Below are 973,821 nucleotides of genomic sequence, written 5' to 3'. Positions count from 1 at the left end.
CTTGTTTTATTTAATAAAGCTTTATAAGATTCCTTAACATAGTGTTGCTGGCCATTTTTATGTCCTGGCTGCTTAATAGCTAAAATTACATTACAAACTGTTTGCCTCTTGTTATCCGTATCCCATGCTATACCTTTGTTGTCATGTTGCAAGGTGACTGTAAACTTGTCATGTTTATTGGCTCTAATGATTAACGGGCATATCAAATTTGCTTACAGTGAAAGTAAAACACTGTTGTTTTCTCATGGTCAGTCCTGAAAACTCACCATAGGATTTGACAGTCAAGACAGGCTCTTCTCTGCTTACCCATCACCACCACCACAAAGAAAGATTCTGCACACCAGGTTATGCCCTTAGTGATACCTGTGCAATTCCATTGTCTTCAAACTATGCCCCTCAATTACACTGGTACAATTGCTTTTACTTTTATTATAACTAGTGTAATTTATGGCATAATTTGGAGACAGTAGGGTTATGCAAGTGCCACTGAAAGTGTAACTTGCCCTAAAGGATTTTACAGGCGGTATGAGAAAAATAATCTATCTTGACTGTCCAAACCAAGAGTAAGTGTGTAAATTTACCAATTGAAGGGTGTTTTTTAAAAAAAAAATCTTTTACTTGTAAACAGCAAATTTGACATGGAATGACTGAAATACAGGTAAGCTGGAACTCCGGGATGCCATTTTTACTAAGGCACTTTTCAGAGTTGAACTGCTCTGTAAAGAAGATAACCAAATGTTTTGCTTTATTCTATAGTTAAGCCCCTGAACAGCAGTGTTAAATGCAAGTTAGTGGCTGTCACCTACACTTTATATCTTGCAGCTGATTTCTTCTGATATATCCAGCTGCGGTGTCCAGATTCTGGACACCTTTGATTCTTCTTCGAGTGCTTGTTCACGTCCATTCCACATTAGGTGTGTGCGCGCCGTGTGTACGAGCATTGGAAACTTTTCCTTTAGCAGTACCCATCGGGCCGGTGGGGCCCCTGCCTGAGCGGCACCACTGCACCGTGCATATATACCCCCACTGGCCCGACCCCCTCCAATTCCTTCTTACCGCCTGTGACAGCATTGGAACAACCTCTTGCTCTCGTATGAGAAGCAATCCCTTAGCTTTAGAGTACTTAGCTGCTGTCAGTTCATTAACATTCTATTGTTGTGGACACTTGATAGATTAGGTGCTTGGAGGCTTCCAGCACCCGCCCCGGGCTGTGGGGCATGCCACAGGCCCACAGGTTTAAAGCTTGCGCCACGTGCCACAAGCCTATGCCGGTTAGTGACCCCCACGACTCCTGTCTACGTAGCCTGGGGGAAGCACACCAAACAGAGGTGTAGAATTTGCAAGGCGTTTAAGCCTAGAACAAAGAAAGAGAGAGACTTTCGCTTGAAGCAGTTGTTGATGAAGGCAGCACTGCAGCCATCAGGCCCGGAACGCCTGATGCTGGCTCCAGCCTCCTTGGTGCGGAGTGCCCCGGAGTCGTCAAGAGACCCAGTGCCAGACAAGCACCGCAAGCCGTTGGCCCCGGAGAAAAGTAGGCCCCAGCATCACTCATCCTCCCTGGTGCGGCCCAAGGCCAAGCCAGAAGAAGGGCACGGATGTTCCCCGCGAAGGAGACCAGTGCCATCTAAGGGCCTGGGTACCAGAAGGAGCGGGATGGACATTGTACTGGCACTGGCGCAACAAGTCCCTCTGAGTCCAGTCATGAGTGAACTCAGTGAGGACAACAGGCTCGAGGGAGTAATGGATCAGCCCTCCACACCTGACACCTTTGAGGCGGCAAAGGACCTCATTGGGTTGGCGGTGAGCCCTCTCCTGATCAGGGAGAAGCTTCCGGCACCCGGGCCCACGATGCCATCAAGGAGAAAGCCAGCAATGGTGCGCCGTTCGAGATTACTGTCCCGACATCGCTCCTGGCATTAGTTCCGGTCGAGCATCGAGTCTGCGGACTCTCAGTTACCCCTGACGCAGGAGGAAGCCGTGGTATCGGTGGTGAGTCAGCGCACAGAGTTAGTGCAAGGGACCCGATGCTCTCTGACACCCTCCAGGGACTGTCACCAGGAGAAGGTGAGCCGACCATCACTAAAGGCTTCTGAAAGTCACTCGTCCCAGTCCCGCGAGCAGTGGAACCGGTCCCGTTCCCGATGGGCAAGAAGCTGCTCGTCGACCTCCCGCTGGCACAGATCGATGGCACTGCCGTGGCCTTCACGCTTGGCGTTGCCAGAATCTGGTACAGTTACCCACACCGGGCACCAGGCAGCAGAGAACACCTGGATGGATGGCAACCCCAGTGGGGACCCCCAGCACACTGGCCCTTCTGCACCCCCTGGGCCTACCACTAGCGGCAAGGGGCTCCCTCCAGGGCCAGCTACTCGGTGCACCGGTCCTGGTCCCCGCACCGACGCTCCTCCATGCCGGAAGCTATGGCATCCAGACCGTCTGCACCGTTGCTGGGCGAGAGACTGGAGAAACAAGCACCGAGTCCAGTGCCGCCCCAGGGTCAGCTATCCGGGCCCAAGATGGAAGCCCCTCCTTCGGGGGAGGGAGACCAAGAGGACCAGCAGGAGGAAGCGGAGCAGCTACTGACCTCCTCGTCATCCCTGGATGAAACGGTGGCAGGCACAGCGGTATCAGGCCTCCACCAATAGACCACAGAGCCCACCAAAAGCTACTTTGTAAGATTGCTCATAACTTAGGGTTACAGGCCGAGGAGACGGTGGAAAAGGAGGGACCCCATGGTGGATATCCTGAGCCCAGAAGGTCCATCCAGAATAGTGCTTCCACTTATTAAGACCATACAGTCGAACTATCAGACTATATGGCAGACCCCGGCCTCCAGCGCCCCAACAGCCAAAGGTGTGGAACGCAAGTACTTCGCCCCATCAAAGGGGTACAACTTCTTGTTTTGCCACCCAAGCCCATGTTCTCTGGTAGTCTCAGCGGTAAACGAGAAAGAGCCCCATTGGCAGCAGGCCCCGGCCCCTAAGGCCAAGAAAGTGATGCACATGGATCTGTTTGGCAGGAAGGTGTATTCCTCAGTGGGCCTCCAGTTGAGGACTGCTAACCAACAGGCCATCCTCAACAGACATAACTTCAACTCTTGGGCAGCAGTGGGGAAGCTTAAGGACAGCCTCCCGCAGAGTTCCCAACAGGAGTTTACAGCACTGGTGGACAAAGGCAAGGCCATAGCGAAGACCTCTCTCTAGGCGTCAGTTCTCCTTCCTGCCTACCCTCCATCCCCCTTCCCTGTCCCTCTTCAGGGACCTTTCTCACGATCACCTCCTGGAAAACAAGGTTCACACACTCCTGGAGGCAGGGGCGGTACAGCTGGTACCAAAGGACCTAAGAGGGAAAGGGTTCTACTCCCGCTACTTCCTCATTCCCAAGGCCAAAGGAGGCCTTCCTCCCATTCTGGACCTGTGCAGGCTCAACAAGTTCGTTGTCAAAGCCCAGTTCTGCGTCGTCTCTCTGGGCACTATCATCCCTTCCCTGGATCCGGGGGACTGGTACGCTGCCCTCGACAGGGTATCCACTCAGCTCAGCGCCAATTCCTGCGCTTCACTGTGAACCAAGAATATTACCAGTTCATGGGTTCTCCTGTTTGGCCCAGCTACAGCCCCACAGGCATGGCGGTGGTGGCGGCCTTATGGAGGCACAGGATTCGAGTTTACCCGTACCTTGACAACCGGCTCCTGGCGGGCCAGTCCGAAGAGGAGGTTGGGTCCCACGTGCAAGTGGCCTTGAGACTATTCCGCACGCTGGGGCTCCTGGTCAACGTCCCAAGTCCACCCTCAGTCCAACGCAGAGAGTGGAATTCATAGGGGCGGTCCTAGATGCAGTACAGGCAAAGGTGAGCCTCCCAGTATCTCAATTCTTGGCCATCCAGCAAGCAGTGAACTCCCTGTGCCAGTTTCCCACTACACAGGCCAGATGCTGCCTGAGGCTGCTGGGCCACATGGCAGCATGTACGCATGTGGTCAAGCATGCCAGACTGAAACTCAGGATGTTGCAGGCTTGGCTCGCTCATGTGTACCGCCCTGGCAGGGACCCCCTGGACTTGATAGTGACAGCCCCGGGGGACATATTAGACTCCCTGTGGTGGTGGCTGTCCCAGACCATGGTTTGCGAAGGCATCTCCTTTGCTGCACAACAGCCGGACCTGATGCTTGTGACGGACGCGTCAGACCTCGGATAGGGTGCTCACTTAGGAGGACTCAGGGCTTGTGGTCGGGAGCAGAGCGGTCACTCCATATCAATGTGAAGGAACTCAGAGCGGTTCATTTAGCCTGACAGACCTTTCACGCCACTTTGAGTGGTCACAGCATGACAGTTCTGACCAACAACACAACCACAATGTTTTACATAAACAAGCAGGGTGGAGCCCGCTCCTTGCCGCTCTGCCACGAGGCTCTCCTCCTCTGGAACTTCTGCATAGCCCACGCCATTCACCTCGAGGCGTCACATCTCCTGGGGGTGCGGAACAAACTAGCGGACCACCTCAGCAGGTCGTACCGCATGCACGAGTGGACACTCAGAGCAGATATGGTTTATTCGTTCTTCTGCAAGTGGGGGTTTCCCCAGGTAGATCTGTTTGCCGCCAGGGGCAATGCCCAGTGCCCGCAGTTTTGCTCGTTCCAGGGCCACAGCCCGGGCTCAATAGCAGATGTGTTCACGATCCCGTGGGGAGGGGAATTAAAATACGCCTTCCCCCCGCTTCCTCTGGTGCACAAGGTCCTGCTCAAGATGCGCAGGGACGGGGCGGTGGTCATCCTCATTGCCCTGGCCTGGCCCTGCCAGCACTGGTTCACCATGCTCCTGGAGCTATCGGTGGAAGCCCCAGTAACCCTGCCCCTACACTGGGATCTTATTACGCAGGACAGAGGGCGGCTCCTCCACCCCGACCTGCAATCACTGCATCTGATGGTGTGGAAGCTCTGTGACTGAATGCTTTGGAGAGCCAGTGCACCCTCCCTGTGCATTAGGTTCTACTTGGTAGTAGGAAGCCCTCTACCAGGGCAACTTACCTGGCCAAGTGGAAAATGTTCTCGAGCTGGTGTGGGTCCCAGTAGGTCCAGCTACACCAGGCTCCAGTGCCCACCATTCTAGAGTATCTACTGCACCTCAAGCAGCAGGGGCTGGCCCCATCCTTGATCAGGGTGCATCTGGCAGCCATCTCTGCCTTCCACCCGTGGTTTTCAGGGGGCTCAGTGTTCTCCTACCCAATGGTGGGGCAGTTCCTTAAAGGACTGGAAAGGGTATTCCCCTACTCATGCCCCCCAGTCCCTCCATGGAATCTCAAATTAGTCCTTTCTAAGATCACGGGGCTCCCATTTGAGCCCCTTGCTACCTGCTCCCTCCTCCACCTTTCCTGGAAGGTGGCATTACCTCGGCCAGAACGCTGTCTGAGCAGAGGGCACTCATCTTGGAGCCGCCATATACAGTATTTCATAAAGACAAGGTGCAGCTCTGCCCACGCCCTAAATTCCTCCCAGAGGTGGTCTCACAATTCCATCTAGGCCAGGACATTTGTCTGCCAGTGTTTTTTCAAAAACCCCACGCAGACCCGAGTCACAGCAGTCTGCACCCCCTGGATGTCTGCCAAGCATTGGCGTTCTACTTGGAACGAACCAAGCCCTTTTGTGAATCCACGCAGCTGTTCATGGCGGAAAGGATGAGAGGCCTCCTGGTGTTGGCGCAGCGAATCTCCTCCTGGATTACAGACTGCATTCAGGCATGTTATGACCTCACAGGTGTTCCAGCCCCGGCGGTCATGGCCCACTCGGCCAGGGCACAAGCAGCTTCAGTGGCTTTCCTGGCACAGGTGCCAGTCCAGGAGATCTGCAGAGCAGCCACCTGGTTGTCAATGCATACCTTTACAACCCACTACGTGGTCAACCAGCAAGCCCGAGAGGACGTGGCGGTTGGCGTGGCGGTCCTCCGATCAATTGCTCTGTGACTCCTACCCTCCTCCGAATGTAAGTAGTACATCATCAAGTAGTAGCTGAACCAACGAGGGGGGATGCCATTTTAGATTTGTTTTTGGTGAGTAGTGAGGACCTTGTTGAGGAAATGGTTGTAGGGGACAACCTTGGCTCGAGTGATCATGAGCTAATTCGGTTCAAAATAAATGGAAGGATAAACAAAATTGCATCTGAGACTAAGGTTTATGATTTCAAAAGGGCTAACGTTACTAAATTAAGGCGACTAGTTAGGGAAGTGGATTGGACTAACATATTTAGGGATCTAAAGGCGGAAGACGCCTGGGATTATTTCAGGTTGAAGTTGCAGGAGCTGTCAGAGGCCTGTATCCCGAGAAAGGGAAAACGGTCCTTAGGTAGCAGTTTTAGACCGAGCTGGATGAGCAAGCGTCTCAGAGGGGTGATTAAGAAAAAACAGAAAGCGTACAAGGAGTGGAAGATGGGAGGGATCATCAAAGAAACCTACCTTATTGAGGTCAGAGGGTGTAGGGATGCAGTGAGAAAGGCCAAAAGCCGGGTAGAGATGGACCTTGCGAAGGGAATTAAAACCAATAGTAAAAGGTTTTTTAGCCATATAAATAGGAAGAAAACCAAGAAAGAAGAAGTGGGACCGCTTAAAACTGTAAACGGAGTGGAGATTAAGGATAAGCTAGGCATGGTACAATATCTAAACGAATATTTTGCCTCGGTCTTTAATGAGGCTAATGAAGGGCTTAGGAATAGTGGCAGAGTGACTGATGGGAATGAAGGTGCGGGGTTGGAAATTACAGTATCCGAGGTAGAAGCCAAACTTGAACAGCTTAACGGTAGTAAATCAGGCGGCCCGGATAATCTTCATCCTAGAATATTAAAGGAATTGGTGAGTGAAATTGCAAGCCCGCTAGCGATAATTTTTAACGAATCTCTAAACTCGGGGGTTGTACCATTTGACTGGAGATTAGCTAATATAGTTCCTATTTTCAAGAAGGGGAAAAAAAGTGACCCGGGTAACTACAGGCCTGTTAGTTTAACATCTGTAGTATGTAAAGTCATGGAAAAAATATTAAAGGAGAGAGTAGTTACGGACCTTGAGGTCAATGGCAATTGGGACAAATTACAACATGGTTTTACGAAAGGTAGATCGTGCCAAACCAACCTGATCTCCTTCTTTGAGAAAGTAACAGATTTTTTAGACAAGGGAAATGCGGTGGATCTAATATATCTTGATTTCAGTAAGGCGTTTGATACGGTACCGCATGAAGAATTACTGGTTAAATTGGAAAAGATGGGGATCGAAATGAAAATCCAGAGGTGGATAAGGAACTGGTTAAAGGGGAGACTGCAGCGGGTCGTATTGAAAGGTGATCTGTCGGGTTGGAGGGAGGTTACCAGTGGAGTTCCTCAAGGTTCGGTTTTGGGTCCGATCTTATTCAATCTATTTATCACTGACCTTGGAACCAAAAGTAGGAGTGGGCTGATAAAGTTTGCGGATGACACGAAGTTGGGAGGTATTGCCAATTTGGAGAAGGATCAGGATATCCTCCAGGGAGATTTGGATGACCTCGTAAACTGGAGTATTAGTACTAGTATGAAATTCAATAGTGAGAAGTGTAAGGTTATGCATTTAGGGATGACTAACAGGAATTTTAGTTATAAGCTGGGGACGCACCAGTTGGAAGTAACGGAAGAGGAGAAGGACCTCGGAGTCCTGGTTGATCGCAGGATGACTATGAGTCGGCAATGTGATGTGGCCGTTAAAAAAGCTAATGCGGTCTTGGGATGCATTAGGTGAGGTATTTCTAGTAGAGATAAGGAGGTGCTAGTCCCGTTATACAAGGCGTTGGTGAGACCTCATTTGGAGTACTGTGTGCAGTTTTGGTCTCCCATGTTTAAGAAGGATGAATTCAAACTGGAACGGGTACAAAGAAGGGCCACTAGAATGATCCGAGGAATGGAAAGCCTGTCGTATGAAAGGAGACTTGAGGAGCTCGGTTTGTTTTCCTTAACCAAAAGAAGGTTGAGAGGAGATATGATTGCTCTCTTTAAATATATCAGAGGGATAAATACCAGGGAGGGAGAGGAATTATTTCAGCTCAGTACTAATGTAGACACGAGAACAAATGGATATAAATTGGCAGTCGGGAAGTTTAGGCTTGAAATTAGACGAAGGTTTCTAACCATCAGGGGAGTGAAATTCTGGAACAGCCTACCGAGGGAAACAGTGGGGCGAAGGACCTCTCTGGCTTTAAGATTAAGCTTGATAAGTTTATGGAGGGAATGGTTTGATAGGATAACGTGATTTAGTCAATAGGTCAATAACGTGCGACCACTGGTAATTAGTACCAAGGGTCAATGTTGGGATATTGAAAGTCTTTTTCCTGAGTGTCTGGCTGGAGAGTCTTGCCCGCATGCTCGGGGTTCAGCTGATCGACATATTTGGGGTCAGGAAGGAATTTTCCTCCGGGGTAGATTGGCAGTGGCCCTGGAGGTTTTTCGCCTTCCTCCGCAGCATGGGGCAGGGGTCGCTTGCTGGAGGATTATCTGCTACTTGAAGTCTTTAAATCAGGATTTGGGGACTTCAACAGCTGAGTCAAGGGAGAGAATTATTTCAGGAGTGGGTGGGTCAGCTTTTGTGGCCTGCATCTTGCGGGAGGTCAGACTAGATGATCATAATGGTCCCTTCTGATCTTAAGTTCTATGATTCTATGATTAAGCTTGTGATTCACCTAATGTGGAATGGACATGAACAAGCACTCAAAGAAGAAAAAACAGTTACCTACCTTTTCGTAACTTGTTCTTTGAGATGTGTTGTTCACGTCTTTCCACCACCTGGCCTCCTACCCCTCTGTCGGAGTCACCGGCAAGAAGGAGCTAGAGGGGTCGGGCCAGTGGGGGTATATATGCACAGCACAGTAGCACCACTCAGGTGGGGGCCCCGACGGCCCGATGGGTACCGCTAAGGGAAAAGTTTCCGACGCTCGTGCACGCGGCACACGCCCACCTAATGTGGAATGCACGTGAACAACACATCTCGAAGAACAACTGTTACGAAAAAGTAGGTAACCATTTTTTCTGTGGTTTTTTTTTTTATGAACTTGACAGGGAGTGGCTGAGAGTGCTCATCTGAAATAGGTGAGGAGTTCTATAAATCTTCTGTGATTGAAATGGTAGGGAACATTCTGGGCCCTTTCCATTGGGTTCCTCAACATCAGAATTAGTAAACATTTTCCAGATTTTGAGGGGTTGTTTGTTAAATCTTTCCTCAGAAATATAATTTTCTATTTAAATATTTTTGTCAGATTTTCATCTAAAATGTGTAGGTCTTTTTTTTTCCAGTCAGCTCTGCTGAACATCTCAACTCCCTTGTGTTCAGTGATGGTAAAGGATGCCTTAGTTTCCACAGTTCTAACTTCGGTTTTTCAAAAAAATGGCGTTTTTTCCCACTTAGAGCTAAAGAGATTGAGAGATACTGAGTTGCTATGGTGATAAGTACTTGGGAAATGCTTATAGACATGTTTATTCTCCTCAACATAGAAATGTCTCCTCTGTTCCAGTACTTAGTCCCTTCCTAGTCTAGGCCACCAGTCCGGTGTTGCATATATTAAGTGAACTTCTCTAAATATTAAGTGACTTGGGTGGAGTGCTTTGGGAACAGCTTGTTGTATATTGCACCGCTTGGGGCCCTTAGATTTAGTTTCTTGGCATGCATCCAGCTGCCCTCATGGTGATTTACCTGAAACTGTTAGTGCTGAGGGTCAAGGGAGGGTGAGGGGACTCTCTAAAAGCAAGATGGCTTGGTTCATGAAGTGGCGTGCCACAAGAGGAAACAAAGCTTTTGAGTTAAAGCTCTGTATGGTCGCATCAAACCACTGGTGCTCTGTAGGGTTATTTGGGGATGTAAGTGCTCTTTGTCTAAACAAATTGCTGCCACCGTAAACTCGAATCTTTCCTTAAAAGAACAGTTTGAGTAGAATAAGGTTCAGGCTTTCTGCACCTAATGCTGAGATTTCTTTCTCATACATTTATTGTAAGCTGATGAATTTGCAGCTACGATGATTACTTTCCAGTGGGGTCATATAAACACTGTGCATGAGTTAATTGATTCTTGTACTGTGACGCTATGACCAAATGTCAATGGAGCACATAAGGCCAAGTCCTGGTCCATTAATACTTAGTCCTGCCATGAGTGCAAAGAACTGGACTAGAAGACCTCTCGGGGTCCCCTCCAGTCCTATGATTCTATGATTTAAGTTCGATAGGAATTTTGTCATTGCCTTCAGTGGGATTATGATTCAATCTTTTTTGCAATGGCTTTTGGTTAATCAGCAAAATTATTTCCTAGTGTTGGTTCTCACAGTGAATGGAATCCTTCATTGGTTGCCATAGAACTGGTTGAATATTGCAAGGGGGGAATCAAATCCCAAATCTGTGAATATTCAAATTTCTGAACAAATGGGTTGTTCTGTTTGCAACCTTGTGTTTACTTCTCTGAATATCCAATTGAATGAGCTCAGTGGCAGAAATGCTGCCTTACAACAGCGAGTGGTAAGTGACTTCTGCAGGAAATGTCCAGGAAGCAAATAGTTTAAATTGATAATTGCACATATTTATACTGGCAACCTGATTTTAAGAGTTATGCTTATGTAGCAAGGGTACAGAAATGCCCCCTGAAAAGATTTGGCCAGTCTAAGCAGCTATTACTTTGGGTTGTCTGTACTTGAAAGTTAATTCAGATTAAAGTAGGATGTGAATTTAAAGCACAATAGCTAATCCTGAATAACTCCATGTGCAGACGCTCTTATTCCAGAATAAAAGCCCCTGTCACAGGCTGGCTGATCAGTCCTTTAAGGGAAACAGGCTCAGCCTTGGCTGTGGCATAGCAGTTATCCCCAGCTGATCCTGATGGTGTGACTGAATTACAACTAGTGATCCCAGCTGGGTCAGGGTGGCCCATATAGAGAGGGAAGAGAATTCAGTGAGGGAGGAGACCCAGGAGAGAGGAGCAAGGGGAGTTCTTTTTCTCTGGGAGGGGCCTTTTGAAGGTAGGCCTGAGAGGACCACAAAGAGCAGGTCGGGCTCCTGTGGGAGGCCTGACAATAGGGCCTGTGAGAAGCATAGAGTCACTGGGAGGAAGCTACCAGAGTCCCAGGACAGGTGAAGCTGTGAGGAAACAAGTTAGGAAGAAAGGGCCTCAGACAAAGGAGCAAAGAGGGAGCTCTTCAGGGCCTGGAAATAGGGGTGAAGAGCAGGGGACTCTAACATAGCCTGAGGGGTAGGAAGGATCTTCTGTTTGGATGTTGGTGGGAGTTTTTTAGTTGGACTTTTGTTACCCTGGTAGGGGACTGAACTGGAAAGAGGTGAGCTGACTGAAAGACTAGCATGGAAGATGTAGCCAGACAGTCCATTCTGGGCAAAAGAAATGGTCAGCGGGGTGCTGGAGATGAAGACCCCTGTAATACCATGATCTGATGCTGGGGCCACTACAGGGGTGAGTGGAACAATTTACAGTGTCCTGTTCCAGTTTAGCGTAATCCACTTTCATAACTCCATGTGTAGATCAAGCCCTTAGAATATCTAATAATTGTAATGTATTGCTCAGGAGTGAGCTACAGACCAGAAATTATTCAACAATCAAGAAAACCATATTCTTTTTGCAGATAACTCTCAAACCGAAAAATCAGTGTTCCAGTGTGACAAACTCAGATTTGTTTTGAGCTTCTTGCAGTACACAGCATGTGTAGATCATTTAGTTCCTCTTCTTGTGCATGCAAAATGTTTTGGAGGCCACACAACATTTTTACACTCTGCTTCTGTTACCTGAGTAGCTCCTGGGCTAATGATTTTAGAAGGTTACAAAGTACTTTTGTTCTTTTGTGTGTTTTAAAGCATACAAAGAAAGAGTTAACTAGCCATTTCTTAATAAAATATATGGGCAACAGATTTTTGAGATCTTTGATTCTTTTAAAGGGAGAGGTAATTTTAGCTAACATTTCAGTAATGGAAACCAACATTTTTAAAAAATTGGTTTTATTAAATTTCTAACCCAAGAGCCTTGCAAAAATGACTGTAGATTTTTCTGACTTTGTTCTGAGAATAGGTTCTGTCTGGAAAGGATCATGGTAAATATATGTCAATTGTAAAGATCCTTTTTCCTATAATATTTTTTAAAATGGTGTTGAGCATAAAAGTAAAAAATGACTCACAAGCAGGAAACTTTATCTCAGCAAGGCTGAAAGTCACAGACTGTGATCAACTAATCTGTAAGATACAGCTGCACTCTGTGTATTTGTTCGGCCTTTAGCATTAACAAGGATTGGAAAAGGAATTGGCAATGCTTGTTTTAAAATAAGTTATCATTAAGTTCTGCTCAAGTTATATGGAACACTTCTGTCAGTGATGGAACACTTTCCCCAATGGGAAGGACATATCATGGTAACAAAGCAGATGATGGTTGTCAGACTTTCAAGTACTGAACATAAGAACGGCCATACTGGGTCAGACCAAAGGTCCATCTAGCCCAGTATCCTGTCTTCCAACAGTGCCCAATGCCAGGTGACCCAGAGGGAATGAACAGAACAGGTAATCATCAAGTGATCCATCCCCTGTTGCCCATTCCTAGCTTCTGGCAAACAGAGGCTAGGGACACCATCTCTGCCTATCCTGGCTAATAGCCATTGATAGACCTACCCTCCATGAATTTATCTAGTTCTTTTCTTATCTAGTACTAGGGTGAAAGACAGTTAGTAAATTGATTTCAAAGAAATAACTTAGGGAATAACACCAGAATAGAGAACTTAACAGGTATCTCTCCCCACTTACTGAAATTCATACAGTACTGTTACATTTCTGAAATCTTTTTCTACTAATTAAGTTGGCCTTGGGTCTTCTGTGCCTTTCATTTACATATCAAGACATGCTCTTTGCTAAGTAGCTTAGATCTGTCTTCAAGGCTTTATCCCCAAACTACAACTGGGAAGCTACTTACTTGCAGCAATAAGTGTGCAGTCCTCATAAAGATGTGATCAGTTGTAATTTGCATAATACATTATGCACTTTCCTTTTATTTTATTTTTTTTTAAATGGAGAAACCCTGTATCATGCTGTTACCCCAGAGAATGAAGCAAGGAAGGGCTTTGCTGAAGCAGGGTCATTTAGCAGCATCCTTGTGTATGTGAGCTTTGTACTGCAACAAAACAAGGATGCTTAGTGCACAGATGGCACATCAAATTGGTAATGGGATAAAGGGCCTTTTGGTCTCAGCTCCAGGTTGGCGCATTGCATCCAGACCACTTGCTGCCCACCAGTGATTGTTTAATAGCCCAGGTGAAAAGAATGATGTTCTCGCACTGATCTCTAATGTACAGCTTTTAGGCCAGTCTGGTTCTTAGTGCAACATCACAAACCCTACCGTTGTTCAGTGGTGTGCTTTTTGGGAGTCTCCCCTACAAAGTGAGGTCACGTGTCACAACTAGAGGTTGTTCTTCCAGGCTAAGCACGGGGATGATTGCTGTAGGGGAAGCTTCTCCTGCCAGTGCCTCTGCTCTTCTTTTTCTGTTGATAAAGAATGTCAGTCTCTTGGGCTGTCTAGCTAGCACCTTTCCTGAGCTCTACGTTGACTTAAAAACGGGGAGGATGATTTTCTGCCCTGTCTGGCTCCCTTTGCACCCCTCAAGAGGTACTGTGGGAGTGGATATCACCCATACATTCCTTGCTGAGGATTCCCCCAGCAATGGGCACAGAGCCAGCATAGCCAGCCCACACCTCCCTTCCTGCAACCCCAACACAGAGGTACGCCTGGAGACAGTGCGGGGTAGCAAGAGCATGCTGCCGTCTGGCTGTCCCTTGCTGGCAAAGGATGTCCTTTTGGAGACTCTAGCCAGCTAGAGCAGCCCACAGACTGATCTAACGTGTGCCAAGGTGAGTGCTGGGTCAGAACCAAGGAGCTCCTTGACAGTCACCGTAGTCTGCAGTGCCAAGCAGAAACTGGGTATAACAAGGCCAAACATATATTCATAAATATTCGATAGGCTGGACAGAGGTAAATTCCTGGGCAGAAAACTACTGGAGAAATAAACAGTGTCGATACAAGTGTAAAAGTTAAACCTTCCTCTGGGTTGTATCAGTGCTTTGAGGGAGTAGTGAAATACCACAGGAAGCTTCCATCCTCCACTCTCACTCTGCATGCAAGTGCACCAGTGAGACCGGTTGCCTCCTAGCTCTTCACTGAGCTGTAGAAGCCTAGTTCTCTGGTGTGTTACACCCATTTCACGGGTTGAATGAATCTGACATTGATGTAGCCTCGTAGAGCCATAGGTTCTTGAGTTGGTGGGATGTTAGTAATGCACCTACCAATAAAGTATAGCCCCCAGGGCACAGTCTGCTGGCTTGAATGTGGTTAGATCCCTGTGATCCTAGGATATGTGCTACAGTCAGCACCTTGAACTAAAGGCACAAACAGCCTCCTGTTAGAGGAGCAAAAGTGTGCACAGCAGAACATATCATATGCCTGGCTTCCCTCAGATACCCTGCCCTTTGCTAGCAGGATGGCTCCAGAGGCCCACTGTACAGCTGGCAGCATTCCTCTTTTCCCCCATGCTCCATTGTTTAACCCCTGAGTGAGAGCAAGTTTTGGACTCTACTTCTATACTCTCAGCTGCTTTGTTACTGGTCATTACTGTGGCATTAGGCTTGTGGCTACGTTAATCAGATGTCCCATCACTGCATTGAAATTGCAATGAAATCTCATCATGTGTGCGCTACACCGGAGATGTCATTTGTTCACTGTGCCAGGTACATCAGTGAAACAATGTGTTGTTTTAAAATCCGTTGCTGTACTTCAAATGTTTTTTTTCCAGAAAGAAATGTGGCTTGTTCGTGTTTTAATAATAACATAGCTTACGTTCTTAGTCACGTGACTAGGTTAATCATGATCTGAATCACCTACAAACATTCCTCCTGCTTCAGAGTCGTAGATGTTAAGGCCACAAGGGACCGTTGTGACTCTGTAGTCTGAGCTACCGCACAGACTGTAGCATTTCACATAACAATCCCTGCATCAGGCCCATCACATCCCGCTGAGCAGGATCATATCATTTAACAAGCTTTGGCTCTCTGAATTAAAGACTTCAAATGACATGGAATCTTCACTAGATATTTTGCTTTAATGATTAATAAGACTCACTTGAAACTTTGTGCTTAATTTCCAGTCCGAATTCGTCTAGCTTCAATTTCCAGCTATTGACTTCAATAGAACAACATGTGTGCTTAAAGTTAGCCCCAGGCTTACATGGGGGTTTAGTTTCTCAGGTTCTTCTCTTCCAGCTTTGAAGCTCAAAATTAACAGCAAGAGTATCAAGCTGATTTTATCATTCTTTTTATTCAGCATCATTATATTTGAGTTATCATGAATTCCTCACTTCCACTCACAATAAACCCAGCAATGTTTTCTATACTTTCCCCATTACTGCTCAGCCTTTACATCTGCAGGGTTATTTTTATTGCAGGTGGTGACTAGTACTGTTTACCACTGCAGGTGGCCTGCTCCAAAGCTTTTTGTATTTATAATCCTGTTCCTGCAATTTATAATGTCTCATAACAATCCAACACAGCATTGTTTCTCCTGTGTGTTGTTTTGCTTGGGTGTCAGTGTTTCAGAATCTGTGCAGTTTGTAATAATTACTAAATGGTTTGCAGAGAGTAGTTGGCCATTTCCATTTAGCAGCAGATGCATCTGTTTATAATTCACTCTGATTGTTTCTCTCTCTTTTGTTGATCCGGCTTCATCTTTTAGTGTTGTTTCTACTCTGCTCTATCCAAAATGGCTGTGTGGTCACTCTGGATCTTACATTTTATTGATGTAGTTAGCATTGATAACTATATTTCCAGGGTGCAGTAGCTGCTGTTGTATAAGTAGTGGCACTGTTATGACTCACTAAATTTTTCATGCTTCCTGAGTACTTTTGGCCTCACTGCTTTTTCCCCATGGAAAAGGTTCTTTACTGAAGACATTTCATTGTCCCAGTAACCTTGAACAATGTGTAGTTGCAATCAACCAGATTGTTACACGCTCTTTTTTTCAACGCTTCTTAAAGAAATGGGACTGTTAAAACACAGCACTGCCGGCGAGGAGCCTCATAACTCACAAGATCCCACTGTGAAGTTAGAACTTGTACCTCTTTGGCTGTAGTGAAAGCAGCCTAGTCCTCTTAGTATGGATGCAGTTATATCAGTATAAAGGTGGATTTTGTACTAGTACAACTATTCCTATACAGGCAGGCGAAGAAGTTATACCAATATAAGACTTCTTTCTACAGTTCCAACTGCAGCCACGTGGGATGGGCTGTGGGATATTCTGATGTGAGTCTCTCTCTTGATCTCCTGTTCAAGCTGTTCCACTGTGGATAAATTAAAACAAGAAGACTGGACTCTGGATCTCCCACCTTCCGGGAGAGTGCCCTGCCTACCAGGTTACAGAGTCTGTCTCTCTCTCTCTCTCTTTCTCTCCCTCTTTGGCCTAGTGACTATTTAACTATTTATCCAGAGTGGAAAGGCTTCAACAGGAGAAATTGAAAGAGAACGTCATCAGAATATCCAATAGCCTAGTGCAGGGATGGCCAACCTGTGGCTCCGGAGCCACACACAGCTCTTCAGAAGTTAATATGTGACTCCTTGTACAGGCACCGACTCCAGATCTGGAGCTACAGGTGCCAACTTTCCAATGTGCCGGGGGGTTCTCATGGCTCAACCCCTGGCTCTGCCCCAGGCCCTGCCCCCACTCCACCCCTTCTCACCCTCTCCCCTCAGCCTGCCATGCCCTCGCTCCTCTCCTCCCCTCCCCCCCCAGAGCCTCCTGTATGCCACTAAACAGCTGATCAGGTGGAGGGGGAGGCGCTGATCGGTGGGGCTGCCAGTGGGTTGGGGACCGGATGGGGGGTGGGGGCTGCTAACATTACTGTGGCTCTTTGGCAATGTACATTGGTAAATTCTGGCTCCTTCTTGGGCTCTGGTTGGCCACCCCTGGCCTAGTGATTAGGAAACTCTCCTGAAAATGGGGAGACTCATGTTCAATTCTTTTCTCCTCATCAGGCAGAGAAGGGAATTGAATTCAGGTATCCCACATCTCAGGGGAGTGCTCTAACCACTGGATAAGAAGTAAGGCTGCTACTTAGGTGCCTGGCTCCAGGAGAGGGTTCATGGCTGTGGATTCCAAGCAGAGAGAGGAACCTCCATCCAGCCCAGACTGGGGCATCTAAATCTAATCTGAGCTGGCTATATCAAATCCAAGACAGGGAAGCAATTTACTAATCACAAATTGTTAAAGTTCCTGGACTAGCTGAAAATAATTTTTGTGTGCCAAATCTACTAGTCTTTGGGGGAGGGAGGGGAACCAGAGGGAGGAGATACTTTCAATTTGTTTAATGGAACAAGGGACTGGCAAATAATTTTACTTGGAGAGTCGAATTCTGAGAAGCTGTGAAGTAATAAGAAACTGCCCCTCAGCGCAAATATTGTAAACTGTCATCTTTTAACTAAAAGAAGAAAAAAAGCTTGTTTACTTTAGGAAAGAGTCACTCATAATTTGATAGCATGAGTCACTCAGAAATTGAGTTCATAAATAGAAGAGGCACTGAAAATGTTATTTTAAAAACCTACTTGGGATAATCTGTAGCTCACAAAATGTCAGTGGGAGGGGAGTCAGCAATTGTAGGGTCTGATCCAAAGGGTCTGATCCTTGGAAATCAGTGGGAGTCTTTCCATTGACTCCAGTCACATTGGATCAAGCCCCAGATCTGATCATACAGTCTTTGTCTCCCAGTTGCTAGCCTTTGGTAATTACTCAGACACAGGATGTTCACTTTTGTGAGTGATTTTACCATCTGTAGGTAATAATTGTAGTATAGCAGAAAGGAACAAAGCGATCAGGACAGAAGTGGGGGAAGACAAATGGAATGCAAAGAAAATAGTGAAAATTAAAAATAAGAGGAAGTGTGGGGGGAAATAAAAGAATTAATGTGAGGAGAACAAAAATGTCAGTGTGACATTTATTTTCCTATGTCCTAAATTTGGATCAAATATTTTGCTATAGAAATACTATGGAATCATACATCATCTGAGTTAGAATTAGACTTGCTACATGATATTTCTACATAGGTTTTAGAAAGTCTATTAAAATGGATTGCAATTACTCTTAATTGTGTAAAGAAATTGTTCCTGGAAAGGTCAAAAAAATGGAAACTCTTGAAAAGATTGGTAAATTGATATGGTGGAAATTTGCTTCATATGCACATCTTAAAAGATTAATGGCAAAACTGAAGACTGTCGTGATATGAGAGGAATTTGTCTCTTAGCTAAAAGAAAAGATGTGAAAAGTCTGTAATTTTGCTAGGAAGGTGTCACAAGGTGGGTGAAGTGTAATAATTCAGACGTTTTTTGTTTCCAAGTTAACTTGTCCATTTTTTATTATGTACAGTTTTTGAAATCAATAGACGTAAAAATAAATAAATGAAAAAACTGTTTTTTCAATTTTTTTTCTACATAGCCTAGCAACCATGGAGCCTGATCCTAATTCCGTAATAGTCAATCAAAAGACTCTCTGACTTCAATAGAAGTTAGAAGAGACCCATAATTAGGAAAATACTAAAAGGTCTTGAGTTTCTATACTGAGGGCCTGGTCCTAGAAACAGATGCACCAGTGCGGACTCTTATGCCCCTGTGGAGTTTGATTAAAGTCAATATCAGCCACAGTGCCTCTGTTAACAATATTTGGACCTAATTATGTAATCATAGGACCTTGAGAAATCACTTAGTCCATCCCCCTGTGCTGAGGCAGGATTAAATAGAAGTTTGAACAGAAGTTTGTCTAACCCGTTCTGAAAAACCTCTAATGATGGAGGTTCCACAGCCTCACTGGGCAGCCTGTTGCACTACTAACTATCCTTAGGCTTAGAAAGTTTTTCCTAATATCTAACCAGAATGTCCCTTGCTGTAGATTCAGCAGATGACTATTTGTTCTACCCTTGGTGAATATGGAGAACAATTAATCACCATCATTTTTATAACAATGTATTACATATTTGAGACTTTTATCATGTCCCCCATCCATTTCTCTAGACTAAAAATGCCGTAATCATTTTTTGTGGACAGCCTTTGGTCTTTCTCCAGACATAGCAATAGTTTGAATTTGGGAGGGGTAGAACATTTCCGAATAGCAGCAAAGATAGTGTTCTTCCCATAATGAGGAAAGAAGACAACGAATAAAATGATGGCATTACTTAACATCTGATTATACGGACAGAAATCTTCCGAAGCACATGGAGATGTTTTGTGTACACTGTGAAGTGAATAAAAGAAAACGCAGTAAATCAAGATAAAAATACCAAGTAAGATGACTGTCATGCATTATAGAGATACATTCACAGAAAGAAAACTGTGGATTTAATGGAACAAAAAAGGTGCAAGTTAAATTGATCAAGTGGAAAGATGACAACTAGCTTCTTTCAACTGATCTACATCCTTTACTAGACTTCAGCATTTGCTTTGGTTACTTGCACACGGTATAAACAATAAATCTGCAACAATGGCAAGCACAAAATCAATTGTCAAATGAAAAGATTGGTCTTTAACAACAGATGCTGTTACGAGAAGGAAAAAAAATGCAAGTAACTTGTTGGGTGAGTTTGGGTTAGTGAAGAAAAGAACAGCCATAGCCTATTCCACAGAATTAAACATTCATAGCATTCTTGCCACTTACTACTGAATAAGGGCACAGCAATGCTAACACCTAATACAGATTTCTGAACTCTTGAGTTTTGAAGTCTGCCTGCAGATTTGCAGTAATTCAATGCATTCTAAGCTTTCCGTCCATTAAGTTCCTTGCCTTTCTGATTAGCAAGACCAGGTCTGCACTACACACCTATATCAGCATAACTACATCACTCAAGGGTACGAAAAATCCACACACCCTGAGCGATGTATTTATACCAATCTATTCCCCCATGTAGAGACAGCACTGTGTTGGTGGGAGAGCTTCTCCGATCGACATAGCTACCACCTCTCAGGGAAGTGGATTAACTATGCTGATGAGAGAAGCTTTCTTGTCAGTGTAGGAACGTCTTCACTAAAGCGCTACAGTAGTGAAGCCATGCTGCTGTAGCGCTCAACGTGAAGACAATCCCTAAGGTGGCAAATCAGTGCACTCCGGTCCTCCTGAGTCTGCAGTTAGAGGAGGTAAATCACTTGTGAGCTCTTCCTCTAACGGAAATAATTGCAGGAGAGGCAATGTGATCTAGTGAACAGGGCACTGGACTAGGAGTCAACAAGCTTGAATCTGTTCCCAATTGTTCCACCTATTATTTGTGTGACCATGGGTGAGTCGTCACTCCATGTTTGTGTGTCTGCACCCACTCTTTGCCTATCTTGTCTGTTTAGATTATTCCTGGCTTGACGAGTTTACAGTCTCTCACTAGGTGTTTGAATGCAGCCTAGCATAATCTTGTTGATGCCTATAGATATTGTCATTGTACTAGGAATAATTTTAGAACTGCTTTTAAAATCTTAGGGCCAAATTTTACCCTTTAAATATGCACCCACAAGTTCCATTAACTTTCACGTGAGTTGCGAGCATGTATCTGAGGGCCGATTGGATGTTGTTTGTATTTCATCTGTGCTCATATTATTGCTTTGATAATGTCTTTCATTCCATTTCAAATGGTCGGGCAGCACCCAAATGCCTGGGCAAGGATGTGCAGTATATTACATCATTACTCTATTATATAAGTGCAAAGGATCATTGTTCTTATTTTCCCTTGCATGGTGTGTTCTGGAATGGTTAAATTGGATTAGACTTGGGTTCCTTATTAAATGAACCTACACATATATTTGGATGAGTTTAATCCATTTACTGGTTGACGTATCCAAAGACTTCTGGGAAATGTACAAATCCACCTGCTTTCTCTGATTGCTAGATATGGTATAATGATTTCTGATTGAGCTGAAAACTAGATAAAAAACGTGTAGCCACAGAACCATCTGTTGGCTACATTTCTCAGGAGACCCAGGAGCGTGCACTATCCCAGATAAGGGTAGCAGTAACGTTCCATAAACTAGCTCCAAACTGGCCTATTTCAGATGAGAGCATGGAAGGGATTGTATACTTTTTTGCTAAATCTAGCTCCTGGGACCAAACCACGCCTTTTGAGGGAATCTACTATCATGGAAGAGAGAAGGGAGATTTGGGTGATCTGGGCATTTCAGGTCCTGTCAGGACATATGCAGTGTGGATGTGATGTCACAATTTAGTCTTAACAATGGTGATGTGAAATTCAACAGCACCAGAAAAGATATGGCTGGCGTGGCAAATTCTAAACCAGTAAAAGACAAGGAAACATAATTAGAAGTGTACTGTGTATTTTACCTGTGGATATGGTGTAAACTACCCCCAACACTATCCCGATCTTTCAGCCAAAAGGCCTATGTCCAAGGACTGTAATCTACTTATGTAGACCTAAACTGTGAATTGAGTGGGTGGCTGGGTTTGGTTGTCCCCTCCCAGCACATATTTTCTGCCCTCTTCCCCAACAATCTATAGCTTGACCCATTAATGTCTCCTTATCACTTAGAAGCTGGGGGAGTGAGATCCTCAGCTGGCATGTTCCATTAAAATCAACAGAGATAGGCCAATTTACACCATCTGAAGATTTGGCTCTTAGAGAATAAACAGCATAAAGCTGCAACACAGTGTTTCCTGGGGAGAGAAAGAGAATCTCTGTTATCTTCAAAGTGTGGCCCCTCCAGGAGCATTCTCACTGCCAGCTGTAGGGGGAAAAAAGGGAACAAATTGATGCAAAACCAGGGATCATCTTCAGTTACTATCCAAATGTTTAGGGCTGAATTATCCCTCAAGAGCCACAGGAACTGATTTCAGACAAGTAGTTGAACTGAAGGATTATCTTGACAGCAATGCGGATATGAGAAGCCACTGGAAGAGTCCATATGTCAGAGAGGGACTTTCGATGTCTGGCACCACTTTCTTCTGCATTTTGGATGTGGCATTTGCCCAGGATGCACTAAGTGCCCAGCTACTGGGATTCATAACTATGTTACACAGATTATTGCAATTACTGACATTTTACATCCCCGTCTGCAAGGAAAACCTGTGAAAATACAATAAGAGATTTGGACCTTAGTCTCCGATTCTCTAACAGTAAATTAGATTAAATCATTTGAATTTACCCAGAGCCATTTTGAAAAAGGTCATTCAGAAACCAAGTCAGTCCCTCCCGTTTAAAAGCAAAGCATCAACAGAAGCTTCCTTTTTCTTCCAGCTACACTTATATTTGCATCCCTTAAAGCCAACAATATTTTTTTAAATGTTTCATTGTGTGATAACAGTGCTACAAATATCCCAGCCTCTTAAAACACAAACCTATGAGCAAGGTTAAGAGCTGGACCCTGGAAGGTGCTGAGCACTTGGGCCCTGATCCATCAAGGCACTTAAGCACACCCTTCAGTTCAAGCACATAACCAGAGTGTCCACCAACACTTGGTGGGACCAAGTCAGGCCTCAAAACATTTTTTGTCCATATTCACCCACTGAAAATGCTGTAATAACAAATGCAATTCAAAGGGGGAACATTATATTCTAGCAGCCAATGCTTTCTGTGAGGCTTTTCTGACAGGTCCACCTACTTCTGCATGATAAGTTACGGTGATGATCATGTAGTTATAGAAGTTTAAGGTGTATTCTGGATTCGTTGTCCTGTGTGTGGCTCATTTACCAAAGGTCAGTGAAAGATGCCAGATTTCTGATTTGTATGAATAACTGCTCAGCGTTTACATCAGTGTTAATTGTTATTTCCTGAAAGGCTGAGATGAAATTCATCTAACCCTCCTCCCATTTGCTACATAGTTTCTCTTTCCACTGTAAGTTAGTTTTCTTCATGAGCATTACAGCATTTCCTATATATGCACAAGGGTTTATTTCCCACTCTATTAAAATAGGCATTGTATTGCCAACTGTGGTATCATTTAGATCAAATTAAATTAAGTATATTTTTGTTGTAGAGAATGAAATTTAGCATATGGATTCTGCCAGGACCTTAATCATACATAGCTACTTAACTCTCAAAGCAAGTATGCAAGGCATACATTTTTAGAGACAATATAATGGCTTATAAATGTGTTTTCTCAACATGTGCGTGGAGCCTTGAATATTTCTGAGTTTTTCCTACACTTAGTCCCCTTCTCCAGCCTTGTAGAGGCTTTCCGCAAGGGCAGGTGACTGATCGTGTGTTGCAACTTGCAGTACAGGAACCCACTGAATGCCATGAAGTACACTGCATCAGAAAACAAGTTATCTATGCAACCCAAAAGACTAGAAACTTTAAAAAACAAAAAAGAGAGCTTGTTTTCTGCAGCATCTGAGACTGTAGTAAGGGCCAGATATATTTGTCAAGTAGGCTGAATCTGACCTGGGGGAACAAAAGTAGGATAGTCCTGGCTGAATTACTCACGTTCTCATTGCAACTGATTTTGGGGGCAAGACTAAAGTTTTTTTGTTTTTTTTTAAATCAAGCCCTTCATGTTGCATTCAAATATGGCAGTTGTGGCATTTTCACTTACATTAAGGGGCCTGTGAAAACAACATGCAAAACATTCATCTCAAGGCCTGAGTCACTAGTAAGACTTAAACTTAAGGGCCTTTTCACCCAAGTGTCCTGTTGTTAGTTTAAAATAGCAGCTCTGCTGTTTCAGCCAAGCTATCACAGACACTGCTGTACTTCACCTCCATCCAGGACACTGTATTTTTAGTTGGTTAAATACCTAACAAAAGGTTTCTGTCACAGGATGACTGGACCCTTTAAGTGGAGATGGATACAGCTCCACCTCTGATTAATCAGCTGCCACCCAGCTGAGCCTGTGGGACAAGGGATCAGGTCACAGCCTGAACAGCACCTGGTCCTTATATAGACCTCAGATCAGTGGGTGAAATGCAGGGAAAGAACTTATCTAGTAGTTGACTTCCAGGCAGATGGTCCAGGCAGAGTGAACTGTAGGGAGCAGGTGGACTCAGGTCAGGCTGAGAGATATGAGGAGAAAGTCTCTGGGAACTGTAGCCCCTCTTGAGCAGAGGAACTGCTTTATTTTGTTATAGTTTTTGTTTAACCAATTAATTGTGTCCTGAGGCAAGGGCATGAAGCAGACTTTGCCATGGCATTGGTCTTTCCTGGGCAGGTAAGAGCACCCACCAGCTTACAGTTCCCTAACACACAAAGCATATGGAAAATGTTCAGCTTGACTAAGCAACGATCAGTCTGAAGATAACAGATTGTAAATACATAAAGGACTTTTTAAACTGCCTGCCATTTTAAAGTGCAATTTATGAAACATATGTGCAGCATATTCTGAAATGAAAGTAATTTCATTTGGATCTGTGGAAGCCAGACTAATGTTTAGCATTGTATTATTGTGTTATTGAATGAGTCCCATGATCACTCACCATAAAAAGCAAGTACATGGTTCTCCTGCACTGTAGTTGAATACATTTCATACTTGGTATTAATCACAGGTTTGATTGAGAAACGGGGGAATTGCCCTGTATAATAAGCTTGATCTTGAAACTATTTTACTTGGTGCAGGTAGGGATATAAATCACATTTGTTATCCTATAGGACACTGCTTTACATTAGGTACTGAAGTATGTGTATGTGTATATATAAAAACAATGGAGGAAGCCATTTTCAGGATGTATACAAATACATAAAGAGAAAAGATGGGGAATTATCTGTGAAAGTTTTAGCTTAATTCATTTTGTAAGCGAATTAAGATAAACTGAATTAAGGCCATTTAAATTCTGAATGAGAGTGTCCACTTTAACTAATCCACTTTAAATTAACTAAAGGTGTGAATTTAGATTAACTTTCCTGATTATCACTGTATAGACAAGTCCTTGGTCTCTGCTTTGTATTTTGGTTTAACTCTGGTGAACCATTATTTGATTTATTCTTGGGGAGGAGGGACAGAATAATTATTTTATAAAATGAAAAAATGAGAATTACTGTATAATCTATTCTATATTAAAGGACACTTCTACTCTGAAAAATGACTATGTAAAAATACTACCTACCTAATCAACTGATCTTTGTGTGTATTAAGAGACATATCTGCTCAGTAGACAATAAATTGACTGTTTAGGATGTTTTTGTATCTGTTAGCACTGCAGAATGAGCACAGGTAAAACTGAATATACAGTAGGTTCTGTTCCATCTTGTGTACCTTCAATAAAACCATTTGCAAAGTTCCATTCAGTGACACTTGTTGTAAGCCTATTGGATGCAGTGGGGCTATATAGGTCGCACTAAGGCATAATTGGAAGACAGTGGCATTGCACAGGTTTAATAGAGGGCCTAATTTGGCCTGCAGAACCTTTGTTGCTAGGAACAGTGCATTAGAACAAAGTTGGCCCTTCAATCCCAAGGGGAGTGTGCAGAGGTGAAAGTTAGGGAAAACGCCTCATGATTTTATTTGTCGGCTGAGCACATTGGCTATGGAAATCCGATGGTTGTGCGTGTGGGTGGTATATGTAGCTAGCTATCCCATAGTTCCAGCACCCCCCCCCCCCTTGGAATCCAGGTTGAGATCCCAGTGCCTGATGGGGCAAAAATCATTGTTGCAGGTGGTTCTGGGTAAATGGCACAGCAGAGATGGTTACCAGCCACTGTACCATCTACCATACCATAAAAATTGTATAAGATGATCACGGTTACCAGTCCTTTTGCACCATTTGCCTCTTAGTGGGATGGGTGTGCGTTAAATCGGTTTAATGCTCCTAAAACGATAGAGACACCAACATACAGCCCTCCTGATGCCATTTTACAGTCACTTGAACTACACTTCGAAAGTCTTTTGTTTTTAATGTTTAATCTTTGGATATTTCTGAGTAACATTTGTACTGATAAAACAGAGAAATGTTTCCAGATAAGAGCATGTATAATTCTTGTGGTGCCCACTAGCCGTAGTGCATCCTGTGCCCAGGGGGAAGCAGCCCTACTGAGCCACATGCTTGCTTCATACCACCATCTGAGGTAATCAAGGGCAGCTGAGCCTAGTTAGGGTCAGCATCCCTTCTGAGATGGGAGGAGGGGAACATTCAGGACACAGAACCCTGTGGATCTGAGCTGCCTTGCTTTAGAAAGTATTGTGTGGCGTGTGTACTGATGAGCTACATGCAGGAAACATGGTAAGAGGCTTTCTTGGTTAGTGGTGATGTGATTAAACCAGAGGAAAAATTAGTAAAACACAAACTTGAAGCACATGAAGGATTTTTGCTGGTTAGCTTGTGACTTGGGCTGAATGTGTTCACCTGTGAGGTTAACATGGCCCATCTCCTGCCTGGTTCTGGTTACTGAACACCTTGCTTTCCACAAGGTTAGCTGGAGTGCCATTAAACCTGCTTGGAAACTGTCCATCTGTTGGGGTAAGTCCTCTTACCACCAGCCTTTACATTGAATGCTAGAGTGTAGCTGATAGTGAGCTTGCTCTATAGCTTGGCTTCCCTCATACAATTCCATTGTGACCAGATAGTATCTCCAAAGAAGCTGCTACCATCTCAGTGTAATGGTGGTAGTCTGGCAAAGTTTACTTTTTTTAAGTAACACATTCCTGTTGTCCACTGTAGGTATTAGGAGTTTGACCCTTAACTGCAGGTCTCACACAACCATAATGCACCTATAACTAAAGCACAGGTGCTGGAACTAGGGGTGCTGGAGGTGCTGCCACACCCCTGGCTTGGAATGGTTTCCATTATATGCAGGTTTTACAGTTTGGTTCAATGGCTCTCAGCATCCCCACTAAACAAATTTACTACATAATTTTTTATATAACATGGAAAAGAAAGATCTATGTTATGTGTGGTCACTAAAGTTCAGGCTCCATAAAGATAGAAAATCTTTGATTTTGCATGGTGGTGATGAGACAGAGCAGACCCCATATCATTCAAAGAAGACGTCATGGATGCATTTACCAACAGTCTGTGCAACCCTAGCAGATTGAACTCCAAGGCTGCGTTAAAGAATGAAGAGGAAATAAATTAAAATGGAATCGTGCTCTACATGGGGCATTAAAGCATTAAAATTTCCTGAGCTAAAATAGCACCACAGAAAGTATATGGGGATCAAGGACAGAGCTTGACTGTGAACATTTCAATAAAAAAGCTTCTTTGTCCATATTGTCATCTTACCAAATGTACAACATTGTTGACTTGTTGGATAGTCCTGGACAAGCATAAATACAAAGGAAACCTACCCTTCACCAGATATCCCCAAAGCATTCACTGACATTTCCCTCCCTAAACAGGATGTTGAGGACATGCCCAGAATCACACTTGCCACTGTTCCTAAATACCTGAAAATTTGGAATGCTGGAACTCCCCCTCCATAAGGTTTTACCTGGAAAAGGGAGAGGATAGCCTGAGGTTGGATTTTTGAGATGTTAAAGATGTTTGAGCCAATGTAGCTTTTTCTAGTCCTCTGAATGAATTGTAGTGAGTCTCTGTGTTTAAATTGAATGTGACCTGGTGCCTCAATGGGATTTGTACAGCGTTGCCAGTTTATTTATTAAATTAAATCAAGAGAAGCGTTAACAGTAACATTTCTATCCGTACTAGGCACTTGTGATTGTATATGGGAGTAATGGTTCTGTGATGAGGATGGTTTCTTTCCCCTTTATTTTATTTTTCTCTGGGAAGATAGTGACCGTCTCCATCTTGGGGCTCTGTAGTGCTGTGGTCACCAGTAGAGCAGGGTGGGAATTTTTCACCAAAATCTATTTTTTTCCATCAGGAAATGCTGATTCATCAAAATTAAAGCTTTTTGTGGGAATGGATCTGTTCTGATAAAAATGTTAGTAAGGATTCTGAGGTCTGGGATAGATTTCTCTCTCTCTCTCTGTGTGTGAGAGCGTCACCAGAAAAACTGGTGAGCGCACTCAACCAGGGTGTCGGGGTCCCTTGTTTAAGTCCCTGCTTTGTCTGATATGGAGCAGGGGCTTGAACCTGGGTCTCCCACATACCATGTGAGTGCCCTACCTATGGGCTATGCTGTGGGAGGGAGGGTGCTCTCTCTCTCTCTCTCTTTCTGGAAATATTTCAGGAGGGAAAGAAAACTTTAGTTTTAGACTGAAAACAAGCTTAAAAACCTGAACTTCTCATGAGAGAGAAATCTTGTTTCCCAACAAGCCTTAGGCACCAGTTGTGACAGATACTGCAATCCCATGAAGTATCTTTGGGGAAACATATTGTATTAAGGTTATGAATGGTTTATGTATCACTGTGGGCCAAGGACTGTATGCAACTCCATAGGGGGAGGGTTACTAGGAAGGAGGGTTGTGTGCAACTCCAGGAGGGCAGGGTGGATTTATTGTATTTTCTCTGTAATGTTCTTGCCTTAAAAATGAAGATGCATGTTTAGAAAGAGCTGTGTGGTAATGTGTAACTGCTGGCAATCAGCTGTTCATAGCCCTTGGGGAGAAAGCAGAGCAAGAGTGCTGGCCATTAGGCAGAATGGCTTGCTGGGGATATCACAGTGGATGGCAGGGGATTGTGCCGCCTTAAAACTCCCTGGTCAGAAGTGTGGGACAAGGGTCCCTGCCCAGAGACAGGTGGTGGTGGAGATCTGAGACCTGACTGGACACACCTGGAGTGAACCATGGAGAGACGGATACAGGTGCAGTTATCTTGAAACCAGTCTCTGTTTTGAAATGATCCTTGGGAGCACCCATTTTATATATCACAGCTCAGGCAAGCACTGCGGGCTCTGCTGCTCCTAGGACTCTATGTAGTCTAGCACCTGTGGGGGTCCCAGTCCTCGCTCCCCAACTGCCTTCAACACTGCACTCCTCCCTGAGCCCTGGACATCTTGCCTCTGTGACCCCTGCCCAGTGAGTGCCACACAGCCTTCCCCTGTTGTTATCTTGAGCAGGAAGAAAAGAGCAGCAGCAGCTTCACCTCATTGTCCTCTGGTGACCCATTATGGCTTAACTGATTCACTATGTGATGATATGCAAAACTTCATCTTCTGGGCAACCCCAGCACTGATTTTTCCCTCCTCTGTGTGTACACAGTGCTTGTTTTGTTTTTTTATTTTACGTACAGCATTGTGTTGAGTCACGTGGCTCTCGGATAAATGAAGTGGGTATCTAGGATACGAGGCGAGTGAGGGCAGGATGTGAGCCATAACTCTATAATGGTCTGAGGTTATAATTTCCAAAATGTGAGTTACAACTTTTTTTTTTAAATGTTATCCTAGATAATAAGGTTAGGAGTGGACGGTTTGCTTCTGGGTCATCTAACCTGATCCCTCCCTTGGATCAAGCAGGATCTGACGCTACTCAACTCTTGCCATAAACTTATTTTACCTTGTCATAAAATTATCTAACCTTGTGGTAATTTTAAAGACATTATTATTGTGCTGTGAAATCTCTGATCAGTTCCTCTCTTGGGGACAGTGGAAGGTCCAGATGCCCAGTAGGAATTCACTCTCTTGTAATGAGGTCAGATGCTGCTAAACAAGCTGCTTGCTGGTGTTAAAACTGTATACATTTGTCATCTTGACTCCTTCAAATTTTTACACTTTGTTTTTGGCTTTATTTAAAATGTCTGTAGTCTCATCCCATCATTAACTTCTCCTTGCCTACTTCATTGTCTCGGTTGAATAGAAATTAGCCCAAACAATCTACTTCTAACATCTGGTGGCTACTTTGAACTACATGCCTCTTGGCCCATTTCTATTCCTATCTAGGCATAGTTCAAATCATAATGGAAATGAGGCCCAGACAAATCAATCACTGTCTCCCTATAGCAAGCTAATTAATCGCTGTCAGTCTGAATTCCATCCACTTCACTCAGCTAGTGCTGCTCTTGTGGGTATATCAGCTCTCATCCGCTCAGCTCTCATAGTCACTATTCATCACTATACAAGGTACTGGGCAGTCTTTTGTCATTTCTCTCATGCTTTTGGTATAGTTTTACTGCCCAAACTGGGAAAATAAAATCTACTCTTCTGTGTGGTTTTTCTTCCCTTGCTATTCCTCCAGAGTAAAACCCGTTAGAGTAAGTGGTTTTCTCTGAACCCTTTTCTGTATCTCAGGATGGTATTTCTAGGGTAATTCTCAATACATTTTATCAATGACATACTGTAGCCTAATTGATAGTTTGGTGTATTGATTATTGATTAATTTCTTAGACTACAGTGGTCAATAAAGGTTCAGCCTCCTGAACAGTTACAGCATCAGGAAGATTATTGCTAATGTTATTAGAATGAGACCCCTGAGGAGCACGAGAGAGAGAGAATTGCGATTTGTCATAAGTCCCTTTATTAACAATTCCAGTAAACAGATAAATAATCCCACCAACATGGAGGTATGACAGCAGATAGAGTGCAAAGTGATTAGCTCTATGACTGCCATCACTCACATCTCCTCAGGGGAACCCTGGAGTGTCAGTCGTTATCTTCCACCTCTTCATCTTCATTGCCACCATCATTATCAGTGGGTGTCATCCTGGCATCTCAAAAGGCACTCCGGCCCAGATACAGCTTTCATAATGTGTTTATGCTGACACCCGCTGGGCTTCATACCTGTTTAGGAGTGCTTCAGTTTCCTTATCTGAACTTCCATACCCCATGACTTTTGAGGTGCCCATTTTTCATAGCCCAATTGCTTAGTTTCGCTTATGCTCATTAACATGTATATCACTCAATCACTATAACAACTTGTGGTTAGCATATTGCTGACACTTTAGGTCTCCAAAAGTCCCAACAATATTCTAGCTGACTAACTGGAACATTGCAATATATATATTTCCTAAATATTAGCAGTGTGGCAACACTTAATGCAGCATTCTATCGCATGACACCTTATGATATAAGGTCATTGCTATCTTGTGACAACTTACGTTGTAGGGCAGGGGCGGGCAAAATTTTTGGCCCAAAGGCGGCATCAGGTTTTGTAAATTGTATGGAGGGCCAGTTAGGGGAGGAGGTCGTGGCCCGGCCCCCACCTCCTATCTGTTCCCCCGCAGGACTCCTGCCCCATTCAACCCCCCCAGTTCCCTGACTGCTCGTCTGGGACATCTGCCCCATCCACACACCCCCCGCTCCCTGTCCCCTGACTGCCCCCGGACCCCCACCGCACCATCCAATCCCTCCTCTCATTCCTGATGCCCCCCCCAGGACCCCTGCCCCATCCACATCCCTTCTCCCTGTCCCCTGCTGCCCCATCCAAACCCCCCCTCCTTCCTGACTGCCCCCCCAGGACCTCTGCCCCAATTCCCCCCAACCACCCCCACCCCCTGACCACTACCCTGAACTCCCCTGCTCTCTATCCAACATTCCCTGCTCCCTGCCGCCTTACCACACTGCCTGGAGCGCTGGTGGCACTACAGCCGCACCTCCCGCCTGGAGCTGGGCCACGCCGCTGCCACCGCCACCATACAGCACAGAGCACCAGATCAGGCTGGGCTCTGCAGCTGCACTGCCCCAGGAGCTCACGGCCCCGCCACCCAGAGGATTGCGCTGGCAGCGGAGTAAGTGAGCTGAGGCTGCGGGGAAGAGGGGACAGTAGAGGAGGGGTTGGGGGCTAGCCTCCCGGCCTAGGAGCTCGGGAGCCAGGCAGGATGGTCCCATAGGCCGGATGTGGCCCATGGGCCCTAGTTTGCCCACCCTTGTTCTAGGGTCACTTAATGGTTAGTTGCTTATGTCAAGTCTTCAGGCCTTAAGCCTTGTTTGGCTAAGCTAAATATCTTACAAGCCTGTAGGACTCATGTTAAAACATTAAGTAAGACTTATATTTCACCTCTATATCCTAAATATGCCTGATATTGTTTATTGTTGGCAGCAATACCAAATGTGTTTATACAGCTCAGGTGAGATGGGAGTACAGAGACCCAGCCCTGAAGTTGGCAGAGACTGGAGCAGTCTTTCTCCCGGAGCTGGGCAGAAGCCCTGAGTTGCTTGCCCTGCGTGTAGGGACTTGTGAGGTAGCAATGGTGGGCTAGTTGTGGAGAACTAATTAATTTTCCAACACACAATATCAGAGGGATATGCTATGAGGAGTTGAGTTTGAATTCAAGTAGTGAGAGTCACAGAAGTGGGAAGTATTGGCCAATGGAGAATCAGGAGTTTCTCTTCACCCTTCTATTTTGGCAAGGAAATACTGGACTTCACTATATGTCATGGCTCTCAGGGTATTGGCTGAAGTAAGTCATCATTTATAACATAGCTCTGGGGCTTAGGCTATTTGTCTGGGCCCTTTAAAGATAAGATGATCTTTGGGTACATCTACACTTCAGGCTGGATGCATAAATTCCAGCTCAAGGAGACATACTCTTGCTAGCTACGATTGAAAAAGAGTAGCTACAGCGGCGCAAGTTGCAGGAGGGACTAGCCATCCTCACTATATACTCATTCAAGATACTAGGTGCATACTCCAGTGGCTAGCCTCTCATGCTGCCGTGGCTACACTTCTATTTCTAGCACACTAGCTCAATCGGAGCTAGCACAGGTAGGTCTGCTGGAGCTGGAACTTACACCTTCAGTTCCAAGTGTAGCTGTACCCTTTGTGTTACAACAAATCATGCCATACTAGTATCTAAACTCTACTTCCAACTCGCCATCTTTGTGTACAGAAATGTGTTATTCTCTCCACTGCCCTTAATGTCCGCTGTCACTTTTTCCTTTGCGGTAGCTCCCAATGTGAACGGACTTAATGATACATGGCACCTGACTTTCAACCTTGAAAACACTGTAGCTTTGCTGCTTTCTGGTGAAAGGCCAGTCCATGTAATAATCCTAGAATCTTAGTTTGGTGGCTTCACTGTGACCTACATGTTATGTTTACCCACATGCCTCTGCAGTCTCATCATTCAGTAAACACACCGATGGCATGACATCTAACATTTTGCGTAATGAAGCTTTTTGTGCAGGTTCAAGAATTCCTCCAGGACTGATTCATCCAGCACCTAATATCATGTGGAACCTCCACTATTTTAATATGGTTGGTCTGTACTGTGATGTACACACAATTTGATCAAATCTGTCAAACGGCACTTTAAAGCCATTAAATGTGCTCCTAAACAAAGCAGCCAGAACTACAGTGCAATGTTACTCTTGCGAATGATATCGTAAATGCGTCAGAATTCATTTTGGCGATTAACAGGTTTTTCTTTGAATAGCATCTTGCTGTTACAGTTAGTAATTGCTGTCATCAATAAAAACTCACTCTGGTTTCAGTAGTAAAACCAGCCTGTTTATATAGAGTACCCAAAAGAGAATAGTACCTTAAATATCTATTTCCCTGTATTGTTGCCAGGCAGGCTGCAAGGCTAAGTCTTCCTTTAACTAAGGAAGGCATCCAAACAGTGAAACACAGAACTTCAAACTGCCACACAAATTAAAGCCAGTGAATATTAAGGTAGGGAGTAAGATGGCTGTCTTTCGGGCATACTGTAAATGCCTGCTTCTGAGGAACTGCCATACTTTCCCCACCGATACCCAACAACCCTCCAAGTTCATACCCAAACTCGTTCCCAGCAATTTACTTCCCTCTCCCTCAGCTCCTCCATTACCTCTGACTCCCCCAAGCTTTTGCACTGCTTCTGAGGGATGTGGGAAATATGGTTCTGTGCTGTAATTGAAATAAATTATTAGTCAGAGTTCTGTATTAATATGCCTAGTAAGGAATCTATTTGTCAAAAAACATTTCCCGAATCTTTTTTGTTGTCTGTATTGTTACAGACATACTTGCTGACAGGTAATTTGAAATAAATGACCAAAAATAATGGAAACTGGTGTGATTATATTGTATTTTGACAAATAAAATGTTCAGAATTTTAAAATATTGTGTGCAGAATTTTTATTTTTTTGGTGCAGAATTCCCCAAGAAGTAAAATATGTATAAATGTAATAGCTATTCTATACTTGGATAATATGGAGGCTGGGGCCATATAGTGTATGAATAGGGCAGATGTATTTTTAACTTTAAAAAAATCTATCTGAGAAGACTGATAGCCTCATTGGCAGAACAGAGGGAGTGTGGGGCAATGCAAGGAGAAGGAAGGATAGATGAATAGGCAGGGACTGCGTTATGCAGGAGAAAAGGGGAGCCATTGACAGGATATGGTGTAGAGTTTGGCCCCAAGATTTCTTCAGCACCAAATCAAAATATTGCATTGTTTTATAAAGTTCAGTTGTGCTTCAATGATTCAAGTAGCTAGTCATTCTAACTTTCTCTACCTCTTTATGTAACTAATGCCCACTATGCAGGTTAACTAGCACATGCATGCGAGTGAGTGACAGAGAACATGTGGGTCTGTACCAGGTCAGCTGTTAACATTTTTGGGTTGTTCCTCTCCAAGTAAATAAAATATTTAAATTATCTGCTGATACTTAAAGTTACCCAGATACATAACACAGAACAGGCAAGTAAACTCAAGCAGTTAAAAACAAACAAACACCTGGTTACATAAAATCTCTTGCAGTCTCTGTGTTGCTGTAGGAATTCTGTATTGCTCCAAGATCTGATAATTTGTCAGTGACCATTCTTCTGATACCTCTGTGTACCATAGCTTGGTGTCCCATGGCTTGTGCTGCGTCCTTAATATGAAACAAGCCAGGCATCCATTTTTCAAAAGAACTTTGAGGTATTTATTCTCTTCTCCCTCAAATCATTGCAGAATTCCTAAACTGTGACTCCTTGTCTGGTTTGATAATGAAACTGAAAGAGCCCATAAATCATGGTATAGCACCCAAAATATATAAACCATTTTGTATTCAACCTGATAATAAATGAGTCTCATTTTCCTATTGTATTCATTGGTAGCTGACAGCTTTTCATAAAGCTAAAACATTTTAGTTCCACTGATATTGAATTTGTAATGAATGTAGTAATGACTTCGTTCATGTTCTCCTCCTACGCTAAACTATTTAATTTATGCATGTCAAAACTTATCAGGTAAATGTAACATTACAGACGTATCTTTCAAATTATACTGGTTATCCATAGATTACACAGAATGTGGTTTTGAGTATTAGAAGCGCACTTCCTCCCTAAAGAATCTAATGTAAAAACCTGCACACAACTGCTGTGCAACTCTGGGCTATTATCTCTTCAAATCTTAGATGTTAGGTCTGGATGGTATGTACATAGAAGAGCCTAAATTCAATAGGAATTGGTGTTGATGACATAGTAGGCAACCCACCTCCCCTTGAGGGTACACTTGAATATTGAATCATGTGTTATATGTATGTAAGCAGAGTCAGGATGAGCTCTACCCTGACATCTGGTGGTGAAGTATGGGGATTGTGGAAAGGAATTTCAGGTATTTGCATTGGCACACCTACCCCACCTAGCATAGCCCACGGCAGCCTGGGATGGTTATTATGACAGCTCTGGGATCCCCAGTTTCTTTGTTATTGGGGCAGGATGAATAAAGTGTTGTCACCCTGATTATGTGAATGAGGAACTATGAGACTGCGTTAGGACAGAGATATCTCACTATCCATTAAGTAGCACTTGCTAGACCAGGGACATGGGTGCCAAAACCCAGTGAATTGAGAGAGGTTGGAGATTGGTGTCTGTACCTGATGGTATGGGCCCCTTTTGAGGGCCTGGAACACCAATTGCACTTCCTCCCCTCTCTCTACTGTTGAAGAGCAGAGCTAATTTTGAATCCTTTAGGAGTCCATCTACAGGCTGCTGACCTGAATTCACGTTGGGCCAATGGTGCACCAGCACCTACTACAAGCTGAAATCACTAAGAGCTGAAATCACTAAAAGAGCTAAGCTTACTGAGCTGAGATCACTGAGTGCTGTGTTAACTAGTGGGGGAGCCTGAAGATCTATCGCTAAGCGGCTGGCAGAGCGGAGCAGTTTGCAGCATGTTGGAGCAGCCCATGGAACAGTGAGTGGAGTGGAGCAGTTTGTGGGGATGGCTGAAGCGGTTCACAGGTCGGCTGGAGGAGCGGCACAGCTGGTGGAGTGGAGCCAGTCATGGTGAAGACTGCAGCAGAACTCCACGGAGAGGCAGAGCAGTTGGCCCCGGCCCACGTAAGGTGCCCCTTAACACCCTGTGTGCTCCTCCCCCCCCCCCCATTTCCACCCAGGCTCGGGGGGTAAAACTCTGCAGATAAACCTTTGAACTCTGGGGTGGCACTGACCAGAGACAGAGACTTTTGGGTTGTTGGACTTTGGGGTGATTGGACTTAAGACCCTAAGGGGGAAAGGACATTGCCAAACGTACTTGGAGGTAGATTGTATTTTTTTTGCTTATGGTTTGTGTTATACTCTGGTTTGTGGTGTTTCTCCAATGGTGATGCCGCATTGTTTCCCTCCTTTATTAAAAGGATTTTGCTACACTTGGACTCCGTGCTTGCGAGTGGGGAAGTATTACCTCCTAGAGGCGCCTGGGGGGGTGGTATGTAATTGTCCCAGATCACTGGGTGGGGGCTCGAGCCAGTTTTGCATTGTGTTATTGAAACAGAACCCCTGGATACTGGACCCGGCCCTTGTTGCTGCCAACTCAGAGGGGCAGAAGGGTTACATGTATTAACTAATAGGATTCTAAAATCTTATGTAATCAGCACACTAATATTTACTAGTCACGTTTTCTGGTCTGTATACAGTAAAAATTACCATTGTGTTAAAATATGACTAAAAATTCAAGTGTCGTTATACTTGATCGAATGTCAACATATGCCTCAAAATAATAGTAGAGGATGCGATGCTGTTCAGTTCCTGTTCTAAATAGTTAAATCATTATGCAGCATTGCTTTCAGCAGCAAGCGTTCATGTGCAGAGGTGGGGAATGAACTGGCGTGGGGGGTAGCACAAATAGGTTCATTTTCATCATGGACCCTGTGCATCCATTCTAGCACCTGAGCCTCTTGCCTTCTCCCCATCATGACACTGGAGTCAGAACTTCCCCTTAATGGAAGGATTTCTTGGAACAGAGGGGCTGTGCAAAAAAAGCAGTACAGCCTGAGGCTACCATCTTCAACCTGGGGTGAAAAAGTCCCTGAAAACCATGTTTAAAGAAATATTCACACGGCTGAGTGACATACCTGTGCTGCTCTAATCCCCAGTGTAGACACAGCTAGGTCGATGGACGAATGCTTCTGTTGACCTAGATACTGTCAGTCAGGGAGGTGATGGAAAACCCCCTTTCATCATTGTAGCAAGCATCTACGCTACAGCAGCAAAACTACAGGACCATAGCTGTGCCACTGTAGCGCCTGAAGTATAGACACGGTCTAGATATTTAATAACCTCCTTCCCTCCCAAACTCCAGTGTGTTATTCACTCACCGTGCGCTCATCTTTCACTATTTCTATCATTGTTACTTGCATTGATTTTCTAATTTTGTTATTTAAAAATATGTTCATGTAATCAGGTCTGCAGCAACTAAATAACATAGAGGTGAATTATCTATCTAGCGTGCTTATATGGCCCCCATTACCACATAATCTGAGCACCTCACGACACCCCTTCAAGGTAGGGAAGTGTTATTCTTTCCTCCTGCCCCCTGCCACATTTTTACAGAAGTGGGACTAAAGCACAGAGAGGACCAGATTTTAAAGGTATTTAGGAACTTCTATTCATTTAAATGGAAGCTATGCACCTAAATATCTTTTAAAACTCAGGCCTAAATGCCCAAAGTCACACAGGAAGCCTGTGTCAGAGCAGAGAATGTAAAGCAGGTCTCCTGTGTCCTGGGCTACTGTCCTATCCATTGAATCATTCATCCATTTTATCACAACAAAGTATGAAGTTCCAAGGTAGTGTTCCACAAGACTCATCAGGCTAGTGTCGTGTCTTGCCAGTTTCTCACTTTTTCTATCAAGGTAACTTTCAATTTATTTTGTATAAAAGAGAAAATATTGACTAGCTGAATTAATGACATTCCATAACTGATAAAAATACAGCAAATCTACTATTTTATCGTATCTACTGTGATTCTATGCATTTCTGTCACCCATTTGTTTCACTCAGCTAAGTCAGTGACATTTAGGACCCAATTCAGGAAATCCTCCCTATTTAGGAAAGCACTTGAGTCCGGCAGAAGTTCCACGTGCTTTCCCAAATTGGACCTTAAAGAGGTCAAAGTCTTCCTCCATTAGGAATATCCAATACTGAAAAGTTTGGTGAATGGCTGGCAATAATTCTTGCTTTTTTAGATATTTATATTTATAAAATTCTTTGTGTTTGTTATATGTTTGCTTCAGTGTCTTATATACATGTAATAGACATCCGGCAAAGCACTGTCTCTTTATGGCTAAATAGGCATACATTATGCATCCCTCATGTTCACTAAAAATTAATAGTGCTACATTAAAAGTGCATATGCAGGATCAAGGCAACATGTTCCTGCAACCAAGTCATTACTAATATACCTGAAGAAAAGAAGCTCTCCATGTAAACTAGGACACTAGCTACATCAAGCATTTCAGTGCTGCAGGGAGGCAGATGGGAATAACATTGGACAAATACTTCTTAGGGAATAACTTTAATTGGCTAATTTTCCTCTTTCTTTTTTAAAGTTTTCATTAATTTTTCCAAATACCCCAAAACACCAGATTCATCATGTCACGCTGTCTGAAGTGGCTCACAGCTGCGAGTGCCAATCTCAGGTCATACTGCTGGAAAACAGGGCAAACTGGTGGTATATTCTATAATTAGATTTCACCAAGTCAATAACAAATGTGCACTCCTAGATCACTATACTAGTTTTACCAGGGAGTCACAGACAGTCCCTTAGGCTCTGCAGCTCATCTTGCCACCCAGACAAACTGGACTTTGTGATACTGGTTGCTATACCAAATATCATATCACATTAGGTTACTCCCAACTCTAAAGGGTTAGTCACTTACCTCCAGGTCAATGGATACTCTTGATCTTACACAAAAGACAGTGCTGGCAGCCAATTTCTCTAGTGTACTAACCAAAGGGTTATTAGCTAAGAAAAGGAAATGAGAGTTATTGAGAGGCTGGCAGCATGGGGAGGGATAGTTCAGTGGTTTGAGCATTGGTCTGCTAAACTCAGGGTTATGAGTTCAATCCTTGAGGGGGCCACTTAGGGATCTGGGGCAAAAATCAGTACTTGATCCTGCTAGTGAAGGCAGGGGGTTGGACTCAATGACCTTTTGAGGTCCCTTCCAGTTCTAGGAGATAGGTATATCTCCAATGTGATGGAGCAAGGCTGGATGGCTACAGGAAAGTACTGAGGAGCAGGTATGTTAGCTCCAGGCTAAGCAAATCCCTAGTACCATGGGAACCAAAATGGCAGTTGCTCCAGGCTAATCAAGGCACCTGGGGCCAATTAAGAACTTTCTAGAAGGCACCGGAGAGAGCTACATTGATTGGAGCACTTGCAGCCAATCAGGACAGGCTAATCAAGGCACCTGGTATAAAAAGGGGAGCTCACTCCAGTCTAGGGAGGAGGAGCCAGAGGAAAGAATTGTGCATGAGGAGCTGGGAGCAAGAGACACAAGGAACTAAGAACTGAGAGGGGGTACTACTGGAGGATTGAGGAAAACACCATACAATCAAGCAGCATCAGACACCAGGAGGATCCGGTGGTGAGGATAAAGAAGGTGTTTGAAGGAGGCTATGGGGAAGTAGCCCAGGGAGCTGTAGTGGTCAAGCAGCGGTTACACGTAGCACTGTAGAGACTGCTGCAATTCACAGGGCCCTGGGCTGGAACCCGGAGTAGAGGGCGGGCCTGGGTTCCCCCCTAGCCCCGCTACTCCTAATCAGACATAGGAGTAGTTGATCCAGACTATGGGTTTCATCCAAGGGGAAAACCACTAAGGGGAAGAAATCCGCCAATAAGCGCAGGACCTACTAGAGGAGAGGAGGAACTTTGCCACAACTGGTGTCAGGGGTGGGATCTTTGGTGTGCACAGCGCGGCGGAAGAAGGAGGGTGATTTAAAAACACACACACAAAAAAAAAAGGGAAGGGGGTTTACAATTTGTTACCACAATGGTTGAGGTAGTACGGGCACTGATACAAGCCACGGCGGCCCAGCAGGAGGCTACCCGTGTCCAGGCAGCTGCCCAGCAAGAAGCAGTGCGGCTGTCCTGTTGATGGACCAAGCTGTTCAAGACTGAGCTATGTTGCAAGAACTGGTAAGCCAGGTAAAGACCCTTACAGAGCTGAACCGTGGTCATGATGGGACGTGGCTCATACGGGCTAGTCATTGGCTGCAGAAAATGACGAGGGAAGATGATGTAGAGGCATACCTTCTGGCCTTTGAGAGGACAGCCCTACGGGAGGCCTGGCCTCGAGATCAGTGGTCTAGCATCCTTGCCCCATTCCTGTGTGGGGAGGCCCAGAAGGCCTACCATGATCTGCCTGAAGAAGCTGCAGCAGACTACTCCCAGCTGAAGGCAGAGATCTTGGCCAGATCTGGGGTAACATCCATGTACAAGGCCTACGGACCTCTGTATACCACCCACAAACAGACGGCCTTGTGGAAAGGTTCAATAGAACCCTCAAGGCCATGATCCGGAAAGTGGTGAGCCGGGATGGGAAAGACTGGGATACCCTATTGCCTTACCTCATGTTCGCCATCCGGGAAGTTCCACAAGCCTCCACAGGCTTCTCTCCATTCGAACTACTATATGGGCGCCACCCCCAAGGCATATTGGATATAGCCAGAGAAGCCTGGGAAGAGGAGCCAAATCCCGGAAGGAACATAGTCAAGCATGTAACACAGATGAGGGATCGGATAGCCCGAGTTACACCCATTGTACGAGAACATTTGGAGAAAGCACAGGAGACCCAACGGACCCATTATAACCACCAAGCAAAGCTTTGACGGTTCCAACCAGGGGATCGAGTAATGGTCCTGGTGCCCACAGCAGAAAGCAAGCTGTTGGCCCAGTGGCAGGGACCCTATGAAGTGATTGAAGCCATGGGAGAGGTAAACTATAAGGTGCGGCAGCCAGGCTGCAGGAAAACGGAGCAAATTTACCACATCAATCTTCTAAAACCTTGGCATGATTGAGAGGCATGCTTAGTCACCTGGGAGACCCTTCCCCAGGAGGATAACTTACATGAGCAAGTGAAGATATCACCCAACTTGACGCCAATCCAAAAGATCGAGGCAGCCGACATGATTAATCGCAATCGAGATGTGTTCTCTACAAAACCAGGGTGGACGACTGAGACCTATCACCATATCTGCACGATCCCTGGAGCCAAGCTAATCCTGCTAAGTGGTACCATAGGACTAGCAGAGGCTAGGTACCTGGGTTATATTGTAGGAAGAGGTATAGTGAAGCCCCAAACTAATAAACTAGAAGCGATTCAAAACTGGCCCCAGCCGACCCGAAAGAAGCAGGTCCGTGCATTCCTAGGCGTGGTAGGCTATTCCCCACTTCGCCAGTAGGGCAAGTCCTCTAACGGATCTGGTGAAGGCTCGAGGTCCAGACATGGTAAAGTGGACCGACGCTGCAGAAGGGGCGTTTGTAGACCTTCGGACAGCCCTCTGTAATGACCCCATACTCATAGCCCCGGACTTTACCAAGGAATTTATTTTACAGACAGATGCCTCTGAGGTGGGGTTGGGGGCAGTTCTGTCCCAAATGATTGGAGATGAAGAACACCCGATTCTCTACCTAAGCAGAAAGCTGCTCCCACGAGAACGGAAGTATGCAGTAGTCGAGAGAGAATGCCTTGCTGTCAAATGGGCCATGGAGACGCTGCGTTATTACCTCTTGGGCCGGCAATTTACTCTTGTGACGGACCACGCACCCCTCCAGTGGATGCAGAGAAATAAGGAAAAGAATGCAAGGGTCACCAGGTGGTTCTTATCCCTCCAACCATTCCAGTTCCGCATACGGCATAGGGCTGGATGCCACCATGGCAACGCTGATGGTCTTTCACGAGCACACTGCCTGGCGTCCCAAGTTGCCCAACCCTATGGTGTTGAGCAGAGCGGGGGGATATGTGATGGAGCAAGGCTGGATGGCTACAGAAAAGTACTGAGGAGCAGGTATGTTAGCTCCAGGCTAAGCAAATCCCTAGTACCATGGGAACCAAAATGGCAGTTGCTCCAGGCTAATCAAGGCACCTGGGGCCAATTAAGAACTTTCTAGAAGGCACCGGAGAGAGCTACATTGGCTGCAGGTGCTCCAATCAATCAGAACAGGCTAATCAAGGCACCTGGTATAAAAAGGGGAGCTCACTCCAGTCTAGGGAGGAGGAGCCAGAGGAAAGAAGTGTGCATGAGGAGCTGGGAGCAAGAGACACAAGGAACTAAGAACTGAGAGGGGGTACTACTGGAGGATTGAGGAAAACACCATACAATCAAGCAGCATCAGACACCAGGAGGATCCGGTGGTGAGGATAAAGAAGGTGTTTGAAGGAGGCTATGGGGAAGTAGCCCAGGGAGCTGTAGCGGTCAAGCAGCGGTTACACGTAGCACTATAGAGACTGCTGCAATTCACAGGGCCCTGGGCTGGAACCCGGAGTAGAGGGCGGGCCTGGGTTCCCCCCTAGCCCCGCTACTCCTAATCAGACATAGGAGTAGTTGATCCAGACTATGGGTTTCATCCAAGGGGAAAACCACTAAGGGGAAGAAATCCGCCAATAAGCGCAGGACCTACTAGAGGAGAGGAGGAACTTTGCCACACCAATTATTATTAAATTAAAGGTTAAAGCAGGTAAAATACATTAACATATGAGTCAAACTTTGTAAGTCCAAATGAAAGCAGAGATGTAGTAATTTGGTAGTTTTCCATAAGTCTCTTAGGGTTATCTTTGGGGATCTCTGTCTGGCATCTGGAATGCTTCCTTATGGGTATTCAAATAGTTCAGAGATTCAGGATCATCCCCTTAAACCAGTATTTATAGCTCCCACTCACAGAAGACATTCTGACCAGTGCTTTCATGCACGTGGGTTTTGATGAGTAGCAACTGCCAGACTGAATCAGTGAATTTCTAATGTTGAACACAACGATGCTTGCTTTGAGGTTAGCATTCTACTTCTTTGCATTCAAAAGTAATTTAGTTACAGTGATCTACATAATGCAATTGCCTACATTATAATAGGGATAGATAAGTGAAAACAATACAAGTAACATTTCTAGGGCTGTCAAGTGATTTAAAAAAATCATGATTAATCACATGATTAAAAAAATTGAGATTAGTTGTACTGTTAATAATAGAATACCATTTCTTTAAATATTTTCAGATGTTTTCTACATTTTCAAATATATTGATTTAAATTAGAACACAGAATACAAAGTGTACAGTGCTCATTTTATATTTATTTTTTATTACAGCCTAATACAAGTACAGTAGTGCAATCTCTTTATAATGAAAGTTGAACTTACAAATGTAGAATTATATACAAAAAATAACTGTCTTATTTTTTCATGCAATGTAAAACTTTAGAAGCTACAAGTCCATTCAGTCCTACTTCAGCTAATTGCTCAGAAAACAAGTTTGGTTACAATTTACAGGAGATAATGCTGCCCATGTCTTGTTTACAATGTCATCTGAAAGTGAGAACAGGCTTTTGCATGGCACTGTTGTAGCCAGCATCACAAGATATTTAGGTGCCAGATGTGCTAAAGATTCATATGTCCCTTCATGCTTCAAACACGATTCCAGAAGATGTGTCTATGCTGATGATGGGTTCTGCTCGATAACAATACAAAGCAGAGCAGACCAATGCATGTTCATTTTCATCATCTGAGTCAGATATCACCAGCAGAAGGTTGATTTTCTTTTTTGGTGGTTCGGGTTCTGTAGTTTCTGCATCAGAGTGTTGCTCTTTTAAGACTTTTTTGAAAGCATTCTCCACACCTCATCCCTCTCAGATTTTGGAAGGCACTTCAGATTCTTAAACCTTGGGTCGAGTGCTGTAGCTATTTTTAGAAATCTCACATCAGTACCTTCTTTGCATTTTGTCAAATCTGCTTTGAAAGTTTTCTTAAAACGAACATGTGCTGGGTCATCATCCAAGACTGCTATAACATGAAATATATGGCAGAATGTGGATAAAACAGAATAGGAGACATACAATTCTCCCCCAATGAGTTCAGTCACAAATTTAATTAACAATTTTTTTTTAAAACAAGCATCATTAGCATGGAAACATGTCCTCTGGAATGATGGCTGAAGCATGAAGGGGCATATGAATGTTTAGCAGATCTGGCATTGTAAATACCTTGCAATGCCAGCTACAAAAGTGCCATGTGAATGCCTGTTCTCACTTTCAGGTGACATAATTAAGAAGAGGGCATCATTATCTCCCATAAATGTAAACAAACTTGTTTGTCTTAGGAATTGGCTGAACAAGAAGTAGGACTGAGTGGACTTGTAGGCTCTAAAGTTTTACATTGTTTTGTTTTTGAGTGCAGTAATGTAACAAAAAACCCTACATTTGTAAGTTACACTTTCACTATAAAGAGATTGCACTACAGTACTTGTATGTGGTGAACTGAAAAATAGTATTTCTTTTATTATTTTTACAGTGCAAATATTTGTAATAAAAATATAAAGTGAGCACTGTACACTTTGTATTTTTGTGTTGTAATAGAAATCAATATATTTGAAAAATGTAGAAAAACATCCACAAATATTTAATAAATTTCAATTGTTATTCTATTGTTTAACAGCACAATTGTGATTAATTTTTATCGCAGTTAATTTTTTTGAGTTACCTGTGCTTAATCGACAGCCCTAAATATTTCATTAGTTTTCATGCAGTTTACACATCAAACATCTTCTCATCTTAGTACTAACACACACTTTGGTCTAGGGATAGCTAATTACAGAGTATACGTAATGTAATATGATAGTAATCAAGTCACAGATAAGTGAAGACAATATCATTCACATTTCCTTTGAAATAAACGAACACTGGAGTAGATTAGCACACTTATCATTTCTTTGATATTCACACACAAGTGAGTTATCCTGAGATTCTGGCAGGCACTGACATCTGGCCTGTCACACATCATACTATACAAAGTAAATAAAGAGGGTTAGGATTAAGTGGGGGAGGGGAAGCAACATATCTAACTTCAGGGTCTACGTTAATCAGAGACCTCGAGAGAGGCAGCCCACATTGCTTTGAGTCTTTTGGGCATTCCCTTTCTACAGAATGCCAATTGTTTGTTAGGTTCAAGGTTAGCCATATCACTGAGCCAGACATCAATATTTGCTGGGGATCAACGTTTCCGTTTTTGCAGGATTAATTTTTTTAGCAACCAAAGCTAATGACACAATGTGACCAGGTAATCTCCAGGTATCCAGAATATACCCAAGAATGAAATTTAAGGGGGAGAGGATACGCTGGTTCTCATTCAATCTGAATCCAAAGGGTGTGTGTGATGTCATATCTAATAGCCACAAAGATGCCATGGTTAACAAAATGGAAAGATGATAATTTTTTAAGTTGGGAAAATGAAATCCTCCCAGATATAGGAGGAGCTATAATTTGTTCAGAGCCAGTCTTGGTTTCTTACCTGTGCCCCAAAGAAATGTTCTGAAAATATTATTGAATTTCTTTAAAAAGTTTGAGGAATAGAAATAGGGAGACCCCTGAGGATATACAAAATTCTGAGGACATTCATTTTCAGTACATTATTTTATGCCACAAGCTGAGGGATAACCAACTCCATTTCCCCCAAGTCATTAGTCACTTGGACAGTAATTAGTTCTAAATTATCTTAGGGATGTCCTGAATAATTTTGGGAATCAGTATTCCTAAATATTTCATATAAGAGGGTTGCCATAGAAAGTCCCAATTTGAGAAAGAATAGAATTTAGTAAAGAATAAAATTGTCAGACACATAGAAGAACACAAATTGTTGGGCAAAAGTCAACATGGTTTCTGTAAAGGGAAATCATGTCTAATTAATCTATTAGAGTTCTTTGAAGGGGTCAACAAACATGTGGACAAGGGGGATCCGGTGAACAGAGTGTACTTAGATTTCCAGAAAGCCTTTGACAAGGTTTCTCACCAAAAGCTCTTATGTAAATAAAGTTGTCATGGACTAAGAATTGGTTAAAAGGCAGGGAACAAAGAGTAGGAATAAATGGTAAATTTTCAGAATGGAGAGGGGTAACTAGTGGTGTTCCCCAAGGGTAAGTCCTATTCAACTTATTCATAAATGATCTGGAGAAAGAGGTAAACAGTGAAGTGGCAAAGTTTGCAAATGATACTAAACTGCTCAAGATAGTTAAGACCAAAGCAGACTGTGAAGAACTTCAAAAAGATCTCACAAAACTAAGTGATTGGGCAACGAAATGGCAAATGAAATTTAATGTGGATAAATGTAAAGTAATTCACATTGGAAAAAATAACCCCAACTATACATACAATAGGATAGGGGCTAATTTAGATACAACTAATCAGGAAAGAGATCTTGGAGTCATCATGAATAGTTCTCTGAAGATGTCCACGCAGTGTACAGTGGCAGTCAAAAAAGCAAAGAGGATGTTAGGAATCATTAAAAAAAGGGATAGAGAATATGATGGAGAATATCTTATTGCCATTATATAAATCCATGTTACATCCACATCTTGAATACTGCATACAGATGTGGTCTCCTCATCTCCAAAAAGATATACTGGCATTAGAAAAGGTTCAGAGAAGGACAACTAAAATGATTAGGGGTTTGGAATGGGTCCCGTATGAGGAGAGATTAAAGAGGCTAGGACTTTTCAGCTTGGAAAAGAGGAGACCAAGGGGGGGATATGATAGCAGTATATCAAATCATGAGTGGTGTGGAGAAAGTGAATAAGGAAAAGTTATTTACTTGTTCCCATAATATAAGAACTAGGGGCCACCAAATGAAATTAATGGGCAGCAGGTTTAAAACAAATAAAAGGAAGTTCTTTTTCACATAGTGCACAGTCAGTCTGTGGAACTCCTTGCCTGAGGTGGTTGTGAAGGCTAGGACTATAACAGGGCTTAAAAGAGAACTAGATAAATTCATGGAGGTTAAGTCCATTAATGCCTCCTAGCCAGGATGGGTAAGGAATGGTGTCCCTAGCCTCTGTTTGTCAGACGGTGGAGATGGATGGCAGGAGAGAGATCACTTGATCATTGCCTGTTAGGTTCACTCCCTCTGGGGCACCTGGCATTGGCCACTGTTGGCAGACAGGATGCTGGGCTGGACCTTTGTTCTGACCCAGTATGGCCATTCTTAGGTTCTCATGTTCTTATGAGAAAAGGTGCCTGTGGGCATATTTGTTAATATCTGAGATTTCTGATTTACCCCCTCAATTAATTTTATATCCTGAGAGAAGTCCAAATTATAATAGTGGGTAGAAGGTTAGGAATGGTAACCTCAGGGTTAGCTACAAATACAAGAGCATCATCTGCAAATAGCATAATTTTGTGCTCTGGTTAACCCTGCCCTGACAACATGAATATGTTGATTTACTTAGGTGGCAATGGCTAAAGGTTCTAGAGCTAAATCAAACAGAAGAGTAGAAAGGGGGCAGCCCTGCCTCATACCCCCCTGGAATGGAAATGGGGCAGAAATAATGTCATTGGTAATGACCCTGGAAGTTGGGTTAAAGCAGTGGTTCTCCACCTATTTACCACTATGGGCTGCATATGAAGCTCTCTAGGTGTTATGTGGATTGCACTAGCACAATATATATATATATATATACTCCTGTATGGCCCTCAGGATGTCACAGGGGTTGCAGATGTGTGCTAATTGGGCCTCAAGCAGAACCACTGGGTTAGAGCATAAAAACTTAATCCAAGCAATACATTGTTTACCAAACCAAATTTTGCTAACATATGAAAAAGATAGTCCCAGGCTATGCAGTCAAAGACTTTTTCAGCATCTAAAGAAATGACAGCTAAAGGTTCATTAGAATCTCTTGAAGTGGCAGTAATATCAATCAGTTGACACAAATTATCTGTGCCATGTCTATTACGAAGGAAGCCTACCTGATTTATGTATATAATGTGTGAGAGAACTTTGTCCAGTTGCACAGCAAGAGCTTTGGCTAAAATCTTAGCATTGCCATTGATTAAAGAAATTGGTCTATAATTACTACATAGTCCAAGGTCTTCCCCAGGTTAGGAATAACTGAAATTACAGCTTCTCTTAGAGTAGGTAGGAGACTTTGCTCATTCTTGGCCTCATTGAGCATCTTCAGTAATGTAGGTGTTAAAGTTTCAGAGAACTTTTTTGTAAAATTCAGTTGGGAACCCATCTGTGCCAGGAGTCTTTCTGACCTTCATTTCTTTTATAGCCTGAGTCACTTCCGTGATTTCTAGAGGGGTATCTAAAATTTCCTTCTAGGCGTCAGAGCTCTGTGGCAGAGACACCCTAGATAACTTTTTTTTAGCAGACTATCTGTACTGATTACCTTTTCAGCTAAATATAGTTTTGAATAAACTGATGAAATTTGTTTATATCTGACTATGTTATATATAATGTATTGCTACTAATGTGAACAGCAGCAATCTTATTTCTGGTCGCCTTTTGTGTAAGTCTCTATGCCAACAGCTTGCCAGCTCTCTCACCAGATTCCTAGGAGTTTTGCTTTAAACAGAATAAAGCAAACTCAGCCTTTTGGGACAGAAGTTTGTTGATTTCATAGCTTAGATTGATGAGAGTTCTTAGTTTCTCTGTGGAGGGGGCAGAAGCATAGTCTACATCCAACGCCTTAATGTCCTTCAAAAGGGTATCAATTCTATGTTCTCTCCATTGCTTTTTAAAGGTGGCATAAAAGAGGATACGGCCTCTGATGAAGGCATCAGAGGTTTCCTAAAGTGTGGCAGCTGATGAAGCAGTGGGGGCTTTTGTTTTTAAAAACAGTTCTAACTCCTGCTGGATAAAGTTAACAAATGATGTATCAAACCACGGAGAGGTATTCGATCGCCACATTTTAGTTGCGGGTACACATACCCTGAGGGCCTAAAAGACATATGTATATGAGCATTGTCACATACAACAATAGTACCAGTACCACAATCAGTGACAGAATTGATCAAGCCATGTGACACTAAGAAATAGTCTAATCTTGAATATGTTGAATGAGCTGCAAAAAGAAAAAAAGAAAAAAAATCCTATAGTCTCTGGCCATAGGATTACCCAATCTTTATACATTTTATAAACCTAAATCAGACATGTATATAATGCAGATCTCCCGTTTTTCCAGTGCTTTCAGATTCGGAGAGAAGGATGCAAAGCTACAGGGCATCTTAGGGGTTTCAGTAGTCAGGTGCAATATTTCTTGCAATTGGATGATAGGGTTTAGGGGATGATGTTTGGGGATTACCCGCCGGCTGCTTCTGAGTCCAAGCAACCTGCCTCTGCATTGGTCGCAGCACCCTCTCGTGTCCTCAGTTTTGCCTCTTTCTGTTTCTGGGACTGACTGACAATTTTCTCATATTCATTGTTCATATAATTTCTCTGAATAAGTCTTAGACAATAGGTTGCAAATGGGCAGTTCACTGTCACTATTAGCTATTCAAAACCTGTTTGCTCACAGAGGGGGAGTATATTATTAGTAGAGCTGTGAGACATTTTTGGACAAACAGCTTATTTGATGAAAAATTCAGTTTGTCAATCCCAAACTATTTGTGAGTTTGGCATGTGTAGTTTTGGCCATTCACAAAATGGCCAGAGGAAATGATAGTGGTGTTACCAACCCCCCATTTATAACCTTTAGCTCAGTGGCAAAGGTGTTCACCTGGGATGTAGGAGACCCAGTTTGAATCCTTACTCTGGAGCAAATCCCATATTGACTTTTTTGATTCACCAAAAAATTTCAGATTTGGTTTGACCCAAACAATATGACTTAAAATGTAGAAAGGACATGAAAAATGACATTACGAACTTGAAGCTCATAGTAGAAAGATCAATTCAAATGGGGAAAATAGTATATTTGTGTTTCATTGACTTCCAAAAAACATTTGACAGAATCTACAAATTGCTCACTATATTAAAATCTGTAAGGATTGATGGATACAGACTCTGAATAATAAAACAATTATACTGGAATCAGGAGACGATTATAACTGGAGATGAAAATGAAAATCTAATAGAGCTCAAGAGAGGAGGGAGACAAGGTTGTATAATGTCACCTACTTTATTCGATATTTATAGCGAGGGTTTGATGAAATTCATTGATGGAACAGAGGAAGGTATTAAGAAGAATGGAAAATGGGTGAATAACGTTCACTATGCAAATGACACAGTGCTGTTGGCTGATTCAGAAGAAGGTTTGATGAAGTTAGTGGAGATTATATATGAATATGTCCAAGAATATGGTCTAGAATTGAATGTGGACATGACAAAAACTATGGTAGTATGCAAGGACCCTAGGAAAACACGCAAGATTCCAGTGAATGACACAGCATTACAGCCAGTGATTTCCCTACACCCCCCCTGAATTTTCCCAACACCCCCCCCCCCAGTTTTGTGAGCTAGTTACATACCAATTTAGTGACTGTTTGGAAATCTGAATTTAAACTGAAACATTAATACACACTTTAAAAGCTTATACAGTGTATGATAAAATATGTGTATCTGAAAAAGTATAATAGATTTGAAAAGTATGAACATAGACTAGCTTCCTTGCTTCCTTATACAGCTGTTTATGATGTCAGTGCATTCATTTCTGTGATGTTGGCCAACCTAATAATTTCAAGTGATGATTTGTAAGCAAAGTCTAAATGAGTTCTCCCTGACAGCTAGTGATGAGCTGGGGGCTAAGGCTTCAGGGCCAGATTATATTTACATTCACACCTAATCTACCTAGGTATCCAGCAAACAGAGCTGTGTTGTCCAAGAGATAGATTTTGGCTGGAGTTGGGTTACAAACCACTTGAATGTAGGGGGAAGGGGGGATGAAATGTTGTTCTTATTATATGAGTAAAGGGCAGTAGAACTGTACTTAGTCTGTGATGATTTGAAGGCATCAAGAGAGAGGGTGGGGACCTGTCCCTCTCCACTGTTTAAAGACAGAGCTGATTAGGCTCCATAGTCTTTTGTTCTGTTAAGTGACCACTGCAGCTGAAATCACTGACAATCAGGTCTAAGTGCTTAGTCCTGTTGTGGGGACAGTGTTCCTGTGGGTACAGTGTTTTTGTGTAAGAGACAGCCCAGACTGCACTAGCAGTGAGGTTCCTGCACTGAGAGCTCAGCTGAAATCACTGAGAGCTGGTGGAACCTCAAGAGACCAACTCGCAGAGGTCACAGTGGTAGGTGACAGCAGAAGGTGACTGTGCAGGGCCATTGGCAACAGAGTGGTGGAGTGAACCGTGGCACAATGAACAGCCGTGGCCAGAGTGAACTGTGCCTTTTTGTCCCCCACCTGGAAGGTGTACTCACGTGAAAGCACCTCTGAACTCTGAGTCTCCACTGACCAAGGACAACACTGGTGAGTGGAGTGGGGTGGAGGGAAAAGTGAGGGGCATGTTAAATAAACATTTGTTTGTTGGACTATATTTTAGTCACTTTGCTCCAGAATGCTAGATTTGTGACTGGGAATGGAAACTTATATAAATATGTTTCCCAGTAGGCCAAGATTTTTAAAATGCAGTATTTGCCAAGGTTGTTATCTCACATTGTTGCTTTCTTGGGAGGTCATTATGTTGGGGAGTTTCTGTACTAAACATTTTTATTATAATAATTTTTACATAAGAATGGTCATACTGGGTCAGACCCATGGTCCATATAGCCCAGTACCCTGTCTTACAACAGTGGTCAAGGCCAGGTGCTTCAGAGGGAATGAATAGAACAGGGAATCATCAAGTGATCCATCCCCTGTTGCCCATTCCCAGCTTCTGGCAAACAGGCTAGGGACACTCAGAGCATGGCGTTGCATCCCTCTCATCCTGGCTAATAGCCACAGATGGACGTGTTCTCCAGGAATTTATCTAGTTCTTTTTAAAATCCTGTTATAGTTTTGGTCTTCACAGCATCCCCTGGCAAAGAGTTCCCTGGGTTGACTTTATATTGTGTGAAGAAATACTTCCTTTTGTTTTTTTAAAATCTGCTGCCTATTAATTTCATTGGGTGACTGCGAGTTCTTGTGTTATGTGAAGGATTAAATAACATTTCCTTATTCACTTTCTTCGCACCAGTCAAGATTTTGTAGATCTCTATCATATCCCCATTAGTCATCTCTTTTCTAAGCTGAAAATTCCCAGTCACTTTAATCTCTCCTCCTGTTTCATACCCCTCATCATTTTAGTTTCCCAACTCTGTACCTTTTCCAATTCCAATATATATATTTTTTAGGATGGGTGACCAGATCTACACACACGATTCAAGGTGTGCACGTACCATGGATTTATATAGAGGCAATATGATATTTTCTGTCTTATTATCTATCCCTTTCTTAATGATTCCCAACATTGTTTGCTTTTGTGACTGTTGCTGCACATGGAGTGGATGTTTTCAGAGATCTATCCACAATGACTCCAAGATCTCTTCCTTGAGTGTTAACAGCTAATTCAGATGCCATCATTTTGTATTGCTTTCCAATGTGCATTACTTTGCATTTATCAACATTGAATTTAATTTGCCATTTTGTTGCCCAGTCACCCAGTTTTGTGAGATCCCTTTGTAGCTCTTCGCAGTCTGCCTGGGACTTAACTATCTTGAATAGTTTTGTATCATCTGCAAATTTTGCCACCTCACTGTTTACCCATTTTTCCAGATGAATATGTTGAATAGGACTGGTCCCAGTACTGACCTGTCAAGGATACCACTATTTATCTCTCTCCATTCTGAAAACTGATAATTTATTCCTACCCTTTGTTTCCCATCTTTTAACCAGTTACTGATCCATGAGAGGATCCTCCTTCTTACCCCATGATGGCTTACTTTTCAAAAGTCAATTTAAATTAAATACATTTTTTTAAATTATATATTTTTTTAGAAATCTAGACCTGTTATGTGTTTTGGTGTAACTTGCATTTTCCTTATGTTAAATTTGGATTATCCTAACAAAACATTTACTTTATTCACTTTCTTCACATCAGTCAAGATTTTATAGACCTTTAGCACATCCCCCACTTAGTCGTCTCTTTTTGAGACTGGGAATTTTCAGCTATTTTAATTTCTTCTCCTGTTTCATACCCCTAATCATTGTAGTTGCCCATCTCTGTACTTTTTGCATTTCCAGTATGTCTTTTTTGGGATGGGGTAACCAGATCTGCACACAGTATTCAAGGTGTACATGTGCCATGGATTTATATAGAGGCAATATGATATTTTCTGTCTTATTATCTATCCCTTTCTTAAAAAACAAAGGTTTCAGAGTAGCAGCCGTGTTAGTCTGTATTGCAAAAAGAACATAAGCTTTCATGGGCTACATCCAATGAAGCGGGCTGTAGCCCACGAAAGCTTATGCTCAAATAAATTTGTTAGTCTCTAAGGTGCCACAAGTGCTCCTGTTCTTTTTAAAAAAGCAAACAATGTTGGGAATCACTGACTGCCGCTGCACACTGAGTGGATGTTTTCAGAGAAATATCCACAATAACTGCAAGATCTTTCTTGAGTGTTAACAGCTAAATCAGACTCCTTCATTTTGTATGTATAGTTGAGATTGTTTTCCAATGTACATTACTTTGCATTTATCAATATTAAATTTCATCTGCCATTTTTGTTGCCCAGTCACCCAGTTTTATGAGATCGCTTTGTAATTCTTCGCAGTCTGCCTGGGACTTAACTATCTTGAATAGTTTTGTATCATCTGCAAATTTTGCCACCTCACAGTTTACCCATTTTTCCAGATCATTTATGAATATGTTGAACAGTAATGGTCCCAGTACCGACCCCTCAGGGATACCACTATTTATCTCTCTCCATTCTGAAAACTGATAATTTATTCCTACCCTTTGTTTCCCATCTTTTAACCAGTTACTGATTCATGAGAGGACTTTCCTCTTACCCCATGATGGCTTACTTTTCAAAAGTCAATTTAAATTAAATACTTTTTTTTAAAATGTATATTTTTTTAGAAATCTAGACCTGTTATGTGTATTGGTGTTACTTGCATTATTCTTATGTTAAATTTGCATAATCCTAACAAAACATTTACTTTATTCATATCTCTTTTATATATCTCATTGGTCCTGACACCCTCCCTGTAAATTCGAACACCTCCCCTAATTTCAATTCCTGGGGAAACCACTGCTTACAGCAAATGAGAAATTATTGATATACTTAAGAAACAACATTACAGAAAATGGAAGATTAGATACTGAAGTCAGCCACAGAATAGCAACAGCAAAAGAGACGTTCTGGAAGAATATGCATCTGATGGGAAGGGACATAAATCTGAAGACTAAATTCTGACTCTTAAAGACTTAAATTTGGTGGTCTATGTTATGGCTGTGAAACTTGGATGTTCGAACAATTGATAATAAAGAAACTAACATCCTTTGAATTATGCTGTTATAAGAGAATTTTGAAAATATCATGGCTAGAGCGCAGAACCAACAAAAAATATTGGGTATGAGTGGAACTCAGCAAACAGAGATCTCATGAACAGAGAGCTTCAACTGGCGGGGCACATTTTAAGAGGTTAGAGGGTAATGTATGTTTATGGGCACTGGAAGGGAAAGCTGGTGGTAGAAGAAGATGAGGCAGAAAAAGATTTTGGATGGATGATGTAGTACCTTGGGTGGATTAAAAGGGACTGTTAGAGATTAGCAGAGGAATGTACAGAAAGAGCTAACATGTTTGCAAACCTCCATTAATGGAAATGCCACATAAGAAGAAGAACTGGTGGGTTTTTCTTTTCAGAACTACCACCAAACTGAAAAATCAGTTATTTGGCCAGCACCACTCTTAGTTTTTCAGTGCAAGTATTTGGGTTTCTGAGGTAAAATATGACTCTCCATGATTATTCCCCAGTGCATGCTTAGAATTCTGTTGTTGCTTTACAAGTCACGCAAGTAATTGCCGGCTGGGTATGGAAAGTGTCCTAACAGATGTATCCATTAGACTTACCTCTCCAGCTAAAAGTAGCTGTCATTTAAGACTGCATTCTGCAATCTTATAATAATAGAGCTGCTGAAGTGCAGGTGATTGTGGATCAAAGTGCCATTCCAGCATAAGCTTTTTAACTAGCCTATGTGATCAGTCCATTTGGTGATTATGGTTCATTGTATGTTCTTTTGCACATGCAAATCCAAGGTAGCGCCTAGGCATAAGATAGGTTTGTACACCTGCAAACACCCAATTGGTTTGTACATTGGGCATTGAGTGTGCACTCTTGTGAAAATTCAGATGCATTTACTTAATGTTTGCAAAGTGCTTATAATTTAATGAAGAATGATGAGAACATGAACCCAACAGAACCCATTTAATAAAGGTGTCCAAAGCAACAATCAAACACAACCCTTAGAAACAAGGTACAGAATATTGTAACCCCCTGTGCCACCTAATTGTTTGGATGTTCTTGCTTGGTCTACCCAGCTTGAAAGATGATGCCACGTGGTTTAGCAGTTGGTTTAAACTGGTTTCTTAATAGAAAGCTTATGTCTTCAAGAAAGTTATTAACTAGATTCACTTAGTATCAAGCATGGGGGCTTTGCCTACTTAACCCTCTCTCTAATATGTTGTGCATTACCCTTCGTGCTTCCTAATTGCCTGACCTTTTCTTTCTGCCAGTTGTCCTCCCCTAATTGAAGTGCTTTGCATATTTTTCTAATCCTATCAATTGTGTTTGATTTCTTTATGAAACATTTGAACCTATAAAACTTGTTTGTTAATCAAGAAAACTTTTCTATTTTTTTTCTTTTCTATTTGCTTTCCAAAGCTTATAGAGAAAGCTAGTTCAATATTTTGCTTTTTCTAACAGGGCTGGCACAAATGGATCTAGAGTCTCACATGAAGCCACTTGATTAAGCCTCAGAATCGAATGTGTGTCAATTTCCCCTGTTGCCCAATTCCAGTTCCATGTGGGAAGGAGGGGAGTTAGTTTCATGAGATGGGTATTAGAAGGGGGAATGTGTTCAGAACTGGTGTGTGAGAAAGAGGCACGTGTGTGTGTGTGTGTGTGTGTGAGAGAGAGAGAGAGAGAGAGAGAGACTGTGCGTGTGTGTGTCAGAGAGAGAGAGAGACTCTGTGTGTGTGTGTGTGTGTGTGTGTGTGTGAGAGAGAGAGAGAGAGAGACTCTTATGGAGAAAGTTAGGGGAATGTTTATCTTTATGCAGGAGGAGAGGAGAATCTGTGTTGAGCCCCATTTCCACTAATGATCACTGGAGAGGAGAAGTCCCAATTCCCCAAGGGCTCAGCTATTGATATAAGATGTTCTTTCTCAGTACAAAGCAGCTTGTACATCACACCATATGACACAGGAAGAAATTACATCCATCAGTCTCTGTTGCAGTAGAGACTCCTGGGCTTAGGCACTTACAGCTGCAGGTTTGGCAACAATGCTCAGACCAGTCCTGCTTTTTTACTGTGTATCCACTGTTTGATTCCCCTGTTCCAGCTGGACTCATTTACCAAGGAAGCCAGCACCAAATGGTGATTTGGTTAAAGCACAAGTCAAAGAGATGGGAGAACTGGATTCAGTCCCCAGATCTGTTGGAGACTTGTATGACCTTCAGGCTGGTCACTTATCCTCTTTCTGTGTCATTCTCTACATCTGTAGCATGAGTTTAATAATGCTTTGGGGAAGGAAAGGGCATTTGATTCATCACTGTTTGCAAAAGTGCTTTGAAATGCTCGGCTAGCAGGTGCTGCAGAAGTCCAAAGTATTTGGAATACTATGTGCAGCACCAGTCAGCCTTTATAAAAAAGATTATTGCAGAACTAGAAGGGGTTCAGGAAACAGCAGTGAGAATGATTAAGTGGATAGAAAAACTCTCACCTGAAGAAAGACTGGTAATGGGACTGTTTACCTTAGAAAGGAGATGAATAAGAGAGAACATAATAGTATATAAAATGAAAGAGGTTGTAGAGAAGGTAGATCAGGAACTTCTGGTCTCCCTGTCACATAACACAAGAACAAGGGAACATTCAGTGAAAATGAAAGGTGGCAAATTCAAAATTGACCAAAGGAAATATTTTTTCACACACTATGTAGACTGTGGAACTCATTGCCACAGGATGACCCCAAAGACCAGAATTTAGCAAGATCCAGAAAGGGACTGGGCAGTTATATGGACAACCAGAATATCCAGAGTTACTTTAGTTAATGCTAAGAAAAAATTTGGAAAGGATATAAAACCTACTGCTTTGGGGTTTAAATCAATCTCTAACTATTAGGCATCAGGAGGAGACCTTCATGGAGGACAGATTATTCCGCATCTGCCTACTGAGGAGTTTCTTGCACTTTCTTCTGTAACTTCTAGTGCTGACCACTGCCAGTGATAGAATACTGGGCTAGATCGACCTTGGGTCTGATGCAGACTGTCTGACAATGCTAATTGTTGTGTCTCCTCAGACCATAAGGAGAACTTCTGTGCCTGTCCTTTGTCCATCCATTAGCTGTTCATATCTAAAATATATCAGCATTTTGCAACCTGTTGCTGGGAAATGCCCAAAATGTAGGTTACTTTTTTGGAAAACTTGGCCTTTAACCTATGTGTGTCAACTTTCCTATCTTTAAGATGGAGACAATAATACTGAACATGTAGATGTTACGGTGATGGGCACTCTGCAGTTATGAAATCTGGATAAAATGCTTACCCTACCTCATGGGATTGTTGAGAATTAGTGAATATTTGTACAGAGCTTTGAATCTGTAAAGCCCAGCATTATAATAACATGTAGCTCTTATGCAACACTTTTCATGATTAGATCTCAACGTGCTTTTCAAAAGAGGTCAGGATCATTAGCTGTATTTTATAGTTGGGGAAACTGAGGCACACAGCTAAGTGACTTGTTCAGGCCACTGGCAGAACCAGGAATAAGACTCAGGTCTTTTGAGTCATGGGCCAGTGCTCTATCCATTAGACTACACTGCTCTGAAGAGAAACCAGAGCATAAGTGGAAAGGATTATTACATATAAACTTACATAAACAATGATATAGTCAAAGTGACATGCCGTCCTTTTACATTTCTGAGGATACAACCTGCTAACTTTATAGAAAATGATGTCTTGCCGTGCTAAAAGAATAAAGCTGTTAACTGAAGAAATAGCCTGTGAGGCTATTGCAGATATGAGCACTGTTTCACCAAGCTCATTTTAAATAATACTGTACTTGATAAAGTAAGAAGACTGCCTCTGTTTTTAGTGCATTACTCAAGATGATGATGTGTTTCTCAAAATCAATCAAATTTCTGCTTTCATGATGATTAGTCATGCATGAGAAGGGTAACCTAAGGCTCTGAAATAGAAGAGACGTGCTATTGGTTGACTACCTGTATTGGCAGGCAGGCAAATATCTCTCTGCTGGAGAACTGTGCAGCTTTGGAATTGTTTGGCTGCAGTACAGCTAAATATGCTTAACGGCGGTAATGCCTGTCAGTTAAAAGCATTGTGTTATAGGGATTGCTTCTTCAGTCTTGCTCTTTCAATATGAAATAAATATATTAGGCCCTGATTCAGCAAGGTACTTAACTATGCTTATAACTGTGCACACATACACCTCTACCCTGATATAACGTTGTCCTCGGGAGCCAAAAAATCTTATGGTGTTATAAGTGAAACCACATTATGTCGAACTTGCTTTGATCCACCGGAGTACACAGCCCTGCCCTCCCCGGAGCACTACTTTACTGCGTTATATCCGAATTCATGTTATATCGGGTCGCGTTATATTGGGGTAGAGGTGTAGTTAGCCCCATTCAGGTTTGGACTACTCACATGTTTAGAGTTACTCACTTGCTTAAGTAATTTGCTGAATCTGGGCCTTTGAAAGAAGGGGAACAGAATCTGATGGAAATGATCGTACTGGATAGAATCCCTAGCTATAATACAAAATAAGTGCTGTTAAACGTTTGGGCTTTAAGGACCTGACTTATCAAAGCACTAACCCTCATTGACTTCAGTGGAATTTGAACAAGTGCTTAAGTGTACCAGGGGTAAATTTGGAATTTTAAAAAATGCAGGAGCTTTTATACACTATGTCTCTGTTTATAAAAGCAGGCAGCAAAGAGTTTTAAGACATTTGGCATGAAAGAAAATGATACCTGTTGGAATAAGGTAGAAATCCATGATAGATCTTTCTTTATTGTTTATTATCATTATTCACAACACTTGAAAATTAGACAAGAATAAATTAAATGGAGCCATATAATTCCATGATAATTGGAAGGAAGTTACTTTTCCATGTACCGAACGGATTTTTTTAGTGCATTGCAATTACAGTGGCATTTTTTTCTTTTAGCAAGGAAAAGTTACTCACTGTAGATAGTTACCTCAGTATTTGCAACACTTCTGTGGTTTCCTTATTCTTACTACAGCATAGGAAGTAATTACTGGGGTAACATTGTTGACTTATCTAAGGCAAACGGCAAGTTCCTGTGGATCGCAACTGCATGCAGACTGTGTGCTTAGTGTTACAAAGGGGTTAATACAATGTGTGTGAGAGCTTGTTGTTTGTTTTTAATGGCATTGGCAGAGCACTCACCTAGAGCCTTAGCAACAATGTCCCTCCACAATTAAATATTTTTGTTTGTACCATGATGCTCTGTGTGTGCACGACCACGTGTGTGTGGTGGCCTCCAGATGGAGATTACTGGAGGCCACTATATGGCCCAGAAAATCATGACAAGCACTGAAAGTTGCATAATGCTTCTTTGAACTAACATTGTTTTATTGCTGCAGTGATTTTGAAAGGGATGATGTTGGTTTTATTTTTTTTCCATTTGACTTAAGTTAGACAAAAGGACAACAATAGGGCAATGAAATTGTTCCAGAAGCCATGACAAGTTGATGGTTTAGATCAGCTTTAGATGTGCTGAATGAAGTGGCTGCATAGAAAAAGAAAGAAAATTAAAATGAACCCAAAATTATTAGTGGGCTTGTTTAATAAATCTAAAACTAGTGTAATCTGAGTGTTTATCACCAGTTTTTGGTTATTAAAAAAACCCAGTTACAGGTGAATTAATTTAAATTTAAATTTAAATTTACAGCAATTTAAATTTTAATAGGCAGGAGCACTGTGTGCGCAGCTTACACTGTGCATTTACACAAGGAGCAGCACAGAATGTGTGGAGGTTTATGGTTTGCATGAAGTGGCAGCAGGGGGCTTTAAATGGCCTGTGGCTTTGTCTTTATTGCCCCCAAAGGAGAGTGTTGATTGGGGGATAAACTAATGCAAGTAATCTATCTTGCTGTACAGTCCTATACACCTATAGTTTCACCGTGAGGTCTGCCACAGGTTGGCATGTAGGGCTGATCTTGCCTAGCTACTTCATGGTGAACACTACAGGGACCTTGTGTCCATTAGGAGTTTATAACAGGATTGCACTGCACATTTGTTGCCCTATTGTAAAAGACCAGCTTTTTTTTACAGTGAACACATTTCTGCAGAATGCTCCTGTGTCTCCACACCTTTACCCCCATGGCAGCATCCTTCTCAACATTGTCCCCTCCTCCACTCTCCAAAGCATTCCAGAGAAGAAAATCCACATGCAAAACATGCCTTTGTGCTGGAAACTGGCTGTCACGATTACAGGGCTCGTTTTCATTTAGACGCAGAGCTGTGCAGGGCTATGAGCAGCACTACACTCTTACCACTTGGGTGAGGCCTTCTAGATCCCTTCTCTCCTGCCCAGGGCCAATGAGGGGAGGTGAGGGGAGGAGCCAGTACAAATTACCGGGGCCCAGCAGTTTGGAAGGGGGCCCGGGGCCCGGCTTCATCGGCCCTGTTTAGCCGGTCCGCCCTTGCTGGGGTGCCCAAAAAATTGTTTTCACTGGGGCCCGAACCCGCTTTTGGCGGCCCTGCCTGCTGCTACACTGGTGCATTGAACCAGAGGACAGCACTGGTGCAGTGCGTCTAAACTAGAGCTGGGTGAAAAAATTCTTTGACTAATACTTTATTTGACCAAAAATGCAGGTTGGGTCAACTTGAAACTATTTAAATTTGACATGAATAGTTTGGGCCATTTACTCAATAGCTGGAGGGGGTGCTATCACGGACACCTTAACCCATAGCACCAAGGTTAGGTTGGTTACCTAGAAGGTTCAATACCTGCTCTACTCCTGAAGCACTGGCTTGTAAGAGCAGAGCAGGGTGGATAAAAATCAATTAAAAAATAAAAAAAAATCTGATTTTTTTTAATTTAATTTAAATTGGATTTTTTTGATAAAATGCTTTTTGAGGAAAAAACCTATCTTAAGAGAGTTTTAATTAAGATACATTATAGCTCAAAGATCTCTCATCATGGAATAGGGATTATAAATTCTAAATCTATACTATGAGACAATATATTCATGTAATGTTTAAGAAAAGTTTTGTAAATGAGTTCCAATAGTTCATGGATTAGGGACCCAATCTTATGGGGATCCAGGGGCTTCTGTATAGATTATTTAGGTTAATCTTTCTATCTACCCAATGGGACTCAGTTCTCAGTCTAGAGCAGTGGTTCTCAAACTAGGGCCGCTGCTTGTTCAGGGAAAGCCCCTGGTGGGCCGGGCCAGTTTGTTTACCTGCCGCGTCCACAGGTTCAGCCGATCGCAGCTCCCACTGGCCGTGGTTCACCACTCCAAGCCAATGGGGGCTACAGGAAGCGGCACAGGCCAAGGGACGTGCTGGCCACCCTTTCTGCTGCCCCCATGGGCCTGGAGCGGCGAACCATGGCCAGTGGGAGCAGCAATCAGCCGAATCTGCGGACGCAGCAGGTAAACAAACTGGCCCAGCCCTCCAGGGGCTTTCCCTGAACAAGCGGCGGCCCTAGTTTGAGAACCACTGGTCCAGAAGATACCATCAGAGATGCTTAGTTTTGCAGTTCTCAGACTGTGGATTTGTGTCTCTAGAGATAACATACTTGTTAACAACAAAAATGTTTTTAAATAAATAAATAAATATATAGAGGTGAGAAATAACAGACCTCAACCCTATTGTTCCTCAGCAAATTTGTGTACACCAAGTCAATCCCTTACTGCTCTCTAAAAGTGCAAAGTTTCAAAAAGTTCAATGAATAGAAGATTGTTGGGGGTGGAATAGATCTGGACAAGGAGAAGAAGTCTGGAGATAAATGTGAGAAGGGAGGGACAGGCAGTAGAAACAAAAGTGAAACTGTTTGAACAGCATATTCCAGAAGTCTTGAGGTTTTTCTGAGTGTATCCTTCATTGATTTGAGATCTATCATACCATTCTCTCACTAGAAGGGAAAACCTATAATGGCAGCAGGCTGTGAAAGAGACCCAGTTTGGGAATATTTTAATGAAGTTCCTCTACCTGTGGGTAAAATAGGCATGTGTGCAAAATGCAAACAGTGCAACAAAGAAATGCAAGGCCCGGTTGCCCGAATGAAACAACATCATGAGAAGTGTTCCTTCTCAGGAGGAAGCTGCGTTGAAGATGATGAAAGGAACATGTCTGAACATGCAGGATCTTCAGGTTGGTAAACTTTTATTTCATACTTCTTTTTTAAGGACTGGCTGTCTTCCTTCAGGACTATTCTTGAATTCTCATGTTTGAGCAAAAAATATAGTTGTTACTCTATGGTACTATCATTTTAGATGCAGTGGTGATAAAAAATAAATAGCTGAAATAGGCAGATCTTCCTTTTACAATTTCACCTTTAAAGTAGTACTGAGTGTCAGTGAATGCAATGGGTAGTACTAAATGAGCAGTCTGGTAATAATAATTAAATAACTGCATTGACTTATTTTGTTTAGGAGAATCTATCCTCAACATACAGGATTCTGAAGGCTATCTACCTTCAAGAAAACCACCATTTTCTATAGTTTCAGAGTTATCTGCCAATGATAGTGTTTCAGTCACATCATGTATGTCACATAGCCACAGTATATCACCTGTAGCAAAGAGAAAAAAAAATCTCCATCATCCAGAAACAGGCATAGATAAGTTTGTGATAAGAACCAGCAGATTACAAAAAGAGGTAATTGATGAAAAAATTAACCGGCTTGTTTATGCCACAAACTCTCCTTTCCGTATGATTGAGAACCCACACTTCATTAACATGGTTCAGTTATTAAGACCAGGATACAATCCACCCAACAGAGCAGATGTCACAGGCAAATTGCTGGATAAAGTGTATGAAAGAGAAATTGAGCAGTGAGCAAAAGGTCTAGAGGGTAAAATTTTTAACCTGAGTCTTGATGGATGGAGCAATGTCCACAATGATCCTGTTGTATGTGCTTGTGTGACAACAGAAGAAGGGAATGTCTTCCTTACAGAAACAATTGATATATCAGGAAATGCACACACAGCAGAATGCTTTCAAGAAGTAGCAGTAAAAGCTATAACAAACTGTGAAAAAAAATTCAAATAACTAGTACGCAGCTTAGTCACGGACAATGCTGCAAATGTATCCAAGATGAGAAGAAATTATTTAGAAGAGAGCGAAGACAGTCACAAGCTAATAACATATGGTTGCAGTGCTCATCTGATGCACCTCCTAGCCAAAGACTTCATTGTTCTAGAAATAAAGGCTAATGTTGAAATTGCAAAATATTTCCATAACAACCACTTTGCAGCAGCTGCTCTGAAAAAAGTGGGAGGAACCAGCTAACTCTCCCACAAGACGTGCGCTGGAACTCAGTAGTGGACTTTTTTGAGCACTATGTCAAGAACTGGCCTATTCTGATGACAGTTTGTGAACAAAATTGTGAAAAAATAGATGGCATGGTCACAGCCAAAGTTCTTAACATTGGGCTTAAGAGAAATGTTGAACACATGCTGAGTACCCTGAAGCCTATTTCTGTAGCCTTGAACAAAATGCCGGGAAATAGCTGTTTTATTGCTGACGCTGATGAAATTTGGGTGAACTGAGTGAGATCTTAAAAAGAGAAATATGCAATGACAGAGTTAAATTACAAGCATTAAAAAAATGAATGGGACAAGCACTATCTCCAGCTCATTTTCTTGCAAATATTCTCAGTACTCGGTACCAGGGTCAAACCTTACCTGCTGAAGAAGAAGAGTTGGCTATGACATGAACATCCAGCAATCATCCCTCCATAATGCCAATTATAATAAACTTCAGAGCTAAGGATGAACCATTCAAGAAATATATGTTTGCTGATGATGTTTTAAAGAAAGTCACACCAGTGAACTGGTGGAAGTTACTTACACACTTGGATTCAGAGACTGTTGAAGTGATAATCTCACTTTTAACAGCAGTAGTTCCTTCTGCTGGTGTAGAAAGAATATTTTCTTCCTTTGGAGTAATTCATTCCAAATTCAGAAATCGTCTGGGACCTGAAAAAGCAGGAAGCTTGTTTTTCTTTTCCAGATTATGAACAAACAGGAAAGTGAAGGTGAAGATGACTAAGTTAGCTGCAGAAGCCAATATTTTAAGTTTCTCATGTTGACCTGGCTGACATAGTCGATTTAATTTTTTTTTCAAAAAAACCCATTTCATTTAACGATTTTAGTTAGAACAATTTTAACAAAAACAAACCCAATTTTAAAAAACTTGAATGTTTAACTAAATTCAAAAATGCATATGCTTGTTTTGTTAAAATATTGTATGTTTGCTGTTGAAGAAAAAAATCCAGAATACATAACTTTGTTGTTGTTTTAGTTAAATAAAACAATTGAACTATCTGTCTAATGATGTTCTCCTCCTAATACAGCATGGCAAGAAAATCCTCCAAATATTAATGATTAACCTGTTGAATTGGAGATAGTTCACCTCCCAATGACTTCATAAATATCTGCTTCAATTACCTTTGGTAAATGAAATAACCAAACAATCATTCATTTTCTGACACAACTGTAAAACTAATCTGAATAGTTTTCAAAATAAATCACTTTAAAAATGTAGTGTGTACCTTCTAAAAATGAAACCTACATCTATCTTTGAGTTGTGAAGAATATGTATTAAGGTTATAACAACCAACAAGAATGCACTTTTATGTAGAAATCCATGATTAAATCAAGTCCTCCTGACTAGTGATTTAAATCACTAGTCAGGAGCAGAGGTCAAGCTCTCATAATTCCCCGGATACTAACGTAAGCCTCTGGGAAATGGCAGCTGTCATGGATCACAGCGTGCTACACCTTTTCCCCCTCTGCGGTCTCTTGAGTGCACCCTTCCTAGTTCTAAGCTCTGGGCTTCCACTTCACTCAATGTGGAGTCCCGGGGCTCTGCCACTCTTCAACTGGATCTGTAGGCTTCAGTACCTCCTGTTTCTCACAGTGGGTCTGTTAGCAGGACTATTTGTCTTGGAGCCCTGCAGGAGTCCTCTCTTGGGAGCTTTGTAGCCAGTTCAACCTTTTCAGAACAAAGTATTATTTATAAATCAACAGGAATGCAGTCAGAGATGGGATTAAAAACACAGAGAAGGCCTATGCACGTAAATCTTACCTAACCTTTATTTGTTCCTTGCTAGCTCTGGCTAAGTTCCACTCAGTGCCGGTACCCTTGCTTCTGGGCAGAGAGAGACAGACAGTCCCTGCACCATTCTCTGTGTCTCTCTGTCAGGCTCGCCTCCAGCTGCTACTGCCCAACCACTCCCTTCCTCTCTAGGCAGGGGTCTTTCACAGTTTAATCCTTTGATCCTGGGTTCTAGCCTGGGAAAAATAAACCTGCTAGTATGGCTGAAGCCAGGTAGGCAGCTACCTCCCAATTAATAGCTCCCCCATTGTTCTACTGAGGGTCCTTGGCATTCTCTCTGGAGATATTTTCTCTCTGTCATGGTTTCATTCCCTGTTTGTTTCCCCCATCTACCTCCTTTGATTTACCTGCATACAGTCATACAGAATAATACTAAACAGGTAAACTGAGACACAAACAATCTTCACAGAAATGTCTCATGTCCTCTGTCATAAACAAATAGTTAAGGGTTAAGGTCTCTTTTACCTGTAAAGGGTTAACATGCAGTACCTGATGACCACCTGACCAGAGAACCAATCAGAGACAACATAATTTCAAATCTCTGTGGAGGGAAGCCTTTGTCTGTGTTTCTTTGGGTATGTCTACACTACAGGAGTAGTTCGATTTAACTTAGGTCGAATTTGTGGATTCGACCTGATGAATTTGAATTTGTGTATCCACACTAAGGACACTAATTCGACTTTGTGAGTCCACACTAACGGGGCAAGCGTCGACATTGGAAGCGGTGCATTCTGGGCAGCTATCCCACAGTTCCCACAGTCCCCACTTCCCATTGGAATGCTGGGTAGAGCCCCCAATGCCTTCTGGGGGAAAAATGTGTCGAGGGTGGTTTTGGGTAACTGTCATCATTCAACCGTCACTCCCACCCTCTCTCCTTGAAAGCGCCGGCGGGAACTCTGTTCGCGCACTTTTCTAGTCAGTGACAGCGCGGACGCCACAGCACTGCGAGCATGGAGCCCGCTGCGATCATCGCTGCACTTATGGCCATTGTCAACTCCTCGCACCTTATCGTCCACCTCTTCCACAGTCAGCTGCTGAGAAATCGGGCGAGGAGGCTCCAGCAGCGCGGTGAGGACGTGAAGTGTGAGAGTGGCACAGACCTCTCACAAAGCACGGTACGCCGTGCCGTGGAGATTATGGTGGCAATGGGTCACGTTCATGCTATGGGACGGCGATTCTGGGCCCGGGAAACAAGCACGGACTGGTGGGACCGCATAGTGCTGCAGGTCTGGGATGAATCACAGTGGCTGCGAAACTTCAGGATGCGTAAGGGCACTTTCCTTGAACTGTGTGACTTGCTGGCCCCTGCCCTGAAGCGCCAGGACATCCGGATGCGAGCAGCCCTGACTGTGCAGAAGGGAGTGGCTATAGCCCTCTGGAAACTTGCCATGCCAGACAGCTACCGGTCAGTAGCGAGCCACTTTGGCGTGGGCGAATCTACCGTGGGGGTTGCTGTGATGCAAGTAGCCCATGCAATCGTTGACCTACTGCTCTCAAAGGTGGTGACCCTGGGAAACGTCCAGGTCATCATAGATGGCTTCGCCGCGATGGGATTCCCAAACTGCGGTGGGTCTATAGATGGAACTCACATCCCTATCCTGGGACCGGCCCACCAGGCCAGCCAGTATATTAACCGAAAGGGCTACTTTTCAATGGTGCTGCAAGTACTGGTGGACCATAGAGGACGTTTTACCAACATCTACGTCGGGTGGCCGGGCAAGGTTCATGACGCGCGTGTGTTCAGGAACTCTGGTCTGTTTAGACGCCTGCAGGAAGGTAGTTTCTTCCCGGACCACAAAGTAAGTGTTGGGGATGTGGAGATGCCTACAGTGATCCTCGGGGACCCAGCCTACCCGCTAATGCCCTGGCTCATGAAGCCCTATACAGGTGCCCTGGACAGTGAGAAGGAGCTCTTCAACTACCGGCTGAGCAAGTGCAGAATGGTGGTGGAGTGTGCTTTCGGATGTCTCAAGGGGAGATGGAGGAGCTTACTGACTCGCTCGGATCTCAGCGAAACCAATATCCCCATTGTTATTGCAGCTTGCTGTGTGCTCCACAATCTCTGTGAGAGCAAGGGGGAGACCTTTATGGTGGGATGGGAGGTTGAGGCAAATCGCCTGGCTGCTGATTACGCTCAGCCAGACACCCGTGCGATTAGAAGAGCCCAGCGGGAAGCGCTGTGCATCCGGGAGGCTTTGAAAGCTAGGTTCCTCAGAGAGCAGGGTAACCTATGACTGTCCAGTCTCTTTACAGAGAAGCTGAACCTGCCCCTGTTTCAGTTACTATTGTCTTTTTTCAGCGGTTACATACCCCGTTCACCAGGTTTCCCCCCTTCCAACAGACGTTTAAAAATAAAGTTATTGGAACATTTTAAATTAACAAAGTTTTCTTTACTAACGAATTCTCGTTCAAGGGTTACAACAGGGACGCAGACTGTGGTGGGTACGGTGTGCAGTGATGTACAGACCGCTTCTACACTCGAGGAATGACAGGCTCCTGCTCCTACAGTGGTCTCTGGGGGGAGGATGGTTAGCGGAGGGTGTGCAGGAAGGGGTGGGTTTGCAGGAAGGGGTGAGGGGTGTGTGGGAAGGGTGAGTAGGTGTGGGGGGATGATGGCTCTGGCTGGGGCTCAGGGCATCGGAGAGGTTCATGGCTAGGGTGGAAGGGCATGGTAAGGGCAGCCTGCCTTGCCATTTGTGGATGCCAGGCGCTCGGACCCTGGGGCAACATACACCTCCCAGACTGACCTGGGGAAGCAGACACCTCGCAGAGTGACCCGGGTGCCTAGTGACTGCACTCTGTGTGTGACCTGCTGTTGATCCTGCCCCCATGTCTGTACCCTGGTAATGGTGGCTGTCCTATGCAATTAAGAAACCCCTCCCCCCCCCTTCACACAAAGTCTTCTGCAAAGAAACATGACGGAAACAGTAATGAACAGCAAACCGGTTTTAATACTCAACTACACAGTTGGGGGATGAAACTGGGATTTGGGATCGGGTGAGCCAGGAAGGGAAGCAATTCTCATACTTTAGGGAATGAGAGCTGTTTGGTACATGAGCGCTCTGCTGGGGTGGAGTGACAGTTTTCACGGCCCCTAGCGCCCCTCCTTCTTGTGATTTTGGGTGAGGGGGGGACAGGACTTTGTGGCGGGGGAGGGCGGTTGCAGATACAGTTCAGGGGGGCTCTCTGCTCCTGCCTGCGGTCCTGCAGAACATCCACAAGGCGCCGGAGCGTGTCCGTTTGCTCCCTCATTAGTCCAAGTAGCGTTTGAGTCGCCTGCTGGTCTTCCTGCCGCCACCTGTCCTCCCGTTCGCTGTGTGAGCACTGCTGCTGAGAGATGGTCTCCCTCCACTGGCTCTGCTGGGCCGCCTCGGCTCTGGAGCAGGCCATCAGTTCAGCGAACATCTCGTCGCGAGTCTTTTTCTTTCGCCGCCTAATCTGCGCCAGCCTCTGCGAGGGGGATGCCGGGGCAGTTCGTGAAAGAGCCGCAGCTGTGTGATGGGAAAAAGGAAGTGATTTCCTTCCAAAGATACATGTTTGCGAACACTGAACACAGTCTACTCAGTTTCTGTGAACAAGGCCATACAGGGCACCTAATCTCATGTGCTCTCAGGACAAGTTCGAATTTTCGGCATTCGCTTTCATTGCCTGGGGTCTTGCACTGGAGATCGGACAAGCGGAATCCGTGTAGCAGCCAGGCCTGGTAAGCCGTAAACTTTAGGCTGCTTAACAGTTAATGGATAGCAGGGCCCTCCTGCTGCAGGCAATCTGGAAAGCATAAAGTCTGACCCTGTTCCAGCCCCTCGCGGCTGTCCCTGGGAAAGATCCCTGTATGCTTTTCCTCTGCAGCCTACAACACGTGGCTGTTAAACGATGGTCATTGTTATGCAAAGGAAAAGTCAAGCATTCACAATAGTAACATTAAAGTAATTCCCCTAATTAGATGCAGCAGTCGCCGAGCGAGATCACCCTGAGGCGGGTCTCCAGGAGAAACAGAGAGCGAATGCTGCGTGAATCCCTGCGCAGACCAGGGCCCTATGCTGCCATGCTGGTCGAGGCGATGCTCCCATTATACGTCCTAATGGCCTGGCGCGGAAGAGTGTGCTTCCACAGAGCACCCAACAAGGCACCTCTCCCCAGGAACCTCCTGCGGAGGCTTTTCGAGTACCTGTCAGAGAGCTTCGTAGAACTGTCCCAGGAGGATTACTGTTCGATCCCTATATGCATAGACCTTCTTTTTATATAGTTTTTATTCCTGTTTTGTTAAAAAATAAATGTTTACATGTTTATAGCACTTACCGACTGATCCTTCCCCTGATTCGGAGTCCGGGTTAACGGCCGGGGAGGGCTGGTAGGGGATCTCTGTGAGCGTGATGAAGAGATCCTGGCTGTCGGGGAAAGCAGTATTGTAAGCGCTGTCGCCTGCCTCGTCCTCCACAAACCCTTCCTCATCTTCCCCATCGGCGAACATCGGCGAGAAACTGCCCCTCGACACTATCCCATCCTCAGAGTCCACGGTCACTGGTGGGGCAGTGGTGGCAGACCCACCGAGAATGGAATGCACTGCCTTGTAGAAGCGGCATGTCTGGGGCTGGGCTCCGGAGCATCCGTTTGCCGCTTTGATTTTTTGGTAGCCTTGTCTCAGGTCCTTGATTTTCACGCGGCACTGCGTTGCATCCCGGCTGTATCCTCTGAGTGCCATGGCTTTGGAGACCTTCTCGTAGGTCTTTGCATTCCGTTTTTTGGAGCGCAGCTCCGAAAGCACAGACTCATCGCCCCACACAGTGATCAGATCCAAGACTTCCCGGTCAGTCCATGCTGGGGCCCCCTTTCTACTCTGAGATTGCATGGACTCCTCTGCTGGAGAGCTCTGCATCGCTGCCAGTGCTGCTGAGCTCGCCACGACGTCCACACAGGAAATGAGATTCAAACTGGCCAGACAGGAAAAGGAATTCAAATTTTCCCGGTGCTTTTCCTGTATGGCTGATCAGAACATCTGAGCTCGGACTGCTGTCCAGAGCGTCAACAGAGTGGTGCACTGTGGGATAGCTCCCGGAGCTAGTAAGTTCGATTTGCATCCACACCTAGCCTAATTTGACATAGCCATGTCGAATTTAGCGCTACTCCCCTCGTCGGGGTGGAGTACCGAATTCGAACTAAAGAGCCCTCTAGGTCGAATTAAATGGCTTCCTGGTGTGGACGGGTGCATGGTTAATTCGAATTAACTGTGGAAGCAGGGAAAGCTTCAATAAGGATTTGAAGCGGATTTTAATGCGTGTCAGTCAGTTAGCAAGAGTCAGGCCATACTGTAACCCTAATGATGTGAGACTTGTATGAGCAAAGATAGTGCGAGGCGACAGGACAGGAACTGTGTACAAAGTTATTACGACCTTGCAATCACTAACCAAAATGCAGGCTTGCTTTTCTTAGGAGTGAGACAATAAGATAAGCCTTTCTGCTATGTATAAACAAAATGTATTTGTTGCTTTTTACTGTCTCCATGATTGCTAGAAATTGTCTGTAACAAAGGTATAAAGGCTTGATGTAATTGTTTACCAGTTGAGAGACCTGTCCAGGACTGGGACGACCCTGTGTCCTATGGCACTCTCTCCCTCCATTGTAATTACTGGAGAAATAATAAAGTATTTGATTTTGCTGCACCCAAACAAAAAGCGAGAACTGAGTTTTTCTTCGACATAACGCTGCTAAATTCGAATTAAAGTCCTAGTGTGGACCAGGCCTTTGTTAGAGCTCTCTTTGGATCTAAGAGAGGTCAGTCATGTCTCCAAGTTCTCCTGGAGTAGTTTCTACTATTTAATAGTGAGTATTAATTAGAAAGGCGAATTAGTCTTTTAAGTTGTTTTCTATATTTGCAATTGTGTGTTTGCTAAAGGAAATTCTTTATTCCTGTTTGCTGTTACTTTGCTTTCACTGAGAAAGAAAGGGGGAGGGGGAATTCTCTCCAGAGATTGATAAGTTTAGACCCTGTATTGTTCCATCTTGGTTACAGAAACAGTTACTTTTCTTTTTTATTCTTTAATAAATTCTTTTCTATTAAGGACTTGGTTGATCCTTCTTTGGGTGGATTCTCAGGGAAGGGGGAGGGGGAGGTATCCCTCTGTAGTTAAATCCCGGTGTCTCTCCTAGAAAAAGGGAGGGGGGAGGAAGCAGGGGGGAATGGTTTATTTCTCCTGGGTGTAAGAACTCCATGGATTTGGGGCTCTTGGGATCCCCAAGGATTTTGGGGAAGGACTGTGTCCCAATCCACATCTCCTGATTGGGTGGTGGCAGCTTACTAGATCTAAACTAGAATTTTAGTTTAGAGGGAAACCAGTGCAGGTCCCCACATTGGAACCCAACAGCTCCAAGTGGGGGTGAGACCTATGACATCCTCCTCCACCACAGCCAAGATGAACACTCAGCTCTAGCTTCCCACTCAGCAAAAAATGGTTCTTGCTGGTGATTTTGAAAAGTAGTTGTGTGCATCTGAGGCTGCTCCATAAGGCAACAAAGGGTGTTCCAAAAGGACACAACCCAAGACAAGTAGTTCATGCAGTTGCTGTTCCAACAGTCATGCACCACCCACACCTGGAATAACTAAATCTGGGCTGTGCTTGAGGAATGGTGGTCTGCTGAACTGGAGCCTGACTCACTTGGCCTGGCAGAAAACTATTTCCCCAACATGCAGGTGCATGGGCACTCATCAGCTGAAATAACTGCAAATCAAAGGGTGAAATCCAGGCCCCTTTTAAAGTCAATGGCAACACTCCCATTGACTACACTGGAGTCAGGATTTCACCCAAATCTCCCGCCCCCCCATTTGTGCTGAAATTACAGTGATCAGGAAAATTATTACAAACCCTGTTTCACTAAGGGACAGTTAATGGAATAGTGCTGCAAAAGGGATGTTGTATCACTGGGATACTGAAATAGCCATGTAGTTTGAATGACTCCATTTCCAGAGGGCATCGTTAATGAGGCTGAAAAAAAAAAAAGAAAGATCTGACATGGCATTAGGATAGAGTTGCCAACTTTCTAATCCCACAGAACTGAACACCTTAGCTCCACTCCTTCCCCTAGGCCATGCCCCCTTCCCCTAGGCCCTGTCCCCCACTCATTACATTTCCCCCTCTCTCGGTGGCTCACTTTCACTGGGCTAGGGCAGGGGTTTGGGGTGCAGGAGGGGGTGAGGGCTCTAACTGGCGGTGTGGGCTCCAGGGTGGGGCCAGAAATGAGGGGTTCGGAGTGTAAGAGGGGGCTCTGGGCTGGGGCAGGAGGTTGGGGTATGGAAGGGGGTGTGGGCTCCAGGCGGGGGTGGGGCAGAGGGGTTCAGGGTGTAGGAAGGGGTTCTGGGCTAGGGTAGGGGGTTGGGCTTCAGGAGGGTGAGGGTTCCATCTGGCGGTGCAGGCTCTGGGGTGAGGCCAGGGATAAGGGGTTTGGGGTGCAGGAGGGGGCTCTGGGTTGGGGCGGCTCAGGGTTGGGGCAGGGGGTTGGGGCACGGGCTTACCTGCAGCAGCTCCCAGTCAGTAGTGAAGTGGTGGAGGGGGGGGGCTAAGGCAGGCTTCCTGCCTGTCCTGGCTCCACAGACCACGCTGCACCCCAGAAGTGGCTAGCAGGTCTGGCTCCTAGGTAGAGGTGCGGCGGGCGGCTCTGCACTGCATTGCTCTCACCCGCAGGCATCGCCCCCCAGCTCCCATTGGCCATGGTTCCTGGCCAGTGGGAGTGCAGAGCCAGTGCTTGGGGCAGTGGCAGCATGCAGAGACCCGTGGTCCCCCCACCTAGGAGCCAGACCTGCTGGCCACTTTCAGGGTGCAGTGCAGTGCTAGGACAGGTAGGGACTAGCCTGCCTTAGCTCCACAGCACCACCGACCAGACTTTTAATGGCCCGGTCGGTGGTGCTGACTGGAGCTGACAGGGTCCCTTTGCGACCGGGTGTTCTGGTTGAAAATCGGACACCTGGTGACCCTACTTAGGAAGGGCAGTGCCCTATTTGCCAGAGGCCCATGCTTCCTCATTCTTCATTGGATTAGGCAGCCACTATCAGATCAATGAGGGATGAGACTGCATCCAAGGACCAGGGCAATGCTGCCTCAGGCCATCTCAGAAAGAACAGTGAATGTTCTACCTATCCCTACTCCTCTGTAAGTGGTATAGCTAGTACTGTTCTGATTGGAAGGGAAGATGTATTGTTGATTACCCAGCTGTATTTGCAGGGAATCACTTGAGTAATGCAAGAGATGCATTTTCCTGACAGGGCATAGGCTTTTGGCAACCTATGGGAGGATTTGTTTCCCCTCTAGACCTTTAGGCTGGCAGGGTAGGGGAGAGAGGGAAAAAACGTTTGTAACTAATATTAACTGCAGTACCGTTGAATGGTAATTTTGCTTTGTACTTTTTGCTCTGCTGGCAAACACACAAGCCCTCTGGGGATGGTTTGTCTTGAAGCTTTTTGGTAGGTTATTTGTAATGAGGTCATTCCCCTGCATGCTATTTACATAGGCAATGACAATCACTCATGGAAGGAAGCATTCATTATTGCAATAGTATGGCCCATGCCAATAAAATCTGCTGCCTCCGTTAATCACCCCATATATCACAAGAAATGCCCTCTGTCTCTTTCTGTTCAGAGTTCAGATCAGTCATATAAACATTAAAGGAGCAGGTTATCCTAATTACATGGTGTTTAAAAGCTGGGGAGATGACTTGGAATTTGCTGTTCTTTGAACCTTAGAATTACTCTGCTAATCAATATAATCTGTGTCTTTTTATGGCCAGGAAAGAGTTCAATCTTTTCAGCTGCATCTGGAGTACAAATACTCAGCCACTTGAGTACCGCAACAGTCTTTTAAAGTGAATAGGTCTTGCTGTTACAGGGAACAAGCCAATATGACTATGAGATGTACGCTTTAGCCATAGCTCTTATTATGCAAGAGCTAGGTATTATTGTTTATGACTATATCTATCTATGAAACAATGTTACACAAGTGCACTACTTATACAGTACAATATATTCTCCTTACATTGTGAGGAAGGATCTGTGTCCTGGGCAGAATATTAGAGTCAAATTATTGATCAGGAACCCTTGATCTATGCAGCACAGCTAAACCAAGCTCTTGCCCATGGCAACATTCTCTCTACCCCGTTCCCGCCCACCCGGTCCAGTCCAATCTTCCTCATTATCTATTTATCTTCAGTTTTCAGTGAGCCACATTTTTTTACATGACAAATCCATAACTGCATGATAGACATCACTGGAGGTTGGCAGCTGGTAAGGGGCAATTTGGGCTTTCAGCACCAGATGACAAGGGAATTCCATTTGTTCATCTTCCCTTCCTTACCCTTGCATACTCTTGTCAGCTGCTTCACTGCATCCTGTCCCAATATTGGCCACTCCCTCCTCCAATGGTGGGAGAAGCGGCTCAATGTTTCTGCTAAAGTAGTCAGCAGTGAAAAAACAAATAGTGACCTATAACTTAGCCTCATTAGGCTTCAGCGCCTACACCCCATTTGAGATGAAATGGGGGAAGGTAGTGCATACTACTTTCAAAGCTGTTATTTCAGGTTGTTGGCAGACTTGAGGAAATACTACAGTGTTAGCTGAGAGTCATTTAGCAGGTTATCTTTGTAGCTGTAAGGATTAGAGGCTTTTTTACTTCTTAAAATATAAGCCTATTTCTGGAATACATTTAATCAGTGGATTTTAAAAGGAAGGACATTTATACAGCCACAAAATCACATTATACATGGGGCCCTAATCTTGGGGCATTGTGAACTAAAACAGCTAAAGTCAGCGGTTATTAATTTAAACCTATAGTTCATGTTAAAATTCAGCATTTAACATCTCTCCGACTCCTTCAGTAAGCTCTTTAAATGCTTGAACTTTCAAAACTGTTCCTAAATTATATATATATTTTTCCATTTCAAGGTTGCCTTTATGAAGCTATCTTTTTATGCAAGACTATTAACAGTGGCCTTGTTATCACTTGGCTAGCAGGTATGAGACTTTTGGCTACCCAGAGAAAGTTCAGAATCATGGTCTGAAGAACAGGCAGAGCAAGGTTCCTGTTTCAGGCGGGAAATCAGAAGACAGAGGATAGCCAACTGAAAATTGTCTTTTTTCCAACATCTTTATTACATTGGGCTGGGTTGCAGGCAGGCTCGAGAAGATTCCAGTGTAATTTTCAACATAGTTTTAGGCCAAATGCTGAGTGTCTTTTATGTATGTAAACCCAGGAGACAGTCAACATGGAGAGTCAGCCCTCTGAAAAAAGATTTACACCAAAACAGCATTCACTTTCAAGACATGCTTTCTAATTATGAGTCTGCAAAACATTTCATTGGACATGAGAGCAGGAGATCAGACACTCCTGTGCTCATCTGCACATGCAAATTTAATAACTGTAGGTTAAAATTTTGTTTTCCCTGGAAGGCGACTTCATTGCATGCTATTCGTACTGTTGGTGTCATCAGGCATCTGTATTAGGCCTGAATGAACCAAAGTTATTCTATGCTTGCCTAGAGGGCCCCCATGTTAAACTCTAATCGATCTAGCAGGCCAGTAACCGAGAATGGAATGTATAGCAGCTAGTTATCAGTGCAAAACTGATACCAGGAGGAAATAATGAGGCCTGCTTGCACCTGGCTGGGGGGGGGAGGGGCGGGCAGAATAACAGTGAGACAAGATAACTGTTCACAGAAGAGTTACTAACGAGCTAAAGTGGTTTTTGCCAAGTATGACTTAACTGCTTAATGTAATTGCTAGCCATATAATGTATCTACTATATGGGAGGGAAGTAGAGGGAGGAGGCAGTAGTGGGGGGTAATGAGAATGCCTAGCTGAAATCATGTATAAAGAGAGAGAAGTTGTTTGCATCTGTGTGCTTGATTTGAGACGTGTCTGTGTCTCCCTGCACCGCTTTGAGGTCTCAAATAAACTTTGTCTGCTTCTCCACCTTGGTGTGTTTATTGGAGCGAAGCACACTGGGCAACGAACCGCTGTTGCTGTCCTCGGGCCTCTGTGCCGGCAACAGTACGCTTTGTAGTTGTTTCAATTAACATGGATTCTGGTTACAAAAAGGATAATAAGTATTGAGGTCCCTTTGTGTCTCAAGTTCTTTTGACTTTTCACATACATGAAAACATGATCCTGGAAACATATAAACAATCTTTTGTACAAACTGAAAGTCTCACCTTAAACTGGAAATCTGAATCACCTGCATTTCACTGCAGTTGGGTTTCCAGTCTCGGTCAGACTACCACTGGAAAACTCTTCATAAGCCCATAAATAAATCTACTATTTTGCTTGACTTGCACAACTTCCTCCAGGTAAAATCCTGGACTTCTGCTTACAAGAAGATTGTGAGGAACAATGATTTACCAGATGATCTGAGGCCTTTACTTTTAGACTATACACTCTCTTATTTATTATATATTTGTACAGAACCTAGCACAATATGACCTTACCTAATTTAGGCTTCTAGACACTGCTCCAATGCAAGTAACTAACATCTTGCTGTGGTCCTTAGTTATTTATTAATGCTTGCTTGTGGCTACAGACTTACACTTAAAAAAAAAAAGAAAGAACCGATAACATCAGCAAGTTTTATTACTGTAAACTTATCCATGTTTAGTTTGATTTAAACTATTTTTAATGTGTGTATATTTCACTGTACATCTTTTAATACATGATTTATGCTTACACTGTGTATGATTGTCTAAAGGTACAACTTATCTCTGAATATACATGTACAGTTAAGAAAGGATCTTTTTATAAGAAAAAAGAAATCTAACACTCCACAATAAAACTATTTTAGAAAAAAATGACAGATAAGAAATGAAGGATGAAAGCACGTAAGATGAAAGCAAACAGGGAGAATACACATACGAATTGCATAGCTGGGGGCGGGGGCTGTTTGGACTTGTTCTGCAGTTCAGAGCTACTTTACAATGTTGTTTTAACCCAGTTTCCCACACTTTGTTCATTTCTCTTTCAGTGCTGATAACACCCAAACTGCAGTAGAATTTTTATTTTCTTTGGATGATTTGTTTCTACTTATTTTGCCTTTATATAACAGACATATTTATGGCTATAAGGCTTGGACTGTACATTTGAATGCTTTGGTAAATACTGGGAGGTGCTGAGCACCCCAACTCCTATTGACAAATGGTTCTATATTAACTTACAGAAAAAATGATGCTCGCACTGCCAGAATGTACTGGGTTTTGAAATTTATTCTAAGTATTTATAGAACACACCCACAGGGGATATTTGGTAATGTACTAACATCCAAACTTCTCACCTATGTAGAGGTACATGGGTAGATGTCTTGAACCTTTTAAAGTGGATGTTAAAGTTCACTATGCACTGTGTAGGTACTTGGGTGCTCAGATAAGTGTTGTTATAGCAGAAGTATGAGAAATGCTTAATTCATTTAGTTCTTCCTTTTGCCTATGATGACATCCTATCTACTCTCTAGAAGGTTCCTTGCTTCTTTGAATTTGTCTTCATTATCACATAGTTTGTGGTTGGTTTTCTTAACCTGTGAGCTCTATAGCTGATGTCAGCCACTGTGCGTATTAGGTTACATTCCCATTTTTCTGCTAAGGACTATGTTTGGCTATTATAATTGCTATATTTTCTAAAGTAAGGAGGCTTGGATTCTCCAAATAGTTCTTTAAGAAGTATAATGAGAAAGGTATTGCCACGAGTATTGTGTGTCACAAGCACATCCCCATAATATGTTTGTCAGATGCATTTCAGTTAGTGTCCTGTTTAAAAATGTACCACTGTGCACCCCAAGGACTTCACCTTCCTTCCTTTCACAGCTCCCATAGATTGGAATTTCTGCCAGGGGGACTGTGGCGGGCAGAATTTCTGATGGTTCATAAAATGCCAGTGGGTAATGTCATGTATCTTTTCTCCTGGGAGAAAAGGGATGTTGTTTCTAGTTTATTCAGATGCCTGCTCTGATGCTGCCAATTTGTTTTCTTCTGGTGTAGATCTTGCCTAAAGCCCCAAGCACCGGAGAGATCCATAAGAGAAATTCCAGCCCCAGAAGGTGGCCACAACCTCCTCTAGGTTGAGGGATTCCTTGCATCGCCTGAGCAACCTCCTCTGGTGGGACTCCCGCAGAGCTCCAGCCACAGCATAGAGATAATCAGAGAATCATAGAAATGTAGGGCTGGAAAGGAGTTCAAGAGGTTATCTAGTCCAGCCCCTCATGCTGACACAGGACCAAGTATACCTAGACCATCCTGACAGGTATTTGTCTAATCTGTTCTTAACAACCTCCAATAGTGTGTGTGTGTGTGGGGGGGGGTGTCCCACAACCTCCCTACATAGCCTATTCTAGTGCTTAACTATCATTATAGTTAGAAAGCTTTCCCTAATATTTAACATAAATCTCCCTTGCTACAGATTAAGCTGATTTCTTGTCCTGTTTTCAGTGAACAAGAAGAACAATTGATTACCATTCTCTTTATAGGAGCCTTTGGCATATTTGAAAATGGTTATCAGGTCCCTTTCAGTCTCCTTTACTTAAGACTAAACATATCCATTTTTTTAACCTTTCCACATAGGTCAGGTTTTCTAAACCTTTTATCATTTTTGTTGTTCTCCTTTGGATTCTCTCCAATTTCTCCATATCTTTCACAGCGTGGTGCCCGAAACTGGACTCCATCTGAGACCTCATCAGGTCACTATGGTGGGACAATTATCTCCTGTGTCTTACACATGACATAGCTGTTAATATACCCCAACAAATCAGTCTTTTTTTGCACCTCCGTCACGTTGTTGGGATATACTCAATTTGTGATCACTATAACCCCCAGATCCTTTTCTGCAGTACTACTGCCTACCTTTGCATTTTGTATTTGTGCATTTGATTTTTTCCTTCCTAAAAGTAGTGCTCTACATTTGTCCATATTGAATTTCATCTTGTTGATTTCAGACCAATTCTCCAATTGGTCAGGGTCCTTTGAATTCCAATCCTGTCCTCCAAAATGCTTGCAATCCCTCCTAGCTTGGTGTCATTCATATATTTTATAAACATGTTTTCCATTACGTTATCCAAGTAATTAAAGAAAATGTTGAATAATAAAAGCAGGCCTACTGGCTCCCTTCAGCCAACTGGGCCGGGCAGCCAATCGGGCAGTCTTACCACATACCATGTCAACTCATTAATCTGCCTGGAGGCTGGGCTGGCTAGTCCTCAGGCTCATCTGAAGCTGTCAAGGAAGTCCTAATGCTCCCGGATGCTATATAGATGACTCCTATCCCTGCAGATCCCTTACCTGCTTCCCGAAGGACATCATCAACAGACACCTCTCACATTGGGTGGTTCCTCCTCCCTGGCTTTCTTCAGCAGAGACATGCAGGCCACATTCCGAGCAAGTGAAGCCCAGGACCTGGCTAGAGCCTCCAGGGTCAGGATGCTTGTCTGGTGAGGGCTCCCACAGGTGCAGGCAAAGGAAAAGCTAGCAGTGGTGTGGGAGACACATTGTTTCCTTCCCATTGTGGGTTCTTCCTTGCAGAGTACCTTGGAGTTGAAAGAAAAAAAACTACCTCCCTGCCTTCCTTTGTTGGTGAACTCATCTGGCTTATTCCCTTTGTCTCCAGCTGCCTTCATTTCACCAGTCCTTAATTCCCTTCCAGAAACCCTACGGTAGGGCAGACGGTGTCAGTATAGGAACAGATTATGTAACTAAACCCAAATGGCAAGAAGAGTCTTGTCTTTGCTTTTGCCAAAGCTGGAGTGCCCATTACTCTGTTCAGTTGTAAGGATCACCTCCTTTTCACAGGCTCTTCCCCTCCCCTCTACCCCACGTAGAGCTGTCCAAAACTGTTAATGAAGATCATGTCTCATTCAAGTATAAGAAATAGTTCCTAGGACACATACCTACAGCAGGCAAGGTGGAATGGTTGACAGTTGGTCTAGAATGGAAGCCTTTGTCACAAGTTAATAGCAGACATAATGGACTTTGTTCTCTTCTCACTTACAATGCTTAGACACCAGCCGTTTCACTGACTTCAGTGGAGTTATTCCTGAGGGAAGGACCAGGACAAGCTAATTCACTTGTGATGGTTGGGCCTGTAAGCTTTGATGAAGGCATCTTAGCCAAAGTGTTGCCAATTCTCTGCTCTGTATATAAAGCCTGACATCAAATGAAGATAAGTCTGAGTATATGAGGAGAAGCTTCCTGTCTAAAGCTATTTAAGTACTTGTGGCCTCTTGAATGTCCATCTCACACACAGCCAGAGATGTTTTGGAAGGTGAAAAACCCTAAAGTATTATTATGATGTTACTTTAAAGAAGATTTTGTTGGAAAAAACCCTCTGCAGGAGCCAGTCTCAGCCTATAACAGGGGTAGGCAACCTATGGCACTTGTGCCGAAGGCGGCACGCGAGCTGATTTTCAGTGGCACTCACACTGCCTGGGTCCTGGCCACTGGTCCAGGGGCCTCTGCATTTTAATTTAATTTTAAATGAAGCTTCTTAAACATTTTAAAACCTTATTTACTTTACATACAACAATAGTTTAGTTATATATTATAGACATATAGAAAGAGACCTTCTAAAAACGTTAAAATGTATTACTGGCATGTGAAACCTTAAATTAGAGTGAATAAATGAAGACTCGCCCACCACTTCTGAAAGGTTGCTGACCCCTGGCCTATAATATGTAGTGATGGTTTTGCATTTATGAATATTGCAGATAATCCTTCCCCCCCACCCTCTTCTGTGCAGTTTCAACTGCTATAATTGCCAATTGTTTAGAGGGACCAGATAAAATCCTGTCACATGTTCTGAAACAGAGCCAACCAGAATGTGCCATTTGCCAAGGACATGTCTGCAGAATGAAAATGAACATTGCTCTCTGTTGCTCTTCTTAGGCAAGGTACTGACTGAGCTTCCCAGATCCAAACCACCATTTACCATGACCAAGGAGGCTGCTCTCAATATTCTGGAAATATCCTTTTTTTAGAAAGGAATTTAGTGCTGACAAAAGATGCCTGTTTGACGCTGAAACCCTCGAGTCACAAATCTGGCACAGTGCAAAGAGAAGCATTGAAGCCCAGAAAAGAAGCCTAAGGGTTATAGGCCAGCTTTGAATAGCTAAACATAGTGGGTCAAATTCCTCCCTGGTGTGACACCAACTGAAGTCAGTGGAATTTCACCAGCCATTAATTCAATCCCTTCTGTTTCTTTCTCTCTGGTCAAAGTTTTACCTCATTAAACCTTCAGACCATGCTGTCCTTACAAAATATAAGGAGTTATGAATTCTAAGTAGCAAACACCTCCACATCAAGAGGTGATGGTTTGAAGTTGATCCCTTGGAAGTTTTTTTGCCTTTTTTTTTAAAGGCAAAGTTACAATAAAATGTTAAAAGCAGCAAAGAGTCCTGTGGCACCTTATAGACTAACAAATGTATTGGAGCATAAGCTTGGTAGGTGAATACCCATGTATCTGCATCTGACGAAGTGGGTATTCACCCACGAAAGCTTATGCTCCGATACATTTGTTAGTCTATAAGATGCCACAGGACTCTTTGTTGCTTTTTACAGATCCAGACTAACACGGCTACCCCTCTGATAATAAAATGTTAAAATACTACATCGTAAAGGCAATGGACATAGGAAGCTGCCTGCTTACTGAGGAGGAGAATTCCATGATGACTTAACCAGGCTGACCTTCACTTGACTGTATTGAAGCAGAGACAGGGTAGATCTTGTACATCATTGCAAACTTCCACCACTTTATAGCCTTTTGGTGGGGTCTTCTGGGATTCTTCCTTTTCCTCTCAGTGTTCCCTGGACACTCAGATGCCCTGTGGCTACTTCCCATCTGGCTGAGGGAGGGGAAGTCACACCTGAGGGAGGCAAGCTGCTGCCTCCTGGTGTGTCCCTGCTTCTCACTGCTCCCAGTTGCTGGCTAGCAGGAGCAAGACCCAAGCTCAGATACCCCAGGTAGCCATGCAGTGAGGGGCTATTAGATTCCCAGGCCCTTTAAAGCTTTTTTAAATGCTAGTTTATGTGAACCCTTTTGGAACATTTGGGGGATGTGTTGCGTTACAAAACATTTGCTCTTTTAGTGTCAGTTTGCTCAGTTTTGCCTTAAATATTTAATAGGGTTTGTCAGATGTGAAAACGTATTGATAGGCTGAGTGAAGCAGCCTTGGGCAGTGTGGGTCTCTTTAGGGAAACCTTCTGAGTGAGCCTCTCTTCTAGTCCCTCAGTGCTACACCAACCACAACATGTTGATTACAGCTCTGGCTACCTGCTGCTTTGTATCTCACTTGTCCGTTATCTTAGGAGCTGATCCAAAGCCCACTGAAGTCAATGGGCAGCTTTTCAAATTACTTACTTGGATCGGGTCCTTAGACTACAAGATCTCTGGGGCAAAGACTCTATCTCCTGCATGGTCTGCACAGTTCTAGGGACACCATCAAAGCTCATTGAATAAACAATACAAGAGTATGAAAGCCGCATACATGTACAAAACTACTTTGGGCTTTCAGGAGCACTTAACCAGTGAAAGCAACACCTGGATAAATGGCCAAAGAGGAATGAAGTGTGCAGACAAGAGTGGGTGTTTCATATAAATCAAGGACTTATCAAGACAGAACCAACAGTTGTATGTGGGTGGGGAAATTCATTGAAAGATGCTTAGCTGGCCACCGTTTAATATTTTTTGTATGTGCCTGGAGTATCTACAGGCATCTATACAGAGTACGAATGTACTTAAGACTTTGGTTTATTTTGTGACCCCTCTTTTGCACAGAATTTGCTAGTTAAATGGCAGCACGTGTACTAACCCAATAAAAATATCTGCTTTGATTAGAAAATAGAACTGTGTTTTTGTCTGGGAGAGTCGCTCCCCATGGAGTCAAGTATCAGAGGGGTAGCGATGTTACTCTGGATCTGTAAAAGGCAGCAAAGAGTCCTGTCGCACCTTATAGACTAATAGCTGTATTGGAGCATAAGCTTTCGTGGGTGAATACCCACTTCGTCAGACTCTTTGTTGCTTTTCCCCATGGAGTGCAGTTCTTGTTGCCATTATGATAACTCTTTCCATGTGTTATAATTATTCTAGAATGTCCCCTGCCCCTTAGAGAAAAAAATAAAGGAAATGCATTGTTTGTCTAGAAAGGAACAGGCTTCGTGAGCCAGTCTTGCTAATAATCTATTTTCCTTTCTTGTTTCTGTTTCCCTTTGTTTCCCCCCTTCTCTCTAACCATTTAAAGCTGGCTGAAGATTGAAACAAAGCTAACAAGTAGAAGCTGGAGAGGTTCCTCTTAGTTATATTCATGGGAGGCAGTTTCAGCAGCAGCCCAATTCTCCAATGTGACCTGGAAGCATGGGGTAATTTGCTTTCTTTATGGAGCTATAACTCTGAAATTACAGCTCTGAGAAACAAGATCTGAACCAAATAGATGTTTTGTGCTTTTTGGTTTTGGGGATATAGACTAACATAAATGAAGGGGAAAGACTTCATGGCAGAGAAAACTCATCATCCAACTAATCATGCAGAGAGGTGGGGAAGCAAGGGAAAGGGAATTTGTGGGTGCATCTGGAATGCAGGTTTTGGGCCACCATTGCTTCTTAACCCTCAATTTTGTAGGGCCTCGTAAATGATTTTTTTGTGGTGCATGAGCACTCACTCTGTCTTTTATTAATCTCTTCATTTGTTTTTGAAAACATCTTGTTGTAATGAGTTTGCCAGCTGTCATCCCTCCTAGTAAACAACTATGACTCCATTAACCCAAGCAACTAGACACTATGTTTTACAGAGAATGTACCTATTTGGTTGTATCTAGGAAACCAAAGTTCAAATTCAAAGGAACTACAGACTCTTTTTATATAATCTATTTCCATATAACGTTTTCTTCCTAAAAGAAACAGTTTTCCAGACAGTTACCCATTAGTCAACAAATCAGAGCAATTCTACAAGCAGCAATGCTACAAATCTTTCAGCAATATCTTTTCAGTCATGGAATAATTCCCACAAGCTAGTGCAAGGTTACAGCCAACGTATTTCTTTTAGTTTTTAAAATATCTACAGCAGAGTGATCTTGTTTGGCTGCTTGAAATCACCTATCAAAAGCAGTTTAGTGACTTAGTGCCTCTGCGTGGTTCCAGTACTTTTGAAAAAGAAAGTAAAAATGTTAACCTTTTTTGTATAATAAATTAGAATTTTTAAATCTGTAAAATTTGAACTAAAATCTGCCTTCTGATTTTCCTGTTTACCTCCTACCCCCTTGATATGTTAGGGAAGAAAGGAATTTGGTGCTTTTGTGGAGGTGGGATCGGGATGAAGGATTGGCTTGTGGATAAAATATAGGGCTGAGAGTTAGATCTAGATTCTACTCCTGGCTCTGCCACAGACTTCACATGTGACACTGGGAAAGATACTTAATCTCTTTGTGGTGTAGTTTCCATATCTGTAAAATGGGCATCAAAACTTTCAACCACAGAGGGTTGTTGTAATGGTCAATTTATTAATGTTCTTGCAGATCCTTGGAAGGAAGGGTACAAAGTAGTATATTTTATTAACAATGGGCAGAACAAGCAGTATTCTGGCCCCTGAATTACAACACTGAACTGTATTCCTTAGTCTACCAATGATTAATGTTACTGATTTCTTTGTATTTTATTTCAGTTGGATTTGTTTTGTACTTTTCTCTTGCTTTCATCCTTCAGATAAAATCCTGAAAAGTCTCTTCACATTATAATTTTATTGTACTTATTAGCAAGGCATCAGTGACATTTTCTTAACAGCAAAGTCTTGACTTGTCACATGAAAAAGCAGTGACTCCATTTGATTAAAATGCTGGATACTCTGTTCTTTCAGGTACAGTAAACTTATCGTTAGTAATGCACTAAGGCATCTCAAATAAATTATTCAGATCGGTTGGCTTTTACCAGTCTGTTTTCTGAATATGTTGCTTAAAGACAATACAGAGCAAATCACAGTTATAATATGGGTTGGCTAATAACTCACATACTCATTTGGATGAATTACAAATTCTGGTTTTGAAAAAGTATAGTAAAATAGTGTTTTTTTCTTTAAATTGGGGTGTAGATTTCTGATCAGAGCATAGAGAAATCTACCTTGGGGACCATTAATTATTCCTTAAAGATGCTCAACTCAGACTCCGCCCTCCTCCCCCATCATATGTATTGATGAGGCCTTTTTAGCACAGCAGCTTACTTCATTTCACATGATAAATGACAGGAAACATTTGCTCTATTTTTCTTTTCTAAAACTCTTTTGGAAATGCACTGTATTAGCCTCAGAAATATCATTGTGAAACCAATCCTATTAAACATTAAGAGACGCTTTCATAAATGAGAGAAATTAAACCCGCTCAGATATTCTGGCTAGAAAAAGGAAGAGGGGAAAACAATTTTCTACATTCTTCAGGCCTGACTCTGCAATTGTCCTATATTAGGCTGTGTCTACATTATGGAGATTACGCTGGCATTGCTATATTGGCGTAGCTATACTGGCATAACCCCACAGTGCCAACACAGCTGCACTAATGGAAGAGTTTTTTCTGTCACGGCATGTCTACATTTTAAACACTACAGCAGCAGCTGTGTCACTGTGGTACTTCACTGTAGACACTCACTACGGCGATGGGAGGGGTTCTCCCATTGCCATACTTAATCCACCTCCCCAAGAGGCAGTAGCTCTGTTGATGGAAGAATTCTTCTGTTGACCTAGCACTGTCCCCACAGGGGTTAGGTCGGCATAGCTACTTCTCTCAGGGGTATGGATTTTTTTTCATCCTATGTAAATTTTCAGTGTAGACAAAGCACCAGGAACCCTAAATGAGCCTTCAGTGGGAATTGTGGGTACTCAGCAGCTCTAGGAATCATGCCCAGTGACACATAGCACAACAATAGAATTGGACCTCTCAGATTACCAGCTCCCATTCCACAAGGTATTTAAGTACATGCCAATTTCAAATATGTGAAGTCCCCATGAATGGAGCCTTTGAGCTTGCTGCCTCCAAAAGCATGTCCAAATCCTTCAGGTTGTTCCCAGTGCTCAGGCTGGCTGTGGCAGGGCTAGGAAGAAGTTCTGAGCTGGAAGAGCATTCCAGGTACTAGTGCTAATGTGGACACTAGGACAAACGGATATAAATTGTCAGTCAGGAAATTTAGGCTTGAAATTAGACGAAGGTTTCTAACCATCAGAGGAGTGCAATTCTGGAACAGCCTACCGAGGGAAACAGTGGGGGCGAAGGACCTCCATGACTTTAAGATTAAGCTGGATAAGTTTATGGAGGGGATGGTATGATAGGATAACAGGTTTAGTCAATAGGTCAATAACGTGCCACACTGGTAATTAGTACAAAGGGTCAATGTTGGGATATTGTTAGCCTTTTCCAGAGGGTCTGGCTGGAGAGTCTTGCCCACATGCTCGGGGTTCAGCTGATCGCCATATTTGGGGTCGGGAAGGAATTTTCCTCCAGGGTAGATTGGCAGTGGCCCTGGAGGTTTTTCGCCTTCCTCCGAAGCATGGGGCAGGGGTCGCTTGCTGGTGGATTATCTGCTACTTGAAGTCTTTAAATCATGATTTGGAGCATTCAACAGCAGAGTCAAGGGAGAGAATTAGTTCAGGAGTGGGTGGATCGGCTTATGTGGCCTGCATCTTGCAGGAGGTCAGACTAGATGATCATAATGGTCCCTTCTGATCTTGAATTCTATGATTCTTTGTGCACTTTGATCTAGAATGCTGAACTGCCACAGCTGATGACACGGATGAGTAGGGTTGACCTACCTAACCAGATGTTCTTGTGTTAGCCCTACTTCTGTTCAAAAGCTCCATTATGGTCTCTACCCAGTTTTCACTGAACTCAGTGGAAAGACTCACTTTGACTTCAGTGGAAGTTGAATTAGGCCTCAGCTACAGATATTCTGAAGCAAAATATGGTGCTCTGTGCACTCATTTGCAGCTGATTACCCAGAATTCTCTTAACAGAGCTCTTAACAATGCAGTTGTCTAGGCTCCTGAAACAAAGTTCACATTTGATTTTGGATGCAAAGGTTTGTTCTTAGGTTTTTGTTTTTTTGGCAGGATGGGGGGTTTGAGTCAGAATTGTAAAAGGCTTCCCAACTCTTACTCACCTCACCTATGTCTAACTTTTAAAAATTATAATAGGAACTAAAAATAAAGGTAACATTTGCAAAACCTGAACAGGACAGAAGAGAAATCTCCATACCAGAGAATTTCAATACTATAAAATTTAGTCAGGCAATGCTCTTGGATAAGACAAAAAATGTATCATGGAAAAACAGCCAAAACGTTTTTTTTAAAATGGCCTTCATTCATTCGTAAATGCAGAAAGGACAAGATGGAAAGTACTGAGTGGAGGCATAAATCCATTTTAGCTGATAGCAGCTTTTATTGAGGAATACAAGTCTGTGTTTGAATATACTATGTGTCTGAGCCAGTTTAAAGTGGGGATGGGGGAAACAGTTCTGATTACAAGAATGAACAGCCAAGTCCTCTGAAATTAAAAACAAACAGGGTGTGGGCTTACATTTTTACTTAGTGTTATTTAGCCATTTTTGTGATTCCCTTCAGGAGTGGAAGTGGGGAAATACAGCACAAGGGGTTTCTAGCTATTGGATCTAAACGGACAGACAGCCTTGTGGTGAAGGAAAGTCAAGAAGCCTTTGTGAGGGCATTACTGCAAACACTTGTGCCAAGATTCTCAGCTAGTATAAACTGGTGTAGTTCCATTGACTCCAAAGGAGCTACACTAATTTACTCTAACTGAGAATTTGTCTGTTTGGATGTTTTTTCCTAGAGCAAGCTTAACTTCAACAGTCTAATTAACAAATTGCACTAGGGAACTGCCAATGATATTTCTTTTGCAACCTTCCTAAATTCAATGAGCCTTAAAATACAATCTTTACAAGTACAGGGACATAGGGGGAAATTTTCAAAAACACTGACGTGATTGAGGAGCCCAAGTCCAATTAACAAAAGCGACTTAAGCATCTAAGAGACTTGGGCTCCTCGATCACTTAGCAGCATTTGAAAATTTTATCCATGGACACTTTTTTGCACATCCAAATCAAAGAAGGAGCAGGCATCAGCAACTGTAAGGAGATGACAGTGGGCACAAAGGTAAGATTATGTAGATTTTTTCCAGGCTTTCATGCTGGCACAGACACATTCGATATAAATGCTGAGAATTTCGTATGAGTGTGTGAAGTATATTGGGCACAATCCTAAGTGGGATGTGGAGTAACCAAGAAAGGAGTTAAATTGATCTGCTTGTAGAGTGGAGGGGTTTAGCAAGAGAAGATTCAATAAGATTATCATTGGATATGAAAGTCTTTGATTAGACAGTGAGGCCTTCTGCTCGGGAGGGGAATACCTGCAGAAGGTTAAGTCAGGTGGTGCAGTGAGAGATAGTCTTTACAACTCACCTGGATATTCTTGTTTGAGTGTTATGATACTAGTGGTAGCATCTGGTTTGTATTTGTATCAGATGGTACTAGTTTGCATCCACAGACACTTTTTAACCGAGGCAGCTCAGTAGCAAAGTAAAAGGGCCTGTGGGTCTTGAACCTAGTCCTATAGCTTCTTGGGTAGTCTGTACTTCCTGGCCATGAATGGGCAGCCCACCCAGAACTAGTGGAAGTGAAGGGCTAGCAGAATTCTCACCTCTCCCAAAGGCACTGTCCCTCAGGATCCTGAATGGGGATGATGACGGGCCCCACTGATTGGGGACTGAAGGAAGCACAGGAAGTTGTTTGAGCAACTGAGGGACTTCCTGACTGGCTGCTGCAGTGGATCTGATTCTTGCTTGATACCTGGTTCCTGATTCTGGATCTGACCCCTGGCCTGGTCTGTGTCACTGTCTCACCACCCCTGCCTAGACCACTAGGTCAGACCGCCCATGTCCCAGGCCTGACACAAGGTATAAATAAACTCACTGACTGTTCTTGTAAATCCACATGGTTTCATTACACAGAGCATTGTGGGCTACCCATTTGGATGTAGCCTCAGAGAGAGGAGGCAGTGGCAACCCACCGCTCACCAGGCAGAGAGCCAGGTTTTGGTGGGCTGGGAATTAATTGTAATAACAATAAAAGAAGAGCTTGAATTCTAACTCCATTGTCTCCAGATTTTGTATCATTCAATGGTTATGGTAGTCAGGTTGCAATGTGGGAACTTGAGGTGATGAAATAGGAATGCCTGCACCTACTGAGCAAGAGTTCAGAGCTGTTCATATATTGTTATATGCTGAGAAGACTGGCAGTGGGTCACTTTGCCCTTTTACTGTAATGAGCCAAGACTATTAGTTGGAGAGCTGAAATTATGCCAGTTTTAGTTTTTCACTTTCATGCTCCTTCTCTGAAAGAAACATGCTAATCCCAAATCCTGTTTTAAACAGCCTTTTGTACTATATTTACAAAAAAATACCCAAGTTATGGAAATCATTCTGCAGCCTGCTTTGAAGACTGCTCCTTGAGTGTCAACGTCCAGTCTGATTGTGTTTTATACTTTAAAGGATCCCAAATAAATTGACCAACTATGGTTCGTGTCCTGAAATCCTTACTCACGTGGATATTCCTTATGGCAATGGTTCTATTAAATTCAGTAGAACTTGGCATGTGAGGGCAGCTCCACTGATGAAGGGCTGCAGGATCAATTCTTCTCTTGAGAAGAATTGCTTCTCTCACGATTAAAATGTGGCCATTTCTGTTGCGGAACACAGCAGGGCTGTAACAGTGAAAACTTCACTGTAGTTATGAACATAAAATGATTAATCTGACAGCAAAGGGAGTTTAGGATGGGCAGCAAGGACCCCATACTTGTACTGGAAAAGCAAAAAGAAGCCACATATTTAATATTCACTATTTTTTATATTTCATTTCAGAGCTCGATTTTCATCAGTGCAGTGCCCCAAAAATTCTTCATGCTGTGGCTGTGGCACTGGTTTGGATTTGATGTCAATGTGACCCACTGTGTGGTAGTAGTGGCCCCTACAAGTGGATTCTGCCAAGCTAGGCAGTGGAATGGAGATTTGGGGGTTAAATCTCAGCAGCAATTTTTCAGAGCACTGAGAGTTGCTTCCCCAGCCGAGTCTGCACTGAGAATTTTCAGAAATGGTCCTGCTCTTGGTCTAGTATGGGTATAGCAACTCCAGCAGTATTAGCAATGGTGGAAGGAGTAGAGCAGGCATTTTCATCTCTGTGTTACCTAGCCCTTCACAGAAGTTAGAATACCTGTGCCCAGCCTATGCTACACTTCCACTGTTGCTAGTACTGGTGGAGGTGCACCATGGGAGAATTGCTAATGAGTCTTACGGTAGACACAGCCTCTAAGCCCAGGGTCATTGGGGGAGCCCTCACCCCAATATAGGCTCAGACCTTTAGAAAGAAGCAGCCAGAGCTTTGCTGACTAGAAGCTAGGATGAAAATATCTGGAGATAAAACAGCTACCCTGTTCTCATAGTTTTGTAGCATCTACAGACTGTTAGGGTGCTTGAAGGGAACGTGGCCAGCGGCTCTGCTGGCTTGTTGTTATGATTCACCATGGGGAGGGAAAGTATGTAAATCTGAGACCCTGGAGAGAGTCTGCTTTATGTGGGACTCCTGCTCAATTTCTCTGCAGCTCCATGAGCCCTGGCCCTGTCACATACATTAAAGTACTGATAACACTTTCTCTTTTCCCATATCCCTGTGTTGGTATGGTGGCAACTCCATTGTACTGCAATACATTTCCCATATCATAAAAGTCCTAGAAATGTAGGGCTGGAAGGGACCGCAGGAGGTCAGCTAGTCCCCCCATGCTGAAGCAGGATTAAGTAGATCTGGACCATCCCTGACAGGTATTTGTCTAACCTGGTCTTAAAAACCTCCAGTGACGTGGGTTCCACAGTCTCCCTAGGTAACCTGTTCCAGGGCTTAGCTATCTTTAGAGTTACAAAGAATTTCCTAATATCCAACCTAAATCTTCTTTGCTGCAAACTATGCCGATTCCTTCTTATCCTACCCTCAGTGGACACAGAAAACAATTGATCACAATCCTCTATAACACCCTGTTACATACTTGAAGACTATTTATGTCTTCTCTCACTCTTACCTTCACTAGACTAAACCTCCCCAATTTTTTCAACCTTTTCTCATATGTCACATTTTCTAAACTTCTCACCATTTTTGTTGCTGTCCTCTAGACTCTCTCCAATTTTTTCACATCTTCCTGTAACCTCCCATGCCCCTGCAGCAAAAAATATGCTTCCATTATCTACCAAAATACATTACAAATGGAAAGCAAGTTGCTCCCTTACAATGTAATCTTGCCTAAATGTTCCGGTTTGATTGTATACTGTGAATAACCTTCCCTCCATAGATCTAATCCATAACTTTGTTTTGTATGGACACCTGTGCCAAAGGTGTATGTGTAGACACCTCTGTTTAAAGGAGCACCTATCTTTTACTCTAGGCACTGCTTGACAATTCTTAAATATACAGCTATGAAATGGAGCACCCCAGAAACTTCCTTCCCTTCAGCCATGAATTAGCAAATTCACAGCAGTCCACAATAACCCTGCAGCTTTTAAAATCTTTTAAAATCTTTAATAGAAGATCTTCAGGAGTCTATTGTCCATATGAGGCACTAGCGTAAATCCCCTTAGTAGCAATGGACATGTAGGAAATAGAAGATATTTAATAGTTTTAAAAATTCACTGTGTAGCTAAACACTGAAAATGAAACATCCAAAGTGAGTGGAGAGCTTTCCATTTTCTGAGGTAAAAGAGTAAAGGAGATTTGCCTTTCCACAGAACCACCTGTCACGTGTTTCATGTTGAATTGAATTGTGTCTAATGCACCTTTTGTATAAGGATCAAAAATACTATGTGAAAATTGAGGTTAACAGTTTCTTGCTTCCTGAGGCCATAGAAGTCCAAAGGCTAACACTACAAGAACCATATATCTTTACTGTCTGATTAAATTAAACCCTCTCCCAGCCTATTTCCTTGTCCTTCACAGGGCCACCCTCATCCTCTAGTGATCTGCCAGGGTCCCCTTCTCAGTTTCATATTGCCTCCTGCGGTATCACCGTGAACCCAGTCCTGTTCTACCCATACACCAGATACTCCTATTATATTTAGTGTGAGCTTTTGACATATAAAGAATTCAGAACCGGGCTCTTAATGATGGAAACCTTAGGCAGTGGGACAATAATTAGGAAGGTAAGTGGCCATGTGAGCTAACACTGGCATGAATGATCAATAGTAAAGGTAACATCATTATCACGTGCTTGCAGGAGAAGGGCTTGTGGAATTACTCTAACAATATAAATCTGAAAATATGATCAGCTTTTTATATTTATTAAGCAATTAATACATTGTTGTTAGCAGCCAATGTAAGAAGGCATTATGAATGTGCAAAGTAGTAATATAGTTGTAGAACTTCGTGAATTACTAAACCTGAAAATCATTGCAAGTGTGGTATTACTGCTACTGTTTTATCAAGACTTAATATGTGTTCCCTGGTCCAGTTTTAAGTGGGACAAATGTCTATCAAATCTTGCCACTTCCTTTTGAGCTAGGTGTCTTGCTATGCAAATAACAAGCTGTTATTGATACATAAGAACAGTGACCCATAAAATGTCCCCCTCTTGCCCCATTGCAACCCAGCTATATGAACTCATTGTTGTCCTTTGACTGTTGTATTTTAACTATTAAGTCCTATTTTAGTCATTTCCTGTGCCCTTTTGTGGAGCACTTAATTAAAAGTTAATTCTTCCAAAATATCTAATGAAGCATTGCATGTAGTTTGTTTATATCATGAGCAGTTGGGAATCATATATAATATAACAGTACAACTGCTAACAGCAGGCTGAGCACACTAGAAAATTCACACTTTTTTTTCTGGACATGATGAACAGGTCTTGAAGCTGTCCCTGAAGAAGTTTTATTTGATCCTAAAAGCAGCCAAAGAGATTAGCCTCGGTGCAGCTAAAGGACTCATTTGAATTATACATGTGAGTTTGCATTTTGCTGTTATTAAATGAAAACTAGATAACTTAAGCAATCTGTAGTAAAATAGACCCTTACCCAATTCCTGCTTTCTCTTGTTCTGCAGCAATTAGTTTTTATACATGTGAATATGCCTGCCTGCCTTGTGCACAAACGATTTCTTGATATTTAGTGGTTGAGACCAGAGGCTACATTTATATCTCAGAGAATTCTTGCTCAGCCTTCATATTAAGGGTACATTTACAAATAGCTTATAAAGGCTTAACAGATGTTATATAAGCATGTTACGGACATAAGGAGTATGTGTTAGAGATGGTTATAAGCACATCTGTAGAAGGTATTATAAATGGACTAGGTTATAAGCAACATTTTGACCTGTTAGACTTTAACAATAAAATAATTTATTAAAACATCTATTACAATTAGTAATTTAACCCTTAATGAACAGTTTATAAATGTACCCTTAATAAAAAGTGTGGCCACATTTTTACAGTGCCTATTGCTGTTGTATGTAGGTGTGTTATGTGACTTATAGAAACTATGAGCTCCGCTAAGTGAAGTGTGCTGGAGCGGCACAAGTATAGTGATGTGTATCAGTATGAGAGGATGTCTGTCCTGTGAAAGTCTTTCTAAGTTAGTGTTGGAACATGGAATTCAGTAGAGAACAGGGAATAAGGCTGTGATATGCTGTCTCAAGGTTTTCCGGTGTCAGAGATGGGCTGCTGCAGTAGGTACCCACTGTAGTTTCTTCATCTGCTTTTTATGCACAGAGCATGTAAAGACAATTGCAGCACAAAGGCATTAAGTGCTGTGTCAAGACCATTGGCTGAGAAGACTGGAAAGCATCACCTCCTTGCTGGAGCAAGGAACTCTTAGTGCCTGATCTAGCAGTGCTGAGTTCAGCGTAATCCCAAGACTCTTAACCAGCCGAGGGCGGTTGTCCTGCAGATAGAGTGAGATAGTGCTGTTCTCTGCCAATCCATTTTCCAAACAGAATCACCTCATTCCCCTGGGGTTTAGTTTGAGACAGCTGTTCTTCATCTGCTTTTTGGGGGCAAGGACTGTGGTTTTGTTCTGTATTTGTACAGCATCTAGCACCAAGGGGCAATGGTCCGTGAGTAGGGCTCCTAGGCACTACAGTAACAAATAAAGTTAAGTGGGAGACAGCACTGTCTGCCTGAAATGAAAAGGGCACCTGTCATCACCATGTGGTTGGTATCACAGCTCACGTTGTCTTTGGCAGCACCTAAAGGTTGTACATGTAATTAAATAGAGCAGTGACTGGCCTGAGCATTAAGGAGCTCTACATGTCAGAGCTCTGGGAAAGAAGAGTTCCCTATCGATAGGAATAAGCATAGCCAGCTTAGCATGAATCCTCTTTACAGACTATGTCCTCCCAACACTGCCAGAAAGCATGTAATGTGAAAACATGCACCAAAAATTCCTCTCCGACAGGGTGATGTAAAAAGCACTCGAGCATTCCATCAGCTAACTCCCAGGTGAATTTGTGATGCTAGTCCCTGTCAGCGAATGTGGTTTCATAAACGGGTAAGGTCCAAACAAGGAAAGGGCAGAAAACACATCTGGCTCCTGAAGACACCCAGCAGATTGTGCATAACCCTGGTTAGTAATCCCTGTCACACTAGGAAAAAGGCAATGCCGGGCAGCAGGGATTAGCTCTGTCAGGCATAAAGATGTAAGTGTGTGCAATAAGGAAGAGGTGTGTAAATTACTGTGCACAGCTCCCCAGAAAGGCAGGTTACATGGAACAGGAACAGGATATATTGGGGTGGTGTAGGGGTCATGGATGTCTGGCACAAGTACAGATTGTGGTAGTACTGAACTCTCAGCCAGTATAAATCAGCTGCTGCCACCACCACTACTCTGAACTGTAACATCAGAGCACCGTACCCCACCCTTCTATTGCTCTGTTATCTCATGTGACATATTACTGTTTTGAGGGCAGAACAAGTCAGACAGAAGCACCTTAGCTCCAGAATGTAAAAGATAGAATTGAACTGTGTGCCACACCACTGATGACAAATACTAAACAAAGCAACAGAAAACCTACATCCAAGAGGATATAGTAATTGTCCCTTGTGAGGAGAATTGATCACAATCCAGAGGCCCATTATGTGCTAACTCAAAGCTCAACGGTGAACAGCGTGCATTCAAAACCAAGCAAGTTCAGATGGATTCAGTGCCTGTGCTAACCCACTGGGACTCCTACACAGGAATATTTTTGCTGCCCGCCCCCCACAACACATACTAATATTTAATAGGTGGCCCCTTGAGCTGCTTGGGCAATTTCCCTTGTCAGCATGAAACTGGTTTATTTCAAACATGTAATGTTCTCTCATAAGTGATTCATAGGCTGCCACCTAGCCCTGGGCACAGGCTTAATTAACCCAGAGTACGCAAGATACAAGCAACTGACTTCACTTCTACTTTTCGTATAAACATCTGTGCAACATAGCATATATTTTATGTCAATGGAGTTATGTGTCTATTGCACATTATGGAGAGAAGCAAAGGAGTGACAATTTCAGACAAACGTGAGGGAAAACTCATGGAAAGAGGGGAGCCAAGGCTATTTTGCCTGCTTTTCCTCTTTGCAGAAGTTCCACTACCTACCCCCAATACTAATATATGTCTAGGGCTTCATGGGAAACCAGGGGATGTAGGTGGATAAAGAAGGGGAGCCATCTCAGGAGTTGTTACACCACACAGCTTGATCCTCTAGAGAAAACTTTAATTTCCTGCTACAGTTGACCACAGAACTTGGTATTAAATTAACAATGCACAGTCATGGACTGAAAACCAGCAGTGACATGGCTACAGACCAGCTTTAATGTAATGAGGAGCTCAGACGTGTGTATGGATGGGCAGATACTCTGTATGGATGCCCTAAGATCTGCAAGGCTTGGGTCAAGATTCATAACTGATTCTTGTGTGTGGCTTTGCTTCCATCCCTTTTTCACCCAAACGGAGACTCTGTTGAGCTCTGCGACCTTTCCACCGGATACACTTTGTGGCTTTTTTTTTTTACTTTCACAGGCCTTTTCCACTGGGCCTGAGAATTGTGGAAATAATTTCTACTTCTTTTTTCCCTTTGTGTAAATGCTGGAGTTTGGGAAAGATGAGAGTCTGACAGCCCTAGAAAGTGACATCCTTTTTACCCCTAGAACAATTGCAGCATAGTCATTAACACCTGCCCAAGTTCCGCAACACCGCCCCAACTCCACCTTGCAGTCATCTCTAGGGTTATTTAGTCCCTTGGAATCTCCACTGAGATTGATCCCGATGGTAGGTTTTAGGGTGCCATGGCCACAACAGACTCATTTCTAATGAGGCACTAAACAGCTGGTAACAACGCGTGGTTACTGCTCATCTTGGCTGCATTTGAACTAGTTATCTAGGGGAGAAAAGCACTGTAGTCTAACTTGTTACCAATCCTGAGGCATCAAGCAACCTAGTAAAAAAGTACCTTTTAATGTGTCCCCTTCATTCCTCAGTTATCAAAGGGTGCCTGGTCTGACTGACTGTTTTATGAATGTTATTCGGACACTTATTTTGGTGTAGTTTATATTTGTAATAATAATATTTTTTCATCACCATGTTTTGCCCTTGTTTTATTTCTCTCCTGACTCCGGAGATATAAAACATTCCCTGGAAGGCAGAATGTCATTTTTATCTCTAGGCTTAAATTGTTTGCCTGTGTTTTGACTACTATGGAGAGTTATCATTTTAAACCAACAATGCAAGTCTGTCCTATGCTGAACCTCCCACCGCTTGATGCTAACAAAAGTGAAGCTGTTGTTCTTGTCACAAAAAATCATTATGCAGTGCTCCCAATAGTTCACTTTTGGCAATAAGCAGGCAGCAGTCTCCCTACAAGTTCCCTGTGTCACAGAGTGATATTTTTCAGTGTTTGCTTTATCCAGAGGAACTTTCATGGCGGGAGGTATCTCTCAAATGTCATTCACTTAGCACAGACAGCCAATAACCTTTCCCTTGTTTTTCATATTTTCCCTTGACACATTTGCTAACTATTGGACATATTTGCATTTAATAATGATATTTGGCACTTACTGAGCATCTGTCATCCAAGAATCTTTCCTTTGTGAGTGGCCAAGCTCTTTGAGAACATCATCCGGAAGGTGTGAGAGACATCTGAAAGCACTTTACAAACATTAATTAAACATGGCAACCCCCTGGTTTGGTAGTTAAACATCTTAGAGCCCTGCACTTGAGCTGGAGGTATCATTCCCGGCTCAGGCAGATGGACGGGCCCTAGCTGGGATAGAGCTAGCACACTAAAAATGGAAGTGTAGTTGCAGCAGCACAGATGGCGGGAGAGGCTAGCTGCCCCAAGTACAAACCCATCTGGGATCCTAGGTAAGTACTCAGGCGGCTAGCCCATCCTGCCGCCCAGGCCTCTGTGGCTACACTGCTTTTTCTCGCACATACTAACTCGATCAAAGCTAGCACGTGTCCATCTACCTGAGTTGGAAATTACACTTCCACCTTGCGTGTAGAAGTACCCTGAGATTCAGAGGGGTATAAATGTCTTCATGAAGGTCACCTAGCAATCCAGTGGCAACCGAGCACAGGAGTCCTGACTAGAGCTTGTTGGAAAAGGGGCGGGTAGGTTTGTTTTTCCACAGAAAATATCAATGATTTTTTGTATGTGGAAAAATCAAAAGATATTTTGATTCTGAAACAGTGTTGTGGTGCCTCATGCTCCATTTAGGTAAGGCCCTCTGGTCAGGTGACATATCACATGATCTCCCTTTTTGGTGGGGAGAGGTGCTGCATTGTGGCAGTCCCATGGTCTTATTCTTATGCTCAGTCTAGTCACTGGACATAAAGCCTTGCCTTACCTTTTAAACTCAGAGTTTGTTCCTCCTTCTCCCAGCTTCCCCCTCAAACCGGATCTTGTTGTAAAGTCAACATTCTGTGACATCACCTCCATTTCCATGGTAATTGGCTATGACATCACGTTTACAAAATCATGATGGTTTTTAACATGTATATAGCACTTTAACTAGAAGAGTATACAATTACATCAGAGCAAATTATTCACAGCAAACCATTTATGTGATTTATTTTATCCCCTTTTTCTACTCACAGATTGTGGTTTCTTGAATATATTCAGCCTTTTTCCTTTTGCAGGCTGACTGCAAATGTTCTAAATTTGAACTGTGTTGCTTAGTTGTGACTAGTGAGATAAAATCATGTGGTTCCTCGACTGGATGAATGCACAAATACTTCTGGCATCACCAATGAAATTCTCAGAAATTCGCTTTCTGGGAATATTTGGGTCAGTAAATTAGCCTGTTTATTCAAGTTCTGGTACTCCTCTTCAGAGAGGTCGGTGGAATAAGACATGACTACCTAAAGCGCCACCTTTCCCTGGCCCTGCTCCAAGAATATTGCATTCAATAGGTACCAATGCAGCCAACATTAACCAGGACTAAGTTTCCCAGAGGTGGATATGGTTATGTTCATGGCATACACACAGAGAACTTAGCAGTGATAAAACCTCTTTCTGGAAGGTTGTGACTAACACCATTGTATTTCTTAGAATCCAGAACCTTAACACACAACAATCAAAACCAGGGAGAGACATAACAGGCGCTTCCCTAAATCAGAGAGGTGCAACTCACCCCACCTTGTGCTAGGCTGGCTCTTTCCAGACTCTCCCTGAGGACCTAGATCACACAGTTTCCTCAGAGTTCACAAACCTGCAAGCAGGGCTAGGAAACCCCTTACCATTTAAAATGGTAGCTTATCATTTTACCACAGTTTTCAATACACTCTAGATACAAAGGACAACATCCTGGACCTATTGAAGTCAATGGCACTGACTTCAGTGGAGCCAGGATTTCACCAAAATTGTACTGAGTGACAGGCACCTGACTTTAGAACTCTTTACTGCAGATGATCTGGATAAACTTGCCTATCGTATGAGTCATCCATTTGTTACTGCCTCTGCTAAGGGAAGACTTGTGCATTTTGCGTAGTGATCCCTGTTATGGTGCCCCCCATAAGGCTTTATGGAAATATGAATGTATATATGACATAACTAGAATATGTTTTATGCTACATATGCCATGTAACATATCTCTGTAAAGGTTATGATCAACTGAATCTATTAATCCTATTTGTATGCATGTATCATTTTTGTATTCAAAGTTATCAATATTGGCTATGTACTGGCTTGATTTTTAAATAGCTTTTGTAAAGCATTTGGTCAGCTTCTTGAGAAAGGAATGTGCAAATTAAGTGCCCAATCAAGAACCACTTAAGCCAACAATGAACTTGAAGACACTAATCCACATAGGAGTTTTCCCAGGAATGTGGCTTGGCTTGTAAAATACTCAGTCATGCATGGACATGTGACTTGCCCATGTGACTCCAAAACTCCATCTTGGAGCTGGACATTGCATAGGAGAGAGGAGGGGGTCTCCACCCACAAGAGAAAGTCTACTTAAACCCCTGGGAGACCCCTCCATTTGGTCTTCAGCTGGCTAAAGAGAGAGAGCATCTCCACCCCGAAGGATACCTGAAAGAAACTGGAACAAAGGACAGTAACTAGAGCGGGAGTGAGTGATTGCTGGACCCAGACTAGAAGGAGACTAGTCTGTAAAAGGAAGCTTACTGGAACTGATGAGGTGTTAATCTGTATTCAATTTTCTTAGACATAGACGTGCATGTTTTATTTTATTTTACTTGGTAATTCTCTTTTTTCTATCTGTGACTATTTGGAACCACTTAAACCCTACTTTCTGTATTTAATAAAATCACTTTTTACTTATTAATTAACCCAGAGTATGTATTAATACCTGGGGCGGAGGATTGGGGGGACAGCTGTGCATATCTCTCTATCAGTGTTATAGAGGGCGAACAATTTATGAGTTTACCCTGCATAAGGTAAAACTGATTTATTTGGGAGTTTGGCATCTGAGTATTAAAGACAGGAACATTTCTGTAAGCTGCTTTCAGCTAAGTCTGCAGCTTTGGGACACGTGGTTCAGACCCTGGGTCTGTGTTGCAGCAGACTGGCGTGTCTGGCTCAACAAGACAGGGTGCTGGAGTCTCAAGCTGGCAAGGAAAGCAGGGGCATAAGTAGTCTTGGCACATCAGTTGGCAGTTCCCCAGGGGGTTTCTGTAGATATGGAGGAGTTGAAGGTAATTTCAGGATTTTAAACTTGAGAGACAGATAGTATAGAAGAGTTGGCACTGGTAATACAGGAAAGGTGAGGAATTGGGAAGAAAGATACAAGGTTCTGTTTTTTGACATGTTTCCTTAAAGAAAGCAGCAGTAGATCCAAGAGGAAGTATTGGAAAACAGGAAGAGATGTGATCCAGGACAATGGAGGTAGATTTGAGAGTCATGAGAAATGGAGAAAGAGGTCAGTGGATAAGATCACCCACAGGGAGAGTGTAACCAGGGAAAGGAAATATTAAAGTACAAGACCCCCACAAAGAAGAAGAAGGGAGGTGGTGTCCAAGTTCTTTGACCCTGAATGAAAGCCAATCTTTGAAATAATTAGGGCTGATATTTTTAGAAAAATATCCATGCAATTTTGTACTTACTTCAAATGACTAGTTAGACACTTTGTTAGTCCTTTTCACATGTAATTATTATGAATGTTAGTGCAGTTGTACGGCAGTTCACCCAATTTTTGCTCAAGCAATTGTCTCAGTGCTCAGGAATATTCTAATTTCCTGTCTATTCCATTTATTTGCATTTGCAACAGGCATTCTTGACAAATGTTAGTCTGTGTCTGGGGAAAATGGCAGAAAATAAATGTTTGCATGGCAGGCATGTGCGTATTTGCCTCAGACAATAGTCTATTAGCTTATTTTAGATAGAGATCATTAAAAAAGAATGAGAGAAAGGGATGACACTAGAAAATTCCTTGTGACTGAATGTGACCTGTTCTTTTTCAACAGGACAAAAAATGTAATTCTCAGAACACCATGCTTGCTTGCCTGCCTTCTTCCTTGTATTCAGGAAGGGGACAGAAGAAACTAAAACATAACCACTGTGGCATGCGCCAATGTTATGCTGAGAATAGTGTATTATATTGCAATTATGATAATATGTCTTTATTATTTTTTTCACACCAGGAGCATGCTTTGGAAAATCCATCTATTACTTGTGTGTGCTGACTGAGAGAGGAGCAAATCACATTTTTATTGAAAATAAATGATACCCAGGGATTAAACTTTTCGCTGGTATAAGGTTCAGAACTTACTACATTCAATCTTCTAACACAGTCAAAACAGCTTTGCTGGATTGTGAAGGACCAATAAAAGTCTTGCCATCTACCAATGCTAGGAATGACTGCTGTATGCAGGAACATGGGAGAACAAACGTATCTAAGGGTACTGAAAATTTATTTACACCTGCCATGGTAGAGAGAAATCAAACCTTAAAATCATGTCATTCTGATTGCCATTTTTCTTTCCTACCCGCACCTACCTGCCCCAGCTGAATTCTGACACAAGTTTTGTGGATACTATCTCTTCCTGCTAACAGTAGGAACCAGTGCTATAAGCTGTCTCAGAATGTATTGGAAACCCAGATCTCAAATGCAAGATTATGTCCTGCCTTTCAGAAGGGTTGGACATCCACAATCCATTGGCAATCAATGGGAGCTGCAGGTATTTAGCGCCTCTCAAAATCAAGCCATTAATTTACGAGATCATCTAGTAAAATCATGTCCAGGGAGAAGAGAGACAAAAGCGAGATGGCAGTCAGAATCAGAATGTGGTTTTGAGGACCAATGTATCTGGACTGGCTGGAGCTAGAAACTCTACAGAATAAATACTTTCAGGGACCAGTAAAATTTCCAAACCCTGGGTCAGTGATTAGAAAGGGAACATTTGAGTCGCAGATGGCATGCACTCACTTTTGTCACCTTGGTGAAGCTCGGCATTTCAGAGCCAAATCTCAGCTGACTGTAAAGTGACCAAGGCAGTTAGGGAAGGCTAAATCTAACAGGCAGGGCATGGGACATCTGTGGAGCAGGTGCTGTTCCATAACATGGAAGTCGTGATCCACTGTATAGTCTACTGCATATCAGATTTATTGGTAGTAGATCCAGTAAGTTTTCAGAAACACCGATGCCACAACATTCTCTACCAGTGACTTTTCCTCAGTGGGGCTCTGCAGAGAGAACTAACAAGGAACTCAATACCAGGAGTCATACAGGGGAACTGCATGAACCCTCCATTTCTAGCAACCTCTGCATATCCCACAGCTGCCTCCACTACTGCATAGTGAATCACTGCAGCCCTACTGTGATCCATTGTCCTGGATCACATCTCTTTGATTGCTTGTTTGACCAGTTTGATTTGGGAGTGCTTTGTTCCAGCTGGGCCTGACTATTATAAAAAGGCAGTCAGCTGCGAACCAGCTGAGCAGCGAACAGCAGAGAGGCAAACAGAAGGAGTTTGCCTGGGAGTTCGCCTGGAGAGAGCTCTTAGAAGGAAGAGACCATGGATGCTGAGCAATCCGCCATTGTGACCTGCACAGGATGCGCCATGTTTGTCTTCCTTCCACAGGATAGAAGCGACTTTGTCTGTACAAAGTGCAAGCTGATCTCCATCTTGGAAGAGAAGATTCAAGGTCTGGAGAAACGAATAACAACCCTCCGTTCCATAAAAGAAAATGAGGATTTCCTGGATAGATGGCAGGATCAGCTTCAGCGGGCACAATGTTCTGAAGATTCAGAGCAGGCTACGCAGCGGGGACAGAAGGCCAGCGAGGATAGGTGGCGGCATGTGACTTCCAGAAGGGGAAAGAGTACCAGAAACATCCATGTACCAGAAACACAGATACAGGTGAGCAACCATTTTCATGTTCTCTCCACAGGTACTAGTGCAGAGAGTGGAGTGGATGATACACCTGAGGGAACAGAGCAGAAGGAGACTCCACTGATTGGAAGGCATGAGATGCACCGTCATAGGGATGGGGGTTCCACGACCACCACTCCCAATAGGAGGAGGAGGAGAGTGGTGGTGGTCAGGGACTCTCTCCTCAGGGGGATTGAGTCATCTATCTGCCGCCCTGACCGGGAAAACCGAGAGGTATGCTGCTTGCCCGGGGCTAGGATTCATGATGTCACGGAGAGACTGCCGAGACTCATCAAGTCCTCGGATCGCTACCCCTTCCTGCTTCTCCACGTGGGCACCAATGATACTGCCAAGAATGACCTTGAGCGCATCACTGCACACTACGTGGCTCTGGGAAGAAGGATAAAGGAGTCTGAGGCGCAAGTGGTGTTCTCGTCTATCCTCCCTGTGGCAGGAAAAGGCCAAGGTAGAGACCGTCGAATCGTGGAAATCAACGAATGGCTACGCAGATGGTGTCGGAGAGAAGGGTTTGGATTCTTTGACCATGGGATGGTCTTCCAAGAAGAAGGATTGCTAGGCAGAGACGGGCTCCACCTCACGAAGAGAGGGAAGAGCATCTTTGCAAGCAGGCTGGCTAACCTAGTGAGGAGGGCTTTAAACTAGGTTCACCGGGGGAAGGAGACCAAAGCCCTGAGGTAAGTGGGGAAATGGGATTCCGGGAGGAAGCACAAGCAGGAAACTGCAAGAGGGGAGGACTCCTGTCTCAGACCGAGAAAGCAGGACAATCAGCGAGTTATCTTAAGTGCCTATACACAAATGCAAGAAGCCTGGGGAACAAGCAGGGAGAACTAGAAGTCCTGGCACAGTCAAGGAATTATGATGTAATTGGAATAACTGAGACTTGGTGGGATAACTCACATGATTGGAGTACTGTCATGGATGGATATAAACTGTTCAGGAAGGACAGGCAGGGCAGAAAAGGTGGGGGAGTTGCGTTGTATGTAAGAGAGCAGTATGACTGCTCAGAGCTCCAGTATGAAACTCCAGAAAAACCTGAGAGTCTCTGGATTAAATTTAGAAGTATGAACAACAAGGGTGATGTCGTGGTGGGAGTCTGCTACAGACCACCGGACCAGGGGGATGAGGTGGACGAGGCTTTCTTCCAGCAACTAACAGAAGTTGCTAGATCACAGGCCCTGGTTCTCATGGGTGACTTTAATCACCCCGATATCTGCTGGGAGAGCAATACAGCAGTGCACAGGCAATCCAGGAAGTTTGTGGAAAGTGTAGGGGACAATTTCCTGGTGCAAGTACTGGAGGAACCAACTAGGGGAAAAGCTCTTCTTGACCTGTTGCTCACAAACAGGGAAGAAATAGTAGAGGAAGCAATAGTGGATGGGAACCTGGGAGGCAGTGACCATGAGATGGTCGAGTTCAGGATCCTGACACAAGGAAGAAAGAAGAGCAGTAGAACAGAGACCCTGGACTTCAGAAAAGCAGACTTCGACTCCCTCAGGGAACTGATGGGCAAGGTCCCCTGGGAGAATAACATGACGGGGAAAGGAGTCAAGGAAAGCTGGCTGTATTTTAAAGAAACCTTATTGAGGTTGCAGGAACAAACCATCCCGATGTGTAGGAAGAAAAGTAAATAGGGCAGGCGACCAGCTTGGCTCAACAGTGAAATCCTTGCTCGTCTTAAACACAAAAAAACAGCTTACAAGAAGTGAAAGATTGGACAAATAACCAGGGAGGAGTATAAAAGTATTGCTCAGGCATGCAGGAGTGAAATTAGGAAGGCCAAATCATGCTTGGAGTTGCAGCTAGCCGGAGATGTTAGGAGTAACAAGAAGGGTTTCTTCAGATATGTTAGCAACAAGAAGAAAGTCAAGGAAAGTGTGGGCCCCTTGCTGAATGAGGGAGGGAACCTAGTGACAGGAGGATGTGGAGAAAGCTAGTGTACTCAATGCTTTTTTTGCCTCTGTCTTCACAGACAAGGTCAGCTCCCAGACAGCTGCACTCTGCAGCACGGTATGGGGAGGAGGTGACCAGCTCTCTGTGGGGAAAGAAGTAGTTCGGGACTATTTAGAAAAGCTGGACGAGCACAAGTCCATGGGGCCGGATGCACTGCATCCGAGGGTGCTAAAGGAGTTGGCCGATGAGATTGCAGAGCCATTGGCCATTATCTTTGAAAAATCATGGCGATCGGGGAAGGTCCCGGATGACTGGAAAAAGGCTAATGTAGTGCCCATCTTTAAAAAAGGGAAGAAGGAAGATCCAGGGAACTACAGGCCAGTCAGTCTCACCTCAGTCCCTGGAAAAATCATGGAACAGGTCCTCAAGGAATCAATTCTGAACCACTTAAAGGAGGGGAAAGTGATCAGGAACAGTCAGCATGGATTCACCAAGGGCAAGTCATTCCTGACTAACCTAATTGCCTTCTATGATGAGATAACCGGCTCTGTGGATGAGGGGAAAGCAGTGGATGTGCTATTTCTGGATTTTAGCAAAGCTTTTGATACAGTCTCCCACAGTATTCTTGCCAGCAAGTTAAAGAAGTATGGGCTGGATGAATGGATGGTAAGGTGGATAGAAAACTGGCTAGATGGTCGGGCTCAATGGGTAGTGATCAATGGTTCCATGTCTAGTTGGCAGCCGGTATCAAGTGGGGTGCCCCAAGGGTCGGTGCTGGGGCCGGTTTTATTCAATATCTTCATTAACGATCTGGAGGATGGTGTGGACTGCACCCTTAGCAAGTTTACAGATGACACTAAACTGGGAGGAGTGGTTGATACGCTGGAGGGTAGGAATAGGATACAGAGGGACCTAGACAAATTAGAGGATTGGGCCAAAAGAAATCTGATGAGGTTCAACAAGGACAAGTGCAGAGTCCTGCACTTAGGACGGAAGAATCCCATGCACTGCTACAGACTAGGGACCGAATGGCTGGGCAGCAGTTCTGCAGAAAAGGACCTAGGGGTTACGGTGGATGAAAAGCTGAATATGAGTCAACAGTGTGCCCTTGTTGCCAAGAAGGCTAATGGCATTTTGGGTTGTATAAGTAGGGGCATTTCCAGCAGATCAAGGGAAGTGATCATTCCCCTCTATTCAGCACTGGTGAGGCCTCATCTGGAGTACTGTGTCCAGTTTTGGGCCCCACACTACAAGAAGGATGTGGATAAATTAGAGAGAGTCCAGCGGAGGGCAACAAAAATGATTAGGGAGCTGGAACACATGACTTATGAGGAGAGGCTGAGGGAACTGGGATTGTTTAGCCTGCAGAAGAGAAGAATGAGGGGGGATTTGATAGCTGCTTTCAGCTACCTGAAAGGGGGTTCCAAAGAGGATGGATCTAGACTGTTCTCAGTGGTAGAAGATGACAGAACAAGGAGTAATGGTCTCAAGTTGCAGAGGGGGAGGTTTAGGTTGGATATTAGGAAAACTTTTTCACTAGTAGGGTGGTGAAGAACTGGAATGGGTTACCTAGGGAGGTGGTGGAATCTCCTTCCTTAGAGGTTTTTAATGTCAGGCTTGACAAAGCCCTGGCTGGGAAGATTTAGTTGGGTTTGGTCCTGCTTTGAGCAGGGGGTTGGACTAGATGACCTCCTGAGGTCCCTTCCAACCCTGAGATTCTATGATTCTATGATACTGCATTCGAGGCCTTCTGTGGCCACCAAGAGAGCAGGAAAATCTGGCTCTTACAGAATGCCGGTATCTAGATGTTCCACCCCTATCATTTCCAAGTGCCTCACAATAAGCAGGGAAGTATTAGCTCAGTTTGGGGTGACTTGACCCATGTCACACAGGAAGTCTGTGGTAGAGTGAGGAATTGAAACCAGATCTCTGGAATCCTCGATTAGCAGCTTAACCACTGATCCATCCTTCCTTTCTGGAGAGCTGAGTTTAAATATTGTGCCAAAGATCAAGGGAAGCAAGACACATTTCATTTTCTTCCTAGGCAGACTGGAACAATGGGCTTCACTCTGTTGTTGGACTTTATGTCCAAAAGGCACAATTCTTTTGATGTTACATACATTGGCCTTTTTGTGTTTATTTAACTCTGTCGCCTCATTTTATTAATGGAGTTTATATATACAGAGATAAGAGATCAAGAAGTTGGTTTTACTTTTAACACATAAAGGTACTTTCAGTATTTCATGGGATTCTGACAGCCCGTGTAATGGAAATATGTGCCTTGACAATTTGGATCTATCTTGGATTTATCTTCATTTGGAGTCTGACATGAATTTCCAAAACACTTTAATCTGTGATTACAGCAGCTTTTTTTTTTTTTAACTTCCTCCCATTGTTTCAAAGAAAAGGTCATCTGGCTAGTGGCCACAAAACAACACATTAAAAGCTCTATAAATTCAGTTGTGCACAGGTAGAAATAAAAAAAAGATATTACCAAATGTTCACCCTGCAAATTACATCTGATCAAATTATGCATAGTGGATAAATTATATACCAATTTTAACCCTTTTTCTGACCATGAATTGTTGATGATGTGATCCTGAGTCCCAGGAATGTATTAATTATCTGCAAGTATTCACCAATTAATTTGTAAATATATTGCAGCCTATGCATTGTTCACAAACAGTTCATTTCAGCTGTTCACTATTTATATTATTCATGGTACATGGTTGGTCACTTAAATGACCAAGTGTGCTTTCTCCTCCTTGATTGGGTGAGTGAACATTTTTAAACCAGAGAACAATGAATGCTGAAGAATGAATTCTACTCCTGAGGGGATATTTTTGTGCCTTCAAAAAAACCAAAAAAACAAAAAAACACATTTGACTCTTCATCAATTTAATTACCATTGAGATAGTTATGATGTCACAGAATATTGTGCCTGCCAGGGATGAATAAACTTCAGGAGCTGGTGTCTTCTTACAGAAACAAATATCTAGTTTTCAGGTTTCAGTATTGTGATAAGTCCATTAGAGAGAAAGATGAAATCTCTTTCAGAAAACATTCTTCTTTCTAACTGGGATGATTGTTAGTTTTACATGGGGCACAGTGGAATTTTTAAATACCTTTTACTGAATCCTATGGTATAAAGTAAAAACTGTTGCCCACATTTGCAGCACTCTAAACTTTCAAAGGTATTTTTTCTGTTGTTGTTTTAACCAGTCATTGAAGTAGGGACAACAAAAGACAACAATGTGGGAGAGCAATCTGGAAGCCGGGCTTTCTGTGAGCTAATGTTTTTGGTGTTCCGGCAGAAATAGATTACAAATATCAGTACATGTCAATGAGCTAGGAAAGGAAGTTGTTCTTGGCAATGACTCTCTAACTGGGTGGAGGATAAAGATGATATTCTACTGCTGAGTAGGAAAAAACATACAGAGTCAGGAGATCAAATTTCCAGGCTTCTGTTGTGGGGAAGGTTATAGCAATATCCCTTCAACAGCATTTTCACTGGAAATCACTGTAATAAGGAAAGAAAACAGTGGCAGCGCAAGCATGTGACTATGATAAATTAAAAATAAATACAAAATCCACTCATTTAGTTCGTTCTCAGGTGAAATTCTCATTGAAGCCAGTGATAGGAGTAATGCATGGCAACAACAACGTCATGGGCAATAGTGCTTGTTATAGTATCTTTCATATTATCACTGACAAATATTTAATGGGATTAAATCTGTCTTCTGCTCTAGATTTATATGCCACTGGTCTGGCATAAACTTCAATAAAGTTCTAACAGAGATTTGAATTCTGATTAGGAAATTTCATTTTAAAACAACATATCACATCAGTTTTATGTTCTCCATTTTCTTCCTATTGGATCTTTGCTTTCCAAAACATATTCCCATCAATTTAATGTTCTCATGCTCTTCCTTTACCTTCAGCTACTGCTGAGCTAGCCCTTTCAACACTGCAGCACTCTCCATCTGGTTACCTGCTTCCCACACAGGGCTTATATGACGTTGGTCCCAGTCCTGAAATCAATGTGAGCTGACCCATTCAGCACAACTCACACAAAACCGAAAACCCTTCCCCTGCCCCTTCCCCGAGGCCCCAGCCGGCTCACTCCATCCCCACTCCCTCCGTTGCTCACTGTCCCCTACCATCACTCACTCGCTCATTTCCACCGGGCTGGGAAGGGTCCCATTTCTACCAGGTGTTCCAGTTGAAAACTGGATACCTGGCAACCCTTGCAGGATTACACCAAATAATTCATGAGAGGGTTGTGTGTGTGTGTGTGTGTGTGTTGGATAGGAGTTACAGCTTAGATTTTCACATGGAAATCAAATATGCAGAGAAAAACCCCTTACCTATTTGATTAATCAAAACACTTATTCATATGCTTAATTTCATCCCTGTTTGGCAAATGATGAAAGCTGAACATAGACATAAGTGCTTTGCTGAATCAGGACCTAAGTACCAATCTGCATAGTAAACAGCTATAACTTAAAGGGATGTATGTGTGTATCTCTCTCTCACCTGAAATCAAATTGTAGTGGCAGGACCCTGGGTTATTCAATGGCTAAAGCACTGGCCTTGGGCCCATAGTACTAGTGTTTAAATCTAGCTTCTCCAACTAAGTGAAATGAGTTTGATGCTTGTAACAGGTAGCTGCCCCTTTAAGGGCCAGGTATACCCAGTCCCATTTAATTAGCACCACTGTGCCACACCTGTGCTGGGTGTAGGACTTAAAAAGGGATGGAAAGCGGCAATGAGGAGTTGGCTGGGGAGATCAGTTCAGCTGGGTTGGGGCTGGGTCACAGGAGTGGTGCTAACTCCTGCAGTAAGCCCCGGGAATAATAGGCTCTAAGGCGACAGTCCTGGGGCTAGTGTTCCACACGAAGAACAGGGAAGTGAAGAGAAGCCCAGGAGGGGGTGGAAGGCCACTGTGCAATATGTTGTACTTGGACTCCCAGCAGGGAAAAGCCTTTGGAGTTAGTGCTCTGATAAGAGTGAGAGGTACTGAGAGTTGAGCCCCGAAAGAGTGAAAGACTTTTTGTTGGTTAACTTGGGACTGTCATCAAAGGTGATGTTTATTTTGGGACTTTGAGTGCCCTGGGGGGGCTGAACTCTTAAGTAACCTGGCTGGAGGATTAGGCCATAGAAGACCCAGATGGAGGTGACCAACAGGAGGAGGTAAACAAGGCAATGGCCTGGCAACCCCACATCAGCCAGTGAATTACATCTATGCAGGTATGGCTCACTCTGGGGTGAGACCCTATACCGATGGTTTACAGTGATTATGTTTGATTTATAGCTATGACTATACCCAGTGTGTAGGAATCCCCATTGTACAGTCACCTCCTATTAATTGTTAACAGCCTTTATCCTTTTTTCACTTGTGACTTAAAACATAAGGCTAGTATTTTTTTTGTATCCAAGTTTCTAACAGTATATTAGCTGCGTGTGTAAATTCTTGTTGGTGCTCTTCTCATATCAACAATATTGCTACATTCTTATAGTTAATATGAGCAGAGTAGACACTTCAGCTACTAAACTGCAATATTGATCTTATTGGGAAATGTGTAATATAATGAACATCAGTGGTACATAATCTCTGTCTTCACATCAGTTTGCAGCATCATTTATTTTTCAATTGCATAGTGTGACACAAACTTTGGGGGCTTCACAGCATTTAAAATAACACTAATACAAATTTCTAACCAAACTCATTCATTTTTTTAGCTTACAAATTCCCAGCTCAATTCAATTTCCATACAGTCTGAACTCTTGGTTTGACAACAATACCACTGCCTGGCACAAAGATGCTACATTGTTTGAATAGCCTTCTAAAGGATCATATATACTCTCTGGTATTCATCTTGTAAACAAGAGTTTGGATTATATACACCTCTACCTCAATAGAACGCTGTCCTTGGGAGCCAAAAAATCTTACCGAGTTATAGGTGAAACCGTGTTATATTGAACTTGCTTTGATCCACCGGAGTGCGCAGCCCCATCCCCCCGGAGCACTGCTTTACCGCGTTATATCCAAATTCATGTTATATCGGGTGGTGTTATATCGAGGTAGCAGTGTACTAGTGAGTGAATATATATATATATTTAATTAAAAGATGTATTCTGTATCTTTGGAAATAAATATTTATCATGTACAGAAGTTTCCATTATAAGCAGCATGATACCAAATTACATTAAAATATTAGGAACATTAGGAACATGGGGCTACTTAGTACCCATGAATATTAGCATCTCCTCCTTTGCATTATTTAGGGTTTGAAAAGACTTCCAAAAATGTAATAAAATGTTTAAAATCTAATACTTAATGTTCAAAGTCTAGAACAGCTGTTTCAGTGAAAAACACTTCTGCATTCTTATTACAAGAAATTGCACAATGCAACTGACTCTTCTGCTGTCACTGCATATTCCATTCAGGTGCATAACTGAGATGGATCCAATTACTGTCATAGAAAAAGGATTTTAATGAATTGCAGAATCTTGCATTTTGCCTCTCCATAAAGCACATGAACTGCACATTTTCCCCCAAGATCCATACTGTTTATAGCAGGTGGGAGAATTGTTCTATAATAAACAAAAGTTTACCATAAACCACTTATATACATAATTTAAAAATCAGAATTAAGGACTAATTTAAAATGCAGTTATTGTGGACACAGCAGTGCACCCACACAGCATGAAATGGGGGAAGAAGGTCAAGATCAGATTTTTTAAATATTTATAACTAAAATGGGAAATTATATTCTGGATTGTTTAGATGGTAACTTGAAGGAAATTCCTGTTTACAAGATAATCACAACCTCGACTGGGGTAAAGGTGGGGGGAGGTGAGAGAGATGGTTGAAGTGTTGAATGGCCTAATGCTGATTTATATTCAAGCCTCCAAACATGTACCATTTGATTGCAGCTCTTGCAGCCATCTTAGTTTTAGCTAGCAATAGCTGGAGGGCCTGAAGTTCCAATATGGCAAAGATGTGTTATAGACAAGCTCCCTGTGAGACTCTCTTCAATGACACACAACGATGATCAAATCTGTTTGATATAAAGTTGTTTAGGATCTGAAGGTTCTGGGGTATTGGAGATAAACCGAGGCAGCAGAAGAAAGACGGGTATAGATCTTTAAGCCTACAGTCTGTAAGGGATGGTGACAGTAAGATCAGCCTTGTAAGTGCTAATGAGATACCCAAGCAGCTGTGGTTATGAAGTACTTTGTATCAGCAGATTTGCTCAGCAGTAAAACTACTTCCCAGGGGAGTACAAAGTAACACCGATGCAGTGTCCCTTGCAAGAGGAAAGAGACCAGACTCAGTTGCAATGAATGAGAAGGGGATTCTTTACTCAGGGTGCTGGAAACATACAGATCCTCCAGCTTGCAGGCTGAAGAACACCACTTACTCTATTCAGTGTCACCATTCGTGGTCTGCTGGACCCAGATTAAACAATCATGGAATGAGGATGGCTCTGACTATATTACAGGGAAGAAATTTTCCACATACTGTCTGACACTTGAAATGACAATGACCCCCCAGGAACTGTTGTTACACTGAAATATCTAATATGTATGATGTGACCCTCTTTCTCCAGTCAAACTCATTTCGGGAGGAGGGGTTAGTGGAGTTACCTAGGGCTTAGGAATGCAAGCTGAAGGCAGGCTGCTACCCAGACTAACAGAGGCATGTAACAGTTGCTTCTATGCATGTTCAACAAAGATCTTTCTGCCTACTTACCACATCACTTGCTGTCAGTGAAAGCAGTGGCAGTGATCTAAGAATTTCTAGCCACATGAACCCTACTTGCTTCCTGTACCACTTATTGCCAACAGATATAATTGTTGAATATTTCTGAGATGTAACTGGATATCTTTGTCTGTCCTGTGGATGAAATGAGAAGTTAAGGAGGCCAGAATTGTTGTGAGCATATGGATGCTGAGTTCTGAGGGCAGTAGCCAATGTGCAGGGATTATAATTCTATACAGGGAGTGAAAACTAACGTACATTTGAGAATCAGTAAATGCAGATAGTGCAGGGAGGATTATGTTCCTTTGGCCATTCCATTCCAATATAATCTCTTCTTAAGAACGACTAGAATGTATAGGTAATTCAGTGATAATATCAAGGGTATGCGAAGGAAGGAGGCAAGAACACATTGTCTAAACATCCAAGCTCTTCATGCAGCTATAAACATCCCAAAGCAGCACCTGCCACCTCTCTAGGGGTGACAAGCAGCCTCATCCCCCACAAAGAACACTTTGGTTCAATCTTATCCCCCCGCCCCCTGTTTCCCTCTCAAATCTCTATGACCCAGCTAGTAGGGGAAGGCTGGCCCATCACTGTATAAACTAAGTTGCATATTGCAAATTACAACAGATTCAATCATTCTCCCAGGCCCACTCTGTGAATGGGTCTCCCTCGGACCACATAGGAAGGTAGGAGTCAACTGCCTCTGAATCACTCCCAGAACTCTACTAAATCCTCTCCACAATATCCTTACAGGGAGAAGGTGATTAAAGAGGCTGGAGGTGTCCATACACATTTGTCTCCCATTCTACTGCCAAACCCAGTGGGAAATCTTGCAGCCTACAAACTGCAAAGAGAATCTTGGCAATGAGAAAGGACACTTCAAGGAGAGCTGGGCAGGCCCCAACCTGGGCAGGGTTCTGGAGTCCTGACCGGGAGCTGGAGTGGGTGTAAGGGCCTCAGGATTGCTGTGGAGGTGCAAGGACTCCACAGCAGACTTGTGGCTACAGCTAATCTACAGTCCTGGAGCTGGACAACCACCTCCCCCGGAGAAAATGGCTATGCTGAGTTTTCTTCTTTGTAGAACTCTATCTTTTGCTTGCCTGTGGGAGGGGGGTGATTTCCACATCTAAATATTATTTACTATTAACCTGATATCAGAACCATTTGTGTAATTTAAAAAATTCTGTTTTTCCATCTCATTAGCATAGTGCAAAATACTATTTTCCCAGCCTATTTGTAGTGTAAGTCTGTATCTTTCTGTGCTGTAATATGTACAAAAGCAGTAAAGTCATTGTAATAAACACTATGGGTTAGAGGGCAAATAAATTGTTGGACATATTTTACTACTACTAATCCGGAATACCAAAATGCTGTTGGAGGAGGCAAGAAATAGATAAATATATATTTTCCCCTCTAACTTATTTGTTTAATTCCCATTTCTGGCTGTACTTTAATATCTTTGTTAAATGTTAGTGATTGTATTCTGACTTTGCTGATGTTCTGTTGGGGAGAGGTGGTGGAAAAGGACTGATTATTTCTTTTGATTGCACAGGGAAACATTTTCATTATGCCATTAGAAGCTGTCTCTTAGCTTCCTGTTTCATAAGTCTGGTTTCCCTCTTGCAGCTCAGCAGATGTTGCTCTCTTAAGACTCCATGTAGTAGAAATATGGTATGTAAGCTGCAATACAAGTTCAAAAAGCCTTCCAGCACACTTTCTCATCTTACCAAATTAACTGCTAGAACAGCCATTCCCTGACTTTTTTTAATGTTACCTGTTGTCTTTCCTCCATATCCCTGCTGCTTAGCTCTGGATGGATTTCACTCTGCAGCCCAACAGGAAATGCTCGCTGAACCACTGGTGGGCCATTGATCACATTTTGGGAACCATGTCAGTAGACAGAGGCCTGGGGCAGTGGATGAGTCTGCGTGTTCACCAGTCTCCTCACTGCTAACCTTCAAGCTACTGTGCATTATTATATACGGCCAAGAGGATGATTTGTTTGGCTATAGAAATTAGGGCAGGAGGGTTTGAAGTTATAATAAAAGATATACCAATCTCCTAGAACTGGAAGGGACCTTGAAAGGTTATTGAGTCCAACCCCCTGCCTTCACTAGCAGGACCAATTTTTGCCCCAAATCCCTAAGTGGCCTCTTCAAGGATTGAATTCACAACCCTGGGTTTAGCAGGCCAATGCTCAAACCACTGAGCTATCCCTTCCCCTGGTTAGCCAGAGGCACTTGCCATGGATATAGCTCTTCACTGCTTAGCTCTCCTCTTCACCAGCAATATTGGGTGGCCTCTTAGCAGCCTATTTGCCTGGCTCTGTGTCCTCTAACAAATTGTTTGGCCCATTTAACGAAGTCAGAGGTGCCAAGTGACAATGGGTTGTGGTGGGCAGTTTGCCTAGTGCTGCCAAGACCCCCTCTTCTATGACAGCACTGCCATATTGCTGCTACATGTCCCATTTGCTTGACAATACCTGTTGACACTTATTTGCTTGAATGATTCAACTCAGTGCATTCTCCTGTTTATCACTCTACATATGGCAATTACACAGTGTGTGAGCCTTGTTCAATAGGGTGATTCACATAACTGCATAAAAGGCGATTGTTGTTGGCATCTAGTGAAGGAGGCGTGACCTCATCCCTCACTGCTGTTTGACCACACAGCAGCTTTAGCTAGGAGGGATTTTTGACACTGAGCATTTGTTAAATCCCTCATTTTTATACTTGTCCATGATCAATATTGAGTAGGAATAGCAGAAGGCAATGTGGCTCATCATGTCCCTTGCACTTCTCCATAAATCTTGAACTGACTAACAAGAAGTGTCTCTTTCAATGCCAGGCAGACAAAAGGGCAGCTGAAGGGCTTTGCAATCTCCATATTATGATTGCATTGCACCCACTGCTTTGATAGACCCTGTAGGTATTTGCCTTAGATGCTGGAGGTCAGTTTGCCATGTTCCTTCACTTGATTTTCTTACGTCTGAGAGATTTGTGCATAGGAACCATGCTGCTGGAAGTTTCTGGTCACCCTCTAGAGAATCAGAAGGCAATATCACCTGGGAATGAGGTCAGCCACACAGCTGACAGAAACCAAGACACAAGTTGTACTGTTGCTTTAAGTAGTCAGCAACCAGATAGAGGCAAATGACATTGACAAATTGATGCTAGGGCATATGATTCTCTCTATTGTGGAACAATAGCCAAGGGGCGGGAATTGCACAATGTTTGCTCAGCAGTAGAAGTACAGATGGTTGCAGAGGATGTCAGTGAGAACCAGCCAGTTAGTTTTCACCTGTACTGAACACAGTGATAGAAATAACTTAGATGTATACAGGTAGGTGTAATCATCATCAGGCAGTTAAATAGCTTATTTAATGCCATATACTTAGTGGGTTGTTTCAATCCAACTTTATTTCAGAAATTTAGTACATTGATTTACTGTACATGGAGCTGTTACAATCCAGTCTACCACTAATCCACTTGCTAAAGGGAATCAAGAGTCTTCTGATTAAAAATATCCCCAACTTGAATGTGACACAAACAATTTGCTGATTTTTTTCTTCTTTATCAAGCAGTAGCAGATGTCTAGGATGACCAGACATCCTGATATTTATCGGGATTGTCCCGATATTAGGGGCTTTGTCTTATATATGCAATTATACCTCCTTCCCTTCCCCCAGAAAGTGTTCCAATTTCTCACTTTTTATCTGATCCCCCTACAGCTATCCAGGACCAGGTTGGCTTCCCAGTGGAGAGGAAATCAATGACATGGAGTTTGGATGTACTCTAACAGTAACTTGTTCCATTTATACATATACATCAGTCATGTAAGTGACATGGTGACAACCCACATGCAGGCAATTCCTTCTTTCAGGAATCTCAGCCCAACACCAATGCCTGGTTCCCAGGGAGTAACTCTGCCCCAAAAATTTACTACAGTCATAGGACTGGAAGGGACCTCAAGGGGTCATCTAGTTCAGTCCCCTGCACTCATGGCAGGACTAAAGATTATCTAGACCATCCCTGGCAGGTATTTGTCCAACCTGCTCTTAAAAATCTCCAATGATGGAGATTTCACAACCTCTCTAGGTAATTTATCCCAGTACTTAACCATCCTGACAGTTAGGAAGTTTTTCCTAATGTCCAACTTAAACTGCTCATGCTGCAATTTAAGCCCATTTAAGCTTCTTGTCCTATCCTCAGAAGTTAACGAGAACAATTTTTCTCCCTCCTCCTTGTAACAACCTTTTACGTACTTAAAAACTGTTATCATGTGCCCCTTCAGTCTTCTCTTCTCCAGACTAAACAAACCCAATTTTTTTCACTCTTCCCTCACAGGTCATATTTACTAGACCTTTAATCATTTTTGTTGCTCGTCTCTGGACTTTCTCCAACATGTCCACATCTTTCCTGAGATGCGGCACTCAGAAGTGGAGCAGAATAATTACTTCTTGTGCCTTGCCTACAACACTTATGCTAATACATCCCAGAATAATGTTTGGTCTGGTTTTTTTGTTGTTGTTGGTTTGTTTGTTTTTGCAACTGTTTTACACTGACTCATATTTAGCTTGTTATCCACTATGACCCCCAGATCGCTTTCTGAAGTATTCCTTCCTACATAGTCATTTCCCATTTTGTATGTGTGCAACTGGTTGTTCCTTTCTAAGTGGAGTACTTTGCATTTGCCTTATTGAATTTCATCCTAGTTACTTCAGACCATTTGTCCAGTTTGTCCAGATTATTTTGAGTTTTAATCCTATCCTCCAAAGTACTTGCAACCCCTACCAAGAGAGAGAGAACCTTTCTGCTGCTCATGCAGTTCCTTCGGGCCAGAACCATGCTTTACAAAACTCACCACACTATACTGCATATGCCTTTCCAAGAGTGAACCTTTGCTCTTATTCTAAGAAAAAGAACTTGGAAGCTACCAAGTTCACCACCTGGTGGCACCTGTTACAGCACATATCACTGTGCATTAAAGAATCCCCAAGTGGGTATTTATCGTATACTAAAAAAACCCAAAATACCTCTGGAGTCATCATCTTCCTTGTAACAGAGTTCCTAAATACTCCTTGAGAGATGTCTTAAACATTTCCCCTAAGCTTTCACCTGTTTGTAAATAATATTGTAATAACAGTTCAGGCATAAAATCTCTTCAAATTCTGATGTGGACACCAAAGATAAAATGCTGCCCTTACAGCGACTCACTCCAGTATGCCCAAAGAGAGAGAGAGTGTGTGAACAGTGCTTGGCAGTGATGGAGTTAAATGCCTTCATGTTAGGAAGGGAAAGGAGATTTTCCCCAACAGGATGGTATTCTCTCTATTCTTATCAGGTGAGAGAAATTCTTTCTAGTGAGGTTGATTGAGGTAGGCCAATAATAAGAATCATTTAATGAAGTGTTGTTATAGTACCCAGGTGGGTCCCAGGGCATTGGAGACAAGGGGGGTGAGGTAATATCTTTTATTGAACCAGGCACAGAAGCTCGTCTCCACAGAAGCTGATCCAATAAAATATATTACCTCATCCACCTTGTCTCGCTAATCATTTAATGACACAGATAAAGAGTGAAGCAGGTTTCTTCTTATTCCTTGCTAAACTCTGCTCTGAGAAAGACTTTAGCCCCATGTGGAGGAGGAGAACTTGTACAATGCTTTTTTTTTTTTTTTTATTTAGGCTCTAAAGCTGGTTATTTGATGGTCTGGCTATAAGAGACTTTTAAATGACTTTTCTTGTGCTGATGAGCTACTGGCCACTTTCTGACTTCAGGTGAGCAGCTGCTCATAGATTGGGTCCTCTATTCTATTATATTTACTACACTGGCACAACATAGTGCTTCAAGAACAGAGTTTATTTTAATTCTGAACTGTCTTGTTCTTGTGGGTACTAATCAGATCTGGAGAGAGACATTTTTTCCATGTGTAACAGGAAAGATTTAGTTGCACAGCTCCATTAATGTGAATGGGAATCACTCGGTTAAATCACTATGCCGGAAACTTAACCCATAATGTTGCTTAACACACTTTTGGTGTTTTTAATTCAGTTCTGCCACCAGGTGGCACTGGCAGTGGATTGATGTTCAGATATATATTATCTGCTGATAAAGCATCAAAATCGATTTAAGACAGAACCCTATTTACAAACATGGATTTTGCATAAAGGAGGAACTGCTTTTCTTGCCACTTGGCATTGGTAAGAACTGAAACGCAGCCTGCTAATAATTAATGTCTTTCTGTGGAGCCATATATTTGTTTGCCTGAACTATTACATATGTGTATTTTAGTCTGTGGATGGAAGTTGTCATAATACTTGCTTTTTAAAAAGAACAAAGGGTGTCCGTGGGTGTGTGCCTGGCTCATGGTTTTGCTGACCCTGACTATGCAGATACGATGCTGTAAGGGTGCTAAAAGTGGAATCGGGTCGATGGCTTCAGATAAAGTCATCAGCATTTTTTCCCATGCGAAAAAGGCCCTTGTCAGATTATAGTGGTGGTTACAGCAAGCAGAACAAGGGCAATGTCTGGCTACTGTAGCTTTAGCAGCAGGGTATTACTTTCAGGGACAAATCCCTTTTGTGGCAGACATTCTCTGACATGATGCTGCATAATAAAGCAAAGGCCTGTGTGCATCGATAAGCTGCGCTCTTGCTTTGGGTGGGGAAATCCTCCTGCAACTGGAACCCAACTTCAAAAGTGACCAAGGGAAGAACAGGGGCAGCATTTAGCTTGTGTCCCTAGGCTCAGCCTTCCAGAACATATGGTTAGAAAGATGGCAGAGGGAACAAGAGAATTTTTCGAAGCTTAAAAAAAAAAAAAAAGTTAGGTGACCGACAAAGCACCAGTGTAATTGGAAGTAATACCAAGAGCACCCCAGATGGCACATAGATCATTGAAATTAGAGCCATACGCATACTTGTTGTCCGAGAGCATATTTTTTCTAAAAACATAAGCTTTATTGCTCTGTGGGAAACAAAATGTTAAGAAGAAAAGTCTGTCATACATGGGAATAGACAGAAAAAAGGAGATAAAGAAAAAACACAAAGGGTAAGGCTGAAAAATCATCACTAGGAAGCAAGGAAACCTACTCGTCTTTTAGCATGAAACTGGGGCATAGGCTGCAGGGTTGATTGTTTGTTAATAGATAAAGACACACAGAAGGAAAACACATATGAGTAGATCTAAGGCACAGCTGGAATAAAAATAAATCCCTGCAGCTCTATTTTAAACAGCAATTTCCATCTAACATCAAATAGGGGAGTTACACATCACTGGTCATGACTTTGGAAAACCTTAACTGGAAGGCAAATTGGCCACAAGGTGAGAGAGCCCACAGCATCCTGGGCAGGTCGTTTGTAAACAGTACCTGGGAGAACTATGTGTCATGAGCCTTCATTAGAGGTGAGTGAAATTAAGGCAGGTGTATGTGAGCATTTATTTAAGCCACTTCAAGCACGGGAAAGTATCTTTTGGGGATACAGGTGATCACACGATGTTTGTAGTCTATCTCTGTTCTGTATTAGTTCAGCAACTAGAAGAGTGACTACTATAAATCTTAGAGTCCCTGACAGATGGTACAAAGGTTGAAAATAAAATTCCCAAATTAACTCACCAGATTTTTTCCAAAAATTATCAAAGGCAGCAGCCCCTGTTGAGAACAATTAAATAAATTGCATGTGGTGTTTGGATTGATAAGTACTTGTGATATGGCACCCCCCCCCCCGCCTCACCACCCCACCCCGCATCCCTCAAATTAGGTGACTTTTTTACTAAAGGGAAACTGCTAAATCTGATAGACACCTTGTTGGAAAACTCCGACGTGTTTCAAAACAACACTTCCTCTGACTGAGCAGCATATGTGATACGTTTCAGGCAACTTAGTTTTGTTTTGGCAAAGTTAGGTCAAAATCAGAATTATAAAGGGAAACTAGTTATGACTTCAACTATTTCAGTCACAGACTTAGCAGCTCCATAATATATTTTCCAGAGAGGAAGCAAATTCCTCTTCATGCGTCCCTTGATGTAGAATTCCAAGTAGATGTCAAAAATGCCTAGATGGTAGCACTGGAACATCTTCAGAGTTGTTGTTCCTCAAGACATTGAGAAGGTCAGTTTTAGAAGGCCCAAACCTAACACCTATCTCTATACACATCACTAGTCATGGAATATTTTGCTGCACACACAAGGCTGGGTTCCCACTGCAAGAGAGAGAAACCCATCCTTCTTTGCCTCTATGTGGCAATTACCAACTAGCAAATATTTTTTTCATGTTAGCGTTGACAGAAATAACTCCCATATCTGTAAACCTGCATGGAGTTCAATAGAGCTTAACTACACTGCTGTAGGGCTTCTTGATGCAGATGCAGCAGAAATGCTCATAAAACCAAGGCTGACAAATTACAAATACTATGTAAAATACTTTAAGGTTCCTAGATCCAAATTGTAAATAGCACTCTTGCTAAAATGATGATGATATATTGTATATCCACCCCTCTACTCTCTCCTATATGCTTTTCAACAATAAAAATGAGAAGGGATGGGAAAAGAATTATTGTCTGATCTCAGCATTTACTGTTGAGTTTTCCATTCTTTGTTTTTGAATCTTTATCAAAGATGACATGCTTCTTTTGAGATTTAGCCCCATTTATCCGTACAGAGAGCAAATAAAATTGATTTGTTTAGATTGTGATTGTATTTTATTTTTGGTGGGGGTATAATACTACACAGTCTGAACTTCCAAGTGTATTTTTAAACCTCAATACTTGCTCCAAATTTCATTACTGTGAAAGAATTTTTATTTCCCCTCAACTATTATCAGTGATATAGTTGCTATATTTTTTCCATTCCCCATTCATGAAATTTAAATGAAAAGCTATTTTTCTTTCCCCACCATATTTTGAATAGAGATGCATGCTATCATCAAAAAATAATAAATGAAATAAAAATAATATCCACAATTGCAGAATGCAAACATGGTGATTCAGAAAACAGACTACCCTAACTAGACTAACAGAAGGACCTATAGACATGACACAATCATGATGGTAATAATTTATCAAACTTCTCTTAGCAAAATATCAATCTGTAAGCAAGACAGGGGTCTAACATTCACATTATAGCACAATTCTCTGCTGATCACTCAGGATGTGCCCACACTAGGAAAAAGGTGGCTTCAATACACAAGATAGCTATATCGTTGCAAAAACCAAGATAAGTGGTTCATCCTAGGGTTCACCTCAATCAGATGCATCCAGGTAAAACTATCGCTTATGTTGCTTGCACTGGGTTTTCACAATGAGATAGCTTTCACATGTTAGCTACAGCCCTGTAAATACCTTCCCCCCCCCACGTCACTAGCAATTAACCACTAGACATACTGTCTCGCTACTGTGATAGACTTGTGTTCAAGGAGCTAACATAAATTGCTATGTTAAATAGTGCTGGGTTTACAATGGTGCTAATGGCACCATCACGCAGGGCCTACACTTGGAAGGGGCCCATTATAGTTGCCAGAAGATTGGATTGGTAAAAAAATGGATGAAAAGCAGACCTGGCAGTGTCCAGTCAGCACTGCTGATCGGACAGTAAAAATCCAGTTACAGGAGTAACCGCAATCAGCTTCCCTGCCAGGAGGGCAGGAAGAGCAGCTGCTGCTACCTGGAGGAGTGCAGCTCAGCTGGAGAGAGAACTGGCTCCGCCCCACCCCAGAGGGATCCTCTATGCTCCCCACCCCCACTGTGCTCTTGTCCCCACCCCCTCCCTCGTGCTGGGGACAACCCCCTCTCCCCCACCCCACTGTGCTTGCCCTGGGCCCACAAATACGTAATCCAGCCCTGGTGTTAAAAAAGTAATAATATAAAAGAACTATCTTTAACAATTTAGCGGTTCTAACCATCTTCAGTCATCCTAAGGCACACAACACTGTAGTTTCTGAGAGCCTTCTTCATCACTCCTGTTGTATGACTCTAGCTCACAGAACTCCAGTTACCCTCGTTTTAGTTAATAGCCATTTATATGGTAAAATACATGTCCTTTTTGAGAAATTATTATTGGTCATCTAAAGCAGAGAAAATTGGGCTTGCTTAGCTATGATAATCCTTAAAGGACTTAAAACTAGGCTCTTTGATGCCAATGTAACTAGCAAAAGGTAGAAATATAATAGGTGTGTTGTAATGAAAGAGTTTAACACTTTGAGACAAAGGATGAGGGGGAATTCTACCCTGTGGTACCATATTGACTCCCAGGTGGGTCATTGGCAGTGTTGGAAGCTTTAGATCCACAGCACAGACCTCTCTACCACTTGGACTAAGTAACTGATATGAGCCACAGGAGGGAAGATGAGGCATATTTTGACAGTGGGTGTCACAGCTATTTGCTGACAGCAGAGGAATGTTGAGCCTCAGGAACCCTGGGTTCCATTCTCGGTACTGATGGGTGTATACTTAGCGGTTATAGACCGTTCCCTGTCCTGGCCACCCCAAACTGGACCCTGTCCTCCCAGGCTTCTCCAAGCCTGTCCTTGTTCCCATCTCAGTTTCCCCCGCATATCAGCTCCCTCATCCCAGACTCTTCCTCCCTCAGGCTCCAGTCTCCCCACCTAGCTCTCAACTCTTTTTTCCCAGTCTCCCTCCACTTCAGTTCCTTGTCCCAGTCCCCACAACCTCCATCAGCCCTTTGTTCTAGTCTTTCCCATGGACTCCATGCTCCTCCTGGCTTGGCTCCTCACTCCCCTGCAGCCTGTTTGAAATGCATCCTCCTCCTGTCATCAGGAGGACCACTGAGAACACAGAAGTGACTATCTCATTTCCTGTGCTCAGTGATGCAGTGGCCATTGGCAGTCAGGTGAAGTAATTGTAAGAGAAATCCTGCTCATTCCCTGCATTCCTGGGATGGTGTGTGCTCAGTCACTCTGTGGGGATGGCACACATGTGCAGTACAGTTGCATATAGAAACTGTGGGGGGATGGAGCATACTCAGTGCAGATACTCTTCAGAAAATGTAGCTGCCTAACTCTAACAAGTCTCTGAGAATGTGTGAACTGTGTTTTGTCTGAGGATCATAGCTTTGCCAAATTAGGGCCGATTTTGATGGGGCCACTGAAAGGCACATCCATGGCACTAGGACAACCACCCTGCCAAATTTACAGTCTCTGCTCCAAAGTCTGGAGACACTAGCATTTCCCAAAGGTTGTAAGAATCTCTTTTTACATGGGCAAACTAACATATTTTCCTGTAACCTTGTTCTGAAAAAGAACTGAACTGTTTTTACTGAAATTTTCCAAAATAATTCCACCTGAGGCAGATATTGGGCATGAAAAATTTCAGCCCCCCCCCCGGTAAAAGTTTGCAAAGTTATAACCACTGTAAACAGTCTCTTATTATGAAAGTGTTGGATAAACTTAACTATAGGCAGTACAAGTATTGATACCTGTGATGTAATGTATAAAGTAAAATGCTGGATTATGGATATAACTTTAATACAATTAACAATCATTTGATATGACAGCGTTACCTCATAAGTTGTTACTTTTTAGTTTCTTATTGGAAAATAGACTTCTCCTAGGAAGCTGTCTGTTCCTATTTGCTATTTAAAAGGAGCTTGCATTTATTTACTTTTTTACTGTATATTTAATACTTGATAAACTTGGCTAGGAAGGACGTCACAATGAAGTCATGTCTGATCATTTTAAGCTACAATGGCAAAAACAAAGAAAATGAATAATTTAGCACACTGTCTTTTTTTCCCCCTTTCAGTGATTGTAGCAAAATTATAATTTTAGGATAAGTTTTATATTTTTCATTAATTAGCTTCCCAGTCTCTCTAATTTTTGATCCCTACTTCTTTTCATAAGCCTTCTATTCATCTTTAACTAATGTAAAGTATTGTTTTCTGATACTTAACTTTTTAATTCACATGAAATAATGGCTAGACCTATATTTTGCTATATCATTCATGACTTCCTCATCTTTGTTAATTAAACTCTTATATTTTAAAAAAGGTAGCCTTATTCAGTCCAACTTTGATTTGGCTTGAGCCAGAGCTTAATTTGTTTAATAAGGGAAATTATTTTCTGCCCTGTTTAAAAAATAATTTGTTTAATTATAGGAGGCAGAGATAAGGTTGTATTCTATTTAATGGATCCTCTGCAGCTAAATTTGAGTTACAGATTCTATTCTAATCTAATCCAATCCCACTTTTTCAGTTGCTCACACCTTGCTCAAGCAAATTTACTTAGGGTTAAAACTGCCCAATCCAAAAAGCTAATTTTGAGAAGAGCAGGAGGGATTTTTAGAAAAATGTACTTGGTCTGTTTTGCACTATGAAAGCACGAGAAAAGAAAATTTCTTCCCCCAAAATATTCATAGTTTTTATGCTCTGATAATTTAGAACAAAAAACCCCACACTATCCAATGCTAGAATCTTCAAACTTGCCTTTTGTCTCAAAAAATAGGACAAGTTTCGAGAATATTCCATTTAGTAACTTTAAAGTTGCGAACACTTTAAATTGCTAATTCCACATGTTTTTGGTACTCAATGTAATTCCTCCTAAACTCATTGTGTACAATATCTAACATGAGACGGTCTGATATTACAGAGACTAGAGCTTGGGATGTCTTTAAGCAAGGGTATGCTGAATTGAGGTGTTTCAAAACAATGTTCTCACACGAAGGTATTCCAGATCTGCGTTATCCTAGATTTTTGACAGTTCTTCAAAAGGATTGTAATCCAGGGCATCATAAACACAAGGCATTCCAAAGTAAGAGGGCTCGAAAGCCTTTCCAGACCAGTGCATCCTGAATTTGAGGTAACAAAAATTCAATCTTAAACAATTATTTTCCAGATGTAGGCTGTTCCTAGCGGAGCCTATATCTCAAACCCACTGAATCCTAATTGCAGGCAATTTTAAGTGGCTCAAAGGGATGCATGGTTAAGGTCTATTCACAGCCTCATATACACCCAGAAACTTAACACAGTTAAGAATCACATTCATGCTTGTCTGGTGACTATTCAGAAATACATTCATATGCAAGCTCTCCTCTCATATCTCCATGGACTCTCAACTGTTGATACACCAAACATACAGTAGCATACACAGATGTCCTCACTACTTATTTTCACACATGAAATTGAGCAGCTGCATGTACATTTATTTCTTGGTGTGATCCTCTGAACAGCATTCCCTTTACTGTATAAGCACATTACAGATCTGTCCTCTTCCAAAACAGATAGACAGAAATATTCCTTCCCAGTCTCTCCCATCTCTGTTCCTGCACATACAGCCCCTTGGTGATTTATTATTTATTAAGCATTGACAGTGCTGAAAGGACCAAAGGAAGAAGCGGTCCTTGCCTGAGGAGCTTGCATGTCAACTGTTCCTGTCCAGGACACATGGTTTCTCCTGTCAAAGACAATTTTTAGATCTGGGCTTCTAAATAGGAAAAAAAAAACCACTCAAGAGAATTAATAGAAACAGCCAAAAATATGAAGGAAGACAGAATTTTATTGCACACACCACAGAATTAAAGAGTTGGTTACGTTTGACTGGGTTTATCAGATGTCCAGACTGATTAGCATCAGATCAATTCTTCTGATGAAGCCTGTGGAACTTTTAAGCTACACAAGTTGGAAGAGCAAATATTTTTAATTTTAATTTCCTTTACAAATCAATTTAATAGAAATGTCTTACAAATAGGAATAATTAATGCACCAAATTTAAGAAACTAAACACTCAAAGTCAGAAAACAGAGTTCAGATTGAACACTCCACTCCACCCCCATAGGTGTATGCCTCTAAATATGATCTGTTATCTCTCTGTGTGTCATGCTTTGCTTGCCATGTTTTACCTAGCTTGTAAATGCCTAAAAGCAAGAACACTGTCTAATTCTTCTCTGTGCTAGATAGACCTGTGAAACTATTATGTGGTAGTGTTGCGTAATGCAGATTGAGGATCTAACGCTATCCCGTCAAGACGACAAATCCACGTTGTATTCTCACAGGGACAGGTCAGTCCCAGGGAGAGGGCGTGGAAGCTCAGGAAACTCCAAGGTTAATCCTCTAGAATTCTTTCAGTCTTCCCTTTAGGGGAAAGGTTAAAGGACCCATGAAGGAGGCAGGGGTGATCTATGGAAAAGAACTCCCAGTCCTACAGAAGGACCTACACAGGTGCACAATAGCACATACAGACCAGGCCCAACAAAACCTAATGCTACTTCAAGCAGCATTCATGCCAGATCAGGTTTTCAAGAGAAAATCTTCATGTTCAGGAGGGTATAAAACCGTGACAAATGACTTCCTCCCTCTCCCAAACAAAGAGTGCCAGGGAAGAAGAACTGTATTGTATGGTGTGCCCTTTCCACACATGCCATGGGGGATTTTCCAGCTCCCAATCACCTCTGCTCATGAGTGTGGCTGTGCCATAGTGAAATGATTCAAGGCCTGGAGAACATGCTGTATAATGTGAGACTAAAGAATCTCAGTCTATTTAGTTTATCCAAGAGAAGGCTGCAAGTACTTACATAGGGGAAGAGATTTCTGATAGTAATCCAGCAGAAAAAAATATAATAATAACCATTGATTGTCTGTCTTCAGCTTCCAAATAAGCACACTAAAAATAAGGTGCCAATTTTTAACAGTAAGGTTAAGTAACCCACAGAACAGCTTACTTAGTGACACGGCAGCTTCTCCATCATTTGAAGTAGATTGCATCTCACTTTTGCATGTTGTTTGTTTGTTTGTTTTGTTTTGTTTTAGATATGCTATAGTTCATTCAGAAGTTATGGGCCTGATGCAGAATTTATTGGGTGAGGTTCTTCTCCATGTGTTATGCAGGTGGTCAGATTAGATCATCATAACAGACTTTTCTGACCTTAAAAATCTCTGAACATAATGCAGCAAAGATTAACACAGCAAGAAAGAGGGTAAATATTGCTTCCCCTCCAATTTTTTAAGACATAGTGACAGGGGCAGAGTTAAGGTTAAGCACAAGTCACTGCACTGCCTGATTTTTGGAGATTTGGTTTCTCATTCTTAACGTTGCACTGAGCTAATTTATAGCATGGAAAGTATATAGCAGAGGGAAGCCTTGTTGCTTACATGCAGAACCTTGTCCTGAATTTCTCTTTCTTTAATGTGATTACGTAGCATACTTTTACAGGCTTGCAGTCTTCACTGGTATTTTCAGTTAAAATATAATGGGCATTGCTCTTTTCTTGAAGGACTGAAAATTAACACAAACTATGTACTGTCATGGAACATAGTAGAAGGAGGGCACCACAGCATATAGCAACATTACACAACGGTTTAGGGCAGCGAATTAAGAGCAACAACCAACTGAAACTACAGGAGAAATTCAGGTACATAGACTGTAACTACCTGAGGCAGAGCTCTGTGTAAGCTCAAAAGTTTGTCTCTCTCACCAACAGAGTTGGTCTAGTAAAAGACATTGCTCCACCACCTTGTCTCTCTAATGTCCTGGACTAACATGGCTACAGCAACACTGTAGACTACCTAAGGCAACCGTCTTAAAAAAGAACATGCAAAAATGTTTGAGCGCTCTTATACATGGCAGGCATGGGTACAAGAACAACTTTGTGCTTACAAATCCTGATTTAAAAAGGCAAATCAGAGTCTGCATGTGCACATCAGAGTTTGGGCATGTGTAAATAATAGAACTGTTTGAAAATGTTCTGATGCAACATTTTTCCATTAGAAAGTGCCAATACATCAACACTGAGTTGTTCCACAGGAACATGTTGTCTTCAATAAAATTCCAATGGGAATCAGGCAGCTCATTTACCAGGCAACTCCACAGCAGCCCCGCTTGTGGGATGATGAAGAGCCAGGGAGCTGGGGAGTCAGGACGTCCAGGCTCCTAGCTCTGAGACAGCCCAGCTCCCAGGCTCTCTGGGCAGCTTTGGAAATATTTCCAAAAGGTCAAACTGAAATGTTTTGACTTTTTTTTAAAATGAAATTTTGGAATTCCTGTTGTGTGGGAAACATCAACGTTTCATTTTTAATCTGTATCAAAACAAATATTTTTGAAATTTCAGAATTTCATTAGAAACAGAAATTCAAGTTTCCAACAGGCTTCAACAAATTATTAGTAGTATTATAGTAGCACTTAGAGGCCTCAACCATGATCGGAAAACTATTGTGCTAGGGGCCATACAAACATAAATAGAGGCAATCCCTACTCCCAAGAACTTACCGTCTAAGGTGACGGACAAAGGGCAGGAGAGAGGAAATATCATCACTATTTTACAGATGGGGAAACTGAGGCACAAACAGATTAAGTGATTTCACAAGGTCTCATAGGAAGTCTCTCTGTAGCAGATCCAGGAATGGAACTCATATCAGCTGAATCTAATTTATTGCTGTCATAGGTTTTTTCCTCACTTTGAACTTTAGCGTTCACAAGATGGGGACCTGCATGGACTCCTCTAAACTAAAATCCTAGTTTAGATCTGGTTCTTGCTGCCACCAGTCAAGTTTTAAGTGTCTGACACACTCCCTGTTCCCCCAAAACTTTCCCTGGGGAACACAGATCCCAACTTCTTTGGATCTTAACACAAAGGGAAATAATTCATTCCCCCCATCTTCTTCCCCCTCCCCTTGTCCTTGGGAGAGATACCTTGATTCAAACTCCTTGAATCAAAACAAAGAGGGATTCACTTTTCCCCCTCCCCTTCCCCTGAAAATCCAAACAAGGGAAGAAATCACTCAGGTTCTAAAAGAAAAGATTTTATTAAAGAGAGAAAAAAAAAGTACACTATCTCTGTATTACCAGGATGCAAAAATACAGGGTCTAACTTAGAAGCCTGGAGAGGCTTCCCCGCTCCCTTCATCAGAAGAATCAAAGTAACAGCAAACAGAAATAAAGATATTTCTCCAGCAACCACACAATTGCAAATGCAGAAATTAATTAGAAGATTAATTCACCTTTCTAATACTCACTATACTGGATAGTAGGAAATACTCCAGGAGAACTTGGAGACATGTCTGGCCTCTCTTAGATCCAAAGAGAGCACACAACTCAAACAAAGAACACAGACAAAGCCTTCCCTCCACAGAGATTTGAAATTATCCTGTCCCTTGATTGGTCCTCTGGTCAGGTGTTCATCAGGTTACTGAGCTTGTTAACCCTTTACAGGTAAAAGAGACTTTAATCCTTAACTAGCTGTTTATGACAATTGCCATAGTGGCAAAGAGTCCTGTGGCACCTTATAGACTAACAGACGTATTGGAGCATGAGCTTTCGTGGGTAAATACCCACTTCGTTGGATGCACACATGAAAGCTCATGCTCCAATACATCTGTTAGTCTATAAGGTGCCACAGGACTCTTTGCTGCTTTTACAGATCCAGACTAACATGGCTACCCCTCTGATACTTATTGCCATAGTAATAAGACCATCCTTCCCCCATAATCATAAACTGAGAACCAGGCACTCAAGGCAATAAAATGAGCAAATATCTTAATGATAGTCTTTTTTTCTGGGCATGTCCATCACTATTTAGCCAGGACACTGGATTTAACACCCTTACTCTTGCAAATAGTGCCATGGGCTAGTGAATGACCATAAGAGGTCAAGCTGCAGTATAATACATCTCAGGTGAAAGCACAGTGGCTCCTCATTTCTTCATTACTGGCTAGACGGGGAAACTCCTCCTCCTAAAATGATCAACAATATTTCCTACAGCATGCACGTTTTCCCTGCACTTTCCCATGCAAGAATTGACCAGGCCCTGATTAGCTTATGAAAATGGGCAGGGTCCTATCCCAAGGTAACAGGGTTACAAATAAGCAAAATGCTATTTCTGTAGCTTCCATGTTTAAACAGATTAGGCTGGAATTCCCTATATTGTTCCACAGTACAGCTGGGTCTGTTGTGACAAACTGCTTGCACCTGCCCCACACTGGTATGGAAACTGAATGTGTTACTGATTCCATTAATATGCTTATTTTCTGAGTTTGCGCATTTTCTTAATGTATCCAACATGATGTGGCATGCAGGCCCTTTGGGAATCAAGGGACCACTGAAATTGACCTTATAGGGCTATATCCTGCCTTTGCAATGTATCAGGGCACTAGTGGGGATCTAGGAAACCAGCTGTTGCTTTTAGGGAGCCTCTGGAGATTGGATGTGCTCTCTTTCTCCAGGCCAGCTGGTGGGTCCCTCAGAGTGGAATTCCTGCTGGGTGGGTGTGAGTTCCTCCCTCTCTAGTGTGGCTGAGAAAAAGCAGCTGGACTTCTGACTGACAGCAGGCAGATCTCATTAGCTTGTTAATGAACTCAGGAAGGTAGACAAACTACTGGTATCCTCTCAGAGAAAGGAGAGGCTCCTGACAGACAGCTGGGACCTTTCTGATTTAGCTTATTTATTCCTCTAGTGGCTTATCTTAAAGGGTACTAGCCATGTAAACATGACATAGCTCTGTAGTTGAAGAAATCAGGGGCTTCTGTTTTTTATCTGTGGAAGAAGTTAAAATAGTAACCCCAGAAAGAGGAATATGTTTCTTTCAATCAAGTTTAGTGTCACTTATGCCAATGCTGCCTGGGCCACAGGAATCTCTATCTACCAGAAATGTCTTTTAAGCAGATACTAGTTGTACTAATGGCTGCTATGCTTCCGCATGTGAAATACTTAATAAGTCTTTAATGTATACAGCTACACTAATGAATTTTGGGTGTCCTAGTTTGCATTTTATTATGAATATATGAATTTCTCCACTCTTTACTGCTTGATTTAACCCAGTGATGAATAACCTGGCTGTATCAATTAATATGGTGCAGTTTGTTCAACTGGGAATAGCTGTGATGCGAGATTCTTCATGTTTTTTACATCTCTTCAGCAATTTGTATGGAAATTGTACACACTTTTTTTCCAATGTGATGAGTTGCAGTAGGTTTACAAATATTCTGAAACATTCCAAGACTCTGTCTACACTGCCACTTTCAGTGCTAAAACGTTAGTCGTTCAGGGTGTGAAAAAACAATCTCCTGAGCAACGAAAGTTTTAGTGCTGAAAACTACCAGTATAGACAGTGCTTCATTGCCAGGAGCCGCAATAATTTTCAGCAGCTTTCTAGTGAAGCAATGGTAATCAAGTTGAGGAAGGTTTTAGCCTTAACCTATCAACTTCTGTATGAGTTACAATAGTTGTAGTAAAAACAATGAGGAAACCTTGTGGCACCTTAGAGACTAACAAATTTATTTGGGCATAAGCTTTTGTGGGCTAAAACCCATTTCATCAGATGCATGGAGTGGAAAATACTGTAGGCAGGTATAAAAATACAGCACATGAAAAGATGGCAGTTGCTTTACCAAGTTGCGGGGGGACACTGCTAAGGAGGCCAATTCAATCAGGGTGGAAGTGGTATAGTGTAGTTGTAGTGTATTTAACAGAGGTTATGGAAGATTCATCAGACCAAAAGGGTTTTTCTGCCCATTCACAGGACTGTTAGTCCTCACTGGTGCTATAAATTACATTGTTTCATGATTCAATTAGTCTGTTAAGGAAAACAGCCCTTTAGTGCAGGAAACTACATTTAAGGTGAAATAATGAGACTTGATGATTCATATACCTTTGAAAATAAAAGTTTTAATACACTTAGGCTAATTGCCAGAGAGGAATCTCTTCATTTCAGGATTTTTGTTGGTTTGTTTTTCCCCTGAGTTCATAAGTCAGTTGTATTGGGGAGATGGGAAAAGAAAGCAGAATGAGCCCAATGCTGTAGTTTGGTGAGGTATGTGTCTGTTTTTAATATTCTATACTGCAAAAAAAAAATGCTATGAAAATGTTCAGCTGCTGGGCCTGTGGATGGGGGAGAGGTGTGATAATTCTGCCTAATATAGTAGCCTTGCTGCCACTAGCCCTCTGGTTTCCACTCTGCTGAATCAGCCATGCTCCAGAGGCAGTGTATCCTGGCAAAGAAGGAAAAATTGCAGCCTCCAGAAGAGCGAAGGGACCAGTGAATTAGTGACAAGAGCAGCAACACAATTCAGAGACAATGAAAACTTAAAGTTTCTTTGAGGGGAAGAAGCGACTTGATGATGAAGGAAGAGAAAGAAGTGGGGCGGGGAGAGAAAGGAAAAGAAAACAGAGTCTCCTCACATCTCCATCATCCTTCTCCTTGCTACATCACCACTGGCACTTCCTTTATGAGCCTCTCTGTTTTTCTAAGCCAGGGGCAGCCAACCTGAGCCTAAAAAGGAGCCAGAATTTACCAGTGTATATTGTCAAAGAGCCACCGTAATACATCAGCAGCCCCCCATCAGCTCCCCCACCCCTACTCCCAGCGCCGCCCGCCCACCGGCAGCCCTGCGGATCAGTGCCTCCCCCTCTCTCCCTGCACCTCCCAATCAGCTGTTTTGTGGTATGCAGGAGGCTCTGGGGTGGGGGGAGGAGCGAGGGCATGGCAGGCTCAGGGGAGGGGGCAGGAAGAGGTGGAGTGGGGGCAGAGCCAGGGGTTGAGCAGTGAGCACCCCAGGGCACACTGGAAAGTTGGAGCCTGTAGCTCCAGCCCCGGAGTTGGTGCCTGTACAAGGAGCTGCATATTAACTTCTGAAGAGCCGCATGTGGCTCTGAAGCCACAGGTTGGCCACCCCTGTTCTAAGCACTCTCTGCATCCATTCTCCTGGACTTAGCCATGGGACAGGGAGGGACATGATTTCCCCATAACTTTCTCCAGCCTGATGCAATCTTGACAGACCACAGAGTTTCTATTAGAAGAGGTTTGAAATGTCAAGGAGGCTGTTGGAAGAGGCAGACTGCCTCTTCGGTACACTGCACTACTACTCCGAGCAAGTATGACTTCAGGCAGGCTGGGAGAGAGGTCACATCTCTGAAGCACCCAGCACACTGGTGCTATTTGAATAGTAATTACTCCCATGTTCCAGCAGGAAGCCTTATTCTTCTAGCAGGTCTCTCATAATCCTGCATCGCTGATGGCTGGGTCGATGGTTCTAAAAATGCAGCATGGCCTCAGGCAATCCCTGGCCTGCCTTTAAGCCCGGAGTGGCAGAGCTGTGTTACGTGCCGCTCTCCGCCTTCTGCAGGGTCAGGAGGGGTGAGTGATGGGTAGGTGCATGGCTGTAACACACCTAGTGAAGGATCCTGCCGTTTTAAGGAGTACCCCCCCACACACACCTTTAAAAAACCCTTCTTCACTCTATTCGCTCCCCAGCTCGCTGAGGAAGGAGGCCAGGGTTGTCTAGTGAAAGTGAAACGCCCCTCCCCCCCAAGCGAGGTTTAAAGAGGTTTCCACCTGCACCTGGGGTTCCCCTCCCCATAGGTGCCCACTAAGTGTACCGTGGGCACCTCTCCTTCAGCGGTGGGGCCGGGCTGGGTGCAACGCAGGACCAGCCTGCTTCTGAAAGGGGACGGCCCAGAGGAGGTGCCTGGCTGTCACCTCTCGGGGCCGGTGGTATCTTCCTCCGGGCCGTCCTCTCTGCAGCCCGGCTCCCTTGCGATCGCTGGCCGGGAGGCGGCCCGCTGGCCGCCCCTCTGTCCCACCCTCCGCTTCGCCCGTGCTCAGGGGAGGGGAGTGGATCAGCCCGGCTGCTCTCGCAGGGCAGCGCTGGGATGCGTCCAGCGCCCGCCTCGCCAAGCCCCTCTCCTGCCGCTCAGCCCCGCTTGCGGCCCCCGACCCGCCGCCACTTTGCAAACTCCGCGCGGCCGCCGGCGGAGGCAGCTGCTGCTACTTAAAGCGCATCAGCCGCGGGGCTCAGAGGGACTCGGGCGGCGCGTGTGGCGGCGGCCAGGCAGAGGGAGGCGAGGGCTGCGCCGGGCGATCAGCCGGGCATCAGGCACAGCCCCTCGCCTCCCGTGTCCTGCTCTCTGAAGGGCTGCGCGCCGCTGCCGCTGCTGCCGGCGGCTTCCCGGGGGCGCGGAGATCCGCAGGCGAGAGGCTGAGCCCGCTCCCGCTGGCGGGGCTCACGGAGGAGGCGGACGCAGAGCGGCGGCTCCTGCTGCGGACACAGCGCCGGCTGCAGCCCCGGCCGGCTCAGTCCCCTCGGGCCGGACCAGGCGGAGGAAGCCGAGCACCAGCAATGGCGGCCCGGAGTCGGAGCCGCTGCGCGCCGCGTTGTCGCTCTCCTGGGCATCCCTAGCTCCAGGTAGCCGGCTACCAGCGGAGGAGTGGCCCTGCCCGGGGCGTTATTTACCCCCCCCCCCCACACCCGTCCTAAGTTCTCAGCGGAGCAGCCCGGCCAGCGCCTCCAGCCCCTTCCCAAAGCCGCCAAGGGGTGGGCAGGGCGGGTGGCCGGCCAGGCCATGGAGAGCCCGGCGGAGAACCCCAGCAAGGCGGCGGGGTACCTGAAGGAGCTGAACAAGATCATCGAGACGCAGCAGGAGCTGCTGGAGAAGCAGAAGCGGAGGATCGACGAGCTGGAGCAGCAAGTGGCCAAGTTGTACCACGAAAACGCCTGCCTGCAGGACGAGCATCACAGACACCTGGCCACATGCAGGCTGCAACAGGGCATCCTCCCTGCGTACCCGGCGGGGCCAGGGCCGGCGATTCTGGGGGCCATCCAGGAAAACGCACAGCACGAAAAGTAAGAGCTGGCTGGGGGTTATTGGCCTTCTCTCTAAGGGTCTATCGATGCATTGGTCACAGGGTCCTGTTCCCCCCATCCCACAAAACCCCCGGAAAGCAGCCCCACGCTCTGCAGCCTGCGCCCCAGAGTTAGTCCCGTTCCGCTTAATGGCTGGTGGGCTCGCGGGAACTGGTTCAGGGGCTAGTCGCTGGTGTTGCTAAAGCACAGGGCTGCGTGGATTGTCGTTCCCCACAGGCTCAGTATCCGAGGCACAGATATTGCAGGGTAGGTGGGGATTTCTAGCCGGGGCAAGTTCCGGTGAACACTGGAGCCAGATCCCGCTCTTAACTCCTTCTAGTAAAGCTGTTCCTGCTGCTTTGCGCTCAGCCAGACGCGCTCCAGAGCCCCGGGCAGCGCTTTGCGCTCGGGATGGAGCTGCCTGGGACGCGCTTAGGCGCAGAGCAGCAGCCGCCGCAAGGTGTTTCAGAGTAGAGGGAGATGCAGAGGAGGTGCCTGGCTGTCACCTCTCGGGGCCAGTGGTATCTTCCTCGGGGCCGTTCTCCCTGCAGCCCGGCTCCCCTTCAAGCGCTGGCCTGGAGGCAGCCCGCTGGCCGCCCCTCTGTCCGACCCGTCTCTTCGCCCAGCCGTGCCCAGGGGTGGTTCCCGGACCCAACCAACCTCCAAAGCCAAACTCTCTAATATCTGGGCAACCCGAACGTGCCGGCGGAACGCATTTCGTGGGATACCGGCCCACCATGGAGCATTGGCTTGTTAGTTTGAGGGGAGCCCAGTGGCATATTTGTCCCTCTTGCTCTCCCCATATGGGTTAGTGTGTGGGGTATCTAGTGCGTTCTCAGCCGGTGCTACCAGGGGAGCTGGAGTAGCGTTTGTGGCCCCTCTGTCAGTGTAGGCAGCTGTCTCTCCCGCAGCTAATGAAAGTGGCATACAGAGGGTCAGTAAACATTGGCAGATGGCCACCTTACCAACTGTGACTAGTTCAATATAAACGGGTTCATCTTGGAGACCTGTTTGCTCTCAATCTCTGCGTCTATTTACAGACTCTATACTTTGTAATTAATCATGTGCTTCTTACCGCGCAGGGAGAGCGGCTTAATTCCGCGAGATTTTTAAGTAACACAAGAATTCAGGAACAGCAAGAATTGAAGTAGTTACACTGGCCCGACTTGGTTGTGAAATAGTAATCAGGAATTAGTTTGACTTGAGTGGAGTGGGCAAAGCATGCATCGTATTATGAGCCCACTTCTCTCTCCCAGTGCAACACAATGGGCCGTTTGTAATCGGATACATTTTGGTTCTTTATATTTATAAACTTGTGCCTTGCAGTCCTGGGCTTTTCTCTTTCCACCAAAACAGCTTAATCTTTAACTGTCATCTCTAATTGCTTACTCATTAATACACCAACGAAGGCACATTCGCTGACACATTAGTATTATTGCATAACCAGGACACCAGTAGCACAAGGTGTTTCTTGCTAGCTCTGACAAGGGGAGAAGCGAAATAGCACTTTGCCAGTTCTCTGCTGCGGGTATGTGAATGTTTCCGCTCCTCTTCATGAAGTATAAGGGAAAGGGGTGTGGAGTGTCTTTGTTGCAGATACGACACAACCTGGCACAAAATCCTGCGCAGTTCTGATCTCCCGGGCTTCGTTGGTTTTCCTGTGAATTACCGAAGTAAATATCAGTGGCCTAAAATAGCGCGCACCCTGCCTGCGGGGTAATTCGTACCCTTGAAGGTGGTGGCGTGCTGCTTTGGCAAAGTTGTTTAAAATCCACATTGTGCCCTTCCCGGGAGGTGATGAGGATTCACTTCTCCTTGGCTTGTGTGTTTTTAACACGCCTTTCTGGAGGGCAGGGGGAAATCGTTGCTATAGAAGCAAGAGTACAAATCTGAGCGTGACCACTTTTCGGTGGAAACAAACTCTTCTCTGCCCGTTTCTCTTGTCGCCTCCACACGTGGTGACTGCCCCTGCGTGTGCCTCTTTTGATAACCAGTAGTGAGTTTGTGATGGGAGGAGGCTGTGTCCACACGTGTCCGAACTCAGTGAGGTTCGGTGAAGGATGCATGTCCAAGACCTCCAGCTGTCTGAGTGGGATAGTGTTACTCCAGCCCCACCGCTCTTGGAAAGGCCACGGTTCTCCAGGGTATCTACAGGCCAGGAATAAACCCAAAGGCACGTCCTCATGGGTCGAGCTGATGACGGTATTTTTTCCAACGGGGGAGGATGGGTTACGCTAGGCTACCAAGCACTGCCTTTTAGCCTTCCTCCCATGTGCTGTCCCGTGGCGCTCTGACGTTGTTTGTTTCAGCTATTTAAAAAATAATAATTCCCAGAGCTGTACTGAAGTGACTTCTAATTCCCTGCTCAGAGTCCCCAGCTTGCCTCGCAGGCGCCTGTTGCCCAGTGTTTTGATTCCCTTGCGTAGGTTTTGCACCTTACCGCGGTGACACCACCGCGCTGCTTGCCCGCTGGAGACACGTTCACCGAACCGTTGGGTTTAACACGATTCTGGGGTGCCTCTTCCCGGAGTCTCTCCAACCAGCCAAACCCTGAGGCCAGCTGAGAAAACAGCAGCTCCTTGAATAACCAGCCTGGAGAGCAGACGCCAGGCCTCAGTGCCGGGCGCTTGTTTTCAGACAGAAGGGCCCTTTGCAGCTCTAAGACCCTGTCCTAGCAATCCCCACCCCCTACCCGTGGGTGCCTTGTTTCGGGTTCCGCGGGCCGTAGGAAGAGGAGAATAAACTCTTCAGCCGCTGGCTGAAGATTCTCCCCTCTGCTGAACATCTGCCTAGAAATCGCACCCGTGCCTTGCAATGGTCCATGATGACGCTTTTTCTCTCTCCAGCCCGCCCAGGGCTCCCTTGTTGCAGCCTTGACGACTCGGGGCTAAATCTGCTAAGTGGATTTGATGCTGGCTCGGAATTAAGCTGGGATATTTATGGCCGAGTTCTCAGCGTTCCGCGGTGCAGGTCCCAGGGCTGGGGAGAAAGTTGCACGGTCCCTCTGCTGAGCCACGCGAGCCCCGGGGGCCGGGGGGGGGGGGGAGGGGGGGCTGCCTCTGTCCTGTGCAGCCTCGCCCGGGTGCCGCCTCCTCGCGGCTCGCCGTGGGCTGGCCATGGTTTCTGCAGCAGTGCCACAGAAGCAGCGGCTCCCCTGGGATGGCCTCTTAAAGGAGCCGCCGCACTCTTCCACCCGGGGCTGTTGCCTTTGTTTACGTTGCTATCTCTGCTGCTCAGGGAGCCCGGAGTGCAGAGGAAGCGCCAGCCATGCAGGAACAACTGAACGATGAAGGCACGTAACCACCTTCCTGATGTGGATGAATCGCTGGGTGACCTCCGGTCTTGGAGGACTGTGCCTTGCTCCTGTTTGCAAGGCCTTGTCTATTTCCCAGTCTTGGAACAACAGTTTCCCTCCCCCTTGTATCCAAACCCTGCAGATTCTGGTTGCCTGTTATCTGTCATTTACAGATGGGGAAACCGAGGCACAGCTCAGGCTCAAGTACAGTATGTGGTGCAATAACTTTGCCTCTTCTGGGCGGAAAGCAATGATGGGGAAGCAGGACACCAGTGGAGGCTGGGCAGAATCTCACTGGGGGTGCTGGGATCCCTCCCCCATGGGACTAGCTGTCTGAAAGAGGCTGTAAAATGAAATGAAGAGGTGTCTTTCTCTCCCTCTCACCACACTGTGCCTTGGGCATGGAGTAGTGAGTACGCTGCACCAAGGGTGCAGGAACAGTTTTTCATAGAGGGGGAGCCAATGATGAAACCATGTATTTGGTATTTTGTTATCACTACTTTTAAGCCAGGGGGTGCAGCAGCACCCCAGGTTCCAGCCCCACTATGCTGCACCCTCTGCTTGGGCTTTATCCCTGGCTCTGCACTAGCCTGCTGTCTGAGCATGGTCAAGTCATGTCTCTTCTTGATGCCTCTGTTTCCCCTCCAACCATCTGTCTCGCCTGGTTTTGATTGTTAAATTGATATGCCAGAGACTCTGATTATGTGTGTGGCACAGCACACAGTGGGGCCCAAACTTGGTTGGGACTTTGTATTTCAGTAGCACTTAAAATACTTAATAATCATCTTGTGGCCAAGCCAAGAACTCATGTTTCGCAATTCCAAGTCCAGGGCTTACCTTCAAGGCCTGCCATCTTCATTTGCCTACTAGGTTAAAGTCCCATGGGAGTGGCTCCCTCCGGCAGGGTCATGTTAAGGTGATTGAGGGCCCTAGCCACATCATGACATGAGGCACTGCCACAGATCAACTGGAAGGGGACCCCTCTTCCATAACAGCAAAGCAGGGGTAGTGGCAAGGGATACCACTTCTAAGAGGAAGAATCTCTCCCACTGCTCCCAGGAGGTAAAAGCCACCATGCAACCCCTCTGCTTTCAGAGAGGCAGTGACATGGAGCAAATTGGCCTGACCTCCTGAGTATCAGCAGGGTCAGTCCTCTCTTCCCCCACCCAGAGAGGTGTGGGTGATTGGGGGGCAGGGGGTCAGTACTTAGTCCAATTTCAGGGAATATCTACCTAGGTGGGCAGGACTTGCTGAATTCTTCTTCTCCTGCCATCCCTTGAGCTCTCTGCTGGGATGATATCTGGGCACCTCACAGCAGTGGGTCTTCATTGATGCCATTGCAACCCAGTGCACCAGGTTGCAACACCCCCTTGGTTTGGGAGCCTCTTGAATGGGGTTCCCTGGGCAAACTGCCCTCTACCTCTGCTGGTTGCCCTGCCCTGGCCAACAGTACACATCCAGTGTGCAGCATGCATATGACTGTGCCAACCACTGTGTAGCAGTGCTGCACCCACAGTATTGAGAAAAGCATGAATCATATTGTGATTTTGATTTATTTAGTTTTAAATTGACCTTGCTGTTTTCAGTAGGGAGTTATATATAATAACTGCTTGCTATTTGGAGTTCTGAAATCTCTTATTTTGGTATAACTAATAGGATTGGTCAAAAATCAGAATTTCCCTCTTTCTTGGTTGTTTTGAGGTTTTTTTTGTTTTTGTTTTTGTTTTTTGCCAGGGGGAGGGAGAGGGGAAGAGTTTGTTCAATTTTGGAAGAAAAAGTAGAAATTTTCCATGAAAGGGAAATCAAAAACCAAATTTGTGAAATAATTGGAACAGTTAAAAAAAATTAAAATGAAATTCTACCCAGGAGCCCAATTGGCCAATAAATTGGCATTTTCTGATGGAAAAATAATTTGCTTGGAAATTTCTGATCAGTTCTCATATGTAGCCATATGAACAGCTGCTTATTACACTTCCTGGATGGATGCCTATGATATGTATTAACTTTTAAGACTTTAACCCTGTCTACTCATTACCAAAATGGAGCACATAGCCTAAATTAGTTAAACATTTCAGTAGCACAGGCATAGTTGAAGAACCTCCTATTGTTTGAGATCTTGAAACCACTATTGATAATCCAAATAATTTTAGTGGAAAATAATCACTCCCCAAAAGAGTAAAAGTATTCTAGGTTGGGTCCTTATTGTATACAAGACCTAAATGGAGAGAGTCTAATGGATGCTCCCATTTCCATTGTTGTTTTTGTTGGGGGTGATTTGAGTCTCACTGGGAAGACACTATGCCAGACAACTTACTTTTAGTGCTGCATCACTTGGTTCAGAAGCAGCAAATGACTATAAAATTAACCTTAGAATAAACAAATGGGGCTGCTGATAGACTAGTTGATTATAAGGCTTTCTATTGGGGGTAATGAGCCAGTATATTAACAATAACAATGGGGATGCATCTCAACAAGGAACACAAGTCTCATTTTCAGTTGATCCGTTTCACTTAACATATAGATGGGAAAACAGGAAAGCCTCCAAAAATTACAGCTCCAACTCAGATCCTCTGTCAACAAAAAATACTACGTGTGTAAGTGGTCTGATTTAATAATGTTACCTTATCTTCTGTGTGAATATTGTAAAGTGCTTTTTGGATCTCTTCAGATGCTGGGTAACTGTATGTACAGGAGTTATTCCAGGATTGCAAAACTGTTTAAAATTTATCAGCTCAGGTGCAACATTTAGTCATCTGTTTTTTACCAGGATGAATGATGAAGAGGATGGGGGAGGAGAACTGATGTTTTCCATATGCTTAAAAAACAAAACAGAAGTAATTTCTCTACCCCGTCCTCCATCTCTCTCTGCACGACTTGATGGGGGATTTGTTTGTTATGGCCTTTTGTTTATAATGTACTGTAAATAATGGAAAAAAAAAACCCCAACTAAACAAGTACTTTTTAAACTCTTAGGTTGGCACTGACCTTCTAGATCAATCACAATTTATAGCAGAAAAACACCTCTATCTTATTAGAAAATATTGTCAGTCTCAACTGAGGCCTCTGTATAGTGTGAACTACTACCTTGAAATTAGACTTTGAGACATGCTTACTAGATCAAGGCAGCTTTGTGGCCTATATAAAATAAGTTTGTGTTTCACGTGTCACTATTAGCCAGCAAGTTTAGCACTTAATGCCATCTCGGCAGAGATGCCAAAAACCGCATTAGTGTGGAGTCTAACCTGATTTCTTGTTCCTAGAGGGCCTCTACAAAGCAGGGCTGAGGCAGGCTGTAGGTGTAGGGTAGCTTATGTTCCATTGCTTGGGCTGTATCACCCAGTGGAGGTCTTCGGTTTCTTAGCAGCGTCAGTCTTGGCACAGCATCAATCTTCTGTCACAGGAAAAAACTCACCATTAATTACTATTAGGTAGAATCCTTTTCTGACCTTTACCTTTCTGCAAATTCAGGATGTAGTGAGTATTAACCAAAATGTAAAATGACAATTGTTTCAAAGGGTGGGTTTTTTTTTTTTAGCTAAAACTTTTTAAACTTCCTGTTCTACATATAATAGAATTAAACTGGACACCCATAACTACTGAGCTACCAGGATAAGAACTTAATGCTCACTCATGGGAATGTGCATATCAAAAAGAGAACATGTGAATCTCATTAACTTAATGCAACTTATACATGTGAATTAGCAGAAGACTGCATGTTGTAAAATACAGAGGCATTTTGTTCTGGCAGACAGATGTAGGTAAGTAAGCAGTATGAAGATATTAAGTTAAATATACGAAGACTAGAATCTTAAAAAAATCTTATTCCTTCAGCAAAATAGCCTGTTAAATCTTCACGTTTATAACCTACCTCTAAAATGAAGTGAAGAGACACTGAGACCAGTTATTTTTTACAAATGATGGATACCAGAGGGTTTTATTCCATTATGCTGGCAGCCTATAAACAAAACTATTGTAAGCAGCAAATGGCATGCTAGTGTCACTAGTGGCCCTGAACATCCAAAGGAAAAGCCGAATGTACTCCAGCAAAGGAAACTGTTAATCAAAAGACGGCATTGAGGGTTAAAAAACAAACATGACAAAAGGTGCCAAATACTGTAGCACAATGTTGTGTCTAAAACCAGTTTCAAAATCTTAGTGCAAATGGAGCACCCCTGGCACCAGCTGACCTCAATGAGAGCAGCAGGCGCTCAGCAGATCTGAAAATTGGGCACTTGAATGAGACTTTTCATTCTGCTGACACTGGGAACATAGCTGTCAGCTTCTTCATGTTTGTTTTAATCACAAACAATGCTGAGCACCAGAACTCTAAAATAGAGCTTTCCATGCTACCTAGTACAGCATGTGCTTTGCTTCCTCCCTTAAAGATTCGCTGTCAAGCAGTTTTTAAGGTAAGTCAACCTTTTAAGGTTGCCAATTTGGTGGGACATATTCCTGGAGATTTAATCACATGACATAATCTTTAATTAAAGATTACTCTTTAAATACCTGGCGACGCGACCTTCAGGTTGATAGCAAAAAAATGGGCTATACCTGGAACCAGCTAGAGCGAATGGCCCAGGATAGAAGACTCTGGAGATCTGTGGTTGGCGGCCCATACCCCGGTTGGGGTGACGGGCATGAATGATGAATGAATGATTTAATTCCTGGAGACTCCAGGCCAATCCTGGAGGGTTGGCAACTGTTTTTGTGATTCATTTTATGGAAACTGTTCAGCTAACTATTGTGTGTCTTTGCTCATGACTGTGGTATCTAGACACTATTACAATAGAATGACTAAAACTGATATTCATTAACTAGCCAAAAGTACTCTCTGAGCTATGGTGACATGAATGAGGAGACTGCTGAAGTACAAGGACAAATGGAAACTAAGGGTACATCTACACTACTCGCTGGATTGGCGGGTAGTGATCAATCTATCGGGGATCAATTTATTGTGTCTAGTGTAAACACGATAAAATCGATCCCCGATCACTCTGCCGTTGACTCTGGAACTCCACCGCAGCGAGAGGCAGAAGTGGAGTCAATGGGGGAGTGGCAGCAGTCAACTTGCCACCGTCCTCACGGCCAGGTAAATCGACCTAAGATACGCCAACTTCAGCTATGCCCCACCCCACCCAGTGTAGACCTAGCCTAAGAGCTTGTCTGAATGCAGAGCTCCATCAGTTTAGTTTAAGGTGTAATTTTTAAACTGAATTAAGCTGGTACAAAAGGCTGTGTGGACACTCATTCCGCTTCAGGCTTATTTTGATTTAGCTTAAGTCAATTAGGAACTGGTTTAAGCTAAATTGAAACAAGGTGCTGACTTTCATTTTTTCTGGTGGGTGCTTTTGAAGAGGAGTGTGTGAGTGTTGGGGGGGGACTCTGCCAGTTTTAGGGGGAGGCTATGTTCAGCATATTTATACACTTCTTTCGTTTTCTAATTATTGAATGTGGTATCTTTACTATTTTAATAATGATTCAATTATTCTGAACGACATAATTACATTGCAATAATCTTAATATGCTGTAATTCATGATAATCACCTACAATCTGTCTTCACTAACATCCCAGTTTAAAGAAATTATGTTTCACTGTAGCTTTCTGGATGAAACTGTCAGCAATTTTATTTACATCTAGGTTCCCTGGTATTATTTTGATGCACGTTAAGGATGGCTACGTTATTTAGTTGCGTCTGTCCCATTGATGACTGGAGATAATTTTTGAGTCTTCTGAAGCAGGAGAATGAGCATTCCCCAGTTCAAGATGATACAGGCACAGTGAGAAGGATTCTTATGAATTTGCAGTACTCTGGAAACCTAGTGCTTCCGGAATACTGCAAATGACTCCAAGATCTCTTTCTTGATGGGTAACAGCTAATTTATGGCATGGCTACACTTGCAGATGTAGAGCACTTTGAGTTAAACCAGCCTTCAGAGAGCACATTAGGGAAAGTGCTGCAGCATGTCCACACTGAGAGCTGCAAGCGCACTGGCGTGGCCACGTTTGCGGCACTTGCAGCGGCATTGGGAGCAGTGCATTATGGGCAGCTATCCCACAGAGCACCTCTTCCCATTCTGGCGCTGTGGCTTGTGGGAAGGGGGCAGGGGATGCAGGGCATTCTGGGTCCTGTCTCAATGCCCCATGAAGCATCAGTTCACATCCCAGCAATCCCTGTGCTTCCATCCACATTTGGTGCCATCTTTCAACGTTTTATGTACTGTGCGCTCTGTCTTCCCTTTTGGTCTGTGGGAATGGAGCTTGAACTGCTGAGGAATATGTTGATGAGTCTCGCCAGCATGTTACATTTGGCAGTCGAGTTACTCCTTAAGAGCCAAACTGACAGTGAGGACTTAGACAATGATATCGATGCAAGTAACGCATATGACACGAGACTGCTTATGGCATTCACAGACATGCTCACCACAGTGGAACACCGCTTTTGGGCTCGGGAAACAAGCACTGAGTGGTGGGATCACATTGTCATGCAAGTCTGGGATGATGAGCAGCGGCTGCAGAACTTTTGGATGAGAAAAGCCACTTTCATGGGACTGTGTGAAGAGCTCTCCCCCACCCTGCAGTGCAAGGACATGAGATTGAGAGCTGCCCTGATGGTGGAGAAGTGGGTGGTTATTGCAATCTGAATGCTGGCAATTCCAGACAGCTACCAATCGGTAGCTAGTCAGTTTGGAGTGGGGAAAGTCGACCACTGGAATCATGTTGATGCAAGTTTGCAGGGCCATTAATCACATCCTGCTCAGAAGAACTGTAACTCTGGATAAAGTGCATGACATTGTGGCTGGCTTTGCACAAATGGGTTTTCCTAACTGCAGAGGGGTGATAGATGGGATGTATATTCCAATTCTGGCACCAGCCCATCTAGCCTCCAAGTACGTTAATCGGAAGGGGTATTTCTCTATGGTCCTCCAGGCGCTTGTGGATCACTGTGGGCGTTTCATTGACATTAATGCAGGCTGGCTTGGAAAGGTGCATGACACACGCATCTTTTGGAACACTTGCCTGTTCGGGAAGCTGCAAGCCGGGACTTTTTTCCCAGACCAGAAGATCGTTGTACGTGAAGTTGAAATGCCTATTGTGATCCTAGGAGATCCCGCTTACCCTTTAATGCTGTGGCTCATGAAACCCTTCACACAGGGAGCCTTGACAGCAGCAAGGAGTGGTTCAACAATGGACTGAACCAGTGCAGAATGACTTTGGAGTGTGCTTTTGGCCATTTAAAGGGCTGCTGGCGCTCTCTGTATAGGAAGGTGGACCTGGCAGATGAGAATAACATGACGGGGAAAGGAGTCGAGGAAAGCTGGCTGTATTTTAAAGAACCCTTATTGAGGTTGCAGGAACAAACCATCCCGATGTGTAGGAAGAAAAGTAAATATGGCAGGCGACCAGCTTGGCTTAACAGTGAAATCCGTGCTCATCTTAAACACAAAAAAACAGCTTACAAGAAGTGGAAGATTGGACAAATAACCAGGGAGGAGTATAAAAGTATTGCTCAGGCATGCAGGAGTGAAATTAGGAAGGCCAAATCACACTTGGAGTTGCAGCTAGCCGGAGATGTTAGGAGTAACAAGAAGGGTTTCTTCAGGTATGTTAGCAACAAGAAGAAAGTCAAGGAAAGTGTGGGCCCCTTGCTGAATGAGGGAGGGAACCTTGTGAGAGAGGATGTGGAGAAAGCTAGTGTACTCAATGCTTTTTTTGCCTCTGTCTTCACAGACAAGGTCAGCTCCCAGACAGCTGCACTCTGCAGCACGGTATGGGGAGGAGGTGACCAGCTCTCTGTGGAGAAAGTAGTAGTTCGGGACTATTTAGAAAAGCTGGATGAGCACAAGTCCATGGGGCCGGATGCGCTGCATCCGAGGGTGCTAAAGGAGTTGGCCGATGAGATTGCAGAGCCATTGGCCATTATCTTTGAAAAATCATGGTGATCGGGGAAGGTCCCGGATGACTGGAAAAAGGCTAATGTAGTGCCCATCTTTAAAAAAGGGAAGAAGGAAGATCCAGGGAACTACAGGCCAGTCAGTCTCACCTCAGTCCCTGGAAAAATCATGGAACAAGTCCTCAAGGAATCAATTCTGAACCACTTAAAGGAGGGGAAAGTGATCAGGAACAGTCAGCATGGATTCACCAAGGGCAAGTCATGCCTGACTAACCTAATTGCCTTCTATGATGAGATAACCGGCTCTGTGGATGAGGGGAAAGCAGTGGATGTGCTATTTCTGGACTTTAGCAAAGGTTTTGATACAGTCTCCCACAGTATTCTTGCCAGCAAGTTAAAAAAGTATGGGCTGGATGAATGGACGATAAGGTGGATAATAGAAAACTGGCAAGATGGTCGGGCTCAACGGGTAGTGATCAATGGTTCCATGTCTAGTTGGCAGCCAGTATCAAGTGGAGTGCCCCAAGGGTCAGTGCTGGGGCCGGTTTTGTTCAATATCTTCATTAACGATCTGGAGGATGGTGTGGACTGCACCCTTAGCAAGTTTGCAGATGACACTAAACTGGGAGGAGTGGTTGATATGCTGGAGGGTAGGGATAGGATACAGAGGGACCTAGACAAATTAGAGGATTGGGCCAAAAGAAATCTGATGAGGTTCAACAAGGACAAGTGCAGAGTCCTGCACTTAGGACGGAAGAATCCCATGCACTGCTACAGACTAGGGACCGAATGGCTGGGTATCAGTTCTTTAGAAAAGGACCTAGGGGTTACGGTGGACGAAAAGCTGAATGAGTCAACAGTGTGCCCTTGTTGCCAAGAAGGTTGTATAAGTAGGGGCATTTCCAGCAGATCATGGGATGTGATCATTCCCCTCTATTCAGCACTGGTGAGGCCTCATCTGGAGTACTGTGTCCAGTTTTGGGCTCCACACTACAAGAAGGATGTGGATAAATTGGAGAGAGTCCAGCGGAGGGCAACAAAAATGATTAGGGGGCTGGAGCACATGACTTATGAGGAGAGGCTGAGGGAACTGGGATTGTTTAGTCTGCAGAAGAGAAGAATGAGGGGGGGATTTGATAGCTGCTTTCAACTACCTGAAAGGGGGTTCCAAAGAGGATGGATCTAGACTGTTCTCAGTGGTAGAAGATGACAGAACGAGGAGTAATGGTCTCAAGTTGCAGAGGGGGAGGTTTAGGTTGGACATTAGGAAAAACTTTTTCACTAGCAGGGTGGTGAAGAACTGGAATGGGTTACCTAGGGAGGTAGTGGAATCTCCTTCCTTAGAGGTTTTTAAGGTCAGGCTTGACAAAGCCCTGGCTGGGATGATTTAGTTGGGTTTGGTCCTGCTTTGAGCAGGGGGTTGGACTAGATGACCTCCTGAGGTCCCTTCCAACCCTGAGATTCTATGATTCTATGAATATCCCCTTGGTTATATCCACATGCCGTACCACATTTGTGAAGGGAAGGGTGAAAGATTAACTCAGGCATGGAACTCGGAGGTTCAGCGCCTGGAGGCTGAATTTGAACAGCCAGAGAGCAGGGCTTTTTGGGGGCCCCAGAGAGGGGCCCAGCACCAGACTGCAAGGATTAGGGATGCCTTGAGGGAGCAATTTGAGGCTGAAAGTCACCAGTAATGTTTGGTGCCCTGAACGGGATTGAAGTGCAGTGGTTCCAATGTTAGTTGGCATCTGTGTTTGATATGCTGACTTGCAGTGCCTGTTGCTTTCCTGGGCTAAGGTATCTTTTACTTTATGCAATAATAAAGAAAGTTTTCAAAACCAAAAAATCCATTTATTGAAAAGAAACACAACTGCTTGGGAAACAGAAAGGGCAAGGGGGTGGGGTGGGGAACGGTTCAGTCACAGATTTGTGTATGTCCTGGTCTCATACTCAGACTTCCTGTCTGAATGCTGCACTTCAGGATGGCTATAGTGCATGGTGATGGGGGTTGAGTGCAGTGGGTAATGGTCATAGTTTTCAGGTCTGGATGGTGAAGCTACGGGAGGCAGCTGGTGGCGATAAGAACCCGGATGTTGGGGAAAGTGGGTTGGAGGTGACATGGGGGCACAAGGGAAAGAGTTTTGGGACAAGGGCTGCAAGGTTGGGGGCGGGCACTGTAGTTCTCTGCCTGCATGGCTACAAGCACCTGGATCAAGTCTGCTTGGCGGATCCGTGCTTTGCTGCCGGAGTTCTGCGCTTTTGTGCTGGTGCTCCTCATTGTGCTGGTGGATCCTCCTTTTACTCTTCCTCCACTCCTGCACTTTTAGATTCTTGTTAAGGGACTGATGCATGACTTCATGCAACATGTCTTCTTTGTTTCTACATGGCCTCTTCTGAATTCTTTGCAGTCCTTTGGCCAGTGATAACACGGACGGCTGAGATCTCAAGGTTGTATCTGTAAATGCAAAATGCATCACTTTACAGAGGCAGCATTGTTCACACCAGACAGAGCAATGATTCCCCTGTACTTAAGAGCAAGCACAGTGCACACAATAGCAGAATTTGCCCATCCCAAAGCGAGCGCACATAACCCATGAGAACCCCAATATGGTGAGTAAGCACAGGGTCAAGGGGGACTGATTGTTTCACGGCTGTACTGTCCTCAGGGTTTTTGTGCCTTGGGGAGAGCCAACAGCTGCAGGGGGCCCTTATACTGAACACTGTCCCCACATTTTCCACAGGAGTTCATCCTGGAAGATATCTCGCTGCTGAGGGTGACCTGGAAAGCAAGGGAGGGTCTTCTACTACAATGTGGCTTTCGCCCTGGCCCATATGCAGCTTGCCTGTGTGCAGCAATGGTCCTCCCCCGCCCCTAATGGCACAGTGGCACAGACAAGTTAGCCTGACTGGGAGAAGGACCACAGTGGCTCTCCCGAGAAACCTGTGCAAGCGCATTGCCCAAGTTCTGGATGAGACCTTTGAGGAGATCACTGAGGCCAATTACCGCGATGTGAGAGAGCACATCAATGCCCTATTCCACATCTAGGCATCCATTCAGCCCTAACCCTTCTCGCCCCAAGAGCCTGCACCAAATAACTTCCTTCCCAAAATAAAAGCCACTTACCGGGCACCTCCACTGGTGTTTGTCCTTCGCCAAGCACCGGTCGCCGTGACTGGTTACCTTCCTCCTGGCTTGAGAACAGCTCCTGGCTGCATGCATCTAGGGATTCCGAGGTGTCTTCCTTCTCCTCAACACCCTCGCTCCCGCTTTCCTCCTCCTCCTCCTCCTACTTCCTTGTTGAACTGTCCTCTCAAGTGTCCATGGTGGTCCTTGGAGTGAAGGTGGGGTTGCCCCCAAGTATCACGTCCAGCTCTTTGTAGAAATGTCAGGTTGCAGGGGCAGCTCCGAGGCGGCGGTTTGCCTCGTGGGCTTTGTGGTAGGCATTCCACAGCTTCTTCACTTTAAGCCTTTGCATCCCAGTCATGGCCCCTTTCCATCATGTCCCTCGATATCTGCCCGAAGGTATTGTAATTCCTACAGCTGGAGCTGGACAGCTTCCTCCCCCCAAACACTGATGAGGTCCAGCACCTCGCCATTGTTCCATATTGGGGATCTCTGGCGCGTGGAGGCATGGTCACCTGGAAAGATTCGCTGAGAGCACTCCATACCTGTCTGAGCAAACAGGAAGGGGAATTTCAAAATTCCCAGAGAATTTAAAGGGCGGGTCTGACGGTTGGTCACCTGAGGCCAGGGCAGTAGAGTTCAAAGTGATGACCAGAGTGGCTAGAACAGGCATTGTGGGATGCTTCTGGAGGTTGATCAGAGCGCATTAACAAACCAGGGCATCCACGCTGGTGCTGCAGCGCTCCAGTGGGGGCACATCAAGCATTATCCCACTCGCCGAGGTGGAGTACCAGGAATGCTCTAGCTGCAGAGTCCAGGCGCTCTATGTGCCTTGCCAGTGTGGACGCATTGTGAGTTAGGGCGCCCGGGGCTGCTCTAATGCGCTCTAACACGCAAGTGTAGCCAAGCCCTCAGGCACCATCATTTTGTATATATTGTTGGGATTATATTTTGACATGTGCATTACTTTGCATTTGACATTTAATTTCATCTGCCATTTAATTTCATCTGCCATTTTGTTGCCAAGTCACCAAGTTTTGTGAGATCCCTTTGTAACTCTTTGCAGTCTGTTTTGGACTTAACTATCTTGAATAATTTTGTATCATCTGCAACTTTGCCACCTCACTGTTTACTCCTTTTGCAGATCATTTATGAATATGTTGAAAAGCACTGATCCCAGACCAATACAAGCCCCTCATGGGACACCACTATTTCCCTCTCCATTCTGAAAAGAGACCATTTGTTCCTACCCTTTGTTTCCTATCTTTTAACTGGAGTGTCTGGGAATGCTTTCAGGATCATCTAACAATCCTTCATTTCATTTAATAACAAGCCTCTTGTTATCTTAATCATCCTGCCTTTGATTATAAACAAATTCCTGCCCCAAGAGCAGAAGTTTTTAGCAGCAGCACAGAACTCATCAATTCCACACTCAAACTCTGACTTCTGGGTGCTGAGCACCCACTGTTATTTTTCCATGGGTGTTTGAACCCTTTAGCACCCATGGAGTCAGCGCCTGTGAGTGTGTCCACATAGAGGTTTGCACAAGTTTAATTAACAGGAGCAATTTTGTGTAGCCTTTCATAGACGAGGCCAAAACAGTAAGGCGTTTGATACGGTACCGCATGAGGAATTACTGGTTAAATTGGAAAAGATGGGGATCGAAATTAAAATCCAGAGGTGGACAAGGAGCTGGTTAAAGGGGAGACTGCAGAGGGTCGTATTGAAGGGTGATCTGTCGGGTTGGAGGGGGGGTTACCAGTGGAGTTCCTCAAGGTTCGGTTTTGGGTCCGATTTTATTTAATCTATTTATCGCTGACCTCGGAACCAAAAGTAGGAGTGGGCTGATAAAGTTTGCGGATGACACCAAGTTGGGAGGTATTGCCAATTCGGAAAAGGATTGGGATATCATCCAGGGAGATTTGGATGACCTTGTAAACTGGAGTATTAGTAACAGGATGAAATTCAATAATGAGAAGTGTAAGGTTATGCATTTAGGGATGACTAACAAGATTTTTAGTTATAAGCTGGGGACGCACCAGTTTGAAGTAATGGAGGAGGAGAAGGACCTAGGAGTCCTGGTTGATCATAGGATGACTATGAGTAGGCAATGTGATGTGGCCGTTAAAAAAGCTAATGCGGTCTTGGGATGCATTAGGCGAGGTATTTCTAGTAGAGATAAGGAGGTGCTAGTCCCGTTATATAAGGTGTTGGTGAGACCTCATTTGGAGTATTGTGTGCAATTTTGGTCTCTCATGTTTAAGAAGGATGAATTCAAACTGGAACGGGTACAAAGAAGGGCCACTAGAATGATCCGAGGAATGGAAGGCCTGTCATATGAAAGGAGACTTGAGGAGCTCGGTTTGTTTTCCTTAACCAAAAGAAGGATAAGAGGAGATATGATTGCACTCTTTAAATATATCAGAGGGATAAATACCAGGGAAGGAGAGGAATTATTTCAGCTCAGTGCTAATGTGGACACGAGGACAAACGGATATAAATTGTCAGTTAGGAAATTTAGGCTTGAAATTAGACGAAGGTTTCTAACATCAGAGGAGTGCAATTCTGGAACAGCCTACCGAGGGAAACAGTGGGGGCGAAGGACCTCCATGACTTTAAGATTAAGCTGGATAAGTTTATGGAGGGGATGGTATGATAGGATAATGGGTTTAGTCAATAGGTCAATAACATGCCACACTGGTAATTAGTACAAAGGGTCAATGTTGGGATATTGTTAGCCTTTTCCAGAGGGTCTGGCTGGAGAGTCTTGCCCGCATGCTCGGGGTTCAGCTGATCGCCATATTTGGGGTCGGGAAGGAATTTTCCTCCAGGGTAGATTGGCAGTGGCCCTGGAGGTTTTTCACCTTCCTCCGAAGCATGGGGCAGGGGTCGCTTGCTGGTGGATTATCTGCTACTTGAAGTCTTTAAAGCACGATTTGGAGCATTCAACAGCAGAGTCAAGGGAGAGAATTAGTTCATGAGTGGGTGGATTGGCTTATGTGGCCTGCATCTTGCAGGAGGTCAGACTAGATGATCATAATGGTCCCTTCTGATCTTGAATTCTATGATTCTATGAACAGCTGTTAAAACAGGAATTCAAAGAGAGAGGGAGAGGCAATTTCTGCCAATGAAGAAAAACTGTGAATGGTAATAAGTTCTGTCCCTGGCCCGATCCCCCCTCCCCCCCATGCGCGACTGTGAGCAGCATTGTACCACATTGGGTTGTGGACTTTTCAATTTGCCAACTTTTGGTTTATTCAGAACTCGGATGGCGGAGATCTCAAAGAAAACCTACCTGCCGTTAGCAATATTCTTTCTCCATGTAGAACCAGCACTCCAAGCTGGTGTCTTGTTGACTTTGCATCTTTTGGGTGAGGCATAAAACCAAGGATATGATCCTGACAACTATAGTTACTACTACCGAGATATTGTGGCACGAAGGGTGCTGGCCCATGTGACATGGATACATTTAAATCTGGGTAATTGCATTCTACCTTGCAATGTCAATAGATTAAAACAGGGGTAGGCAACCTATGGCACGTATGCCAAAGGTTGCACGCAAGCTGATTTTCAGTGGCACTCACATTGCCCGGGTCCTAGCCACCAGTCTGGGGGGCTCTGCATTTTAATTTAATTTTAAATGAAGCTTTTTAAACATTTAAAACAAATCTTATTTACTTTACATACAACAATAGTTTAGTTATATGTTACAGACTTATAGAAAGAGACCTTCTAAAAATGTTAAAATGTATTACTGGCACACGGTATTGGTATATCTCCAATTGGTATTACTGGCACGTGAAACCTTAAATTAGAGTGAATAAATGAAGACTCGGCACACCACTTCTGAAAGGTTGCCGACCCCTGGATTAAAATAAGGGTCGTGCAATATTTCTGTACATATACTAGTGGCTGCCGAGTTCTGTTTGTAGCTGTTCCCATGTGTCAACAAAGTGCTTTTATATCCTTTTAGAGGAAAGGTGCTATCTCAATGTAAGCCATAAGTGAATAAAAATGTGCAAAAATGGAGAGTAAAAAGTGTACTTAGTGATACTACTTTTGCAGAAAACATACATGATTGAGTCTGAGATGCTAAAATTTGTTACCCCTTCTCCTTTTTAAGAGTCTGCCACATAATTAACTTCTCAGTGAAACAAGTAAAATGCAGGCATAAAAGCCACAGACACTTATTTGCAAGTTTGATCCTTTTTAGTAGAAGGATATTCTTGGAGGTTTTTTTGGAAGGGGTTGGGTGGTGGGGAGAGACAGACTACCATCATCCTCTGGGGAAGATGACTCCTAGCTAGAAACAAGTTGCAGCTTGTTTTTGAAAATTTGAAGTGGATGAACAAAATACATCAGACTCAGAGGAATCTATCTATTGAGAAAGCCTTGTTTTAGTGGCAGATGGTGGAAGCTATGAGAGAGAATGTGGCATTTGAGAGGTTTTTCCTTATGGCACACTGACAAGGGAAGTAAATTATTTAAATTTAAACTTGATACATTATTAAGTTCTCTTTGCAAACCAGCATCTAGAAAAAGTTAGTTTTACTGGCTGTAAAATGAAATTAGGAGGCCTTTATTCATGTAATGATCAGAGATTTTAAATTGGATCAACTGAGCCAGATTCATTATTCTAGGTCAGGCCATCGGCCCTTAGAGGCAGAAAATCTGCCTAGACTGGCTGCAGCAGTGCAAGCTGCCTGCAGTACCTTCCTGTATGAACCTGGAGTTGGCCAGGGCATATGCAGGCTAAGTGGGCAATGTGTACCCTACAGCACTGCGCAGGACTATTTTTAATCCTGCTCCTGCTATTATGGCAGTGGATCCTGGAGGACCATGGGATCCTGGTCCCACTGCAGGCTCTACACTAGGCTTGCACAGGGCTCTAGTACCCAGGAAATCTGCTGATTCAGCATGCTTCCTGAGTGCCTTCAACCTGAAAGCTACTATCCTTCTCTGGCAGAAAGTGATGGCACCATTCCCTGCCCTCCCTCTGTGGAAGAATCCCTGGATAGACTATTCCACAGGCTAATAAATCTCACAAGCAGGAAATAGTCTTTCCAGAAATCCGGCCCAAATTTTCCCTCTCAGTTTCATTTTGTTTCCATTTATGCTCCCCTTTTATTATGCTACAATCCTCTCTCTCCTTGGTGTCAACACTCTTCAAATATCTGTAGACTCTTGTTGCCACCACTCCAGCCCGTGGTCATTGCTTATCCAAACTAAACAAATGGGTTGTCAAATTTAATTCTGCTCTGTACCCTTGCTCCATTTTGATGTTGTTTTCCTCCTCTGCAGAGTTGTTAAACTAGAAACACAGACCACTTGGACTGGGCCTTGGTGGAAGATTGAGCAACATGAGTCAAGGAGGTTTCAAATGGGTTGTGTGTTCTGTGACTCTGTTTTAGACTTCAGTGGTTGTGTGTGTTTGTTGAGGAGCATTGTCCTTTCCACAAGGACAGGGAATCGCTTGGGTGGTTCCCACTTACCTACATTTCTGTGAAATGATAAGAAGATTCTCAGCTGGCGTAAATCAGCATAGCTCCGTTGAAGACAATAGAACTATGCTGACTTACACGAGCTGAGGATGTGACCTACTATGTCCCTTTGCCTTGACAATATTTAACAGCATGGTTCTGTGGATGAAACGCAGGAAGAGAAGTTAGGAGGAATGGGTTCTGTTTCCAGTTCTGCCAGTTAATTGTTGTTTGACCCTGAAAAAGCTAGAGCACAAGGGTGATAATTGACTGTTGACTTGTCCATTCTGAAACATTAGCATTGCCATTTTACCCACTTTTTATAAAGTGTTTTCAGAACTATGGATGGAAAGTGCTATGTAGAAGTGCTACATATTGTCATTCGCGAGAGAGAGATGTTTTTTATTTATTTTTTTAAAATGACCTTGTTTAGGTGGTTAGTGTGACTAAAATATGTCTCCTAATAATATGTGGTTACAAAGCAAGTATCCTTGACATTCTGAAGTTCAGAGGGTGAATTTGGTCTTGCCTTAGATTATTATATTTGATGAGGCAGGTCTTCAGAACTCTACACATTCCGGGTGAAATCCTACAAAAGCTACAATAGCCACTATTTTAGTGACTCATATAAAATACTGATTTGTGCTCCCTCTGCTGGCTTGTTAGCAGTAGTTCACTGTTCCCTAGATATCAAATTAGTCTCTGAAACTGGTATACAAACCAAATCTCTCTTGATGAGCTCCAATACAAATCAGAATGTTTGATTTATTGAAATGAAAAGACTATACCAATTTTAATTACATCCGCAACACTAGAAAGAAAATAAACATGAGATGGCTAAGGATAGGTTAGAATCAATATGGTGGGATTAGTCTAACTGTAAAATCATAGAAATGTAGGGCTGGAAGGGAGTTCGAGAGGTTATCTAGTCCAGGTCCTCATGCTGAGGCAGGACCAAGTAGACCTGGACCATCCCTGACAGGTGTTTGTCTAACTTGTTCTTAACAACCTCCAATGACAAGGATTCCACAATTTCTCTACGCAACCTATTCCAGTCTTTTTTATAGTTAGATATTAGGGAAAACTTTCTAACTTAAATCTTGCTTGCTGCAGATTAAACTGATTATTATTTGTCATACTTTCAGTGAACATGGAGAAAATTGATTACCATCCTCTTTATAACAGCCCTTAACATATTTGAAGAGTTATCAAGTCCCCCATCAAGACTGGATATGTTTGTTTATTTTTTTTAATCTTTCCACATAGGTCAGGTTTTCTAAACCTTGGACTGCATCATTTTTGTTGCTCTCCTCTGGTTTCCAATTGGTCCCTATCTTTCCTAAAGTATGGAAACCAAAACTGGACACAACACTCTAGCTGAGACCTCACCAGTGCTGAGCAGAGTGGAACAATTACCTCCTTTGTCTAACACTCCTGTTAATATACCCCAGAAAGATAGCTGCCTTTTTCACAACCGCATCACATTTTTTGACTACTAGTGAATATGTGATCCACTTTAACCAGCAGATTTATTTCTGCAGTACTACTGCATAGATAATCATTCCCCATTTTGTAGTTGTGTATTTGATTATTTTTCTTCCTGACTTTATTGAATTTCATCTTGATTTCATACAAATTCTCAAATTTGTCAAGGTCATTTTGAATTCTAATCCTGTCCCTCAAAGTGCTAGCATCCCCTTCTAGCTTGGTGTCATCTGCATATTTTATAAGCATAATCTCCACTCCATTATCTAAGTCACTAATGAAAATGTTCAACAGTACCAGACCCCTGTGTAAGGTGACCAGACAGCAAGTGTGAAAAATTGAAAATGTTCAACAGTACCAGACCCCTGTGTAAGGTGACCAGACAGCAAGTGTGAAAAATTGGGAAACTTTTTTGGGGGTTGGGAGAGGGGAAGGTTGGGGAGGGTATAGTTGTTTATATAAGACAAAGCCCTAATATCAGGACGTCTGGTCACCCTACCCCTGTGGAACCTCACTAGATATGTCTTCCTCCCTGCACCCCCATCCCCAGTTTAACAGCAAGCCATTGATAACTACTCTTTGATTATGGCTTTTCAACTAGTTTGGCACCCATCTTAAAGTAATTTCATCTAGACTATATTTCCCTACTTTGCTTATGAGAATGTCATGTGGGAATACGTAAAAAGCCTTAATAAAATCAAGATATATCACATTCTCAGTTCCACCTATCCATTAGGTCAGTAGCCATGTCAAAGAAGGAAATTAGGTTGGTCTGGAATGATTTGTTCTTGACAAATCCAGGTTGGCAATTCCTTATTATCCTCTAGATGCTTATAAATTGATTGTTTAATAATTTGTTCCAGTATCTTTTAGGTATCAAAGTTGGGCTGACACATTACTATGTTAATGCAGAAGATTTTATGCTGATATTTCACTACTATAGTAAAAATTGGTCTATTGCAGATGGTCTAGAGAAGTGTAGAATGGGGTGTAATGTTTTTAGCAATCTCTTGCTTTTAAAACCTCTTACTGAAACTGGCAATTACACTGTATAAACTGCATTGTTCTTGTCACAATTTTACAAACATAATTCAGCTGGGAGGTACTCTATAGTAAAGAGATCAAAACTAGAATTTGAGTAAGTATGATTTCTCTGCAAATTTGGTATAATTAATTGTGAGAGCCCAACTTTCAAAAAGGACCTTGGGTCATATGAGAATATTAGTTTTTAAACAGAACACCCCATTGGTCAATGGCATGATGTGGCCCTCAGTCATTATCCATTATTTGGCAATGCTGAGCATTATTTCATGCAGGATAAATTTTTCACCACGTCCTTAACTTTACCTTTCCTTAAAACAAACAAACAAAACCCCTTCCTTCCATACAACTTCCATTACTCTAATACATATACAAAGGAAATGAGAGAGGGCTGTAGACATCTGTGTGAATTGAATGGGATATTATTTATAAATAATACAGCAATGAGAATTCTTCTATTAGAGTAATTTTCTATAGCAGTTGATCAAAAATTGCTTACATTATTTGCATATCAATGGGAGAGTTGTAACCAAACTTGCTGATGAATGGGAGTACAGACAAAAACATTCATATTGCACATCAGTAAAGCTGAACTGCTATTATTTAGGTATTAAAATATTCTCTTCTTTGGAATAATTGGAAAAGATGTGGGGGAGGTAAGAGTAATTCTTATTTTCTTGAATTCTATAGTGTTTTTCTTGTATTCTGTATTTTCAATGGATTTCTAGTCACTGGAAACATCTGCAGGTTCTATGGAAAATTCATGAATGGGTTTTTTTCATGACTCGTGGGATTGAAACATGCTGTTTATAAATTGAGCTGATTGGATGGTCTTTTATTAACAATCCAGGCTTGCCAAATCATAAACATTCTCCCAGGCACCAGAAACTGATGCCCACCTTCTCTAAGTCATGAGCACCTTCTCCAGTTGTTCTGAAAGGGGTTTTAGCTCCTGAGTAAGTTGTGCTGCCAGGGTTGCCTATGGGCTGGCCCTCTGGTGGGGCCTGACTTTTCGTGTTTGGCTTTGAGGTCTATCAAGTTTGAAGGCTGACCTCACCCTTTCCTGTCCCTGCGCCCATCCTGGAGAAATAAATCCTTTCTGTACCCTTTTCCCCTCAGTGAATGTTTTCAAGGGAAGGGAGCGTTTAGCCATTTTACAGGAACTACAAGCAGCATGTTTTATTTCCCTCCAGTTTCCTACCTTCTTGTGCTGTGATCATGATTGTCAGGCTTGTGACTGAACTCCTGTGATTGGACTGTGCCTCGCAGAGCATTATTTTCACTTGCTGCTTACAAAGTAGAGATTTGGCTTTCTAAGTTGGCACGTGTGGCATATGGGATGGGACGGCTTTTTATTTTTTAAATTTTTTTTAAGGCTTTTAATAGTGTTGGCCATGGCTATTTTGGGGACCTGCTCCTTGAACTTTTTGCTAATAGGTATTGGCCCTGGCTGTTCAAGGGTCCTTCTCAACATCCTATCTGAAGTCTCTGTAGGGTTTCCTCACCTTTGCTTTAGAGCTGGCCTTAGCATTTTGGGGGAATTTTCCATGCCCCTTTTCTTCCCTTATTTACCTCTCCAAACCACACCCCGCCCCCCCAAATCCTTTCTTCACCCAAACTTTTGATCATTTCCTGACCACCATTATGCATAGGACTGGCCTGAGGGTTTCTGGAAGAGTGACGGAGATACATTGCAAATTTAATTGACTGACTTTACATGAGAAGTGATGTGAGTGAGAGCTCTACGTTATGAACACATGGTATTGCTTATGCAGAGGTGGAGCGCAGCAGCTTGTTTCCTTCAGCTCTAGTAATCCGATTGCATATACTTTGAAATGTAAGCCAGTCTTCATGTGGACTCTTTCTTTCTTAAAGGCTAGAAACCTACTTACACAAATTTTAGAGATTCTCCTTTACATTCCTAGTTCCTCAAATTGCCATTGCCCTGGGCTCTGCCTGCAGCATAGAACTTGCTTTTCTTTTGAAACTCACCTCATTTAAGGCCTGACCAAAGTGCCTGTATTATTTGTGTTACACTGTTCCTATCTGAACTCAGGGTACCATTGTGCTAGGCACTGTGTAAACTCAGTCAATGTGAGAGTGTCCCTGCCCTGAGGTGTTTACTCTCTAAATAGTAAAAAGATGAAGGATAAGAGGAAAAACTGTGGCAGAGAAGGGAAAAATGCCCAGCCCAAGGTCTCACAACAGGTCAACATCATGGGGGTTCCCTACATTTAATACCTTTCCTTTTAGTCCCTTTCCCTGCCCCTTTTTTATGGTTTTTGTTTTGAATTTGAAACTATCCATTGTGGTATTATGAGCATATCAGTCTTTATTTGATGGATTTCAAAGGTGCCCATCACCGTGGTACAAAATGCTGTTACTGAAGTAGCATATTACCTGGTCCATTCTACAGGTTTGCTGGTACGGGAATGCCCACCAAAAGAAGAGTCTGGTTTACAGATGAGTAGGGGCAAAGTGTGCAGTGTTCTATCTGCGTCTAGATGGGTTATGAATGGAGTGCCATTCCCAGCTGTTGAACCTACTGTATGCAAAAATGATAAAATGATGTTAATTACTGATGACTCTCTGTTCTGTAATGGCTCAGCAGGTTCAAAGTTGAAGCAGGGAGAACTGGATAGAGGTTATTGTAGTTTAGTCTATTGCAGTGGTTCTCAAACTTTTGTACTGGTGACCCCTTTCACATAGCAAGCCTCTGAGTGCGACACCCCCCCACACACATTAAAAACATATTTAACACCATTATAAATGCTGGATGCGAAGTGGGGTTAGGGGTGGAGGCTGACAGCTCACGACCCCACATGTAATAACCTTGTGATCCCCGGAGGGGTCCTGATCTCCAGTTTGAGAACTCCTGGTCTGTTGGAGAGATGGGAGGCACTCCCTTTCCCCAATGACCTTTGCAGCACTTATTCCTCATAACAGGTTGGGGAATAAAGGAGTGGGAATCTAGCAAAAGCCTTCTTTATGGCAACACAGAAGACCATCACTAGTACTCAGGGTCCCTTGAAATAGTGTTGTGTTCCCACTGAAATAACAATTTAAAAAAAATTCTTCTTGACTACAAATAGGAGAGCATCAGATGCCCGATGTGCCACATCCTAAGAACTGCTCTGCGCCTTGTCTCTCATTACAGCCAAAGGGAATTACAACACTCCAAACATCTCAAGATTTAGCACTGTTCCATGAAAGTTAAATGTCTCCAGGACTAGCAATATTTATAATGCTCTGTCACATTCATACAGTTTTATTTTAAATAAATGAAAGGTGCAGTCCCTGAGTCTGAATTATTTTCAAATGTGGTTATTGGTTAGGTCAGCACCTACATTTAAAAAAAAAGAATATTCCTATTCTAATGGGAATTTAGCAATCTGACACTAATAGGTTGTCCACATGGTAAGTACTGGGTGGGTGTGGGGGTTGTGCATCACTCCAGGATTCAAGGAATTTCCACTTTTGGCCATTTGTGAGAACTCTAAACATACGGGGTGTGCATGTAATCTTTGGGCATTGCACCCATGTAAAACAGGGCAGAACGGAGTTCTGTGACAGTCAGTGGGATTTCTGCCATTGGTGTAATAGTAATAATATTTGACCTATAAAGTGTGTAATTTTATTTATTTTAAATCATAAACTTACTTTCACATACCTTTTGGGGGACAAAAAGGAGCATCTTTGGATTGGCGAGCATATTACTTGGTAAAGGAAAATTTTCTACCTGATTGGTGCATATGAGAGGATGGTGAAAAGAACATTCAGTTTATAACAGCATGAAGTGAGCAGGGAGACTCAAACTTTTAGGAAGGAAAAAAAGAAATTCTATACAACTGTAATTATCATTACAGTTATTAATTACTACATAGTTCTGAGTTATGAATTTATTATAATGAATTTGGACTGACCATTTTGTTGTTGTTCATTAATTGTTATTGACTCCTTGTATGTAGACTTCTAGACACAAGCTAAGCTAGAAGGTTTAATTGGCTGGATAAATGTCTCTTCAAGCCAATGGGGATGTGGTATTTGTATCCTGTCAAAAGCACTCCAGGTAGGCCTATTTCCTCCCTCCTGGGAGCCTGACTGACTTGTGCAGGTTATCCTCATTCTCGATTATCTGAAACAATAATCAAAGTACAGCTTTACTGCTGATAGCACGCTTGACTGAATGAAAAGCAATGTTATTGGCAATGATGTCAAAAACAAACAAAAAACCCTTCATCCTTAAACATGTATTTTAGGGTGTGTGTGTGTGTGTGTTTTAAATTATGTTAAATCTAGATAGTCTAATAATTGAATTTATATTTGCCCTGGAACTATTTTAATTTTGGGAGATGAACAAAAAAAAACCACAAAAAAACAAACAAACCAGGGATGGCAATAGCTCCTTTGCACATATGCCTGACTTATGAAGTAATTTGGAATGTGACATGTGAGTATTAAAATGTAAGATGTTGAGCAGATATTGAGCCAAATCTTGAGGATTTTACTTGGGCCCACTCTTGTTCTGTGAGAGAGCAGAGAGGGAGGGAAATATCCATGAAGATGCCGGGTTTGTTTCCTGCAGAAAACGTGACTGGGATAGCTGCCAAACCCACTGGATCCTTCAGGAATCATAGAGGCCAGAGTGACTCCTTCCGTAACCACCTGTCTCCATCTCCTCCCACCCTTTGGTTCCAGAGCTACAGAGTACAATCTGTAAGGTGTGGAGGCAGGAGAGAAGGTGACACGGAAAAGGGACTCAGCCTCTCTTTGTGCATTGTTCAATGGATGACCTCAAGGTCACACTCTTCTGCAGTATTCTTTCCAAATGGTTCAGCTGGGGGATTTGGCCTGCTCACCCACCAAACAGCTCATGGGGCCTGCCTATATACCCCGTGGATTCTGAGTGATCAGCAGGAGGCTAGACCACTTAAGCAGAGGTCTTGTGCCTCTGCACTAGCTTTGTGCCCCCGGTGGTCCCTGTACTCCCTGGTAGTTTAGTCATGGAGACTGGAGACTTGCCTAGCCATGGTGGCATGGGACGGTATCTGGAGGAATGTTCACCATTGCGTAAGAAGTTCAGTGAGAGAGGCAACTTCAGCCTAATCCTTGTGAGGCCGGTATGGGGATGATAGACATTTTATTTCCTCCATGTCCCCTCCACACCCAATGCAGTCCCTATTTGCCACACTGATTTCCACATCTGAAGTGACCTGAGAAGTTGGGGAAGACAGGGTGCTATGGCAATGACTAATCTCCTGTCTCCCATGTAGGAGGGGTGAGACCCATAGGAAGTGTGTCCACTCTACATGTGGTTTAGGACTCAGTGTAGCCCACAGTAGGTCCTTGAGATTTGGCCTGTTGTATCTAACTGATTAAAATGCTGTCAATGAACAGAGCGATCTGGACCACTTGGTAAGGGTGGGCCCCGTAACACAAAACACATTTTAATACAGCCAAATGCACGTGCATACAGCTAGGAACCCACAATATGCAGGCCATATGTACAGAATGGGGGACCATATCCTGGAAAACGGTGACTCTGAAAAGAATTTAGGGATCACTAGCGACAGGGCCGGCTCCAGTGTTTCTGCCACCCCAAGTGGCCAAAAAAAAAAAAAAAAAAAAGCCGCGATCGGCGGCAGCTCTACCGCTGTCACTTCATTCTTTGGCTGCAATTCGGCAGCAGGTCCTATCCTCCAAGAGGGACTGAGGGACCCACCGCTGAATTGCCGCCGAAGCACCGGATGTGCCGCCCCTCTCCATTGGCCACTCCAGGCACCTGCTTGCTGCGCTGGTGCCTGGAGCCAGCCCTGACTAGTGAACAAGCAACTCAGCATGTGCTCCCAGTGCAGTGCTGTGGCAAAATGGGCCAATGCAATTCTTGAATGTATAGAAACAGGAGTAGAGAGGTGATTTTACTTGTGTATCTGGGCTTGATGAGAGAGGTACTAGAATACTACATACAGTTCTGGTGTCAACATTTTTAAAAGGTTGTTGCAAAATTGGTGAAGGTACAAAGTCATAAGTGTTTCAAGGGCTAGAGAAAATGCCTTAGAGTGAGAGATTTAAAGAACTCTCTCTGATTCACTTGTCTGAAAATAAATTGAAGCCTATGGGTAAATGAAATTATAACAAAATGCTAGCTAAGATTTAGTATTCTGTTCGTTCTTATGCCATCTTATTGTATATCTAACATAGGGCCTGATCCTGCAATCATTTAAGCAGATGAGTAACCTTCAAACTCATTATTTGAAACTGACTACAGTTCAAATTTAGTGTCCCTTTTAGCTAGAAAAAAAACTATCAATTTTTTCAAAATATATTATTTGGCCCGTGTCCTCACTCAGGCCAAACTCCACATAAACAGTAAAAACTTGAGTAAGAGCCACATGATTGATACCAAGAAGTAATTTTCCTTGAATTACACCTTTTAAAAAAAACTATCAAAAATGGCTTTAACGCATAGTAAAAAAGATTACTTTTCCTCCATAAGAAATTCTAAGTTATAACATTTTTCAGTATAGCAGATAGTTCTTCTTAAAACACTCAAAGGGAGCATTTTATAACAGATCATTTAAATAGGATACTAGAAAACACACATAAACCTTTTAGATTAAACATCCTTATTTTACTAATTCATAACATGAAGGGTTTTAAGTATACATTTATTTTCTAAGCGCTAACCTCCCGCCCCAAAAACAAAAGCCCAAACTCTTTGAAGTAATAAATAAATATAGACCGCATTTGGAAGTTGGCAGGAAAATAAGATAAAACTAACCAGACAACCAGTATTTAAACCTTTTAAATCTGTAACATTTAATCTAGAAAGATTGTACTTTAATCTTTAATTTCTCAAGGCTTTCAAACGGCAGCTCTATATTTACACTCCTCCTGCTTGAAATCTAAGGTGAAATTGTTTTGGTTCTGTCTCAAATGTAAAACTGGCAAATAGAAACAGAAAGCAGGTGAGGTAATATCTTTTATTGGACCAACTTCTGTTGGTGAGAGAGACAAGCTTTCAAGCCACCTGAACTCTTCTTCGTACAATTGTATTCTTTCTATGCTTATGAAGAAGTTTGTATACATTTAGACTGTACCCAGTAACCTTAGCTTAATATACTGACTCCTGTATTGTATTAGGTGAAAACAAATAGTTGATGACAAATGTAAACAAATTATGTAACGGACTTTTTTGTTAAGTGATTTGAAGTATAATGCTGATGGGAATAAGAGGATGCAGAAGCAACCTTTTCTTACAAAAAAAAGGGGTGAACATGTTCAGATGAAATGTCAAGATTCTGTAACTTGATGTTAAAAAAAAAATTGTTTGGTAGTGCTTCAGCAAAACAGTCAAGAAACTTTTTAATCTGAAGATATGCAACCTACTGTGCCAGAAACACTCTACTTCCAAGTGTCCATTACATAAGCATAGGGGTGGGGGGCGAGGGGAATCAACCCCAAGCAAGATATGATAAGTTAAAGCTGTGTTGGTCAGCTAATGTTTTATCTTGAGCAATAACTTATAGTGGATACTTTTCTTTTTCTTTTTTTTTTAAATATTGCTGTGAAATTGTTACTGATTTTTTTGTACTGAAGTATTTGAGGCTGAGTTGCCATCTGGGATTTGTTGTTTGCCAGGTTGATCAAATCTAATAATTTAACTGCCTTATAGTGTGAGACACAATTTAAACCAGACTGAAATTATGTTCAGATAAATCTTGTAATTTGGTTAATCTTTTTTTGTTTTGTTAAGCAAACGTATCTTTTTATGATAGGTCATCTTGAAGCATATGCTTGAACTTTTGCTTCCTTTTTGAAGGAAAACATGTACAAAACTTGTTTGTAGGATCTTTATAGGTGATAAAGGAAGCAGAATTATTTTTAAATTATGCTTTCTGACTTTTGCACATGTATGCGTGGGCTTTTCAGATATGTACTTCTACCAAATGTAGCCATCATTGTCCTTTTTTATCAAATGGTTGAAACAATGCAAGTCTTCTTTGAACAGATATTTACGCCCCCTACAAAAAATTCTGAACAAATGATTTTTAAAAATCCCTTTGCATAGTTCAGTCCTGAATATTTCTGCCTGAGGTATTTCTAGCAGATACCTCATGTGTACTTATCAATACTGACAGGTTTCAGAGTAGCAGCCGTGTTAGTCTGTATCCGCAAAAAGAACAGGACAGTTCTAAGGTAGGTATAAATGTTGTCTCTATATCAGAATCCTGTCCAGACCCTTTTAATCCTCTTCACCTGTCCCCTTACTTACGTAAGTAGCTTCCTTTTAGAGGACTACCTCTGTTTCCCAACCCATCAAACCCCAGTTCCAAAATGTTCTGCCAGTCAGTGTGCTTTCCCTGCTTTGTACTTTTTTAGCCCCATCAGAGAGCAAGTAATTGCTATGGTTTCCTAATACTGGTGTGTGACTGACTGGCTCCTAATGTGTAACAACTGTATAGTGGAGCTGAGACACTGACCCTATTCTTACAATGTTCTTATGTTAATGTGAGTCTCTTTGTATTTATAGTTCCCCCTCTATTTTTGTATTGCTACACAGCTGAGAGTCTTTCTTTCTCCTTCGGTTTACACTTTGTTTTCAAAGCTACACCCTAAAGGAGGCCCTGCAGATGTATTTTGTTTAGTTCACATTTGGTAGCCTGTCATTTTTCAGAGGCTCCTTGGGTGTGGATTATAGTTCATTTAAAAATGTTGAGCTTGCAATTAAATTGCATAAATAAAGCAGCACAATTAAACTATTATTTATGGAAAGCTTTTCTTCTCTTACAAACCCAAACTCTTACAAACTCTAGCCTTTGGGTTAGAGTTGAGTCTTTTCCACCTGAAGGTAAGAAAAGTAATAGGTTAATGTTTGTACTGAATGTTTGAAACGCTACATAATTATGTCATTGAGGGCTTGGAAAAAGTCTTTGACACTTACTAGCCCAAAGATGAAATCTAACAGCCCAGGGGAAAGTACTTGTGCTGCCAGATACTCTCACCAAGCCTTGCTTTTTAGGATTCTTTCTTATTTTTGTATGGCTTCTTCCATTGATTGCAAAGTGCCTTTCAACAGGGGCGGCTCTAGGAATTGCGCCGCCCCAAGCAGGGCGGCATGCCGTGGGGGGCGCTCTGGCGGTAGCTGGTCCCGCGGCTCCGGTGGACCTCCCGCAGGCACGCCTGCGGATGCTCCACCGGAGCCGCGGGACCAGTGGACCCTCCACAGGCGTGCCTGCGGGAGGTCCACCGGAGCCGCCTGCCGCCCTCCCGCGGCACGCCGCCCCAAGCACGCGCTTGGCGCGCTGGGGTCTGGAGCCGGCCCTGCCTTTCAAACAACGAAGGCTCAGAATGCTTCTCTGATACAGGTGACTGCTATTACGCTCATTTTACAGATAAAATGAAGTTAACGGACTTGTTCAAGGCCCCGTAACAAGCTGGTGGTCCAGTATTACCCATACATGCAAACTTGTTGTAAGTCTTGTGACATTGGGTATCGTGTTTTTTTTTTTTTTTCCCCTTAAAGCCCCAGCTCATATAGCCATGGGAATGTGTGAGAATTTCAGTTTGTTTTTTCTTACATGAAAATTTCTAGTCCTCCTGGTGTGATGGTTCTCTGGGTACCCAGGACTGAGAGTCACCTTGTTAGCCCCTGCCTCTCTAGTGATAAGGGAGTCTTGCCTGAGGTTGCTGGGTGTTGGCAGCCTGTCAACCACTCAAACACTCTCCTGTGGGCTATGCAAGCTTTGCCTTTGCCTTGCAGGTTAACAAGAGTTACACCTCAGTCTGCATCCCCTTGAAACATTCCCCTGTGATATCCAGCCCTGACACTGGCTCCTCACAGAAATCCCAGACTCTCTGCTCCCAGTTTTACTTTAAATCACTGCTCTGCATAATGCACAGCACTGGAGCACTTAGAATAAAACAAAAGAATATTTAAGACAGAATAGGGGTTCTCCAGGCCCTGGGGGTGCTAAACCCCCCTCACTCCACCCCAGACCCCATCCCCACCCCTTCTCCCATGCCCCCACCCTGCCCTGCCTCTTTCTGCTTCCACTCCACCCCCGCCCCACCTCTTCTTGACCAGTTCTGCTCCCTCCTCTGAGCATGCCCCATCCCTGCTCCTCACCCTCCCTCCCAGCACCTCCTGCATGCCACAGAACAGCTGATTGCAGTGGGTGGGAGGCACTGGGGGGGCAGAGGCGTAGCGAGCGCCCTCCGTACCCTCCGACCGGAGGGGGCCCCGCAAGGAAGGGGGCCCCTACAAGTGGCAAAAAAAATGTTTCTGCATTGTAAGGGGCCCCAGACATATGTTCGGAGGGGGCCATGTTCTTTGTTGCTACGGCCTTGGGGGGGGGGTTGATTGGCAGAGCTGATGGAGAATAGGAGGCACTGGGGGGCAGAAGACAAGGAGCTGGCTGCTGCTGGGTCCTAAGCATCCATTAATTTTTTTTTCTGCGGGAGCACCCATGGAGTCGGCACCCACACTCCTAGAAACAAGAGAGTGATTGAAATGAATGGTTACAATACAAAACACAATACTAAAAAGCAAACTAGGACCTACACTTATTAATAACTACCTTTCCCAGCTAATAAAGTAGGTTTTTCCCCAAAGTTCAACCTGTTGCGGAGCTAGATGGCTTCACAGGAACCAGGATCCAAATTTTCATGAAACACCCCCACTCAACAAGAAGTCTCCTCAGTGAATGAATGAAGAGCATCTGTGTGATACTGAATTGGTCTTTTGTCTCTATTCATAGATGGGGCAATCCACTGTCTGTTGTTTTCCTTTTTACTTCCAGTGGTTTTGATTATTTGTTTGCAGCTGTCTTTGGTTTTCCATTAACTGTTCTGGGATGGGGCAAGGGTAGACAATTAATTCTTGCATTACATCACCGGCTGACCAGGAGGGGTGACAACTCCCTCCCACCTCAATGGGCCATCACTGAAACACATGATTCCCTGCTGACTAAATTTTGACTTCAAGACTATACAGTATAGTTTTCAATATAATTCCATTATCCCTTAAATATTATGTGTACACACCTCTCTCATTGGTTGAGTATTGATAAGTTGCAAACTTTAAGTAGAGACCTTACATGCTACCCTTCAAAGATGAGTACCATGAAAGTGGTGTATTAGGTGTAGTTAGTTTGTCAGATCTGAGGCAGGAGTTGCTTGTAAAAAGCAGTGAACCCTTTGTCAGTTGGCACAAATAGACCTCTGTGTCACACATGGTTGCAGAGGAATGGAAAAATGTGAACCTTAAAGACTTAAAACCAGAAGACAAATCAAATGAACCTGTGGTTTTATTTTTAACCCTTTCATGATTTGTGAATGCTTGGGGTTGACCATATGCTTGTGAAGAAGAGAATCTTTAGAGAACTAAAACTATATTCCTACTTAGCCAAGCTACACCCATTTAATGCTAACTCTGTGATCCTAGAAAGGCTTACTCACATGGGCAAGTATTTGTAGGATTGGGGCTTAAGGGCCAGATTTTTAAAGATATGTAGACATCAAACTCCCACTGATTTCAATAGACATTAGGTGCCTACATCCTCTTAAAAATCTGGCCTCAAGTAACTAAATATTGGAAGGACACAAGCAGGGGTGAAAGTAACTGAAAGGACTTACCGGTAAGCTGGAGCCCTAAGGGGGGGGGGGTGGCCTCAACCAGAAGAGGCGTGGCCTCAACTGGAAGAGGTGGGGCCTTTAAATATCTGGCTGTGGCTGGGAGCCCCAGGGCCTTTAAATCACCCCAGAGCTACCAGCTGCAGAAGCGGCTGGGAGCCCCAGAGCTCCGGAGGTGATTTAAAGGGTCCAGGGCTCGCCACAGTGGCAGGAGCAATGGGCCCTTTTGTCACGGAGTCCCTGGGCGATGCTCTGGAACTGCTCCTCACAAAGCCAGGAGCCTTTGGGGAGCCTCCTCTCCCTTGACTGTCTTCAGGGCAAGAAGCTTACATGGCTTCACCTTCCTGGATCTGACCTTGGAGCATTCAGCATATGCCCCTCCATGTGCTTCCCACAGCGAGTCCGCCCAGGCGGGGTCCTGGGGAAGCCAGAGGTTCCTGCACCCCCACTTCGCAGTCAGACGTGACTCTCAGCCAGCCAGTAAAACAGAAGTTTATTAGATGACAGGAACACGGTCTAAAACAGAGCTTGTAGGTACAGAGAATGGGACCCCTCAGCCAGGTCCATTCTGGGGTCCAGCGAGCCAGACAACCCTATCTGCCCTCACTTCCCGTCCCCAGCCAGCTCCCAACTGAAACCCCCTCCAGCCCCTCTTTTCTGGCCTTTGTCTCTTTCCCGGCCTTTGTCTCTTTCTCGGGCCAGGAGGTCACCTGATCTCTTTGTTCACCTTTAGCCATCCCCTTGCAGGGGGGAAGGGCCGCGGCCATTTGTTGCCAGGATACAGCGTGTCAGCCATTTATGCATGCTGGAGACTTAAGAAATGCATAGGGGAAACTGAGGCACCCACACAGTATTCAGAGGAAACATTAAGAGCAGTCCCACTTCGTCACACCTTTACATTCCTGCCCAAGCCAGGCTCCAGTGGTTATTTAAAGGGCCAGAGGCTCCAGCCACTGTGGGGAGCCCCGGGCCCTTTAAAGTGCTGCCCAAGCCCCGCTGCCGGAGCTCCGGCGGCGGCACTTTAAAGGGCCCGGGGCTTCCTGCAGTGGCCAGAGCTCCGGGCCCTTTAAATCCCCACCTGGGCCCAGCTGCTGGAGCTCTGGCAGTGATTTAAAGGGCCTGGGGCTCCACGCAGCGGCTGGAGCCCTGGGACCTTTAAATCACCGCCAGGGAAGCCAGTCCAGTCTGGCACAGTGTACCAGCTCTTGCCGGTACTTTCACCTCTGGACACAAGCACCGATGAGGGAGATGAGTTGTTGAGGATTGTGCAAGGAGTATGACTAAGACTATAATTGGGCAGTGTAAATATATGTTATTGTTTATGAACCATCATCTTAATAGCTGTGGAAGAAATGTTTTTGTGGAGGGAAGAGATCCGGATGTGTCCTGAGACTACAATGGGCAATTCAATAATTACTCCTAGCCTATGCTGCAAAGACACAACCTTACAGAGGTAGGCAAACTTACCAGGGGTGACTATTGAAACTTCTCGGCATTAGCCAAACTCTGCTCCTGTTAAGCTCAGTGGGCAGAGTTAGGCCAGTGCGGAACACTTTTGACAATCTCACCCACTACAGACTTGGGGAGAGATTCTCCTATAGCGTATGTGTATAGTGAATTAGACTCTACTGCATACAATGCATTTGTTTACGAGGCCATTCATTCAATGTTCTATCAGAGGGAGACATTCTTCTTTTCCTCCAAGGATACTTACTGTATGGACATCTACATGAAATCTTAGCCGGGGAGCCAAAAAAAAAAAAAAGTAACTGGTTTGATTCTGTTCAGTGTACTCGTCTGAGCTTTCAGTCTCAGTACTCTAAAGTGGAATAATTTGTTTGATTTAACATTTTAGATTGGAGTTTTTTTTTTTAGATGAATTGGTGGTGATGGGAATTCTGAGTCTCTGTACTTGTGTACTGAATATATGCACCTTCAGAGCAGCATGTTAGAAAAAGGTTTTATTTGAGAGTAGTCTCAAATGACTAGTACAAGCTTTCATCTTGTATTAATGTATATCATTACTGATTAAATGCCATTCTAATATAGCCTAATTCACCATCTCTAATTGAATGGAAGGCTGCAATTCTAACAAGGGGTTCTGAAATAACCCCTTCCACAAAAGAGCATTAACCCAGAGATGAATTTTATGCAATAGTCATGGATAAGATTTGCAAATCACTTCCCTCATTCTATTGAAATTTTTGTTTCTCTTTTCTTTAAGGTAACTTATTGATGTAATACCCAAATCAAATTTAGGCATTAGATTGTTTGTTTGGTCAAACAAGAGTCATTGATAGGTCTAAGACAAACACTGAAAATCATACTTAAAATCAGGAATTATCCTTATAATAATGAAATCGCAGAACTACTAACTGTATGGTATGTAATCTGTCGGTTAAATCAGCCTCTGTACTGGAAGACTGGTAGATAGCTAATGTGATGCTGATTTTTAAAAAGGACTCCATAAGTGAGCCCAGTAATTACAGGCCAGTAAGCCTAACTTCAGTCCCAGGGAAATTGGATGAAACTATAGTAAAGAACAGAATTATCAGAAACATAGATGAATATGATTTGTTGGGGAAGAGTCAGCACAGCTTTTGCAAAGGGAAATCATGCCTCACCACTCTATTTTAATTCTTTGAGGGGGTTAACAAACATGTGGACAAGAGTGATCCAGTTGATATAGTGTACCTGGACTGTCAGAAAGCTTTTGACAAGGTGCCACATGAAAAGCTTTTAAGCAGTTAGCAGTCATGGGATAAGAGGGAAGGTCCTCTCATGGCTTAGTAACTGGTAAAAGACAGGAAGCAAAGGGTAGGAATAAATAGTCAGTTTTCAGAATGGAGAGAGGTAAATAGCATGTCCCCCAGGGATCTTTACCGGGACCAGTCAGTTTAACATATTAATAAATGATCTGGAAAAGCGGGTAAACACTGAGGTGGCAACGATTGTGGACAAAACAATACACCTCTACCCCATTATAATGCCACCCGATATAACACAAATTCAGATATAACGCGGTAAAGCAGTGTTCCGGGGCAGGGGGGGGGGGAGGGCTGTGCGCTCTGGTGGATCAAATCAAGTTCGATATAACGTGGTTTCACCTATAACGTAGTAAGATTTTTTTGGCTCCCGAGGACAGCGTTATATCAAGGTAGAGGTGTATTACTCAAGATAGATAGTCCCAAAGCAGGCTGCAAAGAGTTAAAAAGGGATCTCACAGAGCTGGGTGACTGGGCAACAAAATGATAGATCAATTTGATGTTGACAAATGCACAGTATTGCACACTGTAAAAATAATCCCAAGTATACATACAAAATGATGGGGTCTGTTAGCTGTTACCATTCAAGAAAGAGATCTCGGAGTCATTGTATATTGTTCTCTGAAAACATCTGCTCAACATGCAGCAGCAGTCAAAAAAGCTAACAATGTTAAGAGCCATTAGGAAAGGGATAGATAATAAGACAGAAAATATCATAATGCCACTATATAGATCTATGATATGCCCGCATATGGAATACTGAGTGCTGTTCTGGTTGTACCATCTCAAAAAAGTTGTTAGAATTGGAAGAAGTAGGAGGGAAACAAAAATGATTAGGGGTATGGAACAGCTTCCATATGAGGAGAGATTAAATAGACTGGGTCTATTCATTTTAGGAAAAAGATTGGGGGAAGGATGTGATAGAGGTCTACAAAATCACGAATGGTGTGAAAAAAGTGAATATGGAAGTGTTACTTAATCCTTCACATAATACACAAATCGGAGGTCACTCAATGAAATTAATAGGCAGCAGGTTTAAAACAAACATAAGGAAACACTTCTTCACACATTTCCCATAGTCAACCTGTGGATCTTGTTGCCATGTCAAAAGTATCACTGGATTCAAAAAAGAATTAGATAAGTGGATAGAAAGCTGGCTAGATTGTGTGGCTCAATGGATAGTGATCAACGACTCCATGTCTAGTCGGCATCTGGTATCAAGTGGAGTGCCCGAGGGGTTGTTCCTGGGGCCGGTTTTGTTCAACATCTTTATTAATGATCTGGATGATGGGATTAATTGCACCCTCAGCAAGTCCACAGATGACGCTAATCTGAGGAGAGAGGTAAATATGCTGGAGGGTAGGGATAGAGTCCAGAGTGATCTAGACATATTGGATGATTGGGCCAAAAGAAATCTGATGAGGTTCAACAAGGACAAGTGCAGAGTCCTGCACTTAGGAAGGAAGAATCTCATGCACTGCTACAGGCTGGGGACCAACTGGCTAAGCAGCAATTCTGCAGAAAAGGACCTGGGGATTACAGTGGATGAGAAGCTGGATATGAGTCAGCAGTGTGCCCTCATTGCCAAGAAGGCCAATGGCATATTGGGCTGTATTAGTAGGAGCATTGCCAGCAGATCGAGGGAAATGATTATTCCCCTCTATTCGACACTGGTGAGGACACACCTGGAGTATTTTGTCCAGTTTTGATCAGTGGGGGAGGTCTAGGTTGGATATTAGGAAACATTATTTCACTAGGAGGGTGGTGAAGCACTGGAATAGGTTACCTAGGGAGGTGGCGGAATCTCCATCCTTAGAGGTTTTTAAGGCCTGGCTTGCCAAAGCCTTGGCTGGGATGATATAGTTGGTGTTGGTCCTGCTTTGAGCAGGGGTTTGCAGTAGATGATCTCCTGAGGTATCTTCCAACCCTAATATTTTATGATTCTAAGTTCATGGAGGATAGGTCCATCAATGGCTATTAGCCAAGATGGTCAGGGATGCAATTCCATGCACTTGGTGTTCCTAAACCTCTGACTGCCAGAAGCTGGGACTGGATGAAATGGGATGGATCACTTGAATAATTGCCTAGTTCTGTTCAGTCCCTCTGAAGCCGCTGACATTGGCCACTGTCAAGACAGGACACTGGGCTAGATGGACCATGGGTCTGACGCAGTATGGCCATTCTTACGTAACATAAAGGGAAAGAGCTTTTCTTCCACAACTTCATTTGTCCCTTTTTTCTCCACTCAGTGTGGACTATATTACACCATCATACCAGAAAAATGTTGAGTTACTGATTTAACTTTACTTGCCTTTCCCCATAACTAATGTTGAGGACAAGTAGTGGATTATAGCTTAGGCTTTCTCAGGGGTCTCAGCTTACAAGCGCAATTGTAGCTGTTTCAGCACATTTTGATTAGTTTTCCTTTGTCCCTTCAGGCAGTTGTCTAGCACTCTCTAAAACAATCCTGCTCTTCCCTTCCTCCCCCTGATGTATTTAGACTATGAACTTAGGTCTCAACTGGTAGGCTGTAGGTGGTGGCTTTCCCTTCCCTGGAAAACTAGAAGGCATTCAGGAAATGAAAGTTGCACAATTTTGTGTCAAAAAGTGGTTCAGTACTGAGCTTCATTTGTTTTATAATATGATAAATCAGGAGAACTTGCTGATATCAATGAACTTTAATCTTTATCTCCAAATGTTCTCTTTGGCTTTCACTGAAATCATATTATTTCTTTTTGACCACACTTACACACAGACACAGCCTTACAAGGCATGTATGTTGGTAATATATTCCTAAGCATATTCTTTTCAAGATAAGGAAAAGGGTGGTGGGAGGTCAGGGCAGAATTCCAGGTGTCCTGGCAGTTTTCAGGGTGGTGATGGAATTACTTGTAACTTTTGAGATTGGATGATCTCCATTAGCAACCTGGGCCCTTGCCTGTCTCCCATTTTACTGCAGCAATTTTGTTGTCATGAATCTACTCACAGGAAATAGCTTTAGCATTCCCCAACAATTTCCCACCAAGTTCATCCCTCCTCACAAATGGGACATGCTGTACTACTGAGAACTTGCTTAAACTCCTTCTTTTCAAGTCCTATTGGCTGTGAGCTAACATGAATCCAGGCCTTTTACAATGGAAGGAGAGAGTCACTTTGAGACCATGCTATTTAACTGAAATTATATTTTGGTAGTGATAACCTTTCCAATGACCCATGATGCTCAAATACCTACATAAAGTTAATTAAATGTGTTGATAAAGACAATTGATTTACCAAGGTCTTTGTTGCTTTGTTTAATTTTAGTTCATTTAGATCGTTAGTCTAGCCTACCTCTGTCCATTTATGTAGTTGGCGTACTCCCTCCTATATTGTGGTTTAATGAATAAAATGATAGGGAATTAAGTGAATAAATACATTCTATTGTATTGTAGCACTACTAAAATGCAGTCGGTAAATCTGCCCACCTAATGTTTGCGTTTCTGTAAGAATTGAAATAAAACCAGTACAAAAAAGGAGATTCAATGGAAAACTCCCAGAACTAGAGGTGGGCAGCAAACTGTTTTGTTGTCCCACCAAAATTTTTGAGACCTCAAAAAATCTTCCTGTCCCAGATTGGACTGAAGTGTCATACTTGAAAATGTTTCTGGTTTGTATGAATTGAAGCATTTCACTGTTGATCGTTTAATTTTTTTCCTCTATAATTAGCTGACATTGTGAAACAGTCATTTTGAACCAGAAAACAAGACTTTTTTTTTAAAAAAAATTTGGAAAATGCCAAAACAGATCTTTGCAACAATTTCAAATCTTTTTTCAATTTATTTTTGTTTGAAAAATTTGTCAAAACTAACACCTTCCCGCAGACCATTTTGGTTTCAATGAATTGGCATTTTCCAATTAAAAAACATTGTTGGAAAATTACCAACCAGCTTTATCCAAAACTCTACAAAAAGGCCAAAGGCAGAGAGTGGCCTCCATTTAAAGCAAAACAAACAAAAAAATCAGCAACAAATGAGGCCATTTAAAGAGGAAAAACCCATTTAAAGTAGATTTTTAAGTCTCTTGCTAAAATGAAGCGCCTACTAAATATTTCAAATCTGGCATGTCAACTGTTCAGCTAAACGCAATATTTTCCCCTCATTGTTCAGCTGAATAGATATTTCTATTGGCGGAGAGTATGAATGATATTTCACCAGTAATTCTTATTCATCCAGAACTGATCACAAGTTGAGATTTCGTAACCATTATAGATCTGTTCCCTTTTCAAATAAAGGGATTCTTTCAAGAAGTCAGCCTTAATAATTGATGGCCATCGTATCCCATTATCTTCACCAATTAAAATGAATTGTGTTTCTTTATTCTAGAAAGGGAAAGTAATAGAAACTAAATTAGAATGTGCTGCTTCAGGCTTTCCATCAATTTATCATCTAGCAATTTTAGTTGGATTGTGTTTGTCAGGAAGGGATGGAAGATTCATGACTCAAGCAGATCCCATCCATTTCCAAAGAATAATGAAGTGTAGGGTAAATCAATGCTCCCTGTTTGGGCTGCTTGCCCTGGTACAGTATTGGGGGAGAGAGGGTATTTGACCGCCAGTGATTGAAAGTCTGATTTTAGATGGATTAGAAAGCTAAGTCTTAACTGATAATAATGCCTGCACATGTTTACAATACCTTAAATAAATGCTGATGGCTTGAGGACTCACTCTTTGTTTGACTGCCAAAGCAGATGCTTTTGCCTTTTTCTTTATTTGCTAATGTAATTCCATATTATTTTGATTTTAAGATAATATGGAGGGAAACTCTCATTTTCCTTAACTTTGTGACATAATGTCACAAATAAAGAATGGCTGGCTACATTAGCTCAGACTTTGCACTTATAATAACTAGCACTTTTCATGTGTAGCGCTCACAGCTTCTTACAAGGGTGAATAACCACAACTATCTATACCCATTTTACAGATGAGGAATTGTGGCACAGAGAAGCTAAATGACTTTTTTTTCAGCAAATGTAGCAAGTCGGAGTTCCTGACTCCTAGTCCACTACAATAGCCACTGGAGTACTTTGCTTCCCTCTATAGTAATTACCTTGCATATACATTTAGATATATTTCTCCAAGGGCAACATAAAAATCCTTTAAATTAGAAAATGTCTTTGGTGGATGGCATGCTGCTCTTGCAGCCTGACATTAGTCATAATTAATTCACAAACCATATGTGATAGAAAAGGAAATTCAAAATGTTTAGCTGGAACATATAACGGAATGAAGAGAAATAAAGCATTTTTGAAAGAGAGTAATGAAACATTATAGTCAGAGTATATCTTGTTTAGACATTAATTGTCTGCCATTCCAGCAGGATAGCCTTGAAAACAAAATACATTATCTGAAGGATTTATTCTAGTCTAAAAACATAATGAATAAATAGCTCTTGTTGACTTGTTTGCACACACAAATTACATGGATGAGCATTGGGCTTGTTTTAAACACACGTTTATTCAGTCTCCATTATGGTCCTTGTGTGCTAGCAAAGTGGAGCTAATATGCTGCTAAATAAAGATGTTATCCAGAAGGCCTCTAAAATTCCTCTTCTGTTGCTTTGTCACTTCTTAAACTGAATTAATGTAGTTGCTTGTAGTAATGGTTTGCTTACTCTGAACTCTAGCACCCGAAACATGAAGTGCCTGAGTGACAAGAGCACTCACCACCTAAATAGACAGTAGCTCAGGCCCCCAAGTACTTTCTTCCTGGTATTACTGGTGTCTTCCTCCCCATCCAGCTCCATGTCCCCTCCTTCTTGCTTCCCTTCATGCTCAAGAAGCACACTCATCGCCACTCCACTGAGGCACTTCTATTGCAAACAATGCTTCTCCCCACTCACAGACTTTCTAGCTCCCCAGCGTTTGAACCCTGTGATGTGCTTCTTAGTTTTATTTAGACGCTGACCGTCTCTGAGGGAAGCTCTATCATCCTCTTCACCACTATTGGTATGTCCTTGTGTCTTGCCCTGGCATGTTTGCTGCATCTTGCCTCTTCTTTTGCTCCCTCCTCTCTTTCTTATGCTCCTCACTGCCTCTCTTCTTCATGTGGCTTATCTAGTGGGTTTTTTTTTCATTCTTGATTTTGCACTTTTTTATGCCAGTTGCTCATCTGTTTGAGCCAGTCTTAACCCTCCACGAGGTCCATCAGATATGTCTCTCTCTCTCTCTCCCTCTCCCTCTCTCCTTCCCCCTGCTTGCCCCCATGCCATGTGCTACCATTTGTTTTAGTGACAGTAGACAGGATGCAGAAAGGTGTTGAGCAGCACCACCTCATGGAAGGGGAGCAAACAAAGAGCTGGTGAGTGTGTGGAACTTGGAGGCTTGTGGGGTTGTGGGGGGGGCGGGGAGATGCTACAGAGGTTTTAATAGTACTGCTATGCACTCGTGCTTTCAGATGCTTGTTTGAATCTTTCCATTATTTTTATTTATTTATTTATTAACAGATCTTTCTTTTATAACAAATCTTTATGAAACTTGTTTTACAACTTAAAAAGATAAACTTGATATCTACAGAATTCTAAATTGCTCTACGTAAGTTCTTAAAGTTGTATTGATGAGGTCTGCTGTCAATAACTTTCTTCGCTAGTTCTATTTGTATTTTTTGCTTGCTTGATGTTGATTTACTGCATACGTTTTTGTGCATGGTTTAGAGGCTAGCCTTGGTGTAGGCTGTTCTATGTATTTTTGTGAGTAATAAGAGGCTTGTGTGTCCAGGGTTTAGATACTGTTTGCACTTGTAATCTTCAGAAACAAGGCAAGAATTTGTAATGGAGTTTGGGATTCACAAGTGAAGAGGGCAAACTTGGTACATGTTAAACATTCTGTCTTCTAGGCTGTGAACCCCAGACCAAATCCATCTCACTTGCTTTCAATTTTTATTAGCTGAACAGCTATTACTTTGTTTCTTTGCCTGTTAAAATCCTCTGAACATGGATTGCAAAGCAGTGACCCTAGACTGCCTTTTGGTTCCTCTGACTGTATTAAATTCTGTGTCCAGTTATACCTGTCTGGCCCCACTGAAGTCAAATGACTTGCATGGATGTAACTGGGACAAGGTCTGACCCATAGCATGTTTCTGAGATTGTTTTCTCAAACACCTGTGCATGTGAAAAGGCCGGTTTATCTGCTGCTCCTCCAATTTGATGTAATTCTATTAAAGTTCCATTTGCTGATCTTCAGTCTTGTGATTCTATGTGCAGTGCATAGTAATGAGATCTACAGTCTTAGCAGTGGAAAGAGATCCTGTCTAACTGCCCACTTCCATGGGTACATGTACCTCCTGGTATATGCACTGGTGGGTCTTCACTCTCAGTGGAAGCTGAGGATACCAGGCACCCAACCCCAGGGCACTACCATATTTCTCTGTGGGTGCTCTGTACCTTTGACCCATGGTGCTGTGGTCTGATGTGTTGCCTAGGTCCGTGACTAACTTTCTTCCCATGTTCTGTGCACTTCCCACATAATCACAGGAAAGGGGGCCAAGTGCCTATCTGCAGTCAGGTTTCAGAGGGGTAGCCGTGTTAGTCTGTATCAGCAAAAACAACGAGGAGTCCTTGTGGCACTTTAGAGACTAACAAATGTATTTGGGCGTAAGCTTTTGTGGGCTAAAACCTACTTCATCAGATGCATGGAGTGGAAAATACAGTAAGCAGTATAAATATTACAGCACATGAAAAGATGGGAGTTGCCTTACCAAGCGGTGGGTCAGCGCTAACAAGGCCAATTCAATCAAGGTGGATGTCACTCATTTCCAACACTTGACAAGAAGGTGTGAGTATCAGCAGAGGGAAAATTAATTTTTGTAGTGACCCAGCCACTCCCAGTCTTTATTCAGGCCTAATTTGATGGGGTCCAGTTTGCAAATTAATTCCAATTCTGCAGTTTCTCATTGAAGTCTGGTTTTGAAGTTTTTTTTGCTGAAGAATTACCCTACTCTACTTGCGCTACATTGATGACATCTTCATCCTCTGGACTCATGGGAAGGAGGCCCTTGAGGAATTCCACCAGGATTTCAACAATTTCCACCCCACCATCAACCTCAGCCTGGACCAGTCCACACAAGAGATCCACTTCCCGGACACTACAGCACAAATAAGCGGTCACATAAACACCACTGTATATTGGAAACCTACTGACTGCTATACTTGCCTGCATGCCTCCAGCTTCCATCCAGACCACACCACATGATCCATTGTCTACAGTCAAGCTCTAAGATACAACCGCATTTGCTCCAATCCCTCAGACAGAGACAAACACCTACAGGATCTCTATCAAGCATTCTTAAAACTACAGTACTCACCTGGTGAAGTGAAGAAACAGATTGATGGAGCCAGAAGGGTACCCAGAAGTCACCTACTACAGGACAGGCCCAACGAAGAAAGTAACAGAACGCCACTAGCCGTCACCTACAGCCCCCAACTAAAAACTCTCCAGCACATCATCAAGGATCTACAACCTATCCTGAAGGATGATCCCTCACTCTCTCAGACCTTGGGAGACAGGCCAGTCCTCGCTTACAGACAGCTCCCCAACCTGAAGCAAATACTCACCAGCAACTAGACATCACACAACAAAAACACTAACCCAGGAATCAATCCCTGCAACAAACACTGTTGCCAACTCTGTCCACATATCTATTCAGAGGACACCATCATAGGACCTAACCTTGTCAGCCACACCATCACGGGCTTGTTCACCTGCACATCTACCAATGTGATGTATGCCATCATGTGCCAGCAATGCCCCTCTGCCATGTACATTGGCCAAACTGGACAGTCTCTATGCAAAAGAATAAATAGACACAAATCAGACATCAAGAATTGTAACATTCAAAAAGACACTTCAAGCTCCCTAGACACTCAATAACAAACTTAAATGTGGCAATTCTTCAACAACAAAACTTCAAAAACAGACTTCCGTGAGAAACTGCAGAACTGGAATTAATTTGCAAACTGGACACCATCAGATTAGGCCTGAATAAAGACTGGGAGTGGATGGGTCACTACAAAAATTAATTTTCCCTCTGCTGATACTCACACCTTCTTGTCAAGTGTTGGAAATGGGTGATGTTCACCTTGATTGCATTGGCCTCATTAGCACTACAAAAGTAATTTTCCCTCTCTTGGTATTCACCCCTTCTTGTCTACTGTTGGGAATGGGCCACTTCCACCCTGATTGAATTGGCCTCCTTAGCACTGACCCCCCACAACTTGGTAAAGCAACTGCCATCTTTTCATGTGCTGTATTTTTATACCTGCCTACTGTATTTTCCACTCCATGCATCTGATGAAATGGGTTTTAGCTCACTAAAGCTTATGGCCAAATATATTTGTTAGTCTCTAAGGTGCCACAAGGACTCCTTGTTGTTTTATCTGCAGTCACTTTTCTATACCTCCACTGTTCTGACAGTGTGTGTGTGTGTGTGTGTGTGTGTGTGTGTGAAAAAGAGAGAGAGAAATGTAATAATGTTATTTATAACAGGCCTTCCTTCACTGAATCATTCAGGCCTCTGTACATCATAAAAACTGACTAAGCTGCACTCTGAACATGGAGTGTTAAAACTACCCTCTCTAAAGTTAAATTAAACTTTGTTCTCTCCTCCTTGAAAAATAAAGTCAAAGATGACAGCTGTTCCACTACCATTTTTGTTTAGGATTTTGCAAGCATTCTGTCTATTTGTATCATTACTGCCCAGTTCCCAATAAAAGGAAAGAGCTTGCCTGGTAAGCTATGGTGTATCAAGGGTTACAGCCCATTTTCAGTCGCCTTTCTCTCCCTGCCCCTTACAGGAGACAGAAGCTCATATATTTCCAAGTGAGTTTGGAGTCTGATGAAGGCAGCTCTTCTAGGAGACTTGTTACTGGGGGATTGCTCTGATCAGGCAGTCTATAAGCCCTGCAGCAATCTCCTCCTGGATTTAAATTTTTGCATTTGCCTCTCCTTCTTGATTTGAGCCATTTAAATGTGGGGTCCTGCTGTTTTTCTGGACTCCAAAGTAGTTTAACACAGGCTTTCTTCCCTGATATGTAGCCCAAATACAGATCTGTTTTGCTTTTGGTTTTCTTGAGATAAGCATGTGCAGCTTCCTGAATCTTGTACTGTCCAGAACGCTGTGGAAATTTTCATTTGGATGGGGTCATTAATCTTCTGAGACATCAAAGTCAGTTGCTGGGAGACTGACTGACTGTAAAAAAACAGGATTATAAACTTCAAAAGGTGATTACATAGCAAAACCTGATTAACTATTAATTATGTTGTTTTCATGTAGATGCTTTTGGAGCGGCTTCTTTAGCTGCTCTGTGCAGGAGACTCTCATTGAAGTCAATGGGAGATTTACTAATGGACTGGCTGCTGAATGAGGCCTTTTGTTTATAAAGAGAAGGGAAACCATGTTATGCTGTATCCCTGAGTTAGAGCTGATGAGTTTAGCTTGCTCTGGATACCAAGTAGAGTCAGCAGAACAGTTCCATACCTACCTACATGGTCTTAAAGTGTGAAATCCAGTTACAATTGTTATGGTTGGGATTAAGGACAATGCAAATATTAAATGGGGAATAACTGGTTAGGCAGTAGTACTGCAGAAAAAAGATCTGGTGGTTATAGTGGGTCACAAATTGAGTGAGTCAACAGTGTCGTGCTCTTGTGAAAAAGGCTAATGTCATTTTGGGATCTCTTAATAGGAGTGTTGTATGGAAGATGTGGTTAGGTAACTGTTTTGCTCTATTCAGCACTGGTGAGGCCCCAGCTGGAATGCTGTGTCCAGTTTTGAGCACCACACCTTAAGAAAGATGTGGACAAATTGGAGAGAATCCAGAGGAGAGCCACAAGAACGATGGAAGGTTTAGAAAACATGACTTATGAGGAAAGGCTAAAAGAATTGGGTACGTTTAATTTAGAGAAGAAAAGATTTGGGTGCCGGGAGGGGTAGGGGTGGCGGGAATTTGGGTGCCAGAGGGGAGGGGAAGGACATAAGTCTTCAAATATATAAAAGGCTGTTATCAAGAGGATGATGTTCAACTTGTTCTCCACATCCATAGAGGATGGGAGAAGAAATAATCATCCCTTAATCTGTAACAAGGGAAATTTTAGGTTAGACATTAGGAACAGCTTTTTAACTATAAGGATAGTTAAGTACTGGAATAGGTTTGCAAGTTTGATTGTGGAATCCCAGTCTTTGGGAGGTTTTTAAGAGCAGGTTAGACAAACGCATGTCAGGGATGGTCTAGGTATACTTGGTCCTGCCTCAGTGCATGAGGTTGGACTAGATGTACTCTCAAGGACCCTTCCAGCCCTACTTTACTATGAGTCTATGAACATCATTTCTAAGTAGAGTCTGGAGTTCTCCAGGAAACATAAGCATCTCTTTAATTTTTGAATACATTTCACACTGTGTTCATTTTAAGAAGTGCATCTCACCTTTCAAACACTCAGCCAATCATTCTGTGCAAAATGAGTCTAGATTTTCTTTAAGGAAATCTCCTTTGGCCTTATCTTCTACACTTTTGTCACATATGCATAAATAATTATTTGTTAGACATGAGAAAATTTAGGGCACCCAAGAGAACGTTATTTTCAGAGAGCATGGGTTTTTTTCCCCCTCAAGCTGTCAATTTATAAGAGATACATGGTACACTTATCCTCAACATATTGCGTTTAATTTCTCAGCAAAAATGTATGTTTAATTTTTAATGAAAATCTTGTGTGTGTGAGTGGGTGTGATGTTTTGTATGGCCAGGAAAATAGGCAAATGTAATGAAGCAAAAATATTAATTCCGTGTCATAAGCTTTTTACTGCATTTTAGAATGAACTTAAAATGCATCATATTGTTCTAGCTCTTGCTGTTTTCACCCTGTGTGAAAGCTAATAAATCTCATTCCTCTTCTTGTCTCAGTTTACTTGAATTTTTCAGCAGTGATCTGATAGTGGTTTCTAAATAAAGCTCCTGGAAAAAGAAGAAAAGAACTGATTTGAAATAGCAGTAATATTTTAGCTTATTTTCTAAAGTAACTTTCTCTTTTTAAGCTTTCACATAGAAATGTGACACTAGAGAAAAGTAGAGATGGTAATCAAAGGCAGTTAAGTGATGCGCTTGGCTTTTTTATTTTAATTTTTTTAGAGATTTTATTATGCATAGGATCTCTTTGTGGTTTCTTTTTTGACTAATCCAGTGTCTACATTGCAATTTAATAAATTCTGATTTCTCTTTAATGGTGTTTCTTGCTCAGTTTTTCTACCAACTCAAGGATGAAATTTGTCCAAATGTAACTGACCTAAAACATTATTTGAGCCTTCTGAACTGGTGTGAATCCCCCCCCCCCCCTTTGAATACGTAAAACACTGTCAAGGAACACGTAAGTAGAATGTAGGGGATCTGACCTTGGAGTCTCATGTGAGTGGCCTATTGATTTAAAGTAAGTCAGGGCTACTTCTTTGTGTCAGAGCTGTCGGATCAATTCTAGCAGTTGCACAATTGTTTTATTCTTGTACCCCTATTTAAATTTAATGTTTTGTTTTTTTTTTGACTACTGACTAAAGATGACCAAATGGAAGTTGCCACAAGACATTATGGTAAGAACCTAGGGGATGTTGACACTTTCTCTTTTGTCCCATATAATTCTTATGTTAAGAGTGAATTACTAGCCAAGTTCTACTGTGAAGTCAAATCAGTGGGATGACTCATGTGAGTAGGGAAGCATTTGGCTCTGCTACATTGTGCTCAGTGTAGCACCAAACCCTGCCCCCACTTCACCAGAAAACTAATGGAGCTGAAACCTAGTTAATTAAAATCCTTTGTGCTTTTGCAGCACTATTCAGTTTGAGGCTCATAGCACTTCACAAATAGTTGACCTTCACAACACATCTGTGAGACAGCTAAGTATTCTCTCAGTTTTGTAGATGTGGACACTGAGGCCATGTCTACACTACAGAATTAAGTTGACCTAACTTACATCTGCATAGAGCCGCCACAGTAATTGCATTGCTTGTGTGTGTCTGTGCTTTGCTCCTTGCATTGGCGGTGCGCGTCCTTACCAGGTGCTGTCAGTGTGGGGCATTGTGGGATGGATCCTTAAAGCTAGCAACAGTTGACGTAAGCAATGCGACGTCCACACTGACACTGCATGGACCAAACTATATCGACCTTGACTCTACACCGCAAATAGAGGTGAAGTTATTAAGTTGGTATAGGAGAGCAGTTACATTAGCAGGAGAGAAATTCTAGTGTAGACACTGCTATAGTTAGATCAATGAAAGCTGCCTTGCATCAACCTAATGCTATAGTGTAAAACAGACCTGAGGCTGCTAAATAAGTTGCCCAAGATAAAACAGCAAGGAAGTGACAGAGATGGAAACAAAATCCAGGAGCCCTGATGATCAGTCACCTGACCTTACCCCTAGAGCACTCTGTCATAATTCAACACTTGACTTCAGAAATGTGTGAAAAAACTGATATTTTTTTGGCTCCACTTTTTGTAATTAGCGATTTTTTTTAAATAAACCTAAAACCCAGACTAGAAATATATGTCCAGTGGGGCTGGCAACAACCTTGTTTGGACTATGTTGCTACTGTCATTGCATTACTGACCAATAAGAAGATCAGCTGCCAAAATGTTCATTGGTAGCTTATTGCCAGTTTGTAAATAAATGGACTTCAGATGGCTACTATGTACCTGACACTTCCGTGACCAATAGCAGAGTTGTAGGTGCTCACAGGGGCCCTTGTTCCATGTTGTATGTAAAAATGTTGTTGTGTCAAAAATCTGTGTAGGCTCTAGAGGAAGCAATGTTCCCAAATATGCACTCATTTATCATTAATCAGTGAACTTCTGCATAAAGGCCAGGGGTGAAATCCTAGTTCTGTTGAAGTCAATGAAAACTTTGCCACTGACTTCAGTGGTTCCAGGTATTCACCAAGATTATTTTTTAAAAGTCGGGGCATAATGTTGGATTCCTAATTCCAAGTGCCCAGTAAATCTGTGTCTGGAAAAAACCCTCCAGCGTCACCAAGCTCATCATCAGAAGCAAGCTCCCTACAGATCCAGGACTCACCACCTCAAAGCAGCACCACACCCTGCCATAACAACAGATGCAAAACCTGCAGACATATCTCCACTGCTTTGCTGATCAATACCCCCATAACACCCCTTTCAAGGTCCATGGGTCCTACACATGCCTATTGCAACAGGTGGTGTACCTTATCCACTGCACTAAATGCCCCAATAACTATGTGTATGAAACGAGACTATCCACTCGAATAAACACACACTAAAAACCACCACAGAACACTTTTTTTCACAAAACAGTCACTATATTTGATCTCTCAGTCCTCGTCCTCAAAGGAATTCTTAAAAAGATGAAGCTGGAAGCTTAAATTCATAACTTTGCTAGACACTAATAATCCTGGTGTTAATAAAGACACTGGATTTATGGCTTATTACAACAATCTCTAACCCATCTTTTTCCTCTTATGACTGCAGAGGCGTTAATGGGCCACTTTACTTTGACTGGTCCCTTTGAATATGTGTTAACTGCTTATGCTAAACAATATGTTCCACCTTGTAAAGCTGTGATACTCTGGCTATGTCTACACTACACAGCTTTTAGTGACACGGCTCCTGCCGACACCGCTCTGTTCACACTGGTGCTTGTCACGGCAAAACTTTGGTCTTTTGGGGGGTGGGGTTTATCACCTCTGAAAGACAAAAGTTTTGTCGTTCAGTTGCCAGTGTAGACACAGCTTGAATATCTTTCCCAGACCTGAAGAAGTTTGTCTCTTTCACCAACAGAAGTCAATCCAATAAAAGATATTACCTCACCCCCCGTCCCATGTCTCTTGTCCTTTGAATATATCAACCATGATTTTGAACCTGAAAAAGTCTGAAACTGCCTGCTACATTATAGCACTCAATATTTACACACAAGTTTAGCTAAGAAAATCTGAAGGCCGGATGGACTGACAATAGGCCAACATTGCTAGTTTAAAAGTTACACTCATGCCTTGGGCATTTCCTTCTGTGAGTTGCTGAGCCTTCTAAGCTCCTGTTCACTTCAGGAAAAGCTGGACTGGTCCCTTTGAGAGGGGTGAAAAGCTAGTGTAAAAGATCTAGTGGCTTGTAAGCTCTCTGAGGTGAGGGGGGAACCAAAACCAAATCTATTTTGATGTGACTAACGTGAAGTCACTTGGCTGTTGTTAGTCTCTTAGATGGGGTCAGTGTCAGCCTGACAGTTACCTGTAAAAGAAGAATATAATTGGCATATAGTCTATTAACCATTCATAATATGTCTTTCCATATATTGAACTGGATGATACAACATGCTTACAAAATGACATAGTCAATCTGCCGTGATTTAAACAAAAACACCCTATACTTTAACACTGATAAATTTTAATAGTATGAAGGTACCTAATATTATTCATGAAATACAGCATAATGAGGGGAGCCTGCCATTATCTGAGTGCCTGGCTTCATTTGTATTGTGGCAGCTGTTGCTAGTCCATTTGGTTCTCACTTGGATAAAACTCCCATTAATTTGAAAGGGAGCTTTGCTTGAGCCTAGTATAAAGTTGTACATAAACAACAATAGAGGAGTTGAAGAATATCATCTTTATTTTTAGTAGTAATAGTATTGCTCAATAGAAAATGGCAATATGGAATGCCAGCCAATGGGAGTTGCAAAGTTTCTAAAGAATTACCCCATTTATTTTCCACTAAGTAAATCTCAGGTCTGGCATACTGCATAACTAAAGAGGATGGAAATGAATACTTTATGAATGCAACAGAAAAGCATTTTAGTACAAGCCATGAATTTAAAGACTAGTTTTGCATAAATAAGAGCATTTTAGGAGTACTTTCCAAACAAATAACAAGTTAATTAAAATGCTTTAGTACTGGGGGAAAAGTGCAGGTCAGAGAGGCTTGCTTTACACCTTTTTGGAGTTGAGGTGTTCTTCAGTCTTCTCCATACCTGGCTGAAAAATTTCTGGGCTGGAATTAGGCAACATCAGTACTACCACCTGCTGCACTTCCACTAGTCTTTGTAGGGTAAAAAAAAAGTCTGTCTTCCTTCAATTACAGATGCCATGTAACTAGGGCTAGATGAACTGTTTCTGTTAAAATAAGCACTGTTCCAATACTTTGTCCTTCACTTTAACCAGACACAAATATTTTTTGTTTGTTAAAACTGTTAGTTTGGTTAAGGGCCCACTTATTATTTCCGTATGTTATGGTCTCAAGGGTTGGGGCAACGGTTGCCGACCCACCCACCCTAATCCAATAAGGTATTCTCTCCAGGGTGCGATCTGGTGGCTTGCTCCCCTGCCTTTCCTTCCATCTACACTGGCTTAGTGGGACCCAGTTTCCCCCTCTGATAGGGCAGGTGCTACAATGGAATTAAAAGCTGCAGGCATCCTGGGGCTTCCCAGTAGCTTACGTACCAGAATATATTGCAGGATCATGAAATCCAAGATATGAGAATTTCCTCCCTTACTGCCTTGTCTGATGAGAGAGGCTATTTGCAAGAACCCTGTTCTGTAATTAATATTTTGTGTGGTCTTGTTAAGACTTACCCAGTGCAACAACAGATTGTCTTGATCACTATAGAATGAATTGCTAAATGGTAAGGAAAAAAAGACAGACCTCCAGTGTTACCATTAGTGTTTCTTAAATGGCTCCTTAGATTTGCAAACAATTTGAACAGGAAATTTGTGATATTGCTGAACACTGAGCTGGCAGCAGCAGACTTTGATGGCAGCATGTTCCTCTAACTCAGATTTGGCTGGTGAGCTAGAAAACCTTGCAGGGACTATTTAAATAGGAATATGGGAGTTACTGGAATCGATTTTATTTTTGTTTTTTATTTTGTTTCCCACTGTTTGTGTGTGTGTGTGTGTATGTGCGCGCGCACACTTGTTTTTTCATAGATCTCTCCTTATTAGCAAACTTCATCAATACAAGGCAGTTCCTAAGAGGATTATTTATTGCAATACTTTATGCAGCCACCCTCCATTCATAAATATAAAGCTGTTCAGGTCACAGTGGAAGCATCCTGATACATCTTATGTACTGTTTAAACACAGTGTGATTTAGAGGATAAATTAGCTAGGCTGCTTATTCCCTTTAAGATTCCCTTTTTTTCTCTTCCCTTACAACAAAATGGTACTAGGCATAAACTAGGATGAAACAAAACATTTATTTATATAAAATGGTGCTAAAATCTAGAGAAGAAGGTTCTTAAAAACAAGGAAGAACTTATGTTTCTATTGCAAAGTTTTCCTTATGTATCCTTGAAGCTATCAACAGGAAATTAAACTGTCTCCCACCATGTAAAACAGCATTAAGCATGCCTTGAGGTTATTTAGTTCATCCAGTTCTTACCATTTTCACAGAGCTCTTATCCTGGTCTCTCTGTGCTTTGTCAGTTTATTCTGTATGGTAGATAGAATTCCACTCTTCCATTGAGGAAACAATCTCTCTAGGAGTTCAAAATCTCTCTGTCAATCCTGTTGTGGGCCCTCTTGTGCTGTAGGCCATCAGAAATTCTCTCAGCTGTGCTGTCTCTTCACCTGACTGTTAATCCTTTCTGCTTTAAATCTCAACAAGACATGCTGCAGCCTGCAGTATGCTTTTATCATGGCAGCCCTCCAGTGTCTACTAGAATGTCCCTGAGTTACGGGTTAACTTTATCTGTTCATGTTTATAAATTCCTGGCAGTGGGATGAGAAGATGACATTTCAACAGAATGCACACACAAGGCTAAAAGTACAGATGTGTACTAATAGCATAATCATTATGTAGTCAAATTAAACTGCTTTCCTGATGTGTGTCTGCATTACAAACATTAAAACCACTATGGGTTCTGTTCTAGTTGACATTTTTTAAATGGAGAGATAAATAATTTTATGGTTAGTTTGGCACCAAGTGGCATCCAGTATCCTTAAAGAGCCTGCCGAACTTTCAGAGAGATTTTTTTCTTCCTTTCTTATCTGTTTTTGATGTTAATGCAATTAAAACCTGAAGAAGATGGCAGTGCCCAACTGTCAGTCTGGGTGGCTTTGCACAGTACAGGTCATTTTAAAAAACAAAACAATAAAACAAATGATGTGTCACTACAAATACATTTAGCTGTCTGAAACCAGGAGGAATTTAATGCCCATGGACAGTGCCAGGCTGACAACCCTGAATATTGAAATACTCTTTGTGCCCACAGAACAGGTACAGCATGTGCAAATTCCTTCATCTCTCTAGTCCCTACCCCAGCTGCTCCAGTTCCTAGCTCTGTTTTGGGTTAGTGTGGTTTTGGTTTTGTAATTATTAACTCTAACTAAGGTGCCTATCCAACAGCTTCAGGCAGCCTAGAACTATTTAAGCATGTAGAAATTCCAAATGTAAAGATGCTCTGCAGCCTTGAACCACTCCCAACAAGATCCCACTCCATTAAATCAAAATAGCAAATTGATACCCCATTCCACTTCCAGCCTTACCCCCTCCTCCGCACCCAAATGCTAAAGGCAATAAACAAGGATTCTAATTAGTACCAGCTGTTGTGATGTGGAACCTTCCCACTGGGAACTGGACTATTGGACTCATTTCACATAGACTACTTAATTGCCATTAGATAGAAATATCAGGCCAAATCTTGCTTGCCTGACACCATTAAGACCCAAACCATTTAGCCTATCTTTCAATCACCGCTGACCTGGGTTGGATGTGAACTGGTGGCCTAATGCTGAAAATCTCATTATTCCATTACCAATCTCTTGAGCCATCTAGTCTCTAATCTCTTCTTTAAAAAAAAAAAAGTATTTTTATTTAACTACTTGCGCCAGATATTAATCATGCACTTTTGGCAGGTTTTGTTAGCTTTTTCAAGCTTTTTTGTTGTAATTTTAGAAATCAGCTACAGGATACTAGCCATAAATAGGCAAGTATCATCATGTTCAGGTCTCATACTTTAGATAATCTCAGTGTTAATATGACTACTAATCTTTTAAATTATCCATTTAGCAAGCTCTGAGTTTTATACTGTAGACACCATGACGTTTCTGCTAGTGTAGCTTTACTATACTTGTACAATTATTTACTAACATTATACAGCCTTTTTATTTTTATATCAACATTTATAAAAAATAACTATCATCTAATAGCACTGGTCTACAATTTTTGAGTCATCTGCTTCAGAGATAAAATGTGCTATTTGTTATGTATTTTGATGTGCTGAATTCAAATATGACAATTAAAACAACTGGCTACTGTTTCTAAGATATTTAAGTTTTTACATTTTATGTCTATGTATATTGTGTAGATAGTAGAGTTTTAATTGTAAACCTAGGTCTTTTCATGTGTTTATGGTTGCTTTACATGATTAAACTATTATGTACATAGTTTAGTCCTATTCAGTGTCTACTCGGCGCTTCTTGGCTTGTCTCTTGTATTCATTAAATGGAGCATCTCTTGTCACTGTCCAGCAATAGTCTGCAAGCATTGATGGGCTCCATTTGCCCTGATAGCGTTTCTCCATTGTTGCAATGTCCTGGTGAAATCGCTCGCTGTGCTCGTCACTCACTGCTCCGCAGTTCGGTGGAAAAAGATCTAGATGAGAGTGCAAAAAATTTATCTTTAGTGACATGTTGCAACCAAGGCTTTTGTATGCCTTGAGGAGGTTTTCCACCAACAACCTGTAGTTGTCTGCCTTGTTGTTTCTGAGAAAATTTATTGCCACTAACTGGAAGGCTTTCCATGCCGTCTTTTCCTTGCCATGCAGTGCATGGTCAAATGCATCATCTCGAAGAAGTTCACGAATCTGAGGACCAACAAAGACACCTTCCTTTATCTTGGCTTCACTTAACCTTGGAAATTTTCCACAGAGGTACTTGAAATCTGCTTGTGTTTTGTCAATGGCCTTGACAAAGTTCTTCATCAGACCCAGCTTGATGTGTAAGGGTGGTAACAAAATCTTCCTTGATTCAACAAGTGGTGGATGCTGAACACTTTTCCTCCCAGGCTCCAATGACTGTCGGAGTGGCCAATCTTTCTTGATGTAGTGGGAATCTCTTGCACGACTATCCCATTCGCAGAGAAAAGAGCAGTACTTTGTGTATCCAGTCTGCAGACCAAGCAAGAGAGCAACAACCTTCAAATCGCCACAAAGCTGCCACTGATGTTGGTCATAGTTTATGCACCTCAAAAGTTGTTTCATGTTGTCATAGGTTTCCTTCATATGGACTGCATGACCAACTGGAATTGATGGCAAAACATTGCCATTATGCAGTAAAACAGCTTTAAGACTTGTCTTTGATGAATCAATGAACAGTCTCCACTCATCTGGATCGTGAACGATGTTGAGGGCTGCCTCACACCATCGATGTTGTTGCAGGCTACAAGATCACCTTCCATGAAGAAGAATGGGACAAGATCCTTTTGACGGTCACGGAACATGGAAACCCTAACATCACCTGCCAGGAGATTCCACTGCTGTAGTCTGGAGCCCAACAGCTCTGCCTTACTCTTGGATAGTTCCAAATCCCTGACAAGGTCATTCAGTTCACCTTGTGTTATGAGGTGTGGTTCAGAGGAGGAGGATGGGAGAAAATGTGGATCCTGTGACATTGATGGTTCAGGACCAGAAGTTTCATCCTCTTCCTCTTCCTCGTCTGACTCAAGTGAGAATGATTCTGGTGCATCAGGAACCGGTAGTCCTTCTCCGTGGGGTACTGGGCGTATAGCTGATGGAATGTTTGGATAATGCACAGTCCACTTTTTCTTCTTTGACACACCTTTCCCAACTGGAGGCACCATGCAGAAGTAACAATTGCTGGTATGATCCGTTGGCTCTCTCCAAATCATTGGCACTGCAAAAGGCATAGATTTCCTTTTCCTGTTCAACCACTGGCGAAGATTTGTTGCACAAGTGTTGCAGCATATGTGTGGGGCCCACCTCTTGTCCTGATCTCCAATTTTGCAGCCAAAATAAAGGTGATAGGCTTTCTTAACCATAGTGGTTATACTGCGCTTTTGTGATGCAAAAGTCACTTCACCACAAACAAAGCAGAAGTTATCTGCACTGTTCACACAAGTACGAGGCATCTCTGCTCACTTTGGCTAAACAGAAATGTGTCCCTTTGCAAAATCAAACACTGACAAATAGAGCACGACACTGTATGATTTCTAGAGCTGATATAGGGCAATTTGTTCAGCAGAGTGATGTAAGCTTCGTTATGATTGCATCATCCATGACTTCTAGGAATAACATGATGCAATTCATATCATGTATGACGCAATACCAGCTTCAGATTGCATCATTCATTGTTTTGCCTAAAAAGCAAGTACTGTCCAAACCCAGTCATAGATTTATTCATAGATCCAGTCAAAGATGTATTTTAGTCATTTCTGGTTTAAATTGAGATCCCTTCCCTTTATAACTCACTTATCCTCCGCTATTCCCAAGTCAAGGGTCGTATATACTGACCCAATAGCATAACTTGAAAACTAGAGCCAATCAACAATTTTAAGCATCATTTTCGTTCTCAGTGACCCAGAATTAGTAAAGTTTGACTACATTTATTTCAGAAGCATTTTGGCTGTAGAGCAGTGTAGTCTTTATCTATGTAGCTATTCTGAAGGACACTTGATATGATTTTTGTTTTAGTATAATATCTCATGCCAAATAAAACTGAACTACCTTTCAATAGGTCACAACTGAGCTTGAAGTATAATTTTTATGTTTTACTTTTATGGCAATGAAGATACTTTTGTCATGTGAAACTGTTCCAATAAGTCATTGTGTCATGCAGGTTGTGCTGGTATATAGTTACAGTTTGTGTCTCCAGCAAGAGTGACTGTGTGTTTCAAGTTTTTGTTCAGTCCAACCCATCTCAGTAAATCAGCATAACAGTAGACTGTCTTATGCCAACAGCTGGCAGTAATGACCACTGATTTCAGACTAATAATGGCAAATTACAGAAAAATGCTGGCAAGCTTCTAGTACCAGCAGTTGGAGATGGTTAGTAGTAGTCTTAAGACTGACACTTTAGATGACTATGTATATTACATAGTAACACGTTATTTGACTCTCTTATATGGATCAACAGATTGAATGTTGTTAGCATAAAAATAGTAATTTAAAAGCTCTTGAGCACAAGAAGAACCTCCCAACACTGCAGTAATGTGTTTTTATGTGATGTATTGCTCGTTTATATTTGCTAGGGGGGAAAGTTTAGAGTAATGTCTTGATTTACTATGAACAATAAAACATTCTTGTCACTTCTTCTGGCAAGAGCTGCAGATGGGAAACTGAAGTGAATTGTTTGTTCAAAACTAAAGGTTTGTCTTATTGTTAATAAAGCAGTACTGGTAGTTATGCTGGAATAACATTGGCTTGTACACACCTGAATTTATACTTCAGTAATAAAATACTTTTATGCTCACCAATGTATATGAGAACCAATGTTTAGTCTTTGGAAAGTGGAAGTGCTGTATATATTGATCTTCTAACAAGTTAAATTGATTTAAATCCAGATTAAAATAGTTAAACCTGCAGTAAAGTCATTCCCGAAGTCTTCTAGTTGATTCTGAGCCCATTTACTGCAGTGTGGATGTCTTCATTTAAGAAACAATGCACAAGAGCCTGTTTTGGATATTGGAGAAGTCATCCTCTCATAGATACTGCACAGAGCAACTAAGTGCCTGATCCAAAGTCCATTGAAGTCAATGAAAAGACTCCCATTGACTTCAGTGGGTTTTGGATTAGGCCCCATGTGCTTCTGTTTCCCAATGGTGTAAGTAGCAGTAGTTCTTAAAGGTATAGGTAAATTAGGTAAACTTAACCTGCGGTTACTACTTACACATTGTTAAAATGAAGTTACCTCTTCCATATCTACTGGACTGAGAACTTTCTCCCAGAGGGAGAAGAGACACTGACAAATATGTAGCTAATTCACTTTTTTATATGTCTTACAAAAAGGCTTAGCACTTCTACATGTAGTGTACCTGTAGCTTGCCATTCTTAAACTTTTTCCTTCCATTAATTTTAAAACTATGGATGAAATTCTAGCTGCTTGGAAATCAATAGTAAAACTCCTATTGGCTTCAATGGGACCAAAAATTCACCCTCTATTTTTAATAGTTTCTTAGGTATAGATAGTTTGTTTATGTTTACATACTTCCTAAAATAATTTAAGAGGCATGATCTTTGGAGGCACTGAGCTCCTGCCAGTCTTATTGATGTCAACTGGAGTGGAGGCTGCTCAATATCTTGCAGGACTAGGCCCTGAGGCCCCAGTTCAGCAAAGCTTGTGCTTAATTAAGCATCTGAACAGTTCTATTTGAAGTCAGCGGGACTACTCTCCTGCTTAGAGTTAAGCATGTGCTTAAGTGTTCTATTGAATCAGGGCCTATATGAATAGTTTAGCACTTTGAGATAGCCAAGGAATGCTAGGATTGTTACTATCATTATCTTTGCCCATGTGGAATTGTTTGCAGGCTGTGCTATTGCTGCATTGTTTCCTTTCCAGTATGTCATGTTCTGTATGCACAAAGCACACTGTCACCAACAGACTTGCACTCTCCAGGATTCAAAAATTGTAAAAAGCTTCAAATATTTCCCCTCAGCTCCAAACAATTCTCCCTCCAGCTTCTGGCTGAAACTTTGTAGCCATAGAGAGAAACCAGGAGGGGAGCCAGAGCCAGAGCCAGCTGGAGAAGGCATCTAAATAATCATAAACAAAGCATTCAGTAAAAGTTCCCATTGATCTTGCTTGCCAGGCATGTACTTTTTGTGTATCACACGTTCCAACCAAAACCTGTGGAATATAGTATTTCCTGTGAAGCCAGAGAGTGCAATATTGTTTAGTATGGAAACAAAGGGTGAGGATTGGGGTTATGGATCTTGTTTGGGGGCAAGGAAGAAATGATAAGGTTTAATTCTGTGCTCACCATCTGGAAGGTGTAATGTTGATAACTTTTGTAATATTTGGTATTTAAGTTTAAAGTGCCATCTATTGCAGTCACGTGAGAATCTCAGCTTTTTTCTTTTTTTTTAAGTTGAGTTTCTAACTCTCATGGTTGCAAAACTTGAAAAAGTGACCTGAGCATACCCGAAAGGTTAAAAAAACAGAAGGTAAATAACACCCCTCCCAAAATATCCTTAAAAAAATCTTATGACTTTTAAGCTAATCTTTTAATATTGGTGGTCATGGCTCATGATTATTGCATGGTTGGGGTTGGCAGTACTGAAGGTGGGGAACCTCACTGTAACTGGGGAAATCTGGAAGAATGACTTTAATTTTGAGGCTCCATGGGAAACTACCTATTTAGAATGTTCAATAGCTACTACATTTCTGAAAGCTCTTGGAGAAAACTGCTTATCTAACATACCAACAGATCTATATTGTGTGTATAGGAAAAAATAAGGTAAATTTGTGCCATTGGTAGGTTTTATGTAGAAGAAACACTCTCAGAACAGAATTAGGAAGCATAGAGAAGTCACCCCCAAATTAGGGATGGATGAAAGCTTTACATTTCCTGATTAGAACAAATATTGAATATCATCTCTGTCATGTGAGCCAGCTATTTCCAAATATTCACTTACAAGTGTTTAGGCTCACATGGAATTACGTGCACACTCCTCGTTCTGTCAAGCACTGTGGGAGGGGAATCTTTAGCACCATGCAGTCATAAGGATCTCTCGTACACACAGCTCCAACCATCCTCAGGGATTGGGGGAGGTGGTGTTCCATAAGCAAGGGAGTTCCATGCAAAATGGGATATGGATTTTTAATGCATTTATTTCACACACACACACACACACACACACACACACACACACACACACACACACACACACACACACACACACACACACTACTGTAATAATCTGTATGGCTGCAGTTGCATAGACATGCATGATTATTGTTATTTAAACACAAAACAAAATTACCAAGTGTGTCCTATGTATGTTCATAAGATGCAGACTTGAGGCCCAATCATCCTAGGAAACATGTCATGGGGAGGAAGACAGTTTAAAGAAGGAAGGGGAGGAGAAATGAAAATAGCCTCATCCCCCAAAGCCTGTGGGCCATGGGCTGCTGGGTATGGAGGACTTGATGGTGTTAAAGGTTTGTGGCCAAACTCTGGGTCTTCTTTCACCCTGAAACCTCATAGGGATTTACAGCTACAGACAAAACGAAAAGGGTCAACATGATATATATATATATATATATATTTTAAACAAGAGCATGATGCAGAATATAAGGCTTTGGAAGGATGAGGAGTGGCTGAAATCAGTTGAAACCCAGTCAGTCTGACTTGTATACTTCCATCAGTGCCATAGTACACACACCTATGTGTAATATTCACCCTGTGGAAAGGACATCGCAGTTGTCCTCTTCCAAGCTGCTAACCTCCTTGGACACTGCCTGGCCCAGAGCTCTGATCACAAAATAAGAGTGCATTTTGATTCATATAGTTACCAGGAAGAGACTCTAACTGCTAGTAGCAGAGGAAAAATGTGAAGCATCCTAACCAGTAAAAATGCAAAAAAAAAAAAAAAGTAATGTCGGCTGATCCATTTTTCCCTTCTGAAAAATGGAAAGTATCACATGTGGAATCCTTGTCATGTTGTTAGTGTGAAAATTAACTTTTGAAGAATAGGGTGCCAAGAAGGTGCTCAGTATAATCAGTTAAAAGAGTACCTATTGAACTCTTTTACTACAATTTTGCAGCCTAAACAGGTTTTTAAGATTTTCTAATTTTAGACACAACAGAATTATCCTGCGGAGGCTTTGGTTGTTTGTTCGTCTTTTAAATCAGTAAATCCTCTGGAGTAGCAAGTAAAAGCAACAATGGCATTTACAGTTCCATAATGAGACAGCTCTGAGCTTTCATGTGTTAGCTGTGATGCAGGAGAGATTTGTTTAACTGCATCACATACTGCACCTTATTTTATGGGACTAGAATAATTTGTGTTCTCTTACAGAGAAACAAGAAACCTCTGTAGGTCTTGATCTAAAGCCCATTGTAGTCTATGGCAGTCTCTTCAATGAGCTTTGGATCAAGCCCATAGTGCCCTTTATTCAAGAATCTCAAAGTATTTTACAAACTGAGAGTGTTGTGTATTTGGTTGTCATGGTTTTTTGTTCCTATGGCAACTGAGTTAGATTATTAGGGGATAGCCCAGCCGGTTTCGGCTGGTTGGGTGAGCTCTGTGTCTGTAAATAAAATGGTAGTTTTGTTAGCTGTCTGCTGTCTGGCCTCAAGTGATTTCTTCCTAAACCGGCTGCCCCCCCAAGGATATAACAAGTAGCGACGAGGGTAGGAGTCCGGGGCTGCTCCAGTAACAGAAGGAAATAGAAGTCAAGGTAAAGAACAAACAAACAAAAAAGCTGCTTGTTTGCACTGACTGTGAAAGTGAAACTAAAAATCATGGCTACTCTGACCAGGCCACTGGATTCTTTTGATGAGAATATGGAGTAGTGGCATGTTTATACTGAGCGTTTTGAGCTTTTTGTTATTGCAAATGACATTACAGAAGCGAAGAAGGTGCCAATATTCTTAAGTGTTGTAGGGGCTAAAACCTACTCCCTGCTACGCAGCTTATTACACCCTGTTAAGCCAGCGACTAAATCTTACAGTGACATTGTGGAAATCCTGGGGTCCCATTTTTTCCCCCAAACCACTGGTAATTGCTGAAAGATATAGGTTCCACAAAAGAGACCAAAAGGAAGATGAAACAGTTGTACAATTTGTAGCAATTTTAAAAAAGCTAGCAGAACACTGTGAATTTAAGGAGATGTTAAATGATGCCCTGTGTGACAGGTTAGTGTGTGGCCTCTACAGTGAAGCTATACGGAAGCGCCTACTGACAGAGGCTCAGCTTACATTACAGAAGGCTGTTGATATTGCTGTCTCCATGGAACTGGCTACAAGGGAGGCGCAATACATTGGTGCATCCCCTAGGGTGCAAAAAGTGTCACAAGAACCGATCCACAAAACTGTGCAGAGTCAAGAATGTTACTGCTGTGGTAAGCCGGGTCACCAGGCATCAGAATGCTGGTGTAAGGACCTGATGTGTCGACACTGTGGCAAAAAGGGACACATTGAGTGTGCCTGTAAACAAAAGAAAAAGAGGCCTGTGGTCTGGCTGACAAAAAGAGGAACCCTGCATACCCTAGAGCAGACCCAGGATGATCAAAGTGACACTTCATCGCAAGAGGAAGTGCCACTGCATGTTTTGTCTTTGGCAATGGGCTCACGTGAATACTGGGTAACCCCGTTGTTGGATGGCAAACCTATACGCATGGAATTGGACACCGGTGCAGCCGTCTCGCTGGTCTCCGAGACTGTGTATAAAGAAAAGCTACAGCATCTTCCGCTTAAGGCAACAAAAACTGTTCTGAAGACGTATACGGGAGAAGCTATGCCCATGTTGGGCACTATTGATGTTAAGGTGGAGCTCAATGGACAGGCTGCTAAATTGTCACTGTTTGTGGTGAGAGGTAACTACCCAGCCTTAATGGGTAGGTCTTGGCTTGGGAAGATTCAACTGAACTGGGCAGAAGTGCACCGGATGACTAAAGAAGAAACCAGTCTAACCCCTATACTAAGGAAACATGCTGCTGTTTTTGGAGATGATTTGGGAAGTATGAAGGGAATCACTGTGACATTGAACATTAAACCTGACAGTCCACCAAAATATCTGAAAGCCCGAACTCTGCCATATGCCATCAGGCCGAAAGTCGAAGCGGACCTGGAGCGCCTGGTCACCAATGGAGTCCTAATACCAGTTACCCATAGCTCATGGGCCACTCCTATAGTTCCAATAGTGAAGAAAGATGGCTCTCTCCAGATTTGTGGTGATTTTAAAGTCACTGTCAACCCAGTGTTGTGTGCAGAGCAATACCCGCTTCCCCACATCGATGACCTCTTCGCAGGCCTGGCTGGGGGACAAAAGTTCAGTAAGATTGATCTGAGTCAAGCATATTTACAGATGCACGTTGATGAAAAGTCCCAAGAGCTGTTGACTACTGTGACTCATAAGGGGCTTTATCGATACTGTCGCCTACCCTTCGGAATAACGTCTGGTCCCGCCTTGTTCCAGAGGGCTATGGACCAGATCTTGTGTGGCTTGTCAGGAGTTCAGTGCTATCTGGATGATATCCTGGTCACTGGAAGAAATGAAGAGGATCACTTAAAGAATTTAGAGGCTACCCTACAAAGACTGGAAGAGTATGGGCTACGAGTTCGCAAAGACAAGTGTGAATTCTTCAAGCCCTCTGTTGAATATTTGGGACACAACAGAGAGCCTTGTAATGGCCCCACTGAGAGCTATCAGAGTGGCTTATACTGCACTGGTAATAGTTTCTCTGTGCCTTACTGTATTGTATCATCAAATAATATAAACTGGTTTTAGATCACAGGCAAAATGCAGGGCTTGTCTAAACAGAGAAGTTACTTAAATGTGTGGTTTTTTTTTTAAAAAACGGAGTTAATTAAATCTGTTGACATCCCTGTGTGAACACATTTTATTAGTTAAAAATTGGTTGTACTGGTTTTGCTTTCATTTGTGATCTTATCACTGCAAGCTAACCCAGTATAAGCCAGTATCCACTTAAGAGTGTTTAACACACACAGTTTCCATTTAATTAAAGTGGTTTAAAGTCAAACCTTTTATTTAAACCATTGCAACTTTGTGTGTAGAGCAGGCCACACTGACTCCAGCGATGCAGGACTGTGCTTCAGATCTGGAGTGCTGTTGAAGTTGAGGGAGTTCAGCACTTCGGGGTTGGTCAGTTCGCGGCAAGCTGGGGCGTGAATCCTACTCTGCACTAGCCTTCTGTGCGCTAAGGGAACCCTGCTGTTGTGAACTACCCAGTTCCCTTCTGTGTTTTTATCTACCCCACTTTAAAACAGGAGTAGATCAAAGAGCACTAAGGAATGATTGTCAGCAGGATCAACCTGGGCACTTAGCCTATGGCAGGCTAGTAAGGATAGATTTAAACCCCTGCTTGTTGCAATATTACATTTGTGTAGACAAGCCCTTGGTCCTTACTAAGGCATAGCGCGCATTGACTTCCACACAAATCTGAACATGCACATGAGCACAACTCAATGTCTTGGGTTATGATCTGGTAAAGTACTTAAGCACATGCTTAACTTTAAGTCTCATTGTTTAAAGAATGACTTAATTACTGATCCTTTGGCCAACTGACTTAGTGGAAGGGATGGGGTATCAATTTAAAACAAACAAACTCCCGCTTAAAACTGCGTGACAATCTATCATACTCAACTGTCACAATGCACTGGATCTTTTTGCCTAATTACTTGATGATGGATCAGTGATTGATAGTCTGCAAGGACAATTTGAAAGCACACATTTTATTTTTGTTCATAAAATTATTATTTTTCTTTTTGGGGAAAGTAATAAACCTTAATATAAAGAGAAATATTGATGAAATCTTCAGAAGTGAAGTGCTTTTTTGTTTTTGATTAATTTCTGTTGTAAATTTGTGAATGGGTTGAACAACTTCTAGAAATGACCTTGTGAGAATGGTAGGCTTGGGTATATTTGTAATCTGCCTAACGTCAAGTAAAGAGCTAATAATGGATCTCTTGTAGTAGATGATGATGAAATGCCATGGTGCTAACGCTATGCATTATGCTGCCTTTGAACAACTTTTGCACTGTGAAATATCTTAACTGTTGTACTTATTGGAAAAAAAAACCAAATCAGTATGTATTAGGTTATATTATTTAAATTATCTGTAATTCAACATAGACTTATAGGACCATGTTTACATTTTCAAAAATCCAGTGTGACACAGCAGTCGTCTTTTTACAAATCAGCATTGCCAATATTTAGTTGTTAGCAGTGTCTCATACCATAGTTCCCCTTATATTTTGGAATAGAAAATAATTGTGGTAACCGGTGTGGCATTTATTGGTAAATATTAACTTTTTGATGACAAAATTTGTATTTATAGTTCTAAAATATAGGTGTTAAATCATGAAAAAAATCATTAACATCCTCTTACTTATATGCTGATATGGAGTGACTTTTTATATCTTCTGCATAATTTTAGTCTAGCAAAGTTTTGCTTATTAGTGTATAAATCAGGCAATGTTTGATAAATCAAAAGCTTAAACACACTGTTTAGGGTCAGCATTAATTTTTATCTCTCAGTTTACCCAGGTTGTATTAACACTTGATTTTTTCTTTCTCAATTTAGAGGAGATAAAATACAGATACATTTCTGAATTTGCTGTTGAAACATCAGATATTACATTTCTGACTCTACACTGAGGACAGTTTAAATGGAAAGGGTTTGGTTCCACAGGTCTTTAGGATTTTCTTTTTGGATCTGATTCAGTGTACTTTTCTCATGCAATGCACAATGGTGCAGAAAGAATATCTGTCTTTCCATTTAACTACTTACATGGGCACTGTCGCCATAATATTCCAAGTATTTAAAGATAGAGATTATAACAGTCTCTCTTTTTTTCCTGTCCCAACCTGTAGGGAAATGAGCTTCACTGGTTCATCGGATTCTTGGTTGTTTCCTTGTTTGTGTTTCAGTGTGGTTGAGTATGTGTAACTGTGTGTTTGAGGAAAACTAAGCTGAAGACTTGAGTTCCTGCGTTTGGGTCTTTGGTTCATTGTTATCTCTTGCAGGAGGCGTTCCATAGCTTAGATCCAGCTTGTGTGAAAATTCTGTTACTCTTGAGTCTCCCTCACTGGTCGACAGTTTCATTGTTCTGTTGAAATGTAGCTATTGTGGGAGGAAGAGCCACTGTCTTTCCTAGTAACAGTTAGTCCCATGGAGGGCTTTAAATATCATGATAGACACCTTGTACCACACTCTATATTCAGTGGGAGCTAGCACAGCTTGCAGAGCACTGGGTGATGTTCACAGCTACCTGTGCAGCTAAGGAAATGGGTTGCTGCCATTTGAACATTATGGAGTAGAAAAGGATGGGGTACAATCTTCTAGTCAGTCACAAAAAAATTAGTAACTTTTTTTTTAAACCACCATAGCTATTTGAGCATCCAGTAGCTCTGAGGAGTCCAAGGAGACTCCTTCACCCCCTGAGGCTGCAGGCCAGCTTAAGTCTGAGACAAAGCTGAGAGATGTTACAGAGGAGGCAAGTTCTTCAAAGCACTTTCCTCTTCCTACCAGCATGACTTTAATCTTAGCTGGCAAAAGCTGAACCCCGCTGCTTTTAACCAAAGAACCAGGCACATGCTGTTTGTTTGGTGTATATGTGTAGAGCCTGGTGTTGGGTGTGTTGCTGGCGCTTAAGCCTGTGTTGTCTTGCCAGCTTTCCCAACAGCTTCAAGAAGACCTTGAATAATTTGGCAGAGAAGATTGAGCCTTGTATAACTGCACAGCATAGGATGGAAGAAGAGTTGCTCATAAAGACTGTCTGAGAGGAAGGACTTGAGCTATTTCCTGGTGTTCTTCATTCTTGCAGCCTTTCGGAGGCAGGGCAGGAGTGTATAATAATAATAATCTTTTCCCAGATGTTGCAGAGATCCTGGTAGGATGAGTACAACCCTTCTCCATGGGCAGAGGGAAGTCATTCATCAGAGGAACAAGTGCTGACCTAGTTCCTGTTTCAGGATAAGACACGGTACTGAGATGGATTCAGCATTCTGGCAGTTAACAGGAGCTGGAAGCTGGTTTTATTGGTATTTCAATTAGCTTCCTTAGAAAAAGGTTAGACACCTTTTCCACAACCCTGTAAGACTTACACATTGTTTCTTGCCTCTTCTCCAGGGAGAGGAACTCTGAGGTCTTTCCTCAACTTGTATTATCAGCATGCTCCTGACAGAGACACTGAGTTGTCTCCTGTTAACTTTAATTAAATGTTGTTCAGCTTTGTTTTATTTTTCTAAATTCCAGAACATAGGGTTTCATTCAGTGGCCCTGGCAATGGACGGGCTCTCCTGGGTTTGACTATCATGGGGTAACTAATCCTGACTCATGAATTGGAATGCTTTTTTCCCCTTGGAGTTTGAATTCCTACCTTTCACCACACCACTGGACATATAGTATTTCTACTTCCATTATCCCTGATAGCCAACATGCTGGGGGCTAGGGCTCAACAGAATAGTGATGTTCTTTCAGAGTATTGTTCAATTGCTGACAGACATTGCTGTGTTCAGTTACTCCTAATAGCAGACAGACAAAGGTGATAATACTGTATTGATATACTCCAAAACATTGCCAGATTGCAGCTGGGATCAAGGGGACGTACCTGTGCCTTGCACAAACTAGACATAGGGTAAAAGTCTATGCAAAGTGTGTCACTTATTCTGCTTGTTATGAAAAAGCTTTGTATACTCACTCAGAAATAATATGAATTGTCTTCAGCTGTTTTTCTGTTCTCAGAGATTAAAACCTCATCTGGATTCCTTTGTACTGGAATTGGGGCCAATCTGCTCTTGACTGTGGTGCCAGTTCATTCTACAAATCTGTGGATATAGCACAAATCTTCCACGCCCTGTATTATCATCTTAAAAGGTTTACATGCTTCCTGTGCAATATATACTGTCTTTCAGGCATCAGTAAGGGGCCACGAACCTTGGCTTCCTCTATGCCCATTGTCTGGTTTGGTACATAAATATCACTGTCTCTTTACGTGGAGAGGGATTTGTGGCTCCAATACAGTATTCCAATACAGTATTCTTTTTGTTGTCACTAACAAAAACAAAACTTCCTGCAGGAAAGATGGCAACTGTAGTATTATGTATGCTGCCAACCTTGGGCTGGCATCTGTTTCCTAGAGAAAGCAAGGTACCACTTTGTAAGTAGGCACCATGCCATAGTAACACACAGGTAGGCATGCAAGCAGCTCAGCAGTCATATTTGTTGTTAAGGATATTTGTGTGATTATAGATACCTAGATAGAATTTCTGTTACAGCAGTCTGGCTAAAATGTCTGTGCTTAGGTTATTAGGGGATATATCATTGCTACTGCAGCTCAGAGCTGGATTAACTTCAAACGTCTAAAAATAGCTTGCACAGCCAGGAAAAGCAAGAACATTTTTTTTCTCTAGTGAATCAAGTGTTCTGAAGGGTGGATATAAAAATTAAATCTTCACTGCCTCTCTTTCTCTGTGGAAATCTTACATAGAACTGGTTAAACAATAGGACACACTGTTGTATAGGTTGAAAAGGCAAAGAACTTTCCACAATTTTACAAAATAATACGTGATGGTTTTAAATGGATTGTGTTAAATTTAAAATGAATTTAGTCAAGAAATACTCTCCATGTGTTCCTGAATTTGTTTATTTCATTCCTTGGTGTTTTCACCTTTCAAATACTGGAATCCATAAACAGTTGTGCTGTCCCCCTACTTTGTCACTGAGCCAAGCTATTCTTAGTTAGCTCTTTCATCATGTCTTCATAATTCAGTCCTTCTGGAACATTTATCATTTATAACAACACTTACACAGATCATTTTGTGTTGCTCTTTCTACTCTTTCTGGTTGATTGCTATCCTTCTGGTAATGTTGTACCAGAATTTAACAGACTATTTAATGTGTGATCTCAGTAGAGCTGTAGAAAGAGGTACTATTGCTTCTTTTCTCAGAAAGCCCCATATCATGCATATAAAGCCAATGGCATTGACTTCTTCTTTTATACCTGTATCACACTGGAAACACACATTTACTTTTTCACCATCACCCCAGTTTCTCTTTTAGCATTATTGTTTCCCAGTTCTCGCCCCCCTCTGATGATCTGTTTCATATTATTTTCGCCCAGATACATTAACTTGCATTTTTCCAAGTTTCATTTTGTTGTCTTCAGATCAATATTTCCAGTCTTTCTGGTCCTTTTTGTGATTCCTGATCCAAAAGTAGCATTTGCAATTCTTTCTCTCAGTATGATATAATCTATAATTTATCTTTGTTAACATTACTTATTAAATTGTTTTTATTAAAAGGCCACATCATAAAGAGTAGGAAAATATAGGTGTAGTCTACAAGCTACCTAATTGTGTTGGCCTAGGAGGGTTGGATTCTATCTCAGATGGATTGCACAGGCTTGCAGGATCAGATCCTTAGGCCTCAGTCATGCAAAGACTTAAGCACGTCCTTAACTTCACTCACTGTGAGCAATCACATAGAAGTAAATGGAAGTATTCAACATTGTGCGCAAGTCTTTGCAGGATAGACTGTAAGACTGTAAGCTCCTCTTGTCTGTAAAGAACCATTCACTCCTACGGTGACATTAAATAATAAATGAGGTGAAGTTGCGCACGTTCGTCTATGGGTAGAATTTGGCTGAGTGTTTATCTATTTAAATTGGATTTTGTCACTTAATCCTTTTTTCTATTATCCTGACTTGTAGTCGTGCAGTACACAACAGCTTAGACAGAGTAGTTATCAGCAATGGCATTTAAATATACTTTGGCTCCATACTCAGATTCAACAAAACAAAGAAACACCTCTCACTATTGGCAAGTTGGAGACCCTTGCTCTTGCTATACTGCAGGGGTCGGCAACCTTTCAGAAGTGGTGTGCCGAGTCTTCATTTATTCACTTTAATTTAAGGTTTCGCGTGTCGGTAATACATTTGAATGTTTTTTAGAAGGTCTCTCTCTATAAGTCTATATATCATATAACTAAACTAGTGTTGTATTGTAAAATAAGGTTTTCAAAATGTTTAAGAAGCTTTATTTAAAATTAAATTAAAATGTTGATCTTACGCCGCCGGCCCACTCAGCCTGTTGCTGGTCTGGGGTTCTGTTCACCTAGGCCGGCAGTGGGCTGAGCGGGGCCTGCAGCCGGGACCCCGGCTGGCAAGGGTCCGGCAGCCAGAACCCCAGACCAGCAGCAGGCTGTGTGGGGCCAGTGGCCAGGACCCCAGACTGGCAGTGGGCTGAGCGGCTCAGCCCACTGCCGCTCAGGGGTTCTATCCACTGGCTCCTGCCAGCCGGGATCCCGGCTGCTGGACTCACTCAGCCTGCTGCTGGTCTGGGGTCCCGGCCCTGCCCACATACCTACCTTCTCCCTGGTTCTGGCCCATTCTCTTCCTCTCTCTGCACTGAGCTGAGGGTGGGAGTGGACTGAGCACAGGGCTGGGGGTGAAGGGTCTGGCCAGGAGCTAGAATGAGGGAGGGGGCTCAGGGTTGGGGCAGGAGGTTTGGGTGTGGGGCACTTACCTGGGCAGCTCCCATTTGGTGCGAGGGGTGCAGGTGGGAATGTGGGGTGTGTGTGCAGGAGCTCCCATTTGGTGTGAGGGGTGGGGGTGGGGATGTGGAGGGTGCATGGGATGGGGGCTGGGTATGTGGGGGGTGCAAGAGTCAGGGCAGAGGGGTGGGGGCATGTAAGAGGGGTGCAGGTGTCAGGGCGGGGGCTGGGTATGTGTGGGGGTGCCAGAGTCAGGGCTGGGGTCGGGGGGGGTGTGACGGAGTCAATTAGAGGGCTGGGTGTGTATGAGGGGGGTACAGGGCTCAGGGCACGGGCCTGGGGGGTGTGCGGGGCTGCGGGGGTCAGGGCAGAGGGCTGGGTGTGTGTGTGGGGGAGGGTCAGGGCAGGGGGCGGTGGGGATATGCCCCTATTCCACTCACCCCTTCTCCAAGGCCCCCGCTTCTTCTCTGCCTCCGCCGGGAGCAGCGAGCACGCTGACTCTGCTCCTTCCCGACCCCCTCCCTCGCAAGGGCCATCAGCTGATTGTCCAGCAGGGAGGGAGGGACGGAGAGGCAGAGGAGGGGCAGGAACCCAGCACACTATGGGAAGAGGCAGGGGAGCCGGCAGGGCCACGCTTCTGCCCATAGGCATGCGCAGCACATTTCATTAGGGTGTGCACCCAGGGAGCCCTGCCCTAGCCCTGCCCCCCTGCTCTGCCCTGCCCCCATCCATTCCCTCCTACTTCCCGCCCCCTGACTTCCCCCCTCAGAACTCCCACCCCCCACCCTCCTTGTCCCCTGACTACCCCCTCCTGGGACCCCTGCCCCTAACTGCCCCCCAGGACCCCACCCCCTATCTAAGCCTCCCTGCTCCTTGTCCCCTGACTGCCCCACTAGGACACTACCCCCTACTTATCCCCTGACTGCCCCGACCCTTATCCACACCCCCTCCCCCAAACAGACCCCTGGGACTCCCATGCCTATCCAACCACTCCCCGCCCCCTGACAGGACCCCCAGAACTCCTGACTCATACAATGCCCCCAGCTCCTTGTCCCATGACCACCCCTCCAGAGACCCCACCCCCACCCTAACAGCCTCCCCAGGACCCACCTTGCTCCCTGTCCCCAGACTGCCCAGACCCCAATCCACCCCCCACTCCCTAACAGACCCCAGTACTCCCATGCCCCATCCAACCCGCCCTGCTCCCTGACTGACCCCTCCAGAGACCACCCCTGCCCCTAACCACCCTGCCCGGGATCCCACCCCCTATCCAACCCACTCTGCTCCCTGTCCCCTGACTGCCCCCACCCCTTATTCAATGCCCCCAGCCCTGGATCCCTTACCATGAGGCTCCTAGCAGCATGTTCTGCTCTTGCAGAGCCAGACATGCTGCCCCGTGGGAGCATGCAGCCCTGCCCCTCAGAGCGCTGCGCGTGCGGTGGCATGGCTCCAGGAGAAGGGGGAAGGCGGGGGAGGGGCCGCTCCGGCCAGGAAGCACGCGACTTGCCGCACTGAGAGAGTGGGGCCATTTGCCCACCCGTGCATTAGGGTGTGCCTGGGCACACCCCGTGCACATGCCTATGCTTCTGCCCCCTGCCCCCGTGGCAGGGGGCAGGAGCAGAGGGCGGAGAAGAGTGGGCCAGGCTAGGCAGGATTTTTAATGGCACGCTGCTGCCTGCCGGGAAAGCAAGGTGCCATTAAAAATCAGCTTGCGTGCCGTCTTTGTCACGCGTGCCATAGGTTGCCGACCCCTGCTGTACTGCTTCAGAACCTATTCCTCTAGAGTAGAGTAGTACTTTCAGCGGTTGATAATGAGAGAACAGGGATAATGTAATAAAAAGGAATTACTTATCCTAAACATATATTTTCAGTTAATGAGATTTGGAATCGCTACTGGCTGTTGGGATAGGCACTGTTAAACATTCAGCTGTCTGCTGGGAAGAGTAGTCACCTCAGGTCACTGGGAACTTCAACAATTTTCAGAATCATGTATACAAAGGATTTCAGAGTGTAAATAAATTTTTTGGTAGACTTTTATAACCAGAGAGAGTTTCAAAAGTAAAATTTAACTTCAGGTATGGAAGTTAAGAGAACATCTTGTGATGATACTTGCTGAATAAAATCAAGACAAAAGCTGTGGAAAACTGAAACGTGGTTCTTGAAGAATTTTACTGTAGAATTCTTCAAGTTTTATTTAAGGCTGCAGCTGTAAATTATCCCCTCATTTTTTACTGTATTTAGAAACTGATTTCATCTAAACAGATTATGTTATGAGAACTGCATCCAAAACTTTTAATTTGTGTTATGCAAAAAGTACAAATAACAAAAACAGGCCTTTTCCATCAGTAGCATATCAGTGTTGCATGCAACTATCTCCCCCCACTTGTGTTAAATTGAAATAACAAAGTTGCCAACAAAACTGTTTTCAATGCATCTGGTGCAAAGGAACAATGTCTTCAAGAAAGGCCTCCTTTTAAACATGAGGATAAAGCCAGAAGACAAAGCATTGACTAATAGTAAGGAAAAATGAAAGTAAAGAGAAATGATTGAGATAGGAAATATGAAGGAGAAGGGGGAAATCTATTATCTCTTTCCGTCTACGTCCATTTACAGATATACCGAGCCAATCAAATTATTATTAGGGAATAAATCTGACATGTAAATCATGTTCTGTTGCACAATTGTAAAATTCTTTTAGCTTTGTTTGTGCTTCATATGTTTTGCTCCCCATTCTCCCCCTGTGTCCTTGAACCTTTGCTGTTCCTTATTTTGGTCTGGAAGTGACAATGCTACAAAAGAGGCTGCTGCCTTGCTACTTCCAACCAGGGGCGGCTTTAGGGATTTTGCCGCCCCAAGCACGGCAGGTGGGCTGCCCCCCACGGCTTGGCATGCTGGGGCCTGGAGCCGCCCCTGCTTCCAACCTTTCTGAAATCAGAAAGTCTCATGAGGTTTCCAGCCAGACAAAATTCAAGGAAGTGACACCTATGCATCCCTATCTAGTCAACCTGATGAAGTTCATCCAGACCTATTTTAAAAGGCAGAATGAAAGTTGATTGATTTTTTTTTTAAATAAATAAATAGTCTTAAGAGAAGAGACACATTTAATGGTACATTGTAATGGCTGTGAAGAGGGATCATTGTACTGTTTTGCCAACCTTTCTCACAGGATCTTTAAATTACAGAATAATTCACAAAATATGTGTGTTTAATATGATTCTTCAGGTGACTATTGTGGACATTAAATATTATGGATGATTTAAGTTTTGCTTTCTGGAGCAAGGAGGTATTTAAAGCTGCAGCCTTGAACAAAACAGGGTATAATGTAGTACTCAGATATTATAGTGGTGGTGTGGGGTGGGTGGTCTCTATATAACTACATAGATAAAATTGAATGTGCAACCAGAACTTAAAGCATCAGTGAAACTGAACATACAGCACTAGGTTTCTTGCTCTCTTCATGAGGGAAGATAATGCTAGGGCTATTGAAATCTCTATTTAATGTTGGATCTGTCTGGATAGGATGCTGAAAGGGATTTTATGAACTAATTTCCATTTTTGTTTTCTGTGTTATGTAGTCCTCTTTTCTGTACATTTTCAATGCTTGAATTATCTTCAGCGTTTAGAGAATGGATTCAGATTGCCCTCTTTTAGTGGTGTTTTTTTATATTCAAACAAAATGTTTGATTTCTTATAAAATCCTTATCAAATTACTGTTCAGAGCTGGAAGGAAACTCGTTTGCAAGCTGACACTATATTCCATATGCTACTTGCTAATAAACAGCAACAGTGAAGAATTGCTCCATTTGTAGTGACAAGCTTGATTTTATAATATACTCCACAGTTTATTCTTGGCAGCTTTTTTCACAGTCTGAATAAAAGCAGTACAGCTTTTTCAGAACAAACATTCCTTTTCTAAACTAAACCATCCTTGTCCCCACCATGCATGCCCTTACCCACTCTGCTCACTATCAGGAGGAGATACATGGGAAGGACAAAATCAGCCCATGACAGCACAATCAAATGGTAGCAGTAGCTGGTGTAAACAGTGAGCTGAGTTTTAAAAATCAAAGGATTGTTCGGTAAATGGCAGAATCAGTATGTGGTTTAGTGACCAATTTGAAAAATTGGGAGGAAAAAAATAGAAAAAAACCCACTTTTCATTCAACTTGAAATTAATTGTTTTGTTTTAGTTGATTTTGTTTTTAACCTTATTATTTAAATGAAATTGAAGTAAAATTAAAAGGGTGTTTTGAATAGAAAAATCCAAACTGTTTTGAAAATGCCAAAATGAAATGTTTCAACCTTTTGTGGAACGTTTTTGTCATTTGGCAAATTTGTAAAATGTTTTAGACCAAATATGTATTTCTGAGCCCCACCCCACAAATATTCAATCTGAAACATTTCACCTAGCGCTGTGTGTAGTATGGTACCTATCTTGACTGAGGATTTGGACTTCAACTTCAGTTGATGGGATGTACATGTTAGCTACACACATCTTTAGAAATTGCATCGCTGTTAGGTCACTTCTGATGGTGGAAGATAAATTCTATATCCAAATTTTAGTTGTGTAGAAATTTAGGTTAGTCTACTATATTTGGCTTTTTCTTCATTATAGTAGCTATGTGGAGCAAGAAGAAAGAAGACATTATTTGATGTCTGAACTCATAGTTAAGGTTTATTAAATTTAAAGGAAAGAGAATTATAAATATTGGGTCCTGCTAGCTGAAATTTGGTGTCCAGAGTTGTGCTTTCTATACATGCATATGAGAACACAGGAGTGCAAGGAACTTCCTGGGTCATTGAGGCCAGTCTAGCCACTCTGAGGTAACCATGTCATATAATCCCTTTCATAAATTTATCAAGCTCACAGAGCCTTTCATCCAATGACCTCAAAGTGCTTTTTTGGTTAACCCTCATAACTGTCCCTCCAATGAGGTAAGCAGCATTATCCCTATTTTGAAGATGAGCAAATAGGAGTGAGGAGAAATGTAATGAATTGCCCAAGGTCAGACAGTGTCTCAGGCAGTCAGAAATAGATTGAGGAATCCTGACTCCCAGTCCTCTGTTCTTGCCCCTAGGCCCCTCCCTCCCCCTTTGACATCTTTGATTAAATGTAAAAGGAATTGCCTGAGTTCTTAATGGCCTTAAATTATTGCCGCTATTATTGCTACACTTTCATATGTGTTCAGGCTGCACTCGTCCTGATAGGAAGGCAGATAAATGACTCCCAAGGGAGCTGATGTCAATGTTCAGTCTGTAAAGAAGCCATCAGGTCAGCACAGAGCATAATGCAGTAAGAATCCATTATATTTGTTTGGCTTAGACCTATAGGTATGATCAGTATGACAGAGCTTTGGGGTGGGTTTTGTTTTTTAGTATAACTTTTAGAATTAAAGCTGAATGCACTATATAATTAACCAAAGTGGAAGAAATGTTTCTTACTGTCTAATTGCTTGAAAAGTCTGATATGAAATGAATATTTATTTGACAGTTAAATATACTACAGAAGAGTCTCTTGTTCCTCATTAGAAAGCTAGAAAACTACTAAGAATACACTGTCTCCCCATATCATGGGTTTTAAAAATCTTTGGGAAATTAAAAGTTCAGAAAGTCCAATAAATATTGCCTTTTGATTTCTTGTAAGATACATTTTTCCCCAAAACTCATTTGATGAAAACCTTGTAAGGCTAATTTGATGCATACTAAATAGAAAACCACAGCAACAGTGCTCTCCTGTGTAATTAAATTAACACAAGATAAGGATTTCTTCAATGTGGTTGCTGAGCTTGTATCTGGTGCAGGTCTGTCTATACAAAAAGGGAACGTGAGAAAGGCGTGAGGAAATGTGCAGGCAGCAGACTGAACAGCTAGCAATCTTAATCTCTGATATTGATATGAACTTTGCAAACTGTAATAAAAATGACTTTTTTAGGCTTAAGACTGCCCTTGGGTAGCTTTAGTATACACAGAAATATAGGGCTATAAGAGAAGTCATCGAGTCCAGCGCCCTGCACTAAGGCAGGACCCAGCAAATCTAGACCAACCAGTTCTTAAATACCTCCAGGGATCAGGAGTCCACTATCTCCCTTGGAAGCCTATTCCTGATCTTAACTACCCTTATAGTTAGAAAGATTTTCCCCTGATATCTAACCTAAATCTCCCTTGCTGCAGATTAAGCCCATTTCTTTTTGTCCTACCTTGAGTGAATATGGAGAACAAATGATCAACATTCTCTTTATAGCAGTCAACATATTTGAAGATTATCAGTCCCCCCCCACCCCCAGTCATCTTTTCTCAAGACTAACATGTCCCATTTTTTAAATGTTTCTACACTTGTTGGGTTTTTTAAATTTTTTATTATTTTTGTTGCGCTTCTTTGGACTCTCTCCAGTTTCTCCATGTCTTTCTTATATTCTGATGCCAAGAATTGGACACAGCACGCCAGCTGAGGCCTCAGTAGTTCTGAGCAGAGCAGGAAAATGACCTCCCTTGTCATATATAAAACACTCCTATTTATACCCCAGAATGCTATTAGTCTTTTTTCACGGCTGTATTACATTGTTGTTTCACATTCGATTTGATCCACTATAACACACAGATCATACTCTGTAGTACTACTGCCAGCCAGTTATTCTCCATTTTGTAGTTGTGCATTTGATTTTTTTCCTTCCTAAGTGAAGTACTTTGTACTTATCTTTATTGAATTTCATTCTGTTGAATTTGGAATGATTCTCAAATTTGTCAGGGTTGTTTTGAATTTCTAATCTCGTCCTCCCAAGTGCTATCAACTCTTCCCAGCTTGGTTGTCAGCCGCAAATTTTATAAGCATACTCTTCACTCCATTATCCAAGTCATTAATGAAAACATTGAGTATTACCAGACCCAGGACTGACCCCTGCGACATCCCACTGGATGAGCCCTCCCAGTTTGACAGCAAACCATTGAGCATGGTCTTTCAACCAGCTCTGCACCCACCTTATAGTAACTCCATCTAGATTGCATTTCCCTAGTTTGCTTATGAGACTGTCCTGGGAGACTGTGTCAAGTCTTACTAAAAATCAAGATATATCACATCCACTGTTTCCCTACCATCTACTAGGCCAGTAGCCCTTTTAAAGAAGGAAATTAGGTTGGTCCAGCATGATTTGTTCTTGTCAAATCCATGCTGGCTATTCCTTATAATCCTATTAATCTCTAGGTGCTTACAAATTGATTGTTTAATCATTTGTTCCAGTATCTTTCCCGATATCAAAATTAGCCCAATGAACTATAATTCTCTTTGTCCTCTTTTTAAAGATAGGCAGTGTTTGCCCTTCTCCAATCCTCTGCGACCTCCCTCATCCTGCCTAAGTTCTCCAAGATAATTGCTAACTGTTCTGAGATTGCTTTGGCTAGTTCCTTAAATTCTCTAGGATGAAATTCATGAGACCCTGCCAACTTGAATACATCCAATGTATCTAAATATTTAACCTGTTCTTTTCCTATTTTGTCTTACGCTCCTTCCCCCTGGTTGTTCATATTAATTGTGTTGATGGTCACCATTAACCTTTTTTAGTGAAGATTGAAGCCAGATAGGCATTAAACACCTCAGCTTCCTTGATGTCATCAATTATTAGCTCTCCTTCCCCACAGTAAAGGACATACTCTTTCCTTCATATTTCTCTTGTTCCTCATGTATTAAGGCCCTCTTATTATTGCCTTTTATGTCCCCTGCAGGTATAACTAACTTTGAACCATAGCCTTTCTGATTTTGTCCCTACATGCTTGTGCTATTCTTTTATATGCCTCCTTAGCAATTCATCTATGTTTCCACTTTTTGTAGGATTCTTTATTCATTAAAGAGCTCCTGATGTCTTCTTTTTATTCTTTCTATCTTTCCTTCACATGGGTATAGTTTACTGCTGTGCCTGTAATATTGCCTCCTTGAGAAACTGCCAGATCTCCTGAACTCCTTTTATCCTTAAATTTTCTTCCCATGCAGGGGTGTGTGCAGGGATTTAAATGGGGGGCACTTTAAACACTGGCCTCCCCCCCAATCACCCCAGCGCCCTGCTGCCTCCCCCTCATTTTCCCAGGCTCCAAACGCTTACTGGAGACTGCAGTGAGGAAGGGACGGGGCTCAGCAGGCTTCCCTGGCCCCCTCTCTCAGAACTGTGCTGCTAGCCCAGCTTCCCTGCTCTGGGCGCCATCTAGTGAGGCTCAGCGGGAGCACTAGCTGCAGTGCCTTTCCGAGGCACATCTCTTCAACTGTGCTCAGCCAGACTCCCACCCTGGCAGAAAGAGGGGAGGATGAGCTCATGGGAGGGAATCCTGGATGGGGGGCTAGGGCAGAAGCTGCAGGCGGTAGCGGAGATGATTATTGAGAGGGCTTGCCCCGCCTTGTGCATGGCCCTGTTCCCATGGGACCTTACCTACTAGTTCTCTGAATTTGTTAGTCTGCTTTTTTGAAGTCCATTGTCCTTATTCTGCCGCTCTCATGCCTTTCTTTCCTTAGAATCATGACATCCTATCATTTCATAACCACTTTTACCCAAACTGCCTTCAATCTTCAGATTTGCTACCAATTCCTCCTGTTGGTCAGAATCAAGTCTAAAATACCCGTTCCACTGGTTACTTCCTCCACTTTCTGAAACAAAAAGCTGTCTCCAATACAATCTAAGAACTTACTGAAAATGTTGTGTTTGCCATATTACTTTTCTAACAGCTATTTGGATAGTTAGTCTACCAGATCATGTGTTTTGGATATTGCTGTTGTTTTTTTCTAGAAATGCCTCATCCACCTCCTTGTTCTGATTTGGTGGTCTGTAGTAGATCCCTACTATGATGTCACCCCTATTTTTTTTATCCCTTTTATCTTTACCCAGAGACTTTCAACTGTTCTGCCTCTCACCTCCTTCTGGACCTCAAAACAAGTGTATATATTCTTGATATATAATGCAACGTGTCCTTTCTCTTTATGCTGCTTGATGTTCCTGAACAAGCTGTACCCTCTGCCAGTTTATTCCAGTCATGAGACCTATCACTTGTTATGGCCATTGTCATAATTTAGCCTATGGACTAATACTTCCAGTTCCTCCTGTTTACTCCCTATACTCCTTGTGTTTGTGTATAGACATTTGAGATGCTGAGCAAATTCTCCCACTGATTTCCCTCTTTTTGCTTCTATGACCCTCTTTTAAATTTACATGGGACAATTTTTCTACAGGATTACATCCATTTTTGTCAACAGTAAACAATTCCTTCAAACTTGTGCAAGCTCATGGCACAGGTGCATAACTCTGCCCTGTACACTATGCAAATGAAAGCTTCCGCTTGAGTAATTAACCCTGTGGTAGCTATCTTCTTTGGATATGGGTTGCTTTTCCTGTTTACCAGAGATGAAGTAAATGTGTCCTTACTTCCCTTCCTCCTTCCCATTTCACTTAGGTATGAGGGGGAACCAGAGGAGGGAAAAATGGGACTCTAGAATTTTCCATTTTTGCACTTTCTTACATTATACATTGATTAATATTCTACAATCAGCTTATCTCCCTTTACAAAATGGTGGCTGTCTTTATTTCACAGGTTTGTCTTTTAAATGTGCGTTTGAAAATTAGGTGACAGAAGCACTATGTTATATGATTTCTACTCTACCAGTGATACTTACCGTAGTTGCAGCTAGATAAAATATATAGATTTGTGCATGAGGCATTAATAAAAAACAACTAAACTTGAAAATAGATGTCACTCCAGACTGAGTTAACTATTGCAGAAGCCTTTGATTCCCAGCTGAGTAGCTGTTAGTTCTATTTTTAGTACCTATCATATTGTCTGTCTGTAAACCAGAGCCGCCTTCTATGTAAATGAGTAATATCTTTTTTTTAAAGCCTTTCTTGTTCAGAGAAGCCTTCTTTAGGGTGCTTGTGTGCTTCATCAGTCTTAAAATCAGGAAACTACAAGCTTTCCTAGATGAAGAACCTCATTTATAACTGTTATGACTTTGTTGAATAGAAGAGCTGCCAGGTAGATAAGATGCAGACATAATATTCAATGCATATATTACTATACCTTGGATGGATATTCTGATATTGTGAACTATTTTAAAGTAAATCAATGAAAAAATTATTTCCATTGCCAGCCTACTGATCGAAAGAAGGACAATTAAAATTGGAAGGCACAATTTGTTGTAAGTGCTTGTTGTTTAAACACAAAAGAATGGAAAAGGAAAAAATAGGCCAAAGAGAGAAATCTAATTCTCCAATATGCCAAGAAAAAAGCAGAGCAACTTAGACTGCCTTTTGTTTCTCTTTTTCAGCCACACAGCTGTGTGGCTGCCTCTCTTTAGCAAACACCATGTGGGTGTCTTCCTTGGTGTGGCAGAGAGAAGCATGACTCTGATGATTTTCCAATATGTTCTCCCCTGTCTTCAGTCTACACCAGAAACCTGGGCCATTTCCCACTATTATCTGCACAGCCACTAGCAATATGTCCCAAGGGGAAATGCAGCCAACTAGCAGCCGTGTGTGTGTGTGTGTGGACTAGGGTTGTCAACAGAGGGGCTCTATGTATTTTGCCACCCCAAGCACGGCAGTCAGGCGGCTTTTGGTGGCGCGCCTGCGGGAGGTCCGCTGGTAACGCGGATTCGGCGGCATGCCTGTGGGAGGTCCGCCGGTCACATGCCCTTGGCGTACCTGCCGCTGAATTGCCGCCGAAACCGCGGGACCCGGCGGACTTCCCGCAGGCCTGCCGCTGAAGGCAGCCTGACTGCCGCCCTCACGGCGACCAGCAGGCCACCCCCCACAGCTTGCCGCCCCCAGCACGCCCCTGGCTGTCAAGCAATTAAAAAAATTAATCGTGATGAATTGTGCAGTTAATTGCACTGTTAATAATAGAATACCATCTATTTAAATATTTTTGGATGTTTTCTACATTTTAAAATATATTGATTTCAATTACAACACAAAATACAAAGTGTACAGTGCTCACTTTATATTTATTTTTGTTTACAAGTATTTGCACTTGTAAAAAACAAAAGAAATAGTATTTTTCAATTCGTCTAATACAAGTATTGTAGTGCAATCTCTTCATCATGAAAGTTGAACTTACAAATGTAGAATTATGTACTAAAAAACCTGCATTCAAAAATAAAACAATGTAAAATTTTACAGAGCCTGCAAGCCAACTCAGTCCTACTTCCTGTTCAGCCAATCGCTCAGACAAACAGGTTTGTTTACATTTATAGGAGATAATGGTGCCTGCTTCTTGTTTACGTCACCTGAAAGTGAGAACAGGTGTTCTCATGGCACTGTTGTAGCAGGTGTTGCAAGATATTTACATTCCAGATTCATATGTCCCTTCATGCTTCAACCACCATTCCAGAGGACATGCGTCCATGCTGATGACGGATTCTGCTCGATAACAATCCAAAGCAGTGCGGACTGATGCATGTTCATGCTCATTATCTGAGTCAGATGCCACCAGCAGAAGGTTGATTTTCTTTTTTGGTGGTTCAAGGTCTGTAGTTTCCACATTGGAGTCTTGCTCTTTTAAGACTTCTGAAAGCATGCTCCACACCTCGTCCATCTCAGTTTTTGTAAGGCACTTCAGATTCTTAAATCTTGGGGCAAGTCCTGTACCTATCTTTAGAAATCTCACATTGGTACCTTCTTTGTGTTTTGTTAAATCTGCAGTGAAAGTGTTCTTAAAATGAACAACATGTGCTGGGTCATCATCCGAGACTGCTATAACATGAAATATATGGCAGAATGCAGGTAAAACAGAGCAGGGGACATACAATTCTTTTCCAAGGAGTTCAGTCACAAATTTAATTAACACATTATTTTTTTAATGAGTGTCATCAGCATGGAAGCATGTAGAATGGTGGCTGCAGCATGTAGGGGCATACAAATGTTTAGCATATCTGGCACGTAATTATCTTGCAATGCCAGCTACAAAAGTGCCATGCAAAAGCCTGTTCTCACTTTCTGGTGACATTGTAAATAAGAGGGCAGCATTATCTCCTATAAATGTAAACAAACTTGTTTCTCTTAGAGATTGTTTTTGAGTGCAGTAATGTAACAAAAAAAAATCTACATTTGTAAGTTGCACTTTCACGACAAAAAGATTGCACTACGGTACTTATATGAGGTGAATAGAGAAAATACTATTTATTTTATCATTTTTACTGTGTAAATATTTGTAATAAAAATAATATAGACTTTGATTTCAATTACAACACAGAATACAATATATATGAAAATGTAGAACACCCCCATTTGTATTCTGTTGTTCAACAGTGAGGTTAAAACTGCAATTAATCACAATTATTTTTTTAAATCGGGGTTTATTTTTTTAGTTAATTGTGTGAGTTAACTGCGATTAATTGACAGCCCTAGTGTGGGCCTCTCTTCCTGTGTTAAGAACATAAAAATGGCCATACTGTGTCTGACCTCTAGCCCAGCACCCGGCCTTCTGACAGTAGCGAAGGCCAGGTGTTTCAAAGGGAATGAACAGACTAGGGGAATTTATTAAGTGATCCATCCCCTTCTGTCCAGTTCCAGCATCTGGCACTCAGAGCTTTAGGGACACCCAGAGCATGGGGATGTATCCCTGACCATCTTGGCCAATAGCCATTGATGGACCTATACTCCAGAAACTTATCTAATTCTTTTTTGAAATCTAATTCTTTTGGCTTTCACAACATCCCCCAACAACGAGTTCCACAGGTTGACTATGTGCTGTGGGAAGAAGTACTTCCTGATATTTGTTTTAAACCTGCTGCCTATTAATTTCATTGGGTGACCCCTGGTGAAGGGGTAAATAACACTTCTTTGTTCACTTTCTCTGCTCTATTCAGACCTCTATCATATCCTCCCTTTAGTCTTTTTTCCAAGCTCAACGGTCAATCTTTTAAATTTCTCCTCATATGGAAGCTGTTCTTGTTGCCCTTCTCTGTACCTTTTCCCAATTCTAATGTATCGCTTTTGAGATGGGGCAACCAGAACTGCACTCAGTATTCAAGGTGTGGGCGTACCATGGATTTATATAGTGGCATTATAATATTTACTGTCTCATCATCTATCCCTTTCCTAATGGTTCCTAACTTTCTATTAGCTTTTTTTAACTGCCACTGCACATTGGTGGATGTTTTAAGAGAACTACCCATGATGACTCCAAAATCTTTCTTGAGTGGTAACAGCTAACCTAGACCTCATCATTTTGTATGTATAGATGGGATTATGTTTTCCAATATGCATTATTTTGCATTTATCAGCATCACATTTCCTTTTGTTGCCCAGTCACCCAGTTTTGTGAGATCCCTTTGTTCTTTTTCAAATATTGAGTATATAGCTAGTTTCTTCCATTCAGAGATGCTGGTGCTTTACCAACGCTGATAAATTAAGCCTCACAGTACCCTTGGAGATAGATATTACCCCTCTTTTATGGAATGGAGAAATGGAAGCACAAAGATGTTAAGTGATCTGCCCTAGATCATGTGAGAAGTCTGGCAGAATTGAGACAAGAAGCCAAATCTCCATAGTCATAATTATATGCTTTAATCCAGAGACTGTCCTTCCTTTTTGGCCCTTTAGGGCCTTCTGTGGACTCAAACACAGATTCCTTCTCTTTGAACTTCACCAATTGATTAAGTGACTGCAACTCTGCTGTTGAAACACAGTGTCACCTTTTGGAATTTAATGGCAGACAGAAATAAACCTTCTGTTGATGCTGTGCATCTGTTACTGTGTGCAAACTATGTTCGTGGAATAGGCTTTCTGATTTTGCAAAGTGCTGTTCTTTCAGCTTCATTTTCTTTGCTGTCCTGTAAGCAAACTTAGATTTTGTTGTTTTTGTTCACTAAATGAATGACTTGGTGATGTTTTAATTTTTAAGGGTGTAAAGATATTTTAGCCATTTTAAGATATTTTGGAGGGCTCTCAAATTCTTGCAGGTTCATAGAACTTTTCCTCCTTTTTTATATATAAGTCCTTTCACAGTTCAGTGTATTCAAATTGATGATGTCTCATGAGCAGAACTGAAATGTTGAGTATTCATGTAGTTTTCTCACTGGGGAAATATTAATATATACAGTATACTGTTAATTCCAGTGTCTCTTGGAAGCGTAGATAATATCCCTTTCAAGGCTTCTCAAAGAATGTGGATGAAGAGAAATCACTAAAAACATTTAGCATTTTCAATAGTCATTCTTTTTAAAGTTAGAAATGTGCTGATGTTTTGTTCTGCTGACTATCAGGGAGGGGTGGGGAAAGGTGTAAGCTGCTGCTGTTTGATTTTTATTTTTGTTTGTAACTTTTGTTAGGGTGAATGGAGCTCTGGATAAGTAGAAATTCAAAGAAATAACAAAAATACATGAAGTAGTATTTGGACTAAACATGTAAGCAGTGTAACAAACTGCAACAGGAGTTGAGAGAATTTTATACCCCATTTTTTCTTGGAATAGCTAGGGAAGAGAAGGCTGTATTTTGTAAAGTCACCTAGACAGATGCCATGCAATCTTTAATTTGGTCTAAAACCTGTACCGATTAGGTTAGCAGATGGACCCCAATTATCTCCCGCTGTCTACATGTACCTGTAGGGCAGTTCAGCCGGGGCTTGTCCGCCTTCGGGGTGGCGGGGAGCCAGACGGCCTCGCTACTTTGGTCAGATTGGCTGTGTGGCAAACCATCAGCAGCTCCAGCCCTCTGGCAGGGGCTGAACAAACAGGTCAATAGTAGCAAGCCCAGGCCCTGGGTCAGAGTGGGGGCAACAAGCAGTCAGTAGCTCAGACCCTCAGGCAAGGGGTGAGCAAACAGGTTGAACAGCAAACCCCAGGCTCCTGGCTCTGAGCAGCTGGGGAGAGGGGGAGACAGCCACCCGTGAGGTGGGAGGCAGAGGGGATGCAGGCCCACCCACTCCACTGCATCCCAGCCCAGGGCCCTAACAGCGGCAGAAGACCCGCTGCTGTGTCAGTGGGGATCCTGGCCACAACACACTGACATGGGCTCTGGCAGTGCTGCAGCCAGATCTGGGTCGGCTGCCCCCGGGCTACTTCCTTCCTCCCCCTCTAGAGGTACCTGGGTCCGGACGGCGTCCTCCACGGGGTAACACACCATGGGCTTCTCGGAGTAGCTGGTGAGTGGTTGGTTTGACAGCTCCTCGGGATAACTGGCAAACGGTAGGCCTGGCAGTTCCTCAGGGTAATGAGCAAGCAGTAGGCTTGGTAGCGTCTCTGGGCTTGGGCTAGCATCAGGCATTGGCTGGTCTGGCCAATCCTCGGTTCGGCCGCCGATCGCCGCAGTCTCCCGACTGGGAGCTACACCACAGGTGTCTGGTCTCTCCAGTGGCTGAGCTTCAAGTGAGCTCTGGGCTTTTATACTTCCTGTCCTGCACCTTGACCTTTGAGGGGCGGGCGCAGGGTTTGCTGGCTCCACCCACGTTGGTGTCCAGGGAGGCTCGTCTCCCTCCGGGGCGGTGGGGAGCCAGACCGCCTCGCTACAGTACCTTTCTGAAGAATAATTCAAAATCAGGTGGATGAGATAAGTATAGACTCTTGCCTATTTGCCATGACACCGGAAGACCAGTTGTCGAAAGGAAGAAAGCTCTTCACAGGTGTTGGATTCTGATGACTAATAGTATGGTTTATCTTTAATTAGCAAAATTTATTTTTGGCCTCAAGTTTTTTTCCACAGTGAATCTTACAATAGTGAGATTAAATCATATCTCTAAACTTATTAGCTTATGTTCTGTCTATTTCCTTGTTGACTCAACATTGACCCTGTAGTACTTCGTCCAAGCTAATTTTAAGTGTTGCATACGATGGCACTTCTACCACTGGTAACCTACTAGCAAACTTATTTGGGAGCCGATTGGTGTGCAAACACGTATCTGGCAGTGAGAGGAATCTGATGTAGTTTGATGACTATTTAATAAAAATATTTCACACTTCAACACCCACTTCCTTCAAAAGCTCTGAAAACACTTTACAAACATTAATGAAATAAACCTCATAACAACCCTATGAGGTAAAGTGTGGTTTTTGTTTGGCTTGGTTTTATTATGCCCATTTTATAAAGAGGTAACTGTGCCACCTACAGCAGTACAGATGTTACGCACAATGTGTCCCATTGGCAGGGGAAGAGCTAGGGAGGGCAGTGGCTTCAGCTGTTCCTGGGCATACTCAGTGGCTGCAGAGGAGTTCAGAGATGGGCATGACACTTGGCAGGTGGGGCTGGAAGTCTGGGCCTGACTGAGGCATGAAATCCGTGTGTGGGGGGGTCTGTGCTGAGAGCAGCTGCCGCAGGGATGGCTCCAGTGGGATTTGTGATAACACCTGGGATCTCCATCTCCCCATGCACTGGCTTGACAGCCCCTGTGCATGGGAACTGCTCTGCTATCAGTGGGCGACTCTGTTTTTGTTTCCTTGCTTCATGTGGGAGTTTTGTTGGAAAATAAACTTTGGGCTGGAGCCTCTGGAGCACGTTCCTCCCCCCAAACACACACACTCCATTCCCTTGGATACCCTCTAAGCACCTGCCACCCCACCTTGCAATTCCCTGGGCCCCACTGCCCCTCATCATCTCCCCACCGGGGCTTTCCTTGGTTTATTCTCTCCTTCCCTCTGCATACTCCGCTCTCTTTCCTCATTGTTTTAATTTAATTGCCTGTTTTGCCAGTGAGCATCAGACAAAGAAGTCTAGGTACCATGCTAAGTTAAAATGAGATTGGTTCATTTGGGCATACCATGTTAAAAAAATTTGGGTGGCGCCCTGCACTGAGAGAAGGTGAAGTGACTTGACCAAGACCATGCAGCAAGTCAGTGACAGATCTGGGTATAGACTTAGACCATGTATTTCCCAGTCTGGGGCCCTCTCCACTTGACTGTGCATCCTCCCACGTGGTGTTGTATTACAGTCATTAATTAATGGGATCCATCTGATACTTGTGGAGAGACTTGTTCCCTTAGAGTGAATTGGTTGTGTGTGCTGAACTAGCTTGCCCAGGCTCTTTTTAAATTAATGTTATTAATCAATATCTACTTAGAGCCAAGGTTGTATCTTAATTACATTTTTTTTTGGTCTGAGAATTAGATTAAGCATTAAAAGCCTGATGGGTTGTAGAATTCTATTCCTATTATTAAACATTTAGCACTGTTTAGTGTGCCTGGTACTTCACAGGCATGGAAAAAGGCCCCACTCCTGAACAGATTGCAATCTAAAAATGCCTTAAACTTTCAGACATAGATGGTGGGCATTCTAATTGATGATGAGCAGCCTCATTTAAGTTCCTGCCAAACCAAATGTGTGAGCAATGCTTTACAAAGAGCCAAATGCTGTGTTGTCATAACTTAGAAATTGGACACTGCTCTGCTTTTCGTGGCTAACTTACAGTCCTTAGAGCAATTATTCTCATTAAAAATGCCACTTCTCACCCAATGTGGCAAACCAACTGGCTTTGGATCCTTTGGAAATGATTCTTTATGCATTTTAGTGTTTAATAAAATAGACTCTACAGCATATGGGATGTATTTATGTGTGGAAATTGCATGGGTCTGTTTGTGTGGATATATAAATTGTGTGTGTTTGATTATTCTCATTATTTAGTATACCAAACATATCAATGCTACACAATATATTTCAACTCTGGTTTATGTGTGCAAAGAATATACAGTTTTAATACATATTGCCACCATTTTAATCTACTCTTGATCCTTTATTTTCCTGTTTGGGAGCACTCACTCACTCTCTTTTTCAAACTGATGTGACTTCCTCTTTCTGGGGAAATGCTTATTCAGGAAGCTGTATTGGGGTTTTCTAGTGAAGAAACTGCCATTTTCTATGCAAAAAGCTCCCTCTATCCTTGGTAAACAAGTTGAAAACAAAGAAGTGTGGTTGCAAGTTCCAGTGTTTTGTTGACTGGTTCTTCCACTTTACTAGAGACTCTCACCAAAGCTGACTTGTTTGGAGTGAAGTGGAATATACTCTTTGTTTCTCCTGTTGCTTTCTTCCACCCTCCCTGGAGAAGAGTCGAGGCAAACACTGATAAGATCCATCACCCAGAAAAACACTTCTGTTGGGCTAAGATGTTACACTAATGTACTGGTGTGAATATTGTGGCTGTGGCAGAATTTTATCAAGGGGGAATGTAAGGGGACTGTTGCCCCCTTACTAACATTCAGTGGGGATGTTTTGATTGGCTAGCTCCCAGCACTAAAAGGGGAGGGGGCAATGGGAAATCAGGACCCTGAGACTGACAGTCCCCAGGAACAAAGGGGAGAGGCCAATGCTCCAGGTGAGCCTGAATGACAAGGCGGGCAGGCTAATCAGGGAGTCAGGAGGCCAGGGGGGATCCCGTCCTCCATGTGAGCTGCAATTGCCTGGGTCAGACAGAGTGGGGCTGAGCTAAGGAGAAAGCAGGGGCCCAAGCCAAGATGGGGAGCAGAGCTGCAGCCACAGAGCCAGGGACACAGCCCAGGGAGAGCAGATCCTGTGCTGGGAGCCAGGGGCGGCTCTCGGTATTTTGCCGCCCCAAGCACGGCAGGCAGGCTGTTTTTGGCGGCTTGCCTGCGGGAGGTCCCTGGTTCCGCGGATTCGGCGGCATGCCTGCAGGAGGTCCACTGAAGCCGCGGGACCAGTGGACCCTCTGCAGGCATGCCGCCGAAGGCAACCTGCCTGCCGCCCTCGTGGCGACTGGCAGAGCACCCCCCGTGGCTTTCCGCCCCAGGCATGCGCTTGGCGTGCTGGTGCCTGGAGCCACCCCTGCTGGGAGCAGGGCTGCAGCCACAGAGCCAGAGACACAGCCCAGGGAGAGCAGATCCTGTGCTGGGAGGAGGGCTGCAGCCACAGAGCCAGGTGTGGTGAGCAACTGGGGCCAGCCAAGGGGGGACCTTGGGCAAAGGGCCCAGCGCAGAAAGACACCCCCAGCCAAGGGTCCTTGCAGGCCAGACTGGGAGGGGGATCTTAACCCGACGGGGGCTGACACTGGGAAGAAGGGTCCCACCACCCAAAGCCCAGAGGTGTGTGTCCACCACCAGAGCAAGTGTCCAACCCGCAGCATCCCTGCAGCACAGCCAGGGCCTGCGAAGGAGACCTGGGACCTACAAGGAAAAGACTGAGAAGTGCCCTGATGTTCCAGAGACATTGTTTGTGATGTTCCCTGCCGCAGAGCAGGTGATGTGTTTTCCTTTAACCTTTCCCATTTTTCCTTATTCTTTTTTAAAATTAATTGTTAATTAAACAACTTGTGTTTGTTTTAAATTGTATGATATGATCAGTGATTCAGGGAGGTGCCCAGTGCAGAGAGAACACCCCAGAGTGGGGACACCCTAGCCCCTATCCTAGGTGACCACAGCAGGGTTGGGGGGCGAGTCCCCCAGGAATCCTGGGACCAGCCTTGTTGGGGTTACGAGGACTCTGCCAGACAGGAGAGTGGAAGGGGAGTCCTCGAGGGCAGGGAGGCCTCTGGGTAAAGGAAGTGGGAGCGAGGACTCAGATCCTTTCGCTAGCCCACTTCACCGGGGTAGTGCAGAAGCCAGGAAAGTTCCCCACAATAGTGGGACCGTTCCCCCGTTTACACTAACAAACATTTTAATTACATAACTTATGGGAATGTATAACAGTGTTCATACTGTTCCATTTCATGTTTACTGACCCCTAATACTTCCTGTGCATTCATTGCTTGTAGTAACTAGAGGGCACAATAAAGCGAGTCGAGGCAGGAGTGTCTGGGCATGGAGGCGGATTCAGGCCAGGAACTGCACAAAATAGGTAGTTGTGAGAGAAGATTACTGCTTCTGCAACACAGGAATTACCGTGGTGGATGTTCAGCCCAATGGTCTATGTAGACTGGTATCCTGTCTACAACAGGAAACACTACCAGATTGGTGCAAAAACCCATAAAACAATGTTTTTCCTAGCCCCATATAGTTAGCAGTTTGCTTATGCCTTTGCAGCATGAGAGATTGTCTTTCATATTTTTTTTATCCTACCTGGAGTAATTGTTTGATGTTTCCTTTGTCCATATGAATGTCTAATCCTGTGTTAAAAAAACAGGAGTACTTGTGGCACCTTAAAGACTAACAAATTTATTTAAGCATGAGCTTTCGTGAGCTACAGCTCACTTCTTTGGATGCATAGAATGGAACACACAGACAGGGGGTATTTATACATACAAAGAACATGAAAAGGTGGAAGTATGCATACCAACAGGCAGAGTCTAACCAATTGAGATGAGCTAAGCGCTTGCCCTCAATGATATCTGGTAGCAATGAGTTCCACAGGTTAATCATGCAGATTTTCCAGTTAAAAATTTCTTTTCCGCTTCAATGAAATGCTTGTTGTTGCATTTTATGAGTGGGTAAATGGGAATGGCTAACTTTCCATCTTCATATTATTCGTTATTTTTTGTTTTGGCCCCCTGTTGACCATAATTTTTACAAACTAAACAGGACTAATCTTTGTCATCTCGTGGAAGACTTTCTATGCCTCTTCTACCCATTTTCATCTCTTGTCTCTGAAAACCACCTGCTCCTACTATGTCTTTTTTTTTTAAATGAGGTGACAGAAGCACAGAAGGGAGAGTGTGGAGGCTTTAATCCAAAACTAAAAACAAGGGAGAAGACCCAGAACTTAACAAATTAGAATAAAACCCATAATGCCAGTCTCTCTAAGTATCCACTGCCCTTGACACAGCGAAAAAGAAATTCAATGCAATTCACTTAGTCTCCCTTTGATTTCAATGGGCTTTAGATCAGGAAGTTATTTAGGCTGATAGTAATAATGGCTGGCTTATTTCAGATTCTAATTAATGAAAATTTACCAAGTGAAGGATGCTGGAAAACTTAAACTTCAGATGTGAAGAACTACATAGAAAGCCTGTATCTGCTGCCATTGAAGGAAAGGCAGAAGAAATGATTGCTGTAGAGATAGGACAGAGAATATTCCAAATATTTTTGTTCAGTTCCCTCATGATATTTGGATGCTGCCCATATATAACAGCTGTGCAAATTATAGACAATAGTGTCTATTACTTTTGTTTGTCCCTCTTTTTCTCTCACACTGTATGCAGTGCCGGAGGAATCCTAATTCTGAAAATAGGTTAAGTTTGAATCCCAGGAACGCTAAAATGATGCTGGTTTCAGAGTAGCAGCCGTGTTAGTCTGTATCCGCAAAAAAAACAGGAGTACTTGTGGCACCTTAAAGACTAACAAATTTATGAAAGCAAAGCTCATGCTTAAATAAATTTGTTAGTCTTTAAGGTGCCACAAGTACTCCTGTTTTTTTTAAAATGATGCTGATTGGTGTGAGGAGAGGACAGTAGTATTGAGCAGAGCACTTGTCCTATGGCTGCAACACACCATGTCCATGGTGCTCTATAAATAACAATTTCCCTAATTCTTGATGGACAGATGCTTCAGATGATCAATGTGATATATAGTCTAGCCATGGCTTCAGCTGACTTTTGTTAAATCCGATTCCCACAGTATGCTGTACATAGGGCTACCTACGAAAGAGATCTTCTGCCTGGAGCTGATGAAAAAATAATTATTTTCTGATTTAATATTATGTTCTCTTGTGTTAGCATTGTATTGTACTAGCTAGAACATGTTGAGAGTATTGTTAGACACAACTAACTGGCACATGAAACCTGGAGTGTGAGATCATTTATTTTTTGGTGGGGGGTATGCAGAGAATATAAACTCTGGAAACCATATAATTTCTTCTCCGAATCCAGTGGTAGGGACATATTTGGCAGATGGTTTAAATTCTGGCTTCACAGATGACTCTCTCAGAAGTCAGTGCCCTCATGAAATTAATGTTAATATTTTTATGTATTGTCTGTAAGATATCTGGACTCTCCAGAAGGTGCAGCTTCACTGTTTTAGAAATATTGCCCTGTTTATCCAAGTCACTCATTCTTTGCTGGAAAGATTAAGACTTTCGATATACATGAACAGTGAGATAGTAGATATCATCTATGACTTTCCCAGTCAGGAAGCTGCCCAGATTATTCCTTTTGGGTGAGGGGAGGGTTCGAGACTGAGTTCCAATTATTCATTATGTGGAGTGATATTTTTAAATATTTATATTTTTAATGAGAACATGAGCAACAGATTTGTGAATTTATAACTAATAAAAAAATTTACTATATTTTTAAATTTGGCAAATGATCAAGACCAGTAATAAGATTAACTTTTTGGCAGTAGAAAATCTTAGATCTGTACATCTCAATCTTTTTATGCATCTCCAAGTAGTAAATGAAATAACATCAAGAATGTGTCAAAACTCCTGTTTGAAATTCAGAAAACACTTGCTTGTCTTCCATAAATAGTACTGTCTAACAGAGGGCATTGTAGAACCAAAACCAAAGTGATTAAAAATATATCTGCTAGAGAAGATGGAAACCTTCCTAATAAAGAGAGATTTCACAGTTACCTATAAAATAATGATTGATTCATGTAATCAGCAGTTCTGTTTCAGAGAGCATGTGCACATGATGCTTGTTGACAAAACTGAACGATCTTTGAAACATGCCTAATTGGAATAGAACTAAAAGAACAGAGTGTGAACAATGTGATAGCGAACATAAAGATAGCTACTTGGTGGCTTTGCTGGGTAAAATATGACTGGGACACTCAAAGGAGTTAGGCTAGCTCCCATTGTCAATCCTAGGGAAAGTATAGCTGTGAGAGAAGAATACAAATGCTAAATATGGGCAATACTTCAGACTATAACTTTTCAGGACTACTTCATGTGAATGTCAATTTTCTGAACAAGGATGGCTACTGGAATAGAAATGTATTCTATTCATAATTTGTCTGCTGTGGGAATTTCCAATACCTGTTTTAAATCTCTGAATGATATAATCATCAAATTGTTCACACAGCTGATCTGTGTAACCACATCTCATCCTCCCTTCCCCTTTTCTTCCTATTGTTACATGATCTTGTCTTTAACCTAGATTGTAAATTCTCCAGGGGAGAGATTATCTTCCCATATGCATGTACAGCACCTAGTCCGATGGGACCCTGACCCTGACTGGGGTCTCTGAGTGCTATTATAATACAATAAACTATTTTGTTATTGTTGAAGTGGAAATCTGAAGTGGAATCAGTTCTCTTGTGCCTTATCCATGGACTGCACAGATTAGCCTTCTTGGCTCATGCTGTGGCATATGTAACCAACTGAGCACTATTACCATTTTGCTTTTAAAAGGGTTTGTCTAAAGTGAGAACTGTTCTATGTTTGTACTTATTTTTTTATGTGGTGTTGGACTAGTTTTAGAGTCTAGCTTGCCGTGTAAGTATAATGATGTTCATGCTTATTCTAGCTGAGAAGACGTTTTTTACCTGAGGCAGGTTGCATGTATTTGGTTCTGAAAAAGACTGCAGAAATGTTCTGTGCTGTGAAGAGAACTTGCCACTCTGAGCCCAATTCAAACTTGCATTGCTGTCAGTAGAATGACTCCCGTTGATTTCAGTGGGATTTGGATCCAGCCTTACCTTGCCTACCTCCAAAAGTTTCATGTTAGAAGATATAACAGCAGCAAGATATAAGCTGTTACTGCAGCGCTGCGATTTATTTGTGGGAGGGCAGTGACTAAGGTGTGGGAAGCAGCATATTATTTATAGCTATTTTTGTTTAATCCAGCATTTATGCAGCATACATGGCATTGACTCCACGTTTCCTGCTTGTGTGTCGTGATAGATACTCCTCGTCATTAACTCTGCCCTCTTGTTCTCTGCTTCCTGAGGAAGCCTGCCAGCTGTGGGTATCCATCTAGACTGGGCACCTGCTTCTCTCTCTTCTTTTTTTCCATGCCAACCACCTAAAGATTTAGTTTAATGTCAGTGACTCTGCAGAACTTATGAGTCCTTCATTTCAAATGTAGCCAAACTTGCTAGATGAGGATGGAGTGGGGGAATCATAAACAAAACTGCTAAATGACTTTGTCAAAGTCTTCAGAACAAAGTGCATCTGTGCAACACTGGCATCTTGTTTATATTTCAGGTTCTTAATAAGTTGTCTTTTCAAGGATACCAGGTCAGACCTATTGGAGAGGATATAAAAGTTATTCTGTACTGGGCATACAGACCCATTAGAGGCTTATAAAGGGAACCCTCTGGGGTTACAATCGCCCTGCTCTAGGTTTGTCTAAATCTGTAAACTGAAAAAGGGAGAAGCTGTTGCTGAGAAAAGGGAAGTGATTTCAGGAGCGAGAGCCCATCATGCTGACCTTGACTTTCCCTATAGATTCTGAACCAGAGTTATAAAGTGGCCTAGAAATTCCTTTTCCCCTGGTGGTAAGCGGCTGGCTCCTGTTAGTTCCCATCCAGCCTTTCTCTGAGATCTGGGTGAGCAGGGCAGGCTGGGAATGGCAGGCCACCACAGCTTCCATAGTTGTAGTTTTAGCTTCTGGTAAACCCTGCTGGGAAATAGAAGATGTAAATAAACAGCAACCTCCTCATAGACCAGGTATCAAGTATCAGAGGGGTAGCCGTGTTAGTCTGGTTCTGTAGAAGCAGCAAAGAATCCTGTGGCATCTTATAGACTAACAGAAGTTTTGCAGCATGAGCTTTCGTGGGTGAATACCCACTTCTTCGGATGCAAGCAGTGGAAATTTCCAGGGACAGGTGTGTATATATAAGCAAGCAAGAAGCAAGCTAGAGATAACGAGGTTAGATCAATCAGGGAGGATGGGGCCCTGTTCCAGCAGCTGAGGTGTGAAAGCCAAGGGAGGAGAAACTGGTTCTGTAATTGGCAAGCCATTCACAGTCTTTGTTTAGTCCTAAGCTGATGGTGTTAAATTTGCAGATGAATTGGAGCTCAGCAGTTTCTCTTTGAAGTCTGGTCCTAAAGTTTTTTTGTTGTAAGATGGCCACCTTAACATCTGCTATTGTGTGGCCAGGGAGGTTGAAGTGTTCTCCTACAGGTTTTTGTATATTGCCATTCCTAATGTCTGATTTGTGTCCATTTATCCTTTTCCTTAGAGACTGTCCAGTTTGGCCGATGTACATAGCAGAGGGGCATTGCTGGCATATGATGGCATATATTACATTGGTGGACGTGCAGGTGAATGAACCGGTGATGGTGTGGCTGATCTGGTTAGGTCCTGTGATGGTGTTGCTGGTGTAGATATGTGGGCAGAGTTGGCATTGAGGTTTGTTGCATGGGTTGGTTCCTGAGCTAGAGTTACTATGGTGTGGTGTGCAGTTGTTGGTGAGAATATGCTTCAGGTTGGCAGGTTGTCTGTGGGCGAGGACTGGCCTGCCACCCAAGGCCTGTGAAAGTGTGGGATCATTGTCCAGGATGGGTTGTAGATCCCTGATGATGCGTTGGAGGGTTTGAGCTGGGGACTGTATGTGATGGCCAGTGGAGTCCTGTTGGTTTCTTTCTTGGGTTTGTCTTGCAGAAGGAGGTTTCTGGGTACACATCTGGCTCTGTTGATCTGTTTCCTTATTTCCTCGTGTGGGTACTGTAGTCTTGAGAATGCTTGGTGGAGATTTTCTAGGTGTTGGTCTCTGTCTGCGGGGTTAGAGCAGATACGGTTGTACCTCAGTGCTTGGCTGTAGACAATGGATCTTGTGGTGTGCCCGGGATGGAAGCTGGAGGCATGAAGGTAGGCATAGCGGTCGGTAGGTTTTCGGTATAGGGTGGTGTTAATGTGACCACCACTTATTTGCACCGTGGTGTCTAGGAAGTGGACCTCCCGTGTAGATAGGTCCAGGCTGAGGTTGATGGAGGGTGGAAGCTGTTGAAATCATGGTGGAATTTTTCCAGAGTCTCCTTCCCATGGGTCCAGATGATGAAGATGTCATCAATGTAGCGTAGGTAGAGAAGGGGCGTGAGTGGACGGGAGCTGAGGAAGCGTTGTTCCAGGTCGGCCATAAAAATATTGGCATATTGTGGGGCCATGCGGGTGCCCATAGCAGTGCCACTGATCTGGAGATATATATTGTCATTAAATTTGAAATAGTTGTGTTTGAGGATAAAGGCACAGAGCTCAGCAACCAGTTGTGCTGTGGCATCATCAGGATACTGTTCCTGATAGCTTGTATTCCATCAGTGTGTGGGATGTTTGTGTAGAGAGCCTCTACATCCATGGTGGCTAGGATGGTGTTTTCTGGAAGGTCACCAATGCATTGTAGTTTCCTCAGGAAATCAGTGGTGTCACGGAGATAGCTGGGAGTGCTGGTAACATAGGGTCTGAGTAGAGAGTCTACATATCCAGACAGTCCTTCAGTGAGAGTTCCAATGCCAGAGATGATGGGGCGTCCAGGATTTCCGGGTTTGTGGATCTTGGGTAGTAGATAGAATAACCCTGGTCGGGGTTCTAAGGGTACGTTGATTTGTTCCGGTGCTAGTGTAGGGAGTGTCCTGAGTAGATGGTGCAGTTTCTTAGTGTATTCCTCAGTGGGATCTGAGGGAAGTAGCCTGTAAAATTTGGTATTGGAGAGTTGTCTGGCGGCCTCCTTTTGGTAATCAGACCTGTTCATGATGACAACAGCACCTCCTTTATCAGCCTCTTTGATTATAATGTCAGGATGGTTTCTGAGGCTGTGGATGGCATTGCGTTCTGCACGACTTAAGTTGTGAGGCAAGCGATGTTGTTTTTCCACAATTTCTGCCTGTGCACGTCGGCAGAAGCATTCAATGTATAGGTCCAGACTGTCATTTCGACCCTCAGGAGGAGTCCATGTGGAGTTCTTCTTCTTGTGCTGTTGGTGGGAGGGTAACTGTGTATCAGTGCGCTGTTCAGTGTTGTCCTGGAAGTATTCTTTGAGTCGGAGACGGCGAAAGTAGGCTTCCAGATCGCCGCAGAACTGTATCATGTTGGTGGGGGTGGCAGGGCAGAAGGAAAGTCCCCGAGATAGGACAGACTGTTCTTCTGGGCTGAGTGTGTGGCTGGATAGATTGACGATATTGCTGGGTGGGTTAGGGGTATCACGGTTGTGGCCCCATGTGGCAGGTAGGAGTTTAGACAGCTTACAGTCCTTTTTCCTTTTTAGAGAGGTGAAGTGGGTAATGTAGATCTCCTGTCTTATTTTAGTGAAGTCCGTTTGTATGGAAGTTTGGTTATTGATGAGAGTCTCTAGGTTGGAGAGCTCTTTTTTGATGTTTTCCTGTTTGCTGTATAGGATGCTGATCAGGTGGTTCCTCAGTTTCTTAGATAGAGTACGGCATAAACTCTCACTGTGGTCTGTGTAGTATGTAGATAGCAGTGGATTTTTTACCTTTAGTCAATTAGGTATGATGTCCATCCGTTTACATTTGGAAAGGAAGATGATATCCGTCTGTATTTGTGCAAGTTTCTTCATGAGGTTGATGGATTTCCACTCCATACGGCTAAATGCAGTGCCTTGCATGGTGTCAAGTATCAGAGGGGTAGCCGTGTTAGTCTGGTTCTGTAGAAGCAGCAAAGAATCCTGTGGCACCTTATAGACTAACAGAAGTTTTGCAGCATGAGCTTTCGTGGGTGAATACCCACTTCTTCGGATGCAAGCAGTGGAAATTTCCAGGGACAGGTGTGTATATATAAGCAAGCAAGAAGCAAGCTAGAGATAACGAGGTTAGATCAATCAGGGAGGATGGGGCCCTGTTCCAGCAGCTGAGGTGTGAAAGCCAAGGGAGGAGAAACTGGTTCTGTAATTGGCAAGCCATTCACAGTCTTTGTTTAGTTCTAAGCTGATGGTGTTAAATTTGCAGATTTGCAAATTTTACAACAAAAAAACTTTAGGACCAGACTTCAAAGAGAAACTGCTGAGCTCCAATTCATCTGCAAATTTAACACCATCAGCTTAGGACTAAACAAAGACTGTGAATGGCTTGCCAATTACAGAACCAGTTTCTCCTCCCTTGGCTTTCACACCTCAGCTGCTGGAACAGGGCCCCATCCTCCCTGATTGATCTAACCTCGTTATCTCTAGCTTGCTTCTTGCTTGCTTATATATATATACCTGTCCCTGGAAATTTCCACTGCTTGCATCCGAAGAAGTGGGTATTCACCCACGAAAGCTCATGCTGCAAAACTTCTGTTAGTCTATAAGGTGCCACAGGATTCTTTGCTGCTTCTATAGACCAGGTAGAGACTTAGAAGGGGCTAGCCTGTCTGGGTGGCCTGTTCTTGAAGGAAGTGGGTAGGTTCTCTTATGTTTATATTGTATAACCCTTTGTTATGTATTATCTCTGGGCAGACACCTCTGAAGAGTGTCTAGAGCAATCCCTCACTGTGGGTCGTTCTTGCTCTATTTTGGGCAAGTTAAAGAAGTTACAGAAAACACGGGGGATTCTTTTGCTAGCCCGTTCCAGTGTAGGCTTTACTCCTTTTGTAGGGTGGCCTCTCACAGGGTACGTCTACACTACGGGATTATTCCGAATTTACATAAACCGGTTTAGCAAAACAGATTGTATAAAATCGATTGCGCGCGGCCACACTAAACACATTAAATCAGTGGTGTGCGTCCACGGTCCGAGGCTAGCGTCGATTTCTGGAGCGTTGCACTGTGGGTAGCTATCCTGTAGCTATCCCATAGTTCCCGCAGCCTCCCCCGCCCGTTGGAATTTCCGGGTTGAGATCCCAGTGCCTGATGGGGCAAAAATCATTGTCGCGGGTGGTTCTGGGTACAGCCTCACCCCTCCCTCCCTGAAAGCAGCAGACAACCGTTTCGCGCCTTTTTTGCTTGGTGAACTGTGCAGACGCCATAGCACAGCAAGCATGGACCCTGCTCAGCTCAATACTGCAATCGTGGATGTTTTAAACACCTTGCGCACTTTCGTGCAGTATATGGTGAACCAGGACCTTCAAACCGAGGCGAGGAGGAGGCGGATACGGCAGCGCGGCAATGACAGTGATGAGGACGTAGACACAGAATTCTCTCAAACCGCGGGCCCCTGCGCTTTGGAGATCCTGATGGTAATGGGGCAGATTCTATCCATTGAACGCCGATTTTGGGCCCGGGAAACAAGCACTGACTGGTGGGACCGCATTGTGTTGCAGGTGTGGGACGATTCCCAGTGGCTGCGAAACTTTTGCATGCATAAGGGCACTTTCATGGAACTTTATGACTTGCTTGCCCCTGCCCTGAAACGCCATAATACTAAGATGAGAGCAGCCCTCACAGTAGAGAAGCGAGTGGCGATAGCCCTGTGGAAGCTTGCAACGCCAGACAGCTACCGGTCAGTCGGGAATCAATTTGGAGTTGGAAAATCTACTGTGGGGGCTGCTGTGATGCAAGTAGCCAAAGCAATCACTAAGCTGCTGCTACGAAAGGTTGTGACTCTGGGAAACGTGCAGGCCATAGTGGATGGCTTTGCTGCACTGGGATTCCCTAACTGTGGTGGGGCGATAGATGGAACCCATATCCCTATCTTGGCACCGGAGCGCCAGGGCACCCAGTATGTAAACCGGAAGGGGTACTTTTCAATGGTGCTGCAAGCACTGGTGGATCACAAGGGACGTTTCACAAACATCCACGTGGGATGGCCAGGGAGGGTTCATGACGCTCGCGTATTCAGAAGCACTACTCCGTTTAAACGGCTGCAGCAAGGGAATTACTTCCCAGACCAGAAAATAACAGTTGGGGATGTTGAAATGCCTGTCGTTATCCTGGGGGACCCAGCCTACCCCTTGATGCCATGGCTCATGAAGCCATACACAGGCAGCCTGGACAGTGGTCAGGATCTGTTCAATTACAGGCTGAGCAAGTGCAGAATGGTGGTGGAATATGCATTTGGCCGTTTAAAGGCGCGCTGGCGCACATTACTGACTCGCTCAGACCTCAGCCAAACCAATGTCCCCTATGTTATTGCTGCTTGCTGTATTCTCCACAATCTCTGTGAGAGTAAGGGGGAGACCTTTATGGCGGGGTGGGAGGCTGAGGCAAATCACCTGGCCGCTGATTACGCGCAGCCAGACACCAGGGAGATTAGAAGAGCACACCAGGAAGCGGTGCGCATCAGAGAAGCTCTGAAAACAAGCTTCATCAATGGCCAGGGTACAGTGTGACTGCTGTGTTTGTTGATGAACACCCAACCCCCTTGATTGACTCATTCCCTGTAAGCAACTCACCCTCCCCCTTCGAGTACAGCTTACTTATGCAAATAAAGTCACTCTCATTTAAAAATCATGAATTCTTTATTAATTCATTATAAAAAGAGGGAGAGAAGTAAGGGTGTGGTTTGGAAGGAGGATAGGAGGGATGGAGAAGGCCATTAAAAAAATGTCACAGTAACGACAGCCTTCTGGTTGGGCTGTCCACGGGGGTGGAGTGGGCGGGTGCACGGAGCCTCCCCCCACGCATTCTTACACGTCTGGGTGAGGAGGATGTGGAACATGGTGAGGGTTGAGGGTGGTTATACAGGGGCTGCAGCGGCACTCTGTGATCCTGCTGCTATTCCTGAAGCTCCACCAGACGCCGGAGCATGTCAGTTTGATCACGCAGCAGCCCCAGAGTTGCATCTCGCCACCACTGATCTTCCTGCCGCCACTGCTGATTTTCCTGCCGGTCTTCCTGCCGCCACCTCTCATCTCGGGTGTCCCTCCTGTCCTCACATTCACTGGCATCTTTCCTGTAATTTGATACCACGTCCTTCCACTCATTCAGATGAGCTCTTTCATTGCGTGTAACTTCCATAATATCCGAGAACATTTCATCTCACGTCTTCTTTTTCCTCCGCCTTATCTGTGCTAGCCTTTGGGATGGAGGAGGGATGCTTGAAAAATTTGCAGCTGCATGAGGGAGAGAAATATTTAAAAAGATACATTTTACAGAACAATGGTTATACTCTTTCACAGTGAACAGCTCTATTCACCTTACATAGCACATGTGATTTCCCTACAAGGTCGCATTTTTCATCTTAATACTGAGTGCCTGCAGCTCTGGAGTTACAGATCTCACAGACACAGGTCCGGGCATCAGAATTCAGCTTGCATGCGGCCATGGTAAGCCACTGTCTTTCGGCTTCTGTAGTGATTTACCCCTCCCCCCAACGCATGGCTAATACCACGCTAGCTCCCTGCTAATCAACACCCTTCCCACCCCCCCACCCACTGCGTGGCTGGTAGCTTGGGGAAGATCCCCGCTGACCAAACACAAAAAAAATCATCGGCATTTCACTCCTCCCCTCCCCCCGCTTGGCTACGTGCAGGAAAGGATTTGTTTTTTAGCTGCTGCAGTCCACGAACCCAGTAGGAAAATGGCCATCCCCCTTACTTAAATTCCTGATTTTTAACCAGGTTATCCTGAACGATATCACTTTGCTGAGGATAACACAGCGAGATAAAGAACGGATGCTTCTTGAATGCCAGCAATCACCGGGACCATACGCTGCTATGCTTTGCCATGCAATGATACCTGATTACTTGCTACATGCATGGCGTGGTAAAGTGTCCTACCATGGTGGGCGGAACAAGGCTGCCTTGCCCAGAAACCTTCTGCAAAGGCTTCTGGAGTACCTACAGGAGCGCTTCATCGAGATGTCCCTGGAGGATTTCCTCTCAATCCCCAGACATGTTAACAAACTTTTCTAAGTAACTATACTGTCTGTGAATGCATCCCAAGTCCTCAGGGCAAATCAATCATTAAAAAACGCTTGCTTAAAAAACAATGTTTGCTATTTGCAAAGGTACACTCACCAGAGGTCCCTTCCATGGCGTCATTGTCTGGGATAGTTGCTTGGGAGGGCTGGGAGGAGGGTAATTCCGTCAGGGTGAGAAAAAGCTCATGGCTGCTGGGGCACGGAGTGCTGTGTGCTCTCTGCTAGGTCGTCCTCCTCTTCTTCATCTTCATCTTCCCCGTCTGCATAATCCTCAGACATGGCAGAGATTACAACCCCCACCTCGGAATCCATGGTCAGGGGTGGGGTACTTGTGGCACAGCCCCCTAAAATTGCATGCAGCTCAGCATAGAAGCGGCATGTTTTTCGATCTGCCCCGGACCTTCCGTTTGCTTCTTTGGTTTTCTGGTAGGCTTGTCTGAGCTCCTTAACTTTCACTCTGCACTGCACTGAGTCCCTGCTGTGGCCTTTATCCGCCATAGCCTTAGAAATTCTTTCAAATACTTTTTCATTTCGTCTTTTGGAACGCAGTTCTGTTAGCACTGAATCCTCTCCCCATATAGCGATCAGATCCAGTACCTCCCGTGCAGTCCATGCTGGGGCTCTTTTTCGATTCTCAGGAGACTGCATTGCTACCTGTGCAGATGAGCTGTGCGTGGTCACCTGTGCTGATGAGCTCTCCACGCTTGGGAAGCAGGAAATGAATTTCAAAAGTTTGCAGGGCTTTTCCTGTCTACCTGGCCAGTGCGTCAGAGTTCAGAATGCTGTCCAGAGCGGTCACAGTGGTGCACTGTGGGATACCGCCCGGAGGCCAATACCGTCGATTTGCGGCCACACTAACCCTATTCCGATATGTTAATCCCGATATTAGCGCTACTCCTCTCGTCGGGGAGGAGTACAGAAACCGATTTAAAGAGCCATTAAAATTGATATAAGGTGCCTCCTAGTGTGGACGGGTGTGGCGTTAAATCGGTTTTACGCTCCTAAAACCGGTTTAAATGCCTAGTGTAGACCAGGCTACACAAGGTTGCTCAGACATTTTAGGCTTGTATGTCTGTGAGGTGCTGAGTGCCACTTGTGGGATTCTGAGTTACTTCAGATCAGATGCCTGTTGGCTTTAATGGGAACTGAGGGTGCTGAGCTGCTTCAAGTATTAGGCCTTAACTGCACACTGGGATTACTATCCAGATTTTCTTTTAATACATATAATATTTAACATTGCTGTGCTTGATGGAGCAGAATTGCCTGTGTGAGCCTTGCAGGGTCTCCTTTGCTCTGCAGATGTATTCTGGGGGGTAATTCTCCCCTCTCCCACATCACGGCAAATTAATTATTCCCTACTTGCTCCTTCTTAGCACACGTGCTTTGTGGAGGTTCTCAGTCAGGCAGTGAAGACAGAAAGTGGCTTTTGCCCTGACTTTCAGTATGTGAAAACATGCTCCTACAGTACTTCTGCCTTCCTCCCTTACCAGTTAGTTTTAAACCTTCATGGCACGTCACTCCTTTCCTTCTCTCTGTTGGCTACTCTCTGCAATGCAGCTGCAGGCCAAAGGAGAGCCCAGGACTTTCAAGCTCTAACCTCTTTCCCCTTTCAAGACTTCAGGTAACTCTTCTGACTTTTTAATAATGGCCCAGAAAATGAGTCTGGAGCCACTCAGTTGACCTCACCCATGTCTGAGCAGAAAAATTACTCTCGAATAAAGGCAGGATCACTTCCTCTTAGATCATTTCCAAAGAATCAGAAGTAGTGTTAATGCAGGTTGAACGAAGCAATTATGTGACTCAGGAGGAGGGCTACTCTTGAGTAATTTCCACTCATTTGGATACTGCTGTATCATCCTTGCCAGAGGTGTCCCTCTACAGGTTCTGTATAAATATTTCTGAAGAATTTGTTTTGTATCTACTTGCACCAAGTGTCAGGTACTTAAAAAAAAAAACAAACAGCCAACATCTGAAATACCTAAATGCCCTTCTAAAGCTGCCCATGAGGTCCTCCTTTCACATTGTATGAGCTGAACAGTGTGGATACTTACAGGGAACAAAGGATATGCCTTTCCAGCTGGAGCATGTAATGGAAGTTTATTTGCCAAATATTCTTGGGTCTGTCCTTGGTTATACTTATAGGAGTCAATAAGAGTGGACTCCCCAGTGTCTCATCCACTATACAAGCACACCATGCCCCTGAGGAGGGAGATTTTTTATGGGAGGCCCTTACTGGATAATATTGGCAGAACACCAATGGCTTGGATCGTATGCATATGAACTTTCTGCCTCTTGAATGGCTCTCAGCCAAAATGCAGATGTGTAATGGTGCTGAGGGAGGAAGAGTTGCTTTGTTTTCTTTTTTTTCTTAGTCTCAGGGCTTTCATAGCAAGGTGACCTTCTTCAATGCTTAGCCAAATTGTTGGCCATAGTGATCATTCGCCATTTGCTACATTCCTGTGTGGTTTCAAGGGCTTGACAGGCCAAGAGTCTTATCAGAACAGATTTGATGCACCTGTATAATAGAGGGTCTGCCTCTGGGCCACCTCCACCCCTAGGTTGGTGGAATATTATCCTGGATGTTACAAGCCACCTGGAGAACAGCATTTGCCAGAACATCTTGTGGCATTCTCACCACATCTCTGAAAAGCATAAGAGGCCATCTGCGGACAATGGCCCCAGTAGTCTATAGACTGGAGTGACTGTAAACATCTGCATTAAAGATGAAGTCGTTCCACTTTATGCCCAATATACAACGTTGGCATTTTGTGTGGAAAGCCTCCAGCTTTGCCCAGACTGAGTGGCACAGTGTCCATGTTCTGCAACTGTACAGAGAAGATATAGCTTGAATAGATCCTGAACTTGGTGGCTGTGCCAAGATGATGTTGATTCCACATTCACTGTAAATGACCCATGGTAGATTCTGCGATACCAATCTGGTGGAGAACCTCCACGTGAAAGTTGAAGGAACTGGTAAGTACAGAACCCTAATAGCAAAAGCTGGAGGCTGCTTTGACAGTTTCATTATTGAAAGAGATTGGGGTCATGGGTGGACCTGATCCTAGATTTTGCAACTTTGTCTTTGACCACAAAACATAGAGGCCAACCTTCGCTGACTCCTCCTCAATTTGCTCGAATGCCTTGCGAAACCTATCAGGGCTCTGAACAACATCATCTTCATAGTGAAGGTCTGAGAGCGAGAGATCACCGATCTTAATGGCCCTGGATCTGATACAATGCTGCATTAGGAAATCCATTGCCCAACAAAACAGCGCAGGGGCCAACACACACCCTGCCTGACATCAGATATCGATTTAAAAGGTGCTGACATCCGATTTTCAAGACGTCCATGAGCAGTGGTTTTATTATGTAGCTCGCTAATCAAATCCAGCAGAGTGATTGGGACACTTTGCCTTTAAGGCCTTCCATAGCGTGACTCAGTCAACTGAATCAAACGCAGTCTGATGATCGACATATGCTACATAGAGGGGCTTCTTGAACTCACGAAGTATCTCTGACAACAAGCGGAGGGCCAAAATGGTGTCTAATGTGACCTGTTCCTTGTAAAGTCTGACTGTTGTGGGTGACACTTCCGATGCAGTAGGGGCTCCAAACACGCCAACAGAACATGCACAAACAATTTCCCTGGCACAGAAAGCAAAGTGATTGGCCTGTAGCTCATACATTTGCTGCGCGGTCCCTTGCCCTTATAAAGTGAGATCACAATACTGTCCTCTCAAGGGGTTGGCAAGGTTCCAGTTCTCCACACCAGGCGAAAGATGGCCAGAAGAGGTTCCGCTATGGGGTCAATAGTGCATTTTAGCAGCTCTGGGAGAATCAGCACCAGCACCATCAGCCCCAGCTGTGTGTCCATTTTTCAGTTTGCAGATGGCGCACTTCACTTCCTCCAATGTTGGTGCGTCAGTACAAGTGTCTGGGTCCGAAACCACAGTGATGGCCAAATCATCCAGATCTGAGCAAGCGGCAGCGGGAGGATGGTTCAGGACGCTGTGATGATGTTCCACCCAGCATGAGAGGATGTCATCATCCGATTTACATGGATGGCCTTGGCTGTTGTTCAGGATACCATTCATAGTGACTACCTCTTGACCACTGAGATTGCAGGTCACGCAGAATGCTGGCTTTAAGTTTCCCATGGCTAAGCAGAGTTCAATATCATTCACCACTAGATTATAATATGCCTTGTGATCGCAAAGTGCCAGGGCATTGAACTTTCACTTCAGCTGATTACAAATGCATTTATCACCATGCTGGTGGGCGGTGGCCTTCAATTTTATTGTCTGGAAGGCCTCCTTTGACAGCCATGGTCGACATGCTGGGCACCTATAGCTGATCATCTGCTTGGCTGATGGGCAGAGGATGGAGGTGAACAGAGACCAGGTGACCTTGACGTTGTCTGGCAGGTTGGCTAGGGCTGAAAATCTATTGCTGACGTCGATACAAAACCTGTTGGCTAAACCCAGAACATGGAGAAGTGCACTGATGCCAAGGGTGATCTTCCCTCTAAATACGTGTAGTTCTCCCACAGATTCAGGATCAGCAGCCTTCCATGGGCTGTTGAGGTTTTGAAATGACTGGATTTTGTCAGTTGAACTGGGCCTTCTGTGGTTTGCAACCAAGCCATTTTAATACTAAATGGACTTTTTTTCTCAAAGACTTATTGTAAACGGGTCGACTCACCCCTGCGGCGCCTCCTGCTGGTTGCTCTGTGAAGTTCGCTCAGTCCAGCCCTGGAGCACCCTCTGCAGGTTGGTGATCCACCTGTCTTCAGGCCCCCGTGTCCCTCCCTGGACCCGGTGCCCTTTTACATGGGGTGCTGCCCCTAGCAGTAACCCCTTTCTCTCTGGGTCTCCCTTTCTGTCTCAGGGAACCCCCACCCTCTAGCCCTACCTAGCCTCAGTATTTGGCTACTGCCAGTCATTGTCTAGCCCCACACTCTAGGGCAGACTGCAGTATCAGCCTACTCATCACAGGCAAAGTTGGGTTTGGACCTGCTGCCTTGGCCTACCCCTAGGTTGCCCCCTGCAACCCCCAGTACCTGTTGGCCCACTGCTAGGCTGCAGCCTGGGGCTTTCTAGGCTGGAGCTCCCCAGCTCCTCAGCCTTCCCCAGCCCTGCTGCACTCAGGTATCCAGTCTCAAGCTCCTAAGCAGCCAGGCCCATCTCTCTCTATAGCCAGAGAGAGACTGTCTGGCTTCTGGCTTCCCTGCCTTCTTATAAGGCCCTGTTCCTCGGTTTGGGGCGTGGCCCCCAGCTGCAGCCACTTCCCTAATCAACTCAGCCTTGAGAGCCACCGCTCTCAAGCCCTGTCAGGCCACTTTTTAAACCCCTTCTCAACAGGAGCAGGATCCACCCTGCTACACTTATTATGAAGTCGGAACTTTGTTCTAGTGCTATGTGGTATTTCTTTTGCCATCTGTGTAAGTTAACATTAATTCGAAGGTACTGTATATTCCCTACATCCAGGGGCGGCTCTAGAAAGTAGGCTGCCCCAAGCAGCGCGGAGCGCTGCGCCGCCCTTCCCCGGTCCCGCGGCGGGTCCCCTCTTCCCGCGGCTCCGGTTGAGCTCCTGCCGGCATGTATGCGGCAGGTCCACCGGAGGCCGGGACGAGCGGACCTGCCACAGTCATGCCTGCGGGAACAGGGGACCCGCCGCAGTCATGCCTGCGGCAGGTCCGCTCGTCCCGGGCTCCGGTGGACCTGCCGCAGGCATGCCGGCGGGAGCTCCACCGGAGCCAAATGCCGCCCCCCCGGAAACGGCCGCCCCAAGCGCCTGCTTGGTGCGCTGGGGTCTAGAGCCGCCCCTGCCTACATCTCTAAGAAAGGCTGAGGCTTTGATTTTTTACCCTGCAATGTATTAAACAGATGGGCAACTGAAAGTGAAGTACAAGTTTTTTTAACAGCTACTGTACATTGAGCATATCTATACCAAGAGGTGTATATAGGGTATTATCTTTAGTGTTTTGCATTAAGTATCCACTAAAAGAACCGTTCAGTGATAATCCAACAGGAATGCATAATTACTGTGCAAATCAGAATACGGTTGTTTAGGACTATAAGCAGTAATCTTGTAAATAAAAGTAATACAATATCTGCCTGGTAATTTGGTTTTTCTAATCCTGCATGACAGAAAACTAATCTTGTTGTTGTTGTGTTTGATGTTTTTAAAGTGAACAGACTGTGTAATAAATTGATCACTGTTGAATTTTGGTGGCTGTCCAGTCTTGGCCATAAAAACAACACAAAACAAAATAATTGAGGATACCTAACCAGATTTAATTAATAGGACTCTAAAAGTAACTCTCATGTGCAATAATCTTTGTCTGCAATAACCAATAATGAACTGTGCCGAAGATACAGCAAATGTTCAGACTGATGACACTAATGTATGGATGGATTGAATGTTTAATTGAGTAGAAGTGTTGATTACATTAATACTGTTGGGCAAATCAGTTAGGTTTTAATTTTATGCATATAATTTTTCACTTAGGGTACTGTACAGGTATTTTTAGAAATGAAAGAACTCTGATTCATGTATTCATGAAGTCCACTTTAATGTTAAATAGGAATAGACTTGTGTATATGTGTGCATAATATGCATAATATACTATACAAAAACACTACAGAAATCTTTAAGGCAAAAAAAGAATGTTTGTATCTACACTTTGTGCAGGAAAATAGGGAAGGGGGAGAGGCAAAGGGGCAAAGGCACCACAACATTTCCCTGTACAATGTCCCCAGCCACTGAAATACATTAGAGCAACCTGAGGTCTGCTCTGATTTACACTCTGATACCCACAACTCCTAGGGGTCTTCTGCTTCATGAGCACAGCTGAAAGGCAGCATGCTCTGGCCACACACCCCCATTCTCTCTCCATAGCTAAACACCATCCAAGGAATCCCCTTACATGTTTGTTCCCTGGTGAAGGGATCTGCTTGATTTACAGCTACTTCATGCTGCCTGAGTAGCATGAAGGGCTGATAATGCAACCCAGACCCCAGCCAAAGATTATTTTCCCCAGAGGCTTTTAAAATTAAAACAACTTTTAAACTTTGAGCAAAAATTAAAGGTGGCATTTTATTTAAAAAGGGTTGGAGATTTAGTAAGAAATAATATCTGTAAACTAACTATTCTGACCATATTGTTGCATTTTGTGACCTCATGCTGTACAAATGTAAACAAATTATAAAGTTCATAATTATAACAACACTTTCTAGACCAAGTAAATAAATCTTTAACCAAATCAGCACTTGGCTTTGATTTAACATTCCCGGTTGTGTAAAGTTTGGATGGGAGTGAGTTTCATAACCACAACACATGCAAAGCTACCATGAAAATGGGCTGTGCACCTGGCCAGCTAATTCAACAAGAAATAAGAGCTATTTCTTCTTTACTGTGCATCAAGGGATGTAGATGATTAAAACGCCGACTAGGCAGTGCAAGCCTCCTTCTGTGTATTGGCTTGCCCCCACACCTCTGCTACGTACGGATTGTTTCAGGTCTGGGATTGCTGTATAGCTGGGGAGACTGAAAGCTTGCCTCAGTCTTGGGAGTGAAGAAGGGATCCTTCCAGAATCCCCAGTTTTACTTTCCTTCTCTCCATCCCCATTCACAGACAGGGGCGGCTCTACAAATTTGGCCGCCCCAAGCAATCATGCCCGGGAGGCGCCCCCGAGCCGCGGGAGCAGCGGACCTGCCGCGGGCATGACTGCGGAGGGTCCGCTGGTCGCGCGGCTCAGCTGGACCTCCCGCAGCTGCGGACAGTTCGCTGATCCGGCGGCTCCGGTTGAGCTGCCGCAGTCATGCCTGCGGGAGGTCCAGCCGAGCCGCGGGACCAGCGAACCGTCCGCAGTCATGCCTGCGGCAGGTCCGGTCGTCCCGGGGCTCCGGTGGACCTCCCGCAGGCATGACTGCGGCAGGTCCACCGGCCCAGCCTGCCGCCCCCCTGGGAAAGGGCCGCCCCAGGCGGGTGCTTGCCCCGCTGGGCTCTAGAGCCGCCCCTGTTCACAGAAAAGTGCCATCTTTGAAGCAGGACGATCTCGACATGTTTGTCTCCAAAGCTCCTCCGCACTAATGTGAGCAGTGGTCAGAGCTAGCTGCTAAAAAGTGATGAGGTGTTTCCCCTTGCATGGTCCTCATTCCTTCCTCTGTCTCAGGATGCAGCAATTCTAGCTTCTGCTAGTCAGTAAAGCCCAGGAAAGAATGCCCAAATTGTATAACTGCTTATCTCACCATGGGGAAATTGTAGGGATAAAATACATAGTCTTTTATCCATTTGTGAAACCCGGTTCCTGGGGTTAGTAGTCAAACATTGCAGTCAATTAGAAAGCGTGTGTACATTTGCCCTAATGGCTATGGAAACTAAATTAACCCTTTACCATTCACGAAGCATCAACCAAAGAAGGTATTGATTGTAGATTACAGCAGGAGCATTAGCCCATTACAGTCACAAACACATGCAATTTCACTAAGGTCTGGGTTACAGACTTCACCCATGAAAAACCTGCTAAAGCAACAAATCACCTAGTGGACTTGCTTTAGGATGTGCAGTATAATTAACTGGAACTGCCTTCAGCAGGAGTGTTCATGTGTAAGACTGATCAGCTTCAGTGCAGTCCCTCTGGTGCTGTGGAAACATTGCTAAAGCAGTTGAGTTGCATCCATTTTCCAGCTGGAGCTTGGGAGAAGTGTCAGCCACCTATGGGATGGACTTAAACTGCTGTGTGATAGCTGGTGGCGAATGCCTGATGTTTTTTATTGACTTCAATAGTCAATGCATCCCTTAAGGAGGGGGAACCATTAGCCACTGTTAAACCTGCTGTGGCCTGGGCCTTGCTCAAAGAAATTCTATAGGGAAGGAAATATCCTGAAGCTCTGCAAGCTTTTGGTCAGATATTTCATTTTTAACAATCATAGCAGCATGGTGACTAAACAGGCTCCCAAGGGAGGTGGCTGAGGCATCATGCATGACAGCCCTCAGGTGCCAAGGTAACGGACACCTGAAGTTAGGAATAGATACATATTCAAGGCTGAATTATAGAATGCAGAGGTGATGTGAGACCTATAAGGTACCTTCTCATCCATCTACCCTATTGGTGCAGGATGGCTCCCTATTATACTTTTGCTATTCTAGTTTAATTTTAAATATGCTGAGCAATCAGACTTTTACCATGTTTGTTAGTTGGGGGAAAGAATTCCAGATGTTTTAAAATTATTAATCCTAGTTACACCCCCTTCACAAAGCTAAATAATTCCTTTCCCTTCTTAACCCTTGGTGTTTGTGAAAGCTAACTTGACACCTGGGACTTTCAGAGCTGAAAGCATAAAACTTGAACTGAAGAAACAGGGTCTCAAGCAGAGACCTGTAACTGACCTTTATTCTCTGTGGATTGGGGACAGAGGGGGGCACCTAACACACGCTGATCAGTGGAATATACTAATTTACCAATATTTGTAGTAGGGCTGTCAAGGGACTAAAAAAATTAATGATCAATCATGCTGTTAAACAATAATAGAATACCATTTCTTTAAATATTTTTGGATGTTTTCTACATTTCCAAATATATTGATTTCAATTACAACACAGAATACAAAGTGTACAGTGCTCACTTTATATATTTATTTTTGATTACAAATATTTACACTGTAAAAAAACAAAAGAAATAGTATTTTTCAATTTACCTAATATAAATACTGTAGTGAAATCTCTTTATCATGAAAGTTGAACTTACTAATGTAGAATTATGTACAAAAAAACTACATTGAAAAATAAAACAATATAAAACTTTAAAGACTACAAGTCCACTCAGTCCTACTTCAGCCAATTGCTCAGACAAACAAGTTTGGTTACGATTTGCAGGAGATAATGTTGCCCGCTTCTTGTTTACAATATCACCTGAAAGTGAGAACAGGTGTTCTCATTGCACCGTTGTAGCAGGTGTTGCAAGATATTTGCATGCCAGATGTGCTAAAGATTTGTATGTCCCTTCATGCTTCAACCACCATTCCATAGGACATGCATCCATGCTGATGACAGGTTCTGCTCGATAACAATCCAAAGCAATGAGGACCAATGCATGTTCATTTTCATTATCTGAGTCAGATGCCACCAGCAGAAGGTTGATTTTCGTTTTTGCTGGTTCAGGTTCTGTAGTTGCCGCATCGGAGTCTTACTCTTTTAAGACTTCTGAAGGCGTGCTCCACACCTTGTCCCTCTCAGAGTTTGGACAGCACTTCAGATTCTTAAACCTTGGGTTGAGTACTGTAGCTATTTTAAAAAATCTCACATTGGTACCTTCTTTGCATTTTGTCAAATTTGCTGTATCATCCAAGACTGCTATAACATTAAATATATGTGGCAGAATGCAGATAAAACAGAGCAGGGGATATACAATTCTCCCCACAAGGAGTTAGGTCACCAATTTAATTAACACATTTTTTTTAATGAACATCATCAGCATGGAAGCATGTCCTCAGGAATGGTGGCCAAAGCATGAAGGGGCATTTGGATGTTCAGCATATCTCGCATGTAAATACCTTGCAATGCCATGCGAATGCGTGTTCTCACTTTCAGGTGACATTGTAAATAAGAAGCAGGCAGCAATATCTCCCGTAAATGTAAACAAACTTGTTTGTTTTAGCGATTGGTTGAATGAGAAGTAGGACTGAGTGGACTTGTAGGCTCTGAAGTTTTACATTGTTTTGTTTTTGAGTGCAGTTATGCAACAAAAAATCTACATTTGTAAGTTGCACTTTCACGATAAACAGATTGCACTACAGTGCTTGTATGAGGTGAACTGAAAAATACTATTTCTTTTATCATTTTTACAGTGCAAATATTTGTAATAAAAATAATATGAAGTGAGCACTGTACACTTGTATTCTGTGCTGTAATAGAAATCTATATAGGAAAGCATCCAAAAATATTTAATACATTTCAGTTGGTATTCTATTGTTTAACAGTGTGATTAATCACAATTAATTTTTTTAATTGTGATTAATTTTTTTGAGTTAATCACGTGAGTTAAGTGCGATTAATTGACATCCCTAATTTGTACATATATAGCACCTTACACACATACATACACTGTCATGTGCATTTTCTGTTTTCTTGGGCTTGCATAAGATAGTGAATATTACACATATGCAGTAGTGTGTAATTGAAGACCCTATTTTGGATGGAGGTAATTGGTCTCTTGTGCTCATTCTTTGAAAAGAGCATAGGTTTTGCTGGGGTAGAATGTCTTGGTGCCACTAGTAGCCTGAAAACAAGTTGGTTCTCTTAAGCAGATGTACTTTCTTTCCAATTCTCGCTATAGAAGGACTTTTTTTCTTTTCATGCACTTTGGTTCAAACCTAGATTTTTTTCCCCCTTGATTGTATCTGACCTTGCCTTTTTGTGGACTCTGAGCTTTAAACACTCTTTTCAACTAACATCAGCTGGAAACTGAATGCAGAGATAGTCATGCTGTTTTTTTTGTCTGAGTCTATATCCTTAGCATTGAGAGCTAGAGCATTGTACATTGTGGGAAAGTTTTCTGAAAATTGTTTTAAACGGCACCTTACCAAAGAAGATGTAGTTATGAATGATGCTTTTTTAGCATTTGAACAGCCGCACAATATCCATATCCAACATTTCCAACACAACATTTATATCAAAAGAGAAATGTAAGGAAAAAATTAGGCTTGATTTGATTTATAAAAAACCCCAATCCATTGGGAGGGTTGAGTTCCTTTTTGTATTCTGGGCAAACATCCCACTGATTTTTGTTTTGTTCTGTTTTAATAAAACGTTTTGCAATAAAAATAAAATACAGTTAATAATGCTTGAAAAGTACAGTAGAGGATAAGCACTGCATTTATTGCTACCATTCCAAAGGGATTTGAAAAAAAACTAAAGCCTGGCCAACAATGATAGGATATTCTATGGCCTCATGACTAGGGCATAGACTGGGACTTGGAAGACCTGAATTCTGTTCCAAGTTCTGCCACTGGTCTGCTGGGTCACCTTGGCAGGGGCAGCTCTAGGATTTCGGCCGCTCCAAGCAGGGCGGCACGCCGCGGGGGGCGCTCTAGCGGTCGCCGGTCCCGCAGCTCCGGTGGACCTCCTGCAGACATGCCTGTGGAGGGTCCACTGGCCCCGCGGCTCTGGTGGACCTCCCGCAGGCGTTCCTGTGGATGCTCCACCGGAGCCGCGGGACCAGCGGCCCCTCCACAGGCACATCTGCGGGAGGTCTACCGGAGCCACGGTCCCAGTGGACCTTCTGCAGGCATGCCTGCGGGAGGTCCGCCGGAGCCGCCTGCCGCCCTCCCGCTGGGACGCCGCCCCAAGCGTGCGCTTGGCGCGCTGGGATCTGGAGCCGGCCCTGCACCTTGGACAAGTCCCTTCACTGCTCTGTGCCTCCGTTTCCCCATCTGTAAAATGGAGATGATGGTACTGATCTCCAGTGTAAAACACTTTCAGATCTGTGGATGAAAAGAGCTAGAGCTAGGATGCTTGTTTTAAGTAACTTGTTATACAAATCAGAAATCTGTTTGGAAAGCCTGGAAAAAATTCTATGTACGCTGCCAACCCCCATATTAAATTCTGATCTCACTAAATTGAAATGTTTTATGATCCAATGTAGAAAGCACAAAGAATTGGTTCATGTCCCCTTCTGGCATCCAGTTGCTTGAGTATCTGGGTTAGGGGGAAGGTTTCACTTTTTCTTGCAACATGTTTCACCAAAGTATGAGAAGTACAAGTCATGGAAAAATATCCCCATAAAGGCTGAAACTAAATAACTGTATAAGGAATCTTTATAACATTTTTCAGAAACACATTTCTCGGTGGTCACGGTCTCCATCCATCCATTCTGTCCTTGTGTTGCATTCTGTGCAGACCAGCATGCCTACAGCTCCCTGACCCGACCCTGTATACCAGACCTCTCCCACTCCACCTTAAAGTCTCTGCTTAAAATGCACTCAGTCCTTCCAGGTGGACTATAAACCCTTGTCTTTATAAGAATCTTTATAGAATATTTTTAAAAAAATTACCTTGAGGCCTTTTAACCATGATTTGAGGACTTCAATAACTCAGACATAGGTTAGGGTTTTGTTCCAGGAGTGGGTGGGTGAGATTCTGTGGCCTGCATTGTGCAGGAGATCAGACTAGATGACCATAATGGTCCCTTCTAACCTTTAAGTCTATGAATCTATGAATCTATAAACATTCAAAATGCTTAGACATGTGCCTTACTAACTAGAGCAGCTGGTTGATTTTACTGCTTTAACTCTTGTCCTTCCTTCTCTCCCCTTGGTTACCAACCTTCAGTGGATCACATATAAAATTAGGCCCTGATTGATCAAAGCATATACTTAAGTGCTCTGCTGAGTGGGTCTATGGAGCATAAGCTCTTTAGGGAAGGGCCATATTTTATTATTTGTCTCTAATGTGACTGTCATATTTATGGTACTGTATGAATAATAATAATTCAGATGGTTTCCTAGTAATTCAGTCCTCTGATTCTGCTGTTTCATCCCTATAAACCACAAGGAACAGCTCTGCTAAGGAGTAAAATAAAAGGTCTAATTCTTGACATTTGCAAAGGCAAATCTTTATTGCTTATCAGAGCAGGGTGACAAGATGTCCCGATTTTATAGGGACACTCCCAATTTTTGGGTCTTTTTCTTATATAGGCTCCTATTACTCCCCACTCCCTGTCCCGATTTTTCACACTTGCTCTCTGGTCATCCTATATCGGAGGGACCTCTTCTGCCAGGCTCATTTATATTATGTGGCTTCAATGTGGCTATTCATAGGCTTCTACCTAATGTGAGTAAGGCTACCAAATTGGGTCCTGAATTATTACTTAACTACATCCTTTTCCATGTCCTTTACTACCCTCATTACAGCCCTCTATCTGTTGTTTATGCTGTGCAAATGCAATACATTTTAAGTTGATATTAAAAGGCATAGTTATGTACATAGCATGTGCTGTACTCCTGAGCTGAGCAATTACAAGAAAAGTATGAAAACTGGAACAGCTGCTGCACCTGATCATTAGCTATTTTCAAACATAAATATCTGCACTCATTGAAAATATTTTGTTTTAAATACCATAAGGCACCAGTCCATGATGAAGACTGATTAAAACTAAAAACATTTTAAAATAACAATAATTTGGTTAGAACTTTGAACCACAAAAACATCCCTTTTTGGTTTTGTTTTTAAAGCTTTTTACATTAAACTTGATTTTAAGTGAGAACTTAGTGGTTGTGCTATTTTAGTTCTAGGTCTGAGCCTGTAAATGCCTAGAAAATCTTAGCAGATCCTGCTCTAATAATCAAATTATATTCAAATGGACTTTCTTCTGTGTGAGGAGGCATAGCCTCAGAATCTCAGCTTGTGAGTTGAGTCGCATCTGATAATTGGACCAGAGGTAGCTAGGGCCTGGGGCAGCAAAGCATGTGTTTAAATTTAAGCATGTTAATAATCCCATTGAAGTCAATGCTACCTAACTTTAAGTGTGTGCTTTTGCTGAACTAAGAACCACGTGCTGGCTCTTTCAGACAAGAGGAATTGACAGGTAAGGGACAACATTTTTCCTTAATGACCTTACATGATGCCAAATCAATGGAAAAAGACATGAATTGATATTACAGGGGGGTGATACATGGAGTTTTGTAATTTGTTTCATTTTTCTGGACAGTGCATATCTAGCCCCTTTTGCCTTTCACAAGTGTGAAAAGCTGCAGTTAAGTATCATTCACTTAAATCATTTCAGTAAGTAGCAGTTTGTAATGAAATAGAGAGATAATTGTTACATGATTTTATTAAAATGTCATGAACACACTAAAATATTCCTTGTATAATTGTTTCATCAAGTTATACACATACTGTCGCTTAATCACTGCTTAAACATTCTTCCCTTCAAATATTGAGGTCCTACTGGGTTGACAGACAACACAATCTCTTTTATACATACATTTATCAGATCTGCTGAAGGTTATAACTTAAGCTGCAAAATGTGCATATCGGAGAGGAATATAAATCTCAAACAGGAAATATGCCCTTTTGTGAATAAAACTCCTGAGAAATTGTTTTGTAATAATTAATTCTTTGCAAAGAGTTTGCACTGAACTTTCATGAGAGGAATGTCTAAGGGTATGTCTACACCACAAGACTATTTCGAATCAACTTAAGTCGAATTTGTGGAATCGACCTTATGAAGTCGAATTTGTGTATCCACACTAAAAACACTAATTCGACTGTGTGAGTCCACAGTAACGGGGCCAGCGTCGAATTTGGAAGCGGTGCACTGTGGGAACCTATCCCACAGTTCCCGCACTCCCCGCTGCCCATTGGAATTCTGGATTTCCCCCCAATGCATGCTGGGGGAAAAAATGTGTCGAGGGTGGTTTTGGGTAACTGTCATCATTGAACCGTCAATCACGCCCTCCCTCCCTCCCCGAAAGCGCCTGCGGGCAATCTGTTCGTGCACTTTTCTGCTCAGTGACAGCGTGGGCGCCACAGCACTGCGAGCATGGAGCCCGCGGCAGTTATGGCCGTTGTCAACTCCTCGCACTTTCTCGTCCACCTCTTCCACAGTCAGCTGCTGAGAAATCGGGCTACTTTTCAATGGTGCTGCGAGCACTGGTGGACCATGGGGGACGTTTTACCAACATCAACGTCGGGTGGCCGGACAAGGTTCATGACGCGCGTGTTTTCAGGAAATCTCGTCTGTTTAGACGCCTGCAGGAAGGTAGTTTCTTCCCGGACCACAAAATAACTCTTGGGGATGTGCAGATGCCTATAGTGATCCTCGGGGACCCAGCCTACCCGCTAATGCCCTGGCTCGTGAATCTCTGTGCAGGCGCCTTGCACAGCGACAAGGAACTCTTCAAGTACCAGCGAGCAGTGAGCAGCGTGACCTGTGACTGTTCAGTTTCTTTACAGAGAAGCTGAACCTGCCCCTCTTTCTTTACCAAGTTACTGTTGACTAGCATCTGCAGTTACATACCCCGTCCACCCCGCTTCCCCCACTTCCAACACACGTTTAAAAATAAAACAGATGGTCCACTGTGACTTTAAAAAGGTTTCTTTATTGATGACTTTGCGTTAAAGGGTTGAAACTGGCACGCAGACTGTGCTAAACTCGAGGAATGACAGGCTCCTGCTCCCAGAGCGGTCTGCAGTGCCGGACTGGTTGTTTCAACGGAGCCTGCCATCCCTCCTTTTTGGGACTCTGTGTGCGGGGGCTATGTGGCCTTGTGGCGGGGGAGGACGGATACAGATTCCTCTGCTGCGTGGCTCTGTGGTCCAGGACAGGGACCGTTGCATGAGATCTGTAACCCCCCTCCCCCGCTACAAAGTCACGTACCCCCCCACACCCACACAGAACCTGCAAACCACCTCCCATACCGACCAGGATGCCTACTGACTGCACTGTGTGTGTGACCTGCTGCTGATCCTGCCCCCGTCTCTGTACCCTGCTAAAGGTGACTGTCCTATGCAATACCCTACCCCCTTCCCCACCCACCCCTTCAAATGCAGCGTTGTGTAAAAAAGCATGACGGAAACAGCAATTAACAGCAAAGTATTTTTAATAATTAACCAGACAGTCAGGGGATGAAACTGGGATTGGGGCTAGGGTGAGTCAGGAAGGGAAGGAATTCTCAAAAATTAGGGTATGACAGCTTTTGGGTACTTGAGCACTCTGCTGGGGTGCAGTGACAGTTTTCACGGCCCCTGGCGCCACTCCTTCTGGTTACTTTGGGTGACGGGAGGTATGGGACTTTGTGGCGGGGGAGGGCGGTTGCAGATACACTGCGGGGGGGCTCTGTCCTCCTGGCTGCGGTCCTGCAGAACATCCACAAGGTGCCGGAGCGTGTCCGTTTGCTCCCTCATTAGTCCAAGCAGCGTTTGAGTCGCCTGCTTGTCTTCCTCACGCCACCTCTCCTCCCGTTCACTGTGTGAGCGCTGCTGCTGAGAGAGGGTCTCCCTCCACTGGCTCTGCTGGTCCGCCTCGGCTCTGGAGCACCCCATAACTTCAGCGATCATCTCGTCCCATGTCTTTTTCTTTCACCGCCTAATCTTTGCCAGCCTCTATGAGGGGGATGCTGTGGCAGGTCTGGAGACAGTTGAAGCTGTGTGATGGGAAAGAGGGAGTGAATTCCTTGCAAAGATACATTTTTGCAAACAATGAACACAGTCTAGTCTGTGTCTGTGAACAACACCATGCACAGCACCTATCTCGTGCGCACTCCTGCAGCAGGCAATCCTGAAAGCATAAACTCTGCCCCTGTTCTACCCCATCGCAGTGTCCCCCGACCCTTGCACTTCTGGGTTGAGATCCCAGTGCCCGATGGTGCAAATTTCATTGTCGCGGGTGGTTCTGGGTAAATGTAGTCAGTCATTCCTTCCTCCAGGAAAGCAATGCCAGACAATCATTTCGAGTCCATTTTCCCTGGATTGCCCTGGTATACGCCATAGCGTGGCAACCATGGAGCCTGTTTTGCCTTTTGTCACTGTCACCGTATGTGTACTAGATGCCGCGGACAGAGGCGATTCAGCAGCGCTACACAGCAGCATTCATTTGCTTTTGCATGACAGCAGAGATGGTTATCAGCCATATTGCACCATCAACCACGCCAATGTAAATTGGCAAGGTGATGACGGGTAGCTGTCCTATTGCACTACACCTTCTGCTGCTGTCATAAGTGCCCCTGGCCGAGATCGGCCGGGGGCGCAAAAGACAAAACTGGGAATGACTCCCCGAGTCAATCCCTCCTTTATGGTATTTAAAAATAGAAACAGTCCTGCCTAGAATATGGGGCAACTGTACTAGGGTTTTAGTGTATCAGAGAACTACAGAGCACAGCCGCTCTGTGTCAGATCCCACAGGAATGACGAGCTGCGTGCCATTCACAGGGGGTTCCCCTGCAACAACCCTACCTGTTGCTTCCCTCCTCCTCCAGCCTTCCTGGGCTACCATTGTAGTGTTCCCCCATTTGTATGCTGAAGTAATAAGGAATGCAGGAATAAGAAACAGTGACTTGTTAGGGAAATGAAATGAGGGTAAGGCAGCCTCCAGCTGCTATGATAGTCCAGGCATTACAGAATCTTTTCTTTACACATGAAGGGCAGGGGCTGATGGAGCTCAGCCCCCTGTTGCTATGATGAAGACGGTTAGCAGGCCGTCTACTTATGGGCTGATGATGAGGACAGGTAGCAGTCCTATTGCACTACATCATCTACCGCAAGGCTGATGATGAGGACAGGTACCAGTCGTTTTGCACCATCAGTCACCCATGAGGCGGGGGAGGGGAGGCGAGGATGCTACCGTAACGTGCCGCAGCATCGCGTCTACCAGCAGCATTCAGTACACATAGGGTGACATTTACAAGAGTCAAGAGACGATTTCTTTCCCTTTTCCTTCTGGGGGTGGGGGGTGGCTGTACATTGACGAGCTATGCCCTGAACCACCGCGGACCCTGTGTTTGACCCTAGAAGCATTTGGAACTCAGCCAAGAATGCAAATGATTTTCGGACACAGCGGGAACTGTGGGATAGCTTGCGTCCTCAGCCGCCCCCCTCCTTCCCTCCATGAGCGTCCATTTGATTCTTTGGCTTCCCGTTACGCTTGTCACGCAGCAGCGTGCTGACTCTCTGCTACGCCGTCTGTCCGGAGATTTTTTTAAAATACTTTGGACCGGGAGTAACATTACGGTAATTTTCCTAATTAAATGCAGGAGTCGCCGAGCGAGATCGCCCTGAGGAGGGTCACTGAAAGAGATAGAGAGCGCATGCTGCGTGAAAGCCAGCACAAACCAGGGGCCTATGCAGCCATGCTTGGGGAGGCAATGCTCCCTGAGTACCTCATGAAATCCTGGCACGGAAAGGTGTGCTACCACGGAGCACCCAATAAGGCAGCTCTCCCCAGGAACCTCCTGCGGAGGCTTTTCGATTACCTCCAGGAGAGCTTCGTGGAGATCTCCCAGGAGGATTTCTGATTTATCCCCATATATATAGAGACCTCCTTTTCACATACTTCAGATTCCTGTTATATTAAGAATAAAAGTTTGCATGTTTAAAGCACTTACCGAGTGATCCTTCCCCTGATTCAGGGTCCGGGTTAACGGCCGGGGAGGGTTGGTAGGGGCTCTCCGTGAGGGTGATGAAGAGATCCTGGCTGTCAGGGAAACCAGCGTTGTAAGCGCTGTCGCCTGCCTCGTCCTCCACAAACCCTTCCTCATCTTCCCCGTCCGCGAACATCGCCGAGGAACTGGCCGTCGACACTGTCCCATCGTCAGAGTCCATGGTCACTGGTGGGGCAGTGGTGGCAGGCTCCATAGCGTCCATTTGCCGCTTTGATTTTTTGGTAGCCTTGTCTGGGGTCCTTGATTTTCACGCGGCGCTGCATTGCATCCCGGCTGTATCCTCTGTCTCTCATGGCTTTGGAGACCTTCTCGTAGGTCTTTGCATTCCGTTTTTTGGAGCGCAGCTCCGAAAGCACAGACTCCTCGCCCCACACACCGATCAGATCCAAGAGTTCCCGGTCAGTCTATGCTGGGGCCCTCTTTCTATTCAGAGATTACATGAACTCCTCTGCTGGAGAGCTCTGCATTGCTGCTGGTGCTGCTGAGCTCGCCCCGATGTCCAACCACAAAATGAGATTCTAACTGTCCAGACAGGAAAAGGAATTCAAATTTTTCCGGGACTTTTCCTGTGTGGCTGGTCAGAGCATCCAAGCTCGGACTGCTGTCCAGAGCGTCAACAGAGTGGTGCAGTGTGGGATAGCTCCCGGAGCTACTAAGTTCGATTTGTATCCACACCTAGCCTAATTCGACATAGCCATGTCGAATTTAGCGCTACTCCCCTCGTCAGGGTGGAGTACCGAATTCGAACTAAAGAGCTCTCTATGTCGAATTAAATGGCTTCCTGGTGTGGACGGGTGCGCGGTTAATTCGAATTAACGCTGCTAAATTCGAATTAAAGTCCTAGTGTAGACCAGGCCTAAGATATACTGTGTAGGTGGAATTTACCAGATTATAATCAGTCATTTTTTTCTCTTCTTCTCTGGCAGGTTAATATGTGAATCACTTGGTAATCTAAACTGTTGTGTCTTGCCAATTCACCAGAAATAACTGCACTCATCTTCCTTTATTGTTCTTTGACTTTCTGTTAGGACATTAAATGTCAGATCTTGTACACTAAAATAAGACCTGTTAAAAATGCAACAGAAATATAATGCCAGGATTTAGAGTGTTTGATATGAAGCATTGTGATGTAGACAGGTTATGTGAAGTTTTCCTGGAAGCAGATGCACTCTTCATGAAAGTTGCAATTTAGGGCCCCGTTCCTGCAAACACTTCAGCACATGCTTGATTTTACTACTGTCAGAAGTACCAATGAAATCAATGGGACCACTTATGATAATAAAGGTGAGTAACGGCATAAGTGTTAGCAGGATCAGGGCTTCGGATGTGTATGTAGGTCCTTGAGCCATAAAACTTCCTCTGTCCTACAAGGGATTTCCAGCACTGTAGAAAGAATTCCATTAACACTTTCTATTTAATAAAACTAAAACAAAGCACTACATTCCTGCATGATCTGGTAGAATTTTAAGGTTCTTGGACAGTACTGGAACCCTAAATAAAATATTATTCCTGCCCTGTGTTTCCAAAAACAATTTCCTTCAGTAACTATCTCCTTTGGAATTTTTCATATGTATTAAGTATCAGAGGGGTAGCCGTGTTAGTCTGTATCCACAAAAACAACGAGGAGTCCGGTGGCACCTTAAAGACTAACAGCTTTATTTGGGCATAAGCTTTTGTGAGTAAAAAACCCCCTTCTTCAGATACATGGAGTGAAAATTACAGATATAGGCATAAATATATATTGGCACATGAAGAGACGGGAGTTACCTTATAAGTGGAGAACAAATGTTGAAGGCCAATATAGTCAGGGTGGAAGTAGTCCACTTCCAATAATTGAGGAGGAGGTGTCAATACCAAGGGAGGGAAAATTGCTTTTGTAGTGAGCCAGCCACTCCCAGTCCCTATTCAAGCCCAAATTGATGGTGTTAAGTTTGCAAATGAATTGTAGCTCTGCAGTTTCGCTTTGAAGTCTGTTTCTGAAGTTTTTTTGTTGAAGGATGGCTACTTTTAAATCTGTTATTGAGTGTCCAGGAAGACTGAAATGTTTTCCTACTGGTTTTTGTATGTTACCATTCCTGATGTCTGATTTGTGTCCATTTATCCTTTTAGGTAGAGACTGTCCAGTTTGGCCAATGTACATGGCAGAGGGGCATTGCTGGCACATGTAATTTTCACTCCATATATCTGAAGAAGTGGGTTTTTTACCCAGGAAGCTTATGCCCAAATAAATCTGTTAGTCTTTAAGGTGCCACTGGACTCCTCCTTGTTCATATGAATTAGACTTGTATTTTGGCTTTACAACTCAACACCATTTTCCCTAGACCCCAGAACTCTCACAAGTACAACTTCTGCAGTGGACTGGTAGAATTTTAGAAGTTCAAGCCTTTTGAAGCTTCTCTATCAAAGGGTTTTGCATACCAGGTGATCTCCTTTTTCTGTCCCCTTTGGCAATCCAGGAGTGAGGGAAATGGAAAAACTTGCACTGATCCCATCTGAGAAACTGACTTTGCAATCTGTTACTGTTAATAAATATTTGAAACAGTTATTGCCATTGCTTTATAATTTTGTGCATTTCATTTGGTTTCCATGTCCTTGCCTCCTATTTTTGTCTAGAATTCTGCCCATACTAATCATGGCTAGTTCAGGAGAATGGAAGAAACAATTTCTTTACTACCAAGAAAACTCCATCACAGCAGTATCCTTGAGGGACCTTAGCAACAATAGACATCTGTATTAATAAACCCATTAGAAAGAAGTTGCTGATGGCCATTGCAAAAAAGCTCATAGAAGTCATTTTTTTAAAAAAAACAGCCTTCATCCTCCATCCCCCAACACAACAACAAATAGACCTGAGCAGCTGTGTGCTAGTGTATTGTCTTACCTTACATCTTACTGGGTTACTTCCTAGTTCAGTGGTTTTCAACCTTTTTTCATTTGCGGATCCCTACAAATTTTTGAATGGAGGTGTGGTCCCTTTTGGAAATCTAAAGCCTGGTCTACACTACGGGGCGGGCGGGGGTCGAACTAAGGTACGCGACTTCAGCTACGCGAATAGCATAGCTGAAGTCGAACTACCTTAGTTCGACTGACTTACCCATCCAGACGCGGCGGGGTCGAACTCCGCAGCTCCAAGGTCGACTCCGCCACCGCCGTTGGCGGTGGTGGAGTTCCGGAGTCGACCGGAGCACGTGGGGAGTTCGAACTATCGCGTCTTGATTAGACGCGATAGTTCGAACTCCGAGAAGTCTAACTCACCGCGTCGACCCGCGCGGTAAGTATGGACCTACCCTTAGACATAGTCTGTGGACCCCAGGTTGAAAACCACTGGTGATAAACTAGGACAATCTGTGACTGGCTGCTCCATGTGTATGCAGGGGGAAAAGATGCAAAGATCCACCCTTTCCCCATGCCCATATTCCTACACAGGGGATGGTCACAATAAATCCTTGTGCTCTTCAGTGTCACTAGCTCACCCTTCAGGACCATGGTCCTGATACCCTTTCAGCATTGGTTAGCAGAACTGGCCAGCTGACGATGGGACCACGTGCTGCACAGCTGCCCTTCCCGGGCACAGCTCAAGGCTTTTCACAGCATCTGCTGAAGCCCTCCGGCTGCACATCACCCCCAAGGCAGGCCAGTGCCTTCCAGGCAGAATAGAGTTCTCATGCAGTAAATGTACTCCATTAGATTTCTAATGGCTGTACAAATTTTGTATCAATATCCAATGGGACAGAGACAGTGTTATTTATTTTGTGTTGTCCTAACCACACTGTCTGCAGTTAACTAATAATGATAGCAAACCCAATGGGATGTTGTAGATGAAGCCTGGGAGGCTTTCCTAATGGTTGCTAGGAAAAGACCAATTCTGTCAACAGAACATTGTATCCATGGCAACTTGCAGTTAATCATTTGATTTTTCAGCATGTCCAAAGGTAATTGCTTTTTATTTTCCTGTTCTTATATGTTCATGGTTTATTATAGCCGTAATTAATGTCAGGTTGGGCATTTCCTGGGTGGTAATTATTTGCTGGGTTAAGGATTCATGGCAATGGCTTAGGTCCTCAACTTCTCCAGCTATTTATTAATAACCAGAAAAAGCTTCATCCTGAGGTCATCATTGCCTAATTAACGAGTTTTCAGTTAATTCTGGTAATTGTTCATAGATATTTGCTAAGGCAATATGCCGATAGAGAAAATGGCACAACATTTTGTTTAGTAAGCCACAAACATTGTTCCTAAAATATCATCCTGGCTAGAGACCATCATTTGAACATATGTTTCATTTGCCTCAGAAAACAAAAGCCATGCACCTATCTTCCTATATGTTGAAGCACCCAGTGCTGTAAACTGCGCAACCCTGCAAAGCAGAACTATTGGTGCAAAATGATATCTTGATTCAGCTGTTTTGCAGACTTACTACATGTTTGTCTGTGTTTAGCGTCTCTTACCAAGACTTGGAGGTTTATCAGAAAGGATGCAGATGTCCATTAGCTCTTCCCCAAACTAGCAGTTATAGTGAGTGGATCTAGTCCCTGCTGTGACAAAAAAAAAACATTTTTTGGTAGCTTGAGTGAAAAGGAAGTTGAGGAGGAAAGCTGTCAAGAACTGCTGTCTGCACTTTGGGGAAAAACAAAATGACAGGAACAAAAAAGTGGGAAAAGATAAGACTCTCTGACAGGAAGCATCTGTAGTGTTCTTAATTTCTCTTGTCAGCAGGGAGATTTTAACAGAGTTATTGTCTGACAGGGACAGTGATTGGCTAGTCTGGGGAAACCTGTTCACATGGAATGACTTTGTCAGTGAGGTTTGTATGGCAGAATATTTTTTATGACAGATTTTTGGTTTGGTATGGCGCGTGTGTGTTTCAGATGGGCATTATATAGTACACATAAAATATTAATGGTATCAAAATGTTTTTGTGTTGTGCTTTAACCTTAACACATTGTAAAGCACAAGTGGGAATTCTAAGACCTTGTTTAGCATTGTGGGCAGTGAACTCTGTCATAACCTACTTGCAGAATACTGCAGTGCTCACTTTCATTATGGCACCTTTGTTACACATCCTAGAATATCTTTTATACAGTGCTGTGTATCACTTGGTATATGAGTCCTTACTGTCAAAGTAGGTACATTAGGGTCTAATGAGTACTTCTGCTTATGAAGCTTCAGAAATAGGGCAGGGCAAATGTACAGTATTTAGATTCAGCTGGTGATTCAGGACAACAGATGTAGTTCTTCTTGTGACGTAATGATGACATAGATGGCCTGGAAGGGCTAATCCGAGGTGAAGGATACCTGTTTCTACTCTGGGCAGAAGCTGTCTGATTTGTCAGCTTTAGTAAAATGGTTTTGCATTAAGGAATACTATACACTGGGAGTTTGAAATGTATACAGTCAAACTCCTTTCACATTGGCTTTGAGCCATATTCTTACAAAGTAACAAAAAAATGGTTCCATAAAATCTTACCATCTTTCAGCTAAGAGTCCCGTGAATATTGTGGTCTTCCAATAGCGAGACCATAGTTAAGGTGGCATCAGAATCTTCTGTTTTTCATGGCTCTGTACCTCTGTTAAAAATGCACTGGGAGAATTTGAACCAAATTTCAACCACTAATTTGTGTGTGTGTGTGTGTGTGTGAGAGAGAGAGAGAGAGAGAGAGAGAGAGCCTCCAATGTGTATTTTGTGTTTTTATGTCATTGGGCTTTTTGGGAAATTTGGGAAACTTGATTCCTCCCCACTCCACACAGTGCATATTTGCTTCCCCCTGCTGCTGTCTGAGCAGTAACATTGTGACATTGGAGATAATTGCCCCCTCATTACCCACTCCTTCCAGTTCATTTACATACTTGGGGACAGTTACAGTAGCCCCACTTGTCATGGCAATGCCTGCCTGCCTTTGATAACTGATGTACCTCAGATGACCAGAACGTTGTAACAAAGAAGGATCCCAGGAGGAGCTTCAGAGGAAGCCGACTGGGTTATGATAAGCCCAGCTGAGCTCCTTTTGGATTTGTACTGGGGTAAGTTACACTGTTTCTTTCAAAGGATAATTTTTGTTACTTTCCTCAGACCTGGTTACCATTTCAATAAGAGACTAAATTCCAGTTCATTTTCATGTTGGTTGTTTATCTGATTCTTACAAATTGGGTGCTGAGGCTTTCTGAATATTTTGTTCTTTTTAAAAAGTGGGAAATTGCAATTATGAGCCCCTACTTAGTTTTCTGTTAGACAGTTTGGTGAAACCTGTATATTTCAAATATTATTTTTGCATGGCATTAACTGCACCCAAAATACAGGGAAATGTATTGCATTCATGCTGACAATGACATATTTACATATGTTGATTTTCTATGAACGAACAATGCAGCTTCAGTTTACCAATGCTATATAAAACATTGTACTAAATCATTTTACTACACACAGTTATTTATATGTATATAAAATGTTTTCTATTAAAAAAACTAAGGATATTCACAAACTTTTTTAATGTTAGTTAAGGTTTGCTATCATCATTAAACTAAAGTTAAACCATACAAAATTAGGAAATTCAAAGGAAAGGATTAAAAGGTTGCAAAGTGAAGTACTTACAAGTTGATAAATGCCAAAATGAATGTTGCCCATGCAATTTAGCCCCCCCTATGTGTATCCGTCATAATATAGTTTTCAATTACCGACACCCTGGAGACTTGGATTCTATCTCTGCTTCTGCTACCGAGTTCCCATGTGATGCCTGGAAGGTCACTTGCGCTAAACGTTTCACAGTTAATCACTTCTGCATGTAATTAAAGGTTGTATCATACGCACAAAAGGGATGAATCCAGGTTGCATGGACAACATTCATTCTGGCATTTCTTAACTTGAGTACTTTACTATGGAAACTTTTAATCCTTTTTAATCCTTTAATTTTGTGTTTCCTAATTTTTAGGGTTTATTTGATTGAGAGGAAACTTAACTAATGTTAAACAAAGTTTTTATTTTTGACTAGAATAGGCAATGGGAGGAAACTGCAAATTACTGACTTTTAATTCAGAGACTCTGGTGACCTTGAAAATTGAAAAGCAAACTTGCACAGTTTATGTTAACATTGGAACTTTCAATAGAATTATGGTTGTGTGTAAATAAATCCAGTTCCACAGAAAAGAAACCCATTTCAGGCACAAGAGGAAAACCTGTTTGGAGAAACAGGCCTACTTTATTTTAGAGACCTAACACAAAGTAAAATCTCTTCATAAAGGCCTGCAGTTCTTGGGATGCTAATTCTAGACAAGCTTCACAACACAAAATAAGCAATGAAAGTACATATGTTGGGAACTCTTTTTCACTGGGTTCAAAGTTGTTTTTCTACACTCAGCCGCAGCTCCCTTCCTAGAAGCCCACTCTCTTTATCTGTGCTTTGGAAAATTGAATGTATTTGTCCTTTCTTCTTTTGGTTCCTGAGGGGGCTCTTCTGGGTCCTAGTCCCCATCCATCACACAGATAGTTTCACAGAGTTTAAGGCCAGAAGGGACCATCAGTCATCTTGTCTAACCCATATACACATATTGCTAAAGTTCATGAAGATACAGGGCTGGTTCCAGGCACCAGCACAGCAAACAGGTGCTTGGGGCGGCCAAGAGGAAGGGGTGGCACGTCCGGCTCTTCGGTGGCAATTCAGCAGCGGGTCCCTCAGTCCCTCTCTGAGGGAAGGACCTGCTGCTGAAGTGCTGCCGAAGAAGAAAGCGGCACGGTGGAGCTGCCGCTGAAGTGCCGCCGATTGCGATTGCAGCTCCCCTCCTCCCCCCTCCCCTGCCACTTGAGGTGGCAAAAACCCTGGAGCCGGCCCTGTCCAGATACCCCTATATTAATCCAAATACTGTTAGACCAAAGCATTTCAGTCCTTGGGAGACTAAACTGTGTGTTACAGGCAGAGAACAGGAGAGATCAAGGTGTCATGTTGTCTCCCCATGCTAAAGAAGCTGAGACATAGGCTAACCATGACTAAAAGAGCTGCTTTTGAAACCTGAAGTGTCTGTACTATCTATTATGCTCCCTAATTTTGCAGTTGTTAATTTTATTTAATACGTGGATCTCAGGCTGGGGATTAGATGCATATTTTACACACTCTATTGATTCCTGTTTCCTACCTGTTTACACCATTGTTCTCCTGTTCTCCTCCTCCTCACTGTCTCTGTGCTTCCGACTCTAAATAACTACTGCTGTTTTCTCCACTAACCTTTCCTTTCACTATGATTTGAATAGCTTTCCTCTACTGCTCAAGTAATTTGATGAATCCCACTTTTTATAAGATCGCTATCAACTGTGAATCACAGCAGGGATCTGTTTGTTTGGATTGCAACATTCTTCACTGTTTCAGAGTTTCAGTATTGTTCCCCACCTCTGTAATGTGTCTATTACTCGAGTATTCAATGTACATCACCTAAGTTAGGTCAAATGCAAAACTACCACTTCTGAAAAATTGGGAGCATATACCCCATGTCCTTTCCCCTAAACCAATCTAACCTACCTTAAAGAATCCCCCAAAAACCACTTGCAAATTTTAAAACTTGAACAGGCTACTCCAGTACTTTAAATCCATTCTAATTATCTTAGCCATGACAGCAACTTTTTATCCTATTTAAACTGTCTGTCTCCCAGGTGTGATACGGAATGTAAGCAGTATACATTATTCATTAAAGTGTTATCTTGGAATGACTAGTTGGGCAGTGATTGAAGCAGTGAGACGGTTGGGCGCTTGTAATAGTCTCTGTTTCTTTTAGGACTCAAATTGCTGCGGTAGATGTATCTTTGAGTGTTTGGGGAGAATACGGTAAAGAATAATAATGATGATCTACTGGCTGTGATACGAGTGCTTGTTTCCGTTTTTATTGTAAACTGGACTTTCTTCTTTCTGAGCCTCTCTGGAGAATAGATTTATTGAATGAACAAGGAAATAAATACATTTAGACTGAGGATTTAAGTGTTTAGAGTATGAACCTATCAGGGCTCAAAGGCTTTGTCTACAGTAGAGTATATTGACATTGGCACTGCCACCGCAATCCCCCAGCAACTCCTCAACACACAACAGTGCTCAGATATTCACATAATCATTGGGACTATAATTGCACTTGCTCTGAGCAAAGCTAAGAACCATTGCGTTCTGTGCTGCATCGCTCTACCCTTTATAGTGCCAGTGAGCATGCCAGACAGATGCAACAGCACAACTGGTCCTCCCAGCATACTCCCAAATGAGCCTGACTGTGCTCAGTCCTAAGTGATAACTAGTGCTCTGTACTATCAAAGCTATGTCCTCTTTCAAATGTGTGCATGCCTGTGACCAATTGAGAAAATACTCTCCTTTTCCACTTAGATACTTGGAACCACATATCGTTTCCCTTAACTTACAGTATAAATAAACAGTAATATAGCTTCTTTCAAAGACCAGAAAAGAAATCTCTTTGACACTTAAATAGCCTTAGATGAATGATATATGTCTTGGGGAGTGGTACCTGTATGGTATTATTGTCTGTTTTACATATCAGTGCTCATTTGATGCATTGCTGAAAATGTATAACCCTTAAAATGTCTGGTCTTTCTAATTTCTTCTTTGTTATAGCACTGGGTCAAACACCTGGGTTTCCTGTTTAGCTCACTTTCACAAACAGCTCAATGGCAAGACTTAAGTTATAGTATCTCCACTCACAACTCTAACCATTCTCCCTTCTTTCCTCTCTCTCTCTTTTTGTCCTCAAGAGCAACAAATTGGTTTTCTGCTGGAAAATGTCTGTGGAGAGTACAACTATATATATATATATATATATAATGCAAGACACGTATATCTCCATTAGTGGCCCCATCAGGATTGCAACCATCTCCACTTCCTCTTTTTCTTCCTCAACAGGTGATGCCCTGGAGATATCTAGTTTTGCTGCAGTTATAGAAACATTAGCACCCAGAGCAATAGATTTCAACCAGACTCTTCTTCTGGAAATCCACCAAACTCCAATTTGAGTCACTAAAATCATTCTGACAGCTTAACCAAGTGTTCCCTTGGATTTGTCATTACAGTTAACATTCCTACAAAACAAAGTATAGGGATCCTTAATCATAGGTTTCTTCCTCTCAGGCTAGTCCTCCTTGGATTAGAAAAAATCAAAGGAGAAGAAACATTTGAATTCTTTTTTTCATCTCCTTCAGAAAAGAATATTCCTCTTGTGAGTTCTCAGGAGATTTCTTAGGACTGTCACTTGAACTTTGAGCAAGTATTTACGACATTGTATGACATAATTTTCCAGATGAGACACTAGAAAGTTCAAGTAGATCTCTATTACCTCTAGGGAATTTGGTGGCGGGGGCTCTTCCTTTGACATTTTAGTTGGCAGAGGGACTCTTCAGGTATATTGGGTCATTCTGGCTATTGAAAAATTCTCAAATCTCAAGTATTTCTCAAAATACTTTATAGACTATGTAAAATCAGACTCAAAATATGGATATTTTTTCCTTAAAATGAATCAGTAGTGCAGATCTTTATCAAGAAATCTTCCATCTTTATAAAGTACTATTTCTTCTAAACAATCCACTCAGATAAAAATTGAATGCCGCTTTCAGGAAACAGGTTTCAGAGTAGCAGCCGTGTTAGTCTGTTGTCTCAACTGTATGGAGTACATAACCTGACAGCCTATTAATAGAAACCAGAGGGTTTCTGCATATCTTGGGAGCATTTCTTGTATTGTTTTAAACATCTTCCATTGCTACTGTTCCCAGCAATGAGTTATCCTGTAATCTCCACCATTTGGAAAAGAGTCCATACTACATCTGATTATAAAAGCAATAATTTTTGGAGCCATCAGAGAGCAAAAGGCAAATAAGATAATATTCCCTATACTGTATCATCTCCAAGCTTAGGCGAGTTCATAGCAATTGTGTGCTTTTTTTTTTTTTAAAGCCTCAACAGTTTCATTGCCTACAGATGTCAGATAATGGATAGTTTAATAATAAAAGTTGGCCATTTTTAAATGAGCATGAATCTTTATTAATACATAATACTTGCACCTAGGACTAGATAGCATACCCATTTAATTTGCTACCTATGGTATCTAGTGTGGTCTATGGAGTGTGGTTACTTTTTAATCCTGGAAGATTTCTTTTTAAGAAACTACCCAAACTCTGTGCTATCAACATTGAAACTTCAGTGACGGGCAAAAAATCTATTGATAGGACTTGGATACTAATAAGACTGTCTCATTGACTATGTGGGAACATCTGTGTTGTCTTCTTGCCAGGAATATGGAGTATATTAGAAGGGTGGAGATGCATTAACTCTTCTAGAAATAAAAACCTTTCACAAGGCTATTTTAGCCCATTGGCATTTCACAAGCCAGTGGTGATTAATTATGGGCAGAGAGGTAAAGTACAGTAATGAATTAGGAACTGTTTAAGAGATAGAAAAGACACAGTAAGAATAAATGAATAACTTTCAAAATGGCAAAAGATAACAGTAGGGTGACCAAGCATCTCTTTTGGGAATCATGCTGTTTAATGTATTTATTAAGGATTTAGTAGAGACTGTGAAGAGTAAAGTTGAAACACTTACAGGGGAGATAAAAGATTAGTTAAGATTAGAGAGAGGACTGAAGAATTTCAGACAGATCTAATAAAGCTGGGTGAATGGGCACCATGTTAACGATTAATTTCAACATCATGAAGAAGCACATTGGAAAGAATACCTTGAACAACTCATCCAAGTTGCTGGGTTTTAAATTAACTAACTAACCATTCAGGAAAAAATAACATAGGCATCCATATTTAGACAGATCAGTGAAAACCTTTGCTCAGGGCAGATCAATGGACAAAAAAGCAAACAAACTATTAGGGTGTATAAAGAATGGGATAGAAAACAACACTGATGCTATTAAAATGCTGTTATATGAATCAATGGTATGCCCTCCCCTGGAGTACTGTGTTCAGTTCTGGTCACTCTGTCTGAAAAAAATATACCTGAAAGAGAGGGGATTCAGAAACTAGCAAAGAAAATTAGTGGTGTGAAAAGATTCCTGCATGACAGGAAATTAGAGAGAGAGAGGGAATGCCGAGAGAGATGAAGTAACTAATAGTATGGAGAAGGGAAATATGGCAATCCTATTTACCGTCTCATAATACAAGTGTGATGAATTGGGCATTCTGTCTGTACTACTTTGGAATTTTGGATGATATTTTGAAATTGTATCCGGAAACTGTGTCATAGAAAGCTATAAGTATGTGGATCTGCCATGAGTTACCAGGGTTGTCATGTCTCTGCCAGGCCAGACACATTGGTGAATGATCAGCACATAATGATCATCTCTTCAAAGTAAAACACCTTGGAACAAGATGTTTGCTCTACCTAGGATATAACACTTTCCCCTCTTGTCTATAAAAGAGACTCACAGGGGAGAACTGGCGGGTCAGGGGGAGGCATTTTGAATTAGATTAAGATGAGGGAGGCTGCTGCAGAGGCAGGGTATGCAAGAAGGTGGAGGACTCTTGCCCTATCTGTGGGAGCACAGATTATCCCCCAAGGATTCTCAAGGGAAGAGAGAGTGAGTGAGGGACATTGTGTTTAGCATGTTTTATTGTTTTGTAGATCTGTGCTCTCCTGTGGTTTATCTGTTAAGTAAAAGGCATAAAGTTGATCTATTAAAAAAATGTGTTTGCGTATTGGTGTTTCACAACTGCTGTGTGCCCCTGGGGGAGTTAACCTGTAAACCAGAAGCTTCATACTTTTGGGGTGGAGTTCTGGAAGAGGGGGGTGCTAAATACTGGGGAGTCTGAAGGGTCAGTGCTGTGCCCATAGGGGCTAGGTGGCTGGACACTGGGTTCCAACACTCAGAGCGGGTGCCAGATAGACGCTCTGACCCCTGAGATTGTGCCTAGGGTCCCTGAGAGTGGGGCAGTGGCTGGACTCTGTTCAGGCTCCTGCAGCTTAATACACTTCTGGGACTCCAGAGTGCAGGATCTTGGATTCTCCTTACAGCAGTCCTAGTGCGTGGCCAGGAAGGAGCACTCATTAGGATCTGATAAGGATAAGTCAACAGTAATTGAAACTGAAAGGCAACAGATTTAAAGCTGGTGAAAGGAAATTTTCTTACATAATGCATCGTTTTAATGTGTGGAATTCATTGCCACAAGATAACACTGAGGCAGACAAATTAGTAGGTTTATCTGAGACATGATACTGAACTAGATAGACCACTGCTGTGATCTGGCATAGCAATTCCTATGCCAGTATTATTTATGTAGCTCTTCACTTATATCTACCAAACAATTTACAGATTATCCTGAAAGAGTCTGTCAGGCTCTCATATTCACCAGCATGTCATCTTTTGGCCCTAAAGACATTCCATAAAGCAGGAAAGATAAGAGAAGGGTGGCAGTCTGAGCACTTAATTCATTCTTCCTGAAGAAGTGACTTCAAGGAATTGGTGTTCAGCCAAATCTGCCCAAGCTAGCTCTTGCCACTCCAAAATTAATGCTAAGGCATGCAGTTTTGCAGCCATTACAAGAAGGCAGGCATATTTTTGTTAAATGCTTCACAAATTTTACCATCAAATGGTCTGCTTGTGCTGAGATTTGCTGTGCTGTTAGTTGGAAAATTCTCTGCTTTTCCAAGTACAGTAGATTGGATGGGAACTTCAGATATGGTGTTTAGCTAGAAGGCTCTCTGAGAATGAATGCCCTGGTACTATTAAATATGTTGCATGCCTCCCAACCAGGTTCTCTTGAGATACAGGCATGATTCACCCCAGGGCCAGATCCTCAGTCGGTATTAACCAGCAAAGCTCCGTTGAATTAAATAGAGTTATGCCAATTTATAAATTCCACCAGCTCCAGATCTGTCCCGACTGACTGGATTGACGTTCTCATTAGTGAGAAAAGGAAAATTTGTCCTTATCTGTATATTAGGTTTTTACTGATTAGATATACCAATCTGGCGCTTCTCCATATGTTGTTTATCTTGATTGTCCAAAGAATGCACAAATAGGGCTAATGTGCAATTGTTAAATATTTAACTGTTTTTGATGGCAGTAGCAACTGCAAAAGAGAGCAGATTACAGCAAGAGATTATGCCAAAATCTAGGTCTAGCAATTGGTCCATCTGTCTGTGAGCAGAGTGGGAAACTCCTCTGTTAGGATGGGTATATCAAATTAGCAAAACCTCATTTTGTAGGTACGGACCAACTGTATTTATGGACTACACACCTATATTGTTCCAGCAGTATTTTGCATCTTCACACATGCTTTTTCCCTAACTGCTGATATTAACTGTGTAGTATATTTTTAGAATGAATTTATCAAGATTGGCTCAGTTATGAGGATGAGAGTGCAGTTTTGAGCCTTTGACTGGCAGGAATCTGTGGGAATAATTTATGTAGCTCCAGGAACTTTCATGGAGTCAGAGTCCTTTACAATTTGAAGAACGTTGTTCTTTAAAATGACAAGCCCACCTTTAAGAGAAATTCATAGACAAAACTGGCATTAAGGTAACAGTTAATGTGGTGACACAAACTGATAAAAGAAATGTAATTAGACGCTCCACTCGATTTGTAATCATGTGTCATCTTATAGACTGAGAACCCCATTGGCAATCTGGCTATAGGCTACCCCAATAGGTGCAAAAATATACATAATGTGTAAAATATAAATGTCACCTTAATGCTGATATCTTCCTGGATAGGCAAATAGATATTGCTTGTGTTTTGAATTGACTTTCCATAAACTGCAGTTCTTAAGCTCTGTCCTCACCTTGTAGTTAAAGGGGGAGAGTGACTGTAGCAGGGATCTCAAACTCAAATCACCACGAGGGCCACATGAGAACTAGTACATTGGCCCAAGGGCTGCATCACTGACACCTTTTCATACAAAGATACAAAAGCCCCGCCCTCTGCCCCCGGCCCTGCTCCCAATCCACCCCTTCCATGAGGCCCCGCCTCTGCCCACCCATTCCCCACCCCCATTCCAACCCGTTCCCCAAAGTCTCCGCCCCCTCCCTGCCCCTATTCCAGCCTCTTCCCCTTAGCGCGCTGCATCCCTGCTCCTCCCCCTTGCCTCCTGGAAAGCCTTAAGTGCCACCAAACAGCTATTTGGTGGGGGGAAGCGCTGGGAGGTAGGCGGAGGAGCAGGACGCGGTGCGCTTGGGGGGGCAGAGGCAGGGGGCAGAGAGTGAGGGGAGCTATGGCAGGCCTCAGGAAATAACTCCATGGGCCGCATGCAGCCCACGGGCCTTGTGTTTGAGACCCCTGGACTACAGCCACATCTGACCACTCTTTCACCACTGTAGTGGTGTAATTACTGTGTGATTCTCAGGTCAGGATGTTATGGGACATGATTCTGACTCTTGAAAGAAATAATGTCTGGTGTCTTCATTTGCTATGGAACAGTGGTTCTCAACCAGAGGTACATGTGCCCCTGGGGGGTGCACAAAGGTCTTCCAGGGGTACATTAACTCATCTAGATATTTGCCTAGTTTTACAGCAGGCTCCATAAAAAGCACTAGTGAGGGCATTACAAACTAAAATTTCATACAGACAATGACTTGTTTATGCTGCTCTATATATTATACACTGAAATGTAAGCACAATATTTATATTCCAATTGATTTATTTTATAATTACATGGTAGGAATGAGAAAGGAAGCAATTTCTCAGTAATAGTGTGCTGTGACACTTTTGTATTTTTATGTCTGATTTTTGTAAGCAAGTAGATTTCAAGTGAGGTGAAACTTGGGGGATACACAAGACAAATCAGACCCCTGAAAGGGGTACAGTAGTTTGGAAACGTTGAGAGCCACTGCTATGGATTACTGTACTGTTGATGGTTCCTGTCCCAGCCTCATTATTTATCCTTGTTTCTGTGTGTTCTCTTATGTCACTGAGAGCAGCTCCTTTCAATGTATTTTCTAGTTCACGTGCTTTCCCCTTTCATTCTGTAATATGCAGTTAAAACAGTTGTTTGTAATGCTAATGGTTTCCAGGAGAAACTGCAAAGCAGAAATCTGTTTTAAAGCCACCTTTCACATTATTCTGCTATTAGTGCTGCTCACCAGACCCAGAATCTGATTAATTCTAGTCTGGAGTGCATTTTCTAAACCAGTGTCAGGGGTGGGGCAAAGCATTTTATTTGTCACAGAGAAATAACACTGTTGCACTGCTGGTTGGGGGAAAGTGGATATAAATCATTGCATGATGTGAAAATCAGTGAATGGAGATAAAGAAGAAAATTAACATCGCCACTGAAAACAAAGGAGTCCTTTATGACTCAGGGAGTGACAATGGGATACTGAGCTTGTAATTTTTAGTTCATTGGTTCAAAGTCAGTCCAATTGTGTAGTGCCTGGATTCCTGGAAATGGTTGTTTTGTGCCCTGTAAATGGGTAGTCTTAGTCAGAGATCCACATCACAACTGGCACCCTGTACTGTTTCATCAAAGGACATGGAATATGCTTGGATCCTTGCTACCCCTTTATCTCTGTAAAAAAAACTTGACAAATCCCAGTGGCAAAGCTTGCCTGTGCTGTACCTGTCCAGAAGATAAATACAGCATTAAGGTTAGATATCCATAAGTACTAGTAGTTTGTACACTATATTTTTAGATAAGTTCTTAAACGCCTAATAGCTATACTAGTCTACCTTAGAGGGATGGTGCAACAATCAATCCTATAGCTAGGAGGGAAGCTGTAAAATATGTAACAGATATTTCTATAGATGAGTAGACATACCATACTATGTTCCCTTATTCCTTAGTTTTGGCAAGAGTAAGGAAATCTGAGCAAATACCAGAAAACTGATCAGGGAAAAAAACAGTTTCAAAAGGGGTTTCTTATTTTGGGTGCTTCCCTAAAGGTACCTTGACCTTGACAAGTGTTGAGCACCTGGCAGTCTCTATTGGCATCGGTGCTAGTTGAGAATGGGTCTGATTCTTAGAAATGCTGAGCTGTGTCCCAATTTGCATATCCCAATATTAAAATACCTACCAATCAATAGCCACTTATGAAAATTTTGTCCTAACTCTCGTACTGGTATTACTCAAGATGCTACAGCATACCTGGACATATTATTTCAGCGAAATAATCATTCTAAGTAAGTTAATATGAACATGTATTACAGTTTTTTTTTTAAAACTGGGTCTCTGATTAGAGATCGGCTGGAACCAAACCCCATTTCTGAACACTCATGAACTTTGAAATTCAGACATGGATCTAAAATTTGTGGCTCAGGCTAATCACTGGCTCAACTGTAGTTAATGTATATATGGATATGAGTTTCTCTAACTGCAATTGCCCATGAGGAATACTATGAAATTCATCTGCAGTCATCAGTCTTAAGTTTATACGTGTTGATTTATATAGGAATAAATTTATTACCTTAAGAAAATGTCTGTGGAACTCCATTCTGGTTTGCTTCCATGGTGTCTTGAGTCTTAGATCTTCCAAGTATAGTAGGTTGCTTTCTTCTATCAACTTAAAGGGTCATTATTATGTCTCTGTGCTGACAGAATCTTATTATCATTAACCATACTTAGAAATTTCTTCTTTTCTGGTTGCCTTTCATGGGCTGGGTCTATGTATCACTTTTGGGCATAAAACATGATTAAGAGCTAAAATTATTGTATTATTGAAACTTCCATTGCCAATCACCGCCTCACAAAGCTAACTCTTTAAATAAAAGGGGCATTCCCAATTCAATCACTACCTTATCTGAAGGAAGATAAATCCAATGTAGCAGAGAGTGCATATATGTGGTGTATATCTTTTTTATAAGATTAACATACTTGTGTATACAAATTTTTCTATGTGCCCATTGCCGTAACATGGATGCTTCATATCATTACAACAAAGAATTGCAAAAACACAATGTCCAATTGATACAATCAATGAACCTGTTGAATAAACTGTTCATTTCATACTAACCAATAGGTAGTTTACTAAAGACCTGGTTGAACAAATAATTTATTTTTCTGCTTTCTCTTCTGAGGGCTGCAAATTCCCAGACAAGAGCACTCATTGTAGAATTGCCTGCTGCCATTCGGATGGACTGGAAGCAGACACACTTCACATACCATTGCATAGTGCCTTTTTTGTTGTTGCAACAAACAGTGTAAATACTTTTTTTTCCTTAAAAGTAATTGGTTATAGGACTCAAAGGTCAACACTGACCAGTAATATTACACCAGTTACTGATGCATGTGAGATATGACCATTTTGTAGTGATCTAGCAAATCATTTATTTTTTACTAATGTGAATTAGAGAATTTTTGGTGTCAATAGAGATAAAAACCTGAGGGGGAAGGGAGGGGAACAAAAATATGTATTCTAAGTAGGCCCGTCAAGCTATTAAAAAAAGTAATCACGATTAATCGTGCTGTTAAACAATAATAGAATAACATTTATTTTAAATATTTTGGATGTTTTCTACATTTTCAAATATATTGATTTCAATTACAACACAGAATACAAAGTGTACAGTGCTCACTTTATATTTATTTTTAATTACAAATATTTGCACTGAAAAAAACAAAAATAGTATTTTTCAATTCACCTAATACAAGTACTGTAGTGCAATCTCTGTCATGAAAGTTGAACTTACAAATGTAGAATTATGTACAAAAATAACTACACTCAAAAACAAAACCATGTAGAACTTTAGAGCCTACCAGTCCACTCAGTCCTACTTCTTGTTCAGCCAATCGCTCAGACAAACAAGTTTGTTTACATTTACAGGAGATAATGGTGCCTGCTTCTTGTTTACAATGTCACCTGAAAGTGAAAACAGGTGATCACCTGACATTGCTGTAGCTGGTGTCACAAGATATTTACTTGCCATATGCGCTAAATATTCATATGTCCCTTCATGCTACAACCACATTCCAGAGGACATGCATCCATGCTGATGACGGGTTCTACTCAACAACAATCAAAAGCAGTGTGGACCAACTCATGTTAATTTTCATCATCTGAGTCAGATGCCATGGGCGGAAGGTTGATATATATATATAGGTGTTTTGGGTTCTGTAGTTTCCACATCAGTATTGCTCTTTTAAGACTTCTGAAAGCATGCTCCACACCTTGTCCCTCTCAGATGTTGGCAGGCACTTCAGATTCTTAAACCTTGGGTCGAGTGCTGCAGCTATCTTTAGAAATCTCACATTGGTACCTTCTTTGCGTTTTGTCAAATCTGCAGTGAAAGTGTTCTTAAAACAAACATGTGCTGGGTCATCATCTGAGACTGCCATAAACATGAATATATGGCAGAATGCGGGTAACGCAGAGCTGGAGACATACAATTCTCTCCCAAGGAGTTCATTCACAAATTTCATTAACGCATGATTTTTTTTAACGCACATCATCAGCCTAGAAGCAGGTCCTCTGGAATGGTGATTGAAGCATGAAGGGGCATACAAATGTTTAGCATGTAAATATCTTGCAATGCCTACTACAAAAGTGCCATGTGAATGCCTGTTCTCACTTTCAGGTGACATTGTAAATAATAAGCTGGCAGTATTATCTCCTGTAAATGTAAACAAACTTGTTTCTCTTAGTGATTGGCTGAACAAGAAGTAGGACTGAGTCGATTTGTAGGCGCTAAGGTTTTGCATTGTTTTGTTTTTGAGAGCAGTTACATAACAACAACAAAATCTACATTTGTTAGTTACACTTTCATGATAAAGAAATCGCACTACACAATAATTTTTTTTGAGTTAATTGTGTGAATTAACTGCAATTAATCGACAGCCCTAATTATAAGGTAACTAACTATAAGAGATCCCAGAAATACACAGATTTTTCTTTGCAGTCTTCTCATTTTGGTCCCATCAGAAATAATATTGCTAGTGATACTTCTGAAAATACAGGAGACCACATATGTTTACCTGTGTGGGTATTTATAAGTGTATAAATATGGAGGACATACTTGTGATTACATGCAGACCTATGTGCTAAATCCTCTAATCCATCATTGGGATTTATTCCAACATTACAAATCAATCAGCAGCTTAAAATCGCCACCATATATATAATATATAAATCAACCTGCGACATAAATGTTTTCTCCTTTTCTGCCAAAAATGGCATTTTCTCCTGAAAATTACATCTCCCTGAAGGTCAGGATGAGGAAGATACAATTCCTGGGCCAGTGACAACTCATCTCTACATAAAAATGTCATGATTTTGAAGTCCCCTTGCATTTCTTGCCGAGCTACAAATGTGAGATTTTAACCATTTTTTAAGAGTTACCTACTTTCCAGTTTGACATAGCACCTACTTTCTAGTTTTGGGAAGAGTTGAGATATCAGGCTTTAAAGCAGTAACATCTTTATGTGTAGAGAAGCTATTTTAGCTCACTCTGAGAGGTTTTTATGGTGCCCTCTGAACCCTGTACAGCTGGACAATCGCAAATGCAGAGTTATGAAGAATAGTCTCAAATGTGTTTCAAATTCTCAAACTCTGACTACAATATTTTTTCTGTGCATATACAGAATACACAGTGCTGTGGTATATAGGAGTTGCCTGCACTTGTTTGGGATAATCTGCATAACTCCATGTATACCCTTCACCACTAATTAGTTATTAACCAAACTCTTGTTGATAAAATTTGTGCATGAAATCCTAGCCCTATTGATGTCAATGGCAAATTTTCCATTGATATCAGGGGGGCCAGGATTTCATCCTATATAACCATGCCACCATCAAAAGTTTAAATCATTTTAATTCACTGATGTAACTCTACTTTTGAGGACTAATTTAAAGCAAGATTTCAGAAGTTTGTTATAATGTGATTAGATATTATGATTAGAATGGTTGTATGCACACATACATATGATACATGTGTATTTTATACACATACATGATATATAGGAAATACATGATGGTGTGGTATGTGGGTTTTACCAACATGAGTGCAATGTGCATGCTGGCAATGTCTATGGACTGCTTCAAATATTTTTATTTGAAGAATTCGTTTGTAGCTCTTTAAAAAATTGAACCAGCCAAGCATGAGACTTTTTTGTTGTTGTTGTTGTTGTTAAGTATGTGCAGGGAAATGACCAGTTAGATAACTAACTAGTTATTTGTGCATATAATTACTGTCAATGCTTATCTATATTATGCTTGGATGTTTTTGTGCAAAAGACTGCTAAACATGTATCTTTAAACATAGATACAAATGTATAGATATAAGCAGTTCACAAAATAAAAGTATTTTACAGTTGATCAAATCAATTCTACAGTACAGTCTATGTGATAAATTATGACTAATGTAGACCATTACGTCCTCTTACTGTTCTCTCTTTAAGGTAAATGCAATTAAGAGCTATTAGAAATGTTAGGATTTAACAACACTTTTAGAATTCGTTGCAATTCGTTTATTCATATTTAATCAAAGGCAGAATGATCAGCAGGCATCAGAATGTAATGAACTGTTCTACTCTTGTCATGGTCAACTCATGAAATTATGCTTGTCACTGTTCATAACTCAATAAATATAACACATACAGCGAATCCCATTTGTAAGGCTCCCTTGCAGTACCGTGCATTGTTTTTCATCTGTACATCCTCCCATTGGATGGGCCTCTTTAGATGAGTTAATTTTCTGGAAATAAAAATAAAAAGATTTTCAGTGTTTTAAGAGAAGTTTAAATGTCAAGGATAAAATCATCAAATTTAATAGTCTAGTAAATGTACAATATCACTGGACTGTTTCTTTTATAAAACTGTACAGGAGGTAGGAAGATTAAACTATAATCTTTCCTTCCATTGGGAAAATGCCAAAAATACCCATCATATTTCTCTCTCTTGCTGTGCCTGTCTGCTTACAGAATCTATTGTGTCCTGTCCTCTGCACTGTTCTCTGTGCTTGTAGTAGGTATGGAGCCTGCTGAACAAATTAGTTGATAAACTACTGCACATGTTGCACATTGAGTCACTCTCCAGATTGTTATAAAGTGAAAACATCTAAAAATGACCAATACTCAGGTGGAAACTGAGGAATAAAGAAAATCCTGACCTTTTAATTTTATTTCTTTTTAATTGGAAAAAATTAGGAAAGATCTCTCAGACCTACATTAAAGACATTAGACAACCCTCTTTTGTAAGCACCTACTGCAAAGTATCCTCATGTACACTCTAGAAGAAATGTCAAGTACTTTTACTTAGCATAACTCTGCTTGACAACCACTCTGTACTGGTCCTGTTGGTTTATTGTTGAAGAGAGACCTAACTTTCAGAAAATACTCACTTAATACGTCTTTCCTGCTGTAGCTTCCACCAGTAACAATACTGGGTACCCCTGTCCATCAGACAGGTAAGCCAATCATGGAGCAGAGTTTCAGGCACAACTCCTCCTCTGCTTCCCTGTAGGCGGGCTATCTAGGTCTTTCTTGAATCCTGCATTGTGTCAGTGAAGCAGCAGGTGCCACTACCTGAGACTACCCCCTTCCCCAAGCTACCTCCCCTCTTCCAGGCCTCAATTTATAGTGCAAAAATGACATTCGTAAAGAAAAATAAATGCAGAATTGTAGCAAACCCTACATATTTCCATTGTTGGGGCTATCTGCACTCTGTGCCTCAACCACTCCTCCTAAAATCTTCTATGGATGTGGGCCATGGAATAGAATGATGGAATGTGAATGTGTCTGAAATAGGTGGCTGAACCTTGCTTCAGACATTCTCTTATCTCAGCCTACAATCATCTTTGAAAATTAAGATCAAAATTTCATCCTAATGTGGTTTATTCTTTTATATTTTTTAAACCCAAGAATGCCATTTATTTAATTTCCAAAATTATAAGATTGATTTTTGCACCTCATCAGACATACATATGTGAATTTTGTTTTTAATTTGTTCATATAGGCACATTTGCAGCTCGAAAGCTCTGTGTTCCTGCATTGCCCTGCAGTCATTTGTTTTGAGTGTGGAAAGCATGCTTATGACTCTGGGTCAATGTTAATAACTAGCCTGACACCTTCCAAATATTTTGTATTGATCCATTGAACAACCAACTTTCTCTTAATATTAATAATAAAAGTTTCCTATTTCTCTTCCCTGTATATCTAACTTGCTGCTAGGGACAGAATTAGCATAGTAGGACATAAGGATTTATTGTGCAGGCAGACATTACATGACCCTTCATCTCAGCCCATGTACATTTCTCTATATATCACCTCCCTAATGGGCTATTTCCTTTAACCCCTCTTGTCTTTTCCACAAGCATGTTTAATTGTCTGTTGAACTCGCTTAGATTATTGCCTTGTATGGTCTCACTTGGCACAATGCTCCATATATTCACCACTTAATGTGTGTGTGTGTGTGTGTGTGTGTGTGTATATATATATATATATATGTATAGTAGATCAAGCTAAATCACGTATTTACACTGTTCAGACTCTGACTTGTGAGATCACAAACCTGAATGGTTCATGAACAACACTGGCTTGATAATTTCAAGGACTGAATATTCACCATAACCCTTCAATCTTTTCCCAGGTCATTCTTCTGCCTAATAATTTGCTCAGTATTTTAGAGCTAGATGCACCTTGATACATCTTCAAAGCTTTGAAGCAAGGATTAAAACGGGCAATTTAATCATCTCCTATTGATCCATTATCTATGGATTATTGATATTATTAGATTGTAATGGCTTTTGTGAGATATAATTTTTAAAGTAGCTTCATCCTTGTCATTAAATTTGCATAGGTGGAATTGTACGTACAATTTGGGAATTTAAGTTTGAGTGTACAAAGTTGTTTTCTTTACAAAGATGTGACTAAAACAATGCATTCCTAAAAATGTACATGTAAATCTAGAGAACTCTTCTGAGAAATGGTCCTGAGACCTAAACATGTTAACATTCAGATATTAGTCTGTATTATCCACCATATGCACTAAAGCTGCATATTAAAAGATATATGAACATTTTGTTGACAAATGCCTCATTAAAGGAATTTATTGGTAAACATGCAAAGGTACTAGACCATAGGATTGAGTAGGTCTGTCCATAATACTTGGAAGAAAATTTAAAAAAACATAATAGAAGAGGTTTTTACATTTCATTTGGATTTCACAAAATGGGACAAATATAGTGAAATCCTTAGGGTGTTTGTTTTATTTTCTGAAAAAATGTGACCACTTAAATAAATATATTTTTTTAAATATCAAGTAGTCCTATTTTCAAGCAAAAAATCCACATTCCTGAGACTTTGTTCTGACAAAGATAATGTTTTAAACTTTATTTTTATTGTTCTTCTTTAAACACATGAAAAAACCATATTAATACATGCACAAGATGGAAATAATATATAAATAGCAAAATTCAATGTTCATTATTTGTACACTTGGGAGAAAACCAACCAAACAAAACACCTGTACCCATAGAGGTCACGCAGGGCGTCAATTGTTAAAGTGACTAAATAGGTAAGTAAGTGAGAACATAACCTATAAGTATTGAAGGCTAATATATACTAAACTGCAAAAGCATGCAATAGTTTCATGTGTGACCAGACATCCTCATATTTTTTTCCAAGCATTTCTGTTACAGAGTCATATTTTGCCATTAATACAGTAGTAGAGAGCTCACTAAGCCAGTCTCTGTCTGAGGGAGGAATTGCAGATTTCCATTTTTCTCAAAATAACTCTTTTGGCCACTAAAAACTGCAATCAATTTATTTCTTAATGGTAGCTGGTAATACCAAGCCATCCAGTACCTCTAAAATACAGAAGCTTGGAAAAGGAAAAATAGCAACATTTAATATTTTTGAGAGAGCACTAAATATGGTGTTCCAGAACACACATATTTCTTGACAGGTATAGATGTGCGAAAGATTGGCTGGCATGGGGCTGTTTGCATCTCCAGCATCCTGTGGGTTGCTAATCCTGCCTTAAACACACATTCTGGAGTCCAATAATACCTGTTTAATATCTTGTTCTGGAAGAATCACACAGATGAGGAACTTGAAGTATTTTTCACATTAAGTCAGATATCCTCCCAGGTTTCTATTATGATAGGCTAAGTTCTTTTTCCCATTTTTCACTGAGGTTGAAAGGGTAATACAAAGCAGTAAGCCACCTATAAGTAATTCTTACAGTGACTTTTGTTTCCATATTTCTTAACATGTTTTTCTAGAAGTATGAGAGTTGAAATAGACCATTGTCCCCTATCCTTGCATGAATCCTTGAGCATAGCCACTGAAAGAAGGAACTGTGAGACAACAGTCGCTGATATTTGTTGCATATGTAATCGAAAGAGGCCACTGTCATCTTGTATTATATCTTTAATGTTTGTTCATCCTTTTTCTATCCAAATTGTCTTAAGCGTAGACTTGGCCTTGATCCTGAGGCACAGGTTATCCCATAGTGGTACGAGAAGAGGATTAGTAAGATCGGATGCTGTCATCATCTTAACATGTTGCAGGATGCCCCATCTAGATGCAAAGACTGGATTTTTTCTTAAGGGTGCGGGTAGCCTCGTAAGGCAGCAGTTCTCAATCAGGGGTCCGGGGCCCCATGCGGGGCTGTGAGCAGGTTTCAGGGGGACCGCCAAGCAGGGCCGGTGTTAGACTTGCTGGGATCCAGAGCAGAAAGCCAAAGCCCCGTCGCATGGGCCTGAAGCTCGGGGCTCAGAGTCCCAGCACCTGAGGTGAAGCTGAAGTCTGAGCAATGTAGCTTCACTGGAGGCTGGCGCCTCTGTGGCGTGGGGCCCCAGGCAATTGCCCTGCTTGCTACCCCCTAATGCCAGCCCTGGCTTTTATATGCAGAAAACCAGTTATTGTGGCACAGGTGGGCCGTGGAGTTTTTATAGCATGTTGGTGGGGGCCTCAGAAAGAAAAAGGTTGAGAACCCCTGTCATAAGATATATAAAAGAAGAGAGGGAACCAAATGGCATAGATAAGCTTTTTTTTCAATCTCAAACTAAGCTGGTGCATATACAGAGCTACTGGAGGGGAACCACCTTACAATAGCATCCATTTAGAATGCTAGATAATATAGATACAAACCTCGTATCTCCATGTAGCCCAGGTTTTTTTATGGGTCTTATTTGACAAGCGAAGGTTTTTTTTTTATCCCGTATAAATTGCATGATAAGCCTATTTATTTGAGCAAAGAGCAAAGGAGAAACCTTGAAGAGCAATAGGCTAATGATACAAGTCATTCTTTGGCAGATATTCATTTTGTTTATTTATATTCTCCCCAGTAAGGATAGAGGAGATACCGCCTCTCTACATCCTTGGAAATTTTTCTTAATAGATAGTACATATTTATAGAAACAATTTTCAGAAGATTAGGACAAATTTTAACACCTAAATAAATTATTTCCTTGCATATTTGAAATTGAAAATGCTGAAACTGAGAAGAAACTGGTCTTATGGATATAGCCATTGCTTGTGATTTTTATTCCAGTTAGTGCATAAACCAGAGATCTTTTCCAAAAATATCAGCTGCGTTCAATAATGGTGGGATTGGTGAGGATGGATTCTTCTTTCATTGGCACATAAACTGATTTTGTATTCTTTCCTGTTTGTAGTCACACCTTCAATGGCTGAGTGACAGATACATTTTTGAAAGAAAAAAATGTGGGAAGGCAATACCGTTCACGTGAAAACTTCCATTTGGTGATAATGGTGCAAAAATTGGAACTTTATGGTCATTTAATAGTCCCGAATGGAATTGCAAATAGATTTTTGTTAAATTGCCTGCCAAAATATTTTCTAACTTTATACAACTGTAGTATTGACTAAGAGGAAAATGTATTTGTATATTAATAATGAGAGGTGAAAATATTTGAAAATAGATCATCATATTCTGTTTCCTTTTTTATAACTTAACAGATGAATGGGTTACTTTTGAAATTACACTTTCATACTGATTTGCATCCTATACAGAATCTTTATAGCTGGATTATAATTCCCTGGCACTAATAGCAGGTTAATGGAAATTAAACTCTGTCACCCTAACAGCATTTGTAACATTTGGATTTGTGAACACACACAAGGTTTTAAGTGCTTAGTTAAGTGTTTTGTGAACCAAAGTAGTTATTTATGCATTCAAATCCAAAAAGTACATGTAATTTTGGTAGCCAGTTCAGTAAATTGGCCCAAGATCTTAACTGTACCAAGTCCACCTGCTGCTGCTATTTCCTACTGACTATTGGCTCAATTCTGCACCACTTAAAAGACCATGTGAATTTTGCCATTGTCTTCAATGGGAGTAGAATTGGATCCTATATGATGGTTGCCCAATGGGTGTTGATTTAGTATATTTAATACCTCCATAGTTTATGCAATCAAGTCCAAAATGTAGTCCCTGCTTTACAGCTTTCATTTACCAATATCAAATGTGTTAATAACACTTTTCTTATAATGATCTCCTTCAACTTCTTCTTTCTAATAAGACTTCACCTTCATACCTAGTTATGGGCCTGATTTTTTCTTCTTCTTTTGCACTAATGTAAACTATTGTCTTCAGAGCAGACCATTGACTTCACTGGGATCACTGTATGTACGTAATAGACTATTACCGTGACTCCCTTGTAGGTATTCTTCAACCATATGGATGCAAAACTCCAATTTACTTTAGTGGAAATTATTCATGAGTAAGGGCTGCAGAATCAAGCTCATATATGTTGAGAATAGGGGAAAGCTCCTTTGTAGTAACATCCAGAAGGTGTCTGGAATTGTGAAATAAAAAGGTTTACTATGTATGCTGCTGGTTTTAGGTCACATTGTTCCTCTAGGGTTTATGAGTCCAGTCTGTCTTATGAACAAAGGATATTTTGCCTACTTCCTGAGCTACTTTTTGCATTACTGGGCTTCTATGTGTATTATTCAGTTGGACAGTCTCTGAAATAGTGAGTCTTGGTTATGTAAGAATCCTCAAGGTTTTATTTTTCAGATTAGATGGATGAACAAAACTTGCAGCCACCATCCTTCATGTTTCAGGAAATAAACAGGAAGGCAGACTTCTGATTCTTCCTGCAGGTATTGCTCTTTCAGCAGCAGTTCAAATGAACCCTTTATCTTTGCAAGGGAGATCTTTAATCCTACTTCTATCACTGGTGTGAGATCTTAGATTAAACAAGTTAGATGACATCAAATATTGACATTTCCTGGTTTAAACTGCACTCCCTCAGGGAAATCTCTGTTTCTATTGTATGTCTGGAGGATATTAGTTTCAAAATCATGGTTAGCTGTCGGTGACTAGAGAGTTAAGTAGTTTACCAAGTAACTAACCACTGTAATATTACTGTAACAGAGTACAGAGAGTTAACAGCTGAGCTTGCACTCTGATCACTCTGCCACCAATTAGTTCTCCAGAGAAGGATAATTGGAGAATGAAATGTCATTAGCTAATCAGATAGGCTGGGTGAGGGAAAGAGCTAATTAGCCCATCAGCTGAAGACCCATTAGAAAGGCAGAAGGGAGTGCCAGGGGAAAAGGAGCAGCACTAACAGAGCCCAGAGGCAGAGAGAGCTGCAAGAAGGAAGACCTCTTCTCCTCTTGGGCCCTGGGAGAAGGGCTGAGGATATAAGGGATGTTGTAAGTAGTATTGCTGCACAAAACTATAAAGGTGTTGGTAGAGGGAACATAAATAAGCTGTATGGGGTGGATACCCAAACAATGGAGTCTGAGCAGGTTTCTGTGGTGCAAGAAGGAGCAGACCACAACCTGCTACAATTACCCTCCATTAAAGATTGCATTTTTTTCAGGTCAATGCCTTTTTCTAGCATTGTTTTATGTTAATTTTAAAAGAAATGACAATTCATTACATAATTTAAATAAAGAATATACCTCTGTTAGCCCAAAATAGTTTAACTATGGTCTACGCAGATCAGAAGATGGGCTGTCTGCAGATCCCTCCCGCTCCCAGCATCTATCATTGGGTGATTTATTAAGACAGAGGTAGAATAAGATTTAACACACAAATATGTATTATGTCACTAGTCAGTAAACTAGACAAGGACCCCTTTAGACAATAAACAACATAAGCAAGACACCCTCAGTTGTTAACAGTTACCAGAGCATGAAGCTCAGAGCCCTTAAAGCCCCTTAACCTATGGATGTAAAACAGAGGAAGCCACAATGGGTATTACAATACCATGTCCTGAAGACAGGGACACAATGACAAAAACTCAGGATACCAACAGGGATAGAGGTGACAATCAGGGGCTCTGGACACCAAACAGGAACTCAGGAACTGGGTATTCTTCTCCCTCTGGACAGGTCTTCTCCCTTGTGGGCAGATCTTCTCCCTCAGGTAGCTCTTCAGTGCTTGTCCACGCAGTCTCTGCTTGACCTCGTAGTCCAGTGCAAGTATGCGTTCACTAATGGTTGTAGCAGTTGAGTGCAAGTATGTCAATAGAGACCAAGAATCCAAAGTCCTATGAGTCCTGGTCCCTCTGGGGCTCCTGGCAGCTAGCTGAACTGTTTGGGACTCTGGCTGCCACTCAGATGGACAGCCCTGAATGACAGGCGTGCCATACACTAAATAACCTGCAGATTATGGCTGTTACATGACTCTAACTGCCCTGACCTTTCCCCTCCTTGATTTGAAAAAGACTGAAAGGGCACTAAATCATCTGAGGAGAAGGGTATCCAAGATGGAGGCTTAGCTGTCCTTTTACAAATCCAAGATGGACATTACATAAAACAGGTCAGAAACAGATTTTACCCAACACCTCGGGTTCATTGCAATATAATTCTGTTTTACTCAGCTATGGACTGTTTCAACAATTCCTTTCATCTTAACATTCCAAGCGGTCAGTGACATATATACACTACTTTGTAGTTTCCTTTCAAGAACAATTTTTATAACTTCTGGGTCACAATTGAGTTCCAAACACTATATATTCTGTGTGGGTGTATATTTATTTAGAGATGACAATGTATTCTACAGCCCACTTTAATCCTGAGCTTTTGTTAACTGTGCGTCTCCATTTAATATTACTGTTCCCCCAGTTGTCATTATTGTGATCACAGGATGATATGTAAACACAATAATACTCCTTTATCACTGCTAATATTGATAATCATCTAGTGTTTTCCTCTCTCTTTTCTCTCTTGCTCTTTTTGGTATTCTGATACTTCAGAAATGGTGTGTCTGCACTGACATCTTCAGAAACCTGCTATTATTATTCAATAAACAATGCCAAGTGACATTTTAATTCTCAGGTGCCCAATATTTCTAATCATTTCTGTGTGGTCAGGCTATGGTGGGTTATAGGATATTTTCTTTTCTTTTAGGAAAAGAAGAGTATTGAGTTTCATTTTTTTCCCCCGGGGAACTTTACACCTTGTCTTTACCTACTGCTGGTTCATTAAGTAAGGCCAAATATTGGTGATATTTGCTGAGACTGAAATGCTGACAAGAGCATATGGTTAGTTCTGTGAAAATGTGATTAGCTACCAAAGTGAGAGGCACTTCTACAAATCCTTAAGATAAAAGCATCTCACAAAGTATAATGTATTGGTTGTTAATTGCCAGGTGTCTTAAGAGACTATCTGCTTTTGTCATTGAATGGCCTCACTGTTTTTGCTGTTGCCCTCTGGTGTATTCCTGTCCTCAGACTCCATAAGAAATCATTGTCAAGCATAAATGGAGAGGTAAGAGGATCAGCAATTTAGGGGATGTGTTAGGCAGGGCTGAAATCAAAACATGTCCAAAATTCCAGTTTAATTATGTACTTCATCCTGATCAAAGTTGGAAGTGTGTGCAATTAAAAATGAGATTAAGAACATAAAGGATGTCAGTCAATTTATCTTGAAGGATGAATTATTGTTGAAGCCCAATGAAAACTTGTTCCATCAGGTTTAGTTGCTAAACAGTTTGAGAAATACAAGCTTTCATGGGATGATGGATAGGATAGCTGACGACAACATTGTCAATTTTTGTTGAAGAATGCTCAGAAAACATTTAGAGACCTGCACAGTTTCCCAGTACAGCATGGGAGTTTACATTGTATGTATTGGTGGCCTAAAGTCCTTGAAATGTAAAATTCTACATCTTCTTCATGAAGGAGTGTCATTGTTACAGGAATACAGTGTTTATTCAATGGAATTTCCCTGACAGTAAAAACAGTCTCTTACAGGACAGGTGAAAATGTAAGGACTACACTATCCTGTCAGATGCGACTGCACTAGCTGTGCCAACTGAAATGGAAATTCTTGACTCAGTATTGGAATTACAAGAAAGGTTGTGCATATGCTATCTGAGCATCCAAATATGCCAGTATAAGTAAGATACTAGGCTGACTACAAAACTTGAATTTTCTTGCCATTCTGATTTGGAAAATGGAAAATATGCAAAAAATATTTTCTGGAAAAAATTGTGTGGATATTTGAATCAGGAAAGGCTCATAACTGCAGAGTCATCAGTTATTACTCGTTAGAATTATTAATGAGTGGGAGAGATGTAGAAGATATATGAACAGGGCAAAGGAATGAGAAGAAACAAGTAACAAGTCAAGTAAAATAAATTTGTAACTTATGTCTGATTCTCCACCTCTCACCTTGTTTAATTCTGTACACATACACAAAAAGTATGTAAAATACTATGATTCTGATTTGGTAGCTTGTTTACCCATTTTGCACTCGCTTTACACAGTTGAGGTGGACAGTAGTTGAGAATTGGACCTGTAATTTTTAATGAAAACCAGCGAGGAGGGACATGGGAGCCATGATAGAGAAATGCTTTGATTGAAGACGTCAGCATTTTTGTTTATAACCATTATGTAGAGCCAAATTGGGCTTTATGCATGCGCTCTGGGTGAGAGTCAGGGGACAATGGCAACTTTCCTCATATCCCAAAACCACAGGAGTACCATTCTATAAATGTTACCTGCTTTCTACTGGAGTTCACCTTACACTGGGGCTTTGACCAGTGGGCCCGTGGAGGCTCGCTGTACCATTGTCGTCATTTTCCAAGTGTTGTGTGGTGTGGTGGAAGGAACTCTCAGGGAAACTAGGTCCAATGCCTTAAGCCCTTTGTGGACCTTCTCCATTTCTCCATATTTGGCGTGATATGTGGTCTTAATATAAGTGTTCTATTGTCATGTGGTTCGGATTGTTGCATTACTTTATTTAGGACATTCTGTCTGAGGCCCAACATCATACACCATCAGGTATTTTGTTTTTCATATAGCAATGGAAATGTTACGCTGAGACTTTCAAAGGAACCTAGAATAGTGAGGCAAAAATATCCCCCTGAAATTCAATGGGAATTGAACTTGATATTGAATCCCTTTGCCTCCCCACCCTCTTTCTTTTACGGTACTGTGACAGAGTGCTAGGAACCTACAGCTGACTTAGCATTCTGGTCACTAATGTATTAGCTATTTCTCCCTAGACAGGACTTAATTGGGGGAGAGGTGCTAAATGGCTTCATTAAGCAGGAGGCTGTTGGGTTAATGGGAACAATGAACCCATGGAAAGTTAAAGGAAAGGAAGAAAATGCAAGGGAAGGAAGCTGGTAGGAGCTAGGGGATTTCAGGATGGAGAGACCTTGTCCTCTCCCTCCCTGGAGAGCGGGCTGTGAGGTAAGTTTACTTCTAGTCGTATGTTGTTACACAAGGCTGAACTAGTGTTTATAAACTAAGATATGTCCAGCCTGTTTGTGGTGGTCCAGAGAGCAGAGAAGGGAGCCTGTTACAGGTACTGTGTTGTGGCCTTCAATCTCTAAGTTTAGGGTGAATTTTTTACTGTGGGACAAAGTAACTAGTCTAAAGAAACCTCATTTAAAAGATGGATCTGAGAAAATGTCTATTGTGCATGTGTGGGTGTATATATATTTTGATGGGGATTTTCAAAAGTGCTCAGTGTTGGCTTAATTATGCTCCCATTGAAATGTATGATAAAACTCTCATTAGCTGCAAAGGGAAACACTAGAGTTAGGCCAACATTGAGCACTGTTTTGAAACACCCGCCACTGGTGTTGGTAACTACGTGCTACTGTATAATTGTAATTATGGTGTCATACAAAAATATAATTGTAGCTTCATATTACTTTTTGAAGCTATCAATTCACATGCCATTCTGTCAATGAGCTCAGGGCATCTGACTCATTATCCCCTTCAGTGCTTTGAAATACTTCATGCCTTATTTTAATATTAATTATTTAACTACAAAACCTGTTGGGAGCTTACGTTATTCTCAGCAATATCCTATTGAAAAGCGTATGATGTATCTTTATGCAGAAAGTTGTTTTTCCATACACGCACTGTCTATGTTCAAACATTTGGTTTTAAACCTAAATAGCAGCTGTCTGCTAAATGATGAACTATTTAATAATTAAAATATTTGGAAATGAAGAATTTTTTAAATTAAGATATGTTATGTGTTTGAATCTGAGTCCACATATGTACACAAGTTTTAGCAATTGCTCAACTTCAATATTAAGGTTTTTTTATTAGGTAGGTGAAGGCTCCTAGATTTGTGATTTGTTTCATAATACACTGAATCTAGCTGAATATTGACCAGTTGTTGAGAAAACAACTGTAGATTTGTATAATTGTCTTTTTAATCCAGGAGGATGGAGTCCTTACTATCTTGCCGTCTTGGCAATGCTTGGAAATTCTCATAAAGTTTAAAATGCATTCATGATTCTGCTTTCTGGAGCCTTCCTCCCTTTTTTTTAATACCTATTCTCTGAGATGCTGACCCCGCAATGCAGCATTTATCTTGATCTCCCCTATTAAAGTTGCATTAAACAAATACACAATGGAGCTGAAAGGGGGGGCCTAGTTTTGGCTAGTCTTCACCAGTTGAGGAGAAAAGTATTCCAGTAATCTCTGATTGGGATAGGAGACTTGGAGAGAACCATTTTATAAGCAAGGAAAATTCTTTTTCCTAGTAACTGCTGTAACAAAATTCTCCATGATAATACTTATATGAGCACCTATGAATGCTTGTGTGTGTGCTTTTACAAAAGCAAATAATGTTTATAGATGGACTTTTTAAGTCTAAAATTTCAAGGAAAAACAAGATCATGTGGCCACATTATTACCTATGCTAGAAATACCTGCATAGGGATCAGGAAATGCCATATGTTGTAATTCATGAAGTGTCTGGTCTGTCCTATTGTTCTTTCGTAAGGATGTGATTTCTGACACTTACCTGCATGCATGAAGTATATAGGGAGCAAGACCCACTTAAACCATAATGTCTTGAGATCCATGTCCTGAAATCTAGTTTAATAAACCCGGGGAGAGCAGGGACACTCGCACAGAGGCCCAATGTTTCCTCACTGCCTCACTGAGCACCCCTCAGCATTGGCAGCACAGCTAATTCTAGCTTCCTTTTGTAGACAGCTGTTCCAGAATCCCCTTTGGGACAGAAGAATGGCTGGTGTTTCACATATGAGTAGCATGTAGAGGGAATATTACAGGAGATAATGCTGACAGAGCAAGCCTTCTCTTCTGCAAGGAAATTCCCATGGGTTTGTATGGGGAAAACAACCTTCTGTGGGGTGGGAGTCTGCTATGGAGGCATTACTTCCCCTCCTTCTAACCCCAAAGCTGTTTCCTGGTGGGTTTTGCCTGCCTTTATTTGTGCTGGTAGTAGAGCTGGCCAAGATTTAGGATTAGCGGGAACTTTGATATTTCAGGTAGTAGCAGGAAAACTGACAAAAGAATGTCCATTTCAGTTGGCGGCTGCTGGGCCTTACAGGGTCTGAGAGTCTGGGGGAAGCCCCACCTCTTACATTGCCATGTAGACATACCAACCTGGGTCTGTGGGCTCCATCTTATGGACTCAGTGTTTCCAAGCCCATACTTGAGTGTCCACACTGCACCATAAATATGGGCTTATAACTGCTGGACCCATGTCTCTCAGCCATGCTAACGTGTACATATTGCACTACGCAGACCTTCTGACTTGAGTCTGTGGCTTGAACTGTCACACTGCAAAATGGCAGGGCTTGGACCCAAGTCACAGTGGGTCTCAGATTCTGATCCACCTTTGTAGCAGGGTCCAAGGACCTGGGTCTTGAGTGTTTGCTGATTTGTGTGTGGATGGAAGGAGGGCTTGGGCTCAAACTGAGTCCGAGCCTGGGCTTAGTGTGCAATGTGGGCATACCCACAGTGGGCAGGCCTGGGCCAGCTGCCTCCTAGGGCTGCCAGGATTGAATTAGGGATCTCAGGACTTCCAGGCTCCCTGCTGTGGAGCCGGGAGCCAGAGCCACAAGCCGGGGTCCCCTGTACCTTTCCAGGCAAGCTGGCAGGGATCCAGGCAAGTATCTGGCAGAACCCTGCCTACAATTAGATGAAAACTCGTCAAATCCAAACCATTATTGCAAAACAATTCAGGTTCAAATTGGCATTTTTCAAATAAAACTGTTTAGTCAGAAAATTTCTAACCAGCTGTAGCTAGCAGAAGGTAGCATATGGTTCTCTGTGAATATTATAGACAGAGTGATAACTCATAAGTTATAATGTGATTCCTCTTATAGATTTGATCACATTTCAATGTACAGCATTGTAATGGTAAGTGATTTATAGACATTACCAGAACTCCAGTTCAACATCGAATGCTGCTCTTTTAAGATGGCTATATTACTAGCAGTCTCTATTCCTGCAGTCGGTCACTGACCTAGACCTTTTTTGGACCTGAGTTTGTGAAATCATCTCTCTCCAGTTAGCACAAGTCCATGGAAGGTGAAAACCTTTCAGCTGAAGCATTTTATACAGTGAATGAATATTACAAATTGAGCTCTGCTCAGAATAAAAGTAACCCAGGTCAAGATTCAGATTGGAAATCTAATTCCATCTATTCAAATCTTAATTACATTTTCTAAGTTAAAATTTCATCCTGATCTAACTCTGTACTGGGTCTAGGTTTATGTCCCCTCTCTTTGAATTTTGTATAAAACAAAGCTTTAAGAAGGGACAGGAAACCCTCACAAGGTTTAGTTTCAATTTGGATGCTTATAAGAGTTCTCCAAACCACCTGGGTCTGCAAAGTTTATGCTGGAAATCTCATGCAAGGAAGTGTGTACATGTGAGAGTTCTAGTACTGCTTCTATTCAGGAGGGAACTACTAGAAGAATAACATCTTTTGCAATATTTCAAAATATCTCCTGGATCCATTCTGAATGTAGTGCCATGGAATTATGTGAAAATGAAAAATGAGTGGAGAAGCTGCACATACTTTGGAGTACTAAACTAGGGTTCTGTATTGGAAGTTGGTTTCAGTTTTAACTACGAGAAGCTACTGATTCTCTGAAAGGAAGTTTGTAATTTTACTGTTTTGTTTTAAGGGATTACAGGGCTAGCTCCAGTAAGTCCCTGGGGACTGCATTTTGCTGCCCTTACTCACCCAGAGGAGTATGTTAGGCCTGGTCTACACTACGAGTTTATCTCGAATTTAGCAGCGTTAAACCAAATTAACCCTGCACCCATCCACACAACGAAGCCCTTTATTTTGATATAAAGGGCTCTTAATATTGATATCTGTACTCCACCCTGACGAGGGGAGTAGTGCTGAAATCGGTATTGCCATTTCAAATTAGGGTTAGTGTGGCCGCAATTCGACGGTATTGTCCTCCGGGAGCTATCCCACAGTGCACCATTGTGACCGCTCTGGACAGCAATCTGAACTCGGATGCACTGGCCAAGTAGACAGGAACAGCCCCGCGAACTTTTGAATTTCATTTCCTGTTTGCCCAGCGTGGAGCGCTGATCAGCACAGGTGACCATGCAGTCCCATAATCAAAAAAGAGCTCCAGCATGGACCGTACGGGAGATACTGAATCTGATCTCTATATGAGGAGATGAATCTGTTCTATCAGAACTCCGTTCCAATAGACAAAATGCCAAAACATTTGAAAAAATCTCCAGGGCTATGATGGACAGTGTCCACAACAGGGACTCAACACAGTGCTGAAACTTAAGGAGCTGAGACAAGTGTACCAGAAAGCCAAAGAATGAAATGGACGCTCACAGAGGGGGGGGCGACTGACAACAGTAGCTATCCCACAGTTCCCACACACTCCAAAAACCATTTGAATTTTTGGCTGAGCTCCCAAAGCCTGAAGGGTCAAAAACATTGTCGCGGGTGGTGCAGGGGATATGTCGTTGCCCCCCCCCCTTCCCTGCACTCCCTCCATGAAAGCAAAGGGGGAAAAAATCCTTTCTCGCCTTTTTTTCAATGTCACTGTATGTCTACTGGATGCTGCTGGCAGACGCAGTGCTGCAGTGCTACACAGCACCATCCCCTTCGCTTCCCTCACCTTGCGGACAGCAGACGGTACAGTAGGACTGATAGCTGTCATTGTCATCCCGTGAGTGCTCCTGGCTGCCCTCGGTGAGGTCGGCCGGGGGGCACCTGGGCAAAAATGGGAATAACTCCCAGGTCATTCCCTTCTTTAAGCTTTGTCTAATGGAGATTCACTCCTGCCTGGAATATCATAGCAGCTGGAGGCTGCCCTCCCCTCCCCCCTTTGAACTCTGCTTGCAGAGGCAATAAAGTCAGTGTTTCTTATTCATGCGTTCTTTATTACTTCATCACACAAATGGGTGGATAACTGCCACAGTAGCCCAAGAGGGGTGGAGGAGGAGGGAAGCAATGGGTGGCGTTGTTGCAGGGGCACCCCCTAGAATGGCATGCAGCTCATCATTTCTGCGAGATGTCTGGGGCTCTGACCCGGAGCGGCCGTTTGCCTCTCTGGTTATTATTAGGCTTGCTTGATATTCTAGGCAGGACTGACTCTCCATTAGACAAAACTTAAAGAAGAGAATGACCTGGGGAGTCATTCCCATTTTTGTCCACGCGCCCCCGCCCCTATACCATCTGCTGCTGTCATGGGTGCACCAAGGCCGGCCAGGAGCACCCATGACAGCAGCAGATGGTATAGTGTGACTGGTAACCATCATTGTCAGTTTGCAAAGCAGCAGACAGTACAGTAGGGCTGGTAACTGTCTTTGCTAACTTGCAAAAGGCAAGGGCATGCTGCTGTGTAGTGCTGCAGTACTGCGTCTGTTAGCAACATCCAGTAGACGTACGGTGACAGTGAAAAAAGGCTGAATGGGCTCCATGTTTGCCGTGCTATGGCATCTGCCCGGGCAATCCAGGGAAAAGGGCGCAAAATGATTGTCTGCTGTTGCTTTCACGGAGGGAGGATTGACTGACATTTACCCAGAATCACCCGTGACACTGTTTTTGCCCCATCATGCACTGGGATCTCAACCCAGAATTCCAATGGGCGATGGAGACTGCGGGAACTATGGGATAACTACCCACAGTGCAACACTCTGGAAATCGACGCTAGCCTCGGTACATGGACGCACACCGCCAAATTAATGTGCTTAGTGTGGCCGTGTGCACTTGACTTTATACAATCCGCTTCCAAAAACCGGTTTCTGTAAAATCGGAATAATCCCGTAGTGTAGACATACCCTTACTCTGAGTCCCTCTAATACTACGTTTGAAAGAATTCTAACACATCATATGCTGTATGGCTAATAACTCCAAATCAAAAATCTCTCTACTTCAAATGATACTTCTAAAAAATTCTGACTCGTATTGCCCCAGAAGTTTCTACCAATGGATGTGGTGACCTGATGCAATAGACCAGTGAGCAGCCTCTCTCACTATAGTACATTGGGCCAATTAAATTTACTAGACTTAGACAAAGACGCATGACATGTGAAAACACAGCTACTGTAGCCCTTCAACCAAAAGCAGTATTATTCAATGTAAATTTCCCTGTTGAATTTTGTTTAGACACTTTCCCCAAAAGTAATATTTTAAAAATATTTACAGCTGTAATATACTGATTAATTTCATTTTTGAATATTTCCTTTGTCTTTACTAATAAAACCTACTGCTTCTGAATCCCGCTGATGATGCATAACTCCCAAACAACAAGAAGGAATGTTAGCCACAATAAATGAATCCTGCATCTTCTAGTTAACTCACATTAATGCAATGCCTATGCAAGCTTGACAGTACACAGTTGCATTAATGATCCAGCACACCCCTGAGGATACTGGAGCCAATAAGTGCAGGCCACTTTAAAATAAAATAAGAAAATCACCAGAGAACCAAAAAAATCAATTTAACTTAACAGTAAAATGAGCAGGAAACATAAGTCATTCAATCCTATCCAGAGCTTGGTGCCAGTGACTGAAACAAAAATAGTCCAATGACAGATTGTATAGATTTCTTATTTTCCCAGGCGGGATGACTTGACTGTAGGTTCACAGCAGCCCAGCTCCCTCTTCAAAGGAAACACCAGATAGGAAAAGGTGTTGGAGTGAAAACTCTATCTATTTCTCACCTTCCCAGACAGCATGTCTTGACTTTTTCCCAGGGGAAGCTTGCACAAATACAGAGTTAAGGTTCCAATTCAAGGCACATCCACAGACACACAAGCTTGAAGCCTTGATGCAACATGCATAACAAAGTCAAAGTTGACAAACACCCGCTTCCCCACCCCTGAATTCTCAGTTTTATAGTAGCTTTAGAAGAAAAAAAAGATGAGTTTAGCACAACTGAAGATATAATATGTTACACCTATTTCTTTCATTCACTGCAAATATTGGAACAGGAGGCAAATGTATCAGTTGTCATCGAAATATTTTGAAATACACTTTTATTCCGTACTTACCTTTGCAGCAACCAGTCACAGCAAACCAAATAAAATCTTATAATAACCTGCTCAAACTAAAATAAGCTTTCTAAGACTTTCACTTTTTTCCACTTTTATTACCAATTTTGAAGGAAATAAAATAATTTTAAAATAAATTAAATATGGATCAGTGTAAAGCCATGTTAACTCTTTGTACACTCAGCTGGTGCCAGCTTGTCTCTCAGGTTAACGGGATATGTATCAGTAGTCTCACTTGATTCTCTATTCTTTATTTTAGTGTAACCAATGACCAAATGCAGAGTTTTGCTGTTTTACTGTAGATTTTTTAATCTGTTGATTTATTTCACACATACCTCTTGCTCTCTCCCCAGTTCATTCAGCTTGCTTCTTGTTATGAGACAATCTAAAAAGTTGATATTGTAGTGGAGATATATTCTCATTTTCAAATCAAGACAGCATAACAGGTTAGGAGATTAGGAGGATTCTAAATTATGTACTACTCTTGTTACTCATTTTGACCAGGAAATGTTGCGATTCCGAGTTGTTCCAGTCAGGAGAAATTGATGAGTCAGGTGTCTTTCTTTGATGCAGACTTCTTTATTAACAAAGAATATACAAAATCCTGGTTCCTTGGACACAAGAGCAACCAAACTGGAGTTAGTTTCGTTGCTTACACCCCCAAGCCTGATTAGCCACCACCATACCCAGAAGCCCCCTTTCGCAGCTATTCCCAGAGTCTCACACTGTGCTTATGTTTATGTGTAATTGTGTCAGACAATATTCAGTAAACCCTTCCCCCTAAGTCATTTGAATTTCTGAGAAGCCTGAAGTATTTGCCTTTGTTTTTGGGCGGAGACATGTGCCTATCTTTTGGGTTTAGAGACTGTCAAGTGACTGAAAATAATAACATTCATACTGCATGGAAGGCGGCGGTTATGTGCAACCCATACTGACAAGGTTTAACTCAACCTATCTACAACACTCAAATACACTTTCCTTTCCTCCACTTTAGGCTACTTTTCTGCTGAAGCACAGGCCAGAGCTCAGTCTTTTCAAGACTTTTAAATCTCAAAAGTGTATCCTACAATGCCAAGGAAAAACATTTAATATATCTATGACATCTGCAGCCTACATTTGGAATACTTGTGAAAACTTTCCTTTAACCACTGTTATATGATAACTCTATTGATGTCTTCCAATGTAGATTTCCCCACTTTGTTGCTGTTGCAGAAGTTTTTCAGTGCAAAGTATAAGTTAGCATGCATGTGCACATGCTCACTCCCTGATCTCTTCAAGGAGTTGACTTCTCAGTCTTCTCACTGTTTACACTCGCGCTTTACAGCGCTGTAACTTGCTGCACTCGGGGGTGTTTTTTCACACCCCTGAGCGAGAAAGTTGCAGCGCTGTAAAGTGCCAGTGTAGCCATAGCCTCAGTATTTTGTTTACAAACAGAGGCAGGGTGATTAAGATAAGAAAGGGCTGCTGATTAAGGGCTTGGCTACACTGGCGCTTTACAGCGCTTCAACTTTCTCGCTCAGGGGTGTGAAAAAACACCCCCCTGAGCGCAACAAGTTACAGCGCTGTAAAGCGCCAGTGTAAGCAGTGCCCCAGCGCTGGGAGTGCGGCTTCCAGCACTGTAAGCTAATCCCCACGGGGAGGTGGAGTATCTGCAGCGCTGGGAGACCTCTCTCCTAGCGCTGGCACCGCAACCACACTCGCACTTCAAAGCGCTGCCGCGGGAGCGCTCCCGCGGCAGCGCTTTGGAGTTTTGAGTGTAGCCAAGCCTAAGGATATGGAAGTTTAGCCTGTAAAAGAGGAATCCTTCTTTGGAGGCGGGAGCACGAGGAGGAGTTGTTTTAGACACAGGGGACTCATAAAAAATACAGCAAAGCACTGAGCCTAGGTTACATTCAGAAAAGGGGGAGACTCCAGGTCTTTCAGGGCTCGCTCCCTATCCAGCAGACCAGCCTCTCTCTTTCTCTGCTGCATGCTGGGGGAAAAAAAAAGACTCTGATAGATGGGAGCAAAACCAAGGCGGCCAGTTCTCTGCGACTCCAGCTAATGGTCCCAGGATGGATGTCACGGTTGACAGCATGAAAAGCAGCACAGAGGTTAGGAAGGATGAAGAATGAGAGTCAGATGAGAGGGGGTTACATTTTAACTGAAAACCATTTTGCTCAGTCATTTTTTGTTCCGAGTTTGAGAAAAGAAAGGAACGAGAGAGTGTCATATAAGTATCAGATGTGTTTTATGCCTCAAACTCTTAGGGTTTCAGCTGTATTCAGGCCAATTCCAGAATAAAAAACAGAAACTGCATCCACAGAGTCCATAAAGTCGACAACTATTGTCACTGGGCACCAACTGTGTGCTCAGCACTGTTCAGAATATGCCAGAAAATCCAGTCCCTAAGCCAATGCATATAAGGGCTTGGCTACACTTACAAGTTGCAGCGCTGGGAGTTACAGCGCTGCTCATGCAGCTGTGTAAGGGCCAGCGCTGGAGTGTGGCCACACTGACAGCTACCAGCGCTGCAGTGGGGCCACACTTGCAGCCCTTTCCAGCGCTGTAGTGAGAGGTGCATTGTGGGCAGCTATCCCACAGAACACCTGGTGCTGAGTATATTGGGGAGGGGAAGAAAGTGGGTCATTCCATTCCTGTTTGTTTGCGCCCGTGGTGCATCGCTTCACATCCCAGCATTCATTCCGGCAGCGTTTGGCGCCATTGTGAGTGTCTTTCTGTTACTCTCTGTGAATCGCGATTTCTGTGGCAAATGGAGCCCGATCTGCTGAGGACTCTGCTGATGAGTGTCACCAGCACAACACGTTTGGCAGTCGAGCTATTCCTTCAGCTCCAAAGTGACAGTGAGGAGTCCGACGATGATATCAATATGGATTTGTCTGCCGTGGTGACACTACAGTGCTTATGCATTCACGGAAATGCTCAGCACAAACAAGCACTGAGTGGTGGGATCACATCGTCATGGAAGTCTGGGATGACGAGCAGTGGCTGCAGAACTTTTGTATGAGAAAAGCCACTTTCATGGGACTGTGTGCTGAGCTCGCCCCCACTCTGCGGCGCAAGGACACAAGATTGAGAGCTGCCCTGACGGTGGAAAAGCGGGTGGCTATTGCAATCTGGAAGATGGCAAATCCAGACAGCTACCGGTCGGTCGGGAACCAGTTTGGTGGGACCGTGGGAATCGTTTTGATGCAAGTTTGCAAGGCAATTAATCGCATCCTGCTAAGAAAGACCGTGACTCGGGGCGTGCAGGACATTGTGGATGGCTTTGCACAAATGGGTTTCTAACTGTGGAGGCGATAGATATATTCCTATTCTGGCCCCCACCTGGCATCAATGGTTCTCCAGGCGCTTGTGGATCACCGGGCGTTTCATTGACATTTACACAGGCTGGCCTGGAAAGGTGCATGATGCACGCATCTTGAACAGTGGCCTGTTCAGGAAGATGCAGGCAGGGACTTTTTCCCAGACAGGAAGATCACAGTAGGGGATGTCGAAATGCCCACTGTGATCCTTGCCTTGGCTCATGAAACCCTATACAGGAAGCTTGACAGAGCAAGGACCGGTTCAACTACAGGCTGAGCCGGTGCAGAATGACTGTGGAGTGTGCTTGCTGGAGATGTTTGTATGGGAAGCTAGACTTGGGGAAAGCAGCATCTTATAAGCTTGCTGTACCCTCCATAATATTTGTGAAGGGAAGGGTGAAACATTCAGTGAGGCATGGACCACCGAGGTTCAAGTCCTGGAGGCTGAATATGCACAGCCAGAGAGCAGGGCTAATAGAGAGGCCCAGCACAGGGCTTCAAGGATTAGGGATGCCTTGAGGGAAGAATTTGAGGCTGAAAGCCAACAGTAATGTTGCTGCCTTGCATGGGAGTGAATTGCACTGCTTACACTGTTATTCTATTATCCATAATAATAATATGATTTGCAGTGCCTCTTTCTTTACTGGGCTAAGGTGTCTTTCACTATCTGCTATAATAAAGACTGTTTTCAAAGCCAAGAATTGTTTTATTGAAAAGAAAAACTTCCTTGACAGACAGACAGACACACAACATTTCATTAACACAAGAGGGCAAGGGTGTGGGTTGGTGAACTGTACAGTCACAAGTTTGCATATGCCATGTCTGGATTGCTGTTTAATGAATCCTGCACTTCAGGGTGCATATACTGCATGGTGATGGGGTTGAATGCAGAGGGTAAGGGTGGTGGTAGGTATCAGGGCTGGTTGGGCAGGTGTTGGAGGCAGCTGGTGGTGGTAAGAGCCTGGATGCTGGGAAAGGTGGTTGGAGCTGACATTGGGGCACAAGGCACAAACGGGCGGGTGGGGGAGTAGCACGGTAGTGCTCTGCTTGCATGGCAACGAGTGACTCTATAGACTCCCAGGATGCCTCTTGGCCACTGCATTTCTGGTCCTGCTTTCTTTCTCTCGCCACTCCTTCAATTCTTTTCTCTCTGTAGCAGAGTGCTGAAGAACAGTTTTCAGCATGTCCTCTTTGCTCTTATTTTTCTCAAATTTTGAAGCCTCTGTGATGTTGAACATCTGGGCAGTCCAGTCAAGGTCACTGTACACACAGAAATGACAACATTTAACACGGGCAGCATTGTATCCACTATCTCCAGACATGAATTGTTACACTGAGGAGTTCTCACTTGCAAGTTCTCACTTGCATTCTTTATCCCAAAAGGAAAACAACAGAAGCCACGAAAAAATGGTGTGAGGAGAGGGCTTGAGTGAGAGGGAGCTGGTGCTTCGGGTAATCTGGAGTGCTAGAGGGGTTGAGTGAAGATGCAGATGCAGGGGTGATCTTATCTCCTATCTCTTCACTAAAGAGTCTCCCAACATTTTCACAGGACTTAATCCTGGAAGATGTTAGTCACTAGGCTGTGAGCGGGGCTCTCTTAGAGCAATGTGTTCCGCCCGGGGGACCTATGCGGCGTGCCTGTGTTCAGAAATGGTCCCCTGGCGGACACAGTGGCTCTGCCTATAAACCCGCGCAGGCAGAGATAACTGAAGCAGATTACCGTGGCGTGATAGACCACATCAACGGGCTATTCCACATTTCCTCTCCAGAAACATTTCCACCCAGAAAACCTCTGCTTGTCCTTCTGCAACTGCTGGGCTGCTGCATTGGGTACTTTCCTCCTGGCTTGAGAAGAGCTCCTGGCTGCATGCCTCCAGGAAATCTGGTTTCTTCCCCATCCCAGGAGAGCCTCCTCCTCCTCCTGTCCCCAGCCTGCTCAGAAGTGTCCATCGTTACCCTGGGATTGATGTTGTCCATCTCGGATCGGCGATCGATTACCCTCGGCTTTGTAATAGGCACTCCAGCGCTTTTTCTTTCACTCACACCTGCAGTGCGTGCCCCGTTGATGGCCCCTATCCAGCATGTCCCTTGCTATCTGCTCAAAGATATCGAACAGACGCTCACCCCAAACACTGATGAGGTCCTGCAGGCATGGTTACCTGTAACCTGTAACTGATTGCACTCCACACCTGGCTGCAGCAAACAGGAAGGAGATTTCATTTAAAGGGTCACCGGAGGAGGCAAGAGTAGAGAGCAAACTGATGTGTGCAGTGTGGGCTGAGACACAGGAATCTGGATAGCCCTTCCCCTGAGGACAGGGTAAAGCGCTGGTGAGTGTCGAGATGTGTAACTCTGGATAAGATGGCTCAGATATTTAAATATGAAGTGTATAGCTACTGACAACACATTATCACATGGCTACTATGATGTTTATATCTACGAGTAGAGGCAATGATGGCAATAGAAGTTTTAGTTGATTAAGGACTAGAAGATTTGACCCTCCAACGTTCTTTCTAAAGGAAAAGCTGCCCAGAGCTCCAAGCTAGAGATAACGAGGTTAGATCAATCAGGGAGGATGGGGCCCTGTTCCAGCAGCTGAGGTGTGAAAACCAAGGGAGGAGAAACTGGTTCTATAATTGGCAAGCCATTCACAGTCTTTGTTTAGTCCTAAACTGATGGTGTTAAATTTGCAGATGAACTGGAGCTCAGCAGTTTCTCTTTGGAGTCTGGTCCTAAAGTTTTTTTGCTGTAGGATGGCCACCTTAAAATCTGCTATTGTGTGGCCAGGGAGGTTGAAGTGTTCTCCTACAGGTTTTGGTATATTGCCATTCCTAATGTCTGATTTGTGTCCATTTATCCTTTTCCTTAGAGACTGTCCAGTTTGGCCGATGTACATAGCAGAGGGGCATTGCTGGCATATGATGGCATATATTACATTGGTGGACGTGCAGGTGAATGAACCGGTGATGGTGTGGCTGATCTGGTTAGGTCCTGTGATGGTGTTGCTGGTGTAGATATGTGGGCAGAGTTGGCATCGAGGTTTGTTTTTCACACCTCAGCTGCTGGAACAGGGCCCCATCCTCCCTGATTGATCTAACCTCGTTATCTCTAGCTTGCTTCTTGCTTGCTTATATATACACACCTGCCCCTGGAAATTTCCACTGCTTGCATCCGAAGAAGTGGGTATTCACCCACGAAAGCTCATGCTGCAAAACATCTGTTAGTCTATAAGGTGCCACAGGATTCTTTGCTGCTTCTTGAAAATGTCAGTTTCACTCCTGTTTAAAGTTAGTTTTTAGTCTATCTCTAGTGAGGTAACACCTCTAGAGCCCCAGGCAGGTGCAGTATAAACTCATGGGGTCTTGCCCTAGTAGGATGTTTCCAAAGTCAAATGATCTATTCTAAGCTTGGTGAACTTCAAAAAACAAAGTGATAGAAAGTCATCTAGATTTTTCTACAGTTGTTTCAGTTGTTGTATTCAAGAGTTAGTAACAAAGAATATACATTAAAATTTTAAACCTAACCAGTGTTACTTAAGTGACTTGATACAAGACGTGAGAACACGTTAGTATTAGCACTGAGTATTTAAAGGGATCATTTTGTAAAATTTGGTTAATAATTTTAGATTTTGTACAATAAGAAGCTTTTAAAAAATCTAGGATAAGTAGAAAATTTTAATTTTTAGGAACTCATGGAAACCTAACATACGCACACAGGAAAAAATTCTTAAACAGAAACTTGTACTTTTAGTATAATCCTGTCCAGGTTTATTTGCAAAGGCACAAGAGCCAGAGTTAGAGAAACTGACTACTATATTTTTTATTTTCTCAGCAGATAAAAATGAAAAAAGCAAATCAATACTGAACAATAAATCAGATTTTAATAATTCTTTTATATAGCTTTAACCATTTAATTCCTGGATTCTCATCCTGAGGTTCATGACACCTTTTGTCAAGAATAGGTCCATTCGATTATGACCCACCCTCCCTTCCTTTGTGGCAGATAGGAGTAGGGTCCTGAAACTTTTTTCTGTTCTAATATAGTACAGAAAGTGTTACGAACCACTGATCTAAGGGGTTAGTTCCAACATAAGTAAGTAAATTTTGCTCTTTTAAAAAAAAAAAATTAACCACACCACATCTCTTTTAATATTGAATTTGAATGAAAAGTTAAAATGCAGGAAGTGTGCCTTTCTGTTGGTGTCACCAATTAATTAAAATGCTCTCTCATCAACAAGTTCTCATCCTGTGAGGGCAACTAAATGATTTGTCCATACTTTTTCTCTTCAGACCGAAGAAGATATCAGTGTTTATAGTCAGTTTAAACTCAAAATATATGTGGTAATCAGCTGCCTTAAACATTTAAAAGTGATCAAGTCAAGCTTCATCTTTCATTTATAAGAATTTCTGTTGTCTGTTTAATAAAACTTGTGAAGTATCTAGAGAGGCTCCTTGTCAAGGGGAAATAAAAATGTGGAATTAGAGCAAAAATGAGCAATCAAAAAGACTTCATAACACTGAGCCAATGATTTTTCCATAGAATTAATTTCTTTAATCCTCAAGCATAATATCCCAATGAATCTATAGACTTATCTTTTATACAACACAACACTAAAGAATGTGGGAAGAAAACAATAAAAGCTAAGACATGATAGAACTTGACCTTTTATCCTGGAAGCTCATTCATTCTAAATCATTGATCTAACAGCTACAAGTCAGAAAGTCCACCAGCTAAAGCTTTTCTGTACAATTTAAGCTACTATAAAAAGTTTCATAAAATAGACTAGTGTACAAGTTGAAGTTTTAAAACCACCTAAGTCCCATTTCCAGTGACTTAGGAATCTAAGTGCCTAACTTTTGAAAATGAAACTTTGGCACTTTTGAAAATTTTACCCATTTGGCTTCAACCAGATTTTCTTTTCCTAAAAAGATACCAACCTGATCAGGATTTAAAACTACAGGTGGACCAACGTTGAATCCCAAAACATTAGTATTTCAGGGCATTTTTTGATTCAGATCCCCAAATAGATGTGGAACTTGCCCTCATAGTTTTAATTCTCGGTTGGCTCCAAGACCAGAATGGATCAGTGTTCTGGATCAGATGAAGCCCAAAATCTTATGCATAGATGGTTTTGTGATGCCAACGTTACCCTCTTCCAGCCCATATAAAATATTGATGCCAAGATCATCTTCTTAGCCCATCATTTTGACCATGCCAGCTCAGTCTTTGAATCCCTCCACCAGCTGCTCCATCCCTGCATCAAGGTCAAGTTCCTTGAATAGCTTTCCAAGCCCTGCCAGGGTCTGCTTATCCAACGTGTGTTGTTTTAGTCCTTCCCGCCCCCAGTCTTCCAGTGATGCCAGCCTTGTCTGACTATTCATCAGCTGCTCACATAAATGGCTGTCCTTTATTCAGCGCCACCTCCAGGCATAAAAATACCTGAGGTGATCTGGAAGGCACTGACTTTACTGCATTCAAGGCCTTCTTAAAGGAAGACTCCTGTCGTGGTGCCTATGGGAAACTAGTGGACTGATAATGACATGTATGAGGCTATGTGGGCATTTACTCTAATAAACATACACATATACATATTTATGTGAACACAGCCTTATTTTTCCAAGACCAAGCAACACCTTGACCACTAGGTCTATGTGATCACCTTTATCCCTCTCACCATCTGTTTTCCTGCCTCTATGTTGTTTATATTGTGGTCTCCTAGGGGTAGGGGGAGTCTTTTCTCTTCTGTTTAAAAAGCCCTAAATACCTTTGTGGATCTGGGCCCTAGTGCTTCGTGGATAATTACCAGAAAAGTATAGCAATTCAGTTATGTTGTTGTAATTTTTATCTGTGTGAAACATTACATCAGACCAAAGGTCCATATCCCAGCATCTCTCTCTACCGACGAGTGCGCCAATGGCAGGCCCCCTGAGGGAAAACTCAAACAGGCAATGAAAGTGATGTTCTCTCCTGCATCCATCCATCCTCTCCTCAGACAGAGCTAGGGGGACACCATTCTTACATCCCCTGGCTAATAGCCATTTATGGACTAGCCACCATGAATTTATCCAGTCCAAACATTGTTATATATTCACAACCTCCCCTCCTCCTCAGTTCCAAAAGTTGAGTTGAGTGCTGTGTGCAAGAAGAAGAGTTTCCTTTTTTTTTTTTTTTTAACCTTAATGCCTATTAATTGACCCTAGTTCTTGTATTATGTTGGGAATATAAGTATATTTTTTCCTTATCCACTTTCTCAACATCTCTCATTTTTTATATATATATCATGTCCCCCCCTCTTAGTCTCTTCTTTTCCAAAAAAGAGTCCTCCTCCTCTTTAATCTTTCCTCATATGGGACTCTCTAAACCCCTAATCATTTTAGTTGCTCTTTCTGAACCTTTTCTTTTGCTAGTGCTCTTTTTTTTCTTGAGGAGAGACCATCTCTGCACAACACAGTAGAGATGTGGGCGGCCATGGATTTATATATAAAGCAATAATATATTCTCAGTCTTATTCTCTATCCTTAGCCCCCATGTTGTATGGGGTTTAGTTGGGGTTATTTTTTTTATTTACATTATACATTTTTTTTTATTTTATTTTATTTTTTTTCTTTTTTTTTTTTTGTTTAATTTTTTTTTGTTTTTTCTTTTTCTTTTTCTCTCAATCTATCTATCTCTAGTCTAGTAGTTTAGTGTGGTCTTCAAAACTTGCCACCTCACTGTTACCCCCCTTTTTCCAGATCATTTATGAAATAAATGAAATATTTGTAGTCTAGACTGACCCTTTTTGGGAACACACTAGTTACCCCCTCTCCATTCTGAGAATTTTATAATTCCCCTACCCTTTGTTCCCTGTCTAACCAGTTCTCAATCCCATGAAAAGGACCTTTCCTTTATCCCATGACAGCTTAATTTTTGTCCACATTTGTTTTTGACTTCAAAAAACTCTAATAATAGATTAGTAAGACACGATTTCTTTACAGAAACCATGTTGACTATTGCTCAAGAGTTGTTTTTTTTATGTGTCTGACAATTTTATTCTTTACTATTGTTTCAACTGTGAATGAAATGTTGAAAGTTCATATGGAAATAATATCCCCATTGATATTTATTTCTTAATTTTGATCTTATCTTTCTTAGCCTTTCTTCATCATTCATCATCTCTACTACTGTCCTCTGGTCTGGGTGGGTGGTCGATATCCTGTTTATATTTTTTTAGAGCATGCAATTTCTATCCATAGAGACTCTATGGAACTGGATGATTCGATTTAATTTTTTTTTTCATTTCTTTCTCTTCTTTTTTTTTCACATAGTGCCCTCCTCCCCTGCTGCCCTGTTCTGTCCTCCGATATATTTTTTTTTTCTCGGAATGATTGTGTCCCATTGATTGGTCTCAGTCCACCAGGTTTCTGTGATGCTATTATATCTATATTTCTTTATCACAAGGCACTCTAGTTTCACCCATTTTATTATTTTATTGGCTGGCATTTGTGTACAACTTTTTAAAACTTGTCCCTGTGTTTTAGCCTGCCTTTTTCTGATGTGCCCATTTTTTTTTGTGTGACTGTTTATCATCTGATCTGGCCCTTACATTATACTTCTCATTCCTCTGTTCTATCATCATCAGACTCTCCCTAAGAAGTCTCTGTCCGATCCACACGCTCCTCTGCAGCACTCTCTACAACCTTTTTAATATTTAGTGCCAGCAGTCTGGTTCCACTTTCTGCCTGCCCTGGTCCTGCGCGTGGAACTGGGAGCATTTCTGATGGAACTGGGAGCATTTCTGAATCAATCAGTCTAGCAGCAAACTCAAAGGCTGATTAAACTTTTACTGGAAGTCTTGGGCCTACACTGAGGAACAGTCCCACTCTGAAAAGCTGCTGTGTAATAACAGAGTGTGTATTCAGACTAGAATCCACTTTCTTTAGTGACTGAAGGGCATTTCTGGAGACTTAAAATTCCACCTTTCCCATTCGATGGTATTATCTTTTTTTACAGGAACTCAGTGTTATTCAGTTCACCCTTCAAGGGTAGAAATCCCCTGAAGGACAAGGGAAATTTTAATGATTTGGACTAAAGGACAAATCCTCAGCTGGTGTAAACTCCTATAGCTCTACTGACCTCCATAGAGCTATATCAATTTACACCAGCTCAGGATCTATCCAATAGCTCTTAACTGAGCTATATGAACACCATTCTGATAATTAACGCCTATTATCACCGCAAAGCCAACAGAGCTAAAAGTCTGAGAGATGGAGTATATTTCTTCATGTGCATCATTAATGGAATCAACTGTTGAGAATTGTCCACTTCCACCTTAATTGAATTGGCTCGTTAGCACTGACCGCCCACTTGGTAAGGCAACTCCCATCTTTTCATGTGCTATAATATATATTCTGCTTACTGCATTTTTCACTCCATCCATCTGATGAAGTGGGTTTTAGCCCACAAAAGCTTATGCCCAGATAAATGTGTTAGTCTCTAAGGTTCCACAAGGACTCCTCGTTGTTTTTATTAATGGAATTGTTTACTAAAGTCAAGTCTCTTACACAGAAGACAGGAGGGTTATATAGGTGGCCCCAGTTTGATCAGCAGGATCTTTATTACTAGTGATTCCATCTTGATACTGGCATCACAGGTTAGGGGTTTTTAGACTAAAAGTTGGGGGAAATATTTTTGCCATGTGAATTCAGCACATTTGCTCTGGAAGCCGCTGACACAGCAACATGGAATCCCACAGTGCCATTTTTTGCACAGTAGTTTTTCCAGGCTATAAAGTGGTCATTTATGCTGGCAATAGGCTTATTGGAAATTAATCTTACTGAATGTTTCACAACATATTTACTTCAAATTCTTCATGCAACTGACATAGCAAACTACAGTTTGCATGAGTTTATTTGTCTACTTCAAGCTTCTGGGCTAATTTTACTTGCCATTTCTCCCCCCAGCACATCAAAGATCTGGAAGCTCTGCCTATGCTACAGCTAAGGCTATCCTGTAGAAATACCTGAAAATTATCACCCAAACATCTACAGTCAGTTTGGGGAATTCTGCTGCTTGGCCAGAGATTAATCCTACAAAAGCTACTACGTGCCCGCTTACTGCCTAGCAGTGGCTGTCTGCCTTCTAGGCCCTGTCCTGGAATACCCCTCCAGCAACTCCTTTTCTGCGCCTTACTTCCTGATGTGGCTGTGTTTTCTTCTGGAAGGCACTTAGAAGCTTATGGTAAAGGAAAGAAGGTCGAGGGGAGAAAAAACAAGCACACAACAGAGCATACTTCAGCAAAACTGCAGCAAATTATCAGCACTTATTTGGCATTGTGCCTCCCCCTTCAACAAATAAGATGGTTTTAATTTTGCTGTTGTCAAACCCTTTTTGGAAACAGATCATTTTATTTTTGGCAATATTTTGAGCCAACATCAAAATTTAAATAGTGCCCGATGAATGGCGCTGCCTCAGGCTAATAACTATGATAACATTTGTTTGCTACTCAATATATGGATTGCTTAACCAAGCTTTGCCCTTTAGAGGGTCATACTTAAATATATATGGAGGGTGTATAATGCCATCAAATTCATTACGTGCCACCCACTCTGCAGCTTATGTGCAGTAGCTGCGGGGGGAAGCATGAAGGTGTGGCTTCCCCTCAGGCATTTATCCAATGACATACCAGTTTCAGAATACTCAAATATTATGGAGCAATTATATTCCACTCATATGGAAATAGTTGACCTCAGAGATCAAACTTAATCAGTATTCCGCATTTAAGAGTTTTTTTATTTTCCAGAGGATTCTTTATATACATTTTCAAATCCATAATAATTTTTCTCTTCTCCTGTGCTGTAAATTCACTGACATAATAAAATACAAGTACTTTTAAAATCAAGTATCTAGAAGGACACTAGACAGGGTGCTAGCCAGTACTGTAAATACATGAACTAACCTTTCAGGTGGGTTCAAATCCTGAATTTTGATTTATAGGGATAATGAATTCCATGGTTCCATATTAGTCTCCATTTGTGACTATTGCAGAAATGTTATTTAATATCAGGACTGTCAATCATGGCTGAACATAGGTCAGAACTTCAATGGCAAGGATGTTGTTGGTGAAAGTGTGTTTTCTTTGTTGATTTTGGAGATGTGCATGAGCCAGAAAGACTTTTCAAATTACACCCAGATATATTGCAAAGAAGGGCATAAGGTTTCAGCCTGTATAGCTCCACAAATGGTTATTTTGGTCATGCAGCTAAAATCCAGATCAGCTCAGAAAATTTACCCTAAATACAGTGAGAACATTATACTTGCAGCACAATCCTTTTTCCAGATACCCACTTACTTTACCAATGGCAATTATAAAATATCTCAAGGTTAAACCCTCTTGTAACCTGCATGCTTGTATGGCAGCAACTGATTGTTTTTTAAGTCTAAAACGGGGAGGGGGGGCTGAGGACGTGAGTAGGTGGGCAGTGGCGGGGGGAGCAGGCGAGCCGGCGGCAGACAGGCAGGTGAGCTGGCGGCAGTGGGGGCTGAGGAGGCGAGCAGGGGGTGAGTAGGTGAGCTGGAGGGGTGGGGGGCTGAGGAGGCGAGCTGAGGGTGTGTGCAGGGCTGAGGAGGCAAGCGGGTAGGCAGTGGCAGGGGGAGCAGGTGAGCCGGTGGCAAACAGGCAGGTGAACTGGCGGCGGCAGGGGGGACTGAGGAGGTGAGTGAGGGGTGAGTAGGTGAGCCGGGAAGGCGGGGGGCTGAGGAGGCAAGCGGGTGGCGGGGGGTGAGTAGGCCAGCGGGCGGGGTGGGGGGATGATGAGCCGAGCGGGGGGGCTTTTTACCTGGGGGAGTGGGGAGGCAAGCGGTGAGTCGGTGGCTGACCTGTTCTATTGATCTTGTCTCTCATAAAAATTGGTCCTTTTTGCTGCTTTTCTCTGGGCTGGGGGTTGTCCCAATGCTGCAAAGAGGGTGTTCCCAAAGGAAGGTGCTTGCTTCTAACCCCCGAAGCCATCAGTATGTCTGCTCTTCTCTAGTCAGCCCACTTGACAAATTTGATTGTCCTTGGTCTGGCTCCCATCCCCTCTCCAAGGGCTGCAGCTGTCTGGAGGTGCTGCCTTTCATGCCTTCCTCATTCATTCAACAGGGCACTTGATTACAAAGTGTGGCAGGGGGGGGGGGGAGATCTTATTCTACTTCTAGCAAAAAGACATTTTTCTTTTACCTTAATTATACTACCTTAGGGGCCTGCTATAACATATTACAAAGTCATATAAAAGTTATACAAAAATGCGTAATGTAGAGATTTATCTACAACTGCATTGATTGACTGCTGTGTGCAGTAATATAGTGACCCCTGGGTCTTTGAATGAGGCTTTACCCTGGGGCGGGGGGGCGGGGGAGGGGGGCGAGCGGGTGGGCAAGCGGCTGGTGGGCAAAGAGGCGAGCAGTGAGCCAGCAGGGGTTCTAGGGGTGGGCATGGGGTTTCTGGCAGGGGAGGGAGGAGGTGAAAGGAGGCGAGTGGTGGGTGGGGGACTGACTAGGAGGGACACAGCAAGCCAGCAGGGGGCTAGGGCGTAAAGAGGGGTGTGATGGTGGGGCCAAGCAGGGAGGGGGCGGGTCCTATTTTACTTCTGTTTTCTGGTCACCCTATGCGCACCGTTTCTTTCCCCCTCTACAGGCTTCCACACACTGTCAGTGCCTTCCTAGTGTGCTATGCGCCGTGCGATATCTCTTCTCTTTGTGTGTGACTGTGAGTGTTTCCCTTGTGTGTGAATTTATTCAACAAAATCTTAAGCTTCATAATGGATACCATGAGTGAAAAGAAAAAGAGAGCATAGAGTTTTCAACACTGAATGGATGAATAAATACTTATGTACTGTTCCAAAGATAAAATACTGTGCTTTGTGTGTTGCGAAATGTTAGCCGTTCCGAAAGAATACAACCTTCGGCGGCACTTTAAAACTAAACATCCCAATCTCACCAAATTGAACCCAAATGAAAAAATAATTAAAGCAGCCAGTTTAGCAAAAAAAAACCTTAGTGAGAACAGCAAATTTTCAAGAAAGTGAGCACTGAGAACGATACAGTTACTAAAGTAAGCTTTCAAATTTCTAAGGAAATTGCTGCTGCTGGGAAATGCTTCACAGAAGGAGAGTTTTTAAAAAAGTATGTGTTGATTGCTGTATCTGAGTTATGCCCAGAAAAGAGGGGAATATTTGAGAATGTCAGTCTATCACGCATGACTGTACAGAGAAGAATAGCTGACATTTCTACCAATCTAAGTGATCAATTAAAGCAGAGAGTGAATTCTGCTTTTACTCCCTAGCTATAGATGAAAGCACCGATTTAAAAGAGACCGCCCAACTTCTTATTTTTATTAGAGGTATTGATAAAAACTTTGAAATTACTGAAGAACTTGCTGGCATGTGCTCCATGACAGGTCGCACAACCGGAAGAGAAATCTCCAGTGAAGTGATAAAGTGCATGAATGATAAGTCGGGATTAGATTTCACAAACTTGGAGGCCATTTGTACTGATGATGCTCCAGCTATGTGTGGAAAAAATGTTGGAGCAGTTACTCTTCTTGAAGGATTTATCGGGAGACAAATAATCAAACATCACTGCATTATACATCAGCAGGTTTTGGGTAACAAAGTCTTAAAATTTGAGCATGTAATGTCAGTGGTAATTTCCATTGTAAACTACATCCATTCTAGAGGACTAAAACATAGGACATTTCGAGCCTTTCTTGAAGGGGTAGATGCCGAGTGCAGCTACTTAATCTACCATACGGAAGTGAGGTGGTTGAGTCGAAGAGTTTCATTGCTTTGAAAAAGGAGATAACAAAATTCCCATTTTCCAGGAATTTTGCTGGCCCAGAGCTTGAAAATGAGTCCTGGAATCAAGATCTTTTTCTTTTGTGATATTACAGCATACCTGAATGATCTCAACATTCAACTTCAGGGGAAAAAATCAACTTATATTTCAAATGTGTGCAGCAGTGAAAGCTTTCAAAATGAAATTGAAACTTTTCAGAAGTCAGCTGTCAAAAGGTGAAATGTGTCACTTGTGCACAGCGTATCCCTCAGCACAAACACGCCAACTTAGGAAAAAAATATGCAAAGCACATCAATCTTTTGATTGAAGAATTTGACAGAAGACTTACTTTGTCTAAAGAAGAAGATGTCCAGTTGAAGCTGATTGAAGATCCCTTTTCTGTGGATCCAGAGGAAGTGCCACTAGATTTGCAGTTGGAGGTTATTGAACTTCAGTGTTCAACAGTTTACCAAAATAAGCACAAGAAAGCAGCCTGTGGGATTTCTACAAAAGTCTGGACGATGAAAAATACAAGAATCTTATCAAAGTTGCACTGAAAACATTCATTTTTGGAAGCACTTACATATGTGAACAAACATTTTCCATCATGAACATGAATAAAAACAAGCAATGTTCTTCTCTGACTGATGACCATTTGGAAGACATTATGAAAATATTCACTTAAAATATGACCCCCGAATACGACAAGCTTGTTGCTGAAAAGAGATGTAATATCTCTCATTAAATTTGCAAGGTAATTATGAAAAGTACAAATGTTTTCTTTCAACAGAACAGGTGTTTTTCATTTTTCCATGAGTCATAAAAAAATTTAAAAAATTAAAAACATTGTTTGCTTTAATTGAAAAATTCATAATAAAGTCTCTCTCTCTCTCTCACACACACACACACACACACACACACACACACACACACACACACACACACACACACACACACACACCCTTCCTTTTCGGCCCATAGCTGTTTCATCAGGGCAGCATTGGAAAAGGAGGGTTTGTTTCTGCAGTGCTGGGGGGGGCATTTGAGGGGGCTGGGGAGGGTGTTTCGGCAGTGCTGGGGCGGTGGGATTGGGGGGTTTCAGCCCTCAGCTGTTTTCTTTGGAGTAATATGGCCCTCGCCACTTTACGAGTTGTGCAGGCCTGGCCTTGCACAATGGAGTCCCTGACTGGGGCTCTGAGGCATTACAGTACTGCATCATCACCTCCATTTATCCTATACAGATCAGGGCTATGAAATATATCCATTTTGTGACCGTCTGACTTGATCCCATAATATCTGGTACAAGGTTGCAAGAGCTAGACACAGATCAGGCTAGCTATCTGGTACATCAGAAAAAAGTAAGCAATATTTGCTACGTTACTTGTCCTAATGCCAACATCACCGTGCCAAAAAGTGAATGTTTGACCATGGTCAGCAATGAACTTTATAGCTTAAACAGTTTATTACATACCAGTTTCCACCTTTTGGTTTTGTAAATCAGATTTGTTCACTACTGAGACCCCAGTTGACCACTCCATCCCTATCCCATGTTCTCAAGTCCTTTTGAATCCAATATGATTAAAACATGTGACTAAAACTAAGCACACGCGTTATTGCTTTGCTGAATAGAGATGGACTTAAACACATGTTTAAATGCTTTGCTGAACTGGGACCTCAGTAGTGAACAGTTTGAAGGATGATTTTTACCAGGAGAAAATTGAATTACATTAACCTTTTACCAGTGGGCTAATGCCCACACATCAAAATCAATAGCTAGAACATGAGACATGATTTTTGGAGAGGGGGACTTGAAGCAGGTACAATTTCAATCTTCCTAATATCAATGAGTATCTTGGTCTCATGAGTCCCTTCCACTTATAAAAAATTAGTCATTAACAAACCAGAAATATCTGTAAGACATTTTTAGTGGATGATATAAACATATGCAAATAAATTCAGCTATTGTTAGGTTTCAAAAATAGTTTCATATTGATCTGATATGCTGAGTTTGAAAGGTGCTCCAGAAAAAGTCAAAATCTATTTTCTCACAGTCATTATTGCTGTCATTAATGCTGTAAACATCAAAGGAAGCCTGTGAACTGCTAAAGTCCTGATTCTGTAGCTGATTTGTGCACAGACCTCTAACTATCTTCACTTCAAGTCCTGTCTCCAGAATAGCTATAGAAGCACCTGATTCCGTGAGTAGCAGAGCACTTCCTGCAAAATGTTGAGCGAGAGTGCCGTCAACTCAAGGTTGGCATTTTGAAGGATCAGACCTGAAGAAATCGTTTTGTTGCAATGTATTGTTGAAAAGTATGATGCAAAGAAGTATTGTCAATCTAAGGCTGTGACTACACTTAGCAACAACGTAACTACGTGCTGCAGTGGAAAGGTAGCAGGGAAAGGCTCTGGCATGGGGGGAGGCAGTGGAGAAAGATTGCAGTAGCAGGGAGCTGCCACTAGAGCCTTTCCCCACTGCCTCTTCCTGCACAGAGCCGTTCACTGCAGCAGGGAATGGCCCCAGCAGTGGGGAAGCAGCAAGACACTACACTGCTAAAAATAGCAGCATAGATGTTGGAGCCACTGCTTGGGCATTTAGAGAGCCAATGGATATGCTGGGGGTTCAGGTGTGTAGGCTACTTACTCTACTCTACTTGCCTAAGCTATGCCTCACTGTACTACACTGCTATCTATGCCCATGCTAGCTGGGCATGCAGTTTCTGTACTCTTCATGCCACCCTAAGTGTAGATGTTCCTTAAGAACTGAAAAAAACAGTGTTTTTGTTATGTTCATGGCATGCTCACAGAGAGAAACAAAACATACTCTTCCCGAAGGGTTGCAAGGTAACACTACTTTATTTCCTAGAATCCAGAAATCTAACACACAACAACCAAATATAAAGTGTCAGGGCCCATATGTGGGCAGTCTGACCTAATGGCTGAAGCCCAGAATAGAGCTGGGGTTGTAGTCAGCAGTCATGCCAAGGGTCACAGCTGGACTCAGAGGTAGAAGCCATGCCAATGGTCAAAGCTGGAGCCAATAACTGAGGTCAGGCTGATGCAGCAGGAAAGAAGAGTGGGAACCAGGCAAGGAGACAGGAACTTGCTCTTAGGAGTATGGTCAGCAGCAGACATAGCTCAGACAAGGGGTGTGGCAGGAGTCAGAAGCTTTAAATTAGGAGGTGACCTATCAGCAGTGGGCTGATAGTCAGCTGACCCCCCTGAGTCAGTGGGTGTAGCCTCTGTGGTGTATCATAGGCTGTTTCCTTGTCTACCCTTGCAGCATGGTGGTGCAGCGCAGGCTTCTACATGGCAACCCTGTGGGCATGGGTTCAATACCTGAGATATACAAAGCGGGCTACAACTTAAGACCCAGATAGCTCTTCCTTCAAAGAGGAAACAGGATCAGGAAGCCTGGTAGATAACTTTGCCAAAATTACAAGCTTTCAATACACCACAGCTTTTTTTGGGGGAAAGCAGCTCAGCTAGGCAGAAGTGGGTCCTTCCAAGCAGCAGCAGCAGCAACATCCAGCACTATTCCCTGTGTGATTCATTTGCAAATTTTGAGAAATTGAATCCTATATGGATGAATCTGTTATGTAAGTTGAGGGACATAGCAGCTAGCTGGCTGACTAACTTACCTGCTTTTCATTCTCCTAGGTTTGTCATGTGGAAGAAGTTCCCAAGCTCTGTCATAGTTAGAACTGCATCTAAATAAAGAGCTTGTCTTCCCTTCTCCTTTCCCATTTACGATCATGTAGCTTTCCTGTGGCAACCACATCAAATGCACATATAGAAATGTAACATTGGGAAAGTGATCATGTATTATCATCTGTCTCTGTTAGGGGACCAGTAGCATATAACAGTAGTATCAACATGATGCATGCTTGAGTTTCTATTGGAGTCTTTCCAAAAGCGAGAATATGGCTGGGATTTTGATACAGTCTCATTAAGAAAGATTTGTTGCAACTTTAGTTGCTCAGATTGTGCGTATTCTCTCCTGTAAGTAGTAGCCAAAGAAGAATGGTCTTACCTACTATCAAATAAAGCAAGCAGGAGCTAGTGATTTGGTGAATTTACATCTTATTTATAGCTGGAGAACTCTACAAAACACAGCACAGTTTTTCAAATATTTCCCATGTGCCCCAAGATAGGTGCACATTGGTGTCTATCTTGCACAGTGACTCTCTATTAATGGCTCAGGTAAAATGGCTTTTGTCACATCTTCAGGCACTGTGACGGCGCCATCCAGATGGTAGGTTGAGATAGCGTCTGCCTAGTGATCACTCTTTATTTGCATGCTGGAGAGAGAATGGTTTTTGTGCTCTCACAGTAAGCAAGCAGATGGTATCCATAACCTTATTGTAAAGCATGCAGCAGAAACTGCAGAGGAACTTGTGTCTCATGAGGAAACATGGAATTCTGCATCCTGTCCATAGTTTTTCTTTTCTTCTGTCTTTCCCTGGGGAGAGGAGAATTGGGTTACTGCAAACATGTCCTGGATAAGCAAGGTGAATCTGTGCAACGAGGATAATCTCATCCCCAGTCCAGTTCCCTTGAAACAGAGGAGCAGATGCAACAGAGGAGGAGGAATGGTAGCAGGAACAATGGTCAAACTGTGATCTTGTTCTGAATTTGTCATCAGTGATCAGAAAAGTCTCAGAGAGACCTTGAGATATGCATTTCTGGTACAAAAATGGTGGTGGTAGACTCTCCAGAAACTAGAATATCTAGCTCTTGGGGCAGGGACTATGTTTTAAATTTGGTTTGTGTAATTCCAGTAGATTATACTTGTACGGCATCTAGCATAGTCAGGATTGATGCCTCTGGGCACTGCTGTAATATGTTATCTATTAATATTGTCCTCTGCTTGCAAGACAGTTGGTGGTATATTTACATATGGCAAACTATTAGAATATTAGAAGAAGCAGAAGTGATGTCTACTATTTAACCAAGCAGCTGTTGAATTTTTAAGATGTTCATAGTCAAATATTTGGAACGTGTCTTCAGTACAGCAGGGACTATTGGAATTCCCTCTCCACAAAGATCATTGAGAGTATGATGGTCATAGAGAGGAGAACTTGGATAGCAGTGATGGTGACCAGATTTTATAGGAACAGTCCCAATATTCAGGACTTTGTCTTTATATAGACGCCTATTACCCCCAGTCCTGATTTTCACCTTGCTATCTGGTCACCCTAGCAGCAGCATTGAGACAATTGATACACCTCTACTCCGATATAACGTGACCCAATATAACATGAATTCGGATATAATGCGGTAAAGCAGTGCTCTGGGGAGGCGAGGCTGTGCTCTCCGGCAGATCAAAGCAAGGTCGATATAATGCGGTTTTACCTATAACGCAGTAAGATATTTTGGCTCCCAAGGACAGCATTATATTGTGGTAGAGGTGTAGTAACAAAAGCCATAGTGAGGCTGGAGAGTCTATGGAAGGTATCCTTGTGGATTAGTGATGCATCTGCAATTAACACCAATATATATACCAATAAATGCCCTTATATTGCACCTGTCATAAACAGTTAGTTAAGGGTTAAGGTTTTTTTCTACCTGTAAAGGGTTAACAAGCAGTACCTGTGAACACCTGACCAGAGGACCAATCAGGGACAAGATATTTTCAAATCCCTGTGGAGGGAAGGTTTTTTTTTTCTGTTCTTTGCTTTTAGTCTCTCTCTTGGGAGTTAAGGGAGCCCAGACATCTTAATCAAGTCCTCCCAGGTTTCTGCAATAAATTCTTCTATTCAAGCTAGTGAGTATTAGCAAGGAACTAGTATTCTTATACTTTTATTTTTGTATTTGCAATTCTGTGTTTTGCTATAGAATTTCTTTAATTCTGTACTGTTGTTGCTTTTACTGAGAAAGAAGGGAGGGGGAATTCTCTCCAGAGATTGATAAGTTTAGACCCTGTGTATTGTTCCATCTTGGTATTACGGAGACAGTTACTTTCTTTTTATTCTTTAATAAATCTTTTCTGTTAAGGACTTGGTTGATCTTTCCTTGGGTGAATTCTCAGGGAAAGGGGAGGAGGGAGGAGGACGGCATCCCTCTGTAGTTGGATCCCGGTATCTCTCCTAGGAAAAGGGAGGGGGGAGGAAGCAGGGGGGAATGGTTTATTTCTCCTAGGTGTAAGAACTCCATGGATTTGGGGCTCTTGGGATCCCCAAGGATTTTGGGGAAGGACTGTGTCCCAATACACGTACATTATTGGGTGGTGGCAGCTTTTACCAGATCTAAACTAGGATTTTAGTTTAGGGGAGTCCATGCAGGTCCCCATATTGGAACCCAACAGTTCTAAGTGGGGGTGAGACCTATGACAGCACCCCTGGGAGTTTGTTTACTTTTTTTAAAAATCTGCCATTTCCTGTATGTTTAGGGGTTTTGAAAATTTGATTGGGATTTCAATGTTTAAAACCAATAAACATTACAATTTCAATACAAACAGGGAAAACACAGCAATATAGTAAACATAATTAGTTAAAGGTTATACTTTTGCATTAGATGTGTATCAAATTATTTTTCTGACATTCTTTATTAAGAACATAAGAACGGCCATACTAGCCCAGTATCCTGTCTTCTGTCAGTGGCCAATGCCAGGTGACCCACACATTTTGTAAACTATCGTTTTTTGATTTTTTTTCTACTGGCTTGTGGTGACTCAATTCTAACATAGGTGGTTTTCTTTACATTGATCAATGGAAAGGATTCAGATTTAGTAAATGCCTGGTCTCTTGCTTTATCATAGGCTTTTTCCTATGGTAGGAATTCAGAATGCTCTTGTATATCTAGAGCAGGGGTCAGCAACCTTCAGAAGTGGTGTGCCAAGTCTTCATTTATTCACTCTGTTTTAAGGTTTCACGTGCCAGTAATACATTTTAATGTTTTAGAAGGTGTCTTTTTATAAGTCTATAATATATAACTAAACTATTGTTGTATATAAAATAAATAAGGTTTTTAAAATGTTTAAGAACCTTAATTTAAAATTAAATTAAAATGCAGAGTCCCCCGGACTGGTGGCGAGGACCTGAGGAGTGCAGAGGTGAAAGTAAGCCGGTCCGGTCCGATACAGAGTACCGGCAAGAGCCAGTACGCCGTGCTGGACCGCACCGGCTTCCACGGTGGGATTGAAAGGGCTCAGAGCTCCTCGTGGTTGCGGGCAGCCCAGAGCCCTTTAAATCCCAGCAGCGGCTGGGATTTAAAGGGCTCAGAGCTCCCTGTGGCTGCAGGCACAGGGCTCCCCTCAGCAGCAGGAGCTCTGGGCCCTTTAAATCCCTGCCCCAGCCCAGCAAAGCTTGGGGTTCCCCCCCAGCGGCTGGAGCCCTGGGCCCTTTAATTTGCCCCTGAGCCCCAGGGGGCTCCCAGCCACCTCTTCAGCTGGGATCCCCTGGTTGATTTAAAGGCCCTGGGTCTCCCAGCCACAGCTGGTGCCCCAGGGCCTTTAAATCTTGAGAGGCCCCGCCTCTTCCAGATGAGGCCACGCCCCCTCAGGACTCCGGCAGTACCAGTAAGTCCTGTAAGTTACTTTTACCCCTGGAGCAGTGTGAGTGCTACTGAAAATCAGCTCGTGTGCCCCCTTTGGCACATGTGCCATAGGTTGCCTACCCCGATCTAGAGTCTTTTTTTGCTGCTGTTTTTCATGTAAATTTCCAGAGCACAATAATTCTTTTTTCTATACATGAACACACTATCTGGATAGTAGAGGAAAATTTACAAAAGCACAACTGGCAATTAGCCACCTTGCTGCCACTGATTTTCAGTGGGAGTTAGGTGTGCCTAGTGTTGTTTGTGCCTTTGAAAATCTCCCGTTGACGTATTTTTGTATATAACTAACTTCATACCTCACTATTTAAACAATTCATATGGTACTTGTCATCTTCTTAAGTTATCAGTATTGATGGTATTGCTGAATGGGAGAAAGGAATCCAAATTCCTGTGAAACCTGCAACAAGAATGTGCCATTAGCCTAAATATCAGCCCAATTACAGTTCATGTAGTTGTGATGTGAGTTGTTATAGCTCATCAGTGTTGGAATAGAAATTCCTTTTATCTGAAGTCAGGGGCAACACACACACACACACACACACACACACACACACACACACACACACACACACACACACACACACACACACTCTCTTTATTATTACATGACTGAAGAAAGAATTTTCTAGTTTACACCAGTATCTTTTATATGTCTGTACCAAATGGGATCCCCAATTATACTGCTTCTCCTAGACAAAACATATTCTTGCATAAAAATTAAGAGGCATGTTAAAGAACCTCAGGAATACTTTTCATAGGATTTCATTGGCATGACCTTGGAAATCACTTGAATGAAGCCTATTTCAGCTGTGTAATGGAGCCACGGAGATTGGTAGGCCCTGGCCTGCTCTCTTTGATCGCAGTTGTCCTTTCTGGCCTCATAATCTGTGAACGTATCCAGATATGTATATAGCACTAAGAGTAATAGATACAGATGTTAAAAGGATGAACTTTCGATAAATTTATCACAGGCAAACAAGAAATCATTTCTTAAAGCTGACATGAGGTAAAATTTTGAAAAGCACCTAAGTCCAACATTCAAAAGAGACTTAGGTCTGGTCTATGCAGATTCTGTACTGGTACAATTATTTCAGTTAGGGGTGACTTTTTTATTGTTTTATTGAAGTAGTTGTACCAGTAAATCCCCTAATGTGGATGCAGTTATAAAGGTGCTTTATACCAGTATAGCTTATTCCCATTCCTGTACAGGAATAAGCTATACCAGTATAAGCACTTTTATACCAGTATAACTGTGCCCACATAATGGGGGGCATACATACCGAACTAGTTAAAGCAGTAAACCCTCTCTAATGTGAATGCAGTTATATTAGTATAAAATCATATCCGGAACTGAAATAGTTATATTGTTACTGCACCTAGCATAATAGGGCTCATGTCTAGGGCTCCTATGTCCTACCACAGTAAAAATAACAATATTAATACTATACAAGAGCTGTGTGTGGACCAGACCTAGGATAAACTTGAAAATGGGAATTAGACACTTTTGAAAACATTATTTTTGAATTCTTGTTTACTGGTTGTGAGCAAGAGCAAAAGAATGATATGACTGTCTAATTATATATTTTTTTAAAATGTTTCCTTCTAATCGTACTGAAAGCTCTATCTGCTTTCTAGTATTTTACATTTTTTGTTAGTTGCCATTATATGTCTCTGCCAAAACCAGGGGCGGCTCTAGCCATTTCGCCGCCCCAAGCACGGCGGCACGCAGAGGGGGGGCGCTCTGCCTGTTGGATGCTCCACCGAAGCCTGCGGGACCAGCGGACCCTCCGCAGGCACGCCTGCGGGAGGTCCACTGGAGCCGCCTGCCGCCGTCCCGGCGGCCGGCAGAGCGCCCCCCGCCACATGCCGCGTCAAGCCCGCGCTTGGCGTTCTGGGGCCTAGAGCCTCCCCTGGCCAAAACTAAATCCCCCCACATTCCTTTAGAATAGTGGCTCTCAACCTTTGCAGACTACTGTGCCCCTTTCAGGAGTCTGATTTTTGTCTTGTTTGCCCCCTTTTCACCTCACTTAAAAACAACTTGCTTACAATATCAGACATAGACATACTAAAGTATCACAGCATATTATTACTGAAAAATTGCTTACTTTTAAATTTTTATCATATAATTATAAAATAAATCAACTAGAATATAAATATTGTACTTACATTTTGGTTTATAGAGCAATATTAACAGGTAATTATGAGTATGAAATTTTAGTTTTGTACTAATTTTGCTAGTGCTTTTTATGTAGCCTGTTGTAAAACTAGGCAAATATTGATGTACCTCCTTGTTACCGAAATATCGGGTCAGCCTAGCTGACAGCCAGACAGGGATAAGGAAAGGTTGCTTTATTCTGCAGAAAAAAGGAGAGCCCCTGCACCTTGGTACAGAAGGCTCTGCCTTATACAAGTTTATACACATTTAGACAAAGACCCTTGCCATGTTAACACTTGATTGGTGGTTGCCAGACCCCGTACTTCTGCTATCTGGTTAGTGAAAACCAGTTTGGAGCCAGCTCCCTCTGCTTTAAGGCAGAGGAGAAAAGAGTTTAAAAGTTTAGGTTACTGTGTACATGAGGCTTCTGCTTCCCCCTAGTGGCTGCCTGCTAGTTGTTAAGGGGGGTCATCAGTAACTTTCACATCCTGGAAGACCTCTCCATCCCCCGCAAAGGTACACCCCTGGTTGAGAACCTCTGTTTTAGAGCATTTTACCTGACATTAGACTGTCAACTCTTCGGGTCAGGATCTGAGTCTTTCAATGAGTGTGTTACTGACTAAGTACACTGGCACCTCAACATTGACTGGGCCTTTGAGTGCTGTCATGATACAACTAATAAGAACAGTGCTTTAAAGTAAAACATGAAACTTGAATCATCCAAAATAGGAATAAAACAGAAAAAAATGGCCAAGTAAGGTGCAAATGAAACTATTATTGTAGATGGAGTGAAGTTGCCAGTGTGTTGAGCTTGTACAAAACATCAATCAGGTTTTGGCCTTGGATACATGTTCCACTTTATCTCAGCTATCAAAAGTTAGTGGGAGGAGAGGTTAAATTAGAATACTTCTAGTTTTAGTTCATCTGTCTAGCCATTATGTGAATGATTTATATTTACCTTTGTGCTGCTTTGTTCCATCAACCACTTTTTCACTTTGTACAATAGACTACTTAAAAGGATTTATCAGACATGATGCTTTTTATTGGGTAATTTAATATGTAGTACCCTGGAGCATCTGGGATGGAGCAGTTCTAAAGAATGTATTACTTAAAAATATTCTGATGTTTAATTCTTATATCATAAGGAAAACATTGAATGAGTGTCATGCTAGTGAAAGATTCCAGGTTGATTTGACAGTCCAACAGATGAAAATCTTTTATTCACAGAACAAGTACAATTCATGCAGAGGTAGTGCAGCTTCCCTGTGACCCTATCTGTTCAACACTTTGCCTGTCTTCTGAAACTGCCAACTGGGCTGTTGCTCAGTAATCATGATGGTGGCTTTTTGTAATGTGAGCACCTGTTGGCCAGAAACTGGACAAAATCTGCATTTTTCTTATACATAGATCACTGAACAGGCATCAGGTAGTAATGACTTCTAGTCACTACCAACCTTGGTCATGCTTGAACTGATGACTTAGACTGTAGAAACGGTTCCTTTGGCATGGTAAGGTTGTGCTTGGTGTGGAGGTAGGGGAATTTGGGTGGACAAAAAGTGGATTTAGGCCACCCTTTTGTGCCTTCCTCCCCAATCTTTGGGCTAACCAGGGGACTGGTATGCTCCCTAGCATAACATGGAGATGTTCAGAGGCTTTTAGGCCCAGCTTTCTGTAGCAGCTAGAGATTGCTGGATCTACACAACCTTTTCCCCATGCAAATCCCCTAATGTGGGACAGAAAAGGTGGATGCAGAGCTGCTATGCCTGGGGAATCCCCTCATCTTAGAAGAATCTCCCAGTAGATAATTCAGTTTTTGTTAAGGTGCTTTGTGCTACCAGCCCAAAAGGAGAGCAGCTGTAGTGGACCTTAGGATCTTGCTCTAGGTCTCAAAGGATGTTTGTCATTTTCAGTCTTTGAATCATTGAGTTTCCCTAGGTCTTATATTTTATCTTCACAAACATTTTTCTTTCTTTCTTTCTTTCTTTCTTTCTTTCTTTCTTTCTTTCTTTCTTTCTTTCTTCTGTTTTGATTAATATTTCTACACCCATTGTGATTTTTCACACTGTCTGGAGTGACTCATGACCATGAGTACCAACTGCAGGGCAGACTGTCAAGAAGCAGCACAGAGATCCCAAACTGATTGTATGTTCTGTAATTAGATTTCACTAACCTGAAATCTAACTAAATCTGAACTCCTGAAGCGCTGTAACAGTCTTTCCACAAAGTCACAGACCATCTCCTTGGGCTTTCCAGCCTATCTTGTCACCCAGGCAAACTGGGACTTAGTGATAGTTGGTTGCTATACACCAAAGATCACAATCAAGTTTTTCCCTGTCTCGAGAGACCAGTCACTTACCCCAGATCAATGTGTATCTTAGATATCTCACCAAGGACAACACTTTAGCCAATCCTGTAATAAACTAACTGAAGACTCACTAACTAGGAAAAATAAATGAGTTATTACAAGGTTAAAACAGGCAAGCATATATACACAAATGTTTATAGTCTCTGGTTCTTCTTTGAGAGATGTCCCTGTGGGTGCTCCACTCCAGGTGTTGGTGCGCCCCTGCACCTTCGCTCAGAGATCTTGACAGCAGTACTAGTACCGGTTGTGCACGCACAGAGCCTGCCCCACGTGTTGAGTGGTTTAATAATATGCGTGCGCGACGAGTCTCCTCGGTTCCTTCTCTACCATCCCCGGCCTGAGACGGAGCTCAGCAGACTTTTTAGAGAACTTTCTCTCCATTTGTTTAAAATAATTTCCATGTTAGTTTAGCTTCCCAGTAGTTAAATACCACTTCCCATATCTTTTTCTCAAACCCCCCCCCCCCTCAAAAAACAACTTCTTGTTCCTGTCAGCGGCAGCCGCTTCCAACATGCCTGGGTCCCCAGGCTTTAAGCGCTGCTCTACCTGCCATGATGCCATTCCTATCTCAGGTGGCCACTCGAAATGTATAAAATGTTTGGGGGAATCCCACATCCCCAAAAAATGTGCCCACTGCAGCAAACTGAAATCCAGGGCATGTAAGGACAGGAAGCTGAGACTCAAACTGCTCCTCATGCAGAAGTCCTTAGGATCAGCCTCAGACCGGAGCACCAACTCCGCTGCACACCGCAGCCTCCCCCCACCGCCTCAAAAAAAGAATGGAAATCTTCAAAGAAAGGGCAGCCTCTCTCACCTGTAAGGGGTACTCTGCGGGCCAAAAGTTCGCCGGGCAGGTCTACAACCTCTCTCTTAGTGTTTCCCTGGCTCCGCACTTTTGACATACCGGGCTCAATCTGCCTGGGGCTGCAGCTGTAGCGTGAAACTCCGGTGCCAAGGCTTCAGGCTTCCAGTTGCCTGCCTCTCACATGGCACTGTTCGGCACCGCGATTGATGCGGTGCTGACACATATTAGCCTGCCTGACCCACCACAGGCTGTTCTCACTCTGCCGGCACTGTCAGGACACCAGTGCAGATGAACCCTTCTGCATAGCAAATTCCTCTCACCCACACCTTACCACACAGAGGCATTGAGGCACCGCAATTTACACAGTCATCGGACCTGCTGGCGTCAGCTATCTTGCAGTCACCCCTACTTAACACCTACTTCTCTCTGGACACTCATGCAAGGTCTGGACAGCTTTCTTCCAGTGATGAGGAATCTGGGCTGCAGGGACACTTTTCACCCTATCAGGTCTCCCATTCACAGACCCCAATCATTATGGGTCATAAAGCTACCTCGTCCTACTCCCAGGATCCTGCCCCATGGTATGTAACCCGTGGATGGCACCACCCAGGCCCTTCCCACCACAGTGGCAATATTGGGCTCCATGGGCACCTTGTACTCGATCACACTTGTTATGCCACCACAGCCAGGCGTGACCTGCTCAGCACCGCCAGTAGACAAATCTGCTACTGACTCACTACATCAGGCAGCCCCTTCACAACTGCAGGATCAATCACGATCTACCTCCTCCAACCCCATAGACCCAATAATTACACCTGACAAAGCATTACTTCCTCCTCCCCTGATGTCTTCGGACGATTTCTCAAAATTTCAGGACCTCTTTAAAAGAGTCGCCAATGAGCTAAGGATTAACCTGGAAGAAGTTCTTGAACAACAACATGAGCTAACCAACATCCTGCAACCATTTACCATCTGCAACCATCTACAGGATTGCATTACCTATCAATGCAGCCCTCATGGAACCTGCCAAAGCCATCAGGCAAACACTGGCAGCAAGCCTACCTACCTGCAAGCGAGCAGATCGGAATTACTTTATCCCTTCCAAGGGCTCTGAATTCCTTTTCACTCATCCAGTGCCAAATTCGCTGGTAGTAGACGTAGTCAACCAAAAGAACAAACTCCAGTTTCCTCGCTCCACCCCATCCAACAAGGACAGTAAGCAATTAGATCTGCTCGGGCGTAAGGTATACATGTCTTCCAGGTTACAATTTAGCATCGCTAATTACACAGTCGTTCTGGCAAAATATGACCACAAAAACTATGGTAAACTCATGGACTTTATTGACGACATTCCAGAGGAAAAGAAACGACAATTTGCAGTCAGTGTGTGAGGGACAAATCTCCCATGCCGCTCTTCAGGCTGCCCTCAATGAGGCCAATACTGCAGCAAGATCCATTGCCACAGCAGTTGTGATGCGCCAAGGTTCATGGCTCTCATCCTCTTCTTTTCTTTGGGAGGTCCAAAGTACCACTGAGGATCTCCCTTTCGATGGCGACAAACTCTTTGCGTCCAGGAGAAATGATGGACTTCATTCCATGAAGGACTCAAGGGAAACTCTCCAGTCTCTAGGAATCCAAACACCTAGAACCAGAAGGAGACAATATAGATACCAACCTTACCAGCGTCCATGCTACCCCACGTACACCCATCAATCTCCTAAAGCACATCAGCAACAACAGCAATGCCAGAGACCCAGGTACCAATGCTGCTGTCCCAATTCGTTGGCAGCATCTCAACCCCCTCCAACGAATAAGCAAATTTGAAGCCTTGGTCGAGGATATAGAAAACAATATTCCCACTTCAGCACTTAGCGCTTACACCGCCTGCCCCTATTTTTGAACACCACCTACACCCATTCTCCCATCAATGGCAGAACAATACCACCACGAAGTGGGCTATAAAGGTCATCACAATTAGCTATTCCATCCCTTTCCTATCCTTCCTTCCCACCCATCCACCCTCCCCATCCCTCTTCAGGGACCCCTCTCATGAGCAAATGCTCCTCCAAGAAGTACAACATCTCCTTCAACTGGGAGCAGTGGAAGTCGTGCCCGAACAGCACGGGAGTAGAAACCTTTTCTTCTATTACTTTTTAACAGAAAAGAAAACAGGGGGATGGCAACCAATTCTCGACCTCAGGCATCTCAACAAATTCATCAAAAAACAAAAGTTCAGAATGGTTATCCTCACCACCATAATCCCAGTGCTTGAGCAGGGTGATTGGTTTTCAGCCCTCGACCTACAGGACACCTATTTTCATGTGACTATACATCCGGCCCACAGATGTTTTCTTAGTTTTACCCTAGGTTCGACACATTTTCAATACAGGGTGTTGCCCTTCGGCCTATCTACCGCCCCCCATGCTTTTTCTAAACTCCTAGCTGTCGTCACTGCGTGCCTCAGGAAACAGGGTTATAATATTTCCTTACCTCAATGACTCTCTCCTCAAAGCCTCAACGCTTTGATGAAGCGCTTCAATCCACACAGCTGACCATCACCTGCTTCCTGTCCCTCGGCCTACAAATAAACAGAAACAAATCCACCTTATCTTCTACCCAACAATTGGAGTTCATAGGCGCACACCTCAGTTCCCAGAAGGGAATAGCATCTCTCCTGCTCAACCGTTTCAACACCATAAAAGTCCTGGTCACGAAACTTTGCAACAGTCCTCAGGTCACTGCGCGGGACTGCCTACGACTTTTAGGTCACATGGCCTCATACTTTTGTGGTCAGGAATGCACGCCTATACATGAGGTGCTTCCAAGCTTGATTGGCCACGGTTTACAGACCGAACATACATGCTCCAAACAAGCCTCTATCCATACCCTTTAGAGTCAAGGACTCCCTTCTCTCATGGACAGTTCCCTCCAAACTCTGCTAAGGAGTCCCTTTTCTCCAGGATGCTCCATCCATTCTAATGACTACCGATGCATACCTCACAGGACATGGAGCACACATGTCCCACCATACAGTCCAGGGGCTATGGTCTTCCACCAAAACCTCCCTACACATAAACGTCCTAGAACTTTGGGCCATACGCAATGTCTGCTGTCACTTCCTCCCATTAATTCAGAACCAAAATGTTCGAATAATGACAGACAACATCACCTGCATGTTCTATGTAAACAAACAGGGAGGAGCTTGCTCTGCACAGAAGCTATGAAGCTCTGGAATTGGTGCCTCGCACAACATCCAGATATCAGCCGCCTACCTACCCGGTGCCCCAAATACCACTGCGGATGAACTAAGCAGACGATTTTCCTTGGGATCATGAATGGGAGATGAACGAGGATGGTCCTACGCAACATATTCTGCATCTGGGGCTACTCAACACTGGACCTCTTCATGACTGCGAAGAACAAGAAATGTCCCAAATTTTGCTCCAGAGCAGGACCAAGCAAACATTTCCTAGGAGACGCGTTCATGATCTCATGGGATCAAGACTTATTGTATGCATTTCTTCTTCGATACCGCTTCTCCACAGGGTTCTGACAATGATACGAACAGATTGTGCCCGGTAATTCTGATTGCCCCGTCATGGCCCAGACAACCATGGTATCCATTCCTCACCAGAATGTCAATTTGCCCAACGATTCCATTGCCCTACACTTCGAACCTCCTATCGCAGCAACATGGCTGATTTTCTCCATCCCAACCTATCCATGCTTCACCCCAAAGCTTGGTTCCTACATGGGTCTCACAAAATGAACTAGCATGCTCTGAACAGGTTCAAAGAGTACTCTTACACAGCAGAACACAATCTACTCGCACCACCTATCTCCGAAAGTGGAAGCGATGTGCACACAATGGTGCTCGACCAAACAAATTCCTCCCACCTCCGTACCTCATCCCTTAATACTTGACTACCTATTAGACCTTAAGCAATCTGGCCTTTCTTTCAGCTCCATCAAAGTCCATTTAGCTGCTATTACAACTTTTCACCACAAAATCAACGATATCTCTGTTTTTGCCCATCCAATCACCAAGCGTTTTCTCAAAGGGCTCCAATTCCTATACCCGGACATTAAACCCCCTACTCCTCCATGGGACCTTCACTTAGAATTAACCTGCTTGACTCATCAACCTTTTGAGCCACTAGCCACATGCTCTTTCTTACACCTCTCCATGAAAACAGCATTCTTAGTGGTAATCACCTCCACCAGACGTGCAGGAGAAATAGCAGCTGTCATGGTGGACCCACCCTACACAATATTTTTTAAGGAAAAAGTTACCCTTCGACTACACCCCAAATTTCTTCCAAAAGTGCATTCATCTTTTCACATCAATGAACCAATACACCTACTAATTGTCTTTCCCAAACCACATGCAAACTCCTTTGAATCCACGATGCATATGTTGGATGTATGCAGGGCTCTTTTATTTGGATAGAACCAAACCTTTTAGGAACTCTTCCAGCCTCTTTATCTCAATTGCGGAGTGATCCAAAGGGACACCTATTTCTACCCAGAAACTTTCCAACTGGATCTCCAATTGTATCCGACTGTGCTATCAAATACTTAAGCCTTCATCAGAATTCACTCCACTAGATCTGTAGCTACCTCCGTGGCTTTTCTATGCAAAGTTCCTCAGGCTGACATTTGTAAAGCAGCCATTGGGGCTTCTGAACACACATTTATTAAGCATTATGGCCTTACTCAAGGCCCCCTCACTGATACAGAGTTGGGCAGAGCTGTATTATCCACCGTATTCCTACCAGATCCAAAGTCCCTACCTCCTTGAGGTACAGTGCTTTTAAGTCACCTGGAGTGGAGCATCACAGGCACATCTCTCAAAGAAGAAGAGAAGGTTACTCACGTGTGCGGTAACTGACGTTCTTCAAGATGAGTGTCCCTGTGGGTGCTCCACTCCTCACCCTCCTCCTCTCTATTTTGGAGTTGCGGTAGCCTCCATTGTAGAGTAGGAACTGAGGAGACCAGTCGCGCACGCATATTAGTAAAGCACTCTCAATGCGTGGGGCAGGCTCCGCACATGTGCGACTGGTATGAGTGCTGCTGTCAAAATCTACAGGCAAAGGTGCAGGGCGCACCAACACCTGGAGTGGAGCACCCACAGGGACACTCATCTCGAAGAACGTCAGTTACTGCACAGGTGAGTAACCTCCTCTTTTGAAAGGCGACGGAGTTGTAGTAATCTGTCAGCTCTGAATGTCTTTTAGGGCTAACCCAGGTTTCCCCTGGGATCTCCATTTCTGTTTCATAGCTCCTGCCCTGTAAGAATCCAAACAGCAAAAAAAAAAAAAAAGATGAAAACCTTTCTTGTCAGCTATTTGAATTCTGGAAGAATAAAAACTGATGAGACAAGCCTATTTACATGTGGCCTCTTCATGGATGTGAGGGGGAAATTAACAAAGTTTTTCTGTTGTGGTGTCCCACAATGGCCCATTCAGTTTTGATAGACCTTCTTGATGAGCGAGAGATGATCACTCCTGACAGGGTTCATAGTTTCAGGGCAAACATTTTTTTACAGTTTATAAAGCAAAAACTTAAATACTACCTTATAGCATATGATAAAGCTATTATAAGTGAGATTAATGCATGCAACAACTTATAAGCATTCCACAAAGTCTAAACACATTGTTATAAGTTCAATACCCATCTTAAGCATACTAACACGCAGGTGAAACAGAATAGTTTTCATCAATGAATTTGTCAGTGATCAGCTGAGGCCTAAAGCCTGACAAGAGCTTGCAGCTGGCACTGCCAGCATCACAGAGATCATATATGAAAGCCTTCTGGTACTGCATTAAGCACCATGGGCAGCACGTGAACTGCCGGCTGGGAGAGACTAGGCCCCAGCCCCGCCCCTTTGGCCCAAGGCCCCGCAGGAGCCAAACCTCTCCTCCCCCCCAGCACCCAGAACTGTGGCCACCAGCCAAGTCCCGCACCTAGCCCCAAAGGAGTGCCAGGAGGGCGGGCGGCACGTGGCCCCAGCCTTCCCAGCTCCGGTGCGCAGGAAGGTGGGTGGTCCCCAGCCCAGGAGCACTGTGGGGCTGGACTCAGAGCTAGGAGGGCTGGACTTGCAGCCTCATGCAGGGAGTGTCATGGTGGGGGGCGGGGTCACGCCTGGCTGTTTGGGGAGGCAATGCCTCCCCCTCCCTATGCCACCTGCCACTCACGTTAAGCACCATGAGTAGCATTGATCAGATATGGTCCCTTGCTTTTGTCTGTCTTCTTTCTTTTTCCCAGGGGCAAAGCTGCATATGCACTTTTCTGTCACGTGTGTGGGTATGTGTGAAGTAAAAAAGTGAGTGCACCTTGCAAGTGGCACAGAAAATGGTGAGGCTTATGAAACTTCTTTTCCCCATCCGCTGCTCTTTCTTTAAGGTTTTGTCTACATAGTACAATAGTTTTGCACTAGAAGGGTGTGAATTGCAATGAGCACTAGCTTGTTGTGTACTAAGTAGCCCATGTGGCCCCTCCTGACATTTACTAAAAGTTTCCTAGTGTACATTACTGTAGTCCAGGGGTCAGCAACCTTTCAGAAGTGGTGTGCCGAGTCTTCATTTATTCACTGTAATTTAAGGTTTCGCGTGCCAGTAATACATGTTAACGTTTTTAGAAGATCTTTCTATAAGTCTATAACATGTAACTAAACTATTGTTGTATGTAAAGTAAACAAGGTTTTCAAAATGTTTAAGAAGCTTCATTTAAAATTAAATTAAAATGCTGACCTTACGTCACCGGCCCGCTCAGTCTGCTGCCAGCCTGGGGTTCTGTTCACCTAGGCTGGCAGCGGGCTGAACGGGGCCTGCGGCCAGGACCCCAGACCTGGGGCGGGGGGGAATTCAGGGGTCAGGGCAGAGGGCAGTGGGGATGTGGGGGGTGCAGGGGTCAGGGAAGAGGGCTGGCGGGTGTCGGGGATGCAGGGGCAGAAGGCTGTTGGGGGGGGGGGGTCAGGGCAGAGGGCTGGGGTGCTCGGCTCGTGGGGGTGCTCTCAGCCCCCTGCCCTGAGTGGCTTATGGCAGGGGGCTGAAAGGGATAAGCCCTGTTCCACCCCCTTCCCCAAGGCTCCATCCCTACCTCTCTCTGCATCCTCTACGGAGCTGTGTGCACGCTGCCGCTCTTCCCCCTCTCCCTTGCTAGGGCCATCAGCTGATTGGCGCAGGGAAGGAGAGGGGGAGGGGCAGAAAAGCACCACGCTGGGGGAAGAACCGGGGGAGGGTGAAGCTTGGCTGCCGCAGGACCAAGCTTCTGCCTCCTGCCCCCGCAGGGGAGAGCAGTGGGCAGGGGGGCTGAGTGGGGCTGGGAGCCAGGATTTTGTGCCACTCAAAATCAGCTTGTGTGCTGTGTTTGGCGCGCGTGCCGTAGGTTGCCGACCCCTGCTGCAGTCCCATTAGGATCCATATGGACTAGTTAATGTGTAACCCACTAATGTGCACATGCACACCATATAGACAAGGAGCCCGCTTGTGCATACTAACATACCTTGTAGAGAAGCCCTGTGACAATTACCTGTCTGTGTTGTAGGACAGTGAGTTAATCTTGGTTCTGACTTTGACACAGTAGTGACATTTAGGTTATTTTCTTAAGTAACGTTTTTGTCACTTTGGACCATCATGTTCCCGATCCTGATATGCTATGAAGAGATGTTATGTTGTATGACTTTAAAGGGGCCATTTTGTGGAGCCTGACGAAGAGTCTATATCTCCTCTATGATAATGTACAAATGCTCCATAACCTATCTAAGACTGCAAACAAACACAGAGAAAATCTGCTACCCGGCATAAACCTATAAATGATTCACGTTGAAAGAATTAAAGCTTTAAACAAAAATTTCATGGGGAGTTGTACTTATGGAACTGAAGGCAAATTTGGCCAGTGGAACAGAAAGGATAAATTTAAAATTCTGCTAAAGCAGAGAATCTGAAGTTTAAACAGCGAAAGATCTTCTGTGAAGTATAAGTGCTTATATTTCTCATGCCTACAACAAACAGTACTAGTAGAAATGTGTGGTACTAAAGATACAACAACACTGCTCTATTTACCTTTCATCTGTGCATTCCATATATCTGACTTATGTGGCATCAAACTTTCTGGAGTAATTTGTTTTATTTTGTAGAAATATTTCAGTGTTAGGATTCCATTGGGCTGGACTCTAAAGTTAATGGAAGTGCCACATATAAGGCAGCTTTAAGACTGACCTCTAAGTTGTATGTGCCTGGAAAAAACAAAAGAAAAGCAGTTAGGCACTTTAATTGCTCTGTTTTTCAATGGCACATTAGAAATGGCTGTTTTCATACTGTGTGAGAGAGGTAATTTGTGTAAGTGCGGAAATACAAGGCTCTGTTGCTAGTGATTCATGGTACATTTTTTGTTCATTTGTCCTTGATTATGGTTGTTAATGCTATGATAGTGACTCCCCAAAGCATGTTTTTATAGTGACGGCTCTGTCCTTGGTTCCATTACATATGATAACAATATCCTGTTGTTGAAATGGTTATAATTAGCATTGGCTTGAAACATACAGATTTTCAGCTAATAATGTGTTATTGGTGATCTTGGAACCTTTTAGGTACATTTTACCTTAAACTAAAAAAAAAATTAAAAAAATTATAAAAAAAAACCAACCCCAAATACTTCATTTTAAAACCTACACAATGAGTAAGATTTTGTAAGTATTTTTAAAAATACCTACAACATTTAATTTTTCAAAAACAACTTGATTTCCACAATAGCTGTTGTTCTAACTTCGTCTAACATGCATGGCGTTACATATCACACTTTCTATACAAATACAAGTTGATTTTTTTCCCTCTTGATACATGGGAGCTTTCTGTGCATAACTCCAGGTAGCATTAATTGGTATTTTGTGTATAAGCCCCAATGCATTGGCACTGAACTAAACATCATAATGTGGGATGGACAGAATGTGTCATCTTTTTAATGGTGAACAAAACACTGCATAATAGTTTAGACCAGAAAGTGATGAATAAAGACATAATTCCGCAAATTCTAATGCCCAAAATTACTGACATGCATAAATGTCTGTAGGATTAGGCTCTTATTCATCACTTTCCAGTCTAAGCTGTTCTGTAGTGTTGTGTGCACTGTTAAGTAAATTATACATTCCACCCAAGGGATGACAGCAGTTCAGTGGTGGGTGAAGTGATCTTCTATTTAATTTGTATTTAAGAAAAAAGTAGGTAAAGTGATTTTTAAGATCTTTCTGGATGAATGGTGCTCTAGTCATTATTAAAGGACTACTTTACTAAAAATTCAATATTTAGGAGTTAAGAGAGCATAAAGAATGAAATAGGAGGCTTCTGAAAATATTAGAATATATACGGCTGGGAAAGTTTAAAGCACTATATATTTGCTGTTCTAGGTTATTTTAAACTTATTCAAAGTTTATATCTTCAATTGCTGCAATTTATATGCTGGCTTGACTTCTTTTAACATGAAAAGACTTACTCATAAACAAAACAATGCTTCAGTAATTTTTAATTCATTGTATTTAATGCTAATTATACCCTGTACTTTGCAGAGACACTAGAACACAAAAGAAGGCATCCAAATTTTTAAACAACGTTTCTCCTCATGGTGGTGCACATAATGTAGCTGAAATAGATATTTTTATACAGGTTTGTATACATTTCTCAGTGAATGGGGAACAGATTGGGGTTTCTCTGAACTCCTTTCTGACAGTCAGATATAAACAGACTACTAGCATTGAGATGTTCAGGCTTCCTCTCCAGTTACATCAGCATCTCCAATTTCTATTCTATCTCATTCATAACTCTCCTTGGAAATTGCATAACCCTTTCATTTGCAGAGGCTGCTGTATGTCATTTGGAACAAATTCTGCTCTCATTCACACCTAGGCAACTCTCAGTATCAGTTGAGTTGCCTGGGTGTAATGGAGAGGAGATTTTGCCCCCTTGTCTATAGAATTCTTCTGTACTATAATCCACAAAGCTTGAGTTTTAGCTAGGTCTTTTTAGTTTGTTCTTTCTCCCTTCAACTGATTCTCCCTCCCTGGTTTTTACATTACTATTTTTCTTAGAATCTATTAATACAAATTGATTGATCTGATATATAGAAAGGGGGAAATGAGCCATTTATAAGTGGAGGTACTTATAATCATCTCCGTCAATCTGGAACCCTCTTCTAGTTTCTTCTAAGCCTAGTTGGAGGGTGGTGTCATGGAAGAGGGCTTCGTTACTGCAGAGAACATAACAACTTCTCTTAAAATTATACATCTCGAACTTCCCACCTGTTCATGTGTGACACCAGGAATCAAAATTTTTGACAGACTGAAATGTGGAGCTGCTGTATCTAATGTGTTGTGCCACAATGGGCCGACTCATAAGGTTTTTAATTATAAGGCCTGCTTTTAAAGGATATTTTCTAATTGTGTGAATTAAAACAAAAACAAAAAACCAAGACAACTGGAAAAACAAATGTTTTCACTAGGGCTGTCGAGTAATCACAAATAACTCACATGATTAACCAAAAAAATTAATCACGATTAATCACAGTTTTAATTGCACCGTTAATAGAATATCAGTTGAAATTTATTAAATATTTTGGATGTTTTTCTACATTGCCATACATATTGTATTCTGTGTTGTAATTGAAATCAAGTGTATATTATTTTTGCTTACAAATATTTGCACTGTAAAAATGATAAACAAAAGAAATAGTATTTTTCAATTCACCTCATACAAGTACTGTAGTGCAATCTTTGTCATGAAAGTGCAACTTACAAATGTAGATTTTTTTTGTTACATGACTGCGCTCAAAAACAAAACAATGTAAAACTTCAGAGCCTACAAGTCCACTCAGTCCTACTTCTTGTTCAGCCAATCGCTAAGACAAACAAGTTTGTTTACATTTAAGGGAAATAATGCTGCCCTCTTCTTATTTACAATGTCACCAGAAAGTGAAAACAGGCATTTACATGGCACTTTTATAGCTGGCATTGCAAGGCATTTATGTGCCAGATGTGCTAAATATTCATATGCCCCTTCATGCTTTGACCACCATTCCAGAGGATATGATTCCATGCTGATGATGCTCAGTAAAAAAAAATGTGTTAATTAAATTTCTGACTAAACTCCTTGAGGCAGAATTGTATGTCCCCTGCTCTGTTTTACCAGGATTCTGCCATATATTTCCTGTTATAGCCATCTCAGATGATGCCCCAGCACATGTTGTTCATTTTAAGAACACTTTTACTGCAGATTTGACAAAACACAAAGAAGGTACCAATGTGAGATTTCTAAAGATAGCTACAGCACTTGACCCAAGGTTTAAGAATCTGAAGTGCCTTCCAAAATCTGAGATGGACGAGGTGTGGAGCATACCTTCAGAAGTCTTAAAAGAGCAACACTCTGATGCAGAAACTACAGAACCCCCAACCACCAAAAAAGAAAATCAACCTTCTGCTGGTGACATCTGACTCAGATAATTAAAATGACCATGCATTGGTCCGCATTGATTTGGATTGTTATCGAGCAGAACCTGTCATCAGCATGGACGCATGTCCTCTGGAGTGGTGGTTGAAGCACGAAGGGACATATGAATCTTTAGCACATCTGGAATATCTTGCAACACCTGCTACAACAGTGCCATAAGAACACCTGTTCTCACTTTCAGGTGACATTGTAAACAAGAAGCGGGCATTATCTCCTGCAAATTTAAACAAACTTGTTTGTCGGAGTGATTGGCTGAACAAGAAGTAGTACTGAGTGGACTTGTAGGCTGTAAAATTTTACATTGTTTTATTTTTGAATGCAGGTTTTTTGTACATAATTCTACATTTGTAAGTTCAATTTTCATAATAAAGAGATTGTACTACAGTACTTGTATTAGATGAATTGAAATACTGTTTCTTTTGGGGGTTTTTATAGTGCAAATACTTGTAATCAAAATAAAGTGAGCAGTGTACACTTTGATTTCAGTTACAACACAGAATACAATATATTTGAAAATGTAGAAAACATCCACAAATATTTAAATAAATGGTATTCTATTGTTTAACAATGTGATTAATCACAACTAATTTTTTTTAATTGCTTGACAGCCTTAGTTTTCACTCACAACTATAGTTATTCTGACATAGGTCTTAAGTAAGATTTCAACCCTGGAACTTCAGACCCTAACATAGACCTCTACTGCTTAAGCTACAGAAATAACTATTTTCAGTGTGAGCCACCCACTAGAATATAACTTGACAACCACTTTGCCTATGGATTATAAACTATTTTCTACATAAGGGGCACTATATAATAACCTAGACAGACTAGAGATCTGCTATCCTTTTTCTGTCCCAGGCTTTTGGAGTTCAGTGCAATCTAGTGGTTAGAGATCAGCTAACATAAGAACACAAATTTACCACAGTCAGTTTGAAAGACTGAGTGGCTGAGACTTCTTTGCTGCCTTAAAGATGTGGGTTCTATTCCCAGCTAGGTTTGAAGTGAACTTGTACAACCTCTCAATATACTTATAAAATGGGTTGGACTAATATTTCACTCCTGGCTGTGGGTAGGAGTCCTTGTTGACTTATAAGGGTTGCACACTAATATAAATGGCAGTCAGTAGAGATGAGACTATAATTTGTGACTTTCTGCCTCCCAAAGCTAAAAAGAACTTGAACAGCGTCCTCTCTCACCCTCCCTCCTGAGTCTATGAAATATTGTCTGATGTGGTAGTACAGTAGAACAGGAAGCCTGATTTAGCTCTGAAATGGAATGTTCTGTAAAATCCAGTAGTCTTGAGTTCTGCTTTGAATTTTGCTTTGTTTTCAGGTTCAAATGAACTCCAATACCAAAGTGAAACCCAACCAAAACTAAGTTTTCCCTGGTTTGATCTTGAAACTCTGTGTAGTCCTAGGAATGTTAAAAACTGCACTTGGGTTCCTTAAAAGTTTGCTTAATTTGTCCATGGTTTGGGTTGGTAATAAAACTCCAAGCTACACCTGGTTCTTGGTTTTGGTATGATTATTTCTCACTACTTGACTTAGGAACAGTCTAGTGAGGAAGCTGAGCCATGTCTCTGTGTTTCCAACTTTGTCATTCACATTGGAGGCAGAAAGGCCTATTGGATTGTGTAATCCTATTTAATAGAGTTTATTCAAGTTCCACTTGCTGTGGGTTTTCTCCTTTCACACACACTACACATATAAGGGGAATTTCAGGGCATGCAGTGGGGCCCTTTCTGTCTGAACATAGGACCTCAATGACGAGCACATTTTTTTGCAAGTGGTGTTATATGTACTTTATTTTTAATGGAACACTGTGTAGTAACAGCAATAAAGCACTTGCCCAACACAGTACAATACAATAAATTGCTGAGTTAGGAGTTGATGCAGTGGCATTTCTGTATGAAAACATCAATATATAATTTGTTTTAATGGTTATAAAATAGTTTTCAAATGAAATACAGTACTTTAATGTGTCTTCCTTTTAAAGCCTGTCCTAAGGGCACCTGTGGCATTAAAGGATATTTACATCATGGTATATGTTTCATTTGTGCACATATAATTTAGATGCAAGTAACAAATCGAATGTCATAGGATTAAAATCTTTATTCTTAGATTCCACTGCCCTGGAAAAATAGTTCCAGAACACAAAGAAACCAATAGATTTTGAACTCTTCTAGAAGAGGTTTAAAACAAATCACATGTGTTCTGTGTGCTGTTTTGCTATCTGCTTTATAAAAATGGCATGTTACAAAACTAGTGTATGCATTACCTGTTGATATGATGATTATAAGGGTATTATTATTTTATAGCATGCTAAGTGTGATAGACACTTTACAAAGAAAAGGCATGGTCCCTGATCTAAAGCTATTGCAAAGTACAGAGAGCAAAATCAATTGGACAGCTCTCTGGGAGCCACATGAATGGCAACAAAGCTATATGCTCTTCTTTTGTTAAATGGCTGCCAGCAGGCCAGGTACAACAACAGCACATGGTCAAAGATAATATGAATTAGAAATTCTGTGTCTTAGGGAATTGCGTGGAATTGGAAGAGCTGTACTGTACAGCATACTTCTGCTGTAACTTTCCTAGCAAACTGGCACATAAGCGAACGCTGACAGTTTCAGCATGAAGTGTCCTTCAGTTCCACGTGCCACTGGAGAGGTCTGGGCTTCTCAGCAGATAGAAGGCCTGCTAATAATGGGAAGATATGGAAAGCAGACAAGTGCCAGGCACATGGAGGCAGCAGAAGTATTTGCAGATGTCCTGATGCGCATGGCTTGCTGCCTTTTTATCACCCTGTGGCTCTTTAGGGTTTGCTTGTTTACCAGGGTATCCCCATATCTTGTGCACCTCCCCCAGTTGTGCAGTCCAAGGGAGAGATGTAAAAGTAGCTCGTTGCAACCATAATATATAATGAGTAATTTCCCCACTCTGTTTTTTAGGGGGACGAGGGCATGTGTCCCATGGTTCTGCAAACAAAAACTAATATTGTAGATCAGTTTTATGATATAAAAGGTGAAATTTTCCACAGTCTCAAAATCTGTGAATTCTCTTTGTGTGAAGGGTTGGGGAAATTTGAAGCATGAATAGGATTGCTTGGATCTCTAGTGTAGGCTTTTTCCTTCCAGCTACTTTCTTCCTGTGAGAGACTTGTGAGCATTGATTTTAGTTTCAAGGCTGGCTGCATCACAGCCGGCCATGATAGCATTTGTTCCTCATGGCCTCTACTTGAAGTGGTCTGAGATTAAATCCTGCTAGGAGAAAAATGATAGTTTTGTCTCTAGCTGTTCTAATCTTAAGGATGTTTGGTTGCCAATTTAGGCACATTTCCCAAATGGATAACAGTGATCTGTCATTAAAAAAATAACACCCCACTTCAGTGAAGTGTAAGCATAAATCCAATTCCATTCACAAAGATCGAGAAGAAATTTAAATTTCTGCAATTGAACAATGCTGTAAACCAGTAATAGGTGTCTAAAACCTACTGTTCCTCATTTCCTTTATTACAGTACATTAAAATAAAAGGCAGGGGGAGAAGGTGGCAAACTGAGATTTCTTCACAGGTTAAATTTCTATTGTTTTGGAATTAATAAAAAAAGCTTCATATGATGCTTTAGGAAACTTTTTTCTATGAAAATCTTTTTTTTTAATTAACTGTGTAGTTAATTGTGCAGAACTGTGCTCATCTGTGATGTTCTGCAGTCTTCTGCACTGCAGATCTTGGCTGGGAGGCAAAATAGAGAAATCAGGCAGTGCAATGAAGGCATTTTATTTTGGGGGTGGGGTGGGAGTGTTCTTTCAGATCCCATAATTTCCTCGCTCCTTTTACTCTGCCCACCACTACAGTGATCCTCTGGGGTATTTCAGAGGTGTGCGGGATGTGGCTTCTTCTGGAGTCTGCTAACTTGTTTGAGGATGATGAGAGCAACAGAAGAAGCTTTCTACTTATTCCCAGCTATTGCTCTAGTCTGGGGAGTACAGGACCAAACTCTGATATGATCTCATACTTTCTCAGGGCACCCTACTTTGTGGTTTAGTGTATCAGGCCAGTAGCCTTTCAGGTTTAAATTGTGATGCAGTGAGTTGAAGTATAGTGCATTTTGTATGCTAGTTCTGAAAAAGAGACCTTGTATCTCTTATTTTTATCTTATATTTCAGTGCTTTAGACACCTAAGTGTCTGATATATTTCTAGCTGGATATTTACCATATGGATTTATTAGTAGGGGAGTTGGTCAAAACATTTTCTGACCAAAAAATGTTTCTGTTGAAAAATTGCAGGTTTATCAAAAGCAAGATTTTTCACAGGAAAACATTTTCTAAATGTTTCAATTGTTTTTAACATATAAGAACATTTTGTTAATTTTGTTTTTAAGTTAACACTTAACATGCAATTTGTTTGGTTTCCTACATCTTTTGCCACTTTGTAACGTTTACAGAGATGTAGGAGTCTTGAAAAGATACAGAAGGAAAAAGAAAATATGAAAAGAAGAAAATGGAAATGTAGGGGGGTCTAAACTTTCGTTCTGTTGTGCAGGAGAAGAAAGAAAGAAACCAGAATTTCAAAAAACGTGTGGATTTTGAAAACAAAAACAAAATTCATTTTGAAACCAATAGAAAAGTTCTATTCAAATTGAAATTTTCCCACGAAAAAGAGAAATTTTGAATGAAACATTCTTTAGACTAGCTCTAATTAGTAGGTGTGAATCATGAATTGTGATGAGGGAACTCTATTCCAGAGAAGCTACCTGTTCATTAATCCTCTGGCACCCAGAGTACATACGCATGAATAAGCATATTTTGACTTTTCAAAGGAACACATTCATATGTTTGTAATTCTAAACTATATAGAGACATGGAAGATGAAATAGGTTTTTCCCCTTTAAACACCTATTTTATATTTATTTTGTTATAAACATTGTCAACATTTGCAATATCTGGTTTGGGATCAATGAGATCAAAAGGGCTCTCTTCAGCATTTGATTGTGGTTATTTCAAAGCCATTTAGACATAGAAACACAAAGCTATTTGAGAACTTGCCTTTAAGAAAATGTTTTATTTAAGGAGTTTGTAACGAGCTAAGAACATTCCTCCAGCAAATTAGTTTGAAATGTTTGTGACATTCTTACTTTGCGACTTCATTTGTAACCTTGTGTTCTTCTCACCAAGCAATTTGCTTGTTCATAGGGCTGATTGGACACTTCATGGGGAAAATACAAACCAGCTCTAAATAGCCCTGTTGGAATTCTCCTAAATAAATTCTAGCACTGCAGGTATGAGTGCAAATTTTGACAGTCACCATGCAAATGCTGACATTTCACTGCCCCTCAGGAAGGTTCGTATGCTGGTAGCCTGTGCCAGAAGCACAGGTTAAAAGGAAATGTTGTTTATCCTCCCTGGCTGCCTCCAATTCAGCCCCAGAAAACAGTTGATCCTGGACTGTGTGCTGTTGTTTGGCACAGCATGACCAATATAGTGTTGAAAAATCATGTTTAGGTAACAAATTGTTGTTCCTATAAAGAGAGTTTCTGAATTCCAAGAAGCAAGACAAAGGAATGGCTTTCTAGTGAGTTAGATGAGGATGGCCATTAAGATCTTCTACTGCTAACCTGAGGTGAACATTTTCTGAGCATTCATAAGACACTGTGGTCAAGAAAATGGGTTTTACAGTAGACCAGTTCTATTAGTGGTGTTGCTATAGTTACCCTATCCATCTCAGCTGTGTTTGAATACTTTATGGTACAAATAGCTGCATGTAACGTCTATAATTGTTCAGTGCATGTCTGTGTATATATAGCCTTCCAATATTTTATTCACCACAATGGCTGGTGTGAGAATTTAATTTTAAACAGATAAATAAAATAGCACTACTTTTTCATGGTAAGGTGTGGGTGAGTAGATTTATTTATTTATTTATTTATTTTTGCCTCTGGTAGTAAATTTTCAGGATAATGTATCTGTGTAAAGCTAAGGTGGTATAAATATTTTGCATGTGTGTGCATGCACACATATAAACACAGATGTACACAACAAGATTTAAAAAAAACAAAGAAACCCTGGATGCACATAAAAACTTGCTTTTTGAAAGATTCTCCTGAAATACAAAATGATGTCCAAAACTACATTTTACAAAATAGAAAGAACTTTTAAAGTGTTACCATTATTACAAGAGGTGAATTATACATTGTAAACCATATAAATGAACAGAGCTGGGCTTGCTTTCAATAAATTATCTACAAACAAATCATGATTTTATTAATATATTTATTTGCAGTCATTTGGATAGCCTGTATGAACCAAAATTTGGCTTATGGTTTAACTGCTTACTATGAATATTTGTGATTTGCCATTCATGGCATATGATTGGTCACCTAATTGTATGTTGTTTCTTTTTCCTGATTGGATGACCTAAGCTTTATCAGTAGGTGGTATCTGGTTTTAGATTACACATTTCAGCAAACTTACACAAAATATTTCATTTATGAAACTTTTAAAAAATGCTTTACAAAATGCCTGTGGAATCACTTCCAGGGCAAATATTTATTTGTACTATGATGACAGTTTTTGTGTTCCATGAATAAAAACATATTCATGTGAATGTTCTCAAAAGAGTGAATAACGGTTATGAATACTAGCAAAGTGAATCAGCAGAGATCCTTTTGAATCCTACTTTGAAATAGTCACTCATCACTGTATTTGATTAATAGCAACATTAAGTCTTGGGCCAGTGGCAGTTTTAAGGTTAGATTTTTTGCAACCTGGCATAGGTAGAAACAGTTTCTTTATTCTACTGGAAATCTAATATTCCAGGCCTTCCAGTGAGATGCAGAGTATAGCATTCGTTTTCTATCCCTAGTCAGCCATCAGGTATCACTCGTGGAATTATTATTTTTGCAGGGTATTATCATGATGCTAATTTAACCATAATTCCTCATCCAAACAGTAACAAAACATTTATAAGCATTTGATAAAGATACTTACAAATGGATTAAACACAGAGGTGCTAGACACATATTGGTCGGCTCCAACTTTGTCAGGCAGGTATTAGCAATAAACCTTCCAAGAGTTTACCCTTTTATACCCTTTAATGAACAAGTGATGTTATTGCCTGATGCTAATTAGCTGAAACCAGATTTAGGCCGGTTTGGGTTAATTACTGGTTCAACATGCACAATCCTTTCTTACTTACTATCCCTCATAACTGGGGCCTCTTCTTCCTTCTATCTCAGGGGTTGGCAACCTTTCAGAAGTGGTGTGCCGAGTCTTCATTTATTCACTCTTATTTAAGGTTTTGCGTGCCAGTAATACATTTTAACATTTTTAGAAGGTCTCTTTCTATCTATAAGTCTATAATATATAACTAAACTATTGTTGTATATAAAATGAATAAGGGTTTTTTAAATGTTTAAGAAGCTTCATTTAAAATTAAATTGAAATGCAGAGCCCCCTGGACCGGTGCCAGGACCCGAGCAATGTGAGTGCCACTGAAAATCAGCTCGTGTGCCGCCTTTTGGCACGCGTGCCATAGGTTGCCTACCTCTATTCTATCTTATCAGTTACCTTTCAGGTCCAATTTTTCCAACTCAGCCATATTCTTTCAAAGCCTTTCCACAACTGTGAACAGACCTACACTTTTTATGACCTACAAAAAGCATATTTTTTTAAACTAACAACTTTTTATACACTTACACATCAACTTAATCACTTATAGATCACGTCTAGAAATTCATTGTGTGTATATATACAGAGAGAGAGAGAACATTTCATTCTGTCATTCATGGTAAGCATCTCATGGTAACTAAGAAAACCTGGCTTTGAAGGCACAGAGGGTGGTCTACATTTTCAACAATGATTTTAGGGTGACTCAATTTTTGGGTGTCCAACTTCAGAGACACTCAAAGGGAGCTACTTGTCAGATCAGTGGAGCATCCGCCTTTTGAAAATCACTAGTTGTGTTTGAAAATGTAGGCTTGTACTGATACCTTTTGAAGTGCTAAAATATTTCTTTTTTTCCTAAAAAGATCTTGGCAGCTGGGAATATGTATGTTTTAAGGAGTTATGTTGGGGGTGTGTGAAAGGGATTTGTCAGATTAGGGCTAAGTGTTAAGGTGTACGTTGCTGGTGATAAATACCACTAGGATATAACCTCTCTCTCCAAACCAGGTCTTTTAGCTCCACCTGCCTGCTTTGCAAGCTCGCTAATGGACAGTGAAATTATAGGCATTTGGATTCTCCAACCTGGATCACATGTGTCAGGTTAATTGCACTGGAACTGTGCACGGTCAGCCATGGGTTTCTTTAAGACAGAGAGAGGTATGGTAGTGTGCATCCCCACACCTGCCCCCTGCAGTGCAGTACACTTACTCATGTCTCTGACTCTCTGGATAGTCCAGCCAATTCTCAAAAAGCCTACACTGGATGCCAATAACCGTGAAAATTGTTGCTCTATGTCCAATCAAAAAGTGGCAATGACCTTCCACATATAGCACTGAGTGCAGTGCTAACATCTCAGGGTTCAAATGGGCCTGGCACAGAAATGGCTTTTGTAGCCACTCACTTGGGGGGCCGGGCGTAGTTCGCAGGGATCAGTCTTTCCATTCTCTTTTCAAGTATATACAGAAGACCCTTTAGGAGAGAATTTACTTAGGGCAATCATTCTAAAGCTTTCACTATGTGTTTTCATTTGTATTCGAAAAATTTACTGTACATTTCAGTTGCAAATAAATATATGCCAAATCAGATACCATCTTCATTAATGTGAACTGATCTATGGCAAGGGCCAATTCAGTATTTATTTTACTGACTGCCTTTGATTTGTAGATATGTAGGGTTGTTCCACCCTTCATGTTCCTTCTGTGGAAAAAAAAAATCTTTATATACAGTAGGATTAACTTTATATACCATAAATAAGACTACATAATATCACTGACACTTTAGAACTCAGGCATTTACAAAGGTCAGGATTGTTCTTCACTGATGTCTTTTATAGGAGATGATGTTATGCTTGTGACTGATACCAAATACTACAGTAAATTACCATGTTTTAGTGCTGAAAGATACCACTAAACATAGCATCCTCTTGTTAGTTGGAGAATGAGGATACCCAGAAATATTTTCAGTAATCTTTAAAGTAAAAGGAGATAATTGCAATGAAATTGTATTCAAACTTTCCAGGAAGGTAATTGTATCTGTTTACAAGTTTTGTGTGTTATTTACATCTCTCTGGAATAGTTTAATTATATTACGTGGTTTGGATTTTGCTACATTTTTCTTTCTGGCAGCAGCATTTCTTACTTTGCTTAAGGCAGCAGTATTCTCCAGAGCATTAATTTCTGTCATTTTGCATTGAAATGTTTGTGACACTGCCTGTCAATACACTCAGCTATCTTTGCTCTTTTTACAGCTATTCCATATCTGGATGTCACTCCTTGGTCTGTATTCAGATCACTAGCCACAGCCCTTTCAATGACCAGAGAGCAATAATGTTCTTCAAAGTCCCAGCCACTCCCTGCCCAAAAAAGAGCATCTAGATCTGGTTCAGTTCTAGATGGGGGGACGGATAGCTCAGTGGTTTGAGCACTGGCCTGTTAAACCCAGGGTTGTGAATTCAATCCTTGAGGCAACCACTTAGGGATCTGGGGCAAAAATCTGTCTGGGGATTGGTCCTGCTTTTAGCAGGGGGTTGGACTAGATGACTTCCTGAGGTCCCTTCCAACCCTGACATTCTATGAAAACCAAAGTGACATTTATTGGAAGTTATAATAGAGAAAACAGAAGGCAAAAAGACCTTCAACACCTGATAATATCTACAAAAAATACTGACAATAAGGTGCTAAACTTTAGTTACAGAATCTTGAAAGGTACTTATTTCCCAATATGGTAAAAATCTCTTGGCTTTTTCTCAGCCAAAGCTTTTCCTCACCTCTAGCATAATGTTTCATATTCTTCTTGGAGATGATGGCTTTTTCTAACCAGGTTTTAGATAGTCCATTCCTCTTTTCATCCAAAAGGTCACAAGCTTACAGGAGACATGAAATATTTTGTGTCATAATATGTATTAGTTTTTGATAACCAACATCCTTCTCTGTAAAGTTGCATAGGCAACCTTAAGTCTGGAATTTCCTAACATAAGTTCTTGACTTTGCAACCTTAACATTCCGTTAACATACATTTTTTGGGGTGCAATTTCCCAAGTGTGTTTAAAAAGAAAAAAGAAAACTGAACCAGAAATTCTGATTATTTTTTTTAACCATATTGATAACCTATTCCTTACCCTTCCCATTCCCAAACTTGGATCATCATACGAGTTTTGACCTTTTGATCGATAGCACAGACCTCTAGCCCTTGAGCTAATAGCATAACTAGTAGCAGTAGAAGGCTGTTATCTTCTGTGTGGACCACGCTCTAGATGAGGATGAGATGCACTGTTTACAAGTGGGCTTCACAACTATTTGCAGACAGCAGAGAAATGTAGAAATGCAGGACTCCTGGATTCAATTCCAGATTCTGGAGGGGACTGTATTCTACTTGCTACAGACCCTTCTGCCCCTGTGTCCCCACTCTGACCCCACCCTCTCTCCTCCTCCCTTTCTCTGCACCACCCGTGCCCTGCCTCCTGCCCTTTTGTGACTCTCCACCCCCTGAACACCCCAGCTCCTGTCCCCTTTCCCTCTGCCTTTCCTGCAGCCCCAGCCTGAAGTATGCACAGGGCAACTCTTCAAAGAATTTAGCTGCCAAAGTCAGAGAAGTCTCTACTGAAAGTGTGCCAACTGAGATTTGAAAGCCTCATAACTTGGCCAAATTTGGGCATATTCTCACAGGGATGGCACAAGGGATATCCCTGACAGCACAGCAATCCTTCTTCCAAATGTAAAGCCCTTGTTCCAACATTTGGAGTCCCTAGTGCTTCTCAACTAAATGGTTGTAAGAATTTTTTTTAATATAGGGGAAAACAGGTTATTTCGACTAATTTTGTTTTCAGAAACAACTGAACCATATTAGCTGAAACTTTCCAAAAGCAATTTAGCCTCAAGCAGAAACTGAACATGGAAACTTTCAGTTTGAACAGTTAATGTTTGGTAAAACTTCTAAACAACTGAAAACAGGGTCTTATCATGGAATGTATCATATAAATTGGACTATAGGTTCCACTGCCAGCTCTGCCTATAATCATATAATAATTAGAATATGTACTCCTCAAGAATTCATTACTTATAAGAATATAAGAATGGCCATTCTGGGTCAGACTAAAGGTCCATCTAGCCCAGTATCCTGTCTTCTGACAGTGGCCAATGCCAGCTATCCCAAAGGAAATGAACAGAACAGGTAATCATCAAATGATCCCTGTCACCCATTCCCAGCTTCTGGCAAACAGAGCCTAGGGACACCATCACTGTCCATCGTAGCCATTGATGGACCTATCTTCCATGAACCTATCTAGTTATTTTTTTGAACTCTGTTATAGTGTTGGCCTTCATAACATCCTCTGGCAAGGAGTTCCACTGGTTGACTGTGTGTTGTGTGAAGAAATACTTCTTTTTCTTTGTTTTAAAACTGCTGCCTATTAATTTTATTTGGTGACTCTTAGTTTTTGTGTTATGAGAAGGAGTAAATAACCCTCCCTTATTTACTTTCTCCAAACCAGGCATGATTTTATAGACCTCTATCATATCCCCCCACTTAGCCATCTCTTTTCCAAGCTGAAAAGTCCCAGTCTTATTAATCTCTGCTCATATGGCAGCTGTTCCATACCCCTAATCATTTTTGTTGCCCTTTTCTGAACCTTTTCCAATTCCAATACATCTTTTTTGAGATGGGGCACAATGGCACAATGATCGTTATATCTACTTCAGATGGGACTTTGATCTAGAATTCGGTGATGGCATTGTTAGATTTGTGTGCAGTAACCAAAATTAATTCTGTATTCTCTAGTTAACATCTCCTTTTTGTGCAAAACTGCATTAATATGCTAATGGGAAGTTGGCACAATGATAGTTCATTTATGCAATCAACTGCACAGCTCTTACTATAGGTAATTGAAAGTCCTAAATAAAGATTCCAAAACAATTAAGCTGTAGAAGTTGGTTACAGCTGTCATAGTTTCCTTTCATACATTTTATTTGGGTTCTTACAAAGGATGTGACATATGATTTTTGTTCCTCCCTTTTGGATACTGAAAAAAAAAATCAGCTACAGATTAGGGCTCTCAGTTAATCACAGTTAACTCATGCGATTAACTAAAAAAAATTAATTGTGATTAAAAAAAGTAATCGTGATTAATCACTGTTTTAATCGCACTGATAAACAATAGAATACCAATTAAAATTTATTAAATATTTTGGATGGTTTTCTACATTTTCAAATACATTTATTTAAATTACAACACAGAATACAAATTGTACACTGCTCACTTTATATTATTATTTTGATTACAAATATTTGCACTGTAAAAAAAAAAAAAAACCAAACAGTATTTTTCAATTCACCTCTTACAAGTACTGCAGTGTAATCTCTTTATCGTGAAAGTGCAACTTACAAATGTAGATTTTTTTGTTACATAACTGCTCTCAAAAACAAAACAACGCAAAACTTTAGAGCATACAAGTCCACTCAGTCCTACTTCTAGTTCAGCCAATCACTAAAACAAAAAAAGTTTGTTTACATTTACAGGAGATAATGCTGCCCTCTTCTAATTTACATTGTCACCAGAAAGTGAAAACAAGCATTTACATGGCACTCTTGTAGCCGGCATTGTAAGGTATCTACATGACAGATATGCTAAACATTCATATGCCCCTTCATGTTTCAGCCACCATTCCAGAGGACATGTTGATGATGCTCGTTAAAAAAATGTGTTAATTAAATTTGTGACTGAACTCCTTAGGGGAGAATTGTATATCTCCGGCTCCATTTTACCCCCATTCTGCCATATATTTCATGTTGTAGTAGTCTTGGATGATGGCTCCGCACATGTTGTTCTTTTTTTTAAGAACACTTTTCCTGCAGATTTGACAAAACACAAAGAAGATACTAATGTGAGATTTCTAAAGATAGCTACAGCACTCAACCCAAGGTTTAAGAATCTAAAGTGCCTTCCAAAATCTGAGAGGGATGAGGTGTGGAGCATGCTTTCAGAAGTCTTAAAAGAGCAACACTCCGATGAGGAAACTACAGAACCTGAACCACCGAAAAAGAAAATCAACCTTCTTCTGGTGGTATTTGACTCAGATAATGAGAATGAACATGCATCGGTCTGCACTGCCTTGGATCGATATTGAGCAGAACCCATGATCAGTATGGACACATCCTCTGGAATGGTGGTTGAAGCATGAAGGGACATATGAATATTTAGCACACCTGGCATGTAAATATCTTGAGATACCGGCTACAATGGTGCTATGTGAATGCCTGGTCTCACTTTCAGGTTACTTTGTGAACAAGAAGCGGGCAGCTTATCTCCTGCAAATATAAACAAACTTTTTTGTCTGAGCGATTGGCTTATAGGCTCTAAAGTTTTACATTGTTTTATTTTTGAATGAAGTTATTTTTTGTACATAATTCTACATTGGTAAGTTCAACTTTCATGATAAAGAGATTGCACTACAGTACTTGTATTAGATGAATTGAAAAATACAATTTCTTTTGTTTTTTACCATGTACATATTTGTAATCAAAAGTACATATAAAGGGAGCATTGTACACTTTTTATACTGTGATTATAATTGAAATCAATATATTTTTAAAATGTGAAAAACATCCAAAATATTTAAATAAATAGTATTATATTATTGTTTAACAGTGCAATTAATTGTAATTAATTTTATTGTGCAATTTATCACAAATTTTTTTTTAATCACTTGACAGCCCTACTACAGATTAACTAATCAAAATGTAAGTTTGTCATCCTTACCTCACCAGGATACAGAGGCAAATATTTTAGGTTTTCTGTAGTGCTAAGACCAGATGCATTTTTTGACAGACTCAGACAAATGATTTTATATATTCTGCTCTGGATTCTGCACTCATTCATGAAATATTAAAACTGTATCCAGTTTCTATTTTTCTTCAGGGAAGGAAAGTTTGTCAGTTTGAATGATATCCTATTCAATCTCCATATTTAAAAATAGCAAACATGAGAGGAAAAAGTAGGTTTTGCATCATTGTGGATTCATAAAATTACTCCCATTTAGAAGAGAAAATATGATGGTAGCACTTAAATAACTGCAGTAGAGCATATTTTCTTTCACTTTCTCACAATTTAAGAAACATACATATTTTCAAAAAATCATATTTTAGGTTGATTGTATTTGCAATCCATAGCTCTTTGGAAGCAGAGCAATATTTGAGAAGTCTGGGGATTAGATTCCTAAATGTATATGTCCATGACCTTTTAATACTGAAGACTGAAAAAAGACTAAAGAATGTAAAAGCTAATCTGCTGCTAGTATGGGATGTAAGAGGCTGATATTTGTACTTTACAAACGTGGAACATAAATCTGTGATAGTGCATATTTACAAAAAGTCTTTATGAAAGTTCAAGAGTGTGATAGCTTACATTTAAGTGTCCTCATTATTGGCTTGTTAACTGTTATCATCTTTTTAATTTCTCCTAACTGATTTCTTGTTACTTTAAATAGAACCATTTTTTTAAAATTGCTAATTGGTAGCAAAAGTATAAAAGCACTGGAGATATAAAATGAAACTTAAAGAGAGAAAGCATTAAAGATGAGTAAGTATTTCTGGCATTTGCAAAACGTGAATGAGGGTCTGTTTATGTTATGAATGCAAAGAGCTGAAGTGGTGGTGTTCTAAATACTACTTTTTGTTACTTTGCAGGTCCGAAGGTGAAAGCTCAAGAAGCGTCAGGTACGTGTTTACATTGTCATTTCTTCCTTCTATCTCACAGTCCCTACAGAGCTGGTTATTTTAATGAAACAGCGTGCTTTGGTTTCTGGCTTAATGCTCCAAGTAAACTGTGTTTTGCATTTAAAAAAGGCTTGATTTAAAAGCACAAAACAAAAGACAGAATGTTTTACTATCTTTTTTTAATTTTTGTTTTAAAATTGGTCCTATTTTACACAAGAATAAAAAAGCATGCTATAGTGATTGTGTTTCAATTAGGACCAACAAATAGACAAGCACAGTGTTTGCTGGCCTTGTTATCTAGCCACAACAGACTGCAAGAAGGTTTAGTTCAGACTTGTGTGTGAGAGGATTTTCTGTACCATAGCAAAACCAAAGACTGGGACAGCCAGGGAACATAATTTCATTGTAATTTCTAGTGTTTCTTCTTACCGTGTTGCATGTTGGCCATTACTCTAGCAAAGGAGTGCACCAACTCTTAGTTCTAGGGCATAACAGCTGTCAAATTCCATGTCAATACAAAATGTCCCTCTGCTCTCATGTTTGGTTGTCTTTTGTACAATCCTGTTCTTTTACATAACAAAAGAGAGAAACTTCTTAGATTTTCTTTAAACTAGTTTGATTTCATGGAGATCCTGATGCCCTGGAAGATGTTGATGGTTAGGGCATCAGACCTTTAATGTATGTAACATATTTTATAGTTATTGTCTTGGATTTGCCTCACACACTGAAAATATATTTCTCTTCTTTGTCATAGCTGTGAACTGTGGAACTCTTAGTGGGCATTTTAAATCAGTCAGAACTTTAAAAACTGCACACTTGGAACCTGTTTCTGCATTTCACTTGCATTCATACTCTTTTTAGCTAAAACGAATGTCTTGATGCACAAGGAATGCAGGCTTGGATCCATGATTGCTAGATCCAGAATGGCAGCCACAAAATCTCTGCCTAAGTTCTCCAGTTTGCTATTTCATGGTTACCATGTTTCCCCAACTGCTGGCATTGTAAGCTATTCCCACCAGAAAATCACCGCCACCAAAAAATCAACTCTAGGCTGCTCTGGTTTGGAGTATCTGCAAAAACTCACTGACTTGCAGATTAATCAGTTTCATATTTGTGTATCAGACACCAAGAGATTTTCTAAAACATGAGTGAAAACTCTGCTCAGAATCACGCACCAGCTCTCTGTGCCTTTCAGCTGATTGCTTAATTAGGACACTTTTCAATAAATATCAAATCAATGTGGAACTGACCTGCATGTGGAGTAGAGTGTGGAAGAAGCGGAAAGCATGTTCTGTGCATACAATAGGAGAATTAGAATAATTGGTTAGTAGTTAGGATTGTAGTGAAGGAGACATACGCAGATACACAACTCCCTTAAATTTAGTAATTAGCATGGCCTCACATTTCTAGAGTTGAAGAAGAAACTATTCTTAGTATGGTATATTCAGATTATTCATAAAAGAAGGAATAGATAGTTAGTCATAAAGCATTTGAAAACACATGCTATAAATGTGCTATCTACTGAATTTGTCCCATTTTAAATTTGCCTGAAATAAGGACTGAGTGAAAACTGAAAAGGGAACACAGAATTTTGCCTGTTTGTTTATTATGCTGGGAAGGGCCAGTATAAAGGCCCCCACAACTTAAACTCCTGCCTGGAGTTTCTTTAGGCTCCCTTAGTCGTCAAAGATATTATAGGTTGTGTACACAACAATATGTTGGTAAGTGCAATAAGAAATTGTCTGAGTCCAATGGCCAGGCAGTGGAGTTTGACCACTTTGATAAATATTTATAATATGCACGTTCATTTACCCATACTCTTCCTATTCATTGCAATATTGGTCTGCTTAGGGAGAAAGTTAAAAAGAAAAGCCCAAAATAACTAAAATCACATTGGGTTATATTCTGATCTCATAGGTTGAGAATCACTTTGCTGAAGTCAATAGAGTTACTCAAGACTTACCGTGATGTACCTGAGATCAGATTCCTGCCCATGATGATTTCCTTCTTTGGCATTTTGATTTTGTTGATTTGCCCTTCTTTGACTTAGCTGCTGGCAACCATTTTCATATTTTATTTGGTGATTGGAAAAGGATGATCTGCTATTTTCATATGAAATCACAATAGAGAGCCTATTCTACCTTCAAGTGTGTGTTTACTAAAGGTTCAATTCCCCTCTGCAGTCTAGAGGGTGCAGATAGAACAGATTCCTCTACAGTGGGGAGCTCAGTTAGTCTCCATGCTGCCTTCAAATAAATACATATTTATCTTTATAAAATACTTTGTCTGGGCCCATCCCATGCTCTGGGTATGAAGCCCATAAATTAGAATTATATAGTGCAAAAACCAAAAACCAAAAGAACTTGACAGTAAGTATTCACCAGCAACTATAATGACGATAATAAAATAAACCCAAACTCTTCAGCCCTCAGCACATCTTTTCCCCTAATGCTTGGGAAAATAGATGGGATCTGTAGCACTCTTGGAAGACTAATAAATCCAAGCTTTGGTGGACTGGAGTAAGGGACTGAGTTGCAAAGTTGGGGAATGCCCTGCCAGCAACATCCTGCTTCTTATAGCAAAGGGGATGTCTAGACTGAGCATCTTCACAGAATGAAGCCGTGACAGTACAGCACAGAGAAGCATTATTTCAGATAACCAGATCTCAAACCATTTAGTACTTTAATGGCAAACACTAACACCTCGAATTCCTCCCAGAGGATAGGTGTAATGTTCTTTCAGCATGAAATTCATCTCCACACTAGCACTAGCTTCAGTTTCAGAATGATTTCAAGATGTAGCCCCAATCTAAAACAGGCCAGCACAAAGGGTGTATTTAGAAATAGGCCAGAGCTAATATGAATCTAATGACCAGAAATCCTGGCACTTGGGGTGACAAAGGGGCAGCATTTGCTATTTCAGCCCATGGGGTATATTCTATACCCTACACAGTCCACTTATGCTGAGATTTGCAGAGTGGGTAAATTTTAATCCAAAATGGCTTTATACCCTTTTGCCTGTCTGTGTTCGTGCTTTTTTTCCTTCCGATCGTACTACTTTCGCTTTGCTTTGTTTTCCACAAAGGCCCACTTTTCTCTCTAGGTAACATCTTGAGCTTGTAGTCAAGTTGCTTGTATTGTTTTGCTTCTTTATTACTTCTTTCATAGTGCATAGCTCAAGGTGCAATTTAATCATCTCAAATGAGGCGATGAAGGCAGTTCAGGGAGCAGCACTTCAGTTTTGTGACAAGAAGAAATAATCATTTCTCTACACAAATGAATACATCAGTGAATGTAAAAATGCTGGTGAGATCAATATGCTGACCATAGCATTCGTCAGCTTCTTCTGCCAAATTGTTCTCAATAGAATCCATGAAGTAGAGTAGAGAGGCAAGATGCTGCAGTTTGGTGGCAATCCAGGAATAAAATTCCCAGTGTGAATATTTATTGGACAAATAATAGATACTACTAAGGGATTTCATTCAGGGTTTGTTTGATACACTTATAGATAATAAACAAGAAAGAGGGCAGTGGCTGGAAATTCATACATGTCAGACTCTTACTATCTACAGTACACAAAGAAAATGGCAATTTGTACTAATAAATGTACCATTTCACGAGCACCGTTTTTGCAAAGAAAGCAAAAAAAATAAGATGTTTGTAGGATTGGATAACTAATAGGATTGATAATGAGACATGGTGCTGCCTACCCCTAGGTCATCAAAAGGCATTAGCATCCCCTGCTGTTTAGTGACCTAATGTATGCTGAAGGAGTCTTAATTGACTTCCTTTTGGAATATTGTCCAAGTTATAGCAACCAGTACCATAATTAGCTCTTATGTTTGCAGTCTCAGCAAATGGACGTGGAAATTGTGAGTGGTAGGGGAGCTGGGCTCCTCTTCCTCCTGTAAATGTGCTCAACGTAGGTCAGAGCTGAGGCATAGTGGAGTGTGGGCTAATTAACTCCTGTGACTCTTAGTTCCTTATATTAACAGAAGGATGGATTAATTTAGTTGGCTCAGAGGCAAGTTTAATACATTAGTACCAGTCTTGTTAATCTACCATATAAAATTGAATACTAGCAGGTTTTTTCTTATTTACCAGTATGGAATTTTCCTTCCCCTTCAGTATAAATGGGCTAAGAAAGGATTCTGGACAGTTACAACAAAGCTACAAATGAGTGTATTTTTGCAATAGTATCAGGAACTTTCTCCATTTTGTTAACTAATAATAATAATAATAATGGAATAGTTGACTTAAATGCAGTGTTATGAAATTCAAATGCTTGGTAAGATTTGGACTCAAACAATAGATTATTTCTTTTTGGGGAAGGAAATGAATACATAGGAGACAGTAGTCTGTGTCTAACTTACAATATGTTTATTATTTTTATTATGGTCATTCCTGTAGGCCCAGCTGAGATTGGGACCCCATTTTGCTAGTAGTTGTACAAACGCCTAGTGATAGCTGGTCTGTGTCCCAATCTGCTTACAGTCAAAATAGGACAGAACAGATAGAGGGTGGGAGGAGAAAAGTCTCATGGTATGTGGTCAAGTATCAGAGGGGTAGCCGTGTTAGTCTGGTTCTGTAGAAGCAGCAAAGAATCCTGTGGCACCTTATAGACTAACAGACGTTTTGCAGCATGAGCTTTCGTGGGTGAATACCCACTTCTTCGGATGCAAGTAGTGGAGATGTAATAATCCTACTACTTGCATCCGAAGAAGTGGGTATTCACCCACGAAAGCTCATGCTGCAAAACGTCTGTTAGTCTATAAGGTGCCACAGGATTCTTTGCTGCTTCATGGTATGTGGTGTTTTTTCTTAAAGCCCCAGCTCCTGGAGTCATGTGAATACATCAGAATCTCAGCTTTAAAAGTAACAAATTTCTAGCTGTCATGATTGTAGAGAAAAGCTTGAAAATCTGAATTCTGGTTTGTTTTTATTTTTTTTATGTTGCAGAAGGCAAATAAAAAGGATCCTCTAAATTTTCTTCTAAAATTCCCACCACCAGTGGAGATGTACTGTAAACAAGATGCTGGAAGCTTCTGACATTTGACTACTATTCTCCAACCTGGCTCAGTCTAAATCTAGATGAGACACTTAAATCCACCAAAGCTATTGGCTGCCAGTGTCTTGTTTATACTAGAAAGAGCTTAATCCAAGTCTGATCTAGTTCACACTCAGGGCCAGTCATGCCGCCATCTGTTCTGGGAATGCAGGATATGTAATGGTGAGTTAAAGCCACTTCAGAAACTGAGCAAACACACTGGCTGTAATCATGGCTCTAAACACACTGCTATGTTAAATACTGCAAAAACAAAACTTGTATAACTAGGCAACCTATTTAATTGCTGAATGTTAGCAAGAAACTCCTTTGAGCAATTTCTTCATGACTTCCCACCAGACCAGGGATTGAAAAAAGGAGTGTATTGGTGTCATTCTTTGCAAGTTATCCATTTACCAGAAGGATCTTTATTACTTTTGTGAAATGAGTTCTGCTTCTGCTTAACAGTATGCTTTGAATGCTCTGACAGCACATTTTGTGCCTAAAATTAAATAAAGTAATTTTCCACCTGGAGATAGTTTAGGTAACTTCTCATCTTTAATAAGAGAGTGTTTACCTTCTAAAACAAGTAAAACTTGCTAGTCCCATCATTGAATCGATAAAATTACTTGATGAACAATACTGTGTAGAATGTTAAATATGAAACCTATTTAACTTGCTATTTGTCAAATGTGGTGAGTTTGCTGTCATATTGATTTTTAGAGCATATTTGGTTTAGAATCCTAGGTCTACAGTAAATATAATCCTTTCTCTTCTTTATTGTAGGGCTCCCCCACCCCACCCTAAGAAATTCTGAAATGTAGACAATGTATTTTACCTCAGTGAATTTACCTCTGGGCACTACATTTTTCATAATTCTTGTTGGAAAAACAAACCCTTTTAAAAAAGGTAGATGGGTTATCTTTAAAAAGAACCAAAGAATCCCCACACAACTAATTTTAGTCCCCCCACATTCAGATGACATCAGAGTACTTGTGCCAGTCTCTGTGGATGTGTAACTCCAACAGACCCTGGTTGTCGGGGGGATCAAACCTGGGATCTCTGAAGTTTTAGTGCATGAGCCTTTACCGCATGAGTTAGAAGCCAACTGACTGTTAGCTAAGGTTGTAGAGCAAATCATTAATCTTTCTCTCCAAGTGGTCTTGGTGCCACTAGATGGGACAGAACACCACACTCAGGAGGTTTGTGGGTTACACATGTCTTGGGTTACATGGGTTACAGATGCACTGAGCTGCAGTATAAATACTAAAGAGTTTTGCCTTGATAGATGGTCTTTCTTAGATATTTGGTTTTGAAGTACTTACTTATGTTTTGCACATGGAATGGTATATCACATAAGATTATTACATCTGAATAGGGCACTTTTGTTGAGTTGCTTGAATTTGATGATCAGAAGTTCCCACAGCTAGATACAGGAATTTGATGGTCAGGGTCACTCTGAAGACACCTGCTCTTCACACTCCAAACAGGCACATTAAAGGAAGTATATGACCGTGTACCTCAGATGATCACATGATGGTGCATATGGAAAAACAGAGTGGTCTAAAAAGTCATCAGGCCCCAGCCAATACAGGACTTTGTTTCATTAGTAACATTTACTCTGATTTTACTTCAAAACAATTCAAAAAAATAAATAAGTCAGAAAGTCTGTGATCTTACAGTCCTCATTTATTTTAGTACGATTCATGTGACTAGACCCTTCACTTCGATGGTGGTTCTCTTTTTCTGTGTGTTCTTCCATGTCAATAAAGATTGCCCATAACTTGAAAGATCACTTCTGGCAACTGAACTCAGTTAAAATACATTCTTGTGATGTTAAAATGTAACAATATTATAATATCAGTTTGAGGTTATTTATAGTGTGTTATTACAGTAAATGTGGTCTAGATATTTAAATTAACTAAAGCCATTAAAATAGATAGTGAGAAAGTTTACTTTCTCCAGGTAATAAAGGTGTATACATGGATCTATGAAATATGTCAGTCCTTTTAATTAGCTGTGCCTTTTTTCATACAGCTGTGAGTAGAAAATGCAATTTATTTTGAGTCATTTTAATACAATGTGACAGAGCTCAGAATATTTACTATGAAAAAAGTAGTATAAACTGTCACTTCAAAGCTTAGCGAGACAAGGGAGTGAGGTAATATTTTTTTATTTGGCCTACTTCTGTTGGTGAGAGGCAAGCTTTCAAGCCACATAAAGGTCTTTCTCAGGTTAAGGAAAGGTACTCAGTGTCACAGCTAAATACAAGTCACATGTGCTAACTACCTATGCTAAATTATCTGTTCCATCAAGGTATTCCAAGTGTCACAGATGAATACAAGATGTCAAGACCATGGTTCCTTAGAATATGTGCTAACTATGTATGCTAAGATATGTTTGATATAGTATTTAGCTGTGACATTCTGAATACCTTTCCCAGACCTGAAAATAAGCTCTATGTGGCTTGAAAACTTCTCTCTCACCAACAGAAGTTGGTCCAATAAAATAAATTCCCTCACCCATGTTTTCTCTTTAATATCCTGGGACTGACACAGCTACAACAACACTGCGTACTTCAAAGCTTGTAAGAATAGCTAAAGCAACACCTCAGAATGAAAAGGTATTTTTCTTACCTCTGGATTACATAGCTGAATCTTCAATAGCTCTGACAGGCAACAAAAAGACAAAGAATTCAAAAATGTGTGTGGTGTGGGGATTTCAAAAGAGGAGACTTACACTGATTTGAAGATGACAATTACGTGAGTCTTTCTGTCAAGCAAGACTGTAAAAGAATTCACTAGCAGCACTGTTATCTACCTTAAATTTTACTTTGAGAAGTTATGTGTACTCCCCCCGCACCCAATGTGTGTGGCTACACTGCAGTCATAGAGTGTGATTTGTGTAGACATACCAGAGCTAGTTTGAATCTAGTGAGCTCAGGAACTAGTGCAATGAAGCCATGGCAGCATGGGCTTCATACTGGGCTAGCCATCTGTGTGGGTCCAGGCAGGCTTATACAGACTGCACTGAAAAGCCCATGCTGCCACAGTTTCACTGTTCTAGTACTTGAGGTAGCTAGATTAAAGCTCTCTTGGGTACGTCTATGCCAGCTGCAATCACACCCCCATCACTTCAGTGCAGACACATGTTGCGAGACATAGGGCCAAATCCTCTCTATTCCACTGCAGGAACACAGAGGGGCTCTAAAGAGGGCATAATACTTTTTCCCACCTTCAGAGAACTGCAGGGTGGTGCAGAGCTGATGTACCCATTCAAAGCCATCCCACCACGTAGCCGCTGGTGTAGTAACATAGCCAGTGAAGTAGATCTGGTCTAAACGTTTTCAGTGAAACATTTTTGAAAACCCAGGTTCATGTCAGCCTCTTTCTCTTTGGCCCAGTAAATATTTAATTTATGTATACAGCATGGAACAGCTCCGACAGGAGAGATTGAGACAGACTGATTCTATAACCCAGTTGTTCAGGCACTCACCTCATGGGTGTTGCCAGCAGTGCCCTTCAGAACATCCACTGCAGCAACCTCACAGGGTCCTTGCTGTGCTGGCCAGCATGAAGGGAGAGGATGACCGGGACCTCACCCCCCAGCCCTTTTGTCCCCTTTCAGGCATCTGACACCATGGGGTGCTAGGAAGGAGCAGGGAGTATAGTCCCCATCGAGTTCCTGTGCAGGAGGGCAAAGGTAGTAGGGAGGGGCTGGTGAGAATTGGGCCCTGAGAAGGAGTTCCAGATCTGAGCCAAAGAAACATCTAACAAGAAACAAAGCAGCTCTGCACAGTTATTTTACTTTTTATTGATTTATTTATTTAGAAGGACTTTATTAAAACTCAGTGTCTGCTTGCAAATCAGTTTCAGGTAAAATAAAGGTATACAGAGCCACACCATCAATGTCATAGTTTAGGGGTGAGTCATGTGAATGTTCAGTTACTATGTTGTCTCTCTGATTCACTGACTGCATGACAGGAACTGTCTGTGGCTACTTTAATTGTGACATACAGACTTTTCATATGGTATTTATGGTAACCCTAAAAAATTAACAAAATTATCAAAAACTATTAATTTTCTAAACAGACTCTTAAGCACCAACATTGAAAAGATCAGGTTGACCCTTCAGCTTTACAATAGACAGGAGAACATGCTGAGTTGCTTCATATTAATTTACTTGACACTTTTATTGTTAATGGAGATAAAATGGACAGAATAGGTACCTGATTTAAAAAATATTCTAGATCTTTATGAAATTGCTTATACCTTTTAAAATCTATAAAATACGTATAATATAATTAGACTGAAGTTTATGAATGGTATTGCAATACATTCATTTTAAAATGTTGTCAAAGCTTCACTAGTGCATTTTATAATTAACAATTTCTCTATTAGAACCAAATAAGTTTTTTTTGTTTGTTTGTTTGTTTATTTTTTTTAAGTCATCAGAAAATAAGCTCTGGGTTGACACAGGAGGGTGAGGAGGAGAGGAAATGGATTGCTTCAGGTAATAAGGTTGTGAATGTAGTTTTTAAAAACCAGTATACATTGAAGACACATTGTATCATGCAATTTGCAAATGTATTTAATGTGTGTACTGCATATATATATACATGGCATACAAAAATACATGACAGTATGTTGTAAAGGTTTTAATACCTGGAATTCAAGATGGTCACATTACTAAGAGGAGATGAAACCACAAATTAGGTCATCCCAAACAAGTGCTAATCTAATCTTTATACCACACCATTAAGTGTTCTGTATATGCCAGGTAATTTAACACAAAAGTGTTTCACAAGTATGTTAAGTGACAAAAATGTTGTGAGATAATTATTTATATCCCTCCACCTGTACCTCAGTTATCATGGGCCCGATGCTTATCTTATTTACATCCGCATTATGCAGGAACAAGTGGAATTAGAATTGTTCCCCAGGTGTCTAACTTTGTGGCTTCTAGGGAAGGAAAAATTATAAGTAATACATTTTAGAAATCTTAGAACAACCTAACAAGAAACCCTAAAAGCATAACTCTACCCTCATCCTTCCCAGTTACACAGTTCACTAGCGCAGGAATGTCGAACACAGATGGACCCTACAAATTAGTAAGGTCGTAATTAAGATTTTGCATTAGATCATGAGAAATGTGGTGTGCGAATTGTGATACTGTATGTATTGGAGGTCTCTGGAACTTATTTATACAGGACCCACCGTCTATCAGGGAAAGTGGTAAATGTGATGTGTTAGTTACTGTTTATTACGAAGGAAGCCTTAATGGGGCATTTCCTTGCTTGCAAGGGTTTGTGTGGGTAAGTGTTCCCCTTAATATCATTATATGTTATCACAGTAGCACTTTGGGGCCCCAATGGATATCAGAGCCCTATTGTGCTAGGTACTGTACAAACACTAATTAGAGACAAGTCCCTGACCTGAAGAACTTAGTGAAAATAAACAAGTCTGACACAGGGAATAGGGAACAGAGGTGCAGAGAGGTGAAAGCAACTCACCTAAAGTAACAGAAAAGGTCTGTGTCAGAGACAAGCCTAGAAATCTTGTTGCCTGCCTCCCACCCCAATGCCCTATTCACTAGAATCACATTGTCTCTTGGCTTTTAATGAAGCTTTTACTTTGTCAGAAAATATATAAGATACATGGAGGGCCACCACATAATATGTGCATCTTTAATCGCATTGAATTTGGAGTTTGATAATTAGATGTAATGGTGTGTGTGTATATTAGCTTTAAGTATATGCAATTACTTACAGAAGTGCTGAAGTATGAAGATGCCAACATATTCTCTAATAAGGGTTCTTAAAAGGTGAGTAATGTTTTCCCTGTGAATCTCCTAATTAGAAACACACATCTCTTCCTATTAACATTTTAAAATTAGATTAAGCTCCTATTAATACATAACTGTAACTAAATATTTTCTCCAGTTCTTGGAGCCTATCAAAATAAATTAGCCATTTATTTATTAGCGCCGTCTTGGACTGGTGTATGTCTTTATATACAGGGGAGATAAGCTAAAATTGGATCTCTAAGGATGCAGCTGATTTTTTTTTTTTTTAGCATAACCTTTGTGTGCTCCAAATACCCCCATTAACCTTAGATATTTTCCATTGGCCTTGTTTGGTGTGTATCTGCTAAGGACCTGTCACAGTGGTGGATCCACATACATATAAGCACTCATGATTCAGCATTTTTTTCATAATACAACTTCACAATATCAGCTAGAATTCATAAGCTGCACAGACATAGCCCCAATTTATCACACCCTCATTTAATATTGTACATTCCTTGACAACAGTAGAGATGCCCCAGTTTTACACTAGTGTTACAGAAAGCAGAATTTGGTGATTTTTGTGTTTTGTAGAAGTGGAATGGGAGTCAGGACTTGAGCTGTGTAAATGTGATGGGTTTCACAGTTTGCATCCAATCTCACTTAATGGGAATTTGCTTCCATTAACTTTCCCTGAACTTTTAAAATGGAATGCATGCAAAAAACTCAAAATTTACTCAATTGCAGATGGGCTTAAAATAACATTCCTTTACAGTGCTGGAAACCAAAATACAGCAGCAACAGTACTGTTTTTAGTCACTTGGAAATGAGAACTAGAGAATGAAACTAACTGTAAACAAGATTTTCAAGAGTGTCTATTGGTGTTAAGTGCTGTAACTTTTTGAATGCCCAACTTGAGACAATTTAAAAGGGTGCAATTTTCAGAAAGCACTGAGCACCCACTCTCTGAAAATCCAGCCCCTTTAAAGTGTCTTGGGTTGGCCATCCAAAAAAATTAACCAAGCAAAATCACTAGACACTTCTGAAAATCTTGACCAGAAAGCAAAATTGCCAGTCTAGTGTCATTGTTTAAGCTGAGTGAAGTTTAACAGTTAACAAATCGCATAAATAATTTAAAAGATTAGCTGTTTTAAAAGCTTTTGGATTTAAGGAACAGATCATTAGGAATATAAGAAGAGCTTAAAATTATTTTTATATTGAAACTGTCTCTTTTAGTTTTAATAAAACTATGATTGAAAAAACAGAGGAAAAAATAACCACTGATGTAAATAATAATGCATGTTTGGATTAAACAATCTAAACAAAAAACTAAAAGTCAGATAAGCTGTAGTTCTGGCACTGCACTGGCCAAATCATGCCACTACCTGAGAAGTTGTAGCTCATGGCTACATGGTAATATGAGGTAGCAGGAAGAAGAAAGAGAGAGAAAATAGCTTTTTAACCTGATTACCAGCCTCCAAATTATCTGGTAATGCCTTAAGCATATTGAAGCACCATTCTGGATATTAGAATTCTTCATAATAGGACTAAAAGCCTCAGATACTATAAATGCTCCTAAAATAATCACAGCCATAGCATATATTATGTTTTGGTGACAAAACACCTTTTGCATGAGCTAAGCTAACTCTCATCTTATTTTCCCCCTGCATATTACTACATTAGGTCCAATTTGTAAAGAAATGCAACAATAGCAAGTGTTTGATATGTACATCGAGGGAAAATTTGTTCCAAATTGACTTGAGAATATATTTGATATGGCAGTAGCTCCAAAAAGAGCTATAAGCACATAATCATTTTAATGAAATTGTTGGTTCAAGTAATGCACATTATCATAATAATTTAATGTACAAAACAGATTTATATTTGTACTGAAAAATAGAGCTGTAACTCCTGTTAATATTCAGCATCATCCAGGTGGATAGACTAGCATTTGTAAACTCTGCCTGGAATTTCTGCTATATGAAATAGACAGCTGTAATTTATGAAAGTTTATAAGGCCTGGATCTGGAAAGATATTTAGGTATCTAATCCTCTTTGAAATCAATTGAGGATCTGGGCCTAAGTGTTGATCCTGCTCACTGAATTATCTTGACTGATCGGTGGTTGTCCAATGTACAATCTTAAAGAAAAAAAACTAACCTCTGTAAGTGGATTCATATATATTCAATGTAAATAATTTTAGGCCCGATCCTGCAGTCCTTGCAGGAGGTGTCCTTATTTGTGAGTAATCACATTGACTATAATGTAGGATAAGGCCCTTTACCTGTGTGCACAGTTTAATCTGCACAGTAGATAAATCCTGTGTCTTTACAATATGCTCAATTGAGTGATTTAAGTAATTTTAATTTCCTTGACATGATTTCATTTTTCCAGGACAGACAGCACTCTGAAATACATTTGTTTGCCTTGTTCTGAAATTCACACAAAGCATTTGGCTAAAGCTGAAGTGACAGAATGCGAGTGTAGAAACAGAAGAAAAATTAGGATTTCTAGTCCAAGAGTATCTTTCATGGAATAGGATGTGGTGTACTTCATAATGTTCCCTAGAGCTCTCTATTGAAGCAACCTTTACAGCCTCTGTAGAACTGATCATAATTACTTAGGGCAAAATCCTGTCCTAGCTCATACAGTGAGGGGGAACCAAAACACTTTCCAGTGCGGGCGGACATGCTTTGGATGTGCTCTACTGCTCTGGCTCAGCAGGAGCACTGTGCATCCTTGAGTAGCTCTTACTGCTGTATACAACATACCTGCTGGCTGGCTGGGGAGCTGGGTATATACCCTGTAAACTGCAGAGTTAGGGAAGTTATGCACTAGCCAGCCCTCTGTCTTCCTTGAATGCTGTGAACAGATCCTGCCCTGCTGCATGTAATTAGGGAAGGTGCTCCTTATTCCCTCTATTCATTTGACTTCCAGAAGAGCACAGGGCACGATGTAGCCTTGGAATATAGTGCTATTTGTTATGGTGATATTGGGACAGACTCTCTATGGTGTAAGGTATATGCAACACCTAGAATTCATTTGGGGAGCACATGGGAACTGACTGCATAATTGGCTCATTGTATTTAGAAAGCGATTGAGAGAAACAAATATGTTGACACAAATATAAATACAACTGCAGCCTTGGTTACAGAAGTGACTCTCATTGAAATCCGAGCTAACAAAAAGATATGACCCTCTGAGCTTGACTTGTTTATAAACAATTTATAATCAATGTCAGATAAAAGTATCTATCAAATATGTTAATAGAGACTATGATTATTTTTGTAGATAAGGAAGAGGAATAAAACTGATTTTAAGAACAAGTTTAGACAGTTTATTTTATTCATACAGCGTACTGAGCAGATGGCAGTCTAAACTGAGCAAACACATCGGCACCACCTGTCTATGTGCAATTGCCATGACTGTGCAGGTAAAATGGTCAGTTGTATGTTGTACACGCAACAAGGTATTTGTACCTGCAGTAGTGGCAGAAATTTGTGTGCACACTATTGTTCATGCATTTTCTCAAATGCAGTTCAGAAAATCAGGACTAGAAGGGAGAAATATCTCTGTGATAGAATTCTATAGTGTGTTTCTTGTTTCACTTCACAGTTTTACTCTTATTATTGTTAGAAGGCTTTTTTTTTAAAACTGAAGAGGTAAAGGGCAGGAAAAATTACTGACTATGCAGGAGTATTTAGCCACCTTCTGAGTTTATTAATTTCTTTATTGCCTTTATTTTATATGAATTTGTATTCTAGGCATCTCAGTGGCTAACAGTTTAATTAAAAAATGATCCTGGGATTAGAGTTTAAACATGACTTAGATATTTTGTTCATCTTCTGAGCTGTTTTAATGACACTGTTGGAAGGATTCCAATAAAAGTGTAATTGGAAGCAAATTGAAGATGAGTTTGGTAAACTTCATTTTGTAAGAGCCCTGAACAATGTAACATTTTAATACAAGCATTTCCCCTGGCTTTCTATGTCTGTACTGCAAAAATATAAAGCTTGCATTCTGGTCAGTTCTGACTATATAAAATTAGTTTATGGGTAGTTTTTAATTTGCCTTTAGAATCAAGGTTCAACAGTTACTATCCAGCATCCTAACCTGAACAACTAAAGCTGATACTAAAAATGTAACATATCTTGAGCATCAGCCTTTTCTAGTAAGTTTGGGGTGCAAGGCAGTGAATGGTCTGGTCTCTCTCCTTGCTCCCCATATTCATGAGCTGATGAAAAAGGAGTCCATTCTTTCTCATGCTCTTTCCTTTCACCCTTAACAATGGGTCCCAGTAATCATTATCTTCATCTTGGTAAGATTGTTTGAGCAGACTTTGTACCTGGTCTGGTAAATTGTTATGGCAATTTAGCGAAGATGGACTAGGTTGATTATCTTTAAATCTATACTATTTAAAGTATAGTATAGGCTAGGGGTTCTCAACCTTTTTCTTTCTGAGGCCCCTACCCCCCATGGTCAGCGAGTGACGCACCGTCTTGGGGAGGCTGGCTCCTGGCTGGCCCTGCCTCTCCTGCCTCCTCCCCTTCTGGAGCCCAGAGGCCCCCCCTGTGGCTGCTCGCTCCCCTGCCCCCCTGAGCACCGGGCGGGCAGCATGTGGCCCCTCCAGCCTCTCCCCCCCAGCAGAGGAAGGGCAGCTCCAGCGCTGGCAGTCCTCTCTCCCAAGTCCTGGCTGAAGACCAGTCGTGGCTGCCCTAGCCCCAGCCCCTGCCCCAGCACACTTCCCTGAAGAGGAGCATCCAGCCTGCCTGGGCTGGGGCCAAGGGGGAAGGGCAAGTGGGAGGGGCCCTCCACGCAGAGCATGGGTGGGGCCATGCCGGGCTGTTTCGGGAAGGCATAGCGTCCCCCGGCCTACGATACACACCGGCCATGCCTGCTCCCAATATGCTATAAAAATCCCATGCCCTACGTGGGCCACAACAACTGTTTTTCTGCCTTTGCAGTAGATTAAAAGACGGCGTTGAGGGGTAGCGAGCAGATCAATTGCCCAGGGCCTCACAAAGCTAAATTGCTCAGGCTTCAGCTTTCAGCCCTGGGCCCTAGCAAGTCTAACACCAGCCCTGCTGTGCTATTGGCTCCCTTCGGAATGTCCAAATAAACCTCAGATTTCAGCAATTGGGCACTTTCACATCTTTTTGTTTTCTCATTTACCTGTCCATAAATGCAGCACTGCAGCTGCCCGCATCCCACTTGAGTGAGACTTCTCCACGTACCTTGGTGACATCAGTAACCCTTAAGGTCAGGCTGGAGATAGGTAATCTGCATATGGAGATAAGGACATTCTTTTAATTTTCCTTCCAGTAATACAAGCAATTATCTCTGATTTTCATTATTTTTATGTTATACTTTGTCAGCTATGAAATAAGAAAATTACAACAACGCTAGTTTATAGATAATTCTCCATATTAACCTCACACCCATGGGCTTACAGTACCATATAGGCAGAGACCACACTCTACTGCTGGTATGATTATCCCAGGATATATCATTGGAGAATACTGAGGGAACTTTCATTGGGAATTTGAGTAACTTCAAAAGAGGAAATATAATTTGTTAAGTGAATTCTCATCATGCCCAGTATAAGTGGGCATTAAGTTTCTTATAGGCAAATTAAGCGGTCTTTATTTAAAAGAAAAAGTTCGGTTCACCTTTAAACTATTTCTGATTTCTGTATTTTAATCCCTTAGGTATTGTACTGTGTTTGAAGTCAAAATCACAAGGAATAAAGTTGTTTATATTCAGGTTAACTGGATTATAACTAGCAAAGAGTTAACACATTGCCATTTTATGAATAAGATGTAAAATGATCTTAACACTTGAGTTCTCATTTTCCCCTTCCCTCTTGAAAACATTTTTTTCCCCCTAGATTTCAGGTTGTTTTAATCATAGGGCTCAGTCCTGAGCGTAACAAGTGATATACTAAGAAAGGGCCATTCCATTCCTGAATATTGTTTTACTCTAAATATCTGTAAGTGTATAACTCACTGTTGGTGGTCTGAATATCCCTTATGCACCCTTATGGAAGTTAATAACATTTTTTTTCTATTTCTAATCACTTTTCCCTCCTTGTTATTAGCCTCTGAAAAAAATGTCTTGGGTCATCAAAGACATTTCATCAGACATTCAGAACACATTATTAATTTGATTCAGCCTTAGCCTTATACCAACAGCAATTTGATTAATCCTTATAAAGGAAATAATATATACCGGTCTTGCTAGGTATACAGATCTTACTGAAGAAAAGCAGGTAGGTAATATATTGCAGGTCCTGAAGGAAGTGTTCTGGGACTATATTTTTTTTAAAAGTCACACACAATACCAAAAATAATTCAGATGAGTGTAATTAGTATAAAAAATCAGCTTGAGCATTTCTCCCAAGCATTATATGTTCCTTCATTTATGGCAATTCATGCTACTTATGGTGGGGGGGAAAAACAGCTTAAAAAGGTGAAGAACATTGACGTGACGGTGAGTTACCATGTGTCTGCTTACAATTTACCATGCTAGTGATGGTTTCACAGTGGACCTATGAAATCTGGTTGTGCTTCAGGTGTAATTTAATTGGCGGTATATAAGCCAGAATCACAGCAGTATAAATGCCAACAGAGCTGTGTAATAAAAGGAACTAACTACAATTTGTGGGATTATCTAAACATTTACAAACAAATCCCAAACATTGTGGTTTGCATTTTATATTAAAAGGCACAGAGTGTGAAATTATTCCAGCTAAGTAGTAAAAATATAGGAGCAAGCCATTACTTTCTTAAATAACAAAGATAAAAAACCATAGAGTACTTTTGAAAAGTAATACTCTTCTTTTCATTCAGAACTTATTGAATTTCTTACACACCAGTGGAAATTAAATAAATAGAATTACATGAACTATCCCAATTACAGATTGCAAATGAAATAATATCCTTGCTCTAACTGCTTTCAAAGAATGAGCCTTTCCGGGGGGGACAGGAAAAGAGGAGGGCAGAAGAGGAGAAAGAGCTTAAATATAGTGACTCTCTGTCGCTCCTTCATAATCTTTACTTGCATGTGTGGTGAGCAGTGAGAATAGACTTGAAAATTGATCAACCAAGAGCTAGCTTGCAGATGAGAGGTAGTTGTGGGGCTAATAGATTGAGTAGGGAGTGTGGATTTGGGAGACCCTATTCCACCTCGGGACCCTATTTCCCCACTGCAGGATATAAGTAACTCCCATTGAAATGAACGGGCATTACTCAGATCATTTGGTTGGTGTGTAGGGTCCATTGCTGAGATCTTGTCGCTGACTGGGATGAGGACAATCTAGCATAGTGGTCGGAGGGGGCATAAGGCCTAGCGGTTAGAGTGAGCATCAGTAAACAGAAGCTGGAGCTGAGGGTCAACCTGGAAGTCAGGGCCTAGATACCAGAGCTGATGATCAAACTAGAGTCTATAGTCAGAAGTCAAAGTCACAGGTCAAGCCAGAGGTCAGGAACTGGAGCGAGCAGAGTAGCAGGCAAGGAGGGGTTCAGGGCAAGGCAGAACAGAGGCAAGGCAGGAGCTGGCACAGTGGTGGGCGTGAGCACTGAGCACCCAGCGAGGAGCTGCTGCTGGCTTAAGAGCTGGCCTGCTGCCCTTTGCATTAAGTTCTTTCTGCTGTTCCTGTCAATCAGGTGGCAGGGCCAATCAGGCAGCCTGCTGTGAGCCAGGTGTGCTGATGTGGCTGCCTGGAGATTAGCTCTACTACAGACCCTGATTCCTGACAGATCTATCTCCAGGTTGATACTTCTATCAACGCCATCCCTGAGCAGGAGTATTAGAATGGGATGTTCCTGGTTACAGATGTCTACATCTTGCAGCAATGAACAATTTTGTTTCAAGTGATTTCCCACAATGTTCTTGTTGGATGTCATTTTGTGGTTCTATCTTGCTATGTAAATAAAATTGCAGATTTTCCTTTCCTCTTCTATGGGGTGGATTAATTGGAGGAAATGGAGAGGTAAGAACTCTTTCATGCATGTATTTGTAGTTTGAATGAAATGAAGACTGTTTAGGTTTCTGTGACTATATTTTTCCTCTTCATTTAGTAAAGACGATTAACTGTAAGCGTTAACATTTTGTACCAGCATTGCTTTGCTCTGCTCAGTTATCATTAGCTGCCCTCCGTTGGGGTTAGAAAGCGAAAGTAGAGCACTGGTTACTTTTCCCCATAATGAATGCCCTCATTTGCTGAAATCCAATATTGATCTGCACAATCTTATCATTTTCTCAATCTATCTGTAAATAACTGTCAGCTAGTCTTGACTAATTCATGCCATCAATTGGGCATCATTAAGTTCTGGTTGATTAAATAAAACATTACTTATACTATAATTTAATTAATAACAGCCAGTAACTTTATCACGGGAAGGAGGGGAAATCTTCCTATAGATTGACTCTTGTTGCAAGAAGCCAAAACTACCTGAGTGTATACAATGAGGGACTGGGTCCAAATTTATTTGGACTTCACTAAACATTTGGTATATTTACCATCTCACAAGTGGAAAATACTTTAAATCAGGTATAATTAAATTATATTGCTTAGCTTCCTCTGATGTTTGTCCAATTCAGTACAGCTCTTTATACGTGGAGTACATGACTCATCACTTGTGCGTCATCCTGTAGAATGTCATGATGAGGTGATTACAGTAAATAGAAAAGAAATAACATTCCCTGGATATATTTAGTTTGCGGAGCTTCTCTTTAGGCTTTTGTTTCTTAAACAGTAAGTTCAGCTTGACTGCTTTAAAAATAGTACTGATTGATCACGTCACCCACACTGAAACAGACCTTGGACTTGCATTAAAAGCATCTTGCATCTAATAAATAAATAGCCTGCATGACTTTAAACAAGATAGCTGTAGTAGCAATGAAATATTCAGTTCAAGAAAAATTATCTACCTTGTGTTCACTTAGATATCCTAAATCTCCAATAGGTTTTGATTTAAAAATTAGCCCTCCACGAAAATCCTCAAACCCGAACATTTCTGAATTTGGGAAAATTTCCATTCTCATCTGAAGATGAAGTGTGAAGCTCAGACCCATCTCTGCTTTCAATATGTGCTCAGATAAGCTATCGCTGTCAAGCTAACCTTCACTAATGATACATATCACTATATTTTATTTTAACCCCAGGCTTCTCCTCTTTCCCTTGTTGATTGAAATAAACAGGTAACAGCTTATCCAAGTAAAGCTTCACTAGGAGTCCCCTCCTTGGCCACCAAGTATCTCAACCACAGTGACAACAATCTTTTCAAATATGTAACCACTGTAGAGAACTGCATGCGTTACAGTTAGCACTGTTCTGATTCTCTGGCCCAGACCTGTAAATCAAAAATGCTTCATTGACTCTTAAGATCTGGCCCTGCATGGCTTTTATTACAAATTATTATTTTATTTGTGTATTTGTATTATAATAGTACCCAAAATCTGCTACCCCTGGGTTGAGTTAATTGGCATTGCTGCTCGACATAGAGCAAAACCAATGCGTTTCCATGGAAAACCCACAGCCATTGTCCAGCCACATCAGAAAAAAGACAGGAGGCAATGGATGTGGTTTAATTAGGCTGCAACTTTTTAAATTTAAAGTAGCTAGGAATGCCTGTCAATAAATTGTACAACACGGGTCATAGTACTTTCCTTAATCATTTCCACATATTCAATCATCAGTCCTCCACCTTTTCAAAATGGTGGCAGCCATTGATGGACCTATCCTCCATTAACATATTCAGTTCTTTTTTGAACCCTGTTATAAGTTTTGGCTTTTACAACATCCCCTGGCAAAGAGTTCCACAGGTTGACTGTGCACTGTGTGAAGAAATACTTCCTTTTATTTGTTTTAAACCTGCTGCCTATTAATTTTCATTGGGTGACCCCTAGTTCTTGTGTTCTGAGAAGGAGTAAATAACACTCCCTTATTTACTTTCTCCACACCAGTCATGATTTTATAGGCTTCTATCATATCCCCCCTTAGACATCTCTTTTCCAAGATGAAAAGTCCCAGTCTTATTAATCTCTCCTCATATGGCAGCTGTTCCATACCCTAATCATCTTTGTTGCCCTTTTCTGTACCAATTGCAGTATACCTTTTTTGAGATGGGGCGACCAGATCTGCATGCAATACTCAAGATGTGGGCGTATCATGGATTTATAGAGAGGCAATATGATATTTTCTGTCTGATTATCTATCCCTTTCCTAATGATTCCCATCATTCTGTTCACTTTTTTGACTGCTGCTGCACATTGAATGGATGTTTTCAGAGAACTATCCACAATGACTCCAAGATCTCTTTCTTGAGTGGTAACAGCTAATTTAGACCCCACCATTTTATATGTAAAGTTGGGATTATGTTTTTCATTGTGCATTACTTTGCATTTATCAACAGTGAATTTCATCTGCCATTTTTGCCCAGTCACCCAGTGAGATCCCTTTGTAACTTCACAGTCTACTTTGCCTGATCATAGAAATGTATTATAGAATTAAAGGACTGGAAGGGACCCCAATGGGTCATCTAATCCAGTCCCCTGCACCGAGGCAGGAATAAATATTATCTAGACTGTCCTTGACAGGTATTTGTCTAACTTGTTCTTAAAAACCTCCAATGACAGAGATTCCACAATCTCCCTAAGTATTTTGTTCCAGTGTTTAACTACTCTGAGAGGAAGTTTTTCCTAAGGCCTAGCCTAAATATTCCTTGATGCAATTTAAGCTCTGTCCTCATAGAATATTGAATCATAGATTATTAGGGTTGGAAGGGACATCAGTAGATCATCTAGTCCAACCCCCTGCTCAAAGTAGGACCAATCCCCAACTAAATCCCCAAACGGCCCCCTGAAGGATTGAGCTCACAACCCTGGGTTTAGCAGACCACTGAGCTCAAACCACTGAGCTATCCCTCCCCTCAGTGGCAAAGAAGAACAATTTATAACCCACCTCTTTATAATAACCTTTTATATGCTTGAAGATTGTTATCATGTCCCCCCTCAGTCTTCTCCAGATTAAACAAGCCTATTTTTTCAATCTTTCCTTGTAGGTCATGTTTTCTAGACCTTTAATAATTTTTGTTGCTCTCCTTTGGACTTTCTCCAGTTTGTCCACATCTTTACCAAAGTGGGGTGCCCAGAACTGTACACAATACTCCAGCTGAGGCCTTATCAGTGCTGAGTAGAGCAGAAGAATTATTTCTTGTATCTTGCTTACAACACTCCTGCTAATACATCCCAGAATGTTTGCTTTTTTTGCAACAGTGTTACACTGTGGATTCATATATTTTGCTTGTGATCCACTATGACCCCCAGATTCTTTTCTGCAGTACTCCTTCCTAGACAGTCATTGGCCATTTTGTATGTGTGCAATTGAATATTCCTTCCTAAGTGTAGTTTTTTTTGCAATTTTCCTCATTGAATTTCATCCTATTTATTTCAGACCAATTCTCCAGTTTATCAAAATCATTTTAAATTCTGATCTTGTCCTCCATAGACATTGCAAACATACCCAATGGTGCAGGGAAGGAGATGCCACATATAATGTGTTGAGGTGTTAATATGCATTTAACCAATTCTCACTTGTCCTTCTACCTGACAGCACTGCAGAGCTCTTCCTGTACTTTGAGCACACATTTGTATTCCCTGTGTTTATCTAAGGTCTTTCCAAATTCCCTAAAAATCAAAGCAAATAATTCTATTCCAAAGTCAGGCTATTAAGAAATATGGAAGTTGTTGTTGTTTGCTTATTATTTGCAGTAGCACCTACGCTAGGGGTGGGCAAACTATGGCCCAGGGGCCACATCCGGCTCTCCAGGTGTTTTAATCTGGCCCTCGAGTTCCTGCCAGGAAGTGGGATCCGGAGCTTGCCCTGCTCTGGCGCTCCAGACGGGGAGCAGGGTCAGGGTCTTGCCCCACTCCCCATGGAAGCAGTGGCATGTTCCCACTCCGGCTTCTATGTGTAGGGTCAGCCAGGGGGCTCCGCATGCTGTCCCTGCCCCAAGCACTGCCCCCGCAGCTCCCATTGGCCAAGAACCACAGCCAAAGGGAGCTGCAGGGTTGGCACCTGCAGACAGGGCAGCGCACAGAGACGCCTGCCCCCACCGCCGCGTAGGAGCCGGAGGGGAGACATGTCGGTGTTTTGGGGAGCTGCTTGAGGTAAGCACCACCCAGAGCCTGCCCTCCTGTGCCCCAACCTTCTGCCCCAGCCCTGATCCCCCTCCTGCCCTCCGAACACCTTATCTCCACCCTCACCCCAGAGCCTGTACCCCTAGTCGGAGCCCTCCTGCCCTCCCGTGCCCCAAACCCCCAATTTCGTGAGCATCCATGCTCCCCCCATACAATTTCTATACCCAGATGTGGCCCTCAGGCCAAAAAGTTTGCCCACTCCTGACCTACACATTCCAATCCCATTGCACTAGGCAGTCTATGTAAGACTGTACCTTCCACAAAGAATTTACAATCTAAATATAAGATGAAAATGTACAATAAAAATGGATAAAATAAACAGTTGATAAGTGGTGATCACAGCACACCAGCTTCCTAACCATTGCTGAAATTCTTATTAATTAATAAGAGTTTACACAGGAATGCACACATGTAAGGTACAGATTTCTCTTATTATACTTACTCATCATCTAAGGAAAACAGGATGTGGCATATTATATGTATGTTAGACATGTTGATATTTCACCCTTAAGTCCAAGGATATATTCTGCATTTGGAAGATGTGTAATTGTGAGTGGAGGGATGATGGTGTAGTTAATAGCTCCTAACTAGGTTTCAGTATTAGGTTCTGCCACAGACTTGGGCAACTCAGTTAATCTCTGTAAGAACATAAGAACAACCATACTGGTCAGACCAAAGGTCCATCAAGCCCAGTATCCTATCCTCTGATAGTGGTCAATGGCAGGTGCCCCAAAGAGAATGAACAGACAGGTTATCATCAAGTGATCCATGCCCTGTCACCCAATCTCAGCTTCTGGCTAACAGAGTCTAGGGACACCATTCCTGACCATCCTGGCTAATAGCCATTGATGGACTTCTCATCCATGAATCTATCTAGTTCCCTTTTGAACCCTATTATAGTATTGGCCTTCACAACACCCTATGGCAAGGAGTTCCAGAGATTGACAGTGCGTTGCATGAAAAAATACTTTCTTGAGTTTGTTTTAAACCTACTACCTATTAATTTCATTTAGTGGCCCCTTGTTCTTGTATTATGAGAAGGAGTAAATAACAATTCCTTATTTACTTTCTCCACGCCACTCATGATTTTATAGCTCTCCATCATATCCCCCCTTAGTCCCCTCTTTTCCAAACTGAAAAGTCCCAGATTTATTAATCTCTCCTCATACGGAAGCCGTTCTATACCCCTAATCATTTTTGTTGCCCTTTTCTGAACCTTTTCTAATTCCAATATATCTTTTATGTGGGGCAACTACATCTGCACGCAGTATTCAAGGTGTGGGAGTACCATGGATTTATATATAGGCAATATGATATTTTCTGTCTTATTATCTATCCCTTTCTTGATGATTCCCAACATTCTGTTCACTTTTTTGTCTGCCTCTGCACATTGAGTGGATGATTTTGGAGAACAATCCGCAATGACTCCAAGATCTCTTTCTTGAGTGATAACAGTTAATTTAGACCCCATCATTGTATATGTATAGTTAGGATTATGTTTTCCAATGTGCATTACATTGCATTTATCAACATTACATTTCATCTGCCATTTTCTTGCCCAGTCACCCAGTTTGGTGAGATCCTTTTGTAGCTTTTCGCAGTCTGCCTGGGACTTAACTATCTTGTGTAGTTTTGTATCATTTCCAAATTTTGCCACCTCACTGTTTAACATATTCATAAATGATCTGGAAAAAGGGTTAAATAGGACTGGGCCCAGTACAGATCCCTGGGGGACACCACTATTTACCTCTCTCCATTCTGAAAGCTGACCATTTATTCCTATCCTTTGTTTCCTATCTTTTAACCAGTTACCAATCCATGAGAGAACCTTCCCTCTTATCCCATGACAGCTTACTTTGCTTAAGAGCCTTTGGTGAGGGACCTTGTCAGAGGCTTTCTGAAAATCTAAATACACTATATCCACTGGATCTCCTTTGTCCGCATGCTTGGTGAACTCCTCAAAGAATTCTAGTAGATTGGTGAGGCATGATTTCCCTTTACAAAACCATGTTGACTATTTTCCAACAAATTATGTTCATCTATGTGTCAGACAATTTTGTTCTTTATGCTAGTTTCAACCAGTTTGCCCGGTACTGAAGTGAGGCTTACTGGCTTGTAGTTTCCAGGGTTACCTCTGGAGCCCTTTTAAAAATTGGTGTCACATTAGCTATCCTCCAGTCATTTGGTACAGAAGCTGATTTAAATGTTAGGTTACAGATGACAGTTAGTAGTCCTAAAGACAGTTAGTAGTCTTTGTGCCTCAGTTCCTCTTTTGTAAAATAGACATAATGCTACTTCATAGAATCATAGAAGATTAGGGTTGGAAGAGACCTCAGGAGGTCATCTAGTCCAACCTCCTGCTCAAAGCAGGACCAACCCCAACTAAAACATCCCAACCAGGGCTTTGTCAAGCCAGGCCTTAAAAACCTCTAGGGATAGAGATTCCACCACCTCCCCAGGTAACCCATTCCAGTGCTTCACCTCCCTCCTAATGAAATAGTTTTTCCTAATATCCAACCTAGACCTCCCCCACTGCAACTTGAGATCATTGCTCCTTGTTCTGTCATCTGCCACCACTGAGAACAGCCTAGCTCATCTGCTTTGGAACCTCCCTTCAGGTAGTTGAAGGCTGCTATCAAATTCCTCCTTGCTCTTCTTTCCTGGAGACTAAATAAGCCTAGTTCCCTCAGACTCCCCTCATAAGTCATGTACCCCAGCCCCCTAATAATTTTTTGTTGCTTTCCACTGGACTCTCTCCAATTTGTCCACATCTTTTCTGTAAAGGGGTGTGAGTGTGCAAAACTGGATGCAATACTTCAGATGTGGCTTCACCAGTGCCAAATAGAGGGGAATAGTCACTTTGAATAAGGATGCATCGCTCAGTTCAGGGGATCACAATAGACCAGTGGTACCCACACTTGTTCCACTGCTTGTGCAAGGAAAGCCCCTGGCGGACCAGGCCAGTTTGTTTACCTGCAGCATCCTCAGGTTTGGCCAATCACGGCTCCCAGTGGCCGCGGTTCACTGCTCCAGGCCAATGGGAGCTGCTGGAAGCGGCGGCCAGTGCGTCCTTCGGCCCACGCCACTTCCAGCAGCTCCCATTGGCCTGGAGCCGCGAACCGTGGCCACTGGAAGCTGTGATTGGCCGAGCCTGTGGATGCGGCAGGTAAACAAACTGGCCCAGCTCGCCAGGGGCTTTCCCTGCACAAGCAGCGGAACAAGTTTGAGAACCACTGCAATAGACTCCTCTCACTTTTGTTTTAAACAAGTCATTATTTTAGAAAAGTAATTTTCTGCTCATCTGCACAATTTATTTTTCTACAAAAAGGGACTTAGTGAAGGTGTGTGGTGCTTCCTTTTACATGTCAGATAGTAATGCTGCCAGGGTGGCATGTGCTCTCTGTCACTTAGTCCAGGAATTAAGGCCTTGATCTTGTTAACACTTCACTTTAAGCATGTGAGTCTCAGTGAGATCTTTTTGAAAACATGAATGATGCTATTTTAAGTGTGTTAAAGACACAGAAGTATCTTCTCTACAGTGGACTCTTAAATCCAGAAATTGGTGCTGCTTTAATAAATTCTGGTACCACAAAATGTAAAGCTTAAATGTTATAAAAATTTTCCTTGGCATTCCTCTGGGACTACTCACATGCTTAAAATTAAACATATGTGAAAGTGTTTGCCAGTTCAGGGCTTCAGTTCCTAAACTCTCATGAGAAACTCTTTAATGGTACCTTTTGTAATTTGCCCGTATGAATGCCAAAACAAGCAATGATAATGTAAAGTTTGTTTATATGCAGAACAGATGGCTACTATGTCTATAATATACCCAAGAGTCCACAAGTATTGTTTTTAAAAAGACCCTAAATTCCCATAGTATTTAACTTAATTGTTTAGACGTCCTAGGAGCCTACACAATCTATTATGTAAATCCAGGTATTATAAATTATGAGCTCAAAGTCATTATGAAAGATTCTGAAATGCACATTATTTACACAGTATCAGAGGGGTAGCCATGTTAGTCTGGATCTGTAAAAGCAGCAAAGAGTCTTGTGGCACCTTATAGACTAACAGATGTTTTGGAGCATGAGCTTTCGTGGGTGAATACGAAAGCTCATGCTCCAAAACGTCTGTTAGTCTATAAGGTGCCACAAGACTCTTTGCTGCCATTATTTACACAATGGACCAAAAGGACTTGTAAGGGAGCAGTATAGTCTATAGCAACATGGATGGACATACTAATGAATCAAATATCTGTGTTTTTAAAGGGCCCTCAAGAATCTCTGTCTAAAAGAGCAATGATATTTTATGGATTATATTCCATTTGAGTTATTTTGGTCTAGTGTATAAATGAAACACTTACTAATGTATCTGTAAAAGTGTATATAAAAAGTCCCTGAGTACATATTACCTCATAAATCTTAATGGCTCTGGAAAAATAGTGTATTGGTGTCCTGTGTTGATTATATAATTAGTGCCACCACCAGTGCATTATTTTACTGTAGCAGCACAGGCAAAAAACACTATTTAATAGCTAAGAGTTTATCAGCTTTCAGTCTTTTCCTTCCTTCTTTCTTTTCTATTATTGGAATAAAAGAAAGTTATTGGCACAAACATATCAAACTGTATAGATTTGACTTATAGACATTAAAGCCATGTGGTTATTCTCTTTGTTAACAGGACTTCAATATTACATTCTCAATATACACTATATAATAAGAGTTGTTTAAAGTATATCTTGCTGCAAGTGATCTATGTCCCACTTATAAATAAGATTAGATAATTTAAAGCATAGCACCAAAGACCAGAAATTATGTAAATATGAGACGGTATAAATTTCACTAGGTCTAAAATACAGAAATTTTTCCATTTTCATCTATCACACTGAGACTAATAGCCGTTGGCTTTCACTCTTCTATTAGATAGTTAATGCCTCTTTCGCTCACTGTTTGTGTCTCACCAAAGCCATTACCAATCTGAGTTTTTACTAAGGGCATTTAATAAAAGTGCAGTTCAGTAATGAGCAACTTAATTATCACTTCAAGGGCAAAGATCCTGCTGTTGTTTCTGAGCCAAGGCAGGACAATACAAAAAGTCTTGATTATAAGAAACCAGCGCAGGCTGGGGGCTTTTTTTGATGCTTGGCTTGTGGCTAAAACTATATGAACTTTGCTAAAGGAAGTGGAAAACAAATGGACCTCGACCAATGAAGAATTCAGAATAGAAGAGTGATTAAAAAGTGCAATAAGATTTTTATATAAACAGGGAATTGGTAGATTTCTTTTATTTAGAATTGAGGATGAGGAACGTACTACTCTAGTGTGTATTTTTTCTGCAGTTGTCTCAGGTGAAAAATATTAGCTCATAAAATGATCCCAAGTGAAATAATAGGTGAAAATTATTAACCATTAAAAATGATCCCAAGTGAAATAAACAAACTGAAAGAGCCCTTGGGTGTGTGTCCACACGGTAATGTAACCCCAGGATTCAAACTCAGGCAGAATTCTAATCTGTTTACCATCTACACACAAATCTTGCTAACCCAGGAATCTGACTTGGAGTCCAAGACCCCACAGGGGTGAAGGGTCAGACAAAGACTGAATCAAGCCGGAACTCAGGATTCAAGCCATATCGTTTTGCAGTGTAGATCCAGAGCACGCATCCTGTGGGGCTGAGAGTCTGCCAGAAGTATCCCACAATGCCATGTGCCAACTTTCTTTGTCCTCTGGACAGCCAAGTTTGATGGACAGTCAAGTTTTCCCACACTGCAGTATGAACAAAGGGCTAGAGCAACCACATGTGGGGAGGGCACTAGGAAGTCTGGGATATGGGTGGTTGGACTCTGCCCTGCATAATGCAGTGTAGTCTCTGGAGCCCCATGTAGGGACCCAGGGTTCCTAAGTTGGGGCTGCAAATGAGTGTAAATGCTCAAGCCCTAGGTTAACAAACCCAGGGTCTGCTAACTTGAGTTCTACTGACCCTGGGTTTACATTGCAGTGTAGACATACTCTAGAACACCTCTAGTGAAGACTTGGTTAACTTCAGCTGTGACATTCATCGATTAAAACAAAGGCTTTCATAGATTCCAAGCCCAGAAGGGACCAATGTGATCAACTAATCTGACCTCCTGTATGCCACAGTCTATAGAATATCCCAAAAATAATTTCTAGAGCAGATCTTTTAGGAAAGCATCCAATCTTGATTTTAAAATTGTCATTGACCGAGAATCCACCATGACCCTTGGTAAATTGTTCCAATAGTTAATTACCCTGACTGTTAAAAATTTATGCCTTATTTCCAGTCTGAACTTCCCTGTTCTTCCATTTGAGATTATATTATATAAATCATATTTAAACATTTTTTATAGCTGTCTTCACTTCTCATCTAAACCAGGTTAGTTTTATAACCAATACGACCTTCTTCCTCAATTGGGTGGGGGCGGGTTTGGCATCTAGTAAAGTGTTTTTAAACAATTCCCAATCATTCACATTTTTCTAATTAAATTCTTCCTCACAGATGATGTGGCACATAATTGTTTTCAGTTTTGTAAAATTGGCATCAAGTATATACATTACTGGCCTACACTTTATTCTGGTTTGTGCCCCTTTTTAGTAATGCCAGTTTTGAAGAAAAGGTACCATATGAATAGAGCTGTCCCTAGGGTAAGGCAAATCGAGGCTACTGACCCAGTCCCCATGCTTTGGGGCCCCCCACACTTCGTGAGGAGGTGGTCAGGGAGGTGAGGTAGGGGCTGGGTGGGCTGGGGAGCAAGGAAGAGCCCTCTACCAACCTCTCCTCCCCCCCCAGAGCCTCCTGCCCACCGGCAGGCCTCGCCAATCAGTGCTTCCCCCTCCCTCCCAGCACCTACCACTGATCAGCTGTTTTGCTGCATCTGGAGGTGCTGTGGGGAAGGGGAGAGGAGCGAGGATGCAGCACACTTGGGAGAGGGGGCAGAACTGGGCAGGGAAGGGGTGGAAAGAGGTGGGGCGGCAGTAGGAAGAGGTGGGGCAGAGGTGGGGCCTTGGAGGAAGGGGTGGAGTGGAGGTGGGGCCTGGACAGAGCCAGGGGGGAGCACCCTCTGGCAGATAGAAACTCGGCACCTGTGTTCTGGGCCCCACACTGCCCTAGAGATGGCCATGCATATGAATATGAAACACTCCTGCTCAGTTAGGTGTAAATGAATAAGATCACCAATATAACTTATAAGAAGGTTTTAAAGGCACGACAAACATAGTTACGTTCATAACTATGTACATGTACAAATATTAGATGTGCTTGCATAGTTCAAGTGTCCGTGTGTGCTTATGGCCTTTAGGCACTATCTTGACCAAGATAATTATAGAAAGTTGAAAGGATTCAGGATCCTAAGTTCTCCATCCTCTTATCCTATGACAAGCTCTGCAGCCTTTCCCAAACACAGTAGATAAGTGACAGCCCTTCTCAAAGACTGACCCATCAGTCATTAAGTCTGAAAAAATCCATCCTGATGGGAGGCTAAAGTTTCTACCTGTGACTCTGGGGATGGAAAAGTGGATTCTACCTTCAGAGAACAGTATGAATGGGCACTTAAAGGCATCGGTATGTTCCTCGGTCCTTCTCTGTCTCTTTCAATCTTCTCTTCTGTGTTTCAGAGAATATGTAATAATCTGGAAGCTCAAAGCCACTTGCTTAGAAAGCTTAAATAAAGCAGCTAGATCTCATTCTCCTTAACAACTAATTTGAGTGGGCGACTCTGCCAGAGACACAAATTACAGGACTCATCTGAATGATGACAGCATTAAAACTCACCATGTGCAATGGTTAAGACCATGGATGGGTGACTTTGGATCTAGGGTCCATCTTATCTGCTTATCATTTTAGGGAGAGCCTCCTCTTTGGGGATAGTTTGGACCAGCCCTTGAATGGTATGGTGGATCTCAAGACATCATTTCCTTCAAACAAGCTTGAAAAACCACAGATGACCTCAGATAAATTCAGTAGAGACCAACTTTCCTTTCAAGGGTCCTTAGCTGATATTGTTCCAGGTTCCAACTGTTCAAATACACCATGGTCAACTTGTGAGTTTATCTAGCCTACAGACCTGTTAATCAACTAGATAGGGAGCCCAGGCCTTTAGGAATGGCTTCTAAGACAGTTCCTCTCCTCCTCCTCCCAGAAATTCTGCTAATGGTAACAGGGAGTATGAAGAAATCACTTCAGAATGATGTCTTCTATCCATTACTATTTTCTCACTTTCCTCCAGCTCTTTCATGGGCCTCTTCTCCACTTCTTTCTTCTCCAGAAGAAGACACCAGAACTGAAACTGTATATTGTGGGCTGAACTTCTGTCCATATGCTCACTTCTTCAGGAAGAAGAGGAGTCTGTTCTCTTCTTCTAGTCATCAAAAGATCAGGAGGAAGCTGTCTAGTTCCAAACCTCAAGTAATTGAATGAGTTTATCCAGTTCAATCCATTTTCATTTCGGTTGCCACTGAGCTGAGTGAATTTCTCACATCCGTAGAGCTAAAAGATCTAGATTCTATCAGATCTAGAATCCCAGCACAGGCTTTACTTTCAAACAGAGACTTTTGCTCTCCCCTTCTGTCTTACCTTGGCACTAAGGGTGTTCACAAAGACCATAGCAGTGGCAAAAAGCCAGACAATTCTCTACTTGTGAAGGGATCATTACTACAGTTATATTTTTTGAAGTCTTCCCACTTCTATGTAGCTAGTTACATGCCTGGCGGTGAGAGAAATATCCCAGAAGTCAGTGATTGGTTACTCTACCTAGCAATTTCAAACAGCAGAGGGAAACCCCTTGGTTCACTTTGTCAATTGTTTTTCTGTAGAAACCTGATTTACAAGGAAGGAAAATCTCCCTTTTCACTTGGCATTTTTGAAGAGCAGTAATATTTAATGCAGAATTCACTGCTGGTTTGGGATGTTTGGTGCAGTGCCAATGCTAGCCAGGTTAGTTATCCTGACTAATTGATATAGGATGCTCATGTAAAATATCTATTATAAAGTCATGTGAAATTCATGGAGTTGTAAATAATTGTCTCATTTGAAAATGTAAGCCTGTCATTTATGTTCGTTCTTAGAATTTGAATACATTCATTTTCAAACTTTGAAATTGTGACTTGAAGCTATTACCTTTCAGTTGGTTTGCAACAGATGGAGCTTTTGCTTGTGCATATCACCATTCTCATCTAAAACTCAAGGTATGTTAATTAGTCCTTAAATGAACTTTTAGTATGGAGCCAGTTTGAAATTGAAGTTTAGATAGATGCAGGTTAACAAGAGTGTTTGCTTTCAAAATCAGGTAAAAGCAACATAAGTATCTTGGGGGTTAAGCACTTTTCTAGGGAGACAGAATTTGGATTTAAATGTGCTCCCAATAATAGAGTATTTCAGGCTACATCACAAAAATATTTATATTCACTCCCTAACCTCCAATATATGTACATCAGTCACTGTGGCATGGCCTTTTTCTTGGTCTAACCTTATTCTGTACAATTCTCTTGTCACCAGCTTCTTTACATACAGATACTGAAGAGATCTATTAAGCATATTAATTCTTTCTTGAGGCTGGGATCAAGAAATGAAGTAACTGCATGCTACTTTAGGATCCAAACCTAAAGCATTATTCTAGGGGATAGCATATAACAAAGAAACTTAACATATTAGTAGATATTTCAGAATACTTGGAATGCTTTCAACAGATATTTCATGCTAGGCAAAGATGGGGCCATACTGTTGACCCTTTTTGAGCTGAGTAACTAATAAAATTTATGGCCCTGGGGATGTTCCAGTTGGGGGTAGAAATTGACGATAGATTCTGGTATTTTCTTTGGTTCAATTTTGTCTATTTACAAGGAATGTACAAGGTCTTGCTTCCTTCAAACACAGGAGGAATAATAAACAAAAGAGTTCTTAGTTTACAGCCCCAAGCCTCTAGCCAACACCTGACCCCCAAAACGTCTTTCTCTCTAGCTTTTTTCTGGGGTCATACGCTCTGCTCACAGATTGCTGCTTGGCTTTCTTGCCTTTTGCCTCAGTCTTTTCTTCTCTCTTCCCTTTAATACATACACACACGTTACTCAAAATAATATTCAGCAAAAGCTTCTCCACCCACCCAGTCTAGGTGGGGGGGAGAGAGGTTGTGATTCATTTATCCTTAGAGTTATGCTATTTAAAGGGTATGATCCCATCCATCGACCTCCCCAATGTTTTTTAACTCAGCCCATAGTGAGATTTTGCCCATCTCACAACACTACTGTCCCGGTGGTGATTAGCATCCCTTTTGACCCCAGACTCATGGATGACTCCTAACCAGCCTTGGAAGAGGCTCACTCTACCTTGGAGCTCTAGAACTACTCTTATTTCAGCTCCTGTTGTACAAAGCATTTAAGCACCCACTCTGTTGAATAGGAATGGATTTAAATGTGTGCGTAAATGCTGAATCAGGGCCTCAAAAAGCAGAAATCTTGTCACCCTAAGCAGCAGTCTTCATGAACTGTGAGCACAAGGTGATCATTCTTTTTGTGTTAAATGCACACAAAATCTAAGTGTACAAATGAGTTATTTTACTGTAGTGATATTTGTAGGGAAGACAAGATTAACCTCAGTAATTACCAGCCAATTATGTTGACATCTAAAATAATCGTTAGCTTGTGTTTAGAAGGGGACATAAAGGGAGATAGCATGTAAAATAATAGAAACTGTCCTAAGTGACAGGTTAGAAGAGTACCTATATGGAACAATCTAATAGAAAATGACAAGTGTGGCATTTAGAGATTAAGATCTTGGTCAACAAGGCTTTCAAGTATGCTGTGAACAAGCTTGATGATCATAACATACAAAGTATAATTTATTTGAAAGCTCATAAGGCTTTCCAGGAAGATTTCTGAAAGCTTTCTCTATCTTTAAAGATCACCCTTCTGGAATGAAGGGTTGGTCTCTTCTCCCTTGACACAGTGGTGACTAATAGTGTCAAATAATTTTCAGTCTCTTTCCTTTATCTCTCACTCTTATTCCTGGCATCCATTCTCTAGTCTCTCTCTCTGCTTCAGTTCAGTTTTGAAAATACTTCCCTCCAATTTAGAAATTCTCAGTACATTGTATATATGTAAAGAAAGAAAAGAAACCAGGAAGAGTCCTACTTCTCAATGGCCAGTATAGCCAGGTATTACAGACTCCCTCAAAATCTACTGTTCTGTGCAAACTGGATTATAAGGTCATGTTATTAATGTATTTATTATTTTACAGTGTCCCAAAGGGTACTTTGTGCTCTGGTTACAGGAAAGAACCTCTAGATTCAGCGAGTAGCAACCAATTTTCCTACACTCTCAGAGAAGATGAGGAGTATAATTCTTGGGCTCCACAATCTTGCCTGTTTGGTGGATTCCACTACAGTGATGGGGGAAAAGATTATTCATCCCTTCACTTAACATAAGAATGGCCATACTGGGTCAAACCAATGGTCCATCTAGCCCAATATCTTGTCTTCTGACATGGCCAATGCCAGAAACTTCAAAGGGAATGAAGAGAACTGGGCAATTATTGAATGATCCATTCCATCATCCAGTCCCAGTATCTGGCAGTCAGAGGCTTAGAGACACCCAGAGCATAGGGTTGCATCCCTGACCATGTTGACTAATAGCTGCTGAGGGACCTAGCCGCCCCTTCAAAGCGAACTCTACTTTAAAGGCTGCACTGAATAAAAAAGGTCAATGGTTTCTCTGAAAAAAAAAATCACACAAAATATTGAATATTTGCTATGAAAACACCACTAGATCCCTTGGGGAATTTGTAAACTCTTACAGGAAAAGAAGGCCACAGAAATAGGAACTTGTGTTGAGCACATACACTCCACAGGAGCACAGTTGCTCATGAAACACATAGGAGTGGTTCATTCTAATCCATCCAGGTCTTGGCACATCTTTCTGCCCTTTTACCTTGGTTCACTTCTATCTCATATAATCAAGTATAAGTCTACATAGACTATATGTGGGTCTAAAAATATTTAAAAATTATTTGTACACCTAAATTGGGGTGTACACAAGTATATAGAGTAATATGTTTTTTTCTTCATTCTTCATTCTTTTCTAGAGCTAAATGAGGGGTGAGGGGTTGGGATAGGGAGGGAATCTGATCCTGAGAATTAGTTCAGACATTAAATGAATTTCAGTTCAGATATATTCATGACCCTTTCACTTTTTAGCAGCAGGTGCGCATAACTAGGAGAAAATTTTAAGCATTATTCGGGGAAAGTTTATTTTCAAATTGTATTTTCAGTTATAACATTAAAGTTTCACTCTCTGTATGTTACCATTCATGCTATGCAATCAGGAAACAGAAGCAATATGATGTGATTTAGGTGAATAACTAGTAATTGGCAATTAAAATAGTGTTAGGAGATACTTGAAATGATACAGCAGAACATTAAAAAAAATTGAGATAAAATCTTTAAGACAGAGTTATAAATAGGTATCTAGATGTCTGAGATGATGGGACCATATATAATCATGCAGATAAATCTATTTAAAACAGCATTATTAAAATGATTGTAGCTATAAAAACCTAAATGTTGGGAGATAATGAATTAAGATTTCATTAGCACTCTTACCTCAGTCACTGTACCTCAACCTCTCATCTAACGCTCTACTACAGAACCTCATGATCCTAAAGAAATTTCTAAATAGCTGTAAACTGCAAACAGCTTCACATTAGTTGTCAGAGTGTTAACTTGAATGACCCCCTTAATACGGGCCAGGGACCATAACATATCAATTGTTAACCTCCACATATGCTTGATCTCTCCCTGTGTTCCTCCATGTACTTATGTAGCCCCCAACACCATAGTATCTGAGCATCAGACCTCACCCTTGTTCACCACACTCTTATGGGAAGGGTACCCCTTTCAGCCACTTCCCCTGTAATGGGCTTGGCTACATGGATTGAAATGTTAGTGCCTTGTTGATGAGAAACTGATTGTAATGAAACTGGCATAACATGAAACCATAGTGCTTGTGCTAATTATTAGAACAAAGCTGGTAAATGGTACACATGTAAGCTTTAGGACTTGTAAATGTGTGGAGGCCATACTTTTGGATTTATGCCTTTGGTAAGGCTCATTAAAGAATACTGGAGCTATTTCTCCAGTACCTTACATAGTTACCTTTTCCTGTGCTGGGTGTCTGAAAAGTGGGATAGTGTTTTAAGCTCACTTTTCGCCTAGGTATAAATGACTACAGGAAGGCCAAAGCAGAGGAGAATTAGGCCCATTGCATTTAGTTCTGGTTGCTGCCTAATGATGTCACTCTAAAAGACTGAGGGAATTTCAACATGATTTATCTCAATACCAAAAGGTATAAACTGAGAAGTTAAATCAATGACAGTCCATCTAGCTTATAATGGAAGTGGTAAATAATGGGTCTCTTTGAAGCAATTACATAATCTGATACTTTTTTTTTTATTTTATTTTATTTAAAGATATCAGGCATTTTTAAAACATGGTATCAGTCACACCACTGAGAGTTAATATGTTCAATCTAGAAGGAAAAATAAGACAAGAGAGGGATAAATTCATTTTTTCATGCACAGAATATTAAATATGTGGTGGAGAAAACTACCAGGCAAAGTTATTGAGCATCACATTGCAGTTAAACAAAAATACTAAATGACATTGGGGGGAGGAGGAATTAATTACTAAAATGGCCGTAAGTCCTGATGGATCATAAGGCAAGACTAGAAAACTGCTTTATCTGTAAAGCCCCAGATTGAATCATGGATAAGGTCTTTTCTTTAAGTCTAAGTATATTGTATACATGCTTCCAATTGGATTATTTTACATGCATGTATAAATGGGGATGTGGGGGGCACTTGCTCCTGCTTATAAAGGTGTAGGTGCATGTAGTAATTGACTTCAGTTGTTCCATGCATCCAAGGGCAGGATTTGTTTGTCTGGTCATTGCTCATTTTATTTATTTAATCGTCACCAATATTGTAAACCTGTGAAATGTATATCTTTAATATTAGCATCTGGGCGGATAGTCTCTGCAGCTTTTAGAAGACAACAGTATCAGACACACATGAACAAGTCTCACAATCTATTCAGGAAAGAGGAGTGAGAAGATGGACAGACAGACATAGTTTATGCTATAGACTGTTACAACAATTGCATTCTCCCATTCTCGAAATTCCCCTATCTGTGAAAAAAATGAACGTATCTCTCATGACTGTACTGCACAAGAGTGGAGAAGGAAGAGGAGCAGAGAAGCAATTATGGGAAAGAGGTAAGTTTTGGAGCAGAGAAAAGATGGAGGACTTGAAGAGAGACTTGAAGAGTCTAGATGAGAGAGGGTGATAGGTGTTATAGATAAACCTTAAGGTAGATGTAGCCTGGTGGAGAGAGAGAAATAGGGTACAGAGATTTTAAAAAAAAAGTGATTTAAAGGAGAGGGAGAGAATAGGCTATCAGAGGAGACAGGTTTGAGGGAAGATTTATGTAAAGGAAACAGTGGGAGCCGAGAGGAGAAAAACTGTTCCTAAGAGCCTTGATGCAGAAAGAGAAAGAGAGAGAGAGAACTGAGGACTGATAGGCAGCAGTTGCACCTTTAGTTCCTATGCCCCTACTATGGCCATGTCTACACTACAAAGTTAAGCTGACTTTATGTAAGTCAAAAACACCAAGGAGTCCGGTGGCACCTTAAACAGATTCCTTGCTGTTTTTGTGGATACAGACTAACACGGCTACCCCCTGACACTTTATGTAAGTTGACATCGAGCCTCCAATTTAAGCAAGTTGATGTTGTGTATCCACACTATGCTCATTGTGCATCCTCACTAGCAGGGCTTGCATCAAGGCACAGAGCACTGCACTGTGGGTAGCTATCCCACAGTGCATGTAGCCGAGTGGAATTTTGGGCTGGGCTTGCAATGCATATGGGACCAAAACATTGGTGCAGGTGGTTATGGGAACATGGTGTTAGCCTCCCAGGATGCACTTACCTCCATTCCTCCTTCCGTCCCTGAAATCAATGGCAAACAAACCAAGCCTTTTTTGTGCCTTTTTTCATAAGCCTGGGTTGCCCGCGCAGATGCCATAGCACGATAAGCATGGACCCTGCTCAGCTGAACACTGTTGTTGTGAGCACTACAAACACCTTGTGCCTTATCTTGCAGTATTTACATAGCTGATACAGGATTTGCCGCACAGAACAATGTGATGCCACGCAAGCAGCTCTGCTGGGAGATGTAGAGTGAAGCAATTCACAGTTGCTAGCAACAGTCACACATCACCTTGAAAGAGCTGAGCACCATTTCTGGGCCCAGGAAACAAGCACTGACTGGTGGGACGACATCGTTATGCAGCTGTGGGATGATGAGCAATGGCTGTAGAACTTTTGAATATGTAAGGACACTTTCCAGGAACTGTGTGAAACGCTGTCCCCAGCCCTGAAGTGCAGCAAACTGAGAGTTTGCTCTGGCAATACAGAAGCTAGTGCTGATAGCTTTCTGGAAGCTTGCAATGCCAGACTGCTACTGGTCAGTGTGGAATCAATTTGGAGTGGATAAATCTGCCATGGGATCTGTTGTGATCCAACTTTGCAGGGCCATTAACAGACTTCTGCTAAGAAAGGTAGTGACTCTGGGCAACGTGCAGGACATAGTGGATGGCTTTGCTGCGATCGAGTTCCCTAACTGGGGCGATAGATGGAACGCATATCCCTATCTTGTCACCATTCCACCTTGACAAAGAATACATAAACCAAAAGGGGTACTTCTCAATGACGTTGCAAGTGCTATTGGCTCACAAGGGCCATTTTACTGACATCAACGTGGGATGGTCGGGAAAGGTGCATGATGCACGCGTCTTTAGGAACACAGGTCTGTTCAGAAATCTGCAAGCAGGGACTTTCTTTCCAGACTGCAGAATAACTGTTGGTGATGTTGAAATGCCAGTCGTGATCCTGAGAGACCCAGCCTACTCCTTGCTCCCAGGGCTTATGAAGCCGTATACCAGCAGCCTGGGCAGCAGTAAGGACTGGTTCAACCATAGGCTGAGCAAATGCAGAATGGTGGTAGAATGTGCCTTTGGACGTTTAAAAGGTCACTGGCATTGTTTGCTTACTAGGTTAGACCTCAGTGAAAGCAATATCCCTATTGTTATTGCAGCCTGCTGTGTGCTCCATAATATCTGTGAAACAAAGGGAGAAAAGCTTCTGCTGGGGTGTGGGGTGGTTGAGGCAGATTGCCTGACAGCCAGTTTTGAGCAGCCAGACACCAGGGCAATAAGAAGAGCACATTGAGGGGCTCTGCATCTCCGTGAGGCTTTGAAAACCAGTTTCAGCAATGAGCCAGAGTAATGTGACAGCAAGGAAAAGTAAGATAACCTGGGGCAAAAGGGCTTATAACACTGCGCGGGGAGAAACAAGGAAAACTTACTTACAGATGCACTGCAATAACAATCAAACGTGGGAATGGGTGCCTTCTGGTCCTTGTCCCCTCCTCTGGTGTGAGTGCAAGGGATACCGAATTCTTCCCCCTCTCCCCCATGCACACACACCTCATAGGATGTTTGTGGGAGGAGGATGCAGAACTGGGTGATGATGGCAGCAAGTTCAGCATAGGCTGCAGAGGGACTCTAGCATCCAGCTGCCTTTCTTGAACCTCAACCAGATGCCTCAACATGTCTGATTGCTTCTTCATAATCTGCAGCATCTCTTCCTGCGTGGCACACTCTTGTTCCCTGCATGCTCTCCTGTCCTCCCTATCCATGTCCAGGTTCCTTTAATCCTCCATGCTCTGAGCTCCATCTTGTCACTCTCAGAGGTGTGCATTAACTCATGGAATATGTCCTCCCAAGTCTTCTTTTTCCACCTTCTAATCTGGGAAAGTCTCTGTCCCGGTCTAGAGGATGCACCGATGGACAAGGTTTCAGCTGTGAGGAATGCAAAGCACAAGGGTAGCATTGACAGTGCATACATTGTTTCTGGTTCAAGGTTAATTTTTTTTTAATAAAAAAAACACCCCTCAATACACGTCACCGCAAGCCACAATGTAATCACAACCACTGGCTATTGCAAGAGTTGGTTTGCTGCTCCACGAGGCATGGGCGAGAGGTCTTGTGCCTCTGCTTTTGTGGAGACATCCTTGGGATTGCAGGTTGGAATTTGAGAAAAGCCCCCTTTGCCCTAGCAACTTGGATGGTGTTTGAGGACAGGCACCAGTGTAAAATCCCCCAAATAGTTTGTTTTTTATAAAAGTGGCACTGGGTATAAAAGCGCAGTGGGGGATTAACAGGAAATCTCCCTCCCCCACTTCTTTTTTAATGCTGCTTGCAATACACAGTGATCCCTTCCAACCACAGCCGTGGCACATTTCAGAAAGAGTGGCTATGTGAACCAGATTTCACCAAACGGGGGGGCGGCTTACGTGTTGAATTGTTTGTGGTTTAAGGGCTAGCATTGAAAACTTCCCCCATTTCCCCTAGGTGACCCTATACAATATCACACTCCTGAGAGTAACAGAGGCAGCAAGGAAGCAGATGCTGCAAGCGTCTGGGTACAGACCTGGTTCTTATGCTGCAATGCTGTGTGCTGCAATGATGCCAGGAGTTAATACTGAAGTGGGGTGGGAAAGTGTCCTACTGGGCTGGTTGAAATAAGGCAGCCCTTCCCAGAAACCTTCTCCAAAGGATTGCAGAGTGCCTCCATGAAAGCTTCCTAGAGATATCTGTAGAGGATTCCCGGGCCATCCCCAGGCACATAAACAGTTTTTTTTGGAGAGCACCCTCTGCGTAGCTGGCGTGGCCACTGATACCCACTACACCTACTCTTTTGTTCAGATTAAACATTAAAAATAATAACATGTAACCCCTACAGTTTGAATGGAAATGTGTACTCACCAGAAGTGCCTTCCACTGCCACCAAATGGTCCTTTGAAAGGATGGGCTCCAGGGTTAAAAATAGTTCCTGGCTGTCGGGGAGAATGGATCTTCTGCTGCTTGCCTCACATTCTCCTCCTCTTCTTCCTTGTCAACAAAGTCCTCCTTGTTGTTGCTTGAGCTCGTCGGGAGCTCCTGGGAGTGTTTTGGGGTAGTGGTGAGGTCATTGCCAAGAATCGCATGCTGCTCCTCATAAAAGTGGCATATCTGCGGGGCAGAACCAGAACAACTATTCGCTTCCCTTGTCTTCTGGTACGCTTGCCATAGCTCCTTTATTTTCATGCAGCACTGATGTGTATCCCTGGTGTAGCACTTCTCCCCTATGCCCCCACGCAATCTTGGCACAGAGGTCAGCATTTCTTCTGCTGGATCAGCGCTTTGCCTGCACAGACTCTTCTCCCCAGCAATAAGATCCACCACCACCTGTGTATTCCATGCTGGAGCACATTTGCGGCCATGAATCTCCATGATCAGCTGTGCTGGCGAGCTCTCCATGCTGATCAAACAGGAAATGAACATTCAGAAGTTCCCAGGGCTTTAACAGGGGAGTGGCTGTTTCCTGTGTACCTGGCTGATGTGCAGTGGAGTTAAAAGCGCTCTCCAGAGCGGTCACAGCGGAGCACTGTTGGACACCTCCTGGAGGCCAATTCATTCGAATTACACAACACAGTGTCTACACTATCTCCATGTTGACCTGTAAATGTCGAATCAAGCACTAGGCGTCTCGCAGAGTTGGAGTACAGAATCAACTTCACAGGCCACTTAGGTCGGCGGAATGGACTTGGTAGTGTAGACACATACATTATTATATCAATTTAACATGACTTATGTCACCCTAAGTTTGTAGTGTAGACCAGGCCAGAGTGTGAGAGATATACCTTGTAGCTGTGAATCAACCTAATACCTTTCTGCATTAAAGGATCTGTGCTATAAAGAGTTAAGCATGGGTCTGCTACTCAGGATAACCTCATTGGTTTCCCTGCAGACAGTGCTCCATGCTTATGGAGAGGGGAAGCATAGGTTTTGCTCCATTTGCATAAAAATTACAAAGTCTTAAAGAAAAATGGCAAAGCCTGAGAGGCCCATCAGGGTCAAACAAGGGTACTTTTTATTCATTTCTTTCCAAAGAGCAAAGCGCAGAAAACCATTAACAAACTGCAATGCCTTTTGAAATGCATTCAAAGAGAAATACCATTCAAACTGCAGAAAAAGGGGACCTGATTCTGCTCTCACTTACGCTGATATAAATGAGGAGTAACTCCACTCAGATCAATAGAGTTGCATCCATGTAAAGGAGAGCTGATCTGGGCTCAAGGAATCTCAGAAACCCTTGACAAAAAGCAAACACTATAATAAACTCTTCTAGGTAAGATGTTTACTGTTTAATCCATAGATGCATATTGTAGTTCCCTTGGAGAGCCAAAGTCTCCCTCTTCCAGTTATCTGGCAGAAGGAATTGGTAAGAACATAATATTAACAGATGGATAAGATATTCCTAGCAGGGAGCTTCTCTAAAAAGGGCAGGACCGAAGTCCCATGAAATTCACTGTGCACAAGGAAGCGGAGTGGAACTCATCTGCTTCATTAAACGCATTTTATGACTTGGAGTAAACTGTGAGAGACCAGATGCTGAGTCAAAGAATAGATGAGTGTGTTCTAGGAAGTCCTGAACAGGATAGGAGCATATAAGTCAAGTATGTTAGTCTGGATCTGTAAAAAGCAACAAAGAGTCCTGTGGCACCTTATAGACTAACAGACATATTGGAGCATAAGCTTTCGTGGGTGAATACCCACTTCGTCAGACGCATGTGGGTATTCACCCACGAAAGCTTATGCTCCAATATGTCTGTTAGTCTATAAGGTGCCACAGAACTCTTTGTTGCTTTTTATGGGAGCATGTAGTAAGTCTAGTTTTGTCGGGAATAGTGAAATGTTGTATCACTGATATTCTGAATATCAGTCAATTTTCTAGGTTCAGATACAGGGTATCCCAAATGTGGGTAGCATCGAAGCTGCACTCAGGAGTCACAGCAAAGGTGACAGATGAGGAACAGCTCTGGGCAGAGATGCTTGTAAACCACCATTTTACTCTGCAAGCTTGAGACCATCCAGTCAAATCCTTAGATTAAAGAAGAGAAGCCTGCTCTATTTTATTTATACTGGCTGATAACAGCCTCCAAGGGACAGATCAGGGATTGCTAGTATATAGGGGCATAACCCATTAGGGGAATCCTCCACTGGTAAGATCAGCCAGGTTTATGGCTGTTTTGCACTGCTGGAACAACTCAAAGTGACTGCAATGCATCCAAGAACTGGGGCCAGTGTGTATAAAAGAACCAATCAATGTAAAGCATTTATTACCAAGAGGTGACTGTGATTTTAAATAGCTTTCTACATTTATTTTCTCTTAGAAAATAATATGTCAACGGCCTTGAGGTAAAGGAGGGTTTAGAGCACTTTAATATCTTTATAATGAATAAGTAATCTTCTTTGTGATGTTAACACAATGCTGATATATGAAAGATGAAAATATGCTGCTGCAATTTCGTAGCTCTATTCTTGAGAAGATCCCTCTTGAGTCTAGACCAAACACAGGCTGCCCAGAGAATAATAATAGGTTGTGGCATGGATTTATACTGTTAGGTGTTTGTAGCATCCAGCAATCTCGCAACATATTTAAACTAGTCTGTCTCAAATATTTACTAAATTAACTGCCTCTTTAGTCAGTTTCACATATCACTCTTCTCAACCATATGACCATTAGTCTATAGTTCAACAAATGCAGGGGGGAAAAAACCATGTAATAAGAAATCATTCCTATTGACAGCACTTCTCATCGAAATAAGGGCAAGGAAACCAAATATTAACGCTTGCAAAATTCTGTCTTTGTTGACATTTTTTGCCTGAAAGGGTGACACTAATTGTGTATTTTGATATGCCAAGTGACATGATAAACACAGCACTCTTTGCCAGTGTCTTTTTTAAAATAATTTCATAGCTGACATTCTGCATTTTTTACAATGTCCATTTTGCATAGAAGTCATTATGTATTCTCATTGTCTTCAGGCATTCTATTCGCAGTGGCTTATTCCTCACATTTAAAACGGCTTATAGATATAATAGAAAATATGGCAGAGGTGGTTCAACCCAGTCATATTAACATGATGATTTTTAGATGTAAAACCAGCCTAAACTTGTCTAAGTCTGGAATTTGATCAGATATTGCACATTGTAACATAGACCCAATTTCTCCACAGCACCTTCCTCTTTATTCTTCGGGCAGCCTTTGCTATGCTAGGTGCTGTAGCTGCAGCCAGCTTCTGATGTTGACACTACCTAAACAGAGAGGGTGGGAATTCTTTGCAGAAAGAAAGAAGGAGTGGATCAGCTTGGGCCCCAAAACACCTAGAATCAGTATGAAAATATATATATTTTAAAAAAACATTGACCATTTACTCACCAAGACCACAATTTATAATATCTCTCCTGAGAAAGACATAAGCCTCACATATATACATGTAAATTTTGTGTGTGTGGATATATGCTGTAGATATTTGCAACAGTATTGTTTTATAAAAATCAAATGTTATTTCTTCTTCGATTGTGTGTGTGTTATTTATCATATGATGACAGAGAAAATGATATGTGGGATCACATCAAAGATTGGTTTGTTCTTGTCCCCTTCTCCCCCAGCTTGTTCGTTGCTGCTGTAATGATGAGTTGCAAGATATGATCTAGTCATGCATACATAAGAATATTATTGCAGTCAAGCTGACCTGTTCCCTCCACTTTAAGTGTTCTTTGGGTATCTTCTGGTTGCAGCACTTTTGGGTTGGTCTAGTAAAAAAGTGTAATTGCTAGTGTGCTAACTTTGTGAGCTGTTTTCAGTTACACGTGTTCTTCTTAAGGCAATTCCAACCCCAATAAACATAGTTTCAAACAAAAATTCTTCACTTCACTATCGTTCTCATTGAATATTCATGATCAAAGTTACATTTTGGATTTGTGTTGTAAATATATTATTCAGTGCTAGACATGAATATTTCTGACATAAATATGTGATAGAATTACTTACAATGAAATATACTGTATGAGAGCACGTTGAATTGGAAAAAAAAAACAGACTGATATATTAAGCAGCCTGAGCATGTTTCCCTTTGCCATTTGGTTTCTTAAATTAAGGTGTTAACCCATTTAAAATGACCTCAGTTTTCTTCCCAACTTGGGCATTTTATACAATAATTCAGCTCTTGATTATACTAACTAATTGTTAAACCATAAATCTGCTGGACAACATGAAAGGCCCATCACTGGATACAGTAAAGAGAAAAGACCTGTTAAGAGAAAAAAAGCACTTGGTGCATGTATTTATCAAAGCTGACAGTCTCTACGAAAAGAGAATGTGTGTGATTATGAGGTTTAATTTGAAGCTAAGAACTCTTTCATTGTACAGTCAGCCAGATATGAATCTGATATGTGCATAAGTACAGGGTAGAGAAACCCCTATTGACTTACAGTGGTTGATTAATTTTCAAAAATAATAACATACCAATTTAATCTAGCTCTGGCAGAGCAGTTTCTGTAACTACTGACATTTGTCCTAATTGGTTCTTAACTTCAATGGCTGGTTTGAAAAAAGACAACTTATTGCTGAAACTGACCTTAAAAGGCTGAGAGCTTTATTTTAGAAAATAACTAAAATCCATTGCTCATATTTTGCCAAGTTACAAAGTAGTGTACTTTAAAACTGCAACAACCCCCCCCAAAAATATATAAATAACTTATGTATAAAATAAGGTGCTTAAGGCCCAATTTTCAGAGGTGCTGAACACCCATAATGGCCATTCAAATGAACAGAAATTGTGAGTGCACTTATGGCTCAATTCTGTCCTATGAAGATCTGGTGTGAAAAAGGGAGAAGAGAAGTATATCAAGAGCTTCCTCCCTGATGGCAGCAGTCAAGAAGAATACTTCCATATTAGAGCTGTGCACAGGATGGAAATTCTGCTTTATGAAGGATTTAGAGATTTCAACATTTCTTTGTTCTGGCTGAAAGCAAAAGCTGAACATTTAAAAATTCTCTGCAAAAGAAAATTCTGGGGAAAAATTACTTTGGGTCAATTAAAATGATTCATTATGACAAAATCAAATGTTTCATTTTGATTTCACCATTTAAAATCTGATATATTTAAAACGTATTTAACATTTCATAGTCATTTCAAAACAAAACATGGAAAAGTTTTGTTCTGAAAAAGTCAAAATGGGACACTTTGATGTTGTCAGGACTCCTTTGTTTTGAAATGACTATGACATTTTTAAAATGTTGAAACATCAAATGGTTGCATCCAAGTTTTTCCAACCTGCTCTGTTCCATAACATACATTAGTATCCTCCAGCTAACATCTCCCCCGAGGATTTTGGCTCATTGTAAGAGGCAAGCCATCGTATAGCCAGAGAGCAGCAAAGAGCACTCCATCCTCTGTTCCCGGGCCCACTCAGCTTACACATTGCCCAGTGTGCACATGCAAGTCAGAGACTGGGGAGCAGGGGAGGGGAAGAGGGAAGGGGAATGTTTTGCCTCCATGAAAAACTGCCTCAGTTGTCCAGTTATTAACCTGGCAATGAATACATAACTACTTAGCAGGGTTGTACTGGGGTGTAATTGTTTATAAAGCACTTGAGATTCTCAGATGAAAAGTCCTATATAAGTTCACATTTGCATTCATGAAAGTCCTATTGGTGTGGACTTGGAAAGTCACTCTTACAATTTATAACATGGTTACGTTGCAGTTTCAATTGTGATGCAAAATCATAACTTTAATGGGTTGTTTATTCTACTGGGTATGCTGGATTTGGTCTCCGCTATTCGGTTATCTTTGCAGTGTGAAAAAGTCATATAAAAGCGAGAGGGCAGGCAGGCAAAGTGTACTGCACCATATTTTGCAAGCTTTTGGTGGACCCAGATGTATTAAGTTCATTTAGAGCTGTCTTTTTACAAGATACATATGACTTGAATAAAATATATATATTTGCCGTACTTAAGTTATCTGGGTTTTTTGCAGCCTAGATGAATAAAAGTGAGTTTGCTCTATGCATTGCATTAGTTGTTGACATGTTTATGATGTGGTCTGATTGATAGTGTTGTGGCTTGCAATGCAATTGGTTTATGCAAAGAAAAGAAATGAAATCATGCTCCCAATAAATGGAATTGGAAATATTTTTAGAACACCTACTACTGCGAGACATGATCAAACATCTTCTGAAAAATAATGAAACAAAACAGGCTCTCTATATTATGACAAGGTGTGTTTACTCAAAAGTAAACACTTGAGTCTGTATTGATTTCTGCATAAATATTATATTTTGTATAATAGCTATTAATAACTATAATTTTAATAACATTAGATGTAAATTTTGAAGCTTACAATCAAAGGATTTCTGGGAACTGGAATCAATGTTAACCATTTAAAGTTTGGAAATTTCAAAATGTGCATTATTTTTCAATAAGCCATTTCCAAAAGTACTGAACCGCATTTAAAATGTTTTCTTCTTAATTATTCTATCCAGAGAGAGCTCTTTTCTCTGGAATAATTACAGTACATTTAAAACTTGATAAATAACAGAAAGAGCCTTGTTTTGAAAGTAAGGGTTTCTTGTGAATAGTTTGTGGTATAATCCAATCTAAGGCAATTTCTGTTTGGAAAGATTACTAATTTACTAAATATGGACTAGATTAGCTCTACCAAATCATATCTCCCCACCTCAAAAACCTGAAGAATCCTGGATCTAGTAGGTGGGACAAATGCTCAGTCTGAGTCTTTTAATGCGTTTGGTTTGGGGAGGGAAAAATGTATTTGTATCTTTCACTCGTTACTTTATAGTGCATCATGAAATGTAATATGTATGCAAGCCATTGCCAGAGAAAATACCTAGATGTGCTTTAGCCTTGTAAAAACATGTTTTACAACTGTCAAAACAAAACTCTTTCTTGCCATAAAGTGCTGAGTGGATTGATTTATTTTTAACCTGAACCTCTTAGCAAAATGGTGGAAAAGCACTGATACTTATACAGAAATTTATTAGATGGGTTCTTAAGGTATCTTCTTATGTCAATGTGTGGTAATGGCTGTTGCCCATTACATTATGTGCATTCCATTTTCTAAAAACTAAAGTAAAGTACCTCTTTAGCAAAGAGAGAAGAGCTACATAAAACCAAGGCACACAGTAATACGATGTCAACACAGATGATGCAGTGGTGGCAACGTTTAGAAATAACCACACCTTCCAGTTCCTTTTCCAAAAGAATGAGGAAGGACCTGGTGGTTTATTTGAGTGTGTGAGGCAGGGTTAAACTATTAATAGATAAACAAGTGGAGCTATAATAGCCAAGTATGAGGATATTATTTTTATTTCTCAGTAAAAAACAGGGGAAAATATGAGGCAAACCTGCAATGACTTTGTGTTCCTTAAAATGAGTGAAAACGAATGCCATCAGTGAGATGATTAAAATTTCAATCTTCTGCTAGTGGTTTGAAACGTAATCAATCTTATGAGGAGCACAAGACTATTATACTTTTATTCCAAAGGTAAATAAATAATAAATTTGACTAGTTTAGAATAAAAATGAAAATAAGCTAGATAGAATGCAGTTTTAGCACCTTGCTAAAACTTTAAAAAAGCTATTTATTGGAGTTAGGTTTTTAAACTGTTTTCATATTTGTACCTTTCACATATGGTTAAGAATTGCCATGCTTATTTTTGAAAATTAAAAAAAAAAAGAGGAAGTACTGGTTATGATTCCACACTGTATTCTGATATGGGCTTAAAATAGGGAATACATTTGTGTTTTCTCTACAAGCTTCTCTGTGTGAAATTTCACAGCTTAGTTTTGATGCCCTTTAAATTTTCTAAGTAGTTTTATGTTTTTTAAATACATTTGTAATTGGAAGATATTGGTCTTTGGCTGAAATCTGTCAGGGGTTCTAATAGTTTATTGTCTGTACGTATGTTCAAAACAGCATTTTGTATCTACACAACAAAAATTGGCACAGGTGAACCTTCACTATATCTGGTATTGTTGGATGTTCTGTGGTACGAAATATTTAGGATTAAGCATAATGTTTTTGCTCTTATTCTTCATAACAAAGTTCATCCATCAGCATGGCAGGCACCCATTTTTCTCCTTGAGAAAACAAAGAATTTCCCTATTTCAAAATGGCTGCCATCTCCCACTGTTCTCAGATTAATGCCACAGGCTGCCCTCTGTTGAGATGACCATGATTTCGCTACAGCCTGTGCAACAGAAAATTTAGGCTGCCTTTAGCAATGATCATAGAATCATAGAATATCAGGGTTGGTAGGGACCTCAGGAGGTCATCTAGTCCAACCCCCTGTTCAAAGTAGGACTAATCCCCAACTAAATCATCCCAACCAGGACTTTGTCAAGCCTGACCTTAAAAACCTCTAAGGAAGGAGTTTCTACCTCCTCCCTAGTAACCCATTCCAGTGCTTCACACCCTCCTAGTGAAAAAGTTTTTCCTAATATCCAACCTAAACCTCCCCCACTGCAACTTGAGACCATTACTCCTTGTTCTGTCATCTGGTACCACTGAGAACAGTCTAGATCCATCCTCTTTGGAACCCCCTTTTGGGTAATTGAAAGCAGCTATCAAATCCCACCTCATTCTTCTCTTCTGCAGACTAAATAATCCCAGTTCCCTCAGCCTCTCTTAATAAATCATGTGCTCCAGCCCCCTAATAATTTTTGTTGCCCTCCACTGGACTCTTTCCAATTTTTCCACATCTTTCTTGTAGTATGGGGTCCAAAACTGGACACGATACTCCAGATGAGGCCTCACCAATGCCGAATAGAGGGGAATGATCACATCCTTTGATCTGCTGGCAATGCTCCTACTTATACAGCCCAAAATGCTGTTAGCCTTCTTGGCAACAAGGGCACACTGTTGACTCATATCCAGCTTCTTGTCCACTGTAACCCCTAGGTCCCTTTCTGCAGAACTGCTGCCTAACCACTTGGTCCCTAGTCTGTAGCAGTGCATGGGATTCTTCCGTCCTAAATGCAGGACTCTGCACTTGTCCTTGTTGAACCTCATCAGATTTCTTTTGGCCCAATCCTCTAATTTGTCTAGATCCCTCTGTAACCTATTCCTACCCTCCAGCATATCTTCTTCTCCTCTCAGTTTAATGTCTTCTGCAAACTTGCTGAGGGTGCAATCCACGCCATCCTCCAGATCATTAATAAAGATATTGAACAAAACCGGCCCCAGGACCGACCCTTGGAGCACTCCGCTTGATACTGGCTGCCAGCTAGACATGGAGCCATTGATCACTACCTGTTGAATCTGATGATCTAGCCAGCTTTCTATCTACCTTGTAGTCCATTCATCCAGTGCATACTTCTTTAACTTGCTGGCAAGAATACTGTGGGATGATGGCCTCTGACTCCTGTTGTTCCCAACAGTAGTGAATCCAAGCTACCCTTAGGGAAGATGGTGGCCACCTATGCCTCTCAGGAAGGAGACAATGGCAATGTGAGAAGCAAATGAATGTGGGAGGGCACGAGGCAAAAACTGGAATGTATGTGTGTGGGGAAATGTGGCAGGCAGGAATAGAAAACTGGCTGGGGATCCTATGCAAAAGAGAGCCTGAGAAGATGGGATTAGCAAAGGCAGGAGGAATAAAGTGAAGGGCAGGAGAAGAGGGATGGCAAATATGGGGGAATCCATGGAGGATGGGAGAACAGAGAGAGAATGTGAATGGGGCAGAGAAGAACAAGAAGTAGGTAGGAGAGTGATAGGGAAGGGGGATGGAGGATATAATGGCAGCTACTCCTCCCTGGGGGATAGGTAAGGGTAAATGGAGTCCCCTTGAAGTTGCCAGTTGGGAGGTTCACATTTGTGTATTTAAGATTGAATTGTGAACCTGAAGTGATCAATGGAAACAGAAGACTTACCTCTAAAGGCTCAAAAATCAAAAAACAACCTGTGATTTATTTTTTTTATTGAAGTCTTATGATTTTTAAGCCAGTTTGCTATTTGGTAGTCCAAGTCATGACTTTTGAATGCTTGTGACTGGCAATACAGTTATTCCTCCCCCACACCACCACCAACAGTTCCTTCCACCACAATAACTACATATCTCTTCTCCCCTATGTCCTAGCCCCTAGAAACTGCAAAAGGAGAAAAGGAAGCTCCCCTTTAACTCTGTTACTGAGCCAGTCCAGGGTTTGATGACCTTCCCGTGGCTCACCACAGGAGCAGCTTCTTTGAGACAAACCCTGGGGGAAGTTTATTTGGCTCAAGACTGCCACTAGCTGCCATTCTGATTCTGGGGTGAAAAGAGGCATGAATTTTCAAACTGGTGTGACAGCTAATACATTTTGGGGTACTGTTATAATAGCCAAACAACAAAATAGTAGAGATCTTTGTAATTCCAGTGACACTGTTCAGCACCACTCTTACACCATGAGTAAGATAAGTCCTGAACACATCAAGGTATAACTTAAATGTGGACTGTTGCAGCGTCTCCTAAATGTTACAGACATCTGTCAATCACAGGTCACGTGTCGAAATTTGAATCTTAATCCATCTAATGCTGTACCCTAAATGTACATATTTGTGAATATGACAGACACAGTGCAGTGAGGTTAGGCCCTCAGTTTTGGTAGCATTTGCAAATTTCTTTACATTTAGACTCTTGGAATTCTAGATGCTAGAATGTCAGCCCTTGGCCAGGCAGGAGAGTAAAGCCCCCTTCACCTCCCTGCCTGGCCCTGCTTCAGATGTGACTCTGATTTCAGGGGTCAGGGAACTCAGGAGCTACTCCTCACCCTGTAAGCAAGAGGGTAGGGAGTTGAAGGAGCCCTAGTCTTGTCCCCCTCTAAACTAGTGGCTACCAAGCTGGCTGGGTGCACAGCAGGGAGCAAGCTGCTCTATAGAAGGCCAACATCTTTCAATATTCAGCGTACTCTCCAAGCAAGGGGGAGCAGGGGAGGAATTACGCTGTCAAAGAAAGCTATCAGGTTGGTTTGACACAATTTGTTCTTGACAAATCCATGCTGCCTGTTATTTATAACCTTATTATCTTCCAGGTGTTTGCAAATTGATTGCTTAATAATAAATAATTATTATAAATAATAGATAATATGCAACTTTATAAACTTCATGACAGATTGTTTTATGCTAATACTAATTAAAAATTGTATTTATGTGATAGAATGTAACTTTAAAATCTGCCCTGAGTAGCGGCCAGCATGTAGCTATTGTGCCCCAGGAGCAGAGAGCTCCAATTTATTTATTTTTATTTATTTAATTAATTTATTTATTTTATAAGGACAACTGCCAGGTACTCCACTTGGGAAGGAACAATCAGTTGCACACATACAAAATGGGAAATGACTGCCAAGGAAGGAGTACTGCGGAAAGGGATCTGGGGGTCATAGTGCACCACAAGCTAAATATGAGTGAAGAATGTAACACTGTTGCAAAAAAAGCAAACATCATTCTGGGATGTATTAGCAGGAGTATTGTAAGCAAGACATGAGAAGTAATTCTCCCACTTTACTCCACACTGATTAGGCCTCAGGTGGAATATTGTATCCAGTTCTGGGCACCACTTTTCAGAAAAGATGTGGACAAATTGGAGAAAGTCCACAGAAGAGCAACAAAGATGATTAAAGGTCTTGAAAACATGACCTATGAGGGAAGATTGAAAACATTGGGTTTGTTAAGTCTGGAGAAGAGAAGACCGAGAGGGGACATAACAGTTTTTTCAAGTACATAAAAAGTTGTTACAAGGAGGATAATTGTTCTTCTTAACCTCTGAGGATAGAACAAGAACCAATGGGCTTAAATTGCAGCAAGGGCGGTTTAGGTTGGACATTAGGAAAAACTTTCTAATGGTCAGAGTAGTTAAGCACTGGAATAAATTGCCTAAGGAGGTTGTGGAATCTCCATCATTGGGGATTTTTAAGAGCAGGTTGGACAAACACCTGTCAGGGATGGTCTAGCTAATACTTAGTCCTGCCTTGAGTGCAGGGGACTGGACTAGATCACCTTTCGAGGTCCTTTCCAGTTCTATGACTCTGTGATTTCTATTTACTAAAGACTCTGTACTGGCAATGCCATGGGATCCTGGAGAGCAGTTCTGTTTATGATCATTTTAAGTGGCCCCATTCCTGAAAGCCTCGGGGGCATATGACACAGTATTGTTAAAATGTACAAAGAAAAATGGCAGCATGTCCCAGCAAACTGCCAACACATCTGTATCCACGGAGTGCTGTTATACTGAGTAAGAGGGCTTTGTACTACGATGTAGCATTTTACTGAGTAACCAGTTTTTACATCCTGTGGTATGTACTTCTGAGGATGAAGTATTGCTGATGCTGCTACAGGTACTGTAAAGGAAAGTTAATACCATATGTTAGTGACATCACAGTTATGGTGATCTATCTGGAAATCCTTTTGGACAAGTGATGAAATAGCAGATGCAAAACATGAACGTTGAATTGCTCATCATGGGAGGGTTTAAGCTTCCTTTGATAGTCCTTTTTGTAAGGATTACCTATATTTCCCTCCACAGATATAGTTCTATACCTATAATAATTCCTAGTAAATTGCAGTACCGGAAAGGCAGTGAAAAAGAAGCTTCTTTATCACAGGCTTCTAAGCAGTGATGATTAAAATTTATACCACTATTACGTCTTCTTATAAAACCTCTAAAGAAAAATAGAAGTTGATCAGTGGCTAGGTTATGCATTTCCGGTATGTCTCTTTATTGTATCTCTACTGTTCTTTCTCCTAAATTAAACAGTTCAATCCAAGGAAGCAACTATTGAAACAGAAAAATTTGAAAATTGTAAACAGATCAGATTTTCAATATTTTTCAATATCTACATGACTTCAGTCAGCATTTTTGGTATTAGTTGACATGCAAATAGGAGGCTTGAACAAGAACAAAATAGAATTAATGCAGGTTCTTTGGTTTCTGTCACCTTCAATGCACATGGAGATGCATCATGTTAGTCTGTACCATATGGGAGTGAGAAGTACATGGTATATGTCAATGTGCCATAAAAGTGCTATGCCACTTACCTGCATGCTAGCTTTACTTTCAGTGACATTTAAAGAGGTAACAAGGGTAACTGAGGCAGTGTTGTATTCTCACACTTTACACCACATAGAGAGGGATGCAAAGATGGAAAATACATAATTTGTCTTACGGTTACTGATCCATGCCGATTTGAGCTGCACTGTCAAAGTGTAAAAATAAAAAATGTAACCCTGGTGTCAAAGGTCTATGTCTCTAATTTCTGTTTTATGTTGATTGTTGACAACTGGCAAGAAAGTTGTAAGGAACTCTTGGTAGAACTCACAGTTGCTAATCAAGTCTGGATGAGTATCAGATTCAAGATAATATATCTGGCATTCCTATGAATAAGAAGAAACAACTAGTGACCATCCGAGTCTATTCTGTGTCTCAGTACGCTAGTCTGCAGTGCCCCTCACTTTGTTTTTTCTTATAGTAAAAAGGGTGCAAGTTATTTTTTAGATATTCTTCTAAACCTTTCGGGTGCTTAGAATTCATTTAATTAAGATAGTGGCCTAACTGGAAATCATTTTAAACAAGTAATGAAATAGCATCCAGTTGCAGTCTGGCTAAAGGACAGAGAATGGGACTTCTTAAATTTCATTACTGGCAATGAATGTAGCTAAGGGGCTGCATGGAAGGAGACCTCATCATCTGCATGTAGTCATTACAATCAAGATCTGTAATTGTAACAAAGCAAAGAGCAGGTTAGTGTTTGTAAATATACTGTACTGTGTAAAGCAGTATGTGCACTCAGAAAATATTAACCTTCATTTGTGAAATATAGCCCATCTCTTATGGTGGCATTGGTTACAGCAGCACCAAATGCTTGTACAATAAAGAAATGACTATTATGATAGTCAATTGAAAAAAAAAATCAATGAGAGAGAGAGAGAGAGAGAGGACAGAAAGTTGCACAAACTGAAATTAAATCAGGCATCCCTTACTATTACATACTTTTCAAGCCACCTGTTAGTCATCTGTTATAGAAGGGACATAGCCACAGTATTAACATGGGATTTGATTATTTTCTAAGGATTATTTTTTATGCTGATTTGAAAAATAAATTAAAACATATGGGGGATTAAAGGGCAGTGTTTGTCTCTGATCCATGGTAGATTCATACAGGGACTACTCCATGGGGAGAATAGAGATTATCAATACTTTATAATAGCAGATACCTGCTTTGAAGTATATTTAGAACAGGAAACAACCTGAGAACAAAACAGCAATAATGCACTGCCCTAGGGATAAAGAAAAGTTGCAGAAATGTTCATTTTCCTTCTGCGAGTGTCTGACAGATGTTATCTTTAGAGATACATACTCAAACTGACACCCTCAGAGGAAGACTGATCTGTAAGAGAAATGGTTTAAATTAGTGCTGTCAAGAAATTAAAAAAATTAATTGTGATTAATTGCACGATTAATCACACTGTTAAACAATAATAGAATGCCATTTATTTAAATATTGTTTGATAGTTTCTACATTTTCAAATATATTGATTTCAACTACAACATAATACAAAGTGTACAGTGCTCACTTTATATTTATTTTTATTACAAATAATTGCATTGTAAAAACAAAAGAAATATTATTTTTTGATTCACCTAATACAAGTACTGTAGTGCAATTTCTTTATCATGAAAGCTGAACTTACAAATGTAGAATTATGTACAAAAAAAACTGCATTCAAAAATAAAACAATGTAAAACTTTAGAGCCTACAAGTCCACTCAGTCTTATTTCTTGTTCAGCCAATTGCTCAGACAAACAAGTTTGTTTACAATTGCAGAAAATAATGCTGCTGGCTTCTTGTTCACAGTGTCACCTGAAAGTGAGAACAGGCATTCGCATTGCACTGTTGCAGCCGGTGTCACAAGATATTTACATGCTGGATGTGCTAAAGATTCATATGTCCCTTCATGCTTCATCCACCATTCCAGAGGACATGCGTCCATGCTAATGACAGGTTCTGCTAGATAACAATCATAGAAGATTAGGGTTGGAAGAGACCTCAGGAGGTCATCAAGTCTAACCCCCTGCTCAAAGTAGGACCAGCACCAAATAAATCATCTCAACCAGGGCTTTGTCAAGCTGGGCCTTAAAAACCCTCTAGGGATAGAGATTCCACCACCTCCCTAGGTAACCCATTCCAGTGCTTCACCAGTCTCCTAGTGAAATAGTTTTTCCCAATATCAAACCTAGACCTCCTCCACTGCAATTTGAGTCCATTGCTTCTTGTTCTGTCATCTGCCACCACTGAGAACAGCCTAACTCATCCTCTTTGGAACCCCCCTTCAGCTAGTTGAAGACTGCTATCAAATCCTCCCTCACTTTTCTCTTCTGCAGACTAATTAAGCCCAGTTCCCTCAGTCTCTCCTCATAAGTCATGTTACCCAGCCCCCTGATCATTTTCGTTGCCCTCCACTGGACTCTCTCCAATTTGTCCACATCCTTTCTGTAGTGCAGGGAGGGAGGGGAAACTGGACACAATACTCCAGATGTGGCCTCACCAGTGCCAAATAGAGGGGAATAATCACTTCCCTCAATCTGCTGGCATGGCTCCTACTAATGCAGCCCAATATGCCGTTAGCCTTCTTGGCAACAAGGGCACACTGTTGACTCATATCCAGTTTCTCATCCACTATAATCCCCGGGTCCTTTTCTGCAGAACTGCCGCTTAGCCAGTCAGTCCCCAGCCTGTAGCAGTGCATGGGATTCTTCCGTCCTAACTGAAGAACTCTGCACTTGTCCTTGTTGAACCTCATCAGATTTCTTTTGGCTCAATCTGGCAATTTGTCTAGGATACGCTGGAACCTATCCCTACTCTCCAGAGTATCTACCTCTCCCCACAGCTTAGTGTCATCCACGAACTTTTTGAGGGTGAAATCCATCCCATCATCCCGATCATTAATGAAGATGTTGAACAAAACTGGCCCCAGGACCGACCCTGGGGGCACTCCGCTTGATACTGGCTGCCAACTAGACATCGAGCTGTTGATCGCTACCTGTTGAGCCCGACAGTCTATTCATTCAATCCATATTTTTTTAACTTGCTGGCAAGAATACTGTGGGAGACCATATAAAAAGCTTTGCTAAAGTCAAGATATATCACGTCCACCACTTTCCCCATATCCACAGAGCCAGTTATCTCATCATAGAAGACAATCAGTTTGGTTAGGCATGACTTGCCCTTGGTGAATCCATGTTGACTGTTTCTGAACACCTTCCTCTCCTCCCAGTGCTTCAAAATGGATTCCTTGAGAACCTGATCCATGATTTTTCCGGGGAATGAGGTGAGGCTGACTGGTCTGTAGTTCCCTGGATTCTGATTCTTCCCCTTTTTAAAGATGGGCATTGTATCACCACGAGTCGTCAAAGATAATGGCCAGTGGCTCTGCAATCACATCAGCCAACTCCCTCAGCACCTTGGAATGCATTAGATCTTGTGCATGTCTAGCTTTTCTAAATAGTCCTTAACCTGTTCTTTCACCGCTGAGGGCTGCTTACCTCCTCCCCATACTGTGCTGCCCAGTGCCGCAGTCTGGAAGCTGACTTTGACTGTCAAGACCGAGGCAAAAAAAAAGCATTGAGTACTTTCAGCTTTTTCTATTTCATCTGTCAGTAGGTTGCATCCCCCATTCAGTAAGGGTCCCACACTTTCCCTGACCTCCTTCTTCTTGCTAACATACCTGTAGAAACCCTTCTTGTTACCCTTCACATCCCTTGCTAGCTGCAACTCCAGTTGTGCTTTGGCCTTCCTGATTACAACCCGGCATGCTCGAGCAATATATTTATACTCCTCACTAGTCATCTGTCCAAGTTTTCTCTTCTCATAAGCTTCCTTTTTGTGTTTAAGACCACAGAAGATTTCTCTGTTAATCCAAGCTGCTCACCTGCCATATTTGCTATTCTTTCTGCACATTGGGATGGTTTGTTCCTGTGCCCTCAATAAGGCTTCTTCAAAATACAGCCAGCTCTCCTGGACTCCTTTCCCCTTCATATTAGCCTACCAGGGGAAATCCCTGCAGGTCCTTTAGAGAGGGTCACCTAGGTATTTCTGTGCCCTTTTCTTTTTAGCTTCCCTGTGCCCCGTGTGAGGGCAGTTGCCTCAGAGGGTAGTCCAGACTTGTCATGCTTAGCGCTTGTGCAGCCAGTTGCCTGGTTAAATCATGTGTGGACTTTCCTGCTAGAAGAAAGGAAACTTTCAGGTAGGCAAAGATGAATTTCCTTCGTTATTTTTCCAAAATATCAATACTAGACAATACTGTAAGACACAAGATCCTAGCTTCAATTTTACTATCATAGCCAATTCTCTTCCACCTTCCAAATGAAAAATGGCTAATTAGATGGATTTGTTGAGCTCCAGGCAACATGGACAATAATGCCAACACTGTGCTAATATGTATTACAAACCTCAGTCATTTAAAGCTATAGCTATATAAATGTTTGGTAAATCTAGAGATGTCCTACATAGGTAACAATGGTAAATCACTGCTTTGCTTTTATGCAGCATCTGGTTTTAAATTAATCAAAATAAATTTGTAAAAATAGATTGGACCTTCGTTCATATATTTTAATACATCAAGGAAAAGTGTTTTGAGATCTTAAGTATGTGTGTCATGTTTCAGTATTAAGATCTGATGTACTAGGAACTAAAGTGACTAGGTCAAGATTGAAGTCAAGCCACAATATAATGTATTGAAGATTTCTGTCTACAGCACACTTTGATCTCTGTCCTTACATGAAGTAGGAAATATATGGTTTTGTAAAGCATTTCTAGTTCTTTTTATAATAGTTATAGTTAACCAAGTGTATTACTAAGAAAGACCTAGCTTTAGTTGTGCTTCCCTATAACAACAATTTTTAAAGCCTTCATCTTACTGCTGTTTTCGTGCAAATCTTATCCTGTGCAGAGGGTCAACACAAGGACTGTATACTGGTTATGTCTCACTTAAGCCTTTGTGGCGCAATTCAGCTCACATTTCAGTCAATAGGAGTCTTTCCCATTAACTCACTGGAGCCTGGACCAAGCTCTTGTATTTTGCATAGGCCTTCTAGTGATTGTCCGGATAAGGGCAATTTTCACCCATTGTGGAAATGTAGAATTTGTTTAAAGATGAGTAACCACCACTGACCATATTTTTACAGTTCATAGCTAAGCACAGAACACTCTTTCTTCTCTTAGACCAGTGGTTCTCAAACTTTTGTACTGGTGACCCCTTTCACATAGCAAGCCTCTGAGTGCGACCCCTCTCCCCCTTATAAATTAAAAACACTTTATTATATATTTTACCCCATTATAAATGCTGGAGGTGAAGCAGGGTTTGGGGGGGAGGTTGACAGCTCATGACCCCCCATGTAATAACCTCACGACCCCCTGAGGGGTCTCGACCCCTAGTTTGAGAAACCCTGTCTTAGATCATACATCGTTGCTTTCACACATTAAAGTTTCATGTGCATAAAGTGTTGCACTAGTCTAGAATTTGCATAAGACAAATGAAGTTCAATAGATAGGAGCCAGTGAATCACCATGCCTAAATATTAATACTTTCTGATAGAATCTTAATAAATGTATCTGTAGGAGGAAAAAAACCCTGCCATCCTGTGTTTTTATTGCTTAATGTTTAGAAATTGTAGAGGCAGCAATATTTCTACTATCATAATGCATAAATGTAAAAGAAATATGGTTAAGCGTAGTGGAAGATTATCTGTATTAAACAGCGTGACAAGAACTAGCATTGTAATAATGTTTGATTTACACTTTAATTCAGAATTGTGTTCAGTCTGTTTTTTCTAGAATGTCAAAGAGGAATCTTTCTTTTAAAAAGAGCTTTTATAAAGGCTTTTGAATTTCTAGTGTCTTTTTCTAAATCCTGTTGCAATATTCAGTGGTTATGGCAGGACTATAATGCCAAGGAAGCATTCCCAAAGCAAAGTCTTCTCAGTGATGACTATTGACCTGCTGTAGAGGTATAGAGAGTTGTTACAATAATCTTTGCAGAGTTTTCTCTGTCCTTACAGCAGGGATGCATTACAAAGAGTGGCTGTTTTGTAGTGTGTGCTGAGATCTGGAACAAAATGCCAGTTACACCTGTTTGGAATCTGGACTGCCCCAGCTGTTTTAGGCGTCCATGTTGCCAACTCCACATAGCAGGAAGTCATCAGACAAACCCTGAAAAGTCACAAGATGCACTCAAAAGGAGTAAAAAATGTCACTAAACAAAATTTTCAGAGAATTATATATATGTTTATGCGCCCAGGCAAGCATAATCACAAAATCATTCACAAGCAGCTCAATAGTGTTAATAAAGACCATTCCATGCTCTTCTTACTACGTTGGCAGGAATGATGTCCCTAGCCTATGTTTTCCAGAAGCTGGGAATGAGCGACAGGGAATGGATCCCTTGATGATTACCTGCTCTGTTCATTCCCTCTGGGGCACCTGGCACTGGCCACTGTCAGAAGACAGGATACTGGGATAGATGGACCTTTGGTCTGACCCAGTAGGGCAATTCTTATGTTCTGTTGCACACCAAATCAATGTCATTATGTCTCAACTGAGCATGTCCTTGGAAGGAATCACATTCCAGGGCTTCTTGGACTATACTCTCCAGGTGAGGAAAAAAAGTTTGTGAAGGCTAATTAAATACTTTGCTAAAGCCTGGCACACTTTGGAGAGAGCAGCAAATTAGACCGAGCTTGTTTTTACACAAATGTGTTCTTTCTCTCTGCTCCATAGTAGGTAGTACACCTCGTGATGCAGGGAAAGATGGCTAATGACACGGGCAGGATGGGGGAACCAGGTTAGCCAGCAAGGTGAGCCACACAGATAGAAGGATGAGACAGGGCCATGTGCCCCAATGGGGCAGGAGATATCGTGCCTCCAGAGATTAAGCCCTTACTAAAGGATCAAAGGTGGAGCTAGCTTGATTTCGGCTCCTCTTTACTCCTTACCTAGGCTTGGCCTGGTGTTAGCTGTCCAGCTGTTTTCAGAAATCAACCCCTGGAAGCGGGGGGATTGGAAAGGGGTCTGGCTAGTGGATTTTTGTTTTTAAATCTTTAAATGTTTACTTTCTTGGCTCCCTGCAGCTCAGGTGAGGCGAATGCCCAGTTCCCCATCACTCTGGCTCTCCCTTTCACTAACCTGTTGGCTCAAATCCAGGCTGGCAAGAAAGGGAGGTTTGGCTGAAATTAACCAACCCCAGTCATACTGGGCTGCAGTGTACCGAGGGATTAAAGTAAAACTAAGGTTTAATTTTGGTGAAATTCACCCTTGAGCATGACACCCAAATCCCGCTTATGGTTTATTTTGAAGGTTTGTGTGACCTGATAGGCCAGGTGTAGGCAAACTACAGCCCACGGGCCGGATCCATCCCATCAGGGTTTTGGATCTAGCCCATGGGATTGCAACCCCTGTGGTGTCATGGGCCCTGTGCAACTTCCGGAAGTGGCCAGCACCACGCCTCTGAGGCTCCAGAGGGTGGGGGGGCAGAGGGCTCTGCCCGCTGCCCTCGCCTGCAGTCACCTCCCCCCACAGCTCCCATTGGCTGGGAACGGGGAACCACAGCCAATGGGAGCTTCGGGGGAGGTACCCACAGGCGAGGGCAGCGCGCAGAGCCCTCTGTCTCCGCCTCCCCGAGGCCACAGGGACGTGGTGCTGGCTGCCTTCGGGAGCAGCACGGGGCTAGGGCAGGCAGGGAACCTGCCCTGGTCCCGGTGCACACCGCTGCCATCCCAGAGCTACTCCAGGTAAGTGGTGCCGTGCCGGAGCCCGCACCCCGAACCCCTCCTGCACCCCACACCAATTCTCTGCCCTGAGTCCCTGCCGCATCCCGCACCCATTCTGCACTCCAACCCCCTGCCCTGGGCCCCCTGCCGCATCCCGCACCTGTTCTGCACTCCAACCCCCTGCCCTGAGCCCCTGCCACACCCCTCCTGCACCCCAACCCCCTGCCCTGAGCCCCCTGCCACATCCCACACCCGTTCTGCACTCCAACCCCCTGCCCTGAGCCCCTGCCACACCCCTCCTGCACCCCAACCCCCTGCCCTGAGCCCCCTGCCACATCCCACACCCGTTCTGCACTCCAACCCCTGCCCTGGGTCCCCTGCCGCATCCCGCACCTGTTCTGCACTCCAACCCCCTGCCCGGCGCCCCAGCCCCACCCCTCCTGCGCTCCAACCCCTGCCCTGAGCCCCCTGCCACATCCCACACCTGTTCTGCACTCCAACCCCCTGCCCTGAGCCCCTTCCACACCCCTCCTGCATCCCAACCCCCTGCCCTGAGCCCCCTGCCACATCCCGCACCTGTTCTGCACTCCAACCCCCTGCCCTGAGCCCCTGCCACACCCCTCCTGCACCCCAACCCCCTGCCCTGAGCCCCTGCCACATCCCACACCCGTTCTGCACTCCAACCCCCTGCCCTTCGGCCCTGCCCCACCCCTCACGCACCCCCACCCCCTGCCCTGAGCCCCCTGCCACATCCCACACCCATTCTGCACTCCAACCCTCTGCCCTGAGCCCCTGCCACACCCCTCTCCTGCCCTGAGCTCCCCCTGAACTCCTCCCTGCACCTATGCCCTGAGCCCCCTCATGCACTCTGCACCCCTCCTCCACCTCAACCCCTTGCCCTGAGTCCCTTCCTGCACATCCACTCCCTCCCGCACCCCAACCCCCTGTCCCAGCCCTACATTCATGGCCCTGCATGCAATTTTCCCACCCAGATGTGGCCCTTGGGCCAAAAAGTTTGCCCACCCCTGTGATAGGCCTTGTGCACAGGGAATTTTACACTCAGGGAATTGAACGTGGATGGTTTAAATAACTATATGAAATGGATACTGTGAAGTACTACATCACAAAGTAAAGACTGTATCATCTGCCTCTTGGAGGACATAAACCCTCTGACCATTTGTGACCACTTAAGACTCCATATTATTTTTCAAAGATGCAAGGTGCAAATCCCAGTGTTTCAGCCAAATTCCAGTTGAGATAGCTACTTACTACCTACTTAAATTCTCCCTCCAATTTAAACTGGTTGTGGTACTGTTCTCTACTTCTTGGCTTAAACTGTTTGGTGGTGCTACTGTGTTAAGCGGCTGCTGCATCCCCTCACCAGTGAGATCCCTTATTATGTTGAAATTAATGGTCCTCATCCGGAGAGGATCTGAGCACTACAAATCCCATGGACTAGAGGAACAATGTTCCAATAAGAGAGTAGGAGCTGCCATGCTCAGCACCCTTCAGGATCAAACCCAATGATTGTAAAGTGCTTTGAGAACCTGATGCTGTAAGTGTGGACTCTTTGAACTCTTCACGGTTTATTAGAAAGAAGTATAATTCTCAGCAACATACGTTAATTTTCCTATTTATTCTTTCTACCTAGAAAATTATAATTAAAGGTAGAGGTACCCAGGCATGAAGTGCTACTTGCTTCCTTGGCTTTTTTTTTTTAAACGAACATTTTAATAGCAGTTAATGCTTTTAGGTTTGCTTCACTTGTGGAAAAGCGATTTTTAAATGTTCCTTTTTAACACCAAGGACCTGCTCTGCTTTTGTTGAAGTCCATGTAAAATCAATCATTGGCTTCAAAAAGAACAGGATCAGGCCCTAACTTGGGGACGACCTCTCAACTCTCAAATAGCAGACAAAGGCTATGTGTAGATTCTCCAGTGAAGAAGAATTTATTATGGCATATGTTGCTGCTATTATTGTTATAGTCCTGATGCTGGGCTCTGGCTGCAGAATGCTTGATGGAACTCAGGAGGGGTGTGTGCATACTCAAAGATAGCTTTAAACCACTGTCGCTCCCCTCTGATCTTAGGGACCAATCCTCTGGGGCCAGTTAAAGCAAGACTGACCAAGGCAGCCACGATTATGCCAGGGCCAGGCAATGTCCCCTTTCCCCCACCCACTGCCCCATAATGCTGGAGCTACGTGATGAGAAGATCCCCATGTGCCTGGATTAATCTCATCTGGTCAACTCAGCTGTCTTTAGTGCTCATGCTTTTTTTTTTTTTAATCACGTTGACTAATGCTGGTCAGGAATTTTCAATAATTTGTTTTGTTTTGTTTTAAAACATTGATTCATCAAAACAGAAACAGTTTGTGGGGAAAGGTCCCTTTTGACAAATCTCTCGATTTGTAGAACATTTTTTTTTAAAAAATTGAAATGTCCCATTTTGAAATTGTCAAAATTAAAGGTCTCTCTTTCCAGTTTGAAATGACTTTGAAATTTTAGTTGATTTATAGCAAATAATAGTAAAAATAAAAAAAACTCAAACCTGAGTTTTGATTGACCTAATGGGAAGTTTATTTGGATTACTGGTTTGTAAAATATTTTGAAATTTTGACTTTTCATTCCAACTCAGGAAGGGAAAAAATTCTGAAATCTCAAAAACTCACTGAATGGGAGAATGGTTTCCCACCCAGCACTACAGTTGACCAATCAGTTATGATTTCACTGAGCTATCCCCAGTGATACCTATGTCTTGTTACTGAGCAGTAACTGTTAGCCTAGAACCTAGCAATGTGTTTGAATACAAATGATTTCTTGCCATGTGTACCACCTTGCGATAAACAGGTGTATGTTCACCAACAGGATTAGCTCTTGACATTTCCTTTTCCAAAAAGGACACTCCCTTACCTAGCTATGATATTTATATGGTTTCCCATAACCGTGGCATGAAGACAACAAACACAAATATGAAACAGCAAAGGTTCTCAAGCAAATGTTGCCTTGTCTCCATTTTCCTAGAGTAAAGGTGTATGTGAATTTATATGTACAAGCTTTGTTTAAATATATATAAGAAATGTTTCTGGGTGTCACGGTTGGTGACAAGCTAAATTGTAAAGGTGTGACCTACAATATCGTCTGAACACAGTCAGGTTTGGGCTCAGCGTGATCTCTTCTGGCAAGTAGTTCCTGCTTCCATAGCTCTTTCTGGCAAAGAGTTCCTAATGTTCTACTCTCCTCAAATGTACTCTGAATTATTCTGCCAAAAGCTTCTTGGCTTTGCTCAATTCTTTGTCATGTTAATGATTTTAGGTTCTCAAACTTTTGTACTGGTGAACCCTTTCACATAGCAAGCCTCTGAGTGTGACCCCCGCTTATAAATGAAAAACATTTTTTAAAATATGTAACACCATTATAAATGCTGGATGCAAAGCAGGGTTTGAGGTGGAGGCTGACAGCTCATGACTCCCCATGTAATACCCTCGTGACCCCCTGCGGGGTCCCGACCCCCAGTTTGAGTATCCCTGCACAGTCAACCCTGATCACCCTGACTGGGATAAGGCGCCATTGTATTAGTAAATTCTTTCCCCTTCCCGCCTTGCCCGGATTTCTTCAGAGTTGTGAAGATTAAATGTTTCATTAGAGAACTTGTCTGGTGATACATTGTTTGTTGATAGGGTTTTTCTTTTGTTCTTCCTGTGAAAGAGGATTATTTCTTCTGTGTAACTCTGATGTCATAGAATTACTGTGTTGATAAGATGGATGGCATTAATTTATTCTTTTATTATTTAGTCTGCGAGCAACTGCATATTACTTTTACTTATAATAGAATTTTCTCAAATATATACTGTGAGGTCAGCTTCTGCTCTGCTGTAGCAGTATGTATCTGGAATAATTCCACAGCTTTCAGCAGAGTTACACTGAATTTACACCAGTGTTACTGAGAGCAGAATCAAGCCTTGTGTAGTTAAGTCGGTCAAAGCAAAATTCCCTTTCTTTTCTGGGTCTTGCTAAGAACAACTCTGGACTGGTTTAGTACCTATTGTATTGAAAAATAAATATAAAAGTAATGCATACTGACAGATTTGTATTAAGGCCCTGATTCGACAAAGCACATAAGAAGAAAAAAAAAAGAGGAGTCCTTGTGGCACCTTAGAGACTAACAAATTCATTTGGGCATAAGCTTTCATGGGCTAGAGCCCACTTCATCAGATGCATGAAGTGAAAAATACAGGAGCAGGTATAAATACATGAAAGAATGGGGGTTGCTTTACTAACTGTGAGGTCAGTCTAACGAGATAAATCAATTAACAGCAGGATACCAAGGGAGGAAAAATAACTTTTGAAGTGGTAAGAGAGTGGCCCATTACAGATAGTTGACAAGAAGGTGTGCCCAAATAAATCTGTTAGTCTCTAAGGTGCCACAAGGACTCCTCGTTTTTTTTTTGTTGATACAGACTAACACGGCTACCACTCTGAAACAAAGTATGTAAGCACATTTAACATCAGGTATGTAAGTTATTTCATCTATTCAGCAAAAGCCTATGCTCAAGTGGGCCCTAACTTTCCCAATGAATCCCTGCAGACTGCCTGACTCCACATCCTGCCCACCTTTTCCCCATGTAAGGGTATCCAGCCCCACAAACAGCCCTTCCATAGTCTGGTGATAGAGAGACAAATTGTCCAAATGGCAGATTCTTGTATCAGGAGTTTCCTTCATATGTAGATATAGGGAGTGTAAGCAGGGGCGGCTCCAGGCCCCAGCATGCCAAGCGTGTGCTTGGGGCGGCATGCCGCAGGGGGCGCTCTGCTGGTCACCGGGAGGGCGGCAGGCGGCTCCAGTGGACCTCCCGCAGACGTGCCTGCGGAGGGTCCGCTGGTCCCGCGGCTCCGGTGGACCTCCCGCAGGCATGCCTGCGGATGCTCCGCCGAACCTGTGGGACCAGCGGACCCTCCGCAGGCACGTCTGCGGGAAGGTCCACCAGAGCCACAGGACTGGCGACCAGCAGAGCGCCCCCAGCACCGTGTCGCCTTGCTTGGGGGCAGCAAAATGGTTAGAGCTGCCCCTGAGTGTAAGGATATCTTATTTCCTAGAACTGGAAGGGACCTTGAAAGGTCATGGAGTCTAGCCCCCTGCCTTCACTAGCAGGACCAAGTACTGATTTTTGCCCCAGATCCCTAGGTGGCCCCCTCAAGGATTGAACTCACAACCCTGGGTTTAGCAGGCCAATGCTCAAACCACTGAGCTATCCCTCCTCCTATAGTCATCATATAATCATAGGATCTTGGGATTCATTAAATAATAAACCAAATGAAAGAGAAAGAAATAAAGCTTTTAATAAAACAAACTGAGTGCTTCTGCAATGAGCTATTGCACACAACCATGCTGTGTTCCCAACTCCTGCCTCCAGGGCACATCTCCAAATTCCTATGTTCATAATACTGTTCCTTATGGGGAAGCATCTCTAAATTGTACTCTTCTACAAACGTATCTCTACATCTTCCCTCTTAAAGAAAAACAAATTAATTCTGATACATATATATAAACAGCTAACAACTATTTAATAGCACATGCATTACATTCTTAACCCATGTATTACATTTCCATAAACCCACTGTGTCAACTGCCTAGACAGGAGAGGTTGCCAGCACATCACTCTTGAGTGAGTCTTTACCACTCAAATACCCCTTCTCCAGGCAAGTTAGCAAGTCTCTATGAGTCTTTCAGGATGTTTAATTCCGGCTCTGATCTTCTTAGGATCAGCCTTTCATTAGAGTCCGAGTTGTTCTCTTGTTCCTTGACAGTTTCTCCTTTGTGTGTTGATGATAAAGGATCAGTCAGATGGGAAATACTGGAGTCCACGTTTACTGTCAATGTGTTGAAATTTTCTGGGATTACTTGTAGATCCCATTGATTACATCAAAATGTGTCCCCCCTAATCTGTCTGGACTACATAAAACCTTGGATGCGGCTATTTTTTAATGGTACCCATTTGACCTCAAGTATTAGAGGTGTGATTCCTCAGGCACGCTCTATCAGCTGGGTTAAGAGATGGGAGACCAGAGGCCCTTTTGTCAAAATAATATTTCTGCGTCCACTTCTGATTTTCTTTCATCTTCTGTATGGTATCATTGTTATGAGATTTCAGCAAGATATCAGTAATTGGTAAATTAGATATGATCCTTCTTCCCATTAATAGCTGAGCTGGAGAAAAACCATTCTCTAGGCATGTACTTCAGTAAGCCTGTAATGCTTTATACAAATCATCCCCCCCGTCAAAAGATTTTTTGTAAGGTTCTTTACTGTCTGTATAGACGTTTCCACAAGTCAATTTGATTGGGGGGGAGGCGTAATTTGGACTTGATGTTTTGTGATGAAAATCCCAATCTATGGCAAATTGCCTGAAATCTGCACTGGAAAATTGCGGCCCATGATTACTAAAGACTTCATTTTGAATTCTGTGCCTGGAGAAGATTCCCTTCATGCCAGCTATCAATGATTAGTACTGTGCAGTGTGCAAATTTCTGGATACAGAGAATAATAATCTGTGATTATTAAATAATCCTTTAATTGTCAGGTAAATTGCCAGGTATTTTCTCATAAGGTCTTTGTGGAACTGGATGAGGTCTCAGTGGTTCTGCCTGTTGGCATGGCTTGTATTGGCATTACAACCTTATTGCCCTTGAAAATCACCCCACCTATCACAGTAAGATCATGTCTGCAGCTCCAATAGGCTCTTATACTTGGAAAGCAACTGCTTATTTATTTAGGCTACCCTTTAATTATCACTTCTTTAAGTAGGGTGACCATATGTCCCGTTTTTAAAGGGACAGTTCTGTATTTAGCCCTCCTGCCGGTGTCCCGACTTTTTCTTTAAACCAGGCAAATTGTCCCGTATTTTCTGTCTCCCCCACATCAGTACTGGTGGGTCCTGCTGCTGGCCAGATCAGTGCTCGCCAGCCGCTCTCTCACCAGCAGTGAGTGGCAGAGGTCCAGTAGCCAATGATGAGGGCAGGTGTGCAAGGCTAGTGGTGAGCCGAAGATGCAGCTTACAGGGCCACCCACTCTCCTAGCTGGTCCATCAGCGCAGTCCCCGCTGCATGCCAGCTCTCAGCCCGCTGGGCCCTGCCTCCATCCAGCTTCTGGCTGGAACTGGCTGCGAGCTGCGGTGGCTGGTGTGTGTGGGCAGGTGCTAGGCAGCAGCCAGTTACATTTCGCCTCTTCTGCCCACCCTTCAGTCCTTTACGTGCTCCCCGTTTCACTGTCCTCTCTCTGCTTTGCCCCTTTTCCCCCACTCCCCCAAGACCTACTGCTCCTCCATATCCCCACCGGCGGGGCGCATCCCACTCCCAATGCTGTGCAGACAACCAGCCCTTGGTCAGAGTGCTCAGCTCATCAACAGCTTGGCCAGCAGGCTTCTTCCTTCCCTCACTGCCTCTGGCTGGGCTGGTGCCCCGGGAAAGCCCAAGACCCTCTGGCCCAGGGTGCTGGCCAAGAGGAAACTAGCCCTGCATGTGCCACAGTCCCGCACAGCACTGGCACGGGGAAGCTTCTCCGCCCCTAAGCTAAGCTCTGGAGTGGCAGGGGGGAGGAGGGAAGGAAGCAATTTCCAGTCTATTCATACCCTGAACCTGCAGGCTCCACAGCAGCCCCACAGGCAGGGGTTTAGCACCCTCTTCAACCCCTATTCCCCCACCATGTATCTTGCCCCAGGGAGTGCGGGGCTGCTCCATCCCCTAGGCATCCACCCCTGCTGAGCCACTTTTCTGGCCAGGTTTGCTGAAGCCCCTGCAGTCAGGTTCCCTGGGCCCTGGTGCACAATGCATCCATAGGGCTTAACCCCTTCCTGCTCATGCTGTAGCCAGGGAGGGGAGGGCACAGGAGGCAGCTGGGTTATGTCAGTGGCCAGCAGCATCCTGGAGGTGTTAGCTGCCTTTCGACACTGTGCAGGCAGGAAGGGACAAGCTGCTTCCAGCCACAGGCGACGGGGTGGGAAGAGATGAGTTCTGCAAAGACAAAGACCAGGTCATCCCTTTGTGGCTGGAAGCAGCTCCCATCCCTTCCCTTCCACCCTGTGCCAAAAAGGCTGTTGCTGGCCATATTCTGATGTGAATCCTGGCATAAATCTGGGGAGTGGGGACATGTGACCCTGGGTGACCCCCACGTGTTGCCTCAGGAAGACACAGTGCCAGGTACTGGGAGAGGTGGGTCTGTCCTGGGGGCTCAACCAGGCAGAGCGTGGGGCAGGGAGAGTCAGGTCAGTTGGTCACCCCTCGCTTGAGAGAGGTATATGAGAGTGTGTGTGTGTCACCTCTCCCCATGTGTGTGTGTGGGGGGGGAGGTAGGGTTGTGTGTGTCACCCGGCCCGTGTGAATCCTAAAGCCTTAAAGATAAGAAGGTAAATAAAAAGAATCCACTTATGCAGTCTTAATGGGGGCTCAGTCAGCTTGATGTTAACTTGAACGTTTGTACTGCGTAGTTCTGATTGATTGCCATTGAACTCACTTGAATGCAAGTAATTTTACCAGGTGTCCCATATTCAGCATAAGGAAATATGGTCACCTTATCTTTAAGGGATTCACATCAATTCATCTTTCTCTGTTTCCTCTCTTATATGTTGCAGTTTCCTGATAGCTATGGGTATTGACTTTACAATCAGATCTACGTAGCCTTGCATCTCTGTCTCTAAAATCTTCTCTGATTTCATGGGAGCCATTGCTCTGGAAAGTGCATCTGCAGTGAACTTGAATTTATGGGCATACAGGTCACAACCAAATTATACTTTTTGCAGCTTTATCATCATTCTTTGAATCCTTACGGTACAGTCATTTAGCAGTTTGCTAAATAACCCTATCAGTGGCCTGTGGTCTGTTTCAACTTCCACTGTCTGTCTATAAATATACTGATTGAATCTCTCACAGGCAAACAATATTCCTACAAGCGCCTTTTTGATCTGTGCACATCTGGTTTCTGCCTCAGTCAGTGATTTGGATGCATGCAATCCTCATGCTTCTGTAAAATAACAGCAACTAACCCAGACTGTAAAGCATCTGCTGAAATTTTAATAGGCCTTCCTGGTGCAGAGAACTTTAACACCTGTTCTTGTAGCAGTTTTTGTTTTAAACTTTCTCATGATTCCTCCTGTTCTGCACCCCAATACTGTTCTTTTTTTTTCTCTAGGAGTTTTCTCAAAGCTGCTGCTAAATAGATAGATAGATAGATAAGGTATGCATTTTTCCAAGATAATTAATCATTCCCGGGAACTGTTGGACATCTTTCTTTGATTGGGGATGTGGCATCATTTCAATGGCTGAAATCTTCCTTTTATCAGATTTTGCACCTTTTTTGGAAACAATGTCCCCAGCAAAAATCAGTTCTGTAACCCCTAAGACACATTTCTCCCTGTTTAGTTTGAGGTTTGCAACTCTAGTTGCATCTAGGCCTTCCTGAAATCTATAATCATGCTCCTCTTTCGTTGAACCCCAGATAATGATGTCATCTATTGAGGTGTCAACACCATTAATATGTACATAGGTCATATTTATGGTTTTGTGGTACAGTTCTGGTGCTGAAGCTATGCCGAAGGTTAAGTGTAAGAATCTGTATCTTCCAAATAGGGTATTAAATGTGCATAGTTTTGAGCTCTCTTCAGTTAATATTAGGTGCTAAAAACCTGAGGATGCATCCAATTTACTGAAATATTGAGCATTTGTAAACTGAGACATAATCTCTTCTCTGGTTGACACTTTGAAATGTTCTCTTTTTATAGCCTTGTTGAGGTCTCTGGGATCTAAAGGAGCTCATCCATTCTGTTGGCTTCTCAGTTTTTTGTATTACTTGCATTGCTTCCATCCTTGCAAGCTCAGCCTTGAGTTTATTACAGAGTGGAAATGGCACCTTTCTACATGGCTGGATAACTGGAGGGACCTGCTTGATTATCTGGATTATATGTTCACCCTGAAAGGAACCCAACCCTTGAAACAGGTGATGATGTTTCTGACAGAGTGCCTCATAGGCAGGTTCAGTATGATCTTGTAGTGAGAGCACCTGTTTTACCAGATCGAGTTTCTCATATGCAGCCAGGCCTAAAATTGGTGTCACCTCATTTGGCGCTACAATGAAAGGGAGCCTGTACATGGTGTTTTTATGATTGATGCTAGCAATGCACTGGTATATTGTTCCAGAATAACCAGTTGCTTTTATTTTTGTTGGTCCCAGTTTTGGTCTTATTTTCAGTCTCTTATAATCTTGTTCAGACAGAATATTAACCTGAGCTCCTGTGTCCAGTTTCAGTGGAATAATTTTTCCATTCACTGTCATAGGCATATCCAGTTCCTCTCATCAGGATTACTGGATCCCAGTGCATCTATGAAAAAAATCCTCAACCAGATTGTCTTCAACTGAATGCACTTGACTTTTCTGCATTTGGGAACTGCATCATTTTTGAAAATGATTATTTTTCCCCATTTATGACAGAGTATCCTAAGGCAACACACTGTTTGGGGCCATGCTGTGATCAACACCTTCCATATAACCATCTGTACCCAGTCTTCCCCCAGCAATGGTTTTCAGTGTGAGTGGTGCCACTTTCTGATTTGACCTATTCTGGCTATATTCTTTAGTACTTAGTATATGGATAACCGCTTCTGGTGAATTCAGCTCTTTGGCTTCTTCTTTCACAGTTTTTGCTGCCCTGCATATTTGGAGAGCTTTTTCTAACACTAGATCTCCTTCATAGAGCAGTCTCTCTCTTAATACATTGTCTTTAATGCCACAAATGATTCGGTCTCTGACTGGAGACTCTGTCAACTCACCAAAGTCACAGGTATCACTGAGTTTCCTTAATTCTGTGACATATTGCTCTATGGTGGAGGTTTTCAAACTTGTTTTCTGGTGACCCAGTTGAAGAAAATTGTTGATGCCCATGACGCAACAGAGCTGGGGATGAGGGGTTTGGGGTGTGGGAGAGGCTCAAGGCTGGGGCAGAGGGTTGTGGTGAGGGCTGTGGTGTAGGGCCAGGAATGAGGGCTTCAGGGTGCGTAAGGGTGCTCCAGGCTGGGGCAGGGGGTTGGGGTGCGGGAGGGGGTCAGGGCTCTGGGCTGGGAGTGCAGGCTCTGGGGTGGGGCCGGGGATGAGGATTTTGGGATGCAGGAAGGGCTCCGGGTTTGAGGGGGCTCAGGGCTGGGGCAGGGGGTTTGGGCATGGAGTTGGGGTGCAGGCTTATCTCGGGTGGCTCCCAGGCAGAGACGCAGAGGGAGTTCAGCCAATGGGAGTGCGGAGCTGGTGTTTTGTGGCAGGGGCAGCATGCAGAGCCCCGTGCACCCCTCCCCCCCACACCTAGGATCCAGACCTGCTGCTGGCTGCTTCCGGGGTGCAGCGCGGTGTCGGAACAGGTAGGGACTAGCTTGCCTTAGCTGGTCAGCACCACCGATGGGACTTTTAACAGCCCAGTCAGCAGTGCTGACCAGAGCCACCGTGACCCAGTCGCTTCCATTCCTGGGTCGCGACCCACAGTTTGAAAACCACTGCTCTATGGTACCATCAGATTTTTTGCATGCATGTAAAAAATGTGTCTCTCTCAAAGGTTTCATTCCTGTTTGGTATGCAATTTTCCTCAAATTTAGTCAGTATTTTATTTAACTTCATATTTTCACCTTCGTCAAACTTAAAGTTGTTATAAATATCCAATGCTTTCTCCCCAACAATACGCAAAAAGATAGATGATTTCACTTTATCATTTTTTCCTCTGCCCCATGGCAGCTAAATACAATTCAAATCTATGTCTCTGCAACATTGGTGGACTATTGCAGAGTTAAAGGAGGTTGCAGCACATCCATTTTTGGTCCCTCCCTCCCTTCTTAAGCTAGTCAAGCTACTATTGTGCTCACTAAATACATACAAAAGCCTCTGTACCTGGTACTCCACGTTCTTCTCTGGTGCTTCTCTTTGTCTCCGCTTTCAGTTGAAAACACAGGAGTTAATTTCAAAATTACTGCAGTTTTCTTCTCATTCAGTACTTCTGACATCGTGTAACAATTTTGGGGCTCATTAAATAACAAACCAAATGAACGAGAAAAGACTACTACAACTAATGCCCGTCACCCCAGTCGGGGTATGGGCCGCCAACCACAGATCTCCAGAGTCCTCTATCCTGGGCCATTTGCTCTAGCTGGTTCCAGGTATAGCCCATTTCTATGCTATCAGCCTGAAGGTCCCGTCGCCAGGTGTTTCTTGGACGGCCTCTTTTCCGCTTGCCTTGGGGGTTCCACCGCAATGCCTGTCTGGTGATGTTGGTTGGCTGCTTGCGTAGTGTGTGTCCTATCCAGCCCCACCTTCTCCTTCTAATTTCTTCCTCTGCTGGGGGTTGATGGGTCCTCTCTAAGAGGTGGATGTTTCTGATGGTGTCTGGCCAGCGGATCTGAAGAATCCTTCTAAGGCAGCTATTAATGAAGGTCTGTCGGTGCCAGGGAAGGTCTTCAACCGAGTTCTCTTAGAGAGAATGAAGGATGTAGTCGATCCACAGCTACGAGATGAGAAGGCAGGCTTCCGGCAGAATAGATCATGCACGGACCAGATAGCAATGCTCCGCATCATAGTTGAGCAGTCTATGGAGTGGAACTCCTCATTGTACATCAGTTTTGTTGACTATGAGAAAGCGTTTGATAGTATGGATCGAGAGACCCTCTGGAAGCTCCTTTGGCACTATAGCATCCCAGCAAAGATGGTCAACTTGATCAAGAACTCATATGACGGCATACACTGTAGAGTGATCCATGGAGGGCAGCTCACAAACAGCTTCCAGGTGTGAACCGGAGTCAGACAAGGATGCTTGTTGTCACCATTTATCTTTCTCCTCGTTATTGATTGGATTATGAAGACATCCACTTACGAGCGCAGGAACGGAATCCAGTGGACGTTGTGGACCCAGCTTGATGACCTGGACTTTGCCGACGACCTTGCACTCCTCTCACACAGCAAACAGCAGATGCAAGAGAAGATCAATGTAGTGGCAGCCACATCATCACAGGTTGGCCTCAACATCCACAAGGACAAGACCAAGATCCTCAAGATTAACTCCATCAGTAACGACCCAGTCACACTGAATGGAAACCCCCTGGATGAAGTGCAGTCCTTCACCTACCTAGGCAGCATCATCGACCAGCAGGGTGGCACAGATGCAGACATCAAAGCAAGGATTGGTAAGGCAAGAGCAGCCTTCCTACAGCTCCAGAACATCTGGAGCTCCACAGAGCTGTCTTTGGCAGTAAAGATTCGACTGTTCAATTCCAATGTGAAACCAGTCCTACTGTATGGAGCTGAAACCTGGAGGACAACTAAAGAACGAGAAAAGAATAAAACTTTTAATAAAAAAAAATTGGTGAGCTTTTGTAGTGAGCTGCTGCAACCAGCCATGCAGTGTTCCCAACCCCTGCCTCCAGGGCACCTCTCCAAGTTCCTGTGTTCATAATACTGTCCCTTATGAGGGAGCAGCTCCAAATTATTTTCTTCTACAAACATATCTCTACAGGGAGAACAGTCTGCCCTGGGTGAAGTGGGGGGTGGGGAACTACACAGCATTTTAGTCTCAAGCCTAACATGAAACATTGCAAGCTGGCTGTGAACAAAAACAAAACAAAAATTGATTAAATTTAAAATGTATGAGTTGGGCTACTTAATTTTTATTAACTAAAACTTCCTTAGCTACATCTTTTTGCAGGAGAAGTCTTCCCAACAGCCTGTCTCATAGGTCACCTTGGAGGCATTCTCTCAGTGTCTTTGTAATCTCTACAGAGAATTTCTAGTATTTACCCTCAATTTCATGTTGTCTCAGGAAGGAGAGCTTTAGAGTAAGACTCCAATCTCTAGTCAGGATTTTTAGCTTTTCTCTGTTTGCTTTTTCCAATATCTAGGCTCAAAGACCCTCTCAGCATAATTTCCAACTGCACTAGTGTAGGTGGAGTTAAGGATAATCTACCTTTGGGGTTTGTTTGGGGGGAGATGGTGGCTATGTTTTTGGCTTTGTTCCAAATACGTTTACAAAATGTCCCTACAGTAAATGAATGAGAACACATAACATCATTGCTAGTTTATATAAATATATTAATCTGTTTATCTCCTAGATGAAGGGTAATTAGGGATAAGTTGCCTAATATATTCTGTCATCAAATCATTTTACACCTCTATCTAGACATGAGGCATTAGGGAGTTTAAAACAGCTGCAAATTGTTGCATTCTACTCGCTCAGATATAAACCTGCATAAGGATTAAATATGTTACCACCCTCAAGACTAACTTAGCATTCAGAGTTACATGTGTACCTTTGCTCTAGGGCAGCAGTACAGGCAGATACATAATGAGAAAAGGGCTCATCCAATAAAACTTGGTGGATCCTCTGAATCCAAAGAGTGATTCGTATACAGCAGGGGTAGGCAACCTATGGTACGTGTGCCAAAGGCAGCACGTGAGCTGATTTTCAGTGGCACTCACACTGCCCGGGTCCTGACCACCGGTCCAGGGGGCTCTGCATTTTAATTTAATTTTAAATGAAGCTTCTTAAACATTTTAAAAACCTTATTTACTTTACATACAACAATAGTTTGGTTATATAGTATAGACTTATAGAAAAAGACCTTCTAAAAACATTAAAATGTATTACTGGCACGTGAAACCTTAAATTAGAGTGAATAAATGAAGACTCGGCACACCACTTCTGAAAGGTTGCCGAACCCTAATATACAGAATGAGTCATACAGAGCCCCAGCTTGTCCCCACAGAATGCCACACTCTGTATGCAGACTCTTTGAGTCCCTCTTGCACTCGTACTGTAGCTCCCTTTGGAGTCATGTTGACATTGCCTCTGGTGCACATGCCAGGGTGCTTCACACTCTTTGATAGGGGTTGAAGGCTAGCTTCATTGACATCAACCCATGGAGCGTTCTAGGGAGCATGCTACAGAAGTACTGCTTTCCCTTCCATAGATTTTGGGGGCTTTGGCCTGCAAACCTGAGGAAAGTTTATGGCTCTAAAGGGATGCAGATGGGCTGCCTTTAATCTATTATTAAAACCTTCCATAAAGTCTCCTTGTTTTGGATTAACTCTGCCCCTCTGGGAGATGCCTGTGGCAGGGATACTCAACTTTTCACCACCTGGTCAGTTTGAATCAGACTTAAGAACAAAAATCACTATCATAGCTGGTTGTAGAGCTGGTCAGAAAATGGAATTTTCATTCCATAGGAAATTCTGACATTTTGAATTTTTTTTATTCCAAATAAGAACAAAAATTCTGAAAAATGTTTTTGATTTGGGGTTATCAAAATGTGGTGTTTCAATAATGTGAAATATTTCATTTTGATAGAGTAAAAATGCTTCATTTCAATAATGTCAAAACATCACAATGTATAATATTAAATATCGATACTACATTATATATAATATAATATTTAAATCAATATTTTCATATAAGCTAAAATTAAATGAATTGAAACAAAGTAAAAACAAAACCCAGAAAAGGTTTACCTTAATGAAACAAGAAAGTCTAATTGCATTGAAAATTTTAAAATCAACACATTCCCATGAAAATTTTTGATTTCAATGAAACTGTATTTTACCTACAGAAATCTGTTCCAGAAATGTTTCAACCAGCTCTAACTCATACTAAGTGGTAAAAATGTTTTAGTCTGACAGAAAGGCCAACACCACATTGAACTATCCGCTCACCACTTTATGTAGAACTAAGGTGACCAGATGTCCCAATAAAATCGGGACTGTCCCGATATTTAACCCTTTGTCCCGCGTCCTGATCAACGTACAATCGGGACGCCATTTGTCCCAATATTTGGGTAAAGAGACGAGCGGGAGGGAGGCGCTGGAGCACCCACAGGGAAAAATTGCAGCCAAGCTCCCCCCCATCGCCTCCTTCTCTCCCCTCCAGCATGCCGCGTCCCTGTTCCTCCCCCTCTCCCAGCACTTCCCACTGCCTAACAGCTGTTTGGTGGCACTTAGCACTTTCCAGGAGGGAGGGGGGAGGAGCAGGGATGCGGCATGGGGCACTTAGGGGAGGAGGTGGAGAAGAAACAGGGCAGGGGCGGGGACTTGGGGGAAGGGGTGGAATGGGGGCAGGGCGAGGGTGGTGCAGAGGTGGGAAGAGGCGGGGGGTGGGCGAGCACCCACCCAGCAGAGACGTCCACGCCATAGGAGTGAGTTGCGGGCAGGGGGGTGAAGAGGCGAGAGGCGGGTGGGAAGGCGAGCGGCAGGCTGGGGGATGAGGAAGGGTGCGGTGGTGGGGCCGAGCAGGGAGGGGGCAGGACCTGGGGCAGAGTTGGGGCAGAGCCTGGGAGGAGCAGGGGTGAACTGTGGGTGGGGCTGATGGCACCCCAATGTGTCTCGATATTTTAGTGTGGTGATCTGCTCACCCTATGTAGAACAGGAACATTGGTGGGACTCTGTGGAGTAAATTGTGTTACCTACCACTGCTTCTAGTGATAAACCGAAGACTTCCATTTCCAGGGTTTTCAGTCTGGTATCTTTTTAAAGAGCAGTCTTTTAAATTTTGCATCGAAATCAACATTTTTCATGGGAACGTGTTTCATTTAATTTTCATAAATTTTCTTTTAAATTAGTACATTTTATTAATTTTAACAGGTGCTCAGCAAATTTATGACATAAGAAAATTGTAGGTCTCTTCTGTAAACTGTAAGCAATAATGAAATAAACTTCAGGAAGCACAGTAATAATCACATATGTAATCCCTCCTGAATATATTACCTTGATGTTATTTAGTAATATTTCACCTCTATAAATCTTTGTTGATGCTTCATTTCTTCATAGATGTTCTAAGAAGTGTCTGTCATTGGCATTGGGCTTGTGCACTGCTGTGTCTAAAAGATGAATAAGGAGCAGTTTGATATTTGTTGCGGGGAATCACATTAAATGCAGTGTTAGTTATAAAACGTTGACTTCTATTTTAAAAAAAAATGTTACCTCCGACAGTGGAATTTAAAAAGTAGATCAGTTGTATAGTGCTGCATTCAGCATGAGGGGTAGAAAGGAGAATTGAGCATCAAGTAATTTTATCTCCAAAATTACTGCAATATAGTCTAAAGAAAGAAGAAATGAGAGGCCAAATCTTAATTATTTCTCTTAATGCCACTTCAGGGATGTGACTCCCACTCTTTTAGTCATGTGGGTTTCTTTCCAAGCTTTACTGGACACCACAATTAAATATAAGTAAAATAATCACCGTTATTTACTACGAATATTTTATTATTAAAGAAAGGAGGGAATAAAACAGAACACAAACAATAAACAGTGGTTACACCTGCTGCATTCTCTTCTGTATGTGTCCCTGGGGAGACCATTTAACAGATTACACTTTTAGAGGGAGTCTACCTTGGAAGGGACCCTTATTTGGGTTAACTGCAACCAAAGTACATTATTCCCCAAATCAACAGTGAGTTCTGTCTCAATGTATCAGAGATAACTGAAACAGTTTATGAATGGGCGAAGGACTTCCATTTGAGGGTAGATGACTCCTGTTTGGTTTATCATGGATAATCTAAACTGTTATTAAATAGGCAAGGTGAGTGTAGTGAGTGATGTTAACTAAATCCTATAAAACCAAAGACGTTATTTAAATGAAGCCATACATCAGAAGCTGTGTTGAGGCAGGCTATATAATGACTATTAATAATCTTAAATCCTAAATTATATCACAGTATTTCTCTTGTCTACCAAGGTTAATCTATGTCTTCTGTCCAGGAATACATGATCTATCCAATCTGGTGTGTATAACAGGAGAACCTGTTATTCTCTTAGATTACAATAGCATTTCAATATCCTATTAAAATCATTACAAGAAAAAATTAAATCTGATCCACTTGGCAGTGCTTTGGCAAACTTCATTTTACCAGCGATGCTGCAGAAACAGTGCTGAACTGGCAGGTTGCTGCCACTTCTTAATGCTGGGTTGTAGCTTCTTTCTTCTTCTTAGCTGCCTGTTGCAGTTGCTGCTTTCTTGTATAGTGAGTTGAGCTTATATGAGGATTTTGTGATGAGTGCTACTGCTGAGGTTGAGCCAGGGGAGCGGAGTATGGTTCTGGTTTGTTGAATTCAGAGAGATTTTATATTCTCAGAATGTTCATAGGTTGATTGGAGGAAGAAGACGTACCTCACGGAGGGTTTGGCTGGATTCAAAATATCATCTGCAGGTACCTTTTCATATGCTCATTGCCTTCATAGGATTGTCTTGTTAACAGTTTCAGATCATCAGTAGAATATTGCATAATCTTTGATATGGGAAATTCTCAGAGCATCTTTAAAGTGTAGAGTTTTAACTTTCCTTTGTTCAGTCCATTTTCTGAGATATCCCTTCAGTTCCATTAGGGTCTAGTAGGAGTTGAAATTCTGTTTCAAATGAATCTAAACACGCTCATTTTCTATTTAAAGGTCTTTCAGTTATCAAAATAATCTTTCAAAACTTGAATAATTACAGAGAGTCTTTAAATGTAAATAGTCATGTGAGGATATATCTACACTGCCCCACAGCCCAGGCTAAGGGAGCGTGAATAGCAGTGCATACTAAAGTGCTGTGTTGCAACTCCCTCGTATGGACTCCTGTGGGCACGAATTTAAAGGTCCCAAGTTTGCACTAATGTAGCCCTCTTCAAAGGGTCCTCAGAGCCTTTACATTCACTTCCCGAGTATCTGCAAAGGGGAGTTACAGAGCAGCACTTTGGTGCGCATCGCTGTTCACACCCCCTAAGTCCGAACTGATGGCCAGTGTGGATGTGCCATGAAAAGGCATTATCTATTCTTAACAAGCTTTGGAGAGGTTCTTTGTCTTTCTGCATTCTGTAAGAAGTTGTTTAAGAACTGCCAGATTGCTAACTAATACCCTAATTGATATAAATGTTCTCTACTCAAATGGTTTCTTAAACTACTAACCATCCTTCATATGGGCATTGGATTGCATATTGGCACATAAAACATCTTACCATTTACATAGCAATGATATTAAGAAGTTTTTACATTAGAAGGTTTGCATTAAGTTACAAAATATTTGCAAATATACATCTCAAAAGAAATTTACACCATGTGTAAGCATTAAGAAATTAAAAGGCTTTCACCATTAAGAGGAAACCTGAGTTAGATAGAAGTAACCAATATCTTCGGTAAAATATTTTCCAACCATCAATGTTCTCCTAAAAGTTTAAAGAATGAAGACCATAGAGTGCTTATAAAAGCAACTAATTTAAACAGTATTTTTCCTAGAATCCTCTGTTGTGAGGGTTGAAAGCAGAGTTTGTCTTGCAAAAGCAAGGGTAAAGAGAAGCCCACTGTTATGATGCAGTTTATGGCTCTGAATAACACATCCCGAAACATAATTTCTCTTTGAAGTATCAGAATCCTTACATTTTTACGAAGTCTGTTGCTTGAGATAAAACTCCTCTATAGCAAACTGATATCTCATATATCAGAGGAAATTTTTTTAGTCTTTGATAACACTTGACAATCTTTGACAATCATGCTGGTCTGCTTGCCCTTTGATCAAAAGGTTTTTAGATTTACACCCTACCATTTATAGCATTTACAACTTGCAGTCAAAAACTTCTATCAAATGTTCTATACAAATGCATGAGTCACAATCATATTTTTGTACTGCTTTCAAAACATAGTATAAAAGAAAATAGTATAGAATATTATAGCAAAATAGAAGTTATAAATTGTATTTCAGAGCCCATATAAACACATTTGGGTGTTCTATGGCCAAGGTTGTTATACTCTTTGACACGAGACCTATCACACTGACAGAAAACAAAATTCCTCTCAGGAATTACCTTAGCTACCTTAAATTTTTCAGATAAATAAGCAACTAGTCCAGAAGAATGCAAGCATCATGTATGTGAAAATAATTGTAGGTAATTCTTAAAGTTGAGTAAAGGTTCAGGCATGTTTGCACTGACCTAATATTACAAGGATAAGCTATAATTAATTTTTTAATCAATTTTGCATACATTTTCTGTCACCTACCTATGGTTTAGTCTTGGGGAAAGAGAATATAAATATTCAGGGGCATTTCTGTTTGCTGTAAAATAATTCAAAATACTTGGTTTCTGATGCATTTATTTGGCTGGTAGTGTGTGGAGTTATAAGAGTTAAGCTACTATTTCCTTTCTTTCTGTGACACATTGCCACTGCACACTGTGGGATTCTGTTAGAGGTCAAAATATATATAGGCAGTGTTGTTAAGGCCAACTCTGAAACTGTCCTTGAAGAAGCAAGCTATTTGTTTCTTTTATAAGGCACGCCTACTGGTAATTACAGTCATAGAATCATAGGGTTAGTCATCTCACTTTTGAAACTTTGACATTGTCAAGTGCATTTTAGGGGGCAACCTTCTTAGAAAGAGCGGGAAGAAAAAGAGAGTTTGACCCACCCACAGGCTTTCTTTAAAAAAAATAATGAAAAGCATAATGTAACAGGAAATAGTGAATCTTTTCATGGCTTAGAACAGGGGTAGGCAACCTATGTCACGTGTGCTGAAGGCGGCACACAAGCTGATTTTCAGTGACACTTACACTGCGCGGGTCCTGGCCGCCGGTCCGGGGGGCTCTGCATTTTAATTTAATTTTAAATGAATCTTCTTAAACATTTTAAAAGCCTTATTTACTTTACATACAACAATAGTTTAGTTATATATTATAGACTTATCAAAAGAGACCTTCTAAAATTGTTTAAATGTATTACTGGCACGTAAAACCTTAAATCTGAGTGAATAAATGAAGATTCGGCACACCACTTTTGAAAGGTTGCCAACCCCTGGCTTAGAACATGGCTCTAGTCTCTGTGAAACTGAGCCCCTGAGGCCTGTCTTTGTAGAGGAATAGTGATAGGATTCTTTCTCCATTACTAAATATAAATGTGAAGAGGACAGTGGAATACTAGCTGCCAATGCACAGGGCCGCCCAGAGGATTCCGGGGGCCCGGGGTCTTCGGCGGCGGGGGGGGCCCTTCCGTTCCGGGACCTGCCGCCGAAGTGCCCCCAACACCCGCGGCGCCCCGCGCGAATTACCGCCGAAGCGGTACCCGCCGCCGTAGTGCAGCCCGGTCTTCGGCGGTACTTCTGCGGCGGGGGGGCCCCGCCGCGGGTCTTCGGGGCACTTCGGCGGCAGGTCCCGGAACGGAAGGGCCCCCCGCCGCCGAATTACCGCCGAAGACTGGGCTGAACTTCGGCGGTGGGTCCCGCTCGGTCTTCGGCGGTAATTCGCCAGCGGGGGGTCCTTCTGCCCCGGAGCGGAAGGACCCCCCGCCGGCGAAGACTGGGAGCGGCAGAAGCTCCTGCGCCCGGGCCCCGCAAGAGTTTTCCGGGGCCCCCGGAGCGAGTGAGGGACCCCACTCCAGGGGCCCCAAAAAACTCTCGTGGGGGCCCCTGTGGGGCTCGGGGCCTGGGGCAAATTGCCCCTCTTGCCCCCCCCTCTGGGCGGCCCTGCCAATGCATACATATAAAGGTAGTGATTCTTTGGATGAGCTGATAGAAACAAATATGCTTACCATTAGGTTGAATAAGTGGAAAACCACAAGAGCTATTTTAAACAGTACTAATGTGCTCTTTTTTTAAAAGGAGAGATGTAAAGTGTGTGTAGTACATGGCGGGGTGGGGGAGAGAAACAGCTGAGCTGACTTCGGTGGCGTCTGGATTCCACCAGAGTTAGAATTCAGAACCTCACAAGAACAGTAGACCCCCCCTCCCCCAAGAGTTTCTGAGATCTTTAATCCCTGCAGGCAGTATTAGCAGCAGGTGCAGATTATTCCACTCCCTGTAAGGCCTTCTCAAGAATAAATTAAAAGATGATCACATGTTAACTAACATGTTTTAAAACCCTACTGTGGATAGAGCTAGTTGTATTTTAATGTGTTAGCTTGTCAAGGTAAACTCTAGACTTCCTGCTAGGGTTGACCTGGACCACCTAACATATGAAATATTTGAGTGTTAAAATGTGTTATCTGTCATGATTTAAAATCACATTTTAAACCTAGTCTAGACCTTAGACAAAAATTTCCAAAGTAACTAAGTGACTCAGGAACCTGAGTGCCATTTTCAAAAGTGACTTAAATCAGTGGGACTTAAGCTCCTAAATTTCAAAGTCCCTTTTGAAAATGGGATGTAGGCCTTGTTTACAGATGAAAATTAATCTGGAATAAGGTAGGGTATGAGTTTAAAGCAGATTAAGTATTCCTGATAACTCCATATGTCGACACTTTTATTTCTGGACACGTCTTATTCCAAATTAGTTTAATAAACTAATCTGGAGTAATTCTCTGTGCAGGCAAGCCCTAAGGCTGCCAAAACACTTTAGCGCTTTTTAAAATGCGACCCTTCAGATAAATGAATGTGAGGGGTGCTGAATAGTAGAACTCTAACCTCAAGCTACTTCCACTGTTGGTGAGTAGCCCCCAGCTCAATGTTGTCATTTCCTTCATGGAAGCTGAAGTGTTTTAAAATGAGTCCCTTTAAATTTGTATTGCAAAGTAATTATTAGGTGTACTTATTTATGTGTATTACACTGGTGCCTAAAGGCCCCACTCAAGGCTCAGGGCCATATTGAAGTAAGTGCTGAATGCACACACAAATACCCATGACTAAAACGTAGGCTTAACCATAACTCATAGTGAAATTCTAAATGGGTATGAAAACATAGACCTGCTTTTCATACAGAGGATTAATTAAATCTTTTTGGTTTAGAGCATCCCTCCTAGCTGATTTGCTGGAGTACAGGAAAAATCTTCCGTAAGAAAATTATTCAACAATGTACAGTATGTAATAGGGAGCCACTGTAAAGTCACATTTTCTCTGGTTGTCTAACTGCCTTCTTGCTTTTGAGAGATTCGGCAGATGATTGAAAATAACGTAGCTTGCTGGATTCATAAGTTGAAAGGTTAGCAAAAGCACTGCCTAACCAAACCAGTTATGCATATTCTGGAGAAACATGACACTGGGAAGCTGTGACTGAGAACACTGGAGCCAGCTGAGGTTGAACCAGTGTTAAAAACATTAGGAAATTTTAGAACCGTAAAGTATTACATTCTCTGAATTCGGATGAAATATTACTGAGTTGGTTTTGTGACAGTTGTGAAAATAGTTTTTATATCTTGGACAGTAGTTTCTAGGTTATATGCAGTGAATTCTTCACTGGTTAGGATGTATGATCCAGTGACAGTTGCTCACATGACTTCTCGCCTTATGCAGTTTAGCCAAACTCACTCGAGCTAGCCTATCTCAAGTGGAGAAACCTCACTGTAGTAACTTAAGTTAACTCTACAGAGAAGGCATACCATCAGTCTGTTCTCAAACAGCAGAATTTATTGGATACAATAGAACTAAGAGTTATGAACACCTTGGGAATGGAGGTTGTTTCTAACTCTGAAACGTTCGTAACTCTAAACAAAACATTATGGTTGTTCTTTCAAAAGCTTACAACTGAACATTGATTTAATACAGCTTTGAAACTTTACTATGCAGAACTAAAATGCTGGTTTCTCTGTGGTTTTTTTAGTAGTTTACATTTAACACAGAACTCTATTTGCCTTTTTTGTCTCTGTTGCTGCCTGATTTGCATACTTCCGGTTCCAGATGAGGTGTGTGGTTGACTGGTCAGTTAGTAATTTTGGTGCTCATAATTCTGAGGTTCTACTGTAGCTGATTTTGCAACAAACAAGTGGACCCTGCTACTTCCTAAACAATTATGTGAAACAGCTAGTTCCCCAGAAGGTTATACACTGGGTTTAAATTACCCTGTTGGCGTCCTCTATCTTTGATAGGTGAGGTGAGGGAAGGACTTCAGAAGATAGCCTTTGGGAAAAGAGCTTTTCAACTGTCTGATATATTTAGATATAGTAACAGTGCAGCATGGAGAATATTTCATAATTAGCTTTTAACCAGTTTTAAGATCCTGTACACATACCAAATACCTCTGTGCTCAACTTTTTCAAGGACAGCTTGTCAATGTGGCTAGTTTTATGAAATTTGAAAATATTCCTTCAGTGAGTTGCATATGCTGGTAAATAAAGAAGTCTGTGGCACACAGACTCAAGTGACTAACTGAAGCATCAAAATAATCAAGGAATCAAGATAAGATACAGTCATATGGAAATATTAGACTTTAATTTCATTCCAGTTTCAGTGTGTGTGAGTGAGAGAGAGAGAGAGAGAGAATAAATTAATTCTGTTGGTCAAATAAGTCTGTATGACCTTTTTGGGGGCAAAGCTAAATTGCATGATTTCACATGATAATGGCGTGTCATTTCTGCTACTTACTTCCCATAGTGGTTGTTGCATACTGGAATGTAATGGTGATAGGGATATTAGAATGCTAACTAATTTAGTGCTACTGAGCAAAGAGAGCAAACTTCAGCAATCATATTTTCAGAAAAATAGCTGATGTGATCAATGTTCCTGATTAAAGCTCTTGTAATAGCTGCTGAAACTGCTGTACTTTGGCACTAGAGAGTTGAACCCATTCTCTGGCATAAGAGCATTTTCAGTGACTTTGCAGTTTGATACTTTAGAATCAAAGAGAAACATTAAAGTTGTCTTGTCTGGGTTTGTAGCTTCATTCTGCTTTCCCCCGGGTTCTGAATTACAAGAGACCTTAGACTAGCATACCAGATAGGGATGCTGGTCTATGCCAGGTCTTTCAGACAAGAAAAATCTCCCAAAGTGAATACTTATATAGGAAACTCCTGTTTTGTTTACACTTCAGCTCCTCAGTTTGAATTTGGGAAAAGTCTAAATTGTTTGAAAAACTCAAACTTTCTTTTCATGAGTTGCCAAAAAGAAAAAGTGTTTTTGTTTGTCTTTTGGTTTTTGGCATCAATTAGAAGTTTGCTTTATTCAGTGAAACTGGTACAGCTATCTTTGATAAAAGCAAAAATTATAACACAAAAACCAGTATAGCCTGATCAAACTCTGGTATATACTTTTTGCTAAGCATTCCATGTGTGAATTGAATACTATATGCTGTGTTTTTTATACCTCTTCCCTGGATTCATGAAGAACTTACATTTTTTAAAGAAAGTTTCCATTTTATAAAATATGGAGATATACCTGTAATCAAGATCACTTTCGTATTTGTATGATGCATCTTAATCTCCACAATGTATCCAGAGGACTTCTCTAGCTTTGTTTTTCCTCCTTTTTAAAAAATGAGATCTTTTTTGAGATGGGCTGCTCCAGGAAATATGTAGTTCAGATACCAGTTCTGACATTATTGTGTTCAACACAACTTTATATGGTTAGGTTATAATGTTGCAATTTAGCAATGAAAGCTTATGGCAGACGTCCAGCGCAGGTGCACATTATGGAAGGGATATGGTGATCAGATCAAATGGATTGGAAAAGGATGTAAAGCAAAGCGTTCCTTACGAGAGGTGAGGAAAGCAGTTTGGGGCTCCTACATCTGGTCCAGTGGGGATCCAACCCCCTTCCTTTTCTAGCCCCTTGAACCTCTATAGGAGGGAAGGGCTGTAGGGTCCCAGTTGGGGATTATGTGGAGATGATTAAAAGAATGATGATGACCTGCACTGTACAATGTATCGCCGGGTACTTCCCAATATTTTAAATGAATAAAGTTGCAGCCTAATTAAACCACATCCATTGCCTTCTGTCTGTCTTCAGGCATGGGTTTGAGACACTCACTTGACCTCTCTCTGTCATTGTCTCTGTCTGTAAAACTGGATAATGCTCACCTACCTCACAGGGCTGCTGTGAGGTTTAATTCCTTAATATTTTTAAAGTGCTTTGAAGATGAAAAACACTAATAAGTGCTGAGAGTTAGTTCATTATGTAACTCAAACATTGACAAATGCATGCTCAGCATGGTCTACATGCAAAGGTATCATTAAGCTTGTCTTATCTATTCAGATAAATCCCACATTGCCTGTCAAATAAAAAAAAAATCTGCTTCCTCCAGTTCCATCGTGCCACATGTCCGGTGCGGCTGCATGTTTCTGATAATACCCCTAATACCAAATTAAGGCAGATAGTTTTTCTCCCTGCATCTTTCTTTGTTCTGGATTATAAACAGTGTGACTGCAAGGATTTAAAAAAAACAAAAAATAACTTCATCTGACAGTAAAACTCCCTTCTGGAAGCTCACTTCTTCCATTAGACCTCCAAATGTTAACCTATATTTGGCAAGGGGAGGAGGGGAGCTAATCTGTAAGTTAGCACTATCCTCTGGGTCTCACAGCATGTTCTTCCATTGCCTATTTAGATTGCAAACCCATCTGGGTGGGCCCTAAGTCTTCTCCCGTGCCTTCATTGAGCATACCATTGGCTTTTAACAAATTACTGCCATTCTGTAGAATAATTCTGGTTTCTGTGTATGGAGAACAGTCTTACTTCATTACTTCATTTTTTCTTGTCTTACACTTGCCAGAGGAACAGAGCCAGAGAGGTTCAAAAACTGTGAAAAGTTAGTGATACAGCAACATGTTTTACAGATCATTTAAAAATGTGCCGTGAGATACCTGAACTGTGCCTGGAATTCAGTGTTTAAAATGTATGCTGTAATGGTGGCAGAGATCGTTTCTCTTTAATTTCTGGTCCTAGTCATGAAGGAAACAAGATCTAGGGAAGTTGTTAGGCTATAGTCATGTATCCACAAGATATTCAATGGATTGACCAAGCACAGAAAGAACAGAGTTCCACTGAATGCAAAAAAGACCTAGCAGAAAGGTAACTTTCCTCTGTGATTTGGTCTTAAACCATCATTGTCTAGCTAATTACTAGGGATGTCAGTCATTCCCTTCCAATCATCCCAAGGGACTCTGTAATGCTTCATGTTTAGACAAGGTGAAGTACCTTTCTGCCATGTTCATACTAGTAGTTAATTTCAAAGCTTAAGGAAAATAGAAATTTTAATGTCTTTTGCTTAAATCTTCCTCTGTGGCCAGTTCTTTATTGTATGTCAAGTAAATTCATCAGTTCATTTCCTATCTATTTTATGAAGATAAATTCCCAAATAAAGATTTGTTTGCTTGCATGTGAATTTAGCAGATATGCCCCTCACTCCTATCACTATATTTTATTATCATTCTCTTTAGACAGCTAGTTATCTAATTGCAGCCAGTTTGCCATTAGGTTGCAAGGATTTGTTTTGCTTTGCATTAAAAGGATGGACTTCGATCTAAAGCACAGGGCTGAGTTTCAGGAGAGTTGAGTTCCGTTCCTATTTCTGCCATGGGCTTTGGCAAATCATTTAACTTCTTTGCACTTTGTTTCTCCATTTGTAAAACATCTGACTTCCCTGCTTCAAGCTGTGTTGTGAGGCCTAATCCACAGTAAATAGTAGTAGTACAGTAGAACCTCAGAGTTACAAACACCATTTAGGGTGACTATATTTCCCTATGCTGAATATGGGACACCTGGTAAAATTACTTGCATTCAAGCGAGTTCAATGGCAATCAATCAGAACTATGCAGTACAAATGTTCAAGTTAACATCAAGCTGACTGAGCCCCCGTTAAAAAGAAATACTGTGTAGTTAGATTCTTTTTATTTACCTTCTTATCTTTAAGGCTTTAGGATTCACACGGGGCCGGGTGACACACACAACCCTACCTCCCCACCACACGCACACACACATGGGGAGAGGTGACACACACACACACACACACTCCCATACACCTCTCTCATGCGAGGGGTAACTGACCGACCTGACTCTCCCTGCCCCACGCTCTCCGCACTCCATGCCTGGTTGAGATCCCTGGGACAGACCCGCCTCTCCCAGTACCTGGCACTGTGTCTTCCTGAGGCAACATGTGAGGGGCACACAGGGTCACATGTCCCCACTCCCCAGATTTATGCCAGGATTCACATCAGAATGTGGCCAGCACAGGGTGGGAGGGGAGGGACAGGAGCTGCTTCCAGCCACAAAGGGGGATGGGGGGAAAGGGATGACCTAGCCTGTGTCTTTGCAGAACTCATCTCTTCCCAAATGTGGCTGGAAGCAGTTTGTCTCTTCCTGCCTGCACAGTGTCGATAGGCAGCTAACACCTCCAGGCTGCTGCTGGCCACTGACATAACCCAACCGCCTCCTGTGCCCTCCCCTCCCCGGCTACAGCACAAACAGGGAGGGGTTAAGCCCTATGGATGCATTGTGCACCAGAGCCCAGGGAACCTGACTGCAGGGTCTTCAGCAAACCTGGCCAGAAAAATGGCTCAGCAGGGGAGGGTGCCTAGGGGATGGAGCAGTCCTGTGCTCCCTGGGGGAAGGATACAGGATGGGGTGAGAGGGCGGGTGAAAAGGGTGCTAAGTCCCTGCCTGTGGGGCTGCTGTGGAGCCTGCATGTTCAGGGTGCAAACAGGCTGGAAATCACTTCCCCCACCACCGCCACTCCAGAGCTTAGCTGCGGGGTGGAGATGCTTCCCCGTGCCAGTGCTGTGCAGGACTGTGGCACATGCAGGGCTAGTTTTCTCCTGGCCAGCGCCTTAGGCCGGAGGGTCTTGGGCTTTCCCGGGGCACCAGCCCAGCCAGAGGCAGTGAGGGAAGGAAGAAGCCTGCTGGCCAAGCTGTTGATGAGCTGAGCACTCTGACCACGAGTAAAGGGGTAAAGCAGGGAGAGGACAGTGAGAGGGGGAGCATGTAAAGGACTGAAGGGTGGTCAGAAGAGGGAACACGTAACTGGCCGCTGCCTGGCACCTGCCCACACACACCAGCCATCGCAGCTCACAGCCAGTTCCAGCCAGAAGCTGGATGGAGGCAGGGCCTGGCGGGCTGAGAGCTGGCATGCAGCAGGGGCTGTGCTGGTGGACCAGCGAGGAGAGTGGGCGGCCCTGTGAGCTGCATGTTTGGCTCACCATTAGCTTTGCACAGCTGCTCTCATCATCGGCCACTGGACCTCCGCCACTCACTGCTGGTGGGAGAGCGGCTGGCGAGCACTCATCTGGCCATTAGCAGGACCCACTAGTACTGATGGGGGGAGGGGAGAGACAGAAAATATGGGACAATTTGTCTGTTTTAAAGAAAAAGTCAGGACACCTGCAGGAGGACTTAGATACGGGCCTGTTTCTTTAAAAACAGGACATCTGGTCACATTACCAGAGTTATGAACTGACCGGTCAGCCGCACACCTCATTTGGAACCAGGAGTACGCAATCAGGCAGCAGCAGAGACAAAAATAAATACAGTGCAGTACTGTTTAAAATGTAAACTACTAAAAAAAAAGGGAAAGCAGCATTTTTCTTCTGCATAGTAAAGTTTCAAAGCTGTACTAAGTCAATATTCCGTTGTAAACTTTTGAAGGAATAACCATAACATTTTGTTCAGAGTTACAAACATTTCACTGTTACGAACAACCTCCATTCCTGAGGTGTTCATAACGCTGTTGTTTTTCTGTAGTAATAACAATCATCACTATTATGTTACAATTCTGGGGAGATTCCAGTTTGCCCTTCCCCAATTTGTAAGAGGCATCATGCTTATCAGCTAGATCTTGTCCTTTTTAAAAATTCTTCAGAATATGTCCTGTGCTCTTCAAGTTTTACAACTATGTTCAGTAGCCAAAGAATCTTTCACTGATCTAATCTGAGGTGAATTGAATAAGTCATATCTGACAGAGGCACCATGGAAAAACAGGTAAGATCTTCACCTGGTGTAAATCAGGGCAAGTCTACACCATAGCACTACAGTGGCACAGCTGCACTGGTGCAATTGCGCTGCTGTCGCACATCTGGTGAAGACACGCTCTGCCGACGAAGGAGAGCGCTCTCCTTTCGGCATAATTACTCCACTTTGGTGAGAAACATAAGCTATGTCAGTGGGAGAGCATCTCCCGCCAATAGGGTGACCAGACAGCAAGTGTGAAAAAGCGGGACAGGGGTGCAGGATAATAGGAGCCTATATAAGGAAAAGACCCAAAAATCGGGACTGTCCCTATAAAATCGAGACATTTGGTCACCCTACCCGCCAACATACTGCCTTTGTGGACAGCGCAAAACTTGCGTTGCTGGGGGCGGGGGGGCTCACACCTCTGTGAGACATAAATTAGATTGACTTAAGCGGTAGCGCAGACCTGCCCTCAGTGTAGCTCCGTTGACTTCAGTGGAGTTATGCTGAGGATCTGTCCCTGTCCAATGATTGGGGTGCTGGCTAGGGACATGGAAGATGCAGATTCAGTTTCCTAGTATGCTCCTGGCTTCATGTTTGACCTTGAACAAGCCAGTTGTTTAGTCTCTCTGTGCCTATGTTCCCCATCTGTAAAATGAGGATAACAGCACTTTCCTACCTCACAGCAGTGTTGCAAAGAGATGTTTGTTAAAGATTGTGAGGTGTTCAAATACTGTGATAATGGATGGGCATATAAGTACCTTAGGGTTTGTCTACACTGCAACGTTGTCGACAAAACTTTTGTCTTTTATGGTTACTTTAAAAAGCCCTCTCCGCGAAAGACAAAAGTTTTGCCGACGCAAGTTGCAGTGTGAACGCAGCTTTGTTGGCAAGAGCGCTCTCCTGCCAACAAAGCTAATACCACTCGTGGGGCTGGAAATATTTTGTCAGCAAAAGTGCCAACAAAATACCAACAGAGAGCGTTCACACATGCTGACTTTTAGTGACAAGTCTGTGTCGACACAGCCTTGTCGCTAAAAGCTGCGTAGTGTAGACAAGCCTTTAGATAGGCATACCTAAGGTCTGGCTTCTGAATTACTTTAAAAGTTTCTGGATTGAGATTAATCACTTGAGGACACTTGCTGAGAAATTCAAGTCAAGTATTGCTGCTTTTTCACATTTTGTGTGATTGATGGACCATTCTGAACTAGTTGTTTGGTGGTGGTTGTGTTTTTTTAACAGAAGTGTTTTACCTTTAGTTTAGCACGTATTGTCTTTCTACATGAAACTTTGTTTTTCACTGGATTTATGGAAACTGTACTCCTTTTTCTCTGAAGAATATCAAATTAATTAAAAATGTAAAATGAAGCTCTGTGCAATGTTACAAGCAGCAGAACACTGTTTAGAGAGATTACACACCTCTTAATTAAAGCTGCTATTAAATTACAGATGTTTCAGTTGTGATTACACTTTTTCTGCAGAAAAATACTCTCTGAACTTTTGTGTTTTGAAACAGTGTCTGAAAAATTTGAATAATATTTGAATAATATTTGAATAATATTTTCCTTGTGCTGAAACAGTGATACAGCATACGTGTGTGGGCATGTCCATCTCTGCATGTACTCTGTATGTATCTAGACAGAGGAGTCAGGTAAGGAATCCTGAGGTAGGAGTCAGGTGAAATTGCTTCTCTGTTCCATTCTTACAAATAATATATTAAAGTGAAAAACAATAAGCAGAGAAAGCAGATTAATTACAGTGGCTTGCTCTGTGTTGGAAGACAGAACAGTATGCATGTAGCTTAATACAGAAAGTATGTAGCTTCATAAGAAATGCAAACAAATCTTTTAAAGTTTTAAATAGAAAGAGATACAGCAAAAATATTACAAACGGATTGAATATCTATCTTTGCTTGTGCTTTTTACCTTTTTATAGATTGTATTACAGAATCATAATAGCCTTTCGGAAATATATCTGTAGAAGTCTTGGTATGCAAGTATTAACCCTAGAAAATTCTTTTTAACTAGATTTCATTTTAATTATTTATGCTGAGAAAATATTAGTTGGCATGTGATAATTATCCTAGGGAAAATTAATTCTCACTACTGAGAGTGTTTTTATTAAAACATAAGGGGAGTTAGTAGATTTTACCCATATCCTTAAATAATGCTTGGCATTTTGTATCATAACTTATGTGGTTTAATTTAAAATGTACATGCAGTTTTAAAATATTTTTACATTTACAGTAGATTCTGAAAAACTGCCTATTCCCTATGCACTCTTTAAATAATTTGAGTATACCTAAAAAAAAGAAAAAAGAAACATTTTAGAACAGTGTAATTAATACTATTCATAGCCATGTATGGCTAAATTCCTCTAGTCCCTGTCATACATTATTTTTATGAATGAGTCTTTAAAAGTTATTATTAGTTAAGCATTCCTTTAAGCTGATTTTGCAGGTTGTGTCCCACCAGCCACTGGTATATTGGATAGTTCATTACTATTCCAAACCAGCTATTGAAGGATTTAGCCTACATTCTTCAGAAAGACTTTCCTTTAGGCATTTTAGTTCATCTCTGCTCTGACATAAAGGCCTCTCAAAACTGTATTCAAAACTTTAAAATATATGGCTGCTGAGAGGATTTTTGCAGGTGAGTAGGATGTATTGTTTGGGAAATGGCCCATGATCTTTCAGTCCAAGTTCCAGAGAGCTTGTAGAGAAAAACTAAAATGAATAGCGTTTTTCACAGCCCAGAGCAGGGCAGCACTATCCAGGCAAAGTGGAAAATTAGTTACACAACAAAAGGTCTATATGGATGTTGTGGAAGACCTTTCATTCTACTGGTAAGTGAAAAATCGACTGACTTCTGCTGTTATCCATTATCCAACATAAAAAAAACTGTATATTTTGAGAGCTAGTGGCTCTGCTTAGCATGGCCATAGCCAAGTACTAGAGTTCTTTTAAAGAACATTTCTAAAGTTTCTCAGGGTCAACTGTAATTTGGCCCTATACTACCGACTCTGAGGCTTAGTCAGAATAAAGAGAGATTTTCAATAATTAGATTATTCTCCATTTCTAAAAACAATGTGTTATTTTTCCCCCACTCCACCCAAAAAATCATGTGGTTAACTGGCTATCTAGAAAATTTAAAACTTGAACATTTGTATGCCAGGCTTGCACAACAATGTAACCATTAGGAAAGGAATGGATAAGAAGACAGAAAATATCAGAATGCCACTATATAAATCTTTGGTATACTCACTCCTTGGATACTGCATGCAGTTCTGGTCACCCTGTCTCAAAGAGATATATTAGAATTGGAAAAAGTAAAGAGAAAGTCAACATAAATGATCCAGGGTATTGAACAACGTCTATATGAGGAAAGATTAAAAAGACTGGGACTGTTCAGTTTGGAAAAGAGATAACTGAATAGGGATATGATAGAGGTCTATAAAATCATTAATGGTGTGGAGAAAGTGAATAAGAACATGTTATTTACCCCTTCACATACCACATGAACCAGGGGTCAACCAGTGAAATTAATAGGCAGCAGGTTTAAAACAAACATAAGGAAGTACTTCTTCACACAACACAGATTCAACCTGTGAAATTTGCAGCCAGGAGATGTAGTGAAGGCCAAAAGTATAACTGGGTTAAAAATTAGATAAATTCATGGAGGAAAGGTCCATCAATGGCTATTAGCCAAGATTGTCAGGGACTCAACACCATGCACTGGGTGTCCCTAAACCTCTGACTGCTAGAAGCTGGTAGTGGACAACAGCGGATGATGGATCACTCAATAAATTGCCCTCTTCTGTTCACTGCTTCTGAAGCATCTGACACTAGCCACTGTTGGTAGACAGGATACTGGGCTAGGTGGGCCATTGATCTGACCCAGTGTGTCCATTCTTATGTTCATTATACTCAGATCTTAATTAAAAGAAGGATCTTCTTATGGTCCTCTAGCAAAGAGATTATAGTAAGGACATGATATTTCTCAGTGCTAAAATGGGCAGGGTGGGGTGATGTTGTTAAAGTCAACCTGCTGTTTATTAGATCTGAGCAAATATTGCAAAAATAAGGTCTGTATATTTACTCAAAATGAATTCCCTTCAGCTACACATGTGCCCCCTTTGTATTCGCTTTCTGAAGACATACTGCCATGACATGGAAATTGTAATTTAATTTTTAATTTACTTGTACTATATCAGTATTCATTCTAGGAGTACTTGTCAACATGATAAAATCACGACTAAAAAGCCATATTATGTGACCTATATGACCAATCTCAATTAACCAGTTAATAGCTAACAATGAATGCTGGCGTAATGCTTTTGAATAATTTTGAACAATTAATACATATGAAAAAATAAAATCTAGTCATGCACATTCCATGAATGGAATTAAGCTAATTTTTTGAATTATTTACTTAGCTCTGTTCTTCTTACATCATAAAGCAGCAAAGGTAAAAGCTTTCTTTATTTTCCTCTTAATTTATTAATTTTACTCTTCATTAATCTTCAGTATGGATTGAGAAAGGGAAATAAAGACTGTTCTTTTTATTGTTCAACATTCATCTTATTGTTCTCTCCATCTTATGATGCTGAGGTTTCATTTTCCCAGGCTCTGTGGCAATGCTTCATAACATTTAGGTAAAACGTTCCCACAAGTTTTATGGTACAGTACCAGAGAGATCAGATTTCCTGAAATCCTGTGGGTATTTGACATCTATTACTGAAAGGTATTTCAGCTCACCGCATTTTAAAAAAATTCTTTTGCATTTTCATTTCTTCTAGGTAGGGCTGGTCAAAAAGGTTTGAACAAGATATTATCCCGTCAGAAAGGTGGGTTTTTGCAGACTTTTTTGTCAAGAAAATTGAAACAAAACAACTCCTCTGATGAACAGTAGCAGCTCAACCACTGGGAGAGACCTCAATGCATCTTGAGAGTTGTAGTCTGGCCAGGGTGATAATGGTAGGAGGAGGGACCTGGAACTATAACTCCTCTGAGGTACCACAGTGAGGCCTGGTCTAGACTACGACTTTAGGTCAAATTTAGCAGCGTTACCTCGATTTAAGCCTGGACTCGTCCACACGACGAAGCCCTTTAAGTCGAAAGTGCTGTGGCGTCTGGCCTGAAAAAAGGCATGAAACGATTGTCTGCTCTGACAGAGGGAGGGGCGACTGATGACATGGCTTGCAGGGAATTGCAGTCCACAAAGAAGGTGGCTTTGCATCAAGGAGAAACACAAACAACTGTCACACACAGAATGGCCTCCTCAAGGATTGAACTCAAAACCCTGGGTTTAGCAGGCCATTGATTTCCCGGAGTGCGGGAGGAAACAAATGAATACAAAACAAATGGGGTCTATTTCTTGTTTTGATCCACTCCATCTATCTTTTACATCTTTAGGGTGGCAGCAGACGGTGCAGTTTGACTGCTAGCCATTGTCAGCTCCTGAGTGCTCGGCAGAAGATGCTGCATTACAACTGCTAGCCATTGTCGTCTCCTGGGTGCTCGGCAGAAGGAGTCTTCCCAGGCACCCATAACTGACCTCACCAAGGTCAGTTAAAAGACCACCCAGCAATATGATGATGACGGCTACCAGTTGTAACGCACCATCTGCTGCCAAAAGACAAGGAGCTGCTGCTATGTAGCAATGCAGTCCCACGTCTGCCATTTGCCCAGGCACCCCTCACCGAGGTCGGTTAAAAGAGCACCCAGGAATATGATTACGATGGCTACCAATCATAATGCACCGTCTGCTGCCAAAAGGCAATGAGCTGCTGCTGTGTAGCAATGCAGTCCCACGTCTGCCAGCACCCAGGAGAGTTACGGTGATGCTCAGCTGTGCGGTTTCCATGCTTGCCGTGGTATGGCATCTGCACAGGTAACCCAGGAAAAAAGGCGCAAAACGGTTGTCTGCTGTTGCTTTCACAGAGGGAGAGAGGGAGAGGGGAGTCTGACGACATTTACCCAAAACCACCGGCGACACTGTTTTTGCCCCATCAGGCATTGGGATCTGAACCCAGAATCCCAATGGGCAGCGGAGACTGTGGGAACTGTGGGATAGCTACTCACAGCTACCCACAGTGCAATGCTCTGGAAGTCGACACTAGCCTCGGTACTGCAGATGCAGTCCGCCGACTTAATGCACTTAGAACATTTTTTGTGGGGACACACACAGTCGACTGTATAAAAACGATTTCTGAATAAACAACTTCTATAAATTTGACCTAATTTCGTAGTGTAGACATACCCTGACTTAGGTAGCTACAGAAGTTACTGTAAAAAGCAACAGAGAGTCTTGTGGCACCTTATAGACTAACAGACGTATTGGAGCAGAAGTTTTCGTGGGGAATATCCACTTCATCAGGCACATGTGGTGGAAGTTTCTAGAGGCAGGTATAAATATGCAGGCAAGAATCAGTTTAGAGATAACGAGGTTAGTTCAATCAGGGAGGATGAGGCCCTCTTCTAGCAGCTGAGGTGTGAACACCAAGGGAGGAGAAACTGCTTTTGTAGTTGGCAAGCCATTCACAGTCTTTGTTTAATCCTGAGCTGATGACAGAAGTTACTGTCATCCTGAAACAAAACTGTTTGCTTCAGAATTTAAATTTCTTGATACGTTTTTATTCTGCAAAATGTCAATATTTCAACATTTTCATCCCAGTTCAGGACAGAAACAAATGCTAAAATATCAGAATTTACTGCAGAACACAAAATCATTTAAAAAAAATCAGATCTACTTCTAGGACAATCCCAGATTGAAAGGCTTCTTGTGTGATGTTAGAAAATTGACACAAGGGATTACAGGAATACCTCCCCCAAAGCCTCTTGTTTTAGTGTGGAATAAATGTTTTGATGCATGGAAATTAAAAAGAAAAATACCTATTAAGTATATCTCTTTTGATTGGATCCCCTGTGTTTTCAAAAACAAATAACTCCTGTGAAAATGTGGTTGGCAAAAATAAGAAAACAAAACAGTGGAATGACTTACTGCTGGGTTAGATTAATAATGTAACTACTGGAGAAAAGATGGATGAAGCATAATGAACTGATTAAACACAAATCATTGCTATTGCACAATGATAAGTAGAATGGGAGAAAGAGAGCTGGGTTGGGTTGGATATAGCTTTTGTAATAACAGTATGTATGCTGATTGTAACTCATAACATAACCAGCCTCAGATCTGCTCCATTCCCATATCAGATATCTTCCCTGCTGCTACTTAGGCAATACATTTGTCTATATATTTTCTTTGGGCCTGATTCTCATTTATACTCACTTATGGCCATAACTTAAATAAGGATCAGGCCCTTTATCTTTAATAACAAAGGATGAATTTTACCCAAAGTATCTAAAAGTCCACTTAATTGTAAAGATTATGTAGATAGATAATATTATTTTCAAAATAGTTATGCTGCAATTAAGAAAGTTGGTCTTTCTTCAAAAATGTATTTTCTTAAGTATCAAATAGCTAAGTGCATAGCCTGCATGACTATCCCTGCTTGGCTCAGTGAAAAAAAATAACAGAGAAGTTTGTAGTGCTGTTTATTTTTTCATAGCTGGGTCCTTAATGTGTTCCAGAGATGGACAGTAGGTGCAGTGGCCTTGTAGTTCCTTTGGCTTCTATCTCTTGATTAGGCTGCTGTGAGGTTTGCTGGGCTGCGTGGTTCTCTGGGTCTTTTTTTAATTGTGCTATCTTTTATCAGTGAAATAATTCTTCAGTGTATACTTTGTTGAATATATATGGATGCCTGTTTTGTAAATAGAATAGGGTGGCTGATCATATACTTACATGCTGTAGCACAACCAGGGATACATGTACCCCTGGGGGTACACAGAGGTCCTACATCAATTCATCTAGATATTTGCCTAGTTTTACAGCAGGCTACACAAAAAGCACTAGCAAAGTCGATACAAACTAACATTTCATATAGACAATAACTTGTTTATACTGCTCTATATACTATACTGAAAACTAAGGAGAATATTTATATTCCAATTGATTTATTTTATAATTATAACTAGGTAAAAATGAGAAAGGAAGCAATTTTTCAGTGACAGTGTGCTGTGACACTTTTGTATTTTTATATCTGATTTTGTAAGCAAGTAGATTTTAAGTGAGATGAAACTTGGGGCTATGCAAGACAAACCAGACTCCTGAATGGGGTACGGTAGTCTGGAAAAGTTGAGAGCCACTGCTCTAGCAAATGTAGATTTTAAAAAATATCCAAACTCTTAAATGGTTCACAAAAGTGAATTCTGAGGCAAAGACAGGTAATATCCTGAACTCAATGTTTCAGTTATATTTGAAAGCAATGGTTAATCTTTGGTAGTCTCAGGATAATAAATGAAAAAATAATGAAGATTAATTAAAAAGGGAGATGATTGTGAGCCCCTATATTTAGATTCCCTAACAGTTGACTTTACAAAAGAGTCTTGCAACTTTTTCAGGCTAGGAACCTCAGGCTAGGAAAATACCTTCTCTTTGTCCTGTGAAATTCCAGTCAGCTTTTGCTGAGGTATAAATAGTTAAAAATCACCATTTCCCTTCTTTTACTCATGTTCCTCAGGGGAATGCTTGTAGCCTGCCAAAAACATAACTAAATACACAAACATTCTAAGACCAGGCCCTCTCCCCTTGGCCTGGCTTATGGCTCCAGTAGCCCATGCCCCTGGGCCAGGGGCGTCTCTAGGCACTAGCAAAACAAGCAGGTGCTTGGGGTGGCAAATTACCAGGGGTGGCATAATGCTGGGGTCCCAGCTCCGACCTGAGGCAGTGTCCTGGGCTGGATTCTGACTGCCCTGTTGTTCTCTGACCGGGAGCCTCTGGGGCTGTGCGGCGGGGCAGGGGGAGCCGGCTCAGTGGGGAACATGTCCCTGCCACTCTCCCACGGGTAGCGGCCAGCCCCCCTCAGGCAGGAGCCGGTAGCGCGGCCCTACCCTGGTCGCGGAGCGCAGGGGGTGGCGGCGGAACATGGCAGCCAGGTGGGCCGCTCCTCCAGCGCCAGCTGCGGGCCCCTCCTCGGCTTGTCCCCACCTCCGCCTCCTCCTCCTCCTCCTCCCCCCCCCCGTGCCGCCTCCTGCCCAGGGAGGGGAGTGGCAGCCCAGACTGAGCCAAAATCGTGCCACTGTGCAGGCTGGGCCTGCGGCCGGATCGCAGGAGTCCCGGGGAGTGGGAGGTCCGGGCACGCTGCCCTGCGATCACCAGCCACTGGCTGTTCTGCCCCGGGCCCCGGCAGCCGAACCCTACAGCCACTCCAGCTCACTCCGTGTGAAAGCTACAGGTGGTGCCCCCTGCCCGGCTGGCTTTGTCCCCAGCCACACCGCGGGGTGACCACCCGGGACTCTGGGGTCTTGCTGAGGCTGCCCCAAGCCAGGCTCCCCGGGGTCCGCTGCCCCTCCAGCCACGGGGGCCCTAGGCCAGTGTGGGAGCCGGGCCACAGCCCTGCTCTCAGAGCCTCCTACTCTCCCCACGCTGCACAGCAAGATGTGGGACCGTGAGCAGGGCTTCTATAGCCATTTCAGACTGGGATTGGCGCCGGGGGAGCGGAAGTGATTGTGCCCTGGCTGGAGAGACCGGGCAGCCCCCTCTCTCACCCCCACAATGCCCGCTGCTTGCTCCTGCCGGCATGGAGCTGCGATGCTCAGCTCCGGAGGGCAGCGCCAAGCCCCCGGGCGTGCTCGCGAGGAAGGAGAGACAGGAGGCAGAGCTGTTCGGTGTCTCCCACGCAGCTCCAGGCCCCTCTGGCTACACGGCAGCGACAGCCAGGCTGGGTAGCCTGCTAGCAGCGTGACTTGGTCCGACCCGCACAGACCACATCAGCCCTGGGGTTGGCGCTGACGTCCTTCCTATGCCAAGGTCTCCGGCGCAGGGGCAGCCCTAGCTCTGCCCAGGTGGACACAGCCCAGCTCGCTCCATAGAACTTGCTGCCAGGGAATGTTGTGCAAGCCAAAACTATTACAGGGCTCAAAAAAGAATTAGGTAAGTTAATGGAAGACAGGTCCATTAATGGCTATTAGCCAAGATGGTCAAGGATGCAACTCCATGCTCTGGGTATCTCTAGCCTCAGTCTGCCAGAAGCTGGGAGTGGATGACGGGATGGATCCCTTGATTGCTTGTTTTGTTCATTCCCCTTGAAGACACGGACATTGCCCACTGTTGGAAGACAGGATACTGTGTTTAGATGCACCATTGGTCTGACCCCAGTATGGCCGTTCTTATGTTCTCATGTTAAGAAAGAAACATTACTTTGGCAGGTTGTGTTTTATTTAAAATTTGGCAACTGTGAAACTACTGAGAGGTTTGGAGTGTTTTAAGTAGCAGTGACAGAGTTGAATTAGTTGCCAGAATGTAGCTGAGGCTGTCTACAATGCATGATAAATTAAATTTTATCACCACCATGCATGTTTTATATAGCCATCTCCACTAGCTAGTTTTCTGAACATCTTCCCTCCCTCAAGCTCCCAGAGATAACCCCCCCTGTAACCAAGTGACAAGTGTAAGTTATGGTCTCTTGCAACCATTCCCTGATAGAGGGAGATTCTGAAGAAGTCCAGCCACCAGGTCACCAGGCACAGCAAGTGCTGTGCTCTTTTCTGTGTTGAGATAGTCTTGTCTCTTCTTTCTCTCAAATGGGCACCAATGGCCCTACAGCTGTGGCCAGGGCTAGGAACTGATGTTTCAGGCTATTAGCTGCCTCAAGCAGGACATACTGGTGATGAGCATCAGGCGACAGTACAGTTTGTACACCCTAGGGCTGGTTTTGCTTTATGTCTCTGCTGTAAAAGACAGTAGCTATTTCATTATATAATTTGCAGAACAAGTGATAATGCAAGGTATTGTGCCTTACTACAACCAATTATTACTTCTAGTCAGTATTGTTTCTTAGGAAAACTGCCAATTGCATTTACTTTGAGTGGAAAATCCAACATCACATTATGTTTGGCCGTTAAAATGTGCATGCTCACCATATTTTGATTCTCTTTCTGTGAGGTCCCAGAGATAGCAAACACTCTTTGTTCTTTTCTATGTCTGAATTTCTTCTGTCTTGAATTTCAGTTGCTTGTTGATACTTTATTCCTCTAGTCTCTTGCCTGATTCATTCATAGTACTTTCCTGAGACAATCTGTATGAAATGTTCTTGTTGATATTTTCCCTTTCTTCCTCAATTTATATACAACCATTTGTCTCCTGCAGTCTTTCTGCTCTCTTTGTAAACAGCAATCTGTTTTGTATTTGGGTGTATGTTGCATAGTCACATTGATGTAATCAGTATGAATATTATGGGATGAAAATGTACAGGACAAGAACATTCTGGATGGTCACATGGGCAATATAATCACAGTACATAAAGAAGTTATGACTCACTATTGTAGTTTGTTTATATAATTATTTACACAGGACTATAGTATTGTCAATACCACTGTTTGCAATGATTGGGTAAGATACAACTGGAACACAGCTGCATTCTGTTATTGTCCATTTGTTAGAAAAGTAGCCTGTGCTATTTTCAGACAAATGGGACACTTCAAATCCTTGACCCCCAGCTTCACATACTAAATCGAAAACCTCTTGTTGCTGCTCGCAAAGCAGTAGTATCAAAATTCATTAATTTTTAGTACCAAGCTAGCTCAAATTGAGGGCATGTTCCATTTTCTTCTTGCTTAAACTAGCTTCTTCAATTGTTCCTGGAAAGTCAGTGGGCAAAACAGAGGTTACTTGTGCAGTAAAATAAACAAGATTAATCTATGTTTATAGATGCTCCTGAGACAGCTGCTTTGCTCTGTGGCCACCATGTGTAGTGAGCCAGCCAGAAAAGCAGGCATGTGGCTGCTACCAGACCAGTCAGGTGCACTCTTCATGCCCTTATTCCTTTAAGTAAAAAAAAAAAATAGATTTGGATGTACAGGTTTCCAAGCCAGTCTTGTGGCACCAGCAGTTAAAGTGCCACTAATGTCCTCTGTCTTGTGGGTTCAGTTCCTGCGGAGGGCAAGCTTTTTACTTGTATTTTCTTAAAATTTAACTTTTATTTTTAAAGAGAAGTCTGCCTTATTTGGCCATTACTGTCAAGAGGTGCGGGAGAGGTCTGGGGAGGGTTGGGGATGTGGGACTAGCACTAGCAGTGGACAAAAGTGGGATCGTGGCAAACTGGCCTAATACCAGCAGTAACCTTACTCTTCCCGCTGATAAGTCCCAGCCCATCTATTGCCTACCATGATAACAGCAGGGAACAACTATTGTTACAGCAGGGCCCAGCTAAATAGATCCAGTTTAAATAAATCGAACTTGAAATAATCCTTGAATTAGAAACAAAATTTCAAAACTGTCTGTCGGTACCTTCTAGAAACGTATACAGCTTAATTTAGGTTATGGAATGTTTAGGGAATATGCACAAGCAACAGCAGCCTTGAGGCTAGTACAAACATCTCTCTGTATCTGCTTGATTCCGTTAAAAAGGCTCTCACGGATGTAAGCAATGGCTTTTTTAATAGCTAACCATTAGGTTTTAGTCTGAAGGAACAGCAAGAGTTCTATAAAATGAGGGGTACCTTGATTTTCAAAGTCTTATTAGCTTGTCGAAATCTGGTATTTGCATGGTCAGATTAGCACTTAGACATATACATTCCAATTTTTTAAATACAGAACAGCCAATTCTGACAACTGAGCCCTAGCGTGGAATGAAGATTTTCCTGATTTAAGTGGTTTAACTAAAATGTCAACTCGTTACTATGAAGAATGTTATTCTGTATTAAATTAAAGGCCTCATTTAATTGCTTTCAGGTTTCTCTGGGATGTGGTTTTAATCTCTGTAATGCAGAAAAGAAACAGCAACATTTTGGTGTTCTGCTCTATCTGTCTTGCAGGGAGTTACAAAGCAGAATGAATTTATTGGTGGTAAAAGAGTGATGGAAAAATTAAAGATAATTAACATGGACATTGTTCAATACTGAACTGAGGGGAAATCGTTAGCATCAAAACAGTCTGATTACTGGGGGGAAATGCCAGTGACATAAATTGGATATATACCTCTTTAGACCATAAAACTATTCCAGCAGTGAAAATTTCACTTCTAAAACCATTGAAGGTTGCCAAGTAAGGACAATTTAGTCACTTGTCACATCATTTGCAAAATCAAGCACTTTATAAGCATGTAAAGGAATAATTAAGGAAACAGTCAAATGTTACGGTGGACACATGATAGTCAGTGCAATCTATGAATGCTCAGCACTTTTGAAAAATCAGGTCACTTTTATTTTAGGGACTTAAATATGGATACCATAGCCTTATTTTAGTCATCCAGAGCCGAACTCCCTTTCAGTCCACCTTTTGTCCTAATAACGTATCTCCTGAATGGAAGCATGCTTGTATTCTACATTTGGTCTCCTCTGCAGTTTGTGGTCACCTATGCTTTATCCCTCTTATGGGTCTTTGGTTATGTGGTCAGTGTGACACCTGGCTCCTCCTATTCTGTGAGGTCCAGGGGTAGTTCAGAGTTGTTTTCTCCTGAAATGAAAAATCCCACTCAAAACTCTCTCTCCTGGTTTGAGGTCACTGAGTTTTCTTCCTATCAATAGAAAGAGGGGTTTGACAAGGAGCAGAAGGCAGGTCACTGACTTTACGAATAATCTGCATTTTGTGTTCCTAGATTGAAAATTATCCTCAAACAGAAGTGTCAATATACTACTCTGCCTGTGAAGAACAATGCATGAACACATCATGTTCCTAATATACACTCTCTTAGCGTATGGTGCCGTCAGTATGTTGGAGTGGCTTTGAAAACAGATAATTTGCTTTTACCTCATATACACGTTACTATACATATTAACATCTGAAAACTCATTGTTTTCATAAAATCAGTTGATGGATGATCCAGCATTTGCAGATTACTCGGGGGTGGGGGGGAGAAAGATTATTATCTGTACAAATAACAGAAATCACATAACTGCACATTCCCATTTGTGCTACCAACAATCACAATCCGGCCAACAGAGTGCTGGAGTGAAGTGCTGTAGAGTCAGGTATCAGTTTAGGTCTTTGTGCTTTTTCCTCCTACAGTTTGCCGTTGTTTCTTATTCTGGTTTTATTCTTTCTGCCATTAAAAGGTGCACTCAAAACTAGCACTTGTACATAGAGATGGCCAAGACTCAGGATTTCTGGTTTGCAAGAACAGATTCTGTTTTTAGGAACAGGCATGAGCTGTAGAGACTTGCTTCTATTGAGAATTTATCTGAGAATACTTCTGGAAAAAAGTGTCTAAAGGCCCTGGAATTATATTTGCGCACCAGTACATCTATAAATATGAGATGATGCTATGCAAGGGTGTATCTGCAGGAACTACGTATGATTGACCAGTGCCATCTGTTGGTAGACAAAACTGAGGCATTCCCTTCTTCCTGTAAGATTAACATGCTGCATACAGCAAATCTTTCCAAACACCAGAACATGCATATTAAATACAATAATGAAGACATAAATGCTTGCTGGGTATACATTGATGATATTTAATAATAAATAACAGTAATACTATTCATGTCATCACTGCATAGTACTGCATACAACCCCTGCCTATCATCATGATGATCTTGGGGTTTTCAAAATATTCTTCTTGCAAACAAAGCATACTGCTAGGTCCCATTCCCTGGAGCAGGAGCTAAAGACAGTGGCTATAGAATGAGCCACTCCATGATCTTACTACTGCAGCTCAGAGTTTTGAAAGAGGAGTGTAACACCGGCAGACCCAGGTTGTCAGCAGGCAGGATCGAACCTGGGACATCTGAAGCTAAATGCATGAGTCTCTACTGTGTGAACTAAAAGCCACCTAACTCTTGGCTAAGGCTGTAGAGCAGATTCATTAATCTATCTCTAAGTGGTCTTGATGCCACTACATGGTTACAGAGCATCACACCCAGGAGGTGAGTGGGTTACAGAAGCACTCCTGAAAAAGCCCATTTTAAAAATAACAATGTGATACAGTGATATATGACTGAATATCTAAGCTGTTTATTTTAACTGGAAAATTACCTTCTCTTTGTTTTACAGACACATCTTTTTGCCAAGGATTTTCATTGATTTTTTTTTAAGGCTGCTGTAGTCAGAGGTTTTGTTATAAGATGTAGTTTACCTCCACAAAAAATGCAATAATATAGATTGTGGTGCATGACATTTGAAATAACGTCTGAAGTTTTGCAGTGCCTCTGCTATTGTGTGCAATCTGACAGATACTTAGAAATTTCAAAAATTGAAATGGCTAGCAGAGTCATATAATTTGTTGTATTAGTATTATTTCTGTAACCACATGCCCTTCTGCTAAACTGTTTGAACTTTTCCTCAGTGCTGTGATGAGGTTGCAGTTATCAGAGTGGGTTGGCTGCCTGCAACTGAATATGAACAATGCAAAATGCTGATCACAAGCTGTATTCCTGCTAGTCAGTATAAAGTTGCATACCACTCAGGGATCAGCCAGGGATTAATTGCACTTAGCCAGCACCTACTTGAAGAGACTGTTGACATTAGAGAAAGTGTTTTTGATTACTGAAGATTTGTTCTGCACCTGAGCAGCAGAATTGCAAATTAAACCCAACTTCCTCAGTATGAAGCATGAAATCTATACCTGCTAGCATCAGCCTGGACCCCTTGTGGAAGGAGCATTCCCATATGATTATAAATATTTGAATGTTCCAATATGGCTTTTTAAATCTGGGGGAGGAGAAGATTAGAGGCTCTCTACAGGATAGTTTAGCTTCCTTTTATTAAATAAACTACTCCCGCAGATGCATTGTTTTTATAAACATTTTAACTTGGCTGTAATTTTCAATACATCTTGCCTCAGGTTATGTCTTCATTCCTAAAATAGATGTGTTCTTACATTGTGTGTCGGTATAAACTCCTAGTGGAGATAGGCACAGGTAGTTTTCATCTTGATAAAGTTAATTGAGGTTAACACCTATATCCCCTTCACCTGTGGTTTAGCTAATGGAGATAAAAACTAAGTGTTTGTCTCAACTATGGTTTTAAATCAACATAACTAACTCGAGTTAGCTAACTCACTGTAAAAACACCTATTTTTTTTTAAATAAAGGCATAGCCTTAGAAAGTACAGCCCTTGAACAGGATTCAGCTTTGTTTGCAGCTGGGCCACTTTGATCTGTTAACCAATCAGCCTCTCACAAGCAAGTTCACCCTGGGGTTAGTATTTGGATTGAGGACCCCATAGAATACCTAGGTGCTGTAGGAAATGGTTATTAATAAATGGCAGTGTTCCTTGGAGTCAGTATAACCCAATAGAATGTCAAACGTTAAGAAATACAGTGCAGTTGAAGGTGCTGCCTTTTGAATGAGACATAAAACTGAGGTCCTGACCATTTAATATCACTAAAGATATCATATTTTACAAGAGTAAGCTGCCAAGTTTTATGCAGTGGCTGGGGGTTGGGTAGGGATTTTTATGGTGAAAGAAAAACATTTGAGAGAGTTAGAGAGAATTTGAATCTTTTTTCTTAACCCTTTCTCTGCATTTCTGTTTCACCTTGCTGTTATACATGAATCTTTTGATATAAGAGCAAAACCTCCTTCTTTTTCCCAACATATACCATGCACATTTTGACTATGTAAATATGTGATGTTTCATCATAATGATCAAATTTTGCAAAATCATTAAAAACTTGTACACTGCTGCAAAATCCATATAAGAGTCATTGATGGGAAACCTCAGAGTGTTCAGAGTTCTTGATCAGGTTGCACAAGTATTCAGTTCCTGGTTTTGGATGCTGATCTCAAATTTCTCCAGATCTGTGGAGATCTCCCACTGTGCTCTGACACCCTCCACTCTCCTTCTTCCCAACAGAAACTTGCACCATTCTGCTTGTTGACTTTTCATCAGAGGTGCTATGGGCTTTTATCTCTGTCGGGTTGATATGCTGTCTGGCGTGGCTCACAACCGTGAGTGCCAGCCAACCTCAGGACAGACTCTCAAGAAGCCAGGCAGAGACCCCAAACAGGTTATATGTTCTATAATTAGATATCACCAACACCGTAACAAGTGTGAACTTGTAAAGCACTATAACAGTCTTACCATGGAGTCACAGACAGTTCCCTTGGACTTTCCAGTCTATCTTGCCTTCCAGGCAAGTTGGACTTAGTGATAGATGAGTGGCTTTGCACCAAAAATCACAGCCATATTCAGGGTACTTCCAGTCCCAAAGGACCAATCACTTACCCCAGATCAGTCTGTACCTTAGCTCTCACACCAAAGACAATGTTTGTAGCCAATCCTATAGTAAACTCCCTAAGGATTTATTAACTAAGAAAAAAAATGAGTGTTATAACAAGGTTAAAGCAAGCAAGCATATATACCCAAATGAGTTACAATCTAGTTCCAAAAGGTGACTGAGTTATAGTAATCTGTCAGCTCTGAATGTCTTTTAGGGATAACCCAGGTTGACCCTGGGGATCTCTGCTTCTGTTTCATAGCTCTGGCCATGTGAGAGTCAAAACAGCAAAACAGATGAAAAATTTTCTTCTCAGCTATATTTATTTCCTTCTTCCAGAATTCAAGCTGATGGGATGCGTCCTATTGCACATAGCTTCTTCGTGGGTGTATGGGTAATGAACAAAGTATTTGTATTGTGATGTCCCAAAGTGGCCCATTTAACTTTGATGGGCCTTCTTGATGGGGAGGAGATGATCAAACATTTATACAGTTACAAAGAAAAGCTTAAATATTACCTTATAGCATGCGATAAAGCTATTATAAGTGAGATTAATGCATGCAGCAACTTATAAGCAGCTCATAAAGCCTAAACACATTGTTATAAATTCAATACCCATCTTAATTATACTAACACACAGGTGAAACAGACTGGTAGCCAAGCCCTGACAAATTCAGTGCTGTAAGAGTCCTAAAGACTTGGCAAGAACTGGCCCCTGGTCTGCCTGTGTCACGCTGGTATCTAGAAGAGCTCTCCACACGGGCATTTTCACAATACTGCCTCAGCCTCTCTTCCCCTCCCCTTTTCTCCCTCCCCCCATCTCCATTAACTCATTTTTTTCTACATTGAAATACACCTCTATCTATCTACCCTTCTTGCTTGCTCTTTCTTTGCTTCTCTTCTCTGCAGGCCTCCTTTTCTCTGTGCTTCTCTCTCTCCTCCACTCCCAAGGTGGTAAGATCATACAGTATGGCTACCATTCCCCTCTGTATTATTGTCCATTTCCCTTCACTGTGCTGGCTCACACCCCATGCCATCCCACTGACATCACTGAGTTGTATAAGATGTTAGACAGAGAAGACTTCAGCTCTATTTAATTCTGTAGGGAGTTATGGTTATGTGATGTGTATAGTTTGACTGAACACTAACAAATAAGTAGGCAAAGTCATTGTCAATGTATGTGCTTCTATCACAGCTCTCAAGAGAGGAGAGAACGTTTGGCAAGTGCTATTCCTTTTTACATTTCCTAGTGCTTAGTTGTGTAACTCAAAGCTCCAGAGTTGTTTATGATTTGTAAATGGGTTAATGTTTTCTTTGCAAAACTAGTGATGGATGGGAACTTGCTAATCTAACTGATCTATTTTTTTCTGACCTATCAAAATTAAGCAGGAAAGACTAGATCAATAGCTTCAGTTTGGGGCCATCTCTAATTTTAAATGACATGTTTACATAATTCAGCTATCCCTGTAAATTATGTTTTAAAAAAAGTCTGACATGTGGCTCATATGTGTAATGAGGAACTTTGGTGAAAACTGTACATATGTTATTAGTATTTTTTTTAACCTGGAGACTCTAAAATGAGCAATGCTTCAAGATTTGCTTGTGGTACCTAGCACTACACAACATTAAGGGCCAAATATTGTGCTAAGATACCCACACACAACTGTTGTTTAAGCCCCAAGTATCTGAAGGCAGAGTTTAGCGTTAAGATACAGCTTCACAAAAATGAGACCTTGCTGTGGTAGGGTTCTGTTCTCATCATTTCATGCATGACCTTTATCAATATCAAAGGCAGGTAGACTCATTTATCAAAGGCAGATTAAGACCCCGATATCTGTTTTCCACCAAGGTTTCCTACCTCTAGCTTTCCTGCTGCACAATCTGTAATTCTTACAGTTTGTAATGCTGTTCCATCACAATCTCCTTATGCATGCATGTGAAGATTATGGGGGAACTGAATTATTTATTCCCCCCCTCTCCCCCCCAAAAAATAAAAAAAGAGCATTAAGAAGCCTGTTGGGAGATCAATTTATGGAAACAAAAAATGTTGGAAACAAAAAAAATTGGAAAACAGTAGAAGCCATTGATCTCCTTAATGGGAAGCCGATAGTATCAGTGAAAGCAGACAGCTTGGGCATTATGGTGGCAGCAGAAAATAAATGTACACTTTCTTCCCAAGGATGAATAGAAAAAGATTTATGTGCAGAAAAAGCATTTTGCTGTAACGCTGCTGGGCAGTTCATTAAATTTAAGCTGGATGCAGATTCAACAGTTTGAGAAAGTTGGTTGAATAAACTGCATTCTTGATCACAAATAAAATCCTTATTCCATCCGATTTATAAGGCACAGAAGCTGTTATTGAGATTGCTATTAATCAATAAAAGCTTTGGTAGAGTTCACTGAATATTTATTTAGTGTGCCATTGATTCAGAAAATTTTATTATATAACTTTAAAAAGTTCTGTGTTTATTTGAAATGCATATACATGAGCTGTATTCATTCTTGGCTAAAGATGGGCCCAGGCCACAGAATATGGATTTAATTCCAAACTTCTCTTCAGTTTGGGTTTGGTTGTAATTAGGAGTTTGGACTCTCATCTAATCTCAGTTCATGGTCATGTCCGTAATTCTTATCATGAACCATAAACTTGTATGTACGGATGAAAAATGCTCTCTAAGAACTAGATATATTACTTACAATTTATTTTATTTTATTTTTTGCAAAGGTGTATGGAGCTGCTAAACAGTTTTCTTCAATTAACTCCATATTTATAGAGCAGGTCACTGAAATACATCTTCTCTTTTAAATGATTCCAGAAGTATTTTACAGCAAACGTTCACCAGTTAAAAATAAAACAAATTTAAAAATGTTTTAAGTAGATTCATTCCAAATCTGACAGCTCCACTTCAGATGGACCCATGTGAATATACTTTCTGGTTTAGATAAGAGGGGGCTCAACCGAGGCTCCCAGATCTGAAGAAGGGAGGATGGTGATATTGTCAACAACCTCATTTTGAAAGGGATCTCTCTTCTCAACAGCCAATCCAAGTGTTTTCCCATGAAGCTACATCTGTCCCCAAAAGATCTATCATATTCGGGAGACTACATAGACCGTCTAGACTTGTAGTCGACGATCATCTACATATGCACAGATGGTTCAGAAATCAAGGAGATGGAGGACCTACTCTTGTAGCAAATGAGCAGCTCTAAATCATGTTCTGGTTTGCCTGTTGTGTTTATTTCAGCATAAAACATGTACAGCTGGATCCTAGGATCAGGAATATGTAATTTAGAGGAATATGGCAGTTCTGTGCCATACAATGCAACTTGCATTTGGCATAGAAACAGTGCATGGGAGGACTGAGCCAAGGAGTTCAGTTTGAGACATTAAGGTGATGTCAACACCTCTGATATCCTATATAAGGTGCTACACCTTTCTATTGTGCTCATATTGGGAAAACCTGTTGTTCTTTCTCAGTCTAAAGAATCAGGGAATCCAGAGTTAATCATTAAACTGATTTTTTTATGCTTTAGCAATACTGATTATAAAAAGCAGAGATGAGCAACTGTGGAGATTTTTGTAAATTATAACTACTGGAAAGAGCAGCAGCATTATATTTCTTGACTATTTTTTGAAAAATGTGTTCTCAAATGACAGTAGCACAGCTGAAACAGCTGTGCTGGAAAATATGCAATTCCCAAGTGATTAAGCAGAATGCATGCTTTTAGGTTTATAACAATACATTTTGATAATTCCTAAAATAATGTTAAATGTATTAATGTGCTTCACCATCTTATTGCACCACATTGACAGACTCTGGCAGAAGACTTTACAGCTGGAGGGATATTATGAAGAGGTGAAAACTGATTGCAGCAAAATAGTTGCTCTGCCAGATAGCTGGGGCTTGATCCTGTGGGGTCCTGGATGGCCTCAACTTCCACTTAATTCAGTAGGAGTTGAGGGAGCTCAGCACCACAGAGGAACCAGTTAGTACATTGCTAATAGCTTAATTCTGTAATGTGCTGGACACCTGCAATCTTCCAATCCCATCCAGCACCTTTCAGGATCAGTCTTTCAAATGTATTTATATGAATAACAGCCAGATGAGGTTCAGGACTTTATTACAAAGTCAGTAGTGTTATTTTTATTTTATCCTTAAAAATTTATATAAAGCCTCTGAACATTAACTGAATATATCAGTGATCTCAGGACTTCATTAATCCAGGAATAATAGCCCCTATAAAGGGAATATAAAATAGTTTCAGAAGCAATCACTATGTTTCAGAAGGGAAAAAAAATACTCTAAAAGTGTAAATACCCATCAAAAATATTTTATGGAACAAATTAAGGTACAAACAGTACCAAATACGTATTCATGTACTTACTGCAAATAGCCCACATTCTTCCTGTGCTGAGTAAACCTGAATGACTTTCTCTTTATACACCAGCCTATATTCCCTTTAAATAGGCATATTCATTTTCTCCTAATAGTGGTATAAAATCCAGGCTTTATGAGTGAACTACATCCTTCAGGTGGCCTACTCAACAGGGACATGTTCTCAAGGATTTAGGACTAGTTTATCTCTTCTACCTAAGGATGGCAAACTCCATCTCCTGCCAATGGAGCATATTTAAAAAGATGTAATTTTAGTACACAATCTATGAAAACTCATGATGCGACTCTCACATTAGTTTTGTTAATGACATTTGCTATTTTCAGTAACAAAAAAAAGGGAAAAAATTAGGGCTGTCAAACTATTACAAAAATTAATCGTGATTAATCATGAGATTAATCACGCTGTTAAACAACAGTAGAATACCATTTATTTTAAATATTTTTGGATGTTTACTACATTTTCAAATATATTAATTACAATTACAACACAGAATACGAAGTGTACAGTGCTCAGTTTTATATTTATTTTTTATTATAAATATTTGCACTGTAAAAAACAAAGCAAAATTATTTTTCAATTCACTTCATACAAGTACTGTAGTGTGATCTTTTTATCATGGAAGTTGAACTTACAAATGTAGAATTGTGTACAAAAAAAAACTGCATTCAAAAATAAAACAATGTAAAACTTTAGAGCCTACAAGTCCACTCAGGCATTTGCCTGGCACTGTTGTAGGTGGCATTGCAAGATATTTACATGTCAGATGCGATTAAGATTAATACATCCCTTCATGCTTCAACCACCATTCCAGAGGAAATGCTTCCATGCTGGTGATCGGTTCTGCTTGATAATGATCCAAAGCCGTGCAGACTGACGCATGTTCATTTTCATCATCTGAGTCAGATGCCACCAGCAGAAGTTTGATTTTCTTTTTTGGTGGTTTGGGTTCTGTAGTTTCCGCATCAGAGTGTTGCTCTTTCAAGACTTCTAAAAGCATGCTCCACACCTCGTCCCACTCAGATATTGGATGGCACTTCATATTCTTAAACCTTGGGTCGAGTGCTGTAGCTATTTTTAGAAATCTCATATCGGTACCTTCTTTGCGTTTTGTCAAATCTGCTGTGAAAGTGTTCTTAAAACGAACATGTGCTGGGTCATCATCTGAGACAGCTATAACATGAAATATATGCAGAATGCCAGTAAAGCAGAGCAGAAGACATACAATTCTCACCCCAAGGAGTACAGTCATAAATTTAATTAACATGTTATTTTTTTAACTAGCATCATCAGCATGGAAACATGTCCTCTGGAATGGTGGCCAAAGCATAAAGTGGCATACAAATGTTTAGCATATCTGGCATGTAAATACCTTGCAATGCCAGCTACAAAAATGCCATGCGAACACCTGTTCTCACTTTCAGGTAACATTATAAATAAGAAGCAGGCAGCAGTATCTCCCAGCAATGTAAACAAACTTGTTTGTCTTAGCGATTGGCAGAACAAGAAGTAGGACTGAGTGGACTTGTAGGCTCTAAAATTTTACACTGTTTTGTTTTTTGAGTGCAGTTATGTAATCAAAAAAAATCTACATTTGTAAGTTACACTTTCAGGATAAAGAGATTGCACTTCTGTACTTGTATGAGGTGAATTGAAAAATACTATTTCTTTTGTAATAAAAAATAATATAAATTGAGCACTGTGCACTTTGTATTCTGTGTTGTAATTGAAATACATCCAAAAATATTTAATAAATTTCAATCGGTATTCTATTGTTATAAGTGCGATTAATCACAATTAATTTTTGAGTTAATCATGTGAGTTAACTGGGACTAATTGACAGCCCTAGAAAAAATGGGTGAGAAGGTATCATGTTTCAGGACTATCTATACTTTTGATTCCTCTAAGTCTCTGAGTGCACCTCCTTCAGGTGATAGGCCCTGCAATTCACCCTTCTTAGTGTGGACTCCCAGAATTCTCCCACTCTCCAACTGGGTTATGAGGCATAGTACCCTATTTACCAACCATGGTTGGGTAATATCCCTTTAAATAGTATTTAAATTTAAATCATTTGAGCTCTCTAGTGGCTCTCTTTGTCTTCTATTGCAGAAACCACCAGACCCTAGCAGAACAACAGTGTATGTAGCTAGGCCTAGTCTGTTTGTATATAGTTACTAAATGCAGTTTTTTGGACACCATCTGTGTCTGGTGATTTCCTCATTCTTAATGTTGTATATTCCCAAAAGATGACTATTTTCATTTTTGTTAAATTTCACAAAGCAAATACCATGATTTGTTCAGCTCATATAATAATGAGATCATCTTGCGTATCTATAGTATCTTTCATACCCAAAGGGTTTTAAAGCACTTCATAGACTTATGCTGATGTACAAGCTACATACAAGGATTACTTCATTCATTGCTCTAGAGGAGCCAACTCTAGGGTGAAACATAGCAACTGACACACAGACTTCAGCCAGAAAACTGCCTTAAAGAGGCAGCGAAGGATCAGGCATCCTTGGCTTACTTAAGGCTGCTATGGGCCAAACCACGATCACATGGAGGACATGTCAGTGAGATGGGACAGTGACATGCTAGAAGTGGAGGATTCTTTGAACTTTGTTGATTGCTCTTAGGTATGCGGGGCACTTTTTAGGAAGAGCTGATTGGGAATTTTGTGTATGATGTTTTTCCATTAAAAATGCCAATTTGTCAAAATCAAAACTTTCCATGGGAAAGGGTCTGTTTCAATTAATTATTTGTGTGAAAAAAGTTTAGAAATTGTCTAAACATTCTAGTCTGACATTTTCTAAATGAAAGGTTCAGCTTTTCACTTCAAAACACTTCTGGTCTTGATATTCAAGTTAATTGATAGGAGAAAATGGATAAAAACATAAAGGGTAAAATCAAAATGAAACATTTTGATTGAACTGAACCAACTTATTTTCAGGTTCAGTTTACAAAAAATGTTGAAACTTCAACTTTTCATTCCAATTTGGGATGGAGAACATTTTTCAAAATTGCAAATTTTCCTGGGATGAAAAAACATTTCCTACCCAGTTTTACCATTAATCCCCAAGATGGCTCAGGATCTGAGAAATGGAAAGATGGCTTAGAGCAGAGGTTCTCAAACTGTGGTCCGTGGACCACCAGTGGTCCATGAGCTCCATTCAGGTGATCCGCAGATAGTTCCCTCTAAGGTGCGCGCCTGGGCGGCCTCACACAAAACAATGAATGGCTCCACTAATTAGGTGCCTCAACCATGGAGAAGATGCACATGTAACGTGAGGTGGTGGCCTTGGCGGGCATAGAGGGTAGATGGGAGGGGGCAGTGGGGTGAGAAGAGGGGATGCGGGGAATTTGGGATGTACAGGGCTACAGTAGCCAGAGAAAGAGGTGACTTTCCCCAGCTCCAGGGCTGCGGCTGCTTGGGAAAGACAGCCCTCCTTCCCAGCCCCTGCTCAGGGCCTGCTGCGGCGGGGGAGAGAGGGCACATCCATCACATTAGAAAGGTAAGGCTACCAATATTAAAATATGAGTTGTGTGCTTTTATTTGTAGACCAAAAAAAGTTAGTTATTATTAAGGTTTTATATATAGTGCTTTTATCCAAATCTCTTTACAATAGTTAGCTAACGGTACAAACAACATTTGGAAAGATCATTAAATGGACCGCCGAGACCCTCAGCAATTTTCAAGTGGTCCACGGAAAAAAAAGTTTGAGAACCACTGGCTCAGAGCCTCCATCTCTCCTTTGACCCCGTCCCCCCCAAGGATCAAGCACACTAACTGCCAGTGATCAAAGCCTTCATTTGATATCTTAGCCCAAAGATGCCTATATTAAATGCAGAATGCTGTCTTCCCTGTAACTTCATGCTGAGGCATTGGTTCAATACTGACTCAGAGAAGAGCACCCTCTATTGAACCATAAGCACCACTTTGTTCTGCATCCTAGTTCTTTTTTTTTAAAGTGCTCCCACACAAAAGTAATGACCTTGTCTGGCTCTCCTTCCAGTAAGTATAGTAGGGGGAAAGAGAATGAGTTCTATTAATAAATAATTAAAAGGTCAAATTTTTTCCTGTATGCCAAGATTCAATTCCAGCAAGTTTTCGTGGCCAAGTTGTATCAATTTAACTCTGTTTACAATCTATGCTGATAGAGGATACCTTTATATCATACAGCTATATCCACACCTCATGTTACTCCAATTTAACTATATTGCTTTCTAAACAATTACAGCTAAATTGATGCGAATGCTGTGTCTCGACCATCTCTAACTCTACAAATGGGGGAGTTATATTGAAAATACTGGAAGATTTTTATTTTTAGCATTGCTGCTGGAAACAGATGCTACTATGATGATGTACTTCTGAAGAAAAAGTTAATTATGTTAGTCACTCATAGTCCAGCTTAGAGACTAACAAATTTATTTCAGCATGAGCTTTTGTGAGCTACAGCTCACTTCTTCAGATGCATAGAATGGAACACACAGACAGGAGATATTTATACATACAGAGAACATGAAAAGGTGGAAGTATGCATACCAATAGGAAGAGTCTAATCAATTGAGATGAGCTATCATCAGCAGGAGGAAAAAAAACTTTTGAAGTGATAATTAAGATGACCCATAGAAGGTGTGATGAGAACTTAACATAGGCAAATAGATTCAATTAGTGTAATGACCCAACTATTACCAGTCTCTGTTTAAACCTGAGTTAATTGTATCTAATTTGCATATTAATTCGAGTTCAGCAGTCTCTATTTGGAGTCTGTTTTTGAAGTTTTTTTGTTGCAAAACTGCCACCTTCAAGTCTGTCACTGAGTAGTTAGAGAGGTTGAAGTGTTCTCCCACTGGTTTTTGAATGTTATGATTCCTGATGTCAGTGCAGCTACTGACCTTTGATACAAGATTCTTTAATTGACAGTATTGGATAAATCAGAGCTTCATTTATCTTTGCCTATTTAATTAGCCTAAATATTGGCTTTTGCTTCAATTAATTTTATTGAAAAATTTCACTTGCAGGTAACTACACAATATATTATGAAGTTGTCCTAGGGTCTCACCCCCACTTTGAGCTTGTGGGTTCAAAGATGGGGACCCGCAGGTATTCTCCCCCCACCCTAACCCTTAGGGTAGGTTTCCTTCTCGCTGCCACCACTCGATTGATTCGGTGAATCGAGACACCCCTCTGTTCTCCCCCCCTCCTCCTTCCAGAGACTTTCCTGGGGAAGCACAGATCAAATCACAGAGGGAGAAAGATTCCTTTCACTTCCCTCTCCCTTCCCTGCTTTCTCTGCTGGGAGACAACCCTTGTCTCCACAGAGTGGCGCCTAGCTTCCTTCCCCTGAATCCACAGGTAAGGAACTTAACCAAGTCCTGAACCTAAAATAGTTTATTAAAAGAATAAAAAAAAAAAAAAATACACAATCTCTATGAATCCAAGATAGACATTCATAGGGTCTAATCTTATTAATCTCTGGAGAAATTTCTCCCTTTTCCTCAGTACAAACAATACAGGCAAAATTACGAATAATCAATACAAACACACAGAATTGCAGACACAGGATTCTTATATGAAATTACCCAGTACTTCTAATACTCACTAGCTTGAATAGAAGAAATTAGTTCAGAAAGATGAGCAGGCTTGATTAAGCGTCTGGGCTGGTGTAGTTCCAGACGGCTAAGAACACAGAACAAAGAACACAGAGACCCAAGTTCCCGCTCTCTGGGATTTCCAAATTCTCTTCCCTGATTGGTCCTTTGGTCAGGTGTTTCACCAGGTCTGTGTTAACCCTTTACAGGTAGAACTTAACCCTTAACTAACTACTTATGACAGAAGTACAGAAACATAAGGATTTGGCTTTGATTTGAGGGTTGTTGTTGTTTTTTTAATTAATGAGATAGCTTTCTCTCCTGTTTTTGAGTTATAGTGTGCAGAATATAACTGTACACTATAACAGTGTAACACAGGTTTCATGTGCTCTGTTCATAATGACAGTTACTGAAAGCTTGACACCTGGAATGAATGTCTCACAGTGTCATTCCAAGGTTCCATTGTTTCCTCAGAGTCAAATTAATCCCTCAGTGAATAAAAGGGGGAAAATAGTTCCCTGTGTAGAAGCTGTCGATTTATGACACAATATCCTCATTAAAATAGACAAGGTGTAGCTTGTCTGCCAAAGCAAAAATAAAAATAGGCTAGTTTTGGTTTTATAGTTGAATTCTAGATAACAAAACTTGCAATTTTTAGTGAGTTAGAACTCCTTGTGAAGACCAGAGGAATTTTCCCTGAGTTAAGATGAAAGATTTAGGCCTAGATGCTTTTCCACTGTTGTAGAGAGAATAACAAACTTAATCCCAGTCCTGCCAGGTGAGCACCTGACAAATCCAGAACTGTAATCTTTTAAATCTGAATTTTTTGGATTATTATTTAAAATGGACAACAAATAAAGTTTGCATATTAGGATTTGTGAGGCGACAAATGCTATCATTACCCATGAAAGGTATTAATCAATTGAGTGAATAGTACTTAGCCAGAAGTTCTTCCTTCATACAATGCTTGAAGAACTGACTCATTAATACTCATCAGTTTAAACTTATTTTTATATTTGCATAACGTGAAAAACTATAGTGGTGTTTAAAACTGTTCAGCAGTGGAATTGTTCCTGTCCATAGCAGTGGAACTCTTCATACTGTTTTCCAATTACTCTGGCAGGCCTATGCTTCTGTAATTTTCTTATCTGTGTTAACTTACCTTCCCTCTTGGACCCTGGCTGCTTTCTCCCTATATACAGAATTCTGCACCATCATTCTTGTCAGAAATCTAGTCCTGTAATTGATTTGGGGTATTTTTTTCCTGTCAATTGCCTTTTGCCATTTAAATGATCTCTCTAAATAATCATATATACTTTCTGTACCACTTAATTTCATCCCTTAATTCTTGTAATAAATTTTTTCCTGGAAAATCCTTTTAATTCTTGGACTGTTGATTATTGGTAAGCAGTTCACTGCACATATTTGATATTCAGAATTAGAAATTTGAACCATGGTGGTTGGTTTTTTTGGACACAGAGGTCACATACGTGCACATCATTGTGAAAAGGCCAATTTGTGCTCTTCCCCACTCTGCCCCTGATATTCAGAGTCACCACAACACTGCAAACAAAACTTCACATTTGTAGAGTAAAGAAACCAAAACCAAACAAAAACCTCCCTCTTCCTTGAGGAGTGTATGAAAACTGTGTAGGAATATGCTGACATTGTATTTGTAAAGGGTTTGTGGTCCTGCTTGCAGTATAAAAGGCTCTGAAGGAAAGTATGCAATTAGTCAGTCTAGAAAGAACAAGCCTAAAACAAGGTGGCTGAGTTATGCTGCTCTGCCTTAGGGAGCAGCCTGCTTTGTCACTCTCTGGTTTTTTGTTACTGTGTGTTATCATTCTGGATTCCAAGTACAGTATAAAAGTAGTGTTTCTTTGCAACCTTCCAGCAAGAGTATTTGATATTTTAGAGCTGTTGATTAATCACAGTTAACTCACACAATTAACTCAAAAAAATTAATTGCAGTTTTAATCACACTGTTAAACAATAGAATACCAATTGAAATGTATTAAATATTTTGGATTTTTTTCTACATTTTCATATATATTGTATTTTGTGTTGTAATTGAAATCAAAGTGTATATTATTTTTATTATAAATAGTTGCACTGTAAAATGATAAACAAAAGAAATAGTATTTTTCAATTAACTCATACAAGTACTGCAGTGCAATCTCTTTGTTGTGAAAGTGCAACTTACAAAAGTAGATTTCTTTTGTTACATAACTGCACTCAAAAACAAAACAATGTAAAATTTCAGAGCCTACAAGTCCACTCAGTCCTACTTCTTGTTCAACCAATCACTCAGACAAACAAGTTTGTTTACATTTACAAGTGATAATGTTGCCCACTTCTTATGTACAGTGTCACCAGAAAGTGAGAACAGGCATTTGCATGGCACTTTTGTAGCTGGCATTGCAAGGTATTTACGTGTCAGTTATGCTAAACATTCATATGCCTCTCCATGCTTCGGCCACCATTCCAGAGGACATGTTTCCAGGCCAATGACACTCATTAAAAGAAAATAATGTGTTAATTAAATTTGTAACTGAACTCCTTGGGGGAGAATTGTATGTCCCCTGCTTTGTTTTACCTGCATTCTGCTATATATTTCATGTTATAGCAGTCTCAGATGATGACCCAGCACACATTCATTTTAAGGTACCAATGTGAGATTTCTAAAGATAGCTGCAGCACTCGACCCAAGGTTTAAGAATCTGAAGTGCCTTTCAAAATCTGAGAGGAATGAGGTGTGGAGCATGCTTTCAGAAGTCTTAAAAAAGCAACACTCCGATGCAGAAACTACAGAACGTAAACGACCAAAGAAGAAAATCAACCTGGTGGCATCTGACTCAGATAATTAAAATGAACATCCACACTGCTTTGGATTGTTATCAAGCACCATCATAAGCATGGACACCTGGAATGGTGGTTGAAGCATGAAGGGACATATGAATCTATAGTGCATCTGGCATGTAAATATCTTGTGATGCCGGCTACAACAGTGCCACAAGAATGCCTGTTCTCACTTTCAGGTGACATTGTAAACAAGAAGCGAGCAGCATTATCTCCTGAAAATGTAAACAAACTTATTTGTCTGAGCGATTGGCTGAACAAGAAGTAGGACTGAGAGGACTTGCAGGTTCTAAAATTTTACATTGTTTTATTTTTGAATGCAGTTTTTTGCACATAATTCTACATTTGTAAGTTCAACTTTCATGATAAAGAAATTGTACTACAGTACTTGTATTTGGTGAATTGAAAAATACTATTTCTTTTACAGTGCAAATACTTGTAGTAATAAAAAAAATAAAGTGAGCACTGTACACTTTGTATTCTGTGTTGTAATTAAAATCAATATATTTGAAAAGGTAGAAAACATCCAAAATATATAAATAAATGGTATTCTATTATTGTTTAACAGTGTGATTAATCGTGATTAATCACAATTATTTTTTAATTGCTTGACAGCCCTAATATTTTTATCTAACTTCTCTGTCTGTATGCCATGAGCATAATATTCCTGGGGGCTGGTTTATTAACACAAAGGTAGTCCCAAAATAGTCTTACATTAATATTGAGTCTAAGTCTTTTCCTCAAGCTTGGCTACTACTATGGTTACTTTATGCAAGGCTTGCTCACTTCTAAGGTTTGTTCCCTTCAGACATGTTTGTCCCAAATGCTTGCTATGTCTGCCTGATGGTTACTTCCAACTCCATTATATCTTAACGGGATTATGAGCCAGCAAAGCCCACTTAACACTTTCTTAGCAGAACCATCATCTGCCAGTGAGATGGGATGTTTCAGGCACACGTCAGCCTGTTACAAAACTGCCTAGGGATAATTGCCTGTCTCATACTGTATTTTTGTCACACAGTAGTACACCCTGTGTCGCTTAAGGCCAGACAAGATGTTAAAAGCAATAGCAGGGAAGCGCTATTGCTGAAGGACAATAAAAATCACAGGCACTTGCTCCTGTCATGTTTATAACAGCAATTGATATGGGTGTAGGATTTGTATTTGTTTTAAAGAAAGAAAGATCAATTTTCAGGAGTTCACACAACAGTAGATGAATGGAAAGTAAGGCCCTGATCCTGCAAACACTTATGCATGTGCTTAACTTTATTTGCATACATAGTCCCATTGCCTTCAAATGGAATACTTATATTATTGAGGGTCCAATTCCTTTATTGATAAGACATCAGATGACCAGCCTTTATCAGTTTATTAATCAAAGATAAATCAGCACAATACAGAAAGGTGAACACATTATCAATCTGGAAAACAGTCTTGCAGTATCATTACTCTGTTCCAAATTATGAGCTTAATTTTGCTCATATTTATATTAAGAACATAAGAATGGCCGTACTGGGTCAGACCAAAGGTCCATCCAGCCCAGTATCCTGTCTACTGACAAAGAGTCCTGTGGCACCTTATAGACTAACAGATGTATTAGAACATAAGCTTTCCTGGGTGAATACCCACTTCGTCAGATGCATGTAATGGAAATTTCCAGAGGCACGTATAAATATGCAGGCCAGAATCAGTCTGGCACACATGTAAATGTTTCCAGCATTGGTGCCTAATAATGGATCTGAAAAGAAGGTTCATTTCCCACTCCCAGATGTATCCAACAGTCAGAGTAGTTACTATTGTGATCTAGACAGTGTGAAAGGTATAGTTAGATAGAAGCAATTGTCTTATGAATGTAGCACATCGTCTGGAGAGAAACTAATAATCTTCTGAATAAGTAGTGCAACAAAAGACAGATGAAGAGACCACTGCTAATATAACTTGGATGCCACCGGCTAGAATAAAAGATCCAGTCCAACACAATCTTACATGGGACAAAACAGGAGTGCCAATTAACAGATATCTCAGGGTAACAAATCAGACAGGATCACTGTGTTTTGTTAAAGAAAAGGTAGGAACCAGTAAATGCAACATGTATTTTAATGGCATCCCACTTATCCCATATGTGGATCCTCACAAGCCTTCTGAGTCAGCTTTTAAGAAACCCTGCTCAGATCCGATTGCCTTCTACAACTGCTCAAGCAGTACTACACTGCTCTTTGAAAACACCAATACCAAATTGTGCCTCTGCGGTTAACAGTGGTCCATGATTGGGCAGGGTCATGTTATTAAACCTTCAGAGATATTAATATCCGTGATGGTTCTGGTCTTATTAGCTTGAGGGGTGGTGTCATCCGTCTACAGGGACTACTAGAATCTTTAACCAATGAGACTATTTGAGAATCAGGCTGTCCCAGCGCCCAGCCAGTTAGTTTGCAACCGAATGGCTTTAGACATAATATTAGCAGCCCAGGAGGGACTTGCGCCGGTCCCAGCTGCGCCAGTTAGCTGCAAAAAACCGAATGGCTTTAGACATATTAATTAGCAGCCCAAGGAGGAACTTGCGCCTCATAAATGAAGAATGCTGTGTTTAAACATCTAAGGAAATGGCTAGAACTACTCCTCTGGCCAGCCACCTTATGATTGATGGAATTGGCTGCCTGGATTTGGGTGGGTTAAACCATAGTAATCCTTATAATACTGTGTTGCTGTATTCCCTCATAAACTCATGTGGGTCAGTTTATTCTTTTCCTACTTCAGCCAAAATAGTTATCCCAAAGCTACAAATGGAGGAATGTTGAGTCTGAACTTTTATGAACTGAAACTTAACTCAGACTTCATGTCTCTGTCAGGAACTTTTAATCAAATCCCAATAAGTAGCCATAAGTAGCCAGCTCCTCCTTTGTCTTCTCCAATTTACATTTTAACCTGTTTTATCCTGTAGAATCTTGATTGATTATGCATGACCATTATGATCTGTTAATCACTTTGTTTACTTCTGTGTATAAACATTGATGCTCACCCCTAATAAAATTGCCACACTTACTCCAAAGCTCTTCTTTTAAGCTAAGGATGGTGTTGTTGTCTGGTCTCTGACAGATCTACTTGCTTTTTACCTAACAGTGCAACAAAAGACAGATGAAGAGATACTGTGTTCCAGCAGAATCATGTTCCAGAAGACTACCAAATTGCCAATATACTCAGTACAGAGAGGAAACAGAGACTATATGCTGTCAAAGTATTATCAGAAATGGTTGCTGTAAATACAGAACATTAAGGCCCAGTTCCAAGGATAGGTGAGAAGAAATCCAATATAGAAGCAATAGCCCATTAGGAAAGTGTAGTTGTAACAGAGGAGATGATCACAGTCAGTATAAATCCCAGCTGTAAAGTGCTGCTTAGTTTGAGGAAGGGAGAAGTGAAGCAGCTCAATATTTTCTAGTTTCCACAAAAATAGCTATTCCTATAAATGGATTAAAACACTATTGTTTTCTCTCTCTCTTTTTATACCATTTCTGCCAGTTAGAAAGAGTTGTGTATCAAGAGGGGGTTAGACTACATGACCCTTGTGGTTCCTGCTAACCCTATGATTCTTTGATTCTAAGAATCAATGGTCCTGATTCTCCACAGCATTCAGCCTTTACCCCTGTGCAAAGTGGGTTTAAAAAGCTCCCATTCTGAGCTCAAGTGCAATATAATTAAGTAGGTGTTTAATGTCAAATGAAATACATAGATAACAGAGGAAGGTGTTAATGAAGAATTTTGCTAGCCAAATGTGCAAGAGTTGTTGCACCTACCCACATGGTTCATAGTAATGCTTCCTTAGTTTTGTGGCCCCAATTCCTCCAAAAAGTATTAAAATCCACACAGTCTGAGACGCTGATAACACCTTTGAGTCTCATGCTTTGGGCACACAAAAAGTACGGTGATGCTAAGAGTATAAAGCCCTAAAATATAATAATGTATATGATAGATATTCCCATAATTGTAACTCCTTGAATGATGTGGGATAAAAATTATTGCAGACAAACTCAGGACAACATTTTCTCGCCCAGAAATACTTGATTATTTTTGTGTGGATTCCGCTCTTTTGTTCAATATGCATCTCCATGAATAGCTGTTCCAAAATATCCATGAAAGACACACAGTCTTGCTGACTTTTGTGATTTTTATTAAGTCTCATGATAGTTGGGTGGTATCATTTTAAGGGTTCTCATGAATTTTGGGATTTCTGCCTTCAATCCCACAAAGGTTTGCCCTTACCTAAAATAGCCACCATTTCCCATTACTGTCAACAGAACTGAAACCACAAGTACCCTCACAAAAATGGCAGCTACATCCTTCTAAACTTTTGCAGGTGAAAGTGAAGCTGTCTCAAGCAGAGGTGGCTGCAACCTCCCATTGTTTCTAAAGGATTTGTAGCCAGGCTTCCCTTAGGGAAAAGGATGACTCCTTGGTCACTTTGTGAGGGCCAATCAGGAGACAGGAGGACGTGGAGGTGCAGGTTATGAGACTGTAGGAGCAGTGGGGAATGTGGGTGTGTTAGGAAACAAGACAGGAAACTGAGACATGTAGGGGAGTGACAGGAGCAGAATATAGAATGAGAGAGCAGCAGGGATATGTGATATGGCAGAGAGATTGTGATATGTAGGAGACTGAGGGAAAAGGGATGGAAACATGGGGACAAATGAATATAGGGATTAAGTGGGGGACCAGATACTGGTGGGGAGCACAGGAAGAGAATGTGAGTGGTGTTGCTGCCTGTTCTGTCTAGATTGGGAAGGAGATAGAGAGGGATAGAATGACCACTCCGCACATCCCTAGGAAGAGAAGAAAGCAAGCGGATTTTCTGCCGAGTGGTGAACAGAAAGGCCTTCATTTTCTGTGCGTGTTTAAGGTTACATTTTGAACCCAAGATAATCACACACAAAATAGCAGCAGCAGCTTCCCCCCCCCCCCCATGTGTGGAAAATATCAGAATGCAGATAGAAAATAATAGGATTTATTATTGGGGGTATCTTTTAATCTTATGCATTTTTTTAAATCAATTTCATGATGGAGGGGGAGTGACTAAGGTTTTTTTGTTTTGTTTTTTTAATACATGGAGTTGTCAATACTGGTTGTACAAATCCTCAGCTATGAATGTTGCTGTTGGGCCTTTACATAGATATAGTCATATAAATAAACCAGTATCGTTAAGGAGGAGTATTCAGTTCTGAGAGGATATTGCAGACTTGAGTAAGATCAGTGTGGGGAAGCTATAAACATTTTAACAGACTTCCCTTCCCCCCACTATCTGGGTTGTGAGAGAGGCTGTGAAAATGATAATTGAAACAAGCGTTCATTGGGGAGTGGAGTTGGCTCTGGCCTAGAGAGGCAGGCACTGTTGTGTGAGGGTTCTGTTGCATTTTTGACCGTGTGGTGTGTCTCACATTCCTTCAGATGCCCTTGATACTAAGATATGCTGAATTTTTCATACATGAAGAGTCTCTAAACTTTGGGACAAATTCTGTGCTCAGATATTTGAGCACAGTTCCACTGATGTACACCATAGCATGCTTGAGCGTACACTTGGGCATGCTGAATAGGATTTCTGGGAGCAGCTCTTTAAAGTACAGAAGTATGCAGAGTGCACGCATTTCTCATCATCTTACATTTTGCACCTTTGGTACTGCAGCTGGTTGGTTTGGCTGGCACTGGCCCTGCATATAGGGCTTTGGAACTTTTAAGAGGATTATTTGTAACCTATTGATCACATCAGAAAATACCAGACCCTTTTGGGAGGGAAAATAGGTTAATTTGATTTTATCCAAAGTAAATAAAGCCCTCCAAAGCCAACTTTTAGACTGCATAACCCAGCTATCCAGCTCAGAATTCAAGCAGCTCTGAACTCTTACTTATACTGACTGCAAAGATACATTTGTTGTAAGTGTCAGCAGGTCTCAACAAGTTCTCTTATGAGTTAGTTTGTTGGTTTGTTTTAAAGTGTATTTTTAAAAAAGACATCCAAGTGAGCAGCAGGTTTGCATGACATTCTTAGAAGACATGTCTATGACTGGAGAATTGCTAACATAGTTCCTATTTTTAAGAAAGGGGGGGAAAAGGTGATCTGGGCAACTACAGACCTGTTAGTTTGACATCTGTAGTATGCAAGGTCTTGGAAAAAGTTTTGAAGGAGAAAGTAGTTAAGGACATTGAGGTCTATGGTAATTGGGACAAAATACAACTTGGTTTTACAAAAGGTAGATTGTCCCAAAACAACCTGACCTCCTCCTTTGAGAAGGTAACAGATTTCTTAAATAAAGGAAACACAGTGGATCTAATTTACCTTGATTTCAGTAAGGCATTTGATGCAGTTCCACATGGGGAATTATTAGCTAAATTGGAAAAGATGGGGATCAATATGAAAATTGAAAGATGGATAAGGAACTGGTTAAAGGGGAGACTACAACGGGTCAGACTGAAAGGTGAACTGTCAGGCTGGAGGGAGGTTACTAGTGGAGTTCCTCAGGTATCAGTTTGGGGACCAATCTTATTGAATCTTTTTATTACTGACCTTGGCACAAAAAGTGGGAATGTATTAATAAAGTTTGTGGATGACACAAAGCTGGGAGGTATTGCCAATACAGAGAAGGACCGGGATATCATACAGGAAGATCTGAATGACCTTGTAAACTGGAGTAATAGTAATAGGATGACATTTAATAGTGAAAAGTGCAAGGTCATGTATTTAGGGATTAATAACAAGAATTTTTGTTATGAGCTGGGGACGTATCAGTTTGTCATGTCTTCTAGACCTTTAATCATTTTTGTTGTTCTCCTCTAGACATTCTCCAGTTTGTCCACACTTTTCCTGAAATGTGGTACTCAGAACTGGACACAATATTCCAGCTGAGGCCTTATGGTGTGGCTGATGTGGTTAGGTCTGTAATGAGCCACTCTGTTACCACTTCAAAAGTTATTTTTCCTCCCTTGGTATCCTGCTGTTAATTGATTTATCTCATTAGACTGGCCTCACACTTGGTAAAGCAATCCCCGTCCTTTCATGTAGACCTGTTCCTGTATTTTTCACTTCATGCATCTAATGAAATAGGTTCTAGCCCACGAAAGCTTATGCCCAAATAAATTTGTTAGTCTCTAAGGTGCCACAAGGACTCCTCATTTTTGCTGATACAGACTAACATGGCTACCACTCTGAAATTAAACTAACTTACTCCTAACATTCAATAAATATAGTGCCCTAGAGAAAGTTCCAGGAACTCTGCCATGCAATATAAATCTACACACTGATGAAGTGCACTTTTAAAATCTTATTAAAACAGTGATTTCTTTTTTCTGCCTTTTTAAAGGGATCTAATCTCTTCTTATAGCCCTCCTTCACACGTTCCTCTTCCTTTTTTGTGTATTCCTTCCAGTTTTGCTTGTTCAGCTATTTTATTTTTAGTTGTAAAGCCAAATGTATGTCCCTTGTTTTGTGAAGTTTTCTTTATGCATCTTTAGACATTGTGCTAAGGCAAACATGGCAGCTGATTGCACATTTTCCCATGTAATCAACTGTTTATTGTACTTCCACATCAGTAATTTTTATGCAAATTGCCGATATAAAAAGCTACCATCTAGACTTTTAGTCATAAAAGTTACAGATTCAAAACACAGTTGATTCCTAAAAGGCATGTGATTGCTTTAACTATTATAGTTTCCACTGGGAACCTATTCCTGAAGTAGCAAAAATAGCACATGTGAAATGATAGCGTAACATACATAATTATAATTTAATGTAAAGTGTGATTAGTTCTGCGTTGTTTCTAGTTAGGGTACACTTGTTATGTGCTTTAGCCAGGAAAAAATTCAAAACTACAGTTTGGTTACTGGCAAATGTTTGTACTACTATTATGTCTAATATGAAAGCATTTCTGGGTAGTATATGTAGGACTGTAAGTATATCAAGAAATGGAATATATCTGTAAATACCAGATATAAGTAATTAACCAAAGAGACTGTGTATGCTTATTACATGTGGAAGCTTATGCTGCAGGCAATGTTAATGATACATATTTCAGTTAAATTACCAGTCAGAGTAGTACATTTGAGGAAACTAGTTCAGAATTTATCAGGTTGAAGGGTTTGGGCGGGGGTACTACTCAATAGAAAGAAGTGGAGTCATGATCTAAAGGAATAAGTTAGAAAAAGGCAGAATAAAACAACTTTCCTTCTATATTTTCATTTCTTATGCGGCTTTTCAAATGCATGTAAAGTAGTTTGGCCTAAACCTAGAGTGGAGAGGAAAAATCATAATGTGATCCATATTCTTTCCCAACTGTTTCTCCATGTTTGAGCAGTAAAATTATGAAGTTAAAAAGCATTCCTGGGATCAGATGAAAATCTGCAAATCCTATATATAGTATGAAAGTGTGAAACCTCCAGTAAATATTAACTTTATTAAATATAATATAAAATATAAAGTTATTTACTCAAGGTTTCACACTTTCCTTCTAGACTTCACTAGAAATTGAGCACTTCAATTTGCTAAACTCTCTATAATTCTTATTCCCACTGTGAAACAGCCCATAGGACTACATTCATCCCTAGCATGGTGGGGGATCGAAATCACTTGGCTTCCAACCATTTACACCAGGGTTGTAAGTGGCCCTAAAGCTCTGTAAAGCCAATTAGCATATTCTGCATATATGGGACATATACTGACAATAAGGTAAAAAGTAAAACTGAATTCTTAATTATAATGTGTTCTCTCATTCCATCTTACATTTCCTAGGTCCTTAATTATAATGGCTGTTGGATTGAGTCAAATATCTCATAGCCTTCTAATGAGCATACTTCAGTAGTGTGATTAAGAGTGTACATTCATTTGTTCTTCCAGACCTTTTTCTCTTGTAAAAGTTTCAAGTTCTGTACATTAGCAACATAGTCAATACAGATCACAAATATATTTGCATCCCCTCCGACGATAAGGGGTCTATTGTCTCAACAATCAGTTTATTGACTTTTCTTCTTCTTTTGGCTTCATGTTCAGAATCCCAAATGTGATCAAATCCATGGGCGGTGCATGAACGCCCCCTTCGTGGAGGCTAGCTCCCTCTGCCCCTCCTCTTCCACCTCAGGCACTGCCCCTACCCCACAACTTCCACCCACCTCACCTACAAGACCCCAAGTCTCTCTCTCTATCCCCCCTCCCTGCAGCCAGAGGAGCCCCGAACAAACCACCCCATGCCCTGGCCCAACCGGATATTAGGAAAAACTTTTTCACTAGGAGGATGGTGAAGCACTGGAATGGGTTGCCTAGGGAGGTGGTGGAATCTCCTTCCTTAGAGGTTTTTAAGGTCAGGCTTGACAAAGCCCTGGCTGGGATGATTTAGTTGGGAATTGGTCCTGCTTTGGGCAGGGGGTTGGACTAGATGACCTCCTGAGGTCTCTTCCAACCCTGATATTCTATTATTCTAATCCCAGGACACTGGCTGACCAGCCCAACCACCAGGCCACTGGCCCCCAGGCCACCGGCCAGCCCCCAAATACTGGCCTGGTCCCTGGGCTACCAGCCAGCTGGCCCCGAACCACCCTCTGGCCCAAGCTTCCCTGTGCTGCCCCTGGCCATTGGCCAGCCCCTAAGCTGATCCTTTCCCCCCTTTGGCTTCATGGGAGAGGGGAAGCCAGGGTGGGGCCTTGGGCCGGCCATGGGCGGGGCCATGGCCTGGTTTAGGGGAGGCTTAGCCTCCCCTGGCCTATGATACCTGTCACCCATGATCAAATCTATTCAGATTGTCTACTAGTTTTATTAATGCATTTATGCAAGCACTTTTCCTTCATAACCTTTATTCATCTGGACTACATACAGGCAATGTATTGGTTGAAATAATAAAGAATAACCTCTCATTTTGTATTTACAGAGAAATAACATGTGTAACTGCAATCTTTAACTGCAAGGCAGGGTTCAAAAGTAGAGAAGAAATGTCTTATGATTTAGAAAATGTTCTTCATAAGAAATATCTGCGAACATTAACATTTTGTGTAGAAAAGATTTCTATCCTTAGGGGTATAAATCTCCTTTAGATGCCCTGATCACTGCCATTAACACTAATGTATGCACAACTACCTATTAAATAATGAAAAACCCCTTCTAACATTCTTTCAGAATATGTGGTCAAGGACTTTAAGCAAAGGAAGTGACTGCTCAGGACCCCACTATTTTGTGGTAGCCTCAGCAATTCACTGCAAGTGAAATTCATCTATGTGTAGAGATCCAGCCCAAGGCCTATGAACCACTTAAGTCTTGTGTCAGCCATTTGAGAGGTTAATGGGCTTTAAGTGGTGCATAGGACTTTTGCTGGTGCATTGCACAGGGTGGATTTTACATACTCTTTCTGTACCATGAGAATTAGATAAAGAGGGAAGACATGCAACAGCTGATTTCTTCCCATCCGTCAGCACTTGGCAACACCTCCCAACCCAGTTCTTCTTGGTTGGGTCCTACGAATCATGAGGTGCCATGATTATTTGAATTTACTATGACATTAAACTTAAGTTTAGTGCTATACATTCATCTTGCTATACATGACTCTCTTTAATGTTGTCGGGAGTTTAGTTACTAAATCCACGAACACCATGCTGGAAATGTATTCATGTATTTTTCATACTGCCAAGCTTTGTTGAAAGTATCATAGTTTCCATTAGAGACAAAGAGAACCTTACAGAAGGTTGTAAGCTTTAAATTCTATCAGAACTCATAACCTCAAGTTCTTAGGTTACAATATCCTTGACTTTTTCGAGCATTGCTTTACATATTATTGTGTTGTGATAGAACACAATGAAGAGTACAGTTCTTAGGCAATTGCTTAGCAAATTTAGAATGGAAAATATTTTTTTTAAAATACCTCTTTTTCTTTTAAAAAGTGTTGGCATTACCATTTCTGCTCTTCTTAATACTGCTTGCCAAAAGAAGACTGTACACCTCAGACTTAACACTTCAGATTTGGCATGGACATAGCCCATAGTGAGGAAGACATGCTTTTCTAGATGAGAAAGAATAGGGTTGTGAAATGGAGACATTTTGAATGAGTGAAAATAGCATACTTCAAATATGTAACAGTTCTGTTTTCCTTAACAATGGAAGTGTGCTGCATGTGTTGGATATCTGGATATTCATACACAACTTTTTCTGTTAAAAACATTTCTAGACTCTGTCAATTCATTGGCACAGTTCCAGACCATACAAACTTTTAAATAAATATGTTATTTATTAGGAGAAAATATCTAAATATGTATTTATTTGAATTTGCTATGCACGCACTCGTGTGAATATACTTTTAACATTCAGATTTCTCTCCTTTGACTAAGTGTTCCCAAGTATGCTAACATCTTTTTTGTTTAGAAAGGAAATTAAATGCAAATGACTACATTAATACAACACTGTAATCTGGGTTTTTTAACACTGGTCATGAATTCAGTGTTATGTTTCTCACAACTTTCCTTAGCTACATTGTACTTATCCAGTAAGGGTTCCAACCCCTGTTCAGCAAAGCACACAAATATGTCCTTAAGTCCCACTGAAATCAATGGAAAAAATAATCCGTGGCATATATTTGAATGCAAAAAGTGCATTAATAAAAAAATAGGATTTCAGTGGAGCTAAGATTACAAAATGTTAGGAAATACAAAATTTCATGCATAGCATGTTTTGTACATAGCTTCACATATAATCAGAAAAATAGAACTAAAAATAACTCTGCCTGAATTGGATATAAGTATCGTCCTGGGCTGCTGGAATCGTGACCTTTGTGATTTCTGATTTTCTGTGATTTTTAGTTGTGAATCTGTAATGTCACAGTACTGTGGGGTTATCCATTAAATGTGCTTGGAGTGTATTCCCCCTCCCCTCCTTCCCCCCCCCCCCCCGTAGTAAAAATCCTAATAGTGTTGGCATTTAAATAATTGCAATTTGACTAGAATTTCACATCTCACTGAGGTGAATAGGATGTTAGAGGTCCAAGATCCCAAATTGTTTGAACTGTTGTGGGACTGGAGTCAATTTTCTGCAAGGCAAGCCTAAAAGTGCTAGATCTTCATAACAAACAAATACATAAATAAAATTAATAAAATATTGCAGAATGCAACTGAAATTGTTGTTTAGGATCTATTATTTTGGTCACATCTTTAATTATCTCTTACGGGGATCTATCTCTTCTGCTCCATACAGGTTCTTATACAGGTATCATTACTGTCGTACCTCTACATCTTACAGTAGATCACTTAAAATGCTTGGCAACCGTAGCTTTCTAGGGAATTGGCAACTCTTTTCCTTAGACTTTCCTTCCCTGTCCTCCATTTCCGCATCCCTTTTCATTGTCTGGGTTTACTGCAAGAAGGACAGGAGACTTGTTATAGGTTTTAATCAGGTCACAACTTTATTTATATAGATGTCTGGGACTACCCGGCAGATAAAGTGTACAGTGCAGGACCTTACCATCCACCAGCCTCGCAAGAGGCCTAAGGAGGGCTCTGAGAAAGGGGGGGGGGGGCGTTGTTTGGCTCTCTACCGTACCGGTCATGGGAGTTGCTGAATCCCCTCCCCCATTCTGTTTCTTTATCCAGTACCTCCTTTTAAGTCCTTTACCAGGCCATTTATCTGGTCACTGGCTGCCCTCCCTATGGAGTAGCTGCATTGAACATCCGCTCAATATTACAAAATAAGTTGTGACATATGGCCTACCATCTTTTCTATTCACCAGAAAAGGTCCATCCTGAAGGTGAAAAAAACATACTCCACGGAAGCCAATTTTGATGCTGTGGGAAAAATTCCTTCCCAGCCCCCCTTTAAAAGGGGTGACTAGTGTAATGCCTACAGCAGGTCCAAATCCAGCCTTCCATTCACCTCCACTTGCTGGCTACTAGGGGAGGGAGGGTGAGTGCTGGCTTCCTTGCTGCTTTCACATAGAGAGTTGCCCCACCCAGGTTTCCTGCCTTTATGCACATTCCTGGGGGAGGGGGGAGTCATTGCTGCAAAGTTGACCACCGAGCACCTTTTGCAGCAGTTTCTGAACTCCTCCCCCTCCCCCCCCCACACAAAGCACAGCTGTCCTCCTTTGGGTAAGGCCACACAAATTCTGCCCCGCCTTTAGTTGTGGTGCAGTCATTTTCTCTCCCCTTTTTAATTGTTCCTGCTTCCTTTTCCCTCCATATTACAGCACCCTCTTGGGAAGCCCTTCTTGACATGTAATTTTACTATGATCAGCTCCACTTTCAGCTATTCAGTAAGACACAGTATGTCAGCCAATCATGGATAAGCTTTCTTAAGCAACTTTTGGCAATCAAATTCTGCATCTGCCTTTAATTTTCCTATTTGTTTTTAATGATCTAATTTAACGCCTAGCAAAATTCACATGGTGCCTGTTTAACTTTGAACTTAAATATTCATTTTTACGAGGAAAGAGAAAATAGCATCTGTTGTCTGATTTTTAGCAAAGTAGTTAGACACAATTCTGCCTGGCTAATAAAAGGTCTCAGTTAATGTGGAGAAAAAAATACATTCTGCCGTCTCATTTTGATTTTGTATTTGCTTTTTTCTCTGTATGTGATTGTTTAACAGCCAAAAATGAAATCAGATTCAGCACTGTTTGAACAAGAGCATAATCCATAATAGATATTAGGTTTGCAGACTAATGGTGGTGTTAGCTATGTGTTTGCAGAATATTGTGTTCCAGCAACTGGATTAATGGAGAAGGCAGCATTTTCTAGTTGTTGTTGAAGCTCAAGACTGGAAGTTGGAGAGATCTGTACTCTATTTTTAGCTCTGCCACCAATTTTCTTTGACTTTGAGCAAGTCATTTAATCTCTCTCTCTGCTTCTGTTTCCTTGTCACTAAAAGGGAATGCTAATACTTTCCTACCTCACAGTGATGTTGAGAAGCTTAATTCAGTAGTGTTTGTAAGCACTTTCAGATCTTTGGATGGAAGGAGCTGTAGAAGATAATTCATACACTATTATTAAGCATTGAAAGAAATCCAAATGGGTTCTTTTCTGATTCTTCAATACAAAATGATTTATCTCTGGCTAACATTTTCATGATACCTCTTGTTAGAGCAATTGAGGGAAATAATTAATGTAAAGATCAGTGACCAGTGGTTTCTTATTTCAAGAGCACAGCAAGAAAGACATAGCTCAACCTCAGTTGTCTGAAAAATAAGGACAATTTGTTTTGTTAATAATTAATCCCTATATAACAAGATTTTTATAATAATTATGAAAGCTCCAATCTGACCAGTTACATAATGCAGTTTTGTTTCATTTCTGGTGAGCTCCTGCTTATACTCTCTCTCTCTCCGATTGTGACTGTATTTTAAAATTCTGTTTGTAACTATGATTAAATGATCTTATCTAACTGTTTCATTTGTTACCATTGGCAAGATTTCCTCATATTAAAGTTCCTAAATAAAGGAAATAATCAATTGCTTAAAGATATTTTAGTTGAGGAACTGAATGGGCACAGTTTTAAAAGGGATGGGTTAGAAAATTTATAATGAAGTCCAGAACCTTTTAATCTCTCTATGTCACCAGCTCAAAACTGATCTAGAATTATAGTAATTGAATTTAACTTGTTCCTGATCTTTTGTGCAATGAGTTGGGCATCTTGGTCCATTTCCATACAAATGTCCACATCAAAAATACCATTGTACCATTTAGCTGAAAGTCTCAGTGGAAGCAAAGAATTGAATTGGGTTGGAGAGGATGTGACTCTTTTATTTCTAGAGGCCCTACTGGCTTTTTCAAGTGTGGGATGCTAACACAGTCAGGCTGAGTGATTTTACTTGCACTGTGTCTGATTTAAAGCAAAACCAGATTCAACTTGTGAAAAATTAATAAAACACTTACTAGACTCTGGTCTCACAGGGCTAATATTCTTTATATTCTTGTCTTTCAACAAGGGTCCCTCAACTGTGGCTACTGTTGCTTTTGGGGGCTGTGCCAGAACATCCTACTGTGGACAAGTGTTGACTCAGCCTACATCTCATGTTACAGAAGTGCAATCACAAGTGTATCACTTAGCTGGCACAAAAGTGAGGCCCCTGCAGAATCCGCATTCATGACTGGGCGAAGCTCAACTCTTTCTGGCTGTCACCTTGCAACATATTGGGGAAGCTTATATTATTACAGGTATCAGAGGGGTAGCCGTGTTAGTCTGGATCTGTCACTTATATTATTACAGTGCTTTACGTGTCTTGTAGGTGGGTGCAGAACAGCAGTCTCCAAGGCTGCCGATAATTTTTTTTTGTTGGACTGAAATTCACTTCTCAGCAGATGGGTCTAACGCCTTTTTATTAAGGTAAAAGAGTAGTATATAATAATCACTTACTCACCAGTGGGAAGTTCATCAGGATGATACCTCACAGTCACCTCCAGCATCTGACAATTTGCAGCTTCAGCTTCACTTTGTTTAGGCTGACTGATTTATAGCTTTTGTTATCTTTTCTTATACATATGTATAGGCCTCTTATTTCCATGTTAACTCTCCCCTGTCAATACCGGTTTTGAGTTAGTTCAAACCAGTTTCTTCTAGATTCGTGGATACTTTATCTTTTATTTTCTTCACAGACACAATTATGTGGCATCTTTTTTACACATGTGCAACATCAAACATGATTACTATGCCATTTCTTACACATGCTCAGTTCTACTTAAGCTTAAGATGTTAAACATTATTAGAACAGACTCTTGAAAATTATAGCAGGCTTCTGTCAGGCACTATCCCTTTGCTCCCAACTCTTTTCATAGGCACCAAATTCACACCATGGTATGTTTAGCAAGTGTGTATAAAAAAACCCAAACCCAAGTGATCTGCTACAAGACAAAATGAGGAGCAAAGCTGGGTAATCAGAAACATCAGTAAGTTTTATAATTCCAGTACTATCTCAATCACAGTGTAGGCTTTTTAACATTTTTATTTTTATAAGTATTGTAAATTCTTCAGAAAAATAAAAGCTTCATCCAAATTATCAATGATCTAGTTCTCATCTAGCATCCTACCTGCCATTCTCCGATTTTTTTTTCACATCATTTACATATTAAACTGATCTCTCTCATTTTTTTTTGGTGAATTAACTGTCTTCTCTGCCAGCTTGCCTGCATAGTACATTTATCTCCCAGCTCTGTGTTTTGAAGTTTTAACAGAGAAGCTGTACACACTTCACTGAAGCCAAAATCTCTGAGATATGATCAGATTTCCCCTGGGCTCAAAATCACTGCAGTCAGTGGAGCAATTACAAGTGGATTCTATGGATGAGAAGCTACAGCTTCTTAACAATGTGAGGAGGTTTCAAACAGGTTAGCAGAGGCTGTAGTGAAGGAAAATCTATCACTTTGTTTTTTCTCATATATTGGAAAGCACTGGTCACTGACATATGAAACATGATAATATGACCATGTTTCCTTGGAGATATGCATGCATTATGACGTACTTGCTGGAAATTTCCTTATGAAACAAATGCTACATTTAAGAATTCTGAATATTGCTATAAATATCAGTGTGCTGTGTGGTCTCAGCATACTCGAGGGTCCCCCAAACTTAGATGAAGGGCAAATTTTAATCTGATTTATAAAATAATATTTACTTAATCTATTTAGTTTTTATTCCTAAATCATTGGAGGTTATGAATCTCTTAACACCACTGCATTTTTAGGCACTTCTGGGTTTGATATTGGTATAATAGTTGTTTTCTGAAAAAATTAAAAAGCAAATAGCACTTCACTTAAAAAAAAAACAGATGTTGCATCTCAGCTGAACAAAGCTTCCCCGAGTAAATAAGTTATGTCTAAGAACAAAAACAAAATATTGCTTTAAAAGCAATAGAAATCATGGGGTTTTTAGATACTTTCCTATGTTCTGTGTTACACTTTTGTAAGTGGAATAATTTCTGTACTTTTAGATGTTTGTGTTTCTTTTAGGGTTTGATCCAGCAAAATGCTTTTCACCCTCAGCTACTATTGAGTTCAATGGGAAATGAGGGCAATCAGCACTATGCAGGATGGAGCCCTTTAAAACAGCACTGCTTCCACCATGAAACAAGATGAAAGCACCAGTATGGAAGTCACTGCTCATCAAGCGTGATGAAAAGAACCGAGCTCACACAAACTTTCTGGCACATTAACTTTATCTGTCACAATAAGAAACACAAGAATATTGCGTTTTTTCAGGGGCCAAAAAATAGTGACCCTGGCTAACGTAATAAGGCACTTCTGAAATGGAAATACTAAATTGATCATAGAAAAATAAAATTAATAATTGATCTTTCCATTGCTACGGTTTTCTTGCAGAGCCTGATCTAAAATCCACTCAAGTCAATGGAAGTTTTTCCACCAGCTTGAATGGACATGGAGTTAGGCCCATAAAGAGGTGATTCTCATTGGACATCTCCAAAATTGAGTCTTTGGCAATCTGTTATCTTTTTCAGAGATTAGCTCTTTTCTCATATCTTATACATCTGGACCCTAATAAAAGTTGCTTAAATAATGATTCCAACGATCAGTTATTGCTTTGTCCTGACATCTTCACAACCATATGAAATGCTGATCATTCTCGGAGATTTTAAAAGAAAAACGTTGTGCAAAATGTCAAATATCTCAATTCTTAAAATACAGGAAATAATTTTAACGGCCATGTTTTCCTGTAGTAATTTAGGGGGAGGATTTCAAAGGGAGTTATGGGCCTGACTCCCTAAGGCCCCTTTGAAATCCTCAGGTATTGTAATTAGCAAAGCTAAATATTTTGAGCCATCAAGGGTTAGCAAGTTTGATCACAAACACATTCAATTACTATATCTACATTTCCACCATGTTTTACATTTTCAAGAGATTTAAGAATGCTGGAACTTGAATTGGTCATTGTGGGTAGGGAAATCAAATATTTAATGTCCTAAACAGCATGAATACTTACTATGTACAGCCACTAGAACTTGCCCAGATATTTGTAACTGTGATTTGTGCTGCAGATTTCCAGGGCCCATTCCATCTGAATGAAAAGAGCCAATATAGCTCCCAGCTCTGATCTAGTAGGGGTTGAATGTCAGAGTTGAACACTTCTCTTCATGTAGGCCTCCAGGGAAGGGAGAAAAGAACATCCCCTGCAACTTCTTGCTCTGGGCATCAGTGGGGGGGGGGGCTGCAAAGAACCTGCAGACCCCTGGAAGGACCAGAAGAACACTGACCCCACTCTGAGATATCACCTTGAGTTCTCCTGGTATGTCCTGGAGCAGTCTCTGGGATATGTGTTGTGTGGAGTAGCTAATATTTGGATTTGAAGATCACAATGTCATATGACTAGCTAAACCACTGAATACAGTATTATCTGGATGCAAATACTGGGGGGCCATTGCATCGTTATTACATATACTTTTCTTAAATCTGCCCTCTCCATTTTAGTGGGAAGATAAAACAGATATTGTGGATATCTACAGTACTGACTGAAACCAACAACTGAACAGAGCTGAGCCATGTTCTGAATGAAGAGATGCTAGCAGAATACTTGCTGCATAATTTTGATAACAGCAGTAGTACTTATGCTTGCCTGCATAGAGAGAAGCTGTTCAGTGCTTTCTACAGCTAAGCATTGCCCTCTGCCGGATACTAGATTCACTACATGCCAAAACAAAAACCCGAAGTAAAGATGTTGTACCTACTGCTGCATAAAGAAAAGGAAGTCAACCCTCTCAAAATCTAATTCTGATTCCATGAACTGAAATGATTTAATCATTTCAGTCTTTACCTTTTATAAAGATTAAGTGGAGCAGATACAGCAATGGAATAATAATTCGGCTGACTTCAGCACTTTATTCTAAGACATCTGACTTATCAAAACCTTTATAAATTCATTGCACTTGCTGATTATTGATTCATGAAAAGAGTTCTTTATAATGTGTTGGTGATTCATGGAATGTTATATGTTTTAGCTAAGAATAGCTTATTCATCTACCTACTTTTAATGGACACTGATATAAAATATCAAAAAATACTCAGGTTTTAAAAAGTTTATTGAAATTAATCTAGTTCATCTTAATCTTTTAAATGGGCAATGTACATATTTATAAAATTCAGCCTATTTTTCAACTACCTGACTTTCCACCCCTCACCCAAAGAGTAGTTTACATTGAATGTCTAGTTTTCTTTGAATGACCTTTGTAATTAGTGGAATATGATGTTCAAAGTTACAGAAATGGCGACAAGGAGCATTATTTGTAAAGAGATTCAGAAAATCTGTTCTATTTTTAAAAAATAGAGTTTCAAAGGCAACAGGAATGTTCTTCTAGTTATTGAAGAATTATGCTTTGACTAAAATCCTATTGATTTAAGTTCTGAAGTATGCTGGCTTGGCTGTAAATCTGAGTGGCCCTCAAAATACAATTCAAGACATTACTGCATATCTTATGTAGTAATTCCACAGAATCTCTTGTTGTTAAGGAGAGAAACAAAGGGGGAAGGAAGAAGGGAAGGCTTCACTTATTAGCAAGTGCTCTCAGAACTTCTTGACAAAGCTACATTTGTATGCCTTATCTTCTCAATTACCAATTCCAGCAGTCACTTGTTATCCCTTGATTAGCTAATTTGTTCTGTTTTGACAGAAAATAGATCTCACTTTTCTCTGGCATTGTTTGTTGGTTTTTATAAAAAGTTATTTTTCCCAAAGTGTAGTGATTTTTATAAGATAGCTCAGTGGTTTGAGCATTGGCCTGCTAAACCCAGGGTTGTGAGTTCAATCCTTGAGGGGGCCACTTAGGGATCTGGGGCAAAAATCAGTATTTGGTCCTGCTAGTGAAGGCAGGGGGCTAGACTCAATGACCTTTCAAGGTCTCTTCCAGTTCTAGGAGATAGGTATATCTCCAATTAATTTTTTTTTTTAATAGTGGAACCTTCTCCAAGCAGTGTCTGCCGTAGTGCCCAGGCCCTCTCTCCCATCCCTCCCTTCAGTGTTTGCACGCATTCTGAGGGGACTGGTATAAAAGAGGGCACTGTGCCCTCTACCACCTCAGTTCCTTCCAATTGCAGTTCCAGACAGAAGATGGGAAAAAATTGGATGCCCTTGGAAGGAAAGTTTTCTCCTTTTCGCCACTTGATATTAGGGTAGCTAATTACCATGGGCAATGTCCACCTACCAATTTCATCTGTACAGAAAATATGGCTATATTTATTCAGGAGTTATCAGACAATCAGATTTGTCAGTGGTATCCTGACAGAGGGTCAGAATGTGGCAAAACATGCTCTTGGGGCTTCTTTTGATATTTCTGATTCTGCAGCCAGGGTATTAGCATCTGCTGTTACGTTAAGACATGCATGGTTGAGATAATCTTCTCTGGCTAAGGACACCAGGTTTAAAGTTGAGGACCTCCCTTTTGAGTGTGATGGCCTTTTTAGTAATAAAATTGATGAACACTTGAAAAATTAAGAGGCCATGTCTACTGCTTGATCACTTGGCCCTGGTCTACACTACAAGGTTAGGTCGACCTTAGCCGCGTTAGGTCAATTTTATAAGCAATGCGGCTACACAACCAACCCTGTTCCATCGACCTAAAGGGCTCTTAAAATTGACTGCTGTACTCTTCTCCAGCAAGCAGAGTAGTGCTAAAATCAACCTTCTTGGTTTGAATTTGAGGTAGTGCAGACACAGCGTAGTGCAATTCGATGGTATTGGCCTCCAGGAGATATCCCAGAGTGCTCCAATGTGACCACTCTAGACAGCACTTTCAACTCCAATGCACTAGCCAGGTACACAGGAAAAGCCCTGGGAATTTTTGAATTCCATTTCCTGTTTGGTCAGCGTGGCGAGCACAGCAGCACAGGTGACCATGCAGTCCCAGAATCGCAAACAAGCTCCAGCATGGACTGAACGGGAGACACTGGATCTGATTGTTATATGGGAAAAAGAATCTGTGTAGGCCGAACTCTGATCAAAAAGAAGAAATGCTAATATATATGCCAAAATTGCATAGGGCATGGTGGAGAGAGGCTACACCAGGGACACACAGCAGTGCCGCGTGAAAGTTAAGGAGCTCAGGCAAGCCTACCACAAGACAAAGGAGACAAATGGTTGCTGCGGGTCAGAGCCTAATACATGCCGCTTCTATGGTCAGCTGCATGCCATTCTAAGGGGGACCCTACCAGTACCCCACCACTGTCCATGGACACCTGCAGGGAGGGAGTCTCATGCAACATGGAGGAGGGTTTTGTGGATGAGGAAGAGGAGGAGGAGAATGTGCAGCAGGCAAGCAGAGAATCTGTTCTCCCCGGCAGTCAGGACCTTTTCATCACCCTAGAGCCAATACCCTCCCAAGGCGTGTTCCCGGACCCTGAAGGCAGAGAAGGCACCTCTGGTGAGCCCATTTGTAACTACACTACAGGGGTTAAAAGCAATTGTGTTTAATGTTTCTTTTGCCCTGAAGAATTTGGATGCATTCGCAGCCAGTACAGCTACTGGAAAAGTTTGTTAGCATATCTGGGGATGGAGCGGGAATCCTCCAGGGACATCTCCATGAAGCTCTCCTGGAGGTACTCTGAAAACCTTTGCAGAAGGTTTCTGAGGAGGGCTGCTTTATTTCGTTCTCCACGGTAGGACACTTTACTACGCCAAGCCAGTAGCAAGTAGTCTGGAATCATTGCAGCACAAAGCATGACAGTGAATGGTCCTGGGTTATGGTCGCATTCATGCAACATTCGGTCTTTATCTTTCTGTGTCAGCCTCAGGAGAGTGATATCATTCATGGTCACCTGGTTGAAATAGGAGAATTTTTGTAAGGGAACAATAAAAGGACCCCATTCGTGCTGGGCTGTTTGCACTTGGCTAAAAGGGATCATCCCAGAGAATAGCCACACGGTGGGGGGAAGGGTGTGCTGCACATCCATTTTTCAGTTTGGGGCTGGCTGGGAAGAGGCAGGAAACCCCAAGTCTGGGGTCTCAGCTCCTTTCCCCCAGAGAGACCCAGCTGAGGGGTCCTGGTTGTACCTACAAGCCCTGCTTGGGACTGTGTTCCTGTCATTGTCCCAGAGAGGGGACCCTGAACTTCCCCGGGTCACTGGTCAGAGTGACACTGCTCAGTTCGGTCTCGAAGGGGGGAAACCCTGTTACTGCAAAAGTCCTTCTCGCTGGTCACACACTCCCAGGGGTTAATCACCCCCTGAAACTGTCCCCTCTGAGCCTTCAGCACGCCTGGTCCCCATCAATCCCTCTTTGTTTTACTGCTCCCCAGTCACTTACTGCAGGAAGCACCGTCCACGGGGTGCAGTAGATCACACTGTTGCAACCAGCTGTCACGAAGTGTGGGGGAGTCAGGGTCCTGCACCCTCACTTCCTGCGATTCACCGTGACTCTCAGCCAGCCAGTAAAACAGAAGGTTATTAGACGACAGGATCACAGTCCCAAGCAGGGCTTGTAGGTACAACCAGGACCCCTCAGCCGGGTCCCTCTGGGGGAAAGTAGCTGAGACCCCAGGCTTGGGGTTTCCTGCCTCTTCCCAGCCAGCCCCAAACTGAAAAGCCCCCTCCAGCCAACTCACTCCCCTCCCCCCGGCTCTTCCTCTCCCTTTGTCCAGTTTCCTGGGCAAAGGTGTCACCTGGCCCCACCCCCGTCCTGGCTCAGATAATGTCCCTCAAATAAAGCCATCCCCTGCTATCCCATCCCCAATGCAGACAGTCCCACTAAAACTAGATGACATTCCCAGGTCAATCCACCCCGCTCCCTACTGTGTCACATAGGGCACAGCTGAATGCATGGAGGCATTCGGTGGCAGAGGCCAGGAAATCATTCAGTGAGCATGATCAGAACATGCAGAAGCAAACAGACATGATCAGGCGTCTGGTGAAGCTGCAGGAAAGGTAACAAGAGCACAGATCACCACTGCATCCAATGTGTCCATTGCCTGCCCTCCTCCCCAAGTTCCATATCCTGCTTTCCCAGACGCCTAAGAACGTGGGGGAGGAGGCTCCGAGCAGGGCCGGCTTTAGGCCTATTCCACCAATTCCCCTGAATCGGGCCCCGCGCCCAGTGAGAAACCCTTCCCTGGCTAGAGGTGCCTTTTTAATTTTTACTCACCTGGCGGCGCTCCAGGTCTTCAGTGGCACTTTGCTTGCTCTGGGTTTTTGGCGGCACTTCGGCGGCGGGTCCTTCAGTGCCGCCAAAGACCTGGAGCGAGTGAAGGACCTGCCGCCGAAGACTCAGAGCACCACGTGTTTTTTTACATGTGTGTTTTTTATTCATCCCTGCCGGGGCTCCATTGAAACTGTTCGAATTGGGCCCCGCACTTGCTAAAGCCGGCCTTGGCTCCGAGTACCCAACCATTCCACTCAAGAGGATGGCCCAAGCAACAGAAGGCTGTCATTCAAACAGTTTGATTTTTAGTGTGGCTACAATAAGCAATATGGCCTTGTCCTTCCCTCCTCCCCGACCCCACCCGGCTACCTTGTCAGTTATCTCACTTTTTTTTAGTTAATAAATAAAGAACGCATGGATTCAAAACAATAGGGACTTTATTTCCTTTGCTAGTTGTGGTCAAAAGGAGGAGGGGGATTGGCTTACAGGGAAGTAAATTAACAAAGGGGACAGTTTTGCATCAAGGAGAAACACACACAACTGTCACACCGTAGCCTGACCAGTCATGAAACTGGTTTTCAAAGCCTCTCTGATGCGCAGCATGCCTAGCTGTGCTCTTCTAATTGCCCTGGTGTCTGGCTGTTCAAAACTGGCCATCAGGCGGTTTGCCTCAACCTCCCATAAATGTCTCCCCCTTACTCTCACAGATATTATGGAGCACACAGCAAGCAGCAATAACAATGGGAATATTGGTTGCGCTGAGGTCTAACCTAGTCAGCAAACAGCAGCACCAATGAGCTTTTAAACGTCCAAATGCACATTCTACCACCATTCTGCACTTGCTCAGCCTATAGTTGAACTGCTCCTTACTACTGTCCAGGCTGCCTGTGTAAGGCTTCATGAACCATGGGAGCAAGGGGTAGGCTGCATCCCCAAGGATAACTATTGGCATTTCAACATCCCCAGTGGTAATTTTATGGTCTAGGAAGTTAAGTAAGTCCCTTCTTGCAGCTGTTCAAACAGCCCAGAATTCCTAAAGATGCGAGCATCATGCACCTTTCCTGGCCATCCCACATTGATGTCAGTGAAACGTCCCTTGTGATCCACCAGTGCTTGCAGCACCATTGAGAAGTACCCCTTGTGGTTTACATACTGGTTGGCAAAGTGGTCTGGTGCCAAGATAGGGATATGTGTTCCATCTATCGTCCCACCACAGTTAGGGAACCCCATTGCAGCAAAGCCATCCACTATGACCTGCACATTTCCCAGAGTCACTACCCTTGCTAGCAGGTTAGTGATTGCCTTGGCTACTTGGATCACATCAGCCCCCACAGTAGATTTGCCCACTCCAAATTGATTCCTGACTGACCGTAGCAGTCAGGTGTTGCAAGCTTCCAGAGGGCTATCACCACTCGCTTCTCAACTGTCAGGGCAGGTCCCATCTTGGTATTCCTGCACTTCAGGGCCAGGGAAAGCAACTCATACAGTTCCATAAAAGTGGCCTTATGCATGCAAAAGTTGCGCAGCCACTGGGAATCATCCCATACCCACAACACTGTGTGGTCCCACCAGTCTGTGCTTGTTTGCCGGGCCCAGAATCAGCATTCCACTGTATCAACCAGCCCCACTGCTGCCATGCTGTCCCAATTGCAACATCCTGTGCTTTCAGGAATGTCTGTGTCCATGTCCTCCTCACAATCATCCTTGTGCTGCCGTCTCTTAGCCAGGTTCTGCACATATTGCAGGATAATGCGTGAGGTGTTTACAATGCTCACAGCAGCAGCGGTGAGCTGAATGGGCTCAATGCTTGCCATGCTATGGCATCTGCACAGGTAACCCAGGAAAAAAGTCATGAAACGATTGTTTGCCATTGCTTTTAAGGAGGGAGGGAGAAAGGGAGGAGAGATTGACAACATATACCCAAAACCACTCACGACAATAGTTTTGCCCCATCAGACATTGGGAGCTTAACCCAGAATTCCAATGGGCAGTGGGCACTGTGGGATAGCTACCCACATTGTACGAATCGGTGAGTCGACGCTAGCCACGGTATTGAGGACGCACTCCGCTGACCTACTGCGCTTAGTGGGGACATATACGATCGACTGTATAAAATCGCTTTCTAAAAATTGACTTCTATAAATTTGACCTAATTTCCTAGTGTAGACATACCCTTGGTTTATATCCTACTGCTAAAAGGAGACTACTTACTCCTTTGTTTTATCAGAGGCAACTTTATCCACAATCATCTTCATATTTTTTGGCTCAAAGGTGGCAACAGCAACAGCCTTCTTCTTTCTCTGAGTCTTGACAAAAGAAGTCTGTTTAGACTCAGACCAAGTCAAAGCTATATGCTTTGTCGTGTTCTTCATGGAGTACATGGTCACAAATTTGATATGAGGATTGAGAGTTGTGGACCATCTGGCATCATTCCTTTCTACCTGTTGTTTGGAGACAGGCTAGCCCATTTTGTCAGCAGTTAGAGGCTTATTACATCAGACACATGGATCCTAGAAATAACAGGAAAAGGATATGCAACACAGTTCAAAACATTACCTCCTCTTGATTGCTCCTACACGTCCCATTTCAGGGAGTTATCTGATGAATTTGTTTTTCTGTCAGAAATTCAAAAATTCCTTCTGATGGCATTTATAGGGAAAGTTCCAAAAGATCTATGGAGTCAAGAGTTTTAGTCAAGATATTTCTTGATGCAGAAAAAGATGAGGGTTTCCATCCAATTTTAGATTTCAGAAAATTGAACATTTTCATCTGGAACTTTCGGCTTAGAATGTTAACCTAACTCCATTATTCTTTCATTCTCAAGTTTGGATTGTTCACAACACTTGATCTTGAGGATGTACATTTCCATATTTCTATTCAACCAAGTCATCAAAAATACCTTCATTTTGTGACAGGAGAGACATTTTTAGTACCAGATCCTCTCATTTGGCCTTTCTGTGGCTCCAAGAGTCTTTACAAAGTGCCTTTCTGCAGTAAAAGTGCATCTCAGGAAACAAGATACTTTTGTTTACCCATATTGAGAGGACTGGCTGATGAAGTCAGCATCAAAAGAGGATCAGTTAAATCACATTCAGGGCACAACTTCCCTTTTTGCAGATCTGGTTCTGCTTCTCAAAGCCAGGAAGTCAAATCTCTGTCAAACTCAGAAAAGCGGCGCAATGGAGCTGCCGCCGATCGCGGCTTTTTTTTTTTTCCCTCCGCCACTTGGGGCGGCAAAAACCCTGGAGCTGGCCCTGCTGCCACCACTCACTGGGAGTCAATTAATTTACTCAACAGGAGAGCTCTCTCGACAGGCTTAGAGTGGCTCTACTAGAGAGTTCACAGTGGTGCAGCTGCACCTCTGTAAGCTTTATAGTGTAGCCATAGCCTCAGTTAGTGTCCCAAACCTGAAGAAGAGGTCTGTCTAAGCTTGAAAGCTCGTCTTTCTCACCAACAGAAGTTGATCAGATAATATCTCACTGACCTTGTCTGTTCATTTTTACTGTAAGCCTTGTAAATTCATCCTGCAAGCTGAATGTCAAGCTGTGTACTTTCTGGCTCTAGCATTGTTACCAGTAAAAATTCTGGTGGGTCAAATTCTGCCCTCATTTACACCCATGCTACCCATGCTACCTCAGTGTTCTCAAATTCTGCCCTGGGTCATCCCTTTCACCTTTCTTGCCTTCAGTGGGGTTGCACAGGTAGAAGTTAGGGCAGCATTTGATTCTGGAACTGCGACTCAGTTAGCAACCTTTCTGAAATATATGAATCAGAATCCAACCCAGCTTGCTCTCCCATGGCTGTTATGTCTTTGCAGTGCTAAGAGGAGTAAAAAGTAATCAAAACATAACTTTTTTTCCTTAAAGTCAGCCAATATGATTCTGAATACACACCAGCAGTTGAGTTGAGTAAGGAGGTGCCATATTGTGGTAGATCCTTTTCATAAGAGAACTGCCTTTTAAAAATTAAACATAAAAACTACTGAATTGGTAAGTGAATCATAATTATGCATTCAAATGTATTTAGCCATGCTCTGCAAAGTGTGCCTGGCACAGCAGAAAATGCATTCAGCTCAGAGAATAGAATGATTTTGTGTGCTCAACTTTTCACTTCAGAAATGCAGCATTAGTAGTCAATGACTCAGACCTCCTACAAATATGCCCTAAATAAAGGCAGACTAGTGCTCTATTAACATCAGTGTCTGAATGAAGACACCAACTGAGAATCACTGAGTCACAGTAGTGACTCAGCTCATGTTAGAAAAAGTGCTCTATTGTTTTTATCTACAGTACAGGAGCAAACTTGATAGGGAATCTGCCTAAAACTGTATTCCCTAAAACACTTTGTGACATGCACACTGCACTAATCAGAAGCTAAAGATGCGTGACTAACACACAGTGAAGATCCATTTTAAAGCTTATTCTTTCCTTAGCAGGTGAATAGCCTATATTTCACTGCCAGCTGGCCTTCCTCAGGGCAAACAGGTTAGTCTCTTCACCTGCTAAGAGAAAAAATAACTTTGAAATTGATCTTTGTTACATGTGAGTCAAGCCTCTTTACTTTCTCAGGGCACTGCTGCATGCATAGAACCACATGTCTGGTGGCATACTGTATGCCAGGAGCCAATTAACTTGAAGGAGTCGCCAGCAGTCGTTGCTCTCACCTACGAAAATTTGTTGTAATGGTATAAGAATCTAGACTATTGCTGTTGCCACCACATGCTATTTTGAATACTTTGGCAATTTTGTACAGAACTACTCACTCAACATCACATACTAGATGTGTAAAATAGATCTGTAACATGATAGACATAATGTGGCCCAAAATACAGAAATTCATGTCTTGATTTTTTCTCTCATCCTCACATATTGTTGTGGAAAATGTACTGTACTTTAAGTGGTTTATATTAAATTTTACATCAGTGTACATCCTGGCATGATTTGGGGAATAAACTTTGAACTCTGAGCTATCTACAATAATAATTTCTGTCAGTTTACCTTTTTAACTATTTTTTAAAAATTCTGATGTATGCATCCATACAGTGATTTAATTATAAGCCTTAGAATCTCTCTTAATTACTAATCTGTGTAGGCTGTCTGCCATGTATTGATAAGATTGTGATGGGTTCATATTCTGTGACAGCTGATAGATAGATAGATAGATAGATAGATAACATTTCTCACTGTGATATGGATGCCTCATTTTTACCATTTCATTTTCTTTATCAGTCAAAAGACATTCTTTGCTCAGTTGAAATATTTCAACCACCCTGTTGGATGAAAAAGAAAAATATAAAATGTATACACTTTTGTGATCTAGCTAAGTAAATTCTCACCACATTTTTCTAAATAAAACTACCTAACAAAAGTTCTAACAGCCCCCAAAATCAAAACTATAAAAATCAAGCAGAGTTAGGAGGAAAAAAAGAAGTAAAAGGTCACTCATGCCGTTCCTATCAAACAAATTGTGTTAGAAAAGGTGTAGACATTTAGAAGGCCAACTTTGGTGTGGTTCTGACTGGCAAAGCTATTATATAAAAATGGCCGTGATTGCTCAAAAGATCTGCTTCTTGAGTATATTCAGAGTTAGATCTGCATTTTAATGACAAATAATTTGTTTTTGTCTGTTTGCTTTGTCACTTTTTCAACACAATTTCTAGTAAGGGCTAGACAATGCATTTGCCACAGGCCTTAAATAAGGAACAGTATGTAGTTGTGTTGTCTCTGAAGCAGACTAGGGAACATATTGCAATTCAATTCTGTGATCTAATACTTCTCACTTTGGTGCCTTAGGCCTGGTCTACACTAAGGGCGGGGGTCGAACTAGGGTACGCAAGTTCAGCTACGTGAATAGCGTAACTGAACTCGAAGTACCCTAGTTCGAACTACTAACCCATCCAGACGCCGCGGGATCGAAGTCCGCGGCTCCAAGGTCGACTCCGCCACCGCCGTTTCCAGTGGTGGAGTTCCGGAGTCGACCGGAGCGCGCGGGGAGTTCGAGCTATCGCATCTAGATTAGACGTGATAGTTCAAACTCCGAGAAGTCGAACTCACCGTGTTGACCCGCGCGGTAAGTGTAGACCTACCCTTACAATTGGCTTTTCGATACTTTTCTCCATTCTCATCTTGAGTACATGTTCACCTTTTCTATTTGTCTTAAATGTGTAGCTGCACAGCTTCTATCTCCCATAAGGCCTCAAGCTCTGCTGACAGAACTGGTAACCTTTCTAAGTGCCATATCTGCTTGTGTGTGTTTGGGGTTATTTTGTGTGTGTTGGTTGTGTTGTAATTGAGTATGTGTTGTCTTGTGCTGAAAGATTTGTACAGGTGCAAATAAGAGGAGTGAGGAGCTGTGTGTGTTTGGTGTTATTGTGTGGGGTGGTTGTGTTGATTTGTGAGTAGGGGGTGTGGCAATTGGGCTAAGTAATCCACCATCTGTGCAGACTCCCTCATGTACCCAAGAAAATTGTTGCATGCAAATTAGCTGTAGAGTAAGGATGGTGATTGGTTGATTTACCTCTGATATCATGACTTTTGGCATTGCATATATATCTGCTTTAGTGCAGCTGTACAACACATGGGTGTAATTTGTAAAGTCAAAATGTCTGAGAACTTAAAAATCGGATGGTAAAAGACTGCAAAACCCAGCGATGATTGAAACCTGTTGGTATTCTGAACAAAAAAAAAGCTCTCAACCATGCTTGTAGCTGTTTCCATTCCTTCACATTCACTGTACAGACATAATAGGCTTCAGACTGATACACAGAGTGACATTCCTGGAATTTTAACATATAGCTTGTCCATTCCAAGGTTTTTTGCTCTTTCATCAGAACCATATTACTGTTGATTATAGGATCCAGGACTGTATGGACCACTGGTCTCATCCAGCATGATAATTCCTTTAGTCCTATCTCTTTGTAAATGATTTGCAAATGGTGGTGTCTTTTGACGATTAAAAAAAGCAATGCGTACAATCAATAATTTATTCTGGGAACAACTTAATTGTCTGGGAGTTTAACAAGAAGTTTGTTTTCATTGCAAAAAAGGTTCAATTTGTTCTAAAATTGATCCAAAGATTTTCCAGGTGTCTACAAAAAGATAAAATATTTTCTGTTCACTAATTGTATTTTCATTCATCATAGCTGTCAATTATAAAGAAATGCAAATACTTTGTATTCCTGAGCCAGAAAAAAAAATAACCCCAACCAACATCTGATTATTCAACAAAGTGGATCTAAGGTAGGGGTGGGCAAATTTTTTGGCCTGAGGGCAGGAGGGGCGTCAGGGCTGGGGCAGGGGTGCAGGAAAGAGTGCAGGGTCCGGCTGGGAGTGCGGGCTCTGGGGTGGGGCTGGAGATGAGAGGTTTGAGGTGCAGGAGGGTGCTCCAAGCTGGGATCAAGGGGTATGGAGAACTGGAGGGGGATCAGGGCTGGGGTAGGTGGTTGGAGTGTGGGGAGATGCTGTGGGGTGCAGGCTCTGAGCGGTGCTTACCTCAAGCGGGTCCTGGAAGCAGTGGCATGTCCCTTCTCTGGTCCTATGTGGAGGCGCGGTCAGGAGGCTCTGCACATTGTCCCATCGGCAGGCACCTCCCCTGCAGCTCCCATTGGAGTGTGCAGGAGCCGGAGGGGGCCACTGGCGCACTGGAGAGGGCAATTGGCACGTGTAGGAGCCAGAGCGGGGTCATGCCACGGCTTCCAGGAGCAGCATGGAGCGGCCCCCGACCCTGCGCCCCAGCTGGAGCGCTGGAGCAGGACTGAGCCACGTGGTGGAACCCTGGAACCAGCACTCTGACTGGAGTGCTGGAGAGCCAGCCACCCGGTGGAACCCCCCTGGCACCTGGCTGGAGGGGCTGGAGCGGGAGTGAGCACGTGCCCCCCCCCCCCCCCAGCTGGCTGACTGGAGACTGGAGGGGGAGAGCCCGTGGTGCAACCCGGCCCCAGCAGCTGGACTGGCTGGAGCACTGGGGGGGGGCTGAGTGGTGCAACCCCCCCCCAGCACCCTGGCTGGCTGGCACACTGGGGGGGGAGAGCCGGTGTGTGCCCCGCCCCCCCAGCACCCGGACTGGAGTGCTGGAGCGGGGCTGAGCCACGTGGTGCAACCCCGGCCCCAGCATCCTGACTGGAGCACTGGAGCGGGGCTGAGCCACGTGGTGCAACCCCAGCCCCAGCACCCTGGCTGGAGCACTGGAGCGGGGCTGAGCCACGTGGTGCAACCCCAGCCCCAGCACCCTGGCTGGAGCACTGGAGTGGGGCCGAGCCACGTGGTGCAACCCCGGACCCATCACCCCGACTGGAGCGCCAGAGCAGGGCAAGTCCCAGACCCTGGTCCCAGTGGGAGCTGGCGGACTGATTTAAAATGGCTCGTGGGCCGCATCCAGCCCGCAGGCCATAGTTTGCCCACCCCTGATCTTAGCAGGAGGAGGATGTATACAGAGCAAAAAACATTATTTTGCTTAGTACATTTTGGCACCATACATTAAACATATTCAGCAAATATGGAACTATGTAAGCTCTTCTGTTGACATTATTTGCTGCCTTTTATTTTAAGAAATTTCTGGTCAAAATGCATATCCTGCCATTTTGAGTAGTTTTTGGAATTCGCTCAGAGAGACTTGTCAGTTATTTTTAATGCTACACCAAATCTAGTTGATACATTTTAACAGAAAAATAAATGGCTCTGTTTTGTCAGTCAATGGATAATATATTATCCATAAAATGCCCTTTTTCACATACACATGAAAATCCGATAAATTATCCATCACGTTTCTAATCATGAATATCTACTTTCATTTCTGGTGTATGACCCAATTCGGTAAAGCATCTAAACACATGCTAAAGTCCGATTAAGGCATATGCTTAAGTGCTTTCCTGAATCAGGATCTAAGACCCAGATTTTTAAACGTATTTAGGTGTTGCTGCTCTCAGCAACACAATGCCTAACAGATTTTCAAAAGGGATTTACGCTCTTGGATGTCTAAATGGTGTTTATCTTGCTTTCTGTTACTCATCAACAAGGGCCCTGTCCAGTAGAAATTAGACACAGTTTCCTGGCTATATAGAGTGGTCTCCAAATTACTAGCTCGTCAAACTCTCCTAAATTAGCATACAGAATCAGTTGTCATTGTGACCTATAGAATAAAATAAAAGTGGAGTTTCTAGGCCAATTTAGTTCTGCAATATGAGTCCAATGAACTTAGAAATCTTTTCAAGAGGTGAACAGCACCTCATTTTGCCTGGGCTGATCTGCTTTACACCACTTTGCCAACACAAAGGGGATCTAAACTTAGCGAATCTGGCCTCTAAAGGATTTCCTGTGTGCATGAGGACCTTTTGCATCACAGAGCTTCTGTAGCAGCTGTTACCCAACTCATTTACATCTGCTCTGTGAAAAAACAAGGCGTAACTGTGATTTTCCATCCTTGGCCGCAGTATCCTATTCTTAGGGGCTACTCTAATCTGCACCAGGCAGTTGACCCTGTGACTATCTGGTCCAGGATTAGGAGAGTGTAAGGGGCACCTTCAGACCCCTCTCCTTCACATCTGCCAAGTGCTCCTTGGCAGCTGCTACAGCTGAAGGTCTGTCCCGTTAGCTCTAAAACTGTTAGATTTGCCTCAGATTTTCAAATAAACAAATAAACTCTGGCCTGAGATCTCACATGGGGAAACTGCAGATCGATTTGGGGGGGTTGTCATGACTGGGTTTCTATTGGAAAGTTAATTTTAGTCTTAACTGTGGAGAGACCATTGCCTCTTCATAATATACTGTACATAAACATATATGGAATATTTTTTTTAAAAATTGTAACATAGGAACTGTGAAGCAATATATTGGGCTGTAGATTAAACATGCCAAAATGTTTCCCTTATTTATGAGCAGAAAAAATTAGCTTCATATTATGTGCATATTGATATTAAAGTGGTAGAAAATTCTGTCTCTGGCCAGGGCAATAATGCTGACAGGGTTATAAGACATAAAGACATCTGCTTCAGATGTTGTTCCCAAACTAACCACTTGTCTAGCCTTGTGTGAGAATTCCTGACATCCCATTCTGACTCTTCCTTCTCATAGGTGGGAAGAAATGTGTTAAATATAACACCTGTCTTAGGCAAAGAAAAAGATGCTTAATTTATGTGAAGAGGTTGAAAAAAATCTCTCAAATTCCGTATTATTTGCTCAGAACGATGTGATCTTCATTCAATCCTTCCTGGGCTTTAACCCACTAAATGAGATTTTTTTGTATGCTTTTCAAAGCCTGACAAGTTACATCATAAGCCTGACTGCTTTCTTCTACTTTTCAGAGAATCCTCTTTTTTAATGGTTTTAGCCAGCATTCATTTTCCCTATCTCTAAGCAATTCTCTTATGATCTTTGTAATCTCCCCCCAAACCTAATGGTTTAGTGTCTGCTTGTGAGATGTCTCAGGTTCTTTGAGTCAAGCTCTTATAGACAGAATTACCTTCAGGAGTCCAGTAGAATATGCTTCATAAAGAAATCATTTACTGTGTTCCAGCACAGGACTACATTGTATTGCAAGCATGACATTGGTTCTAAGAACATCTTATATCTCATACTAGTTTTTACACTGGCCCTGGTCCTGTAGAAGAAATCTGCTAGCTGTCCAGGTATAGGTTTTAGGTCAGGATGGTTTCTGCCCAGCTGCATAAATTGCCATAGTAATTGACTTGATATTGCAGCAATGACCAGAGATTGTGCTCTAATTTTCTGAGGGGACTAAGTCTTAAACTACTTCTCTGAGAATAAGAAATCAAGAGATGTTACATATATTTCAAAATTTATTTCTTGCTTCTGTCTGAAATCTTCAGATCTCTAACTGGTGTCATCACAGCCATAGCAAGAAAAGGGAGAGATCTCATCAGGAACCAAAGGTGCAATTAAAATGTGTTTGGATCACTGTGCCCCTCTACTCTTGCAACACATATTACACTATATATAGTAAAATCTCCTAACTATACAGCATCACTATTTTAATCTGTAGTGTTTTGGAAATTGTAAGTATATGTTATAAGATCATGTGCTAAATAAATTGAGACTTTTTAAATCAAATTATTTTTAGAAGGGATGGAGAAGCAGGTGAATATGAAAGAAAACAAAATAACCAGCCTGACCCAGCATCAAAACTTGAATTGAAAAAAAAAATTGGAAATGTTTGCATTACTTTTTTCCCCTCACACTTCATTTCTGCATTTCCAGATTCTAGCTGAAGCTGGTTGTGAGAGAGGTGTAATACCACAGTAAAGCCTATTCTCCCAGTAGTTGAAACAAAAAGAATTAGCAATGTTACTAGAATGAGAGAGAGCGCATGCGAGAGAGAGAGACTGTTTTTGTGTGATATCCAGACCAATTTGCAGGCCCCTGGGGTATGTCTGTACTAGAGTTTTTACTCCTATTTTAACTTGGGTTAATTTATTGTCATTTAACTCAAGTTAACTAACACCTTTGCAAATCTTGTCCTAGAACAAATGTTTTGTGGCTAGATTAGCATTATAAAGGTATTGGTTAACTCGAGTTAATTGGGAATCAACTCAGTTTTAAACAAGAGAAAAACTGTAGCCTAGTCATACCCAAGAGGGCTGAATAACTCAAAAAGCACCCAAGGATTCTTTGCTACCAGTATTTGTCCAGTCTGAATTGCACATAGAAACTTTTTGGAGTTAATTTACTATTGCTTTGGAACATTAGTAGCCATCGGAGGTATGAGAACAGCACCAACTCGCCTTACCACAACTTTAACCCCTTCCTCCATCACTCGTTAGACAAGATGTTGTCCCTGGTCAGCATTGCCATTTCTTAGTTTCCCTTTTGAGGAAGGAAGAGGTCCAGGACAAGGAGAAGATGGGCAATAAAATGTATCGGTTCAGACCCTTAGCGCAGTCTAAATGACTAGTGAGAATGTTTTGTACAGCACCAAGTAACTGTCAACTATTTAACAAATAATATATTTATAATAATTGTCTAATCCAGGCATTTAAAACATGGAAGTCCTATACGTGTTGAATCTTTTCCTGCTGTGCAAAAATAACTAACTTTTGCACCTCTGTGTTTGAACATTAATATAATACTTTAACATAATTTGCATATTGATAGAACTTTTTACCTGAGGACCCTGGTGTGCTTTACAAATATTAATCAATTGAGCTGCAGAGAGGAAAATGAGATCTAGGGAGCCAGCTTACATCACTTAAGTCAATGGAAAATGTACCTTTGATTTTAGTTGGAGCAGGAGCAGGAACTTATGTGAGTTGGAAAGTCCTATGGGAAGTATATGATAGAACTTTGAAAAGAACCCAGAACTCCTGGCTCTTAGAGCTGGATGAAGTCTACAAAATAGAGAAATGAAAAATAAATATGATGATGAATAGTATTTTAAATGTTTAACCAATTTTGAAATGTGTTCACGTGGCCTTCGCTATTCAGTCTCAATGAGTATTCCAGGAAAATGAGATTAGTGCAAGGAATTTCCTTGAAACAATAAACTTAAGCACATACCTAACTTTAATCCCATTGAAATCAATAAATAAATCAATGAGACTAGTCACGCTTAAATGTTTTGCTGGATCAGGACCAGGAGTTTGGCATTTTATAGGATCAAACCCATATGTTATGTCTCTGCCTTGCCCACACTGTGTTAGCTGAAAATCCCTTGGTAACTGCTCTCTCAGTACTTGTGTTCTGGCCTGTTGCTGGAATCTGAGTTGGCCAAAGATAGACCTTGATGGTCACTCTTTAAATTAAAAAAAAACCCACTATTTAATAACTGTCAAAATAATGTGCAGAATTTTTAATTTTTTGGCACAGAATTTTTTATTTTGTGTCGCAGAATTCTCTCAAGAATTAACAGGCTGAAAATATAATGCTCTGTTTTTCAGAATTTTTCATAAGAAAAGGAATTTAATGGAGTTGGGAGAACAAACATTATGTTCAAGGATATTAAAATGAGAGAAAACATTTGTAGACTTTACACTCCTACAATTATTAATTTGTCTACAATACCATATACTTCCATGAAAGTTTATATTATAAATGAGATATATTATATACGAGGGGTATTCATGTTTGGCACTTTGATAAACAGTTGAATAAACAACTTTACATGAATATAAATTTATAGAACATGTGGTGGTGACAAAATAGTTTGAGTATCAGCCAATCAGATTTGAATTTGTTAATAATTAATTAAATAAATACCTACCTTTTATCTAGTGCTTTTTCTCAGTAGATATCAAATCAATGGGAGTTAGGCATTTAGGTGCTTTTGAAAATCTCATTAGGTTCCTATCTGCATCTTTTGCACCTAAATAACTTTAAAAATCAGACATTTTTGAAAATGGGACTTAAGGTGCTTTTGAAAACGGTACCGTATATTTTGTATAAATATACCATAGAATTTGCTTACAAGCTAGAAAGTTAAATCAGATTGAGGAGAAAGAGGGAGTTGTGTGTATGTGGAAAGAGAGAGAGAGAGAGAGAACAAATATAATATATGCACCCACAGAATCTGTGTGATGATATCCTGCCTGCAGTCATAGAGATAAATCAAAAGAAGGGAATCCCTCAGGCTTTGAAAACATGTCAAAGATAAGACACCTGAGGCAAACCGCTTCAAAGGCATTAAGGTAACAGTGGCTGGGCCATCAGTTGGGAAGAGGTTGCCTACCTGGCTCCATCCAGGCTTGAATGGTTTACTCTTCCGAAGGCTAAGCCTGGGATGTAAGGAGGATTCTAAACCATTACAGGACGTCTTGCCTAGAAAAGGCACATAGTTAAGTCAGTGGCCAGCAGCTGCCCGGGTAGTGTTGCTAGGAGCTTAACAGGCTGACAAGGAGACAGAGAGAAAAACACACAGAAACTGTAGCACAGTAGCCCACTTCTCCCAACTCAGACCTACGTCAGGCCTAACTGTCTTGAGAATATTTTATTAAAGAACAGAAATTGCAAAGCAATTACGAAGTTTCTTACTGTGATCTGTTGAGACTGACAAAGCTAGGGAACCCTGCTGCTTTTCCAGATGAATACTGACAAGCTTAGGTTCTCCCTCTGTTAAATATTCAAAATCATTTTTGGAAGCTGATGAATTGTTTTGAGTGACACTATGAATTTCCCCCATTCACTAATACAGTATATTCTGAGCCTGTTTCTTCAGGAAAGCAAATTATTTCATGTGCTTTTTTAACATTTCTTTGAAACTATCACTGCCAGTGAATATGCAGTCAGTCACAGAACAGAATACGTTCCAGAATGAAGACTTGATTTTTCCTTAACATAATAACTGAAATTATATTAGAGATAAATCTGTTTTAAGGTAATGCTGTATTCATTTCCAAGCCACAGAAGGTCAGTGGCTAGGTGAAGCTTTGTTATCTATACAAACTGTTTGATCCAAACTGACTTTTAGGGGGTACATTTTCAAAGTGATGCCAGGGCATTCTCCCATTATTATCAATGGGCGTCTCAGAGCTATAGCTCCATGTGTCACCTTAAAGATTTACTGTTCAGGAGAGAAACTTTCTGTTCACATAACCTTCTCTGACAGACAAAGATGAGATTAGATCCTTAACTCTTCCAATTCACCACAAAATATAATCATGCAAATTTCACATCTGATATGAAACTAACACCTTGACCAGTAAATTTGAAATCTTCTAGAAACAGTGTTAATTTAATGTCTTTTATCAATATTCTGTACTTTAAACATAAATGAAGGAAATCCTGGCCTTCCTGAAGTTAATGGCAGTTTTGCTATTCACTTCAATGGGGCCAAGACTTCACCTGTAATGAAAAAGCACAATAAAAGGAGCAAAATTACGAGACTGCTATTCAATATTCATTTTCATCCTCATTCTGTGCTTAGCTCATGTCTCATACACTGCACACTCTAAAACCCCTGGGCTAACATCCTTTTTATATATATTCTCCCAATGGCTCAAGACTTTTCCTTTGGCCTTTCAGTAATGTTGCCCCCAGGCTGAAATTCCATGTACCAACTTTCAACTTGAAATGTACAAGTCTGGCAAAGTTGTTATCCCATGAAAGTGACCTATTGGTTCAGCTGTAAATATAGATGTTCCTAGGAGATCAGACTATAATTCACTACTGTGAAAAGTGTCAACTAGATGATAAATATTTGCTTTTAATGTTAATAGCTGTAATCAGTGACATCACTGATGGGAAAAGGGAGGAAAAGAGTGCAAGAGATTAAAGATTGAGGAACTTTCTTATTTTATTTTATTATCCCTTTAGATTTCTGTGATTGCTTCCCTGAGCTCACAAACCTCTGATGTGAATACCCTCAAACAGGCCAAATTAGATGGTATCTGACTTTGCAAAGGATCGCACAAGAGGAGCTAGCCAGCTCTCCCAGCTGCCGCCACTCAGAAAGCAGCTGTCTGAACAGCCTGATGTCTCCCTGCATGAAATAGTGTTGGCCAGTTCCACAACCTCTCTTTCCAGCTAAGGGGACTGTCAAGTGGCCCTCTTCGGAAGTCTTTTTGTATGCACTGAAGTCCTCTTGACAAGACGACTTGACTGCATCCAGGTTTCTGCACTAAAATCTTTATGAAGCCCCCTGGAGACTTGAAAATTATATATATATAGATATATAATATTCCCCCAAATAATAAAACAAATAGTTTTCAGAGTAGCAGCCATGTTAGTCTGTATCTGTAAAAAGAACAGGAGTACTTGTGGTACCTTAGAGACTAACAAATTTATTATTATTATTATTATTATTCTGCTCAAATAAATTTGTTAGTCTCTAAGATGCCACAAGTTCTCCTGTTCTTAAAACAAATAGTGACTGTCTCCAGGGAGTCAGTAGTATTAAAAGAAAAAATGGAATACTTCCTTTGAGTACATGAGTTTGGGATTGCTGTATTACTCACGTGTCAGACTGGGATTCATAAACTTCCTAAGATGTAGCTAAGAGCCAAGATTTGCCAGTGAAAATCAGTGGTGACATCATGAGGCTTCTTTAGAAAAGTTTGAAAGTATATTAGAGAAAGTGAGTGTCAGCACAAATAACATTCATTCTAAAGCTGAAGCTTCAGAAAAGAGGTCAGTGCATGTGTAGGACAGGCCTTAGGACAGGGGTGGGCAAACTTTTTGGCCTGAGGGCCACATCGGGGAATAGAAATTGTATGGTGGGTCATCAGTGCTCACAAAATTGGGGTTGGGGTGCGAGAGGGGGTGCGGGCTCTGGGGTGGGGATGAGGAGTTTGGGGTATAGGAGGGGTCTGGGACCGAGGAGTTTGGAGAATGGGAGGGGGATCAGGGATGGGGCAGGGGATTGGGATGTGGGGAGAGGCTCGGGGGTACAGGCTCCAAGCGGCACTTACCTCAAGCGGCTCCTGAAAGCAGTGGCATGTCCCTTCTCTGGCTCCGCACCTGCAGCTCCCAGAGGAGTGTGTGGGAGCTGGAGTAGGGACATGCCACAGCTTCCGGGAGGCTCATGGTGTGTTCCTGACCCTGTGCCCTGGCCGGAGCAGGGCCAAGCTGCATAGTGCAGCCCCTCCCCAGCACTCCAGCCAGAGCGCCAGAGTGGGGCCGAGCTGCGTGGTGCGACCCTGATCCAGCGACCCGGCTGGAGCGGGGCCAAGCCATGTGGTTTGGCCCCACCCCAGTGCCCCAGCCAGAGCGCTGGAGTGGGGCCGAGCCACATGATCCAGTCCCCAACCCAGCACCCCAGCCAGAGCAGGGCCTAGCCGTGTGATGTGGGCCCCGACCTAGCACCGGAGCGGGGCCTAGCCATGTGATGCGGCCCTCGACCTAGCACCGTGCGGCTCGTGGGCTGGCTTAAAATGGCTCAGCCCGCGAGCCGTGCCTTAGGAGGTTGAGGGCAGAAGGGAGCACATTGCAGGGGCATTTAGGAGAGCTCGTAAATGGGGGAAATCAGGTTACTACAGCAGTGGTTCTCAGTCAGTCCGCCGCTTGTTCAGGGAAAGCCCCTGGTGGGCCAGGCCAGTTTGTTTACCTGCCACATCCACAGGTTTGGCTGATCGCGGCTCCCACTGGCCACGGTTCGTCACTCCAGGCCAATGGGGGCTGCAGGAAGCAGCAGCCAGCACATCCCTTGGCCCGCGCCACTTCCCGCAGCCCCCATTGGCCTGGAGTGGCGAACCGCAGCCAGTGGGAGCCGCGATCGGCCAGACCTGCGGACACAGCAGGTAAACAAACCGGCCCAGCCCGCCAGGGGCTTTCCCTGAACAAGCGACGGACTGACTTTGAGAACCACTGTACTACGGTACTGAAATACTAATATTGAACCCACAGTTTTGCATATTTGGGGCCTACCTAAGTGTAAAGAGGAACCAATTTTAGTGCTTATACACTTGGGAGAATGGATTTCTACAAGTGATCCCTTTTGATTTGAGAGTACATATATAAAAAGCCTTTAAGAAACATGGCTAAAGCCACAAACAGTGGAGAAATAATAATTCTCTACCATTCAAAGCTCAGGCATAAAGACTGCCTGTATTTAAAAGCTGCACAGAAAAGAAAAACACTCATGTGCTAGGTAGTTGCATGCTGTGGTGCCAACTACTTGGGCAAAAAGATGTCCCTTTAGAATGATAAAGGCAGATCGGAATGCATTCTGTTGTACCTAGTCAAACTGAAGATATCATATCAACAGAAAGTATATCTTTTGGGGAACTGGATAGCTATAGAAAAATCTTTTGGATGAATTAAACAAGGAAGGAGCAGCAGCTTGTGAGTAAACCATGATATTTGACAAACTACCGTATTACATTGTTTTAATTCTAAAATTGTACAAGACATCAGGAATTTTAAATAGGACATTCTTGGTCACAAAATTGAGTACATCATGGCTCATGGTTTGAAATATATTCATTGCATCCTGTGATAGTAATATTTGAGAGCTGAGTTGTGATTTAAGCTCCAAAAGGGTTTAATGAGGAATGGCAAACTTAAATATTGGTGTAAGCATTGGACTTTTTAAAATGTGCTTCCCAAAATAATTTTCAATGTCTTGTTCTAAAAACCTCAAAATAGTGGATATCCTGCATTTGCCCTCACCCTGCAAGCACATTTATGACGTCTAGTAGGTATGCAAGAGTTTGCAAGATCTAGTTATTTTATTCATTCTTTAGTAGGATTATTCAGTAGATCAGTGATGACTTGTCTTCTGAGAGGATATTATGGATGCCTTGTCATTTGTGATAAGTGGGTGGTACCTTTATTGCATGCTATTTATTTTAGATACAATGTTTTATTCTGTATATTGATTTTTCATGCTGTACTGTCTTGGACAATAAATTGATCTATTAGTCAATGCCTGGCAATTCCTTGCATTCTGTAGTTATCTTGTTTAGTTTACATCAGGCCTATACACAAATATTTCCCATTCCTGTTGTTTAATCATTTTATGGCAGAAATTTTATATAGGGCCTGCTCCCATTGAAGTCACTGGCAAAACCCTTATTGACTTAAATTGGAGTATAAATGGATCGTAAATACACATTAAACTCTGCATTGATGAATAGCTTTTTCAAAATTCTTTAACGATTCTAAAATCCCCAGACATATATGTGTAATCTCCAATGCATCATGGTCATCTCGTGGTTTCTTGCAGGCTTTCCTTAAAGATGAGCTAAAATGCTTTAAAAATATATATAAATGCAAAACATGATTAAGATTTTCAAACATGAGTTTGAGAGTTGCTCTGCCTGCTACAGTCTGAGTATTTGTACTCTATGGTGATTGAGCATGGGACCCGGAGAGGTGAAATTCACCTTCCCAATCCCAGGGACAAGCCTCAGCCCTTTAGCTGTTACTACAAGTTATGGACTGGGATAGCAGCCTCAGCACCAATTGCATGGGTCACTGGGTCCACATAAGTGCAGATTCCTGGGCCACACCCTGAGGACCACCCCAGGCTCACCTTCAAAGTGACTATCTGTGCTGGCCTTGGACATACTATCATGGAGACCAGTTCTGTGGCAGATGGGAGATTTGCAGGTACCTCTGAGCTACAGGTCACCTGGCCAACACCCCGCCATTCATTCAGGTCTTTAATGCAGTGGGGCATTGTGCTGGTTCTTCATGCTAAGGGTGAATTTGCCTCTAAGAAACCATATGGGTAGCCTTAAAATTACAAATATATGTAAGGAACGCCACACTCTCCCCTAGTCCACATCTGCCAAGTCCCCAAATACCTATTGCTCACGGCTATGCAAGGAACCCCTCAAATACCTGCTGCTCACTGGTATGCAAGGAACCTCTCATAGCTGGGCTGCCTCTTTTTCAAGAGTGCAGCTCCACAGAGCTCTTCCCCGACAAATCCTGCCATTGCCATCTCCATATACAACCAAACAATACCAGATCAGCTGCCAGGGGCCCCTCAGCACCAATAAGGTGAGGGCAATTTTTGTTTCCCTCCAGTGACTCAGAATCTTAAACTATATTTTAAAATTACTTAGACACCATTTCAGTTTCCCTTTAAGTCTAGTAATCACAATCATGTTGTGGATGCCCATTATAATCTGCATTTAATTTTGTTACTTACATTTCATGTTTACACCACTGCTTATTGTATAGCTACTTTTCAATGTTTACAGTCACTCATGTGGGGGGCGAGAAGGGGAGAGAGAGGGTATATGGTATTTGTGTGCGTATACAGACACTTCCTGAGTTACGCAAACCCGACTTACGCAAACTCGCACTTATGGGAAAAGTTCTGTACGTTCTGTAAGCTTTTTTTTCTTTTTTTTTTTGCATTTTTTTTTTGTATTTTTTGCATTTATGCAAGGCATTCTGGAATGGAACGCTTGCATAAGTCAGGGAGCGTCTGTACACACTTATCTGTAAAAATCCTGGAAGTTGAAGCTCGACAAATACAGACTGGAAATAAGGAGTACATTTTTGACAGTGAGGGTAATTAACCATTGGAACAATTTACCAAGGGCTGTGGTGGATTCTCCATCATTGACAATATCTAAATCAAGATGGAATGTTTTTCTAAAAGATCTGCTGTAGGAATTATTTTGGGGAAGTTCTATGGCCTGTATTATCCAGGGGATCAGGCTATATGATCACAATGATCCCTTCTGGCCTTGGAATCTTTGACTGTATGAAATTTCCTGATGTAAGTTGTCTTCGATGAATTCCTGGAGCAGCTGGGCTACGTTCCAGGTGCAAATATTCTATCTGGTGCATTAAGTAAAATCAAGTCTAATAAACTAGAATCACAAGATTTATCATTAGTCTTGTTGCTGGAGAAAATGCATGGAATAAATCTGCAATTTTAAATTGTCTGAAAATGTTTATATCTTGCTGAATTTTTACTAGACCAGTTAAGGACAAAATGTTGGAAAATAATTGATCAAATTAATAATAAGAAATCCAAATTATATCTAGTTTATAAATTTTTATGAAGGGAAAGAAAATACATGATGCTTTATAAGACGATCCAATGGCTGGAAGTTGAAATCAGCCACATTTAAGCTGAAAATAAGATGTATATTTTTAACAATGAGGATAATTAACAAAAGGTGCAGAAAATGCACCATCACTGGACATCTTTAAATCAGGATTGAATGTCCTTCTAAAAGAGATGTTCTGGTTCATCCATTAGATACAGTAATCACTGAGTGCATGACCTATGGCCTGTGTCATGCCAGAGGTCAGATTAGTTGATCATAGCATTCCCTTTGGCCTTTAAAGTCTATGAAAATAGAAACTGATCATACAGACCATGTCCAAATATTAATGTACACACAGAACTCTGTAAGACCGTGCAATATAACAACTTCTGTGGTTATAAAAATACATTTGTTTCTTTTTTTGATATCTGTCAAATAGTATGTCATGTTGTCCATTAGTTTGAGATTGTGTAGTAAAACTCCTTATGGTAACAAGGATGCTGCTTATGGAGCCCAGGAGATCTGCAACCCAGAAGATCTGCAGCCTTTGACCATGCTTTAGCCACAAATTCTCAGCCTACACTTATTCCTCAGTCTGTGCTTCTTAGGCCATGTCTACAATTACCAGGGATCAACACAGTGAGGGTCAGTTTAGCAGATCTAGTGAAGACCCACTAAATCGATCACAGAGCACTCTCCGGTTGACTCTAGTACTCGACCGGAATGAGAGGAGTAAGCAGCACAGTGCAGACGCCGCAGTAAGTCGACCTAAGATACATCGACCCCAGCTACATTATTCATATAGATGGAGTAGCATAATTTAGGTCGACTTACCCTGGTAATGTAGACAAGGCCTTTTAGCTATTCTGCCCCATTGCAGCCTGCTCAACACAGAGGGGCATGCCGCAGAAATCCTGCACAGTGGTGTATGCAGATATTAAATTCCTCCCTTCCATTCAGAGGATGAGGGAGCATATCTGCTTGAGGAAGAAAATCATTTGTTTATTCTGAATAATTAACAAGATAATAAATGTATTTAAATTCAGAACAATCAGCAATTAAAACTAAATCCTAATTCTGAAGAAATGTCATCACTTTACAAATGCCTGTTACAGTATAATTCATTAGACATATATTAGTTTGTTAGGGAGGACAGCAGCTGTGCCCTGATGTCATGAGGCACAAACCAACAGCTTAGGCCAAAATACTGTACTGAGTCCTTTTCAATATCTGTTTCCAGGCTGTATTCCAAATATTCCTTCTGCTGCAGCTTATAGTTCGCGTATCTGAAATGTTTCAGTCTCAGAATGTTCCTGCCTGTTTTGATGTCTAGTTCAGGTCTGTTCTGTTCCACCTTCAAAACATACTCTTTTTAAAGTCTTCCACCTATATTGGTTCTCTCATTAAAGCATCATTTTGGGTCTTCCAGAGTGGTATGTGGCTAGAGTAGTGTCCTTTGTGTCATTTGCAAGCTGGAGTAAAGAGCTGCACTTTAGACGGGTAATTCAGTCACAGTGCAGCCTCTTGAACAATTAGAATTCTTTTCAGTCTAGGAAATAAAACAGAATGATTAAAATAGGAAACATGAACCATGATCCACATTGTCAAAATAAATCCTTGAGGCCCACTGTTGAGACCTGTCTGCCTAGAAGCTTGGCTTAAAAGGATCCATAAGATTGGGATAGAAGGCTATAAGGACAACCCATGTTTTTGGATGTTTAGTGCATGTTTTAAAGCAGTTGTTCTCAATTTGGAGATTATGACTCTCGAGGAAGTTCTCACCAGCAGTTTATGGGGGATTCAGGTGCTGGCTCTCATTTTCAGTCTCTGGCCTTTGGAAGCTGATTTGCTGAACTGCTTCAGGGATAAGAAAATCTGGAATAATGAGAGTTACTTTACAGGAGGAACCACAGCATCTTAAGAATTGGTACAACATATGCTGGGATGAATCTGAGGGTGAGTACTTGTAGGTGTTTTTATGTGGGGTTGCAGTACCAAATTTTCCATGGCCAGGTTTTCAAGGGCTCAGCGCCCACAATTGGGGCCAGAATTGCAGAAGTGCTCAACAAACGGCAGTTTCCATTTTGACACTTATGATCTGATTTTCAAAAGAGCTCAGCTCTCAAAATGCTCTTTTGAAAATCAGGGCACCTATTGTGATGCCTAAATGCTGTTTTGACAATCTGGCCTAGAACATGTAGCAGGTTAGGACTCCTTTCCTATGGCATTCAAATAATTTTGCTGAAAAAATTCTAGTAAGTTGGAAATGTAACAGCTTTGTCTTAGCAAAACTCCTGGTAACTGAAATATGTTTTAATAAAATCACTGGTCACATAGGGCTTGATCCTGAGAGGTGCTGAACACCTTCATCTCTCACTGACCTCACTGGGAGCTGCAGGTGCTCTCAGGATCAGGATCACAGTAATTACATGGGATCCAGTATACAGTGCCATAAAATGTAGTGAATTAATTTTAAAAAATAATCTTCCTTTAGAAATATATAACCATAGAAGCTAACTTTCTAATTGTCAGACTATTGCTGGTGGATTGAAGAGCCTATTGAACTAGCCTGTGTAAATGCTGCCTATTGTTACTGCACTTTTCTTTTAAAATATTAGTTACTGGAAACATCAATTTCTCTTCCACAGAACATGGAAGTTCTGGCAATTACAGATGAATTGATTTTCAAGTGATGGTCTGGGATAGGGAACACAGAGCGTGGCATTGCTATTTAGTGTTTTTTATATATATAATGACTATGATGAAATGATGAATAATTAGACTAGATGATTGCTAAAGTTTTCTTCCTAGTAAAGCATTCTTTCATTGTATTTCTGAATATTTCAGATGGAACCTTTTTCAATTATCAGTGGAGAACATTCTGTAGTTAATTTAAATATCAACATAGCCCTAGTAAATTGACCGTAGGTGACTTTAGAACAGCTCATAAGAAATCTGGGGGAGTTTGTTCTGAATATAATCATACATAGGGTATAATTCACTTGCATATGGCTACAAAAATAACAGCAGGCAATGCATTTGAAAGCAACATGTGTAACACCATACCCTTCATCAACACAAATTGCTGCCTATAAAGCTGCATTAAATTGGAACGTAGCAGCCAACTTTCTAATTGTTAGACTGTGGCTTGTGGATTACAATAGTACAATATTAGGATCTGCAGGAATTTCACCTTTGAAATGTTGCTATTAAATCCCTTTTAGACTCTGGGTATGACCTGGAAAGAACAGCTCCTTTTAAAATACATATGTTGCTTTACAATTAGGGTATCATCAAATTGTGGGACAAGGAGGCAGAAACAAGATAGATGCTGTTAACAGCAGGTCCCCTAAAATGAAGGGAGAGGTTTCGTGCAGACGGATCCTTTGCAAACTCCATGCTTCTTCTTGCTCTTCAACAGATATCAGTCTAGATCACAAACTACCAACACTGGACTAGAAGTACATACCAAACTGTACGTAGCCCAGTCAATCAGCTTAAGCATGTGTGAATTGTAAAACTCCTGACTTGCGCCAGGTGGAGGATGGAGATGCTACCTGTGTTTCAGGAATCCTGATAGCTAGGGTAGGATTCTTCACAGCAAGCTCCTCTGAGACTAAATCCTGAAACACGTATTCAGATAAAGCAGGTGTTTTAGTCAAGGACATCAGACCCCAGAGCAGAAAAAAATGTGCACCTCCCAGCTTGCTGCCTATACGGGTGACAGCAGCATATAGTATATGCTAGCTGTCAAGGGGTGAATCTTATGCTGCATTGTGGTGCACAGGCTGGCATGTCAATTGGCTGCTATTCTGGGCATGCTCAAGTGCCATAGAGGAATACATATAAAACAATACAAAAATAGGAAACATAATATCTCGTAAAATAAAACATTTTAAATCCTTGCCTTAAAATACGGCAATGAACCAACAGTGAGGTTTTCAAGAAGAAAACAACAATTCTGCCAAGAGCCGTCTTAATGGGAGAAAGCTCATACAGTGATTTGCACATGGAGAAGTACGGAACAAAACAGTGACAGAATGGAGATTCCAGTGTGTGTGTGTGTGTTCAAATAAATAAAACAACATAATGAAGGGCTTTGATTGCCAGGCAGGAGGCTTTAAATTTATTTATTAAAATAAAATCTATTCCATGAAGGCGCTTACATGTGTTGTTTGTGAGAAACTGCAAAAGATCCAGATGAGCTGAAAGATTGTTAAGTGATGGTGGCTTGGAAAGGCAAGCTCCTGGCAGGCTGTATCCATCCAAGAAAGACTCAGAGCATGGACTTATGTTTTGATTGCGCTGGTAGTTAAACACATGTATAGTTTTTTGAGTTCCCAATTCAGGAAAGTACCTAAGCACATGCTTAAGTGATTTGCTGAATTAAGGCCCGAGTGGTTTAACAAATAGTGCAATATAGACTTTTAATAGTATAATCACTATGTGGCTGGAAAGATAAATCACTGTGAACAATAATACCCAGATTTCATGCCACAGCAACAGGAGTGATATGCACAGTGTACTGTGCCACAACTCAGGAGTCGTGATTGTCTATCATTGCAATAGTAGCGAGTTAATATTTGCAGAGGAGTTGCATTGCTTCTGAGGAAGACATTAAAATAATGTTATGTGGTATTTTATCCTTTATTCTCCATTACAATCATTACTTCTTTTTTTATGGCTACTGTGAGAAGAGAGTAGATGTAGTATAGTTATAAATATTGTAATACATTTCGTAATGGTCTGTGAAATAGTTCACTTTGTGTCATGAAATTTTAGGCCAAAATTTTCTAAAAATGACTAGTGATATTGGTTGCCTCAGTTTTTGGATTACCAGTTTGAGACCCCTTCTAATACTTGCTTTTCAGGTAGTGCTGAGTACTTGTCCTCTGAAATTCAGGCCCTTTCAAGGTGTCTCAAGTTGGACACCTAAAATCAGTAGCTATTTTTGAAAATGTAGAGTCTAATGTGTGGTTAGTGTAAGGTTTTTATATACAGTATAACTATGAAATCTGTACTCTGTCCTCTCAATGTCTTGGGATGTGCTTTACATGTCCTGCACAAAGCCAGTTGAGTAATCCTATCAATTATAGTACTTATGACATGGAAATTAATTGCTTCCCTTTCTAAGTTCATAGCCCTTGACCTGAAAGAGTTAACTGCTGTTATTTCTCCTGTGATGATTTAGCAACAGGTGCATTAAACCTTAAGTCATTTCCAATAGCAGTAAAACAGAAGGAGTAGAGCAGGAAAAGTGTTTAATAAAAATAATAATTTATGGGAATCTGCCAATGTAAAAAATCAGAATATAATGTTGTTAATAATTTTCAAGTATGTAATAGGTTACAGAACTCACCCCAGTGGGCTAATAGCATGTGAGTAAAATGGTCAGCTATTTGTTTTATAATATAGTAATGATATTCTGTGAATCAGAGTGAATAATTTGTCAAACTGACAAGTTGTGGTTTTAAACCACCCCTCCTCTGGGGTATTCCACTGCAACCCTCTATTTTATTATTTATAAGGATGTTGACATTTACAAAATATGTTTAGACAGAACAAGGATGCAGGACATTGTCTTGAACAAATTGTGCTTGTAGTCCATAATTATTTCTCTGATGTAGCGGAAATATTTATCTCCAGAGCACAGTGTTTAGAGAACATGCTTAATGTGCAGAATTATTAATTAGCACTTGAAATTGCAAACTAATCTTTTGGGCAATGAAAATGATAACAAGTAGTAAAATATTTCCCAGACCATGCTTTTAACTTTTACAAGGTAAAATTTTCAAAAAAAACCTCAAAATTGGGAGATCATAGAAACTAAGGGGCAGATTCTGATCTTAGCATCACCATCATAATTTTTTTCCTTGAGAGGTTTGTACAGATACCCATCACTATAGTATCTATGTAACTTTATTGAAGTCCATAGAATTTCTCCTGATTTACACCAGCATAAATGAAAGTGCTCTCCTACTGGTTTTTGAATGTTACAATTCTTGATGTCTGATTTGTGTCCATTTATTCTTTTGTGTAAAGACTGTCCGGTTTGGCCAATGTACATGGCACAGGGGCATTGCTGGCGCATGATGACATATATCACATTGGTAGATGTGCAGGTGAACGAGCCCTTGATGGTGTGGCTGATGTGGTTGGGTCCTATGATGGTGTCCCTTGAATAGATATGCAGACAGAGTTGGCAACAGGGTTTGTTGCAGGGGTTGGTTCCTGGGTTAGTTTTTCTCTTGTGTTATGTGTACTTGCTGGTGAGTATTTGCTTCAGGTTGGGGGGCTGTCTGTAAGCAAGGACTGGCCTGTCTCCCAAGGTCTGTGAGAAATCAGTAGGAGAGCATTTCAGTCTCCCTGGACACTCAATAACAGACTTTTTAAAAGTCACCATTCTTCAACAAAAAACTTCAAAAACAGACTTAAACGAGAAACTGCAGAACTGGAATTAATTTGCAAACTTGACATCATCAAATTAGGCCTGAATAAAGACTGGGAGTGGCTGGGTCACTACAAAAAATAATTTTCCCTCTGTTGATACTCACCTTCTTGTCAACTGTTGGGAATTGGCCAGGTCCACCCTAATTGAATTGGCCTCGCTAGCACTGACCCCCCACTTGGTAAGGCAACTCCCATCTTTTCATGTGCTGTACATTTATATCTGCTTACAGTATTTCCATGCGTCTGATGAAGTGGGTTATATCCCACAAAAGCTTATGCCCAACACAGCAAGGAATCACTGATAAATAAACCAGGAAAGCTTCCATCACATATAGAGACCACCCTGAAGGCAAAGTTAGTGATCTTTGAGCTAGCTGGGACACTCGGGATCCTAATTTAGGCAGTGGGTAAGAGAATGAACCAATGCTGTTTTTGAGTCCAGTACATGTACAGCACCTGAGAGTCTTCTGACAGCATTAGATTTAATGAAAGCTAGATAAAGCATCTCATTGCTTAATCATGTTTCTTTTACTTGCTAATTTGGCATTGCAGCCTGCATTAGTTGTTGGACTGTTTTAAAATTGTTTTAGTACTTGTGAAAAAGTGACAGATAACTATCATGATTGGTTAATCCACAGGACCAGTAGAGCAGGGAGTTACCCAGCCAATTCAATTCACTCTTGGCTTGAAGTGACTATCATACCAGGTGCATTGTTTTAGATATGAGAGTACCGTTGATTCTTCATGTTCATTTCATCTTTGCCCCCAGATTATCACAAACCTTTTTGGAAACAACCTGAGATGTTTTTTCATAAATGTATTTGCTTTGGTATCAACAAATAATTAATCAGAAATAGAACCTATGCCTTCTTTAGAACCTCCTTCATTTTCCTGCTATAAAACTTCCATTTTATTCTGCTCCTTCATAATAAATGGGTATCAGTTAAGGGCAAATGATGGCAAAATGTTGGTGTAGTCACAAAAATACCAGATACTAAACTAATTTGTGATATTAGAATCTCTGAGAAAGAGAGAATAAAGAAAGAAAATATTTAATTTTACTTTGTCCTTGGTGTTGATTCATTATAATGTAGTATAGAATCATAGAATATCAAGGTTGGAAGGGACCTCAGGTCATCTAGTCCAACCCCCTGCTCAAAGCAGGACCAATCCCCTGAATGAAAAGGCTTTATTGGATGGAACTCTGATTATTTGTAGATTATAATATATATGTACTTATAGGCCACATTCAATATATTTACAATAATTCAATATCCATTTTAGTCGGTCTTACTTTGTGTGAAAGTCATGCAACTTGCATGACTTGCAGAACTGAAGTCTGTCAGATTGCTTGCATGTATAAGAGTTGCAGGCTCCAACTCTTGGGCCCTGGCAATCTGTCAGCATGGATTGCAATGCAGGATCAGAGTCTGTGGTTAACCCTATGTTTGATGTGTATATCTCCTAATGTTGATGCTATAGAACACTATCACTGTAGTATCTAAGCATAAAAACTACATTTTATAAATAACCATAAAATGTCTTTTTAGTTTAACATTAACAGAAAATAAAATTATGAAATACACAATGTATCTGTAAAACAAGATCCTAACCTTAATCCTCAGCCTAGCATAAAGGTACAGGAAAGAATTGACAAGAACTAAGTCAGATAAATAACCCTCAGCTTTAAACTTACCTGATTCATAGTAACTAGCTGATAGCAGTCCCACATGGACGATCCTACAACCCATAACACTCTGCACTGTGCTAATCAGAAACTGATGAGGAACATCCTCTTTTGAGAATGATTCCTGCTTCAACAATTTTTCATTTCCAAAAATTATGAAATTTAGCAGCAGCTACCTGGCCTCAAGCATCTCTGTTGCCTGTTGAACTTAACAGGTACTGCTGTGATAAGGAGAATTTGGCTAACGACCTTCTCACTCTCAGGGGCGGCTCTAGGCATTTTGCCGCCCCAAGCGCGCCTGCGGGAGGTCCTCCGAAGCTGCGGGACCAGCGGACCCTCCACAGGCAAGCCGCCGAAGGCAGCCTGCCTGCCGCCCCTCGTGGTGACCAGCAGAGCGCCCCCCGCTGCTTGCTGCCCCAAGCACACGCTTGGCGTGATGGGGCCTGGAGCCGCCCCTGCTCACTCTCTTAGCCTGCTGTAATATTTCCAGGCTGTGGAACAGTCTTGAACCAATCACTGGATGACAGCTGATGAGCTGCCCTCATTAGACTGTCCTCATATATATTTAACTTAATAATATGAACAGATGGCTATTATAGTGATTCATCAACCGAGGGAGCCAGCTTGGCTATTGTCATTATGTGAGAACTGAGCGTCTAGCTCTAAAAATGGGGTGAGGGTTGTTGTTTGGAGACATGGTAGACACTGAACAAATTGTAAGAAGGTTGAGTGACTCATCAGGTCTCTAAATTCAGGTCATTGCTCTGGGGAAGAGACAGTGTTGGTCCTGTTTGTACAGAGAAAGTACATCAAGTTTGTGCAAAATCTGCACTGGTGCGATGGAAAAAATATGTTCAGTAGCAGCAGTATTTCTCACTCTGTGCCACCGCTATTAGTACAAATGACGGCAAGTCACTGGGAGGAACTTCAAAGAGGAAAAGATCATGTTTAATTAATAGCTCATCTGTAATTTTCTGTATAAAGGAACTTTGTTTAGCTGTCATCTGCCATAAGAACATTTTAACAGCACACAATGTCTGACTGAAGAGCAAGCAAGATGCCTATTTACATTGTATACCTGTATTAACGTATGTTGTCAGCTGAACTGTTAAGTTCATATATTAACAAACCATGCTGGGTCAAAGGACCATTTCATGCATTTATTTCTTCATTTTGGGATAATAAATACTCAGTCCTGAAGAATAGTCTGTTGTTGAACCAAGAGCCTAAAACTAATCCTGTGTTTCTGTTCATGTTTTCCCTGGTTGTTGATTAGCCTTGCTGCCTTATCAGTTCATATCATAGTATGTGACTATAATTTGACTTTGCAGTGAAGAGGGAATACGGTTTGCCACCACAGATGCTGCTGTTACCATGGAGATAAAAGGACCAATGCCCTTTTTCTGATTTGGACTGTACTACAGTGTTCATAGAGAGATGGTGTATGCTAAAACTACATCATTTGTTCCTGAAATATCAAGCTGAATAACACATAAGAAAGCATTTTTTTTAATGTTATAGATGAATAACACATGGAGGTTTTCACTGGAAGCAGAAAGCAAAGATTGTGAAAACAGCACTGGTGGTTTATATATTTGCTAATCTTTCTCCTTGGGAAGAACCTTTTGGCTTTGCAAAATATAACCCCTTATAGCCTGTGGGTTCATCTGATGCAGTGTTTGATGCTGGTTACATCACAGGCTCACTTTGCTGTGTTATTCTTCCGTGGTCAAGCTTGAATGAGCATGCAAAGGCAGTGAATGTAATTTTTTTTTTGCTTGTTACAAGAGTGACCTGTTCTACTTCCAATTGCTCGAAACGAGAGGGGGGAAAACAAACCCACAACACATTTGAGGATGGCTTGCAGAAGGTGTTATTTGTGAGTACCTTTTCCTTTTTCATCCGTCCTCTGGTCTCTGACATCTGGATTAAGGATTCCAGACTTTTGAGACAGAAATATGAGTAGTGATCAGTTTCTGCCATGAACCATTTTTTGGGTGTTACCTCTTTGGCAGATTACTGATGTGCGTTTTAGAATGGTACAGGCAAGGGATGTTTGTAGAGCATCAGGAATAAAAGTAATCCAGCATATTTTTATAAAACACCTATTCAGAAGTTAGGAGTGTGAGAAAAATTAGATATTTTGAACAGAAAGGAAGGAGCGCAGAATTCTCAGAATAGGTCTATCACAGGAATTGAAATATATCTTCCATCTTGTTTTAATGCTTTGTTCTATTAAAACGTACACTGTCATTTAAATACACTACTTATTCTAGGAAATGGTGTACCATCTTAGATAATGTGACCTCGATGATGTATAAAATTATCTCATTCTGTGCTTCATGAGTATCATATATATATGTTGTTTTCTCATACCCTAATGATGCAGAACATGCTTGGAAATCAGTTCATATGATATACATAATATTACTAAGAGCATTGCAGGCAACATAGCTGGCATTTAATGTTTCATTCATTTAATGCAGTGTAGCAGCTCTTCGTATGAGTTGGCACCTGTGGTTGAAGAGCTAAGTGCTTGTACACTTGTAGCCAAGGGTGAAGGATGTTAAAGTTTACATAGTGCTTGTGGCATCACACAATCTAAGTATGTATGGAAACTACATCAGGCGATTTTATTCGTGTGTGTTCGAATGGGCTTTGACTCTCAAGCTTGCTGTCAAACGCACCATAGTACCAATGTGTCATCCCATCACAGCCCAAAATCAAAACAAACCTGATGCAAGTGCATAATCCAGTTCTCTGTTTTTTATTTGCTATGAACACCAGTGTTTCATTTCTAACCCATAATAATTCACAAGGACTGTGCCTACTACTTGCATTCATCATTTCCATTTAAAGATCCTCTCTTCCCAGCACTAAATTTAATTTGATCAAAGCACCCTAAGGTGAATGCCAGAACAGCCATTCCTAGCCTCCGTCTCAACAATTTCAATAACATCAATCTCAAACCGTCCACATTCTGAAACCTTTATTCATGTTCAGTAATACTGTACCTATTTCATGAGTAGTGCTATTAAAATCAACTACACAAGAATAAGGTGCTACTCATTAGTAAAGAATCCAGCCTTAAATTTTCCTTCTGTGTGTGTGTGTGTGTGTGTGTGTGTGTGTGTGTGTGTGTGTGTGTGTGTGAGTGGCAGTGAGATATGGTGGGTGAGAGAATCTATTTAAACATTCTAAAATTAGGCTGAGCTTTGATATGTTGTGTTCAGTGACACACAAGGAGGTTCAGATAAAAAAAGTGAACTTAGATAATAGGTTGTAGCCATCAACATGGATTAGCTCCTAAATGTTAGTGTTTATGCAAGTTAAAAAGGAAGAAACACTCTGTGCACTGGATTCCATTTGTGTATTGGTTTTAGGGTTTCTGGTTTTCATTACTGTCTATAACGGGACAGCGTTTGTTTTAGTGCACAGCTCGTGTCAACTAGAAAGCCAATGTGTGTGTAGATGATTTGTCCCTCAGTAAGCAATTTAGTAGATTTCTCTAGTAAGTTATTCTTGTACTGTGAGGGGATTTTTTTATCGATTATTATAATAGTCAACTGCTCCATCACATAGGTAATTTCATATTAATATATATATTAATAATGTAGATTTGGCATGTTTTTGATGATTGCTCTGTTACTAATCTCATCATGATTACTATTGCAACTGAGTTGGAGTTCATTTTGTCCCACCATAAAAAAATTGGAGGTCATTCAGTATTAGTGAAGAGCATTTAACTCAAAAGATTATTTCCTTTGACAGTGGCATTGCTGTCTTGTTATAGAACCAAATGGCAATTTATCTCCCTCCATTACTGCTTGGTTTTCTAACATTCCCTCCATACATATGACAGCATTTACTTAGGAAGCAAGGCCTGACCTGTCACTTCTTCTGCAACTGCACTTTTAACTTGGTTAAGAGAAATTAGATGCATAGAGATCTGTATAAAGAAATATTGTAAGCCTAGGTATTTTAGAAATGTTGTTCTGTAGCGTTATGTATTCATGATCTTTGCACTTGCCTTTTTAATTGATGAGCTATTTCTTGTGGTAATATATCAAATATCTAACACTGTGGTAAATTAAAACTAGTGAATATGCACAACTGTTAATCTACATGCAGCAGATATTAAGGTTTCAAATAATGCTGTAAATTAACATGTTCCATTTCTAAAGACAGATAACGCAGCCATTCATAAACACTGTTTTCTCCTTTCAGAATACTACTACATTTGTAAATATCAAATTTAGAAACCTAAATTCCTTCTACTCAGTCTTTTCAGATCAAAATCAACCTCAAATATATGATTTAGTAGAATTACTATATTTATAGATACCTCACGGAGTGCAACATATGTCATTCCACAGTGGTATTAGGAAATAAGCTTTGCCTTGCTGTAAAGCTCTCTCTCCTTCATTTGCTCACTCTGTCTCTTGCTCTGTCTTTCCACATTACTGTTTTTTCCTCCCTTTTGAATATTAGACTAGAAATTCATCAGTCTTGCTGCTGGCACATTTGATTTCTATGATTTTAGTATAGACTGAAACAATGTAAAATTATGAATGTGCTATATAAAATATTTGTATGCAACAAGATCCCTGCTGTCTTAAGAAATTTTGATAGTATGTTAATGAAGTCAGAAATGTAGAAAATATTATTTTTACCTCCCTCCATCAATTTTCTGATCTTCTCTAACAGCATTTATTCTCCCTTTCCTATGCCAATTCATTTCTCTCTTTCTAGGCTCTTATGTTTAATTTTAGCTTTGAAACTGCATCATTTAACTCTGGGATACGGTTTTGTATGAAAAAAATCAATAGAAAATAATTTCATTTGTGCTATAAATTGATTACTATAGCCAGACCTTTAAGAATAGATCTTCTTAATCAAACTTGTGAAGGGAATTGAATTCTCCAAAGTATAGGTAGCTACACATTACTATTCTTATTTAAATTCAGCCTAATTAATTTCCTGCAAGCTGTACTGTGCATTAATATATAAAAGTAGCACCTCTTGATGTATATATTTTACAAGGAAATTTTTGTGTATATACTTGAAATAAATATTGTTTGGAAGAACTGCTTTTTATAACCATGACGTATAAAGTAAGTGCTATACATACTAGGATGATACAAAATAGAATTTGTACTCCATGGTTACTATTCTGGAGGAAATTTAAATGTTTTATAAAGGCAATGGTCTTAGTGTCCCAGGAAAGTAGCTGGTGATTTATTGTAGGGCCATTTTGTTAGTGTAGGAGCACTAATAGCCTACTTACCAGTGGTTTTAAAAAGGTGATAATTTCTAGCTACTGACATTTGGGTGGGAAATAGAGGAAAAAGAGGAGGAAAGGGAACTGATGTTAAAGAAAACCAAGCCATTATTCTGTATATATCTTGTAACACTCACACACAATGTGGTTGTTTGACCATATTGGTAAATAGGGCAAAAATGGTGTAGTTTTTACTCCTTTTGTAGGCAAAATTACCATTGAATTTAGTAGGGGTTTAGAATGCAAAGGACATACTATTTAGCCCATATTCATGAGATTTAATGGAATTATCTTTTACTCTTCATTTTTATTTAAATGTTATCCTTAAATGCTTTTAAATCTTCTATATGACCACCATGCTCTTTTGTACCAAAGAACTGAGCCACAACATATGGCAGTGCTGCTTTTTTTCTTTTAAGTCAAAATGTAAAATTACAATATTTGCAGATCCTAGCCCTGCATCACGGGGAGGGAGAGTGGAGAACGGGTGGAAGGGAGTGGTTCTGATTCATTGCTCAGGATAAACAGAAAGCAAGGTATATAGTGTTACGTGTGTTGACACCTATTTGCCACCAGATGTCTCATTCTCTTCCTGCAACTATATGTCTGGGCAGCTGTGTACTGAAAAGCATCTTGTAAAACTAAAGAAATTAGAGGACTAATAGGCTATTGGGATATGTATTGAGAAAATTATTGCTGGACATAAAATCGAGTAAGTTACAAAAAGCTAAATTAATAAAAAGATTTTCAGTGTAGGTATAACATCCAAAGTGGAGTCAAATTGCAAAATATATCGTGGAAAAAGAGCACACACAGTGAAAGGGAGGTCCTTGCTGCCAAAACCTTTGCAGTTTGTCCTTGTAACCTTGAATAGAACATTGATTAGGTGAAATTTGCCTCTGTGCAGAGGGCGAGCACAAAATTCGAATTTAAGTGGTGCATAAGTATTTTGCTGGTCCTTTGCATTGAGTCAAAGGGGAGAGTTTCTGAATAACAAGATGTCCTCTAAGAATAGCAAGAATATTGGGAATAGAGTCCAAAGCAGTCCAAAGCAATTAATAAATTGCATACAGTAATATTGCAATGATAATATAAAGATGACCAAACCCACCTGATGGACCTAATTTCAGAAAAGAGGGCACTCTTCCAGAAAGACTACTTTATAAGAATACCTTTCCCAACCAGACTTGGACTTTATGCTGAGTGTTAATACCGTAGTACAGTACCAAGTACTTGAGTAACTCCCACTGTTTATTAGGCCTTCTATGGAATGAGACCTTAAACCAGTGGTCTCTTCTACTCATGTGTAATAGCTGATAATTTGGCTGGAAAGAAATTTGCAAGGCCATCATAATATTCAACAATGATATAATTGTATTGGTTTTCTTACAATACTTACAGGAGTAGTAGCAATAATTGAAACAAAAATAAAACACACTTTATAAGTGCAAGAAAAGGTATGTAAGCAGTTGGATTTCCCACCCTGCTCTCTGAATATGGTCTACGTTCACTTTGTATAGTTAACAGTTTACCTCCGTCCTATGGTTTGTCTGTATTGGTATTTCAAATAACACCAAACAATCTCTGGAAAACATATCTTCAATTTTCTCTGAAAGCTGAGCTACTCCTAGAGTTTCCCTGCAGAGAACATGCCCTGTCCCAAACCTTAATTCTTACTAACCAAAGAGCTACTCTCACCTTCCTCATGTCCCAGGTGGAGTAAACAGGCCAGACCTGCTCCAGTCTGTCAGCAGGAATCAGGTACCATGTCTTTGCAGGGTACCAACACTTGCTAATAGGGCCATTTGACAAAATTACCTTGTCACCCTGTTACGAGGGGTAGGAAAATATTCAATATCTTGCAGAGATGGTTTACTTTGAAAGTAAGAGAAGAAAATAGCTCATCAAGCATAAGCAATTTAGATCTAATACCCTGGATTTCCTCCAGTTTATGTTGTATCCTAACATTTAAGAGTCTACTAAACAAAGGAGTTTTCACACCAAACACTTGGGGATCTGAAAGAGATGGCACCGCATCATCTGCCTGTAGTTAAAGCTTAATATGATGTTCTGTGATTCTATTTCTGTTTATGTTATCTGTAGATTGAAGCGAAGATTCCAGTGCCAATATAAAAATTAATGATGAGAGTGGCATCTCTGGTTAATGTCACAGTGAAATACGAAGGTATCCTATATGAGAATTCATTTACAGTCAGCATACTGGGAATTTATAGAGATGGACTTGAGCCAAAACCTCAGATTTAAACCTTTTGCAAGCTTTGGCTAAGTCTGAAATTGTATACAAGCTTTGCAACATCGGATCATCTCTTATAATTGATACTATTCTGAGAGGAAATATTTTTACTATTTGGGAGGTCTGTTTGAAGGAGAGATCTGTAAAAGAATATAAATATTTTAGGTGACAAGCAAAGCTTTCAGTTCAAAGGAACCTTGGGAATTGGTGGAAATCCGAAATAAATTGACTAGAATTAAAAAGAATTGCATGGCACCCATCTTTTGGAATGTTACAAAAGCATCTTAGAAAATGAAATTGGTAGGATAAGCAACTGTCAGTCTTTAAGCATTATCTTGAGTCAGTGCTGAGGTACCTGTGCTGTATTTAGATCTTAAATCAACTCTCTAATAGAGCTTTGAAGACCATAGATTGAAGTTTAATAAGGCAAACTTAATAGGGCTAAACATTTTAGATTCTGCAGACAGATGAGGGGGAAGGTTATTAAAAACTCAAATTACTCAAATGTGTTCAGATGTCGTTTTAGGCATTACTTTTTAGAAACTGTATCACAGACTTTATTTCAAATACAAATGTATTTCAAAAGTCTATGGAAAGGGTTGAATTACTGTAAAGCTTACATTTTCTGACTTCACACTTTAAGTATTCAAATGACTATTACTTGGACTGCTATAAACAGTAACGTATGGAGGAAAAAATAGATACTGCAGCAATTGGTTGAAGGCATACAGGCTGATTCTGATCTCACTTATACCAATGAAACATGGATTTCTATTAGGTAAAACTGGAGTCGGGGGTCAGACTTGGGCTCATAGTATCTGATCTCAGAATGAATTGGAATGGTGTCAGTTCTTCAGAACTAGAGATGGGTTTAAACCAAATACCTGGATCTAACAAGCCAGAACTTTGGATCTGACTGTGAACTTTATGATGGCCTGTATGGGTGCAAATGATTTGAAACAGAAACATGGATCTTAGCATCCTGAGACCTTGGAAAGTGGAGATCTAAATCTGGATCTGAACACTGCAACTTGGTTTCATCTGTAATTAAAATTCAGTGTCTGAATTCCAACTCCGCAATTTGTTACTGTTTCATCTCAGTATACCACAATACCATGCTTCCCATTCAGCTGTTAAATGCCTCTTCACTCTGATTTTATGTGATCTCCGTATGGTTATTACCTGATCTACAGGAAGCACCTATACATTGTTTACAATAACTGTATTTTGCCTTTACAATGCACCTTTCATATGAGAATCTCCAAGCACTTAACAAACATATTCTGCCTCCAAAACCCCTGGATAGTAGACGATTAATATTAACCCGGTTTGCAGATGGGGAAACTGAAGCCCAGAGAGCATAAGGAACAAATCCTGTCTATACAGTTGGGACTATTGGAGCAGGGGGAAGCCAAAGCGGGGCAAGTACTTTGGGTGGTGGAGGTTGGTTTTTGTTTTTCTTTTTCGGCCGGAAGTGTCAGCAGAAGCTGTTTATGGGTAAGCAGTGTGCAAAATCCTCTGCACTGGGCAGAACAGAGTCCAAAGCCTCATGTGTGCCTGCTCCCTCACTCTCAAGAGTAAGATATTGGCAGGGTGGAGAATGGATTTGTCTGGGAAGACATGGCGTTAATGAGCACAAACCTCTGCATGCAAAGGGGGCACTTAGCACAAATGTCCTTCTTTCGTGTCCCTCTTTGGCCTTGCCTTTGCTTCTAGTTTGGAGAAATTTGGTGGCCATGTAGCAGTGCTCTCATCAATACAGGGTCAGGCTCCCTATACTGGCCATTCCTTTTCACCTTGAAATTCTCTCTCTCTTTTATGCTTCACAAGTCAATATCTAGATTGTTCAGCCACCTGACTGCTGCGTCATCAACAGCTGCAAGGTGTTGTAGTCCACCCTCCAATCTTCTAGCTGTGCACTTCTGCAGCACATGTTTGACCATCTGCATTGCTGCCCTGCAGCCAGACTATAAGGACTGGGCTTGCAAATGATAGGTGCAACACTCCATGCTTGCGCTATGAAGCATGAAGCCCACTAATAAACCCATGTTTTACTTGTAAAAAATAATATTTTATGAAATGTTTTTCCTGATTTTTGATGTGTCCCTTTTAATAACCATTTTCTCCAGGAATGTCCTCCCCCCCACCCCCTTCAATCTCTCCTCCCTCTTTTCCATTTTAAGTTGTTTGTGACGTTGCTATCAATTAACATCAATGCCATGATTGAAAGACATCCTCCCACAGCACTTGATTATTCTTCAAATACATGCATGGTGGTTGTTTGATGAATGTTTTTATTTCTTTCCCAAGGGTCAAGTTCTTTTGGGAGGGACCATCAATTGCCATCCTTAATCAGGAAAAATTCTCTCACCTTGGCCTTGAAGTTGCTGACACAATTGTTGGCAGCAGGGATCAGAGCGACTCGACCTTCATCTTTAAAGGATTAGTGCCTGACTCCTTTCTTTCTGAAGAAAGACTGTGTGGCATTTTTCTGCTTAACTACTCCTTTTGATCTTATAAGAGGATGACCTCATAGGACTCTCTTTAAACACAGGGAGCCTTTAAAAAAAAGGCAATTCTTTTGTGACACTCAGGAGAATGCTGTGAGCAAAAGAAATGAAGGCCAAAAATGACTTGTATTTTAACTAATCATAAATAGTCTATATGGTATGTTTTTTTTAAATAAATTGGAGGAAGAATATCTCTTTAGCAGGCACATCTTCTCCATGTAGATGCTGCAGGAGATATGAAATATTGGTTTGACTTTTCATTATTTTTATCTAGTTTCCAGAATGCTGTTTTCAGGAAATTTGATTTGCTTGTTTCGTCATGCAGTACTTACTGCAGAAACCTTGTTTAGTGCTTCCCTAGACAAATACTAAATCTTGAGGAGCGCTGCTGTGCATCATTTATAGATTGTTCAGGTTTTTCTTTGGCTGTGGAATTTTGTGTTGCCTTGTATCTTTGACTTAGCTGTGATTTTACTAGGTTAAATGTACTCGTCCGTAGTAGTAGTAGTCGTAATTATTATTAATAAAGAGCTATGAGATGGAAAATGTTTGGGTTTTATTGTGATATAAGGACTTAATTTTGAACATGTGGTCATAACTAATTTATATTACTGATTTCAGGAACTTTTTCTTTTAATTCAAATGTCAACTCACATGCAGTAAGTTAAGTTATCAGCCTTACAAAGCATTATGGTGCAATTTATTTATTGCGGCTGGGCCTTGAGAGAGTTTAAAGGTATTATGTTCATTTATTTATATATGCATCCCATTCTCCTCCTCACATTTGTAAGTACTGTTGTAATACAAATAGCAATAAAACAGCTTGACTGGTGCAGAGTAATTCAAACATTTGAAATTTTATATTTCTGCAGGAATTTTAACCCTTAACCTCCATTATCTTTGCTTCTCTTGTTCCACATGACCAGGCAAAGACATAAAGTCATAAATTAGCACCTTTTTCTTGTTTTGTTTTGTTCTTTGCAACAAAATTTCTCTTTGTTGCAATAATTCATCATAATCATTCTTGATGTATACATAAGTTTGGGACTATTCCCCTTTATTTTCTGGGAATCAGCGTTGACAGTTGTACTACTTCAAATTTCATTCAAACTTATGGAAAGTTTCAAACCTACCTTTCCCTAAAAAGCCCCTTTCTAGACACTTGGTGTTTTGACTTTGTGTTTTTCCTTGTGTCGTAGGTCTATAAATACTCTGCACCAGTTTTGCTGTCCAGCTCCATTGTACCATACCCAGCTAACTGTCCCTGCCACACACTCAGAGTACAGGTAAGAGTAGATATGGTCCACCCATCTACTATTGTTAAAGAGAGACCTGGTTTTATAATCTTATATGATAAAAATGATTCTCAGTTTGATGTAAAGCATCACGCATATTATATAAAATCAAAATAGATTTTATAGTGAATACATTTTAAATCCAGTAGGTCAGTCCTGCGTCTATGATTTCTCTCAAGCACTGCTGAATGAGAGAGAGTAAAGTTATCTTTATAAATCATAGGCAGCAAGTCTCCCTAGACTCCCTGTGAAAAGGAAAAACAAACATTTCTAGGGTTGTTCTCACAAGACAAATGTATTAAATCATTTAGTTCTCCCTTTAACCCCTAATTTACAGTAAGAAGCACTGTTCAGAAAAATGTGAACCTCTTTGCCACAGAATACTTTGTTACTATGTGTAAAATAAGCCTATATCTGGCTCTCCAGGGAGTAAGGGCCTGATCCTCCAAGATTCCTTTTTAACTCAGTGAAATTAGAGGGCATTCAGAACATCATAGGAAGCACTTGGCAGGATCATGCCCTGCATGTATTGAACAATACCCTACAGTACAGCTAACTGTTCCAGTTAGTTAGATGTAATGCATGTGGATTTTGAAATTCTGTTTAAGTGTAGAGAGCAAATATTATACACCCCCAGCAGAAAATTTGTAGAAGCAGGGAGTTACTCCAGTGACCTTTATAGAAAAACAATAGGGCAAGTTATCCAAGGTATTTAAACATATGGTCATTATTAATAAATTGTGCATGCTGTGGACAGCTTGTCTTTTATTTAACTTCTACTATCAAATTAGCTAGTGATAATTGCCAGCTCATGAATAATACTTGTACCAAAATATTAGAAGTATGTGCTGAAAAACCCTCTACTCACTTTGTATTGGTAATAAGGAAACCAGCAATGAATCCTAAATCTGTAAATGCACAAACACATTTTGTTGTTTTCTCTGTTTCACATGCTAGTTATCCCTGATCATGCATGTGTTGGATGCTTTCCATCTTTCACATTTTCAGTCTCCATCCATCTCTCCTTCCGTTGGCTTCTTTTCATCAGCAATACCATCGCTCTGTATTTGGCAGTGGCAAATCTGTAATCCAGTTGTAAACAATGACTATGCACCTCATCCTGTGCTGACAAGTGTCCTGACAATGTGCAGGTTTCCACCTCTCATTTCTTCACGAGTTTTTAATTTTCCTTTGTGTTAAATGAAGGCCACAGATGTTTTAGTTTCTTGACCATGTTTGGATAACTTTCTGGAAGTGGGTTATTTACTAGCAACAGTAGTATTGGTGCTGTTGCCATTTCTGTTGTTGTTTCTAATTAATATGTACCCACATGTCATTGTGTATTTAAAGTCCCTTAGTGCTGTAGCTTAACCCAATTAATGTTTTTGGTTTTATAATACACATTTTTATACGGAGGCAGTGTTGCCTAGTGTATAGAGCATTGCACTGGCTTCTATTCCTATGTCTGCCTCAGGGCTACTGGGCAATCTTAAATTACTTCATCTCCCGTGCCTCAGTTTCCCCCATCAGGAAAAGGAGGATAATGACACTGTCCTCCTACCGATGAAAAGGAGTAGGTGGTATTTTTATTACACATTTTCTAATGTATTTTTTTCTACTAAAATATTTTGATCACCTGTATTAAACATAATTGATATGATTAGAATATTTTTTTATTTCAATCATTTTTTAAAAATACTGAGAAACCATATACAATGAAATTTTAGTTTATTAATATTGTATAGCAAGGTACAGAAAATGTAGGTTACTTCACAAGGCTCTAAAGCAATCTTATAACATGTACATTTTAGAACTGTGGGGGGTGGGATATTCAAAACCACTCGCTGTTGACCTAATACTGTTTCCATCGAAGTCAAGGGGTCAGACTCTCAACTTGTGTAAATCGTCATAGCTCAGCTGAAGTCAAGAAGTTCTGACAGTTTACACCAGCTGATGATCTGGCCCAAGGAGTTTTACCATTGGCTTATCAGAAGCAGAGTTAGGCCAACTCTGAGTACTTTAGAATACCCCACCCTAGAACATTAAGGGCAAGGCTGACTCTAAGGGTATGTCTACACTACCCGCCAGATCGGCGGGTAGCAATTGATCTATCGGGGATCGATTTATCGCGTGTAGTGTAGATGCGATAAATCAATCCCCGATCGCTCTCCTGTTGACTGCTGAACTCCAGCTCAGCAAAGTCGACGGGGGAGCGGCATCCGTCGATCCCGCGCTGCAAGGACGCGAAGTGATTCCAAGTCAATCTAAGATACGTCGACTTCAGCAACGCTATTCTCCTAGCTGAAATTGCATATCTTAGATCGACTCCCCTCCCCAGTGTAGACCAGGCCTTAATGTGCAGAGGAGTTACTTCATGTAAGCCCAGCCCCCTGCATAGTGGATTATGGTTCCAGGCACAGGAAGAATGCATGCTCTGTAGGGCTGCAACTCTCCCCTCTCCCTTGATTCTGCTGTAAGAAAGTAGGTAGGGTGGGGTGGAGAGTGAATGAAGCTTTGCCTACCCCCTCAGCACGCTACACCCAGCCAGCCCCATTGGCTAAAGTTGGGAGTGTGCTGTTTCCTATCTGCAGCAAAGCAGTCCTTCCCCAGGAGGGAGCCAAGCGGACTATGAGTCACAATTCCTTCCCAGGGTTCTTCCTTGGCAGATGGAACTCTGTGCCGCCCCACACTCAGGGCTAGTAGCAGTGTCTCAATTGATTCCAAGTAGAACTGGGCAAAATGTTTGGACCAACAGCCTTTTGCTGAAAAATGCAGTTTTGGGTTGACCAAAGTGCAAATTCGGCTTGAATTCAGTGAATAGTTTCAAATGAGAAAAGTGAGGGGAGAAAAACTGAAAAAAATGCAACATTTTATTTCAACATTCTTAAAACAAACTGTTGTGACTTTTCATTTCAAAATGATGTATCATTTTCAAATTTAGCTAGATTTTTTGTTAAGGTTTAAAAAACACCCAAAAACAAGAAGAAAAAAGAATTGTTTTGTATCAAATGAAACATTTTGTTTAACCTGAATTGCTCCCCACCCATCCACCCAATTCAGCAAGAAAAAAATGAACATTTTCTGTTTCTGGTCAACATGAAATATTTTTTTTCTGATTTTTTGGTTCGAGCCCTGAACTGATAAATCAACTAGTAGCTTACCTCTAAGTCCAAAGTTATCTGAGACTTGAATTAAGGACCAGCTTCTGATATCCCTTCATTGAGAGTAAGGATATCAGAGTCTGGCCCCAAGTAATTAGTTGTTGTAGATGTTGCTTCCTGATGTATGAAATTACAATGTAATAACCATATAAATACAGTTTATTCAATAAGTAGTATGCAAACTACAGCCCTGATCTTGTAAGTGCTCTCTACGTGGAACTCCCATTGATGATAGTGGAAACTCAGTCTATAGAACATTTACAAAATGGGCCCTACATTTGCATATATTTTAATAACATTTAATGTAGCCTTAAATCTTTCAATTCTTGTTAATAATACAAACCACTGGAAAGAAAACAAAAACTGAGAATGGATGGTTAATTCTAATTTTAGGTTTTCAGCTTTATTTAGAAAATACACAAAGGGATTAATTTTGTAGCCCAGAATTAAAAGTGAAATTTGCTCTGAAAGAGAATCAATTAATGAGTGCACTACAGTGAAATCTGGAGCATCTCTGATTTGCTGTTAGCTAATTGCTGGATCTTTTATTCACTCCAGCAGTTTTATTTCTAGCCAAGATGAACCTTGGCATCTGTTTTGAATTGTTAATAAGGAAATAATGCATTTTTAATAACTGTAACTATTGCAGTAATTCCTTGCTTGCTCATTTTTACATTGTTCAATGTACACTGTAATAATACAAGATGTTTCTTAAATTTTTGTAATATAAAAAAGAGAAATCAAAGTAAACTAATACATGATGCCAACTCCAGCTCATTGCTTGTTCCTTTGTGTTCAAATTAGCCCCTACACCTTGCATCTTTGTCCTTTTTTCATTCATTCTAAGAAACAGATTGTAAACAGAATACAATTTGAATAGTTAACAAACTGCTGTTCAATAGTAGAAACAATCATTTGATTTTGCAGAGAATAGGGGAGAGGTTTAAAACCAGATGCACCCTACAGTTAAGAGGGTACAGTTTCCATAGAAGCCAGCCCCATATCCATCAGTGGATTATGCAAATTTGAGTGTAAATGGCGAAGTAATGTAATTTATGGAATAGCTAAGTACTACATTGTTATTTATCCTTATTTAGCTAAGAAGCATTATCATTTACCCGCTAAACCCTGGTCTGCACTACAAATGTATGTTGGTATAACATCGTCACTTGGGTGTGGAAAACCTAGATCCTTGAGTGATGCAGTTACATTGACCTAACCCCCGGTGTAGGCCGTGCTGTGTCGATGGGAGGGCTTCTCCTGTTGACATAGCTACCACCTCCTGGGGAGGTGAAGTACCTATGCTGACGGGTGAGAATGGCAGGCAAAATAAATCATAGAGGGTCTAAAATAATGCAGCCTACCCCTTGTTTGAAGGGGAACACGCTTTTCCCAGCATTACAAGTCAAATTTCAAATTCAGCCCTGCTGTAAGCAGGCTTCAATTGGGAACTGAACCAGAGCTAAATGTGGTCACCAGTTGTAAGATACATTGAGTTTGTACAGCCACTGGCTGCAGAATTGCTCCATGTTATTTTGCCATTCAATTTACATGACTGTTTGCACTATCACTGAATTCGATCCTTAAATGGCTGCCTTTGCAAGCTGTGGATTCAGCCTGTCACTCCACTCATGTAAAAGGAGGGACTTCCAGGTCTGTTGAATGTAATTACTTAATGCACATGTTATTGCTCAGGGTCCTCAAGCTTCTGTACATATGGTTAAGGCTAAGATTTAATCACGGGTATTTTTAGTAAAAGTCATGGACTGGTCATGGGCAAAAAAATAAAATATCACCATCTGTGACCTGCCCATGACATATACCATAAATACCCCTGATTGAATCTTGGGGGGAGGGAGTATTGTAAGGGGGGGATGCTGGGTGGGGGAGGGAGCCCGCGGCACCAGCTGTGGGGGGGAGACCTGGGGAGCCTGCTGCCACTCCAGCCAGGAGAGGACGGGAACCCCGAGGGGCCCACTACCACTCCAGCTGCGGGAGGAGAAAGCCCTGAGAGCCTGCTGCCACTGCAGCTGCCACTGGGGGGAGACCCGGGGCCAGCTGTTGCTCCGGTCACCCTGGAATTGCTGCCAGGAGCCCCTGAGCATCTGGCTCCTCGTGCCGCCCCCCGGGACTGCTGCGGCTGGTGTGACTGGCTGTGGTGTTTCCGAGCGGCCGGCTGCAGAGCTGCTCCAGCAACAGCCAGTGTGGCTGTCCCCAGGGTCATTTGAGCAGGGCCAGCTGCTTGGGTGGTCCTGGGGTCAGCCACACCAGCTGCTGCAGAAGTCACCAAAGATCGCAGGAATCCATGACTTCCGCGACCTCCATTACAAACACAGAGCCTTACATATGATCAATACTGAAGCTGTGATAGTTCAGTGTAAATTGGAGGATAACCAGGAGAGAAAGAGTATGTGTGTGGAAAATATACTTGTATATACATATTTGTACTATATGTGCATATGTGTGTATATAAGCATGTACATATTACTACAACTGGACAGATTTGTTTAACATTAATGCTTGAAAGACATTGAAATAGCTGTTTGAAAGGCTGAATTCCATTTGATCTGATCTGTTTCTTTGCATGAATACTATTTATTTGCTTTGTTGTGCATGAAATAACAGTTCCCAATCATACTCCTCCATCTACCCTCTTCAGCTTTCATTACTGATATTTTCAAACCAGATGCCTTGTCATGTCCAAAGATGATTTCTAAAATCTTGAAACTGGAGATTTCCTTTTCTTTTCTTTTTTTCCCCAGTGATGCCTGTGAAAACAAAAAGATATTGCAAAGGATGTTATAGTACCAAAGAAACCCCATGATTTTCTTGCACTCTCTGCCTGCATAATGTTTAATCAGCACCTCTGTGAGGTAAAATTATTCTTCTGACAATTCTGTACTTATTCTGAAATTCAATACAGAATTTTTCAGTTTTAAGCAGCAATGTTGGCTAATGTGTAACAAACCACTACATCAAAAATAGCAGAAGGATTGATCATGCTCATCCTTTTTGCCTGTGCCAGAAGTAATCAGTGTAGCCAGATATTACAGTAATGGTTAACAGGAAATCCACCATCCAATAATAAACTAAATGCCTAGCTGTTAGCTGTTGATGTGTAAGTGACAGGTTTCCTTTTCACAATCAGTTTCCCAAATTGTTCTGTGAAATATTTGCACAGTCAGACAATCAGAGAAAATCCATTTTTGTTAGATTCCTGCAATTGAAACATTACTAATTTTTCAGGTTAAAATACCTTTTCCACCCTCAGATTCACATACCTCATTCAACAGAAGTACAGTGTATCCTAGTCTCAGCGAAAATACCCCAAACTCCTCTGTAAAATCTCACATAGAAATGTCTTTTGGTCCTAGAATGCCCTGTCTTTCTGGGAGACCCCCAACACCACAATCTACTAGTGAGGGTGTTCTGTTGTGGTTTTCCAGCCAAAGGTCTGTCACAGATACAGATGTGTCCAATGAGCTACATTTCATAGAATCAGGGGCGGCTCCAGGCCCCAGCATGCCAAGGCAGAATTCCTAGAGCCGCCCCTGCACAGAATACATTGAGTGGGTAAAATGACAGCTTATTAAGGCTTCACAAAACACCAGCAGTTGTTGGGAAGGTATCTTCATTCCAACGAAATAACAATTTGCTAACTATGACTTTGAAACACATTTTTAAGTGTTGTAATTTTCTTGTTTAAAATTCCACGTAAATGCCAGACCATATTATTTCAAACTGATCAGAATGATAAAAATGACATGACTTATGCAAACTGGAGCAGGAGTTCATAATGTTGATGGCTCCTGAGAGAAATATAGCAATTCCAAACAGAGAACCAAAGAATTAATCAAACAATATATTCTGTAATAAGAGATTTCAGTGCCAGTAAATATTATTTTCATTCTGTTTAAATTACCAGGTTGCACAGGAAAGCTAGTATAAAAATAGAATAATACTTGCAATTTCTCCACCTTCTGACCTACAGGACCTAGGTATAAAAAAACTGTAATCTATACATTCACAGCCAATACACTGTTAAAAGCAATTGGTAGATTATTTTAATAGCTACTCCAAACTTTCCTTTATTGTATTCCTTTCCATCCTTCTTCTTTAGCCTGCTATATAGTTAAAGAAAATGGCCACTGGTAGTGTTACTGATAAAGAAGGGACATCGTGCAAGCTTCCTGATAAGCCGGCATCCCTTCCTCTACTTCCTCCCACCATAGAGTACAATATCGCATTACAGATGTAGGTATTCCAGATTGCTTTTGTATCTTAATAGCATATGTAACTTCTGATTTGTAGCACTATTCATGATGCTGGCAACTCTGAAGACAGAGTTCTACCTAGCTTAAAAGAAAAAGGAGTACAGCACTATCTGTAAGAAATACTTCTACACGTAAATCACCGTGTAAAAAAAATTATGCCTCCACTCCTATATTTTCAATTAAATACATTTGGAAGTCCTCATGGAGTCTTTCTCTTTGATCAGTTAAAACCAAGGACCTTTATCCCTACAATAGATTGGGGCAGAGTGAGGAATTCAATGAATTGTACATTTTGAAATCATTTTTCTAGTGGTAAAAATAGAAATTACCCTTCTAAAAAGTAGGTGATACAAAGCTTTCCACCTCAAACAGTCTTTAATGCCATAGCCATTAACCTGGGTTTGTGCTATCTTTTGATTATTGCATGAAATCTACTGAAAATGAGGCCCAGAACTTAGCACCGTGTATATTCTCTCAAAGATTCTTATGAGCAGTGCAACTGGGCTTCCTTCCATTGCTTACAGATGGGCTGTACTGTTTTTAAATATTGTAGCTGAATTCTCCTAATGTTGTTCCCTTGTGATTCTGTTCCTCTCTCTCTCTCTCTTTTCTTTTTTGCCCACCTTGGCAGGGAAGATAATGTTCTCCACCAGTTCTGTTGTCCACCTTCTGGGTCTAGTAGTCCATCCTCAAGATAACAGAGAAGCTCTGGGTCGCTAAGTGGGCAGTCAGAGGGCCACATCTGTATATTCCATCTCCCTCCTCTTCTTTCTCTTGCTGGTGTGTATGGGACTTACATAACTTGCATGGAGACACTAAAGATTCTGGTTTACATCGAATTTAAATGTACTCAGAATGCCTGGTAACTTCCACTCTGCACTTTCTTCTCCAAGCTTTCACGGCTCACTCTTTCTGTGCCAAGTGATTAAAATGCATATGGAGTGTAAACAAAAATGTAAAATGCACAATATATTTTGAACCAAAATAAACGGTGCCATAAATCTCCAAGTGTACTGCGCGTTTTGTTATCACATGCAGTCATAATGATTTCTTATAGGCAGTAGATGTGATAGCTAATGTGATTTATTTTCTTTCAAATAGATTTTTGTTCTCTCGGAACATGTATTGTATTAAGCCTTTTGGAACAGTCTTGAATGCAGATTTCAAATTTGGGCTCTAGCTGCATAGTTCAGATCCAAATCTGAATGTGACCAGTGTTTAGGGATGTTCGAACCTGGGACTTTGGTTCAACTGCTTTTCTACTACTGTAGGTGTCGTCTGAATTCCAGTGATTCTGCCAGATGGGTACTGTAGCTGCAGAACCATATTTGCCTAGGCTTTGAACAGCTTTATTTCTCAATGTTTTTTAAATGTCTGTAAATCTACCAATTGTATATTTAAATATGTTTGTGAAAGAGTCATATTCTGTATTAGGCACTGATAAACACACCCAGCTGAATAGTGTATCTTTCTCTAAGCTATATACAGTATCATGTAAAGGCCCAGGTACGTCTGTGGATGGTTATGTAGCTCCCACTGCAGTGAATGTGAACTGTCCATGTTCATCCAAGAGCTCCAAATGCCTGAAACCCAACAGGTACTTGGTAGGTGGAAAAGAGGGATGGAACTAGACCATACCTGCAAATGACCATTTGAGGGCTGCAGCTTTTTGGCTCTGCTGAACTTAAAGGGCCAAACCCAGAAACATATTCTGGGAAATAAAGGTCGTCTAATAGAGCAACCCCACAATTTGGGATTGAATGCATCTCAGTTTCATGTGGTTCCCAATCAGGTTAGTAGGGAGCAGAAAATCTCTGTTCTTGGGAGAGGGGTTACTTTGGTGTTGGGTCTATCACACCACAAGATATAATTCTAAAGGATATGAACTACCTGTGGTTTAAATGGAGTTAGAGGAGAAATTGGGGGGCAGGATGAAAGGCTTGCAAAGAGTTGATGTTTTCTCTTAATTATATGTAGCTGTAAGGACGGGATGGAAAGGATTGGGGACCAGTAGGATCAGGGCAGGAAGCAGACTAAGACAAGGCAGGATAAGGGTCATCCTATTCCTCTCTTATTCCACACTACACACAATTCACAGTCCAGGAATGGCCCAAAAAGTTGCCTGTGAATTTGGCAGACAGAAAATAAGGAATTTGCTCATTGGAGCAGTTTTAGACTGCCTGCTCCTCAGTTTTTCTCCCAGTTACCCCATGTCATGCCACTCTTTAGATTATTCATTTACTTAACTTCATGACCATGCCCCAGATAAGTGTGTCACATACCTGGGGAAGAATGTGGCCTTAAGGAATGCAAACCCTGGTACTCTTTGTGCATTTGTAAGAGGTTCTACACTACCCTCAATTTGTGTGTGCAGATTGAGAGCACTGTATGGCTTGAGCCTACATTTGGGGATTGAATGCATCTATTTCATGTGGATCCCAATCATATGGCATTACAGTGGAATTAATGGGCATTCTTTCTCTATGAGGCATTTGCAGATCATGCATGCTGAAACTGTTGTTTAAAGGATTTCTCCTTTTTTGATACAGACGTATCAGTGTTCACATGTTTACCGTGTTAGGCAGAGTAGAACATTAAAATGTCTGCATGTCACTGACATTTTCTTAGCCTTCTATCTCTTCCATTAATTAGGCAGGAATTTCCTACAGACTTGTTACACTTGGCTAGAAACAGTAGGATTTGTATTATTTTGACTTGCTTATCTCTGTCACTAGCGTAAACAATAATTACCTCTCTCCATTCAGTGTATTGATCAGAAGCACAGTAATTATTCTCTTCCACAGGCTGGGATTTGTGAGATCTTCTCATCTGTATTTTGTTTGTTTGTTTAAAGAAAAATAGAGGAAAGCCTTATGTACATGGAAGTCCAAAAACATTCATTCTGGGTGTGAGTCCTTTTGCAACGAAGAGAAAGCATCATCTTGAATGTAGTTACAATTAATACTAACTCTCATGAGAAAAGGCAGATCTGTGCTATTGTCTGTGGCAAAGAGAATACGATCACTTGGTGTTGTCTGCATTTTGCCCTTTCCAGTTAAAAGCAAAATTTGTGTCCTCAGAAATTGTTGGCATACAGAACTCTCAAGTCAGTAACAATGCTATCTTCAAACCATGCATTGTTCTGCACCAGAAAAGCTGACCTCCACCGATGCAGTGAAAGTCAGATATGCAGAAGTGCACATTTTCCTTTTTAAATAAATAATAGCTAGCTAAATAAAACATGCTGTATATCTCAGGCTTCAGCACTGGAACTGGGTAGAATTCTTTTCTAGTTACCTCATCCAAGTTTTAAGCAGATGACCTAATCGGTGCACATTGTCATAAAATGGAAGGGAAGAGCTGCTCTGAAAAGTGTCTTTCCCTTTTCTGCTGATTTCTATATACGTTCCATAGTTGGGAGTGTGGAGGATGCCTCTAGTTGTGCATGAATGACTTGTTCAACAAATGGACCATAACACATACATCTTTGATATGGAAGGCTGGGGAAAAATCGTTTAGCTGCTGTTCTCATGCTTTATTCACTTATTTTGTGTGAATGCATTCCAGAGTGCCCCTGCGTTAAAGGTTGGAGAAGAGCTGCTGCTTGGGTGGTTTCACATAGAAAATGTTTTATTAGGCACTTGCAAATTGGTATTGATTAAGATCTTGCTCATTTTTATTTTTCCATTTTGAATCCAGGGGCTTCTTTTGTGATCATATTAAGTTTTTAGTCATGTTTCTTTTTTGGATGGTTTTGGTTACAATGTACATACATTACAGCCTTCAGTACTTTGCATGCATTGCAACTAATGCTTACTTTCATTTGCCTTCTGCAGATATGAAGTTAACGTTCTATTTCTCTGACTGTAGGACATCCTATTCTATTTAGCGACTCAAAATGATTTACATATTTGTACTGAATATTTGAACAACATGGACTTTATATGCCACTAGATGGAGCAGAGCAGTTCAAACCATGACAAATTGAAGAAGCTATGTTCCAAAAGTAGATTGTATCTTAAAATAACTTTCATTATTAGGAAAATCTAAATATTATATAACTATCTACAATATGAGTAAAAGAATTAAGTCACTGGAAAGTTATTAAAATGGAGAGGTTGTTTGCAGAAACAGTTCCGTATAGGTGTCATTACACCTTCAGATCAACATATTAAAATTTTCCCAAGATCTTAACTAACTCAAGGTTCACAAAAGATAAGTGGTTCAATTTCATTGTGGTGAGAAAGGTCCTTACATGAAACAGATACGTGGAAATGACCTGTAATTCAAATACGTGCCAATTAAAATGTAAATTATTATCATCACTATTTGTATTGAAGTAGTTCTTAGAAGTCCCAGTCAGGGATTGGGGCCTGATTGTTCTAAGCCCTGTATACCCACATTGCACACAGAAAGTCCCTGTCCTAAAGAGCTTTCAAGCTACGTAAACCCCGTTGATTAAAGCTGTGGAGTGTGTTGATGACATATGACATTGTCATTCCAGTGTAGACACAGATTAAACAGATGTACATTTAGTTCAGTTGTTCATTGTTTTGAAAATTGCTATTTAATGCTTCATGCTCATATTACATTCAAATGCTCATTTTGGTGAGTCACGCTTAACCATTGCTTTTAATCTTTTCATTACAAATGCTTAAATTGTTTAGGAAATATAATTTTGCAAAGTATAGAAACACTAGGGCATGAAAAATACTATGAATCACTGTAATAGAAATACAAAATGCACCTTTTATTTGCTCTTAGATGTGTGGATATTATGAGTATTCTAATCAAGAATATTTTTATGAGCAACAGAGACAGATTTTACATGACACTAAGATTCCTGCAAATGGTTGCTAGAGGGAGCTCTGGGGCAGTGCATTTCAAAGCTTTCATGGTATTTGCTCATCGTGCTTTACTGTCTTTTGAGAGCATGAATCACAGATAAAGGAATTAGTGTATGTTAACCTGCACCTTTATGCACTTATTACTTGCTATTTATGTGGCGACAGAGAAGGAGTGGCATATAAACTGATAAAATGTGCATGTGTTTTCCACTGTGCTCCATAAACTTTTCTTTGCTGAATGCTAACACTCTGTGTTAGTTTATTAATATTATTGACTATATGCTTTTTGCAGTCTTGACAGTTTTCATTGTTAGCCAGCTCTATATGGCTCTTTCCCCTATTAAGTTAACATAGAATTTATCCTTAGGAAAGTGCTTCTGACTCATTAAATTGATAACCGTACAAAATACTTACATGGAATCTTCTTTGAAAACTGCAATGAGCATATTCTTCTGGGGTAGAAACAGCAACAAGATATGAAACAAATATTTTGGACCCCCAGCATAACTCCATTTACTCCAGTGGAGCTATTTCTCATGTACATGGTCATAAATCAAAGGAGAATCAGGCCCTCATTTACAAGTGATTTGTCCCTGTTAACTTTGTCTCCCTTACAAGCAGCTTTAAGAATGTCTGGCAGATTCAGTCGATCTGTGGATACTCCAAAAAACGCAAAACGGGCATTGCCACCAGTACAGCAAGTACTGTTGTTTGAGTGGGGAAATCTGTAAGCAGACACAGCTGCAAAGAAAGTCTGAATCATCTAACACAATAACAACCCTGTTTAGCTGAGTCATATTAGAAACTTGTTTTTTCTGGTCGCTGACAAAAATACAGACTCAACCTCTGCTCTGAACTGAAGTTCCTACCTCTGTTGGTGTACAGGTTGATCTTAAAGTTCCAGACTCATTTTAATCAGCTGTTCTGGGGGAAGGGGAAGTATCCTTAGCAGATATCAGAGGAAGGCAGCATGCTGTGATGGGTACAGCAACTGAGAAGCAGGAGACCTATGATCAAATTTATGAGGGACATAAGTAAGCACAACTTCTAATGAAGTTAATGGGAGTTGTGGCAGTTTATGCCTGAGCTAAATTTATCCTCCCCATTCCACCACTGGGTAACTTTGGATGAGTCACTTAATCATCCTGCTCTTCAGTTTCCTCATGCGTAACATAGGGAATGATAATATTTACCAATCCTTGAAATAGCTTTGAGATTCTTAAATGAAAATCTCTATAGGAGATTACTCTTTAGGTTATTGCCCTAGGCAGTGGGGAAGGATAACGACTGAAGGAAAATGGGGCATCTATTCATTTGTTTTCCTCCATCTTTTATGGTAAAGGCTCATGGCAAAATGTGTGGTGGCTATTCATTAAGGGATGTCTCTGTTAAAAACCACATGGTAAAAGGGATCCTACTGAAGAAAAGCATCAATGATCACAGGAAACTTCTGGGAGTCTGATCCAACTCCCATTGAAGTCAATCTCTGCCTTTGGTACTTATAGCAACTGCCAATGGCGTTTAGGCACCTAAATCCCTTTCGAACATAAGGTTTAGGCTCCTAAATCAGTTGTGTGTTGTGATGCTGAGCGCAACAACGCCTAAATACTGTTAAAATCTGGGCCTAAATGGTCACATAGGAAGTCTGTGGCAGAGCAGGGAATTCAATCTAGGTCTTCCAAATCCCAGGGTAGCACCCTAACCACTGGTCCATCCTTCCTCTTCAGGAAGTCCAATGAGAATCTTCCATAGATTTAAGTGGGTGTTGGAGTAGGCGCCTAACTGAAGACACGTGGCACATTTCAAAAAGGGACACTGTCCCCTTGTATGTCAGCCCTATTGCTGATGCTTTTATTGATATATCATGTACATTTTCTTTGAAAATCCCAAATGCATCTGCAACACCGACAGATGCCATGGTGGGGACAGAGATTAAAAAAAAGAAAAAACAAAGGTATAAAATCTGACAGCTGAGTAGAGCAGGAGAGAACAAGACATAAAATAATGGAGCATTTATTTGATTATATGAGCTCAACCTAAAGTAAATTGACGTTTCTGTACACACAATCATTTGTGTTCACAAAAGGCAGAGACTGAATGTGCAGATGGTATTTACAAGGACAGGTTTGGTAGTTAGAAGTCCAAATGCCCAACATGCATGTGCAAATGCCATTTGCTTAGATGGATTCTGATTCCGTTATTGCAGGTGAAAACAATCTATGCACAAAAAGAAAGGTTTTACGAGGCCTTTTAGGGAAGACGTGGCTGTATTTTAATTCTATTTTTTTCTAATTTCTAATGTTTGTGTACTGTATTTTGGGTGGTTTCCAATCACATTATGGTATTTGTTATCCACATGTATTTTGTGGTCTTAAACATTTTTTAGCTGATGCACCCATTCAATAAAGCAGATAAAATCAACCACATCTATGACCCCTGAGTGTAGAGCTCAGTCTTCTCAGAGAAATTCGCTCTCCTCTTTCCCCTTTCCGTCCCCCACTCCTGGGACCATTTCCAAGCAGTCACTCAGACCCCTTCCCTTGAGCAGCTGTAGGCCTGAAAACTGAGCTTATTCGCTGTCACCTTGGATGAAAAAGTGTCCCAGGAAAAAGTGTGACACAGACACAGTAACTGACCCTTCATCATAAGATCATAGTAGGTGCTGCTGTAACAGAAAATTATGCTTGCTCCAGAAAGGTCACTTTAAAATAATTTCATCCATTTAAATCCCACAATATCTGTGTTAAGCAGGTAACGTATTTGTAACATTGGAGAGAGAATGGGTGGCTAGCACATTGTGTATTCTCTTGGATGCAGCAGATGTTTCTGACAAATAAGTTTGCTTGCTTGCTGGCCACGCAGTGTCTGATTAAAGCAATTTCCCTCTGCTTTGTTCTTTGTTAATCTGTGAGATGTCAGCTGAGGCCTGTCGATATCATCTGGCCATGAAATTGACAAAATCGCTACTGTGGTAAACAAAGCTTCTCCTCAAATGAGTTTGGCTTTTCCAAAGTCCACATATACACATCTTCTATTTTAATCATAACTTTCACAAAAAATATTTTTAAAATCCTTTTAACAAGTCATTGGATATCAATGAAACAGTATTTAATTTACTGGGGTTTTTTTTGGGGGGGGGTGTTTTTTTTTTACTGTTGCAAAGAAATTGCTGTGTTCCAGATTAAAAGTGAACAGCAGACTAGATAGCAGTAGTGGCCTTTTTCTTCTCTGTAAACCAGTGAGTTAAATTGTATCAGTTTAATGCTTCAAGGCGTAAAAGCAGCCTATTTTTAAAATAATGAAGTATCACAGACTGTGCATTATTCAAATCATTTAACATTTTCATCAGAGGCTCAGGGATGAACAAAGAACAACAATGAAAGCAGAGGTTTAGTTACGCAAGTGAAACAATAGGAACCTGTCACTGTACTTCAAACCAGTCTACCTGCTCCCGTGCTTTAGTTTCACGTTTCATTAGTCGCTTGTCTTTCACAACCAGTAAATGGGTTCTGTCTTCTAAAAGTCTTACATTAATTTTGCCATTGAGAACCTTGGCTGGGCTGTTATGGTGGCAAAACAAATGCTTTTATTGTAAATAGAGTCTCCATGTAAACAAGGTGCCTCCTACCACACTCTTGGGTTGGAAAACGTCTTGTTCTATACAAACAATTCAGACTTGTTGTGGCTAGAAGCAAAGATGAAAGTGGTGGCTGCTCCAGCCAAATGCTGTATTGTGAGGTTTGACTGATCATCTGTCTGATCTTTGTTATGGCACTTAACTTTCTAATGCCAAAGAATTAAAGCCTGAGTAACAAATGTGAAATTAAAGAGAATGGCAGCCATGCTGAAACCTGCCTGGGATGGGAGGTTTGAAAAATAAGGAACAATTCTTTTTTTCTAGACAATTTCACTGCTTCACTATAACTATCTGTTTTCCCTGTTTTGAGCTAAAAATAGCAGGAAGAAAATATACTCCTGATGCAAACGTGCTCCAAACTCTGTGTGTGGTCTACAGCAGGTAGCAGGCAGGCATCTCTGGTGCAGAATGTGGTGGTTACAGTCTATAAGTATCTACATGGGGAACAAATATTTAATAATTTAATAAAGGGCTCTTCAATCTAGCATATAACACAATCCAATGGCTGGAAGTTGAAGCTAGACAAATTCAGACTCGAAATAAGGCATAAACTTTTGACAGTGAGGGTAATTAACCACTGGAACAATTTACTAAGGGTTGTGGTGGAGTCTCCATCACTGACAATTTTTAAATCAAGAATGGATGTTTTTCTAAAAGATCTGCTCTAGGAATTATTTTGGAGAAGGTCTATGGCCTGTGTTATACAGGAGGTCATACTAGATGATCACAATGGTCCTTTCTGGCCTTGGAATCTATGAATCTATTTTGCAGCAGACATGCTGATGTAGAACCAGTTGTATTTGTTTTCAGGTTCTATAAAAGTTTGCTGGTTGCATGTTGTTTGATTTACCAGTTGTTAATCCTCTTCTTCCAGCAAACAAAGCTGCTTTCAGAATTCTAACCCCATTGGCAGTCCAGAGGGTTTGTAGCGAAATATAGGTGGGAAGCTATTAAAATATTTACAGTATGTGTGCTCTTCACAAGTTTCTGTGTCCAGTATTTAAGGGAAGTTTCGTCTTATGACTGACTGATAAAGCACATTAATGTAACAAGAAACGGCACATTAATCGTAATATTCAAGTACTGTGTACGTAGTTCTTTAAACCCACTTAGCAGTTTATATACAGGAAGTGTCTTCCTGGGAAATAAAGGGCCTGTTTGCATTGGTCCATGGTAAACATACTTAGTAGTCTGACTTCATCTCAAATATTAATCAAATTAGACTGATTTTGTTATTTGTTGGCATGCAGATAAACAGTTGACAGTGTTTGACTGTAACCACTGAATCTATAGGAACTGATTGAAAACTATGTGAATTTGGGACTTGGGTTACTGCTGCTCCTGCAGATCCAAAACAGTGTTGTGATGGCCTGTGAAAAATTAGATTATATGGCCCAGACTGTGGCTCCATGCTGTCTGTTTGAATGTGTGCATAGGGATCTAAAGGGGAATAAAATCCCCTCTATGCCCCTGCACAGTCTCTAAAGAGCTTAGGTCCAAGCATGTGGGAGTGAGCAGGTGCAGCATGCTAATGGCTCTCTACACGGTGCCTTATGGAGGAGAGCAGGGAGTGGATGGAGAAAGGTGGGAAATAGGCAGAGCCTTGGTTTCATGCACCCAAAGGCTGACCAGCAGAGTTCATCTGGGAGGTTGAAATGTATCTGCTACAGGTATAGTTCAGTAGCAGATTACTACTTGCTGGAATGAGCTGGGAGCAGGGAAGGTAATTCTCTGTGGTACCGCTATGATAGTGCAGCTGTGCACCACTCAATAGCAGGGTTAGCCATAAATGTATTTGAGCTGACTGGTTCTTTCTGCTGTCAGTAGCTATAGTGTTTGTGAATGTAGATCTGCGGGAGATACTCCTGCAGAAATCTCCACACTCTAATGACATTTTTAAAGGATTCAGTCAGAAGGAAATTGTGCCATGCTCTCAGGAGATAATGTAATGGAGCTCTGGGAGACAGGCTGCGCTGCTGTCTCAGACTTCTCTTCCTCCTTTTATCTCCATTTCATTGTCAGTCACATTTGTGCTATATTGTGTGTTTGTGGAGCTGCATGTAAGAGTAATGGCAGTGCAGCTGTGGCTGGGAATACACTGCTAGAAAGTGTTAACAAACTTTTGTTTGAGTAAAACCACAAATCCACTTCAGCTTTACTCATTTCTACTTTATATTAATTTTCTATGATCATTCATATAATAAGTGACTTTGTGTATGCGCACATGCATGTAAGAATATTTGTAAAAAGCAGAAGTTTGTGTGAGGGTTTGTACTGAAAGTGGTTATGCAGCCATTCTGAAATCTCTCTGGTTGTCCTCTACTGTTTAGCAAAAGTAATATCATGTGACTTAGGTGATCAGTCACATGCCAAGAATACTGCCTAGTCAAAGACGACCTCCTCTCAAACTATATTCTTCACACAAAAACCCCATAAGCATAAAGTGTTCAAGTGCTTTCAAATAGTGGTCATTATGCAAAGTAAAAACTATTTCCCCATGCTAATTTTTCCCCTACTGTTACTCACACCTTCTTGTCAACTTTTTGAAATGGGCCATCCTGATTATCACTGCAAAAGTTTTTTTCTCCTGCTGATAATAGCCCACCTTAATTGATTAGTCTCATTAGAGTTGGTATAGCAACACCCATTTTTTCATGTTCTCTGTGTATATATATCTTCCTACTGTATTTTCCACTGCATGCATCCGATGAAGTGGGTTTTAGCACACGAAAGCTTATGCCCAAATAAATGTGTTAGTCTCTAAGGTGCCACAAGTACTCCTCGTTCTTTTTGATAAACAACAAAGTCTGTTCACAGATGATTTATAAACAGAAAAAGGGTTAAAATGCTCCAATCCAATATTTCTGTAAATAGTTTATCCTGTTCTGACTGTAGTAAACATCCTTATGTATTATGGAAAAGAGACCATCTTAAACTTGGTACATACATAGTGGGAGAGTCAGCCATGAATTAGGAATTATTCTCTTATGATATCCCAGTAACATATTTATTCATTTAAAATTGTGTGCCTTAGCACATTTCTGTGGGTACAGCAGTAATGTTTTATATGTAATTATTAAAGCCTAACCAAATTATGGTTAAAAATACAGGCTGTGACTAAATTAGACTTTTTTTTTTGCGTTCCGATAAACATCTGTGAATACCCTTTTTGTAGCTCATGCAGCCATACAATTATATATTCAGATAATTGTAAAATTTAGTGGAATTAAATCCAAACTGAAGATCTGCCCCCTGGCCTTGTTCTAGGATGTATCTAACGCACCACAACATTGAGAAATATCTAGCCATATTGTTAAACAAGGCATTTTCAAACATTTCAATTCTCAGATTACATTACCATCCTGGACGCTTGCCTCATGAAAGATTAAACACAGTAGTTCTAGAAACGTTTAATGTCTGTAAATTAAATTATATACAATTGGATGCCATACATCAGCAGTGCATTCTCTCTTCCTTTTTTGGAAACATAAATAAATTCCCCTGGTATGTTATATGGGTAAATTTTGTTTTATGGTTCCTAAATAAAGAAATCAGCAAAGAAATCAGGAGAGCTTGGACTGGCAGTAAGAGTTGGCAACAAGCAGCAGATTTGTATGTAGTTATTCTGGGGTAATAAAAATGCTTTTCAAGTAATGAGGTTTGCTAAACACTGTATTTTAATATGAACGGGCTAGTTCTTATGGTGAACTGCCATCTTGAATGGCATTGATCTGGATAGTCAGTAAGGACCAGATTTTCAGAAGATTTTGCATCAGTTGTTGGGTGTCTACTCTAGGACACTTTGGGCATGTCTACGCAGCTAAATATCAGAGGGCTAGCCGTGTTAGTCTGGATCTGTAAAAGCAACAAAGAATCCTGTGGCACCTTATAGACTAACAGACGTTTTGCAGCATGAGCTTTCGTGGGTGAATACCCACTTCTTCGGATGCATATGCATCCGACGAAGTGGGTATTCACCCAGGAAAGCTCATGCTCCAAAATGTCTGTTAGTCTATAAGGTGCCACAGGATTCTTTGTTGCTTTTACGCAGCTAAAGTTGTGCCCGGGCTAGCCTACTCAAGCTAGCTTGAATCCAGCTAGTGCTGGTAACAATAACAATGAAGACATCACAGTGCAGGCTTCAGTGCAGATAGCACAAGCCCAGCACAGACCTGGGTACGTTCTTAGCTCTCTAGCCTGCTTTGAACTCTGCACTGTGCAGTACCTGGATTCCAACTAGCTCAGCTAAGCTCACCCTTGCACAGCTTTTGCTGTGTAGACAATCCCTTTATGCCTGATTTTCAGAGGCACAGAGGACTTGCAGCATCTTTGGGTATCTCTGCATTGCAGCTAGGAGCTTCTGCACATGGTAGCTGTGCTCAAGCTAGGGCACTAAAAATAGCAGTGTAGCCGGGAGTAGCAAGGATGGTGGCACAGGGTAGCTGCCTGTGTACATACCATGAGGGTTCAGGTAGGTCAAACAGAACTAGTGCTTGTCTGTTGACCCATGCTGGGAAGTAAGTTCCCAACTGCAGTGTAGATGTACCCTTAGTGAATCTGATGCTAGGGGTCTCAAGTTGAACACCCAAATACTGAGGCACAAAATTGGTGAACTCTTTTGAAAATATGGCTGCCAGCCCTTCTGTGGGTGAAAAGCCTTGGTTGGCAGAGTTATTGACACTTCGGGATGTGATTAAAAAAATAAAACTACTGAAGAGCAGGCCATCTTATTTCCTCTAAGGCGTCTAGTGAAATCCTTTCTTGCAGGAGATTTTACCACAAAGTTCAAACTAGAGCTTTTCTTAAATAGCTTATTTTCCTTATTGCCCTAACATTAATTGCTCACAGTTACTGAGTTGAGGATGAAGGCCACAGCTTTCTTTATAATTAATCAAATTCTGGTACCCTGATGTAATTTTGCCCATTCTGTGTAGAAAATGTACAGGCTCACCAGTCGGCAGTCCTCTCAATATGGTAAAGCCACCTCTATGCTCTTTACTGGGTGTCTGAACACAACAGTAGTTCTCAATCTAAATATTATGTGATTACTTTATGGTCTTGCTAGAATAACTTGGCTTCTCACCTTATTGCTTATAATATAAATCTGAAATCTAATCAGAGTACCAGGATTGTAACTCTCAGTCTGGAAGGCATGACAGAAGGATGACTAGTTCAGTGCACTCATATAATCACATTGCAGCCTTTCCAGTACTCCTGAGCTGATGGAATCCTAGAACCTTGTGACATGTAGCGCTCATCCCTAAAGCGGAGGAACAGAAAGGAAAGGAAGCATTTAGTTTGCACACAGCCCAACATAAATTACATAAATTTCTGGCATGTCAGATAGAAAGTACATTCAAAGACTTCCTAGACCTTTGTTTTTCTTTGGTTTATTCTTTCCTCTGAGGTGAAACCCCTTCAGGGCTCTTAGTCATTTGTTACATGGTAGATAGAAAGCCAGAAAAATATTCTAATAAATCAGCATTTCCCCCCACAATCAGCTAGCTGGGATAGGCCCATATAATCTGCTCTTTGAATCATTAGCAAGTTTGACAAGCATGTCTAAGGGTTGCAAAGCATGATGTGATTTACCACTGGCAACACAACAGTCTTTTGAGAGAGTCTCCCCCTCTTGTACATGCACATTCCTGGCAGAACTCTGTGGAATCTTCAGGTCTCTACTAGGTCAAGTTCAGGAAAGTTTCCCTATTGTCAACAGCAATTAAGCACGTGCTTATGTGCTTTCCTGGACTGCGACCTGAGCCACTGAACTATGTAGTGTAGATTAGAAAAGAGAAAAATAGAGAGACCATTTTTAAGAGAAGCATTTAAAGTTCAATAATATCTTCATTGTATAGGCATTTGAGTCTAATTAGTAGATAGCATTAGTGTGACAGAAAAGCAGTTTAGAAGTATATGGACTACATCCTCAGCTGTAAACTTATGTAGTTCTGTTGACTTCGATACAACTGATGCCAGTTTACACCAGCTATGAATCTAGCCCATATTTTAAAAAATCTTCCCCAGTTGTCTCCTATTTACACCTGTGCAACCCCAATGAAATCAATGTAGTCCAGTTTTCTAATTGCTTTGGTTATAATGATCTCATCCTGGTGAAGGATGAAGATTACACATGCATGCTTTTTTTTTAGATCTATCATCTGCCTTCGATACCATCAGGGCCAGCTCTAACTTTTTTGCTGCCCCAAGCAAAAAAAAAAGTGCCGCCCCGCCATACCCCCCCCGTGAGCGCCGCGCCGTCAACACCCCCAACACTGTTGCTGAAACCCCCGCCCCCCTGAGCACCACACCGCCTGAAGCCCCGCTCCCCCGAGCGTCACGCCGCCCAAAGCCCCGCCCCCCTCAGAGCACTGCACCGCCCCAAGTCCCGCCCCCCAAGCGCCACACCGCCCCAAGTCCCACCCCCCTGAGCGCCGCACCGCCCAAAGCCCCATCCCCCCAAGCGCCGCACTGCCAAAACAAAAAAAAACCCTCCAGTGCTGCCCCAATGAACTAAAAAAAAAAAAAACGAACGCCGCCCCGCCCCAGGGTGCCGCCCCAAGCACGTGCTTGGTCGGCTGGTGCCTGTAGCCGGCCCTGGATATCATTGTTAATGAGATTATGATGACATGTCTGTAATCTCTAGCACAGGTAGATGGGATAGAAGAGCCCTGCTCCTTTGTTTCTGGGAGATCCTTGAAGGAGCTTCCTTCTTTTAATTAGATCACATGCGTTGCTGCAAGGGGAATAGACTTTAGGAACTTTAAGAAACGTACAGTTACTGATACTTTTTATATTAGTGCAGGATACAGCTGCTCACCAGTTAAATGGAGCTTCATCCAGACCAGATATCACACCACTGCTCACACCCACATCTGCTTGGGTTTCCCATTAGTTTATGGGTTTGATTTTAACTTAGCATACACGAAATGGGGGAGGAGTTAATAGTTTGAACCAAACTCTGTGCTTGTTTGTGACTGTCAACTCCATATTCTTTTGTTAAATGACTAATCAGACAGACTGCCTGTATCCTCATAGGGCACTACTGCAGTTGCGGTCAGAGGAAGCACCCTAGTTAACAGCTCTCTGGTTTCAAATTGGAATTGGCTGGTGGCAGGGCATATTTTGGGAGAGGACCTTGACTCTGAATCTTGTCCCCCAGGAGGTTTGGCAGATATGCAGGTAAAACCAAGGCCCACTTCATTAGTTAAGGGGATGGATTGAAGGGTAGAATGTGGGAGGTTATATTTTGGGAGCTGGGGGTTAGCTATATAGCAAAGGTATTACCTGTTTTGATTTCTATCCTTGGTTTTGTATGCTAAGTAATTGCACAAGTGCCTTCAGGACAGAGATTCCTTTAAACAATTGAGGAAATAAATATGAATGTACAGAGGACAGAACATAGCCCATTATGTCTTGTGGAAAAGCAAAGTTATAAAAACAGACACGACACTGTTTAAGAACTAGAGCATTTTATGTGTTGCATTTTTCTCTGTGGTTAGGAATGGGTTGGAAAACACATGGATATTTCTCATTCTGTGGGTGAGAAGCGAGACATCCTGGAATGCCATTAATGCTAATGGAAGTTACTCACAGAAAGTTCATGTTTTTGCATGTACTAAGGCATAATGAGCCAAAATGGTCCCTACTGTGTCTCCACTGAAGTTGCCTGGAGTTATAACAGGCAAGAATTTGGCTATTATGTTCGTATATTGGAGCCCTGTATTGTAATAATTATTTTCCTTACAAAATGTTCTTATTATGGCTCCAACTCTGTGACTCTCAATAGTGCTAGAAAGCATTACCCCATACGAGTATTCCCACTGACTTCATCAAGACTATTTGGAAGAGTGCAGGCTAGTGACATGAATTAGGCAAAATACCTGGAGATTTATTAAAAATGAAAATCAAAATATGGAAGGATGATTTTGTGCCCAAACCACAATATTGGGAGTCAGAAGACCTGGGTTCTGTTCCCGGCTCTACTATATCACTTCTTTGTGGCATCAAGTAAGTGTGTGTGTGTGTGTGTGAGAGAGAGAGAGAGAGAGAGAGAGCATAATCTTTCTTCCATTGAAAAATTTGCCATTGAGTTAGAGAATTAAGCTTTCTGATCCTCACCTGTACAATGGGGATAGTAATACTGGGCCCATTTTGAGGCTGAATCCTTTAATGTAGGCAAATTCTTAGAGATTCTCATCAGCAAGGTGCTACTGAAATAAAAACTGTTATCACTAGTTGTGAGTTGCACATTGCAGTGCAGTGAAATAATCTGGGACTTTCAATCTTTTTAATAATTCACTCAGTGGAATATCACACCATCAAAGCTCGCTGTAAGTGAGTTCCATTTCTTCTACAGTACATTATATGTTGACTGTTTAATAGAAATTCCTATCTGCATTGAAGAGATTGTGTGACAACAGTTATTCATTGAGCAATATCCTGTACAATGTTCTAAACATTTAATATCTTAGGCCACCGTTCCTTTCCTCTGCATTAAACTGATTGTATATTATACTGCTCCCAGATTTAAGGAGTATTGCAAATCAAAAATGTTGTAGAGGCTGTCAGCTGTTTTCCCCAAGCTATTACCATTTTGGAGACAGCATAACTTTGTATCTTATTTATTGTTTCAAATATGTTTCACTTGCTAGACAAGAAGTGATATCTTTAAAGATCTTTATTTTTAAGCAGGATCAAGGTGTCAGTTTGTTGCAGCTAAAATGAATCTTGATCCCTATTATGATTTTTAGCTGCTACTTGAAGAACATTGGTTTTCTTTTGGCATTGAAAATCTTTCTGTCCTTCCATAGAGTGTCTGACCATGATATGTAGCTTAAGCAAAGGATTATGTAGCCTGTACCAACATCAAGGTGTGTAGTGCTGTAGACATTCACTTAAAGCAGTCAAAGTCCTGCAGCCATCTGTTCTGAAAGAAAAGGAGTGTTTTCCTATAGGAATTCGATGTCACTCAATGGAGTTGATGCTGTAGGACAGGAAATCACCTGTAGGACTGTGTATTGCAACTCAGTGTGGCTGTCTCTCCATCCCAATGCATGGATTCTCGTTGAGTGGCTAATGTGAGTAAGACAAAATTGTGGAAACCCAGTGAGAAGCCCAAGCATCCCCTCACACACACCGTAGATCACCAAAGAAATACTCTTCATGGTACATCACATAGTATAAGAAGTTTGTAACACAGCACAGGGTTAGTACTTGGCTATTAGATTTGCCCTTGCCATTATCTTATGCTGATCAGTCCCTACAAGTCTCTCCCCTCGTGACACTATAGACTACAGTGAAAGCTTAAAGGAAAACCGTCATGTAATGGGACACATTAAAATCATGATATCTAATCACAAAGAAGATTGAATTACACAAATGTCTCCTAAACAGAATAAAAAGGAAATGTTATCGGAACAATTTGACGATACAGCTTTGTGATTTCCAGTGCTTTCTAACGGAGGAAGCTAGTTTTTTCTCGACCCTGCTTTGTGTGATCAAACAGCGTGGTGTTGAAAAGGAATCTTTAAGAAGGCAGTCCCCACTGAGGGAGAGACAAGCTTATTTAAGGGAGACGTTCATCTAGGTGCCGAAGAGCTGCACAAAATCATAAACACTCTGCGGTGGTTGGCCCGGGTACTGGTGGAATGGCTGTGAAGCTGTGGTTCAACCTCCAGTCCAGCCCATACTGGAACATCCCCTACTCTGTGAGGGAAGGGGGGGCGGCAGGGGCAGGTAGCACTGGAAGATTCCCCTCTGTTAGCGGAATCCAAAGTTACTGCCTTAAGGCATCTTTAAGTCCCCATGACACTTCCAGAGTATTGCAGAGGGGACCTATGAGGGGTTGAGGATAAAAGCTGTGGATCATGTACTAAATTGCTTATCTCACTTGCTTCAGCAGGATTTTGATAGGGCAAGACAAGTCAGAAGTCTGCGTTGTGGGGTCTGTGGCAGCTGATTCTCTATCTCATCCCTTCCTGCAGTGCTTGCTGTTCATTCACACCTCACATGTGCTGTCTGCCATCCCTGTCTCAGGCAGGAGTGTGAGGAGGACAATGGTGGGATCAGGCTTTGTTCCTTCCCCCTATGGTCCTATTGGTCATTTCAGGGGATGCAGGGAGCTGATTGGCTCCTTGGCATTGTATAGGAAGTCTCCCAGGTGTAGGAAGCCTAAATTGGCACCCAGACTTCCTGCCTCTCTTCCATCCCATAGACAGATGTGTTGGATCTCTTGGATCAGCTGTGTGGTCAATTGCCTTTCTTGAGGTCTGGAAGGGCTTTTCCCACATACCAAAACTGGCAACCAGCTTTGTGGGGTTTCTTACTCAGCATCCAGGATGCCTGGCCTGGCTGGGGGATACAGGCTGTTGTCACAACCTGTAGTGGGTTTCCAGAGCAGATTGCAGGTTCATATGCATCAGTTGTGAGCCTGAACCTCAGCCTGGGGAGTTATTCAGGCTTTGGTCCTGGCCACTGGTTTGGCATAAAGGGAGTGACAGTCTCTGTCTTATGCAGCTTGGGCTCTCCCATACCTCATACGAGTCTGAGACACGTGTCCTGAGCCCCTTTCCTTAGCTGGTGGGTAAGGGGAAATGACCTCCTCCTCCCATTTGCTTCTATCAGTGGCTATTGTGGTCATGCTGAAATCCACAGTTAAGCTCTTCTGCTGTCTGTGGTTTGGAGTGCCATTACCCCAAACTAATTTGTTAATGAACACTTATGTAAGGTTGCAGCCTCTGCGTTTAACTCATATTGCTGTGTCTGTGTCTTACTGTGTTCATCACCAGGTCAACAGTGGTGTTCGGTGAATCCCTTTCATACTACTACAGATAAAGAAAGCAAGATTAAGACTGTAGACTCTCAAGGGAAGGCATTGTCTTTTCTATGTTTATACAGGACAGAGCACAAATAGGGATCCATTTTTATCTGGTCCCATTGTTTGATTTAAAAATAACTTTCTTTGTAATGTTGCTAGAATACAAGACTTGTGGGTGAGCCTGTATTTATAGTCTGAAAACACACAAACAATGGTCTACGTCAGTGGTTCTCAAACTGTGGGTTGGGACCCCAAAGTGGGTCGTGGGGTGGCCCAGGTGGTGTTAAACTTGCTGGGGGCTGGGGCTGAAGCCAAAGCCCAAGGGCTTCAGCCCTGAGCAGCAGGGCTCAGGCTTTAGCTTCACCTCTGGGTAGCAGGTCTCAGGCTTTGGCTTTAGCTCTGGGGTTCACGTTACAGTCTGCCTAGGGCTGAAGACCTCAAGCTTCACCCCCCCACACACACCCCTCCCTGGGCGGCAGGGCTCAGGCTTCGGTCCCCCTTCCCGGGGTCATGAAGTAATTTTTTTTAGGATCGCGATTTAATGAAGTTTGAGAAACCCGGGTCTAAGTATATCATTTAGATTTTGATAAAATGTTTGGCAATAGATATTGAACGCCATATTTATTGGGGATTAGAAACTCTAATAGATACATGCCCAGACAGGTTTATCATACAGCAGTTACATTTAAATACGTAATTGAAGAATATGGGGGTTGGAAGTAGGTGTTGGTGTCGGTTGCCATGCGCAACACTTGAAGAAGCTATTTGTGTCCCCACTGAATCTTTGGAACTATATCGCATAGTAGATAAAGATGGTGACTGACTCTTGTTTAAATGTTAAAAGACAAATTGACCGATGCTGTTACATCTAATTTGATAGCTGTCAGGAATATTATTTCCTCCTATGTAATACTTTGCTGTGGAGGCCGAATACCCCCTTTTCTTTCTGCTGGTGAATGGAGAAAGACAATGAGCTCACAGCAAAGGTATAGTTAAGGCTTAGCTGAATTCAGGTTTTCATAAGACTCTTTTGGGCTCAGAATAGACTGTGTAACGACTTGCTGCACCTGTTCTTCAAGCTCCATGTGAACACGTTAGCTCAGAAAAATCTAATTGGACACAGGCCTTTGTGCCAGCCTGGATGTTACAGTGCATACATGATCCACTTCGCAAAAGACCTGCACAAACAGGCATGTGTTCCAGACTAGTTGACAGTGACTAACCACTAAAGCCAGTGCAGACTACCTCTGCTTCCCCCCAAAAGGCCCTTGCAAACTCCTTAGAAACTGAAGATGGAAAAAGACCCTTGGGATATCTAGTCCATTTCCCTGCCACTGCAAGTTGATCCTGCAGCACATATTCTACTTTCTAGTGCCGTTTTACCATCTCATATACTGGTGCTTTCGCCCCTTCCCTTGGGAGATTATTCAATAGCTTAGTAATAGCTCTGACTGTTTTCAAGTTTATTTCTTGTGTAGGTACTAAGTGGAAATTCTCTAGCATTCTTTGGACTAGCCTTCCCCCTACTGTAATATCTTTTATCCTGAGCTCTTGGGGATCGTTAGGGTTGCCAGGTGCCTGGTTTTTGACCGGAACCCCTGGTCGAAAAGGGACCTGGCAGCTCCGGTCAACACCACTGACTGGGCTGTTAAAAGTCCAATTGGCAGGGCTGGCACATTCCCTACCCAGCTCCACGTGGCTCTTGGAAGCAGCAACATGTCCTCCCACTCCTAGGCGCAGGCATGGCCAAGGAGGCTCCACGTGCTGTCCCCGCCCCACCCTGACCACCAGTTCCGCAGCTCCCATTGGCCAGGAACTATGGCCAATGGGAGCTGATGGGGAAGCGCCTGTGGCTGGTGGCAGCGTGCGGAGCCATCTGGCCGCCCCTGCTCCTAAGAGGGAAAGGGACATGTCGCCACTTCCAAGAGCTGCCTGAGGTAAGCGCTGCCCAAGCCCACACCCCCTTCCATGCCCCAACACCCTACCCCAGCCCAGAGCCCCCTCTCGCACCTGAATCCCTCATTTCTGGCCCCACTTTGGAGCCCTCACCTCCAGCCCAGATCCCATACCTCCTCCTACACCCCAACCCCCTGGCCCAGCCCAGAGCCCCCTCCCACACTCCAAACCCCTCGGCCACACCCCCCAGCCTACCCCCCTCCTGCACCCCAAACTCCTCATCCCCACCCCAGAGCCCACACCTCCAGCCAGAGCCTGCACCCCAACCCCCTGCTCCAGCCTGGTGAAAATGAGTGAATGATCGAGGGTGGGAGAGGGCGAGCAACGGGGGGTGGTGGTTGGATGGAGGGGGAAGGGCCTCTGAGAAGGGGCAGGGCAGGGATGTGGACTCAGGGCAGGGTGCGTGGCAAGGGTGTTCGGTTTTCTGCAAATAGAAAGTTGGCAACCCTAGGGACAGTACATCGTTGTGTTTTCTTTATTTGTGCTACCTATGTATTGGGCCAATTCTTTTTGCTGGTTCCTCTTCAGTGCTTGCTTCTGGCCCACTGGACTGGCTAGTGTCTTTTGCCCTGTTATCCTTCTATTTCTGCTTCTCATCAAGAGCAGAATAACCACTGGAGTGGTTGAGATACTCCCCTGAGACTTGCTTTCTCTTCTTATTGTTCCTCATAGTTGCCACAATGTACAATTTTCTTTTTGCTCTTTGGTATCCCAACTGAGGACTCTGTCTGAGGTTTCCATCTCTTTGTGCTGTCTTCCTTTTGGTTTCCTCGTTTATTCAAATGCCTGAAACTGCTGTTCAAGTCCATCTTGTCCTTCAGTTAAATACAGATTTTGTCCTACAGGCCTTCATCTAGAAAAATGAATGTAGCACAGCTTCCACAAGGGGTTACTTTGATTCTGTATCCATTCTTTATCTCAGTAATGTTATTTCTTCAAAGAAGTTACTTCACATGTTTGGGACTTACCAGCGCCCAGATGTTCCAGCCTCTCTCACTCAGAGCCCTATTGAGAAGTTCCCCTGTTTGCTGTTGACAGAATTTGTGGCGTTACAGCCTGGTCTACCTATGTCAGCTCAGACCCTTTATTATTAACAATGCCCATGGGCATCTAGTTGCTTGCTTATCCAGCCCCACCAAACCTTGTCTAAACTAGGGGAGTTTTCTAAATATTTCCCACCAGTACTAACACTAGTTCAGCACTATTTGTGTTAGCAACATTGGCAGCTGTAGCATAGAGAGGTTGCCAGCTACTGTTGCTGTCATAAGCACCATATTGATTAGATATGCTCTGAGCAGAGTTAGATGATATGGTGGTTAAAGCTCTGGAAATGAACTGGTGTTAGCAGCAGTGAGAAATTTCTAGAACATTTCACCAGTATAGACTGATTCTTTCAGCCAAATTGCTTCACAGTCCCAGAAACAGTTCTTGAATCTTTCAAAACACTATAGCAGGGGTTGGCAACCTTTCAGAAGTGGTGTGCTGAGTCTTCATTTATTCACTCTAATTTAAGGTTTTGCGTGCAGGTCATACATTTTAATGTTTTTAGAAGGCCTCTTCCTATAAGTCTATAATATAATATATAACTAAACTGTTGTTGTATATAAAGTAAATAAGGTTTTTAAAATGTTTAAGAAGCTTCATTTAAAATTAAATTAAAATGCAGAGCCCCCCGAACGGGTGGCCAGGACCCAGGCAGTGTGAGTGCCACTGAAAATCAGCTCACGTGCTGACTTTGGCATGCGTGCCATAGGTTGCCTACCCCTGCACTATAGAAATCTTTAATAGAAAAGTGGAGTAGGGGAATGGAAACAATTCATCCCACACTAAAATCTTTCTCCTGAGTCTATGTTTCTAATTATTTGGAGAGTCTACCTTTCTCTGTGTCTGAATTTAGAAAGAAAACATGCTATTTTTAATGAATCTATATTCCCGCTACCTGTGACTGGGTTCCGAGTCCCTAAGGTCACAACACGTTCAATGTCATTCTGCACAATCAAGGTTCCACTGGGGCCGCAGGCTAATCAGTGTGGCTTAGTGTCTCATTACCATCTCTTCACTATGCACAACATATTGTCCCTGCACAAAGACGCTGAGAGTCTGTTAAATATTTATTTATAGTAACAAGGGCCAAAACCAGTTAATACAGATTTTAAAATATTCAGTTGAAAGTAAGACAAAGTCATGGTCACAGAGCAGGCTGACACTTCCACATGAAGACTGTGTTAAGCAATAAACTAAATTACTAGTAAATTAAATTCACCCTTTTCAATTGTCAAACTAACAAAGAGCCACAAGGCAAACATATGTAAACCACCCCCTCAAAATTCATTACTATTCACAAATCTTGAACTGTGCTGAAAGCAAACAAATTACAGGGTGGAAAAAGCACTTAAAAGGCATTTTAAAGCTATGTATGTTATGTAGTTAAAGGCTATTTGGACAACATGGTTTTCTTCTATTCTTGAAGAGCTGAATTTTGTATACCCAGTGCTTCTACCTTTCCTGCTATCACTCCCTAATAAAGCACAAGTTATTTCTGTAAACATATTAATCTCAGCACCAAAACTGAGAAAGTACAATCAATTTACAGCAATACAAATATATATCTTCTCACGAAGGAGGAGTCATTATGGTGTTTGGGGTAAATAAGTCTGTAAAAATTTGACTTCCTTTCTGTTTTTTCTGCCAACATCAAATTGTATGTTAGAATGGATTAAATGCAAGTGCCATGCATGTCTATAGCCCAGGTAAATAGTAAATATAAAATGCAACTCTTAAAAACATACTCATTTAACTTAGATAAATGGCTATGGTTACCTCCATACTTGCAGCAGACTAACCTTAACCTTTCCTGTATCTATCTTGTAGGGAAGACCTAGAATATTGCAAAGACTGAGGTAAAGCTATTTAGTTAGCTAATGCAATTGACAAGTATTTTAAAGAGTGACCATTCCAACAATAAATAATGGTAAAAGTGTGACCAAATGTGAGAAAAGCCAGCAAATACTTAATCAGGGACGCCCTCTGGGCAAAATTCTCCTCTCTCATCTGTCCAGGCAAACGTCTCAGGAAAGCAGAGTACAAGAGTCAAATTTAATGAGGCTCTCATAGAAGAATTTAGCCTGTCTCCTTATTGCATGCAGCTGTTCTATTTTTGCATGGTTGGGTATATTGGGGATGAAAGGAACTACTCCCCCATCAGTGTGCACATGTAAACCACACAGACCCAGCTCTGCTTTTCCATTAATATGATCATTGTGATAATTCTGTAGTTCCTCTCTGCACAGAGCTCTCTTTGAAGTCAATGGGGCTTCCACATGGAGCAGCTATAGAACGGTGACAATTAATGATAATGGGACTTACTCATGTCGGGAGACTTAATGTCAGCATTAAGTTTTCAAGTTGGTGGAAGGAAGTTAAGGTCAGGAACAAGTTCCACGTCCACGTATGTGATTTGACTGGTTAATTCGGATTATTTTATATGGGAAGAAGTCAAGAGTTCTGAGAGGAGCATACATTTTGATTGTCTGCGGTTCATTTGTGTAATTTTTAAAGTTGACAAGGGTTTTGCCCAGTTCCAGCATATACATATGTACATATCAGTACCTTCTATTCCAAAGTTGCTAGGCTGATATCAAAGATGCCGGGATGAGCTCTGATTTTCATTGCTGACAGTTCCAATGCAAGGCTGAATAACAGAGGGCAGTGTTCTGAAATGCTCAGTAAAGTAAAATATATTGACAGCTAGTACATAAAACAATAGTAGGAGCTGTATGAAAGCTTCCTCTTCTCTAACCTCTAACACAGATGGAAAAAACACCGAAATAGATCTGGTTGGAATGTTTTCATCAAAAGTATTTTCAGAGAAAACTGGCTTTTCATTGCAAATGAATATATTCACAAAAATATATTTCAATAATATATTCCATGTATTCATCTATTTATTTATTTAGGAAAACCTAGAGATTAAAATGTTTTTGGTTAAAAATATTTTATTTCTGTTTTGTTTTTTTAATTTGGTATTTTAAAAAATCAGTTTTTGAAACCACTTTAGTTTCCAAACACCAAAAAATTTGTTTTGGATTCCTAAAAAGGTATACATTTTCAAGAGAGATTTTGACAAAAACAGAAAGAAAAGTCTACAAAAAGGTATTTTTTTCATCCAGCCTTAGCCAGAAGATTTAAGTTTGTGTAAATGTACGTTTGTATGAATTTCAAGTGTTTTTGCTGTATATTTCATATGCCCTCTAGCAATGTTTTTAAAACATTAAGACCTGACCACAAATATGCCTAGTAAAACAAAAATGCCTAACTATGTTTAATGCAGTGTTGTTGTAGCCGTGTTGATCCTATGATATTAGAAAGACAAGGTGGGTGAGGTAGTATCTTTTATTGGACCAACTTCTGTTGGTGAGAGAGACAAGCTTTTGAGCTCACACAGAACTCTTCCAATAAAAGATATTACCAGGAGCGCCGCCAGCTTTTTTGCTGCCCTAGGCAGCGGAAGGTCCCGCCCCGGAAATGCTGCCCCCGACAGAGGCGGCCGAAGATCCAACCACCGTGGTCACAGCCCCCCAAATGTTAGCACCCCAGGCGACCGCCTAGGTCTCCTAATGGGTTGCGCCAGCCCTGGATATTACCTCACCCACCTTGTCTCCCTAACTATGTTGAAAACATTTCTTCAACATATACCATTATGAACATGAGACTAACTGTCAATTATTTTTTCTAAATAAGTTCATATTCTTTTTAAAAAGCACATTGTTATTGACATTATAAAAATGTAAATTAAAAACTAGTAATAATCCTGGCAAGAAAAACCTGACACTTTAAAACTTTTGATGACTTTTGTGTTTTTAATACTTTGTCAAATCATTGTTTTAATATTTTGTAACTTTATTCTTTTGCTACTATCTCAGGACCTCGTTGGAAACAAGAAGCAGCATCTCAACTGATCCACTAAGGTACTGTAAATTAATATATCCATTCAATATAAAACACAAATAGCAACTTCAACATCTTTTCTATTACAAAACACCAAGCACACAGCATACAATCTTAATTTATCATACAAAGCTGGGAAAGGCTTTATCTAATGAATTGATTATTTACCAAACCTCACACATAGTATCAGAGAAAATAAAGGATAGTTTTCCCCTCCCTACAAACATGAGGTACTTGAAAGCTTCCGACATTAAACACCGTGCATTCTCACTCACATTGTTTGTGTGTGTGCACGCATGCGCATGTGTCTGTGTGTGCACATATGAAAAAACACACTAATTCCTGTAAAACCCCATCCTATGCTGAAGGGAGGTTTTGCCTTTTGTGCTGGTTATATACCACTTTTTAATGAGTGGTGCTGATGGTTGCATCTGGATTCCTGTGGTTTTTCCCTTGCTCAGCATTCCACGAAGAGCACGTGTGTAAACATCAGAAGGTGCTTTCATGTAAATCTTTGCAGTACCTTCCATTTTACTTTGATCACTGTATTTAATCTAGAAAAAATGTTGGCACCATTAACATTAGATATTAAAGGGGCACTTCTGCTCCTTGTCATACAGTTACACATTAAAGAATGCATCAAAGATGCATGCTTCGTTTGGTTAATCTGGGGCAGAATCACTTTCTCTTAAAAGAAAAAGCTGATGATTGTTTTCAAGAAAGCCTGCCTTTTGAGTTGGTCTGTGAGAGGACATGTGTTTTGCAGCTGGTGCTGTGCCTAACCTTATTTGAACCAGAAAGTAATTGAAAGCTGTCCATTCTGTTTGAAATAATTCAAACTAAAGGGCCCCATGGCTATTTAATCTCCTGGTGTTTTCAAAGCATGTGAATTACTGTAAGTAAAGTGGTTGAATGAGTATGGGTTCCTAAAGAATACAGTAAAATCCTTCTAAAACGTCCCTGTCCCTTCACTCTCCTCATCACAGGCATAAGAGCACTGGGTGGTACTGAGTCCTAACTCCAGTGCCATTCAAATAATCATGGATTGGCTTGCACACAGTTTCCCAGTCTGTATCATCACTCGGATACAGTTTCTGGTTTTGCCTTTTCCCTACTGCTCTGCAACCTTATTTTAGCACAGGGCATCATGTGGCTGGTGTGTGAAGTGGCATTCACTGGGAGGGAGTTACCAGAAACAATCATTGCAGCAGACATTGTTCTGGATTAAGTAAATCTTTGTGCGAGGGGCAGGTTTAATGCAATACTTTGTGTCTTTTGGGATTACTTCCCCTGGGCAGATGACAACGAGGAGGATTTAGGGAGTAGTAAATGGAGGAAAAAGGGAGAAAAAAATCTAACAGCTGAAAAAGGAGTGGGGAATTCTTTATGAACAGTGTCAATAACACTCTTAATAAAATATCTGTCCTTTAGTTTTGGGTCCATTTAGAAATGCACAGGGGAGACAGATAAATTGACATTTTTGTATAATTGTTTTATAAAACTGTTTCCCCAAATCCTTTTTAAAAATTAGACCTGATGATTAATAATCAGTATGTCCATTATCTTTACCCAGTGGGAGCATGAAAGATAGTAAGTTCATATTACGTGAACCAAATAATATGCACTGCTAACATATTATTCTTATTGCACTGTTTTTCTTGACTTACACCTTCAATTCCCAGTGTTATTTTGTTGAACCTCCTAACAAAGAGATGCTGTAAATTCCCTGATGTACATCCTTGTATTTCCAGGCAATAGTCTTATCACAACTGGCACTATTATAGTATATTTATCACCAGGCACTCTAAAAAGGCAATAGTTATGATTGGAGATCCTAGGGCTTTTCCCTTTTCTGCTCATCTCCCTTTACCCAAACTCTATATAAAGCCACTCACTGAACTATTGTAAACAGATTTTCATGAGAATATTTGTTTTATTGTCTCAAAACTGTCAGTGATTCCAGGTATGCTTTGCAAAGAACATGTACGCAGATGGAGAGTTATAAAAAACCTTACAAATTGAGACCAAGCCCAGGTTTTGATCTCGCAAAACCAAACCAAGGTCACTAAGGTTTTGCAATTCTCCCGTCTCCTCTGCCTCCAAAACAAGATTTGTCAGCACATAGGGCATGATATATGTCCACATCTTTGCAGTAAATGTATGCCTCCATTTCATGGTATAACTGAGGGAAAACAAGTGGGGATAGTGCATTGTTTTCTTGTATGTTTTATTTTTCCAAGCTAAGGCAAGGGTACATAATTTTTTCAAGATGACATTTTTTTTTTACTTGCTGCTTTTGAACTACTAGTAAGTGCATGTTGTGCAGTTCCAGAGCTCCAAGTGAACAAAGCCATCAGGAAAAGATGTGTTAGTTTTACATTTATTCTAGGAGTTTCTCTAAGGTAGCTATTTTATATAAGGGCTAAATGATACTGGAGAAATAACTTGCAAAATCTAGTGTGTATTAATATGGTCAGTAGGCCTGATTTGGGAGTGCTAATAAAATAATCCATTTTCCAATAATTCAGATGACTTGCATCTGAAGAAGTGGGTATTCACCCACGAAAGCTCATGCTGCAGAACGTCTGTTAGTCTATAAGGTGCCACAGGATTCTTTGTTGCTTTTACAAAATAATCCATGACGCTGATTCTTAAAGCCCTTCTGTCGCAGAATGGGAGGAAGCAAAAGAGAGATTTCTGTTATTGAACATGGTGTGGACATCATCTCATCAATTTGCCCAAACAAATCTACTATTGGTAGAGCATAAAATAAGGTACATGCAGTGGTGCAAGTAAGCCGATATGGTCAGGTACGCCGTACCATTAAGACATTTATTGCCAGTACGCCGTACCAGAAAGACACATTTTCAAGAATGAATTGTAGAGCCCTGCGTGGATACAAATTTATACCTCTGGATATCCGCGGACAGAAATTGGTATCCACTGAACCACAAGGCTCTCCTGGGAACTGCAGTGGCGGCCCCACGTTCTGCTCCTTTCTCTGGCACAGCGGTACTGCCCCCAGGCCCACTCCCAACCCTGTCCTCCGGTGGGGCTGTACAGACCCCAGACAGGAGATGCAGCTGCGTGGGAGGGCTGGGGGCAGGGCTAGGGGTGATATAGCTATGACAGAGGAGCTACCTGCACGGGGCACTGGCTCCTGGGAGTGGCAGCCCCACATTCTGCTCCTTTCACCACTGTAGTTCCCAGGAGAGCCCTGCAGTTCAATGGATACTGATTTCTATCTGGGATATCCGCATCCATGGGTATAAATTTGTATCCACACAGGGCTCTAGTCACGGAACATTTTTTGTGAGGATGGGCGGGGGGTAGGTACTGTACCAGTAAGAGTCAAAATCTACTTGCACCACTAGATACATGATTCCTTTTAACACACTGAATTTCCTAACAGACACACAATATTCTTCCAGGGACACTGTGCTGCCTGCATGTCCATGTGCTATACTTTCCTGGTGTCTTTTGTCCCACCACTAACAAAACAGATCTGCCTTCTAAGAAGATGTGACTAGTTCTGCATGCCAGGCATTGTGCATTTGTGAGAACATCTAGTACCATTTGCATTTTGTATGTATCTGGTATCGAACACCAGGGGGCAAGTGCTGAGCTCAGTTGCACCGGAATATCATAGATCCAGACCCTTTATTTGATTAGATTTTTGATTTTAGTCTTATACAAATTCCATACCAAAGGGTGTCCTGTGACTACATTGGATTAACTCCTTTGACTACGTTAGTCTAGATTTACATGACAGTACCTGAGATTAGATTTAGGTCCATAATAATTAAAATATCACTACTGCTCACGTTCTTTATGAAGGGTTCTTCATGCAAGTTGTTATGCTGTCTTTCAGTAAGTATTATATTTTACATAAGTTGTCCTCTGCAATATATTGCATCAGAACAACTGACCTATGCATCCAGACATTTTGAAGTGGGCCCTGCCGTCTTCCACCAGTATCTGATGTGGTATGGTTTCCTAATATCTGAGTCTTAGCATTAGACCCTGAACCCATTGATCAGTTGAGACCCTGAATTCTAGTCTTTCCAAATTTAAAGCATTCAAGCCTTGATTTTTGTGTCTGACTTCAGGGTTTCCTTTTATCATAAGCAATCTGCAGTGGTTTGTAGATGTTTAAAGAATAGGGGTATGGAGAAGATATTCAGGAGCAAAAACCATCACAATGAATTTCCTGCTATTTCAGCTGAAAATGATTTGGTGCCTCAGAGCCCTAATAAATGAAGATGACGGATAATGTCAAGCTAAACTGTGTGTCTGTGGGATCACGTAACCCTATGTCAGAATTGTTTAAAACAAAAGAAATCTGTTTGGGGGTATTAGAACATTACTCTGTTCAATGTTACTCTTGAAATGCTGAACAGAAAGGAAAACTTGAGGTTTCTTCATTAACCTACATGTTTGTCTATGGTGCACATCACTGCAGTGTTTGAGCACCTCACAAATATCAGTGGCTTTATCCTCAGAACATCCCATGAGGTAGAGAAATATTCTTTTTGTTTTACATTCCATTACACCAGTGGGGAGGTGAGGCTCTGAGAGATTTCAATGACTTTCCACCTGTCAGACCAGAACTCTGGTAGAACCATGAATAGAAACCTTATCTCTAGAATCCTCCTCCAGTGCCTTAACCACAGAAACATCCATCCTTACATACTTTGTTCAAGGAGCCTAGGAAATTCTTCCTACACCCTATGTGAGGAGACTACATGAATTCTAACACGGAGACTGACTCATTTCCTTTACACAATAGATGTTTATTCTATGTGTACTCTGAGGCTTGAGCTGTGGTGGCTTTAGGCCTGTAAGACGTCATCACAGGACCTTTGTAGCCACATAGGACCTTGCACATCCAGCAGCCCAAATGCATACAACCAGACTGCAACATAGAATGCAGTCCACATTTCCCCGTCAACAGTCTCATCCAAGGCTGATGCACACAGGCTGTGAAACAAAGTGAACACCATAACGGCCCCTTCTTACTCCCAAGCCACATTTCAGCTCCACAACATTAAACCAGGGCTAATAGCATTCTTGAAGCTGTTCAGGGTAGATATTGCTTCTTGGAATTGTGCAAGGTTTAAGCAAATTAGAGATCTCCTATTGCAGGCTTGCAAAATTGAATTTGCCCACTTGCTTGAGTGAGCGAGTAATTCTACTGGGCCAGTAAAATATCATTAAGCTTTAAGATGCTCAGATGCCTAAATAAACAGTCAAATTTGTAACATAATTTTTTCATGTAAAGTGGGGTTCAGTGATTGCTTAATTTTCATGACAATTTTCAAGGCTATCGTCATACAAGCTATCGTCATACAAGCAAGTGTAGCTAGCTCTAAGTTCATGCTGTGTTTATTTTATAGAGCAATTTATTTCACTAGTAGTATGTTTGAGTGCAGCCTCACTACTCCATGGATTGTCAAGACAACCATCACTAAAGGAGGATTTTGTACTGTATGTTTTCAAGTTTGCCAGTCTTTTTAATGGCCACTTTAGAAGGGCCGGTTAGAGCACTCAGCACACTGCTGCCAGACCTGCCTCCGCACACTGAAACCATAAATGAATATGGAGATGCTGCACTGTGCTCTCTTAGGGTTACAGTGCTGAAGCTGCACCACATCCAAAAATTGCTACACGATTAGGCCTATGAATTCTAAGACAAAGAAAGTAGCAGTAAAATGCCTCTTTCAAAGAACCAGTTTTATATCTAGGCTGAGCGTGAGAGGAAGCTTAATGTTTTTCATTACTTGTTTTCCAGGGGAAAAGATGAAGAGCATGTGGAGAACATAGTGGTTTTCCTTTATAAAAGTCCTAATTAGCATTTTCTGTGCATGCAGTACAGGATAATCAGTATTAGTTGCTGTCAGAAAATTCATAGACAAGTAGCTTTTACTCACTGAAAGTTCGGGATTTAAAAATACGTAATTAAGGGGAGAAACACAGTAATTTCTTCTGGAAAGGTTATCACTAGCAGAGAAAGAAATTGCCATACAGTATGAGCAGGAAAAAGAAGTGTTTTCTGAAAGCTGTGTCATTTCAGGAGCAAATGTTTTGATGGTGTCCTACTGGCTCAATAGTCTGGCTGATAGAACCCTTTTTGCTTGGGATCCTAGTGAATAATTTTTGTTTAAACTGTGGGGTGAGTTTGCTGGATTTTCTGAGCTTTTCAAGCAAGAAACTAAATATTGCAGTTTTCGGAAAACCTAAAAGTAAATGTTAATAGTTTTCCTTGATTCATTTATTTTATCTTTATCTGGACAAAATTGACAATTTCTTCTAGTTTCTGTTTCTATTAGCAACAGAAGGCCAAATTCCCCTCTCCTTAACACCCCCACTCCTTGCAGTGATCTAACTCAGCTGTAGTCAGTGAAGTAGCACCAGTGAAATAGAGGGGAGAGTTTGCCATTAGGTATCAATCCCTGTGGTGCTGAAATTCAGTCCGTACTCAGGTAAAACTATCATGTAATATGGGAGCTGTTCTTGTTCATTCAAATTCAAAAGCTGGAATGGAAAAAAAGAATATGTTTAATTTTCCTCTAACATGTCTGCGTAATTTCCTTGCTTGAAAATAGACAGATTAATAAGTCAGTGGGAGCATCATTTGAGTAAGGACCACAAGATTTGGCTTTCATATTATGTAGGATTGTTATAGGGGTCTGCTTTTCAAAGATAACTAGTAAAACAACTCCAGCTGTACTTTCTCTGAGATCGTTTCTACAGTACCAAGCTCACAGTCAGTGGGGAAAAAAATAATAAGGGATAAACACTGCGGGGGAGAAAATGATACGGTTCCTTTAAAAGAAATGTGCATCCTGTTCATACTGTCTTCTGCGAGTTACAAAGACCCAAAGAGTCAAAAGTGTTAACATGACCCTGTAAGTGTCCAGCCTTAAACTGTTTTAAACAAGGTTAGGGTTTGGTATATAGAGACCTTGGTTTGTTGGTTTTCTGGCAAACACACTAAGAAACCCATGCACAAAATTTAGAAATTTATTAACTAAGATACATAAAAGAAAAAGAGTTATAATGCAGTTCAAAATTGAAATTGAATGGTTACACAAAACAATCTTAACCAAACCTCTCAAAGTCCCTTTTTAAGAAAGGGCATCCATTAGTCTCCCCTGCTTAGTTGGGCAACCCTTCTTGATGGGAAGGAAAGGGTTTGTGGTGTTGCTCAGTTCTGAGATGTGAAGGATGGTCACTTTTCCTGTTTTTAACAGACCAACAGACAGACATGAGGGGGAGAAAGAGACAGGATAGTAAAAGTGGAGGAAATACGACTTTTGATGCTGCTCTCAGGATTCCCGGGTCAGGTCAGACGGAGACTGAGGGTCAACAGGTCAGCTGCAACAGCAGTGCTCTGGACTCTGGCTCTTCCCCTAGTCAGGAGGATGAGATATCATCTGGTTGGTCTGGTCCCTCTCCTTTACCAGTGTCTCTTTACTCTGGACAGAACTGCCTAGAGCTGGTTGGAATGTTTCCTCTCACTGTGCTGGAGCCATTGGTACATTAACCACAGGATCAGATTTTATGGCAATCTGAATGAGGGGGGAGAGGAGGAATAATAGTGGGACGGAAAAGAACACACAAGGGAAGGGAAGACAAGCAGGATCTTACGTGTCCATGTCTGGAGTCTCCACTGATGCAGTGATGATGACCAGCTATTCCCACTAGTGTGCCAAAGTCTGGACTTCCCGATGATTGATTGTGGCAATCTTTGGAGCCCCAGGGGAAAGGACAAAGTCCCTGGGGCAGAGCAGGATGGAATCCTCACAGCCCTCCTGCTCTGCCAAGAATTCCCCAGTTGGTTCACATGTCCTCACCCCTTAATGTTTGTGTTTATTTTATTGTTAATGAAACAATTGTTTCTTACTGAAATACATGCAGTCACATTTCAAATAAATCTGTATGAAGCAATTTTCTAGAAGCTGCACGTCATGAAAGTTGGCAAACAGAGAGAGTGTGACTGAGTAATACCAGAAACCAAAACACAGAATTCCTAAATATAGTTTATTATCCAGGCACTTGGGGAATTAGATATGCCGTAATGCAGAAGAACCTTCATTTTAGAACATCAAACTGTTTTACAACGATGTCAAATTAAACTGCTACAGGTAATATTTTTCAAAAGTGACTTAGGCACTTAGGAGCCTACATCACACTGAACATCATCACTTAGGAGCCTAAGCCTTGTTGATGATGATCACTGTGATGTAGGCTCCTAAGTCACTTAGGTACTTTTGAAAATTGTATCCTAGAGTCTTCTTCTTGATGTATTTTCAAACAACTCTACAAAATGAGAAGTCTGCATATACCTATTTCCACTACCAAAATCACAGCTAGTAGAAGAGTAAAAGTCACAGCAGTTTGAATGCAAAAAACAAGGTTACACTCTGCCTTTCCAACAAGGCATTTGTTTTTGTTGGTAATGCCTATCATTTGCTACAGATATTCTGCAAGCTTAGCTCTCCCTTCCCCCCAGAACATATGGTGCAAATGTGCCATCCTTGTTTCCACTGAATAGTGTCTTTTTCCACTGAAATCAGTGGAACTGCTTGCGGAGTAAGCTACTGGTCAAAGTGAAAAAGGGTGGCAGAATTGGGCCCCATAGTGTCTCTTAAAAGATAAGAGTCCAAATGATTTGACGTTCTGAAAAGGCAGAAAATGAAAGCTGCTTTTGTCATGCCTGTTCTAGCCAAAGGATTTTAATAGAAAATGCCACTAATTTTGACATTTATTTTCTTAAAGCAGCTCACCGCTAATTGCTTCTGTGCTCCCTTCAGAATAAAAATGGGTTTGGATTTCCACTGTAACTAAATGACAACTAGCTGTTATTTTGCATTTCAGCTCATTAGTCCAGCCTCAAATTCACTCTCAGCTGATGAGGTTGCTATGAGTGCCTGAGCATTGCTTGTTACAGAGACATTATTTCCCTGCAAGCCAATGAAAAGCTGTCATCAAGGTTCCATTTTAGATTTTATCAATGTGTTTCTGTTGCCCTAGCAACTGGAATCAGCCTATCTCAGCGAGGCTTTATCTTGCTGGCTTTTATAGCTGGGAGCTTGCCCCACTGTGCACCATGTGGTTCAGATGATTAGTTTTTCTTCACACAGACCTAACTGGCTAAGTGTGTTGGGAATAAGATAAGCATAATTTATTTTGTGAGTGGGGAGGATCCACACTTTTGCTTGTCATTTTTTCCCCCTGTCATAAGGGAACCCACATTTTTCATAGGTGCTGGCAGACAATGGAACAGATGTGATTCACACCAGAGGAGCTGACTAAAACAGTTGAATGCGGCTAGAAAACTGAGGAGTTTCCATAGGATGGGATGTTAACACTACTGTGATTATAGGGCAGTTGTTCTCAGACCTGATTAGGATAATTGCTTGCATTTTCCTAAGGGCTGTGAGCTTCAAGGATGCTTTCCAGGGGGCCATCAAGAATCCTAACTGGAATATATACTAATTGTTTGTCCAAAGAGCTTTCAGAATGGCCTAAAATAGCAAAAAGGAGAAGTGGGATTTCTGTGTAATAACAGCTACATTGGTTGTGTTTGGAGGCATTTGGAAATCAGGATCAAAGAGCACAGTAAATGAATTTCTAGCCTTTGTGCTGTCTCTTTGTATTAAAGTAGGGTAACTGTGCAGGTGCTTTGCCATGTGGATGGGTTGCTTCAGACACTGGTAGCAATTAGAAACACTTATGCTGCAGCAATAAGGCGGGGGGGAATTGTATTTGAGTCAGTCAACTCGAAATAAAAAAAAGTACTGTCTTTTAAAAAAAAAAACAGAACAAAACAAAACAAAAAACCTAGCTCCAGACTACAGTTGCTTCAGTAAAACTATTTGAAAATGCTGAAGTTGAAGGCCTTCTGCTTGGATTACTGGCAGTTTTTATGTCTCCAGCCTCTTCATGGTTTCTATAAAAGGTAAGAAAACATTAACTTTGAAATGCTTTTTCAGAACTGGATGGCTGTACATCATGCCACCAGTGCATTTACTTGCTCTTCTGTTTGACTGTTGAAAGGCAAGCGTACATGCAGGAGAAAAAGGGAGTGGTGCAGAAATTAATGGGAACTTGTGGCAAATTCTATAAAGCTGCTTATTATTGCATCACCTATCACCCCTTAAGTGCCTGCAAATGCAGAAGGTGATATTGTTTGTTGTTAACATTTACTGTAAGTCAGATTAACTCAAAAGTAGCGCATGAATTTGAGTTCTATCTGATTATTTTATTCTCAGGTATAGTAGCTGCTGCTGTTTAGTTTAGGAAACCTAAATAGCATGAGGAGATTGGGATGTAATGGAATTTTATGTAATGATGATAAGACTTTTTCTTGCAGGATTATTTGATAATACTACATTTCATGTTTCTCTTCTGATAACAGAATCAATGCACATCACGGTCATTCAAAGCAATGGCACTTCTCCCAGGCAGGTCTGACAGAAAGCTTCAGTGATTGATGGTGAATAGTGATCATAAAGAATAGGGAAGGGTGTCAGATGCGTTGAGCTTGCCTATTCATGGAAGAGCAAAATAAGCAATTCCATTTAATGTGTACACTGAACTTACCCCGATGGAGTTTTTTTTAATCTAAACTTCAGATTTCTCACTCTTTAGAATCTGTTATTAAATGGGGAAAATTATATGCAGCTGAACTTTCTTTTTGGATATCCACAATCAACCCAAAATGGTGTTCATTTGATTGTTAACAAAATTGGTGTGATTCGTTAAAATAGCATTCTGTCTTTCTTCTGTACACTTTGTATTGTCAGCTTCTATTATTAGCCCACAGAAAGTGCTTTGTACTAAATGCTAATTGCAGCTGAATTTATCATGCAGTGAAGAAGGGAACTATTCTGATCATTTTCAAGGAATTAGGTCTCCCCCCACCCCACAATTCAGTATTCTGCCAGATAGGATCCTCAGCTGTGACTGTTTGCCTGAAACAGATCTGTTTATATTCCTGTTTTTGTTGTTTTTTCATGAGCTTTGTTTTAAGTAGAAAGATTCCAAAGTTAGCCATATGCTTCAGGAGATTTAATGTCCCTACAAATGAAATAGGACGTGTAATATTCTTCTGCGTGTGACAACTTGACCTAATACTTTTCCCCCAGCCTATTGTGATGTCTTCCTTTTATGCTAAGAAACTACATAATGTCATAGAGATACTGCCAGATTGCTCTGAGGTGGATAGTCAAATACAGCTCAACTATAGCTTTATGTTTTGGGTGCCTGGCTAACTCTCAGGTGTGTTACAAACTGCCTACCCTATAGCTGCCTTTTTTCTCTTGGTAGATGGCCTGAACAGTAGCCAGGGGATATTATGTTCATTTCCATCAAAACTATTCATTTGTTTGTCACCAAAACCAATGTGAACTTAGGCCCTGATTCTACAAGTGCATCTTCGTAAGTGGACACGGGGGTCCACCCAGGCAGATATGGCCAGAGAGATCAAACAGGATGGCAAAAAAATCAAGGAAACTGACAACTTTCTCACACTCTGTACAAATAAAAGAGGTTAAAAAACAAAGCCAAAAACAAAACCTTAATTTCTCACTAAAACAGAGTGACAAAATGCAAAGTACTGATTAAAAATATATACCTCACTTTCATGACACTTTAAATTATTCTTCATTAGTGATTTTAAATTAGCTTAAAATGTTCTTGGAACAGAGCCAAATGCTGGCTATAAAAAGGAATATATCTGTAATTTAAACTAAGTAACCCAAAATGGAAATTTGATTAACACTTGCCTTACATAGTCCTCAGCACATGAGCTTTTGGCGGTAGCATTATTTCTCACCTGTTCTGTATTGTGCTGATGGCCGGGGAAGGGAGGAGGGACAGGGAGCAGGAAGGTACTTCAGGGAACCTTGGCAGGAACGTGACAGGATACGGACCTTGCAGGTGGTGCTTCCTTGAGCTCTAGGTGTGGGGCCTGGCTAACATGCCCAGTGACAATCTGTGGTCCCAGGAGAGCAGTGAGACATCTTGGGGAAGCAGGTTCAGATCCTCTGCCAGGCCCACCATGCAACTGTAGTGCCATTGGCAGCAGATGCTTTTCAAAGCAACACTTAAGAGCACTGCAGAGCATGTTGTCCCTCTTGTCCCTTAGCCATGCTTCTCAGCACCCACATCTCGCTTTCATAAGTATAGCTGAGCAAGCGGTTTGTAACAAGTAATATGACTAATATCTTCTTTTTCTGTTTGTGGAGTGTCTCAGCAGAGTGTGATTTTTATGCTCACATTTATACATTATTCAAAATGATTAAGCAACATTGTTGTCAGTTTAACAGCACTCTGGCCTACTCTTCCACATTCAGTAATCAGGCTGTGTTACTTAGCTGCTACTGGTCAGTAAAGTCATACTGTTTTGTCTCTGTTTCCTGACTGGATGAGTATAACTTATTTGGCCTGGTGTTGCAACAGGATTCACTAGCACTTCCACCTATGTGGAATCTCATTGACCTCAAAGAGACTCCCTGAAGGGTCAGTTACAAGATGGGGGCCACATGTAATACTGTAAGGCTACCATGGTGTTGGGTGTGTGTCTGTGCACAGCACAGAGAATAAAATAATCAAGTTTCTGGTGTGAGTGCTCATGAAAATGCCCTGGCCAGTATTTCAGCTGCAAACTTGAGATTCACGTCTGTGAGCGTTTGTGCTCATGGAGCTGTTGGTACAATTCCCCCAGAGTGAAATCTGTGGGTGTGTGGAGAGATGCCCTTTAGTTTACATCTGCCCAAAGATACAGTATTGTCTGAAACCCTGGCTTTGTTGACATCAAAGTAGTTTTGCCATTGACATCAATGAGGCCAGGGTTTCACCCATAGTGTCTTTCATGGCATAAAACATTTAGTCTTCCATTTAAAAAAAAAACAGTTAAAATGACTCCCTGTTGAGTAATGACAGGGAGGCCTCAAGTAATTTTGTGTTCCTGCACTAATAAATTGCTTTTGTCTGAGTCGCAGTAAGTGGCTTGCTGTACACAGAACGTTTATGGAAAAAAAAACTCTTATATAAATGCTTGATGCATTAACTGATGATCGTTTCTGTGAAACTCAAATCTCCTGTCTCTTTTCTTGATGACAAAATACTGGTTAATTTACGATCAGTGCCATAGCCCTTAGTTGTATTGGCGAGATTTCAACACTGAATTTAAAGGGCACAGGCATGGTAAATATCCTTCCGTGATGGATTATAGCCCAAAATGAACAAATCACTCCTGATTTTTTTTATGGGTATTTGAGGATGAATGTGTCATGTTTAATCAGAGGATTATGATGATGAATTGCAGACCCACATGACTTTACTTCAGGTGTAGAATGTGAAAGTGAAGATTCCCTTTAGTTCAGCCACTCTTCTGGTGCATCATAATATGCATCTACCAGGTGGTGTGTAATAGCCCAAGTGAGAAATGTTGCCATTAGCACTGTATTAAAGATAAAGCATAAGGTGAGAAAATCTGTTGCTGGCAGTGAGAAAAGTGGGGTCTGTAACTTCTATTTAGACTCAGTTCTCCTCACTACCAGATAATTAGATATAAAAAATCAACAAGCCACACTTTTTTTAATGTAATATACTTCAGTCCAGTTGCTTGATGCTGTAGTTTATTTTTTAAACAGTGAAATTATTTAACAAGGAACTGAAAAATACCTTTGCATGGACAATATCTGAGCCTACTTCTTCTGAAACAAGCATAAATCCCTGTTACAGAACAGCCAAGGGCCTTTTTAACAAGCTTCACTTTCCAGACATTCCAGTGGATGAATATGTGATAGTATGGTGGGTGAGAGAGAGATCTTTTAGTCCTTTCATAGGTTCAGAAAGCAGGGATTAACTAGAATTATGTTTGTCTCCAACTAGGAATTATAACAACATTCTTTCAGGCCATGATTCAGGAAAGACTTAAGCACATGCTTAAATTCATCTGTGTTCAGGTCAGCCCTGAAGAAGTGTTCACATGTAAGTATGTGCTTAAATCCCATTAAGATGTTTCAGTGGTTGTCCTAAATAAAGATGCTTTCCTGAATCAGGCCTTAATTACAGGCAGCATGGTGGGCAGCATGTAACTAACCATAAAAATGTTTACTCTATCCAACTCTGTTGTCTAGTACTTGTAGCAGTTGAGGCCCTTAGAGAAATCACTAGCCTTAGTTTAGATGCAGTTTGTAAGAAAGGCATAGATGCTCTAGACTGTTATTGTTCTGTAGTTTTATTCTTTGTTTAAAAACATGCTTCATTGGTTGTTATGGAACCCTGGTACTTATTGGCTGTACCCAGGCACTATTAGTCTGGTCACCTATTTTCTACAGTGTTTATAGACGTGTGTGTGTGTGTGTGTGTGTGTGTGTGTGCGTGCGTGCGCGCTAGGGTTGCCAACTTTCTACTCGCACAAAACCAAACACCCTTGCCCCGCCCCTGCTTACTCCATTCCCCTCTGTCGCTCGCTCTCCCCACCCTCCCTCACTCACTCATTTTCACTGGGCTGGCTCAGGAGGTTGGGGTGCGGGAGGGGGTGAGGACTCCGGCTAGGGGTGCAGACTCTGGAGTGGGGCTGGGGATGAGGGGTTTGGGGTGTAGGAGGGTGCTCCAGGCTGGGACTGAGGGGTTCGGAGGGTGGGAGGAGGTTCAGGGCTGGGGTGGGGGGTGAGGGCTCTGGCTGGGAGCAGGGCCGGCTCCAGGGGTTTTGCCGCCCAAAGCAGCCAAAAACAAAAAAAAAGCCACGATCGCGATCTGCGGCAATTCAGCGGGAGGTCCTTCGCTCCAAGTGGGAGTGACGGATCCTCCGCTGAATTGCCACCGAATACCTGAAAGTGCCGCCCCGCTCTGGAGTTGCCACCCCAAGCACCTGCTTGATAAGCTGGTGCCTGGAGCCGGCCCTGGCTGGGAGTGTGGGCTTGGGTGGGGCTGGGGATGAGGGGTTTGGCATGCGGGAGGGTGCCCTGGGCTGGGATCGAGGGGTTTGGAGAGCAGGAGGGGAATCGGGTGCAGGCTCCAGGCAGCGCTTACCTCAACAGCTCCTGGCAGCAGCATGTCCCTCCTGTGGCTTCTACGCAGAGATGCAGCCAGGCAACTCTGCACATTGCCCCATCCACAGATGCCACCCCCACAACTCCTATTGGCCATGGTTCCTGGCCAATGGGAGCTGCAGAGCCAGAGTTTGGGGCGGGGGCAGTGTGCAGAGCCCCCTGGCTGCCCCTACACATAGGAGACAGAGGGGGAAACATGCCGCTGCTTCCAGGAGCCACACAGAGCCACGGCAGGCAGGAAACCTGCCTTAGCCCCACTGCACTGCTGACCAGACTTTTAACGGCCTGGTCAACAGTGCTGACTGGAGCCACCAGGGTCCCTTTTCAACTGGGTGTTCCAGTTGAAAACCAGACACCTGGCAACCCTACTGTGTGTATGCATGCACATGCACTCACACACTTCATAGTCCACCAGATTAGTGAATTTCTTTCTCTTGCTTTTAGAGGTTAGTGTCATTTGGATTATTATCTTTCTGTTCTCTTAAATAATGAGTTCCTCTCTTTAGGATTGCTATCTGTCCTGAGCAAAGCAATGGCAAAGATGGTGGAAAAATAACTGAAATTTTGTCTCAAACTTGTATCTAGAGTTCACTATATATGTTACTAGGAACAAACAGTTTGCTTTCACTTGACAGTGACTTCATCCAGAACAAAGCTGAGTCATAACACCTGCAGTGCAGCTCTCTAGGGAGGTTAATGTTTGGCAAATTTGCCGTAAAGTAGAGAACAGCTGAGAGTATGAAATCTCTCTTCTCCCCCATAAAATCTACGATCCCTTCATGGGGTTATTACAGTGCATACAGCATATGTTGCAGAACTTGCCTCATTTCAATATAGAAAATGATAGGGTGAAACCCACCAAAAATAAGTGTCTTAAATAGCAAAATACTATGTAAAATACTTTTTAAATGATCTAAGGTGTTACTAGCATCCTCGCACTACTAACCAGTTTCCACCCTGTGGCTTTATGCTTAAGGTTCTTTGAGTATGAAAATGATGTAATACTGTCCTTTGTGCTTAAAAAAAAGAACCTAGAGTGGTAGTAAAATGGTCTGTAATATGCAGGTAACAGTGAGAACCCTGAAATACGTAATTGTCTTACATAATCTTGGATATTTTATTAGTGTAGAAGGAATCAGATATAACAACTGTTCGTTCTTGTTCTCTTGGTCACATGTGTGTGTCTTTTGGAGGATACCTCATGAGGTAAGGTGGTAGGTATATCTAAGTTGGTGAGAGGAGGAGACTGGGGCTTCACCTTCACTACAGAGTTAACTCAAGTGATCTACCCTTGAGTTACTTCCCTTGCGTTAACCTGTCACAAGGAGAGCAGCCACGCTGCAGAATAACAGCTGAGTGGCTGTAAAACCCTGGATCCACAATGGCACTCTACTACTTCCTGTGTGACACACAGACTTCTGGGGGAAGTCAGAACTTCCTGGTACTAGTCCTGGCTGCGTTACTGTGTCACCTTGGGGAAGTCCTTTAGCCTCTCCATGCCTCAGCTTCCCCATCCTTAGTAAAGGGATAAAACATGGGCTGTCATGCGGTTTAATATTTGAAAGGACTTTGGGACTCTCGGATGAAAGACATAGTATAAAAGTGGTGCATTATTGTGCAATTCATCCTCCCTATTGTAATAAAGTAAAGTGATGGTAAATTTAATTTGAGGTAAACAACCAGAACTCTGAATTCTTATTCATATATTTCTTCTCCACCTCATTCCTGCTGTTTTATTTCTCTGCCTCTCTATGATATCCAACAGAACAACCAACTAGTCCTCCTTCCAAAATGTCCTTCATCCCCCTTCCTCTCTATCGGGAACAGGAAAAGACTGTCCTATGTCTCTCCAATTGCACCTCCTTTCAGCTTCTCTGTAAACTCCTTCAACACAGACAGCTTTGAAGGATTTATCTCAGGACCTTGTAGAACTCTAGTGTCTATGCTGGGCCCCGTACAGCTGTGCAGTTCAAACCATTTGCCCATCAGTTATGCCGCCAGAGTTGCCTGCCAGATTCTTCTTTCAGTATCTGGTGTCTACCAAACTCATTGATATAATTGATGGACAGGCCCTAGCGCTGTCAAATTTTAAGTGCATTTGGCTGTAGGCCCAACAGAAGGAGTTGAGTCCTTCTGGATTCCCTCTGATAGTCTTCCAAGCAGAGGTACTTGTAGGGAAGGAGGGGTAAACGTACAAGCTGGGGACTCATGAAGAGAAAGAGACTGTCAGAAGTTGCAGGCGGAAGAGTGCTGAACGGGCTAGGTGTAAACAGCCCATGTTGACTGATTTATAAGCTAGATTGTTGGAGAATGAGGTGGGATGCTCCTTGGCCAAACCTTTCTGAACCTTAAAAACACTTTGGTTTGATTCCATAATAGAACTGGGATTTGGACCAGTTCTTAGTGTTTAGCCATTCCTGTTAGAAAGAGCAAAGAAAACCCAGGCCAAATGTATCAGAAATTATTATTTTAAAATAATCAATGTTAAATGTTCTGCAAACTCTTTTTCTATTGTCTAGAATGTGCCTAAAAGGGTAAAATCAGAGAAGGAAAGGACTATAGAGCAAAGAGTAAATGAGAAAAAAATACAAGGTAAAAAGGACAGAAGAATGAGTTTAAATAGAATGTACTACAAATGATGACTCATTACAAATGAAAGATCTAAAGATATTGTAAATTGCCTAAATAGCCAGAGTGCTTTTTGATCTAAAATTTTAAACCCTTCCATTTGCAAGGCTTCTGTCCATCCTTAATTGGTAGAAACATTCCCTTTATGCAGCCACTTACCTAGCTAAAAATAGGCCTAGAACTGCCCTGACATCCAGATAGTTGCTAGCTTCAACACTTATCCACCCGTCTAAACTGAGGGCCCTACAAATATCATCTGTCAACTTCATAGTAAAATTGCTTTGAAAATCCTGTTGCTAGTTCATTTCCTGCTAGAAGAAAATATTTTAAAACAAATAAACAAACTTGTTGGGCGAAGTAAATCTGTACCCCTTTTGAATGTGAATATGTTGTGCTTTTCCGAACTCATTATAACAAAAGAGCGGCAGTACTGTTTAACCAATAAGATTGCATTAGTTTAAAATACATACTGTGTAAAGTGAGGCATGTGTGCAGAGCACAGGACTTCATCAAAAAGCAAATCAGGTAAGATGTCCTGGATGATTGTTTCACCAGTGAAGCAAGGTCTGGTTCAGGGGTTTTGCTGCCCCAAGTAGCCCCCCCCGCCCCCAAAAAGCAGCCACGGTTACAATCTGCAGCATTTCAGCAGGAGGTCCTTCGCTCCGACCAGGAGTGAGGGACTCTCCTCCGAATTGCCACTGAATAGCTGGACCTGCCGCCCCTCTCCTAAGTGGCCGCCCCAAGCACCTGCTTGCTAAGCTGGTGCCTGGAGCCAGCCCTGAGTGAAGCACTTCAGAGTGACTTCCATGACAGGCAAGACACTGTCAGGCTATCTCCTTAACTGTACTGGCAGAACACTCTGCTTATCAAGTTAGCTTTTATGTAGAATACGGATGATTCTCAGGGGGGGCGGAAGAGAATAGAACTTGATCCTATGACTTATGTGTTACCTTCCTGTTAATATCACATAAAAGTAATAAACCACCTGCAATATCTGTTAGAACGGTGGCTCCAACATTTTAAAATGCTTATAAATAATGTATGTCCATTTAACTGTTTTTATCTGAAACAGACTTTCATTCCAATGTAAGAAATACAAGATAATGTAAAATGTGAATAAAATTCTGTGGCCTTTGTATCTCTCAGATAGCCGCTCCATTTGAAAATGTATTCCTCACCCCACTCGTTACCATATTGTTTCAAGGGCACTTACATGTCAGACACACATTCAGTGAGAAAGACTAAGTAAGGATTTAAGAGGCAGGCTGGGGTTCAGGGCTTTCCTCCCAGTTAATATATATCTAGAGAGAGCTTTGTCCACTGAATGGATATTATTTATGTTATGGAAATGTATGTATGATCTTTGCTTTTAGAGTGAGTCTGAGAATGGTGGGAGAACATTTTATCTTAGTTTTTAGGAAGAAATCCCTAATTCACACAAAGATATGAAAGTACTTCACCAAGGTGGTATCTCAAGAGGAAGCTGAGCCAGAAAGAGGAAAAATGACCTGACCACTTGACACAGAAAGCCAGTGGCAGTCAGGGATAGGCTGGAGGAAGACTAAATTCTGATGTAGTCTGCTGGTGTAAGGTACCACAAAGTATTATTAGATATATTAACATATCTTATGAAAATTACAGATGGGGGTTGTTGTAGGGGGATGTTAAGATGATGTAGGTGGGTGTATCTGGGGAAGCCAAAGTATAGTAGATGGCAGTAGCTTTATATCACTCAGTTATATTGCAGAACCTTGGAAGGAGATTGCGGTGTATTATGTGTGTGCCATCAGGATGGCATCATTGTAGGGCTGGTCATTCCTATTGAGAATAATCACTGCATGGTGTACAGTCACGAATCAGACTGGTGATGCTTTGCCTGCGAGCTGCACAGGAAGGACATCACAGACAAAGGAACAGTGTAACAGAGGCTTCGAAGGAGGAGAGTGTGAGAGGAGAAAGGACAAGCCAGTTGGTGACAGTATCGTTCTGCTTCATTCCCCATCACTAATGCCCATTGAAGCTTTTCATGAAAAATGAGATGCACACCCTAGTCCGTTATAAGCAAGAGCACAGCTGTTATGGTACTTACCTGAGATGCAGGAGACCTGAGAGAACCAGGTTCAGATCCTTGCTCTGCATGATTCAGAGTAGGGACTTGAACCCAGGTCTCCGACATCCCAGGTCAGTGACCTAGCCACTGGATTATCAAGTCAATCTTGATGTCCCTTTCTTAATCTCTCCAGTTGGAGTTGTTCCCCTGTGTATGAATAATTAAATATTCCCTGGGCTGGAGAGAGACTGACTCTCTTGCCCAATAGTTAGGTCACATAACTAGTATGTGGCAGTCCTGCTCCAATGAATAATTATTTATATAAAGGGGAACAACTCCAAGAGGGCCCACCCCAGAATTGCCAATAACCTGGTTCTTCAAGGCACTGTCCCTGGATGTACAAGGTGAATGAGGGGTGTCTCTCTCAGAAATTCCACTCTTGTCCTGAGAAATCTTCCCAACAAAAGTTTTATCGAAACTGCCTCTTTTGTAGGAAAGGGGATTGGGGGGGTGGGGTGTGAATCACCATTGTCTGACAAAAAACTGTTTCATCAAAAAAATCCTGACCAGCTCTGTTCCCAAGGGTCACATGAGGGAACTGATGCACATGGGTCTAGAGTTGATGGTCCTTAGTATCTCTCAGGATCAGGCCCTCGGTTTCTAGGGGCAGAGTGGCTGTAGGACCCATGGAAGAGCAATAGACTTTCCCAGACAACAATTTTCTAAAAACAATCCTCACCCCCATCCCCACCACCACCCCCATTTGCTGTATTGATTTGCTCAATATGTCAATGTGCGAGAAGATTGTCACTTACTGCAGTTGTTACAGTAGATTATGATCGCTGTATGAAATGGAAAAGCCATGTCTAATGTCCGTAAGATAGACATGGTGCCAGGGGGGACCCTTCTGTGTTTTGGCACATCCTGACTGGTGTCGTCTGGTGAAAGAGACTAAGTCTTCAAAAAAATTAAAGCATTTGATATGCTCTTCTCCATTGTGTTTCAGGCTCATGAACATCAGGGGGAACTAAAGTCAAGGAAACTAAATAGCCAAGACAAAAGGCACTTAGGTGTGTCACTGCTGCCAAAATCTTTCCCCGAATAAGATTTTTAAAATAAGTGAGAATAAAAACCAAAGGAAAATGCACAGTTAAGGTTTTCAGTCCATTGTCACAGCTGAGAGAAAGATAAGACACAATGGATGTGGCTTAATTAGGCCACAACTTTATTCACTTGACTTATGTCGGAACAACCAGCAATAAATTGTACCATGCGGGTAGGTCATCATTATTTCCTTAATCATTTATACTTATCTGGGAGGGCGGCCATCAGCCCTCCTGCTTCCCATCCTGGTTCTGGCAGCCTGTTGTTGGGACCCCACCAGCATCCCTTCGTATGAGGGTTAAGAGGGTCTGGGAAAAAGTGGGGAGGTTGTCACCCCTGCACTACCAGATATTACAGCCCCAACCCCCTTTCCTTAATTTCCTTAGGAGATGTCTCCCCACAAACCCTCATCTGTCTCCTGTTTATTCTTGTACCATATCCCTTCTGCAACAAATACTTGCACAGGATATCTGCCAAACCTGTTGCCTACTGTGTTGCAGCATTATTGATCTAACCACTATCCCTGTCTCTACAGGGTCCCTGACTAGTTGTGGGGAAACCCACCCCATCTGATCAATGTGACAGTGCAGGAAAAATTCCTTCCAGCCTAAAAGGAGCAAGGTGACTAGCCCAGCGCCCACAGCCAATCATAGAAACCCAGTTCTGCTCTGACCCTGTGGGTGGGTGTTGCTGGCCTGAGATGTAAAGAGAGAATTCCTACCAAGGTACACTGGGTATAAATACCTCCTCCACTCAGGCACATGTTGAGCCAGTTTTTCCTCAAACTTGGGCCTACCATTTCCCTTTCCTCCCTGGCTTTCTTCTGGTAAGTTCCCCTTCCCCCCTCATCACACTTACTTTGACTGCAGCTCCTTAAAGAACTTCTTTCTTTCTATAGTCAGACAAGGACTTACTCAGCTGTAGTGAGCACATGCTCTCTTTGTTGTCCTTTCTGTCTCTTGACCCTATAGCAAGGGTACAATATACCAAGAAGCAGACTACAAAACAAGACAAACACATGGTCGTCTTAGGGTCTGCACAACGTGCCTCAGGTGGCAGGTGACCAGGATTCATCACCGAATTTGGTTCGCTGGTTGGATCATTAGCTTGCCTGGGTTGGGTACTGATGGGGAGTGACGTGTGGGGGTCAAATCAGCCACAGGTTTTGTTAATCACCAGTTCACAATAAGAAAATGCCTTGTGTACAGAGATTGTTGTGCACTGGTAATCTGCAACAGCTGTAGTGGGATCAGTTGCACTGGTTGACTAATGTTGCTGGGGCAATGATTGAACATGGCAGTGCGCTGGCCTCCTTCAGGGAAGCCTTGCCAAGCAGATGCCAACAGGTATTAAGCATACCTCTGAAATGTCCCTCATGTACTCCCAAAGTTACCTGCATTCCACACAGATTTAGTGACCTCTGAGATCTATTGTAGAAAATTATTTACATCAGAAATAAAAATAAATAACTCATGAAACGGTAGAAAGCGTTATTAACCCCAGAAGAATAAATCCCACAGCATTCTAATTTCCTGCGTGCGTGTGTGCGTGCCCCTCATTTGATATCTTTGTCACACACTGAGTCCCAAATGTGGGTGTTGGCAGGCTGAGGGCAATGAGAATTCCACTGCCTGCAAAGTGCATGGGCCTGAGCAGACAGTTTACTTCATTTGCCTGAGACCTCACTGTGAGGTAGTGACACAGCTGGGAATGGAACCCAGATGTCCTGAGTACCAGTACATGCAGAGCCAGTGCAGCCATTTAGGTGACCTAGACAGTCACCTAGGGCACTAGGATTTGGAGGGCGGCATTTTCTTCGGCAGCAACCGCAGCGGACGGATCTTCAGCTGCCCCGGTCGCCGCTGGCATTTAGGCGGAGGGAGCTGGGGCAGGGGAGTGCGGACAGGGTCGCCTGCAGCAAGACAGGGGGGGGTGGTGGCACGCAGGAGAACTCCCTGCCCCAGCTCACCCCTGCCCTGCCTCCTTCCCGAGCACGCCGTGGCTGCTTCACTTCTCCCGCCTCCCAGGCTTGTGGTGCCTAAGCTGATTGGCGCCGCAAGCCTGGGAGGCGGGAGAAGTGAAGCAGCGATGTCGTGCTTGGGGAGGAGGCGGAGCAGGGGTGAGCTGGGACGGGGGGGTGCATCAGGGCAGAGGGTAGGGGGTAGGGAGCTGCTGTGGGGGGACGCCTCAGAGCAGAGAGGGGGAGCTGCCGTGGGGGGGCGCCTCAGTGCGGGGGCTCTGAGACGGGGGAGGGCGCAAGGTGGAAGTTTCGCCTAGGGCACGAAACATCCTTGCACCAGCCCTGAGTCCATGAGACCATAGTCCTTCCCTTCTGTGGTGTACGCTGTACTAGCAAAGTGCATCAATGCCAGGAGTGAACATCTAAGTTTTGTTTAAGTTAATAAGAGATGATGTAGTGATATGTTACACATTGTTTTTATATGACATTAGCTCAGTGGTTCTCAAACTTTTGTACTGGTGACCCCTTTCAAATAGCAAACCTCTGAGTGCGACCCTCCCTTATAAATTAAAAACACTTTTTTTATATATTTAACACCATTATAAATGCTGGAGGCAAAACAGGGTTTAGGGTGGAGGCTGACAGCTTGCGACCCCCCCCATGTAATAACCTTGTGACCCCCTGAGGTCCCGACCCCCAGTTTGAGAACCCCTGCATTAGCTGGAACAGAATTATCTGCACAATGAAAAACTGGCAACCTTTAAAACAACTCAGTAGAAAAAAAAACTCTCTTCCCTCTTCTCATGATGGATCGCAATCTGGTATCTTTCTAAATCTGGCTTTGTAGCTAGTATTTCTAATGCACTTCTCACTGCAGCATCTAGATCTTCTGCTCTCTCTACTTTCATAGATTCCCCCATTGATGTTACCAAGTCAGGTTATGTTAAGATGTTACAATATCGCAGTTTAGATCCAAGAGGAGAATGTAGCCTAATTTTGTGTCTTTATGAACATGTAAATTATAGAGATACAAAAACAGAACAAGTAGAGGCACAAAGAGATACCAACGGATGTAGAGCTCAGAATTCCCCCAAGCTGTACAATACCCCCAACAGAACACAAGAAAAGGGGATAAGTATCTATCTCGTACAATGTATAAAATATATTTGTTAAATGAGCTATCCAGATGCAAAAGAACAATTCCATCTTGTAAGCATGACATGTGTCAAGTTTGTAAATTAAGAAGATGGACTAGATCCAGTTGGTCTGTATGATGAAGTTGTATGGTAGTCTTTCTGCATTGGAAGGATATTTTAAATGGTTACGTTAACAGCAGGGCCGCCCAGAGGATTCCGGGGGCCCGGGGTTTTCGGCGGCGGGGGGCCCTTCCGTTCCGGGACCCGCCGCCGAAGTGCCCCAAAGACCCGTGGCAGGGCTCCCCCCCGCCGCCGAATTACCTTCGAAGCCGGACCCGCCGCCGAAGTGCAGCCCGGTCTTCGGCGGTAATTCGGCGGAGGGGGGCCCCCGCCGCGGGTCTTCGGGGCACTTCGGCGGCGGGTCCCGGAACGGAAAGGCCCCCCGCCGCCGAACTACCGCCGAAGACTGGGCTGCAGTTCGGCAGCGGGTCCCGCTTCCGCGGTAATTTGCCAGCGGGGGGTCCTTCCGCCCCGAAGCGGAAGGACCCCCCGCCAGCGAAGACCGGGAGCAGAAGAAGCTCCTGCGCCCGGCCCCGCAAGAGGTTTCCGGCCCCCCCGGAGTGAGTGAAGGACCCCGCTCCAGGGGCCCCGAAAAACTCTGGTGAGGGCCCCTGTGGGGCTCGGGGCCTGGGGCAAATTGCCCCTCTTGCCCCTCCCCCCCCCTCTGGGCGGCCCTGGTTAACAGTGACAGAGAGTCCTGTGGCACCTTATAGACTAACAGACGTATTGGAGCATAAGCTTTTGTGGGTGAATAACGAAGTGGGTATTCACCCACAAAAGCTTATGCTCCAATACATCTGTTAGTCTATATGGTGCCACAGGACTCTTCGTAGCTTTTTACAGATCCAGACTAACATGGCTACCTCTCTAATATGTTATTAGTGGATCTCCAAGAGTTTTCTGTAGTAAATAAATCCAAAGCTGCTGGTTTACAATGTGTAACATGCCTAGTTTTTAGTTATTTATTTTTGTGAGAAATGACTAACTTGGTCCCAGAATAATTGTTAAGGGACAGAGAAACAGGATAGAATTCAGGATTTTTGACATAACCTGTGAGAGTTATAAGACCAGTTTTGTGCATTTTGACTGGATAGCTATAGTGCTTTATGCAGCAAGAAACAAAAACAAGGATTGGAGCAGAAAAGCATGTTTGTTCCAAGAAAAAAGCAGCCTGAACTTAGTTCTTTCTCTCTTTTTTTTTTAATAACATCAAAGTTTGTTTAATGTCTTTCATCCAGAAGAATCCAAAGCATTTTATTCTTGACTTCTAAGTGGAGGGATAGTGTGATCTGGTTGGGCTGAGCATGAAGCTAGGAGACAGGAACTTCTGAGCCCTAATCCCCATGCTAACACTGACTTGCTGGGTAGCCTTGGGGAAATGAAAACACTGAAAGTAAGATAATACTTACATACAGTATGATTCTTACAGAGATGTGTCTAGGTTTAATTAAGGTCTGTACAATGCTTTCAACTTGTATAAAGTGCAATATAAATGTTAAAAATAATACCTAGCACTTTTCATCAGTAGATCTCAAAGTGCTTTACAAAGGAGAGGGGCATTGTTATCCCCATTTTACAGATGGCAAAACTGAGGTATAGGGAGGTGAATTAACTTACCCAAGAGGCCTGCAGCAGAGCCAGAAATAGAACCCATATCTTCTGAGTCCTAATCCAATAGTCTAGCCACTGAGCCACACTGTATTAGAATAGTGTGAGAAAAACCTGTAAGCTTGACATTAAAAAGATGTTAGTGGAAATATTCCATTTTGTTGCTATATCAAGAATTGTAGATTAGCCCTTCAGTTGGGCTGCTGTGTTTGGAATTTTGGAGGGGTGTCTGTAACCATACAAAGTAAATTTAAATTGGCCTTTTCCAGTTCAAGAGCTCACAGCACAATAAGAGAATCTCATGTGCACAAAGAATAGCTTTTTCCCCTTTTATTCAGACATTACCATTTCTGTTTTGAAAATTTAACTTACAAGCTAAGTCTCATAGTTGCTATAGTCTCTATTGAAAGTTCATGTTTGCTGTGTGTGTTCGTGTATGGCTTTGGAAAATGACTCATTGCTTCTTTTGGCACTAAAAAAGTTTATTACATTAGACAAGTAAGAAATTTTGCAGACAGTTGGGAGTTGATACAGTCTCAACAATATGATTTAGGGTGTATTTGGTAAGCACTTGCAGGTCTAGTAAATGATATTCAGGGGCTCTACAGTCAGACTGCTTTTTAGAGTGGAATAAACTAAGCTATTTTTTCCTAGGGTGCTACATAGGTTTTCCTTACTTGACAATTTGGGACAATGGCCTGTTACTTTCCAGCCAGCCTTTAATAACGTTCTCTGGTTTGCGAGTGATATAAACAACAATTCTTGTACATCATGAAGGAAGTAACTTGAGACCTCAGATGAGAAAGCTGGCTTCCCTCTGCAAGTTAGTTTAAGTGAGTGGAAGTCGAAGGAATCATTTAGAGATGATGATTCAGTGCCTGGCTGCTGCATGAACCTTGGACTAACTTTGTCTTATGCCTGCTGAACTTATTTGTTCCTTACGTTCTTTGGAATCTCTCTGATTTCACAAACACTTCGAAGCACGCCATGAAGGGAGATGGCAGTGCAATTTGGAATCTGATGTGGAAGTACTGCATTTCTGTCAGGACAATCAGGTACAGTAAGACCTCTTTAAAACTTCAGTCCATGATCAGTCTCTTCAAGTTGCATGTGTTACAAATTGATCCCTTCCAATAGCTGTATTATTTACCCTATATGGTTATCTCTGAGCTAGAGGAGATTATCATTAGGTTTGATTCCTCTCTGTGTTTTTTCCCCAAAAAACTTTGAGTTTATACTACAGTGTTACAGTAATAAATCTGGAAAGGAAAGTAGCATTTCCCTGCTTTTGGTATCTTGGGAATATTTCCATCTAGCAGCCCATTCTACATGCCGTTGAATGTTGGAATATGAAAGAAATCTTGTTTTATACGTATTTGCCAGTTTCCTATTTTTATTTTGCTCTCTTGAATCACAATTACTGCATGTGCACTTTGCATTCCATAAACATTGTTTCAGAAAAGGAAAAAGTTAAGATTACAGAATGAAAAACTGAAGTTGTAAATAGGCAACGCTATTGTACAACAAGCTGAATCTTACCTGTGCATATTATGTGAAAAGGCAGCTTGTTTCAATCCAATGACAGGCTGTGGGTGCTGTGCATCACTGCTCACATTCTTTGAGTGGTTCGTATCTGGCATTCTGCGTGGTCCGTGCCAAACTCAGTTGCTGTAGATTCCGGCAGAGTTTATTCCGGGAATGGAACTATTAAAGTGAGACACTCAGTGATTGTGTGTTCTCGCAGTGATTAAAATATATATATACATAAACGCAGCTAGTCACTTTACTCCTTCTATGCTATAATTTCTTCATGCAGCAGGGTTGTATGTTTTGAATGGTGTGTTTTGTGGTGCCAACCTCCCTCAAGGAATCGCATAATCTAAATAATTACTACATTTCACACTGTGTAATTATTCAGAGTGCCAAAGAAACAGTCTAGAGCCTGAATTCCTACAAGAACTTTCACAACTGAAAAGGGGCTTAGAAGCCTCTTTACCTTGCAGACCCTGACTTCAGACAGCAAGTCCCATGATCCACAACAGTTATAGAACCTGGATTCGATTGGCAAGACTCTCCTTAATAGAGGATTCAAAGGAGACTAAATCATTCTTAAAGATCATCTGGGTCAGGACTGAAATCACTGGGATAGTGGCTGTCTGAAATGAACCTAGTTTGTGCTTAAGTACAAGAGCTGCATTCTTCATAGCACAAACATTCACCCTGACCTCAATAATATTAGAAAATGCTCAAGGAAAGTGCTGTGCAAAATTTACAAGAAAAATACAAGCATATGCTCTTAATAATGCAGAAACTATTAAAAATAACCAGAAGGGTTTCAAAAATCTCTGTGGGCATTTTGGGTGTAGTGGTTGATCTTTTACTCTTTATTTAAAATTTAGCATTCAAGTCATGCTCATCAGTAAATAGCCACTTTTATTTGTTTGCTTCAGAACATTTATGTTTGTTTAGAATATGTAGATTGAACATCGGGTTAGTTGCTTTCAGCAATGCTTATATGTACCATAGCTTACATTGGCTGCCACGGCTAGTGCAATGCAAAATAAAGTTCCTCTTTGCATAGTTCTATGAGCATTATTTATGAGGTTTTTGGTTGTTTTAATAGTTAACTAGAACCTCTTTTGTTTGGAGGTAGTGGGTACTACCTATGACAGTGAGAGAGTCCAGAGAAAAAAAAATCCCTTTAAAAAATCCCAACTGCCTTCATAAGTTCTCTCTCTGTACCTCATATTATTTTTCTTAAGCAGCCCTCATACCTCATTTTTAGAAATCTGAAAGGTACCAGTAACTCTTCCTGTTTGCCTCTTATTTATCTCCACCAGCTGCTGCAGGAAATGTGATGGGTTCAGATTTGGAAAATGTGAGGTACCATCTCAGAAGTTTAACCCAGGGTTGAATCATATTATGTCTCAGCACAGCAGTATTCACTTGCAGGAGTGTATCATGATGGCATACGGGTGTGTCTAGTATTGTCCTGCATATCTGCAGTTGGGAGAATGCCCTAACCTTTTTGCCACACTGCCAGGTATCTACACACAAGTTTTGGACCAATATAACTATTTCAGTTAGGGATGTGAGGTTTTTATTTTTTGTTTTTAACTGAAATAGCTAAACTGGTACAGCCCCTAGTACGGATGCATTTATGCCAGTATAAATGCGTATAGCACCAGTATATCTTGGTCGTCTTCCACTACAGGATTAAATTATACTGGCATAAGCACCTTTATATGGCATAAGTGTGTTCATGCTAGGGAGCTTAAGTCATATTAAGTATACTGGGATAGTTAAAGCAGCACAGCATTTGTGGGTAGACAAGCCCTAAATAAGAAATCATAAAAAAAATGTCTCTCTGTGAAGGCAAATAATTACTGCTGTTTGGCACACTAATTTCGGGTCCTGTCCAGCTCTCATTTAGTGAAAGCTGGATTGGGTCCTTGTTGCAACTGTCCTTATTTAGAGTGTGTGTGTCAGGGGAAAATGCTAATGCACGTGTTTAACTTGCCTACCATGAGCAGGCCCACTGAAATCAATGGTAGCAAAGCTGAGCACCTGCATAAGCATTTGCAGAATCTGGAGCTAAGTGTGGTAGTACAGCACTTCACATAATGGGGCTCAATCCTGCTTGGAGTCTTTGCACAGTACTGTCATACAGAACAATAATAAAACCTGCAGTTCGGTGATACTTGGCAATATACTGAACTGCCTAATTCATACTTTCTTTTCAGCTACAGCAGAACCCACTTAGAGTATGTCTTTCTACGTAGCAATTAGACTCCTGTGCCTGGCCCATGCCAGCTGACTCACACTCGCAGTACTCGGGCTGTAGGGCTGTTTAACTGCAGTGTAGACTTCTGGGCACAGGCTGGAGCCTGGGCTCTAGGACCCTGTGATGTGGGAGGGTCCCAGAGCTTGAACTGCAGTCCCAGACGGAAGCTATATACTGCAATTAACCAGCCCCGAGGCCTGAGACCCGTGAGCCCAAGTCAGCTGGCATAGGCCAGCCACGGGTGTCATATTCTAACATAGACTTACTTACTGTCTAGCAAAATTCAATAAAGTGAAACTCCTTCATCTATGAAGAAGTAAAAGGGAAGTCCTGAATGGCTTCATGTTAAACAGAGCAAAAATTTACTGAAGCTTCAGTCCGTTCAAAGGATTACATTCTTGAAACCCACCAAAAGCCCAGCCAGCTGGGTTGCATTTCATTGTCCCACACAAGGGGCAGCAGGAGGGGACAAGTTCAGACAAAATCCATCCCTCACAATATATGGGCAAGCAAGAGAATTGCAGCTCAGTCCATCTGCATTTGGTACTTCAGGCGACAGAGAGCAGATGCTGATGCTGCTGTTTCTCCATATCCCTTCTATAGGGGTTCCTGGCTATTGGTCCCGTGTCAGTGATGATTCAGTATCCCCTTTCCCATCCCAGACCCAGTGCTTCCATCCTGCCAGCTGTGACTATGCCAGTGTGGAGTCTACCTCTTTATGCACAAGGAATGCACAGGCCTCCATGTGGGACTGCTCCACCTATGCTCCCCAGCAAAAGGCTACTACAGGGGGTAAATGGCACAGGGGGCCTCCCACAAGTCATGATGTTAGGAATCATTAAAAAGGGGATAGAGAATAAGACTGAGAATATATTATTGCCCTTATATAAATCCATGGTACGCCACATCTCAAATACTGTGTACAGATGTGGTCTCCTCACCTCAAAAAAGATATTATAGCACTAGAAAAGGTTCAGAAAAGGGCAACGAAAATGATTAGGGGTTTGGAGAGGGTCCCATACGAGGAAAGATTAAAGAGGCTAGGACTCTTCAGCTTGGAAAAGAGGGGACTAAGGGGGGGATATGATAGAAGTATATAAAATCATGAGTGATGTGGAGAAAGTAGATAAGGAAAAGTTATTTACTTTTTCCCATAATACAAGAACTAGGGGTCACCAAATGAAATTAATAGGCAGCAGGTTTAAAACAAATAAAAGGAAGTTCTTCTTCACGCAGCGCATAGTCAACTTGTGGAACTCCTTGCCTGAGGAGGTTGTGAAGGCTAGGACTATAACAGCGTTTAAAAGAGAACTGGATAAATCCATGGTGGTTAAGTCCATAAATGGCTATTAGCCAGGATGGGTAAGGAATGGTGTCCCTAGCCTCTGTTTGTCAGAGGATGGAGATGGATGGCAGGAGAGAGATCACTTGATCATTTTCTGTTAGGTTCACTCCCTCTGGGGCACCTGGCATTGGCCACTGTCGGTAGACAGATCCTGGGCTAGATGGACCTTTAGTCTGACCTGGTACAGCCGTTCTTATGTTCTTAAGTCCACAGGTGAATTTTCATTGTGAAGTTTCATGCCATTAAAATTTGGTTCCATTGCACAAATTCCCTCAGGATGTAGCAACTGTTACCTGTTAACTAGGTTTCAAATGCTTCAGACCAAAAGGATTGTAAATTTCCTTGCCTCTGTTCTACCTGTGAAGGGGGAAAATAGTGTTTGCTACTGTCCAACAGTTCCCAAACTATTGTGCATGTACCATAGGTGGTATGTGATCTTGATGTTCCATCCACTCACTTCAGAACAATTTTTTAAGAAGGTGGTACGTGAACCAATACTTTGGGAGCGGCTGCACTCTGCTATTGAGTGAAGGGCAAAGAGGAATCTCTCTGCCTGTCTTATTGCAGCATCTTACATCAAAGAGTGAGAAAGGGCCAGTCCTGCTACAGCTACTTCCCACTCCCCAATAAACAAGTTGCCTTCCAAAGCACCCTGTGCATGTGCCGAGGGTGAAGAGTGAACCTCTTGCCACTCCTGGGTTGACTAAGAAGGAATCTTTTATTAAATAAAGGCTTTTCCGCTTATAGTAAATCGCCGCTTGTAGTGATGAAAAACTCCCCTGCTGTAAGAGGGCTTCACTGTCTAGACTTACCTTGCAAAACATGAAAGTGACCTTTGCGGCTAGGGCAGAACACAGCACTATTCATTTAACTTGGTCAGTGTGGCCTTTTGAGTACCTTTCCACAGTTTGGCTGCATAATGTAAGAAAATATTTAATTAGTATCCAGTTAACATTTTTATTATGCTCCAAGTTGTTATGACCACTGTATTTTCACAGAAAATATAGAGTGACATGTACTGTAACAGGGCTGGGATAAAACCATTTGCCTATTAAATTGCTAGTGCTCTTAATAATGTGCCATATGCTAGCTTACTCACAAGGCTGGGGTTGGTGGTTAGAAGAGCAGACTGGAACTATTTGAGTCAGCAAATCCACAGCCCACAGAGAATAAAATGAAGGGTTTATAATAAAGTAACACATAGTTTTCAGATTGCATCTAAAAGTTCCATTTGCAAGTAATGGAGCAAAATAGTCAATAGTTTGTTTTCCTTGCTCCACACATCTGGAAAAAGTAAAAATTTGTTCTTTCAGTATGTGAGTTGTCATGATACTTCCTTACCCACCCAGCCCAACATTTTCCATCTTTCCATCTTGATTCAGTCATCTTACTTTATTTTTAGTTATTCCGTATATTTTTTTTGTCAAAATAGTGACACAAGAACAGTTTGACTTTTCTTCATTTCATCAAGAAAGAATGCTTCTCAGGGGTAGTTACTAAATATTGCATGGAGAGGCCCCAAAACAATAATAAAAAAATAAGGCAAAATAGAATGTTTTATGGTGAAGAAAAATATACAGGCTTTGTCAAAGTGTAATATTAGATCAAAGAAAGAGACATAGTCTAAGCACTGGACTGAAAGCCAAGATCTCTTGAGTTATAATCCAGACTCTGACACTGGTTCTCTCTGTGGATCTGCACAATTTACACAGAGCTTAATCTCGTAACTCGTATTTAACTCTTGCATGTAGTCAGTGTGTACAAGTTACATGATCAGAATCTTAATTTGTATGCCTTAATTTCCACAGCTGAAAATAGGTATAACAATACCCACCTCACGGGGTGGTTGTGAGGAATGACTACTTCATCTTCATAAAGTACTTTGAAGATGAAGAGTGCTGTATATGTTCTAAGTACTATTATTATAGGTAGCACAAGTAGCAATGCCTATAATTAAGATTGCCCGCCATGATATTAAAAGTGTGTCACTAGTTATCTTCTGGCTAATAGTTTAAACACCAGTAGGTATTCCTAACCATTTAAATGTATTGGGATGTACAATATTACTAGTTCAAACAAGTTTTTCATGTAGGTTAGCAGACTTTTAGAACCTGTATTATTTGTATGGATCTCGGTTTCCATTATTTCACTAACTTGCCTGTAGTTTTAATGTTGTTTTTGAAATTGTAACCCCTGTCTGCAATGTGTCAAATTCTGAAGGCTTAAGGCAAAGATGTTTGAGTCAGTCTAAATGCTCTGAACACTTACATCTTTGTAACTTCATGCTCAGCACATGGCTCTTTTTATAGCCATTCTTCTCCTGGTTTAATGTAGTGCAGCTGTAATTATCTTAACACAAACTGTCCTTTGGGCTGCAGGATCTCTTTAGACTGACAGCACCAATAACTACACACCACTTGGGGAATCTTTAAGAAGGCATTGTGGCTGTATAACAAATAAATTATATTGTGAGGTAAGCATAAAGTAGATGAGTCTTTAGAATTCTATTACATATTAGGTATATCAATGGACACCACTCCTGCATTAAGTATGATAAAGAATATTAATATAAATTAATTGGGTAGAACATACTGTTTTTCTGATAGTGTCTCTAGTGTGTATATAGGGGTCTAGAGAGGAAATTTTAATGTACTGACTAATCTCTGCACACAGCAGCACCCTCTATTGTAGACTTGTTCAACACGTGAGTCATCATTTCTGCTCTCCTGCTTTAATTTCTCTTAACTCAACTAGGGACCCATGTGTCTTGAGAGCAGGCTGACCTGAATTCTACCTTCACTTGTGACAAATAAATTGTGGGTAGCCATGGTGAGCTTTACAATGGAAGTCAGAGGGCCTGGGTGGTCACAGATCCATAAAAGCATTTAGTGGTTAGAGCAAGAGACAGCAACTAGAACTCCTGGCTACTTTTTTTGCCTCTAACTTGAGCAAATCAGTGAACACCTTGTGAAAGTTACTTACCTCTCTGTGCCTTATTTAACCTCTATATGAGATGGATATACTTAACAAAGATACTGGGATTAATTAATAGTTATAAAGCACGTCAAGATCTTCTGATCAAAGTGGTGTTGCTAATTATCATTATTACATATTCTCACCTTGATAGACTTGATTTCCCATTAGAATCCAAAGTTACACATGCATATGAAGGGGAGAGCAGTCCAATAATTTGGGTGGTCTCCATCTAATCCCTACTGAGCTTTCATCCATGTTGCAAAACCACTACCCTTGGTATATTTCCACACAGTTAAGAGTCTCTGTTCAAAGCTAAAGATTTGCAGGTCAGGGGTGAGTGCCATGGTATATGGAAATAAATATAGAGCTTGCTAACACTGGCTCAAATCAGTGATGTTCATTTTCACAGCATTTAAAGAAAATCATTTAGTCCACCAATAAACATCTTTTTAAAGGCACCCTACTTTATTTAAGAAACCTCTGTTCAAAGTTGCTCCTGTTGATTTTTTTTTTTTATCATCAGCTTGCAAGAAAATGACAATTTGTTATAGATCAAGGTAGGATCTAAGGACTAGTCTACCCACAAATATGCAACAATTTAACTAAATTTCTTTCCTAAAACCAATTTAGTTATTTAGATGCAAGTCTGTGTTGTTTGGACACATTCTTATTCTGGAACAACAGTGACTCAAATAGATGTAGCTAGTCTATTACAAACTGATTTTAGCTAAATCAACTTTAACTACTTTTATTCTCAATAAAGAATTTCCACACACTCGCACCAAAATAATTGAACTGATTTTAATTGACATGTTTTATTTTTTTGGTCCAAGTTTGTGTGTAGACTAGCCCTACGTCCTAACCTAAATTATGCCAAAGTGCTGTATTTTCATGAAACTGAACACTAATGGTATGCAATGAAACCCTAGAAGTCAGAAAGCTGATCCAGGCAGCCTAGCTGATCCAGGAACTGTTTTATTATTTATTTACACAGAGCCTTTCAGAAGAGCTTGTTGACGCAGATCCACAGTATACTGGCCTGGTAAAACTGTTTACTTTGGGATGGGGGAGTTAGATTATATTTAGGGTTCTTCATGTTTTATTGTGCTCACCCAAAGTGATGCATACATCAAAAAGATCTACTTTTTTTGTTTCCTGAGATAGGGTTGGGGCATCCTGCATGTGGCACTTCTGAGATGTTTAGTGTTTAACATGTTACCTTCACTGCTTGTTTCGTTGCTTGACAGCTCTTCAAGTCACCTAGAAATTATCCTTTAGGACTGATATTGGCTTGTCCCTGGAGCTCTCAGCCTTTGCTATTAATATTAAATTACGCAACGGTTTAGTTTCTGAACTTTTTATTTTTAACATGTTTTAGGAAATCCTGAAGATAAATCATTCTTGTACTAATCTTTATAATTTGAATCAGCATTTCAGTGCCTTGTGCAGGACCCATTTCCTGTACTAAATACCATAGAGACTGTAAGGATGTGAAACTTAAATCTTTTTAGTTTAAATAGGATTATTTTCTGAGTTACCAAAGAATAAACTAGGTGAGTTGCGGCGGGAAGGGGGGGATAAAACTCTGAGCTTTCATAGCTGGATCTCATATTCTTCCTGGAGGAATCGGATCGCTTTTAAGTAATTGGTGAGTACTGATCAATGTAATAGTTATTGGATGTTTTATTGGCATGAATGGATGACTCTACTTTATTAAATGTGGTATATGCAATAACATTTTCTTTTTATAAGTTTGTAATGTTTAAATTATACCTTTTTCAAAACAACAGCTAATATCTGGAAAAGGTTTTTTTCATTCACTATCTTAATTTTTTAATAGAAATTTTATTTTTTTGCTATTTCTTGTTGTTGATATCTGAGTTTTTTGCATACCGGAATGAAGTTGCATGTGAAGATTTTTTATTATTATTATTTATTATTATTGGCTATACTGTCCATATGGACATATGGATATCTGCATAGCAATCATTTTCCTTGGCATCTATCTTAAAAACAACAAGAACTTGTATAGTGAGCAGAGTCTTGCTATCAGTCTTCAGTTAGGAATGAATTCATTTTCTCTTGCACTAATTAACTGTGTGACAATTAAAGAATGATTGAAATGTTTGAAGTGTAGTTCTTTACTACTAGACAGGTAAAGGAAAAACGTTAAGGGTGAGATTTATTGTACTTTGTTAATTAAATGAGTACAGGTACTGGGGATGTTTATATTTCACAAAGACAGTTTAAAAGCAAAAGCTAGACATCTGCTTAGTCACTTTAGAACCTCAAGTCTACTTAGTTAAAAAATTCTCCACAGAATTTGAAATAGCCAACACCAATTGCTTGACTAGGCACGTTTGTATGGAATGCTTCCATGATGAAGGTGTACTGAAGTCTGTAAACTTGAATGTCACAAACTGATCAATTAAAAATGGTCTCATGTTAGCCACACCTTCTTTTCCAAAAGTCTTAGCGGTATGCATGGCATTTTGCCTTTAATGAGTTCCTATTATATTGTTATATCGTGGTAATGAATAGTATTCTTTCATAGCACTAGGGGGGCGCTTTGATGATCTAATGGGGCCAATTTGCACTGGGAGCAATAACATATTTGTAAATTACAAACGAGGAATTGTTACCCTGACATGAAGCACTGACATCCAGCTTTCTTGAAACCCATAATTTACATGCAGATTGTTTTTATAATTTTTATGTGTACCTTGGTAACGTGTTCTGTTTGTCACTTCGCAGTTGTGGGGCAGCCTGCATTCTCATGGAATATAAACAGCCACAGATAGGTCACTCCTTTGCTTCCCTAATTTTCACCAAATGCTACAACCTTCTGTTTGTTAATCATGCATTTAGATGCACTCTTTCAGAGGGAACCACTGTTTGTAAAAGAGAGTCTGAAGATTTATGCCTGTTAATTGAAATAGAGTGGGCCACAATGAGCATATAATGCCTGTGCTCAGTGCTCTGCATTGACTGCCAGTGGGCTGGTAATGATCTGTTAAAGCATAAATAGTGTGAGGACCAGTTACTTGAGAAACTGCCTCTCCCTTTACGCTCCATCACTGTAGTTAAGATCAGCTGGGTATTTCTGCTGCCAGTTCCTTGGACAGAAGTCTAGATATGCCTCAAGGCATTTGCACTAGAGCAGGGTGGAAAAAGTCTGTCAAAATGTGGTGGTGGCTGTTTGTTTTGAATGTCAGCAGGAGAAAATTCCCCTTCTCTCCAAATATCCTGTGTTTTGACCAGCTTTAACCCTTGACCTCTTGACCTAGCTCTGACATTTGGTATCTTCAGGATATATTGTTAGGCGTATGGATAGAACAGACAGTATATTATTCCTATACAGAGGACTCTAAATATACATGACTGCGTTGGCCATCTGTGTATACCAGCAAGCTCTGTCTCCCCCTAGCCCTGCATCCCCGTCTTTGGCCTTTAATGTTAGGCATCCAGATTATTTTGAAAGAGCCAAAGTTTTCCAGTAAGACTGCATGCAGGCCCATTGTGCCGCTAACCCCACATTTTGCACAGGCAGCCAGAGAGACTGCTATTGGCAAATACATTTGTATGAACTTTTTTGAAACTGATTCCCAATCAGCCTCACATCAGCTTGAGATTTTCAAATGGCCTCTGGTTAAGTGGTTTTCTGACGACTGAAACTGGATTGTGTATTGTGATAAGTACACGCTTTCTGGTTATTTTTTTTTTTAATCAGACAGTTTGGTGCAGCTTCATCTGACACACTGTAGGTATATGGATCTGGATTGAAGCCTGCTTCTGTGAATGAAAGATTACCGAAAAGAAACATTTGAGAATTTTGGCCGTTAACATACTTTCCAGACTGGTGCATATAGAGATCTGATGATAGAATTTCACCCACACCGTGTGTGTGTGTGTGCAAGTTAATGCAATGAACACATCTAAGGACAAGTCTCTGGTACAGCGCTACATCAGCGCAGCTGCACCACTGTGGTGAAGACGCACTGTGCCGATGGGAGAGCGTTCTCCAATCAGCATAATTAGTCCACCTCAGTGAAACTTGCGTCACTCGGGGGTGGCTTTTTCACAGCCTTGAGCGATGTAAGTTATATCGACTTAGGCTGTAGTGTAGACCTGCCCTAAATGGCAGGGAGTCATTGAGAATAGAGAAAAACTATGGGATTTTTCACAAAATACTTCAATATTTTTTTTATAAACCTTGCAACTTTAAAGAAGAAAAATTTCTTACGGCATCCATCCCAAGCTGTCAATAACCTTTTCCCCACTTTCAGGCCCTGAAACCACACAATCCTACATGTTAGCCCATCTGCTTAACCTGACTACTTACTAGGACCTGCATTATTCAAAGGCATGTGACCCCTTTCAGTCCTCTGAATCTCACTCTAGAGCTCAGATCTACTTGTGAATCCACCCCATCTCTGCACTGAATTTGAGCTGATGCCTAACTTCCAAAGAAGAAGATAGTCTGAACCTCTGTAGAATAAGGAGAGCAAACACTGCTGAAAGGAGTCTAACCCATGCTATCAAAGCCTACCATCTACTCCAATCCTGTGAAACAAACCTTGCTAGACTGTGCTTTTTCAGCAAACCCTTAAAATCTAGACATACCATGATGTTGCACAAATCTGCAACTGCTTCAAAGTAAAAATGACCCATGCACACATCTGACTGTAACTGTGATGTCCAAAGCATACACACGTACTGACAAACCCACAAAAAATTGTTACTAAAAGCACTCACCCCTTTAAGAAAGGACATCACCAGCATCCATCATCAGCAGGGATGTGGCCATTATGACTGCTCTGGTTAGCTCCACTGCTCCTGATAATATATGAATCTACCTGAACAAAGAATAGAGACCGTCAGTTGAAAGCTCCTAAATATCCAAAATTTATATAAAAATCCATTAAAAAATAACTCCCCCCCCCCAATCTAAGATTGATCATTTCTGCAGCCTACCCTTCATATTTATCAGGAGTTCAACCATGCTATAAATTCTTGTTGCCTTAGTTTCACTACAAATCCTAAAACCTCCAAGACCTGTTTTTGATCTGCTTTGTTTAAAGTTTGGATTTTAAATGGATGGAATGTGCCTGTACTGCACACAATAAAAACTTTTACTAATTCAAACCCAGTATTTTCCCCCTCTTCAGGTTGCCTTTAAGGAGAGTACTTACTTAGCGTTTTCAGTGTGTCTGTCTATCTATCTATCTATCTATCTATCATTGAAAAGTTACTCTCTGCTTGTTTTTTTAACCTTAAAAAATTAAGGAACGTCAAGCCTTTGTTCTTCTGTTTTGCTCAGCCAGCCCTTAGTTAGAAAAACCTTCAAGATACTTTAAGTAAAGAGGTTTACTCCCAACTGTTTCCTCAGACATTTGAATTCAATTGTTGCTGAGTGTAAACACTCTAAATACAACAGGGTTCTACTTGGTTGGTATCTGTAGTGTCCTAACCCTTCTAGTTCTCCAGCTGTCTATAGAATATTACAAAAAGAAACAGATATGTAAAGTTTGAATTTCCTGATATGAAAAAGAAATAAAGTAGAAAGGGAAAGAAGAAGAGAAAAACTCAGGCATCCTTTATACATAGTAAAGGATGAAAAAGTTTGAAAATACATTTTTTCCCTTTGCAGGTCGCCCTCAAAGAGACATTTTTCTGTTACATGGTGGTTTGCCATCTCTCAGTACCTGTTCAAAACCATCATCAGGCTGGGCAATTTTTTCTTCCATTAAAATTTGGCTGGGTCAGTCTTGGGGCCTTTACCATTACTATTCCATTCCTCATGATGTTATTAATAAGAAGAATTGTACACCTAATTCTCCATTTCGGCATTGAAAAATGTGTGCCATTTTGTCCTTGGAGTGCAAATGTACTGTTCATGTCCAAGATAGCGGAGAGGGTGATGATAAACAAAAGAGACCCAGGACACCAGTCTAACCCATTTCCATAGCAACTCCTAATTTTTCAAAATCTGCTGAAAGAAGGAGGCGGGGAAGTGTTCTGTTAAGTCGTCAGAATTCAGCTAAAGGGATCACAACTTCTATGTAGCCCTAGTTGTCAGCAATCCATTCATTGTTGCTAGCTTTTCTTTTAGAGAAGTAAATTATTTAAAAAGCATAATTCTAGGGTGCATTCAGGATTGTGAAACAATCTTTGAATACCTGGGAATTTATCTTTTGCCTATGGTAATTTTAAGTCTTCTGAGCTCATGTGTCAACAAACGAGTCTACTGTGTTACCATTTCCCCGTGGGCTTTTAAAACATATTCATCTAGGGAAAATCTATGGTCCATATGGACAGTTTGTCTGAATATATTAATAAAAATCAAATGTAACATTTTGAAAGCTAAAGCCTATTCACCAGAGAAAGTCACTCTTCTCTGATGAAATGACATGCCAATTTTATGTGACATTGACTAGTGGTTTCTGGATCTCAATTGTAATGACAATTTTCCTAATAGAGTTACAAATTACCTAGAATTTTCCTCTTCACATTAAAATACACAAACATTTTATAAAGTCATGACTATTCTGTTGAATGAGCTCAGTGTCAGGGGAATTTGCTAATGATGAGGATTTTCTGAACCCACGTATCACACGACATTTGCTGTTAAAGGCTGAAAGAAGCTTAATTTAAACAAGCCATAGATCCAAATTAATATAAATACTGCAAGTTGCTTATTTAGCTCTCAAAAAAAGAAGAAAAGCACATGGCTGATAATAAAGGTCTCAAACTAGAGTATCTTGGTTTTTGGCACACATTTACACGTGCTTCCAAATCCTCTTTGAAACATAGATCTTTCTAATTAAACAACTATGACAACAAACACTGTCCGGCTATGGGTCAAGAAGAAAGTTCAAATCCCAGATGGTCACTATCTATACATGACCCATCTGCCAGATGTGTCCCCATCATGTTCCACTGATTTTTTTTTCCCCTCCAGTGTTAAGGCAATTTGTTATAGTCCTAATCAAATATTTATGGGCCTCAAGATTTTTGCTAGGAAGGATTCAGCTAGTGCTTTGTTTCACTGCAGCATATATGTGTTGTAATTGAGAAGTATTTTCCAGGTAGAAAATAATGGAAAGGAAATAGTGGAGGCAAAGGAGCAAAGAATATGATCTTACTTCTGAAATAGAATGAAAGAAATTAAAGAAGTATAAGATGAAAAAGCAGTTTGGTATACTTGCATCCGAAGAAGTGGGTATTCACCCACGAAAGCTCATGCTGCAAAACGTCTGTTAGTCTATAAGGTGCCACAGGATTCTTTGTTGCTTTTACAGTTTGGTATAGTTCAGTTGTACTCTCTCCGTGGGAAAAGAGAATGGTTAGCTAAAGTCTTTATGTATATTACAGTATTGTCCATCTTGACAAAAATATTTGACATTTTTAGTAATCATCACCAATAAGCCTAGGTTGGCTATACAAGCCTATAGCCAATGACAGCTATAGAAATAACGGACACTTCTTATTATGACTAAATATTGTGATGGAATGATATTAAACAACATACAGTAGTGCAGATGGCAGTATGTTGACTTAAAGTGAGCTGCTTAATAAAATTTTGAATATTTCAGAGACAGCTTTCTTTTGGAAATGAAAACTTCCATCTCAAAGTCCTTGTGTTTCTAGATCATTTGTTTTTGTAATATTGTACAGTATTCTTTCAGCACGAGTCCAAACCACCGATGGCTTGAGTGGTTTGCCTCAAACAATGCTGAACTGTTTAAATAAGGCTGTGCCAAATCTTGCTATCTTACTCCCACCTTTAGTCGTGTTGAAGTCAAATAAATAAGGCGAGGAGGACCTAACAACCTATTTTGCCTAGTTATAATTTCTCTTTGGTTGTTTTAAAATAGATTGTTATCGATTTCCATCAAACTGGTGACATTCCCAAACAATGCTTAACGTTCATCAAAGCCTCAAAACTTTAGCATTTCAACCTATACTAGATTGGAAACAGAATGTTGCTATAATTTGGAGTCCTATGTGTATGATATGCCTGTTTTAGCAAACTGTGTGTGTAATTTCTTAACGAGTTAAACAGACAGGCCCACATTTTCCGGGGGCTTCTCCATCAATATATGAGCACATGTATTTGCAAGTGCCTAATTGGTATGTTTTCACAAAAACGGGTTAATCTGTACAATTTACCAGCACATTTGTGGAGACCCTTTGAAAATTGGTCCATTGTATCTGTTCTGGGGTGCTGCTGCTGCAATTTTGGGGTCAAGGAATCACTTTCATTTTTACAGTCTCTATTGCCATCTTTTCTGTTGTTTACTCCTAGCAAAATAGTATGTTCTAAATCTATCTTTGATAGGGAAGTGAATGTGATTGAAATGGATAAGTTTTGAAATATCTAGGGAGACATTCTGGCTCCATTGAAGCCCTGGCAAAACTCCAGTGGGCTCAGGATTTCACCCCTACCCTATGAGTACCACTTAATTAGCACCCCTACAAGGTCCAGTATCTGGCACTAACATATGGAAAAATATATGGAGATTTTTTTAACGGGAAACTTCCTAGGTTCTTCATTTCTTCCATAATGGTCACTATTTCCCTCACCTTGGATCACCACTGTTCAGGCAACCTTACAGCCCCTAGCCTATCCTTTCCCTCGTTTGATGGTGTTAACTGTAAACATTACTTTATTCATGTTTTAACTGCAGTTTTAAGTATTTTGAGGAGTACAGGTACAGATTTATGAATAATCTGTGTGTTCCAGTTCAAACCCTACACAACTCGAGTGAAGCAATAAGAAATGAGCAGATGCCTGAAGTCCAAGAAGGGTCTGACTTATTAATAATGTAGACATATGGAGGCTGGAGTAACCCAAAGTATCCTTTCTCCTCTGGAGTACACTCTTCATACTTACATCGGGCCAAGTTCCTTGTCTCTATTATCATCCAGTCTGACTGTGCTCTTCTTACACTGCTCTCCTTAGAAAAGGACGTATATAGATGCCCAGAGATAGTGATTCAACTCAGTTCCTGTAGTGTCTTGATCACACTGTGACATTACCCAAAAGAGTTCCCACTCCAGGAAACTCACATTTACAAGGGAAGAAAAAGGGTGGCTGCTTCCCTATCTGATTTTCTCCTGAAAAGCCCCTGTGAACGTGTCTTGACTGCTGGCTCTATTGCTCAGAGATTGCAATGCAGAGATTGTGCTGCAACAAACGTGTTTGTCATGCAATGCCACTTTTGCCGCAACTAAACTCTACAGTGAGATCCCAAAGCTAAACAGTTAAGTGTACACACAAGAACCTCATTTCATGTAATATTACTTAGTAACTTTTGAATAGCAGCAGGAATTAAAAACAGATCATGTTACTCAAGATAGTTAGAAGTTGAGCTACTAAAACCATGCTGTTAATACAGCTTTCTCCTCAAACTACAGTATAGGTGTATGGTTTAAAAATGCATCTTTGCAAAGGCACTAGCATACTATAAAGTGAGTGAGTTGAAGGCATTCAAAGTTAAAGTAAAAATGTACTATCCAGTCAAGACAGCACAAAAGTGTCTGTCCAATTAAATGTAAACAAATATGAAAGGTAAATCTGCCTATGTAGCTATTTGTTCTGTACCGTGGTGTCTGAGTTTGGTATGTGGTACATAAGTCCAAACAATACTACAGCTATCATCGCTATATAGGTATGGACATTCTGGGTCTGATTCTCCTCTACAAAAGAGTGGCATAAAGTGGACAATCAGGCTCATTGTATTTTTAAACACTACTGTTCCAGTGTGAGTTATGTGATTTTTTTTTAACACACAAATGTTGTGCCTACGCAATAAGTACGTTAACTCAACCATGTCTAGTCTAATGTAACCAGTGCCACAGCCAAATGCCCAGGTAAAGCGATAAACACTGTAGTGATCATCTGCTTTAATTAGATTTAATGTGTTTTAATTGTAAATTCAAGATGAGAGCTGAGTGGGTGTTCCAAAGAGATTCCCAAGTTGCCATTAAAGCATCTGTCCGAGTATACAACCTTTAGTTCGAAAGCTCTCAACAATTTACCCACGCAAAGGCTAAGAAGAAAGAATGAGTAACAAACAAAAACCTGTGATCCACTGAGCCTTGAGAAGAAGCAGAGTGAGGATGCTGAGTTCTCACCAGGGCACTTCTAATTCACCATTCATTTATAATAAACTCTCTCTACTTGGGTGAATTTGTCAAGGGTTTTTGTTTTTTATATATAAAAAGCTCACACACCTCTATTCATTTTGCATGTTGCTGTGACTTAATTAGTTATTTTTACAGTGAGCAACCCTGTTAGCAGGGGAAGAGATCTCAGTTTGTTTGTTCAGTTACTATCACTCCCAAATTACTATCATTCTGAATTTGATCAGCTGGCTGTTTTACAGATGATGCCTCCTGTGTTTTTTAACTTGGCTGTAAAAACAAAAGCCAATCATGCATGTGTTTAACTTTCTGATTGCTCGTTGTGGTACCAGAGGGGGCTGTCAAGCTGACTGGGCAGCTGGTAGACCCACTTCTTTTAATACAGGCTAAACCCTACTCGCAGTCAGTGGTCCCCATCCAGCAATCTGTTTTCTAGGACTAAATTAAAAGCTGTATAATAAGACCATGCTAGAGGTTTGGAGAACAAAAGAGTGAAGGAAGGGAGAGGGACATACATCCAGAAAGGAACAATCTCGTTCTAAAAATTGCACTAAATATAATAAAAGAATATTTTAAACAAAGATTCATCATTTTTGAGCAACAAAAGATGCTAAAGATTCATTTACAAAGTTTATTTTTGTGTTCCTATGACACATTAAATAGCTTAAATGTTCCACAGTGTGGCTATTCTGTCCAGTGCTGTATATGGAAGTGCTAACTGTATGCTGTAAATATTATTAGGATTGTGTACACAGTCTTAGCAAGCATATCCTCTAATACCTCTAATTCCTAGGGCTCAGTTTAGCAATATGCTTCTTGTGAGTACTTTAATGGTGGAACACGCCATGCATGTGTGAGTGGGGAACTGGGAATAGGAAGCCATGGAATTACCTGGCGAACATGAAATAGGCTACACTTCTTTTTCTCATTGAACAGGGCTGATTAAGCCATAAATACCATTGGTCCAAAACAGGGGCTCCAGCTTCTGGGGTCATGTGATTACATCCTAATGTAAGTTTCCCTCCCCACCTCCCACCCAAATACAGTAAGATTTAGCCCACATGCAATCAAATAAACCTGAAAACCTGTTCTGTGTGTCTGAGTCTGCAGGTAGCATAAAATGAAGCTCTGAGAATAGTGATCTTGCCCCGTGCATCTCAAGGGGGTGTTAATTCCCAGACCCACTTCTCCAAGGGCTCCTACCAACACCACCCTGCAGAGGACTCTGTGTGTGGCAGGAGAAGAGTGCAGCAGGCCCAGCCCACACAGCTGAGCAGATATGTTCTCATTCCTGAAGTAAGTACGGCTGGCCTCCCTTCTGCTCCCAAATGGAAAAGAAAGGTTGCTACCTGGCTTGCGTTCCTTGGGAGAAAATTGCTGCTGCTGGCACAGGGTTAGACTAATTGACAGAGCCATGCAGGCAGGGGGCCAGGTTGTGTGTTGCTTTAATCCAGCCCTTTGAGAATACATTTCATTAAAACAACTTCAAGAAACTTTAACTGATTGGGAGACACTTCCTGATCTGCATAGGAGAGGATCTTCATCTTCCTCTTCAGCTAGTGCTGGAATTAAAATAACCACAAAGAAACCTAAAGACTGGGTGTAATATATAGGTTTCCAAAATACCATCTATGTATTTAAAGTTAGATAGATGTGGTTTTAGGTTGTCCCCTGTCTCTTGATGGCATGCTTGTTATGGATTCTACTTCAGGGAAGCAAATAGCTTAGCTTCCAGTGACACTAACAAAGTGTGTTTAGTGGGACGCAATTCTCCACAGGCACATATCTCCTTACCCCAGAAAAGGGTCTTGTGGTCAAGGCATGGAACTGAGAATCTGGATATTTTTTTTCCAGGCTCTGCCACAAACTTGCAGAATGACCTTGGGTCAATCACTTAACTTATGTTTGCCTAACCCTTCTGCAGAATGGGGACTTACACTTACCACACAGGGGTATTAAGGCTTAAAATATTGCTTATAAAGCCCCTTTGAGACCGTATTTAAATGTTAACTATTATGATTATATATTACATAAACAAATTCCTTAGCTACCAAAATTACCATAATTTCAAGAACACATTGGAAATGACTATTTCTGCTACACTATAATTTTTGTCAAGCTGCAACAAGAGACACTATGGACTCTATAAATGATTAATATTTTAATTTAATGCATCATCAATAACAACCATTACGTTTTCCACATTTGCTTGGCTTTCATAATAATCATTTTTATTTTGAACAATGATTATATTAGGTTGAGCAAATTAAACTTTTGTCAAACAAAATGTAATTAAACTGATGTAACAAGCTCATTTGTGTACATGTCATACATGCAGCCCTGGTATTGTTCCCTATAGCTTGATGCTCATCTGGCTGTTATGTTAGGGTCCCACCAAACTGGACCTATGTGCTTTAAGCCTGTTGAGTCAAAACAGTCCAGCTGCTGTCCCTGGTTGGGATTTCTAGGCACATTTAACGGTGCAGCTCATCTGTGTAGTACTTCCCTCTGAGAGTTGAGACCCTGCAATCCAACCATTTAGTCCTGGGACTAGTGCTGATCCTTGAGACTGTCCCATAGCTTAATCTTGCCCTCTCCCAGATCTCCAACCATGTGGGCAGTCTGGGTTTATAGTTCTCTTTCAGGGGCACATGACAGTGAAAGCCACCAGATACACAGATAGACTTGCATAGGATTCTAAAGCTAATTACTCTTTACTTAGATAGTATGACAGATGCACAGATCTAGACAAAATTATAAACACATCTATACACACTTCCCTGCCTCAGTTTCCTCACCACTCTGGAGAGTTCTTTGGGTTTACGACCATCCTCTGGCATGTCCAGGATCCCCCTCTCCTGCACATGGCCTCTCTTCAGAGTCCTGGTGTGTATTTCTCCCTCTCTGCTGCAAGTCAGTTTGCTTTCTTTCACCACGCCTGGTCCTGCAGTTGAACTGGACCCCTTGCCATGAAAGTATGCCCCTCTTTCTCTTTCTTCCATGAAGTCTCCTGTGTCTCTGAGTATTTCCAGACCCACCCAGCCTCTGTGGCTTTGAAAGGCTTGCATCAACACTTTGATTTCTCTGTTCTGATGCTGGTGATTTGCCATTCACCGTTTCCTCAGCCCACAGCAGAGGAACTTGGTCAAACAGGTTTCCCTAGGCAGTCCATCCATTGTCCCAAGTTTCTTCTACCTGAACAAGCAATCATTCCAGGCCTTACACCCCACCATTGTACCTGGTCTGGGAGGATGTACTACAGCCCTGACCGAAGACGGCTGACTCCACATCGATGTATTCCTTGGTACAACAATTTCACAACATTCACCAGAATTCTGTACGCAGGCAGATTCTCCAAATTGTCACAGTACACAAGAGCATTCTTCTGATGTATGGGGCTCAGAAACAGTGAGTTAGCCCGTCCACCGGGGAACATGAAATAACTCTAGCTGATTACTTTTTTTGGTTAGCTTTGCTATGAAATTGCACAGAAGAACTGCCTAATTCCCTTGAAATAGATGCATACATTGGGTTTAGTAGATATTGCCTTGAGAGTTTCTGGGTTGAATCCTCAGATGTGCAAGTGTAACAGTAGCATGGGGGTATGTGACTTTCTGCCCCCTTTCTAATCGTTGGGAGCAGCTGGGAAGGTAGATTGCTCTACATTGTGCTGGGTTGTAATGGTCTTGTAGGGACCATTACACCAGTGGGCATTGCAAGAGAAGGGCGCACACTGGCCATATCCCTTCCAGTACCTGCTTGCTACTAGAGAGCCCCTGAGGGGAATCCTTAGCTGTCCCCTTAGGGCAGCTCTAAGTCCCTTTTAGCACTGCCTAAGAAGCACAAAAGGGACTTAGCACGTGCCAGGATCTGGCTTGGTGTCTCTCCTCTTTCTCTAAACAAATATTCTTAAAAAAAAAAGAAAATACCAATTAGAGATGGGTCTGAACCAAACCCAGAGCCTGACCAGCCCCTTATGGGAAAGATGCTGATTCTTCACTGTGACTCATAGCTGTGTTCTTTCCGGTATTATTCAATCCTGAACAAATCAAAACAAAATGAACAAGTGCTGACATTTTGGAGAGTTAACACAAGTTCGGAACAAGACTCCTGGCCGATGGGTGAAAACAGAAAGAGAACAAGAATCAATCCTCGAAGGATGTCTGGAAGAACTCACTTCTTGTGAGGAGCAAAGGAAATGAACTATGAAGGGCTCTGCCAATCCCCATCTCCTAAGATCTTCACTATTGTAAAGGAAAATGCTCCCTTATCATACCTGTAGCTTCAAAAATATTGAGAACTTGATCTCTCCCCGGATTCTGGGCGGCAAGTTATATGGGCCCATGGTGCCTGGGGACCAGGAATATTCCAGGGGCCCAGCTCCCAGCACTGTCTGAGGCCAGGTCTCTCCCTCCTGCCCCGGGCACCCCTGCCCCACACGTCCCCCGGACCATTTAAAACAGCCTGGGGCCCCCACTCACTGCCTGCTCACTCCACGTGGCTGCCAGCCCCTCCCTGCAGCCCCTGGGCGGGGTGGTCTGTATCCTACCCCAAGCACCCCTGCGGCCAATGGGAAGCTGCGGGGGCAGTGCCTGGGGGTAGCAGCACATGGAGACTCCCGCTCCGCCCTGCCTAGGAGCCCCAGGTAAGTGCTGCATCCCCCCAGCCCCTCCCAGAGCCTGAACCCAAACTCCCTCCCAGAGCCTGCACCCCTCACCCCCTCCTACACACCCACCCCAGCCCAGACCCTACACCCAAACTCCATTCCAGAGCCTGCACCCCCAGCCCCAGCTCAGAGTCAGCACCCAAACTCTGTCCCAGAGCGTGCACCCCACTCCCTCCTGCACCCCCACCCCTTACCCAAGTCCAGAGCCTACATCCAAACTCCATCCCAGAGCCTGCACCCCCAAGCCTGCACCCAGCACCCAAACTCCATCCCAAAGCCCAACCTTTCACCCATCCTGCACCAGCCCAGGCCCTGCCCCAGCCCAGGGCCTCCACTCCAGACCTCCTCCCACAACCCAAACTCCCTCCCAGAGCCTTAGGCAGGTGCGGGATGGAGTTCAGTGGGGGCGTGTTCTGGGCACCACTAACATTTCTACAAACCTGTGGCCCCTGCGCAGGAACTGATCCTACCCCTATGCTGCACTGTTCTGGAACTCAAATAAGCACAGACTGACTCTATTAAAAAAAAAAATAATAAGATTAGAGAATCTCCTATCCCTGGAAGAGGAAGCTTGAAGAAAGGTCATTGAGTCCCCCCCCTGCCTTCACTAGCAGGACTTTTGCCCCCCCAGATCCTAAGTGGCCTCCTTAAAGGATGAACAACAACCCCAGGTTTAGCAGACCAATGCTCAAACCACTGAGCTATCCCTCCCCCCATACAATTTGGACTCACTAAATTTTCATGTTGGTGACCTGAAGTTACAAAACTCTGCTCTGAAATGTGAAGCTGTGGCACACATTCAATAGAAGCCAAAAGCATTAAAATATTTTACAAAGGTATAATTTAAAATGTAATTATAGACATTTAATAAGCTATATAACTGCACAAGTGGAATTCATTGTGGAAATACAAACAAGTCTGAAGGCCTGAAACAGGTCTATAGAATAACATTGCATAAAGGTGATGATATTATCACTATGTAACTCTTCAGAGTTTCAAAAATCACAACTCAAACATGAAGCCTCGTCATTTCAAGAGAGATAAAAGCATAGAGTTTAATTAACCTGATCACATAGAGAGGGCGAATGACATGCAGAGCTTGGGTGCTATGCCAGCACACACATGATTGGGTGTCTGATTTAGCCTTTTAGATGACAAAGGCTTTACATCCTTCATATATAGAGCAATATCTTTTAGAAGTAATTAGAAAGATCTCAAGCCAGGAAGTTGGCACCTGGATCTGAACTTTCCACAAGCTTTGGGGGCTGTGGTCTTAGTCACGGCCCATCTTTAATATGTAATGTAATATAAGTGGGGCAGCTTTGGAAACCCCTAAGGAAGATGCTGAAGAGCCTAAGGTAGAGCTGGGTAAAATTCTTCAGCTGGACCTCTTTTTGGTGGAAATGCAGATTCAGTGACACCAAAATGTTTTGTGAATTCTTGTTGAATTCACCAGATTGTTTCAGCCAAGACCCCTATTCCACAAAAGAAAACAGTCTGAAAAATCAAAATGTTTGGTTTTCAACATTTGAGAATGAAATATTTTGATTTTTTGGTTCAAAGTAACTTTTCATTTTGAAGTTTCCTCAAATTTTGTTTGAATTTTTTTAAAAAGTGTTTGAAATACAAATTAAATGTTTCACGTCAGGTTGACTGAAACATTTTGTTCAACCCCAAAGGAATTTTTGTTTTAACTTTTTGATTCTCCAAAAATTTGGAAAAATTTTGTTTTCAGGTCAATCTGAAATACTTTTCTTAATTGCTAGTGAACTGAAAAAATCACATATTCTCACAGCTCTTATCTAAAGTCCAAGCTCCAATTCAGCAAAGTGCTCAAGCATATGTGTGCCTTTGATTGCCAGTAAGATTGCATGTGTTTAAAGTTAAGCTTATGTTTGTAACTGCTTTGCTGAACAGAGGCCCAAATCCTCAAGTCCTTGCTCAGTGTCTTGCTTGGGTGAGGACTTCAGTGCTTACACCTATAGAACAATGTTTGGAGCCTAAAATAACATTTATTTCAGTTACTGAAAATATTGATTTTAAAAATTTTAAAATAGAAATTAAAGGTATTATCTAAATCTCAAGAGTAACACCAAGGGGCTATACATATGAATAAAGATAAACATAAGTTTGTGTATGTAGTCTGAATTTGGTCTACAAAAATTTGGATTTTTTTTTAAAGATTTTCTTTGCATTTAAAAAAAGCAAAAATAAACATCTTTTATTCTATTATTAATGATGTATTAGGATGCCTAGAGCTTTGGATACGTCTTTTAATTATTTTAAATAAATGCATATTAAAATAAATTACAGTATTTCCAAAAAAGATATCTCCAGTAACTAAGGTAGCTTTAGGTCAAAGCACTTCCCCTGTAACTGAAGAAATTCAACAAAAACAATATACACACTCACAATCTACTTTACATAGTAGAGTAACAATAGTCCCATGGCTCTAGGAAGACTGAAGGTGGTGCCATTTACCCAGGAACCTGCCTGAAATTCTCAGCTTAGCAAGCGACATCTAAACAGTCAATCAATTAATTCTTAATTGGTGACACTTTAGTAGAACGTTTATGCAGACAAAGTTTATTATTCTGCATGCTTTGTATTTGCGATGGTAAAGATTATTGTTCCAATTTTTCAAAATTGGGTTCATAAGGTAGGTATATAAGTCCCTTTTTTATTCAACCTAAATAGGTGGCCTGATTTTCAGAGGTGCTGAGCATTTACAGCTCCAACTGAAATCAATAATAGTTGATGGGTGCTCAGCATCTCTGAAAATCAATCTTATGGCCCTGATTAAGCAAAGTACTTAAGTGTGTGCATAATTTTAAGCACATAAATATTTAAAATCACATGCTTAACTTTACACACATGCTTAAGAATTTAAATAGAAAAATGTGAATGATAACTGGGGGTTGTTTGAGAACATTTACTAGATGCCCAGAAAGCCACACTCCTCCAGTTGAGAAAGAAGGGCTACACTGGTTAAAAAACTAATCTGACTTGGGGATGGGGGATGTGAAAGCAGTTATAAAAATATTATAATGGATAAAGAGGAAGTTGATAGCAATGAATATAAATCAGAAGCTGTGAATTGTAGAAAATTGATAAGGGAAGTAAAGGACAAAAAGAAAACTCTGGTCAGCAGAGTTATTGACAATAAGGAGTTCAAGTATATTAGGAATAAAAAGAATCCTGACAATGGTATTGGTCCATTACTGGATAGAAATGGTAGAATTGTCAATAATAATGCAGAAAAGGCAGAAGTGTTCAATAAATATTTCTCTTCTGCATTTGAGAGAAAAACCAGATGATTTATTCATAGCATCAAATGATGATGAAATACTTTCCATTCCCACAATAACAGCTATTTAAGTTAGGCATTGTCAAATAAGCAGGTCCAGGTAACTTGCAACTAATAGTTTCAAAAGGCTGGCTGAGGAGTTAACTAGACTATAAATGTTGATTTTCATTAAGTCTTAAAACACTAGGGAAAGGCCTAGGGGATTGGAAGAAAGCTAATTTTTTGCCAGTATTTAAAAGGGTTATTAAATAGGATGACCCAAGTACAGTGGAACCTCAGAGTTACGAACACCTTGGGAATGGAAGTTGTAATTGTAATTCTGAAATGTCCGTAACACTGAACAAAATTGTTATATTTGTTCTTTCAAAAGTTTACAACTGAACATGACTTAATACAGCTTTGAAACTTTACTATGCAGAAGAAAAATGCTGCTTTTAACTATCTTAATTTAAATGAAAGCAACACAAACAATTTCCTTACCTTGTCAAATCTTTTTTTAAACTTTCCCTTTATCTTTTTAATAGTTTACATTTAACACAGCACTATACTGTATTGTCTGATTGTGTACTTCCGGTTCCAAATGAGGTGTGTGGTTGACCAGTCAGTTCATAAATCTGGTGTTCATAATGCTGTGGTTCTACTGTAATCATAGGTCTATTTGCCCTGATATCCTGGGCAAAATAATTGAACAGCTGATACAGGATTTGATTAATAAAGAACTAAAGGAAGGTGATATAATTAATGCTAATCACCATAAGCTTATGGAAAATAGATCTTCTCAAACTAACTTGATATTTTTTATTACAAGTTTGGTTGACAAAGGTAATAGTTTTGATGTGATATATTTAGACTTCTGTAAGGTGTTTCACTTGATACTCCACAGCATTTTGATTAAGAAACTAGAATGATACAAACTTAACATGACACACAAAAATAGGTTAAAAATTGGCTAACTGGTAGATCTCAAAATGTAATTGTAAACAGAGAACCATCGGCAAGTGGCTTTGTTTCTAGTGGGTTTCTTCAGGGATCAGTTGTTGATTTTATGCTATTTAACATTTTTGTCAATCACCTAGAAGAAAACGTAAAATCATTACTGATCAAGTTTGTAGTTGACACAAAGATTTAGAGGTGGCAAATAATGAAGAGGACTGGTCATTGATACAGAGCTTGGTAAACTGGGCACAAGCAAACAATATGTATTTCAATATTACCAAATGTAAGGTCATACGTCTGGGCACAGAGTGTAAGCCATGACTCTATCCTGGCAAGTAGTGACTCTGAAACAGAGTTGGGAGTTATCATGGATGATCAACTGAACATGAGCTCCCAGAGCAATACTGAGGCCAAAAGCAGCGGGGCTGCTAAGCTGCAGCGCCGCGCGCAGCGCGGCGCCGCGTCGCTCCCTCCCCCGGCGCGGGGGTCCCGCTCGGTTGCAGCTCGCATGCGACATGCCTGCGGCTGGTCCACGACCACGGACCCAGCGCAGTCGCGCGCGCTGCGAGGAGCCGGAGCTCAACCGGAGAGCGGACAGGACAGACCCGCGCGTCGTCATGCGCGCGGCAGGGTCCGCGTTCGACTCGGTGAACCTGCCGCAGGCGCGCGAGCTCCCAGCCAGCCCAAATGCCGCCCCCCCGGGAAACGGCCGCCCCAAGCGCCTGCTTGGCGCGCTGAGGTCTAGAGCCGCCCCTGGCCAAAAGGCTAATGTGATCGTTGGACATAAAAACAGGAGACTATCTAGTAGGAATAGAAAGGTTACCTCTGAATTCGTCACTGATGCAACCAGTACTGGAATATTGTGTCCAATTTTGGTGTCTACATTTTGAAGAATGTTGAAAAACTGGAGATGGTTCAGAGAAGAGCCATGAGAATGATTAAAGGATTGGAAAACATGACTCAAGGAGCTCAATCTGTTTAGTTTAACAATAGGAAGGTTAAGGAGTGACTTGACCACAGTCTGTAAGTACCTACATGGGGAACAGAAATTTGATAATAGAGGGCTCTTCAGTCTAGCAGACAAAGGTATAACAAGATCCTGTGGATAGAAGCTGAATTCCAGTCAATTCCAACTTGAAATAAGTGCTTTTTTGTTTTTAAGCAGTGAGGGTAATTAACAACTGGAACAATTTACAAAGGGCTGCAGTGTATTTTCTTTCAATAAATATTTTTAAATCAAGATGGCATGCTTTTCTAATTGGATGTTTTTCTAGTTCAAACTGGGATTAATTCAAGGAAGTTTGTGCCCTGTATTATGCTGGAGGTCAAACTATATGATCACAACTGTCCCTTCTGGCCTTATGATCTATGAATCTGTGGTTGCTGAGCTAGGCCCTTGGTGCCTAATCTTGGGTATCCCCATTTGAAAATGTTGGCCCCAGTATTTTCAACATAAAATCTTTACCCCCTTCTACTGAAAGGGGCACTTCTTTATTAGCAAGTGCTTAAGATCCTTATTTATAATGTACTCGTGTATAATTTTGTAAACAGTAAATGTGTGTATGGCGTCTGACGAAGTGGGTATTCACTCACGAAAGCTTATGCTCCAATACATCTGTTAGTCTATAAGGTGCCACAGGACTCTTTGTTGTTTTTTTACAGATCCAGACTAACAGGGCTACCCCTCTGATACTTGTGTGTATGAAGTCACACATTACTTTGTCAAAGTTATCAGGAAACAGTCTACCAACCCACCACTGACAAAATAAAAGAAACCTCTGGACTCTGTGAAACCTCCCTGGTCTCCTCCTTTTGCTCTCCCATATTTCTGTACTGATGTTGATGTTTTGTCTCTCATGCTGATAGAGTCTTCCTCCAGGGTTGGTGCAGGACTGAAACATAAGCTTCAGCAACTGCAAGAGGCAAGCTAGAAAGAGGAATTGAATGTGGGATATAGACAGTTACCAAACTAAATCAGGGAACAAATGTGTAAAGATTTATTGCATTTATCACGCTCATAGATTTCATTCCACTGATGGTTAGACATTGACATTGTACATATATAATACCGATAAATCAATCATGTTATGTAAAATACTATGCCCTTTTTTTGCTTTATGGATCAGAATGTCAATACTGGTGAGCAGCCTTCTAGGGAAAGGTACTTGCTATGCTTTAGTTAGTAGGTTTAATTCATTTATATTATGAGCCTCATTTTCTGTGGTTTGATACCCAATATTGACAATTTGCACTAGGCTGAAACGTGTATGTTTTGGTCTGAACACTTCTCTCCCACTTCCCCACCAATCTTCCTTTTAAAAAAAAAAGGGGGGGGGGGTAAATACTTAGTTATTTTACATTAGAGAAGTGCAAAGAAAAGTTAAAGTATTATAAATGTGAGTGTACTGATTACAGTAAATTAGTATCTCAGTTTTACAGGTAATTAATTACCTTATGGCTGCCTTTTTTGCCCCAAACAAAGTTACAGAGCACAGGCAGGATGGTTTTGTCACAGAAAATTTTAATGCAGGGTTTTGGTACATGGATTTACAATTCTTGATAGGCACTTTATTTCACTTGACTTAACACCTCATAATAGCTCTGATTGAAGGAACTATTAAACTGTATCGGATCAGGGAACTGCAAACTGAAAAGTCTCTGGAAACTGTAGATCTTGATTGTCTATTGATCCATAAACTAAACAATGCTTCATTTTTCCTAGCAGAACCTTTTAGAGTGCTGTGTGAAGGATCTTCATTTTAACATCTGTCTACCAATTATGCATTTTAAATGTCCTGTTCATTTGGCTATTAGTTAAGATGTATGCAACAAATAATTTTTAAATGCATTTTGTGGCAAAGGAAAAGAGTTTATGTGCTAGAACTCTCTCTCCAAAAAGCACTGTTTTCTAAATGTGTTTGTTCTCTGGCATGGACCATTTCACTGAAAAATTCACCATGATGCATTAACCTGATTATCTGAAAAATATCTATTACCCACACCAACCCCATTCCATTTGGAATTCTATTATAATACCATAGAAATGAAGAGAATTCAATTTCAAAAGATTTTCTGCCTGATTCAACTCCCAGAACTGAGGTGAATCCTTTGAACCAATGAAGCTATGCAAACATCAAGCTGGCATGAAACAAAATCAGGCACCACATTTTAAAAGACTGGAGTAAACTCAGAAAAGCACTGAGATTTAATGATGAAATGCTCATTCTACATTATCCAATCAGGTGGGACATGAGTTTAAAATCTAAAGACCAGATCCTCTTGGTCTTTTGTGCTATGCTTGTCACACCTTGAGGAACACTTTACGGCTATCTTTGTACCCCTCTGATCTTGGAGATAGCAAGGGGCAAATTATGGTCCTAGTGTGGGTTAAAGTACCCACAGAGAGAGTGGTTCTAATTTGTGCCATCTGGAATGGCCTTAAATTGCTGGAGAGTAATGTATTCCTGCCAGACCCACTCTTATTTCCGATTTGACTGTAGCAGAGAGAAGAATGAGTGAAACAGAGGCTGTGTGTTTCATTAGTGAATATTGAATTTTCTTGGTTTTGTGTGTTTAGATCACATTCTTGTTACATGACTTTTTTATTTGTTAGTAATTAAATATACCTTTAGAAATACAACTAAATTGGAACAGTGCTGGGCAGATGATTTTTAATGTCTACCATCCCAAAGTCTCTGTCTTTCAAAGCTCAATTAGAGAAGATGCAGTTTTCTTTATAGTGGTTTTGCATTCAGACCTATTAAGTGAGATTTGGTGGAGACATTCTGAACTGATTTGCTGTGGATGTTTTCAGAGCTTTGGAATGACTGGAATAACTTTGGTAATGTCTAACTTGGAACTCCATTAGGCAGAGTTTTGGTTTGCAGACATCAGGAGAAAGTGCCTTTGACTTTCCCTTGTGTTCGTCTCTAGACCGTTTTACTAATAACTCCTTGCACATATGGAGCAGTCTTTTAGACATGACATACTGTACATATGGCTTTACAGCACCCTATCATCAATTACTTCTTAACACAAATGATATCATCGCCTGGTTGCTCTCTCTCAATTGAAACCTTAGACTCAAAACTAAGCACAGACACTAAGGGTTTGGAACAGATTTTTTTTTTATTACTCTCTTTAGTGGCAAAAGCAAGATATATTATTTCATTATTCCTTCTTAAGATTAGCTTTTACCAACTTGGAAATTAAAATAGTTCTGTCTTGATAATAAGTCTAAATATAGCACAGAGAACTGCAATGGTGATGTGTGAGAACCTCCAGCATTCTGACTTAAGTTACTAATCATTACAGGCGCAGCAAAGAGTCCTGTGGCACTTATAGACTAACAGACGTATTGGAGCATGAGCTTTCGTGGGTGAATACCCACTTCGTCAGATGCATGCTACATTACAGGCTACACCAGAGGTTCCCAACATTTTCTTATTGCATACCCACTGCCCACGTACCCCTGTCCAGATCTACCACCTGCCTGCATATCCCTACCCTTCTCATCACTGATACTGTGTGTGTTTTTCTTAACACTACCTGTCTTTAGCCATCTGCCCATATTTGACTGTTATGTACAGATATAGTTATCGTGCGACATGTACAACTGGGGAAAAAAACCTTGACTAAGTTCTGAGCTCAGTTAAACTGGACAGTTGCTGGGCAACTGAACCGGTGCTGTACAGTGATTGGAGATGAGGGCTCTGTACGTCAGCGTCTCTGTATATCTGTGTCCTCCTTGGTACATCTTGAAGTAAATTAACCATCATTTTTTATATAACAAATTCCCACAGAGTTTTAAAGCTTCGTCAGAGTAGCCTATCATGAAAAATGCAATAAAATAATTAATAAATAAAACCCACCATTACACAATTTCTCCCGCATACTCCCCAGAGATGTCTCGTACCCTTAGACAAGGAAGTTGCTATAGATCTTGCAGCCTTTGTAAACTTACTTCAGTTTTATTTGTTAAAACACCCACATTTATGACCATTCTAAAATAAAGTACTGCACTCACTCACAATGAATTATGATTTATTATATAATAATCATAGCTATCTCGTAAGTAGTGCTTTTGTCAGTAGATCTCTAAGTGTTTTACAAAAGAAGAAAATATTATCCCTACTTTGCAGATGGGTAAACTGAGGCATAGAGCAGTGAAGTGACTTGTCCAAGGTCACCCAGCATTCCAGGAATATAACCCAGGTTTCCTGAGTCTCAGTCCAACAGACCACACTGCCTCCACAATTGTTATTTATGCATTATTACTGTAGTTAAATCAAAAAGCTTAGTCCACCATAGGTTATTGAATAGTATAATATCAAAACACTTGTTTAAAAACTCAGTTACATATATAGCTGACATTCTCTTACATAAAATAGCATGTGAAGACTTTACATCTTCATCCCAATGTTCATATATAATCAGTTTGAGGTTGCCTATCGTCATAAGGAGACAATAATACCTCCCGCATAGGGTTGTTGAGAGGATTCATTAGCCATTAGTCATGAAACGTATTATAAATTCAAAGCATGATTACTATTAGTTCTGTCAGCCAGATGTCAAAATTACTCCCCCTTGTGCTGTATCCTATAATGTTACTTTTATCCTCTGCTGCTATAAAGATGATAGAAAGGGAGAATCTAAAAATTGTTTATCATCGCTATCAAATTTCCTTTATAAAATAGAAAACTATTGAGCTATGAAGATGTTGGCAAAATTTGTTGGTCTTCTGGATTCACAAGCCAGTGAAAATGCACTCATGAATTCAGGTATCTGAAGAGTATAAAGAGAAAATGAATGCTGCACTCTTTCCAAAGTTGCTGGGAAGGCTGGAGGTTTTTTAAACTTGTCCTGGCACGCTTTTTATAAGATTTTTTTTTCAGGGAGCTGGTATTTCATTTCTTCTGTAAATTCATTGTTTAGATCCCCTTGTTCTGCTACCTACCCACACACCTGATACCCTCTATAGCAGGGCTGCACAAATGCGTAAGTTACAGATCATGTGCTGGAAGCTAGAGGACTAACCAAGGGTGATGAGTTATTGCTATCTGCTAGATGATGAAGCATAAGGATCACTTTTAAGTAGGAAAAATGCCCTGCATTATCTGGCACCATTTTCATTATATTCCTGACTCCACTGTGCAGCCTCTCCTCTGTCCTTAAAGGCATCAAAAGTGTTTCCATTTCAGGCCCAGGGGTGACTATTTCTGGCCCTTGTGAGATTTTATTAAACACAGCTGTGGCTGAGTGGAGTGACACCACTTGATGATGTAGCATCTGATCAATCCTTAGAATGACCTTCCTTTTTCCAATAAAGGAAAGCTATCTGACAGGCTTATAGGAACTGTAGCTGAAACTGCTCTCCCACCTTGGCTTGGGAGTGGAGATTTGGTTTAACACTGTTCATGAAGAGTTCACTCCTCCGTGGAAGTCAGTGGGAAGTTCCAGTAGATACTGGATCTCAATCCCTAACATCCCGAATCAGCCACCCTTCTTTATTCAGCAAAGCACTAAGTGCCCCACTGACTTTAATGGGACTTAAGCACATGCTTAAAACAGAGCATGTGCTAAAGTGCTTTGTTGGATGAATCAAAATCTGGTAAAGACAATTCCAGGAGCAGAGCCTAGTAAAAACAATAGAGCATTAGACAATATCCTGGCTGACTTCATCATGTTAACTTTGTGTGTGTCGGAAGGCAGGGGGGTCCTAAAATGTCACCATCTAGGGAACATCTAGAGAGAAATGGGAGACTATAGCCATTCATCCTGGTTCCTCTGCTTATGATAGCTGCTGATATTTATTTTCATTAGTAGTAAGCAAGAGTCTGACAACCACTGAGGTCTGAAAATTATTTTAAGAAGTCTGAAATGTGTCAAGGAGTAGCTCTCTCTCCCTCTCCCACCAGAACGCCGTGCTATCTCCTCCAGTTTGCAGATATATTTAATGAGATCCCCTGAGGCAGGCAAAGCGTGACGTTGTGATACTGCATTTGTTGTGTTAATTAAAAACATAATGAGATGCTAAAAGCAATTGTCTCAAAGTCCAGACATGGTGCCTCTTATAGTAATTCCTCTTTGGATTAATAATTGTATAGTGTATGTAGGTGCCTCTGTGGAAGATTAACATGTAGCATCATCATTTATAAACAAAATACAGGGTCTAGTTAGAGTCAGTGTGAACCATCAGCTAGAGATGGAATACTCAAGCATGTGTTTGGTAAAACTGTGTTTCTGGAAACAAAATAGGTGCAAAAATACAGGTGTAGCATTGTAACAATACTCAATATTATTTCCTCTTTGTACTGGTGCATTTTGGAGACACTGGATTAATTGCTGCGTGGCTGTCACAGTGTGAATTCTCTGTCATACGAATCCTGACAGCCAGGGCACCAAAGAGTAGGAACACATTATTGATCTTCTGCAGAGAACCAACATATACACATACCAGTCATTGTATGATCACACTATCTAAGAGTCTTAGTGTACAATCTGGCATGGTAGTTAGTCCACATCATAACAAACTTTTGAATGCTTTAGAGAAGATTGGCTTGTGTGGCTCCTTTCACACCTTCTTTCCCCACCTCATACATCAGACTGTGTTTGGGGTTTGAAGCAGACATGGGGCGTTTGAAATAATCCTCTCTTTTTAATCACCATGTTCAGTGCTGTTTTACAATTCATCTGAGGATTTGCAAGAAATACTTAGATGGTGCCAATTAGTCATCAAGGCAACCAGTAAGTATAGTCATTATTTATAACAAGAAAAGAGAGTTCATTAAGCAACTCCTACTTAAAGTTAGCTAAAAGCAAATAATAGTATTTACTGTTAGTAGCTCCAGGAAGTTTTAGATATTGAACACCCACAGATGAGTGGTTATTTTTATTACCAGTGACTTGAGGGAAATATTTTGAAAGTGGTACAAAATAATACATTCTAGAATTAAATATTTGTACAGGGTAGGCCAGGAAAAGATAGGGCAGGCCAACACAAACATTGGATACCTTAGCTGAATTGTATTAGAGAAAGGTCTTGTCTGGGAGACTGAGCCAAGAGGTCCTGAGTTCTAATCTCATCTCCAATACAGCCTTTTCTTTGTGACCTTGGCCAAGTTATTTAAACTTCAGCAGATCCTCAGCTGGTGTGAATTGTAATATCTCCTCTGAAGTCAATGAGAGCAATGACAATTTACAGCAGCTGATGATTGGATCCTCTGTGTTTTAATCTTCCTGTTTGGAAAAAGAGGAATAATGATCCATACCTACCAGACCCCACAAAGTTTTGACAGGATGAAAAGCACAATGGAAGTGATAAATAAAATAAAGATTCCCTAAGAAGAATCTAGAGACTATATCGACAGTATCCCTCATAATGAAGCTTTTGGAGCAAGGAGCTGGTGATCCCACATACAGGAGTGGGGGCGTGTCAAAAAGATCCATAGCATGAGACCAAGGTGCAAGCAATGTCCAACCCACCCCCAAACACTGACAGAATGAGACTGAAAGAAGTGGTGATGCCCCATTGATGCAAAAAGCTATGTCAGCATTTCATAGAGCAGGGAACTATACACAAGGCCAGAGTTAATTTTTAAGAAGTAACAAGTAAACAAGGCACCACTAGTTGTTTAACTAAATAACCAAAGAAGCAAGCAGTCAGGATGGCTCCAAATTTGTTTAACCACAGTATCCAGAATATCATAGTATAAACAGCAATACCAAAATAACATAAGCACCCAGAATAACTATCATCCCTCAGTGAGAAATGTCAGGAAAGAAAGGTCTCTTTCCCCCACACCTTTTGCCTCCTTTAAACTGGTATCTTGCTGGGAACGGGCCAAGATTGTCTCTTGCCAGGTTGCCTGCTGGGAATCCAGAATGAATCTTTGAGTTCCTTTAATTTTTGACTATTTCAAAACTCTCCTCTATGTCCCTACTCTTGGTCTGGAATTCTGGGGACATTACTTGCCTTGTGGGACATAATTTTTACAACTTTCTGTCCACTGCTATCAATAAAGTAATAAGACTCAAATGCTGACTGTACCATTATCCTGCCATCCTGCTTTCTCCCAAATGTTTGAGAGTTGTGGGTTATCTGCCAGGGAAGTGCAATAAAATGTAGAAACAGGGATAATAGAGAGAGAGAGAATTTACTGATCTAGAAGTTTTGTCTTCTGCCTTGTTCTATTTTTGTGAAGTACCAAAGAGTTGTGAGTTCATAAAAAATGAAACTTGAGTTCTGAGTCCAATATGCTTAATTATTTTCTCTATGAATGAAAAATAAATGGTGGTGTATATGATATCTGCATAAAAAGTTACTTAGTCTGCATACAGAGCACATTGATGCAGTGTCCTCTGGGAGAGTGTACACATGTATGCAGGAGAGGTACCTGTTCTTTGCAAGCCAAATGAATGGAAAAAGGAACCTGCAAAGAGATGAGGTGTTTCCCTTAGCTTGTTTTCTGTCTGACAGAAAAACAGTGCTCAGAAAGGCAAGATCTGCCCATCCAGTTTCCAGTAACCTGGATAGACAGAGTAATTCTGGGGCCATTGGTACAAACTGCCCGTGGATCCCACCAAAACGCTAAATGCTGCACTATATGATGATAAACCATTTTACTATTGCCATTTAACTGAGGGGATCTCCTACTTTGAATCGGGGGTGTGGAGAGGAGGTGGCTGCTTGTGGCCATTTAGGATGTATAGTGGCCAGATGTCCTTCAGGCACAGATCTAATAGTAAGGCTTGAAGTAGAATGATCTGCTGTGGCAATCAGCTGGTGCATGTGTAAATAACTTAAAGCAGGGTGTGCCTTCTGGGAAGCACGATGGGTTAGCGCATTAACTTTGGAGATGTTGGTTCAAACATGGTTTAGGTCACATATATATATAGAGAGAGAGAGAGACGAGCAACCTCTGCTTAGTTGAAAGTGAATCATAGAATGGTTGGAAGGGACCTCAGGAGGTCATCTAGTCCAACCTCCTGCTCAAAGAATCTCTGCATCACAAACTATTCATTAAAACAAAGTTGACTTAGATTTGTAGTCTGACTAAGAATGGAACAGGACTGGAATATTTATTTATTTATAGATTTATAATGTGCTGATCACATTTTCTCAGGCTTTAACAGATCGGAATTGAGCTGCAAGCTAAAAAAAAAAAAAATCCTATTTTCCAGAGTGGAAGCAATAGTTGAATTTGCCAACCAAGCCAGAGTAGACTTTGTGGTAAAATAAACTACAGTTTGATTGCTTGCTTCTGCAAAGCACAATTTGATTTGATTTTTAAAAAGCATTGGTGCTGTCGTGTATTTTTCTGCATTCTCTTGCAATTACAAACTTAGATTGTGTTGCAAGAGCCAGACAGTTGAATTTGCAAATCTGTCCTTGACTTTATTCATTCACAATTTTAACAGGCTTGGTTGATTTTATGTGTGCATATGTGTATAAGTATATATATTTATATGTCTGTGTATATATGTATAAAATGAAATCAAGCCACCCTATTGTATTTTGGGAGGTTAAAAAGCCACCATAAGCCAGAATCAGCAAAGAGTAATACTGTAGGTCCTGAGTCATATGAAGTAAAGTAGCACATGACACAAAAGAATAGGCAAAGGAATATGGGAAATATAGACACAAATGGCATTTTCGAGAATTAATGAAAAGCTAAAGAAGCATCCCTCTCATTTCAGAAATATGAAATATTTTTTGTAATTTGCAGAAAGCATGAGAAACTATCTGATAAGGCTAGTCCTCCTGTAAATGGATTGTAAGAACTTTAGAATTCATTCCCTCTGCGTACATGGCTGCTCTGATGCTCATGTGAACTGTGTGGAAGCAGAAAATATGTCGCTTTATTCACAAGAAGCTCTGATTACTAGATTTCTCCATAAAGTGCAGGGTGAGAAGATCTACAAGTTTCCCAACATGGTTCTTTGCTGCTCACATAGTAGCTAAAGATTATTCCTGTTTTAGGGATTCTGAAATAAACTATAATTCACAGGTCAAAAATGTCTTAATCGTAGATCGAACTACGTATGTTAATGTTGACCCAAAATGAAAGACTTCAGAGGAATGACTGCAGAATCTGTTAGGAAAGAGCCTCAGAAATGCATAGAGAAGGATAGCTTTACTACTGTGCTTGCTGGCGTATCCACTGACAAGTCTGCATGAGTCATGGTGCATGAGATTAGGGCAGGATAGGACAGTAATTATTAGTTCAGAATGGGATTCTGTATTGTCTTTGCTGATGTGGTAGACTTGGAATCCAGGACACCTGGTGGTATCAAATAGAAAGTAAAAATAGCTTTAGTAGTTGTGGAGATCAAGGCAGAAGAATACAAATGAAAACTGTTTGGTCTGAGTTTAGATGGTGAACCAGCGAAGATGGGCTTTTCGAACAGTGTGCAGATCAAGTTTGGAAAAGGTACTCCTCTTGTCCTTGTAGTTGCGCACTGTGTCAACCACAATCTTGAGCTTGCTATTCATGATCTGTAGAGAGTTTCTCCCATCATAAAAAGTTTGAATGTTTTGAAAGACATTTTCAAATTTTACTATTTAAATCCCAAAATTGCAATTTCAGTATCTTGTTGATACTTTTGAGATAAGATTTTTGAGTTACCCATTGTGTGTGCTAGCCAAAGCACTGTAAGATATGATCAGAATTAATCACTTGGTTGTCATCTCTTTTTGGAGCAGAATTTCTGCCATATTGTGAGCTAGGGGATGATATGCCCTGAGTTAGATATGTTCTTAAGAAGATGAAATCAGACACACTTGTGGGCAAATTGTATTTCATGATGGACTTAATCGCCATTGTGACTGAAATCTCTCCCTCTTTTTGAGGAGGAAAAAAAGCTCCTGTTGTTTGAGGCTTTGTGAAAGCTAGAAAGTGCTGTGCTGAAACTCTCAGCAATGAAAGCCAATCCTGAGCCTTCTGTCTAACACATTATTCTTAGAAATGGTAAAATACATAGGGGTGAACATTTCTGGATCTTGAAAGGCAAAGCTGCAGAAACGTCAGGTCTATCTGCTAGAGATTGCCACTGAATATCAGGGGTTCTGGAACAATTTTTATAGTGGGGGTTCTGATTATGGAAACCGTGGAAACAATGTATTTGTTGTTTGTTATCACCCAACACCCCTAGGTCCAGCACCACTGCTGAATATATGGATTCATGGAGGTACAGAAAGCACTAGTCACATGATGTCAAGGCTTGAACACTATCCAGTGAGCTAGTGGTTAAAGAAATTGGCCAGTTATGGTAACATACAAACTGAGAATCTGTTAGACCACTTTACGGAGTGAGAGGAAAACGGAGAGCATCCTACATCAGTGGCTGACTCTGTAATTACACTTAAACATCATAAGAGCCACACAAATAACAATGCACATGCATGTTAAATAAGGCTTTTAACTACCTGCCTTTTAGGATATTAGTGTCTTGGTGGAAATACTGTTCTCATTGTATTGTTACAGTGCACTGGCAGAATGTGGGTTTCCCCAAATGAACACACTTTTCTTGAATTTATGGTGCCTGTTTTCAGGCATGTGGGATGATGTTTTTGAAATGAGTGAAGTTGTAATCTACAGAGTGATCTGCACACAGGACTAGGAGACAGAAGCTGAGTTCTAATTCCAGCTCTGATATAGACTCGCCCTGGGGACTTGGCAGTGCTCTCTCTCTGCCTTGGTTTCCTTATCTGTAAAATGGGGATGATAGTTCATCTCTTCTGCCGCACTGGAGGGTAATCAAGGTTAGCTAGACACCATGGGCCAGTGGATAGGACCCAGCAATGAAAATCAGGAGACCTGGATTCTATTCCCAGTTCTGCTACTGACTCATTATTTGGCACCTTATTTACCCTATATGAAAAAAGTAGGGAGAATAATATTTATATTTTTAAGTATCATATATTTTGGAAAATAAATGTTAAATATGGGTACGTCTACACTGCAAAGAAAAACTAATCAACCAACCAAACAAAAACCCTGCTGTGCCATCACTCAAAGTCAGGGCCTACAAATGTGGGCTCATGAGACTCGGACTCCTGGGGCTCAAGCTACAGGACTCCAAATAGTGCTTTTGACATTCCCACTCAGACTGGAGCCGAGAACTATGAGACATACCTCCCTTCCCGTGTTTCAGAGCCCAAGCTCCACCCCGAGCAGGAATGTGTACACTGCTATTTTTAGCTCCATTGCATGAGCCCAAGCCTGTAGATGTGGGTTCTGAGACTTGCTACAGCAGAGTTGGTTTGGTTTGAGGTTTTTTGTTTTTTTTGTTTTTCCCATATAGATGTACCCAATAAGGCTAATGCTACTCTCAGGTAGAGTTATTCAATAATGCAGCAGCTGTCTCGCATGTGGTAACATTCAACAGACAGAATGATGATACATCTCCATCAGTCACTTGGGAGGGTAGAAATTAAGTTAATTTAAAAGAACATTGTAATAAAACAAAAGTTTCCTGCTTTAAAAATAAACATATTAGTTTGTCTTTGAGATGTATTTTTTATTAAGTGATGAGGCAATGCAGCAGCCAGTGTCACATAACAATGTTTAATTCCTCTGACGCAGTTACTCAGGCTCTCTTTCCAACTCACAATTATCCTTTGCTAATTTTGTTGCAGTTTCTTTGGATACAGCCTGTCATCTCTCTGGTTTTCACTTTGTGTCTATAGAGTTTTAATTAGCCAGGAAAAGTTTCTATTGAAGTAGATAACCAAGTATGTGAAGTATAAACATTCCACCTGTCTATTACAGACTTGATGCTATCATTTGTGGCCATTCATTAGCATTTCTGTTAAACTGGTGCATTTACTATTTAGAGCCAGAAATATTGTTTTAGATAATACTAGCCCTTTTTGAACTATGTATTCTACCTTCCAATCTAGTTAGTTTAAACAATAGCAGAAAAGACCCTGGCAGATATAGATCTATAAACAGGGGTTTGTAGTTGTCATGATTTGTTCTAGGTAAAAGGGATGAGTTACCTTTTTTGACATTTAGGTCCTGTACAATAAGTCTAGTTGTGGGCCTCATTCATGATAACGTGTTTATCTTGTACCGTCACAGTTGGCTTTTCACATTTTAAATCAACCATGACTGCATATCCTTTAATTCACTGGATACAGGTTCTGCAGATTTTCTTTGCATAGGCTTTCACGCTGGTCTTAGGGAGATAAAAGTGAACACTACTGGCTAGAAACCCTTGAAAGCAGCAGTTACACAGGCTGGGATACTGAAAACTGATCTAGTTATAATTGTTATAGTGGTTGAGGAGCAAAAGAAATTAGCAAAGAGCGAGATAAGAGGAAAGTGCAAATAGGGACCAAATCCCAATTGCTTTGTTCAGATGAGTAGACCCATTGATTTCCAGTAGGATTTGGCCCAGGAATATCTCTGCACAGAAAGACCCAAAGGTAGCAAAAGTCAGGAGTAAAAGACAAATTGCTCCCCAGTTCTTCACTTAGCTAAAAAAATAGTTACAATTATAGAATAACTTCGATCAATCTGGATCAAACATAGCTAGAGAGACAGCCAGTCAAAATAAAAAGAGGAATCAAGGAAAAATAGTTCTAGCAGGAATGGGGACCTTAATTTTCATAAAAAGCTTAAGGGAAAGCCACAGCTGTTGGAAATGGTGGGCGAGAACCATAAAACTGCCAGAGAGAAAGGTGTCAACAAGGTAGAAGCGAATGAAATGTGACAAGGAGGCATTCTGCCAACAGAAAGGAGCAGCGAGAATGGAAAAGGCAAGCCTGCAAAGTGACAGCGAGATGTTTACTGAGACTGTTGTGGAAAGGAGTTCTGTAGCAGGTGAAGGTGAAAGATGGGTGGACAGGATCAGCAAAAGCTATGATAGAATCAGGGAGTGTAAGCATTCTCTTTTTTTCCCTGGTAGATGTACAATATGGCTGATAACCATCATCATCATAGCAACAGGGGCTGAGCTCCATCAGCATTCTTGTTTTCCTGGGGTAGATGGTACATATGGGCTGTAAATCATCATCATCATAGCAACAGGGCTGAGCTCCATCAGCCCCACGGAATGAACAGGTGGGGTTGTTGCAGGAGCACCCATCTACACAGCAGCAGCTGCTCTCTGGTTCTCTCTGATACAGTTCTCTAGTTCTACTTGCCCATATTCTAGGCAGGACTGATTCTATTTTTTGGAACAGTGCAAAGACTAGTAGCCATGCCCCCATTTTATTACAATTTTATGGTGGTATGGTGTAACAATATGGCTGATAACCATCTCTGCTATTATGCAAAAGCAAAGCATGCAGCTGTGTAGCACTGCTGAATTTGCCATGCATGGCATCTTCCAGGGGCAATCCAGGAAAAAAGGCATGAAATGCTTGTCTGCCAACAATTTTTTTTGCGCATCAGGCACTGGGATCTCATAACTAAGATGATGTGCTGGAAGCAGGAAAGCGGTGGTTCCAGGGGAGATCATAGAGTAAGTATTTAGGAGTAGACGAGATCTTGCTTAAGGTATGCTGACCATGACTTGTGATCATGACAAGAAAGAGATTACTAGTAAATTAGCTGAAGTTGAGATGGAAGCAGCTCTGCACTAAGGAAGAAGCAAAACAGGAAAATCTAGGATATTTGAGACATTTCTGCTGAAGTTCTACAAGCTGAGAAACCTGGGAAGTATTAAAAAAAGAGAACCAAACTGATCCCCAGTTGTGCATTAAAAGGGGGATAAACAAGGGGTAAAGACCTGATCCTGCTAACAGTTGGTCCTGCAGGGCTGCATCCTGCAAGATGGTGAACATTCTAACACAGTGGTCCCCAACCTTTTTGTGGCCAGTAGCACATTCATGTTTTCAGAAGAGCGTGGCGGGCGCCAACAATTTTGCAAGGCTTATTTTATACATTAAATAATATGGAAAAGATCATATTTAATATTACATAATATATGAATCCATAAGATAAAAAGGGTAATTTTACATATAAAAGGTATTAATTAAATTATTTGGCAATTACTCTTTCACTTTACCATGTGAATTTGCTCTTTTTTATCTACCTGTAAGAAAAATTAAGGAATTTTTACAAAATAAATATCATAAACAGTTTTAATCTGATGAATTTTAAAAAAGTAAAACATTGTTGAATTGCTGGTCCAAATATATTTATTATTCTTACTTTAACATAGAATGAAGCCTACAGCCCTAGAGTTCTCTGTCCCCGGCAGGCGCGGGGCCGCGACTTCTCTCCAGCTTAAGCCATGGCCCCGTGCCTGCCAGGGTCTGAGAACACCGGCACCCACAGCCCCGGAGTTCTCTGTCCCCAGCAGGGGCAGGGCCACGGCTTTGAAGCCGGAGAGAAGCCGCAGCTCTGCGCCTGCCAGGGACAGAGAACACCGGCGCCCGCACCATGTGGGCCCCGGAGTTCTCTGTCCCTGGCGCAGGGCCGCGGCTTCTCTCCCCTGCTAGGCACTAGGCAAGCGCACATAAATGCCTCGGCGGGCGCCATGGCACCCACGGGCACCGCGTTGGGGCCACTGCTCTAACACCAATTTAGCAAAGCATTTAAGCATGCAAGCAGCTCTTTTAAAATCAATGGATCTGCTTGCACAGGTATTAGATAAGCACATACTTGCATGTTTTGTTGGATTAGGACCAGAAGATTCAGCAACTTGCAGAATCAAGCCCATAATTTGGCCTGGGCAAAGTCCCATTGAAGACTATATTGGACCTTGCTTGAATATCAAGAACATTTTGTATCAGTGAGGTCTACTAGTTTGTAGAATAATTGCCCACTGCAGTGGTGGAAACATCATTACTTAGTTCATTTAAAAATAGACCAAGCAAAGTGCTGAATAATATATTGTAGAAAAAAATACTGTATTGGCAGGGGATAGACCAGATTACCTTATTAGATTACTCCAGCTCTAATTTCTGATTTCATGATATCAGAACTGATGATACTTGCTTAGTCCATGATATGCTAGAGAAGCAAAACATTCAAAAACATAGGTTTTAATAAATGAGAGCTGACCACTGTTTATACATAACAAAGTTGTAGTGGACACATTGAGCTCTTCCCCTGAAAACTGAATCTTACACCAACTGGGGGAGGGTAGCAGCGATCACTTGTACACATGAGAAATACCCTGAGACACACCTCTCACACAGTGAAGATCAGTATGATAGGCCTACATAAACCAAAGGATAACACTTCACACAGGTCTGCAGTAAGGTAGGTTTTCGACCAGAAATCCCAGTCAAAAAGGGACCCTGGTGGCTCTGGTCAGCACTGCTGACTGGGCCATTAAAAGTCCAGTTGGCAGGGCTGGCAGGCACCCTACCTGGCACCACATGGCTCCCAGAAGCTGCGACATGTCCCTCTGGCTCCTAAGCAGAGGGAAGGACAGGGGGACTCTGTGCACAGCCCACACCCTGAGTGCCGGCTCCGCAGCTCCTGTTGGCTGGGAACCATGGCCAATGGGAGCTGAGAGAGCAGCACCTGTCGGCGGAGGCAGCACACACGGTGCAGAGCCGCCTGGCCGCCCATACACCTAGGAGCCAAGGGACATGTCACTGCTTCCAGGGATCCCCCTGAGATAAGTACCACCCAGAGCCTCCTTCTGCACCCAAACTCCCTCCCAGAGCCTGCAAGCCCTCCCGTTCCCTTGCCCCAGCCCTCAGCCCCCTCCCATACCCTGAACCCCTTATTTCTGGCCCCACTCCAGAGCCCTCACACCCCATCCCCCAGCCCAGGGAAAATGAGCGAGTGAGGGTGGAGGAGAGCGAGCGACAGAGGGAGAGGGGAGGGAGTGAGCAGGGGTGGGGCCTCAGAGAAGGGGAGGGGTCTGGGGGCAGAGCAAGGATCTTCGGTTTTGTGCAATTAGAAAGTTGGCAACCCTAGTCTGTTGCGACGAGGTCAGGTTAAGCCATGACAAACTCCAATATAATGCCATTGTCCATCTGGCAAAGTCCTTCTTCCTTCTGAAGAAGTGTTGTCTGTTGGTTTGGGTACAGAACTATGGGCTCAGAATTCCTAAATTCTAACTCTGATTCTGCCACTGACATTTTTTATGACTTTGAGAAAGTCACTTTGTTTCATTTTCCTCATCTGTGACGTGGAGATGCTGATATAAGCCTATCCCGCACGTCTGTTGTAACAATCCGTTAATGTTTGGATAGCCCTTTGAAGAAGTAAAATGCTATATAATTCAAATTATTATTATTATTATAACACAACAATAGTCCAGACATACAGTGCAGGTTTTTGTTCAAGCAGTAACCCCGTGACCAACTACTGTGATGGAGCGTGCAAAGATGCCTTCAGTAGAGTGGCAGGGTTTATTGGACTCTGTCAGTCTCTTCTCTAAATTGCCCTTAGCTGACTATTATTCTGCTACAGCTTATTTTTAGGTCTTGCCTAGTCATTTAACATCTCCCCTGTGACTACTCGCCAGGCAGTTCAAAAAATCAGATAGGAACTGTTGACAACTTATATTTAAGTCTTTTCCCTCAGTCTCTTAGCGTAAAAGAAGATGGTATGCACTTCCATGATGTTATTGTAATTTCTATATCATACAATAGTATACAATTCTTTATTTCGTTTTCTCAAAAGGCTCCTTTCTTTCTATCCCACTCAGAATGTTAAAGAGTTTACAGAATTCTTTGTCACTTTCATAAAAGTCAGAGATGGAAATGATCTGTCCATCTCTTTTGCCAGTGTCACATTGGTCCCTACAAAATATCTACAAGTGTGTGGTTTGTTTGGTCCTCTGCTAATTTCCGACATTCTACTACATTAATTTCCTGACAGGTTTGTCTAACGTTAATTGAAAATATATTGTATATGCCATTGCATACAAGCAATCCTCAGCCCTGTGTTGTCAGTCAGAATTACAAATGAGGAAGCCCGTTTGAATTTATCATAAAGATAATGAAATCATGTGATACAATATTAATATTATGTTGAATTGATCAAAATAAATTACTTATGGAACATGAATTAAAGTTTCTATCCTCTAATTGTTATAATTGGCTATAATTGTTACCGCTAATAGATTTCAAATTGCATACAACATGTCTGGCTTTACTAGTGTTACTTGCTTAGGAAGCACTCAGTAATGAACTCAGTGCACCCACAAGCATGCCCAGGCCTTTAGATAGAGAGAAGAATCCTTCAACACAGCTGTGAAGGATTTCACAGCTGAAATCCATTTTTCTCCAGCTGGCTATTGGCCTGTAAAGGAACACACCACGTCACTTGTTTTAACCTCAGAATTCTTGAAACCACCTCTGTCATAATCAGTAGCTTAGACCCAGTTCAGACACTGAAGCCTGTTTTGGTAGATTAGGTTGACTGGCCTGGTGTACAACCAGACACATGTTGTCCTTGAAGAGCCTCATCACCACTCTTTGACTTTGCCTAGTGTAAGTGAAGCTGGGTATATGACGTCACACACAATGGAGGTTTGCATGGAATTTAAAAATGAGGAAATCTTTCCACATTTAAAAACCACACAAGGGTTTACACTATTGCACCCAGGCTTCTCCAGCTTAACTGTGGGTGCCTAAAATAAATAGAGCCACACTTTCAAAAGCTACTAGTATTGCAAACATTGGATGTAGGCATTCTTGGGTAAAACAGAACAGCTGATATGTTTGTTTCTCATTACAGTAAGCAGAATTCACTTGAGTACACAGTTGTTTGTTAGCAGTGCTGGTGTCTGAGGCTAGGAAATAAGCCAAAAGGTTTGACCATGGTTCCAGGTGCATGCTGAGGGCCAAATCTTCTTAAAATGCCTACGTAAACTAGGATGAACTTTGGGGATCAGAAACCTTCCCCCATTCCGCTGCTGTGAGGCACCAGCAGAGTCACTTCACAGCACATGGGCTACAACAGCCTCCATAGCTGCTGACTTAGCTGGGAGCGTTAATTGTGTTTTTAACATGTGTTAACTAACACAGGTGTAAAACGTTGTTGAAACAGGGCACAATGTTAGTTCCCAGCCATGTTTATCATGTGTGGCTACACTGGAATTTGCAACTGCGTCAGTTGACATGTTAAAACACAATTAAAAATCCCAGTGCTGCAACAACTATGCGTGTGTGTGTGTGTGCGCACGTGTGTACCTGTGCATGGGATACTGTAGGGCAGGGGTCGGCAACCTTTCAGAAGTGGTGTGCCGAGTCTTCATTTATTCACTCTAATTTAAGGTTTTGTGTGCCAGTAATAAATTTTAACGTTTTTAGAAGGTCTCTTTCTATAAGTCTATAATATATAACTAAATTATTGTTGTATGTAAAGTAAATAAGGTTTTTAAAATGTTTAAAATTAAATTAAAATGCAGAGCCCCCCCGGACCGGTGGCCAGGACCTGGCACGCATGCCGTAGGTTGCCTACCCCTGCTGGAGGAAATGCTTGTGTGCTGTCCTCATTCAGTGGCTAAACAGAGTATTTCAGGTCCCAAAATTGTCTGTTTGGCACCTTTCACAAGACATGATGCGACACAGAAGCTAAACAAAATGAAGTGGGCAAGCTGAAAGGGGAAGTGAGTCAACTTAAAAACACATCTAAATAATCAGAGGGGTGTAGTCTGAAGAGCAAAAAATCTGTGAATGCTGTAAGAGAAGAAGAGACGATTTGCAGCATGAGCTTTGGGTGAATACCCACTTCTTTTGAGTGGGTATTCACCCATTCATTCACAAGCTCATGCAACAAATGTCTGTCTCTCTCTCTGTGCCAGAAGATCTTTTGTTGCTTTTACATCTAAATAAAAGTCTTTGTGGCAAACAGCACTGAGTCAAGACAAAACCTATGCTACATGGAGGAGTTTCACTACTAGAGTCGGTAGTTACAGGGTCTGTTCTGGCTTAAATCCATTTTACCTGGGGTAACTCCACGGATAACAGTGCAATTATTCCTGATTTACACCTATGTAAATGAGAATAGAATCAGGGCCATGTTATCTATGGGTTTCTCTCATTCACAGTCTGAAGATTTACCTGAGATACTCTATAACACAATGAATACAAGACAGGTTAATAGCTTTAAAATAATTCTCATACCATTGCTCATGCAACTGTAATCAAGGTTGTATCAGCACTCCCCTTAAAAACTCCTTGCCCAGGATCAGTAAGTCCTTTGGCTTCATTATGCCCACGTTGATTTTCTTCTGCATGTGAATGTGCTTAATCTTCCATGGTGTCTGTGCACCACAATGAGACAAGCGATAGGTACATTATTTTACCTGAAGGTCAAAATGCTCTTTGTGACATCACAGGTGATTGCTGTAGGATTGACTAATATCACAGTGAGAGAGGATTAGGAGGCTTCAGGTGGGGAATAAGCAGCAGGAGCCAATGATCTCTTATGAAACAAGGCTCTTGTTTCCATGCAAATAACCCCAAATTGAAAAAGGAGGGGAAAGTCCAGGAAAAGGAGAATACAGAAACAGAGCTGTTTCCGGAATGTCAGACTTGTCACATTAAAACAAACCAATTGTCTATCTGGCCTGATCTCCTGCTTGCGAAAATGATTGACGTTGAACATTTCAGAAGAAAGCAAGCTCACCTACCAATCCACCCCCAGTCCCTTAATTGGACAATATTATACCACTGGGAGAAAATTCTTCCCAGCTCCTGCAAGTGATCAACTTATACCCTGAAGGAGGAACTACAGCCCTTGTACATTTATTATAGCTAGTGTAACTGTGGTAGTTATTATTCATGTAAATGATAGCCTAATAATACTTTGCACTTATACAACATCTTTCATTGTATAATCTGAAAAGTGCTTTATAAAAGGTGAGGATTTTATCCCCATTTGCAAATGGGGAAACTGAGGCACAGCACTCAACATTTCTAGTGTGTCCCAGTTAGTCAGTGATGGAGCTGAAAACTAATCCAGTTCTTCTGACTCTCACTCCTGCTCTAATTTCTAGGCAATGCTTCATCCTGCACTAGTATTTAATCCTTTCATCTGTCTATTCAGTAAGCCTAAGGCATAGAGAACCGAGCACTAGATTGGGAGTCAGTAGACCTGGATTCTATATCCAGCCCTGCCACTGATTTGCTGTGTGGCTTTTGGCAGGTAATTTCTTCTCTATGTGCTTCTGTTTCCCCTCATCCTCCCACTCCCTGCTTTGTTGTGTTTATTGAGATTCAGGGTTGTTTGGCTCTAAATGTTTGTTCCATGACTAGCACCATGGGATTCCAATCTCAGTTGGGTCATTGCTATAATACAAATATTAATAATCACTTATAAAGCACTTACCACCCTAATTTTTTTATTCTTATTGAACTTTGCCTCAGTGATATCCTGCAGCAGTGAATCCCACAGGTTAGCTGCACATTGTATAAAAAATGTGTCCTAGTATCTGTTTTTCAAATGTGTTGCCTATGAGTGACATCTGATTCTTTTTTATTAGAGGAATGAGGAAATTGGAATACCTGTCTCTCTCTGTAATATTCTTGCCTGTATCCTATCTTTTCTTAGTTATGTTTTCCAATCTAAATAGTCCTGACTGTTAAAATTGCTTTTAATATGGGAACTGTCCCTCGTAACTACCCATGCCTCTAATCATATTCTTTACCCTTCTCTGTTAGTATGTTGCTAAGTTATTTCTAAGTATAATGTGCGCCAAAGTTTTTCATGAGATGCCACTGACCCAATAAACTAAGCAAGCTGAATGGAGCAATGTAGTTTTATGACAGTAGAACATTGAGAGTAAACAAAAGGGGGAGCAAAGGAGAGAAAGTGGCTAGGGTGCTAGCCTGGGACTTGAGAAACCAGAGTTCAATTCCTTTCTCTGCCAAAGACTCCCTGTGTGACATTTGGCAAGTCATTAAGGGACAGGTATATAATAGTATTTAGGCACTGAACTCCCCTTTAAAAATCTGGCCTTTAGTCTCCCCGTGCCTCAATTTCTCATCTGTAAAATGGGGATAACAGCACTTCCCTACCTTACGGGGATGTTGTGAAGATGAATACATAAAAGATAGTGAGGCTGTCAGGTATTAAGGTAACAGGCCATATAAGTTCCTTGCACAGATTGAAGGAAGACTGTATTCCATAACTTACTTATTTATGTTACTTCTATTATTTTATTAATATAAAGTTGTGTTCTAACATTGTTTTAAGAGTTCAAGTCTTTAGAAAATTAGCTACGAATTTTAGCTCAGGGAGGTGTCCCTTTTCAAAAGCCATCAAAACCTCTGTCACACAGAGGAGATGTAGTGGACAAAGCCTTGGGATTGGGACGATCTTGGGATGAGGGTCGATCTCCCTCATTACGGGGAGATCGACGCTGCTGCAATTGATGCTGTGGGTGTCGATTTAGTCTAGTGAAGACCAGCTAAATCAATGGCAGAGCACTCTCCAGTCAACCCCGGTACTCCAGCTCTCCAAAAAGAGTAAGGTAAGTCAATAGGAGAGTGTCTCCCATCGGCACAGCGCAGTGAAGACAGTGTGGTAAATCGACCTAAGCTGCGTCGACTCCAGCTACTTTATTCACCTAGCTGGAGTAGCGTAACTTAGGTCAACTTACCCCGGTAATGAAGACAAGCTCTAAGAAAGAATAACCCTGTTTAGTCGTCTTTTTATTGCCCCTCTGTGATTAGCAGCTGTATGAAACTCAGCAAACTGTGACCATTTGGGTGTGGAGAGTGGGGTTGTTTTGGATGTATTTGCATATTTGTTTTGAGGTTCAGTTGAACCCCAAAACCAGAAGCAAAACTGAGCCCACACCAAGTTTCATCTGGTTTTGGATGGAGCCATTTGAAACCCTAAATCAATGGCTCTCAATCCTTCCAAACCCCTGTACCCCATTCAGGAGTTTGATTTGTCTTGCAGGCCCCCATGTTTCACCTCATCTGAAAACTACTTGCTTACAAAATCAGACATAAAAATACAAACGAGTCACAGCACACTATCACTGAGAAATTGCTGACTTTCTCATTTTTACCATATAATTATCAAATAAATCCATTGGAATATAAATATTGTACTTACCTTTCAGTGTGTAATATATAGAGCAGTATAAACAAATCATTGTCTGGAACAAATTTTAGTTTGTACTGACTTTGCTAGTGCTTTTTATGTAGCCTGTTGTAAAACTAGGTAAATATCTAGATGAGTTGATGTGCTCACTGGAAGACCTCTGCGTACCTCCCAGGGGTACCTGTGCCCCTGGTTGAGAACCACTGCCCTAAATTAGCCCAGGCGACTACAAAGCCTAGCCACAGAACATCCATGAATCTGGCCCAGGTGTGGGGCTTTGTTACAAGACACATGGGAATGCTGCAGTAATAGCAAACAAAATACAGAGATTGTCCCATCCTCTTCTTCTAGACAAGCCCCCCCCCCTTATAAGGACAACTTTTCTTGCCCTTTATAAGACAGAGCAAGCCTGGGAGAATAAGAGCTTAACCACAAGAGGTGCTGAGCTCCCACAATTCCCAATGAAGTCAGCAGGTGCTCAGCATTGTCCAGCTACATAGAAAAGTTTGATTGACAGGTGGCATATTTTTGCCACATCTGACTAGAGGACATTGGAGAAGGGAGTCCAGAAAAACACATTTCAAAACTGAAATCACAATTATATATCAAATATTTGTCCCTGTGCTTGGGCACAGATTTAGCTTTATGCCATTTTCATACATTATATCTAGGATATTACCCCAAATTTAAAGTCTCTGTCAGTGTCAAGTGTTTAGCTGAAGACATAACAATTAAATATAATGTTTTTAAGTCAGGGGCTAGTTTGATTCTGGAAAAGCACATGTAGTCTCATCTTTTTTTATACATACAGTTCAGCATCTGCCACTTAAGCCCTCTGATATGTCTTATAAGGCTGAAAAGGCCACAGAGCTTGCAGTAAGATTTCTTAATAGCCAGAATCACCATAAATATTGGGTACACTGGCAATGAAAGCTGCTGAACAGAGAAGCCATGAGGTCCGGCCCATCAGAACGACGTTAGGTAAATTTGCTGATCAGTACAGTATATCCGTCAGCTAAGAGCCCTGCACTCCCTGCTTCATAACGAGGCATTGACCCAGCTTTATCCTCTGGTCGAACCAGCCAGCGTTTTTTTTAAAAATATATTATTACTGCACATCCACTGCAAAGGGAAACTGTGACAGCTCCACCTGGATGTTTGATTTTATTTATTCATGGCCTGTGGAACAATGAAGTCAGAGGTAGGTGAATGATGCAGTGCAGGAAGTTACTGCAGCACCAGCTTTTGCTGGAGAGATGAATTAATGTACAGTCTAGCGGCAGAGGAAAATGTTAATAAAATCTGTTTGTTATGCAGGAATAGGGTAATATTTGCAAGACAGAGGTTTCTTTCTAGGTGCAGTGTGTACTGTACATTTTTTATTATTGTTATTATAGAGCCTCTTGTTTTGCTTAAAGTAAGTGCTGTAGGGAATGGGTGTTGCTTTCCTTAAAATCATACCTAGGAACCATTTTTTCAAGGGAAAGTATACATCTAACTTATTAGAATTAATGGAATATTTTGTTAGTTTGTTCCTATAATCTGTAATGAGTTCCTAGCAAGAAATAAACATGCCTGTCATTGGAGCTGATGCACTGTTATGCAGATTGTTATCATTGATTCCAGACTGAAGGTTCAGGCTTCTTATTTGCATTTAGTCAATTAAGCGCATGCCCACCCTGAATCACTTCTGGTGAGTTTCTATTTATTTATTACATTATTCAAGATTATTTATTCTTCTCAGTTTATCTGTTTTTTAAACAAACCTTCAGGATGAGAAAACATCCTTTTTGCCTGTGAACAGAGGCAGCAGCAAATTGAAAATTGTAGGGAAGCAAAATAATTTTATTTTATAAAACCACACAAAATCTGCCCAATTTTTAAAAGGAACTTTTTAATCTAAACAGAGAACACGTTATTAATAAAGGCATTCTTTTTAATTGTATACATTAGTCATGTGGGTTCTGGAGACAGAACTGTAAATAGATTCTTAACATAGTTTGTAAACCACATTTCAGATACTGGTGTACACGAATAGGTACTTTATTGTTATATAATAGATAACGAAACCATGTGGTTGAAGTGGTTGAAAGTTAGTTATCTTAGTGTACTAATGTGTTTTTTTTTAAGTCATGATTATTGTAATTCATGTTTGGTTTTTAATATGCCTGCCTATAGAAGGAACGTCCTGCTTGTTTCTACCTATGTCATTGCATATGATAGCTTTGAAAACAATAATGTAAGATTTATTTATATACTTAATTACATACATGCAGCTGTTACTTTAAATTCTTTTGAATTTTGTTTGACTGCATGTTGTCAGAGTTGAAATATGGGTGGAACAAATGAACTAGAAATGTGACACACTGTCAGCCAATGTTGGAAAACATACTGAATTGGAGGCAGGAACCTGCTAAACTCATATGTAAACTAAAAAATAAAGATGAATAGATGTGACTTGTCAAGAAGACACTGCCCTTAATCTTTATACATTGGTTTGATGTCTAGATAGCCTTTTTATAGTTATTTTAATGTATACAGCTAGAAGTGCAAGAATGAAAAATCTCTTCAAGTCAGATGTCTGGCAGAGCTTTAGTTAAAATTCATAGCCACATGAATGTTTTATGAGAAATTTGTAAACAGAATGAAAAATGCCCCTGAATTGTCATATGCTCACTAATATAAATGTCAGAAATATTCATCTGTTACACAAGGAATAGAGATGAGTTCAAGTAAAAAAATTTAGGTCCAGATTTTGAACACTCTTACAGTTCAGGGGTGTACTGATTTGGGATTTTGAATGAGGCCCATCTATATATATGGCATTTCCTTAAGCAGACAGAGAGATGCTAGCAGTGTAGCATCAGGTGATTAAAGGGTACTTGGTGGGTGAAAGTACATGTCATTTTGGGAAGGTCATGGATAAAAAAGTTAAGGTATTTCTCCAGGGTATGTACAAATTCTGTTGTCCCCCATTTTGTGGCCTACAGTGCAGTTTAGCACAAAGACAAATGTTTTCAGGCATTTCTGCTTTCACCATTTAGTTCAGTGTTTTCGAAAGTGCCTGTCAATGTACAGGTTGGGCTTGTGAATAATTTACACTCATCTCTCAAATCAGCGTTCCAGGTGCATAGGCCCAAGCAGCAAATTAGCAATTATGTTAAAAATGTGCTTTACGAGATACAAAATACTGGGAATTGCACTCTCTCTTTCACCAAATTAGCCATCAGATTTAAACTTAAATACTGTAAAAAAAAATGTATTGCAGGAATTTATGCCTTCAGCTTGTTCACTTGATTTTGATTTTTTTTAATTATTCTATAACACTTTTGTTCTTGTTAAGTTATACATTTTTCCCTTGTTTAAGTACTAATTTAGGCCTCAGTCCTGCAAACACGCACATTTTAAGCATGAGATGTCTCACGGAAGTCAGTTATATACATGCTTACATACTGGAAAAACTGGGGCCTTTAATAGCAGAGATGTTCTTTTATTGTCTGTTCAGATGCTACAGAAAAGTGACCTTACTGATTTAATGCCTCTTTGCTAGAGAGCACAGAGTGAACCTAAAAGTTACTCTTCTCCAATCATCAAATTGAGAGGGGACCTGGGAAATCTCAGTTCTGCTTGATAAAATCATTATTTTTTTACATGGTAGGAGAGATTGAGGCACTCTACCATCCGTTCTTTATGGTAAAAACTCTACAAAAAACTGAATGTCTACCCAGCAAACTAACAAAAACTTTAGTTTCCATTTGCCCAGTTCTGGGTTTGGAACTGTATTCATGAAGGACAATTGGCAGATATACCACATCAGCAAGTAGAGTGAACTAAATCTGAGCTCTTTTTCATATATCCATCAACACCATTAGAATTTGTAGCTGTAGATAATATTGCTTATGCTATGATGCACCAGCTTGGGGCTCCTACAGTTAATGAACACATCCCAGTTTGGTAAACTGAAGAACCAATCCCAGGCTTCTGCTTGGGACTCTTAAATTCACCTCTGCTGAATCCCCCAGACATAGCTTCTGTAGCACCCAAGAAGAAAGAAGGCTATTAAAGGGATAGCTTTACTAGCAAACTCAATAGCCATAAATCGCTCCTGGACATAGCAATTGGGGAAGCTGCAGTGTAGCCAGAGTTTCATGAAGTTTGGCAGTGTGGACAAGGGCCATGAAAACACTTCAGTTAAAGTACCTACTTGCATTGAGAATTTTCACATTTGCAAGAAGCAGGAACAAGTTTCTGCAGCTCACTCTAAGCAAAATAAGACTGGGCAATTCAGGCAACAGGAAGGGACCTAAAATCCTAAATGGAAAAACTTTGCAACAACAAGAGTGGTGCTTCCACTACCTCTCAATCTGACATCACCACTAGCTCAAACACTTCCAAACTGGTGTATTAGAGCAGGAGAACCTTGTTTTTCAACAGTCGTCAACCACATTAATCTCAGTAGTATTCAGTAGCTTTATATTACCTATAAATGTTTATATAGCTTACGTATAACTTTATATAGATATATAGATATAATAAATGGAACATGTAAATGCAGTAGAACCCTCAGAGATTCTCTAGAGCAGAGGTTCTCAAACTGTGGTCCACAGACCATGTCAGGTGGTCCATGGATAGTTTCCTGTAAGGTGCACGCCTAGGAGGCCGCACACAAGAAAATGAAGGGCCACCCACCTAATTAGTGGAGCTATGCAGGTGTGGCTTCACTAATTAGGTGCCTGGACCCTGGAGAAGATGCACATGTAAGGTGAGGTGGCAGCCTTGCGGGGAAGAGGGGGTAGGTGGGAGGTGGTAGTGAGGTGAGAAGAGGGGGTAGGGGCATTTGGGATGTCCAGGGTTGCAGCGGCCAAAGAAGGAGGCAACTTTTCCCAGCTCCAGAGCTCTGGCTGCCGGGGAGAGACGGCCCTCCTTCCCAGCCCCAGCTCAGGGGCTGCTGCGGCGGGGGAGAAAGGGAGAGACCCACCCTGCTCCTTCCCAGCCCCAGCTCAGGGGCTGCCGTGGCAGGGGAGAGAGGGCACATCCTTCACATTAGAAAGGTAAGACTACTGATATTAGAATATGAGTTGTGTGCTTTTATTTGTAGACCAAAAATACGTTTATTATTATTAAGCTTTTTTTATATAGCGTGTTTATCCAAAGCGCTTTACAATAGTTAGCCAATGGTACAAACAACATTTAGAAAGATCATTAAGTGGTCCACCGAGACACTCAGCAATTTTCAAGTGGTCTGCAGAAAAAAAAAAGTTTGAGAACCACTGCTCTAGAGCATTTCCAAACTTCAAAAGCTGACCTATTTCTTAGGTGAAACCTAATGAAAACACACCTAATGTGCACACCTCTACCAGCAGAATTCAAAGAGAAGTTGATGATCCCATCACTGGAGCTGTTTCCAATCTTCCCAGATCAGAGATTGCTGGGTTTGTTGCAGAGGTGATACATTTCTTATCTGGAGGGGAGGCTACCTCTCTGAGCATAGGGATGCTTTGCAAGCTGGCCAAGGAGAAACAGTGGTGATGTCAGCTAAAATTGCCTAGTACTGGCTAGAAAACAAGGTGCGGGAATCTACTGAAGCATGAGAAAAGAGATGAGAGGGACAGTAAACGTTTGTTTGTTTAAATAGCTGCATTCAAACATGCCAAGGTTATAAATATATAATACCTGTGCCTAACATTGGCGACACCATTAATGGTTCCTTTTTTTAAACCATTTGATGAAGCCAAAAGATGATCAGTATAGGCTAGGGTTATCGAAGGGTCTAAGCACCCAAATCCCATTGAAATTCAGTTGAATTCAGAGTCATGCCTCCTTCCAGGCTCTGACAATCACAGCCCTCTATGCAAAGAATCAATAGCATGGATTTTAAGAGCTGTAGCCAACTGTGTATTAATAAGATTAGATTTTAAAAAAATCAAACAACTGTAAACCAAGATATACAAGCAATAGTGATGGGAATTGTTTTCTAAGGTGATAGTTTTAACCTAGGCCTATAGTAGTTGAGCTGTCGTAGTATTCCAGTTACAGATAGCTGTAATCTAGGAATTTGTAGCATTAATATAATCGGTCTGATTTAGGCATTTTACTCAGGCTTTTGGGGAGAGGTTGCCTGAGGGGAGAAGTAGTTTAGTTTATTATCCTCAGTTTAGTTGGTGGATAGTTAGTTATGTGTCAAAGGGACATGAACACTTCTTCATGTCTATGGCATGGGTAGCTAGAGCCCGATCAACCCACTGGAGTTGAGTTTTATGGTTTTGTATCAGGCCCTGTCAGGAATGTTTTAATGTATACAAATAAAAATGTCAATACAACACAATAAATTACAATAAATACAGTAAATGTGTCAGATCATACAGATACAAATTTTTATCTTCGAAACATCGTACAAACATTGCTGATTTATATTTAAACACCATTCTGAGGTCAGGAAGCAAATATTTCCCAGTTTTATCAAGGGAAAGGCAGAGAGATTAAGTAGTTTATGCAGCTGCACAATGAAGTTGGTGTCACAGCCAGGGCTAGAACGCAGGAGTTCCTGGCTCCCAGTCCTGTACTCAGACTACTAGTTCTGATCATTATAGAGGAAATGTTTTAAATGCTCAACAAATGGGAGGAAATACAATACTGAAAGCTACTGTATAATGATGATAGACAATGAAACTTAGAACGCACTGTGTATATGGAAAGAGCAAAATTAGATGGGTGGCAAAGATTAATTTTTCGCAGATTTTTACTGCAAAAAGTGAAACCAGTTCAGGTGCCTATGATAAAATAATAAGACTTGCAGATTATGGTGAATTGACTGGTTTTTATCTGTGCATTCAATCTCTAATGCTCTATATTAGAGTACAACTTATTTACTGCATTCCAGTTTTTACCAGTGTATTTTGTTAAAAAAGAGAACATTATTGGGTAAAGCCCTTTGGATTTTCAGGGGTGAACATTGCAGTCAGGACAGCATGAATCATTAAGAGTTACAGTAAAACAGACAAGAGAGGCTTTTATGTTTAAAGCTTTTTCGAGGGGGTGGGGGTAAGGGCTATGGGTATTTTGTATTTTAAGCTCTTCCCATCTGATTTCTTCTTGCAGCGGCAAAGCTAAAACACACTGTGCAGATAAAAAGGCATTCGTTAAACAATGCCTAAGCTGTACAGTTATAGTTATAAAATAAGACCTAATTTTTCTGGGCAAAAGTGGGGTAGATGGTGAGCTATTCAGGCTCTGAGTTGAAACTTTAATATTGATGTTATGCATTCCACTGTATTTTGCTAAGATTTAAGCCTTGCATAGAATCAGTTGAGACAGTCCTCAGGGCAGCAATCAACAGAAAGGAACACAGGGATCAAAGAGAGCTGTTTGAGAAATGGCCCATCATGCCACTGAGCATTTATTATCTTATTCAGAATGTGTAATAGAGGGTGTTGGTTCAGCTGCATGCCCCCTCCATGTACTGTTTCATCTAGAGACTATTACAGGACTCTGTTACAAAGAGGAAAAAATAACACTACTTTCTAGACACTGCTCTCTTTCTCCCTGTTTGATAGCTGCTGCCAAAGTGTGCTGGCTTGAGATATGTTCCTTTCCAGCGAAGGGAGTAGGAAAACATTTCCTGTTAGCAAGACTGTAACGCATGGATACTATCAGTAATGTATATTGGCGGCATTAGTGTAACTGGGATGTTTTGCAAGGTGGTTCTATAACTTCTGATTAGCATAATGAATGGGCTAATGGAAAAGTAAAATTCCACTGTTTTATCAGTAACAAAACCGATGAGATAGAAAATGAAGAAAAAATCCACCCTGTTTAAGTATGTATTCAGCATAATGCAATTGCATTCCATGTCACAGCTTATCTGTACCTTACAGTGTTAAATCAGTAGCACACAGTGATTTTCAAAAGCACTGTTTGGGGTTTGGAATGATACAAACACTGGATTTCTGAAAGCAGATAGGCTGGGATGAAGGAAATAGGACAGTGAAAATATACTGCTGAATTTTTACTCAGCTACCATTTCCCTCCTTCCTTCCCTCCCTGTTTGTGTGTTACTTCGAGCCCTGTTGTCATGGCACTCATCTATAATACCATTTGTTTTGTCACTTCATCTCACCCCAGCCCTTACTTGGCTGAGCTTTATAGCTTTCCAATATCACTTGCTTGGCTGCTCTGTTAATCTCTCCACACTGCACCACACTTCAGAAATTCCTATTCCTTCTCCTCAGCAAAACATATAGCTACAATTTGCTATGCAAGTCCGACTCTCTAAATAATGAAATTGCTTGTCTCAATCCAGTCCCCGGAGTCTGCATCACACAAACCTTATCACCGACAGGCAGCCTTCTTGGCAATCTCAGCAGAAGGACCAAAAACTGAATGCATCCTGGAGACTGTGCTACTCCCTAACCTCCGCCCTAACCCCCTGGAGTGAGCGTGAGGAAGAGTTGTGTGGTGGTGTGAGGAATCTGACTCTTCCATTGCCCAGGCTACACTCAGACCCGGCAACCTTTTTGAGCACAAAATTCACATTTCAGATATTTTAAGGTAGCAGAGAACAAGCGAAAGAATTGTAGGATCACTCTCTCTTGCCAAGACTGTAAATAGAATTAAATTTCAGGTTTGGTCAGAGTAAGGAAGATCTTAATTTTTTTCTAAAAGTGTTATTCTGCATACCTGCTGCTAGATAACCTGTTTTGCTGCACTCTGTGTTCCTCCTGCTTTAACTCTAGCTCCAATGCCCAGACAGTGACCACTATCACCTCCTGGCAGAGGAGAATGTGATGGGATTCCCTTTGGTGCATCCAACGAAGTGGGTATTCACCCACGAAAGCTCATGCTCCAATACGTCTGTTAGTCTATAAGGTGCCACAGGACTCTTTGCTCATTTGTGGAATAGAGCAGTCACTGTTGAGCAGCACAACTCCCTGAGAAGCTTGGTGTGCTGCCTCTAGAGCACTCCAACTCTTGAAGGATTGGGTGTAGGTGAGCCAAACCCTCGTCTTTGTGTGGAGTTTCTCCACTAAGCCAAAGTTTAGGATTTCAGCCTGTTTCTCCACACTGGGAGAAATGCTGGCGGTGGAGAAATGCATTAAACAGCATTGTGAAGTTAGGTTTCAAAATGTTTTCTGTGAATCTTTCTAGGTAGGGTGACCATGTGTCCCATTTTGGCCGGAACAGTCCCTTTATTAAGCCCTGGCCCAGCCGTCCTGACTTTTGTGGAAAAACTGGGCATTTGTCCCAAACAGGACCAATGCTCTCTTTTGTCAAAAAGTGGGGTGCGGAGGAAAGTGCAGGGGAGAGTGGCAATGCCAGCCCCACGCAGGGGGGGAGAAAGGGCTCAGGTGGGAGCCAGGCAGGGCTCTAGTGAGCAGCAATGCCAGCCCTGCGGGGGTGGGGTGGCAGGGCTTGGGCACAGTGATGCCAGCCTCACATGGGGGGGGGGGTCGGGCCAGCCCCACACGCAGGGCAGAGGAGGGCCTAGGGCCAGCCCCTCACAGGCAGAAGGCAGGGAGGGCTGGAGCTGGCTCTGTGCACAGGGGAAGGGAAGGGGGGGGTCGGGCCTCCCCCATGCAGTTTCCCATTTTCCCTTTGGGAAAATATGGTCACCCTATTTCTAGGAATGGGCCCAGTCAAAAATCCTGCTTCTTGCCACCCCAAGGCATGGAGGGAGTTAGGATCTAGATCCCTACTTCACATCCAGCCATTATCTCTGCAGTTAGCAGAACCTAAAATCCAGGAACCAAACACCCCTCAACTTTGCAGCTTGTGCCTAATTCTATTTCTTATGAAATAGCTTATTCTTCCTTTTCTTTAAGGATAATAATGAATTCCACAGAACAGAGCTGAATGCGCTCAGCTATACCTTCTGTTTCATTCCCAGAGCTGCAAAGCCAGCAGCTGCTATGAAATAGCTGTCAGCTAGAAAAGGGTTCTGAGTATTAGTATGCAAAGAAGCATGCACCAAGCAGCCCGCTTTGTTTTGAGGTTCCTACATCCAGTACAAGCTGTTTGCTGTGCCTGTGTCAGATCTAGGAATTCTGAAGCAAAGTGAACTGCCTGCTGTGTGTGTTTGCATATCAATACCAGAATGGTTTTCTAGTTTCACAGATGATTCATAGCAAGACTGGCTTGAGCTCTGGTAATAACGTCAGGTGTCTGGATATGTGTGAATACAATGTTTGTTTTTCAAGGCTAACTGAGGAAGGCTTTCCTCAGTTTGAGCCACCTTCATTCATTAGTTTGTGTTGTAACCTATATACAACCTGCACTTAACAAGGTCGGGTTACTTCACCATGCTGATGGATCCTGACAAGGAAATATATACGTCTACATCTGAGTATCTGGAGTGGCTGTACTTGGTGCATTGAAAAAGCTTACCTGGGGTTTCAGCCAGTATCCTGCAAAGATTTACTCAGATGCTTAACTTTAAGCAGAAGGGAAGCACCCCTGAACTCAAACAGCAGGTTTAAGAAAAGTTAAAATTGGGAACTGAATGCAGGGCCGGCTTCAGGTTTTCTGCTGCACCAAGTAGCGAGGGGAAAAAAAAAAGATGATTGGCGGCACTTCAGCGGCAGCTCTATTGCGCCGCTCCATTCTTCGGCGGCAGTCCGGCAGTGGGTCCTTCACTCCCTGTCTTCCTCTTCGGCGGCACCTCAAAGACGAAGAGAAGGACTGAGGGACCCGCGACCAAATTACCACCGAAGACCCGGACGGGCCGCCCCTTTGTATCGGCCACCCCGAGCACCTGCTTCCTTAGCTGGTGCCTGGAGCCAGCCCTGCCTGAATGACTCAGGGTATGTCTACACTTCCAGAGTAGTTCGATTCTACTTAAATCGAATTTGTGGAACCGATATTACAAAGTCGAACGTGTGTATCCACACTAAGGACAGTAATTCGACGTTGTGAGTCCACACTAACGGGGCAAGCGTCAACATTGGAAGCGGTGCACTGTGGGCAGCTATCCCACAGTTCCCGCAGTCCCCGCTGCCCATTGGAATTCTGGGTCGAGCCCCCAATGCCTGCTGGGGGAAAAATGTGTCGAGGGTGGTTTTGGGTAACTGTCGTCATTCAACCATCACTCCCGCCCTCCCTCCCTGAAAGCGCCGGTGGGCAATCAGTTCGCGCACTTTTCTGGTCAGTGACAGCGCAGACGCCACAGCACGGCGAGCATGGAGCCCGCTGCGATCATCGCTGCAGTTATGGCCGTTGTCAACTCCTCGCACCTTATCGTCCACCTTTTCTCAGCATCTGACTGTGAAAATCGGGCGGGAGGCTACGGCAGCGCGGTGAGGACATGAAGTCTGAGAGTGGCACAGACCTGTCACAAAGCACGGGACCCCGCGCCGTGGACATCATGGTGGCAATGGGTCATGTTCATGCTGTGGAACAGCAATTCTGGGCCCGGGAAACAAGCACGGACTGGTGGGACCGCATAGTGCTGCAGGTCTGGGATGAATCACAGTGGCTGCGAAACTTTAGGATGCGTAAGGGAACTTTCCTTGAACTGTGTGACTTGCTGTCCCCTGCTCTGAAGCACAAGGAGGCCAAGATGCGAGCAGCCCTGACTGTGCAGAAGCGAGTGGCCATAGCCCTCTGGAAACTTGCAACGCCAGACAGCTACCGGTCAGTAGCGAACCACTTTGGCGTGGGCAAATCTACCGTGGGGGTTGCTGTGATGCAAGTAGCCCACGCAATCGTTGAGCTACTGCTCTCAAAGGAAACGTTCAGCCCTGGGAAACGTTCAGGTCATCATAGATGGCTTTGCCGTGATGGGATTCCCAAACTGCGGTGGGGCTATAGATGGAACTCACATCCCTATCCTGGGACTGGACCACCAGGCCAGCCAGTATATTAACCGAAAGGGCTACTTTTCAATGGTGCTGCAAGCACTGGTGGAACATAGGGGACGTTTTACCAACATCAACGTCGGATGGCCGGGCAAGGTTCATGACGTGCGTGTTTTCAGGAACTCTGGTCTGTTTAGATGCCTGCAGGAAGGTATTTTCTTCCCGGACCACAAAATAACTGTTGGGGATGTGGAGATGCCTATAGTGATCCTCAGCCTGCTGCTGCTGATTGCCGCCAGCCACACAGCCGCCGCAAAGAGAAGAGCCCAGGCGCGCGGTGCATCGGAGGCTTTGAAAGCTAGGTTCCTCAGTGAGCAGGGTAACCTGTGACTATTAAGTTTGTTCCCCCCACCCTTCCAACATATGTTTAAAAATAAAATACATGGAACTTTGTTAATTAACACCGTTTTCTTTATTACTGATTTCGCGGTAAAGGGTTGAAACTGGGACGCAGACTGTGGTGGGTAGGGTGTGTAGTGATGTAAAGACCACTTCTAAACTCGAGGAATGACCCCCTTCAAACACAGTCTCCTCTAAAAGAACATGATGGAAACAGTAATTAACATAAAAGTATTTTTTATCATCAACTAGACAGTTAGGGGATGAAACTGGGACAGGGGCTTGGGTGAGGCGGGAAGGAAAGGACTTATCAAAATTTTGGGAATGAGAGCCTTCTACTTGAGCACTCTGCAGGGGTGGAGTGACAGTTTTCACGGCCCCTGCCGCCCCTCCTTCTTGGTACTTTGGGTGAGGAGGGTATGGGACTTTGTGGCGGGGGAGGGCGGTTAGTGAGAGACTGCAGTGGGGCTCTGTCCTCCTGCCTCCGGTCCTGCAGAACATCCACAAGGCACCGGAGCGTGTCCGTTTGCTCCCTCATTAGTCCAGGCAGCGTTTGAGTCGCCTGCTGGTCTTCCTGACGCCACCTGTCCTCCCGTTCGCTGTGTGAGCGCTGCTGCTGAGAGAGGGTCTCCCTCCACTGGGTCTGCTGGGCCGCCTTGGCTCAGGAGCAGCCCATAAGTTCTGAGAACATCTCGTCTCGTGTCCTTTTCTTTCACCGCCTAATCTGCGCCAGCCTCTGTGAGGGGGATGCCGGGGTAGGTCGGGAGACAGTCGCAGCTGTGTGATGGCAAAAAGGGAGTGAATTCCTTACAAAGATACATTTTTGCGAACAATGAACACAGTCTAGTCTGTCTCTGTGAACAAGACCATGCACAGCACCTATCTCATGCGCACTCAGGACAAGTTCGAATTTTCGGCCTTCGCATTCAGTGCCTGGGGTCTTGCACTGGAGATCAGACAAGCGGGGCAGGACAGCAGAATTCGTGTAGCAGGCAGACATGGTAAGCCGTAGACTTTTGGCTGCTTAAAACTTAATTTATAGCAGTGCCCTCCTTTCACGGTCAAAGCAATGCTCCTAGCGTTGGCCAGTTCCTGCTGCCGGCAATCCGGAAAGCATGAACTCTGCCCCTGTCCCACCCCCTCACGGCTGTCCCCGAGAAAGATCCCTGTATGCTGCCCCTGTCCCGCCTCCAACACGTGGCTGTAAACCGCAGGTTACAGTTATGTAAAGGAACAGGCAAGCAGTCCCAATACTAACATTCCCCTAATTCAAAGCAGGCCACCATGAGCGACATCAACCTGATGAGGATCAGTGACACAGATAAAGACCGCATGCTGCGTGAAAGCCAGCAAAAACCAGGGCCCTATGCCGCCATACTCTGCGAGGCAATGATACCTGAGTACCTGATGATAGCCTGGCGCAGAAAAGCGTGCTAGCACGGAGGACGCAATAAGGCCGCTCTCCCCAGGAACCTCATGCAGAGGCTTTTCAATTACCTCCAGGAGAGCTTCGTGGAGATCTCCCATGAGGATTTCTGTTCTATCCCCGTACATATTGACCTTCTTTTCCATTGTTAATATTCCTGTTCTGTTAAAAATAAATGTTTACATGTTTAAAGCACTTACCGACTGATCCTTCCCCTGATTCAGGGTCCAGGTTAACGGCTGGGGAGGGTTGGTAGGGGATCTCCATGAGGGTGATGAAGAGATCCTGGCTGTCGGGGAAATCAGCATTGTAAGCGCTGTCAACTGCCTCGTCCTCCTCATCTCCTTCCTCATCTTCCCCGTCCACAAACATCTCCGAGGAACCGGCCGTCGACACTATCCCATCCTCAGAGTCCACGGTCAGTGGTGGGGTAGTGGTGGCGGCTGCACCTAGAATGGAATGCAGTGCCTCGTAGAAGCGGCATGTCTGGGGCTGGGATCTGTAGCGTCCGTTTGCCGCTTTGGTCTTCTGGTAGCCTTGTCTCAGGTCCTTGATTTTCACGCGGCACTGCGTTGCATCCCGGCTGTATCCTCTCTCTGTAATGGCTTTGGAGATCTTCTTGTAGATCTTCGCATTCCGTTTTTTGGAGCGCAGCTCCGAAAGCACAGACTCATCGCCCCACACAGCGATCAGATCCAAGACTTCCTGATCAGTCCATGCTGGGGCCCTCTTTCTATTCTGAGATTGCATGGACACCTCTGCTGGAGAGCTCTGCATCGTTGCCAGTGCTGCTGAGCTCACCACGATGTCCAAACAGGAAATGAGATTCAAACTGGCCAGACAGGAAAAGGAATTCAAATTTTCCCGGGGCTTTTCCTGTGTGGCTGGTCAGAGTATCCGAGCTCGGACTGCTGTCCAGAGCGTCAACAGAGTGGTGCACTGTGGGATAGCTCCCGGAGCTATTAGCGTCGAATTCCATCCACACCTACCCTAATTCGACATGGCCATGTCGAATTTAGCGCTACTCCCCTCGTCGGGGAGGAGTACAGAAATCAAACTAAAGAGACCTGTATGTCGAACTAAATAGCTTCGTTGTGTGGACGGGTGCAGGGTTAATTTGATTTAACGCTGCTAAATTCAACATAACCTCCTAGTGTAGACCAGGCCTTAGTGGGTGGAGTCTATCTCTGCATCATTAGTTTGAACCAAATCGGTAGCAATCAAATTTAGCTACCATCTGCATATATTGCATTTATATTCAGTTACGTATGTGTAAATAGTTGGTGATCTCAGTCCAGTTGCTAGTGGACTAATTTCCATGGAATGGAAATTCCAAGTTTCAACAAGCTCTACTGAAGAATACAGTTGAGGTATATTGGTGGGGCAGTGTAAGGAATCCTGACAGCTGATTGCATTCCTTCTTGCAAAGAGAGATCATAGGAAGAAAGAGATTACTACTTATTAGAGGTTATTAGGGTATAAAAGAGAGCAAGGTATTTTTGAACCAGGACTGACAAAAAAAAATCCTAAATATATGTATATCTAAGGCTCTCAAAAATACCACCAGATGCCAGATCTGAGTTCGATATTTGTTGACGTATAGACCAGATCCTGAGTAACAGAGTTAAGGACGTTATGTAACCGATGCTGGAAAACAATGCTACCATTTAATTTCTGTTGTTTTCCCTGGACCCTCCTGTTTGTACTTCTGCAGCTCCGTTAAGGGCCTTTCCACACCTTTATGGGGTCTCAGCTGACCCAGTGGCAACATTTACATAGAATCTGCAGATGAGGTGGACAAAGTGAGCTATTGCATTTACTGACCTACAAGTGGGCTGAATTGTGTGTTGGATGAACAGTATCATAGTAGATAGGCTCTTTGAGCAGGGTGGAACTTAAAATTCTTTGAAGCATTTGAACAGTTTATCTACTAATGCAGTTTTCCTGAAGACCTCACTTCTGAAAGGGGCCTGGCAAGTCTTCATTAGAATGGTGTGCTCACTGATGTGGAAAGAGATGACTGGTCAGGAGTCCCAGATGGAACTGACTGAGTCACAGTTTCAGTTAATTGCCCTTCTAGAGATCCAGGTGTGGTTGACTGAGCAATCAATAACCAGTTAGACACTTCGTAAGGTCAGCACTGGAAAAGGAAAACCAAACCCATATGGAAGGGAACCGAGGTATCTGCTGACCAGAATAAGGTCAAAAGCAGACTCAGTGGACCAGACCATGGAAGGGAATTGTATCCATTCATTTGCATGTAGTGGGCAGTAGAACTCTGTTATCAAATAGACTTTCCTTTGCATACCTTTCATGAAAAGTCCAGTGTGGATATTTGAAAAATTCAGACAACGTGCTCTGGATAGCAACAGCAGGCCATCCTCTTAGAATATATTTATACAGTCTTTTGAAATGTTTCTCTGACATTTTTATTTATCTTGGCACAAAACTACCAGTCAAGCTGTTTCCCCTTTATTGAGCTCATTTTTTTTTAAAGGAAGCTGATGTGCAGACACTTGCTAGAGATTTAAACAATTTGGTAGGAAAAATGCAGATAAAAAATAATGACCCTGTCTTACAAAAACTGTCCTCTAGACCTCACTGGTTCTCATAATGAACTAAAAATCTTAAATCAAGAGTGTATAAAATCCTAAATCGAGAATGTAGAGCAATCTCAGTTTTGTAAATCTCATCCTTGTATGAATGTGATACTGTGACAATAGAAGTGGTTTCAAAGGTTAGCCTGTGTGCTGTTAATACATAATCGTATTACTGAATTGGATTTTACCAAACTTGTCCAGTCTGGATGAAACAGCCTAACTCTAAGAGCTTCTCAAGGTCTATCCATTTCAATCGATGTCTCTTGGCAGCTTGAAAAATATTTCAGTGCTTCTGAATTTGAATTATTGCAAAATGGTTAAGATGATATTCCATCTTCTTTTAGCAATTCTCAGACCATAAACATATCTGTGCACAATAGAAATTAAAATGAAGAAATGCTCTGTCCTTCAATAAATTCATAGAGTGCATGTTTATTAATTGCCTGATTAATTTTATGTGTAATATATATCTTGCTATATGATAGAACTCGGTTGCTTGAGACACCTGGCAAACAGCAGAAAGTAAAATAATAAGCCAAACATAGGAAATAAAATTTGCCCACAACATTATTTTAAACTGTTATGGAAGGAGTTAAGTAAACATGCACATCTAATTTCACTGTAGGTGTAAGAGTGCTGTACATTTCCTAATGTATTAGAAGAGAAGATGGTGTTTTCTTTCATTAAACAGAGTTCATTATTTGGATGAAAAAATATTTGGCATGCAAAAAAAAATTGCATAGTGCTTATCATCACAAAAGATTCCCCAAATCCTTAAACATATGTAAACCATTGAAATGTGGCCACTTCCAGGGTAGGTGATAGCAGCCAATTGACACTGTGGGGAGCAGAAACATGGCCAAGGTCAGTGGGCAGACCCCCTTCTCTTACAAGAAGTGTCATGGGAACTTTAGGGTGGGATTTCCAAAAGCAATCAACATTGGCCTTACTTTGCCCCCATTGAAGTCAGTGGGAGTTTTGCCATTGGCTTCAGTGGGAACAGTTATGCAAGAAGAGAACAGTTCTGAAAATCCCACCCTGATTGTTCACACTGAGTACACAAGAGCTAGACTTATAAGATTTCATTCAAAAGATCCCATTTGCCCTCCTTAGAGCTTCAATTCTAAATAGGGTTGCCCACCTGCCTAGGGTTTTTCCCAGAATCATCCTTTTTTGAGGTAGCTGTCCTGGGAAATCTCAGCACACATGATGTTTTATGGGCTCAGGATCATCCCAGAGGTCCCAGGTTTTTTGCACTTCAGAGGTGGCAACCCTAATTCGAAAACAGGCCACCATGCTCACAGTTAAGGAGTTTGATCTCTACCTAGTATTTGTTATCAAAGTAGCCCCATGATGCAGCACTCAGCGCCATAGTGTTACCACTCTGCTGCTGATCCCCTAAAATTGGCTAATGCACCACAGATGTCTTTATTCCTAAGAGGGCCACATGTCAGCCATCTCCTCTGTCAGGGTGGAGAAATCCCTCTGTTCATGGAGGAGGGGATACACCCTCATTGGCTCATCCCCATTCCAGCCAGCTCCTAACATTATTCCCCTGTCCTGATTTATCCCATCAGAGTTGCTCGTGCGGCAAGAAAAAGCAATGGGGGCAGATGGAGGAGAGCAACGGGTCATCAGCAGAAGCAGGGGCGGCTCTAGGCACCAGCAAAACAAGCTGGTGCCTAGGGCAGCAAAATCTAGGGGGCGGCAAAAGGCTGGGGCCCCAGCTCATCCTGCCGCTGCAGGGGGGGGCGGCAGGCTGGGCCGGCGGACCTGCCGCAGTCATGCCTGCGGGAGGTCCACCGGAGCCCCGGGACGACTGCACCTGCCGCAGGCATGACTGCGGAGGGGGCGCTCATCCCGCGGCTCGGCTGGTCCTCCCGCAGGCATGACTGTGGCAGCTCAAGCGGAGCCGCCGGACCTGCGAACCGTCCGCAGTCGCGGGAGGTCCAGCCGAGCCACGCGGGACCAGCAGTCCCTCTGCAGTCATGCCCACGGGAGGTCCGCTGCTCCCGCGGCTCCGGGGCGCCTCCCGCGCATGACTGCTTGGGGCGGCCAAAAAAGGTAGAGCCGCCCCTGAGCAGAAGGCAGTGGGGATTTCGGTTACCACTTCAGAGAAACTGTGAACACACTGCTTTAAAAAATCCTTTAGAAATATACATTTTCTGGAAATGGAGCACCTGTTTGTGGCAAGTATGGCGGCACCAAGCAAGTCACACAGCACCAGTCTTAATCCCGTCCCTCCTGCTGAGCTAATGGAAGGGCAGGAGCAGAAAGACAGTTGAACGTATGTGCTAGGCACCTTCCTGTTTCTACTGCTGAACAGAAGCATCACCCCATCCTGTGCATATAGTGCCTGATCCAACACCCACTGAAGTGAGAGAAGTATTTCCACTCACTTCAGTGGACTTTGGATTAGACCTATAAATCAACTGTAGATTTATTTCATTTGTGTCCCAGGCTAGATTTGAAACTAAAGCCTCCAAGAGTGAGACTGGTGCATTCACCTCACCCCCACATTCTAATATGTGACCTATAAGCACTATGTAAAACAAGATTAGCAAAATGGGAATGTTTGCATTTTTAGGTACACACAGCAGGATTTTCTTTCCTAATTTTTGGTAAACAGCCAGTCTAAAACCTTGACTGTCTGCACTTTGGGCAAACCTCTGATCAGTACAGTACAAACTCCAGTCTAGCAATGTTGAGTCTCACGAAAATTCACTGCAATTCATCAGAAGGTTTAGAATGTGGAAGATAAATAGGGTGAATGAATGGAGCGCCTCTCAACTTGTCAGCTGAATGGAATCTACTTCTGGGGCCTTTCTAACCATATTTTCAATGTCAGAATGGCCAAGTGGCAGAAGTAGGTTTGCTGCAAAGCAAAGAATAAACTACATAAAATATTTTCAGTTGTAAATCAGTTAATGGAATTGAAAGAATAGAAATTTGCAAGAGCACTGTCTCCAAACAGTAAGCTAATTTAATGCCTTAAAAGTCATCAGCCATCATAAGCCATCTTTTGCATGCTGAAAAATAATGGGAAATTTTGTCTGCAAGTGTCAGGAAATGCAAAAGTCAAGGTTCCAAGAGCAAAGGAAATTCACCCAGGATGTGTATGATCCAGTGGGGTTTACGGTGTATATTTTATGACATACGTGTAAATAATAATATATTAAGCGGCACATTTAACCAGAAAAAAATAGAAAATACTACATGTGAGCAACACTGTTTCATGTTAAACCCTTGCTATTTGCATTTCCTGTCTTAGTTATTTTAACTGGGCATTGTAGTGTTTCACTAATATAGATTTGCGCGTTTCATTTCCTTAGTTTTCTTAAAGAACAAAAACCTGTGCTTGATAATACTAGTATTTCAGTTGACCTAATTAGACTCTGAAGTTGATTAATATAAGTGGGATCATCTTGCTACCATTGTTTGTCCAAACATCATTTAGTTAATGGTGGGTTAACTGGGGAGATATGTTGTGACATCATTGTCTTAACAATGTGGTTAGGAGAGTCTGGTGTTACAGGTTTTTGCCAGAGGAAAAACAACACAACAACAACAAACAGCTAGTTTTGCAAGCTTATAGTGAATACTGAACATGGAATAGTCTTAATAAACAGAGAAGAGGAAGAATATTCTAATGGTTCCTGAGGATCGCCTTGCTTTGGAGGGATTGATGCAGATGTATTTTTAACCTGGAGGTATTTTAGAGAATAGAAATGAATTATAATGAGTATTTGTACATGTTTCATAAAATTGCACAGTGATAACTGGCTGGTCTTAGATTTTTAAATAAGAACAGAAATTGTCCCTGACCTTCTGCCCCATAGCAAGCTTATTCAGGAGGAAAGTAGGCTTTGTTGCAAAAGGTTCTCTCTCCCCGAAGAGCCATCTTATGGGCTGAGGGATGATGGAGCAGCTCTTCAGGAAGCTTATGTTGCATATCAAGGATGCATTTGTACTACTTAACTCCCTGCTCTGAATGGTTTACCTTCACCTACTGATTTCTTACCACCCTAAGCTTGAGTAGGCCACACACAACTGAAAAAAGCCAAGTGCAGCCAGCCTAGGAAATGAGTAATAAAAAACCCAATATTTATCTGCTGGTGGGTGGAGGGCCTCTCTGATGCAGGAATACTCGGCAGGGGGCCTCCTGTTCCCAAATGCTAGAAAGGGATTGGACAGACAACACTGTATAGCAGCTACAGAGAAGAAAACACAACTTTTAAACAGGGATCCATTTCCATGGCTGCATAACCAGAGAAACCTGCAAACTGTCCATGAGCCAGGAACCACAGAGGCTTCTTTCTGCTGAATAGGGGCTTTACTCATATGAATGTTGAGTAGTGTCTTGCACTAGTAATACACTACAGTACTAATAACAGTAGAGTAGTAATTGCACTAAACCATACAAATATTCAGACAATCTGAGGGAAATAGAATGGGCAATGAGAATTTAACAAACCAGAGAGGGGACCACAAGGGAGATGGAATTGCTAATAGTCAGACAGTAGAGAGGAAATATGGTGTTTTACATCTGCGCATATTGCAAATCTGATTTCATTTTAGAGAAGACTTCTATGCTAAGCAATTAATTTTAAACAAAAGCTTCTGAAAATAGAATGAGGCAGTTGTGCTACCAACCATGGAAGTAGAGGCCAGTCGGGTTTTTCCTTTCGTAGAATGTAATGTATATTTCAGCTTCTGACATTTGCTTTGTTAGGGACACTTGTATCCTTCATTTCAGCAAAGCCCCTGACCAATATAGCATTACAAATATTTAAGGATAGCTGATGTAAATAAAAAATATCCATGTTATCTGGCTGCCTGGGCACTGATTATTTCTTTTTCTGGCCTAGATTGGCCCCTCCTGGATAAAGAACTCCAGTAAGAGATGTTTTAACGAAAGAATCTTCATGAATATGGGATAAGAGGGAAGGTCCTCTCATGGGTCAGTAACTGGTTAAAAGATAGGAAACAAAGGAGAGGAATGAATGGTCATTTTTCAGAATAGAGAGAGGTAAATAGTGGTGTCCACAAGGGGTCTGTACCGGGACCAGCACTGTTCAACATATTCATAAATGATCTTGAAAAGGAGGTAAACAATGAGTAGCAAAATTTGCAGATGATACAAAATTACTCAAGTTAAGTCCCAAGCAGACTGAGAAGAGTTACAAAGGGATTTCACAAAACTGGGTGACTGGGAAACAAAATGGAAGATTAAATTCAGTGTTGATAATTGCAAAGTAATGCACATTGGAAAATTATAATCTCAACTATACATATAAAATGTTGGGGTCTAATTTTGCTGTTACCACTCAAGAAAGATATCTTGGAGTCATTGTGGATAGATCTCGGAAAACATCTGTTCAATGTGCGGCAGCAGTCAAAAAAAAAATTAAAAAAAAAGCTAACGGACTGTTATCTATCCTTTTCCTAATGATTCCTAACAAGACCAAAAATATCATAATGCCTCTATATAAATCCATGTTATGCCCACGTCTTGAATACTGCGTGCAGATCTGGTCTCCCATCTCAAAAAAGATATATTGAAATTGGAAAAGGTACAGAGAAGGGCAACAAAAATGATTACGGGTATGGAACAGCTTCCATATGAGGAGAGATTAAAAAGATGGACTTTTCATCTTGGAAAAGAGACGACTAAGTGGGGATATGATTGAGGTCTATAAAATCTTGACTGGTGTGGAGAAAGTGAATAAGTAAATGTTATTTACTCCTTCACATAACACAATAACTAGGGGTCACCCAACGAAATCCATAGGCAGCAGGTTTAAAATAAACAAAAGGAAATATTTCTTCACCCAGTGCACAGTCAACCTGGATGTCCCTAGCCTCTGTTTGCCAGAAGCTGGGAGTGGATGGATCAGGCAATAATTGCCTGTTCTGTTCATTCCTTCTGAAGCACCTGGCATTGGTCGCTATCAGAAGACAGGATACTGGACTAGATGAACCATTGGTCTGACCCAGCATAGCCATTCTTATGTTCTTAAATAACACTTCCTTGTAGGGGTTCCCCTCCAGCATGCCATCAGCAAGGCAGGTTTAGATCTTCTCCGTAAGGCCCCCAAACCGTGCAGCTCCACCTGGTCCACAGCTATCCCAGAATATAATATTTTGAGCACACACTGTTCTCATTCTCTATTTTCTGTTTTTAATTTTGTGTAAAGGGGTTGGGCTTGGGGAAGGGAATCAGTCAACAGAGTAAGAAATACAAATGTTAAATATCTGTGTCTTGAGGCAGAGGAAGGTTGCTTGCTATAAAAAGATCCGATCAAATGGATGTTCAGAGCTACACTTTCCAAAACAGGGTGGAGTAGTGAGTTTTAAATGCCGTAGTTTCAATCCTTGTCATCCACCCCAACAATGGTCGATGCAGTGTTCTCCAGCTGTTTTATACTTATGATCTCATGTCCATTATTTTGAATTCTTTAATTCTGAACACAATTCTCAAGATTATTTTTTTCTTGCACTCCCTACCCAAGAGATTTTCTTCATTAACTTGTACAAAGCATCTACAGTTCATAAATTCCTATTCCCGTCACTTCTTTAATGTATTTTGGCTAGTTGCATCCCTACACTTCTGAACTTTTTCCAGTGCATTGTCATAGTTCTGGCGCCGAATACAAATGACTTCATTTATTTTTTTGCTGTGTATCATTTCACAGAAAGAAACAAAAAAAATGGGCCACATTTTTAAGAGATTCTAACCCATTTTCCACTTTGAGGCATGCAATAATTACAGGTGCAAATAGGCAGGCACAGTCATGTACTTAGGTTCTAACAGTCATTATTACATTTCCAATTAATTGTGGTCACAAATTGGAATCTGGCTCTAAAGAAAATTGCCACTAAATGTAGGTGGTGGAGCATTCTGTATCAGTCACTCCATAAAATTCTCCTGTGCCTAGTTTGCACTGGCACTGGCATTTGGCCCCAAGCTACCATTTATAGCAGTACCATTTCCATGCCCTGTGATAGTACCAAAGTACCATGCTCCATGTCCTGTGGTACTTTTCATTAATCCAGTTGCTGTTTCATGACAATTGAATGCAAAATGTTCTGCTGATGCAGTTACCAACTACAAAGATGGGGAGCAGACGATTTCTAGCGTTTGAGGAAATCCTGACACATTTGGTTCACTTTTGGAAGCAGATTTGTCCTGTCGGCATATCTGAGGAGTGCTCTTACTGCATGCTGCATCTTGGCATGGATTAAGCACCAAGTGTCCAGCTGAACAAGACTAATCCTCGGGACCAAACTGAATGAACTGCTTGTAGGGCTGTTGCATAGCAAGTTCAGGAAGACTGGCCTGCTCTGAGGATTCCTTTTAAAACACTTTCCAAAAACTGTTCTTCCAGCAGGCTGCCTGGGCTGCTGAGATCTTTAGTCAGGTTAAATAAAGAGATTCATAAACAGTCACATGTTCAATCTGAATGTGCCACAGAGGATTTAACCAGCACTTGGTTTTGTTTTAGACGCCATCCCATTAGAGCTCAGTTGCCTCCAATTCATATTAACCTAATTATTTAGATCCTTCATTATTACTTCAAGGCAGAGGGGGTCCCACATTTTTATTCCTGATTTCTAAAATCACTGCAGACTCTGTGGAGCAGAAGTAAGCTTCTGCAGCTGCACTCTCCACAGAGGATCCATTAGCCTCTTTGGCTATGCAACCCAGTCCATATAGCGAGAGAGTGTTTCCCGCCTTAGTAGCAGCCATATAATGCCAAGTTCGGAATCATGCATCCCTCCATATCTGCTTCCCTCTCACAAGTATATACTCTGGTTCATGACGCAGCGGGGACCCCTTTCTTCCCCTTTCCCAGTGGGGTTGTGCAAGACTCATGTAGAGAAAGGGGAAGGTCCAGGAGAGGAAACAGGAATGGCAAACACCTAGACTTTCCTCCCAATACTCCCTGAGTTCCACAACCCCTTGGAACCAAGTCATTTTCTTTTTTCCAAGGGAGAAAGGGCTGTGGCGGGAGGTAAGGATTAAAGTATGTATAAAGCTAGCTTCTTTCCTGAATAGGTCAGCATGTTGCAGAGCCGGCATCCAAGTTCTTCTGGGGCTTTTGCTGAGTTAGGGCTCTAGCGGCAGCTACAGCTGCATTTCAACATGAGGAAAATGGAAGCAGCAGTGTGATGGGGATAAACCCACTCTGTTGGGGTTCTTGTTTCCAGAAAGCAAGTGACTAAGCAAGGAACTGCTCCCATGTTAGTTTTCATTACAACGTACGTTTCCATAGTGCCTGGGTAAATTCAGGGGGTCAGAAAGCTTTTAAGAGTAGTTGTACAGTCAGTCCTACATTGGAAGTCTTTGAATGTATATTATACAGATTTCTGTGGCATGTGGGGTGCAGTGCAATTATTGCTGTGCCACCAATCTCATGATGAGAATGACTTGAGTAATGAAAATCATCTAGCTTATAGAAGGAGTTTGTGTTGATGCAGTTTAATGGCAGCATGCTGTGGTTATGGGTGTTTAATTTCATAGGAGCAGTAAACTAATTTCATATGTATGTACATGCAGAGCAGGGTACGTTCAGATAAATGCCGAACATCCAATAGACCATTCCAGAACATGGCTTGAAAGGGAAGATACATAGCACAAAATGGAAAGCATGACAGCTTGGTTATTTTAAAAATTATTTGTATCCCTCTAATATTATCAATATAACATAACAGCTTGCACTGTAAACAAGCTATTTATCTACACTTGAGTTTTTGAGCATCTAGTGAAATGAAAATTCAGGACTATCTACTTTTTCCCCTTATGTATGGTTCAGGTACCTGACTGGAAGGCTCCGAAGAAAAGTTCTTCATTCCTGTGCAGGGAGCTGGAATTTGCCACCCTTTTATACAGTGTTTCTGCAGTGGGCTAAACACACATAACTCCAGCTAAAGTAAACGGGAGCAGTGAGTGCAAAGCAATTCTGAAAATCAGACCCATGTTCCCATGCAAACTGGATTGTTAAGGTCACAAGTATTTCAGGACTAGCTCACACCAGTAGTTACTGCTAATGGAGACATGGGGGCCAGGGGGAGAGAGAGCGAGAGAACCCATGCATGGATGCACTCTGACCCCAAGGATAATCTAAATTCCTAACTTCCTAATATGCTATATTACAAGTGAGTTATACAGATAATTCCAAACAAAAGATAAATCCCTTGTAACAAATCACATATTGTGTATCTGCCACATTTTACAGTAAAAATAATTTAGTTTTAGAATGTCACAAAAAATAGTCCCAGTAATTTTTTTTAATCCCTGCACCTTTAAAGTTAAGTGCTTCGGTTACTATGAGTTTCAGAGGGAGAGAAATATTAAAACCATAAATAACCTAAAATAGTTTTCCTAGATCTAAAACTATTGTGAAATTACATTCAGTTCTGTCTCATGCCATTTCAGTATTAGAAGTAGAAGATGGGAATCTCCCCTTTTCTATGAGCTAGAGCTACCATTTTCTATCCTTGTGAGGCCATGACTTTAGAATCTCTCCATTGTTTCATCAACAACAGCTGTTACTGAATCTAGACTCAGGGTATGTCTACACTGGCAGAGTTACAGCGCTGGCAGTAACAGTGCCACTCAGAGTGCTGAAGGGAAACCACTGTTATGTGTTCACACTGACAGCTGCCTGCGCAATAGTGTGTTCACACTTGCGGCACTTGCAACGGTATTCGGAGTGGTGCACTCTGGGCAGCTATCCCACAGAGCATCTCTTACTCTTCTGCTGCTAAGAGTAGTGGGAAGGTGGAGGGGGTCACGGGGCATCCTGACCTGCCCCAATGCCCCATGATGCATTGCTTCGCATCCTAGCAAACCCTGTGCTTCCGTCCGCATTTGGCGCCATGCTTCAATGGTTTGTGTATTGCACGCTCTGGCTCTTCATTCTGCAGGAATGGATCCCGAACTTTTGACCAGTATGCTGCTCACTCTGACTAAAACATCATGAGTGGCAGTGGAGTTATTTCTTAAACTACAAAGGCAAAAGGAGTGCAACATTGATCTCGCCATGCATGCTAGCTATGACATGAGATTGCTTGTGGCATTCACAGAGGATCTGACCACAGTGGAACACTGCTTTTGGGCTCAGGAAACAAGCACTGAGCGATGGGATCACATCATCATGCACGTCTGGGATGATGAGCAGTGGCTGCAGAACTTTTGGATAAGGAAAGCCACATTCATGGGACTGTGTGATGAGCTCGGTGCAAAGACATGAGAATGAGAGCTGCCCTGCTGTTCGAGAAGCACGTGGTTATTGCGCTGGGGAAGCTGGCTACTCCAGACTGCCACCGATTCGTCGCTAGCCGGATTGGAGTCAGAAAGTCGACTGTAAAAGCAGCAAAGAATCCTGTGGCACCTTATAGACTAACAGACGTTTTGCAGCATGAGCTTTCGTGGGTGAATACCCACTTCGTCATGTTGACGGAAGTGTTCAGGACCATTAATCGCATCCTGCTCTGAAAGACCTTGCATGGTGTCAAGTATCAGGGGGTAGCCGTGTTAGTCTGTATCCACAAAAACAACAAGGAGTCTGGTGGCACCTTAAAGACGACAGATTTATTTGGGCATAAGGTTCCGTGCATAAAAAACCTCACTTTTTCAGATGCATGGAGTGAAAGTTACAGATGCAGGCATTATATAATGACACATGAAGAGAAGGGAGTTACCTCACAAGTGGAGAACCAGTGTTGACACGGCCAATTCAGTCAGGGTGGATGTAGTCCACTCCCAATAATAGATGAGAAGGTGTCAATTCCAGGAGAGTCAAAGCTGCTTTTGTAATGAGCCAGCCACTCCCAGTCCCTATTCAAGCCCAAATTAATGGTGTTAAATTTGCAAATGAATTTTAGTTCTGCTGTTTCTCTTTGAAGTCTGTTTCTGAAGGTTTTTGTTCAAGAATAGTTGCTTTTAAATCTGTTATAGAATGTCCAGGGAGATTGAAGTGTTCACCTACTGGATTTTGTATGTTACCATTCCTGATGTCCGATTTGTGTCCATTTATTCTTTTACGTAGGGACTGTCCGGTTTGGCCAATGTACATGGCAGAGGGACATTGCTGGCACATGATGGCATATATAACATTAGTAGACGTGCAGGTGAATGAGCCCCTGATGGTGTGGCTGATGTGGTTGGGTTCTCTGATGGTGTCACTAGAGGAGATATGGGGACAGAGTAGGCAACGAGGTTTGCTACAGGGATTAGTTCCTGGGTTGGTGTTTCTGTGGTGTGTATTTGCTTCAGGTTGGGGGGTTGTCTGCAAGCGAGGACTGGCCTGCCTCCCAAGGTCTGAGAGAGTGAGGGATTGTTTTCCAGGATAGGTTGTAGATCGTTGATAATACGCAGGAGAGATTTTAGCTGGGGGCTGTACGTGATGGCCATTGATGGTCTGTTATTTTCCTTGTTGGGCCTGTCCTGTAGTAGGTGATGGGTACCCATCAGGTTGAGCAAGTGCAGAATGCCTGTTGAGTGTGCTTTTGGCCATTTAAAGGCCTGCTGGTGCTGCCTATATGCGACGCTGAACCTGGCTGATGACAATATTCCAGTGCTGATAGCTGCATGCTGTGCACTCCATAATATTTGTGAGGAGAAGGGTGAAAGCTTCACTCAGGGCTGGACTGCTGAGGCTCAGCATGTGGAGGCTGAATTTGAACAGCCAGAAACCAGGGCCATTAGAGAAGCACAGCACGGGGCCATAAGGATCAGGGATGCCTTGAGGCTACAATTTGAAGCTGAAAGCCACTAATATTTCTTGCTGTTCTCGGGAGTGCATTGCTTGTAATGCTAGGAGGTGATTGTGATTGGTGCAGGTGATGCAATATGAAGGTTTAAGATAATTGTTTGTTGCTTTGCAAGGCTCTGTTTGCTTTCAATTAATAGAATAAAGATTCCTTTAAACCAACACAATTCTTTTATTAAAAAACAACAACCGGAGGAGAGAGTCAAACAAAAAAACACATCAGCACTGAGGGGGGTGGGGAAAGGGAAGGACCCAGGAGGAGGTGGGGTCCCCGGGATGGTTAAAGATTTGTGTATATCCAGGGATCATATCCAACCTTCTCCTTTGAAGTACAGTGCAGTGCAGCAGCTGGGTATTGTACTTCAACAGGACTAAACAGCAGAGGGATGATTGTTGAGTGCAGTGGGTACTGGGAGCCTGCAGTGCTGGACTGTGATGGGGGAGGAGTGGAATGCTCCAGGTACAGACTGGAGACAGGAGGTTGATAAGAATGTCTGGGGGCTGCGTGGGAAAGCATTTAGCGACAGTGGCTGTAGGGGAGGGCGGGCATGGAGCTGCTCGGTTTGCAGTGATAGTATCCGCATGGCGCTCCATAATGTTTAAGAGCTGCTCCGTGCTTCATTCTGGCATCCCGCGTTCTCCTTTTGGTCCCTCTTCTTGCTGTCCTGCCACTCCTTCAATTCCTGTTTTTCAGCCACGGAGTGCATCATAACGTCACGCAGAAAGTCCTCCATAGTTCTTTATGGCTGCTTTCTAAGTCTGCGCAGCTGTTCAGCCAGCAATAACAAAGAGGAAGGCTGGACTCCCAAGGTCATCTCTGTGAAGCCAAAACGCAACATTTAACAGGAGCAGTATTGTTTGCAACACAGAGAACACTGATTCATTGATTTAAAACATACCCACTATTCACATACCTGACCCCAGGCAAGCACACATGAGCCACAAGACCTCCAAAATGCTGAGTAGCCTCAGGGACAGGGTAAATCAGTGTTCCCTGAACCTACTGTATACTGGGCATGTGGCTCTTGGGGAGAGCCAGCGCTGGGGTGGAGGATGATAATCATTCCTGTCCACACATTTTCCATAGGATGTGATCATAATGGAAGATATCCCACTGCTGACGATGAGCAGGGAATCGAGGGAGGGTTTTCTCCAAGACTGCGACTTCCACCCCTGACCCTTATGTGGCTCTCCTGGGTGCAGCAATGGTCCCCCTCCCCGTGATGGCAGAGTGGCGTGGGAAAGTTACCGTTAATGGGGCAAGAAACAAAGCAGCTCTGCCAAAGAACCTGTGGCAGCGGATTGCCCAGTATCTCCAGGAGAGTTTCGTGGAGATCTCTGAGGCAGATGCCCATGAAATGAGGGAGTCAATCAACAGCTTGTTCCACCGCTCAGACTAGGCATGTGGTGATACGTGCATTATACAGACACAACCCTGCTTTCTGCAACCCTCCTGACCCCAACAACTCGCTTCAGCAATTCCCAAAATCAGATCCACTTACCAGGGGTCTCCTCTCCTGTTTGTGCTTCGCCAAGAACCGACAGCTGTGACTGGCTAGCCTCCTCCGGAGTAGAAAAGAGCTCCTGGCTGCATGCATCTCTGATCTCCGAGTCATCCTCTGTCTCTGGGTCCCCCTCCCTCTCCCATCCTCATCCAAGATTTCCTCCTCCTGGCTCTGTTCACTCTCGACTGGCACGTGAGCTACCAGAGTATCCACAGTGCCCTTTGCAGTGGAGGTGGGGTCACCACCAAGTATTGCATCCAGCTCTTTGTAGAACCGGCAGCTCGTGGGCGCAGCACCAGAGTGGTGGTTTGCCTCCCGCGCCTTGTGGTAGGCGTTCTGCAGGTCCTTCACTTTGACCCTGCACGCAGTGTGTCCCGGTCATGGCCCCTTTCTCTCATTGCATTGTGAAATCTGCCCATAGGTATCATAATTCCTATGGCTGGAGCACAGCTGGGACTGCACAGCCTCCTCACCCCAAATGCTAATGAGGTCCAGCAGCTCAGCATTGCTCCAAGTAGGGGATCGCCTGGTGCATGGAGCAGGCATGGCAACTCGGAAAGATGTGCTGAGACCACTGCACGCATCACCGAGCAAACAGGAAGGGGACTTTCAAAATTCCAAAGGGTGAGGATGACGATTGGTCACCTGAGGGAAGGGCAGTAGAGTTCAAACCAATGACCAGACAGGCGAGAACAAGCATTGTGGGACACGTCCCGGAGGCCAATTGCAGCACTGTAATTGACCAGGTTGTCTACACTGGCACTGCAGCGCTGTAGCCCCAGAGCAGAAAGCTGTACACCTCTCATTGGGGTGTTTTTTTTTAAAGCACTGCAACTGCACAGTTTCTGCACACTAAGTGGCTTGGCAGTGTGTACACCTCAGGAGTTACAACGCAGAAAGCTGCTTTACTGCGAAGAAGCTTGCCAGTGTAGACAGGCCCTGAATCTTTACTGTCCTGAGCCTCAAGTAATATAGAATGGAGGAGGAGGAAAGATATTTCTCTGGATGGCAGGTCCAACTTGGGCAGGGAGAATAAAAGCAGCTATTTGAAGATTCTTAAGGTGATGGAAAGTGAGGTTAAATTGTGGTGAGATAGGTTACTAGGCAGGTGATATGAGCATGGCCATGTGATATGTATCACATGTATGTCACCTCAACCTATATGGTGTGTGTATTTATTTATTGGTGAAATCCTGGCCCTGGCAAAACTCCCATTGGCTTCAATGAGGCCATGATTTCATTCTGTATATGTGAGTGTGTAAAATTATGTATATATACATATATTTGTGTGTGTATCTACATGATCATTAGCCTGGTGACAAAATTATTAAATAAAAAAACCTATTCAACTAATAAAGGGTTTCTTACTATCCAAAGCTTTAAGCTTAATGCCACAGGCAATTCAGGGTCAGTAAGACTCAGCATGACCCTCAAGCATCTGCAGTTTCCCATTGTCTTGGAGACCCCAGGGTCAACATTGTGGCATTTTGTGTTACGACAAAATGACAAATGCAAAATACCCAGTGGAATAGTGGAGCATGAATAATATATCATCCAGTAAATATCCCCAGAATGCTGTAAATATCCCTGTCCAAGTGATAAGCACTGCCTATTTCAAGAAAAGTTCTTCCATTTATAAAATAAGAATATGCAAACGTGCTCTTTCTAAAATGAAAGAGAACTGCAAGGCCTCATTCACTTTATTCTGTAATTTTGGTGGCACGTTAGCCCTTAATGAGAAACAGAAGGTACAAGACTTTCCTTCATTGTAATTCTTGGCCTGGAGCAAAGATGAATAGTGAATTCAGTACATTTCAGGTGAGCTGCCATTGTTCTAATAGTGCTTCTGGTTACAGTTGCTGTCAGAGCCTAGTTTGGAGGAAGAAAAATAGCCAATTAAGTTTTGTTTTTGTTTCATTTTGTTTTTTCTCAATCTGGAAAGTAATAAACTCTGAATTATCCTTAAGAATTTATTAGCAAAATATGCACTTCGTCTTTCATTTGCATGTACGTGTGTCCTTAAAAATCAGCAGCTCCCTAAGTCATTATTCATTTTTCAGGTTGCCAGGTTAGAAAAGCTGTGAACTAATAACAGTCATAAACACAGTATGATTTTACAATTATATTGTTGATTATGCAGCCCTTGGATGCTGATGATGTGCCAAGAAGTCTATCCAATTAAAGAATGACAGTTTTATTACATTAAGAGGTAGATTGTTTGAGGGGGGAGTCCCATTTCGTATTAAATGCTTAATTTTCTTGTGGTTGCTGGTTTGTGTCACAGCAGGTTTAACCTCTTTCTCCCATGGTGTGGCCTGATTTCAGTGCTCTTATCTCTCATCTTGTTTAATAAATAGTGGATCCAAGAAAAAGATTATCACAGTAACTGAAGGGAAGAAATAAATAACTAGAAACCCACTTAAGGAGACTGCAAATTATTTTAGTTATCTCTGTGCCTTTGGGAAGCATTCTTCTACATTAATAGGCTGCCCATTTTAATACTTTTAGTGGCATCACTTTATAGGCTATGTACAGTCTAGCCAGTAGAGTCTCAAAGTCAATATTCTAGGTGGCTAATACATTCCATCCATTCCTCCTTCCCCCAAAGGCATTTTTGATATTGCCATCAGTGCTCTGCTGATGCATTTGGGCTTTTCAGTGATGTCCCATGGCTGATGCTGCTTTAGACACTCCTGCTAGGATGTGCATTATTCAATATTATATATGGGAGCAGCTACTTCCATATGTAGCAGTACAGAGTCTTCATTTTGGTCAGGTTAATTTCTGTGACTGAATCTCGGAATTGAGACAGAGGCCAATGTATTTTACACTGGTTTTATCTTCTCAGCTTATTCTGAATTGGACAGTGCTACTCTACCTCAGCTATTTGGACTTGTAACGGGCTTTATAAAGGCAAAACTTTCATAGTTGGTTCTGAAACATTGAGGGGCCTGATTCTCTTTTCTGTGTATACAAAAATAGACATACACCTCCACGTTACCACACTTGCAATTCAAGTAACTGAGTGCAAATATGGCCGTTTTTGAGCCTAACTACCTAAGACTCTTGCATGTCCAGTTATCTAATTTGGGTGCATAATTACATTAATCATGTGCAGAAGAAAAGAGTTCCATGTGTGTTTGCTTGTGAACTGTTTAAAAAATCAGGCCCTCAAGGTTTGGTTTTTTTTGTTTAAATATTTTGGTGAATCTACTGACCACAGAAGTGAGGAATTAAACGAGTGGCCCAGCTTTGACACTGTCTGAGCACCTCCTGCCAGTTGTTGAGCACACTCAGCTCCCATTGATTGTACACAGTGATGAGTGTACTGAACACCTTTCAGATTCAGGCTCCCAGAACCTAGTGGCAGCTCCTTCATTTTGACTCTGCATTGCAGTGTGTCCCGGTCACGGCCCCTTTCTGTCACGCATCGTGAAATCTGTCCATAAGTATAATAATTCCTATGGCTGGAGTACAGCTGAGACTGGACAGTCTCCTCTCCCCAAATGCTGATGAGGTCCAGCAGCTTGGCATTGCTCCAAGCGGGGGATCGCCTGGTGCATGGAGCAGGAAAGATGCACTGAGACCACTGCACACATCACCGAGCAAACAGGAAGGGGACTTTCAAAATTCCCAGGGAATTTAAGGGATGGGGCTCACGGTTGGTCACCTGAGGGCAGGGCAGTAGAGTTCAAACCGATGACCAGAGAGGAGAGAACAGTCATTGTGGGACACTTCCTGTAGGCCAATCACAGCAATGTAATTGACCAAGGTGTCTACACTGGCACCGCGGTGGTGTACCGCTGGCACAGAAGGCTGTACGCTTCTTGTCAGGGTGGTTTTTTCACAGCACTGCAACTGCGCAGTTTCTGCGCACTAAGTGGCTTGGCAGTGTGTATACCTTGAGAGTTACCCTGCAGAAAGCTGCTTTACTGCGCAGAAACTTGCCAGTGCAGACAAGGCCTAATATTTTGTATTTTCTGTTCGTTCACTCACTCACTCAGTCACTCACACAGGACCTGGATCTATTCCGTTAAACAGGTGTCAATTGGAGGTGACTCCATCAAAGCAAATGGATTTTGACTATTGTAAATGCATATAAATGAGATCTCCATAATGTTTAGATACTCTCAAATTTCCCCATTCTCATATCAGTATGTCCATGTTTATGTCTACAGCCCATGTAGTCTGTTAATCTTTCTGGGAGGATTTTACATTAGAAACTACAATTCAAAGAATATTTCTAGCCAAGAGCTACTGCACTAGTTCCCCATATTTCATCAGGCAGATTTTTATATAAATCCTCCCTAAAAAGATTTGTTACCATTTATAGATTTGGCTTTAACTTGTTCTTTGTTATTCTGAAATGTGTGGAATGGCATTAAGCAACCATAAATTGCCCCATAGCTGGGGACCAAACAGTATCGTTACAGGCACCTTATTTATACCTAAAAGGGTAAGAAAAACCTTTTCCAGAACCACATTTTGTCTACTGCAGACTTTCCCCCTCCTACTGTGCTACATTAAATGAAATGCAGAGTATCTCACTTGATCTTATATTCTCTCAGATGTGAAAAATTACAGCTTACTCAAATGAAGAGCAGGAAGAAAGTGTTAGACATATGAAGTGCCAATATGCTGACACCTGGAAAGCTCTGAGCATTCTTCCTCTGATTCTTTATGCAAACTGACCTATATGCTCCTTAACAGTGTCAGATAAAATAATATTCAGTCTATTTGATTTAAGAATTCTGATCTTTAAATAAAATGTCAGATTTACATGAAGAGACAGAGGCAAAGACACACATGTTTCCTAAAGCCAAATTTGCTTTTGCTTTATGAAACTAAGCTTAACAACAGCATTATCACTAGTGCAATATTTTGATAAGAACTGAATATAAATATTGATTTTTTTTTCAGAAGAGATTTTTATTTTAATACCCATCTCCTGCTCTCCTAGGCTGTTCTAGTCACTGCATCAGTGTTATGATACAAGCATTCTACATCCAGAGAGACAAATAGTGCATTCTCTGGGTTTTTTATCTTTCCTTTTAGCCAGGCAGTCCAAATTGCTACAGAAAACAACAGTGATGGTACCTGCAGGGGCCAGATGTATTTCCAAGAGTACTTTTTATTATCTGCTTGTCGATGTTACAAAAAACATTGAAGCTGTAGGGACTGTGTATAGAAAAAAATATATTGAATTTCTCTGATTATAATTTGAGACACTCTTTAGGGATTGTTAGCAGCTTTTAAATGGAACTAGCTGAGTAACCCAAGAGAGCATCCCCCAAAAGGCTTCAGCTTTGGTTTCTGAGATAGTTGCCTCTTATTTTTTAAAAGCCGTAAATCTGAAGCTGTGTGAGAGGTCAATAAGATTCATTTATGAAATCCAGGAATTTATGTAGACTGATCCTGCCACCATTATACATAAGCAGTTTCAAGAGCCTCAGCAGTAATAGTGACACAACAAAGGAAGCATTGGGCCCTTGGAATATCATCATTGTTCTAACATTGTAACTGGAGTAATGAGCTCTGCCGACTGCTTACCAACCTACATTTAAATGGTCAAATTCATACCTTACAGGATGAATTTGACCTAGTTTTCTAATATGCAAACAATATTTGTTAAATCACCAAGACAAGGGCTAAGTCTGGGTCACTTAATTGGTGTAGTCACATTGAGATAAGGCACGCTGGAGTTGAGAGAGGAGCATAAGAACCGTACAAGCAGTGCAGCACAGAAACTGTCAGATCCTGGCTGTGCACATGAGGAAGCAAGTGAGATCTACCTAAAGTAAAAATCCCACCTAAGGAGGCTTTTGGGAGCACTTCATGTGTTCTCATGCAGGGGGAGAGAAACAACGAAAGCATGATTTCTGCACCACCGTCAATCTTTGCCAAGTTCCTTATTAAGATAGAAGTTCCTTATAGAAAATAGCCAGAATTAGATGGGATTGTACCTCTGCTGTTTCCATGGACTGAGGGGAACATTCTGCTCCTTCAGTGAATTTATTAAGCCTTTTTTTGGATGACACAGTCTTTGAACATTGAATATGTTCCCTGCTGCTTCCTGATGCTTCCTGCAACAGAGGCTAAACTAGTTCAGGTACTGATCTCCCTCTTGGGATTTAACACAGTTCCCTCATTCAATCAGTGCCATTTGAAGAGGTAGCTATGACTTCCTCATCCCTAGGACATGCAGCCTTTAGCCTAAGAACATGAGAACAGCCACACTGGGTCAGACCAAAGGCCCATCTAGCCCAGTATTCTGTCTTCTAGCAGTGGCCGATGCCAGGTGCCTCAGAGGGAATGAACAATACAGGTAATCATCAAGTGATTCATCCCATGTCACCCATTCCCAGCTTCTGGCAAACAGAGGCTAGGGACACCATCCCTACCCATCCTGGCTAATAGCCATTGATGGGCCTATCCTCCATGAATTTATCTAGTTCTTTTTTGAATCCTGTTATAGTCGTGAACTTCACAACATTCTCTGGTAAAGAGTTCCACAGGTTGACTGTGTGTTGTGTGAAGAAATACTTCCTTTGGTTTGTTTTTAACCTGCTGACTATTAATTTGATTTGGTGACCCCTAGTTCTTGCATTATAAGAAGGAGTAAATAACACTTCCTTATGTATTTTCTCCACACCAGTCATTATTTTATAGACCTCTATCATATCCTCCCCTTAGTCATCTCTTTTCCAAGCTGAAAAGTCCCAGTCTTATTAGTCTCTCCTCATATGGCAGCTGTTCCATACGCCTAATAATTCTTGTTGCCCTTTTCTGAACCTTTTCCAATTCCAATATATCTTTTTTGAGATGGGGCAACCAAATCTGCACGCAGTATTCAAGATGTGGATGTATCATGGATTTATAGAGAGGCACTATATTTTCTTATTATCTATCTCTTTCTTAATGATTCCCTACATTGTTATATTTTTTGACTATTTCTGCACATTGAGTGGATGTTTTCAAAGAACTATCCACAATGACTTCAAGATCTCTTTCTTGAGTGGTAATACCTAAGCCTAATATGTAATTCTAAAGTTAACCCTAATTTAGAATGCTGTGGTCTAAGAGGGTTTGGCCTTCAGATCAGCTACACTTGTGAGGTTGTTATGAAAATGAAGACCCCAAGACACACAGGGAAAACAATGTAATACCTTTATTCTTATTAGCAATTTATTAATAAGTCAAGCAAGATCACACACATTCCTGTGTAACAAAGGAGAAAAAGATAATACAGAATGTCCAGCACTTGTGTTACTCATGTCATCCTTTGCGAGGAGCCCAGAAGTAGGCCAGGTGATGCCTAAGAAGTCAATAGCTGGTCATAATCTTGATGAATCCCACTGTGTTCTGCTGGGAAACATTCTTTACACCAGGTAATACTAAAGCCTACTGCATCTTGTGCATATTCATGAGGGTTTCAGCACCTTTTCCTTATCTGAACTTCCACACCCTATTTCTGTTGAGGTCCTCAGTTCCTATAGGTTAATTGATGTAATGGTTAATCTCATTAGTATTTTTGTCAATTAATTGCCATGGTGCTTCTATTGTATTCCTGCAGTTAGCACATGTAAGTTTCAGTTATACTTATCCTTGAATATCTTTAGCCCTTATTTGTGGTTTCATACTTTCTACCAGTCAGCTTTCTTATGACTGGTCTTAATCTTGTGACTTGCTGTCAATGACCTGTTAGTTCCTTATATGAAGCTACTCATGTCAAGCTAGGGCTTAGTTATGCTAAGCAACCTATCATACAGGCTTAGGGCCTGCTATTTGTCACTTACATGACAGCCTTAATCAATACTTTTCTTACCCAATATATATGCAAGGCTACCGATGTTCATCAGGCATCCAAAAACACTTACAAACTGAAGTCCATTCCATATTTAATTTCCTGTACTTCTAACTTTCATGGAACAATAGTACATGGAGACTTCACTTTTACTCTTAATCTTCTATATAAATTGTAAATAACTCTATAACAAAATAGTCCAGAAGTGCTCTTCTATAGACCATGTCACGCTGTATGTGTGCATGAGCATGTGTGTGCACTTGTGTGTCTGCATGTGCATATATGTAAAATATTTACCGTGTTTTAAAAAGTACAAATACCTAAATGTATTCTACAGGGTAAGATTGACTGAGATTTTTATTAAATATGATGATAAATAACAAAATAGCATACCTTGGTTTTATGTGGATAATTTTACCTTGACATATCTCCAGATAAAAATATTCTGAGTTTGAATTTGCCTGAGTGAGGAATGAAATAGTGAGATTTTATGCAATGACTTATAGCCTGGGAATAACAAATTCCTTAAAGAACTGGAATGTTATTTTTATTTGAAAACTTTACAGTGTCTCTGGATTTATTTTTTTTTACTAATACGTTTAAAGAAAAATATTAATTAATTTATTTTTTAGAAATATATGTATTCAAAAACGTGTCCAAAGGCTGTGTATGCCATTGTAGCTGCGACGCAGGGCCCTCCACAGGACCATCCTAGTGCTATGTGTAGCCAAGCAGAGTGCCTGGAGTAATCTTCATCAGATGTTGCATGAATGTATATTTCCACTACATGTAATCAGATTGCAATATGAGGCAAAGGATTCAGTGTGTGTTCTCTGAGTATGTAGAGCAAATGTATGCATGTGTGTGTGAGACCCCACACATCGATGATGGGCAAACTAGCTCAGGTAAAATGCCCACCCCTACCCCTCCAGCAGCCCAATAATCAAACCAAAGTTGAATTTCTGAAACAAAGTGCAAATGATTTCTCTCTCATGATTCCTCACCTGTGTGTACTGCCACTGCTCTTTAGGGCTGTGACCAGGACTGAAAGCAATAGTGCCAAATTACAATTTGAGTGGTGACTATTGTAATATTTCTGACCCAAACGGAGACAAGTGGCAATTGTGTTCAATCTTGGCTTCAATAGGGGTGCAGGGGTGTCAGTCAAGGAAGAATCAGGCACAATGTTGTTAAATGACATGAAAATCTGAGCTAGGCACCATGCAGATAACATCAGGACAGAGCTGTTATTTTAAAGGTTTATTCCTATTACATGCATTTCATGCTTTGCTATTCATTCTAGGGGTGCACATCTAGAGAGGAAGCATTGAAGCACAGGACTGGAAGTCACGCAATATTTATTGGCAGTTGTTTAGATTTACTCTTGGACTTTGGGCAAGTCCTAGCACGTTGTCTGTGCAGCGTGGGGGGAGCTTGTGCTGCCAGTGTGTGTTTGGTTGCTACACAGAAGACTTCGCTCTCCTTTGCTGCCTGTTCTGCTCTTTTTCATTAGTGTTGAATCCATTAAAAATATAAATAATATAGACAAATTGGACAGTCTGCAGTTCCATCCCTTCATCTTACATGCTGGGAAATACCTGAGGCAAAAAACAAAAACAAAGAAAACCTTTTACAAAACTTCTCATTAAAAGATAAGACCCATAAGTTTAGAGAAGAGTGTCCCAAGGGATTACTCACATTTCTGTTCAATTTCCAGCTGGAAGTGGTAAGAATGGAATATTATCTATTCATACATTTGTCTGTACCCTTCTGTTCATCCCTCTATCTATTCATCAACGACTGAGCCTATCACTGTAGTATCTGAGTGCTTGTGTAGACGGATGCACTTGGGTTTGTTTTTTAGCAGTAGAAGTGAATAGGAGTAGTCTTCCTCATAGTACTCCATAGACTTCGCAAAACTCTCTACAGGTGCCAGTATGCAGCTGTGCAGTTTCCATGTTGGAAGGACAGGTTATGTATTGTGTGCCTCCATCAAAGGAAAAGATCCAGCTGAGAATGCACAAGAGACCCAGGAAGGTGCTTCTGCGGTATGTTCAGGCTTCTCATCTTGAACTTCAAGGCCCATGACTTTATTCCACTTTCCTTTCCTTCTGTTCCCCGCCCAAGCTCACACCCGGGCTGCTGCTTTTACAGACATCTACCCAGCCTCCACTTGCACTTGAAAAAACATCTCTCTGACTGAACATCAGGCAGTTCAGGGGCTTTGCTGATTCCATAATCCAGGTCAAAGCAGGGTGAATTACTTCTTTGGTATTCAGCCCAGATCAATGCATTGTTGTTTATAATACATAGAAGATTAACAGTGTAAGCAAAGAAATAAGGTGATTGTTATAAGCAAAGAAATAAGGTGATTGTATACCACTTTTCAGTGAAAGATCTGTCATATGTGAGAGAAGAATTACTATATAAATGTGTGATGAATAGCAAAAAAAAATTGCTCTGTATGTGATATAGGAGAAGACTTACTGAAGGTGTCATGCAAGAGAAAATTCCAGAAAGATTAGATAAAGTATTTTGCGAAGAATTACTTGTATGCATTACAAGAACATCTGAAAAATCTTGCTGGTAGTGGGAGGGGAGTCACTGTGAAATCAATACAGGGAATCATAGAATCAGGTCATCAATAATTTTATCTCTGACCCTCTGGTAGAAAGAAAAAGTAAATCTAACAATGACATCTTTTCTGAAGTGAAATCTGGCCAAATTTGTGATATTAATTTTAAACAAGTTATCCTTGGTTTTTTTAATTACTTGCAGTTCACAATTTAAACAATAGATGGTGGAATACCCAAGCTGGTGATCTAATCAAATGATATTCAAGGATACTAAATGTGCTTTTTGAAGTTAGGTATGGATAACTTCCCTTTCCCTCCCTCCCAAGAAAAATCTTGAGTGCTATTCCTCTGATACCCAGTGTTTGCTGCAATCTCCCTGCCCCAGTCACTTGGGATCCAAGCAGGCAGGTCTTGGATGAATCTACATTTAAGGACATGTTTTATTATGAATAAAGAAATTCCCTCTTTGACTACTGAAGAGTACAACAAAAGTCATAACACTACCAAGGTAGAATATTTTACATGGTATTCAACCCCAGAGCAGTTATCTGCTCATGGTGTATGAGAACAGGTTGATTTGTTTTAATACCTCTTAAAAAACACAGGCTTAGGTGTCAAAGAAGATTTTATTGTGCATCTTCACCAGGGAAGGGAGCTCAAACACCAGTGGAGAATAAGGGTGAGTGAGATTCTTCTACACCTTGGACACATTCCACTCTTATGCCAGGGTAAAACCTGGGGTAAATGTATTGATTTCAGCAGACTTCAGCTTACACCACTATTACCAAGAGCAGAATTTGGCCCAATATGTTCAAAAGAAACAAATGCTCTGATGATAATTGAAAACATGTTTTCTCACGAACACACTGTTATGCAGGACCAGTTGTCCTTCAGGTAGAAACTTCCCCAACAATCTGCCATGGTTTATGAGATGTCCACTCCATCCTCTACTATGTATGTGTATGGTGGTTGCACAAACTAATGTTTTATTAAATTTATTGTGGTGGGGAGAGGGTAGATGGAGCTCAAATTTACATTTCAAGTTTGGGAAACATTTTCCTACCAAACCTTTTCTATATTCTCTGTACATGAGACTTCCAGCCTATGAAATAGCCAACCCAAATCATACAGGTTTTCAAATACCCAGGCAGCCATCATGCTCATTCAATCGTAAAGCCATTTTCGGCCTCTTTAATTTTCACTTGGACTTTCCCCAAAGTTTGCTTAGGATAGCACTATTTGTAACCTCAGGATTACACCCACATGATACATGTCAGCAGCAAGTGGTACCAGATTACACATAATTGGCCATATTCTGTCCACCGTTACCACAGTGCAATCCCATTGACCAAATAAAAGGCCCTTGCGAAGAAGTTAATTTAGTTTTCTAGATGGTAAGCAAATGAGTTTTGGGCAGTTCTAATGAGATAAATTCAACCCTAGAGGATGGGGAAGCATCTTTACTGTGTTAACATTAAAGGATATAAATGGATAACATTATCAGGGCTCTTTAACTTGTTTTTAAAGTAGCAATTGCAGAGGCCCTTTAAATCCACAATGTCTATCTTCAATATTAATGAGTGTAGATAGTGCTGATACAGCAAGTTCATCTGATAAGGTTATAGTGAGTACATAATCTATTGCTATTTAAGGATCATCCAATTACAACAAATTCTCCCTCGTCTATTTTATTAGTGCTCATTCATTTTTACTTGCCAAGATGCAACAGTTTGTATTCAGACTTCAAATGGATTAGAGAAAAGACAAACCTCTGCAAGAAGGAGAAAACATATTTGCCTTCTTGTAGCAATTTCATTTACTTTTCTGGCTACTTCATGTTTTATTCTAGAAGTTGTTCACAACCAGCTCCTCGGAGAGTTGAGGATTCTTTATAGGAAGGTAACTTTCTACATTTGAAAGGCCTCTTGGGTGCTCAGCATTAACTATACAATGTAGTTAATTAGCATAATGGATTTCCATTTTATTTTTATCTCAGGTTTGCACGGGACATGATTTAATAAATGAGTTCAGGGATAGGACAAGAAGTCAACTGAATGTTAAAAGTTTTCTTCCCAACAATAGATTGTCAAGGGAATCTCTTGGCTCTGTATGGCTGCTAAAACAAAATGGGATTATTTGTATTGCCTTGTCCACAGCCTAAAAACAGTGATTTAAAAGTATATTTGCATGTAATGTAATTCTCTCACCTCCCTCCAAATACTTGTGAACAAAATGGAGCTGTTGCAAGGAACAGTCTCTTTTGCTTTAGCAGAAGTGTCATCAAAGGGAAGATTTATTACAAGCAAACTTTTCCATCCGGTACATTGCAGTGGGAGCAATAATGCTCACTGGTCAAAGGCCATTGGTTTATTTTGTGCAGGATGATGCTTCCTTATTGTATGCCCTTTTAATAGAAGCTAATATTGGGTAATAATTTCAACAGTTTGATTGCTTAGTAACATCTTAAAATCTTGCTATTATTTCTATTTTCTGGTTAGTGCACAGCTGTGGCCAGGTATTACCTACATTAAATATGCCTGGCCTCACAGTTTAATTAAAGGGCAACCAGCAAGTAAAAGTTTTAAATATCTTTTGTTTGTCACATAATTAATAAAGAGGTAGAAACTTCACATGCTGCATGTGCAATATGTGAGCATAAAGACAAGGCCTTTCATGTCTTAGCATGTATATATCATTCCATCATCATTTGTAAGCTATTTCTACTACTCAGCATCCTGCTAGGGATGTCTTACAGATCTGTCAGGCAAGTCTGGCATAAGCCTGTTTAAACAGAGAGCTATGTTCTGCTACCATGCAGAGGGAGCAGGACAGTTTCTGAGTGTTCCCTGTGGAGTGGAGTGGAGAGTAGGCAGACCTATAGCCTGGCCCTCCACCTACTAATTGGCAAACATTGTTGGTTGGCCGTGCACAGGTAATGGGAGTAAAATTCTGCCCCCTTAAGGAAGTGAAGCAATTTGCACTCAAGAGCTTCAGACAGGCATTCTGCTGGCCAGTTTTCCCCCTTAAAGGCACAGTCTAGCTCAAAATAAGAAAGAAAGTAATTTGAAGGTACTCTCTTCTGGTGGTATTGTTTTGCCAAATGTGTACACTAGTGGCTGAGCAAATGTTTTTGAATAATGCCATTGGTGCCCAACCAGTTTTTTTCCCCCCATACACATATATTGGAATTTTGGATTTTCACCCTTTCACAGTTTTCTTTACAGCTACAGTAGAGCCTCAGAGTTACAAACACCTCAGTAAAGGAGGTTGTTCATAACTCTGAAATGTTCATAACCTTGAACAAAATGTTATGGTTGTTCTTTCAAAAGTTTACAACTGAATATTGACTTAATACTGCTTTGAAACTTTACTATGCTGAAGAAAGATTCTGCTTTTAGTCATCTTAATTTAAATGAACCAAGCACAGAAACAGTTTCCTTCCCTTTTAAAATCTTTTTTTAACTTTTCCTTTATTTTTTTAGTAGTTTACATTTAATACAGTACTGTAGTTTATTTGCTTTTCTTTTTCCTTTTGTCTCTGTCGCTGCCTGATTGCGTTTTTCCAGTTCCAAAGGAGGTGTGTAGTGGACCAGTCAGTTTGTAACTCTGCTGTTCATAACTCTGAGGTTCTACTGTATGCATCACCCTGTTCTGTGCCATCATTCCCAGAATGACAGATAGATGAGAGCAGTATGGGGATACCCGTGGGTCCACATAACGGAATAGGTATTAGATTCTCCTTGCACTCTAATTATTTACCCTCTAATTGTGGGTATCCCAATTTTCAAATTCCTAATGTATTGTATATAAAATCAGAATAAATTCATTTTGTACTTCCTGATAAATTCCTTACTCTTTCATGCGTTTAATAATCTCTAAAAAGATGATTGGATGTTTTCCTACTCTTTCACACTTTATCTCCTCTCATAAAATGCTGAGCGTCCTAGAGCCTTGTTCTCTGAGCACTCCCAATGCACCAAATTACTTAGAGAAGACAATGAGAGCTATTTACCCATGCTGCACTGCTTGGGGGGTAAATCCACTGTGTTTCAGTTGCTGGAGATATCCAAGCAAAAATATTCCTTTTCTTTCCTATTTAAACTTACTCAGCGGTAGCATGGGAAGTTTCTGTCCTGAGGGGTTTGGTTTATCTTGTATTTCTGCTATCATTTTACTTGTGTTTGAAAACAAAATATCTTTGAAAACTTCAGCTGGATACAGTGGTCACCATGGCAAAAATCAGTATTTGCTAGTGTAATCCACACTAGAAGAGAATGGGTTGTTTTCCCCTTCCTGTGGCAGGTCCCCATAAGAGTTGTATGAGTCTCAATGTATCCAACTAAAGGATTTAGTCAATTAGTATAAGTTCATGCTTAGTTGTCACAAAAGTGGTATTGAAGATATTACAGCTGTTTCTCAGACTGAGTATAGGGAACAACTCTGATTCTGCTGTGCAATCACCATTGGCAAACATTATTTTTTTCCTGGGCACTATTGGTTGCATTATGCATAGGAGCTTAAGTCACAAACCAGCAATTGTTCTGCATGGGTGGACCCTTGAACCCACACGGAGCAGCTTGAGGGATCAGGACCTTATTGTGGTAAGAATGTGTGGTTGCCAAAAGCCAAGCAGTCTTTCTCTACAAATGTATGCACTTGAGTTAGTCAGTCTTTTATCTGACTAACACGGTAATTCTTAATATTGATATAGTTGGCAAGCATAACATGAATGTAGATAAGTTTTCTTCCTGCATTAATCACTTTTATTATATTGGTTAAGTATATCAGTATGGTAATACTGAATCTAGTAAAATGTTTTAGTCTAATAAGCTGTTGCTAAATATAACTCCCTTATCATAATTCCCTCCATATATGATTGACTTAGTTTTAATAGGACTAAAAAGTGATTTATGATGTGTTTAAATTAATATTCTATCTTTGGGTGGAGGTTTTATTTATGTATAGGCTTTCAGTGGTGCTGCATGTAATTGTAATAATGTGATTGAATTGACAGTAGCTGCAGCAAAAAAAGAATTGCAGGGCAATATATGTTTTAATCACAAGAATTTCTGTATTCAGAATGTATACTGGAGCACATACTATAGTGGAGTGTGCCATATTTACTTACAGATGGTGCATATGATGCATATAGCACTTCATTATAACGTGTATTTATATTTACTGAGCCAGATCATAAAATGTTAGCATAAAGGAATAGCTTCTTATTGGATGTAAATATCCACATTCAGTGCATTTTTTCATAAATCAATTAGTAATGAATTTTACAAGCTGTCAGATGGAGCCTGATTTGAATATCTTTTTTGTGATCAAGAATAATCTTTTATGTAACACATACAAAAATCCCATTCCAAATTCTGAAAAATTAGACTATTGTAGCGTCACATTGCTAAAAGCATTCATGTGCTTTCTCACAAGCATGGATTGTTCATGCAAAACACACAATGTGCAGGTACGCACACATATTTTATTGTCAAAAATGTGGACCAAACAATTTAGAAAGTTAAAAAGAAGTATAAAACAGATTACAACTGGGGCACAGGACTTCTCTGGGGGATTGAGAGACACTTAAGAGCAGTTGATGGCATGAAGCACATCCAAGGAGCTTTAACCTCAGTTTATCATAAATCCCAAGGAAATGCCATTATTACTGCCATCAGATGAAAATGAAAAAAACTATAGGTGTATGGATTTTTTATGGGTGATTCAGTTTCAATTGGTATATATAAGGCATTTCAAGAGAATTAATACCCTGTACGTTAGCCAGTCAGATCATATGAAACAGTTCAACATCCCACTCCTCTTTTGTTCTAATGTAGAGATATTTTACTTAGTGAAAGTACTGCTTACTGTTTAACAGACTACAGTGCACATAATTCCATATCATCCGCTTTCAGTGGATGCATTGTAGCTGTTCAGCAGTTATACTTAGTAATTCCAGAAAAAGTCATGAATAATAATAATTATAGACAGTTTTTAGTATCCATTAAATTCTTGCTGTTTGCTGGAGACATTACCTTACTGGCAAAAATCTGTTTGATATATGTTGCCATGCCTTTCTGTTATGCCATCAGTTGCCACATCAATAGTGGTTGCTATTAAATGTTTGACGTTGAGATAAATATCTCACTTGGTGATATTATTGTCATGACCTGATCCAGTCCCGCCCTTTGAACGGACACCAGTTTGTTGTGACAGTATCCAACCACTGGGTCCCATGTGCCTGTAAGCCCCCTGCTGGGTAGTGACTGGTCCCTGTTCCTAACTCTGGTCTCTCATACTCCCCAGTGCCTTCTTGGGCACTAGAACCCTATAGTCCACTTGCCTAGACCCCAGAACCAGCGACTCAGCTCTCCTGAGTCCCTCCAGTTGCTTAGACACTTTCTCCCTGGAATCCACCTGGCTATGCGAGCTGTGGTTTCTTAGTTACACCCTTCAGGAACAACATGGTATTGAAGAAAGGAAACACAAGCTTAGCAAAGGAATTTCTTATACACACACACTTTACTCTTTAAAAACAAAAGAGAGTTACAAATCTATGGAAAACAACAAATTCCTGAAGGCGATCCCCCTCTATGTCCTCACCACCCCTATGATTTAATCAAAGTCCCTCCTCCTTCCACTCTTTCCACCTGGGTCTTCCATTTCTGGTGATGAAATGACTTTATTGTTATTGTTTATATTACCATAGCACCTAGGCATCCCAGTCATATTTGGCTTAGAGAGCATACCTTTTTTAAAGCAATCTCTGATACCTTTTCTGCACGTGTTTCTGTTGGATAATTTCCAGTCGTCGGACCCTCACCCTTTTGCTTTCTTCCCCCGTGGGCTTCTGGGCAGAGAGTCAAAATCAGTGGCCCTGTTAGTAGCAAACCCATTATTCCACTGGGGTAGAACTACTCAAAATTGATTGCTCTGTCATAGTTTCCCAGACATAGTTTCTCCACCAGGTGTCAACTTTCAGCTACAATAATGAATGCTCAAAGTCACTCTGAAAGTTATGTTGAAATATAACTTGGCATTCACAAAACCAAAATGGAATTCATAAATTGACACAGACCTACTCCTCAGTCTGTCACAACTGTATCCTAGGAAAAGTTAAATATCCTGCCTTATGCTGTATAGTTGGTATTTCAGTGAGAGAGAAGTTTATTTTCTAATGGCAAACAATTAACTCTGGTTAGGATGGAACTTCAAAAGTGTGTCTGTGCTGAAATTCCCCCTATGAGCTACACTTGAAAAGGTGAGTCATGGAGAGGAGACAAACCTAAAATCAGAAACAGTGTGAAAAGTGTTAATTATCTAGAACTTAGAGGAGCTTTACAGGAACATAATACACCGAGTGGAAGCTGTGTTTCAAGTTAGTGCTGCAAAACCCTATCGACTCAACAAATCCTCAGTCATGGGAGTGAGGATTTGTTGTGCATCCATGAATTGGATGAATTGAAAACTGTTAGCATAAGTGAGGGCTTCTAGGACTGGTCATTTATTTTGGAGGAACAAAATGTGATAAGAGTGTTACACAGTAGGGAACTTTGAATCAGAACGTCTGGGTTTTATTTCTGGCCTTGATACTGTCTCACTGTTCGACCTTAAGCAGGTCCCGTATGCACTCTGTGTCTTGCTTTTCCTATCTGTAAAGCTGCTTTATCTATCTCACAGTGGCATTGGCAACCTCCTTTCAGTACCACCTTGCCCACTTCATACGGCTACTTACATGCATACTTACAAGCTTGCAGATGGGGGGAAATAAAATCCAAGCCCAAGCAGTAGAGTTGTCTGAATCGTATCTGTGCATCTACAAACATGTTTACTTTTTCCTTGGGTAAGACCACTCCTTTCTCCAAAATTAAGACCCCTTTTCCGCAAATTTCTTCCAGATATAGAGAGGATTTACTTCCAAACCACATTACTGCTGCTCTCAAAAGGCCAGCAGGGCTCGTTGTTGAGGCCAGAGGCTGATCATCACCTCTCTTCTCTCTCCCCAAAATTTAAATATCCTGTGTTATAGGAGGCACTGTAGTTCAGTAGTGTCACAGGGTGTATAGGCCCCACACTGGCCGGGCAGTCAAGGAGTTAATGCAGGAACTACCAGCCAATGTTTGATTGGCAGCCTCACAGCAGCTGGGAGAATAACAGAGCTGAGAAGCAGAAGAGCAAGGTGGCTACCAGAGGAGCAAGCAGGCTAGAGAAAGAAGGTCCTGCCAGCAAGCTGGTGAGAAACTGCCCAAGAGTGACAGCACCCTAGAGAAGGGATGACCAGAGCCATAATCTGCAGAAGCCAAGGGTGGTAGGAAGGAAGTCACGATACAGCAGGAGAATTGCTGAGGATTGATTCTGCCTGCCTGGGTTAAGGGCCTTGAGCTGGAGCCTAGTGAAGTGGGTGGACCTGGGTTCCCCTACCTACCCCTCTGCAGAGACTTAAGAACCAAAAGAGGTTCCAAGCCGATTGAGGACAAGGCCTTCCTGAGCCCTGCCAAACATAAGGGGGAATCCATATAACCCAGTGGGACAGAAATTAACGTCCTTGCCTCCAGAGTAGGACTATAGAGATTCAGACAAGAAAGGCAGACTGACCACCCTGCCAAACCAAACAGACTCTGCGCAATGCTCTATCTGGCCAAAGGGGTGCTTATGCACTGGAGGATCAGAAGTTCTCCATTCTATTCTTGATTCTGCCACTAACCTGCGCAGAGTGATCTTGGGCTTCAGTTTCCCCACCTTTCAAATGGAGTTAATGCTACAACTCTTCTTTTGTAAAGTGCTTTGAGATATATGAATGAAAAGTACTTTAAGACCCTGATCTTCCACCCACTGACGTCAGCGGAAAGATTCTCATTGACTTGAATAGGCTTTGGATCAATTCCTAGAAGAACATAGTTTTGTTGTAATTGTTTTATGGGGATTCACTGTTATGTCTACTTCACGGCAATACACGTGGTGCTGCCAGTAGGCATTTCCCAGTTGTACTTGTTAAAAAGCATTACAAGTTCATTTAAAAACAGAAGCAACGTTGGAGCTACCTGACGTTTAACTCTGATTTTTATTTTATTTTATTTATTTTTATGTCCAGATTTTTAAAAATAGGAAAGGCAGAAAGCTAAAGGAAATGAAGGAACTTATTCAAGACATCTGATTAGAAATTCCTTTTAGGGAGACAAAAAGGACAGTAAGCAATGTATGTATCAGTGCTTAAAGGGTGGCCTGGTATATTGGAGAATCGACATGGGACTCCAGCCTATGTGAAAACTTACCACCATACATCACATTCTCTTGCAGTTGAAGAACCAAGCCAACCAAAAGACAATATTCCATATGTAATATATTCATGTTGCTAAAAGCCCAGAGTTAAATAAGGAATATTTAATTTCTCTTAGCACTAAAAATAGTGGAGAGAGGATATAGAAGGCAGGGAATTCTTCCTCCTTATTCTCCTCCCCTTTTTGAGAATATCTGACCCATATGCAAGTCGGTACAATGATTATGCCATACTTTGTTTTTTCCTTATAGACAGGCAAATCTTATTTATGACACAAAACACATTGGAAATGAACTAAGATAGTCTCAAAAGCTGCTCTGAGGAAGGAATAATGGGCCTTTTAACTGTCTTATGCGTTTTTTTCCTAGGGTGTAACCAGGTTGTATTTTAAATCGTACGGAAAGAACTCCCCTGGTATGGTTATATTGTCTTTTGGGTAACCCCCTTGGTCTATCCAAGCAAAACCAGGATAAATACCCATTTCAAACTTTTAGATCTCTGTGAATAACACTGTACTGAATGTGATTAAGTTTGGAATTACTCTTAACCAGGGTAATAATTAGTGTAGATTTAGATGACATGTATAAATTGCTGTGCGCTTGTAATTACAAATTGCATTTGTTGCACTCTGGGGGTTTATAAATCCTGATATCTTAGCTATTAACACATTAAAATTACAGTGATTTATGCAAATTGTTGGATAAACCAAAATTTCAGTGTTGTGCTTTACATGAGGGTTTAATTATACTTCTACAGCAGGAACAAAATAGGGTCCATTTTAAGATTAATCTGTTCTGCCTTCCTGGCTGACAACATTCTCTGTCAAGTTAGTATCAGACATGCAAACAGTAACAAAAATGGAGCATTGTTTATATGTTAATTGGTCAAAAACACATGAAAAATGTAGAGTGATAGAGCACTGAACATTGTTAGCAAGTGCCGCATTAGACCAATCAGTGTGTTTGCATCGAGTTTGCTTACTCCCTTTAGTACTGGACTGATCTGGTGACAGTGGGAAACTGAGGCAGGGAGGTTAAAGGTTTGATTCTGCTCTTAAGGCTTGGTCATGCAAGTGATTTTCTTGCTGCTACTTTCTTTGATGCTTGACGATAGCTGCACCCTGATGTCTTTGTGCTACCATAAGAGCTGATGAAATTACAATAGATAAAACAGTGTTGTTTAAGGCAGCTGTAAGGCTATTAGCTTTTACAGGGAAAACACAGGGGCTTGAATTTGGAAGGTAAGTAAAGGGGAAAGTGATTTGATATATATATTTTTTTTAATTCAGAGGAGGTCAGCAATGCTCATGCACCTGCCAGCAGAATCTGGTGTAGTAAAATGGCTATCCACGCAATGCCTACCCTCTTGTTATGGACTGTGCTTGAAATGAACCCACAGACATTTCTAAGTGAACCATGGAGCACAAGTACCACCAATGAGTAAAGAGTAGCAGGGAGTTTGGAATATATTGTGATGTTACTTAAGGGGTATTCCCCCACTTCTTTCTATTTGTATTTTCCTCTTTATGTAAGGCCATTTAGTAAACATATGCCCTATTTAAAACTTACAGTGCATCAGAACCTTAAGGAAAATGAACCTAAAACTTAAGTTTGATTTCTATCAGCTGTGTAATTTATTTACTTTTTAGGGACAGTTTCTGGCTAGAAATCTGCACAGGTTTATGCATATGAAAAGGAATAAATATAGTTGTGTTAACAGTGTGTATATAACTATGCTCCTAAAAAGCACTGTGCCCTAAATCAGTCAAGTTTCCACCTCTGTGGAAAATCACAGCCATAGGGGTTGCCTGACTGAGAGCTACTACCAGCCATTTGGGACCTGGTTTGGCCAAAAGTGGGTGCGGTATGGCCAAAAAAAACCCAGCATTAGGTTCTCCTGGTGCTCATACCACACAGACAGCCCTCTGTATGGCACAGGCAGAATTTGGTTTTTAATGTTTAATTTCTCCTTATGGAAATATATGAGAGGAATCCTATCTTGAATACATAGGGGATTTTGATGTTTAATCCCTACTTTGTATTTCAGGGGTAGGAATTAAAATTTTAAAACCCAAAGTGAATTTACAGGTACTTATAGCAGAACGATCAAAACAGCAGAATTGACATTTTGTGGTTCTTTAGATTGGGGGAGGGAAGGAGCTGAGGGGCTGATTCAGATAGTTTTTGGAACAGAAAGGCACCGCTGTATTCTTTCTGGTTCTTTCTATAAGTAAATGGGTTTCTGACCAGGCATGCTCATATCTGTAGAAGGAAGATCCAGTTTGAGGCTTAAGACCTCGATTCAGGAAAGCGCCCTTCTTCAGTAAGCACTTAACATACATGCTTAAATCCCACTGAAGTCTAGTTAAGCACATGCTTAAGTGCTTACATGAATCATTGCCTCACTGCATTGTGCAGGTGCTAAATAGTTACCCAGGTAAAACAAAGCTGATGTGTAATGCAGTACTATATTCAGAAAATGAACCAAACATGGTGGATTTTGCAAATTGATTGGATCAAAATTCTGACTTACAGCTAATTGGAAAATGGAATTTCCATCCCATGGGAAATTCTAATTCCTAATAATTTGTTTTAATTCCTAACCAGATCAGAACGATCAGATCAAAAGTCAAAATTTCTACATTATAATATAGTAAAATATTAAATATTACATCATATTAAATTTATTATAATTCAGTTCAATTTTGACTTCTTGTAAAGTAAAAACTAAACGTTCTACCTTATCAAAATGAAAGCATCACTATCTAAATGAAATGAGAAAGTTAAAATGATTCATTTTTTCTTTTCCCCGTGAAAAATTTCACTGAAATCAACATGTTCCTGCAAAAAGTTTTGATTTTGGTGAAACTGTATTTTCCAATGGAAAACAGTTCTGTCAAATACTTTTCAACCAATTCTACTCATGTTACCTAACCTTTTCTTGGCCATTAATTTTTTTCCCCACCAAAATACAATGCAAAATTATGTACCAGCTGCCAATATCTAAAGTGAGTGTAGTTAAAGTTTCCTTTGATCTTTTACCAGGAGGAGAGATATTATCGGCTCAACTGGTATTCCCCCGTATAAGTATAAGGAATGCTGTACCTGCTCAAACCGGTCATGCCTTATCTACTGTAAAAATGTTAAATGAACTCACTATATGGGAGAAAACAAGAAATGCATGTAAATTAAGGGAACAGTTATGCCCTGGATTATTTTTTTTTTACACCTGCTTTATTTGAGCAATTATTTCAGTGTATTGGTTAACAAAGCCCTAACTAAGATCTCTAAAGCCACAATGATTGGCCAATGTTTTCTTTTGATTTATTTTCATGCATTCCTTCTCAAAGGGCATAATTCAGATTGCTCTGTTGCTGCATAATGGTTGTGGAAATGATTTGTGAATAAGACCTTTTGTAGTAAAAGATAAAATGTAAGATGTTTCCTACGTTTGTAAAATTAGCTTCCAGTTCTCTGGCAACTTAATGTGTACAAAGAGAGGGCATGGTTAACAGTTTGTCATCTTATGCAGACATGATGCTCATTTAGACAAAATGAAAGTAATTTGGAGAGGAAAACAATTTTACGCCCTCTTGAAACACTTTTCCTGGTAGCTCAAAACACTTACAATTTGTATAATTTTCTTGTACAGAACCTTAACTATATGCACATTACAGTTATTTCAATGCATTATAACTTCATTGTAGTTGCAGGCTACACCATTTGCCTGTTAGTTTCAGGGTGGAGTTTAAGGTGCTGTGATTTTTTTTTTTTTTTTTTTTTTTTTAAACCTATAAAGCCACAAATGGTTTGGGACTTGCCTACCTGAATGACTGCCTCTCTCCCCGTGCTATGCTGCTACAGTTGTGATCAGCAAAAATCTCGTGCTCGGGTTTAAATGGGAGAGGGCAGCTGGTAGGGTGATCTTTAATAGGGGTCATAGACTCTGAAACTGACTTCCCCCTTTGGACCTTCAGAGCTCAGACTGTTGATGTTCCAAATACACTATAAGGTTCATCTCTTTCCTGGGAATCTGGGGAGCCAGGCTAGAAAAACATAACTGGAGTATGATACAGAGTTGTTATAGTGCATGACCATTATTATAGTGAGAGGTAAAAAATATACTGGTGGGAGAAGAAATTCTGTAGTTAGGTTTTAATATCCTAATTTTTGTAGCTGTGCGCGCACGCACACACACACACACACACACACCCCAAATAAGATGGGCTCTTAAAATAAATAAAAATATTAAAGAAGGAGAACAACGAGGAGTCCTTGTGGAACCTTAGAGACTAACAAATTTATTTGGGCATAAGCTTTCGTGGGCTAGAGCCCACTTCATCAGATGCATGAAGTGAAAAATACAGGAGCAGGTATAAATACATGGAAGGATGGGGGTTGCTTTACTAAGTATGAGGTCAGTCTAACAAGATAAATCAATTAACAGCAGGATACCAATGGAGGAAAAATAACTTTTGAAGTGGTAAGAGAGTGGCCCATTACAGACAGTTGACAAGAAGGTGTGAGTAACAGTAGGGAGAAATTTGTATTGGGGAAATTAAGTTTAGGTTTTGTAATGACCCAACCACTCCCAGTCTTTATTCAGGCCTAATCTGATGGTATCCAGTTTGCAAATTAATCCCAGTTCTGCAGTTTCATGTTGGAGTCTGTTTTTGAAGTTTTTTTGTTGAAGAATTGCCACTTTTAGGTCTGTTATTGAGTGACCAGAGAGATTATTTAATGGACACAAATCTGACATCAGGAATCAAAACATTCAAAAACCAGTAGAAGAACACTTCAATCTCTCTGGTCACTCAATAACAGACCTAAAAGTGGCAATTCTTCAACAAAAAAACTTCAAAAACAGACTCCAACGCGAAGCTGCAGAATTTGCAAACTGAATACCATCAGATTAGGCCTGAATAATGACTGGGAGTGGTTGGGTCATTACATTGGTTTATGCCCAAATAGATTTGTTAGTCTCTAAGGTGCCACAAGGACTCCTCATTGTTTTGGTGATACAGACTAAAGGGAGCTACCACTCTAAAAAGGGAGAGTTCTGTAAAACTTTGGGAGATGTGATTGCTTCTGTTTGAGTCATAGCATAATGGGCTGAATTCAGATTTGCTATTTTTAAATATTAGTTTTAATTATTGCAGTGTAAATTTGTTTCCAGATACCTGTTAAGGATCTCACACTTCAAATGCATCTGGTGCAGTTAGGTGAAAAAACTGGTCTGGATAAACTTAGGTTTACATACAGTATGTTCTAGAAAGGTTGTAATATGTTCTCTAATGCTTCATTTTGTTCAGCTTCTGATGATGCAATCAGGACTGATCTTAAACTTATGAGGCTAGCTCCTAAGAGCTTTGATAGCACTGAGAACTTACGTGATCCATATTTAAACAGCAGCCGTTAGCATCACTCACTATGCTCTGTCATGAAAACATTCAGCCTCAAAGCTAAACTACAGTTTAAGGGGCTTCATATACATTAGGTATAGAGTCAAGCATGTGAAAATCCTCAGCGTACAGGCATGTTTTTAAAGTTCTTAAAGAAAAAAGTGGCATAATTATTTTCAAGATAGAAGGTAATGACCTTGTTCATAGAAAAATGGCTTTGTTGTGGAGCAAGGGGTGGAATGTTGACAAGTGCAGGGGACTGGGAGTCAGGAATCCTGGATGCTAGTCCCAAATCAACCAATGAGTCCCTGAATCACCTTGGACTAATCCATTAACTTCTCCATGTCTCAGTTTATCCATCTGTAAAATGGGGATAAGGTTTCTCACCTTTATCATCAGCATTAGCTGATGAGAGAGGGGGAAGCCAGTACAAATTACTGGGGCCCGGCGGTCCGGAAGGGGGCCTGGGACCCGCCTTCCCTGGCCCTGTTTAGCCGGTCCGCCCGTTGCTGGGGCGGGGGGGGCAAAAAATTTTTCACCGGGGCCCAAACCTGCTGTCGATGGCCCTAGCTATACCACAAAAGAATTCATGGGTTTGGCGGGAGGGCTGCCTGGAGATATGATGCTACAGAGTCTGTACTCCTTCCAGACCAGGATTCAGTAGAACAGAAAGGAGAATATGGCTCTAAAACACTATTTTCATTATTCATTCACGCATCAGCAGCTCTTAATATGCCCATTCCTTTTTTGTATATTTACTGTGTGCTGGTTTCTTCGCTGGTCTAGAAGTGCATTTTCTTCCTTCCCTTCATTACACTATACAATAGTAAAGAATAGTTTAGGTGTTTTTGCAAACAAGAAGTCATCACATATTAGTGGAATACACATGCTGTATAGAACATAATCAACATTTGAATTAATGTTCCCATGAATATATATTGCACTAATATCCAGAGTACTAAAAGGGAAATTAGACTTTGTTATTTTGTATGACAGGATCCAGAGTACTGACAAAATGGCTCATAATTCCATGGTCACGTGCTTTGAATTAATACGTGGAAAATAAGTGGAATATTTGTGTCACCAGTATTTTGCAATGTAGCTTGCTGCGTTGAGTTATGTTGTAAGAAAGCAGCTGTATTCCCCCCCCCTCCTTATTCTGGTGTATTTAAAAATATTTTTAGCCTTGCTATTTCTGGTTACTGTGCACATGGACCATTTCATGGAAGCTTAAATGTAGTTGGTTAGAAACTCCAAAAAAGAAATGCAAACACGCCCTTCCTCTTTGTCACAGGGAATCTATTCTCTGACAAAGTGCCTGTGTTTGCATTCACTGCTTTAAAAGAAAGATTCAAAATACTTTAAAAGATAATTGATAGAGAGATTTTTAAGTAGTTAAAAAGGTGGGCAAGGAAAACTAAAGCTTATCAAGGCTGTCAAGCTGTCACTGGGTGAATGAGGGAGATATCAACAAATTATGAGCAAAATTATAAATATCTCATCAAAACCCAGCTTGCAAACCCTTTAAGGTGGATATTTTAAAATCTGCTTTAAAATTAACCCCAAACCAGGAATTCTTGCTCTAAATAGGGTGACCAGATGTCCCGATTTTATAGGGACAGTCCTGATTTTTGGGTATTTTTATTACATAGGCTCCTATTATCCCCAGCCCCCATCCCGATTTTTCACATTTGCTGTCCAGTCACCCTAGCTCTAAATGAGTGAGTCTTTTAATCTATACGGGTCTGATCTTGCATTCCTTGTGCACACTACCTAAACTCCCACTGTTATGGGCAGGGGCGACTCTATATATTTTGCTGCCCCAAGCACGGCAGTTAGGCGGCTTGCCTGTGGGAGGTCCGCCAGTCCCGCGGCTTCGGCGTACCCACCGCCAAATTGCTGGCAAAGCTGCGGGACTGGTGGACCTCCTGCAGAAACGCTGCCGCCCTCACGGCGACCGGTAGGCCACCCCCTGCGGCTTGCCACCCCAGGCACACGCTTGGTGTGCTGGTGCCTGGACCCGCCCCTGGTTATGGGGCTTAATTGTGACCTCACTATTTCCACTGTAAACAGGGACTAACTCTGTAGAAGTCAATGGAGTAACACTGATGTAAAAACATTGTGAAAGGAGAATAAGGTCCAGCAGGAGTTTGGCATTTTGCTAGAATCCCCTGTTTTGCAGTAGTTCCCATGCGTGCATCTCTTCTGGGAACTAATCACTACTAAAAGCCAATCTGAACCTGGCCCAACAGAATGTATGGGGAATATCTGATTTGTAATTAATGGAGATTTGAGCTTATCTTAATGCTCCAGTTTTAATTAAGTTTGGAAATAATTATGAGAGGCACTCCACTCCAGGGCTGGGGGCGGGGGCGCAAATGGGGCAATTTGCCCCAGGCCCTGCAGGGGCCCCCACGAGAATATAATATTCTATAGTTTTACAACTTTTTTTTATGGAAGGGGCCCCCGAAATTGCTTTGCCCCAGGCCCCCTGAATCCTCTGGGTGGCCCTGCTCCACTCCTGCAGAAGGAGAGAGATGCTAACCGACACCTGCCTGCTCCCAGGCAGCGGGGATGTGTGGATTTGAGGGGGACTGGGAGACGCTGCCTTTAAAGCCCCGCCAAGTGGGTTGCAAGCCAACAGCAACGTTTGTTGTCACCAAAGCAGAGCGCGAGCCGGGGGAAGGAGCCGCCACCCAGAGTCACCAAGCTGCTGAATAGCAATGAAGCCTGCCTCTCCCAGCCTGAATGCAACGATTAATAGAGCCTCTGCTCTCCCGTCCCCGCCACATGAGGAAGGAGATGGGGAGGAGGCTACTCCTGCCTCTTCCTCCTCCTCCCCCCGTCACATTCCTGCAATGCCCAGAGCTCGCTTGACTCCAGTCCCTGCTCTTTTCCTGGGGCGGGGGCCGCCTCCTTCCCCTTCTCTCTGGCAGCCAATCTCCGCTTAATCAGATCAATGCACCCCTCCCCGTGCAGGCATTTGTATTCCCTGCCTCGCGCTGCTAGGGCTGGAGCCCGGCTCGTGCCTTTTCGGACCCGCTGCTAGCAGACTCACCCAGAGAGAGGACTGGGCCCTGGGGGCGGGGGTGCCCACGTGTCACTGTGCTGGCCTGGCCTGGCAAGGGGAGCTGAGGCGAGCCCGCGGGAGGCTATGCTAGCCGCCTGGACACCCGCCCTCGCTACTTCTCTCCAGCCATGTGGTGCTTGCACTGTAACTCGGAGAGGACTCAGTCCCTGCTGGAGCTGGAGCTTGACAGCTGGTAAGCCATTGCCGTGTGGGTTTGAGGCGTTGGGAAGCGGTGTGGCTTGTAAAGCAGGCTCTCCGCTGGCAGATTGCTTCTCGCTTTCCCCTGTCAGTCCCTGGCAGCGCTCTAAGGAGCGGAGAGCATCTCTCTTGTCTAGCTGCAAATACAGGTTGTGTGTGTGTGTGTCTGCCTGCTCAGCTCCCCGAAATGTGTCGCTGCAAATACAGTACGGATCCTGTGGCACAAAGGGGTTTGTCTTCGGAACTTCTAGCGTTCGCTGACTCCTTTTTTCGTGAAGCTTTAATTGTGGGGGGAACAACAACCCACTTTCGCCTGGAATTTCCATCAGTGTGGCACACGCTGCTGGTGTGTAAGGAAACGATTTTACCACCACACACACTATACGCTTACCAAAAAAGCCCCACATTTTCGACAGTACTTTCTAAAGCCCACCATGTATAATGGTGCACCTCTTCTCTGAACCATATGTGCATTTAAGGATTTTCTTTGCACACAGCTAAAGACATAGTACTGTGTAATGTAATCTGGCTAATTACAGCCAACTGTAGCTTTGTAGTAGAGGACCCTGTGTTTTTCTGGAGCTCTTATAGTTGGATTTCATAGCACACGTACTTAGGTTTTGGGGGAAAAGGCAATTGCAATGCCATCTTCCTTTTATAGACATAGGCCCAAATTAATAATGTAGCTATTTGAACGGGGGATCAAAAGTCAACTTTTAAACTTATTGCAGCTAATTAGTGACAGATGATACTGCTGTTTTTATCCTTCCTCTTATAAAGAGTGCTGATAGTAGGATGTGATTTGCCCCAGGTATGTGCAGTATTTTACACACAAACACACCTTTTTTATTCAGCTTATGATGTATTCCAAGAAAGCATGTGACTAATATCAAGTTAACCACAAACTCTACTTCAAAGCCATTTTATGTACTGTTCTTTGTAGTTGTCAGAAATCCTCCAGGGAAACCAGAGTTAATGTTGTTGTCAATGTATTTAGTGTAAATGTGCTGAAGTTAATGATGTTTGTGGATCACAATTTATCCTAGGAATCTTTGCTCCAAACAAAATAATAATGATCAGTTTTTATTTGAAGGCCTTAATATTATGTGTGTGATAAGCAACTAATTTAGGAAAAACAGACTAGTGACAGTATTGGTTATTTTGATATGCACATAAAAGTTTCCACATTGCTTCATATTTAACTTATTTAAATATTTAATTACCTAAATGAGAAGAATGCTCAAACCTGTGGTGTTAACCATTGGATATATTAGTCAATTGTGCAAACTGGTATCTAGGCAATCTTTAAAATGTGCATTGTTATGCGCGGTTAAAATAGTCAAGAAAAACAGTTGCTTTCTTATATGTAAAAGGCACTATTCAAAATAATCTCTTGTCCATTTAAACAAATGTAATCCAACAAGAAATATGATAATACTTTGAAGTAATTGGTTTTTTTTAATACTCAATTAGGCAAATGTATCCAACATCTTAAACTGGTAAACTTAAAAAAAAAAAGTAGTATAAACAATTCTAAAAAATGACTAGATACAATGTGGCTTTATATGGATACAGAGGGAGATATATTTTCAATAGAAGAGAGAAAATGGACTCATGAGGGAAAATATTAAAATAAAATTTACTATAGCTTCTAAACAGAAATATAATGAGTCTGATGCCTATTATACTTCTTGAGAAAGTAATTGAAGTTGTATAGGAAAGCTTCTTTACGTGGAAATTTGGAAACTTGTGTGTTGCTTTGAAAAATATGATACACTTCATCGATGGAAATGTGGCACTTTGCCACAGTTGTGCACACTTAATAATATTTGACTAAACGACATTCCAACTGGGCAACAGATTACAAAATATAATGCATGATGTGTTTCATTAATGGCAGCATGCCTGTCCCTGCAGAGCTACAGTTTGCCACTAGGTCATCATTGCAGTCCTATTCTTCCTTCTCCATGTGCATGTGTTCATGCTCTTCTTTTCAGGAAAGCCTGATTGCTCTATCTGATATGTGTTGTAGGAGGAATTGCAGAGCACTTTGTTTACTATAGTCCTATTTAATTATGTCTGTGCTTATAGAGTAATACTCTTTTTATAAACACAACATTTATTACATCTAACTACTCCCCCTAGAGGATTTCAATATTGTTGATTAAAATTATGTATTTGTCATTTTGCTTCCTTTTTATACCAGGGCTGTTTTGTAGCTGTGGTCTCCCTTTCTAATCCCTGAAGTTGCTGGTGTTTACGATCCTGTTATATAGTAACTAGAAGTTTTCATTCTTTGTTAAATAGGTGGTTTAGTTAATTCTAGAATTTTAGGTGTGGAGTGGGCTTCCAACCATTTAAATCCATCTCTGTTCTAGTATTTAAAATGTTAAACCATTTTAACTTTCACCAGAGAGATCCAAAGTTTCAATTTCAATAAAGTAGATAATGCTAACTGATGAAATATTGATTCTAGACACTGTGCAAGGATAATTTTTTTTTTTTATTTGGGGAAGGGGGGCTGTATCAGAATTCTGATTTGAGAAGCAATTCCACATCCCAGCCCTGCCCGATATAGTTACTTGATAACACAAAGAGCCAAGCAATTTTATTAAATACTGTAATCTGTGCTGCTCAGATAGGAAAATCCAAAAGCCCAAGTACCTTCTCTCATCTGAGAAGTGCAGCTATCCAGCCTAACTATGCCTCTTGATTTGTTTTTCCTATTACAAATCTATACTGAAACATTTTCTAACAGCTGGCTAATGAGTTTACTGGATACTCACTGGTAGGCCCCTCTATGACTGAGTCAGTCCTCCTTTGCTGAAAAAAAATCATGTTCAATTTTCACTGGCAGTGTGTTTTTTTTCTGCAGTATGAGCTGCACGTGCCTGGGCCTCCTGGTACCTCTGGTCTAATTGAGGGATTTCTGAGCCTTATGACAGATTCACATTCTGCAGAATGAAAACTTTTTTTTTTTATTGATTTTATTTTTTGTTCAATTTCTATCCATTCTGGGCACAGAAGAGACTCGTCTGAATGTGAAGTAAGGTACTATTATCTTAGCCTGAAACAACAACTTGAAAAAAGAAGCAGCCAGCTGCCCCTATTCATCTTGGCAGTGTGTCAGCTCTGAAGTTTAATGACGACACTTCAAAGAGTAGATTTTCTTATGGCAAAGGTTGCACAGTTGTGTGGCTAACTTACACACAGTTACTGCAGATGTGCTTGCAAACTAGCTAACTGCACATGACCAAACCACAACATGTAGAAATAGCTGTGATTCCAAAAGTGGACCTGCATCACATAGCCACTCCCCCACTGACTGACTGCTTGAACAGTAAGTAACAATTTAGACCAACATTTTCAGAGGTGGCCTTAGATTTCGATTGCTGCAGATTTGGGGTTTCCAACTTGGTGCTATCTTGGGCTTTACAAAAGTGCTGAGCACCTGCAGTTCCCATTGGCTCTTGTTAAAACTGGGGGTGTTCAGCCCCTCTGAAACTCCAGGCTCAAGGTGTCTCAGGTTGAGTATCTGGAAACAGAGGCACAAAAAAATCAGAGGTCATGAAAAAATTGGCCTGATTCTCTACATTAGTGTCATATTCTATCTTTGTGCAAAGCTCCAGCTGACATCTGCTGTGTGGCCCTAACTTTGTACCACAGCCCAGGGGCTGTAATTAGAATGTAATTCAGCCCTCATCATAGGGCTGGTTTTTGGGAAACCGTGAAATAGTGATGGTCGTAAGATTGTACTGCCAAGCATCCAGCAGGGCTGGACAGAATCCCCTGTAGTTTCTCCTTTTGGACACTGGACTCAGGCTCCCTCCAGCTTCACTGTCCCATTCCTCCTACGCCTCTAAGTTTCCCTCAACTGCGCTTTTCTCTCGACATCCCCACTCATCAGCTTCTGAGGTGTGCAAAAATATAGGCTCCAGCCTCTCCCCCACCCCTGACTCTCACTCATTCCTGGCCCACTGCATGCAGACAAAGGGGCACAGCCTGAGGAAAATATAATTACTTGTTCTCACTGAGAGTAGTACACATGGATCTGCACAAAGCTTGGCAGCTGTGTCTGTGTGTTGCAAGAATTCATCCCCATTTATGAGAGAACTTCACCCAGCATTGTAAATTTGTTGTACATAAAGACAGATGTTAGGGTGATATTTTCAAAATCCCTTAATTTTTTTCCACTCCATAATTTAAATAGCACAGCATGCTGTATTTGAGTTTTCCTTTTACACTGGAATGGACTGTGGGCCAAGGGCCAAATCTGTTCTCAGTTTCACCCATGAATTTCCATCATCTAATGAGACTGCATAGGTGTGAGGGGAATCTGGCCCAGAACTTGAATGTTAATTTTCAACATCGTGGATATTGTCACTTATGTCAAAAGTTATTTTAATATAGATTGCATTTAATTTATATGGCTTGGATTTGCAAAGATAACTACTGATCACAAGCTTCTAGTGACACTTATTAACAGAAGATATTTTAATCACGTACCCATATAACTTCTTATGTCATCCCGGATTATATCATGGTTTTGTTAGGTGGACATTTGTAATTAGGATCTAGATGAAGACTACAGGTTTATTTCACTGTGACATAATGATTTGATTCAAGTTGCCAGAGAATAGAGACTGGTGCTTTGATCTGCTGTACCACAAAGCCCTAAGATATCTTCGTTTTAAGGTTAAAGGTGACCTGCAAATGACAAAAATAGCTTTTGCTCTTTTTTGATTCCTTGTGATGGACAAAGAAGGCCTGACAGTGTGTGTAATTTTTTTAAGGTTATTTTGTTTCTGATCAAATACATCAAATTTTGTGGGGCGTTTTTGTTTGTTTTTCTGGAGAAGGGGAGAATGAGAGCTTTCACAGCCCTCAATTCATGAAAAGTGGGCTGTTGTATATCTTAAGCTTTGTCTACACTGCCAATTGAATGACAAAAAAGCCCCTCTCCTACCCCTGCTGCCCCCTGAAAGACACAAGTTTTGCTGCGGCAAGTGACAGTGTAAACGGCTCGTTGTCGGCAGGCGCACTCTCCTGTCGACAACGTGAACCCCACTCCTAGGGGGTGGAATTATTTTGTTGGCAAAAGTGCCGACAAACAGTGTTAATGCTGCCAGACTTTTAGCGACACAACCACGTCGACACGGCCGTGTTGCTAAAAGCTGCGTAGTGTAGACAAACCCTAACAAACTTTTTTTTGTTAATACAAATGTCTCAAATGTCTTCCAAACAGCTGGAAGTACAAAGGGCCTGATTCTCTGTTGTGCTGCACAGTGTATAGTAATTTGGAATGTGCAAAGTGGGTGTGGAATGCTACTGTTCTAATGTATATAACTTTACACTCACCTTGCATTGGTATAAATGACTACGTGGTGCAGGACAATTTAAAAAATCAGGCCCAAGGATTTTAACCAAATACTCTCTGTCTGGTTCTCTGTCCATCGAGTCTTCCATGCTAAACAGGGTAGACATGTCCTACGTTTCTAATGCACTTTAAAAAAAGAAAAAAAGCACAAAACCCCTCCACACCGTGTCCACAAAAGGGCACAAACCTAATTTTTTTTCTCTTGTATGGAAGTCTTTAGAGTAGTGAAGAGCTCCCACCAGACCTCCAGTTATGAGCAGCTCCCAGCTATGGGAAAGTTCAAATTTGGATTCAGAATTTCGCACCTGGTCCCTATCCTTATAAATGGCCAAACCACATCTGAACACCTCTGAAGCTTGGGGAAGTTGAAATGCACGTTTGGTTCTGAACATTGTGGCTCAGGCTCATCTGTGTGCTAACGTGTTCTTGACTTGGGTTAGCATATACTTAGCCTGCAGCCATAACGACTGCTTCTGTGATCCTTTCAGTTCCCACAAACTGAGCAGGGTAAGGCCAGGTCAGTACTTGCATGGGAGAACTCCAAGGAGAAAAGCTGCAGGAAGCAATGTGGATGATTGTTAGTAGCTCTTCCTCCTTTGAATTAGTGTTCCACCAGTACCCCGGTGTTGTGTTCGAGGTTCTGTATTGCTGTGGCAGGAGGTGCTATCATTCAAATGAGACATACACCAGAACTCCTGATCGTCTCTGTGTTAGAGCTCCGATAGCATTTTCTGTATGAGTGGGGCTGTTAAACTTTGGCTTCCTGGTCATATTCCAGCTCAGGTAATTACTTTTCTCTTGACCTAAACTCCTTCTGTAGTTTCAATTGGATATAGAATTTACATTCACTTTCCCTTCTTACACTCTTATGTAGTTTGCCATTAAACAGCTGTTGGGTTCCATTCCAGAGGTGGCTTCACTGATCCCTATGCAGATATCTCACAAGTGTGTCATGAGTTTTAGTTAATGTTTGTAAATGCTCAGGGATCTGCTAAGAAAAGGTGGCACAGAAATACAAAGTATTGTTAATTATATACTCTTGTTACATTGAGCTACTTTGTCTCAAACAATTTTCTATGCACCTTGGTAAGAAGACATTGAGATTGTAAAACACTGGACAACAGGGATGCTTATTTTATTTTTTAAGAAAATGGGAGAGGAGGATGTGTCTTCAATATGCAGGGAAATGGTTGTAGTTGTTATAGGCTCACTGCAGCCTCAAGTTTTGATTTTATTTTTAGTAGCAGACAATGGTGTGAGAGAGAGATTTGAGTAGGACAAGTGCATAATTAAAAAGAAATAGTGCTGTTTATTCCCTATCATGTTGGTGCATGTAATACAGGATTAGTTTAGACTGACCATTTTCAAAAGTGGCCTCTGATTATTGGTGTCCAGTTTGTCTCAAGTTTGGTTAAAAATACTGAGTACCCATCTTGCAGCCCTAGAAAAGTATTCGCTGGGGCGAAAAGATTAGACTGTACTCAGCCATGGCTAATGGCCTATAAAGCCTACGTGTACTGAGTATTTTATTGGGGGAGGTTGGTTTCCTTGTCTGGAACTAACTAGTATCCACTGGGCTAAATTCTCTAATCTGCTAATTCTCTAATCTGACTTTGCGTTACCTAAACAGCACAAAGTTAACTTAAAAAGGCCAGAGATTCCCCTGGAGAATTTCTCTTATGTAGAGGGAATCTACACTGGTATGAAGCTGGCAAGGTGGCATAGCATCCTCCTCTGCCTGCTGTCGCTACCTACCCCCAGCATAAGGTGAAAGGGTGTGGGGCAGGGACAGGCTTGGCAGGAGTGAGTGAGGTGGAGCTGAGCTCTGTATGCCCAGTTCCCCGCCAGTGAAAGCTCCGTTAGTGAACATTAGAATGCTGCTAGAACATCCCTCAGGGCTCAGTGGCTGGGATCATGGAGCTGTAGCTGGCAGTCCATAGCTACCACTGTTCGCTACACCCCAGCACTGCTCGAACATAGTGGAGAATCAGGATTACAGTAATTTGTCTCAAAAATAAGTGTGTGTGTGTGAGAAACTCTCCAGTAATAAGAACTGTTTGTAAGTGGCCAATAGTTTTGCATATAGAGTAAAGTAAGCCTTAGAATTTCTCCAGGGTATCTTCATGAGGAGAAAGTTCCTGGCTGACAGCAAGCTGTAGTAGACCCCCAAAACCTCTGCATCTTAAGGATATGTTTCATTTCATACAAACAGAAAAGTGAGGTAAATACACAAAATACTCTTACTGAAAGATTGTAATGTAACACTCTTCCTCTGAATTTGGAATAACAAGACCCCCAAACCAGAGAAAGACAAAGCAGGCTGCTCCCTAACAGAGAGAGGCACAACTCACCCACCTTACTCTAGGCTATTTGTCTGTAGACTGACTTTGATTGCACACTTCCCTACAAAGCCCTTTTGCCTGAAAGCAGGACCAGGAGAACTCCTCTGAATTTCAAGTGATAGATCACAATTTTAACACAGTTTTCAACACATCACAGTAAAGCCCACCAGTAGTGTGGTGTTGGTAGTTCCCTACCAGTATTTCTCAACATTTTTGATACCAGGGACCAGCTTGCTGCCTTCCTAAACTGTCAGGAAGATCTCAGGGACTGGCACCTGTCCATGGACCAGTCATTAAGAAATACTGCCCTAGACCTGCTCCACCTTTTTACTGTGATTGTTGAGAGGCAGGGCTGGAAAAACTCCACCTCCAATCCACTGAGAGTCTGCACTTAGTCTGCCGCTAATAGAGGTGAGACCATTAAAATGGCAATCAGAGATTTTTTTTTTTAATTGGAGATATACCTATCTCCTAGAACTGGAATGGACCTTGACAGGTCATTGAGTCCAGCCCCCTGCCTTCACTAGCAGGCCCAAGTACTGATTTTTGCCCCAGATCCTTAAGCGGCCCCCTCAAGGATTGAACTCACAATCCTGGGTTTAGCAGGCCAATGCTCAAACCACTGAGCTATCCCTCCCTGTGATCTGATAGATCACAGGCTCAGTTTAGAGCAGGGGTTCTCAAACTGGGGGTTGGGACCCCTCAGGGGGTCGTGGAGCTATTACATGGGGGGTCATGAGCTGTCAGCCTCCACCCTAAACCCCGCTTTGCCTCCAGCATTTGTAATGGTGTTAAATACATTAAAAGGTGTTTTTAATTGATAAGGTGGGGGGGTTGCACTCAGAGGCTTGCTGTGTGAAAGGGGTCACAATAGAAACATTTGAGAACCCCTGGTTTAGAGGAGAGGAGCTGGAAAAAGCTGGAGGTCCAATAAAAAGTTGTTGATAGCTCTTGTACTGGTTAGAGACTAAGGAGTCTGCTGGTTTGTGTCTCACCCTGGTAGTGAGGGGCTGCACACAGTAACACTCTATGTATATTCTTTTGTACAAGACTTCAGTTTTGTGTACGCTGGTTTGTTAAATTCTTTGCCCAGAATGTAAGAAGCTCTGATCTTTTATCTCCCCTTAATACAGAACCCATCTCCCTTCCAGACTGTTTTCCTAAATACTGTGCATACTATGAGTCTAGAAAACTCAGAGTGTGTTGCAAAGGATAAAAAAATCACTTTTATGAAGAGGTCTATGATTAAAGGCTGCTCAGCCTTGATTACATTCCAGTGAGTCACAATATAAAGACGTCTTTCAGAGTGTGTACCTCATTCATGGCCAGTTCCTCATCCTCAACTCCCCTCGACTTCATTGAGCACAGGAGCAAGCTCTGTACAGTAACTGTGTTGTGTCTATTATCCAATTTCTTTACTGCCCAATGAAGTAACTTCTTAAGTCTGTGTGCATTTATGCATGTTGAAATTATGTTGTTTTTCTTTGAAGTAAAACACTGCTAAATCCTCTCCAAACTTGAGCTGGATTAAGGGGCAGTCAGAGTGGAAGGGATGGCTGCATTCTCAGAGGAGTACTGTGTTTCTAGATGTAATGGAAAATAAGCAGAGTTAAATTTGTCTTGCTGTCCTGGCATTCTCCAGTTATCTTCATTTTGAATTTGGCTTTTCATAATTCTCCAGCTCTGTAACATCATCACATTTATTGATAGCTGGGGAAAATCCAGCCACTAGGGGAAGACAAACAGTCAATTTAAGTTGTGAGAAGGTGAAAAAACTTTATTTTCTTTCTTAAGTAGAGAATGGGGCATCCAAAGCTCCAGACTAATTGTAAATCCATTCCCTGTTCACTCAATAGGGTTGTGTCAGAGTTGAACTGGCTTTGGTAGTTAACATAGGCTTTTGAGGAAGCATGAAACTGAATCCATTTGTTGTTTAACATACTTTCTGAATCGTTGATCCTCCTTTAGAATATTTGCTTGTTACCTAAATGAAACTGTCTTTATTTTTTAAAATAAACCAAGTCGTGAGGTGTTATGTAAAATAAAACAGCATTTGTTTTTGTGGTCGTTGCTGTTGCTTGAGGCCCTTGGTATGTTCTTCAGTTCCTGATTAGTTCCTTAACTTCCTTCTGCCTGTGAACACTGAGGTACTTGAAGGGGAAGGCTGGCCTGCTCAAAAATTGTTCCCAGCTGTTTAGACTGTGTATTAGCAGTTGTTTCAAATAACAAAGGAGAAAAACCCTGAAATAGGTCGAGTGGTAGAAGTCATCAAATCGATTTGATTTAGGATCTTGGTGTAATTTTGTTGCCTGCATGATATTTCAACACATGAAACATGTTCTGTCTCAATAAATGGCATTTCATTTTCTATTTTTAAATTAAATTTTGTCTATTTGAAATACAGTAAATATATCAGCTAGGAAGCAAAAATAGAAAGAGAGAATACTAACAGGGCCAGAAAAGAAGTAGAGAGCAGGAATCTGATGCTTGACTTCCCACAGAGCCTAAATGCCAACAAGCTGGATTTTAATTCTCTGGGCAGCGATATCATTCAGGGTTACCACTCCCTCTGATTGGCTTGACAGAACAGCTGAAGCCACAACAGAGTAGAGAAGCAAGTCTGGCTGGTATGAAGACAAGGATTATTGTTGTACTGTAGCAAATGCTGTCTCAGCTGTGCACGCTGATCAGTTCTTCCCCAGCTGCAGAAACTGAATCTTTCTTTTTAAAATTAGTGTTGTGTAGGCTGCAGTGCATATCATGATAGCAAAATATTAATATGTATTTTGTAGCTACTCAAAAGAAAAAGGTGCTCCTCCATGCCAGATGATGCATCTAAACAGATCATCTTCTTTTGTAAATAAATATTTCACAGTGTAATTAACTCTAACACTAACATTGAGAAGACCCATAGACTTAAATGGAATTGCACAAATAAGATAATATGCAACATGAATAGGGGGAACAGAATCGGGTCTGGTAATAACTGAAATGTCATGGGGTATCAAGGGCTTCAGTAAAAAAAAACATAGTCATGTTTGAAATGAAAAATGGCAGTTTTATAAAATGACATATGATTTTTGGTTTTCCTGTTTCTGTGGAGTCTAAATATCCTTTTGATACTTTCTCTGATAGTTGGTATTCAAAATGTTATAAATTCATTAACTCCTTTTCCAGCATAAAATAGGTTATAGTTTTCTTTTAGTAATTAATGTTGTTAATTTTTTAAATTTAAAATGTGGTGTAAATTCATTGCTAAATTAAGCTGAGAAACATAGTTTACAATTAAATCACATCCTAACTTTACCAGAGGTAGCAGCATGCTGTTAAGCCGCACAAGTTCTGTTGGCTATTTCACAACTTCGAACAAGTAAAAACTAAATAGATAAATGAAAATTAAAAATACAGCTTTGGCATTAGCATCAGTACAGAAGATGAGCTTTACAGTGCAGTAAATAGGCATTTTGAGGCGTTTTTGTGCTTGTTTTGAAGAGATATTTCCAGCCACTTGTCTGTTTTGTTTGAACGGGTCAAGGCTGCAGTATCAGTTATTTAACCTTCACCAGCTTCCTTGGAAGCTGAGGATTATCTCAAAGTAAGCTCTTTTTAGATGGATATTTTTAGTTCATAAATCTATAATAACCAGTGTCTCTGAAACGGTGTTATGAGATTTTTTGTTTTGTTTTACGCCTTGTTTGTGCTTACCTTTTCTTAAAAAACAATGATTTTTTTTCTTATTCTACCTAGACTGGAGTAAAAGATTACATTACTTCATTAAAAAGGGCATAAGATTATAGCTCAAAATGTGGAGTGAAGGAAAGAACTTTTGACTTATTTTCTATTGCCTTTTATGGGGAAGATAGTTATTCATTGGGGGTGCCATTGAGATCAGTGGGCATTTTGCCACTGGCTTGAGTCCAGGATTTGGCCCTGAGGGCAAAATTGTCCTCTGCAATCCATGTGGTAGTACTTGGCTTTGGTATTCTGATATCCCTACACACACAGATCCTGTCCACTGTTGCCAGCAAAATATCCACATTTTGCCCTACCATATACACTTGATTGGCAAATTTTGCCCTAAAACATCCTGTATTATAAGGTTTTTGTTACTATTGAGAAACATGCAACTCTGTCTGGATTTTCTTGGAAATAATTCTAAATTAATAAAATCAGCTCATTTGTGACATTGCTTTGATGTAGTTTTGAAGGTTACATATTTTGGTTTTAGCAGAAACAGCTGAATTTGTGAAAGAGCTTTCTAAGTAAAAGAAATTGGCCAATATTTCTTTCCCAGATGAAAACCTTTGTCAGTACCCAGGAATAATGATGTCATTCGCAAGGACTTTGAACTTTGTGACATCATATATTTGAAGAGAGATTAGTTGAGCAGTTTGTTAGCATTGTTGCTGCTTTTGTGTGTGTATGTGGGGGGGAATTAAACTGACTATCATTTACTAGCATATTTCAAAATAGAAAAGGGAATGAACTAGATTCTCATCATCTGTAAATGTTGCTAATGTATCTCAACTCATTTTATCTCACCAATTGAAAACTGACTGGAAATATTGTAATGTTGAAAGAAGGTAGGTATTAAAGCAGTCAACAATATGAAATGTCTATAGAAAGAGTTCTGTATTTTAAAGGATAATTTTAAAATTTCTCACATAAGTCATTTGAGACAATCGAACGCATATATCAGAGCTTCAATGAAACAGACCTGTTTTCTCAGTGGAAAGCGCCACAAGTATATAAATCTAAGCCAACTTTGGAGCAATGGGGTGCACTGTATAGTCAAATACTTACGTTAAAATTCAGTTATGCATAGTGTGGCATAGCTTTGCTTTCAGCCTCATTTGTGTGTGTTTGTGCTTGTGTTTGAGATAACTGTGGTTTAAGACTTGGGATTCAAATAAGAGATCTTGTAGCTGTCATAAGCACCAAATCATGTGTGAGAACTCCTTTTCTTAGATGATCGTTCCTATGTGGAATGCCTAGACTTTGACCTGAACCTTTTTTGCCACTCTAGTGCTTTTCCCAGGTGTCATCTCAGGAGGGTCTAACCATGGCAGCTGCGTCTGCAGCTGTCATTCTGTTTCTCTGTATAACTTCATGTCAGTACCACTGATGGCTTCTGACTGCATACTGCTTTCCCTGAACCAGGTGTGAGAACTTGAATCTATTTCAAGGCAGCATCTACCATTACTAAGAGCTACACGAGGCATTTTTTTTTTTCCTTTTTTTGGAAACACCTAGAGCATGAAGATACATATTTGATGCAAAACTGATAGGCAGTTCTGCTCCCCTCCCTGATATTTAGACACTCAGTGATATTTGTTTTTAAAACTAAGACAAATATCTTGCAGTGGAATACTTTTATAAAGTGTCATTCTCATATAAAAGCTTCACTGTTTGATTTGCATTTAAATCCTCTTCACAAGTCTTATGACAAATCCCTCAAGTGCCTAGATATTCCAGTTCTGGATGTTTTGGTAATGTTTGTGGATAGAAGTGTAGCTATTACAGGAACAAAGAAAGTAAGCTTGTAAAATTATTTTCTCTCCTGTATGACTTAACATAGTATGTTTGTATACTTCTGGGCAGAGATGGTTTGAACGGATTTGGGGAGGATTCAGGGGGCCTGGCCCCGCCACCGAATTGCTGCCAAAGACTCGGCACTTCGGCGGCGGGTCCTGGAGCGGAAGGACCCCCCGCTGCCGAATTGCTGCAGAAGATGCTCTGGGGGCCCGGGCCCCGCAAGAGTTTTCCGGGGCCCCCGGAGCAAGTGAAGGACCCTGCTCAAGGGGTCCTGAAAAACTCTCGTGGGGGCCCCTGTGGGGCCCGGGGCAAATTGCCCCACTTGCCCCCCCCCCTTTGGGCGGCACTGGGAGGGAGTAGGAAAAATGAAAGCTGGAGAAGGGGAAGATTTGATTGAAGAATTTCCCAAAATTGGCACCTGTGGAAATAGCATGTGAGTTTGAGGTATGTGGGGATAGAACAAGATGATGGCTTGTCCTCTTTAGGTATTTATGGAATCACAGGGGACTTAATGCAGCCTCCAATCTCCTAAATCATCATCTAGTGGCTAAAGCAGATAAAGAAGAGTCAGGAAACATGAGCTCTGTTTCTAACTCTGCCAATGACTTGGTCTATAACCTTGAGAAAATCGCTTAACTTTCCTTATGAGATATTTATAAGTTTGAGATCCTTGGAGGAAATGCCTTATATAGGAGCAAATTATTATTGTTATTGCAATTGTGTATATAGAGGCCTGCTTCTCTAGGTTATTAGTCTGAATCCAGACCATGGAAGTAGTGACTAAAAGTTATAATGATCTGATGGTTGAACAAGGACCTGTGTTAAATGAGGTCAGTGTTCTCCACCCAGTTATTGGTGAACAACTATCCAAAATAAATATTAAAAAACCCAAACCAGTGTAATCAGAAATGATTCTGATATTCTTGGTAGGAAAGCCAAGAACGGTTTGGTCAGGGATAATGAACTTCTCTTGTCTTTAGAAATGAGGCTTATGGAGGCAGCTTGCACTGCCACTGCTCATGCTATACTTGTTCAGAGATACTCCTGCAGTGATAATTTTAGTGCTCATGATACGTTCTTGATTACGTTTTATAAAGGAGAATGTAAAGCAACATCTCCATTCTAATGACTACTTAATATATATCAAGAGGGGAATTTTTACTGACTGCATCTTTCACATTGGGTTCAAGTGCACATTGAATCCTGCAGAAAATAAACTGCCTAGAGGGAGTTTTTTTGCATTATATAGTCTTAGAACAGTTCTTACTGGCTTATTCACAGAAAAGCTTCCTACTGCTTCAGCTGGCATAAGGACTTGAACAGTGAGGATCCTGGATCAACTCCCAACTGTGGTATGGTACAGGATGCACACACCGTGCATCCAGAAACTGAAGGGAGAAAAGAGAGCTGTGCTATTGGTTATGTCTTTTCTATCCAGCCACCAGTTGGCAGACTCAACAGGAAGATTGCAATTCCCGAGGCTAGGGTTTGTTTGCATTTCCTTGCAAAATATTTTTGGTCTGGCAACAAGGAGGCAAATGGCCTGGTCACTGCAAACTAATATAAATGCTTTAACCATCACAGTAGACTACATTTCTGGAAAAATGTAGAATTTTAATAATTTAAAAAAAAAAGTGAGAAACTCGGGCATAAATATTTCATTAGGTTTGGTTTTAATTCAGATTGTGCAGACTGTCTGGAGTCTGGACTGCCATTCCTGGCAATGTTTAATTCCAGCCATGCTTTAAAAATTATCTGCTTCCTATAGAACAGAATGTGAGTACTGTCGTGGGCAAATTGAGTGCTGGTTGTTTTTTCTATCTGATGTCAACTGGGAAGACAAGAAATTGGCTCTTTTTCACTTTCTATTCATAATCCTCAAGCACGCTTTTAACACCTTAGCAACTAAGGAATTTACTGTGCATGCCTTAGAATTCATGTTCATTTATTTTTATATGGTTACAAAACATTATGGCAAAATGTCTAAGACCAGAGATCTTAGGAGATCCACCTGGTAGGACCAGAAGCAATGAAAGCAGGGACCTACTACATTGGGGAGAGAGAGGTAAAATGGGTCCCAGCCAGGGGCCACCCTTCTCCTTTGCATCCCCCCCCGCCCCCCCGGACTCAAAACTGTGTAGGTGAGACCCACCTCCTGAGATTCTGGGGGCACTGGAACCCAGATGGTATTTCCCCTCCCTATGTGGGCTTGAGAGAAAATTACAGAGAACCGCCAGCTGGAGCAGAAACAGCCAAAGCAGGGACCTCTGGCATTCCAATCAAAACTGTAGAATATTCCTTGACTGTTTCTGCCCTGGCTGATCGGCTGTTTGCTCCTTCCCTCCTCAGTCCCCTCACCTCAGCTTCACTTCCCACCTGCCCCTTTTATTCTCCAATCCTGCCTTGTCTCCTCAGCCCACTTCCCTTTTCTGTCCATTTAACTGATCTCCTCCTAAGTAAACCCACTTCTCCCCCTCTCCCGCCCCATAATGCAGAACTAACATCAGATAGTGTGATTTAACATGGTTTTGCTGTTCTCTCTGCTTGTGACTTCTACCCCTTCCCCTCCCTGCATCTGTTTTGTCTGTTTAGACTGTAAGCCCTTCAGAGCAGGGATCATCTATTATTCTGTGTTTGTACAGTGCCTAGCACAATGGGGACCCACTCTGGGCTGGCCCTTAGGCACTACCTTAAGAAACACGACTGAATATAGTAGGAGTGAATAGGCTTAGAACCACCAGTGCAGGCTATTGCATCCCTACAATTTAGTCACCTTTCCAACAAATCTTTGAGGAATACATAAATAGTGCTGGTATCTCTGATGCATATAACACCACAGGGTTTTTTTGTGCCTGTTTTTTGTTCTCACCTCTTTGTACTGCCTAGTCATAAGCCCATTCTAAATAAATCCTCTGATGGAAAAATAACCAGCGAGTTCACATAGTCTAAGTAAAATATCCATTGGCAAAAATTTCTCTCTCAAACTTTTATTCCTCCCTCAATTTGAGCACATGGAGGGGCTTTCTACTGTGTTTGCTGTTCAAAAACTGCATGTGGTCTGGTTCTGCTGTTGCACTGTTCAGAAACATGTTGATTTCTCTGCTACTTTCTTAATTCAGAATAAAATCTACAGTGTGCTGGATTTCAACATTTGTGCAGTTACTGTAGCATGTGTCCACTTATTCCATTAATTTGTGAACCCATTATAGCTGTATATATGCATTCAAATGCTTCATGACCTGAGCGATTTCAAGTTTTTATTTTACATTGTCTTGAATACTGAATGTTCCTCTTGCTTCTGAGGTTTTTTTTAAAAAAACATTCTTTACACACTGATTTTAGCTGCTAAGGCTCACAAGGTACAGTTGTCTATAAAACAGACATTTTTAAAGATGAAGCAATGAGACTTCTGTAAAATATTAATATTTACCATCTAATTTGCATTTCTTGATGTTCCTGTCATAGCATGGTGTGATGTTTATGAGCATTAAATATGTCCACCTGCGGAGCCCAGTCTTGCAGCCTCTGCAGTCAATGGGAGTTTTGCCATTGATTTCAGCTGGGAGCAAGATCAAGCCTGTAGTGTACAAATACTCAAGAGAAAGCTCAGGGTTTACTTTTTACTTTCCTAAAATTTTGGGATAGCCCCCAGTCTCTGTATTTGGCCCAAATGTGGAAGAAGGTTTTGTATTTTTTTTTTAGTTGCCTTTGTTTATATGTGTGTGTTAAAGGTAGGTAAGATTTGTAAGGAAGAGAGAATGTGAGGGTGCAAATGAAAGGGCCCTATTATTCTACCAGTAATATTAAGATTCTCAAATAAAGGATCTTCATATTTGTGTTCTTTTTAAAACATTACTTGATTAAGCCTCGCAACTCTTTTGTGTATTATTTGATGTAATCAGGTGTAAACTGAGACAGAGATAGTAAGAAATTTGCCTAGGATTACACAAAAAGAGTAGCAAGGCCAGGACTGGAACCCAAAAGTCTTGATCTTTCCTGCTGTGCCCTAACCACTAGACCACTCCCTCCAATTGCAGATTTAGTGAAGGTCTAGATAACTTGAGTGTACAGCTGCGTTTTTGCTCTGCTATTTGTTTGTTTGTCTAATAAGTAATCCCAGATGACTTCTGCCTCAAAATCATAGGAAAGGATTTTAAAGATACAACAAACTTTTTTGTCATTATTAACAACCATTTTGCTCACTGTCATCCTAGTTATATAGTATACTACTTTGGCTTAGTGTGAGGCTGGATCCTTCAGCCTATTCATCCTTGACATCCAGATAAATTAGTTAGAAAATCAGCTTTTGGCAGCCATGGTCTCACATTGCCATCGTTCTTTGATTCAAACAGAGCAGCCAGCTTTGATTCTGTAGCTGTTAGAACTCAGTGTGCATCATGGGTAATGCAGTGTTAGCTGCACTGCAGGCATGACCCCGTCTTATTGCCCTGCTGATGAGACGATCAGATCCTACTTGCATTCACATATCACTTCTATTGATGTATTTTTCATTTTTTAAAATAGTATGTATGCTTGTGTGTGTTAGATGAGGAGACGCTATTGCAAGAAATCCAGATCTGCACATATGGTGGAGGGCAGAAAACCTCCGAACTCATCTATATTTAATTTTCCACAGCAGTTTTTATTGCTTGGGGGAAGGCAGGTTATTCTGAAGTGTTGATTTTCACCTGTAATCTTAAATATCTGTGAGAAGTAAAAACAATTTAAAAACATTATATCCAATTTGTTTCCATGTCTCTCCATGCCTTCCTCTGCCCCATCTCCTTGCCCCTTTTCTACTGCTTTTTTTGCCTGGGTGCTATTAAAATCTAATACAGTTTGTGGTCTCTGCAGGCTTCTTTATAGCAGAACCTTGCTAATATCAACTGAGCCAATTCAGATGGCTTCTTTTCTCTGCCAGAAAAAAGAAAAAAGCTTAGAGGTGCAAACAGAATCTTACAAAGGATTTCCTAGGCCCAGTAGAAATCCTTATTTGTAATCAGTAATGTCAATATCATGAGTTATTCCAAACACTAACTTTCCATTCTTTCAGTCTGTCCATTTCATTCACTCCTTTGGTACAGTGCTGGCAGCAGCCTTTTCCTCTTCCTGGCTTGTCTGACAAGTAAATTCCATCCTTATATTGAGACTGGAATGATACAGTATCACTAGAGTCAGAGAGTCACAGTCTGTCCCTATAGTTACTCTATTCTCCTTTATTGTTTTATGGTTGTTGTAGTGAGACCATTGATGCTTAACCTCCTAATGTGTCATCTGAGTATTGTGGGGGAGAGGAACCAGTCCATAAAATCCAAAGTCTCCCTAAATAGACAGGAGCCCTGAAGGATATCTTACTATAAATTGGGAATATCAGTGAGTATCATAAATAAATAATACAGGTACAGCCCAGTTGGATAAAGCTAAGAAATTTGAATTGACCTATAGTAATAAGCCCTCTCCTTGGCCCAGTTGTGCCTTGGAGGGGTGATGATCACAGTTTTTATTGTGCACTTCCCTGAGGAATTCAGTGTGCTTTACAAGCATGAATGTAATTAATCTCTCAAGTTCTGCCAGGAAGTAGTAGTATCCCTCTCTTATAGAAGTGGGGAAATGAGGCACAGAGTGAATAAAGCCTACGTTTTCAGAACTGGTCACTCCTTGAGGGGATCTCAGCTTTTTGATGGCCAACTTAAGATACCTAGGCCTGTATCCTCAGAAGTATTTAGGAAACCAATGGGAGTTAGGAGCCCAAATTCTTTTGAGGATCTTATCCATAGGGTTTTTAATTTTTTTTCAGAGATGTCTAACACACACAGCTCCCATTGCTTTGAATTGGAGTTGTGGCTGCTCAGTAGTCAGAGATCAGTGACCGCTCCTGACTTCCAGTTCTCTGCCTTAATCACATGCCCATCCTTACTCCCCTTGTATTTCATCATGTATTTTATTTCCTGCTGCTGTGAGGTATGGCAATTCAGCAGTGTTGGAAGTGGAAGATGCCAGACTAATCCAGGAGGAGAAGACTGATAGGAAGAGGGAACTAAAGGAGGCAGGAGAAGCTGAATGACCCCCAGTCCGTCCTACACCTCCTTGCAAATGTGCTTCTGTGGCTACAGGTTAATTGGCAGTTGGCTCCTTGAAAACTTGCTGCATTCCTTCCTTGCTCCCATGCAGCCCTTCATGGAGAGCAGCTGACATATACAGGCATACCCGTAGGCATCTGCCTACCAACCCATGCTCTGCTTCTCTGGTCCTGAAACATTCAGCACAGCTGCAAGCATGTGCATAGCTGGTCCAACAGAGCCACCAATGGGCAATCAGCTGAAGCAATGTGTAGCCTGAAGGTGAGATGGATAATGAGGAGAGCTGGCAGGCAGGGTGAAAGAGGGTGGGAGCCAGCAGGGGAAGAAGGGAGACCAAAGCAATAAGAGATTTACCAGGCCACGAAATGAAGAGGAAAGGCAAGAAAAGGGCTAATATATATGAGGAGAAGGAGAAAGGACAGGGAAAACAGCCTGGGCCCAGGGCATGGAATAAGAACTGCTGCCAGGACGCGTGTGTGTGTGTGTGTGTGTGTGTGTGTGTGTACTTGTTTCCCAGTGGGAATGGGGAGGGGAGAAGCCCTCTGTGGCTCCCCCCCCAATCCTGGTGGGAAGTGTGGGGGAGGCGCCCATCAGGAGTCTGTAGGGCAGCCAGGCTCCCAACAGGGAGCTGCCAGAGGAGCTGAGATACCGGTCTCTGCGCTCCCCATGCTTGCCCCTCCTAATGTCGGTGGAAGCGCTCCTGATGAGGCCGTGTACCACGAACCCAAGGAGGGTAGTGTGGACGTACAGCCACCTCAGCTATTACTGCAGTGGTGAAAGTCGACCTAACATAGGTAGACTTACATTTCTAGTGTAGCTATACCTTGAGAAATCACTGTTTACCCTCCCAGAGTGAATCCTATGATTGTAATTGTCACTACAAGGAGAGAGCAGTGTCGTCACACACGATGAGAATGTGACTCCCAATCCGTGGCTGGGTGAAAGTCTAGTGATGGCCTCCTCCCCCGCTAGTACACTGAGGGACTCGTATCTGGAATCCATTTTGGAGGAAATGAATTACCTTAAGTACTGTGGTTCTTAACCAGGGGTACACGTACTCCTGGGAATACTGAGAGTCACACCAATTCATCTAGATATTTGCCTATTTTACAACCAGCTACACACAAAGCACTAGCGAAGTCAGTACAAACTAAAATTTCATACAGACAATGACTAGTTTATACAGCTCTATATACTACACGCTGAAATGTAAGTACAATATTTATATTCCAGTTGATTCATTTTTACCATTTAATTACAAAATAAGAGTGAGCAATCTTTCAGTACTAGTGTGCTGTGACACTTTTGTATTTTTATGTCTGATTTTGTAAGAAAATAGATTTTAAGTGAGGTGTACATAGGGGATACGCAAGACAAATCAGACTTCTGAAAGGGGTATAGTAGTCTGGAAAGGTTGAGAACCACTTCTTTGGTATAACCATTGGCAGGAGTAATGGGGGAGGAGATGATCCTCACCAGCCCATTGCTGTTATGAAATAAGATCTACTTTCTGAACTGCCACAGTTCTGTTAAATCCATTATATGATGGGGCAATGTGCAGCCCAATAATAATTTGGAGAAAATGACTTTAGCTGTCCTTAATACCACACACAAATCACACTTATTAAAATGTTCATACTTGCGTTGAATAACATTTTTAATAAGGAGAGGGAAGGTGTGTTATTTGACAGGTGGATTTTATGTTTGATTCTGTTCTATGCGCGCACACACACACATGCAACCCTTTACATTAGTGGGCAATGGAGGTGGGGGAAAAGAAGAGAGAATCTAAATATGTAGTGGAGATCTGGCTTGCTTACTTGAAAAGTCTCTCAGACATTGTGCAGGAGGGCTGCATGTTGTAAAAGATAATTACTTCGCTGCTGCTTCAAAGGTCAGGCACGTGGTAACAGGGAGTGGGTTTACAACCAAAATGAGATTAGCCATACCAATCATTCAGGGGTTGCATTCGCTGCTCGAAAAAAAACACCTAAAATATTAAGAGGGAAACCGAAAGCATTTTAGAAAATCAGTGGCTTGGCCCCGAAAAAACAAAGTATTTCAGATCAGTGCTGCAACTTTTTATTAATGGCATTAAAGGTCATTAGGAAGCCATGTACTGAAGGAATCGTTATTAAAATGTCAGTGTGGTAATCATCACAGTAGAAGGATTATTAAACATTTTACAATTTAAGAGGGGAAGAGGGCAAAAAATGTCAGAGCTAAGAAAGGAAAAATATTAAAACCTTGTGACAGTTGGGCGTCACTTGTCATAACTGGAGTATAAAACAAAGTTAATGTGCTTGTACTGAAACTACTTACATGGATAGATTTTAATTAGGAACTTACTAGGTACAAACAAATGCAGCCTAACAATTCAACCCTCAACTGGAGAAATACTTCTTAGTGCTGAAAGACGCAGCATGATGCAGTTTGGTAAGGAAATCCTCAATGGAATTTATTAAGATGGAAACTGTAAGTGTGTGGGGGGGAGGGGGTTGTTTTGGTTTTTTATGGGTGGCTTCATATTTTCAATGTCAGTTACTAAACTTGGGATAATTAATCATTTTTTTTTAAATTGAAACCCAGCTGTATTTTAAGGGAAAGGGATTTAGTTTCCTGTCAGCTTCCTTTTTGGAAAAAGTGACTTGTGTAGAGACTGAAATCTTTCCAGTTTGCATGTCTGAAAACACCTATTTTGGGAGAGTCACATTTTGATGACAAGGAAAGAGGAATTGCTTTCAATTTTAAATGTTCGTAGAAATATTTTGAGAAATCTAAGAGCCTTTTTTCCCCATTTACACAAGTACACACTGTTCAAGGCAGAAGAGGTTTGACAGTGTTAACCTTGATCTTTTCTGGCACTGCAATCCACTGGAGAATGTTCTTTCAGAAATCCCTCTGTACTTTGAACTGCTGAAGGGACTGCTGTGGTGTGGTCTAACAGGGACCATAACATTTCATTTCTAAGAGACAACAGAAAAGCTTTTTTATGTTTGAGTATATGTGAGCTGTATGAAAGTAATACATGAGAGTGTAAACCAGGGTGAGGGCACATGGAGTTTTATTTCTTGAGAGTCCTGGTGTATCTGTTTTTAAAATAAAAGGTAGGTAGGGAAAGTGTGGCTTTTTTGTGCGCATGTGGAGAAGGGAGTGTTGCTGAGTCTTTTGAAAACCAGTGTAAATGAAAATCCATTTCCTATCAGCATTGTGTGTAAGCAGGATACATAAACATGGAATCTGTCAATGTTTGATTTGAGCTGTATGAAAAAGAAATATGGCATCTAGTACTGTAAGAGTTTTCTAACATAAATGGAAAAAACTAATGCAATATGCCATGAAAGAATAAATGGTACCTCAAGGTAAACTTTGAACAAGATTCAGTTTAGAAAAGATTCTGGTTGTATATCACATTTCCAGAATTTCTCTTCCCCTGGTTCTTTAGCAGTAGTATTATTTGTATGAAAACCGAATATTTGTTTCTGAGAGGTCTCAAGTTGTTCTAATGTGTATTCCACACATGAAGTTATGGTCCTTTTTTGTGAGCTAGAAAACCCGATCTCTTGGGGTATTTTTAAATCCGGATTAGACAAAATTCTGCAAAATATAGTGTGAGAATAATCCTGCACTGGCAAAAAGATTAGATTACCCTCATAGATATTTTTCCCCCATGTTTAATTTCTGTGGATACCTTATACCTCACAGACCACAGAAAATCTCAAATTTACTTTGGGTAAGGGGGAAAATAATGTGACATTATTTCTTATATTTTATCCTACATTACAAAAATATAAATATACATTTGTGGTTTTGCAGTGGACTGAAGTAGAAATGAATGGAAGAAGCTCCTTTTGAAATTGTTTCTTTTTGCCTATAAATGGTCAAGTGAGTTATTCAGAATATTACTAAAAATTGTTACATAAAATTAAACAGGAAATCTCACTTTTGCTGCCTCCAGACCTCCGCAGCAAAAATAGAAATCTGATTAAGTAAATGCTAAATTTATGATATTTATATTCTAGGGTTATGTAGGTTAACTAACTAACTACAGGTGAATTTTAACAGATAGTGAATTAAGTCTAGATAATCTGAAGCTAACTAGAGCTGTACTAATAGTTAACTGCTGAGATCTTTGGTGTATAATACTTACTAAAGGCTTTTCCCCCCCACCCTTTCTTTGTTTATCTAGTGTTGAAGGCGAAGCTCCAAGTAGTGAAACTGGCACATCTTTGGATAGCCCATCTACTTACCATCAAGGACCTATAACCCATAGTTCGGCTATAAGCCCAGACCATTACGACCATTCTGCTTACGGGCTGTACTCTGTCTCCCCTGGGCAGCAAAGATCTCGGAGGCCTAAGCTTCAGCACTCAACATCAATACTGCGAAAACAAGCAGAGGAAGAAGCTATTAAAAGGTCAAGATCACTTTCTGAGAGCTATGAACTCTCCTCAGACCTACAAGATAAGCAGGTATTTAAGCTATCTTGCTTTATTTATGAATAAGGCAAAAGGGTCTGTTTGCCAAGAGGAGGAGGGGGGGGGGGGAAAGCTTTAGAGAAGTTCACGTGTGCTGCTGAAAATGACACATTTTTAGTTGTCTGAATCCAAGTTAGTTCAAAGCTGGCATGGTTGAATATTATTAAAATGCCATCCCCTTCACTTAGGGTGACCAGATGTCCCGATTTTATAGGGACACTCCCGATTTTTGGGTCTTTTTCTCATATAGGCTCCTATTACCCTCCACCCCCATCCTGATTTTTCACATTTGCTGTCTGATCACTCTACCTCCATGCCACTCTTTCTTTGGCTCACTGAAGCAACAGCCAAAATAATGTTAATAACAAATGACATTTTTTTCCAAAGTGAAAACTTAATTCTTCCACTGGTTATGATTTCATGCATTTGGCTTATATCTTGTTCACAGTGTGACATAATGCAATTTTTTCCTCAGTAAAATTAGTAATTTTAAACTTGGAATGGCTTTGGTGCTAGTGAAAGAAAGTTTGTTTCTTCTATAGTCGCACTAAATTCAAAGTGCCAAATCTTGAGTTGTTCATTCAGTTTTTTCTCAGTCAGGCAACACCCCATTTGACTTCACTAAGGGCATGGCTACACTTGCAGATGTAGAGCGCTTTGAGTTAAACCAGCCTTCGGAGAGTGCAGTAGGGAAAGCGCTGCAGTCTGTCCACACTGACAGCTGCAAGCCCACTGGCGTGACCACATTTGCAGCACTTGCAGTGGCATTGGGAGCAGTGCATTATGGGCAACTATCCCACAGAGCACCTCTTCCCATTTTGGCGCTGTGGCTTGTGGGAAGGGGGCGGGAGGTAGAGGGAATTCTGGGGCCTGTCCCAATGCCCCGTGATGCATCGCTTCGCATCACAGCAATCCCTGTGCTTCTGTCCACATTTGGTGCCATCTTTCAATGTTTTTTGTGCTGCGCACTCTGTCTTCCCTTTCAGTCTGAGGAATATGCTGATGGGTCTTGCCAGGGCATCACGTTTGGCAGTCGAGTTACTCCTTAAGATCCAAACTGACAGTGAGGACTCCGACGATGATATGGACTTGAGTAACGCATACAACGCGAGATTGCTTGTGGCATTCACAGACATGCTCACCACAGTGGAACGCCACTTTTGGGCTTGGGGAAACAAGCACAAGTGGTGGGGTCATGTAAGTCTGGGATGACTAGCAGTGGCTGCAGAACTTTCGGATGAGAAAAGCCACTTTCCTGGGACTGTGTGATGAGCTCGCCCTGACCCTGTGGTGCAAGGACACGAGATTGAGAGCTGCCCTGATGGTGGAGAAGCAGGTGGCTATTACAGTCTGGAAGCTGGCAACTCCAGACAGCTACCGATAGGTCGCTAACCAGTTTGGAATGGGAAAGTCAACCATTGGAATTGTGTTGATGCAAGTTTGCAGGGCCATTAATCGCATCCTGCTCAGAAGCTTCCTCCCCCCAAACACTGATGAGGTCCAGCACCTCACCATTGCTCCATACTGGGGATCGCTTGGCGCATGGAGGCATGGTTATCTACAAAGATTCACTGAGGGCACTCCATGATTGGCTGAGTAAACAGGAAGGGGATTTTCAAAATTCCCAGAGAATTTAAAGGGCGGGTCTGATGGTTGGTCACCTGAGGGCAGGGCAGTAAAGTTCAAAGTGATGACCAGAGTGGCAAGAACAGGCATTGTGGGACACTTCTGGAGGCTGATCAGAGTGCATTAACAGACCAGGGCATCCACACTGGCGCTGCGGTGCTCCAGCAGGGGTGCATCAAATGTTGTTCCACTCACCAAGGTGGATTACCAGGAGCGCTCTAGCTGTGGAGTCAGAGCGCTCTACATGCCTTGCCAGTGTGGACGTGTCGTGATTTAGGTCGCACTGGGCTGCTTTAGTGTGCTCTAACTCGCAAGTGTAGCAATGCCCTAAGACCTGAGTAGAAGTTGTGTAAGGACTTCAGGATGTCTCTCTAAAAAGGCCTTTCTACTTCTTTTCTAAATGTATGAAACATTTTGAAATCACATTTATCTTGACAGTAGCCTTATTTGGAATGTGTTACCTTACACATTCTATCCAGTGTCCTTTTTGAACCACTGGTTTCACAACTTTAAGTATGTGTTTTTTGTTCTTTTTAATTGAAAGGTTTGTAATAAACAATATACCAGCACATGTAGGTTCTGCTACAGAGATCACACTTGCCATACACTATTTTGTTTACTGTGAGCCATGCACTAAGTCCTATGTTGGTTTGTTTTAATGGTTGCTGTGACAGCCATGATCAGCTGAAAAAAAACAAAATACAGAAACATTATCTAAAAGGTAAGATATTCTAGATGGGACTAGAATTAAGCTCTTTGCCATTTTTATTACAGTCTGCAAACTGCAAAAATATATTAAAAAATAGGTGTATCTCCATATATTTATATCTCATAGAACTGGAAGGGACCCCGAAAGGTTATTGAGTCCAGTCCCCTGCCTTCACTAGCAGGACCAAGTACTGATTTTGCCCCAGATCCATAAGTCTTCTTAAGGATTGAACTCACAACCCTGAGTTTAGCAGGCCAAGCTCAAACCACTAAGCTATCTCTCCCCACAGAAGAGGTGCATTTCAAAAGAATATGCATTTATACAGTATATTTCTGGGTTACAACTTTATACACCAGAGATTATTGTATTATTGGTAATGGAACAGAAAGGTTTTTCCAATTTAACAATGATCTAGATCAATTAAATACTATGTGTTAGCTCATTTTAAAGTCATACAAGGTATTTGTAGGAATGAAGTTCAAAGGCAGATTCTGGCACATACTAAGCTTCATTGACCGACCAATTTTATAGGTAGCGATTCACTGAGCTGTACGTTGATCTGTGAAACACAAGCATTCAAAGCTGTACAGAGAAGAGAAAGTGAGCTGCTTGCAACATGTATTGGTAGTAAGTGGCAAAAATAAGAATGCTAGTTTGCAATTTATTTAAAGATTCAGACATAGCTTTTGGGTGCGATGGAACATCAACACATTGAGACATGGAGGGCCACATTCTGAGCTGGGCCTAGGAGGTGCAGCCCAGGGTCGTGGGGTAAGTGTGGCTTTAAGCCAAATTCTGAGTCTGGCTGGGGGCATGTCCAGTCTGCAGTGCAAGTTAGAGCAGCCACAAGGCTTTCTCCAACTATGCACTGAATGGCCCTTTATGGGCCTTTTTGCCAGCCCTGGCACACACCTACACCAGTGGCTGCACAGAGGATCTGTATAGAGCTCTAGACTGGCTGACGAGGCCTCCTGCACTGCAGATACTCCACAGGGTCTAATTTCATCTGCCCCTTTTGTGCCATCTTAATGGAGAATCAGGGCTGCAGATGTTATATTATGAAGCATGCATTTGGCCTCGCAGACCTATACTAAAAGATAGTAACCCTTCAGAACAATAACAACATATGGCGGATCACTGTTCTGGAAAGCTTTAACTGCAGTCACGAAAAATATTTAAGATGTTAGTAAATATAGGCAAGGGTGTATCAGAAAGCAAGATAAATAGTAGAAAGATATTAGAAAATGTAGCCACAGGGCTTGTGAGCAATCGTGTGATTTCTCCCTCCCCACCCAATACTTTTCAATCGATGGGCCCAACAAAAAGAAAGTTGATCCTGGTATACTTTATGTGTTGGTGTCATCTTCTGGATGTGGCTAAAGGATAACAGCCTTAGGATGTTTTAAGGAAAAACAGTCCTTGCTCACTCTTGGGGAAATATATTTTATGAAATGTCAGCTTTAGTTTTACTGTTCCTTTTGAATTTACATTAGTAGTTTTTTTTAAAGACAACAAAAATCATGAATTATTCATAGTGTTTTGAGATTAGTTAACTGAATATTCTCCCACACAAAATCATATATATCAATTTGTGTGTTTAGCTATTAATGGATATAATAGTAAATACATTTGATAGGAATTGATCAGTTATGATAATACTAGGTCAGAATAATAAACATTTCTGATCTTCAGAACATTTTACCAACATCTTTGCAGCATCTCTGTGGAGTAGATAAGTCAGTATTATCTCTGTTTTACAGATGAGAAGATTGAGGTAGAAAATGTAAGTGCCTTGTTGAAAGCCAGGTTAACTAAAATATACTCCTGTTTCATTGCTTCTTGAGATTGCTTGAAATATTTGCAGGCTAGAAAAGGTGAGCAAGAAAGTATTTTATGCACACGACCGCTGCAACCAGACACCTGGAATGGCTTCTCAGGAAAATATACATTCTTTTTATTTATATAAATTGGAAATGGCATTATTATGACCAATTTTTTTTAAAGGACCACTCAAATAATTTTATATGAAATTATATAGCTGATCTATTGAGTATGAGTTTTTATTTTACACATTGAATATTTGATTGTCTTTTGAAAGTTCTTTAGATGTATAACTAAAATATATCATTTTCTGTGGTATTTATAAAGATCTATCTAAGCATCAGGTGTCAGCTAGTAACTTTTAGTGAGTCCTTGCATTATAAAATATTTATTTATTTCCTTTCTAGGTGGAAATGCTAGAACGGAAATATGGGGGCCGTCTCATAACTAGACATGCTGCTCGTACTATACAAACAGCTTTTCGCCAGTATCAGATGAACAAAAATTTTGAGCGGCTTAGAAGTTCTATGTCTGAAAATCGCATGTCAAGACGCATTGTGCTGTCCAATATGAGAATGCAGTTTTCCTTTGAAGGACCTGAGAAAGTCCATAGCTCCTACTTTGAAGGGAAGCAAGTTTCTCTTACAAATGATGGGTCAAAAATAGGAGCCCTTGTCCAATCTGAATGTGGTGACCTCGGGGATTCAGCCACAATGAAATCTCCAGCAGCATCCACTGATTTTGCTGATGCTATAACAGAACTGGAGGATGCTTTTTCAAGGCAGGTCAAATCTCTTGCAGAATCAATCGATGATGCACTAAATTGCCGTAGTTTACATTCTGATGAAGTCCAGACTCCTGATCAAGTCAGAAGTCGTGAAATGGAGAGGGATAGTTGTAGTCAAATTAAGCCAGCAATCCATAATGTGGATCACAGGAAACTTGATGAGATGACTGCATCGTACAGTGATGTTACATTATATATTGATGAGGAAGAGCTATCTCCACCTCTTCCCCTTTCCCAATCAGTGGACAGACCGTCTAGCACAGAATCTGACTTGAGGCTTCGGTCAAGGAACTCTTCTCAAGAGTACTGGTCCATGACCCACAAGGATGATAAGATAGACACTGATACAAGCTGCAGGAGCACCCCTTCGTTGGAATGCCAGGAGCAAAGGATGAGAATGGATCATCTGCCATTGCTAACTATAGAACCACCTAGTGATAGTTCAGTGGACTTAAGTGATCGCTCAGAAAGAGGCTCATTAAAGAGACAAAATGCGTATGACCGGGGAATCACTAGTCAACAAGGAAGCCCGAAACATATCCCACATGGTATTCCTACCAAGATTATATCCCGAGAAGAACAGGAGGCTAGGCACAAGCCAAGGCCCATTGATAGTCACTTAGCAATTAATGGCACTGCAAACAGGCAAAGCAAATCAGAGTCTGATTATTCTGATGGTGACAATGACAGCATCAATAGCACTTCCAATTCTAACGACACAATAAATTGCAGCTCTGAGTCCTCTTCTAGGGACAGCCTAAGGGAACAAACCTTAAGCAAACAAACGTACCATAAAGAAACTCGGAACAGCTGGGATTCGCCTGCCTTCAGTAATGATGTTATCAGAAAACGCCATTACAGGATTGGACTGAATCTTTTTAATAAGTAAGTACAATGCTGTTCTGTTTTTTCCCCTCATTATTTGCTAATATTTCAGTCCCTCAAATGAAGGAATATGTAACTCAGAATCGGAGGATGAATAAGACTGATATGTGATACTGGCTTTTCAGCCAAAAATAAGCCCCCAGACCCACCACTGGAGGAGTTTTAAGTAAGAAGCAAAAAGAAAGCAGTATATGTGCATAGAAATCATAGCAGTTAGGTATGGAAATGGGCCAATTAGATCATATAGCTGTTCCCTTGTCAATGCGTGATTGTTCTGTGTGGCGTGTTACTGGTCATCATGAATAAAATTGACATCTTTACAATTAGCAATCAGTATGAGAAGAAAAATAGCATATGGCATGGCTAATAATCAAGGCTATGATATTTACTCACGGAGATTGTGGAAGTCACGGAATCTGAGACTTCCAGTGACTTCATGACTTCAGCCTGCAGTGGTCAGGAGCTGCAAGGTCCCCGCTGTCCACAGAAGCAGGGAGCTGTGGGGTACCCCTGGCGGCCCCCAGAGCTCCAAGCTGAGGGTAGTGGGGACCCTTGAGCTCCGACATCCAACCCATGGTGGGGGGGCCCCTGGAGCTCCTAGCCCCTGTGCAGCTGCCCCACTGCAGGCAATATGGGGACCCTCAGATCCCCATTTTGTCACGAATATTTTTAGTGAAAGTCATGGACAGGTCACAGGCAATAAAAAAAAAAAACAAAAAAAAAAACATGGAAGCCATGACCTGTCCGTGACTTTTACTAAAAATATCCATGACAAAATTTTTGCCTTCCTAATGATTGAAGAGACTATAGGACAGAATAAACCATTAGCTTCTAGAAAATGATTGTTTCACTCTGTCTGGCTTTTGATCGTTGTAGATGTAGATATAATAGAATCAACTTTTTTTCCCCACGTATTCATATGTGGATGTTATAAATTTTGTCACCCATGCATTTAAAAAATGAGTGAAATCCTGGCACTATTAAAGTCAATTGGGAATTTTGCTATTGACTTCAACAGATAATTTCTTCACTTGAGACCATTGTGTAACTGTTAACCTCTACCCTCTGTATTGGTTGCTTTTAATACATACTACTTTTTAAAAAATTCTTTGTCTTCAAATTACTGGAGTTAAACAGTCAAATCTAATTACAGTAATGTAATCTGATGGCTAGAGCGGTGACTGAGTAGTAGAATTTCTAGATTCTATTCTTGGCTGTATTATTGACTTTGCTGCATGGAAAGACACTTTTGTGCCTCTGTTTCCCCATCTGTACAATGGGTATAATTACATTACTTAGTCACAAACTTCTTCTGGGCTTAATTAACATCTATAAACCTCCTCTCTATGTGTAGATAAAGGGTGCTGGACAAGTGCCAAAATTCATTCTTGACATGTTTCAGAGTGGTAGCCTTGTCAGTCTGTATCAGCAAAAAGAACGAGGAGTACTTGTGGCAAACTTAAAAACTATTTTCCCCATGCTAATTTTCCCATACTGTTACTCACACCTTCTTGTCAAATGTTTGAAATGGGCCATCTTGATTATTGCTACAAAAATGTTTTTTTTTCCTGCTGATAATAGCCCACCTTAATTTATTAGTCTCGTTAGCATTGGTATGGCAACCCCCATTTTTTTCATTTTCTGTGTGTGTGTGTGTGTTTGTGTGTCTATAATCTTCCTACTGTATTTTCCACTGCATGCATCTGATGAAGTGGGTTTTAGCCCACAAAAGCTTATGCCCAAATAAATTTGTTAGCCTCTAAGGTGCCACAAGTACTCCTCATTCTTTCTGAAGATTCATTCTTATTATCCTTTTAAAAACATTGGCAGCCATGGTGCTATTTGTAGAAGTGTTAGGAATTCTCCTTGAAGTCTTGCAGGACCTTTTTGTGAGAATTGTGTAGCTTCTAATGAGCTACTGGGTGCTTCAGCTTCCATTGCAATTTCATACAAATCAGTTTGCAATGCTGGCAGCTGAATAGGAACAGTAATTTGTTTTATTTGGATTAATAAATCCAAGTCAGTTTGTCTATTACCGGTATATACTGTAACATTGCAAATCATGTAAATCTGACACCTTCATGTATCGCTTCATATTCTAGTACAATACTAAATATGGATCCACCAGGTCTGACTGTAAAAGCCTTAGAGTGTGTGTGTGTGTGTGTGTGTTTTCTTTTTGAAGTTCTTTGCAAAAGGCATTTAAAGTGTCTGTCTTTAATTTATTGACCTCTTATAAGGGGAAGGGTTTTGCAGACTTTTCCTGCCTAGAAAGTGAACTGGGGGAGAAAGGCATTTCTATTTTTAGAATATCTTCAAAGATTCAAGTTCCTTGAAAAAGGAGAGAACAATGACACAGTTTGGATGACCTTTAAAAAGCCTGATGTGGTGATGTATTTCTGTCTAGTCATTAGGCCCTGAGTTGTGGTGGTGGTTTTTTCTTTTTCATTGAGCTTCAGGCCTGACGTACAGCTCTTTTGGTGGGCTATGGAAACAGACTTAAGAGAAGGAAAAAAAGGACCCAAGCAACACACACAAATGAATGATGGCATCTGGAATTGTCAGCTGCTCCCCAGTCACATGCTGCCCTGTCAGTATGGAGCTGACAATAGGGCGGAGGGGGGGGGGGGGGAAATGAAACAAATCCCAAACAACATGTATAGAAGAGAATAGAGGAGAGTGTTCTCCAAAAGACATTTAAGTGATCTTTCTGCATTGTTGGTTGGGCAACTGAGAGGATAAAGAATGCTATTGAATTTAGTGTTGAGTTAGTAATATAGTGTTGGTTTTGTTCTTTTAAGTATCCTGTCAGTGGCAAGTCCTCAGAAACACAGCACTATACAACAACTCAGGGGGAATTCTGCACAAAAATATTAAATTATGTGCACAATATTTTAAATTCTGCATATTTTATTTGTCAAAATAACACAATATAATCCTTCCTGTTTCAATTATTTTTGTAATTTATTTCAAAATACCTGTCAACAAGTATGTCAAAAATACAGACAACAACAAAAAAGATACCACCAGGAGTAGAGTTAAAGAAATCACTACGACAAGCCAATTTCAGTTGGGAGGTGCTGGAGGGGACTGTGTGGGGCAGCCCCAGAGCCCAGACACCTGCACCCCATTCCCCACGGAGCCCAGCTGTGGGGCATCCCTAGAGACCAGACACCTGCACCCCACTTCCCCCAGAGCTCAGACGTCCCCCACAGAGCCTTTACTCCCCCTAGCTTCTTTACTGTCCTACCGGCGAATGCAGTGTGGGGTGGCCCTGCCCTTCCTTATCCTTTACCAGAGCTGGGTCTCCTGGGTCTTCTCCTGTCCCCAGGAGAATGAGGATAAAGCTGGGCAGCCAGAGCATGCAGAACTGGGCTGAGTGCTCTGCTCGCTACAAGCTGGAGAGCTGGGTTCTGCAGAGTCCAGCAGCCCCTAATGCAGCCCCAATTCTGCAAGGGAAACATGAAAGTCTGGGCAGAACATTAATTCTGCACACATTCTGCATTGTGCAGTGGCGTAGGAGTACAGGTTGCACCTTTTGTGTGTGTATGTTTTTTTTCTTTTGTTTGTTTGTTTTTTTTAACTGTATGATTTTCCCATATGAGCTTCTATGTTGGCACATGGCTGCCAAGTCTTACAAGCTTGCACTGAGTCATCCAGATTCTATGGATAGGATATTTGCACAGACAATGCCAAGTTTCATATAGATCTTGCTTGGCACTAGAGTTCTGCTTTAAGACCCATGGCATTGTGTTAGACTTGCAGATGCTGGTTCTGTCCAAGAGGCCAATTACACCTTCTTTTGGCAATGTAAAAGCAGCAAGGAAAATCATCAGCAAAGTGTCAGTTTCGCTGTGAGAAACAAGTAGGTAAAGCTCCTAGAACAGTGGTTTGTGTGTTTTTTTTTAAACTGCAGTTGCGGAATGTAAGGCACTGGGTCACGCTGGCTATGGTCAGCACCTCCAACCAGGCCGTTAAAAGTCCCGTCGGTGGTGCTGCCCAGCAAAGGCAGGCTAGTGCCTACCTGTTCTGACACTGCCGCTGACCCCCCACCTGAGGTAACCCCACACCTCAACCTGTGCCCCAAACCCTTCATCCCCAGCCCTGCCCCAGAGCCTGCACCCCCAGCCTAGAGCCCTGACCTCCTCCTGCATCCCAACCCTCTGCCCCAGCCCAGAGCCCCCACCCACACCTTGAACCCCTCATTCCCAGCCCCTCCCACACCCCAAACCCCTCATCCCCAGCTCTGTTGAGTCATGGGCTTCAACAATTTCCTTCAACTGGGTCACCAGAAAAAAAAAGTTTGAAAACCACTGTCCTAGAAACACCCATTGGGAAGTCAGAGTGTATCATCTCACTTAAACTTCAGACAACCATCAGCTCTGTGAATATCATTAGTGCCTATGTAGCAACACTCATATCTAGCCCCGAGGAGGAGGATACATTTTACGACTCTTTGCATCAAGTAGTCTAAAGAATACCAGCCACTGAGCAACTTTTCCTCCTTGGTGACGTTAAGAGTCGGTGCAGACAACAACTCATGGCTAGATGAATGAGAATGGCCAACAACTTCTTGAATTCTACCCCCAACACCAAATGTGCATTACCAATTCATATTTTACAGGAAAACATCCCCACAAAGTGTCGTGGTGACATCCACAATCAGGCCACTGGCACCAATTAGACCTTGTTATCAGAAGGAGGTCCCTTGGTGCAGAACACTCACACATTCCCCAACACTGAGTGTGGGCTTGCTCCTAGGTTTTGCTCTATGTAGTTTCTTGGCTGTAATCTTCACTGTGCTAATAAATCAAGGAGAGGTCAGTGTCACAATCAATGCTATTAACACCACAAATTCCTGGCATTTCCTCTGGTTTTCGAAGGCTTTTGAACTTAGCATGTATGGGAAGTCATTACCAGAGAAGGCAGAGGAATTTTGGGAAGATTTAACAACAACAATCCATAAAACAGCTTTAGTTACGTTTGGGGGAAAGAGAGACCATCAAAAAAAGGACTGGTTTGAAGAAAATGAAGCGGAACTATTACCTCTCATCAACATTAAGAACACAGCCTATCTGGAACACAACAAAAAGCCAACAGAGAGCACCAAAGTGAGACTTTGACATGCAAAAACCGAGATACAACGAGCAAGCAGGTGCTGTGCAAAACATTACTGGATCAAGCTGTGAGAAGAGATACAGACAGCCTCAGACACAGGAAACCTTAAAGTCGTGTATGACGACCTGAAGAAAGCTCTAGGTCCCACTGTCAACAAGGTTGCCCCTCTCAAATCGCACAGCGGTGAAATCATTACAGATAAAAGCAAGCAGTTAACTCATTGGGTTGAAGACTATTAAGAGCTATACACACAAGAAAGAAACATCACCAGCAAATCACTGGACGAAATACTAACTCTACAGGTCATAGCAGAGCTAGATGTGGAGCCCGTTGTAGAAGAGCTAAGCAAGGCCATTGATTTGCTATCAAGTGTTAAGGCCAAGGCCCCTGGAAAAGATGGCATCCCAGAGGAAATCCTCAAGTGCAGGAAAGACAGCCTATTACCATATCTTCATCAGTGGCTACTTAAATGCTGGAAAGAGGGTGAGGTACCACAAGAAATGTGTGATGCAAACATCATCACTTTGTATAAAAAGTGAAAAGGGTGACTGAAACGACTACAGGGGTTTCTTGCTACTAAGCATAGCAGGAAAAGCAGAATGAGGGCTGGAAGATCAATTATAGACATGATTTTCTCTGCGTCAACTCCAAGAAAAGTGCAGAGAGCAAAACTGACCATTGTACATTGCCTTCATGGACCTAACCCAGGGGTACGCAACCTATGGCACGTGTGCCAAAGGCGGCACTCAAGCTGATTTTCAGTGGCACTCACACTGCCCGGGTCCTGGCCACCGGTCTGAGGGGCTCTGCATTTTAATTTTAAATGAAGCTTCTTAAACATTTTAAAAACCTTATTTACTTTACATACAACAATAGTTTAGTTATATGTTATAGACTTATAGAAAGAGACTGTCTAAAAACGTTAAAATGTATTACTGGCATGCAAAACCTTAAATCTGAGTAAATAAATGAAGACTCGGCACACCACTTCTGAAAGGTTGCCGTCCCCTGACCTAACCAAAGCATTCAACACAGTCGTCAGAGCAGATCTATTTGCAATACTAGAAAAGACAGGAGGTCCATCAACCCTGTTAAGTTTTATATGTTCATTCCACAACAACATGAGAGCAGCTATCCTGTTTGATGGGTCCACTTCGGATAGCTTTGAGATGAAAAGTGGAGTGAAGCAAGGATGTGTTCTTGCCCCTACGCTCTTTGGAATCTTCTTCTCAGCACTCTTGAACTGTGGGTTTAGGGACGTGAAAGATCAGATGGGGAAACTCTTCAACCTGTCCCGACTTAAGTCAAAGACCAGAGTCAAAAAGGTGCTAAACAGGGAACTTCTATTCACTGATGCTGCTGCCCTCATAGCCCACAATGAAGATCTATTACAAGAACTCATGGACTGCCTTTCAAGTGCCTGTCAGGCATTTGCTCTCACCATCAGCATCAAGAAAATGGTTGTATTAAGACCAGGGATTCCACAAGATCCTTCAGTTACCTTAAATGCCAACCAGCTAGAAGTAGTTCAAAAGCTCAGCTAGTTAGGTTCTACAGTGACCACCAACCTCTCACTAGATGAAGAACTAAATGTTCTCATTGGAAAGGCTTCCACCACCTCTAGCAGACTAACTAAAAGAGCATGGAACAACTCAAAGCTTACCATCAAGAACAAAATGCTAGTGTACCAAGCTTGCGTCCTCAGTACTCTCATGTATGGTGAGGAAACATGGACAACTTGTGCTCACCAGCAGAAAAGGTTAAACAGTTTCCACCTACATTTGTTTACGCCTCATACTCAACACCAAATGGCAAGATAAAGTCACTAACACAGAGGTTCTTCAAAGGGCAAATTTGCCAGCTATGATGGCCCTGCTCAAGCAAAGACAACAGCACTGGCTGGGCCATCTGAGTAGGCTGGAAGACAGACTCATACCCAAGGACATGCTATACAGGGAGCTATCAGAGGGAACAAGAACAACAGGACGTCCAAGCTTCGCTATAAAAAGACACGCAAGCGAGATATGAAGGCATTTGGAATTGATCCTGACCAATGGGAAATCTTGGTATGTGATTATGGCAAGTGGCGTCATCGTCTCCATCAGGGTATCAAAGTCCATGACAGAATCTAGCTCCTACAGCTTGAAGAGAAAAGAGCCCATATGAAGCAGGCAGCTCTCAACCAATTTTCAATAACTGCCAAAGAACATGCAAATCTCGTATTGGCCTATTCAGTCACATGAGACACTGCAAACCATCTACATCATAGGCTGCAATTGCCACTGTCTCTTGCAGATGAAAGGATGCCATCATGGCATTGTGACATTCCATGTAAACCCCTTGTTGCTCCTGCATGCAATCTCACTTTCAAGAACAGCGCCTGATAGAACATGAGGCTTTAACACTTGTGAACAGGTGGTGGGAAAACAACTTTAAGGATACTGAACTTCATTCTTAAAAGTTTTAATTGGAAACTACAAAAGAGGGAACCTGTGGGACTAGAATTGCTTTGGGGCAATTGATATGATAGAAATTGCTTTAGGGCACCTCTAGGTAGCACTCTGTGGTTTACAAGTGAAATTCCCTTCACTGTAAAGAACCCTTCCCCCCACTTCTAGTTATTGCATTTGATTGCTTTGATGCACTGTACAGTGTCAGTTTGAATTAACTTTTGAGTTACCCTCAAATAATATCATGTGTTTGTTGTTCTTAGTGCACAGGTATGTCATGGTATCTTATATGTCCAAAGGTAATTTGAAAAATAAGTCGCATCATCACTGTAGATCTCTTTCTCTAGCAATAAGCTACTCTGTTCATCCAAGTATCTCTGGGGAGGTTTAAAAATTCCACTGCCCATAAGTTGCTTCAAGGCCACTTAACTGGAGAAGTCAAGGTTCCCAAAAGTCTGCATCTTACAGAGGAGCATGCAGAGATGGTGTTTAGAGCTACTTTCATTTCATTTTGTCATTGCCACAGTTCTCAGAAATAGAAAATTATATGAAACAAGTAACAATTCCATTCTTTCTGTATTTTAAATTGAAGAAGATACACTTTTGGAGAAAAAAAATTGCTAACAAAGGGGCTGAACTCTCCCTTTAGAGGAGGAGTGCTGTGCTACCTAACTGAATGTGATTTTTTTTTTTTTAGTTATGAAACAGCAAAGCTTTAAAATACAGTAATGAAAAATCACTCTCCGTTGCCACAATAGAAATTACATCCTGTGGAATTCCACCTAGATCTGTTGGAAGTATATGCATGATTTTACTTGCTTATACAGCTAAGTAATGATTTTCAAAAGCCATAGCACAGTTTTCTTTCTAAAGACCTTTTGCCAATTTTGCATGTCAAGTTAGGGTGGAGTAGATAAGCCTAGAATGGGTTGCTGCTCCAAATTGCCCACTTGTTGGCTGTCTTCTGCAAAATGTTAGCAGGTCAGAGATCATCAGGGAATAGGACAGCAGAGGACAATAGAGAACATAGGCTTGAATACAACAAAACATTTATTTCCAGGAGTTCATATCTTGGCCATAACACTTGTTTTAGGCTATAATTTGGCATCAGACTAGGAGCAGTTGTTTAATGTTGATAAAAATACATACATTTTTAACGATGTTTTGTGGCATCTGCTACATCTGAACTTGGGTTATCCCCAGAGTACACAGAATTTCTACCTAAAAAGCAGTTTCTGTGCATACAGATTTTTAGTTGTAACAGAGTGAACAGACCCTGTGCATGGGTTGGCAGGAAGAGTGTTATACCATTCACTCCCTGAGTAGAGGAAAGGTCACAGATGCATGCCCTAACTGCAGGAGCTGGTAGGGAAGTATGGTGGGGCCAGCTGTGTTTAATTAGGCAATTCCCCCAGCACTCTCAGAGAGAGAGAGAGAGAGAGAGAGGTGGTTTGAATAGCCAGATCTAAACAACATTAGAAGCCATTCCTTCTTTGTAGGCAGGAGGAAAACACTAACTGGAAAAGCCTTCTCTTGATGGATTCAAACGTTGTGGTTGGGCTCACTGAGAAACCGGACTGTAGGAAGCCTTTGGAGTGTTTCTTAAAAAAAAAAAAAAAAACCAACAACAAACCCATGGGTTTATGTCCTTGTTTGTTTTGACTGCATTCTGGAAATGCCTGATTTACCAGTCAGCTGGACTTGAAGACCTTGGGATATTCAGGTCCTATATCCACCAATACTGCCCCATTAGTACTAATTGACGAAGTACAGTATAGTACAGTGATTATACAGTACCATATTTAAGTGTGTAAGGTTGATATGGTAGGTGACAAATGTTTCTAAGGACCCAAAGATAATAGGTAGGGTGATTTTAAAATGTGTTATGAGTGGCCATGTCTGTGGTAGTGTAAAGTAGGGGAGGATCCTTCACAGCGCCATGAGCACGGGCATGAAGGAGCCACGGACTAATGTCCCCAACAGCCGTGGGACCAGAGAGGAACTAGCCCACCGGGGTTCCTCACCCTCCTTGGGTAGCAGGAGGTTCCACCACTTGATGTTGGGGCAAGACATGTGGATGAGGAAATGAAGGGTGTGGAGCATGAGCACATACAGCTATTTTTGGGCACGGTTCAGAGGTGGAGGAACGTAGCAGATGGACAGAGAGGCTCGCGGGGCAGGGGCCTGATGGTAAGGTCCTGAGGGTGAGAGGCGGGCAGGGAGCACCCTCCCGTAGGACCCACTCAAGGAAAATGCGAGAGGCAGGCATTAGGGCTGCTCTTGCCTCCTGGAGCACATGATGGGGGGGGGAGGGGCACGAGGGATGGAAAGCCCCATGCACTGGCCAAGCACTATGGAGTCCTCCCAGTCCCCCCAATTGTAGTGCAGGCATTCTCCAGAGAGTGCTAGAGGAATTGCCAACTGCACACCTAGATGGGGGTTGAGTAGCAGAGCTCTGCAAGGAGGTCCTCCAGCCTCAGTGGCTGCCAGGGACCTGGTTGCTGAGACTAGCTTCCATATCCTGAGGAGGTCCTGGTAAAAGACCAGCAGCTCAGATAGGTGTTTGAGAGATCTCTCTGGGTGAAGATAGAAGAGCTGCCAGTCATATTAAAGGTGGCAGAGGTAGGCATGTGCTAGTGCGCTCCACCCCAGACTACTTGCACCATAAAGGAGCCTCTGCAGGGCCAGGAGGTGGAAGACATGGTCCTGACTGTGGAGGCAGAGTAGTCCCTGTCCACCCTCTTCCAATGGGAGGCTCAGGACACCTCCCTGCATTCCACATAATCTTGTTGCTGTTTACTGTTACTGTAAATCACTGACCTCCTCAATATTGAATTGAGGTTATAGAGTATTGTTTATACATCATTTCCAGCTTTCTGTTCTGCCTTGTGTTGTATCCTAGCCTCACTTTGGGATTTTGTCATGTTTTAAAGGCCAGTGTTGTGTGTTTGTCTTGCAGGGATGTCATTTCTATTAGTGCCATATATTTTTAGAATCGAGGATAAAGGCTTAAAGCATTTTACGTTAAGAAAAAATTCCTAAGTTTCTCAGATCCCTTTGATTGTTTTTTCATTTATCGTCATCTTTTCATTTCTAGAAATGATACATCTGGAAAACTGCTGTCCCTGTATGAGATCATCAGCTTTTTCATTTTAAAAATACTCATAGCCTCCTGAGTTTCAAATTATCACCAGGGGTCCCCCCCCCATTCCAAAATTATCCCAGAGCATTTCTTGATGCTGCCAGAAGGTGTGAGAAGAACGTTTATATTATGCAATGATAATATGTATATGAAATCTGGGATCCCCAGAAACCCTACCTCTGGATCCACTGGGAATTTCATTTTGGGTAGATTTTTATTAGGAAATCCTTCCTCGGAATCCCTATGCTCTTGGACATTCCCGCCAAATATGGAGAAAGGCACTTTACATTGCACATGCTTTCCCACAATTGTTTAGTACATCTTTTTTTAAACATTGGGGTGTCCTTATCCACTGGAAGAGTAATTTATAATTATTTTCTTTTAGTTGATAAGCATAGAATCATAAAAACATAGAACTGGCAGGGGCCTTGATAGGTCATCTAGTCCAGTCCCCTGCAGTGAGGCAGGACTTAGTATTATCTAGCCCAACCCTGTCAGGTGTTTGTCTAATCTGTTCTTAAAATTCTCCAATGACAGAGATTCCATAACCTTCTTAGATACTTTGTTCTAGTGTTTAACTACCATTACAGTTAGGAAGTTTTTCCTAATGTCTAACCTAAACCATCCTTGCTGCAATTTTAAGCCCATTACTTCTTGTCCTGTCCTCAGTGGCTATGGAGAATTGTTTCACCTTCCTCTTTATAGCCTTTTATGTACTTGAAGACTGTTATTGTGTCCCTCCTCAGTCTTCTCTTCTCCAGACTAAAGCCCAGTTTCTTCAGTCTTTCCTCGTAGGTCATGTTTTCTAGACCGGTAATCATTTTTGTTGTTCTCCTCTGGCCTTTCTCCAACAAGTCCTCATCTTTCCCAAAGTGTGGTGCCCAGAACTGGACATCATATTCCAGTTGAGGCCTTATCAGTGCTAAGTAGAGTTGAAGAATTACTTATTTACAACACTTGTGCTAATACATCCCAGAACAATGTTTGCTCTTTTTGCACTAGTATTACATTGTTGACTCATATTTCGTTTGTGATCCACTAACACCCCCAGATCCTTTTCTGTAGCACTCCTTCCTAGGCAGTCGTTTCCCACTTTGTATTTGTGCAATTGATTATGCCTTCCTAAGTTATTACTTTGCATTTGTCCTCATTGAATTTCATCTTATTTAATTCAGATCCAGCGGCGGCTCCAGGCACGTGCCTGGGCGGCAAGCCGCAGGGGCCACCCTGCCAGTCCCTGTGAAGGCGGCAGTCAGGCCACCTTTGACGGCCTGCCTGCGGGAGGTCCCCGGTCTCACGGATTCGGCGGCAATTCGGCGGCGGGTACACTGAATCCGCGGGACCGGGGACCTCCCGCGAGTACACTGCCTAAGGCTGCCTGACTGCCGTGCTTGACGCGGCAAAAAAGATAGAGCCTCCCCTGTTCAGACCATTTCCTTAGTTTGTCAAGATCATTTTGAATTTCAATCCCGTCCTCCAAAGCACTTGCAACCCCTCCCAGCTTGGTATCGTTCACAAACTTTATAAGTGTACTCTCTATGCCATTCTCTAAATCACTGATGAGGATATTGAATAGAACTGGACCCAGGACACATCTCTGTGAGACCCTACTCAATACGCCTTTCCAGCTCAATTGTGAGCCATTGATAACTATTCTGAGTGTGGTTTTCCAGCCAGTTGTGCACCTACCTTATGGTAAATTGGTCTAGGCTATATTTCCCTAGTTTGTTTGTGAGAGGGTCATGTGAGGCATTATCAAAAGCCTTAGTAAAGTAAGGCTATGACATCTATTGCTTCCTCTCCCCACCTATCCACAAGGCTTGTTGCATATGGAAGAGTGAGCTCTCCTATGCCAAATAAGGAACCAGTGCTCAATGGGAGCTTCTGTCTATCACGTTTTCAGTCTCTAAGTGATCTTGAAGTCTGTCATTTTTGGAGGTTTGACATAAAATGTTTTAATTAAATATAATCCTATATAGGTACCATATCTGTATGGAAAGTCTTTTGCATCATTTCTGGGTTCTTCATTTTCTTCCTTTTAATTGGCTGCTGTATTCTTTTCAAGCCCACTTTTCCTTCTTTTTGTAAAAAGGGCCCAGTCTCTCCTGGAGAGAAGCTTGGACTTGATCTAATTTTTTGTTAGATTGGAGGGTCCAAAGCTGGCTCTCACTTCATACATGAGGCAAAAAATAGGGCAAGGGGGACTGCAGAGTGGGAGTCTTTTTGAAAAAGCCTTGGGTGTTCTGGTAAGAAAATGGTCTTTAAGGTGGTAGTGAAAGCTTCTTTCTCCTGCCTCTGTTGCTATCTTCATTGCACGTAAAGTCCTGTAATTATGCTGCCCAATACTGCCTCCTTAAATTTTGGGTGACCACCACTGATCTGTAAAAGGATGTTGTAAGTCTAAGGATCTTATTGCCCCAAATATAATATAAAACTGAGGACTTTAACTCTTCATGGGGATTTCTTTTAGAAGTCTTTGATATAAGAATGTAATTTTGGGAAGAAGGGACGTATCAACCAATTCATAGTGTTATTAGCTTGTCCTTTTTTATCAGTCTTTAAGCCTATTCAACAGAGGCACATAATTTACATCATTTTTTTTCTAGATTGGAGGCAATTTGGACCCCTAGATGCTTTATTGAGTTCATAAAACGCTGATTTTATACTCCTGCAACTTCTTCCCACAGTTCTTTGAGTAAAGGACGGATTGGAAATCTTTAAAGACTACTGTCAGGTTTTAAAAAGCTATTTTTAAAATGCTGTATCAAATTACCTCACCCATGTGTATGTTACAAATAATCCTTTATCTTAATAAAGCTAAAAGAACTTTTAGTACTCCATTTTCAACCTCCAAACCAGATTGAAATTTAAAAAGTAAACTAATCAGTAAAAAGAGTGAAAAGTTGATTTCCCATTTGTTTATAGTCCAGTTCTCCTCCATTCTCATGCATCAGTTCAATGTTGTAATGTCTGGGCTGTAAAGTCTAAAAGGGGAATTTTGTAGAAATGACTCCATTGGAATTTTAAAATAAAAACTTAGTGGAGACATATTTGCTGGTATTAGGCTTTCTATAAGTTTATTTCCGAAGAGGGAGTCTGATCAGACAGGGTTCTTTGAATTTTGCACATTTTTTCTTTTGTGGATGTCATTTGACCCTTCATAGCTTGTTAAATTGTGTTTCTTCTGTGAAGAATATATTTGATTCTATAGAAAAATAAAATGGGGGTGGGGGGGGAGAAGATTTGCCTAGGACTTCATATCAGAGGAATTTGTCAACCTACATTGACTAAATGCTGTATAACAGGGATGTTACTATTGTTGTTGGAACATCTGGATAGCAGATTACTCAACAACAGACCATTCCAAGACAAATTAAAATCAAAGCACTCCGTGTAGTTTGTCCCCTAACATGCAGAGGAGTATGTAAGAAGAAGAAAATGTTCATAATACGACTCTCATTAGTTCTAAAAACACTTGGCCATAGATTAGAACACCTAAGGAAGAGTCCTATGTTTTTGATCTGCCTTTTTATCTTACAAATGCTGGTTTTCCCCCCCCGAGGACTCTCCTCTTCTCCCCCCCCCCCCAGCAAAATGGGTCCTTCAGAGTACATAGTGTTCTGCCCAAAGAACATCTGAAATGTGTAACCATGTGAGATTCAGCCAATAGTGTATTTAAATGCTTATTCCAGGTATGCATGTGGGGATTCCCTTTATTGACTTTAAAAGCGAGTATAAACTTTACCAAATGTTGAAAATTAAATCTAGCCTTTGAAAAGGTGCAGTGTCCCCAGCATAAAGGATGTGTGAATGTCTTATGGGAGTCTACATGAATGATTACCTCATTGTCAGCCAATCAGATCCTTTTGCTCTTAAATATTCCAAGCACATGTTTCCCTCTAAATGCTCCGTGCTAGGAATAGGCAAATATTCTGCTTTCACAAAGCCTGGATGGGCATTTTGGATGTTCTTTTACTAGAAAATGACCATTATAAAAGGAGGCATTTGGTTGGCTGCCCACAGTTCGAACCAAGTGAGTATCTGAGATGATTGTGCAGGCCAAGACTTGTCAGCCATTTTATTTTCCCCTCAAATGCCCCGTGACCAGATTTTCAAAGTGGAAAAATGGGAACAGCTGCCTGTGCATCTATGCAGAGGCCTCCAGTTTGGATGGGGGTTAGGGAGATATGCACAGAAGGGTTTTGGAAGCTGGAGCCAGAAGAAAGAAAAAAGGGGTGCCCAGTCTCACCCCCTCCTCCACAACCTGTATGGGAGGCCTGGCTGGAGGAGTCACGCAGGTTTTTTGGGGTCGGGGGAGAGGAGCTGTATAGGGCAGAGTATTCACATGTGACAGGCCTGGTGGGGGAAGTCCTTGAGCAGCCTATTTGCTTAGCGAGCTTGGCAACAGTTTCACCGGGTCATGTGATATTCAGCTGCTTCAGGTGGTTAAGTCTGCAGGGGTTTGCAAGAGCAGGGACAAAACACTTCTGTTCTTTTCTTGGGGGGGCAGGGAGTGAGGCAGAGAGAGAGAGATCGTGTGCAGCAGGGACAGTGGAACAGACCTGTAAAACAGGAACTGTTACTGATTTTCAAGGACACGTCGTCACCTGATTTGAATCACAGCTGACAGCTATGGGAGAACCATTAGGGAAGTGATACTCCACCTGTGCAAGTCACACTTAAGGAGCCCATAGGTCTCTTGGGAAGCCTAAAGTCTCACGAAGCTTCTTTTGTTCTGCCTAGCACCGGGCAGAGGGAACAAAGCGCCGACTGCACAGGGTCACCTGCTCCCTGTGTTGCCTGAAAAATGCAAGATTGAGACAAGGGGAGATGAGGGTGGGAGGTGGCCATGGAGTGAAGTACTGAACAAGCAGGCAAAATAACCAGCCAGGAAAAGGGGTCAGATAGTGGTTGGGGAGGAGAAAACCCTCCCAGCAGCCAAGAGAGAGCAGCCACAAAACAACCACCGCATGGTTTTTTTTCAGCACTTTGTTCCCCTCCCCCCCCCCACTTGTTTTTTTCTTTGTTAGAATAATACAGATTTTAGAAGCTGTCTGGTTCCTAAGGCAAAGTCCTACTCAGCTCACACTGAAGTCAGTAGGACAACTCCTCTGCGTATGGGTGAGCAGGATTTGGCTCCCAAAGTCACTACTTTCTATTTGCCAAACAGCACTTATGGGGCTCAGTCTGTAGCTGCATCAGAAATTTCCCAGTGCTCTAGCAGCTCGGCTGCAGACTGCCAGTCTTGTTTCCATGGAACTGGGTGGCTGCAGGGGGAAAAGGGATAAAAGGTTTTATAATCATGTCTTTTTTCAGGTGATAATTTTCAGACAAGCCAGAACATTGCACAGTACCAGACATTATGTGCGGTACATAATTTACCCAGCACTTTGCCACCTGGTGGGTAACATAAAGAAGCTGCTTTGTGATCTCACGGAAAATGATGCTGGAACCATTTGGTTAAATTCTCTATCGAGTTTTCTGAAGAGATGGCTACAGAGTTTGTTTCTTTTATTATCTCCACACCCCTTTATCAGCTAAAACAGGACACTAAGATCACTTCTTTAGGGATGAACTCTAAATTACACCCATGTAAATCCTAAGGAGCTCTGTTCTCTGGATAGCAGGGGTGTAACTGAGAGTAGAATGAGGCACTTTGGCCCAACCTTCCATTCAGCAAATGGCCTGAGAAGCAGGGCACGGCACTGAGTAGATGTGCCTGGGGCAAGTGTGGAAGAATCCTTCCTCCCAAGCTCTGGGGTTGCTGTGCAACTACCCTTTGGCAGCTACTTCAGACTGTATAGGCCTTTATACCACCCATGTCACAAGCAAGAGAATGGCAGCCCCTATAAAACACTGGAATCTCTGTCCATGCCCTGGTTCTCCTGTCCATAGCTGCAAAGGAGGGGAAAGTAGATGCTCCTCAGTAAATAGGCCCCTTCTAGTAACAATTAATATCTAGCTCTTGTATAACCCCTTTCATCTAAGGTCTCAAAATGCTTTATAGTGGAAGTCAGTATCATTATCCCCATTTTACAGATGGGGAAAGAGAGAGCGAGAAGTGACTTACAGATTGGTGTCAGAACTGGGAATAGAAACCAGCTCTCCTGAGTCCCCAGTCCAGTCCAGTGCCCTACTTGCTAGCCCACAATGTTTCTTCATTTTATCAGAAGGTACTTGCTTTTTAAAAATTAGAATTTTAAACAGAAGGGCTCCTTAATACCAGAAAGATGCAGAGAAACTGGAGGGCATTTTATCAAACCTACAAAACTATTGAAGGGACTGCAGAGAATGATTTATGAGAAAAGATTTAAAAGAAACAAAGGTGTCCCTTGTTAAACCACATCTAAGAGGGTACATACCTGGCTACAGGTATTTGAAAAGTAGAGACATCAAAGCAAGCTATTAATTAATGGGTTACTGGGGGAGGAGAGAAGGAGATGAAGAGTAATAGAATGAAATAAAGCAGGAGTCTTGAGGCTGATTAGCAGCGAAAACTACCTGACAGTGAGAGATCCCATGGAATAGTCTATGGGGGGAGTGGTGAAGTACCAGAAGACTGAACAGATGTCTTCTATTTTCTAACTTCTATGGCTGTAAGTAATGCCAAGACCCAACGTTTTATTATCCGTCCAGTAGAACCTCAGAGTTACGAACTGACCTGTCAACCACACCCCTCATTTGGAACCGGAAGTTCACAATTATGCAGTAGCAGAGACCAAAAAAAAAAGTGCAAGTATAGTACTGTGTTAAATGTAAACTACTAAAAATATAAAGGGAAGGTGCATTTTCTTCTGCATCAGAAAGTTTCAAAGCTGTATTAAGTCAATGCTCATTTGTAAATTTTTTGAAAGAACCATAATGTTTTTGCTCATCGTTAACAACAACCTCCATTCCCAAAGTGTTTGTAACTCTGAGGTTCTACTGTAATTCAACCACTCCTTTAGCTCTGTTACGTTTTTTGCTTTACATCCCATTTTATATAGCTGGTGACAACCCAATTTCTGATGACTTGGTGACCAGTTTTTCCCTCGGAAGTACTAGTGAAGGGCACCTAAGCCTGGCACCAGTGGGATAGCTGAGGCATGCAAAATAAGGAGCAGACTGTCTGTCATCGGCGTCCCTGTTTTCTGTGATGATCCTGTGAAAGCCCCTCCGCTGTTTGGGCATTCAAACTATGAGCTTGTATCTTGGCAAGGCAGGAGGGTGTGTGGTGGGATCACTGCTCTTCATGACATCATTCTCTCCCCCTCCAAAGCCACAGGGATTGTTCAGCGTGAGGTAATGCTGACTTTGTTTGCATCATTTTACACCATCTTCCCTTTCACGTATTGGGGAGAAGATTTAGGGAGTGGTGAGCATGGAAGCAAAAAAGCACCTGCCTTCAGCAAGTGTCCCAAGATCCGCAACATTTCCTTGGGTTTCTCATCAGCTCTGTGGGCTAGAAGAGTCACATCCCATACCCGTTCTGCAAGAGGTTAACCCCACTCCCCCTGACCCCTCTAAGCACACACAGCCAATGGCCTACGCTGAAGAAAATAGCGGGTTTCAGCTTGCTGAGTTCCATTGCCCGTAAGTGGGTTTTTCCTGATCAGGAAAAACCCACTATCTCCCTTTTATTACCAGCAGAAGCATGTTTACATTTGTTCCTCTTTCTGTTCATTAAACAATTCCTTGGTATTAGGAAGGCGTAGATCAGACACTGCAGTTGATCTGTCTACTCGTCTTCCTTTTTTATTCCTTTCTTCCTTTGCCATGTTGTGGAAAGAACTCTGACAGAATGTTCCTTTGGCTCTGATTTTTGTAGCATTTTAAGGTTGTTGTTTTTTCCTTCTTTCCCAGAAGGTTTAAAATAAGCTCAGCAATTTCTTTTAAATAGCTGCAATGCTGCAGCAGTAGGAAGCTGAATATAACGGAAGAAAAGAAGTGAAGCTATCGAAGCAAAACTTTGCTGCCTGCCAGAATTAGTGTCCAGTCAGCCTACTGTTTGCCATCTTAGCTATTTAAAAAGTATTTTGATTTCTAAACTCAGACTGAGAGATGTCTGATTTCTTGTATTAAAGGATTAATCTTTCCTGGAACAGGGTTTTAGTACTGTAGTAGATTTCTTTGTGCAAGTTTCAATTACAGACTAGTGCTTGGTTGTATGAGTACTATAGAGATTTTCAAACTGGAATCGCTACTGTTGCCATCAGTAGACTCCAAGAAGACTTACTGGCATTAAAGCTGGATTGATTCCTCCTTGTGAAAAGTGTTCCTAAGCTTCAGAATGTGGATCATTGCTCTGTGTAGTATAGATGGCCTTTAAACTGAGGTCATGGTTCTTGCTCTCATTTGCTTGTTTATTAAGCGCGCCTAGGTCAAAGTTCCTTCACAGTAGTGTATTTGCCTGAACTTAAGGGAGAAACTGAAAAGTATGGATGTGCTTTTGGAAGGACTGAATTCCTTTTATGGAGGCTTCACTCCATTTCCAAGTTTTAAGAGGGTCAAGCATCTGTGGTTGTACATGTCTTGTGAATAAATCCCGACTCTGGTTCAAAAGCTACTAAGCATTACCAAAGACAAAATCTAGCATAAAGGCAGCAGCTTGGTGTGCATTTACTACTCCAGTGCCCCATCCAGGTTTGTGTCTGGGTGTTTGCTATTTTCTGAGCTCTGAAAATGAACTTTAAAGGATTGACTGTGATTTTGGCTGCATTGATTGTGCATGTTTTAAAAGTCAGTAGTATGGACGAGTTTTACCTACATGTAGGTTCAATGCTTTGATTTGCGTTTTGGTTTGTATTCCATAAAGAGCAGTTAGGGAGGAGGGCCCAACAAATAGATCAATTGTGTAAGAGAAGTGCTGGAGTCCATGTACAGCAAACCCTTTTGTATTAACTAAGGCCGGCCAAAACTTTTTCTTGTACATTCTTTTTTTTTTTTGTTTGTTTGTTTTTTAAACAAAAAATGGACTGAAAATTAAAAGGTGGCAGAATTTTTTTTGGTTGAATTTTTTTTGAATTTTAGATGGAAAAACCATAAAACTGTGGTTTGGGTCTTCCTCTTTCTCTCCTTTCTAACCACCCACCCACCTGCACTCTCACCCCATTAGAGAATGAAAACCAATTTTTCCCCCCAGTTTTTGTTTGGTTGAAAAATGGGGGGGAAAAGGCCACATACAAAAATTGAACAAAACCTTTTGTAACCTGTCCCGTGTCGCATGACAGAAGCCAGGGGCTAAAAAAGAGCAGTCTCGTGCTAGACGCCCTGGTACACACCTTCTATTACAAACTGAGTGTACAGAGGATGTTTTGAAGATCATTTTTCACATCTCAAAAGTAAAAGCAAAGGTCTGCTGGCACTTCAGGGTAACTGCACTTGTATTCCCCCCTCCATGGTCCTCTCCAGGTGTTCCCAATCAGGTCTCAAGTCTCCAGCCATCACCTGTCTCTGGGCAGGGACCCTTGACAGTCTTCTGATTTGGGGCTTTTAAGGCTGCATAGCCCTCAGCCATGTGCTGTGATATTCCCAGCAAACCAGACTGCCTAATGGCCACCCACTGTGCTTTGCTTTCTCTCTTGAGGGCTATGAACAGTGTACGGCCAAGTAACCATACAGCTCTTTCTAAGCAAGCAAAACACAATTATTCTTAGGGTAAAACCATTCCAGAGAAAAAAACAAAAACAATAAAAGTTCCTGTACACATGCCATCAGCTTACCAAAGTCACCCATCAGTCTTACGAGGCCCTAGCAGGCCAAAGTTCTTCAAACCATTCCTCAACGGTTAGGGCCACCCCTTGACAGAAGCGCCCGTTCTTTTGCTTAATCCAAAGAGGGCTGGCCCTGTGTCAATTCAGACTCATCCTGTTATACCAAATGCCCTTTCTTTGTCTCCTAGTCTCTAGAAAATTCACTTTGAACCATTATATGCAAATCACTACAGGGAGCAGTACCTCTCTAGAGTTGTTTAGTCTCAGTAACTTGTCTTAATAACCTCCATTGTTTTTAGTTCCCGTGGAGCAGAACACATTCATACATAAACCATTCATAAATTAGTACAGTTGTCCCCAAAGATATTTCATGGAGTTGCAATATCTGTCACAGTTTGATCATGAGGTCAGGATACTTTTGTACAACCACAGGCCACAGTGGACATTTTAGTATGTCCACTTAGGGTGCAGAGGCCTTGAGTGATGGTTCAGATATATAAGGCATATGAGCCACATCTGATCGGTGGTGATGCTGAGGCTCTGGGACTGAAATGTACTTTCTGATCTTTGGTCATACGGCATTTGTGGTGGGCTGGAAAAATGTTTCCCTATCTTGGCAATTCACGGACCATTGGACCTAAGAGCATGACGTCACTGCATTAAATTATTTTTCCAATATTTGACGTCATTTGAAAATGTGATTTAGTGATTTAGTTTTAATTTAAAAGATTCAGTATTTTATGGAATCCAAGGGCTAGAAAGAACTGCTATTCATCATTGGCAAGATGGGATGTCTAGCTAGCCAGTGATGTGCAGTACTGGTTACTATCCCTGTTGGTTTGTGAGATCTGGGCTCAATTCAAATCTGGCATAAATCAGGGTAGCTCCATGCATGTGAAAATTATCATTGGTCATTCAGAAGTGACAAAAATGTAAGCGACTTACCATTGCACATATTCAGGGCAACTCCACTTCTTCTCAAGAATTCTTGAATGAGATAATAAAAAGAGTAGAAATGGAATGTCTGATGCATTAAGATGCAGCAGAACATTTACATAGGTGTGTTCTGCTCAGTCCTATGAAATAATTGAGCTTTTTTTTTTTCTCCTTTTTTATGTGCATTGTTTGGTCAGGTGGTGACTTCTCTCAGAAATGCACTAGAGTAAGCAGAACATAGTGAGGCATTTTCATAGGAGTAAAGTACGTTTGTCCTAAAGAAAAGGAGTTCATTTTTAGAAGAGGTTAGTCTAAAAGTTATCCTACCCCAGCCAGCTGATCTTTCTGTAGCTTTTCAAGGTTGTTTGTCCACTTGTTAAAAACAGAACAGTTCTCATAGCTAGCAGCTTTTGCATCACATGCTGTAAGTTGCTGTTTGTGATAAACAGAACTTCTCAACAAATCTACACATGTCAACATGTTAGGTGAACCTCTACTGAATTTACACTTTCAATAGAGCAAACTGATCTTGTTGAGTAAACAGATTTTTATTATCTGGCATTTTGAAAATGCATTAAAAGACCTTTTGGATTTTTTAACTACATCAGTTAAAAACCAACCACAGGCTAGGGGTCAGAAATCAACGACATATTACACGACTTTGTTTTTCTTCTTTTTAAGCTGTAATTAAATGACTGTGCAGCAGAATTCCAGCCCGTTCATAGTTTAACTCCTGGAATGTTTGTTCTTTGTAAGAGTCTATTTTCCATATGTTGTGTGGTGCAACATATGTTAATCAGTTCTTGTGAAGCTTGCATTACTCCCTCCACTTGCTCATCTATTTCTCCTCCACACACAACACTTTGGGACCTCTTGGTTTTCAGTCAGAGTTCCCTGTTCAATACAAGCTCTGAAGCAAAATAGAACAATCCCTAATTGGTTGGGTTTTTGTTTGTTCGATAAGTCAAGCTGCTTGAAAAATCAATGAGTACAGTTTGCAACTTTTTTAGAAATTGATTGTTCTGAGCTATTTTACTTCCATTAAGAATATATTTACTAACTTTTAAGTATCATTCGGTCTAGAAGTGGAAGCCTAAACCTCAACAAACAGCAAAATATTGTTCTGCTCATGTAGTTACACTATTACAGGTTCCCAGACTTTTCATTTCCACATTTATTGGAGGGTAGAATTATCAAACCAGCATCAGGAATTTTCATAACCACCAAAGACCGTCTTGACTAGAAATACAAATCAATCTTGTTTTGGTTCTGTCTAGGTGGCTTCTGTTCTGAGTTGCTCCATATTTGAGGGGGAAGTAATAAACCTGGTTACGATTAAAAACAACAACAAAAAACAGTAGTAGCTCCCAGCTATCCAACACAGCTATTGCTGTTAGGAGTAGGATTCCTTCTTCCTTATAACAGGGTTGACAGCAGCTTTATTTTATTTTATTTTTTTGCTCTCGGTCTACGTTTACACTGGAGACCTTTACAGTGGCACAGCTGTACCATTGCAGCTGTGTTGCTCTAAGGTCTCCTGTGTATCTATGCTGACAAGAGAGAGAGTTTCCCACTGACATAGGGCTGTCCACACTGGTGCTTCTGTCGGTGTAAATTATGTTGGTCAGGGGTGGGTGTTTTTTTCCCCTACACCCCTGCCCGAAAAAAGTTTTAATGACAAAAGTGCTTGTATAGATATAGCCTCATTCAGAAAGGCCAGCAGGCTGATTACCTTTCAATGATGTTTTTTACACACACACACACACACACACACACACACACACACACCAGTTGTAGGGCCTGAGATCAGAGCCCTTACTATGTCTCAGACAGGCCCTTTTCTCCTACTTACTAAACTTGAAATCTATAAATAGGAACGTTTGGGGAGAAGGGGAGGGGGATGGCTTTAAAGTCCATTGAAATACGTTGGACTAAGTTGATGCTGGAGGGATAGAGAGGGGAAATCATTCGTTTTGTAATAGAAAAGGGGCAGGGCACCTTCCAGTGTGCCTTTTACTTTACTCATTGTTAACTTTTACAGGAAGGTCGGGGTAGGGACCACTTCTAAAATTCCAGAATTCTTTCTCCAAGTCATAGAACGCCCAGTTAAGTCTCTTCCTGTCAAATAGGGTAACATTTTTTGCTAGTTAAGCCATTTAAAAAGAAAGAGAAAAAAATCTGAATCACTGATTCTTCCCTCTAGCTCAAAATATGACAAAGAGGAATAGGAGTCTTCGTGCCCCTCAGAGGAAGCTTTCCTGAGAGATCTTAATTCAAATTAAATTAATACCTGACTTAAAATATTATGAGTTAGAGCAGGCCTTCCTAAGGAAACCTTTCCAGATGACAATAAAAAGAGGCTGGAACAGTTCAGCACTGCCTCGATTACAGAAAGTGTATTTGGGGTAAGAAACATTCTCTTCCCCAGGAATTTAATACATGAATAGCGATGGATACTTAGTATTTATATAGCACTTCAGGCATTCAAGGTACTGTACAATACTCAACATACCTTGCTATCCAAGAAATTTAGTAGTAGTACCACTATATCTATTTGAGAAAACTGAGAAACAGAGCGGTTAAGTGACTTGCCCAAAGCCATGCAGCAAGTCAGTGACAGAGGACTAAGAATTACAATTCAGGTGCTCCAGGCTCCTAGACTTGTGTTCTGCCCATTAGGCAAGACTGTCCACTGTTACTTTGGACAAGTTACCAAAGGACCAAGTTGAGCCTTGGGTTCTAGCTTAAAAGCAATTCTGCCAGTGTTGCTTGCTTCAAGAAGTCCTGTATTCCCATTAAAAGTATTACTTTTGATCATTTGAAGACAGATAGAAGTGGTGTAAAAGAAAGAGTTTGAATTCTGCTCCCAGGAGGTAGGAGCAGTTCTCAATATACCCTTAAATTCTGGAGTCCTGGAGTTTGGCACTGATTACTTGAACTGAATGGAGTTTTCTTCTGAGTTATCACTGGTGTGACCAAAGTAGAATTTATCCTCAAATATCTTAGTACAAGAGAGATAATTATATTTTAAAAACCTACTGAGATAAACAAGGATGTTATGAAATGCCTGGAACTTTTAGCAGACTTTTTTTCATCAAACACTAATATTGATATAGTCCAGGAGTAGGCAAATCTATGGCACATGTGCTGAAGGTGGCACATGAGCTGATTTTCAGTGGCACTCACACTGCCCGGGTCCTGGCCACCAGTCCTTGGCTCTACATTTTAATTTAATTTTAAATGAAGCTTCTTAAACATTTAAAAAAACCTGTATTTATTTTACATACAACAATAGTTTAGTTATATATTATAGACTTATAAAAAGAGACCTTCTAAAAATGTTAAAATGTATTGCTGGCATGCAAAACCTTAAATTAGAGTGAATAAATGAAGACTCGGCACACCACTTCTGAAAGGTTGCCAACCCCTGATATAGTCCGAATTTTTGGAAAAACCACACATCTAGTATTCCCTGAAGAAAGCTATAGCTCTGCTCACCGATAACCAATTGTTATGTGTAACAAAAGTTATTGACTTTTTAATCAAGGTTCTTTTTTGGAGAACTTGGCTTTTTGGAGAGGATTTATAGGCTAACATAAAGCTTTAACGGACTTTTTAAAACTCAAGGCTTCTTTTTTTCCCCGAGAAAGAAAGAAGAAAAAAAAACCCCACATTTCTGATCTCCTGACACCACTTTTTCAAATGATTCAGAAAGTCCATGATTTGCCATAAACCAAAGTTTAGGACTCTGGATTTTTTTAAATCCAGACATAGGGGATGTTTGGGTATTCTCATGGCTTAGAAACTGCAAAGAAGGTTTTAGGTTTTGCTTCTTTGATATCCCTTTCTTAGAATATTCCTTTAGAGGGCAGGATTTGGGTTCCTTTTTGTTATTTATTTACTTTTTACTTAAGGGGGAAGGAAAGTATAACTCCTAAAAGTTACTGAATATACGTTTAATAGGGAGAGTTTAAGTTCTCTAACTTCTTGATTCCATAGTGTCATCTGATGGATCTTGGGGAAGATAGGGTAGTTTTTACTTAAATCTACAATGTACTGCTGGTAATAGAAATATAGGACTGGAAAGGACCTTGATAGGCCATCTTGTCCAGTCCCCTGCAGTGTGGACCAGGCCTAAGTATTATCTCTAGACCATCCCCGACAGGTGTTTATCTAGCCTGTTCTTAAAAACCAATGTCAGAAATTCCACTACATCTCTAGGTAATTTGTTCTAGTGCTTAACTACACTTAGTTAGGAAGTTATTCCTGATGTGTAACCTAAATCTTCCTTGCTGCAATGTAATCCCGCTACTTCTTGTCTTGTTTTCAGCAGTTAAGGAGAACAATTTATCACTAGGGCTGTTGATTAATCGCAGTTAACGCACGTAATTAACTCAAAAAAAGTAACGATGATTAAAGAAATGAATCATGATTAATCACACTGTTAAACAATAGAATACCAATTGAAATTTATTAAATCTTTTTGGATGTGTTTCTACATTTTTCAAATGTATTGATTTCTATTACAACACAATACAAAGTGTACAGTGCTCACTTTATATTATTTTTTATAACAAATATTTGCACTGTAAAAGTGATAAACAAAAGAAATAGTATTTTTCAATTCAGCTCATACAAGTACTGTAGTGTAATCTCTTTGTCATGAAAATACAACTTACAAATGTAGGGGGGTTCTTTTGTTACATAACTGCACTCAAAAACAAAACAACGTAAAACTTTAGAGCCTACACATCCACTCAGTCCTACTTCTTGTTCAGCCAATAGCTCAGATAAACAAGTTTGTTTACATTTACGGCAGATACTGCTGACTGCTTCTAATTTACAATGTCACCTGAAAGTGAGAACAAGTGTTCACATGGCACTGTTGTAGCTGACATCACATGATATTTACATGCCAAATGCGCTAAAGATTCATATGTCCCTTCATGCTTCAGCCACCATTCCAGAGGACATGCTTCCATGCTGATGATGCTTGTTAAAAAAAAAAATGCGTTAATTAAATTTGTGACTGAACTCCTTGGGGGAGAATTGTATGTCTCCTGTTCTGTTTTACCCACATTCTGCCATATATTTCATGTTATAGCAGTCTCAGATGATGACCCAGCACATGTTGTTCATTTTAAGAACACTTTCACAGCAGATTTGACAAAACACAAAGAAGGTACCAGTGTGAGATTTCTAAGGATAGATACAGCACTCGACCCAAGGTTTAAGAATCTGAAGTGCCTTCCAAAATCTGAGAGGGATGAGGTGTGAAGCATGCTTTCAGAAGTCTTAAGAGAGCAGCACTCTGATGCACAAACTACAGAACCCAAACCACCAAAAAAGAAAATTAATCTTCTGCTGGTGGCATCTGACTCAGATAATGAAAATGAACATGCATCGGTCCAATCTGCTTTGGATCGTTATCGAGCAGAACCCATCATCAGCATGGACGCATATCTTCTGGAATGGTGGTTGAAGCATGAAGGGACATATGAATCTTTAGCGCATCTGGCATGTAAATATCTTGCAGTGTCGGCTACAACAGTGCCATGCAAACACCTGTTCTCACTTTCAGGTTACATTGTAAATAAGAAGCAGGCAGCATTATCTTCCGTAAATATAAACAAACTTGTTTCTCTTAGCGATTGGCTGAAGTAGGACTGAGTGGACTTGTAGGCTCTAAAGTTTTTCATTGTTTTGTTTTTGAGTGCAGTTATGTAACAAAAAAAATTCTACATTTGTAAGTTACACTAGCACGATAAAGAGATTGCACTACAGTACTTGTACGAGGTGAATTGAAAAATACTATTTCTTTTGTTTATAATTTTTACAGTGAAAATATTTCTAATTAAAAATAAATACAAAGTGAGCACTGTACACTTTGTATTCTGTGTTGTAATTGAAATTAATATATTTGAAAATGTAGAAAACATCAAAAAATATTTAAATAAATGGTATTCTATCTTTGTTTAACAGTGTGATTAATTGAGGTTAATTTCTTAAATCGCAGTTAATTTTTTTAATTGCTTGACAGCCCTATTTATCACCCTTTATAACAACCTTTTATGTACTTGAAGACTGTATCATATGCCCCCTCAGTCTTCTCTTCTCCAAACTAAACTAAACAATCCCAGTTGTTTCAATCTCTTCTTATTGGTCATGTTACATAGGACCTGTCATCATTTTTGTTCCTCTCCTCTGGAGGTCATCCAGTTTGTCCAATTCTTTCTCAAAAGTATGCTGCCCAGCACCAGATATAATACTCCAATTGAGGCATCATCAGTGCTGAATAGAGTGGAAAAATTACTACTTATGTCTTGCTTACAAGACTTGCTAATACATCCCGAAGTGGTGATTGCTTTTTTGCATCAGTATTACATTTTTGACTCGTATTTAGTTTGTGGTCAACTATAACCCCCAGATCTTTTTCTGCAGTTCTCCTACCTAGACAGTCATTTCCCATTTTGTGTTTATGTAATTGATTATTCCTTCCTAAGTGTAGTATTTTTGCATTTGTCCTTATTGAATTTCATCCTATTTACTTCAGACCATTTCTCCAGTTTTCAAGATCATTATAGATTCTAATCCTGTCCTCCAAAGTGCTTGCAAACCCTCATAGCTTGGTATCCTCTGCAGCCATTTATAAGTGTACTCCCTATGCCATTATCCAAGCATAATCTTGTTACCTTGTCAAAGAAGGAGGTAGGTTAGCTTGATATGATTTGTTCTTGGCAAATCCATGTTGACTGTTCCACATTACCTGCTTAAATTCCAGGTGCTTACAAACTGATTGATTATTTGAACCTTTATCTTTCTGGGTACTGATGTTAAGCTAACTAGTCTATAATTCCCTTGGTTGTCCTTTTTCCCCTTTTTTTATAGATTTTCTTTTTTCCAGTTCTCTGGGATCTCTCCAGTCTTTCACAAGTTCTTAAAGATAATCACTGATGGCGCCGAGATCTCTTCAGCCAGTTTCTTCATTATTTTGGGATGTATTTCATTAGGCCCTGCCTACTTGAAGACATCTAACTTGTAATTCTTAACTTGTTCTTCCCGTATTTTAGCCTCTGAACCTACCTATCCCATTCATACTTATTTTCCCTATGTTAGTCATCCAATCACTGCTAACCTTTTTGCTGAAAACTGAAACAAAAAAGGCATTTAACAGTTCAGCCACTGCTGCATTTTCTGTTATTGTCTTTGCCTCCTCACTGTGTAATGGGCCTACCCTGTCCTTGGTCTTCCTCTTGCTTCTAATGTATTTGTACAATATTTTCTTGTTACCCTTTATGTCTTTAGCTAGTTTAGTCTCATTTTGTGTCTTGGTCTTTCTGATTTTGTTCCTATTCATCCTTTGTAATTTTGATCTAGTTCTCACTTTTTCCATAAATCTTTTTTTGAATTTCAGGTAATTGAAGATCTCCTGGTTATACCAGGGTGGTCTCTTGCCATAATTCCTATCTTTCCTGCACACTGAGATAGTTTGCCCTTAATAATGTCTCTTTAAAAACTGCCAACTCTCCTGAACTCTTTTTTCCCTTAGGCTTGCTTCCCATGGGATCTTACCCAGTGATGAGCTGCCAAAATGTTAATCACCGGTTCCCTACTGGGTCTTTGGCGGTACTTTGGCGGCAGGTCTTTCAGTGCTGCCGAAGACCTGGAGTGAGTGAACAACCTGCCGCCGAAGTGCTGCTGACAACCTGATAGGGAACCAGTTATTAAGCACTGCTCGGTGAGTACAAGCCCAAACCCTCCCCCCCACCAATTGCCCCGACCCCATCCACCACCGCCCCGACCCCGACAGACCCCCCGGAACTCCCACGTTTATCCAATCCCCCATTCCCCGTCCCCTGACCGCCCCCCGAACCTCTACCCCCTCCAACCACTCCCTGTCTCTTATCCATCCCCTCCTCCCAGCCCCGGCCCAGCTCCCTTACCATGCTGCTCAGGGCAGCATGTATGGATGCCGTGCGGCCTGCTGGAGCTCGCAGCCCCACCCCCTTACCATGCCGCTCAAAGCGGCAGGAGCTGCGGAGCTGCCCAGGAGCAGTCCAGAGCGCTGGTGCTGGGCTCTGCGAGAGGGAGAAGAGGCCAGGGGAGCCTCCCCAGCTGGGAGCTCAGGCGGGCTGGACAGGACAGTCCCACAGGCCGGAGTTTGCCCACCCCTTTAACAACCGGTTCTAAACCAGCTTCTAAATTTAACAACTGGTTCCAGCTCACCACTGATCTTACCTACCAGCCCTCTGAGTTTGCTAAAGTCTGGCTTCTTAAAGCCCATTGCCTTTATTCTGCTTTTCCCCTTCCATCATGCCTTAGGCCTGGTCTACACTGAGGGGGGGTTCAAACTAAGGTACGCAAGTTCAGCTACGCGAATAACGTAGCTGAACTCGAAGTACCTTAGTTCGAAGTACTTACCCGTCCTCACGGCGCGGGATCGAAGTCCGCGGCTCCCCCGTCGACTCCGCCACCGCCATTCGCGGTGGTGGAGTTCCGGAGTCGACAGGAGCGCGTTCGGAGTTCAATACATCACGTCTAGATGAGACACGATATATTGAACTCCAAGAAGTCGATCGCTACCCGTCGATCCAGGCGGGTAGTATGGACGTACCCTTAGTATCACGAACTCTGTCATTTCATGATCACTTGCACCCAAGCTGCCTTCCACCATCACATTCTCAACCAGTTTCTCCCTATTTGTCAGAATCAAATCTGGAACACCCTTTTCCTCAGTAGAATCAAGGAAGCGATCATCCAAAGTCCATTGCTGCACTTGGAGTGCATGTGGGTGTGTCTATGCTCCAGCACGAAGTACTCTCTATATTAAGTATCTGTCATCAGAAGATAAATTAAAGGATTTTCACTACACTTGTGGCCGCTGGTCTGAAAATGTGTTAGTTACATATCAAAGTTAAAAGATACCAAAAGTTAGGATAATACTGAAGTTAGGAGTATCTTTCTTCCTTAGACTATTAGTTTGATTGTAATTAGGCTGTTACTAACTTTTTTCTGTTTTAATCTTTTATAAAGTTGCTTTATTAGTCATATTTGCCTCTGCTAGAAGAGTAAATGAACTGTTTGTTCTGTTTGCAGACATCTGTTTGTTGTTGTTTATGATAAAGCAGATGTTTTAACTATTCCCAGAATCCTCCTTAAAATCAGCATCCATTGTCAATCTAGAAATTTCACATCCATCTCTTTGCCCTAAACTTAGATAGAAAAAACATCCATGGCTCCTTCTTGCTATGACCAGTTTTAAAATTGTACATGGACCACATGTTTTTACTCTTTGGTGCACTAAAGCATCATCTGTGTGAAATAAGTAGTTGACAGGTATCAGCATAACAAAATGCCAGAGTATTTCGGACTAACTGGCGGTCTCAGCAGATGAGGCCATGAATTAGTGCGAAATAGCTGAGAAGGTAGTTTTGGCCTCTATCTTAGAGATGGCTTCTCCAGGTTTGAGTTGAATCACATTGGTGCATCATTTTGATGAAGCTAACACTACTGCCACCAATGCTGTATTGTCATGTGGGTAAATGGCGGCCCTCGTTCTGGGCTCCCAGTCCGAAGCTTTTCACAAGCAGTATTTTCATTTCATGCTTTTTATAACCAAATGGAATTTTCTTTTTCAAAAGATTTGATTGCTTGACTCACTGCTGATATTTCACTAAGGCATTAAGAAAGGGCAAAATGCCTCCGGCCTCAAATAGCTGTGTAGAATTTGTAGGTCAGTTTTGGAGGCTTTTATCCAGTGTCTGTTAAAGTGATTTCATGTTCCCAGACCAAAATAAAAGCTTCTGTGAAGAGCGAGACCCTCAGCTGGTGCAAAGTGGTGTAGTTCCATAAGATCTGGCACAAAATCTCTAAGGCAGCCCCCTAGACTCAACACCTTTACACCTTGAATTAGAGCCTTTATGCTGTAGGTCTCTAATCTTTTTAACCGTCTCTTATTTTCTTTTGCATTTTTTTAATCGTGGTTCATTTTACTTATAACCATGAGTTTGTGGTTATGAATATTGTATAAGCAGAAAGGAAAATTCCTATGTGTAAATTTTCCTATGTGTAAATTGGGGTTCCAGGAATGTGGATAGATGCCCATGCTACTCTTTTCATGATCATATTAACATTCATTTTTGGTTTGGGATTTTTCTTTGAGGGGGGAAGGAGGAAAGCAGGTAAAGTTAAGATTTAGCGTAGGAAAAAATATTGAATATCTTCTCAATCTGCAGAAGATACAGTCTCTGGTGGATGGGAGAAGTCTTACTTTTTTGATTGGTCCTTTGTTTTCCTTGCTTAGCAACTGCTAGAATGGAAAGTTCATGAGTTCATTTCACTGCAAATGCTGTGCAGAAACTCGGTTCACTAGTAGGGAAAATTTCCTGTCATAGATTTTGTGTGTGTGTGTTGTGAAACTAGAAGTTCAGGGAGATCCAGAATTCTGAAGTGTGATTCAAGAATATAAGAATACAGCTCTTAAATATTTTTCTTCTGATGAAATAATCTGTTTTGGACTAGGGGAGGATTATTTTACAAGTTTGTCCTCGTGGGGTAACTGCATACACTACTTCTTTAGCTTCAAATGAAAAGAGCCATCAAACTTGATTTAAGAGAGTGTAAGATGGAAGTTTTTGAGACTTCTCAGTTTTGATGAAATATATATATTTTTCTGATCTGCCTAACACTTAGTTGGGCATCAAATGTGTAATAGAGTAATGTCACAGAGCATGGTGACTGAATGCTGGGTTATTTGGTAGTGTTATTTTCAATGTTTTTTTTTAAAAAAAGTGAGGAAAGGGTTGTATGATCATCTGTGTATAAAAATAGCACGGTCACCTTGTTCTTTGAAATTGATTTCACTAGCATTAAGAAATGCAATATCCTTCAGCTCATCTGGAAAGCTGCAAACCATTCATTTTTACAGGTGTCCATTGTGTCCTAATTTTTAGAAAATAGAGAAGGCAATGAAACTACTGGAGCTGTGAAAGTATTGCATTACAAACTTTGGACGTCCGCTGGGTAGCAGCACTGGGAACATAACCTACTGTTTGTGCTGTGAGCAGGACTTTGTCATTTAAAATGCGAGCAAAAATATATGACTGCCTAAGACAGATTCATAGCAGGAAATCCTCACCATTTAATATGTTTGTCAGAAAAATAGCTGCGAACTTTTTATTTTTGTGGGATCTGAAATCATGCAGAGCTAAATTTGGAGGTGTAGAAAGGAGTGTAAATTACACAGAATTAAATGATTGTGAAGGAATTGGAATCTAATAGAGTCAAAGATGTTGTGATGTATTTTTCAAGAAGCTGGAAGAAGTTGTAAATTAAAGGAGGGGGTTACTCCTTCTTTGATTTATGTCTTCTCCCACCGCATAATCTGGGATTTAGATATGTTGGTTAGGTTTTTTTTTTTGTTTGTTTGTTTTTTAAATTATGTTTTCAGAGGACATGGTGCTCTCTCATTGATAGCACAAGATGTCTTCAGTTTAGTATCTGATGTTGATGGTCATTCTAGACCTTGGCTTATGGTGTATCAACTTCCATAGTATGTCTGAAGCCTCTTACATGGTGTGATTGGAAGCCTCGCTCCTGGAAAGATCAGGGAGAAGGGTCAACTTAGTTTGGATGAGTACTGCAGAAATGCAGTTGGAGAGATTTTTAGTGCCTCTTCACCATGAAGATCCACTTCAAAGCAAATACACCATTAAAACTAAAACCACTCTGTGGGTTTTACAATATGACTACATTTATTTTAAAACTACAGCAGTCCGCCTTCTAACTCAGCCAGTCTAATGTTACTTATGGACAGATGAGGTTTGGGGAAAAACTCAAATGCACATGGGAATGAAGGAAATGAACTAAGTGGCTTTGTGTTTATATTTCTCCCTAGAAAACCTGAAAAAGGAGTCCAGTACCTAATTGAGAGAGGTTTCGTGCCGGACACTCCAGTTGGTGTCGCCCATTTTCTCCTGCAAAGGAAAGGACTAAGCAGACAGATGATTGGAGAATTTTTGGGCAATCGACAGAAGCAGTTCAACCGAGATGTATTGGAGTGAGTAGTGTGTGAGGGGAGGGGATGGAGCACTCAGGGATTCAGGTGTGCACTGTGGACACTTAGAGGCTAATGCTCACGGAATATTTTGTGCGTGGAATGAAAGTGTTTTCAAAGAAAAAACTGCCAGAGTGTAAGGATTAACAAAGAACAGGCAAAAATAAATACTCTTCCTTACTTGCCAGCAATGCTAACATTTCTCAACAAAACTGATCAAGTAGGACACTAATACAGATTTATATACATTATAGAATTCACATTTACTCTAAATTTATGTTGTAATTTCACTGTGGAGGACTGTCTATTAATTTTAAGACCATTTTCCTTCCTCAAGCTCTGAAATAATTTACTGTGTGAAATTAAAAAATAAAAAATAAAAAAATTATATGCTACACGACTCTTCATCAGTAAAGGAACATGAAAATAACCATTACTATTTCATAGATACACAGGCACTTCTTATGCTGGCACTTGTCTAATAAGGGTGTCTGAGAACCAGTTTATTGGAAAGGATTAGATAAAAACCTATTTCAAAAGGAAAGCAAAAGTGGAGCAGCAAATTACACTCGCCAACAGTTTGGTTAAGGTTATTCAAATACTGTCTGTTAAGGATGGAGGTTGCTTTTGTTTATTTTAAGTGATTTGATATTTCATTTAGCAGCGACTCTTTTCAAGACCTGTGTGGATGACGCACTCACCAACAAAGCTCGTTGCATCTCACCCCAGATTTATTGACTTGTGCGCATGTGACTTGCATGAAGAATTGCCATTTACTGCACAAACAGCCAGCTAGATGTTTAACAGGCTATGTAACTGCATAGGGTACATGGGGGGCGGGGAGAGATACCCTTTTCCCAGTGTAAAAAGACAAAACAAAAATTCTAAGCCCACAGTTTTGGCCAAGACCACAGCAAAAAATTGCTGAGATTTGCATAGAAATAGCCCTTATTGAGGACTGAATGTTTTTCCTGGCTTTAGGGCCTGTGGGGGATTTTAAGTTTAAAAACTATTGGAAAATCACTTTCTGAGCCTGGTCAACAGAGGCTTAATTCAGCCCCCAGGGAAAATCTTCCCTTGACTTTACTGGAGATGAATCCGGCCCTAGGAGCCCCACTCAGCATTGCTAACTCACTAACCTCTTGTGATGTTATCCCAAGTCTCATGGTAGTCAGTGTTTCTCTTAAAGCCAAGCTCCAGGAGCCATGTGATTTATATGAGAACCTGGGCATTCATTTTTTTAAATAAGTTTCTAGCCCTAATCACTATGGAGAAAATCCTGAACACGTGACCCCCTAAAGCCACAAAAACCAGAAAGCAAAATAAAAGAACCCCCAAAGTATTATTTTTTAAATCTCATGATTTTTAAGCCATTTTCATAATTTTGGAGATCTGAGTCATGATTTTGGAAAGCCTGGGGTTGGCAGTGCTGCTGCTTTGTGGTATCATTGCTTACCTAAACATGGGGTGGATCCATGGATCTCTTGTGTTGCACAATACCACATGCTGTGGGCAGATTGCTGCATATGAACTCTTCCAGTTGTCCATGAAGGTATCATTGATGTCATCAGCTGACCCAGAACCTGGGACTGTAGGCATAGGCCAGTTGTCCCTAATGGTTAATGTATCCCTAACTCCTTCCTGCCCCACCTACCTCCAGTGAATCATGGACTCTGAAGCCAAAATGGAATCATATAATTGGGAGCATCAGTCACAGGCAGTTTGTTTTTTTCCTAAAGCATGGAAATTAAATGCATTATGGCAATGCACAATTTCATGCACCCAATTGAAGGAAATGAAAATGAGGTTCCCACGCCAACTTTTCACTAGGCCTTGTTTCAAATAGGTAGTATTTTTTTCTTACTAAACATGTAGCTTGATCTGTTACTGTGTGTTATACATTGTGTACAAGATTTACAATGCTGTTGGAACCTCTGTGTCTCAACCGTGCTTGCTGAACAGTGTATTAGTATAATGTATTTGCATTTATACACACATCATAGACCTTTGCTTAGAGGGGCCTTTTATTTGTAAACCTTATGGTTCAAGAGCTGCATCTTTACTGTACAAACAGCAGGAGAAGGTAATTGAATAGGGAATGTGGGTTCTACCCAAGGTATGTAGTGAAGTTTAGTGACTTGCCGTAAAGAAGTGGCAGATTTCAATTCAGCAGTTCAGCCAATCAGGCTTTTCAGCAGGCCCATTCTAACCATTTGCAACCATTCCCTGGATCTGTGCCACTATTAGACTGGGGTAAAGATTTTCCAAGGAAGGCGTATTGTCTAATGATCAAAGTAAACTATGATGAGCGAGGAAGAGGCTGGATTCTAACCTAAAATGAGTCATTGATTCACTTTGTGATCTTGGGCAAATCATTTAACCTCACTGTGCCTTGGGCAACCTAGCAGAAAATTGGGTAAGAATCTCATTGATAGCCAGATGGTATATGTTTGATGAGATTTCCTGGATGGGTAAATTGCCAAAAGGACATCCACCTGCCTACGACCTCCTGACTGTATTTTTGCTGCAATTAATCTGTTCTTAAAATAACCTGCCCCAGTCATGTTAAGAAAAAAAATTGTTCTGCGGCAACCCCAAGATAGCGTAATTGATTCGCATATAGCACTGTGAGCCTTGGCAGCAAAAAAGTACAACGGTTTTAACCAAGCTGATCTGCTATTAGGGATGGTAACACACATTCTTTGTTGCTCTTCAACAAAACGGTGACTGTTTTTTCCATCTCTGATAAAGACATGCTATCAGACTTAATATTGTGTATTAAAAAATCATACTTGAAACATGATTCCATTCTGTGATACTCATAACAGCTAAGGTGGTAAAAATAATTTTAAACATTTAATTACTTTCCATGATTGATGCTTTTATTTTGTGTGCTTGTGACTATATATTTCATTTGTCATCACGGTGCACTTCCTGGTTCTCATACATGAGCATAAACAGACAGATATTGCATGGGAACCTTTAATTGTTTTAAAACATCTTCACCATGCGATTTTGAAAACCTCCAAGAAAACAATCTACATTTCAGACTCATTGCCATTCTCCAGCTGCTTTGTGGTGTGCCATAATTGGCTATCTGGGGATTCCCCTAATGTCAGGGTCTCCCTGGGTGGCATAGAGTTGGCATAATGTCTTGATGCTATACCTCTTGCCAGGATATGAGGGGTGTCAAGGGGCATGGCTAGAGCACTGCAGTATGACAGTGATCCTTGGCTGCTAGAGTACCCTGTGGTGGCCATAAGGACACCTTTCTCCCTCCTGCCATGCCATACCAGCACAGCTGAGGAGCTGGCTCTCTGTCCGCCCATGTACTTTCTTTTAACAAATGGGATTTGTATTAAAAAACCAAATGTCTAGCAGTGTGAGTGAATAGTTAGATAAAAGTCACAGCATCCAAGTGACATGTGGAAAACATGGTGTTGTGTATTACAACCTCCTCCTTTCAGTTAATTCCATTACAGAATTCTTCATAAAGCTTCAAGACCATTGTGCTCTCCCCAGCAGTACAGTAGGGAGCTAAACCTCCGAGGCAGTTGTGGTGTTACGCTGATGGGGGAAAGCAACTGAGCGGGGTGTTCCTTTGTACCCACCTTTCTCCACTCTGCATAAAGTCTGCAAAGAAACAGCAGGCAGGGAATAGGCACTAGGAAGAAGCCATACTAAGTCACATGTCATCCTCCACACACACAACCCACAAAAATTTAAGAAGACCTGGAGTAAAGATCACAGGAAGCTAATGCTGATTGAAGTTAGTACTTGCAGTTATGGGCTCTAGCCGCTGGCAGCATAGCTACTGTCTCTCTTGCTGATGAGAGGATGTTGGAAGGAATGATGGAGGAAGCTTTCCATTGTACTGCTGGCCAAGGATATTTGGAGACCCAGATACCCCTAACATCTTCACTTTCCACTTTATTTGACTCTACCACCGCTGGTCCAGGTGCTTGCTGTTCCAACCCTTTAAAAATAATAAAAAAAGTTCTCCAGTGTTGAAGAGACAGTGATGTTCCAAACCTCTAGAGTTTACAATAGTGGTTCTGTTGTGTTTGTGGAATCAACATTGTCCTTATAGGGATGAACCTGGAGGAGTGCACAGCTCTTTTGTTTTTTTCCTTGCACTTTTATACAGAAGGAAAGCATATGGGCTGAAGTGATTAAAAGGCTTTGGAATTAAACTGTGGTAGCACAGTGCTTCATCCTTCAAGAGAAATGTGTATGCTAGTCTATCACTGTACAGCAGTACATTTAATAACAAGCCTTTTAACCTGGATCATACTTTATTATGGTAGCATCTGCATTACGGTACTATAACTTGCAGTGATTCATGTTTGGTTATTAAAACCTAAAAGCCAAGTTAGAAGAAAAGGAACCAACGACTCTCAGACTTGAAAGTAGCCTTTAAACAAGGTGTTAGAGCAGGGGTGGGCAAACTTCTTGGCCCGAGGGCCACATCTGGGTATGGAAATTGTATGGTGGGCCATAAATGCTCACAAAATTGGGCATTGGGGTGTGGGAGGGCTCCAGCTGGGGGTGGGAGCTCTGGAGTGTGGCCAGAAATGAGGAGTTCAGGGTGCAGGAGGGGGCTCCAGTTTGGGACAGCAGGTTGGGGGGTGTGGGGAGGGTGGGGGCTCTAGCTGGGGGTGCAGGCTCTGGGGTGGGGCTGAAGATGAAGCGTTGGGGGTGAAGGAGGGTGCTCCGGGCTGGGACCAAGGAGTTCAGAGGGTGCAAGGGGGGGTTGGGGCATGTGAGGGGGTTGGGTGCAGGCTCTGGGCGGTGCTTACCTCAAGCAGCTCCTGGAAGCAGCAGCACGTCCCCCCTCTGGCTCCTATGCGGAGGCATGGCTAGGCGGCTCTGCATGCTGCCCTATCCACAGGCGCTGCCCCTGCAGCTCCCATTGGCTGCAGTTCCCGGCCAATGGGAGCTAGGGGGCAGCACTTGGGGTGGAGGCAATGTGCGGAGCCCCCTGGCTGCCCGTACATATAAGAGTTACAGTGGGGACACGCCTCTGCTTCTGAGAGCCATGCAGAGCCACGGCACATGTGGAGTGGGGCAAGCCCCAGACCCTGCTCCCCAGCGGGAGCTCGAGGCCTGGATTAAAATGTCTGGAGGGCCAGATGTGGCCCTCGGGCCATAGTTTGCCCACCCCTGTGTTAGAGTGATATAGTTTGATCAGTGATCATCCCATTTTAATAGTTCTCAGTACTGTCTATCCCAAGCAAGAAGATATTTGCCTTGCTGAGCATGAGTAAACTGAAGGATGGGGTGAATGATGAGATGAGATTTATTGCAAAAAAAATGAGATGTCCCATAAAAATATCATGCAAAGCCAGAAAATTTACACTGCTGTTTAAAAAAAAAAAAAAAAAAATCTTGCACCCACAGCCACTTAGTACAGGATATCCTATTTTCTGCAGCTGTTTGAGTCAATATTTTAATCTGTATAAAATCGTTTTATTATTATTATTAGAGCTGCCTGGTGATAATTTGCTGATTTGAGAGCACAAGACTGATAGTGATTCGTGACAGTGTGGAGTTTTTTACATTGATCATTGTCCATCACGTAGGCAGCTCTGCAATAAAGAAAAATAATGGCTTGTTTACATCTACTCTTTCCCCCTCCGGCCCACTCCCAATTGATCAATTTCTTACAATTCTCCTCTCACGCTTTCATGGACAATTACTGGTGTTCTGAGATGCATTTGTGGCTTTGTATTTTACTAGAACTGGGGGAATGCTGAAGCCACTCGGCTTTTTTTTCCTATATAATGTATTTTGAATAAAATATATTGTTGGAAGGGCAAAGAACAAATGAGAATGTGTTTTGTCCTAGCTGCGTTGTGGATGAGATGGACTTCTCAGCAATGGAACTGGATGAAGCACTCAGGAAATTTCAGGCTCATATCCGTGTTCAAGGAGAAGCTCAGAAAGTAGAACGACTCATTGAAGCTTTTAGGTATGGCACTGAAATAAGTTGTCAGAGCACCTGACATGATCCAGCTGTCACATGTGAGACAGGGAAGTGGGTAGATTTAGGCTATTCCCTGCTTTATTAAGCTGCCTTTGAGAACAATAGGGAGTATTAATGCAATTAAATGACGGTAGGTGTTTACTTCAGACACTAAATATAGAATAAGGATGTTTCATGTGCCATTGTTAATGCATATTGTTAGTGTAATTATTTTTATTATGCATTTATATAATATAGCTGTGCTTCTAAATTGAAAAATTCTCTCCAAAATCAGTTTGATTGGTAAGATAGATAGATCGATATTTTTAACGTCAGATATCTGTCCCTGAAAATTAAGTCTTGTAATTTATGAGCTTGGTTTCTGTACCTTGAGGCATTGGACTTTGTTTACATTTTACAGTATCTCCATGTACTTTTTTTAACCTTCTGTTAAGCAGTTTAGCACAGTGGGGCAAAGAGCATTAATTTATGAAAACCCACACAAATGTTCTTTATTGTGGAAGGAAAAAATGTAAAGCATCTAAAATATAAATGTAAAAATCCTGGCCAGATCCTCAGCTGCTGTAAGCCGGTGTAGCTCCACTGAAGTCAGCAGAATATCGAAGTTAATGAAGTTACCCGAAATGAAGATCTGGCCTGGCCAATGAGTTTAGTGGTTGTAAAATGGAAAACTTAAGCCTTTAGCATTCTAGGATGTTAGTTCTGAGAATGTGATTGGGCAGAGAAGTACTATAGAAAACTAAATGTGTATGAAGCATAAAGTATACCAAACTTGGTGTCTTGAATGTAACTGTTCATTGATTTGGTTTTGGTCACACAGCATTTCTTAACTCTGTCTGACTTCCCCCCTTTGTTTCTTACAGCCAGCGATACTGTATCTGCAATCCCGGCGTTGTGAGACAGTTCCAAAATCCTGATACCATCTTCATCCTAGCTTTCGCAATCATATTGTTAAACACAGACATGTATAGCCCAAATGTGAAACCAGAACGCAAGATGAAGCTTGAAGATTTTGTTAAGAATCTACGGGGTGAGAACATTTGAATGATTGTCAGCAGAGCTTTTTATTTTTTAGGGAAATTATATTATATCATATCTGATACATCGTATCTGCAGTAGGTTTGCTTTTAGGATGGCTAGGGAAATTATATATAAAAGTTTATTTATATATATGTATGTATATATTTCCCTACCCATCCTAAAAGCCAACCTACTTCAGATACGATCTAAGACAAAGAATAAATATATAGAGCCGCCTTGTGATTTTACTTACATTGCTTTTACACTGCTGTGAATATATTGACTTCAGCAATGTTATCCCTAAAATAATGTAAAAACAGAATTAGGCTTGTAATCCTTCATCATCCATATTCCATCATCATTGTACAAAACTTCTATCCAGTCTTTTATTCCCAGCTCCCTTGAGATATGTTATAAATATCTTCTATCTTTTATTCACATCTCTGTAATGTGCCAATTTCCTGGATATAATTGAAACTTGGCATGTTGGCACCCTTTGTGTAGGTCAGATGGCAGCTCATAAAGTTTGTAATTTTACAAACATGAATGAGGCTGAATAAACCCTATGATATAGTAAAGTTGTCCAACAAGTGAAATAAGGTACAAAAGAGCAGTAGTGTTTAATGGAAGATGTAGGCAGTGTTTGTGAAAGGGGGAGTACAGTGTGTAGACAGGGAGGGGTAACTACGTTGTAAGCCCACTAATGACTTCTGTACTCATACCTTTTGTTAAGTGTTTCTGCCTCTGTTGACCAGTCCATCACCAAGACCACTGGTCCACGATGCTGACAGAATTGCAGAAGTAGGACCTTTTGCAGCATTCTCCAAAATCTTGACTTTTATTTTTAAAATGAAGTTTCTTTCACTGCCTCATTTCAAAGGAAACTTTCAGAATAAACTTTTCTTTGTGTTGCCAGACAGACAAGTTAGTTCTCCATGAATCAAGAACTCTCTCACTCGTATTAAAGGGGAGTTAATGTGGAAGCTACATATCCACGATGATTTTCCACATTCTCAGAGATGGAAATTAACAACTTTGTTTATTAGACCCCCGTCCATCAAATGTTACCGTAGATAACTTGTACTGTGAACACATAAATATGTATAAAAGTCTGGAAAATAATCAGTGTGCTGTGCTGAAGGCGTTCTGAAATAAACAGAGGCTTTAAACCCCTTAGAAAAAGTTAGTTCTAAGCCCTTGTAAAAGTCAAGTGGGAAGGGAACTGAAATCCAACTGACCCAATTGCATTGAATTCTGCATCTGTGTGGCTGTGGAATCCCCATTCCATGACTTGGAGAGTGATCTCTAGTCAAGAGACTTAATCTGTCCTCCAGCCCTTGGCACTCTGAAACCTACAGTCAGATCCCACATCTTCCTGCTTTTCTGCTTTCCTGGTTCACCAAATCTATATCCCATACCTCCCCACATTATATGCTGGTTCCCTCCCAAAAAATGCAAAATCTTGTCTCATTCACCAGAGCGTGGCTTGTTAGAAAGAAACGCAACATTATTTTAAAATATGTTTTAATTCCCTCCACCTTTTGCTTGCAAGTCCAACTCCAGTACTGTCCTAAACTGGCTCTCTGTGCCACAGATGGAGAACCAGACTGTGCCTGTTAGACACAAGCCCAGATGGTGTGGCGCTGCACCCCCTACCCAGACCTGAGTTGAACTCAGGAGGAGTGGAGTTGAACTCAGGACTGCAGCATGTATATGGGAAGTGTATGGCTCAGCATCCACAGCTCCATAGTGGCCAGCTCTGTTAGGGTGCCTGACCTTTTCCCCGCCCCACACCTTTTCAGGTGGTTTATGCCCCAGGGGGCACTAGGAGGGACTGTGATTATCTCTAGTCCTTGCATGAAGGGCACAATAAAGAGAAGGCTGCTTATGCTTACCCTCCCCAACCTCAGCTCCCATGCAAGGGTCAGGCACAGTCCAATCCATAGTGTTTCTTCTGCTTGGTAGCATTGGATTGTGGCAGAGTGTGGGCTCAGTGCAGTGGCAGACCAGACACAGGAGCTATGCGGCAGTAAGCACAAAGATACTGGCTGTTAAAAAAAACAAAAACAAAAAAACCACACACCTTTTCCTCCATAGCACAGAGTAGTTATCTGCATGGCAGGAAGAGGGCAGTGGAGTTCATTAGGGGCTACTGGCCAGACTTTGGCAACTGTCTGAATTATTCATATCTATGGATGCAGTTGGTTCATCTTGAGGCTGATTAAGTCACAGATACTGATGCATTCTGGAATTTCAGATCTTGACAATGAAAGTGTCATTTGTCCATTTTGTTCCCTGTAAATCCATATCCCCATGCTATCCTTGGCAGACATTTTAGTGTAGGGTGCAAGATAAACAAGATTAAATTAAGTTTTGTCATTTTAGTTAAAAGTCTACAAAAGAATAAGGTTGAAAATGGCCCAATACTTCTACCTTTTATAGCCCTTTAACAGCTATGTTCTTGACTGTTTTATCAGAGCTAGAGTGCTTCTAGAGACTCCCTCTTACTGGATCCCTACTATCGCTTTTTAGGTATAACTTTTGTCATAGAGACAGGGGCGGCTCCAGGCCCCAGCACACCAAGTGCGTGCTTGGGGCGGCAAGCTGCGGGAGGCGCTCTGCCAGCGCCGCGAGGGCGGCAGCCAGGCTGCCTCCGGCGGTTTGCCTGCAGAGGGTCCGCTGGTCCTGCGGCTTTGGTGGACCTCCCGCAGGCGTGCTTGCGGAGCATCCGCTGGTCCCGCGGCTTCGGCGGACGCCTGCGGGAGGTCCACCGAAGCCGTGGGACTAGCGGACCCTCCGCAGGCAAACCGACGGAGGCAGCCTGCCTGCCGTGCTTGGGGCGGCAAAATCCCTAGAGCCGCCCCTGCATAGAGAGTAGTCTAGTAGGCTATATTGTTCCTAACTTTTAATGAATGGGTCTTCAGCTGTGGTCTGTGGAGCATTTGCAGCTGCTCGCATGGTGCAAGCTCCCCGTTGCTGCCAGCTGCTAAGAAAAGATTAAATACTGTCATCAGGCTACTTATGTAAGCAATTGCTGTAGTTGCCACAGGGACTGTTATGCCACAGGGACTGTTATGCCACAGGGACTGTTATGTGTTTGCAAATGGGAAAGAAGGTGATCATGAATGGGAGGGGAGATACCTGTTAAGATGTGGTCCAGCCTGTGTTAAAATGTTTGAGGTCCCCTGTTTTTAATCACTCACCAGATTTGATGTGCAAAAGGTGTATTTGGATTCTGTCCGTGAAAGTTAGGAATTCAGGAGCAGCTTCCAGGATTCTGTCACACTTGTTAGAATACTCACAATAATTATTCAATATTAAAAATTAAAACAGCATAATAACAAGACTGATGTGGACTAGTGTAAAATGCTCTTCTAGAGTAAACTGCATTCTCTTAAAATTAATATTAAAACAAGAAATGATTAGCTAAAATTATTTTAATCATTAACCAGCACACTTGTATGATAGGTGTCTAACGTCATCTCAGACTGGATAATAGTTATGAATTATGGTAAAATATCTAGCAAATGAGATGGGTGAGAGAGAGAATAACGTGTATTATTAGTTTGATTTGTATAAGATAGCTGGCTATGACAAATGAAAAGTTTCATTAAAAATGGGAGAGGAAAGTATTTGATCTGGGGTGTGGGATACAGAACTTCTGGTTCACTAGTTCAAATCCAGCTGAGGTCATTAGTGACCGAAAGTCACTAGAATGTGAAAACTGTTAAGCAGCTTTTGTGAAATGAGTCAGACTCCCTGGGACTGTGTGTTGGTGCAACAGTCAACCTACCCGGGCAGGTCAGCTTGCAGAATGAGGTGCTCAGGGTGCTCATTCCCTTCCTGCTAGACAAGTGTCCACGTCACCAAAACCACCACCACCACAATTCACATTGTTTGATCGGCATCCTTGCTGGTAGACTCCACAGAGAGGCCAAGGACTGAATGGACACAAAGACTGCACTCCCATTTTGCCTGCAGAGCAGGTCAGGGCTGAGGAGCATTGGTGAGGCAGATTGGAATGGTTGCACTGGTTCCACCCTATGCGATGCTGTTCTGGGGACAAAGGTAGAATTTAGAGTCCAAGAGCATTATCTGGTAACATTCATGTGCATTAAATTCACTTAAACTTTAAGACAGTGGGTTTTGGTTTTTTGCTTTTTTTTCATCTGCCTTAGTAGCTATGAAGGTTTGCTTGGGGAATTACTCTTGTTGTGGGCAAATTTTGCTATAGTAATTTTTTTAAAAAAAGTATAATTGACAATTAAAATATTTCAATCGGTGGATATATGGTGGTGATGAGGGGGTGAAAGTTAACACTTTATTTTTTTAATATATAACAGTGTTTTCTTCTTCTGTAAGATTGGCAAAATGACAGTGAATAAGAAAAGGGCTTAGACTCCCACAACTACTTGTTGGCTGGAAGATTATTTGACTACATTAGGTCATGGAACAGAATTACTTAGATTAACAGGTATATCATCAATCCATATAAACAAGGCAACACCTTCTTTATGGTCAGTAAGGTAAACAAACAGTACATGTGTCCTCACCTTGTTCTTGCTAAGAAGCCCACATTATTGAGCTGTAAGTGTGGAGAGGAGCCACTGTTTGCTAGTCAGGTCATTGTAAGCCAAAGTGGTAATGACAGCTGTTGGTTTCTGCAGGCGTAGATGATGGTGAAGATATCCCACGAGAGATGCTGATTGGAATATACGAGCGAATCCGCAAACGGGAACTGAAGACAAACGAGGATCATGTATCCCAGGTCCAAAAGGTCGAAAAACTCATTGTAGGAAAGAAACCAGTAAGTTAATTTTGCACTGAAACTTAAGCTGATTGTGCCATATGACTGAGAGTTGCAGAGCAAGGGATGCTCATACCTGAGGCTTTGGGTAAATATAAATTGGACAGGACAATGACAAAATATGGGAAGTATGTCAATGTAATAAAATTGCTCCAAACCTGGCCTTGTTTTCATAACTTTCACTAAGCAAGTGAACATTTCTCTGCACTCTAGCCTGGATGGTAGTGCACATCTGTGCATGGTGAGGTTATGAATATTACATTTTTTTTAAATAAAGATGATAAAATGTATCTGTTTTACCCACATATTCTCCCTGTTAGTTTCAATCCTGAACTTTGGCTCTGAAATGTCTGCATTTTAATCATCTTCTGTGATTATATTTCAAAAGGACTAGAGCATGTTGCTGCAAAGTGATGTCTTATAAAGCTGAAATACGTTTTTCTACCTTTTAATTAAAGATTTTAGTGATGTCAGTATTTCCTCCTTCTTAAAACAGGCTGTACAAGCCAGTGTTTAAAAGAGAGGCGATCAGTATCAGAGACTGATGTAATCTTATGGTCTAAGAGACAATCTGGGAACCAGGTTCTCTTGAGTTCTAATGCTGGTTCTGACCCTCCCTCCCTCCCTTCCTCTCTAGGCTTTCGCAATTCACTTAACTCCTCTTCCTCAGGTTCTTTAGCTATAGGAACAGGATAATAATATTTACTTAGTTCACAAAAGTGCTGAGTATGATTCTGACTGCTTTGTACTTAGCCATTGATTTCTATCCAGGGATCTTGAAGTGCTTCACGATCATGAATTAATTTCTCTTCACAACATCCCTGTGTGGGAGGGAAGTATTTTTAATCCCCTTTTTAGAAATGAGGCAACTGAGGCAAAGAAATTCATGTCAACATTTTCAAAAATGTCCACTAATTTGGGGTGCCTTGGTTTTTGGATCCCCCCCAAACCTGCAGCTGAAGTCAATGGGGCTCCTGGTACTCTTCTGAAAGTCAGGCCCCCAGGTTTCTCATGCTGGGCGCCTTTTGAAAATGACTTGCCTAAAGTCACATAGGAGATCTGTGATAAAGCTGGAAGTAGAACCCAAACCTTCTAACTCCCATAACTCAATCAGCTGATTCCTTAGGTTGTGCTGCAGTTTTTAATGGATCCTTGTTTCCCATTTGAGTTTCAGCTTGTTACTGCCATAGGGCATTTTAGGTGAGTAAGGACAGATTAGAAGCTGAGGAAGGATCTCAAGATTTGCCCAATTATTTGTAAAGAACTTTGAAGATTGGTGCAAGTATTATTTATCTAACCGGAGACTATCCCAGTTGGTTTAAAGCATATCACAGAAAAATATGGATTAGATCCTGTTTCCTATTTCCAGTGCGGGGGAATTAGGGCATGAGGGAGACCTGAAGACCCCCCTGGAAGAACTGTGGGAAGGTGTCACCAAATATGAAAAAGCTAATAGTGTCTTACACCATGTGCTTAAGGGGGAAAGGAAAAACTTCTTGACTGTTCTATAGTAAGTGTTTCGTGGGGGGGAGGGGTGGTGTCATATTTACTGTCATATAAAACTTTCCGTTGACAGTAAGGTATGTATGTCTGCTCCTGTCTGGTTCAGGCACATAGCATTCCAGACACAGGGCTTGATCTTGCAGTGTGCTGAGCCCATGCAGTCAATGGAGTTAGGGACACTTAACAGCCTTTCCGGAAGCAGTGGTTTTTCATAGAATCAGGTGCATTTGATGAGAATTTTTTTTACTGTGTGAAAGAAAATGCGGGAAATAGCCACCTATTTTACTTTATAGGCGTTCACTCATAGTAAGACCATGAAGTATTTACTTGCTATGATACAGTACTGTGTTTCTCTGAAGTTTAACAAACTTGTATGTGTCTTTCTACTGTAGATTGGATCTCTGCATCATGGACTTGGTTGTGTAGGTATTCCTTTTCATATTGATTCATGCTTTATGAACCACACTAATCAGAAGCAGTTTAATATTCAGGATTATCCCTTACTAACACTAATATTTTTCTGCTGTATTTTTGACTTTCTCAAAATGTAGGCTTCTTTCAGTTGATTTATCTTTTAAGCAAACCTTTCTCACTGTTGACTTAGCAAAAACATGCCAACACTTCCTGCAGAAGTCAGTTCATGCTCTAAGGTATAAAGATTAGCTAAGAATTAAAAAAAATTCTTTGTGTAGTTCGTTTGTAATTCATTGCCTAGAGTTTTTTAGATTTTGTTTTTTCGCATGTTCTCTTTTTATTTGTGCATTACTAATGCAAATTATCACCAGACTATCTAGGGTGCCCTATAAAAAAATGAAAATTGCATTGATTCTGCTCCAAAAGGCATGCCCTATCACCTAGCTCTCACTTTATCAACCATTCCTTGTATGTTTCAGTATTTGTTGTTTGTTTCCTAGGAGGATATTGCCAATTAATTTGCAGCTCTTTTTTCAAAAGTAGATGAGTACAACAGGCATATAAATTGAAGTCCGACACAAATTCAATTATATTCTTAAAATTGAATCTCCTTATTAAGTGTTCCACTTATTTTAATCTCAGGCTAGTGTTGCCAATAATAGTAAAAACCGTTTTAAAAAATTTATTTTAAGGCAGAGAAAAGCAAATATAAATGCAAATTCCCCATCACCTGATTTAGCTTTGTACTGTGTTTATAACGTAGCACCTTCTGTCAAAAGATTAGATGTCATTTTACAAATTTGACTCTTAATGGTTTTTTTTATTATGATCATTTTCCTTTGCATTAATATTTTACCTTAGGATGATCCAGAGAATGTACTTCCCCATTACTTCTCACTTGCATTGCTTTTAATCTGCTTGCCTCCTGCTGTCCTTGCATGAGCAGTCAACGTGGAAGCCTTGTTAGAGTGGTGGAAAGCTTTGTTTCATAGTCTAATAAAGTATCTATTAGTACTTCCTAGGTGTTTGTTTAGAAATGCCTGCAGGCTATGGAAATGCTCTGGAGGACTCTTCTGTTGATTAAGAATGAATACATTTTCCTTTCAGTTAAATTCCATATGTAGGTCTCACTGTAGTTAACTCTACATTAATTAGGCTCAATTTACTCCTTACAGTCTGTCATCTTGCAGTGGCAGATGCCAGGCAGCCAGCCCCAAGGGGAAGTAAGTCTGTCTGGAGACGGGGGAAATGCAGCAGCATAACCCACCTCTAAGCCCTCGCATAACCCACCTCTAAACCCTGTCTGGTGGGAGCCCATGACAGCTTGTCCAGCACCAAAAGTGGGCGGGGTGACCTCGAGGGAAAACTGATTCAGCACCTTTTCTCTAGCATTCTCTGCCAGCCAATTCCTGTAGAGCATTAGCCAGGTTTTAAAACTGTCCTCCCCTGGGAAAAAACCCAGGAAAATAAGTACCATAATTAATACAATGCCACAGGGGTATTGGGGGTGAAATTCTGGCACGATTGGTGTCAGTGGCAAAAATCTCATTGATTTTAATAAGGCCAGGATTTCACCCAATGAAATAACATGTATCAGTTTCTATATTAAAATATAGGCCATGAACAAGTTTTGAGAACCACTGATTTAAAGGAATAGTGTGTACTTACTAATAATCTCTGCTCTTCAGCTTCCTTGGCCTAATAAACCATACTGTTCCCATAAAGAATCAGAGGATGTAATAAAATAGTTCATTTAAAATAAGAAAAACAAGTCTAGGTGCAAAGGAATATTTTATGCTTTTACATGAAAATATAAATTTAAAACATCCCTTTTTAATATGATTGCAGAATAATCTTATTTGCATTTGAAAGACATGAAGTCTCAGTAGGTTCAGAATAACTATTTTCTGTAGATGTTGTAGGCAGGAATGTTTCAAGGAAGAAAGCGGGAAGTTATTATCAGTTTTCTTATCAGCATGAGAAAAGAAGTCAGACTGAAAATGCGTTTACTTTTTCCTGATGTGCATGCCACCTTGCCTTGATGTCACAAATGTACAGATTGAATTAAACAATTAAAAAACAAACAAAAAACAAAACAAAACACCAAAGCCTGGTGTATTCACCATCTGATAAAAGGTGAAATAATTTTGCATCCCCTGTTGTTTGGTATTAGATATTTAAAAGTGTGCAGCAAAATGGAAACACTTTGCTTTGTGATCACACTTTCTGCTTTATTTTACTCAATGTTTTATAGCTATATAAACTAAGGATTGCTCTTGCTCCTATTGAAGTCAGTAGCAAAACTCCCATTGGCTTCAATGTGCAGGATACAAGTCCCTACAGAATATCTGACTTAATGATTTCATTATGTTGTGGATCTGTTGCAACTTTGCAGCAGATATATCTGTGTTGTTATATTGTTCATCCTTTGATGAAAAACAGTCTACTATTGGTCTTAAAGAACTAACGATATTAGAAGTATTAGCATAATCATAAAGAATTCAGGCAAGAAAGATACTCCTTATTAACTGAGATCAGCATTGTACTTTTCTGTATACCATAGGTTCTCTCTTTACCCCACCGGAGACTTGTTTGCTACTGTAGGTTGTTTGAAGTTCCAGACCCAAATAAACCTCAGAAGCTTGGTCTGCACCAGCGAGAAATATTTTTATTTAATGACCTCCTTGTGGTATGTATTTTCAGATACAATGTATTTTTTTAAGATAAGCTTTTATTAGCACACAAATTCTGATAAGTAGAGAGACTTCCTAAGTATACTAAGAAGTGTGTAGAAAACTATATTTTCATTGCTAGATTTCTGCTGCCATTCATTTGTTTATCTTTGCTTAGAGGAGGACAGCTTAGCCTTTGTCCTGATAGTCTTATCATATTTTTGGCACCATGGTTGAAGGCTTTACTAGCACTATCAACCAGGTTTTCTGGGACATGATGATGTTTTTCTTGCTTATAAGGTCCAGCTTTCTAAAATGCAAATGTTTTGCAGATCTTGCTAAAGGCTGGGGGCCAGACTTTTAAAGGTATTGGGGTACCAAAGATGTAGGTGGCACCTAGCAGGACTTTCAGAAGTGCCTAGGTGCCTAACTTCTATTGATTTCAGTGGGAATTATGCATGTAGGTGCATCTTTAGGCACCTAAATACCTTTAAAAATCTTGCCTTTGGTCCTTCTTGGAGCTGAGCACTATCTGGACGGAGCTTGGTGCTTTGAACTCCCATTGATTTCCATGGGAGTCAGGGCACTGAAAACCCAAGAGGCCATATGTGTTAAGAGGGACGGTGTTATGGATCTGGATTTAAACAGCTGTAAACTAAGGATTTTGTATCCTCCAGTTATCTGCAACATAGGTTCCCCATATGCACACATACACATCCCTTGGAGGAAACAAAAGAGTTTAGTTTACAAAGGGAAGTTCTTGTCTGAGCAGTGAGTATATCTGTGCAAATATGTTGAATTTTAGAAATTGAGTTCTACTAATTGAGTTTATCCTTATAATAAATTAAATCAGTTCTAGCAAATCTACAGGGGGAAAAAAGCATGTTCTTATGGCTATGTATTGCTTGCATGAATATCATTAATACCTCATTACATCTAAGCCTATCATTTTCCCCCAGGCCTTTGGTAAGGGATACCAGCCACGGCTTTGGGTTATTTTTATTATCTAGCTTTAGCTGGTTAGTAGTTCTTTGAGTCAAGATGGGCTGAGAACTCTTTGTTTTGTATTGCGCACTGTTTGATTTATTTGTAGGATGGACACCCAGTGCATGAGACAGGAGACTAGATTTTTATAATTCAAATGCATTTAAAAAATAAGAGTCATGGATAAAATTGGAGATACTATTTAAAATCCAAATTGTGTTCTAGTGGCCCATGAATATGACCTTGATCCTCAATAGTCTAGAAAGAGTTTATGTCCAACTATTCATAATTAAGGCTGCGAGTCTGTCACGGAAGTCACGGATTCCATGACTTTCTGGGACCTCTGTGACTTCTGCAGCCTGCAGGTGTGCCTGACCCCAGAGCCGCTCGGGCAGCCCTGGAGCCAGTCGCACCACTCCACCCCCCGCAACAGCGGCGGTCCTGGGGCACCCCCCACCAGCAGCACTGGAGGCAGTGGTCCTGGGCCGGCCCCTGCCGGCAGCGGTGGTCACAGCTGGCCCCCCACCCCTGAGCTCCAGCAGGCACCCTGGAGCACCCCTCCCCAGCATCCCCCACGAGCACCAGTGAGTGTCCCAAAGCCCCCTATGAGCACCAGTGGGCACCATGGAGCTCCCCCAGCGCCAGTAGCCCAGGTGCCCCTTAGCACCCTCAAAGCCCCCCCAGAACACCCGAGATTTAGTCAGGGGGTATATAGTACAAGTCATGGACAGGTCATGTTTATTGGTCCTGCTAGTGAAGGCAGAGGGCTGGACTCAATGACCTTTCAAGGTCCCTTCCAGTTCTAGGAGATTGGTATATCTCCAATTATTATTATTAATTATTATTATTATTATTATTATGACCTGTCCATGACTTTTACTAAAAAATACCTGTGACTAAAACGTAGCCTTGTGCATAATCACTGATAATCCTCCTAAATATATATTTAATCAAGTAGATAAAAGGCTGTTACAAGGAGGAGGGAGAAAAATTGTTCTCCTTAACCTCTGAGAATAGGACAAGAAGCAATGGGTATAAATTGCAGCAGGGGCAGTTTAGGATGGACGTTAAGAAAAACTTCCTAACTGTCAGGGTGGTTAAGCACTGGAATAAGTTCCCAGGGAGGCTGTGGAATATCCATCATTGGAAATTTTTAAGAGCAGGTTAGACAAACACCTGTCAGGAATGGTCTAGATAATACTTAGTCCTGCCATGAGTGCAGGGAACTGGATTAGATGACCTCTCGAGGTTCCTTCCAGTCCTACAATTCTGTGATTTTCTTTGAAACCTGAAGATTCTTTCTCGTTACTACTATTGGTTATAAGAAAGTGGTTTGGTACAATAGTTTATTGTTGCAGAAAATATTTGTGATAGTTCTAGTTTACCTGTTTCAAAAAAGGCTCATCTAGCTATTGAGATAAAACAGGAAAGGATAATTACACTTGGCTGTTGATCTGTGTTCAGTTAATGTGTTATGATCCAGACGTGTCTATTCCCTTGAATATAAGTTGAGTATGTTGAAATACGTTTTACAGTTGATTTTCCTTCCCAGCATACATTTAGCTTGACCCAGTGTTTTTAAAAATACAAATAAAAGGAGTGATAGCTTGGAAGCATTTTCTTGAATTACTTTCAAAAACAGGAACACCTGTAGTACTTTGTAGTCTGAATGTATTTTGATTTTTACCTGGAGAATTAAGTTGGTTGGATATTGTATGCCATATTTTGTTGTGAGTGATAACATAAAGATGCATTGCCTGCTCATTATTTATCATTTGTACTCTTACCCAGAGCTTGAACAAGGCAGGCTTTCCTTCAAAAATGGAAAAATAACCTTCAAATCCAAATGCGATCATGAGTGTAAATCAATGCAATATTGTCATCCTCTGCAAACAGTCTGTGTTTTGTCTCCCTTAGTCTGATGCTAATAGCTTTGCCAAATTGTATCAGAGTGAAAACTGGCCAGAATCTCGTTAGTTATCAGTGGTGCAAATGGGGAACTCTATATTCAGAAGTTAAAATTACAAGAACTGAGTCAATTTTATTCTGCCACAACTTGAGCAAGCTGTGAGCTGCAGCAGAGGGAGGATCTAGTCACGGTGGAGGAGGTCCCAAAAACAGACACTGAAGAGCAGGTTATTAGATGTTGTTTGTTTGTATTTCTTTAGTGCCTAGAGGCCTCAGTCAAAATCAGGGTTCCAGTGTAGTAAGTGCTGTACAAACACAGTCTAATTGGACAAGAGAGGCCAAGGGCAGGAGGAGAATCTGAGGCAGTGGAAGGTGAAGAGACATGACCAAGGTCACACAGCAGGTCAGCAATAGATCCCAGAGTAGAACCCAGATCTCCTGAGTTCCAGGCCTGTACCCTGTTCTGCCTGTCTGCAATCTCATTGTAGCACAGAGGACAGAGAGAGGAAAAGCTCCTTCTGCTGTCTAGTAGCCAGAAGGGATGCATGCTTCAGACTTATCAGACACCTCCTAGCGGGAGGCTACAAAAGATAATCCCACAGACCACACACTGGGAATCCTACCACTGTCCCTGTGAGTTGGTTCAGTTTTTTATCTGAGAGTAGCTCTTGGACTAGTGTGTGGTTTAGTCCTTGAGCTATTTTGGATAAATCTACACAGTCTGTGGAAGTGAGCCTCTCAGCCTGGGTCGACAGACTTGAGGTGGCAGAGCTCACGCTAGCTCTCTAAAAATATCTGTGTAGAAGCGCTTTGAAGTTGCGACTCAAACTGGAGCTCTGGCTCTGAAGCCTCGGGAGGGAGGTGGCAGAAGTAGCTTAGAAGCTCACTCGTGTAATCTGTTTAGACATACCCTAAGTGTCTGGTAAACCTCTCAAGCCCTACATATGAGGAGTAAGAGAGGGAGTGAATAGGAATGAGAGTGGAGGGTGGCAGAGGGAGGGAAGAGGCTGATAGAATAAGGTAATAGAAGGGAGTCAAGTACTGAGAGATTTTGGGGGAGTAGGAGAGACAGAAACAACTATGGCAGAGAAAGAAGTAAGAGGTTAGAGGGAGAGAGAACAGTCTGAAAATAACTAAAAGATAAACTCTGATCAAGGATGGAAGGAAAGGCAGGAGACATAGCAAGTTTCTGTTGAATGACATATTTTTAAATTACATTCAATAAACAATATGTAATTGTTTCATTTCTTTAAGATTTAGGGGCAGTGGCCTTGGGAGATATGGTAACACAGATATTTTCACCCCAAGCCCTCTCGGTGGTAGGGGTCATGTACATTTTTCAAGCCTTGTTTATCTTTCTGCAAGCAAAGGTTGTAGATTCATATCCCAATAGACCAGTTCCAGTGCAGGGGGGGGGGGGGGAAGCAAAAGTAGTAAATAGTTACTGTATTGCAGACTGGAAGCTGTCTTTGGGTAAAATATATATCTATTTCTGATATGCCAGTACAAAGAGTAATTAAAGTAATGTGTATAGAATTGTTTCACTATTATAGTTGAATACTTTCCACTGATGTTCAGATCAAAGAACACATTCTTATTTTGTCTGGGTTTTTTTAATTGATATTTTCAGGTCACCAAGATCTTTCAAAAGAAGAAGAATTCGGTCACGTACAGTTTTCGACAGTCCTTTTCCCTCTATGGAATGCAAGTTCTTCTTTTTGAGAATCAGTGTAAGTCTTTTTCTCTGTTTTTCTCCATATAGTTTTCTGATATCAGAATGAAGAGCTGCCCATCAGTTTCTTAGGTCTAGGAGTCAAGTCAGTATGTGCTGGAACTAGCCCTAGAGTTAAATACAAGATGCTCTTTGAAAATAGCAGGAATGTCGAGAGACTTCTGGCTTAAGGATAGGCATCACATCTGGCTCAGAATGGTGTTTCTGAATGCAGTGAGGACAAATTATGGTGTATCCTTTTCTGATCTTCAGCTGCAATTAACAGACATGTAGTTCTAAATAATGACTGAGACACAGATTACGTCTGTTAGTCTATAAGGTGCCACAGGACACTTTGCTGCTTTTGTGTAAAACAGTCTCTCAGCCACTGTTTGTTTGTTTAATATCTTTACTGATTTATAACTCAACTCAGTACCTAGGGAACTTGCATAATTAAAATATAAATACAAAATATAGTGTGACAAAGTTCCTCCTCTACCTTGGTGGGTCCTGCGCTTATTGGCAGATTTGCTCGCCTCACAGATTCACCCTGTGGGTTGGGAAACAGCCCAGAGACCTTCCCCTCTGGTAGAAGCCACAGTCTAGGTCAATTCCTTCTATGTTTAATCAGGAGTTGGGAGGTTTGGGGGGAACCCGGGCCCACTCTCTACTCTGGGTTCCAGCCCAGGGCCCTGTGGACTGCAGCTGTCTAAAGTGCCTCCTGGAACAGCTACACGACAGCTACAATTCCCTGGGCTACTTCCCCATGGCCTCCTCCCAACACCACCTTTGTCCTCACCACCGGACCTTCCTCCTGATGTCTGATAATGCTTGTACTTCTCAGTCCTCCAGCAGTATGCCTATTCATTCTTGGCTTCTTGCACACCTCTTGCTCCCAGTTCCTCACAATCACTTCCTCTCCTCTGGCTCCCTTTGGCATGACTGGAGTGAGCCCTTTTATAGCATCAGAGGGGCCTTAATTAGAGTCAGGTGCTTAACAACCTCACCTGACTCTTAGCAGGTTAATTGAAGTCAGGTGTTCTCATTAGTCTGGCGCAGCCCCTGCTCTGGTCACTCAGGGAACAGAAAAGTGCTTATCCAGTGGCCAGTATATCTCCCTTCTACTACTCTGCTGTTCCCATCTGGCCTGGGTCTATCACAATAGTTAGATCAAGTTTTTGTGTTTAAAAACCTGCATCTCCTGTTCCCAGGGTAATTTAAATGCTTCACCTGTCAGATGTACCAAACTCAATATCCAGGAGACAGCCATATGAATATCTTGCCACTGCTCCTGGAGAGTTGAACGCCAGAAATCAATAGCAATAGCAATCTAGCAGCAAGCATAGCTGTTTCTATCGGACATCAGTGGTTTCTCTGACATTTTGCACACAGACCATGTGTGGCTTTATAGATAATAGCCAAAACCTTGAACTGCGTAACAAATCCAGTGTGGTTCAGTGGTACGATAGTTTCTGGTTTCTCCAAGGTGCTCCTTGCCTGCCATTTCCATAACCCCTGAAAATGAAGTCACATGCTCAAATGGCTCATCCAAATAAAGAAACAAGTTGGTGTATTTTACATGAGCTGAAGAATCCGGGTGATTTTTAAAGGGGTTACAATTACGGTTTATTGCTGTAATCTAGCTGTGAGGTTACAAAGGCATGACTTACTCAGGTACAGTCCACATCAGATAGGAACATTTACAGCTTGGTCATAGATGAAAATAGGTGTCTGCCTCTGCTGTCACCTGGGCATCCAGAAGCAGCTACAGATCTAACATAACTTCAACTGAAAACTACGCTGGCAAAGATCAGACATACTTCAATATAGGGCACACTTACTGACTTAGCCCAATCCTAGAGACACTTCACCATGCCTTTTGCTATCAGTAAACCTCTTGTCCACATCCTCATTTCCGTATAAACATAAAGACTTATGGTATCTTGGAGTCAGTGGAAATTAGACATAGCTCTGAGTGCCACCCACAGACTGCTGCTGCTGCAGCCCAAGCCATCTCACTATGTATCGCCTCTTGCAGAAGTGCAGGCACAATGAGCAGGAGGGAAGACGGAATGGAACCCTCTAGGTCCCCATATGGGAGAAGCCTTGTGGTGGCTTCTTAAAGGGAAGGAGCAAACCCGCCAAAGAGGATGATGTGTCCATCCTTCAGAGATCCTGCACATTAGTCAACAGCATCAGTCACGCTCATAGCCCTGAAGTGTGCTTGTATTAACCCATTTCCTTGTTGGAAAGTAAAGTTTTTTTTAAAACTGTCAAAATAAAAGTAGTTTTCTAAAGAAGTTTAAAACCAAAGTGTGCAGCTAACCTGTGTATAAGCTATTATTTATGGGCAAAGAGCTCAGAATGTGCAAACAGTACATCAGAAGGGGAAGAGAAAGTCTAGTCCCCTATAACCTGTGAAATTCATATTCTCTTACACTCCTGTGGGTAAGAGGAGACTAACTCAAAGTACTGCAGGGCCTGTAGAGCATGCAAGTAACCAATATCAATCCATCCAGTAAATCTGCATGTTGCAGCTATCAGAATCAGCTTGTTCTCAGGGAATGAGGTTCATGAACATTCTGAGGCCAGTGTCACTAAGGCAAAGGGAGCGAAACCTTTCAATTTGGCTGATGCTGAGTCGACTGATGATGACAGCTGATGAGGGTAAAATATATTATGGGATTTGTTGGCTGCAGACAAGGAAGTATGGCATTTATCTCTATTGCATAAATAGGCCACAAGGAAAACATTTATATTTACAAACAAGGTTAGCAATGTATTTTTAGTGGAGTCCAGCTAACACCTAAATTATTTATGTCAATGTTTGCTGCTGTAGGAATATCAGTTGTATTGATAGCAGCGCTGACCATAGGAGTTTGCTACTGGGGAGTTTGGTCTGTGTAGTAGAGCTGATATGTGCAATTCAGTAGCTTGAATTTCTGTCTAGGTGTCCTCATAGTTATTAAGTTGCCTTACTTTTCCTTGCTCAGCTTTATGAATGTTCTTTTTTTTTTTTTAATCTTCACTTTTTCTAGTTTATAACTGACTAGCTAGTTGGCTCCTCCTCCACTCAAGAAAGGTGAATGGCCTGATTTCCTTTTTGTTTGAAGCTCTGTATGCTTTGGATGGTGCATAAGTCTTTGTGTAAAGTGTAGCTGTATTTGACTCTGCACTTTTTAAGGCAGTGTAATACTTTTTTTTTTTTTGGAACACAATGACCTTGGCAGCTGGGGGTAGAAATTGTCTCGCACCAGATGGTGTTTCTTGAGTGAATGGCAATGAGAGAGGATTTGTTCTTCTGCTTAAATAGAAATCTACAATACTTGAATTCCATTTTGTTGTACACTTGGAAGCACCCTGTGTTGGAATAATGGATCATGGACTTTAATACGTGGAAGAGATCTGTATTTACATAGTATTCAATTTGTGGACCTTCTGCCCATCAATAAGGTCAGATGGCTCAGGAAAGAAATTGTATTAAATTATTTACTGCACATGTTCTAAGACTGTGTGAGGCTTCATTTCCAGGGATCAAGCAAAAACTGAAACCATTTTCTGTAGTAGAGAAAAATCTTCATTATGTGTATATCTCTGTATGTCTGTACTTTTCTGCTCAACTGGCAGATGTTCATGTGACCAGCTGTTAAGGTCTGCTATGTTAGATGCACAACTGGACTACAGGCAGCTAGTTCAAGAATTAAAATTAAGACAATCTGATAAGCAAGGGCCATTTGCCCCATCATTTACAGTGGGCTTTAATTAAATGCCTTGAAAATGATCCCCATTGTTGTAAATAAAGGTCAGGATGTCACTGTTCATGCCCTACAGAATAAGCACATTTTTATTCCATCAAAGCATGACATTGGTGGGTAACATTATACAAAAAAAGTGATTGGAGAGCTGAGGTTAATACAAAACATTACAAGTCACACATACAAACACATCCTGCCTTTTTACTCACAAACAACCAAAACAAAATGACCAAAAAGAATCTATAATTCTGAGGGTTATTGCTAGAGTCTTTGCTCAGCAAAACTCCCACTCGAACATGAGTGAGTGGCAGGATCAGGACAATTGAATTTAAATTATCAGACTTGTTGGGAAGAGTTATGAATGTGTTTTTCTCATGGATTTTTCTTCCAAGCTGCACAGTACTGTCGGTGCTTAAGGGAACGAATGTATAAAGCTTAAATACCTCAGTATTTATTATGGAACATTAAGTTAAGCAGTTCCATATATAGAAAGTTCTAATATTCCTCAAGGCATTTTCACTAAGCCCCCTGTCTCTTGAACTCTTTAGGCTTTCTTTCTGTTATGTCCACTATAATTATATACCTAAGTGTTATATTTTCAAGGCGACCCTGACCTACTATCTCAAATGACATCTGTAAATTTTGCACTTACAGTTGTTTGCATGTGCAGACTGGATAGTAGTTCATCTGGCTGATTCGCACATGCAAAATGAGACTGTTAGTGTGCCAACAATTTCATGTGCAAAGATGCCAGGCATCATTTCTGAGAAAGTTTTGAAAATTTGGCCCATAATGAGTAAGAATATTAAACTTAATTTATAAAGTGTGTCATTGTTTGCAATCTACTGAATCAAACTATTGTAACACACTAGTAATATATAATAGATAAATGTTTAAAATATATTATTTGTAAAGACCTTCAATAGATTTTGTTTGCTGCAGTATTGTTTAGGTCTTTGTTAATGTTCGGGTTAATGTTTTCATTTAAACTAGACATGTTTGGTTAGCGTTTTTGTTTTAAATCCAGGGATACTAGCTGAGATTTACTTTACTTCAGTCAAGGTTAGCTTAGGCCTAAACAAGTTGTCCCTTTGAGCAAATCAGCCAAACCTGGTGTTTTTTACTGACATTGCTACTACAAAGTGTGTGTGTGTGTGTGTGTGTGTGTGTGTGTGTGTGTGTGTGTGTGTGTGAGATAATTGTCCATGTGGATGTTCAGTGAGATTTATTTTCCTTTAGAAAATGCATCTGGGTTCTGAGCAGGTAAAATGGCCTTCTGAGGTTTTGAATGTGGTAGTAAAAACTGCTTTTCTCTGCCGTCTGTCCAGGGTTCAAAAATGGTAACAGAGAATTAGTGAAAAAATTAGTAAAAATGGAAGAGAAGAAAATTAAACATAATAAAAATTATTTAGCCTTTTCTTTTCTCCACTTCCCCCTCCCCACCCACAGATTATCCAAATGGCATTCGGCTCACATCAGCTGTTCCAGGAGCAGATATCAAAGTCCTAATAAATTTCAACGCACCCAATCCTCAGGATAGAAAGAAATTTACGGATGACTTGAGAGAGTCTATTGCAGAAGTTCAAGAAATGGAAAAGCACAGAATAGAGTGTAAGTACAAAGGTACATATAATAGAGCATTTTCAAACTAATCAACATTAGTAAATCTGTTTAAGATGTATGTAATATAATCCACCAGGATTTAAGTCTTAAAATAATGTAGCTCCCCATCTGTGGCTTTTATTTTAGAGATAAAACAGTGATTCCTAAAACTCCTGCCAGGATCTTTGGACTGGTAGCTAGTGTACTATGTAATTGCAATGGAAATATATCTTAAGCACCAGCAAAAACCGACTGATGAGTAAGTAGAGGGTAGGTCTGTACCAAATAGCGTGAATAAATTGCATTGTAAGTTTTAGGGCTATTTTAAATGGCTTCTTACAAAGAGGTATTGTCTTTTGGAGATGGACTTTTGAAGAACTTTGACTCTGTTTCTCTTAATATCAAACTTTATTCTTTTGAAAAGCATCATGTTTGCTGCTGCTTCAGTAGCCATTATGCAAATGAACATACTGGAAGCTGCAGATATCTATCTAGCTAAACATAGGATTTTATATTATAGTTTTCCAGCATGACATCCTTTCATTGCATGTTACGTTATAAAGTCACTGGGACAGAGATCAAGTTTTCTTCCATGTGCCGTTCAACTCCACAATAAACTGACACCTCTGGATACATAATAATATTTTGTTTGCCATGTCATTGGTCCATTTCATTATAGTCAATAACTATAACTGTACAATCATTCTCTTTGTTTCAGCTGAGCTAGAAAAACAGAAAGGTGTGGTACGTCCAAGCATCTCCCAGTGCTCCAGCCTCAAAAAAGAATCTGGCAATGGGACGCTGAACAGAGCCTGCCTGGATGACAGCTATGCCACTGGGGAGGGACTGAAAAGGAGTGCACTCAGCAGCTCCCTCAGAGACCTCTCTGAAGCTGGTAAGCACCACGTTTATTCCCTGCTCTGTACACCAGTGCGTGCAAAGAAGTGTGATAGATATGTGTAAAAATAAGCTCATTTGTGAATGGTGACCATGTAAAGAAGCAATACAGAAAGTTTAACTATTTGCTTTTTTTTTTTAACATTTGTTGGGTTTGTTTTTTATTTTATTTTACCGTTAGTGTACTGAACAAACTCTATTTGAAAATATCAAACTGTTATAGCTTGCTATGTATACTTTTAAAGGAGAATGGAGACAGAGGAAAAATTGTAAGTGTATTATAGAAAAATGGTTGACTAGGGCTAGGAATAACCCACTTAGAATTCCTTTGTTTTTTCTCTTATTTATTACCTCCTTGTTAATGTAGACTTAGAAAGAAAAAGAAAACACTGAGGTCCCAATGCAATGACTGCTTCCTGTGTATTTTGTGCTTAAGTGTACCCATGTACTACATTGATGAATGAAATTGAGTGAAGCCCTACTAAATTCTATCTAGAGTGATAGCATCAGTCACACAGTATAACTGAATTATATCTCGTCATTGTATTATGCACAACATAGGTCCTAATTCTTGCTGAAACTGTTGTTTGCAAAATACTATTGCCAAAGGAATAGGAAAAAGCCCTGCTGGGCACAGTAGTAATGTCCCCAAGACTCATCGCTGCTGCTGTGGCTAAAATTGGAACTGACCTATCTAAAAAAAATTTTTCTTTTCTTTTTTTTTTTTGGTAATATTTATACGTTTAAAAAAAATACAAATGGAAAGAGTGGTATGTGCTTGTTTTTATTTTATTTGTTTGTTTGCTACATGCCATGAATTATTAGTAATTAGCACCCTCATGTTTTCCAGACTCCGAGGGGTAAATGTTCAGCCCTGTGTTTAGAATGTTAGGCACGCTACTCCTGTTATTGCTAATGGAAGTTATACCTGTAACACCAGCCACGCCACACTGACCGTAACCATAAGAGTAGCAGCAATTGAATTTAAAAAAAAAAAGAGTTTTATCTGCCTGTATTATTTATTTTGATTTGTTTTTTAAATGCTGTATGATCTACAGTGGAGGCATAATTTTGTAATACTGTGTATATCTTGACTAGTTAGCCCTGGTTAGCCTTTCCTTGTAATATCAAAGAGAAGGATTTGTGCTGCAGTAAATAAAACACGGGTAAATTGAATATGTAGTGTGTGTGTGTTTGTGTGTATGTGTGTGTATGTATGTATATATACGTATACATACACATACACACACACCCCTATTATCACTTTTGTTTACTCTCTGTTTATATCCATCTATACCCATCTGCATCATTAAAAGACATGGGGCCTGATCCAAAGCCCACTTCAAGTCAGTGAGAGTCTTCCCATTGACTTCAGTGGGGGTTGGATCCAGCCCAAGTCCTCATCGTTATTAAATCTAAGCTGTACAGATAGCTTCATCATCTTTTGTTTTATTTTAAGTTCTTTTAGAATGAGAACAGCCATGTTACTGGATGTGGGAGTTTCATGGCTATACAAACCAATTTGCGTGGTTCCCGATTAACTCTTTTCATCCCATAGGAATTTTCCATCACAGTCTTCCAAATATTGCCATGTACATAAATCCCTTTAGAGGGTTATGTGCAATAAACAAGATGAATTCCTCTTGATCATGAAAACTTTCATATTTCAAAACTGCATGCCTGCTGTTGGCATGCTCATTACTGAAAGTGCTCTTTTTCCATGATAGAAAGTAGAAATCATTTGCAGACTGGAGGGTTTATCGACAAATTTGTTAAACCCAACTGAACTTAATTTTAATATTTACCCACTGATCGTTATGGAGAGCTTCTGTTTGGTCTTGTGCAGTGCAATTAACTTGAAAAATTACACACCTGTCACCTGATTTAGGTTAATAAAACACCATTTTCAGTCCCTAGGTATATACTACTATTTCTGTGATATATCAAAATCACTGTAGTAAATTTACAAGTACCTCCTCTAAGTTTAGCTTGCTTGGGGGAATTCACTTTGTTTTAGTATGGAACAGATGACCCTTAGAAAAACCAAAGAAAAATGTACCAATTAGCAGAGGCAGTGTGGCTCAATGACTCTACCAAAGCAGCAGACATACAAATAACTTGTGAAAAAGGTGGGCTGAAATTAGTTCATCCTAATTCCTGGTGTTTGTACTGCCATGGCATGAAATACAGGATGATAAAGAAAGAGGATCTGGGTGTACTGTGTGTGTATGAGTGTTTGTTTAGAAAATGGGGATTACGGGCTGAAATTTTAAAGGATTTCCTTAATTGTTTCTGCAAAAATCCAATTTTACAAGTGAAAACTGAATAATTGCATATGCACAGAGTTCGGTGCATAATTTCCTAAGGAACACTGCAGAGGTGTTTTTGGAAGCGCTCTGAAAATATGGTTCTATGAAAGGGGAATCTGATTCTGTAATGAAAGTTTTGGCTATGCAGGTTTCTGATGAAGCTGCAGTTTGGAAAAAATGAGCTAATTTCCCTTTGCCGGAAGTCATTATACCTATCACAGAGGAATAGTAGTAGGGAAAAGTGCCTTTAAAATTTTTTCCATTCTTGAAAAGGAAAAAATAAATTAGTCTCTCAAATCTAAAGAAGAAAAAGATTTTTGGATCCTTTCACCTCCTAAAAGCTGAAATTGGTTTTTGGAGAGTAATACTTCAATTCCCCAACAGGGAAACAATATCTGATATTGACCAGGTACTCTTTGCTGCTGGCTATTTTTCTATTCGTTTTTCCATGAAAACATAAGTTGTATTTGCAAAAATTAAATGAATGAGGGCTTTGAGGGTTTTAAGGTTAGTATTTAATAACCCTTATCTTGTTCTCTCTGATCTGACATCTGCTGCCCTGGAATAAAAAGTAGAAATGGGAACTGGCAGCCAGCTGTGTTACAAAACGTAAATGAGTCAAAAGCATTTAAAACTTCATCCTTTTTCAAATGTCAGCCTGAACTGTCAGAGTGATTAGCTCTGTCCACTGAAAATTAGTCAAGAAAAAACATACTTATTTACCCTAGAATGTACAATTCCAAATTAATGTGTAAAATGTTAAACCAAATGCAACTAGAAAAGGAATGGATTGTGCCAAACACTAAGAGAACTTCAGACAATTCCAAAGCTTTCTTCCATTTATGATATTGAAATGGGCCTACACATAGATATGAAAGATGAAAACTATCCCATCACAATTATTAATGGGGGAACAGTGGTTTTGTGATTAAAAGACAGGACTGGGGGGAATATGTGGGTTTCTGATTCTATATCTGCCACAAATTTCCTGGGTGACTTCAAGCAAGTCATACCTGATTTTCAGAAAGTGCTGAGCACCTGTAGTTCCCAGTTACTTCCTATGGAGTTGGGAGTACTTAGCATCTTCGGAAATCAGGCCCCTAACCTCTTTATGCCTCACCATATCAATGTGTAAAATGGGGACAAATATTGATTCCTTCTTCGAGTGATTGCTCATGTGTATTCTACAATAGGTGTGTGTGCTCGCCATGTGCTCCGGTGCCAGAAGTTCTTCCCCTAGCAGTACCCATGGGGGGGAGTGCCCCCGCGACCCCTGGAGTGGCGCCTGCCTGGCACGGTATAAGGGGAGCTGCACGCTCCCACACCCTCAGTTGCTTCTTGCCGCCAGTGAAGGTGCGTCGGAACTGCTCTGCTCCAGCTTTGTTGTAGCTCGTCCCCAGAACTGTTTGTTCGTTCAGTGTTAGCACCTGTAGTTAGTTAGCTGTTTAATTAGTTTAGTTAGTCAGTGAGTCCGGGCCAGGGCATGCCCCGCGCCCCGGGTTTAAGTCGTGCGGCTCTTGTAGGCGTTCTATGCCAAGAAGTGACCCGCACGCAGACTGTTTGCGCTGCTTGGGAGAAACCCATATCAGCTAAAGGTGCAATATTTGCAAGTCGTTTAAGCCTTGGACCAAAAGAGAAAGGGACATTAGGCTCCAGGCCATCCTGATGGAGACAGTGCTGACCCCGACCCCGGCACGCCACTCCGAACCGGTATCCGGCACCGTGGCGTCGGTATGCAGCAACCCTCCTGTGCCATCGACCAGCTGGCACTGCTTCCCATCCACCGGGCACGCCAAGAGGGCCAGGAAGACTCCCTCTTTGCAGTGGCACTGAGGGAAGTCTGGGACAGAGGCTAGGCCCATGTCGGGCAGTCCTCGATCCCCACTGGGCTCCAGGCCTCCGATTCAAGTTGAGCGGAGTAGCCTGGCCCCTTCAGATGCCGTCCACACCTGAAGCCCTCCAGGCAGCCCGGGACATATCGATGGGACTCCGGCGGGCATCGCTGCCGGTCCTCGTCTCGGAGAGGGTACCACAGTTAGTCATGGCAGTCATCGATGCCATTCCCGCTTGGACTCCCGCTCCAAGTCTCCACCAAGACATCGCAGCCCCAGGTGTTGATTGCCGGCGTCTCACCGTCACGAGTCCACCCGTCAAGGCTGTTCGCGGAGCAGCTATTACTGTTGGTACAGGTCCTCCATGTCAAGATCTCAGTCCCATGGCCATCGTAGATCCCGGCATCGCCACTCCTCCGAGTCCAGAGACAGCAGCAGATCTTACACCAGCCTGGTCTCCATTCATAGCAGTCCTTCAATGGGCCAGGCCAACCAACCCAGACAGCTGGCCCCGCCAGTGCCACAGTAGGTGCAGTGGCACCGAGCATCATGGCCGGCCCAATGGTACCAGTGGGCACTGTGGCCTCCGGTGCAGCCCCCAGTGAGAGCTCGCTTGGTGGCCAGAGCTTAGGAAGCACTGTTGGCCCCCTTTTCCAGACCCCCGAGAAAGAAGTTGGTGGGATGTATGTCCGTGGCACTGTTCCTGAAGTCTGACCAGGTGGTGAACCCTCCGGTGCCAGTCGACACCCAGAGCACGGCACTGGCCTCTTCGCCCTACCCGGAGGAGGCGATTGTGGCCCCGCCACCCTCCATCCTGCAGGAGGACTTCACCAAGATCTCTTAAAGAGGGTGGCAGCAAGCCTACACCTCCAGGCAGAGGAGCCCTCCGACTCCCTGTTTAATGTATTGTCCCCATCGGCACTGGGTAGGGTGGCTTTGCCTCTCCATGAAGGGGTGGCTAAGATTTCAAATGCCCTGTGGCAAACACCGGCCTCATTGGTCCTCATCTCTAAAAAGGCGGAACACAAGTACTTTGTACCCACTAAGGGGGATGAGTACTTGTATACACACCCGGTGCCCAACTCCCTGATGGTCGAGATGGTCAACCACAGGGAACGGCAGGGTCAACCGGCCCCGATCCCAAAGAACAAAGACTCTTGGACACTGGACTCTTTTAGAAGGAAGATTTATTCATCTTCGAGCTTCCAGTTATGAGTGGCGAACCATCAGGCTCTCCTGGGCCAGTATGAATTCAATCTATGGGGTTCTCTGCCTAAGTTTGAGGACTCCCTCCAGGAGCGTGATAGGAAGGAGTTCAAGGCGCTAGTGGAGGAAGGGGCAACAGCCGCTAAGGCATCCCTGCAGGCAGCCTCAGATGCTGCGGACATGGCCGCACGATCAGTGGCCTTTGCATGTCCATGAGACAGGCGTCATGGCTCCCACTCTCTGGGCTGTCCAGTGAGGCGCAGTCTTCCATGCAGGATCTCCCATTTGACGGGAAAGCTCTGTTTGCCGAGGAAACAGATACAAGGCTGCATGGCATGAAAGACTCCCGCATGACCCTCCAGACTCTGGGCCTCTATGTCCCGGCTCCAGCAAAACCTAAGTTCAAGCTGCAGCAGACTCCTGCCCAGGCCACCGTCCCGAAGTACAAGGCCGCCCTTAAGAAGCAGTGGGACTATAAGAGATGCCCTTAGAGGCAGTCTCGGCCTGCCCCCCAGCCTGGGTCCTCCAAGGGCAAGCTGGCGGGGGAAAAGGTATTTTTGACGGGACGCTTGGGGGCGCCCTGCCAGTCCTCATCAGGGATCCACCCCAAATAAAGCTTCCCTTCTCCAACCGGTTGTGTGCTTTCCTTCCGGAGATCACCTCGCACTATGCGATTGTCCCCCAGACCAGGGATGACGTCAGGTTTGGCAGGGCTCCATCCTGGGAACTTGTGAACTCCTACCCACCTCCAACAGATATAGCTTGGAATCACCTATCGTGGAATACACATGAGCAATCACTCAAAGAAGAAAAGACAGTTACCTTTTCCGTAACTGATGTTCTTCAAGATGTGTTGCTCATGTGTATTCCACATTTCACCCTCCTTCCCCTCTGTTGGAGTTCCCCTTATACCGTGCCAGGCAGGTGCCACTCCAGGGGTCACGGGGGCACTCCCCCTCTCCCCCATGGGTACTGCTGGGGAAAAACTTCTGGCACCTGTGCACGTGGCGAGCACACACACCTATTGTGGAATAGACATGAGCAACACATCTTGAAGAACACCAGTTAAGGAAAAGGTAACTGTCCTTTTCCTTCCAGAGCTGTGGTAAAGTCTGATGCTCTCCTGTTGTGGTAACATGCTTTGAGATCGTGCTACAGAAGTGCAAGGCTATTGTTACTACAGCTGCAAGCGGGCACTGTTCCTGGTAGTCTCAGCACATATCCCCAATACTTATACTGTAATAATATATGAGCATTGACTGGCATTAAGGGCCAGAAACAGTAAAATAGAGCCCAAGTATAAAAATAGTCCCTGTGCTTCTTGTATATTGCCCCAAACTTCATTGGTTGTGTCTCTTTTTTTTTACACTTTTCCTGCTCTTGACCCCAATATATGATGGTTTGTATTAATCCTTTGTAGTATTTTCCAATTTTTCTCTTGTCCAGAGTTTACACTCTGGGGAAAGAGTGCAGGGATCTTCATTACCCTGTATGTTCCATATAAAGACTTCATGCAGCTGCAGAACCCTTACCCACCAGTAGGAGGAGTCTTCAAGGGAATGGTTCAGGCTCTAAGCTCCTCCCTCATCCACATGATGCTGGAGGAGATTAAAAATTTCTCACTCTTCTCCCTTGGGCTGAGGTGGAAGCAGGCAAAACGAACGCTATTTGGGGTATGAGACATTAGAACTCTTCTCCTGCCTTAGCAGTCAAGATCTCCAGGGGAGTAGAAGGGCTGAATCTGCTCCCACAGAGAAAGTGGTGTAGGGGAGATACCAGACCTGAAGGCCACAATTTTCCTCTTTCCTTGCTATCATTGTCCTCTTCCTTCTGCCCCCATTGGATGTTAGTGATGCCTGGCATGGTACATGTCTCTGGATATGTGTACCATAGCCTGCTTCTATTGATTCCCATCATATACCCCATTTTTAACAGTGTATTCTTATGAAAAAATCCGGAACCTTGTGTTTATGTAAATACCCAAAATATTCTGCAAAATATATATATGCAGAGATCACCCACACATTCACCCCTGAAATATAGCCACCACCAACACTACTCCACTGGTTTATAGAGGGGAAATTATTCACTTCTCCCCTCTATATAATTACATCCTGCACTGAATATGACCAATGTACCCAGGATAACGCTCCTCATGTGAAGAGAGCCAGGAGTTTTTTAATGATCACAAGTGGTCAAGACCATAATTGCATGCCTCAACCAAAAGACAGGATTAAAAGACCCCTAGAAGTGGTCCTTCCAGATTATGATTGAGGCACGTCGGTGAGGTAGTATTGGGCATTTTAAACTACCTCTGCTTGTGTCAGGCCTGGCCTTTGGATAACTAGGTGACAACAAAAACAACTTGGAGTCCTTGTGGCACCTTAGAGACTAACAAATTTATTTGGGCATAAGCTTTCGTGGGCATGGAGTGGAAAATACAGTAGGCAGGTATAAATATACAGCACATGAAAAGATGGGAGTTGCCTTACCAAGTCAGGGGTCAGTGTTAACGAAGCCAATTCAATCAGGGTGGATGGCAACAGTTTCCACTTTCATGAATACCACTTTCACAATGTGCTGAAGCTAGTACAGTGACTCATTATTTGGTAAATGACTGTTAAAATAGTTTGCTTTACTAAGAACATAATTTGAATCCTTTTCCAGACTATTTTAGCCAAGAATCACAAACTGAATCACAAGAAGTGCCCTTGATCTCAGTATGCCTCTCATTGGTATAGAGCAGATGGACCCAAGAAGTACAGTACAGTAGTAATAACTGAAATATTTAACATTTCCTATAACATTCTACATATCTATAAGGTCAATTTCTGCAAGGACACAATGGATTTTCATTCATGATTCCCTGTAAGAGCTCACAGAATTTGCAAGTCTCTGTAAGGATATTATAATTTCTAACTGTTTCAAGTTTATCAAGTTTAAAGTGACCTTGATTGTACATGTGGAGGTGTGTTGCAGTAGTGCACCGTAGTGATGCTTACTCAGAAGCAGCATACAACCTATCACAGTCCATTACCAACCATGACAGCTGTGAATTGGTTAGGGGAACAACAAGATAACTTTCGAAGGAAAGGAAAGAGAGCTGGAATTTAATTTTACAAAGAGAGGAATGAGAAACAGTGTTGTATAATGACCTTCAAAAATATTTAAAGTAAAAAACAACTTGCTGAGCACAGTTAGTCATAAATTTGGTAAACACCACCTGGTTTTATAGCACAGCAGCTAATAATCATTCTAGTGTAGGATTATGCTATACAGAACAGCTGAATAAGCTCCTTCTATCCTGGACTTACCATTTCCCTGCAATGCCTTTTGAAGACTGCAGCTCAAAGAACACTTTTTAAGCTGGGATGGATGTAGCACTGAAGAATAGTTTGTAATAAAATGATCCTACATTGGCAAGGGGAATACTCTGTAGGACCTAATAGGTCATTTCCATTTCTGATTGTCTGTCTACAGTCCATAGTGAACCTGTTTCGCTTTGTTTTTAAGAAATGACATCTTTCCTCTTAGAAGAATTTACCAGAGGGCTCTTTACTATACAGGATTAGTTAGTGATCATATGAGGATCATTATAGATGTCACAAATATGGTTTCACTTTTTTCTGCTAGTATTCCTTTGCCCACAGTCATCTTAGGTACATAGACAGATGCTCACCCATCTGTCTACATATACTGCATTCATCACTGTGGCATCTGAACATTTTCACTCCTGCTTTACCTTCAGTGGGAGACCTTAGGTTTTTCTATGTTCCTTCATGCCTGGTCACTTTTATTCACCTGTGCCAGCGTAATATTCACCATTGAATGGGGAGATGGGTATCTTCCTTCAGGATTGTGGATTGGCTAACAGGAGTGATTTGACTCTCACAACCAGCACCATTACTTCCAATAAACAAAGAGCAAAATTCACCCCAACTAGGCAATAAGAATTATAAGATAATCAAAACCGCTTCTCTCTCATGGTGTACAGTACAGTATAGTCATGTTTTTGAGCAAGCTAAAACTGCAGTAAAGAATGTCCCCAAAGATTTGGCAAAGAGCTCTTCCAAAGGAATTGCTCATCTGCAAACACATAATCTCAGTGTAAAGGGTTTATGTTGAGAACTGTGCATTGTTGCAAAAGTAGGACCCTTAGCCATAGCAAGGGGGAAGGGAATATCTCATCCCTCTCCAGCAACATTCTTTGGAGCAGCAGTGGCAGGCTCTGAAGAGAACTGTATCAAGCCTTCCAATACAGGAGGGAGGTTTGTGGTGACACTGGGCCTTTAAGAAAAGTGGTGGGGCATTAAGAGAGAGAAATGAGGAATGCATGTGGCTTTTGGAGATGTCTGGAGACGCTGACCACGCCTCATCCTGATGATGATAGCTTTGTTTGATCATCCCCTAAACAGAACATTCTTACATTTGTTAGTTTAATATCCAACAAGCTAAATTCAATAAAAATAACTATTCTATGTAAACAACAAGGAGTCCGGTGGCACCTTAAAGACTAAGGCCTGGTCTACATTAAGGGCGGGGGTCGAACTAGGGTACGCAAGTTCAGCTACGTGAATAGCGTAGCTGAACTCGAAGTACCCTAGTTCGAACTACTTACCCATCCAGACGCCGCGAGATCGAAGCCCGCGGCTCCAAGGTTGACTCCGCCACCGCCGTTTGCAGTGGTGGAGTTCCGGAGTCGACCGGAGTGCGCGGGGAGTTCGAACTATCGCGTCTAGATTAGACGCGATAGTTCGAATTCCGAGAAGTCGAACTCACCGCGTCGACCCGCGCGGTAAGTGTAGACATACCCTAACAGATTTATTTGGGCATAAGCTTTTGTGGGTAAAAAACCCACTTCTTCAGATGCATGGAGTGAAAATTACAGATGCAGGCATTATTATACTGACACATGAAGAGAAGGAAGTTCCCTCACAAGTTTAGAACCAGTGATGACAGGGCCAATTCAGTCAGGGTAGATGTGGTCCACTCCCAATAATTGATGAGGAGGTGTCAATTCCAGGAGAGGGAAAGTTGCTTTTGTAGTGAGCCAGCCACTCCCAGTCCCTATTCAAGCCCAAATTAATGGTGTTAAATTTGCAAATGAATTTAGTTCTGCAGTTTCTCTTTGAAGTCTGTTTTTGAAGCCAAGCCCTAAGATACAATTGAATTTGCTCCAATCCCTCAAACAGAGACAAACACCCTACAAGATCTTTATCAAGCATTCTTAAAACTACAGTACCCACTTGGGGAAGTGAGATAACAGATTGACAGAGCGAGGCGGGTACCCAGAAGTCACTTACTACAGGACAGGCCCAACAAGGAAAATAACAGAACATCACTGGCCATCACATACAACCCCCAGCTAAAACCTCTGCAGCACATCATCAACGATCTACAACCTATCCTGGAAATGATCCCTCTCTCTCACAGACCTTGTGGGGCAGGCCAGTCCTCGCTTACAGACAGCCCCCCCAACCTGAAGCAAATAGTCACCAGCAACTACACACCACACCACAGAAACACTAATCCAGGAACCAATCCCTGTAACAAACCTTGTTGCCTACTCTGTCCCCATATCTACTCTAGCGACACCATCAGAGGACCCAGCCACATCAGCCACACCATCAGGGGCTCATTCACCTGCACATCCACCAATGTGATATATGCCATCATGTGCCAGCAATTGGCCAAACCAGACAGTCTCTACGCAAAAGAATAAATGGACACAAATCGGACATCAGGAATAGTAACATACAAAAGCCAGTAGGAGAACACTTCAATCTCTTTGGACATTCTATAACAGATTTAAAAGTAGCCATACTTGAACAAAAAAACTTCAAGAACAGACTTCAAAGAGAAACTGCAGAACTAAACACAAATTTTACACCGTTAATTTTGGTTTGAGTAGGGACTGGGAGTGGCTGGCTCACTACAAAAGCAACTTTCCCTCTCCTGATATTGACACCTCCTCATCAATTATTGGGAGTGGACCACATCCACCCTTGTTGAATTGGCCCTGTCAGCACTGGTTCTAAACTTGTAAGGTAACTCCCTTCTCTTCGTGTGTCAGTATAATAATGCCTTCATCTGCCTCCATGAATCTGAAGAAGTGGGGTTTTTACCCACAAAAGCTTATGCCCAAATAAAACTGTTAGTCTTTAAGGTGCCACCGGACTCCTTGTTTTTGTGGATACAGACTAACATGGCTACCCCCGATACTATTCTGTGTAGGCACACATTGTCTCTGATGAATTAGCTGGGCAGCCTAGTTATGAAATCTGGGTGCATAATCTTATATTTGGGCATCCTGTATTTCAGCACTTAGCTTCCTAAAATCAGTATTTAGAAGCCAACTGAGGGTTCCACTTGTAAGGTTTGGGCAACTAACTTTGGTGTCCACCTTAGGAAAATTCAGCCCAACTACTAAAACTGAGACTACTTTGTCAGCCTTAATACCTAAATGTAAAGCACTGCACAGCTAGACAAACAAAATCTAGCCATAATACAATGCTACATTTAAGTTTTAATGATTAAAAATTAAGTTTAGTTTTCTTTTTAATTGTCATGAAAGAAGATTACATGAAATCCATTGAGGTTCAAAATAAAATATTCAAAGGATGAGAGAGACTTTCCATTTCCCCTCTCCACTGAAATCCAGAACGTTCCCCATAATTCAGAAAAAACCTCCACCCATAACACTGTTTGAGAAAAACAGATTTATGGACATTTTGGAAAATTTGCTTCTAGGAAATTAAGCAATTTAAAACTCTAGCCAACAGTGAACATTATAACCCCACTGCTAAATGTAGAGACTAAAATATACATATTTTAAGATTCTTTAAAAAAAAAACCCAAACAAAAAAACCCACCACCCAGGAATTATGACAAGTTGCTTCAAAACAAAAGGATCTTCCTTTATAGGATACATCTAGGTACAGAAACTTAATTTAATTATGGCCTTAAACGTTAAGTTTCTGCCTTAGTAGCTACTGTAGCAGTTTAATGTACCATATAAAATTAGTCTCCTGAGGTCCCTCTAGTTGCATTTAGAGGCTCCTGTAGTAATTCAGGGAAGCGGATATTTCTCACCCAGGTCTTGTCTCAGTCTCTAATCTATGGTATTGCATGTCCTGGGCAGGCAAGCGTGGGCGTCGCAGCAGTGCAGGATCGCTAGACAGCAATATGGAAGTAAGTAGGAAGTTACTGATGTCTAGCTGGATGTGATGATGTGCATTTCAAACCTTTTCTTTTATATACATATTTTTTTGCTCTCTTTCTTCTAACATATAACCTGCCTGCCTCAGATAAAATGCATGCGTAGGCTACTCACTTTGTATTATTCCAGCTTAAAAAACACTTATGGCTTGTTTTAGACCAAGCACCATTTTTGGTTTCAGCTAACCTTATTCCCTCTGTTCCTGCAAGCATGGTTAAATGAACATGATGTGTCCTTTTGCCACCATTTTGGTCTGATCCCAGCCTGAAGGCCCACTTGCACTTCGTTACACAGTACACTGTTCTATGCTGTTTGATATCTAGCTAAAACTATTGACTTTCATGCTCAGCCATTCCCATTGCTTATTTTCTAGTTAAATTGCTAAATGTATGCAGTCATGATACCATGGAATTGCACAGATAGGGCATGGGAGGAGAAAATGAATAAGACAGATGAATTCAATGTGGATTTCATGAGATTTCATTCATCTTCAAACCATTTATATATACTGTTCATGTCGTTGAATTCAGCTTGCAGATTTATTTATTTTGTGTGTGTGTGTGTGTGTGTGTGTTTGCATTAGGTAGATTGCAGTTTAAATCTAGTATAGTATGCTTAAGTACTGCTTTGTCCCTAATTGTCTTTAAAAACAAACAAACAAAAAAACCTCCAAAGACTAAATAGACCATTCAAGGCTAAATAGTAGGAAACATTGGGCCATAGGTCAGAAGAAAATCACCAGGTAGAAATCTTATTGAAATGAGTTGTAGAAGTATTGTTGCAATCTAACATATAATATAGAGCTAGGTTTATGAAGCAGCACAACCCTTCCCTACTGTGGATTACAATAAGAAAAAACTATTTTTAAATAAAAAAAAAATCTATTATGAAATTGGAATGGTAACTGTAACATTTGTTACTGTGTGTTCATTTCAGTTTAATTTAATGTAGTTTTTTTTATTTTAAGAAAAATGTGACTGGTATTTTAAAATGCATTTTTTCTTTAAAACAAATTCCTAGGTATAATGTTATCTTTCAGTGACATTTCTCTTAATTTGAGTATCAAATTTTACAATAAAAATATTGAAAGAGAAACCAGATAATGGCTATTAAAGTTTATAAGCATTCCAAGAAGGCCATGAATGCCACTGTAGCTTGAAGAGAGAAACTGTCAGAGAGAGAGCAATTCTCCTATAACGCTTAACATAGTCAGCCCATGTGAGCATGTAAGGAAGACTTGATGGATCAGTGTGAACTTTTTCTTTTAAACATATTTTAAGATTTTTTTTTTAATTTTCATTTCTATTAATTTCTTTTAGGGGTCCATCATTAGCAGTCCTCACATGCGCCGAAGAGCTACATCAACCCGAGAGTGTCCATCTCGCCCTCACCAGACTATGCCTAACTCTTCCTCACTCCTAGGTTCCTTATTTGGTAGCAAAAGGGGGAAGCCACCTTCCCAAGGCCATCCACCATCTGGCCCATCGCAGCAGCCTCAGCACCCACCTGTAATCCCGCATCAGCAACACTCTCAGCATCCTTCTGCCATGCACCATGCAGGGCCAGCTGAGGGGCAGACGCAGGCACAAGTGCACACTCACCATTCACAGTACTGTCACATGCAGCAGAACCCACCCCCTTATCATCACCATCACCACTATCATCCTCCACAGCACATCCAGCACACGCACCAGTACCACCCACATGTGCCTCATTCCCAGCATGCGGCACATTCTTCTTACATGCAGCACCCTCATTCACAACATTCCCACCCTCCCCATCCTCCATTGCCCCCTCCTCACCCTGGGCACTCTTCTCATTCCCAACATGCTCAGCATCACCATGGACAGTCAGCTCCTCCTTCCACTTCAACCAGCGCTAAGCCCAAACACAGTGGCATCAGCACAATAGTCTAGAAGTATTTGTCCTTCTAATAATGGTAGTTTTAGGCACGGTTATAAAGGCACTTAAAGGAAGCAGCAAATAAAACTGTGGATTTTTACTCAGCCAAACAATTTATTTGACTTCTGCAAGCTTAAGGGCTTGCTGTTACTAAATACAACAATTTGAATTAGTGTGATCAATATTGGTTTTACTTATCTGCTCAGTGGAGGCCTGTCTTCTGGACAGTCCTTATCTTCAATTGCCTTGAAAACATGCTGCTTGCTGAATACAAGTTAAGCTTCCTTTTTCACCAAATCCCATGACAATTTTACATGCATAATAAAAACGTAACCTATTTAAAAAAAAAAAAGTGATTCAGAACCAAGTGTTGCATTCTTGCTCTTTTATTGTCAATAGGCAAAAAAATAAGTAGACCTGATATGGTTGATGAAAGTACGTAAGTAAACTTTATGTAATATAAATATATATATAAATATATATATATATATACTGTATAGTTAACATTTGTGCTTGGAAAGCAAATTTTTCAGTCCACAAAACTAGCAATATAGACTTTACAAGGAATTACACTTGATAGAAGGACAGTAACAAATAGATGAATAGCATATGAAAGAGTAGACCAAAAACTTTAAATGCTAGGAATAAATTTCAGACATTTCAGTATTTTAATTTAAAAGTCCTCTAGACATATTAAGACTCTAAGCAATCATTACTAAAATGTGCCAAGTAACATAGTATTTAACTGTTGTAGTAAAATATTGCTTTGTATAAATCCTTATTTTTTATTAACATAATATCATATGTAATCAGTATTATAACTGCTCTGCTATTTCAGGAAAGCAAACTAGTTAAGATGCAGTAACTATACAGTAGCAACATGCGATGACCATTTACCATTGGTTATCTTAAAGCATTGGTTACACAAATTCTTAGACACTTTAAAGGCTGTGATAACTGTGAATTTACATGATCCACATTTCTTTTATATGCATATGATTTTATGAACACATATGAAGAGTTATGAAAGGTGCATGCATACACTGCAAAAACATTCATCTCAAACATGAAAATGACAAACACCCATCCTTCTCAGTCACTTCGTTTTCCTATTTACCATGACTTTGCTCATTTTTTCAGTTAAAAGGAACTATAATCTGACAGCGTTTCCAGATGGAAGTGCTCTAAAATTTTAAGGTGTATTTTAGTATCTAATATAGTGCGGTTATTTGGTTTGGGTTTGGGTTTTTTAGTAGTGTAATTCCATATAGCCATATGCTAGCGGCAGAGTGGGTTCACCATTTTTACTCATCACATTTGTTAGTTTACAAGTACACAGCTCTCAGCAGGCTAAGTTTATGCTCAAACCCTCACTGTCCTACTCCAATTAGTTGCAAGACATCATATAAAAGCAGGCTGTGCTGTTGTTGTTTGTGTTGTAATCAAGCCATTTGCAAATTCATATGAGATTTTGTATCCCTGAATCTCATACAAAGTCATACATGGAACATACTTTGTAGTTTCAGCATTTTGAGCCACTGCAAGGACTTTACACCTAAATGGTAGAAACAAAGGAACTACAACTGCAAAACTCCACCAGCTAAAATGCAAAACTTGAAGGAGGAAAAAAACAGAAGTTCCAGTGTGAGATGGGTAAAAAGAATTGGAAAAGAACTAGATCTATCTGTTTATTTGAACAATACAAATATACAGTAGCATTGTATAAGGAAAGGATGAACTTTCCGTATTGGGTTACTCTTGGTATCTTTAATTTGTTTTTCCTCTCCCCCTGTTTCATACAATTGATATAATACCAGCAAAACTGCAAACTGAGCACTTTGTTAATCTCCATAAAGAGCAAATACAGCAATCTAGAGTTTAGCCTTTTGCTAAAATCTGTCCATGTTTGTTTCCCCCATGTGCAATATCTTTGATCCCTTTTGCACCTATAAATTAATCTTACATTAAATGAGAATAACACAAATATTTTTAATATCTTTCAAAGTATCCTAAATTCTGTGTCTTACCTTATGAGGGCTCATCTGGGCCCTTGGAGGCTCTGTTCCTTGCAGTTTTAAAAAATACTGTTCTTATAAGGGAAAGTAGAATTGTCTGCATGTCATCTAACATTAATAGTGTGAGGCTACACTCTACGTATTGTATATTTGCAAAATACATCAGTGTTACTGTTGATATTAGTTGAAGTAAAGGGATACATATTTAAATGTGTCGGCTTTTCTTCATACCTGTGTACCAATAGTAGAGTTTAAGTGTAATTTATAGGTTGTTCCAGAAAAGATAAAAATACCATTCAGGTACAAAAGTCTTTCTGAAACTGCATCTCTGAATGAAAACTGAGGTGAAAATGCTCCTCTCCATCGCATACTATGTTTTCTGCACTTGTTCTGTGTGCAGAATTATTGATGTCAGTGAAAGTGCTGTGTGCTGAACACGTGCAAAATATGTACTGGAGATCGACATTGCGCCATGGAGAGGAAGATTTGGCCCCAGATATGTTACTTAGTTAGCATGCAATGCCTTAAGTATTTTATAACTGAAATATTTCCGTTTGGTTTGGTTTGGTTTCACATCACCCCTTAGGTTCATTTAAGAAAGGTGTAACAACAAATAGCCTTAGATTTACACTGGGGGCCAGGTTTTAATTTTGCCAGGTGCAATTGATGACGTGCAAAAGTTGTCACAAATTTTGTACATGCAAGAAACCATTTGTGCATGATTTTGCGCACACACACACACACACACACACACACACACACACACATATATATATACTGGGGAGGGGGGTGAGTGCCTACTTAGTAGGCACACTAATTCCATATGGAAAATCAGAGGTCATATTGTGGCTGCTGAAGTATTGGGGCCTTTAAGAGCACAATATTTGAAAACTTTCTCATAGTTTAAAATCATTGAGAAGAGACACAGTATGCTTGTTATTTCTTTCTTTTTTGAACTAATTACCTTTTAACAAACGTCTTGGTCTCAGCATAAGTCTTAAGAACCTCACTACTACTACTACTACTACTACTTTAGGAAGCAGCCTAACATGTCAGAATACATCTGAGATTAATAGTTGCATAGAACACCATAGATCACTCCGAGAATGAGAAGATGACAGTATTCTGTTACTGTGTGCTGTTAGAGAAAATGAAATAGTAGACGTTGAAAGGTTTTAGTCCTATTTCCTTATTGATTAAAAATTAGCATAGATCACTACCGGGGACCATGTTTCTCTGTTCCCATGAATAATGTGGCTAAGTAATAATGTCAGTTTGAAAGAATGAAAGGGAAACCTAAAGACTGCAGATCACAAAAAACAAAAACCACAGATCTTTTCTGGGACAACGGTCAAATATGTATTTGGGGTTTTTTTTTTTTAAATTTTTTTAAGTTAATGAAATGTACAACAATGTAAAAAAACAAAGTTCATCCTGATATAATGTATGTCTTGTATTGCTAAAAAAAAGTCTTCAAACATACGGTGTAGAATGATTTTCCCATCATGTACTGCATGCAGCAGAAGCCTCTTGTTTCTTGATAAAATGAGCTGAAAGACAGTCAGCAGATATTTAAACAATGAATCTCTAGATGTTGACTTGCTGTTCCATATGAAGCTGTGTGTTTTCTGCAGTTAAGCATGCATTTTGCTGTTTCCGTTGTAAAATATCATTGCACTTGTTGCCTGCAAAATGAGTTATTGTGTATATAGTTAAAAGAAAAATGAAACCAATAACAAGATTAAATCTGGGGCGGGGGGGGGGGGAAAGGATGTTGGAAATGGGACCAAGTGGGGGGGGGGATAGATAATTCTCTAAATTGTATATAGTGTGTAAATTAGTATTACTATAAGTCTGCAGTCACTTTAAGGTTGCATACAGTACCTATCTCCTGCTAGGAACTTTAATCCAGCTTTGAGTTGTATTAATCTGTTAGAATTAGGTCTTGAATGCAGACTATTAAAGACTTCAGGAAAGATCATGCTCACAAGAAGCTTCTGTTCTGGGGAGGCTCAAGACCCATTTTGTAATTGCAGGGAAGAAAGGAGTGCTTTCATTTTAATATGCATTCTGTTTGTAAGTAGTAACAGGCCCTATCGATGTAAAACTATAACTGTGATCATGTGGAGAAATCAAATAAATCATTTAAAACTCTTTCTGTTTCTCACTTTTGTGCAGTGGAAGAACATCAGTTCTGCAGACTGGAAGAAAAGAAAATCAATTCAAGTGCAATGTTGACCCCTCTGAAGTCAATGGGAGTTTTGCAACTGACTTCAAAGGGGCCATGGTTTCACCCTCAATGTTTAAGCTAAAGCTGAGGGGGGGAGAACTGCAACTCTATTATCAAAGTTCTGGTCCAATCACTTAAGGTTTTGGTTTGTTCGATGTTCGTGTGAGTGAGTGTACTCCCTAAGAAAGTTAAGGAGCAATACAGCTGGTTTGAGCTGGAGAAAGTGAGAGGTGACACTTGAGGAAGCTTCTTCACATGACCCTCCTAAGTCATTTTAACCCAGATATGTGGGAACCCAGTCCTGATGTTTCATCTTAAACAGAAACTACCTGTCATGACCAACTGGGTGGTGGCTTTGTGCTATGGACAAATGCGGGGGCAGGAAGGGGACTATACCAATATCTGTAGTGAAAGTTTAGGTTTATTGTGTATATTGTTGGTGATGTTTGTCTCTTTTAGAACCTGACCTCACTGAGGATCTGATCCAAAACCCATTGCAGTTAATGGGAGTCTTTCCAGTGGCTGTCAAAGATATGTAGATTATAAGGTTAGAAGGGACCATTGTGAGAATCTAGTCTGACCTGCATAACACAGGCCATAGAATTTCCATTAATTAATTCCTACTTCAAGTCCAAATAGCTGTGGCTGAACTAGAGCATATCTTTTAGAAAGACATCTAGTCTTGATTTTGTAATTTCCAGTGATAGAGAATCTACCACAATCTTTTTGTGAGCTATTCCAAGGTTTGCATACCCTCCCTGCTAAAATCTGTGCCTTATTTGTAGTCTGAATTTGTCTAGCTTCAGCTTCCAGCCATTGGAACTTTCTGTACCTTTTGTCTGCTAGATTGAAGAGCCCTCAATTATCAAATATCTGTTTCCCCCATAGGTACTTATAGACCAGGGATCAGCATCCTTTGGCACGTGGCCAGCACATCCCTCGGCCCACGCTGCTTCCCGCAGCTCCCATTGGCCTGGAGCGGTGAACCACGACCAGTGGGAGCCACAATCGGCTGAACCTGTGGATGCAGCAGGTAAACAAACCGGCCCGGCCTGCCAGGGGCTTACCCTGATGGACCACGTGCCAGAGGTTGCCGATCCCTGTTATAGACTGTGATCAGACTACCCCTTAACCTTCTCTTGAATAAACTCAGTAGATTGAGCTCCTTGAGTCCTTCACTACAAGGCATGTTTTTTAACCTTTTAATCATTCTTGTGGATCTTCTCTGAACCCTCTCCAGTTTTTCAGCACTCTTTTTGAATTGTGGACACCAGAAGTGGACACAGTACTCCAGTAGCACTCGCATCAGTGCCAAAAACAGAGGTAATATAACTCCTCTACTCTTCTTCAGTTTCCCCATTTATATATCCAAGAATCATTTTAGCCCTTTTGGTTACACTGGAAGCTCATGTTTTACTGTTTATCCATCATGCCCTCAATTTTTTTCAGAGTCCCTGCTTCTGAGGATAGAGTCGCCAATCTTGTAAGCATGGCCTATGTTCTTTTGATCAGGCTTGAGAGTACAGGAAGTCCATTCCAAGCAGCAATTGGGTAGGCAGGGATTCACCACCTCCGTAAGTGGTATATCTGGGGGAAAAAAATATGTTCCTGTTATCATCTGTACCTGAATCTGTTTGTTGTATAGGTTATCTTTCAAAATAGCAAGATGATCAAATTTATTTTCACATCTGACCTACATGGGATTTGAGGTTAGGTTCCTCCCATTGCTTTAGTTAAAAGGCCTTGAAGAGTTCATTTGTTTCAGTTTTTGTTCTTCGTATTTTATTTCCCTGTTTTCAGGGGAATTATAATTAGGCTGTAAAACCTCAATTAAGACTAATCTTGGCATATAAGAGTTCTGTCTAAATGTTGTTTCGTGTTTGCTTGCTTGTTTGTTTGTTTATTACAAATTACAGGAGAATCCTGAGTTGGTTTGGGGAGATAGTCAGCAATGGCCTATTTCTGAATCACTGTCATTGCAAGAAGTATATTCTGAACAATGATTGTTTGACAGGTAAGTACCCATACATCCTAAGATGCCACCCACAGCTCCCCATTGTGTTGCATCAGAAGATAATTCGTGCTACTACTCTGCCATATAAACTCCTGATTTCATCTCTCATTTACTGAGTGCAGGGACATCTGCAATAATGTAACTTACTGGTCGTAATATGCCAGTCCTGAGAATTGCAATAGTTTTAAAAAAATCTAGGTAGACCTGAGTTTGCTCTCCAGGGCAAAGGCGGTCTGTCTCTTACTATGATACAGTGCCTGTCACAGTGGGGTCTAGAGGTGTCTCGGTTTCGGCTCTAGACACTACTATAAAACCAAACAACTAAAACTTTTCCTCATCTACCTTATTTGAATTATTTTAAAAGGAGGACCCTAAATAGCCACTAACTCCTAATTGCTTGCAGCTCCTTGCCTCAATTAAAGTCTAGACTTCAACTAGTTAGGATCTTCCACCACTGAAGCCAAAGGAAGTTAGCATGTTCACAGGAAGTAAAAACTAGCAATTCTGGATATTGCATCAATAGTAGCAACAGCATGAAATTTAAAGAAAAAAAGTAGTGTAGACAAGGCTTTTGTTACAGTCCCACTCATGTTTTAAATATTTGGCTGATGATTGACATTTTTAATTTACTTTTAGACTGAGATTCTAATCTCAGGTAAAAGCAGCAAAGAGTCCTGTGGCACCTTATAGACTAACAGATGTATTGGAGCATGAGCTTTTGTGGGTGAATACCCACTTCATCGGATGCATCCTGTTAGCATGATATGATAAATTGCATCTGACGAAGTGGGTATTCACTCACGAAAGCTCATACTCCAATACGTCTGTTAGTCTATAAGGGACTCTTTGCTGCTTTTACAGATCCAGATTAACACAACTACCCCTCTGATACTTAATCTCAGGTAGGTGTTGCACATCTTGAAATATCTCCCGCTGAGCTTTCATGCACATGCCTACATAGAGAATGGTTCAGAATAAACAGTAATACTCTCTCACATCTGAGATTACAATCTAGCCCTAAAATAAGAATACATTCTAAGTTTCCCAATTGAAAATCAAACTTTTTGTAACACAGAGCTCTAGTCTTTGAAATTTTATCTTCAAATTTATTCTCATTTTTGTGCATTTGCTATACATATTATACAGTAATGATATTTCGAGTTAACTTCTATCTAATGCCAAACTGTGCAAACATGCTTTCAGACAGCAGTTTTTAAAAAGGGCAGTTTTATAACCATTTTCAGTGTTATTTTGCACAACCAGGAAATACAATAAGTATAATCCTAAACTGGAAGGGAGATCGTGTAGATGACCGAATCAGTCTTCTCATATTTTATTTCTGTGATCTGTATGGAAGTCTGTATTGTTTGTTTCTTCGAATACTTGACAATGACCAATTAGTTACATTCATGGGAATTCTCTAGTCAGGAGTTTTTATGTAGAACAGTTTTTAACAGTTTACTAACATTTACTAACTTGTTTGGAATATATACAGAGGTTGCAAGAAGCTACACTTATCACTTAGTATTCATGAACTGCATTTGAAATAATTTAGGGTCAACAATTTCTCCCTTTTTTCATTCTCTCTTTCACAATATTGCAGACATTGACTTACAGAATTACAAGAGCAAAATGTTTTCATTACTTTTTAACAAACATTATTGCTGACCCTGAACATTGTTGGTGGAGATGGAAACATACTTAGCAAAGACACTATCTTCTAGCCTTTCATGCAATTGCTCAAACAGTTGTCACTAGATGTCAGGATTAGCATGATGTGATAAATTGTACTTCACCAAGTATATTTACTGACAGACTTAATTGTATAATATTAACAATGTATTACAAGAACATGCCACACTAAATCTATTAAAGACTGGTATGCTAACTTCTTTATATAGAGTACAAGCAATTTTTTAATCAGGAAGCATCCCATGTACTAAGACTACTGAGTTGCCATTTAGAAATAGATAAGTATCCTTGTTTATATAAAAGGCAAGCAGGTAAAGGTAACACAGTTAACTTAATGTACTTATTTAAAAGAAATAACTATGGAAAATCTTACACATTTAAAAAATAGCATTTGCTTTGTGGGAATTTTGGAAAAATATCTAGTAGTTAAAAGCTTTAAACATTAAAATGTATGTTTTTTTGTATATTGGGCAAAAATAATTTTCAGTATTAGCTGAAAACAAGACTTTTGCTCTTATAATTCAGACACAAATGTATTTTCAGCTACAGTAGATGTGGGAAGTTTTGCGCATAAAGACTATAAATAACAAGGATGTATGCACAAACTTCTGTACAGCACTGGAAATGTGCCCCTTTGGACATTAGTGTGAATGAGGGAGGAAAAATGCCTTGTTTAGGAATAATAAGGACAGTACATATGGCTGAAAGGCTAGTAACAATAGTGTAAAATGCCCCCTGCATCATGTCAGCGAAATTTAATTGTCTTTGAAAATGGGATAATGGATCCATAGTTGGCTGAAAGCTATGGATATGTATGAAATAAAGATCTGTTTGAATTTCCACCAGCCAGGCGGAAATGTAATCTCATTTTGTGCAGTGTAACAAAATAAGAATCTGGTGCTAATCAGTATTGGACTGTCCTAGGATCTTACTGGAGTGACATGTAGAGTCATTCCAGTGTCTAATACTTCCCAGTGAGTGTAGATATGATGATGGATGAACAGTATGGGCCAGATTGTGGCTGTATGCTGTAAGAGAATGCAAGAGCATAGTGGGGAGGAGACAAGACCATACTAAGGGTTGCAGTATATGCACACACTTGAGTTTAGGGAGGCACTGCCTCACCATTCCCAAAAGGAGCAAGAAACTAAAGCCAGAACTGAGACCTGTGTTGCTATGCTGCACATCATGAGGGAACTGCCATTAAAAATCCCAAACCCACATCAGTAGAGTATACGATAGCAGTAGCCATAATAAAAATATCACTGCCGTATCCTCCAGTTATTTGCTGTGATACTTGATTCATGTACAAATCCTGGTGCCCTTACTCAACTTTTACACTGTCCTTATTCAGGCAGATGCCCCATTGAAATCCTGAGGGTGAAATCTTTGCCACATGAAAGTCAGTGGCAAAACTCCCATTGACTTCAGCGGGGCCAGGATTTCACCATGGGAGCTATGCCTGAAGAGAGACTGAGTAAGGATTTCAGGATTTGGCCCACATTGGAATCTGGCCAGTTTAATGGGTTAGTGTGCAATTAAAATGATAGATTTCCAAATCCATGTCTCTGGAATTCATATTTTGAATGTTGCTTGCCAAAGCACGTACCCTACCAATATGCACAGCAGAAGCAGCAGAGAGGTTTTTAATCACTGTTTGCATATCTCTGCAGCTCTAAAAACTGCAGCCTGTCACCATGAGCCTGTCACATTAACCTGTACAATAGGGTGATGGAGGAACAGTGCATATTTTACTGTGCTGCTTCAGTAAAGCCAATGACAGGCCTGTCAAACACATTTCACTGAAGGTGTGAAGCTAGGCTTGAATTCTAGACAACGAGGTGGAAGGTCAGTAATTTCTCTATTATGGGATATGTTCACAATGAAATTATTATTAGGATGCAAAATCACATCTACATTTTCACCAAATCACCAGGGGAACATTAACGCATAGCTGTTGCATAACGAAAACCTCTGGGACATGAAATTGGAAAGTGGACACTAATAACACTGGATGTAATAATAATACTTAATGTGGAGGGCCTGATTCTCCTCTCACACCAATATAATACAAGAGTAACTCCATAGGACCCAATGGAATGCTACTATGAGGGGAGAGTTGGGCCCACAAAGACACAAAATCCATCACTTTGTGATTTAGTGACACTCCCTTGAGGATTTAGGATCCTCAAGCAATTAATGGATTACTTTGATTTATAAAATTAACATTTTCATCTGCAACTGACATAATCCTGATCTTGTGTTTTTCATGGCACCTAACTTTCAGAACACCATGTCTGAGGGAATACATGTGAATGAGAAAATGCTTTATAAATATGATGCAAACTGATCCAGTATACTGTATGGTACAATATAGGTGGTTGTAACTTGCAAACTTCTTAGGGTGCAAACTGTTGTACGTGTTCCAAATGCTGTAAAATTAAACAACTTGCATATACATTCATGCCATTCATCCCAAAATGCTTTACACACTAGACATAGGGATCACTTTATCCCCACTACAATAAAACAGAACTGTGACCTCAAGCATGTCAGCTGATTGCAACTGTTGTGGTACTGGGTAGAGAGAAGCAGACTCTAAGGCACCCAGAATTTAAACTATGTTGTGCTTTACAGGACACAAGTAACACCTAGAACTGCACCTGGAAACAAATTGGAAGGCACTGCAGATCACTACAGGTGCTAATAGTTGTGCTAATAGTCTCAGTGCTAGATCCAAAGCTAGGAAATCTTGAGGACCTTAGAAATGGCCAAAGTTGTTTTGCCACCATTTTCTCTATGGTGTTCCCCAAAGAGTGGCGATTAGAAATGGGGCAATAATTCTCAAGTTACCTTAATCAAGCAATGCTATCTTGAGCAAGGGCCAACAATTTCTGCTTTGATGTCAGTTGTGCTATGTTTTTCTTGCGACATCAGATTGAAACCCCAAACTTATTTCTTATAGGCCAAATTTTAAATCACTGTTGGGCTGGCCTGGATTCAAATCAGAGACCTAGAAGTGAAAGGCTGTTTATCCCATTACAAGTCCCTTGAGAACTCCAGTCCCTTACAAATTTTTATACTTAAAAAGACAAAGAACAAAACCATTGTTCCTAAAAGGCTAAATGTGAAATAGGAAATGATATCTGCATAGTTAGTTCATAGCCTCCTGTGACTTTTGGAGAGGTGAAATTGCTCTACAACCATAATCTAATAAATACACTTTGCTATTGCTACATTGGTTAAGAAGTAAGAGTAGATGCAACATTGCAATTACTTAAGTGGTTTTATTTCCTGCACAGTATCTTTATTCTTTTTTTTTTTAAGTCTTGTTTCAGTTACCTCTTTAGGTTGCATCCTGCTGTTTAAGTGGGGATATATATTGGTATTTCAAGCATTTCTGTGTACATTTTTCATTGACTTTTTAATGCCTCAGAGATGTATTTATAAATCCAAAATAACCTGGTACCCTTATGTATTTCAGTTTTTTGAGGGTGGGGTAATAATGTGAGATCATCAGATCTTGTGGTTTTCTGGCTCTATACAGCATTTAAACAGCTGTGTGTGGGGGTGGGGGGAGCAGGAAGCAAATACAGACATTCAGCTGCATTTGGCTTAACTTTATTACTCCTACTTCCAGTTATATTTAGATTCCTGTGGAATACACACTATTATGAAGTGTGAATTAAGATTTTGTTAATACAATTTTCAGGTTTATGAATAGAGGAAATGGGGATTTTCAATCACATCCAAATATATCATGGAAATAAAATTTCCCTCCCAAAATAAAACACACAAGGACAAATTCTGTGCTGCTTACTTAGGCAAAACTCCCGTTCACTTCAATGGAAAGACTGCAGGGTTAGACCCATAATTAATGTTGGGAAAGCTCAGCTAAGGCCCTTTCCTGAAGAGGTCTCCAATCCAAATAATATTTGAATTAAGAGCACTTTTGGTAAATATTGTTCTGTACAAAACGACAACCCAGGAATGGTTGCACTGTGCAGTGAAGTACTCAGACCTAGTCAGCTGGTGGGTTTCATTATTTTTACCAAATTCAGGATCTTTAATTACTGAACTTTTGGGAAGCAAAAGCTCGTTTTACTTAGCATTTTCACAGTAACTGAGATGAGAAATTAGCCGCATGGTTCAGAAGACATATCAGCCAGAGTAGGGTAACAGAGCGATAAAACTTCTTAGTTGTGCAGTAAGATAACATCCACAGCAACTTCAGTTTTCATTTGTTTCCTTCCTTATAGAGGTGGTGATTTTAACCCAAGTAGATAATAAACAAAGACTCTGTTATTCCTCAATATGAATTAATTATTTCTAATGTTAATTAAGTTTTATGCATTTGGAACAGCGGGAAAATATTTCATATCTACAACTACTCATTACTGCTGCAAAATAAGACTTTAACGAGCGGTTAGCAAAGAAGTGTGAAGCTCTTTTTATCTTAAGAAACAGTGAGAGCAATCAATATGCAGCTGCTCCAACTCAGCAGACTAATATATTGTAGTAATCTCACAACAGACCAGAAGAATCAGGTAATTAATTCATTCCCATTATAAAATAGCTTTTAATAAGGAAGTAATGCACAATTACCCAGTAACACATGGGTTATGTGCACTGTTACCCAGTGCACTGTTACTCAGACATGTACTGTTACTCAGTAACACGTTGGTTATGGCCTATCAGTCCCACTTTCGTATCTCAGATGCCAAGATCAGATAGAAATGGTGAAGAAGAAAACATAATTTATAAAATATTTCCCTGTTATTTTTTCATTTCTTATGTATAATTTCATTTTAATGATAGAGTAGACTAAAGGCCTTTGAACCTTAAGATCTGGATAGCTTTTAGGATCCAACTTTGAACAAGTAGGTTATTTGAAGTTGCTATGGCTTGAATTGAAATTATTTCCCCCAAACAATTTAAAAAAAAAACCCCGCACAAAGTTCACAAATTTGTCTTCAGACCTTCAGCTCCATTCTGATCAAATAAAAATAAGAGTTGCTACTTAATACTGGCCTTGGCTGAGCCTTATTGTGTCATCTCCTTCTAATGTTTATATCACTTATTTTTCCATACTAATGACTATCTTCTTTCATTCTCCTTTCTGTCCTCTTTTTCTTTCTTATTTTAGACTTATCCACCATTACAGACTTTAAAGCAGTGGCCTGATTTTGATCTCTTTTACACAAGTTTTATACCTGCGTAGTTCCACTGCCTTCAGTGGAGTTACTCATGACTTACACCACTGGGACTAGAATCCTGTACTACCTACATATTCATGTAAAAAGGAATAGATACAGAAAGTGAACTCCCTTACCCTGCCCACTATGTCCCATCCTTCTCCCATCACATACTGTCTCTGAGGAAGGGTATCTCTTTCAAAAGAATATTTTCCCTTTTATGGTTTTCCATTCCAGCTTTCTCCATTCTGCTTCTTCCACCATCCGCCCTCCCATCCTTCTTCTTTACTCCTATCCTAGCTTCCTGTTCCCCTTGCCAGCTCCTCCGGCCCTTTTCCCCTGTTGTTTCCCTCTTTTCAAGCTTCTCTTTTCAGTCTGTGTTTTGTCCCCACTTCTGGCACTGCCTCCCGGTGTGGCCCAAACCATGAAATTATTGTACCTGAGGAATTGGCATCATGTGCCACATCTTCACCTTTCCAAAGCTCAGGGGGCATATTTGTTGCACCTCAAAACTCAGTGGATTAGATCTTAAAGAACAGTGACAAACACAGCTCCCTAGCCCTGTGGAAAATGTACCAAGTGTTGTATACCTCAGGCATTAAGAACATTGCATCTCTGCAACACTTAACCAATTGTATTTAACTTCTAGCAATAGGTGCTAATTACTTTTCTGTCACAGTCTATAAATTGTCCATGTGTTCTGTTTACACCTGAAGAAAAAAAATTGATTTCCATAATGACCTTTTGCAAACTTTGATCATCTATAAGTCTCCTAAGCATTAGTTTGGCTGCCAGTCTAGAAAATACCAGTGGTAAAAATAATTTCATTTAGTCAAGACACTTCCCTCAGAAATGAATCATTTCACTTACACTGCCTGCGTGTATACATAGTTATATTAAAACAGCGGAGATTCCACAATAGTCGAAGTCTGAGTTCCAGTTTTCATTCCAGTTCCATCCTTCCTGACCCTGCTTGCTCCACCTCTTCCCCAATTTGTTCATTTCCTCAAGCAAATCCTTTTTGGATTGAAATGCTCCATGCTGGGTCTTTGGTGCAAAGGTGATTTGTTTTTGAGGAGAATGGCAACATCTTGAAATCTCTTAAATCATTTTTGTGAAGAGCAAAAATAATCTGTTCATAAAATTGAAATAGGAAATGTGGACTAATGAATATGCTGCTGACATACTCAATTTATAAACTAGACTGTATAATCAGACAAATTTTCCTTTATTCCCTAACATTATCTTCAGTGAAAACACATATTTACCTTTCTACAGACATTCCTGTAATAAATAGGATTTTAAATGATGATATTTTTATATATTTGCAAACCAAGAATTGATTAGACAGTTCTCTCTAGAATGCATAGCAAAACGTCACATCTCATTCAAAATATAGTCCAACGGCCAGCCAAGCTCATTCAATGAGAAATGCTATACAAAAAGATGACACTTCCATTGCAGACGTTTAAAAAAAATGGAAAAGAATCAGATAGAAAGCTATGGGGTTTAAGAGAGAACATTCTTGCAGGGGACTCACTTTTGCCTGTCTGCCTAGTTTAATCTCTTTAGCTCTTTATTTACAATGGCAATTTGATAAATATACCATCTTTGACTCTCATATAAATTGAAAAGTAACATTTATCTGTTCTTTCAAATTAAAGTGTCTCTCTCTCTCTCGCTGTGTGTGTGTGTTTGTGCGTGCATGTGTGTGTATGTGTGAGAGAGAGAGAGAGAGCCTGTCTGGAGTTGAAAATCCAAGTTTATAATCCTTCTGAGAGAGAGAATTTGATAAGCAAAGCCTCTAAGGATTACATGCTTTTGGAAAAACCCATTTGGCTGCTGTATATTAGCACTGATCCATGAAAGGTCAACTAAACAATTTCTTTGACAACCAGGAACTTGTAATAATTTGAAAGAGAAGCAGACAATAAAGCACTTAATGTCTAGCACTAGTTCTGTCCATCTGTCCTTCCATGGCTGATAGAAAAAGATACCTCAGCTGGGTTGGATCAAACCATTTGCATAAAAGTCAACATTGGTACAATATTTTGGGGGTAAGAAAATGAAACGATCAAAATGTAATGTTGGGAGAAAAGATCCTGAAACAAACACTAAAAATCCCTTGTCAATATTGTCAAGATTTGTAGATGCCTTACTGAGTTATTGCATGTTCTTTTTATGCCACTCTTGTTCCCTCTCTTCCTTTTCACCTTCATTTTTGTGTCATGTCGAACCTAAGCACCAGTCTTGCAAACTGCTCTTCACTGGTGACCATGGGGAGCCCCATTGAAGCAGCTTGCAGGATCAAGACCTTGTACTGTGTTTTCCTTGGAGCAGGGACTGTGTCTTAGTTTTGTGAGATGACTAGCTCAGATTTTGGTTCTTAAAAATAATTAACTAAACAGGACTTGAAAACAACTGTAGTATATCTCAACTGATTATCTGGGGGGTCGAAATAAGTATTTCAAAAAGCAAAATACTGTTATGCTTTCTCTTAATTTAACGTGACACTCCCTGTCTAGTCTTTTCTAATGCATTTCTAATTTTCCTACCACTATACTATCAAAGCACCAATATTCCCTGACTCTTCTTGAATTGTGAGGAACCTGCTTGGTGGAGTGTCTCTCATTTTGCAGGTACTTCAGTTGATAGCCACAGTACAATGGTTTTAAATGCCTGTACAAATATATTATTTAGTGATAGTGCTAGCATCAGTGATTCAGATACATTACTTCTACAGCATGTCACCAGGAGCAAAAATGGGAAAACTAGTTACTGCTCTTACCTTTCCTACAATTTAATTTTGTAAGCTGATGGGTGTTTTTTAATAGTAAAAGTTAAATTGGTGCATCATGTCATGCCCACAGGGTAATAGTCATGGGTTTCAAGTGCATAACTTTCCTACCATTTGTCATATCACTTTTTCTCCTTAATAATTATTCTAAGGGGAGGAGAGGCTACTTAAGAAAAAAAGAGAGTTTTAGCTTTCTTCCTGAAAAGCAGTGCAATATGGCATCAAGGTTGTGGGTTAGTGACCTTAAGGATGGTGTGATTATTGAGAGCTGTAAAGAAGGCAGGGCTGGAGCATATAAGCTATTGTGATTCTGTTTTCAATTGGGGCTGCACATCCAGAAAAAACATCAGACAGAGTTGCAGATATGGAACAAAATAAAGGTAGGATCATTCCAAAGTGGAGATGTATATTTTTGGTGTCATCAGCCCAGAGGTGAAATTGAGATTATATCAGTACTGTAGGAATTAATTTTCATCCACATTTTTTATCCATTTATCTAGACTACAGGATTTATATTTTTTATTTTTTCATAAATACTCTGCAATACTTCCCAAGTAAATAAAATCAGGATATTTTATGACTTATTAGTTGCTTAACTGTTCAATGCTGCTTTGGTAACCTAATATTTTAATGTATTTAATCTACAAAACAAAACACAAGGATAGTTGAATAAAACTGGGCCATGTTAAAGTGAACCTTCAAAAAGAGAGAGAGAAATAGGTATAGCTCACAGCAGAAAAATCTGAGAGTTAGAAAAAAGAAAATGTGATTAAAGGATACTTGAAAAGACTAGTTGAAATGTAAGAAAGGTTCATTTGTATATGCATTTTAGTATTCATAGAGAATAAGTGCATTGGTTAAAGAACTTTTATTCTTTCTCTCTCTCTCACACACTCACTCACTCACTCTGGTTTCTCTACTCAAGAAACACAGGAACACTTGTTTTATTCCTAACCAGATTCCAAATTTCTATTTTACTAATCTGTATGTTTCTCGCTGGTTCCTCCCTCGCATCTGAATGGGAAGCAAACAGAGCAGAGTTTAGCTTAGTGGGAGACATAGGAAAGGGAGAAATGCGGGGCCAGGATCTTCATTGCCCTGCTTTTAATATAGCAATTTACACCATAAGAAAGTGGATGTAACACATTACCATATAGCAGAATAGTGTTTCATACCTACTTGGCACTTCTTTGCCTTGTGTAAATTACTACACGTGTTGCAGGGCACCAGGCAGTCCCGCTGTATCTGCCATATACTACCTCACCTTCTACCAATCCTTCAGAAGCTGCTGGTCAGAAAGGGCAGAGGATGATGATTGTTTTCTATAAAGATTTCCTCTAAGTTCATACTGACCACTGTCAGCATTATCCTACAGTGATGGCCCCTTCTGCACAGCATTATGTACCAAAGTTCACAGACTGCCAGTGATAGCTTGTACAGATATTGAGAAAGCAACTGTTTAACCCTTGTGACATGTATCTGGTGAGTGTGATCAGGGGACAAGAAACTGAACAAGTGAAAAACATCCCAGGGTAGGTCAAATCATGATTTTAAATTATACAGGGGAAGCATTTACTTCTTTTTACAAGGATTAAAATAGTACACAAAAATTAAAATAGCAGTTTTGTTCCTAAGACATCTCTCTCTTCAAACTTCCCACTGTGTGTTCTAAAATATGCCACCATAAAACATTTTTAATTGGAATAATATGTGATATGTATGAATCACTTGCAACCATTACATAATTTGTTAACATTGTGGTCAGGTCTTACATCTATCCTCTCTGCCCCCTTTTGGCTGTCCAATAACATTTTCTTTGGGTCTTATCTTTTCTTACCAAAATCCATGGCAAACTTGCCCTGATAATATCTATTAACTGCTTCGCCAATAGCAACATTTCCTGTGTGAACTAAAATATAATACATTGTACTAGAAGGCCTGCTGTGTATGAACTAAAAAAGCATGATCACATAAAATTATTATAGTATGGACAAATATGATGGAAATGTTGCTGTTGAGAGGACTGGGAGAGGAGAAAAACACTATAAACAAAATCTAGGCTATCAGAAAGTAATGATTATCAAAAACCTTAGGCACAATAGATTGGATGGTGGGTGTACAGCTTGCTGTGCAGCATTGAAACACAGACTGCAGTCTGAAAAAAGTACAAAAAATAAATATTTGGTAATGATTAGATAACAAGCCATTCAAGGGAAAATTTCCTCCTCTCATGAGCCCCAGCATGTGCTTTCCTGAACCATAGTGCAAGGCATGCACTAAGTATATTTGCAGCATTATAGGCCCAGTAGTGCAATTATAGGATCAACAGTAAGGCTGTAATAGCCATGCTAATAAGGATTTTTATTGATTAGGGATATAACCCTCTTGTTTCAGTGCATAAAGCTTAGGAAGAAAGTTTCTTAACCCACCAAGATGCGCAATCGCTCAGTACTGCCAGCTGCAAGTGTACAATAATATCAGCTTCCCCTTTAAAAGAGGGGTTTGAAACAATGAGTTTTTTAAACAATGCACGTGTTGAGGGGGTTTTGTTTCACTCTTTCAGGGTTTGTGTTTTCCTGTGGACAGTTTTTTTCCTGGAGCCAGCAGGGCCAGGAACTTCCCCTTTAAAAAAAGGGCCTGAGATTCCCAAGGCTTCAGGAACTGGGGCTTTAAGGAACAGCTGCGAGGCAGGGGCTAACAGGTTGCGCCCTCGCGTTGTTCTGACCTAGGACGGCCCAGGCTCTGGACTGATGGGCAGAACCGCAGGCCAGTCTGCTGTGGGGGGCGTGGCCTGAATGGTGTAAGTGGCTGCGCGGGCGGATTGGCGTGTGAGGGGCGGGGCACATGGCGCCCGCCTCAGGCCCATCTGCGGGAGTAGGGGATTGGGGGGGTGTCATGTGACCCACCGGGTGCGTCATCATGGCGCGCCCCAGACGGCTTTCTGAGGCGGAGGCGTACAGGTTTCTGGCACTGCCCAGTGGCGCAGTGACCTGGTCGGACATGAGCGGCCTCAGCCTTCTGCTGCGGGCGGCACGCGCCGCCTTCCCCGCCGGGGCCAGGCAGCTGCGTACCGGCGGCCTCCGCAGTGCCTACGCCAAGGAGCTTTTCCTGGGGAAAATGGGGAAGGTGAGGCCGAGCGAGATGAGCCCGGGCTCCCAGCACCCCGCGGCCGCAACTGCGCCCGGCCCCGGGGTCTCTCCTCCCGTCGCTGGGGCTCCCAGCACCCCCCGCCCTCTGCGCCCGCCCCGGGGTCTCTCCTCCCGTCGCTGGGGCGCCCAGCACCCCGCCCTCTGCGCCCGGCCCCGGGTCTCTCCTCCCGTCGCTGGGGCTCCCAGCACCCCCCGCCCTCTGCGCCCGGCCCCGGGGTCTCTCCTCCCGTCGCTGGGGCTCCCAGCACCCCCCGGCCGCAACCGCGCCCGGCCCCGGGGTCTCTTCTCTCCTCGCTGGGGCTCCCAGTCCCCCCGCCTCTGCGCCCGGCCCCGGGGTCTCTCCTCCCGTCGCTGGGGCTCCCAGTCCCCCCGCCTTGCGCCCGGCCCCGGGGTCTCTTCTCTCCTCGCTGGGGCTCCCAGCCCCCGGCTCGGCCCCTGGGGTCTCTCCTCCCCTTGCTGGGGCTCCCAGCCCCCGCCCCCCCTTGCGCCCGGCCCCTGGGGTCTCTCCTCCCCTTGCTGGGGCTCCGAGCCCGCCCGCCACTGTCTGAGCCCGGCCCCTGGGGTCTCTTCTCTCCTCGCTGGGACACCCCTGTGTTCCCAAGACCCCCCTCCCAGCTGTTTGTACCGGCCCCACTGGGTACTCTCTTCCCCTCGCTGGGATATCCCCGGCTGTTCCTCTCCTCTGGGTTCCTCTCCAGGCCACATACTCCCCTGGGGCCTCCTTCCAGGTTGTCACAACCCTAGTCCCTTGTCTCCCTTCGGGGGCCCCTCGCAGGCAGCCCCTCCCTTTCTCCTGCATGGAACGGAGCCGTTTTGTTCTGTGCTGTCTGTTTGCAGACAGGGTTTTACAGCCTGGCTCTTATCTGTGCAGGAGCATCCCAGGAGTAGCTCTTACGTGAGTGATTTGTGTCAATGGGACCACCTATTCACTGCACACCTGATGTAGGCCAGTTGGGGGGACTCAGATCCCAGTGTAAGAGGAACCTCCTTCCCCCGCCAGAACATGTTGCGCCATGTGAAACACAGCTAGACTTGCTATACACTTTTTTTTTTCCTGAAAGTCTTCCTTTGGTGCTACCAACAATGGGAATGCTAGTAGAGACAGCTTGCAAGCTTTTTAACACCATGTTGAGTAACTCCATGGTGGTAAAAATGTATGCTACTTACCCTTGTGTTTAAGCTGATGATAACACCAGTTGCTGATAATGGGTAAAACACTTGCTAATGTAGATTTACTGTGTGGAGGCTTACTGGAATCCTGGAGTCATTTGGTATTCAAATAGGAGTATCCAGAGATATGTTTCAGATTGTGGCATCAGAGGAACACCTAAGAAGATCTGCTAGGAAAGTGGATGTGGCCTGAATGGTGTATGAGGGAGAGGAGACAGTTTATCTTGTTCTCTGACCTATAGGACAGCAGCTGCTAAATAGAATTTGGGTTTGTTTGTTAGTTTTAAGTGATTTGCTAATCATCTCCCTTCTTGGTGGTGCTTCTTCAACCTCACTGACATGCACATTGCTCCTCTTAAGGGCAGGGCCGGCTCCAGACCCCAGCGTGCCAAGCGCGCGCTTGGGGCGGCAACCCAGCGGGAGGGCGGCAGGCGGCTCTGGCGGACCTCCCGCAGGCATGCCTGCGGAAGATCCGCTGGTCCCGCGGCTCCGGTGGAGCATCCACAGGCATGCCTGCGGGAAGTCCACCGGAGCCGCGGGGCCAGCGGCCCCTCCACAGGCATGTCTGCAGGAGGTCCACCAGAGCCGCGGGACCGGCGACAGCTAGAGCGCCCCCCGCGGCGTGCCACCGTGCTTGGGGCGGCGGAAATCCTAGAGCCTCCCCTGCTTAAGGGTGTCCAAAGTGTAGGTGCCAAAACTATCTTCTAGCCAATTAATCTGATCATGTCTTTCCCCTCGTTGATACTAGTCCCCAAGCACACCAGTTTGTTCAGCCTCCATTCATAGTCTTCCACAATTTCATCCTGATTTTCATCTGTTACCTGGTCTATTGTCCTCTCTCCACCACAAGTGATATTGCACAGAGGTGCAAATAGGAGGAAATTATGATGCAATTTACTTTGGTGTCCCCTTCTATGTGGAACACTCTCCCCATTCTAGTTTGCTAACCTTTCTTAATTGAAGGCCTCCTTAAGAAACCACTTCTGCAATGAGATTTATAAGGAGTGAGTTTATAACTAAAGAGAAAAAGCAAAGTTGCCTCCATCTCTTGCCAGGGTATTCCATGTGCTGTGGATATGTCATCTAGGTTATAATGTTTTAGGGTTTGGGACTCTCTAGTCTTTCGTCTACAGAGCCAGGCATATTCTAGGTGCTTAACAAATAATAGAGCCAATATTTGTATACAGGCTGAAATCATTCTGAAAGTTAAATTTCTTTACTTTTGAAGTTACACTTTATTCTAAGGAGATTGCATAAAGGCCAAAAATCTGGATTCTATGCTACTGGGTTATCTGATTTGGCAGTAAAAACATGCATAGCACTTCACTTTTTGTTAGTTTAAATTGTTAGGAAACAGACTATAAAGATCCCACCTTTATACAAGTTCTATCTAAAGGAAGATTAAATTGTGTGGTCAGTTTCATTTCCACATTTCAATGAACTTTTGGAAAGGCAGCTACAGAGGCATATACTCAAGTTTCCATTGCTTCTTGGTAGCTAGCTTTCATCCCCAAGGGCACACCTATGTTGCACAATATACGTGGTCTATATTTTCTCTTTGCCCTTCTTCCTTTGAACCCTGCTTCTGCTGATGTTGACTTTCGAGCAACACAATGAAACAGGTTTCAGAGTAGCATCCGTGTTAGTCTGTATCTGCAAAAAGAACAGGAGAACTTGTGGCACCTTAGAGACTGACAAATTTATTTGAGCATAAGCTTTCATGGGCTACAGCCCACTTCATCGGATGCATGCAGTGGAAAATGCAGTAGGAAGATATATATACACACAGAGAACATGAAACAATGAGTGGGGGAACTTTTGTAGTGGTAATCAAAATGGTCCATTTGCAGCAGTTGATAAGAAGTTGTGAGGAACAGTGTGGGGGGGAGGGATAAATATGGGGAAATAGTTTTACTTTGTGTAATGACCCATCCACTCCCGGTCTTTATTTAAGCCTAATTTAATGGAGTCCATTTTGCAAATTAATTCCAATTCAGCAGTCTCTTGTTGGAGTCTGTTTCTGAAATGTTTTTGTTGTAATATTGAGACCTTTTTTAGGTCTGTAATCGAGTGACCAGGGAGATTGAAGTGTTCTCCTGCTGGTTTTTGAATGTTATAATTCTTGACGTCTGATTTGTGTCCATTTAGTCTTTTACGTAGAGACTGTCCGGTTTGGCCAATGTACATGGCAGTGAAACAGTGTCATTTCTGCCTAGAGCTAGCCACAGCCATTGTGAAAAATGAGGCATATCAGAATAGTCCTCTGGAACGTCACTCTAAGAAGTGCCCATTTCTTCTCAGAATGCAGTTCCCAGACCCTGTTCAGTGCCTTCATTTTTAACATTGGCATCTAGTGGGTAGGTGGCAGTAAACTAAGGCCTTTCCCCACACAAACTGCAGATGACAAAGAGAGAGTGTATAATATATCCATGTGGATATGAGAAGATTACCAGCCTGCATGTCAGGAAATTGCTCTTTCACATGTTATGCAACTGCTTCATTTTTGTTTTATTTTTTTGTTTTGAAGAAAGGAGAGAAGATAATTTAAGGACATACTAAGCAACCAAGTTAATTGCTTAACATTGTAAAATTATATTAAATTTCCCTTAAAAAAGAAATGGGTAGCTAAATCATATGCTAGCTATCAGACAAATGTCATGGAACTTCTGAAGTAATGCTCAGCTTCAGACCCAGTCCTGCACTCACCGACAGTAATGGGATTTTTGCCATTGACTACACTGGTAACAAGACTGGATCCCTTATAGTGTTCAAAGAGCATTAGCCTGTCTTCTGTGCCCTTAAACAAGCCATTCTGTCAGACTATCCAAATAGATAATCAATGGTTTAATTTGGAGTTTATTAATGAAAAGAAGGATTCTTGAAGTATAAACTTAAATCGAGCCAAAAATCCATGACGTATTAACCAAATTCAGTAATGTGAGTTTAGCAGTACTTTAATCTTCCAGAACAAACCATGTCATGTCAAGGAAAGGATCATGGAAATCAAGAAAACAAATTTAGTCCCATAGAGCCTGACCCTTGCTTATTTCAAACTCAGCTCCTCCTGAAATGTAGCAAATTTTCTATACATCAATCCTTTTCTGAAAATTTTAGAATTTACCAAATCCTAAGTGTTGTCTCCATACTCCTGTACAGTGATTCTCAAACTTTTGTACTGGTGACTCCTTTCACATAGCAAGTCTGAGTGCAACCCCCACTTCCCCTTATAAATAAACACTTTTTTATATATTTAACACCATTATAAACGCTGGAAGCAAAGTGGGGTTTGGAGTGGAGGCTGACAGCTCATGACCCCCCCCATAACCTCCCAACCCCTTGAGGGTTCCTGACTGCCAGTTTGAGAACCCCTGGTCCTGTAGGAGTACTTGAATGAAGGGAGAATGACGTGGTCTTGCAAAGGAGGTTTTGTTTGGAGAAGGCAGGGTAAGGGAGTAGGACGGAGTGTGCAAACTTTTTGGCCTGAGGGCCGCATCGGGTTCCTAAAATTGTCTGGAGGGCTGGTTAGGAAAGGCTGTTCCTCTCCAAACAGCCAGACATGGCCCAACCTTTAACCCCCCTCTGCCTCTCGCTGCCTGATGCCCCCGGGACTCCTGTCCCATCTTACCCCCCTCCCATTCCCTAGACGCGATAGTTCAAACTCCGAACGCGCTCCCGTCAACTCCGGACCTCCACCACCACGAATGACGGTGGCGGAGTCGATGGGGGAGCCGCGGACTTCGATCCCGCGGCGTCTGGACGGGTGAGTACTTCGAACTAAGTGTAGACCAGGCCTAATAGATCCTAGTGCCTCCAACTTGCAATTAAAACCCCTTGTGTGAAGGAGAGAATGGAGCACAGCAGAACTGCATTGTGCTAGTCCATGCACTCTATCACTGGGCACCCAGTGATGTGCTAAGAGCTTCACAAAACTAGTATATATCATCTCTGGCTCAAGGAACTTACAGTCTAAAATTGGCTGAAGTGAGGGCCAAACCAAAAAAGTGTACTAATTGGTAAAACAGGATTCTGGTAACAAGGTCATGTGATTCCTCAAGTATATACTTGTTGATAGCTCATTTCACCTATTACCACACTGTTATATAGGAACACTTTTCCTTCATCACCGTTTTTCATTTTCAGATGCTATTCCTGGTTTGTTTCAACATGCAGTACAATTGAAAAATGTAGTTTTCAGTACAGAACAAGTATCTTTCATTTACTTAAGTTTGCTCATTTGAGACTACCTGAATTCCTGTAAACATTTTCCACAATTTTTGTTTTTTAGAGGTTAACATCTAAAAAACACATGTTTTTCTAGAACCTGCTTTTTATTTTAAATTACCTTAATCGTATTATACTGACATTTTAGGAGGAAGTTTTCCCTTATCCAGAGATTTCTAATGAAGAATTAGAAGAAATCAACCAGTTTGTAGGACCAGTAGAAAAATTCTTCAGTGAAGAAGGTATGGTTACTCATCTTTTTCCATACAAATGGTTTCTAATTAGTGATATTCCTATAATTGAAATACTAAAAAGGAAACAGTTACACTTTTTGTGCATTTATCACGACTTGTATAGTGTCACTGTTTTCCCTTACATAGTCAATTTTCTCTTTTTGTGTGGTTCACTCATGCATCAAAGAGAAGAGAGAAATAAGAATTATTGTAAAACCACAGAAATTGACAGAAGGTCTCTGGGACAGATGTAGAAATTGAAACTGCTTTTAACTTAGATTGTCCCTTTAAAAGTGTGTTCCTTTCACTGTCTGTAATTTAGAAGTATCTGATCATTTTTCCAACCAAATTCAGCAGAGGCAAGCACAGAGTGACTATTTCAGAAGCTATGAGCATATAAAAACAAAGTAATAGCTGTTGTGCAATCTTAACTAGAGCAGTGGATCTGTTTTGGAACATTCATGAGAACTTTTTGCTTAGCAAAGGCACAGTGTGATTAAATGCTTGTTTCTCTGAGAGACTAGAGAAACAATTGTTGAATAACTTCTAACAAGCTCTAATTTTCACTTCTGACATAGTTAAGCAGTATCATCCCCAATTTCCAGATGGCAAGTGTGGGACAAAGTCCCAGGAGGAAATCCAGGGTCATGACGTGGATTAAAACTCCTGAGAGCCTGACTGCTAGTTGACTAAATAGCCTATGTCCCTGTTCAAAGGAATAATTCAGTTATGAAACTCAAGAAATTCTTGTTACGAGTGAATGAGAAGACAATGCATATTTAGAGGGCCATGAAATCATAAACTGACTAAAGAGTATTTGTTTTGTTTTAAGAGCTGATATTTAATAGAGAAATGAAAAACATCAGATTACATGGTCTAGCTGATAATGAGAATTATTTAATTTTGTTTGGGTTCTCTGCCATTTCTAGTTAGATATTCAGGGATAATTCTGAGCAGCAAAAATGAAACTGTAGAGCTGCCTAAATGCTTGTAAACTTGATACAGTTGGCACTGAGCAAAGAAATTCAACTGAGTAGATCTCTCTGAAGCTTGGCAATTCTCATGCACCATGCTGATGTCTCTGTCACTCTAGTGAAAGAACAAGTAAACAACAAACACTTTTCTCTCCCAAATCAGCTAATTATAACCCAAGTATATTCTTGATATGGTGTGCTTTGTAGCCTAAACCATTAAAAAAAATCAGTTACTTTGTTACAATGTTGTTTTTTCTGACTGAATTTCATCCCTCAACCAAGCATTGTGGTTGATCCCTTCTACCTCATGCAGTACTTTTCAAGACACTTGCCTGTGATGAATAGGAATCTTTCTCAGGGAAGTGCCACTGGAATCTGCAGAAATTAGCTTTTTTCCCCTCAAGAATTTTTTTTGGCAAGATATCTTCAGCTTCTGCTGCTGAACAGCAACATAATGAAAACTAATGCAAGGGTGTAAACTGACAAGAATTGTTATTGGTTTTACAAAAGGTAGCTCGTGCCAAACCAACCTGATCACCTTCTCAAAGAAGGAAACAGATTTTTTTAGACAAAGGAAACGCAGTCGATCTAATTTACCTCGATTTCAGTAAGGCATTTGATACGGTTCCACATGGAGAGTTATTAGTTAATTTGGAAAAAATGGGGATCAATATGAAAATTGAAAGGTGGATAAGGAACTGGTTAAAGGGGAGACTACAATGGGTCATACTGAAAGGTGAACTGTCAGGCTGGAAGGAGGTTACTAGTGGAGTTCCTCCGGGATCTGTTTTGGGACCAATCTTATTGAATCTTTTTATTACTGACCTTGGCACAAAAAGTGGGAATGTGCTAGTAAAGTTAGCGGATGACACAAAGCTGGGAGGTATTGCCAATACAGAGAAGGACCAGGATATCATACAGGAAGATCTGGATGACCTTGTAAACTGGAGTAATAGTAATAGGGATGAAATTTAATAGTGAAAAGTGCAAGGTCATGCATTTAGGGATTAATAACAATAATTTTGGTTATAAATTGGGGACACATCAATTGGAAGTAACAGAGGAGGAGAAGGACCTCGGAGTATTGGTTGATCACAGGATGACTATGAGACGCCAATGTGATATGGCCGTTAAAAAAGCTAATGCGATCTTGGGATGCATCAGGCGAGGTATTTCCAGTAAAGATAAGGAGGTGTTAGTACCATTATACAAGGCACTGGTGAGGCCTCATCTGGAGTATTGTGTGCAGTTCTGGTCTCCCATGTTTAAGAAGGATGAATTCAAACTGGAACAGGTACAGAAAAGGGCTACTAGGATGATCTGAGGAATGGAAAACCTGTCATATGAAAGGAGACTCAAAGAGCTTGGCTTGTTTAGCCTAACCAAAAGAAGGCTGAGGGGAGATATGATTGCTCTCTATAAATTTATAAGAGGGATGAATATCAGGGAGGTAGAGAAATTATTTAAGCTAAGTACCAATGTGGACACAAGAACAAATGGATATAAACTGGACACTAGGAAGTTTAGATTTGAAATTAGACGAAGATTTCTAACCGTTAGGAGTGAAGTTCTGGAACAGCCTTCCAAGGAGAGTAGTGGGGGCAAAAGACATATCTGGCTTCAAGACTAAGCTTGATAAGTTTATGGAGGGGATGGTATGATGGGATAGCCTAATTTTGGCAATTAATTGATCTTTGATTATTAGCAGATAAATATGCCCAATGGTCTGTGATTGGATGTTAGATGGAGTGGGATCTGAGTTACTACAGAGAATTCTTTCCTGGGTGCTGGCTGGTGAGTCTTGCCCACATGCTCAGGGTTTAACTGATCGCCATATTTGGGGTAGGGAAGGAATTTTCCTCCAGGGCAGATTGGCAGAGGCCCTGGAGGTTTTTCGCCTTCCTGTGCAGCATGGGGCACGGGTCACTTGCTAGAGGATTCTCTGCACCTTGAGGTCTTTAAACCACGATTTGAGGACTTCAATAACTCAGACATAGGTTAGGGGTTTGTTACAGGAGTGAGTGGGTGAGATTCTGTGGCCTGCGTTGTGCAGGAGGTCAGACTAGATGATGATAATGGTCCCTTCTGACCTTAAAGTCTATCAGTTCCTTCTTGAATGCAGTCAGGGAAGGAGCATCGTGAGGAGCTGTGCCTCTTCAGCTGGAGTATTATTTCAGCTTCTGAGAAGAGCTTGTTCTTGTAGGAATCTCTTCAGTTTTATTTTCTTTGAGGCTCATTCACTTCTTGCTATGTAAGAAACAGCTGGAAGATTCCAAGGGCTGTTGTCATATGCTATCCAGGAGCCACCATGCAGAGAGGAGTTGGCTCAAATTCTCTCCCACTATTGCTGCCTTAGAGACTAGAACCAGTAGAAGCAGAATTGCAAGGTCAAGTAACTTCTCCTTAAAAGGAACATACCTGAGGGGTTTTATTTCCCTGCAGTCTGTAGTGGTAACCTCCGTATGCAGTGAGTCACAGTATTCCACCTTACATCTACACTTCTACCTCGATTATAATGCTGTCCTCGGGAGCCAAAAAATCTTACTGTATTATAGGTGAAACCGTGTTATAGCGAACTTGCTTTGATCCACCGGAGTGTGCAGCCCTGCCCTCCTCCTTCCCCCCCCTCCCCTGAGCACTGCTTTACCGCATTATATCTGAATTCATGTTATATCGGGTCGCATTATATCGAGGTAGAGGCATACTTCAAAACTGTGGTAGTGAGCTGTAATGGTTCATTGCCTGATGATTGCTGGGGGCTGTTTAATGCTTTTCCAGATGCAGGGGAGTGAGGGGTTGGGGCGTTTTAGCCATTGTTGTTAAAGGTAGTCTGAAGCTAATAGGAGCACTTTCTGTAAAGTTAAATGGGTGAAGCATTTCTGCACCTGCTGGAGCATGAGTCAAAAGCTAGGGTGCTGGAACATAGTCTGGTTTGCTGCTGAGTATGCTTTGAGATACTAGAGGGGGTGCAGAACGGTGAGACGCTCAGATTGCTCCTCTTACCATTAGCCAGACCCTGTTTTGCAGGTCTGTGCTCTCATGTTGATTGAGACTAGAGGTTCTGCTGCTATTAATTTGCATTGCACTGATTCAGATACTCTTGCGGAGAGGCACACTTGCTGTAACCTGTCATACTTCTATTTTCAGTGGACTCTAAGAAGATCGACCAAGATGCTAAAATCCCACCAGAAACTCTAAAAGGATTGAAGAACCTTGGACTCTTTGGCATGCAGATTCCAGAGGAATATGGTGAGTAAAAAAAGATACTGAAAGTAGAACCAAACAATTTCTTAATCTTCTTTTCAGTACAGAATGCACCATAAGGCATCACATGCCACTTCCCCTTGTTTTCAAGTCCTTGGCTGAAATGGAGAGGACATAGTGTTGCATGGGCATCTCAGTCTCCCAGCACTTGCTCAAGATGCATAAAATTCTATGTGATTAAAAGAACTGGTTTACCAGACAAACTGTGGTGTCTGATGGAACTGTCCATATTGAAGCCACCATCTTACTCACTCAAGTAAGCAGTGAACCCATTTGTCCACTTTAAAAGCTTAATAGCTGTGTTGAGACATAGTTATATTTTATTAAACCAAAAAACCCTGTCTTCTACAGCTTCAGAAGTATCTGTGGGCCAGGGGCACTAGTTCCTCAATGGAGTAAATGCCCAAAGTTGCAGAGAAAGGATGAGGAATATGTTTTCATGCCCTCATATGTGCACAGCGAGTTGGTCTTGAGAGTATTATAATTTTTTTATAAAGATGTAAAATAAGAGATAAGATCACTTGCCTAGCTGTTATCAGCTGGCATTTTCTCCATAACCATAATGGAAAAATGGGTCTTAAAGAGGGATTTGGAGGAGGACTGGATAGTGGCTTCCAAAATTAGTTTGGCCTAGGTATGTGGTGTATAAAGGGCAACCTGAACTACAATGCATTTGTTGCAGTGACTATTATAGGGCTGAATAAAGCTGGAAGCAGACATAACTCAGAGTTCTCGTGCTTTAGTTAGTTTATATCTTCTTTTAACCATACTCTTGTGTGTTGATGTATGCAAGTTGACCCATTACTTATTTTGTTTAATTTCGCATGAGTGCCACAGAGATGCAAATCTTACTTCTGCGAAGATCTAAGCACAGAATCCATTTGATACCATTCCAAGACTAATACATAACACAAATAACTAAAAAGAAAAAATGGAAGAGTTTTTTGAATAATGAAATTGAGTCATGTTAGTCACTAGAATTCATAGCAGGTTTAATTTTGTCTTAGAATATATTAAATTATCTACTGCTCTAGTAGTCTTAAAACAGCCTTTGTAATGCCAAATGGGTCTTCTCCTGTTACTCAAACACATCTTTTGAAAAATCTAAAGTCTGTGTGCACAACTAATACTATCATCAGCCAGTAGATGTGTTTACATGCAGATAGCTAATTAGACACCATTTCTGTGTGGGGATCTCAGACTTTTTCCAAACATCTTCTAGCTTTTTCTCTTTATTTTTTTGTATGTTGTCTATATTAAAATATTTTAGTAGACATGCAATGCTCAGTGGGTTGGTACACCAAGAGAAAACGCACTGAGATGTATCCATTTCACTACAATGCATCATATAACACTTTACATTAATCAAACTTATGACAATCCTTCAGTGAAAGAGAATCTGATCTAGCATAAGCCTCTGTGTGAGTTTTGCTGGTTTGTTCATGCTGTTTCCAATCCTGTGTTCAACGTTGTAAACACAAAGTTGTTTTGGCATAAGAATTTTTTTGCAATCACTTCCTGCAAAATGGGACATGATTGTATTCTAAAAGTAGATTAGGAAAAATCAGTCCAGGGTTGTGAGGGAAAGATTGTCCTAAGGGTACAATAAATCTTCAGAAGTCAGCCCCAGGATTTCAATTTCAGGTCAGTCCCATAACAGTTTTTCTGTGTAGCCAGAAGTGCCAGCAATCCTCCTAGTTCAAAAGATCTGCTATAATAACAAATGTCCAGTAGATCAATGAGTGGTGGTCTGCTTTGAGCCAGTGGCATAAAGCAGAAGATGCCTTCTTGATGCTGACAGATGAGACATATGAGCAGCGTATCTAATGATGAGCCTACCTCCTATCCCCTGAGCTCATTCATTATGAGACATTAATGGAAAGAGAAATCATGGCTCTGGGCCTCATTGGTATAGTCGCCAGGCTCATGAATATGAAAACAGTGAAGACTTTGGAAACAGCTTCTGTATTTGAATCAGTTACATCCACAGTATGTAAAGTTTATTAAGTCATGTACAGTTGTGGTTGGTAAGTTGATGTTTATTTGGATATGGATTTCAATTGTACTTTATAAAAATGTGACTTCAGTCTTGGTCTCTCAAAAATAAATTGCATTTGGCATAACTTCTTGAATAATGTTAGTCCCAGACGCAGCCAAAAACAAAAAAACCTGAGACTGAATTTGAAATAAACTAGTACTTCACCAAAAAACCTCTTAAAACGTATGTTTCCTCAAACACAAATATGACCCTGGAAATTTTAAGTAAAAGATCCATGTTGCTTACTAACCTGACCTCTCCCTCCCCCAATAAAATAAAAGCATCCAATTACAAAGTTAAGAGCACCAAAACAATCTGCTATAGCACCGCAAGGGCAGTGTTAATTCTTGCATCTTCAACTCTAATCACAAATTAGGAGAAGGTACTGTACTTGTGCAGCTTCCTAATGAAGTGTTGAAAATGTGAATTTGTGAACTATAAAAGGTGGTTTTGTAACTGGTTTAATAAATATCTGAGACTAAATTACGCTTTTTCACTACATGCTCTTTCCATCTAATAGTCGTAACTGGATTATCTGCCTTGAATATGTGAAATTTTTAAACAGTGAGTAATATACGGCTTAATCTGGAATTGTTAGTCTTTTCTTTGATTCTGTATGGCTACAAAGAGGATGGAGGCTGAGCAACGTCTGTACAATTGAGAGTAAGAGATTAAAGTTTTTGTGGTCACTGATGAAGTCAACCTGTGATGGGTGAAGAAGGCTGTCAGTCATATGTTAAAGTAGCAATCAAGGTCAGAGTTAAGATTACTGGATGACCTATACTGTGTATTTCATACTTTCAGATACTTTGGTGGTTTTTGTAAAATAAAATCTTTACTTGGAATTTCCATGCTTTCTAACCTTTGCCTTTTTTACAAAGCTATAATATTCTTCAAAGGTGTGCTTGAGGTTGTGGGGAGTGTGTGTGTGTGGTTTTTGTCTTTTTTTGTTCTTTTTTTTCTGACTTTCTCATCCTTAATTTCAGCGTAACAAATTTCTTTGTGTGGAATTCCCATAGACTTTTAATTATATATGAAGATATACCTATCTCATAGAACTGGAAGAGACCCTGAAAGGTCAAGTCCAGCCCCTTGCCTTCACTAGCAGGACCAAGTACTGATTTTGCTGCAGATCCCTAGGTGGCCCCCTCAATCCTTGTACTCACAACCCTGGGTTTAGCAGGCCAATGCTCAAACCACTGAAATCTTTTTCTCTCCCCCCACCCCCTTTGTCATTAATTTGTTCAATGACCGGAGTACCTGTGCATATTCCATGCAAGAATGGATCTCTCCTCTCTTCTCCCCCCCCCTTTTTTTTTCCTCTCTCCCCTTATACCACTCACCTCCAGATGTGGCTGCCTCCTTCCATTCCTCATATTGGACCTCTTGTTCCCCGGGTGACTTTCCTTCTCTTCTCAAACTTAGTTCATCTGTCATTTCTTTGAAGTGTGGTAGGTAAAGCTGGTTTGGAGACAACTTTTTTAAAAAGTTATGTTTAAATTTGAAGAGAGAGAAAACTAGGCAAATCAATTTAAAAATCAACTTCTGGTTAAATTTTGAACTCCTGTATTTCAAAAACCTCTATGCCTGACTTTTTGCAGGAAATTTTCTTGTGAAATTTCATATCGGTTTATTTTGAGTTTGACACTGGGGTGATGTAGGTTTGAAAATCAGGCTTGTAACAAGAATCCAGCTTTAAAATTAACCTCTCCAAAACCTTTGAGATAGAAGAGACATCGAAGCTGGTAAACTGAAACTTGTTCTGGAAACATTTTACATCAGAAAGCAATGATATGAAAGCAAGTTGGATAACACCTGCATTCTATTTAAGTCACTTGGGAAAGTTTGGAAGTTAGTTCTGTGCAACAAGGCATATGTTTAGGCAGACCTAATGGAATATTTGGATACTAATTATCTTAAATATTTGCTGCTTTCATGTCTCATTTATACAAAATAGTACTGTTAATACAATGGACAAAAAAGATGCTTCTAATAGCAAGAACAGCAAGAATCTTGTCCGGCTCTTGCAGCCTCTTTTAAGTGAACATAGCATTCTGTTCCAGACTGCACAAAAGGTGAAATCTTGGCCCTTTTGAAGTCGATGGGAATTTTGGCATTTACTGCAGGGGGGCCAGGATTTCACCTTTTGTGCAGTCTGCAATAGAATGCTTTGCTCACTTGACTGTTGCTTCAGTTAAAACAATTGTATTTGGGACAAGGTTAATACACAGTCTTGACGATCCTCAAGCATAGTGTGTATTCAGTTCAGGTGATATTTGGAAGTTTGCCAGTTAATGTCAGATGTTTGGCTTCTCTGAATTTTCTCATACGTACAGTGGTGGGATAGCTTTTTCTGAAAAAATAAATGAATATGTTCCGTACAAACAGATTTCTTAAGATACTGACCATTAAGTTTGCATTGTGATGCACATGTATCACAATAGACTTTAATTACATAACATTTCTCAAATGCTCAGTAATATACTTTTTTCTACAACTTTAGATACAAATATATGGCATCTTGTAATATTTCTAAGACTTAATTCTTACACTAATTTTGTGGCCCTAGAGGTCTCCAACTTTGATTTACATGATTTCTCTAAATTATGTATTCTAATAAGTCTTCCATAGCCATGTCAACCAATAGTACTGATTTCATTAAAAGCATTTAACTGCAAAGCTAATGTCAATGCAAAATTACATGGCTTGTGGAGGGCAACAGATTTCTATTTGTTTAACATGTAATATTTCTAAGCATGATTTTACCTGGGCTTGCCATCCAAATGACTTTGTTATACCAGAACAACACAGCCCAGAAAGTAGTATTGTAAGACATTACTGTACACTTGTAAAATATATTGTATTTGCTATGACATGTTCATGTAATTGGACTATGTTGTAACTTGAAAGGGGGCGTAATTAAGGTTGCGCACATTAACATAATTTTGGCATTTCCTGGTGTGAGCTTTTGACTTTGATGTAACCTTTATATTCTTAACAGACTTCTGTGTAAGGAAGCTTCTATTTGTCTTTAAAAGAGAAAGAGGGAGGACCGGTGTAGAGAGGGGCAGCTTTAAAAAAAAAAATACGAGCTTCATTATCGCCTACTCTGAAATATATTGGTTTTCAAAAGAACAAATAAATACATAATCACATGTAAATTCTGCTGGTCCTGGCTTTTATATGCAGAAAGCTAGTTGTTACGGCACAGGTGGGCCATGGAGGTTTTTTTTTAATAGCATTGGGGGTGGGAGGGACCTCGGAGGGGGGGAGATTGAGAAACCCTGCTCTATCCCACCCACCTTGGGCAGTCCACAGGCTGGCTGGCTCCTCCCATTCCTGCAACCTGTAGAAAAAGAGTGTGGGTATATGGGTGGGGAGAGTGGCAGAGTGGAAATTGTAATTAATATGGAGTATGTATTGGCTGGGGAGGGAGAAGTAAGAAACAATGAGTGAATGAAAGGTGTAGGAGTCAGAGACTGTTCTTAGTTTTAAAGTTGAGCTTGTGATTGTACTTATTGGGTGCACAGGGAAAAAAGTGAATAGTATTCAGAGGTCTACCTGAATATTGTTCCCATTCTCCTTTGTCATCTTATGAAAAAACTGTTCATGTTTTAATAGTAAGTTTGCAGTCGGTTACATAAAACTAGTACTTTTCTATAGCCCAAGGTATCGAAATTATGCATATGCAAGTGCTGGAAATACAAAGGAAAGATCTTTTAACATGAGATGCAGTTACATATATTTTTTCCTTTACCTAACTCTTCTCAGCTCCTTATAAAGAAACATATATATTTATAACTTGAGATCACAAAATGGAAACAAAGTTCATACCTGTGGCAAATTAGTTTCGGAACATATTTAATTTTAGACATTCTTAAGATTTTTAACTCTTACCCTCATTTAATACCCATTTAGAAAACTAAACTCAAAACACTTTTCTATCAGTTTTGTCCTCTTCTTAACTTTCTCTTCTCTTGTAAAGTGCAAGCCAACATGGCTTTGCTTTTACTCTTCATGTTCTTGTCTTCTGTACGGGTACAATGACATCAGCACTCATCAGAGATTAGTGTATGTTAAACTATACTCCCTCTGCTGGCTGGTTCTGCAGCTGCTGAGCAAAACGATCATATGTGAACAGTAGCTGGGTTTCTTAAAAACTGAGTGAAGGACTCTAAACCAAACTAGATATGTAGTATTAGATGAATGATCTTTCAAGTATAAGTTTAATTTTTGTCCTAACACTCCTTTGACATAAAGAAGGAAATGCTGAGTATTCACTGGACTTTGTTTTCTAACATTCAGTGGACAGAATGATGTAAGGTCTAGATGGGTGTGTGTGTGTGTGATAGATATATATAAATAAAAGAGAGAGACAGTCAGTTGAGCGAGAGAGAGTCAGTCAACTTCTCTGGGTAGAACTAAGATATGTATGCTTCCACACCTTGTGGGGGGGGGAGGGGGAGGGAAACAACCATAAGCAATTTTAAAAAGTCCATTTGTTTCTTCTAAAATGTGTTCCTCCTAAATTGCTAGAAATACAGCGTGTTGTTTACTTTGTGGGCAAATTAGATGCTTCAGTTACAAGTAATATACCGTTAAAGGCTTCCTCAGCATTCTTTGAGCTTTTAAGACGACACTTATGTTTTTGTTTTTTTATACTTCAAAGTATTTCTCTCTGTAGGGACAGCTCTTAAAGCAGTGAAATGTATATGGATTGACAAAAGGAAAACATTTTTTTTTTCCCCCAGGTGGACTTGGTCTTTCAAATACAATGTATGCACGTTTAGGAGAAATCACTTCTCTAGATGGATCTATTGCGGTTACTTTGGCAGCTCATCAAGCAATAGGGCTTAAGGTAATATTGGGTTATTTTATTTGTTGTACACAGCTTGTAGAAGCCAGATGATCTGAACTTACATTCAAGTGTAGATTTGGAGGTGTTAACTTATTTTGATAACAAATAAATAACTACCACCTGTTCATAGTAAATCAAGGGCTGCATTTTGACTTCATACTGGCCTCCTGTAAATTTGTTTCAAGAGTGCTCCTCCCATACACTGATCTCCCTTTAAGTGCTTTGAGATCTACTGATGAAAAGTAGTATAAAAGAACAAAGTACTGTTCGTTGTTCTCTTCTTATGGCCAGTCTGGGATATTTGGGGTTAACCCTTTACACTGCCAGAGAGCAATCAAAAAGTTGTTGAGACTGCATCCTGCATCCATACAAAAAATACCTCTTAATTTGTGTAAAAACATCTGATTGTAACTTGATTTCCCTTTGATAAGAAGCCCTGCCTATAAAGATCTAAAGAGAAAAATTCATTTTATATGAAACATTTTGGAAAATAAGTAGGTCATGCCTTGGTCTTTCCTTGATATCCTTTTTATTTATAGTACAGCAATGGCAATAAAAGTACCACATCCTCTAATGGAGTGGGCTACCTCTAGGGCTAAGGGGCAAGTTCAGGTTCCATGCTCATGTAGTTATTGGTCTCTTTGAGATGGACAATTAGGATTTCAGTTGTGATGGTGGGCTACTAGATACCCTGTCCAAAAGGAACTGGTCTAATGCCAGCTCATTTCAGGCAGTTGACCAGCTATCTGATACCTTTATTAATTGGACATTAATATGGCAAACACAATTTCAGTCTGTTAAATACATAATTAGATAAAATCATTAAGATTTTAACGTACAAATTAATTTTCTGTATATTATGAATGAAACATTGTGTAAATGGTGCTTTACTACTTGCACATCATATGTTGGTAAGTCTCTTACTTGTTTCTTTGTCTAGGGAATCCTCATTGCTGGCACTGATGAGCAGAAAGCAAAGTATCTACCTAAATTGGCATCTGGGGAGCATATTGCAGCTTTTTGCCTTACAGAACCAGGAAGGTAACATTATTTTGTAACTAAAAATGTTTTATTTTTTTGATGACAGACATTAATTTGGTTTGTTACAATGGCACCTACTTAAAATCTTAATCTATTCTATTTTGTGTGTGTGGTGTGTGACTTTAAGGCGGATGTTATCAATAAATGATACAGGAGAACTTTGGGAATGGAGGTTGTTCTGAAATGTATAACTCGAACAAAATGTTCTGGTTGTTCCTTCAAAAGTTTACAACTGAACATGACTTAATACAGCTTTGAAACTTTACTATGCAGAAGAAATATGCTGCTTTTCACCATCTTAATTTAAATGAAACAAGCACAGAAACAGTTTCCTTACTGTCAAATCTTTTTTAAACTTTCCCTTCATATTTTTTTTTAGTAGTTCACATTTAATACAGTACTGTATTGGGGGGTGGGGGTGAGGGGCTGCTGCCTGATTTCATACTTCCAGTACCAAATAAGGTGTGTGATTGACCAGTCAGTTCGTAACTCTGAGGATCTACTTTATTTCAAACTACATAATTCATCTTCTCCCATGGAGGTACATCTGTGGCTTCCATGAACTTACTGAATGTTTTGGTTTTTTTGACTTAGGCTACATTCATTGGCCCAAACCTTTCCATATCAGACACATTAATTTGTCAGTGGAACTGAATATGGTTTGGAGGACTCTATTGGCTGTGCAGGGAACATTATGACACCATGAGCACTGAGCTGGTTACTCTGAGCTTCTGTGAAATTGTTAGAGAAAAATTATGAAACTGTTCCTGTGCTTGTTTCATTAAATTAAGATGGTGAAAAGCAGCATTTTTCTTCCTCAATACCTGGCTCAGTTAACAGAAACAATATTAAGAAACCTTTGGGCTTGTCTGTTTGGCAAACTGGGGGCAGCAAGTGCAGGGTAGATTCAGACATCAACAGGATGTGCAACAATATAGCATGAATTATGGGGAGCTGCTTCTGTGCTTCAAACCAGCTATGCATTGTGACTCTGGGTTTTTTTTCTTCTGCATTCCAGTACTTCAAAAATGTAGCAAAGCTAAGCTGCTTATCAAGGATGTAATTTCTAAAATATTCTAGCTGTTCCTAGTCAATGTGGCACCATACAGTATAAAATAAGTGAGACTCCAGAGAGAGCTCTCTTCAGAGGACTACGCTTGAAGGTATATTTCTCCAGCAGCTATTGGATTTAGAAAGTTGCACTTAAGGCATCAGCGTTTGAAAATTTGGGCCTATATTTGTATCCCTTAAAACGTGCCTAGTTTCCAGAAACACTATAACTACTTCTTTGGCTTCTAGTGGAAGTGATGCAGCATCCATCCAGACCAGAGCTACCATGAGTGAAGATGGGAAAAGCTTTTTACTAAATGGCTCAAAGGTATTTATCCATAGAATGATGAATTGAAATATTTATTTCTAGTATGAGTTTCATAGGAAGCATTCCTACGTCTGGAGCATTGTTGGACATCTTGTTCTCCCAAATGAGAACTTAACTTGGCAGCTTCCTTTGAATTCTGAGGATCCCAAGCTAGTAAAGAACAGTGTCAAAAAGACAGTTCATTCAGTCTTAAGGTCAAAAGAAATTGCTACCTAGAGAATAACCTTTGCTAATCCTTGATAAAAAGGCTAAGGAGGTCTCTCTGTGAACATGCTTTTCTCTGCATTTCCCCATCCTATTTCCTGCTTTATTCTGAGAGTCTACCCCTCACTGTGTGCTGCACTCAAGTGAGGAGACAGCCTGAATTTTCTTTTTTTTTTTTCCCTCCAGCTCTTTTTTTCTCTGCCCAAGGTTTTGTTGAATACTTTGAAGGAAATATTAACACTGACTTGGAAATAGAGCTGGTCAGGCCACTTTTTTTGACTAAATTATGTATGCTGTTTAGTGAGACATGGTTTTGATGTATGAACATTTTGGTGGTTAGGGCACTGGGCTGGCAAGTGGAAGACTCAGGTTGAACTCCCTGTTCTGTCTGATTCGGAACAGTTTTTCATCCCAGATCATTCTGAAACAAATAGAGCAGGGCCTTGAACCTAGTGTCACAGTTTCAGGGTTATCTTCACCTTTGACATTCCACTCTTTTAGCCCCCTTGAGGGCATTCACTTCACATTTCAGGCTTCCTATCCATCACCTCTCTTGGGTGGAGGTGACGTCTCTCACTCCAGACCAGGGGTTTAAGCTTGGACTCCTTTTGTACTTCACTGTGATTTTCCCCAGCAGTCCAGACTGGGGTCAAATACCTGTGATTTGTTCTCCCTCCAGGGGGTACTACAGTATACATCAGTTACCAACCAGCCTTTATAAAGCAAAGTATACTTGTTCCTAGGGCAAAAGCATTAGAGAAAACGTATTACAAAAAAAAAAGTCATCCTCTGGTCAGCTCTTCTTGGAAGTATAATCTTGCCGTAGTCACAAAGCCAGTGCAAGAGCAGAGTTTAAAACTTGATGGAATGAGTCAGTTAGTCCTGTGCTGAGACCGCTTCTGTTATGAAATAATAAAGCATTGTATCTATCACAGCACAGCTAATGTACTTTTTTTCTTTTCCCCACCTCCTCTCCCAGATCTGGATATCCAATGGTGGCCTGGCAGACATTTTCACTGTGTTTGCAAGGACTGAGTTTGTTGATAACGATGGTGCAAAAAAAGACAAAATTACTGCCCTAATTGTAGAAAGAGCCTTCGGTGGAGTCACTAATGGGAAGCCAGAAGATAAACTGGGTATTCGAGGATCTAATAGTAAGAAGCATTTAAATTCATTTTTTTTCATAGAAGTGTGTTTCAAAATTCATGTATTATCAGAATCCATAAGCAAATCCATTTTGGTTGGATAATACACTATATTCCAGTTGGATTGTGAAGGTTTTGGTTCCTATATCTTAAACATCCATCTCAGTTTTATGCAGAAACAGCTCTAATTGCACTTTAACAAATATAAAAATCCATGTTAAGTAATTACCTTCTCATCTGCTAATTGTCATCCATTTCCAAACATCTCATCTTGCCATGGAAATTCCCCTTTGTGTGCTGCACTGAGAAGATTCAGAAATAAGCAGCATTACTATGATACAGCAGCACTAGGAGCTGGTTTCTCTTTGTTCTATTTATTGGTAGATCTTATTCTTCACCATCAGTCATTCAGTTGTCTGTATTCTTTCAGTCTTTCTTCCAGTTCCAGACAAGACTGTAGTTCTCCCCAGTTGTGCTGTACAAGTTAGTGATGATATTTGTACGTTTCATAAATTAAAATGCCAACTCCCATCTTTCTACCCATTAACTTATTTGGCAAAGTGTATTTAATTCTGTTGCATTGTATTGGGAAAAATCCAACTCCTAGTACAGAAAGAGTAAGTTAAATTCTGAATGTTGCTATATCTTTTAACAATATTTCTCAAAAGTTTATGAAATAATTGAATGCTATTTTTATTTCAGCCTGTGAAGTACATTTTGAAAACACAAAAGTACCTGTAGAGAATGTAATTGGAGAAGTAGGAGGGGGATTTAAGGTGAGTTGTGAAGAATAATTATCATTATCTTTAAACCTACCACAAAGATGTCTTTGGGGAAGATAATTTGTTGTTTGGTGCCAGATTTAGCCCTGCTCTAAAAGGACAAACATATTTGTTAATCTCTGGTCGCTAAATGTGAAAAAGATTAGAGGATGGAATTACTCTGTTTATCTTTTGTATGCAGTCAGTTTCGTATGTCATGTTCTCTGTGTTCATAAGCACTCCTTTTCTTAAGCACTGCAGTAGTGCATGTAACAGAGCAGCTTCTGCTCCTGGAGTTTTGTTAGATGGTACTTCACTTTTTTCATCCAAGATGACTAAAACTGTTTGTTTGAAAAGAAAATTGTTAGTAAATTTCAACAACTTTTACTTTACCCATCCTGGGGTGGGCGATACAGAGCAGATGATAATAGCATTGGAGAAAGTTGAACAACCTTGGCTATCTCCCCTCATGTGAATGTGCACCTGTGAGTGAAGCTGTAAATGGCTCTTTGAAATTTGCCTGTCCCCATCCCTACTCTTGCAGACAACCTGCCATAGGCAGAGGTCACATGCAGAAGGATGTAAGTTCAAGGCAGCAGCCCACAGGCACAGAATTGTATTTTGTGTTACTTTGATGCTTAGCATTGTTGCAAAAGTGTACTGCTAAACCCAGGATTGTGAGTTCAATCCTTGAGGGGGCCACTTACGGATCTGGGGCAAAAATCAGTACTTGGTCCTGCTAGTGAAGGCAGGGGACTGGACTTGATGACCTTTCAAGGTCCCTTCTAGTTCTAGGAGATATATAAATAATAATTGGAGATATTACCTGTCAGCATGATACAGACTGCTTCCTTTCTTAATGTTTAAAGGAAGAAGTCTTTCTATAGAAGAGGAAAGGTTAGAATCAGAATCAGTTCATGAATTTTAATAAATGGGATGTGATCCGTGATGAGAGCTATAAGGTTTAAGCTACAGTGAAAGTAATCCTTGTTATATTTGTAGTTAGTGTTTAAATGAAACCCATCTTGGAAGAAATAAAGATGCTAGATGTCAACAGAAAAATTCTTGGCGAAAAGGTAGGAATATTACGTAAGATTTCATGGTATAATCAATAAAGGAAATGGGAAAGTGAATATATGAAGTAGCCTATACCCAAGGGCTGCATTTCATAAGAACCAGCCAAAAATATGTCAAGAGTCTGTAAATCATGTGGATTAACACAGTGTGAAGAGTGAAAAAGGTTAAATGAGGCCAAGCAGGGAGTAATTTCAGGTACAAGAGAACAGCGAAGACTGAAAATAAAGTTGTTTTGAAGGAATGGGTTGGAAAGCACAAGGACAGGTAGAGAATGAGAAGATTGTAAAAGAGATTAAAGTAAATCGGACATTTAAGTACATAAGGAGCACAAAACCAATAAAGGAGACAGGAGGATTCTTAAGAGATAGTAAGGGTAATTTATTTACAGAAGAGGACAGATACTGCCAAAGTAATGGAATTCTTGTACTTAGTTTATAAAGGAGTTAAGAGTTCAGATGCCAGAAAGTGAGACAGTTTTCAAGGGGAGCAGAAGAAATGCTGAAGGAAATTGATTGTGCTGGAACAGGTGATCAAGAAATTAGAACTTGTGAGGGACTGAAAAACGAACTTCAACCTCATAGTAAAATTGTTTGTTTTTAAATTACACTTGAAATGAAGGTTGAATACGAGATTGATATCCTGAACAAAGACCAACAATAGTCTGTATTTAAAAAGATATTTAGGGAATGTCTGATAAAGTACAAACTTTAGTTTCATTTCAGTGGGGAAAATACTGAAAACATTGATCACGAACTGAACAGACAGATGAAAAATAATGGATTGTCTGCATAATTCGCAAGGGCTACCATGGAAACATTAAATAAAGCCTGATCTAACTAAATGCATTGCTTACCTGCCTTGTTAAATATATGCCTAGGGCAGTGAATTTGTCACAGAAAACTTTCAAGCATTGCTGATGAGTTTTGGTAAACCTTATTTAAAGTTTTGTGATTTATCCTGAACTTGTTTAGCAAAATATTCCTTCCTCTTGTGTTTATGAAGCAAAAAGTCATGAAATTCTCAAACTGCCCTTTTTGTGTCAAGTAACATCAACTTGTCAGATTTCTGAACTGAATGTAATTAATAGTCACACAAAACAATATTTAGCCTAAATTTAAGTATTAGCTATTGTTCTTTGAATGCTTGCACATGTCCATTTCACTGTAGGTGTATATGCACCTAGTGCACAGGTATCAGAACTTTATCCCTCAGCAGTACTCATCTGGGGCTCGAGTACCACTGTGTGCTGGTGTAAGAGGGTGGAATCACTCCGACCCTCCTCAGTTCCTTCTTACCGCCAGTGGTGGTTGTGTGTGCGATCTCAGGCTTGTTGTCATAAGAATCCCTTGCCCCTTTGCATGTATATACTGTTATTGTTAGCAAGTAGTTAAGTTGGTTAGTTTTAGCAAGCCTTTGTGATAGATTTTAATCTTAAGTCTCTTTTTGGACTTATTCTCATCTTATCCTAGTGCTGAAATGATGCTGCTCTCACCAGGTTTTAAGTCCTGCCGCACGTGCATTTAACCTGTGCTGGTCAGTGACCCACACCCGGCCTGCCTGAAGTGTTTGGGAGAATCCCACATCAGTGACAAATGTCACATTTTGTCAGATTTAAGTCCTGATCAAAAAGATAGATCAATGAGGCTCAGATGTTTGCTCATGGAGGCAGCACTTCCCTCCCTTCCCCATCGGACTCCTCCACACAGCTTGCGCCACAAGTATGTCAGCCTTGACACAGAGTGTGCCAGATATGTCTGCAGCTCCTCAGTCCCATTTACTGGTACTGAAGAAAAGACTTAAACCCTCCTCAAGCTCAGTATCTAGCTTGGAGTTGTTGGTGCAAGAGCCTAGTAGAGGCAGTCACTCTTTGGAGCACCCTTCAGCACAGAAGGCATTGTTTCCTCTGGAGCCTGTGCTAGGTCCATTGAGGGTGTCCCCTGAAAGGCCTCTGTGGCAGAGCCATCAGTCATTGCTGCTCCCAGCCACCCTGGAGGCCTATGCAGCTGAAAGGGACCTGCTTAGCCTCTTAGTATGGTATCCCCATTGGTACAAGAAGGTTTAGTCTGTACTCGCGCCAGTGGCGCCTACCTCTCTGTCAGGAACTCATGGTACCATTACCTCCCAGGCAACCACAACGGTTGGTACAGTTGAAGGGCAAGCCTCCAATGATATCCCTAGTACCACCATCCCTTCACTTGGGGTATCTATCTCCGGTGCCAACTGGTTCTGCCTCCCTCTCCCCTTCTCTCCTCCTACCCCCCCAATTTTGGATGTTTTGCATTCTTTCCCTTCAGACTCAGAGGTGCATCCCTCTGCCATCCAAGACAGAGGGCATATGCTCCATCAGAGACTTGAGGACCATGAGTCATGCAACAGTCACAGCACTGGCCTTTTCCTCCTCCAAAGGGGTAATGGCCCCATCAAAGTTGGGTCCCAGGCCCATGTCAGTGGCTGACCATGAGGCATCCTTCCTCCTGCTAGGACCTTCCTGCAACTGTCTCATTTTTTGTCATTGAAACGGCGCATCAGCCTCAGACATCATTTTCTGGGCACTGTACCAAGAACAGTGCCAGCCAGCCAGAAGTCACTCAGGCGGCTTCCCCACCATAAGTATTTGAGCAGCCTCCACCTCAGAATCCTGTGGTGTCCTCTTTCTCATTGCCAGATGAGGCTGTTGAGGCAGCAAGCGATTCACCACCTTCAGAGAACCATGGGGCTTATCAAGATCTGTTGAGAAGGGTGGCCTCTGTTCTTGACGTTCAGGCAGAGGAGGTGAAAGCTCCCACAAGTTGGTGGACATTCTGGTATTGCCAGCCCTGACAGCTTGCCTCTGCCAGTTTAATGAAGCCATGATGGAGCAAATCAAGGTGCTCTGGCAGTTACCATCCTCCTTACCTCCCACAGCAAAGCGAGCTGAAAGGAGGTACTTCATCCCCAGTAAGGTATATGAAATTTGTACTCACCTTCTTCCAGATTCCTTGCTGATGGTGGCTGCTAATGTTGTTCAGTGTATCTGCTGTCCTGTCTGCATTCAACGCACAGGGGCTCCTAGATAATCAAGACAAATCAATTCTAACACCAGTACAGAGAAGAGAGTTTGTTGGAGCAGCCTTAGACTCCAAAATCCAGGTTCAAAGCACTGCAGGGCCTGGTGGTGTGACTGAAAGCATATGCTCTCATCACAACCCACCGCTGCCTCAGCCTGCTGGGTCACATGGAAGCGTGTGCCCATGTGATTCAACACACCAGACTGCATCTCAGAAAGCTGCTGGCATCAAAGTATGCCCCAAGTTGTCATTTGAACAAGGTGGTTCGAGTGTCAGTTTTATTATTTTTGGACCCTCTGAAAGTCTTTGGGGAAGGAGGTCCCCTTATCTCCCTGCTACCAACCCTCACTTTAATCAGCCCCTGGGTTTGGGGGCTCATATTGGGTCCCTGCAGACTCGGGGTCTCTGGTTGCCTAATGGTCTAATGGCTCATATAAACATTAGGGAGTTAAGAGCTACGCAACTAGCCTGTTCATCTTTCCATCCGCATATAGTAGGAAAGAACTTTGTAATTCTAACAGGCAACTTGGTGACTATGTTTTGCATAAGACAGGGAGGAGTGCAGTCAGCCCAGCTGTGCCAGGAGGCAATTCACTTCTGGGACTTTTGCATACCCAGTTCAGTTAATCTCAGGGCTGGTTACCTTTCCAGGAAGCAGGACACGTTTGAAGAAGATCCTGCTCAGATAATCCGCAATCACCACAAGTGGACTTTACTCCTAGACATCTCCAGCTCCATCTTCTAGTTCTGGAGGACTCCCCAAGTGGACCTGTTTGCAACAAAGTGCAACAGAAAATGCAACTAATTTTGTTCTCAGGGAGGTCTCAACCGAGGCTCATTGACGGATGCTTTTCTGCTACCTTGGAATGATCTCCTCCTGTATGCCTTCCCTCCAGTTCCCTTGCTGCCCAGAGTCTTGTTTAAAGTCAAACAAGACCATGCTTGTCTCATCCTCATAGCACCAGCTTGGCCTCAACAGCACTGGCACTTGACCCTACTGAGTTTCTCCTGCTGGATCCAGATGTGATTTCTCTGGACTATAGCTGCCTGCTCCATCCAAACCTATGAGACCACCACCTGACGGTCCTGTTCTAGGGATGTCCAGGAAGTGTTTCAGAATAGTAGTAACCCTAAACTAGAGGCACTTACCTGACTAAATGAAAGTGCTTCTCCATTTAGTCCCAGCAGAAAAAGACATCCCCAAAACATGCACCCCTGGACCTCATACTAGACTGTCTTCTATACCTAAAACATCAGTTTTTGTTGACTAGCTCTGTATCTCAGTCTTCCATACCTTGATGGTAGTAGATTCCTTTTCTCCAACGCCATCATTACCAGATTCCTAAAGGCTTGATCACATTGTAACTACATGTGCAAGATCCTATCCCTCCTTGGGATCTGAACTTGGTCCTAGCAAAGTTAATGGGACTGCCATTTGAACCCCTTGCAACTTGCTCTACCTATCAAAGTAGAATTTGTAGTTGCCACTATCCCAACCAGAAGGGTGGGCAAGTTGAGAGCCCTAATGTTAGAGCATCCCTATATGGTTTTCTATAAAATTCATCTCCCTCTCAACCAAAATTTCTCATTAAGGTAGTGTCTGATTTTTCATGCTGCTGATCTTCCTGAAACCCTCTGCACATAGAGAAGAGCAGAGACTTCACTCATTGGCTATAAGAAGGGGTTTAGCTTTCTTCTTGGAGTGTACTAAGTCCTTTAGATCCTCCACACAGTTACTGTGGTTGCAGACAAGACTAAGGACCAACCAATTTCCACTCAGAGTCTCATCCTGGATCTCTCTTTGCATTTGTTTATCACTTGTCTAATATAGCTCTGCCAGCTAGAGTTTTGGCTCTCCCTACTAGAGCACAGGCAACTTGTGGGCTTTCTTGGTGCCAGTGTCTATCATAGACATTTGTAAAGCAGTGACTTGGTCATCAGTCCACCCCTTTTGCTTCTCATTATACTATTTGCCGGTTTGGGGCAGGTTGTCTGTCCTTCAGTCACTGTTCAGGTAGTCTCTGAGCCCACCACCATGTTTGTCTGCTTGTGAGTCCCCTACAATGGAATGGATATGTGCCAGCACCCGAAGAATAAATGGTTGCCTATCTTTCTGCAACTGTTATTCGATGTGTTGCGCATATCCATTCCATAACCCACCCTTCCCATCTCTGATGGAGTCTATCTATTACAAAGGAACCGAGCTCTCCCGATGACCTAATTAAACCACCTCCAATGAACTGAGATAGCTATGTCAGCGGGAGAGCATCTCCAACTGAAATAGCACTATCCACACTGGCATGTCTGTCAGTGTAATTTATGTGTCTCAGGTTTTTTCACACCCCTGAGCAACATGAGTTATACTGACAAAAGTGCTAGTCTAGACAGACCGTAAGTCCATGGCAGGCTAGTGTAGGGTAGATTCACACCCCAGCTTGCTGCAAACTTAATGTTTGAATGTACAAGTCCAAAGAAATACATTAAAGCATTTTCAGAGGGACTTTTGTGCAAAACTGCAGGATTATCATCCCTGTAGGCTAAATGTTTCAATTTTAGTGCAATAATGAAATCTGGAGAAATGGAAACATGAAGTTAAAATCCAGACCTCCTTATTCCTAGATATATTTAGAGTAGCCTTCAGAATCCTTAAATTGTAATGGTTTCAGCTTGATGAGATGTGACCTTTACTTACTTTTTGTTTGCTAAGCACAGATGATGTTCTTCGAGAGGTGTCCCTGTGGGTGCCCCACTGTAGGTGTCAGTGCGCCCCTGCACCATTGTTCGGAGATTTTTACAACAGTACCCGTATCTGCTGCCTCACAGAGCCTGCCTCACATACCAGTCTTGGTTAATAGTGCGCATGCATGGCCGAGCTCCTCAGTTCTTTCTCTACCGTCCCTGGCTGGAGTCGGACCTACAGCAGACTCATTAAAACTTTTTCTCTTACCCATTCTACATCCTTTTTTCTTTTAGTTTAGCACTCTAGTTACTAGATAAGTTCATCCCTTAAAAATAAATAAACTAAAAACATTCGTTCCAGCTTGTTCCTCTCAGCCTCCAGCTGATGCCAATATGCCTGGCTCCCCAGGATTTAAGCGGTGCACTACGTGCAGGGACCCCATCCCTATCTTGCTGGGTCACTCCGAGAGTATAAGAGGCCTGGGGGAGTCCCACATTCCTCAAAACTGGGCCTATTGTTCCAAATTAAAATCCAGGGCACGTAAAGATGGAGAACTCCAACTGAAAATGATTCTTATGCAGAAGTCACTTGGACCTGCTTCTGACCCAGGTATGGGCTTCTCAGTGAACTGCAGCCCTCCCACCTCCAAAAAGGACAAGACCAAAAAAAAAAGAAAAAGCAAGCCTGCCTCTCTCACCCAGAAGGGAAACATTGCAAGCAAAAAGGTTGCTGGATAGGTCTATTTCTTATCTGCAGACCTCCCCCCCCCCACACTCCCCCCAAGCTCAGCACCTTTGATATGCCGGTTCCCCCAGCATCACACTAATCCTGCCTGTGGCTGCGGAAACCGTGCAAGCTCCTGGTGCTGGCTTCAGGCTTCCAGTTGCCTGCCTCTCTCATGGCAGCGTCCGGTACCGCAATGGACTCTGTGCCAGCAAAAATGGTCTTGCCAGAACAGACGCGGGCTACACTTACCGCCCCAGCACCTCCGACCTCAGCGCATGCATTGAGCACTACGGTGCAGAGCACATTGGTGCCAAACGACCCTCCAGCACCGCAGGTCTTCGTTCATCAAAACCCTCCCTCCCTGGTATACAAACCCGTGGATGGCATCACCTGTGCCCTTCCCCAGTCACTGGCAATAATGGAGTCCATGGGCGCCTGACCAACACAGAGAAAAAGGGTTCTACTCCTATTTTTTAACACAAAAGAAAACTGCGGGATGGAGACCCATTCTCAACCTCAAATGCCTCAATAAAAATATACAAAATGTATATTACTCTTGTAACCATAATTCCAGCAGTGAAACAGGGAGACTGGGTTTTCAGCCCTCGACTTGCAGGATGCTTATGTTCCTATGACCATACATCCTGCCCACAGACATTTTATTTGCTTTGTTCTGGGCTCACAACACTACCAATACAGGGTCCTACCTTTCGGCCTCTCGACTGCACCTCGTGTCTTTTTCCAAAATCCTCACGGTCGTAACAGCTCATCTCAGAGGGCAGGGAATCATAATTTTTACTTACCTCGACAATTGCCTTTTCAAAGCCAGGACCCTCCAAGAAGCCATTCAATCCACACAACAGACAGTCCAGTGTTTCCATGCTCTTGGCCTATGAATGAACAAAGAATATCTTCACTCACTCCCACCCAACAGCTGGAGTTCATAGGAGCACATTTCAACACACACAAAAGAATAGCGCCTCTCCCACTCCACCTTTTTAACACCATCAACCTTTTCGTTCCCAAGCTGTGCAACAGTCCACAAGTGGCTGCATGAGCTTGCCTAAACTCTGAGGCCACATGGCCTCTTGCACTTTTGTAATCAGGAACGCTCGCCTCTTCATGAAGCGTTTCCAAAGGTGGATTCCACTGTCTACAGACCGAATATCCACGATCTGAACAAACTTTTATACATACCTCCCAGAGTTAAGGACTCCCTCCACTGGTGGACATTGCCTCACAACCTTTCCTCCAGGGTCCTCTTTCTACAGGATGTCCTGTCAGTTGTCATAACTACAGATGCATCCCTTACGGGAGAGGAAGTACACATGCCCCAACACACTAGCCAGGGGCTTTCGTCTCCTGCTGAGATGTCCCTTCACATCAACGTCTAGAACTCTGAGCGATAGACAATGCCTGCCTCCAATTTCTCCCCTTCATACAAAACCAACATGTCAAGCTAATAACTGACAACATTACCTGCATGTTTTATGTAACCAGGCAAAGGAGGGGTGGGGAGTATCCCACTCTTTGTACAGAAGCGATGAAACGATGTAACTGGTGTCTCAGACACAATGTCTGAATATCAGCTGCATACTTACCTGACTCTCTCTCTCTCTCTCTCTCAATACCACCATGACGACTTCAGCAGAAGATTTCCCATAGACCACAAATGGAAACTAAATGAGGATCTAGTACTAGACACATTCCACACACTGGGGATACCCAACCACAGATCTTTTTGCAACTGCAGCAAACAAGAAATGCCCAAGATTTGTTCCAGAGCGGGACTAGACAAACACTCCCCAGGGGATGCATTCACGTTCCCATGGAACACTGACCTAATGTATGCATTTCTCTGATACCACTCATATGCAAATTATTGATTTAAAAAAAAAAATATGAACAGACCAAGCCAGAGTCTGATAGCCCCACGTGGCCCAGACAGGCACAGTACCCTTTCCTTACCAAGATGTCGCTTTCTGCACCCATCCCACTACCCTCCGCCCAAATCTCTTGTCCCAACAACATGGTCTACTACTCCACCCCAATTTAACCATGTTACACCTCAAGGTTTGGCTCCTTCATGGTTCTCTCATGCTGAGCAAACTTGCCTGGAGCAGGTTTGAAATGTACTCCTTCATAGCACAACAAATTCTACATGCACCACCTGCCTTCATAACTGGACAAGATTTACACACTGGTGGGCTTTCACAAAAACCGCTGTTTTTTTTCCATGCCTCTCCCACTAATCCTCGACTATCAGGGAGAGTCCAGAGAGTTTAATCTCTAACAGAGTCCCATCAAAGTCCACTTGGCCACAATTACCATGTTCCATGATGCCATCGACAATAGTCCTAACTTTGCTCACCCCATTACTAAGCGATTCCTTAAGGGACTCCAAACTCTATACTCAGACATCAAACCACCTAATCCATCTTGGGACCGTTCCTTAGTCTTAACATGCCTAACTCAAAAACCATTTGAACCATTAGCCACGTGTTCCCTCCTACATCTCTCTCTATGAAAACTGCATTTCTGGTAGCAATTGCCTCTGCGAGATGCGCAGGAGAAACTGCAGCACACATGGCAGTTCCACTATACACCATATTTTTTTAAGGACAAAGTCATCCTATACTTACTCCTGGAAATTCTACCAAAGGTGCCCTTATCTTTCCACATCAATGAACCTATCCATCTCCCTACCTTTTCCAAAACCACATGCAAATTCCTTTGAATCTATGATGCACATTTTGGACATGCACAGAGCTTTGTCCTTCTACTTTGACAGGACTGAAACGTTTAGGCGTTCCGACAAGCTATACGTCCCCACTGAAGAGCGCTCTAGCACTCATTTATCTCTAACCACAGACTTTCCAACTGGATCTCGAGTTGCATTTGTCTTTTATCAATTATAGAATGTGACTCCTACTTTTATCAGGACTCACTCCACCAGATCCATGGCGGCCTCAGTGGCCTTTCTTCATAACGTCCCCCTTAATGACATTTCCAGAGCTGCCATTTGGGCTTTTGAAAATACGTTTGCAAAACATCATGTTCTTACACAGGGACCCATCACCAATAAGTGTGTGGGCAGAGCTGTTCTATCTGCTGCATTTCTTCCAGATCTGAAGTCTCTACCTCCTTGAGGTACGCTGCTTTTCAGTCACCTGGAGTGGAGCACCCACAGGCACATCTCTCTCTCGAAGAAGCGGTTTCTCACCTGTGCAGTAACTGACTTTCTTTGAGATGAGTGTCCCTGTGAGTGCTCTACTCCCCCACCCTCCTCCCCTCTACTTTGGAGCTGGGGCGGCCTCCATTGTAGAGAAGTAACCGAGGAGCTCGGCCACGCATGCGCACTATTAAGACAAGACTGGTATGTGAGGCAGCTTCTGCGCAAGCGCGTCCGATACGGGTACTGCTGTAAAAATCTCCAAACAGCTCAGAGGCACACTAACTCCTACAGTGGAGCACCCACAGGGACACCTCTCGAACGTCAGTTACTGTACAGGTGAGTAACCTCCTCCTCTTTTTCTTTCAGTCACCTGAAACATTTTAACAAAATGTGTGCACTAATTTTCAACATAGTTTTCCAAGTTGCATTTCCCTCCCCTTTAATAACATTTAGGTTTTGATGTCCATGTATCAATATCCTGTGTATATATAACTGGCTTGCTTGCCCCTTTTTTTTTTTTTTAAATCAGTCTTTTAATCTGCAGCATGAGTGCTGGCTGTTTGAGGGCATTAAAGCTGTGCCTGGTTTCCACATTGCTTTAATCTTTCCTCAGTAATGTCTGACTTTTTTTGGCCGTAGTTATGGTCAGTATCATAGAAATTTTTTTCTTTATTTTGGAATTGGAATGCCCCTCACCTGGCTATTCTTTGGGAGGGAAGGATCATCACCTACACAAGCTTGCTCTAGCAGTTTAGAGACCATAAGCGCTAGCTGAATGGAGTGCATTTTTGGGTGCTTCCTAGTAAAAATCTGTGATAGTGAGACTTCTTTTGCTTTTGTGGATAATTCTTTGACTGATGTCACATGATTATCGCTTAAATAATGAAAGCCTACAGAGAAACAAGACTTTGAGCTTTCAGGAAACTTCTGCAGATGCTTCTCCAGCCCAGGTTTCTTAATATAGTCCATGAATTTGGAGGAAGAATGAGATTATGCAAGAAAAGGTTCTGTTCTCCACTTTCTTTTTAACAAGCAGCTATGAGCAGTGTATAGATATCATTCCAACAACTCAAGCATTGCCTTAGTACCTTGAATTTTTTGTCATGCACTAAGTTATGGGTATTCTACATCACCAGGTAAGAGATGCATTCCTGTGTTCATCCACAACCTTGTATTATATAATTATTCATTCCTATTCTCTGTTATTGGTCATGACTCTAAGCACCTTTGCTGGATGCACAATGAAATTCCTAAGGACTGAAAAATATCATGCTTCTGATTATAACTAGGTTTCCTGTTTTTCTTATGCTGTCACGGTCACCTGTAGGTTCCTAGCATAAGGAATTATGCACATACTATTTTCTTCTGTAAGGTATGCATCTAATGGGTATGTTTTCCGTCCTAGTGAGCTTCATGGATTTTTTTTCCTTTCCCTCCCCAACATTCAGGATTTTTCTTCATTATGTATCTTAGCTCTGGCAACACAGGATAGTATTTTATTAACTTACTCTGTTCTTGTTTCTAATTAAATGGCCTGAACTGAATAATTGCATATAATGTAGTTTGAAGAGGAAGTTAATCTATTTTAAATAGTCTTAATGCTAAAATGGTCCGGACAAACTTCATATTGCCAAAAAATGATTAACAACCACTACATATATAGTCTGTTCTAACCCTTAACTTATTCTCTGTAGTTTGACTCTTGACCTTTGCTGAGAGTAAGCGCCTTCCTTTCCATGAAAACCTATTCTACCTCCTCCTGAGCAGCAGCTACTACATAGAATGGCTGCCTTTACCTCCTTTAAGAGTAGCTGTGTCTCTTAATGTATGCCAGCCAGAGAGACCAAGGAGGTGTAGGGGGAGGTAGAAGTGAAAATAATCCAGTGTGACTTGAAGACTTCCCCCACCTCTATTCCTCTGCTATATAGAGTAGTGAGAGACAAGCAGGCTTAATACCCCAAATTTTCTAGGTAGTTGGCTGGCCTTGAGCTAAGCGAAGGAGGTCTGGCCCTGCATAGCAGGATTCTCTAGCCATGTGAACTGAGTACAGGCACAGGGTGAAAAGTGCGGTCTGCACAGTCATACATTGATCTTTTAAGCCCTGAGGGTTGTACTGGTCTAAAATGAGACACCTCTAGAGACAATAAGCCAGCCTGATATTTAGGGCCCTACCAAATTCGTGGCCATGAAAAACACATGACAGACTGTGAAATCTGGTCATCTGTGCACTTTTACCCCATACTATACAGACTTTACAGGGGAGGCCAGCGTTTCTCAAATTGGGGATCCTAATCCAAAAGGGAGTTGCAGGGGGATCGCAAAGTTATTTTAAGGAGATTGCGGTATTCAGAGTTGGGCGGCCAGAGAGCAGCAGCTGTTGGCTGGGCACCCGGCTCTGAAAGAAGCGCCTTGCCAGCAGCAATGCAGAAATAAAGGTGGCAATACTAAGCCATCCTTACTTGTGCACTGCTGCTGGCGGTGGCGCTGCCTTCAGAGCTGGGATCCTGGCCAGCAGTCGCTGCTCTCCGGCCACCCAGATCTGAAGGCTGTGCCACCACCAGCAGCACCGCAGAAGTAAGGGTAGCAGTACCGCACACATCCCTTGCATTACAGTAACCTTGCGACCCTCTCTCCTCCCCCCAGCGCATGCACGCGTGCAACCCCCCCCCCCCCACACACACACACAGACAGACAGACCCCTCCTTTTTGGGTCAGGACCCCTACAATTACAACACCATGAAATTTCAGATTTAAATACCTAAAATCATGAAATTTATTTTAAAAAATCCCATGACCTTGAAATTGACCAAAATGGACCCTCAATTTGGTAGGGTCCTACTGATGATATTCAGTTGTTTCTCGAAGTATAACACTTGTGTAACACTTATAACTACTGTGCTCCATTGGTGAAACACTACTACAAATATGTCTGGGCCACCAATTGGTATTTTCTGCTACTAATTGCTAATGCAAAATGCTTGTCACTTGCTAAGCCACCTTCTTGTGTTTGGGGTCTGCCATGCATTAATTTGAAGTGAATAATGCATAGTACACCTCTGCCCCGATATAACGCGACCCAATATAACACGAATTCGGATATAATGTGGTAAAGCAGCACGCCGGGGGGGGGGGTGCTGCAGAGCAAAGCAAGTTCAATATAACGCGGTTTCACCTATAACGCGGTACGTTTTTTTTTTTTGGCTCCCGAGGACGGCGTTATATCGGGGTAGAGGTGTAACATTTTAATTGTATTAACCTCATAATCCAGTCTGTGAGCTCACCTTTCGTTGGTGAAAATTCAAAGGAACAATTTCTATAATAGCTGCTCTAAAAGTGTTCTGTTTTGAGGGTAGCTGTAGCTAACTTCACCCTTGTTCATTTTTGGTTCGCTTTCTGTAGAGAAACATAACGAATTTTGGAGGTGCATTGGTATCTACCAACGTAAAGCTATGGCATTTTACAAAATGGAGTGCATTTTACTGGAAGTATAACTTATTGAATAAAGGCCTGTATTTCTTCTTTGTAGGTGGCCATGAATATCCTAAACAGTGGAAGATTTAGCATGGGTAGTGCATCTGCAGGAATGATTAAGAAACTGATAGGTAGGTAAAATGAAGCTTACTGAATTTCTGGGAGGAATAAAATCATCAGTCCTTGCATTACAAAAGAAAACTTAACATCCTGTGAAAAGACAAATGTCATGTCCTTCAAAGACACTGTAATAACAGCACTCATTTCAGATATGGACTCTAAACTGAAAACTTAGACTCTGGCTAACATTAAAGGTTACTTGTCCATAAAATGCTAATGGTGTTTTCAGTTATGTATAAACCTGTTACCTTTTTTGCATTGGAATGAATTATTTACAAATATAGCATCTTTTGAAAGCTATATTTGGTTACTTTTAAAAGCAACCAGATATAGGGGGGTGGGGGTGGGGATGTGTGAGAGAATAGCTATATAGCTATGTCTATATCTATCAGCTGCCTAAACATTCAGACTTGTATACAATGGCAGCTATTAAAATCAGCTTCTGTCAACAGTTACCACTCACTGGTTTCTGTAAGATCTCAAAATTTTTCTATACTCTGGATAGGAGATAATCACGGTCTATGTTGATAAATGTGCTTCCTGTGCTGGGGGACGGGGTTCAGTTCTTCCATCTTCTCTTGCCTGAAAGTCCTTTGACAGTTTCTCAAATGACACCTTCAATACAATCATTTCAAACTGTTTCAAAAACACAGTTACTGCTTCATAGGAAGGTACCAACAAAGTCTCTTGTGGATTACAATGCTATCTGAGGGGAGATTTTGGTGGCTCCAGCCCTGCTGGGGCATAATGTGGATAATCTTTGAGTGACCCATTCTATTAGCTTAGTGTGATATTTGCTTGAGGCTCATTACTCAAGACATGGTTAGAGCTGGCTTGGAATTGGAATTCATCCCACAAAAAAATGAGTTTTCTTCCCAAATTTTGATGAAAAGCCAAAAAACTTTAATTTTTTCACAACTGAAATTCTGCAAAATTTTGTTTGGGGGAAACTATCAGATGTTCCCACTGCAAGAACCTTTTGGCATTTTCTAAACAAAATATGCTCCCTGGGATATCTGTTTCTGTGGAATCCCAGCTGGTGGTGGGCTGCATGGGAGCCAGGCAGGCAGGAAGCCAAGTAGGCAAGCTGGCCTGCCTGCCTCGTTTCCATGGAAAGCTTTGATAGAATCAACATGATCCTCCAGAACATTGCTATTCTTTCAAATCAGCATATTCTGACAGCTGTTTCCTTTAAGGATTTTTGACCAACTCTAGTCATAGTAATCTAGTGAACTGATGTTAGTCACGTTGCTTAATGAGCTACTGGAAGGTGATCAGATATTGCATGGCATAAGAACCTACATACAAGTTAGAAACTTAAATTTCTGTATCCTAAAGCTTAAGCATAGTCTCAGAGATCTGAAGGCTTGCATTTGTAGGAATCTGGGTAAAGGTGTTCGTTGTATACTTACATGACAAATCCTTTGTGACAATTCTCTTTAAATTCAAAAAAACTATCATTCAACTGGTATATTCAAGTAAGAGTAACATTTAACTAACATCTCTACTTGCTCGGAAGCTATTTCATAAACAGTAAATGATTCCAGAATAGCAAAAATAACACAAAGCAGTTGTTTGGTGTGACACCTTGTATGAAAAAGGGTCATCTTGATGTAATCCCCAAATAGGAGTGTATGAAAGAACTATTGATAGGATTTCTCTCCTGTAATAAGGCTTTTCTTTCTGTATCACAAGGAGCTGCGTTTTAATCGCATTGCTGCTACCACTCTTTGCTTTTAAAAAGTTAGAATAAAAAATTGCAAGTTTTTAATACTTTCTTCTGTAAAATACCATGCATCCTCAGTCCATTCTAGTTTATAGCAGAGGAGAGTACAGATTATGGTCTCTCAATTTCCCCTCTGCTGATGGCATGTTGTATGTGTTAGAGGAATCTTTCAGGCAATTATTTTGCACCAATGCAGTCTGAGTTATAAATCTGACGAGATTCAATCAACACAACAGATTTACTGATGGAAATAGATGTCTAAAGGGCATAGATTTAATTATGTAAGATGTACCATTTGCATACAGCTGAGATTATGTGCTCAGGGAACAATTGAGTTATTTTAATAAATTATATAAATACCTTTTTAAAAAGATTCCACTCATTGATGTGTTCTCTCTATTTCTTCTTTTTTTAAAGAAATGACAGCAGAGTATGCTTGTACAAGAAAACAGTTCAATAAGAAACTGAGTGATTTTGGATTAATTCAGGTAATTGGGAAACTGAAAACCTATGTTAGAAGATTCTCTCAGCCTGTGGTTTTCATGACTTGGGAGAAGGATTTTGTTGCAGCTACTGGTTTAAAAAAATTGTTGCTGGATTACTAGATGCTTGGTATTCAATCTGCATAAATTTAATTTAGAAGCTTGTGTGCTGATGTTTTGAATGTATAGAAGTATAAATGTATCAAACTTAAAACTTTTTCAGGTTTTTCATACAAATACAATTGCTATTAAGTGTTCTAAATAGCATTTAATAGTTAATAATTTAGTGCATTAAATCATTATGATGACTGCTGACCTGACTATAACAACTCTACATCTAAATGTATGCATGGTAAATGTTTGTTTGCTATTTGGCAGGAAAAGTTTACCCTTCTGGCTGTGAAAGCATATGTAATGGAGAGCATGGCTTATCTCACTGCAGGAATGATGGACAGGCCAGGACTGCCCGATTGTTCAGTTGAGGCAGCTATGGTTAAGGTAATCCATTTTATTGAAAAAGACCAGGCATAAAACATTAGAATAACATTTAAACTAAAACCTCTATCTCTGATAGAGTTTGAACTTGTAGCCTCTTATCCGAGACATTCGAACACTTCAATGGTGGGTGTGATACAAGAACCTGGTAAAGAGCATGGTTTGTTTTCACTCTCTCCCTCGCTCCATTTTGGTGGCCCTTCAGGGCCTGATCTAGGCTCTTATCTTCATATGAAACACTCTCATACAGGTAGCCTAAGTACTTTAATCCCCCCAGAATTTCCAGAAGCAGCTGCATTTTGACATCACCACATACGAATCTTGGCTACGCACATAGTGAAGAGAGAGAGCATCTGAAATTCAGTCCTCATCCAAATGTTCCAATTTCCTCAGCTCCTCTCAAATTTGACTTTACACAGAGTGGGCTAGAGCTGTTCTTTCACTGTCAGACTGACTGGCGCAAGATTGAAGTGTTGCTGGTGGGCAAGGGGAATTGTTCTGAGGATCCTGCTTGTGCATGCCCAGGAGTTGGGGAGTAGGGGTGCAAATAGAGAGACAGCAGGTGTGAAGTTTGGGGATGACTTTGGATTCCTCTCCAATTGTGAGAGGCCTGCATTGTGACAATGGTCAAAGGCAACAGTATCCAGGTGTTTCTCCAGGCATGGACCTCCTCACCCGGTTAAAATGTCACTGGTAAGGAGCCACTGTCCTGGCTTTGCTTGAAATTGACTCAGAATCTGGGAAACTTGCAGAATGCAGCTGCTCCCTTGCTCCTTAGACTAGGGGTGAGGGAGGGAGTCAGGCCTGCCCTCTGTACTGGCTGCCAGTATGTAAAAGGATACAATTCAGGGCTTTGCTATTGATCTCTCCAGCATTTCATAAATTAGTTTTCAGAATGTTGCTGACTGGCAAAGTGTTCTTGAGAACTGAAGGCTTTCCACTACCTGGAAGGTGAACTTATGTTACTACATGCTCAGTCCAAAGTAACTTGCTTCCTGGCCATGTGAATTGGGGGAGATTTAAACTGTTGAGTGGCCTGCTCTATTCTCTCCCAGTTCATGGGATCTGAATCCCCAGGGAGCTCACAGTTGTTTCCATGTGACCTAGGAGAAAGGAGGAGCCAGGGTGCCACAAAGTCAATCCTCTTTTTAAAAGGATGAAAGACTACATTTGAGATTTTGGGCAGTAGACTGAGATTTTGGATGGAAGGTGCTATAGAAATGTTAGGTGTGTTTATCTTTCTACAGTCTTAATACAAGTAGCTGTTTTCTTAAGGCAGCATCCATCCTCTAGTATGAATTAATCTCTAAAGCAGGCTAAAATTAATTCTATTGGCTCGTGTTCAACCATCCTAATAGAGAATTATCATGTTGCTTTTGGGATATGGAGTTTGGAGTGGCTGTTCAGTTCAAACGTTAATTTTTATGGACCAGTGCACTTCCCATGTACTGTAAATCGCAACTTTAAATTGTCTAGGATGAAAGCCACTGCAAGATACATATTTTGAAAGCTGTTTATATAAACAGTTTATCCCAATTCATTCTTTGTCTTCTCCCTCTTTTTGACTTAGGATATAAGACTATAGCAATCTAGTTTCTATTTAAAGTTGGCATCTACTGTAGCAGTAATTTAAAGTTACTGTGCTTTTGGCAGGTATTTAGTTCTGAAGGTGCTTGGATTTGTGTAAGTGAAGCTTTACAAGTTCTTGGAGGCCTTGGCTATATGAAAGATTACCCCTATGAACGGTATCTCCGGGACAGCAGGATCCTTTTGATTTTTGAGGCAAGTATGAATACACTTCTCTCTTACTGTAAATCAGAACTACTTCACCTTCCAAGTATTCTTGGCATAAATTAGAAACTAAATGAAACAAGTTCTATATAGAATTCTTTCAGAATGGACAATGAATCATGTTAATGGCCTTCATTTGGAGTTTCAAGTTTTCTGCTGTATTAGTTGGAATAATGTTGGAATTATCTGGTGTGCCATGGAGAAAAGTATTCCTTCTATAAAGACTGTAGGACATGCAGGATCTAGAGCATAGATTGCTCCTTTTTGGGCACACAGTTTGAATGCCCAGTGGAACTGGCATCTCTCTGTCCCTAAAGAGTGAGTGGCATGTCTTTTGTGGGGAAGGGATTCTGACTGACATAATTGCCTCCTCTTTAAATATTTAGTAACTGACCATTTTGACCAAAATAATAGTACTGTAGCTATACTAAATATGGTATCAGGAGAAAACATAGTGAAAGGAAAAAACACAGTGCCAACTCAGCATTTTTATATCCAAAGGATTCTGACTTAAAATAAAAAAATCCATTATTTACTTTATGCTTTTTAGCTGAAGCTTGTAACCAGCTTACACCAAGTAAATATGCTTCACTGCATGTCAGTTGTTTAAATAAGAGGTTAGTTGGGGTGAAGTCTTAGTAGCAAGAGAATTTTCACACTAACTTCCCTTCATTCTTCATCTTTGTGATGAATCAGTGCTAACATACAGGTCGGGTTTGGTGGTAAGGGCTCTAGAAAAGATTTCAGGTGTTTCAGAATGCATGAACATTAGTTTCTATATTTGGAATTGCTTTCTCTAATGGAATTGTTTGACTCAAAGATATTTTGTGGTGTAGCTTGCTTTGTTGGAGCGTAAGCATAGGTAAACTTAGCTTATCTTGTAAGAAGCATGTGAGGAAGAATCTTTACAAGTTTAAAAAAAAAAAATCTGATTAAGATTCGTCTGAGACCACCAAGACTACGACAGTCCCAGAGTGCTGCTGATTTTTTTTTAAAAACAAATCTTGTTTGCAAAATACATCCTTCCTTGTTTCATAGCTGGGTCATCAGTAATCCTCTAGTTTGTGTTTGACTCAGGTTTTCAGTATAGATTTTTTTTTTCTCCCCAGAAGAACCATTACAAATAAAGGGCAATTCTCACTTTAATTTTAACAGGACATCAAAAATTCTGTGCCACAAATGAAAATGTCCTATAAATGTCAGGTTACTGGCATTCACCTAGCTCTACAACACCTATGTCTGATTTTTATTTTGCTGCATTAACTAAATCAGTGAGCTCCACAACTGTGAGCTCCACAACTTGTTAGTGAGTGAAACAAAAATATGGACCAACTCAAAGTTGGTCCTCCAAAGTAAAGGATGGATTTGGCAGATTGAAGGATTTTTTTTTTCTTCTGGTTATCCCAAATACGGGAAGACTTTCCTACCAGATTTATAGGAAATCTGAGTCAAGTCAACTTTCATCTAAAAACATTTCAATTACATCTCTTTTTTTAAAACGCTTTCTATCCAGTCTTCTCTTCTAATCTTGACACTTGGGTAAATTCCTCCCTTACTACCAGATGGAGACAATACACTGACCTTGTTGGTGATGTCATCCCAGTTCATAAGGGCCTTACTGAGTCATCGGGGTCAGTTGTTTCTCTCTAGCAGCGGGGACGCACAGTATTTTACCAGCTGACAACAGAGGTGTAGAGAAGGAAAGGCCTGGTCCCTCCTTCCCCATCCTACCAAAAAAAATTGGTTTAGAGGTGTTTATAAAATGTCTTACAGAAATTTACTAGTCATTCTTACTTAATAAATCCCCTTTCCTCTGGATTTGTAGCAACCAGGATCAGGCCTGTCATTTAATTCATCAGACATTTGGCACCAGCCTGGTATCTCCAGTACTTTACCCCATCTTCATCAATCCTCCTTATTTCTGGGTTTTGTCTACCACTGTTAGAACAGTAGTCCCCAGCCTTTTCATCTGGCACCGGTCGAGCATCCGCCGAAATGCCGCTGAATTTCGGTGGCAACGCCTCTGGATGATGCCGCTTGTCGGCGGCAAGTGGCGTCATCCAGGGCGATGCCGCCGAAATTTGACGGCATTTTGGCGGATGCTCGACCGCTGGCCAGGACGCGGGTGCATTTAGATGCCCCTGCAGACACCATGGCACCCACGGGCACTCGGTTGGGGAACCCTGTGTTAGAACAATCATATAATGGACTCTGGCACCAAACTCTTCAATATCAGGTTCACTCCCTGTTCTGCTTCTGCTTGCCAAGTAGGCATCTGGGGTTAGTTACAATAACTTTTCAAGGTTTCCTTATTTAAAGCAATGAAATATGTGATAGTCCTACTGGCTGACAATTTCTTTTGTTCTAATTAATGTACAGCTTCCTCTTTTTCTTGTGCTGTTACATATTTGTGGACTAGCAGAAGAAAGCCCGTTGAAGTCAACAAATAGAATTTCAAAATTAAGATACAGAAAAGCAACATTGTATAAAATGGTATAAACCATTGGCAGAAACCAATGGTATAAAATGGTCTGATGTATGAATTGAGCAAGAGGAACTTGCTGTGCCTCCTACCCCCCAAGCATTTGATTGTCAGCCAAAAATATTAAAACAGGCTAAAAAAATATGGTGGGAAAGGGTTTCCTTTTTTAAATAAAAGAACAAAATAAGTACCTATGTAGCAAATACATTTTATGTTGTCCCAGGAATCTAACAGAGTAGAAAGGAGTAGATTAGAGGATAAATTAAAATAGTACAAATGATTCTCATTTCTTTTGTCAGGGGTCTTGTGCATTCCAATTAAGCATAAAGGGACCATGTTCTCAAATGTATATTCCTCTTAATTTACACCCTTCTGGCTGCATTCCTTTTTAAGCTGTTCATTATGTTCCTTAATAGGCCAGACTTTATAGTGACACCCTGATCTGTCAGGGAGTAATACAGAAGCAATATGGCTCCTGTCCAAGGGAAGTAATGACAGGTGTCGCTGTAAAGGTGGCTGTGTAAGAGTCACTATGGCTGGTTTATGAATGACAATTGAAAGAATATTTTACCTACTTTACTTTGTGCTCGGTGTCAGATGATCAGACTGATGTGGCAGGACTGGGCCTATGAGCTCTGTTTGCAAATGCCTGTTGAAATCATAGGGTAATAGTTAGGGAGTGCTGCCATTCTCCACTGAAGTAGAGGAGTCCCACAAGATTAAACAAACCACGGTTGAGGATGAATACATCAAAAATTGAAGGCACTCAATATCCTACACTAATAGGGGCCATATAAGTACCTCATAAAGAGAGGCAAGTCTTGCAAACTTCTATTTGCCTGGGGTTGGTAACTTTTTTTTTTCTTCTTCCAGTTGACAAATACATTTTTATGCCTGGGCTGGTGAGCTTTCATGACTCTTAAATTTCTGAGCTAGACAAATCCTTTCCTCCTCCAAAGAAAACTTTTCGATACAATGTTTTTGTTAAAACAAAAGTTAGTATTTCTTAGCTTTTCCTTACTAATCTTACTTGGGAACCTTTCACTTGAATAATGGAGTCCTTTTGCATTGGAAAGATTTAATACAAAGCTGTGTCCTAGATCTGCATCTGCTTCATCGTGGGAAGGCTTATTCTTTTTAGTATTTTTGGGATAGCATCATAACCACCAAAATTCTGTGTAGCTGTGTCATCTTTTATGCACATTATTATTAAATTTGCAAATAATTGGAATGTAACAAACTTCAGTTTGTGGTCAGTTCACCCCAAGCAGTGGCAGGACAGATAGTTGCACAAAACTTGGCACTTGTAGCTGGGGTCGGTGGGTGCCTGAAGGGGTCTGAGGCTGCTGGGGTGGATAATAGGGTAAATTGGGGGTTCGGGTGTCGGGTTACTCTGTGGATGCTGTCTGGGGAACAATATTTTGGATGATGGTTGGCTGATGTTGTCTGGCTATGGGAGCCTGGGCCACTATTGAGCCCCCTCACGTTCTGCCCTTGCTGCCACCTACTCCTCCCAGCTGTTCCTTTCTCACTTGACTCCAGTGCTGGAAGCAGCAGTTGGAAAAACAAACAGGTTGCCTGCAAAACAGTGGCTCTTGGTGGTAAAAGCAGCAACTACAGACTGAGTGATGCTTGGCAGCCCTGTGGCATTGCCATTTTAAATACTGTCATTCTTAGGACGTGGAGTTAAATGTGTGTTTTAGATTTGGTTTAAACAGGTTTTGCTAATCAGCCTAGGTGACCCCAAACAAGATTTGAATAAACTTTTTGAAATATATTTCTGTTTATTTCATCCAGATTCTCCAGTCAAGTATCGGTAGGATCTTAAAACATTCCATCTTCATTAGAAGGCTTTCAATAACTCATTCTTTGATGCCAGCTACTGTAGTTTGCCTCTGAAATACAGTAAATCTTATTTGAATCACCTCTTTAAAATGCTGTAAATTGTTTGCTCTGAAGAAGGGTATTTAGCACCAAGTATATAACAATCCCGTGTACACAGTCCTATATATTTGTTTCGGCTAGTTTATTTTAAAATGAACAGCTAGCAAAAGAAGACTTCATTATGTTAGAGTGGCACCTGCTAATACTGCAGTAGTTTGTCAGCATTTCTGTTACCTTCACACTTCTGAAGGGACTAGCAATTTAAAGCTTTTTATTGGGCATAAACTTTGCATACCAGGTAAAAGCACAGCTGCTAGTGCTTTCTTTCACTCTCCCACCCTCCTCCCCTTCTGCTTCCAAAAGTGTTAATATAACACTAATTTGTCTGCTTTAGATATAAGCTGGGGTTAAAACCTATTTGAATTCTTGGCATTTGGGGGGCGGGGTTATCTGTGCACAACTTATAGGAAATATAGTTGTTTTTTTAAAAGCAAAATTTACAAAAATCTTAATGATGAAACGGGAATAAATGCTTCACCGCTTTTCCCAAATAACAAGTGTGGGCAAAGAATTCTAGCAACAATAACTTTCTTCTTTCTTTCATAGTGCATAAGCATCATCTAGGTATTACATAAAATCCTATTGACTTAATCAGCGCTCAGCATAATAAAATGGACTCTGTCCTCCTGGTTTCATTCATATTTTAAAAGGTCCATAAAGACAGGAAGAACAGTCTCAATGGCAAACTTGGATTTTGCAGAGGCAGGGTACTATGCACAGAGAGAAGGCTTCAGTTTACTAGGATTTTGCTGACACTTAATACACAATCTTAAAATCTTGGCAAATGGCTGCCAGAAATACACAGAATAAGAATACTATGATAGCTGGAACAGGGATCCAATGGCCTCTAATCAGACAGTGAATGTCTCTGCTTTCTGCCAGTTGGATGAAACACAATTCTCTACCATATTGACTTTCCTCTGTCAAAAATTCAAAAGGACAAAAAAAAATTGTCTTAAAGTTTGTGGAAAAATGAGTATTGTCGCTAAATAGGGCTTAAAGAACAACTATATACAAGTAAATTTCTGTGTGTGTAAGATAGGTCACTAGTTTAAATTAATTACCCAATACCTATTTTCCTATTAGCCAACAGTAGATTATGTATGGTGAGGGTTGAGTAAAGTGTAATGAGCAGTGTATAGCCTTATTTTATGCTGCCAAAAATTTTTGTTCCTAAAGATGTTCATAATGCTATACTCAGGCTTTAACTCTCTGAATCTTTCCTCCTAAATTATTGTTTTCCTAATTTGAAGCTGTGATTATTTTGCATAAAAGTAGCTGCTTGACAAGTTTAAAGATACTTGTGTTTTTCTCTGACAAAAAGAATGTAAACTTTTTCCAGTGTATCTCATTGTGGGGGCTAGAGCAAGTACTATCAGACAAGAAAGTATGTTTCTACTGCAGGCAAGGACAGAATGCTTATGTTTATTTCAGCATTATTATTGCCTTGCATCGTCTTTCAAGGAAAAATCCTAATGTGTTGTGGCAGCGATAACAGACAGCTCTCCAAATCAGCATTAGCAGCTACAAGCTTTGAGGCCTGGCTAGGAAAAAAAAAAAAAAAATCCAATTTGAATGTGATGTGCAAATACATTTAGTGCAGGATATGTTTATTTCAGTTTGAAATTAGTTTCTAAAAATGCAACTGTGGAAGAGGAAAGTGGATTTAAATTAAAATGGACTTGTAGAGTATTCAAATAAAAATAAATCTGTGGGAGCAAAGTCTGTTTTTTTTTTGAAGTGCTCTAACTTTTATATTGTAGACCAAATATGCCTGATGATTAGTGGTATTGTTGGCCTTTCCTTTTATTTAGAGAAGTGAAATCTGCAGCGTTGACTTCTCTAAGTAAGAGGAGGACCAAAGCAGTCACTGAGTACCAGACACACTTTGGATGTGTTGAACAATTGGTTTTGAATCTCATCAGACTAAAAATAGCTAAAAGCTTCAAGGAAAAAGAGGCTCCAGAATTCATTAATGTCATTTAAAAGATCAAGTAAAATAATCCTGAAAGCTGAAAAGTATCCATCTAATCTAGCTGGGGCAGTAAGGTAAATATTTTGGATTGCTTGTGGTGACTTTTAAACTAGAACTGCATGAAATGTGTAACTTAAAAAATGCAAAAGAGGTGTGAATAAGTAGGTATGTTAGCTAAAGAACTTGTGTTCAAAATTATAACTCTTAATTCCCATGTTTTAATTCATTCATTATTGATTCTTTTGCAGTATTTTGTCTGCCAGCAATAGTGAGGCAGTTCTTTGTCTTGGATAGACCACCAAAGAGGGGTTCATTCTAAAATGAATTTGAATTCTTAAAAGTAATGTGGAAAAAACATATCACACCATACATTTTAAACATTAAAAACTCTTTATTTAAAAATTATTATGTAAGAAAATATAGGTTTATGAAATACTGGACGTAATGGGCACCTGGTATTGACTACATTTGTATCATGTCTCTTACAGGGAACAAATGAAATTCTGCGAATGTATATTGCTTTGACGGGTATGCAGTATGCAGGCAAAATCTTGACTGGAAAAATTAAGTATGTTCTTACGACTTGCTAGTAACATTCACTTATCTCAAATAAGTTAACTAAAATTGATACTCAGCACATTATCCATTTAACAGTAGATTAGAGCAGAGAGATTGCAAGCAAAAATTAGAGTATTTTGAGACCTTTACAAAAAAGTCACTTCAGCCCTTGATGCTTCTTTAGACAACTTTTCTGTATGTTTCTGAATTTAAGGCCATTTTATTTTAGAACTTTAAAACACTGACTTAAATCTCTAGTAAAACACAGTCTTCATGGGTGGACTAGAGTAAATCTGTTTTGTAGTACCTTTAATCATCCAGCTAGTAATGTAACTTTTTTGTCCAGAAATTCATTAATGGTTATTCTTACATACTTAGCCATGCTGGGAGGCCTTGTTCAAGGACAGCTGTGGGATCCTCAACTGAGTAATAACAGAGCCTGGGTTTCTAGATTTTTATAGGGAAAAGGCTTTAGCCTACTTACAAGAGGCTAGTATATTCTTTAATTTAGTCCTGGCATCTTTGCTAAGGTAGCTGCATTCTGCTTCACAACATGCTGTATATTTTGAACACACTAATACTACTGCTGACCAGACTACACAGTAAGGTAAAGACTTCATAAGGAGGTAAACCACAAAAGTTTTGGTTAACCTTCCAGTACTTTCTATGGCTATTACAATAGTTTGAGACCTCTCTCCGTCCTGCAGCCCACAAACCACCTCCACCATCTTGCTTCTCATTACCTTTATTTCACTATTATTTGTCAGTTGTGTTGCAGTAGCGCCAACAATACGTTTGGCACTTCCCAAACATGGTGCAGTGCTGGGTGTGACTCCAGTGTGGGGTTTTGCACCAGAGTAAGTACACCACTAACTGCTCCAGTGCAAAACCCCAGGATAGAGACCCTGCACTAGTGTAAAATGTGCCTTGCACTAGTGCAGTTTTTCAGCTTAAGTAGCATAATAAGCTGCACTAGTGCATGTTTTTACATTAGTGCAACTGCATTTGGTACCAAAACCAAACAGACCCCAGGATAGACATGCCCACTGTCTGCTCCAAAGATCTTACAGTCAGAGAAGATCTCTTCTCCCCCCTTTCTCTTGGTGGTAGATGAGGGAAGGGGAGGCAAGAAGTAGAGCAGGATAGAGAGATTCCAATTACAGCTGCTTCTTCTGAGTTCGAGGGAACATTTGTGCTCCTATTTCTCCCTTCTCTTTTACCCCGCTCATGGGACCTTAGTCATTTGGGTGCTTCTGAAAATTGTATCCAGCATCCCCATATTCTGTTGCAAGCATCTTTGGGGGTCTTCTGTGTGCTGGGTTTTCCCTAAATGATAGTTTGTGTTTGGCTATAACTCAAGGATAAACCACAACAGTACCAAATATACAAAGATAAGGGCATGGCAGAAAGTTCACATTCAGAAAAGTAATGAAGAAGGGCTTGGGTGTTAAGATTAAGGGAAAGAACCAGAAATGTGTTTAGTTTGCAAGAGATGGGGTTAATATGAGCCCATTAAAGGTTTTGGGTGACTGGCAAAGTTCATGCCAGACTTGAGTTTGTTCAGCATGTGATACACTCTGGTATATATGTATTTATACATTTGTTTCTTCTTTGTACTTTGTATTGCTGATTCCTAGGACATTTCCTGTGTATGGGATGGGGAAATCGGAGGACGGGAGGGAGGTACAGTCTTCAGCGTACACTGTTCTTTAATGTTTCAGGGAAATGAAGAAAGGAAATGTCGGTGTGTTATTGGAGATGTTTGTGAACAAATTCCGTGACAGCATGGGGAGAAAAGTGGATTTAGGACTAGTTGGCAAAGATGGAGTTGCACATCCCAGCCTTGAGGTAAGTACTGAATGTTAATTATCAAACAAACCTATTGATGGACTAGAAGAGCCAGTGTCAACTATTTGACAATTTTCCTTTATCTTAATGGAATGTGCAGAAAGCAGTGCCCTTATATAAAATCTGGATTCTGGCCTACCCCCACGCTGACTTGGATTCCCTCAGTTTTTTTTCACAGCCTTAGGCCCTGATCTTGCCGAAATCTAAGTGTGGGCTTTATTTTTATATAGTATAAAATTGGGAGTTTATAGAAAAATGACAATGACCCTTTCAAAGGAAGGGAAGAAATTGGTGGAGAGTAGCACAAGTTTGTCACAGTAGAAACTCTTTGCAGTTCCTTCCTCATCTGGCTCCCTTTTCTTCCAAAGTGTTGCTCGTTTTCCTGGCCTTAGTAGAACCCTTTTTTTCCTTTCTCTAATTTCTCTCCTTTTATTTAATAATAGATTGGTCCTAGACAGAGGTTTGTGTTACATGCATGATAATAGCCATTGGCTTACAAATGGCTGACCTAGTGCAGTGGAGTACATGTGACTTGGTAGCTGTAGAAAGGTAAAATATAGTTTTCTCCATCTATACTTAAGATGCAAAAATCATAGGAAAATAGTGAAGTGATTTTACTGTGCTTGTGATACTTTGGTGCTGTAGATAATTTTCTCAGGTGTTAGTGGCACTCAGTCATGAGAACTTGCTAACATTATTCCACTCACAAAGAGGGACTTAGCAATGTGACGTTATCCCCAGGATCGATAATTTGTGCTCTATGGTGCCAAAAGAGTGACTGGATGTCACTTAAAAATCCATTTTTTTTACTACAGCAAACTCACTGCTGCTGGCTTCATTCTGGGAGGTGTATCAGTTTTGAATCTTTTCTACAAGAAGTTCAGGCTATGCTTTTTTGTTCTCTCTGAACTGTGAAAACCATAAAATAGTGTTAAGTTACACTTGAGAGTTGCTACAAGCTAAATATGCTGTGTTCAGTATTTTCCTCCTGCTTGGTGCCAGGAGTTGAGAGAATTGATCAGTTTTGATGTAGCACCAGAAAAATCATGATTTTCAGGATTAATGTAGCCTTAGACCTAACAGTTTTGCTGTAGATAACTAAATGTTACTTCAGTATATGCAGCATTTCTTATTCGTGAGTGGTGTGAAGTATAGCAAACACTGCAAATGCCGAGATGTTCTCAGGTAAAATTGGGAAGTTTTAATGTACAGCCACTGTGCTGTACATGCCTCCATGGAAGAGGAAGTGAAATTAATGCCTGCAGAATGAGCTCTTAAAAATGAACTAGCATTTGCCAACAAAGGAAAACCTTGGTATTGCTTGGCTGAGGGAAGCTGCATCCAACTATTATTTCTCTTAGGGAAAGGGAAATCAGATGTTTCCTAACTACAGTGCCTCTTCTCCTTTTGGAAAGTGGCAGGTTTTTTTTCCCCTGGCTAGTTGGGAATCATAGAATATTAGGGTTGGAAGACACCTCAAGAGGTCATCTAGTCCAATCCCCTGCTCAAAGCAGGACCAACACCAACTAAATCATCCTAGTCAAGGTTTTGTCAAGCTGGGCCTTAAAAACCGTTAAGGATGGAGATTTCACCACCTCCCTAGGTAACCCATTCCAGAGCTTCACCACCCTCCTAGTAAAATAGTGTTTCCTAATATCCAACCTAGACCTCCCCCACTGCAACTTGAGACCATTGCTTCTTGTTCTGTCATCTGCCATCGAGAACAGTCTATCCTCTTTGGGAACCCCCCCTTCAGGTAGTTAAAGGCTATCATCAAATCCCCCCTCTCTTTTCTCTTCTGCAGACTAAATAACCCCAGTTCCCCAGATTTGTCACCTCACAAATCAGAAGTAAAAGATCACTTCAGATCAGGATTCTTAGAAAAGACCAAAATTACCCAGATCTCTTATGGGTAACATACTTCCTCATTAACTGTAATGTTTCTTTTTTCAAGTGTCCTGCAAAGTAATATTTTTAATTGGATTGGTATTTTTTTTCCCCTTGATATATGAAGGCAGCCTGCCAGGTGTTTTTTCTGAAGGGTTACTTCTGCTTATTTTTACTGAAGAAATATTATTAAAATGCCAAGATTGGTCTTCCCTGGTTCTGCTGGAAAAAGTCTGGAATTCCAGACATGTTCCTTTTGATCTTTAACATCTAACTGAGGTGGCAAAGATGGTGTGTCTAGCAAAGTCTTCCTTTATCCAAAATGCTCATCAAGTTTAAAAAAACAACTCAACTTGCCATTTTGAAAGGTAGTGATGAAAATTGGTGGCAGTTGCCATATTCAGTCCTGATACTGCACTTGTTGACTTCAGTGGAAGCAGGTGGTTCAGGCTGGAATTATGCACACTTTTTTCTATACAACTGCCTGTTCACTGCTTATTGCGCACGCTTTTTTTTTCTCCTTTCCCCTTAGATGCACAACAGCATTGCAATGCTTTAACAGGATGATAATGAGCCTCAGACTCAACATTTCACTAAAATTCAGCCTTTTTAAATTAAACGTTTATTTTTAGAAGTTGTGCTACAACTGTTAAGAATATTTACATTACTGCCTTCTCACAGCAGTCTGAGCAGAGGCTACAGACTGGTGGGGCTGAGCTTTCCCATGCTCATGAGGAGTCCCATCCAGGTCAGGGTTTTGGATTCCTGACTGGGCAGTGAAGGAGCAGCTTCCCCTCCCAACTTTTACACTATGTACAGTGTTTGTTTGGCTAAATCTTCAGTGTTGCAAGTTGTTAATCTAGTTTCTTACAGAGCACTCGAAACATGTATTTAAAATAACTACTAAACAGTAGGTCCCCTTTGTTTTCACTTATAGGAAAGCGGCAAGAAACTTGAAGAAAACATCTATTATTTTGGAACTACAGTGGAAGGCTTGCTAAGGAGGTTTGGCAAAGTAATCATGTTTTTTAATAGGATTTTCACGTTGAATAGACTACATCAGAATTCAAAGCTGACAAAATACGGACAGTGGTTTGCCTCACGATGAACTAATAATCCTCCTGTATAATACAGTTCCATCTAATGTATTAAATAAAAATCTGTGGGGGTTCGACATACCCCCTTGGTGGTGGTAGACAGCCTCTGCTGAAAGTGGTGTCGTAGCTGCAGTTAGTTGCCAACAGGTGGGAGGAATTGGTGGAGTCCCTGCTGCCCTTAGAATAGTGTAAAGGTCCATGTCATGCATGACACTTAAGGAGCATTTACTGGTAAGGAGGAAGGAGATAATACATGTGAAAAAGCAAAGGAAATTGAAGTGTAAAAGTTTATTACAGTGGCTTGACTGTATGTGCTAAAGGAAGTAAACCAGTGACACAAGCATACATTCTTTTTTGAAATGTACTACATTGTGTTTGAGTGGACATTGCTGGGTAGTTGTGGTTTTAAATGATGTAATGGAAGCTGCTAAATTTATTTTTTAATCTTCTTCTCTAGACTATAGTGGATGAGCAGCTGGTTCTGAAGAGAGTAGCAGATATCTCCATTAATTTGTATGCAATGACAGCAGCTATATCCAGGGCTAGTCGATCCATCAGTATTGGTCTACGCAATCATGATCATGAAGTGAGTGCACTTATATTTTCTAGGACTGACTAATAGGTGTGGTCACACTCTTTCAATATCCCATCTAAAGAGTCTGTTGAAACCAGAGTTTTCTATGGAGAACTGCAGACCCTGCCTCTGGGACCCTGTACCTTAACTCAGTAAGTTCTAGAACCGTCCAGAGAGCAGAGACCTTTGTATCTGTATTCATAGCCGCTGCAGATTGGAATGTTAGATCCTTTCCTCCACTGAAGCGATGGTTCTGCATGCTCTGTGTAACAGGCTAGACTTCAAGGAGCTAATCCCATCCTGCATATATTCTGTGAGTGTGGGCCTTCAGATAAACCCAGGGAAAATCCACATTCACTTCAACAGAAATGTACCCCTATTATTCAGAATGCTGTTGGGCTGCCAGTTTTTTTTATAAATTGAGACAATGCACATTAACATCTCAAGTTTTGGAAAGCCACAGAAGAGAGACTTTGTTGTCCTGCTATAACAGTTAATCGAAAAACAATGAGATTTATAGAAACAGGTTCATCACAGAATATAGAACACAGTTGTTCACAAATAGAACAGACAATACAGCAAGAGCTTTCTAATTTTCTGATGGATGTTACGTTAAATAATCTTAAATACCTCTCAGGTAGGAGAGGTAAAGAAATAGGGAGTATGGAGTAAGTTAACCAGCTTCCACAACTTCCAGTTTGTGATCTTTGTACACAAATGATATTTTAATGAATTATTAAAACTGACACAGTAATCCAAGTATGTAAGTGTTCTCTCTAAAAGTTTTCAAGTTAGAGTGTGGTATTAAACACACTTTCCTGATGTTCCTGTCAGGTTTTTTCCCTCAGACTTATGGGGTGGGAGACCTAAAATAATTAAAACTTCAGTCTTTAATGAACTTGGTATGTGAATTTTTTTTTGTAAGTCACATCTGGATTTGTAACGGATTACCCATCTTCTTCTAGTCACTGTTGGGTGATAGGGTCATTCCATTTACTGGAAGTAGTAGCTGTGGAAAAAATGGCAACCCATTAGAATTCTTCCCACTTGAATCAGTAGAAAACCAGGCTCCATACCAGGGGTCTCAACACATGAGCCACATGCTGTGGCCTGCCAATCTCTTTCTCGCCCCCCCCCCCCCCCCAAAAAAAAACAGAGTTAATTTCTTGCGGCCACCAGGCTCCCCTCCTGCCCAGCATGCTATGTCCCTGCTCCTCTGCCTACCTCCAGGTGCTTCCTGCTGCCAAACAGCTGTTTGGCTGTGCTTAGCGCTTTCCAAGAGGGAGCGGGGAGCAGAGGTGGGGGCTTTTGTATCTTTTTTATGAAAAGGTGTCAGTGATGTGGCCCTCAAGGTGATTTAAGTTTGAGATCCCTGCTCTATACCATGAGAGGAGAAGAAGAATTACCCTCACACACATCTGATCTCAAACTCATTAGCTTTTAAATGCATTTAGCATGAGTTGGTAGTATATTATTTTCTTGGAGAAAATTTGTTTGTATGGTTTGCTTAATACCTTTCTTTCGTTGGATTTTGTTTTTATCAGGTGCTGCTTACAAATATTTTCTGCACAGAGGCATATTTTAAGAATAATTATGCCATGGCGGAGTTAGAAAAATGTAAGTTCTCTGGTAGTGGGAAGGATAAATTTAATGTGACTAGAACAACCTAACATAGCTTATAAGGGTGCTGAATGCACATACGTGGCTTCACTTGAGATTAGGGTGGGTGTCACCAGAGGGCACTGTTATAGTTTGAGGTTCTTAACATGCCACTACTATTACAAGAAATACTGTTTGGGTTTTGTGATGCAGGCTTTTTAGGTGGGAGGTGTTGCTCCATGGGAACAGGGCAGTGATGGTTTGGTTGAGGATTCTGAAAGCCCCAAGGTTGTCATAAACTGCATGCAGGCAATTCCCTTTAAGACTGGTGTTACATGAAACAAGTTGCCCTAATGTACCCAGACACTTGGCAGAGGGACATCAATATTTATACAGGAGTTGTCTAACTTCCCCTCTCATTGGTAATACAAATATCCAATACCCTCATACACAGAATTCTTAGGAGAAAACTAATGAGTGCCATCTTCAAGGCCTGGCCCAACTTCCTCTTGGGATCAGCTGATTTCTGTAATATGCATACCATTGTTAGGAAGGAAAAAAGCAACAGATGCTGATATTGAACCAGTTAGTAATATAGAATAGTGGTTACTTAAGTGGTACGGCAGATACAGTAACTCCTCACTTAATGTTGTAGTTATGGTCCTGAAAAATACAACTTTAAGCAAATCCAATTTCCCCATAAGAATAATGTAAATGGAGGGGTGGCGGAGGATTAGGTTTCAGGGAAAAAAATTTCACCAAACAATTTAATACAGCAATATAATGATTTTGGAGCTTGGTTGTGGTGGTAAAGTCAGGGTGGGATATTTCCCAGGGAATGCTTCTGCTAAATGATGAACTAGCACTTGGCTGAGCCCTCAAGAGTTAACACGTTGTTAATGTAGCTTCACACTCTACAATGCAGCATGAGTGGAGGGAGGAGACAGAGTGACCCACACACACAGAGTGTGTGTGGGGGGGAGGGATGTGCATTACTCTAAGTACACTGACCCTACTTTAAGTACATTACCTTTAATAATAATTAAAAAAAAAAATCAGGCAGTTGAGAAAGCAGCTGCAGCCAGCAAGCTCTCTCCATCCTGAGCCCTGTCCTGTTCTCACCCTGATGTATATGGAGAAAGGGTAAGCAAGGGGCAGGGGGTCACCCCTGCACAACAAGCAGGAGGCTCCTGGGAGCCAGCAGAGGGGGAAGGGATAGCTGAATTGTTAGCAATTGATAGCCTGCTGGGCAGCTTCTGCCCAGGGAATGGGGGGCTGTTGGTCCACCCTAGTTACAAGCCCCCACCAGCTAGCTCCAACAGGCTGCTCTTCCTGCAAGCAGCAGGTAGCTGCCAAACAATGTTAAGGGAGCATTGCACAACTTTAAATGAGCGTGTTCCCTAATTGATCAGCAACATATCAACAATGCACCATTAACCAGATCAACTTTAAGTGAGGTGTTACTGTACATCTAGAAACAGACTGCTCTGCTCTACCCTATAGTAAATGCAATTAGGGACAGGTTTGAGGTTTCCTAAAAAATTAGTCAAAACTGCTGTTTCTTAGACTTCCTCCTGTGCTGGCACAATAGATGTTTGGACTCTTCAGACTTCTTGCAAATATATGCACACTAGTGTCCTTGATTTAACTATTATTTTGCTTTCTTCCCCCCTCCTCCCAGATGCTGCTGAAAACCTGGATGATAGTATTAAAAAAGTTGCACAGCAGGTGCTGGAAAAGAGAGCCTATATCTGTTCTCATCCACTAGAGAGGACGTTCTAATCACATTTAACAGGTAGCCAATTAACCTGTGGATAAATGAAGAATTTAATTTTTGTACAACTATTTTTTACCAGTTGCCAAATGTAATTGTAATCTTGTAAAATAAAACTTCTTCTCACACCACTGTGGGGGAGAGAGTAAAAGAGAAACAAGTGATGCTCATTCAGCTCTGGGTAGTTACATGAGATGTCCAATAAAGAAAGCTTTTTATAACCTGAATGTAGCCCAAGCACTTATTGGGAAGAAAAATAGAGCCAGACCTTTCATCACTGGCCCAGTATTTATCACTGCCACCTATTTTCTCATCCTTGGCTCCAGAAAGTATTACAAGAAGAAAAATGTCACTTTCCAGCCACTATCTGTCATACAAATTAGAGTTGTGTAACACTTAATAATGAACTTTTCAAACTTGTAGTTGGCATGTTTTTAAAAAAAAGTAAAGCAAGTAACACACACAATATTTAAGTGGATGAGCAAACATTTCACCATTAGCAAAAAGTTTGTTCAAATGATGGGTGTATAATAAACTCTCAAATGTGAGAACTATGGGCTTGTGCTGTCTGTTCCTGCTGGGAACATATGGATGCCCATCAGTCAAAGTACTGATGTAGGTTTCAGGAGAATGCTTACTTAATACCATTTGTTTATACAAATGGTATTAAGTAAAGTGATTTGTATTGGTGATTTAGGGCCTTGTACTTAAAACTTAGAGCAGAGAAAGAAACAGGCAACCCTTGCCCTATGGATTTCAGAGAATTCTAATTTAGCTTCCTCTCTGCCTGTGATCATTTTAGCTATGGATAAAGGGAAATGGCTTGGGAATCTAGGGAGAGGTAATTTTCTGCAGCATTTCTGTGTAGGGGAAGGTTCTATAAGGGTCAACACCTCCTTTTTCCTTGACCCCCCAAGGAGGATTGATTTAATCGCACTCCAGGAGGGCATTAATATCTGAAGTGCTGATATGCACTGAAACCATTACACAGGCTCTGTTTACACTTTGTGCTGGAGATATAAATTCGGGCTACGTACATAGAATAGCTAGCCCCTTGGTGTAGCAGATTAGCTCAATCACAGCTAAGGCTTGTAGCTCTCCTGAAGCTAGAATTTACAGCTCCACTTTAGGCAGGCCTACAGTCCATTCCCAAATTACCTGACTATTGAGTGGAGTCTTGCTGTAGCAGAAGGGTTGTATCCTCCCCTTTCTTCTCTGGTCTTTTCCTCTTGTAAAGAAAGGAATGTTCATAACACAGTAAACTGGAATGGAAAGAACAAACATGTTAATTATATATTTGTCTTTGCAAACAAACACTGGACTATAGCAGATAAAGGATTTAATTTTCTGTAAATGTGCATATTACTATGCTTATTATATGCTGTAGGCACTTGTACAATACAGTAAATCGGTTAATAAAACCACTAATTTTAAGCCCTTAAGCACACTACACAGTGAAGTCTTTCCCCTCCAAAGGTTTTTTGGGTCCCTCGAGAACAAGTTTGTTAGGAGCTAATGAATACTTGGTTGGACCTACGTTTCTGCTATTAATTTTCCAGTCAGATGATTGTACTCATGGTAGGATCCTGTAATAGTAGAAAAGCTGTTTTAACATCTGTTAGTATGTCCTCCTTCCCTTTGCTTACTCAGTACCAAACAAACACCTTTTCAACTACTATGGATTCCTCACTTTTGACACATTGAGGAGTAGTAGTATGCAGAAAACTAGCATTGCAGAATTATGGCAGCATTGTGCCCCACCGGTGCTGATTTATAAATTGCTTGTAAAAAAGAACCATCTCAGAGTTACACAGGTGCAGCACTCCTTGACATGGAGTATTCTTAAAGGGCTGAATAGTCATCAGTAACTGATCAATTGTCTTAGATTCATGGATGTAGAATTATATTCAAATGAATCAACTGACTTTCTAGTTAATTTTAAACAGACTAGAAAAACACTCTTATAGTATGCAATCCAGCTGAGCTGAATTTGTGCCCTCTTCTAATCTCAAATAACCCTCTTACAATCAGTGAAGTTTCTCCATCCGCTGCACCAAGTGAATCAAACAGTGTTTAGCCAAGAATCCTTAACATTACATCTTGGAATATTTATAGCACTCTTGATTTGGAAAACGGAGCAATTTAAGACACATACTGTTTAATGGAACTGATATGTTTCTGTTTCTGCCAGTGGCCATATCCATAAAACACATCCTCATCTTTCGGTGGACAAATATATGCATTCATTTGTGTAGGTGTGGATATGTAATGCCTGTCCGTATACAAGTACAGAGATACTTGTATACCGACAGGCATTACATATCCACACCTATACAAGCAAGTGCATGATCGTGAGAGCATTGGGCGTGGTATAGATATCTTGAATGGAAGAATTCCAAGGAAAACTGCTGTGCTCAAGGAAGTTTGGAGGAGGCACAAATTTCCTTCAGAGTTAGAACTGAAATGAAGCCCCCCCACTATAGTGACAGACCAATACGCTCTTCTCAGTGATGCTGTTTTTAGCATGAGAACAATCTTGACCACTTTGGGTCATTTAAAAAGCTTATGCAGGAGATGGAGCATTACCCTACTATCCTTCCCAACTTGGGGTAATTACAATCTATTTACCCAAGTTACTTCTTGCATTTTTCCTCATTTCCTTCTTAAATGAATTTGGGATCTTGTGCACTGTAAAAATTACTGTGCTGTACCTATATATTGTACCACTTCCTTGCCATTCTGTGCATCCTGACTAAGCTGCAAGTCAGCTGCTGCTACAAACTTACTTGAAGTCGGCTCCTTTCAGCTTTTCAAACTTCCTATGTTCCATGTCATGGCAGGGGACTATATTCCCATTCCACTTCAAGCTGTGCTGGTCTTCAAGACCTGGAACAAATCCATTGGTGGTGCTCCTCTTTCTGGTCAGGTCTGGGTAACTGCCACAGACAGGTATGTGCTGCAACACTGACAGTGCTGGGATAGGCTAGGACAGTACAATAAAATTAAGCAGAAACAGGTTTCAGCCTAGGCAGTACTACTTTTGCTTATTGATTACCGATGCTATAAACAAGCATTTATGTTTAACAACATGAGCATATGCTAGTAAAGTAAATCCTGATCTCTGTTAGTATAACTTATTTACTTTTTTTTTTGCTCAACAAGGCAAAATCCTGGGGCCAACATTTGAGTCCAGAAAAGCAGGTTTTTCATGCTAAGGATGACTTCAGTAAAAGTAAAGGAAACATCTGTTTCCAAAGTATATAAGAGCCGAGGCACACAAACAGTTTGAAATAAGCTGTCAGCAACTACTGACGTGTATGGGGAAAAAGCTGTTTGTTAGTCATTCCATACTGATAAGATGAGCATGCTCTGTGCAAAGAGACCTTTGTGCGTTAGGAACCTTTATGTGCTGGTTTCTGGCTAACACTGCTATATTGCTCAGGTTCAAGAGTTTTTTAAAAAAAAAGGTAGCAGAAGGAAGGAGTCTGGCCTTGTGGCTCACAAGCCCGGGCCTAAAGTATTTTGTTTTATGAACAAGCTGGCTGCAAGAGCGGGAAAGCGCAATTACTGAGCATTTGGGTGACACAAGTCTCAGTTGTATTTTCATTTTACTGCAGCAAAGTCTCATGCATCATCAGGATTCAAGACCAAACGCACAACCATCTTTCTTACAAGGTTTTTGTCACTACTCTTTGCTCTCTAAACCCATCTAACCTTTTGTTGCGTGGGCAGAAAAAATGCATGCCACATTAACAATCACACAGAGAATCTGTAAAGTAGCTCAATAAAGCTAATACACTTTAGAGAATGGAAGGAATGCCTGAAAATTAGAGTGCATATTGTATCAGTTACCTCCTCTGTGTCAGTGACTATAATGGGTTCATGATGAGGCAGTGAGCACCTGAGCTCTAGTATTCTAGCGGCAGCACCCAGACCTCAAAAGATGATGCAAAAACACTTCAAGGAGGCAGGAATCCTACCCAGCAAGACAATGAGAATGATGACAGTGCTTGCAGAGAAGGGAAGAGGCCTGGGCATGCACTTAGCAGATGGCCTCGTGGCTGCTGCAATGTAAACTTTTTAAAAATACACACCTAGCCTGGCTAAGACACAGCCTAAGGCAACAGAATCAGAAAGAGGAAGGTCCAGAATAGAAAGTGGTGGAAACTACAAGTTGAATTAGGGACGTGGCAGGGGAGCTCGAAGGGGAAAATATGCAGCTAGAGAAACTAAGTTCAAGCTCTTCCATTAAAAAAGGCTACATGAAAACAGGCAGAAAAGTGACTTTTTATCATTATTACTGTCTTTTCTTTGGAAAGGGAAAGACAAGCATTTTACAGCACACTTAGACTTCGGGTTGAAGTTGAGGGTGTGAACTGGGGAAAGAAAAAGGCTCTGAGGGCATGCTGCTGTGCGTTCATCCAAAACAAAGGTCGTGCAACAAAACAATCCGACATCAAAAAAGGATGGTGGGGATGTGGCGGATGTTTCTTTTAACTTTGCTTTGTAATAAACAATCTTGAAGGTTCCTGTTTTTGTTTTTTTTTCTCTGCAAAGTATTTGTAACCAAAAGGAAGCTCCACTTTGAGTTTTAAAGTTTACTCATTGTTTGGGTCAGTCATTTATATGCAGTCACTAAATGTCTGTCTGATTCATCCAACAAGAGACTAATTTGGTGCAGGCCGTCCATATCAACTAATGCAAATCCCTGAACCTTACAGGGCTGGGAGTGCCTGTGTGGTTTCTTCAGTGTCAGCTTGCACTACAATGCTAAGAAAGCCCATCCTGCATAATGGTTTTTAGGAGAGTACATGGAGGGAGAGTTGATGTTTAGAAGTGGTTTGGCCCCTGCGTAGAATATTACAATTTATCTTAATGCTGTTAAGCTAGCTGGCCAAAATCATATTCACCTTCTCCCCCAGGGTAATTAAAGTTTAACAACATTTTCCTGTCTGGTAAATTATTCTGAGAGTTTGGTAAGGCTGAGCTAAGCAGGGCCATATGTCTCAAAGCTAGCAATGACTATTTAAATTATAATCTATGTCAACAAAAGATCTTGATCAGCTAAATATGGAAATTATTTTAAAATGCTGCAGACTGTCTATCAGCATGGTACTCACAGGTGCTGTTCCCAGGGGAACCCCAACCCTTAAGATCCCAGAGAAATGCACATTACCTGCAGGATCATGGCTGGTCTCTTAAGTGAGAATTTCTGTGGTTCATCTTTCAGAAGTCCCTGTAGTTTGTCTAGCTTGGCACTGGCTTTTGGGCCACGTGTGGTTAGCTCGGCTGCTGTGGAGCACCTGTAAACTTTCAGCTTAGTGTCATCAAATATAGTTTTCTGAAGCTGACCAGAGTCTTCATGCAGCCAAGTGTCCACTGAAAAGAAAAATAAAATAATGACAGCCAGCACATGTTTAAGCAAGGCTGGACTGCTAGTCAAGAGAAAGGCACGCAGGTACAGCTAAACAACCTTCCTCACAAGGTGTCATCTGTACCAAACCATAAGGGGCAGCAGAGTAATGGCTAACACACACCAACAAAGATCTGGATGCAAATTCATGCAGAAGATATGAAAATGAATTTGGTCCTACTTGTTATTGTTCATATTCTGAACCTATCACACAATGAGAAGCACTCTATAGGCCCAGGACTTCAATAACAGGCATATTGCTAATCATACATGTAGTGCACTGGCAAAAACAGCACTAGAACTGACCATGACAAGCACAGTCAGTCTCATTGGCACCTCTGCATGTTCTAATCAATCTTAATTGTTTCCATGGTGTACGTGGAAAATACAGAAACAAACATCCAAGTGTAATTCCATGTTTCAAAACAGTTTATCAGAACCAAAAGTTAAGAAAACTTTCTGCTCAGTGTGTATTTGTGTCAGTGTCATTCATGATACACCTGGGGGAGAATATAATGCCACGTATTGAATTTGGCCAAGAAGTTACAAATTTAAGCCTCCAATTCTCTGTTTCCACTTACCTAGTGGCAGAAGCAGTGTATGGAGTGAGGCATGTAGCCTGGTGTTGGAGACAAAAGATTTAACTGTATCGCTATGGGCACCTCCTCCAGCTTCTCTGTCTGGCATTAGTTTTGGTCTTGGGGGAGGGGAGGCTGGCTGCCTGACCTTTGCCCCAGTAACAAAAACAGTTGTCACCATTCACTAAAAGGTCAGCCACTCAATAGAGCCATTTTATAGACGAATAAGCCTTGAAAGAGCCCCACTGCTCTACTGTATCATCTTTGTCCAAAGGCAGCCCTCTCAAGTTCAGGGACTAAGGCTAAGAACTGCTGGGCATGGGGGGAGGGGGGACAATAACAGTGTTCCACAATATGAAAGTTGTGCAGCAGTTACGCTCTGATACTTATTAGCCTAAAGCAAAACCGTGGAGTAACGATGCCTCACTACATGTTTGCAAGGTATACACTTGGAATGGCTCACTGCACTTTTAGCTACATAACGCCAAGAGACCTGCATTAATAGCCGTTAACGCCCTACCAGACCCCTTCAGCGCTGTATCCCAGAGCAAGGTGTGGTAGCCCAAAATCATCAGGTGGGCAGTTTTTTTAATGCCTAGACTTAAATCACAGGCCCTGTCACCTGCAGCAGGAACAAGCAGCAGTGGTCAAGCCACTGCCCAATCCCCAGATGCACTTAACACCAATGCAGTAGCTATGCTAGGCCAGCTGCTTAGCCAGGTAACCAAGCGCTCAATTGGGGAGCTGCAACAAAAATAATCCGCCCTCCTCTGGCTATGGACCAGTCACAGACACAGTCCACTGCTGCAGCACAGGGCTAGTGGACCTGCACAACTGTGAATGCACAAGCCCTGCCTGTTTCTCTCTCATCCCAGCCCTCAAATGCCTTGTGTGCTGCAGGCAAAGAGCCACTGCAGCTCATGGGCCCAGTGATTGCAGTACCCTGGGCAGGATCTCAGCACCCTCACCCCCCCCCATGCCTTGGCAGCAGAACCAGACTGGTCTCATTATGCCCAAAGCCCTTTGCAGGAGTTGCCCCACAATTTTACTGCAGAATTCCAACTTATTAGTCCGTCTACACCACGCTGGACGTTAGTAACACATGCACTTTTACAGCTAGATGCATAATTTCAGGACCAGCGCAACTGAAAATAATCCTAAGTGTATGTTAGAACTCAAGTTGGGAAAAAAAAATGAGGTGGTTAGATATTGAAAATGGACCAGTTACCTGTCCAATGAGTAGCAGGTGCTGATGCTGGGAGGTAAACAGGTGGCTTCTTGTAAAGATCAAAATCTATATGACGCTGGTCCCAACTCCATCTGTCACGACTCAGCACTGGCTCCAAAATGTTAGCAAACAGCATGTTCTCCTGCCATTTCTAAATGAAAGTTGCATCTCTTTATGCAGTCATATTGCTGGCCACAGCAAGCAGTCACAAAAGTACTTAGGAGCTCTTTCCAGGCAGAACAAGGATTAGGTCACATTACTAGGGTAATCATTTGAAAAGTGCCAAAGGAGACTCTATTGTCTCTCCATGGGTGGTCTTTCACGTTACAATTTTTGATTCATGGAGGAAAAATGTATTGTATAGGGGAGTTACTGAATTCTAGTGTGTAATGGAACACAGTGCCAGTAGCAGTTCCCTAACACCCACCCCCGCACAGAGTAACATTTTCCACACAGCTCGCAAGGAAGAGTCTAATTACAAATTTGTGTCATCTCATCCCCTGTAATGTTAAATGAGCCCATCACTTTATTCAGATGTGATAACCTAGCAGAGGGGTGGGCTCTAGCAGTCTGAGCAGAGGGCCACCATGATCTGACAGGAACTCCGTCCGTGACTTACAGCAAGTCCCTCTATGTATCTGCCTCAATCTCGTGTGAAAATGGGACTAGGAATGCATAGACCCGAGTCCAAAAATTGGCAGGTTCATCTCTCCCCTCTCACCACAGGAAGGACCACAGCTGAAAGGTAGAAGGGTTAGGCTGGGAGTGCAGAGTGAAATAGCAGCTCCGGGGCACTCTTCAATATGACATGCTTTTAGAAGATGGGGGTGGAGGGTGGCGGGTGGCAACAGTCAAGATGGAGTTCTAGTCAGAGGGCTGGAGCAGAGAGGGAAACCAACATGGGGAAAGGGCTTTCTCTTCCTCTCCCTGACTGAAAAGTGCTACACCTTTGCTTTGGACTTGCTAGAGGGAAGACCTCTTGCACTTGCTGGCCTCTTAACATGGGCAGGGCACTCTCTGCATCACTTTTCTGTTTTGCAGCAACATAAGCTACAATGGCATTCAGAATCCTTTCCTACTTGACTGGCCGGTCACCGGGATGTTTAGAGGGAAAAGTGTTCCATTTCTTTTCTAGAAGCTGAACTTCGACATGGTAAAAGAACTCCCCACTCCCTGCCCCAATCTACCACATTACCTCCCAAGGACAGCTTCAGGCAGGGAAAGGAAGCAGGATTTACTTTAGCTGGGAAAGCAATTTTAATTGCTAAAGAGGCAGTGGATCCTGAATACGGCATGTCATAGCACTTGCTAATGATATGGCAAGACGACTGGAATTGCATTGCTGAACAAAGCAACGTGACCCAGAAGCCGGCATTTCCACAGGTGAAATGTTCATGAGGGGAAGGCTCAAGGATGGGTTGGTTTCCTCCCCTCAAGCAGAGTGCAGTAGACTCAGATCACCTTGGTTCTGAAGTGACATTTCTCTGATGTTTGACAGATGAGCGGATTTTCTAAAAGCCTGGAGGTATTTCCCATCGTCAGCATGTCAATGACAAAATTCTGTTGTTTTGGGCTGAAACATGGCACAAAAAGGCTCAGTGTAGCAGCAACTATTCCACCTCCCCCGCCGATATGTGGAGAAAAATCAATTTGCTGGCTGTTAGCTTGATGCGTGCAGCTCTACACGGAGTTGTCAGTGGATGGGAGTGGGAGAGAGAGACTGGATTTCTTTTTCCTTTGATTAAAAAAAGCTGATTTCTGGGAAAAACAATTTTGCAGGAAATTTGAGCTTACGATGAATGTAAGTATTTTTAGTATCAAGACCAAAGTGTTTAAAGGTGGATCAGCTCTCTTGTCACCTCCAGTTGAAGTGCAGTGACACTGTGCATTCTTGATTAACGTTAGTAACATCTGTGTAACACTTTGAAGGGGGAAACTATTATATGGACAGAGTAATACTGTAGCAAAACAAAGCACTGACCAATGAGAACATACAAGGACTGATAGTTACATATGGTACAGGGGAGATTATTTACCAATGAAATCCCCACAAAACTGTACTGTTGTCTGACTGAAGCAAAGCTATGTTGTATCGGGCTTGACGGTATGTCAGGCATCATTAAGCAGCATTTCATATCATTCCTCAGGTCTAGAGAGGAGTAAAGAAGAGTCCTAGAAACAGCTCAAGGACAAGCAGCAAGAGGCTGCTGTGGTGCTGGAGTACATGGCTTGCTGGATAATACTCACCACAGCACTCAGTTGATCCAGAAAATGTAGACATCTAAGTTACACCAGATGCTGGTGGAAAAAGGACAGGTCCCAGAGGAAGCTGTTGGGTGCTGAGCACTTTGAAAACCTGGCCACTTCGTTTAGGTTAACAGCTTAATGAGAGCTGAGCTTTTTCTGAAAATCTGCCTCCAACTGTAAGTGCAGAGCACTATTCAAAATCTTGCCTTGAGCTCAGCCATGCTGAGGAAGCAGGTGAGAGGAAGAATGTCTGGGGGAAGTATTCATTATCCTAGCTCTCTTGAAACTGTAACATCCTCAGGGATGGCTCATTCAGATCCAAGACTGAGTCCAATTTTTGTAAATAAATCCAGATACTGTCTTTTTTTTTAAATTCCTCTGGCTGAAATGGGAGTTGTATTCCTCCAAGAGGGACAGCTCTTTTCTAAGCTGCAAGTTGAGAAAATTCCTATCATACAGTTTTACCTGTGCTCTGGAACAAGATGACACTTGAGTGAGCGCAAGAACCAGAATTAAATCTTTTAGGAAGCCAGCTGGTTTAGCTTCCCTGAAGATGACATTCCAAGATGCCCTGGTTAAATTCCGCTTTTGAGAAGAAAAAAACCAAAAAGGGATGACTCCACAATAAGTGGTGGAAGTAGCACCATACCAAAATCAGGCTCTCTCAGCGTGGATTCTACTGGCTTTACATCTTCACTCTACTTTTCAGGAGACATGAATAATAAATTCATCAAGCCAATATCCACCATCGTGACTCAATGCTGAGCTAGATGTTGTGCCCTAAGTGGCTGCTGTTTGAGTATGGCGAACCGGCTTCCCCTTTTCTTTCTGTTGGCACTGTCATGCTGGAGTTAGCGTCACTTATGCTGGGCTGGTCAGCTGCCTTCACCTCTTCATCTCAGCAGTAAGGGCAATACAATGTCCCAGATGACTCTTGCTCCCACATCGAGCATTGTGCTCTTCTCCCCTTCCTTTTGGTTCACTGGTTCTTGGGCCCATCAGCTGCTGCTTCTGCATTAGGAGCCTGCAATCCACTTTCTTTCAGCGTGGCAGTTTTTGTCCCATGCTGGTCAGCTGCCTTGCTGGTTATTTAATCTCTTCAGTAAGAGGTGCTGACAGCTGCATTGTATTGGATGGCTGCTGTTGCTCCTAATAAGTGGCACTTCTTTGCGCCTCCATGAGCAGGAACATGCTCCAACAGTGCCGATCAGCAGAACACATGGTGCTCGTATTACCTGTTTTATTTCAGAAGCATTGTAATGCAGATGGAAACTTAAAATGGGCATTAACTTTGTTCCACACTTAGGTGTGTGCAATTAATTTGTTAGGATCCAATGACCCTACATGAAATCCCCTTCTATTCCCTTTCGTCCCATCCCACCAAACCCAAATAATGCGCATGCATTTTATTTGACTGCATGCTCACTTTTCATATATACAGTGCTGCAGGCTGGGTAAGACTGTTCAAGCCAGGGATGAGTGAACTGGTCTAGCTGACAGTCCAGTAAAATGCTAAGGAAAGGGAAAGGGAAACCATAAAGAGCAGCAAAGAATATGGAACCAGGGGGCGAGATCAGAGGAATAGGAACGAACAGGCATAGAGGGAGAGAAAGGACGGGGAGAGAAATAAATGGCAGGGAAGGGAAACAGGCAAAAGATAAATGTAGAAAAAAGCAAAATGTCAGAGAAAGAAAATATACAGAAGCTGAAAGACACAGAGGCAGCGAAAGTTAAAAAGGAAGAACAGAACAGGGTCCTGGTCCATGTCTAGGTCTCCTAAGCAGTACGGTCATACAAGTTACAGTAATGGATGGAAACACAAACGAGAGACAAAAGGAAGTCACACAGAGCTCTATGGGAAAGGGAACACCTGGGACATTTTACATTTAGCAGCTTTAACAGCTAATAATTTTTCTCCAAAATAATTTCTTGGCAGGCAGCTATTTGCTCACATTGGCTAAAAGGAGTTTTAGTTTTGTGTGGCTACACTTTCAAAAGGAAAGCATGGCACACTTTGTGGATTACTGATGGTTTATCTAACTTGATTAACAAATACATCACCATTCTGATATGAAACCCAGCCCTTTGAAAAAGTACACGCACACAGCCACACCCAGACATTTCTATATTTTATATATATTGTATTTCTAATAAAAGAACTTCTGCAGTTCACAGGCAAAGAGTAGATGCAGGACCACTCTCTATCTGGTTTTAAACAAGACTCAAGATATAGGCTCATAAATTTCAACCAACAGAACTGCAGTATGTTAATAACATTGGTGTCACGTTGGGGGAATAAAGGCATTGTCCCTCTAACTTCAAGCTGTATTTATACAGTGTACTACACAGGACTGGCTCCAGGCACCAGCTCAGAGAGCAGGTGCTTGGGGCGGCCAAGGGGAAGGGGCAGTACGTTGGGCTCTTCAGCGGCAATTCAGCGGCAGGTCCCTCAGTCCCTCTCCAAGGGAAGGACCTGCTGCCAAATCAGAAAGTGGCACGGTGGAGCTGCCACCGATCACGATCACGGCTTTTTTTTTTTTCCCGCCGCTTGGGACAGCAAAAACCCTGGAGCTGGCCCTGGTACTAGAACTCTTGAGCAGAACAAGGAACCAAGGCTTGCAAACTCATAGTGAGAGAGACAGATCAAAAATTAATTGAACTCAGAGCAATGGGAGATGTATAGGTCAGAGTACAATTAAACTGAGAGCAAGTGAGTAATGGCACCAGCCCTGCCTACACTAGGCTAGACTACTATGATTTTCAGACCCGAGCTTCCATTGGTAAATGTGCAACTTTGCAGTTACACTAACGTCTGCATGCACAGATGACAAGTTTCATGTGCAAACCTATTTAGACATGTACGCAGAGTCAGGATGAGCTCTTCCCTGACATCTGGTGGTGAATTATAGCGAGTGTGGAAAAGAACTTCAGTGGCTGATCGTGTTTGCATAGGCACACCCACCCCGCCTAGCATGAGCCCACGGCAGCCCAAAATGGTCACTTTGACAGCTGTGTGATCCCCAATCTCTCTGTTATTGGGGCAGGAGAAATAAAGGGGTATTACCCTGAGTATGTGAATGAAGGACTATGAAACTGTTTTATGACAGAGGGTCTCACCATCAACTAAGTAGCACACGCTAGACAAGGGACATGGGTTCCAAAACCCAGTGAATTGAGAGAAGGTAGGGATAGGTATGTGTACGGGACGGGACCCGACCCTTTTGAGGGCTTAGAATACCAATTGCACCACCACCTTTCTCCACTGTTGAATAGCAGAGCTAATATTGATTCCATTAGGAGTCTGGCTAGAGGCTACTGAGCTGAATTCACTTTGGGACAATGGTGCACCAGCACTGGGGCTCCCCTACTATAAGCTGAAATCACTGAGAGCTGAAATCACTAAAAGAGCTAAGCTCACTGAGTGCTGTGTTAACAAGTGGGGGAGCCTGAAGATATATTGCTAAGCAGCTGGCAGAGTGGAGCAGTTTGCGGGATGGTTGGAGCGGCCCATGGAACAGTGAGCAGAGTGAAGCTGAGCCGTTTGTGGGATGGTTGGAGTGGCCCTCGGAACAGCGAGCGGAGCAGTTTGTGGGGATGGCTGGAGCGGCTCACGGGACAGCTAGAGGAGCGGAGTGGCTGGTGGAGCGGAGCCATTCGTGGTGAAGGCTGCAGCAGAACTCCATGGAGAGGCGGGGCAGTCAGCCTCGGTCCACGTAAGGTGCCCCTTAACACCCTGTGTGCCCCACCCACTCCTTTCCACCCAGGCTAGGGGAGGGGGGTAAAACTCTGCAGATGAACTTTTGAACTCTGGGGTGGCACTGACCAGGGACAAAGACTTTTGGGTTGTTGGACTTTGGGGTGATTGGACTTAAGACCCTGAGGGGAAAAGGACACTGCCAAAACTTACTTGGAGGTGGGTCTTTTGCTCATGGTTTGTGTTATGAATCCTGTTTGTGGTGTTTCCCCAACATGATGCCGCATTGTTTCCCTCCTTTATTAAAAAGATTTTCTACACTCAGACTCCGTGCTTGAGAGAGGGGAAGTATTGCCTCCTAGAGGCGCCCAGGGAGGGGGCGTGTATGTAATTGTCCCAGATCACTGGGTGGGGGCTTGAGCCGGTTTTGCATTGCATTTTGAAACGGAACCCCTGGATACTGAACCCGGCCCTTGTTGCTGCCAACTCAGAGGGGCAGAAGGGTTACAGACAAATGGTAGGAAAGTGCATGCAAATGACAAAATCTTAATTGTGCATGCAGATGTTCGTGCACCCTAACTACACAAAAGTAGAGGCTGGGCTGAGCCCTCTCCAAAAAAAACCCCTGTAAGACAATCTTCCCTTTTCTGAGACTCCTGTTCTTGTTACTATGTTTGATATGAGAAAACAACTTTCTGGGGTTTCCTACTTTAAGTTTCTAGATTACCTCAGTTAACTCCTTCAAACGTGTCTCATCAGGCATAAGAGGGTGCAGATTGGATTCAATGCAGCTCTTAAATCCAGGACATACAAACCCACTTGGTGATACCCACAAATTCTTGGATTTTGCAATAGATTCTTTCCGGACATTGTCCAAATCCACAGGATCAAACATGGCTGACAGGTATTCGTGGCAATAAGCGAATCTCCTCTCTGGTTTCTAGGATGACAAATGTTTTATGTTAACATGAGTTCTCCTCTACTGGAGATCACCACAGCCCTGGAAAGTATAAAGTAACATCAACATCTATTGTGTCTGTTCTACTTACATCTAAAAATAACCAGAGATTAACCAAATCAGACAGTCTGAAAAAATCTGATTAAGTACTTTAAAAAAAATATTTTCTAATCTTATTTTGCATCCCTATCCTAGCTGTGGATTTAAAGATAATGCAAGTAAAAATTGTGGAATCATTAGAAAGATTTGCTCTTTTAGTTCCTTATATTTATTTATATGCATCTCCAGATCCTCAGCTGGTGTCAACTGGCACAGCTCAATTGGTTTCAATATGGCTACTCTGGTTTACACCACTTGAGGATTTGACCCATATCATACTAGAGATGTTGGTCTCTCCATAGTTAAGATTAAAGTTAAGCTTCCATTGTAAACCCACTTTTGATACACCCCAACAAACTTTTACAAAACACCATCACTCCACTCTAATTCCATAGGCAAGATTTCATGTCAAGATAGAATTTTTCTGGAAAGACTTAGGCAAAAGAGGCCTGAAATTTGGAAGACAATAATGCACTTTGATTTAAGGGATCATCCAACACCCATTGAAGTCAGCAAGAGTCTTCCCACTGACTTCAGTGGAAACTGGAGCAGGCCCTTAATTTGTTGGTCATGATGAGGCCTGCTGCCTTTGGTAAACTTGAAGGGTTTAAAAGGTATTATTTATGGAGTTATTAAAAGCAGTTTATGCACCTATGAGTAACCTCAGAAATCCGAAGTATGTATGTTTGATTTTTATGCAGTTCAGGAAATCCACACAAGAGGAACTTCAGCTTCCCAAACATCACCTACTGACATGTGTGCTTTAAGATGGTGCAGATGATCTTTTGTAGGACTTTCAAATCTGCTGGAGGGAGTGAATTTTTAAAGGCACTCAGCATTGGCTTTAACTCTACCCCAAGTCAACAGTAAAACTCCGACTGATGTCACTGGGAGCAGTGTTAAATCAACACTGAGCGTTTTTTAAATCCCACCTCAGCTGTGCGGAATGATCCAAGAAGCTCGCATCTGGAGAGAGGGGACCTCCTAAAATCCATAAAGTGGAGGTGCCTTCCTAGAGGCAGATCTGACTCAGTCCTACATCCCCAAATTAAGGCAGTAATTTGAAGTCTTTAAGTCAAGACCTGATTTCTTTCTCACAGATACACTACAGCTCGTACAGAAATTATTGGGTGAGGTCCTCTGGCCTGTGTTATGCAGAAGATCAGATTAGACAATCACAATGGTCACTTCTAACCTAAAAAATCCATGAAAAAATAAGTTAATGCAGACAACTTCATGGATTTACACATAAGACCTTAGTTCTCTGTGGATGATAAAGAGAATTCTTTAAACATGATGTATTTATTTAGCTTAAAGAAGTACTTTTGACCCAATGCCCCAGTGTAAAGTATCACCTCACCTCACAGCTGAGCAGTTCCCCCTCCCCCAACCTCAGAGATTGCTGCAGTATCTATGTAATTTGTAAAGCGTCTCCACATGAAAAGCACCATACACATATAAAATATTATTACAGTACTTTATTTCCTACCGAACCAGGATGTCCACTTTAATAAAACATCTCCCAGGAATTCTGTTTTGCCTATGATAGTGAACATAACAGTCCTGCATAATCAGGACAATACTAGCATAAATTCTGTTGCATCGGGATATATCCAGCTAGTGCCAAGGAGTTAAGTGGTGGTGAACAAGGTGTTAAATAGGATTTTATATATATTATTCACACCTACACAAATATTTGATTACATTACATTACACATGTGTTAAAGGATGTAGAGTTACGCGAAACATCTTTTCAAACTACCTTACATTGTATATAAAATGCATGAATATATTTATGGTAGCTCAGGTTCTCTTCTCAGTTATAAACCTGTGGAACTTCATTGATTTCAGTGGGATTGATTGGTGTGAGCGCAACATTTTACAAAAATTAGTAATATTGATGGAGGGTCTCTCTCTGAGAATTTAATACAATTCTATGCTCCCATCCCACCTTTGAATAGAGTCTGGGTCCCAAACCATCAATGGGTCACAGGAAGGGTCTAGGTGGGCTGCCTGTCACAGCCCCCATGATACCCCACCCCACACATGCCCTGGAAACACTCCACTCCGTGCTCTCACTTAGGCGGGGCCAGGGCAGCAAGGAACAGCATGCTGAGGGGGATGCAGCCAGCAGCAGCACAGAAGAAGTGGCCAGAGCTAGCAAGTGAACAGTCGTCAGCCTGGTAGCAAATGCGGCCCAACTGCAAAGAGAAAGGGGCCAGTGGTACTGCAGAAGGGGGCGTCACTCACCTTGATGCAGGGGAAGACTGGGATTGTCTGGTTCCCTTGCCAGGAGGAGAATCTGTGGCGTTTGGTGTCTGTTTCAGCAAGGCCCCCCTAGCCATAAAAGGATCTTTGAGAGGCCAGTTCTCTCCCAGGGCGGAGACGGACTGGAGGGCTGTTTTGTGCTTTGTTTTATTGCAGTCTTCTACTCTCACTTACAGGGGTGTAGCAGGAGCCCTACTGGAATTCTCTGTCCACATAAGGGGACAGAGCTGGGAGACAGAGAACAAGAGGGGGCTGGAAATGGGGATAAAGAGCCATCCCACCCCACTTTATATGATGTCAGAGAGAGAGAGAGAGAGAATACATAACGGTGAGTCCCAAAAAAAGACAAAATGCAATTGGAGGGTCACCTTAGTAAAAAGGTTAGGAACCACTGTTTGAATACAAGGGGCACTAATGTAAATCTATTTGAAGCCCCATCTCTGTCTCAGGATTGGGTTTGGTAAGCCAAGTCTACTCAGTCACACACAATGAAACATTCCACTATACACTGACTGTGTCTCAATCTTACCTTTGCCAGCTCCTTACGAAGTTGCATCTTTGCCCGTTCTGCAGAATTCAGATGCTGAGAACTGTAGTTGTAGACCGACTTGCCGTCAGCAGGAGAACTCCTGATGGCTCTGAACTTTGGCTTTTTCACCTTCCTACTGAGTAGGTACACGGCATCAATGTTAGTCTGAACAGAAAAATTACACACAGTTTAGTGTAACGAAGTTTAACCCGCATGATAAAATAACTGTGCTTCCAGATACGCCAACACGGCTTCCTCCATTGGCCATCACCCCAAAAGGGGGCACCTTAATAGACCTTGAGATGCCATCTTTTCTGATGACTAGGGCGCTACCCACTCAGTCTGCTTGTGCAGAGGGCACTCTGCAGGGTCCTGGCAGTTCCTCAGAGGCGAGTGCCCACAGCACAAGACCTCATATACATGGGTCTAAGCAATGGTGCTGCTGGGGTGACGTTTGCTTGGCTGTGTGCATGCATGTGATGCCAAGGGAAATAAAACCCATCAAAAGCAAGAAGTTCCTACCTCATGTCCCTTTGCAAACAGCCTTGCTGGCATGGTATAAATATACCCTCAAGCTCTTTTCATTGATTTGAGATAGCCATACTGGGACCCTTTGTGGCCTTTGAGGAAATAATGTGCCCCTCAGGTGCTAGCAGAAACGAACATAGATTGTGTTTACATGATTTACCATCCTGTGTTGACTTAGAAAGAAATCCTAACATGTTATAGGCATTTGGCTGCAAAATGTTTGTTTTGTCAAAAAGGTTGAAAGTTGACATTAGCCTACAAATAAGAAGGAACATTCCTGTTTTTCTACAGCAGACCTTTCTGTCAGACTTCTCCACTGCAGACCCAAAAACTACAGAATGGGAACTGGTTATGTACTTCTACAGGGAAAGCTGCATATTTTACACAGACAATAAAATAACCCCTTATTTCATTTGTACATTGTACTCAGAGCTAGGCTCCCTGATCCTTCTATGGGTATGTCCACTCTGCAGCTGGGACTGTGCCTCCCCGCCCCGCTAGACAGACTCATGTTAGCTCAACCGACGGTTGAATGCTTCTGAGCTCACGTAGCTAGGCCCAAAACCCCACCAGTCCTGCAACATCCACTCTGCTATTTTTAACACAATTCTGTCTAGCCAGGCTGGGAGGGATGCTCTCCCCTGCAGCGTAGACAAACCCAGTGATGTTACAGCAGCATGTAACCAGGATGCTTACATGAGACTGCTTCCCTCCTGGCCTCACACAACTGCCCCTTTATCAACAACAGACTCAGTGTAAACAACACTAAAGCATCCAACTTATTCGAACATCGACAGCATGAGTACTCACAAAGCAGGGTACTGGGAAACAGGACTGGAACTTTACACACATGCCAAGGAAAACCTTTCTTATATTAAAATACACACGGGAAATACGCATTCAAAAGAACTCCTCACAAACAAAGGATGCTTATTAGTCCTCAAATAAATGTGTTCTTAATAACATGACCTCAGCCTCTCAGATGTCCCAGGAAAGCTTCTCCGAATGACATCAAAGATGGTTGGGAACACTCTTGGGCCTGGTCTATGTTACAGGGTTAGGTTGACATAAGCTGCCTTGCATTGACCTAGCTGTGGAAGTGTCTTCACTTAAATTTGGCTCCTGCTGACTAAGTGCCTCTCTACAGTGATTTAATACCACCACCTCCTTGAGCGGCGCAGAGTCACGGTCGATGTAATTAGGTCGACACAGTGTCAGCGTAGGCACTGCATTGCTTACATCAACAGTTACTGGCTTTCAGGAGCCATCTCACAATGCCCTCGCTGACTGTACAATCGGTACAAATGCTCCTGGTGAGGACAAGCACCACCGACACAAGGAGCTAAGAGTGCGTGCACACACAAGAGATTTTATAACTGCAGCGGCTCTGTGCCAACAGAACTTAGGTCGACATAATTTTGTAGTGTAGACATGGCATTAGGCTCAGCCTGCTTTCTTCTCAAGCAGTATGTGGAGAGGGGCTGCTTCCCACCATGGCAACAAGAGCCAGAAGTTCTACATCCCTTCCCTAACTACTTGCGTGGGGCTCCGTGCTTCACTGTCCGTGCCTTTCAGCTATCCTCAGGTGACAGTGAGTATCATTTCAACTGCTAGCTAAAAACAGCTGGTTGGCACAAAGCACCTGCGTCTCCTCCTCCACTAAGGGCAAGAGGAGGTAGTAAATGGTACATCATTTGTGCATGGTAGGTTTGCCTGTCCTAAGGCACCTCAAGCCTGGATTAGAAGCTGAGGCAAGAACAAGGAACAACATGAAAGGGTGGAGCGCTTGTAGGAGAGAAAAAGGCAAGGAAGAGAAGGGACCAGCCCCAGCTAGAATAAGAACGCTATTAAATAGTTAACCCACCTCTCTCTTTACTTTCATGTACGCTCTCTTCATCTGTAACCACTATGCTTCTCCCCTCTCCCCCGACAAGCAGTCAATTCTGCACTACAGCTTGTGCAGTAGATAAAACACTGCTGATCTTGTCCATGGATGGCTTTATTAAATGTTTCCAACTCTAAAAGACTATAGTTCTGGAGGGGGCAGGGGGAATTAAGCTGATGCATTATTGTGACTATTAGTATTGCTTCAAGTACGATAGTTCTACATCCCACACAACTCACCTGGATGTGGTCTTTGTAATGCTGCATTTTATCTTCCATTTCCTTTTTACACTGAATGTACTTTTCATTGTGGTTATCCAGTAAAGAATGCATTGTTCCTTGTTTTGTGGTAACTTTTCTGGATTTTTGCAAAGCAAATGGGGAGACTGAGGGCAGGGGAGGTCTTTGAATAAACAAATCCTCCTTAGTTAGGGGAATCCCAAATTCCTGACTCAAGACTGTGATCATTTCTGCAGAGGGCAACAGACCTCTCTGAACGACATCCCTTAACTTCTTACTGTGGCAGAGATAATCAAGCCTACAAACACAAGCAGACAGAATACTTCTATAGATTATCACAAAATGTACCAAGTTTTATTCTGATCACATAACGAGCATTAAACTATTACTCATGAAAAAACACACACAGTTCTATCTTACCGTCTTCTTGCTAAATGAATGGGGCACTTCAGTTCACTTACACTGGCACTTTAGCATGACCCAACCGGAAAAAGGCGGCATGCTAAGGATTTATCAAAAACAACTAACGATATGCTACGAGAGGTCCTAAGGGGACAGACTGAACAGTGACTTAAATTGTTAGATGTTGACTATAATTTATCTAGAAAATGGGTGTAAGTAGTAAAGCCATATTAATTGGACTGGTCAGGCATTCATTGTATGATAAAGCAAACTCCCTTTACAGGATTGGTATATGACCTACATTCACTGTACACTGAAAGCTAACTCAGTGCCAAGTATTCTCCTTTACCTTTAACACCCATTTCCTGACTACCTTACAACACATGCGTAACACCATGATTCATGCCACTGCTAAATTTGTCCCAGAGAGTTTCATGGAAATTGCACTTGCTTACTGCACTCTGAACTTGGCCTTTGATTTCTAGAATAATCCCCCCAAATGTGTAACTACAAAATTAATGAGCACTACACACAAGCATTCTCACTCTCTATACACACCCATATACCTATATATACACACAGACACATCAGACAGGGCCAGATCCTCAGTCCCTTGAGTGGGGCACAGTGGGCCTTAAAGTTACTTTAAGGGAACAGCTGAGGATTGGCCTAGCAAGCCACCTCTACTCCTGCTCCACTTGGACCCACACCTGAGAAAAAGGATGTTCCAGGGCTGGGGTGGGGGGGAGACAAGGAAGTGGAGCGCAGGATGGGAGAACATTATTCCCTCTGGCAGCCTTGGCTGGAGGAACAGCCCCTTCGGAATCATTTTTTGCTGTTAGGCCTTGTCTACACAAAGTTGCACTGGTTTAACTAAAATGGGTTTCAAACCTCATTGAATTAAACCCCTATGTGGGATTCACTTTATCCTAAAATGATTATTTATCAGCTTAAGCTAAATTGACATAAGACAGGTTCAAATCAATTTTGAATGTGGGCACATAGGGCTTTCCACCAGTTTAAATAAATCAGTTTAAAAAAAACATACTGGAGAGCAGAGGAAGCAATATACATCACACACGTTTTGCATAATATAATAAAGTGACTGTTTTCCAAATGGGCCATAGCAGTTACTTTCAGTGCAAGTTAGACAGCGAATTCCCAATTGTATGCAATAAGAATTATTAAACTAAAGAAGTAAGTTTATTGTCAAAACTAGAAACAGAGTTTTGCTCATTCTTTTGTCCACATGCTTGATTTTGGAGTGAGGTTAAAAGTTATCCTTTTAGCAAGTTGAACATTTTCACACTCTAAAAATTTAGAATTGTAAAATCACTGCAATGAGTATATTTTCCTTAACATTGTTTCTGAACAAAATATATAAAAACTAGTTGATAACATTTAATCACACAAATTACAACTGCTTTAATGACTCAAAGGTTTCACCAGAGTTTCTTTTTTATACTGATGTTTCAAACCCTGTTGTTAAACAGAGTTAACATGTCCAGCTGATGTACTGAGAAGCAGAAGTTTCAGGAATGGACGCAGGAAACTGAACTATAGGATGACTTGAACATAATACAGTAGAATCCCGATTTTTATGATCTTATGTACGACCTGTTATAGGAACAATTTATTTGCTGCTGAAGTTGTCATTCTGCTGCCAAATGTAACTTCAATCCTTCAGTCAACATCCAAGCGCCTGTAAAGGTTTGAAAGGACTGAGAAATTTGGTGACCAAAAAAAAGAGATGCAGTACTCCGAAACTAATAAAAGTCAGGCACACTATACATTTGTTACCATTCATTATGTGAACCATCAATGACCGATTAATACATTAATTTATGTGCCATATCTACTCTTATTTTGAGAGTTTCAATTTTATAAGCTCTTCAATCAGTTCATGAAATAGAGGTTCTACTGTACATGGCAGCTATACCTGACTCCAGACTTTATTTGCATCCTTCTGAGATGCTCTTTCTGAGTTTATGACAGTGAGTGCTACAGAACATATTGACTTTCCTGCAGCTCCACTTCTCACTAGCACAGAAATGACAGCTGTATTTAAAGCCACTCTGACCACCATGTTTCATATGACAGCCTTTCAGACGTTGATTTCCACTGAAGGAACCTCAGCTACAGTTATCAAAAGCACTGCATAGCTGCTGCTCCATAAACCTGGGATAATTTTTCCCACAGAAGATAGACCATAATAAAGTTGCTTCAAGAAACAAACTATTACGTACCTATTATCAGCAGATTTTTTCAACATATATAGACTATGCAGAGTTGTGTTATTCCCTGGCTCAATTTTGGCAGTTTCCCAGAATTTCGTCCTTTCGCAGTTTGCTGGCAAGCTTTGTTTGAGGACACTGAGGTGACACTTAGCTTCCAATGGAAGTTCTCACTAAATTCCTTTCTTCACTTATTGGTTTCCCACAGAAAACATATAAGACAGTCTTCTCAGAGAAAGGGCTCAGGACCTTCAGAAGCCAAACTACAGCCCCTCTACCCCTTGAGCTAAACTCCAATCACTGTCAGTAAATAACAAGCTCTTAAAAACTTACTTGGCCAGCAAGTAGAGCAGCAGTTCCCAAACTATGAGTCATGACCCCAAATGGGGCTCCACCATTAGCAGATTGGACCTGCAACCCCACAGGCCAGATTTGGCCTGCAAGGTGATGGGGTCTGCCACAGAACGTGCCCAAAACTTCTCCACAAGTGCCGTGCCAGAAGGCCACCATTTTGATCTAGTGGCGTGCACAAGGTTATGCTGTGTGGAGACCACCATTTTGTAAAATGTCAGCCTCCTGGCCTGGCGTTTGTGGAGTAGGTGAGGACATGTTGGCTGCACGGATGCTGTTTTATCATTTGCACCATCCGGCTGTGCAAGCAACTAGTTGAGAGACTTGAATCCAGAAGATCCTTATCTGTAGACAGCAGTCTTAGCATAGCATCCTCTCTGCTTGAGCTGGTAGCCTGTGCTAGCCTTTTCTGAGATGGGAATCTGCAGCGGCTTGTAAGCTCCTTAAGGCAGAGCCCATGTCTTCTTTTATGCCACCCTGAATACCCTGCTGGCATGCAATAAAGAACCATTGTACGTCACTGTTTCTGCGCTGCCCTACTATCACCACACAGGGTCTTCCTAAGTCCTAGTCTCACTTGCTTACAAGTGAATTCCTCTTTCTGATTTGTGATAAGCGGCACAATGGACTCATTTTTACGCAGAGCATCTGCTTCAACCTCCAGCAGAGAGTCTAGTGATGCAGTTCTGAACAGAAAACAAGAGTGCAAGAAACGTGCTTGCAAATCTGATGAGGCTTTCTTGGAGTATGGGTTCACCAGTGTTTTCGTCAAGAACCAAGAAAAGCCAAAATGCCTGCTATGACGCACAGTGTTATCTAGCTAAAGCAGGATGCCTCATAACCCTTCACAGGGAACACACACGGAAACCAAGGTCATTTTTCCAGCACTGGAAAGAAAAATGTTTGCATCAACAAGTGCAATTCAAGAGATCCATGTCCGTCTCTGACCACAGTCAAAAGACATCATTTCAGGTGAATGACTGCATTCGGTAAGCCAAGGAACCTCACACAATTGGAGAGACTTTAATTTTGCTAGCTGCAATTTATATGGTGAAGATAATGTATGGGGAAACTGAGGCAAACAAACTCAAAGTCATATCACTCTCAAACAATACAGTGAAGCAAAGGATTAAGGCAATACCAGCAGATCAGGAAAACACACTGGTGGAGCATCTGCCAAACATGTATGCTTTTGCTCTTCAGGTTGATGTGAGCACTGAGGATTGTGATGCACATTTCTTGGCTTTGTGAAATACACAAATGCAATTCTCTGAGACATTCTGTTCTGTATCCCGCCTCTTGGACATAGGATGGCACAAGGAATGCTGGATGTTCTACACAGCTACATTCAATACAAAAATATCCCGTGTGATCGCGTGGTAGACTTTTGTACAGATGGAGCTCCCTCCCTCTATGGCAGGCCACAAAGCAGGTGTATGTGCCTTGGTAAAGAAAGTTGCTCTGTGTGCTGTGTAAGCTCACTGCATGACTCACGGAGACCAGCTGGCTTTTAAAGCTCTGAGTCCAGAGCTAGGAGAAGTTTTGCAGCAGGCCTTGTCTATTGTGAACTACATTAGGTCTTAGCCTCTAAACGTGTGTCTGTTTGCAAAACTGCATGAAGACACGGTGTCCGATCATTATGTGTTGTTGTTCCACCGTGAAGCTCGTTGGCTATCAAAAGGAAAAACACTGAGACGATTTTTTTAACCGAGAGATCAGCTGCGTGCCTGTGCGATGGACTGCACAAAGAGTGAATTCATTGGCTTTCTATGTGACCAAAGGAAGATGTGCTTTCTTGCCTATGTCACTGACATATTTGGGAAACTGAACGAACTGGATATGGGTCTGCAAGGAAAGAACACTCACATGCTTCAGCTGAGTGATTGAATCACAGCATTCATGAAGAAAAGTGTTTTCTGGAAGAATAATCTATTGAAGACAAACTATGAATTCTTCCCGCAGCTTTGCAAGTTCCTGGTTGACAATAAAATTATTCAGCCTCCCACACAGGTGATGGCTGAGCATCTCAGCCAGATGGGGGAACAGTTTGCATCCTTTTCCCCTGACTGGGACATGACAAAGTGGGTGCGAAACTCCCTTCTGTGCAAGCCTAATGCCATAGAATTGCCAGCAGCTGAAATTGAATAGCTCATTGAAATGTCCTGGGATTGCTTCTTGCGAGGAGCACATGCCCAGCTTATGCTCTCAGAGCTCTGGTTCACTGTCAAGAATGAATATCCTGCACTCTCAACATACGCCTTGAAACCGATAGTACCATTTGCGAGCATATATTTCTGTGAGGCTGGATTCATCCCACATGTGTCAATCAACTCTCTGTATCAATCTACCATTGATGTCACATTGGAGATTAAATGTGCAATGTCTCAAAGCCACCAGACTTTGAGAAGCTATGTCGCAACATACTAGCCCATGTGTCACATCAGAGAGCATTAAATAACATACTTAATATGTAAATTCCTTAGATCCTGTGGTCACTAATGTTGTTTTATTTTTGTCTAGGGTCACAGGAAACAGTAAGTCTCAAAATGGGGTCTTGCAGGCAAAAAGTTTGGGAATCCCTGCAGTAGAAAGAAACAATCACATGCACTAAACAAGTCCGATGCATCAAAGCGTGCATGTGCTATTGGCAGACACACACTGCAGTATTCAAGACTGCAGCAGCCACCTTGGAAATGATACCCAATCAAGCACAATCGTGTGACATTTTATATCTGAGTCACTCCTTTGTTGCAAGGTTACAAGAAGTACAAAAAGAAACCTGGAAGCCACTAACAATGTTCTCATCCTCTCTAGCTGGAAATAACAGCTTTGCCATTTAATCTGAATGCTTATTTGGTGAGGCTTCACCATAAGCATTGTAGGTGAGCAATGTGGGAGTTTTATCATTTGAAACTGAGTCCTCTGAAAGAAGTAACAAAGGCTCTCTTCAGCCTTCTAAGTACCTGAATTGCTTATTTCAAAGATGGATAAAACCCATTTCCTATTTTTCAAAAGCAAGGGGTTTTTTTGTGTGCTGATTTGCATAACAGATGACTTTCTTGTCACATTTTTCACAAAAAGTAACATTTTATATTTGCAGCTACACGCTCGCTCTCTCTTTGTCCAGGCTGTTGTTATGCTTTCTAACAAACTAAACACTCAAGAAACATTTGGGATACTCTGAGGCGAATGGGGGTGAATATAGCCATATGCTGCTGAACTGAGTCTGAAAGCTCCTCTCTCCTGACTGCCAGGGACCTGCGTTTAGAGCCTTCCCTGGCTTGTCTGAGTGCATGACTGGGCCTGTCGTCCTCAGCCTTGCTCCTGTAGGAAAGCTAAGCAAGGAACGAACTCCCAGCCAGTGTTCAAGTGGGACATTGCACCTATCACAAGACAATTTTCTTTCCTTTTTTCCTATTTCATCTCTCCTGCCCCATAAGGAATAACTTCATGCCCAGAGAGGTGTGATTTCAAAAATTATTTGAGGGGCAGGAGCACGTGGAGCATGATGAAACTGGCACTCTAATCCCCAGAGATGAAGCATGCCTCATCTGCATCGTGCTCATCTGCCATATTCCCATGCCTGAACTCAAACCTAAAACTCCCTCTCAGTCCCACTGACCTGCTTTCTTTGCAAAAGCAAAACCAAAGGCATTAATTATCGTATCAAATATTCACACTACTTTGGAGATGCTTCAATTATCAGTTTCCTGACTACAAATCTAGGAATGGTCTCACCTGGACAAGGCTTGGAAACATGCCTGACGAACCATATCCCTGACATAAAGGAGAGGTTGTCTTGTTATAGCAGAGAGGGGTTTACAGAGGTGAATATGATACAGGATCGCTTCCAGGTCTGTATACAGGCGCTGATGGAAAGACAGCTGTGAGTTATATAATATATCCAACCTTCCATTTTCAGTTCTGTGAGTCCTGCAACAGAGCACCACAAAAGTAATGTTACAAAACCAGTCTATCTCAGGAATCCCACAGTGCTGCAGCATAATCCCTTATGAAAAACTGTCTTGTCTTTGTTCTTGTCGATGGAACCTGGTGCCATTCTGACACTTTATGCCAAGGGTTTTAAAAGAACAATAACAAACTTGCAAAAAAAACAAAAAACAAAAAAACCTGCCATGAATTATTATAAAAAAAACCACCCTCATATTTAACCATGCTATGTAATATTCTGCAAGGAAGTTTACCAGAGTACCAAATTTACCCTTATTATAGTTACAAAAACAGTACAATATCAATTACCAGGGTAGAAACAGAATCAGAGATTTACATGATCACAACAAGAAAAGACTTTTTTACTGAAATAAACCATTTCAACAATTTGAAGGGAACAAGCATGCAAAGAATAATAAATAAATTGGGAAAGCAATTAACAATGTTTCTGTATTCCTTCAATGCTTAAAAAAAAATAAAAGAAATTAACTCTTTTTTTAATCTGGAAATCTGAGGAAGATCCACATTCACTACAAATCCTGTAGGAGTTATATAAGTGAAAGGGGAACTTTTAGAAAAGATTATAAATTGTATATGGTGTGTGTGTGTGTCTCTCTCTCTAAAAAGTCAATGTCCCCATTCATTTCAGTGAAATTTGTGTGGGGTTTAGCCCAAAAAGTAATCTGAACTTTCTAATCTGGTTAGAGTAAGTCACAAAGTACCCAAATTCTACCTGCAACCTTCTGAATATCCCCAGGTTTAAAAGTATCAGAAACTCACTGTGCCACTCCAGTTTGTATCTATGTGCCCATTACTACACTACAGTATTTGTGTTACTTGTCCTAGAATTCAAAGCGAAGAATACATCCTTAGCACTCAGCCGCCATGGAAAGAATTCTTATGGGAGCCATCCTGGATTGAAGTCAATGGGAATACTCAGATAAGTAAAGATTACTCACATGAGTAAGGCAGGTTCAAAGTCGGAAAGTTGGAGTGGGGAGGCAGAAACAGGATCCAGAATTTTTTTACTTCTAGGGGTATGTCTACAATCGATTTTTGGAAACAGATTGTATAAAGTCGAGTGCAAGCGGCCACACTAAGCACATTAATTCGGCGGGGTGAGTCCATGTACCGAGGCTAGCGTCGACTTCTGGAGTGTTGCACTGTGGGTAGCTATGCCATAGCTATCCCATAGTTCCCGCAGTCTCCCCTGCCCACTGGAATTCTGGGTTGAGATCCCAATGCCTGATGGGGCCAAAAAATTGTTGAGGGTGGTTATGGGTAAATGTCACCAGTCAATCCTCTCTCCGTGAAAGCAACGGCAGACAATCATTTCGCACCCTTTTCCCTGGATTGCCCGGCAATGTTGAGGTAAGAGCTGCAAGATAATTGAAATTACCTATACATTTCCAGGTGTGCCATATACTTACACAAAAAGATTTTGGATAAAATTTTCAGAAGGGCCTAAGTGACTTAGGAGTCTAAGTCCCATTTTCAAAGGTGATTAGGCTCTTATGCCCTTTTATAAATTTTACCCCTACTCTCAGTATGGGTGCCTTTTTCATCTATATTTGGAGTTCATGACAACATTTCACCTGCCTGTGTTACACATCTATCATACTGTCCAAACAATTGCCAAGAAGGCATAGCCACTCTCAAGGGTTTTTTACATATTTTTAATGTTTTAGTAGACAGCAGAGAGGCCAAGGACTGAACAGACACAGGGACTGAAAATTCAGCTACCCTACTTTGAGGTCAGGGGAAAATATGACAAACTCAAAGGTCACCCGAGAAAATTCTCATCGCAAATATCAGAATTTATATAGGATGAAATATGAACACAAATATTTGTTTAGAATTATGTATTAGGAGATATTCTGGGTAACCTGAGAATTTGAAAATGTATGTTATGAAAGCAGGAAGACAGAAAATAACAAAACATTTTAGCCTGAGGGCAATTACTTTAACACACAGAAATAACACTCAGATTTCATGTGAAATACTCTTGAATGTCATTAGAAAAAGTTTCCCTGTAGAAAGAGCCAAAAATCTATAATCCACAGGGAAATAATGATTTGGCAGGTTTGCTGTTATGTGAATAAAGAGGAGACTTTAGTCCCCAGTGAAATCAATATACCACCTTCCACAAATACTAAATTTCCCTGGAAAAGATTTGCAATGCATTTAAAAGGTTGTATTTTAAGAGGGTTGCTGTCAATACTAATGTTCTTATAGGCAGTTTATCTTGAAAAGAATGAAGCAAAAAAAATTTTTTTTAAAAGTCCATAGGAAATGATGTGCTTATTAAAAACATTAGTTACCATTTCTCTTAACGTTAACATTTCATTAATGTTAACATTAACATATGGAGGATAAGTACAGTATATAATTGCAAGCCCTGGAGACAAATCCTTCTTGGGACAGCCCTGGCAAAATGCAAAATGTCAGAAAAAGAAGCTAGTCCACACAAGCTGCAGTACTTTTTTTCCGCAGGAAATGGGGAACATACATGCACCCACACAAACCCCCAACCTTATGGACCTTCGGGAGAGAAAATGATGCAACGTATTTTCACGCACACAAAAATCCCCTGAAAATACATTTTTTTAAGTACTGGGCAAGGAATAAAAATGGTTTAAAGTATTAAGTATAGTTGTGTGTACCTTGTCTCATGGAACCTGTAGAAAATTGTAGCACATGTATACTCCTTCACTTATACTAATCTCAAGAAAGCTTGAAATTAAAATATTTAATTACTAAATCTTACGTGTCTTCCATTATGTAGGTACATTGGTTTGTTATTGTACAATTAGCCAAGAAGAGAGAAAGAAATTCTAATTAACAATCCATTGAACGTGTTTCTACAAAAATTGTTATCAATGAAACAGATACCTGCCATTGTAACAGTGTGATGACATGATTTGGTACACAGGAAATGTAGCTCAGCATCTGAATTAGAGATGGGCTCAAATAAACTGCAGATCCAAACACTCTCAAACTTTAGGGAAGGTGGGGTCTGAGTCAAAACTTTGAGCTCAGGCCATGTCTAACTTGAATTGCAGAAGATAGGCAGGAAAATGAAAAGTTTAAGGAAACTTCTATTATTTAGAATTTTACTGAAGAAAACAGTGTGGTTTATACAAGATACATAGTAACCTAAAGTGCTGTGTTGTAAATTTATAGTATTCTTCTAATCATAGCCCTCTATACACTGAGGAGATTATTAGATAGCTGATAAAGATATAAGGGTCAGTCTTCAGATTTTGACCCAGGCATTGGGTCAAATTCATATCTTGTATAACTCCAGAGACAACACCAGGGATGAAATCAAACAATTGTCTTTACAAAAGAAAAAAGAAATCAGCAACATTTTGTTTAAACCAGTTTAAATCTAGAAGGAAATAATTACTGAAAACATTAAACTATCTTACTTATCAAATTGCTGTTCCCACAGTCTCTTGATTGCTTTGTCCTTTAATCCTTCCAAGACTAAAAGGTGAATTGTTCCATCCAGTATATGAAAACCAGTAATGACATCCAGCTCAGAAATTTCCTTGGTCGTGGTTTTCAGTTTGAAAGTAGCAAGAGCCATCTGAATTACTTGTAGGGGATAAGAATCCAGTTGGAGTGCTTCAGCATTAATCTCTGTAATCTCTTGCAGCAAATCATGTAAGCAAGGGGCATTATTGTAGTCAAAAATATAGATAATGCAACCATATGGGCAATCTGCAACTTCAGTGTCAGCAGCTTCTGCCTGCAGACCTAGCGGCACAGCTATTTCAACTCTTACTTTCAGGACTGAGTCCGATTCTAGATAATGTCCCATAGGCAATGGAGAAGTCTGAGGGCCAGCCACTGATCCCAATACTCCCATAATTTTTTCAGTCTTACTATCCTTCTGGTAGCTAGGATCTGGAACTGAGCAGCTGTGAATGGGCACGCTGATATTCAAGTACTTTTCACCTAGCAGTAGGTCAGTTAGACTGACTCTAGCTACCCCATAGGGATGCCATAAGTTGTCCTTTTCTGTAAATGGATTATAGGCTGTGTGTTTGTAAGAGACAAGCCCCACATGACTCAGCTTTCCATCATCTTGCTCTTCACCAAACAAAGAGGGTTTTTTAATGTCCTCTGCCATTTTTCTGTCCCGGTCATGAACCTCAATCTCCAAAGGTGGCCCTTTAAAATACTCACGCAATTCCCCAGGACTGATTGTCCCTGTTAGAATCACATTGACATCCTTAAAATAGATGTGAGTTCCGTGGGTTTGCCCTTGCGTTTGATGAGGAGGGAGGTTGTGAAACTGGTATCTGCAGTATGCGGGAACACAGATCGCCTACAGAAAAACCAAGGAAGAAAATGAAATACCTGTAGGGCTAACTTTTCCCTTCTCCTCACCTTCCATCATACACTTTTCTTATGAAGAATGCTGAAAAAGCTCCTTTTGCCAACAGTCAGCATACCACTCCTTCAGTCATCTTATAGGGAGCTACTGGGGGGGACTTTTACACAACACCATAGCTACCAAAAGCCAAATTCTGAAGTAGCAGAAATGCTGAGGGAACAGTTTGCTTCTGAAGGGCAAGATCCCTTGGGAGGCAAACTGATACCATGGATCAAGGTCCACCACTGGGAAGTAGCTGCATCTGCACTTGCAGAGAGAACCATGAGGGGTCAATGCAGCAGCAAGTGAGCAAAAATGGCATCAAAGGGGCAGGAGTAATGTGTGATGATTCCCTGGCTCCATTCAGACATGCTGTTTGCCCATCTGTGAAATGGGATCATGTGCTTTGAGCTCTAAAGTACCATTTCAGAGCTAAGTACTATTATCAGTATACTACTCCTGTATAAACCTGGCACCAAGGAAAATCTGATGTACCCTCTGTCCTCAACAGCAATGACTCTCCCCAAGCCAGTGCCATGCGTTACTGGTGCAGAATACATTAGAGTCTGCATTTTATAGTCCAAGCACAAACTTTGCTAAAGTCTTCCAAGGCAGGTAGCAGGGCATTTTGTGTGAGGTTCCTCAACTTTAGAACTTACTCCTCTCTTGGTCCACTGGAACCTTATTAACCTTATTAACCTTATTATATACTGAAAAGCCCATCTTTATTCTCAGGTCACTAAAGAAGGGACAGGATGGGGACTGGAGTGGTTTATATTTATGAGTGGTCCCTTTAATACAGTAACTTCTCACTTAAAGTCGTCCTGGTTAACGTCGTTACGTTGCTGATCAATTAGAGAACATGCTCGTTTAAAGTTGTGCAATTCTCCCTTCTAACGGTGTTTGGCAGCTGCCTGATTTGTCCACTGCTTGCAGGAAGAGCAGCCCGTTGCAGCTAGCTGGTGGGGGCTTGGAACCAGGGTGGATCGGCAGCCCCCCTGTCCAGGGCCAGCTCCAGGCACCAGCGCTGCAAGCAGGTGCTTGGGGCAGCCAACAGAAAGGGGCGGCATGTACGGCTCTTCAGCAGCAATTTGGCAGCGGGTCCCTCAGTCCCTCTCAGAGGGAAGGACCTGCCACCGAATTGCCACCGAAGAATGAAGCGGTGGCGGTAGAGCTCCCGCTGAAGTGCCGCCTATCGCGGCTTTTTTTCCCCCACCCCTTGGGGCAGCAAAAACGCTGGAGCCGGCCCTGCCCCTATCAGCTCCCCACTCCCCTAAGTTTCCTGTGCTGCAACTGCCCAGCAGGCTATCAATTGCAGGCAGTTCAGCTGTCCCTCCCCCCACTGCCACGTGCTGCTCCTGCCCTCTGCCTTGGAGCTGCTCCCAGAGACTCCTGTTTGCTGTGCAGGGGGGAAAGGGGGGGGGGGCTAATGTCGGGGTGTCCCCCTCCCCCCTCTTGCCCCTTCTCTATAGCAGGGAGGGGACACAGACGGAGAGAGATAGAGAGAGCTTGGGGCAGCAGCTGCTGTCTCAATTTCCTGATCCACTTAAAAAGACAATGCACTTAAGAGTGGGTCAGCTTACTTAAAGGGGCAGTGTGCATATCTCTCTCTCTCTCCCACACACACAAGGTGTGTGTCTGTCTCTGTCTGCTATGCTGTCTCCCCTCTCTCCTGTTCATGCTGCCTTGTGTGTGAGGCTACATTAACAACAGTGTGTTAACCCTTGAGGGCTCTTAACCCTTGAGGGCTCAGCCAAGTGCTAGTTCATCATTTAGCAGTAAGGCATTCCCTAGGAAATATCCCTCCCTCTTCCACCCTCTAACTTCACCACCTCAACCAAGCTTCACAATCATCATAGCTGTGAGTAGTATTAAATTGTTTGTTTAAAATGTATACAGTGTTTATATCTATATAATATATAGTTTTTTGTCTGGTGAAAAAAAATTCCCTGGAACTTAACCCTCCCTATTTACATTAATTCTTATGGGGAAATTGGATACACTTAACATTGTTTCGCTTAAAGTCGCATTTTTCAGGAACATAACTACAACATTAAGCGAGGAGTTACTGTACTGCTTTGTGTGTTTTACCTATGGGATAGGCACCCACGGGATATTGGTGCCTATAGCTACAATAAAAGTTAGACAAAATAACATTTATCCACAAGGACAGCACAAGCAAGGACTCCCCTCACCACTCTCTCAATGTATCTTGTTGTTGGCTTGAAGAATCAGGGTAATTTATTCTCAATGACATTTTATTCCTTGGCATCTCTGCTGAGGCTCCTCATCACAGGTGTCAATTAGCACCATGGTGGTTTCTGTGGAATGCACACTTTGCTGAAGACTGGACTGATACTACCACATCTAGAGCTTGGGCCTGTCTGTCACCATATAAGCCACCACATTTGGTAGGGGAGGAGGAAGGGCACAAACTGCTCTGCTACCTGGACCCCTTTAGAAACCTTCAGGCAACACCTAGTTTGTTCACTTCCAGTGTTTACTGGGTTGCACAGTTATTACTAGTGTTTTTCCCTGTTACTTTCCAAAAATGTAGAGCCAGCTGGTCTGAAATCATGCATGTACTGCATTATGAAATTCCACCGTGGAATTCCATGTGTCATTACAAAGTTCTGTAAGGGTAGCTACGCTCTGGAATAGACTTCCAAGGGAGGTTGCGATATCCCCATAACTGGAGGTTTTTAAGACCAGGCTGGACAAAAGCATACCAGAGATGGTCTAGGCTTGCTTGATCCTGCCTCAGTGCAGGGGGCTGGACTTGAGGACCTCTCAAGATCCCTCCCAGTCCTACACCACTTGGGATGTAAGGTTATTAAACTCTTTGACCAACATTTCCAAAAGTGACGACTAATTTTGTAACTTTTTCAGAAGTACTGAGCTCCCATAATTCCAAGAGAAGTCAATGGGAGTTCTGGGCGCTCAGCATTTCTGAAACATAAGACTCCTGGTTTTTCAAGATATGCACCCAACAAAGGAAGCATGCAGTATTAGAGGCCACTTTTAAAAGTGCAGCTGTTTGTATTTAAGGTTAACTGAGCAGTAAAATTTTACTCCTATCTTTAATTCCATATCAACTAATGTATTCTATTCAGCTAAAGGGCTTTCTCTTTTGAAAAGGAATCATTCATAAAGCCTAAAAAATCCAAACATTTGAAAAGAAAAAAGTGTTTTGTCCCATAACTTATTTTATAAAATCTTTACAAAGCTTTACTTGTCTTCAGAGAGTTAAACGACCAGAACTCTTGGGCTATATCCTCACCAACAGTGAACTGGACTCATTATATACAAAGTTTGGGATTTTATTTAGTCTGCTAAGAAGTGAAACATGCACAATTTCTCTAGTTAAATAAATTCTCAATACTGGAAAAGCAATCATCTTCATTAAAAAAAAAAAAGATCTGTGAGCACTAATTTATAAACAAACTATTTCAAACTACTTGGTATTGTGACTCAAACAGTTCCCCTGTTTGTCCAAAGAATCAGAAGGGAAAAAACTGCTTAGGAACGAAAGCATGATTACGAAGTATAAAGCTATAGTCCATAAGTTTTGGCCCATGCAACAGGATTATTGTTTTTTTGCCAGTACATAATGTAATGGAAGGAGATAATTTGGCCACATATTCCTTCCAGGAAGTCTATGTCTTATGCATGTTCTGCAAATGTTGTGAGGCACAACCTGGCAAATAGGGAACATTCCTGTTCAAAAGTATATTCCATATTTTAAACAAAGTCACCTCAGGTTAAACTGACAAGTGGTATCCTACAGAAAGAGCAGCGTTCTTCATTACCTGCAGCACTTCAACTGGGACAGGAGTCATCGGGAGGCATGTAGCAGAATGAATCTTAATAATCAGTGGATTTAATTCACTTATCTGTCTCTCAGACATAAGAGGTTCTTCTGTAGTGAAAGTCATATAAGCATCTAAAATCTTAGAGGATTTCTCTTGCAGTCGACTGATCACTAACCTTTCCCCTGTGAAAAAATATTAAATCAAATATTAAATGTTTTGAAAGCAGCTGCATCAAAGAAAGACTGTTCAATACCACTGCTTCAGTTAGTAACATATGCTGGCACTAGAGCAGCATTGAAAATGAAATACAGTGGTATTTTCAATTGCTCTAAATATTATAATTAATTATCTGTACAGTAGAACCTCAACATTACGAACACCAGAGTTATGAACTGACCAGTCAACCACACACCTCATTTGGAACCAGAAATACACAATCAAGCAGCAGCAGAGACCAAAAAAAACCAGGCACGGTACAGTGTTAAATGTAGACCTCTAAAAAGGGAAAGGGAAAGTTTAAAAAAAATGTTGACAAGGTAAGGAAACTGTTTCTGTCCTTGTTTAATTTAAATTAAGATGGTTACAAGCAGCATTTCTCTTCTGCAGAGTAAAGTTTCAAAGCTGTATTAAGTCAATGTTCAGCTGTAAACTTTTGAAAGAACAACCATAATGTTTTGTTCAGAGTTACGAACATTTCAGAGTTACGAACAACCTCCACTCCCAAGGCATTTGTAACCCTGTAACTCTGTATTACAATAGAAACTAAAGGCCCCAATGAGGTCAGGGCTTCATTGTGCCAGGTACTGTACAAACCGCTTTTGTAGAGACTTACAAATAAACTGTGCACTATAAATATAATATGAAGCCATTATTATACTTGTTAAAAGGAGTTTTTTCACCAAAAGTTTAGACATTTGGTTACAAATAGAGACGTGTCTTTGAAAAGAAAGATCAGCTATTTTATGTGCTTTCTTTATGATTCACCATGTTATACTTAATAGAAATCTGTGACATGTATATTGAACTACTTTCACTATTTCAGAATCAACTTCCTGGCAACAGAAGTAGAGATATTTCAGTAGATATTTCAGTTAGGACTCAGCAAGTTTGATATCTAACATCAAGGCCTGACCTTCCATACAGGAGCAGCTAAGTTGCAAGCACATCAGCCCACAAATGTTATTAATGAAATAGCACTGTAGGTTTGGTTTGTCTGAAGCATATGACAGAAGTTGCAAATACTTACGGCAATGCTGAGTTAATAAATAAGGAATTGTACACAAGAATGGCCAGCAGACAAGGATTTAGAATAATCAGCTAAAATTGCTCATTAGCATCTTTACTAGGGCTTTTCCCCCTGCTTTTCAGGCAAAATTTTTAACAGGCTTTCTGAAAATGCACCCAAAAACTTTGCAAATGTATTCACTGGCAAATCATCCATTTGAGACGTGTATATGCGTATTTTTGCTAACACAAATATCTTAAAATTTTTGTAGGCCCATTGAAAACATGTAATCTCATCACAAAATGCTTTAGTAGGCATTCAAAATACTGACCATTTTCATTCAATCATTCCCTCAAACCCCTGCCTATAACTGCAATTGTCTTTTAATATCTTGTATTACACCGCTACCCTGATATTACGCTGTCCTCGGGAGCCAAAAAAATCTTACCGCGTTATAGGTGAAACCGCGTTATATTGAACTTGCTTCGATCCACCGGAGTGCACAGCCCCACCCCCCCGGAGCGCTGCTTTACCACGTTATAGCCGAATTCGTGTTATATTGGGTCACATTATATCAGGGTAGAGGTGTAATTGCTTTGCCCAAATTCAGTCCAAATAGACATAATTTGTCATTACCAGTAGCCTAGACATGATTGGTTGGGAGATCAAACCCTTAGCAATGCAAACAAAATACAGATTTATTGCTGGTTTTGCCCATTTTAAAATATCTGTTTGACATAAGGGCATCACAGTAAACTATTTACAGTGACAGGATCTTCAGCCATTTCTGTTGTTCCAAGATGCTGAGGAGAAGTGTGGATTTGGAGGCTGCAGGACACAGCTAGGCAGCAGGATAGCAATCACACTCACATCGATTACCAAGTAGTTCTTTACAGCAGAGCCATGTGATGCAAAAACTGGTGCAATTACAAAGCAGTTTGGCTCTGATTTGGGTCCTGTGGAAAGTAGCTGCTAAGAGAATCTATCTACCTATCTTAGGTATTACAAGACCCCATTATCAATCATAATAGCTGAGTGTTAATGTACTCATCCTCGCACACGCTGTGAAGTAAGGCAGTCCTATTATTTCCATTTTACAGATGGGGAACTATGGCACAGAGAGGCTAAGTGTCTTGTCCAAGCTCACACAGGAAGTCTGTGGTGCTCCAAGATTTCCGAAGTCTAAAACTAGTGCCCTAACCACTGGACCATCCCAGATTTCAAAATGGAAAACCAGGACACCTGGTGGGCGCAGGGTTGAGGGCACTGAAAGTTGTACATTCCTTTCCAGTCAGGTATCACCTTGCCTTTCAGAATAAGAACTGGGACATGCATGGACAGGCAGGTCAAGAAAGAGAGGGAAAAAAACCACACAGAGTGTTTACACCTTCATATTAAACTTCACTGTTTTCTCCCAGCATCACAGTTTTGATCCTATTTATCATGGACCAGGCTCCTTTCTGTTTTTAAATCTCCCCATACTGCCTGTCTGATCTCTTGCTTCTCTCTCCCTTGTGTCTCTATAACCTGGTATTCCTGTTCTTCTGAATTTTCTATTCTCTTGCATTTTCTCTTATTTCTTGTCCTTTGCTACTCACTCTTCTTCTCCAGACTAATGCTGCATGTGTGCCCCTCCTCCTTCTCTTTTCACTTCTCCCTCTCTCTCTCATTTCACCCTTTTCTCTCTTAGTGCCTTTCCCCATCAAAATGTCTTCCTTTATCCTCTCCAAAACCAGCACCGCTCCTCCTTACCTACCATTCCCCCCTCCTCCAAAAGGCTACTACCTTTCCACCCTCTGACCTCATGTCTGACCAGAGGCTTGGAAGCTCAGACAGGAACCAGGTGGAGGGGCTTGGAAGCCAGAAGAGCAGCCAATATGCAAAGGGTAGGCAGCAGAAATTACGTCCTTGGCTGTACAGGTGACTGGGTCACCAGAGGCAGCGGGGAAAGGGGAAGGCAAATTGGAACAAAGCCTACAATCCTGTAAATCTTCTCCAAGAGGCTGGGTAAGCCCAACACCTGAGTGTTAAACATGTCGTCTTTTTTGTTCAAATAAACAAGGAGAGCTTTCACTTGCAGTCAATGTGTCAGTGTATGTCAAATAATCAGTGTGACCAGAGCTCAGGCACTAACTGCATTAAGGAGGGGAAGGGATAGCTCAGTGGTTTGAGCATTGGCCTGCTTAAACCCAGCGTTGTGAGTTCAATCCTTAAGGGGGCCACTTAGGGATCTGGGGCAAAAATCAGTACTTGGTCTTTCTAGTGAGGGCAGAGGGCTGGACTCAATGACCTTTCAAGGTCCCTTCCAGTTCTAGAAGATAGGTATCTCTCCAATTATTATAAAATAAATTGGGAGGGAAGAAATTAGTGTAAAGCTTTAAATGTATAGCCATACCAGTAGGAAGACACTGAAGGGTTCTGCTGTGGATCTATCAAAGCTCTTGAGGTTTCAGCTTCAAGTCAAAACAATAGAAAAATTGTAGGAAAGAGCTACTTTGTATGCATGGAACAAGTAAAGCAAGTGCACAACCCCAGAGGCTGTTTGCCAACCTGTGTTGGCCTGTATTTCTAATGGAACTGAAGTTACCATGGCTATTTATTTTCAGGTTTCTGCTCCAGGAGCAGCAGCAACTGTGAAGTTAGAAGGAATGTGAACAGCTCTGTAAATAATGTTGGGTGGTTACCAGCAGAGGGAAAACGTCATTCTTTGAGAGTATGACACAAGAGTGGCTCCCTCCCATACATGAATTTCTTGTTTACACTTATCAGGGAATCGATGCATTGGCGGTAGACCCGCTAAATTGACCACAGATCACTCTCCCATCAACTCCTGTACTCCACCGGAATGAGAAGCACAAGGGGACTCAACAAGAGAGTGTCTCCCGTCAAGATAGCATACTGTGGACCCCACAGTAAATAGATCTAAGTAAGTCAACTTCAGCTACGTTATTCACATAACTTAGATCGATCTCCCCCCCATAGTGTAGACAAGGCCTCAGTAATGACTTGTTGTTGTGGGTTTTAAAAATCAAACTAAACCAATCTAGAATTCCTACGACATTCCTCACTTGCCACAATCTTTAGAAAGACAAGTAGCACAGGCTCAAAATATGATCCCTTTGAATGAAAATGCCATTACATACAAACCTCCAACATACTTGCCACTTCCCTTTTTTCCAGCTTAAACTCTTTCCCAACCTTAAAATATGAAATTGGAGATAATGAAAAACTGTTTCTTTTACAAAAGTAAAAACTTATAAGAAGTTTATAGTGAGATGGTATTTAGCATCTTTATTTATATGGCTTAATATTTCCACAGCACAAAGTATAAATCTTACAACCTTTATCCCTCTCCATGGCTCTTTTGGCTACTGTAAAAAAATAGCTAGAGAGAAGCTGAATACTTCTTTTTTATAATTAATTTTGGGCGTTAATAGAATCAAATTGGCCTGACTGTACACACACACACACACACCCCAACCATATCAAGAGAAAGAGAAAAGATATACAGAGACACATGGATGCCACCCAAAGGTTCCAAACAGGTCCAAGGTATAGATTTGTAGAGTTTTTATATAAGTCCTGCAAAGACTTACACACAAGCTTAGCTTTTATGCATTGAGTAGTCCCACTGACGTCAATGGGTCTGTTCACAGTGCATAAAATTAAGCAAGCGTACAACATCTTTGTAGGCGCAGGGCCTACATTTTTATGTTGTTATCAACATTCCCTGCGTTCCTCCTTCTGGACAGAGTGCAATTCCTCAATTCCCATCCACATCTCATTCCGCCCCGTCAGGCATTCCCTCAGCTCAATACATTCCCTCAATATTACAAAAAAGGAATATTTACTTACAACAATACGAACAAAACTGGACAAAGAGAGTGAACACAGTATGCATGAAAACCAGGAAAAAGAACAATGTCTGTGAACCACAAACTTTAACCCTAACCCTAGCTAGAACATGCAGAAAAACTAACCTCTCCACCTATGAATAACACTCCACCCCAACAGGTCCTGAACCAAACAGGATCCAATAAAGTGTATGTCTGCATTGTTAGAAGCCTGCAGGAGTCTTGTAACTCTCTAATTTCCAGTGCCACTCAGAGCACACAGAGCTATAGGCAGATGTCAGGCTTCCCTGGTTCAAGTCCAAACCCCAACTAAACTTTCTAACAATTTTTCTTCTCCCCAGCCAGAACCCTCTTCCATTCCAGAACCTCAGTGCTCCCCATGGTCATCTGCTATGGTAACTCCTGAAGTCACTTCTAGCATGCATTTGGGTGCTTTGGAAACCTGCATTTTCACATAGTGCCCCTTCTCTCCACCCCAGTACTGAACAGTACCTGAGAGGAGAGGCATGAGATCCAGTTGCAAAGATGCTATGCCACACTTCTTTGTCAATGCTGCAATCAGGGTCTCTGCATTGGACACTTTGCTCTGCCTTCGTTCTTTAAGAGCAGGGCCTCTTTTAGGAGTAGAACTTTTCCTTTTACCTGTTAGAGGTGAGAGAGAACTCCTTTAAGATGAAACAGGGCAAAAAGTTACAAACTTACTGGAATGGGTAGCATAGCCTGGTAGCGGCCAGAGTGTAAGATTTCAACAACGTACTCTAAATTAGTTAGGCAAGTGATTTAATACACTTGATAAATCAGTTCTACAATCTACTTCATACTATACACACACACACAAACTTATGTTAAACGAATGTTAAGATTTTTGCAGTCAAGCACTTGAAAGTTAGAAAATTAGTAAGGATGCCTGTCTAACCTTAATTCGGCCCCCTGGTATGTATGTTTAATTATACAGTCCTTAATTACATTATCACATACTGTTTTTTCCATAGGACACCTGCCTCATTCAGTGCACAGAATAGACCTGCTCTGGGAACTAGTCAGGGTTGCATTGCGATGGAGGCTGTCTGTAGGAACCTTGTCTAATTTGTTGCAGAAGGTGGAAGGTGTGTAGTGAATGAGGAAGAGGACTGCAGGAAGAGAAAGGATGGTCTTGAGGTTGAGGCAGATGAATGGTGCCTTGGAGTGCTTCTCTCCCTGTCACTGAGTTCCAAGTGATACTAGACAAGCCACCTAAACCAAACTTTTCACATATGGTCATTATTGTGTGCTCCTCTTTTCTGAGTGCATGACCTGAGATCCTGAGGTCTGGTTTGCAGAAGTGCTGAGCACTCACAACTGTGACTGAAGTCAATGGGAGATGGGCTGTGATCATATAATGTGCTGAATAATGCTTAATATGTGCTAAATAATGGTGGTGCTACCTGTAATAAAGGGAGGGTGCAGGATGATCTCATGGTCCAGGTTCTTCCAGCACAGGACTGGAGCCAGAAGAACTGAACTGTATTCCACGCTTGGCCAAATATGCCTTCTATAATTGTAGGACAATCACTTGACCTCTCTGTACACCTGTTTCCTAATTAATACAACAGGAACAATGGTATTTGCTTATCTCAAAGGGGTGTTGTGAGACTAAATTAATTCAATGAGTTCTTCAGGATAGAGGAAGGTATAGGAACACAAATTATTATTCGTATTATTATTAAAAGGGGGGACATCAAGAAATGTAGTTAACAATACTTAACAAAAATTACACGGGGTGGAAAATCCAGTCAGGTCTGAACAAAAGCAAAGACAGGCTTAAGTCATAACTAAGAAGAATTCCTGCTGGAATGCATGTGAATGTTTATCAAAAGCTTATAGAAAAAAAGGCTCCAGCTGCCTTAATTGTTAAGGAATTAGCTAATGAAAAGGGTAAGATGTAATATGTGGGACTGATCACATAAGTCATGGGTCTCCAGAGTCATGGGAAAGAGGGACTTAAACAGAGCTGTCAAATAAAACAAGGCAGATGTGGCACCACATTTAGTCCTTCAAAGAGGTCCACTCCTGTGCTGCAGACTGACCTCCCTGCGACCATTTGTATGCACAGAAGCAGGCTACGAAATGGCTGCCTAGTGATCTCCATGCTGTGCACTATGTTTCTTTGTTTATAATGTTCCTCCAAGGCCCCATCCATAACTGTGGAAGCCCCAAACTATGCTATGCTTGACAGCATTAGAAAACAGCTATCAAGTATGGTTATGGTTAACACTGCTTGGTGCATCAATGATGCAGAACTGTGTTTGACAGAACCATGTTACAACTGTGTGGGATCATTCAGTCAGTGCTTATTTAAGCCATTAGTATCCCTTGGACTATGTGTATTATGGGAGATGTGTACTGCTATATGCCATGATGCCACATCAGCTGTCAACAGGATCAGCATGTTACATGCCTTGAATGCATTGACAGATCCTGAAGTGTTCCTTATGGCATCTTTTACTGCCCTCTCTTTGGCCACACATAGACACGTGAACAATGACATCAGCCAAGAATGAGAAGAAAAAATATCACAGGAGGCCATGGTGCCCTGTTCAACAGCATGGACCAGTATTGGTAGGGTAGAGGACTACACCCTGTGGCCTCTGGTGGCCAAAGAGAGTGTAGCAGGCATGGAATGACAAAAGCCAATTGCTTAATTTCAGAATGAGTATGATTACTCTAGCGCCAACATTACTACTTGTATTTCTAGCCACTGCTATAAGGTACATTACCATAACAGTTGAAGTTTGAGAAGGGAGTCAATTAATTAATAAATCCTCACAACACCCCAAGTGGAAAGTATCATCAGCATCCTCATTTTACAGCTGCAAGATGAGGAAACTGAGGCACAGAGAAGTTAAGTGACTTGCTGAAGGTCACAAAGGAAATTTCTGGGATAGTTGGGACCACAAAGCTGAGCCCACAATTCCTAGTCCCGTGCCTACACGACAAATATATCTGCGCAAACCTATCACACAGACAGAATTTCATGTTCCATTTATCTTTTAAAATCTGATTTTAGATATTATTCAAAAACTTCCCACCTTTTGGATCTTTTTTGTCTCGGTGGTCTGCTGGATTTTCCAAGCTGAACTTCGTTTTCTCTGGCTTTTTTGGAATCACATAATCTGAAAAGCCAGCAATTGTATTCTGCTTCAAATAATTGCCCTCATTCAGGATTTTGTCTCTGTTAGAAACGATACCTCCCGAAACACTAAAACGACTTTAAATGTGTACAAGAAATAAAAGAAAAAAAGATACTGTTATATTTGGAGAAATATTTGTATAAATTACACTTCAATGTTTTTTAAAATGGCTTATCTTCTGTGAGAGTGGGACCAATTTTCAAAGGAGGTCTCCAAAATGATAGAATGCTCAAACCTTGCATCGGAGTCTGCATTGGCACGTACATGGACTTACATAGTGCATGATGCTAACGTGCCCATCTCAAGTGCTAATTTAATTATCCAAATGCTGGCTTGAACATCTTATTTAGGCACCTAAGTTTGAAAATTGGGCCCAGTATATCAGAGGATAATCACTTTGCGGAATGGCCTTGATGTTGGCTTTGTAATGATCCCATACCAGATTCAAATTAGTGACAAGTGGGACAGAGCTTGTCAGCCATTTTCATACTGTACCTCCACACTAAGTCACTTGCAACCAGTCAGAAGATGTGCCCAGATTCCTAGGCACTGGTTACCATGACACTTCAAAGGATTGGCCTAGGCCTGCAGCACTTCATGTTGGCATTTTGGGACAAGTTCCAAGAGATAGAGCATGAAGATCAAACACAGTGGTTGGGAGCAAGCATGCCCACCCTTATCCCCCCAAAATTGGTGGCAACCTCTGTGTGGAGACTGCATTGAACCACAGGGTTGCACTCATTTTCACTAAATGGAGCAGATCACAGAGGTCCCCAGCTTTTAATACAGTGTAATTGCAGAGACTACAGGTCCCAACATGCAATGCTACATTTGAGCAAGACAAGTCTCCCTTCACTTTAGTTGATATGGAGCACTGAATGCAGAGATCTGCACCTCTATTTTAATGAGGGGATTGCCTGAAATTTCTATTACAAGAGCTGAATTTTGGCCACTGCAGAAGAAAAGGGACCATACTTAGTTTATATTTCATAAAGGTCTTAATGGTCCACATAGGCAGGACCCAAGTAGGTCCAATGGAGTCAACAGGACTTTTTTCATAAGGGATGCAGGCTGAAGCCATTAATCAAATGTTTATCAAACAGTGCAATGAGAGACATAACAAAGTGAGTTTGTGTATTGTCCCCAAACTTGAGAAAATGCTAAGAAAAGGTGTGAGAGCACAGATATACTTCTCCACCCTTAGCAGCTGGTACTGATGAAAACTCTCTTATCACTTAGTATGGAAAGGCCAGATGGTCCAGCATGTGTTTCAAATAAAACCCCAAGCCTTAAAGAGTTCAAGAGACAGAAAATGAATGAAAAGCTGATCAAAGCAGACAGGTCACCATAGGTTACTAGGTGATGAGGACCATATAAGTACCTGGACAGACACATCAGCAAACTTCCTCCTAGTATCTGATTCAATACCTTGCTCATGTTACTTTGCCCTTGAAGATCCTCAAAATGAACGACTCTGTATGTGCAAAGTAGCAGTAGTAATCATATTGTTGCTATACTATACCACAGCTCACATTTGATATATACTTCAATAATTAAAGATGCAAACCAAAAGCTGTTCTCTCCAGATTTCTAGTCCTTCAGGTTCATAATCAGAGCCAAATCTTTTCCTAAAGGAAAGATGCAGCAGGGACCTCTAGACAGCCCTGTGTTAATTAACTAACAGCCCAAACTTATTAGCAATACCTCTCATCTGTCACTCATTTTACTCCCAAAGTTACCCACCTTAAACACACATTTAGTGTCCCCTCACTTTTACATCAGAAAAAAAGAATAATTAAGTGGAGATTATTGAAAGAATCATTTACACCAAACAGATGAATCCCAAAGCATTAAGTCTCCTCAATGGAAGACTGTGGCCCTGATTTTGGATCTCGGTCAAATACTGCACCTCATATTTAGGCCTTGGCAGGTTGATAAATAGTAATAGTTTTGCCTTTACAGGGCACCTTCCATCCTTGGATGCTTTACAAACACCATGAAGCTTAACTAACACCTTTGAGAGGTAGTAAATGGTACTATACCCAACATATAGATGGTCTATACCCATTATACAGATGGTCAGATATTCACTAGTCAACGGCAAAGTCAGAAACAGAATTCAGGAATCCAAGCTCTCAATCCCTTTCTCTAATTATTAGACAACAATGCCACCAAGAACATCTGTTTTGCTAATGCCATTTAGCAAGTGAAACTCCTGGGCAAAGGCAAAATGCAATAACCTTCCTCCTCCCCCCCCCCTCTATTTAGTGCTTAATATACAATTTTAATGCTACATTAATGCTACGTTCAGTGCTCATCTCTCAAAACATGATATACATGAGTATATCCAGAATATATATAGTATATCCAGAATATATGCTCCAGAATAAACTTCACATGATTTTTACTAAGATAATTTTCTTATTAAATACTTTGCTGGAAAGCTTCAATCTGCTATGTAGCAATTATTTTACAGTTACAGGAGGAAGTTACAGCTTGCACAAATTCCATGTTTATTAATATAGATTCTCTCCAAGGATATGTTGCAAAACCCAACGTCTACTCTGAATATGGCAGTAGACTCAAGAAATTTAACCATATATTTAATTGCAGGCACATACCTAGTCCAATGATTTCTAAGCCACATTTTCATAGCAAATCTTTGAATGATGGCTAATACATTATTGAGTACAGTTAATTCTTTGACAACAAATGTATTCTGAAGTTCTGCCTTTTCCTCTCTACTCAATATGGAGGAAGCAATCCCGGAGACAGTTGACAGAGATAACAGAACATGAAAACCACCACAATCATGCTACACTTTTCAATATCTTAGGGCTTAGCCTTTCCCACATACATAACAACCTGATATCCAAGAAGAAACAGAGAGACTGCATAGACTATTTCGTGAAGAATCCTGCCAACGTTTGGCAGGATTTCACACATCAGGACAGCTCAACACACTGTGGGGTTCTCTGCTTTCAACAGCACCAATTGCTCACAGGTATCATCACTTTGCACATGCTCAGCCTTGTAAAATTCTACTCACCCTGACCCATCATCATGATTATGGTGGGGGAGTAGATTTTGTGCCAGGGCAGGTAAGCTTCCCTAAACATTTACAAATCTGCACTTATGGATGATTGCAATATGCATGCCAGGTAGTTTGGGGCTAGTTCTACCCCTTTTACCAGCACAGCCACCTCTCCTCAGGCCGTGTGGCAAGAAAATTCTTACATATTAGCCATGTTCCTATACATTTCGTACCCTGGTATTACTGTGTCCCATTGATTATCATCATTCTACCAAGTTTCTGTGATGCCTATTATATCAATATTCTCATTTAATACCACTCAAGTTCACCCATCTAAGGGCTTGTCTACACTACAGGACTATTTCGAATCTACTTAAGTCGAATTTGTGGATTCGACCTTAATAAGTCGAATTTGTGTATCCATACTAAATACACAAATTAGTCCACATTCACAGGCAGCTTCGACTTTGAAGCGGTGCACTGTGGGAACCTATCCCACAGTTCCGCTGCCCATTTGAATTAGGGATCCCCCAATGCATGCTGGGGAAAATGTCATTGAACCGTCAATCCCGCCTCCCTGTCTTCCTTGAAAGCGCCGGGAAATCTGTTCGCGCCCTTCTCTGGTCGGTTACAGCGTGGACGCCACAGCACTGCGAGCATGGAGCCATCATCGCTGCACTTATGGCCATTGTCAACTCTCTACATTATCGTCCACCTCTTCCACAGTCAGATGCTGAGAAACGGGCGAGGAGGCTCCGCAGCACGGTGAGGAGAGTGGCGCAGACCTCTCACAAAGCAGGGTACGCCGGGCAGTGGAGATCATGGTGGCAATGGGTCAAGTTCATGGTGTGGGCGATTCTGGGCCCGGAAACAAGCACAGACTGGTGGGACCGCATAGTGCTGCAGGTCTGGGATGACACAGAGTGGCTGCGAAACTTCAGGATGTAAGGGCACTTTCCTTGAACTGTGTGACTTGCTGTCCCCTGCCCTGAAGCGCCAGGACACAAGGATGCGAGCAGCCCTGACTGTGCAGAAGACGCCAGACAGCTACGGTCAGTAGCGAACCACTTTGGCGTGGGCAAATCTACCGTGGGGATTGCTGTCATTCAAGTAGCCCACGCAATCGTTGAGCAACTGCTCTCAAAGGTAGTGACTGTCGGAAATGTCCAGGCCATCATAGATGATTCCCAAACTGCGGTGGGGCTATAGATGGGACTCACATCCCTATCCTGGCACCAGCCCACCAGGCCAGCGAGTACATTAACCGAAAGGGCTACTTTTCAATGGTGCTGCAAGCTTTGGTGGACCATAGGGGACGTTTTACCAACATCAACGCCGGGTGGGCGGGTGTTCAGGAACTCTGGTCTGTTTAGACGCCCAGGCAGGCACTTTCTTCCCGGACCACAAAATAACGGTTGGGGATGTGCAGATGCCTACAGTGATCCTCGGGGACCAATGCCCTGGCTCATGAAGCCCTATACAGGCGCCTTGGACACTGAAAAGGAACTCTTCAACTACCGGCTGAGCAAGTGCAGAATGGTGGTGGAGTGTGCTAGATGGCGGACTTACTGACTCCTCGGACATCAGCGAAAAGAATATCCGTAGTTATTGCTGCTTGCTGTGTGCTCCACAATCTCTGTGAGAGGTTGAGGCAAATCGCCTGGCTGCTGTTTACGATCAGCCAGACACCCGTGCTGAGAGAATATCCCAGCGCATCAGGGAGGCTTTGAAAGCGAGTTTCTCGCAGAGCAGGGTAACCTGTGACTGTCCACTTGATTTTAAGAGAGCCTGATCATAAACCAAGTTTTCCCCACTTCCCAAGGACGTTTTAAAACTAAGGACATGTTTTAGTAATTAATAATAAATCTTTCGTTGACTTTGCATTTCTGTTTATTCGTTGAAACATGGAAGCATTCTGTGCTGGTTAAGGTGTGCACTGATGGGTGGGTTTGCAGAAGGGTGAGTATCTGCCCTGGATGAGGTCTATTTTTGGGGCAACCGGGAGATCGTGATCACGGTCGGCGGGGGGGGATCGTGACACGGTCCAAATGCATGTGAAGGGAAGCCTGCCTTTACATTCGGGATGTCAGGCACCAGGACCCTGCACAAGCATACACATCAAGGAAAGACCGGGCAGCATACACCACACAGACTGTCCCTGGTGCCTAGTGACTGCAGTCTGTGTGTGCCCTGCAGTTGACCCTGCAGCCAAGTCTGTAGCATGGCACTGTGGGCTAGGCAGTGACATTACAATTCCCCACAGAACAACAGAAAGTCTTCTGACACCAGAAACGTGACGGAAACAGTCAGTAACACCAAACCGCTTTTAATAATGTAATACACAGTGGGGTTTGAACTTGGAGTTGGGACTGGTTGATGCTGTAAAGAAAGAGCTTGTACAAATTTACCAGCGACAGTTGTCTCTAACATTATCGGTGTGCTGCGGTGCAGGGACAGTTCTCACGGCCCTACCGCCTCCGTCTTGTCACTTTGGGTGAGGGGGACAGGACTTCTTGGCGTTGGAGGGCGGTTGCAGATGCACTGCAGGGGCTCTCTCTCCTGACTGCGGTCTTGCAGAACATCTCATTAGACCAAGCAGCGCTTGAGTCGCCTGCTGGTCTTCCTGCCGCCACCTATCCTCCCGCTCCAGGTGTGTGCGATGCTGCTGACACAGGCTCTCCTCGACTGTCTCTGCTCTGCTGTGTGATGTGAAAAAGTAGGTGATTTCCTTGAACACATACATGTTTGCCAACAGTAAACACAGTCTAGTCAGTTTCAGTGAACAAGACCAAAGAGGGAACTAAGTCTCAGGAGATCTCAGAACTAGTCCGAGATTTCGAATACGCCTCATTGGCGCCATTGCACTGGAGAAAGATAGCTGCATCCCTCTTGCACAAAGTCCTGGTAAGCCTTACAGTACATACTGCTTATCAGTTACTGGTTAGCTGTGCTCTCCTGCTAAAGGCAATGTGCAAAGCAGAAAGGATAAGCTTTTTGCAGCCCCCCGCCCAGCGCACGGGAACGATCAATGCATGCTTGTTCTCTGTGGCCTACGTGGCTGTTAGGCGAGGGTCATTGTTATGCAACCTAATTGTAAACCATTAACAATAGTAACACTACACTAATTGCCCTACTTAGATGCAGTATTTGCAGACCGAGATCACCCTGAGGCGGGTCACTCGTGCCCAGAAAGACCGCATGTTACGGGACGCACTGCACAGACCAGGACCATATGCAGCAATGCTAGTAGAGGCGATGGTTCCACTCTATATTCGGATGTCCTGGCGTGGAAGAGTCTGAACTGAATGACACAGAAATGTCGCTAGAGGACTATTTTTCTATCCCCATTTGTGTGGACCTTCTCTTTATATAGTTTAATATATATTATAGTTTAATATTTAGAATGTTTTAAATTGTAAATATTTAGAATTTTTTAAAGTCCATTTGTGTGGACCTTCTCTTCATATAATTTAATATATATTATAGTTTAATATTTAGAATTTTGTAAATACTGTTTCTATTTTTTCTATAATGTTATAAAAAATAAATGTTTATACGTGTGTTGCACTTACCGCCTGATCCTTCCCCTGATTCCGAGTCCTGGTTAACGGGCAGGGGATCTCTGTGAGGGTGATGAAGAGATCCTGGCTGTCAGGAAAGACCCTTCCTCATCTTCCAACAGGGAGGGGAACTGTCAGTCCACCGCTGGTGGGGCACTGGTGGCAGAGCCACCTAGAATGGCATGCAGTGCCTCGTAGAAGCGGCATGTCTGGGCTGACTTTTTGATACCCTTGTCTTAGGTCCTTCACTTTCACGCCCGGCTGTATCCTTTGTCTTTCATGGCTTTAGAAACACACAGCGATCAGATCCTGGACTTCCGTCACCCATGCTGGGGACCTCTTTCTATTCTGGGATTGATGTGCAACCAGAACGTCAGATTCAAACCGCCCAGACAGGAAAATGAATGTGTGGCTGGCCAGAGAATCCAAGCTCGGACTGCTGTCCAGAAAGTCCTAGTGTAGACCAGGCCTAAGCATTTAGATTTTTTTATGTTTGAATACTAGCCTTTATAAAATTTGTCAATATTTAGCTGTCTGCCTTCATGTGATGAAACTGAATGGGACTCTTTTCATTTGACTGTATCTCTCAGCTACTACCTGTACCGTATCAATTTCTATCCTCTCTTCTTTACTAGAATAGAGCATGCTCTTTAATAAATCTTCCCCTGAGGGATGTGTCTATCCAAACCATGTTGACTTTTCCCCAGCTTAGTTTAAAAACTCCTTTATGACCTTCTTAACTTTACATGCCCGCAATCTGGTTCCATTTTGGTTTAGGTGGAGCCTATTCTTCCTGTATAGGTTCCTCCTCTTCCAAAAGGTTCCCCAGTTCCTAAGCCTGCTCTGAACACCATTGTCTCATCCACACATAGAGACCCAGCAGTTCTGCCTATCTAACTGGCCCTGCTATGAAACTGGAAGCATTTCCAAGAATGCTCCCATGGAGATGCTGGACTTTAATCTCTTACCTAGCAAACCACATGGAGCTCATTTCAGGGTGGGAGCCTAAAATTTCAAACACAGGGACATTATACATGAACAAAGCTAAGCAAAAAAATGTTGCTGAGCATTTGGACAGTGGGTGGGTACATACTAGGAAGATTTTAGTACCAGTGGGTAGGTTGGTTTCATGCCAGAGTGGCCTAGACATGATGGAAGAAGCTTAAATTTAAATATTGTTAGTTTTTATGATATTTTGTGATGTTCTTAGTGAGTTAATATGAGCTATTAAATAATAAATGAATTAACAGAAAGTGTAATTCATCCCCTGTTCATGATTCTCCTGGGGCACCACATAATACCAAGAGCATGAAACAGATCTCATACGTACACTTCTGCTTACTAATGCATAGGTCTGTGTACAGTTGCTTTGTGTCAGTTTTGTATCTTTCACACACAGGCACAGCCAATGGTATGCCACAAAATACAGTGGCCTTAAGGCTCTCAGAAGTTTAATAGGGAGCCACATGATTTATTGGTATGAATTTATCCTGCATTATTAGTCATCAAAGAATAATGGCTTATGACATTCAGAAGAAGAGTGATAAAATTCATGAAATATGACTGGCTGCATTAAGTTTTTCAAAATCTGATCTACAGACTAAGTAAAATTGAATTTATATCCATGTCAGTCAAATAATAATTATGCTATACAAAAGCTGTAGGAGCCAAAAAGGCTAAAGGAAGGGTGGCGTTCTGGGATCATTACCAGTGAACCAATACTGGAACATGATACATTGTTGCTTGAAAATGTCTATGGAATAATCAGGACAGTAACATGCTAGATTTCCATTTAATTCTCATGAAAGGGAGGCAAATGTCTAGTGTGACTACAGCTTCAACTAGCTGTGAAACTGTTCATTGAAATAAACTGCTTTCTAAAGCAAGACAACAATCTGGTTATCAGCTCTGCAATGTAAGAAGCTTTGAAAATCTGCTAATGGCTTATATGAAATATACATTTAAAGAGAAACTACTATATTTGGGGGGGAGGGGATTCAAACTTTCCTCTAATTAATGTGAAATAGTCTAGACAAACATTTCCCCAAAAACGTATAAATGTTACAGGAATAAATTGACTGTGAGCCAGAGGGTTATTATGGCCATTCTCCATGTATAGATCGGCCCTCAAAATGCTAGGGATATGATATAACATGAATACATGCAGGTATCACTGACATGAATCTAGGCTAAAAAAAACCCTCCCAGATTACTGACATATAAACACAGTGGAGATTCACAGAGGTAACTGAAGAAAGGAACAAAATCACAATTTTTGTCCATATTAGTCTTTAAAGGGAAAATTTGCTACAGGAATAACACATCTGATTTTTTTTTATTTTTTTTTTGTATTGGCATGATTAAGAAAAGCATAGCATTGGGTGTCTATAGATATACTTTCTATTCCTAGCTCTGCAACAGACTTTCCGTGTAACTTCAGCAAGTTGTTTAACCTCACTCTCTGCCTCAGTTTCCCCATCTATCTCATGGGGGTTCATAAGGTTAACTCAATGGCTATGAAGTCCTTTGATATCCTTGAATAGAAGGTATTATACAAGTGTGAAGTTTGTATATTAAAATCTCAGTTAACCTTGCACAAACAGAGATTTTTGCATACTACTGCAAACGACTCTATCTCAGACATTTTGGTTGACTAAAAAAAGCACCAAGTAGAGAAACAGTTTACTTTTTTCGTTTTAAAGCATACCTAATCCTATGGAATTCTGAAGCCATACTCCACCTGATTTATTACCTCTCCTGGGAGAATTCTCTTTCATCATGTAGTTTGCCTCAGATTCAAAACCATCAATTACACTTTAATTATGTGATTTAAGCATCCAAAATAATATCAAGTTACCTGATTAATGGGACAAAAACAAAGCTGAGAAACATCTTCAGCATCACAGAGCAAGTTTAAATTCCTATAACTTTTAGAATTTACTACATCAGCAGTAACAAATATGGTTCATGGTTTAACATAGTATTATACAATTACTTAGGTGGGCTATCAAAGAGTATTAATACAAAAGTAAAGCTTTCTGATGGTTTCTGATAGCTAATTCTTTCAAAACACTGGCACAAAGCTTAACTATTAAATAATAATTGCTATTAGGTAAATGTAGGCATATTCCCTATTTACTATGTTTGTAGATGGATCTATCTATAAATACCAGGACTGTCTGTATTTTTTTTTTAAATGCATTCTTCAATCACCCTAAAAATAATTTCACTGCTCACTTTTGTTTGTTGTTAACAGGTCGGTCCCCATTTTCACAATATAAAAGCTACAGGTCATATTCTGCCTTCTATTATACCTGTAAAACCCTGAAGTCAATGAAGCTACACTAATAACTGAGAGCAGACTATGGCCCTGACAGTTTTAAAACATGGCAGTTTTCCCTCGTCTCCTATTCTAACTGAATATTAACGGCGAACACAGTGGAGCAAGCTGCTTGTCTAGAGGTCCAGACAGGCAGCTTCACAGTAGCTAATTCTTTGGGACATGAAGAATCTTTAGTTTATCCTTGCCATTAAATCTTCCCACCGTTCCCTTCTTCTCTCAGAAATTTAAATCTCAGTGGTCCCAGTTCTGCAGTCACTCTATGAGGAATAACTGAAATGGAGAAGCATCCATGCACTGGCTAATGATTCAGGGCCAGAGTTGTGAATGTGGAAGCTATGCATAGCTATGGCACTACACAATAAATAGTAATAGTCCACTGCATGGATTCACTGTGGAACAAATCTTCCCCTGAGAGCCCCATACATTCACATGTGGGGTTATAAAGCCAGGACAAAAATACACACACACGCAAAAACCACCCCTCCAGACACACATATTTCATTTATTTCTGATTTTGAGTAGGCTGGATGTACAAAACTAGAGGTATTTTAATAGGAAGCCTTGATTATTGCCTTTTTTAAACATCAGTAACAGAGCAGTGGAAGTAAATGACAAGCATAAAATTGTAAAGCTCTTTGGGATGCTCGGATAGAAGATGTTATAGAAATGTAAGGTGTCCTTGTTACTAAGCGCTGATGTTAAGTACTGGAAGAGAGATTGTCACAACACTTGCCTTTGAGCTACAAAATCTTCAATGACAAAGCTCATGTGAGGGTTAGAAGTAAACTATCACACTGGGAAACCATCAGAACAATTAAATCTGAACACTGCAAGTAATAAGATGGTAGTTTTATCTGCCCCAATGAAAGAAAATGAACTGCTTTGAAAAGAGCTTGAAACATAGGAACATAAAAATGGCGACACTGGGTCAGACCAATTGCCCATGTAGCCCAGCATTGTGTCTTCTGACAGTGGTCAGTGCCAGATGCTTCAGAGGGAATGGACAGAGCAGGGCAATTTATTGAGTGATCGATCCACTGTCACCCAGTCCTAGCTTCTGGCAGTCAGAGACTTAGAGACACGAGAGCATTGGGCTGTGTCCCAGACCAGCATATCTAACAGCCATTGATGGACCTAGCCTCCCAGGAACTTAGCTAATTCTTTTTTTAACCCAGCTATACTTTTGGCCTTCACAACATCCTCTGGATATTTGTTCCATGGGTTGACTGTGTGTTGTGTGAGGAAGTATTTTCTTTATATTTGTTTTAAACCTGATGCCTATTAATTTCATTGGGTGCCCCCTGGTTTGTGTGTTATGAGAAAGAGTAAATAACGTTTCTTTATTCACTTTCTTCATATCATGCATGATTTTATAAGACCATCATATCCCCCTCAGTTGCCTCTTTCCAAGATGAACAGTCCCAATCCTTTTAATCTCTTCTTGGATGGAAGCTGTTCCACACCCCAATAACTTTTGTTGCTCTTCTCTGAACTTTTTCAAATTCCAAAATATATATTTTGAGACTGGGCAACCCGAACTTAATGCAGTATTAAAGGTGTGGGCGTACCAGAGCTTTATAGAATGGCATTATGATATTTTATCATATTGCCTATCCCTTCCCTAATGTCTCCTAACATTACATTAGCTTTTTTGACTGTTGCTGCACTGTGAGCAGATGTTTTCAGGGAACTATACAGGATGACTCCAATATCTTTTTCCTGAGTAATAACAGCTTATTTAGACCCCATCATTTTGTATGTATAGCTGGGATTTTTTTCCAACGTGCATTACTTTGCATTTATCAACATTGTATTTCATCTGCTATTTCGTTGCCCAATCACCTAGTTTTGTCAGATCTCTTTGTAACTCTTTGCAGTCAGCTTTGGACAGAACTATCTTGAGTTATTTTGGATCATCTGCAAACTTTGCCACTTCACTGTTACCCCTTTTTCCAGATCATTTGTGAATATGTTGAACAGCACTGGTCCCAGTACAGATATTTGAGAGATCCTGCTATTTACCTATACCACACCACTGTGAAAACTTTTTTTCCTAGCTTTTAACCAGTTACCGATCCATGAGAGGATCTGCCCTCTTGTTCCATGACTCCTTACTTTGCTTAAGAGCCTTTGGTGAGGGATCTTGTCAAAGGCTTTTTGAAAGTCCAAGTACACTAAATCTACTGGATCACTTTTGTCCATGTATGCTGACCTCCCCTGAAAGAATTCTAGTAGATTGGTAAGGCATGATTTCCCTATACAAAAACCATGCTGACTCTTCCCCAACATATTATGTTCATCTATATATCTGATAATTTTGTTCTTTGCTATAGTTTCAACCAATTTGCCTGGTACCAATGATTGGTTTACTGGCCTGTAATTGCCAGGATCACCTCTGGAGCAATTTTTTTTTAAATCAGCGTCACATTAGCTATCCACCAGTCATCTGGTACAGAGGCTGATTTAAGCACTAGGTTACACACACCAGTTAGTAGTTCTGCAGTTTCATATTGGAGTTCCTCCAGAACTCTTGGGTGAATACTACCTAGTCCAGGTGCTTTATTACTGTTTATCAGTTAGTTCCAAAACCTCCTCTTCTGACACCTCAAATCTGGGATAGTTCCTCAGATCTGTCAGCTACAAAGAATGGCTCAGATGTGGGAATCTCTCTCACATCCTCCGTAGTGAAAACCGATGCATAAAATTCATTCAGTTTCTCTGCAATGGCCTTGTCTTCCTTGAGTGCTCCTTTAGCATCTCAATAGTGGCCCCACCCATTGTTTGGAAGGCTTCCTTCTTCTGATGTACTTATCAAGTTTTCTGTTAGTTTTGTGTCTTTTGTTAGTTGCTCTTCAAACTCTTTTTTGGCCTGCCTAATTATACTTTTACACTTGGAACCCTAGAAACCACCACTAATAAGAATAGGAACCTTCAGGTGTGGGGAATAAAGGAAGGGACTAATGGTGTGGAGTCCACAGAGGCCATTTGGGATTTACTGGTGGATATATTGGAAACAAAACCTGATCTCCCCACTGCAGGAAGAAAAGGCATATAAGAAGTGGGCCCATCTATAGGCGTGTAGAGAGGTTAGCTGGGGCTCGTCTCTCTCCAGGGCAGTGGGGAAACCACACTGCCTCACTAAAATTGGCAAGTTGTCTTGTGGGGAATTAGCTCGTCCGCAGGAGTCTTCCTCTGAAGCCTTTGTGAGGGCAGAAATAAACACAGTGAGTCAGGCACTCAGGCAGGGGCTCAGCAATGACACTATATAATAGTAAGCCCAGGCCCGGCGTTTACAGCACCACTGGAGAGTTTTGCTGGAATCAATTTAAGAGAAGAAATACAGCGTCCAACTGTAATGTGGCTATTATTCTCCCTGGATACAGAGGCTGTGCATGGCATAAAATGAGGCAAGAGGGAAGTTTCCTTTCAGGAAAGATGCATTCTTTTCCAGATGTGACCAGGGCAGCTTTCATGGGCTACAGACCCACTTCATCAGATGCATGTAGTGGAAAATACAATAGGAAGATATATATATACACACACGCAGAGAACATGAAACAATGGGTGTTACCATACACACTATAAGGAGAGTGATCAGTTAAGGTGAGCTATTATCAGCAGGAGAGAAAAAGAACTGTTTGTAGTGGTAATGAAAATGGCCCATTTCCAGCAATTGACAAGGAGATGTAAGGAACTGGGGGTGCGGGGGACAAGCATGGGGAAAGAGTTTTACTTTGTGTAATGGCCCATCCACTCCCAGTCTTTATTCAAGCCTAGTTTGATAGTGTCCAATTTGCAAATTAATTCCAACTCAGCAGTCTCTCATTGAAGTCTGTTTTTGAAGTTTTTTTGTTGTAATATTGAGACTTATAGGTCTGTAATCGAGTGGCCAGGGAGCTTGAAGCATTCTCCAACTGGTTTTTGAATGTTATAGTTCTTGACGTCTGATTTGTGTCCATTTATTCTTTTACGTAGAGACTGTCCAGTTTGGCCAATGTACAGTGGTGTGGCTGATGTGATTAGGTCCTATGATGGTATCTCCTGAATAGATATGTGGACAGAGTTGGCAACGGGCTTTGTTGCAAGGATAGGTTCCTGGGTTAGTGTTTTTGTTGTGTGGTTGCTGGTGAGTATTTGCTTCAGATTTGGGGGTTGTCTGTAAGCACGGACTGGCCTGCTGACTGTGTATCATATGGGGATGGTTCAGCCAGTCATGTGACTTTCAGCACAAAGTTTTGCAATGAAACTCAGTTTTTAATCATTAATGTCCATGCAGATGTAGCAAAATGTTTTGTTTCCTGTTTTTATAAATTTCATGGATATAAATAAAAAATGTTTAAAAATGAACTCATTTCCATATTCAAAATGGAGCAGAGTTTCATATAGTTTAATAATGAATGATTAATACAGCCTTATTGCAGAGTGAATGACAACCCTGATATATATATGGAAAAGAGCAATAGTGACATATGCTAGGATTTTTTTTTTAAATCGCTTCTCAGCTCTATGAGCTAAGATGTGAAAAAATTATCTAAGTTAATTCACTTTATTCTTGTTGGGGTTTCATTTTTCAGTCATCAAATTTATGAAGAATTAATATTGATTTTGAGAAGTATTCTCACACAGCTCCGGAGAGTCAGTGGAGTGTAGACTTCCTCCTACTAATGAAATATTAGTTAGAAAACCATTGAAACACAAAGCTAACAGTCTCTTTGAATTCATATGCAGTGCCAATGATGCCATTTAATTTCTATTCTGCTAAAATGCACATGGGAGATTAAAGAACTTCTGTGAAATGTTCAAGTCTGATCCTGAAATCATGAATGTTTGTGCCTAACAATCAGAAAAGTAATTTATGCCTGCATAAAGAGGACTTCTACCTAGATCAATCTGTACTAAAAGTTGAATTTTGTTTGAGAGGTAAACTACTTTGCACTTTCAACTTTTCAAAAACTCTTTTAAAGGTCGTATTTTTAAAAAAAACTGTCGGAGTATGTATGCTGGATATTACTCAAGTTCATAACTTCCTGCAACTGTGAAAATTTAAATAGATCAACATAGAAAAAAATGCTTAAAAATAAATATAAATATTATCTGTCAATTATAAAAATATGAAAATTGAATACTGCCAAGCCAAAATACACTGTAAATGGTTATGAAGTGCCTATTTAGTCTACAAAGCAGGAACTCAGAATTGTTAAAAGAGAGCAAAGACAGCAAACCAAGAAGCATTAAAGAAGTTGCAACAAGAGATTAAACACAAATAACAGCTTATCAAAACGTACTATAAAAGTAGCTCAAGGTTATGTAACAAATGTTTGATTTCCAACAGCTCAAAGCAATGTCCTAGAACATTTGGAACACTGGAATATTCAAAGCAAGGTACTATTTATTTTAAATACAGGGACAATCATTTCATTGTTAAAGATGCTGGTCCTCTCACACAAAACACCATTTGAAATAAAATCAGAGCATTTTGCTTGCATGGGCAACTCAGCCTTGTTTTTGAAGTTCTCCACTTCTACAGAGATTTGCGATATTTTTTATTCTGTATATACAGCACAAAATCAGTTGAGTTACAACCTACACTAAGAGCAGGGGTCAGCAACCTTTCAGAAGTGGTGTGCCGAGTGTTCATTTATTCACTCTAATTTAAGGTTTCGTGTGCCAATAATACATTTTAATGTTTTTCGAATGTCTCTTTCTATAAGTCTATAATATATAACTAAACTATTCTTGTATGTAAAGTAAATAAGGTTTTAAAAATGTTTAAGAAGCTTCATTTAAAATTAAATTAAAATGCAGAGCTCCCTGGACCGGTGGCCAGGACCCAGGCAGTGTGAGTGCCACTGAAAATCAGCTCGCGTGCCACCTTTGGCACGTGTGCCATAGGTTGACTACACCTGACTTAGGGTATGTCTATCCTGCAGTTAGACATCCACATCTGACCTGTGCCAGCTGACTTGGGCTCCCACGACTTGGGCTAAGGGACAGTTTAAATTGCAATGAGATGTTCAGGGACCTCCCATCCAGGACCAGCTCCAGCATTTTTGCTGCCCCAAGCGGTGGGGGGAGTGGGGAAGAGAGATGCGATCGACAGCAATTTGGCAGCAGGTCCTTCCCTCCAAGAGGGACTGAGGGACCCACCACCGAATAGCGGACGTGCCACCCCTTTCCATTGGCCGCCCCAAGTACCTGCTTGTTGCACTGGTGCCTGGAGCTGGCCCTGCTCCCACCTCAGAGGGTCCTAGAGCCCAGGCTCCAGCCCAAGCCCAAACATCTACACTGCAACTAAATAGCCCCTTAGCCCAGCTGGCATGGGCCATCCACGGGTTTTTAATTGCAATGTAGGCATACTGTCATAAACAGATAGTTAAGAGTTAAGGTCTCTTTTACCTGTAAAGGGTTAACAAGCTCAGTGAACCTGGCTAACACCTGACCAGAGGACCAATCAGGGGACAAGATACTTTCAAACCTCGGTGGAGGGAAGCCTTTGTTTGGGTTCTTTGTTTTGTGGGGTGTTCTCTCTTTGGATCTAAGAGGGGCCAGACGTATATCCAGGCTCTCCAGCTTCCTGAAATATTCTCTTCTATGCAGTATAGTGAGTATTAGAAAGGCGGATTAGTCTTTTGATTGATTTCTGTATTTGCAAATGTGTGTTTGCTGGAACAATATTTTACCTCTTTGCTGTACTTGTACTTAAGCTAGGGGGGAGGGAATCCCTTTAGTTTTTATAAGCTATATACCCTGTAAGCATTTCCATCCTGATTTTACAGAGATAGTTTTTACCTTTTCTTTTTTTCTTTAATTAAAAGCTTTTCTTTTTAAGAACCTGTTTGATTTTTCCCTTGTTTGAGACCCCAGGGGATTAGTCTGACTCACCAGGGATAGGTGGGGGGAAGAAAGGAGGGGGGAAGGTGAATCCCTCTTTGTTTTAGATTCAAGGAGTTTGAATCAAAGTTTTCCCTGACGACCAAGGGAGGGAAAGTCTCGGAGGGGGAATGGTTTATTTCCCTTTGTGTTAAGATCCCAGGAGTTTGGATCTGGGTTCCCCCCTGGGAAAGGTTTGGGGGAACAGAGAGTGTGCCAAAACACTATATTTTTGGCTGGTGGCAGTGTTACCAGATCTAAGCTAGGATTTTAGCTTAGAAGGATCCATGCAGGTCCCCATCTTTTGGACGCTAAAGTTCAAAGTGGGGAACAAAACTATGACACATACCTTTAAGGTATGTCTTACACCATATACTCTACATGGCAGTGTGTAGAGTACATACACTGCACTCCCCCGCACATCCCCCATAGCACAGGTATAAACACCAGTGCAGATGGCAAGGCACTGCTTAGGCAACTAAAGTAAAAACATTTTGAACCCTGTGGGTATGAACCATATATGGCTCTCTACATGCCCAAGCAATGCCTCCCCCATCTTCACTGCTGTTTTTAGCAATTTAGTGTTCTGCTGCAGGGCAAAGGTTCCGGCAGCTCCCTGCTGCCTGAGCCTTTCACTAACGTGTAGCTACACACCTCAGTGTGGATGCAGCCTGTTTTGCACTGTGGCATGTAGCTACACATACCCTACATGCTGCCAGTGGGTTGGCAGTGTAGATGTAGTCTTACAGTAGTAACCCATGCTAATGAGTACTGTTCCTAGTAAACATACATTGCTCAGAAGAGTCTACCAGTAGCCCACTGAAGTCAATGCAAGTCTTTTCATTGACTTTACTGGGATTTGATCAGACCCATAATCTTGGCTGTGTCAGTAATAAGGAAAAGAGTTCTACATAAATCTTGCTCAAATGACTTATGATGAAGACATTCTAAATGTTGTGTGACAGTAAGTAAAATGGTCTAAGAATCTGATGACAAGATATATTGTACATATGAACACGTGCAAGATTTTTAGAAAAAAAAAGTGAAAACCCTGAGGAAGTCAATTAAAAAAATGCAACAAACTTTTGTTTTTAAGATGTTGAACTGGAAATGCACTCCATTTGCCTTCATTTGTTTAATTATTTTTACTTCACCAAAGTGCAAAGCTTTCATTTACAATGGATATTATGGGACAGTCAATTTGATTTCTTTTAAACTGACTAATTTTTAAAAAAATATTTTCCCCACTGCCCTGAACTCTGTAGGCGTTTGTAAAATGTTAGGATGTTGCATGTTTATTGTCAGGAAAGAACATTACTGATAATTGCACTAGACTTTAGAAACTATTCAGCGATTCTGAGTCACTAAACTGACAACATGAACAATGGCTCTTGTAAATAAAGCAGAATTTAGCCCATGAACTTCTTAGTTACAGCAATGTAAATCCAGAGTGATTCCCACTTGTTTCAAGGGAGTTACCCAACATTTACACCAGTGTATCAGAGTAGAATTTGGCCTTGTAAATATCTGTATTTACAGAATTAATCTGTTCAGCTCACAAGGGGAGGAATAGCTCAGTGGTTTGAGCATTGGCCTGCTAAACCCAGGGGTTGTGAGTTCAATCCTTGAGGGGGCCACTTAGGGATCTGGGGCAAAATCAGTACCCAGGCAGGGGGCTGGACGTGATGACCTTTCAAGGTCCCTTCCAGCTCTATGAGATATACACCTATCTCCAATTATTATTATTTATTAAGTCAATGGTGCTTATTATTGTACACAAGACTTTCTGCTAATAAGTCCTAACATTGTTTCTATCCTCACCATTTGAAAAATGTTCTTCCAAATGGCATATTTCAGTACTAAACAGTTTATGTAATAGAACAGAACATGAATAAAATAAGAAAACCGAAATAAAGCTCTTGGCATACTAAAGTTAGGCATATAGCTGAGAAGAGACTGGGATTTATAGCACTGCATTCTCACAAATAGCTGTCCAAAACTTCTCACACTTTCACCACAATCTCACAATAAAAGACCCAGCTGACGTATTCAAAACAACACACTGAAACCAAGGCAAAAGCTTCCTCCTTCTCGGCTTCCATACAGAGATCATCTATTTCCACACACTTGGCCACCATGCCATTTCATCCCATTTTCTCTCTCTTGCCAATAGCCGTTATCACATTTCCTAGTGCAAGCATCTAGTTTTATTCACACTGCCTAATTTTGGTAATTCTAAAGCCACTGGACTCAGTTGAAAGGAAAATAAGTGTCTGGAAATAAATGGTTTGATAATTTTATACAAGTAACACATTTGTATTTTTTGTGAAAGGTACTTTTCCCAAAATAAACCACACATAGCTTGATATTGTGGTCTAAAGGGCATTTTAATGATGCTGTTTCTTTGTAACAGTTAATATAACTCCAACATATGTGAATGCAAAAAGTCAGAGTTAGCAGACCCTGAAATCAGAGCATAACCATGACAACCCTTAAAAAACCAGCTGCTTTCAGTTTTGCTTAAATCATGTGAGCATATCCCAGGACAGGTGTGGTAATAACCTCCTTGGTGGTAAACAGAAGGCATTCTTACCTCACTGAAGAAAAGTCATCTGTCCTTGAGGGAGGAAGTAAAGATTGGAAAACAGAAAGGGATGCTGGTGTCTCATACAGTTCAGCTTCCTCTGGTAAAGGCTTACTTTCCCCTGAGGTAAAACAGGTTTAATGTTTGTTACTAATATTTCCTTTTTCAGAGCATCCCATAAGACTAATCAAAATACAACCACAAACATCTCAGAAAACAGAAAAGTACGTTACCTACAGTGGTATTTTTTGAGTAGTGACATGCCTAGTGTTGCATAGTGTTTGTGTTTAGGTAGTTATTGACTTTGCTGTCGGGATCTGTGTGTGGAAGTTCGTGTATACGAAGGGATAATATATTCCTTTTTGCTTATTTATGCCAGATGTTACTTTATTTTAGTCAGATTTTGTCTTTGATATTACAGCTAATATTTATACAAGATGAGCACACATGCTCAATAGTATCAGCCAGATCCCCAGGCTGGGTAAATCACCATGGCTCCATTGACTCCACTGCAGCCAGCTGAGGATCTGGCCCTATATGCTCTCTATGTACTATCAGTATGGTACAGTATGTCTCCTGAGCTTAGAATTCAATAAAGATTTAATTAAAAGATAAAACAGAGCAGGAAATTCAAAAAGTTGAAATTTATTAAAGAAAAATATTGTGCAATCTTAGCAGTGAAATTCAGCATCCTTGATGCTGGTGATTGGAGCAAATTTCTAATTAAATATGTGAGGATATTCTACCAACTACACGCAAAACCCTGCCACCTCTGCCTGGAGGAATTGAGCTAGGAAGGGGAGTGGAGAGGTACTGGTTGCATATCTGGCACAAAAGCCATTTCTGCAGCTACAGGATACAGGCAGGTTGCAATGTGCTGTTTACTGCTCTACTGAGTAAGAATGGCCTATACGCCCAGCAACTGGTACTTTGCAGAGCTGGATAAAGCCCACTTGGAGAAGTGCTCTTGAGCAGTAGGGCTTTTAAAGGTCACGCACTCTTTTCTCCCTAGTATAGTGCAAGGCAGGATTTAGCCTTAAGAGGGGAGAAATACATTTGAGTGTAATACTGATATATGCCTACGGTCATGCTATAATGAACCACCCTCAGCCAAGCTAAATCATCATCCTGCAGGAGGTGATTACTCTTAGCAAAGGACTCCCTAACAGGAAGCCTAGGTTGTACTGTAACTTACTAGAGAATATATCTGTGCCAAACAAAACCTTAAGTCCTAGCAATAGGCACACATGCTTCTTGGTGACATAAAGCTATTCTGTGTTGTTGGTTACATATAAACAACACGTTTACAGCAACATCGCTACCCCTTCCTGCTTCTCCACGTGGGCACCAATGATACTGCCAAGAATGACCTTGAGCGGATCACTGCAGACTACGTGGCTCTGGGAAGAAGGATAAAGGAGTTTGAGGCGCAAGTGGTGTTCTCGTCTATCCTCCCTGTGGCAGGAAAAGGCCAGGGTAGAGACCGTCGAATCGTGGAAATCAACGAATGGCTACGCAGATGGTGTCGGAGAGAAGGGTTTGGATTCTTTGACTATGGGATGGTCTTCCAAGAAGAAGGATTGCTAGGCAGAGACATGCTCCACCTCACGAAGAGAGGGAAGAGCATCTTTGCAAACAGGCTGGCTAACCTAGTGAGGAGGGCTTTAAACTAGGTTCACCGGGGGAAGGAGACCAAAGCCCCGAGGTAAGTGGGGAAGTGGGATATCGGGAGAAAGCACAAGTAGGGGAGTGCAAGAGGGGAGGGCTCCTGCCCCATACTGGGACACCAGGACAATCAGTGAGTTATCTTACATGCCTATACACAAATGCAAGAAGCCTGGGGAACAAGCAGGGAGAACTAGAAGTCCTGGCACAGGCAAGGAATTATGATGTAATTGGAATAACAGACTTGGTGGGATGACTCACATGATTGGAGTACTGTCATGGATGGATATAAACTGTTCAGGAAGGATAGGCAGGGCAGAAAAGGTGGGGGAGTTGCGTTGTATGTAAGAGAGCAGTATGACTGCTCAGAGCTCCAGTATGAAACTGCAGAAAAACCTGAGAGTCTCTGGATTAAATTTAGAAGTATGAACAACAAGGGTAATGTCGTGGTGGGAGTCTGCTACAGACCACCAGACCAGGGGGATGAGGTGGACGAGGCTTTCTTCCAGCAACTAACAGAAGTTGCTAGATCACAGGCCCTGGTTCTCATGGGTGACTTTAATCACCCCGATATCTGCTGGGAGAGCAATACAGCAGTGCACAGACAATCCAGGAAGTTTCTGGAAAGTGTAGGGGACAATTTCCTGGTGCAAGTGCTGGAGGAACCAAGCTCTTCTTGACCTGCTGCTCACAAACAGGGAAGAAATAGTAGAGGAAGCAATAGTGGATGGGAACCTGGGAGGCAGTGACCATGAGATGGTCGAGTTCAGGATCCTGACACAAGGAAGAAAGGAGAGCAGTAGAACAGAGACCCTGGACTTCAGAAAAGCAGACTTCGACTCCCTCAGGGAACTGATGGGCAAGGTCCCCTGGGAGAATAACATGATGGGGAAAGGAGTCGAGGAAAGCTGGCTGTATTTTAAAGAATCCTTATTGAGGTTGCAGGAACAAACCATCCCGATGTGTAGGAAGAAAAGTAAATATGGCAGGCGACCAGCTTGGCTTAACAGTGAAATCCTTGCTCGTCTTAAACACAAAAAAACAGCTTACAAGAAGTGAAAGATTGGACAAATAACCAGGGAGGAGTATAAAAGTATTGCTCAGGCATGCAGGAGTGAAATTAGGAAGGCCAAATCACACTTGGAGTTGCAGCTAGCCGGAGATATTAGGAGTAACAAGAAGGGTTTCTTCAGGTATGTTAGCAACAAGAAGAAAGTCAAGGAAAGTGTGGGTCTCTTGCTGAATGAGGGAGGGAACCTAGTGACAGAGGATGTGGAGAAAGCTAGTGTACTCAATGCTTTTTTGCCTCTGTCTTCACAGACAAGGTCAGCTCCCAGACAGCTGCACTCTGCAGCACGGTATGGGGAGGAGGTGACCAGCTCTCTGTGTAGAAAGAAGTAGTTCAGGACTATTTAGAAAAGCTGGACGAGCACAAGTCCATGGGGCCAGATGCACTGCATCCGAGGGTGCTAAAGGAGTTGGCCGATGAGATTGCAGAGCCATTGGCCATTATCTTTGAATAATCATGGTGATCGGGGGAGGTCCCGGATGACTGGAAAAAAGCTAATGTAGTGCCCATCTTTAAAAAAGGGAAGAAGGAAGATCCAGGGAACTACAGGCCAGTCAGTCTCACCTCAGTCCCTGGAAAAATCATAGAACAGGTCCTCAAGGAATCAATTCTGAACCATTAAAGGAGGGGAAAGTGATCAGGAACAGTCAGCATGGATTCACCAAAGGCAAGTCATGCCTGACTAACCTAATTGCCTTCTATGATGAGATAACCAGCTCTGTGGATGAGGGGAAAGCAGTGGATGTGCTATTTCTGGACTTTAGCAAAGCTTTTGATACAGTCTCCCACAGTATTCTTGCCAGCAAGTTAAAGAAGTATGGGCTGGATGAATGGACGGTAAGGTGGATAGAAAACTGGCTAGATGGTTGGGCTCAACGGGTAGTGATCAATGGTTCCATGTCTAGTTGACAGCCGGTATCAAGTGGAGTGCCCCAAGGGTCGGTGCTGGGGCCGGTTTTGTTCAATATCTTCATTAACGATCTGGAGGATGGTGTGGACTGTACCCTTAGCAAGTTTGCAGATGACACTAAACTGGGAGGAGTGGTTGATACGCTGGAGGGTAGGGATAGGATACAGAGGTACCTAGACAAATTAGAGGATTGGGCCAAAAGAAATATGATGAGGTTCAACAAGGACAAGTGCAGAGTCCTGCACTTAGGACGGAAGAATCCCATGCACTGCTACAGACTAGGGACCAAATGGCTGGGCAGCAGTTCTGCAGAAAAGGACCTAGGGGTTACGGTGGACGAAAAGCTGAATATGAGTCAACAGTGTGCCCTTGTTGCCAAGAAGGCTAATGGCATTTTGGATTGTATAAATAGGGGCATTTCCAGCAGATCGAGGGACGTGATCATTCCCCTCTATTCAGCACTGGTGAGGCCTCATTTGGAGTACTGTGTCCAGTTTTGGGCCCCACACTACAAGAAGGATGTGGATAAACTGGAGAGAGTCCAGCGGAGGGCAACAAAAATGATTAGGGGGCTGGAGCACATGACTTATGAGGAGAGGCTGAGGGAACTGAGATTGTTTAGCCTGCAGAAGAGAAGAATGAGGGGGGGATTTGATAGCTGCTTTCAACTACCCGAAAGGGGGTTCCAAAGAGGATGGATCTAGACTGTTCTCAGTGGTAGAAGATGACAGAACAAGGAGTAATGGTCTCAAGTTGCAGAGGGGGAGGTTTAGGTTGGACATTAGGAAAAACTTTTTCACTAGTAGGGTGGTGAAGAACTGGAATGGGTTACCTAGGGAGGTGGTGGAATCTCCTTCCTTAGAGGATTTTAAGGTCAGGCTTGACAAAGCCCTGGCTGGGATGATTTAGTTGGGTTTGGTCCTGCTTTGAGCAGGGGGTTGGACTAGATGACCTCTTGAGGTCCCTTCCAACCCTGAGATTCTATGATTCTAACATTATACAACAGTTTACGGCTGGAAGTGCAGAACTCTCTATTTAGCTGAAACTGGAAGGAAAAATGCAATTGTCCAAGTGGAAACTGGCCAAGACACTGTAATCTACCTGCTGCAGGCAACAACTAGATAATTTACACACCTACGCAGCAGATAAGAAGCCAGAATTGTCCTTCCAGTCCAAAAACACAGGCTTCTACCACTTGAATTATCTCCCTTGCTGGTCATAGTAATAGGTCCATTAGCCTCTATGTGGATCAGCCACTAGATGGCACTATTGCCAACATACAAGTACATATATACAGAGAGCCAGTACAGTACAGTTGATGCTAACACCCACCGCTGACATTGTAATGTTTTCCACTGCATCTTTACTGATCTTTAGTAGTCAGAGTCTCAGTTTTACACCTCCATTTGAAAAAATGCAAGCCCAGTACCATAGTCTAAGAGAAGCAAACAAATTTCTAATACTACAATGTTTCATTAATAAAAACAGGAAAGTACTTCCCTAAGAAACATTTAAGGTCAGAACAGGGTTATGGAGGTTCATAGGTGGTTCCTCTCTAAACAGTACTATTTGTTACACACACACACAAAACTATGTTAAAAGAACATGAAAAAGTATATAGTCAAGCACAGGCAGTTCTGGCATTTCCTAATTTTCCAGTGCTTGACTCTGCAACCTTAACAACATTCTGTTAACAGTTTTGTGTGTGTAATTTCCTACGTTTATAGAAAAGCAAACTAAAAAGACAGATCCCCTCGTGGCATCCTACTGAGCCCTACATAGTCATCCGCAGGGTTGGAACCTTTAGGTTCACATAACAGTTCTTTGTCACTTCAGCTAATAGAGTAACTGGTAGCAAAAGTAGCCATGAGAGGGGGATCAGAAACACTTTGCCAGTGGGCTTTACAGATATTTGCTGACAGTAGATGAATGGTGAAACTCAGGAATCTTGTGTTCCACTCTAGGTTCTGGAGGGGAAAGTGCTCTAGTGGGTATACATCCCTTCTGACCCTTTTCCCCTTGCCTGATCCCTTCTACCTGCATCCTGTCCAGCTTCTGTGTCAGTCATGCCACTCCTTCACCCAGTTACTCCTCTCAGTCCCCACACTCAAGCCTTCAACTACTCATGTCAGCCTTAGTATCCTTGCCTAGTCAGTTTCAGCCTTTCCCCTCAGGCTCTGCATTCATGTTTCAGTCTCCTTGCCTATTCAGTTGCAGCCTCTCTCTCAGGACTCTGCATATGAATCCCAGTTTTTCCAGCCCCTGGCTTCCAGTTCCCACCCCCGTTTCCCTCTCTGGGCTCCTTATCCCAGGGCCCCCACCCAGCCTGTGTTCATACTACTTTACCGGCTGCAAAACCTATTGCAGGTTTCTCTGGTGCACTGGGAACCTTCACACCTTTCATTTTAACACAGCTGAGTTCTGGCTGATTGTCCTCGAAGAGTTTTCTTTGCAATAACACCGTATATTTTACTCCACCTGGAGTGGGAAAAGGTAACAAGAAATTTCCATTCAGACTTCTTCATTTTGCCTTATTTTTGTTGTATTTTATCTACTGTTCAGGCTTCCCTTTTGGGTCACAGCAGGGTAAGTGTCTCCTCCACATCATGCTCTCCCCTCCCCGTGATCCAAGGGATCCCACTTTATGAGTGCACAGCTCTGTGGGTTTGGAGATAAAGGTCAAGCAGGGCCAGAAGGTTCCTTCCAAAACCTGCAGAGGTAGCTAGCATAAGTGGTTTTCACTCTTGGTGCTGTATAACAAACTGAGGGGGCTGCTGAGGTTCATAGGCTCAGATTAGTCCTGCCGGAGAGGCAAGAAGCCATGGGAACAGATGAGAGAAATTGACCTCTAGGCATAGATTCTTTATGGAATTGGGAGATGGAACCTCTGGCCTCTCACCCTTTTTGCCCTCACCTTGCTGCATAAGAGACTGGCTACAAACTCTCATGCCCTCCAGAAGAATCGGCAGGAAACACTGTGAGTGAAACACATGAGTTTCCACTCCCAACAATTGCTATTTCCTGGTAGATGAGAATTACATGCTCGGATTGCTTTGACAGATAGGAATCTAAAGCTTCATTAAAAACTCTTACTAACAGATCCTTTATTCCGACAGAACTCTCAGTATTTGTTCAAATATTTTATTTGGTAGTGACAGCTCACTTAAAAAAAAAATCCACAGAGCAGTCTACTTGCCAGCAATTGAAATGTATACATAAAAATATCTGGGGAGATGAGGACATCATTTTTGATTCCACTGAAATACATGGAACTGGAAGAACTTTCCTGAGCAAATACAGCTATTTTATTATTAGAATAAAAATGAGAAAAGGAAATGAGTGCAACTTTGAAACAGATGTACTCCCTCCCTGTACAAAAGGGGCCCAATCACTAATTTAAAAAAAAAAAAAAAAAGAAAGAAAGAAAGAAAAACTCAGATTATAAATCTGAAACTGCAGTTCTGCATAGGCAAGATTTCAGAGATCTGCCTCTAAATTTGCTGGGGACAAACCTCAAGATTTCTTAAAATATGAACAAATAGTAATAATTCTTATGGGGTTCACATATGAATCTGAAATAACCATCTAATAAATTATTAAACAGTGGGCACACGCAAGTTGGTTATGAAAAACAGAAGGGATCCGTTAGCAATATGATGAATTACTGTAATCCTGTATTAAAACTAAAAATAATATCCTTTTGTTTTCTTGTTTGTGCTAAACCTCCTTTCTCGCAATACATTTTATAAGGACTGTGGCTATTTACATTAATACTTAACTTACCAATAGCATCTGAATCGTCTACCTGTGAAAAAGGAACCCTGGGTTTACTAAACCTAGCTTTTGCAGAAACTTTGTCCTTGGTATCCCATATCGTCAGAGTTACTTTGTGATCTCTCAGTTTTATCAGAAACTCATTAGTAACATGAATATTAATACTGTGGTTCCAGGACACCCATATTTGGTCATTTTCAAACCATGGTTTCACAACCTAGGAAGAACACAGAGTTGAAAAACATTCATGAATGTGAGAAGTACTGAAGAAAGATTCACACAATGAACATTCTGTTGCCATATAGCTGCAGCTATTGAGGGGAAATTTTTAATTGAATTTTTAAAGAGCCTTAGTATTACAAAACACCAGACATGTGCACAGGGAGCAGTAAAACATTAATGCAAGGGGGCATGGATTATACAGCCACTAGAGAGAGAGAGAGAATGGAGTTAAGCATGATATAGCACCCCATATAATTTTTCCCGCTCAGAGAGCAATTGGCCATCAGCTGGGAGAGAGGTAACAAAATACATTAATAAAGGTATGTGCTAAAAACTAATGAAATTGTTCTTAAAGTGTAAATTAAAATTAGATCATGCTGGGGGTTATCAGAACCTTTTAAAGAGATTTTAGGTAATTATGAGTCTATGTGTCAGCTGTCACAGCAGCACATTTTGCTGAACTAAGTCAAAATGGCTATGTCAAACCAAATATAGATTTTGCAAAGATGTGGGATCAGAACAGAAGTTAAACTGACAATAAGAGGAAGAACATATATTGAAGACGGAACGAAATACTACAAGTTTGTATGTATACATTTTTAAATGTTGACTTAGCATACATGAAATGAAAGCACAAGTGCTAAAATCCACTCTATATTGTACAATATACTATGTCATGTGTCTTTGGTTTCCAGGGATGTAACTCTGACATCTTTTATCAACATGAAATTGACTTTAAAACTTTGTGTTGTTTGGCCAGGAGGTGAAAAGAAAACCTGAATCTTAATGAAATTGGCAAGAAATCAGACAGCCAATCAGAAGGGCTGGGAATACAGAGGAAAAGATAACCAGAAGCAAGATACAAGTTGGCCTTTTTGCATCCACTATATGAATAAGATATCACATAATCCAAGTGAAAATGTAAAGCCTGTAACCCTTACTCATGGGAAAAGTTAATAAGCCTACCCACGTGAGTAAGGTGAGTAAGCAGGATTTGGTCCCAAATCCATTTCCAAAAAAAGCCTCAAAACCTTTCAGATGCATATTTGAAAGCAGACATTTGATTTTATATTTGACATTTAAGTGGGAGCTAGTTTGTCAAGACAGCTTGAACCCATGAAATCACTGGGGCTACTTTGGTAAATAAGGGATGCAGGATCTTGGAACAACAAATTTCATTTCTGTGCATTAGCCATGGCCTCTAGGACATCATTCCTGAGCACTCTCTTTCCTCCAGCACCCCCAATCCTTCCTTTATTTATAGAGGATCTTAAATGGCCTAACAAAATATCAGATATGTATTTCTAGCTGTCATATCATCACCTACTGTATAAAGAGAATGACATAACATAAGCTTCACTACTTTTTCACTGGCTGATTTTTTGCTGCACAGCTCCCTCCATCTCACTGATTTTCCCCATCCCATTTCAAAACACTGCTTGAAACACACTTCCTGTAGGTTTCCTACACAAACAAGGATTTGGCCTTCCTTATTTTTCTGATTGCTGTTTGCAGTGTTGATCCCAGGATACAAGAAAGACAAAGTGGGCAAGTAGTATCTTTCATTGGACCAACCACTGTTGGTGGGAACAAGTTTTTGAGTTCACAGGGCTCTTCTTCAGGAAACCCCTTTTCTGGCCTTCAAACAACTCCCCAGCCTCGCCAAGCTCATCAATCAGAAGCTAGCTCCCCACAGACCAAGGTAAACCAATTCAATGAGGCACCAGACCTTTCCAAAACAACAGATGCAAAACCTGCAGACATATCTCCACTGCTCAGATGATCAATATCCTCTACAACACACCTGTCAAGATCTATGGGTCCAACACATGCCTATCGCAACTTAGGGCTTGGCTACACTTACGGTTTGCAGCGCTGGTCATCCAGCTGTGTAGGAGCAGCGCTGGTGTGTGGCCACACTCACAGCTACCAGCGCTGGTGTGTGGCCACATTTGCAGCATTTCCAGCGCTGTTGGGAGTGATGCATTATGGGCAGCTATCCCAGCATTCAAGTGGCCACAACGTGCTTTTCAAAAGAGGGGGGTGGAGTGGGGTCTAGTGTGACAGGGAGCGGGGGGAAAGAGAGAGGGAATTTTTGGAGCCAACACTGTGTGTTTAGCTTCCTGACTTGAAAAATCAGAACATTTTTCTGACCCCTTAGTCTTAACTCTTAATTGCAAACAGCCTGCACGACTCCCCGCTGTTTCCCTGCCTGCCTCTCATTTGATTGTTTACAGCCAGGTACAGATGATCACAGCAAACAGGAGCTATGTTTGTTTTTTAGATAGCAGCAGCGGCAACGGAGGAGCTCCACAGAGCTGTTCACAACAGGGAGGAGGATCTCATTTGATTGTTCACAGATTGATCACAGCAAACAGGAGCTGATAAGCAGCTCCGTAGAACGGAGAGCTCCGGAGGTTCACAACAAAACAAAGACAGGCTGCATAACAAAACAAAGGGAGTAATTTTAGTTAAAAGCATTCTGGGATATCTCCTTATTCCCCGGAGGCCAATAAAAGCGCTGGTGTGTGTCCACACTTGATGAGCAGCGCTGGATCACCAGCGCTGCAATCGCTACACCCCAACCTGGCCAGGTGTACAGCCAGCACTGCAGCCAGGGAGTTGCAGCGCTGGTTGTGCCCTGCAGGTGTGGACGGGGTGTAATTGCAGCGCTGGAAAGCCTCTACCAGCACTGCAACTTGCAAGTGTAGCCAAGCCCATAGAGTGTACCTCACCTAGTGCATCAAATGCCCCAACAACAGCTATGTGGGTGAAACCAGACAATCACTGTTCTCAAATGAACTCACACAGAACAATGATAAAGAGACAAAAACACCTTATCACCTGAGGATGACCACATTTCACAAAGTGATCACTCCATATCTGGCCTCTCAGTCCTTCTCCTCAAAGGCAACCTGCACAACACCTTCAAAATAGGAGCCTGGGAACTTAAATTCATAATTGTGCAGGAGGCTAAAAACCATGGACTTAACAGAGACACTGGTTTGATGGCTCATTAAAACAATTTGTAACACACACTGCAGCCTACTAACCCTCCTTTATCCTAGAACTGCAGAGGTGTTAAGTGCCCACTTCATTTTAAGTGGTCTCCTACAGCAGGTGTGAACCTCTTAATCTTAATAATCTGTTCCATTTTGTATTTAGCTGTGACACTGCTTCTCCAGACCTGAGGAATTGCTCTGTGAAGCTGGAAAGCTTGTTCCCTCTACCAACAGAAGTTGAAAGATATTACCACATCCACTTTGTCTCTTACTTTTCTCAGGGCAGGCTATACTTACAGATGTAGAGTGATGTGAGTTAAATCCGCCTTTGGAGAGCGCAGTAGGGAAAGCGCTGCAGTCTGTACACACTGACAGCTGCTTGCATACTGGCGTGGCCACATTTGCGGCACTTGCAGCGGCACTGGGAATGTGCATTATGGTCAGCTATCCCAGCATGCAAGTGACTGCAACGTGACAGGGAGTGTGTTGTGTGTATGTGTGGGGAGAGAGTGGGTTTTTTGGGGGGCTGAGAGCATGTCAGCATGCTGTCTTGTAAGTTCAGACAGCAGCAGATCTCTCCCTCCACCCCCCCCCCCCACCTCTCTCTCTCACACACAGCATTCCACAGTAATGGTTTCTTTGTCTTTGGGCAGATAAGCAGACAGCTGTCAGAAACAGAGCTTTCAAAGGCCATATCTGCATTCCTGCAGTGATTCAACACAATGACAAGAGTGACCACTTGACTTAAGGGAATTATGGAACGTTTCCTGAGGCCGATCACAGCACAGTAATGCAACACCCTGTTCACACTGGCGCCGCAGCGCTCCAGCAGGGGCGCATCAAACTTTATTCCAGTCGCCGAGGTGGAGTACCAGGAGTGCTCTAGCTGCGGAGTCAGAGCGCTCTATATGCCTTGCCAGTGTGGACGGGGAGTGAGCTAGTGTGCACGGGGCTCCTTTATTGCGCACTAATTCGCAAGTGTAGCCAAGCCCTCGGTCACTCACACCTCACATTCTCTAGTATCCTCATTTCTACTGTGACTGCATAGGAAACATATGTATAAAGGATGCTTTAAAACTATAATAGGCTAAATATGGACTGAGCCCTACACAAATTGTTACCCAAACATTTCCACTCTAAAAGGTGCATTTTCTCTTTTGAATAACTTTCCCAATGCATTACACTTTTTGGTCAAAATTTAGCATACCCGTTTTTAATCAAGGAGCAAATTCTTTTTCTCCCATGAAAATTTCACTACAAATAATTCAGCTGTTCTCCAAAATAAATTCAGTTTTTCCTCCTAAAGAAGTTTTGCCCTTTTTATTTCATTAAAGAGATCGAGTTCCTCACCAAAAAGTGTAAAACTTGAAAAATGCCAGGTTCATAATGGCTGTGCCTTTGCATGATTTAGTGAAAATCATATAAGATTTTGTAATTTTTCAATGTTTAAAAATGTTTGTACATACAGAATGATTTCTGTTAAGAGATAAAACTTACAAATCATTGGCAGCAAACAGATGGACATTTAGAAATAGTGTGGGATTTTTAATTGAAAAAATAATCTCATAAGGAAAAACAAAATAGGTGAGGTAATATCTTTTATTGGTCCAGTAAAAGACATTACCACACCTACCTTGTCTCCTTTATATCCTGGAACCATCACGGATACAACACTCATGGTATGTTTGCAGTGTTACTGTAGCCATGCTGGTCTAAGGATACGAGAGACAAAGCAGGTGAGGTAACATCTTTTATTGGACCAACTTCTGTTGGTGAAAGAGAGAAGATTTCGAGCTTCAAAAAGCTCTTCCTCGGGTCCTAATATCACTTGTTTCAGGTCCTCTGAAAAGCTGGAAAGCATCAGGGCCGCACAGAGGATTCAGGGGGCCTGGGGTCTTCGGCGGCGGGTCCCGGGGCAGAAGGACACCCCACCGCGGGTCTTCGGGGCACTTCGGCAGCGGGTCCCGGAGCGGAAAGACCCCCCGCTGCCGAATTGCCACCGAAGCCCCAGAGCAGAAGAAGCTCCGGGGGCCCAGGCCCCACGAGAGTTTTCCGGGCCCCCCAGAGCAAGTGAAGGACCCCGCTCCAGGGGCCCTGAAATAGTCTCGTAGGGGCCCCTGCGGGACCCAGGGCCTTGGGCAAATTGCCCCACTTGCCCCCCCCCCCCGGGCAGCCCTGGAAAGTGTATCCTTCTACTAACAGAGGTTGGTCCAACAAAAGGTATTAATGCACCTCCTTTCTCTCTCTTAATCTCAGATTATGACAGACACACTATTTCAATCAGTGGGTAGGCTGAATGGTGAGGGAGGCTGAGATTATGAACACTCCTGCCTCGTTTAGTGCATGGTTTATATGGAACGCAATGAGTGAGGCATCAGGTCACACTTTAAACACTAATACATTTAAAAAAGCATCCAGGGTCTATAATTCTCCATCTCTAAAACTCTCCTACAGTTTTATATCCACTCACTGAGGAAATTATTGTTGTCGACCGTTTCTGCCTGTAGCGCTCTGCTTGAACCTGTGCAGTCGATGGCTGACAGAAATAGAAAAAGGGAGAGGATGGCAAAAACAGGAAGGAAAAGAAATGGAAAAGTGAAATGACAAAGTGAAAATATCTTAACTGCACTCTCTCAAGCCAATATACCTTTCTATTATTCATATTATATATATATACTGAGCATTTTGACATGCATCCGACGAAGTGGGTATTCACCCACAAAAGCTCATGCTCCAAAACGTCTGTTAGTCTATAAGGTGCCACAGGATTCTTTGCTACTTTTACAGATCCAGACTAACACGGCTACCCCTCTGATACTTAACTGCATATGTAATTTATCTATTTGTATCATATATTGCCAGACATACCATCAACAACAATAATTTAGAAAAAATCAGCAACCACAAATTCACTCAGCTGCACTCTTTAAGAAATGCAGAAGTTTATATACCACATTTTGACAGTACATACTTGAGAATCCATGCAATGTACGGACAGACTGCTCCAGTTGTGTCTATGGGTACCAAAGGTAATATGAAAAGACCAGCTTATCAAAAGGAGGAGGAGATCATCAACATTAATACCCTAAAGTTTCAGGCCCTGTTCAGTGTTGATCACTGATACGTGGGCAGGGTAGGATTCATTGTCAAATGGTTTCTGGGCAACAAACAGACTTTCATCCACATTATTCAACTATGCCCTTCACCTGGAAGCAATTTCAATTTAATTTTCCAAGATGGCCCTTATTAAGTCGTGCTCCTGAAGCAAAAGGAAGCTCAGTGAGCCGTGCCAAAGACTGAAGGTGCTCAGTGTTCTTGCCCCACGTCTTTCTGCACTTCCTGAAGCATAGTTGTAATTTTCACTACAGAATTACTGGAGTAATACAGCAACAGCTGTGTACTAGTGAGTTAGCTAACACTGGACTGTCAATACTCAAAAAGTATCACTCCAGGAACAAGTGTTCTGAAGGAGTTGGTGAAAATGTCACAACTGGAAACAGTGCACATTGGTATTCGGGGATAATCTGAAAAGCACCTTTTTGGGTAGGATGAGTACATCAGTCCCTCAATGGACAGTGAATCTAATGAGCATTGGCTGTCTAAGAAAGACTTAGACCAGACAGATTTGACCTCCGCTCACTATAGTCATTGGCATATGGTGAGTTGGATAAGTCCTTTATCAGTGATGTGGTCTCTCTCATATCCTTCAGGCCAAAATGACTCTTAGATTTTAAAACTGTTTCTAGGATTGATTTCTTTTTAAATAACTCTCTGTTCAGTCCCTTTAAACCAAGATAAAGGTAGTTAAAGAATACACATCTAACTCTGCTTAATAGTAGTCTTTCACTATTAATTTATAAAAGTCATCTAGAGAGATGTTCTATTTTCATTATTAATCTTGGGTAAAATTTTCAAAAGCACCCAAGTAATTTACGGCCCAGATCCTTAAAGGTAGTTAGGCCCTAAATACCTTTGAGGACTGGGGCCTCAGGAGCCTAAGTAACTTAAGCACTTTTGAAAGTTTTGCCCCTTGACAAAAAGAGAGGAACTAAATTCACTCTTCCGTCTTACAGCACCACTTTTGTGCTATAGCTTTAAGAGAATTCTTACAGTACTAAGTTTTTTGGCCTTCTGAAAAAAACCCCAATAATAATCACAGGGCAAAACCAAGTTTATGCCCTAGAAAAAACAGAAACATTTCAGCAGTTAACAACAAAAAACCCCAAAAGGTGTCTGTTTCTAACTGAAAATATAAAAGCGCAGAAAAAAAATCGGACCAAGTTCTTTCTCTCTCTTTTTTAGTTTAGATAACAACCCACTTTACAAATAAGGGGGACGATAAACAGGAGGCTGAAGTCCCTTTATGCTACAATACATGTCCTAGTCTCATTATCATAACAAGCACGTTTTCCTCTCAGTTCAATTATTTAAAAAAATGAACTTTTTTTGAACACAAAGCTCTGAAGTTTAGATTCTCAGCCAACTATGGCTACATTCTCTATTTTACTTTGAAAAAAATCTGCAAATTAAACCATCCATGTTGAGAGATTAGAAGGAGGAATAAATGATTAATTACACTTTCAAAGGTTATATTCAAAATATTTTATTTATTTCTCCCATATTCCTCAACTCTCACAAAAGTTACTGGGAGTTGAGGATGCTCAACAACCTGCATAATTGAGCCAATAGTTTGTGAAATGCTTTTGATCAAAAACGTGTTACAAATGCATCCTCATTAAAATATGTCCCAAATTAATTCTATGTGTACTGTAAATTGTGCATCTCTCTATACTCAATATAACATGTTTCTACATTAGTATAGACTGAACCTATAAAAACATACAATATTAGGACATTTTTTAGGATGCTCCTAGGAATATAATTTAGCTTCTCCAAAACTGAATCTACTATTTTGTAAGAAAAATCACTTAAAATATTTCAAGTTGATTAGAAGATGATTTACTTTTCAGTTTGAAAAAAATATATGCAGTTTTTTTTATAAAGGAATAAACTTTCAATATGTTGTAAAGAATGTAAAGCACACATCTCAAACCTTGTCTACACACAGATTTTGTAGTGACATAACTACTTCAGTTACAGGTGTGATCTCTTTACTGAAATAGTTATTCCAGTACAACCCCTAGTGCAGAACCATTTATACCACTACAAAGATGCCTTAAATCAGTGTAGCTTATTCACCTGTCTTGTTTGGGAATAAGCTATACTGGTATAAGCACTTTTATTTCGATACAATTAAGTCCATAGTGGTCGAGTTAAATAACTTGTGTGTGTAGACAAGGCCCAAGTAGTGCTAATGAAAGTATGAGCATGACTCACCTACATCACATTTGGAAGCATTCTCCATTGCTCCACTACATCCAGGACAGCCACTCTTGCATAAATATTTCAGAAATATCTCTTATGCCAAATAGAGGTCATAGTAAATAAAAACTAGTTATTCCCAAAATTATAAACATCATACTATTTACCTTGGATTCACATTCCACAAACAGCTTGGCCACCACACCAAACAAAGCCAAATCAAGTTTCCTAGGCTCAACATCGTCTGGTAGAAGGAAGTACTCAATGTGGTAGTAACGCCGCATTTTTGGAATAGCTGCTGCATCTTTCCCAATGTTAGACTTTTTTCTCTGCCTGTCAGTTAAATTGGATATCCTATGCTTTGGACCTAGGAAAAATATTTATATGGATTTAGAAAGTTTCAGATGTTGTCAAGGTCAGCACAGCAACAGATCCTACAGCCCTGCAACTCCCCACCACCTATTACCCTATACTACACAGACAGCTTGCATGAAAGAAGCAGGACTCTGAAGTACACTCCTGCCACATCCAGATACCCCTATTCCACATCAGAACCACACCAGTTCTGTTGCAAAGTTGCCCATAGGCCAAGGGGCTAGATTTGCCTCTAATAATACTACTCCCAGATTAGTAATTGATTATATTTTTATAATATAGCTAATATAGGAAAAAAAGGGGAAAAAAACCTTGTCAGTTAAAACTTCAGGTTTATTTAAATAAAGAAAAGAAAACAGATAAAAAGATGTGCTTGTCAAATAGGTAGTTACTGGTGAAAGAGCTTTACTAGATTTAAGCCTAGTCCTGCTCAATCCATGGGACAAACATCCCAAATTTCCAATGAACACAATATCACAAATAATAGTAAAACCCAAGATACAATGAACAAATGTTTGCTAGTAGCCTTCCACGGGACATTGCTGAGCTATGTTCTGATTAGGGCTTCCAATTAATCATTGTTAACTCAAGCGATTAACTCAAAACAAATTAACCGTTAAAAAGATTAATCATGATTAATCACAGTTTTAATCACACTGTTCAACAAGAACAGGATACCAACTGAAATTATAAATATTTTTGGATGTTTTTCTACATTTTCAAATATATTGATTTCAATTACAACACAGAATACAAAATGTACAGTGCTCACTTTATGTTATTTTTTATTATAAATATTTGCACTGTAAAAAAGATAAAAGAAATAGTATTTTTCAGTTCACCTCATATAAGTTAACTGTAGTGCAATCTCTTTATAGTGAAAGTGCAACTTACAAAAGGATTTTTTTGTTACATAACTGCACTCAAAACCAAAACAATGTAAAACTTTAGAGCCTGCAAGTCCACTCAGTCCTACTTCTTGTTCAACCAATCATTAAAACAACAAGTTTGTTCACATTTATGGAAGATAATGCTGCCCACTTCTTATTCACAATGTCACCTGAAAGTTAGAACAGGCATTCGAATGGCACTTTTGTAGATAGCATTGCAAGGTATTTACGTGCCAGAAACGCTAAACATTCACAAGCCCCTTCACACTTTTGCCACCATTCCAGAAAATGTGCTTCCATGCAGATGATGGGTTCTGCTCAACAACAATTCAAAACAGTGCAGAATGTAGAAAACATCAAAAATATTTAAACAAATGGTATTGTATTATTGTTTAACAGTGCGATTAAAACTGTGATTAATCTCTTATTTTTTTTAATCATTTGATAGCCCCAGTTCTTCTGTCTCATTTTTTTTCAATATTCCTTAAACATGATGTTGTTTCTGATCCTTTGAACTTTTTCTATAGATCTGCCCTCATAATTTAAAATACAGGCTTCTCTCTCTCCTCCCATCCCAAATATTGTTTTAAGATTACTGGATCAGGTCTTCAGCTGGTGTAAAACAACATAGCTCCATTGACCTCAACAAAGCTGCACTGATTCATATCAGCTGAGGAATATATGGTTTATAGAATCATATATCAACCAATATTAGCTGTCCAGATTCACTTTAGCATTTCTATGCAGTCATCTGGAGTTTCTCTAGAATAGAAAAATGTATAATGCAAATCCAGCCCTTTAATCCTTGGTTTATAACTAACGGATGTTTGAGAGGGAAAATGCTTCCCACCCCCAAAATCTGGGCTAATCCTGCAGCCTCTCTTTGTACAGAACTGCCCAATGCTGTCAATAAGAGTTCCACATGCGGCTTCGGCATCAGGCCCATAATCTAAGTTGCACTAAGTTGCAGTAACATCAAATTTATCACTTCGGTTTTTTGCTTAGTTTCAGTTTTCATTACAAACTACAAACTCAGGCCAGGTTTGCCAACAGGTTCAATGACGTTCATAACCTCTTGAGTAAAGCCCAGCACCAATTCTTAGTTCTACTTTAAAATCGTACAAAATTAATGGTTACACATGACCTGTAACTAGGAGACCACGCTTAGAGCTAAAGGAAAGGAGTTTAACCCCCATAGCCATTCACCTCTTGGCCGCGCCAGTCAGATTATAAACACAGTAATCAATTACAATGACTGTTTTTGCAAAGACTGACTAAGACCATCAACTTGAATAACATTGGCTACTGAAGAGCTATCAAATTGTAAAGGTTTTCAGTCACTATGACCTAAGCCTGAAACTGAATCTAATGGTACAACGCAAGGCAGGATCCCTCCCCATCACCATTCCCTTGAGCATCTTCTATATAACACTATAAAATTAGCAAAGACCGCATGATAGTATTACAAGGGCGAGGAGACCCACCCACAACTACAGCTAGAAGGGATGGGCCAACATCCTTTCTGCAGTTTGCTCCCCAATCCCATTTCGGTCTGGAGATGAGCCACAGGGGTTAAAGGAACAGGAGGAGCCATGTCCGGTACCTACCTGCAGCCATTGGCACAGCTAGTGAAATTGAGAATGTACACATTACTGTGTGTGAGGTGTCAAGTTGCTCCAGGTTCTTCTCAAAGAACAGGGGCCTGCCGTCTTCGTCCTCGGGGGTGGGGTGGCCACCGTCCCCAAGTAAATCTGGGGTTTCAGTTTCAAAGCTGCTTTCAGACCCCAGGGCCTCCAACTCCACTTCCACCAGCGCTTCTTCCTCTTCCTCCACCATCTTTGTCTTTGAATCCTGGGCAAAAGGTTCTGTCAGCTCCCCAGAGACATCCTCCTTTTGCTTTTGCAATGCCATCCTACGACCCAGTCACCAGCACCTTGGTTCTCTGGCTGCAGAGTAGAAAAGGACAAGTCCTTATTCCGTTGCCGCTGTATACCAGGAGTGAGCAGTCACCTCTGCCAGTGCCCATGCAGTGGTGGGAAAGAGGAGTTTAGGGGAGGCAGAAAAACCTGTTACTTCTCTCTCGGGAATGCTTTTAAACCCCCACATATAATATCCAGGGATTAATTTCTGGAGGCAGGGAGAAGCCACACAAAGGTCTCCAAGCAGCAGCCCTAGGCAAACAGCAAGTCAACATACTTGGCAAATAATAAAGCAAAGCACAGAAATAACACAAAGGGAAAATGTGTTCAGCTGAGTTGGTAGCTAGCAAGCTGCTGAATTTTTAAAAGGAAGAGAGATTTTTTTTTTCATGGGAGAGGATGAGTAGGGGCAGGGCAAGAGAGATGAAAATAACTTCCCCACCCACATATAAATCACCAAGGCCCTGATCCTGCAATCACGTAGGCACGTGCTCGGAGCCTAGCACAGTAACCCTCGGCATTGCCATACCAGTACAGCGGGAAAGCCACCACCCTCCCGCGGTACCAGCGAGAATGTGCCTTTATCAAACAGCGAGTCCATTAGGAAGCAGCTGCGATTCCTGCCCCAAGGCAGCTGCTCGTGTTCCAGCGGTCGGTAGCTGGGGAGGGGCGTGCGGTGCTCTCCGGGAGAGCGGCAGGCAGCAGCAGCGGACACACTGGGGTTATCAGGAGAACCTGGGTCTCAGTGGACCCGGCGCTGCACATACATAGCTACCCCTCCCCCAGCAAACACAGCCTCTCTTCTAACCTGCCTTTGTAAACTTTGCATCCAGACCGAGGGAGGCTCCGCGTGTCAGAGCCGCCCCCTGCCCGCGCAGCACCCAAAGGAGGGAGCGCTCCGGTTCCCCGCGCTCCTTCCCTGCAAAGGGCCAGGGGGGCTCAGCGCTCCCAACTGCGCCCGAGCCAGCGCCGCGCCGCGGGGAACGCACCTTTCCCTGCCCCGGGAACCGGAGCGGCGGGCGCGGCCACCCCTGCCCCGGCTCCCCGCAGCCTGGCGCTGGCAACAGAGGGGTTCCACGCTCTGGAACCCGGCGCTCGCGTGTCCCGTCTCCCTCCGCCTCGCCAAAGAGTCCCCGTTCGCTCGGCGCCCGAGCCAGGCCGTGCCCAGCCCAGCGCGCACGTATCCGCGGCGGGGCGAGGTGGCCGCAGAAGTTGCTGGCGGAGAGCGAGAGCCTGGCTGGGAGCTCGGGGGCAGAGGCGGGTCGGACCGGCTCACCCGAGGGGAACCGCGGGACGTTACTGCGGCGTGGGGAGGTGGCACGGGAGTGCGGGGTGGGGAACCCCACGGGCGTGGGGAGGTGGCACGGGAGTGCGGGGTGGGGAACCCCACGGGCGTGGGGAGGTGGCACGGGGCGGGGAACCTCATGGGCGTGGGGAGGTGGCACGGGGCGGGCAGGGAACCCCACGGGCGTGGGGAGGTGGCACGGGGCGGGGAACCCCACGGGCGTGGGGAGGTGGCACGGGTAGGGCAGGGAACCCCACGGGCGTGGGGAGGTGGCACGGGTAGGGCGGGGAACCCCACGGGCGTGGGGAGGTGGCACGGGTAGGGCGGGGAACCCCACGGACGTGAGGAGGTGGCACGGGGCGGGGAACCCCACGGGTGTGGGGAGGTGGCACGGGGGATGCGAGTCAGGGAACCCCTTGGGCAGGGGAGGTAGCACAGGGGGATGTGAGGCAGGGAACCACACAGGCATCATTGGGGCATGGGGCACACTGCAGGTATCACTAGGATGCAGCATGAGGAATGCCTAGGTAGCACCAGGAATGCCATGGCCATCACCCACTGCAGCAGAGGGCAGGACAAGGCCTCAGCAGGGCACAGCCTCCTGCACTTCAAAGGAGGGACCATGCCTGGTGCTGCCTTTTGTGCCTGTTCAGGGCTTAGCACAGTGTGGGCAGAAATGGAAACAAGAAACAAATAATAGTAATAACAGCAGGGCACAGCAGCGGGGCCTTGTGCAATACAGTATATTACAGGGACAGACTGTAACTAGATGTTACCAGCACCAGGTCTCTTCTAATGCACTAAGCATAGGCCTTTCAATATGCCCTGCTGCCTGCGTCAGTGACAAGGCACAAAACACAGCCCCTGTAATTTGCTTAAATAGTACCAGTAGAAATTGTACATGGGTGTATGAATTACTACTCGGTCTAGCAGGGACTTTATGTCCTCATGCTGGGTCCCCTTTCCAACAGCCAGTTGAGTCTTGGCTGGAGCACTGCTTCAATACTGATTGAGAAGAAGGATTAGTTACTAAAACAACACCCAACTCCTACAAGTCCCATTGGTCTACTCCAGAGTCTCCTGTCCACCTACAGAATTAGCTGAACCCTGCTTAGTTTAATGAGGCATGACAAAAATTACAGCTGGTGGGAGTAAGGCTGCTAGATTGGATTGATTGTGAGCTAGCTGATGAGAAATACATGTACTTCAGTAGTGGTCAGCAGAGCCTGAAAGAAAAACAACTAACACTACTTAAATAAGTCACTGCTCAGAATAGGGAATGAGATGCTGATCCAGGCAAAGGCACTGGAAGTTTAGATGTCTAGTTAATATTCTGTAGAGCTGGGTTTCTCAAACGTTTGTACTAGTGGCCCCTTTCACATAGCAGGCCTGTGAGTGCGAACCCCTCCCCCCCTTTTAAATTAAAAACACTTTTTAATATATTTAACACCATTATAGATGCTGGAGGCAAAGCAGGGTTTGGGGTGGAGGCTGACACTTCACAACCCCCTGAGGGGTCCTGACCCCCAGTTTGAGAACTCCTGTGTAGAGAGAGGAGGTGGGTGAGGTAATATCTTTAATTGGACCAATTGCTGTTGGTGAAAGAGACAAGCTTTTGAGCTACACAGAGCTCTTCTTCAGGTCTAGCATTCTGTAGGCTAATTATTTTTTTAAATGGGTGTATTAATGTATTTAAAATTTAACAACAACTTGTCTTAAGGCCCTGAATAAATATTTTGGGGTATTTTTAACACCACAGAGGGACAATACATGGAGCATTTTATGGTGGTTTTTACTTTGCTTAAGATTTAATTTGTGATTATATTAAATAGTCCTGTTTGAAGATTGCTATTGAATTCTTATAGTAGAATCTGTGTTGTGATTGATGAGTAAGGTTAGCCACCCATTTAAAATAAGTGACTGCTGTTACAATGTGGCGATTTGTATTTCTGCAGTGCCTCTTCATCTGGATATTTCAAAGAATTTCACTAAAAATAATAAATTAAGCTTTGTGGCATAGGCAAGTATAACTCTACATATTTTACAGAATGATAAAGTGAGACCAGAGATGCTGTGGCTGGTTTGACAGGTGATGCTGTGGTCTGAACTCCGATTGTGCCCCTTGTCTGGCTAGCCATGCCTGCAAAACCTAAGTATTCCCAACAGTGTGGAGTTCACATAGGTTTTGCAGGGAAGGAGAGAATGATTTAGCATAGGTGCAACGCCCTTTTTTCTGACAGATTTGGGCCTTTTTAGTGGAGGTATTGCTATTTGCATCCATTCCATAGCAAAATTCAGAACAGTTTTCCCTTTAAGTAGTACCCTTGTAGATGGACTATAGTCAAGTCTGTCCTGTGAGCCAACATGCAAGCCCTCTGGCAGAATAAGTCAGAGCTCCCTGCAGATCTTAATATTTTACATTTTGAGATTGATGCAATGAGTTACTTTTTTGTAGGGCTGTCAATTAATTGCAGTTAACTCACAATTAACTCAAAAAAATTAATTGCAATGTAAAAAATTAATCTCAGTTTTAATCACACTGTTAAACAATAGAATACCAATTGAAATTTATTAAATATTTTGGATGTTTTTCTACATTTTCATAAATACTGTATTCTGTGTTGTAACTGAAATCAAAGTGTATGTTATTTTTTATTATAAATATTTGCACTGTAAAAATGATAAACAAAAATAGTATTTTTCAATTCAGTTCATACAAGTACTGTAGTGCAATCTCTTTGTCATGAAAATACACCTTACAAATGTAGATTTTTTTTTGTTACATAATTGCACTCAAAAACAAAATACTGTAAAACTTCAGAGCCTACAAGTCCACTCAGTCCTGCTTCTTGTTCAACCAATTGCTAAGACAAACAAGTTTGATTACATTTACGGAAGATAATGCTGCCCTCCCCTTATTTACGAGGTCACCAGAAAGTGAGAATAGGCTTTTGCATGGCACTTTTGTAGCCGGCATTGCAAGGTATTTACATGCCAGATATGCTAAACATTCATATGCCCCTTCATGCTTTGGCCACCATTCCAGAGGACATGCTTCCATGCCGATGATGCCCATTAAAAAAATGTGTTAATTAAATTTGTGACTGAACTCCTTGGGGGAGAATTGTATGTCCCCTGCTCTGTTTTACCTGCATTCTGCCATATATTTCATGTTATAGCACTCTCGGATGATGACCCAGTATGTGTTGTTCATTTTAAGAACACTTTCACTACAGATTTCACAAAACACAAAGAAGGTAGCAATGTGAGATTTTTAAAGACTGCTATAGCACTCGACCCAAGGTTTAAGAATCTGAAGTACCTTCCAAAATCTGAGAGGGATGAGGAGTGGAGCATGCTTTCAGAAGTCTTAAAAGAGCAACACTCTGATGCAGAAACTATGGAACCCAAACCACCAAAAAAAAACAAAAAACCCACACACAACAAAAATCAACCTTCTGCTGTGGCATCTAACTCAGATAATGAAAATGAACATGCATCGGTCCGCACTGCTTTGGATTATTATCGAGCAGAACCCGTCATCAGCATGGACGCGTGTCCCCTGGAATGGCTGAAGCATGAAGGGACATATGAATCTTTAGCACATGTGGCACGTGAATATCTTGCAACGCCGGGTACAACAGTGCCATGAGAACACCTGTTCTCACTTTCAGGTGATGTAAACAAGTGGGCATCATTATCTCCTGCAAATGTAAACAAACTTGTTTGTCTAAGCAATTGGCTGAACAAGAAGTAGGACTGAGTGAACTTGCAGGTTCTAAAATTTCACAAAACTGCATTCAAAAATAAAACAATGTATATAATTCTACATTTGCAAGTTCAACTTTCATGATAAAGAGATTGCACTACAGTCCTTGTATTAGATGAATTGAAAAATACTATTTGTTTTTACAGTGCAAATATTTGTAATAAAAATAAATACAAAGTGAGCACTGTACACTTTGTATTCTGTATTGTAATTCAAATCAATATATTTGTAAATGTAGAAAACACCCAAAAATATTTAAATAAATGTTATTCTATTATTAACAGCGTGATTAATTGTGATTCCTTTTTTTAATCGCTTGACAGCCCTACTTTTTAGCCTCTTGGCTACAATCAAGTGTCGTATCAGTTAGATATCTGATATGTTCACAATTATGCCCTGCACTGGTCCTGTGCGAGAAGGGTCAGGTGAGAAGAAGAATCTGTTTTTTTCCCCATTTCTAATTTCTGTGATGGGAGGGGGCTGTTTTTCTTGATTTTATACATTATTTGGGGATTTCCCCCAACCTATATTTGTGTTAATGCTGAAATAAATGGTGAAAGAAAGGTGACAATTGACTTAAAATGAGGAGTGGTAGTGCCCTCCAATATACTCTCCTTGTTGCTCTGTTGATCTGACCCTTCATGGTATACTAGGATCCAGATGTTAAGAATTATGCATGTGCATAATATTTGCTTGCAATTACCAGAGTTATCCATACATCATAGTATTTGTGGGGCCAAAGGGCCAGGTGGATCTTTAATTGAGCATGTATATATGCAGTTATGTGCCCACATAATTCTAGAAATCTGGGCCAGGATGACGGAAGCACTGGCACATACTTCTTATTATTACATTCATTTGTAAAGCATTCGCCACCTCTGCTAGGTATAAGTGCTTGCCCATGTACCAGCTTATGCTTGGAGTTTACTTAGGACTTCTAGATCAAAATTTCATCTTTGATCTCATATTTGCAAATAATCATTCAAAAGGTTTCAGCTTTCAAATTTTCAGCAGCTGAGTTGGAACACACTATGGAAGGATAAAACCATCATCTCTCAAGATTTTTTATATACACCTCTACCCCGATATAACGCTGTCCTCTGGAGCCAAAAAAAAATCTTACTGTGTTATAGGTGAAACCGCGTTAGATCGAACTTGCTTTGATCCACCGGAGTGCGCAGCCCTGCCCACGCCAGAGCGCTGCTTTACTGTGTTATATCCAAATTCATGTTATATCGGGTCGCGTTATATCGGGGAATATATATATATATATATATATATATACACACACACACACACACCAAATATATATGAAATTTTCCCAGTGTAATACCAGTTAGTGTATAAACATTATTATTTATCCTTTGGTGAGCGCTGACAATGTACTCCAGTGATGCACATAACAAGGATGGAGAAACAGGGAATTTACAGTTTATACTAGTTATACACCATATAGGCAAAACAATTTCATATATACAAGCTATTGTATGATGAATGACAAACCTTCAGGCAATTAATTTCAAGAAAGATGTTTTTGTTTCTTAAATATAGAGCAATGCACAGTGGCTGACAGACTGTCATCAAAAATCTCAGCAGAATAAGTGAACTTTGAAAACACATCTTTCTCAAGGACACCTATAAACCCTGGCATGGCATCACACATGTTAACTTTCAGAAATTAACGTGTGTGTGTTAAAAAACAGAAACTGTAAAAATTGGAGAGTGAATCAGGCACTCACATTAATTTTGTTTTAAAATTGTCCCACTCCCTTGTCTGCATATTGTCTACTTAAACTCTAAAGGGAAGAGATCTT

At 41.7% G+C, this 973,821-nt stretch overlaps 3 protein-coding genes and 1 long non-coding RNA gene across 16 annotated transcripts; 2 read left to right on the top strand and 2 right to left on the bottom strand.

Moving 5' to 3' along the window:
* Positions 1-21,342: 21,342 nt before the first annotated feature.
* Positions 21,343-38,955, bottom strand: LOC120408909. Its single transcript, XR_005601005.1, has 2 exons — positions 38,870-38,955; positions 21,343-22,105 (listed from the first exon to the last, which is right to left on the bottom strand). It is a non-coding gene; the product is annotated as an uncharacterized LOC120408909 (long non-coding RNA).
* Positions 38,956-134,780: 95,825 nt separating this feature from the next.
* On the top strand, positions 134,781-814,224 carry IQSEC1 (IQ motif and Sec7 domain ArfGEF 1). 7 transcript variants are annotated; one of them, XM_039547791.1, is made up of 17 exons: positions 134,781-135,565; positions 353,033-353,062; positions 537,379-537,465; positions 571,091-571,135; positions 729,222-729,504; positions 734,074-735,338; positions 768,573-768,734; positions 774,580-774,702; positions 775,581-775,747; positions 780,405-780,544; positions 782,440-782,469; positions 785,025-785,150; positions 789,656-789,755; positions 794,941-795,114; positions 795,812-795,988; positions 808,479-808,528; positions 809,876-814,224. In XM_039547791.1, the coding sequence occupies exons 1-17, from the start codon at positions 135,285-135,287 to the stop codon at positions 810,470-810,472; spliced, it is 3,837 nt and encodes a 1,278-aa protein (XP_039403725.1). In that variant the 5' UTR covers positions 134,781-135,284; the 3' UTR covers positions 810,473-814,224. The 7 variants fall into 7 exon arrangements, with proteins under 7 accessions (XP_039403725.1, XP_039403726.1, XP_039403727.1 ...); XM_039547792.1 differs by lacking the exon at positions 537,379-537,465; XM_039547793.1 differs by lacking the exon at positions 537,379-537,465 and having other exon boundaries at positions 135,285-135,565; positions 794,941-795,102.
* Positions 814,225-829,304: 15,080 nt separating this feature from the next.
* ACAD9 (acyl-CoA dehydrogenase family member 9) lies at positions 829,305-885,592 on the top strand. 2 transcript variants are annotated; one of them, XM_039546414.1, is made up of 18 exons: positions 829,305-829,527; positions 835,090-835,183; positions 839,296-839,397; positions 846,202-846,308; positions 847,249-847,349; positions 848,649-848,727; positions 849,911-850,085; positions 850,779-850,852; positions 865,069-865,144; positions 867,277-867,347; positions 867,720-867,839; positions 869,490-869,618; positions 876,517-876,596; positions 878,308-878,434; positions 881,259-881,336; positions 881,876-882,004; positions 883,537-883,609; positions 885,273-885,592. In XM_039546414.1, the coding sequence occupies exons 1-18, from the start codon at positions 829,321-829,323 to the stop codon at positions 885,371-885,373; spliced, it is 1,923 nt and encodes a 640-aa protein (XP_039402348.1). In that variant the 5' UTR covers positions 829,305-829,320; the 3' UTR covers positions 885,374-885,592. The 2 variants fall into 2 exon arrangements, with proteins under 2 accessions (XP_039402348.1, XP_039402349.1); XM_039546415.1 differs by lacking the exon at positions 835,090-835,183 and having other exon boundaries at positions 829,358-829,527.
* Positions 881,692-968,061, bottom strand: CFAP92 (cilia and flagella associated protein 92 (putative)). Of its 6 annotated transcripts, none has more exons than XM_039546410.1 (21): positions 967,943-968,061; positions 966,642-966,980; positions 963,937-964,136; positions 960,918-960,983; positions 955,233-955,440; positions 953,796-953,927; positions 947,815-947,926; positions 929,796-929,888; positions 928,313-928,491; positions 925,737-925,886; positions 920,163-920,347; positions 915,401-916,305; positions 911,757-911,951; positions 905,032-905,329; positions 902,380-902,544; positions 899,253-899,465; positions 892,585-892,735; positions 890,542-890,744; positions 888,152-888,348; positions 886,524-886,627; positions 881,692-883,001 (listed from the first exon to the last, which is right to left on the bottom strand). In XM_039546410.1, the coding sequence occupies exons 2-20, from the start codon at positions 966,943-966,945 to the stop codon at positions 886,528-886,530; spliced, it is 4,056 nt and encodes a 1,351-aa protein (XP_039402344.1). In that variant the 5' UTR covers positions 966,946-966,980; positions 967,943-968,061; the 3' UTR covers positions 881,692-883,001; positions 886,524-886,527. The 6 variants fall into 6 exon arrangements, with proteins under 6 accessions (XP_039402344.1, XP_039402342.1, XP_039402341.1 ...); XM_039546408.1 differs by having other exon boundaries at positions 967,762-968,021; XM_039546407.1 differs by having other exon boundaries at positions 967,766-968,021.
* Between the last annotated feature and the right edge of the window lie 5,760 nt (positions 968,062-973,821).

Source organism: Mauremys reevesii, linkage group 7, assembly GCF_016161935.1.
Source record: "Mauremys reevesii isolate NIE-2019 linkage group 7, ASM1616193v1, whole genome shotgun sequence".
NCBI lineage: Eukaryota > Metazoa > Chordata > Testudines > Geoemydidae > Mauremys > Mauremys reevesii.
This window is presented reverse-complemented; position numbering and strand designations above follow the sequence as displayed.

Excerpts from the sequence above, each read along its gene's own strand:
- ACAD9 (XM_039546414.1), top strand. The coding sequence starts at position 829,321 with ATGGCGCGCCCCAGACGGCTTTCTGAGGCGGAGGCGTACAGGTTTCTG. Across the intron at positions 848,728-849,910 it reads TTTTACTAAATGGCTCAAAG|ATCTGGATATCCAATGGTGG; the intron begins GTATTTATCCAT and ends CTCCTCTCCCAG. Across the intron at positions 867,840-869,489 it reads TTGAGGCAGCTATGGTTAAG|GTATTTAGTTCTGAAGGTGC; the intron begins GTAATCCATTTT and ends TGCTTTTGGCAG.
- CFAP92 (XM_039546410.1), bottom strand. The coding sequence starts at position 966,945 with ATGGCATTGCAAAAGCAAAAGGAGGATGTCTCTGGGGAGCTGACAGAA. Across the intron at positions 953,928-955,232 it reads AGACGATTCAGATGCTATTG|GTGGAGTAAAATATACGGTG; the intron begins GTAAGTTAAGTA and ends TTCCCACTCCAG. Across the intron at positions 920,348-925,736 it reads TCTCATGCCTCTCCTCTCAG|GGGAAAGGTTAGTGATCAGT; the intron begins GTACTGTTCAGT and ends ATTTTTTCACAG.
- IQSEC1 (XM_039547791.1), top strand. The coding sequence starts at position 135,285 with ATGGAGAGCCCGGCGGAGAACCCCAGCAAGGCGGCGGGGTACCTGAAG. Across the intron at positions 537,466-571,090 it reads GCCACACACTCAGAGTACAG|GACCTCGTTGGAAACAAGAA; the intron begins GTAAGAGTAGAT and ends CTACTATCTCAG. Across the intron at positions 780,545-782,439 it reads TCATTGTAGGAAAGAAACCA|ATTGGATCTCTGCATCATGG; the intron begins GTAAGTTAATTT and ends TTTCTACTGTAG.